The sequence below is a fragment of the Schistocerca americana genome, chromosome 1, assembly GCF_021461395.2.
Source record: "Schistocerca americana isolate TAMUIC-IGC-003095 chromosome 1, iqSchAmer2.1, whole genome shotgun sequence".
Classification (NCBI taxonomy): domain Eukaryota; kingdom Metazoa; phylum Arthropoda; class Insecta; order Orthoptera; family Acrididae; genus Schistocerca; species Schistocerca americana.
This window is the reverse complement of record NC_060119.1, coordinates 677,132,188-678,285,620: the sequence shown is the minus strand read 5'-3', so window position 1 is coordinate 678,285,620 and position 1,153,433 is coordinate 677,132,188. Positions and strand designations below refer to the sequence as shown.

The 1,153,433-nt window shown below is 41.8% G+C and overlaps 3 protein-coding genes across 8 annotated transcripts; 2 read left to right on the top strand and 1 right to left on the bottom strand.

Moving 5' to 3' along the window:
* Positions 1-244,113: 244,113 nt before the first annotated feature.
* Positions 244,114-261,573, top strand: LOC124608904 (electron transfer flavoprotein subunit beta). The gene is made up of 6 exons (XM_047140025.1): positions 244,114-244,279; positions 244,434-244,592; positions 245,210-245,368; positions 245,799-245,879; positions 260,811-260,951; positions 261,150-261,573. Exons 1-6 carry the CDS (start codon positions 244,229-244,231, stop codon positions 261,318-261,320), a joined length of 762 nt encoding a protein of 253 aa, XP_046995981.1. The 5' UTR covers positions 244,114-244,228; the 3' UTR covers positions 261,321-261,573.
* Positions 261,574-336,386: 74,813 nt separating this feature from the next.
* LOC124608858 (protein UBASH3A homolog) lies at positions 336,387-593,880 on the bottom strand. 4 transcript variants are annotated; one of them, XM_047140020.1, is made up of 14 exons: positions 593,747-593,880; positions 593,253-593,493; positions 592,976-593,171; positions 592,686-592,781; positions 570,988-571,020; positions 523,550-523,719; positions 499,930-500,068; positions 476,523-476,592; positions 426,527-426,719; positions 423,093-423,228; positions 373,264-373,479; positions 367,186-367,437; positions 366,851-367,096; positions 336,387-339,242 (listed from the first exon to the last, which is right to left on the bottom strand). In XM_047140020.1, the coding sequence occupies exons 1-13, from the start codon at positions 593,875-593,877 to the stop codon at positions 366,858-366,860; spliced, it is 2,112 nt and encodes a 703-aa protein (XP_046995976.1). In that variant the 5' UTR covers positions 593,878-593,880; the 3' UTR covers positions 336,387-339,242; positions 366,851-366,857. The 4 variants fall into 4 exon arrangements, with proteins under 4 accessions (XP_046995976.1, XP_046995978.1, XP_046995979.1 ...); XM_047140022.1 differs by lacking the exon at positions 570,988-571,020; XM_047140023.1 differs by lacking the exon at positions 592,686-592,781.
* A 183-nt stretch (positions 593,881-594,063) lies between these two features.
* Positions 594,064-1,077,557, top strand: LOC124608822 (DNA-directed RNA polymerases I, II, and III subunit RPABC3). 3 transcript variants are annotated; one of them, XM_047140017.1, is made up of 4 exons: positions 594,064-594,194; positions 835,471-835,554; positions 987,338-987,515; positions 1,077,386-1,077,557. In XM_047140017.1, the coding sequence occupies exons 1-4, from the start codon at positions 594,122-594,124 to the stop codon at positions 1,077,501-1,077,503; spliced, it is 453 nt and encodes a 150-aa protein (XP_046995973.1). In that variant the 5' UTR covers positions 594,064-594,121; the 3' UTR covers positions 1,077,504-1,077,557. The 3 variants fall into 3 exon arrangements, with proteins under 3 accessions (XP_046995973.1, XP_046995974.1, XP_046995975.1); XM_047140018.1 differs by lacking the exon at positions 594,064-594,194 and adding an exon at positions 724,499-724,631; XM_047140019.1 differs by lacking the exon at positions 594,064-594,194 and adding an exon at positions 835,334-835,358.
* Positions 1,077,558-1,153,433: the final 75,876 nt, after the last annotated feature.

Genomic DNA, 1,153,433 nt, shown 5'->3' with positions numbered 1-1,153,433 from the left:
TCGAACTGTCACAGCCTTCCACCGCCCCCCCCCCCCCTCCCCCAGCCACGAAAGTCGCCGGTAGTGTTGAAGAGACGAGTCTCCATTATCTTTGGGGGGACAATGGGCGTAATAATGCAGAGCACATCATTCACCAAGTGGTTTCATGATCCATATTGAGAGCTATACTGGCCCAGTTTCCAGAGAGGAGAGTTAGGGGGGTCAGCTAAAGCACTCAGCCAAGTACTACATCTCGACATCCAAACACATCCATACATCCAGTAAATGGAGGGTCCTGCTGTATAAAGCTTCCTAAGGATATAGTAGACAAGAAGGCTTGTATTAATGTCGAAAACAAAACCAACCAGGTTTGTTTTGTATTGCCAATCCTGGCTCGCGAGAGAAATCACAACAAAAGAATCATGCACAGAACACATCTCAATATGGTAGTTACTTGGGCATTCATAAGTGTATCAAGCTCGCCATCAAAATCTAGGAAATACCTAAAATTTGAGGCTCAGAATACCGGAATATCGATTCATGTTTAAGGCGTGCAGCAACGCAAGTGAGATGAGCAGAATGAGCATTTAGTCGTCGGCCCTTTCTATTTCTCAAAATTTGCCAGTGAGCGTAAGATGCATGTAAATATGCTCTTATTCTCCGATGAGAAAAATAAGGAGAAAGGTAATTATTATTATGTTTGCATCTTAGGCATGTCCCACCTTCTCGCCTCACAGGTGAATAAACATAAGAGTAAAGAGCATATTTGCTTAAGGTGTCTCAGTGCCTTATCCTCAGACAAGTTATTAGCAAAGCTTCTAGTAGATTTCACTTCCAAGGACCCAGTACATATTTCTATACCTACTGAGGAATTGCTTTCATAAAGTTTAAAAATGCTCTTCATCAGGACCAATGTCCGTTTGCGGTGTACGCCGACTTTGAATGCCTCCTCGCTCCCGTGACCTGCTGTGAAGGAGACCCTACAGCTTAAAATTTTACCTTTACAGAAATACATGTACCATATGCGGCAACGACCCAAATTGTATAATCCTATGATTCAAGTCTAACCGATACAAATGTCATTGATTATCCTGCGCTTTGGCTGGTCATTGAGCTCGAAACCTTTCATGGCAGGTAGATAAACTTTACAGCGACAACGTTCCCATGGTCAAATCGAAGAATAATGAAGATTTGTACAACACTGAGGTTTTCTGTCCTAGTTTTTGAGCTGCCATTAGATAGAAAAACGAAAACTCCTTGTAGGGACTATTGTCATCTTATGAGGTAGTTCCGTGGCGCAGCTCACAATGCATGCAATGTGAAGAACCAGTTACCAAGGTAGATATCGATTTTCTTGCATAATTTAACTGTATATGATGCTCACTTTCTTGTTCAGCACTTGGCTAATTTTGGCATGGAGAAAGTGTCCTACCTGAGAGCGTTGAGAAATACATTTCGTTCTACAAACGAATGATGCCGAGAATTACGCTTCGCTTGCTTAACACGCTACGTTTTATGTAGGCACCTCTCCAGAAGCTCGTAGAAACTCTACCTTGGGAGGATATACACAGTACTCGAGCTGCATTTCCCAATGAGGAAAAATTTCAACTTGTGACTAGGAACAGGGTGTTCCCACAGGAAAATCTGGATAGTAGGGCAAAACTCAACGAAAACAGGCTACTCAACTGCATTCTCCAGCAACCTAATAGGCAGACCAGAGAATGATGAGCGAGAAAAATCCAACTCATGCAAACTGACTTTTTTATAAATAAGCAATATACCCTTAAATTTCCCCTCGTGAGATCCTTCTTTTCCACTGCGGATCCGCCAATTTCCAAGTAGAGGCAGGGAGGTGGCAAGGGAAGGGGGAGAAGGGGGTGGGAATGGCGTGGCGCAGAGGGGGGATAAATGTTCTGAAAAATTATTTAAAGAAATAAATAAACTATATCCCATACACTGCCTAGAATCCCATAAATTGTTTAAATAAACAATATTCCACAGGTTGTCTAAATTGTTTAAACAATATTCCATACACAGCAATCGATTTCCAGAGAAATTCTTTAACTAAATAAATAAACTATATTCCATACACTGCCATAAATAATTAAACAATATTCTATACATTGTCTAAATTGCTTAAACAATATTTCATACACTGCAATCGAATTCCCTCCAAATGACCGATCAACTGAGTCTTTTTCCCACCAATTTCCAGGAGGGAGGGTAGGAGGGGAGGGGGTTTACCAGAGGGGGAAGAGGTTAATTAATTGATCAATTTTATTAAGTAGTCAATCAAAATGGTAAGAGTGAGAGGTCTATTCCAATAACTCAGACCTGAAAGTGTACCTGTAGCAGTCAGGGGGAGGGGATAGGTTGGATGTTTCCTGAGGGTTGGGGGGAGGGGGAGGGGGTGGGGTAACAACAGGTTAAGGACCTGTCAATCAAAAGGAAAGATCTTTTTAGCATAACAATAGATTAAGGACCTGTCCAAAGGAGAACAATAGGTTAATGACCTGTCAATCAAGGAGAACAATATTTTAGACCTGGACTGCATACCTGCCCCTGATGTAGGCAACCCACAATGTGGGGTGAGGTCATGGTTGCCCTAATACTCGATCTATCTGTTCTTCTAGAAGAGCTACCACCGAATAAGCGACAATGTACTTAGTTCCACCATGATCGCTGGACAGCTCACTCTTCTCCTTTTGCAACGCAAATGGTGAGTGAAAAGTTTCCATTTGATAGGATGTAATGCTGCAGTACGATGACTGACCAGGTTCCTTACTTGACTCCCCTTTCTTTCCATGGCAAGCAATGAAAGATGCAGTGTACCATGAATCCCCAACTGTGCGGATGACATTTGCCGTCGAAACTTAACAGCATAGAACAGCATATAATCCATTTTACTTTAATCTGTTCAACTGTCACTCAAACAGCGATATCAAATGTGCCTTGCAGTTTATGGAAAAAAAAATTGAGCACATACTTAAGTATAAAACTACGTTTCGATCACAAAGTATTTATTTTGTGGGTGGTATGTCATCAATCATTCTGAATAAACTGTTTAGTTTCTTTAGAGTGTATTTAGTCTAATTAAAATTTCAAGTAGTATTTATAGAAAACTGTGTCCGACTGTAGGTGGTTTACTTTAAAAAGGATTCAGGTATTTCCAGGCAAAGACAGGTCAGATATTATTTTGTTTTTCAAATGTAAAAAATTCAGTACAGTAGCTTCTTTTTTCCCTTGAATAGGGTTATTTATTATTACAAAATATGAATGACCGACGTCTCTGTTCCAGCTTTGACAAGTAAGCAGCAACAGGAAGTGTTTAAATGAAAAACTACCTGACTAACCTGTAGCTGTTTCCACAAAAACCTGGAAACTAACACACATTTGAAGCAGTTTTCTAAGCCCCATCTGATGTATCAGAAGCTAGCGTATGCTGTAGTCCTATACAAACAACTAGTGGCTAACTCTGTATCTTAAGTTGTGTATTAAATGGAGTTTTATCTTAGTGGTGTAGGCCTGTCTTGCTGCATATAAGGACGCAGCCTCGCACGAGAGCTCTGCTTGGCGGTGTTTACAGCTCGACAGTCAACGCTGTCCACATTGCTACCCACTTTCAGCACATTTCTCTGATTCTTTTGCGAAGAGTTTAAACCTCAACGATAACAGCCAGTATATCACTGTACTCGTCTTTTCAAGCGCTTTCAGATTCATTTAAAAAGTATATCATTCTATTTTAAAAAACTATACCTGCACCCGTATCTCTATTAATACAAGAGTTTAGGGATTTTATTACATACCAAAGAACATGCTCCTTAGCTTACGATCATTTGCTGAAAACTTCGTTTCGAAACATGGAACTGTTCATGTAATAAAAGGGGTATTACATCTTAAGTGACTCACCCTGCAAATGCTCTATCTCTGTGAAAGATGTTTATTTACACAAATATATATTAAAACAGTGCTAGAATAAAGTATAAAGATGTAGTGTCATCTCCCATTTATATTGTACAGGAGTCATGTGCTTCCATCATTTAGTGTTATGTTTGGGTGTACTGAGGCCGGTAGAGTTCATGATCCTGATTATATGGGTATGTTTACACTGGACCTACCCAGAATTATAAGACTCCGTGAGAAACTTAATAGTGGTCCTATTGAATCTTTATATCGGCAGTGTGATAGCTATTAAACTGTTTTATCTTTGTTTTAAACTTTATTACGCGAAGCAAACTGGGTGTGTTTTAAAATTAATGGTTTCACTGCATCAGTCTCGCCTCGTTCTTTATGTTCAGATGGATGCAGACTTTTTCAGCTGTAAAAATAATTTTCATTGCACCCACTGTCCAACGGAGTTGGCGAGGTACCAGTGATAACCAATAACATAATCAGATGTGTAACACAGATTTTACTCTGTTCCATGAAGACAGTGGATTGTATAGGAGCTTAATTTAGTAATAACTGTACATTGTTTAGTGTAGCACCTACAGGCCAGTATCTACATACCAGAATTAGTTTGCACCACACCATTTTCCTTTAATATGTTAATGCACACTACAGAGATATTTTAAAAGTTCAGAGAGATTTATAGGTTTAATGCAAGCATTTTTAATGTTTTCCACATGCTGTTTGAGAGCGGAATGGTCGACATGACTAGCTTTGGTATCGGATTTTGGCCAGGATAGCGTATATCTCATTGCAAATGGGCAGCGTGAACGTATGCATTGTAAAATAGCTATACTTCAAAATCAAATGCAACAAAGGGATTTTGTATATGAATTATGTGAAGTTGATACTGCATAGCCACATGAGAATTTGTAGGAATGAGGAACTAGACAAATGTGCATGTTATAACAATGGAAGCTCTACATGGCTTTCCCAAACTATGTTAGTGTCTATATGTGCACTGTAACGAGAATCAAATGCCTAACATTTGCATTTCACTGTACAGAGCGTGTCAGAGAGTACATTCTTCATTTAGCCCTCATCTCTGTTCCATTCGTGGAAGGTGCATGGAAAATATGGTTGTCAGTAAATCCTCATATTAGTTCTAATTTCTCATCGTTGTCATTTCGAGAGACAGGTGTGAGAGGAAGCAATTTGTTGCGTGGAACGTTCTTCTCGGATTTTTTATTCCATAGTAAACCTCTCTGTGATGCACGCCACGTCTCTTGTAGCTTTTACCACAGGAGTGTGTTGTTTATGGTAGCAAGTAGATCCTTCAAGATCCCTGTCCATACCTTCCACGACATAACTGGTGGAGTCCCTTAAGAGAAGCATATAATACTGTATGTCTCACCTCATGCATAATAGCTTTGTTTGCTTTGACAATTTTCAGTCTTTTCGTACGTATCTGCATTAATTTTCCTTACTTCTATGGACAAAATGATTTAATGACTCGTTCTACCTCTGCGACATCCCACTCGGCATTTCCCAAGAGAGTTTTCAGCTGTTATGGTTCTTATAGTGCTGTACAAAGCCTTCCATTAGTTGTTAAAATTGTAGGTTCATTCCTTAACACCTAACAAATGTATTTGCTTCCTCCGTCAAACGCAGCTTGATAATGTGCAATAATTACTCATGTGTCCAGAAATTCAGCCAGGTGGCTGCCAATAGGTCATCTACAAATGATAGCACATCCTTCCTTACGCAAAAAAGGTGTAACCAAATTGCCGGCAGCTGAACCTAATAAAGGAGCTGTGGAACTGGATGGGACCCTATCCTCTTCCATAGCAACTAGCTGCCTGTGCATCTCTGCGTTATCCTTCTCTAAATGCGCTTGCAGCTGCTTCACTGCTACGCCCCACTCAATCAGTAACACAGTACGATTTTATCATCTACACATCTGTAGCTACAAGACTACTCTACATATCACACTTAAGTTCCTGGCAGAGGGTTCCTTGAACCTTTCTCTACTGTTCGTCTCTCTAACAGTGGATTGGAAAAATGAACACTTAAATCTCTCCTTAAGAGCTCTTATTTCTCTTATTATACAACCATGATCGTTTTTCCCTATGTGTGTTGGCGACAATAAAATGTTTTAGCAGTGAAATTTCATAAAAAGATCTCGCCACAACGAGAAACGCCTTCGTTTTGATGACTCGCATATCATATCCATGACATTCTCTCCCATGAAACAAAACTAGCTCCCATTCTTTGCTCTTTTTAGATGTCCTCCATCAGTCCAATCTGGTATGGATTCCCCCATCAAGACCAGATAAGCTTAGTGCAGCCAGCCTCTTTTGTAGACCTGTTGCATCTTCTTAGTGTTCTGCCAATAAAACCACAGCCCTCAATAAAAGTGCCAGTATGTGATTCACGTATATTTTATAACTACTATATAACAAATAAACTACTACAGTAGTGCCACATGATTTTTGTACTACTCGAAATATTGTATATTTTGATGAACAATAGTGAAGAAAACTTTATTTTGACACAAGATCAAATTTCCTTTGGTCATGGTCAGAGAGCTCCCTTCACACTTGCATGTTATGATAAGCACCTTGTACTGTATTTCTTTGCATACTGTTACTCTATACCCCAAAACACCTACTTAGGGAGTAAATTTAGCAGTGTATAAGTATTACAGTAAGACTTACATTCTAGTCTGACAGCTATATTGCATCGTCGCACAATAAACCAATGTATACTGCAAAACCCCAATATATTTGAAACATTTTGGTGACTGTGATCCCTAACAGGAATCACTGACTGACTGGCAAAGTGTTCTCAGATGACACGATCTATATCCTGGAAATCCAAAATAGTAGCTTTATCCACTACTGCAAACTGGTGTGAGCTATCTGGGTTGGGGAAGGACGGGGGGTATATAAACTCAACACTTCACCCATCTGCTCTGCTGTCAAAATGATGTTGCCCTTCATAAGTACATTTTATTTTCCCACTTGTGGATTGTAACGCATCAGCGTTGCAATAGCGCCAGACATTGAGCTTGCTGGCGTAACTGAATCAGAGAATGTGCAACAATGTAGAAATATTCCGTTCAGTCAAACAGAGTGGAGATACTTGCGCAAAAGTCTTTCATAAGTTGGAAGTCAAATTACCACCAAACACAACCCACAAGAAGTCAACATCAACGTTTTTCATCATCAGCAGCAGTGCCAGCATCACAAGCAGTCACGTTACCACCTCAATAGGAACAGTGTTTGATTGTGCAGTATGAAACTACTTGTCGAGAGACTATACATGGTACATATTTTTAAAAAAATACAGTGTTACAGACGTATGCAGAGTATATGATACAGTGCATTCTGCCATAGATAAAATATACCAATCAACTGATAGTGTTAAAAATGTGTTCAGTGACATGCTGGAATGTATAACACCACAAAAGGTTACATAAAGGTGTTCTGACTTAAAGTAAGAGTACAGCTGTATTCAGTATTAACAGTGATATGTGGTACAGAGATCAATCTGAGTTTGTTGACAAGTGCTGTTAAACAAAAAAGTTATAGTATTAGAGTCAATATGTGATTCGTGTTTATTCTTTTTAGTGATATTGAACATTTAAGGTACAAAATTAGTGCTACATGTGTGTTTTGTACTTGAAGTATTACATATTGTGTTGCGTAATACAATTTTTCTTTTTGAACACTGGATTAAGTGCTTCCTCTCACGATCAGAGACTTGTAATCGTAATTGCATGTTATGACAAGCAACATGCATTTGTTTTGTAGACATACCATACTAGATACACCAAAACACCTACTGAGGGAGGAAGCTCCAATGTATGACCACCTTCCATTCTTATTTGCAGTAAATGCAAATATGTTGTTTGCCTATGGTGTACGACATTTTTCCAGACACTGCGTTTAAAGTAATTTGTAAGCCTTGCTTCCACATTTACAAGGGACTGCTCTTTTCCCAGCTGCAGTTTATATTCTTCCATGGTGGCAATTGAATGCATCATACATTCCAGTTCTCGTATTTTGACTTCTATCTCGTACATTTCCAGTTTCCTTTTTTGTACACGTGACACATTAACCGTACTTAGAGGAGTAAATTGTTTAGTAGGGAATGGTATGACTGGTTTGGGTTCTTTTTTTGAAGACTTGTGGAATAACATTTTTTGCGGGAGCCAATCCTAGCTCTGTAATATGCATATTTGATGGTATCACTGAGAATGATGTACTGGATTCTGAAAAATATGTTTTCCCAGCTTAAACATAACACTTCTGTACAATACTTATAGCGTCTTTGTTAGAGTCTGTGTTATCAATCTCCATATAGTTTATAGATAAATAATGAAAACTGTAGGCAGTCAGAACATAGTTTGCTAACTTTTCTCGTTCTTGATGACCGGAAGTTTTACTTATATGCCAGTGTACTACTGTGTTTTCTTATTGCTCCAGTAGACAAGTTACAGAGCAATGTTAAAAACAACACATCAGATGTTTTGTAAGCTTTCTGATCATTTACACCACACATAAATCATTGGCACAGAGTGCCGTGAAGCATATTATAAATACTGTACATGCATTGTCATCTCCCTGTTGTACGAGGGCTATCCACAAAGTACATTACGTTTTGGAATTAAAAATAAATAAAGTATTGGAAATTTTTTTATTATATACAGATGAAAGCCACACTTAAATACCACTTTTCTACATAGTTGCCATTTAAATTAAGGCACTTATCGGAGCGAAGGACGAGCTTGGAAATTCCTTCGTCGTAAAATTCGGCCGCCTGCGCCTTCAACCATGTGGTTACCTCTTCTTTTGGATTTCCTGGAAAGAGGCACTACAACAAACTATCAAAGGTATTGCCAAACTCTGCACAACCTCAGAAGAGCAATACAAAACAAGCGCAGGGGAAAATTGGGCTCAAAGATCTTGCTGATTCACGACAACGCCCGGGCCCACACGGCAAATGCCACTCGTGAAGTTCTCGAATCTTTTAAGTGGGAGTTGTTTCCTCATCCGCCGTACAGTCCCGACCTGGCACCGAGCGACTTCCACTTATTCCCAGCAATGAAGAAGTGGTTGGCCATGCAGCGTTTTGATGACGACGCACAGCTTCAGGAAGAGGTTGAAGGCGCAGGCGGCCGAATTTTACGACGAAGGAATTTCCAAGCTCGTCCATCGCTACGATAAGTGCCTTAATTTAAATGGCAACTATGTAGAAAAGTAGTATTTAAGTGTGGCTTCCATCTGTATATAATAAAAAAAATTTCCAATACTTTATTTATTTTTAGTTCCAAAACGTAATGTTCTTTGTGGATAGCCCTCGTATTTAGAGCTAACATGAGTCTCACTACTGCCTTTGCAGATTCCTATTATGTCCCTTGGCTACCGTTTTTTGTAAGTGTTGCTTGGCACTTTCCAATATGCTTGAATTATGTTAAGACGGTGAACTATACTCACATCGCAAAACACTTATTAACAGATCATTCAGAATTGTGTACTACAGGTGTAAATATCTTAACAATAGTACTCTGTGGGAAATAAAATGGTTTTAGCCTTATGGAAGACTGTCTGTATCGAGAAATGCTGGTATTATGCAGACCTGTGTCTGACAGTTTTATATTTTGACAGTAAGTTCATGACTTTTAAGCGTTGGTAAAAAAAATATTCTTTATTGCCTCTGAGCACTATGCGACTTAACTTCTGAGGTCATCAGTCGCCTAGAACTTAGAACTAATTAAACCTAATTAACCTAAGGGCATCACACACATCCATGCCTGAGGCAGTATTCGAACCTGCAACCGTAATAGTCGCTCAGCTCCAGACTGTAGCGCCTAGAACCGCACGGCCACTCGAGCCTGCTAAAGTGTTGGTCAATTTTTTTAGTAGAAAGTGTTAAGATCATGGTGTAATCACAGTCATCATATTAAGTGTTAACCTATCTGGGTATTATCTGTTGCGATGTAGAATGTTGATGTGCTTATATCACTTTAACAAAAAATAACAATATCCTTGGGGCATATATAATTTACTTTGATTTGCTAGCTCTACTGTAGAATTTGTGACTGTGCTCCTCTACACATGTAAACTAGACAGAATATTTTTGGAAAAGACTGCTTTTCGTCTGCATCTGTCATGTCCAAAGTATTATGTTATCTAATTATTACCAGAACATTTAGAAGATGTACAAATTGTTACTGTGTAAAGTCAAGCGCGGCACGCCAGTCGGAAACGAGAGAGCAGAGAAGGCTGTGAAGACGCCAGCCAATTGCACGCTGACCGACCCCTCTCCAGAACGACAACGCGACAGCAGCGGCCTCTAAGAGAAGAGGACATAAGCTCCGCGCCGACTAGACACGGCCAGTTGAACAGCAGCGTCAAGATTAGGCACTTCAAGACCAGCGACTTAGGAATTGGATATACCGAAGAACATTGTTTATTTTGGCTGTCGCCCTCTGCTTGCGACATATCTCTTTAGTACAAAGTTAAGAACTGTCATGTACTTGCTGTAATAAAACTCATTAACACTATTTGCTTCAATTGTTGTCTAGCGATCTGAGAATCAGGTTTCTTAGATACCCCATCTTTGACAACTAGGCAGAATTCAACACAAATCTATTAAAGATTGCCTACACTAAGCCCACCAGTAACCAAGAGCACTTCGGGTTTTAAATTTGCTTTTGATTTCCTGCATTTTAAGTCGATCCATCTGGGAACTAATGTTTATAAACGAATTTTTTTGCGTGTCCTCTAATATACAGGGTGGTCCATTGATCGTGACCGGGCCAAATATCTCACGAAATAAGCGTCAAACGAACAAACTACAAAGAACGAAACTTGTTACAGCGTGATTACCTGTAAATACCACATTAATGCAATAAATGCTCAAAATTATGTCCGTCAACCTCAATGCATTTGGCAATACGTGTAATGACATTCTTCTCAACAGCGAGTAGTTCGCCTTCCGTAATATTCGCACAGGCATTGACAATGCACTGACGTATGTTGTCAGGCGTTGCCGGTGGATCACGATAGCAAATATCCTTCAACTTTCCCCACAGAAAGAAATCCGAGGACGTCAGATCCGGTGAACGTGCGGGCCATGGTACGGTGCTTCGACGACCAATCCACCTGTCATGAAATATGCTATTGAATACCGCTTCAACCGCACGCGAGCTATGTGCCGGACATCCATCATGTTGGAAGTACATCGCCATTCTGTCATGCAATGAAACATCTTGTAGTAACATCGGTAGAACATTACGTAGGAAATTAGCGTACATTGCACCATTTAGATTGCCATCGATAAAATGGGAGCCAATTATCCTTCCTCCCATAATGCCGCACCATACATTAACCCGCCAAGGTCGCTCACGTTCCATTTGTCGCAGCCATCGTGGATTTTTCGTTGCCCAATAGTGTATATTACACCGGTTTACGTTACCGCTGTTGGTGAATGACGTTTCGTCGCTAAATAGAACACGTGCAAAAAATCTGTCATCGTCCCGTAATTTCTCTTGCGCCCAGTGGCAGAACTGTACACGACGTTCAAAGTCGTCGCCATGCAATTCCTGGTGCATAGAAATATGGTACGGGTGCAATCGATGTTGATGTAGCATTCTCAACACCGACGTTTTTGAGATTCCCGATTCTCGCGCAGTTTGTCTGTTACTGATGTGCGGATTAGCCGCGACAGCAGCTAAAATACCTACTTGGGCATCATCATTTGCTGCAGGTCGTGGTTGACGGCTCACATGTGGCTGAACACTTCCTGTTTCCTTAAATAACGTAACTATCCGGCGAGCTGTCCGGACACTTGGGAGATGTCGTCCAGGATACCGAGCAGCATACATAGCACACGCCCGTTGGACATTTTGATCACAAGAGCCATACATCAACACGATATCGACCTTGCCCGAAATTGGTAAACGGTCCATTTTAACACGGGTAATGTATCAAGAATCAAATACCGTCCGCACTGGCGGAATGTTACGTGATACCACGTACTTATACGTTTGTGACTATTACAGCGCCATCTATCACAAAGCGAAAAAAGTGGTCCAACTAAAACATTCATATTTATTTACGTACTACACGAATATGTAATAAAAATGGAGGTTCCTATTAAAAAAAAACGCAGTTGATATCCGTTTGACCTATGGCAGCGCCATCTGGCGGGCCAACAATAGCGCCATCTGGTTTCCGCCTTCAAGCTAGACAAGTTTGTAGTTTTTTCGTTTGGCGCTTATTTCGTGAGATATTTGGCCCGGTCACGATCAATGGACCACCCTGTAGTAAAAGCCGCTGGCCCGTAATTTTGGGCAAGCTACACCAATGTCAGCAAAGCAGATGGTTAACAGATGGGTTTATATACCCCCAGCCCTTCCCCAATTGCTGTCGACCAATCATGATAGACCACATAAGTCTGGAGTGCTGGGGAGGGCTACTGTTTAGAATTTCCTGTATGTGGGTCCTGTCATCTGAGAATATTTTGTCGGTCAGTCAGCGATTCCTAAATGTGATCACAGTCATCGGAAACGCTGCTAATAGACTGGGATTTTAAAATATGCATTGCTGTATTGTGCAGTGATGCAATATACAGCCTGAGTAACGTAAGACGTAACACCCCCTTTATTCCGGGGCCACACCCCCTTTATTCCGGGGCCGATTACACGTATCGGCATGCGGTTTTCGGCGAATCATAGCGGACTATGGGGCACATACGTTGGTACATGCACAATAATCACAACGTTTATATTGACCGAGATAATGAGTCAAGTACATGTTTTTTAAATGGACCGCTATACTTTTTTTACCATCATTCGAACGCTCTGAAAAAGACGCATATAGTGATGTAACGCATATTGCTATTGTGATTCAAACTTTGCTTAAAAGAGGGCGGATGATGATTTACCTACGTAACGTAGGCCGTGCATGCTGCATAGAGCACGGCAACTCGGCCTGCGTGTCGCGCGAGGCGTGTTTACGGTCTGCAGCCGCTTCCGACCGCCTCGACCTTCAATCGTACAATATTTCCCAGCGTCTTTTAAGCGAAGTTTGGATCACAATAGCAACATGCGTTACATCACTATACGCGTCTTTTCCAGAGCGTTCGAATGATGGTAAAAAAGTATAGCGTCCCATTTAAAAAACATGTACTTGCCTCATTATCTCGGTCAATATAAACGTTGTGACTATTGTGCATGTACCAAAGTATGTGCCCTATAGTTGGCTGTGATTCACCGAACACCGCTTGTCGGTACGTGCAATCACCAACGGAATAATGGGGGTGTTACGTCTTACGCAACTCACCCTGTATATGTAAAAATGGCTGTGAGCACTATGGGACTTAACATCTGAGGTCATCAGTCCGCTAGAACCTAGAACTAATTAAACCTAACTAACCTAAGGACATCACACACACCCATGCTCGAGGCAGGATTCGAACCTGCGACCGTAGCCGTCGCTCGGTCCCAGACTGTAGCGCCTAGAACCGCTACAGGTATGGACAGGAACCCTGAAGGACCTGGCTGCTGCCATTAGATTAGCTTCAGAGCTTGAGGAGATAGACATAGTATCAGGAGTATAGTACAAAAGAGAAGTACTATCTGGTGATGTCAGGTATTATAGATGTGAATATCTGAGTCACATCCAGGAACAATGTCCTCAAGCACAGTTGGACACCTGCAGCACGATTGCAGGAACATAGAATAAAATGTGTAGTGTAAATAATCGAGCGTTAAACACCAATAGGAACTATATACGAGTATCTACACATGAGCATTCTCAGTGAGATTCAGTGCTGCGAAAACGTATATAGAGGCGGAGTGTTGCTTTGTAGGTGCTGTAAATGGTAAAAAGCAATCATCATTTTAGCTGGCGTGCTAACGTTATGAAAAATGCTAACAAATAAACTCCTGTGGTGGTCGCGACATAACAGGTGTTGTGCATCATGGAGAGGTTTACTGTCAAATAAAAATTTCGACAGAGTACATTCTACGAAGTACACTACTTCTTATCACACCTGTCTCTCGAAATGAACACGATGAGAAACTAAAACTAATACGAGGTTTACAGACTATCATACCTTCCACGCACCTATCGTGAATGGAGCAGGGATGAGGACTAAGTGATGCATGTGCTCTCCAACAAACACCATAATGTGTAATGTGGATGTACAAATTTCATTTTTGGTAAGTCCTCTTAGAGACACTAACACCATCTGGGAAAGCTGTATGAAGCTTCCAGTGTTAAAATACGCGCATTTCTTTAGTTGCTGCAAATGATATGTTACAGGAATTCAAGTGTGGCTGTGGAGGCACTAAAGTTGTATGTGTATTCATTTTGTTGCATGTGTTATTGATGTTTAGAAACCGTACAGTGGATAAGTTTTGAAATTAGATCTACCACCATGTGTAAGCACACAGCCCGTGAGGGAAGAGATACACACTATCCTATCCAAAATATACTGGGCTGACAAAAATCATGGAACAGCGATATGGACGTCTATAGATGGCAGTAGTATCCCATATATAAGGTATAAAAGGGCAGTACAAAGGCAGAGTTATCGCTTGTACTCAGGTGACTCACGTGAAATTGTTTCCGAGGTGATTATGGCAGCATGACAGAAATTAGCGGACTTTGAACACGGGATGGCAGTTGGAGCTACGTGCATGAGACATTCCATTTCGGAAATCTTTAGGGACTTCAATATTCCGAGATGTACAGTGTCAAAGACTCTGCCGAGAATGCCAAATTTCGGGCGTTGCCTCTCACCATAGACAATGTAGCGGCCGTTGGCCTTCACTTAACGACCGAGAGCAGCGGCGTTTGCATAGAGTTGTCAGCGATAACAGACAGGCAACTCTGCATGAAATAACAGCAGAAATCAATGTGGGAAATACGACGATAGTGCGGCTAAATTTGCCGTTAATGGCCTATTGCACCAGATGAGCGACGCGAGTGCCTTTGCTAACAGCACATGGTAGCCAGCAGCGCATTCCCTGGGCTCGTGACGGTATCAGTTGGGCCCTAGACGACTAGAAAACCGCCGCCTGGTCTGATGAGTCCCGATTGCAGTTGGACAGAGCAGATGATAGCGCTGGAGCGCGGCGCAGACCTCACGAAGCCGTGCACCCAAATCGTCAAAAGGCACTGTGGAAGCGGCGGTGGCTCCATAATGGTGTGGGCTGTGTTTACGTGGAATGTAATGGCGTCCTCTTGGGTAAAGTATTCCAGAGGTAAAATAGGGCGTCGTTATCAAGAGAAACAAAACTGTTGTTCTACTGATCGGAGGGTGCAAGGTCAGATCGCTTAATCAGGCAGGTAGGTTAGAAAACTTAAAAAGAGAAATGGATAGGTTAAAATTAGATATAGAAGGAATTACTTAAGTTCGCTGGCAGAAGGAATAAGACTTCTGGTCAGCTGAATACAGGAGTATAAATACAAAATCAAATAGGGATAATGCAGGAGTAGGTTCAATAATGAATTTAAAAAAAAATAGGAACGCGGATAAGCTACTACGAACAGCAAGGTAAACCCATTATTGTAGCCAAGATAGACACGAAGCCCACGCCTACCACAGTAGTTAAACGTTTATATGCCAACTAGCTCCGCACATGGTAAAGAGATTGAACAAAAAATGGTTAAAATGGCTCTGAGCACTATGGGACTTAACATCTGAGGTCATCAGTCCCCTAGAACTTAGGACTACTTAAACTTAACTAACCTAAGTACATACCACACATCCATGCCCGAGGCACGATTCCAGACTGTAGCGCCCATAACCGCTCGGCCACACCGGCCGGCCAGAGATTGAACAAATGTATGATGAGATCAAAGAAATTATTCAGAGAGACGAAAATTTAATAGTCATGGGGACAGAAATTCGATAGTAGGAAAAGGAGGATAAGGAAAAGTAGTAGGTGAATATGGACTAGGGAGAAGGAATGAAATCGCAGCCGCCTGGTAGAATTTTGCGCAGAGCATAACTTAATCATCGCTAACACTTGGTTTAAGAATCACGAAAGAAGGTTAACTACGTGGAACAGACCTCGAGACACCGGAAGTTTTCAGATTGATTGTGAAAGGGTACGACAGAGATTTAGGAACCAGGTTTCAAATTGTAAGACATTTCCAGGGACAGATGTGGGCTCTGACAACAATTTATTGGATATGAACTATAGATTAAAACTTAAGAAACTGTAGAAAGGTAGGAATTAAAGAAGATGGGACGTGGATAAACTGAAAGAACTAGAGGTTGTAGAGAGTTTCAGAGGGAGCATTAGGGAACGATTGACAAGAACAGGGGAAAGTAATACAATAGAAGAAGAATGGGCAGCTTTGAGAGATGAAATAGTGAAGGCAGCAGAGGACCAAGTAAGCAAAAATACGATGGCTAGTAGAAATCCTGGGATAACACAAGAGATATTGAATTTAACTGATAAAAGGAGAAAATATAAAAATTCAGTAAACCAAGCAGGCGAAAAGGAATACAAACGTCACAAAAATGAGATCGACGGGAGGTACAAAATGGCTAAGCGGGAATGGCTAGAGGGCAAATGTAAGGATGTAGAAGCATATGTCACTACGGATAAGATAGATGCCGCCTAAAGAAATATTCAAGAGACCTTTGGAGAAAAGAAAACTACCTTTATGAATATCAAGAGCTCAGATGGTAAACAATTCCTAAGTAACGAAGGGAAAACCGAAAGGTGGAAGGACTATATAGAGGGTCTATACAAGAGCGATGTACTTGACGACAATATTATGGAAATGAAAGAGGACGTAGACGAAGATAAGATGGGAGATATGGCAGTGCGTGAAGAATTTGACAGAGCACTGAAAGTCTTAAGTCAAAAAAAGGCTCCGGGAGTAGACAACATTCCATTAGAATTACTGGTAGTCTTGGGAGAGCCATCTATGACAAGACTCTACCATCTGGTGAGCAAGACGTATGAGACAGGCGACATACTTTCAGACTTCAAGAAGAATATAATAATTCCAATTCCAAAGAAAGCAAGTGTTGACAGGTGTGACAATTACCGAATTATCAGTTTATTAAGTCATGGTTGCAAAATATTAACACTAATTCTTTACAGACGAATGGAAAAACTAGTAGAAGCCGACCTTGGGGAAGATGAGTTTGGATTCCGTAGAAACGTAGGAACGCGCGAGGCGGTAGTAGCCCTATGACCTATCTTAGAAGCTAGGTTGAAGACAGGCAAACCTGCGTCTATAGCATATGTAGATTTAGAGAAAGCTTTTGACAATGTTGACTGGAATACTCTCTTTCAAATTCTGAGGGTGGCAGGGGTAAAATATAGGGAGCAAAAGGCTGTATAAAATTTGTACAGATACCAAATGGCAGTTCTAAGAGCTGAGGGGCATGAAAGGGAAGCAGTGGTTGAGAAGTGAGTGAGACAGGGTTGTAGCCTATCCCCGATGTTATTAATGTATATACTGAGCAAACAGTGAAGGAAACAAAAAAATCGGAGTAAGAATTAAAATCCATGGAGAAGAAATAAAAACTTTGAGATTTGGCGATGACATTGTAATTCTGCCAGAGACAGCAAAGGACTTGGAAGAACAGCTGAACGGAATGGACAATGTCTTAAAAGGACGATATAAGATGAACATCAACAAAAGCAAAACGATGATAATGGAATGTAGTCGAATTAAATCAGGTGATGCTAAGGGAATTAGATTAGGAAATGAGGCACTTAAAGTACCAGATGAGTTTTGCCATTTGGGCAGGAAAATAACTGAGGATGGCAGAAGCAGAGAGGATATAAAATGTAGACTGGCGATGGCAAGAAAACCGTTTCTGGCGAAGATAAATTTCTTAACATCAAGTATGGATTTAAGTGTCACAAAGTCTTTTCTGAAAGTATTTGTATGGATTGTAGCCATGCATGGATGTGAAACATGGACGATAAACAGTTTAGACACGAAGAGAATAAAAGCTTTTGAAATTTTGTGCCACAGAAGAATGCTGAAGATAAGGTAGGTAGATCACATAACTGATGAGGAGACTCTGAATAGAATTGGGGAGAAGAGGAGTTTGTGGTACAACTTGACTAGAAGAAGGGATCGGTTGTTAGGACACGTTTTGAGGCATCAATGGATCACCAATTTAGTACTCGAGGAAAGCGTGGAGGGTAAAAATTGGAGAGGGAGACTAAGAGATGACTACACTAGGAAGATGTAGGTTGCAGTAGTTACTCGGAGATGAGGAGGCTTGCACAGCATAGAGTGCATGGAGAGGTGCATCAAACCTGTCTTTGGACTAAAGACCTCAATAACAACTACAACTTGTAGATGTCTGGAAGTGAAAAACTGGTACGTAATAAGGCAACATCTCACACTGGCGTGCAAGTAAAATACATGGTAACCGATGGCGCAGCAACATAGGTGTACAGCAGGTAGCCATCAGACGTCACTTCAGGGAGGAAGAATCATCCAGGGAATTTCAAACTAATGATCGCGTAAGTTGCGGTTTGGAAGGAGGTGTCCCATGACTTTTGTCGAGCAGTATATAATGTCAAAGTCATAGCGATCATTCCTCTCTCGAATAGCACGGGAGAAAAGTTTGCAAAGAGTGTACCAATCCCCTTAACCTTTTTATACTCAAAAATGGCTCTTCATTGTGTGTTATCACATCGCAGGAAGATACTGATATAAGAAGTAATGCAGGTCTGCAGATGCTATACTAAGAACTTCGTGATCACTACTAACTTATGTTCCCATACCACGCACTGTAGACAAGAGAATATACTCTTCATGGAATGGAGTAAATATCTGCGTTAAGCAACTGATGCTATTTAGTATTTCGCCACGTCTGTTGGCCGGTGGATGCATTAAAAATTATTCTTACAGCTAAAAACAATCTTGATGCATTTGTGCATAAAGAATTGGGTGAAATTGGTGCTGTGTGTTACAGCTAGTAGTAAAACACGTGCAAGCTGCTTTTCGTAATAACTTTTAAAACAAAGATAAAAGCAACAGAAGACGCAACAGACTGTCGATATAAATATTCGGTAGAACCACTGACAGTTTCGCAAGGTGTCTGAGAGTGTGGACACGTCCAATATAAACTACCAACATTTACAGATTTCATTAACCGGCCTCAGTACCGCAAACGTAACAAGAAATGAGGTACGCAAACTCCGTCGAATAGGATTATACTACAATATAGTGGGAGGTGACATCACACATTTATACTTTAACAGCGGAATGATAAGTCATCTAGAATCCCATATACATACATATATACCTCACAGAGATAGATCACACATTAAAAAAGAGTATGCAACTATTCCACACAAGTTTTGTCCTATTTGTGTAGAACTCTACACAAGAAAACTTTGCTAAGGTTAGTATGTTGAAGTTCTAGAATGATGTCTCATTCTCAGAAATACTCCAGACAGATAAGAGGTCAGTTATAAAATTGTTAGAGTGTGTTTAAGTGTAAAACTGGTGGCTGCTTCCTGCATATGGTGGTAAAGCCAAATACTGACTCAGCCTGTCTCACCTGTTCTAGGAGTTATGAGGGGAGCATAATTTGTTGATTGATAGATGTCGATGCAGAGCTGTTGGGAAGTGGGGGACAGGTGGCTAGGGGTGTGGCTCGCATGCATGCCTCAGATGCTTGGTGGCAGTTGCGGTGCGCACAGTGGAGGCCGTGGCCTCACTGTTAAAGTCATTCCACACTCGGACACTGAGTCAAACAGACGCGACGGGGGAGAGACGGCAGTGGCAGCAATGGTGGTGACACAAAGTATTGCCTATATGGCTGGCAACGATACAGTTAACATGACCTCACTAATGGAGCAGACCAAGGTAGTGACATTCTAGCATTTTGCTTCTTTTAAATAAACATGTAATCGTTCCTGTCCTATCTGTGGTGGTGGTAACAGAATAAGTAGGATTTGGGCTGGACAACAGAACAAGTAGGATCTGGGCTGGACATCATTAAAAGAAAGGCGTTTTTCGTTGCGACGGAATCTTCTCACAAAATTCCAATCACCAACTTTCTCCTCCGAATGCGAAAATATTTTGTTGACACCGACCTACAAAGGAAGAAACGATCACCACGATAAAATAAGGGAAATCAGAGCTCGTACGGAAAGATATGGGCGTTCGTTCTTTGGCGCGCTATACGTCATTGGAATAATAGAGAATTGTGAGGGTGGTTCGATGAACCCTCTGCCAGGCACTTAAGTGTGATTTGCAGAGTGTAGATGTAGATTAGGTGTAGATGTGTGTGGGAAATTGTATAAATATGGAAGCAAGGGATGTCAATGTAATTTATTTATGTACCTCCACGCCGGCCGGAGTGGCCGTGCGGTTCTAGGCGCGACAGTCTGGAGCCGAGCGACCGCTACGGTCGCAGGTTCGAATCCTACCTCGGGCATGGATGTGTGTGATGTCCTTAGGTTAGTTAGGTTTAATTAGTTCTAAGTTCTAGGCGACTGATGACCTCAGAAGTTAAGTCGCATAGTGCTCAGAGCCATTTGAACCATTTTGTACCTCCACAGTGTAATTTTAACGGTACCTTAAGTGACATGCTGCGTGTTTCTTAATGTATACAGAGCTAGAGAAACATTTTTGCGTAAATAGATTCGGATTTCTGTAGTTTTCTGCCATTTTTTTCACACAACCACTATAATGTAGTGATGGACTTAACCTGGACAGTCTGATGGTGACGTCATAGTGAGTCGGCCATACTGTGTCATAAATTGTACTAAGCAAGGCAAGGCCAGTCATAAATTATAAACATTAAGATAATAAATTAGGACACACATTTCGCTGGATAAAATCACAAGATACATACTGAGAAAGGAGGGACAGAAGGGGGAGACAGAGGGGAAGAGGGATGAGGAACTAAGGGCGACAGGTGGTGTTTGTTTACATAAGATTCATAAATCATTCTGGCAGGAACTGCTCTGATCGCACAGAGCTGGAACCCGACAGGACCCCAGATGCACAGGGCTATAATAAGTGATTCATTAATTTCGAAATTTATATATTTTCCAAAATATTACAAGTACAAATATGACTGATGCATGAACAAAGCCGTAAACCTACCGAGTTTGCATCATGCCCACCAGTTGGCACTACCAGTGCAGTGACTGGACAAAATGGCTAAAAGGAAGAAAAGATTTTTTGCATTGGAATATGGCAGATTTTTATCTATTACAACAATACAGTGTACTTTCAGAAGGTATTTTTGAAAAGAAACGCCATGCAAACAGACCGTTGTGCACTGGTATTGACAATTTAGTAGTATTGACCATTTAGGGACACTGATTGTCTTTTTAAACGGAAACGTTTCCGTAGACCAAATGTGCTAGATGCAATCATAAAGAGGGTGAGGGATAGTTTGATATGTCGTCCAAAAAATCCACAAATTTGGAACACTGTAGCGAACTGTGTGGAATATTTCGCGACTACGCTTACATTTCAGACCTTACCGTTTGTAGCTCGTGCAAAAATTAAAACCGGAATATTATGCCAGCACCTTCAATTTGGCATCACAATGCAAGAAGTACTTGAGGATGAGCTTCTCGCTTCCAAGGTGATATTCATCAACGAAGCAACATTCCATTTATCTGGAAAGGTTAATAGCCACAATGTGAGAGTGTGCAGCACTGAAAATCCCCAAGCAATCGTAGCGCATGAAAGATATCGCCAAAGGTTATGTTTTCTGTGCAGCGTCATAGACGAAGGCGTTTTTCTTCTGTGAGAAGACTGTGATGTATACCTCTTACATTGACATGTTGCAGTTGTGGTTGTTTCCACTGAGGACTGCTGAATGTGTAAATAAGTGATTCTTAGAAAAATAAAATTGTGTGTTTGATTGTGCAACTCACAGTAACTGTTTACGGCCCCATCCACAATCCCACAATCTTAACCTTATCCTGTGCGCTCTCTGAGTACCTGTCAACCAGGTTTCACCCAAGACTTTCGTCACCTCAGTGTAATGGCTATAATTATTAGCCTGAAAAAGATCTAAATACTAATGTAATGTTGTTCAGTACATCATCTTCAGTCACCAATGGAAATGTCTGCACTTACATGCATTACATCTTGAATAGGACTTACAGTTAGTTTAAGCTCATTCTCAATGGTCTCCAACACAAATTTTGTTTCGTAGTACACGTGTATAGGAAATATGTGATAATAATTGCAAACACATTTCTGTACGACACATTTCGCTATTGGTTTCCTACTGTTAAAAACAACTTCTTGGCGCCGAAATGATCACAAACGTTTTAGCTATTTTCGTTATATTTACGATTTCGTCTGATCCTTTCTTCACATCTGTCTCGGTATACACTGATGAGCCAAAACATTAATACTACTACCCACCACGAGGTTGAATGCCTCTTGGTGGTGTTGCGGACACGTAACGCAGTAAGGAAATAGTGTAAGCGGAAGAGAGACGAATGGGCCGTCACTATAGCGAAGAAACGAGTCGGAAATGAGGAAATCCAGTGATACAGGGTGAAGCAGAAGAAACGCATGTTTTTCACTATTGAATGACTGAAACTCGGTTTGATAAAAATAATAAAAACAAGTATTAAATGATAGATTTTTTAATGCAGTTTTGAAATACACATACTTTAATTAGCTTCGAAAAATAATGTCTTGGAGATGACGTCCTTCTATCGAGATACAGATTTGGATCCTCTCCCGAAAGTTACGTACGCCTCTCTCCAACATTTCATTCGGCACGGCTTCAATTTCCTGGCGAATGGAATTCTTCAGGTCATCGACTGTGCGAAGCTTGTTCATGCAGACTTTTGATTTTAAATATCCCCATAAAAAGAAGTCGCATATCGACAAATCGGGTGAGTGAGGGGCCAATAAATATCACCATATCTCGAAATAACATGTCCTGGGAACATCTGTCGAACCACTTCCATGGATGCTCTCGCCTTGTGAGCTGTGGCATCATCCTGCTGAAACCATATTTCTTCCACGTTCACTTGACGCCTTTCAAGTTTTGGACGAAGAAAGTTGGTTAACATTTTAACGTAGCGCACTGATGACACAGTAACTGCAGTTCCTTCCTCTTCAAAAAAATAGGGTCCAGCAATCCCCATCTTTGAAATGCAGCACCACACTGTTACTTTTAAACTGTGGAGAGGTCTTTGGTGTAATTCATGTGGGTTCTACAGCGCCCAATACCGACAATTTTGAACATTGACTTAACCGTCTACATCAAAATGTGCTTCATCACTCATGAAAACTGTATCATCTGCATCTTCCGTAAAAATTTCGTCCATTACGCGACAAAACTCTCGGCGCTGCACAAACTCCCCTTCACTAAGCTGCTGGACGATCATTATCTTGTATGGGTGAAACTCAAGATCATCATGTAAGATGCGGTGAAGCGAACGACGGGACATAGCCAGTGCTACAGCCTGTCTTCTAGCCGATCGTTTCGGACTAGCAAGACCTGCCATTCTCACTCGGTCTACATTTTCCGGAGTACGCACTAAACGGGGAAGACCAGGTGGTTTCTTTTCCATCACAAATCCAGTACTTCTAAACGCTGCAAGCCATCAGAGTACAGTATTTCGATCACGCACTGTACCTCGTCCAACTCTAAAATTTTGCACTGTGACTACGGAATCATTGTTTCTAAAGTACTGCTCGACAACGAACACACGATGCTCTACGCTCCAACGCTCCATAGCGACTGAAACTGCATTGTATGGGCAGTCTGCCAAGATTCATTCAAGGTCAATACCCACTCTCGTCGCCGCGTACTAGCGGTTCAAAAAACATGCGTTTCCTCTGCTACACCTTGTGTAAGCGGTTCTGAGAAAGCATACTTTGCTGTGGCGCTACGGCTGGAAACGAGACTGAAACGGAGAAGCTGTTCGCCTGTTGGTGTACTACTATCGTGAGCACCTATGGAAAGTCTTTGAAGTATAGTGAAATAACAAGTAGGCCATACGATGTTGGACGACCACGACTCATCACAAAACATAGAGGTCGGAGGATCTCCCACTATATAGGCCAAGGTTGGCAGCAATCTGTGGCAGAGCTGACGGCAGAGTGAAATGCTGGAGCAGGCATATATGTTTCGGAGCACGCGTTTAAAGGCCATTGTTGCACATGGAGCTCCACATCATACGATCCCCACGTGTTCCTGTGTTGGCCCAATGACATCGTAAGTTATGATTGCAGTGGGCACAGAAGACCGAGTTTCCACCGTGGATCAATAGAAATGTGACGCCTGTCGAATGAATCGCATTTTTTGTTACACCAGGTCAACGGTTGGGCTATCCAGGCGAATGGCAGCACGTAATATGTGCCACGACATAGATGCAGGCCGATGAGGGCAGAATTAGGCTATGGGGACACTGAGTCAGGCTTCCATGGTATCTGTGGGAAGCAGGATAACTGCCGCGTTGCAAGGTCAGAATGGTGCTACAGTGGTTTGAGGAGCGTTATGCTGAACTCACATCGATGTCTTGGCCACCAAATGTGCCTGATGTGAATCCATTGGAACACATATCGGGCGCCAACGGCGTGCCCGTAAACCACCATCCCGTAATTTGCGGGAATTTCTTCACGCACTTGTAGAATTCAAAAAAAGCATAATATCTGTTGTTCTCTCAAAATTTTAGATGGCATGGCGACTGAGACCAAATGTTTCTAAAACCGAGGTAAGATAGTTCCACCTCTCTAATCGCCTTTCATCAGCAAAGATCAGTCCACAGCTCGGCCCTCTGGCACAATCAGATACGACAGCCCAAAATACCTGGGAGCCACTGTGGACAGAACTGTAACATACAAAAAACACCTTCCAAATTGGCAAAGAAGATACCATTACGAGTGAACGTTGTGAGAAAGTTGGCAGGCAGTACATGAGGAGCAACCACATCAGTCTTCCGAGGAGCATCCCTTGCTGTGGTATACTCTGTAGCAGAATACTGTGCACCAGTTTGGCTCCGAAGCGCCCACGTAGTGAAAGTAGACGTCCAAACGAACTCAGTTATGAGAGTAATTAGTGGTACAGTCCGGTCTACACCTACTTGCTGGTTACCAGTGCTTTCAAACATCTGTCTACCAAACCTCCGTCGAAAGGCTGCTCTTTACAACCTCTGCCAGCAAGTTTCTGAAAACAACTCTATCCCTCTTCATGACGATTTGCTATCACTGCCCAGGAAACGCCTGAAGTCTAGAACACCAGCATATGAAATGGGAGTCCAAATGCGATCCACAGGATTCGACCAGGACGCAGAGTGAAAACGTGAGTGGCAAGCTACAAGAACCCGAAACCACGAACTTGTAGACAATCCGACAGTTACAGTTCCAGGCATTCACCAACCAAGGGAGGTGTGGGTGCAGTTAAACAGATATCGGGCTGAAGAGGGTAGGTGCAAATACAACATGCACAAATAGGGCTTTTCAAGTGACAGTGTGCGTGACTGTGGTGACACCCAAACAATGAGCCACATTGTGAATGAATGTCCAGTCAGACGCTTCCCTGTTGGTATTGAGAAGCTCCATCAAGCATCCCAGGAGGCACTCCGCTGGATCGAGTCCATCAACATCCGAGTGTAGTCTGAGCCGTTTTAAAACATGTGTACTGTATATAATTTCACATGTTCATTTATATATATTTCTTTGTTTTGCTAAATGTATATTACTGTAATTGAAACATTCGATAATAATAATAATAATATCTGTTGTACTGTGTTTGAAAAGTGGAGCAACACGGTATTAAACAGGTAATCATGTTTTGATTCATCGGTGTACATCTGTAGTTAGATGTCTAGTAGAGTCCACGATGTCTTATTGTAGACATTTGTGTAATGGGCAGTAGTGAACTTTGAGCCTGGTTTTTAAATTTCTAATCTAATCTGGTCCAGATCTCGGTGAGATAATAGAAAGGGACCAGTAGGAGTGGACACAGATGTGGGAGGGAGCTTACTGGGAGCGTCGAAGCGCGCCGCGACAGCCTGCGTGGCGGGCAGCAGCGCGAGCGCCGGCAGGAGCAGGCAGACGGCCGGCAGCGCGCAGGGCGGCAGCCACACGTTCCGACACGGCAGCCACGCTCCGCACCCGCTGCTGGGCGCCGCGCGGCTCCAGCGGGCTGGCGTCGCCTGGAACCAGAGACAACGCCCCCTCCCTCAGCTCTCCCGTTTCTTTTGTGTTTACTGTCTTCCTCAAACCTGTTTACACGCATCTGTCGTACATCGACATCTGCAAAGTGTGTGGCAGAACGTGTGTATTGTACGAGGGCTGTCCAGGAAGTAAGTTACGATCGGTCGCGAAATGGAAACGACTATGAAAATCCGATAAAGCTTTGCAAAGATGTGTTGGGCAGTGTCTCTAGTATGACTCTAGGTAGACTTATGTCGCTCTTTTCTTTCCTGAGCTCTTAGTGAGCGCGTAAAGATGTTATAGAAAATAGTGTATCCCGCCAAGTACGAGGGCCTGGTGAGAATTTTCCCCTGAAGCTATGCAACCAACATTACATAACTGTCGTGCGGTTTCTTCTTCAAGACAATTCTCAGCCTCATTCTGCAGGGGCAATGAAGATGTTCCTGCATCGTTTCAATTGGAAATGTTTGGTTACCCGCAAAACAGCCTGTAATTGTCTCCCTCTGTGTTTCATCTCTGCTCAAACGAACAGCTGGCTATGAAGACAACATTTTGGCACAGACAACGAGCTTTAGGCCAACGTAGAGAATTGGCGGAAAGCACTGGCGGCTGCCTTCTATGATGAGGGTATTGGAAAGTTGGTACAACGCTGCGACGAATGTCTGAGTCAGAACGGCGACTACATAGAGAAGTAGCTGAAAGGTGTAGCTAACTGTTAGAAATGAAACATTTCTGATTTTCACTGTGATTTTCATTTCGCGATCAATCGTAACTTACTTTCTGGACAGTCCTCGTATTACTGTCATTTCACAATGCGGGAAAAAAGATCGGTATGAACCCAATATTTCCTAATTTTGACGTCTTCGACATTACGCTGTATTTTTTGTTTTTTTCCTTTATTCAGTTTCGATTCCCCCCGAAGGGGGCGGGCTGGCAGCCGCTCTTCAGCCTACGGAATTTGTTTTAAAAAGATGAAGATAATAAATAATAAAAGCAGGCGATAAATTCGGTGACTTAAATGGTAAAATGGCGAAAAATCGTGGAACTTAAAACATAAAACAAATGGGTGATGATGCTAATCGAATACATATGAAGCAGACAGGTAAAATAATAGACAATTAAAAAACACGGCGACAGTCTGGTTTCTGTTCGCAAGTGATATAAAATTCACACCTAGCTTACGTTAGGAGCTGAAGAGTTTCATGGACCACGACCTTACATCCCGGAAGGTTTACCAGAAGATAGAGCATGATTTCTGTTCATAACACTTTGGAAAGACGAACAACACGGAACATTCACATGAACGCTGCGCTAAAAAGTTGGCACAAATATGACAAACCACAGCCGAGGGCAGACGGGGGGAAGCTGGACAGATGAAAGAAAAGGGGCGGGGGAAAGGAAAAACGAAGTGGGGAGTGGGGGGGAAAGGAGCCGATGGAGGACGAGTACCCATAAGAAAGGGGGGGGGGGTTCTGGGCAGATGCGACAGGGAGTGGGGAAAGAAGGGAGAGGAGGGGAATATAAAAGGACTTAGGGGGGGGGGGAGAAGAGAGGCGGAGAGAGGTTAGGGGGGGAGAAAACAGGATGGAAGGGGGGGAGGAGGGAGCCCGGGGAAAGGACAGAGGAAAGGACAGAGGGGCAAGTGAGAATCAGAGTTGATAGGAGGGATATATGCAGGGAGAGAGGGCATCATCCAGGAGGGGGAGTTGACAGAAGCCACCTTGGGAAAGGAGATGAAGGGTGTAGAGATGGAAGGTAGGAAGGACACAACAGTGAAGGCGTGGCAGAGGGCGGGGATTGGAGAGGAAAGGAGCAACAAGAGGGTGCGGGGGATCAAGGCGGAGGGAGGTGTAGAGTATGCAGATATTTTCGAGGAAATGGAGCAGATGGGGAAAGGAATGAGGTTGTAGAGGATCCGCATGGGGGACTACGCTGTATGTATGCCTGAGTATATAAATCTTTACAAGTTTTCGAACGTAGGCTCTCGCAATTTTGTGAGTAAGGCTCTCCAGTTTGAACATCGCCGATATGTTAGCGTCTTCTACTGCAATTTGTTGATCATTTCTGTGACGCTTTCAAGTTCTTTCAGACATATCCGAAAGAACAGACACGACATATATACAGTGCCGCAAAAAATTAGTACACCTGCAAAGGCGACGTCAATTTTGATCCGATGACGCCTTATGCCACCTGGTGGATGGTAGATGTACTGATAATGGTTTTAACGTCGTCCACCAAAAGATAGCTAACAGAGCGCCATCTGTGTCTACTCTTTAATAGTGAATGCTCACAGCCAGAAGGCTCAGTGTGGGCAGACGTGTGAAGCAAGCAGGTAGCCATGCCATGGACATGCACTAGTGTTTCCTGTAGGTAACTGAGTGAGTATGAAAAGGGTCAAATTTTGGCCTTCCGAGTGGCGGGATGGTTCTTTCGGAGAATTCCACACATGTTGGACGTGCTGTGTCAGTTGTGCAACCACGACGGTGTCAGTGGTCCCGTGAACACTCTCATACCCATAGAAGATGATCTGGACGTGCACGCAGCACAGACACACGCCAGGATCGTCGCATTATAAGGACAGTAGTCGCAGATCGTACAGCTGTCACAGCACATGAAACTTCTTTATTTAAATGTGTGTTTCAGTACTTAAATTGCAGAATGGCTGAGAAGATGAAACTTCTACATTATTTGATTCTGAAACAGCCGAGTGCAACTGAACTTACTGAGCCTACTTTCTCTTTACTTTTTCTTATCTTTACCCACAATATTCTAGCGCAACACAATCTGACTGCTCAAAAAAAAAATTACAACCTGGCTTCAAATAATTAATTCAATAAATGGCCCTGACTAAAAAGAAATCTTCACAGTAACCTACACATATCATTTCATAAGCAGCCCACTTACATAGCCCCCATGCTCCCCAGAAAAAATTTACTAATTAATTTGGGCAGTGGCCAGAATCAATGTAAGTGGGCTGCTTCTGTGTTGGCAGCGCTGTGCATCGTTTTGCATTGGATCTCTGGCTGCGCTTTCTTTGTAAGAGACTCTGTGGCTGATTTGACTCGTTGTTGGAAGTTAATCGCCAGTAGTGTTGGGCAGTTGAAGTTAGTCGCCAGCAGTGATGGAAGTACTGTTGGGCAGTTGGAGGTGAACAGCAAGCAGTATGGATGTTAGATGTGAGAAGTTAGCATTGATGGAGAGCAGAAGTCTGAAGCGTTGGCGTAGGCTAACGATCTGTACATGTTCGACATGGAGATTGAATATTATTCATGATTATATACCTTTGTACTAGATGTCAATGACGATTTATAATCGTGTTAGAACAGGATGTCATATTATTAAGGTAAAAAAATACATTATTTGGTTTGCAACAAAATCTTTCCTTTGCTAAGCACATACCTATTAGTAGTTAGTGGCTTTAGTAGTTAGAATCTTTTATTTAGCTGGCAGTATTGACGCTAGCTGTATTGCAGTAGTTCGCATTATGAAAATTTTTTGAGGTAAGTACTTAATGAAATGTATAGGTTATTGTTAAGATATCTTTTTAGTCAGGGTCATTCTTTTGAATTAATTATTTGAAGTCAGGTTTTTTTTTTTTTTTTTTTTTTTTTTTTTTGAGCTGTCAGATTGCGTTGCGCTAGAATATTGTGGGTCAGTGTTGACATCGTAAGAAAAAGTAAAGAGAAAGTAGGCTCAGTACATTCGGTTTTACTCAGCTGTTTCAGAATTAATTAATGTAGAAGTTCATCTTCTCAGTCATTCTGCAATTTAAGTTCTGTCTCACACATTTAAATAAAGAAGTTTCACACAGATAAGACGGCTTGTGAGCCCGGACTTGTCAGCACTAACTGTTGCAAACCGGTTATTACCAGTTGTACTATATTCACACACACCTCTAGCCCATCTTCCACTCATGCCACATCATCGACGTACAGGACTGGATTGGTGCCGTCAGAGAACCACTTGTAAGATGGAATGGCGCGCTGTGGTCTTCAGCGATAAAGCAGATTCTGCCTGCACGCAAATAATGATCACTTGAGCCCACGACATAGATCTGGTGAGCGCCGTCTCGTAGAGTACATTCGTCCAAGACACCCTAGCCCCCCCCCCCCCCCAGGCTTTATGGTCTGGGATAAAATTCTTGTATCTAGAGTGGACGCTAACCAGAGTTCGGTACGTGCAGAATGTTGTTAACCCATTCTTTTGCCATTCTTGCAAAAGGAAGGTGACGGGTTGCTCCAACAGGATAATGCTCGCCCACATACTGACTGTGAAACACACACGTGCTCTGCAAGACGTGCAGGAACTCCCTGGGCAGCACTATCTCTGAACTTGTATCCAGTAGAGCACATGTGGGATATGATGGGACGAGAAGTGGCTCTTGTGATTCATCAGCCAACAACTCTTAGACACCTATGTGAATAGGTCGAGCAGGCTTGGCATAACGTATCCCAAAACAGTATTCGGCATCTGCGCCTGCACTGATATCCATGGCGGTTGCATCACATACTAATATGGGTGTTTCAGCATGGGTGATACCGGGTACCTCAGGACCACTTGTACTATTTATCTGTGAATGTAATCATTTCCTGTGCTCTATGTGCAACAATAAATCTTGAGCAAATTGGAAACCTCTAATAGGGTGTATTAATTTTTTCCTGTTGTGTATAATTGTGAAAATAGCAGGTGATCCCTTCAGTGCAGATGCTCACCAAGCTCGAACTCTTACGGGAACCAGGGAGACGCCACAGGTAATGGGGCTAATATGCAGGGGCACTAGTTCAGCAGTGTGAGGGATAATCTGAGTACTCGGGTCTGACAGGAGGCGTGCTAAACTAGTCTGTGCAATTGTTGTAACCACTGTGTCAAGGTGGTGTAGTGGTCAGCACATCTGCCTAGTAAGCAGGAGACACGGGTTCGAATTCCAGTCCAGCACCTATTTTCAACTTGCCCCACTAATATAAGTCAAGGCCTACTGACAGCTAACGTCTTTAATTCCTTTGTGTCTTGACCGCAACGAAAAGTGCAGCTCTTTTGTGACTTCATCATATCTCTTGCTTCATGATAGACTGGTAAGGGCTAGAGCCCTCCATCTGCATGGCGAAGCTGCATGAGCGGCTCTCGTTCGCCGTCACTCGTTCTTCGCGCAGCTCAGTTCCACTCAGCTGGCAGCTACCGCACTCGCCTTCATACACGCGAGCACTCGCAAAGTGTCACGCGACAGGTGCGTGCCTCTACCACACTGCTGAGGAAATACGGCGGATGACGACAGCACGACACTGCGTGAGGTGTACTGTCGACTGCGGGAAGCACATCCCACCTATGCACTCTGCGGCTTCACAACCTATATGCAAGATGGCGCAGCTGCATGAGATTTAGGTGACTGATCACGCCGAGTAAGTGGCTGTCATTACACGGGGTAGTATCCATCATCTGACGTAGCGTCTGCTGACCTATACGAAGTTTGTGCACCCCGTTTCACCCTATCTCTAGTGCACCGAAGCCGAATGAACAGCACACAATTAGCCGTGTGTGCGCTTGCACTACTCTAGTAAAGGCCCTAGGCTGGCGAACAGACCTCAAGGATTCGTCGAACAAACGCTTCGTGAGTTACCATATTCACGTGCAAATTGTACTTCCTTGGAATTCTTCCAGTAAATATGAGTCTGACATCACTCCAGCTAGGTTAATGTGGCCATTTAAATTTAATTCGCGACGGACTGAAGCTTCTAATTCACAAAAACTCATAACTGATTGATTCATTTACTATACAAGAGACAGAGGGTCGCAAGCATTTTTGTAGAGAATATTGAGGAGAGAACGCTTGAATCATGTGCCGTTAAACTAAATGTATTTTGGAGGTATGTGGACGACATTTTCATAGTGTGATCTCATGGAGAAGATAAATTGACGGAGTTTCTTCGCCACTTCAACTCCATTCATAACAATATTCGGTTCAGCATGGAAACAGAGAAATATGGTTGTCTGCTTTTCTTGGATGTGTTGGTTAGGCAATAGAATGAAGGCTCTCTGGAGCATTCAGTTTATTGTATGCCCACTCTTACTGATTTATATTTGCAAGCGCCAAGATGTCATCACTGGCCGCAAAGTATGAGAGTGCTTAAGACTCTGGCACACAGAGCTCACATTTGTCTCAGATCTAGACAGTTTATCTAAAGAGTTCGCCCACCTAAGGATAGTGTTTAGAAGGAATTGATATTCCACCCAGCCAATTGACAGAGCACTGAAAGTTAAAATCAAGAATCAAGAAGTGGATAAATAGGAGAACACACCGACAAAATCTTTAGCTTTTCTTCCTTTTGTGGACAACAATTCGTTTAAAATCCTCTGTAAATTTCAAGTGAAAGTTTTTTCCGTCCACCATCTAAAATTTCAGACCTTTTGAGATCGGTGAAGGACGACTTGTTATTGCGGAAAACCGGAATTTGCAAAATATCTTGTCAGTGTTGTACGGCCTACATAGGACAGACCACACGCACTGTGCAAGAAAGCTGCAGTGAACATCAACGTTACATTCGCCTTTTCCAGCCAATCAAGTCTGCTACTTCCGAACATTGTATTTCCACTGGACATTCAATGGAGTATGGTAGAACTGTGACTCTGAGCACAGCTACATCTTTTCGGGAGTCCATTATTAAAAAGTTCGTTTAAATATCCCTGGCTGAAAATGTGATGATCCGTGATGGAGGCTACCAGTTGGACTGTGCGTGGAACGCAGTGATCTTTATACTAACTGGATGCTGAACTTCAGCTCTGTGATCGTGCCACCCATAGATTCACATATTTCGTGTCTTGACAAACTACAACATGGCTGCTAGAAAAGTTACTAAAACAAGAAAAGAAAATACATTTCGATTCCGCTCCCACAACAGCCTATTACATTACATGTTGACATGAAGTTCAAAACAAGAAATCAGGTTGCAGTTCTTTGTCACGTACAGACCGATGGAAATTTGTTTGCCAAATTACAACATGATGGATGAAGCAAAGCCGCAGTTCTATACTCAGACCAGACTTCTACATCCAGGTTGTTTAGGGGTCACTGGTAGAATCCCATCTTCTCCACGACTTGTTCTAATCGAAGACTACAGAGGGCGCCAATGCCCGTGTTGAGTAGTTACGCAGAGTACAGCAGAGCTCCGCGGTTTCAACAGCGAGGGCGCAGCCGCCCTGAAGTGTGTCTGTCGACCTGAATTTTGACGGATGCGCGAAGTACTCGAAGCGCGCTGTAGAGGGTGGAACGGAGCAACTCTTCGTCAGTCTTCGATGGCTCACCTGAAGATGACTGGCAGGTGCCCAGTCGAAATATCGTGCAATGAACTAAACGACGACCAGCTACAAGCTCGAAATTTGTCTGAACATTCAGTTAGTCAGGAAAATTTTAAAATTCACATGTAAACTAATGTTACCAGCAAAGACATAGAAAATCGGGACTGACTGGCCCAAGCACTTACAATACAATTTAAGAAAATAATAGAATACGAATGAAATGTGGTGCGCTGATAGGCTAAATAACTCTCAAACATGTGACAAAATGTGACGCTTGTAGGCAATGAGGCAATGATAATAGGTAAACATCTCTTTCATATTCTACTATGTTCTTAAATGTATTGTAAGCGCCCGGACCAGTCAGTCCAGAATTTCTATATCTTTGATGATAACGTAAGTTTACTTGCTTATACAGTACACCGATGGCCCCTCCAGATTTCCGGCGGGCCGCTCCGCTCAGCTGCTTGGTGGTCCCATCGTGAGGCCGCCAGGTGTTGGACAGTGTGAGTAAAGATGTTTGCTCTCGGTTTCTGTTTCCTTTGTCCCATCCGCTCAGACTTTAGATTTTTAGGTCAGTTTGATTATTAAAGCCTCCGCTTTCTTCAGGTTATGCCAATATGCGTTGATTTGGAGCTCATGAGCTGGCTCATCTTACAGCATATTATGCATTGCCAAATACAACAAGTAAGTCGCCTTGTTTCGGTAGTCTACTGTTTTGGTTTTTACACATATGTTGATTTATATTTCTTCCCTCCTCTGCTTTGCATGTTAGAGTTTCATACAGCTTTTAAAATCCCAAAAACGGTCGTGGTCTTACTAAATAATTGGTACAACTGAAGTAGATTTTTCTCTCTCAGTTGCGGACGTCCTACATGCCAAATTCTGTGTAATTAAGTGTCGTGCAGGGCAGCCAAGAGTTATTATAACCTTCTCAGCTTGCGGAAGAAGATGCTTAAAATCTCTGATGGGATAACATTCAAGAAAATTTGTCTAGAAAATAACGTCTTTTCTAATTTTATGAAACAACTGTTCTATAAGAAACATGCTCACATGCCACGTTATATACAGAATTTGATAAAAACAGCAACTGTGAAAGAAATTAGACAATCGTACGTAAAGAAGGACTCTCTTAATAAGAAAATGTATAGTGCGCATTTACAAGTAGCTAAAGAGCTTGACTGTTTTTATTTGACCGTGAGAACACCCATGAGCGGAAGTTTAGAAAATTGAGCCTAAGAATTGACAGAACAGAATCAGTTGATGCACCCATGTGTAGTCCCCGTTCCTACAATAAACTGGATTGATTTCAGTTTTGACTTGTTGAATAAGGACCTGTCATACAATACGCACTCCAGTTTTGATTATAAACCTGCAGCATCTCTAGTGGCTTATACTACTGCTGCCCACGACCAATCGAGTGTGATGCTTCGAACAAAAATTACTACCTTTAAACTAAAGAAGGCTAGTGACAATGAATTTTCTAAATAGTACACACAGGTTAGTGGTAGCATGAGAACACAAAGGCCATACGCTGCCACAAAAGAGCAGCAGATAGTTCAGAAAGTCATTAAGAAACTCAAAGATAACCTGGCTCTTATCATACCAGCTGACCAAGGCTGCACATCTGTTATTGTTAATGAGACTGATTACATACAAACAGCCCGTGGGTTTCTTGATAGTAGCAATACACTAGCATGCCCCCTTGATCAAAGGTCTCAATTCGCAGCTGAAACTAAAAATTACTCAGGAACATACAGAAAGTTTTGACCTCATTTTAAAAAAGACATTACTACCAACGATTCCGAAAACTACGGCCCTAAGAGGTTCACTTAAGATACATATACCAAATTCTCCTCTAAAAGCGAAAGTGAACGCCACTGACTCTCCGGATTATTGGCTACCTAAAGAGTTTGAATAGGTTTTGCTGCACATTAGTTTCCTACCACATACACTGTAAAAAAACATGGGTGAGCTCGTTCTTGGTTGTTCTTACGAGTGACGCACATATAGGTAGCAACTAAGGAAGTTGTCCCCACATTGGAAAGAACCTAGAAGAGCATGCTACTGTTGATTGCAAAGTTATTGACAAATTCATAAACTAGTGTTGAGCCATAATTATTCCCAGTAACAATATAGGTAAGCTGAAGTGCTGGCTATGAGCTCCCCTTTAGCGCGCATAATCGCCAATATTTTCGTTAGCCATCTAGGGCGTCAGCCCTTTTCGTCCACACGAATCACTCGCAAAACGTAATGTGTTACCGACGCTATGTTGACGATTTACTTCTCTTGTACAATGGCAATGGTCCCCTACCCCCCCCCCCCCCCCCCTGTGTCCGACAGTTTCACCAAGATCTAAATACCATGCATCCGAATATGCAATTTGCACTCAAACACCACAACAATTTTACTTTTCCACATTCGGATCTCCTTGTTACCTTATAAGACAATAAAATTATGTAGGGCATTTATTGGAAGGAAACAACTGCTAAAAGTACCATTCGCAGTTCATCCAACCACCCACACAAATATGTTGCAGCGAGCCGACCAAATACCACTCATCACACAAGACTACGAAGAAGAAATGAAAATTATTAGATACATAACACAAGTAAACTATACTATACGCAAACAGTAGAACAGTAGACATGCTTATGCAACAGATACGGCAGTAAGAGGCAATATAATAAGAATCACAGGACCACCCTCACACCTATCGTTAAGGATTTGGCATGGAACGTATAATGTAAAATACCATAAACAGGAGTTATTTCTGACAAAGTGGGCAAATAGTTTTTTAAAAAAGGCTGGTATAACTCCTGCGTTTTATATGCCACCCCAAGTGAGCCTACAGTTTAGATAGGACGAAACCCATAACCACAAACCACATGCACGCTCAGGTAACTGTCAGATTGATTGTGACGACTGTCAATGCCTTTATGCTAGACAAATAGGATGTACTTTCGTAATTCGGTTCAAAGAACACCAGGACTTAAGGAATTCGAGAGCTACCTAACTAATTACCTACAAGCAGAAAAGGTACCTGACACAGACAATAACTTTAAGTATCCTCCATGTACAGCTGAAATGCCGAGTCCTTAACTTAACTGGAGGAAATTGAAATTTTACGCAGTTTGAATCAGAATCCACTACATAAACTAAATGACCAAACCACATTGAAACATACGGATTTATTGAGAAACTAAAAGTTTCTAAAATAATGTGTCACCTTTTTAGCCTATTCCTCTAAACCTACCTACTTATTCATTGTTCAGCATGAATCATTTCTCCATATTAGTGTTATTTCCTCTAATAAAGGGCGCTCAGCCTGATCATGTTAATCTGTCATTGGCCCCTAGCGTCGCTATACTCACATTTTAGAATTTTTATGATGGTTTTCACTACTTTTTATACATTTTTAGACATCACTTGAGACCATAATTTATCCTATATATATATGATGGCTAACTTGGTGTAGTGCATCCTGCCATTACTCTTTAACACAGATTTCACTGTATAATCCCCTCTTCACTCATTTGGCCTACCTTCTATTGCCCTGTTGCCTATTATCGCATATATTTTTACAAGTCTGTAAGGATCAGGGTTTTTGCTCCCACTCGTTTAATGCGTCCCTCTTAGCCACCTTTCCATACCTTTATTGCTTTGCGTAATACATGGCGCCCAGTATGATATTTTTGTTTGTTATTTCGCTGATTACATTCTATACCCACATGTTAGATTTGTGATGGTGTTTGTATATTTTATTTTCGTCACTTGAGCCCATGATATATCATACACATGACAATTCACTTTGCATGGTCTGTATTACCATTAATTTTTATCACTATTGTTACTGTTATTATCCTTTGTCCATTCATTTTACCTTATTGCCTAAAAACGTCACATTTTGTCACATGTTTGAGAGTTATTTAGCCTATCGACATGCCACAGCTCATTCATATTCCATTATGTTCTTAAATGAAGTACTATAAGCGCATGGACCAGTTAGCCCAGATTTTCTACATCTTCGCTGGTAACGTCAGTTTACTTGCTTGTACATCGTTGGCACCTCCGCTGTACCACGCCTCCAGATCTCCGGCGTCGCCCTCCACTCAGTCATGGTTGTCGTTCTTACTGTGCGGCTGCCCAGCAACGGACAGTGTGAGTACAGTGTTTGTTCTCGGTTTCTGTTTCCTTTGTCCCATCCACCTGGATATTACAATTTTAGGTCAGTTTGATTATTAGGCTATCCCCTTTTCTCTAGTTCCGCCAACATGTGGTGATTTGGAACTATTGCTCTGACTGGCCCATGTTACCAAATACAATAAGTAAGTCGCATTGTTTCGGTAGTCTGCTGCTTTGGTTTTTACACATATGTTGCATTATATTTCTTCCCACCTCTCCTTTGTATGTTACAGTTTCATACACCTGAAGATAGGATTTTAAAATGCTGTAAATGGTCGTGTTTTGAATGAATAATTAGCACAACTAAGAGGATCTCTCTCAATAACTATGTTTCTCTTACTGACTTCCAAATATTGCTTTAAGAACTGCATCGCCAGTCACACTGGTAAATTTTATTTGAAGCTATAACTAATTCATTACGTAATATTGGAACAAGTAGATAGTATGTTTCTCTACACATAAATTAAAAACTAACATTTGCTTATAAAACATAAATAACAAATTAGTAATTCATACTTGTTGAAAATGAGTTTTACTTTAAATACTATCCCACAAACTCTAAAAACTGAAAAGTTCACTTTCACGTCTTCCTTGCTCCTATCACCAGCAGATGGCTGCACTGTAGAGAACAAATGCTGTCGCCACCAGTAGATTGTTGCACTGTTGAATTAAGGAAGTTCGATGTATGTGCCATACATTCATACTACAGCCAATAGATTCCCACGCAGTTAAATAACGCAACAAAGTGATAAATTAATTGATTTTCAGATCTAAAATCTCGAAAAAATTTCAAATGTCTGCGCAATAAGTCAGCAGCACGAAAAGTGCGATGTTTTAATTAGCTAGTTAAGGGGAAATTCGATCTTTATACCAGGTTTTCCTACAAATTTTGCACAGTTAAAAAGACAACAAAGTCGTAAATTAATTATTTTCCACATCTAAGACGTTGAAAAATTCTAAACTTCTACAAAATACGTCAGCAGCGTGAAAGATGCAATGTTTACATAGCTGAATCAGGTTAATACAAGTAAAATTCTGTAGGACTCAAATCAATTAATGTGATATCACAAAGGTACAAAAACGTCTGAAAAGTAAAAGGACTGCGAGTTAATTTCCACACATACACATGTTTGCCAAATTATTGTCCAGAATTTTAAAGTAAGTGCCCACTCCTCGGCGGCCTTAACCAAAGGCTATCAGGCATCACGCTGTGGTACGTCACCTTTCGCTATGGGGCATACGCTCACGACCTGCTACTGCTGGTTCGTTCCAATGATGAAGTTCGAAGCGTACTAAGCTGGATCGAGCGATACTCACAGGACGCAGGCAGTCTTCTGTACATCAACAAGTTGGCGGCGTTGGATATTGGGTGTGGTCTCAGATTGGAAGCCCTCACTCCCTTCCAACCAGTTTCTGATCTGCGATATTTGAGAATCACGTTCACGAAGGATGTACACAAAACAGCTGCAGCAAACTATCGACGGTTACTACAGATTATACGCGCGATGGTGCGCCAGAACCTGCTCCAGGACTTGAATCAACTACAACGTGTTGAATACTTGAACCTATACGTTGCATCAAAACTCAACCATGTGGCACAAGTCTTCCCGCTACCGATGCAGATAGGTCGCCGGCTTCAGGTGGCCTTCAATTACTACATATCCGCAGGTACGATATGACACTCTTACCCTCCCATTGCACAAGGGACAAGGGGGGGGGGGGGGGGAGACTGGGATTGGTCTTGGTCAACGCCAGGGCAAGAGCAGCGGCCCTTTTCATGAGCAACATGTGGAAACGATGGAAAAGTCAACATCCTTCTCTCACGGGTCGTTTACTACACGTTCTGACGCCAGTCTCTCACGTCCTGCCGGTGTTGGTTGCGCATGTCGCCCCACAGCTCTCCCATGTGTCGACCTTTATTCTTGAATACAGCTGTGTAAGCTCGAACCTCCCCGCCACACGTCCACCAAAGGGGAAAGATTTTTATACCAACCTTCTGCGAGCTGTTCCACATAATGTGGTGGAAACTAAGTACCCTGCGGTTCATTAGCCAAGAGTGTGGAAACAGGTACACCACAACTTTCTGTCGACCACCCCCCCCCCCCCTCCCAACACTCAGATGGGGTGTGCCAAGCTGCAGTTCATGTAACAAAATAAGGGGGTAGCGTCTTTGATTACTAATCAAAACGTCCTCGGTCCCGGGATCGAACCGCGCCACTGCTTAAATTCTGATTAATAATTAGCATTGGCTGCCAAAACTTCCGGTATAAGAACCTCATTCTGCCAACGGCCTTGTCAAAGAGGGCGACGGAGTAGACAGAGGTTCTGGACGCTCTCTTGTCCTAGCGGTGGGAAACTGCCCCTAGAGGAGGAAGAATCAGCAATGATCAATGGCATGAGGATGCAGAAGGTAATGGAGACCACTACAATAAAGACATGTAACATGTATCCACAGGACATGTGGTCTGTAATTGAAAAGTGTCACGATTACATCTCCATTAGCAAAAAATTCCTGAATAGTTCCCCATTCGTATCTCCGTGAGGGGACTGCCAAGGGGGAGGTGACCATGAGAAAAAGATTGAATTTGAATCATCAACGAAAGGATAACGTACTACGAGTCGGGGCGTGGCATGTCAGAAGCTTGAATGTGGTAGGGAAACTAGAAAATCTGAAAAGGGAAATACAAAGGCTCAGTCTAGATACAGTAGGGGTCAGTAAAGTGAAGTGAAAAGAAGACAAGGATTTGTGGTCAGATGAGTATAGGGTAATATCAAAAGCAGCAGAAAATGGCACAACAGGAGTAGGATTCGTTATGAATAGGAAGGTAGGGCAGATAGTGTGTTACTGTGAACAGTTCGGTGATAGGGTTGTTCTTATCAAAGTCGACAGAAAACCAACACCGACAACAATAGATCAGGTACATATGCAGACGTCACAAGCTGAAGAGGAAGAGGTAGATAAAGTATATGAGGATATTGAAGGGGTAATACAGTATGTAAAGGGAGATGAAAATCTAATAGTCGTGGGGGACTGAAATGCAGTAGTAGGGGAAGGAGTAGAAGAAAAGGTTACAGGAGAATATGGGCTTGGGACAAGGAATGAGAGACGAGCAAGACTAATTGAGTTCTGTAACAAATTTCGGGCTTTTGACAATTTTGACTGTAATACTCTCCTTCAAATTTTGGCAGGGGTCAAATACATGGAGCGAAAGGCTATTTACAATTTGTACAGAAACCAGATGGCAGTTATAAGAGTCGAGGGGCATGAGAGGGACGCATTGGTTGGGAAGCGAGTGAGTTATTCAGTCTGTATACTGAGCAATCAGTAAAGAAAACAAAAGAAAAATTTTGAGTAGGAATTAAAATCCATGGAGAAGAAATAAAAACTTTGACGTTTGCCGATGACGTTGTACTTTTGTCAGAGACAGCAAAGGACCTGGAAGAGCAGTTGAACGGAATGGACAGTGTCTTGAAAGGAGGATCTAAGATGAACATCAACAAAAGCAAAACGAGGATAATGGAATGTAGTCGAATTAAATCAGGGGATGCTGAGGGGACTAGATTAGGAAATGAGACACTTAAAGTAGTAGACGAGTTTTGCTATTTGGGGAGCAAAATAACTGATCATGGTCGAAGTAGAGAGGATACAAAATGTAGACTGGCAATGGCAAGAAAAGCGTTTCTGAAGAAGAGAAATTTGTTAACATCGAGTGTAGATTTAAGTGTCAGGAAGACTTTTCTGAAAGTATTTGTATGGAGCGTAGCCCTGTATGGAAGTGAAACATGGACAATAAATAGCTTAGACAAGAAGAGCATAGAAGCTTTCGAAATATGGTGCTACAGAAGAACGCTGAAGATTAGATGGGTATATCACATAACTAATGAGGAAGTACTGAATAGAATTGGGGAGAAGAGCAATTTGTGGCACAACTTGACTAGAAGAAGGGATCGGTTGGTAGGACATGTTCTGAGACATCGAGGGACCATCACAGTAGTTGGAAAGAAAAACATAGGTACAAAGAAGGTAACTGCCAAGAAACCATGGGTAACAGAAGAAAAATTTAAGTTGATCTGGGAAACTCAGAAGTACAGAAGTCGCTGAGAAATGAAGTAAATAGGAAGTGCAGGGAAGCTAAAACTAAATGGCTACATGAAAAATGTGAAGAAATCGAAAGAGAAATGATTGTTTGAAGGACAGAAGCAAGAAATACGCCGGGAGAAACTGAAGAATCACAACATGTTGTATTGTCTTTGTCCCTCTTGCAATGCTGCTTGAGAACATTCTTTAAATGCAGGAATATGTGAAGATGTGTTGTGATTTACAACAAGATTAGGCCCAGTTGGTTGCATTCCATCTGTCTATTTGCCTGCTTAGATAGGTTTTTTTTATTTTGTTTATTTTTTTTTTTTTTTTTTTTTTTTTTGCAGCTATAAGCCTGATCAAGGCAGTTTTCTGACACCGAATTTTTAGACTTACATCCTCAAATGTTATCTGTTACTAGGCGTTGAAATTTATCACTGGCATACTTACTTTAGAATTTGAGGCATTAATTTGGCAAATATGTGTATATGTAGAAACTAACTCGTACTTTCTTTTACATTGCAGATGTTTTTTTGCATCTTTGTGATATAACATTACATTTTACATGTATTAGCGTCAAATAGCTATGCAAAAATTGCATGTTGAGTGCTGCTGACGTATTTTGCAGACATTTTAAAATATTTCAACTTCTTAGATGCGGAAAACCATTAATTTATGACTAAATAGCGTTTTTCAGCTGTGCAGCAATCTATTGGTGGCAGTGCAAAATCGTGATACATAGATCGGATTTCATTGATAGGCCTATTACAAAGCAGAAATCTGCTGGTGGCGCTAAGCGTTCGTTCTCTACAGCGCAGCCGTCTGCTGGTGATAGGAGCTAGCAGGATGTGAAAGTGGACTTGTTTTTATTTGCGTTTTCAGGGTTTGTGGAACAGTATTTAATGTAAAACTCATTCACTACTTATATTTTATAAGCAAATATTGGTTTTTAATTGAAGGGCTCGGAGCAAGATAGTGCTGTACCACACTTTCGTGTTTCTGAGAAAAATACTTTTTTAATCTTCAAAAAATTCCATAAATCAGATCTTCGTAATTTACTTTAAGTGCCTTTAATAATGTAGGCTTATGTCAGTTATTACATGTTTTCAGTTTGTATAATGTCATGTATGTCTTAAAAACCGTGCATAAATTGTAATTAAATGAAGGCATGCATGAACAATGGTAATTTAGCACGTTCTTGCATCAGAACTTGGCACAATATGTCAATAAAGAATGACATTTATTAATTATTAACTATTACATACTAAATATTTGGCAGTATATAATAAAGGTATGTTTTTATGTGATATATGAAACAAATGTCGAGCAAATGAAAATATTCTTTCTCGATGATAAGCACGGATTGTTCAGTCAACATCAAGAGGGCAGTAATAATCATCACCACTTTCTATACGTCCCATCTCTTTGCACTTCATACTATAATAAAATTAACGGTGCACTGGTTGGATGAACTCGAGTATATCTTGCATACCCTTGAACTTCTTTGACTCAACTGGAATTGGTTCCCTGTACTTCTGAATGAGTTGAACATCTGCTGGCTCTCCTCGCTTCGCATTTGTGACTGGGGCTGCTTCACCACGCACAGAAAATTTCACATACACTGTTCCCAGTGTTTCACTCAGGAATTTGAAACTGTAAACGTTGGTGCACTTAAGAGGTATTTTGACATCAGCAGTTGTTCTCTACCGTAATTTGTTCAAAAAGCAGTCAGTTACATTAAAAATATCTTCTTTCTCCATAGTGGTGACTTTGAATAGTTTCTTCTTGCAGATTTTCAAAATAATATGATCCACTCATTAGTGGTATGCACATTTCCGCAGTGAGCCTTCTGGAGCTTCTTGATTCTAGAAAAATCCCTGTCTGAAGGCAGAAAAGTGTGGCCTGGGATAAGAATGCAGTACCCACAGAATCAAATTGACCACTGGTCACTACATGCCAGAAACTTATAATGTTCCAATTCTTGTTCTGCCCCATCCATTTCTCTGAGAACACATATTTTCCTTGTTAGTATTGCTGATTCGTAAGTACTTCATAACACAGCTAACAATTTCGTCACTACCTCGTTTCGCCACTGTCTCATTCCACAGGAACATGTACTCCTCCTCTTTAGCACAGTCATGGACAGCGCAGTTACAAGTCCACAATTAGCGTATGTAGAACGCCGGGCAAAATGTCAGCGTAGGAGTAGGAAGCGTTTTCTGAAGATCCATGATTATCACATGTGAATCAGCTTTTCCCTTCGCTTCTTCGGCGAAGATTCTTCATTCCCTCCATGCCGAGTAAATTGGCTTTGTGTTCGTCTTCGAGCTTTCTAAGTACAAGGTAGTTTAATATTACTGGCATTATCTTTTGCTATGGTTAACTTTTCACGCGAATTGCAGGTATCCAGCTGGGGGATCCTAAATCCAGTGTTGAACTCAGTACAAAATATACGTCTGTATTCATGGCAATGACAATTTCAAGATCACTTTCATTGCACCGTGATACACAATAGTCTGAGTAAAGATACTGTATGGTTAAGTCATAGTTCAGATAAACTTTATTTGGGTTTTGGTATTTTGGAATAAGGCATATATGGGTCCTAATACTCTCCACACGCTGCTCAGAGTACTTATTTGGCCTGTTTGAATGGTTTCCTCTACCATAACTTTGCACAAAACCAGTTATTACCATTTTTTGAATATTTCGAAGACGTCCTCTGTTATTGCGTAACCCAGGCAAAGACAAAAACTGATCATAACGAATATCTACACGTTTTCCCGAAACATTTACTGAATACGAATATGCAAAGTTTCTACTAGATTCATCAGCATGTTTATGCATTTTTACGTACTTCCTCAAAATTGCGTTTGCCTTAATGCAAGAAAACAAGTACTTATTTTATGTGTTGAAATCATACATATTCCAAAAAAATTAAAAATTATGGAAGCTTCATCTACTCTTAATATCCAGCACTGCCTTTTGCTTTTACAGTTAGGTCCCAGGTCCTATGCCAAATACTTTTTTTGTACTGTCTCTGACTTAGGGAGAACCTTCGTTTCATCTTACTTGCCTCTTCATTTTTGGGTACTATTTGGACTTCTGTTTGTCCAGAGAGCTTTCTTAATCTTCATAGGTGTTGTGATAGTTGGTCTAATGGTAGTTTCATACTCTTCCTCAAAATGAACATCACCACTTTGATTATTTCTATAAAAAGGACAAAAATATAGGTTAAATGGTACAAAATGACAGTCTTAAATTTTATTATATTTCATGAAGATTTTGTGTCAATTTACTCAGTACGTAAAACAGACTGTCAACAATCTGCACACGGTTGTTATTGTTGCATAGCAGTTAAACCTTGACTTTGAGAGATTATAAATACATTGCACAAAATTTCGGCAGTATAGCGCTATGCCCACTGCAGATTACTATGCTACTTCTTCAAGGGTTACGAGGTCTATGTGTAATCTAGCACGCCGTATAAGCTTAATATACAAATATGCGCCTTCTAAGATACTAAATACATTACCTACACGTTCCATAAAGGTCAGATAAATTATTTCGTTTATAGCACACAATGCAACTTTAACTGGGCAAATATTTCAGCAATGCAGTGTCACGCCACTAATCAAAGAAAATATAATACGTATCCCAGATGACTCTTTCTCAGAATATTCTTCTTCAGATGTGCAAGAAATGTATTCATCTTCAGAATCTGAGAGAAAAGATTCTTAATCACTAGAGTTCCTGTAATACGCGTATGAAGCTTTTTCCGCACTGATATCTTTCCACTGCTACAATCAGGCGACACCATCTTGTGAAACTGGTGGCTTTTTCTTACTCTTGCTGAAATATTCAGTGTGATCTCTTTGAGGCAATAAGAAGCTTGATTACCTGTGTTGCTAACTGTAGCCTATCATGACAAACTAACAGAGATATTGGATGGTGATACACCTAGCGATAATAAGGAATCTACCAACTCAGTTAACTGGAACATATGGCATAGCACATCTTGCTCTGAGCCCTTCAATTGTCTTTTGAGAAACGTGCTACGCACTCATTCCAATAGTCCATGACAAAAGACTTATAGCTTCAAATAAAAATTACCAATATGACTGATGAGCCAATCCGAAAACGAAATTTTGGAATTCAGTAATGCAAGCGTAGTTTACCAATTTTTCGGCTATTCAGATTCTTTGTTGTATTTGGTTGCCGAGCGGGGCAGTCTTCGCTTGGGGCAAGGCGTGCTCCATGCAAAATCTGCAGAATTGCAGGGGAGCCCTCCCCTTCTCTGCCCTCGTTGACCTTGGCGTATCTGGTTCCCAGTATGGCTTTAGAGATAAGAAATGCTGATGCTGCTGTTAGCGAAATATGACACGTACAATTGTCTCAGCTTTAATATGACGCCACTAACCGCTGATGCTGACTTCAACACTTTTCTGTCCAGAGCTGGCTGTTCTCTTCTACTCAGGTAAACCACATAATATAGTTAGAGTCAGTTTAAAATTACGGTCAGGACAGGTAAATCGTTCACAGTCATGCGTTGCATTTCAAGATCAGTATCAAGTTCAGTTTAAGTAAAGCAGAGATTACATTACGTTTCTTGCCAGACAGTCTCATTCTTAGAAAGCAGTATTACATTTGCATGTGTATCATTTAGTGTTCGGAATTTTTTTTTTTTTTGGTCAGGTTGCTGATATAGGATCACAGGGAATGTTTTGGGAAACACTTTTGGATTTTACTCTCTCAAAATTCGTTTTGTAATTTCATGCTGAAAGTTTCTTGATTGCATTTCATTTTTGTTAAGAATCGGCATTATGCCTTGCAAAACTGTATCCTTCTGTTGCCAGTAGTGTAGAACCTGAATTTGTTAGGCCACAATAGAGGCCAGTACAGGACCTGCAGCATATGGTCGCGCATTATCCTGCTGAAATGTAGGGTTTCGCAGGGATAGAATGAAGGGTAGAGCCACGGGTCGTAACACATCTGAAATGTAACGTCCACTGTTCAAAGTGCCGTCAATGCGAACAAGAGGTGACCGAGACGTGTAACCAATGGCACCCCATACCATCACGCCGGGTGATACGCCAGTATGGCGATGACGAATACACGCTTCAAATGTGCGTTCACCGCGATGTCGCCAAACATGCATGCTACCAACGTCATGCTGTAAACAGAACCTGGATTAATCAGAGAAAATGACGGTTTGCCATTCGTGCACCCAAGTTTGTCGTTGAGTACACCATCGCAGGCGCTCCTGTATGTCATGCAGCGTCAAGGGTAACCGCAGCCATAGTCTCCGAGCTGATAGTCCATGCTGCTACAAACGTCGTTGAACTGTTCGTGCAGATGGTTGTTGTCTTGCAAACGTCCCCATCTGTTGACTCAGGGATCGAGACGTGGCTGCACGATCCGTTACACCCATGCGGATAAGAAGCCTGTCATCTCGACTGCTAGTGATACGAGGACGTTGGGATTCAGCACGGCGTTGTGTATTACCCTCCTGAACCCACCTAATCCATATTCCGCTAACAGTCATTGGATCACGACCAACGCGAGCAGAATTGTCGCAGTACGATAAACCGCAGTCGCGATAGGCTACAATCCGACCTTTATCAAAGTGGGAAACGTGATGGTATGCATTTCACCTCCTTACACGAGGCATCACAACAACGTTTCACCAGGCAACGCCAGTCAACTGCTGTTTGTGTATGAGAAATCGGTTGGAAACTTTCCTCATGTCAGCATGTTGTAGATGTCGCCACCGGCGCCAACCTTTTTTGAATACTCTGAAAAGCTAATCATTTGCATATCACAGCAGCTTATTCCTGTCGGTTAAATTTCACGTCTGCAGCACGTCATCTTCGTGGTGTAGCAATTTTAATGGCGAGTAGTGTATTTAGGTTTTCTAGTTGTTTGTGATGTTGATGGTTGTGAAGAAATAAGATGGGTGAAATGTGTAGAAGTTAATGAGTAAGATATGGTACTGTGAGATTTACAGAAGAAATATGAAAATGAAATAAAGACGTTATTTTACAGGTGTTGAATGTGTATGAAACTAAAAGTATAAAAGGGAGAGGTGACATGATAAATGATGAGATATATGATAAACGTAAGTGAAAATGAAAGTATAAGAGCTAATGGTATAAGAAGTAATATGTTTACAATGAGAAAAATATAAGAAGAAGTAAGGAAGGAAATGGGGATTTTTGTAAGGTTAGTGCACTGAAAGAAGATGTTTGTTTTTTGCTGCTACCTTTACCCAAGTCCTCTTTTATTTGCATTCTGACTCTATTTAAACAAAACTGATAGATGTGGAACAACAAAACAGGTCATTTATAACATTATTTAATTTTTATTGTTTGGAGTGCCATATTTATCATTTTGGCATCCTCTTTGTTAGCGCAGAATGATATTTTAGGATTTTTCTTGTGACTGACTGATGACTAATGACTTTCCAAGCAGCTTATTCTTTGAATGCATTCCAAAAACTTTTCATTAGTTTGTCCAACCACTGTTGTTTCCCATCCTCATATGTGTTTGTAGTTCATTTGTTTCCTTTCCTCAAGTTCCCAAATATGTATTGTTTCAACACTTTCTACCGATTTCATTCGTGATTATAAACTGTTCAGAATCCCGATGTATCATGGTGTCATGTGTGTGTGACAAATGTGTGATGTATTTTTACTTTCCACCATGAGCAGAATAGTGTCCTTTATTTATATTGTTGTATAGGTTCCATATTAAAAATGTCTCTGAGCACTATGGGACTTAATTGCTGAGGTCATTAGTCCCCTAGAACTTAGAACTACTTAAACCTAACTAACCTACGGACGTCACATACATCCATGCCCGAGGCGGGATTCGAACCTGCGACCGTAGCGGTCGCGCTGTTCCAGACTGCAGCGCCCAGAACCGCTCGTCCACCCCGGCCGGCAGGTTCCGTATTAACGTAAGTCTTTTGCTTTACTCATATATCTATCGATTATGTCATATCTTATGTAACCAAACTTCTAATTTCATTACTACTGTGTTACGTTGTGGAAGTGTAATAAATTTACCTTAACGTCATAGTCATTCTACTCATACTTTGCTTACACATTCTTTGTAAGTTTTCCTTTTCCTCCCTTTTACGGACTTTTATGTGAGTATTTGTTGTTTACTCCTTGCTGTTTGAAAGTAGTATCCTGGAAAATTGTAATTGGTGTAGAGGGATGGGGTAATGTAAGTTTTTTCATTTACTTCTGGAGTGCAGTGAATGTGATGTGAGCTCTGTACTTTCATTCGACGTGTCATTCTTCATATCTATATTCTGGACCTTTTTCAAACAGTAGTTTACAATAGTCGATATGTTGCGATGCAGAGGTTCTGAGTACAACCATTGTGCTCTTTTGTTATCAGTAGCATTGTCGTTGTGAGTAGCACTCTGTGAGAAGTATGTGAGTGAGTCAGGTGTTGGTCATACTGCTGAGTAGTCTGGAAACAGTTTGCATAGCATAGGCATGAAGATACAGAGGATGTTGAATTTTGGAAATTCAAAAGTAATATGAGAAGTGTGGGGGTTATCAGGTAATGTTGTTGCTGTACTGCTTGTTTGCGTGTAATTTATGATGTGTTTGAAAAACGGAAGGGTTTAGAAGACTATTTTTCCCTTTATAGGTTCAGTTTAGTTAATGTTATTGTCGAGATGAGCTTAAGTAAAATTATCTGTCCATATAGCTTGAACTCAGAGTTACAGATTTACCACTGTTCTATCATTTCAGTAATTAATTTCATGGCAAGATAGTATCTTTAATAAGGAGTAATTTTTGTAAAGACGGTTGTAATTGTTAAAGAAGGTATCAGAGTTTCAGTATAAACTAATCAGCCAGAAGATTATGACCGCTACTGCTATCGATATAAACCCGTTCAGGCAATAGAAACCACACCTGACGATGAATAATTGCTAGTCATCCTCTCGCACGGTGCGTGTAGTATCAGCAAACATGCCTTCCATGTGTAGAATCTGAGTCTGACCGAAGGCAGACTGTAATGGCTCAGAGGCTCGGGAAGCCTGCACGACTTGTCAGCTGTTCGAGGAATGCTGCGGCGAGTGTCCTCAACCCGTGGCGAAATCAAAGTGAAACCACGCCCAGACATCGGGCTGGGTGGCCAACCCTCATTATACACTGGTGTCCAAAATTAAAGTAACAAACGGAAATTTTCCAAGGCTGCGTTTATTTTGCCACAAAACGGTATAAACAGGTGATAGTAAAGTAGAAACAATCTAAAAAATACAAAACGTAATCAAGTGCAACACGCATAACGTTAGACAAAAATGTTCTTCGTTTTTTGTTTCAACTTAACGGATTTTCTCACATTCTGACAAGTGGTTAATGTGCTCAGTATGGGGTGTGACCACCTCTCGCACCAATACAGGCCTGACAACGACGCGACATGCTGTGAATTATGTCATCAATTTCATGTTGTGGTAATAACGCTCATTCTTCCTGCAGAGCTGCTCACAAGTCTTGGTGGATGTGGGCGTGATGCAGCCCGTCTCATAGTCCACGTCAGATATGCTCTACGGGATTCAGATCGGGTGAGCGAGCAGGCCACGTCATGTGTGCAATATCTTCCATTTCATAAAGAACATCAACCACTCGTGCTCTATGAGATCGAGCATTGTCGTCCATCAATACGAAGTCTGGGTGCACAACACCTCGCAACAGCTGCGCATGAGATCCCAAAATCTCCTCATGGTACCTGACAGCAGTTAAATCTTGCTGATTCGCCGGTGCAATTTCCTGAAGAGGTGTTCGAATGGTTAACATAATCCCTACGAACACTATTAGGGATCCTGCTCGATATCGGTCTCTTTCCACAATGTTTGGGTCACGAAATCGTGTTTAATGTGCCTTCATGATCTCCAGACCAAATCGGAACTCATCTGTGAAAAGGACATTGGCCCACTATTCGACCGTCCGGGTGGCATGTTGACGGCTCCAATCTAGATGTTCACTTCTGTGAAGACATGCCAGAGGTAAACAGACAGCTGGTCTTCAACAATAAAGGTCACTCTGAGGAAGCCTTTTGTATACCGTTTGCCTCGATACAAGTATAGCGGATGCTGCGAGGTCAGATGCCTGTTAAAGTGCAGTAGTAAGGGTGTATGGTCGTGCCCTTACAGCCAAATAACATTCCACTCTTTCTGATATCGCACGTTGTCGGCCCTGTGGTGGACTCCAAGATACAGTTTCGGTCTCTATAAACTGTCGCCTCATCCGAGAAACAACAGAACGATTCATTTTAAGCCCTCAGGCCACATCAGTTTGCGACTTTCCTGCTTCCATTCTTCCTACAGCCTTCTACGGCAGCGAGTCCGTAGGCGTCTTCCCTGTGCCATACTGCACCGTCTGTGACTGTGTACGCAGCGATTATGAGTGTGGGACTACCCTGCAGACACTGACGCGCTCGATAGGCTCCCTGACGTCACTGCTGCCGTGTTTTTCCCGTTAATCGGAATGCTACCTCCCGTGCAGAACACGATAGCAACAACATCTGTTGACAGACTGTATAATTCTATTGTGAATTAGACACAGGATGGGAAAGTTTGTTGTTTTAATTTTGGATACCAGTGTAGATGTCGGACGCCGTAGGCTGGGCGGACTGGTAAAATAGGACAGGCAGCGAACAGTGACGGAATTAACATCAGAATTCAATGCTGGGCAGAGTACAAGTGTTTCTGAACACACAGTGCACCAAACACTCCTAACAATGGGCCTTTGCAGTTGATGGGCCACGGATGAACCAATGTTAACGCAACGACATTGGCAACAACGACTGAAATGGGCACGTGACCATTGGCACTGGACTTTAGCTCAGTGGCAGAGCTTTGCATGGACTGACGCACCCCGATGCCCTTCAGCATGCCGAAGGGAGAGCATCGAATTTTTCGTCTTCCAGGGAACAGCTCCTTCACAACTGTACAGTAGGGCGGAGACAAGCTGGCGGCGGTTCTAAAAGGGTTGTCCAGAAAGTAAGTTCCGATCGGTCGCGAAATGGAAACCACTGAGGAAATCAAGTAAAGCTTTGCACAAATGTGTTGGGCAGTGTCTCTCGTGTGCCCGTCGATCGTGTCGCGTCGCTCTTTTCAGTTTTGAATGAACAGTGAGCACGTAAAGATGTGTACGGAATAGCGTCACCCGCCAAGTATGAGGGCCTGGTTAGACATTTCGCCTGTGTCATGCAGCCCACATAACACAACTGTCGAGCAGTTCCTTCTTCATGCCAATTCTCGGCCGCACATTGCAGGTGCAATGAAGACGCTCCTGCAGAGTTTCCGATGAGAAGTGCTTGATTACCCACAATACAGTCCGTAATTGTCTCCCCCTGAGTCTCATCTCTACTCACAAGAACCGCTGGCTATAAGACAAAAGTTTTCCACAGACAACTAGCTGCATAGCAGTGTAGATAACTGGCAGAAAGCACAGGCAGGTGCTTTCTATGACGAGGATATTGGGAAGTTGATACAACACTACGACAAAACTCGAAGCTGGAGCGGCGACTATGTAGAGAAGGAGGTGGAAGGTGTACCTAACTGTTGCAAATAAAACGTTTCTGGTTTTCACTGTGGTTTCCATTTTGCGACCGATCGTAACTTACTTTCTGGATAACCCTCATTTTATGCTCCGGGGAACATTCACGTGGGCATCCATGGGTCCACTGGAGCTCGTGCAACGCACCATGACGGCCAAGGAGTATCGTAACTGGTTGCGCACTATTTACGCCCATTCAAGACGATCATGTTTCCCGACGGCAGTGACATTTTTCAACAAAATAATGCGCAATGTCAAGGCCAGGGGTGTGATGGAGTGGTTCGAGAAACACAGTGGCGAGTTCTAGTTGATGTGCTGGCCCCCAACTCTCCAAATCTGAACCCGATCGAACACACCTGGAATGTGATTGAATGTGGCGTCAGAGCTCATGAAATTACGGAAATTAGGTGACTTGTGTGTGCAGATGTGGAGCCAGCTCCCTCCAGCGACCTACGAAGGCCTCATCGCTTCCATTCCACGACGCGTCGCCGCTGTTATCCGTGTCAAAGGTGTACATACCGGCTGTTAGGTAGGTAGACATGATTTTCCTGTTGATTAGTGGAAATTTTGGATGCTCTCAATCATTTAGCAAATGCCAGCGACTCATCATGAATTTTATTTTCTGATAATGTGTGTCGCCGCATTGCACTATGCAGAACACAGTGATTCAAGCATGATCTGCTTAGAATAGATGCACGACCTTCCATTGAACCTGAGCAAGTCTTTTATTTACGTGTTTTGCTGCTATGCTATATTTTTATGCTCACCACTTCAAGCAGCACCGAGTTTCCGTTGCCACAGGCAAGCCATATAAATTAGAGACAGTTTAGAATTATAGCCAGAATAGTTAAATTATTCACAGAAATTCGTTGCACTTCAAAATTAATATCGGCTTCAGGTAGGTAGAGTTGAGTTTAAATTGTATTTCTTCTCAGTGGCTGGTCTGCAGAGACAGGTCGAGGATATAGAATCAGTGCGTAGTGGGAATGTCCGTGTTACTGATAAGTCGCATATATGTACAGTATTTAATAATCACTTTTTGAATATAGCAGGTGAACTAAATAGAAACCTAGTCCCAACAGGGAACCATATAGCGCTCTTAGAAAAAAGTGTTCCGAGACTGTTACCTGAAATGCTCCTCCATGATACTGACAGGAGGTAGATTGAGTTAATAATTAAATCACTAAAGACCAAGAACTCTCATGGATATGACGGGGTATCTAGCAGAATACTGAAGTATTGTTCTATATATGTTAGCCCAGTACTTAGCCATATCTGTAACCTTTCCTTTGGGAGTGGTCGGTTTCCTGGCCGATTAAAGTACTCGGTAGTGAAGCCACTTTATAAAAAGGGAGACAGGGTTAATGCTGACAATTTTAGACCTATTTCTATGCCATCGGTGTTTGCTAAAGTTATCGAGAAGGTTGTGTATACAAGGTTACTGGAGCATTTAAATTCACATAATTTGCTGTCAAATGTACAGTTTGGTTTTAGAAATGGTTTAACAACTGAAAATGATATATTCTCTTTTCTCTGTGAGGTTTTGGACGGATTAAATAAAAGGTTGCAAACGCTAGGTGTTTTCTTTGATTTAACGAAGGTTTTTGACTGTGTTGACCGCAAAATATTACTGCAGAAGTTGGACCATTATGGAGTAAGAGGAGTAGCTCAATATTGAGAGTGGTAGTGATGTTCAGTCCAAATGGGGCACTGTTAAGTGGGGCGTTCCCCAAGGGTCGGTGCTGGGGCCAGTGCTGTGCCTTCTAGTATTACAGGTGATTCAAAAATATTTCTGTTTGCTGATGACAGCAGCTTGGTAGTGAAGGATCTTGTGTGTAATATTGAAACAGTATCAAATAATGTAGTTCATGAAATAAGTTCATGGCTTGTGGAAAATAATTTGATGCTAAATCACAGTAAGACTCAGTTTTTACAGTTTATAACTCACAATTCAACAAGAACCGATATTTTGATCAGACAGAATGGGCATATTATAAGCGAGACAGAACAGTTCAAGTTCCTAGGCGTTCGGATAGATAGTAAGTTGTTGTGGAAAGCCCATGTCCAGGAGCTTGTTCAGAAACTAAATGCTGCTTTATTTACCATTAGAACATTATCTAAAATTAGTGACAGTTCAACACGAAAAGTAGTCCGCATATTTTCATTCGCTTATGTCGTATGGTATTATTTTTTGGGGTAATTCTTCTGATTCAAAAAGGGTATTTTTGGCTCAAAAACGGGCTGTTCGAGCTATATGTGGTGTAAGTTCGAGAACCTCTTGTCGTCCCCTATTCAATAGTCTAGGAATTCTGACATTGCCCTCACAGTGTATAGTTTCTTTAATGTCGTTTGTTGTTAGCAATATTAGCCTACTCCCAAGAGTTAGCAGCTTTCACTCAGTTAATACTAGGCAGAAATCAAATTTGCATGTGGAATGCACTTCCTTGACTCTTGTGCAGATAGGAGTGCAGTATTCTGCTGCATCCATTTTCAATAAGCTACCACAATAACTCAAAAATCTTAGCAGTAGCCCAAACTCTTTTAGGTCTAAACTGAAGAGTTTCCTCATAGCTCACTCCTTCTATTCTGTCGAGGAGCTCCTGGAAGACCTAAAAAATTAAGCAAATTCCAGTGTTACATTGCTGATTTTCTTTATTTAAACTTACGACTTGTCGCCTGAATATGTTTTTTTATATTTCATTTTACTGTTTCTACTATCGTGTTATAATTTCGTGTATTGACTCGTTCCATGACCATGGAGACTTCTCCTTAATTTGGACCCACGGAACAATAAATAAATAAATAAACAGTCTCATTCTTACAGAATAGTGTTACATTTGCGTGTGTATCACATAGAGTTTGGAAATTTGCTAAGTTGGTTGCCGATGGGAAACATTTTTAGTTATTTACTATTTCAAAATTTGTTTTGTAATTTCATGAAGCATTCTTATTCTGTTAGTTTTGCATGTTGAAACTGCAAGTCACGTGCAGTGACGTCACATGTTGTAGCAACGTACATTGCTCTGGACTATACAGAATTTCACAGGATAGCTTCTTTAGTATAATTTTAGGTTTTCTGTTTATTTTGATAATGTTTTATTCAAATACAATTACAGAATTTCAGATACTTTGGCGACTCATTTTCTTATATAGTGTGTTGTTCAGCATTACAGTACAGACACACACGAAGTTAAAGATAGGAAAGCAGTTCAGTACAGTATACTTACAGTTCACAATATTCGCTATATTACTTATTTTTGTCCAGAAAAGTTACAATGTGTACAAATCTTGCAACTGTGCGGCCCTTTTAACTTGACGCCTAAACCGGCCGCTATTAATTGTGATCCCTCATGTGGTACATAATTCTTGTAGTTGCGGCGTCTCTGGCGCCCAAAGCGGAAACTCGTGTCGCTTGGGCCTTGAACCGACCCTGATTTCATGCGCCACTGCCACTTCCCTCTCCTGTTCAAGAGGCGAAGTTTGCGCTGGAAGAACGGCAGTTGCTAACACTCCACGTGAGTTCGAAACTTTCTAATTTAACATTCATTGTCTTATTGCAAGATACACTGACGGAAGAAGAATCACAGTAGTAAAAAATAAATAATGTTGAGTAATGAAAGTTCGGTAATACGTTTGTGTGGATAACAAATTTAAGTGCTTACGAATGAAAGACCACACGTTAATGTAAGTGCGAGATAAGCCATTGGAAATGCTGGTACATTAATAACCGGTGTAGCCGCCAGAATGTTAAATGCAAGTATGCAAACATGCACGCATTGTATTGTGCAGGTGACGGATGTCAGTTTGTGGGATAGAGTTCCAAGCTTGTTCCAGTTGGTCAATATAGGGATGGTTAATGCTGGTTGTGGAGATGGTGGAGTTGCCGTTCGGTGATGTATCGTATTTCCTCGATTAAAGACAATCTGGCGATCGAGCAAGCAACATGTCGACACTCGGTAGAGCATGTTGGATTACAACAGCTATATGTTGGCCAGTGTTATCTTGTTGGAAAATACCCAGTGGAATCCTGTTCATGAATGGCAACACAACAGGTCAAATCACCAGACTGAGGTACAAATTTGATGTCAGAGTGCTTTAGATAGTCGCGAGAGAGCTCCTGTTTTCACACAAAATCGCACCCCAGTCCATTACTCCAGGCATAGGTCCAGTGTGTCTAGAATGCAGACAGGATGGTCACAGGGCATCAATTGACCACTTTCTATCCAACACACTGGCATCACTGGCACCGAGGCAGAACTAGCCTTCATCAGGAAACACAACAGTCCTGCACCCTGCGGTCCAATAAGCTCTCGCTTTACACCACCAAAGTCGTACATGGAGGTAATTTGCGGTCAGTGGAAAGCACGCTACGGGACGCCTGGCTCGGAACTATCCTGTATGTCACCGATCTGTAGAAGTTCGTTGTCCGCATGTGGTACCAACTGATGATCAAATTTATGCTGCAGGTGCACTGCTATGCACTTAACACGATGATCTTCCCTCTCGGTAGGGCCACGTGACCGCCTGGAAACTGCCTCCTTGAAACCGTACATTCCCGTGACCACCGTTGCCAGCAATCATGTAAAGTGGCTTCATTCCAGTCAAGTGTTTCTGAAGTATCGCAGAAGGAACATTCAGCTTCTCCTAGTCCTATTACAGGACTTCGTTCAATTCAGTGAGATGCTGATAATGACGTTTTTGTCGCCTTAAAGGCATTCTTGACTCAAATCAGCTCACCACGTCCAATCTCAAAGGTAACAAACGCTCACGACACACGGGAACTAATTACTGTACGAGTACCAAACTTGGTAGCATTAATGTCCTGAGTATGAGGTGCATGATTTCCCTGTGTCACAGCGCCACCGTGCAGTTCTAATTACGGCCACCAGGCGCCGTGATCAGTCATCATGATTCACCTGACCAGTCGCAATGCACTTGTTGACGTGTTAACCTGAGCCTGAACGAAAGGAGCAGGGCATTATTGGTGAAGCTCTATTATCAAAACTACCGCAATGCTGCAGCTACGCTTCCAGAATATCGCCAGCTGAAAGGATTATGGAAGGGTCCTCTTTCTCCAACTGCTGCGCGGAGCATGATGAAGAAGTTCGAATCAACTGGAGAAGTGGGCGCCGCTCCAGGAAGAGGCCGATGACCGGTTGCACCACAATGGTTGATTAAATCGCTGATGCTATGGCAGGCAATGCTGCAGGCAACTCCCGATCGTCAGACAGTGCGCATGTTGTGTCACGACATTTGAATATCCCGTGTTCTAATGTGCGGAAGGTGCTTCGAACCTTTCTCAAATGGTATCCGTACAAGATCCATATTGTACAGCAGCTTGCGCGACAGGACGCACAACGACGTTTTGACTTCGCCCTCCATTTTCACACAAGGATTGAAGTTGACGAGGGCCGGCCCTGGACCATCCTATGGACAGACGAAGCTCATTTTTCTCTGACGGGTGAGGTGAACAACAGAATTGCCGGTCACTGTGCATGAAGTTCCTCTGTATGGTGAACGTATCACCGTATCGTGTATCTTCACGGCTACGTTCATCATCCGTCCATTCTTTCTTGAACAGGTTGGCGCTCAAGCACCAAAGACGTGCAATGTGACTGGCCAGCGTCACTACGCTATGCTTCAGCAGCTCGTCATACCCGCCCAACAGGAGAAAAACGCATTGAACTCAACAGTTTTCATGAAAGATGGGGCCCCACCGCACATCGCTATATCCTCCGAAACACATTTGGAAACGATCGAATTAAAATCGGATCGTTTCCAAATGCTTGGCTCCCTGTGATTTCTGGTTGTGGGGCCACCTGAAGGACAGGATTTACCAGGGGAACATTCACACACGTGTTGATCTGAAGCGCAGCGTATCAAGAGAGATAGCCTGCATACCTAAGTACATGCTTCGTTCTGCTGCGCAGAATGGAATCCTGCGCTTTCAGACTCTTCTGGACACTGATGGACGCAATTTTGAGCCCCATTTGTAGCAGTAGTGGTACCGGTATGTAATGGTATGCTGTACCATAGCAGCACGTTAAAAGCGTTTCAATTGGACTGATTCTGCATTATTTCTCTCCCCCATGTCCTTGACATTAATGCTACTAAGTTTGATACTCGTCCGGTAATTAGCTTCAGTGTTATAACGTGTTAGATAAGGAAAGTTTAATTATAACCAGCCGGTACATGTAGCAAAGAGTAAAGTGTAATTTGACGTTTCTACAAGTGGATACTCTTGAAATTTCAACAGTAAACCATACCGTGGTGAACTACACATTTCTTGTAGCGTCTACCTCTAGAGTTGGATGGCTATACCCGTGACGTTTTCGCACTTACTTCTTTCGAAAAAAGAAAATGAAAGGCACGGCTGCCTAAATCTCAATACTGATAAGATCTGTGCTTTTCTTTCTTCACGCTCTCATCAAGCACAAAATAAGACGATCCTGCCTATCTGCAGCTACAATCTGATTTAGATTGAACATGAATTATGGCTAGTTCAAACTCATAACTCATCGCCGAGATTTTCGTATAGTTACAGTATATTTTCCTAATGTCTTTATTTTTGGAGCACTGTATATACAATTGTGCCCAGCCTATGAGAGTTTGATTTAGTCATGTTGGAAGTGCGATGTTTATTACTGACCTGCACAAAAAGCAACTAACTTTGATTCCCAAGGCAGGTATAGATGAACGTAAGTATTAGGCCTGACGTCCTTGTTGAATCTTCTTTACATATGCAACAGTTGGCTTTTCATCGCTGTACTGTATTGTTTCTGACATTTATCATGAACTTTTACTGACGTTTTCCCATGAGATAAGCATGCTATGCAAACTGACATCAGAATTTGCTTCCAAGCATTATAAGTAGGCTGTTTATGTTTTCTTATTGGCAACGTTACATAGCGCTCTGTGAGAGAATCACTGGCTGTGCTGTGTGCAGTCTGTGGCTAGTTTGCATTGTTGTCTGCCATTGTAGTGTTGGGCAGCGGCAGCTGGATGTGAATAGCGCGTAGCGTTGCGCAGTTGGAGGTGAGCCGCCAGCAGTGGTGGATGTGGGGAGAGAGATGGCGGAGTTTTGTAATTTGTCATGAACTGCTATATATATTATGACTATTAAGGTAAATACATTGTTTGTTCTCTATTAATATCTTTCATTTGCTAACTATCCCTATCAGTAGTTAGTGCCTTCCATAGTTTGAATCTTTTATTTAGCTGGCAGTAGTGGCGCTCGCTGTATTGCAGTAGCTTGAGTAGCGAAGATTTTTGTGAGGTAAGTGATTTGTGAAAGGTATAGTTTAATGTTAGTCAGGGCCATTCTTTTGTAGGGAATTTTGAAAGTCAGATTGCGTTGCGCTAACAAAATATTGTGTGTCAGGTTAAGCACAGTCTTGTATAAATTTTTCTAAGAGGACGTTTCATATGTCGACCCTTAGCCGAGGATACCTCACTGGAATCTTCTGATTTTTTCCTGTAGCTTGTGTAATTAGTGTAGCTTTTGTTTATTGCTAGCGCGTAATTGTAGAGAGAATCTCCTTTGTAGTTGCAGTCTTTCATTGTGGTACAGTAAAACAGTTATAGCATGCATGCAGTTTTACACCAAGTATTTCTCAGCAGCGCGTGCAATTAACTAGATATTTTTTCAGTGCTATGTTAATGTGTTCTCTTATTTTTGCTCTTCAAATTGTGCTTTTCTGTGTTATCGTGTGAAATATTGTGGCAATAATGGCGTGTGAAAAACGTAACACTAGGCTCCAAAGTAAACTGAGAAATAATAGTGACGACGAGCGTAGCTTATCAGCGCCGCCGAGTAATGAATTTACTAATGTTCAAAGTAGTAATTGGTAACTGTGCATAGGGAAATGGAGCGGGCGTCAAATAATGGTGTAGACAGTGAAACAGGTAGTGAACAGGGAAGCATTATCGATCGATCGGTCGGCAACAGCTCGCCTCGGGAATCGGGAATGACAGAACACAATATTGCAAATACTGTAGACTCAGGTTTTGGGTTCTCACCGTTTTCTCAAATGAGTCAAGACACATTTTCCGCTTGTCAAAATGTGAATGTTGCCGGTGCAAATTCACTGCCGAAAAGCACTGAGGAACATGTTTCAGACACCAATGCATTGTTATTACAATTAATACAACAAATGGGACAAACTCAGCAAAAGCTTCAGAAGTTAGACACAATGGAACAAAATCAGAGACAAACACAGCAAAAGCTTCAAAAGTTAGACACAATGGAACAACACCAGAGACAAACACAGCAACAGTTAGACGCAATGGAACAAAATCTTCACACCACGCTTGAACAAACACGTGAAGATTTAACTACTGAGTTACAAAACATCGAATCGAAATGTCAAAAAGTCTGTAATGACGTAAAAACACAAATTTGTGAGCATTTCCAACCTATTTTTTCGCGTCATGAAAATGCATTACAGAATCATGAAGCAGCCATAAAAGAACTGCAAACTATTGTTCATGAAAATCACAACACCTTGCAAGCTAAAATTGACTCAGTTGCATCTACCGATTTGGTTACGCAACGTGCAAAAACTCAAGAAAACTTAAAGGACACAGTAGATACGATTTCAACACAAATGGACACACTGAAACTTGGTTCAGAAAAACACACTGAGGAAATGTGTTCACTATCGGAGAAAGTAGCCGAACTTTCGGATAAGGTCACTAACTTATCTACAAAGGTAGATGATGATCTGAATGACACAAGACCTGTAGCCTTCACTGACACAGAAGAGTATGAACAAATTAGAAAATTCAAACAGAATCAAAATCAAATCAATACACAGTACAAAAGAGAAATCCGGGAAGTACAAGATCAGCTGACACAGGTAATACAAGAATTACGTATTTCAGAGGATACTCGCGCCCCAATACGGGAAGAGGGACACAGAAATACGGAACAGCCACAAAATAATAACACAGGGCATTTCGGAAGTTACGAAAGAAATTGGCAATGTGCACCGAATTTTGAGATGGAACGGCCGACACGACCTAACAATGACCGATATGCGACTCGCCGACATGATGATTTTGACTATAAGCTGTTCATTACGACACGTAAATTCAAAACATTTAAGAATTCTGGCAACGACATTCATCCACAAGCATGGCTCCATCAATTCTCGCATTGTTTTCCTCCCAACTGGTCGTTAGAACACAGATTGGAATTTATGTGTGGCTACTTGGAGAATGAACCAGCTGTAAGAATGCGATCGGTAATTCACGATTGCCACAGTGAAGGAGAGTTTTACCATGCCTTCCTCTCAGCATATTGGTCTCAAGCCACACAAGACCGAGTAAAACATAGCATCATAATGATGAAACGTTTCGAACAATCTGAATTTTCCAGTCTTATGAAATATTTTGAAGACATGTTGCATAAGAATCAGTATCTTTCAAACCCATACAGCCCCTCAGAACTCATCCGCATTTGCTTAATCAAACTGCCTGAACATTTACGACATATTATTTTGGCAGGACGTTGCAAAGACGACATTGAAGCATTTCAGGGACTCTTACAAGAATTAGAAATTGACACTGACAATCGCGGAATGCGAAACCAGGAACACAACAATTACAGGTCACATCCGTCGCAATTCCGCGATGAAAGAAGTAATAACTTGACACGACAAGGCTATTCTCACAACACAAATCGTGACCAAAACAGACACCACCCGTATGACAACCGTTGGCAGAGTAGTAATAACTACAGGGAAAGATCACCTCTCCGCGGTAATGACTATCACAGAGACAATCAGAGAAACAGACAATATGGGAACCAAAACAATTATTATCAAGGGAGGCAGAATAACTTCAGACGTAACAGTTCGGCGCACAGTTACGATTCAGGGAGAAATTCTCCACCACGTGACCGACAGGAAAGGAACTATGGAATCTACCGACATGACGGCAGACGATATGATCGTAACGACAGACCTGAATTGCATCAGAACTGGCGGGATTCTAACAGAGCTGGGCCCTCTCGCCAAGGCGAATTTGTAGAAGTTAGGTCTCCTAAGCCCAATAACAACGCGCGCCAACAAAGAGACAGACAATGACTCGCGCCGCAGGCACACACGTGCGCCGGCTGGCTCAGAGAAAAATGACATAGACGCTAACCTTAAGAAAAATTCCAGTATTGTTTAACGACGTATACCGCATGATAATTGCGTTGAAGCTGAAACTCTGCGTACTAGGAAGAGTAAAAGACTGCACCACATTTCACGTGTAAAACCGTTTATGGAGAGATAATCTGCTTTTTAACTTTGTCATTGCCATATAACTTTTCACTTTACATTACTAGTACGCTTTGTCAGACTTAGAATCTTTTAATATGCAACAATGTTTGAAGTTAAATATCCAGTCAAGAACCAAGAGAACTTATTGAAACAGAAATGACGAATGCATTGTTATAGTGAACAGACGTCACAGTGTTACTGTGTGTGTGTACATTCTTGCTTGTTAGCTGCACGATTACGTAACGACTATAAGGCTCACATACTTAGAACATTTACCAGTACTGCTAATGAGATTTTAATGCAACATTTTGGTTTACTTGAAAATACATTCTGGATTTAAAGTACTTTCTGTGGAATTAATGATGACTTAGCATTTGGTTTCTTTGACAGATACACGATTATATCACGACGCTACTAATGAGTGACAATTTACAATGTTGCTTTTGCGGTGTATCTGTTTTATATCCGCACAGTTTTTCTGAATTATTCTGGAAAGCAAAACATGTTTTAGTAGTAAGCTACAATGTGAGGGCCTTTTTCGTAGCACAACAATACTTTACAGTATAGTATTTTCTTGATCACAGTAATGTACATAATAATTACGATATCTATACACAAAGCATTTCACTTTCGTTTATGATGGGGTAAGTACATTGACTTCTGCAGAACTTAGCTTTCGGAGGACGATAATTACGACACTTCCACAGAATTATCTTACAGCAAGACGCACATTTAGCGCTACAGGACACGCATTTGAGTGATTAATTTTGTACTTAAAACATTTATTTTTAAAGATATTTGAAGTACAATGATACGAAGTTTTTCCATGATACATTTCATTCCATTGCTGTAATCTGTAACACCTGAGGGTATAATTACATTAATCCTCAGGGGGGTACACGCTTACTTTGTGTACCATGTGTGTGGCAACCACAAGGAACCCTAGCTAATATGGTATTTGCTTATACAACTTTACACATCGGTACCATATTTCTCTAACACACAAATTACACAACTATCTGATCATTTAACTGAGAGAGAAACGTTTTTTTACTACAACAGTGACACATGTTTACGCAATACATAGTTGGGTAACTTCACACTTATGAAACTGTATTTTGTCTGTACTTTGTAAACTGTTCATATTTTTTTGGAATCATTGTGATACTATGAGAGCTTTTAATGATATATTGGGTATGGGATTATGATTTTTAAAGTGTGTTTGAGGCAGATGACACTTTTGACATGAGCAGAGAATTTTTTTAGGCTTTGAAATTATTGGAGGAAGCTACGACGATTTTGAGAGTTGACTGAGGTGTTATGATGTTATTATTACAATGATGATGTGTATTATGCTGTTGCGGTATGTTTATGATCAGTAAGCTGATGCTATATGAGGAATTTGATTATGCTATGTATTTATTATGATGAAATATTGAAGAAGTGTCGACAAATATGTATATGTGTAATAAGGTAAGGAATAATGAACAGTGGTTAGGGACTCTGGTTTGTGAAAAAGGTTGTTGGAAACCAAGAATCGTACGTCAAGAGTTATGAAATGTGTGTATATGCGTGAATGTATCACAATGCTGGCGAAAATTTTTTGGACGCTGTTATATTTATAGGATTTCGTTTCTACAGATGTGTAACCCAAATTCTTGACCTGTGAAATATTTTTATATGAGACTGTCACTGTAGCGGAAACTGGTGTCGTAAATATTTCGGTAAGAAAGTTAAGTGACCACCTGCATGTAATGCGTAGTGGGCACCCAGCTGGGCGACAGTCGCCTGGAAAAAAGCCATTAGCGTATGCCCCTTCCAGAGGCACAGGTAGAAAAAAAAGGGAGGCCATTATCCTCGCTATTGACATTCCTTTGTCGAAAGCATCACAAATACGACATGCTCATTACTTGGAAAGATACTTACATCTGCACACCTGATTATGACAAGCGTTTTTCTCGAGAATTGAGAGATTTTTTAATGCCTTATGAAATGCCATATGGCCAATGAATGTTGTTTCATGCCTTCCTTTGTACATATTTGCTCATTTTCTTTAATATCTAGTTTCTAGCTGCACTGCAGCATTGGTTAAAATAGAATTTTATAGATGTACTAATATAAATATTTTCTGTCTACAGATCCAGTAAATACTAATTTTGTAATACATTTCCCAAAAATGGGGAAGCACAAAGACATTTTCCTTCACAGGAATTGCATACGGAATTTTCTTTTCAACTACTTGGTAATTTTTTTGTAGAATAACTTCTTGTGGTGCACCACTTTGATGACATAGATATTAAGATGTGAACAGACATTTCCCTTATCTATGTTGTTGTCTTTAGTGTACTATTTTTTCTGCTAGAGCTTTGTCATGTTTAGGTTTATAGCATTTGCTGTTGCTGCTTGCCAGGCATAGTGTTACTGAATTTGACTTTGTATTACTGGGTTAAGCCAGTTTGACTACTGATTTATTTTTATTGTTTGCTGCGCATTGCCTTATATTAGCTGTAATATTGCAATTGCTCTGCTAATTTATGCTGCTTGCTTTGGCATTTGTATTTTTTTTATCATTGCTGTTTGTGTTAATTGTTTTGTGCTGCTGCATTGCCTCGTCCCTTAGTTTAGCATCTGAGCTCAGTAGATTTAAGTTAGCTTAAGAGGGGGTAGACTATATAAGAACCTAACTATGATGAATTGGAAGAAATGCATTTAGAAGCTATAAGAAAATGGTTTGGATAAAAAAAAAGTATTTTGAAAGAGAATATGAACCAAAAAAGTAGGGTTTAGGGACAACAGGTTTAGGTAGGATTTTCTTGGAAATAAATGATGAGGTAAGATAATGGAAAATAAATGATGAGGTAAGAAATGTGTGAACATATAAATACAGAAAGCATGCTTGGATAGAATTTTTTTGGTGGAAACAAATATTGAAATAAGAGGAAAGATATATGGAATGAAGTTCTGGGTTGGACTGCAGTACCAAATGTTACACTGAAAACAAACCCTGTCCTTACCTTTTGTGTTATCCCACTATATGTTTGTGTACCCTTGTGTATTTGTGTTTTTCCTGTCTTTATGTGTTTAGCTGATGAGAGCTATGTTGTAGAATTTTTCTAATACTATGTTATTTACTTTGTAAAGATTTTAAGACATTATTTATTCTGTTTTGTTGCTCATATGTGAAGTTGTTGTTTCAAAAGTTATTCTGATCTTTATGTATGTACTTATGTCATTATTTTTGTAACACTGATGTATATGTTTATTTCTATCCTTTTGTAAAGCCCATATTACTACAAATGTTATCTGTATTGTTATGTTCTTTAATGATGTATTTTGTATCTTTGTAATTGTATTCTTATGTTATAAAATTGTAATTGACACCAGTTCATCAAATTAAGTAACTTGTAAGCATACATTTCACTGCACACGTTTCTGTTGGTCATAGTATATGGACAATATGTGAGAAGTAGGGACTGTTAGTGTTTACACGTGTGTTAATGATTCAGCAAAGGACTGGATAACAGCATTGCTGGTTCTAAGGACAATTCCAGAAACTTTGTGAGTGCACAAGTGGTGGTTTATGGACTTGCTATATTGTCTGCAAGACTCTTCGATGGTGATTGTGCACCTGCACATTTGCAACAGATGGCTGCTGGCCGTCTCTACAAGGACTACAGTGGGTCTGCGTCTTTGCTGACTCACCAATACCATTATTTCTACAAGGACTGCAGTGGGTCTGCGCCTCTGGTGGCCCACCAATATCGTAATCTCTACCAGGACTACAGTGGGTTTGCTCTGTGATGACCTACCAATACTCTTCAAAACTTCGATTGACTCTGCTGTGGGTTTGCTCTGTTGGGGCCCATTACTTGTCTGCATGTCAAGAGTCAGCACTGTCTTTCCATTGGAAGGACAGCACTACTTCTTCAAGACAGCATGGAAATCCACAACTTCTGTGTGCATTTTCTTTTACTGCTCAGACTTTGAGAAAAACACTGCTATTTTACTGTGATGAACGATTAGGACTGTCTTTATGGACTGTGAGAAAATTTTAGCTTTTGACCAACATTGTATCAATAAGTGTGTGCATTTGATATCTTTGTTATTGTAATTATGAAAAATTTTATGAAATCATCATCGGCAACTGCCCAAAACAATTTGTAAAATTTTTGTTGGGAGCATGGGGCCTATATAAGTAGGCTGTTTATGTTTTCTTATTGGCAACGTTACATAGCGCTCTGTGAGAGAATCACTGGCTGTGCTGCGTGCAGTCTGTGGCTAGTTTGCATTGTTGTCTGCCATTGTAGTGTTGGGCAGCGGCAGCTGGATGTGAATAGCGCGTAGCGTTGCGCAGTTGGAGGTGAGCCGCCAGCAGTGGTGGATGTGGGGAGAGAGATGGCGGAGTTTTGTAATTTGTCATGAACTGCTATATATATTATGACTATTAAGGTAAATACATTGTTTGTTCTCTATTAATATCTTTCATTTGCTAACTATCCCTATCAGTAGTTAGTGCCTTCCATAGTTTGAATCTTTTATTTAGCTGGCAGTAGTGGCGCTCGCTGTATTGCAGTAGCTTGAGTAGCGAAGATTTTTGTGAGGTAAGTGATTTGTGAAAGGTATAGCTTAATGTTAGTCAGGGCCATTCTTTTGTAGGGAATTTTGAAAGTCAGATTGCGTTGCGCTAACAAAATATTGTGTGTCAGGTTAAGCACAGTCTTGTATAAATTTTTCTAAGAGGACGTTTCATATGTCGACCCTTAGCCGAGGATACCTCACTGGAATCTTCTGATTTTTTCCTGTAGCTTGTGTAATTAGTGTAGCTTTTGTTTATTGCTAGCGCGTAATTGTAGAGAGAATCTCCTTTGTAGTTGCAGTCTTTCATTGTGGTACAGTAAAACAGTTATAGCATGCATGCAGTTTTACACCAAGTATTTCTCAGCAGCGCGTGCAATTAACTAGATATTTTTTCAGTGCTATGTTAATGTGTTCTCTTATTTTTGCTCTTCAAATTGTGCTTTTCTGTGTTATCGTGTGAAATATTGTGGCAATAATGGCGTGTGAAAAACGTAACACTAGGCTCCAAAGTAAACTGAGAAATAATAGTGACGACGAGCGTAGCTTATCAGCGCCGCCGAGTAATGAATTTACTAATGTTCAAAGTAGTAATTGGTAACTGTGCATAGGGAAATGGAGCGGGCGTCAAATAATGGTGTAGACAGTGAAACAGGTAGTGAACAGGGAAGCATTATCGATCGATCGGTCGGCAACAGCTCGCCTCGGGAATCGGGAATGACAGAACACAATATTGCAAATACTGTAGACTCAGGTTTTGGGTTCTCACCGTTTTCTCAAATGAGTCAAGACACATTTTCCGCTTGTCAAAATGTGAATGTTGCCGGTGCAAATTCACTGCCGAAAAGCACTGAGGAACATGTTTCAGACACCAATGCATTGTTATTACAATTAATACAACAAATGGGACAAACTCAGCAAAAGCTTCAGAAGTTAGACACAATGGAACAAAATCAGAGACAAACACAGCAAAAGCTTCAAAAGTTAGACACAATGGAACAACACCAGAGACAAACACAGCAACAGTTAGACGCAATGGAACAAAATCTTCACACCACGCTTGAACAAACACGTGAAGATTTAACTACTGAGTTACAAAACATCGAATCGAAATGTCAAAAAGTCTGTAATGACGTAAAAACACAAATTTGTGAGCATTTCCAACCTATTTTTTCGCGTCATGAAAATGCATTACAGAATCATGAAGCAGCCATAAAAGAACTGCAAACTATTGTTCATGAAAATCACAACACCTTGCAAGCTAAAATTGACTCAGTTGCATCTACCGATTTGGTTACGCAACGTGCAAAAACTCAAGAAAACTTAAAGGACACAGTAGATACGATTTCAACACAAATGGACACACTGAAACTTGGTTCAGAAAAACACACTGAGGAAATGTGTTCACTATCGGAGAAAGTAGCCGAACTTTCGGATAAGGTCACTAACTTATCTACAAAGGTAGATGATGATCTGAATGACACAAGACCTGTAGCCTTCACTGACACAGAAGAGTATGAACAAATTAGAAAATTCAAACAGAATCAAAATCAAATCAATACACAGTACAAAAGAGAAATCCGGGAAGTACAAGATCAGCTGACACAGGTAATACAAGAATTACGTATTTCAGAGGATACTCGCGCCCCAATACGGGAAGAGGGACACAGAAATACGGAACAGCCACAAAATAATAACACAGGGCATTTCGGAAGTTACGAAAGAAATTGGCAATGTGCACCGAATTTTGAGATGGAACGGCCGACACGACCTAACAATGACCGATATGCGACTCGCCGACATGATGATTTTGACTATAAGCTGTTCATTACGACACGTAAATTCAAAACATTTAAGAATTCTGGCAACGACATTCATCCACAAGCATGGCTCCATCAATTCTCGCATTGTTTTCCTCCCAACTGGTCGTTAGAACACAGATTGGAATTTATGTGTGGCTACTTGGAGAATGAACCAGCTGTAAGAATGCGATCGGTAATTCACGATTGCCACAGTGAAGGAGAGTTTTACCATGCCTTCCTCTCAGCATATTGGTCTCAAGCCACACAAGACCGAGTAAAACATAGCATCATAATGATGAAACGTTTCGAACAATCTGAATTTTCCAGTCTTATGAAATATTTTGAAGACATGTTGCATAAGAATCAGTATCTTTCAAACCCATACAGCCCCTCAGAACTCATCCGCATTTGCTTAATCAAACTGCCTGAACATTTACGACATATTATTTTGGCAGGACGTTGCAAAGACGACATTGAAGCATTTCAGGGACTCTTACAAGAATTAGAAATTGACACTGACAATCGCGGAATGCGAAACCAGGAACACAACAATTACAGGTCACATCCGTCGCAATTCCGCGATGAAAGAAGTAATAACTTGACACGACAAGGCTATTCTCACAACACAAATCGTGACCAAAACAGACACCACCCGTATGACAACCGTTGGCAGAGTAGTAATAACTACAGGGAAAGATCACCTCTCCGCGGTAATGACTATCACAGAGACAATCAGAGAAACAGACAATATGGGAACCAAAACAATTATTATCAAGGGAGGCAGAATAACTTCAGACGTAACAGTTCGGCGCACAGTTACGATTCAGGGAGAAATTCTCCACCACGTGACCGACAGGAAAGGAACTATGGAATCTACCGACATGACGGCAGACGATATGATCGTAACGACAGACCTGAATTGCATCAGAACTGGCGGGATTCTAACAGAGCTGGGCCCTCTCGCCAAGGCGAATTTGTAGAAGTTAGGTCTCCTAAGCCCAATAACAACGCGCGCCAACAAAGAGACAGACAATGACTCGCGCCGCAGGCACACACGTGCGCCGGCTGGCTCAGAGAAAAATGACATAGACGCTAACCTTAAGAAAAATTCCAGTATTGTTTAACGACGTATACCGCATGATAATTGCGTTGAAGCTGAAACTCTGCGTACTAGGAAGAGTAAAAGACTGCACCACATTTCACGTGTAAAACCGTTTATGGAGAGATAATCTGCTTTTTAACTTTGTCATTGCCATATAACTTTTCACTTTACATTACTAGTACGCTTTGTCAGACTTAGAATCTTTTAATATGCAACAATGTTTGAAGTTAAATATCCAGTCAAGAACCAAGAGAACTTATTGAAACAGAAATGACGAATGCATTGTTATAGTGAACAGACGTCACAGTGTTACTGTGTGTGTGTACATTCTTGCTTGTTAGCTGCACGATTACGTAACGACTATAAGGCTCACATACTTAGAACATTTACCAGTACTGCTAATGAGATTTTAATGCAACATTTTGGTTTACTTGAAAATACATTCTGGATTTAAAGTACTTTCTGTGGAATTAATGATGACTTAGCATTTGGTTTCTTTGACAGATACACGATTATATCACGACGCTACTAATGAGTGACAATTTACAATGTTGCTTTTGCGGTGTATCTGTTTTATATCCGCACAGTTTTTCTGAATTATTCTGGAAAGCAAAACATGTTTTAGTAGTAAGCTACAATGTGAGGGCCTTTTTCGTAGCACAACAATACTTTACAGTATAGTATTTTCTTGATCACAGTAATGTACATAATAATTACGATATCTATACACAAAGCATTTCACTTTCGTTTATGATGGGGTAAGTACATTGACTTCTGCAGAACTTAGCTTTCGGAGGACGATAATTACGACACTTCCACAGAATTATCTTACAGCAAGACGCACATTTAGCGCTACAGGACACGCATTTGAGTGATTAATTTTGTACTTAAAACATTTATTTTTAAAGATATTTGAAGTACAATGATACGAAGTTTTTCCATGATACATTTCATTCCATTGCTGTAATCTGTAACACCTGAGGGTATAATTACATTAATCCTCAGGGGGGTACACGCTTACTTTGTGTACCATGTGTGTGGCAACCACAAGGAACCCTAGCTAATATGGTATTTGCTTATACAACTTTACACATCGGTACCATATTTCTCTAACACACAAATTACACAACTATCTGATCATTTAACTGAGAGAGAAACGTTTTTTTACTACAACAGTGACACATGTTTACGCAATACACAGTTGGGTAACTTCACACTTATGAAACTGTATTTTGTCTGTACTTTGTAAACTGTTCATATTTTTTTGGAATCATTGTGATACTATGAGAGCTTTTAATGATATATTGGGTATGGGATTATGATTTTTAAAGTGTGTTTGAGGCAGATGACACTTTTGACATGAGCAGAGAATTTTTTTAGGCTTTGAAATTATTGGAGGAAGCTACGACGATTTTGAGAGTTGACTGAGGTGTTATGATGTTATTATTACAATGATGATGTGTATTATGCTGTTGCGGTATGTTTATGATCAGTAAGCTGATGCTATATGAGGAATTTGATTATGCTATGTATTTATTATGATGAAATATTGAAGAAGTGTCGACAAATATGTATATGTGTAATAAGGTAAGGAATAATGAACAGTGGTTAGGGACTCTGGTTTGTGAAAAAGGTTGTTGGAAACCAAGAATCGTACGTCAAGAGTTATGAAATGTGTGTATATGCGTGAATGTATCACAATGCTGGCGAAAATTTTTTGGACGCTGTTATATTTATAGGATTTCGTTTCTACAGATGTGTAACCCAAATTCTTGACCTGTGAAATATTTTTATATGAGACTGTCACTGTAGCGGAAACTGGTGTCGTAAATATTTCGGTAAGAAAGTTAAGTGACCACCTGCATGTAATGCGTAGTGGGCACCCAGCTGGGCGACAGTCGCCTGGAAAAAAGCCATTAGCGTATGCCCCTTCCAGAGGCACAGGTAGAAAAAAAAGGGAGGCCATTATCCTCGCTATTGACATTCCTTTGTCGAAAGCATCACAAATACGACACGCTCATTACTTGGAAAGATACTTACATCTGCACACCTGATTATGACAAGCGTTTTTCTCGAGAATTGAGAGATTTTTTAATGCCTTATGAAATGCCATATGGCCAATGAATGTTGTTTCATGCCTTCCTTTGTACGTATTTGCTCATTTTCTTTAATATCTAGTTTCTAGCTGCACTGCAGCATTGGTTAAAATAGAATTTTATAGATGTACTAATATAAATATTTTCTGTCTACAGATCCAGTAAATACTAATTTTGTAATACATTTCCCAAAAATGGGGAAGCACAAAGACATTTTCCTTCACAGGAATTGCATACGGAATTTTCTTTTCAACTACTTGGTAATTTTTTTGTAGAATAACTTCTTGTGGTGCACCACTTTGATGACATAGATATTAAGATGTGAACAGACATTTCCCTTATCTATGTTGTTGTCTTTAGTGTACTATTTTTTCTGCTAGAGCTTTGTCATGTTTAGGTTTATAGCATTTGCTGTTGCTGCTTGCCAGGCATAGTGTTACTGAATTTGACTTTGTATTACTGGGTTAAGCCAGTTTGACTACTGATTTATTTTTATTGTTTGCTGCACATTGCCTTATATTAGCTGTAATATTGCAATTGCTCTGCTAATTTATGCTGCTTGCTTTGGCATTTGTATTTTTTTTTATCATTGCTGTTTGTGTTAATTGTTTTGTGCTGCTGCATTGCCTCGTCCCTTAGTTTAGCATCTGAGCTCAGTAGATTTAAGTTAGCTTAAGAGGGGGTAGACTATATAAGAACCTAACTATGATGAATTGGAAGAAATGCATTTAGAAGCTATAAGAAAATGGTTTGGACAAAAAAAAAAGTATTTTGAAAGAGAATATGAACCAAAAAAGTAGGGTTTAGGGACAACAGGTTTAGGTAGGATTTTCTTGGAAATAAATGATGAGGTAAGATAATGGAAAATAAATGATGAGGTAAGAAATGTGTGAACATATAAATACAGAAAGCATGCTTGGATAGAATTTTTTTGGTGGAAACAAATATTGAAATAAGAGGAAAGATATATGGAATGAAGTTCTGGGTTGGACTGCAGTACCAAATGTTACACTGAAAACAAACCCTGTCCTTACCTTTTGTGTTATCCCACTATATGTTTGTGTACCCTTGTGTATTTGTGTTTTTCCTGTCTTTATGTGTTTAGCTGATGAGAGCTATGTTGTAGAATTTTTCTAATACTATGTTATTTACTTTGTAAAGATTTTAAGACATTATTTATTCTGTTTTGTTGCTCATATGTGAAGTTGTTGTTTCAAAAGTTATTCTGATCTTTATGTATGTACTTATGTCATTATTTTTGTAACACTGATGTATATGTTTATTTCTATCCTTTTGTAAAGCCCATATTACTACAAATGTTATCTGTATTGTTATGTTCTTTAATGATGTATTTTGTATCTTTGTAATTGTATTCTTATGTTATAAAATTGTAATTGACACCAGTTCATCAAATTAAGTAACTTGTAAGCATACATTTCACTGCACACGTTTCTGTTGGTCATAGTATATGGACAATATGTGAGAAGTAGGGACTGTTAGTGTTTACACGTGTGTTAATGATTCAGCAAAGGACTGGATAACAGCATTGCTGGTTCTAAGGACAATTCCAGAAACTTTGTGAGTGCACAAGTGGTGGTTTATGGACTTGCTATATTGTCTGCAAGACTCTTCGATGGTGATTGTGCACCTGCACATTTGCAACAGATGGCTGCTGGCCGTCTCTACAAGGACTACAGTGGGTCTGCGTCTTTGCTGACTCACCAATACCATTATTTCTACAAGGACTGCAGTGGGTCTGCGCCTCTGGTGGCCCACCAATATCGTAATCTCTACCAGGACTACAGTGGGTTTGCTCTGTGATGACCTACCAATACTCTTCAAAACTTCGATTGACTCTGCTGTGGGTTTGCTCTGTTGGGGCCCATTACTTGTCTGCATGTCAAGAGTCAGCACTGTCTTTCCATTGGAAGGACAGCACTACTTCTTCAAGACAGCATGGAAATCCACAACTTCTGTGTGCATTTTCTTTTACTGCTCAGACTTTGAGAAAAACACTGCTATTTTACTGTGATGAACGATTAGGACTGTCTTTATGGACTGTGAGAAAATTTTAGCTTTTGACCAACATTGTATCAATAAGTGTGTGCATTTGATATCTTTGTTATTGTAATTATGAAAAATTTTATGAAATCATCATCGGCAACTGCCCAAAACAATTTGTAAAATTTTTGTTGGGAGCATGGGGCCTATATAAGTAGGCTGTTTATGTTTTCTTATTGGCAACGTTACATAGCGCTCTGTGAGAGAATCACTGGCTGTGCTGCGTGCAGTCTGTGGCTAGTTTGCATTGTTGTCTGCCATTGTAGTGTTGGGCAGCGGCAGCTGGATGTGAATAGCGCGTAGCGTTGCGCAGTTGGAGGTGAGCCGCCAGCAGTGGTGGATGTGGGGAGAGAGATGGCGGAGTTTTGTAATTTGTCATGAACTGCTATATATATTATGACTATTAAGGTAAATACATTGTTTGTTCTCTATTAATATCTTTCATTTGCTAACTATCCCTATCAGTAGTTAGTGCCTTCCATAGTTTGAATCTTTTATTTAGCTGGCAGTAGTGGCGCTCGCTGTATTGCAGTAGCTTGAGTAGCGAAGATTTTTGTGAGGTAAGTGATTTGTGAAAGGTATAGTTTAATGTTAGTCAGGGCCATTCTTTTGTAGGGAATTCTGAAAGTCAGATTGCGTTGCGCTAACAAAATATTGTGTGTCAGGTTAAGCACAGTCTTGTATAAATTTTTCTAAGGGGACGTTTCAGCATTTATGTTTCAGTTCTGTCACAGCATTTCCACTATCCAAGGGTGAACGTACTCTAATGCGCTAGTAAAAATTAAAGAGTTCAGTCTCATCGCTTTTTCGAAAATATATTTTAAAAGAACCAATCGATGGAACACGCTAGTTAAAGAATAAGAATAACCCACTAGTCCTCGTGAAAACGAGATAGAGCCCTTGGGAGTGTGATGGTGAGTGGAAGGAGCAGGAACCAAACAAAATATCTCCACTTGTGCAGGCCTAGCATCGGGCTCGGAATACATAAGCTGAGATGCAGATTGAGAGTGAGAGCGTCAATGACAGAGAAAGGAGTGGACGAGGAGGGGGAAGAGAGAAGAAAACGAAGCAAATCGCAAACAGTGCAATCTTGCTCATTACTTCGATATACGCCTGCTCCAAGGTGGTATGCCGGACAAAAAGTCATTATGATCTACGCTGTAGAAAATGTGCTCTTGTTTAATTTAGTATAGAATGATATTACCCGAAAAATCCATTATTTTCAAATTGTGACCACAGAACATGAAGAAATCCTGATTTCTCGTGTTTCTTTCGTTTTTAAAGATATCCGGAGAGAATTCGAGATACAAATAGCAAACCCGTAATCAGCACCTCAGAAGTCATAAACATGCCAATTTCAAGAGCTTATCCAAAACTTTCCGCCGAGACCCCTTACTGTACATCACATGATTCTCTAGTTAGGAATCTAGAGTTATCCACAAAGTTATTATTCCAGTACGGAAAAAATCCTAAACCCTAATCTTCCTTCCTTTCTTCCAATACGGAAAGCGTACGAGAATTCTCAAGTCCGAGCCCTAGCGTGAGCGTGAATTTGTAATCAGTTTTTTCCAGGTTTCGTAGACGGGTGTTGCGACTTAGCGAGTGCGTGAATGATACGCAGGTGAAAGCCACGTTTTACGTCGTGGGGACATTACTTGGCTGGGGATGACATCCACATGGACTATCAACTTAACGCTGATCGGGAGGTTAGTGTGTTTCAGTGATCCACTGACCTATGCTGACAGCAGCAATGCTCCCTACTTGGTCGTGGGTGGCTGACAGCCACATGGACCCTTACCCAAGTCTGACACTACCTCCTGCTTACTTGTATCAAGCTTCTTCTGTTCTTTTTTTTCCATCTGTCTCCCTTGGCCAACTCTTGTTTTTTTCTCCAACGGTATTAAGTTTCGAGGTCCGAGGGTGTCTCATTTTCCTACTCTGTCTCTAACAGCGGCGACAATGGAGAGGATGGACCTCGGTACAGCGGCGGAATTCTGATTAAAACAAGGGTGGAACAACAACCGGTATAAAGGAAGAAAACCTTGATGAAAAATTATCTAGTCCTCCAAGTTGAGGGGTAATGCAGGAGTAGGTTTAATACTGAATTTAAAAAAAAGGAGTGCGGGTAAGCTACTACAAACAGCATGGTGAACGCATTATTGTGGCCAAGATAGACACGAAGCCCACGCCTACTACAGTAGTACAAGTTTATATGCCAACTAGCTCTGCAATTGACGAAGAAATTGATGAAATATATGATGAGATAAAAGAAATTATTCAGATAGTGAAGGGAGGCGAAAATTTAATTGTCATGGGTGACAGGAATTCGATAATAGGAAAATGGAGAGAAGGAAAGGTACTAGGTGAATATGGAGTGGGGGTAAGAAATGAAAGAGGAAGCCGACTGGTAGAATTTTGCACAGAGCATAATTTAATCATAGCTAACATTTGGTTCAAGAATCATGAAAGAAGGTTGTATACATGGAAGAAGCCTGGAGATACTAGAAGCTATCAGATAGATTATATAATGGTAAGAGAGAGATTTAGGAACCAGGTTTTAAATTGTAAGACATTTCCAGGTGCAGATGTGGACTCTGACCACAATCTATTGGTTATGAACTGCAGATTAAAACTGAAGAAACTGCAAAAAGGTGAAAATTTAAGGAGATGGGACCTGGATAAGCTGACTAAACCAAAGGTTGTACAGAGTTTCAGGGAGAGCATAAGGGATCAATTGACAGGAGCGCCGCGCGACTGCTACGGTCGCAGGTTCGAATCCTGCCTCGGGCATGGATGTGTGTGATGTCCTTAGGTTAGTTAGGTTTAAGTAGTTCTAAGTTCTAGGGGACTGATGACCACAGCTGTTAAGTCCCATAGTGCTCAGAGCCATTTGACAGGAGCGGGGAAAGAAATATAGTAGAAGAAGAATGGATAGCTTTGAGGGGTGAAGTAGTGAAGGCAGCAGAGGATCAAGTAGGTAAAAAGACGAGGGCTAGTAGAAATCCTTGGGTAACAAAGGAAATATTGAATTTAATTGATGAAAGGAGAAAATACAATGCAGTAAATGAAACAGGCAAAAAGGAATACAAACGTCTCAAAAATGAGATCGTCAGGAAGTGCAGAATGGCTAAGCAGGGATGGCTAAGAGGATAAATGTAAGGATGTAGAGGTTAATCTCACTACGGGTGTGAGAGATACTGCCTACAGGAAAATTAAAGAGACCTTTGGAGAAAAGAGAACCACTTGTATGATTATCAAGGGCTCAGATGGAAACCCAGTTCTAGGCAAAGAAGGGAAAGCAGAAAGATGGAAGGAGTATATAGAGGATCTATTCAAGGGCGATGTACTTGAGGACAATACCATGGAAATGGAAGAGGAGGTAGATGAAGATGAAATGGGAGATACGATACTGCGTGAAGAGTTTGACAGAGCGCTGAAGGACCTGAGGCGAAACAATGCCCCAGGAGTAGACAACATTCCATTAGAATTACTGACAGCCTTGGGAGAGCCAGTCCTAACAAAACTCTACCATCTGGTGAGCAAGATGTATGAGACAGGCGAAATACCCTCAGACTTCAGGAAGAATATAATAATTCCAATCCCAAAGAAAGCAGGTATTGACAGATGTGAAAATTAGCGAACTATCAGTTTAATAAGTCACAGCTGCAAAATACTAACACGAATTCTTTACAGACGAATGGAAAAACTGGTAGAAGCCGACCTCGTGGAAGATCAGTTTGGTTTCCGTAGAAATATTGGAACACGTGAGGCAATACTGACCCTACGACTTATCTTATAAAACAGATTAAGAAAAGGCAAACCTAAGTTTCTAGCATTTGTAGACTTACAAAAAGCTTTTGAAAATGTTGACTGGAATACTCCCTTTCAAATTCTAAAGGTGGCAGGGGTAAAATACAGGGAGCGAAAGGCTATTTCCAATTTGTGCAGAAACCAGATGGCAGTTATAAGAATCGAGGGACATGAAAGGGAAGCAGTGGTTGGGAAAGCAGTGAGACAGGGTTGTACCCTATCCCCGATGTTATTCGATCTGTATATTCAGCAAGCAATAAAGGAAACAAAAGAAAAATTCGGAGTAGGTATTAAAATCCATGGAGGGGAGATAAAAACTTTGTGATTCGCCGATAACAACGTAATTCTGTCAGAGACAGCAAAGGACTTGGAAGAGCAGTTGAACGGAATGGACAGTGTCTTGAAAGGAGGATATCAGATGAACATCAACAAAAGCAAAACGAGGATAATGGAATGTAGTCAAATTATATCGGGTGATGCCGAGGGAATTGGATTAGGAAATGAAACACTTAAAGTAGTAAAGGAGTTTTGCTATTTGGGGAGCAAAATATCTGATGATGGTCGAAGTAGAGAGGATATAAAACTTAGACTGGCAATGGCAAGGAAAGCGTTTCTGAAGAAGAAAAATTTATTAACAGCGAGTATAGATTTAAGTGTCTGGAAGTCGTTTCTGAAAATATTTGTATGGAGTGCAGCCATGAATGGAAGTGAAACATGGACAATAAATAGTTTGGACAAAAAGAGAATAGAAGCTTTCGAAATGTGGTACTACAGAAGAATGCTGAAGATTAGATGGGTAGATCATATAACTAATGAGGAGGTATTGAATAGAATTGGGGAGAAGAGGAGTTTGTGGCACAACTTGACTAGAAGAAGGGATCGGTTGGTAGGACATGTTCTGAGGCATCAAGGGATCACCAATTTAGTATTGGAGGTCAGCGTGGATGGTAAAGATCGTAGAGGGAGACCAAGAGATGAATACACTAAGCAGATTCAGAAGGATGTAGGCTGCAGTAGGTACTGGGAGATGAAGAAGCTTGCACAGGATGGAGTAGCATGGAGAGCTGCATCAAACCAGTTTCAGGTTTGAAGACCACAATAACAACAACAAGCCTACGCAACATAACAATTACCAAGGACAGAAAGCTGGTTGAAAACAACCAGGCAATTTCGTTATTTAACAGTAAAGCTTGCAGTGGACATTTGCGGCTTGGAAGCCATATGCAGCTACTAGGAAGAAGAACATCTCTTCTCGCACTGGTCTGCAGACAAGGCTTTTGGCCAAAGAAGCTTAAAAACTGCCTGCCTGGATTTACCTGTTAGGCAGGAACAGGGGTTGACGAGAGAAGCTGATCACAGGGCCTTTTGACAGTGTTGCAAACACCCATTTTGTAAAGGGACGGCGGCCATAAAAGTTCGTGAGTTCCCATGTTCACCTTGCGCCAGACGCTAACCAGGGAGCCACCAGGTGGTGTCACCTCTCTGCCTGCCAAGCATTTCGGGAAACTTCAGGCCTTCGGAAAAATTTTAGGATGGAACACAACATTTATGGTGTCTCTGAAATGGTCTATGTTGGGACACAAAAGCACTTCTCTTAGTTTATCCAGAACCCCCGGTAGGACACGCTGTAACGTTCAGCCCGTCTAGATATTGATCTCTGCATATATGTACTGTTCACTTTAGGCCTAAAAAGAATTCCAAAAATCGCCACTTTAAGTGGCCGTGGGAGAAAGAAGTTCAGAGGATTTTACTCTGTGTGCGGGAATTTATGAGTCAGAGATTGATTGCCTCTTCTCCAGAAAATAAAAGAATATTATTAACATTGGTAAGGATTGGCCGATTGGAAGAGCAGACAAGTAGAGGGGAGACAGGGAGCTCGTGAAGTCTTGTGACCGGCACGAAACCCTAGCATGGGCGGGGGTGTGAGTGCTTTCGGGGAGTTTACTAAGGTTTGATGGAAAGAGAGGAGTGGAGAAACTTGGTGTTGAGATTTTGGAGTGGTCTTCTCATTCAGACTCTGACCTGAAGAGGAGATTCTGTTCTTGACTCTTGTTATGAGTCGGTTGCTCTTGAGACACTTATCCCTAGTGTGACTTCACATTGGCATTGGTCTTGACTGGGGAGCCTGTGGTGAAGTCTTAGCTGTACCAGCAGTTTAGACCTCAGTTATCTCGGACAACTTGCTGTACCGAGGGCAATATTATTCGTATCAGGTGTACCACCTTAACGTTTGATCTCCTAGTGTACACAGCCATGTGAGGGAGTCAAATCCGTCCGTGGTTTGAGTGGCGAACGAGAGTGCCACACGCTATAATCTGCCAAGATTTCAGGGCTCCACCAGAGGGTAATTTCGATCTGTCTAACAGATCACTGGCCTGTGACTTTGCATATTTCGTGCCCATGTTAACATATTACAGGTACCGCACATCGCTACTCTGCAGATGCTTGCACTACGACGGTCACCTGAGACAGCGTTACCCATCGAAAAAGGGGACAGCACTGCTGCTCCATCTCATCACTTGTTTTCAGCAGCACCAACGTTGTATACCTTCTGTGCAGAATAAATCCACGAAATGTATTCAGCATTAGATAATTTCAAATTGTGTTATCCTTGTCTTGAGACAGAGTAAACATATTAAACAGATAAAACTTAGTCTTCGCCAACGAACTGCCACCCAGTAGAGTGATAATAATTTGTTGTGTCTATTTGTGTTGCCAACAGTTCGTGATTTATTTGCCATCTCGCTTAACTTGTTTTGTAGTCTTATTTCATTATCTAGTAATTTTTATAAAAGATGCATCCCATGTTGATATATTAATCTCCCATCAATAATTGACTAGAATAATGACAAGACCATATTTCACTAAATTATTATTATTCGAGGTTTATTTAGGATTCTGGTGAAAGTGATAACTTTCCATGCAGGCTAGCAACAATAATTACCGTCAGAGAGCAGAATCAGTTTAGCCGACACAAGGCCAGGTAAATGAAGTGTCGTGTGGCTAGGGCCTCCCGTCGCGAAGACCTGTCGCTTGGTGCAAGTCTTTTTAGGTGAGGCCACTTCTGCGACTTGCGTGCCGATGGAGATGATATGGTGATGAAGACAACCCAGTACCCAGTCCCTGATCGGAGGAAAACTCCCGACACAGCCGGGAATCGAACCCGGGTCCCTTTGCACGGCATTCCACCGCGCTGGCCACTCAGTTATCGGGGCGGACGCATGACCAGGTAAACAAGAGGAAGGCTTACAAGTTAAAGTGACTGCTGTCAGGGCGTATGCTGAAAGTCGCCTGTAGCCTTCAAAGCAAACCGAAAGACCAGTGTAGTCTTGCAAGATACAGCGCAAAAACATGGGAATTGGAGCAGGTCATGACATCTTGTTCTCCCTAAATTTCACCGATGATCAGATCATTATCGTCGAGGACGAAGAGGATGTGTCTTATATGTTAAGAAAGCTTAAAGAAGAATTTGAGCAGTGGGGTATGTAAGTTAACTTTACAAAGACTGAAAACTTGGTTTGTCGGAGAGATAAGAAGAGATCTCGTTAAGGATGATGGATCTACAGTCAAGTGTAGCTGTTCATATAAATGTTTAGGGACAGTCATTTAAGATAAAGGTGGAAGCAGTGAGGAAATCAAGCACAGAAAATAAAAGGAAAAGCTGGTAATTAAGCAGTTACACCCCATGATTTCGAATGAAACGACATCAAAAAATCTGAAAAGGAGGATATACGAAACTATAGTTGAGAGTATTGCTCTATATGGTGCTGAACTGCGGGGAATCTCCAGGGTCAATGACAAGAAATTAAAGGCAATGGAAATGGAGTTCTGGAGACCAAGTTGCGGTGTGACAAGAACAGATAAAATAAGAGATAAAGAGGTACGAGAATAGATGGAAGTTACAAAAGATATTGTGGACACCACTGAAAATAAACGTCTAACATGGTATAGACATCTTAGCAGAATTCCACAGGAAAGACGGTACTCTAAAATGTGGCACTGGAGACCTCCACGACGCAGAAAGAGAGGAAGACCCTGGCTACATTGGAACAATGGAATGAGTTGTGCGATGCAGGACAGAGCCATAGAAGAAGTGGATTGGCAGGGAAGAAGGAGAGGGAAAGGGATGCGAGAGACACCGCATGGTGTAGAAAACCTGGCAGAAAGAGAGAGAAATGAAGTGACACTGGATAGAAGCGATGGACTTGGTGACGTTTAATTAAAGCAAATAAAACTTAAATCGAACTTTTCGGGTGGAAATATCAAGTGTAACTACTGATTCCTGACCAATAACTACCACTTTGTTAACGGTATAATAGATGGTAGACTAGGCGCGCAGTCCGGAACCGCGTGACTGCTACGGTCGCAGGTTCGAATCCTGCCTCGGGCATGGATGTGTGTGATGTCCTTAGGTTAGTTAGGTTTAAGTAGTTCTAAGGTCTAGGGGACCGATGACCTCAGATGTTAAGTCCCATAGTGCTCAGAGCCATTTTTGAATAGATGGTAGATGAAGATAGTAGGATTAAAAAGTGTCTTGTGGTGGCCATTTTCGCAGCAGTTGTATATAAATTACAATAATTCAAAATAAAAAAGCCTTTTGCATGGTTAGCACACTGGGCTTGCGTTCGGGAGGACGACGGTTCAATCCCGCGTGCGGCCATCCTGATTTAGGTTTCACGTGATTTCCCTAAATCGCTACAGGCAAATGCCGGGATGCTTCCTTTGAAAGGGCACGGCCGACTTCCTTCCCTAATCCGCTGACACCGATGACTTCGCTGTTTGGTCTCCTCTCCCCAAACAACACACCCACTCTTTTGCATAGTGCACAATGAATTTTCTTATTTAATTTGTGCACCCCGATGAGATTTGCCTTAGTCACAAGACATCTTCAGTGGCTGTCCTGAAATATTACACGATTTTTTCGTTTGCACGTTCAGGTTATCGTTTGTGTACATAGAGGTTACAGATTTCAATGAACTAATTTTAAATCTGTAACCTACCTACGCAAACGATAACCTACATGCACAAACAAAAAAATCCTGTAGTATTTCAGGACACACACAGAAGATGCCTTGTAACTAAGGCAAAACGTGTCTGCGTGAACAAGTTAAATAAAAAAACTTAATGTACAGCATGCAAAATTCGTTTTTTCTTTTGAGCTACTGTAATTTATCTAGTGAGGTTAATATTCAATCAATATTAATGTCATTGTAGGTGGAACACTGGTTAATTTCAGGAACAGTAGTGGAGTGGTCGAAGAGCGGACGTACCGTTTACCTGATTTCGGAAAACTAAATCTGGATGGCCAAATGGAGATCGGGAACCAGCTATTTCCGAATACTTGTCCAGCACGTTGCCTCTGGGTGGCCTCCTAGGAACCAAAATGAATAGAAGATGAAATCTCATCACCTAGCTCCCTACAATAAAATCTATTAAGAAGACATTTGAAACATATAAGCTCAGAAGGTCTACCCTAAGTCAAACACTTCGGCTTTCACGGAAAGAGTGCACTTTATTCCGATTTTACTAAACGTCACCAAGTTCGTGACTCATAGCCTTTTCCGGCTATGAGTTTGGGCTGAATTAGTGTGCACTTCAATTTGAAAGCTGAAGTTAAGGTTCAGCAGTCACTACAGCAATTTCACGGCCTTAAAATCAGGTGCACTTGTGCAAAAACATTTTTATTAGAGAAACGCAGTAACGATATATTTCAAATTGGAAGTCTCAATGTGGGACTTGAATCCGCGGATCCGCATACCAGGCGTCTACATGTAACTAGCGAAGTTCTGATGCCGAAGACAGTCATAATTTGTTTCTCAAAACTGGACAGCCCTTTTCACTATAACAGCACAGTTAATAAGCGGTAAGCTTACCCCTTGCTGCCACAGAAGCTTCAAACAACTGGCGTGATGTAACTGACAACCTGCGTTGGCAGTGGGAGCAGTTCCAGAAAAAGAGCTGTGCAGAATAGTCCTTGGTACTGTGTTGCGGACTTCGGCTTAGCTCTCAGTCCAAGTCTGCCTGTTCTAAAGAAGAAGTACTCCTTGCCTAGACTAATATCGCAGCACTAGTTTGTGGTGAAATCGTATCATTTACATTTCTCACGTTTTTCTTTCTTCCGATTACGCTCAACTTTTCGGCGCTAGTGTGGAGTTCTCAGTAAGAATCGGAGCTCGGACTCACGAATGTGATGAGTGCTGATCGCGTAGCAACATCCCTCACTCTTCTGCTGATCCTGATAATAAATGTGGTGTCGTACTTACCGTGATGCCCATGTCAGAACGACGCGCAAACCGCTTCCTCGCCAGCCGCGCACGCAAACTGCACCACAGTGAAGCCAGTAGCTTTCCATTGGCCAAAAACTCGAACAACACAACAGGCGTTTTCCTGGCCAGCTATTGTGACGTCAGATATCACAGGTGGATGTTGTCCGCCACTCGGACGCAGTCCGTAATTCCGCACAGCACGGACAGATGAGAGCGCGATACACATCACGCGAAGATGTAATTCCTCGCTCTTTCCGTTTCTACATGTTTTAGCGTGCTTCTTTCGTCAATTCTGGGTGAGAAGACAGCTTCCGACATACTGAAGTTGTATTTGACCATTACTAATTTGTATATCGTGGTTTCGATGGATACTATTGTGGATACTTATCTAATGAACCTCATTGGAAAAACGACGCCTTACAGGGGTCAGAAGTTTTTTTGTCTTGAAAGTGGCTTATATAGCGCCATTTCAAACGTTTTGGTGCATGTTCCTGAATCTTCTTTAACACTTTAGACTGACAGACAAAGGAGTTGTATTTCTCCGAAAGCTTGTACTCCTGCGTAATTTTCATTTAGATCACTAAATGGTGGTAACCTAGTGCTGCACCAACCTCATGTTGTTGGTGCGATTACTGCGAATGAGACAAAGTACATTTTCTGGTACGAAAAACGGTTCGCTCTCTACAGTGCACAATGCAGTGAAGGAATGAGATACTGTTAAACACGACCAGTTCTTTCGAAAGGTTTGTTTACCTCGACAGTCTCGTTAGTACTATTAGATGAAACTACGAATTGCGCCGAGTTTCAGCCTCTCCCTTCCTGTTATTTTCATATACAGGCCGCACTGTATGAAACGCAACGCTTCGAATAAAGTCTCTCGACAAACTATTAGTCGAGCACTTAACACTGTAGGCTGCTCGCTTTGAAACACTGTAGCAGGTGTAGGACTCGTACCAGACTCCCCATCACTGATGTATGGCAGTGAATTGTTGTGAAAGTGCCAGTCGGTGGTATTAAATCAGAGCAGTAAGACTGGTCAACGTGGAGCTGTGCCAGAACGACAGGAAGGAACTATAGTTTTTCGACGTGCTCAGGATTACACGGTGAATGAAATTGTCCGATTTGTTGGTATACGAAAGCAGTTCAGTAAGTAATGCAACAGATTTTCTTTTCTGCCAATTTCGATTGAAAAAGGCAGAATTTGTTGTGGGACATACTGAAATACTACCGCTTTAGTCCCTATAGTTTCACGAAGCCCGATTAGTAGCGACGCTATACGTAACTTTCAAAATGGCCTCTATAACGGAAAGCTGTCATTTAATTTCTATTGGCGGAAAACCAGAGCGTGGTAGATAGTCATAGGCGCTTGCAGAACGTCTACGGAGACCTGACAGTGAACAAAAGCATGGTGAGTCGTTGGGAGAGGCAACAAGATAAGGCAAACATGTCCCATATCCCGCGTGCCGCCCGGCGGCACGCACCTGTGACTCATGCAATGTTGGAACGTGCAGACAGTCTCATTCGGGGTGATCGACGGATCTCAATCGCAGACCTCGCTGCACAACTCGACGTCTCTGTCTGCAGTGCTGACACACTTGTCGGATACACAGAGGTGTGTGCCCGTTGGATTTCTTGCCCTCTATTCCTTGCCGCCTAACAGAAGGGTGTGTGTGTGTTTTCGTGAATTCCTAAGGGGCCAAACTGCTGAGGTCATCGGTCCCTTGACTTACGTATTACTTAAACTAACTTAAACCAACTTATGCTAAAAACAAGACACACATCCATGCCCGAGGGAGGACTCTAAGCTTCGGCGGGAGGGGCCGCGCAGTCCGAGACATTGCGCCTCAAACCGCGCGGCCACTCCGCGCGGCTTAACAGAAGACCATAAAGAGCAATGAAGGACCATCTTTGAGGAAGTGCTTGCGCTTTATGAGACTGAGCGTGACATTTTTTTGTCGAACATCGTCACAGGCGACGAAAGATGGGTTCATTATTTCAAACCAGAGAAACAGCAATTGATGGAGTGCACCAAACCACGTCTCCTCTGAAGAAAAAGTTCAACGCCACATCGTCAGTCGTTTAAGTCATGGTGACGGTCTGTTTGATGCCCTGCTTCATGGTGCAACGATCAACTCTGAAGTGTACTGTAGTACCCTCAGTATGCACGCCCGGCTAGCTGTGCAGTCTAATGCGCTGCTTCCCGAGCAGAAAGGCGTGACGGTCCCCGGCATGAATCCGCCCGGCGGATTAGTGTCGAGGTCCGGTGTGCCGGCCAGCCTGTGAATGGTTTTTAAGGCAGTTTCCCATCTGTCTCGACGAATGCGAGCTGGTTCCCCTTATTCCGCCTCAGTTACACTATGTCGGCTATTGCTGCGCAACTACTGTTGGGCCGTGCTGTGGCTCGCGTTGGTGCTATTTGTAGGTTTCTGCCATCTCTTAGAGGCCAGACGGTATCGTTTAGTTGGCATGGTTGCAGTTGTTTGTCTTCTTCTCGTGTTGACTGGTGCCACTCCGTTTCGCAAGCGTGTCCTGTCCGCTAGTGGCAGCAGGGCGGTTATCGGTATGTAGTAACTGTCGCCCTATCCCTGGGGCGAAGTCGTTGTTTTTCTGGGTGGTGTGAGTGTGCGAGTTCGGTTGGGGACTCAAGATGAACCAGGTTCGCGCATTGCCACAACATGCCGGGACCGCTGGCGGCACGCATGGACTGCCGGATGGAAGGGCTGTGGTCACGAGGGTGCACGACCTCGTCGTAAACCGCATCCAGCAAGCTTTAAGTTGAGTGCATTCGGATTCAAGTAGAGAAACTTCCACCATTGCAATATCTCGCGGTTGTCCAGTGATTTGGGTTCGTGTTGCCGCTCGTAGTGTCGCGGAGGCGAAGAGCAGCGAGTGGAGTGCTTCGGGAAGGCGGATCTGATTAGCTTTCCTCGACTTCTTATTACTGTTTACTGCGTTCAACTTGTTACAATTTGTTAAGTTCAGCCGGTCGGTGTGGCCGAGCGGTTCTAGGCGCTTCAGTCTGGAACCGCGCGACCGCTACGGTCGCAGGCTCGAATCCTGCCTCGGGCATGGATGTGTGTGATGTCCCTAGGTTAGTTAGGTTTAAGTAGTTCTAAGTTCTAGGGGACTGGTGACATCAGATGTTAACTCCCATAGTGCTCAGAGCCATTTGAACCATTTGTTAAGCTCAACCAGAGGTAATTTTTCTTGCCTGGTGGCCGCTAACGCCCCAGTTACCTGCCCTGGGGGTAAGTGTATGTAACGGCAGTGTACGTTTCGTCGCCTTGCCGCTGCTGTCCGGAAAGACGTGTAGTTTTGACAGCTTTCTTGATTGTAGGCCGGTTGGTGATTCTTCTACTCTGGTGGTAGTGATTCCTTTCTCGTTCCGGGCGCTCTAAAGCCAGTATTCTGAGGTCGTAGTGCAGACCGCCGGCTCTGGCTTTGGCGTATTGTTCCATCGTTGCATTTAGTTTATCGGACGTCAGGTAGCTTCAGCAAGATTATCATTAGTCATTCGTTAGACTGCCACTAGTCTGAGTTACCATCTTTTGAAGTCATTGCAACTCTTGGCTGTCTATCTCATCGCTCGCGAAAGTGTTTGTTGCCGGGCCTTCTCAGAGGTAGATTCCTAGAGCACTGTCTGTAGCCCCTTGGTTATTGTAAGACATGTGTGTTCTAAAAGCAAGTCTGCGACCAGTAGTTCAGTGTAACGCTCCTTCAGCCCACGCCTTCTGCGAGTATAGTCTACCTCAGTACCCTTTAAGGAAGTTATGTACTGGTCCTTGTGTTTTATAATTGTATTATTTATTACAATATCTTGTAATGCCTACATAAAAGGTTATATATGTCTAGTTAATAGTTCTGGTCGCCTTCCGTAATAAATCTAGCAGTGTAGTGTTCAGTAGATGTTAAGAGTTGTGTTATAAAGTTTACCATCATCTTATTTCACCCATTTGGTGATCAGTTGCTTGTTTTTTAATTAACCTTTACTATTATATTTGCTGTTTTACAGCAGGTTTCTAAATTTTTTATATTATTGGCGTTCCTGGAGTGTAAGGCCTTCAGCTGTGATTGTGGTCACCTGCCTTAAAATTCTAATTTGGTATTTGTATTTAAACAGTAAGCCTGTAAAACTTTATTTACTACCGTTCCTGGCGTCTGATTCCTTCTGCTGTGTTTGTGGCGACTTGCCTTTAATATTTCGATACCTGTAATTTGTAGGTTGCAGCGAGTTTTAAACAATTCTTAATTTATTGCCGTTCCTGGCGTGTAAGGCCTTCTGCCCAGATCACAGTGGCTTGCTTTTTAAACATTATCTGCTGTATCTGCTGTGATTTGCTAAATTTTAACTCACTGAAAACACTATTATTTACACAGTTGTTTATTCCTTCATTAATAAAGTGTGGTATCTTTATTTATTGTTGAGTCTGGAATTACTGGTTTAAAATAAATTGTGTGTAGCTGTAAAAGGCAACCAGTAGTAACTGATTATGCCCCCGTCCACAATCGTAACGGAATCCTGCGTTCCCTTGACTACGAGGTTTCAACTGTCTCCACGTACGCGTACACCATAATTACTCTACCACACAAACATTTGGGGTTCCACTCGTCTGGTATGAGACGTTGCAGGGGTGGGAGGGAGGGCGGGTGGGTGGGGGGAGAGGGGGAGGTCCAGTGGGAGCCGAACCGCACAATAACCCTGGGTTCGGTGTGGGGCGGCGGCGGGGAGGGTGGACCTCTGTGGCCTGTTGTGAACCACTAAGGGCTATGGCGGGACAAGGCCTCTCCGTCACACACACACACACACACACACACACACACACACTCAGTATACTGAAGAAGCGACTTCAGCGTGTTCGTCGCCAAAAAAATGCAAACGAAGTTTTTCATGACGACGCAAGGCGTGACACAAATCTGTCCACCCGAGAGCTCACAAAACTTCGTTGGACTGTTCTTCCTGATCCACCTTACAGTCCGTGTCTCACACCTTCCGACTTCCTTCTATTTGCCCACACACTCCGCGGGGTGCAGTAAGTGGATGATGGGGCGGTTATTGATGCAGTAAGATGTTAGCTCCGACATCGACCAATAGAGTGATACCAAGCGGGTATGCATCCCCTCCTAGTAAGGTGGTGTAATGAAGTCTCACTGAACGGAGATTATGTTGAAAAATGGCGTTTTGTAGACGAAAGAGTGGGGAATAATATGGTGTATTGGAATTCCTAAAAAAACCATCCAGCCTTCAGAAAAAAAAGTGCTGCATTACTCATTGAACGCCCCTCGCATAAACGTGAACCGTCCAATGTGTCTACAAGGCATGATGCGCCGCTCGCAGCCATCTAACAAGGCGTAAGAAAAGTGGTCGTAAAAAGATCCTGTTCGAAAGAAACCGGAGACAAATTTCACGCCCTGTCAATGGCAGTCGGAAATTGATGCTTTCAGTGAATGCAAGTCTATTTCAACCGGCTTCCGAGCCAACACTGCGAAGGTAACTGCACCCTGTGGACATTTGGAGCCGGGTACCTCGCAAAACATTATTGCTCACAACGGCGCTTAAAGCTGAACGTGCTCAAATATCCAAAGAACACAGAAACTGGAAAATACTTGACTGGAAGCGTGTAGTGTGACGAGTTCAGATGCAAGGCGTCAGATGTACCGACGGCTCGATGTGGCGTTTAATCTGCAGTGAGTAGGGGGTGGAGTTCAGGCCGGAGAGGGTTATGTGGTGTTTTGGAGTGTTTTACGTACCAGAATTTGGACCTAATCATTTACGCTACCGTGACCGTAAACTAGGATGTAAATTTCAACATACTCGATGAGCAAATGTTGGTGAATATACTGTGGGCACCCCCGTTTTCCGTAACAACAGTTCCTGGTTTAACTTTCACTCGAGCACCCTGTCCCATTTTGACTGGACCGGTAACTCACTCATTCTTAATTCCACAGAAAATCTGTGAAGCTATCTGGAATACCGAGTGAAAAGTAGTAGTCAATACTTTTGAAACTATAGCTGCACAAAATTCAGTCAGCAGTAAGCTGGATAAGGCTTGGCTGAAGGAACTTACGAACTTTCTTCGCCAAGACCAGAGGCGGTGTTACATCGTCTTAGCTTTATGTCTCCTGAACTTGAATATTTTATTGTCCGATGTGTTCACATCGTCTACTGAGATGGACACATTAGAGCCATCTGCCAGCTTGAGACACTCATCAGATGCACAACATAGCTGCCGATTCAGGACTTCGCTACTGCTGTCCAACTTTCGTTACAACAAGAAACCATATTTATTCTGTGTTATTTCTTTCTATTGCCAACAGCAATTTCTTTGTGTTTCTGTAGATCTTTGATTTCCTTGTAGAGACGAAATTAAAGCTGACCTACTTAGCGAAAGGTTTACTTTCTAGCTGGTCTGTTCCCGAAAGGTTGCATTTCTTTTGACGTCGACATATAGAAGGGCTGCAAGAGCAAATCACCTCCACCAAGATGTAACTGAAAGCAGACGTAGTTATTTACCGCATGAGGCAGTTCTCTTCTATTCGAATTTTGTGACCGTGAGCGGCATTTGAATTCCAAAGCTTGTGACGTTCTGCGGAGAACAGTGAGACGCGATAGCATGCAAAATAACTACAGATGACTAAAAGGAACCCAGGAGAAAGAGACGCTACTGTTTATCATCCCGTAGATGTTAATGTCTTTAGGGTAGGACTGGACGAAGTTCAAATGGCTCTTAGCACTATGGGACTTAACTTCTGAGGTCATCAGTCCCCTACAACTTAGAACTACTTAAACCTAACTAACCTAAAGACATCACACACATCCATGCCCGAGGAAGGATTTGAACCTGCGGCCGTAGCGGTCGCGCGGTTCCAGACTGAAGCGCCTAGAACTTCTCGGCCACTCCGGCCGGCGACTGGACGAGGGTAGGCAGGACTTTTGCCAATGTTCTTTTGTATGGAACTGTACTGGCGAATGCTTTAAATTATTGCAAGACACTTCGGAAAACTTCAAGCAGAACATTAGGACGAAGATCTGAACTCTGTTCCTCCCTATAAGACAGATCACAAGAAATCTATCAGGGAACTGTTTATTGTCTAAGTAACGATTTGTAACTGTGGAATATTGACAGAAATTTATAACATCTCCTAACCCATTTCACTGCTTCCCTCCTTCTCGAAGATATCGGAAAATATTATGAATCTCTCTCAAAATAAGGGCGTTAGTCAGTTTCAATTTCAAAAGCATCCCTCCATAGAATATGCTTTCTTCAGTTTAAGATTTAGATTATAGAAAATTTAAATGACAAACACTGCCAATTGATATTTTCTGCGCCTTGTTAAAATCATTTCATTGAACAGATCGTAGTTTTCCCATAAATAAGTTCAAATATTGTCGTATCAGAAAACTTTCTGCCAACTGGTTGTCATTCAGTCTAAGTAAAATGATACAGAATATTTCGCTAAGAAAAGTAGTGGAGTGTACACAATGAGACAGCATCTTCAGAATAAGCAATAATCACTACGGGAGTTCCATAGAGATCCAAAAGCTGGGTGGTCCATTGATCGTGACCGGGCCAAATATTTCACTAAATAAGCGTCAAACGAAAAAACTACAAAGAACGAAACTCATCAAGGTTGAAGGGAGAAATCAGATGGCGCTATGGTTGGCCCGCTAGATGGAGCTGCCATAGGTCAAACGGATATCAACTGCGTTATTTGAAATAGGAACCCTCATTTTTATTACATATTCGTGTAGTGTGTAAAGAAATATGAATGTTTTAGTTGGACCACTTTCTTCGCTTTGTGATAGATGGCACTGTAATAGTCACAAACGCATAAGTACGTGGTATCACGTAACATTCCGCCAGTGCGGACGGTATTTGCTTCGTGATACAATACCAGTGTTAAAATGGACCGTTTACGAATTGCGGAAAAGGTTGATATTGTGTTGATGTATCACTACTGTGATCAAAATGCCCAACGGGCGTGTGCTACGTATGCTGCTCGGTATCCTGGACGACATCATCCAAGTGTCCGGACCGTTCGCCGGATAGTTACGTTATTTAAGAAAACGAAAGTGTTCCGCCACATGTGAAACGTCAACCACGACCTGCAACAAATGATGATGCCCAAGTAGGTATTTTAGCTGCTGTCGCGCCTATTCCGCACATCAGTAGCAGACAAATTGCGCGAGAATCGGGAATCTCAAAAACGTCGGTGTTGAGAATGCTACATCAACATAGATTGCACCAGTACCATGTTTCTAGCACCAGCAATTGCATGGCGACGACTTTGAACATCGTGTACAGTTCTGCCACTGGGCACAAGAGAAATTACGGGACGATGACAGATATTTTGCACGCGTTCTATTTAGCGACGAAGCGTTACTCACCAACAGCGGTAACGTAAACCGGCGTAATATGCACTATTGGGCAACGGAAAATCCACGATGGCTGCGACAAGTGGAACATCAGCGACATTGGCGGGTTAATGTACAGTGCGGCATTATGGGAGGAAGGATAATTGGCCCCCATTTTATCGATTTGGAATCTAAGTGGTGCAATAGAATGAAATTTTAACTCTACAGCGGAGTGTGCGCTGATATGAAACTTTCTGGCAGATTAAAACTGTGTGCCGGACCGAGACTCGAACTCGGGACCTTTGCCTTTCGCGGCCAAGTGCTCTACTAACTGAGCTACCCAAGCACGACTAACGTCCCGTCCTCACAGCTTTACTTCTGCCAGTACCTCGTCTCCTACCTTCCAAACTTTACAGAAGTTCTGCGAACCTTGCAGAACTGGCACTCCTGAAAGAAAGGATATTGCGGAGACATGGCTTAGCCACAGCCTGGGAGATGTTTCTAGAATGAAATTTTCACTCTGCAGCGGAGTGTGCGCTGATATGAAACTTCCTGGCAGATTAAAACTGTGTGCCGGACCGAGACTCTAATTCGGGACATTTGTCTTTCGTGGGCAAGTGCTCTACCAACTGAGCTACCCAAGCACGACTCACGTCCCGTACTCACAGCAGGAGAACTTCTGTAAAGTTTGGAAGGTAGGAGACGAGGTACTGGCAGAAGTAAAGCTGTGAGGACGGGACGTGAGTCGTGCTTGAGTAGGTCAGTTGGTAGAGCCCTTGCCCACGAAAGGCAAAGGTTCCGAGTTCGAGTCCCGGTCCTGCACACAGTGTTAATCTGCCAGGAAGTTTTAAATGGTGCAATGTATGCTGATTTCCTACGTAGTACTCTACCGATGTTACTACAAGATGTTTCACTGCATGACAGAATGGCGATGTGCTTCCAACATGATGGTTGTCCGGCACATAGCTCGCGTGCGGTTGAGGCGGTACTGAATAGCACATTTCATGACAGATGGCTTGGTCGTCGAAGCACCATGCCATGGCCCGCACGTTCACCAGATCTGACGTCCCCTGATTTCTTTCTGTGGGGAAAGCTGAAGGATATTTGCTTATGTGATCGACCGACAACGCCTGATAACATGAGTCAGCCCATTGTCAATGCATGTGCCAACATCACGGAAGGAGAACTACTCACTCTTGAGAGGAATGTAGTTACTCGTATTGCCAAATGCTTTGAGGTTGAGAAACATCGTTTTGAGCATTTATTGCTAAATAAATAAATTAATTTGGTATTTACAGGTAATCACACTGTAACAGCATGCGTTCTCAGAAATGATAACGCCACAAAGGTACATGTATCACATTGGAACAACCGAAATAAAACGTTCAAACTTATCTACGTTCTGTATTTTAATGTAAAAAACCTACCTGTTACTAAGTGTTCATCTGAAATTGTGAGCCATGTGTCTGTGACTATTACAGCGCCATCTATCACAAAGCGAAAAAAGTGGTCCAACTAAAACTTTCATATTTCTTTACGTACTACACGAATATGTAATAAAAATGGGGTTTCCTGTTTAAAAAAACGCAGTTGATATCCGTTTGACCTATGGCAGCGCCATCTAGCGGGCCAACCATAGCGCCATCTGGTTTCCCCCTTCAAGCTAGACAAGTTTCGTTCTTTGTAGTTTTTTTGTTTGACGCTTATTTCGTAAGATATTTGGCCCGGTCACGATCAATGGACCACCCTGTACACAGTCTAAGACAAAAAAAGACGCACCGCGAAGGAATTATCCGAATTGGACAGAAATCAATAGATGTGGTGTACCTGTACAGACAAAGAAATGAATACTGTTTCAGAAAAAAGAAACATTTACTCAAGAGAAAGAACTTCACATAATTTAACAAGTCAGTAACTCGTTGGTTCTCCTCTGGCCATTATGCGAGATGTTATTCGGTTTGAGATTGCTTGACAGAGTTGCTGGATGTCATGAGGGACGTTCTGCCAAGTTCTGCTCACTTGGCGCATTAGATCGTCAGAATCCGGAGATGGTTACACGGCCCTACCCATTATTCTCCAAACGTTCTCAATTGGGGAGAGATTCGGAATGCCCTAGACACGCCTCTGCTTTTCATCGGATGTCAGTTCGAAGCGGGATTCATCACTGAACACAATTCAGCAATTCACTCAATGAGAATCCAGGCCGAAGACGTGTGTGGCTGGAGACGCCGCAAAGAGCGGTGGGATACCAACCAACCTGACTGTCGCCAGCCATGCGACCCAACAACCAGGAGTGCTGGTCTTAAGTGCCATTTCACTTCATAGTACGACCCCTTTGGTTGTCAGCCGTGGCACCCTTGCAGCGGTGCGTGGACGATATTCTACACCCCATTGCAAGCCATCCTGGGCTTACATTTCAGCAACATAACGCCCTTCCACACACGGCGAGAGTTTCTACTGCTCATCTTCGTGCTTGCCAAACCTTACCCTGGCAAGTAAATGTCGCTAATCTCTCCCCAACTGAGAACCTTTGAAGCAAGGCAGGGCCCTCCAATCAGCTCGGGATTTTGAAGATATAACGTGCCAGTTGGGCAGAATTTGGCACGATATCCCCGTGAAGACATGCAACAACTCTATCAGTCAGTACCAAACCGAAATCAGCTTGCATTAGTGTCACAGGCGGTTCGAAGCGTTGTTGATCTGCTCAGTATGTGAAGCTCTATCTCTTGGATAATGCATCCAATTTCTTCTGTTATTGTATTTATTTGTATGTGCATCACAACTACCGATTTCCGCCCCATTCTGATAACTCCTTCGTGGTGTGTAGCTTTTTAGTCTTAAATGCAACACTTGGATATCTAGATAATATATTCCTGAACATATATAAGTAGTTCTCTGCAAATAGACTATCACTGAATTTAAATAAAACACAATACATGTCATTATAAATAATACGTGAGAGTAAATCAATAAGTGAAAGAAAATATTCTATATTATCATGTGTTTACAATGATAAAACGTGAACTACGAGTTACATGTGAAAGGTCTTCTATTATATTAGAACTGAAGAGGACAATGTCAAAAATTTGACTTACTTTGCCTATTTCCATTCACAAAAGTCTTATGGCATCATATTGCGGGTTAACTAGCAGTTCTACAAAACATTGTGCATACTGGTATAACGTTACAACTCCCTTATGAAGTTTGTTGTTAACAATCATACATGATTCGAAAAGAACAGTAGCATTTTCAAATTTCATATTAAAAGGACAAATTACTAACAATGTCCTTCACTCAGCCTTAATACGGGACAGAAAGGAGCGGGGTATTCGGTGAAAAAATCTTTGACCATCTGGAAAACGGTGTCAATAAACTGATAGATAATAAAATTAATTTCAAACATAAACTGAAATCGTGTCCTCTTGAATATTCGTTCTGCTCCTTATAAGACTTTCTGAACGGCTAATAACATGGTGTGTGTGTGTGTGTGTGTGTGGTGACGGGGGGGGGGGGGGGGGGGGGGAGGTGTTTGTGCAGAGCCTGTTTGGGTGCCGTGCGACACAATCGGCCACTTGGGGCACAAAACTGACGGGGGCCACGTGCGCCCGAGTGCAAAATTTGTAAGTAGGGTGTGTCTTAATTATTATCGAAGACTGATATGGAGGAAACTACGAGATAATAGAAACAAAAGCTTTCCAGTGAATAAGGACCTGGAAAAGAGCCATTCGCTAGATAACTGCGAATATATGTTTACGAGGCACCACACACTTCAATGTGAAGTATTGTCCTGATTGGTACAACTGTATCTGAAATGTAAACTTTTCGATTAATTTCCCATCTAACTGCTTCATACTTCCTCCAAGGGTACTTCATCTACGGGATACCTCAACAAAAAATAAAACACTGTTTCAGCACATTGCATGTTACAATTTACTGTCCACTCGTAGGTTAGGAGTTGTTCCACGTGTCCTCCTCACATTTGACGGGAATACTGGACTCCCCCGGATGTCGTAAATGTTGACAAAGCGGAACAGCTCCCTTTTACAGTTGTGCAACCATATGAGTGGGAGTGCTGTGTACACTTCATTTTTGAGATGAACCCAGCCAATATTATCTAGAACACTGAGGTGAGGTGATCTTGATGGTCAAGACACAAGTTATGCTCGAATTATCCATCTTGGCGTCGTCTAACGTCGGCAGAAAAAAGCGTCTGTGCCCAATCCTGCATAAACTACTTTCCCAACATTTTACAAAGTAACGTAGGCCATGACTGAAATTTTAGCCCAACTAGATGAGAACTTAATCGAAAAGTTTGAATTTCAAGTATACTTGTACTAAGTAGGACAATATTTCATGCTGAAGTCAGTTGCGGTTTGTAACCACACATTCGCAGTTATCTAGCACATGGCTCTTTTGTAGACCCATATTTACTGGAACGTTTTTTCTTGTGTTGTCACATACTTCCACTGGAGTCAATTTTCACTACTAATTATGATCCAACCAGTATAAGAATAAAAATATTACTGTTATGTTTATAGATAAAAAAGTCCTAAGTTTAATGTAGCTCACGTATTGGTCCAAATACTTCCATGGGACGCAATTTCAGCGCCAGGCGTTTCAGTTCAGATGGTGATGATCACCAGTAATCGAACTTAAGACCACCGAAAAGCGAGAACACTACAATTCATATACAGAGATTAATGTTGTATTTACAACGTGAGTAAAATACTTGATTAATGTTATTAACCTCAGGGTATTTGACCTAAAAAATTGCAACTGCTCTTCACAGCAAACCACCGAACTCTTTGCCAATGCTCCATCATGAGGAATAAATTCACAGACGGAGAATCACGCATCCCAGCCAGTTGTGACGCCTCTTTCTTCTCCTCCTCCACTGCATACCCGACATTGACATCCAAAGAAAGTGTTAGCAACACTTCGTTCCCCACCGCACTGTTCAATTGAACTCCAAAACACCTCTTCTTCCATGCTAGTACATTGTCCTGAGTCCGCTTATCCAGCACATTTTTAAAGTTACTCTGTATTTTTACTGTCTTTTGTCCAAAGGATAATTTTGTAATTAATCTTAAAAAATTTTCACACTTAAATTGTCACTGACAGTAATTCTCGTGCACTACGTGGTGGCTCGAATCATCATCTCAGCGTAAAGGCAGATTGTTCAAGAAATGTATGCTGACAGGCAAAGTATCTCCAGTCTCACTGACCAATAGAGAGTGTGGGAAGCGAATCACATTCTTGCCTCAGGGATGCGCGCAGAGCGTCGGTCGAGATATTCGCTCTCTCTGTTCTCGGCTCTGTCCGAAGCTCGATGTCCCTCCTTCCCATCTCTCTCTCCTGATGACTTCCGGACCCTGTTCCATAACTGATCGTCTACCATGACCCAACTTTACTCCGAACTGGAAAACAAAACTGAAGTTAACCTGTTAAACCTTCTTTTTTTTATTGCTGTTGTCATTGTATGCCCGCAGATTCTGACAACCATCCAGATTATTCTTCTCCACAATACAATCAAATATAGATGCTACCAAATAAGAATTGGTATCCATGAATATCTCATTCCTCGGGTCTTAAGACAAAAGAACATATCTGTCGAACAGACTTGAACTTTTCCCTATAAGAGATATCACTCCTCCAAGTGCAGTAGATGTGTTAAGCGCACAAAAAGGAAATTGGAAATGGCAAAAGATGAAATCAAAACACATAAATTGGAATATTTGGTGAAAATATTTGCCATGAGGGGAGAATATAATCTGCTACTGGATAAGGCTAACAAATTATTTTAAATGCAGTCTATGGAATCATCAGGATATGACTGAGAGGGATACAACATAGAATTTACTGTAAATACCAATGGCATATGGCCATACGCTGGAGTACTTACAGAAAATGATGGCCCCCAAGATCATTTCTTATATTAGAGGATACATGAAAAATCTGTTTCCGATCTTCCATCCCCTCTTGATTCTGCTTATGGTAAAACGATGTTCATATCGTATCTAAATGTAGTGGTCTCGGCATTGTGTATCTAGCAACAGAAATACCATTCGTAGAGTTTAAAATTGATGGTCTAAACACATTTAATGGCCATTTGTTTGCTACTGTGGTAAACTTAAACATCTGTATGCAAATTCCACTACAATATACGGAAGAGCTGGCTACACCCACCCAGGAGAATGGGAAACATCTAAGTAATATAATTAAGCTCGATATTAAATAAAAATTTAATTCTTGAATGCTCTCAGCTAGCAGAAGTGTTGTACAGGGTATACACAAGATGTGTTTCCAGCATTGTGTAGGTTCCAACACCAGAGGAGAGAGGAATCAATTACCACATACGCTGCACTCTGATCATCAGACTCCAGCCATTGCTATGTCGTTGTAGCTTAACTAAGACGACTTGTCAACAAATAATAGACAGAATTTAGATGTGGAAATAACATTGTGACACTAAGTCTGAGGATATATTGTGCCGTACATCAAGTGGGTTCAGAGATCAAATCACATTTCGGTTTTGGCGTCAAATGTACCTTATACCGTTAAGTTACATAGGTAAAGTCAATAAATTAGCCACAAATGTTTTGTAGTGTTAAAGCACAAAGCTACACTTATTCTCCTAACTAATACAGATAATTCTTGGCTTTGTTTGAACTACTATTTCACTTCGGTATACGTATCGAATCACAGTTATCACAAAGTGTATCTTAACCTGTAAGTTAGATCAGTCGCGTGAAGAAATAAGCCATGTGTGCTTCGTAGACTTAAAGAAATAATGCAGACTATTTTTTTCTGTTTCTTCGAAGTGTTATTTTACTTTGGTACAAAGACAGAATCGCAGTCGTGGCCAAGTGTTCTTTAACCTGTAGGTTACACCAACAGTGCCAATAATTGGGCATGTGTGTTTTGTATTGTTATAGAACAATAATCAAACAATTTAGGCATGGGAACAACATTTTGACATTTAATTCGAGGGTACATTATGCCCTGTACCAAGTGGGTACGAAGGCCGAATAACAGTCGTGTTTGGGCAGCAAGTGGGTTACAGAGTAAAAGATGGCCGTTTATGGGATGCTTACCAACTGGCTGTTTCATTTTTAAGGGGAATAGAATATTGGTTTGTGGCTGGGAGAGCAAAAGATGTCTGCGTTGGCTTAGAAACTGCCTGACTGGCCTATTTCCAAAATAGTGGTATACCTATTAGACGGAATGGGAGGGGGTGGGAGGGGGAGAAGAGGAGCAGTCGAAGGGGAGAGAGGGGACAGAAGGGAGGGGTACAGCTTGTTGTCTCGCGTTTACCCTTGCCCCTGCATGCAGGCAACCCAAAGGTCAAACGTCAATTTGGTTCCTGAATGTCCACTACATTCCTATTGTCAGCATGTTGCCGTACGTTTCACTGAGAAAACTGCAGATAAATAACTAACTAAAGTAACGTCATTCATTGTTCTTAACACTCGAGGGTACTGTTCGGTCTTCCGATAGATATATTTAAGTTCTTGAAGACTGAAACAGAAGAAGCTCAGAACTGGCTACGATAGAACTGTGCACAGTGCTGTGGAACATATAACATTCAGGATATCACTTAAACAGTATGGGGTGTTTTGCAGACTCTGTGCGTTTGGTACTAGGAATGATAAGGCGTCATGAGGTTTTCGAAACCTGTAAGTACACACATCAAAAAAAGTTTCGCATCACCTCGATTCCGAGAGTTCCGGAACCTATACAGAAAATTGGCAGAGCAACATTAACATCATTTCTGCCCATTTTATTGTCATGAAAACCACACTGCATTTTGTACCATCATACAGCGGGAATTTCAGAGGTGGTGGACCACATTGCTGGACACACCGGTACCTTTAATACCCAGTAGCACGTCGTCTTCCATTGACGCATGTCTGTATTCGTTGTGGCATACTATCCACATACTATCCCACTCCTCAACGGCGATTCGGTGTAGATCCCTCAGAGTGGTTGATGAGTCACGTCGTCCATAAACAGCCCTTTTCGATGTACCCCAGGCATGTTCGATAGGGTTCATGTCTGGAGAACATCTTGGCCACTCTAGTCGAGTGATGTCATTATTCTGAAGGAAGTCATTCACAAGATGTGCACGATGGGGGCGCGAATTGTCGTCCATAAAGACGAATGCCTCGCCAATAAGCTGCTGATATGGTTGTACTATCTGTCGGAGAATGACATTCACGTATCGTACAGCCGTTACGGCGCCTTCCATAACCACCAGCCGCGTACGTGGGCCCCACATAATGCCACCCCAAAACAGCGGGGAACCTCCACCTTGCTGCACTCAATCGACAGTGTGTCTAAGGTGTTCAGCACGACCGGGTTGTCTCCAAACACGTCTCCGACAATTGTCTGGTTGAAGGCATATGCGACACTCATCGGGTGAAGAGTACGTGATGCCAATCCTGAGGGGTCCATTGAGGGCATGTTGTTGAGCCCATCTGTATCACGCTGCATGGTGTCGTGGTTGCAAAGATGGACCTTTGCCATGGACGTCGGGAGTGAAGTAGCGCCTCATGCAACCTATTGCGCACAGTTTGAGTCGTAAGACGACGTCATGTGGCTGCACGAAAAGCATTATTCAACATGGTGGCGTTGGTGTCTGGATTCCTCCGAGCCATAATCCGTAGGTAGCGGTCATCCACTGCAGTAGTAACCCTTGGGCGGCCTGAGTGAGCCATGTCATCAACAGTTCCTGTCTCTCTGTATCTCCTCCATGTCCGAACAACATTGCTTTGGTTCACTCCGAGGCGCCTGGACACTTCCCTTGCCGAGAGCCCTTCCTGGCACAATGTAAAAATGCGGACGCAATCGAACCGCAGTATTGACCGTCTAGGCATGGTTGAACTACAGGCAACACGAGCCGTGTACCTCCTTCCTGGTGGAATGACTGGAACTCATCGGCCTCCGTCTAATAGGCGCTGTTCACGCATGGTTATTAACATCGTTGGGCGGGTTTAGTGACATCTCTGAAGAGTCAAAGGGACTGTGTCTGTGATACAATATCCACAGTCAACGTCTATCTTCAGGAGTTCTGTGAACCGGGGTAATGCAAAACTTCTTTTTGATGTGTGTATTTGTAATATGACTCTGCAGCAATTTACATGCACTGATTACGCGTGATCTTTGGTATTAAACAGTACGGTACGCTGCAGATCAACGCTCTAGGAAACATGGACACGGGAACGAGCGTTTTGCTGTGGCTACGAACCGCCACTGACTTCAGTACGAAATATAACTCTAGCTAGCACAAACGCAGTTTAAATTTAATTTTTATGATTAATTTGCATCTAAGTGGGATCAAATTTCACCCATGGCGTACCTTACGTTGTACAACGTTGGCGAATGTAGTTCACGCATGCAGACTGCTGTTGAGGTTAAGGCGACATCTAACGAGCCGAGTTCGACCACAGCCTGCACCTTCTCCACCAAGATCAGCTGACCATTATACTCTCGGTTTTTCTGTCTAGGATCCTCTCAGAAGTGAAGAGTACATCACTCCCATCGATACGGTTGAAGACTGGAAAAACGAATTGCAGTCTTGTAAGATTTACGAGATGATACGTGGGTGCCTGAAATATTCAGTAACTCACTGCAGAGACGAGTGGAGTGTTACCTCCTAATGTGAGGACGACAAATTTCAGCTACATAGATACCACCTAGAACAAGTCTTGATACTGAAGTCTTTGGCGCCTCGTAGGCACACGTTCACAGCTGTCTCGCAAATCGCTCGTCTGCGGGTCCATGTTTTCTGCAACGTTTTTGCTTCCGTTATCGTATACTTTCATCTGTGTCAGTTTTTGCTACTAACTGCGAGGCACCGTACAAACATGTGTCGGTCTGCCGGCTTAAGCGGCAGCCTGTGTAGCATGGGTCTAAAACCGACCGCGATCAAACACACATATATATATATATATATATATATATATATATATATAGAAAATCATTGACCCCCTACACAGAGTGTGTGTGTGTGTGTGTGTGTGTGTGTGTGTGTGTGTGTGTGTATCAATTTCTTTACGTCTCTGTGTAGGTGGTCAATGATTTTCTATATATATATGTGTGTGTGTGTGTGTGTGTGTGTTTGATCGCGGTCGGTTTTAGGCCCATGCTACACAGGCGGCCGCTTAAGCCGGCAGACCGACACACATATATATATATATATATATATATATATATATATATATATGTGTGTGTGTGTGTGTGTGTGTGTGTGTGTGTGTTGTGTGTGTGTGTGAATTTCTTTATGTCGTTGCGTAGGCGGTCAATGATTTCTATCGCTGAATACCTCACTCGTTTCTGTCACATTAAGCCTGAGTGAAGGACAGTGTAAGCCATAGCTCCTTCTGCTATTAAATTTGCTAATGTTACTGTTGTTTTCGAATCGTGATTGATTGTTGACAGCCGCGTGGGATTATCCGAGCGGTCTAGGGCGCTGCAGTCATAGGCTGTGCGGCTGGTCCCGGCGGAGGTTCAAGTCCTCCCTCGGGCATGGGTGTGTGTGTTTGTCCTTAGGATAATTTAGGTTAAGTAGTGTGTAAGCTTAGGGACTGATGACCTTAGCAGTTAAGTCGCATAAGATTTCACACACATCTGAACATTTTTGATTGTTGACAACAAATTTCATAAGGCAGTAAACGTACCGTGAGGCTGTTGTCAGCATGCCTGTTGTTATATAAAAACAAAAACGCCTCTGTGCACTATAGAACTTAACATCTGAGGTCATCAGTCCCCTAGAACTTAGAACTACTTAAACCTTGTAAGTAGGCTGTTTAGGTTTTTTATTGGTAACGCCACCTCTGTATGAAAATCACTGGCTGTGCTGTGTGCAGTCTGTGGCTGCTTTGCATTGTTGTAATACTCGCCATTGTAGTGTTAGGCAGCTGGATGTGAACAGCGCGTAGCGTTGCGCAGTTGGAGGTGAGCCGCCAGCAGTGGTGGATGTGGGGAGAGAGATGGCGGAGTTTTGAAATTTGTCATGAACTGCTATATATATATATATATATATATATATATATATATATATATATATATATATATATATATATGATGATACATTGTTTGTTCTCTATTAATATCTTTCATTTGCTAACTATCCCTATCAGTAATTAGTGCCTTCCATAGTTTGAATCTTTTATTTAGCTGGCAGTGGTGGCGCTTGCTGTATTGCAGTAGTTCGAGTAACCAAGATTTTTGTGAGGTAAGCGATTTGTGAAACGCATAGGTTAATGTTAGTCAGGGCCATTTTTTTGTAGGGATTTTTGAAAGTCAGATTGCGTTGCGCTAAAAATATTGTGTGTCAGGTTAAGCACAGTCATGTATAATTGTTCTAAGAGGACGTTTCAACCTAACTAACGTAAGGACATCCCACACATCCATGCCCAAGGCAGGATTCGATCCTGCGACCGTAGCAGTCGCGCGGTTCCGGACTGAAGCGCTTAGAACCGTGCTGTTATAAAGAGCGGCTGCTTAACCTAGAATATGTATTGTTAATGTAAGTAGGAAAAGTAGGAAAGTGAATGTAAGTAGGAAAAGTAAGTCTAATTTTTGACATTTTGGTCCTCGAAATCTGATATTATCCGTAACACAGAAGCTTCAGAGCTTACACGTTTAACAAGATCAATAACGTGTGATTTTCACTTGACGTTAATACTAATGTAAATACTTAGGAATCTAGAATTTTCTGCTTTATTTATTGATTTTCTGTCGTGTATTACTTCCGATGGCACGAATTGTGTTTCTTCTAAATTGCAAATAACCAGTTATTAATGTTCAAGAATATATTATGTACATGATGAAGTACTGAATTTACTCCGTTTTGCTTGACTATAATACTTGTATCTTTAACAGAGATAAATAGTTCTGCTTCTTGGATGTATTATGGAAGAGAAATTATATATAGATATCAAGACAAGAGCAGATCCAATTCGATCTCTACGGAAAATATATAGTGATTAATATCCATTATAAAGATGATTTTCCATTCTGTATAGTCCCTGAGTTTCTTAAAGCATTACTCCGTATTCTTTCAGTTCGATGAAAACCAGTTAGCAACAAGATCTATGACAGCATAATACTGCAACTTACATAGTTTAATACTGGGAACTGCACAATCAAATTAAATTATTTTGACAATTCGCAGTTGGTAGTATTTTGTCATCTACATTTCGTACATGCAATCTGATTAAGTATCTTATTTTGAGACAGAAATGTTATGCTTCATATATTCATGATCTTTTCCTGTACTTTTGAGAAGGAGGTGAGCAGTGAGTCGGGTTAAGAGATTTTATCAACTTCTGTTAATATTTCACAACTAAAAAATCATTACTCAAACAGTAAAAAGATACGCTAGTAGGTTCCTTAGAATATGTGTCAGTACAGAGAAAAAGGGTTTCAGATCTTCGTCCTAATATTATGCTTAAAGTTTTTCGTAGTTTGCTGCAATCATTTCAAGCGTTCGTCAGTACAGTTCCCTATTAAAACAACACTGCCAGATGTCCTGCGTATCCTCGTCGAATCCTTTCTTAATGACCAACGATAAACAGTGGCCTCTCGTCTTTCCGGGGCGCTTTTGATCATCCGTACTTATTTTTAATGCTATCCGGTCCCGTTAGACTCCGCCGGGCCTTTCGCGGGCAGCTGCGTTACTCAATGAGCTACAGAAACGCGACTCACGAACCAACTTCACAGTTTTTCTCCCGCCAGTAAGTAATCTTCTACCTTCTAAACTTCACAAAAGTTCTTCTCTGCATCTTTCTCCCACGGCCGGCCGGTGTGTCCGAGCGGTTCTAGGCACTTCAGTCTGGAACTGCGCGACCTCTACGGTCGCAGGTTCGAATCCTGCCTCGGACGTGGATGTGTTTGATGTCCTTAGGTTAGTTAGGTTTAAGTAGTTCTAAGTTCTAGGGGACTGATGACCTGAGATGTTAAGTCCCATAGTGCTCAGAGCCATTTTCTCCCACGAATGCTGTTCTCCTTGATGAATAGGAAACTTCCAAAACAAAAGAACGTTCGTTTAAAGGCTGTCGAAAAGCTAATAATAGCAGACATTTATAAAAAGTTGATTTTATTGCTGCACGTATGGCTCGGTGGCTAAATGACGACATATACGAGTACGCATCCAATACTTTGTCAAGGCTAATACTTTTTCCCCTATCGCTCCTTTTTTTACCACGGCAATAATTTCTTAATGTGAAAAATGTCTGCAGCCACCGTGGTTCGGAGTCCACGTTTAACTGTAAGTCATTCTGTAAATGGCTGAGCGAATGACGACTGATTCAAATGAGAACTAGAGAATGCTGCTGACTTACGGAGTACTGCTCTGTTGGAGACTTACAATCGCACCAAATGTATTGGCACAGTTACATTTTAGTGGTTGTAGGTTGAACATACATTTCAGAACAGAACCCAGACACGTGCCACCTTACATTGCATAGATTACAAATATGTCCAAATCACCTGTCCGCAAAGTAACATACAGTGTTATGAAAATAAACATAGCTCTTCTGCATCCTAAAAAGTATTGCCACACGCGTATGAATCAGACAGTGTGTTCGTTTTCTTCGTTTATGTTCACCTTCTAATAGCTAGTGCATCCCTTTAGCATCTATAACAGCACGTAAACGCCTAGGAATGCGTTGTATTAAATTCCGGGTGATATCAGGGGTAATTTTCGACCATTCCTCCAGGAGAATTTTCTCCAAGTCGCTTTTACCGGACGGACGCCTTTTTCTGACATGTGTCAAGATGAGCCCACAGGTTCTCAATGGGGTTCAAATCAGGACTCTTAGGTGGTGTTAGAATCCTTCTGGGGGCATTGTACAGTAACCACTCCCGGGTTTTCATGGCGGTATGTTTTGGATCGTTGTCTTGCTGGAAATGAAACACCCCAGTAAGGCCCAATGTCTGTGCACTAGCGTGTAAATTACCTCGCAACACGTCGATGTATCTCATATGATCCATTGTACCGTGATTACAGCTAGATTCCCAAGGCCGGACGCCGCCATACAGCCCCAGACCATGATACTGCCCCCACCGTGTTTGACTGTGGGATGCATGTGTTTGATGTCGAGGTGCGTATTCGGCTTGCGCCAAACTTTCTTTCTTGCATCAATTCCGAACACATTGAACTTCGATTCGTCGCTAAATATCACAGTGTTCCAAAACTCCATCGGCTTGCTGATGTAGTCCTTGACAAACTGCAGGCGTTTCTGCCGGTTAATTTCCGATATGTATGGCTTTTTCCTGGAAGAACGTCCATGGCTGGCTCTGAGCACTATGGGACTTAACAGCTGCGGTCATCAGTCCCCTAGAACTTAGAACTACTTAAACCTAACCAACCTAAGGACATCACACACATCCATGCCCGAGGCAGGATTCGAACCTGCGACCGTAGCACTCGCGCGGTTCCGGACTGAGCGCCTAGAACCGCGAGACCACCGCGGCCGGCGAACGTCCATGCATGTCAGCCTCATTCAACACATTCTGTATAGTTTGAACACTAACCGTCTTGTCGCACGTTGTCTGAACAACCTCTGCAATAGTTGCTGCACTTGTAGCAGGTTTCTTCCGAGAAAGTGCGATGATACGGCGACGCTCTCGGGTTGTAAGCACTTTTGGACGTCCACGACGACACTTATTCACTGTTGTTCCAGTCTCTTTATATTTATGAATGATGGCTCGTACCGTGGTGTAGCTAACAGACGCCTCTACTCCGATTTGTCGATAGTTTCTCCCTTGTGAATGGAGCAATACCACTCTCTCACGCAACGCCACTGAATGTTCCTTCTTCTTCGGCTCCATGGTGACCACTATCGCGCAATACAGCAACATACTAGCGACTGGACCGTCAACAACATGCAGTGTCTATTGCTTTAGCAGATGGCATTCTGGTACCTGAAAACCCAGCAATATACCGAGAAGCCACGCTCTGTGCCGATACCTTTCGTGTGCAGAGGAGATACATGTTTGCCCTTAACACTGCATTTCTTTGTTAATGGTAGGCGCTGTGAGCAGAATTGTAATGTCTGGTATGTGAGGTAGCACGTACATGTGCTGTGTACCGGATGGTGCGGTGTTTGTAACCAGCAACGATAAATACGCACTTGTGCCAATACATTTTGGTGCGATTGTAACAGTTCTAACACCACTCCGATTCGTATATTAAGGCATCACGCATCACAGTGACACCGGTAGAATCTGTTTGTGTGATGTTCGTGCAACGCCTGTTCATTGAATATCGAGAACAAGCAGTATAACTGATTGCTGACACCTCAGAGAAAAGAAGGAACAAAGTTTACAAGGAACCCCTTGAGTGCGAAGTCGCAAAAGGCCAACGATGTTTAAGCCATTCGACGCCGCACTTATTGCCTATCAGGCAAGCACAAAATTGGCTCCTAACGGCAAGAGGGGACGGGAATGGTGAAAACAGCACGATTCTACGGAGCGTAGTTGAACTGCTTAGCCGACGTGGACGTGTAACTCACAACAGTGCAACACTGCTAGTGGTGTTGATATAAAGTAGAGCAATGGCAACGATAAACAAAGCAAACGATATATATTTACATTAACAGTTGCCGAAGTTGAGATTTCGTCAATTTCGTCAGAAAGGAACCAGAGACTTCCGGAGTGTGGGAAGAAGTGGCAGATGAAATATTAGTGTTTCTACCAGCTGAGTCAGTGGAAAGTGAGGTGTCGTATACACTAGACCATGCGGACAATGTACATGAGGAGTAAAATGATGACGATACGTGCTTAACAAGTGAAAATGATACTAAAACAGATGTCGAGCCATATAGTTCATATGCTTGTCGAATAGGGAGCCACAAATCCGGTCTCCAGTGAAACCTAGTAAAGGACAATGTTCTCCAAACAACGGATACCAAACGTAATTACGTACATGGAAGATCATCCGCAGCACATAATAAAAAACAATTATGAATGGGTTTGGATAAGTCTGCAGCAATATGACTGAGTAGTGCACAAGAAAAACTACGGATATTCAAGGGAGAACAAGGCGGAATTGTCACAAAAACTAGTGTCTGTGCGCTCCAAGGATGCTCAGTACAACATGCAGGATGGGTATGATATTGACCTACTACGTTAAACACATCAAGTTACATGCGACATAGACTATAGTGATGTCAAGAGAGGCAGTGGATGGGTGTATAACATTAAACAGTGCTACAGAATTGGAAGACATAAGATAACGAAAATTCAAACAAAGCATCAAATTGACGATCCATAGCAAGCTACAGAATCGGTCCGAAAATTTGTATATGACATATACAAACCTATCCCATTCAGTAAAGAATTTGTTTTCAACTCCGACCAATGGGGAATTGAAAAGGAAATGCATATGGAAGGGACCCTGGAAATTAGTGGTACGCCAAGGGAGTTGTATCAAGATCAACTAACATCAATGCCGTAATTCATTCGTATACAATTATGACGACTGTTAATCTGGATGGTAAATTGGCTGGAGAGTTATCTATAGTCCTGCAAGAAGTTGGAGGTGCTCTGTTCCCTACGATTCTTTCTCGTGTGCGTGATCCTGCAAGGACAATAGGGAATATTTACATCACAGCAAGCAAGAGTGGGAAAATGGGTACAAGAGAACAACAGCTATGGTATGAGCACTGTTTTTGGCCAATAGCTGGTCAAAATAATTTGCTTTTGCTTGATTCCTGGTCTGCGTATAAAAATCACACTCCTTTAGAGCAAACTATCCCTCCTGGGAAGTGTGTGACATTGCAGTTCATACCACTGGAAACGCTATACAAATTCAGCCTCTAGACGTTTTTTTTCTTTTCGTGCCTGTAAGACATGTTATCGCACTATCTGCGATTGCGCCTTTAAGGATAGCCAGTTCCGCTATAAGCTCCACGACATACTGTTTCGCATTCGGCAGCATGCTATCATATTCCACCACTTCTGATCACCTCGTTACGCCAATATGATTCTGTATACATTCTTTAGTGGTGGATACCTAGCTGAACGTCTTGCACGGTTTGTAATTCCCAAGGAATTCGCCTTCGATCTTGATGGAGAGAAAGTTTGTGGTCACTGTGGCGCTATGTTGCATTTAGTGTTCATGGTGCAAGCCAATAGTTTGTTTTGAACATTTCCTGATGGTCGACGGTGTGCTTTTTGTGAATTGTAATACTTAAATCCCTAGAAGGTTGATATCTGCATCTCCCGGACACTCAATTCTGTCGCCCTCCAGATGGACATGAAGAATCATTAGTAAGTAATATTTTTTCTGTCATAGTTGTTAACACAACACTTTCAAATGAGCCTCACTAAAGACTGAACTTGCGACCTCGCACTCAACGAGATCCTTGTTAGACTTTGGCCTCGCGCCAGTGATGAGGTAATTTGAGACGCAACAGAGCTTGGGATTAGACTAGGATGATGAAGGAAACAGGCTGAACTCCTCAGAGGAACCGTGCCAACAAACGCCCCAATCCATTTCTGGAAAGCACGGAAAACCCGAAATCACCGAACCGCAGGCCCACAGTATTATGTCTCCAAAGTCGTAAGGAAGAGGTATTCTCACAGGCCTTTCTTGAGTGCCGTAGTTCAGATAAACCAGGCGCCAGCAGAGTGCGCTGAAAGTGAGCTGCGTGTAGGCTACGGAGAGAAGTGTCTCGTCTGCGGCGTCTATTGAAGTAAAATACAACAGCTTTTCGAAAAGTAAGTTCCGATCGATAGCGAAATGGAAACCATTGTGAAAATCAAAAATGTTTTATTTGCGACAATTAGCTACACCTTCCAGCAACTTCTCTATATAGTCACCGCTCCGACTTAGACATTCGTCGTGAATAGAATTGGAAGGAAAATCAGCATTGGCCGTATTTTGTTGTTTTATTGTCAGCAAAATCGATTTACGGTCACTTAGTGACCATCCTCAGTGCTAGAAATTAAAGATTTTAACGTAAGGATCAGGGAGTATGAAACCGAAAATCACTATTACATACATCTATTACATACTGTCACCAAATATGTTCTTCGTTTGGGCTCCTAAAAAGGAAAAAGAGAGCTGTACAAAAATAGGACATGGGGTGGTAGTAAGCATCTAACCCAAGCCACAGCTAAGCTGTCTCGTCTACAATCTTTCACGCTGTCTGAGCACCTCACCACACCATAATTGTATCTGGCCGGCCGCTTGAATTTACGCGCACAACGACCTGGTTGGCTAACTTCAATGCTAACTAATTGGGAAACGGCGCAACGTAACGAATTTTTTTCTTAACAATTATTTCTCATCACAATCTACCCCGCAAATCTCTTACAAGTTCTTCAGGCTGCTTCTGACCACCCTTACACTGCCTCCTGCGTCACCTTGTGGGTGATCATGGTTAAAAACGTTTGGAGTGTTTGTGCGAAATTTTTTTTGGCAGCGGTTTAAAGTTACGATGCGGCTCTTTAAGCGAGAACGTATTAAAACTTCATATTAACAGAATCTTCCGTCGGTTCTTGGTAGAACAACATTATAATAATAAATGAAAAGCACCAGTTTTACAACTTGTTTATTAAATCAACTTGGCATTTGAGTAAACGCCATTAAATAACTGTCTATCATTTGAAAAGAAGCTTCTGTTTGTGCTTGGACATCAAACTGTGCACGTGTATAAGACATACTGAAAGCCTACAAACATTTTCATTTTGAAGTTTTACACAGTTACATGCGAATGGGAAACAACTGCGTACGCGAGCTTGTAGACACGACTTCACACCTTCTATTCGATTACACAGATACCAGCAAATACCTGATTATTTAGAAACTACCACTCTCATGTATAAAATAGCTTTAAACGTTTGATTACTTTAGAAATAAGTTAATGCGTTAAATAATTCATTTTAAGCATGTAAGCGAGGAAATATTTAGAAAACGTTTGAAATTACGCTTAAAATTTGTTGATAGTCGCTAGATGCTCTCATTATGAAATACTGGATGAATATAGTATGGATAATATGCGCTCTATTCAAAGTAAAAGCTAGTTTTCACCCATCTCAGTGTTTATGACGTCATATCTTCTGAACTACATGTTGTTCAAAATGGCTCTGAGCACTATGGGACTTAACATCTCAGGTCATCAGTTCCCTAGAACTTAGAACTACTTAAACCTAACTAACCTAAGGACATCACACACATCCACACCCGAGGCAGGATTCGAGCCTGCGACCGTAGTGGTCGCGCGGTTCCGGACTGAAGCGCCTAGAACCGCTCGGCCACATGGGCTGGTTGTCTTCGAAAGAAGTAGACTGTGTGCCGGCAGCGGGTTTCACCCTCACCTTTCTCTCATTATCATACCACGCGAACATGATACCAAACAATACACATATCCATTACACTCACTCAACAGGCACACTTTAGATAGGAGGTGGGTCTTTGGACGCAAAATCTGTATTGCGTGGAATGGGGCGTTGTGCTTGCAGAAATATAACCCATCTCAATTAGACGGCTGAATAGGGATGGGAATAACCGACCGGTTAAAACCGATACCGGTTCTTTAGTTCTGAATAACCAGAATTTTTCGGTATCTGTTTGCTCTCTGTTATAACAGGTGCTTTTGTTATTTTTTTACTAATAACCGGATAAAAATGGAAATATCAGTGAGCCATTGCTGCAGATTTTTTATTTTTAAAGAAAACCTTTTCAAAAAAACAGTAATTTTTATTCTTAAAATTTCCATTTTTTTAAATATTGCGTTATTATAGGAAATAGGAAAAGCGGTCAGTGTTGTTTTAATAACTATGCCGACAGAAACGAGCAACAAACATAGGGTACAAAGACTGGTACAGCATTGCTGACATAGTAATAAACCTGCTACCATATGACGTGGCCTATTGGATGGCATGCGTGTACGTGCACTGAGCACTGATCACCACCGCAGTTTCACGCTGTCGTTGTCGGGCCTTAGTTGTATTACAAAACGGCAGAATCCCTAGTCTAGTAGTATTTTACGAAATATGGTACTAATGAAGTACAATGCTCCATTTCCTTTAGAAGGTTCAGAACGAGACGATTCACAACAAACTTGTTACATCGCATAAGGAGAAAAATTATAACTTGCCAATTCATTCATAGTTTACAATAAAAACTGAAAGGAGCTAATCTGTTGCCTGTGTCTCCGTATTACGTCTTTATGTGCTTGTAGCCCTTGAAAACGGAGAAATTAACACTTTCTATTCCTAATGCCCAAATAGCGTTAAGATCCTCCATTAGAACATAATTTTTGAGCAAAGTTTTAAGAAAGCAGAATCGGTGGGAAATCATAGTGATTTTTTGTTGTATTCAACGACTTATGACTTTAGTGTAAAGCAGTGAATGGTGGACCGACCAAGTTTTCTTTTATTCGCCTGTTTGATTTTAGTATTTTGAGCCTATGTATATTGAAACTAAGGGAGTCAAAATTTTTCAATCTTTGTTCCAATTCTAAAAAAAAAAAAAAAAAAAAAACGATGTAACCGAAAATCGGTTGTTCCATCGATAACCACCATCCCTAGTTTGAACCTACACCTCGGTTCCCAGCCAATAATACCAAGATACACTACAGTCGTTACGTTGAAACTGACATTTCGATTACCGGGCTCCATACAGCCTGAAGTACCTCAGAGTTTAAAAAGGCAATCTCGAATCGGCGATGCCTGTCTTGTTGGACAGTGCAACTGACAGCTGGTATGTCTCTCTCCACTGGCGATGGCAGTGCGCATTGCCTCGTGGTGAGGAGGCAGGAGGCGCCGCTAGCTGCCGGCAGTGTGGAACATCTGTGACAATCGCCACGGCTGGGTACTAAGCCTGCACTAAACAGCATCGCGCAAATTTTATTGCCCTTCCAAATTTACGACTCTGTACGCTTTTGTGTCGACACGAGGAAGCTGTTCTGACCCAGCGCACTGAGCGAAAAAGTCACCAGCCCTCGAGACAGGCAGCACTCTTCATCGAGTTCCCTCACAATCGACGTAACGTGTCTTGTTGTCATGGACACAACAGTTTGTTTTCCACACACCTTTGTAAGAAAAGAATAGTCTGCTGATTATAAACTGCTGTTCCGAGCACATAAATTATACCTGGAATGTCTAACAGCTCTACACGTTGTTTTCATGTGGGCACAACGTGGCCGGCCGCTGTGGCCGAGCGGCTCTAGGCGCTTCAGTCCGGAACCGCGCTGGTGCTACGGTCGCAAGTTCGAATCCTGCTCGGGCATGAATATGTGTGATGTCCTTAGGTTAGTTAGGTTTAAGTAGTTCTACGTCTAGGGGACTGATGACCTCTGATGTTAAGTCCCATAGTGCTCAGAGCCATTTGAACCTTTTTATTTTTTGGCGCAACTTGTAACAGCGATCGCTCATTGTTGCCATACAGAAATTACTCCAAATATTTTATACTGTTTCTTGTCCTGGTCGTTATTTGTGATTTCTGATCTGTTCTGTGGCTGCTCTGGAAGTTTGTAGGTGTCTTTATATCTTCCCCCACAAGAGGATAATGACCTGTTGATAAGCTACTTAACTGGTGGGGCCACCTCCTCAAATCCTCTCAGCACGCCTGACTTTCTGTCGGGCTTGCCTGCCTTCGCCAAAAAGTTGCAGTTGTAGTACGCCTAAAACTCGTGCGTTACTTTCTCCCGTGTGCTGCTCTCGAGATGAGCTCGCTGTCCATGGCCTAGGACTTCAGCGTGGGGAGTAGCATTCGCTGCCAGAGCTGTTAAATAATCACAGTGCGGTACTCAAGTGTTCATTGTCCTGCCCTGTTATGTGATACGATGAACTGCATACCTCATAATTATATCCTCTCTGACCTCCTTTTGCCCGGCTTAGTATACCAATTAGACGTGTCATGGACCCAACAAATTGTTTGAAGTCCCCTGCAGTGATATTGAGCCATGCTGCCCCTATAGCCATCCATAACTGCCAATGTATTGACGGTGCAGGTGTTTGTGCACGAACTCACCTCTCGATTATGTCCCATGAAAGTGCGATGGCATTCATGTAGACCGATCTGGATATCCAAATCATTCGCTCGAACTATCCAGAATGTTCTTCAATCCAATCGCTACCAACTCTAACGGTGGTGCGGTGACATGGCGCATTGTCGTCCATAAAAAACTCGTCGTTGAATGGCTTCAAATTGTCTCCACGTAGTCAGACATAACCGTTTCCAGTCAACGATCGGTTCAGTTCGACCATAGGACCCTTTACATTTCGTGTAAACACAGCCCGTTCCGTTATAGATCCAGTACAGCTTTCAGAGCGCTTTCTTGACAACTTGGGTACATGGCTTCATGGGATCCGCACCACACTCGAACCCTATCATCATATCTCACCATCTGAAATCGGGACTCATCATACTAGACCACGGTCCAACCGATACGGTCACAAGCGCAGGAGAGGTGCTGCAGCTGATGTTGTGCTGTTAGCAAAGGCCCTCGCATCGGATGGCTGCTACCATAGACCATTAACGTCAGATTTCGCCGCACTGTCCTAACGGATACTTTCGTCGTACATCTCACATCGATTTCTGAGGCTATTTCATGCAGTGTTGCTTGTCTGTTATCGCTGACAACTCTACGCAAACGCCGCTGCTCTCGGTCTACAAATGAAGGCCGTCGGTCATAGTGTCGTCCGTGTTGAGAAGTAATATCTGAAATTTGGTATTCCCGGCACACTCTTTACCATGTGGATCTCGGAATATTGAATCCGCTAACGATTTCTGAAATGGAATATCTCATGCTTCTAGCTCCAACTACAACAATGCATTCAAAGTCTGTTAACTCCCGTCATGCAGCCGTAATCACGTCGGAAACCTTTTTACATGAATCACCTGAGTACAAATGACAGCTCCTCCAATGCACTGCCCTGTTATACCTTGTGTACGCGACACCACCGCCATCTGTACATGTGCACATTGCAATCCCATGACTTTTGTCACCTCAGTGTAAAGTGGTACGCAATGGAGACTGTCGAATGAACCTGACAAATGACAACTTCCAAACAACTAAAAAGTACTGAAGATTACCGAAGACCACTTGTAGAAACGAACATTTTCGGTGAGTCTATGTCTTTTAGCGTGGGGAAGGGCTTTGAGGAAAAGTAGCAAAAGTTGCTACCAAGTAATTAGTGAGCCAAAGAAACCAAGGTGGGAAATCACATGGATGGACATGCCCGAACCAAATGAGCACAACGCTAGGGGAGACACGATCGCAGTGAGGGACACTTGGATGCAGGGATTCGTGAGAGACGCTTACACTTGACAGCATCACCTCTTGCGAGGCACTTCAGTTTTTCCAGAGAGGTCGTGCGTGTGTTTGGTCATGGACACACACGACAACGGTTAGTGACCTTTATTGTCACTAGTTCCAGAGGTCGTATTCCACTTGGCCTGCCGTGGTAGCCGAGCGGTTCTAGGCGCTACAGTCTGGAACAGCGCGACCGCTACGGTCGCAGTTTCGAATCCTGCCTCGGGCATGGATGTGTGTGATGTCCTTAGGTTAGTTAGGTTTAAGTAGTTCTAAGTTCTAGGGGACTGATGACCTCAGAAGTTAAGTCCCATAGTGATAAGAGCCATTTTTTTTCGTATTCCAGTTGGTCGTGGCTTGCACACCTGACTGTTCTTGACAAAGATCCCTCTTCCCCTGGAACACAGATTGCACACCACGCCATTGGCTGGTGCTGCCTACTAACCAGACATTATCGGGCAATGACAAGCACTGTATCACTCCAATGAAAACCCACATGCCGATTTTCGATTTTTCCTAAAGTAATAACTAAAGCTCAGAAAAAGCGACGCTGAGATTTTCGTTAACATAATAGGCATACTGCTGTTTCTTATTGTAGTATGTGATAGAACGATATTAGCCATATCACAGTGCCTTTTGTAAAGAGTAAGTGCAATCAGTCTAGCAAGAGTTCAAAATAATTGTAGTGTGTGAAAACGAAAGCAATTATAATACATTCTGTTTATGCTGCAGGTGAAGATCCTTAGCTTTTATTTGTCCTTAACTGCAAATGCCACACTCATGTGCTATTACTTGAGAATTAATAACTGTAACTAACTTTAACAAGCTTCTCATTGTTAGGCTAAACAAATACCATCACCGCTTAAATAGACGTCCAATGTAGGTTTAATTAATCCATCTCTGGGAAATATATTAGTACCAGTTACTCTGCGGCCAACGACCGAAGCCCATGAGAAACAATTTTTTTTCCATTCAAACAATTAGATTGTAGGTTCTTAAGTTCGTAGCTACAGAGTCTCGATTGACAAAGCAAGGTGACACAATGGTTAAAACACTTCCCGTAGGAGCTGTTTTACATAATTTTTTAAAATCACTTTAGGCGAATGACGATACTTTTACTGACTCCCTTCGCCGTCTTAGCACGATAGTGAGGACTTCATTTCAAATAATCTCTTCGTCAAAGGCGTTCTACACTCTAAGCTACATCGCCTCGAGAATGTCACTGCAAATAACACTGAAGTTGAGAAACATTACCTGAGGTCAAGTCAAAAAGTCATTACTATTTCTACCTCACGTCCATAGGGAGTCACTCAATAGACTGCAAGCACACTTAACAAAAAATTTGTTACCTCCAGAAGGTGTCGTGCTAATACTGTGTAACACGGTGCCTGTCTTAGATAATGGCCTGATTTCGGCGGTGAAGAGACTTCGCGATCCTCTTCAGGTTTGCCATTGCCATCTGAAGTCACTCATGATTAGATCTTGCACAGTTATCATATTACTGGGCTGTCCATCGTTTTCACCTGCTGTTCCAAACAACACTAGATTGGCTATTTTGGGGCGCCAGTCTAGGTGCAGTAAGGTATTCGTCAAACCAGAAACGTATGTATGCAGTCCAATGAAAACTGCTGATGCCATCTTGGAAAAAATGGAACAGCAACACTTGCTCACCGATAATGTTGAAACATACATCCTGTTTCAAGTTCACGATAACCTGTACGAGTGATTCCAAGTCATGGTATGGATAAACAACCACAAAATATCACAGAACTACTTCCTGCTTAAAGTACAGTCTCCACACACTGCGGGTAAACACGTCATTGGATCTCCGGTGTACTCGTTGCGGTTCATAGTTTGATAAGAAGCAAAACGCAATACGTCTGACCACGCTACCCGCCTCTATTCAGCTATTCCCCAGTTTCTGCGTTGTTCGGTCCATTGCAGCTTTCTGTAATACCGTCAGCAGTGACTTTTCGCAAGGTACCCACCTGGTGGATCCTTACGCGTATGCGGGCGAGCGATGTAGCCACTTGGTGTTGGTGCGAGGAGAGCTGCAATTGATTGCTTGGCTGGCTATGAGGCCGTAGGACGAGGAAGTCGCGCGGCCATTCCAGGCGACCTCTGGTGCAGAGCAGCGTACTACCAGAATGCTAGCTTATTTATCTACGAACAAACCTCTGTTTGTAATTATTGTGATTGATTTGAGTGTGACCGAATATTTATAACATTACCTTATTTAAATATTGTTGCACTATTTTAGTTTAGTCAGGGATGTATAGGTGATGGATTCTGCGTGGTGAATAGCCGCTATGAGATTTTAAGTTTTGAGGGCACTTTACGGTTAGATCTTGAAGCGCACGCTTGGACCTTCGTTCTGGACGAAGGCAGACCTGTCTCTGGCACCGTGTGGTTTTTGATGCAGTATCTGATAGATTTTAGGCAGTGAACGGCCGCTACCATACTTTCTCAAGGGACTTTACATTTCAAGACATCTGAGTGGACTATAGAGTAGGACTCTAACATTTCCCGCTTGTATTACGGATCTGAGGTCAGGCAGAATATGTGTTACTATTCTTTCTGTCACATGTGTTAATTTGTAAATCATCATGTTGAACTCTGAACTGTTCTGAACTGGTCAATATTTCATGTATTGTGATCACGAAATGGTCTTAGTTTTCGCATATGTTTGATGACTATTTGTTTTGGGGATTTTGCTACCATTCTCGTAACACTCTCAATGTAACTTGACTGCATTTGATAAGTGTATTTCCTGTTTGTATTTTAACTGGCTATCGTAGGATCACATCCCGTTTATCTGAGATATCCTTTCTTGAATAAGCATTATTCAACATAATTCTCTGTCGTCTACATCAATTACACACGCTAGAACAGATTGCGAGTTATTAAATTATTCATTTAAGTTTCATTTGTATTTCTGTTAATTCCATTAGTTCTAGCCAGTGCACAGACTATTTCGCTGCAGGATCACAGCTGCAGGTTATTATTTGTAGCGAATTAGCTGTGGGGCAGGAAAGCACACGTTCGTGGCTCGACCCTATGACTACATCGAGCTAGTCTTTTTAAACGGAGAAGTACATAGCCAAGGTACCTAAAGAACGAGTAACCACAGGTTTGCCCGCACGGGATGCTGTTTCGAAGAGCACTATACTAGCAGTAACCGTTAGGTTCTGTGGCACGACTCAAAACGTCCATTACGTGCCGTTCACTCCACAGCCGTCACTGGGAAACTGACAGATGGACAGGCTCCCATTGCCTGCAGCAGTTCCTATGAGGAATGAAATCGATTGTCACTGACAGCGCCTCTGATCCCAATCAATTAGAAACTTTTTACGAACACTCTTCTTACGCCGCGATACACGGCTCTGAGCGGTACGTCTTTCTTTGTTGCCATCGTGGAAAATCATCATTTATACAGCAACAAATCAGGCAACTCCAGACACTGTAAGACTGCGAAGTACGTCCAAATGCGACAGCTCGCTTCTGCCATACTGTCACATCGGCACACTTTATTTCACTGACTCCATACAACCAACCGACTGGCGCACACCACTTCACTGTCATCACTTACGGCAGCGGTGGAGAGCCACATGACCACCTAATACCAGCTCTACACCAAGTGTTCGTGAGGCCCGCGATTCTTAGCTGTTGTTTATAATAATGCGCTTCTAGTAACTAACAGCCGAATCCATAAACATCAACTAGCATTAAGAGCTTCTTAAGAATTTATTTTTCATACTCAATACCAAACAAAAATACTTACAGAGCCAGGAATATTTTAAGATATGCTTAATTTCAAGTGACATTGGTGAATTCTGCGGTGAGCTCACTCAGTAAGGTTTTCCCCTTACGTCAGAGGGGAATATCATATTGTTTGTCTTCCAACGCTGACAACACAGGGTCGTGCGCAGCCAGTACCGATCTGCTGGAAATGAGCGTTTGGCGTCATTGGCCGGGAGGCCCCTCGCGGGGCAGGTCCGGCCGCCATATCGCAGGTCTTATTACATTCGGCGCCACATTGGGCGACCTGCACGCCGGATGGGGATGAAATGATGATGAACACAACACAACACCCAGTCCCTGAGCGGAGAAAATCTCCGACCCAGCCGGGAATCGAACCCGGGCCCAGAGGACGGCAATCCGTCACGCTGACCACTCAGCTACTGGGGCGGACACCGATCTGCTGCTGTGGTATAAATGAGAAACGGAAGTAACGTGGACTCGTGAATGTTCTTTATGGAGACGATCATCTTCAAAAGTGGTACATATTTGTAGCACGTTATAAGAAATGAAACTGAGGTCATTGTCACACAATGAAATGAGTAAAACAAAAATGACATTCAGAACATTGATTAAACACATGCGATCAGTCCTTATATTGCAATTAGTTATTAATTAGTGTAACATAGTAATGTATGTAGGTTCTCAATTAATATCAAGAGATATGGTAAAGCGGCTAAGATGGGGAACAAAGCCCATTACATAGTTTTTGCCTTGAACAGCGCTGTTGTCTGTCGAGAAGTTGTTCAAATGATTCAAATGGCTCTGAGCACTATGGGACTTAACTTCTGAGGTCATCAGTCCCCTAGAACTTAGAACTACTTAAACCTAACTAACCTAAGGACATCACACACATCCATGCCCGAGGCAGGATTCAAACCTGCGACCGTAGCGGTTGCGCGGTTCCAGACTGTAGCGCCTAGAACCGCTCAGCCACCCCGGCCGGCGCGACAAGTTGTCAGACTAGTTCTAATGTACTGTATATCGCCACTGTTGTCAGTGACATTGACAGACGAAGCTTATTCTGTTATTTTTTACCCAAAAAATTTGTTTTTCAGTTGTCTGATGTAAGTTAAGTCAGTTATAGTATTCTTGCTACCTCACTTGCATGGAGGGTAATAATTTTTTTCCTATATCAATTTGTAGACATTGTCTTTTGGCCTACAATGTAGTTCCTTGGTATTTGTTTCACTGTGATAATTTCTCCTGTGAATTACTAATGCGGACATGACGCCCGGCCGGAAAAAGTGACCCATTAATCGTCGGGAAAACTGGCCAAAGTGCCCACCCCAATGAGACTTCATTACTTCCAGGAAACCTGCATAAGATGACAAACAACACTGACTTGTAAACTCTTTTATATGCAAAGCCATAATCCGCCATTCTATCCCTTTGTGACAGTTTGAATAAATAAAGTTGCATTATTTGAAACTGTCTCTGTTCTGTTTGGCCTAATACCGAGTGTTATAATTAAAGCGTAGCTACTCAGGGAGGTCCAGCGTAATTGTCATATGCCAGCGAAACTCAGTAAATATGGGACGCTGTAGAATATCTCACCCGTCTGCTGTGGCCGAGCGATTCTAGACGCTCCAGTCCGAAACCGCGCTGTTACTATGGTCGCAGGTTCGAATCCTGCCTCGGGCGTGGATGTGTGTGACGTCCTTAGGTTAGGTAGGTTTAAATAGTTCTTAGTCTAGGGGACTGATGACCCCAGATGTTAAGTCCCATACAGCTTAGAGCCATTTGAACCATTTTTACAATTTCTCGCCGACGTCTTAAGTGCCCATAATGAACAAATTGTGATGTGGCGGTTAATAATAAAAGCAAAATTATGCCTTTCTGGCTTGTTTCACCGTTCCTGCCCACGTCCCATTCCTAATCCATTACATATGGAAACATTTCTGTATGTCTTTCTTGCATTCACAGCGACAATCTTGCTTCACAGCTACGATCTTGCACCTGGTTTTCCAGTGTAAATCGGTTCCTGATTAACGCATTACAATACGCATCAACTTTCGCTGCCATACGATAATTACAGCCCGCATTGGATATCTGTGAGTAGTTGCAGTTTGATTACTACTGACCAGTACAAAAGTCCGATTGAAAAAGGTCTGCTGCAGCCGTTTGTCATTCCATCAGATACTAGTACATCAAGGTGGCTATAAAATATGTTCAGAAGTCAGAGCAACAAACACGGGACCTTGTTGCGATGGCACTGACCACAGTTCTCGCTTAGGTATGGAAAACTGGTCACAACGTAAGCCTCCAGAAAAATGCATGTAATTCTAGTACGAGGCGTGTTTTTTAAGTAAGTACCGTTTTGAAATTAAAAAAAGACGTGCTAAGATATCTCAATAATTTTATTTTTACATGAAAGTCTCTACCTTAATCTACTTTTCTAGATAATTTCCGTGAATACTAAGGCACTTGTCATAACGTTGAACCAGTTTTTGAATACCCTCCTCATAGGAGTTAGACGCCTGACTTGTCAACCACTGCACAGTTTATTGGGACAGAAAAGGAGTATTGCTTGTGGAATTCTTGCCTCGTATTGAGACAATCAATGCGGCAGCTTACTGTAAGACATTGCGCCGGCCGGTGTGGCCGAGCGGTTCTAGGCGCTTCAGTCTGGAACCGCGCGACCGATACGGTCGCAGGTTCGAATCCTACTTCGGGCATGGATGTGTGTGATGTCCTTAGGTTAGTGAGGTTTAAGTAGTTCTAAGTTCTAGGGGACTGATGACCTCAGATGTTAAGTCCCATAGTGCTCAGAGCCATTTGAACCATTTTTGTAAGACATTGCACAATCTGCGCCGTTCAATTCAGAACGAAAGACGTGGCAAGTTGAGCAAGGGCCTCGTTTTGCTGCAAGACAATGCCCGTCCGCATGTGGCGAATCAGACCAAAGATCTCATCACATCTTTTCAATGGGAAACTCTAGATCATCCTCCGTACAGCCCCGATCTTGCGCCCAGTGACTACCATCCGTTCCTGCGCTTGAAGAAACACCTGGGCGGTCAGCGTCTTCAGGACGACGACGAAGTCAAAACAGCGGTGATGCAGTGGTTAACAAGTCAGGCGGCACACTTCTATGAGCAGGGTATTCAAAAACGTGTACAACGTTATGACAAGTGCCTCAATATTGACGGAAATTATGTAGAAAAGTAGATTAAGGTACAGGCTTTCAAGTTAAAATAAAATTATTGAGATATCTTAATACGTCTTTTTTTTTATTTCAAAACGGTACTTACTTGAAAAACACGCCTCGTATATCACTTTCTTTTGCAGTTACAAATGTTTGGTGTTGTAGTTTATAGTATTCAAAATGTGTGAGCCGGCCAGTGTGGCCGGTCCGCAGCTCGTGGTCGTGCGGTAGCGTTCTTGCTTCCCACGCCCGGGTTCCCGGGTTCGATTCCCGGCGGGGTCAGGGGTTTTCTCTGCCTCGTGATGACTGGGTGTTGTGTGATGTCCTTAGGTTAGTTAGGATTAAGTAGTTCTAAGTTCTAGGGGACTGATGACCATAGATGTTAAGTCCCACAGTGCTCAGAGCCATTTTAACCATTTGAACCAATGTGGCCGAGCGCTTCAGTATGGAACCGCGCGACCGCTATGGTCGCAGGTTCGAATCCTGCCTAGGGCATGGATGTGTGTGATGTCCTTCGGTTAGTTAGGTTTAAGTAGTTCTGAGTTCTAGGGGACTGATGACCTCAGATGTTAAGTCCCATAGTGCTCAGAGCCATTTGAACCAACCAAAATGTGTGAGTGGTAAGCTTCTACGAATAACCGTGATATTGTCAAAATCGAATTTGTGTTTTAGTGGCCACTTAACGTCGCCCGTCACCCCCCCCCCCCCCCCGCCCTCCTTCACCCGCCTCCAACCCAACCTTGTCCTATTCATGCGACACGAGATGTCGCCGTGCAATGCAGTATTGGCTCTTAAACGAAAACGTTTGACGACCAGTGATCTGCAGCGTTTCGAAGACAATTGTACTCTTATACAGTGTTGATTAGTGTTTTATCCGTGAGCATACCTGTATTAAGTTTGAACTGAGAGCATCCTACCGCGAGGAACTGACTCGATAGTGGCCCAGGAAGGCGATAATTACTCGCGATCAGCCTGGACATAGGAGCGGCTGGTCCGGTACCTGTGCCAGCGGTGTGGTGAGGGCTGCGGCGGCGGCGTCCGAGAAGGTGGGCGGGTGGTGGCGGAGGTGGCGGCGGCGGCGGCGGCGGCGCGCCACTGGGGCGGTGCTCTGCATCGCCGGCGCCGAACAAAGGGCAGTTCGCGCCGTAACTGCCCGATAAGCGGCGGCCAGCCGTGGCAGCGCGCGCCCATAACCGCCACCGTCCGCGCTGCAGCCGCCTCATCGATTAGAGCCGCAAAGGCCGTGACGCCACACCACCACCCGACCTGCCGCCTCAATGACTCCGATCGGCTCCTGTACCAGCTCCTCGGGAGAAATGTGGCACTGAAGCAGCTCGAGGAGGACGAATAGTGTCACCGCCGAGCGGATGGAATGACGCAGAAATTTACTGATACAGTGCGATGTACAAGCTGCAGACGAAATGTTCCTTTAAGACACAAAGGATTTACAGACATTCGCTGCGAGGGGGCATCGATTTAAATCGACGGGGAAAGTTGAAATTTGTGACGGACCAGGATTCGAACCTATGGAGGAGGAGGATATTAGTGTTTAACGTCCCGTCGACAACGAGGTCATTAGAGACGGAGTGCAAGCTCGGGTGAGGGAAGGATGGGGAAGGAAATCGGCCGTACCCTTTCAAAGGGACCATCCCGGCATTTGCCTGAAGCGATTTAGGGAAATCACGGGAAACCTAAATCAGGATGGCCGGAGACGGGATTGAACCGTCGTCCTCCCGAATGCGAGTCCAGTGTGCTAACCACTGCGCCACCTCGCTCGGTCGAACCTATGTCTTCTGCTCATTAGGCAGATGCGCTGACCACTGCGTCATCTGGACAACTCGGTCATTCCAGAATGATATTTTCACTCTGCAGCGGAGTGTGCGCTGATATGAAACTTCCTGGCAGATTAAAACTGTGTGCCGGACCGAGACGCGAACTCGGGACCTATGCCTTTAGCGGGCAAGTGCTCTACCAACTGAGCTACCCAAGCACGACGCACGCCCCGTCCTCACAGCTTCACTTCTGCCAGTACCTCGTCTCCTAACTTCCAAACCTTACAGAATCTCTCCTGCGAACCTTGCAGACCGAGTTCGAGTCTCGGTCCGGCACACAGTTTTAATTTCCCAGGAAGTTTCATATCAGCGCACACTCCGCTGCAGAGTGAAAATCTCATTCTGGAAACATCCACCAGGCTGTGGCTAAGCCATGTCTCCGCAATATCCTTTCTTTCGGCACTGCTAGTTCTGCAAGGTTCGCAGGAGAGGTTCTGTAAAGTTTGGAAGGTAAGAGACGAGATACTGGTAGAAGTGAAGCTGTGAGGACGGGGCGTGACTCGTGCTTGGGTAGCTCAGTTGGTAGATCACTTGCCCGCGAAAGGTAAAGGTCCCGAGTTCGAGTCTCGGTCCGGCACACAGTTTTAATCTGACAGGAAGTTTCAACTCGGTCATTGCTGCTGGACGGACCACCTAGCACGCCCCCCGTCAGTGCCAAATTCTCAACTTATCCACGCACTACTAATGTACTGCCCCTTGCCCATTATCCTCATTACTCCCAGCATTTCGTCGATTCCTAAGGAGTCCGAGCGTGGTGTGCATCCGCACTATACTGCCTGTGTCCGAAAGAACAGACACCATTTATATTTAACTAGCTGTTACCCGTAGTTGCGCTCGCGTATCAGCAAAGTGAAATGAAATATGCGTCCGGTTTTATTGGCCAGGAGACCCCGTTCAGGACATTCGGCCACTTGCTGTAAGTCTTTTTAGTTAACGCCACTTTGGCGAATTACGAGTCGGTAATGATTAAACGATGATAAGGACAAGACACACACCAGTACCCAGCGAAGAACATCCGACCTGGTTCGGATCGAGCCCGGGACTCCCGTGATCGAAGGTCGGCAATGCTAGCCCGGGACTCCCGTGATCGAAGGTCAGCAAGGCTAACCAAAAGACAATTAGCTGTTGAAGCTAAACGATACTTTGGTTTTGATGATTGATGGTGATGATGTTGTTGTTGTTGTTGTTGTTGTGGTCTTCAGTCCTGAGACTGGTTTGATGCAGCTCTCCATGCTACTCTATCCTGTGCAAGCCACTTCATCTGCAGCCTACATCCTTCTGAATCTGCTTAGTGTATTCATCTCTTGGTCTCCCTCTACGATTTTTACCCTCCACGCTGCCCTCCGGTACTAAATTGGTGATCCCTTGATGCCTCAGAATATGACCCACCAACCGATCCCTTCTTCTAGTCAAGTTATGCCACAAACTCCTCTTCTCTCCAATTCTATTCAATACCTCCTCATTAGTTATGTGATCTATCCATCTAATCTTCACCATTCTTCTGTAGCACCACAATGGTTATGATACTAAAATAAAATGTGGGCTTCCATATATTATCAAACAGCGTTAAAGTGAAGAAGAAGAAAGAAAATAAATTATTTTAAGTTCAGTGTAGGGCAAATTTTGTAACATTTGTACGTGCACTAATGCTGTGCCACTCACGTTGCTACCTGTTATCCACTGCTGCGCTCGGATATCATAATCAAAAACTGCCTCATTAAAAGCCTCCCACGATATACACGTAAAGGCACGAAGTCTCCATTTTGTCATACAGCATTTAAAATTCGTCGTTTTTGTGAGACTTCTTACGTCTCAGATGCTATAACAGATACCTGACGCTTAGCGGCTAAAATGCGACAGGACTGTGACTGATATTAGTACAGAACTATGACTTAAACACATTGATAATTGTATAAGTTTTGTATTCATTACGTTGAATCGTATTATATACACTGAAGCGACAAAGAAACTGGTATAGGTATGTGCATTCAATTACAGAGATATACAAACAGGCAGAATACGGCGCTGCCTTCGGCAAGGCCTATGTAAGACAACGCTGGTCTGGCGCAGTTGTTAGATCGGTTACTGCTGCTACAATGGCAGGTTATCAAGATTTAAGTGAGTTTCAAAGTGGTGTTATAGTGGCGCACGAGCGATTGGACACAGCATCTCAGTACGACCATTCCAAGAGTGCACCGTGAATATCAGGAATCGGGTAAAACACCAAATCTCCGACGTCGTTGCGACTGAAAAAAGATCCTGCACGAACGGGACTGACGACGACTGAAGATAATCATTCAACGTGACAGAAGTGCAACCCTTCCGCAAGTTGCTGGAGATTTCACTGCTGGGCCATCAACAAGTGTCAGCGTGCGAACCACTCAACGAAACATCATCAATATTGGATTTCGGAGCCGAAGGCCCACTCGTGTACCCTTAATAACTGCACCACACCAAGTTTTACGCCTCGCCTGGGCCCGTCTTCACCGCCATTAGACTGTTGATGACTGGAAACATGTTCCCTGGTCGCACGAGTCTCGTTTCAAATAGTGTCGCGCGGATGGGCGTGTACGGTTGCAGACAACCTCATGAATACATGGACCCAGCATGTCAGAGTGGGAGTGTTCAAACTGGTGGAGGCTCTGTAATGGTGTGGGACGTATGCAGTTGAAGTGATGCGGGACCCCTGATACGTCTAGATACGATTCTAGCAGGTTGCACGTATTTATGTGTCCTTGTCTGACTACCTGCAGCCATTCACGGCCATTGTGTATTCCAACGGACTTGGGAAATTCCAATGCGACACCCCACACGCCCAGCATTGCTGCAGAGTGGGTCCAGTAATATTTTTCTGAGTTTAAACACTTCTGCTGGCCACCAAACTCCGCAGACATGAACATTATTGAGCATATCTGGGGTGTCTTGCAACGCGCTGTTCAGAAGAGATCTCCACATCGTCGTACTCTTACGGATTTATGAAGAGCTCTGAAGGATTCATAGTGTCAGTTCCTTCCAGCACTACTCCAGACATTAGTCGAGTCCATGCCATGTCGTGTTGTATCACTTCTGCGTGCTCGTGGGGGCACTACACGATGTTAAGCAAGTGTACCAGTTTCTTTGGCTCTTCAGTATAGAACATAAAACAAAGAATCACACACACGAACATGATAAATTTCAAATCTCAAAAAGTAAATAGCTTTTTCAGAGCGTAATTATTGTTCGATATTTCACGTTACATTCTTCAAATCAACTATTATCCTGTACTACATACCTTCTAAAGTGGTCTATGTTCTCCCTCAGCGTTCAAGATATCTCCACACGAAATTACATCAAAATCGGTTTGTCGTCTTACTCGTGAAAGCGTAAAAGACAGAGTTACTTTCGCATTTATAATGTTAGTATGGGTTGAGGCGAGACGGCCAACTATCTCTTCAGTGCCGATGCACACCAGGCTCGAACTCTTACGGGCACCGGTGAAATGCCGCGAGTAATGAGGATCACGGACAAGGGACACTACATTAGTACTGCGTTGATAAGTTGCGAATTCGGCTCCGACGGGAGGCATACTAGGGTAATCCTTGTAGTTGCGATGACCACTGAATCTGGATGGTGAAATGATCAGCTCATCTGCCTAGTAAGCAGGTATAACAGCAGATATAACAGTTACCACAACGAAACTTTGTGTCGAAGCCTGTCAAAAAATGGAAAGAGATTCTGGTCGTACGTAAAGTATGCTAGCGGCAAGACACAATCACTATGCCTTCCCTGCGCGATAGCAGTGGAGATACTATCGAAGACAGTACTGTCAAAGCAGAGTTATTAAACACAACCTTCCGAAATGCCTTCACAAAAGAAGACGAAGTAAATATCCCAGATTTCGAATCAAGAACAGCTGCCGACGTGAGTAACGTAGAAGTAAATATCCTCGGAGCAGTGAAGCAACTTAAATCACTTAATAAAAGCAAGTCTTCCGGTGTATACCAATTAGGTTCCTTTGAGAGTATGCTGATGCATTAGCTCCATACTTGACAATCATACGCAACCGTTCGCTCGACGAAAGATCCGTACCCAAAGACTGGAAAGTTGCACAGGTCACACCAATATTCAAGAAAGGTATTAGGAGTAATCCGCTTAATTACAGGCCCATATCATTAACGTCGATATGCAGCAGGAACATATATTGCGTTCGCACATTATGAATTATTTCGAAGAGAACGGTCTATTGACACACAATCAACATGGATTTAGTAAACTTCGTCCTTATAAAACATAGCTAGCTCTTTACACACACTAAGTGTTGAGTGCTATCGACAACGGATTTCGAATTGATTCCGTATTTCTAGATTTCCAGGAGGCTTTAGACACTGTACCACACAGGCTGCTTGTAGTGAAATGGAGTGCTTATGGAATATCGTCTCAGTTATGTGACTGGATTCGTTACTTTCTGTCAGGTAGGTCACAGTTCGTAGTAACTGACTGAGAGTCATCGAGTAAAACAGAAGTGTTTTCTGGCTTTCCCCAAGGTAGTGCTATAAGCCCTCTGTTGTTCTGTATCTATATAAATAATTTAGGAGACAATCTGAGCAGCCGTCTTACGTTGTTTTTCAAGATGATTCTGTCGTTTATCGTCTAGTAAAGTCATCAAAAGAACAAACCAAATTGCAAAACGATTTAGAAAAGATGCCTGTATTGTGCGAAAATTGACAATTGACCCTAAACAATAAAAAGAGTCAGGTCATCCACATGAGTCCTAAAAGGAATCCATTAAACTTCGGTTACATGATAACTAAGTCAAATCTCAAGGCCGTAATTTCAACTAAATACCTAGGAACTACACTTAAGAAAAATTTAAATTGGAGAGAACATATAGAAAATGTGGGGAAAGCAAACCAAAGAATGTGTTTTATTGACAGAACACTTAGAACAGATACACTAAAGAGACTACCTACACCAGCTTGTCCGTCCTCGTTTGGAGTACTGCAGCGAGATCTGGGATCATTACCATATAGGATTAACGGAGTACATCGAGAAACTTCAAAGAAGAGCAGCACGAAACTTGAAATTGAAACTTCCTGGCAGATTAAAACTGTGTGCCGGACCGAGACTCGAACTCGGGACCTTTGCCTTTTGCGGGCAAGTGCTCTACCAGCTGAGCTACCTAAGCACGACTCACGCCCCCTCCTCACAGCTGTACTTCTGCCAGTACCTCGTCTCCTACCTTCCAAACTTTACAGAAGCTCTCCTGCGAACCTTGCAGAACTAGCATTCCTGAAAGAAAGGATATTGCGGAGACATGGCTTAGCCACAGCCTGGGGGATGTTTCCAGAATGCGATTTTCACTCTGCAACACGTTTTGTATTATCCCGAAATAGGGGATAGAGTGTCACTGACATGATACAGGATTTGGGATGGACATTATTAAAAGAAAGGCGTTTTTCGTTGCAGCGGAATCTTCTCACGGAATTGCAGTCACCAACTTTCACCTCCGAATTCGAAAATATTTTGTTGACGCCGACTTACATAGGGAGAAACTATCGTTACAGTAAAATAATAAAAATCAGAGTTCGCACATGAAGATATAGGTGTTCGTTTTTTCTGGGCGCTCTTTGAGATTGGAATACTAGAGAATTATTGTGAACGTGGTTCGATCAACCCTCTGCCACACACTTAAGTGTTATTCATGGAGTATTCATGTAGATGGAGATGTAGATGTAGACATGGGTTCGAATCCCGGTCCGGCACAAACTTTCATGTTTGCCCATTGATTTAAATCAATACGTACTTGGAGCCAATGTCTCTAATTTCTTTGTGTCTTAATTCATAGTGGCTGCTGGATCAAAATGGTGTGTTCCTTTCGTCCGTCCTCGGAATTCTGTATCGTTGCACGAATTCCCACACGCACCCACGGTCAGAATTTTAACAATGCGCGATGCGCGAGACCAGTTATACAGGGTGGGGCAAATAAAAGTGGCCCAGAGAACAGAGTTCCAGGGTACAAAGAAACACGGCAGAGAAAAAGAAATACAGTACTAACCTGACTATGACAGATGTGTCCACCAATCATCTCTTGGCACTTCTGGTCGCTGGTCAGCAAGTTGTTGAAGTCGGATCGAAGCTGGACAGCTGGAATTGCTGCAGTCTCATACAAAATGGTCTGCTGCAGTTCTTGATGACTACTAGTGTTGTTGCGGTGCACCTTATACTTGAGGTCTCCCCACAAAAGTAATTGCACACTGACAGATCAGGTGACCTGGGCGGCCAGCTAGGGCTGCGACCAGACTGGCCTCTGCTAACAGCTCTGTCAGGCGAGAAGATTGCGTAAATGTGCCTCAAGGATTGGCCGGCTATATGGGCAGTTGCTCCATCCTGTTGGAAGTAATTGCAGGTCTTTTCCTCCTCCGTTAATGTTGTCACAAATGGTTTTAAAATGTTGCCAACGTAACGCTCCGAATTAAGTGTCTGATGAATGAAGATGGGACCAATAATGCGGCGTCCGGACACTGCACACCGAACCCGAACCTTCTGATCATACACTGAAGTTTCGTGGGAGTTACGTGGATTCTCCGCTGCCCAGAACCTGCGATTCTTTTTGCTAACCACTCAGGTGTAACCAGACTTCATCAGACATAAAGAACAGATCCATGTCCAAGCCATTCATTATTATCTCAATGAACAGCCACTCACAAAACAGGAGACGCTGAGGAACATCTGTTGGTTTTAATACATGAAGAACAAACACCCAGCAGGGATGCACGTGTAGATCCAGGTGGAATATTCGTCAGCATGAGCGACGTGATATTCTAGTCTCTTGCGACAGGCGTTGGGTTGATTTGGTAGGACTCTGAAGCATTTTCTGGTGAACTGCAGCCATATTTTCTTGTGGGCGGGCACAAACTACAACAATGCACCGCCGCACATACACCTCTACCTTGGGTACACCAAACAACGAAACCGGTAGTTACGCTCATCGCTCCACAGACGACTAAGCCAACCACAAAACAAATGACGCCTCTCCCTTCTACATCTCTGTACACTTTCAACTGTATCATTCCTGCAACAACACTTATCGACCGCGAAACGCGCGTTGATCGCCCCCTTCATTTGCCTCCTGACCGCATCCGCTCTTTCGACGGCCCCTTCTACAGTCACACGGCGCACGCACGACGTATACGCGCTACAAACCGGCGCCCAACGCCCTTCAGGCGATGACAGTGTGTGTTGGGTGGCACATACAGTTAATGTGACGTGCTACTACGAACGTTGATGTGCAAAATGGTGAATGGAAGCGGAAAAGTGGACGTCGAAGAACACTTTCGGGAGGTTCTCGAGATTCCACCGCTGGTCTGGAAATGCAGTAGTCAACAGTTTATACACAGTCTCCATCTCGCCCACCGATCATCTACGCAACAACACAATATGAAATAGTTGAAAGACAACACATAAAGATAGCACAAAAACCACTCTGCAAGCTTCCACGGAAACGAATGTAATTTAGTGGCTTCACTTTGTAACCCTTCAGGGATGTTCTCTGGCGCTAATAGGATCTGAATCCTCGTAAGTGATATGCACACTTATTGACAGCAAAAGTAGATTACGACAGGAAAGACGTAGTATTTGTAACTCCCCTCTGCTTTGTTTATCATGTTCAAAGAAGCAACCAAAAGAAAATGACAATCTCAGACGGATGAAAATTTTCAATAATTCCTTTCAAGAGTACATCTGACTTTGAATAATCATGAGTCTCTTGTTCCTTCGTTCTTCCTAAATTCTTTTAATACGTTCGAAGTAATTTCTTTTGCGTTATTCGGCCTATTTATTCCCTGTTCTCTTTTCCGTGTGTTTTCGTTTAAGTGCATGCTTTTTTATGATGTTCTGAACTACTCTCTATTGCTCATGTTGATCCCCACTTCTTTAACATCAGCTTCTCTTTCAGTCACGCATATTGTCTTGCTTTCGCTAGGGTTTGCTATCTCGAAGATTTGTGTTACGAGCCTGTTCTTGTTCATCCAATTAATATAGTCACAAAATATCATCCTTCTTTTTCTAAAGATATCTGTTATTGTTTCTATTTGTAGATGTCTCTCAACAACCTCTTTTTCCCAATTCCTTCACGAAAAACTCGTTTGAATATTTTCATGAGAATTTTTCTTTCCTGCTTTTCAAATTTCTCTTATTTCTTTGTTTGACCATGATTCACCTTACTTTAAGCATCATCGAGTACTTTCGAAAGAACGGATTGGTTCCAACAAACAAGTAGTGTGAAACAGGTCAGTGCATTGTTAGCTCTCCTCTTCATTGTGGCCTTAGATGAGATAATTTTTAACGTGGCAGAAAATACTGGAGAAGACAAGATGAAAGTAAATGTGTTCGTGCATGACTTGATGATCTGTAGAGGGAGGGAGGAGGAGATAAAGGAAAATCTGAATGCTTGGGAAGAAACTTTGAGACAGTATGGGATGAAATTTAATGTGGTGGTGGTGGTGGTGGTTAGTGTTTAACGTCCCATCGACAACGAGGTCATTAGAGACGGAGAGCAAGCTCGGGTTAGGGAAGGATTGGGAAGGGAATCGGCCGTGCCCTTTCAAAGGAACCATCCCGGCATTTACCTGAAACGATTTAGGGAAGTCACGGAAAACCTTAATCAGGATGGCTGGAGACGGGATTGAACCGTCGTCCTCCCGAATGCGAGTCCAGTGTGCTAAATTTAATGTGAACAAACTTGAGATCCTGGTTACAACCAGAAACATAGATAGACCAACTAAAGGACTAAGGACTGGAGGTGAACAGCTGGAGAAGGTGGATAGTGTCAAGTACCGGAGCAGTGTGATAGAGGACAGTGGAAGAACTGAGAAAGAAATCAGTGAACGTGGCAGACAGTCAGAAGCATTCCTTAGTAGTGTTAGGAGCCTGGTTTGGAACAAAATCGTCCCACAAGAAAGCAAAGCAGTTATTGATAGAAGCTACTCCCTCCCAATATTGACCTACGCGTCTTAAATATTGGTAATGAATCAAAGAAATGTAAGCAGATTGCAGGTATGTGAAATGAAATTCCCCAGAAGTAGGATAGGATTAACAAGGAAAGATAAGATGAAGAATGAAAGGGTAAGGCAAACAATGAAAGAGGAATCCTTGCAGAGAAGGATAGAAACATCATGGCTAAAATGCTGTGGGCACTTAAAGAGAATGTAAAACAAAAGGATTCCCAAGAAAATACACGAAATGGAGAAGCGAAGGAAACAACCAGAGAAAGACAAAGTGATAGGTTGCTGAAAGGTGTGGAGGAGTGTGTTGAAAAAAAGCGGCAAGGACTGGACCAGAGTGAGTTCAGAAAGATGGCGGGAAAACAGGGCTAGATGGCGAGGCTTATGTTCCAAACAGACCCACCCTGGGGCTGGAAACTGTTCAACATGATGATGATGAGTGCTTCTGGTAGAACTACTGTGTTGTAATACCGTAGTTTGGAGTTGACAGAGATAGATTTTTTATTGCCGTTACTCCACGTGAAATTATATGCATTTAGTAGTTTTGAGATTCTTTCTTGATTGACCATTGTGTTCAGTTTTGTATTCAAGTATAGAACTATAATGGAGAGATTCTCTGCACGCTTCCTTTCCATTTATTGAGTTTTCTCGTATGAAATTTGCTGACCAGTTTTCTGTGAGATTTCCTGAAGCTTCTCCAGGGCAACTTTGGCTTTTCCTGTTTTGTTTGTTAGAACAGTGAGATCGCCCACGAAACCCAGACTTTTTTTTTTTTTTGATTCAATGCTCTTTTTTAATCCTGAGTTGTATTTCCTTTTCCCATATCTTCACAGTTTTTTGCATAATTAAGTTAAATGAAAGTGGGGAGGGAGGGGAGGGGAGCCCATCTCCTTGCCAAACACCGGTGTGGATTTGAAACGCTTCTGAAGTTTCTCCCATGACTTAACTTTGGAAGTTGTACATTTTTAAGTCTGTCTGATGATCACCTTTGTTTTTATGTTCATTTTAAATTCTTCTGAAGTATGGAATAACGTTTACCTATCTATTGAATCCTTATAAGCACCAAAACAAAACAATATTACTTCTCTTCAATAATTAACAAATTCAAGCTATGCCAAAATGCTATGGTTTATTGGTCTGAAATTATCATATAAATGTACTAATGTCTTCAGCACATTTCCTGATAGCTATGAAAAAATCATAATTCTTCTGATTCATTCGATTATATATTCAGGTTCTATAAATGTATTCCATTCGTTATTTTCAGATTAATGGATTAGTTAATTAAATTTTCGTGCATCTGTAAGTTACAGAGAAAGTTCCTTCCACCCATCTCTTGTCACTTAAATTTTATCAAGATACCAGCCATATTATTTCATGCAGAGATAATTCGCTCTTTATCATGTTCTGTTCCAGAATTTTCTTAGTTAATTTATCATTGCTAATAAATTATAAATTAGACTTGTTTTACATCATGATTTTCATCATACACCTGAACTGTGTATTTCAAATTTGCATAGTATTTGAACTATATTATTCTTGCTCTAATTAGTCAATAAATAAATACTACAGTTCCTTTTGGTACTTTAAATAGGAAAGCAAATATGTTTTGTATTATTTTTTCAGTTATTGTCTTACAGTAATCTAATGTCAAATCCACTTTTTGCGGTAAATAGTAAACAGTTGTTAAGCTGTAATTTAATGTTCTTTTTATATGTCTTCCTGTAGTTTGACATCCGCTGTCATATGTATTTTAGAGCTAGTTCATCTGCAAAGGAGAAACTACATCTGCCACAATCAAAACATAGTTGTCACTATATATTTACGTTGCCTTATCTTTATCTCTCTAATTTATGACCCAGAAATGGCCGACACTCTATGATGTCACTATCAGTCTGCTTAAGCTGAGATGCAATATGACGTTAAGTATGATTTGTAAACATGGTGGAAAATTTTAAAAAATCTGTCTTCTATCTACAAATGAACGTTTCTACAGACATGTGTGTATGTTAAAAAACGCACTGCAGGTCACTGTTATGTTTCATGATAGTACTTCATGTGTTAGGTGTCGGTCAGAGTAACTATTTGTAGCAGAAGAAGATTAGAATGCAATGTATGCGTTATTCTCTATGAGTCAGCTACCACTCTTTTGCTCCTAATAGTCGAATTCTTATGTTACAGCATCAGCCATTTTTGGACAACGGAATTGTGATGTGCTGTATATTTAACTTGTATGAAGATTTGGTAATTAAACATAAATCGGTGAGACGTCCTATCTTAACATTAGATTTTCTTATTTCTTCAATTATGGTTCAAATTCCCTACATTCATATTAATATAACATCTATGACCTGGAATTCTTGCTGGTTAATGGTCAAGCAATATAGAACCTGCAATTGGGGAGCATGGTTTGGGGACTGTATTCAAATATAAAATTCAAATATAAATCCAATACATATGATTGTTGAACATGAACTTGCAATACTATCATGCATTACACAGTGTGCGATATTCTTTCAGCTGCGGCATACATAAACATCTGCTCTAACATTCAAAAAAAATTACTTGAAAGAAGTTTATGAGGCAGATTTTCAAATATATAAAGTGCGGTATATGTGTGGCGCCTAACAGGCAAATTTTACATAAATGTAATACATAAATAATTCATTCTTTTCGTCTGTGAAGAGATATATTTTAATCACGACATATTAAATGGTGCTGAGAGTCACATGACTTTGTATTTTATTATATTATTGTTATGTTACAAGAGTTTGTTATTCTTCTTTTTTATGGCACTTATCCATGGGCAGAGGAATACTTGCAGTTTAATGCTGAGATGCAGCCCAACATACGTGAACTTCTTGTCGTGACAATAAGTAAGTCAAATATATGATGCACTTCTCTCTGCTTTCTCCTTTGCTTTTACCAAGCTGTCTTAAACAAATTGCTAAACTCAATTGCATTTACAGGCAATGACCTAATAAAGGCGCCCATCTGATAGTTTGTAAAGGGAGGGAGGGAGGAACTAGACCTGGAGTATGGACTATTTTTAATACCAGTGGAAAAATGCAGTTTTGAAGCACAAAAAAGGAGAATATGCTCCTCTTTATTCAAAACAACTGACTGGAAAGTGGGGTACCAGCTGACTCATTCTTCCTTCCCCCAGCACCTTTAAAATTATCCCAAATATTTTGGCATGCGAGCGCATTCACATTCTCCTTAACACACAATTCACCTCTCACCCCGACATGTTGCTCTAATTGTAACTTACTTTCAAACACTAGTCCATCGCTGTATGTCTCTCCTGCTCATCCAGTCCCAACTGCCCATTCTCACTCACTCATTCGGCCCAACTAACTGACAATATCTCTTGTGGCTCTGCAACTGTCACTGTCTCCTGTTTAACAGCCCCAGTCACCTTCGTTCTGCTACATTACATTACATTAATACTTGTCCCATAGATCATGAATATAATATTTCATAATCATGTGGAACTCGTCAGTTCAACATAAAGTTTCTTTATACAACACAATTATTTTTTTAACAGTTGCTACTTCATATCTAAAAATTCATCTATTGTGATTCAGAAATTCTTTTAATTTGTTTTAAAGCTGTTTGGCTATCTGTCAGATTTTTAATGCCCAAAGACTTTTGCGGCAGAGCAATCCACCCCTTCGTGTGCCAAAGTCATATTTAACCAAGAACAATGAAGATCATCCTTTCTTCTAGTGTTGTAGCTATGCACTTGGCTATTGTTTTTGAATTGGGATGGGTTATTAGTAACAAATTTCAAGAGTGAATGTATGTATTGCGAAGGTACTGTTACTATCCCTAGTTATGTAAATAAACGATAGCAAGGTGATATTGGATGGACTCTAGATATTCTGATTACATGCTTTTGTGCAATGAATAGGCCTACTTTTTTTCTTAACGATGAATTATCCCAAAAGTGATAGCAGTGAATGAAAATCGGCGTAGTAAGCTAATTTACTGATATGTTTATCACCAAAATTTACAATAACGCTAATACCATAAGCAGCTCTACTGAAACGTTTCAACAGATATTCAATGTGTTTCTCCCAGTTCAATTTCTCTTCAGTGCACACACGCAGAAATTTTGAATATTCTGACTTAGGAGCAAACTTCTGTTCAAAGCCTATATTTATCAATGGTGTTATGTCATTTACTATACAGAACTGTACATACTGTGTCTTCTCAAAATTTAGTGAGAGTCCATTTGCAGTGAACCACTTAATAATTTACTGAAAGATATTATCTACAACTTCCTCGCCTAATTCTTGTCTGTTGGATGTGATTAATATACTTGTATCATCTTCAGAAAGCACTAGCTTTTCATCTTCATGAAAACAGAGTGGCACATAATTAATATATGTTAAGAACAATAAGGGACCTGAGACTGAATCCTGTGGGACACTGCTCTTGATATCTCCCAGTTCAAGGACTCTGCTGATTTTTACAGACTATCGCATCATTAATTTCGACCTTCTGCATTCTTCCAGTTAAATAAGAATATACTGTTTGTGTACTGTCCCACTCATACCACAATACTTAAGTTTATCTAAAAGAATTTCATGATCCAAACAGGTAAAAGGCTTTGAGGGATCACAAAAAAATCCTAGTGGATGATGTTCAGTTATTCAGAGTATTTAACATTTAATCAGTGAAAGCAATATGGTATTTTCTGTTGAAATGCTTTTCTGAAAGCCAAAACTGACATTTTAGTTAGTTCTTCATTTTTACAAATATGTAAGTTACACTTGAATACATTACTTTTCAAGAATTTTGGATAAAGGCTGCCAAATTATGACTGGGCGGTAGTTTTTATCTTCCTTTTTATGCAATAGTTTAACAGTAGCGTATTTCAGTCCATCCAGAAAAACGCAATGCTTCAGTGAGCTTCTACATTACGCAGCTGACAATCCTACTTAGCGTTCGGAACAAGCTTTTAGTACTCTAATGGGAATACCATCTATTCCATGTGAGCTTTTACTTTTGAGTGAATGTCTTATTTTGTTGACATGCCAAAATTTCTGAGAAAATTTTTAAATGTCGTAATTAAGTTAGAAAGAGGCAGTTGGTATCCCAATTTTCAGTCAGAGACTTTTAATAAAGAAGAGCACATTCACCTTCTTTGTGGTACAATAGGAACATTTTCCACTAGTTCCCCTCTTTTCCCTGACACAGCAGGGCATATCACTCATACGAAAAGAACTAGCTGGGTCAGTAAAATTTGGTAGTTTACTTTCGTGAAACTGAAATAACGCAAAACTAATTTTACATCTCAGATCATATTACATGTGCACAAAAATTTAACTTGTGCTGCTGTGTAAGATAGCAAGAACTATGCCCCTTACATGAAGTCATTAAAGATCACCTAACTCACGTTGAGCGAACAGTAGGGCTGAACAAAAATGACTGACAAGAGACAATGCATCTTGTAGAGGGTATAGTATGGACGTATTGAAATAATTAATGTCAGGTGATGGTTTTAAAGTAATTCACATGACATGAAAACTTTGTGGAAACCCGTCAATTTATGGAGGCTAGTTTATCCCAGGGAAGTATTCAGAGTTGACCGTGGCTGGCTGTGGAGCGGCGAAGGGAAGCGACAATAGGCAGCTTAGGGTGGCTCAAGCTCTGAGAAACCGGTAAAGGGGCACGGCCTCCAGCTGCCTTAAGATGAGTGACAGTGAGTGGGTGGTTGACCCCATGCTGGTGTACCGGGAAGCAGATGGAGAACTTGTACGCCTGTTGATAAATGTCCATTGTCCCCCAGTAAAACATGCGAGATATCCGCACAAAGCTATGGTGCAGCAGTCAACAGAGGCCAAAATATGCTTGTTCGTGACTATAGCAACTTCACGCTGAATTCACAGTCTGCAGAGTCTGAAGTAAATCAGGTAAAGAGCGACAGAATAAAATACGCCGGCTTCCAATGGGAATGTAGGACCAAGGAATTTGAAGTACTCTCCTGGGAGTCAGAATTCCGGAAAAATTGGTGTTTTGTGCAGACGCTAACCTTGATGGGTGGCCTGGGAGGAGCTAAATAGCAGAAGCTGAGAGGAAGGTAAATTTTGTGGGAATTTGTTCTCTTCCCAGAGCAGGCATTGGTCGGAGCTGGGAAGCAACGAATAATTAACGTGCCTTACGCTGCATTTAGCGTAAGTGATTTTGATGGAGGGGAAACCGAGGCGAAGAGAGGACTGGGAGAAGTCTCCGTAAGGGTCTTCCATTCCCAGCTTGCCTAGAGTGCGGACATGGCGTTCTTTACTCAGCTTGCCTGAGAAAGAGTAAGCATCTCTGCAGCTTAGGACTTAGGAAATGGAACGATTGAGCTTGGAGATAGAAAGTTTTGGTTCAGCTATATACTGAACAAGACAGCTAGGAGTGAACAGACGAGCTCAGCCTTTCAGCACCACGAGGCTGGCCGACGTCCTCACAACGATGACGCCCCGACACGCTGAAATCGGTGATATTGCACCTGCTCCAACTTGAGTTAGGCACTGATTAATTTGTTGGATCACATCGGCAAAGTTTCCACGAGGGTTTCATGGGCCGTGTATTGGGGAATTCTTCTCGCACTTCACATTATGTCTGGGTCAGTCGATAGGAATTAATTTTGATTTATCGCGCTTTACTCCACATAAAAGCAATTTATTTATGACTGGAGGTCAGGAGTTAAAATAAATTTGTGCTAATCGGCTGCATCTGTTTTCAATCAAGTAGTTGAAATCCCAAGTCACTTTCTTAGTTAATTTTATGTTCAACATTTGCGTCTGGTGTTCAATAGCTGAATATAACATCAATGTGCACCCCTTTTTAATTAAAAGTGATTAATTCTGAATCAATTAATGTCAACACTGCCACTGCAGTTCAATCAGGAGTCACAGGGCCTTATTATTTTCTTTGCGTTATCCGATATGTGGCAGTTTTGCACTCTCTGATGATCTGTTAGTCAATTAGCTGTGGCGAACACACGCCAAAACCAGATAAGTGACGGGTGGGTTGTTACAGAAATACTACAACGTGGAGTTCCCAGAAAGCTTTTGATGATAACAGAGACACTTCACACGATATTTCTCTTTGCTAAGTGACTCTACGTTTTCACCGCACACTGTTTACTACGTGCGTATTTCACGTGCACAAGTAGGGTAAGTTTGAACCTCTCCATCTCGGGACAGATAAAGATATCTACAAAATTTCCAACGTTGTTCGAGACGGGAATCCTAGGAACACATCGCAAAAATACAGCCATTTGCTGTGCTTATTGGGCATATCAGCTAAGTCTTGATTAATCGGCATGTCCATTACATGGTAGAATACTGCGTCCATTTCTACGCCTAACACTTCAAATCCACGACAAAGTCTTGGGATCGGAACTTTATTTTTTGGACTTGACACACCTGGATTATAATTTCAGCAACTGGCTGAACTTTACTACCACTGATGTGATCCATTTTGACCTGGTGTCTAGTTTTTACTATAACAAAGGAGAAACTACCGCAAAGACCTGAAACTGTCGAAGTGCGCGTTAAATTGTTTTTGCCATAACAAAGGAGAAACTACCACAAAGACATGAAACAAACACTTAAAACTATAAATAACTAAACACAATAAACATGTACTGAGTAACAGTTCCAGTAAAGAAGCACTATTACTACGTTTTAACTAAAAACAAACCTGTTAACACTTCGTCTTACTGCTGTGCGTCTCACAAGTTTTTGGTGGCAGAATTCAGTTTCATTACGACTATTTTTACTGCAATCCAAAGGGCCCCATATCTGGAAGCAAGGGAGGGTGTCACAGCCTACCCCTAGCTCTCAGGGAAAGGAAAGCATACTCTGTAGCCATGTGTTTGTCTTTTAAGAAAGTCAATCAAAATTCGGTGTTACGCAGATTTTTAACTGGGTGGAACTGGAACTTTTTATGGATACTTGCAAGGCGCCATACGTCTCCCAAAATCGGTGTGCATGCGACAGCATGTTTACCAACATGTTCCAAAACACGGCTCATAAAAACGGGATTTTCTGGTGCTCATACCTCGGATTCTATTGGTGATAAATAGGTAGGGTAGGATAGACAGTACGAACAGCTGTGGTGATGTTTCTTATCAGGAAAATTAGGAAAACTTAGTATCATACAGGTACTGCATTTCCGAAGCAGATCCACGTCCATCAGGGTCCATTCACGTCTATCATCCAAACATTCTATCATCGTTATTCTGTACCATCCAACAGAGGAAAAATTACGAACTATAAAAACTCCGTCAACTTTACCCAATATATTTTTTTCGTATCTCTCTCTTCTGATATATCGAATATAAATACAGCCTGCGTGCCGGAATCGAGCATGTGTGGCGACCCTACTAAATACACAGCTAATTGATCCATTGGAACAGGCGGCCAGTGATCGACGTCGCTTGCACAGACCGGTGTAAAGTTTCGTATTCTGTGCTGTGCGAGGACCATCTCCCATAGATTATCAGTTGCAGGAGAAGGTCCCTGTTCGTTGTTTTACACACCAGTTATTCTGCTGTAACACGCTTTTTACACTACCATACATTTTGTTTTTTTCCGCCACGACTTCGACGCCTGTATCAGGCTTTGGTCCAATGGCTCCCCCCGGAAATCTAGACATCGCATGGTGTAAATCATGTTGGTGCTGCTGATCCCTCAACACACCCACACACGGGGTGATTGAAATAAAAGACAGTCACAACATAAGAAATCTGGAAGAGTTTTGAGGCATTGTGGAGCGTTTCCAAACTGCTATCCGAAGGTGATTGACAATCTTTACATTGAAACTCATCATTCACAGTGACGGGATAGCTGATGGCGCTGTGTTCAGTTTGATTCTTCATATTGCTGCCTGGCACGCGATCACTGTTTCATTGTTAGCCATCCTCAGAAAGTGTTGCTGCCTCCATCTCAAACAAGCGATGTCAGTCGATCAGTATGTGGTAATCAACAGCGTACCAGTGGACGGTTGAGATGGAAAAGACACTGTCGATATACTGTAATAATAACCATGATAGTTGGTAGTGCGATTAATTACACAAAACAGATGCTTTCCTGGAAAAAAGAGAACCATCTGTCTCTAATCTTGCTTGCATGTGCGTTAAAGGATGACAGAGAGTGGATGGAGTGATCGACTGAGATGGAGTTCTAACGAGGTAGGATTTAATGGTAGACTGATGATTCATTTGAGAGAGAGAGGGACATGTTGCTGCAGGTCATTTGACCATTTTTTCCGTTGTGTGTCGGGATGCATAAGTTGTGTGACATAACCTGCGTTCGACTCGTATACGACTGCGTGTTCTGTGTGTGATTTAGAACACTGAGTATGTGCGATCGTTACCAGCAAACCTCTCGGTCATCAGAGGATTTCCATCCTGTTTCGACACATTCCTCTAGACGAACGAAGATTTAGCGCGACGTACTTCATTAATCTGCCGCATCTTGGGCATAAAATAGAGTCTTCAGTTTCATAACTACGGTGATAATAAATTAGCGACAGGTGTTTGTGAGGTACTACAATCCCCGTGTATACGTCTGCTTGACAGATGTGCTGTTTACCTTTAGTGGCGGCATGACGTGTACTTTTACATGTCAAACAACGCTGCCATCCATTTGTCTCTTTCTTTGTAAGAGACATTCTCCGATACTAACGATCATTTTATACAGGACTGATGCGAGCATGGTATAATTTCTGAACCGTGATCGGATGTGAATTGTGGGGGCTATACACCTGTGGAAAGCTATATTGTACATGTATGAAAATGAATCGATGTTTTACGAAAGTAGTTTTTCATTTCACAGTTTATCGCCATAGTTTATCGTAGATAAACCTGCAAGGAGAATGTAATCAATGCTTTGGAAATATATTTCTTACATTGCATTCCATACGACTAATAGGTCGGAAAGAGCAACGATCTGACATTATAGTGTGTTTTACGTGCAGAACCTTGTAGCCTTAAGAGTGCGTATGTTTATATTCTCTCTTACTAACGCCTTCTTGACAATGACCTCAGACACTAGAACAATACTTTAGAATTGATAGCGTAGTTGATATACGTAAAATACTACAAATTCCGTCCCAATCATAAAAACCACCGGTTTCTTGTTCTTAACCGTCTGTTATACCGTCACAACAGATTCATGCCTACTATACACAGATAAGGGGTGCTAAGCTCCTCGACACTAGCGCATATCGAGAAGTTTTGTGTTCTTGGATGGGTGCGGGACAGCAGTTACAGCCTCAGTTCTCACTGTTCCTACACGAAACGTGGAACATAGCGGTCTATTTCTGGCCAACTGCAGATAAATCGGTGCCAGTGCTGCAGAGAGCGTTGGTCAAAGACAATGCGAGGAGATCTTTCGGTTGTTAACATTATCCTAAGAATGCGAGAATGCCATGTGGCTCCCATCCACATACAGAGACATCGTAAATTACGCACTATGATCGAAGTGTTATAGATATGTAGGTCACTGTCTCGTATACTTTGGCGTATATATTAGAGAATTAGCAATGAATGTATTTAATGCAGAGTCATCTATTTACATTCGCGATGGTACTCGCAAAGTAGTGGAGGGCCTGTTTAGCCATGTTACAGAAATTGGTAAGAATGCTGCCTTGTCATTGGTCGGTGTTGAAATTACGATAAAATCGCTAAAATTGGTCGCACAATCAACTACAGTGGTTATTATTACAGTATATCAACGGTGTCTGTTCCATCCCAACCGTCCGCTGGTACGCTGTTGATTACCACATACTAATCGACTGACATCGCTTGTTTGAGATGGAGGCAGCAACACTTTCTGAGGATGGCTAACAATGAAACAGTGATCGCGTGCAAGGCAGCAATATGAAGAATCAAACGGAACACAGCGCCATCAGCTATCCCGTCATTGTGAATGATGAGTTTGAATGTAAAGATTGTCAATCACATTCGGATAGCAGTTTGGAAACGCTCCACAATGCCTCAAAACTCTTCCAGATTTCTTATGTTGTGACTGTCTTTTATTTCAATCACTCCGTGTGTGGGTGTGTTGAGGGATCAGCAGCACCAACATGATTTACACCATGCGATGTCTAGATTTCTGGGGGAGCCATTGGACCAAAGCCTGATACAGGCGTCGAAGTCGTGGCGGAAAAAAACAAAATGTATGGTAGTGTAAAAAGCGTGTTACAGCAGAATAACTGGTGTGTAAAACAACGAACAGGGACCTTCTCCTGCAACTGATAATCTATGGGAGATGGTCCTCGCACAGCACAGAATACGAAACTTTACACCGGTCTGTGCCAGCGACGTCGATCACTGGCCGCCTGTTCCAATGGATCAATAGCTGTGTATTTAGTAGGGTCGCCACACATGCTCGATTCCGGCACGCAGGCTGTATTTATATTCGATATATCAGAAGAGAGAGATACGGTAAAAATATATTGGGTAAAGTTGACGGAGTTTTTATAGTTCGTAATTTTTCCTCTGTTGGATGGTACAGAATAACGATGATAGAATGTTTGGATGATAGACGTGAATGGAACCTGATGGACGTGGATCTGCTTCAGAAATGCAGTACCTGTATGATACTAAGTTTTCCTAATTTTCCTGATAAGAAACATCACCACAGCTGTTCGTACTGTCTTTCATACAACGTTGTCTTACAGGAGCAGGCTTCGTTTGGTGCTGACCTGACACATCGTTCATGGTTGGCGGAGATACAACAACATGTTCCCATTTCCACCGACTGGTCAAAACACGGTCCTGTAACATTAACTCAGCTCACTCTGTTTCCAGACAGGTTGCAGAATGTGGTAGATATAGCTGGGTGAAATTGATCTCGCTGTCAACTGCGCTGTGTATTACAGTACATCGACTCATATCAGTGGTGTCTCTCCCATCCCAACCGTCCACTGGGTACACTAACGATTACTGCATAATGATTGACTGACACCACTCAGTTGAGATGGAGGGAGCCTCGTAAATGCATCATTTATTCATTAATTTTGGATAGCCCCATCAGTTTAAATCAGGGGATATCGAAGATATAGCCGTTATCATCAATCAGTTTATTTAATAACTTTACGTGCGTATTTTACTTGTAAACGTAGTGTATTTTTAAACCTCTGTATCTGGGGAAGGGATAAAGATATCAAGAAAATTTTCAAGGTTGTTCGATATCGGGATCTTAGGAATATATCATAAAAATTGCAACCATTGTCTGTGGATAGCCAGCTTGGAATCCTCGGCTAGGTTTTGGTATGCAGGTGACGGCGAGTGTGTAATAGAGTCGTCCATGAACTAATGGTGTTTCCATAAGATCCATCAAGGCCACCGTAGACCACACCAAATGGAAAAAGAATCAACAGAAGTGTGTAATATTCATATTTTGTCCATGTACTGTACAACAGTGTCACTAAGTGGATCCATCTATTGGGTATACAAACGGTCGCTAGCCCAACGGCTATCCATACCACATGACCCTACCTATTTATCACCAATAGAATCCGAGGTATGAGCACCAGAAAATCCCGTTTTTATGAGCTGTGTTTTGGAACATGTTGGTAAACATGCTGTCGCATGCACACCGATTTTGGGAGACGTATGGCGCCTTGCAAGTATCCAAAGAAAGTTCCAGTTCCACCCAGTTAAAAATCTGCATAACACCGACTTTTAATTCATTTTCTTGAAAGACAAACACATGACTACAGAGTATGCTTTCCTTTCCCTGAGAGCTAAGGGTAGGCTGCGAAACCCTCCGTTGCTTCCATATATGGGAGCCTTTGGATTGCAGTAAAAATACTCGTAATGAAACTGAATTCTGCCACCAAAAACTTGTGAGACGCACAGCAGTAAGACGAAGTGGTAACAGGTTTGTTTTTAGTTATAATGTAGTAATAGTGCTTCTTTACTGGAACTGTTACTCAGTACATGTTTATTGTGTTTAGTTATTTTTAATTTTAACACGGACTTCGATAGTTTCAAGTGTTTGTGGTAGTTTCTCCTTTGTTATAGCAAAAACAATGTAACACGGACTTCAACACTTTCAAGTCTTTGTGGTAGTTTCTCCTTTGTTATAGTAAAAACTAGACACCTGGTGAAAATGGATCATATCAGTGGAAGCAAAGTTCAGCCAGTTGCTAAAATTATAATCCAGGTGCACCAAGGCCAGAAAATAAAGATCCGATCCCAAGACTTTCTTGTGGATTTGAAGTGTTAGGCATATAACTGGACGCAGTATTCTACCATGTAACGGGCGTGCCGATTAAGCAAGACTTAGCTGATATGCCCAATAAGCAAGATATATTAGATATTCCGACAAAACAATACTTGTTAGGAGAAACTACTAAGTCACAAGCCAGCTTCGGCAAGGAAATTTTCGATAGGCAAGAGCAAATTTCGGACGGTTTCTTAGAACTGAGAAAAGCTAAGTAACTGTTACCTGAAGCAGTTACCAAATTAACAACTGAAGAATGTGAGATCAAACATGAACCATAGCCACTGTCAGAGACCATTTGCCAACTATCCGAATATGTGACCAGTGTCATCAGAACTAGATAAAACAATTAACGAACAGTTCATCGTACAGAAAGAACAATTCGCTGCTGAACTTGCGTCGTGAGCAGCTGAAAAGGATGCTAAAACTGTCAAGCATGTTGATGAAAAACTTCAAGCAGCTATTCGTAACATCTCAATCGAAAAGGATACCGTCGAAAAAAACATTAAACAACAGCTGCACGAGATAGAGGTTTAGTTCCCTACTGATTTCGCGTAATGGAGCAGTGTCATTAGTGCAGAAAGTGGTAACAGTAGTTTGGAGGCTGGTGTACGATTGTTAATCAGAGATCCACGATTCTAAACGGATTCAGGTATCAGCTCCAGAATCAGAACGCACCAGCACACGCTGCGAAGTTTTCACTTCATGTGCATGGTGCGCTGGGGACAGTGTCAAGTTATTTATGCCACATTTCTGAGGGAGGAAAAGTTACAAAAGCACCGACAATTTCAAGTATACTCTCGGGACAAGAAAATAATATATAGGTGGATTCCGTGGAGTACTTCCATAGTCTTGAAATGACACAGAAACTTCGTCAATGTTTATATTCACTGTGACAGTGTCTTGTGAGCAACGAAAGTAGTCAATTCTCGTCGCATCTTTGTAGATTTCGAGAAGGCATTCCCTGTGGTCAAACTGTGTGTAAGAAAGATTGTGAAAGGAAGTTTTTAACCTCCAACCTTTTCACTTCAGGAACAGTAGCTTAAGAAGATAATTTGAGATGTACATAAACAAAACCTGTAACTGCAGCGAAACTATGTCACACTGTAACATTTTAAGGATTTTCAACGCAAAATTGCCAATAAAGATTCGTGAAAAGCTTCTCCGTCTATTGGAATCCAACCCTGAAAAATTTATGCCGTTGTTAGATGCAGCCGATTTGTTACATGAAGACAACCGAGGCAGAACACTCAAAAGCAATTGCAAGACAGCAGTGACTTGAGAGCACAACCATCGATCAATAGCAATCATTCGACTGCTCATAGGACAGAACTGAAACCAGCCACATATACCTCGAATTGTCGGTCACGGGATGGAATAGAGGCTGTGTAAAATTATTATATGCTACACTGAAGAGTCAAACAGACTGTTATACCTTCTTAACATCGTCTAGGGCCAACGGCGAGCACGCAGAAGTGATGCAACGCGATTGACATGGACTCGACTGATGTCTGAAGTGTGGTGAAGGGAACTAACACCATGCATCCTGCAGAGCTGTCATTAATCCGTAAGAGTCCGAGGCGATGGAGATCTCTTCTTAACAGCATGTTGCTAGGCATCCCAGATATACTCAATAATGTTCATGTCTGGTGAGTTCGGCGGGCAGAAAAAGTGTTTAAACTCAGAAGAGTGTTCCTGGAGTCTCTCTGTAGCAATTCCGAATGTCTGTGGTGTCGCAATGTCCTGATGGTATTGCCCCAATGCACAATGGACATGAATGGATGCAGGTGATCAGATATGTAGTAGGGACTTCTGACACCGAATGTAACAGCAATACCAAATGTAGCGGGAAGAGGTAGAAGACACCGTATTAAGACTCATCCAAGCTTTTCAAGTGATTTATCGTTTCCATCTACAGTGCCGCGTTCCCCTCAGTCTGCATCACTGGGTCCCGCAATGCTGAGGACACCCCTTCGTTGTCCGTGAAACGGCTTGGCGTGGAATGGCTGCCGCAGTGACCCGTGCACACACTGCTGTGTGTCGGCCTTGTACGGCCACGGAGTTGTGGCGTCATCAGGATGCGCCAGCAGCCGACTCAGCAGACTATGTCCCCGTTGCCTCAGCGCCTCATGGTCTGATCCTCAGGCAGGCCACTGTGTTTCTTCTTCGTCGTCGTGGTTAAGATCGCGGCGACAACAAGCGCTTATGATGCGCAGTCCGAATCTGCAGCCCTCGCCTCGCGATGCTTCTGGCGTGTGTTGGAAGCCAAAACGACTGTCTGTGGTAGCGAGCCGTGAAGTGGCCCACCGCTGGCTGGCTATGGACCCTGCATCGGCCTCAGAGGATCGAACCAACGACCCGCCATGGACTGGAACGCTAGCGCCCCATCTGCTGCTGTGTGTAACTGGTGATGTGACATGCCCCACCGAATAGGAGAGCTGCCACACTTGAATGCTTTGTTAGTCAACTAGCACCTATTTATATGCGGCTGTGCACCTCTGTTTTGCAAAACATGCTGCTGTGCGTCACTTACTCATAACACTTAGGTTGGCCAGTGGGCCCCTTCTGCCTGTGACTTGCGCCATGCAAACCGCTGCGGGTACTTTTTCTGGCGGTTCTATGCCCCTCTGGCTTCTGTTTTACTTCGCAACTGTTGGTGAGCGTAACTCACTGTAAACAGGCCTGCACCTGGCAGTAACTTGCGCGCTCAGAAATACTGCACAAAAACTGACTTTTCCTAACCCAAATGGTAGTGCCACTAAAGACAGGATGCTTACGTATGTGTCACCTGTCAGAGTCGCATCTAGACTTATCAGGGATCCAATATCACTCCAACTACACATGCCCCACACCATACCTGTACATGTCCATCCGTTTGATAAAATTTGAAACGAGACCAGGCAACATTTTTCCAGTCATCAATAGTCCAATGTCGGTGTTGCTGGGCCCAGGCGAGGCGTTAAGCTTTGTGTCCTGCAGTCATCTAGGGCCTTCAGCGAGTGTGCCTTCAGCTCCGAAATACCATATCAATGATGTTTTGTTGGATGGTTCGCATGCTGACACTTGATGATGGTCCAGAATTAAAATCTGCAACAATATGTGGAAGGGTTGCACCTCTGTTACGTTGAACGATTCTCTACAATCGTCGCTGGTTCTGTTCTTGCAGACTCTTTTTCCAGCCGCAGCTATGTCAGAGGTTGTTCTAGGTACACTTGTGAAATGGTCATACGGGAAAATCCCCACTTCATCGCTACCTCCGAGATGGTGTCCCATCGCTCGTGGGCCGACTATAACTCCACGCTCAAATACACTTAAATCTTGATAACCTGCCATTTTAGCAGCAGTAACCTATCTAACAACTGCGCCAGACATTTGTTGCCTTATATAGGCATTGCCGACCGTAGGGCTGTATTCTGCCTGTTTACATATCTCTGTATTTGAATACACATACTTATACCAGGTTCTTTAGCGCTTCAGTGTATGATACAACAATGGTACGGGCGTACAGGGTGAGCGTTGCTCAGATGTGAATCCAGGATTAAGTTTACTCAGATATAAATCCCAGATGATCTTTGCTCAGATATAAATTCATGCATTACAGAATATATAACAGTACTCAATCTGCAATAAATGCAGCACTCGACAAATTTCAAGTTACTGTTATTTAGAGACACAGACACAGCTGGAAACCTTGTTTCTTACAGTTTTTTGGAGAAGACATATGAAAGTGTAGATGTACCTGCAACGGCGATGTTAATTGTTCATGCTAAAGAAATGTTCACTCACCTTGCGGTGAATTTCTTCTTCTCCAACCCAGTCCACACGGCTGAGCCGTTAGAACATTTGTGGTGTTCGTCAGCTGGAGAAAACTAGCAGAAACTAGCTACACTGCACACCTCTACGGGTTACACCAAATGTTTTCTAGCGTTAGGTTAGCGGAGCTGTTAAAGGATAGATAGTTTGTGAGTGAAAACTTCAATATATTGTCTCTTGTTTGATATAAAAATACTTCCAATCTCCTGCTTGTCTTAAGTTACAGTATCGACACTCACACACAATTCGCCACTCTTAATAGCCAGCTTACGATATCGAACCAAATCTAATACCAAAAAGTATTACAAAACGGATTATCTGTGACAGCATGATTGCTCATATATTACACAAACTGATCACTACGAATGTTCAGTTCGCGGTCACGACTTGTATAGTACACCACGATGATTTTGACTAATTCAAAAGTCACAGTAAATCCACACACTTCTTTGAAAAGCCAATTTTCTGTTGGCTTTCGATTTTCTTTCTCTTTCTGAACAAAACGCTTTTGTGTCTCTGATTGCACTCAACTACTTTGGGGCGCACTGCACCACTTACATAACTTTTAACCAGTTTAAGATTGTTATCCTGATAATGCTCCCGCCGAAATTCTTTGCATTCCTTTTTCAGGTGAACTGCCTCATCTGTTTTCATCATTGCAGTACAAATACACTCATGCACATAAATTAAGGATAATTGCAGAACGTGGTGCCACACAACGTGACACTACACAAAACTGCGCTAATAGCGTAGGCACCTAGGGAACACACACGACACAGATCTGTACGTCCATGGTGTGGGTTATAAGTTGATAAAACCGTCCCGAAACACATATGCTACAAAACGTCACTGTTTCCTGCGCATGTACCCAGACGTCAATATGGAATATGATCACCATGCACACGTACACAGGCCACACAATAGGTTGGCATACTCTGGATCAGGTGGTCGAGCAGCTGCTGGGGTATAGCCTCCCATTGTCGCACCAGTGCCTGTCGGAGCCCCTGAAGTGTCCTCGGGATTTGAAGACGTGCAGTGCCACGTCGACCGAGAGCATCCCAGACGTGATCGATGGGGTTTAGGTCTGTAGAACAGGCAGGCCACTTCATTCGCCAGTTATCTTCTGTTTCAAGGTACTCCACGACGGCAGCTCGGTGGGGCCTTGCGTTATTATCCATCAGGAGGAAGGTGGGACCCGCTGCACCCCTGAAAAAGCGGATATGCTGGTGCAAAATGACGTCTCGATACACCTGACCTGTTACGGTTCCTCTGTCAAAGACTTGCAGGGTTGTACGTGCACCAATCGTAATCCCACCCCATACCATCAAACCACAACCTCCATACAGGTCCCTTTCAAGGACATTAAGGGGTTGTTATCTGGTTCCTGGTTCACGCCAGATGAAAACCCGGCGAGAATCACTGACTATACCTGGACTGTTCGTTTGAAAATGATGGCGTCATTTGGTTCGGCGCAGACAGCAGGAGCAGCATCACAATGACTGTATTCGCACAAAACATACAGCTCCAGCTCAAGACCTTAAGGTGTGGGGTGCTGTTGGGTACAACCACAAATCATAATTGGGCGTGTCCAGGCACTGTGACCAGTGTGACCTACGTGAATGACGTCCTGCGACCCGCAGCCATACCCTTTCTGCACAACACCGCAGACGACATTTTTTAGTAAGTCGATGCAAGACCACGTGTTGCTGCATGAACACGTGCCCTCGAGATGTCACAGGACGTCAGCCTTTTGCCCTGTCTCCTCCCCCTCTCAAACCACTAAACTTGTCGCCAATCGAAAATGTGTCTCATATATGAAACGACGGGTGCAGTACTGTGATCCAGTATCAACCAATACAGATGAACTTTGGAACCAGATGATTGCAGCATAGATGGATATACCACACGGCGCCATTCACGCCTTACACGAGTCGACGCCATCACGCACGGAGTAATTATCTGGACCAATGGCAGACCGTGTGCCTACTAGACAACAGGAAACATTTTGAACCGAGGTGACTGAAATGTTAATCATTTCTGCAGAACATACTAATGCACATGTCCTGTGAACATGTACGTCCTATCTCTAGTCGCTCAATCTGTTCTAATTTCTCTGGACATGTGTAGATTGCAGATGAAGTGAAGTAAACTATATATTTTTCCACCATATGAGACTCCACACCTGATAATATCATGTGGATCAGCTGTCATTTGTTATAAGGTTTTTGTCGAAAGATGGGTTTCCTGTTGAAAGTGAAGTGTCGGCAGAAGTGCCAACACCGTGTTGTTTGAGGAAGCCGAAATGCACGCTATAAGCTCACGCAGGATGGCGTGAGGTCTGAAACAGGATACGTAATGAATGCTATAAAGAAAAGTACGTAGCTGCTGGAATACTTAACTTTAATCCACAATTGGGGAACATTGGTCTTGTTGATACAGTATTATCATTTCAATATAACTCGGTGATGGCGCCTTGCTAGGTCGTAGCAATTGACTTAGCTGAAGGCTATGCTATCTTCTCGGCAAATGAGAGAGTCTTCGTCAGTGTCTGTTGCTAGCTACATCGGCTGTACAACTGGGGCGAGTGCTAGTACGTCTCTCTAGACCTGCCGTGTGGCGGCGCTCGGTCTGCCATCACTGACAGTCGCGACACGCGGGTCCGTCGTATACTAGCGGACCGCGGCCGATTTAAAAGCTACCACCTAGCAAGTGTGGTGTCTGGCGGTGACACCACATTCCTCCCCCGCAAATCGGCGAACGGTTGTTATAAGGCTTCCGCCCGCCGTGGGGAGGACCCCATTATGACGTATGCGACGAGGTGGGGAGCCTAACAACAGGCGAGGCTGTGCCACCCGCACCCGGCCATTCGGTCCGAGGGGAGCTAGGAAACGCCTGAAAACCTAGTCCAGGGTGCACGCCAACATGCGGTGTATGCGCCCGTAAAGAGACAGGAGGGGCCGAAGATTCGACCTCCATCGCGTCGGGGTACCCGACGGGCGAAGACGACATCTGGTCCGGAGCGGGCAAGAGGTCCATGTCGGAGGACAGCTGGTCACTGGAAGCGATCGGCGGCGCGTGACCCAGGGAGGCGCCCGGCGGCTGCAGCGACGCGTCCACTGCGGACGGCGCCGGCGGCGGCTGCGGTGGCGGCGCGACGCCATGGGGCAAAATGGAAGGCAGCGTAGGTAACACCTGGGGATGAGGCGAGCCAGTAGATGGGTCCCCAGGGCGCTGACCGGACGGCACCGTCGCTGAAAGCAGACGGGGAGCGGCAGAACCCGTGCGACGACAGAGGTGCAGCTGATTGAGATGCCGACGCACCTCACCAGAGGCCCCCAAAACCAAATACATCGCGCGGCCGAGGCAGCGAAGAATGTGCCCTGCGAGCCAACGCCGTGAACCGCGATAGTTGCGATAGTATACAACGTCGCCAGGGGCAAAAGCAAGTGTCTGCCGCTGCACAGGAACCTGATGCGGCGGATTCAGCAAAGACATCAAGGTTCGATGAGGACGACCATGGAGCAACTCAGCCGGCGAGCGACCATCGCGGGGCTGAGAGCGATACGAGGACAAAAAGAGCAATAACGCGTCCTCCCGAGAATGCGACTCTTTCAACTTCAACATCTGTGACTTGAAAGTCCGGACCAATCGTTCAGCGGCACCGTTTGACTGAGGCGAAAACGGCGTGGACGAAAGATGTTGAATCCCATTGGCCTTGCAGAATGACTAAAATTCTGCGGACATGAATTGTGGGCCATTGTCGGAAACAATAGTCTGTGGAAGACCTTCTATGCAGAAGATAGCAGATAACGCTTGGATGGCGGCAGAGGACGTCGTGGAAGACATCCTGACAACAAAAGGAAAATTACTGAAAGAATCGACCACAACCAACCATCGAGCATTCCAGAATGGACCAGCAAAATCGATGTGTAAGCGTTGCCAAGGGGAAGTGGCTTTCGGCCATGCAAAGAATTTCCGCGGTGGCGCGGATTGTTGTTCGGCACACGCCATGCAAGAAGAGCACATATTCGTAATCGCAGCATCGATTCCGAACCAAGTACAGTGCTGACGAGCAAGCTGTTTCGTTCGTACTATACCCCAATGTCCTTGGTGGAGCAGCTTTAAGACAGAGGACTGTAACGAACGTGGGACCACGACCCTGGACTGATCATTATCAGAATGCAACAACAAAACACCACGTCGTACAAAAAGTCTCTCCTTGTGAGCAAAAAATCGACGAACCAACGGATCCTCGATCCGTGACTTTGACAAGGGCCATTGCGTAGCAACAAAACGCAAAACTGTAGTAAGGACAGGGTCAGCAGCTGTGGGTGTAGCTACACGACGAAAATCAATCGGAAACGATTCGACCACGTCATCGGTTTCCGAATCAATGAACATGCAAGCAAGTTCGGAGGAATCGAATGCTCTATCCTCAGCAACAGGCAAACGGGACAACGCATCGGCGTTTCCGTGCTTAGCAGTGGACCGATACAAGATATCGTAGCGGTACCGCGAGAGGAAAATAGACCAGCGAATGAATTTCTGCGCTGTACGCGGAGGTACAGGCTTGGACGGATGAAAAAGCGATGTCAAAGGTTTGTGGTCTGTGATGATGGTAAAGTGACGACCATATAAGAAATCATGAAACTTTGTAACACCAAACACGAGAGCCAAAGCTTCCTTCTCGATCTGTGAATAATTTCGTTGCGCAGACGAGAGCAATTTGGACGCAAAGGCAATAGGGCGATCATGCGTGCCATCTTTGTGCCCAAGCGCAGCTCCGATCCCGAAATCCGATGCATCTACCATCAACAAAAGGGGTTTCTGGGGATCGAATGGCGTAAGGCAAGTATTAGAAAGCAACGCCGATTTCAACTGGCGAAAGGCGCGTTCGCATTCCGTCGTCCAGACGAACGGAACACCTTTACGGCGTAAGCGATGAAGCGGAGCTGAAATGGAAGAGGCATGCCGGATATATTTATTATAATAATTAATTTTTCCCAGCACACTCTGTAGCTGCTTCATATTCTGCGGCGAAGGCAAGTTTTGTATGGCACGGAGGTGCTCTGGACTGGGATGTATGCCTTGGGCATTGAGTACATGTCCCAAATAGGGTAAGTCCCGAGCAAAAAACACACATTTGTCCTTCCGCAAGCGAAGACCATTTTGTCGCAAGACCTGAAATAATGTTCTGAGATTGGCTAAATGTTCTTCTTCTGTCTTTCCGGAGATCACAATATCGTCCAGATAGTTTACTGCAGTAGGGACCGAGGCACAAACAGTTTGTAGATATTGCTGAAACAATGCAGGGGCGGATGCACACCCGAATGGCAGTCTTTTGAATTGGTACAAACCAAGATGCATGTTAACCACCAAGACGCGCCGAGATTCGTCATCCACTGGTATTTGCAAGTACGCATCTGCCAGGTCCAACTTCGAAAAATATTTACCCGGGCACAGTTTGTCAAACAGATCTTCCGGGTGGGGTAAAGGAAAAGTTGCAGTCACTAGTTGTGGATTCACTGTTGCCTTGAAGTCCATGCAAAGTCTCAATTTTCCGGAAGGTTTTTGCAAAATTACTAAGGGTGATGCCCAGAGAGAAGCCTGCACACGTTCAATTACACCTTGTGATTCTAAATCGTGTAATGTGCTTGCGGCCTCATCACGCAATGCGTGGGGAACATTGCGCGCTCTGAAAAATTTCGGTTGCGCGTTGACTTTCAGTTGCAAATGTGCTTGATAGTTCTTAGTGCAACCAAGGCCCGGTGCAAAAATGTCAGCAAATTCTTCACATAGACGAGAAACACTGTCTGAAGGCACAGTCTGGTTCACTGAGAGGACCTGATTGACTATAGACAAGTTAAACAACTGAAATAAATCTAAACCAAACAAGTTCACGGCAGAAGAAGAACGAAGGACGTAAAATGACACAAGTTTTGTGTGTCCCTTGTGTGTTGCAAGAAGGCTGCACTGTCCTAACACAGGGATATGCTGTCCTGAGTAACTATGTAACTTAACATTTGCGGCACGCAACGGAGGTGTGCCCAGTTGTTTGTACGTGTCTTTATTGATCAATGAAACTGCAGCTCCGGTATCGTGCTGGAATGGTATCACGTGGCCAAGAATGTCCAAGTCTACAAAAAGTTTATTGTCCTGCTGACAATAAGAGCGACTGTCTCGTGCAACGTGAACAGACACTGGTACAGAATCACTTGCTAATTGACGTGATTTCCGGCGACGTCGACGCACACTTTTTGTGGGACGAACACAGTCGCTGTTAGAGAGATTAGCACTGGGCGGAGTGGAATTAACTACATGAATTTCCAAGGGCGAAGGTTCACGAGCCTGAGTATTCTTGGTTCGATTCCGGCGCGAAGCAAAGGGCCTGGAATGGTTGTTAGTGTCCGATCTGAGCTTTTTCTGGCAAACACTCTGAACATGTCCCTTTGTATTACAGAAAAAGCAAATAGCTTGGCGTGACGGGCAATGTTCACGCGAATGTCTGGTTGCACACCGCAGGCATGATTTTAGCACTGCATTTGCTTGCTGGCGCGGGACACATGGCTGCGCGGACGTGCGTGAGGGCTGTTTACCGGTCCGTCCAGCTCGCCCGGCGGGCCGGTTAGTGTGACACACAGCTGGCGAAGTTTCAAATGATGCCTGAGCAAAGTCAAGTGTTTCTTGCCTATCCAATATGTCTATCACTTGTTGAAGGGAGGGATTGATTAGTTTCAAAATTTGCTCCCGTATACATCAGAAACGTTCTGTGCAATTGCATCACGCACCATAGTATCTGAATAAGGGAGTCCACATTCAGACTCAAAACCACAATCCCTTGTAAGGCCTTGCAAAGTTGCAACCAACTCCCGAATAGTTTGACCGGCCGTAAGTTTTGTACGAAAGAACGTATACCGTTTTGCAACTACATTGAACGATTCTTTGAAATAGGCATCTAAAGCAGACAAAATTTCTTCGTAGGACAGAGTTGCTACGTCGCGTCGGGGAAATAATTTCACTATCACACGGTACGTGTGCACGCCAACACAAGACAATAAGTGAGGCTGCCGCTCATTACCTTGAATTCTGTAGGCGGCGAGATGGAATCCAAATTGGCGTGACCACTCCGTCCAGCTTTCCATTTCCGCGTCAAACGGGCGAAAAGGTGGTGCAACGGCGTGCTGCGGCTGCGTGAGCGGGGAAGCGGCGGCTGCCGCATCGTTTTGCATCGCACGTTGACCCTGGACGAGCTGCCCAAGGGCATCCATTAAGGCCTGCGTCTGCTGATTCTGCAAGCGATAAAATTCGGACGTACATCTGGAGATTGTGGCGAAGCCATGACACAAATAAATTAGAGCAATACGAACGCGAAATCCTCTTTTAAGCCTCGTCGCCAATATGAAGTTGGTTGGTTGGTTGTTTCGGGGAAGGAGACCAGACAGCGAGGTCATCGGTCTCATCTGATTGGGGAAGGACGGGGAAGGAAGTCGGCTGTGCCCTTTGAAAGGAACCATCCCGACATTTGCCTGCCAATATGAAGTGTCGGCAGAAGTGCCAACACTGTGTTGTTTGAGGAAGCCGAAATGCACGCTATAAGCTCACGCAGGATGGCGTGAGGTCTGAAACAGGATACGTAATGAATGCTATAAAGAAAAGTACGTAGCTGCTGGAATACTTAACTTTAATCCACAATTGGGGAACATTGGTCTTGTTGATACAGTATTATCATTTCAATATAACTTGGTGATGGCGCCTTGCTAGGTCGTAGCAATTGACTTAGCTGAAGGCTATGCTAACTATCTTCTCGGCAAATGAGAGAGTCTTCGTCAGTGTCTGTTGCTAGCTACGTCGGCTGTACAACTGGGGCGAGTGCTAGTACGTCTCTCTAGACCTGCCGTGTGGCGGCGCTCGGTCTGCCATCACTGACAGTGCCGACATGCGGGTCCGTCGTATACTAGCGGACCGCGGCCGATTTAAAAGCTACCACCTAGCAAGTGTGGTGTCTGGCGGTGACACCACAGAAAGATTTATCTATTTTATTCCTAATTCAGGACATTTAGGTTATTCACGTATAAACTTATTAAGTAAATATGATATGGACATTCACTTACGGAGAAATTAGTCACACGACAAATCAAGCAGTATTGCTGGTACTTTTACTGCTCTCCAAGCCATAATTTAAAACATCACCCCTCTTGCTTTGTATACTCCATGTGCAGCTAACTCCCTTAACTTATTGGGATCATGTGCAACAATGCGTTGTCCTCAAGCGGCTTCATTTTTCCGTTTGTTGCGATAGATGTACACTTTCAAGCATCAACGAACCATTGCAATATTTTGCACCCAAATTAAATACTTCAGTCTCTGTAAAACAGTCTTTCGAAACACGCTGGTCAGTGGATCACGATGCCTTTATACTTTCCATTATAACTGGGGAGAAATAATATCAGATTTGTAAATTATTAATGATATTGAAACTCAGAAGGCTTCACTAAGATGCGAAGTGACTGGAATGCTGAGCAGTCTACAGAATATGGAAACTTTTCAGACAACCATACTGAAGAAATTTAATGCTACAAATAAATTGTTGCGAAGTGCTGATACCAATATTGGGACTGTAATAAAGTTGTACGATTTCTCACCTGAATGTATTCGAGAGAATCGCTCTATGTACATCAAACATGAGGATGCTGGCATCAAAAAGAAAAAGTTAAATACGTACAAACAAGCCACAAAAAGGAAAAAATCAAAAAAACTGAAAGTGAACGAAACAGCCAACTACTTTTGAAGGAAAGGAATATTTTCGGGCGAGTACATTTCTTGTTATTATAGACAGCTTCATATCTGAATCGGAAAAAGCAAAAAATAATTGGAAGGGTTTATAGCAGTTTTGAGTTGCTAAATAATTATTCTGATCGAGACAACACTGAACTGTTGAAATGTTTTAGTAAACTGCAAAATCGTTGTAAAGAGAACTTGGAGGAACTTTTGGGTGATAAGATCATTCGTTTTTAAGCGTACGTGAGGAGCAAAGATAACAATCGCCTCCCTAAGTAGTTGGTACAGAGTATAGCGTGAAAACCACATCCAAAAACTGTTTCCTAATTTGGAGACTTCACTACGCTCATTTTTGTCAATCGCTTCTACCAGTTGTTCAGCCGAGTGCACTTTCTCACTTCTCGAAAGAGTCAACAGTTATTTGCTGTCATCAATGCCGCAGGAGCAAGTCAACAATCTTGCCGTTCACTCCATGGATTCTGGCATAACACAGCAACTAGATTATGAAGATGTGATTGAAGAATTAGCTACAGAGAAAAACTTTGTTTGATTTGAGCGTAGTGAGCAGAGTATGCACGTATTTATTATTGTTATTACTATCATTACCAGCAGCAGTTGTAGTATTCAGTTTTGTAGATAAGTAAGTTACTTTGTGGTACATTCACGTTGAAATGAGGGGCGGGAGTCTTTTTTTTGCCTAGGAGTGGCAAATATTTAAATTACGTCTTTTGATGAAAAGAACTTGGCTCCCTTAAATTTTACAGGTGCAACAAAGAATGTTGATCCATAAACTGCGTCTGCAATAGTAAAAGGTGCTTCTCAGTATTCATATGCTTGAAGTATTATGAAATATAGTCCTAATAATACTGTAAAAAATAGTCCTTGTAATGCTTGAGTATGGTTTGATTCTATTAAACTATGATGTGCTCATGTTACAGTTACTCCTGAGGATAAAAGAATAGCTGTATTAAGTAATGGAATTTGTATAGAATTAAAAGGTTGAATTCCTATTGGCAGTCATAATATTCCTAGATCAATTGTTAGTGCTAGTCTTCTTCTAAAGAAGGCTTAGAAGAATGAAACGAAGAATAATACTTCTGATGCAATAAATAGGATTATTCCTCATCGTAGTCCAATTGATACAAACACTGTATGTAGTCCTTGGTATGTCCCTTCTCGTACTACATCTCGTCATCATTGAATTATAGTTAGTAAGGTAATTACAAATCCAGTTACAAATAAGTTAATGTTAAATAGGTGAAATCATTTTGCTAATCCTGATACTAGGACTATTGCTCCAATTGCTCCTGTTAGTGGTCAAGGCCTATAGTCTACTAAGTGGAATGGGTGATTTGAGTGAGTTGTTAACATAGGTTTAATATACTTCTCTAGAATATAAAGTTCTTAAAATTGAGAAAACATAAGTTTGAATTATTGCCACTGCTAATTCTAGAATTAATAGAAGTATTTGTTCAATAATTAGTAGTGAGATTAAGTTTATTGCTATAGATGGTCCTGTGTTTCCTAGTAAGGTTAATACTAAATGTCCTGCAATTATATTTGCTGCTAGTCGTACTGCTAGTGTACCTGGTCGAATGACATTTCTAATTGTTTCAATTAATACTATAAATGATATTAATGCAGGTGGTGTTCCTTGTGGAACAAGGTGTGTAAATATATGATTAGTATGATTAATTCATCCAAATAATATGAATCTTTATCATATAGGTAGGGCAATTGCAAATGTTAATGCTAAATGTCTTGTTCTAGTAAAGATGTAAGGGAATAATCCTATAAAATTATTAAATAGTATTATAATAAAAATTGAGATAAAGATGAATGTTGTTCCATTACAGGATTTTGGTCCTAGTAGTGTTTTGAATTCGTTGTGTAAGGTTAGGTTTAGTTTATTTCCGATAATATTAATTCGTGATGGTGTAAGTCAGAACATTGATGGGATTAATAATAGTCCTAAAAATGTTTTAGTTCAATTTAATGATAAAGTGAAGATGGTAGTTGATGGGTCAAATGTTGAGAAAAAGTTTGTTATCATTTTCAATTTAAGTTTTTTTATCTCAATTGTTCTTTTTTCTGCTCTTTTAATAAGGTTAGGTCTAAATGAGAAAAAGTTTATTTGATTAAATAGGATTAATGTAGCTGAACATATACTGAATAGGGAGAACCATATGAGAGGAGATATTTGAGGGATTTAGATTTAATTTCCCCATCAGAAGTAGTCGTTAATTTACTATTGTTTGGTTTAAGAGACCATTACTTACTTTCAGTCACCTGATGTTTCAAGGTCTACTAATTGTTTAGTTATTTTTGATTGACACTCTAATGTTATATATTTTAACTAACCCCTTAGATTATCTTAGATAACCACTTGATAAATAAATTTACTGAAGTTCTTTCAATTACAATTGGTATAAATCTGTGGTTTGCTCCACAGATTTCTGAACATTGTCTGAAAAATAATCCAGGTCGGTATATTGTAAATGTTCCTTGATTTAGTCGACCTGGTGTTGCATCAATTTTAACTCCTAACGCAGGAACTGCTCATGAGTGGAGAACATCTGATGCTCTTGTTAATACTCGTACTTCTGTATTTATTGGGAGAATTGTTCAGTTATCTACGTCTAGAAGTTGAAATCCATCATTTTCTAGATCTCGTTCTGGTGTTATATAAATGTCGAATTCTATGTCTATAAAGTCTGAATATTCGTATCTTTAGTATCATTGTCGTCCAATGGTTTTAATTGTAATTATTGTGTCTACTGAATCATCAAGTAAGTATAATAGTTGTAATGATGGTAAAGCAATAAAAATTAGGGTAATTGCTGGTAGTGCTGTTCAGATTGTTTCAATTAAATGTCCATGAAGTATGTTTCGGTTTGTATAGGCAGTAAATAAAATATAACTTATGGCATAACCTACAATTACTGTAATTAATAATAATATGACCATAGTATGATCATGAAAGGATGATAGTTGTTCCATTAATGGTGAAGCTCCATCTTGCAGGGATAAATTTGATCACGTTGCCATTATGAATATATTTCTAATAAAAGATCAAATCTTTATTTGTAGAGCTTAAATCTACTGCACTAATCTGCCATATTAGAATCTAGAAATTAATGGTAATTCTGAGTAACTATGTTCTGCAGGTGGGTTATTTTGTAGCCATTCTGTTGATCTTATATTAGCTCTAAATATAATTGCTCGGTTTGTAACCATTTTTTCTCATATAATTACAATGAATATAATAATTCCTACAATAGAAATTGTAGATCCAATTCTTGATACTACATTTCATGATGTATATGCGTCTGGGTAGTCTGAATATCGTTGTGGTATTCCTGCTAACCCTAAGAAGTTTTGGGGGAAGAATGTTAAGTTTACTCCAACAAATATAATTGTAAATTGGATTTTTAATCATGTGTTGTTTATGGTTAATCCTGTGAATAGTGGGTATCATTGAATAACACCTCCTATAATTGCGAATACTGCCCCTATAGATAATACGTAGTCAAAGTGGGCTACTACATAATATGTATTATGTAATACAATATCAAGTGATGAATTTGCTAATACTAATCCTGTTAATCCACCAACTGTGAATAGGAAAATGAATCCTAGAGCTCATAATAATGGTGGATTGAACTTGAATTTAGTTCCATATAGTGTAGCTAGTCATCTGAATACCTTAATTCCTGTAGGTACGGCAATAACTATTGTTGCTGATGTGAAGTATGCCTGTGTGTCAGCATCCATTCCTACTGTAAATATATGATGTGCTCATACAATAAATCCCATTAATCCAATTGATAACACGGCGTAAATTATACCTAATGTTCCAAATGATTCAATTTTTTCTCTTTCTTGACGTACAATGTGTGAAATAATACAAAATCCGGGTATAATTAGAATGTAAACTTCTGGGTGCCCAAAGAATCAGAATAGGTGTTGGTATAAAATTGGGTCCGCTCCTCCCGCAGGGTCGAAGAATGATGTATTTAAATTTCGATCTGTTAATAGTATTGTAATAGCTCGTGCTAAAACTGGAAGTGAAAGAAGGAGAAGAAGGGCTGTAATAGCTACAGATCAAACAAATAAAGGTGTTTGATCTAAAGCTATACTTTCTGATCGTTTATTAATTGCTGTTGTAATGAAGTTTACTGCACCAAGAATAGATGATACACCTGCTAAGCGGAGTGAGAAAATAGCTAGATCTACAGATGCACCCCCATGTGGAATAGCTCCCGTTAGAGGGGGTAAACTGTTCATCCTGTAACAGCACCGTTATCTACTATAGAAGATATAAGAAGAAGGGTTAATGAAGGTGATAGTAATCAAAAACTTATATTATTTATTTGTCAGAATGCTATATATGGTGCACCAATTATTAATGGTACAAGTCAATTACCAAATCCACCAATTATGTTAGATATTACTATAAAGAAAATTATTACAAATGTGTGGACTGTAATAATAACATTATAAATCTGGTCATCTCCAATTAGAGATCCTGGTTGACCAAGTTCAGTATGGATAAGTATTCTTATTGATGTTCCTACTATTCCTGCTCACGCTCCAAATAGGAAGTACAAAGTACCAATGTCCTTATGGTTTGTTGAGAATAATCATTTTTGCGGTAAGATGGCTGAATTTTAGTTGGTAGACTGTAGATCTACTTATGAGATATTTTCTCTCTTACCATATTTTGGTCTTATATTCAAGTATGATTCTAGACTGCAATTCTATAGGTGTAAAATTTTACCAAGGCCCAAAAGATTATTCTTTTAATCATAACTTTGAAGGTTATTAGTTTAATTACCTTAAGTCCTTAGTATAATGAGATTAGGGTTGATGTTGAAATCAATCCTATTGTTGAAATTATTAATGTTATAGGAAGAATAATTCTTGATTTTTGAGACTTTATCTTTATAGATCATGAATTTTCTTCGTATGACATAATTAAAGCTGAGAATCTAATACGTATGTAATAATAAAGTGTAATTGTAGTTAATACGACTATAATAGTTATAATAGTTGTTATGTTGTTTTCCATTAATGATTGTATTACAATTCATTTTGGTAGAAATCCAAGAAATGGTGGTAAACCACCTAGAGATAGGAGAGATAAAAATATAATGAATTTAATTTCAGTTTTTATATTTCTGGCTGAATAAATTTGGTTCATGAAAAATACGTATATTTGCTTAAATAATAAAACCATGATTAATCTTAGTAGTGAGTAAATAATAAAATATAGTTCTCAGATGTTTTCTCTGACTTTTAGGGCTCTAATTATTCACCCTAAATGTCTAATTTAAGAATATGCTAGAAGTTGGCGTAGAGATGTTTTATTTAAACCCCCTATTGCTCCAACAATGATTCTTAAAATGATAATTGTTCAAGTGAAAGTTCTTAGTTGAATACAATATGATAATACCATTATTGGAGCAATTTTTTGTCATGTTATTAATGTTAGGCAGTTATCTCATCTCGAAGCTCCTATTACTTCCAGAAATCAGAAATGAAAAGGTGCAGCTCCAATCTTTAATAATAATCTAGATCTGATTATTATTGATGGAATAAATTCTATTTCACGTCCTATTGGATACTTTATTTGAATCAACAAAATTGAAAACAATAATAGTGTCAATGATATTGCTTGGACAATAAAATATTTAATTGATGATTCATTTATTATTATACTTTTATTTCTTGTTAGGAGTGGAATAAATGAACGTAAGATGATCCCAAGGCCTATTCAAACTCCAAATCAGGAATTTGATGAAATGGACAGGATCGTTCCTATCACTAATGTTGAAAGGAAGAGAAGTTTTGTAGAGTTGTTGGTCATTAAAAAGGAGAGGATTGATACCTTTATAAATGGGGTATGAACACATTAGCTTGTTTAGCCTACCTTTTTACATTAAGGTGTATGATGCACATTAGTTTTTGATACTAAAGGAGGTAGTTTAACTCTTATCTTATGTAATTTGTTTAATGAAGGTAATATTTATTTACTTAATTTACCTTATCAAGGTAAACCTTTAATCAGGCACTTCATTTATTTAATATACAAATTAAATTTTTTTAAAATTTGGTTATGCATTATTTTGGTTATTTCGAATTAATTTATCTCGATTCGGTTATATATATATATATATATATATATATATATATATATATATATATATATATATATATATATATATATATATATATATATATATATATATAATATTAATATCTTACATTTGATTAAATTTAAATACTTATAAATTTATTTTATTATTATTAAAGGATTATTTTAATACATTTATTTAACGAGGAATATAGCTACGTATGTTTTTAGCTTATAATAAATTATTGTATTGTAATATATTTAATAATATGTAAATTAATATTAAATTTTATTATAATAGGACATAATAAATAAAATTAATTACTTACAGTATAAAATATTATATTAATACAAATAATTATTTTAATTATAATAATATAATTATTAAATTATCTATAATTAGATTATTTAACTATTGAATATTTAAGTTAACTTAATGTAAAAATAATTTTATATTAATAACATATTACATTAATTTACATAAATGTATAAAATATATTTATCATATTATTTAATCTTTCTTTATTATTAGTGAAAAGTAAGATTAAATAAAAAGAGTATAAAGATACATTTATTGGTATACATGTTCCAGATTAATCTTTGTTTATATACAATAGAGTACTTGTTGTGGTCATACAGGGGATGCGTTTTTTTTGTTAGTGTTTGTGATTTTTTCTTATTTTTCTTTAAATATTTGAATATTTTATTTTTTCTTGTTTTGATTAATTTTTAAATTTCTTATTTTTTGTCATTAAAAGTTCTATTCTTGCTCCTTTATTTACTTTTCCTTTGTATTATATGTAAGTTTCGTTGGACTAAATGTTCTTTTTGCAGTAATTAAATTTAATTATCAAGTGATTTTGGATTTAACAATTGATTTAGTATCAGCATAATTCGTGCCAGCAGCCACGGTTATACGATTGATACAAGTGAATATTATTGGTTAAAACAGTTGTTTATATTATTATGGTTAAAATATAAATCTCTAAGGTGAAATGTTAAAATTTATTTCTAGCTCTTTTTATGAATCTGTGAAATTTAAATAATAAACTAGGATTAGATAGCCTATTATTTTAAATGTTAATCATATTTACCAGGGTACTATTAGTTAAGGTCTTTAAACCCAAAGAATTTGGCGGTATCTCATTCCATTCAGAGGAACCTACCCCGTGATTGATAATACACGATTTACTCTACTTAATTAATTGGTTTGTATATCTCCATTATCAAAGAATATTTTAGAGTTATAATTACCAAGACTTATAATTATAAAATATTTCAGGTAAAGGTCCAGCTTATAGTTAAGAGGAGGTGGGTTACAATAGATTTTTGTTTATAAAGGATTTGATGGTGAAATACAGTTAATGAAGGTGGATTTGATAGTAATTTAATATATTTAATTTAACTGATATTGGCTCTGAGGTGTGTACAAATCACCCGTCGCTCTCATTATTGATTATTCTGTTTTTATTATTTTAATGTAGCTTAAATTTAGATAAGTCATAACAAAGTAGATGTACTGGAATGTGTATCTAGGAAGAGATTCAAGATGTAACTTATTAGTAAAGTGTTTCACTTACACTGAAAATTTTTCTGTGCAAATCAGGTTATCTTGATTATTTATTTTATTATATTTGTTTTTTGTTTATTTAACTATTTAATATAAATAATTTTGTTGAATTTTGTCTTAGTATATTTTATAGAATTGATTTTTTAAATTATAGTTTATTGGTAATGTAAGTGTGTTATGCAATATTATTCTAAATTTTTTAAAGTAGATTTTTTTTATTGTACCTTTTGTATCAGGGTTTATCAAAATTTTAGTATTTATTTTTCTTATCTCGATTAGGGTTGATTTATAAATAATTTATATTTAATGTATCATAATTATTACTAAATTATTTATAGAAATAAGATGTTAATCGTTTCCTAAGATATCTAGTTTCTTAAGAAAAAATTTTATTTTTTGAAGTTAATTGTTTTTATTTAATTTTTTAAGTACAAATATCAACTTATTTATTCTTTAAGGGATAATCTCTTAAGTTAATAATCTATAATTTGTTTTCTAAAAGTATAATAGTAAGCTTTAAATCAGCTAACTTATGTTTTAGTTCGTTATTTTTTATTTTGATTTTATAAATATTTTAGGTTTTTTTTTTCAAGATTATTAATTTAATTTTAAAATTTTAATAATAATGACAGATTTAGTATATTTATTTGTATAAAATTTTAACCTTTTAAACTTATTATAAGGAACCAGGCAAAATTGATTTCCACCTGTTTATCAAAAACATGTCCACTTCAACATATTTTGTGGTCTGGCCTGCTCACTGAGCAGATTTTTAAAGAGTCGCGGTATTTTGGCTGTGCAAAGATAGCATAATCATTTGTCTCTTAATTAGTGGCTGGAATGAATGGCTTGACGAGAAATTAATAAATTTTTGAATCTAACTTTTGAGTCAAAAGGCTTAAATTCTTCTTTAGGACGAGAAGACCCTATAGAGCTAAACATTTTACTTTTATATAGTTTTTTGTTTGTCTTTCTATATTTAATGATGGTGTTTTGTTGGGGTGACATGAAGAATAAATAAACTCTTCATTATTATATCATTGATTTATGTTTGTTGTTTTGAACCATAATTTATGATCATAAGATTAAGTTACCTTAGGGATAACAGCATAATTGTTTTTGAGAGCTCATATTGACAAAGCAGACTGCGACTTCGATGTTGGATTAAGAAAAATTTTGGGTGCAGGAGCCCAGTGATTAGGTTTGTTCGACCTTTAAATTCTTACATGATCTGAGTTCAGACCGGCGTGAGCCAGATCGGTTTCTATCCTAAGAGTATTAATCCACATTAGTACGAAAGGACCATATGGTTAAAACATTTTTTACTATATTGATTAATATTAATTGATTTACTATTTTGACAGATTAATGTGTTGAATTTAGAATTCATTTATGTAGATTTTTTCTACAAATAGTATTGATACTTCATGATTTATTTATGTTTATTATAAATTTTCTTTTATTAGTTATTTGTGTTTTAATTAGTGTTGCTTTTCTAACTTTCTTAGAGCATAAGGTTTTAGGTTATATTCAGATTTGTAAGGGTCCAAATAAAATAGGATTTGTAGGAATCCCACAGCCCTTTAGTGGTGCTATTAAGTTGATTTTTTAGGAGCAGCCAATTCCTATTATATCTAATTATTTACTTTATTATTTTTCTCCTTGTTTTTTTAGTTTAATCATTTCTTTGGCTGTTTGAGTAATTTTCCCTTACTTAACTTATATATGTTCTTTTTCTTATGGATTTTTGTTTTTTATGTTGCACTAGATTAGGTGTTTATACCGTTATAATTGCTAGTTGATCTTCTAATTCAAATTATTCTTTATTAGGTTCTCTTCATTCTGTTGCTCAAACAATTTCATATGAGGTTAGTTTGGCTTTGATTTTATTACCTTTAATAATTTTATTGGTAGTTTTAACATGTTTGATTTTGTAAATTATCAGCTTTATTGTTGATTTTTTATTATTTCCTTTCCTTTAGCTTCAGCTTCATTTGCTTCTTGTTTAGCCGAAACTAACCGTACTCCTTTTGACTTTGCCGAAGGTGAATCTGAGTTAGTTTCAGGTTTTAATATTGAATATGGTGCAGGTTGTCTTACTTTAATTTTTTTAGCTGAGTAGACTAGAATCGTTTTTATAAGAATATTACTAGCTTTAATTTTTTTAGGTGGTGATTTTTATTCTTTTACACTTTTTATTATGCTTACTATTATATCCTTTGGCTTTATTTGAGTTCGGGGTACATTACCATGGTTCCATTATAAGTTAATATACTTAGCTTGAAAAAGTTTTTTACCTTTATCTTTGAATTTTATTTATCTCATTTATTTAGTGAAATTTTTTAAGAAAAGATAATAGAAGAGTTAAACTTCTAGTTTTATGTTTTCAAAACATATGCTTTTCCTAAGCTAATTAACTTATTATTCCTTAATCAGCTTATCTCATGCGTTTGCAACATGGACATTAATTAAGTAGTATGTAAAGTAGATAATTGTTAAGATTTGCCCTGTTATAATGTAAGGCTCTTCAACAGGTCGGTTACCAATTCATGTTAATAAACATACAACAACTACTGTGATTCAGAATAGAATCTGATTAATAGGATAGAATTGGATACCTCGGAATGGTAATTTATTGTAAAATGGTAAAATTATTAAGATTCTAATTGATAAGAATAATGCAATAACACCTCCTAACTTATTAGGAATTGATCATAGAATTGCATATGCAAATAAGAAATATCATTCTGGTTGAATATGAACTGGTGTTACTAATGGATTAGCAGGTACAAAATTATCTGGATCTCCTAAGAGGTAAGGATTAATTAAGCGTAATATAATTAATAATGATGTTATTAATACATATGTAATAGAATCCTTGAAAGTAAAGTATGGATGCAATGGAATATGTTCGATATGTCTGTTTAGTCCTAATGGATTATTAGATCCTGTTTGGTGAAGAAAGAATAAATGAATTGCTGCCATAGCTGCAATAATAAATGGTGATACAAAATGAAATGTGAAAAATCGATTTAATGTTGCGTTATCGACAGCAAATCCTCCCCACACCCATTGAACTAAATCTGTTCCTAAGTTTGGAATTGCTGACAATAAATCAGTAATTACTGTTGCACTGCAAAATGATATGTGACCTCAAGGTAAAAACGTATACTATAAATGCAGTTGCTATAACTAAGAATAGAATTACTGTATCCATTATTCAGGTGTGTATGAATACGAAAGATTCATAGTAAATTCCTCGTCCTACATACAAATAAATACAAATAAAAAATATAGATGCTCCATTTGCATGTAAAGTTCGAGTAATTCAACCATTATTTACGTCTCAGTAGGTGTGTACTACACCACTAAATGCTATTTCAATATTTGATGTATAAAGTACAGCTAAAAATAGTCCAGTTACGATTTGAATTACCAAGCATAACCCTAGCAGGGACCCAAAATTTCATGTAAATGAAGTATTTGTTGGTGCAGGTAAATCAACTAAAGAGTTATTAATAATTTTAATTAAAGGATGTCTTAATCATAAGGGTTTATTCATTAGTAAATTATCTTATTTTATGAATAGGCCCATGGTTAATTATAGTGATTTTAACTACTGCTAATAGTGCTAAAAATAAATAATTTGTTAATATTATTGTAATAATGAATGTTGGTCTGATATACAATTTTTCTAAAGATATTGTTATTTCTTGGTAATTGATTGAATTTTCAGTATTTATAGGTTCAGTATTTTTGAAAAAGTCTATAAATATTGTTATATCTAGTATAATTAATCTCGATATAATGAATACCTATATTGTTAAGGTAATAATTCTGGTAATTGTTTTAGGTTGAAATATTTCGTTTGATGCAACTCTTGTAATATAAATAAATAGAACTAATATACCACCAAGAAACGTTAAAAATAAAATATATGACAATCAATATCTTTCCATTATCGTTCCTGTTATTAGTCCAACTAAAAAAGTTTCTAGGATAATGAAAAGCATTATTGATATTGGGTGTCTTAATTCAATAAAATTAATATTCATTACGTCTGATAGTGATATAATTATTATTTTATTCATTTCAGGGGTTAGTTTATTTAAAATATCGGTTTTGGGGACCGATGATGGAAGCGTTTCCACCTCTGAAGGTTTAAAAGTGGGGGCTCGACTTATTTCCGGTTTACAAGACTGGTGTTTTTTTTAAACTATTAAAACTAATGTTTGTATTCTCTGTTTATATTTCTTTGTTAGTTTATTTTGCTGGTGTTTATGTTTATTCTTCTAAACATAACCATTTATTGATGGTTCTTCTGAGATTAGAGTATATTGTGCTTTCTTTGTTTGTAATAATTATTGTTTTTCTTGTTGAGTTTGATTATGATTATTTCTTTCCTGTTATTTTTTTTTTTCTATTTAAATTTCAATAATTCGTTCTCTTGGTAATGATTTTTTTAATTCTTTTGGTTTGTCTTTATGTTAAAGTATTTATTTATTACAATTTTTTATCCCTCTTTGTTTGCTGAATAATTGTTGATGGTTGGTTCATTCTTTAATGTTTCTGTCGAGTTTTGTTTTTATAATTTGTGTTTATTCATATGCAGATTTCAATATAATTAGATATTATTTTGGTATTGATTATTTTTCTTTCAGTTTGATTTTGCTGAGGTTCAGTTTATTTAAGTTCATATCATCTAATTTTTTTGCCTTTATGGTTTTAATTTTAATGATTATGCTTTTATTGTTCATTTGCTAGATTAAGTCTTCTTTCTTTTTATATTTTTTTAGGCTAGATTAGCTCCTACTTTACTTTTGATTTTGGGTTGAGGTTACCAGTCTGAATGTTTACAGGCTGGTGTTTATTTAATTTTTTATACTTTGGTTGCTAGATTACCTTTATTATTGGTTTTATTTAAGGTTTATGATTTTTCTAACACTTTATATTTCCCTTTATTGGTTGATTTTGGTTCTTATTATTTTATGTTTTATGTATTTAGCTTTTTTAGTTAAGATGCCAATATTTTTGGTTCATTTCTGGCTTCCTAAGGCTCATGTAGAGGCCCCTATTTCAGGTAGAATAATTCATGCTGGTGTTTTATTGAAGTTAGGTGGTTATGGTATTTTTAGTGTTATAAAGATTATTTCTTATTTGGGTTTAAAGTTTAATTATTTTTTATTATCTTTAAGTTTATCTGGTGGGGTTATTGTTAGATTTATTTGTTTTTGTCAGGTTGATTTAAAGTCTTTAATTGCATATTCTTCTGTTGCTCATATAAGAATGGTTATTGGTGGATTGATAACTATAAGTTGGTGGGGTTGTATGAGTTCTCTTTCATTAATGGTTGGTCATGGTTTATGTTCTTCTGGATTGTTTTGTTTATCTAATATTATTTATGAACGTTTAGGTAGACGAAGATTATTAATTAACAAGGGTATAATTAATTTGATACCTAGAATGGCTTTATAGTGATTTCCTTTAAGATCATCAAATATAGCTGCTCCTCCATCATTAAATTTGGTAGGTGAACTTAGATTAATAAATAGAATTATGTCTTGATCTTCTTTTACATTTTTGCTTTAATTTTTTTTATCTTTTTTTAGAGCTCTTTATACTTTATATATATATATATATATATATATATATATATATATATATATATATATATATTCTTATTCTCAGAATGGTAATTATTATTCTGGGGTTCATACTTGTTCTCTTGGTTATTTTCGAGAATATCATCTTTTACTTTTGCATTGATCGCCTTTAAGTATTCTCTGTTTAAAGGGTGAATATTTCTTTGTTTAAGTTGCTTAACTATTTCAATTTAAAATATTGTTTTGCGGAATCAATGATATGAAGTTTTTCATCTTAGGCCATGCATTTATTTTCTATTTGTTCTTTGAGTTTTTTTTCTTTGTTCTTTTCTAGAACTATAATTTTTATTTTAGGTATTTATTATTTAATAAATGATTATAGGGTTTTGTTGAGTGAGAACTTTTTTATTTAAATGGTTCTATGGTTGTTATAACTTTAATTTTGGCTTGATTGTCTCTTATTTTTATGTCTTTTGTTATATATATTTCTTCTTTGGTGATCTATTATAGAGAGGATTATATATTGGTCGAAAAGAGTATAAATCGTTTTATTATTATTGTTTTAATATTTGTTCTTTCTATAGGTTTTTTAATTATTAGTCCTAATTTGATTAGAACTTTGTTAGGGTGAGATGGTTTAGGTTTGGTTTCTTATTGTTTAGTTATTTATTACCAAAATGTAAAATCTTATAGACCTGGTATATTAACTGTACTTTCTAATCGTATTGGTGATGTTGCCATTTTAATTTCTATTGCTTGAATATTAAACTTTGGTGGTTGAAATTGTATTTAATATTATGATTTTATTTCTAACTCCTTTGAAATAAAGCTTATTACTATATTAATTGTTTTGGCGGCTATAACTAAGAGAGCTCAAATTCCGTTTTCTTCTTGACTTCCTGCTGCTATGGCTGCTCCTACTCCTCTTTCTGCTTTAGTTCATTCTTCTAGTCTTTGTTACTGCTCGAGTTTATTTATTAGTTCATTTCAGACCAATATTAGATACTTATAATTATGGTTGATTTTTACTTTTAATTGATGTATAACTGTATTTATGGCTGGATTGGGGGCTAATTTTGAATTTGATTTGAAGAAGATATTGCTCTTTCTACTTTAAGACAACTTGGTTTAATAATAAGAATTTTGGCTATAGGTTCTACAGAACTTGCATTTTTTCACTTATTTGCCCATGCTTTATTCAAGACATTGTTATTTATGTGCGCAGGTTGAATAAGTCATAATTTAAAGGATTCCCTGGATATTCGTTTTATGGGCTCAATTGTTAATTTTATACCTTTGACTTCTGTTTGTTTTAATGTTTCTAGTTTGTCTTTGTGTGGTATACCTTTTTTGGCAGGTTTTTATTCAAAGGACTTGATTCTTGAAATGGTTTGTTTAAGATTAATTAATTGTTTAATTTTTTCATTATTTTTTTCTATTGGTTTAACTGCTTCTTATTCTTTTCGTTTATTTTATTATTCGATATCTGGGGACAATAATTTTATTCTAGATTTTCTTTTGATGATAAGGGTTATTATATTTCATTTGGTATAATTGGTTTATTGTTTGTTGCTGTTTTTGGTGGTAGTCTTTTGTCTTGGTTAATTTTTCCTATTCCTCATATGATTGCTTTACCTTATTATTTAAAGTTTTTAACTATTACTGTTGTTGTTTTAGGTGCTTATTTGGCTTATCTTATTTCTAAGTTTGATTTTTCTCATAGTTTGTTTTCTTTAAGTATGCTTTCTTTTGTTAGATTTGCTGGTTCTATATGGTTTATACCTTTTCTTTCAACTAAGTTTGTTAGATATATTCCTTTAAAGTTAGGTTATTATTCATCAAAATCATTTGATTATGGTTGAGGTGAATTATTTGGTGGCCAAGGTTTATATAGATTATTTATTTATTTAATTGCATATATTCATGGTTGATATGATTATAATTTCAAGATTTATCTTTTAACTTTTATTTTTTGAATATTTATTTTAGTGATATTGTTTGTCGTGTACTGAAATAGCTTATAATTAGAGCATGACACTGAAGATGTTAAGGAAGTATTTTTACTTTTAGGTATTTATAAATATAGATACATTATTTTTACAGTGAAAATGTAACGTTTTATTTAAACTACATAAATTTTAGAAATGTTAACGGAGTTTAATCGCTAATATAAAAAGTTAGCAGCTTTCATATTGGCTTTACATTTCCTCAATTGAAACTTTATAGTTCAATTATATTATTAACAGTAATATGCTTCTTTTTGACTTCAATTAATAAGAATAAGTGTATTTTATTTACCAATCTTCCAGGTCAAAACTGACTGCAATATTTCGCTTCTTATTCTATTTAAGGTTGATTGATTATATCAATACTTTTTGAATGCAACCCAAATGTTATAGTTAACTACAACCCTTTATTCTGCTCATTGTAAAGCTCGTTGATTTCATACATGGTATAGTCCGCCTAATAGGACTAGAATAAAAAATATTGTTGATACTTTTCAGATTATAATGTCTGAGGTTTTGAAAATAATTACAATTGGAAGAATTAGTGCAATTTCTACATCAAAAATTAAAAAAATTACTGCGATTAGGAAAAATCGTAGGGAGAATGGTATTCGTGCTGATCTTTTTGGATCAAACCCACATTCAAATGGGGATCTTTTTTCTCAATCATTGATTAATTTCTTTGATAATGTTGTTGCAAGGATTATAACAATTATTGGAATAATAAATCTAATGAAAACTCTTGTAGATAATATTAGGATTGTTTTTCTTGATTTAGATCAAGCTTTCTGATTGGAAGTCAAATGTACTATTTATACTAGAAAAACAATTATCTACCTCATCAATAAATAGAGATGTATAAGAATAATCATACTATGTCTATGAAGTGTCAGTATCATGCTGCTGCTTCAAATCCAAAGTGGTGTCTTGGTGAGAATTGATTTATTGAGTGTCGAAGTAGATATGTTGTTAAGAAGATTGTTCCAATAATGACATGGAGACCATGGAACCCTGTTGCAACAAAGAATTTTGATCCATAAACTGTGTCTGCAATAGTGAAAGGTGCTTCTCAATATTCATATGCTTGAAGTATTGTGAAATATAGTCCTAATAATACTGTAAAAAATAATCCTTGTAATGCTTGAGTATGGTTAGATTCTATTAAACTATGATGTGCTCATGTTTCGGTTACTCCTGAGGCTAAAAGACTAGCTGTATTAAGTAATGGAATTTGTATAGGATTAAAAGGTTGAATTCCTATTGGAGGTCATATATTCACGAATCACCTATATATATATATATATATATATATATATATATATATATATATATGTGTTATTCTACAAGTAAAATATAGAAGCAAAAAGTTTGTCTAAACATAGGTCCGCAAATGTTTAGTTACAGAGGTACAGCTAATAAAAGATTTTGCCTGAAATTTAGCAATTCTGCTAATATCAAGCCTTCCCAAAACTGTATGAGGTTAAAGTAAAGCACGCTTTCCATTTATTTTGTTGTTATTGATCTGGTGAATCTAATAAAACATGTCCCAGACGTGTATCTGCAGTAGTTTTCCAGAACATCCAGAGAATCAAAGAAGCAATTTCGTAAAATTTATAATTTATTAACTATTTGGCCCAGTTTTTTTTTTTTTAATTCCAGGCAACTGCACATAATTTTCAACAGAAGTTGTAGAGAAGTTAATTTTGGAAAAATGATGGTAATAGAGGTTACTGAAACTGTATGAATGTGTCAGGTAATCTGCTTTTATTAGTACCATAGCACACGTGAATTCATGTGAAACCAGAAAAAACAAAGCTCAGTTTTCAGGAAGTTGTACAGTGTACATACAATTTCACAATACATTCACAATAAATGTTCAAAAATGTCTCCACTGAGTTCAATGCATTTAGCTGCACGTGTATGAACAGAATTTGTTGCTTGTTTCAGTTTCACAGGGTTGTTCTTAATTTCGTCTATTGCATTCACGATGCGAGCAAGTTAATGCCTCATGCGTCTTGACTTTGTCCTTATAAACTCTGTCTTTCATCCATCCCCATACACAAAAATCCATTGGTGTTAAATCTGCCGATCCGGGTGGCCACAGACACCACGACCAAACCACTTTTGGGGAAAATATTCATTTGAATGTGTAGTAACGGCGTTGGTGAAATGTGGCGGTGCGCCATCATGTTGAAAATACATTTGCAATCGCGAAGAAAGTGGAACATCTTCGAACAAGCGTAGCACTTCTTCTTGTATGTCTCGCCAATTAGACATCCTGGGAAAATGAATGGTCCAATAAAGTGTGTATTGATTATATCACACCACACATTTATACTAAATCGCTACAGGAAATTGCGTTGCACTGTTGCATGTGAATTTGCTTCAGGCCATACGTGCTCGTTATGTAAATTGTTTATACCATCTCCAGTAATCTGTGCCTCATCAGTAAATAAAATGTATTTGTGTTACTGCCGTTTAGTTTTTAACCAGTTGCACAACTCCAAGCGAACGATAGGATCTCCCGGATGTAAATGACGCACTTTTTGTTTATGGTAAGGATACAGATTATTGTACTTCAGTGTGCGCCTAATCGTTGAGAGAAACGTCATGTACTGGTACCCGGGCTACACTGAACAGCATCCATAATATCCTCTTCGTCATCTTCACGCATCGAGTGCTCGTACTGATTATAAACGCTAGGTAGAGAACCAGTCTCCTGTAACATTCGAAATACTCCACTAATGGTTCGTGCATTCGGAATCCTCCAAGTTTGATAACATACGCGATATTTGTTAACTGCAGAAGTACGGTTACCATCACATTTGCCATAAATAAACACCATATCGGCGTATTCCTCTGTCATAAAACTGAAGGCATCCCTATTTCATAAATAATCTACAAACTACAACAGTTACTATGTGGTTTCACTTAAATACACTGTTGTTATTATGTTCTTTCACTGAACAGTACAAAAAAATAATTCTTTTCAAGGTTAGGAAACGACTAAAACAGCTCACTAACAGTTGCCAACAATGACATAAACGTTTCTACATTCTCAATGTAAAGTAAACAAATTTACTTGTATAATAATCTTTGCTTCTCTAGATGTTCTGGAAAACTAATGCACAGACACGTCTGGGACATGTTTTATTAGAGTGCTTTACTTTAACCTCATACAGTTTTGTGATGGCTTCATGTTAGCGAATCTGCCAAATTTCAGGCGGAAAACTAATGCACAGACACGTCTGGGACATGTTTTATTAGAGTGCTTTACTTTAACCTCGTACAGTTTTGTGATGGCTTCATATTAGCGAATCTGCCAAATTTCGGGCAAACTCTTTTATTAGCCGTACCTCTGTAACTAAACATTTGCGAAATTTTTTCTTTAGTTTTAGTTGCATAGTAAAATATTAAAATATTTGCGTATCTTCATGAATCACCCTTACATATATGCACACAAACACTCTAAGTTTTTGGTCTTGAACAGTTAATTGTTCAACAGAGTAACATGGACATATTGTAATGGGCACAATGACACTAAGTAATTCTTCTATATGTGTATGTAGTGAATGGAATTAACATTGTTATGTAATGTTCTTACCTATCACTCCTTGCTGATGATCTTGCCTCTGCCTTGTGAACCATCAAAGAGCAGGGTTGAAAGCCATTTTTGACAGAATATATCCCTCCTGTAAAATTCGGATCATTAATCGCCTTACTGTGAAACATACGACAGCACGATTGGTAATGATCAGTTTTATTCTAATCACTGTGAATGTGTTGGGATCTTACGTGATTTGTTGTTGTAATTTTGTTATAAAAGCACAAGAAGCTTGATACAGGTATGAATATAGTTCTGTGAGATTAAGTATGATGTACTCTACACTCCGCGATCCCAATCCTTCTGCAAGAACATACGTACTTGTTTCTGGATATCGGGCCTTGGTGTGGCAGAGAGGGAGGCAGAGGTGAAATGGTATTTTTTGGACAGTAATTGAATGATTTTCTAGAGTTGAGATCTCTCTTTCCCACACCTGAGCTTAATTTGTATATGAGTTGTGTTCAGAGTCAGTCTATCTGATAAATGCAATCAATTATGAGACTTTGAACGTATTATCATCCAGGACACCACTTCACAATTCATCTTTTCACTGATACATGTGCTCCTTAGAAATAATAGATTTGTGTGGACATGTGATTTCTTATGTGACAGGTAACTCTGAAATCTCGAACGCTTGTGAAGTTAGTGCATGAAGAAAAGTAAATATTTCGATGCACATGAAATGAAGTCGAATTACGAGGGTCGTTCAATAAGTAATGCTCCACATTTTTTTTTATAAAAAGCTATTAATATCCATAGACAAACGTCCTTGTTGGTACTTCACATTTGATGTTTGTTCTGTGCGCCTGTTCCGGTAGATGGCAGAGCCATAGTACAGCGTCAAAATAGCTTCTACATACGACTCACGTTACAAGCAGCGTGCTGTTATTGAACTCTTGTGTGCAGAAAAAGTAACTGTGGTGAACATCCATAAACGTTTGTGTGCAGCGTATGGCGGTAGGAGTACAGTTTGGCGATGTGTAAAAAAAGTTACAGACTCAGGAAATGCAGAAACAGAGCTCCATGATCAGCCACGCTCGGGACGTCCTGTCACAGCCACTGCTCCAGACATGCTGAATCTTGTGGATGCCATTATTCGTGCTGACCGGCGCATCACAACCCGACAGTTGGCTCTACAGTTGTCGGTCTGCATTGGAAGTGCGTCTGCAAAGACCAACACTCTAGGATATCCAAAGAGGTGCTCACGATGGGTGCACGAATGCTCACAGTGGACCACAAGATTCAAAGAAAAGCCATTTCATCTTTGTTGGAGCGTTTTGATACCAACAGAGAGGACTTTCTGGCACAGATCGTTATAGGGGAAGAAGCTGGTTGGACCACTTTGCGCCGGAAACAAAAAGGCAGTCAATGGAGTGGCATCACCTTCGTTCCCCACAAAAGAATAAATTCAAGACAACCCCCTCTGCCAGAAAAGTATGGTGACAGCCTTCTAGGATTGTGACGGCGTCATTCAGTGGATGTGAAGCTAAAAGGGTCAACCATCAATTCAGAGGCATACGCAAAGACTCTGAATAGACTCAAGAACAGGGGTGGAGTGCACGAGTGGACCTTCGTCTCCGAAAGCCCGTATCGATGTTTCATTGAATGGTTCGCACGCTGACACTTGTTGATGGCCCAGCATTGAAATCTGCAGGATTTTGCAGAAGGGCTGCACTTCTGTCACGCTGAACGATTCTCTTTAGTCGTCGCTGGTCCCGTGCTTCCAGGATCTTTTTCCGGCTGCAGCAATGTTTGAGATTTGATGATTTATCGGATTCCTGATATTCATGGTACACTCGTGAAATGGTCCTACGGGAAAATCATCGCTACCGTGGAGATGGAGTGTCCCAATGCTCGTGGGCCGACTATCAACATCACGTTCAAACTCGCTTAACTCTTGATAACCTGTCATTTTAGCAGCAGCAACCGATCTAACAACTGTGTCGTCTTATATAGGCGTTGCCGACCACAGCGCCGTATTCTACCTGTTTACATATCTCTGTATTTGAATACGCATGCCTATACCAGTTTCTTCGGCGCTTCAGTGTAAAATCACACTAGTGTATTACGACAAGAAACCTGCGTGTGTGTTATGGGAGTTAAATAGGATTCCATGGAAGAAAAACAAAGTAACTCTCACCAAACTGTGTTAGATATTACCACATCAGTAACCAATCATGATCTGTGCAGCAATTCCAACACTTTACTTTAGTGCACTGATAAAAGTGTTCAGCTGGGGTACCATATGCATCCTGCCAGTTGAGCACTGTGTATGAATGAACTTGCTGCTCTGTTAGTTGCGGGTGGAGAGCTGTGTAATCTACATTGTGCATACACTTCCTGATCAGAACTAGCTGGTCAGCTACCAGTGGTGCAGGATGTGTCTACTGGCAGATACGTATGCTGAATTTAGGTTCTCTGGCACCACTTCTAGTTCATGATAGCCACTCTTTTGGTCTATTGTGGAAAAGTCTTACGCTGCTCTAAATTATCCAAAGTTTCTGTAAAGTTAGGTATGAGATATCCATGTCACTTGCCTACTACTTAAGTACTGCTAATTGGAACAAGATTTAGACTTCCTTATTCTGTCTGATGACTTCTTTTGTACAATGTCCACAATAACTCCCTAAGATCTAGTAACTTCCTCTCCCATGCCATCGTTTAATTGCTGGTTTATGAATTCTTCCACAATCGGTTGTACGCGATTGGGGACTCCATACAGTCTTTGATACAACGGTGGCTTATCTCCAGTCAGAATTCTATGTTGTGTTACAGTTATCACCGGCAATGGACCACAAGGATTAGACAAGTCCTTGAATTCCAACAACAAGTTCTCCATAGTTACTCTCTCATCCCCTTTCAAATGCTCCACTTATTGCGTGTAATGCAGCTCTACTAGCGACCTGCTTTTGGGTACAGTCCATAGTTGACTTGTCATGCATGTCTACCTTAGTAGCTAACAACTCATTAAGCAAGCTTACTTTATTGTGTTATGCATACTGACCGGAACTCTTACCTCACCATCTATATCCAACACGTGTAGGATACTTCTACATACAAAAACCAAGGTGCATCTAACGCATCGTTCTTACCTGGTGATTCTGCTACATACTACATGTCAACAGGCAGTTCCATCCACATGCTCACCAAATGCATTTTGCGTTGCCCTGCATCACTTTATCATGTGAAATGAGACGTACTGCTTTTGCTGTCGTTTAATTGGTTTGTTCTTCATGACGTACACACCTTGTGACAGTACGTCACTGGCGACAGTTTCCAACAGCTGGAACAGTGTCTCACCAAGTTCTATATGCGTCGTCCTAGGTCAATTTTAGCACGACGATTAAATAGAAAATATGTCCCAAGGATTATGCAGCGCCCTTTCCCTAAATGGGACACAACTTCTACATTCTCCAGAAACACTCTGCCCCAACCTGAAAATCTCAGTAATGTTGAACTTAATGATGACACACCACTGCCCCACACCCCACGTAATGTGTGCCATGGTAGGTTCACATGCCTTTTTGCTGACATCTGCATCCATGTGTTCAATAAGAATTTGTGCTTCTTGCCATTTACAACGTCTACCAAGCAACATTCCACATCTGCATAGTTTTCATAGCACTGACTCTTACTGGAAATTCCCACCAGTGGATTTGGTGTTCCCATGGCGTTTAACGCCTGACTATTCCACTTGTGCCTATTTCGTCGTTCATTCCTGCAATCCTGCTGCTGATTCCCAAGCACACCACATTTCCTACATTTTGGCTGGCGACACTAACTTAGGGTGTGGACCGAACATCCACATCTACAACACTTCACATCAGTAGAGAAGACACTTATGTTATCCCTTACTCCTGTTACTACATCTATCTCTTAAGCTCCATAGCTAACCCAATGGCAGCAGCCAACTTTCTTGGTTTCCATCCCATACCCTCCTAGATATATCAGGTCGCAGTCTCATTAGAATCGCATGTAAGACCTTATGTCTCGCCTCCTGAAGAATACTATTGTTTGTCCCATCACTCTCCATCATTTCATATGTATTTGCATTAATTTCCCTTATTCTGTCGACAAAATTATCTACTGACTCGTTTTGTCTCTGCAGTACTCCATTCAGCTGTTCCCAAAAGAATCTTGAGCTATTCTGCTTCTTATAGCACTGTACGAGACCTAATCTTATCCTACATAGGGAAAAATTGTCATCGCAGTAAAATAAGAGAAATCAGAGCTCACACCAGAGAATTTGGGGATTCACTTTTTCCCATGCGCGACTGCTACGGTCGCAGGTTCGAATCCTGCCTCGGGCATGGATGTGTGTGGTGTCCTTACGTCAGTTAGGTTTAAGTAGTTCTAAATTCTAGGGGACTGATGACCACAGATGTTAAGTCCCATAGTGCTCAGAGCCATTTGAACCATTTTTTCCCATGTGCTATTTGAGTGAGGAACGACCGAGAAATAGTGTTTGAATCCTATGCCGAGTACATGTATGTGAACTGCAGTATATTTTGCTACAATAGTTTTGCTGTAACAATGATGCATGAAGTAAATTCTCACAATTTTGTTTACTTATCTGTGATCGAGAATACTGTCAAAAATCCGAAAAGAATTTGTTGTTCGAATATATTTTGGCACATAATTCGTTTCTTTCGGAACAATGATATTGATTTCAGCACAGAATTTGCTGTTTTTTCCTTAGAAGTGCAATCATCAATGGCTTTAGAAATGCTTCTGTGTTCTAACAGGGAGCGTTTTCTTAGAACCATACTGTTCCACGCAAAGTGCAGTGGTATGAAGTGTTTGCTGTGGTAGGGCAGCCTCTTATGATGTCCATCACAGGACTACGCCCTTGCAGCTGGACTACTTAGACAGTGACTGTCATTGATGGAGAAATAGACGCCACACCACAGCTCTGCGTGCCGTATCTGTTGCCGTGATACTGGGTGTAGCGATCGATCTCGTTACTGCAGACATTCGCGTAACTGAAATACAATATCGAAATAAGTAAAACATTGCCTTAATCCTAGTATAAAATGCTAGCCTACATCCCCATCACACTACATACAAAAGCGGTAACACCATAACCAAATTTTTAAATAGAAACAACATGACTTAGAGAGTTACAATTAGGTAACTGTCTTACTGATCTCATAAAAAAATCCCTGATATGCGTCTTCCTGAGCAAATAATATGGCTGTTGTTGTTGTTGTGGTGGTCTTCAGTCCAGAGACTGGTTTGATCCAGCTCTCCATGCTACCCTATCCTGCGCAAGCTTCTTCATCTCTGAGTAACTACTGCAACCGACATCCTTCTGAATCTGCATAGTGTATTCATCTCTTGGTCTACCTCTACTATTTTTACCCTCCACGATACCCTCCAATACTAAATTGGTGATCCCTTGATGCCTCAGAACGTGTCCTACCAACCAGTCCCTTCTTTTAGTCAGGTTGTGCCACAATTTACTCTTCTCCCCAGTTCTATTCAGTACCTCCTCATTACTTACGTGATCTACCCATCTAATCTTCAGCATTCTCCTGTAGCACCACATTTCGAAAGCTTCTATTCTCTTCTCGTCTAAACTATTTATCGTCCATGTTTCACTTCCATACATGGCTACACTCCATACAAATATTTTCAGAGAAGAGATCCTGATACTTAAATCTATACTCGATGTTAACAAAGTTCTCTTCTTCAGAAAGGCTTTCCTTGCCATCGCCAGTTTACATTTTATATCCTCTCTACTTCGCCCGTCGTCAGTTATTTTGCTCCCCAAATAGCAAAACTCTTCTACTACTTTAAGTGTCTCATTTCCTAATCTAATCCCCTCAGCATCACCTGAATTCATTCGACTACATTACATTATCCTCGTTTTGCTTTTGTTGGTGTTCATCTTATATCCTCCTTTCAAGACACTCTCCATTCCGTTCAGCTGCACTTCCAGATCCTTTGATGTCTCTGACAGAATCACAATGTCATCAGCAGACATTAAAGTGTTTAATTCTTCTCCATGGATTTTAATTCCTGCCCCTCTTTTTTTTCATTTACTGGTTGCTCAATATACAGACTGAATAACATTGGGGATAGGCTACAACCCTGTCTCACTCCCTTCTCAACCACCGCTTCCCTTTCATGTCCCTCTACTTTTATAACTGCCATCTGGTTTCTGTATAAACTGTAAATAGCCTTTCACTCCCTGTATTATACCCCTGCCACCTTCAGAATTTTAAAGAGAGTATTCCAGTCAACATTGTCAAAAGCTTTTTCCCCACCATGAACCATGGACCTTGCCGTTGGTGGGGAGGCTTGCGTGCCTCAGCGATACAGATAGCCGTACCGTAGGTACAACAACAATGCAGGGGTATCTGTTGAGAGGCCAGACAAACGTGTGGTTCCTGAAGAGGGGCAGCAGCCTTTTCAGTAGTTGCACGGGCAACAGTCTGGGTGATTGACTGATCTGGCATTGTAACCCTAACCAAAACGGCCTTGCTGCGCTGGTGCTGCGAACGGCTGAAAGCAAGGGGGGGAAACTACAGCCGTAACTTTTCCCGAAGGCATGCAGCTTTACTGTATGGTTAAATGATGATGGCATCCTCTTGGGTAAAATATACCGGAGGTAAAATAGTCCCCCATTCGGGTCTCCGGGCGGGGACTACCCAAGAGGACATCATTATCAGGGGAAAGGAAACTGGCGTTCTACGGGTCGGAGTGTGGAATGTCAGGTCTCTTATTCGGGCAGGTAGATTAGAAAATTTAAAAAGGGAAATGGATAGGTTGAAGTTAGATGTATTGGGAATTAGTGAAGTTCGGTGGCAGGAGGAACAAGACTTCTGGTCAGGTGAATACAGGGTTATAAATACAAAATCAAATAGAGGAAATGCTGGAGTAGGTTTTATAATAAATAAAAAAATAGGAGTGCAGGTAAGCTACTACAAACAGCATAGTGAACGCATTATTGTGGCCAAGATAGGCACGAAACCCACGCCTACAACAGTAGTATAAATTTATATGCCAACTAGCTCTGCAGATGACGAAGACATTGACGAAATGTATGATGACATAAAAGAAATTATTCAGATAGTGAAAGGAGACGAAAATTTATTTGTCATGGGTGACTGGAATTCGACAGTAGGAAAAGGGAGAGAAGGAAAGGTAGTAGGTGAATATGGATTGGGAGTAAGAAATGAAAGAGGAAGCCGCCTGGTAGAATTCTGCACAGAGCATAACTTAATCGTAGCAAACACATGGTTCAAGAATCATGAAAGAAGGTTGAATACATGGAAGATGCCTGGAGATACTGGAAGGTGTCGGATAGATTACAAAATGGTAAGACAGAGATTTAGGAACCAGGTTTTAAATTGTAAGACATTTCCAGGGGCAGATGTGGACTCTGACCACAATTTATTGGTTTTAAACTGTAGATTAAAACTGAAGAAACTGCAAAAAGGTGGGAGTTTAAGGAGATGGGACCTGGATAAACTGACTAAACCAGAGGTTGTACAGTGCTTCAGGGAGAGCATATGGGAACGATTGACAGGAATGGGTGAAAGAAATACAGTGCAAGAAGAATGGGTAACTTTGAGGGATGAAGTAGTGAAGGCAGCAGAGGATCAAGTAGGTAAAAAGACGAGGGCTAATAGAAATCGTTGGGTAACAGAAGAAATATTGAATTTAATTGATAAAAGGAGAAAATACAAAAATGCAGTAAATGAAGCAGGCAAAAAGGAATACAAAGGTCTCAAAAATGAGATCGACAGGAAGTGCAAAATGGTTAAGCAGGGATGGGTAGAGGACAAATGTAAGGCTGCAGTGACATACATCACTAGGGGTAAGATAGATACTGCCTATAGGAAAATTAAAGAGACCTTTGGAGAAAAGAGAACCACTTGTATGAATATCAAGGGCTCAGATGGAAACCCAGTTGTAAGCAAAGAGGGGAAAGCATAAAGATGGAAGGAGTATATAGAGGATCTATTCAAGGGCGATGTACTTGAGGACAATACTATGGAAATAGAAGAGGAAGTAGATGAAGATGAAATGGGAGATACGATACTGCGTGAAGATTTTGACAGAACACTGAAGTACCTGAGTCGAAACAATGCCCCAGGAGTAGACAACATTCCATTAGAATTACTGACAGCCTTGGGAGAGCCAGTCCTGACAAAACTCTATTATCTGGTGAGCAAGGTGTATGAGACAGGCGAAATACCCACAGACTTCAAGAAGAATATAATAATTCCAATCCCAAAGAAAGCAGGTGTTGATAGATGTGAAAATTACCGAACTATCAGTGTAACAAGCCACGGCTGCAAAATACTAACATGAATTCTTTACAGACGAATGGAAAAACTGGTAGATGCCGACCTCGGCGAAGATCAGTTTGGATTCCATAGAAATGTTGGAACACGTGAGGCAATACTGACACTACGACTTATCTTAGAAGATAGATTAAGGAGAGGTAAACCTAAGTTTCTAACACTTGTAGACTTAGAGAAAGCTTTTGACAATGTTGACTGGAATACTCTCTTTCGAATTCTGAAGGTGGCAGGGGTAAAATACAGGGAACGAAAGGCTATTTAATTTGTACAGGAACCAGAAGGCCGTTATAAGAGTCGAGGGACATGAAAGGGGAGGAGTGGTTGGGAAGAGAGTGAGACAGGGTTGTAGCCTATCCCTGATGTTATTCAATCTGTATATTGAGCAGGCTGTAAAGGAGACAAAAGAGAAATTCGGAGTAGGTATTAAAATCCATAGAGAAGAAATAGAAACTTTGAGGTTCGCCGATGACACTGTAATTCTGTCAGAAACATCAAAGGACCTGGAAGAGCAGTTGAATGGAATGGACAGTGCCTTGAAAGGAGGATATAAGATGAACATCAACAAAAGCAAAACGAGGATAATGGAATGTAGTCGAATTAAGTCGGGCGATGCTGAGGGAATTAGATTAGGAAATGAGACACTTAAAGTAGTAAAGGAGTTTTGCTATTTGGGGAGCAAAATAACTGATGGTGGTCGAAGTAGAGAGGATATAAAATGTAGACTGGTAATGGCAAGGAAAGCGTTTCTGAAGAAGAGAAATTTGTTAACATCGAGTATAGATTAAAGGGTCAGGAAGTCGTTTCTGAAAGTATTTGTATGGAGTGTAGCCATGTATGGAAGTGAAACATGGACGATAAATAGTTTGGACAAGAAGAGAATAGAAGCTTTCGAAATGTGGTGCTACAGAAGAATGCTGAAGATTAGATGGGTAGATCACATAACTAATGAAGAGGTATTAACTAGAATTGGGGAGAAGAGGGATTTGTGGCACAACTTGACTAGAAGAAGGGATCGGTTTGTAGGACACGTTCTGAGGCATCAAGGGGTCATCCATTTAATATTGGAGGGCAGCGTGGGGGGTAAAAATCGTAGAGGGAGACCAAGACATGAATACACTAAGCAGATTCAGATGGATGTAGGTTGCAGTAGGTACTGGGAAATGATAGCCTGCTCAGGATAGAGTAGCATGGAAAGCTACAAAAACAACAACAACAATCTATCTTCCAAAATAAGTCGTAGAGTCAGTATTGCCTCGCGTGTTCCACCATTTCTACGGAATCCAAACTGATCTTCCCCGAGTTCGGCTTCTACCAGTTTTTCCATTTGCCTTAAAGAATTCGTGTTAGTATTTTGCACCCATGACTTATTAAACTGATAGTGCGGTAATTTTCACATCTGGCGACACTTGCTTTCTTTGGGATTGGAATTATATTCTTCTTGAAATCTGAGGGTATTTGGCCTGTCTCATACACCTTGCTCACCAGATGTCATAGTTTTCTCATGGCTGGCTCTCCTAAGGCTATCTGTAGCTCTAGTGGAATGTTGTCCATTCCCGGGGCCTTTTTTTGACTTAGGTCTTTCAGTGCTCTGTCAAATTCTTCGCGCAGTAGTATCGTATCTCCCATTTCATCTTCATCTACATCCTCTTCCATTTCTATAATACTGCCCTCAAGTGCATCGCCCTTGTATAAACCCTCTATATACTCCTTACATGTTTCTGTTTTCCCATCTTTGCTTAGGACTGGTTTTCCATCTGAGCTCTTGATATTCAAACAGGTGGTTCTCTTTTCTCCAAAGGTCCCTTTAATTTTCCTGTGGGCGGTATCTATCTCACACCTAGTGATACATGCCTGTACCTCCTTACATTTGTCTTCTAGCCATCCTCGCTTAGCCATTTTGCACTTCCTGCCAATCTCATTTTTAAGACATCGGATTCCTTTTTGCATGCTGGTGGCGAAAGTGTTCGCGCAGCGGCAAGGCACCAGCTCTTTGTTGACATCTCGTGGTGTGAAGGCTCGTCCACACCTGCCTCCATCCACGTCATGTCGACCAACTGCGCTACGGTCGGTATGTGGGCCACCGCCCCCTGGAGAGAGCTGCGTCTCCCCCGTCTCAGAGGGCTGGCAGACGACTTTGACTGTCTTGTCTGCCTGGCGCCCCATCTGTCCAGCTGCTACGGCCGCTCCTGTGTCAGCGACCTCTCCAACTCCCTGATATGTTGCCATCAACTCAGCTCCTACAGTCTCCACAATGCTTACATAGTGACTTTAGTGCCATGTTTTTACAAACTGCCTGATATGTTGCCATCAACTCAGCTCCCACAGTCTGCACAATGCTTACATAGTGACTTTAGTGCCATGTTTTTACAAACTGCCTGATATGTTGCCATCAACTCAGCTCCCATAGTCGGCACAATGCTTACATAGCGACTTTAGTGCCATGTGTTTACAAATATGTTTACAGCACAAATACAGATAAAATTGTAATGAAATTGTAAAGGATTGCTTTACGCGATTACTCCAAGAAAACAAAAAAATAATAAAATGGTTTACAGAACTCTTTTGACAAAAATAAAATTTTATTCTATTCTACAATTCTTATTTGATTTTATTGCACCAATAATTTTAAATGATCAATTTTCTGTGTCTAAAAATTTATAATCTTAATTTGTGGTGAGGTGTGGTAATGTATGATAGAGTAGTGTTAATTTCCCACAACCTATCATGCATTCAAAGTACTAATCCGGCACAGACTACACATTCACTTTGTAATATTATTGGGATTTCCGTCGTATGAAAGCTGTGAGTACCCTTGGAAAGGCATTCACCTATCTGTATATTAAATGATCAACTTATGAGATGAGACCTATTCTTTGCAAGACATTTGTTTTATTAATTTACGTAACTGTTAAGATGCGCATCTAGCGCGGACGCTAATACATCGATTGGGCAGTCAAAGAAACATTTTAACAGAAGCTGAACTGAACGTTCCGCTTCGATCTAAATAAAAGATGATAGTAAAAACTTTTGTAGATCTTCGGATTTTATCGTACTTCTGCTTGTAATGTGAAAGCGTAGAGAAGGTCGACTTTAAGCCATAAAAGTGAGCGGTCTTGCCAGCGTGCAGACAAGATTATTAATTAATAAAATTCGAGTAATTTACGTTCGATACTGTAAACCACCGAGTTATTGTTATGAAGGTGTTGAACGGTGCAAGAATTGTCTTGAAGGAAGGAGAAAAGTAATGACTGTAATTTGTGACAAAAAACGTGAACCAAGGAGCTAGCACAGGACAGACTGAAATCTAATCGCACCATACAGTTAGAAAAGTACTTATGTAAGTTATACTGTTTATGAATAAGCCTTAATTGCTTGTGAGAATTGTTTGAATATATTTAGTGTTTACCAGATTTCTTATTCTATTCTTTTCCTTTATTTTTTTTACCTCCATGTCATATTATTTTGTAAATATCAAACAGCCTTTACTACAGCAGAGAATTCTGCGGCATCCTGGTCGTAGACAGAAGGCCGCTCCTTGTGTTCTATACAACTCATAGTTGCCCCATTTATCAATGATTTCATTTGCAAATGCAATTTTTTTTGTTCATTGTTAAAGGTCCCTTAGGTGATTATAAATTTCATACTGATTACGTAAAGAAATCCGGGTTATTCTTTTCCAAATAATAAAAGTCTTTGCGTAATCAGAAACTAGCCTCCTTCTGATAACGATCAGGAGCCGACCAGAAGACGGACGTCTTCGACCGCTTTCGTGTTTCCTGTGGCAAAGCTGTGCCAAACTGGGAACACGACACTCTAGTATGAAACACAATATATATATATATATATATATATATATATATATATATATATATATATATATATATATATTTGCAACCCAACCACTATAAAAGATATTCGAACTACTAGACTTCCCATTACTTTTTTTCATTATGGTGACACTAACGCTGGTGTATGGCCTGAATCTCACTGAGTGCCGAGGTCTCTGCTATGTGACAAAACAACCGCTGCAAAACTCTCTTTTTGCTCAAACTGACACAAAATTTTCTCAGGTTGGTGTATAAATTTTCCACTACAGCTCCTGAAACAAACATAAAAAAGCACAAGATATTATCGACATTTGACAGCAAAGCTACATTTCTTCCGTCCTTCTCTTTCTCACAAATTGATGGTGTGCCTCGCTCACTCTGTAAAAACGTACCCAAGTGACTCGCACATTCCGTTCTAACGCCACAAGTACAAACTATCGCCCAAGATCTACCACTCAGGCGCTCGCGAACTACTCGCGAAAGCGCACACGAATATCATCGCACAATAGTACGAAAAACCACACGCGAAAACCACAAGTGAATAACCACAATGAACAACAATCGCATAAGACGCGATATGTCATCTGTGTAACCACACTCGAATAAAATATCCCATTCGCGAAGAACATCGCACCAAAGGCGACATCCATAGACAAAAAACACACCACAAATACATCGCGCCACTGGTGATGACAATAATCAGCCCACAGCGAAGACACATTCTACTGGGCAATGGTGACAAACCACCACGAAACACACAAGAAAGTCAACAAGCCTTTCGACCATCCTGCAAAATACCTTCGTGGGTCTCTCAAACTAATCTCAACGACACCCCTCTCACACACTATACCACGACTTATATACCGGATCGTACAAGGGCGTTTACTGCAATGGAGACACAATAAACAGAAGAAATATGATTGTAGCTATAAGATGTTACGAGAAGAATTCCGTCCCCAATACTTGTGCACTTGTTTCGGACTCGAAGACATAAAATTCTATAGTTGTTGTGACACCTGATTCTGTCGTTCCGCGTAAGCTGCAAAACTGCTATGAGAACATATTAACTCAAGCGAAATAGGACTCAAATAAACAACGAAGTTTCCCTCGTGAAATCGGCACATTTCTATTCCAAACAATTGTAATTAGTCAGCTCTGGGGTGACCAACTGTACATCTATAAACTTGATACATGTTACGAAGAACTACTTGCACAGTGAAATTCTAACAGTGCCTCACTCTTACGACTCGCTAATTACTATGGTGGAAACTTAAAAAAATCTAAAGAAATGATTGTTGTGTAAAACTATTATAACTAAACAAAACTTATGCTACTATGCTTATGTTCGGCTGTCACCGACCATTAAACTATCTGTGGCTTGTACAGAATAAATATCTTCCAACAACGTTTCTCCTAGATCGTCATATCTACATGTAATATCATTGATCCTAGGTCCGAGTTCAATTACAGATGCGTTTTGTGCCTCTTCTGCCTATTCTACTAGTCACTGACGTTGGTTGACTTTTCCTCGAGCCCCTCGTCCTGGGTTCGGTCCCCGAATCTCATTTTCCTCGGCTTGACATCCACTTCTGTTTCCAGCGTTGTTTATTCGCATCCATCTTCTATTTTCATTGATACCGGATTCATGGTTGCGCCACTCGTTGTTTTGCGGTCCGTAGCCTTCATTCCTCCTTCCATTCCAGCGTCTGCTGCGTAGTACATTCCAGTCTCTCCGTTGTTCAAATTCATTGCTCCCAAAATTTCCCGACCGTGAATGGTTTCCGTAAGGCGTTCCATTTCGTACATTTCCGTTCCTATTATTGCATTATGTTGTGAACGCGACATAGGGCCTGCGACTTATCTGTCAGACTATCCTCAGTGTTCTCTGATATTCTCTGCTCAGAATGCGTAACACCTGGCAGCCAATACTTGATATTCTGACGGAAGTTTGATGTAACAGTGACTTATGATTCCACCGGTAGAGCATGGTGCGTCAAAACACTGGTTCTTGTCAATCATTGCATCAAGGAACTTGACTGGGCTTTTGTATCCAGAATTCCCGAAATCTTTGCCAACAATCATCTCGTATTTTATGCGCTCTTGCGTCTCCTTGGACCAGTAGATATTTAGGAAGCTGTCCTTGAACTCATGGTAAATTCTACACGTCGCTGATATTCCACGAATTTCCTTCGAAACTGACCCTTGCAAGTGTCTGCAAATAAAGTCTAATTTATATTTTAAAGGCCAATTTGGAGGTAAAGAGAGGTCATATTGTGATATCCAAGTGCGTTGGAAGGTAAAGTTACCCTCATCTCGGAAAATTTCGAATTTTCGGACTTGTAATAAGCGTTGAAAATCAAATAGCGTTTCGTCGACAACTTCCGTCCTACGGAAAATATCAGTCCTTTGGATGTCCTCGTTCAACGTCCTCTCATTTGCGCTCCCTCTACGTCTTCGAGAAAACGCAACGTACATCTCGCCGTGTCCTCTGCTCGCTGCTAACGGTATACAGTTACCCGTCCCGTCCGAATTTGTTTCTGGTTCCGTTGCGTTCGCGCTTGGCCGCATTTGAAATTGTTTCCTTAGCGCCTCCTCCAATTTCTTCTGCATACGCGTGTTGATCGCTTCCTGTTGAGATCTGAACGAAAAGAGAGTCCGGATCTCTTGCTCACTGGAGCTGCAATTGTCACGTCCGAACCAGTCCCTAATTTGCGCAGCTCTGACTCTGATTTGCCCATGGCCTCTGTCGCATGAAGATCCATGGCTTCACGTATTTTCGTGTCGATGCGCTGTTCCCCGTCATTTTGCCGCTTTTCCAAGCTTTCGATCTTCTTGTTCAAATTCACTACTGCCTCTCGTCCTTGCTGTTCTGTGTTTACTCGCTTTCGATGCTTCAGGTGCTAGTCGTCTGGCGAAACTTGCTACTGTCTTGGCGCTCTCTGCCTTCTTAGCATCATGTGCAATCTTTAAACCTTTCATTGCTTTGTTGTTTACTTTACGTAGGTTTTCCTGGAGTTTATTTGCCCTTGACTTGTGTTCCGCTTGCATCTGAGTTACCTGAGCACCGATATTTTTGATGTCCGTCCTCGTCTCATTAATTTTTCCTCCAATTTCTTCTCCATACTCATTAAAAATGCCACCAGATTCAAGGCCTCTTCCTTTCCCTCAGTATCGTGATCGACCGAACACATACTTGATTTCTATGGTGTTGTATCCGCATCGTTGCGTTCTGATACCGTCCTGTCTTCTCTCTCTGGATTTCTATTAATCACCTCTGCTTCGATATGAAGGGCTTATTTCAATAGTGGTACAAGCCCATTTTTGTTTATATTGAGATACAGAGTCCTAAAGTTGAATGAGCTTTGAAAAATCTGCAGTTGAGATACCTGAAATATTCAAGCATATGGCTTCTTGCTAGAGATGAACCTTTCTTTCTGTTTGCTTGGCTCATTAATTTCAGAAGCATTATAGACAGAATAGTGGAGGTAATGGACTTGTGCCACTATTGAAATAAGCGCTTCATATGTTGTGGTACGCTCACATCTTCTATCACACGCGATCTGACACTGTAGGCTCCTTCAAGAAAAGCCATACCACTTCCGTCTCCCTGATTTCCTTGTTGCACGTCATCGTTGTTGCTAACACTGTTCAACAGCAACGCCTCTCTACATTCAAACTGTGTCTCCAAAGTTTCATTGCTCTCTTCCTTCACGACGTACGCTTTATTTTGCCACTCCCAGTGCACTTGTCTTGCCCTGCTTCTCGTTATCATTCAAATTCTCTATCAACAACAAACTTTAATTATCCGTGCAAAATGTGGACAGCCATGTCATCTAACTCACAAGATATACGCAGTACCACGCAATGACGTCAAAAATATTAGTAAAGCATAACGTAGTCCGAGACAACGACAATAGCACACTAGATTCAGAATCAAAAACAACCAAATACAAAACAAATACAATAGTAAACACACAAAAATAATGCGACAACGCCGTTAGCAACGACAGGTAAGCGGTCGACATGTGACACAGAAATCACTGACACAAATACGCTGTAAATAAAACGAATAAACACATAAACAACACAATCAGAGGATTAAGTATCTACAACATGCTAATGAACCATATTTTTCGTTTTTTATTTTTTATTTCATCGTAATGTGGACCTGTATGACAAGGACACTAAATGGCATCGTGACAGAAGTGTTAAGGACCTAGATCCTGGCAGCGGTTCGCCAATTGCAAGCTTCCTACTTTCTTTTGCAATCAAGACTTCAATAAAAATGGCAAAGGTAATGTTAATCAGAAGACAGGCAGAGTTGTGATCTAAATAACAATTACCAATTCTTATCATCGCTAGACAAAAAAAAATGGCTAAAGAAACGTCACACAAACATTTTTATTTGACAAACGCTTTTACTAATATAGGTTCTATGGTGGACAAAGTGATCAGTTGGGGATCGACTCTCGACACTAACCAGAACACTAATCGCTTTATCTGACTTCATACAAGTGAATCTGGGGTATGGCACAAAAACTACGTCACAATCAAGCATCTATAATCTACAATTCCATAAAGAAAAATATGGTTCCAAAGAACAGGGTGCTGAGAAGCATATATTGGAACCCTACGCCGTACCAGTGAATACTTTACCCTCCTTCTGGTCAGGACGGCACACCACGAGGCGTTCGGCGACTGAAGTCATGGACGGCAGCAATCTGTTATTAATAGCGCGCGCTCGAAAAATGCAAGTATGCGGTCTCGCGTTCGGCTAATTCGGAATGCAGGTACTTCGCTATGAGCCTCTGAAACCCCAGTGGATTCCAGTGTGCAGGTGGACCCGTTTGCTGGTCTGACAAACCAATTTGATTCCGTCCCACGACTATGCGTGACGGAATATGTCAAATGTTTAGACGGCTGACTCAAAATAAATAAGTATACCCACGCATCACTCGTTGTGTGCGTGATGCTGGAAGCAGTCTCTCTGATGGTTCAGAAGGTGATTGGCACAGGCTCTAAGTGGCACATTAGCAAAGGACACTAGTCTCACCGTTTAGGTAAAGACCTGCAGGTCTTTACTAGCGAAGTGCCAGTACAAGAGTGTCATCTCTTCTTGCTCTCTGCTTTCCTCGCCAGCTCGGTAGCAAAGCACATTTACATCTTAGACTACTCCTACTTTAGCACAATCCAATCACTAGCTGGAGCGCAGCATTCGAAGATGGGAGACTGCCCCTGGCTCTGCATACACAGATTTGACCAATCAGAGAGTTTTAAAGTTAATTGGGAGAAAAGGAGAAAAAGATTCTGCTTCGCGGCCTCTTTCCCACGTGTTTATTCCATGTCTTTTGCTACCGACATCACCTGGATGGAACCACAGCCCTCCATAAAAAGATCGTTATGTCCCCTGTTGCATCCATTTAGCACTTTCCAAAGACTGGCCATAAACTCGCTAAAAACCTCGTACCTCCACAAATATGTTTTGTAACAGAGTCTGGACGTCTGGGTGCCAGTGACCTGTCCCACGGAAATTCGCAGAAAGCTCACAGTCGTCTCAACCGCTTTCTGCCTAGCAAGGGCCCATCCTGTGCTTTATTGCCGGTCTTCAATGCTCTGCCCATTGCAGTGGCGACTTCTCAGCGCTAATCAACCTACCTGGATGCGGCCGCCAACCGACCGGCGCCATCCAACGTGTCTGCATAATGAGACCGCGGAACTCGACAGTCCACAAATCATTTCACCCAGGTTCTGCAGAAAAAACGCTTCCCTTGGACCTCAGCCGCTGTACACTTTACTGCAGTCGTTTAAATCGGCACCCTATTCCTTTGAACGCAAGTAAAGCTTACCGCTATTTCTTGGCTAGATCACACAAACAAGAGCATTAACTACTGCCCACCATTTCACCGTGATGTATGAAGTAAGATCGATCCAGGTATAGCAACCAAGTAATAAAGATCAACTTCCCTAAGAACATTACACAGCGTAACACCGTATTGGAAGTGAGAGTGCCCTGCAATCTCTCAAACATACACATGTGCCACTTCTATTTAAAATCATCTTGCTGCTGAACAAAATGGAAGGTATCAAAACCTTACAGTTCACGCTGCCAAAACTATTATGTCAATTTATAGCTAGCAACAACAGCACTAAAGAGCCACATTAAAAGTGGGGTCAAAAACCAGCTAACTAAATGTTGACATATAATTGAGGCTTACATAAGATAAGACCTGAGACTAAATTTACATCATGAAAGGCAGGTAAATTTTAAATTAGTGAGGACATAGATAATGATGCAGCACAGTAATGCACCATAGTCTTAGGACAAGAAATGAAAAACATGCAAACTTCTACTAAAAGCAGCTCTGTAAAATAAACTGGGTCGACCTTGGATACCTCACTATAGGATACAGGCATATGCCTTACATTCGTTAAGCCTAATTAAGGACCGCAGAAGTAATGGCGAAAAACACTGACCCAACTAACAAATATACATGTATGGTGTACAATAATCAGAAATTACAAAGAGAAGCAAATGAGGCTGGGTGCTGCTTCAAAAAAGAAAAGTTATTCAGCAGGACTCTGTACTTAAGCGCTGTTTGCTCATTCAAAATGCCCAACAGATCATGGCAAATGCTGCGGATAATTTCTATTTCTTCTAAAATGTGTTTATATTTGAAATGGAATGGTTATGATCCTTCGGGTGGCTAGTGAGAGGGAATTTAGAATTAACATGTACGAATGGGATCTTGTAAAAAACATTTTTATTGTTATCATTACTAGTAGATGACTGGGTAGCCCAGCGCCAATTTTTTAGGAGCGGCTTTCAATTGTATGCGCTGCTGAAGAACATCAACATCATTTGACTGGTAGCCATTAGCATGTGCTATAAATTTAATGATATCCAACTCACGCTGTTTCGAGTGAGAGACTCTAGCCGTGAAGAAAAGCATTGCATGAAGAGCTGCCATTTTTTGCTGTTTTGGATGAACTGAAAAGCACTGAACAGTAGTACAAGTCGTGGTTGGTTCCCTAAATATATTAAAGTGGACTTTACTGTCCTGTAACGAAATTTCGAAATCCAAAAATGGAAGTGTAAAGCCAGAGTGGTATTCTATCATACATATCATACACTGAATCTTGGAGTCCATGTTGAAAATGTTGGAGACGGGCGTCGGTCCCATTATAAAAAAGTATGATGTCATCGATGAATATTTTGTAACAATTCAAATTGTGGACAGCCAGGCTAGTGACACCGCATTCTTCTTCCTCTCATCTGATGACGGTACTTCTTCCACTCTGGTTTACCAGTTTGCTTCCCCCTTCATGTGCGCTACTCCGTGCTCTGTGCTCGCTGGTAATACACCATGTCCTGTACTCGTCCACTGTGGCGCTCGGGGTCAAAGCATGAAGAGTAAGTGTCCTGGCATTCATTGCATATGTTATTTTCAGTATAATATCTGATAACAAGTTATAAGAGCCCGAAACTGGTCGTGTTCAAAATAAAAGAACATTACAACTGTAGCGATATTTTCTGCCTCTGGTATAATTCTTAGTTGCGGATGTTCCTCTGACAGGATTGTTTGTTATTGGAATTGAATATGAGAAGAGTGTTATAAGTATTGAAAACGCATTTTAACGATACGTAATACATCCCTATGTGACCTTGTGGCAGTTACAGTAATAAAATGTTTAAGAGACTGTTTTGAAGAATAACTCTGTGTGTTCTGCAATTCAGACAAATGGTTGATGTTAAAGTACATGCTAGGCATATCACGTGAACAGGGGGAAGAGGAAGAGAAGGGAAACCTTCCCGTAAGTTGTGTATGAAGTGCTAACATACAAGCAAAAAAAGCAATAGTTAGGTGAGTCAGTTGTTTGCCGCCATAGCGAAGACTATTGTTATCTCTGCTGAATGAGCGCTAATGTACTGTTTAACAGCTGATGCATGAAAATAAAACAAAAGACTAGAGTTTTCTCTGATGAGAGAACGCTAATGAACAAATGATAGAAGCGAAATAAATAGGCTGTAGTTATTCATAAATCACGTTAAAAGGCATAAAGTCAAAGGATTGATGAGTTACTAAGTAGATGTGTCTTATCTTATTGATATTGGAAAGAATAAATAAAAATTAGGAGAACTCAGGAGAAAACCTTTTAATGCATAAAAACTTTTTAGTATATATAGGGAGTATTCGTCTATAGAAATGACGAAAAAGTTACTTTTTGTGTATGTAAACACTCAGTACTGCATTTTCGATTTTTTTTTATCTGAGCAAAACGTGATAAAGATAAATCGTATGATTTAGTAGCAATCAATAGATCTCTAGTGGGAAGATACTGACAACAAGCATTTATTGGAAAGTGAAGATCTTTTTGGAGGAGTCTGCATGAATACTATTAGCAACACATGGTAAAATAAATGTAGGAGGAATAACATGAGAGAAAGCTCATAGAGGACTTAAGAGAATTTAATATGTATGTTATGGCGTTAAAAGACATTATGATGCAGCATGGGATTCTTAGGGATAGAATGTTCTATCGTCTTAGGCCGACGAAAGATGCTCGTGAGAAGTGAAAACATAGTGTAGGTCGTTGCTAAGTGCAGAACGTTCCACCGCGCCCGCTCTTGCTTTATGTTTGTGCAGATGAAGTGTAAGTCACGTCAGCTCCAGACATCGCCATGCAGTGACAAATAATTAAATATCTGCACCTGCTGTCGCAGAACGCTAGTTATTCGGACGTCGCAGACTGATAGTGCCTTGGAGATCAAGGAGCAAAAAGATGCATGCAAGAATGCAAAGGTTCTTAAATAACTGAAGAATCCTTATAAAAACTGCTACTCTCTATCGATTTCCAGTGTCAAAACAAACCATTTACGTATTTTAATCTGTTATGAGCTAGGAGATAAAATAGATCTGTTCGCCCATTATTGTAAGTGAAGTTGTACAAGAGAAACATTGTGTATGTAATGCAGTAGAGTTGCCACAAAATTGTGTACTCCATTTGGTAGCTTGGACAGACTGAATATCTCTTCCAGCACCTGCACATCACAATAATGTGAAGAAGTCCAATGGCACGGAACTTCGACACTGCATAGCAGTAATTAACTTTGAGAACAGCGACTGGAAATTAAATACGAGGTAAAGTTGACAGACATGCATTAGGTGGCAGACTGTAAATGAAGTGCAATTCTAAACCAACCGCGAGACACCCCATTTTGGCGACTATTATCTAGCTATATGAACAATATAATCGAAAACCATGAGGAATTTTTGTGTCCTAGTGATTACACAAAAGTATCCAAAATTCATAAACCTCATTTCAGAAAATATTTAAGCTGTATAGAGTATTATACAAAGATTAAAGCTTTTAATGTAGTGTGTGCTGCAATTATCTTTGTTTGTGTTAAGTCTTAAAATGAGGTTGGCAGCATTACCGCTGTAGACTCTTTGGTGAACTGAGCGATGTAAACTTTACTGTTTGTATTTGTGTCTTAGTGTTTGAACATGTGGTTTACAAATGTGAAATAAAACGTAAAATGTAGACAAGTGCAATTTCTTTTTTCAACCTAGAACTATCATAAATGCGACAGGTTATGGGCCCAGTTTCGTTAAAGTGCCTCAAGTTAATTAACGACTTGAAACAGTGACGAAAAGTAAGTGAAAATACGACAGGTGCTTTGAGTGAAAACTGTGTTGTGAAACCTTACTCTGAACTGAGTGGTGCAAGTTAGGGATAAGCGAGTGATTTTGCGCCCTCCAGCAAATACAGTAGTGAGAATGATAGGCTAAAGTTTCGTCAGCTGGGTTCTGAGTAAAGTACAGGCAGCTGCGTTTTGAGGTTCGAAACCTCGACATCTGAGTTTTAGGTTGAAAGATCTGCATTCAGAAGTAACTTATAGGTAGTAAAGTGTATTCCGAGGTAAAGCTCTGCAGAAATGGATATGTCAAAAAATATTAAACCACTAATGGGAGTAGTGGATTGGCCGATGTGGAAAAGAAAATAAGAGACTTGCTGGATTACCATGAAGGTGCATTGAATGTCACTGATAAGAAATTAGTGATGTCCAAACCACTGGAAGACGGTGCAACAGACATAGAAGTTAAAAAGCAGCAGAATAGAATGTGAAGTATCGTAGACTGAAGAGGACAGTGCTGATACCAGAGAAGAGGAACTCCTTGCTCAGCCTCATCGTCAGCTGTAAAACTGCTCAACATTAGTGCAACCCTCATGGCTGTCATTACAAGACAATCAAACATGGGAACTGACTACTCTACCAGGAGGTGCTAGAGTTATACCAGGTAAGTGGGTTCTTCGTGTGAAGATTAATCTCTATTGAAGTATTGAGAAATATTAAGCAAGGCTTGTTGTGAAAGGTTTTGATCAACGATATGCTGTAGATTACAGTGAAACATTCAGTCCTGTAGCTAAGTTGAGCACAATTCGTTCAATTTTAAGTGTTGCTGCAGCTGGGAAGATGCATCTCATACAATCTGACGTTTCACGGCATTCTTGTAATACACTACTGGCCATTAAAATTGCTGCACCACGAAGATGACGTGCTACAGATGCGAAATTTAACCGACAGGAAGAAGATGCTGTGATATGCAAATGATTAGCTTTTCAGAGCATTCACACAAGGTTGGCGCCGGTGGCGACACCTACAACGTGCTGACATGAGCAAAGTTTCCAACCGATTTCTCATACACAAACAGCAGTTGACCGGCGTTGCCTGGTGAAACGTTGTTGTGATTCCTCGTGTAAGGAGGAGAAATGCGTACCATCACGTTACGACTTTGATAAAGGTCGGATTGTAGCTTATCGCGATTGCGGTTCATCGTATCGTGACATTGCTGCTCGCGTTGGTATAGATCCAATGACTGTTAGCAGAATATGGAATTGGTGGGTTCAGGAGGGTAATACGGAATGCCGTGCTGGATCCCAATGGCCTCGTATCACAAGCAGTCGAGATGACAGGCATCTCATCCGCATGGCTGTAATGGATCGTGCAGCCACGCCTCGATCCCTGAGTCAACAGATGGGGACGTTTGCAAGACAACAACCATCTGCACGAACAGTTCGACGACGTTTGCAGCATCATGGACTATCAGCTCGGAGACCATGGCTGCGGTTACCCTTGACGCTGCATCGCAGACAGGAGTGCCTGCGACGGTGTACTCAACGACGAACCTGGGTGCACGATTGGCAAAACGTCATTTTTTCGGATGAATCCAGTTTCTGTTTACAGCATCATGATGGTCGAATCCGTGTCTGGTGACATCGCAGTGAACGCACATTGGAAGCGTGTATTCGTCATCGCCACACTGGCGTATCACCTGGCGTGATGGTATGGGGTGCCATTGGTTACACGTCTCGGTCACCTCTTGTTCACATTGATGGCACTTTGAACAGTGGACGTTACATTTCAGATTTATTACTTCCCGTGGCTCTACCCTTCATTTGATCCCTGCAGGATAATGCATGACCACATGTTGCAGGTCCTGTGCGGGCCTTTCTGGATACAGAAAATGTTCGACTGCTGCCCTGGCCAGCACATTCTCCAGATCTCTCACCGATTGAAAACGTCTGGTCAATGGTGGCCGAGCAACTGGCTCATCACAATAAGCCAGTCACTACTCTTGATGAGCTGTGGTATCGTGTTGAAGCTGCATGGGCAGCTGTACCTGTACACGCCATCCAAGCTCTGTTTGACTCAATGCCCAGACGCATCAAGGCAGTTATTACGGCCAGAGGTGGTTGTTCTGGGTACTGATTTCTCAGAATCTATGCACCCAAAATGTAATCACATGTCAGTTCTAGCATAATATATTTGTCCAATGAATACCCGTTTATCATCTGCATTTCTTCTTGGTATAGCAATTTTAATAGCCAGTAGTGTATGTATGCAACAGCCAGTAGGGTACAGAGAAAGTTTGTAAACCAAAGAGAAGTCTTTATGGACTTTAGCAATAAATGTTTTGGAGCATTTCTTTTGTTTGCAGGTTTCAAGGCTTGCGACGCAGACCCTTACCTAATATCAGAGAAGACGGTGACAAGAAACTGTTAATCACCCTTTATGTTGATGATGGTGCTATCAAGATAAGTCAAGAAGCCTATGCAAATATCTTGAGCGTTTCAATTTTCAGGACTGCAAACATATCTCAACACCAATTGTGAAAGAAGCAGATACAGTACAGACAGAAAGTGAATGTGCAGAGAAGTGCAACTTTCCCCTGTCGACAAGTGGTTGGAGCACTGATGTACCTGATGCCTGGAACGAGACCTGACCTAGCATATGGTGTGATCTTCCTGTCTCGAATCCTGGACTCAGCACCAACAGAAGATGTAGTGAGGTTGAAGCTGCTACTCTTCTATGTAGAAGATATATGTGACCTAGGCATAATCTGTCATACAAACCTGTGTAGTTGGGTATTAGATTGTTACAGTGATGTGGGCTTTGGGAGGTGCAACAAAACTGAATGGTCAACATCTGGGTGTAGTTAACACACATGCAGGTAAAATCATCTCCTGGCTCAGTCAAAGACAGTTCTTAAGGTCGATAATCAGGCAACAGTGAAACTCGCACAAAATCCGGAATTCCATCATTGGACAAAATGTCTAAAGATAACGTATTTTATTCGTTAGAGAAAAAGTGTTGTGAGGAAAGTTGGGCATTCAGCACATTTCAACTGAGGATCAGTTGGCACATGTACTGACAAAGCCCCTTGCAAAACCAAGACTATTAGTTTTATATCAAAAATTGGGTCTTTCATGTTGATATGTTTGTGTTTCTCATTTTTTTCTTAATTAAATAAGAGAAGGCGTTGCAGTTATCTCTGTTTGTATTTAATTAGAGTCTTTGGTGAACTGAACGATGTATTCTTTACTGTGTGTCTTTGCGCCTTAGTGTTTGAACATATGGTTCACAAATGTGAAATAAAATGTAAAATACAAACAAGTGCAATCTCTTCTTTCAGCCTAAAACCATCATAAATGTAATTGTGTGTAGTCACAAAAGTTGGACCACTCACACGCAAATACTAAAGCATATATCCTTTTAATTTTGATGGTAATTAAAACATGAACATGAATGCATGTATGAATGGAGTATTAAGTTATGAATACATATTACATAAGTTGTCATGTCATCTATGGTTAGTAGAGACAGAAAAGTTTTATCAGGTTTGATTCCATGAGAAACAGTTCTGCCCAGCAACTGTATTCGCTTCAAATAGAAAATTGTACAACAATCAGTAACAAATTATGTTTATTGGGTATCTAGATTTTGGTCACTGTGTGGTCATCATCATTGCTAAAAAAGCATGTAAAGAACCAGTTACAATAAGGTAATGTGCATGCCTTATTTAATGTACAATTTCACGAGCTTTCAATATAAGTCAGTCATGAAATACAACCAGTAACTGAGAGTTAAAACATTAAAACCACTTGTTTATGCATATAACCCCAACTGGGCTACTCATGTCAGAGGTTTAGTTCACACTGACGCTGCTGTTTACAAGTTCAACATATCTGGCATTAGTGTACATCATATAAATCTACAGCGCCCTTGTTACATGTATGATTCACTGACGACATGCATGAACTTTAATTTACAGTTCATATGTTTCACCATCTTATTTATTCTTTTTAAATACTCTTGAACTTAGACAAATAAGGTGGTTTTGACTAATACCAACAGTGACTAATGTTTTACAGTCATATATGGTGGTAACTGTGTTAACTAGCCAGTAGTGTCACTACTTGCTAATTTTAAAACTGAGCATAGCTGAAAAAATACAACATATCTTCAAATATCTACATTAACAAATGTTTTATTGAAACTGTGCTACATACTAAATACAGTTAAATGAATTGGAACAGACAAGAGTAGTGCTATAAGTCGACACATCATCAGTGGTATGTAGAAAGGCCAGGAATCTTTCTCATTTAAAATGTCTTATGAGTTTTGTATACAAAGCTATCCTAATTTAAATAATTTGTTGTTAAAATTAATAAACTATCAACTATATTCAGTATGTAATAATGTGGTAAATATATTACATTTGTCTCTAGAAATTTTGTGCTTATATGTGATACAGGGGGTGTGTCATCATAACTAGGTCATTATTGTCAGACCAGTGTATCCTTCCACAGCACCAACGGTCTAGGGTACTGTTTACAAGTAGCACTAGTTCGCTTGTTGTGCTATCTTTCTTGCATACACTGGTAGAGGTCACTCCCCTATGCTCTGCATCTGTCCTTGTTCACCTGTGTAGCTCATTGTGCCTTTGAGACTTCTGTGTGTGTGCATGTTAATTGTCACTGTAGGCATTTCCATGTCACCACTGTCTCATCGCTGCTCCGCCGTCGCCGTCGCCGTCGCCGTCACTGCCCCACCTGGCACCACCAAAGCTGCCGCCACCTCCACCATCGATGGCATGACCCATCTATCACCTGTTCAATCCATTGCCACCATGCCTTCTCACACCACTACCATTGATTACAACTACCCCTTGCAATCCCTTTACAAACATCACTTCCCCTTTCGCACATGATACCTGTAAACTGCCTCACCCAACCTACTCTTCCAACTGCAAGACTCAACCTCCACCTTTCAAACCTAAGCTGACAGTTCCTATCAAACCTATTGACAATCCCTCCACCCATTCCCATGACTAAAGACATCACATGCAACTTTTCCAACAAAAATCCCTTGTTGACCACTCCATCTTCCACCTCAACACACAGGCCACCTATTACTGCAGCCATTTCCACTTTCTTTTCATCCAACCTGAGTTTAAACACACACCAGCCACCCATCCACACCAACCCTTCTGTCTCTAAATCAGTATAGTATCCTATTCCACAAGATCGACTCTTTATCAGCAAACAAATATCTCTTCATGCACATCCTATCCCAACATCATATTGATGCTTTCATCCTGACTGAAACTTTTCTCCAAGCCCATCATTCTACTATCCGCACCTCACCTTACATCCTCCACTGAACAGATAATCCACCACCCATGGTCTGAGGTGGAGCCGCTATTGACCACCACAATAAACATGCCTTTTCGACCAGAACCCCTCTACAATACTCCTGTTCAGGTCAGTAAGATTGGAAGGCAGTGAGCGTGAAAGAACCATTAGGAAGATTTTAAGTAATAAGTCTTTTATTGGCCACTTTTGCCTCTTAAAGGGTCACATAGTCAGGCCTAGGGAGGCGAGAGTGAGCCAGAGTGCAGTCAAGGGCGAACCGTAGTTCGCATAGTTAAGGAAAATCAGTGTTTGGAAAGACAAAGTCTGCGGTGCCGCAGCACCGGGAAGGGCAGGAGATGTTGACTGCTACAGGGCGTGTGATCGACAGAAAGAGCCCAGTGGCAGGCGGCCGGGTACATCCAGCACGGCCACGCAGCTTCCTCAGCCCTGATTGGTCGGAAGTTGAGAAACCCTCGGGGGCAGAGCGTGACCTGCTCAGCATCAATGCCAGGGCGGCGTTACCTTGTGAGCACATGAGGGAGGCGCGTGATCGAGGTGCTTGCTGACTTGCTGTTGCCAGACCATGGGATGGAAAAATTACAGGCAGTGGGCGCTGCCAGCTACGGCTTGAGAAGAAAGTGACTTTTGAAAGCGAATAAAAAGTAAAATAAAATCCCCTACTATCGGGCTACTATCTCACTCATCCTCACACTCCTCCGAAACACTTCACTCTCACTCTCCTCCTCAAAACCATAACTATTACCTGTGTCACTATCTATATCTGACTGCATCATCCCATCCCATATGACTTCCTGAATACTAGAATAGACGATAGGAATCACGACACGTATGTGCAGTAGAAATGTGGGCCACTGACATCAGAATGAACTCAACTAACGCTCAGTTGCTCGCAACTGCCATAACATATTGTGTTGTGACTGTGTTTACGAGCGGAACGAAGGCTGTTTATAGCAGTGTGAATTTTTATTAGTGGCGGAGATTGTGTTCTGAGTTATGCTGTAATTATTAGTGTACTGACGGATTTCTTCGAGTAAGTTTTTAAATGAAAAACAATGGTTTGGTGCGCCATCGCCAGTTATACTAACCACAGCAGACAACTGAGAAGTTAGGAATTAAGTTTCGTATAGTTCCTAAAAACAATGAGATGAAACGAAAATAAATAAATGCTTGTAAACGTGCGGGCTTAGTTTTGAGTTGCAAATGCTCGTCTGCTCAATACATTTAACTGATTCGTATTATGAAAGGGATTTGAAAAGTCAACTGTTTAATATTGCTCCGGAACTCAAAATGAAGACTGATGCTGTCCCAACTCTGAATCTACCATCTTCCACTGCTGATTTAGGGCGTAGTAATGAGCCTAATAATGGAAGAAATATTCAAGCACAAAAATGAAGCTACAGTAAAGAAGTAGAAGATGTTTCACAGGTAAAAAATAATTATTACTGGACAAAACATTAATCGTGAAACAACCATTGCTGTAAAGGCGACAATGAGTCGTATGAATAAAACGGAGAATATACTTTGTACTCAGAAGTTCGGAGAAAGTTTGGCATGAATAGAGCGAATCTGAGAATATGCTTCACCCGAGTATGTTCTCAGTCTGGGTTGAAGGATGCGGGAAGATACTCAAAGCAAAGAATATTCTCCGATTTCGTATGAATAAAACCAGAGAAGTTTCTCACAAGTGGAGAACATTCTCTGTTTTTGTGAGTGAACTCCGTAGCATACTTCGAGCTGAGTAAGTTGTGTTGTGGTTAAGCGTTACCGAGTGTTTTCAGTGGAAATGGCGGAATTTATGTTCCTTGAAAGGCAAAAAAAGATATAAGCAGTAAGAAGGAACACAGAAGAAAGGAACTGTAAATGTTTATATAGATTCAACAGTGAAAACGTTATTTGGCTGGCGAATCACTTTCTTCTGGAAAATCACGAAAGAAGAGGCGCCCTTTCAATGAATACAAAATGAAAACATTTTTGCGCTATTTAGCGGATGCAGTCTTTCAGATTGGTGTAGGTGAAGACTTGGGAATACACCACACTACAGTATCACTAACATTTTCATATGTTCTGCAACAGGTTAACAGAAAAGCACCGTTGTGGATCCGATTTCCGAGAAACGTTAACGAACTAGAAACAGCAAAAGTTAAATGGCAATCGAGATATAAGCTTCCATGTGCGGCACGGGCCCTAGACTGCACTCACATACCTATTATGAAACCTTCTGCACATGGAGACGAATACGTTCATCGAAAGGGCTTTCCATCTATAGATGTGCAGGCGACGTGTGATAACAGTGAAATGTTTACAAGTGTTGATGCTTCATGGTCTGGGTCTGTGCATGACACTAGGATATGGAGAAACTCAGATGTGTACCTTATATTGTAATGCAATGCCCTCATTTTAGGAGACGAAGTATATGGTATAGCACCGTGGTTAATGACACCGTTTCAAAATCCCGAAACACCTGATGAGAGGGCGTACAACAGACTTCAGTCTAAGGAAAGGGTGATAACCGAACGGTGCTTTGGACAGGTAAAAAGGTGTTTCCCAATTCTGCAAAATAAAATAAGTCGTACCCAAACAAAAATCCCCAGTGTGATAATAGCATGTTTTGTTTTGCACAACGTAGCGAAACATATAGGGGATACGGATTTTGAGACATCTAGTGATGATGACAACAATCTTCCAGTACTGGGAGAAGAGGAAGCAGCAAACGTACGTGTAGGTGGAACAAATAGAAGACAGGAAATTGTTAATGTAAAACGTCAACTGTAGTGTCTGTGAGTCTGTCAAAACATTGCATAATTAAAGCCAATTTGTGCATTTTTTGTAGGTACAATAATTTTCCTGATGAAAATAAAATACAGTGCTCTCATGTTCCATAATAAAATGCTGTTTAGTGTTTTTCTTCATTCTCTACCATCGCTTTTACTTTCAACAAAAATTGTTGAACATGTAACTATTCAAACTGGAACAGAATTTTCAGATACTACAGTAAATAGCTTTGGACACAACAGGTTAACTTACGTTGCTGGAACCTTCATGTCATTTTTGTACTGTAACTTCAGCAGATTGATGGCCACAATTTTTTATTTTACTTTACCAAAAATTGTTTCAAGGATGTGGTGAAGGTATCTGTCAGGTGCTACAGTAAATAAGTGCACAACTGTCTAACCTGCAGATTTTAAAATAGAAACAAGTTACTCTTTTTGCATTACTTTACCAAAAACTGTTTCAAGGATGTTGTGAATCTATTGGCTTGACACAACAATAAATAAGTGCATACACTTTTTAACATTTCAGATTGGATTATGTTACTCTTATTGTTTCATTGAAAATAAATTTGTACTGAATAATTTTTGTAAGAGGATATGGAATTTGGAAAGTGAGGAATGTGAATGAACATTCACTTAAAAACATGTTTTTATTAATAAAAATCGGTGCTGCAATACGACACCACACAATTTGTTCCATTGTTTATCTTCACGTATCAATTTCTGCTGCTTTCTTTTCAGTATATCTAACTCGTATAATAGCACCAGCCTTTGCAGCTCTGAATTTGACAAATTAACTAGCCGGCCGCGATGGCCGAGCAGTTCTAGACGCGTCAGTCCGTAACCGCGCGACTGCTACGTTCGTAGGTTCGAATCTTGCCTCGGACATGGATGTGTGTGATGTCCTTAGGTTAGTTAGGTTTAAGTAGTTGTAAGTTCTAGGGGACTGATGACCTCAGATTTTAAGTCCCATAGTGCTCAGAGCCATTTTAACCATTTGAACAAATTAACTGTCTCATCGGTTTCTATACGCAATCTCCGCCGTTTAGACCCTCTTTCATGCCCCAAACAGGCGACTGAGCAGGTAAGACGGCTTCTGGGTCAATGAGATCCGTATGGTCGGCTGCAACAATTTGTGGTAGCTGCAAAACTGATTCTGGTTCGTAGAATGTGCAGTCTGTATCAGTTACCTCCGAACTCCCTGGCGAAGAGATGATAGAGGTGGAACAACCTGCTGCACAAGCTCATAACAAAAATAAAAAATAAAAATAAAAACAAGTAACAGTAGTGTGTATATACAGCAATCAAGTTTACGCAGAAATGTGGGAGGGGTTTGTACAATTTCATGCATAGTACACTGTGATACTTTTACAGAAATGCGGTCATATATTAGACGAATTTTACCAAACATTGTTTCATTTTTCACACGTTAAAAATAAGTATTTTTCTGAATCACAATTTCAAAGCATTAAGCACATAATTAAAAAAACAGAAAGTATGTGACTTACCAGGAGCTCTGTGGATAGTTGGGTTGCAGTCATGTCCGACCAAAAACTTCAAAAATGTATGTTCCCAATTTTTCATGTTAATGTTTCCCGTCTTATTTATATACGTCTTGGCCTTGATGCGGGATTTCATATTGTGCAGTTTCTTCATAATCTGCCCGTCTATAATTTCTTTCCCAAAACTAACCATGTAACGGTATTGTATTTCTTTAATACAATCTGTCTTCTCTCTTCTTGCAGACAGAGGTTGCGATTTGTTGATGATTGCTGGATAATCTTTTATAATGTTCACGAAGGCTGATTCTGGATCTTCCATTTCGGCACAGAAGCAACGTGAGAAAAATTTTCGGTATCACAAAACACACGCAAATGAAACAGAGAACCAAAGGTGTTGGATTTTAATCTCTTTGCTGAGAACTTACTCAATAACGAGAAAGTACTCCCGGGGCAGAGATTATGCTTCCTAGTTTTTATTCATACGAAACCGAGAACTTTATTTGAGAATGCGCTTTTGCTCTCAGTATTAACGCTGGAGAATGTTCTCGTTTTTATTCATACGACCTTCATGCTGACGTCAACAATTAGCAGTTGTGGAAACAAAAATACCAGGTGTGGAAGTATGAAACCGAAATTTGGTTGCAGTAATTACGCGCTTGTTCTTTCAAACTGATAAATACTTTATTAAAAACAATCTCCATTGCTATTTATACATTTCTTCCACCTCTCTGGGAGGCTATGAACGCCAGACCAAAAAAAAACCGTTCTTCTTCTGAAGCGAATCAGTCAACGAGCCATTATCGCACATTTTCATACGAATTGAAGCGTTGTTCAGCGAGAGCGTGTCCCAGCTAAGCAAATAGATGATAATCGGACGGAGCCAAGACTGGAGAGTAAGCCGCATGCCCTAGTATCTCCCAAATGAACGCCTCGATCACTTCCCTGACCCGTTTTGCTGTGTGTGATGGGACATTATCATGGAGCAATATGAATGTGTGTTGCTATTTTCCATATTCTGGTCATTTTTCATGTAATGCTCGATTTAATTCGATCATTTGCTGATCATGATTTACGACGCTTAGGATTCTCAAAATATATCCATTTTTCATCACATGTCACTATTCGATGGATAAAAGACTTTCTTTTTTATCTGGCAAGCAGTATTTCACAAGTATTCTTCCTATTTGCTTGTTGTCTTTCATTCAGTTCATGCTGAACCCATTTTCCCACTTTATGCATCTTTCCCATAGCTTTCAACAGAAGAGAATGGCTTTATGCGTCACATTCAATTGTTTCGCGAATTCCTGTTGAGTTTCAGTATCATTTTCAGCCAATGAAGCCCGCAATTCTTTGTCTTCGAACTTTTTTGACGGTTTCCCACGCTCGTCGTTTCTCACGTCAAAATCACCACTTCTGAACTTTTTGAACCACTCGAAACACTGTGTTCTTCCAAGCGCGTGTTCGCCGAAAGCTTCGACGAGCATTCGATGCGATTCTGCAGCAGTTTTCTTCAAATGGTAGCAGAAAACCAATGCTGTCCGCAAATTGTAGTTCGCAGGCGTAGATCTCGACATGTTTACGTGTTTGAAACAGATGCTGTTGTGTGAAACTTGGATTACTGTGTGTTGACATTCATTGTCAGCCGTTACAGGAAGCAGATGGCGCTGCAGATGAGGTCTCACGGGCCCTACACTGACGGCTAGCATCATCTACAGGGAAATTCCGGTTTCATACTTCTACATCTGGTAAAAGACCTTAGGCAAAACAATGCAGATTTACAGGATCGTCTATTTCGAAGGAGGGCTTTGTTACAAGAAATCAAAACATGTTCATAAAGTGACTCAGGGCTTTTTTTTCTGTCAACATCAAGTACTTGCGGAAGGACGGTGTACTGACTGGTCATCTGAAGATATTGCAAAGTTTGCTACTTTACGTTGCCTAGCTTAGAAAGCGTTTCAGTTACAATATGTTGCCTATCTTATAAAGCGTTATCTTTTGTCATAGATGTACTGAAATATCCTCATCCCAGTGAAGTCACTATTAAAAAGAAGTCTCAGGTAATTTAGCATTCCATCAGTTTTTATTGATTTAACCTTGGATGTTTTGAAAACTCAAAGTTATTAACAAACTTTAAAAAAGACATAGTTTGGAAGCTTTACACTAACATTCATTAACTAGAGGAAAAACTAGTCTAACCAACATAAAGCTTAATAACAATATCACTAAAACGTGGAAAAGTTCGATTACATTCATACCTGCGTATGAGACATGTGTGTGCTATGTGCCTGTAAGCTTCAATGCAGTGCGGCGTGGTGGGACGATTCATTGTGACGTCACAGCTCACAATCCGCGTGCGCGTGACTACTAGCGTGTATTTTTGTATCCATGGACCATACCTTTCGACCTCTATCATTGACGCTGTGCTTAACATCTATAACCGCTCCTATGTTGGTCTTCAGTGGTGACGTCAGTTTACTGACTCCCTCCTTGACGATTTTGCCCCTTTTCCACTGCATACCCACCCACCCCAATGCAACTGGAAGCGAGCACCTCCCCATTCTACACTACACAGCCTACCTGTGCACCCATTTCCCCTACCTTTCCCAAACACTTCCAGGACTACTCCTGCACCAACTGGAATGCCAACAGGGAATCCAGTGATACGCAACTCAGAGCTCATCGTTTATCCTTCCAACACCCCAATGAGATCCACTATGCTGGCACCTTTGTACAACAGACCTTGTCAAACGCCATAACTCACCACATTCCCATGACAATCGATCCACACTGTTCCACGTGATCTCCTGCTCCTCCATGAATCCTGTCTCCTTTACAGATTCTTCCTGCACACCCATCGCCAAGAACACTTACATGCCACTGACAACAACAACGACACATCCTAAATCTGCCAAATGCAAAAAATCGCCGAGTTTGGCGCCAAACATGCACAACCCTCAACACCACACAGTCCATAATCTCTTTCAGGTACTGGAAGGCATTTCACCGCCTTACTGGCACAGTTATACTCTGTCCTACCCCCTCCTGCAAGATAATCACCCTCTACCCGACCAGTTAAGCAAAGCCAATGACTTTGCGTCCTACCTCTCTGACACCTTCACCACTTCAGACGCTCCCAGTTTCGATTACTCCTTATTCCCGACAGTCCATAAGCGCACCGATACCTCCTTCTCGTCCCTCGCTCCCAGTTTCCACTATCTATACAACGTCCAATAACAATGTAAGACATTCAACAGATACTGTAAAGAAATGCAACACTGCTTCCAGTCATGCCTGCAGAACCCAGAGACACCTGAAAGAACGCCCACTCTCCTTCCTGGAAATCTAGCCACCCTTTACAATATAATCCTATTCCTGGGTTTCTGTCCTGAGTCATGGAAAATCTCTCGAATCCTCGTCTTCCTCAAATCTAATAAACTTACCACTGACACTTCCTCCTACCACCCCATCAGCCTTACCTCCATGTTTAGCAAGATTTCTGAGTACAACCTATTCCAATGTATCCATAAACACCTACAACAACACCTACCCATTCCTGTCCATCAATGTGGTTTCCATCCCAATCTCCAATGACCAATTATTGTATCTTACTCATCTCCAGTCCCACCAAATCAACAACCACAAATCCACTAGTTTCGTCTCCCTTGATCTCAAAAAAGCATGTAACAGTTTATGGCATTCCAGCCACCCCTTTGAGCTCTATACCTATGTGCTTCCCATAAATTATGTCAGCCTAATAGAACCTTTTCTCTCTAACAACCCACTTATGTCAACATCAACGACACTAACTCCTGTGTCTTCCATCCCACTGCAGCTGTGCCCCGAGGATCTGTCATCTCTTCTTTCCCATATGTTCTCTACACCACCAATAGGTCAAAGTCTCTTCCTTCTGTTCACATTCTGCAGCATGCAGCTGACACTCTCTACCTCACCCTCTACCCTACCCTCCAGAAATACCAACGGTTCCTCCAGATCCATCTCAATTACTTCACCTCTTGGTGCAACCAGTGGCAACTGAAAATCAGCCCTATCATAATCCCGGCAATAGTTATAGGCTGAACCACCCACAGCTTCTGTCCCATGACTTTCGCATTATCACTTATGACCATCCTATCCTGTTAAGTAATAAACTAAAGTACCTTGGGCTGCCACTTGATGGCTGACTGACATGGAACACCCATCTAATAATCATTCAATAGAAAGTCCACAACAGAATAAAATTACTAGAACTACTAACTGGCCAAACATGGGTATTTCACTCTTCCACGATCTTCCTCACCTGTAAAACTTTGATCTTACCCGTCCTCTGCTATGCAAATGTGACATGGATTTCCATTTTTCACTCCTTTTATCATGCACTATAGATCCTTCAATGCCACGCATGCCTCCTAGCCTTTAGAATCCACTTACCCTCCCCCACTCACATCCTCTACTAACCTATAAAATTCTCCACTCAACTCTTCCTTCTTGAACACCTTCGAGTATCCTACATTACCTGTAAACTCGACATTACCCACCCCTAGTTTCCCTCCTCCTCACTGACTGTGTTACTCTGCTGTACATCAACCACCATATTCCCTCAACACTATACCTCAACACCCTCCACGTCCACGACCAACGAAACTTTAATCTTCTTCACTTAATGCAACCACTCCTCTCCATCTATTTCCTAAGTTTCCATTCAAAACTCCAACCCTCTTCACTCTTCCCAAATCTCTCCTACAAACATCCACAACAAAACACCATCCTACATGCTACCCTGAATGCTATGTTCCCATGATACCCTTATCCCTGGCAGTCTACATCCATATATCGCCTCACTCACGTATGTACCTACTTTAATCTGTCAATACTCCAGCATTTTACCTTTTAATTTATGCAGCTGTTCATCTGTTTTATATATTCGTGTGCAACACTCATTTTACATCCATCTGGGTCTATATTTTAACTAATCGACAAATCAGCCTTGTATATTTTAATTCATGCAGCTGATGATCTGTCGTTTTGCTGTGTAAAACATTTTTGTCAACAGCCATGTCCAATTTCTATACAGTGTTTTCAAATTTTTATTTGCTTGCAGCTCAAGAGTGGCAAATTGTATCCACCGACAGTCTGTACCACCCCCATATTGGGCAAGGAGATGATATAACAATACAGAAAAAAATCAGATCAGTGCATCTGCTGGGATCGACGCTTAGCAGCCGAATCTCAATGAATTTTAAACAGTTCTCAAAACCGAAAGCTTCTTGTGACCACCTGTTCATTAATCAGTGTCACATGAGACAATGCCTAATGGCAGAGTCGGCCAGAGTGGCAGAGCCGTTCTAGGCGCTACCGTCTGGAACCGCGCGACCGCTATAGTCGTAGGTTCGAATCCTGCCTCGGGCATGGATGTGTGTGATGTCCTTAGGTTAGTTAGGTTTAAGTAGTTGAAAGTTCTAGGGGACTGATGACCTCAGCAGTTAAGTGCCATAGTGCTCAGAGCCATTTGAACCATTTTTTGAACCTAATGGCAGAAGATTTCAAACCCCTCCAACAGGTCCACATGTTTTCTCTTCTCGCATGGATCGAGCATTCTCAAATGTGAGGACAAAACTTGTGCTCTGTGCCCACTCTCAAGAAAGTGCACAGTGATGTTTGATATTTCTGTTGTATTTTTATGGTCTAATGCAACATGTTTGCTAAACCTGGCTCCCAGTTGTTACCTGGCCTATGAAAAAGATTTCTTTTTCAATACTATTTTTTAAAATTCTAACCAAGTTGCCATGTTAGGAAACGCCACATTTACTTTTTGTTTTCTGAAAACTGAGATCACCCTGTTACCAATTTTGTTGTAGTATGGTAAAAGAAATGTACTTATTATTGCTATCATCACCTACATTCAAGCTATTTTCTTTCTATTTGTCATTTACTATGTTGTTACACATGTTGTCGATGTAATTATGTTCAGCTCCATGCCTTGTACTTGGAAGTGGCATTTTTAACAATTGACTGGTAATGAAATTACAGAACACTTCCTTGGGCAGATTGAGATGCTTTGTGTTGCCATTTTTCATACTGTCCAGAAATGTACTTTTTCTGTAAATCCCAAAATCATGCATCTCATCTAAAACAGTTATGTTTAAATCTAAAAAGTTAATTGATCCATTTGACTCCATCTCACAAGTGAATTCGATTTTAATACGTAGGCCATCGAACTTGTTGACAATTTTTTAACATCATCATTAACTCTAACTAATAATAAGGTGTCATCAATGTATCTCAAGTAGTATATTAGTAGGACATTATTATCTGAAGTAGTGTATTAGTCTAAAGATTATGTACTGAAGAAAGCAGTGAATACACAAAGTTGCTTAGATTAATTTTGGAGTATAAATTCAAGGGGGATATATTTTTACAGAAATATGGCTTAAGTATGGAAAGCCCCCTATACCACTTTCAAGTAGAGAGCATGAAACTGAGCATAATTACGCTGATGCTGTGTATAACAATATTGTAAACAAAAGGCAGAAAGAAAATAGTTCCAAATAGGACAAGACACCAAGAGCAGCATATTTCTGTACCATAATATGGTACAATTAGAGACATGGTGGCCCTCAGTTTTTAGAAGTCAAAAAGCAAATGTGGCATTTTCTGACAAGGGAAACTTAGGTAGAATTTTTAAAAAAATAGTATTGAAAAAATAAATCTTTTCCACAGGTCAGGTGTCTATAGAATGGATGTCCTGAATGAAATGCTTGTTATGTGGGACAAACTACAGATAGTGGGATGCCAGGTTCAGTGAACATGTCGCATTACATTGTAAAAAGATTGCAAAAAATCTAACTTTGCTGTGTACTTTCTTGAAAATGGGCATCACTTTTGTCCTCACATATGAGAATGCACCATCCATGGGAGAAGGCGTTTGAAGTCTTCTGACATTAGTCTCATGTGACACTAATCAATGAGCAGGTGGCCTTGAGAAGCTGCCAGCTTCAGGTACTGTTTGAAAATCATTTGGATTCGGCTGTTAAGCGCCAATCCCAATAGGCACTGGTCATATATAATGACCTAATCATGATTACACTCCTCATAGATCACATATGAGTACAAAGTTTCTGAAGGTGAATGCAATGTATTTCTCACATTGTTACATACACTAGCGTAGTTTGCAGTTTATTAGTTTTAACACCAAATTATCTAAATTACAATGGATTTGTGTATGACACTCATAAGAGAGGACTTTTGAAGAAGATTTCTGGCCCTTTGACATACTGCTGATCATACAACACCTTATACACCACTGAGAGCTAATTACTTTAACTGTACTTATTATGTAGTATGGTTTCAATAAAAATTTTATTAGTGTATGTATTTGAACAAGCTGTGGATTTTTTAAACTATACACATTTGTAAAATGTGCTGCAGTAACTGGGGCTACTGGCTAGTTCACACACTCACCACTATGTATAACTGTACAACACTAGCCACTGGTTTTAGTTGTAACCACTTTTTTGTTTTATGACACAAGTTTTTAAATAGCATAAAATAATAAATAAGACGATAAAGCACACGAATTGCAAAATAAAGTTAAAACATGTTGTCAATGTATCATACATGTAAGGAGGGCACTATAGATTAGTATGATGTACACTGAAGACAGCTGCGTTCCAACTGTAAGTAGTGGCCTCAGTGTGAACTAAACAGCTGATATGAATAGTCCAGTTGGAATAATATGCGTATACAAGTTTTTTAATATTTTAGCTTACATCTACTGGTAAGTATTTTATGACTGACTTATACTTCAAGCTTATGCAAGTGTGCATTTAATAAGGCATGAATGTTACCTTTTTTGTAACTGGTTCTTTACGTATTTTCTGCACTGAAAATGGCCACACAGCGACAAAATTCTAGATATGTAATAAGCATCATCTGTGACTGATGCTGTAACCCCTACTACTTGACAGCAGAGTTGTTACATATGAATTCCTTGCTGAGGTAGTTGGAGGAGGCTGCAGTGATTAATGTAGAGGACATCAAGTATCATTAGTGATGTGATGTCTCTCATATGGTACGGTTAAATACTGAATGAACTTTATTTATTTACTAGGAGTGTATGTTTATATTCAGTTATCTTACTTACTTTATTACATTCCTGATTAATTTTACTGCTTACCTTAGGTTCTAGAGACTTATTTACTTAATACTTGGTTAAAGTTGAATGAGAGCTTTTTGAGCTATGTGAGGAATAAAGTAAACAGTGTCTTCTGTTGTTAAGAGTCAGCTGTTAGATTAAGCGGATTAAATACGATCGATGGACTTTCGAGCATAAGACATGAACACTACATAGTCTCTGGAGTGTAATGACTAAATCACATTACCATGATTTAAATAAAAAGAAAAATACAAGTTTTTTCTGTCACATCCTAACGTTTTGTATACTGCAGATCCCAGAACAGATCAAGGGAAATGTTTGTATAACACCGACGTATTAAAGAAATTTAGAATTCCCAAGAGAGTCAGTGGGCTTTGAAGGTTGACATACATGACGTGTCCAAATCAGCTGTTTCAGTATTTCACTTTTCTGAAGCATTGTATGAATCAGTTTCTTTTACTCTTGCCATCTCCATCTTTAACTCGAATGTATCTCTCACACGTATTAAAGAAATTTAGAATCCCCAAGAGAGTCAGTGGGCTTTGAAGGTTGACGTACATGACGTGTCCAAATCAGCTGTTTCAGTATTTCACTTTTCTGAAGCATTGTATGAATCAGTTTCTTTTACTCTTGCCATCTCCATCTTTAACTCGAATGTATCTCTCACTATCCTATCCTAATTTGAGTTCAAAAAATGGCTCTGAGCACTATGGGACTTAACATCTGAGGTCATCAGTCCCCTAGAACTTAGAACTACTTAAACCTAACTAACCTAAGGACGATACACACATCCATGCCTGAGGCAGGACACGAACCTGCGACCGTAGACTGAAGCGCCTAGAATCGCTCGGCCACTCCGGCCAGCCTAATTTTAGTCACTGAGTGACATCTCACAGAGAGACTTAAAGTAATCCTCTCACAAGCATACGAAATATGTACAATACTACAGAAACCATCACAGTTACTCTATATGATACATATGATGACAAGACACACATACACTCACCTGACACTAACAATGTATTTGGCAGTATCACATATGATATCCATGTCACAAAACAGTAGGTAGCATGGGAATGGAATTCATTCCCTAAGTGGTGACTGTATCTGAGTACATAATTATCTCTAGAGGAAGAACAGTAACACTGATCAATAGATTAGCAGCAAATGTAATATAGGAGACTCAAGTTATTTATGTAAATATAGCACTAGTACATAAGTGACTTGAAAAATCCAATAAAAAGGCAATAGTTATTAATACATTATGTCTTTTAACCTGATATCAATGAACTGCTGAGATATTAAGTAGATGTGTCATACCTTACAATTATGGAGAAGAGTAAATGCAGTGTAAGAACAACTTCAGTTTATTCTTACTAGTACTTGAGATGAGGCTTTTAATATATATGCAGGTATAAGTCTCAAGAGGCGAAGGATAGAGTATATTATTATTGAACTCTATCCTCTGGGATAGTTTTTGTGTCAGCAGAGTGTTCCCACAGAGGCAATAGAGAAAGATAAATCATATAATTTAGTAGTCATGAGTACATCTTGGGAAATCAGTAATTAACAATTAGGCGAATCCATAGAAGGAATGACCTATACGATTTCTTTAATGGAGAGGGATGACACAAGGGACACTCACATCAGAGATACTAAAAAGTAGTTCACAGTATCTGGCCATAGAATAAAATGAGTGCAGCTCTTACTGAGACAGTTAGTCACGCTGTTGAAGTGTTCTCCAAAATAGTTAAAGTGTAATAAACGTGCCTGGACACTGATGATTCTTTGTATTCTTGTTTCCACACATGCTGACTTACCACAAGTCTGAGCTTTGAAGTTGTAAAGACGTTTGTACTTCAAAATGTCAGCATATAAATCCTTATGGCAAAGATGAAACTAATCGGATTTTTTTCTACTTCGATAGATCTGCGAAACTTGTGTTCTTATGGTTAATGATGAAAAAGTACAAAAAGACAGCTACATCGGAGTAACTAAGACATAGTGTGGATAAGCAGACCTCCTATTTCCCATATTCTTTGCAACAAAAGGGAAACAATGTATATGGAAGTAGCATACAAATCGAGCAATAAAAGTTCGTGGACTACTTTCTGTGCCAAGGTACTGCCTTGGTCTATGATATCTGCTTTGGCTCTATCCTTTTTTCTTAATGTCTTTATCTATCCTTTCCTGCTCCTTTCTGATGGACTGAGTTTTTAAAATTACGCTACTCAGTTGCAATGAGAGCTCCTGCGCCTGTTCAGGTAGACCTTGGTGAGCTGTTTCCAACCTGTCAGCGGTACTAGCGAGTCTATTTGTATTCTCGCACAATTGTGATCGCTCCAGCCGCATTTTTGCCTGAACCTCAGATACCTCCTTCACCATTTTCGAGAACTGTTCTTGCGTCTCACCTACTGACAACACTTTTGGCTTAAATTATTTATATCTTGTGACAGATCACTGAGCAATTGTGTTTTTAGGTCTTCCACCATACTTACAAGTTTATCTGATAATTCATTTGAAAGATCAGAATGGAGATCTTTTACCAAGTCATTGAACTGTTGTATTATTTCAGTTTTGAAAGCATCAAGAGTTTGCTTTTGCTGTTCAAGTAATTCCCTTTGTGTATCTATGTTTTACTTTGAAAACTCATTAAATTTTTCGTTAGTATTTCGCTTGAGTGTTTGTTTTTGCTCTTCCATAAACTTGTTCGTAAAATCATCGAAGCTTTGTTTAAATAATAGTTGTAACATTTGCATCGTGCTCAATGCACCCTGTCCAATCATGTTAGCATTTGGTATAAGTTTGGCAGACAAATAATGATTTAAGAAATCAGACGCTGTCGCGCTTTACATTTTCACCAGGGGAAAAAATACTCCCTGGAGAAAATAGTGGCCCTATTGTGAGGTAACAGGCGAGTTGTGGCACCCTGGAAATATGAAGGAGACATGCTGGGAGTGCCAAAGATGGTGGACTTCGTGAAACATTAATGGCAGACATTTCACAGTTTGTATAGAAATTAATAGTAGTCAGATGAATCCTGATACCTCAAAAAGAAACATGTACATTACCATTATTTGCACGACGATTCTGATGGCGTAATCAGACTTTCGTATCTTTATTAGTTTAAAGTTTAGTATCTGACGATAAATTATAAAACTAACACCCAGCAAAGAATTTCCAAAATCTAAACGGCTAATCCGATTTTGTCAATGGACGTGTCTTTAGAAAGCTATTAGTGTCGACCTAAATTGGTATAAATTACAGGCATGTAATTTGAATAGTACATGAGTTATTGGAGATCAAAGTGGCCGATTACTATCGACCACGTCAGGCCATAAGTACTCCACAGTACACGAAAAAACGGTAGCAGCATGCTTATAAAGATATTTATTCATCTATGTCTTTGTTTATATGCGATATATACTATGCATGAAGAAACTGGTTAAATATTTACTGTGTTTTAGAAATCACAGAGACATTAAGCTATTGGCCTACCTTTTGCTTGTTGTTCCTTTGATATATGTTTATTTGATTTGTTTACGTACTTAATAATGTGTGTTAGAGCGTTTTTATGGTCCAGTCGTAGGATTAATTATTTAATTTCAAGTTATTTAAATGTAAATCCAACATTCCGAATGTCTTTCAAAATGTTTGTGATTGTGTGTTGGCTTGGAGACATGACGGGAGCGCTATCGCCAATCACAGCGCTCGTTACTAAGGGAGGCGACTACCGAAGCGAATGGATGGGGAGTTCGGAGTGCGGTTTGAGAGACAGTGGCAGAGGGCATGGGGAGTCCGGGACAGTACGGCGCGGCGGACACAGGGTCGCGAGGGAGACTTGGAGAGTCTGGAGCGGTTTGTGTGTGGTCACGAGATAGAAATACTTTGGAGTGTGGACTTGTGAGATTTCCGAGGTTTCTACTGTGAAGACGTAGTATGCGTTTAGAAGTGAATATCTTTCATTTATAAATTTCTACGTTACATTGGCAATTTCCGAGTGATAGGAAGGAAGCTTTGACCATTCGATTCATGTGTATATTCTTATTGTATACTGTAGACACAGCAGTATTTGGCTTGTAATGTGGCAACTACGTATCCCAACCCCTAAACCCTCTGAGTCTGATGGTACTTCATTGAGGGCCACCTCACACTACCTCATTTCACCATGATTTGAAAGCCTGCACTGTCTCATCTACTATCATCATTGTATAATTTCGAATGATAATGTTATTGTCATCTGTGTACATGTTAATTGAGAAAGGTGATCGATCTTCGTCACTGCGACCGACATTTTCAGTTTCGATTTCATTTGTTGCCACAACCATTTCAGCAACATCTTGTGCCTGGCTATCTGACAGTGAAATGGCAACAATGTGCCTGTTGTGTGTACTCATTTTCTAATCCTTTTACAAAATGACAAAATAAATCAATACTTTCGAAAATGAAATATTCTATTTGTAATAGTGAGGATATTACCACGAAATCTATTCAGTGGTGCCTCACTAACATGAATCAAAAAACATTTGGTGTAATTCAACTGTGTACACACATTTTCCTCCCTGAAATTAATTTTCTATCAAAATGGTTATTTATTTTACGAGAATGCTTTAATTTGGGAATTGGATTAGAAAAAATACTACGATCCCTATTTGCAGAGACGCTACTAAGCCCAATCATGCATGCAATTGATCAAGAATTTTCCAACTTTTTCGTTGGCTTTCCTGGTCCTCCCAGAATTAATTCTCCAATTTATCACATTTAATGTATTGCACATCGAGTGATTTCCATCCTTGTTGCAATAACATAGTGTCCTATTCATGAAACAGAGAAAGACAACTATTGGTATAATAGAAAATTTACAAATTATATAATTATTTTAAACTATTGCAAATGTGCTAAATCTCTCGCGATGGCGACGCCATAGTGTAGGTCGCCAGATATAGCGGTTGGGGACAGAGATAATGTGGATCGTCCACAGCTGCAGTAATTATTGTTTAGCCACACCAAAAGTTTTCTGCCCAGAAATGCATACAGGCATAGATGACTGCATGTTAGGAATGTTGTATCGGTCCTGGAATACTGAATAAATGTTAATACCTTTTAGTTTCGGTGTGCAGCTTCGTAATTATCTTTTCTCCCCAACGAAGTACAACAATGCCAGCGTGGTTGAGGCAGGTATTCTCTATTTGTGTTGACTTCACTCTGAAAATGTCCATTCAAAAATACAAATCCTCATAGCACCAGGAGAAGGAAATTTGTAACTAGTTTGGTAGTGGAATGAAAACTTGCAACTTCCACGTATTATAAATTTCATTTAACACAATACTAAGAGAACGCAATTACATGTGTCTTTCTCCCACCAGCTCAATAGACCAACAGACACCGAGATCGGTGAAAAAACAACAGAGTTACATAACATAATTGCTATTTTGATCTTCAATTTTCTGTTAGCTTACTGAGATGATCATACCTCCGTATGATATCTTTCCCGCTCGGGGACGGCGAGAATATTTATTTATATGTGTACGTCATTTAAAGAACCTACATGAAAGACATTTTAGAGTTTGTTTAGGGCTCATAAAACAGTGATGATGAGAACTTGAAAACAAAATTAACATTGCAGTTTCTGCCCCACTACATCAGAAACGCAAAAATCGTCAAAAACACGAGCATTTCCTTGGAAAAATTAATTAAACGATGGACAATATCGAACAGTAAGACGAAAATTCAACACTGACAAAGCTACTTCAATAAAAGTAACAGAGTTCTTCATAGCAATATACTCCATATATACTCCACGTAGACTTTCACATCACAACATGTACATCATTCGACACCTTTATGTTTCAGAATGCATCAAGGTTTCTCGGGAAGGAAGTTTTGACAGTGATTGTGTTAGGTAGGGGGAGGGGACATTAAAAGGTAACCCACTTTAGCTATCCTCATTCGTGTTACAGTTGTGATGTTTGTAAACATTAAAAGGTAACCCAGTTTAGCTATGCTCATTCGTGTTACAGTTGTGATGTTTGTACTTTTGTAGCTTCCTATCTGTAATTGGTTTGAACTACTGAGGAAAACATGAAATTTTCTCCTTTCTTTCTTTCCAATAGTTTTTCATGATTTCCCTACGTTTTTTTATTCTTTCTAGTGTCCATATCGCATTTCTCTTTTCCATATTTCTTACCCATTATTTCCAATTCCCTGAAATCTGTTTTAACTTCTTTGGCGGTATTCAATGATATTTTTGGGTTTCTTTTACAAAAGTTAAAAATTCTTTTTTTACTCTTTTTTCACCTTTTATAAACCTCATTATTACTTCTTCGTTTGCTTTTATTGCTGTAGCATTTTGGTCTCGAAATTTTCCTGGTTATTTTCCTTTCGTTCTTTTATATTCCACCTTATGTTTTGCTGTATTCAAAAGAGGCATTTTGAAACATAAAGATGTCTAATGACATTGCTCTGGTGCTGGTGTTTAGCAATTATGGAAATACATTTCTTGTTATACATGTTTTTGTTAATTTAAAAGACACTTCCATTTTCCTTGCCCTTGCTAAGTTAGATTCTTTATCAGAAGCTTTTGGTTGTATTACTTTTTTAGATATTCAAATTCTGTAGCTTTTTTTACTCTTCCCTAATGAGGTGCCATGCACTCTAGTGCCTCCTTCGCCTCTGTCACATATTCTATTTTTTTAAAAAAGATATACATAGGCCTGCTATTGAATCTGTCACTTGTGGGAGTTTTATCTGTACTGCTACATTTTCTATAGATTCAGTTAAGATGGGAAGATCGTCTGCAACAGCTAAACAATCATTTCTCAGATTATCTCCTTTTCTCCTAATTATAATATTTAAAATTCTTTCTTATTGTGTTCTTTTCCTCCATTCCCTGATTATCTCTTCTAGTACACAACTGAACAGCAGTGGGGTCTATCCATCTCATCGGTTTTGATCTCAGAAGCCTTGGAGGTTTCACATAAAAATTTGATTTCGAATTCTGTATTTGTTTGTGTGTCTTTTATGGTTACCACTGATATGTTGTCAGCTCCAAAGGTTTGAATAATTTTTCTCTGTTAGCCGAACCACACACTTATTGGAAGTCTTTAAGTATTATAGAAACGCTTCTGGATCTCATTCTTCTATACATGATCATAAACTTCAGATTTCAAATTTGTCCCACACATGATCATTCGTTTCTGAACCTTCCTTCATACCTTCTCAACTGCTGACATTTATTTTATTACTTTGCTTTATTATGTGGCAAATTGCAACTGTCCCATGATGACTTGAATATTTTTTCCATAAGTAAGGCCAGATATCTGAAAATGAGAACTGATCTAGGTTCTGCCATAACAAAACAGAGCAGACGACTACCCTATTTATACAAAAATAAGAACATAAGTTTATGAAACAATTTTCAGTTAATACCTTTCCTATGTGAAAAAGTCAGCTGTATAAAAGGAAAAAATACTGTTGTTTATGACGTTCCTTGCTATGTAAGAAAATAACATGATGGATATAATATAAAAGGCATGTCCAATCTTTCACAAAACATTCCACACAAGCAGAGAAAACGTGTTACATGGACATGTATCGCGAAATATTTTATTTCCGTGTTACTGCTCAATTTCTACAAACCTTCAATACATTAATCATGGGAGACATGCAGGAAAAGTACATATCAGCACAGTATAAAAACATTCCTAAAAGAAAGGATACATGTATCAGTCTGTCATGGCATTGAATCCCTAACACACTGATGTATCCCTGGAGAACTGCATATTGTTTCACAGCCTTCCACAATATAGACACAGTCGATCATAACAGTCGCAACACTCACTGCTGTAAAAGTTGTTACCGTTTAGCAGCTGGAGCGACGCCAGCGCTCCAAGTGACAAGAAAAGAGAACGTCAGATGCTTCATAAGCACAGTGTTTGGTTTGCATTCGTTCCCTAAGTGATTTACAAAATATTTGAATATTTTTTTGATCCAAGAGTTTGTGTAACATCAGAAGACATAGATGTTTCTAAAAATGATTCTAAAATAAGAGCAAGTAGGGATAAAAATCAAAAATCGAGTAGCAAGCTACAACATAGTCGTGAAGAAACAGTTGTGTCATGGGTTAGAACTGCAGATTACCTCATTGATATCGAAAGAATATAAACACACAGATTCACACATAAGAAGCACTGACATGTACCTCTACGTGCAAAAGGTATCGATGCCTCATTTATCGTTCTATATGCCTACTGTGTTTTAGTCATTGTCGCCTATTGACACAAGTACGACCTCCGTCTTTATATTATCCTAAGTGGGACGGACAACTGCAAGATAGTGGGAGAAATATGCTTTGTGTATAAACCCCAAGTACTCAAAGTCAATGACATTGTCAGGAGTGCTGTCATATGTTAAATTTCCCATTAGAGACATTTCATCCAATGACATATTCACTAATTTATCAGTATAGGAGAAATGCTGTATCTTCCACTTTAAAGGTGGAATATATTGTCACTTATCCCACGCTTTTTTTGTATAACTTCCACATACCTCAGTAATGCATGCACTGATGGAAGTATAAGACATCCTGACAAAACCTGTATGCCTGAGTGCTGCAACATAAAAAATGCAGAGTAAACAGCTTATTTTTGTCTTTTCATCTTGCAGCTCATTTCTCCTTCAGTGGCATGGTAATCTGGCTTAACAATAAGTCAAGGGCATCTTTTTTAAATATCTGGATCCTATGGTCTTAAAAATTTGTTTGTCCTTCTTCACTTGATCCATCTGATACAGTTTCTGTTGCTGTCTGTGCTTAAAGTGATAGGCACTTTCCTTGTCCTGCAATATTTTTGGATGGCACTTCACATGCTTTTGCAAGACATGAATAATGGCACTTCATCTAATCACTTCATCATCAAAGTAGATCTGTGTTGATGATTCAGATCAGTCTGGCACTGACATATGGGGTGTTGAACTGGCTGCTTCTGTACCATAGAATGTTTTATAGTTTTAGACGGATTGTCTAACCTATGTGGCAGTTTCCTCTTCATTGTCAGTTGACGTGGCTTATTTGGGATGTCAAACAGTGTGGGTACTGCATTGCACACGAGTTTATTATTGTTTGCTTTTATGAACTGTTTTGTTTCGAAGTGTAGCAAACAAAACTTAAAAGATAAACAGGGTATTTTTTCATAAGATCTCCTCGTCTGCTATTCAATAGCCATTTTCTACTCATAAAATGAAACATTGATCGTTAATACACACATAGTTTGCCAGCAAATCCTTACGATACAGTTTAGTAACATGATAGTATATTAGTATATACCTCTCAGGGTCCTTAGACACCTAGAAAAAATAATGAGACAGATATGGTGTCTTCATCTTGTTGTTGCTTCAATTCATTGCGCTGCAGACGCTCCCGTTTGTAAAAACCATTGTACAAACGAAAATAAACAATTACTATTCGCTTTCACGATCGCACCGACCTCGACATTTTTACTTACTGGCCGTTTGGCGCATTGCTGGCCCAGCAGGCAACAAAATCAACGTGAAGAGTCGCGACTGTTAGACCAGACTGTGACAGAGGCACAATGCCTCTGTACATCTTGCGTAAGGTTTCCATACACAATACCTTCCAAATGCCGCCTCAAATAAAAATCTAGTGGGTTCAAGTCTGGAAAGTGTAGAGGCTAAGGAATTGGTCCACAGATTCTGTCACAGAGATATTGGTAGAGATTGACTAGTTCCTTGGCGTCCGAGTGCGACGGATTTTTTTTTTTTTTTTTTTCGTGTGTGCGTGCGATGCACCAATTGCGACGGATTATATGTTGCTGCTGCAATGCAATTTCTTTTATAACTTTTTTTTTCACCTACCTCTTTACAGCGGTAGACCTTCGCACGTAAACTCCTGACTGCAGCTACTTACGAGATCACAAAAAGCAGTGTTGAGGAAAATGTAACCTCATAGCTACACGCCAGAGGCCGCTATAAGTAAAATTTGCTGAAAATTGTTTATGTACTTTAAAGAAATTATTCGGAAAGGGGATGTCACTCGTACTTTAAACATGAAGTTCAAATCTAAGCCTTCAATAGATCTTTATTGCCGTTAAGCAAGATCATCAGCCCACATTTACGAAAATTATTAAAGTTTTGCTCACAGTTATCACCATACCTAAAACAGCCAGAACTTTTACCTTCCCAACTTCCAAAACCAATTACTTGTAACCCAGTCAATGATCGACCAATTACTTCTGCACACCACATTCAGTGGTTGTGTTTACTTAAAGTTTATGCTCGCCATAAAATACTCAGTAAGAATATACTCAGTACCGCCACGCTGTATAATTCAAAGTTCACTCCCGATTTTCGTCGGAATAAATTATCGCAACACTCTAAAGTTTTCGTAAACAGTTTCTGGTCACTACCAGATACCATTAACACTGGACCATAACACGGAAGTCATTTCAAGACTTCATCTTACACATAATGTGAAAAGTCACATCCAACATAACCGCCTCCAATCAAAGCTAGCTCGCGACTCCCCTCTCACTCTCCCACTACTCAAACTATATCTCTTCACTAGGCGGCCAACCGTCTCGCTTCTCATTGGCTGTCAGCACTTACGACCAATGAGAACTCACTTCTAGGGCGCGGCTCGCGCCAAAATCTAGCAAGCATCAACCACTTCTCTAGGCTCATTGACGTCATCAAATTAAGTAACACAAAACTCTCTAATTAAATAAACAAAACAAAATGAACTACAAACTTTACTCTACATCTGGAAATTTATTATGGAGTCGCGAATGTTCTGGCTGTCTTATACATAAGCATACATACTTGGACATCCGACATTCACTAGTAGGGGAACCACTAGTGGATTCGTTCCCACGTTACAGAGTTGGAACACTTGGCAGTTCCTGTAGAGAATTACATGAACGATTTTTAATAATGCCGAACGTCCAACATACTCTCACGCATGCATTCTCATTCACATGCACCCTAACACACAATACACATATTTACTTAGAATTTTTGAAATTATTATTATAAAAAAGTTACAGAGGTTTTTTGAAACTAAAAACTTTCCAAATTTATATATGAACACTGAAAGTATTCACAGATCACCGTACATAGTCACTGAAGGTGAACTATTACATCACTGTATTTATTTAAATTCTTGACTGTCGGAAAATTACGTTTTTTTTTTTTTTGGAATTTTACTAACTTCCAAAATACAACTATTTTTGATCTCAGACTTTGACATATTGTTTGTTTACACAACAGAAGGATGTACATCAAATATGACGTTCCTCAGGTTATTCCTTTATTAGTTATTAATATTTTTAGTTTCGTATAATGTAAGTGGCCTGCCAGCGCTACTCCACTGATTTCACACGCGCAGCTGCAACAGATGGTCGTGATGTCAGTCTGCAGGACACAACTCGTCCGTTACTGACTGTATAGTACTCTACCGGCTTACATTGCAGCCCACATACATTCTGAAGTAAAGCTTTTAATAGACAAATGGGCGTTCGCGCACTAGTTGCGACGCCACACACGTCCTGAGGAACTAAAATTTTTAATATCTTAACAAATTTTTGTTTCTTAATATTTTTCTATTAAAGATTTACTTTAACTGTTATTATTTCTCATTTCTGGTTCTGTATACATTTCATTCATTAATATCTAGGTCTGATGACCTGCAATCAGTTAACTTTAGACATATATGTTAAACCGTCAATACTAAAATAAAAAAGTTATAATCTTCATATGGTTTTTTTTACAAGTTGCTGAAGAAGAAACAAAACTATAATACAACATTTTTACATCACACACACACTAACAACATAATCGCTTTTGTGAACATCACCTCTGAACACTTACACTTTTCACTTCTGCTAGCACTCGTTGTCCGACTCGGTCCTGCTTTGGAGGTCCATATGAGTCTCATGCTACTACAACCTTATGCCAGTGCACCTGAAAAATTCAGCTGGCCTCAGTTTCCATCCTTAAATGCTACGTCTTAACCTAACACAATAACCCTCTCAAAGTTATTTTAATCATAGTTTTCATGACTCTTACTTAATAACTCTACTTTTCCAAGACATCATGCAAAATTTTCATTCCGATATTTCCATTTACAAATACCCTTTTTTTAGTTAAAAGTGAACTAACTTTCCTACAAGCAGTACTAAAGTGGCACATATACTATTAATTTTTCTTCAATTTTTTTCATCGCAGTGAATCAAACAAGTTACTGTTACATATAAATAAATACAAATTATTTCTAACAAATAGTACACAAATACACTTCAAATTTCAGCCAGTGCTTATGGCTCTCCAAATCCGGTACACCACGTAACCTTACAAAACACAAAATTATTCATATATATACAATTTTTCTCCAGGCAATCTCCTGCAGTCCTGCACAGGAAAAACAACATCTGAAAACACATATAAACACTACACATTCCTTAAAACTACTAATCTTAAAATTGTTCTATTTACTTCTGGGGCACTTGAATGGTTCAGATTCATATATGGGTTCGTCTTGGCTAAAGTCAACTTTGGGTTTCTCAAGCCAGCCGTTTGCAGCTCTGTTACAATAATCTCCAACTCAGGTTTCACAAAATTCAACACCAGGTTTCTCTAGTCACATTCAGTATTTGTTACATAGTCATATCCATACTACACTCTCTCAGGTTAGTAATGGTTAATAACTTCTCAATTTACTCTGGGTTACGTCATGTTCCTTCTCCCTTCTCTCATTTGTACATCCACCTGTTTTTAAGCTTTGATTCCGTTTTCGTTTACTTACATTACCTCACTCTGTTTACAAACATAGCCTCTCCTTCTTTTACCAACATTGAGCAGGCAACACCTTGCCTCTCACTCCTTTGTTTATTATTATTTAGCAGGCAACCCTTTTACTGCTCTGTTACACTACCATCGTTTTACAGCCAGGCTTGCTGCTCTGTAATTATTTCTTCACATACATTCTTATTGAAACATTTTCTCATTACCTTACACAAATATTCTTCTTACAACATATTACCATTATTTTACAGACAGCCCTGCTGCTCTGTATCATACCTTAACCTCCCTTACCAAAACAACCTCCCGAGGTTCTCACGCCATTTATTCACATACTTAATACCACGATTGAGCACGCAACAACTAACCTCTCACTCCTTTACTGACATTATGCAGGCCACACCCTGCCTCTCTTCCCAAAACAACCTCCTGATACTCTCTCTAACGCTAGATAGTGAAAAAAGAAAGAAGATAGTAAAAAGTTCTGAATGAAATAAGGGGAAGGTTGACAATACGAAATGAAAAGAAATAGTATTGTCATACGACTCGAGACCTAGTGTTTGTCACGCACTTAGCTCTCGACTCTCCTCTCTTTGTACATACTTCTTCAGGTCAATGATATTTCTTAAGCCTAGCAGCTAATGAGACTTTGCAAATTCCAACCTGTAAGCATTAGGGTGAGGCTTCTCTATTATTGTAAATGGTCCCACTTACTCGTCACTTTTTTGTTTCCGAGGTAAGTTTTTTGGACTTCTCCTTGGTCTTTATTAGTACTAAATCACCTATTTGGAAGCTAGTAGGATTGGCTCTAGCATCGTGCCTTCTCTTTCTTTCCAGTGCCTTCTTCCTTATGTTAGCACGTGCCAGTTTCTTCTTTTCTTCCATAGCTAAATCAGTAAGACTAGGGAATTCTACAAGATCGAACAAGATATTATTTGGCCTAATTCCACACATTAGTTCTACAGGTGCAAACCCTGTGGCTTCATGCTTAAAATGGTTAATGACCTCCTCAAAATATTCTATATAGTTTGTCCATTCAGAATGTTTCTTGTGACAGTAAGTCCTACATAACCTGTTTAGTTCCTTCATAATTCTCTCACACATATTGCCTTGAGGAAAATAAGCCGAGATTTTAATACGCTCTATCCCATGTTGTTTTAGGCACTCCTCAAATTTCGTAGAAATAAACTGTGGCCTATTGTCCGATAATATAGCTTTGGGCACTCCTATATTTACAAAGTAATCCTTTTCCAATTTGGTTACTATTACTTTAGAATTATCTTTCTTAATGTGGTAAAATCTAATGTACTTGGAGAAACCATCTACCTTTACGAAACAATATTCACAACCACCTCGTGACACTGGTAGTGGTCCAAATAAGTCCACAGCTACTAAATCCAGTCGATTCTGTGGTCCTACAGACTACATCTGACCTTGAATAATTTTATTGTTGGCTCTTACTTTCTGACACCGGTCACATGATTCTAATCGCCGTTGCACCCTTCTCCACATATTATTAAAGATCACTACTTCATTTAACTTAGCAACACACTTACGAGCTCCATAGTGTCCGTGCTTACAGTGTATATAGTCAATTAATGCATCAACATGCTGTTCTGGAAAATAGATTTTCCAGTTCGCCTCAGTATTTTTTCTACGCCTAAATAAGACATCTTTATGCACCTTGCAGTATACAGATAATTTTGGAAAGTCAGGATGACCTAATCTGCTTTTCACTAATTTAATACTGTCATCTTGGTTTTGCTCCCTTCGCAGATTCTTACAAATACGTTTGATTGAACCATCATCCTGCAACTGCATGATTGCCAACAATACTTCATTACATTCTTTATTACAGATGGAATTCCCTTCTGGTCCGTTGTCTTTCACACTTCTTGATAAGGCATCCGCCACAATGTTCTCCGAACCCTTAATATAGATCATCTTATACTTAAATTGTTGTAGATACAGGTACCATCTCCTTAGTCTAGCATGCTTAAGTTGACAGGAATCTAGATAGGTGAGGGCACTATGGTCAGTGAAGATTAAAACCTCATGTCCTAAGAGCCAAAAATAGAAAGCTAATACCACTAGCTCAGATATACTACAATTCTTTTCTGCTTGTTGAAGGGACCTACTTGCAAAAGCAATGGTTTTGTGTACTTCTTCTTCTCCTTCTTTCTCAATTTGAAACAGTTCAACTCCCAATCCATATCCACATGCGTCAGATCCTAAACAGAATGGTTTCGAAAATTCTGGGTGGTTTAAGATTTTACTATTAACTAAGGTTTCCTTTAGATCTTCGAAAGCCTTCTGACATTCAGTAGTCCACTTATATACTACATTACCGAGCGAGGTGGCGCAGTGGTTAGCACACTGGACTCGCATTCGGGAGGACGACGGTTCAATCCCGTCTCCGGCCATCCTAATTTAGGTTTTCCGTGATTTCCCTAAATCGTTTCAGGCAAATGCCGGGATGGTTCCTTTGAAAGGGCACGGCCGATTTCCTTCCCAATCCTTCCCTAACCCGAGCTTGCGCTCCGTCTCTAATGACCTCGTTGTCGACGGGACGTTAAACACTAACCACCACCACCACCACTACTACATTCTTCTTTAACAGTTTTCTTAGGCAGGGATTAAACAATTGGCCAGATTCAAATTTTCTGTAAAAACCAAACAGACCAAAAATCCCCTTCAGTGCTTCGCGTGTTGTTGGTGCAGCATAGTCTCGGATAGCTCTAATCTTCTCTGGATCAGGCATGATACCTTCTCTGCTCACTACATGCCCCAAGAATTTTATCTCCTTCTTTGCAAAATCAGTTTTATCCAATTTTAATTTCATGCCCCCGACTTTTATTGCTTTCAATACCTCATCTAATAATACACAATGTTCTTCCCACGTTGGTGTTGACATTATAACGTCATCCACATACACTGTTACCCTTCTTAACAAATGGTCCGCTAACACTTGTGGTATAGCTCTTACAAAGGCACATACACTTATATTTAGTCCAAACGGCACCACCTTGTAATGATAACATCTACCTTCAAATAAAAACGTCGTTTACTTTCTTGATTCTTTGGCTAAGGGAAGATTCGAATATCCACAGGTTACGTCTATAGATGTGAAGTACTTTGCGCCTTTAAACTTCTGCAGCAGTTCTTCTATATTTTCTGGTCTGTCACTCTCAGGTAATACTATTTTATTCAACGCTCTAGCATCTAACACTAATCTAATCGAGCCATCCTTCTTTGGTACTATTACCAGAAGGTTGTTGTAAACACTTATTGCTCTTTCAATGATTCCCCACTCTAGCATATTCTGAATCAGGTCATGTACCGCTTCCTTGTGCACTTCAGGAACTGCAAAGGGTTTTTTGAAGAAATAGGCATCCTTTTGCACTGTCAAAAAACACTCATAATCTTTAACTAGGCCTGGCAGATCTGAAAATACTTCTACATGCTTAGTTACAATTTGTCTTAAGTCATTCCTTTGTCCCTCATCTATTTCGCTTAATTCCTGTAATTTGTCATCAATCCTTTCTCTGACACTATCCAGCTCAGACGGATCCACTTCTTTACCTCCACCGTACTCATTTTAGCCTTCCATCAGTTTTGTGGTCTTGCAAATACGGATTGGAAAGTCATTCAGTTCTGTATCGTCACATCGTCTCTTACCTATAAAGGGTATTGTTATAAGGTTACCACTAATTCTAACCATTACATCATTTGTTCCGAAATTTACCCATCCTTCATATTTACTAAGAAAATCAGCACCCACCAGCATGTCTACGCTTAGTCCACTTATTACTAAGAAGTTCTGCTTAATTACTACCCCCTTTACAACTATGGGTAGGAATACTTCTTGCTTTACCACCTTCTTGGTTTTTCCTGTTGCTACAATTATATTTAAGCCACTTACTGGCATCTTTACTACTTGTTTATTATCTGGGAGTCCATTCACAAAATTTTCTGACACAGCACACACCTCTGATCCTGTATCTATTAAACACTTTACCTTTTCATTTAATACACTTAATTCTATTATTGGCTGTCCTAAGTACTTTTTTGATTTCAGGTTTTACTTCATCTAATAAATCCTGCACCGTTTCCCTTGTGTCAAAACCTGTCTTCTGGGTGGATATCATATTCACACTTACAGGGTCTCCCTCATGCTTAATATTATCCCTATTATTAGTAGCAGCTTCTACCAGTCTCTCCACTAGTGCTAAATCGAAACATCTCTCTAGTGTTTCTCTTCCTTTACTCACCTCTGTTTCTGCGACCCTAACCCAGGTGTTGTCAGCAATATATATATCCTCCACTTCTTCCTTCTTCTCTTCTTCTTCACGACCCTCAACTACTTCAAGTAACCTATTAACCACATCTTTGACCTCTCCTTCATTTCTGTTTCCACCACTGTCAGACAGATCCTCATCTGTTTCACTGTGCAGATTTGCCTTCACCTCCTGATTCGAAACCTTATTATCAGTACTTACTTCTTCGACAAGTGTGTTCTTTTTCTTATTGTTAATATTACTGTGCCCCATTAACTCTACTTTAATTAATTCTGCTGTCTCTTGTTGCTCCCCATTATTCTTCCCTTCTTTCGTAGCAACTATATTAATGCTAGGTGGTTTTACTGGTGCCTTTCTTATGAATGGTTTTGCCAGCGGGTTTAACTGGGAATGCCGTTGTTTACGAACGCTAGCATAATCGTAGACAGCCACATGTTTTCCGACCGCGGTGCGTCACCGCTAACTAACGTCCTTCGCCAGCTGGTTGCGTCACCTCCTGACATCTGTCGGCCGTCTCCATGCTGCCCCTGGTCACTGACCCGATTATCATATGTCCTGCCTCTCCCTTGTGACCTGCCTCGATATCCGCCTCCTCTCTGCACACTCATTCTGCTTATGTTCACATCAGTGCGATTGTCATTCTGCCTAACAGGAGGGCGATACTCTCTTCTCGCGCTTTCCCCCTCTTTGAGTACTGATTCAACGCGTTCTAGATATTGTACAAATTTATCTAAATTGTCTCTAGGTGCAGATATTATTTTATTCTTCCAATTCCAGGGTAATTTATTTTCTACCCCCAAAATGATTTGCTCCGTTTCTACTTTATTACTAAGATAGGATAGAGTAGTTACCCCCCTTTGTACAAATCTTTTTATTCCTTCTTTCTTGGGGTCGTATTTGTCCCCAGACCAGAAACGGTTAAGTACATCCATTTGCTTTCGCTTACCCCAGTACTCCTCAAAGAAAGCGTGTTTAAATTCCTGTAATTTAGTATATTTTTCTGAGGCCAAGTTCCCCCAGATTCTTGCCTCCCCCATTAAGTTTGAAGTAATAAATCCGATCTTCTGCTTATCACTCCACACTTTAGGCAAGATATCCTCAAAGTCATTCCAAAACTCACGTTGGTGTACACTTTTATTGGGATCAAACTTGAGAAACTGTCGATGGGTGACATAAGCAATCTCAGTGGATTCTACTATTCCACTAGACATAATGCTACCACTATTGTTAGTAACACACTGCCCTACTTTTGTTAGCCGACAGTCATGCTCACACAACTGCTCATTCATACTTTCACTGAATTGATTAATATGAGTTTCCCAGCCAGTGACTTTATTTATTACCTGAGCCACAAGTTTGTCACACTTATCTTTATTTTCCTTCAATTAACATTCTAGGGCAGCGTGATTTATTTCTACATCTACATCTACATCTACATTTATACTCCGCAAGCCACCCAACGGTGTGTGGCGGAGGGAACTTTACGTGCCACTGTCATTACCTCCCTTTCCTGTTCCAGTCGCGTATGGTTCGCGGGAAGAACGACTGTCTGAAAGCCTCCGTGCGCGCTCTAATCTCTCTAATTTTACATTCGTGATCTCCTTGGGAGGTATAAGTAGGTGGAAGCAATATATTCGATACCTCATCCAGAAACGCACCCTCTCGAAACCTGGCGAGCAAGGATGCAGAGCGCCTCTCTTGCAGAGTCTGCCACTTGAGTTTATTAAACATCTCCGTAACGCTATCACGGTTACCAAATAACCCTGTGACGAAACGCGCCGCTCTTCTTTGGATCTTCTCTATCTCCTCCGTCAAACCGATCTGGTACGGATCCCACACTGATGAGCAATACTCAAATATAGGTCGAACGAATGTTTTGTAAGCCACCTCCTTTCTTGATGGACTACATTTTCTAAGCACTCTCCCAATGAATCTCAACCTGGTACCCGCCTTACCAACAATTAATTTTATATGACCATTCCACTTCAAATCGTTCCGCACGCATACTCCCAGATATTTTACAGAAGTAACTGCTACCAGTGTTTGTTCCGCTATCATATATTCATACAATAAAGGATCCTTCTTTCTATGTATTCGCAATACATTACATTTGTCTATGTTAAGGGTCAGTTGCCACTCCCTGCACCAAGTGCCTATCCACTCCAGATCTTCCTGCATTTCGCTACAATTTTCTAATGCTGCAACTTCTCTGTATACTACAGCATCATCCGCGAAAAGCCGCATGGAACTTCCGACACTATCTACCAGGTCATTTATATATATTGTGAAAAGCAATGGTCCCATAACACTCCCCTGTGGCACGCCAGAGGTTACTTTAACGTCTGTAGACGTCTCTCCATTGATAACAACATGCTGTGTTCTGTTTGCTAAAAACTCTTCAATCCAGCCACACAGCTGGTCTGATATTCCGTAGGCTCTTACTTTGTTTATCAGGCGACAGTGCGGAACTGTATCGAACGCCTTCCAGAAGTCAAGAAAAATAGCATCTACCTGGGAGCCTGTATCTAATATTTTCTGGGTCTCATGAACAAATAAGGCGAGTTGGGTCTCACACGATCGCTGTTTCCGGAATCCATGTTGATTCCTACATAGTAGATTCTGGGTTTCCAAAATCTACTATGTAGGAATCAACATGGATTCAAGAAACAGCGATCTACCCCTTTGATATATTCACGAGCCTTGACTATTTCTGTATTTACATGCACTTTAAATTCCTGTTGGTTATCAGTAACTTGTTCGATTTGTGTAGTTAATTCACTTTTAACTTGAACAATAGTTTGCGTACATTCCTGTTTAACCTGATTTATTTCAATTTTTACATTATTACTAAGCACTGCCATGTCGTGCTTCCAACAATCTCTTAGATCTGAAATTTTTGAATCCAGCTTAGATTCTATTTCCTCACCCATATTGCTCATTTTTGACTCTAACCCACTCATTTTTGAACCTATCTCAGAACCCATTTTTGTCATATCAGAACCTAATTTGGTCATATTAGCTTCCATCTCCTCACTTAATGAGGTACCCATTTTCGTCACATTAGAATCCCTTTTCGTCATATTAGCATCTAAACCATTCAGTTTTGCCAATAGGCTGATTAACATACCTGCCACAATATCTTTCACCCCATCATTTACTGCTACAATGTCTCGATTAATATTAGCTACTGCCACAGGTAGATCTGAAACACTGGGATCTGACACAGTCTGTTCCACCTCCGATCCATAATTAACACTTAATGACTCTGTCAAACTACTAATGAAATTGGGTTGGGACACACCCAAGCTAATGTTCATGGGATCAAAAATCTCTTCCCCTTGTTCTTTCCCCCTATCTACCCTCAGTTCGTCCTCTACATTTGTTTGCTTACACTCAGCCATTTCATTCAATTTTTTTTTTTCGCACACATGCACACAAAGTTTTAAAAACCACACTACTTCCGATGTCTCCAACACGGCTAGCTGAGGCTGCGGGTCCGATCACCATGCACTGGGCCGCCGTACCAGTTTACGGGCCACCACTCCGGACAGCGCTGCCAACTGCTTCCGCTGCCGCCGTCGCGTCGTCTCGTAGCTCGTAGCCTGCCAGATGTCGCCATTATTAGCTACTTCAGTCGGCGCGATATAACCGCAAAATTCATCCGCTAAGCACATCAAACACGTTCACAGTTCATGGGCTATCACTGTCTTTCTGTCCACGTGGCGATAGTTCACTCTTAATATTTGTCCTTTCCCCAGTTCCTATTTATTCGCGAGCACTTTTTTATCGTCGGGTTACACACACACTACTGCCTTTAATGAAATGTTTCATTATCTTTCCCGGCCGATGCACCAATTGCGACGGATTTTTTTTTTTCGTGCGTGCGTGCGATGCACCAATTGCGACGGATTATATGTTGCTGCTGCAATGCAATTTCTTTTATAACTTTTTTTTTCACCTACCTCTTTACAGCGGTAGACCTTCGCACGTAAACTCCTGACTGCAGCTCCTTACGAGATCACAAAAAGCAGTGTTGAGGAAAATGTAACCTCATAGCTACACGCCAGAGGCCGCTATAAGTAAAATTTGCTGAAAATTGTTTATGTACTTTAAAGAAATTATTCGGAAAGGGGATGTCACTCGTACTTTAAACATGAAGTTCAAATCTAAGCCTTCAATAGATCTTTATTGCCGTTAAGCAAGATCATCAGCCCACATTTACGAAAATTATTAAAGTTTTGCTCACAGTTATCACCATACCTAAAACAGCCAGAACTTTTACCTTCCCAACTTCCAAAACCAATTACTTGTAACCCAGTCAATGATCGACCAATTACTTCTGCACACCACATTCAGTGGTTGTCTTTAGTTAAAGTTTATGCTCGCCATAAAATACTCAGTAAGAACATACTCAGTACCGCCACGCTATATAATTCAAAGTTCACTCCCGATTTTCGTCGGAACGAATTATCACAACACTCTATAAAGTTTTCATAAACAGTTTCTGGTCACTACTAGATACCATTAACACTGGACCATAACGCGGAAGTCATCCCAAGACTTCATCTTACACATAATGTGAAAAGTCACATCCAACATAACAGCCTCCAATCAAAGCTAGCTCGCGACTCCCCTCTCACCCTCCCACTACTCAAACTATATCTCTTCACTAGGCGGCCAACCGTCTCGCTTCTCATTGGCTGTCAGCACTTACGACCAATGACAGCTCACTTCTAGGGCGCGGCTCGCGCCAAAATCTAGCAAGCATCAACCACTTCTCTAGGCTCATTGACGTCATCAAATAAGTAACACAAAACTCTCTAATTAAATAAACAAAACAAAATGAACTACAAGCTTTACTCTACATCTGGAAATTTATTATGCAGTCGCGAATGTTCTGGGTGTCTTATACATAAGCATACATATTTGGACATCCGACATTCACTAGTAGGGGTACCACTATTGGATTCGTTCCCACGTTACAGAGTTGGAACACTTGGCAGTTCCTGTAGGGAATTACATGAATGATTTTTAATAATGCCGAACGTCCCACATACTCTCACGTACGCATTCTCATTCACACACACCCTAACACACAATACACGTATTTACTTAGAATTCTTGAAATTATTATTATAAAAAAGTTACAGAGGCTTTCTGAAACTATAAACTTTCCAAATTTATATATGAACACTGAAAGTGTTCTCAGATCATCGTACATAGTCACTGAAGGTGAACTATTACATCACTGCATTTATTTAAATTCTTGACTGTCGGAAAATTACGTTTTTTGGGGGGGGGGGGGGTGATTTTACTAACTTCCAAAATACAACTATTTTTGATCTCAGACTTTGACATACTGTTTGTTTTCAGAACAGAAGGATGTACATCAAATATGACGTACCTCAGGTTATTCCTTTATTGCTGTTGTTGCTGTGGTCTTCAGTCCTGAGACTGGTTTGATGCAACTCTCCATGCTACTCTATCCTGTGCAGATTCTTCATCTCCAAGTACGTACTGCAGCCTACATCCTTCTGAATCTGCTTAGTGTATTCATCTATTGGTCTCCCTCTACGATTTTTACCCTCCACTCTGCCCTCCAATACTAAATTGGTGATCCCTTGATGCCTCAGAACATGTCCTACCAACCGATCCCTTCTTCTAGTCAAGTTGTGCCACAAACTCCTCTTCTCCCCAATTCTATTCAATACCTCCTCATTAGTTATGTGAGCTCTTGATATTCATACAAGTGGTTCTCTTTTCTCCAAAGGTCTCTTTAATTTTCCTGTAGGCAGTATCTATCTTACCCCTCGTGAGATAAGCCTCTACATCCTTACATTTGTCCTCTAGCCATGCCTGCTTAGCCATTTTGCACTTCCTGTCGATCTCATTTTTGAGACGTTTGTATTCCTTTTTGCCTGCTTCATTTACTGCATTTTTATATTTTCTCCTTTCGTCAATTAAATTCAATATTTCTTCTGTCACCCAAGGATTTCTACTAGCCCTCGTCTTTTTACCTACTTGATCCGCTACTGCCTTCACTACTTCATCCCTCAAAGCTACCCATTCTTCCTCTACTGTATTTCTTTCCCCCATTCTTGTCAATTGTTCCCTTATGCTCTCCCTGAAACTCTGTACAACCTCTGGTTTAGTCAGTTTATCCAGGTGCCATCTCCTTAGATTCCCACCTTTTTGCAGTTTCTTCAGTTTTAATCTGCAGTTCATAACCAATAGATTGTGGTCAGAGTCCACATCTGCCCCTGGAAATGCCTTACAATTTAAAACCTGGTTCCTAAATCTCTGTCTTACCATTATATAATCTATCTGAAACCTTTTAGTATCTCCAGGGTTCTTCCATGTATACAACCTTCTTTCATGATTCTTGAACCAAGTGTTAGCTATGATTAAGTTGTGCTCTGTGCAAAATTCTATCAGGCGGCTTCCTCTTTCATTTCTTAGCCTCAATCCATATTCACCTACTACGTTTCCTTCTCTTCCTTTTCCTACTGCCGAATTCCAGTCACCCATGACTATTAAATTTTCGTCTCCCTTCACTATCTGAATAATTTCTTTTATGTCATCATACATTTCTTCAATTTCTTCGTCATCTGCAGAGCTAGTAGGCATATAGACTTGTACTACTGTCATAGGCGTGGGCTTCGTGTCTATCTTGGCCACGACAATGCGTTCACTGTGCTGTTTGTATTCCTTTATTAGTTATTAATATTTTTAGCTTCGTATAATGTTAGTGGCCTGCCAGCGCTACTCCACTGCTTTCACACGCACAGCTGCAACAGATGGTCGTGACGTCAGTGTGCAGGAAACAACTCGTCCGTTATTGACCGTATAATACTCTACCGGCTTACATTGCAGCCCACATACATTCTGAAGTAAAGCTTTTAATAGACAAATGGGCGTTCGCGCACTAGTTGCGATGCCACACGCACTGTCCAGACCTAGATCCATAAGACTTATCTGTGGGAGGGTTGGAAGCTCTTGTGTACGAAACTGCGGTAGAAGATGTACAGAGTCTTTGTGCCCATATTGTGGCAGGCAGTAAAACAATACGCAATTCTCCAGGGTTGCATTAGCGCATCAGGGATTCAATGTTGTTAATTTCTCAATTCTGATACAAGTATTTGTATCATACATGGCATAAAATCATTTACACCATTCGCACTGGGCTATGAATTGATGTTATGTGACATCCAGTGTGTACGCACCCTTAAGTGACGGTGATGTGATTTGACGGTCCATTGACATCTAGTGTGAATCGATCTTTACAAGTACAAAATGTAGTCAAATGAGAGCAAATATAAATTAGTCAATCAAAATCAACCACATCCATAGACTGGCGCAGCTTTTCATCGTTGTGCAGAGTAAAGATGGTTAATTATTTCTATTAAATAAATTAGAAGCATTAGGAATAAGAGGGGTAGCTAACGACTGGTTTTGATCATACCTAACAGATAGGGCACAAAGAGTAGAGATAACACATACTTCAAATAGATCTAAATATTTAGTAAAACAATTATCAGAACCAAAGTACATTAATATAGGGGTTCCACAAGGTAGCATGTTAGGACCAATACTGTTCTGTTATACATCAATAACTTTCCGAGTAGTGTTACTCCTGTTGAAAAAATCCTCTTCGCTGATGACAGCAATATTATAGTTACTGAGAAAACAAGAGAACTCCTTGCCAAGAAAGCAAATGAAACTCTCAAGAAAGTTTATGATTGGTCGATAAGTAATAAAGTGACACTGAACATAACGAAAGTAATGCAATGCATTTCAGTTTGAAGAGGACAAATGACAATGATAAATTAAATGTAGATGGCACCTCTAAAGACTGTGTAACAAAATTTCTAGGAATGAATATTGATTCTCAGTTGAAGTGGTGTGAACACACAAAGGTACAACAGAATATCATCAGTATGTTATGCCCTTAGAATCCTCTCTTCAGTGTGTAACATGCAGTGTCTTTTAGCTACATATTATTCTTATGTACACTCAGTTATTAGCTATGGAATTCTTTTTGGGGAACAAATGCACAAAATATGAACACAAATTTCAGACTACAGAAAAGAGCCATAAGAATAATAACCAAAAATACTAGTTGAGCTCATTGTAAAAATCTGTTCAGAACATTAGGGATTTTAAGTGCTCCATGTGAATACATTTACCAGTCAGTTGAACACATCAAAAATAACATTGGTACTAACTGTACGATCAGCTCTGTCCATGACCATGCAACAAGAGATAGACTCAACATACATTTACCAAGAAAAAAATAAACATAAAACTCAAAACAGAATTTTCTACCAAGGAATAAAACTGTACAATAAATTGCCAAAAGAGATTAAAGAAATTGCCAAAATACACTTATTTAAAAAGACAGCTAAAAATTACGTGTTATGCAATACATTTTATACATTGAAGGTTTACTTAGCTAAAACAGAGTAGGGGTTTAATAAAAAATGTTATACAAATAAATAATAGTAATAATGACTATAAAAAAATCCAACATTCCACATAACACCTTCACTTTATGTTTTTTTTTCCTTTTTAGAAATACTTACCCCCAAGCTATGCATAGCACAATACTAACACCTCTTCCTCTTTCTGAGCTCAACATCTCACTCATTACGGAGGGATACTGACTCAGTTTTTCAGGATAGCAAATGGGACTTGCAGTACAGAAAAGACTCAGTTATCACCAGTGTATTTGTGTGTGTGTGTGTGTGTGTGTGTGTGTGTGTGTGTGTGTGTGTGTGGTATGAAACAATGTGTGTATAGTGTGTGCAGTGACTGATAGTGAGATATGAGTGAACAATGTGGCATTACATTATTTAATACGTTATTTGTGAAGAAAAGTATTTTATACCAGGAGTAAATCTAATGATTGTCTCTAACTAGAAGTCTGTAAATATATGTGTATATGAATTAGCTTCTTTTAAATTGATCTAAATTTGTAAATACTTTGACGTGTCCTATATCCTTGTAAAAAGAGATCTACGGATGAATAAAGCTACTACCACCACTACTACTCCTCTAACTACTACATGTTAAATGGCTGTCATTTGTAAATACTATGCTTGTGGTAAATGCGCAATGCTCGAACAACAAGTCGCAGGCGATCTTTGTTTTACATGCTGCAACGTAAACAGGCGGAACATCTGTGAGAGGCGTGCAAAAACAGTGAGCAGTGGTGAGGAGCTTTGGGGTTAAAGGTTTTAAGTCCTTAAGTAGTTGGTACTTTTGTAATAAAATGGCACGAGTTTTGGTTGGTGTGAAGCGCGTTATAGATTATGCTGTTAAGGTGTGTAATTAACATTTCTGTTCTCAATTTCTTTAATCGAAATGTTTGGAGAAAATTTCTAAATCTTTAAGTTCTCCGAATATACGAAAAGAAAGAAACTTACATAATCAGTCACCTCACACATATTAAAAGCCTTTCTATTTTACATTTTCAGATTCGTGTGAAACCAGATAAAACAGGCGTTGTTACAGATGGAGTCAAACACTCCATGAATCCATTTGATGAAATCGCCGTGGAGGAGGCGGTTCGAATGAAAGAAAAAAAATTAGCCTCAGAAATAGTTGCTGTTTCTTGTGGACCAGCCCAAGCGCAAGTAAAATAATTCGTAAATTTCCTGTAAGAATATGCGACTCAAAACAATATAGTGCAAAAGTGTTTAGGGATCTAAGTTCTGATGGTTTCTTCATGAACTTTTCTTGCACCTAGGCCCACTCATTTCGAATTTTGTAGACGTAATATGTTAACAACTTACTGTAGTTCAGAAAGAACCCCTTGATTTGAAGTCTTGTGGAGATCATAGAGACTTGCTACCAACAGAGTCTGTTGATAATTTAAATGCATTTGTATTTTGAAAATTTATCTGTGGACTGCCGAAGAATGTACTGTTTTGGCTTCTATTATCAATCAGGTATTCCTCCTAGGAATAAAGAAGTCTATTAGAATTTTTGGCCAAAGATTTTGAATATATTATTAAAAAGAAACTGCAGTTAGTGCATAAAAGATTAACACCTTTCCCATGTGCATGTATGTTTCCACTCTTTGTAGTTCCATCAATATAAAGTAAATTGTACATTGTTATAGGAATAGTGAAAATGTCTTGAAGCTGATAATCCTACAAATACACAGGTGACATTCCGCTAGTACAAAAGTATCTACATTGAAGTTAATTCCCATAATAAATCGTAGCCAAAACAGTATTTTTCTTTACAGGAAACCTTGAGAACTGCTCTTGCGATGGGAGTGGACCGTGGTATCCACGTTGAAATCTCAGGTCCTGAATACGAGACCCTGCAACCCATTCATGTGTCCCAGATTCTTGCCAAAATCGCAAAAGATGAGAAAGCTGATCTAGTTATTGTTGGCAAACAGGTAAGTTTCGTTTAGGAAATATGTAAAAGACTTTTTCTTCTTGTACTGAAATAACGGAGTTTTCTAGCCTTTATGCAAATTATACTTTAGTTGACAATCAAGTATTTAACTTGTAGTTAAATCTATCTGTGGGGCAAGTAGGTATGTGGACATGGTCCTGACTTGACACTGAATTCGATTCTGCTTTTGACTGGAAGTTAGCCTCATTAGGTGTCTACTTTCAGGAGCACCTCAGTAAACATGAAAATGGTACTGCTAATGTACTATGTAAATATACAGGTTATAGGTAATGTCAACAGAGAATGACATCTTTAAGTAAAGTGCCATTTCTTGCCACTACAGACTTTTTTCCACCCTATATTGATTTCCAGTACTGACCTTTATTTTGTTTTCTAGTGTATCAGAAAGATAAAAAGCACAAATGTTACAGGCAATTGATGATGACTCAAACCAGACGGCACAAATGACAGCAGCCTTCTTGGACTGGCCACAGGGAACCTTCATATCCAAGGTAGAGGTAACATCTTTCCCTTCCTTGGGATGTTTTTCAAATTGATGTTTATGTGCAACATCATATATTTCATGCATAACCTCTCATTCATTTGCTGTAAACACAATTGTTAGTTGATTCCGCTGTGGTTAAATGTCATGATTAGACAAATTATTCGTTGATGATTTGGTAATCTATATGTAAATTGCTGAAGGCTATGTGGGACTAAAACTATAGCTGTTTCATTGTATTTTTTAATCCTTACGGCAAATGTTTATATAGAAAATAATCCAAAACTACATATGTTACTCTGGTTGTCCTTGATTACTAGTTAACCTGTTGCCTGAAAGAAAACCAGAAATAAATTCTCCACAATAAATTATTCTCCAATTGAGTCTGAATAATCGTAGGCTACTAATACAGTTCCTTGATACAGGCATTATTTCTCTTTACTAGGGCTGAACACGCAGTACTAGGTTGGATTCTCATATCCACTATTCTAGCATAGTATTCAAATAACTGTTCAGTATTATACTTCAAAACTGTTTTCAAATCATACCAATCGCATTTTCAACTATAACTTTATGTATTCTGTAGCTCTGCCTTTTGGAATAATTCACTTAAAATGTGAGATGTTGTAGTGAAATCACAGGAAGTGGTTACTGCCAGGTATTAGGACTTGTGCTTAATTCAGTTGTTCATTAGTATATCTGTTTATTAACTGATGTTGGTATGGACAGAGAATATCAGCACACTATTATTGGGTATAAATGATATTTCACTGACAGAAGGAGATTGTTTTTAATGAGGAGGTAGGCACCCCTGTTTCAAGCATATGATATGGCAATGATATCACTCACTACACTTGTGAATGAATATAAATAACTTGTAAAATATTTAACTCCAGCAGTACAATGAATCTAACAGGGCAGCTGCCAGAAGTAGGGCATTTTGTGTTGCACCAAACTAAATACAGGACAGTCAGAATAACACCATTTCAGAACAAATACTTGTCCAAAAAAATCAAGCACACAAGATTTTCAACACTCAGCACAACAACAGCAACAAAATGCAGAAGCAAAAAACCATTGGTGTCATAAATTTCACTTGACCTATATAGCTGGTATGAAGTGCTCTGTACCATGAACTCATACACAGCTCCGGAACCTGATACTGCAGATTTTACTTGATCTGTATGGCATCTAAAACAAAGCCTTCAGTACCAAAAAAACACACTCAAAGCATCAAACCAGTTATCCTAACATTCACTTACCCTGTCTGTTGAAAACAGTCCGCAACAGAACAAATCAAAACTTCCATTACTAATACCAAAAAGTACCCTCGTCAACAATGGTAAACCAATGTCCATGATACCTTCCAATCAGTCCTACAGAGCTGCCAAATAATAAAATGAAAAACCCCAAAATTCATGAAAACATGCATCAGCAGTATCAGTATGCACAAACAGCTGTAAACACACACACCTGCAACTGATCAAAATGACTGTAGTAACTTGATTGTAGACAGCCTGTATTCACCCACTGCAGCAAGCAGTGATCTACACAAAAATTTGTCATATCTGTGACTGCCAACTGAAAAAATATTAAATCTCTGATGATAAGAAACACACAGAACTAATAATTCCAAAGATAAACTTGAATTAATCAGCCACAATACCCAACATCGAAATAACTCGCTAGCATTTTGGCACATACTCTTCCAATAACATCCTGACACAGCTTGCATCAAATCATTCTCTGAAATATCTAACAGACAACTTTGAAACATAGAGAAGCAGCACACGGGAGGGGCACCAAATACAATACATTGTCAACGGAAGTGACCTGACTGGTGGAATCAGTTGACCAGCTTTTCTCATTCTGTGCTGTTTAGTTACAAAATATCAAGCCATATTGTCAGAAGCTACATTTTCAGTACTAACAGTGGTCTCTTCAGAATTCCAACATTTTTGTGTTGGCATACATATATCAATGGGAGCAGGACAATCAATCTGACTTAGAAATTACAAGAGAATGATCACGGAGTAACAGTGAACTAGCCTAATAACACAACAGCCTGAATAACACAAGGATAATTATGATTTTTTGTATGTTTTGTGGATTGTATTGTGAAGGAAACCATTGAGGGAGGTTGAACAAGTAAACTGAGATTTGTGGTACAGGTTGTCTGTTTTTGCTCAGGACATAACTGTTGCATTGTCATGCCATCCTTGAACTGTATCCTTTAGTATTATGTGGTGTGCTCTCTAGTGTAGAATCTCAATGTTTGAGTTGCTTTTGAGTGTTGTTATTGTCTGATTGGACTGGTGCAGTGTTGCCAGGTGTTAATATTACTTGTTTTCTTGTACTGCGGTTTTGTGTTGGAGCTTTGTCAATGAGTTATTGTAGTGCTGGTAAATATTGGCTACAGATTTGTAGCCTGCTTTGGAGTTGTTAGTTTGGGGTGTTAATGGTTCAGTATTTAAAGTGTACTTCACATTTGTATTAGTTATGGATATGACAAGGAAATTCAGTTGGTCATTGTCACCATATTGGCACCCATTGCAGCATACAGTGATAAAGTTTTCACTTTTATGATCTGGTGAGCGAGTATGTTGAATGCCATGTTTGTTAGGAATTTATGAACTTGACGGTAAGTTGCTGCGTTTCTAACCAGGGACCAAGTATTTGCCGTGTGTGTGTGTGTGTGTGTGTGTGTGTGTGTGTGTGTGTGTGTGTGTGTGCGTGCGTGCGTGCGTGCGTGCGTGTTCGCGCGCGTGCGTGTGTGCGTGCGCGCGCGTGCGTGTGTGCGTGCGCGCGTGTGTGTGTGTGTGTGTGTGTGTGTGTGTGTGTGTGTGTGTGTGTGTGTCAGACATTTAGTCTTCTGATCCAGAAATACAGTTGCAGTATAGTTGGTCACATGGAAACTAATACACATGCAATCTCACTGTAGGATGCAGAAATACATTAAGCTGATACCCAGCCTGTTGCACTGGATTGATATTTTATTGAGAGTGTATTAAAATTTTTACCAGTTAGAATTTTTCGTAGATAGCAGAATCACCTGCAAAAGGTAGAATTTTTCATAGATAGCAGAATCACCTGCAAAAGGTGTCAGATGGCAACTAGAGTTATCATGTAAGTTATTGATATAGAACATGAGTAGCAGTAGGGAGAGGACGGGGTTCTTAACTCGCTGTGCCTTTGGCATTTGATCAACCACCTGTGCCATTAGGTCATGCCAGATGGTAAGTGCCTAAGAGAACTAGGTGTGTCTTAGCTTCGTACATGTTTGGTGGGCCTCGGTTTCCTGAGCTGCAGATTAAGTGCCAGCCATCCTCTTAAATGGAAGCTTTGTGTCTACTTCGGTATGCATGTGTCCTTGTGTCAACAGATGTGGATGTAATCCAGGAACTGGACTTAATTGTTTTGAATCTAGAGGGCCAGCCAAGTATGTTCAAGGGACGAGCAGATGTTGCTACAATGGAGATGACTGTAACAAAGCCAGATGGCAGCAGCTAAGATTGAAGGGTGGCAAGTACTCCAGTAAATGACATCCAGTGACCATGATGCCATTGTTGTTAGAGTGGAAAGTGCTAACAGGGTGAAAAGTAGATTGGGAGTGCTTCGTTGCCCTCATTGCAGCACACTTCTCGTATGTGAAAACTTGAGTGTGCAGTTTTTCCTTTACTTTCTACCTGCATTTACTCATTCTACCATTGGAACATCAATTCTTTTGCTTTTTCGCTTACTTGTAGAAACACCTCACACCACAAACCATACTCCAAAGCGTCTACCATAATACAGAATTCTTTATTCTCTGGGTATCCTAATACCTGTGGTCTATTAAGCTCCTGTTAAATTTGTAAACTCCTTGACATTTTCCTCTCAAATATCAATAAGTCTTTAATTATAGTAATGAATGAAGTATAGCAGCATTAATTATACTGCTTGGAACATGATCTGTAAAATAGAGTTGGACGTGCATATGTGGCTTGTATCGTAGTTGGGTCAGGCCAAATACATGTTTAATTAAGGGTGAACCCCAGAAATTTAATCTAGGCGCAACTGAAATGTGTGTTGGAGAATTTTCTCAGTTAACTTTTCCAGCAGATTTGTCTAAAAGTGGTATATGGTCCTTCCAATCTTAGGATAGAACCAGTAAATCTTCGGTATAGACAGGTACTTTTCCTAATGACTCATCTCCAGAGGCAAGATCTGGGTCAGTTACCAGTTCATGCATTTAGCGCAAAAGTTAGGACTTCAAAATGACAACATTTGCTTTCAGAAAGGAAAGCCAGGGTTTCCTAAACTTCACCGCTGAAGATACCTGCCAGTAACTTCCAGTTAAATCAAGCATACTCAAGTATTTGACATTATAGAATCTAGCTAATATTTTTTCCATAAGAATGGTCCTCTCTTTCTATTTCAATTATTTTGCCAGGTTGTGTGTCCAGTACCAATCTAATTTCACCATTTGGCTTTTTAACTGCTACTCATGGGTTAAAGTAATGACTATCTGACATTGCAATAATACCCCAATTTAACATTTGATTTGTTTTCCTGTGCACTGTCTTTCGAACACTCAATGCAATAGTATAAGGTAGTTTAATGAATGGTGCACGATTTTTGGTTCAAATGGCTCTGAGCGCAGTGGGACTTAACATCTGTGGTCATCAGTCCCCTAGAGCTTAGAACTACTTAAACCTAACTAACCTAAGGACATCACACACATCCATGCCCAAGGCAGGATTCGAGCCTGCGACTGTAGCGGTCACGCGGTTCCAGACTGAAGCACCTAGAATCACACGACCATGCATGATTTTTAATTAACCTTTAATTACCCCTGGTTTTTCATGAAATACTTCAGCGTTTTTCGTTGAAACCTGTTGTAATTGCCTTCTTTCATTGTGTTTTAATCCTAGTGATACACTACTTAGTTTTAACTTGATCTTTCCATATATTTTCTAATTCTTCCTTGACAGTTCCATTCAGTTCCTCACTGCTAATAATTTCTACTTGTATTTCATCTTTTTTCCTTCCAGTTACTAATATATTTGGAGTCGCATCATTCCCCAGGGTATGTCCAGGACCACACTATGACTCATTCATTCTGTGCCGAATAACACTGATAAATTGATATTAGCTACTACTAACATGGATTGTAGACCTGTTATTCTTGATATTTGGAATGTTACCAATATTTCTTGCTCTAGGTATTGTTTGATCCAGTCAAACCCAGAACTTCTACTTTAGTGACAGCACAGTACCGTGCAGGTACATTAAAGGTATTGTTATGTTTCAGCATAAAAGGAGTTAAGTTCTGGCATGTTTTAAATGAGTATTATTGGAAGCTGACTGTCAACAGTTGTCAAGTAATGTATAAAATGTCTGTTTCACCATTGGTTGCTTTTATTTTATAACTAAAATTATACAGGTTTCAGTCACAGACAATCTCCATGGCTTCTACCAAAGACACAAAAAAATTACATGTAGTGTACAGGAAATGTTACAAATTCTTTTCCAAAGAAGGGCAAAATATACATAAGTACTTACAAGATTAGACAGTTCAAGCCACATCACATCTGTAATTATTTAAATAATGGCCACGTCTCATGTGTAGAGCATGTCATGGATTCCAGTATACAACACTATCATTATCTTATATGCCAACGTCCCAGTTGGTGGAACTACTGAACTGATCAGGAAGAATTTAAGTTAAAACTTGAGTTGTCACACAGTTACTTCATTTTACTTTTAATGGTAGATTCTATAAACAAGCCCAAGGGTTTTCAATGGGGTGTTGCTTAGCTGGAAAATAAGCCGATATCTTCATGGAGTCAGGCAGTAGTAGTCGGCCGAGACACAAACAGTGACTGGGAAGTAACTGATATTGTGACCTTTAAGAGTTCCTAACCAGGAGCAAATTGTATAATATCTGTGTGCTTTATAGTTTAGTTTCTAGAGTTTTAGTGTGTTAATTTAATATCTAACGGCCACAGTTCTCCCATTTGTGTCAGAAAGTGAACAGATTTTGTGATATATTAAAAGTCCACAATCGGGGGCCAATTATTTAGTTTCACCTGAGTGCTTCGGTAGTTAGGTTTTTGAACCTCTGTGTATTAATCTAATTTATTAGACACAGTTCCTGCTTTTTCATCGGGGTCTATGGCAGACAACTGCAACACGTGCCAATAGTCCATTTGTCTGCATAGTTTAGTTTTCCAGTCTTTAGTATGGACACAGACTGCGATTGTTGTGTGCGAATGTGAGCAGAGTTGGTGACACTTCACTCTCAGCTTCAGGCAGTGATGGCTTCGGTTACACAGCTTAGGACTGCAGTGGATGGGCACCACTGATGTGGGCTGGCCGTGGGGATCCAACGGACATCCAGCACGTCAGAGTCCTCCGATCAGTTCTGACTGGTGACCAGCCCTGTTATTGCTCACACTGAGGTTGACCCCTCACCTGTGATAGAGTGGGAGGTAGGCGGTGAGACTTCCCAGGCGGCTGCACGTAAGGCTTCCATGCTTTGTCTAACAAACAGGTTCCAGGTACTGTATGTAGCTGACACTGTCACTGAGCCAGATGCTGTCGCCTGTCCTGTTCAAGAGGAAACCTCTCAGCCTGCAAGATCCGGACAATCACAGATAGTTGGATTATTGATAGTTGGGAACTCCAACATTAGGGACTTTACAGGGCCTTTAGGGACATGACTGCCAAGAAGGAAAGGAATCCAATGTGCACTTTGTGTCCGTACATGGTGGAGTCATTCCAGATGTGGAACAGGTCCTCCCAGATGCCACAAAGGGCATGGGGTGCAGCCAACTGCAGGTGGTTGCTCACGTCGGTACCAATGATGTGTATCACTTTGGATCAGAAGAGATTTTTCTCTGGTTTAGAGCAGCTAACAGAAGTAGTCAAGCTGCCAGTCATGCTTGCAAGATGAAAGCAGAGCTGACCATTTGCAACATAGTCGACAGGACCAATTACGGACCTTTGGTACAGAGCCAAGTGGAGGGTCTGAATCAGAGGCTCAGACATTTCTGTGACTGTGTAGGCTGCAGATTCCTCCACTTGCGTCAGATTGTGGTTGGGTTTTGGATTCTGCTGAATAGGTCAGGGTGTCCACTATACGCAGGAGGTGGCTACACGAGTAGCAGGGGCCGTGTGGTGTGCACTGGTTGGTTTTTTAGGTTAGAGGGTCTCTGGGGAAAACACAAGAAGGGCTTCAGTCACAAAGGGCCGAACATAGGAAGAACATAGATACAGGAACCATCAGTATGACAGTTGTAAATTGTCGTAGCTGTGTTGGGAAAGTACCAGAGCTCAAAGTGCTAATAGGAAGCACTGATGCTCAAATCGTTACAGGCACTGAACGCTGGCTAAAGCCGGATACAAGCTCAGCCAAAATTTTTGCTGAGGAGCTAATGGTGTTCCAAAAGGATACACTAAAAACAATTGGTGGTGGTGTTTGTTGCTATCAGTAGTAGTTTATCTTGTTGCAAAATTGAAGTAGATACTGCCTTTGAGTTAGTATAGGCAGAGGTCATTGTTGGCAACTGGAATAAAATAATAATTGGATCCTTTTACCGACCTCCCAATTCAGATGATACAGTTGCTGAAAGGTTCAAAGAAAACATGAGTTTGATTTCAAACACGTACCTGACTAATACGATTATAGTTGGTGGTGACTTTAATTTACCCTTAATACGTTGGCGAAAATACATGTTTAATTCCGGAGGTATGCATAAAACATCATCCGAAATTGTGCTAAACGCATTCTATGAAAATTTGGAGCAGTTTATGAGCCCATGCGAATAGTGAACGGTTGTAAAAACACTCTTGACCTCTTAGCAACAAATAACCCCGAGTTAATAATAAGCATCAAAACGGATACAGGGATTAGTGAACACAGGGCTGTCATAGTGAGATTGAATATTCCAACCCCCCAAATGCTCCAAAAATAAACGAAAAACATACCTATTAAAAAAGTAGATAAAAATTCAATTGATGACTTGTTGAGAGACAATCTCCACTCCTTCCAAATTAATAAATAATTGTAGATCAGATGTGTCTTGAATTCAAAGAAACAGTATCAGCAGCAATTGAGAGATTTATACCAAATAAATTAACCAATGACGGAGCTGATCCTCCTTGATACACAAAACGGGTCAGGACACTGTTGCAGAAACAACGAAATAAACATGCCAAATTTAAACAGATGCAGAATCCCCAAGATTGGCGATCTTTTACAGAAGCTCAAAATTTGGTGCGGACTTCAATGTGAGATGCTTATAAGTTTCCACAATGAAACTTTCTCTCAAAACCTAGTAGAAAATCCAAAGAGATTCTGGTCGTATGTGAAGTATTAGCGGCAAGAAACAGTCAATGCCTTATCAGCGTGATAGCAATGGAGTTACTGCGCATCGCTCGTTTTACAGCAGCACGAATCCCTAGTAACTTTTGCCTGTCCTCATTCTCCCAATCTTTCTTGTACTGCGAGTCCAACTGTCCGAATTGCGCTGTTAAACCACGTTGGGTCTTTTCCGTCCGTAACCCACTTTTTCGGCACATACTTGTCCAATGGGTGATCTACAATGTGTTTAAAATTGGCCCATAATTCCTCCATGCCCGTTGTACCAGAAATAAATGAAGTCGATTCATTTACTAAGTGGGATGCTAACAACTGCTTATCTGCTCTTTCTAGTAAGAATACTCTCCTAGCCTTCTTGACCGACTTTTTAACTTTCGTAACCATAGTCGTAATGACAACATCATGATCACTAATCCCTGTCTCAACACTGACACCGTCAATGAGGTCTGGTCTGTTCGTGGCTACCAGATCTAAAATATCTAAAATATTCCCATTACGCGTTGGCTGTCGATTTAGCTGCTCAAGACAGTTTTCGGATAATGTGTTCAAAAGTAATTCACACGACGGCTTGTCTGTACCACCTGTAATGAATCCAGACATCCCAGTCTATACTAGGTAGGTTGAAGTTGCCTCCGACTAATATAGTATGATCCGGGTACTTCTGTGATACAGAATGTAGACTCCCTTTGCATGATTCTAGAACTGTCACGGTGGAACCTGGTGGCCAGTAATAACACCCAACAATTAACTTTATTTCCCCTAGGCCTGTTAAACATGTCCAGATAACTTCACAATCACACTCTACTTCGACCTCAGTAGACACAACATTTTTGTCAACTGCAATGAAGAAACCACCTCCTACGGTGTCTAATCTGTCTTTCCGATACACGTTCCAACCCTCACTAAATATCTCAGGTTTCAGCCAGGTCTCAGTCCCGAGAATAATTTGCTCGCCACATGCTTCCTGGAGGGCAGTAAATTCAGGAACTTTATTCCGAACACTCTGAAAATTTGCTGCTAATATATTGATAGCTGAAGTGTCTTTACACTGAGCGCATCCTGATTTCCCTGCCTGCACGTCGATTGGTGGTATGGAATATTATCTTAGTTATGTGACTGGATTTGTGATTTCCTGTAAGAGGGGTCATAGTTTGTAGTAATTAGATGGAAAGTGATCAAGTAAAACAGAAGTGATTTCTGGCATTCCCCAAGGTAGTGTTATAAGCCCTTTGCTGTTCCTTATCTATATAAACAATTTGGGAGACACTCTGAGTAGCCGTCTTTGGTTGTTTGCAGATGATGCTGTCGTTAATCAACTAACAAAGTCATCAGAAGATAAAAATAAATTGCAAAACAGATTTAGAAAAGATATCTGAATGGTGCGAAAATTGGTAGTTGACCCTAATTAATGAAAGGTGTGAAGTCATCCACTTGAGTGCTAAAAGGAGTTCATTTAACTTCAGTTATATGATAAATCAGTCAAATCTAAAGGCCATAAATTCAACTAAATACCTAGGAATTAAATTACAAACAACTTAAATTGTAAGGAACATTCAGAAAATGTTGTGGGGAAGGCTAAATAAACTCTTATGTTTTATTGGCAGGACACTTAGAAAATGTATTGGATCTACTAAAGAGACTGCTTACACTACACTTGTCTGTCCTCTTTTAGAATACTACTGTGTGGTGTGGGATCCTTACCAGATAGGACTGATGGAGTACATAGAAAAAGTTCAAAGAAGGGCAGCACGTTTTGTATTAGCACAAAATAGGGGAGAGTGAGTGTCACAGAAATTATACAGGATTTGGGCTGAACAGCATTAAAAGAAAGGCGTTTTCCATTGCGAGGGAATCTTCTCACAAAATTCCAGTCGCCAACTTTCTCCTCCAAATGCGAAAATATTTTGTTGACACCAACCTGCATAGGGAGAAATGATCAAGACAATAAAATAGGGAAATCAGAGCTCATATAGAAAGATATAGGTGTTCGTTCTTTCTGTGCACTATACGAGATTGGAATAATAGAGAATTGTGAAGGTGGTTTGATAAACCCTCTGCCAGACTTTCAAAGGTGATTTGCAGAGATGTAGAACAAGATCCTAAACAGTGAATCAAAGGTGACAGGCAGGATTATTATCTGTAAAAGATATGCAGATGACACCATTATACTAGTCAATGGTAATGACAAAGTAGTCAATGAGATCTACAGCCTTTTTAATAATACCCATCTTAATTTAAAATTCATTATAGAAAGAGGAAAAGATAATAAAATTACTTACTGGACCTAGAGAACTCAAAAGCAGACAACAAACTAACCTTTTTACGTATACAGGAAGCAAACTTCCACAGATACTATTATTCATGAAACATCCTGCTACCCCGTAAGTTATAAGCATGCATACTTCCATATTGTGATTTGCAGGTTGCTAAGAACCATGTCTGCTGTAAACTTTAACGATGAAGTAAATACATGGAAATTGCTAGCAGTAGGTAATGGATACCAAGCACAGCTAGTTGACAAAATCTTATGGAAAAAGAAGCAGCTAAAGCATGTAGAGTGAATCCAAAAATTACCCTAACTAAAGCGAAAAGAATTAAGTTTTCTGTATGTAGTAGTATCTCGGACAAAATAAGCGATGTACTTAGGAAAAGTAAATTGACTTTGGCCTTCCAAACTCGTAATAGGATTGCAACAATACTACAGAAGAACTTAGATGTAAAACAGTCAGTGTATGACAGGCCATGTGTTTACAGAATTAACTGCCAACAATGTAAAAAGTTTTACATAGGCCAAACTGGGCAGAAACTAAAGACAAGGTTTCTTAAACACACACAATAATCTTTTAAACACTTCAGCTCTAGGTTTCCACGTTAAAGCTTGCAATCACACAATAGGTACCGCTGATGAGAAAATGAAAATGCTACATCAAGCAAAAAAGTGTTAAGTATGAACCTTCTGGAGGAAATTGATATCTTTTGTAACTTTTAAATAACATTCAAATGATGTTCTCAATTAACAAAAATATTTGAAAACTAAGGCTTTCTTAGAGAATTTTTCTCATGTTTTTCACTTGCCTGGTTCTATTATATAGCCCGTCTCCTCCAATTCTACTACTACTCCCCTCCCTGTCACCCCCTCAAGCTAGTCTTCCTGGATCTTTATTAAGAATGATAATATACAGTAATGTCACCTTGTACTTTAATATAATTTGCTAACACGCTTACACTTATAGCTTAGTTTTATAATACTAAAAGATTGCCTGACATAAATGGGACAAGTTTTATCTAGTACATTTTCAACAATTGATGCTAATGACACTATTATTGCACACAATTTTCTTATAGCCCCTGTTAGGTTTCCTCATTATGCAACTGCAGCACAGATGGATTGTATTATAGTTTGTTACCCACTTCATGTGGAACTATTGTTGTCCATTATAAACATTTATTAAATGTTTATAACTTCTCTCTTGTTATTTTTCATTTAGTATGTTGCACACACAGTAATTCTATTTTTAACTTTATTGTATCTGTCATGGACTTCGGGTCAATAAGTTATCTTTTGCTTGAAGTATGGTCTTACTCCTAAGATGTATTTCTCATTTTAATGAGCAATAGATCATTTTTGTTGTGTACACAATCTTCATGTATTGTTATATTAGTCATCTGTAGCCCAAGATCTACATTCCGTTTAATGTTCTTTTAATTCTTCACATATGCAAGTACATATTTTGTTGGCTGGATTAGGTAAAGAATTTTTTTTTTTTCTATTTGCCTCTCAAAATACATACTCAGCGGCTTAGCCTCTAATGCCTTTTAGCTAAAAGTTTATACACATGTTTTGTCAATATTCCTTAAATCCAAATTTGAGCACATGATTGTTTGTACTGTGGTTATTTATCCCCATCCCCTTCTTTATGGTATTAGTATTACAGACGTACTAGGCTTCTAAGCACTTTAATGAAGTGTGCTTAAGCACTTTAATGAAACTTCATTTACATATAATCTTTTTCGTTAAATGTAGTCAATATTTTACAGTGATTGTTCACTACTATAACTTACATTCATATGAACGCTGAGTGACATTCAACCTATTTCTGAACACTGTATTGTAGTTTGTTTTTATGTTATGGATACTATTTTCATTACATTCATGACATAATTGATGTTTATTAATGTACATTTAATTGAGTGTATACAATAATTATGATGCTGTTCATCAAGGTTATAATGTTGTCTACCTTGTATTGTAAAATTGATTTTACTCTGTTTGGGGATAGCAACTTCGTTTTCTGTTTACACATGAATCTACAGCAAAGATGTTCACCAAGATATGTTGAAAATACTTTTTAAAAATCTTGGCCAACTACTCAATATTTTGTACAACTCTAATACTTACTCCTTCTCTTCAGTAACGCTTCTTATTAGTGGGTTTGCGTCTAAAAGTCCTGTGTTGTAAACTGGAATTCATAAGCTGCCCTACAAATGAGATGCAATTATTTAAGTAATGACAGATGTGATGTTGTGGCTTAAACTGTTTTAACCTTGTAACATTTCGTATATATTAAATGTAATTTTTTTGTATCTTTGGATAGAATCCTTAAAGACCTGACACCGGTCGTATTTTGGGTTTAAAATAAAAGCAGCTGATGATCAAACATGCATTTTATAGATTTAATGAAATTCCAGAATAGTTGCAGTAGATGATGTGTGTTCAGATAGAGTATAAAGCTCTACATCATCTAGTGTGAGCAGAAGAAGTTAAAACAAGGAACTGTAGAGGGCACTAGTTGTGAACTGCTTCCAAAAACATGTTTATATGCAGCTGTGAAATTGCAGATTACTTTTGAAGGAAATTGTCAAAAAAGGGGTGATATATATCCAGGAAACTGGTAATTCTCTCTCTCTCCCTCTCTCCCCCTCTCCCTCCCCCCCCCCCCCCCCCCCTCTCCTCTCTCTCTCTCTCTCTCTCTCTCTCTCTCTCTCTCTCTCTCTCTCTCTCTCTCTCTCTCTCTCTCTCTCGTGTGTGTGTGTGTGTGTGTGTGTGTGTGTGTGTGTGTGTGTGTGTGTGTGTGTGTGTGTGTGTGTGTGTGAGAGAGAGAGAGAGAGAGAGAGAGACTAGTTTTCTAGACGTGGGCTGCTTCATTATTGACAACATCCTTTACTTTAAAAGTACTCCACGCTTTCAAAGGTGTGACTAGATCTCAGTAAGCATGTTTCTGTTAACAGTTAATATCGCATCAGACACACAGTGCCCCCGACAGTTACCAGTTTAACTTTCGCTTGCTGAACTAGAGGGCATAACTTTCCACTTGATGTCGATGTGCTGTCCATTGCAACTATTTTAGAAATCTATTAAAACTAAAAAATTATTTTTAGCTTTTCACTGGTGAAACATGAGACTTTGAAATATTGAACATGTCAGAATGTAATTTCTTTTTTAAATCTAAAGCATGAAAATACTTTGTTTATTGAATTGTACAATTTTAATAATGAAACTTCCTGGCAGAGTAAAACTGTGTGCCCGACCGAGACTCGAACTCGGGACCCTTGCCTTTCGCGGGCAAGTGCTCTACCAACTGAGCCACCGAAGCACGACTCACGGCCGGTACTCACATTTTAATAATCTTTACATAACCATTTCTCCTACAATATCATCAGGCATATCACTTTTATGTCCAACTGTACCTACACTGCAAAAGTATGAGCTTAGTTTTTTGTGTCCTTTTATGTAAGATATTCATATACCCATACATTATGCATTAACAATGGCAGTTCCAGATCCATTTGAAAATGGTATGGATGTGATGGCTGAAATTGAAATTGGTCGTGAACTTAAATGAAGTACACTTCAGCAACTGGAGCGATCTTTCATTAATAGAATGAACAGTTGCTGATCAGCAGCAGTGTCTGAACATAACAAAACGGGTGAATGTAAATAGTTGTTATGACAAGTCAGCTATGATAAACAGCTAAAAACACAGATGCTTCGAAGTGATGTGTGATGGCACTGTTAGGACTCTGCCTGGATGTAGCTCTCATTGGTGAATTGTTACAAACTTCATTCCTCTGTAATAGGTGAAGTCTTTCTGCACCCATTTCTGTTCTTCTGATTAAATAATTGATTAGTTCCTTTGTTGTATGTACTTTTACTTATGTATGATAATGCCAGTAATTTGGCATTTTATTATTCTGCGTAACATACTTCAATTTAGACAGTGATTAGCCAACATCGAATTTTTGTGCCTGATCAAGTATTAGACATTTTCTACATTATCACCCAATGCTACACACCATAATATAAGTATTTACATTGTAATTTCATAATCGTGAGGCTGTCTTATTTATTTGTGACAGTATATATCAAATTGAAACATTGGTAAATAAACTATTGTATCCACTGATAATTCTACCTGTGGGATCCACTGAACTTGTCAGACCCTTTCTAAGTGCTATATTCACACTTTGGGCTGTAAGCTCTGCAGTGTTGTTCTTTTTAAAGATGTTAAAAATGATCTTCAATCCCTTGATGAAAATATATCTTCAAAACATTTAACATGGTTGCCACTTTTTCAGATTGAAAAGACAAATGGTGAATTGAAACTGACTAGAGAAATTGATGGTGGTCTTGAAACGATCAAAATAAAGATGCCAGCTGTCCTCAGTGCTGATTTGAGGTTAAATGAACCAAGATACGCCACACTGCCAAACATTATGGTGTGTAACAGTTCTTGTATCTCATGGTTTGTCAATTGTTACAACATACTTAAAGTTCATAATACTTAAATGCAAATCAAAATATTGATTACAATAATTATAAAGGATGGGAAAGCTGAGATGTACTGTTCATGTATTTTAGTGTTTAATAATATTAATCTTTTATTTTTGTTGTTGTAAACAAATGTTTGTTTTCAGAAAGCAAAAAAGAAACCTATTAAGAAATTATCACCAAAGGATCTCGGCGTTGATACTGCAGCACGAATTGAGGTTGTGAGTGTGGAAGACCCACCAGTTAGACAGGCAGGTTCCATCTTAGCTGATGTTGATGAATTGGTCACCAAACTTAAGGAGGGAGGACATGTCTAGGCTTTTCATTATTATTATGTGAATGAACCTGCAATGCAAATGTGGCAGTACTGTAGCAATTACTGCATTCTGCACAATGTCATTCTGTGTGTTTACATGTATGTTGAAAATGCTTTTACAATTAAAATATAGAAAAACATGTTCAGTGAAGCTAAATTTGGGGACATTCTGTCCTTAAAAAAAGCTGGAACATATAAAATCAGTAAGAATTAATAGAAAGTTCATCAAATACAGAAGTTGATTTAGTCCTGTAGTTGATGTGGTCTAAGTAAAAAGTTCTTTTTCTTTAGTTTTTCATGTATTATTTGTTGTATAGACACCATAAAGTCAGCATTTGTAGAATGTTTCAGTCATTGTACAAAAATGTTGTGTATATATTCTCTCCTACTACTGTTCTGGTGTCAAAAATGTAATTTTGCTATGAGTTGTGTATTCATAAGCACTGTAAAAGTATCTTGTTTGCATCTTATCACTGTCCCTGTCATCACCGAGCAAGGTGGCGCAGTGGTTAGCACACTGGACTCATATTCGGGAGGACGATGGTTCAATCCCTTCTTCCGGCCATCCTGATTTAGGTTTTCTGTGATTTCCCTAAAATCGCTTCAGGCAAATGCCGGGATGGTTCCTTTGAAAGGGCACGGCCAATTTCCTTCCCCATCCTTCCCTACCCCAGCTTGTGCTCCATCTCTAATGACCTCGTTGTCGATGGGACGTTAAACACTAACCACCTCCTCCTCCTCCTCCTCCTCCTCCTCCCTGTCATCTGTTGTCTAGAAATGTCCAATTTTCGTAACTGAAAAAGATGTTAGTTTCTGGTTTGACATTTTGTGCAGGTATTTCATTGGACATTATGTCAACCTACATGGCATTTGGCAGATACTGTTTAATATTTCTTGCTCTGTAACAGCTTAATTTCTTGAATTGAGAAATGCTTACAAAATCCACATTTTGTCTCTGTAGTATAGTTTAACATTGCTGTTTATAGTGCATTCTAAAGTCATGGCTGAAAGTCTTTGTAATCGGTTTTCTCTGTCTGCGATACATCAATAATTGTTCCTCATTATTTTATTTTATGTTGCGGTTTGTCTTATTGAAGGCCAGCTGATTTAAAGGTTAATCATTATCATTGGACCATTGGTTGAAGTGGTTTCTTAGTCACTGTCAGCATATCTGAATAGCCTCAACCTGTCAGTACACCCATCATACCTATTGAGCACTCTTGCAAAAGGAAGGGTCTGGCTGCCTGGCAAAGTTTCATAACTGCATAAACTTCACTGAAATTGGAGGTTCATACTAGAAGCAATTCAGAGACCACAGCAAACTCAGGAAGCTATGCAGGAGCATGTTTTCTTAAAACTAAAAGAGTAGCATCAATATTATAACATGTTTATTTCATTATATAATTAAAGCTTTACACATATATTTCTTACTGTTTTCTTAATGTCTGAAGTTCCTGAACTAGTCAACACTGTTCACAACTAAGGTGTTGGTTATATGTTCAGGTTCTGTGGTGCTCAAGTATATACATGAATGTTTGTATATGGAATCAATGGGATTTATCATGTTCATAAATTTTATACCAGTGTACTATTTTTGTTAAATAAAAGATCTGTAGGTGATATTTCCATTTTTTTCACTAATCATCATAGAACTAACAGAAATTTGAGCCATCAACAATATTCGTGGTATTATGATGATGATGATGACTACATTTTTGCAGGCTCTGTGCATTATAGCTGTATGTAAAGCACTTGCTGGGTTACTGCTCCAGAGGTGCTTTACCTAACAGTCATGGCTCCTGATGACTTTTGTTTTCAGTACTAACAGACATACATGATTCAGTTGCTAATCATGTAACTCATTAATAATTACCCAGAACTGCAGTTTATCATACTATTCTAACAAGGACTCAGTTTCCAGAGCCATGCCCCTTCAACCTGTCCTTTTCCGACTACACCTGTCCTGAGTTAGTCTGTAATGTGAATCATGATGGAATTTTATTAACTACAAATTTATGGAACAGACCATTAACACAGTTGGTCATAAGATTCTGTAAACAAAAACTCACCAGTTTAGGTACTGATAACACAGTGTTGTTATGTCCAAGAAGCGTTAAGTTTGCATGTGGTGCCTCATATTTTAAAACTAAAATAGTTCCAGTGGAAGAACAGAGGCAACTGCTGAAACTAAGGAACAGGTCACAGTAGTTACGCAGTACTAACCCCGAGACACACACTATTTTTTCAGTAATCATGATATAACTTCATTCTTTCTTTAAATACTGTCAATGTTTAATGTTCCGTCTTTTGAATAAGAGAGATTCATTTCGTTAATCAAACGAATTTTTGCATTGCTTGCATTAAGCCCCCGCAGTGATTGAATACACTTTAAGCATTTTCAAGTTTTAATAATTTGTGACCTAAGGATATCAGAAACAGGTCATTTAATGTGTTACTGGTAGTACGTGTACTTCATTCAACAAAATATGTTTTACAAAGAAAATGGCATTGTTATGAGGTCAAAGATGAAACTTGAGCTACTTATAATTTTTTATGCTGCTGCAGGAACATTCATAAGTAGCAGTAATTGATACTTACGTACTTCAGAGCAAGAAATCCATGCCATCGTCTTTGCTGTCCTGAGTAGGTGAATCAGACTCTGCAAGATTTATGACAAATGGTTCCATAACCATGTCCCTGCCAATTTCCCTGTTGTAATCTTCATTCTGCAGATTCTCTGTGTGTCTTACGCAAGCTGCCCAAGCAGATGTTGAGATGCTGTCTATTGCCTCATCTGCAACTTTGAATGTACTGTTCTTTTCCACAATATATGCTTTCACTTGAGCCCATACCAGCTCAATTGGGTTGCAATGGTGTGGGGGTAATCTAAAGATACAGTGTGGCCCTACAGCTTTGCAATTTCGTCTATCGTATAAACTCTGTATGCAAGCTTGTGTTGATTGACGAGAACCAGCAGCTCTGCTGTAGAATGCGACAAGTTATGATGTATTCCATTAGATGACAGCCATGCAATAATGTCTGCCTTTTTGGAGTTTGTATTAGGAGCTTTGTTCACTTTTGCACCGAGTGGTAATCTTCAGAATTCTTAGCTTTAGATGCCTTAAAAATCAGCTTACCCTGGGGAATAAAGCTACTATCTGCTGACTCGACATGAAGCACTATAATTCTGTTACCCTTACCAACAGGAACTTTTAATCCACCGTACCCATCACTCATTTTCCAGCACGTAGCACTTGTGTGGTTCTGATTAACGAAAGTTTCATTTAAGTAATAAATTCGAAATGTGCCAGCTTCTCTGATCTCCTGCATTGTTCTCAAAAACAGTCATTGCAGCTACAATATTGCTTCGTCCCAGTAATAATATCCTACCATCGTTTGTTTTCTGATACCTGAACCCCATGTCTTTCAGTATCCTCAACATGGTCCATTTGCTTCCATTACAATTTTCAGCTTGTTTCATACGTGAAACTAGTGTCTCTGCAGTATGACCTGCACAGAACGAAGCCAAGAATGTCACTGGCGCGCAGTTGGCTGTGAGTCGTGTGGTACACTTCCACTTGCTTCTGCGCAACCAACACTCACCCGCCTTTGTAGCTACTCTCTCCACTCTAGTAAATGCATAAGGGAACTATTAGAACCAAATATAGTGCAGGTTGTGTGCCATTCACAACTGATACAGGATGATTTCAGTGTTAAGAAATTCCCCTAAGCACTCCAGGAGAAAGAGTATCGGTTGCTCGTAATTCTTGATGCAGATGTTTGTTCAGCACATATATTGAGCTATGTCCCGAATGTACTCCTGGTGGAAAATCATGTTTGAAATGTATATGGAGAGTATATGTATTTCTCTCAGAAATCAATGCCTGAAAACATTTATATCTGTGCATAGATAGAGACTTACATATCACTGACAAAGCTAAACAACAATATGCCAAGTTGGGAAGAGATCAATCACAGTCTATGGAAATAGACGAAAACAGTAAAATATGTGAGAAAACCTTTGTGCTAATGTCTGCACAACCACAAAACCTTTGTGCTAATGTCTGCACAACCACAAAACCTTTGAAGGCAGAATGTTGCAGCCCATACGACATTCCAGCAGATTGTATACAGAAAATTGTCATTTAAAATGAGAGCATTTCAACATCCCTACCTAATAACAAATGGCTATTTGTAGCACCTAAAGGGAGAGTCTTACTATTTTATGCAATGATAAGAAACCAGTAGACAAATTAATGGTTTAAGACCTGATTTCTTTTCTGGAGAGATGAAAATGTTTCTTTATGTGGTAACACCCTTAGATGATGATTTAAATGTTTTTTAGCTGCAAGATTTATACAAAACTATGTACCCGCTTTCCAAACATACTTTATACATGTGGCTTCAATTTACGGTATAAAATAACTCATTAAGAAATATTCTGTATTTACTAAATAGTAAAATTATCATTCAGTAATTACTATGCAAAATAATAGTACTCAATTATAAAGTGGAATATAGTGAACCAACCACACTTATGTATTCTGACAGTCACGAGCTGCCTGCACACTGCTACATTGACTTTCTGAAATTTTTTAGTAGTGATGCCAAAGAGTTGGCATCACTTGTGCAGGATGGAAATGCGGAATATTGACAAATGTGTACATCAGGATTCCATTAGAAAAAATGCTTCTTTTGCAGCTAAGGCAGTAAAAATTACCTGACATAATTGTATCCATTTGACCTGAAATAATTAATTCAAGGTACAGATGAAGTGCAGTTTATAGGAAAATGCAAGAGCTACAGAACCCATGTTTCCATTCAATCTGAAAAAGTAATTAAGTTGAACATAAGTGAAAATAATATGCCTGGCTTGAACATGGATGTCGATTATTGTATAATAGGCCAGATGAAAATAATATTTCTGAGCTTAAATTGAATTTTCCGATGGAGGCCATGGTGAGACAAACAGGGCATAAAGTAAGTGAAACTGTAGAGGAAATTTCATTCAAAGAAAAGCACTATTGCCGGCCGAAGTGGCCGTGCGGTTAAAGGCGCTGCAGTCTGGAACCGCAAGACCGCTACGGTCGCAGGTTCGAATCCTGCCTCGGGCATGGATGTTTGTGATGTCCTTAGGTTAGTTAGGTTTAACTAGTTCTAAGTTCTAGGGGACTAATGACCTCAGCAGTTGAGTCCCATAGTGCTCAGAGCCATTTGAACCAACCAAAAGCACTATTTTAAAGACTTTCACTTCTCACCCTGTTCTTTTGCCACCTGCATTGGAGTCTAATTTGTTGTCTTTGTATTTACACAAATACTAAGTGCTCTCAGGACTTTCAGATTTTGTTGAAGTATGTGCCAGATGGACTATTGTAGAAACATGTTTACCACTGCTACAGTGAACAATACAGAAACTACCAATCGAATATTAATTCATTGTAGATGACTCACACTTAGCAACTAACATGAGAGTGGGGTCCCCTCATCAGAACCAGCTGAAGGGTAAAATGAATGTCCAAAATGTACATTAGCCACCAGAAGAGACAGAAGGTAAGATGTAACCAAAGGCACATATTAAGTAAATAGTTTTATGTAAACCTTCAATTAAGGACATTCGTTTTAACACTAAGAATTGGGAAGAGAAAATGTAAATCGAATCTACACTTATATGTATGTAATGGAAAATCCAGGAAATGTAATGAAAAGAGTAAGTTGCAGACAGACTCAACAAAAAGATTGCTATACATATTAACCTTTTGACATGAGGTCTTCTTCAAAGGTAGAAACACACACAAGTCTGGGGTGTTGTTGGGAATGTTCTGCATTTGTCTGTCGCTGATGTTAGAAAACTCTCACCACTGTTATTTTGCTCCATATTCCTTTCTTTGTTTCCCTTCTCTCAATCCTCCGCTTCTTCTGCATTTGAGGTTCCTATTTTTCATCTTCCTCCCTGTGTGCTCCTGAAGGCTGTCCCCCCCCCATCTGATGCGTAACAGTTGACTGGGTAACGCGTAATTCCCAGCCATACGTCGACAGGTAGGGTCTGCACGTACCCTCTGGTACAGGCCAGCTGCAGGGAGGGGTGATTGCCTGAGCTGCAACCTTCTCAAATTGCTGACATTCGAGGGGTGTGACCTGAGGTGTGAACAATCAGCTAAGGCAGGTACGCCCCCTGGTGAAGGGCTCCCCCAGTTGGAAGGAGCACGCCATTAGAGATGCTGGCAATCATGGGGATTTTCTCGCAATGAGCCAATCATCTTCACTATGTAACATAAACGTAATGAGGCTAATGATTCAAAGACCCTTCCTGATCTACCACAGTTCCTCGTGGTCTCACGTACTGAAGATAGTCAGTCCTTCACCACAGTAAATCTGTTTATTATTCAGGAAGGTGTTGATACAATTGGCGGCCCTGTGAAATCCTTGTCACGTTTATGGAATGGCACTTTACTTTTGGAGACTACTTCTGATTCTCAAGCACAACTGTTTGCTGCCTCGCTTCTCCATGGCTACCCTGTTTGTGTCGAGGCCCATCGAACTTTGAATTCTTCCCATGGTGTTATTTAAATTAGGCTGCACAATAGTCTAATCGAGGCTGAAATCCAATCCTACCCCTCCAATCTGGGTGTCATTGCCGTCCATCGGGTGATGAAAAAAGCAGATTCTTTCTCAGTGACCACCCGCAATCTTTTTCTCACCTTAGGTAGAGTGGTGCTTCTGTCCAAGATCAAAGCAGGCTATGAAATTATCACAGATCGGCTGAACATTCTGAACCCAATGCACTGCTACCAGCGTCACCATTTCAACCACACTAGAACGAATTTTTGACACCCAGATAATTGTGTAACCTGTGGTAGGGATGCGCAAGAGGGCAGTTGTCCGCTTCCTCCTCCCCACTTTATCAACGGCAGTGGCAGCCATGCTGCCTCCTCTCAGGATTGCCTCAGGAGGAGTACTCCCGCGAAGACTTCCTACATGCCTCCAGCCAAACAACACATGAGTCTTCCGTTAACCGAAAAGGCTCGAAGAAGTCACCAAAGGCAAACGGTCTTCTCCTTCGCTGACTCGAAGATCCTCTTCGTCGGTATTGCCACGTGATACCTTAGCCCGGCCAGCCTCCTTGTCACCAGTGTGCACCACCGACCATTTTTCTGCATTGAACTGCACAGACCGACAGAACAAGGAAGCCAATGCTGCTATGGACCACATGGAGCAGGATCCTCTTGCTTCTGTACCCTGTAGCAGCAATTCTTCACAGGCTGTTACTCGGCAGCCGGCGAGGTGATACCCCTACATCTCTTCCTCATCATGACTCTCCTCCAATGGAACATTAGAGGCCTTCGGTCCCACAAAGAGGATTTATGGCTGCTTTTAGCATCACAGTGTCCCGCAGGTACGTCCCACATTCTGCTAGTTGGTGACTTTAATGCGCATCACCCCCTTTGAGGTTCTCCCAGAACCTGTCAGAGAGGTGCCCTCTTGGCTGATTCTTAACCCACTCAACCTTTTCTGCCTTAACACTGGAGCACCCACTTTCCTTTCCAACTCCTCGCACACCTATTCCCATTTGGACCTATCATTCTGCACTGCCCTGCTTGCCCATCATCTTGAATGGTCCTTTCTTTCTGACGCCTACTCGAGCGACCATTTCCCAGGTGCTATCCCTTTGCTGACTCCTACCCCACCTGCATGCACAACCAAATGGCAGCTTACTAAGGCTGACTGGTGGCTTTACTCCTCCCTGGCGACTTTTGAAGAACAAGATTTCCCCAGTTGTGAGGACCAGGTGGAATATCTTACAAATATTATCCTTATTCCTGGAATTAAATTTTCACTCTACAGTGGAATGTGCGCTGATATGAAACTTCCTGGCAGATTAAAACTGTCTGCCGTAGCTCGGTTGGTAGAGCACTTGCCAGCAAAAGGCAAAGGTCCCAAGTTCGAGTCTCGGTCCAGCACACAGTTTTAATCTGCCAGGAAGTTTCATTATCCTTATTGCTGCAGAACGTTTCATTCCTCACACTTCCTCTTTAACACGCCGTGTCCCAGTCCCTTGGTGGGCTGAGGTGTGCCACGATGCAATTCGCACACGGAGAAGTGCTCTACGCATTTTTAACCATCATCGTACGATGGAAAACTGCATTCATTATAAATAGATGTGTGTGAAGTATCATTGCTTTCTTTGGGATAGCAAAAAAGCTAGCTGGATTTCATTCATTAGTGCTTTTAACAGCTCCACCCCTTCCTCTGTCGTGTGGGCCAACTTCCGACAGCTCTCTGGGACCAAGATCCATTCACCAATTTCCAGCCAGACAGTAGCTGACGATGTTATTGCGGACCGTGGACCCTATTCTATCTCCAACACCTTGGACTGCCATTTTGTGGAAGTATCAAGCTCTTCCCATTATCACCCTGCCTTCCTCCGTCGGAAAGGAGCAGAGGAGGCTTCGGCGATACCCTTCTCTTCTCAGAATCGCGAGTGCTATAATGCCGCCTTTACTATGAGGGAGCTGGATCATGCTCTCAATTCCTCCCGATCCTCCACCCTAGGGCCAGACGCTGTCCACATGCAGATATTGCAGCACCTTTCTCTTGCGGGCAAGCACTTCCTGCTTGACATGTACAACCGCATGTGGGAAGAGGGCACATTTCCTGGTCTTTGGTGTGAAGCCACCGTCATACCATACCTAAGCCCAGTAAGGACAATAACCTTCCTTTTAGTTACCACCCCATCTCTCTCACCAGCTACATTTGCAAGGTGATATACTGTATGATTCATGCCCAGCTGGTATGGTGGCTTGAGTATCGCAATTTACTAACGAATGCACAGTGTGGATTTAGAGTGCAGCATTCTGCAGTTGACCATCTTATTACTTTATCCACCCAAGTCACGGATGGTTTTCTGCAGAAATCCCAGACTGTGGCCGTGTTTTTCGATTTGGAGAAGGTGTACGATACCTGCTGGAGAACTGGTATCCTCTGTACTCTTTACACATTGGGCTTCCGTGGCCGCCTTCTCTGTTTCCTTCAGGAATTTTTAAAAGACCGAGTGAGGTGCATGTGGGTTCTACCTTGTCGGACACCTTTATCCAGGAAAATGGTGGGCCTCAGGGTTCCGTCTTGAACGTCGTTCTCGTTGCTATTGCAACTAACCCTATAATGGCCTGTCTCCCACCAGGTATCTCCAGCTCCCTTTTTGTTGATGATTTTGCCATCTACTGCAGTTCTCCATGGCCCTATCTCACTGAGTGCCATCTTCAGTGCTGTCTTGATCATATCTACTCCTGGAGCATCGACAAAGGCTTTCATTTTTCCATTGACTTTTGTCTGTATGAATTTCTGGCAGTGCAAATGGTTTCTCCCACCATCTTGACATCTTGGGCCTGTTGCCCTTCCATTCACTGCAACTACGAAATTCCTGCGGCTCATGCTTGATAGGAAACTCTCTTGGGCCTCCTATGTGTCTTACCTGGTAGTCCACTGTCCACAGTTCCTCAATGTTCTATGTGTCCTCAATGGTACTTCCTGGGGTGCCGATCAAACCACCTTCCTCCGTTTGTACCGGTCCCTTGTATGTTCAAAACTCGACTATGGGTGCTTGTTTATGCATCTGTTCATCCATCCCTCTTACACCATCTCAATGCTATCCACCATCATGGCATCCATTTGGCCACTGGTGCCTTTTACACTAGCCTGGTTGAGTGTCTGTATGGTGAAGCTGCTGAACTACTACTGTCCTACTGTCGCGACTCTCTCCTCAGCAGGTATGCATGCCGTTTGTCTGCCATGCTCGGCCACCCATCCTATGCCTCCTTTTTCGATGATTCCTTTGATCGTAAGTATGGGGCACATCCCTCTTCCCTCTTAGCTCCTGGAGTCTGCTTTCGGCACTTGTTACGGTGGCTTAACTTCACACTACCTGCAAGTTTCCCATTGGGTGGGAACCCTTCACCACCTTGGCTTTATGAAGCAGCCCATGTTAACCTTGGCCTTCATTCACTTCCTAAGGACACTACTTCAGCCTTGCTCTATCCCCTTCAGTTTCACAACCTTCATTTAGAACTACGCAGTAGTACCTTCATATACACTGATAGCTCTTGGATTGACCGTGGGGTCGGGTGGGCCTTTGTCATTGGCACCCGTGCCTTTCAATATCTGTTTCTGGCACACTGTTCAGTATTTACAGCCAAGTTCTTTGCCCTGTATCAGACCACAGGGTACATCCGGCATCACAGACTTTTCAATTGTGTCTTCTGCTCAGACTCACTCAGCACCCTTCAAAGTATATGTGCATTGTACTCCACCCATCCCTTAGTGCAACAGGTCCAGTAAAACTGCCACTTGCTCACTCTTGGTGGAGCCACTGTGATTTTTATGTTGGTTCCTGGTCATGTCAGTCTGTCAGGCTGCAGACACTGCTGCCAAGGCTGCAGCCCTCGTACCTCAGCCCACTAGTTCCTATATTCCTTCTGATGATCACTGTGTTGCTGTCTGTCAGGTGGTGGTTTCCCTTTGGCATCGCCAATGGTCCTCCCTTCATGGGAATAAGCTCCTTCTTAAGCCTCTCCCAGCAGCTTGGACAACCTCCTCTCAGCCCTCTTGCCGGAAGGAGGTCATTTTAACTGGGCTGCATATTGGGCACTGTCTTTTTAGCCATCGTCATTTGATAAGTGGCACTACCCTACCACTTTGTACACACCGTTCCCTACTTTTAATTGTTCGCCACTTCTTGGCGGAATGTCCATTTTTTTTAACCATTTATGTTCCTGCTTGGATTTGCCATCTCAGTTATCCGCTGTTTTAGCAAATGACGCACGAGCTGTCGACTGCATTTTACTTTTTATCCGCCAAAGCAATATGGCAAAGGCCATTTAATTTTTAGTTTTGGACCTCCATTTCTGTATGGTGTCTTTTGTAGCCCTTTCTCCACGTCCCTGTTTTTAGCTGTCTTCTCTGATGTCAGTTGGGACTAACATATAATCGTTTTTTAACTCCTCTCAATTTTCGTGTACTGTAGTTTTGACTTGGGAGCATATGGCCCCAGTTGTTTTTTGTGCCCTAATGCAAAACACACACACACACACACACACACACACACACACACACGAGGGTGAGGGGCAAGAGTGGACAAGAAGAGAAGTAGAAGGAGAAAAAGAAAGACTAGTGGAAGTGATTGTGGAATAGAAAGCTGTGTAGTGCTGCAGTGGGAGCAGGGAAGGGGATAGTTGGGTGAATGACAGACCATTCAAGGTTGAGGCTTACGGGAACATAGGATATATATTGCAGGGAGAGTTCCCACCTGTAAAATTCAAAAAAGCTGATGTTAGTAGAAAGTATCGAGAGGGAGAAGGCTGTGGAACAATCACTGAAGTGAAGCATGTTGTGTTGGGCTGTATGTTCAACAACTGATTGGTCCAACTGTCTCTTGGCCACAGTCTGTCAGTGGTCATTCATGTGGAGAGATAGCACAGTTGTTGCAGCCTGGTTTGCTTTCACCTTCGATGGAATAGGTGACACCTGTGACAGGACTGGAGTAGATTGTGGAGGGAGGATGTATGGGACATGTCTTGCATCTAGGTCTACTGCAGGGATATGCACCATGAGACAAGGGATAGGGACAGACAAAGATCTTGCATAGGTTCAGTGGGCCAGCAGAAAACCCCTGAGCAAGGGGTGGGAAGGATAATGAGCTAGCCAAAACCTTGGTGGAGAATGTGATCCAGTCGGCCCAATCCTTTATGGTACTGAACTATGGAGTGAGTGCTCCTTTGTGGCCACATGGTGGGAATGTGGGAGGTGATGGTGACCAGAGAGAGAAGGCACAGGAGGTCTGTTTCTGTATGCAGTTGGGAAGGTAATTCAGTCTGTGAAGGCGTCAGTGAGACCCTTGGTAATTTTGATGCAGACTGCTTGTCACCACAGATATGACAGCCACATGTAGCTAGGCTTTATGAAAGGGACTTCTTGGTATGGAACAAGGCAGATGTCAAAGTAGAGGTATCGCTGGTGGTTGTTATGTTTGACACACACAGGTGCCTTTGAGGTGGAGGTTAACATCGAAGAAGGGGGCTTGTTGGGTTGAGGAGGACCAGGTGAAGCAAATGTGGGAGAAAGTGTTGAGGTTCTGGAGGAATATGACTAGGATGTCCTCATCCTCAGTCCAGATCACGAAGATGTCATCCATAAATTGAACCAGGTGAAGTGTTGGGGATCCTGGGTAGTTAGCAAAGGATTCCTCTAAATGGCCCATGAATAGTTTGGCATAGGATGGTGCCATGTGTTTGTGCCCATTGCTTACCACGGATTTGTCTGTAGGAAACACGTTCAAAGGTAAAGTAATTGTGGGCGAGGATATAGTTGGTCACATGACCAGGAAGGAGGTTTTAGGTGTGGAGTCAGGGAGTCAGTTGGGTGTTGGAAAAGGTAGTGATCAAGAGAGTAGGTTAAGGATAATAGGCTGAAGGTGTTGTTCTGTAAGAAAAGAGATCCTCTGAGTGCACAGTAACAGGCTACAGTGAGATCTCATGGATAGGACACTGGACTTCAGGAAGTATGTATATGGTAGGAGAGGGAGAGAGAGGGGGGGGGGGAGAGAGAGAGAGAGAGAGAGAGAGAGAGAGAGAGAGAGAGAGAGAGAGGGGGGGGGGGGGGGATTCTGGGATGTACCTTTATTTGTGGAGGGACTGGAGAGCCTATTGGATTTCTGGAATAGCGTCACAGTGGCAGGGTTTGTTGGTGGACGAATGACAGCCAGCTGGTGCAGTCCCTCCACCAAGTAATCTCTGTTATGCAGAACCAGTCGCAGAGGCTTTGTAGGCATGTAGGATTATAATGTTGGGATCAGTTTTTAGGTGCAATGATGTTCTTTTTGCAGATGAAGAATTAGTTTCTATATTGAGAGATGATGATGATGATGAGGCAAGGTTTGAGGTTAAGAAATTCTGGAATGTTAAGAGGGTGATTTGAGGGCAACAGGGATGGATCACAGTCAGAGGGAGGAGTGAACTGAGTCAAGCCAGTTTTGATGTTGGCTTCATGTTGAGTCTGGTAGGGTTGGTGGCAAAAACATATTTCCTCTATAGGGAACAAGAGGAGGTCTGTCAGAAGTCCAGCACTATTGAATATGAATATGTGAGTGGGGCAAAATGTAAGGCTTTTGGGAAGGTCCTACATTTCTGTGGGACTGTGTCTTTCGGATTTACCCCTACTACCTGCAGATTGCTTTTTCTGTCAGGTGTAGTTGCTGTATGCAATTCGGCCTCAATGGCCAGAGACAGTAGTCATGTGTGCGAGTTGTGCTTTTTGTGTGTGTGTGTGTGTGTGTGTGTGTGTGTGTGTGTGTGTGTGTGTGTGTCCCTCAACGTCTCTACATGGTAAGTAGCAGTTTATCCTTCTCATAATATTGTCATTGTTCCATAATGGTTTTTCCATTGTTTGACTTTGCATATCGGGTTTTCTTCCAGCCTGCAAATCCTTTGCTACTAATATCTTATGCAAAACTTTACTCAGTGTCCACCTTCTCTTTCCTGTGTTTCACCCATCATCTTCCAAACCGCACATGCTCTGACTTAGAAGCCATAATGTATCAATTGTCTTGTCCGTACACAACACACAGTTATTTGACTGCAATGACTACTGATGCAGCATCTCTCATTCCACATTATCCCTGCCGATAATCATAGATCACTCTCCCTGCCTCATCTCTCATACTTTTGTATGTATTTTCTGTACCTTCCTGTGCCACACAAACTTATTGAAGCTCGACCTACCAACCTTCCCATGCCCCCTTTCTCCTCCATTATTCCAGCATGCACAAACTAACCTTGCCTAATCCATTTACAACTGCTGTCCCCTCTCTTCTCACATATCCACGCACTGACATGTGTCACATGTTATCTTATTTCTATTTATTTTTCTGTTTGATCTCATTGTGTTTTCATGTTGATTTTAGTTCATTTTCACCTTTCACTATTGGCCCCTCCCCATTGGGTTTCACCTTCTCACCCGTACTTATATTCTTTTTGTTATTTTTCCTGTGAATTTTTACCAGTTTATCCTCAAACATGGATCTTTGCTCCTTCCATCTGCACCAACACAGAAAAGTTTCGTTATTCCTATACAGAACCCAGTCCCACAAACTGTTCCTGCATTTCTAATTGATGTAATCTCCCCAGATGGCTTTACTATCAAATTTTCCAGCTACAGTTGTAATCCCTCCTCCCACAATTACCTCTGTCTGTTCAAATTCTGCCATTCCGTAGCCTCACCAACCTAGTCGTGCAAAACTTTTTAAATCAGGCCCAACCAAATAATCTTGCAATACCTCCTGCCCATCTGTAAAACTCCTATTCTGCAATCCAAAATATGTGCATCGCATCTCCCACATTGAAAATCTTACCCTCCAGGAACTAGAGTAGCATGCACAAAATCATGCCAAAAAATTCTCCTATGTGATCACCTGCTACTCTCGTCTTAGATAACCAGTCTACCACTTCAGCAACAGCCTCCAAACCTCCCACACATCCTCTCATAGCCACAACTCTTGCTTTGCAGATGTACTACATTTACCACACCCTCACAAAGTCCCTCCCACCATCATACTGAATCCAGAACCTTAACAGATCCAAGACACAGTTATGAGCCTTTCCTCCAAAAGCTTTAGTCCCATAAAAGTGCCAGTCCTTTCCAAAGGCCTTGCCCTTTGCCCAGCTTACAGATTCAGCCATGTTGGGCTTGTTAACAACCTTCTCTTGGTCCCTGCAGACTCTCACCAAGATCAAAGCTGAACCCTGCCTGACTCAGTTTACTCCTCCATCTAACCAGGATCCACTCCCATTGCTCCCAAATCACCCCTTGTTAATGTTCCAGAATTTCTTGGCCTCAAACCTTAGCTCACCCCATTCCCCAAATTCCACAATATGGAAATTAACCTTTGATTCACAGAAAGAACTGCTATCCACCACTTAAAATTGTGATCCTACCTGCCAACAAAGGCACCACCACTGCCATTTTGAACCATAGAGAGTGCTTGGTGGAGGGATTCTGCCAGCTGTCAGATTGATCCACTACAGACCCAGTGACCCCATTCCAGCAATCCAACAGGCTCTCCAGTCCCTCCTAAAATCATTAGGCCCATCTCAGAAACTCTCCCCTTAGTCAGCCTCTTTCCGTACCCCTACTACTCATTGCACTCTACCTTTTATTACTTTCTTAACGTCCAGAAACCCATCTAGCCAGAATGCCCCAATGTGGCTGGTTACTGAGCCTCCATTCAGAGAATCTCTGTTCTCCTGGATTTTCCATTGTCTACATGGAAGTGTAGATCTGATTCACCATATTTCCTCTTTCCACTTATTGTTAAAGGAAATGCCCTTAAAGATTTACATTTCTTTGGTTACAGCTTATCTTCTATCTCTTCTGGTGGCTAACATAAGTTCTCGACTTTCACTCTGCAAAAATGTATGGGTTCATTTGGTTCTGAAGGGTTGCTAAACCACCGTCATGTGAATCTGTAAGCAAGCCCCATCTACACAGAATATGTGAACCCTCAGTAGTTTCTGCATTGGGTTCATTTAGTAGTGCGAAACTCATATTTTTCTCAATAGTTACCTGGTACGTACCTCCAAAAAAATCTAAAACAGTCTTGAGAGCGCTTTTAGTATTTGTGTAAACACAAAGACAACAAATTAGATTGCAATGTAGGTGGCAAAAGAATAAGGCGAGAAATGAAAATCTGTAAAATAGTGGTTTTATTTGAATGACATTTCCTCTTCACTTAATTTATGTCCTGCTGTCTTGAGATTGTCGTGCTATGGGCCCCAATGGTAAATGCAATTTAAACTCAGAAGTATTCCTTTCCTCCTAGTCTGATACAGTATCAGTGACCATGTTCACTTACTATGTTCATCCTAATTATTTTTCCAGGCTGAATGAAAACATGGGTTCCAAAACCCTTGTATTTTCCTATAAACTTCAGTTCACTTGTACCTTGAATTAACATGTCTACTGGTTTGTTATCATTGCATGAGATGGTAAGACCTTCCCTTTAGTTGCTACAAATAGCCATTTGTCGTTACGTATGCATGTCCAAATGATCTCATTTTAAGTGACAATTTTCTGTACACAGTCTGCTGGAATGTCGTATGGGCTGCAACATTCTGCCTTCAAAGGTTTTGTGTTTGTAGGTAGACATTAACACAAAGGTTTTCTCACATATTTTACTGTTTTTGTCTATTTCCATATAATGTGATTGTTCTCTTCCCAACTTGGCACAAACAGTTTAGCTTTGTCAGTGATACGTAAGTCTCTTTCTGGAGCTATGTACGGATATAAATGTTTTGAGGCACTAATTTCTGTGTCCGACAGTAACTCTCCATGTTGTTGTTGTTGTTGTTGATGTTGTTGTTGTTGATGTTGTTGTTGTGGTCTTCAGTCCTGAGACTGGTTTGATGCAGCTCTCCATGCTACTCTATCCTGTGCAAGCTTCATCATCTCCCAGTACCTACTGCAACCTACATCCTTCTGAATTTGCTTAGTGTATTCATCTCTTGGTCTCCCCCTACGATTTTTACCCTCCACGATGCCCTCCAATACTAAATTGGTGATCCCTTGATGCCTCAGAACATGTCCTACCAACCGATCCCTTCTTCTGGTCAAGTTGTGCCACAAACTTCTCTTCTCCCCAATCCTATTCAATACCTCCTCATAAATTATGTGATCTACCCATCTAATCTTCAGCATTCTTCTGTAGCACCACATTTCGAAAGCTTCTATTCTCTCCTTGTCCAAACTATTTACTGTCCATGTTTCACTTCCATACATGGCTACACTCCATACAAATACTTTCAGAAATGACTTCCTGACACTTAAATCTATACTCGATGTTAACAAATTTCTCTTCTTCAGAAACGCTTTCCTTGCCATTGCCAGTCTACATTTTATATCCTCACTACTTCAACCACCACCAGTTATTTTGCCCCCAAATAGCAAAACGCCTTTACTACTTGAAGTGTCTCATATCGTAATCTAATTCCCTCAGCATCACCCGACTTAATTTGACTACATTCCATTATCCTCGTTTTGCTTTTGTTGATGTTCATCTTATATCCTCCCTTCAAGACACCATCCATTCCGTTCAACTGCTCTTCCAAGTCCTTTGCTGTCTCTGACAGAATTACAATGTCATCGGCGAATCTCAAAGTTTTTATTTCTTCTCCATGGATTTTAATACCTACTCCGAATTTTTCTTTTGTTTCCTTTACTGCTTGCTCAATGTACAGATTGAATAACATCGGGGAGAGGCTAGAACCCTGTCTTACTCCCTTCCCAACCGCTGCTTCCCTTTCATGTCCCTCGACTCTTATAACTGCCATCTGCTTTCTGTACAAATTGTAAATAGCCTTTCGCTCCCTGTATTTTACCCCTGCCACCTTTAGAATTTGAAAGAGAGTATTCCAGTCAACATTGTCAAAAGCTTTCTCTAAGTCTACAAATGCTAGAAACGTAGGTTTGCCTTTCCTTAATCATTCTTCTAAGATAAGTCGTAAGGTCAGTATTGCCTCACGTGTTCCAGTATTTCTACGGAATCCAAACTGATCTTCCCCGAGGCCGGCTTCTACTAGTTTTTCCATTCGTCTGTAAAGAGTTCGTGTTAGTATTTTGCAGCTGTGGCTTATTAAACTGATTGTCCGGTAATTTTCACATCGGTCAACAACTGCTTTCTTTGGGATTGGAATTATTATATTCTTCTTGAAGTCTGAGGGTATTTCACCTGTTTCATACATCTTGCTCACCAGATGGTAGAGTTTTGTCAGGATTGGCTCTCCCAAGGCCGTCAGTAGTTCCAATGGAATGTTGTCTACTCCGGGGGCCTTGTTTCGACTCAGGTCTTTCAGTGTTCTGTCAAACTCTTCACGCAGTATCGTATCTCCCATTTCATCTTCATCTACATCCTCTTCCATTTCCATAATATTGTCCTCAAGTACATCGCCCTTGTATAGACCCTCTATATACTCCTTCCACCTTTCTGCTTTCCCTTCTTTGCTTAGAACTGGGTTTCCATCTGAGCTCTTGATGTTCATACAAGTGGTTCTCTTATCTCCAAAGGTCTCTTTAATTTTCCTGTAGGCAGTATCTATCTTACCCCTAGTGAGATAAGCCTCTACATCCTTACATTTGTCCTCTAGCCATCCCTGCTTAGCAATTTTGCACTTCCTGTCGATCTCATTTTTGAGACGTTTGTATTCCTTTTTGCGTGCTTCATTTACTGCATTTTTATATTTTCTCCTTTCATCAAATAAATTCAATATTTCTTCTGTTACCCAAGGGTTTCTACTAGCCCTCGTCTTTTTACCTATTTGATCCTCTGCTGCCTTCACTACTTCATCCCTCAAAGCTACCCATTCCTCTTCTACTGTATTTCTTTCCCCCATTCCTGTCAATTGTTCCCTTATGCTCTCCCTGAAACTCTGTACAACCTCTGGTTCTTTTAGTTTATCCAGGTCCCATCTCCTTAAATTCCCACCTTTTTGCAGTTTCTTCAGTTTAAATCTACAGGTCATAACCAATAGATTGTGGTCAGAGTCCACATCTGCCCCTGGAAATGTCTTACAATTTAAAATCTGGTTCCTAAATCTCTGTCTTACCATTATATAATCTATCTGATACCTTCTAGTACCTCCAGAATTCTTCCATGTATACAACCTTCTATCATGATTCTTAATCCAAGTGTTAGCTATGATTAAGTTGTGCTCTGTGCAAAATTCTACCAGGCGGTTTCCTCTTTCATTTCTTAGCCCCAATCCATATTCACCTACTACGTTTCCTTCTCTCCCTTTTCCTACACTCGAATTCCAGTCACCCATGACTATTAAATTTTCGTCTCCCTTCACTATCTGAATAGTTTCTTTTATTTCCTCATACATTTCTTCAATTTCTTCGTCATCTGCAGAGCTAGTTGGCATGTAAACTTGTACTATTGTAGTAGGTGTGGGCTTCGTGTCTATCTTGGCCACAATAATGCGTTCACTATGCTGTTTGTAGTAGCTTACCCGCACTCCTATTTTCCTATTCATTATTAAACCTACTCCTGCATTACCCCTATTTGATTTTGTATTTATAACCCTGTAATCACCTGACCCAAAGTCTTGTTCCTCCTGCCACCGAACTTCATTAATTCCCGCTATATCTAACTTTAACCTATCCATTTCCCTTTTTAAATTTTCTAACCTACCTGCCCTATTAAGGTATCTGACATTCCACGCTCCGATCCGTAGAACGCCAGTTTTCTTTCTCCTGATAACGACATCCTCTTGAGTAGTCCCCGCCCGGAGATCCGGATGGGGGACTATTTTACCTCCAGAATATTTTACCCAAGAGGACGCCATCATCATTTAATCATACAGTAAAGCTGCATGCCCTCGGGAAAAATTACGGCCGTAGTTTCCCCTTGCTTTCAGCCGTTCGCAGTACCAGCACAGCAAGGCCGTTTTGGTTATTGTTACAAGGCCAGATCAGTCAATCATCCAGACTGTTGCCCTTGCACCTACTGAAAAGGCTGCTGCCCCTCTTCAGGAACCACACGTTTGTCTGGCCTCTCAACAGATACCCCTCCATTGTGGTATTGTGGTTGTACCTACGATACGGCTATCTGTATCACTGAGGCACGCAAGCCTCCCCACCAACGGCAAGGTCCATGGTTCATGGGGGGGGGGGGGGGGGGTAACTCTCCATATACATTTCAAACATGATTTTCCACCAGTGGTACATTCAGGACATAGCTCAATATATGTCCTAAACAAATATCTGTATCAAGAATTCTAAGCAACTGATACTCATTCTCCTGAGAGTGCTTAGGGGAATTTTTTAACATTCAAATCATCCTGTATCAGTTGTGAATGGCATACAACTTGCCCTATATTCTAATATTCCTTCTGCACGTTTACTAGTGCGGAGATTACTACATCAATATCATACTCCACAAGCCACCTAATTGTGTGTGGCACTCAGTTCACTAAATATTGTGGTTAATTGAATCAGCTTTTAATTCATTACAATCAGTACAGTTAACTGCTGTTCGCTTCGTACAGTTGGTATATTCATTTATGTATTTTTGGAACTTTTCCATTCCAGCTGCAATTAGTTCATTTCATGCCAGGCTAGCTACTGTGTGATTAGAGCCAGTTAACACTGCCTTAACTACTGTGACATGTTCCTTAGTTTTAGCAATTGCCCCTGTTCTTCCACTGGATCTATTTTAGTTTTAAAATGCAAAGTTCTTGCTCTTCCAGTGTGCCAAATAGTAGCTTATTAATTTCTCTCACAAAATTGAGTGTGCAACGTTTCTGTCTCACTCTCATTACAATAACTGCCCAATTAGGCTTTGCGAATTGTGAATTTTTCTTACATGCCAGCTTACGGCTTCTTGTACATTATTACTTTGTGTTATCAGTGTCTATGCGGGTTAGTTTTTGTTTACAGAATCCTATGACCAAGTGCATCAGTGGTTGTCCAACAATTTTTTGATAGTCCATTAAGTTTAAATATCTCAAAGTTTTCCAAGTTACTCTATAAATCTGTACCTTGCCTCATTATGGTGATGAGCAGAATTTCTCAAGCTGAAGGTTCTGGATTTGTCCCATGATCCTGCAGTGCAGCAGCAGTAGGATTCTCAGTTTTAAGTAATTTGCACAATCTTTTCATAGTGCCACCGACGAAGTTACTTCCTTGGTCACATAATAAAATGGACAGGATTGCAAATTGTAAAATAAACTTCTCCACTAAGACGCAGTCCGCTGTTTTGGTGTCTTGATTTTCAATTTGTTCTGCAACAAAGAATTTTGTCAATGCATCCTTGAATAGATGTCCATCTGATTGAGGTCCCCCACAATGCCAATTTTGCATGTCTCAAATATTTGTTGAGGATTCATTGTTAATTGTAGTGGTATCTTTATTTGGTGCTTCGTGACTTTCTTTTGACAGCTCTCACACTTTTGAATGTATTCTGCAATATCTTACTTCATACCTATAACAATATTATGAAAAAGATAGTTGCAACTCACCATATAGTGGAGATGCTGAGTCGCAGATAGGCACAACGAAAATACTGTCATAAAATAAGCTTTCAGCCAACAAGGCCTTTGTCAACCCCCCCACACGCACACACACATCACACGCACGACTGCAGTCTCTGGTAGCTGAAGCCACACTGCGAGCAGGAGCAGTGCATGGTGGGAGAGGCAACTGGCTGGGGGTAAGGAGGAGGCTGGGGCGGGGAGGGGGTGGAATAGCAGGGCAAAGGTGGGGATAGTGAGGTACTGCTGGGGAGTGTGCAGGGATGGTTGGAGAGAGGGTAGGGCAGCTAGATGCAGTCGGAGGGGGAGGGGCGGGGGCAGAAAAGGAGAAAAGAAAAAGGCTGGGTGCATTGGTGGAATGAGGCCTGGGTAGTGCTGGAATGGGAACAGGGAAGGGGCTGGCTGGGTGGGGACAATGACCAAATTAGGTTGAGGCCAGAAGGGTTATGGGAACATAGGATATATTGCAGGAGAGTTCCACCTGCACATTTCAGAAAAGCTGGTATTGGTGGGAAGGTTCCATATGAAGTGGTTGCAGCTTAACTTGTAGATCACATGACTGGTTTCACAGATAACCCTGCCTTTGATGGGATAGGTGATGTTTGTAACCGGACTAGAGTAGTCTGTCAGGCATATGAGCCATGAGGTAAGGAGTTGTGAACCGGTGTTGTGTTGGATGGATAAGTATAATCTATAGGTTTGGTGGATGGCAGAATACCACTGTGGGAGGGGTAAGGAGGACAGTGGGCAGGACATTTTTCATTTCAAGACACAACGAGAGGTAATCAAAACCATAGCGGAGAATGTAATTCAGTTGTTCCAGTCCTGGGTGGTACTGAGTTACGAGAGGAGTGCTCCACTGTGGCTGGATGGTGAGACATTGGGAGGTGTTGTGAGATTGGAAAGATAAGGCATTGGAGATTTGTTTTTGTGGAAGGTTGGAAGGATACTTACGGTCTCGAAGGCCTCAGTGAGGCGCTTGAGAACATTACCTATCCCATAAAAGGCAGAGCTACCTGTGAAACCAATCATGTGATCTACAAGCTAATCTGCAACCACTGTGCTGCATTCTATGTGGGCATGATAACCAACAAGCTGTATGTCCACATGAATGGCCACCGAGAAACTGTGACCGAGAAACGACTGGACCATCCTGTTGCTGAGCACACCACCCTGTATGACAATCTTCATTTCAATGACTGCTTCACAGCCTGTGCCATATGCTACCTTTCCACCAACACCAGCTTTTTCTGAATTGAGCAGATGGGAACTGCCTACGTTGCCATAAACCTCCTAGACTCAACCTTCGTTAGTCATTGTCCTCACCCATTCAGCCCCTTCCCTGTTCCCATTCAAGCACTACACAGCCCTCATTCCACCAAAGTACCCAGTCTTTTTATTTCTCTCCTTTTCCACTACACCCACCTCTCCCCTGCCCTCCAACTAATAACCTGACTGTGCCTAGCCATCCTAACCTCTGTCCACCCTGTCCCTGCACATTCCACAGCAGCACTACTTTTGACAAAGTCCTTGTTGGCTGAAAGCTTATTTTGTGACAGTCTTTTTGTTGTGCCTATCTGCAACTCAGCATCTCCGCTGTATGGTGAGTAGCGACTATCCTTTTCATAACATTGTTACATTCCATCCTGGATTTTTCATTGTTTGATTTACTTCATATTCAGCCACATTTCATATTTCATTACTTATTTCTTGGTGATTTCCTAGAGGTGAATTATGGAATAACTACAAAATTCTCTCTCTTCCACGCTTACCTACAAAATTATTTCTCTTCCACACTTACCTCTGGCTTTTCAAGTGCCATCAGAACTGGCAGAGTGTTAAGTCTTGTTTGCAGTCTGTCTCTCTGTTATACGTTACAGGGCGTCAGCTACTTTGCCACTTTTGTATACAATCTCATAATCGCGTGTTTCAAGCATCAGTTTAAACTTCATTGGGCAGGACAGTGGATCAGTCATACTTACCATCCATTTAAGTGGGTTATTATCCATACATATTGTGAACTTTATCCCACAAACATTCGGCCAGAAATATGTCATAACCCATACTACACCCAACAATTTCCATACTATAGTACTTTAATTTTGCTCCACTTTATAAGTATTCTGGAGGCATTTGGGACAGGTAGGTCCTTTCTTACCTCACCTTACCTTACCTTGACTCAGAACAGCTCTGTCAGTGGTTATAACGAACTGTTTCATAAAATTCAGATACTGCAATAAGGGTGGATCTTTTATCTTTCTATATAACATCTGAAATGCATTTTTGTGCTTGTTACCCCACTCAGATTTTACTCCTGTCAAAAATTTCATGCTGCAGTCTAGCTATCCTGCTGAAACTGTTTATGAACTGTTGGTAGAATCTTATTAATCCAAGAAATTATTTTAATTGTTTTGTGATGCATGGCTTTGGTTCATATTTTACAGCACTAATCTTTCTCGGGTCTCATTTCTATCTCTGGACAACATGTCCCAAATAAATGACTTCCATGTGTAGGAACTTGTATTTATCAGTCTATATTTCCAAATTATGGAGCCTCAATTTTTTAAATGCTTCCGCTGACCTGGCATTATGCTTCTCTAATGTAGGCCTCTGAAAATGACATCGTCTTGAGTAAATGGGCAGTTTTACATTGCAAATTCATAATGAAAGAATTCATTAACTTTTGAGGTGCACTGGGGGTAGCCTTTAATCCCCTGGGCAATTACTTGAATTCATAATGCCCGTGAGGTGTAATTAAAGCCAATTTCTGTCAGTCTTTCTCATCTAGTGACACCCACTGGTGTCCTTTTGCCCCAAGTTCAAGAAGTACTTTTCCTTCTCCGAACTATCTAGAACTTCATCTATGTGTGGAAGAGGAAGAACCGTAATGACACAGCAATTACTTAAGCGGCAGTAATCAGCCGCTACCTGCCTTTTTTTACCAGTAGCAGCTATTTTCTTTGGGATCATTATAAGTGAAAAATTACATTTGTTGCTACTTGAAATTATTATATCATCTAACATTTTGTCTCTCTCTTGCTGCAATGCTTGCTTTCGTGCTAGCAGTATCCAGTAAGAATAGATTACACATCCCTTGGCTTCTGATAATAACTCTATCTTATACTTGATACTATTTGTATGGGTTACATAATCTGATGAATAAAATAAGCCACTGTCAGTGGTGCACAACTCAGTGATCAACTGTTTCTCCAATTCATTCTAATGTTTTGTCTTCATGTTTTCCTTTAATCTGGCAACAAGCGATTTCCTCACCTGGGACATTTTCCTTTATGTTCTTTGTGCAGGATTTTGTATGCACAATTTACATTGGCACTGCTTCAACCCCAATTTCTGGACACTTCACTGTGACCAGTTGGGACATCATATTTAATACTATGGTTACACAGGTACCACTTGGTTGCTAAAGCCTCTGGAAGATACAAGGCTAAGTCAATTATTATCTGCAAAGTAGTTATAAAATTTTACTGTAGTCAAATAGGAAACTGATAAGAACATCATTTTTCGACGTAGTCTCCTTGCGTTTTGACGCACTTGGTCCATCGTTGTACGAGCTTCCTGATGCCCTCATAAAAGAAGGTTCTCAGTTGAGCTGCGAGCCAGGAATGCACTGCTTCTTTCACTGCTTTGTCCGAGGCAAACCGATGGCCACTTAATGCTTGTTTGAGTGCACCAAACAAGTGATAGTCAGAAGGGGCAAGATCGGGACTATGTGGAATATGATCCAGTACTTCAAATTGGAGTTTCTGGAGCATTTCAGCAGTGTGGGCAGCAGTATGCAGACGGGCATTGTCGAGCAACAACACAATACCTTTTGACAGTAATCCTTGGCATTTGCTTTGAATTGCAGGCTTTAGCCTTGCAATAAGCATCACACTGTAATGTACACTGTTTATTGTTGTGCCCCTTTCCCCATAATGTTCCAGTACTGGAACTTGTGCGTCCCAAAAACCCGTAAGCATCAGTTTTCCTGCAGATGGTTGGGTGTTGAGCTTTTTCTTGCACGGCGAATTTGGATGTTTCCATTCCATACTCTGCCATTTACTCTCCGTGCAGATGCCCAAGCGAATTTGTTTATGCAAGTGTGTGAGTTGTTTTGGGACCCATCTTGCACAAACTTTATGAAACCTAAGTCTGTTGTGGATGATTTCACAGGCAGAACCGTAAATAATTTGCAGACAATGTGCCACTTTGTCAATAGTTAATCGTCTGTCCAAGAGAATCATTTCATGTGAACGCTCAATGGTTTCTTCATTTATGGCGGTAAACGGTCGTCTGGCTCCTTCATCATACATAACACTTGTGCAACCCATTTTGGAATTTTTCAATCCATTCGTAGACACTCTGTTGTGGCAAAACGCTGTTCCTGTACTGTACCAAAAGTCTTTGATGAGTTTCGGTCCCTGATCACCTTCCGACCATGAAAAACGGATCACTGAACAATACTCTTCTGTGGTGCAAATAGACAGTGGAGCAGCCATGATTAACAGCACGCCAGCGATAACGAAACTAACCTAGCAGCTTGAAAATTGCAAAGATATAACAACAAATAAACAAAGCATGTGTCATCAATGTAAAGCGACAGTACTACCAAAATAAACAAAGATATAACTAAATTGCAGATAGTAATTAATTTACCCTCATATACACCTTCCTGAAATTCTCATTTTGAGACTGCAGCTTCACTTAACCCTCATGCTTCCCTATCTTCCATGACTCGCTGTGCTTTGACCCAGTGGTTCCGTTGCTGAACTTTGAGTGGTGCCACAGTGCCTCTCCTCCGAATAAAAAGTATAAGCTGCACCCTTACCCAGTAAAATCATGGTGAGGGTCTTCAAGGACTCTGAAGACAATATTCTGTTTGATCTCCTCCCTCATGATGCAATGATCTACTCGGAAGTGTGGTGTGTAACCCTCAAGAAACTGATGAAACAACTTAATGTCTCCTTCTCCATGACTATGCAAGACCTCTGAAACTAATTGAATGTTACATCACAATTGTACAAAACTCAATTACACTGTTCTTCCTTATCCACCCTACAGCCCAGATTTCGCATCTTCCAACCTCCTTCTGTTTGGCCTACTGAAGGATGCACTCTGTGGGAAGCAGTACATGGATGATGGGGAGGTTGTTGATGCAGCAAAACATTGGCTCCATTGTTGACCAGTAGTGTGTTACTATGCGGGCATATGGGCCCTCTCAGTAAGGTGGCATATGCTGTCAAACTGAAAGGAGGTGAAGTTGAAAAATAGGGTTTTGTAGCCAAAAAAGTGGGAATAATATTATGTATTGGAAGCCTGAATAAACCCAACCTGCTTTCAGAAAAGAGTCTTGCATTTCTTATAGAATATCCCTTATCCTCAACCATTTAAATAAGTCTTAATGCTATACTGCTGACAACCATAACAGAGCAAAACCTGTTTGTCATAGAGAAGCAGAGTTAATCAACTTACACAGACAGAAATTAGAACGTAACCTTGCTGTTCTGCGGTGGGACTAAGTCCAGAAGACATGGTACCTTCCAAACGATCTGTCACCCTGATCTTATCCTGGATACCTTGTATCTTAATTATTTTCTCATGTGGTCGCCGGTCTTGAATTCTTGTCTTGAATTCTTGTGATGCAGTGGACCTGCTACACAGTACCACCCACTCTTGCTGTGTGACTTTCCGCATGCAGAGGGTCAAGGGCTGGACGAGAGCTTCAAATTATTCAAGCTATTAAATAATGTAAACATCTTTCAGTAACTCTTGTAATTTTGTTGGTTCGTTACAATAATTACAACATAGAGTGAACAGATCTCTTGTTAATCAGTACATCAGAGCATCACCTCTGAACAGATCTTTCAGCTATTTTTCCCAGGCACTGTCATTGTCCGTACGCATTCTCTGGCTTCCAAAACAACGCAACACCAAAGCATAAGGGACCCGTCCACAGCAGGAGGAGACACTCAATCGCAATCGCACTTTGATGGTGTTCTGTAATTGTGTGTCTCACTCTGACTCTGTACATCCATCAAACCAGCTTGTACACAGTGGGAAGTTCTCTACGTATTATCTACCTAAACAATGTTTTCACATGAACATCTTTCATCTGATTGCATGGAAGAGGTGTAACAAGCTTTTCTGGGTAAACAACCAGTTTCACCACAGATCCTCCACTAAGACAAAAGATGTCATGTGAAAAAACTTATTTAGCTAATACAATCCTTTTATAACCTTCGACTATTTGTTAAATTTTTGCTGTTATCCACATTAAGATCTCTTAAGACAAAGCTCCTTTTCCAGTCACATAATCAAATAAAAACATTGATAATACCCCTTGTCCCAGATTTCACTTTCTAATTATTGTGAATTTCCAGTAGTAAACATCATACTAAGTAGTTTTTTTATTTTTTTTTATTAGAAAGACCGATTTCAGGTTACCTGAGAGTAAGGTGTCGTGTCTTTTCAATAAGTTCATTTCTCTTTCAACATAACTTGTTCAAATGACTATCAAATACCCACTTAACTGTTTCGCCTTTTCTCACGCCTTACAACCATCCAATCGCTTTGTATATACATTGTTATATTTTTGTAGGTAAGAAGACTTGTGAGAAATATTTGTCCTATTTGATTGGGCTTGATCATTATTTCGTGACTTTTACTCAAAGGTGATTTGCTTTTCACTGTTATTAAATCATTGCATGTAACAGCACAAGGTTCTCAAATTTATTAAAATAGAAAACTTTTAAATCTTTATTTGTCATGAGGAGTTGCAAGCTTACATTTCATTTCGCTCTAAGCCACTTTCCCTAATTTCAAATCTGATTTGCGGTAAGTGAACATATATGGAAATGAAAAATTTAAAGGATCATTGTCCAGGTAAGTCTATTTGCTTTTGGCTATTTTGGATAATAATTCTTTAGTGTTACTCATAGTTACATTACAGCATCTTGGCTATGCAAATGCTTCACTTACACCTTCCTCAGTAGGCTGATACTGTGTACACACATTGTCATCTTGGCATTTTGCATGTCCATTTCTTTTTTCCATTCATACAAAAACAGTTCAGGTCATTCCCTCTATGGATTCACTTCACCGAGACATAAGCCATCCCTTCCACAGAGCCATGTACCCTTTATTCTCCACCACATTCTATATATGATACAGGTTATTTCTTCCATGAATTCAACTGACAAAGGGTTAGATCACCCATTCTCTGGGTTCATCAATCTTTCCTCTCTCACATATCTACATATAATTGGGTCCACCCCATCTTAACATTTTTTACTGTATGCTCAGCTTCTGACCTTTTCTTTTATAGCTTCCAATAGTGAAATTTCTCTGTAGACTAATGGCTCTACCTGGTCTCTTCAAACATGTATTTCCTAATTCCTTCTTTTGAATTCTGCAGTACTGAGTCTTGTTTCGTGTTATCCTTTCTGTTTTTATTTTCCCCATTTATTATGCATCATTCTATTTCTTGCAATTGTTGTCGAAGGCAATTCACCAAAGATCTGTTTATTGTTACCAAACTACTATGTTTATATTTGTTGATCATCGAATCATTCGCATTTCCCTAAAAAAAAAAAAAACATGAAAAGGTGCAGTTTGTGATGACTGGGACCCAATGGTTCTAATCTTTCTCGTTCTTCGTGTTTTTATAAAAATGAGGTCACTGGTCCCTAGACTTACACACTACATAAAGTAACTAATGGTAAGAACAACACACACACCCATGCCCAAGGGAGGACTCGAACATCCAGCAGGACGTATTTTTATACCAAAAGCGCTGGCAGGTCGATAGACACACAAAGCTTGAATTTTGTGTGTGTGTTTGTGTATGTTTGTGTGTCTATCGACCTGCCAGCGCTTTTTATATATATATATATATATATATATATATATATATATATATATATATATATATATGAGAAGCTAGCTGCCTGCTGCTGAGAATACTACTACTTTTCTAGAATGAAACTTTCACTATGCAGTGGTGTGTGTGCTGACATGAAAGTCCCTGGCCGATTAAAACTGTGTGCTGGACCGAGACACAAACTCGGGACCTTTACCTTTCAACTGAGCAACACAGAAGAGCTTCCGTGAAGTTTGGAAGGCAGGAGGTGAGGCATTGGTGGAAGTAAAGCTGTGAGGACAGGTTGTGAGTCATGCTTGGCTAGCTCAGATGGTAGAGGACTTGCCCACAAAAGGCAAAGGTCTTGAGTTCGAGCATCAGTCTGGCACACAGTTTTAAAGCACCAGGAAGTTTTGCTCCTATCTCGTTGTTAATTTGTACTTCTTCTCTTCTAATAGATACAAGTTACAAAACCTTTCATTAATAGTGCTTTAATTTCTCCATTCTCAAATTTTGCTTCTCATTTGTTTAACAAGTGATCAGTGCTCAACACACTCTTGCTAGCAGCAAGCCAAATTTTATATGCTGAACCCCAAAAGCTTTGTGTTACATTATTTTGTTTGCTATGACATGTTAGTGCATCAGCATCTCCTTTTGGGACTACTACTAACTTCCTTCCTTTATCCTTTATGCCCATTTCCCCTCCTGCCTATTTGCCGTTACTAACAGATATCTGAGATGAGTTGTATACATGGAAGAACTCTGGAGATACTAGAAGGTTTCAGATAGATTATATAATGGTAAGACACAGATTTAGGAACCAGGTTTTAAATTGTAAGACATTTCGAGGGGCAGATGTGGACTCTGACCACAATCTATTGGTACTGTAGATTAAAACTAAAGAAACTGCAAAAAGGTGGGAATTTAAGGAGATGGGACCTGGATAAACTGACAGAACCAGAGGTTGTAGTGAGTTTTAGGGAGAGCATAAGGAAACGATTGACAGGAATGGGGGAAAGAAATACAGTAGAAGAAGAATGGGTAGCTTTGAGGGATGAAATAGTGAAGGCAGCAGAGGATCAAGTAGGTAAAAAGATGAGGGCTAGTAGAAATCCATGGGTAACAGAAGAGATTTAATTGATGAAAGGAGGAAATACAAAAATGCAGTAAGTGAAGCAGGCAAAAAGGAATACAAATGTCTCAAAAATGAGATAGACAGGATGTGCAAAATGGTTAAGCAGCGGTGGCTAGAGGACAAATGTAAGGATGTAGAGGCTTATCTCACGAGGGGTAAGATTGATACTGCCTACAGGAAAATTAAAGAGATTTTTGAAGAAAAGAGAACCACTTGCATGAATATCAAGAGCTCAGATGGAAACCCAGTTCTAAGCAAAGAAGGGAAAGCAGAAAGGTGGAAGGAGTATATAGAGGGTCTATGCAGGGGCGATATTCTTGAGGACAGTATTATGGAAATGCAAGAGGATGTAGATAAAGATGAAATGGGAGATACCATACTGCGTGAAGAGTTCGACAGAGCACTGAAAGACCTAAGTCGAAACAAGTCCCCGGGAGTAGACAACATTCCATTAGAACTACTGATAGCGTTGGGAGAGCCAGTCCTGACAAAACTCTACCATCTGGTGAGCAAGATGTATGAGACAGGCAAAATTCTCTCAGACTTCAAGAAGAATATAATAATTCCAATCCCAAAGAAAGCAGGTGTTAACAGATGCGAAAATTACCGAACTATCAGTTTAATAAGTCACAGCCGCAAAATACTAACACGAATTCTTTACAGACGAATGGAAAAACTTGTAGAAGTCGACCTCGTGGAAGATCAGTTTGGATTCCGTAGAAATGTTGGAACACGCGAGGCAATACGGACCCTACGACTTATCTTAGAAGAAAGATTAAGGAAAGGCAAACCTATGTTTCTAGCATTTGTAGACTTAGAGAAAGCTTTTGACAATGTTGACTGGAATACTCTCTTTCAAATTCTGAAGGTGACAGGGATAAAATACAAGGAGCGAAAGGCTATTTACAATTTGTACAGAAAGCAGATGGCAGTTATAAGAGTCGAGGGACATGAAAGGGAAGCAGTGGTTGGGAAGGGAGTGAGACAGCGTTGTAGCCTCTCCCCGATGCTATTCAATCTGTATATTGAGCAAGCAGTAAAGGAAACAAATGAAAAGTTCAGAGTAGGTATTAAAATCCATGGAGAAGAAATAAAAACTTTGAGGTTCGCCGATGACATTGTAATTCTGTCAGAGACAGCAAAGGACTTGGAAGAGTAGTTGAACGGAATGGACAGTGTCTTGAAAGGAGGGTATAAGATGAACATCGACAAAAGCAAAACGAGGATAATGGAATGTAGTCGAATTAAGTCGGGTGATGCTGAGAGAATTAGATTTGGAAATGAGACGTGTAAAGTAATAAATGAGTTTTGTTATTTGGCTAGCAAAATAACTTATGATGGTCGAAGTAGAGAGGATATAAAATGTAGACTGGCGGTGGCAAGGAAAGCCTTTCTGAAGATGAGAAATTTGTTAACATCGAGTATTGATTTAAGTGTCAGGAAGTCATTTCTGAAAGTATTTGTATGGAGTGTAGCCATGTACGGAAGTGAAACATGGACGATAAATAGTTTGGACAGGAAGAGAATAGAAGCTTTCGAAATGTGGTGCTACAGAAGAATGCTAAAAATTAGATGGATAGATCACATAACTAATGAGGAGGTATTGAATAGAATTGGGGAGAAGAGGAGTTTGTGGCACAACTTGACTAGAAGAAGGGATCAGTTGGTAGGACATGTTCTGAGGCATCAGGAGATCACCAGTTTAGTACTGGAGGGAAAGGTGGAGGGTAAAAATCGTAGAGGGAGACCAAGAGATGAATACACTAAGCAGATGCAGAAGGATGTAGGCTGCAGCAGGTACTGGGAGATGAAGAAGCTTGCACAGGATTGAGTAGCATGGAGAGCTGCATCAAACCAGTCTCAGGACTGAAGACAACAACAACAACAACATCTGAGATGACTTTATTGATTGGCGACTCCATGGAATGCTGTTTGCACAATGACCATATATGTTAAATTAAAAGGAGGGTCAGTGTTGGCCATAATATTGATGGTTTATTGATAGCAAAATCGATTTTCAATCACATAGTGATCATCTTCAGTGCTGTGGTGTACAAATTAAACTCATAGACACTGGTATCAAGTTATCAGTAACTAAAACTGAGATGCGATAACTTGATACCAGTGTCTATGAGTTTAATTTGTACACCACAGCACTGAAGATGATCACTATGTGATTGAAAATCAATTTTGCTATCAATAAACCATCAATATTATGGCCAATTTTAATCTGAGAGACAGTACCAATGATCACTGACCAAGGCTGTGCAGTGGTTAGCACACTGGACTCGCATTCGGGAGGACGATGGCTCAGACCCACATCTGGCCATTCAGCTTACGTTCTCCATGATTTCCCTAAATCGCTCCAGGTAAGTGCTGGGATGGTTCCTTTCAAGGGACACAGCCAATTTCCTTCACCCATCCTTGACACAATCCAAGCCTGTGCTCGATCTCTAATGACCTCAATGCCAATGCGATGTTAAATCCAGTCTTCACTCCTTCCTTCCTTCCAATACCAATGATCCTTTAGCTTCTCATGGAAAAAAAAGGAAAGAAAAAAAAGGCAGGACTATGTATTAGACTGGCAGATTTGGGGTGCCAATCGAATAGCATGAAATTATAAATTTCTTTGTTACGGCTTCTCTCCATGGCTCAATATATAAAGCAGCAGCATGGCTGAGGCATCCAGTGGCCTCCTATGTGTTGCTTCGCAATGCTGACGGAGTGCAGTGTCGGTAGTGCAATGGCTCGTAACACAACCACCTCCATCAGCGGCAACTCAGCAACTCAGTCTGGGTGGCCTCAGCTAGCTGTGGCCATGGGCATTGTGGCAGGCCTGCACACTCTCAGCTGGCCAGCAGGTGGCAGGCAGGTGACACAACGGCAGTAACCCAGTGCTGTGTGTTGATCGCTAGCAAGCCCCTTCCCATGGCTGGTGCTGGTGCAATATGGTGGCAATTCCAAGTCCTGGGGTTTCAGGGCACTCCCCTGATGCAGGGTCGAACTGCAATCCACGAACAGCACTCAAGATGGAGTCTGAGGATCATAACCCTATGGTGATAGAGCTGCGAGACTAACAGGAGTCACATTAGTGTAAAATGGCTAGGTACGTATAGATTTCTGAGATGTGCTTGCTTGGGCATTGCTGTGCCATGTGGCATGTGTATTAAACATTTCTGTGGCCACCGATGTGGGAAGTCTTCTGCACTCTTTAACTTAGGTACTGCTGCGTCATCTGCTTCCACACCTCGCGAGACCCTTACCTTGCAATGCTACAACAGCTGTGTTCTATTTTGTAAGGCATAACACCCATGCCAGCCTGCTGTGGCACTTTGCAAACCATTTCCTACCTTGTGCATTTCTGACTAAGTATAGTCGGTGCCCTACGTCATTGTTGATATCACACACATTTGTTTCTCTGGATTACCTGAATCATCTCTTGGCTTTACCTGTGGAAACACGTTGTAGTTACCACAGTGGCACAAATAAAATAAGTTTTTCGATGATAGAAACATATGAGTGTGGACAGAGGGATGGGAGAGTCAGTTCTTCTGTTGGAGATGAATGAAATGAAATGTAAGAATAAGTGTGTTTAGGACTGAAGAAATAAAGATGATCCTCAAGACAGATTCCCAAGGCCTACACAACAGAAGTTACTCTCTTTTATCTTGTGAAATTTTGGTGGATATTGATTTTCTTCATTATTGTCTGCATTACAGTTTTCTCCCTGAGCCTACTACCCTTATGTATATCCAGGCCTTCAGTAAAGGTTAACAAATGAACAGTGATCCATCCTCAATACCAGGTCTCTTTTCTCACATAATATGGTAGTCTATGGATTAATACCTTTACAAGAGTTATCTCTTCTACAGGATTATCTAAATATTTTGATCTTGTGAGATGCCACTCAATATACTTCTCATAGCTATCCCATGAACTGTTGTTATTAGGATCTATTAATTCTAATCTCAACTTCTTCTGTGTGCTAGGTGATCAATATTTCCTTTTGAATTTTTTCTCAAAATCGTCCAAGAATTTAAATTCTGAATAGGCAGTTCCCTGTTCCAGAGCATCACCTATTAGGTAACTGAGGGCGAAATCTATTTTCTTCGAGCTTTCCCATTTCTGGAGGATACTCTTAAAACATAGATAGGATGTTCTTCCCATCAGATGTGGATTTAGGAAATTGTTTCAATAGTCAAGTCTGCTCCTAACATAACTTTTACTTGTCAGTCACCTGCCATCCCATTATTGCTTGTAACTGATCTTTTACAAAGTTCACATGGGATCTTTTCCAATTCTGTCCATAACTTTAGATCCGTATGTCAGTTTTCTACTGTACCACCCACAGACTTTGATGTAGCGTTGGCAGAGTGTAGCTTTCTTGTATCCACAAATTCTTGTAACCATCCTTCCAAATTGGTCAGTAGCATGTGTGACACTAGTTACATCAATCAATTCTCTTCTACATTCTAACACCTTTACCCAGCATTGTGTATCAGAGATTTGATCATTTAAGGCCTTAAATCTATTGTGTACCTCTTTAAACCACTCTTCCACCTGCCTTATTACTAAAACACATTGCTTTTTGACTGTGTTCTGTAACTCCTTAGATAACTTTACAAAGGTAGCTTCTATCGTGGAAAACTTACCTACTTCCGTAGATGCTTCCTCTGATGCTTGTCTGTGGGTAATACTACTTTACAGTTCCTCCCCTTGTCTTTTTAAATCATCTGTCTCTTCTAATTTCTTTAATTTTGCTAATATTTTGGCTAAACTGCTTTCCATTTTACTGGTGATAACCGATATATAGTGATAACAACATATACACTCAAGAACACTGAAATCCTGTGATTTTGTTTTGAGACCACTACAAAGAAACAGAAGAACATATATTGACAACACTTCAGAAACAGATAACTAAAAAAAAAGTTAGCTCGGGGCTGCTTACAGCTCACCTAATTGAGCGGACAGCAAACAGTATTGTGTTGCTGCTGCATCATGCGTGGGGGAAGCAAAGTTACAATGAGCCACTATGCGCTTATCGTGTAGTTAGCTGACCAGCCCCACTGTGAGGTGAAACAGTACTGCTGTTGCATTAGTCAGCTGCCACAGAGATGCCCTCGGAGATTGCTGCTGCACTTGTAACCCCGAAATTGGCAATCTGAATTCTTCCATATTGTTGGTGTACTGCTTCTTGATTTTCATGTCGAAAGTTTTTACTCAGGTATGCGAATATATGTTACTGTTGACCTTGTTGTGATAGTCAACTATTTCCTTTATTAAATTCCTTGCAAGAATTTAAATTCCTCTGGTTCTCTCCAAACAGAAATTATTTTTTCTGAAATATTTTAATTACTTTCAATGACACTTAAAGGCTCACCCATATATTCTTCACTGTTTATCTTGGTTGCTTTAGGCAACATCATATTTTCTTGTGTTACTTTTTGAAAATTCTGCTTATTTTTGATAACTCTCTCTTCTCTATGCCCCCCCCCCCCCCCCCCCCCCTTATCTGCATCCTATACTTTTTGGCACCAAATTGGAATGTAACTTCACTGTTCTGTGGTGGGACTAAGCCCAGATGATGTTACCTTCCAAATGATCTGTCATCCTGATGCTATCTTGGATACTGTTTACCTTAATTATTTTCTTGTACATTCTTGTTTCCTGAATTCTCTTGATGCATAGGACCTGCTATGCAGTACCACCAACTCAAGCTTTGTGATTTCTTCTCTTTCTGCAGAGGGGCAAGAGCTGGAAGACAGCTTCAAAATATACAAGCTACTAAAAGACATAAGTCTTTCAACACTCTTCCCTATTTTGTTGCTGTGATACAACAAGTACAATGTTAGGTGAACAGATCTCTTATTAATCAATGCATCATAACATCATCTCTGAACAGATCTTGAAGCAGAATAGAATGACATGTCTCTTAAAGTTCTTTCAACTGTTTTTCCCGGACATTGTCATTGTCAGTACCACATCTTGTCCTCTCGCTTCCAAAACACAACAACGCCAATGCATAAGTGACCCCTTTGCAACAGGTGGAGACACTCAGTCACCATAACACTTTTGGTGATGTTCTGTGCCCATGTGTCTGACTCGAACCCTGTGCATCTGTCAAACCAGTGCATGCACAGTGGAAAGTTCTCTACATGCTAACTACCTAAATGACATTTTCATATGAATATCTCTCGTCTTAGAAAGAGGTGTAACTAGTTATCCTGGATGAACAGCATGTTTCATCATAAAACGCAATGGTCACAACTGGTAGGATGCAATGTATTATGGTATAATACATAACTGCAGCCGCAGCTCGTGGTCTCGCGGTAGCCCCGAGCACGGGGTCCCGGGTTCGATTCCCGGCGGGATCAGGGATTTTTCCTGCCTCGAGATGACTGGGTGTTGTTGTGTTGTCTTCATCATCACCATTCATTCCCATTACAGTCGGAGGAAGGCAATGGCAAACCACCTCCACTAGGACCTTGCCTAGTACGGCGGCACGGGTCTCCCGCGTCGTTCCCCTATGCTCTGTAAAGAAGTATGGGCCTCATCATCATCATCATCATGACATAACTGCAGCTAAGAAACTCAATATTGTGACCAAACCAAAGTATCTGCAAAATAAAATTGTTCCAACAGTACTTCAACATACTCCTGTACCTCATCACAGCAAAAGGAAACCATCTTAAATGGCCTTTAATGACCTCTGGAGTCCGCAGAGCCGTTCACTTTCAAGAAAGTTTCCAACAACCTCTGCTAATAGCTCTGTTCTCTCCAACCCACTGCCACTCCAACCTGCATGTAACCGTCACTTCTACATGCAAACTTATTGAAAGTGACCAATATAGCACACTGTCCTGGGTAGACAGCAAATGATGAGGGCAGGGGAGAGAGAGAGAGAGAGAGAGAGAGAGAGAGAGAGAGAGAGAGTATGCTCCACAATATTGCTTTCTTGTGAGGCCTTCACTGTCTGCTCACTCCAGTGCAGTGGGAACTCTTCACTTAGCCACTGGTGAGAGAAGTCCCAGTGCCAGCAGCAAGACCTCTCTGGGATCGACAGCTGCAGCCATTGCAGTAAAGGCCCATCCTCCTCTGCCTGGTCCAGAATAAAGCAATCCAAGAACTGGAACAGGATAACAAAGCACAGAACCAGTCTCCAGTTGGGCCTCAGCACAAAGAATGAAGGCCAAGAAGCCTAAAATAATCGCAATGGAATGTAAGATACTCGAAATATTTATTCAGAAAAGGACTACATTTCTCAGGGGTAACTTAACAGGAGGTTGCATCACTAGAATATTATATCTCATAATATCATTACCAATTAGAGCTTAGAGGGCGACCACAAAACACAAGTGCCCACCCTCTTAGCTAGACTTGAGACAAATGCACAGTACTGAGCTCCTGTTTTTTTCAGATTTTCAACCAGGAGAGTTACCAGTGTCATGAAACTCAGGGCCTCCCATGGCCCAGTAAAGTGGGGCAACATTTCCTGCGCAATTGTGTCTTTGGCCCTATTGGGCAAATTGGAAGTTTTTTTATAAAAATATTTTTCCCAATCAGAATTGAGCTTATCTGGCTGCCTCTGTTACATTTGCGTTCTTCTCTCCAGTGTGCGATAGGGCCATTGGCCTTTGGACTTTTCTAATTCTCCTTAAAGAGCTTAGGGTTCTTATCCTTGGCAAGTAAATTGCTGATGAACCACAAGTTGGAAAGAGGAGAGTTAGGCACCTATGCTGGCATCTATTTCATTGGCATAGTTCTGTGATACTCATGTGTGCTTGTATTAAAGGCAAAACTAACCAAGATATTGATCAGTCCCACCAGATCTGATTTCTGTGGCGGTAGACCGTGACCTCCCCTTCTCTCTTTGCTCCGTTTCTTTCGCTGATCTTTCCTCTTCTTTCTTCCTTCTTCGTACCGCGGCTATATCTCAGTGTTTTCAATGCAGAAATGTAGTGAAAAGGGGGCACGTGTGTGGTGGTTCACAATATTGTAGTGTTGTGAGGGAGCATCACTCGTGCCTCTGGTTTGAGAAGACTGATGACTGAAGTACGAACATTTCTCAAAAAAAAAAAAAAAAAAAAAAAAAAGGTACGGTATGTGCTCTCTTTTATTTTAAAACTATAAATAGTAGAGTAGCTAGTACTATCTATCATTCTACTAAACTGAATGAGCACGACACCATTGATGAAGTTTCAATGTCAAAAGTAGTTTGTTAATACCAATTAACTGAAATAAATAACTCATCCAATCCAGAAGTCACTCAGAGTAATTAGTTTCTGATGTGTGTGTAGTGGTCATTGATACTTAAAAGATCATTTCAGTAATTCTGTCACTGTCCATTTATGAGTTGCTGAGCAACGTATCAACAAGCTGACTATACAGTGATTAATATTTGTCATATCCCGACAGTAAATCGCTTCTTGCTTGCTTTAAGCATCAAGACAATTACAATGCCGCTCATATAAGTCTCTGATAGTTATTATCAAGCTAATGTCCGTAAATTGTGGTTAATGTTACTGAATCACACACGCGATGAGAACGCCTGATATCCAGCTGCGTATCTTAAACTCCGTGCCGATATTTGAGAATTTGCACGATATTTGAGAATTTGGGCGTGATTTGTTTGCACCAAAGTCGGGCCGTGGTTCCCTAGAATAATTAAACTCCGGGTTGTAAATGAACAATTCTATGCCCATTCATGAAAGTTACAGCAGATCCGCACTCAAGCAACACGGAATTTTTTTTTCTTACAAAGAGAAAACATACCATGCATAATGCAACAAGCTATTTTATATGTCAAAACATATTTATATCTTTCTCATTAAAACTCGTTACCTATTAAATGTTGTACATAATTAAATTCCTTACTCTAAATAATCAATAAAATTTAGAAATGAATGACAGGTATAAAAAAAATCTCAAGTTGATATAACGTCGTGGGTCACTATTGGTTTCGACTCCACTCCACTCATGACTTGTGTCTACAGGGTGACAAGCAACTGCGGCACCAGAGCCAAGCATTCGCAAAAAGAGCCGATGCTAAACGATGCATTAACTGTGGCACCGGAGCCGAGCGTCAGCGAAAAGAGCCATTGCAGCAGACGACATGGAAAATGGCATGTTCGGCGCATAGCGGTGTAAAGGATGAGCCAGACAGTAGGAGATTTTACTTTATTATATGAGCCTCCAACCAGTAACTTCATTTTTCCATTGCGGCCAAGCTACGGTCGGCAGCGTTAGCTGCCTGTAAATTCTTTTGTCCCACGGTTTAGTAACAGGAAGTCAGCACCGATGAAGGGCACCTTGTTCACGCGCCTCTCTCATGTGCTGACAAGGTAACGTTGCCCCAGGCGTCGCTTAGCAGGCAACGCTCTGGAAAGTTCCATGCCGCCCGCACGGTTTGCTCGGTCCTGACCAATCAGGGTGGAGGAAGCCGCGTGGTGCGTCGAACATACCCGGCCGCCCGTCGCCGGGCTCGCTCTCTTGTATTCTTGCTCACCCGCGAGTCGGATGCGCGCCCTGTAGCATTGAACATCTCCCGCTTCTCCCGGTGTTGCGGCACTGTGGACTTAGTTTTGGCAGACAACCGCTTTCGGTAGCTTCGCGAACAATGTTCGCCAAATTGTAAGCTCTGGCTCACCCTCACCCCCCTAGGCCTATGAATCCCCTTTCAACATGCTTTAGCCAATAAATGGCCTTTCTCTAAAAATTACTCTATTATTCCATAATGCCCACCGCCTGCCCATACCCGCCATCCTGTACAATTGATGTCAGATGTGGGATGCGTTCCCGTAGTGACTTTGTCGCTACACAAAATTTTTCCCGGCAAAATGCCGTACACTTCGCCCATGGAATGCGCCAACCGGCCGCCACGTTTGCTGCACGTGGGCCGTGGCTGCGCCAGTGAACACGCACAAGGCGCGCGCTGCAGCGAGGCAGCCCACGCTAGTCAGCCACGTGAGCCGGACGCCGCCGCGCTGCCCGCTGCTTGAGTTCCTGTACAGCGGCCTGATGCTAGTAGCCTATGTGGTCCATTTTGTATGTGTCGTGTGTGTAGTTTTCATTGTCGTCGTGTGAAATCTTCGAGGTATTGTCAAAGTGTGAAGGTTTTCTCCTTCTTGAACTAGGACAACACCATCAGAAATATGATGAATCCAGAAAAGAGATAGATACACATGTTCAGAGTGTGGGAAAAGCTATAGCTATAACAAGACTCTGAGGAAACATGTATCACAGGTACATCCAGAAAAGTTAAATAATATCGCTCAACAATTAAAAGTGCAAAAGTTTTATAAATATTTGTGTAGTTTATGTGGCAAACAGTTCAATCATGAGTGCAATGTAATGTGCCACAAAAGAAAGGAACATGGATTGGAAAATAGTTTTATGAAAGTTAAATGCCCATTGTGTGATATTTCAGTTCTTTAGAAGAAAAACGATTATTATCACTTGTCAATGAAACCTGCTGTGTCGATAGCATCTGAAGAGACTGAATTTGCATCTTTCCAGAAATTCAGTGAGTGGAAGAAGCAGACTGAGAGAAAAACGTTGTCACTTTACGTCAAAAAGTGTGGGTCGTATCGTACTTTGGATGATGTCACTCAGCATTCCTTAGTATGCCATCGTTCAGGACAATATGTATCTAAGAGTAAAGGTATTCACCGCATGAAAATCCAAGGCACTAACAAACTAGGAGGTGTATGTCCTTCCAGCATTGAAGTAACCAAAGCTGGAGATGGTAGCTGCAAAGTAAAATATGTGGTTACTCATGTGCGTCATCAGAATGGTGTTAGACATTTAGATTTGACAGAAGAAGAAAGGAACGCATTAACCATTGACATCACAAACAAGGTACCATTTGCAAGCGACACTAGACAAAGTAAGAGACACTTTATCTGATTCCATACTAGAGTGTATCCATCTACTGACAAAAAAAGATTTATACAACATTGAGCTGTGTAATAATTTATGTTCCGAGGTCATGAGACATAAAAACGATGGTGTCAGCATAGAAGCGTGGGTAAATGAAATTAATGCTAGTGATAATCCCTGTGTTTTATTCTACAAACCACAAGATGCAAGCAGCCAAAGTCATCCTCTCCTGAGAAGTGAAGACTTTGTCCTTATCATTACGAACAATGCTCAATGTGAAATTCTGAAGAAGTACGGCAGTGACTGTATTTGCATCGATGGAACTCGTAGAAGTAACGGTTATCATCTTGAGTTAATTACAAAAAAATGTTCAAATGTGTGTGAAATCTTATGGGACTTAACTGCTAAGGTCATCAGTCCCTAAGCTTACACACTACTTTAACCTAAATTATCCTAAGGACAAACACACACACACCCATGCCTGAGGGAGGACTCGAACCTCCGCCAGGACCAGCCGCACAGTCCATGACTGCAGCGCCTGAGACCACTCAGCTAATCCCGCGCAGCTGTTAATTACACTTCTTGTGCTTGACGACGTGAGACAAGGTTTTCCTTGTGCTTTTATTATCTCAAACAGGACTGATCAAGATGTGCTGTCATTATTTAGCTGAGTCTTTTTACAATGCTTGGCTTTCACAGATGGAAGAACCTGTGAGAAGACTTTATTGCCTGTGGCATACAGACAGGGCATGGAGGAAAAATATATGTATTAAAATCAAATCAAAGGAAAGACAGATTGAAACTTATAAGTCAATGAGGAGTTTAATGCAGGAAAGATACGTCATAACATTTGAGCACGTACTTCCTTTAGCTCTGGAAAACCTGGCTTCAGATCCTGTAACAGCTGAGTTTGAGTTCTGCCTCCAAGAACATTATGCTAAAAGCACCAGGTGCTGGGCATATTGTTACAGAGCCAACAGTAATATCAATACAAACATGCATATTGAAACGATGCATCGAACAATAAAATACATATATTTGCATTATTCCGACCAAGGGAAAACTGGCAAGCAAACTTAAGTTCTGAGGTGGTTCAGGAACGCATAGTTGAAGAAGGCAAAGGCTGGCGTGTACCATCTACTTCTAAGGTAAGTGTCACTTATTTTGTACAGCAAAATGTGCAAGACTGCAGCTGTAAAATGATTTGTATTGACTGTCAGGCCTACATACGAGGGCAGTTCAATAAGTAATGCAACACATTTTTTTTCTGAAACAGGGGTTGTTTTATTCAGCATTGAAATACACCAGGTTATTCCCCAATCTTTTAGCTACACAACACTATTTTTCAACGTAACCTCCATTCAATGCTACGGCCTTACGCCACCTTGAAATGAGGGCCTGTATGCCTGCACGGTACCATTCCACTGGTCGATGTCGGAGCCAACGTCGTACTGCATCAATAACTTCTTCATCAACAGCGTAGTGCCTCCCACGGATTGCGTCCTTCATTGGGCCAAACATATGGAAATCCGACGGTGCGAGATCGGGGCTGTAGGGTGCATGAGGAAGAACAGTCCACTAAAGTTTTGTGAGCTCCTCTCGGGTGCGAAGACTTGTGTGAGGTCTTGCGTTGTCATGAAGAAGGAGAAGTTCGTTCAGATTTTTGTGCCTACGAACACGCTGAAGTCGTTTCTTCAATTTCTGAAGAGTAGCACAATACACTTCAGAGTTGATTGTTTGACAATGGGGAAGGACATCGAACAGAATAACCCCTTCAGCATCCCAGAAGACTGTAACCATGACTTTACCGGCTGAGGGTATGGCTTTAAACTTTTTCTTGGTAGGGGAGTGGGTGTGGCGCCACTCCATTGATTGCCGTTTTGTTTCAGGTTCGAAGTGATGAACCCATGTTTCATCGCCTGTAACAATCTTTGACAAGAAATTGTCACCCTCAGCCACATGACGAGCAAGCAATTCCGCACAGATGGTTCTCCTTTGCTCTTTATGGTGTTCGGTTAGACAACGAGGGACCCAGCGGGAACAAACCTTTGAATATCCCAACTGGTGAACAATTGTGACAGCACTACCAACAGAGATGTCAAGTTGAGCACTGAGTTGTTTGATGGTGATCCGTCGATCATCTCGAACGAGTGTGTTCGCACGCTCCGCCATTGCAGGAGTCACAGCTGTGCACGGCCGGCCCGCACGCGGGAGATCAGACAGTCTTGCTTGACCTTACGGCGATGATGACACATGCTTTGCCCAACGACTCACCGTGCTTTTGTCCACTGCCAGATCACCATAGACATTCTGCAAGCGCCTATGAATATCTGAGATGCCTTGGTTTTCCGCCAAAAGAAACTCGATCACTGCCCGTTGTTTGCAACGCACATCCATTACAGACGCCATTTTAACTGCTCCGTACAGCGCTGCCACCTGTCGGAAATCAATGAAACTATACGAGACGAAGCGGGAATGTTTGAAAATATTCCACAAGAAATTTCCGGTTTTTTCAACCAAAATTGGCCGAGAAAAAAAATGTGTTGCATTACTTATTGAACTGCCCTCGTACATCAGTATACAGGCACGTGCGTAGATTCGAGTATCAGATGGAACATGTGTAAACATATTCACTCTGTCTGCCTATACAAAACAAAACAGTCATCCAGTTCAGTGAACGTCAGTAATTTTCGTGATGTTTGATGTTAATGATGACGAGGATATATTACATATTTATGAAGAAGGGGAATCAGTAGTAAGTGAAAAAGAAAGTACATTGGTCGAAGTCAGCAGAGGGAAAAAATTGAATCTTCAGATTTAACTCAGGAGAAGGAGAAAATGAAGAGAAAATTTGCTGAAGTGATTGACACAATATCTTCTCCAGGGCAACTGTAAGTTTTAAAATGCCAGCTGTCAAGCTTGAAAGCTACATTAGCTGCTGTTGACTCCAATAAAGATCATAAAGCAATTGGCCCCTGTACTGCTTCATCAAGAAGGTAACAAAATATACAGTCTCAGAGCTGGCTGGGGTGGCTGAGCGGTTCTAGGCGCTACAGTCTGGAACCGCGCGACCGCTACGGTCACAGGTTCGAATCCTACCTCGGGCGTGGATGTGTGTGATGTGCTTAGGTTAGTTAGGTTTAAGTAGTTCTAAGTTCTAGGGGACTTATGACCTTAGATGTTAAGTCCCATAGTGCTCAGAGCCATTTGAACCACACAGTCTCAGAGACGGCTGTTCTCTACAAAGAAGAGGAGGAAACCGTTTCGAGAAACCAAGTACAGCTGAGGCACAAGACATTACTGTTTCTCTATTAAAAGACAGTCAATAGATACTGACGTTTATACAGTGAAAATTTACCTTATCTAATTCCTTTGTTTATGACGTTTCTTGGTATTTTGCAGCTCACATTGTAATTATGCTGTTGCTATTAAACTTCAGTCTGTGGCATAAGAATGACTTATTATCCCTTATTAAATATGAAGAAATTAATTTAAATCAGTGCTGTATGTTTGGCTTTCTTGTTTAATAGTTTTATTTTCTGCTACATTCCTGATTAAAACAGTAAAAATTTACAATACAGTAAGTAAAGGGTCTCCTTTTCACAAAGTGGCTCACTTGTCAGCCGCAGTTGCATATCAACTGCTACCTCGTGCATCTTCGGTTCTTTCCATGAAAGGTCGCTCTGCTCCAGTGCTGTAGTTGCTTGTCGCTCTGTAGACTCTGTAGACTCAAGTCACTCATGTGATGCAAAGTAGATCCACTACATTGGACATACTTACGTACTGTTACATCGGCCCCCCAAATCTTAATATCTTTGAAAAGTCACAGATATTGGAGGTTTCTCTGAACGATGGTAATATAGTGTTGTGTAGTGTTGTTTTTGAACCAGTCATTTCCGGACTCATACTACAAGTTATGAACATCGTACATCGATCTTTACAACATTGATTAAATGTAGGGCCTAACAGGATTCCTCCAATAATAAATAAACCATAAATGTCATAATATTTGTCTAAATTTTTAAGCACTTTTTCACACAAATATTACACTTTCACTTCACCGCACTAACTTCACAACACTATTACTTGAGAAGCCCTTCTTAAATGGCTGAACAAAGCAGGGATTGCAGCCAGTTTCTATGGGGAAGTGACCAAGGCAGCAGCTGCCACCGAGCTGTTCAGTCTGCTAAAGACAGTTCAGTCAGCTTCTTCGGATCTTCGTTGTTCGACGATCCCGGTACTGCTGCTCGTCGATCGGCAATTCCAGATTTCAAACAGGCCGCTCTACTGCCAGGTTATTTAATAGTTCAGCTGATAGGGTCATATCTGTTTCTCAACAGTGTGTCTTTCGATTTTCTTTGGCGTCAGCATTGTATCCTTGACATTTCATGTTTATCAACATGTTGCATGTGGTAACGTAATCTGTTCTAGCTTTCACCTACAATTATACAGCGAATGATTTCAACTTTAATTTAATATGAGATATTATCATTATTAATACATCTTAGCACTGGTGCGTATTTACTATACTCCATTTGTTCATTGTTGAATACAGACTTCACTATCGTGTGATATAATCGACGAATCTGTTTTGAGTTCTCTTCAATGTTGAATTGGTTTATCGTTCATTGGTACAGTGAGTACTTGCAAGTCACATTTACATTGTGTCATAATTCTCTAACATTTTATATTAAAATCCTTTCCTATCTGCTGTTGTTTCTAAATTACTTCGGTGAACCATTCCAGTGTTTCCATCATTTTCATTTTCACACGATGTTCGTCCTCCCATTTCGTACTTTACTGATGATTATTTTGCGATAATAGTCATAAAATTATTTTAATATATCTTGTGTTCAGATTTACTCTAATTGACAATGAATTCTCCAATGTGATCTATTGCAGGGCAGGTCATCTTCTTGACAATGATGATCTCCCTTTCCTTTTCCTTTTCCATAGACATGTTCCTTCTTATCAAGTCCTGTCTTTTTTCTTTCCCATACCCACTACACACACACACACACACACACACACACACACACACACACACACACACACACACACACACACACATGAAATTATTTTTCATCTTAGTACTACACTCCTGGAAATGGAAAAAAGAACACATTGACACCGGTGTGTCAGACCCACCATACTTGCTCCGGACACTGCGAGAGGGCTGTACAAGCAATGATCACACGCACGGCACAGCGGACACACCAGGAACCGCGGTGTTGGCCGTCGAATGGCGCTAGCTGCGCAGCATTTGTGCACCGCCGCCGTCAGTGTCAGCCAGTTTGCCGTGGCATACGGAGCTCCATCGCAGTCTTTAACACTGGTAGCATGCCGCGACAGCGTGGACGTGAACCGTATGTGCAGTTGACGGACTTTGAGCGAGGGTGTATAGTGGGCATGCGGGAGGCCGGGTGGACGTACCGCCGAATTGCTCAACACGTGGGGCGTGAGGTCTCCACAGTACATCGATGTTGTCGCCAGTGGTCGGCGGAAGGTGCACGTGCCCGTCGACCTGGGACCGGACCGCAGCGACGCACGGATGCACGCCAAGACCGTAGGATCCTACGCAGTGCCGTAGGGGACCGCACCGCCACTTCCCAGCAAATTAGGGACACTGTTGCTCCTGGGGTATCGGCGAGGACCATTCGCAACCGTCTCCATGAAGCTGGGCTACGGTCCCGCACACCGTTAGGCCGTCTTCCGCTCACGCCCCAACATCGTGCAGCCCGCCTCCAGTGGTGTCGCGACAGGCGTGAATGGAGGGACGAATGGAGACGTGTCGTCTTCAGGGATGAGAGTCGCTTCTGCCTTGGTGCCAATGATGGTCGTATGCGTGTTTGGCGCCGTGCAGGTGAGCGCCACAATCAGGACTGCATACGACCGAGGCACACAGGGCCAACACCCGGCATCATGGTGTGGGGAGCGATCTCCTACACTGGCCGTACACCACTGGTAATCGTCGAGGGGACACGGAATAGCGCACGGTACATCCAAACCGTCATCGAACCCATCGTTCTACCATTCCTAGACCGGCAAGGGAACTTGCTGTTCCAACAGGACAATGCACGTCCGCATGTATCCCGTGCCACCCAATGTGCTCTAGAAGGTGTAAGTCAACTACCCTGGCCAGCAAGATCTCCGGATCTGTCCCCCATTGAGCATGTTTGGGACTGGATGAAGCGTCGTCTCACGCGGTCTGCACGTCCAGCACGAATGCTGGTCCAACTGAGGCGCCAGGTGGAAATGGCATGGCAAGCCGTTCCACAGGACTACATCCAGCATCTCTACGATCGTCTCCATGGGAGAATAGCAGCCTGCATTGCTGCGAAAGGTGGATATACACTGTACTAGTGCCGACATTGTGCATGCTCTGTTGCCTGTGTCTATGTGCCTGTGGTTCTGTCAGTGTGATCATGTGATGTATCTGACCCCAGGAATGTGTCAATAAAGTTTCCCCTTCCTGGGACAATGAATTCACGGTGTTCTTATTTCAATTTCCAGGAGTGTATTATTAATCACATATTCTTCATATCTCACAAAAATGTAAGAAAATATTTACAAATATTAATCAATTCTTCATTCCCCTGTATAACACTTTTGGAATCCGTTAGCATTCCCTCTCTCTTAACAGAAAATCTGTTATCCAATTATTTTTTCCAATTTGGATACCTCTTTTTGCTTCTTATGACATTCTTCACTCCATCTCCTCTGTATATGCTTTCTACTATGTACATATACTAGTTTCATAACAAAGAAAAAAAATACTCTTCTTAACTGTATGTTACCAACACACAATAGCATTCATGATATGCCTTTGTATTATTCATAAGGCTTCATTCCATTAATGGTATCTCACTATCAAATTATTTCTTTCTTTTTCTTTCCTGCAGTTGATTTCCATATTATTATCCTTCTCGTCTTTCCCCATGAACCATGGACCTTGCCTTTGGTGGGGAGGCTTACGTGCCTCAGAGATACAGATAGCCGTACTGTAGCCACAACCAAAATGGAGGGGTATCTGTTGAGAGGCCAGACAAACGTGTGGTTCCTGAAGAGGGGCAGCAGCCTTTTCAGTAGTTGCAGGGGCAACAACCTGGATGATTGACTGATATGGCCTTGTAACACAAAACAAAACGGCCTTGCTGTTCTTGTACTGCGAACGGCTGAAAGCAAGGGCAAACTACAGGCATAACTTTTCCTGAGGGCATGCAGCTTTACTGTATGGTTAAATGATGATGGCGTTCTCTTGGGTAAAATATTCCGGAGGTAAAATCGTCCCCCATTCGGATCTCCGGGTGGGGACTACTCAAGAGGACGTCATTATCAGGAGAAAGAAAACTGGCATTCTACGGATCAGTGTGTGGAATGTCAGATCACTTAATCGGGCAGGGTAGGTTAGAAAATTTAAAAAGGGAAATGGACAGGTTAAAGTTAGATATAGTCGGAATCAGCGAAGTTTGGTGGCACGAAGAACAAGACTTTTGGTCAGGTAAATACAGGGTTATAAATACAAAATCAAATAGGGGTAATGCAGGAGTAGGTTTAATAATGAATAAAACAATAGGCGTGCAGGTAAGCTACTACAAACAGCATAGTGAATGCATTATTGTGGTCAAGATAGACACAAAGCCCACACCTACCACAGCAGGACAAGTTCATATGCCAACTAGCTCCACAGATGACGAAGAGATTGATGAAATGTATGATGAGTAAAACAAATAATTCAGATAGTGAAGGGAGACGGAAATTTAATAGTCATGGGTGACTGGAATTCGATAGTAGGAAAAGGAAGAGAAGGAATCGTAGTAGGTGAATATGGACTGGGGGTAAGAATTGAAAGAGGAAGCCGCCTGGTAGAATTCTGCACAGAGCATAAGTTAATCATAGCTAACATTTGGTTAAAGAATCATAAAAGAAGGTTGTATACATGGAAGAAGCCTGGAGATACTGGTAGGTGTCAGATAGATTATATAATGGTAAGACAGAGATTTAGGAACCAGGTTTTAAATTGTAAGACATTTCCAGGGGCAGATGTGGACTCCGACCACAATCTACTGGTTATGAACTGTAGATTAAAACTGAAGAATCTGCAAAAAGGTGGGAATTTAAGGAGATGGGACCTGGATAAACTGACTAAACCAGAGGTTTTACAGAGTTTCAGAGAGAGCAAAAGGGAACAACTGACAGGAATGGGGGAAAGAAATACAGTAGAAGAAGAATGGTGAGCTTTGAGGGATGAAGTAGTGAAGGCAGCAGAGGATCAAGTAGGTAAAAAAAACAAGGGTTACTAGAAATCCTTGGCTAACAGAAGAGATACTGAATTTAATTGATGAAAGGAGAAAATACAAAAATGCAGTAAGTAAAGCAGGCAAAAAGGAATACAAACGTCTCAAAAATGAGATGGATGGATGGCTAGAGGATGAATGTAAGGATGTAGAGGCTTATCTCACTAGGGGTAAGATAGATACTGCCAACAGGAAAATTAGAGACCTGTGGAGAAAGGAGAACCATTTGCATGAATATCAAGAGCTTTGATGGAAACCCAGTTCTAAGCAAAGAAGGGAAAGCAGAAAGGTGGAAGGAGTATATAGAGGATCTATACAAGGGCGATGTACTTGAGGACAATATTATGGAAATAGAAGAGGATGTAGATGAAGATGAACTGGGAGATACGATACTGTGTGAAGAGTTTGACAGAGTACTGAAAGACCTAAGTTGGAACAAGGCCCCGGGAGTAGACAACATTCCATTAGAACTACTGACAGTCTTGGGAGAGCCAGTCCTGACAAAACTCTACCATCTGGTGAGCAAGATGTATGAGACAGGCGAAATGCCCTCGGACTTCAAGAAAAAATAGTAATTCCAATCCCAAAGAAAGCAGGTGTTGACAGATGTGAAAATTACCGAACTATCAGTTTAATAAGTCTCAACTGCAAAATACTAAAGCGAATTCCATACAGACTAATGGAAAAACTGGTAGAAGCCGAACTTGGGGAAGATCAGTTTGGATTCCGTAGAAATATTGGAACACGTGAGGCAATACTGACTATGACTTACCTTAGAAGATAGATTAAGGAAAGGCAAACCTATATTTCTAGCATTTGTAGACTTAGGAAAATCTTTTGACAATGTTGACTGGAATACTCTCTTTCAAATTCTGGAGGTGGCAGGGGTAAAATACAGGGAGCGAAAGGCTGTTTACAATTTGTACAGAAACCAGATGGCGGTTATAAGAGTCGAGGGACATGAAAGGGAACCAGTGGTTGGGAAGGGAGTGCGACAGGGTTGTAACCTATCCCCGATGTTATTCAATCTGTATATTGAGCAAGCAGTGAAGGAAACAAAAGAAAAATTCGGAGTAGGTATTAAAATCCATGGAGAAGAAATAAAAACTTTGAGGTTTGCTGATGACATTGTAATTCTGTCACAGACAGCAAAGGAGCTGGAAGAGCAGTTGAATGGAATGGACATTGTCTTGAAAGGAGGATATAAGACGAACATCAACAAAAGCAAAACGAAGATAATGGAATGTAGTCGAATTAAGTCGGGCTTTGCTGAGGGAATTAGATTAGGAAATGAGGCACTTAAAGTAGTAAAGGAGTTTTGCTATTTGGGGAGCAAAATAACTGATGATGGTCAAAGTAGAGAGGATACAAAATGTAGACTGGCAATGGCAAGGAAAGAGTTTCTGAAGAAGAGAAATTTGTTAACATCGAATATAGATTTAAGTGTCAGGAAATTCGTTTCTGAAAGTATTTGTATGGAGTGTAGCCATGTATGGAAGTGAAACATTGACAATAAATAGTTTGGACAGGAAGAGAATAGAAGCTTTCGAAATGTGGTGCTACAGAAGAATGCTGAAGATTAGATGGGTAGATCACGTAACTAATGAGGAGGTATTGAATAGAATTGGGGAGAAGAGGATTTTGTGGCACAACTTGACTAGAAGAAGGGATTGGTTCGCAGGACATGTTCTGAGGCATCAAGGGATCACCAATTTAGTATTGTAGGGCAGCTTGGATGGTAAAAAATCGTAAAGGGAGACCAAGAGATGAATACACTAAGCAAATTAAGAAGGATGTAGGTTGCAGTAGGTACTGGTCGATGAACAACAACAACAACAACAAAAACAACAACAACAACATCAACATCCTTCTCTTATTACTGAAAGTATTTCTTAATTTCTGTGTGGCGAAACAATCCCTTTATGATATCTGAGTCACAATCAGCTAATACGTAACTTCCTTCATGTGGTATTTGAATTATCTTGTAAGGCCTGGTATACAAATACTGCCACTTTTTGTTAAGTTTCTTCTTGGTGGTGTGTTGGGGCTTATGGGCGCTCAACATCGAGGTCATCAGCGCCCTGACACACATTAAAAGGAACGAATGTGGACAGACCTAAGAAAACTAAAGCACACACTCAAACAAAGCAGGAAAAGAAGGAAAATGCTACCTAAGAAAGTAAAACCTAAGGAAAGGGGAATCATAGCAACAAGAATGTCACAGGAAATTGTTATTGGCTGGCCACTTACATAAAATATGGGCGAGCTTGTCACACAGTGATCAAATTAAAATCCTCTGCCTAAAATCTTTGTAAAAACATATGACAGGGCACAGAACTTTAAAACTTTAGCCACATTCGTCCGAGTGTTGCCTAAAAGAGATGGCAGGTCCGCTGGCAAGTCAGCCACGACCCGCTGGTCAGAAAATAAAACGCAATCCAATAAAACGTGGCGCACAGTGACCTGGACGCCGCAAGCACCACACATTGGAGGGTCCTCTCGCCGGAGAAGGAAGCCATGCGTCATAGGGCTGTGGCCTATTTGAAGCCTAGTGAGGAGAACCTCGTCCCGTCGATGGGGCTGAAAGGAAGTACACCACACACACGTGGGCAGTCACTTCCAGCCACTCATCCTCCCACCGACGCATGACCCGTGAGCTCAACAGCGAGGTGAGTGCGTGCAAGGGGATAGCACACTGAGATACTTGTGGGGCGAGACACGCCTCCTTGGCTGCGAGATCTGCCCTTTCATTCCCAGCAATGCCAACATGCCCCGGAACCCAGCAGAAAGCTACAACCTTCCCCAGTCGCTGTAGTCGGAGGAGGGCATCCTGGATGGTCTGGACGATTTTGTCTGCCGGATACAAACGTTGCAATGAGTGAAGGGCACTGAGTGAATCGGAACAGACAAGAAATTTAGGAGAGGAAGAATGTCTCATGTGCTCCAGTGCCCGCAAGATCGCAAACAATTCTGCATCAAAGACAGTAAAAGTCTGAGGCAGTCGGACCTTGAGGACACGATATGGAAAAACAACTGAGCAACCAACAGAATCCCCTTGTTTCGACCCATTCGTAAAAACAGCTACATAGTCGTGGTACTCAGATAAAATGGCAGAAAATGCTGCATTAAAAACGGTGGCAGGAGTGCAATCTCTCTTGTACTGCAATGAATCTAAAATCACTCCGGGCCTCTTCAGTAACCAGGGTGGCAGGCGGTTAGAACCTTGGATTTGGGGTTGTACAGACTCCAATAGAGGGACTCTAGTACACATTGCACACGGATCCCAAACGGCGGGAAAAAAGGCAGTCCAGAGGTGGATGAGCAACAAGATGGTGAGCAGGCGATCTGGGCGCTGCAAGAAACTTACAAGCCTGGCGCACCAGCAGGAGCTGCCGCTGGATGGTAAGTGGCAGTTCGCCAGACTCAGCACAGAGGCTGGGCACGGGACTGGTCCGATAAGCACCTGTGGCCAGTCGGATCCCAGCATGGTGAACAGCGTCAAGGATCCGCAAATAAGATGGCCTCGCTGACCCATATACTGTGCACCCATAGTCCAGCCGTGAACGCACAAAAGCTCCGTAAAACTGAAGGAGATGCGCCCTGTCCGCCCCCCAAGACCTGTGGCTGAGGCACTTGAGGATGTTCAGTGCCTTCAGCGTTCTGTCTTTCAAGTCACGTAGGTGTGGCAGCCATAACAACCTGGAGTCAAAAATTAGGCCCAGAAACCGCACTGTCTCTAAAATGTAGGACAGTATCCTGCATATGCAAGGCAGGCAAAGTAAAAAGATGACAAGAACGATTAAAATGAACACAAACACACTTTTCGGCAGAAAACCGAAAACCTGTCTTTGCAGCTCACTCCTCTAACCGCCGCACTGTTAGCTGTAACTGACGGCTCACGGTCGCAACACTGGAGGAGGAACAGAAAACAGCAAAGTCGTACACAAATAAGGAGCACTGTACTGGACTCCTCACTGTAGACGTTATACTGTTGATGGCTATGGCAAAGAGGGTAACACTTAAAACACTGCCCTGGGGGACACCATTCTCCTGCTCAAAGCGATCAGACAGTGTGTTACCAACGCGGGTCCGAAAAAACCGCTGAGACAGGAAAGACCGAATGAAAATCGGGAGGCGCCCACGAAAGCCCCATTGATGCATTTGTGCAAGAATACAGTGTCTCCACGTAGTATCATATGCCTTACTGATATCAAAGAAGATACCGATACAGTGATGCTGACGGAGAAAAGCCTGCTGAATAGCCGCCTCTAGGGGGGTCAGGTTGTTGACCGTGGACCGAAATTTTCGGAATCCACACTGAAAGCGGCTAAGGAGCTGTCTGGTCTCTAACAGCCAGACCAAACGCCGGTTAACCATCCGTTCCAGGGTCTTTCCGACACAGCTTGTCAAGGCGATACTACGATAACTACCGGGACATGTGCGGTCCTTTCCTGGTTTGAGGAGAGGGATGAGAATTGCCTCCCTCCACAAGGTGGGGAACACTCCTGTCTGCCACATGAGATTAAAACATTCGAGGAGGATTTCCTTTGACGCCGCTGGCAGATGTCGAAGCATGGAGTACCGGATGTGGTCGTAACCTGGTGCAGTGTCAGAAGTCTCAGTAAGTGCCAATTCAAGTTCCCACATGGAGAAAGGGGAATTGTAGGCCTCAGAACTGTTCGACCGGAAGTCCAAGGTCGCTCTTTCGACAGTCGCACGGTAGCAACGAAACGCTGGATCCTGATTTGCAATGGCAGTACTTTGTGCAAAATGCTCTGCCAGCGTCTGAGCAATGGCTCTGGGTGTCGTTTGGAGGCATCCCTGGTTCAGGACAGCAGCTATTGGTAAACAGCTATGTTTACCGGAAATCCTCTGGATGGCTTCCCATACTCTTGTGGAACAAGTGGAACGGTTGATGGAGTCCAGGAACTCCTGCCATGACCTTTTCTTGCTCTCTTTAATGACACGGCGTGCCCTGGCTCTCGCGATTCAAAAGGCGGTAAGATTGACCGCTGTTGGGCGGCATTTAAATCGGCGAAGAGCCGCACGCCTGTCCCGGATGGCTGAACGGCACTCTTCTGTCCACCAAGGCACAAGGCGCCGCTTAAGAGTGCCAGAAGACTGTGGTATGGACAGGTCAGCAGCATGATGGACCACAAGCGTGATGTGATCCACCCATTCCTGTACGTTATTGTGGCGGTCAAAGACAGCCAACCGAGTGAACAGTGGCCAGTTAGCCCTGCCAATCATCCACGGTGGTGGCCACTGCTCCAGCAATACACCATCCAGGTGATGAATGCGGATAGGGAAGTGATCGTTGGAATGAAGGTCGTCAATGACCTCCCAGTGAACAGAGTCGGTGACGGTTGGAGAGCAGAAAGATAGGTCAATGGCTGAGAATGACCCTGTAGCAGTAGAGAAATGAGTCGGAGTACCTGTGTTGAGGATGCACAACACTTGAGATGTTAGGAGGCTCTCCAAAATTCGACTTCGAGCGCAAAGAGAAGTGGAGCCCCACAGGACATGATGGGCATTGAAGTCTCCCAGGAGGAGAAATGGGCGAGGGAGTTGGTCGATAAGATCTGTGAGAGCGTCTAAGGTCATTGAATCCAGAGGGGGTAAATAAAGGGAGCAAACGGTAAGCCTCCGAGGTGAATGAATTTCAACTGCAACTGCTTGCAGGTCAGTATCCAGGGGGAGAGCAGAGGAGTGGTGGTCATTATTGACAAACACAGCGACTCCGCCTTTGGCCCTTTCTCCAGCCAGGTCATCTTTGCGATATGACGTATAGCCCCTTAGTACAGGAGCATCAGATGGTTTTAAATGCGTTTCCTGTAAACACAAGCACAGGGGGCATTGCCGTGCTAGGAGGTTCAGTTCCTCCACATGTGCCCGGAATCCATTCATGTTCCACTGTATAATGGGAGCCATCCATCTATCAGGGTGGGAGTACCTTCATTCTCACTTTCTGTCGGGGAGGAGAGCCCACAACAGGTGGAGGCTCAGTTTTGGGGCGAGATGATTGCCCCAGTCTGACATCAACCTCCATCGCCTCAGAAGAGGAGTCGAGAGAGATGTCAGAGAGAATGACATCCACATCAGGAGACTGTATAACTGCAGTCTCCTTTAGTGGGCGAGTCTTCACCTTTGTCTTTGGCTTCGATGTTCTGGCCTGAGGTGGCATTGGAGCCAAAACCTCAGAAGCAGTAGGGGGTGTAGCAGTGCTGGGCAGTGCACAAGACTGGACCCGGGAAGGGGCAGGAAGTTCCATGATGTCAGTTACCATGGCCTGGTCAGAAGGCCGCAGGGGGGGGGGGGGGGGGGGGCAGCAGGCTTCACAGGAACAGCAGCAGCACACGTACATTGACAAGCGCAGGTGCTAGTGCTGACAGTAGCAACCTCCGTTTGTGTAGCGGCATCGGTTTTCAAGACTGGTTGTTTGAGAACGGAAGAAAAGGAAGCAGCGAATGTGGGCGGCTGCATGGACTTGTAGATTTTCTTTGCCTCACCATACGGGATGCGTTTTGTAGATTTTAGTTCTTGGATCTTCCGTTCCTCAAGGAAAACTCTGCATTCCCTACTCCACACAGGGTGATCCCCAGAGCAGTTGACACACTTGGGAGGAGAGGAGCAACCAACTCCCTCATGGGCGTCTTTACCACAATTCCCGCAAGTGGCTTCCCCTCTACAGCTGAGAGTAGTGTGTCCAAAGTGTTGGCATTTAACCCTTTTAGTGCCAAATACGATCTGATCGTGATCCAGATTTTCGGCGAAAAATGCCAGTAACGATCTGATCGTGATGCCTTTCTCATTCGCTAGGAAATACTAACAAAAAAAAAAAAAACTTTGCCTTCAAGCGCAGAAAAAATGAATGAGAAAGGCATCACGATCAGATCGTTACTGGCATTTTTCGCCGAAAATCTGGATCACGATCAGATCGTATTTGGCACTAAAAGGGTTAAAACACCGCATGGGGTTGGGGTAATAAGGCCGTACACTGAGACGTAGGAAACCTGCCTTCACATGCTCTGGCAATTTGGTGGTGTTAAATGTAAGGATAAATGAGTCAGTCTTTCTGAGAGCACCATCCACCCGTTTCATAATGTGTTGTACGTCGACAATTCCTTCCCGGGACCATTCAGCCTTCAGTTTGTCTTGGGGAATGTCAACGAGATCTCTGCAAGTCACAACACCCTTGCTGTAGTTCAAGGTGTTGTGAAATTCAGTCTCTATCGCAAACTCCCCAAGAAATTGTGCCTTCTGAAGGTTCTGGACTTGCTGGAAGCTAGATGTTTCAACCAACAAGGTGCCATTTCGCAAGCGCTTTACAGATTTTAATGTGCCAGCAATACCTTCTAAGCCCTTCTGTATATAAAATGGCGAAACTTTTTCAAAACTCCCATCTTTTCTTTTAATTATGAAAAACACATTCTGCGAAGCAGCATGCGTTCTGTTACTACTACCTGAATCAGGAGGACTGGCTACACGAGCCCTCTTGTTGGATTGGGTGTTAGAACCCACCAGCGGTCCATCCTTTCCGCTGGCAGGAGAAGAATAAAAGTTCGAGGGTTCCATCTCGGTCCCATGAGCAGCTAGGGAATTAGAAGTCCACCTAGACAGAGCCCCGCGTGCCTAGGTAAGCCTTATACAACTGGGGTGCGGCAGGTGCCCCAGAGGTTGCCCGCTTGTGACTGTTCCACCCCAACAGCCATGCATCTTATAGGGGCGCAGCACACCATAAGATTGAGGGGTTTTTATAGAGGTCTACCTTCCTCGCAATCCAGGCGGTCAAGCCAAGATTACCATTCCCCGCAGCACACAACATTCCACCGCTGCGCCATGCGGTGGTCGCTGAAGCATGTCCGGGGTTTACGGAGACAGGAGACTGGCGGCGCTGACGAGTCCCCAGCTTAGGACCCCGGGGTCGCCAAGCTCGTACTCAGCAAATGAATGCTGAGCCCCTGGGGGGAAGTTTCTTCTTGCTGGATGGTTTTGGATGATTTCTTAATAGCATTTTTTCACCAATTGTATATGTGATTACTTTCTTTACACTTTTGTCAAACATTGCTTTCTGTAGTTTAGTCTGATGTAGGTTCTCATAAACTTTTTTGCAGAATATCCCCTTGCGTACAATCATCTTCTTGAATTCTGGGCCAATTCCCTAACCAATCTTGAAATTCGTTCCTTCCATGCATTATCTGGTTCGGTGAATATCCAGTAGAACCATCTGGTAGGACATTGTAGATCCTCTCGAATTCTGCCAACCAATCAATCCATTGGTGTTGTCGCTGTGGTGAATGTGCCCGTAGAAAGCGGTTTAATTCCCATAATAGTCTCTCGATCGATTCCCACAAGGATAAAACTGGGATATGTATATATGTTTGATGTTATGTTCCTTCATAGTCCTTTTCCACAATCCACAAGTAAAATATGTTGCATTGTCAGTCAGAATCATTTTTGGTTTCCCGTAATGAGTAATATAACTGATGATAAATGTCCTTAACATTGTTCGGACATGCAGTCTCCCTAACAAATATAAATTGACATATTTTGAAAAAAATGTCATGAAAAGCCAGTATATACTTAAATCTTCCTCTTGCAGTCGGACACGGACCACACATCGCAAGCTATTAGTGTTAAAGGTTGGTGAGGAATTACAGGATGTAGTTCGATTCTTCAACAATAATTTATGGGTTTGGATTGTTGGCATATTTTGCATTTTTTCAGAATATTATTCGCTAGTCGTTCTAGGTTCGGATAATAGCAATATTCACCCAACTTGGCTTTACATTTAGAAGGCCCAAAATGTCCCCATTTCAAATGAAAATACCAAAGTAATGGCTCTATATAACCGTGTGAGACACAAACTTTCCAGTTGGTATTGGTAGATTCTTTCCTAAATAATACCTCAGATTGTACAGTATATTGATATTTAGTATTAGTAGGATTTTTGTGCTTAATCTTGTCCCTTATAGACTTCCAATGTAGATCTTCTTCTTGCAACTGTGGCAGCTTAGCTTTTGACGCAGCTCTGAAACTTGTTCTTCATAATAATTTACTGATACGTCCATTATTTTAAAATTTAAAGGTAGTTCATCATCCTCTTCATTCGTTCTCACTTTTGGTAGTCGATATATCGATACCATTTACTACTGCTTGCACAACAGCTTGTACGATTCATCCACCTTTATTGGAAATATTTGGCACTTCTTCACTCAGCTCTTCCCTTAAGTCCAAATCATTATTACGTTGTGTTTTCCCTTTATGTATTGCACCGAAATGTTGTATTCTTGTAACAACAAGGACCATCAGGTTAATCGTGAATGAAACATTCGATCTGTCAAGATAATTGATAAAGCCTTATGGTCACAGAATATGGAAGTCCTCTTGCCACAAACAAAATATCTAAACTTCTTGAGTGCCCAAATGACAGCCAGAACCTCTAATTCAGGGGTACAATACACTCTCTCGCATTTAGACAATGTTTTGCTTGCGAACCCTATAATTTTGATGGTGTTCAGGTCATGCAGATCTTCTATTTGAAACAATGTGGCACCTAATCCTGTATCTGAAGCAACCGTTGCAATACAAAAATCTTATTCAAGATTCGGATGGCGCAGAAGTTGTGCATTAATCAAAGCATGCCAGATTTTATCAAATGCTTGGCTGCATTCCTGGGCCCATTTCCAAGTAATGTTCTTTCGCAATAGTTGTAGTAAACAGTCTTGGCTAATTATTTGGCCAGGTAGAAATCGGTGGAAGAATGAAGCAAGCCCCAAAAAAGACTTTAATTCTTTTTTACTCCGAGGATACGGGCACTTTTTGATAATATTCATCTTCTTGGGGTCGGTCATAATTCCGTTCGGCGTAATTATGTGTCCGAGAATCTTTATTTGATTCTTGGCAAATTTTGACTTCATCAGATTCCCTGTCACTCCATACTCTGATAATTTCATTAATACTTTCTCTAACAAATTGAGATGCTCCTCCCACATCGTAGTCGAGATCATAAGGTTATCTACATACAAAGTAACTTTGTCATGGAGATCTTGTCCTAGTACGGTATCTAATGCGGAAATAAACACTCCCCCGCTGTTGTTTAAACCAAATAGCATAACCGTGAATTGATAGCTTCTTCCAAGAAAGATATAAGCAGTGTACTTCCATGATTCATGTGATATTCTCGTCTGCCAATTGGAACTCCTCATTTCCACGGTTGTCAAAAAGCATGCTCAATTAAACTTCTTAATAAGTTCTTCTAAATTCTCAGGTCTCATTTGTACTGGAATAATAATTTTGTTAATTTCCCTAGTGCCAAGAACTAGTCTTACATCACCATTCGATTTTATGACAGCCAAGAGAGGGCTTGAATATTGAGAATTAGAGGGTTCTATTATTCCCTACTCTAACATCTTAGTGATTTCTTTTTTCACTGCCTCTATCTTAGACCATGGTATAGAGTATGAAGTGTGACAAAAGGCTTCATGAGGATAGGTTTGAATATTAAACTCGAACTCTTTTATGTTTGTTTACTAAATACTGGTGCATAATTAGTTAACAAACATAGTAGTAAGTCTTCCCTCTGATCTGACGTCAGATATTCGGATTCAAAGACTTTGTCTCATATTGTGTCTTGATCTCTCTCTTCTTCAGAAGATTCGATAAAATAAATTTCATTTGCTGAATCACACTTAACACCAATATAGCTAACCATTAGCTCTATACAACATTGCTCTGTGACTATTTGGCCCTTCATCATAGGAATTGTCACAATCTCGCTTCCGGAGTTCAAAGTACACGTCCATTCTTTCAAATTAATTACTGCTCCGGCTCTACACATAAAATCAAGACCCCAAAAACACAGGGTACAATAAGGAAGTTACTGTCTATAGCAGCCCCCCGCAATATAATGTCGACTCGTGCCTGTTTTGAGATTTCTGTGCTTTTGCACCAAATATGCCTGATACAGTGCATCCAGTAACAGGAAATGTTAATACTCTCTCTCCTCTGCTGATCTGTTTATAACAATCTTGTGTCATTACGCTAATGTTTGCGCCTGTGTCGATCAAGATCTCAATATCGTTTGATACCATTTACTGCTGCTTGCACGACAGCTTGTAAAATTTGTCCACATTTATTGGAAATATTCGGCGCTTCTTCACTCAGCCCTTCCCTTAAGTCCAAATCATTATTATATCTCAATACATCTACTGAAAAATGATGCTTGCCCTCCTTTCCATCCCCAGTTATCCTAGGAAGACTTTTGGAGACCGTATTTAGTTTAACCTTTTGGTGGATGTCTTCATCGGTGGTTCATGGACTTCCACTATATGAGTATTGTGTTCAGAGTTCATTATAGGTTTGTCATTCAATGGTATCGGTCGTTGAAGTTGTGATGCTGGGGCAGTACCTTGCGGATAATCTACCCACGGTTGTATCCTATCAGGGTTGAAGCGGGAACGTGTTGTATCTCCGCTTACAGTCACTCATGTGCAGTGAACCGGCTTTATCGCCGCGCCCATGCACTATGCTCAAGGGAGAGGCTTTGTGGCAATATACGACTAGAACGGTTTCGGGACAGGACACATTTATTCTTCCTACCGTTACAATAAATGACAAATAACATTCTTCGCTAATGTCTGTCTATACAGGTGCGTTGCACTGGCGGCACGGCTCGATCGCCGATCCCGGAGGGTGTACACTCCAGTGACGAGCCGTGGCGCGACCGCGTGGACTGAGCGAGGCAAAAGGCCGCGTCACTGAGTGTTCTGCTCCTGGCGCGACCGGAGGCACCGTAACGTCCGCGAAGGAGCGAAAGACACTTTAACGGCGACTACGCTTATGACCGCGCGTACGCATTTACGGCGGAGTCACGTTGACTCGACGCACGTGGTCCGCGGCGGAAGAACTGGGACACGTGTTTCGTGTCGCGTCGACTAGCTCGCACTGACCGCCTGCTTTGTTCCCGTGCGGTCCGGTGTGCGGCGCACCGTTGCTGAAATTCTGCGTAACGGTACAGCTGCCCCTACTTGTGTCGGCAGTGCCGTAGTTCAGCCCTTCGTGCGTTGGACGGTGCTGCCGCCACAGGGTCTTCTGACGGATATCTATCATGTCTGCATTTATATTGATTTCTTTCACTGTTAATTTTATGATAGTCATAATGCGTCATTTGCTTTCCTTCTGTTAGTGTAGGTTTCGCATTCCTATCTCTGTTGTTGTCATTACAACCACCACCACCACGATTATTAATACCAGTATTATTACGCTGTGTAATAGACTATTGATTATTATTCCAAATTCTGGCGTCTTCCATAATCAGATCAATAGAATCAACTACAGACAAAAACTGTTCCACATCACAATCAGGTACATTTATCAGTTTTTCCCGAATATGAATTGGAAATCTTCCCTTTATAATGCGTATTACTTCCAAATGGGAGATGGGCTCGCTCCAGTATATCGTTTTGTTAATGTATTTTTCGAAATACTGTCGCAGTTAACTTCGCTTGCTGTTATAATATTTGGGTTGGTACACTTCCTTACGCAACTGTTCCTGTTTGCTCTTAGACCAGTATTTTGACAGAAAAAGCTGCTCAAATTCTGCACAAGTACTACAGTTCTCGCTTGCTTCTGCAACCCACAGTGCTGCTTCGCCTGTAATTTTGGATACGATGAACTGAAGCTTATCTTGTTCTGACCAACTATGTTGAAAAATACCCTTGAAGTTATTTATGAAAATTTTGGGATGGATGTTGTCCTTCTCTGACGAAAATTGCCTGCTTTTAAATATGCTAGCTTCAACTTTTAGAGATGATAGATCTCTGTACAAACGGATCATGATCATTCTCATAATGTTCATTAGATTTATCAGGTACTGTGCTACTTACATTTACTCCCACTACAGTGTCGATTGCTTTTCGATTTGTCCATTGAATGATTATCGTCAGTCAAAGCATTTTGTGATGACCTCTGACCTAAATCAGACATTTTAAAATTCGTGTCCCTTTGCCCATTCAGCAGTTCTTCAATTGTCCTTCCTTTAATTGCCTGAAATTCATCAATAAACAATTTGACAAGTTCGTCGTTTTCCGATTGTGTCCTTTCGATAAGTTCGGATCACTTCACTTCGAAAGCGTTATTAAATTTCTCCTCTATCCTTATTCTTAACCACAATCCATTCGTTAAGATCTTCCTCTCTGATTTTGAAGTTTGTTCCTTTAAATACTTATCAATACCCTTACATGTATCCTTTTTGAAATCTGTCATTTTTGTGGGCAGATCTTCGCTTTGCACACCGGTTTTCAGACAACTACTTTCACAACTACTGACTCTGTTTGATAAATCGGTATGCCCTTGTGAAATAATATCACATTTACTGTCTACTTCATTTATTTTTCCTTTAACTTCAGAATGTAAATCATTAATATCCTTAGATACTTTTGTTTCAAATTCTTCAAACTTAGCATTTAATTGTTCCTCCCAGTCGTAATTTCTCAGATTTCTCCTTTAGGAAACCCATTTCCGTTTTCAATGAACCTATGTCTGTGTTCAGTGAATGCATGTCTGTTTTCAATGAACTCTTATCTGTGTTCAGTGAAAGCACGTTTGTGTTTAATACCACCAACAAATCCAATATCTTGGCATCCCTGTCCGTTATCATGCTAGTGGACATCTCTACCTCACTTGGGCCACCAGCTATGGTGCCTCACCCTGAGGCTCAGGTTCTGTTTCCTTATCACTACTCCCTGCGTCCATATTTTTCGTACTCCTGTTAAAATTTCTTTTTCTTTGAGTAGCGCATTTTCACAAATTAAATCTCCCAACACACTGCTGGTACTGACGTCGTTACGACACACACAAAAGAATACAATAACAACTTTTGATTCACTAGTCTACTCATATCTGCGAGTCTCGCATTTCAATAGCCTTTCTCTAAGGCTCACAAGATTGCTAATTGTTCTGCTTGGTTAATGATGCGACCATTCTTTAGTGTGTACGTCAACTGATGGACAGGTGTGCTATTAATGATTATTGCCACTCCTGAACCTGTTTTGTTCTACGAATAACTCACATCATTATAAAATTCTGTCAGATATTTCTTGAGCTTGTAATTTTCTTCTGAAGTTACTGTCCTTGCCAGATGAGGCCACAGTTTGTAATCGAAATTAGTGGTTGTAGAGGGTGATTTTTTTCCACCATGTACAAACTCTAGGGATTGATCAATGAGAGGATACGGAACAAAAAAGATCTAATGAACTTATGTCTAAAAATGCATGGTTTCCATGCTAGAAACCATTTATTCTATCGTACTTTGTTACAGAGACTGCAATCTAATACACACTGTACCATGCAACCACAGTTACAGTATGCATGGTTTCCTCCTAGAGGTTGGTACTGTTCGTCATGTCATGTCCTAGCGCCCTCTCCTGCCGTAGTAATTGGTAATGTTCCGTCTGATTCACTTCCCTTGCTGACTCACCTTGAGTTGTACATACAGAGTTGTACACAATGGTTCCGTATTCAAATTGAGGGCTTGCAGACGTGGCGTTTACTTATGGAAAGGCAAATGGCAACTAGTGGCACACAGCAAGGCTGTATCAGGAGACCTACCCCATTGACAACAATCATAGCATTGCAATGGTGTTTCGCCATTTGTCTGAGACAGGGTTGTTTCAGGAAGCAGGAAATTGTGAAGGACCAGACTTGGAGGAAAATGTGATTAACACTGTGGAAGGCAATTGCTGTGTCAGTACCAGGCAGTTGGCTCGCCAGTACAGAGTAAACCAGACAACGTTGCGAAACATTCTCCATGACAATTGTTACTCCCCTTATCACTTACAGCATGTGCAGGGCTTGCTAGCTACAGACTTTCCACATTGTGAGCAGTTTTGTCAATGGTTTCTTCACCAGGCAATAATGATTTCGGGATTTGTGTCATTCACCCTATTCACAGACAAGGCCACCATTACACAGAATGGTATCTTCAACTTCCATAACAGTCATCTGTGGGGTAGTATGTAGAACCTGCATGATACAGTGACAGTGAATGATCAGCATCAGTGCAGCCGGAATGTGTGGGCCAGGATAATTGACAGCCGTATTTTGGGATTGGTCCTCCTTTCACGTCACCTAAAAGGCTGGAACTATCAACTTTTCTTACAGGTGATTTTGCCTGTCTTGCTGGAAGAAGTGCCACTGGTGATTCAAAGGGTTATGTGGCTGCTGCATGATGATGCTCCAGCCCAATTCACTATTAATCTTTGGACGCATTTCAGTCGTGTCTTCCCTGGTCAATGGATCAGATGGGGAGGGTTTCCAGTTGTGTGGCCTGCTCATTCACCAGATCTCAACCCATGCAGTTTCTGGTTATGGGGCTATCTCAATAGTATCGTGTATGCAGAGTCCATTCCAGGTGCGGAGACACTGGAGCAGTGTATTCAGGCTGCCTTTGACATTGTTCAGATGCAGCCTGGCCAATGTGAACTTGTGAGACAGAACATTCTGCAGCACGTACAAGCATATGTTGAAGCACATGGAAACCAATTTCAGCACATACTGTAACTGTGGCTGCATGGTACAGACCACAAGTCCCTGTGACAGTGTATGATTGAATAAATGGTCTCTAGCATGGAGAACATGCATTTCTGGACATATGTTCATTAGACCTTTTTTTGATCTATATCCTCTCATTGATCAATCCCTAGAGTGGGCTGTTTATTCAGTTTTTATTATTTTCATGTTCTTCAGCTATTGCCTGTAGTTTAAAAATTATTCTGTAAGACATGTTAGAGTGCACAAAGGTCAGTAGATGCCATTCTGTACGTCTTAGCAGTCTCAATGCTGATCAAGTGCTAGATGCTTCCCATGTTCATACAGTTATATTTTCTTCTTATTGTGTAAATCCAAATGGGAGCTGTAACATGAAAGGAACAGACAGAGACAGATGTTTGTCATACCACAAGAAGCTACCAAAAGTTAATAAATTGAAAGGTTAAAATTATTTTTAAAAGTACACTCTGGAAGAAAAGTATCAGAGGATTACTATAGCAGTATGTGTGAAATTAACACAATTTCTGGAGTTAGTGCTCTGTTTCTGCTCCTTCAACTTTAACGATTATACATATCAGCAGACAGGTGGATTAGCAATGAGCAATGCTCTGTCTGAAATAATAGCAGAAATTTTTATAAGTGACCTAGAGGACAAATTCTTTTGAGCAAACGAGAAAACAGAACAGAAAGTCTTATATTATAGGAGGTATGTCAAAGAAATTATTTTAGTATACAAGGGTAGTGCCGATGAAAGACAAGAAATCTGAAGTAAGTTGAGCACCATGCACCCCTAAAATTATTTCATGTTCAAGCTACAAAAAGATAAAAGTATAACCTTTCTGGACCTGGTATTAACTAACAATGATGGAAGGTACAAAACAGGTATATAGAGAAACCAACAAACACTGATCTGCCCACAAAGGTGAAATAACATAATTTCCAAAGATATGAGTATGTCTTCTTCAGGCACCTGATACACAGAATCTTGAAATTACCTTAGGATGAGGATGAAATTGAGAAAGAGCTTCAAATAATTATGCAAACAGATCATACACGTGGGTGGGAGAAGACTGACATCATCAAAATGTACAAGAAAATTAAATACAGAAAAAGTACTTAATGAGGGAGGCATCATAATAACAAAACCTATGCATTGTTAACATTTAATGATTCACATTCAGAAAGCATTGCTTACAGCTTCAAGAAACCTAATGCCACTACAGGCTTTCAAACCATAGGGAGGCTGGGAAAGGGGTTATGCCAAAAAGGTGGAAACAGACATGACAAGTACAGTGATTCAGGAGTGTATAAAATAAGTTACACTTATTGTGAAAGGTTTATATAAGGCAAACAGGAAGGAAATTCATGACAAGCTTTAGGGAACACTCCTATGATGGGAATGGTAGCACATTGATAACACGCTTAAAAACTCAGAAGCATGAGCTAGGCCAAATAAGTGAAAGCAAGGAAACATTGCAGAGAGCTTCAGAGGGATATAGCTTAAACATATTGGAAGATCTAGAAATTTTTATCCACAAAAACAGAGCTCACAGACAGTTTTGAATGCATAGAGTGAGTTTATTCCTAACTGTCTTTTTGATAGTGTAATGTATGATGACTGTTGCTGTGCTCTCCTGCTGTGAACTGGGCCACATCTTGCCTCACATCTGGTGGACCAGCAGTGCTCCTGCTGGTGTGCTCCAAATGACAGACCTCAGGGAGCAAGTTGCTGCTGCTTCTGCAAGATGGAGCTACCTTCCAAAATATTTTAACTTAATGACTTGATTGTTGTATTCTTCGTAATGCGTTTTATAAGTTTACAGATTTAAATGCATTGTTTGGCTATATTTTAGTTCACTGGGATGCTGATCAAGTGCTAGATGCTTCTCATGTTCATACAGTTATATTTTCTTCTTATTGTGTAAATCCAAATGGGAGCTGTAACGTGAAAGGAACAGACAGAGACAGATGTTTGTCATACCACAAGGAGCTACCAAAAGTTAATAAATTGAAATGTTAAAAATATTTTTAAAAGTACACTCGGATGAAAAAGTATCAGAGGTACTAGTTTTATAATCTCTGTATCATGTTTATGTAAACAACACATTTAATACTAAAGTTCATGAGCCGTGATATAGATATTATTGTGTAGCAGATTTAATGAATCAATGTTAGTTCGGAGAACTCCACTTGGGCTTACTGTCACCACCTGAGTGGCTAATTTGACAAGTATACACATTTAAATCATGTTTTATAATTTGACTTTGGATTTTTATATTTTAACTACAATCTCTCTTGTTATAGGTCTGAAAAGAAAAAAATGTATAAATAATAAAATAAAATAAAATAAAATATGAAGGCAACATTCCCAACACTAGCACCATCTGTTGGCTAAAATTTACATCTTTGTAAAATTTTTTGAATGGAGCTGTTAGTTGACACCCCACTTAGGCATAGGTTTTAGTACTGACTGATTATTTTTAAGCATTTTGGTGAGTGTACCCTTAAAAATATTTTTTTAAACTTCTAATTTATTATTTTTTTTAGCTTGTCACTGTGTGGAGCGAATGCCTGTCTCTCTCTATATTTCTTTCATCTCTACTGCAGATATTTGATTATGGCTGTAGCTAAGACATCGAAATAAAAAAAGAAATTTTAATACATGATCTAGACAGTTTTATTCATAAAAGTATTCACAGTGACCACAGGCTCATACCCAGAAATTTCTTCCTTAATTAATCCTTAATATGTTGTTGAGCAATATCTTGCATGTACAGTCAGGCAGTTCACACATTTGGCCCAGTGGAGGAGGGGGAGAGGAAAGGGAGTCAATCTCTCTCTGGCTCTTTTTGCTATGCTGCATCTGTTGTAAGTGATTAAATACAAATGCTTCCACACACCTACTTCACTGCCTTCCTTCAAGTATTTTTCATTATTAAAATGACTTAATTCCACTTATAACCATTGTCTCTGGGTTAATGCATGTGTAAAATAAAGGAAAGAAACCACACACCTATAGTGGATTGATGCATGGAGCACAAAAACACATAATAGAAAACAGCATTCACACCAGCTTTTGAGCAATAGTTGTTTTTCTAGCAATAGTAAACACAGTCACACATACAGCCACTCAAACTCACACTTCCTTGGCCAGAAGTGTGTCTTTGTGACACTGTAAGTGAGCTGGTCCACTGTTAACAGCAGACAGTTGGCATGTGATGTGAAAGCTCTGATAGGAGGAAATCTGTTGAAGGCATAACAAGTAATTTTAATCACACTAACTGCTGTGGCTCCTGTTAAAGTTGCTTGGTCTTCCAAGATGGAAAAAATGCATATATATTTTGTTTCTGTAGTTCTTTATTCCCATTGGTGGATTTTTCAAGGTACTTGCCTGACATATTCTTTTCCTTTTTTCCTCTCCTTTTTGTTTGTTTGTAAACTACTAACACCCAAAAAAGTTAATTCTTCTTTGGAAAAAACCTAGAGGTCTTTTCATAGTTATTGCAGCAGTGTACAACATACTATCTCACAGTAAAGTGTTGGTGCTTTCTACAAGTAATTTCCTAAGAATGTTTGGTATGTCGCTTTAAAAATCAGCTTTTATTTACATTTTGATATGGTTACTGCTGAACTTGCCTATAGCGGTCTACGGTTTTCAGCTCTTTTTTTCTGCAGCATTTCCTCTATTATTTCCTGACTGGGGATTTTTTTGCAATTTTAACATGAAAATTTGGAATGATTGTGGAAGAAAGATCTCAGCATCTCTGTTGAGAGTTAAACTTAACCAAGTAGATAAAAACTCTTTTATTCTGTTATTGTGACTGAATTGTGTTTGATGTTGCTGTTGTTTAAATAGACAATAAAAAGTCAAGAAGCCTTTGTTTTGTTAGAAAGTGAAGTTAATTTGTCTGACTTAATGCAGTATGCCTTTTTCTTTCAATAAATATCAATTTAATACAATTTTTCATTGTACTCCAACAATCTGTTAAATAATTTGCTTTATACACTCCTGGAAATTGAAATAAGAACACCGTGAATTCATTGTCCCAGGAAGGGGAAACTTTATTGACACATTCCTGGGGTCAGATACATCACATGATCACACTGACAGAACCACAGGCACATAGACACAGGCAACAGAGCATGCACAATGTCGGCACTAGTACAGTGTATATCCACCTTTCGCAGCAATGCAGGCTGCTATTCTCCCATGGAGACGATCGTAGAGATGCTGGATGTAGTCCTGTGGAACGGCTTGCCATGCCATTTCCACCTGGCACCTCAGTTGGACCAGCGTTCGTGCTGGACGTGCAGACCGCGTGAGACGACGCTTCATCCAGTCCCAAACATGCTCAATGGGGGACAGATCCGGAGATCTTGCTGGCCAGGATAGTTGACTTACACCTTCTAGAGCACGTTGGGTGGCACGGGATACATGCGGACGTGCATTGTCCTGTTGGAACAGCAAGTTCCCTTGCCGGTCTAGGAATGGTAGAACGATGGGTTCGATGACGGTTTGGATGTACCGTGCACTATTCAGTGTCCCCTCGACGATCACCAATGGTGTACGGCCAGTGTAGGAGATCGCTCCCCACACCATGATGCCAGGTGTTGGCCCTGTGTGCCTCGGTCGTATGCAGTCCTGATTGTGGCTCTCACCTGCACGGCGCCAAACACGCATACGACCATCATTGGCACCAAGGCAGAAGCGACTCTCATCCCTGAAGACGACACGTCTCCATTCGTCCCTCCATTCACGCCTGTCGCGACACCACTGGAGGCGGGCTGCACGATGTTGGGGCGTGAGCGGAAGACGGCCTAACGGTGTGCGGGACCGTAGCCCAGCTTCATGGAGACGGTTGCGAATGGTCCTCGCCGATACCCCAGGAGCAACAGTGTCCCTAATTTGCTGGGAAGTGGCGGTGCGGTCCCCTACTGCACTGCATAGGATCCTACGGTCTTGGCGTGCATCCGTGCGTTGCTGCGGTCCGGTCCCAGGTCGACGGGCACGTGCACCTTCCGCCGACCACTGGCGACAACATCGATGTACTGTGGAGACCTCACGCCCCACGTGTTGAGCAATTCGGCGGTACGTCCACCCGGCCTCCCGCATGCCCACTATACACCCTCTCTCAAAGTCCGTCAACTGCACATACGGTTCACGTCCACGCTGTCGCGGCATGCTACCAGTGTTAAAGACTGTGATGGAGCTCTGTATGCCACGGCAAACTGGCTGACACTGACGGTGGTGGTGCACAAATGCTGCGCAGCTAGCGCCATTCGACGGCCAACACCGCGGTTCCTGGTGTGTCCGCTGTGCCGTGCGTGTGATCATTGCTTGTACAGCCCTCTCGCAGTGTCCGGAGCAAGTATGGTGGGTCTGACACACCGGTGTCAATGTGTTCTTTTTTCCATTTCCAGGAGTGTACCAAGATAAATGCTAAATGAAACCCATTTAGCAGACAAGAGGGTAATGCATGAAGCCATCAACTAGTACTGTAGCTGAACCTTATCAAAAGATCTCTTACTAAGAATGGCTCTCCCCTCCATTTAGTCAGGCCGAAAGATACTGACTGACTGCTGTATCATCCTCAGCCGTCGGGTGACACTGGATGTGGATACAGAGGGGCGTATAGTCAGCACATCGCTTTTCTGACTGTTGCCCTAAATTGGCCTCATAAGGACTAAGTGCACCCCATGTCCCAACAGCACTCGGCAGACATCAACAGTCGCCCATCCAAGTTCTAGTCAAGCCCAACAGCACTTAACTTTGGTGATCTGATGGGAACCAGTGTTACCACTGTGGTAGTGACACAGGCAGGTAAATGCACTGTTTCTTGACATCTTAAAAAGCATTTCACTCAATACCACACTAATGCACAATTGTATGGGGTATCAGGCAAAACTTGTGACTACATTACCTTGGATATAGAGTTATCAATTGGTGCAGTAGTAGTAGTAGTAGTAGTAGTAGTAGTTGTAGTACGTTAACAGCAGTAACTTATGGTATGCCCTGGCAGAGTGAGTTGGAATTCTCACTGTCTATACTGTATATTAATGACCTAGCAAACAGCATTAAGAGTAACAGATTTTTTGCAAATGATGCAGTGAACTATTGTTACTGCCTGAAAATATAGCACACACATTTAGTCAGATCTTGACAAGACCACAAAATAGTGCAAAGTTTGTCAGCTTGAGGTAAATGTTCAGAAAAGCAAATTTTTGCACTTTGCAAGACACAGAAATTTAGTATCCTTTGACTGAAATGTTAATGAGTCACTGCTGGAATCAACTAACTAATCCAGATACCTGGATGTAACAATTTGTGGTGATACGAATGAAGTGTAAGACTGTGGTTCATTGGTGAGGTACTGTGAAAATGCTGTCAGTTTTCAAAGGAAATTGCTTACAAAACACAAGTGAGAGCCATCTTTAGAATGTTGCTCAAGTGTGTGAGACTCGTACCAAACAGGACTAACAAGGGATATTGAACATATACAGTGAAGGGCAGCCTGAATAGACTTGAGTCTGTTTGATTCATGGAAATGTGGAATAACCTGAACTGGCAGACACTTGAATATATATGTCAAATATACTGTGCAAGCTTATAAAGTTTCAAGAACCAGGAACATACCACATCCCTCTATGTATGTCTCTGATAGGTATTACAAAAACAAAATTAGACTAATTGCAGCACACACAGGCATTTGAGCAGTCATTCTTTCCATGGTCTGTATACAGTGTGACATGTAGTGAAATGGAAAGTATCCTCTGCCATGCTCCAGGTGTGCACAGTATACCGTATTTACTCGAATCGAAGCTGCACCTGAAAAATGAGACTCGAAATCAAGGAAAAAAATTTTTCCCGAATCTAACCCGCTCCTGAAATTTGAGATTCGAAATTCAAGGTGAGAGAAAAGTTTTAGACCGCCCCTCCAAATCGAAACAAAGTTGGTCCATTGTAACGGTAAACACAATTGAGGTCGAATGGATGAAGATACAGCTACAGTAGTTTGGTTCGAGTCATAAGCTTAACAGTTAAGCTTTACCAAGTAGCCATTGCTATGTGTCAGGCGCTCCATCCGTATTTGTGCGGGTACCCTTCCTTTTTCGCGTCCTTTGTCTGGTTTGAATCGATTGCTTATTTTGGTTTGATCTAATAAGTGCCGTTCACTTTGTTATAGGGATTTACATCTCTCTAAGCTGAAAATTCATTATTGTACGGTGTCATGCATTGTTTGACACATTCTGATAATGAGTGTTTACGACCTGTCGCCACTCGCGGCATGCCTTGCTTTTGTGCGCGCTACCGCTGCTTACAATTAAAAAAAAAAAAAGAGGAATTGTCTCATAAGAGAAACAATGGCAAGAGACAGCTATTTGTTGTTACTTACACTGCTGCTTTCTTTGATAATGATCAACAAGAGCCAAATAATAGACTGCGCATGATAGAAAATGTTCTGAACGAGAGTTTAGCGAAAAATTTTCTCCGTTTGGAAATCTTTGCAAACACCTCTTTAGTACATTACATTCTGCACGGAAATTAGTCGTCTTAGATTTAAAAATATAGTCAGTTGCCGTTTTAAAAATATAGTCAGTTGCCATGCTTCATTTCTGACTGTTTCACTATTCAGCATACGAATAATACGAATATAAACATGACATGATATGTATATTCTTCCGCGTTTGCTGTCGTCTCACTCTAGTTTCGTAGTTTATTAGGCAGACAGGATTTAAATGAGATAGCAGCAAACATTAAAGAATAAATGACATAATGTTTACACTCTTCTACCTTTTCTTTTAATTTATTTACTGACACAGATGTTTTGGCGCCAGTATTTATCTTTGTGCCTGCAAAGCCTGTAGCCTGTGCCTGTAGCGCTTACATGTATTAGACGGCAGAAGTTAGTTGTGGCGACACCTACCAACATTTTTCAGAACTTCCGCTTACTTTGCACTCGATTCTAAGCCGCAGGTGGTTTTTTGGATTACAAAAACAGGAAAAAAAGTGCAGCTTAGATTCAAGTAAATATGGCAGATGTGGATAGAAGAGGTGTTCTCTCTCTTCCCAACACGTTGAAGTATAAGGAGGGCAAGAAACTTATGTCAAGAATTATTGTAATCTTCATTTATGTTGTAGAACAATGTAACCAGATTAGTGTAAAAAATTGGTATTCTTTCAGCAATTACAAACATAATTAATGGCTCTCATATACCATGAAATCAAACTGGCATTTGATGTGGTTTTTGGGTCATTTGCCAGGCTGCTTTTTTCCAAACCCATAGTTTGTACTAAGCGAAAAGTGTGTTTTCGCTGTATTGTGAGGAAGACTATTACCTTGAGCATGGTATGGTTTTATTGTTTAAATAGAGACTAAGTTCTTTGCTGGAGTATGACAATTAGAGCTTTGTTGGCCAAGTGGTTGTCATTCACAGTGTTCACTACAAAGGGTATCTGTGGGTACCAATAGTGCATGCAGCATCATTTGTTCAGTGCAGTGTTCACAACTGTATGGGGAACATAACACTGACAGTTAACCATTCAGGATGCACTGAATGTAAGAATTCAACTGATTTGTGTGTGTTAGGGATGGAAGTATGCCTCATTTGCATTAAATGATGGTTGCATATGCAGCCAGTACATTTCTGCATGGAATATTGTGTGCTTTATTGGGCTGGTAGCAAACAATATTCTAGTGGTATAGAGGACAGAGTCATACCATCTTTGCTGCACATTTTCGGGCACAAATTCCAACATAACCTGTCGTACGTAGTATGTAATGCCAAAATTTTATCAGTAGGGCACCTTATCTCTTTTCCCTCATTTGGCTCTTATAGGGATTACAAAAACAAAATTAGACTAATTGCAGCACACAGAGGCACTTGAGCAGTCATTCTTTCCATGGTCTGTATACAGTGTGACATGTAGTGAAATGGAAAGTATCCTCTGCCAAATTGTCTCTTCTAGCAACTAATTCTTCCATGAAAACTAGTAGTAATTCTGCTGTAGAAGGTATTTATTACTGTTGTTAAATTTAACTGCCTCACCGTTAGCAAGCCTTTTTTTTTTATTAACGTATGGATCTGCTTAGTAACCCACAAATGGCCAGCATTTAACCAGAGTATGACTATCTCTTTGAGCTTTTCGTAACCGTTATAGTGCAGCAGAACTGTGATGAGATTTGAAATAGATAATGTTACTATCTAAAAGTAGTTCAGTCCTATCTACTTAAATGGAAGCACACAAAAATTAATCAAAGAAACTGGAATCCTATATTGTTCATTATCTGCACAACCCTTAAACTAACTTTGAAGAACAGACATTTGAGAGCACAGATCATGATATTCTCTTCAAAAAGGTTTAGTTTGGAGAGTAATGGTATTACTTACAAAAAAGGATATGTGCTACCTAAAAAACAATATAGGCAGATGACAAAATTTTAGTGACTAACCCCTGTGATGAGCTATAATTTCTCCCTGATTTTGGGCCCCCTCATTTGTCTTAATATATGAATGCTCCTCTACTCAACATACATACACAAAGTGGTACTTTCTGAAGATTACACAAGCTTTGTAATCAATCCTCTTAGACAGCAACAGAAGAAATTTTAAGTAATCATTTTCTCAGCAAATGGGCTTTTTCCTTAATTGCAAAAAAAAAATTTTATATTTATAGCTGCAAAGAAAATCTTCCTTGTGTAGTTAACTTTCGGAGGGATCAAGTTCTCTAACATACTGTGCATGTTTCCACTCCTTCTCCCATAATACTCTGAGTAAGTCAATTGTCTTGCCAGAGCCTCTTCAAGGAGGTAGACATTCTGACTGCACCTGCACAGTTTACTAATAAAATTTGTCATAAGTTATCCATCAAAGTTTGGAGGGAAAAAAATTTTTTTAAAAAAATTGATATTCACAGTTATGCAAGAGAGAAAAAAATTGATATGTGTTATTAGCTGACTAAAACTGTTAAATATGCAGCCATTGAAACCGTCTCTTCCAGCAACTAATTCTTCCATGAAAACTAGTAGAAATTCTGCTGTACAAGGTATTTATTATTGTTGTTAAATTTAACTGTCTCACCTGTAGCAAGTTTTTTTAATTAACATATAGATCTGCTTAGTAACCCACAAATGGCCAGCATTTAACCAGAGTCATTCTATACATTCAAATCATGGAATTATCTCCCTCTTTAATGTTCTGAAGGAGGAAAAAAAAAACCGAAGCAGAAAGGAGGTAACATAATTGTTAATGCAGAATTCAATGGAAGTAGCATTTATTGAACACATCTGTAAAACATTGTGTATACTTACAGGTAACAACTGTTAAAATATACATATATTTCATCTTTGGGAGGATGTCAGTCTGAATTATACAATATTGAGCACAACATGAATAATATATTACCACTATTAATGGTATGTTAAGATAGAAAGCAATTACAGCAATAACTTGCAACACAGCCATGATTTTTCACATTGTATTGTAAAATATTCATTGATACAAGAAAAATCTTTAATAGCTGAGCAATAGAAAATCCATTCTCTCTTCAAAATATTAATTAGAAGAAAAATATTCATTTAAAAATCATACAATGCTGTACCAGTCATAAGAACCTGACTCCAGTACATATTTCTTGAAACTCTGCATGACAACATTCCATCAAAGAAAATTAAAATGGAGTTACAAGAAATTTTGGTAATTACATATACATACTGTCATACATGTTCCTTTCCGTTTAATCTGTCATTTTTGTTCAAATTTACTACATCTCAAACATGTACTTAATAAGGGATAACATGGTCAATAGGGCATAACCATTATTCAGCTGCTTACAAGAGTCACAGAAATCTAACTTGTGCCTGGACAGGTAAGTTCCATTTCCCACACAGACAAGAATTAAAGTTTATTCTCTAGTTAAAAGAAATCTTATCAAGACACTTATTACTCTCAACGGAATGTGCTAAGTTATTGTACAAATCATATAATGAAAAAAGGTAAGTATCAAGACATTTAGTGAAGGAGTTGGTGTATGCAAATTAAAAATTAAGTTCATCAGGAATGCCATTAATAACTGAAGATTATTTATTAATGTGCTGTGTCCAGTTCTATGAAAAATTTACCAGTTGACTGTTCATTTATTACAAGTCTTACTATTTCTGTAGCACCTACTCCTTAATAAAGCAACATGATAAATCAAAAATTTTCACAGCAGTGAGTCTGGAAGATAGGAGATGAGGTAGTGGGGGATGTGGAGCTACAAGGGCAGGTTGTGAATCATACTTTTGTATAGCTCAACCAGAGCAGCACTTGGCTACAGAAGGCAAAGATCCCAGTCCAGCACACAGTTTTATCCTGTTCAAATCTTTGTCAGACCGTACATCCCATCACATTTAATGGCATTCCTGAAATATAACTGCATTGCACACTTAAATCCCTTCTTAACAGACAATCACAGAATTCTTAAAATAAGTGTTACTTCAACTAAATTTGTACTTACAGAAACCTATTTCAAATTTCTTTTGACAACTAAAATACTGTTGTGACAACATTAATAAATAAATATTTGTGTGTTGTACTAAAGCATGAGCAATTTTAATTAAAATTAAAGAATAACTGCTAGGAAATCAACACAATCAAAAATTTTCTTCAGTACCCCAGTGCAACACTGTTTGTAACAACAAAATGTCACTTTAAATATCAGAAACTAGTGCCTCTGAATTTCACTGCACAAACATGTAACGGAAGAAATTCAACTTCACTTTTTTCATGTTCCACTGCCTTTTAGAATATGGTGTCTTCCAAATTTATTTCTGTGCAAATCAGCTCATCAATGGCCTCAGTCTACATTAATGGAGTGACAGAAAGTTTAGTGTTTACAAATAGCTTTTTGGCAGAATCTTTTCACGAAGTCCACATATATCCAAGAAGTAGTTGCTACACAAACTAAATGGTGTACTGCAGCACATATTCAGTCCACAATTGCCTTACCAAACCCAAAAGGTCATTAAGTGGACAACAAGTGAAAGTGACAAATTAAATCATCAATAATTCCATCACTGACATGTAATACCGATAGATGTCTTGAAGATATTTCATTCATTAATAGTAAAATATTAAGTACTCCGAGATTTCAATTTACAAGTGTAAAATAAATATATACATATATTATCTTAAAAACTTCCTGACTTTAAAATGCTGCCACATAAGTGTGTAGAAACAAAACTGGAGAAGCTGTATCATTACTATTTATAAAAAGCTGATTGGTACTGTTAGGTTATAAGATGTAGTGTTTTGAGAGAATTTTATGATATTAATCCACTAAAAATGAGAACTAAAAGCCTCTTTGACACTGGTGGGGCAGGCTACATTTGAAAACAGCTATAAAATTTACCTTCAAGCGAGTTGTGCCTTTGTTTAAAACTGAACTGTCACAATGACTTTCCATAATGTTTACTTGTTCAATTACAAAAGATAATTAAAAAGAGAATGAAAAATGTACGTGTCTAACCTCTCTTCTGCTACATGTGTGTTAATGCACCTGGCTCTTTATTCAAGCAGCTTCTTGACTGGCATAAGCAGAACCAAGACCGTTTAGCCACAAAAATTTAAGGGTGGAGATGCAGCGATTCAATTCCCATATCTCAGTGACATTAATCGCCAGAAGTCACTAACTACTAGATATAACCTTCTGTCAAGCTACAGTACCTGCTACATATCTAAACAATATGAACAAACAACATGTATAAAAATATATTGAATCTTAAATAGCCAGCCCACTAATATTTCAAAAATCCTGTATCCATAAGTAACAGATATGTAACTGTAATATTAAAATATATTAATTAAGTTTAACAGAATATTATTTAAAAAATAATGTTTTATTAATATTGTCCAAGAAATTATATAAATAATACACAAATGGTCTTGTATTTGGGAACACCTTTGGCATGGTGCTTGCGTGCCTTGTCAGCAAAACAGACTAGTTCACATTACCATATGACTTCAGGGGGTAAAACTTTGGTAGTGCTAGCTGCCGAAACATATGCAGAGTATGCTCACAAAAGAGAGTCCAAACCTCTTAATACATGCATCATACACAATGCTTTTATCACCAGGAACTAGAACAGTATCCCTGCAACAAATTGAAGAAATTACAATTTACAAAGGTGGAAGAGAAACTTTAGATGAAGTGATCACAATGCCATGAGATATATGTTAAATTAACTGAACACTGTGAGTGTCTTTTAATAGTGCCCGTCTTCAATTGACGTGTCTTCTTTACAATAAATAGCAATCTGTCTTTCTCTATGTTGATGATAAAGCACGATATTAGTTACATTAGTGTTAGTCATCAGACATGATATAAATAATGCATTTGAAATAAAAATGGACCTGTCTATGAGCACAGAAATCAGTACTAGAAAAGATGTAGGGGCAAAGTGTTGATTCATCTTGGTGATACAGATAAATAAATGAATCAAGTAGCACATAAGGTAGCCATTAATTTATTTATCTGTATGATAAATAAATGAATGGATTAGCACATGAGGTAGCCATTCATTTATTTTTCTGTATCACCAAGATTAATCAATACTTTGCCCCTTCATCTTTTCTAGTACTAATTTCTGTGCTCGTAGATGGGTCCATTTTTATTTGCATATAACAATCTGTTGTTGTTTATGAATTTGCATACAAAATAATGCATTTCAAAATATAAATTGCCACTGACAGATATCGCTCTTACATGTTTCTATGTGATTCTATATATGCAAAACTTTTTATGTTCAGGAGCAGATGCACCATATTAAACATAACTTTGACAACAGAATTATATTGTAGAAGTTTATATAAGGTGATCCAGTACAGAAGAAGTCAATGTTAAGATTAAATTGGAAGAAAATATTACATAGTTTAATAAATGTTACAACCATAAGCATTCAAGATCTGGAGAGGAAAAAACACGACTGTCTGTCTTCCCAGTTTGTGGACCTTTTTGCCACTTGGTACTTTATTTCAATGTAAATAATGGTATCTATCTGTTCCCACCTTCCTGCTAACAGACAACTGTTTTTTAATGTAGGAGATTCCAGCAAGAACTTAAAAACCTTAGACTCAAATCTGAATGGTTATTGAGTGGTGTAGGTCCATAGCTACATAAACTTGACTATACGGGAAACATTACCTTCCAAAGGGCTAGGTCCATAGCTACATAAACTTGGCTATATAGGAGACATTACTTTCCAAAGAATTACCTTTATTGTCTCAACATCTAGATCGTAATTTGTTCTGTAATGTACAATTTCATATTCAAATGCATTTGTTGTAAGCTACTGTATACATCCTCTGGAATGGATATGGAAGCAAGGCTGAGATGTTAGCAGCAATGCCACAAAATTCACTGTGTAAACAATACCACTCGAAAGATACTGCTGGTCATAAATAAAAAAATCCACACTATAACTTGACCCATTGCTGGTTTGCATACTAGTTGCTGCTGCGGCTGTATTAACTTGAAGACTCATTTGATGCAGCTCTCTGCACTACTCTCTACCCTGTCCAACCACAAGCATCTTCATATCTCTGCTTAACAAGTGCAACCTATATGCATTTGAAATCTGCTTACTGTAGGTAAGCTTTGTTCTCCCTCAACAGTTTTTACACCTCCTCCCACACTCCCCTCCTTTAACAAATTAGCAATTCCTTGATGTGACAAAATGTGTTCTGTCAACCAACCACTTCATTTAGTCAAATTCCACCATATATTTTTTCCCAATTTAATTCAGTATCCATGCAAAAGTTATTCAATCTATCTGCCTATCCTCGGCATTCTCCTGTAGCAACACATTTCAACAAAAAAAGTTATGTTTCAAATACCAAGAACTACTGTCTCTGAGCGGGTTGTAGGTTGTATTCCAAAAATGAACAGCATAGAGACATAAGTGATGACACTTTCTGCAGGACCTGATCATCATTTAGCAGGACAATGCTCAAGCACATACTGAGCAAGCTGTTACTGATTTGTTTGACTGATGGCGCTGCTAAGTGCTATACCACCCTACTGCACTCCCCTGACTTAGCCCTCGTCAGTTCAACTTGATTTCTAAACTGAAGGAAACACTTCACAGCATTTGCTTCAGAACTGCTACAAATTTGCCGAGCAACAGACGACAATGCTCGAACTGTCAACAAAACTGGCACTGCTAAGAGTATCCTATGACTTCCACATTGCTGGCAACAGGTTATATGCAATGCTGATGACTACTTTGAAGTCCAGTAAAACTTTGAAACACATGTCTCTTTCGTATGGGCTGTAAATAAATAGTTGCCACTGTTAAAGTTCCGACCCTTGTAGAAATCTAAAGTGTTAACAATGTTAAATTTGGCTTTGCGCAAAGTTTTGTGAGGTGGCTTTCTCTTTCATTTCTTTCCCACAATACATTTCGTTCTACTATTTGTCCTTGTCTTCCTTTCCCCACTACTGAATTCTAGTCCTCCATTTCAATTAAAGTTTTGTCTTGTGTAACTATCAGTATAATTTCTTTTATTTTATCATTCTTTCAATCACTTCATCATCTATGGAGCTAGAAGAAATATAAACCTTTACTGCTATTACAGGCATTGGTTTTATACCTATATTCGCCAGTCTAAAGCATTCGCTATGCCATTCATAGTAGCTTACTCTCATTCCTATTTTCTTAACTGCAACAGGCAGAAGTTGTGCTTTGTTGGTGCCACATATTATAGCGATTTTGACTGAGGTAAACTCATGCTGCACTGTTCTTCTTCGATATGCCAGTGTAGAAGTTGGCACAAAAACAGCTAAGTGAAAAATCCATGCAATTTGAACGTTTATTTATATATAAAAACCAATTTCAGAACTTTCCTTCGTATAAGACCATCTCTACAAGATTCATCTGCAGCTTGGAAATTCTAGATTCACATATTTTACTGTTTGTGTTGCTTCTGCATAATCTTTCATTGACTGTACCAATATCCGTTTGTATTGTGATATATTGTGTAATCTGCTAGTGTTGTTGTCAACTGTAGGCTTAAACATAAATTGTGCCCTTTTAAACTATTTGAGAACAGTGGGCCTATCGTCATTCAAAACAACTGTTCTCTAACTTCATTGTATAATTACATGAGAAACAGGTTATTTTTGAGGATTTTTGGATGCTTACAAAACTATGTTTTCATATGTTAGCAGTACAAGTGTTCGGGATATGTAACTTATTCCATAGCAAATCAGTGTTTGTGGTTCACAGTTACTGCCACAGAATACATCACACCTGAATTTCATTATATATTGAGGCAAGTAAATGTGCAGTTCGAGAATTTCTGTACGCTACCACTGTCGCTGTATAATCTATGAGTATTTTGTAGTAAATTGATTTTTGTGACACTGCACCAGTCAAAATTCAGCCCCACTGTGAATGCCATCCTTGAACACGGGATGAGTTTGTTGATGTTCGTAAGTAGCTGGAAACAGCCCCAACTACTCTCAAATTATTGGCAGCTATTGCGAATTGGAAGAGCTCCGGAGAGTCATGTACATGTGATACTGGTACCAGAGATGCATCAAGTCCAAGTCCTGTCCTCTTGTGTGGATCCTGACTCCTCTGCAGAAAGTACGCGATCTATTATTACTCATCTATTTGAATGCAAGTGGTGTGTCAATGGTAGATGTAGGTGGTGTCCTTTACAGAGTGGACAGGGACCACAGTGTTGCATTGATCCCCCTAATCAACAAGTTCGAGATGCTGTCTTTTGCTGAAACTGAAATTGAGCCAGTGAGCTCACTTCATCTATTTTTGGGGAAACCTGTTCTGTCTGGTATCAAAAGGAAGCAAAAGCAAAAGGATGTCTATTAATCATCGGCAGTTCAAACATGCAGTGAATGATGGTAACTCTTACAGAAATGGCAGCAAGGGACAGGATATGACACTAGACACACTAGGTGTGTATGCCTGGGGGCCTCATTCAACATGTTGAAGGGACTATTCCAACAGACACTGAGGGAACAGGGTGCAACAAACTGCAGATTGTGGCACACATTGGAGCAAATGATGTCTGTCTTTTTGGGCTCTGAGATCATACTTGGGTCAGTCCAGTGCCTGGCAGAAAAGGTTGAGAAGACCAGCCTTGTGCATGGAGATTCATTGAAGCACACAGTTTGCACCATTGTCCCCAGAACTGATCATGGCCCTTTGGTTCCGAGTGAAGTGGAAGGACTGAACCAGAGAATTTGAAGGTTCTTTGACAAGCTTGACTGTGATTTCCTAGACTTGCACCATATGGTTCAGAACTGTAGGGTCCCCCTAAATAGTTACGGGGTGCACAGTCAGAGGCTGCTACTCAGGTAGCTGACTGTGTGTGGGGTGCACACAAGAGTTTTTTAGATTAGGCAACTTTCCATCCAATCCAAAAAAAATAAAAAAAAAATGCCTCCCACTGGTGAGAGTATTAAAATCCTAATGGTTAACTGCTGAAGCATTCGCAACCAAGTGACAGAGTTTGAAGCGCTCATGAAAAGCAGTAAAGCTCATGTAATACGAGGTACAGAAAGCTGGTTAAAAACTGAAATTGATCGCAGTGCAAGTTTTGGGGGAAATTTAAGTGTATATCAAAAGGATACACAAATGAGAAATGAAGGTGGTGTATTTGGCGCAGAAGACAAGAAACTCAAATCCACCGAGATAGAAACTGAAGATGCATGTTGAGATAGTTTGGGTAGGGTACAATATCAGGCATAGGCATAAAATGATTACTTGATCCTTCTATTGCCCACCAGACTGTCTCCTAATGTAATCAAAAACTTTAGAGAACACCTCAGTTCACTTGATACATACGTTTTCCAACCATACTGTAATAATTGGCGGAGAATTTAATCATCCAACAATAAACTGGAAAAATCACAGATTTTTAAGTGGTGGACATGATAAGACATCTTGTGAAACTTTACTAAATGCCTTCTCTGAAAACTACATAGAACAATTAGTTATGAACCCAATTCATGATGAAAATATACTGGACCTTATGGCAACAAATAGACCTGACCTCTTTGAGGATGTCCACATCGAACCTGGTATCAGTGACCATGACAGAGTTGTTGGCAATAATAATTAGCAAAATACAAAGGGCAACGAAACCAAGCAGAAAGATATAAATGTTCAGTAATCTAGACAAAAAATCAGTAGTGTCATATCTCAATGAAGAACTTGAAACTTTCAACACGGGGCATGAGCAAGTACAGGCAATATGGCTCAAGTTTAAAAAACTAATTGACCATACATTCGATAGATATGTACCAGGGAGAACAGTTCATAATGGGGTGACACTCCATGGTATACAGTAATTGTAAACAAACTTCTAAACAAATAGAGATTATTGCATAATAGGTGTAAAACAAAGCATAGGGCTACGGACAGAGAGATGCTGAATGAAACGTGATTAGCTGTCAAGAGAGCAACACATGATGCCTACAATGACTACCATAGCAGAATACTGTAAACTGATCTTTCACAAAACCCATTCTCTTGCAAATGAGACAGGAACTGAGATTGAGGGTAGCAAAGTAAAAGCTGAAATGCTTATCTCCATTTTTAAACGTTCCTTCACAAAGGAAAATCCAGGAAATTGTCACAATTTTAATCCTTGTACCACTGAAGTGATAAATGAAGTAAGTATTAGTGTCAGTGGTGTTGAGAAACAGCTGAAATCATTAAATCTGAACAAAGCTCCAGGGCCCGATGGAATCCCTGTCAGATTCTATACAAAATTTGTGCCTGAGTTAGCCCCTCTTCTAACTATAATCCTTCGTAGATCACTCGAACAAAAAACTGTGCCCAGTTCTTGGAAAAAATCATGCCACACCAGTCTACAAAAATGGTAGTAGAAGTGATACACAAAACAACCGTCCAATATCCTTAACATCAATTTGTTTTACAATCTTAGAACATATTCTGCACTCAAACATAATGAGGCATTTTGAATAGAATAACTTCCTCAATGGCAACCAGCATGGATTCTGAAAACATCAATCATGTGAAAATCAACTCACTCTTTTCTCACATGACGTACTGAAAGCTTTGGAACAAGGCAGCGGGACAGACACAGTGTTTCTTTATTTCCAAAAAGAATCTGACTCAGTCAACACCTTTGGTTATTGTTAAAAGTATAATCATATGGGGTATCAAGTGAAATTTGCAACTGGATTGAGGACTTTTTGGAAGCGAAGATGCATCATGTGTTCTTGGATGGAGAGTCATCTTCAGATGTACAACTAACTTCAGGTATGCCCCAGGGAAGTATGTTGGGACACCTGCTGTTCATGTCGCATGTTAATGACCTTGCAGGCAATATTAAGAGTAACCTCAGACCTTTTGCAGATGATGCAGTTATCCATAATGAAGTACTACCCGAAAGAAGCCGCATAAATATTCAGTCAATTGTTGATAAGGTTTCAAAGTGGTGCAAAGATTGGCAACTTGCTTTAAGTGTTCAGTAATGTAAAATTGTGCACTCCACACAATGAAAAAAATGTAGTATCCTATGACAATAATACCAATGAGTCAATGGTGGAATCATCCAACTCATACAAATACCTTGTATAACACTCTGTAGGGAGTATGAAATGGAAGGTCAGTAGGCTCAGTCATGGGTAAAGCAGGTGGTATACTTCTGTTTATAGTTGGAATACGGCGGAAGTGCAATCAGTCCACAAAGGAGATTGCTTACAAATCACTCATGGGACCAGTTCTAGAATACTTCTGAAGAGTGGGGACCTGTACCAAAGAGGACTAACAGGGGTTATTGAAAGTATACCGAGAAAGGCAGCACAAATAGTCACAGGTTTGTTTGAGCCATGGGGGATTGTTACAGAGATACTGAACCAGCAGACTCTTGAGGACAGAGGCAAACTATCCCAAGAAAGTCTATTAACAAAGTTTCGTGAACCAGCTTTAACTGATCACTCCAGGAATATAATACAACTCTTACATATCACTCATCAGGGATCATGGGGATAAGATTAAAATAATTACAGCACACACAGACGCATTCAGACAATCATTCTTCGTGTTCTCCTTATGTGACTGTAACGGGAAGAAACCCTAAGAACTGATACAATGGGATGTACCCCATGCCTTGCACTTCACAGTGGTTTGCAGAGTATAGGTGTAGATGTAGATGTAGTCATTATTTGCTATAAACCTACATTATCCCTATTTCATTTTGCGTTCATAATCCTTTACTCACCCAACCAGAAGTCCTGTTGTTCCTACCACCACACCACATTTAATTTCTACCTATCACATTATCTTTTTAAATCCTGATTAAGGGATCTAACATTCCACACCCACAAACCTACTTTTTTCCCCCCCAAGATGACAACATCCTCCCGAGTAGTCCCTGTATGGAGATCTGAATGGATGATTGTTTTACCTCCAGAATACTGTTCTTAAGATGATTTCATCATTATTAAGCTGTTCAGTAAAGCTACACGCATTTGGGAAATATAAGCTGCAGTTTCTCTTTGTTTTCAGTCTTTTACAATACCAATATAATACAGCCATGTTTTGCTAATTCTGAGCCAGGTCATTCTATCATTCTGACTGGTGCCTCTGCAACCACTGGAAAGGCTGTTGCCCCTCTTCAGGAACCATATGTTAGGCTAGCCTCTACAGAGATACCCCTTCAATGTGGTTATATCTTAGGTTAAGGCTGGCTATATCATTGAGGCATACAGGCCACCTCACCATGGCATGGTCCATACAATTTATTTTCTTTTGCAGGTCTGATGTACAAACTCACTTCAGCACACTTTTTTCTCTATGAATGTGTTTACAATTGACATGGTATAAGCTTTCTAGTGCACTAACACAATCCATCCATCTGGCTCAAATGTAGTAATGTTGTCTTCATGTCTTGGACTCATACCAACAACATCCCTTCATTATCTTTATTCCACAGTCTTCCAACTCAATGAACACTGCTGTTGCCGTCTTGAAAAATAGGGGTATCAATGTCCCACTGTGAGGTGACTGACTCCAAATGCTCATTGTATGCAGTTCTCAGTGCAATATTCTTTCACTAAAAGATGGGAATGGACCTTCATTCACTGCCTACAGCAGTTCCTGTTGTATGTGTGGATCTGGAAGCGATTTTAATTCACAAGCTACGAAACGTGTGTCTGGTCCCTCTCAGTCAGGATGTTTTTCCAGCCACAGTTCTGATATCATGTTCCATCACCACATGTGTTACGCTACTGCTTGTAAGCACATTGAATAATCTACCATGAAACACCAGTAAATCTAGCAACTTCACACACTGTACGGCAAGGACATGACCAAACACAATTATCCCTTTTTGCCAATCTGTCATGTCCTTACATTTACTCATGTTTATGAACAATGTCCACTTGAAACATAAATGTCTCACTAATCACCACTGTCTTATACTCACAGAGGCAATGTGTGTGGCTGAGCACGTGACTCGATTTCTGTGCCATCTACAAAGACTTAACGATTCATCTGTGCAATGCACACTGAGGTAACCAGTTTTTTGTCTGGTGAGCTTATAACATTATTGGTCTTCCAGTTATCACAAATGTTACAATATATTCCTTAGTGTGAAATCATTTCACATCTTTTATCATACAGATTGTCTCTCTCTTTTGTATCCCACAAACTTAACTCCTGTGAGCCACGGTAACGGTAAGTGTTCTTCCAATACATGCTATAGTTCCCAAGAAACCCTGGCTTTAAGTGAGTTCATCTCTTGTCTTATCTAGCCTTTTTCTTCTAAACATTCATTTCTTATTACATTCTCTCTTCTTGGAGACTTCAAAGCTACCTGTTTCCCCTTGATCTTTATTTATTAATTATTGATATTATTACCCTGAGTCACATTCTCTTGCAATAGATATCCTTTTCCTCCCTTTGAAAACTCCCACCCCTTTTCCCACCACTTCTTGTATATACTTCAATCTGCACCATGCCTTTCTTATTTACACCCTTTCTATGAAGAAAAAAAAAATGCGTTTAATATGGTTATGAGCGTGATGTAAATGGTTGGTTGGTTGGTTTGGGGGATTAAAGGGACCAGACTGCTACGGTCATCGGTCCCTTTGTCCAAATACAAAGAACACCCACAGAGAATAAAAACGAGGTACAGAAGAGACCACAGACGATACAGAACAAGAGAAACTGAGACAAAGACAAGACAAAACGAACTAAAACCACACATAGTGTGACGGTGGTTGGCCGACCATAGAAATAAAAAAGGAAAAGCCAACCACTTAGAAACACATTAAAAAATCAGGTTAAAATCATAGGCCAAAGGCCAGAATCAACACAAACCAATAAAATAAAACAGAAACATTCAGATTAAATGATAAAATCCCGCTGCCCGAATAAAACGTAAAACCAAGTCGGCCATAGTGGAGTTGTCTGTTAAAAGGGCAGGGAGCGTAGCAGGCAGCGCAAATGTCTGCCTGACCACAGCTAAAAGGGGGCAGGCCATCAATAGGTGGGCCACTGTCAAAGCCGCCCCACAGCGACATAGAGGAGGGTCCTCCCGGCGCAGTAAATAACTGTGTGTCAGCCGGGAGTGGCCAATGCGGAGCCGGCAAAGAACTACTGAGTCCCTGCGAGTGGCTCGCAGGGACGACCGCCACACAGCCGTCGTCTCCTTGACAGCACGGAGTTTATTGCGCATTGTCAGTTCGCGCCATTCATCGTCCCATAGAGCCAAGATTTTGCGGTGGAAGACTGCCCGCAAATCAGTCTCTGGGAGGCCAACGTCCAGAGATGGCTTACTGGTGGCCTCTTTCGCCAGGCGGTCAACATGTTCATTACCCAGGATACCGACATGACCGGGGGTCCACACAAAGACCACAGAGCGGCCGCAACGGGCGAGAGTATGCAGAGACTCCTGGATAGCCATCACCAGACGAGAACGAGGGAAACACTGGTCGAGAGCTCGTAAACCGCTCAGGGAATCGCTACAGATAACGAAGGGCTCACCTGAGCAGGAGCGGATATACTCTAGGGCACGAAAGATGGTGACCAGTTCAGCAGTGTAAACGCTGCAGCCATCCAGCAAGGAACGTTGTTCGGAATGGTCCCCTAGAGTGAGCGCATATCCGACACGACCAGCAACCATCGAACCGTCAGTGTAAACAACACCAGAGCCCTGATACGTGGCCAGGATGGAAGAAAAGCGGCAGCGGAAGGCCTCTGGAGGGACTGAGTCCTTAGGGCCCTGTGCCAAGTCGAGCCGAAGGCAAGGGCGACGAACACACCATGGGGGTGTATGCAAAGTAGCCCGGAAAGGAGGTGGAACAGTGAAAACCTGAAGCCCAGAGAGAAGCTCTTTGACGCGGACCGCTATTGTACAACCAGACCGGGGCCGACGTTCTGGCATATGGACGACCGACCGCGGGAACAGGAGACGATAGTTTGGATGCCCGGGCGAGCTTAGAACATGGGCAGCATAAGCGGCCAGCAAACGTTGGCGTCGGAACCGCAGTGGAGGTAGACCTGCCTCCACTAGTACGCTGTCCACAGGGCTGGTGCGGAAAGCACCAGTGGCAAGGCGTATCCCGCTGTGGAGAATTGGGTCCAGCACCCATAACGCAGATGGGGATGCTGAGCCATAAGCCAGGCTCCCATAATCCAGACGGGACTGGATTAACGCCTGGTAGAGCCGCAACAGGGTAGAGCGGTCGGCACCCCAGCGGGTGTGGCTCTAGCATCTCAGAGCGTTTAGATGCCGCCAACACGTCTGGTTAAGCTGCCGGATATGAGGCAGCCAAGTCAACCGGGCATCGAAAACCACCCCCAAAAACCTGTGGGTCTCCACCACAGCAAGGAGTTCGTCGGCAAGATAAAGCCGCGGCTCAGGATGGACTGTTCGGCGCCGGCAGAAATGCATAACGCGGGTCTTGGCTGCCGAAAACTGAAACCCATGCGCTACAGCCCAAGACTGCGCCTTACGGATAGCGCCCTGGAGCTGACGTTCAACAGCTGCAATGCCAGTAGAGCTGTAGTAAAGGCAGAAGTCGTCAGCATACAGGGAAGCGGAGACAGAATTTCCCACGGCCGCAGCAAGCCCGTTAATGGCTATTAAAAACAGACAGACACTTAAAACAGAGCCCTGTGGCACACCGTTCTCCTGGACGTGGGAGGAACTATACGAGGCCGCGACTTGCACGCGGAAGGTACGACACGACAGAAAATTGCGGATAAAAATCGGCAGAGGACCCCGAAGACCCCATCCATGAAGCGTAGATAGAATGTGATGACGCCATGTCGTATCGTACGCCTTCCGCATGTCGAAAAAGACAGCGACCAGGTGCTGACGGCGGGCAAAGGCAGTACGGATGGCCGACTCCAGGCTCACCAGATTGTCGGTGGCGGAGCGGCCTCTGCGGAACCCACCCTGAGACGGAGCCAGAAGGCCCCGAGACTCCAGTACCCAATGCAAGCGCCGGCTCACCATCCGTTCAAGCAACTTGCAAAGAACGTTGGTGAGGCTAATGGGACGGTAGCTGTCCACCTCCAGAGGGGTCTTTCCAGGTTTCAAAACGGGGATGACAATGCCTTCCCGCCATTGCGACGGAAACTCCCCCTCGACCCAAAGACGGTTGTAAAGATCGAGAAGGCGCCGCTGGCAGTCCACTGAAAGGTGTTTCAGCATCTGACAGTGGATGCCATCTGGCCCAGGAGCGGTATCAGGGCAAGCAGCTAGGGCACTGCGAAATTCCCACTCACTGAATGGAGCATTATAAGATTCCGGGTGGTTGGTGCGAAACGAAAGGCTCCGACGTTCCAGCCGCTCTTTAATGGAGCGGAAGGCCTGGGGGTAATTCGCAGAAGCGGAACTCATAGCAAAATGCTCTGCTAAGCGATTTGCAATGACGTCGGAGTCAGTACAAACGGCTCCATTCAGTGAGAGCGCAGGGACGCTGGCAGGGGTCCGATAGCCGTAGACGCGTCAAATCTTGGCCCAGACCTGCGAGGGAGTGACATGGAGGCCAATGGTGGGCACATACCGCTCCCAGCACTCCTTCTTGCCTTGGCGGATAAGGAGGCAGGCCCGCGCACACAGCCGTGTGAAGGCGATAAGGTGGGCTAAGGAGGGATGTCACTTGTGACGCTGAAGCGCCCGCCGGCGATCTTTAATCGCTTCAGCGATCTCAGGCGACCACCAAGGCACAACCTTCCGCCGAGGGGACCCAGAAGAACGGGGAATGGCAGATTCGGCGGCAGTAACGATGCCGGTGGTGACCGATTGAACCACCGCATCAATGTCATCAGTAGAGAGAGGCTCAAAAGCGGCAGTGGAGGAGAACAAATCCCAGTCAGCCTTATTCATAGCCCATCTGCTAGGGCGCCCAGAAGAGTGACGCTGTGGGAGTGACAAAATGAGCAGAAAGTGGTCACTACCACACAGGTCGTCATGCACACGCCATTGGACAGACGGTAAGAGGCTATGGCTACAGATGGAAAGGTCAATGGCAGAGTAGGTGTCATGCGCCACACTGAAGTGTGTGAAGGCACCATCATTTAACAGCGAGAGATCGAGCTGCGACAATAAATGCTCAACGATGGCACCTCGACCTGTGGCCACTGACCCACCCCACAGAGGGTTATGGGCGTTGAAGTCGCCCAATAGCAAGAAAGGTGGCGGCAATTGGGCGACCAGTGCAGCCAGGACATGCTGCAAGACATCACCATCCGGTGGAATGTAAAGACTGCAGACGGTAACAGCCTGTGGCGTCCACACGCGTACAGCGACAGCCTCTAAAGGTGTCTGGAGAGGGACAGACTCGCTGTGCAGAGTGTGAAGGACATATATGCAGACGCCACCAGACACCCTGTCATAAGCTGCTCGGTTCTTATAATAACCCCGATAGCCACGGAGGGCGGGGGTTCGCATCGCTGGAAACCAAGTTTCCTGGAGAGCAATGCAGAAGAAAGGGCGAAGGCTGATAAGTTGGCGGAGCTCAGCTAAATGGTGGAAGAAACCGCTGCAGTTCCACTGGAGGATGGTATTGACCATGGCGGACAAAGGCGTGACGGGACTGGGAAGGCAGATTACGCCGCTGGGTCACCTGCTGCCTCCGATTGAGCACCCGTGCTAGCGCTTCCATGGCGTCTGAGGGACCGGCGAGATCGAGGTCCTCAGCGGACGCCAGGATCTCCACCTCGTCCTCAGACGCAGAGCGTGAAGGTGGCGGTGGGGTGGCTGCCACCGCGAGTTCCTTGGGCTTAGAGCTCTTCTTCTTTGATTTCTCATGCTGCTCCTTGGGTTTAACTGGCTGGGAGGGCTTCACCGATTCAGTCTCCGGGACTGAGGAGGATCGTGAAGCCCGTCGACCAGCTGATTGCGGGCACTTACGCCACTGTCGGTCGTCAGCCTTCCCACTGGTGGAAACCTGGGAAGGGAGGGACCCGAGGGACCCCTTGCGAGCGTGAGAAGCCGAAGAAGTTGGACACTTCTCCAGCTTAGAAGCAGGGACGGACGTCCCTGATGGGGGGGATGGTGTTGCCCCTGAGGTAGGTGGCGCAGGAGCAACACGGTGGGTAGAGCCCCCCACTGGCAAGGGGGCAGGAGGAGTTGTACCACTCAGCGGTCCGGCTGGAAGTCGCGAAACTGATGGGGCGAGCACAGGTGTTGTAGCAGCGGCGTAGGATGACGTCATGCTCACGGGATGTAATCGGTCGTATTTCCGTTTGGCCTCAGTATAAGTCAGTCGGTCCAGGGTCTTATATTCCATGATTTTGCGTTCTTTCTGGAAGGTTCTGCAGTCTGGCGAGCAAGGTGAATGGTGCTCCCCGCAGTTGACACAGATGGGAGGCGGGGCACATGGAGTATCGGGATGAGACGGGCGTCCACAATCTCGACATGTGAGGCTGGAAGTGCAGCGGGAAGACATATGGCCAAACTTCCAGCACTTGAAGCACCGCATCGGGGGAGGAATATAGGGCCTGACGTCACATCGGTAGACCATCACCTTGACCTTTTCCGGTAACGTATCACCCTCGAAGGCCAAGATGAAGGCACCAGTAGCTATCTGATTTTCCTTCGGACCCCGATTAATGCGCCGGACGAAATGTACACCTCTGCGCTCTAAGTTGGCGCGCAGCTCGTCATCAGACTGCAAAAGAAGGTCCTTATGGTAAATAACCCCCTGGACCATATTTAAACTCTTATGCGGTGTGATCGTAACAGCAACAGCCCCCAACTTGTCACAAGCAAGGAACCGTCGTGACTGGGCAGAGGATGCCGTTTGGATCAGGACCGATCCAGAGCGCATTTTTGACAAGCCCTCCACCTCCCCAAACTTGTTCTCTAAATGCTCGACGAAGAACTGAGGCGTTGTGGAGAGAAAAGACTCCCCATCAGCTCTCGTACAAACTAAGAATCGGGGCGAATAATTGCTACTGCCATCCTGAGATTTACGTTCCTCCCACGGCGTGGCCAGAGAGGGGAACGTTTTCGGATTGTACTTTTCAGCATTAAATTGAGCCCGAGAACGCTTAGAGACTGCTGGCGGCTGGCCGCCAGCGAGAGATGATGTACCACGCTTCATTGCGGGTCATCCGCCCTGATGCCACCTACTCCAACCAAGGGCCCTCCCCACGGGCGCCACCCAGCCGCAGCAATAGCCACCTGGCAGGACGGCCATTGCTGGGAGTCCTGATGCCCCAAGGAGATGGGCATCTACTCCTTGGCATACGTGGGGAGTTAACGGCGCAGGCATCAGTAGAGCGATCCCTGTGTTGTCAGGGGGCTACAACCAAGCGGGTACATGGCGGCCCCACCACAACGGGCTGGCTACCGTGCTGGATCTTAGGTGCAAAACTGTCCAAGGTTGTCGTCGCAGTTAAAAGAAACACCGTAGATTGCAGCGTGGGAATCGCACCCAGGGACGGATCCTCGCCCAAGAGATGGAAAACGAGCGGGACCCCAGTGCAACGACGAAAAAGCCGGCTAAAGGTCTCAACGCACGACGGATACAGTGCACCATGTAAGGCGCCCTTCCCCAATTGGCTCGCTCTTCGGAATAATTTAGAAAGATGGAGGTCAAACCCGAGAGGGGACCATCACATAAGGCCGAAACATTTGAGACTCCTTTTAGTCGCCTCTTACGACAGGCAGGAATACCGCGGGCCTATTCTTATCCCCGAACCCGCAGGGGGGCGTGATGTAGATGAGGGTGAGCCTTAACAGCTAATGATAATGGTGACATTTGTCCTAACGACAATTTTACTCTGTGTGAGGCTGGGGGACACAGACAGCCTGGTGTTGATTGGCATGAGTTGATTCCATCACATAAACAACAAAGTGTTTGAATGTGCAAAAATTATGAAAAAAAACTGTGGCATTTCACCAGTGATACTGAATGATGTAACAGTAATCACACTGATGGAAAAAGTATCACAACATCAAACATTAATTAATGTAGAGTAGAAAAATTTTCATAATACATTTTTCTGGGTAATATACACTAAAGCGCCAAGTAAACTGGTATAGGCATGCGTATTCAAATAGAGAAATATGTAAACAGGCAGAATACAGCACTGCAGTTGGCAATGCCTATACAAGACAACAAGCGTCTGGCATAGTTGTTAGATCAGTTACTGCGGCTAAAATCGCAGATTATCAAGATTTAAGTGAGTCTGAATGTGGTGTTATAGCCGGTGCATGAGCAATGTTGCACAGTATTTCTGAGGTAGCAATGAAGTGGAGATTTTCCTTTATGACCGTTTTGAGAGTGTACTGTAAACATTAGGAATTCGGTAAAACATCAAATCTCTGACATTTCTGTGCCTGGAAAAAGATCCTGCAAGAATGGGACTGACAACGACTGAAGAGAATCATTCAACATGACAGAAATGCAACCCTTCTGCAAATCGTTGCATATTTCAATGTGGGGCCATCAACAAATGTCAGCATGAGAACCATTCAACAAAACATCATGGGCTTTCGGAGCCGAAGGCCCACTCGTGTACCCTTGATGACTGCATGACACAAAGCTTTACACCTCGCCTAGGCCTATCGACACAAACATTGGACTGTTGATGACTGGAAACATGCTGCCTGGTGGACAAGTCTCATTTCAAACTGTATCAACTGGATGGACATGTACAGGTATGGAGACAACCTCATGAATCCATGGACCCTTAATGTCAACAGGGGATGGTTCAAGCTGGTTGAGGCTCTGTAATGGTGTGCAGCGTGTGCAATTGGAGTGATATGGGACCCCTGATAGGTCTAGATATTACTATTAGGTGACATATTCATAAGCATCCTATCTGATCACCTGCATCCATTTATGTCCATTGTGCATTCCCATGGACTTGGGCAATTCCAGCAGGACAATGCAACTCACCATATGTCCAGAATTGCTACAGAGTGGCTCCAGGAACACTACTCTGAGTTTAGACATTTCCCCTGGCCACCAAACTCTCAAGACGTGAACATTATTGAGCATACCTGGGATGTCTTGCAACGTGAGATCTCCACCCCCTCGTATTTTTATGGATTTACGGACAGCCATGTAGGATTAATGGTGTCAATTCCCTCCAGCACTACTTCAGACATTAGTCGAGTCCATGCCACATTGTGTGATGGCACTTCCGTGTGCTCAGGGGACCCTACATGATATTAGGCAGGTGTACCAGTTTCTTTGGCTCTTCAGTTTATTCAAGTGGTTAACACTGTAAGAACACAGTTTAATGTAAGCATGAGATACACCATTGCATGTGTGAAATGCTGGTCCATTAATAACCGATGTAACCACCAGAATGTTGAATGCAAGTTTGCAAACGTGCATGCATTCCGTTGCACAAGTGTCAGATGTCAAATTGTGGGATGGAGGTCCATGCCTATTGCACTTGGTCTGTCAATATAGGAATGGTTAATGCTGTCTGTGAATGATACTGGAGTTATCATCTGATTATGCCCCATATGTGCTTGACTGGAGACAGATGTGGTGATTGAGCAGGCCAAGGCAACATGTGGTCATTCTGTAGAGCACGTTGTGCTACAATAGCGGTACGTGGGCAAGTGTTATCCTGTTGGAAAACACCACCCCCAACGCTGCCCACGAATAGCAGCACAACAAGGCAAATCACCAGACTGATGTACAAATCTGCAAGTCAGGGTGCATTGATTAACAGTAAGAGTGCCCCTACTATCATACAAAATCATACCCCGACCATAATTCCAGCTGTATGTCCAGTGTGTCCAGCATGCAGATAGACTGGTAGCAGGCCCTCAAATGCCCTCCTCCTAATCAACACACACCCATAACTGGCACTGAGGCAGAACCAGCTTTCTTCCGAAAACCCTTCCACAGCTAGCAGCACTTAAGTCGCACATCAATCAGTCTCCAGCACCAACTTTGCCTCCACTTAACTTTCAACAGTGTTTCAATTATTACAATCATTATACAGTTGCAGCTTGGCTGCACAAGTTTTTTTTGGTGAATAAAGATGCTGAATATTCACTTTTTCAAGTGGTAAATGTGAAGAGAATCACTCTGACATTCTACACAGCCTTGAATATGTCTCTCACAGCAGGATACAAAAGCTAAGCAGAAAAAACTGCCTTAAGATGATGGTTAAAATCCAAAAAATAATACACAACCACATAAGCCCTGTCCTACCCTCACCATGGTCCTGCATGCTCCCAAAGGCAGCAATAGTATCCCCCCCCCCCCCCCACCACCACACACACACACACCCACACACACACACACACACACACACACTTCTTCGGTACACACACTACCCATCCCCTCCCAGGATGCTGCTTGCCTCACATGTAGTTGCACTCGGGCATTAGTGCCTGCAAAAGACAGTGACCAATTGTGTGTGATTTGTGAATATGTGTGAGCGTTCTTCATCTGTTGAAGGACATAGTCTAAAATGAATATTCTAGAGTTTTCTTTCACTTTCTTCTTCTTTAGAATGTTCCACTCTTCCACTATTTGCACTTTCAATTAGCTAACAGTTTACTACCTAAAGATAAAAAATTGTGATGTTTTTGAAAACAATCTAGGTACAATCTGTCCATTAAATTCAACTAATGCAATTCTGCCTCACAAGAGATTTAAAACTTTTAAATATCTCTGTATAGTTCAAAGCATTTTCCATAAATTGTAAATGTACTCTGCATAATAACTTTGTTGCGACACCACATGTATCCGATTTAAATTTTTTGTACCTGCACAGGTGTTATAATGATGCTAAACCACCTTGCTGGCACAAATGCCATTATTCTAACCAACAATGGGTGCTCGACCAGGTAGCTGAACACCGGAAGAGGGAAAACACGACTTGTAAACCAATGTACACAGAGCAGTGTGTCCACACAGTGTGTAGAAGAAATACAATCAGCATGAATGATCAAATCAGCTAGAATGCAGAATCCAGGACACAATGAAATGCTGAAGCCAGATCCGCAATGGTTGATCCCAGCATAAGAAGGGATTGGCCTGGTCTATAGCCACTGCAGGTAAACATCTGTATCACTGGGTCTGTGCTCTGTGTGCTGTTTGTGATAGCTGCCTGTAGTACTCCTCTACGAGGCCCATGCCAGCTCATTTGTGTCAATATGTATGCCCACCGGTAGGGATTCTAAATCCCTCCACCCTGAAAAGGGGTTTTAGGGCTGAAAATGGCCTGATTTCTGTCGAAAACTTCATCACAAACCCAGAACTGGGGCACAAGATTTCCCAGCAGTGGGTCTACCACTGAGTAGGCAATGTCCACACAGAGCCAAGATGTGAAGGCTGGCAGAAAGCTGTTCTGTCTGCAATGGTGCGGGTGACAACTCATCCACAGGCAAGTCGGGAAAGGAGCGTGCAGTTTTCAAGTCCATGTCTCAGCCACTGGGAGCCACAGGAGCATTTGCCGCTGGCAACCTAGTCTGCGGACAAAATTAGGACGGTGGCATGTGCAGTATGGATGGGCGCAGTGAGGACGAGAACATGGTGTACATGCTGCTGCAGTTGGGAGGCTGCAACCAAGGTAATGCTGTGACCAACCCTGTCACCCAGATGGTGCAGAGACAGTGGCCTCACATGTCCAATGGGTCACAGACACAACTGATTTGAATGATGGGTCACCTGCTCCTTGCCAACATCCATCACAAATGAAGGCAGACCTTTATGGCCCACCACTACACCTGGAAGCCATACCTGCTTCCAGCTGAAAGACAGGGCCCAAATGGCAGCCCCGCAAGGAAAATGCATTGCGCTGCAACGTTCCAGGGCGTGCAACTCAGGGTGTAACAAATCCTCAACAAATCCATGAAGCTCCGTGGCTCACACCCATGCAAACATTCTGCCAGCCTGCACTCTTTAATCGGCTGTGCCTCATCCATGGCCAGAAAGCCAGACAGTGCATCATCGTGGCATGAATCAAACAGACTTCATCATTTGGGGCTTGAAAGTTCAATGAACTCTTCGACCTCTAAGTAAGAACCCAGGTGAAACTGAGTGGTAGTTAGATCCTGGATACCATTGAAAATGCGAAAATCTGTGACATAACATCCTATGCTAAAATCTTGTTGCATGTATTCCAGTCGCTCTCTCCCTCTATAGTTTTTACTCTCTGGAACTCTGTATAGTACCATGGAAGTAATTCCCTGACATTGTAACACCTGTAGATTCTCCCCCCCCCCCCCCCCCCCCCCCATGTTATAGTTCTGGGTGGAGATTTTAATTTGCCGGATATAGACTGGGAGACTCAGACGTTCATAACGGGTGGCAGGGACAAAGAATCCAGTGAAATTTTTTTAAGTGCTTTATCTGAAAACTACCTTGAGCAGTTAAACAGAGAACCGAGTCGTGGCGATAACATATTAGACCTTCTGGTGACAAACAGACCCGAACTATTTGAAAAAGTTAACGCAAAACAGGGAATCAGCGATCATAAAGCGGTTACGGCATCGATGATTTCAGCCGTAAATAGGACTATTAAAAAGGGTAGGAAGATTTTTCTGTTTAGAAAAAGTGACAAAAAGCAGATTTCAGAGTACCTGTTGGCTCAACACAAAAGTTTTGTCTCAAGTACAGATAGTGTTGAGGATCAGTGGACAAAGTTCAAAACCGTCGTACATAATGCGTTAGATGAGTATGTGCCAAGCAAGATCGTAAGAGATGGAAAAGAGCCAAAGCCTTGCAGACAAACAAAAATTACGCGAAGCGAAATGTAGTGTGAGGAGGGCTATGCGAGAGGCGTTCAATGAATTCGAAAGTAAAGTTCTATGTACTGACTTGGCAGAAAATCCTAAGAAATTTTGGTCTTATGTCAAAGCGGTAGGTGGATCAAAACAAAATGTCCAGACACTCTGTGACCAAAATGGTACTGAAACAGAGGATGACAGACTAAAGGCCGAAATACTAAATGTCTTTTTCCAAAGTTGTTTCACAGAGGAAGATTGCACTGTAGTTCCTTCTCTAGATTGTCGCACAGATGACAAAATGGTAGATATCGAAATAGATGACAGAGGGATAGAGAAACAATTAAAGTCGCTCAAAAAAGGAAAGGCCTCTGGACCTGATGGGATACCAGTTCAATTTTACACAGAGTACGCGAAGGAACTTGCCCCCCTTCTTACAGTGGTGTACCGTAGGTCTCTAGAAGAGCGTAGCGTTCCAAAGGATTGGAAAACGGCACAGGTCATCCCCGTTTTCAAGAAGGGATGTCGAGCAGATGTGCAGAACTATAGACCTATATCTCTAACGTCGATCAGTTGTAGAATTTTGGAACACGTTTTGTGTTAGAGTATAATGACTTTTCTGGAAACTAGTAATCTACTCTGTAGGAATCAGCATGGTTTTCGAAAAAGACGGTCATGTGAAACCCAGCTCGCGCTATTCGTCCACGAGACTCAGAGGGCCATAGAAACGGGTTCACAGGTAGATGCCGTGTTTCTTGACTTCCGCAAGGCGTTCGATACAGTTCCCCACAGTCGTTTAATGAACAAAGTAAGAGCATATGGACTATCAGAGCAATTGTGTGATTGGATTGAGGAGTTCCTAGATAACAGGACGCAGCATGTCATTCTCAATGGAGAGAAGTCTTCCGAAGTAAGAGTGATTTCAGGTGTGCCGCAGGGGAGTGTCATAGGACTGTTGCTATTCACAATATACATAAATGACCTTGTAGATGACATCGGAAGTTCACTGAGGCTTTTTGCAGATGATGCTGTGGTGTATCGAGAGGTTGTAACAATGGAAAATTGTACTGAAATGCAGGAGGATCTGCAGTGAATTGACGCATGGTGCAGGGAATGGCAATTGAATCTCAATGTCGACAAGTGTAATGTGCTGCGAATACACAGAAAGATAGATCCTTTATCATTTAGCTACAAAATAGCAGGTCAGCAACTGGAAGCAGTTAATACCATAAATTATCTGGGAGTATGCATTAGGAGTGATTTAAAATGGAATGATCATATAATGTTGATCGTCGGTAAAGCAGATGCCAGACTGAGATTCATTGGAAGAATCCTAAGGAAATGCAATCCGAAAACAAAGGAAGTAGGTTACAGTACGCTTGTTCGCCCACTGCTTAAATACTGCTCAGCAGTGTGGGATCCGTACCAGATAGGGTTGATAGAAGATATAGAGAAGATCCAATGGAGAGCAGCACGCTTCATTACAGGATCATTTAGTAATCGCGAAAGCGTTACGGAGATGATAGATAAACTCCAGTGGAAGACTCTGCAGGAGAGGCGCTCAGTAGCTCGGTACGGGCTTTTGTCAAAGTTTCGAGAACATACCTTCACCGAAGAGTCAAGCAGTATATTGCTCCCTCCTACGTATATCTCGCGAAGAGACCATGAGCATAAAATCAGAGAGATTAGAGCCCACACAGAGGCATACCGACAATCCTTCTTTCCACGAACAATATGAGACTGGAATAGAATGGAGAACCGATAGAGGTACTCAAGGTACCCTCCGCCACACACCGTCAGGTGGCTTGCGGAGTATGGATGTAGATGTAGATGTAGATGTCCTATAATCCTGTCCCTTCTTTTTGTCTGTTTTTCCCACATTGTCTAAATGACAGAACCATTTTAACTACCATATCATTTAGATCATACAATGTGGCTGTGAATCCATACATGAAGAAATTATGGTTTTCCAATTGTTCCCTTCTTCGCCGATTCTTTGGTGAACTTCCTTATTCCTTAACTTATCAGTCCACCTTATTTCAAACATTTTTCTGTAGTACCACATCTAAAATTCTTCAGTTCTCTCCTGTTTCTGTTTTACCACAGACCATGGTTCACCTCCATACAATTTATTTCTTCCTAAAATTAAGGCCTATGTTTGATACTAACACATATCTTTTGGCCAGGAACACCCTCTTTGTCTGTGCTAGTCTGCTTTTTATGTCATCCTTGCTTCATCTGTCATTGGTTATTTTGCTTCCAAGGCAGCAGAATTCCTTAACTTCATCTACTTTGTGATCATCAGTTTTGATGTGAAGATTCTTGCTATTCTCATTCCTGCTACTTCTCATTACTATTGTCTCTCAGTCCATATTTCGGGACTCATTAGCATGTTATTTCCATTCAGCAGATTCTGTAACAATTCTTCACCATCACTGAAGACAGCAAAGTCAACAGCAAATCTTATCACCGATATCCTTTCACCCTGAATTTTAATCCCACTCTTGAACCATTCTTTTATTTCCATCATTGCTGCTTATAGCACAGACTGAACAGGAGGAGTAGAAAGACTGCATCCCTGTTTTATATCCTTTCTAATCTGAGAACTTCTTTCTTGCTCTTCCAGTCTCATTGTTCCCTCTTGGGTCTTGTACATATTTTATATTACCTGTCATGCCCTATACCTTACTCCTATTTTCCTCAGAATTCTGAACAAGTTGCACCATTTTAGACTGTTGAACACTTTTTCCAGTTCAACAAAGCTTATGACATGTCTGGATTTTTCTTCACTCTTATTTCCATTATCAAGTGCAACATCAGAACTGGCTCTCCTAAAGCCAAACATCTTACAGATCCTCAATTTTCTTTTTCATTTTTCTGTATATTATTGTTGTCAGCAATGCGGATGCACCAGTTGTTAAGCTAACTGTGCAATAGTGCTTGCACTTAACTTCTCGTGCTAGCTTCAGAACTTTGTGGATGATATTTTTCCAAAAGTCTGATGGTATGTTGTCTGTTTCATAAATTCTACATTCTGCCTACATACAAGAAATTGGACAACACATCCACCATCCACCAATAACAACCACATGCTTCCCAAAAAAGTAGTCTGCAAAGCTACCATGTGCCAAGAGTGCTCTGGTACTGAACAAGGGGGAAAACTGACATGGTGCAGTCTGGTTCTGCGCACAGACTGCACAATCCCACACAAAACGTTCAGTGTTATGATCGATTGCTGGCCAGTAAACACGACACCATGCCAGAGCCAACACATGGGACATACCTGAGTGCATTACATACAGCAGTTGGAGTATGAGAGGACAGAGTGCTGGAAGGATGATAAGTCAACAGCTTTGCTCCACTGTGGCAAGCTTGAGGACACACTGGACAATGTTGAGTTGACCTCATAGTAAGAAAATGTATACCACTCTGAATCCACTCCCTATGAGGAAACTTGAGCCATCCCTGATGGCTGAGATGATATTTCAGAAAAGTGGGTAGGTGGGCATGGCAGCTGCATCCTCTTGCACGGTCAACAGAAAAATCAGCAATGTCTGCTGCAAGGTATCATCCAAGGCGAAAACAAGAGTCTCTTGTGATCGAACTCTGAATCTGGTCCTTCCAGCAACCACGATAGTGCATCTGCATTGGCTTTCTGGGCAGTGGACTGTAATGAATGTCATAGCAATAATTATTGAGAAAAAGTGCCCACATCTGCAATCAATGGTTAATCCTATACAGTAGCTTAGAATGAGGGCTGACAAACAAAACAAGTGGTTTGTTGTCAGGAATGAGAAGGAACTTAGCTCCACACAACAACAAAAAAAGTTAAACTTTGTAATGTCAAAAATGATACACAGGGCACCCTTTTTCACCTACAAATAATTAGTTTGCCCCCCTGACAACTTCACCAATAACTCCTCCAGACATGGAATGGAATACTAACCCATGACACAGTGTGTGCTGGTTGCTTGGCTAAAATCGTTGCAAAGGTACACAATGCCATCTGGCTTCTGAATCACCAATAAAGCAGTGGTCCATTGACTAGATGAAATAGGAAAGATGATGTTGAGTTCCTGTCAATGCTGCAACTTGGCTTCGAACTCGTCACACATGGAAAATGGAATGGGGCAGCAATGAATACATTTATGTATTGCTGGTGGCATAAGAGAGAAACACGGGTCTCAAATTTTCTGCATGACCAAAGGTATTCTAAAACTGTTGGCTGAATTTCCATAGTGAAGGGTAAAAATCTTGAAAGGGGACTGATTGGGACCATAATGGACTTTTGTCAACTATCTAGAATCCAAAAACAGGAAATCCATCTAGCACAAAAATATTTTGCACCAATGGTAAATTTACCAATAACAATGAAAGTTGCCATCCCACATTCTTATAAAGTGCTGAGATGAAGTACTGTCTCACAGTGAAATACATTGTTTACTATAAAACACTACTTGAAAATGTGGTTGCTGGAACACAGGGCAGCCCAGGAGCCTGTACATGTGTAAGTTAATTAGGCTAACCACTGCCCTCATGTTGGTTTGAAATGCAATCGGTCGCCTAACCACAGTAGTAGAATACAGTGGGACAAGGCTCATGGGGCATCAGGGACAGCTTCTGAGTCTTGGGAAAATACTGGGTCTCTGACGACCATCATGCGACTCGCCGACTATCACAAACTGATACCAAATGGTCTATCTCTTGGCATATCTCACACATTAGACAGGCAATCCTGTCTAATGCGCACAGAATGACAATTGGGGCAGGACCACTGACTTTCCCATTGAGTGGAAACAGATTAGGAAGGAGAGAGATGCTGAGAGCCCGAAAACATTGCAAGCAGTGACCCTGACTCTTCGACTCACTTGCACTATCAAGTTCACCACCAGGTGAAGACAGGCAGTGCTGTGACATCATCCCACTCAAATCATTAATGGTGTCATCACATGATGGATCAGCAGAGGGAATGTCACTGGGCCAACCTGATGGGACAGTTAATTCTGTTTACCATGCATATCTAACCTTGCTATCTGCCTTATGTCTGAAAGTACATCATTTGCCACTGCTGTTAACTTAACGTGTTTCAGCAATTTTGGCAACTTTGGATAAAGAAGGGTCAGACGAGGCTAATACCTCAAGTCTGGATCTCAAGGTCAGGTTCTAATCAGACGATGACATTTCTAATCATTGAGTCTGGATCTCAAGGTCAGGTTCTAATTAGACGATGACATTTATAATCATTGAGTCTGCATGTCAGGTAGCTCAATGGGGACACTGAAACTAACACTTACACAAGAGACCTTGCAAATTGGCAACTAAGCCACAGATGACTGATTGGGGCACTTGCAGTGCTTGTCAAACTGCAACTGTACTGCCACCACATGTGTTTGATGTCCCAAATGCTGTGTGAGTAACTGACAGAGCTCCTCAAAGTTAAGTTTCTCAGAGTAGCTACAGGGCTTCAAATTAAGCACAATTTTGTACAACTCCATACTTCTGGACAATAACAAGGTGACCTTACATGGCAGTGCAGCAGGGACTGGTACAGGCAATTCTTCCACCTTCCAGTAGACTCCTCAAAAACAGTGGACAGTGTTGGGCGCAGTGGGGGAGAAAGCTTCTCTGCAGGTGCCTGGCTTGCCATTAGTACAGTATTGGGAGTGCATCAGTTCCACATTCTGTCTGAGCAACTGAGAGCCACAACTGTTGCTGTCAGCATTGCATAAATGTAGGAACCATGGTGGCTAATGTAGGAACCATGGTGGCTACAATTTAACACTATGAGGGTGAAAAAAGTATCACACATGTACGGATGTCCTCTGTCACTGATTTTTTATCTGCATAGGCATGACAATCTCACTAAATTGTCCAGTTGGCACAAATGTCACTAATATAGTTGATGGTGGGTACTTGACTGGGAAACCAGGGAGTCGAACAATGAGAGATAGAAAGCATATTGTATGGGTCAATCCTTGGGGGAACAGAGAGTTCAAACATCATAAAGAGACTGGCACAGAGTAAGAACAAATGCAACCAGCACGAATGATCAAAGCAAAAAGCACACGGAACCAAGAGCACAGTGCAGTGCTGAAGCTAGGACCATGTTGGTTGATCTCAGCATGAGAACTGACTGGTCCAGTCTAGTGCGTTCAGCAAGTAAACACTTGGGTTAGTGGGTCTGTCCATACTATACTCCACATGTACCATCTGCGATATCTTCCTACACTATGCCATGAGACCTTCACCAGCTCATCTATGGCCATAGATATGTTCACTGGTGGGGGTACTCAGATATTCATATACTTTTGCTTTTCCTCAAAGTAATCCCATTTTCAGAATACACAAATAATGGGCACTTATTTGCAATGGAGAGCTATCAGCACAGTATTTATCTACAGAGGTGTGAAGAAATTGCCTATAAACTAATAATTAATCTGGTGTATAGATTCAGTCTCAGCAGGTTTCATCTTTCTATGACATATCCCTAATAATTATAATTTATACTAGATCAATACCCAAACCCTGGTTACCTGTTTTTGTAAGCAATAGCTTAACATATTAGGCAATTAAGCAATCTCAACAACTCTCCCCACCTGACTTAAACCTTCATTGTCAATGGTTTTCCTATTATTATGTCAAAACCTACAAAAATAGTTCTCCATTCTGAAATATGACCACTGATAATAAGCTACAAATCTTCATTGATCACAACATGATTAACACAGTGGAGTTAATCATTTCTGAGCACTACTTTACTGAAATCATTCCACATAATTTCATTTTCATAGATTTCATCCCAATTCACCTCAGTGAAATTCATTATCTTCATATTCATAAAAAACAGTCTGGCATGACATGCATTAAGCTATACAAGCAAATCATCTCTGATGGCAAAAAACATACTGTTTTTAGATGTCTGGCTGACAAATACAGCCACTACTTTCCTTTTACTTGTGCCCCTACTTCCTGAGCTGAGATTATTGTTCATGTTGTCCACCAGTTTAATCAGTCTTTCACTGGTTTCTTTAATTGATATTCCATTAGCCAATATTCAGTAAATCTTCACATCAATATAGTCACAGTTCTCCAAGCAACTAATCATTTTCCCTTTCTATGCCACTTTATTCAGCTTCTGTAACTTCTTTTAAATCCATCTCCAGTCAATGCATCTTCACCAATAGCCTTGATTCTGCCAGCAAATGAATTTTTCCTTACAGTTGTTCATTATTACCATCTTCTTTATTATTTTAACCCTGGTGCTTTCCTGTTTCTTATGCTTGTCTAGTCCATACCTATGAACATCGTATTCCCCCCCCCCCCCCCCCCCCCTCTCTCTCTCTTTTCCCCAAAGAACCCACAGTGCTGATGACATCAGTACTTTAAATTTGACCAATTAAATTTTTATTTTGTTTAATATCAATTTACATTTCTAGTAATAAAGATTGTCTTTTATTTATACATGTTCATTCAAAATGGCAACTCTAATTTTCCAGTTTTTTGTTTAGATGTTATGTTCAGATGAAATCATATACTTACGTGACTGTTATGAAAGAAGTGCCTTCCAATCAAAGCGCATATTATTTGAATGTGTAACAGGTGGTATTGGTGGTTCATCTAGTTCCCATTTTCCAGAGCTGACCTCACGAACTGTAGCTGTACTACAATATGGTATCTTCTGTATCAAACGAGTCATATCAGCACGATTTCTAGGTGCACATCCTGTCAGCTGACGGGAACAGACATCAAGTGTTGCTGCATGTCCTACTAGCAAAACATTTCCTCCTACAAAAATCAGAAAAACATAATACAATAATTTCTATAATGAAGATACAATGATTACATTTTAAAGCCATAAGTTGTTTCATACATACCAACATCAGCAGTGCTTTTCACGATACTTTGTGCTACATAAAAACTTCTCATATAAAACTGTTCAACACTCTCTTGTCGGTCATGCAGTTCCTCTACACGTATAAGTGGCTTATAGTTTGCACAGATATTAAAACCTGCTGCTTGTAATTCCTCGATAGTCATCCAGTCAGGAAGAGAATCGGGATACCATGCTAACCACTCAAAGAGACCAGGTTCAATTGCTATAGGCAATTTATCTTCTTGTCCAAGCCCTGCACAGGAGAGTTACTAATACATATATTTTCCAACACATCAGCTAAATTATTAAACTAAATCTTACAACATCCATTCATTAGTAGATACTAAAAATACAGTATATTTAGGAATATACAAATATTTGGTATCAAACAATGAAAGTGATGGAACTGTTGAGTGAACTGTGAAATGAAAAGCTAGTAATGTAAGTCACAAAATGAGTCATATCACTGTAACATATTTGAAACAGTAATGCTATAACTCCATGTTAGTACTGATCCGATACCTACAACTTGGCGAGGGCTGAATGCTATAACTCCATGTTAGTACTGATCTGATACCTACACCTTGGCGAGGGCTGGTTTTAGAACACTTTTCGACATAAATGATTCCTCATTTAGTGCCCCCTACCCCCTTTTCCCTTACACACTTTCAGCCACATCAATTTCCACTACTTTGATACACACTAGAACTTGCACTTGTGCACCCATGGTGTCCCTCTCATCATGGTGGCCCAAGCAGAGGCCTGTGTTGCTATCCTCAATTCAACACATTCTGAACAGCTTGAACTGTACAACCCGTAGCGAGGTGGGTTCCCCCAGAGTTTGGGTGCCCCCCCCCCCCCCCCCATTAATCTTCCCCAACTTATCCTTCTATCCTCCCCACAGAAGCCACTATTAGTTCTGAAACCTAGGATTGTGTGTCACTTACGCTTCTGTGTGTGTGTCTATCGGCAGTACTACAAATTTCACCTGCTGAAGGTAAGTACTACCACATCAGGTATCTTAGGTGTAAACATTTAGCCTAGAAAGAGGAAGGAGTAAGAGTGACAATTTGCCATCTAGCTGAATCAGTTACACAGTGAATTGCAAACTGGCATGATATATCTGTGCTTTTAATAACCCAACAGAGAAGGGGGAGGATTAAACCAACACCACGAAGAAGGTTAAGTTCATGTCCCAATCCTACAGACCACTGACTGCTGACCATTGACAATGTCACAAGAAAATGTTGAGCACATAAAAAAATTAATGTGCCTTGCTGAAAGTATTACTTGCTGCTTTGATCATCTTACTATATTAGCAAATATTTTTATGCTGCCAGGTGAGCATAAATGAGCACTAGTCATGCAATTAACAGAATTTCAGCAACATTTTATTGCGAATTACTGCTTCTTTTGAAGATCTGCTTAGCAAAATGGGTCTGAGGTGTCAGCTGTGTATCAGCAGCGAAACAGTGGCCCAAGAATGGTGTACATAATCCTCAATGACAGCAGGACACAAAATCACACCTGGAATGTCACATCAGAGGAGCAGCCAGTGCTGATAGCCCTGACACTGCAGCACAAATTAGGATCATATTGCATTTACAATATGTTATATGATCAACAGGGACTACTATGCAGCAAGCTGAGCTACAAGTGAGGGCACTCTGCATCAGTTTACCCTCTCACCGCTTGTCACCAAGTAACCTGCCTCCAATCATTTAGTGAACGATGTCATTTAGTGAACGATGTCATTTAGTGAACGATGTCATTTAGTGAACGATGTCATTTAGTGAACGATGTAACTGGAGTGAAGAATGGTGTAAAGTTGTGTTTAGTGATAAGAACAGAGTCTGCCCTGGCATTACTGATAGTCACTTCCAAATGCAGTAGTGTCTACAGTACAAACTACTACAAGCAGGCCTACATCAGGTAATGACATACAGGACAAACTCCAGACTTCAGGATGTGGACAGTTCTTGCAATGAGTGGTGGTGTTTGGAAGAATATGGAAAAACTGCAGAATAGACACAGATCATCTTGCAGCCTATTTGTAACCATTCCTATATCAGAGCCATATATTTTTCTGGCAGGAAAAGTTGGCATACAAACTCAATGTGTTCTCCAAGATGTGAGTCATTCTTTGGTTCACACCGTCATGAGATGTATCACAATGAGCACCTGTGCAATGTGATGGAATGACATGTGATCCAGTCTGCATTGCCCAGTTGCAACAGCAGGTGGAAGTGGCAAAAAAGGTGAAATGCTGCATTACTCTTGTAACCTTAAGCTTTTTTCCATGGAGGGGATTTTGTTGCTGTGAAACTGCCTGCTACACAAAGCAAGGGTTATAAAGAGCCAATTAAATTCAGATGTGTTTGGATGTGACCACATATTCACATAAATTTCCAAATTATTAATCAAATATTCAAAGAAATATAAGTTACTTTGAAATAGAATTTATAAAAAATTTTTGCTATAAAAACAATCAAACTAATTAATTTATTTTATAGAAGTTCCTGTAATTGTGAAAAGAATGTTGGATAGTCTATATAAAGGCAAGCTATTAGCTTACATAAGTTACTAGGAGCTTGAAAATCCCCAGGATGCTTACACACATCCTGCCACAAAATTGTCCAGAAACTACTAACTACAGTGAAGTTTGTGCATGTTCCTTACTCCATCATTAATGATCAAAAGTTTATAATTATATTTGCAGCACATGCCTTAACTTCTCATTGTATTGACTAAATTACAAAACTTATAAGTAAATTCAGATGTTCATCAGAATCAAGGGTATAATCAAGAGTGCCCCAAGGAAGTGTGGTAGGACCACTACTATTTTACTATTTTCTATATACATAAATGATCTGGAAGACAGGATGGGCAGCAATCTGTGGTTGCTTGCTGATGATCTACATCTACATCTACATTTATACTCCGCAAGCCACCCAACGGTGTGTGGCGGAGGGCACTTTACGTGCCACTGTCATTACCTCCCTTTCCTGTTCCAGTCGCGTATGGTTCGCATTCGCGTATGGTTCACGGTGTTGTGGTGTACAGGAAGGTGTCAAAGCTGAGTGACTAAATGAGGATACATGATGACTTACATGAAGTTTCTAGTTTGTGTGATGAATGGCAGCTAGATCTAAATGTAGTAAAAAGCAAGTCAATGTGAATGTGGAGGAAAAACAGACCCCTAATGTTCAGATACAGCATTAGTAGTGTGCTGCTTGGTACAGTCCCACCATTCAATCATCTGGGCACAACATAGCAGAGTGATACAGCAGAGTATTATGAAATGCAACAAGCATGTGAGGACTGTGGTAGGCATGACGAATGGTTGACTTCAGCTTATTGGGCAAATTTTAGGAAAGTGTGGTTCATTTTTAAAGAAGACCTCACATATCCTGCAAGTGTGACCTATTCTGGAGTACCGCTTGAATGTCTCAAATATGTACCAGGTTGGATTAAAGGAAGGCATTGAAGAAATTCAGAGGCAGGCTGCTAGATTTGTTACCAGGAGGTTTGAATAATATGCAAGCATTATGGAGATGCTTTGGCAACTTAAATGGAAATCCCTGGAGGGAAGGTGATGTTCTTTTTGAGGAATACTATTAGGAAAATTTGGTGAACCAGCATTTGAAGCTGACTGCTGAACAATTCTACTGCCACCAACATACATTTCGCATAAGGACCACAAAAATAATAGGGCTCGTATGGAGGCTTATAGACAGTTGTTTCTTTTTTATGAGTGGAATAGAAAGGAAGACAACTCTTAATGGCATGGGTTACCCTCTGTTGTGCACCATACTGTGGCTTGTGGACTATGTATGAAAATGGAGTAGATGTTGATAGATATAGAAGTGAACTTACAAGCTGATTAATACTGGATGATGCCTCATGGTCATTCAAGTCTGAAGTAGTACTAGAAATGTTCTTGGTCAAAATCTACTTTTCAACTTTGTCAAATTACACTGCTCAGCCAGAATATTATGACCACTTCCCACCACAAGGCTGAATGGCTCCTGGGAGTTACAGGCACGTGACACAGTAAGGAAAGAGTGTAAGCAGGAGTGAGTTGAACAGGCAGTCATTATAGTGAAGATACGGGCTGCAAATGCGGAAATCCACTGATATAAGTGGTTTTGACAAAGGGCACATTGTTGTGGCACTGTGTTTGGAAAGGAGAATCTCTGAAATGGTGATGCTGGTCTCCTGTTGTTCTCATTACTCCTGTGAGCACCTGTGGAAATTGGCTTAAGAATGGTGGAATACTGCATTAGCTGTATGGTGTTGGATACAACATCTCAACACAAAATGTGGAGGTTGGAGGATCCCCACTGTATAACCCAGGATAGGCAGCAATCTGTGGCAGACCTGACAACAGAGCACAGTGCTGAAGCAGGCACAAGTGTTTCATAGCACACTGTTCAAAGGCTACTGTTGAACATGGAGCTCCACATCACAATACCCCTATACGTTCCTATTTTGATCCAGCAACATCATGAGTTATGATCACAGTGGGCACAACATCACTGAGTTTTCACTGTGTATCAGTAGAAAAATGTTGCCTTTCGAATGAATCCATTTCCTGTTATACCAGGTCAATGGTTGGGTACTAACATGCCGTCATCCAGGCAAACAGTTGCACAAAACATGCACCGCACCACAGATGCAGGCCAGTGAGGGCAGAATTATGCTATGGGGTACTCTGAGTTGGGCTTCCACAGAACCTGTGGTGATAATCGAAGGCATCATGACAGCAGTGAACTACATGAACATTACTGTGGGCCAACTGCATCACTTCATGCTTGAAGTCTCCCCCTATGGCAATGACATCTTCCAGCAGGATAACTATGTTTCAAGGTCAGAATCACGGTGCAGTTGTTTGAGGGGCATTGATGTCTTGGCCAGCAAATGTTCGTGATCTGTACCCTTTGGAACACACTTTGGGTGTCAGGCACTTGCCCATAAACCACCACCCCAAAGTTAGCTGAAATTGCTTGACCCGTGCATATGCATCTGGTGCCACATACTTCTGGAGTCCTATCACGGACTTGTAGAATCCTTGTCAAGCAGAATTTCTGTTGTATTGTGTTTGAGAAGTGGAACAACACTCTATTCAACAGGTGGTCATAATGTTTTTGCTCATCCGTGTATGTAACAACTGATGCTCTGAGTAATGTGCTCATAATTTATAATTATTTAATTACTGTTTCACTCTAGTTTTAAAGTTTGTCTTTAAATTTATGCACAGTCTTAGGTTGGTTGAGGTTGGTTGGTTATATTAATCATACTTTTCTCACCTCCCAAATGATGCCTCATTTGTATGCAAAGAATAAAGCATTCCATCCTGGATTTTCCATTGGTTGAATTAGGCATCCTACACTTATGTCACAATTACTACTCCTCATTAATGTATTTCAGTTCTTTAATTACACAATTCTCTGTGCAACATAAAGAACATGACTTATTTTTTTTTGTTTCACAATTCAGCTTTTTTACCATTTTTTCTTTTGATCCCACACCAATCTAACTACCCTCTTCTGACATGGGAAACACTATCACCTGGACCCCAAACTGATCACTGGCCAGTTCCAATAAGGTCACACCATAGTGCATGGTTGAGTTGAGGTACAGTCTCTTACTACTTTGTGCACACTCAAATTTCATGATTTTCAAACGACCAGTGTATGAAATATTTTCAATTGTGTGTTCTGTCCTTTTTCTTTTTTGTTAGTTTTGATCTAGCTTCTCCCCCCTCGTTTTCACATCACTGTCTCTAGTTTCCACTATCTGCTTACCTTTTCTTTCCCTGTTTTCTTCACGGAAATGTAATCTGTTCCCAATAACTCAAATTCCAGGGTCAATACTCCGGTTTTACTATTAGCTGATCTCCACCCAAAAATTCAATAGCTTTGCACATGCCACAAGATCAAATTCAGCTCACCAGTTCCTTATAAGAATTACACTTTAGTTAGTACCAGAGTATCAGAATAATCAGAATCTAAATTTAACATAGGGCTTATCAGCCCTTCAAAATGGTACTAATTTGAGAATAACAAGCTGGACTTACCTCTTAATACACCAGCACAAGTCTGCACACAGCGGAGGGAAGGTGATGAGAATGCATGCTTCATTTGAACTCCAGAACCTCGTAATGCCTCTCCCACTAGCTTAGCTTGTAGTTCCCCAACACATGTAAGGGGACAGTCTTTGAAGAACGATTGTGGTCCACCCCTTCGAGCTGGGACTAACTGTGGCATGTTGAGATCTTTGCGAATATATTTACCTACAAAATATGAAGAGTAACAATAACTAATAATTACATCAGTACTTGCTTTGGGACTTACAGACAGTACATATACTAGTAAAGTTGGTTATGAGTGGCATAAACCAACTGAGATAAGATTCTTTTCACAATGTGATAGCAAATTAAAACTGTGTGCTGGACAAAGACCTGACATGCGGTTTTGGAAAGCAGCTCTTCCAACTAAGGTATGTGAGCATGCCTCACTGATTGATTCAAAGGCTCAACTACAGAATGGCCCTCTCTCCATTTCTTGCAAAGTCAACACATGTTCTCCTCCCACAATGCTGTAGGCCTATCATTCCAAAGAAAATGGATAAATTGTAGTTTCATTGCTGTAACTGGGGTACTATATAGTGTATCTTCCTTTTGTAATGTTTGAATGAAATGTGGAGGTGAATGTGGCAATCTGGAATTTGAGTACAGCATATGGAAGCCCAGTGCCAGGTCAGAGTCCCAGTCTAAAGCACAGTTTTTTATTTGTACAAGGGGAAGTCATGAAGCTTTAATTATCGCCTCAAAAATATCCTGCTGCAATCAAGAAACTTGGTGACGCTGTTAGTTCTTCTACTCTGATTCACCTTTCAATGTGACACATTTTTCCCAATGATAGTCAACTTGGTAGGGACCTTGAGTAGTGGTGAAATCCACACTTTGGATGTTCAGGAAATGTTCCACTTTGAAAACCATCTTGTCATGATTCTGGAAATCCTGTAATCAATGTTTTCTTCACGCAAGGAAAGACAAGGAAGTCACTGGGTATCAAGTCACAAAAATAAGTGGTTGGGGCAAAATTTGAGATCCCACAGAAGTAGCATGTGTGGCTGACAGTGAGTACTGTGTAGAATGAGCTGTGGCACTGCTGGAGCAAAGTGACCAGCTGGGAGAGTTTCGTGTAATGCTATCTTCAGATCCTCCTGTAACCTCATTAGAAGATAATGTTGTTTTGCTTTTGTAACAATTTGCCTCTTTGGATAATAATCTGTTAGCATCCAGGGTTGCCACAAGTTTCCCCAAGTGAAATTCCCTGATATTTCCCTGATTTACAGACAAGTTTTAGCATTTTTCCCTGACAAATTTTGAGACCTCCATCAGTAATGCTGGAATTCAATATTGTGTTGGCCCACCCTTAGCCTTGATGACAGCTTCCACTCTCCTCGCAGGCATATGTTCAATCACATGCTGGAAGGTTTCTTGGCAGCCCATTCTTCATGGAGTGCTGCACTGAGGAGAGGTATCAATGTCGGTCGGTGAGGCCTGGCACGAAGGCGGTGTTACAAAACATTCCAAATGTGTTCTATAGGATTCAGGTCAGGACTCTGTTCAGGCCAGTCCATTACAGGGATGTTATTGTTGTGTAATCAATCCGCCACAGGCTGTGCATTATGAACAAGTGTTCGATCATGTTGAAAGATGTAGAGCCATCCCCGAATTGCTCTTCAACAGTGGGAAGCAAGAAGGTGCTCAAAACATCAATGTAGACCTGTGCTGTGATAGTGCCACGCAAAACAACAATGGGGGCAAGCCCCCTCTATGAAAAACATGACCACACCATAACACTACCATCTCCGAATTTTGCTGTTAGCACTACACACACTGGCAGATAACATTTACTGGGCATTTGCCATACCTACACCCTGCCATCAGATCGCCACATTGTGTACCATGATTTCTCTCTCCACACAACATTTTTCCACTGTTCAATCGTCCAATGTTTACGCTCCTTTCACCAAGCGAGGTGCCGTTTGGCAGTTACCAGCGTGATGTGTGGCTTATGAGCAGCTGCTTGACCATGAAATCCAAGTTTTCTCACTTGCTGCCTAACTGTCGTAGTACTTGTAGTGGATCCTGGTGCAGTTTGGAATTCCTGTGTGATGGTCTGGATAGATGTCTGCCAATTACACATTACAACCCTCTTCAACTGTCGGCAGTCTCTGTCAGTCAACAGACGAGGTCAGCCTGTACGCTTTTGTGATGTACGTGTCCCTTCACATTTCCACTTCTCTATCACATCAGAAACAGTGGTCCTAGGGATGTTTAGGAGTGCGGAAATCTCACATACAGACTTATGAGGCAAGTGACACCCAATCACTTAACCACATTCAAAGTCCGTGAGTTCCGCGGAGCACCCCATTCCGCTCTCTCACGATGTCTAATGACTACTGAGGTTGCTGATATGGAGCACCTAGCAGTAGGTGGCAGCACAATGCAACTAATATGTAAAATGTATGCTTTCGGGGTGTCTGGATACTTTTGATCACATAGTGTAACTTCGCTTTTAGTGAAATTGAAGTTGACAGTTCCTGTGGTTTTGTATGGTTAGAAGTTATACTTGACAACCAGAACAAATTAATAATCGGTTCCTTTTATGACCCCCTGACTCAGATAATACAGTTTCTGAACAGTTCAATGAAAATTTGAGTGTCATTTCATAAAATTACAGTTGGTGGTGAGTTCAATGTACCCACTACATGTTGGCAAAAATACGTGTTTAAAGTCAATGGTAGGCATAAAAATCATCTGAAATCATACTGAATGCCTTTGCAGAAAATTATTTTAGACAACTAATTCAGGAGCCCACTCGAGAAGTGTAAATAGTTGCAAAATAATACTTCACCTCTTAGCAACAAATGATCCTGACCAAACAAGGAGCATCATGACAGGTACAGGGATTAGTGATCACACAGGGATTAGGTTGTTGCAGCTAGACTGAATGCCATAACATCCAAAACCACCAAAAATAAATTCAAAATATATATACTTAAAAATCAGATAAAATTTTGTTTGACACCTTTCTAAGAGACAGTCTCCAATCCTTATAATCTGCCTATGTAAGTGCAGACCAGATGTGGTTTAAATTCAAAGAAATAGTATCAATGAGACTTGAGAGATATGTATGAAATAAATTAATAAGGGGTGATGATGATTCCCCATCATACACAAAACAGGTCAGAATACTATTGCAAAAGCAACGAAAAAAGCATGCCAAATTTAAAAGAACACTAATTCCACAAGTTTGGTAAAATTTGACTGCAGCTTGAAATTTAGTGCAAACTTCAATGCAAGATGCTTTTAATAGTGTCAATAATGAAACTCTGTCTCAAAATCTGGCAGAAAATCCAAAGAAACTCTGGTTGTATGTAAAGTACACCAGCACCAAGATGCAATCAATACCTTCACTGCATGATAGCAATGATGGTGTTATTGATGACAGTGCAACTAAAGCAGAGTTACAAAACATGGTTTTCCAAAATTCATTGACAAAAGACAACAAAGAAAATGTTCGACAATTCAAATCAAGAACAACGGCCAACATGAGGAACATAGAAGTAGATATCCTTGGTGCAGTGAACCAGCTTAAAACACTTGAGAAAGGCAAGGTTTCCAGTCCAGATCGTATACCAGTCAGGTTCCTTTCAGATTATGCTGATACAATAGCTCCATACTTAGCAATCACGTACAACCACTCACACAACCACTAATTTGTAGAAAGATCCATACTCAGAGAATAAAAAGTTGCATAGGTCACACCACTATCCAAGAAAAGAAATAAGAGTAATCTGCTGAACTACAGATCAATATCATCAATGTCAATTTGTAGTAGGATTTTGGAACATATACTCTGCTCAAGCATTATGAATCACCTTGAAGGAAACGATTTGTTGAGCAATAGCCAGTACAATTCAGAAAACACCATTCTTGTTCTCACGAAGTAATGAGTGCTCCCAATAGGGGACATCAAATTGAGTCCATGTTTTTAAATTTCCAGAAGGCTTTTAACACTGTTCTTCACAAGCGACTCCTAATTAAATTGCGTGCCTATGGAGTACCATGTCATTTGTGTGATTGGACTCTTGATTTCCTGCCAGAAAGGTCACAGTTCGTAATAACTGTTGGAAAGTCACTGGGTAAAACACAAGTAATATCTGGTGTTCCCCAAGGAAGTTTTACAGACCCTCTGTTGTGCCTAACCTAAACAATTTAGGATAAAATCTGAACAGTCCTCTTACATTATATGTAAATGATGATGTCATTTGCCATTATGTTTAGTCATCACTGATCAAAGTGAATTGCAATATGATTTAGACAAGATATCTGTATGGTGTAAAAAGTGGCAGTTGACTTTAAATCATGGAAAGTGTGAACTCATCCACATGAGCATTAAAAAGAATCAACTAAATTTCAGTTATACGAAAAATCACACAAATAAAAAGGCTCTAAACTCACCTAAATACTTAGTGATAACAATTATGAATGATATTTATCACATAGATAATGTTGTGGGGAAAGCAAACCCAAGACTGTAATTTATTGGAAGAATGTTTTCTAAAACGTAACAGATCTACTACAGAGACTGCTTACACTAAGCCTGTTTGCCCTCTTCTCGTGTACTGCTGCATGGAGTGGAATCCACAGCAGATAGGATTGATGGAAGACATCACAAAATTCAAAGGAGGACAGCCAATTTTATACCATCACAAAATAAGGGAGAAAATGTCATGCATATGATACACAAATCGAGATGGCAATCATTAAAACAAAGATATTTTTCACTGTGGCAGGACCTTCGAAATGATCATCATAACAAAATAAGAAAAATCTGTGCTCACACACAAAGATTTAAATGTTCATTTTTCCGCATGCTATTTGAGAGTGAAATGGTAGAGAAGTAGCTTAAAGGTGGTTTGATGAACCCTCTGCCAGGCACTTAATTGTGAATTGCAGAATAATCATGTAGAAGTAGACGTGGATGAGAGGGAATGTGCCACACTGTTCTTCACAGTCAGGATTTGTTTGTCTACACAGGTAACATCTGCAGTACCTAACCACACTGTCAGATGATGGTGCATTGCTACAGTACACGTCCAACAACTCAGCACAGACAGTCAACATTGTGCCGTTTTGTTTTGTCTCCACGAGTGGCTTTCTAGGGATCTGTGCCAAGAGGATTTCATTAAAACTTCATGACTATCATTTGTAGCACATGGTGACCAAAGGGAACTGGAAATTTTTCATGCTGCTAATGTGCAGCACCTAGGCAAATAGGGTGGTAGATTGAGCAAATGACTCTGAGCACTATGGGACCTAACTTCTATGGTCATTAGTCCCCTAGAACTTAGAACTAGTTAAACCTAACTAACCTAAGGACATCACACACATCCATGCCCGAGGCAGGATTCGAACCTGCGACCGTAGTGGTCTCGCGGTTCCAGACTGCAGCGCCTAGAACCGCACGGCCACTTCGGCCGGCTTATATTGAGCAGGTGCCCTCACTATACACAGTCATTTAAGTAGAGATGGGGAAAATGGGCAGTAGAGCACTTTGTGTTTCCATATGATGCATGTGTACACAATAGTGAGTCTGAGTCTGCCATGGCACCTCAGTGGCTTTTTTGAATTTGAGCTTTGGGCATCGAGACAACATTCACAGCTACAACACAATTCTTAGGCACTTCGCAATCTGAGAACAGGAGGTGTTCTAAAGAAGAAGCCACCTTATCTGAATATGACTGTAAGGACTTGGAAAACATTGAGAAGGTAAGAGAAGCAATGATTCGGAGCCCAAGGTTATCCACAAGAAGACATACTCATGAATTAAAATTAAGTTGTGAATCAGTGCACATCATTTTTTGAAAAGATTTAATTTCATCTCTACAAGATGCGTACAGCTAAACATCTTAACACACCAAAACATATGTTGCCTTGTATTGGTAAATACACTAATTTGGCTTTGTTTTCTTTTATGTGCATTGCAAGCACATATTAAGGATCTTGGTTTATTCTGGAATAACTCTTCCAGTGTTGTCAACAACTTGACCTAAACATTTCTGCTTTGCACACACAGTCAGCAAGTAACCAACAGGACAGTGTGTGTCTAGTTATACTCTGATTAACATTACTTTGCAACTGACATTTCAGCAAGTCGAGTGGTAAGAGCTAGCTGCTATCCAATCATACCTCTTACTCGAGTGCCACATGCTTGGTGCATGGCCTGTTTGGCCTGTTTTGCAGCACCTTGTGAAATGTGGCTGGCTGCACGTTGTCATCACTGCGCTCTCCCTGAACCCCTCTCCCTGCAACCTCCCCCACTACAATTTCTTAATCACAAAGTAATTTTAATAGGAGTATAAATATTGATGTGATGCCAAGCTAACTTTCATGTGCTCTCTACAATGCATTATCACTGAAACTTACATCGATTGTGAGTCATGAGACGAAATTAAAAAAGTGCTATTTAGTACATTGACACTTTCAAAGCAGAAATAACAGTGTCAATATGAGAAAATTGTGATCTGCGGTGTGAAAAATATTGTTTTTGTAAGATAACTAAGGGTACAGATTATCAAAACAACATTAACAGATGGAGAGATAACTTTGGTCATCCATATAATGAGCCCGTTGCACCTATACAACCTCCTGTTATGGGTTGGTGAATAAATTCACAGCATCTTTCTGTATGTTTAATAAATAAAACAGATGCGCATAATAAAGACCTTAGTTATCAATAATATATTCTCCTTCATATTTCCACAGTCTGCCAGGGAACTTTTCAATTCCGCAACTGTAGAAATCAACAGGTTTTGAGGGGAAGAACTCATTGAGCCATGTTTGGAGTACATTTTCATCTGGAAAGGAACTTCGGCCTGTTTTGCAGCACCTTGTGAAATGTGGCTGGCTGCACGTTGTCATCACTGCGCTCTCCCTGAACCACTCTCCCTGCAACCTCCCCCACTACAATTTCTTAATCACAAAGTAATTTTAATAGGAGTATAAATATTGATGTGATGCCAAGCTAACTTTCATGTGCTCTCTACAATGCATTATCACTGAAACTTACATCGATTGTGAGTCATGAGACGAAATTAAAAAAGTGCTATTTAGTACATTGACACTTTCAAAGCAGAAATAACAGTGTCAATATGAGAAAATTGTGATCTGCGGTGTGAAAAATATTGTTTTTGTAAGATAACTAAGGGTACAGATTATCAAAACAACATTAACAGATGGAGAGATAACTTTGGTCATCCATATAATGAGCCCGTTGCACCTATACAACCTCCTGTTATGGGTTGGTGAATAAATTCACAGCATCTTTCTGTATGTTTAATAAATAAAACAGATGCGCATAATAAAGACCTTAGTTATCAATAATATATTCTCCTTCATATTTCCACAGTCTGCCAGGGAACTTTTCAATTCCGCAACTGTAGAAATCAACAGGTTTTGAGGGGAAGAACTCACTGAGCCATGTTTGGAGTACATTTTCATCTGGAAAGGAACTTCGGCCTGTTTTGCAGCACCTTGTGAAATGTGGCTGGCTGCACGTTGTCATCACTGCGCTCTCCCTGAACCCCTCTCCCTGCAACCTCCCCCACTACAATTTCTTAATCACAAAGTAATTTTAATAGGAGTATAAATATTGATGTGATGCCAAGCTAACTTTCATGTGCTCTCTACAATGCATTATCACTGAAACTTACATCGATTGTGAGTCATGAGACGAAATTAAAAAAGTGCTATTTAGTACATTGACACTTTCAAAGCAGAAATAACAGTGTCAATATGAGAAAATTGTGATCTGCGGTGTGAAAAATATTGTTTTTGTAAGATAACTAAGGGTACAGATTATCAAAACAACATTAACAGATGGAGAGATAACTTTGGTCATCCATATAATGAGCCCGTTGCACCTATACAACCTCCTGTTATGGGTTGGTGAATAAATTCACAGCATCTTTCTGTATGTTTAATAAATAAAACAGATGCGCATAATAAAGACTTTAGTTATCAATAATATATTCTCCTTCATATTTCCACAGTCTGCCAGGGAACTTTTCAATTCCGCAACTGTAGAAATCAACAGGTTTTGAGGGGAAGAACTCATTGAGCCATGTTTGGAGTACATTTTCATCTGGAAAGGAACTTCCTAGAAGACTGTTCGATAGAGAGTGGAAAAGGTGAAAATCTGAAGGCACAAGATCAGAAGAATAAGGTGGGTGTGGAAGGATTTCTCAACCCCTCCTGTATAATGTTTTTTGTCAGTTTAGCAGAATGCAGGTGGGCATTATCATGGAGTAGCATCACTTCACACAGTCTTTCTGATCATTGTTTTTAGATTCTATCTGCCAGACATCTCAGCTGTTGACAATAACTGTCAGCAGTGATGGTTACACCTCATTGAAAGCAATTCATAATACACCACACAATCGCTGTTCCACCAGATGAATAACACCATCTTTTGTGGATGCACACAGATCTTTGTACAGGGAGTTGCTGCTTTTTTTGAGCTCAAGAACAAAGCAACCATTTCTTGTCACAGTAACGACACAGGATAGGAATGGTCACTGTTGTTCATGAGGCAGCTGATGGGCAAGCAGAGATGCACATATCGCCACCCAATGATTTTTGCAATTTTGGCTTACTGCATGTGGTACCCATACAACTAATTTTTGAACCTTTCCTACAACATGCAAATGTTGCATGATGGTGAAATGAGCACAGTTCATCACATTTGCCAGTTCTCAAGTTCACTTATGTTGATCACTGCAGATTAATGTGTTCAAATGATCTTCATCAAACCCTGAAGGTCTTTCTGAACATGGGGAGTCATTAATGTCAAAATTAGTCTCCTTAAAATGAGAAAACCATTTTCTTGCCATGCACTGTCCAATGGCATTATCCTCATATCTGCACAAATGCTTCTGGCTGCCTTAGCTGCTGTCACCCCTCCACTGAACTCAAACAGCAGAATATGTTGAACATGTTTTTCTGATTTCTCCACTTGACATTCGATTTTCTAGTGCCCACCACCCCAATCACTATCTCCAAATGACAAAATGACAATATTCAAACTCAAACAGCAACAATGTACTACAAATAAAAATGACAAATGATAAATAAACCTTGTACGTGTAAACTGAAGGGGATCACTGCTGTCAGCTGCAGCAGGACATTAAGCAGAATCAGTGGCAACGGGCGAAAATGTGTACCAGACAGAGATTCGAAACTGGGATCTCCTGCTTACTAGGCAGGAGTGGTAACCACTGCACCATCTGGGACACAGCATTACCACAACTGCATGGGCTATCTCGGCACACCTCAAGGCCGATCTACACTCTCACTGAGCACCACATATCCGCATAAATAAACCTATAGCAACTGGAATACCAACATCCAAAACAAAAATGCTATGAACTTATGTACCAACCTAATAGTTTCAGATTTAAAATATAAATATAATTGGACAAATACAACATAACAGCACTGAAAAATATAGTATGTCCATAGTTAAAGTTCCAGTTTCAAAACGCTGTAGAAAGATAACAACTGCTCAGAATGACGTCAAATGTGAAAAGCACATTATTGATCCAAGGGGAAACATCTTAAGCGTCGTAACATAAATGGATTTGGATAAAAATGACACATGAACTGCAATATGACAGCTGTGGCTTGAGCTGCATATTACACCACTTGTATTGTTCAATGTGTGAGACTGCTCAAGTTCAGCAATCAACACTTGTGGCACTATTAGTTACATAAATCTTTCATTCACGACAGGAAGGCTTGTACCACATTGGATGGGAAAAATCACTTCCAACTGTCCTGAGGCCAAAAACCAGATAAAAAGCAAAATGACATCCATCTGTAATTGTCATTACTGGTAATGTTTGGTTAACTGTTGGGGGGGTTGTTTTGGGGAAGGAGACCAGACAGCGAGGTCATCGGTCTCATCAGATTAGTGCCAAATTCCACAGTAGATGTTTGCCCAGAAATAAGGACACACCAGTTGAACTAACATTTTAACAAGAAGTTAAGTTTGCAGAATAGTTCAGCAGATGAATCTAGCAGGAACTATGAAGGAGTCTTCACACATCTAGGTACTAATTCACTTCAAAGAACTAGTGAACAGAAAATTGTTAGTTAAATGAGAAAACTTAATTCAGTCTACTAGAAGCTTCAACAGATTAGGGAAGGACGGGGAAGGAAGTCGGCCGTGCCCTTTGAAAGGAACCATCCCGGCATTTCCCTGGAGCGATTTAGGGAAATCACAGAAAACCTAAATCAGGATGGCCGGACGCGGGATTGAACCGTCGTCCTCCCGAATGCGAGTCCAGTGACAAAATATATTAAGGTTCAAGGAGATCTAACTGTTTATTATCATCCCAAATTCTACTCTTTCAATTTTTAGACATGACATTCATCATTGATGATGGTTTTTATCAACTGAGGAGGGCTGAGAACTTTGGTTAGCAATGACAATTGTCACTCTGTACCAATCTGTAACTACTCAATCTAATGTATAACACAGCATATGCAAGTAACCTTCTTTTGGTATGAAATTACAAATTTTATTTATTAAATACGGGTAGGTCCATTCAATTGTGGTGCTTATGTGATTCACATCTAGTTCCCTGACTAGATGCATAATATTTTCTTCCATTTTAAGTCTATTCCATCAGTACTTTAAGATATCTCAGGTAACTTCAGTTCCTGATTGTCAAAGCATTAATCAAAAATAAAATAAAATAAAATAAAATAAAAACAAAAAAATTTGTAAAGGCATACACCAGAAGGCACAACTTAAAAGTTGTGAAACCTGTTGTGTGGGTCTCTTATTGACTTAAATAAATACAGTTAAAGCAGACTATTGGATTTTTCATTCAGTTTTATATTTTAATACTTCTAACACCTGTATTTAAACAACTGTTCACTGTATGAATTGTCAATCAATCATGTATAGCAATGAAGGGAGTTTTTTAGGATTTTATGCACCTTGCATGCAGTCATGTCCAACATTCAGGCAATTCTCCATGCACTGCATGTTTGCACACTACCGCTCGACCCCTCCTGCAGTGCTGTGATCACATCTTCAACATGCGTCAGATCAGCTTATTTCTTCCCTCTGCAAAACTGCACTGCAGAAGAAATTTTTTATTTTTATTTTGTAATCATCTTCTCCATACCCTCGACAGACATCATACCAATGCCTTCTTTCACACTCTTGAGTGTCCAGACCTTCTGCAGGGCTAGTGGCACACAGTAATCATTCTTGAAAAAGAGCTTTATGAGCAGTGCAAGATCCACTATGGATACAGTCTTTTTAGCCATCTCAGATGCAAACTGAGCAACAGCTGTGGGCTGTGACTGTGTTGGTGTGCATATTCTGATGCTTACAGTGCCATCTACTGGTCAACCATTTGTTAATTCCCCCCTCCCCATGATGTTTTGACGTTTCCCTCTACGTTGATAATATGCTGTTCAAATCTGATACCATTCTGAGCAGTGTTCTCTTTCTATAGTGTTTTGAAACTGGAATTATAGTATGGGTGCCCTTTACAATAAAAAATTAATTTCTTGTAATAAGTGATGCCATGGTAATCGTAGTGCCAAATTCCACAGTAGATGTTTGCCCAGAAATAAGGACACACCAGTTGAACTAACATTTTAACAAGAAGTTAAGTTTGCAGAATAGTTCAGCAGATGAATCTAGCAGGAACTATGAAGGAGTCTTCACACATCTAGGTACTAATTCACTTCAAAGAACTAGTGAACAGAAAATTGTTAGTTAAATGAGAAAACTTAATTCAGTCTACTAGAAGCTTCAACAAAACATCTAAAATTGCAGTGAGCAGCATTTCCTTACAGAAGATCTGTTAGTGATCAATACACAGAGAGGGGAAACTGTGAACATCCCTAAAAACTGTAATAGTTTAGATGCAGTGACTACATAACTGAGTAAGTTCTTAAGAACTAAGGGCCTAGGTAAGGGAGGTTTACATTTAAATAAATTACGATCCAATTTTTTTTTGTAAAACTGTATTTTCTCACATATTTTTATTGAACTGAATGTAAGTTACTAATATGTGAAACCAAGAGGCGTCTTATTACAAAAATGGTAAACCTAAATATCGCCTTTGGAAAAATAAAATAGGTTCCGAAGTGCTGGATCAAAACATTCAATACCTACATAACAAGTGTATACAACTGCTTTGCTAATTACAGATAAACTCTGCTAATGCATTCTTTTTTTATATTATGAATAATGTTCGCATTCACAACTGCCCTCATAAAAATATGGAAGAAAATCTTTTTTCCATCATTTTACAGTCTTTTGCTGGAAGGAATAGTAACTCATCAGCTTGTCTCCTCTGTCAAAACCTGTTTTAGACAAGTTGTAGTCTAGAACAATGTCTTGCTTTACCACCTCAGCATATCCACTTCTGGATTTTACACTGACATGTGAAGCAGTCATCTTATGCTGTGTTGACAACCTGTACACATCACGTTTGTCTTTCATTTCAAATAGAAAAGGTGTCCTCTGTGACAAAATGTCATTTCTCCTTTCTTTAGTTTTTGATTTAAAAGGTCTCTAGGCAAACCTATCAGGTTCTTCATCACTGTTCCAACTCCCAATGTATTTCTTTCCCATAGTTCTTCAAGGACTGCAGGACTTGTATAAAATCTGACCATGTATACCACATGTTCTTTTCCCAAGTAAGAGGAACATAGCCTAAGCAGCAGGGATTTGACAGAATTGTCAACATTTCCTTTTCCTCCAGTATAAACTTCAGCATTGCACATGTAACCTGTTTGAGCAACACTTACAACATACAGTTTTATCCCATATTTCTCAGATTTGTCTTTCATATAAACACGGAATCCAATTCTTCCACAAAAAGGACATATTGCTTCATTCACAGTCAGATTTTGTGATGGATAAAAGACTTTTCTGCATCTTTCTGTGAAAAAGTCCCAAACATGTCTTATTTTATGCAGAGGGTCATGGCCTGATTCTTGTTGAGGTATCCATCGTGCATTATTGTTCACATGCAGCACCCTGAATACGGCAAAAAAATCTGTCTCATAACATTAGCTGAGAAGCAAATGGTGAAGCAAGCACAGGGTCTTCAGACCAATAATCCCTAAGCTTAGGTTTCTTTACAACACACACATGCAAAACAATTGCAAAAAATTGATATACTTCATGTATCCTCACTGCTCTCCATATCTTCCATAAAGATTTTGGTTTTATTCTGTTATAACAGCAAAGTTCAGAAATAGTATCAGTAGACTATATATTTGTCTCTGACTTTACTTTTAGGAACATGCTGTGATCAAAAAATTGCAACAAACGGTCTAGTTCTGTTGATAAGGTATCAACAGGAACCTGAATGCCTATTCTTTCTTCAAAAGAGGTAATTCAGGGAATGCATCAAAATGACACAGTTCATTATGAAGGGCAGGCTGTTGAACTGAATGACAAACCTAATAGAAAGTTGTACATTTGCTTCTTCATGCTCACTACCATCGTTTTTATCAGCAGCATAGGTTTCGCTCTCCAGCTCACATGAGTCATTGTCGTCTTCTGAAAAATCGCCGATGTCAGAATGATCCCCAAGTTCTGAGCCATTGTTCAAGAGTTCTTCAGTCTCTAAGTTTGACAAGTTATGTATGTTAGCCATATTAACTATTTATATATTTTTATACATAGGACAGATGCACACAATAGCACAATATGGCAGCCCACATAGAACAAAACAACCTTCAACAATATTTCAAGCGCACATGCAGTTCATGTAATGCTGGTACCACTCACGAGAGACTGGCATGCACTACCATCAATAATGCACATACAACAAGCCAAACAATTAGTCTCACCACTTACAAATGTAAAACACACATTTAAATCACAAATAAATAAGTTGAAAGTGTAGAATGTACGAGGTGCCTACATCTGTCGGATTTTATGGTTAAAAATAGTGAATGTCTCTAGTACATCCGTCAGCTCCAATGTGTTAAAGTTACTTCTCTACAACATGACATCACAGAAGTGGAAATTTTGATGGGAAGTGGTGTAGGCAAGTGAGTCTTTGAGCCCTGCATCTTGCCTATTCCAACTTATTTAGCATTTTGCTTTAAACATGTCCAACTTCCAGTAAGCTTATGTTTTGCCATGCCCATAAATAAAGCACAAAGCCAGACGCTGCATGTTGCGGGCATGACCCTTATGTCAGATGCTTTTCGCACAGCCAGCTCTATGTGGTTCTCTCCCATGTTAGTGACGCAAATGAGCTCTTCGTTCACATCGCCAATCAAAAAGCTTTGTAAGTCAAAAGTAAATTCCGTGTGTATAAAGCTGGAAATGCTGAATTTCTCAACTACTCTTAATAATAATTTTCTTATATAGTATTAAAAAGGGCCTCTCAGATGAGTAGATTATCTTCATTCTTGCCACAATGAGTAATTCATATACAAGGGTCACTCCAAAAGAAATGCACACTATTTTTGTAAAAATACAGTTTTCATTCTGCATGTGTGAAAGTTTTACAGTGTGTAGATACATCCTTCCTGCTTGTTTTTGAACTTAGTTCAACCAGTTCCTGTGATTGGTGCTGTCACAGCATGTCTTCAAGATGGCTGCTACACTTGACATTTGCCACAAGTAACATGCTGTCATAGAATTCCTGTGCTGTGAAAACGAGACAGTGGGAAACATCCACAAGAGGTTGAAAAAGGTTTATGGAGATGCTGCTGTCAAACTACATTGGGATAGGGGAAGGAACTGTTTGCAGAATACTGAAAGTGTTGGCGTTAAAAAAGGTTTGTGCCAGGTGGGTTCCCAGGATCTTGACAGTGGCTCACAAAGAAACAAGAGAAACGGTATGCAGCGAACTTTTGGAACAGTATGAGAATGGTGGAGATGAATTTCTTGGAAGAACTGTGACAGGTGATGAAACATGGCTCCATCATTTTTCACCAGAGACGAAGAGGCAATCAATGGAGTGGCATCATGCAAATTCACCCAAGAAAAAAAAATTCAAAACCACACCTTCTGCTGGAAAAGTTATGGCTATGGTGTTTTTCGATTCCGAAGGACTCTTGCTGGTGGACATCATGCCGAGTGGAACCACCATAAATTCTGATGCATGTGTGACGACACTGAAGAAACTTCAAGCTCGACTGAGTCGTGTTCAACCACATCGGCAAAAGCAGGATGTTTTCCTGTTGCACGACAATCCACGGCCACATATCACACAAAAAACCATGGAAGCGATCACTAAACTCGGATGGGCAACACTGAAACACCTGCCTTACAGTCCTCACCTGGTTCCATGTGACTATCATCTCTTTGGGAAACTGAAAGATTCTCTTTGTGGAACAAGGTTTGAAGATGATGACTCCCTTGTGCACGCTGCCAAACAGTGGCTCCAACAGGTTGGTCCAGAATTTTACCGTGCGGGTATACTGGCGTTGGTTCCAAGATGGTGTGAGGCAGTTGAGAAGGATGGAAATTATGTGGAAAAATAAAAATATTGTTCCTAAAGAATGTATCTACACACTGTAAAACTTTCAAACATACAGAATAAAAGATGGATTAAAAAAATATATATATTGTGCATTTCTTTTGGAGTTACCCTCGTATATTACATTTCTGTAATTGTTCTGTAATATGTTTTCACAATCAAAAAATAAATCTTGTATTGGCCTATGGAGAGCAAATACATAAATTTTTTACATAAAAATCTTTTTAATATAACAGATTTTTAAGATGGACTAGAAAGTATCAAATAATTTGTCCTAGCACCTACAGGTCACTAACCGCATACAGATAATCCTGAAAATTTGTGGCTGTTAATTTTTAATAGCTATGAAAATACATGTAGAATTCAAAATAAGAAAAGAAAAATTGGGGCACATGCAAAAGGTAACTATTATACATAAGTTATGTACTGCATGTACCCCACATTTTTCATTTTAAATTCAACTAGTATTTTCATTACTATTAAAAAATTCAAAAGCACAAATTTTCAGGACCATCTCTATGGGGTTATAAAACTGTATGGTGCCAGCAAAAATTATTTTATATGTTTTCATCTCATTTGAAAACATCTTTAAAAATGTATTTAAATAATTATTTTCTGCAGTGTAGTCTTGAGTGTGTGAAACTTTACAATCAGTTTTTATCAAACAATGGAAAATCCAGGGTGGAATGTAACAATACTAGAGAAGGAAAGTTGCTACTCACCATATAGCGGAGATGCTGAGTCACGATAGGCACAACAAAAAGACTCACACAATTATAGCTTTCGGCCATTAGGCCTGTGTCAGCAGTAGACACACACATGCACAAGCGCAAGTACATGCGCATGCACGCACACACACACACACACACACACACACACACACACACACACACACACACAGCTTGCACACGTCTGCAGTCTCAGAGAACTGAAAACTGGGCACGCGCACACACACTCAAACGCAACTTGCATACACGTCTGCAGTCTCAGAGAACTGAAACCATGGTTTCAGTTCTCTGAGACTGTAGATGCGTGTGCAAGTTGCATTTGTGTGTGTGTGTGTGTGTGTGTGTGTGTGTGTGTGTGTGTGTGTCTACTGCTGACAAAGGCCTTTTGGCTGAAAGCTGTAATTGTGTGAATCTTTGTGTTGTGCCTATCGCGACTCAGCATCTTTACAATCAATTTTAAACATTTTGATGAGTTTACAACAGAGACATGTGAATCTGCCTCTATGCCCAAGGTCACTAATCTATGTTTGTGCAGTGGTGCTCAACTCGGGGATAAGGTGGTTCGGATGTCATTTGTGGAAAAATTTTCTCTGTCAGTATTTGGCTAGCAAGTGGAGGAGAGATGGTGGCATTAAGTTCCTGATCACCACCAATGTACTGGTTTAAATGCCAAACCTCCTCACAGTGTCTCATGAAGTGAGGACATGTGGCACTGTTGATGGTGATCCGTGTGTCAGATGGGGAAATTAAGCTAGGCAGCCCCCCTTGGTGCTATTCATGAGGTGTAGGCTGTGTGCTGGTACCAGCTTTCACTATCTCCCTCCTCTCTCTCTCTCTCTCTCTCTCTCACACACACACACACACACACACACACACACACACACACACACAGTATTGCAAACACTGCAATGGAGCACACTGAAAGGGAGGGGGAGGGAGGGGGGGGAGGGAGGAGGGGCAGGAGAGAGGGAGAGAGACAGAGAGAGAGAGAGAGAGAGAGAGAGAGAGAGAGAGAGAGAGAGAGATATGATGTAATTTTTAGGTTTATTTCAGTTTCTCTTTGCCTGAGTCAACCAATACATTTCTTCCTCCAATGGATTACTGCACAAAACGACTTCAGAGGTAAAAATTAGAGGGAATCGAGCTCACACGGAGACTTACCAACAACTGTTCTTGCCATGAAACATTTGCAAATGGAACAAGAAAATGGGGAAATAGTAGTGATACACAAAGTATGCTCCACCACATCAGACATGAAAGCAGGTTAATACTGTCTTGTCACCAAGTTCAGAGATATGTTGAAAGTTTCAAATCTATCTCATTGGGAAATGACAGCAGTCAATAAAATACCCTCTACCAAACATCAAACAAGAAAGAAAGTTCATACTGCAATGTCATATGCTTCTGAACCATAATTAAAGTTTCAATGTCTAGCTCGCTCATCAGGAAGTTAGTGTAACCCTTTCAGAATCGCTGGGTACAATTGTGTACATTAACTTTTATTGTGTCTTAGCTGCAACAGAAAATGGAAACCTGAGGCACACGTTTGTAAATGTTCAGCCGTTTCATCATTCACAAGTGCTGCCAATTTTTGGGCATCACTATGAAAATATCAGCAAGTTAATGAAGCAGTGCGCAGCAGCTCATGACCACCAAAGTACATGGATGTGACTGGTTCACTACACTTCATTGTATAATTCAATATTCTTATTTTGCATGGTAATTATTGAGTGATCATTTTACTATTTTTTACAATAGAGAATATTTTGTAGTTAGTTATGTTAGGCCATAAAACAAAGCCAAGTACACAAATTATGTTTTTGCAAATAGGTACAAATTTTTGTATAAATCTTGCTTCTAACATCATTAAAAAAATCACTTAAGACAGGGTATAAGTGCGTACAACGAAAAGATATTCCCGGGTTTTTCCCAGATGTCGTTGTTAAAAAAATACACTTTTTCACGGGTGAAAATATACTTTTTTCTTGTTACGTGACAGTAAAATGTTTTATACTTCAGCTTAAAACTTTCCAGCACTTTAGAAAACAAAATCCAGGAAAAAAGTTTCGGAAAGCTCTTTGATATGCAGCAACACGAATGCTCCATATTTTCGTATTACGAAAGTATAAATTCAAATTCCACCAAGCACAACAAGCCAGTTTCCGAAGCATTGAAATTGAGATTGTGATGCACTTTTGTAAGCCAATCATAACTCACGTCAAGTGATCTCATCAGCTGATGACAGCAGATATTCAGAGCCAATAGCAACATCACTGTTAAATAGTGCGGACACACAAACAGGAAAAGTTAATGGTTTAAATTAATATGCATAGTGTAGCTACAAGAAAAGCTAAGCTTTCACATATAATATTGGTCTCTAAGATTCATAAACTACAAGAGAAGCTAAGCTTTCGCATGTAATATTGGTCTTTTTTGCTTATGTTACACTTTAAGATACATCACACAAATGTTCTAGAAAAATTTAAAACAATGACAACATAAATGTCTAGTCTTTTCGGTTCAAAATTCTTCTAAGTGGCTGGTCTCAAAGTTTTAAATGAGAATCAGACAACCTATGACTTAATAAACTCTTGCTTGAAACATAATTACCTTGCATAAAAGGTAATTTACTTTGAAAGTAACGCTTTTCAAACCACAAGGCACAATATTTTTCCGAGTGCTGTTAGAAATAGATTCATTTCAACAGTTGACAGAGAGTGCCAGAAAACAGGAGTTGCTGCACATCGGCAGTTACAAGAACATAGAAAGCCCATATGTTCATACATATAAAGCATTAAGATATCTCACATTACATCGTAAAAGAAATAGGACATCAGAAGATACTCCAAGAGCATCAGAATTTCATAAAACCATACCAAAATGCATAATTCGACTTTAAGTGCACATTTGTATGTCCAGATTTGCAACGAAGTAGGCCCCAACCTGATATTAAGCATTTTAGTGTGGTTTTCAGGATGTAAATTTTCTTGGAGTATCAGCACTGCACTATCTAATGTCTGGTTCTTTATTGTGGCATAATGTCATATGTGCCAGAAGATGAAAAAGCGTACTTGAAATCCAGCAACATAATGAACTAGCTAATACTGTAGAATGAAACACTTAGTTTCAAATAAACTAATTACCTCAGCAGGAAAGATTAATAATGGCCAAATTTCCTTAGCAAACTGACAAAAATAACTTCATTGTGCTGCAAGGCAATAAATGCTTGACTGCCAAAAACATGGAAATCAAATCAAATCAGAAAACAAACAAATAATATATTTTAGGCTTCTGTAATTATGTGAACATATTTTAAGTCACTTGATAGCTCCCGGCCACAGAAAACTGATTTCTTTTCATTTGACGTGGGAGCTGTAAACAAAGAGGAAACAGCAAAATCACTAAACGTAAGCATGGGTGACAGGGAGATTAACCCCTCGCCACACCAAATCAGACTGCTCTGTGCGTGCGCTGACATCTTGAGTGTGCCAGAAAAATTTTTCTGGTTAGAATCTGGATGCTTGCTGCTACTGCTGACACAGCTAATGCCACACTTCCAAGTAGCCAGAAGCGGGAGAAGGTACTGCTCATACACAATACAACTGCAAATGTCTGTACATCAACTGGTGCCACCAGCAGCAGCCGACTAAGTACGACATGCTGTTGGTCAGGCGTGCGGTCAGCTCTCTCCAGCTGGCAGCCCACAGCGTGGAATTCTCAACCGTTACACTTAACTAGAGGGGAATATGGGCACCGTCATCTGCCCGCCAGTTCCTTTGTCTTGGCTTCCATGTTAAGGAGCTAAGAGTCATCGCTACATGGGTGCTGTGTGGAACTTCTTGGATCTTCAGCCTTTTTGAAAAAATGACTATCACTAGGCTGATGTACAGGGAGGTTGTTGATTAGGGAGCTAGTTTTTAATATTTAGTTTGCCCTGACTCCTGAGGCTTCAAACATTCAGGAGCAATACTGGCCTTGTTCACCTAAATTTCTCTTTGACAGTAATTATGCTAATTCTTGTAATTATTTCTGCTTTGTGTTTAGCATAAGAGTATCATTGGTGGATACACACCACCAGTAACCAGCGCCCACAGTAAGCTCCCCCTTGAGAGGACGCTAGTGCACTAGCTGTAAGGTTTATACTCTGCGTTATTCACTGTATCTTGTGATCATGTGAATAAAGCCGGCTGTAATAAACACAGGTCACGTGGAGACTACCCCCTCCCCATGCCAACTCTGACTGCTATGCCGAAGTCTGAATCTGGCAGCTTGGGCACGCCATAAAAATTTTTCCAGTTAGCATCTGCATTCTTGCTGCTACTGCTGACACAGTTAACACCAAACTTCCAAATAGCCAGAAGTGAGAGAGGGTACTGCTCGTACACGACTCAACTGCGCATGTCTGTGATCTCATTGGCAACTGCTCAAATGAACCTAATGTAAACAGTTGTGACGTCATGCTCATCGGAAGCAGTTTGTTGTTATGAAATATTGCATACTCTTCTCTTCTTGCACATTTTGCTGTTTGCAGATGCTTGTGTGTGCAAGCCGTTTTGTTGTTGTAAATGGCGCATTTCCTTTGCAACTAATATTTTGTTTTGGTTTTTTCTCTTGTTTATGTTTTATTTCTGCAGCACTATTCTGCAGTAGTACAACAGAGTAATATTTTCTGTTAGGGTATCAGTTTGTACCAGTCAAAACTACAAAAATTTAACTGAAAATGATAGCAATGAAAAATTTCTGGAATTCCGAAAAATTCCTGGGTTTTTCCTGGCTTTCTCCTGGATGAAAAAATTCCCAGGTTTTTCCAGGATTTCCCAATCTTCCTGGGGTGTATACACCCTGTTACAGGCATTGCCACATAAATAAAAATTTTCTACACTCCAGAAAAAATTCAGGTCTGAAAGGGTTAAAATTAATTGAACATGTACTGAACAAACAGGCAAGTAAAAGACCTGATAAAAACGTGTTAAAATAAATAAACTTTTATACTAGTGAATGAATTTAGACTGAAATGAACACCTGAACTGTTATCTGTATCAAATGTCACATGTAGAATTATGTCATAAAATGGTAGCCAATTGAAACAAATGTTAATCTTCTCAGGATTTTGTATGGGCAGGAATACCAACATAAAGAAATAAAGGTAGAAAGCATAAAAGATGGAGACTTACAAACTGCCTATAGTTCTAGAATAAATTCCCAATAATGTGAGTGAATTCAAAAAGTTTAAACAGTTGTATCAAACATTAATATGTGAAAGTTATCAACTGATGTGAGAACCTGTGGCAAGAGAGGAAAAAAACTGCATTAACATAACAACACTACTCATTTCTCACATTAAATCTAAAAAAATAAAGATAGAACACGCACACACTAACGTGCGTAACAGACGAGAATGAGGTTCTTTGCCAAGTGAATAAATATTTTAGGGAAAATTATATGATAGCTGGTACATGCCATTATTTATTACTTTTATTCTGTGAATTCTTCTAATACCAGATTTCAAAACTGGGAGGCTATTAGAAGTAATATCAAAGATATGACATAAACATAATACTGTTATGCATAGGTTGTTGATTTGAAAGTTTCTAAGATTTAGCTCTGTGGGCAGTTAAAAGATAAACACTTTGGGTTTCAGCCATAGTATTGTGAAACATAAATTACTAGATAATTTATGTTTCACAATAACATATATTTTGTATATAAAATCAAAAACTTTTGATTTTATATACATGTTAATACAAGCTGTGCTCCATTATTTAGTGTTAATCATGCAACAAAAAATTACCAACTGACACAGTAGCACATTGTTGAAATTGGTTGTAACAAATATTCTAACAAGACACTATAATTCAAATAAATTGTAATATCATCAAGTAAATATAAGCAAGCAGTTATTGATTTGTGGATTGGTTTCTGTCAAAAAAACTGTCATTGCCAGCATTTTAAACCTACAACAGACAATATTACAACCAAACATTCATTTTCTGAGCATGTTGGTGCAGCAGAAAATTTGCTAGATACGTTATAGTTGCAAGCCTCACAGATGTGTCAGAGAGTAAAACTTTCATCATGCCAGAAATGGGGCACCAGCCACCCCAATAAACAGGCGATCAATCTTACAACACTTTACCTTATGACTACAAGACTGTTGTTGCTGTAACATATTCGATGGAAAGGTTTTACCTGTCTTAATGCTCACTCATCAATGAAGACTTTTTACGTGCACCTATTATCTCAGATGTACCTATGGTCTAGGGGTATACGGCACGGTAGCTCAGCGTGTTCGGTCAGAGGGTTAGCTGCCCTCTGTAATAAAAAAACTGAGTTAATCGATCAACAATGAACTTAAACGGGTGTCTTACAACATCCGCCCCGAGCAGATGCAACGAACGAAATCAAACAAAATGAGATAAAAAAAAGGGGTAGCATCTTTGTTTGGAAATCAAAACATTCTTGGTGCCAAGTTCGAAACCTGCCACACCCTAAATTTTTTATTAATAATCAGCATTGGCGGGCAAAGACTTCCAGCATAAGAAGTCACTCTCTTTCTGCCAGCGGCCTTATCAAAGAGGGTGGAGGAGCGGGCAGAGGGTCAGGTTACCGTCTTGTCCTTGGGGTGGAAACTGTCCCTAAAGGCAGAAGAATCAGCCATGACCAACAGTATGAATGTGCAGAAGGCAATGGAAACCACAGCATTTAAGACATACAAGATGTATCCACAGGACATGTGGCCCATAAATGAAAAAGTGTCATAACCATCTCTCCATTGGCAAAAGATTCTGGAATAGTCCCCCATTCAAGTCTCTGGGAGGGGACTGCTAAGGGGGAGGTGACCACGGGAAAAAGGTTGGATAACCAACAAAAGAACAATGTTCTACGAGTCAGGGCAAGGAATGTCAGAAGCTTGAACATGTTAGGGAAGCTAGAAAATCTGAAAAGGGAAATGCAAAGGCTCGATCTAGTAATAATAGGTGTAGTGAAGTGAAATGGAAAGAAGACAAGGATTTCTGGTCAGATGAGTACAGAATAGCAGCATAAAATGGTATAACTGGAGTAGGATTAATTACGAATAGGAAGGTAGGGCAGAGAGTGTTTTACTGTGAACACTTCAGTGATAGGGTTGTTCTTATCAGAATCGACAGCAAACCAACACTAACAATGATAGTTCAGGTATAAATGCCGACATCACAAGCTGAAGATGAAGAGATGGAGAAAGTATATGAGTATATTTAAAGGGCAATACAGTGTGTAAAGGAGGAAGAAAATCTAATAGTCATGGAGGACTGGAATGCAGTTGCAGGGGAAGGAACAGAAGAAAAGGTTACAGGAGAGTATGGGCTTGGGACAAAGAATGGGATAGGAGAAATACTAATTGAGTTCTGTAATAGATTTCAGCTAGTAACAGTGAATACTTTGTTCAAAAATCCCAAGAGGAGGAGGTATACTTGGAAAAGACTGGATGATAAAGGAAGATTTCAATAAGATTACATAATGGCCAGGCAGAGATTCTGAAATCAGATACTGGTTTGTAAGGCATACCCAGGAGTGGATACAGACTCAGATGACAATGTGCTAGCGATGAAGAGTTGGTTGAAGTCTAGGAGATTAGTCAGGAAGAATCAATATGCAAAGAAGTGGCATACGGAAGTACCAAGGAATGACGAGATTTGCTTGAAGTTCTCCAATGTTATAGACACAGCAGTAAGGAATAGCCCAGTAGGCAGCACAGTTGAAGAGGAATGGACATATCTAAAAAGGGAAATCACAAGGTGGAAAGAAAAACATAGATACAAAGAAGGTAACTTCGAAGAAACCATGGGTAACACAAGAAATAATTCAGTTGATCGATGAAAGAAGAAAGCGCAAAAATATTCAGAGAAATTCAGGAATACAAAAATACAAGTCACTGAGGAATGAAATAAACAAGAAGTGCAGGGAAGCTAAGGCAAAATAGCTGCATGAAAAATGTGAAGAAATTGAAAAAGAAATGATTGTCGAAGGACTGACTCAGCATATAGGAAAGTCAAAATAACCTTCGGTGAAATTAAAAGCGAGAGTGGTAACATTAAGAGTGCAACGGGGATTCCACTGTTAAATGAGAGAGCAGATAGGTGGAAAGAGTACACTGAAGGCCTCTGTGAGGGAGAAGATTTGTCTGATGTGATAGAAGAAGAAACAGGTGTCGATTAAGAAGAGATAGGGGATCCAGTATTAGAATGAGAATTTAAGAGAGCTTTGGAGGACTTGAATTAAACAAGGCTGAGGGGATGGATAACATTTTATCAGAATTTCTAAATCATTGGGGGAAGTTGCAACACAACGACTATTCACATTGCTGTGTAGAGTGTATGCATCTGGGGACATACCATATGACATTTGGAAAAATGTCATCCACACAATTCTGAAGTCTGCAAGAGCTGAGAAGTGCAAGAATTATCGCACAATCAGCTTAACAGTTCATACATCCAAGTTGCTGACAAGAATAATATACAGATGAATGGAAAAGAAAATTGAGGATGTGTTAGATGACGATCAGTTTGGCTTTACGAAAGGTAAAGACACCAGAGAGGCAATTCTGACGTTGCAGTTGACAATGGAAGAATGACTAAAGAAAAAGTGAGACATGTTCATAGGAACTGTCGACCTGGAGAAAGCATTAGACAATGTAAAATGGTGTAAGATGTTCGAAATTCTGAGAAAAATAGGGATGAGCTGTAGGGAGAGATGATTAATATAAAACATGTACAAGAGCCAACATGGAATAATAAGAGTGGATGACCGAAAACGAAGTGCTCAGATTAGAAAAGGTGTAAGACAGGTGTAGTCTTTTGTCCCTACTGTTCAATCTGTACACTGAAGAAGCAGTGATGGAAATAAAGGAAAGGTTCAGGAGTGGAATTAAAATTCAAGTTGAAAGGATATCAATGATACAATTCACTGATAACACTAGATATCCTGAGTGAAAGTGAAGAAGAATTACATGGAAAGCACGGAATGGAAAGCACAGTCCAATGACTGCAGAATATGGATTGAGAGTAAATCAAGGAAAGATAAAGGTAATGAGAAGTAGCAGAAATGAGAACAGCGAGAAAGTTAACATCAGGAAACTCATGAAATAAATGAAATTAAGGAATTCTATTACCTAGCCAGCAAAATAACCACTGTTGGACAGAGCAAGGAGGACATCAAAAGCAGACGAGCACTGGCAAAAAGGGGCATTCCCGGCCAAGAGGAGTTTACTAGTATCAAACATTGGCCTTAATTTGAGGAAGAAATTTCTGAGAATGTACATTTAGAGCACAGCATTGTATGGTAGTGAAACATGGACTGTGGGGAAACTGGAACAGAAGAGAATCAAAGCATTTGAGATGTGGTGCTACAGATAAATGTTGAAAATTAGCTGGACTGAATAAGATATGGAATGAGGAGGTTCTGCGCAGAAACGGAGAGGAAAGGAACATGTGGAAAACACTGAAAAGGGGAGGGGACAGGATGATAGGACATCTATTAATCCCTCAGGGAATGACTTACATGGTACTAGAGGGATGCAGAGATTGGAATACACCAAGAAAATAATTGAGGATGTAGGTTGCAAGTGCTACTCTGAGATAAAGAGGTTGGCACAGGAGAGGAATTCGTGATGGGCCACATCAAACCAGCCAGAAGACCGATGACTTAAAAAATGAAAACACAGTTCTGAATATCCTAAAACCATACAACAACAGCATGCACCATCATATACTTGACTCACACAAACAGCTTGTGCCTATGTATCAGCACTTTTTGAACCAGCCAAAGAATTCCATAATTTTTTAGGGTCACTGACTGGATTGCTTACTAGCTTCAATAATGCTCATACTGTCAATGGACTGGCTACAACAATGACTTGTGTAAATAATATTTGGAAAAGTTGTCTTTATGTTATGATGACCCAGCAATCTTGCAGACTGTGTGTAAATTGTTTGGTTTACAATAAATGATGTCTGGCAGGTCTATAAGAAATATAATGATTTGCAAATAAATGAAATAGTATGTATAGACAGGCAACGTTAAACTGTGTGTGTGTGTGTGTGTGTGTGTGTGTGTGTGTGTGTGTGTGTGTGTGTGTGCGCGCGTGTGTTTTGGGGCTTACGGGTGCTCAATGTCGAGGTCATCAGCACCCTGACACACATTAAAACAAATGAATCTGGACAGACTTAGCAAAACCGAAGCACACAGGCAAAGAAAGCAGGAAAACAAGGAAAATGCTGTATAAGAAAGTAAAATGTAAGGAAAACGAAAATGAAGCAGCAAGAATGCCACAGGAAATTGTCATTGGCTGGCCACTGACATAAAATATGGGTGAACTTGTCACAGAGTGAGCAAATAAAGACCCTCTCCCTAAAATCTTTGTAAAAACATTTGACAGGTCACAGAACTTTAAAACTATAACCACATTTGTTCGAGTGTTTCCTAAAAGAGATGGCAGGTCTGCCGGCAAGTCAGCCATGGACTCCTGGTCAGAAAATAAAAAGCAATCCAATAAAATGTGGCGCACAGTGACCCGGACGCCACAAGTACCACACATTGGAGGATGTGGATGGATATGGTCTTATGGGTGCTGAACCCCATTGGAGGGTCCTCTCGCTGGAGCAGGAGCTACGTTAAACTGTTCCTATGAAAATTTCAATGCACAGCCTTTATAAAAACTTTGGTATTGCTGGGGTTTTCAAATAGTCGTTTCTGGATACACAGGGTGTATTTGCAGACATGACACAACCATCATTCGGACCAAAAAAAGTCTAGTAAACATTGGCTCTAAAATGCACATCTACAGAGTTACGAGTGCCTGTTCAGTAGGAGATATGTGTACAGATTAGTGAAGATGAACACGTGCTCATAGCTTTAAAGATGTGCATTTTAGAGCCATTTTTACTAGAGATTTTGCTTCGATTGACTGTTCCTGTGATATCCCACAATTTTGACCATTCTTCCTGTGACACCTTCTATGTTAAAGTAAGCGTAAATTGTAAATGTATGCCATGGGCCAAGTTCTGGTGTATGTGTCAAAATAAGCCACCAATTGTAACCAGCGATGCTATCCTTAGCAAGCAGGAGCCACTTGTATTGTGAATGATGATAAATGAAGCTGGCGCAAAGGGCAACAAATATTCAACTCTATCTTTGCTGCACTGAGTGAAGAGACTATTGGTGACAGCCTTGACAGGTGCCATTAGGTAGCAACTTGAGAACCACTGACAGTTAGGATGCTTAGTGATGGCGCTAGTGCTGGTTGAAAATAGTTGGACATCAATCCATTTTACAGCTCTGAGGTGTGTTGGGCAGCTGAATCAACCTTTAGGAATCACAGTGGACACCAGCTTGAACCTGGCGAACGTCCCAGTATTTCTTGTGGATGGAGGAAACATACCTGGTTCTGATGGCTTGCCTCATTTTTTACAACCAGGATGATGTCCTATAGGTGGATCCCCCTTCAAAGAAACCATGGTGCATTGTAAATGGACTAGGCATGGTTATATTGTGAAATGTGGTATCATATACTTGAACCACTGACTTGATATTGCAGTCTGGCCTACAGACAAGACAGTGTGTGTGTGGTGCTCAGTAAGTCATCCCCCCGTGTGTCCGGTATTACATGTCTGATGAAACTGAGGAATGTTGACTCCTCAATCATCATCTTCTGAGTTTGGAGGAGAACACCATTGAAAAGTGAGAGCCATTACTTAAGTGAAAAATAAGCATGGAGGCCACAACTGGCTGAAGCTGGAAGCCACATGAACAAATCCTCCCAAATGAAATTTACCACAGATTACAGTGTGACATCTTGCCATGTAGCATGATAACTTTTACCACATTAACAGGAAAGTTTCTATTGGGTTTGTATCACCATATTATGCAGCAATAACAGTCCCTTCTACTCAGCAAAGGTCATGTTGGGCTCTATAGGAAACTATGACAGTGCATCCACATCACTTCAATTACTGATTGTGCTTAGGTGGATTTTGTAGTTATGGGAACTTAGAGTATCCTATGTTACTAGTTCTGAGTGGTCTTCACCAAGAGCTTCTGAGGGGGTACCCGAAACAAAACTGGAATAACACTGCTGTGGGCAGAGCTTACGTAGTATACATTTCTGCCAGTCACACTGTAATCTATGGTAAATTTCATTTGGGAGGATTTGTTCATGTGGCTTCCAGCTTCAGCCAGTTGTGGCCTCCATGCTTATTTTTCACTTAAGTAATGGCTCTCACTTTACAATGGTGTTCTCCTCCTAAACTCAGAAGCGCAACTCATTGCTAGTACAGTGTCACCTGTGTTGTTATTTTGTTCATCTGCAGAGTGATCGTTTTTCGCTAGCGCTTTTATTTATTTATTTATTTATTTATTTGACAAGTTTAAGCGAGTAACATGCAGCTGTGAGATTTTATTTTCTACTCAGTAAAAAAAGCTCCTGAAACTGTTTTAATGTTCATAACATCTTACCAATATGAAGCTATAGGAAAACCTCAAGTGTACGAGTTGTTTTCTCAATTTACAAATGGCGACTGATGACGAACCTCATTCTGGATGTCAATCAACTGCCCGAATTTCCGAAAATATTGAAAAAATTCTGTATAGTCAAGCCAATGGAAGATATCATCACTCCTCCAAAAAAAGTCATCAAGTCAAATTAAACATCAAAACAATGCTGATTTGGTTCTTTGATGCCAAAGACATAGTTCATTCAGAGTTTGTTCTTCCAGGTCAGGACATCAATCAAACATTTTATTTGGAAGTTTGAAGACAATTGCGCAAAAATGTTCACCGAAAAAGACCCAATATGTGGCAGATAGGAGACTGGTTCTTCCACCATGACAACACAACTGCACAGACAGCCATCTCTGTTATGCAGTTTTTGACTAAAAATGGCATGGTTCCACTGCCCCATGCACTTTACTCGCCTGACCTGGCTCCATGCAACTTTTTCTTATTTCCATGCATGAAAAGGGCATGAAGGGACACTGATTTGAAGGGGAAAAAATGGTGGGGGGGGGGGGGGGGGGGGAGGGAAGAAGAAGAAGAGGGGAAGAAGCTGTCAGCTATTTCTAAAGATGACTACAAAAAACATTTTGAGCAGTGGAAACACTGGTGGGACAAATGTATTGGTTGTAATGGAAAGTATTTTGAAAGGGAAAAGGTTGTTTTGTAAATAATTTGAGAATATATAGCTTTTAAAAAATAATTCCTTTTTTGGATACCTCATTGTACAGTGTGACCCGAATAATGCTATGAGGTGTGTGATTTGCTATCAGATGAACAGGGGTCCATATAAAGATGTGTGGGGGAACATCTTGGTTAAATGCATGCTGGCCAACATTCTTTCTTGACTACTGTGTAATTTTGCTTGAGGTACAGGAAGAGTTTTGAATACAAGAACAGCTGAGCATACTGTAGCATCATGATGGTCCCAATACCATATTAAAACAAGTGAAAACTAAAATGAACAGTTCCATCAGGGCATAATTGGCTAGACATGAGGCTGCACTGCATGCAACAAACTTATCTGTGAGGAGGGACACTTTTTTACATAGTTAATTTTGAGGGACATGGTGATTTCCTGTTTCTAGAAATTTTTGGAAAAATCATAGTTTACGCATAGCTTTAGTGTCACATTATTAAGAAATAAGTTTCAGTCAAAAATGGGAAATCCTCAGGTACAATGTAACATCTTTAATCAAATACATGACAAATCTTAGCTATTAACAAGCTTTGTGATACAAACCAATGAGTTAAATTCAACTGTAACACTGTTGTACACACAGTAAACAATCGGTAACATGACAAAGCACATGATACGATTCCGCCATATGCTTTGTCACATTACCTACAGTGTGCTGCATGTATTCCAGTATTATAGTTGGGTTTAACATATCGGTTATGGCATGATGCTTGTTAATAGTTACAATATGCCATGCTTCTGGTTAGTGATGATACACTGTACCTGAGGATGTACCCCTTTCTGATCGAAACTGGCTGTTTCATAAAGTGACAACACAGCTGTTGTCCGAAAACAAAAATTTAGAAGGTGTATGATAATATTCTACTTTGGTAATATGTTTTGTATAATAACTGATCTTCCCCAGAAGAGAATGTAATCTGTTACAGTTACAGAGACTGTGTATTTTATCAATTGCCCCCAGGTGATGTTCAGCAGAAAGAGTTTCTTAGCTATGAAGGATGTCCCTCTCAGAAACCATGGAACTTGAGGTGGAGCACCTTGCGAGCCTCAATGGTACAGGCAGCAGTACTGTATGTATAATCACAATGGAGGAAATCTGTGGAGAAAACATATGATTCCTCAAGGGGGCCGCGATCTTTCTGGCAGTTGCAGGGACAACATTTTGGATACTGACTAATCTAGCTTTATAACATTAGCCATCATGGCCTTGCTGTTCTGATACCGATAATGGATGAAAGCAAGAGGAAATTGCAGCTGTTATTTTTCTGAGGCCATGTAGGTCTACTGCATGGTTAAACAATAATGACACCATCTTGGGTAGAATGTTGCGGGAGTAAAATAGTCCTCCATTCAGATCTCCAGGCAAGGACTACACAGAAGGATATCATCATCAGAAAAAACTGGCATTCTACATGCTGGAGCAAGGAATGTTAGATCCCTTAATCAGGTAGGTAAACAATAGAATTTGAAAATGAAAATGGTCATGTTGAAATTAGATATAGTGGGAAATAGTGTAGTGTGATGGCTGGAAGAACAAAACTTCTGATCAGATGACTAAAGGGTTAGAAACACTAAATCAAATATAGGTAATACAGGAATAGGTGTAATAAGAATAAGAAACTACAAATACAATACAAGACTAATGGATAGCTTTGAGATACGAAATACTGAAGGCATTAGAGGATCATGTAGGTAAAAAGACAATGTCTAGCGAATGTCCTTGGATAATGCAGGAGATACTGAATTTAACTGAGCAAAGGAAAAAATATAAAAATGCACCAAATGAAGCAAAAGGGGATATAGGTGTCTAAAAAACAAAGTTGACAGGAAATGCAAAATCGCTAAGCTGGAACAGCTATAGGGTGGACACACAGCTGTAGAAGCATGAATGACTAGTGGAAGATAGATAATGTCTATAGGAAAATTAAAGAAGCCTTTGGGGGAAAGAGAAGCAGCTGCATGAATATCAAGAACTCATAAGGGAAACTGGTACTAAGCAAAGATGGAAAAGCTGAAAGGTGAAAGAAATTTATATAGTGTCTATACGGGGAAACAAAGATGAGGACTGTATTATACAAAACAAAGATTAGGATTGTATTATACAAACAGAAAAGGAAGTAGGTAAAGATGAGATAGGAGATATGATAGTGTAAGAAGTATTTGACAAAGCCCTTGTAAGGTGGCAGATATTTGCACTTTACATGACATTTATTCAGAAAATAATATATGACAAATGCCACATGGACAGAGATAGCCATTTGACAGAATTACACTAGTATCAACATATCAAGGTTAATACTGGTACATAAGATTTTAGAACTGTGCGTATTATAATTGGTAGGTGGTTTGGATGGACATAGGAAAGAGTTGTTTGTCATGTCAAACAAGCGAGGTGGCCGGCAGCTGGCTGGTGCTTCACACGGCGGCTGCTTTGTCAGTTGTGTGGCACTTGTGACCACAGGTGCCTGAGACCTCACAGGTGGAAGAAGAGAGAGAGAGCGCATACGTGTGAGACAGAGAGAGACTGTTTCCTGCCGTTGCAGCTAACGGGATATAAATACGGCATGTCCATGAAAGGTGGGAGATCTGCACGAAATTTTAGAGTCCTGATTGGCCAAAAAGCATTGGGATACATGTGAGAGGAGTAGCAAAGTTTGGCGGCAACAAGAACCACGTAAAAATTCAGAGTTCTGATTGGCCAAAAAACACGTATGGATACATGTGTGAGGAACAGCAAAGTCTGGCGGCAACATGATGGGAACTCTGGTGTCAGCGGTGATGCTAGGTGGATGCTGAGGGTCAGCTCCGCAAGAGCTCTCACAGGGGAAAGGTGACATCATGCTGGTGCCTGGGACGACTGTCATAAGCTACGTGCTGAATTATGGTGATATTAGAGCAAACAGTTGGCAAAGTAGGGCATTGTAATTGAAATTGCGTATGCGTTCCACTAGCTCTTTGCTTGAGCGCTCTGATTCTGTGTGCGTCTAGGTGGAACTTCAGTAAAACCACTTGCATGGCCAGTATTAACCTACGTAAGTTAGGGAAAGGGATGATTAGGGATAGAGTCTCCATTGTGCCAATGGTAGGATAGTTAGTTTAGAGAATTAATTTGATTGTAATGTTTTAGGTTAGAAATATTGCTCATCCTGTTTTTAATGAATAAATGTAAGATTTAATAACAGACCATAATCGAAGCATTATCATTTCTGTAGGTGGCAAACTACTGATAGAATAAGAGCTTTATTAATAAAATAAATTATCATATTAATTTGATGCAAACAATACTGGGGGTATATTCCCACATTGAAACAGAGCTGAGGTCAGATAGCAGTAATGAAACAAGAAGTTTCTTAATCATTATATCCCTGTACGTTGCACACTGAAAGACCTAAGTTAAAAGAAGGCTCCTGGAATAAGGTGACATTCCCTCAGAACTACTTATATCTTTGGGAGAGCCAGCAATGCAAAACTATTTCACCTATTGTGTAAGTTATATGAGACAAGCAAAATACCCCCAGATTTAAGGAAGAATTCAACAATTCCAATTCCAAAGAAGGCACATGCCAACAGTTGTTATTACTGGACTATGAGTTTAATAAGCCATTGTTGCAAAATACCAACATGAATTATTTACAGAATAATGGAAAAAAGGTTGAAGCCAACAGTGGGGAAGATCAGCTTGAGTTCTGGAGAAATTCAGGAACATGTAAGGCAATACCGACTCTGCAACTTATCTTAGAAGATAGGTTAGAAAAAAGCAAATCTAAATTTATAGCATTTATAGATTCAGAGAAAGTTTTTGACAATGTTGCCTGAAACACTCTCTTTGAAATTCTGGAGTTAGGAGGGATAAAATACAAGGAGCAAAACATTATTTACAACTTGAACAGAAACAGGACTGCAGTTATAAGAGTCAATGGATCTGAAAAAGAAGCAGTAGTTGAGAAGGTATGACAAACCAAGCTGGGATCTCTTTACTTCCTCTCTGGTTTTGCCATCTGCCTCCTTAAATTCATTCTTTTTTTCATTTTTGACTAATTACCATTAACATACATGAGTATAATCTGCATTTTATAAATGAGAAATGTTGACCCTTAGTCTTAAGATCCAAATTTGTGCTTAGTTTTGTGTATGTCATCAATTTCCTAATTTATTTTGACTATTCCTAGGTAATATCTTTTGTTATGGGGTGAAATCAGCAGTTTTTTCGTGACTTAGATGCCTTTTGGAAGAGAAAGTACTAGGATTCTTAAAGTATTTATTTGGCCCCATTCGAAAACAATATTGGCACAGCCAGCCCTTAATTAATTCGGCTTGCGTAGGCACAATATCTTTGACCTTGGTCTATAAGCTGCTTCTAATCCAAGTGGCACATTGATGCAACTGCTCAGTTGTGAGTTTTGCTGTAATAAGTTAATACATGTTTGTGTCTCTCATCAAGGAAATGGAACCGTATAATATTGCGCAATGGTATGCCATTTAAATGGAACCATATAATATTGCGCAATGGTATGCCATTTATTTTAGCATTAAATGGGGGTGAAAACGCGACAACAACTTACGGTAAGCTTCAGAAGGCTTTTGGAGAGGAGGTTATGTCAAGAGCTCAAGTTTTTTGTTCGCATAAAATGTTAAGTGAAGGCAGAACGAATGTTGAAGATGAAGACCACAGTGGACAACCATCAACCTCACGGACGGAGTTCAGCTTGGCCAGGGTGTGTGAACTCATACGATATGATCGAAGATTATCCATGAAAATGATTGCAGAAGAACTGAACATCAATTGAGAAATGGTTCATCTAATAATAACTGAAGATCTTGGCTGTGCAGAAATTGTCCCCAAAAATCTCACACCACAACAGCGAGAAACACGGAAAAATGTGGAAGGCAATCTGTTAGAGCAACCTTATTCACCAGATATCACTCCGTGTGACTTTTTTCTATTTCCAGAGTCAAAACAGCGGTCACGGGACACCATTTTCAAACAACACAAGATGTCCAAAAAGCTGTGACGAGGGTCTTGGAGGATATTACAGAAGATGAGTTCCAGAAATGTTACCATCAATGGCAGATGCACTGGAAAAAGTGTGTGCAATCAGAAGGGAACTACTTTGTAGGAGACAACACTAAACTTGACTAAAACGGTACGCAATATTTTTTTCACATCAGTCTCATTACTTTATTGTAGCACCTCAAATACCTGTTAATTTCATTATTTAAACAAATAATTCAGCCTAACCTCTGGGGCAGAAGAAACTATTAGGAAGAAGGCATTTTTCAATGTATTCAATTAATTGAATGAATTATGTTTTAATTGTAATTTCTGTAATGTAAACATCGAACAATGTATAGTTTCAGTGCCTATTACTGTGAGGATATATAAAGGCCCGATTTTTGGTCCCAAGACAGTCAGTCCATGGCCAATTTTCAGACGAGAAGTCTGTATCAGGTAGCGCAACAAAATGCATTAACTTAACATTGGAATTAATGTAACACCAATAGGCTGTGTTAAAACAATGACAGTATCTGTTCAATTTATTTGAGAAATAGTGTCACATGCACCTTAATATTCTTCTAGAACTGTTTGGTTAGGTATTTACTGCTCATAGATGTTCAGCAGCAAAGTATTGTAGCAGTGTGCTGATGTTTGCCTGCAACACATTAATGAGGCTTATCAGAAGTTAACCAATAGTGAACTGGCCATATAACTATGTAATATTAGGGGGGGGGGGGGGAGGGGGGGGGTTGTGAACAGTGAAAGTAAAGAACTGTGAAACGCAACTGTGCAACTGTCGGCTACATCATTTACAGTAGTCAGCGTTGAACATCCATCCCCCATTTTTCAGCCAATATAACAATGCAGTGCGTCAACACCAAGGACTCTCAATGAAGAAGTAAAGCAGGTGAATGTCACAAAGGGAGTGAAGCAGTTAAAGCTTTGAGTTCTGTCGACAACACTGTAACTCTATTCAAAGGTCCAAAAAACCAGACAGCAAAGAACTTGAAAGACTAGCTGAATGGAAGGATAGTGTCTTGGAAAGAGGTTATGAGATTATCATGTCCAAAAGTAAAATAACGGCAATTGACTGTAGTCAAATTAAATAAAAGATCATGAGGAAAATAGAAGGAAATGAGATGGTAGAAGTAGTGGATGACTTTTATTTTAATTTGGACACTGAAATAACTGATGATGGCTGAAGTAGAAAGCATATAAAACACAGATTGGCTACTGCAAGGACAGCATTTCCAAAAAATTGTTAACATCTAGTATGAATTTAAGTATTAGAACATATTTTCTAATGGTATCTGTGTGGAGGGTAGTTTTGCATACAAATGAAAGGTGGATGATAAAACAGTTACACTGGATGATGTACAGTTACACCAAGAAAAGAATATGTGTATTTGAAATATAGGGCTGCAGTAGAATCTCGGAGATTAGATGGGCAGATTGAGTATCTAATGAGGAGGACTGAGTCAAATTGGCAAAAAATAAAGTTTGTGGCATAACTTGACTAAAAGAAGGTATCATTGATTTGGTAATGGAAGGTGGTGGTGGTGGTGGTGGTTGTTGGGATGTTTAAGGGGGACTAAACAGCGAAGGGCATCAGTCCCCCATTCCAAAATCAGGCGAGCCGAAAATCTACGGAGCAGGTAAAAACCAAACGGGGAGGAGACGTCCCACCAGACGCTAAAAGAACACAAATGCAGCAACAAACACTACAGACAAGAACAGGACAGAGGAACACCAGACAGAAAGAAACAGAAGAAAGGAGGATGGCCGGAGACTGGTTGACTGACCACGAGAAAAAAAAAGGGAAAGAGTCAACCATCTGACGGCACACCAGAACAGCAACAGACACAAGGACAAGAGACACAGAAAGGGAAAGGCGCAGGACCTCCCTAAATTGAACCATAAAAAGGACTACTACGGATAAAATGTAAAACATTGTCAGCCATGGAGGTATCGTCGGATAAAACCAAAGCCAAAGCGCCCGGGAGATTAAAAGATTGCCGGAATGTGCGCAGTCGAGGACACTCCAGCAAAATGCGGCCGACCGTCAGCCGGGACCCACACCGACACAAGGGGGGATCCTCCTGACGCAACAGATGGCTGTGCGTCAGGTATGTATGGCCGATGCGCAGCCGACACAGGACTACCGAGTCCCTGCGAGAAGCCCGCAGGGAGGAACGCCACACATCGGTCGTCCCCTTGACAGCCCGCAGTTTATTCGGGGCTGTCATGCCACGCCACTCAGCAGCCCACATCCCAATCAGCTTACGGCGCAACACCAGCTACTGGTCGCGAGCCGTAAGGCCGATCTCCAAAGCCGGGGCGTCGATCGCCCCTTTGGCCAGCCTGTCTACACGTTCGTTCCCTGGGATGCCAACATGACCGGGCGTCCCAACCAAGACCACCGAACGACCAGAACGGGCAATGGCGGAAACAGACTCCTGAATGGAGGACACCAGAGGAGAGGAGGGATAGCTGCGGTCGATGGCCTGAAGGCTGCTCAGGGAGTCACTGCAGATCACGATGGACCTACCTGAGCAGAAACGCATATGCTCAAGAGCGCGCAATATGGCCACCAGCTCTGCAGTAAAAATACTGCAGCCAGCCGGCAAGGAGCACTGCTCAACATGGGCAGCATGAGCAAAAGAGTAGGCAGTGCGACCATCAACCAGGGAACCATCAGTGTAGACAGTCTCACAGTCCGAAAATGAGGCGAGGAGCGCAAGAAAACGGCGACGGAGGGCCACAGGCGGAACCGAGTCCTTGGGTCCCTGTGCCAAGTCCAGACGGACGGATGGCGGGGACAAACACCAGGGAGGCGTAGGTGCACGGACCCGGAAGGGAGGCGGAAGAGGGAATGAACCCAATTCCGACAGCAGGGACTGAACGCGGACAGCGACGGAAAGCCCAGACCTAGGTCGCCGTTCGGGCAGATGGAGGACCATGGCAGGGAAAAGCAGGCGACGATTGGGATGGCCTGGCGAGCAATGCACGTGGACAGCATAGTCGGCGAGCAGTCGATGGCGGCGAATCCGCAGCGGGGGAACCCCGGCCTCCACCAGTAGACTATCCACAGGGCTCGTACGAAAAGCGCCAGTTGCAAGCCGGACCCCACAGTGGTGTATGGGGTCTAACAACTTCAACACTTAGGGTGATGCAGACCCATAGGCCAGGCTCCCATAATCAAGCCGAGACTGCACAAGGGCTCTGTACAATCGCAGCAGCGTGCAGCGACCCGCACCCCAAGACGTGTGGCTAAGGCAGCGGAGGGCGTTGAGGTGCCGCCAGCATTTTTGCTTCAGCTGAGTAATATGAGGAACCCATGTGAGCCGGGCATCAAACACGAGTCCCAAGAAGCGGCAAGTGTCCACCACTTCAAGCAGGTGGCCGTCGAGGTAAAGTTCAGGATGAGGGTGGACCGTCCGACGCCTGCAGAAGTGCATAACTCGAGTCTTGGCTGCAGAGAACTGAAAACCGTGAGTCAGAGCCCATGATGCTGCCTTCCGAACGGCTACCTGCAGCCTGCGTTCGGCGACTCCCGTAGTCGTGGAGCTAAATGAGATGCAGAAGTCATCGGCATACAAAGAAGGAGACACCGACGACCCCACGGCTGCAGCCAGACCATTAATGGCCACTAGAAATAAGGACACACTCAACACCGAGCCCTGCGGGACCCCATTTTCCTGTGTATAAGAAGAACTAGAGGCGGCACCGACTTGCACCCGGAAAGAGCGGTGCAATAGAAAGGTTTGAAGAAAAGCCGGGAGCCGACCACGAAGACCCCACTCATACAACGTGGCGAGGATGTGATGCCTCCATGTGGTGTCATACGCCTTCTGCAGATCGAAAAATACAGCAACGAGATGCTGACGTCGGGCAAAGGCCGTACGAATAGTAGATTCCAGCCGCACCAAATTGTCCGTGGCAGACCGGCCCCGACGGAAGCCACCCTGGGATGGAGCGAGGAGACCGCGCGACTCAAGGACCCAACACAAACGCCACCCCACCATACGTTCGAGCAATTTGCACAAAACGTTGGTGAGGGTAATGGGACGATAGCTGTCCACCGCCAGTGGGTCCGCACCGGGCTTCAAGATGGGGACAATAACAGCCTCTCGCCATTGCGACGGGAACACGCCTTCGCTCCAAATGCGGTTAAATACCGCGAGAATGTGTCTCTGGCAGTCCCGGGAGAGATGCTTCAGCATCTGCGCGTGGATGCAGTCCGGTCCTGGTGCTGTATCAGGGCAATCGGCGAGGGCAGCGAGGAATTCCCTCTCGCTGAAAGGAGCATTGTATTTTTCAGAATGACGCGTGTGAAATGAGAACTGTGTCCGCTCGGCTCGCTCCTTTAGAGAGCGAAAGGCGGGGGGATAAGATGCAGTCGCCGAGCTCGTCGCAAAGTGCGCGGCAAGCTGTTCAGCAATGGCGGCAGCGTCCGTGCAGACAGCGCCGTCCAAGGAGAGCCCAGGTACACCCATAGGGGTCTGGTATCCATAAATCCGCCGGATCCGGGACCACACGAGCGAGGGGGAAACACGGGAGCCCAAGGAGGAGACATACTGCTCCCAGCACTCCTGCTTACGCCGTGCAATAAGACGGCGGGCCAAGGCACGGAGCCTCTTAAAGGCGATGAGAGTCTCCAGAGACGGGTGCCGCCTATGACGCTGGAGAGCCCACCGACGGTCGCGAATAGCCTCAGCAATCTCCGGCGACCACCAGGGTACAGCCTTCCTCCGAGGGAGTCCAGAAGAGCGGGGGATGGCAGCCTCGGCCGCCGAAATGATGGATGTGGTTAAGACACGGACCACCCCGTCAATGTCACCTTGGGGGGGAGACTCAATGGTTGCAGCAGAAGTAAAAGCCGGCCAGTCAGCCCTGTGGAGAGCCCAGCGGGGCAGGCGCCCAGAAGAATGACACTGGGGCAGTGACAAATAGATGGGAAAATGGTCACTACCACAGAGGTCAGGATGCACTCGCCAGTGGAGGGATGGGACAAGTCCGGGGCTGCAAAGAGAGAGATCGATGGCCGAGAAAGAGCCATGGGCCACGCTGAAATGCATGGGAGCACCGGTATTCAAGAGGCTAAGGTCGAGCTGAGCCAACACATGCTCCACGGCCCAACCGCGGTCATCGGAGACAGTCTCACCCCATAGAGGGTTGTGGGCATTGAAATCGCCTAGAAGCAGCAAAGGTGGCAGAAGTTGAGCCAGCAGTGCAGCCAAGACATGTCGGGGGAGCTCCCCATCCGGAGGAATGTAAACAGAGCAAACAGTAATAGCCGGCGAGAGCTCAACCCTGACAGCGACTGCCTCTAAAGGCGTCTGAAGGGGTACTGGCGAGCTACAGACAGAGTGGTGAACAAAAAGACAAACCCCACCTGACGCTCGGTGACAGGCAGCGCGGTTCTTATAGTATCCCCGATAACCGCGAAGGGCGGGGTTCCGCAGTGCTGGAAACCAAGTTTCCTGCAGAGCAATGCAGAAAACAGGGGAATCACTCAGAAGCATCCGGAGCTCAGGCAGGTGGCGGAAATAACCACCGCAGTTCCATTGGAGAATGGAAGCAGGAAGGGACTGGGAGGACGTGAATGCAACTAAGAGGCAGACAGCACCTCAGAGCCAACTGCCGCCACCGGGGGAGAGTCAGCTGAGTCCATAGGAGAGGCCCCCAAGGGTTCCGTGAGGGCGAGATCCGCGGCAGAGGCGAGGATCTCCACCTCATCCCCGGAGCCAGGACTAGGTACAGCAGGCGGTGCTGAAACTGCCGGAACGTCCTTCTTCTTGGACACATGCTGTTCCTTCTTCTCACGTTGGCCCTTAGGGTGAGAGGGCTGGGAGAGCTTCTCTGAAGGAGCGTCGGAGGCTGACGACGACGCAGAAGCCCTACGACCAGCAGGTGCCGGAACCTTCAGCCACTGGCTGACATCCGGCTGGGTAGGAGAAGAAACGGAGGAAGGGAGAGCCCCGAGGGACCCCTTCCGCGAGAGAGGAACCGGCGGAGGCAACGCCGGCGGAGAAGGAGGGGGAGGGATCGAGCCTCCCGGTTGTGGAGCAGATGTCACTCCTGAAGTAAGCGTGGGGGGAGCGACAGAAGAGGGTTTGCCCCCAATTGCTAAGGGGGCAACAGAGGAAGGCTTGCCCCCAGGCACAAGGGGGGCAGACAGAGATACACGGCCCCGAGGGCCCACTGAAGGCGGCACAGATGAGGCGACAACCGTCGCTCGCGTGGGCGACGATAACGTGGCTGCAGCATAAGATGTTCGAATGGAAGCAGGATACAACCTTTCATATTTCTGTTTAGCCTCTCGATAAGTAAGCCGGTCCAGGGTCTTAAATTCCATTATCTTCCGCTCCTTATGAAGAACGGGGCAATCCGGCGAGCATGGAGAGTGGTGCTCCCCACAGTTGACACATACAGGCGGAGGCGCACATGGAGAATCAGGATGAGAGGGGCGTCCGCAATCTCGACATGTAGCGCTGGATGGGCAACGGGAGGACATATGCCCAAACTTCCAGCACTGGAAGCACCGCATCGGGGGAGGCACGTATGGCTTGACGTCACAACGGTAAACCATCACCTTGACCTTCTCGGGCAAGACATCACCCTCGAAGGCCAAGATAAAGGCACGTGGCCACCCTGTTTGTCTTGGGTCCTCTATGTACACGACGGACAAAATGCACACCACGTCGTTCCAAGTCGGCTCTCAGCTCGTCATCGGATTGCAACAAGAGGTCACGATGGTAAATAATCCCCTGGACCATATTTAAGCTACTGTGGGGAGCGAAGGTAACAGAGACGTCACCCAGCTTATCACACAAAAGCAACGCTCGTGACTGGGCTGGGGAGGACGTCTTGAGGAGGATGGACCCATTCCTCATTTTTGACAACCCCGCCACTTCCCCAAACTTATCCTCCAGGTGTTCCACAAAAAACATAGGCTTCGTCGTAAGAAAGGAGTCACCATCAGTCCTGCTGCAGACAAGGTATTGCGGTACGTAAGGCTCCCGCTTGGCACTAGATCGGCGTCCCTCCCATGGCGCAGCCAACGAGGGGAACGTCTGAGGGTCATAGTGCGCAGCATCAAAGTCGACTCTACCTCGCTTAGAGACGCTGGTGGCCATGCGACCACCAGCTTGGTGTGATTTATTGCGCTTCATTGCGCCACATCCGCCCAGATGCCACCTACTCCGAACGAGGGCTCTCCCCAAGGGCGCCACCCAGCCAAAGCAACGGGTACCTGGCCGATATCCCATTGCCCGGAGTCCCCGTGCCCCAGACAAGATGGGCACATACTCCTTGGCATGCATGGGGAGGAAACAGCTCTGGCATCTGTAGTGCGATCCCTGCGTGGTCAGGGGGCTACCACCAAGAGGGTACATGACGACCCCACCACAACGGACTGGCTACCGTGCTGGATTTTAGGTGTTGAAAGGGTCCACAGTTGTTGTGGGCGCTAAGAAGAAGAGTGCGCAGAAGGCGAGAAGGAGACAACCCAGAAGATGTTGGGCGTAGTCCCCCCCCCCACACGACAATAGGTATCATGCAAGATGGTGGAGCATGATGGACCAATAGAAAAACACCACGTAAGGTGTCCTTCCCCAAATGGCACGCACTAACAACGGAAATTTGGAAAAAAATTGGTCAAACCCAAGAGGGGACCATCACAGAAGGCCGAAACGTTTGAGACTCCTTTTAGTCGCCTCTTACGACAGGCAGGAATACTGCGGGCCTATTCTTACCCCCGAACGCACAGGGGGGGGGGGGGGGGGGTAATGGAAGGGGGGAGGGGTAAAATCTTGGAGGCCAAGGGCTGAATGCAGTACGCAAGTTCAAATGCGTGTAGGTTGCAGTACTTACGCAGAGCTGATGAGGCTTATATAGGATAGACTAGTGTGGAAAGCTGGAAAATCCAGTCCTCTGACTGAAGACGACAACAACAACAACAACAAGAAGGATGTTCCCCATGTAGTAAAGTACCACCTTTAAGAATCTGATTTTGTTGTAGCCCTTAATCTTGTAGAGTTAGAAAGAGGCTGTGCAGTTTATTGAACTGTTGTTGTTTGTTACTCTACTTACAATAAGAATGTCTGTACAGTTGACAAAAAATTAAAAACAATGAATCTTCATATTAGTTAATCCAGGTATAACTGGAAAATATTTGGGATGCTAGCTACAAGGAATGTGTACTCCATGAGTACGACAAAATAAAAGAGTGCTATTATTCATAAATAACAGCAATGTAAAACTTCAAAAAAGCTTTTGACAATGTTGACTGGAATTCTTTCTTTGAAATTCTGAAGTTATCCAGGGGTCAAACCAAGGGAGCAAAATGAAATCTACAACTTGGACAGAAACCAGATTGCAGTTAGTAGTATTGAAGGACACTAAAAGGAAGTGGTAGTTGAGAAGGAGGTGAGAAAGGGTTAATACACTAACCACCATGTCACTTAACTGTGCATAGAACAAACAGTACAGGAAAACAAGAAGGAATTTGGATTACACAATAACTCTGGCAGAGACAGCAGTTGCAGTTGCTTGAAAGAGCAGTTAAATGGGCAGAATAGCATCCTGGAAAGAGATTATAAGATCAACATCAACCACAGTAAAATTAGGCTAATTTGGTGTACTAAAATTAAATCAGGTGACACTGACAGATCAGATAAGGAAATCAGACACAAAAAGTATTAAATAAGCTTTGCCATTTTGGTATCAAAATAACTTGTGTAGAGAATTATGTTAGCATCTAATATAAATATATGTATTAGGGAATCTTTTCTGAAAATATCTATCTGGACTACAGTGTCATATGATGTGAAATGTAGATGATAGAAAGTACAAACAAGAACAGACTAGAAGCTTTTGGAATGTGCTGTACAAGAATTCTGAACAAGCAACTAATGAGAATGTACTGGAGAAATGAGCTTTAGGGTACAAATGACTAAATGAACAAATGGGTTGGTGACACAGCCTGAGGCATCAAGTAACAGAAGTAATAGTCAGTTTAGTAATGGGTGCAGCAGGGGGGGGGGGGGGGGGGGCGATAAAAATTTTTGGAGGGAGGCCAAGGCTGGACTACAGCAAGAAAGTTCAACTGGATGTAGGTTGCAGCAGTTATGCAAAGATGAGGGCTCTTACATAGGCTACACTAATGCAGAGGGCTGTATCAAACCAATCTTCACAAAAAAGGCCTGCAACAAAAACCAAGAAGTCTACATTTGAGAAGAAAGTGCCACTGCAAGCTTTGCTAGTAGTATTCACAGACGCAGTAGAACAACTGGTTTTCCGTTTATTGATGTTGTTGTGGTCTTCAGTCCAGAGACTGGTTTGATGCAGCTCTCCATGCTACTCTATCCTGTGCAAGCTTCTTCATCTCCCAGTACGTACTGCAGCCTACATCCTTCTGAATCTGCTTAGTGTATTCATCTCTTGGTCTCCCTCTACGATTTTTACACTCCACGCTGCCCTCCAATACTAAATTGGTGATCCCTTGATGCCTCAGAACATGTCCTACCAACCGATCCCTTCTTCTAGTCAAGTTGTGCCACAAACTACTCTTCTCCCCAATCCTATTCAATACCTCCTCATTAGTTGTGTGATCTATCCATCTAATCTTCAGCATTCTTCTGTAACACCACATTTCGAAAGCTTCTATTCTCTTCTTGTACAAACTATTTATCGTCCATGTTTCACTTCCATTATTTTTCACTTTTCATTTATTATGCCTTGAAAATAGTGACAAAGACTGAACATACAGTTCAGGTTCTTCATTACTATCAACTGACAAGAAGAATCATATTACTGTCTCTATTGGCTGTACAATCACTGGATTCACATTGATGGGTGCTGTGAAATTATTTTCCTAGTTTCTGGTTATGCATCAGAGTGAATATCTATCACAGCTTTTTAAGTGTTGTTGGGAATATGATCAGCTATTATACTGATACATTCTTTAACCATAAATCAAACTTCTGTAGAAGTGCCAAGTCCAAATATGTTTTTTGAAAAAGTTAGACATTATTATGAAAAGCATAGTTGCTACTCATCATACAGCAGAGATGTTGAGTCGCAGATGGGCACAACAAAAAAACTGCCAGAAAGTGAGCTTTTGGCCAACAAGTCCTTCATCAAAAATAGACAACATACACAGACACGTACACACGCAAAAACAACTCACACATACATGACCACAGTCTCTGACAGCTGAAGCCAGGAGTTAGACATTAATTTTAACGGTCATATAAAAATTGTAGAAGGGTCAGACCTGAATCCATTTTATACTAAAACTTCCCGGCAGATTAGGACTGTGCGCCGGACCAGGACTGTGTGCCCAACCAGGACTCAAATCCAGAAACTTGCCTTTTTTTTTTTTTTTTTGTTTTTTTTTTTTTTTTGGTTAAGCTCTTACACTCTGCTGCAGTGTGAAAGATTCATTCCTGAAAGAATCCCCTAAGTTAAAGCTAAGCTATTATTCTGTGATATCCTTTCTTCCATGAATGTGAAAGACTGCTAGGTATGCAGGAGAACTTCTGTGAAGTTCAGAAGTCAGTAGAAAATTACTGAGAGAAGTAAAGCTGAAGCTGTAAGGGCCAGTTCTGAGTCATCCTCAGATAGGTTGCGCTATAAGAGCGTTCTCAACAAAATGCATTTTCCACTGCAGAGTGAGAGATTCATTCAGATACATTTTATGCCACTAACTTTTTTTTTATGGTTAGAATGTGTGCCCACAGTGAGACATTTCAATACAATACTTTAACTGCAAGGGTGCTGTGAGCAGGAACAGGTTGTCTGGTGTATCTGCTACATGACGGTGGATCAAAGTAAGAGGATCTGATAAGTCTAGACAGCTGCTGTGCCCCCACCTCTGCTGTTCTGATAATTTCCGCACTTGGCTCGTACAACCCCAATGCCTTTCCTCTTTCATGTTCTTCAGTGACTCTCCTACTTCTAGTCACATTAGATCTTCATCCATTTATAGTTCAGTAGCATTCTTCTCTACATCTGTATCTTCCTCCACTGCTACATACGTATTCAGCAAATTCTCAAAATATGCCCACCACAGTTCTTTCAGATCCTCCTCCACCTCTACCTCATTTCCATCTATACCACCCTTGTTTACATTCTCTGCCATTTCTCCTCTAGTATTCTTGATTATTCCACAGTATTTTCTTATTTCCTTTACTAACTGTTCCATCACTGTGGTCCATTTTCCATCCACTTTCTCTTTTCCTGTGCCACCTCCTATCTCATTTCATATTCTTCCCATGCTTTAATATGCTTTATTGAAATATTAATCTAAATATCTTATTCTCCAATACTACTCCTTTTATTTCAGAATCCCACCAAGGTGGCACCAAGTAACTCTATTGCCATTTCTTGCACACATCTCCCTCTGCTGCTTCTATCATTGTGCTCATAAGCTCCTCCACTCATTTTCCATAGTTTGCAGCTCACCCAGAAGGATTTTGTTTCTTATTTTCCTCTGATAATGTTCCTTTACCTCTGCCTCTTTTACATTCCACACACTTATATGCCTTTCTTGGTTTTCTCCCCCTTTTCTCTGATGTTCATTACTAACAGGTGATGGTCACCATCTGATGCATCTGATGGCATTATCTTGCTAACTGCAATGTTTCTCATCATTTCATCTACTAATATATATAATCAACTACTGACTTTTTAAAACAATCACTGCAACACCATGTTACAATATGGATCTCTCTCTCTCTCTCTCTCTCTCTCTCTCTCTCTCTCTCTCTCTCTCTCTCTCACACACACACACACACACACACACACACACACATCAAACCCATGACGTTCATCATCATCATCATCTTGGACAGTTTCCAGCCACTGGCTGGGTCTGTCGGGAACACAAGCCTCTCCATCGCGTTCTGTCTTTCCACCATTCCCCCTCTTCCACCTTCGTCCAGTTCTCTCCTCTTCTAATCACACATTCCTTCACTCCCTTCACCCATCTATCTCTTGGTCTTCCTCTGGGCCTCTTCCCCTCCAGTTGCAGATCAAACATCCTCTTTGGAATTCTTCCCTCATCCATTCTCTTCATGTGTCCATACCACTGCAGTCTTGATTTTTCTATCCTGTCCTGTACTGGTTCCTCCTTTAGTCTTTCCCTCACATACACATTTCGCAATCTGTCTCGTCTTGTTACACTCAACCTGCTCCTCTGGAACTTCATTTCACTAGCCTGTATTCTACTTTTGTCGCTTTTGTGCATTACCCACGTCTCACTTCCGTATGCCAATATGGGGACGAAGTAGGTTCGGTATATAATTCCCTTGGATTTCTGTGGCACCTCCTTGCTCCAAATAAGCCCCCTAATGCATTTGTAGAACTGCCCTGCTTTTCTGCACCTTTCATTTATTTCCATCGCGTTTCCCCCCTTACTTTCAATCACGCTTCCCAGGTACTTGAAGTTCTCTACCACTTGTAGTTTTTCCCCTCCACAAGTTATATCCACATTTGGCCTATTCTTCTTCCTTGTTGTGACAATTATTTCACTTTTCTTTGCAGAGAAATGCATTTCATATTGTGCTGCCGTTGCCTCCCATACATCTAACTGTTCTTGCACCTCCTTCTCGCAATTTCCCCATAACATCAGGTCATCGGCAAAAAGCACTGCTTTCATTTTATGATCTCCAATTGCATCTGATACTTGCTGTAGGATTTCATCCATAACAATAATAAACAATAAAGGCGAAAGTGCACTTCCCTGTCGCAGCCCATTTTCCAGCTTGAACCATGCAGTACGTTCCCTCCCCACTTTCACACAACTCTCACTTCCCTCATACATTTTTCTGACTTTTCGTGTTATCTCTTCATCTATCCCTTTTGCGTTCAGCACATCCCAGAGCTTGTCCCTATAGATAATGTCATACGCCTTCTCAATATCTAAAAAGGCCATGATTAAGTCCTTCCCGTACTCATAGTGCCTTTCCTGCAGTTGCCTTACCGCAAATATGAGGTCCGTTGTTGATCTTCCCGGTCTGAAACCATACTGCTCCTCTTGCAGTCTACTTTCAATACTGCTTCTTATTCTCTTCTCCAGGATCTTTTCATAGATTTTTCCACAGTGGCATAGCAGGGTGATTCCTCTGTAGTTCTCACATCTCCTTTTATCCCCTTTCTTGAAGATCGGGACTATAATTCCTTTCTTCCAATCCTCAGGAATTCTGTTCTCCTTCCACACCACCCTCAGCACTCTGTATAGCCACTGGGTTCCTACTTCTCCTGCTGCTCGTATCATATCCACTGTTACTTCGTCCCAACCTGGTGCCTTGCCCCCTTTCATCCTCTTTATGGCTTCTTCTACTTCATTCCAAGTTAGATCATCAGTTTCCCCACTATTATAATCGTCTGCTGCCTTACGCTCTCCATCGCTGTTAGTTACCTGCTTGGCGGCATTCAACAGATCTTCAAAGTACTCCTTCCAAATCTTTTTGAGCTCATGCATTTCCTCCACAACTCTTCCATTATTATCCATGATCCTCAGGCACTCGCTTCTGTCATTCCTCTTATTTCTTGCCATGGTGTAAAGTACTTTTTTGTTCCCTTCACTGTCCTCTTCTAACATTCTTGTCCATTTTTCCATCCACTTCTTCTTCCCCGCCCTTACTATGGTCTGTGCCGCTTTCTTGCTTTCCTTATATTTTACCCTAGCTTCCTCTGTTCGGGTCTGGAACCATTCTCTGAAGGCTTTGTTCTTTCGAAGTACTGCCTCCTTACATATGTTCTTCCACCATGGAGTTTCCTTACTTCTCCTCTTTGTGCTAGTTCTTCCGCACACAGTCTCAGCTGCCTCAACTAGAGCCCTCTTAAAATCTCCCCATTCTTCTTCCACTGTTCTCTGATCTTCCTTTGGCAGTTTCTTCCTGATCAGTGTCTGGTACTGGGTCCTCCGTTCATCCTCTTTCAGCATCCATGTCTTCAACCTTTTCTCCTGTATATCTGTTGCCCTCCTATCTTTTTTCTCTCTCAGGGTGGCTACCAACAGCCGATGGTCACTGTCTGTCAATGCACATGTTGGCACAGACAGGAAAGGATTCGAGGAGATAATGGGACCAGAGGGCTGGGGGAACCGAAATAGAGAAGGAAAATTGTTGCTGGAACTCTGCAAGAGGAATGGGCTGGCGATCGCAAATTCCTGGTACAAGAAGAGAAGTAGCCACAAAATAACTTGGTACAGTGGAGACTGGTCCCAAACTTCAGTAGTAGACTATGTACTAGTGGATAGGCAGATGATGAGCAGCCTCACAGATGTTAAAGTCATTCCATCTGAGGCCTTAGACAAACCCATGACGTTCCAACTTTAAATTCATTCTTCTTTCAAAAGTCCAATAACCTATCACCTTCACTGTCTCACCCTCCCCAGCCATCTATTCCAAGTATATTTTCATGCTTTATCAATCATTGTCCATCTTGTTTTCAAGACAGACAATTATTAATAAAGTTAAAAATATGATTGCTGACTCACACATAGACTTTATGTCTTCAATTAATACATTTTTATGTCTGTGTCTCTCTCTCTACCAATATGTACATCACTATCTATCATTACAAGTGTGTTCTGCCCAGTCATCTGTCTCTGCACTTCTTCCACAAACCCCTCTTTTTTGCTCTAAATACACTACTTCTGGAAGGGAGGGGGGGGGGGGTCATATACAAGTAATATTATCAATGTTTTCCCCATCAATGATACTTTTGTCCTCATCATTCTCTCGTGTATTATAGTTAATTCTTCTTACAGTCAAACTCCGACAATTATACCCACTCCATTCCTAGTGCCATTGTCATTGTCTGTCTAGTAGTCTAAACTTCTTTCTCAATTTATGCCTTTCTTCATCTCTTCACCTTGTTTCTGCCACCCCTAACACATCCACTATTCATCTTTCCATTGTTACCAAGTTTTTCCCATTCCCATTCCAAATACATACATTTATATTCCAAATTGTAACCTATGGCCACAGCATGGGACAAGAAATGTACTACAGTTAAAGAAACAAATTTTGTGGAAAACTAGGAAGGTAGAGAGCTATCATTAAATAATTTACGTATGACACATGGTATAATATGCCAAGTTACACAGGAATCACAAAACAGGTGGGAATATATCTGGAACATGATCATTTACTTTACGAATCTCATTCTATTAATTCTATCAAAATCTATATACACATCTCAATCACTGATCCATAGTTCCATGACCAGTGACAACAAGAGAACACTGAGACATTACCATCATTTACATCAGCCAGCAATACTTTACTGTTTCATACTTTCAAACTCAAAATAAAAATATAACGTACCTTGTTCATCAAAACAGTATGGGATCCATGTTCCAAATGTAAAGTCAATTCTCTCCCCATGACGAACAATATACAGGTGGCGTGGTTCACTGTTCGTTACCTCAGAGGCTGCTTCTGACTCTGCACTTGTACAAACCTGTAAGTTTGCATGAAAAAATAACACTTGTGTATGGATTATAGATGTCTCTCGTAACACACTTACACAATTTCCTAACTGAATGTATAAATAAACAAATGCAGCAGAGTTGTGATTTTTCAAAATGGTATAAACGTACAGAGTGTATTTCATTTAAGAGATGTATATTGAATTAATGTGTCCAAAACAGAGGAGGAAATGGAAGATAGTGGTTACCACAACTACAACCTCAGAAAACGTGACACATTATGTAAATGACAAATTTTAATTGTTGTTGTTGTTTTATTCATCTACAGATCTATTTTCCAAGTATATTGGACAAGTCTTGGTATTACAATTTAAGAAGAACAAAAACAAAGTAATTCACATATACAGATATTTACAGACTTACAGTTCTAGCATGACAAGGAGGGGACAGATAGTCAGTGGTGGGCTTATAGTAAGAACCACCCTGTTATTTGACTGAAATAATTTAGGGAAACCACAGGAGACCTAAATCAGGATGGCTGGATGAAAATTGGAGCCTCCAGCCCTCCAAATACAAGGCCATTCTGTTTAAAACAATGCTACCTCATTCAGTTTACCCTAGCATACAACACTGTTTTAGAAATTAGTTATGTGATAATGGAAAAGTCTAGTACTTCACTATTCACTCATTTCTTACTCCCAGTCACTGCACATACAATACAAACTGTGCACTACACACACTTCCAGCTGACGTCAGGACCATTTTGTGCACAGCAACTATTCATTTGCTAGCCTGCAGAACTGAGTCAGCATCCCTTTACAACAAGTGCGATGTTGAGCTCAGAAAGAAGACTTGGGGTTCATGCTATACATTTCTTACTTCTGGGCGTAAGTTTCTCCAGAAAAGTAGCAAAAAGAATGAAAAATAATAATAGAAAGTGTTATGTAGAATGTTAGATGTTTTATTATTATGTGTGTTACCTTTTTCTACCAAAATCCTACTCTGTATTATCAAAGTAACCTACCTCATGTAGAATGTTTTAACAGGTACTTTTTACCTGCCTTTTTATATAAGTTTGTTTTACCAATTTTAGCAGTCTCCTTTGGCAATTTCCTGTACAGTTTTATTCCTTGGTAGAAAATACTATTTGAGTTTTATGTTCATTCTTTCTTGGGTAATGTAAGTTCAGTCTGGACCTTATTCCATGATCATGGACAGAGCTGTTTGTATAGTAAAATTATTTTCGATGTGTGCAACTGCCTGGTAAATGTATTCACTGGTGCAGTCAAAATACCCAGTGTTTTGAACAGACTCTTACAATGAGCTCAACTACTGTTTTTGATTATTACTCTTATAGCCCTTTCCTGAGTGTGAAATTTGTGTTCATATTTTGTCTATTGGTCTCCCAGAAAGGAACATCACAGCTAAGAACTGAATGTACAAAACTAAATGCATGTTCAGAAAGTAAGCACACTATATAGAAAATGGGAGAGATAGGAAAACAAACAAACTGATCATAGAACTGACTAGAGTGGAAGATGTATGTTATGAGTGTAATGAAAATGAAATTTGGATGGGCAAGACCTGTCGCCAGAGGAACTAATGGCAAATAGATGAAGGAAATTCTTTGCTGAATTCCAAGAGATAAGAAAAGATCAAAATAGTGCACCGGTGGAAGGTTGGTAGAAGACAATAGAAAAGATGCATATAAGACACAGTTAGGAAGTTGGGCAGTTAGTTAGTTTTGTCAGTTATGAGTTTCGTGGATTATTATTGCAACATCTCGCTACAGCATGGAATGAGCCAGTTTTAAAATTATAGTACAACATTTCAGTGTAAAACGTGGCAAGATACTGACCATTTACACAATCTCTTAATGTTCTTCTTTCTTCCTATGCATACAGTAATATTTATTTAACTGTGTTTAATGTCTCTCCTTCCTTCTTTTAAAACACACACACACACACACACACACACACACACACACACACACACACACAATCATACTATTACATAAATTATTCTGCAGAGTCAGAGGGATGTCATGCAGTTATACTTACAGTTTTTGTTTCAGTTAATTTTGTTTAAGTTATTTACATCACTAGGAAGACAGTCAAATTTTTTTATAGATCAATACTTCACTCCTACCTGTGCCGCACTAAAGCTGGGAAATTGATAATGAGCATTATTTCTCTTTCTACTACTATACCGTTAAATGTTTCTGCCTTTTTCAAATTGTGATTGATTGTTGACCACAAACTTCTCCTGAAGGAATGCTGTTATCAGAAGGCCCAACTGTTTACAGAGCTGTCTACAAGAGGTTTTCAAGTGGATACAACATATTACTCCTATTACACTGTGACATGCAACAAACACTTTTTTCCTCAGTGATGAATTACCCTGGAAGATGATGTCATAAGACATCAGTAAATGAAAATGGGAAAAGTAAGTCAACTTTTTGACATTTTCACCTCCAAAATCTGATCTTACTCCTAGCAAAAAAGTTGCAGAGCTTAAGTGTTGAAGAGTTCTGCAATGCATGGCCTCTAGTTCAGGATGCTTGTAGCTGAAGATTACAGTGCACAAAGAAATATGGAGGAGGGCTTCATCTAGCAGTAAATGATACACACATGATGAATAGCATTTTCTATGAGCTATGCTATAAATTTGTGAAATACAGAACATCAGTATACATAAACTGATTTCATTGTAACAGCCAGAAAAGTAACCAGATACAACTTTTTTACATTTTATTCTGCAGGTATGAAGTACACTTACTGTTCTATGGGCTGGTTGGTAAACAAACTTTATTGCACAATTACAATGAAGGGAGTGACAATTACAGTTTAACATCCCATTGACAGCAATTGATCATTAGAGACAAAGCACAAGCTCAGACTGCAGTAAGATGGGAAAGGAAACTGGCCATATCCTTTTAAAGAAACTGCTATAGCATTTGTCTCATTTGATTTGAGGATACTGAGGAAGAGTTCAGTCTGGATGGCGAGAAGGGGAACTGCATCCCTGTCCTCTGGAACTCAACTAAAGTGTCTTAATTACTACCTCACTGCATACAGTTATTATACTGAAGATGGGTCAGACGAGAAGACGGGAAAAGTGCTGACGAGAAGATGGCAAAAATGCTGGGAAAAAAAAGCTAACTACATATGAAGTAGGAAAGTACTACAGGTTATCTTGGCTGTTGGTTGCAATAGGTACTCACAGGTAAACACAGTAGAATGTGAAGCTAAGCACTGCACTGAAACAGCAAAACATGCCAGTAGCCAGAAAACTAACAAAAATAATTATATAAAATGTAGTCTAACATACCACTCCATCCTCAATATGTTTCTCGTCACCAGAATCGCTGGTTGCATCTGATGGTTTGGAGCTGCTAGTAGCATCTGTCACAGACTCAGAGAATATACCAGGCGGATCTGCTGAAGGATCCATGGTTTTCACTGTTTCATCCGGCTCTGTCACAGGGGGAGATGGCAGTGATGTTTCACTAAGACTAACTGTTCTGAAAACAATATAAACAGTGCAAAACTTGTTTAAACATACATTCCTTTGTTCAGATACATATAAAACTGAAAAATGTTGATGGTTATCAAAAGACTGTAAACACTGTATCACAGTTTTCCCAGCCAGACCATGGGATCATTCTATTGGCTGTTAAGGATGCACGAACTAGCATCCAACATCCAATGCATTAGATGTTTGTCCATCCTGGAACTGACAGGATGGCTTTTCCCCTAATTCACTTAAAGCTACTTGTCATCAGAGCCGACTTATCTGGCTTAAGGATGCTGTTTTACAACATTTGCTGGAAATAAACTTGCAAAAAGTCCTGGTAGAAAGCACTACTTTTGAATAGAGTGCTATTAACAGGAGAAGGAAATAACCAATGGGAATACTTTCCATCTACTCCTGAGGCTGCTGGATGAAAGTCCTGAATTTTTAAACCTTTTCAGGAGTGATAGGCTGCTCACAGGATCAGGGAGTCTATTAGGAGGCTTAACCGGATGTAGGATGCAAATTGTATGTCCTCTGGGGTGAAGGTGATTTTTAAAAATGTTCAACATTTCGGAGTTGTAGTTACTGACCTTTAGTGACCAACAAAATTATTTTTCCAGTATGTAAAGCCCACAAGAATTCAAAATTGTATTCCTGTTCACAAACATGGAATTATTATAAGTCATTCTCTGGTTTCCCAGGTGAGTGTTGCGGTTTAGTGAGGGTGTACGGGCTCAGTAGGCAGAGGCTTCATAGATTGTGGAGCCATCAGCTAACTGTGTTTGGATTCAGAAACATCTAACTGAAGTCAATGAAGTGCATTTGTCTACAGTGAACATTTTTTGATTCTAAACTTCTGATCGCCAATAAGAAGAAAGTGTTATGACAGACACTGAAGAAACTCTTCAGTATGAACTAACAACAATAAAAAAGAGTCAAGGGCTGCAAAGCCATCATTCACCATCTTTACAGCAACAGCTTGGATTTATGAATGGCCATTAAAACTGCAACACCAGGCAGGACAGCAAATAAAGGGATTTTACTTATTGTGTGTACTGTATACAGAAGAGTACATGATTACATTTGGAGGTGATCTTGGAACATAAAGGGTGTAAAATTTAGAACACAAAAGTGCCGCCCCTGGCAGTAACATGAGTCTCAACCAACTAGGCACCTTATCACACTGAACTTAGATGACGTCTTTCTCAGCTGCATTGACAATCAGAGTGGAAAGTCTCTCGGCAACATGACACAATGTTTGCAACTGGTTAGAGAACTGTAGAATGTGGTGGCCAGGACAACAGTTGAACACACTCTGAATAGGGGTCGATCAGGACAGCACAGGCAACATGCACTGTCACTTCTATCTTTGAAAGTTAATGTCATGGAGAGCTCAAAAATAGTAATGCCTGTTGTCTAAATTACAAGCTGTGGGAACCAGAGGAGATAGTATTGTGTATTCAATGGCAACCCTGTAACATCACATCCATAGGATGATCACAAATACAATCTGGTAATGTTTGTTTTCTTCTGAGCCATCTCAAATAGATACACATATGGTGAAGCCTTACAGAGAACCAGGACTCATCTGGAAAGACATTGTGGTGACAAATGAGTGGGAGAACTACTTGTTGGTGTGACTATCTGCTGCCACTATGAGAGAAGCTGCAACGATGAAGGAAGGAACATTTAGGACGCTGAGGTCATTAGAGATGTTACACAAGCTCAGAATGTTTCAAAGATGGATAAGGAAATTGGCCACACTCTTTCAAAGGAACACTCCAGACATTTTCCAGGAGCAACTTTGGGAAATCTATTGAAAACCTAAATCTGGATTGCTCGACACATATTTGAAATGTTGTCCACCGTGATGCCAGTTTACACCACTAGGTATATTTACACACAGATTAATATTCAACCTCACTTGGTCTACAATAACAGTTGCCCTATTGACAGTCTGTGGAGCTCCAAAAATCATCGTACTGTTGGTATGGGTATTTTCCTGGCTGCAAACAAACTCATTTCTTGACATGAGATATGTTATTAAGCTGTACAATCCTGTACAGCCAGTGAACAATATGTCTGTGCTCTTGGGCACGAGTCATGTAGGGCTGTCAAGATCCTGCATGGTGTCTATTATGGCCCTCTTAAAACCATCAATTCCACATCTGCATGCCAGCTGTGGGATCTCGGCCAATGTGGGAAGCAATATCATCAAATGATAAAATGCAGTCTCAATTTGCCAAGGTCCTGCTGCTGCTCAATTCTGTCACCTGTTTGCAGATGTTTCTCCTTCTTACACAAGGTATAACAGATATTACCGCACACAGCCAATGTTCGAATGTGATTTCTGAATGAGAAACCTACTGCATAATATTTCCTTAAATACAGAATATAGATAGTGTTAGTCCTAGATACTTTATGCCATTGCTCTGAGATGCTAATCATTTGTATATCCAAGCACATAATGCACTTCATGCCAATTCAACACTTGTTCCATGCCACCTTCAGGGTGTACTAGTTTTAAGGGCAAGAATTGTGTATGTCATGCTGCTTATTTTCTACAGCCAAACATAGTGGTAGCACTGTGATTGCATAGGCAACTGGTCTCACTGTTATGCTGGTATCATTGTTACATTGCAAGGGTGTATTATATCCATGGATTAGCAGATATTTTAGATCATTAAGTGCATCCGGTAAAGCAAATAATGCTTCCTGTATGTACCCTGTAATCCACGATGATAGCGACCAGTTTACACCACTAGGTATATTTACACACGGATGAACATTCAAAGGAAACTTAGTGCCTCCCATAGCCTACTTATTATCTGCAATGAACATTTATGTGCAACTCTGGTTTGCCGCACTGCGTGTAATTCACTCCAGATTATCTCCCTTACCTTTCAGAAAACCACCGTGTAGTACCACAAATGGTGCAAAATTCGTCTGGAAGCAGGTCATCATTTGTGTGCAAGCAGTTCCTACCTCACGGATGTTTTTATTATTCTGATAACCCTCTGTAATGCTTCACATAAAAATTTAAAGTAGAAACTTCTTATCTACACAGCACTTTTTTTGTTCATTAAAAACATGAAGTATTTCAACAGACACTTTGAAGGTCATTTTCAAATATGTTATAGTGTAAGGCAGGTAGGATTTATGTTGCACTGATAACATGAGCATTATAGATGGGACACATACTTGGATTTTAAAAGGAACTATCCCATCATTCACTTTAGAGAAACCATGGAAAACCTAAATCTGGATGGTCTTCTGGATTCCACTTCCTTAATCACTGTGTCATCTTGCTCCATCTCAAATATTTTGTCACAAGATAAGTTTCAGTTATAGAGTTTGTTCGCAGCCAGGCCTATCCTCTAAAGTTCTTCTCCCCACTATCGTCTTTACGCTCACAACAGTGTCTTTCATCTGATCAGATACTTTAAAAGAAAAATTGTGGTTCCCTTGACACGCTATCTGTTAATCAACAACTTACATCAGACTCATTATATTCTATCTTTTGTGAACCCAATTTGATCAAAATTTATGCTATTCATCTTAACAAATGGGCAGTAACAAACTAACAATCAGTATTCAAATTCTAAAAGTACCACTAAAAAAAGGCCAATGACAGCCAACTAGATAAATATGAGTGCTAAACTCAACAGCAATAAACAGGGCATAAACAAACGAAATGAAAGAAGATAGAGTGGAGGGGGCTTGGGGGGGGGGGGGGGGGGGAGGGGGGAGGGGGGCGTGTTTGGTTTGTGGGGTGCTCAACTGCACAGTCATCAGCACCCATACAAAGTCTCAATTTTTACACAGTCCAATTTCTTTCACAATCCATTATCCATTCTAGCCACTGTCATGAATGGTGGTGGTGGTGGTGGTGGTTGCAGTGATGACAACATAAACATCCAGTCCCCGGGCAGAGAAATCCCCAACCCAGCCTGGAATCGAACCTGGGGGGAGGGGGGGTCAACAGACAGACAGGTGGAAAGAAAGGAAAAAGAAAACCCCAATAATGGAGTAAAAAGTGAAGACAGAAAAAATGGAGTGAAAAAACATAATGCTGCATCGTTCACAAAGTTTTGTTTTATCCATTACCCTTTTCAATGGTTAACCATCATTATCAGGTGGAAAATGCTGGTGATTTTGTGCAGCAGCATGTGAGGTGGCCATGACGTTACGTCGTTACTTTCACTGTGGATAATTGAGCAAATTAACCACAGAACACAAAGAAGTAAAATTAGCAATATTTTCCACTAACAAAAATTATGTGGAAGATGCCTTCCACCTGATGATGACTTAACTGCTGAAATGCACTGTGGATAAAAACAAAACCTGGCGACTGATGCTTTTCATTCTGACAGTCACAGCCTTCAAAACATAATCCATAATGAATGTAAAACACAGAGAAAAAATTGGGATAAATTAATTGGGAAGACAGATTATGAAATAATGGCTGAGAGAATGAAAACGTATATAGGAAGTGGGAGAAAGGATGGCTGTTGAAATATGCTCACTATTTTTATGTACTTGAATTTAGCATATTTCGTGACAGTACTCACTTTTCCGTGGATGTTTATAAGATGATATTTGACTTTTTTGTGCTGGCTTCAGTCGTCTAGTGAGAGTATGATTCCATAATGCTGTTTTGTCGGCTGTGGAAATGTCCTGGTTCAATGCACTTGCCTCATTTTTGGAGCTTCAAATACCATTTTTCCGAATGTGCTTCCTTCTTGATGTTTATATAAAAAAGTAGTAGAATGACTCATTTTTGCCGGTCACTTGCAAATTATTATAACGGGGACCTGTACATTGTTCCGCCGTCACACACCGAGTGTTCACTGCCGACAGACTACAGCCAGAGATGACTCCAGCATCAAACACATTTCACACAACATACAAGCTGGCACTTGTAACCAGTCTCTTTGATATTATTCGTCGCATCTACTAATATTAATCAATATGCTGTCACTCTCGGACATATAAGCAAATTATCATAAAATAAGGCAAATTACAATTCACAAAAAATATTCTGACAAAAATGTAAGAAAACATTTACAACCTCCCTCATTAGATTTGGTATCGACAAATCTGGTAGAAAATAACACATCTCCCAGATGCATTACACTGTAGAAGATGAAATTTGGAAATTTGTGGTAAGTTGCTATGGAACAGACATGTGTACATTAAGACAAAGTGCATGCCATGAGCTCAGTATTTATTGATAGAAAAAGATTTCATTTTCAGAGTTCACAAAATCTGCTGATGGGAGATGAGACCCAGAACTACTTCCAGCATAGAAGATCCCTCCTTAGATATAAGCAGTATTTAATGATATGCTCATCCTCCTATTGCCAACATTCACAAACTCAAAATGACAGAAAATTCCTCTACCCTGTCCCATAATGAGGCTTCAAAGTGACATTCAGACCCACAACCATATGTTCAGTCACCCTACTCTGATATAATCCTCACATGGAGGCTCACATGGAAGAATAATTTCAACAGGCACATTTACACCTGGCAAAGAAACATGACTAGAAGAATTCTGCATGTGCTTCCTGAGATTTACTCACCAACAGCATTTCTGAACATGTTTACTTTCAGCCTTATGTAAGTTGACTGTGTTTTGGGGGTAAGACAATGTGACATGAAGCTAGCGAAATTATATTTTTACTTTACTATTTATGTCTAATCTTTTAACACTTCTATCACTATTCCAGCATTCCTGTTTAATAAAATTAATTTTCTTGTAATGGAGAGCCCATGACTGAACTGTTACTGTGGTATTTTATGCAGGCTCTACTATACAGCAGAAACAAAAGTTTCACATGAGTCCCAAACACCATTATACAATGTCTTTCCAAATTTACATCCAACCACATTTTGAAAATAGTAGTCAGTTACAACAGCAGAAAGTTCTCAGCCCAATTTATTTGAAAATTCTCAAGGAAAGATGGCTTGCTGTGTCAACCACCTGGAATTTCCTTTTTATTTTCACTTCACACTCTATCACTGAGTACATTTTGTTGCTGCTGAATCATCTAACCAATCCTTGGAATGTCATGTTTAATTATATGTTCTAATGTTTACAATGATTACAGTTGCGACCTGCTGACACCAAAATGTAGAGAAAGAAATGAGTGCTTTTTATTTTCACTCCCCTCACTATCAGTGAACACATTTAGTCATATCTCTGTCACTGCTGGATCATGTAATTGATCTCTGGAATGTCATGTTCAAGTAACTATTCTAATGTTTACAGACATCAAGGTTGTGACCTGCTGACACCAAAATGCAGGGGAGGAAATGAAGAGACGCCATCATTCCACTGCATGTGCTGCTTCTGTTTAGTCATGTAGAATGTGTATTCCCATGCTGAGTTGGTTCAATGAAGAGTTCAGGTAAGAGAAATATAAATTTCAGTCAGTTCTTTAGTGTAACACTCTGTACCTCAAATAATATTTTATTTGTCCTACTCTTTCCTTCACAGTTCTTTTGGCTTAATCTATAGATGTGAACTTAATTGCACACACCAATCTCATCCCACTTTACTCACTAAAGAACACTTATTAGCTCCTGCATACTTATTGTCTGCTATTATTTTACAATTCATGGAAGAATCTTTTCCAGCCCCACAACATAAACTAAACACATATATGCAATGCTGTTTTGCCTAGCATCATCACATGTAATTAGTGCTCAGAACTACACTCTTTGTTATCTACTAAGAACATTATTTACACTCTTCTTCCATCCCATGTCATCTTCCTTATTGCCTTCTACTGCTCTTTGACAGCTTTCCATCTTTACATTCTTTCTGATTTTGTACCATCTTTAGTGACCACTATTTACTGCATCGAAAGAAAGAAAGAAAGGAAAATTAGGGTTTCGTGTCTAGTCAACAGGAATGTCAATAAAGATGGAGCACCAGTTCGGATTGGGAAACTATGGAGAAGGATATTGGTGGTTTCCATTTTGAAGAAATCATTTTGGCACCTACGTAATATATTTAAAGAAACCACAAAAAACCTAAAATTGGATGGCTATAACAGGACTTGAGTTGCCATCTTACCAAATGTAAATGCAGTGTTTTACTTCTGCACCACCTCATACTGTTTACTGTGTCAGAGTTTATTAATTCATGACTGAGAATGGGATTAGTGGCCATATTTACTTCATGGTTTGCTGCTTTTTGTTTTCCTATTTCACCACTCCTCTTCCTGTTGAGATTCCCTTCAAGATTCTCTTTCTTGTAATTCATTCTGAGCACATCTTTGTGGAGAGTTAACAAAAACTTCTTTCTGTTGGTGGTTGCTTTAAATATCACTCACTGAATTTTCAGCTTCCCTAAATTTCTCACACACATCGTTACTCTTCTGTCTGCTACACGAATCCAATAATGACATACATATTTCCAGGTGCTTTTACTATGACTCATCTTGTTCCAAATGTGTTCGCTTGTTAACACTGACAAATATCTACTTTGCTGTGTATTTGTATATTATGACCTTCTATATACAGGGTGTTTATAAATGAATATCGGGGTTGTAACACTTTGTAATATTTATTATTTTAAACTTACAGTTATAAATGATATGTCGAATGAAAGAGCAACTCAAACAGTTTCACCAAGAGCCTTATAAATGTTCAATGTGAGCACCATTTGTCACATGGCACACATCAAGTCTATAGCCGAGTTCTATCCAAACGTTGTTAAATGTGTCTTCAGTGATTGTAGCAACAGCTGCTTCAATCCAGTTTCTTAATTGAAGGAGGTCTGCTGGTAGCGGAGGCATGTACACACGATCCTTTATGAAGCCCCAAAGGAAAGAATCACATGACATTAGGTCGGGTGAACGTGGAGGCCATGCAAAGCAAGCCCCGTCATTGGGCCCCTTGCGGCCTATCCAGCGTTCGGCTATAGACTTGATGTGTGCCATGTGACAAATGGTGCTCACATTGAACATTTATAAGGTTCTTGGTAAAATTCTTTGAGATGCTCTTTTATTTGGCATATCATTTATAACTATAAGTTTAATATAATAAATATTATAAAGTGTTAAAGCCCTGATAGTCATTTATAAACACCCTGCATTACGGCCTTTAGCTTCATTTTGCAAGTAAACAGGTAAGATGAACCTCCATTAAAGATTGTAGAGTAAGTTGCATTTGTGATCTTTGACTTGGGCTGCCGATGTGTCAAGCTGCACACACTCCACCCCCTGCCCTGCAACAGAGCATGACTGGATAGTTGAGAAAGGTTTTTATTCCATTTAAGTACAGTGGTGGAGTCAGAGAGCTCTGATGTGGTCGGTGGCCTCCATGATGTAGGCAGACACAGGCCAAGTAGTGGGCTGATGTCAGAAAGAGGCTGCCAGGAGGACATCAAGTGACATGTACCTACAGGTGCCAGCTGTTGTCCAAAGGCATGATGCAAGGTGGTGGCAGCACCTGATAGACAGCAGAAAGTGGCCAGAGCTGATGGACTCTTCATGCAGCTCAGTAGGAAGCACACTGGGGACGGGGGATCAAACTATGATGTCTGGCATGGCTGATGATGATGGTGTGTGACCTTGCCAGGTAGTGGACTGCAACTGTATATAGCGGCCCAGGGTGATGAACAGAACAGTGTGTTCACCTGGGCAGAGGTAAGTGGGCAGCTAGTTGGCCCACACTTGAACCCATGGCCAGCAACAGATGATAATCACCCAGCTGGTGGCCCGACAATGCATAGGTGCCAACAGTGTTCTGACTCAGATCAGGCATCATCCTGCAGCTACTGACTGCAAAGTCTGATGGTGTTGGCTAGCTGGTTCACCTCAGACTACAAGTAGACTTCTTCTCATGACTGGCAGCTGGCATTGACTGAGTAACTGACCATACTGAGTATGACTGAGACTGAGCCAGGCTGGCTCTGTGTTTATCGAACAGCAACATACCTGTCCACTAAGTCATAACAGGCTGGAGCTGCTGGGACTAATTATTTGGAAATCGTGACATCATCTGCTCTTTCTTTACTGTACCGTCAGCTCCTTCAGAAGCCCTGTTGGCATTTCAATACGTTACAACTTCAACTTTGAGAAGTACTGGGCAGGACAAAGATCAGTATATTGAATACATGTTCTTGCATGCTGAATACATGGTGTTGTGTCATGGCACTTAGTTATTGAGTAGATACGATACCCTCTCTGTGATGTCGTTCTGCTGAATCAGTGCAAGAGCTGTTCATTACACCAGCTCAAACCATGGTGCAACACTCCTCTCCCTTTTGAGAGATTCAGTCCACTGGATTCCATCCTGTTTACATTTCTGTAAAAATTGCAACTACATGTTTCATAGTTTGGCAAATATACACAACATTCTCCATTCCTCTTTTACTGTAATTCAGTGTGAACACAAAGTTCACTGGCAGCTTATTTATTTACATACTACTTTGTAATACTAACCCAGCTTACTGGCAGTTGATGCACAAAGAGCTTGAGTGTTCAGGCATTTTTCTGCCTAAAGTAGACACAGGTTACACAAAGAAGAGTTACAACCACAACGGTACAAGAAACTGAGATACTCATTGTCATGACTTTACTGCATTGTCCTCATGGTACTGTTATATGTGTTGGTGTGTCTGTTCCATGGTAATACATCCTATTAGCATATCTGTAAGTTCATTCAGTCAATGGAGGAAGTCAAATTTCAAGATGTTGTTCACATAAGTTAGGTTCTGGTCTGGCTTGTTCAGCCAGTACAATAAAGCCTGTGTCACATTCACTATTATAGTCCTAGTGATAGTAAATGGAAAACAAAAAGATGTTCCTGCTGCATCAAATGTTGTACCATTAATCAGTAACCTACTACCTCGTAGTCCTAGCCTCATCATCCCTTTAGGTCAAACATGCTCATAAGAGTTGTTTGTGAACATGGAAGAGATCCAATGCATGCTGACCCTTTGGAAGTAAAGATGCAACACCAGGATATCTCGTACAAATACCACTGCTTCTGTTGTCCCAAAAAACAACTGTGCCTCACTTGCTTTTGTGTCAGTCTACATCATTTGGATCGAGCATATTGTAACTCATTCTCTCTGGCACTGACGGAGCTCATCCATCAACTCAACATGTAGCTTCCCTCTTCTTTGAAGATCAGCAGCATCTCCTGTGTCTTTACCTATATGAACTTCCCTAGAGCTTCCCACTTTACTGGGTAGGGGAGAACTACGCAAAAATTGTAGCAGCAGGGTGTATACGGGGTCAAGGAAAAAAAATTCCCGGATACCCCGTTTAAAAATATGATTATTCGCGAAAATACACTTTTTATGTGGAAAAAAAAGGGGAGAGAAATTTTGGAAAGACCTTTGATTTGCAGCAACATATACGCTGCATATTTTCGTATTACAAAAGTATAAATTCTAATTGCACCAAACACAGCGCGTTAGTTTCCGGAGCGTTGAAACCGAGGTTGCGATGTCCTTTTGTAAGCGAGTCATATCTCAAGCCACGAGATCTCGTCAGCCGATGAAATGAAATGAAATGGCGTGTCACGAGGGCCTTCCGTCGGGTAGACCGCTCGCCTAGTACAAGTCTCGATTTGACGCCACTTCGGCGACTTGCGCGTCGATGGGGATGAAATGATGATGATTAGGACAACACAACACGCCCGATGACAGCGGCTATTCAGAGCATAGGACACGTGTTATAGTCAGCCAATAGCAAGATCACTGGTCACATAGCGCGAACACGCAAGAGGAAAAGTTAACGGTTTGCATTAATGTATGCCGCACCGTATATCTACTAGAAAAGCTAAGCTTTCACATATAATGTTAGTCTCTAAGATTAACACGCTACAACAGAAGCTAAGCTTTCACATGTTGATATTTCACATGTGTTATACTTTAAGACACATCACACAAATGTGCCAGTAAATTTAAAATTATGACATAAATGTCTCGGCTCGAAATTCTTGTAAGTGGCTGGTCCTCACACTGTTCTGTTTCGAACGCTCTGTGATTTAGATATCCATCCCACTTTCTCACACGTAACATAATTCATCTTGCGTAAAAAGAAATTTACTTTGAAAGTAACGCTTTTCTAACCACCGTTCGCAATACTATTCGGAGACTGTTAGAAATAGGTTCGATTTACCAGTTGCCAGAGAGCACCAGAAAACAGGCATAATTGTGCGTGTGCAACTGCAGTGGTGTAGGAAGCCCGTATGTTCGTGTGTATAAAGCACTAAGAGAGGTTACATTACACCATAAAAGAAACAGTGCATCAGAGGATACTCCACGAGCATCGTAATTTCGTAAACCATACTAAAATGCATAATTCGGCTTGATGTGCAAATTGGCTTTTTCCAGATTCACAATGAAGTAGGTCCCATCTGATATTAAGCTTTTCAGTGTGGTTTTAGGGATGTAAATTTTCTTGGAGTACCAGTACTCTACGATCTCATTTTTTGTTCTTTATTATGGCATAATGCCATATATGGCAGAAGATGATAACGTGCACTTGAAATTGCACTTGAAATTCAGCGAACAGTTGGATGTAGCCAATACTGTAAAATGATCGCCTCGGCGGAAAGATTAATGAAGCCAAATTTCTTTAGCAAACTTGCAAAAATAACTTCACTGTTCTGCAAGGCGACTAATGCTTGACTGCTACTAACTTGGAAATAAAATCAGAAAACTGAAATTAATAATATATTTTTGCCCTCCGTAATTATGTGAATGTATTTTAAGTCACTTGATAGCTCCCAGCCACAGAAATCCGTTTTGTTTTCATTTGACGTGGGAGCAGTACACGAAGAGAAGCAGCGAATTCACTTTACGTAAACACGGGTCATGTGGAGGTTAACCCCCTCCCCACTACAACTCAGACAACTCTGTGCAAGCGTGAATCTGGCAGCTAGCGCGCGCGAGAAAAAAATTTCTCGTTTGCATCTGGCTGCTTGCTGCTACTACCGATACAGCTAACAGCCAATCTTCAAGTAGCGGGAGAAGGTACTGCTTATACGCGAGTCGAATGCGCATGCGCGAACGTCCTTTGACATATTTTTGCTATTTGCAGACGCTTGTGCGTGCACGGTTGTTTGTTGTTGTAAATTGCACATTTCCTTTGCCACTAAAGTTTTATTTTTTTCCCTCTCGTTTATATTTTATTGCTGCAGTATCATTCTCCAGTAGCAGGATACAATAACATTCTTTGCTAGAGAATCAATTCTGCAGTCAAAATTACAAAAATTTAACTTAAAGCTAAATCAATGAAAAATTCCCGGAATTCCGAAAAATTCCCGGGTTCTTCCCGGTTTTCTCCAGGATGAAAAAATTCTCGGGTTTTTCCCGGATTTCCCGGTTGTCCCAGGTCGTATACACCCTGATCAGGCATTCGTACTGACCACTGGAAACTGGACTAGTATATGGAGTCGGGCTCTATTGGTGCCAATTCCTGCCATTGCCACATGATAAAATCATCGCAAGCTCTGTTCTGTTGGCTTAACAACATGTTGAAGTTCTGCTGTTAATGCCTTCTCCACCTTCCACAGGCCAGCTAGAAATTGTTTCCGGGGAGAAGGAATAACACTGTAGGACTCAATTGCCAATGTACCATATGGTGGTGGTGGTGGTGGTGGTGGTGGTGGTGGTTAGTGTTTAACGTCCCGTCGACAACGAGGCCATTAGAGACGGAGCGCAAGCTCGGGTTAAGGAAGGATTGGGAAGGAAATCGGCCGTGCCCTTTCAAAGGAACCATCCCGGCATTTGCCTGAAACGATTTAGGGAAATCACGGAAAACCTAAATCAGGATGGCCGGAGACGGGATTGAACCATCGTCCTCCCGAATGCAAGTCCAGTATGCTAACCACTGCGCTACCGTATGGTGTATCACCTCTTGTAGTGCTGTTATCTCTACTCTAGCATCAGCTAGTAACCACAGTAGTCTTTCCATTGCCACTCTGGCACCTACGAGATCCAGCCAGGTCTGCATCATGTTCAGGTCTTGAGTCATTGTGCCTATAGTTTCTTTCACACACCCCATCAGTTCTGTTGACAATTCCTGGAGTCTTAAGTTAGTTAGTTACAAGTTCCATAGATAATTTAAATGATTCTTTTATCAAAATTATGTGGAACAAGTCAGTTTATACAATATGCGCACATGATTAGTGTTAACATTAACAAACACAGTACGTTTTTAGTCCTGTTCATGCAACTGCACTGAAAAACAGATTTTTTCCTTTTTTTCTTTTATTATTTTCTTTCATTTACTCATTTTTTTACTGGCTACCAGTTTTTAAATAGAAATTCATTAATTGAATGGAAGGAGTTGTCCAGGAAAAATATTTTAAGTTAGATTTAAAACTTACTTTGCTATCTGCAGGGCATTTTATGGTACTAGGCAAATAATCGAAGATTGCTGTGTATTAAACTCCTTGCTGAGCCACAGATAGCCTTCATAACGGGTATTAAAGGTCATTTTCTCTCTAGGGTTGTAGGTATGTATATCACTGTTCTTTTCAAATTGTGATGGATTACTTATGACAAATTTCATTAACAAATATGTATATTGTGATGGCACAGTTAAAATGCCTAGCTCCTTAAAGAGGTACCTGCATGACATCCATGGGGAACACCACGTTATTCTTATTGCTCTCTTTTGTACAGTCAGTACTTTCTTTCCAAGTTATGAATTACCTGTTACCCCCCCAAAAATTATATTGTAAGATATTACTGAATGGAAAAATGCAAAATATATCAGGTCAATCCATGTGTTTCCAAAATTAACTATTACACAAAGGGCAAAAGTAGCTGAACTTAATTGTTTGGGAAACTCAGTAATATGCTTCTACCAGTTCAAACTTTGCCAGTAGGCTTGGCAAAATGGTAATACCGGTTTCTGTCAGTTTACCACAGTTAAGCACTGTTAGCCTTGGCTAACAACTGGATGGATGAACGTCTGAGTCTGCCAAGCACTGCCGATGAGTGGGATACAGTCAGCCCTTGCGAGGCCAATTGAGGAGCTACTTGACTGAGAAGTAGTGGCTCTGGTCACAAAAACTGACAATGGCTGGGAGAGGGTGCGCTCACCACATGCCACTCTATATCTACATTCAGTGATGCCTCTCAGCCGAGAATGACACGGCAGTCAGTCGGTACAGTTGGCATTCTAAGGGCTGCTCAGACAGATTACTTTGGAACACATTGAGGGAGCAAACAGTGATCAATGTTATTACCAATATTTACTATCAAAAACAGTCTTGATCACAAATTATTTATTCCAGTGACCGGATTCAACCACAACTGTGGTCATCTTCAGACCTACAAGTCAAATACAAAGTTTGATCAAAGGGCTACATACATTAAAGAATAATATATAAACCTATAAAGTGATGAATTGCCAGTGAGCAAGAACCTCCTTCTGGTGATAAATCACTACTGGAGAAACCAGTGCACATCTTACTATATACACTGGAGGCTCCGCCCACTTCTGGCAGAATTATGGCATTGCTAACCAATGGGTTATAGGTCGAATAACAACACAAAATTTCTTAGTTAAAAGAACATTGACACAAAAGAAAACTGTTGTTGTTGTGGTCTTCAGTCCGGAGACTGGTTTGATGCAGCTCTCCATGCTACTCTATCCTGTGCAAGATTCTTCATCTCCCAGTACATACTGCAACCTACACCCTTCTGAATCTGTTTAGTGTATTCATCTCTTGGTCTCCCTCTATGATTTTTACCCTCCACACTGCCCTCCAATACTAAATTGGTGATCCCTTGATGCCTCAGAATATGCCCTACCAACCGATCCCTTCTTCTAGTCAAGTTGTGCCACAAATTTCTCTTCTCTCCAATTTTATTCAATACCTCCTCATTAGTTATGTGATCTACCCATCTAATCTTCAGCATTCTTCTGTAGCACCACATTTCGAAAGCTTCTATTCTCTTCTTGTCTATCTAAACTATTTATCATCCATGTTTCACTTCCATACATGGCTACACTCCATACGAATACTTTCAGAAACGACTTCCTGACACTTAAATCTATACTCGATGTTAACAAATTTCTCTTCTTCAGAAACACTTTCCTTGCCATCACCAGTCAACATTTTATATCCTCTCTACTTTGACCATCATCATTTATTTTGCTCGCTAAATAGCAACACTCATTTACTACTTTAAGCCTCTCAGTTCCTAATCTAATTCCCGCAGCATCATCTGATTTAATTTGACTACATTCCATTATCCTTGTTTTGCTTTTGTTGATGTTCATCTTATATCCTCTTTTTAGACACTGTCCATTCCGTTCAGCTGCTCTTCCAAGTCCTTTGCTGTCTCTAACAGAATTACAATGTCATCGGCGAACCTCAAAGTTTTTATTTCTTCTACATGGATTTTAATTCCTACTCCAAATTTTTCTTTTGTTCCCTTTACTGCTTGTTCAATATACAGATTGAATAACATCGGGGAGAGGCTACAACCTGTCTCACTCCCTTCCCAACCACTGCTTCCCTTTCATGTCCCTCGAGTTCCAAGTGGGTTAGTTATGTGGTATCCCACTCTGCAAAAACTCTATTCTTATTCGCCACTTATTTCACTCATCAAAGCATGTCATTTAATTCCTGGATATCATCAGCATCTATAGTCCGAAGACTGTCTTCACCTGAACCAATAATCCTCTTTAGTGAAGCAATAATGTGTGTGGCACCACAACTAGTACGTGAGGTAGATGTTCCTGTAGCCATTTGTGGGAGGGAGATACCCCTGGCACTCTCCTCCCCTCCTCTCAGCCTCAAGATGCAATTCAGTGACTATTTCCTCCAGCATCCATACTTCGTTCCTTACCACCCACAGTTTGTAAGTCAACTTTCAGTGTCCAATGGTGGCTGGTTAGAATGATGTCCTCATGTCTGGAGTGCAGTACTCCTCCTCCTAGTTGCTGATTCCACAATGCATCTAGCACTTCCCCAATGCAGAGCGCAGAGACAACAGAATTATGGCAAACATCATGGTCATTCTTGATCATAATGCCACATGGGGAAAACTAATTCACATCACTCTCTCTCCCACTCACAAAAGAATCGGGTGTCTGTGACTCACCATTGCACACCAATGATGTAACACATACTATTATGACACAACATAACTTGCTACAATGCTCACCATGAGTTCTGTGTCTCTTACGTAATTAATCACTTACAATAAATATTCTCCAATTACATATGTTAGTGTATCTACTTATTCGTGTGACCTCAGTAAGGCATCTTGTGTGCATCTGCACATGAGTTTATTTATCCGTGTTCCCCATTTTGCTCCCTACCTTCTTCTGAGGATGTGGAAGTGGTGATGGTACTTGCAGTGGGGCATCTGGAGTGCCCTTAAAAGATCTAATGTATCCCATGTGGACAACAGATGTCTACATCAGCAACTGCAATTTAATGTTTACTGGCAATTTCATTTCCACAACTTGGTACGGCCCTTGATACTGTGTAATAAATTTCTTCATTTCATACTTTTGTGTATAGGAGCTAGTTAACATCACCCATTGGCCAACAGTATACTCCTGCTTTTTAACATTATTCAGGCCCATTTTCATGAATATTTGCCTTCTGCATTCTCTTAATATTTTCTCAATGTTCTGTACTGGTTCCTTATTTTTCCCTGCCTTAGGTCCAATAACCTCAAAAGGTGGTGACACTTTCCTTTCATACATCTTTATGTATGGTAAGAGACCAACACTGTCCTGCTCCTTTGAATTATAAGCAGCCACGACATAGGATAGGTAAACTTTCCACTTATTATGGTGACTACTGATGTAATAGCTTACCATCTTACCCATGGTTTAGTAATGCATTCAGTCCTCTCATTACCTTGGGAATACAAGGGATTAGGAGGTCATAATTTCCAGATTCGTAACAGGTGGCACACGTGTTTCATTAGTGATGACATGAAGTTGGTTTCCCAACCCATAATTATCATGTCAAGGATGCCAGACATCAACAACCAGTTATTCATCATTGCTTGTGCTACTATACGTGCTTGATGATTTGGAATGACAATCATAAGGATGAAATGTGGCCTGCAATTGTCAAAACATAGAGATTATCCTCTGGCATTTGGCTAAATGGACCCAAGATGACCATCTGTACCATTTTGAATGGTTTGGATTCATCTGGTAATCTCTGAAGCATTAGTTGCTGATGACTTAAGTCTGCATGTTGGCACTTGGCACACTATTTCTCACATTCTGGTTGACGCCCTGTTTCTGCATTCTCTACCAATATCATCTGTTGTTCTGCAACCTACATGTACCAACAACATGTGGTCACGCAATTCTTTCAACACTTCATCTCGTGGTGCAACAGGCACTATATTGTGTGGCCCAAACTTCACTGCCCTATACAACAAACCATCATGGACAGCAAACAGCAGCTATTTTCTGAATAGCTTGCAATCTGCATCAGTGGACTGCACCTTCTGCCATTTTGCAAGGCTATGACCAATCACACGTTTGACACCAATCTTCCAGCTTAGTCCATCTGCTTTACAGTGCATCATCTCATTTGCTTAATTTCAACATCCATGAAATCAGCCTATTTGAAGGATCTCTTAATCCTAATAGCCATTTTAATGCTGCATGTTCAGTTAACATTTTGAATTTTCTGTCACACAGGTAATACCTGCATTACATGACACCACATATCAAACTCAACATTCTTTTTCTGTGGACGATTTTTCTTTTTTCCAGCTTTATTTAACTGCCTTGATGTGTAAGCCACTAGGTGCTCTTTCCCTTTCAGTTTCTGGCTTACAACACACCCTACTGCCTGGCTGCTTGTGCTGTAGAAAAGAATAAATTCCTTCTCATAATTCAGAAATACTAATACAGAGAGAGATGTTAGTGTCTCCTCCAGCTTTTCGAATGCAACTTGAAAGTCAACCATCCAGTGGAATTTGAGACCTTTGTTTTATAACTGTGTCAACAGTTTTACAACATCTTTGTTGTTGTTGTTGTTGTTGTTGTTGTTGTCTTCAGTCTAGAGACTGGTTTGATGCAGCTCTCCATGCTACTCTACCCTGTGCAAGATTCTTCATCTCCCAGTACCTACTGCAACCTACATCCTTCTTAATCTGCTTAGCGTATTTATCTCTTGGTCTCCCTCTATGATTTTTACCCTCCACGCTGCCCTCCAATACTAAATTGGTGATCCCTCGATGTCTCAGAACATGTCCTACCAACCGATCCCTTCTTCTAGTCAAGTTGTGCCACAAGCTCCTCTTCTCCCCAATTCTATTCAATACCTCCTCATAAGTTATGTGATCTACCCATCTATTCTTCAGCATTCTTCTGTAGCACCACATTTCAAAAGCTTCTGTTCTCTTCTTGTCCAAACTATTTTTCGTCCATGTTTCACTTCATACAAATACTTTCAGAAAAGACTTCCTGGTACTTCAATCTATACTCAATGTTAACAAACTTCTCTTCTTCAGAAATGCTTTCCTTGTCATTGCCAGTTTACATTTAAATCCTCTCTCCTTTGACCATCATCGGTGTTTTTGCTCCCCAAATAGCAAAACTCATCATTAGAGCGACAGATGTACGGAAATAAGGCAAATGCATACTGTTCTCGACATAAATCATCAACAAGGCTAGTTATAAATAAGCAAGACACTAGGTGGTTATTGTAATATGTTACCAAATAAAGCAAAGTAAGCATTGGGGACAAAATAGCTCTGTCCATTGAGTACCCTTGTGGGCTCATGCTTTTTTGCTTTGTAGATCTCCAACTCCCCTAACAAATCAAGAGCATGACCCTTTTCCGCCTTGTGCAGAATACACAAACAATTCTCAATATTGCCTATAGTGTGGCCAGTTTCTGCCAAATGCATTCCCATTGCAGTTTTTTTTATATGCCTGTAAATGCTCCTTGAATCTTACTTTAAAAGAACAGCCAGTTTGATCAATACAAAATTTGTCACTGTTGTAACTCGCCAATCTTTCAAAGTGCCGCCGCGCAGTTACGTGCGTCCTCTACATGCGACAAGCCAGCCAGCGGCCGCTAGACTCGGACTCATTTCAGATTTGACTGTTAAAGTGTACACACATCTTACCTTGTTTACTTGATCTGTGACTTACATGTATTGTGTCGTCCTTGAAATATATTTGTTCAACTTGATGTTATAACAATTGGCGACGAGGTGGTGCATTTTTCTTTTTCATCGTTGACCCACAGGTTTTCATGGCTACTTTAGAGCAACTATTGCAAGGTGTCTTCGAACAGCAAACGCTTTTCACAAATGCAATTCGTGATTTCGTCGCAGCATCAAATGCTCTCTCATCGTTGTCTCCCCCTCCTTTTCCTCCTTACGACGAGACGGTGGAAGACTGGTCTGATTACGAAAAACGTCTTCGACAGCACTTCTTGGCATTTCATGTCGCGGACGACCAAACATGTAAGTCTCTGTTCCTTTCATGGATTTCACCTCAAATGTATCGGCTGTTGTCGCAATTGGCTCCTTTGAAAGATCCTGCGTCTGTGTCCTTTGGTGAAATGTGTTCACTTCTGTCCGTATATTTTCAAAAGCATACACATGTGGTAGCCTCTCATGTTGCCTTTTATTGTTGTCAAAAACAACCGAATCAATCCTATCGCACTTGGGCTGCTGAACTTCACAGCCTCAGTCGAAAGTGTCAATTTGTTACTGACATTCACAAAGAATCCTACGCTGATTACATGGTATGGGATGCTATTACAGGTCGGCGCCCGACAAAGAAGTTAGGCAACGTGACCTTCAGTTGGCAAATCCGACTCTAGATGAAGTCCTATCCATTGCTCAGTCTTTTGAAATTCGGCCGCTTCAGCAAACTGCCGCTGCGATCGATGCCTTTCCTCGCCCTACATCTGTTAAGGAACTGCAGGCCTTCTTGGGGAGAATAGCATACTATCACAGGTTTTTACCATCTGCTGCTTCGGTGGCTCAGCCGTAGCATTGCCTGTTGCATAAAAATGCGCCTTTTCACTGGTCCACGTCGTGCGATGCAGCTTTCCAGAAATTGAAGACTATGCTGAAACAGGCCCCATGCCTGGCTACTTATCGACCTGGCCAACATCTTGTTCTTGCCACGGATGCCTCTCAATACGGGGTCGGTGCAGTCCTTGCGCACCGTTTTTCTGACGGTTCTGAACAACCCATTGCTTATGCCTCCAAAACTCTCATGGATGCCCAACAAAAGTATTCTCAAATTGAAAAAGAAGCTTTGGCCATTATTTATGCTCTTCATAAGTTTGGTGTTTTTCTCTATGGATACAAATTTCATCTTGTTACGGATCACAAACCACTTGTTTCCTTGTTTCATCCATCAACTTCACTTCCTGACAAGGCTGCACACCACCTCCAGCGTTGGGCTCTTTGCTTGTCTCGTTTCAATTGAGATTCATTTCTGGCCGACAGCTCAACATGCGAATGCTGATGCACTGTCTTGCCTTCCCATGGGTCCTGATCCGGCATTCGATAGGGACGAACTTTTGTGTTTCCACCTGGATGTTGCCGACAAGCGGGTTGTGGACGGGTTCCCTATCACCAGGGACCGGCTGGCGGCTGCTAAGGGTTCTGATCCTACCCTCTCCCGGGTTTTACGTTGTTTTCAGAGGGGTTGGCCAAATCGTCCGTCTGCTAAGACTTCCGATCCATTGTAGAACTACTACGCTTTGTGTTACCGCCTCATGGCTAGGGATGGTGTTATCCTCCTTTCCACCGACAATGCTTCGCCGCATGTTGTGGTACCTGCGTCTTTGCGTGCTTCGGTCTTGCGCCTCCTTCACCAAGGGCACTGGGGTGTCTCTCGCACAAAATCTCTGGTGTGCCGTCATGTGTACTGGCCCAGCATCAACTCTGAAATCGCACACTTGGTCACTGACTGCGGCCCTTGTGCGTTACAGGCCACCGCCCCAAAGTCATCTTTGTCACTGTGACCTTCGCCTGAAAAGCCCTGGGAGCGTATTCATGCCGACTTCGTGGGACCTTTTTTTAGGTACTTATTGGCTTCTCGTTATTGACGCCTATTCTAACTTTCCTTCCATTGTCCGTTGCACGTCGCCTACCACCGCGGCAACCACAAATGCTCTACCTCGCATTTTCTCTTTGGAAGGCCTTCCCTCTACTCTTGTTACTGATAATGGTCTGCAATTTGCCTCTTCCGATTTTGCAGATTTTTGTGCCCGTCACGGCGTCATGCTCATCACGGCCCCTCCGTTCCATCCACAGTCAAACCGTGAGGCTGAACGTCTGGTCTGCACATTTAAGGCTCAGATGAGGAAATTCCCGACTTCTTCTGCTGCTGATGATGTGCTTCTCCAATTTCTGGCTTCTTACCATTTCACCCCCATGGGTGACCACAGCCCGGCTGAGCTCTTACATGGCCGACAGCCCCGCACACTACTTCATCTTCTGTGGCCTTCCACCTCACGGCCGCGGGTGCCTTCGCTTGGCCAGTTCACCGCCAGCGACCTTGTATGGGTACGGGGATATGGCAGGCAGCCAAAATGGAGTCCTGGCCGCATCTTACGACACTGTGGCCGACGCCTGTATGAAATCCAGACGGACACGGGTGTTGCAGTGCATCATTCAGACCAGCTTTGGTCTTGTGTGCCAGAAACGCCTGCTCCGGATGCCACTACACCACCTTCGGTTCTACCTGACGCTCGGGATCCTGGAATATCTCATTACTCACAACGCAGTCCTCTCACCATCCTCTCGGTGCCAGCACATGAACTGACGCCAACAGGAGACGTGCCCATGCAGGAACCAGAAGACCACCATCTGTTGGAACAACTCTACTGGCTCCTTCTCCTACGGACGCATACACATCGCCCATGTCTCCTGTTATAACAATCGGACTTGCCGCAATGGGCAGATTGGTGCATGGAGCCCCAGCCGATGCGACCCCCACGTCTCCTGTCATTTCAACCCATTATCATCGGGGACACTTCCGTCCGTACGGGAAGCCTCCTCCTCGAGACTTTACGGCCAGTCAAACAACACCTATGGACATTAGCAATCTACAGGGCCCCCTCCATCAAGACATGTGCAAAAAACTTCAAAGGGGGGAAAAAATGTTGTGACTCGCCGATCTTTCAAAGTGCTGCCGCGCAGTTACACGCGTCCTCTACATGCGGCGCTGTCTGCCAGCCATGCAGCAGCAGCGCCACCTAAGCGGCCAGCCAGCCAGCAGCCACTAGACTCGGACTCAGTTCGGATTTGACTGTTAAAGTGTACACACATCTTCCTTTGTTTACTTGCTCTGTGACTTACATGTATTGTGTCGTCCTTGAAATACATTTGTTCAACTTGACATTATAACAGTCACAACTGTTACAAATGATCTTACAAACACCAGAACCATCAAATTTGTGAGAATTATTACTCTAATTATGTTTTACACGGAGTTTGAGAGTGTTGTTAACTCGAAAACCGTATCTAACCGTAGGTTTCGTGAATCATTTTTTTATTTGTTGGTACATTTTGCTGTAAAATTTCATTGGAATAGTTTTCAGTTTTTCTTTATTACTTCTTTTTGCTGGGTAATTGTGCATCTGCCTACTATTTATTTCCTGTTTTTTATCCTATTGTATGGGCGCATAACATTGTTTGCCAAAAAACCATTGGCTACTGCAGTTTACTTTAATATACTAAGTTTTTCGTGTATTTCACTGTCAGCCAATGGTAATCGAAAGAGTCGGGGAATCATAGAGGTGAAAAAGGCCCTTTTGTATCACGGTGGATGGCATGAACTAGCACCGATAACAGTGTCTGTACATGTAGGCTTTCTGAAAATTGAAAATTTATGTCCATTATCAACTTTCTTAATAGTAAGGTCTAAATAGTTAATGGAGCTCACTTCTTTTACTTCTAAAGTGAAAGCCATTATTGGTGCATGCTGCCTACGGCTTGAGCAAATGTGGTAACCTCATTCTCGTCACCCTCTAACAGTAGCAAGATGTCATCGACATAGTGTTTATAATGTATAGTCTTCTCTTTTAGTTGTGGAAACTTAGCAAAGAACTTACATACTAAATCATTCACAAAAATGTCTGCTAACGTACCAGCCAAAATGTTACCCATACCAAGACCACTAGTTTGTTGATATATTTTTCCACTGAAGGTAAAAAAGTTATAAGTTAATGCAAATTCTAAAAAGTTCTATTAATTCTGTGTATTCTGCAGAACTGATCTTGTTGTGAGTTAGCAGATCATGTTTATTTGGCACATCTGCAGGTCTATTGGTGGTTTGCTTATGACTAAGGGCCACACTTAAGATTGTGTAAACCATTCAATCCAGAATATCCAAATTGACAACTATCAATTCTTTTGCCAGAATCACTTTATAAGTACCAAAATTATCTATACTGATAGGAGCCATAGGTTCCCCACCTACTTCTTGAACACATGCAATGCTCCTTCATGTATAACACAAGATCTTAGCTGATACCTGCACACGTACTCAGCCAGAGTGCCTGTGTCCTGTGCAACTTCACTGTGCAAATTGAGTCTTAATGACTTTGTACACAGTTTAATTGGCTCTACTCTCATGACAAGAGACAATGTGTTTGGCAGCGACCTAGCACAGATGCAACCTAGCTGGGTGTCTCAACATAAATCCTGTTTTTTAAATAATAAGAAAAGTACCCTCTCATCATTAGATTCACCGCCAATGACACTTAATTCTTGCCAGACTGTTACTCAAGCCACAAATGTATCTGTTTAAAAAATGGCGTAATTCCTCCAGCTGTATTAAGGTGTTGGTTTTATTGGCCACTAGTTTCGATGTTGTTATAACATCATCTTCGGGCCCATACTTGTTGACAGTAACCGTATGTGTCTAACACATCGAAACTAGTTGCCAATAAAACCAACATCTTAATACAGCTGGAGGAATTAGGTCATTTTTTTAAACATATATTATACCAGCTGACATCCCAAGTTGTTCGTTTTAATTATGGATATACGAAGACAAATGTATCTAGTGGCCACATTTGTATGACATATGTTACTCCTGTCATGAGGGCGTTTAGCAGCAGTGTGCCTGGGCAGGAAAACAACATTGTTGGCCAATGCCCAGTATTTGCCAATATACTGTGGAACCAAGACTTGATGTTTGCTTTACTTCGTCTCAGCAGAAATTGGCCAAGTACCTAATAAACTCCTGACTGGTTTGGATATCAGTAGAATTATGGTACTACAGCCCACTTCCAGGTTGATATGGGGGCTGAAGTTTCTTTGAGTAACCAGAAAACCTACCAGTACTTGGACACCCCGCCCCCAATATGCAGCCATGGCAGCAGCAGGTTATTTCATTCAGCCAGCAAAAGATTTCTTTGTGAAGGCAAATGACTGTAGGGGAAAATACAAGAATATAGAACGGCAAATCACTTTGCTGGTCATAAGTTCACCATCAGCTGTAAATTTTTCTGGTTTAGATGCAATCATCACAGTTGGTTATCAAATATTAAGTGAGGTGAAATGGGTATCCATCTCAGTACAATACCTGGATTTAGAATCGTTATTAGAAAATTATAATCAGTTACTCCAAGGTATGAAGGGTTGGGCCAAAGAGTTTGGAGCGCGTCTTTAACTTATGCAGTTCCCAGTGCCTAAACTTTGTTGTTCACAGCCAGTTCTGTTCCAAATGCAAGATGCAATGAATGCTGAGTTAGACAGGTCACAGGAATTGGGAGTGATTGTGACAACTTCAGCTAGCCAATGGCCAACTCATGTGGTCGTCATGAAGACAACAAATGCGTCTATCAGATTCTGTGGTGCTTTTAAGGCCAGGATTAATGCACAAAGTGAGATCAACATTTACCCAATCCCTCAGCCAGAGGAACTTTTAGTTAAGTTAGGGGCAGTATCTTTCAAAAACTGATTTGACAGATGCATACTTGCAGTTACTTCTAGACATAGAAAAGTGAAAAATTCTGGTACTAAATACATCTTTTGGAATGCATTAATGCAAGATGTTGCCCACTAGTGTCACCTCAGTACTGGGAATTTTCCAAAGGTAAGCAGACTAACAAACTGGCAGTATTCCAAAATGTGTACACTATTTGGATGACATTTTGGTGACAATTATTACTAGGGAACAGCACATGCAAAACATACAAACACTATTTCAGGAGTTGCTGGAGTACAGGATCTGCCGTAACCTAGATGAAAAAAAAGCTTTTTGCAGCTTCTGTGCAATATTTGGGGCATATGTTACACAGCAAAGGCATCATGCTGATGGCAGAGCACATTGATGCAATGAAGAAGCTGCTGTCTTTTTCTGGGGAAAGTGAATTACTATGCAAAATTCATTCCCAGGCAGCTCACCTCACACACCCATTGAATCATTTGAGGAAGAAAGGCATTCCATTCATTTGGTAAAGAGTAATCAACCACTTTTGCACCTAACAAAAAGACACTCTTGCAGACACACCAAAATTATTTACAAATTGAGGAGGTGCGATCCATTATGTATGATGTCAAAAAATTCCATGTTTTCCTATATGGGAATATGTTTCAGTTACTTACAGACCACAAACCCCTCATTTCTTGGTTCATGTTCACTCCTATCAGACAAACCAGCACAGTGTTTGCAACATTGGGATCTCTTCGTGAACATTTACCATTATCAAATTCATTTTCAGCCCACTGCTCTGCATGTTAACACTGATGCATCATCATATCTCTTCATCAGCACCGACATTGAGTTTGGCTGCCTGGAAGCAGCGTGTTTTACCCTAGATGGAACGATGCATGACCGCTTGCAAGACTTCCGAATCAATGCTCGTCACGTAGCAGTGACTACTAGCCAGGACCACCTCCTGTACAGAGCCTGTGCAAAGTGGTTGGCTGGCCGAGGTTCCTCCTAAAATGATGAGACCCAGCATTGGGCAATTATTTTACTACAAAATATAGGCTGAATGTTGTTCAGGGAGTAGTATTATTGTCTACAGAAGATGCTGAATGTCGCATTGTTGTTCCGGCTCTGCTGCATCCTTCAGTTGATACACACATCCCACTGTGGGATGCCAAAGATGAAAGCTTTAGCTAGGCTCCATGCTTACTGGGCACAGATAGATAGATAGCACAATCAAACACAAAGTGTGTACATGTCAGGCTTGAACTCACAACCAAGCCTCCTCAGCAAAAAGTTTTTCCACATGACCCCAGTGTGAGCACCCTTACAAGAGTATGCACATTGACCCTGCCAACTTTTTTTCAGAGTGCAATGTAAGTTGCTAGTGGTAGATGCACTAATTTTCCATATGTGACCCACATCTCTTCTACAGATGCACATGCTGAATCTGAAGGCTCACTTCCATTTTCACCATAGAGGGAGCCCTCCACGCATTAGCATCCGAGGACGGACCTGTTTGTTTCAGTGGAATTTTAGGCATTCTGCTAAGAGAATACGGATGAAGCCCAGCTGTGGTACTGCTTGGGCACAGGCTGTGCATGCTCCTGTATTTGCTCCATTCTGCCTCACAGACCCTGAACCTTAGTTACACACCCCACTACCAGCATTGTGCCACCATGTGGGCTTGCACCTTCAGCTAGAGGCTGGGTTGGGTACCAGGCATCATTCTCAGTCACAAGAGATGCCAACTGTTCCTCGTTGCAGCCAGGCAGGAGCATCTGTTCCACCACAGAAACCAGATACAGCCACAACGTAGACAGGAGCTTGCTCCAATCTTCAAGCCAGCACAAGAGGCTTCCAATCCCACTCCTCTCATTGACCATATGTTCACGCCATGCCCACAGATTGCTGGTGCTCCTCGGTTCACAACCGGGGCACAGTGCTAGCGCTGTTATATAACCTGCACCCACATCGCCATTACCAGCAGCAGCTCATGGCCAAACTGGCATGAAACTGGCAACCCAGGGAGGTTGAGTCACTTCCTCCAACACTGCATTTGCAGACAGTCTTTGATGTCTCAGCAGTAATCGCAGCCTCCAGTGGACCGGGCAGCAAATGAACAAGACACCATGGGGATGGAAACACCACAAATTGAGGTGCTGTTGGGAGTCACTGGAAGGGTTCTTCACACAATATCCCCCCCCCCCTTTTTCCTTGAGGACAGAGCACAGGTTTTGTCATTTCTGACCCTATGCACCTATTAAAGAGGGGAGGGACTTAGTAACACCACTGGGGTCGGACACTGATATTGAGATGGCTGCACCAGCACTGACCCTTAAAAGCTGTATGGTTTCACAGCCCCAATGTGGGCTACATGGATACTGCAGGAACCGGCAGTCCCTCTGGTAGGGTAAGCAATGAGGAAAGAAAGTGTCCCTTGACCAGTTGTGTTTACATGTCTAAAACTTTCTGGTCATCGACATTACTATTCACACATAGTAACCATCTCATGGGACTTATACGTGGGTAGTGTACTAAAATAACACTTTATATTTGTACAAAATACACCCCATTTGTCCCTTATTCCCCTCACCATAACTACCTCTCCTACCTGCATGGCTACCCTGATGGCAGTGGCCAGATCTTCCAGGTTCTCAGGATGTACTCTTCTAGACATGTTGCGTGAAAGCCCCCTTAGAAAAGTATCCAATGCTCTATGCTATATTTCCTGGAGAATATGCCTCTTAGCCACGCCATTTTCCATCTATTGATAGGTCGTAATACTTACTTTCCTTACCCTATTCAAAAAACATTCTAGTGTTTCATTCTGCTTTTGAGACGCTCCAGTGAGTTGACCAGAAATGAATTTCATTTTTAATCTGTTTCTCTAAACACTATAAAGGCCCTTCCTTCAGCTGCTGAAAAGTACACATATTCCCCAAACCCTCATAATACATCACGTAAGTCATTGTTTACTCATTAAGCACAATTTGGCCCTCTGCAATAGTCATTCATCCATCCAGAAAACCAGCCCTTCGGCTGCTTTGAATTCACCTGTGAATGCCAACACAGCCTCAGTTGACATGTCAAAAAAGTGTAATAAGACTCACAGTAGTTAGTTAATTTCTTCTACACCTGCATGTATCTTAACTTTAGAACTCTTATTTGATCTACGAAAGCTTGAGAAACCTCTTGCCAGGAAACAACCAGTGTGTCTCACTCTGATATTGCAGAACCTGTATCCACCAAAATCAAAATAAAACACAAAACAAATAACAAAAACAAACAACCAGACAGACTATAGCACAGGCACTCAAACACAGGAACACACCGTTCTTAGTATTTGCATCTAATTTTTTACCATTCTGATTCTGAATACCACTCGCCATAATGACCATAGCACCCACATGTACTACACTTAACAGGTGCTAACTGTGCACGTGACATGATGTGGCCCAACAAATTACACTGCTGCATCTTACAGGTTGCATGCCAGTATGCTCTTCCTAGTATCCCCCCAGCCCCTCTTAATTGAAAAAGATCCAACTGGTTCCTCCGCCCTCATTGATTGCATCTTGCCAAGCTCCCAATCAACCCTTTGCATATGAACAGGAGAAGGTAAAAAAATAAGAAGTCCACTTGTCATACTGCATTGTTGAAGCTGCAAGCTGGAGCTGACAATTATGTCCATGGTCCAGCTGTTGGTAGTAGCCACGAACTTTTCACACCAAATGCAGAAGCTGGGTGCATGACGTCTACAGTGGTGGGAGAGTTGGGCTGCCATTACATCAGGATGCACTGGAGTACACCCCCGCAGCGCAGCTCAGCTGCACTAGTGTGGTAATGGTGATGATAGTGGTGGGACGAGTTGGATGATAACCCATCATGGAAACATTTCTTATTAAGAAATGTCTCTTATTCCAACCAATTACAATGGTGGAGTCAAAGCTAGAGAGGTAGTCGGTGGTGTCCGTGACGTAGACAGCTGCAGGTACTGTAGTGTATCAGTGTCGGCATGAGGCTGCCAGGAGGAAGCTGCATAGTGTGTCCCCATAGGCAGTGACAGCTGTCAGCAGGGTGCTGCTCTTAGCACATCAGGAGAGGCACTGATGTAAACTGGTGGCAGCATGTAATGGACAGCAGAAAGCAGCTACAGCTGGTGACCTCTTTATGCAGCACGAAGAACACTGGACAGGCGGGATCAAACTGCATCACCCAGCATGTCTGATGTCAATGGTGTGTACCTACAGTGGACAGCAACTTTGTATAACAGCCCTGTGAGATGAACAGTGTCAGTATGCCCGTTTGGGCAGTGGAGGCTAGACAGCTGGAGAGCTCAGATGATCCACTAGGAAAGTGGCCATTAGCAGATGGTAGTCACCCAGTGAGTGGCCTGACGATGTGAATGTACTGAGTTGACAGCATTAAGATTCAGCTCAGGCATCAACCTGCAGCTATTTACAGCGAAGTCTTAAGATTGTGGATGGCTAGTTCGTCTCGGACTGCCAACGGACTACTACTCTTGACTAACAGCTGGTTTTAACTGCATAACTGAACACAGTATGCACAACTGTGACTGAGAGTCTAAATCAGGTGGTATTTATACGAGCTGGTCCCATTATTGTAAGCAAACAATAATAAAAAAGTCCTAGTTTCTACAAACTGTCATCTCCTACTGTAACTGTCTCCATCTTCAGTGGAGAACTGACACCCACACCCAACCATTCTGTCATTCCATTATAGATCTCAGAAGAACTGCTGAAGATGAAGGTGGATAACCACAAGACAACCAGGCAGATCCGTGGTTCTGCAGCAGGAACATCCTATGCAGCAGTAGGATTAAGTGTCAAGTTTAAAGTTACTTTTGGCCTGCATGGTTGTTTCCCTATCCTTTCTTCTTCCTTTTTATTTTATTTTGTTTATGCTATATACTTGTGTTGGTTGTACATAACACAGTATTGAGAAACAAGCTCAAAGTGTGATTCAGTGTCACACAGACCAAGTAGCAAAGCTGCAGACAACAGAGTTAGAATGACTATAGGGGAAAACAAGGGAATCATCACATCATAGTGCATCTATCCTTGTTACTTTGTTGTTCACTCTATTTTCTGGGAAACCAGGGGAAAATATCTTCATGTTTTTTAATAATTTGGATACAGCTGCTAGGTTCGTAAATCAGAGAAATGAGCAATTACTGAGTGAAGCAGGACATGCTACAGCATTTGTAATGTGCCATGAGATGTTAAGAGAAGCATAGTGATTTGAGGATTTCAGAGAAGGGTTGCTAGAGAGATATACACTAAGGAGCCCAAGAAACTTGTACACCTGCCTAATATCGTGCAGGGCCCCCACGAGCATGCAGAAGTGTCACAACACAATGTGGCATGGACTCGACTAATGTCAGAAATAGTGCTGGAGGGAACAGACACCATGAACCCTGCAGGGCTGTCTGTAAACCTGTAGAGTACGAGTAGGTGGAGATCTCTTCTGAACAGCACCTTGCAAGGCATTCCAGATATGCTCAATAATGTTCATGTCTTGGGAGTTTGGTGGCCAGAAGAAGAGTTTGAACCCAGAAGAGTGTTCCTGAAGCCACTATGTAGCAATTTTGGGCATGTGGAGTGTCGCCTTGTCCTGTTGAAAATGCCCAAGTCCATCAGGATGCACAATGGACATGAGTGGATGCAGGTAATCAGACAGAATGCTTATGTACATGTCACCTGTCAGAGTCATATCTACACACATCACAGGTCCTATATCACTCCAACTGCACACACCCCACACTATTACAGAGCCTCCACCAATTTGAATAGTCTCCTGCTGACATGCAGGGGCCATGGATTCATGAGGTTGTCTCCATACCCCTGCTTGTCCATCTGCTCGATACAATTTGAAATGAGTCTCGTCCGACCAAGCAACATGTTTCAGTCATCAACAGCCCAATGTCGGTGTTGATGGCCCAGGTGAAGCGTAAAGCTGTATGTCGTTTGTTATCATGGGTCGACTAGTGGGCCTTTGGCTCCGAAGGCCCAAATCGAAGATGTTTCGTTGAATGGTTCGCACTCTGACTCTTGTTGATTACCCAGCATTGAAATCAGCAGCAATTTGCAGAAGGGTTGCCCCTCTGTAATGTTGAACAATTCTCTTCCAATGTCATTGGTCCCGTTCTTGCACGATCTTTTTCCGGCCGCAGAGATGTCAGAAATTTGATGTTTTACCTGATTCCTGATATGCATGGTATACTCACAAAATAGTCATATGGGAAAATTCACACTTCATTACTACCTCAGGGATGCTGTGTTCCATCGCTTGTGCGCCGATTGTAACACCACATTCAAACTCACTTAAATCATGACAACCTGTCATTGTAGTAGCAGTAAACAATCTAACAATAGTGCCAGACACTTACTACCCTACACAGGCATTGCCTACAGCAATGCCATATTGTGCCCGTTTACATATCTCTGTATTTGAATACCCCTGCCTATACCAGTTTCTTTGGCACTGCAATGTAGAAGAATAAATATATTGAGATACTATCGCGAGCAGCTTAATGGGATATTTCAAAACACGGGTAAACAGTAGAGAATTTTATGAACCATTTTCAAAAAATTAATGTCAATACATGTGAGCTCATGGAGGCTGAAAATGCTAACAAAATCATTTTACAAGAAGCCAAACAGAGAGCACTTGATGCATTTTTATGGAAATTACCCTCAGTTATGTCCCACAGAAGGAGTTGTTCACCATGTAGTGGAATATGCACTGATATGAAACACTCTGGCAGATAAAAACTGTGTGCCAGACCGAGCTTCACACTCAGGTCCTTTGTCTTTCATGAGCAAATGGTCTGTCCTTCATGAGCAAATGCTCTGTCCTCCATGAGCAAATGCTCTATCAACAGAGCTACTCAGTCATGACTCAAAATCTGTCCTCACATCTTTTCTTCCACCAGTACCTCATCTCCTACCTTCCCAACTTCACCGAAGTTCTCCTGTGGAACTTGCAGGACCAGCACTCTGGGAAGAAAGGCCATCATGGAGACATGACTTAACCACAGCCTGGAAGATGTTTCCTGAATGAATTTTTCACTCTGCACTGGCTGTGTACTGATAGAAAACTTCCTGGCAAATCAAAACTGTGTGTTGGACCAGGACTCAAATTGCACTTGCTCATGAAATGCAAAGGTCTCAAGTTCAAGTCTCAGTCTGGTACACAGTTTTAACATGGCAGGAAGTTTCATGTTGCACATAGTTACAAAGATGCTGTATGAGACAGTGGAAGCTGCAGCAGCCTTGTGTAAGACAGATGCGCTGTCTGAGACAGATGTGGTCACCAGGCTATGGGAGAAGAACATGGTATTTTAATATGAATATTAAATATTCCAGATGTGGTCATACAGGTTATGTGAAGAGAAATTTCAGAGAACAAATGCATTAGGCTTCTAAGTGTTTTGTACATTCCAAATGGAATTGTAATAAAAGAAATCTGCAGAGACATGGAAGACGGTCAAAAGTTGGTCCTTATACCGTGTCGTTAAATGGGTGTTATGTATATTGTTCAATGCTCCCACTAAGATTTAGCACAGGTAACCTCTGTACAAAATCAGTGGCAGATGTTTTTTCTGAGTGGAAACAAGAAAGGAAAGCTGTGTAGTTCTTATCAGTTATTGGATCTCAGGCATCAGTGGCAAATAGAGCAATATTTGGTAAAGAGGAATAAAATCTGCCACACTGGACATTAAGCAACATAGGTGGGGGTTGTGCAGATTCACATGATTCAGTGGTAATAAGTTGCCAAGTTGGGGGGGGGGGGGGGGGGGGGGTAACTTTCAGATCAGTGTAGAAGTTCTCTCTACAGTAGGTAGGGACTACAAAGACAATTTGGTTTAGACTTCTGGGTTGGAATCACACCATAGCTGACTTAGAATGGCATGTTGTAGAATAGGATGGAGCACTATTTCATCTTCATTTTACAGTCTGAAAATCATTACTGTGCAAGTAACACTCGAGGCAGCAGCCCCTTTGCATACCAGTTCCTTAAGGTCAACTCACAGGATATCATACCAAAAGGTAATGGAAAGTTAATTTGTGTTTATGACAGAGCTGATCTGCTGATGAATTTCTTGTGTATTGTTGAGCTTTCTTAGACTTCAAAAAGGTAGATAAAGTACAATGTCTTTCATGGTGTAGTTTATCCTACATATAGGAAATTGGTGGAAGCAGTGTTGTGCCTGTCAGATTTGATAACTGTAGCACAGAAGTAGTACAGCTATCATGTGGTAGTTAATTTAGGAGTACTTGATTAGGACGAATTGGACAGGGGTTTGTATCAGATTATGCAGCACCAGGACAGTCTGTCAGTTTGACAGCAGTGAGGAAGAAAGTAGCACATCTAGAGGAAAGGGACAAGGAGGACATGGAAAGTACATAGCATTATTTGGTCCTCCTGAACCATTGCCTGCCACACCACTAACTCAGCATCATACTACCACCAGGAATGCAGCACCTCACTATAAGAAACTGCACAGAATCCCATAGCATTTACATCAGTCGTGAGACAATTTATAAACCAGCTACATCGAGACAGGATCACAGAAATAAGTAGCAGCCCTTGTTCTGCACCCATTGACATTGTCCCAAAGAAATCTCCATACTGCAGTAAAGGATATAGCTCCATTCAAACTACCATTATTTAAATGAGAAGGTAATTTCAGATATATAACACATGCCAAATAAATTCCACAATAATAAGCCTACAATGTGGGTACCATTAATTAGAGGTACCACCTGAAGACCACCCGAAAACAACATTCCCAAGGCCCCTGGTGATTATCAATACTGTCACATGCCTTTTGAGCTGAAAAACACACCAGCTATTTTCCAGCAGCTGTTATGTGGTGTATAGCGAGGATTAAAACTGAAGCAATGTCTGGTCTATTTACATTATATAATTGTGTTAGTCTTTGACTTTCTACCTGCAGCACCATCAACTTTTAGCCTTGGAAAGTGCCATTTCATTTCACAAGAAGTCTTTTGTTATTTGTGCCATATTATCAGTCAAAATGGTGTACACACAAATATGCGGGTGATTGATGCTATAAAAATTTTCTGACACCCACTAAAATATAGGAATTACAGTCATTTTTAGTTCCAGCCTATTTTTACTGAAAATTTGTTTCAAAATTTGCTGAAATTGCAGGGCCCCACACCCACTTATTGAAAAAGGGGTAAGATTTCCATGGTCTCCAGATTGTGAAACAGCATTTTCTAAAATTCAAAGATTTATTGACCACCAGACCAGTTCTCACCTTTCCAGATTACTAAAAGCAATTTATACTGTCATGTGATGCTAGCAGTCTTGCCTTACAGTGACATGAGACAGATAGACAAGAACATACCATTGCTTATGCATCCCAACAGCTTAGTAAAGCAGTAAAGAATTATGCCACTACTGAGGAAGAAAAGATAGCACTAATATCTGGAGTAACATATTTCTGATGTTATTTGTACAGATGACACTTCGAAGTAATAACTGATCATCCAGCACTCAATGGTTATTAGGATTTAAAGATCCAACTAGTAGATTAACTAGATGTATGTTACACCTGAGTGAATTCTAATTCAAAGTAATACATTGCCCAGATAGATCACACCCAATCACAGACACACTAAGTCCCAAAATATATGCCACAGTGCTGATGTGGATGCAGAGCAATGGAAGGAAGCACAAACCAGCACAGAAGCAGGAGAGCTGTACAGAAAGAGATGTGGGTTATGCAGAGCAGTACCAGCAAAATTATGAAAAGAGTTGTTGGGGTAGAACCATGATTCAATTCTAACCAGACATGCTGATCACAGAGCAAAGAAAAGTAGAGCAGCACAAAATTGCTGGTGGATGTATGCAGATACAACATCAATTGTTACATCAAGAATCCTGTCCCATTCACACAAATAGTGGAAATCAGACGCCAAAAGATGACATTGCAAATGTCATAAAACATTTCAAATGATTGGCATGGATATAGGTGGACCATTTTCTCAAACATCATCCAGAAAATGTTACATGCAAAAAATAATTGATGATTTTTCATGTTTCATTTCTATGATAGCCATACCCAATCAGCAGGCAGAAACAGTGGCATGTGCCATAATCAACTATTGGACACTGAAGTTCTGAACACTGTACACAGCAATAGCAGACTAAGGAATGAATTTTATGTTACGCCAGTTATTGTGCACAAAGAAACTTGCAACCAGCACATTCCACCCACAGGCGAATGGTCAAATGGAAAGAGTTCATTAAATGGTTGCAAAAATGTTAAGTTACTATGTTAACTCTCATTAAATGACTGAGAGACCCTACTTCTGTATGTCATATGAGCACTCACTTCAAAAGCCAATGAGAGCACAGGGTTATCTTCATATGACATGTTTTTGGCAAGAAGATGCCTTCTCCTTTTGAGCTCTGTAAGTGTCCCCTCCCCCCACAAGGGGACTATATACCATCGGTGAAATATTTTTTTAAATGGTGAGGTGTTTTTCTTATTGTGGGTTGATTTTAAGTGATCAATATATCGCAAGATGCCAAGTCTTTACTCATTCTCTGTAGTAACAGCTTCCTTCTTTTCCGAATTTCCCAGTCCCCATCATGTTCTCTCTTCATGATGTGGTCCTGCTATGAAATGCCATGTACTTGACCACTGACTTCTTTTCTGATTGCTGAATGGTGAGGGCTGTAAGAGAGCTACTATATTTAAACAATACGAAATCAAAAAAACATGGTTTCCATAATTATTCTCCATTCAAGTAAGTTCTCAGCTCACAACAACTGATAATTCACAAAGCTTTTCACGCAACATGTTCATACATGATGCTTCAGTTCTTGCACAACACCGTAAGTTCGTACTTAACTCGAGATATCATAACATAGAGTCCACATAACAACATTCATTTTTCTTTAGTGCTTGACCATTGTTGTCAGGCCCATTTCTTCTTTGGAGTCCACAGCACCCCCAAAGCACAACTGCAAAGTGCAAGTAACCCCTCACTGGTCAGTCCAAATTACAAATACATCATCACTTTCTCTGCTGTGCCCCCATTTTTCTTTCTCATATCTGCACATAAATTCCAACAACAAATCTAGGCACAGTACAAGTTCTTTATCATACTATTAATTAAAGTCACATTTTTCACATAAACATCTTTCACTGGACCAGTAAAAAGAGAGTGAGACATTTTCTTATGTGTTATAGCAACATCTACCACCACAAAGATTGAAGAATATGTGGCGGTGGATGGAAAAATGGAATGCCAAAGCTTTGGAATAGCAAGAAAGAACTCATAATAAGAGACCACTATTACCAAAGTATCATGTAAGGCGATGAGTTATGACAACCAATCCCTACATACTGAGGTGACAACAGTCATGGGATAGCAATATCTACATACACTCCTGGAAATGGAAAAAAGAACACATTGACACCGGTGTGTCAGACCCACCATACTTGCTCCGGACACTGCGAGAGGGCTGTACAAGCAATGATCACACGCACGGCACAGTGGACACACCAGGAACCGCAGTGTTGGCCGTCGAATGGCGCTAGCTGCGCAGCATTTGTGCACCGCCGCCGTCAGTGTCAGCCAGTTTGCCGTGGCATACGGAGCTCCATCGCAGTCTTTAACACTGGTAGCATGTCGCGACAGCGTGGACATGAACCGTATGTGCAGTTGACAGACTTTGAGCGAGGGCGTATAGTGGGCATGCGGGAGGCTGGGTGGGCGTACCGCCGAATTGCTCAACACGTGGGGCGTGAGGTCTCCACAGTACATCGATGTTGTCGCCAGTGGTCAGCGGAAGGTGCACGTGCCCGTCGACCTGGGACCGGACCGCAGCGACGCACGGATGCACGCCAAGACCGTAGGATCCTACGCAGTGCCGTAGGGGACCGCACCGCCACTTCCCAGCAAATTAGGGACACTGTTGCTCCTGGGGTATCGGCGAGGACCATTCGCAACCGTCTCCATGAAGCTGGGCTACGGTCCCGCACACCGTTAGGCCGTCTTCCGCTCACGCCCCAACATCGTGCAGCCCGCCTCCAGTGGTGTCGCGACAGGCGTGAATGGAGGGACGAATGGAGACGTGTCGTCTTCAGCGATGAGAGTCACTTCTGCCTTGGTGCCAATGATGGTCGTATGCGTGTTTGGCGCCGTGCAGGTGAGCGCCACAATCAGGACTGCCTACGACCGAGGCACACAGGGCCAGCACTCGGGATCATGGTGCGGGGAGCGATCTCCTACACTGGCCGTACACCACTGGTGATCGTCGAGGGGACACTGAATAGTGCACGGTACATCCAAACCGTCATCGAACCCATCGTTCTACCATTCCTAGACCGGCAAGGGATCTTGCTGTTCCAACAGGACAATGCACGTCCGCATGTATCCCGTGCCACCCAACGTGCTCTAGAAGGTGTAAGTCAACTACCCTGGCCAGCAAGATCTCCGGATCTGTCCCCCATTGAGCATGTTTGGGACTGGAAGAAGTGTCGTCTCACGCGGTCTGCACGTCCAGCACGAACGCTGGTCCAACTGAGGCGCCAGGTGGAAATGGCATGGCAAGCCGTTCCACAGGACTACATCCAGCATCTCTACGATCGTCTCCATGGGAGAATAGCAGCCTGCATTGCTGCGAAAGGTGGATATACACTGTACTAGTGCCGACATTGTGCATGCTCTGTTGCCTGTGTCTATGTGCCTGTGGTTCTGTCAGTGTGATCATGTGATGTATCTGACCCCAGGAATGTGTCAATAAAGTTTCCCCTTCCTGGGACAATGAATTCACGGTGTTCTTATTTCAATTTCCAGGAGAGTACATTGATGGTGTCAGTATCGTGTACCCAGGGTATAAAACAGCATTACACTGGCCGAGATGGCATTTGTACTCAGGTGATTCTTGTGAAAAGGTTTATGATGCGATTAAGGCCACACAACGGGAATTAATAGACTTTTAACACAGAATGGTAGTTGCAGCTAGACACATTTCAGAATTGTTAGGGAATTCAATATTCCAGGATTCATGGTGTGAAGAGTGTGCTGAGAACACAAAAGTTCAGGTATTACTTCTCACCACAGAGAAACACAGTGACCGACTGCCTCCACTTAATGACTGAGAGCAGTGGCATTTGCGTAGAGTTGTCAGTGTTAACAGACGAGCAATATTGTGTAAAATAACTGCAGAAATCGATGTGGAATGCACAAAATGAACATATCCATTAGGGCAGTGCAGTGAAATGTGGCATTAATGGGTTACGGCAGCAGACTACTGACGTGAGTGCCTTTGCTAACAGCACATCACTTGCAGCGCCTCTACTGGGCTCTTGACCAACACCTCTCCTGGGCTCTTGACCATATCGGTTGGACCCTAGATGACTGGAAAACAGTGGCCTGGACAGATGAGTAACGAAGGACCAAGTTGTCAACAAGGCACTGTGGAAGCTATTGGTGGCTCCATAATAATGTGGGCTGCATTTACATGGAATGCACTAGACCCTCTGGTCCAGCAAAACCAATCATTGACTAGAAATGGTTATGTTTGGCTACTTGGAGACCATTTTCGGCCATTCATGAACTTCATGTTCCCAAACAATGATGGCATTTTAATGGGTGACAATCCTCCTTATCAGCGAACCATAATTGTTCGCGATTTGTTTGAAGAACATTGTGTACAATTTGAGTGAGTGATCTGACCAGCCAGATTGCCATCATGAATCCCATCAAACACTTATGGGACATAATCTAGAGGATGATTCATGCACAAAATATCCTGCAATGGCAACACTTTTGCAATTACAGACTGCTATATAGGGCAGCATAGCTCAATATTTCTGCATGGGACATCCAATGATTTGTTAACTCCATGCCACATTAAATTGCAGCACTATGCCAGGCAAAAGGAGGTCTGACACATTATTATGAGATATTCCATGACCCTGTCACTTTAGTGTATACCACAAGGAAAGACAAAAAAAAATGTGATGCATTATCAGTGAAAATTACAAGTGACCGAAATGATGTCACCTGTCAATATCGAATCAAAACTTTGAACTCTTGCCACACCAATTAATGTAAATCATACAAATCCTTTTAAAGGACTTTGGACAACACCTTCAGAAGGGAGAGGGGAGAGCCTAGGCAAAAGGAAAAGGATGTTGAAATTAGGCAAGAAAAACAGGACACTTTTACAGTTATCCCAACACATCACAACACACTTAAGCCATGAGCAAGAATAATAAGCTAACAACAGAATTCTTCCAAAAAGTAGGTCTACACTGGTTACACTTTGTAACAAACCCAGTAGTTATTACTTTTACTGGTTACAAGCATGGATGACATGGTGACTTACAGCACACTGAGCTACAAGATCAAGAGTTATTTGGTCAATGGTACTCGATACGATGTTTTTGGAACAACCTTTAGATTACCCACCACTGTAACTGGAACTACCACCCTGACTATCACCCACACATTGACCTGAAACCACTCTGGAAAGTCCACTTAAAGTCTGACCAACTTAAACAACACATTAGACCTGATCCTGCTCGCCTCCTTAGACCAAATGATACCTGCACAAAATGGCCGCATATCAATGGAGCAATTTCTACATAACAAAGTACCACACTGAACATCATCACCAATTCATAGCTATTGGAACTTCAACATCAGCTGCCTGCATAATTTTTGCCATAATAGGTATTGCTTACTACCAGTTCATGTGACAGGTAGTCCAAAAACCATCCATGCCAATCTTCAACCTATGGGTAAAACCAGTCATAATGGCACCACTGAGAGAATCAGCCCAGAACAAAACCTCTATGTGGAGCTAAGTGCCAGTGTGATATGAAAGGAAGTGTTAATAGTGTAAATGAGCAATTGCCACCAAGAGAGAAGTTAAAAATATGAGGTGCAAATATTTGTAAATAAATTAGTGGCTATGTTACAGCAAAATTTTTAGCAGAAATCCAAGGGCAGATTTATTTTATTAGGAGGCAGGAGCCGTAAGGGAATAAAACTATTCCAGAGCTTGAAGCAGAAAATGGAGCCCAGAGCTGTAATCATGCCAAAGCCATAGCCAGCCAGCACTGCTCACTGAACTGTGTGATCACTGGAAGCAACCTCTCCTGTGTCATCAGACATCTGTGTGCCGATACCAAGTCAGTCTCCAGGAGGTCTCTACAGCCCGTCTCACTGCCGATTGTGACAACTTTTGACAACCGGTCATTGCCTATGTTCCAGATTGTTCAGCATGACATACAAACACAGCTGCTACTGTAAAGTCAGGAAGCAGCACCAGTATTTAAACCCACCCAAACCAGGTTATCATCATCGAACAGCTGGGGTAGTTACTTGGTGCCCTGCCTGTGGTGAATAGCACTATACTGATGATGCAGCCATGTCTACGACTGCCAGGACACAAATCCCTTTATGTCATCTGAGTACCTGGGTGTTCAAGCAACTCAGCACTTGGTCGCCACCTCTGGGGTACAATGCAACAGCCCTATCACCCCCACCTCCACAGAGATGTCAACAGAGGACTTGTACACTCTGGGACACTGAAGTATAACACAGCCAGATGTATAGGGTTATTCTAAATGATGAACTCAGTTTCAAAAATTTGTATGTATTGAAGTACAAATGCAAAATGAACCATCTTTATACCAATGAAAAGAATAGGTTTCAAAGTTTTCGGCAGTTGGCCGTGGGCGGGTGGTGATGGTGTCAGAAGTGATTGATACAGTTCACATGGCAATAGGCCCATCAGTTTGTTTCACAGTCAGTTGCAAGTGAGATGGCGACTGTGGAGCACAAGGTTTTCTGCATTCTTGAGTTCGCGAAAAGTGAGTCGAAAAGTGCAATGCAGTAGGAATTTTGTACCAAATTTGGTATTCAACCACCAACTCGCAAAGGATTCCCATGGCTTTATTTTCCAACAGGATGCAGCTCTGCCCCATTGGCACCATAATGTATGAGGCTTTTTGAATGACTCCCTTCCTCAGCACTGAATTGGTTGTAGGGGACTTGAGGACCTGGCTCTGCACTTCTGGCCACCGAGATCTCCTGATCTCACACCCTGCGACTATTTCTTATGGGGTTGTGTGAAGGAAGCTGTTTATGTCCCACCTCCACCACCCTGAAAGATCTGTGGAATCGATCACTGCTGCCATGCACTCAGCAACAGCAGATACACTTTCGCATGTGTGGGACAAGTTTGGCTACTGCATCGATGTTTGCTGTGCAGCCAATAGTGGCCACATTGAATATTTATCACATTTCTAATTATTAAAAACTAATAAATTACAAATTATTAAAAATTATTAAATTTATTAAATTGATATTAAACAATATGAAAAAAACTTTGAAACTTCCTCTTTTCATTGGTATAAAGCTTGTTCATTTTGCGTTTGTATTTGAATAAATACGAAGTTTCGAAAATAGGTCCGTCATTTAGAATAACCCTGTACATATAGCCACCACCATCCGACCCCCCCCCCCCTCCCCGGCCACATACTGCGACCTGCGACTGGGGAATACAAACTTCTCACAACATAGTAACAGTGGTAGCAGAGCACAGTGTCATCAGCCAGAGCCCAACATACTGGGGTACACTGTGATGGCATATTTACCTCCTGCCATCACCATATGCAGTTTCCATGTCCCATCCATGGTTGTAAACAAACATTAATAGTAGAGTCCCTGTACCTACAAACTGTTTTTTTCTGCTGCAACTGCCTCCTTCTTCAGCAGAGTTGCTGTTCACACCCAGCCATCCTGTGTTCCCATTATCATAATAGGTCACGACTCTGACTTTCAGATGCACTGGACAGCATGTTTTGCAATGTCAGGGCACTGAATATGTCTTCTTGCTTACTGAATATGCTGTCTAGTGCCACCACACCCAGTTATCAAGCTAACTTGTGATACCCTCCATGAGACATTGTTCAGCTGAAATGATGCAGGAGCATTTCATTGCACCAGTAGAGGCTGTGGTGCAACATTCCATACAATGATCTCATAGTAGTTCATTGGGTGTTTCCATAGAAGCAACTGGACTTTGATATTTGTCCTTCTCAAAAGATCCACAGTGACTCACTAAAAAGAAACTACCTTATGCATTGATTAACAATGGTTCCCCACTGGTATACTGTTCAAGTTCCATGAGCATACATTCTTAGAAAAGTCATCCAACATTCTTCTTCCTCCTACTTTTATCTCTGCACACCATTCTTGACTGGAATGGAAAGGTGGAAAGTGATAGAAGTAAGCAAAGTACCCTCCACCACACACTGTAAGGAGGCTTACAGATTATAGTCATGGATATAGATTGATTTCAGAAACTAATTTTTCCCACTCCCACTTGTGCCTATCTTCTTATTTAATGCTTTTCATCTCAAAATATAGTTTTCCTCTCTCACTTTCAGTAACATCAGTATGTATCTCTTAATTTCTTGCCCTGCCCCCTTCCCGCCCCAACCCCCCCCCCCCCCCCCCCCTCTCTCTCTCTCTCTCTCTCTCTCTCTCTCTCTCTCTCTCTCTCTCTCTCTCTCTCATTTCCGGCCTCATCTTATTCTTTCTTTATTAGGCTTACTTGGTGCAGCCTGTTGCTTCTCTTCTGATGGCTATATCTAAAACCATTAATAGTTTTCTTGTTCCTCTTTCTCATCTTCCTATCCTCATTTTGGCTTGTATCCCCCACAACATTTCTTCAATCTGATCTTCATTCTAACACTGCACCGCAGCTATCTCTTGCTGACCACCTGCACTGTAAGTATGTGTTATGCTCAACCATGTGACATCTAGATTCAAGCTGTTATTTTCATGTCCTTCTTCATACTAGAAACTATCCCAAGCATTCTCTTCTTTGTAACTAACCCAAGTCTCTTCTAAGTGACCTCACTGCATCTACCTCTCTCATTTATCACCCATTTAGTTCATCTGATTCAAATCTTTTCAAAACATTTCCTCAATGTCTATTACACAGCCTGCAAGCCCTTTCCGTACTTGCTTGTGGTATCTACTGTTTTCCGTCTTAGAAGATCAGTTTCTATAAATTCCTATATTATTTGTGTATTTTGTGGTAATCAGATCTACTCAGTAATTATGTTAGTCCTGCAACTAGTATTGCATTGCAAATACTTACTTGAAGTACTAGTAACTATTCATTTTTTGACATATCCACATTCTTCCAGTTCTGGCTTCCATCGCACGTTGTACCTCTCAAACTCAGAGTGGACTTTAGTTTCTTCCAGAATTTTCGTTTTACTGTCTTTCCTCAAATGCAAATTTGTGCTTAGTAACAGCTTCTTTGCATCTCTCTCCTGATTTTTTTTTTCAAAAAATATTCCACTACTGGATCTTCCCTTTTTGTTCTTGAATTCCCTTCCTGTTTTTTTCTATCAAATGCCTCAAGAACTCTTTGCCTTCCTTTCTCTGCACTCTCCTTTATTCTTATCTACTTCTCTATTCTGCTTCATCATCTTTCTTAGTGTTCAATCTCTTTTGTTCTTTGTTTTGATTTTAGAAACATTTATAGATGTTATTTACGTATTTGTTGTTGACCATTTGCCTACCCTAATGAACATCAAAATCAATCTATTACTTAGCAGTAGTTTCCTCTGAACTACATATTCTTGCAGCTACCAAGTGGAAAGTGCAACTGTAGTCTTGACACATCTACACCTATTCCCAGCCACATCCTCTTTGAATTGTGATTACTGTGATCCATGGCTAGTTGCTAACCTAATTTTGCTTCTTCCAACTTACTAAAACATGTTCTCTCTCTCTCTCTCTCTCTCTCTCTCTCTCTCTCTCCAGTCTAACACTTAAACTCATTAGAAGTTTTAACTATAAATGGATACAGGGACTCTCCCCCTCTAAAATTCACTGAAACACACACAATCTATAAAGAAGTCTCCAATTTCCTTCACACCAGTGCACAGTAGATACAGGGTTTAGAATTGAAATATATTTAATTGAGTTTTGTGGACAATGAGTAACTCTGCTGTTCTTATCACTGCTAACATATGTCTTATTCAAATACTGCATTCCTAATTGAATTTCACTCTGTGCTTCATTCAGTATATGGTCTCTTAGCTGAAGGTGATGTCCTTCGACTGGCCACAAGTGTGAACCAGTGACACAGAGTAACTTGAAACTGGATAAATAGCAACAGTGGAATTCATCATTTTTTTTCACTCTACATTTAATTTTTATCTTTTTGTTGCTGTTGTTGTTGTTGTTGTGGTCTTCAGCCCTGAGACTGGTTTGATGCAGCTCTCCATGCTACTCTATCCTGTGCAAGCTTCTTCATCTCCCAGTACCTACTGCAGCCTACATCCTTCTGAATCTGCTTAGTGTATTCATCTCTTGGTCTCCCTCAACGATTTTTACCCTCCATGCTGCCGTCCAGTACTAAATTGGTAATCCCTTGATGCCTCAGAACATGTCCTACCAACCGATCCCTTCCTCTAGTGAAGTTGTGCCACAAACTCCTCTTCTCCCCAATTCTGTTCAATACCTCCTCATTAGTTATGTGATCTACCCATATAATCTTCAGCGTTTTTCTGTAGCACCACATTTCGAAAGCTTCTATTCTCTTCTTGTCTAAACTATTTATCGTTCATGTTTCACTTCCATACATGGCTACAAATACTTTCAGAAACGATTTCCTGACACTTAAATCTATACCCGATGTTAACAAATTTCTCTTCTTCACAAACGCTTTCCTTGCCATTGCCAGTCTACATTTTATATCCTCTCTACTTCAACCACTACCAGTTATTTTGCCCCCCAAATAGCAAAACTCCTCTACTACTTGAAGTGAATCATTTCCTAATCTAATTCTCCTCAGCATCACCTTACTTAATTCGACTAAATTCCATTATTCTCATTTTGCTTTTGTTGATGTTCATTTTATACCCTCCTTTCAAGACACTGTGCATTCCGTTCAACTGCTCTTCCAAGTCCTTTGCTGTCTCTGACAGAATTACAATGTTATCGGCAAACCTCAAAGTTTTTATTTCTTCTCCATGGATTTTAATGCCTACTCCAAACTTTTCTTTTGTTTCCTTTACTGCTTGCTCAATATACAGATTGAACAGCATCGGAGATAGGCTACAACCCTGTCTCACTCCCTTCCCAACCACTGCTTCCCTTTCATGTCCCTCGACTCTTATAACTGCCATCTGCTTTCTGTACAAACTGTAAATAGCCTTTCGCTCCCTGTATTTTATCCCTGCCACCTTCAGAATTTGAAAGAGAGTATTCCAGTCAACATTATCAAAAGCTTTCTCCGAGTCTACAAATGCTAGAAACGTAGGTTTGCCTTTCCTTAATCTTTCTTCTAAGATAAGTCTTAGAGTCAGTATTGCCTCACGTGTTCCAACATTTCTACGGAATCCAAACTGATCTTCCCGAAGGTCAGCTTCTACCAGTTTTTCCATTCATCTGTAAAGAATTTGCATTAGTATTTTGCAGCTGTGACTTATTAAACTGATGGTTCGGTAATTTTCACATCTGTCAACATCTGCTTTCTTTGGGATTGGAAGCATTATAATCTTCTTGAAGTCTGAGGGAATTTCGCCTGTCTCATACATCTTGCTCACCAGATGGTAGAGTTTTGTCTCTCCCAAGGCTGTCAGTAGTTCTAATGGGATGTTGTCTACTCCCGGGGCCTTGTTTCGACTTAGGTCTTTCAGTGCTCTGTCAAACTTTTCATGCAGTATCATATCTCCCATTTCATCTTCATCTACCTCCTCTTCCATTTCCATAATATTGTCCTCAAGAACATCGCCCATGTATAGACCCTCTATATACTCCTTCCACCTTTCTGCTTTCACTTCTTTGCTTACAACTGGGTTTCCATCTGAGCTCTTGATATTCATGCAAGTGGTTCTCTTTTCTCCAAAGGTCTCTTTAATTTTCCTTTAGGCAGTACCTATCTTACCCCTCATGAGATAAGCCTCTACATCCTTACATTTGTCCTCTAGCCATCCCTGCTTAGTCATTTTGCACTTCCTTTTTGTTGCTAGATACTCAAATTTGTAATACTCTTTCAGTCTCTTTTTTTTAACAAAATTAATCTACATCAGGGCAAAGAACCTCTGAAGCAGTTGATGGAACATGTTGCATAGAATGTAAAGATACCAGCTTCTATTCTCACAAAAGTGGCATTACTGAAATGTACCATCAACCAGGGTGATTCTGACCCCCCCGAGATAATACAGACCTGCAGGTCAATTTCATCCTCAATATTATATCTAGGAGCTTGAGGAGACTGAGGAGACTGAAGAGCAATTCTCCTAGAGTAACAGCCACAACTGCAGGCAGAATGCATGCTGCATTAAGTTAATGTTAGTTCTTTTACCAAGGGATGCACTTTTCTGCTTCTGGTTAGTTTAAATATGGACCTTTAGCCAGTAAATTTCTGTTGATGCCCCTGTAAAAAATATACCCCACGAGATCATGAATGCAGCGCTACAGATTACCTATTGCAGTGGTTTTCCATTACCAACAAAAAATGTTGGATAAGTTTTCAGCTGTTCCCCTGTATGACGGAGGGATTGAAGTACAGGAACATAACAAACTTAATTCAGTTTACAGAAGAATGTGTATTGTAACTGCAGAACTGGGAGTCATTGGCAGCTGCTCAGGGCTATTAGAATTCTATGTTAAAATGTGTAGAAAGAACTTGCTTTAGTTTTTCCTGACATCTGAACAACAAAGTAGAAGTATGGCATCTTCAACAACACTGAGGCACTTGCAATGCAAAAAGGATTTGATGATATCCGTGTGAATATAGCACCAAGAGTCTTGGGCAGACAGCCAAGATGACAATAGCTGGTGTGGTGCCAAATGGAAAGAGGCACCGAATCACTATTCTTTCAATATCCCTGTTGATCACTGCTCAACAGTCATAACTATTTGCAAATTATTTAGCTTGTGGCATGCCGTATCTCTATCGTAGAAATTCCAAATTTGGCAGAAACCTCTAATTTTACGTACAATATGCTGTCATTAATTCAAGTGATTTTTCTCTATATAGAACATTGACTGTAAATTTGGTAAAAACAAATGGTATGTCAAATTTAGTAAAATCAGTGTAGATTATCTATCTCTTGGGTTTTGATTTACAGTTTGAAATTCTAAGATATTGTAGACTCTAGAATTTAATGATGTGGTGCGGTCTTGGCCAGTGCATCATAGATATTTGACTCACAATCCACTGTTAAATGGTTCTTTCAGAGCACATAGGTAGTGACGTCACGTCTACAAAAATTTCTGTTCTTTTTATTTGGGAGGATTGGGAGACACTTTTTAATGAGGTTTCCTCAGGAGAAGATCTGTTAACTGTAGAAAATCATTGAAGTATTGCACGGTCCCAAGTGGAAAAGAACTGAACAATCTTTATAATCAAAATGATTATTATACTAGAGTCAGCTGCTGGCTCTAGCTTTTTTATATGCTGGAAATATCTGTGAACAAAAACTGCCCCCAAGGAAGGCTAGAGATGGAGTTAGGTCTGTGTCTTGATACAGTTTCTTTGTCTTACTGCATTCTGCTTTAGATATGTTAGGTTTTGTTAAAATTTTCATTGCGAGAACATTTTTGAACAATGTAACAGATGATTGAAGGTGTCTGAATTTCTATTATCTGCTTTCTGTTATATTGTCTGTGCTAAATGCTGCAAGGCAAGTTGATTTATTTATGTGTGTAGAACTATTTAGAGCAATTTAGTGAAATCGACTTTAGTGTGAGCAGCAATGATTAAACTTTATCGACAACAGTTTACCATGTAATTTTAGTGATTTACTTAAACTACGATGCTAGCGAGCTCTGAAAGATAACTCTGAGTATGAAACTTTCATATGATTTCAATTTTAAACCAACCAAGAAACTCCTGATAACTCAAAGAAATGAATTCTCTTGTATAAAACACCTTCAAACTTCTGATTACTTTACAAATGAATTAACGTGTTAAATATTTGATGTTAAGCATGTAAGTGAGAAAAGTTTGGAGAAGGTTTGAAACTGTGTTTAAAGTTTGTTGGAAGTCACTAAATGCTCTCATTATCAAACACTGTATGAGTACAGTCTGGGTAATATGTGTCTTGTTGTAAGAAAAAAACTATTTTTTGTGCATCTCAATGTTTATGATGCCAAATCTCCTGAACTATATATAGTACAATTACATAATTTTGTAGGTGCAGGCTGTAGTAAATGTGGATACTGTGTATAAAATATGTTCAAATAGAGTTAGCAGCAAAGAAGTAATAAATTAAGATGTAATGCCTGATGCTGAAGTTTTACTGCATGAACAACAAAAATATGATAAGCAATAAACTTTCTTCCTTTCAACATTTTGTGAGGATGTCAGTGAAAAAGACATGGGAGATGCTTGAAATTATGTGTGAAGTTTGCTAAATGCTCTCTTTCTCAAATACTGGATGAATATAGTCTCAGTAATTTGTGTTGTGAGGTATGCTGCCTCAAGACACATACACTTTCTAACTGTAGTACTTGTCTTACTCTTTTTAACCTTCAACATAAGATTGTTCATGTTGATGAGTATAACAGCATTTTAAACTTTTAAATTCAGTCAATAATTATATGAAATACTGAATACCAAATTTTTGTCATCCTTGGATGCTGATCGACAGGCAATCTGCAACTGGGACATGGTGACAGTGCCCTGAGTTACTTGTTTAGTAATATAACTGAGACTGTAAATGACCTGGTCATCATGAATGTGAATTAATCATTTCCAGGATGTAATTAATGTTTAAAAAAAAGTAGTGTGTCAGGACATTCGGGAAAAGCGTTTTTTCTTTAAAGAACATATGTTACAGAGTTATTGTGATGGAGAAGTTGCACTTTCCAAGCAGGACACCTGACAGGAGTCTGCAATAGGAAGTTGTAGAGAGACACTGTTTTCTCTAGTATTTTTCAGGTGTCATTACTAATTGTACATTCTCCCACTGTAGTATGTGAAGTAACAGTGAAGTAGTAGCTGGATGGCGGTAAGCTGATCAGCCACAGACAGAAAAAGGAGCTATGAATGTCAGTAGGCCTGATATCAGGACTTAAGCCCACTGTACCCCACCTAGAGAAACACTCTTAATACATTGGTAAGTACTGCAACAGTGGATACTTTTAATTAGAAGCAATGAAGGATGGTTCATGATGCAGCAACTTTCCTTATGTACTGTGAAGTTACAAATAACAGTATACGACATGTACTTTAAAAGAATGGGTTGATAAAATTATACAGCACACCCCTGAAGATTCAGTAAATGTTGTGGTTCATTAAAGATAACAGAGGTCTTAGAGAGCCTGATGTATACAGTATTAATTGAGTACATTTTATCACTTTCAAAACCACTCACAATGGTGTCCAGTGTCCGGTTGAAGAGATGTACCACATAAAGGGGGGTGGTGTTTTTGTTTGTGTGTGTGTGTGTGTGTGTGTGTGTGTGTGTGTGTGTGGAGGGCGGGGGACGGGGGGGGGGGGGGGTGGATGGGGGGGAGGAGAAGAGCAAATCGGGAAAACATAGCTTACACCACAAAATACAGTTTAATGAGACAAGAATTTTGGTTTATGAGGCAACTTATTGAGATTTGATTATAAAAATGAAGCTGAGATATAACTGCCTGGAACAATTTCAATACTGCTAGGGAAATAGGGCACAGAAATGAAGGTTGGCCTTAAACACTGACGGAAAATGATGAATAAGGCTTGATGGATACAGAAAGTTTGAAAACCCGTATGATTTTATTCAGTCCTCCCATGATGAATCACTCTAAGTAACAGATGAAATAATATAATTACAAATGGATAACTGGAAAATTAAAGGTACAAACCTGTGCAATGTCCAGGCATCTGACTCAGCTGTCCTTTCTGTGTAGTTCTCAGGTAAGAATCCAGTGCATCCTGTGGTGCAAAGAACATAAGAAATTTTATACAGTGGTCATTTTCACTGGGTGATACAGCAAATGATTACAGTGAAAATTTTGTGAGCTGTTACTGCAGTTACTGTGTAGGACTTCAATGAGTTGTTCCTCTTAGAGTTGGGGGCAGAGACAAATGAGGGAAAGATAAGTGGGAGATACAGATGTGGGAGATAGATGTGAGGGGTAGAGATGTGGGGAAAGAAATATGGTGGGGGGAAGAACAAGGGGTGACAGGCAAGTGGGGCGAGAGAAGAGTGTGGGGCGAGAGAAGAGTGTGGGGCGAGAGAGAGAGAGAGAGAGAAGAGTGGGGCGAGAGAGAGAGAGAGAGAGAGAGAGAGAAGAGTGGGGCGAGAGAGAGAGAGAGAGAGAGAAGAGTGGGGTGGGGGGGGAGAAGTGTGTATGGGGGAGAAGAGTGTAAGGAAGGGGGGGAGAAGAGTGTAAGGGAGAGGGGGAGAAGAGTGTAAGGGAGGGGGGAGAAAAGTGTAGGGGGGTGGAGAAGAGTGTAGGGGGGTGGAGAAGAGTGTAGGGGGGTGGAGAAGAGTGTAGGGGGGGTGGAGAAGAGTGTAGGGGGGGTGGAGAAGAGTGTAGGGGGGTGGAGAAGAGTGTAGGGGGGTGGAGAAGACTGTAGGGGGGTGGAGAAGAGTGTAGGGGGGTGGAGAAGAGTGTAGGGGGGTGGAGAAGAGTGTAGGGGGGTGGAGAAGAGTGTAGGGGGGTGGAGAAGAGTGTAGGGGGGTGGAGAAGAGTGTGGGGGGGGGGGGGGGAGAAGAGTGTAGGGGGGGGGGAGAAGAGTGTAGGGGGGGAGAAGAGTGTAGGGGGGGGAGAAGAGTGTAAGGGGTGGAGAAGAGTGTAGGGGTGGAGAAGAGTGTAGGGGGGGAGAAGAGTGTAGGGGGGGAGAAGAGTGTAGGGGGGGAGAAGAGTGTAGGGGGGGAGAAGAGTGTAGGGGGGAGAAGAGTGTAGGGGGGGAGAAGAGTGTAGGGGGGGGAAGAAGAGTGTAGGGGGGGGAGAAGAGTGTAGGGGGGGAGAAGAGTGTAGGGGGGGAGAAGAGTGTAGGGGGGGAGAAGAGTGTAGGGGGGGAGAAGAGTGTAGGGGGGGAGAAGAGTGTAGGGGGGGAGAAGAGTGTAGGGGGGGAGAAGAGTGTAGGGGGGGAGAAGAGTGTAGGGGGGGGAGAAGAGTGTAGGGGGGGAGAAGAGTGTAGGGGGGAGAAGAGTGTAGGGGGGGAGAAGAGTGTAGGGGGGGGAGAAGAGTGTAGGGGGGGGGGAGAAGAGTGTAGGGGGGGGGGGGGGAGAAGAGTGTAGGGGGGGGGGAGAAGAGTGTAGGGGGGGAGAAGAGTGTAGGGGGGGAGAAGAGTGTAGGGGGGGAGAAGAGTGTAGGGGGGGAGAAGACTGGGGGGAGAAGACTGGGGGGGGGAGAAGACTGGTGGGGGAGAAGGCTAGGGGGGGAGAAGGCTAGGGGGGAGAAGGCTAGGGGGGGAGAAGGCTAGGGGGGAGAAGGCTAGGGGGGAGAAGGCTAGGGGGGGAGAAGGCTAGGGGGAGAAGGCTGGGGGGAGAAGGCTGGGGGGGAGAAGAGCGGATGGGATAAGAGCGGATGGGATAAGAGCGGATGGGATAAGAGCGGATGGGATCAGAGCGGATGGGAGAAGAGTGGGGGGGAGAAGAGTGGGGGGAGAAGAGTGGGGGGGGGAGAAGAGTGGGGGGGGGAGAAGAGTGGGGGGAGAAGAGTGGGGGGAGAAGAGTGGGGGGAGAAGAGTGGGGGGAGAAGAGTGGGGGGAGAAGAGTGGGGGGAGAAGAGTGGGGGGAGAAGAGTGGTGGAGAGAAGAGCGGGAGAGAGAAGAGTTAGGGGGAAAAGAGTGTGGCGAAACAAGACTAGGGGAGAGAAGAGTGGGGGGGGGGGGAGAAGACTGAGGGAGAGGGAAGAGAAGAAAGACATGCAAGGGAAGAGTGAGGTGCAACAAGATGGGAGTGCGAGGAGTAGGACAGGGACGGGAGCAGGAGGGGCGCAGGAGCAGGATGGTCACGGGAGCAACTAAATTAGAGACATATCCCCAGTTGCATTCAACACTCCCTATTAACTTCATAGTGGAGGCATTGCGCTATGGCATTGAGTTCAAGGGAAAATGGGAGTGTTGGGGAGCCATCTTAATACATGACCAATCAATCATCAACCACAACTACAGGAGATTACTTGCAAATAGATAAAAGGCTTACACATGTCACTCAATGGCATCCCAGATCTTCTAAATGGGAATGAGGCCCACATCCATATCTCCATACACATAGCACAAACTATTGGTCAGTTACATTTTAACATAAACTATACCAACCTGTTACAATCTTGACACTGTGTCTTTAAATTCATTCAGTCTCGGCTGTTTTGATTACTTGATGAGGCCTCCAAACACTGAAGCAATTCTCTATATTAGTAACAGGATGAACTTGTTTCTTGTACAAGATTTTGGTCAAAAATGCATTACACATTTCCAAAATGCTTCTAAAAATATAAACTAGCCATTCACCCATGGTGAATGTTAATACTGATTTCTATTAGTATTTTGAGGATACTGCATATGACCTGAACTTGTTTATTAGACGATAATATAGTACTAGAGGGTAATACCGTGTGGTATATTAACAAAAAAAAGCTGTGTCTCACATAAGTGGTTTTTGCTGAACCCATGCTGATTCCCTGACAGAAGTTACATTTATTCCAGTAATGTCTAGCTTAAAATATGCTCTACAGTCCTACAGCAGGCAAATTCTGTGACTCCATTCTTTCAACCTCTTTCAATGGAGCAACCTGCACCCTTTTCTGAACACTGAGAGATTCTTGATGAACATGAACCAGGAAATTAGCTAATTCTCATGGTGTCTTCAGTCTAAAAACTAACAGAACTTCTGTCAGGGTCTGGTGTTTTGTTCCCTGTGAGTAGTTAATTGTTTACCAATACCAGGGCTATTTATTTCAATAGCTCTCACAAATGAGAGGGTGGCAGTCAAACATTAGTACAGCGGTATTCTTATGTGTAAATAAATTTTTAAATTATAATCTAATGTTTTGGCTTTCTCTCTTATGTCTTTTGGTTCAACATCAGATTCATATAAGAGAGACTGAATCAGAGGTTTGGATTCATTCGCTGACATCATGCAGTAGCTTCCTACGATTTGCCAATAAATCTTTCACACTGATCTGACTATGGAAATGCTATCATTAAACTATGACAAATCTTTGCCATATTTTATTACTTTATGTGGTGTGTAGGTTTATCTATAGCACAATATATGCATTTTCGATGTGTTTGAGGTTCAAGTACAGTTGTTCTGCTTTTGATGAATCTACACTAAATGTTCTTAGTTTGTCTTTTAAACAGGTTGTCAGTGACTGTCTATCAATTGTATCAAATGCAAATGCCCTTCTGGCTTTGTTGATGATCCTGTCTTTTGTGACTATCATCCCAGTAATAGCAACATGGCTGCTAATCCTCCTCTCTTTAATTACACTCTCAAAATATTGGATCCATTTGCGACCAGGAGGTTTAAAATAGATCTTGTGTGTGGTGGTTGTTATATTAATTGTTGAAGACACTAGAATAATAATGTGTTGAATACTATTTAGTGTGAATTTCAACTTACAGTCAACAACAAATGCATACTTTTCCCACAGAAAATTGACAACTCTACTGAAACCTGTGTCAGCTCATTTCACTTTTGCCACACTTAGAAAAGAACCAAAAATACAAATGTCGTTGGTACTGACACAAGTAATGCTATATAGCTGACTGTAATTTATGCTCTAAATTGATCCCAGAATGCTGTCTACCACCTGATGGTCAATTTAATCTGAGTACTCACACACTGAGTACCCATTAGATTTTACCTCTCCTGTGACACTGTTCTTCAAATGATGGCATCAGATACACAGCATTTGAGCTACCAACAACTCATAGCTTCTTGAAACTTCCTGGAACATTAAAGCTGTGTGCCAGACTGAGAATAGAACTAGGGATCTTTGCCTTTTGTGGGCAAGAGCTCTACGACTTGAACACTTGCCTGTGAAAGGCAAAAGGTCCTGAGTTCCAAGTCTCGGTCTGGCACACAGTTTTAATCTGCCAGGAAATTTCATATCAGCACACATTCTACTCCAGAGTGAAAATTTCATTCTGAAAACATCCCCCAGGCCATGGGTAAGTCATCTCCACAATATCCTTTCGTCCAGGAGTGCTAGTCTTGCAAGGTTTGCAGGAGAACTTCTGTGAAGTTAGGAAGGTAGGAGTCGAGGTTCCGGTAGAAGTAAAACTGTGAGGACCGGTCATGAGTTATGCGTGGGTAGTTCAATGGTAGAACACTTGTCCGTGAAAGGCAAAGGTCCAAAATTCAAGTCTCAGTTCAGCACACAGTTTTAATATGAGAGGAAGTTTCATACAACCACAATTCTGCTGCAGAGTTAAAATTTCATTCATAGTTCCTTCGTTACCGAGTCTTCAACAAAGAAGAGACCACTGCTCTAATATGAAAAGAGAGAGATACTAGATTTGTCTCTACATCATTGGAAAGCATTCCCTCAAATCTACAATAAATACAGGACTAACCTTTCAGCTATTTACGTGAGGTTTTCAATGCGGCATCTTGATCAATACAATAAAAAATGTAACCTTTGTGAGGTGCAACAATGTGTGGTTAACCATCTCTGGACTCAACAATGAGTTTTATGGTGGTTTGGATTTGAACACAGGCAATTGTTATTTTGAATCTTCTGATGTGGTTAGTCACGAACATCTGGTCGAAGGAAGCATTCGAAAGAATTTTACAGTCATGCATTGAAAGAATATTGAACAGTAATTTCCAAGTAGAAATGAAACATCCACAAAAGCTGAAGTTTACTGGCATAATGCTGTTACTATAATTCAATAATAGCTTTCAACAAAGGATACAATAAACTAAGAGGGGCATTTCAATCAGCTGTGTTTAAAGAACTTGACCCAACTGATCCTCAAATAACAAAAGTCATGATGAAATAATTCATAATCACCAAGGACAGGAGTAATTATTAAGAAAGTGAATAACAAAGTGGAACCACACAACGGATGACGTGTATGGGATGTCAGCTGCATCGCATTCTTCAGAGATGACTGACATAGTAGAACTGCCATAAATGATGAGTGCACAATATTCCAGCATAGCAGCACTTTCTTTTGCTAAAAATGACATTGGAAAGGAGAGATAATTTGTGAACTATAAATTGTGAACGGGTGTGACTTTTGGGAACAACAGATAATGTGATCCACTTAACAATGACTGCTAACAGTGAAGGTAGAACCATGGACATAGGCGGTATCAGTATGCACAACAATTTAACCAACAATGTTGATTCTAAAAACATTTTGTCAATTTTGTTAAATAACAGTAGCTTAAATTGTGACAAACAAACTTGGGGAACCGGAGGTTATCACACCAATGGGCAGCCATGAACCAGTAATGGTTGGACTAAGTCAATTGTTTGAGTACATCATGGCAATGAATGATGATGTTAAACAGCAAGCTAGAAAGCAAACTGATGTTCCTAAATGAGAATTAAACCAAGTAGAGGATCTAATCCAAAAGAATGCACAAGAAAGCCGAGAAGCATCAGACAAGTCACAAAAGAAACTCATCAGTATGATCAAGGGGAAACAGGATGAATTATGTAGAAAAGTTATGATGGAACAATCCAAGCTTGAGCCAGAGATAGTGGTCATATTTGCATAAGGTGTGCCTGCTTGTGTGTGTGTTTCCCTTTCTAAAGAAGGCTGTAGCCAACAGCAAAGCATGTAACAGTCTTCTCGTTGTGCCAGTCTGCAACTCAGCTTAAGTTCTTTATAGTGAGTCGCAATTATCCTTTTCATACTACTGCTGATATTTTAACCTGGACTTTCCATTGTTTGGATGCACAATAAAACCGCACTCGATCAGGTGCGAAATAAAATTGATGAACACACTGCTGAGAACACGACAGTAAAGAGTCATTGTTCACAGCCTAAACACTCACTCGTTAAAATGGTAGCTGGTGTACAGAAACAATGCAGATGCTTGGCCACTAAATTTGAACACTTGCAGCAATCTCTTTACATGAATGTGTGCTGTAAGAATGGGACGTTAAACACTAATCTCCTCCTCCAACATTTAATTCCAAGAAACGAACAAATTTTTGTGTGACCAATTTGAGGAACAGAGCACATATGCAATAAATGTATTTGCAGTTGCAAATAATGACAACCATCAGCTGTAGAATAGAAAGACAATAATGAAATTTTGTGCCATCCCAGTACACGAACCTGCATTTCCTGCTTATCACGAGTGGTCATCTATCCGTGCGTGACTCATGACCAGACCTAAACTTCCATATGTCATCAACCATGCACTTATGACTTGGACTCTAACATCCATTATGTATGTTCCCATACAGGTGAGATCTTGCACTTTCAAGTTGCATGCTCTGTATCGACAGAGAAATACGATATTGCAGTGTCTGTGTTATTCTGATTACGATGCGAAGTTCCTTTGGACATTTAACGTATTTCATAATCGCTTAGTTGCCGCAGTGCCTGTTCCTTTCCATGTCCAAAGGAACTTTGCATTGTAATTAGAACAACACAAAAAATGGTTCAAATGGCTCTGAGCACTATGGGACTTAACTTCTAAGGTCACCAGTCCCCTAGAACTTAGAACTAATTAAACCTAACTAACCTAAGGACATCACACACATCCATGTCCAAGGCAGGATTCGAACCTGCGACCATAGCAGTCACACGGTTCCAGACTGTAGACTGTAGCGCCTAGAACCGCTCGGCCATCCTGGTCGGCAGAACAACACAGGCACTGCAATGTCACAGTGCACATATGAGTGGAATGAAAGTAGCTGATAGTTACATTAATTCCAGAGAATTTCAAGCAGCCTTTTTGAATAAATTTTGGCCTGCTCAACAGCAGTGTACAATCAGATCAAAATTACTGATGCTGCCACCACACGGCCACAGTCAAGGACCATTTGTGGATTTTTGCTGAGGTACTGGGACCATAAGGTGCATCTGGATGTGCCTGTCAAAGACATAGAACTCACAGAGATTCTGTTCACGAGAGATTAGCTCTCACAAAAAAAGATATAGACAATGTATATTTTTGATTGCAATTCAAATTGAAACCCTTAACACAGAAATAATGCAGTGTGAGAGCAATCTTCCTGATATAAGAAACACTGTCAATGAAGAGCCACAAAATCAACATCATAATGAATGGAACTTCAGGTCACCAAATCAGTTGAATGATCATAACAAACAAAGAAGATATGATGACCACAACAACAATAAAACAGACAGCAAGTGTATCATCACAAATTCTTAAGGAACAACAATCTTGCGACTTACAATCAACTTGCACAACATAGACGTGACCCACTCCGGAACTGAATGTTCAGAAAAAGGGTCACCTATAGCAATACAAACTATCAACATGACAATGTAAGGGATGTCATGCAAGACTTATGCCATTATACCAATTGTTACAGTGGAAGTGTGCAGAGCTGATGATGATATCTTACTGGACTCTGGGTCAGTGGCACACATAATAACAGAAAATAATTTCAGGAACTCAATGATCACCTAAAGATGCCTAATTTTTTGCTAAATTGAGAAAGAATCATAACCAGAATTGGGAATCAAAGCAAGCCAATTAGAGAACAAGTTCTGTTGAAATATCAAATTCTGGGAGACTATTTTGAACACTGGAATTGCATTTAGTACAGACTGGATGATAAAAAACACAACTGATTCAATTTTGTTCAAGGATGTTCTTATGTGAAGTATCACAAAGAAGAGATGAAGATTTACTTTAGAGGAATTGTAGATGAAGACTGTGCAGGTACTGCAAGCATGAACCTATATTTTATTACTATGAAAGAAGATACAGGAGTTGTGATTCTGCAATTTCAGGAAAAAGAATGCAAAGATGTGGTATAAGATGAATGGTGCTGTTGTAACTATTCAAGCAAAATTAAAAAAGTATGCCAAGTATCAAAAGTAAGAGTTTAGAAAAGTATTGCAGTACCACCAAGATTTATTTTCATCCCAACCTGGACTAATTAAAGGATGTATTTCCAAATCAAAAGTAAAACTTCATGAAGTATTTCATACAAAATCTTACTCTATGCCACCAGCCAAGAAACCTGCCTTTGACAAAGAGCTTCAAAGAACAGAAATCCCATCCATGCAGTAGCGAAGCAAAACAGAATTGTTAAAATTGTATGGACTGTCAGAGAAATTACGAGATACTTTTTTTGTAAAGTGATCAACTCTAGCATTTAGAGGAGTTATTACAACAATTTAATGGTGCAAGTATTTGAGCAGTTTAGTCCCCACGAGCAGTTACTGACAACTTTTACTACACCTAGAAAGCTAAAAATACCCTGTTTTTCTACTAAATGGCAGGAACTATCAATTAAGAGATCCTCATTTGGTTAGAAAGTATTGTTTGCCGTGTTTATGAGAGTACTCAATCAGGTATTAGGGTAAGAGCTACTTAAGTTCATCATTGCCTATGTTGATGATATTTTAATTAGTTCAGTACTGCAGGAGGAATTTCTTGACAGCTTACATTGTGTTATAAATACATTTTAGACAGCTGGAGTCAACATAATATTGAGGAAGTTGGGGTTGGAAAGAAATAAATAAGATTTCTTGGACACATGATTACGCAAAAAGATATTGAATTCGACTCACAGAAGAGAAAGACAACTGAGTAATTCCCTTTACTGATGTGACAAATACAGGTGAAAGGATAGTTAAGATTTGCTGGGTATTATCACTTCTTCACTGGGCACAGCCTTTCATCATCTAACATACTGAAATTACAAAGGAAAGATCCAGTATGGAGCTGAGGGAGTGAAATAACAGAAAGCTTTTGAAGATATCTATTTCAAGTGTACTAGGTCGATGGCCGAACTGAGCATCACACAACTGCCTTCACCAGTAGAGCATTAACTGTGTGGGGAAAGAAAATACATTGTTACTGAGATAAAAGCATTGGTATTCATTTGGGGTTTTACTAAGTGTTGAGTCTATCTGCTTGGAAGACATATCATGGTGTGTGCTTGGAAGACATGTCATGATGCGCACAAAAAATGTAAACTGACACGCAGTCACTTGACAAGATGGGCACTTGCATTTCAACAATACCACTTTGAAACTGAATATAAGCCAAGAAAAGATAGTATTATTTGTGACTTTCCATCATGATGATCCAAAAATATAGATGAAGTAAATATAGCACAATCAATGGTGAAAGAAAGTTGTACAAACTGCATGAAGGGTTGACCAGCTGAGAAAGAATTTAAGAAGCTACTTAGGAAAATTAAGATTCAGCAGGATGCAGATGAGCTCTTGAAGATGATCCAAGACAAGTGTGATGATCCCTTAGAACTGAAGATCTGCATCTATTATTCCAAGCATCAGGACGCATCATATCAGAAGGAGAACGTGGATTCCGATCACTGGAGATGGTGTGTACCCACTAATGCAGTAGATGATTTGATTAAATATACAAGTCAGTTATAAACATTTCAGATCCAAATACTTTACACTGAAGTTGGAAGAACATGTGATTTTTAATAACTTGGCTTGTGGAGTACGTGCAGTACCGAAAACAAAATTGCTAACTATACGACATAAGTAATTCACATATCATGTGACATCTAATAAACCAGGTCAGTTAATAGCATCTTTTTGGTGCGCTACCAAAATCCAAGGGAAACTTATTACAAGTGCTGGTAGTCTTACAAGTAATTTAAAAATATGTCAATTTCTAACTGTTGCAAATACCAGCAGAAGTCAACAAATAAACACAGGATTATGTCATGCATACTACAGGGCGGCACAAAAAGAACACATGGATTTGACTTGGGTAGTATCAGTGGTGGGACTGGAATGGCAGGCTGAGGGACATGTTGTTTTGTAGGTCAAAGTATCCAGTCTCAGTCACAATGGTGCAGTGGAGCCTGCGTCATTGCAAATTTGCTGTTGAGCATTTATTCAAAAGTAATGACTCTGCGATCACAGTGCAATGGTTCGACACCTGACCATAACACAATATTGTGTTGGGTTACCTCTTTTCGCACAACTGGGTCAGTCATAAAGCAGATAACACCTGGTCATTCTCGCACAGTGCAAACACAGGAAAATGTTGATAAAGTAAGAGCACCTGTTCTGCAAAGTCGTTGTCGCTCCACTAGGTGGTGTGCTGCAACTCCAGGCTTGTCTCGTCAATCGCTGCAGTGCATTCTGAAGGATAAGTTACCTTTTCATCCTTACAAAATTATGATTGTGCATATGATCCACTACCCTGATTATGGTGAACGGAGACAGCTTTGAGAGAAAATGACTGATGTTCTTGCTGCTAATGATGTGATGATGAGTGATGAAGTGGACTTTCACTTAGACAGTTACGTAAACAATTAAAACAGTCACTATTGGGCAGCAAATAACACACAAGAAGGGCATAAAAAACCACTGCACAGTGTGGTGTGAAGTGTCCAAAGGGGGAATCGTTGGGTCTTATTTTTTTCAAGAAGGCAGTGTTAGTGTAACAGTGAATGCTGCACGTTATGTTGCAATGCTATGCAATTTCATGCAGCCACAACTGGACACTCCGGGGATAAAAATGGCAGACATGTGGTTCCAACAAGATGAAGCCACAGCTCACAAGGCTAATGATTCGATGACAGTTGCTCAAGAAATGTTTCCTCAAGATGTAATCTCACATTTCAGCGATGTCCACTGGCCAGCACACTCACCAGATTTGTCTATTTGTGACTTCTTCTTATGGGATTACCTAAAAAGTAAGTGTACTGCAACAAACCTTGTACACTCAATTACATGAAAGCTGCAAAATGTCAAGAAATTGCTGTTGTTTCACATAAGTTGTCGAAAGCTATGACAATTTTTCACCATAATGTAGGACGACTTACAAACAAAGTAAACAAAATTTCTGTTGTTCTAGATGATCCACAAGAGATAAAGGATGCTGATGTTCTATGCTTTAGTGAACACTACATGAGAGATGTTGAAATGTTATAGCTCAGTGGTTACTATCTAGCAGCACATTACTGTAGATCTATCATGAAGAATGGTGGAGTAGTAATATACTTAAAAAATAACATATCATATACCACATTAGATTTAAAGAGTCACTGTATTGAACAAGATATTGAAATACGTGGTGTGGAAATTACTTAAGTGGCTGTACAGTTGTAGTGTTAGCACTATACAGAGCTCCCTCACAGGGAACACTAATGTGTTCCTGAGCCAGTTAGATTCTGTCTTATCCCAAGTGTACTCAAAATCTAAGGATCTAATAATTACAGGTGATTTCAATGTAGATTTCCTAAATGAAAGCAATGCTAAAGCGAGTTAGAACATCTAGTTGATTCTTATAATCTGATGGTAGTAGTAAATTTTCCAACTAGAGTTACCGAGAACTGTCAAAGTCTGATTGACAATATATTTATAGATAAGTCAAGAGTCAACAATATCAGTGTACGTCCAGTTCTTGGCCTTTCTGATCATGGAGTTCAGTTGCTTACTTTCACTGACATCAATCTGTGCAACAGTTATGAGAATTCTTGGAAATCTTTTAGGATAATAAATGATGAAACCATCAAAAATTTCAACAACAGCCTGCAAGAGATAGATTGGAGTCTAGTTTTGAATGAAGCAGATGTGAACAAAAAGTATAATACATTTCTAAATGAATTTATGTCTGTTTTTCAAGCCACCTTTCCTTAAAAAAAAATAATTAGAAACAGCTTATCAATAAATCATGAATCACTGCAGGGATAAAAACATCCTGCAGAACAAAGAGGATGCTATATAATTCCCCCAGAACTTGTAATGATCCAAAAAAACATCAACACTACAAACTTTACTGCAACCTCCTAAAGAAGGTAACAATAAGTCAAAAAATACGTGCAGTAAGTCTGAAATTGATAAGTCTGACAACAAAATAAAAACAATTTGGTATGTAATAAAGTGGGAAACAGGAAAAAAATGGGGAACAGGACACCCATAGAACTTAAACAAGGTACCAATATCGTAAAGAAACCTGAAATGGTTGCAGAAATCTTCAACAGGCACTTTTTGTCAGCAGCAGAGAAGACAGGCTGTAAAGGTTCTGTGGACGAGCCATTGGCTCTTCTACAGACAGCTATCAGTAACAGACCCCCCCCCCCCCCCCCCCCACAGGTACCCTTATCTCACGTTACAATAAAAGAGATTGAAACAATTATTACCTCATTAAAAAATAAAAAGTCTAGATGTGGACAACATTTCCTGTAAAATATTGAAATGTTGCTACAAATATATAAGTCCAGTCTTATGCAACATATTCAATTCATTGCTGCAAGAAGGAATTGTCCCCGACAGGCTAAAACAATCTGTAGTGATATTACTCTTTAAAAAAAGGAGAGGAAGACAATGTTACAAATTATTGTCCAATCTCCCTTTTAACTATCTTGTCAAAAATTCTTGAAAAACTGATGCACAGGTTGATTGTCAATCATCTCAGCTTCCACAATATCCTAAACAAAAGTCAGTTTGGTTTTCATGCAGGTCTTTGTACAGAAAAAGCAATATTCTCTTTCACCAATCACGTTCCGGAAGCCACGAACAAAAAGATGTCTCCAGCAGGTATTTTTCGTGACCTCTCTAAAACCTTTGATTGTGTAAACCATCTAATTCTTTTGGAAAAAAAGCAAGATATTATGTTTTGGGTGGTACCGTTAGTTCATAGCTCCAGTCATACCTAAAGGACCAAAAGCAGACTGTAATGCTGAATGGCACATCTGGAGAAACTGCCTCATCTGAGGGAGGCACAGTACGTAGTAGTGTGCCACAAGACTCTGTTTTGGGTCCCCATGAACCATGGACCTTGCCGTTGGTGGGGAGGCTTGCGTGCCTCAGCGATACAGATAGCCGTACCGTAGGTGCAACCACAACGGAGGGGTATCTGTTGAGAGGCCAGACAAACGTGTGGTTCCTGAAGAGGGGCAGCAGCCTTTTCAGTAGTTGCAAGAGCAACAGTCTGGATGATTGACTGATCTGGCCTTGTAACAATAACCAAAACGGCCTTGCTGTGCTGGTACTGCGAACGGCTGAAAGCAAGGGGAAACTACAGCCGTAATTTTTCCCGAGGGCATGCAGCTTTACTGTGCATGGAGAGCTGCATCAAACCAGTCTCAGGACTGAAGACCACAACCAAACCAAACTGTTTCTCATCTTCATTAATGATCTCTCACTTTGTTCTGATACAAAGAGTAAGTTTACTCTTTTTACAGATGACACTACATTTCTAATTGATGATTTTACCGATAACAATCTTGAACAAACTACAAACAAAGTTTTCAATGATATAATAAATTGGTTTTCTTCAAATGGTCTCTTACACAATACAGATAAAACCCCCTTACATGAGATTCCACACTCCGCAAAGAAATCTGGAAGAAATTAACATTAAGTGTAGAGATAAAGCAATACAAAAATTTGAGGTTACAAAATTCCTGGGTGCTTATATAGATAGCAAATGTAATTGGTAGACACACATTCTTCATCTTTACAAAACACTTAGCTCAGCAATATTTGCACTACGGGTTATTGCTTCAGTGGCTGATGTAGATACCATTAAGGCTTCTTACTTCGGTTATATTCATTCATTAATGACATATGCTATTATATTCTGGAGGAACCAACCTCTCGAAAAGAAAATTTTCACTGAAAAAAAAAAAAAAAAAAAAGCGCCAACGGAATAATGAGTGGTGTCCATCATAGACACTCTTGTAGATGCTTGTTTCAAAAGATGGGGATCCTTACCACCGCCTCACAGTATATCTTTTCTTTGTTGACCTTTGTCTGTAATAACCCTTCTATATACAAAGATAACAGCCAATTTCATGACTATAACACAAGGACCAAAAACAGTCTGCACATTGAATTGAAAAGTCTCACTATGGTTCAAAAAAGAGCTTACTACGCCAGTATTAAGCTGTTTAATGCTCTCCCACCACACATCAAATGCCTTAACAATAGATCGCCAACATTCAAACAAATTCTCAAGGAGTGCCTGATTGAGAAATCTTTTTATATAGTTGATGAATATGTGGAAGAAAATGTATATAATCACTAAACTTGCAAGTGTTGTATAAATAGTGTAATTAATTTTGTTTTGAATAGGCATATGAAAATTGTTTATTGGTATTTCTGTATTTGCCTTGGAATAGTCAACTTATCTTGATTCCTGTATATATTACTCATCCTTAACACGTGAAACAAAAACTTCTGTTAATTGAATGTGCTGTTGTTTAGTTGGTATCTTATTTACATTGTATCTTTTTGTTGCGTTTATGTAAGATATATTTCAGGTGTGTACAATCAGACACATTCCATATCACATATATGTTATCCTTAATATGTGAAAAACAATTTTCTGTTTATTGACTGTGCTGTTGTATGATGACTTTTCTGCAGTTTAATTACCCCTAGAGCCAGATTCCATGCTTTGTCCAAATTAAAACCATTATCTCTATTTATTAAATTATTAGCTAATCTAATCTCTATAGCTTTCTTGAAGACAGATTCCCAAAAGGAAAAGGTGGATGTTAAAATCTTCACATCACTGTAATTCATGGAATGCCCTGTATCAATACAATGTTCAGCCACACTGACTTGTCTGGCTGTGATAAGCATGTGTATCTTTGATGCTCCACACATCTCTCATGAACGGTTTGTGTTGTTTGACCTATGTACAACTTCTCACAATTTCCGTAAGGAGTCTGATACAGACCCACTTTATGAAGCAGTAAATCATCCTTTACAGAGCCAAGTAAAGCTGCAATCTTCATGGGGGGCCAGAAGATCACCATAACACAGTGTTTCTCAAGAATATGGCCTATCTTTGAGGAAAGAGCACCCACATAGGGCAAAAACGCACTTGATCTGGAGGAACTACTATCTTCTTCCCCATGACATACCTGCACTCTACGATTGCACTGAATGCTCTAAGAATTTATTGCAGAGAAAATCCATTCACTTTAAAAATGCTCTCGATTTATGTGAGCTCTTCTTGCAAATTATCTTTATTGGATATACAGTGCGCCCTGTGCACTGAGGTCTTAAGGACACTATGGTCTGTGAAGGGTGATGGCAGCTACTGGCATGTAGATATAGATTTGTGTGTGTTGGTTTCCGATAAACAGCGTGTCCTAATGTGCGATCAACTTTGCGGCAAATGACAACATCCAAAAAAAGGGAGGCAGCTGTCATTTTCTATTTCGACAGTAAATTTGATACTAGCATGGATAGAATTCAAATGCTCAAGAAATCAACGTAATTCATCTATCCCTTGTGGCCATACCTCAAATGTGTCATCCATGTACCTCCAGAAGACCGTTAGTTTAAAACTTGCTGAGTCCAGTGTCTTGTCCTCGAAGTCTTCCATGAATAAATTAGCTACCAGAGGGGAGACGGGGCTTCCCATAGCAACGCCATCAATCTGCTAATAAAATTCACCATTAAACTGAAAATAACGTGATAAAAGCACATGGTCAAATAAGGCTGTAATGTTCGTATCAAAATGTTGGGTGATAAGAGATAAAGAGGCCTTTAAAGGTACTTTGGTGTATAATGATACCACATCAAAACTAACAAGCACATCTGTACTATTTAGCCTGACATTGCTAAATCTCTGATTAAAATCCATAGAATCACAAATGTGTAGGCACAATGGTTTTAATAAGGAAGCTAAATATTTGGCAGAAAAATACGATGGTGAACCAACAGTGCTTGTTATAGGCCTCGTAGACAAGTCCTTTAGACACTCATCCTTATCCATCTTGTATACTTTAAGAAGACCATAAAATCTCGGTGGTACTACACCTCACACTTTTAAACTTCATATGACTTCCTTTGGTAGTGATGAAGCATTCAGCATCATCTTTTCTTTTTGGGAATCTGTCTTCGAGGAAGCTATAAAGATTAGATTAGCTAGTAATTTAACAACTAGAGATAATGTTTTTAATTTGGACAAAGTGTGGAATCCGGCTCTTGGGGTAATTAAACTGCAGAGAAGTCTTCATGGTGTCACTGCTGCTAATCATACATCAATAAGCGAATCGAATGTCTGTACACCTGCACCACAGGCGGCGCATGTGTAAGCATATTTCTTTGCCACTGACCATCATCTGTGACCCGCATGCACAGTACCACCGTGTTGGAGCATATTAGGCCGCGCTTGGCATCTTGTCGTCAGTCTTGTGACTCACTCTGAGGATGGCCAGACGCTATGCGGATGAAATATCAGTGGAGGAAATTTTATTTGCGCGGCTGCATGCTGAAATTTAATGGACTATTCATTACGCCACGAAAAGGCGAAAATGCACATCAATGCATTTACCAATTTCAGACTGTGCACTTTCTGCAAATGCTTTCTGACATAGGATTTTACACTAGGGAAACAACTGGCCACTTCCTGTGTTATGTGAGCTGAAAGAGTTCAAATATTCTCATCTTTCATTATGACAGAGATAGATGTCACTCTGCATTTACTGTAGATACTTCTGATAAACTCCCATACTCTTACGACCAGTTTGAATGTTAATGGATTTCATAAATTCTTTCCACAACCAGACAGAAAGTTCAATGAGTAAGAACAACCCTCCAGTTGAGCTAAAGACAGTCATCTGACCTCAGCGCATAAGAGACTCCTTGGGCAAGTGTTGTGGGACCCTGAAGCACGTGGGAGGACTGGTGGGGGAATGTCTAATTAGGTCTATGAGAGTCTCTAGTCATGAGGTGGAATGTATGCTGTGCATGTAGTTATATTCAGTGATGAATGGATGATAACTGCTACTGCATGCAAGCTGGCTGTGAGTAGGATGGTTGAGCTGTGGCATGTGTTACTATTGAATGATGCCCATTACCCTTAGCACTGTCACCACTACCACAATCTTTCCTGTGGAGAGAGTCGGTTCCTACTGCAGCGACATCAATACTTTTGTTTTGAAATCTCTCTTCCTGTGCAAAAAGGTACAGTGGTATTTTCTGTGCTATGAATTTTAACTCCAGAATATAAGTTATGAACTGATTCACATTTCATTGAATTATAGGTGCCATTGATCAGGGAGGCCTTTTTCTTTGTCATGGTGATATGCAGCAGATGAAAAAGGAAAGTTCAATGGGATACCTGGTTTCTCCATAAGGACATGTCTGCAACATTGCCTAACCATCAGCAAGTGGTATCCCTCAATGATCCAGTAGTTTTAAACCAATTTCAGTTTTGGTTGGCTTTTGACTGTGTCATTTTCTCTATCTGAAGCTGGTGTGGGTTGCACTGAGAAAGATTCTAAGTTTTCAGCTTCTTGAGACTGAATATTTACATTTGGAAAGCTCGCTGGTTTTGGTGAACCTGAAGACTCACAGGGAATTTTCCCTTTGTAAATTCAACTAGAATTGCATTTATTTGTGCCCAGCTCTGATGTTTCAGTTTGGGCTGATGCATTGCTTTATGTGAAATTTTTCATAGGAGTTGTTGCAAGGAATGTGCCAAATGCTAGAAGTTACATCACTTTAAGGACTTTATTAGCCTCATTATAATGGGGTCTCCTCGTCACTGTCAATTTGTGAATTTTTCTTTCTTCGACAAAAAAACAGAAATCCCTGATCCACATGGAATGATCACCTGAACAGTTTAGACACTCTGATGGAGATGTAAATGTCTCATCTGCCTCTAATTCACATCTACCACATACAGCTTCACCATCTTTTGTGCATGCATCCAGGACAGCAATACTCAATCTTCCAATAATTTGGTTATTAACCATACAGCCAACTTCAAGATCAGCCAGTGCTGAGTTCTGTGTGCCCAAGTGCATCTATTTATAACCTAAAATGCTAAAACCATTTGATTCAAAGATACACTGTGGAGAAAAAGGCTCGAGCACTATCAGAGACAATACAGTCTTCATAATCGCATCAGTCACAGATAAATCTTTCGCATCCAAGATAAATATGTCGCAAGTACCTAGTCAACAAAATTCACAGTGCTTGAAAATTAGGAGCTTAATTATTAGAAAGGATGATAAAGTTTGGAAAGACGGGCAGCAAAGATTCAGACAAAAATTCCTCTAAGACTGTAGATGTGAAATAAGTTGTTTCCATGAAACATTGAGATGGAAACTGTCATCTGGTTTGAGCAAGTTGTCTGAAAATTGGATTTCTGCAGCTTCCTCAATTACAGCATCCCGATAGGATGAGACTGTGGCTAGTACCTTGACCTTCCTGTACTCTCTGGAATGGCCAGTGGACATACAACATTCAAGTCACCACAGATTTGATGGGCTGCAGAAGGTGTGTGTGTGTGTGCAGTTGTTGTTCAATGCGCCATTATTGTTCATTGTGTATGGTTTGTCCCACTCATCTTTTACCACACTGACAAGCAACTTCATAGATAGCCACCTTTTGTTAAAGAAGGTCATCTTTGACAGGTCATAGAAGAGCTGCTATCTTGGCTAGTGGGTCGAAGATTATATCTACCTTACGATTCATGATCTGGGCAATTTTTGAACAAACATTTTCCACATGTGGAAGAAAGGCTATAGACTTTAAATGTCTTTTGTTTTCCTCTCCCTTTGGTTGGACTGTTGTTTTTGCTTGCAGAACTCACTTAATCTGATGTATTCAGAGAGAATGGGTACATAAATCCTCCAACTTTTGCAGGATGAACTAGGATCAGAATACCAGGTCACCAATTTTTTTAAACCTAGTGCTGGTCTGGAGCAGGAGACAGAGGATTTAGGATCACTTTGCAAAGATTTCACTAAGGAAGACACTGTGGTTATAGTGGGTGGGGCAGGTAACAGTAGTGACAGAGATCCTGGGTACAGTATAGAGTGTGACCTGGCGAAGATTGCATCAGCATCGAAGCATACTAGTGTTGAGTTTGTATCTGTTCTTGGGCGCCATGACTGACCTCATTTGAACTCTTCTGTCAAGAGAGTTAATTTGGAGCTGGAACGGCTGCTCATGTCGGGTGTGGGGTCACACATTGGTGTGGTTCATGTTGATTCTCTCAGTAGGTGGGATTATACTAGGCATGGCCTTCACCTCAACAGGAAAGGGAAGGGTAAATTGGCTGGGGAAATAGCAGGAAAGTTAAAGGGGGGAGGCACTGTCATGAGTGGTAAAATACCATTGGTTATAGGATTCAGAAAAGACCCTTTTTTAGGGTAGGGAGGACAGAAAGAAAGCAAATTTTAAGAGAGGTTAGAACTGAGACAAACCTTCAGTTTGAGAAAGAAATCAAAAAACGTAATTCCAGCTTATTACATGAGCATAAACAGCCATTGGTTAAGAATTTTCAACTGTCAGCAGATATTTTAACTCCACCCAATTTTAACTCAGTCAATGTGAAATGTCAGCTATCTTTATTGCATCAAAATATTCGAGGACTGAGAAATAAAATTAATGAATTAACTATCTGCATAGATGAATTACAGTCTTCAAACCCAGCTGACATAATCTGCCACTCTGAACATCATGTGACCACTGGTACAGAACTTTTAAGTGTTACAGGGTTTAGGTTAGCATCTCACTTTTGTAGATCAGAAATGGAGAAAGGAGGAGTTGCCACATTCATCAGGAACTGTCATAAATTTAAGAACATAGACATTCATAAATTTTGCCTAGAACAGCATATGAAAGCATGTGCAACAGAATTAGAATTTCACAAAAAATCCTTCATAATATTAAGTATATATCGAGCACCTGCAGGTAACTTTAATCTGTTTGTAAACCACCTTGAAGCTGTACTGGCCCATTTAACAACCGAAAACAAAGAAAGAGTGGTTGTTGGTGATTTCAATGTAGATTTCCTTAAAGACTCTCCCAATAAGAACTTATTTGAGTTAGTAACACTATCATTCAACTTAATTCCCACTGTAAAGTTCCCCACTAGGATAGCCACTTGCTCACAAACAGCCATTGATGATATCTTTATAGAAAAGTCCAATGAACAAAATTATATTACAAAACCAATAGTCAATGGCCTCTCAGACCATGACATGCAGTTCCTTCTGTTAAATGTTAATACTGAACAGGATATAAAATCTGTTAAATCTGAGCTCAAGAGGGTAATCAGTAAGCCAAAAATTGATTGTTTTAGGACACTCCTCAGAGACATTCACTGGACTGATGTTTACAGTGCTCATGGCATGAATTAAAAATATAACATTTTTGCTAATAAAGTGCTTACCTTATTCGAACACTGCTTTCCCCCAAAACTTACCAAGGTTAGAGCAAAGTCTACAAAGAAGCCATGGATTACTCGAGGAATAGGGGTATCTTGTAAAACAAAAAGAAAACTGTATCTGTCAATCCGAAACATTTCCAATGTTGATGCTATAGCACATTATAAGAAATACTGCAAAATATTAAAGACTGTAATAGGGATGTCAAAGCAAATATATTACAAGGAAAAGATAGTCTTATCAGATAACAAAATAAAGACAATATGGGATATAGTGAAGGAGGAGACCGGTAGAACCAGACATGAAGAGGAACAAATAGCATTAAGAGTAAATGATACATTGGTGACATATGTGTGTAGTGTTGCAGAACTTTTTAACAAACATTTTATAACTGTTACTGAAAAGATGGGGTTGTCAGGTTCGGTAGATGCTGCTATGGATTACCTTAGACCAGACATTTCAAGTAACTTCCATAATATGAATTTGACCCTCACTACCCCAACAGAAATAATGTCCATCATAAAATCTTTAAAATCAAAAACATCTAGTGGGTATGATGAAATATCAACAAAGTTAATTAAAGAATGTGATTCTGAGCTAAGTAACATATTAAGCTATCTGTGTAGCCAGTCGTTTATCAGTGGAATATTTCCTCAGTGGCTGAAATATGCTGAAGTTAAGCCACTGTTTAAGAAGGGGGAGAAAGAAATAGCATCAAATTTCCGTCCAATTTCCCTGTTGCCAGCATTCTCAAAAATTTTCGAAAAAGTAATGTACAGTCGTCTTTATAACCATCTTATCTCAAATAACATACTGTCAAAGTCACAGTTTGGATTTCTAAAAGGTTCTGATATTGAGAAGGCTATCTACACTTACAGTGAAAATGTGCTTAATTCATTAGACAAAAAATTGCAGGCAACTGGTATATTTTGTGATCTGTCAAAGGCATTTGACTGTGTAAATCACAATATCCTTTTAAGTAAACTAGAATATTGTAGTGTAACGGGAAATGCTGCAAAATGGTTCAAATCTTTTATCTCTGGCAGGAAACAAAGGGTGTTATTAGGAAAGAGACATGTATCAAGCTATCAGGCATCATCCAACTGGGAACTAATTACATGTGGGGTCCCACAAGGTTCCATTTTGGGGCCCTTACTTTTTCTTGTGTATATCAATGACCTTTCATCAGTAACATTACCAGATGCCAAGTTTGTTTTGTTTGCCGATGATGCAAACATTGCAATAAATAGCAAATCAAGTGTAGTCTTAGAAAGATCAGCCAATAAAATATTTGTGGACATTAACCACTGGTTCCTAGCCAATTCTTTGTCACTAAACTTTGAAAAAACACACTACATGCAGTTCAGAACTTGTAAGGGGTGTCCCAAGAGTATATGTCTAACATATGATGACAAGAAGATAGAAGAAGTGGACAGTGTTAAATTCTTGGGATTACAGCTTGATAATAAATTCAACTGGGAGGAGCACACCACAGAACTGCTGAAGCGTCTTAACAAATCTCTGTTTGCAATGCGAATTTTGTCAGACATAGGGGATATAAAAATGAAAAAGATGGCATACTATGCTTACTTTCATTCCATAATGTCATATGGGATTATTTTTTAGGGTAATTCATCAAGCCAAGCTAAAGTTTTCCGGGCACAAAAATGTGCAGTAAGAGTTATATGTGGTGTGAACTCAAGAACATCCTGCAGAAGCCTGTTTAGGGAATTAGGGATACTAACTACTGCTTCCCAATATATTTATTCCTTAATGAAATTTGTCATTAAAAATATATCACTTTTTCAAACCAACAGCTCAATTCATGGAATCAATACTAGAAATAAGAATAATCTTCACAAGGATTTAAAGTCACTTAGTCTTGTACAAAAAGGTGTGCATTATTCAGGAACACACATTTTCAATAACTTGCCAGCAGCCATAAAAAGCTTAACAACCAATGAAATTCAGTTTAAGAGAATCCTAAAGGATTTATTGGTGGCCAACTTCTTCTACTCCATTGATGAATTTCTTAGTAAAACCAAATGATTTGTGTATAAGTACAACATAACTTCTGCACAATTTCAGTGCAGTAATGTGTTCATTGAAAATTTGTGTGTGTGTGTGTGTGTGTGTGTGTGTGTGTGTGTGTGTAAGTATAATCTAACTTCTGCACCATTTCAGTGCAGTAATGTGTTCATTGTAAATAAGTATTGCAGTAGTTGTATTACATGTTTATTACCTTGTAAATAAATAAAAAAACTTTTTTATTTTAAATTCAGTGCATTAGTATTTGTAAAATGACTCTTAGTGTTCATTAAAAAATGATGATCATTCCACTTGGGACCTGTGGAATGGTACATTAGCTTACTTGTTTTAGTTGTAAATATTTGTCGTGTATTGTTGTTTTTCTGACATGTTCCACATCCTGGAGGACCTCCTCACTATGGATCAATTGGAATGAAAGTAAATCTAATCTAATCTAATCTAATCTAATCAACAGGTGTACCAGCTTGCAGCTTGCACACTCGAGAAAAGTTGATAAGAGGGGCTGGAAGGAAGATCAATTTAAGGTGTGTCTTTGGGAGGTCAATGACAGAACACTACAGTTAGATGATGGAAGTTTCTGTTATTACTAATGTCTGGCACACAGACTGAACAGCGAATGGACAGATTAAAAAACTACTCACCAAGCAGGAGAATACATATATAAAAGTATTTAAATTTGCAAGCTTTTGGAGCCAGTGGCTGCCACTTCTGGCAGAAGGGTCGAAGAGAAAGGTAGGAGAGTGAAGGAAAAGGACAGGTGAGGTTAGGAAAAAGGCGAGTTCAAGGAAGTTGCCCAGAACCCTGGGTCAGAGGAGACTTTTAGGCAGGCTGAGAAGGACAGAGTCTTTGCTTCTCACCGCACCTTGTCCAAAATCTAAAAATTGCTGCTGGCTTATAAAATACTATATTAACCATTTATTAAAATAATGTATAATGTAGCATTGGTAAGTCTACTCACCGGTAAGCCATGAAGTGCCTTCAACCCAACCATCTGGTGTGTTAACAAGTGCTTCACTGCTGATATAAATGTAATCACCAATGCGGAGCTCAAGTTCATCAGATTCACGTGGCATATGTGGATACAGAACTTTGTGAACCTATTAGAATGATAAGGCTTTACTTCCAAGAAACTGGTTACAGAAGACAATCGAATTTTGGGGAGAAACAAATAAGGCTGCTTCTCTTATATTGTTTGCTCAATAAGTAGTAACTTAAATTTCGAAAAGCCACAAATATCTACATAGAGTTCAGAAGCACAGGACACAGAAAAGTAATCTGCCTTTCCTACTTCAGTCTTAATGTTTTTACTTCTGATTTTTTTTCCCTTATGACAAGCAACATGTGATTCATAAAACCTGAGATTCAATTCATTATTCATATTGGAAACCTTTATAATGAAATGTAAACACAAGAAAGTTTTGAAGTAATATCACTTTAGCCTTACGCATCACCACTTTAGATGGAAATCACCTATAGTTTAAATTACTTTTGCCAATATATCTTCAAACAGAACATAAATTTGTTATGATAAACCAAAAGGTTACAAGGACGATAAAATTTAACGAGTATGAACTGCTGACCATAAGAAATGCCTTATACCACAAAAGCTACACACACTGCATTTGCCAGAACCCATCACAATATTAACCATCAAGCAGGTAAGCCATTTTTTGTAACACAAGCAGGCACCCAGCGTACTTTGTTCACACGTAAAGAATAGCTGTCTTCATGTTAACAAGGTATCACTGTTCAATAAAACATAATAAAGTAAAGTTATATTATCACTCTGCTGCTGCATACAAGTGTTATCCTGCAGTAAAGACACGCTTCAAGCATTAAGCAGCACAGCTGCATCAGATCGCTACTGCTTTTTGGATTACTATCTATCTTGTAGATAAATGTTTATTGTAGAATTGTGCTGCTAGCTCGGAATGTGGGTCACTTCCTTGCACGATCTGTACATTTTTTATCACCTAGCTCATTGTTTATTTTATATTACTGCTGCTCGCTTGGGTGTATGACAACACAACTTATTACCGTATTAGCAGAAGAAATACTGAAGAAATAGGTGTGGGCTCACAATTGTAAAACAACAATGAAATGGTTCAATACAATGTCATTTGTCATTGGGCACATTATACATAGGCGCACCTGCTGGAGGGTTAAGCTTCTATTAATTACATATTATTATTTGCAACTTGTTTGAATGATTAACATTCAATATCAAGTTTTCATTTGGAAATCATAATATTTACTTCCATGTGACACTAGGGAGATGAACTTGAAGGTAATATCACATAGTGTGGCGCACAAGAAACTGGCCCCGAGTACAGACTGCTCACCAAATACCCATGAACTGTTGCCTGGCATGAGCACATACGACGACTAACAGATAAATATCTAATAATTACATAATAAAGAAACAAATAAAAAACATCGTTGCAACAGGCTCAAAACAACAGATGACAATTGGCGGGTGACAAAGGGGAATCTAGTAATTGAGGCTGGTTTTTTGTGCACAACTCTGTAGCAAGAGAAGAGGAAGTAGTTGAAGGCGAGTTGGAACATCTATACTACTGAGCAACTATACTGGGGCACGGAGCCTGGACTCAGTTGCAGAGGCAACAAAACTTCGATTTTTCAGTATTTCATACACACAGTGACTGAATTTTAAAAATTATGTGAAAAGTTCAACATAGTAAGACAAATTTAACAGTTACAAACTGTGTATATGTCCTGAGGCAACAACACTCACTGTGCGCAAATATCCAGACTATATTCATTCAGTGTTTGCTAATGAGAGCACTTAGCAACTTCAAAAAACTTTGAACACAATTTCAACTTTTTCTAAGCCTTTTCTCACTTATATGCTTAACTTCAAGTATTTTAACAAATTAACTCCTGTGAATAGTAATTAGAAGTCTGTTTTATACATGAGAGTTCAATTCTTTAAAGAATCATGAGTTTACTGGTATGATACAGTGGAAAAAAAAATTGACAAAATACTGAAAAACCTATGTCAAAACAAGGCTGATGTAGCAGATGACATTCCCTCAGAATTACTGAGTTACTTTGGGGAACCAGTGATTACAAAACTATTCCATCTGGTGTGCAAAATATCTGAGAAGGGCGAAATAGCCTCCGATTTTAAGAAGAATGTATAATGCCAGTTCCACAGACTGCAGGTGATGGCCGGTGTTAGTATCATTGAATCATCAATTTAATAAGATGGTGTTGCAAAATACTGACACTAATAATTTGCAGCAGGACAGAAAAACTGGTAACAGCTGACCTTGGGAAAGGTCAGTTTGGGTTTCAGAGAAATTTAGGACACCCAAGACAATACTGACCCTATGTTTTATCATAGAAGATGGATTGAAGAAAGAAAAACCTATGTTTATAGCATTCATAGAGTCAGAGAAAGTTTGTGACCAAGTTGACTGGAATGCACTCTTTGCAATTCTGATTGAAGCAAGCATAAAATACAGGAGGCAAAAAGTTGTTTACAACTTGTACAGAAACCAGACTCTAGTTATAAGGGTTGAAGGGCATGAAAGGGAAACAGCAGTTGAGAAGGGACCAGGCAAGGTTATAGACTAACACAATGATAACCAATCTGTACACTGAGTAAGCAGAAAATGAAACCAATGAAACATTTGGAAGAGGAATTAAAGTACAGGGAGAAGAAATAAGAGTTATGATTAGCCAATAACACTGTAATTCTATCAGAGATGACAAAGGACCTGGAAGAGCAGCTAAACAGAATGGATAGTGCCTCAAAAGGAAGTTATAATATGAACACCACCAAATTAAAACAAGGGTAACAAAATGCAGTCAAGTTAAATCTGGTTATGCTGAGGGAATGAGATTAGGAAATGAGACACTAAAAATAATAGAGGAGCTTTTTATTTGGGCAGGAAAATAACTGAAGATAGCCAAAGTAAATAGGACACAAAATGCAGACTATCTACAGGAAGAAAAGATTTTCTGACAAAGAGGAATTCATACACATCTAACTCAAATTTAAGTAGTAGTAGTAGTAGTAGTAGTAGTAGTAGAGGGGTTTTGTGGGCGCACGACAGCAAGGTCTTCAGCACCCGTTCAGTAACATAGTGAGACGGGTGTCAAGAAAAAAAACTCAGAACATTTACATAAAACGGAACATAAAACACGGGGAACAATCATTGAAAAATAAGTGCTCACCCACACCGAAGCGTGGGATGAAGCAGGGCGTCAGCAGTAAAACATGAACAACACAGGAAGAAAATGGTAGAGGGAGCTAAAACAATGTAGCAGATGGAAGTGGCTGGCTGACCGCAAGGAAAAAAGGGAGGAGTCAGCCACTCTGCAATACACTAAAACCTCCAGCCTAAAAGTTTAGGCCAGAGTCCAGACACATCACAAAACCTAAAAAACCCTAGACACACATGTCTCATCGTTAGCTAAAACACAAGGCAGATCCCTATCAACTTGTGCTTCTGCCCTTGCATCACAGTAAAAAATGCAGTCCGTTAAAATGTGCCGGACAGAGATGTGCACACCACAAGCATCACAAAACGGAGGATCCTCCCGCCGTAATAAATAGCTATGCGTCAGAGGACAGTGCCCGATCCGAAGACGTGTGAGGGCCACCTCTTCCCACCTGAGCAACCGGCAGGAGGAACGCCACGGCCGAGTGGTTGACTTTACCGACCGCAGTTTATTGGCCGTCACCGCCAGCCATTCATCCTCCCACAACTCCATGCCCTTCCTGTGGAGTGCAGCGATGACTGACTGCAAGGAGATAGGACACTGGACCACATCCTGCTCTCTGCTGGCCTCCTTGGCAGCCCGATCAGCCTGTTCATTGCCCCATATGCCAACATGACCGGGCAACCAGCAGAAGGATACCTCTTTACCCCACTGTTGGAGCAAGTACAGTTCGTCATGTATCAACTGGACCATCTCCTCAGTCGGGTATAGGTTCTGCAGTGATTGTAAGGCACTAAGAGAATCGGAGCAGAGAAGAAATCGATAGCCCCGAACACGATGCATCTGCTCCAGTGCCTTCAGGATCGCGTGGAGCTCCGCTGCGAAAACGGTATATTCAGCAGGGAGGCGAATCCGGGTAACATGATCAGGGAACACCACAGAACAGCCAAGGAAAGTCTCCTGTTTGGAGCCATCAGTATAAACGACAGTGAAACCATGATGCACATCTAAAATGTTAAAAAACAGAGATTGGAACGTAAAATCTGGTGTGCCATCTTTCTTAAAATTAGTCAAATCTAAAATAAGTTTGGGTCTCCGGAGGAGCCAAGGTGGAGATCTGCTCCAACCGCAACATAAAACACGAAGACCAGCCATAGACATCGCACCGAGGCAATCCTGTGCGCGAATCCCATAGGGCCGCGTCGCACGTTGCCGGTTATGAAATAATCATGCCAGAGGAGGCTGAGCAACGGTACGGTATGCAGGGGTGTATGGTGTGGACAAAGTTTTATACGCCTGGCGCACTGTAAGTAGCCGTCGCCGCATAGGAAGTGGCGGTTCACCAGCCTCTGCACAGAGGCTTGGTATGGGGCTAGTTCGGAATGCCCCAGTGGCCAACCGAAGCCCTTCATGGTGCACAACGTCCAACAACTTAAGTAAGAAGGCCTCGCAGACCCATACACCGTGCACCCATAATCGAGCCGAGATCACACAAACGCCCTGTAAAACTGGAGCAGACAAGCCCTGTCAGCTCCCCATGTACTGTGGCTAAGACGTTTTAAAACACTTAAAGCCCTAAGTGACCGCCGTTTCAGGTCTTTAAGATGAGGTAACCACGTGAGCTTCCCCTCATCCTCAACTCAGGAAAGGTTAAAATCGAACGAGAACGGTTAAAAAGAACACATACCGACTTCTCGGTGGAAAACTTAAAACCACTCTTCTGCGCCCAGTCATCCAAACGCCTAATCGTAAGTTGCAACTGACGAGTTGTCATTGCAAGGCTTGAAGAAGAGCAGAACAAAGAGAAATCATCCACAAACAAAGAACACTGGACAGGACTTTTCACTATGGACGTAATGCTATTAATAGCGATGGCAAAGAGAGTCACACTTAAAACACTACCCTGAGGGACACCGTTCTCCCGCTCAAAGCGATCACACAGGACGTCACCAACTCGGTATCTAAAATATCATGGCGAGAGGAAAGACTGAATAAAAACAGGAAGACAACCACGAAAACCCCATTCGTGAAGCTGCTCCAGGATGAGATGCCTCCAAGTGGTATCGTAGGCCTTCTCGATGTCGAAAAATACACCTAGAAGGTGATGATGGCGTAGGAAAGCTTGTTGTATAGCAGCCTCTAGGAGGGCAACGTTATCGAAGGTGGAACGAAACCTCCTGAACCTACACTGAAAGCGACTAAGGAGTTGCCGGGATTCTAACATCCAGACAAGGCGGCGGTTGACCATCCACTCCAAGGTCTTCCCTATGCAACTAGTGAGGGCAATACTACAGTAGCTACTTGGGCTATTGCGGTCTTTCCCAGGTTTTAAAAAAGGGATTAAAACTGCCTCACGCCACGCGTCAGGAAAGTGACCCGACGCCCAAATGGCATTAAAAAGTGTGAGGAGGAGTTCTCTGTTGCGCATTGTGAGGTGCCATAGCATACTGTAATGGATCCTGTCGTGACCAGGGGATGTGTCACGAGCACCAGACAATGCAGAATCCAGCTCCCACATAGAAAATGGGCAGTTGTAAACTTCATGAGAGGTGGACTGGAAGTTCAGACTACATCTCTCAGCAACCGCTCTATGGCGCTGGAAACCTGGATCCTGACTAGTTGTTGCAGTAACTGTGGCAAAATACGCTGCCATAGTCTGGGCAATGTCTCGCGGCTCTGTGTGCAGAGTGCCGTTAGTCATTACAGCAGCTATGGGGCACCTCCCTCCTCTGCCAGAAATTCTCCTGATGGTCTCCCACACAATGGAACTTTTGGTGGAACGAGTAATGGTGCTCAGGAACGTTTGCCACAACCTCTTCTTGCTCTCACGAATAATGCGGTGACATCTTGCCCTCGCCACCCAAAAGGCTGCAAGATTCTCAGCAGTCGGCCGACACTGGAACCGACGCAGAGCCGCACGCCTGGTCCTGATTGCAGAGCGACATTCGGCACTCCACCAAGGCACAGGTGGCCTTTTCCGGTGGCCTGTGGACAGTGGAATGGATGCTGCAGTGGTGTGGTGGACCGTTTTGGTAATATGATCCACCCACACCTCAACATTCGCACAGTGTTCAAATTGGGCCAACTGGCTATAAAGTGTCCAGTCAGCTCCTCTGAGCACCCATCGTGGTGGTCTCCTTTCGGGGCCCATGCCATCTGGCAGGTGAATCCAGATTGGGAAATGATCACTGCCGTGCAAGTCAGCGACCACTTCCCAGTGAGCACTGGCGGCAAGAGCTGGAGAGCAAAGCGAGAGATCAATGGCAGAGAACAACCCAGTCGCCGTGAAGAAATGAGTACTCTGTCCTCCATTGAGCAAGTAGGCACAGGATGACAGGAGAAGCCTCTCAATTGCTCCACCTGGGGCAGGTAATTGCAGAGCCCCAAAGCACATTGTGGGCATTAAAATCACCACAAATAATGAATGGCTGGGGGAGCTGTGTAATAAGGTCGGTGAGGGCCGCTTCATCAAGAGCATCATGTGCGGGCAAGTAAAGTGAACATACAGTCAATGGATGACGCACGTGCACGGACACAGCGACGGCTTGTAAAGTCGTCGTAAGTGAGAGAGGCGAGGAGTGGTAGTCCGTCCTGACGAAAATACCTACGCCTCCTCTAGCTCTCTCTCCACGCAGGTCGTGCTTTTTGTGGAGTGTATAGCCTCGTATCTCAGGGGAGTATGATGGATGTAAATACATCTCCTGGAGACAGAGACACAGTGGTCTACCCTGAGAAAGTAGACGAAGTTCCTCCACATGCGTCCTGAACCCTTGCAAGTTCCACTGGAGTATGGGAGCCATCTATGTTGGGGGTAGCACCTTCATCCTGTCTCTCCGACGGGGCGGGGAGACCGCAGCAGGTGGACGGGCAGGCGTAGGACGAGATGATTGTCCCACACATACATCGTACTCCATCAACTCTGAGGAAGAGTCAGATGAAGCCTCGCGTAAAACAACATCCGCATGGTCAGATGGTTTACCACGGGATTTGACCCACTGTTGCTGCTGTACAGTAACTTTCTGTGGTTTGGTGGACTTTGGGGGAGCTGATGTGGGAGTGGTAATTGGCACACTGGGCTTGGGAACAGCCTCAGCTGTTGGAGACGCCAGGGGCTGGCCCAAGTTCGCCACTGTACCTTTGTCCGCCATTTGAGGAGGGGCTACTGCCTCTGAAACACTGGCTGCGTTGCAAGTGCACTGACAGCTGCAGGTGTTAGTGCCAACACTCACCACCTCAGTCTGCGTTGAGGCATCGACTTTTGGAGTAGACTTCTGAACCAGGGATGCAAAAGATGTAGCAAATGTAGGAGGCTGCATCAACTTATAGATCTTCTTGGCCTCACCATAGGGGATACGCTTGGTTGTTTTTATTTCCTGGACCTTGCGTTCCTCTAAAAATATGCGGCAGTCCCTACTCCAAACAGGGTGGTTCCCAGAGCAATTAATACATTTAGCCGGAGACGAGCAACCAACTCCGTCATGAGCAGCCTGACCACAGTTTCCGCAAGTCGCTTCGCCTTTGCAGCCTAAGGTGGTATGCCCAAAACGCTGGCATTTAAAACAGCGCATTGGGGTCGGGAAATAAGGCCTCACACTAAGGCGAAGGAAGCCAGCTTTAAGATGTTCAGGAAGTTTTGTGCTACTGAAGGTCAGAATAAAGGAGTCGGATTTGACAAGAGCGCCATCAACCCTCTTCATGATGTGTTGGACATCAACGATACCTTCTGGAGCCCACTCACATTCCAGTTCTTCTTTGGGAATGTCAACTATATCCCGGCATGTCACAACACCTTTGCTGTAGTTCAAGGTGCTGTGCAGTTCAGTGTCTATGGCATACTCTTCAAGGCATTTAGCAGATTGGAGGTTAGTTGCTTGCTGGGATGTGGAAGTTTCCACTAGCAAGGTCCCATTACGTAAGCGCTTCACCGATTTTAAGGAGCCACAGATTCCCTCCAATCCCTTTTGTATATAGAATGGCGAAACCTTCTCGAAACTACCCTCCTTCCGTTTCACAATGAAAAACACATTCGGATTACCAGAATGCATTCTGTTACCTAAGACTGGACTTTTGAAAGAAGCGCCGGAGTCAGGGGGACTGACTGCACGGGCCCTCTTAAGAGATTGGGTGTTAGAACCTTCCAGCGGCCCACCCTTTCCGCTGGGAGGAAGAAAAGAGGATATCGAAGAATCCATCTTGGTCCCACGAGCAGCTAGGGAACTAGAAGTCCACCTAGACAGAGCCCCGCGTGCCTAGGTAAGCCTTATACAACTGAGGTGCGGCAGGTTCCTCAGAGGTTGCCCGCTATCGACTGTTCCACCTCAACAGCCATGCATCTCATCAGCGCGCAGCACACCTTGAGATTGAGGGTTTTTTTATAGAGGTTTATTCCATCCTCGCGATCCAGGCGGTCAAGCCAAGATCCCCATTCCCTGAGACACACAACGTTCCACCGCCGCGCCGCACGGTGGTCGCTGAAGTATGCTCAGAGGTCACGGTGACAGGGGACTGGCGGCGCTTACCAGTCCCCAGCTCAGGAACCCCGGGGTCGCCAAGCCCGTACCCAGCAAATGAATGCTGAGCCCCTGGGGGCTCAAATTTAAGAGGTAGGAGGTCTTTTCTGAAGGTATCTGTATGGAGCCTCACACAGAAATGAAATGTGGATAATAAGCAGTTTGGACAAGAAGGGAATAGAAGTTCTTGAAAAGTATTGCTATAGAAGGATGCTGAAGATTATATATGAACAGATTGCTTAACAAATGAGGAGGAACTGAATCAAATTGGGAAGAAAAGAAATTTTCGGCAAAACTTTACTAAAAGAAGGGTTTGGTTGGTAGGATATGTTTTGTGGCATCAAGGAATCATCAATATGATACTGGAGAGAGAGAGGGCAGGAGGGGAAGGAGGATGGGGGAGGCAGAGAGAGAGAGAGAGAGAGAGAGAGAGAGAGAGAGAGAGAGAGAGGGGGGGGGGCAAAGTCTGTATTAGTTTAAGCATAAATGAAATTACATGAGAATAAGAACACGAAAAGTAATAACAGTACACAGTGTTACATGGAAATATAAAAAGAAGAGGAAAACATCTGCCTGCTTTTGAATGTCTAGAGAAGAAAACGATATTTATAGATTTTGTTAGTGCTAGTTTCATACATAATATTTCAAATGTATTTGTTTACTAAGGATGTGGGTGGGAATGCACTTCCATGAAAGATATTGAATGTAAAAATTTTTTGCAGTGCCCACAAATTTTAACCTACATAGACATGGGAAAATGGCATACTTATTTTTGACCAATTTAGTGTATGTGAGGTAGTTTTTATAGTAATGCAGGTCTGTTGGATATAAGCAGAAGAACAATAACAAAATTTCAAACCCATCTCTCAACAAATGATAACACCAATGCTTTGATGTGTGAGGATTCCTAAACAGCTTAATAAGGGGTGTGGTTGCCTGTAACATAGGAAGGAGGGGGAGGGGGGGGGGGGCGCATGAGGTGGTACTCTGGTTGGAGATGCTGCGAACCTAACTTAGGGAAGAGTCTGATGAACTGCAGACTGAAGACAGGATTGAGGGGTTGGGGGCAGGTAGCTAGTGACTCGGAGGGACAAGCCGGTTTGATGACGAGGAATTTGGGAAGGGAGGGGCGGTGGATGCCCTGGGGAGGTATGTGATACATAGGTGTTAGAGTTGGTGAGGGAGCAGCACTCGACAAAGGTGGCTTTGAGATGTGAATTTGGAGAGACTGATGGGGCAGAGGAAGTGGAAATTTTTGGGTAAAGGGTATGGGGACAGTGGGTTAACGGAGACTGATGGAAGCAAAATATGTGTTGTAAGGATAACTCCCATCTGGGTAGTTCAGAAAAAGCTGGTGGTGGAAGGGAAATATCCAGATGGCTCGGGAAGTGAAGCAGCCATTGGAATAAAGCAAGTTGTGCTTGGCTGTATGTTGTGTCACCACAACTTTGTTGTTAGCTGCATTCAAGTGGTGACCATTCATTCTGATGGACAGCTGGTTGGTTCTCTTAGCAACATAAAAAATTGTGCAGTAATTGTAGCAGAGTTGGTATATGGCATGTCTGCTTTCACAGGTTGCCCTGCCTCTGATGGAAGAGGATAAGACTGCAACAGGATCGGAGTATGAAGTACTTTGAGGGTGGATTGGGCCGGTCTTGCACTAGGGACTTTCACTGGTGTATGATCCTTGAGGCACAGGGGTTGAGACTGGGAGTGGCCACGGAATGGACAAGGATGTTGTGTAGGTTGGGTGGTTGACGGAACACCATTTTAAGACCCTTGGGTAGGATGCCCTTCATTTCAGGCTACACTGATAGATAATCAGTGCCCTTGCAAAGGATATGGTTCAATTGTTACAGTCCAAGATGATACTGGATGACAGGGAGAGGGATGGGTGCTCCTTTGTGGCTGATTCTTGGGTGTCGTGAGGGGTTTTGGAGGTGTGTGAGGGTATGTTATGGGAAGTCTGTTTGTAGACTATGTGCCTGTCTGTGAAGGTTCTCACAAGACCTGCAACATACTGTGCAAGGGAATGCTCAGTATGCAGATATGCCACCCACAGGTGGTCAGATTGCATGGGAGGAATTTTTTGACATGGCAGGGATGACAGCTGTCAAAATGCAGGTACTGTTGGTGGCTGGTGGGTTTAATATGGATGGAGGTGTGGATAAAGTCCTTGGAGAGGTGGAATTCAATGTCCAGGAGGGTGGGATGTTGGGTTAAAGAGGACAAGGTGAATCAGATAAGAGAGAAGCTGTTGCAGTTGATGATAATAATGTAAACATATCATCTTGATGCAGAGGTTGAGGTTAAGTGATCCAGTGAAGCTGAGGGCTGTGTCAGCTGTAGTACAAACTATTGGCAGATTCCATCACACTGGAGATGTCAAAGTTGAGGAGGAGGATTCAGTACATCCAACCTGCAGGACCTTTGGCTACTCCTCAAGGAAGAAGGAACACGGTATCCACACCAGGGCTCCCTGGATCAACTGCCTCAAGAGTTAACCACAGTCAGGGCACCAAGAATCAACTGCCACCAGGGCTCTGACAGCTTGCAGCAGTTTCACGCTCGACGGGCTCCTCCAGTGCACTGCTCTCTTTCTGCTGGCCTCCTTGGCTCAACAGAACCTTACATTCCTCATTCCTTCAGTGAGGCCTATTCTTCCTTTTCCATGTTTCTTCACTGATGCTTTACACCATAAGTCCAGTTGTGACAACCTGTCTTTACTCAGATTCCTTTTCAGCCATGCCTGAGCTGTCCATGATATGTTGATGGCGACGCCTCTCAACCTCAGGTACCAGTTCCAAGGTCTGGGTTGCATGCACGAATGGTTCCCCGGACACAATCTAGTATTCCTCGTCACCTGAATGAGGCACAATTCCAGTGTGAACACCTGTCACCAAGTATTTGAGAATTGGGTGGGCACTGTCATCTCTCTCTGCTCATAGTGGGGGAAGGGTGTTCAGGCTACGCAACATCAATTCAATGGCTTCACTATCTATATGTTTCCCCTAGAGGAGAGGGGGTGCACAGTCTGTGGCTACTAGCAAGATAGCTATGCATCTTTGTTCCAAGAAAGGAGGGATGTGGTATTCACACCTACACTCCAACCAGACAACCACCTGAGTACCTGCATTCTGAAGTTACTAGCACCGGCATTTGCGATCCAGCTGCAACCACAACAGTTCTGGGTAGCAAACCAGCATAACAACAATAATAAAGCAGCTTGTTATCACTGGGAACTCAGGATGCAATCATTAAGATGCTACTCTTGCTAACATGTGGCACCCCAACTGATGACAGGAGGACAGCATGGGACTATTTACCTTCGTAAGAGACATGCTGAAAATAGTCTGTGTTGTGTTTATCCAACATTTAGGCCAGCGGATGGCCTCCCAGAAGCCAGTTTGCCATTAGAAGTGATGCTGGGCATTTGCGCTGTGACCACCTTGTGGTTCTTCCTTCAAAGTAATTCCCAACATGAACCCAGTGCCAATCATTGTCATTGTCGGGTCTCATCTGAGATGTGGAGGAGGCCCTGCCGGCGGGGATAGAGAGCACTGGGTGCACCCAACTGCAAATTGTTGCTGATGTCGGCACCAATAACTCCTGCCGTCTGGGTTCAGACGTCATCCTCAGTTCATGCAGGCGGTTGGCAGAGTTGGTGAAGGCGGAAAGCCTCACTCGCGGGGTGGAATTTTCTTGACCTCCGCTATACAGTGCAGAAATATAGGGTCCCCCTGAATAGGTCAGGCACGCACTACACGCAGGAAGCGGCTACAAGGGTAGCAGAGGACGTGTGGAGTGCACATGTGGGTTTTTTAGGTTAGAGAATTCCCTCCCTAGGCCCGACAAGACCCCTCCTGAGACGCGACAAGGTAGTAGTAGGCAAAACGCAATGGGGAATAACAATATTAATGTGCTAATAGTTAACTGCAGGAGCGTCTATAGAAGGGTCCCAGATCTGCTCTCGTTAATAAACGGTCACAATGCCCACATAGTACTAGGGACAGAAAGTTGGCTGAAACCAGATGTAAACAGTAATGAAATTCTAAACTCAGATTGGAGTGTATACTGCAGAGACAGGCTGGACAGTGAAGGGGGAGGCATGTTTATAGCGATAAAAAGTACAATAGTTTCGAAGGAAATTGACGGAGATCTGAAATGTGAAATAATATAGGTGAAGGTCACCGTTAAAGCAGGCTCAAACATGGTAATTGGGTGTCTCTATAGGGCCCCTGGCTCAGCAGCTGTTGTGGCTGAGCACCTGAAGGAAAATTTGGAAAATACTTCGAGTAGATTTCCCGACCATGTTACAGTTCTGGGTGGAGTTTTTAATTTGCCGGATATGGACTGGGAGACTCAAACGTTTATAACAGATGGCAGGGACAAAAAATCCAGTGAAATTTTTTTAAGTGCTTTATCTGAAAACTACCTTGAGCAGTTAAACAGAGAACCGACTCGTGGCTATAACATATTAGACCTTCTGGTGACAAACAGACCCAAACTATTTGAAACAGTTAACGCAAAACAGGGAATCAGCGATCATAAAGCGGTTACTGCATCGATTATTTCAGCCATAAATAGAAATATTAAAAAAGGTAGGAAGATTTTTCTGTTTAGCAAAAGTGACAAAATGCAGATTTCAGAGTACTTGACGGCTCAACACAAAAGTTTTGTCTCAAGTACAGATAGTGTTGAGGGTCAGTGGACAAAGTTCAAAACCATCGTACAGTATGCTTTAGATGAGTATGTGCCAAGCAAGATCGTAAGAGATGGAAAAGAGCCAAAGCCTTGCAGACAAACAAAATTTATGCGAAGCGAAATGTAGTGTGAGGAGGGCTATGCGAGACATGTTCAATGAATTTGACAGTAAAGTTCTATGTACTGACTTGGCAGTAAATCCAAAGAAATTTTGGTCTTATGTCAAAGCGGTAGGTGGATCAAAACAAAATGTCCAGACACTCTGTGACGAAAATGGTACTGAAACAGAGGATGACAGACTAAAGGCCGAAATACTAAATGTCTTTTTCCAAAGCTGTTTTACAGAGGAAGACTGCACTGTAGTTCCCTCTCTAGATTGTCACACAGATGACAAAATGGTAGATATCGAAACAGATGACAGACGGATAGGGAAACAATTAAAATCACTCAAAAGGGGAAAGGCCATTGGACCTGATGGGATATCAGTTTGATTTTACATAGAGTACGCGAAGGAACTTTCCCCCATTCTTGCAGCGGGGTACCACAGGTGTCTAGAAGAGCATAGCATTCCAAAGGATTGGAAAAGGGCAGGGCACAGGTCATCCACGTTTTCAAGAAGGGACGTTGAGCAGATGTGCAGAACTATAGACCTATATCTCTAACGTAAATCAGTTGTAGAATTTTTGGAACACGTATAATGTTCGAGTATAATGACTTTTCTGGAGACTAGAAATTTACTTTGTAGGAATCAGCATGGGTTTCGAAAAAGACGATTGTGTGAAACCCAGCTCGCACTATTCGTCCACGAGACTCAGAGGGACATAGACATGGGTTCCCAGGTAGATGCCGTGTTTCTTGACTTCCGCAAGGCATTAGATACAGTTTCCCACAGTCATTTAATGAACAAAGTAAGAGCATATGGACTATCAGAGCAATTGTGTGATTGGATTGAAGAGTTACTAGATAATAGAACGCAACATGTCATTCTCAATGGAAAGAAGTCTTCTGAAGTAAGAGCGAGTTCAGGTGTGCCGCAAGGGAGTGTCGTAGGACCATTGCTATTCACAATATACATAAATGACCTTGTGGATAACATCGGAAGTTCACTGAGGCTTTTTGTGGATGATGCTGTAGTATATAGAGAGGTTGTAACAATGGAAAACTGTACTGCAATGCAGGAGGATCTTCTACGAATTAACTCATGGCGCAGGGAATGGCAATTGAATCTCAATGTAGACAAGTGTAATGTGTTTCGAATACATAGAAAGAAAGATCCTCTACCATTTAGCTACAATATAGCAGGTCAGCAACTGGAGGTAGTTAATTCCATAAATTATCTGGGAGCAGGCATTGGGAGTGATTTAAAATAAAATGATCATACAAAGTTGATCGTCGGTAAAGCAGATGCCAGACAGGTTCATGGGAAGAATCCTAAGGAAATGCAATCCGAAAACAAAGGAAGTAGGTTACAGTACACTTGTTCGCCCACTGCTTGAATATTGCTCAACAGTGTGGGATATGTACCAGAGAGGGTTGATAGAAGAGATAGAGAAGATCCAACAGAGAGCAGAGTGCTTCATTACAGGATCATTTAGTAATCACGGAAGCATTACGGAGATGATAGATAAACTCCAGTGGAAGACTTTGCAGGAGAGACGCTCAGTAGCTCGATATGGGCTTTTGTTGAAGTTTCAAGAACATACCTTCACCGAGGAGTCAAGCAGTATATTGCTCCCTCCTACATATATCTCGCGAAGAGACCATGATGATAAAGTCAGAGAGATTAGAGCCCACACAGAGGCATACCTACAATCTTTCTTTTCACGAACAATACGAGACTGGAATAGAAGGGAGAACCGATACAGGTACTCGAAGTACCCTCCACCACACAACGTCAGGTGGCTTGCGGAGTATGGATATAGATGTAGTGTAGCTGTAATTCCGGCAGCATCACCCGATTTAATTCAACTACATTCCATTATCCTCGATTTGCTTTGGTTGATGTTCATCTTATATCCTCCTTTCAAGACACTGTCCATTCCGTTCAGCTGCTCTTCCAGCTCCTTTGCTGTCTCTGACAGAATTACAATGTCATCAGCAAACCTCAAAGTTTTTATTTCTTCACCATGGATTTTAATTCCTACTCCAAATTTTTCTTTTGTTTCCTTTATTGCTTGCTCAATATACAGATTGAATAACATCAGGGATAGGCTACAACCGTCTCACTCCGTTCCCAACCACTGCTTCCCTTTCATGCCCCTTGACTCTTATAACTGCCAACTGGTTTCTGTTCAAATTGTAAATAGCCTTTTGCTTTCTGTATTTTACCCCAGCCACCTTCAGAATTTGAAAGAGAGTATTCCAGTCAACATTATCAAAAGCTTTCTCTAAGTCTACAAATGCTAGAAACGTAGGTTTGCCTTTACTTAATCTATTTTCTAAGATAAGTCATAGGGTCAGTATTGCCTCATGTGGTCAAACATTTCTATGGAATCCAAACTGATCTTCCCCGAGGTCGGCTTCTAACAGTTTTTCAATTTGTCTGTACAGAATTTGTGTTAGTATTTTGCAGCCGTGGCTTATTAAACTGATAATTTGTTAATTTTCACATCTGTCAACACCTGCTTTCTTTGGGACTGGAATTATTATATTCTTCTTGAAGTCTGAGGTATTTTGCCTGTCTCATACATCTTGCTCACCAGATGGTAGAGTTTTGTCAGGGCTGGCTCTTCCAAGGCTATCAGTAGTTCTAATGGAATGTTGTCTATTCCCGGGGCCTTGTTTCAGCTTAGGTCTTTCAGTACTCTGTCAAACTCTTCACGTAGTATCATATGTCCCATTTCATCTTCATCTACATCCTCTTCCATTTCCATAATATTTCCATAATACTGTTTCCTTGTACAGACTCTCTATATACTAGTTTCACCTTTCTGCTTTCTGTTCTTTGCTTAGAACTGGGTTTCCATCTGAGCTCTTGATATTTGATATTCATACAAGTGGTTCTCCTTTCTCCAAAAGTCTCTCTAATTTTCCTGTAGGCAGTATCTATCTTAGCCCTAGTGAGATGTGCCTCTACATCATTACATTTGTCCTCAGCCGCCCTGCTTAGTCATTTTGCACTTCCTGTCGATCTCATTTTTTAGACATTTGTATTCCTTTTTGCCTGCTTCATTTACTGCATTTTTATAATTTTTCCTTTCATCAATTAAATTCAATATATCTTCTGTTACCCAAGGATTTCTACTAGCCATCGTCTTTTTACCTACTAGGTCCTCTGCTGCCTTCACTACTTCATCTCTCAAAGCTACCCATTCTTCTTCTACTGTATTTCTCTCCCTCATTCCTGTCAATCATTCCCTTATGCTCTCCCTAAAACTCACTACAACCTCTGGCTCTGTCAGTTTATCCAGGTCCCATCTCCTTAAGTTCCCACCTTTTTCAGCTTCTTTAGCTTTAGTCTACAGTTCATAACCAGGGTTGTGGTCAGAGTCCACATCTGCCCCTGGAAATGTCTTACAATTTAAAACCTGGTTCCTAAATCTCTATCTTACCATTAAATAATCTATCTGATAGCTTCTAGTATATCCAGGCTTCTTCCATGTATACAACCTTCTTTCATGATTCTTGAACCAAATGTTAGCTGTGATTAAATTATGCTCTGTGCAAAATTCTACCAGGCGGCTTCCTCTTTCATTTCTTACCCCCACTCCATATTCACCTACTACCTTTCCTTCTCTCCCTTTTCCTATTATCGAATTCCTGTCATCTATGACAATTAAATTTTCGTCTCCCTTCACTATCTGAATAATTTCTTTTATCTCATCATATGTTTCATCAATTTCTTTGTCAATTGCAGAGCTAGTTGGCATATAAACTTGTACTACTGTAGTAGGCGTGGGCTTCGTGTCTATCTTGGCCACAATAATGCGTTCACTACGCTGTTTGTAGTAGCTTACCCGCACTCCTTTTTTTTAATTCATTATTAAACCTACTCCTGCATTACCCCCATTTGATTTTGTATTTATAACCCTGTATTCACCTGACCAGAAGTCTTGTTCCTCCTGCCACCGATCTTCACTAATTTCCACTATATCTAACATGTTGTATAGGCACAGAAAAAACTTCCAGAGGCTAAATTTGCCCAGTAGTTCCAGGTGATATGAGCTGCAATGTTACCCACTTTTTGGGAGGGATGGTGTACTCTAAAGGAGTATGATTTTTATACACAGGACAGGAACCGAGCAAAAGCAAGTTATTTTGACCAGCTACTGGCCAAAAGCAGTGCTCATACAATAGCTGTAGTTCCCTTACATCCATTTTCCCACTACTGCTTGTTGTGATGTAGATATTTTCTAGTGCCATTACAAACAAAATGTCGCACAAGAGAAAGAATTGTTGGGGGCAAAGCACACCCAACTTCTCACAGCATAATAAATACCTTTCCAGCCAATTTACCATGCAGATTAACAGTCAGTATATTTGTGTACGAATGTGTTAAGGCATTGATTTTGATACAAATCTCTTGGTATTTCCAAGGTTCCTTTCATATGTATTTTATCTTCAAATCATGATCGGTGAGAGATGAAAACAAATTCCTGGTGAACGATGGGATAAGTTTGTTTATTTCATATACAAATTTTTGGGCCGACTTCGCAGTTTGCTTTGCATCATCAAATTGATGCTTTGTTTGCAATTTTGTCTTGTATCTTCCAATTCTGCAACACTGAAGTTATGCAATCATTCGCTGCTTCCTTGAAATCACTATGTCACCTGCAATTTGATGTGCATAGCATAGTAGGTCACTAGCATGCATATCCTGCAAATTATTTCGACCATCCTACAAACACACCAACATCAGTTTTTGTAACAAGTGCACTTTGTCCTCCTTTGAATATCCATAGTTTTTCTTACACACTACATGGTTATATTGATGTGATCTTGTTTGAGCTCTGTTAATAATTGTCTTTTTATTATCCTGCAGATGATCTTCAATGTACGTAATTATGTTTAGTTCCTGCTCCTTGGACAGTGATTGTTCTTTACTACATTTCACTGGAGATGGGATTTGTGGCTTCCTGTTCGACAAGGATGATTAATTACATGGCTCGTCACCTGCTTCGATATCACTTTCACTTGTTAGGCACATATCGTCATCATTGTACTCCTAACGTAAATTGTCCGCACAGTCGAGTGTATACGACACAACCCATTCCACTGAGTCATCTTGCAGAAACGCTAATATTTCAACTGTCAATTCTTTCTCACTCTGTGCAATTCCTTGTTTTCCTTTCTGACAAAATGTCAACTTTGGCAACTGTTGTTGTAGATGTAATGAAATGTTTGCTTTGTTTATCATTGCAGTTGCTCTGCGTTGCATCAACACCTTAGCATTGTATCACTGTTATGAGTTACTCATTAAGTAATCAGTTCAGCTGCACTACCTAGACTCATGCTAAGCTCACCGTACGATACCTCCAGTCCTGCTCCTTGTTGCCATTAGCAGCCAATATTTTGGTTGCACGGTAGACAATATACAGGGTGTCAAATGCCATAAACATCATTGGCATTTTGTGACCTTGCACTAAAGGGGTTCCTTGTAAGTCAGAGAATCACAAAGCTGTGAAATGATACTATTTGCTGGAAACACAAAAATGTGGATACCAAGAGCACATTTACCACCTCTGGAAGCAAGAATACACACACTTGAAGATAAGAGAACTACAACTAACTGATAAGAGACTGTTTATCAAAAGGAATGAAACGTAAAGAAATTCATAGAACCTGTGAAACAGAAGTAAAACAATCTCCTTTGGCACCAGCAACACTGCAGTCATGGAACAATTTGAACCTGATGAATAATGTGGTATGAACAAGAAGTCATTGATAAAATGCCCAGCAAATTGACCCAAAGACAAAAAGTAATTAAAGACAAAATTCTGGTACATGTGTCATCTAAAGTAGGAAACAGGGGCTTCTGACTTTGAAAACTGTCCACAGAAAAAAATGGCTTCACTGATGAAGGACATTAAAGTGGCCCTTGCAACTTTCCAAATATAACAATTGAAGAAATGAAACAGATCACCTGTAGTATAGCATTAACAGTAAAAGAAGAACTGGGGTTAATGCGGTCGGAACCTGCTGGAGAACTGACTGGGAAACCAAAGTAGAAAGTTCAGATGGAATCAAAAATCAAAAGCTAGAGATATGATGCAAGTAAGTTGAAGAACATGAACGAGAATAAACTGAATAACTGGAAGGCCAAAGAGTACCAGTTAAAAAAATATTGGCTGAATATGAGAAAAATTGAAGTATCTTTGGAAATTGTGAAGCAAGAAATAACTACAACAACCAGGATAATCAAAAGGTCCAAGGCCATTATATCAAGTACCGGCAAAATTAAACTTTTCAATCCAACCAGAGGAAGTTCTACCACAGTCGGAACCAGCAAGCTGACACAAAAGTTGAAAGTCAGAGAAACAACAGGATAGATTAAATACAGTTAGTGGTGGAGTATATATTGCTGTCAGAAGTAGTTTACCTTGCAACGAAATTGAAGTAGATAGTTCCTGCGAAATAGTGTGGGTAGAGGTTATTCATAACAATCAAACTAAACTATTAATTGGACTGTTTTATCAACCCTCGACTCAGAAGATATAGTTGCTGAACAGTTCAAAGAAAACTTGAGTCTCATTTCAAACAGGTAACCCACTCACACAACTATAGTCGGTGGCGACTTCAATCTACCCTCGATATGCTGGAAAAATTATACGTTGAAAGCCGGCAGCAGGCATAAAACATCAGCCGAATTTGTATTGAATGCTTTCTCAGAAAATTATTTTGAACAGTTAGTTCATGAACCCACTCAAAGCGTAAATGGTTGCGAAAGCATATTTGATCTCTTAGCAACAGATAATCCTGGACAAATGGGGAGTATCATGAAGACTACAGGAATTAGCGACCATGAGGCAGTTGTTGCTAGGCTGAATACTGTAACACCTACAACCATCAAAAAGAAATGCAAAGCACATCTTTTTAAAAAAGCTGATAAAAATGCTCTTAACGCCTTTTTAAGAGACAGTCCCCACTCCTTCCGATCTAATCACATAAGTGTAGAGAAGATGTGGAATGATTGCAAAAAGATAGTATTGACAGCAATTGAGAAATATACACCACATAAATTAATAAGTGATGGTACTTAACCTCCATGGTACACAAAATGGGTCAGATCGAAGTTGCAGAAGCAACAAAAAAAGCATGCCAAATTTAAAAGAATGCAAAATCCCCAAGATTGACAAAGTTTTGCAGAAGTTTGAAATATAGCGCATACTTCAATGAGAGATGCTTTTAATAATTTCCACATCAAAACTCTGCCTTGGAATCTGGCAGAAAACCCAAAGAGATTCTGGTCACACACAAAGCAAACAAGTGAGAAGACACAATCAATACCTTCACTGCGCAATAACAACGGTGAAGTCACTGATGAAAGTGCCACTAAAGCAGCGTTATTACACACGGTTTTCCGAAAATCCTGCACCAAAGACGATGAGGTAAATATTAGTGAATTCCAATCAAGAACCTTTGCCAAGATGAGAAACACAGAAGTAGATATCATCCATGTAGCAGAGCTGCTTAAATCACTTAATAAAGGCAAGGCCTCTGGTCCAGATTGTATACCAGTCATGTTCCTTTCAGAGTATGCTGATACAATAGCTCCATATTTAGTAATTACATATAACTGCTCGCTCACAGAAAGTTCCATACCTAAAGACTGGAAAATTGCTAAGGTCACACCAATACCCAAAAAGGAAAGTAGGAGTAATACACTGAATTACAGCCCCATATCACTAACGTTGATTTGCAATAGAGTTTTGAAACATTTAATGTGTTTGAACAATACGAAGTACCTCGAAGAAAATGATTTATTGACACACAGTCAGCACAGATTCAGAAAACATCGTTCTTGTTAAACACAACTAGCTCTATATACTCATCATCAAGTAACGAGTGCTATCGACAGGGGATGTCAAATTGATTCCATATTTTTAAATTTCCAGAAGGCTTTTGACACCATTCTTCACAAGTGTCTTCTAACCAAACTGCTTGCCTATGGAATATCACCTCAGTTGTGCGACTGGATTCAAGATTTCCTCTCAGAAAGCTCACAGTTCGTAGAAACAGACGGAAAATCATTGAGTAAAACAGAAGTAATATCCAGTGTTCCCCAAGGAAGTGTTATAGCCCCTCCACTGTTCCTCATCTATATTAAGAACACAGGAGACTATCTGAGTTGCCCTGTTAGATTGTTTGCAGATGATGCTATCATTTACCCTTGTGAAGTCATCAGATGATCAAAACGAATTTGCAAAATGATTTAGATAAGATACCTGTATGGTGCGAAAAGTGGCAATTGACCCTGAATAAACAAAAGTCTGAAGTTATTCACATGAGAACTAAAAGAAATCCACTAAATTTCGATTACACAGTAAGTCACACAAATCTTAAGGTTGTAAATTCAACTAAATACGTAGTGATTACAATTGCAAATAACCTAAATTGGAGCTATCACATAGATAATGTTGTGGGTAGAGCAAATCAAAGACTGTGATTCATCAGCAGAACACTTAGAAGGTGCAACAGCTCTACTAAAGAGGTTGCTTTCACCACACTTGTCCGCCCTATTCTGGAGTATTGTTGTGCGGTGTGGGATCCGCATCAGGTGGGTGGGCGGATGACATTGAAAAAGTTCAAAGAAGGGCAGCTTGCTTTGTACTATCGCGAAATAGGATAATATTGCTACAGACATGATACATGAATTGGTATGGCAATCATTAAAACATATGCGTTTTTTGTTGCGATAGACTCTTATGAAATTTCAATCACCTGTTTTCTCCTCCAATTGCAAGAACATTCTGTTTGCACCCACCTACATAGGGAGAAAGGACCATAATGATGAAATAAGAGAAATCAGGACTCGCACAGAAAAACTTAAGTGCTAGTTTTTCCTGTGTGCCGTATGAGAACAGAATGGTAGAGAGACAACTTCAAGGTGGTTCAATGAACCCTACGCCAGGCACTTTGTTGTGAACAGCAGAGTAATCATGTAGATGTAGATGAAGTTAGGACATTTGGCAGGATGGGATTGTGGCTAGTCATAGAAGAGGTCGCAGAAATCTGAATGTGGATCTAATGGCTGTCAGACAGTGGATAAAGAGATCTAGGTGTTTGGAAGATGGCATTTTTCGTTTAGAAGTTATTTGGAGGGCATTATGGAAGAGTGAGGGGAAAGTAGTTATATAACATTCTGATAATCATCTGTTGGCATGTTATTCTACTATTTTACCTACCAATGTAAATAGTAAATTGTCTTTCACATATTCTTGGTCATTCAAAAGGGTTTTCTTTTCAGATTTGGTTTATTGTATATAATAATTTTTTTGTGATTTTATATGATTCTTTTACTGTTTATTTTGATTATTCTCAAGAGGTTGGGTTGTAATTATGTTTTCTGAGATGCTCTGCAAATGTGGAGCGATTTGTTCAAATGATGAGGAATGCATATTTCAGCTGGAAAAATGAACAATTGTAAATAATAAATCATGACAGTAACAATTACAATGTGAACTGTTTCCTAATCTACAAGTACTGCATATAAAAACAGAAATCTATTATGCCAGATTAAATCTACTTACTGTTAAAGGCAAAATGCAACTGGATTGTAAAAAAAATATACAGTGTAGCAAGAAAAAGGCACTTCAATTTATGAAACAAATATTTACACACATGCTGCAAATAATCACCAAGTAAACAAATTTGTCATGGTATAATGTTTGCAGATACTTGTGGCAATTAATATTCTCAGAGAACACATTAACTTTTAAGAACCTGATAATGGGATCATGTCTTTCTGAAACATGTTGTGATTTTAGATTAAATAAAGCACTCATCTGGACAACTGGGCATCAGTATTCCACACTGATACATTACTAAACGAAAATAAATAAATAAACAAAATATGCCAAAGTTGGAATGCAATATGTACTTCACTATGCTCAAGGAAATTGGCTGAATTTATTAATATTAAAAAAATACTCTCAATGCTCTAATGAAAATCACTTTACACAGACACCTTGCAACAATGCCAGGAAAGAGTTAAATTAATCCACTAGTCAATACCTGTTTCGAAGACAACCGAGGGTCCCTGGAGTACAGGCGTACTTCCCAATTGCCAGGAGCACAAGGATTTAGGCTTTCTACCAAAGTTCTCAATGCTCCGAACTGTGTAGGAGAAAACTGGTAAGCCAGAGTCAAATGTAAGGACTTCACGTGTGGTTCCATACTGACAGCTGGAAAAAGATAAATAACTGTACAATTGTAAATACAATAAGACTATGCAGAGTATACGCTAGCAAAAAAAGGTTTTCAGGAAGTCATAACCAAAAAAATAAAACATGCACCAGAATGGAACTGAGGGAGGGAAAGCAAGCAGTATTTTCACATTAATCTAAATACACGCCAATTGGGCACAAGAGTATTCAGTGAACACATTTCTACTCTTATAAATAATTACAATGTATAAGGGATTGATTATCAGTTCAAAACCTTGACAACCAAGTTATTGTGGTGGCATTCAGCCTGAAGACTGATTTGATGCAGCTCTCCATTCTACTCTATCCTGTGGGAGCCTCTTCATCTCTGGGTAACTACTACAACCTACATCCTTCTGAATCTGCTTACTGTATTCATCTCTTGGTCTCCCTCTATGATTATCTCTCCCCCCCCCCCCCCTCCCACACACACACACACACACACACACACACACACACACACACACACACACACTTCCATCCAATACTAAATTGGTGATCCCTTGATGCCCCAGAATGTGTCCTACGAACCTATCCCTCCTATTAGTCAAGTTGTGCCACAAATTTCTCTTCTCCCCAATTCTTTTCAGTACCTCCTCATTAGTTACATGATCTACCCATCTAATCTTCAGTATTCTTCTGTAGAACCACATTTCAGAAGCTTCTATTCTCTTCTTGTCGAAACAAGTTATCATCATGTTTCACTTCCACACATGGTTACACTCCATACAAACACTTTCAGAAAGGGCTTCCTGACACTTGAATCTATACTCGATGTTAAATTTCTCTTCTTCAGAAATGCTTTTCTTGACTGCCAGTCTACACTTTATGTCCTCTCTACTTCAACCATCATCAGTTATTTAGCTGCCCAAATAGCAAAACTCATCTACTACTTTAAGTGTCTCCTTTTCTAATTCCCACAGTATCATCTGATTTAAACTGACTACAGTCCATTATCTTTGTTTTGCTTTTGTTGATGTTTATCTTATATCCTCCTTTCAAGACATTTTCCATTCCATTCAACTGCTCTTCCAAGTCCTTTGCTATCTCTGACAGAATTACAATGTAATCAGCAAATCTCAAAGTTCTTATTTCTTCTCCCTAGACTTTAATTCCTACTCCAAATTTTTCTTCTATTTCCATTAGTTTTTGCTCAATATACAGACTGAATAATGTCAGGGACAGGCTACAACTGTGTCTCACTCCCTTCTCAATCACTGCTTTCCTTTCATGCCCCTTGACTCTTGTAACTGCCATCTGGTTTCTTTACAAATTGCAAATAGCCTTTCGCTCCATGTATTTTATCCTTCATATCTTCAGAATTTTAAAGAAATTATTCCAGTCAACATTATCAAAAGCTTTCTCTAAGTCTACAAATACTACAAATGTAGGTTTGCCTTTCCTTAACCTATCTTCTAAGAGAAGTTGTGGGGTCAGTATTGCCTCACATGTTCTACATTTCTCTGGAGCCCAAACTGATCTTCCCCGAAGTTGGCTTCTACCAGTTTCTCAATTCTTCTGTAAAGAGTTTGTGTTATTATTTGCAACTGTGACTCATTAAGCTAATAGTTCAGTAATTTTCAAAACTATCAGCACCAGATTTCTTTGGAAATGGAATGATTATATTCTTTTTGAAGTCTGATGGAATGTCACCTACTTTGAGGGCCTTGGTTCAACTAACGTCTTTCAGTGTGCTCTGTCAAATACTTCTCGCAATATCATCTCTCCCATCTCATGTTCATCTACGTCCTCTCCCCTTTCTATAATATTCCTTTAAAGTTAGTGTCCTTTGAATGGAACCTCTATATACTCCTCCAAACTTTCAGGTTTCTCTTCTTTGCTTAGGACTGGTTTTTCATCTGAGCTCTTGCTATTTAAACAGCTGCTTCTCTTTTCTCATAGACGTTTGTATTCACTTTCACCTGCTTCATTTACCACATTTTTATATTTACTGCTTTCATCAATTAAATTCATTATCTCCTGTGATATCCAAGGATTTCCAGTAGGCCTTGGCTTTTTACCTTATTGATCCTCTGCTGCCTAACTCTTTCATCTACTGCATTTCTTTCCCCTGTTCTAGTCAATCATTGCCTAATGCTCCCTCTGAAAAACTCTACAACCTCTGGTTCTTTCAGTTTGTCCAGGTCCTATCTCCTTAAATTCCTACCTTTCTGTAGGTTCTTCAGTTTTAATCTGCAGTTCCTAATCAATAAATTGTGGCCCAAGACCACATCTGCCCTGGAAATGTCTTACAATTTAAAATCTGATTCCTAAGTCTCTGACTTACCACTATATAAATCAATCTCAAACCTCTTGGTACCTTCAGGTCTCTCTCACATATACACCCTTCTTAAACCAAGTGTTAGCTATGATTAAATTATGCCCTGTGCAGAATTCTACCAGACTGCTTCCTCTTTCATTCCTTCCCCCTCCCCCCATCAATATTTACTTAGTACTTTTCCTTCTCTACCTTTTCCTACTATTGAATTCCAGTCACTCATGACTATTAAATTTTTGACTCCCTTAACTATCTGAATAATTTATTTTATCTCATCATACATTTCCTCAATCTCCTCCTCATCTGCTGAGCTAGTTGGCATATAAACTTGTACTACAGTAGTGGGTGTGGGCTTCTTGTCTATCTTGGCTACAATAATGTGTCCAGTATGCTGTTTGTAGTAGGTTATCCATGCTCCTATTTTTTTTAATTTATTATTAAATGTACTCCTACATTACCCCTATTCGATTTTGTATTTATAAACCTCTATTCATCTGACCAGAAGTTCTCTTCCTCCTGCCACCAAACTTCACTAACTCCCACTATATCTCACTTTAATCTATCCATTTCTCTTTTTAAAGTAACCTCCCTGTCCAATAAAGGGATCTACCATTCCACACTCCAATTTGTAGGACATCAGTTTTGTTTCGCCTGATAACGACATCCTCCTGAGTAGTCCCCACCCACAGATCCAAATAGAGTAATATTTTAGCTCCAGAATATTTTACACAAGAGGATTTCATCAACATTTAACCATGCAATAGAGCTGCATGCCTTCGGGAAAAATTACAACTGTAGTTTCCTTATGCTTTCAGCCGTTCGCATCATTGGCACAGAACGGCTGTTTTGGTTGATAACATAAGGCCAGATCAGTCAACCATAAAGACTGTTTTGCCCCTGCAACTTCTGAGAAGGGTGCTGCCCCTCTTCAGGAACCACACATTTGTCTGGCCTCTCAACAGATATCCCTCAATTGTGGTTGCACCTACGGTACAGCTATCTGTATCACTGAGGCATGAAGGCCTTCCTACCAGTGGCAAGATCCACGGTTCACTGGGGGGAGGGGGGGGGGGGGTTGACAGGAGGGGAGGCGGCCCTTGACACCTATACAAAAACAGATATATTAACTTGCAGTAAATTCCAAGGTGATATATATTCCCAAAAAGAAGGGGGTAAGTAGGTTTTTGTTTTTCTACTTGTGCACATGTTGAAAAAACAAAATAATGTGCACATATATTACCACGCCTACAGAAACTTTGGTTGCGGCTACAATAATGTTTTTCTGTGAAGCACTTACAGGCTTTGAAAACTAAAACTGCCATCTGCATAGTACAGTAGGCACAGTGTACCAGCTGAACAATCTGGACTGGGATTATCCTTAGACTTGACTAAAAAGAGAAACTGTTGCAATATAGAACAATGTGGTATGACAACCATTCAATCAATATGATGATGTGCTACTCAAATGGTAGTAATTAGTTACACACTTAATGCATCACTTTAACAATGTACTTTTTAAAACAAAAGTATGTTAATTTTGGACCCTTACATTATAAATTACAAATCCGTCTGTTAGTAAGTTTCACACTGATAATATTCTGTAAAGTTGGGGAGCATAATAGACTGTACTAAAGTTGTGCATCTCTGGAAAAGTAAAATTTTAAGTTAGTCACACCTGTGATTCTAGGAAGGCATACACATTCCAAATTCCATCTATCAGTTGACCATTTGATTATGGAAACCACAACATTCTTTGCACATGAAAATCCTTTCCCTGGGCCAAAATACTAGCAGCAAGCAATATGTTACAATATTTGTATATTTCTGTTGTTGTTGTATATAAGCAATGTTCTGCCTTGCAATGATACAATGGTAAAAGTTATTCTTTTTGATAAAGGGAGCATCACAATCTAATTTACAACATACAAACCTATATAAAGATTTATAAGTGAAAATTTTGTTACAATTATTGATGCCTTGTTTTCTTTTTATCATCATTGTACTTAGAAGTAACATGCTGCATACAGCTGTGTATTAACCAGGATAACTGCGACTCAAAAAAACTAAGTATTGATAACAACTGAATTAGAAACTGTATATTACAGGCAGTCTTAAACAATTTTGGGTCTGCAGTTTTTTATAGATTTTCATAATGAAATTTCAAAGGTAGATCATTGTGCATATTTGACATGTTCTACATTAGAGGGGTATTAAGAGAGCATCATTCTAGACTACGCAAATAACAAGCTAACAAACTGCCATTAAGCTGCCACCATTCAATCAACTGCTACAATTCATGGAAATTTCCTGTATCTCAAGTAGGTTAGTAACAGACTACTGAAAAGTCTTGGCTGTTATACAACTGACTGAATGATGAGATTGTACAGCTGAGTCACTGAGCAGTCGACTGTCACATAAACAAGACTGAAAACATTGCTGAGCTTCCGATAATGCTCTTCTTCAGAGCTAAAAATACGAAACGCAAATACGTACATACATGCACATCACCTCCATGTGGTAGAGAAGGGGCAAAGTTTGTCTCACAAGCAATTAATGAAGCAGGGACCGAATGTCTCTTTAGATAAGGAGATCCCTTTTGCCAAGTGCCAACAGCCTCCTTCGATGCGTGAGTGGGGCACTCTCTCTATCTTGGAGTGGGAAATCGCTTGTAAAGGTGGATAAGCCTGGCAAGGATATTGGCATAGCATAAAGAATGCAAGGGGAAATTACTGCACTAAAAACCCATATGGTATCCCTGGTCCCATTGAACTGTGCTCTCAACTACGGTTGTTCCTGAGAAGAAATATGCTGGCATAGGTCCACACAACTGGATATCTGGGTGGGCACGTAACTGGAATAACTGTGCACTGAATTAAATCAAGAGAAAAAGAGGAAATGGAGAAACATCTCTATTGAGGACTGCTGCATGGAATATGGAAACAAATAATAAGGAAGCAAAATTAGAATACATGAAGAAAGAAATGGAGGGATGTAATATCATTCTTTTAGGGTTAAGCAAGGGGCAGTTGGAAGGAGGAGGAGAATTTATGTCCGGAGAGTAAGAGGAGGAGGAGGAGGAGGAGGAGGAGGAGGAGGAGGTGGTGGTGGTGGTGGTGGTTTATTTGTCCAGAGACAATGTACGCTGCAAGGATTTTGTCAGAAAATACATAGCATAATAAACAAACAAACAAACAAACACACACACACACACACACACACACACACACACACAAACACACACAGGAAGTACAGTATCTCATGCAATACAATGGTGCATAGTAAAATACACAATATTACATCCAAAACTAGACACACATCTTTGATTAATTATGCAAATGAACGAAAAAGATATTTTATATGCAATACTTAGTAGTATTTATATATGCAATACTTAGTTGAATTTATATACAAATACATAATAGTCATAAGGCATTTGTTCAAAATATTCATTCAGATCATAGTAAACACTCGACTGAAGACAGTATTGACACTGACTGCAGCATATAATGTACGAATATAGTTACTTGCTACTAGGTTATTGCAGGTATTCATTTACACTGTAATAGCAGCTGGTCATTAAAAATTTGAATATTGCTTCCTTAAATGAAAACCATTTTTTAAAATTTCTTTTATCTGTGTCGGAAGTTTATTATACAACTGAATACCTTGAATGTTTGTTTGTTTTTGTGCTAAAGCCTTGTTTACTACTTTTATATGAATACATTCCTGTATTGTATGAAGGCATATCTCAGCCAGTTTTGAAACTGTCAGTGTACCTTTTTTATTAATTACATTGTTCATATATAAAGGCATGGTAAGGGTAGAATATTTAGTTGTTCAAATATGTGCTTGGATTGTGTTAGCCTTGACCTGTTGGTTATTAGGCTTAACAGCTTGTTTTTGTAGTGTGAAGATGGTTTCTATACTTGTCTTGTTATGGCCCAAGGAAGTGAGGCCATAGATAATAACAGAATGGATACAAGAAAAGCAAACAATTCTGCTACACTGTCTACTACACACAATACTAATTACACTTAATGCACGGCAGGCAGAACTTAACTTGTTAGTGATGCAGAGGAGGGGCTCTTTCCAGTCTACGGACACCTAAAAATTTTGTAACAGCTACCACTTCTTCATTTTGTATTCTATCTGACTTTGTTTTCCTGTAATGCTTATAATTAGTTTCTGAAATATTTATAGTTAACTTGTTCATTTCAAACCAATTATGTAAATATTCCAAAACTCTAGTTGCAGATTTTGCCAATATCTGGTATATATCAGTTAAACAACATTTGTACCACCAGCAAACCGGGTTATGTGAGTATCATTGATTGGAATCTTGATGACAATTATATAATAAGAAATAAGAGAGGTCTTAGAATACTTCCCTGTGGTGCCTCTATTGGTATGGTCTGCAACTCTGATCTATAACCAACACTTTAGTTTTTAATGTTGGCTGAGGTAATTTCTGCTACCTGTCTCCTGTTATGGAAATAAGACTGAGACTATTTTTTTGCACTTCCTTGTGTACCAGGAGCCTCCAATTTGTCTAGCAAGATATCATGTTGGACACTATTCAAAATCCTTTGTTAAGTCCAAGTTTATTCCTATTGTACTGCTGTTTGTCTAATCCCATTCAATATTATCAGTGAACTGATTCTGTACCCAAGTCTTTGTGAAGACCATGTTGGTTTAGACACAAGAGAGAGAATTTTTCAAGGAAATTTATAATCCTGTGTTTCTTGACTGCCTCTACTACTTTTGAAAATACTGATAACAAAGCTACTGGTCTATAGTCTCCCATTTCACATATACTTCCCTTTTTATACAATAGTTTTATTTCTGAAATTTTTAATCTTTGGGAAAACACTCCTTCTCACACTTTTTATACACTGGTTTTATTTTTGAAAATTTTAAACTATGTGGAAACACTCCTTTCTGATAATGATAAAAATACTTCTGATGTGGAGAGTGGTTCTGATGTGAAATTGGCACAATTTATTATGACTGAATCAGATACTTCATCAGTCCCTAAAGACATTTTGTTCTTCATCATTTTTATTATTCTTAAACTTCTGAGTTATTTGTAGGCTGTAGCAATACTGAATTATTACAAAGGATCAGAAATGAAGGAAAATGAGGACAAGGTTGTATACAGGAAACATCTGTACAAAAACGTAGTGAGGGTTATTCCAGTGAGTGGCAGAGGGTTAGCAGTGAAGCTGAAGAGCAACTCTGTGGCTACATTGATTATTCATGTTTAATGCCAACATCAGATGCAAGAAAAGATGAAGTGGACGAAAAGATACGAAAAATTCTATTTTTGCAACTGAATTTATTTGCGCGCGCTCAAAAACACACACACACACACACACACACATACACACACACACACACAGATGGATTTTTCTTATCTATATGATAAAAAATAATTGATAATACTTGGTTTAAGCACCGTAAGCAGAGACTACACACATGGAAAGCTCTGACTGTGTATGAAACAGGCTCTTTTATAATCAACGAGGGATTCAAAACCAACATTAAGATGGCAAAATCCTTTCCATGTGCAGATGCCAACTCGGATCATAACTGACTCATAGGAGATACTAGGACAAGATTAAAGTTCAGTAAGCAGAGTACAACACATAAGAAAATGGAATGTTGGGGAACTGAAGACTGGGGACTTCAAGAAACAGTACATTCACTACGTGGAAAATAAACTGGAACATGTAAGGAGAAGCACAGAACTCACTGAAGAGTGGAATACCATTAGAAATGCAATGTTGGAAGCATTAGATACAGAAATTGGAGACATAAAAAGAAAAAGAAATAAGAAAGAGTGGAAAACATGATGTATGTTGGGTAAAATTTATGGATATAGGAAGTGGAAAAACTAATATTTGGAAGAAAGAAAGAAACTGTACAGAACACTGAACAATGAACAACAAAGTTAACTGACCAGGCTACAGAGAATTCAGTGAAGAAACAATGTGAGGAAATATAAAGATAAGAAAACAAAGGAAAACAGGACGAAACGTATAGAACACTGAAATCCTTTACATGAAGAGAAGTAAGGAAAATAAACAAACACGAAATGTTAGATGAAACTTTGAAGATGACGTTATGTACAGAAGAGGAGAAGAAAATGTGGATGGACTATGTGAAAGAGTTATACAGTGTAGAGTTGGGTGAGACTGACTGGTTCTGAAGATGAAGGGGAACAAGAATGAGCAAGACTAATGTCCTCAGATACTGAAAATGGAATTGGAGAAGGGAATTCAAGAGCTCCAGGAAAAGAAATCACTGGGCTATGATAGAATACCGTCTGAGGTACTGAAAGTATTAGGTCCAGATTCAACAGCCAGATTGAATGAGGTAGTAAACAGAATTTATGACATACGAATTTGGCCTCAAAGATCTACTCAAGAACATTCGAGTAGCTTTACCTAAACGTACAACTCAAAAGAATGTAAATACTACACGACAATTAGTTTTTCAGTCATATTACAAAAGCTGTAACAAGATACATACTATGGAGTATTGAAAAGAAAACTGAAGAAAATACTGGTGAAGACTAGCTCAGGTTCAAAAAAGTAAAGGAACACGATAATGCTATAGGTTGTCTGGGGGTGACTGGCTAAAGAATGACAGGAATGAACAAGGTGATGCATATTCGTTTTGTCGAGTGGGAGAAGGCTTTTGAGAGAGTCAACATGAGTATGCTGCTGAGAACTTTAAAAGTTGTTGATACAGAGTGGAAATATAGAAGATTAATAAAGGAGAAGTACACAAAGCAGAAAGTGACAGAGTGAAGAGATGAGCATTTGATAGGTTGTAGGGCAAGGATACTCAATGTTACCAAAGATGTTATGTGAATGATCAGACTGTGCCAGTGGACTCTTAAGAGGATCTACAGCAAATACTGAAGGGTGTTGCAATAAGGGGCAAGGTGTATGGAATGAAGATTAATATAGTAAAGACAAAGATGGTAAAATAAGCAAGAAGGGAACTCCAGTTCTTAGATGGACAAGAGACAGAACAAGTAAAATCCTTTCTGTGTCTGGGAAGTTTAATGATATTGAACACAAGCTTTACAAAATAAATAAACAGAGGGGGGGGGGGGGGGAATTTCTATGGGAAAGAGAACACTTGTGAGGATGAAGCAGTAACTAACATATAGAAGAAATGAGATGGAGCTGAGCAAAAGATTTGGTAAATGTTATATCTGGAGTGCAATGTTATACAGCAGTGTTAAGAAGACAGAAAAAAATATGTTTATACAACTCTGAAATGTAGCTATGGAGCAGAATGTTTAAGGTGAAGTGGACTGGCAGACTCAGAAATGAAGGTGTAACGAAGAAAATAGGGGAAGAAGGAAGATTACTGGAAGTGATGGGAAAGAGGAAACAATCTTGGCTGGGAGATATACAATGCAGGAATTGTCTGCAACAAATAATTATAGAGGAAAAGGTGAAAGGATTGGGAGGAAAAGGGCAAACTTACGTTCTTAATTTGTTTATATGACCCTTGGAGTGTATGATTGCTGCTTGATTACCACACCACACAGGTGTTGATTCTACAATCAGTGCTCTCTGGTTAAGGCTCTTCAGTAATTCTCTCATCCACACCACTGCTCTTGCATAGGCTACCACTGACACGTATTCTGCTTCCACTGTGTTCAGCGCAACTGCAGTTTGTTTCATACTATTCCAGTGCATCAGAGGTTCTGCCAGTCATATTACACATCCTGTAATACTTTTATGATCATCTGTACCAGTAATCCGCATCAGCAAATGCTTCAAATATTTGACCTGTGGGATGGTACAATATGGGATCAAAAGTATCCAGACATCGCCAAAAACAAATGTTTTTCATATTAGGTGCATTGTGCTGCCACCTACTGCGAGGTACTCCATATCAGCGACCTCAAAAGTCACTGGACATTGTGAGGGAGCAGAATGGGGCACTCCGCAGAACTCATGGACTTCGAATGTGGTCAGGTGATTTGGTGTCACGAGATTCCCATGCTCCTAAACATCCCTAGGTCCACTGCTTCCGATGTGATAGTGAAGTGGAAATGTAAAGGGACAGGTACAGCACAAAAGCATTCAGGCTGACCTAGTCTGTTGACTGACAGAGAAAGCTGACAATTGAAGAGGGTTGTAATGTGTAATAGGCAGACATCTATCCAGACCATCACACAGGAATTTCAAACTGCATCAGGATCCACTGCTAGTACAGTACAGTCCCATTAATCCAGACTAATAGGGACCAGACCTTGTTCGGATTACCAATTTGTTTGGATTAGCTGGAATTATTGTGACGAGTTTCTAGAATGAAGTATACCAAGCAGATAAGTAGGCACACCAGGTAACAAATGGAAACAAGTGTGGGAACAATGGCTCACTCTCACTCCCTGCCCTTGTTGTGCACTGTTGAGACATTTGTAGTGTCTGAGGTAGGTGCACTGCCAGTTGGCTCGCAAAGTGCTTAGTTATGTTAGTTATCAATCACTGGCACACATAACAGTTGTATTGTATTCGTTCAGGTGTAGTAGTGTACATATTTTCACCATGAGCAAACAGAAACATACACCGTTAACTCTCAAAGAAAAACTGAATGCTTTGAAGCAGACAGACAATGGTGAGAATGTATCTGAACTGGCCACGGAATTGGGTGTTGGTAAAACAACCGTTTGTGATTGGAAGAAGAACCAATTGAAGCTTGAACAGTCCTGTGCAATGTCTTTGGGGAAAAAAAACACTCGAAATTCAGCAGACTTTGAAACAGTCCCAGTACGATAAAGTGAAGCTCTTTCCCTTTGGTTTACGCAGGAAAGAGAAAATGGAACTCCTTTGAGTGAAGCACTGGTTCAAGAGAAGGCTGTTTACCAGAATAACTTAATGAATGGTGATGAGTCTTTTAGTGTGAGAAATGGTTGGTTGGACAGATTAAAAAAAACGTCAAGGAATCCAACAGCTAACAATTACTGGACAGAAGCTTTCTTCTGACCGTGATGCAGCGAAGGAATACTTGGGTGAGTTTGGAAAAATGATACGAGAATATTCTCTCCAACAAATTTATAACGCTGACAAACATGGCCTTAATTTTAGGGCATTCCCAACAAAAAGCCTGGCATAAAAAGCAGAAGACCATGTTCCTGGTTTTAAAATGTGCAAAGACCATGTGACTTCATTAGCGTGCAGCAACACTGCTGGTAATCACAAGTTGCCTTTAATGCTGACCGACAAATCTGCTACGCCCAGAGCTTTTAAAAACTGCAACGCGAAGTCTCTGCCCGTATATTATCGCAACCAGATGGATGGATGGATGGTAAACTGTTCAAAGAATGGTTTCACAGCCAGTCTGTTCCCTCTGTTTGATGGTTTTATAAGGAAAATCATTTGTCTCCCTGTGCAATCCTTTTGATTGACAACGTGCCATCTCACCCCAGCACTGAGGAATTACGTGATGGAGAAATTGTGGCGAAGTTTTTGCCGCCGAATGTTACACCACTTCCACAGCAGATGGACCAGGGCATACTGCAAACATTACAACTGATTTACAGAAAACAATTTTTAAAAATGCTGATTCAAGACAATAGCATTCCTTTAGTGAACAAAATAAAAAAGACCAAAGTGAAGGATTTTGTTTATTGGGCCACTGAGGCATGGCAGAATATTTCAGAAAATACTCAGAGAAAATTCTGGAAAAAAACTGTGGACATCTCTTGAATTTCATGACAACCTAGTTGAAAATGAAGAGGAAAATCTGCTACAAATGACTCAGACAATCCCTGGATGTGAAGAAGCTAGTGAAGGAGACGTAGATGAGTGGATGGGGCATGTGTGGAGAACCTTACTGACTGATTTAGTTGCTGCAGTGGCTCAAGACCAGGAAGAAGTGAACTGCTGAGACAGAAGTGGCAATAAGGCTGAAAGGGACAAAGGAGAACTGGCACCACTCAGTGACGCAGCAGAATCCCTTCACCTCATGCTACATTATTTGGAGCAACAGCCTACTGCTACACCTGCTGATTTGATGTTTATGAGATGATGGCGCAACTATGCGTCATATAACAGACTGTCTTCATTATGCCAAAAAACAATTACTGAGTTTTTGTCACCTAAAAACTAGGGATAAAATGTCCGCTGTATTTTAGTAAGTTTGTTATGCAGTGTTTAAATCTAATGTTTTCTTGCCAATTTTTCCAATTTTTCTAATACATATTTACTGTATTGTGTAAATTAAAATAGTGTGTATGTACAGCAGTTTACCACACAATTTTCCATACTTAGACTAAAATTTTTTATGTTCAGACTAACTGAACATTCAGATTACCAGGATTCGGATTAGCGGGACTCTGCTGTACTATGACAGTTAGCTGGGAGGCGAGAAAACTTGGAGTGCACGGTCAAGCGGCTGCTCATAAGCCACACATCATGCCAGCATGATGTCGGGCTTATGAGCAGGCAACACCTCGCTTTGTGTAGAGAGCATAAAAGTGTAAACATTGGACGATTGAACAGTGAAAAAACATTGTGTGGAGTGACAAATCATGGTACACAATATGGTGATTCAATGGCAGGGTGTGGGAATGGCAAATGCCTGGCAAACGTCATCTGTAAGTGTGTGTAGTGCCAACAGTAAAATTCGGAGGCAGTGGTGTTATGGTGTGGTCGTGTTTTTCATGGAAGGTGCTTGCAACCCTCGTTGTTTTGCGTGGCACTATCACAGCACAGATCTACATTGATGTTTTAAGCACCTTCTTGCTTCCCGCTTTTGAAGAGCAATTCGGGGATGGCAATTGCATATTTCGACACAACTGAGCACCTGTTCATAATGCATGGCCTGTGGCGGAGTGGTTACAAGACAATAACATCCCTGTAATGGACTGGCCTGCACAGAGTCCTGACCTAAATCCTATAGAACACCTTTGGGATGTTTTGGAATGCTGACTTCATGCCGGGCCTCACCAAATGACATCAATAACTCTCCTCAGTGGAGCACTCCGTGAAGAATGAGCTGCCATTCTCCAAGAAACTTTCCAGCACCTGTGAGAGTGGAAGCTCTCATCAAGGCTAAGGGCAGGCCAACACCATATTGAATTCCAGCATTACCGATGGAGGGCACCATGAACTTGTAAGTAATTTTCAGCCAGGTATCCGGATACTTTCGATCACAAATTGTATGTGAGTTTTTAATGCACTGTTTCCTTCACATATCTTAGTACCCTTTTTGCTGCATTCCAATGGTTCATATAAACTTTGACGATATTGTGGCTACTTTGCTTCTGAAAAAGCTAGGTCTACCCAAGTCCTCTGTGAAAGGTAAGGAAGGCCACCAATACGCTCACGATATGGAGGTTTTTATTTTCCTCATCACACTTATCATCAAGGAAACTATGTTTCATTTCCTTTGAGGTTTTGGTACACTTAGCATTTTGAAGCCCAAATCTATCATGCAGTTGATTAATGTACTTCTTCTGAGAATGACTAATTGTTCCATCTTCACTGTTCTCAAATTTCAGTCTTAAAATGTGGGACACGGTACCTATGTGCTTCATCAAAAAAAAACTTTCTACAAAAGTGTTTACCTTTTGCTTCATCTCTTTATTTTGTGTAAATGTAATCATATCATCCATATATCCAGGCAGAACAGCTTTACCTTCCTTTGCACTTAGCTCATAAAGACATGGATCTATACCATTTCCAATAAATTCCAGTTTTTCTAGTGACTTATTGAAATGATCATCCCAGAATCTGCCAGTTTATTTCAGTCCATATATTGACTTGTTTAACTTGTAAACCAAACTTTCTTGACTATTCTTGATGAAATCTTTTGGCTGGATCATATATATATTGCACTCTTCACACCATACTGATCAATATGTTTATTTTTCTCAACACTGGCTGATATCAATAGACGAATTGTTTCGAAATTTGAGAATGAGAACAAATTTCATTATTGTCTAAATCTTCTATTTGACTCAATCCCCTTGCAACTAAATGAGCTTTGAAAAGATGTGCTGCTCGCCAAGTGTCTTCTGCCTAAATACCCATCTGTTCTTTACAAGAATTATACAGAACGGTAACTTAATTTCCAAGCATCATGATTTTCAAGGAGTTAATTTATTCATTCATTACAATTACCCATTCCATTAACTGCTTCATGATATGATGATAATTCATCACTATACCTTCCTCATACAATATTTGTTTATGCTTTTTCAGCATAAGCCTTCTCTCTGGAATGAAGTGTCAGTTTCCTTAAAACTGTTTTCTCTTCTGTCACATCCTTTCTTAGCCTGCATCTACTCCGTTAAGTTTCAGCATGTTCCACAAGTTCCTGATTACTTTCAGTTTCTTCCAAATATTCCTCTTGAAATGAGAAATCATAAAATTCCTCTTCAGTATTAGAATCTCCCCTTTACTTCATATTTCATCTTGTTAATGACAATGCTCCATCATTGTACAGTTCAATAGTCTTTCAGTTTCTTATTCTCAGTTGATCATTGGCCATTCAAAAATTCTTTGAATATACAGTCCCTGGATTCCACAATCTGTTTCGTTTCTGGCATCGAGAACTTGTACCCATGGCCATATAGAGAATATCCTATGAGAATACCTTTTCCTGCCTTTGTGAATAATTTAGAATGACATTTTTGTTTGGGCACGTCAATGACAACTTGGCATCCTATCACACGTAAATGTCTCACACTAGGCTGTCTACATGTTCACAGTTCATAAGGTATTATTTCACTGTTGTGGCTATTTGTAACATGTATGCTGCAGCATACATCAGCTCAGCCCAAGAACTCTCTGGTAAATTACTTCCTAGCAGCTGTGACCTTACCATATCCATTATCATTCTGTTGAGGCATTCAGCTACACCATTTTGATATGGTTTGTATGTCATTGTTATTTCATGCCAAATTCCTTCAGATTCACAAAACAGCAATCATTTGTGTGAACAGAATTCTGGCCACTGTCCTTGCAAATTCTCTTCAAGTGTTCTAGTTTGTTTTTCCATTTGAATCTTCCATTTCTTGAATTCTTCACTTATTTCATCCTTATATTTTTGAGGGACACGGAAATATGTATCTGGTTGTGTCGTCTACAACACACATATATCTATTGCCTACAAAACTGGAACATCAAAAGATCCCATGAGATCACTATGAGCAAGTTCAAAAGTGGTTGTTTGTTCCTTCAAATCCTGTGATACAGTTTTCAGAAACAGTCTTTGTGTTGATTTACCACCAAACAGCCTTCACGAGGGTTTATTTCACCTTTTTTTCCTGTCTAATTCCAGCACAACTTCCTCTCTCATTGTCTTGTTTATTATACGCTTACTAACGTGTATCATTTGAAAATGCCGTAAGTCTAGTGATTTTGTGTTACATTCATTATTTCTCAATATGTTTCTTGATCAGTCAAATGAACAGCTTTCTGCTGAGTTTTAATGAGCAAACTTCCAGATTCACTGTAGATCTTACAACCTTCACCAAAAACAGCCTTTCTATCTTTTTCAGTGAGCTGCTCCACAAATAAGATTGCATGGTTGATCTCTGGCACAAGTAGTGTATTGTCACCAACAGATTCCTCAGCCAAACCTTCGCTGCAAATTATCTTTGACTTTACTATATCTTTCCCCATGGCTTATGTTTTTCTGCCATCAGCCAACATTATGACCTCAGCTACAATATTTATATCAACAGCTGAAAAATAATTTTCATTTGGAGCCAAGTGATGAGTTACCCCAGAATCCACTATCCAGTTACCATCATTCAATGTTATTGTGCCACAGGTAGCACTCACACTAACAGAACCTAGTTTCTTTTGTTCCTCTTTAAATTTACCCATTTCAGGACAGTTTCTGGATATGTGATCAATTTTGTGAACATTGTGCCACACAATTTTGTGTTGTTTCTTTCTTTCTTTGCTCACGTCCTTTGTCACATTCCATAACTGGCATTTTTTGGTATTTTAGATTATTAGTATTAGCTTTCAATGACACTGCAGAATGTTTATTTTCATTATATTCATGACATCTAGAATCTTCAGAAAGCAGACACATTTTAACTGTAGCACACTTAACATCATTAATTGGCAAACTGCACAAAGCCGTAACTACTGCATCTCATTCAACTGGAAGCCCACTCAGAATAGTCATTGCTACATCTCCATCTTCAATTTAATCACCAATGTTCATTAGATCTACTATAGCTTTGTTTATCAGTCATACATAATTTTCCATAGATTCACAATTCTTCATTTTTATTGAATATAACTTCCATCTCAGTGTCACAGTGCAAAATCTGCTATCCTTTGGGGCATATAATTTTTTAAGTGCTTGCTATACTTTTTCTGAATTTCACAAATTTTGTATATGCATTTGCTGCTCGTTGCAAGTAGAAAGTACAACTTTCACTAGTGCCTTACCTCGATGTGTTATATATGCCTTTTTATCAGCAGCTGATGCACCTTCACCAGGCTCAATTACAGTCCACACATCAGAGTCTAGTAGAATCATCTTCATCTTATTGACCAGGAAGAGTAATAACTCCACTTAGTTTCTCAACAGTGTGGATGTTCTCCATCATCTCTGTTTATTCTATCACTCATTTTACTGTTGTTTTCTTTCCCGCAAGGTCACAAACACAGATTAGCGTCAGTTACTGTTTTCCAAATGTTTTGCACAAAAATTAACATCCAGTATTGGCAAATATTTTGTCTTCACCACACAGATGAGTTTTAGATCGGCTTATTAACACTGGGATGACTGGACTCACAACCATTTTGTAGTCGAATACAACTATCATATTACACACACATTACACACTGAAGAGCCAAAGAAACTGGTACACCTGTCTAATATCATGTACGGCCCCAACGAGCACATGGAAGTGCCACAACACAACTAAGATCTGAAGTAGTGCTGGAGGGAATTGACACCATGAATCCTACAGGGCTGTCCATAAATCCGTAAGAGTATGAGGGGGTGGAGGTCTCTTCTGAACAGTATGCTTCAAGGCATCCCAGATATGCTCAACAATGTTCATGTCTGGGGAGTTTGCATGCCCCACACCATTACAGAGCCTCCACAATCCTGAAAAGTCCCCCGCTGACAAGCAGGGTCCATGGATTCAAGAGGTTGTCTACATACCTGTACACATCTATCTACTGAATACAATTTGAAACGAGACTCGCCCGACCAGGCAATATGTTTCCAGTCATCAACAGACCAATGTCTGTTGACAGGCCCAGGCAAAGCATAAAGCTTTATGTCGTGCAGTCATCAAGGGTACTTGAGTGAGCCTTTGGATCTGAAAGCCCATATCGATGATGTTTCGTTGAATGGTTTACACAGCACTGAAAGCTGCAGCAATTTGTGGAAGGGTTACACTTCTGTCATGTTGAACGATTCCCTTCAGTCATCACTGGTCCCATTCTTGCAGGATCTTTTTCCGGCCACAGCAGTGTCAGAGATTTGATGTTTTAAAGGATTCCTGGTATTCACAGCACACTCGTGAAATGGCCATATGGGAAAATCTCCACTTCACCACTACCTTAAAGATGTGTCCCATTGCTCATACGCTGACTATAACACCAAGTTCAAACTCACTTAAATCTTGATAACCTGCTGTTGTAGCAGCACTAACCCATCTAACAACTGTGCCAGACACTTGTTGTCTTATATAGGAGTCGCCGACCACAGCCCATATTCTGCCTATTTCCATATCTCTGTATTTGGACACGCGTACCCATACCAGTTTCTTTGGTGCAGCAGTGTATTTATTGAGAGAAAAAAAGCAGTAACAGAGCAACACTGTACCAACATTTTGATTGTCTTTTCAAATTACAACATAGATAATCCAATCATGTCATACAAATGGAATAAATAAAGGGCCTCCTCTCCACCTATTTACCTCTTAACATAAAAATTGATCCTCAATTGGAGCAACTCTCTCTCTTTTTGCATTCTTTTAAGCCTTTCAGTTCTCTTCACTTAATAGTACTGACCTTTTTAAATATAGTTTATTCATAATACAATGAATACAATACAGGGAAACATTCCACGTGGGAAAAATATATCTAAAAACAAAGATGATGTGACTTACCAAACAAAAGCGCTGGCAGGTCGATAGACACACAAACAAACACAAACATACACACAGAATTCTAGCTTTCGCAACCAACGGTTGCTTCATCAGGAAAGAGGGAAGGAGAGGGAAAGACGAAAGGATGTGGGTTTTAACGGAGAGGGTAAGGAGTCATTCCAATAATGGGAGCGGAAAGACTTCCCTTAGGGGGAAAAAAAGAAGAAAAAAGGACAGGTATACACTCGCACACACACACATATCCATCCGCACATACACAGACACAAGCAGACATTTTCAATGTGTGTGTGTGTGTGTGTGTGTGTGTGTGTGTGTGTGTGTGTGTGTGTGTGTGTGTGTGCGCGCGCTGTCCTTTTTTCCCCCTAAGGTAAGTCTTTCCGCTCCTGGGATTGGAATGACTCCTTACCCTCTCCCTTAAAACCCACATCCTTTTGTCTTTCCCTCTCCTTCCCTCTTTCCTGATGAAGCAACCGTTGGTTGAGAAAGCTTGAATTTTGTGTGTATGTTTGTGTGTCTATCGACCTGCCAGCGCTTTTGTTTAGTAAGTCACATCATCTTTGTTTTTAGATTTATTCATAATACAGTTATGCAAGAGCTTTAAATTCTATATCACATTACATTTTAATGCCTATTTTCATTTATTAGCTTCATTTTACACTTGACCAATTTTGAGATAAATTGGGATAGTGTTAAGAAACTGTATTTCATGCCAGAAGTAGCTTTTATTCAGAAGAATCTGGGAAACCATTTAACAGTTTCTGACCATTCTTCCCAAAAAAATTTATTGAAGACAGTAATTTGCCACTTGCAGCTGTCTCCATCCAGCCTGTTGTGAAGCTGTATGATTTTGACAAAGAGAAAAAGTGAAAATTGCAAGCGACCCACAAGGAAATGTAATAAGACCAGGATATTATGATAAAATGAAAGTTGGTCTTGCTGAAGCACTTTTAAACCATATTGCTTCAGAAGCAGTTAAGTAGGCAGTATGACAACAGATATTATAAGGTTTTGCTGTACCAACTACACATTTTATGGACATAACTTTCTCAAGGTTTCAATTAATGACCCGGAGCAACAGAAAACCTACAATATATAAAGCTGTTGAAGGCAAACACTATGATGCTCTGCAGTTCCTCACAAGTGTTACTATGCTGTCTGCCAATTTGACAGTTGAAGAAAGTGATACAGGTAAAACAGTAGTTCTGGCAACAACCACAGCAATTAACAATCAGATTCACCTACTAAATATAAAAGTTTCCTAATTTATTAAAGAGAAATTTTTAATGTCTAGGCTGCAATTTTCTGTATACATTTAAAGGACGATGGCTAGTTTTAGTTGTTTTCTACAACTATCTTCAGGTCATTCACATCATAAAAAAGCTTTAGTATGTCCATCCTTTTAGCAGGTCTCTGGAATCGCAGTCGTTTACTATGTGACAAAAAATAAAAACCCTGACAGCTGTCCTTATGATTTTATTTTATTTTGTTGCTACCAGTTTCAATGCTTCATTGTGTCATTTTCAGGCTGTTTTGATGCAGTACGGGTTGATATGATCCCCATGCATAACCCATCAGTTGCCAGCAGTACTGGATATGCAGATAATGTGTTGGGCAGTTGATGGTTGGAGTGCTGACACAGTTGATGGTTAGAGTGCTGACACATTGTCTGTGTATCCAGTAATGCTGGCAACTGATGGGTTATGCGTGCGGATCATATCAACCCGTACCGCATCAAAACAGCCTGAAGATGACGCAATGAAGTGTTGAAACTGGTAGTGACAAAATAAAATAAAATCACAAGAAAGGCTGTAGGTGTTTTTATTTTTTGTCACGATCATAAAAAAGCAGTGAACATGCACTGAAAAATATCATCATCAGCTGTAGTCATGCCTTCATATTATGGGCCAACAAGACTATGCGGTATGTAGTTAAAAACTTCACCTTCCAAGATGATGGCAATGAAATAGGAAAATGGCCAGTTGTATTACTAAAAATTGCATCACTTGCCATGATTTGCAATTGTACAGCAGGTATTATAGTCAGAACAGTATATGCAATGGTAACAATAGTCAGTTGTTCCATAGGTTGACTTACAAAGAAGTGATCCAGCATGGCACATACAATAGTCATCTTTATAAAATGTGCCAAGTTTAATATTAAAAGTAAAATACCTTAAGTCCAACCTGCCTGGAATGACACAACATTTACCCTCACATTAAAAAAAAAAAAAAGTTATTTAATGTAACACATTAAGATTGTTGCCTCCTCCCTTCACTAAGAAAAAGTTTGCAATGTGTTTTATTGTGCAGGCTTCCACAAATTGTCCTGGAAAAACTTTCCAGCACAGTCTGAGAAAATTCTGCAACTTTTAGCCATGTCACAGTACTTCCATCCCAGTCACCATACAATGCAGCTACATTTTTCTTAATTCCAGAATGCAAAAATCTTTTGAGGAACAAAGAGACCACAGACACATCAACTTTCGGTAGATTTACACAATCAGCTTTCACAAAATTGTTTGCAGAAAAACACTAGTAACTTTGGCAAATACTCCTATAACGCACAAAGTTTGTTTTACTCCTAGTATGTGATGCCACGAGAGCTTCAGCCAATAATACAGCATCTGCAATTCCCAAATTTAATGATTTTTTTCATATTAATTCAACAAAAATAACAGATATTTTGCGAGAAAACTGAGCGAAAATTCTATTTGAAAGTCATAATAGTTCAGAATAGCAACAATCTGAACCATATTGTTAACATAGGAAAATATGCCTACTGTTGAAATTTATCTGCACTAGAGGCAAACAGTACAATGTGTGACTGTACAGTCTTATTACCTAATAGGGTATTTGACTGTTTTCTTGAAATTGTCTTAATTATAAAAAAAATTAATTTAAAATAATTTGAAAGCCTGCTAAAATGCTCCATTCATTTCGTGTGATGTCTGCGACATCACTGGCTAGCTCACTACAACTACTGTTATTAAGCTCAGTCACAGTGACATCTTGTTTCGAAATTTATGTTTCAAAAAATGGGTTACAAATGGTGTGTAGTACTACTATGCAAAAAAAAATCTATAAAAACTCTTGAAATATTGGTTTTGAGTATTCTAAGAAATGAGAGGATGCGTAAAACATGGTGTGCACGGTACTGCCAAAATGCCATGATTTCAATATTAATTTACATCTGAGATATTAAGCGCCCCCCCCCCCTTCCCCCCCTGCAAGAAAGCAAAAGCATCATTCAACGAAATTAAACTCGCAACGGAAATTGAGAGAACTGACTGTCATTATATCCAATATTACACACACACTTTGGTGACACAGTTGGTAGAGCGGTGGACTCTAATGATTTATAAGTAGTTACCTAAATGTTGCTGGTTCAGGTCTTGTCCAAACAAAAATTTTAACTTATTTGCGAACAATTCAACAGTCCTTTCAAACAAAAACTAAATCACATTAACAAAACTTCACAACACCCCACAGAAACAATGTTTTATTGAATTTTCCCAACCATTTCAATGCCCTTAAATTTGCTATTACTGTTCACACATGGCACTGTCAAGAAAATTTCTAGTTCATATGACCATACATTTTACTTTATTACAATCAATCCTTTTTTACCTTTGGACTGTCGAACTAGGGTCATTATTGTTTAGAGTTTCGTTGTCTACATAAAGATGAAGTAAATCTGCTTAAGACACTGATGTTAGTTTCCACTCACAAACATCCCTACATGTTTGTGTTACTTGCATACTGCTCATGCTTTATATCTTTCCACATACAAAATCATATCTCCCTACAGCTAACTGTACTGCAGGCATGTGGTGACACCTTCCTCACTAGCAATGCTTTCCAAAAAAGTAAATTGTGTACGCCCAAATCAAATGCATTTATCCTAGGTTGTCCATTTTGCTGAGCAAAAATTAATGCGGAGGTATATATAATACATTCCACCGTCAAAACAATTGTCACAATGAATTCTTGTAAATACTATTATCATATTTCATGTAACAATTTTTAATGTTATGAACTTGCCAGGAGTTGAACTTTTAAAAACTTACAAAGATGTCAGGATTCGAACCTGGAGCCTGATCCACAGTCAGATGCATTATTTGTTGCGCATCAGAACAGACTGACACTGCACTAGTCCTGTTGATTGTGTTGAAGATGAGGAAATCAGCACTAAGATTTGCCAAGAATTTTATTGTGCTTTGGGTCTTAGTCCCTGACTGCAGTGACAATGAACGATGGTTCATTTTACAAATGAAGCTCATGTAGTTTCTGAAAGTGTATTTCACATGAATCTGATAGTCGGCAATCTAGATATAAGATACAGGCCTATTCTCCGCAAGTTTAATTATGTCGCAGGTTGCTGGGAAAAGAATGCCCACCCTTGCATATATTGCCACTTTAAATGGGTGGTACACAATCACATCCACTTATGGAAGGTCTCCCCTACCAGCATTCAACAAATTCCTTTCCATTGTTTCTCAAAAGTAGTAAATACATTTTCCATCACTAAATAGCTACACTGTTTGCAGAAAAAACATGGAAAAAAATAGTAACTTCAGCTAACACTTCCGTAACACACATATAGCTTTGCCACATTCCTAGTCTGTGATATCACCAGAGCTTCAGCAAATAACAGAGCATTTTTGATCACATGGCCAAACCTTGAAATTTAATGATTTTTAAGTTCTAATTACAAAAAAATAGCATTTTTTGACAATATTGACCAAAGATGCTATTTGAATATTATAATCACTCAGAACAACAACAATTCAAACCATATTTTTGACATAGAAAAATAGTCTATTGGCTCTACGATCATCACAGAGGATGCTGTAACTGTTCTTGACACTTTATTAAATAAAAATAAATAATTGTCCTGAGGCATAAATCAGAATATATAATCATTAGCTTGTAAAAAAATTAAGTTTATTCAACTTTTTCAAAAACTAAGTAACAGACTGGTGATAGTCTCTCATATGTAGGTATTAAAGCTCACACGTCATGTGTGCAAAGGTAGATAAAAGCATAGAGTTCTTTGTGCATGCTGCCAGTGTGGCAATGATGTCTTGTCTGCACCCGTGCAAATTTTGGCATTTCTGCATGCTCTCAGCACCTCCCCTCCCATGTCCACCATGCCTTCCTGTGAGCTGTCATCGCTGCAACTGCCAACCTCCACACTATGGAGCAAGTGAGACGAAAGCCACACAAGAATAAAACCAATCACCTCTGATCTCTTTATAGTAAGACACCTCACAATACTTCCACTTACCTTATCTTTCACACAGTCAATATGATACAGAACTAGCACCAAAATAAATCACTCCACCAAAAGAGAGTCATAGACTGTCAGCAAAAATACCTAAATATTGTGTTGGTGCATAAGTTTGTAGAGTTTTTCCATAAGTTTAATAAGCACAACAGATACACATAAAAGAAACTTTAGTCATCAATAATATATTCTCCTTCACTATTTAAAACAGCCTGCCAACGGTGGGGTGACTTTTCAATTCTATGACTGTAGAAATCATATGGTTCTGAGACAAACAACTTGTTGAGCCAAGTGCAGAGTGATTTTCTTCAGGAAAGGAAGTTTTTTGAATATTGTTTAACAGAGAGAGGAAAAAGAGAAAACTTCAGGTTGCAAGATCAGGTGAATAACGTGGATGGAGAATGACTTCCCAACCCAGCTCCTATATAGTGTTTTTTTGTCTGTCTAGCAGAATGCTCATGAGCATTGTCTTGCAGTAGTATCACTTCATGCAATCTCCATGGTCACTGTTCTTTGACTGTGGCTGCAAGGCGTCTGAGTTATTGATAATAAACGTCAGCAGTGATGGTCATACCTTGGGGAAGCAATTCGTAGCGTGCTACACCACTGCTGTTCCACCAAATACATAACATTATCATTTGTGGATGCATGCAGGTCTTTTTACAAGTAGTTACTGCTTCATTTGGGCTCAACCATTCATTTCTTTTCATTATGTTAGCATTGTTAGCATATCCCCCCACCCCATGAACCATGGACCTTGCCATTGGTGGGGAGGCCTGCAAGCCTCAGCAATACAGATAGCTGTAACATAGGTGCAACCACAGAAGAGCGGTATCTGTTGAGAGGCCAGACAAATGCATGGTTCCTGAAGAGGGACAGCAGCCTTTTTAGTAGTTCCAGGGACAATAGTCTACATGATTGAGAGATGAAATAGTGAAGGCAACACTGGATCGAGAAGGTAAAAAGATGAGGGCTAGTAGAAATCCTTGGGCAACACTAGAGATATTGAATTTAAAAGATGAAAGGAGAAAATATAAAAATTCAGTAAATGAAGCAGGTGAAAGGGAATAAAAATGTTTAAAAAACGAAATCGACAGGAAGTGCAAAATGGTTAAGTAGGATGTAGAAGTATACCACTAAGGGTAAGATAGATACTGCCTACACAAAAATTAAGAGAGACCTACAGCGAAAAGAGAATCACCTGTACGAATATCATGAGCTCAGATAGGAAACCAGTCCTAAGCAAAGAATGGAAAGCAGAAAGATGGAAGGAGTATATACAGGGTCTATACAAGGGAGATGTACTTGAGGGCAATATTATGGAAATGGAAGAGAATGTAGAAGAAGATGAGGAGGGAGATATGATACTGCATGAAGAATTTGACAAAGCACTGAAAGACTTAAGTTGAAACAAGGACCCTGGAGTAGACAATATTCCGTTAGAGGTACTAATAGCCTTGTGAGAGCTAGCCACGATAAAACTCTTCCATCTGGTGCACAAGATGTATGAGACATGAGAAATAACATCAGACTGCATGAGGAATATAATAATCCCAGTTCCAGAGAAAGCAGGTGCTGAACGGTGTGAAAATTAGTGAAATATCAGTTTAATAAGTCACAGCTGTAAAATACTTACATGAATCCTTTACAGAAGAATGGAAAAACTGGTAGAAGCCGACCTTGGGGAAGATCAGTTTGGATTCCGTAGAAATGTTGGAACACGTGAGGCAATACTGACCCCAAGAGGGCGCCAAGAGGGGGCACTTGCCTCCCCCCTGGAGTACAGAGTTTTTATTCACAACGGAATTCTCAGGCACTTGTAATTTTCCTGATTCAGCAAAACCTCTTGTTTAGCCAAATGTAACGTTATGTGGCTGATCACAGTGAAATAATATAAGGTGGCGCAAGAAAAATCGGCACCGAGTACAAACTGCCCACTAATTATGCACAATTTGTTGACCGCTATGAGCATAATAGATAAACATGTAATAATTGGGCAGTGAAGAAATAACAAATAAACTAATGCAAACAACAACTTCGAAACAATAGATGACGACTGCTGGGTGACAATGAGGAGTCTAGTACTTAGGGCCGATTTTTCATGTGCCACTCTGTACCACTGAAATAATATCGTAGAAGATATCATATTCTCTTTACAAAATGCGACACCAGACACTCGATTATGGAGCACGGGCTTCATTCGGTTGTAAGTCAGTCTGCCTTCCATAACAATGAACATGCCCTTTTACTTTGGATCATAAAAAAACAGAAAATGGCTACTCGTGTGTGCCGTGCCAACTTCCTTTGCATGTGTAATAGCAAAAAAATCTTGCTTTTTTTGCAAGTATTTATTCTGCTGCTTATTGAAATAGTGAAGTAATCTAATCTGCCATTTTGCTATGTGAAAAGATGTATGTATTACATACCATGTAATTTTTATGTAATTTACATAATTATAAAATACATTTTAATTATTGGTCATGGATGCTGAATAGAATACGAAAAAGGTTTGAAACAGATCTAGAAGGGGTGTGCACAGTGAATGAAACAAACAACAATTCAATACTGAACTAACTATGAGCAGTCGGCAGTAGAACTGCGACGAGTGGCAGCCGGGAGAGCAACAAGTCTGGCCAAGCGAGACTGAGACCAAGACAGACGAGAACGGGACAGAGGCTAGAACGAGACCAGCCGACATGCTGTTGCGGGAACAAGACCAACCGTCTCCCGTTCCTGGGAACGATAAGTAGAAAGCCGCAACCGAGACAGAGACAGACGGGAACGGGACTAAGGCAGATGTGCCGTTGCGGAAACGAGACCGACCATTTCACGTTCCCAGGAACTATAAGTAGGAATCTGCGACCAAAGTGAACTACGAACCACCGTTCCTTAGAATTCGTTCCTCACTCTTTCCATTCATCTTGGTAAACCATTCCTTTGGTCCCGATATTTCATGAATGACCCATTTCTAAAAGCGTTTGACAATGTTGGCTGGAATAATCTCTTTGCAATTCTGAAGATATTAGGGATAAAATACAGGGAGTGAAAGTCTATTTAAAATTTGTACAGAAACCAGATTGCAGTCATTAGAGTCAAGGGGCGTGAAAGGGAAGCAGTGGTTAGAAGGGAGTGAGGCAGGGTTGTAGCCTATCCCTGATGTTGTTCAATCTGGATATTGAGCGAGCAGTAAACAGAAAAAAATAGAATAGGAATTGAGGTCCAGAGAGAAGAAACAAAAACTTTGAGGTTTGCCGATGACACTGTAATTCTCTTAGAGACAGCAAAAGACTTGCAAGAGCAGTTGAATGGGATGGACAGTGTCTTAAAAGGAGGATATAAGATGAACATCAACAAAAGCAAAACGAGGATAATGGATTGTAGAGGAATTAAATCAGGTGATGATGAGGGAATTGGGAAATGAGACACTTAAAGTAGTAAATGAGTTTTGTTATTTGGGAAGCAAACTAATGGATGATGGTCATAGTAGGGAAGATATAAAATGTAGACTGGCGATGGCAAGGAATGTGCTTCTGAAGAAGGGAAATTTTTTAACGTCAAGTATAGATTTAAGTGTGAGGAAGTCCTTTCTGAAAGCGTTTGTATAGAGTGGAGCCATGTATGGAAGTGAAATGTGGATGATAAACAGTTTAGACAAAACGAGAATAGAAGCTTTTGAAATGTGGTGCTACAGAAGAATGCTGAAGATTAGATGAGTAGATCACATAACTAATGAGGAGGTACTGAATAGAACTGGGGAGAAGAGAAATTTGTGGGATTGGTTGGCAGGACACATTCTGAAGCATCAAGGGATCACCAAATTAGTACTGGAGGGAAGTGGGAAAGGGGGGGGGGGGATTTCAGAGGACATAGGGATGAAGGTTGTAGTAGTTACTCGGAGATGATGAGGCTTGCACAGCATAAACTGGCATGGAGAGCTGCATCAAACCAGTCTTTCAACTGAAGACCACAACAACAACAACAACAACAACATGTTAGCATAAAGACATAATTTCTCGTTACCAGTAATAACACAGGATAGGAATGGTTGGTGTTGTTCACAAGTTAACTGATGACAAGCAAGAAGAGATGCGCACATGGCCACCTGCTGATTTTTGTGATTTTGGATTAAAGCATGAGGTACCCATTCACCTGAATTTTGAAACTTTCCCACCGCATGCAAATGTCACATGATGGTGGAATGATCACAGTTCGTCATATTGGCAGTTCTCTAGTACAATGATGTGGATTATTGTGAATTAATGCACTTAAATGATCTTCTTCAAACTCCGAAGGTCTTCCTGAATGTGGAGAGTCACTAATGTCAAAACAATCTACCTGAAAAAGATAAAACTATTTTCTTGTCATGCTCTGTCCAATGGCATTATCCTCACATATGGCACTAATGTTTCTGGCTGTTTCTGCTCTTGTCAGTCTTATATTGAGCTGAAACACAAGAATGTGTCAGAAATGTTCCGATTTCTCCACTTGGCACTCCATTTTCCAGTATCCATCCACTCACTACCTCCAAATGATAAAATGACAATATGTTAATTCATATAGCAAGGATAGTTGCTACTCACCATATAGCGGAGACACTGAGTCACAGAAAGGCACAACAAAAAGACTGTCAAAACGTTAGCTTTTGGCCAACAAGACCTTTGTCAAAGGTAATGTGTGTATGTTGTCTACTTCTGACGAAGACCTTGTGGCTGAAAGCTAACTCTCTGACAGTCTTTTTGTGTTGTCTTTCTGCGACTCAGCATCTCCACTACACAGTGAGTAGCAACTATCCTTTTCATTATATTGTTACATTCCATCCTGGATTTTCCATTGTTTCATATAGCAACTTTGAAATACAAATAAAAAATTACAATCAATAAATAAACCATAGCAACCAGAATACCAACATGCAAAACAAATACACTACACACTTATGCACCAACCTAATAAAAAGTGTAACAAATTGGTGAACTAGTGTGTCACGTTTCTGACATTTTACAATCTAAACATGTTGTAATTTGTAGGTTAACACTTTTAAAACTAATGGGAATGCATGTTCTCATACAAAAATACACATAAAAATAGAAACAACTAATTCTACATGTACCTTTGTATGTGAAAGGCTGAATAATACTTTGCAGACAAAAATAAAAAAATCAATTACTGGGACACTGTTTGGAGTTACGAAATATGTCCCTGCACACAAACTGAGCTGATTAAAAGTAACAAATAGAATAAATTACAAAAATAATTCAATTTCTTAGACATTAAATGTCTTTTTCTTAATCTGATGTGTACGATGTTTTCAGGGGAACTTCACAAGTTGCTGACAACTGTCCTTTGAATCTACACTTTGAAGCACCAAAACGACAAACTCACTCTACAAAGCACATGACACTGAACTTCTTGCACTGCATCTGGTGTTTGTGCGTGCCTTCCTCAGACAGTGGTAGCTTCAGTACAGCCATCATTGTTGCATCACCGTTAGGTCTTGCCAACCAGACCATTTTCTACCAAAGAAACAAACACAATTCATGAACTCCTTGACTAATAATTCGATCACGTCCACCACAGATGAAGCTATCCAAAGCCCCTCTTGGCAGACCAAATTCACAAGATGATAAAGACATCATTAGGCGTCAAAGAATGCAATCATAACCACAATACAAACAACAAAACATGTGATTGCAGTTTTTTACTTCTCATGCTGCGATCTGTGTCTTCACCATAAAAGAACAATGACAATAACACTGCATGTGTCAGAGAATGGTATCTCATGTCAAGCATGCCCTCTCACAATGCAAACAACATAAAAACTAACATGAGATGTCAAAACAATAAATCAAAAAAGAAGCAAAGCTAACTTACATTTTACATTAACATAAACAAATACATGAAAACACAATGTTACATGAACACACAAAATAATAATAATAATAGTAATAATAATACACACATACATACATACATACAAGTAATAACAACACAGCAAATCATTAACTACTAACACCTATCTATAAACAAACATGCCATCACATCTTTAAACCTAACAACCTTGTGGTAAGCACCAGTGATCTCTTCAATGAACTAGTGCTCGTAATTAGTGACACCTGCTTACTTAGTTAAGAAGTCAGTTCCCAACAACATATTGATGCACAGATTAGGGACTGCAAAAAATCCTTGCACACAGATAACAACATCAAGTGTTACCTCTAGAATAACTTCATTCTTAACTGGACTGCTTTAGCACCCAGTTACCATTTTAATTTTCAGGCTAGTTACAGGGAACACAAAACTATTTTTATTGTTATGACGGTGAATCAATTATAAACTGGATTTTTATAAGTTTGTTTAAGCTTCAGAAAAATTCATACATATGAACTTATTTTTCTGTATAGTCTCCTGTACAAGAAATGTTTTTCCTGTGGATGCTTAGTTTCTTGATGCCATTTTTCTAAAAATGAACATGGCTGTTACAGCAAATAGCTGTGTACGAACACTTTGACAGCAGCATCTTTGTCAAATTGTGTCCTCTGACTGCTTACAAACAAATGAAAACAATAGGGTGGTATGCCCAGACTGTACAGAGGATGTTCTAATGTGGTCCTGAACAATTCTTGAATTTTTCATTGGCAGCTGCGTGGGGTTGAGGGATGTTATGAAGCACAATCCCATCTGCATGCCTTTTCTGACTATACGCACATTTTGTTTGGTCAAAAAGTTGGCAATAGTATGCAGTATTCAAAGTACAATGTTCATGGAAAAAACAGATGAGAACTCCTTAAAATCAAAAAAGACAATTGTAAGAACTTTCCACAGTCATGATGGTCCTCGGGAGATGACATCCAGCTGCATTCTCAACTGCTTATCATCCTCATAAAATCTGTCTGTACCATGCATACACTTGGGTCTTTCTCAGGGTATTGTCCTTGGACTGTGCTGCAAGTCTTCTAAAATTTTTGGGCAGTTTTATACCCTCTGGTGTGAGAAAGTTGATTATAATGCACTATGCAACAGACAGTACCTCTTGCTTTGACTTTGGTATTCTGACCACCGAAATGGAACGACAACTTTCAAACTGTGGAGATCAGTAACTGGGAATGAAACGAACAATGGGCAGAGATCGTGGTGCTCTTGATTTTCGAGGGGAAAACATTACCTCCATTCGTGGTCAAATAAAAAACTGCCAAACAAATTGTTCTCCAAGCAAACTGTGGGCCACAGCTATTTTCAGAAATCGATAAGATGGTGCAAGGCTGTTGCAAGAATTTTCTTCAGTCATGCTGACCCTTGGGCGAGAAGACAGATGACTCCATACCAATGCATGATGGATTCACTCAAAAGCTGATTAATCTGATGATGCATAAATCGAAATACATACTTCCAAAAAGTAGTCACCACATAATCTGTGACTTCATGTATTTTTTATAAAGTCCATAATAGCACTGATAAAATCTTAAAATTAAATAAAAATGGGCACATACTTCTTATGTAACTCCATATCATGCCTGTTGTGAGAATGATAGTGACTGACTTTCAATTTACATATTTATTTCATCAAACTGACTGTTTCTTCCCTCATTTTGCCTCCTTATTTCATCTAATGCTCCCGGTTTCTGCATAATATGCATCAACTGAACTCGAAAATATTCTATACATGGGTATTTATTTTCTTCCCCTTCAGATCTACTCTTTAAAAGCTTTCTGCCTACGTGATCAAAACTACATTCAGTGGGTGACTGCTTAACACCCCCCCCCCCCCCCCAAGCCATGATGGCTAACAATCAGCAAATACAATACTAGGATAATTACAAATACTGCTTGCACTTAACTTTCAGTGTGTGGCTGCAGTCGGATGCTGGAGATCCGGACCCTCCATGCAGGCGTGAACTGCACTGCGATGCCGTGTTGGTGACGACCACAAGCAACTCTTGATGGCTGCTGTTGCGAGCTGCAGCCAGACCACTGCCACACTCTGCTGCTGTGCTGGCAAAGCCCAGTGGCATTGTTCAGCCACTGCTGCGACGCAATATACCTGGACACACTGTGCATGTGTGGTCTTTGCTGCATTGTCATGGAGACTGCTTCACTGCTGCCATGCCAACGGTGTCCACGTATTCTCGACGAGAAAATAAATTCATGCCCCTTCATGACTAAATCTTCACACGCACCTAACACCTATCTGACTTAACCTTCGTATTTAGTTGCCTAGCAAACTAAATCCCGAAAAAGCCCCCCAACTCCAACTGTACTGTTTTATTAACTTATTGGCTCTGTTGGTGTTGTCACAGAGGATGCTGCAACCATACCAGAAGCTTTATTAAATAAAAATAATTGATTGTCCTTGATGTATAAATCAGAATAAATAATCATTAGGTTATAAATAACTTTTTCGCAAAATAAATTGCAGCCTGGTGGTTTATAATCTTCACTTGTGCAAAGAAAATTTAACATAGCTCAAGCATCCAATACATTGATTTGTAAAGTCACTACACATCTAAAATAATCATTAACACAGCATGTGTTCACTAAGCTAGATTGTTCTACGTTCAAATCAAAACTAAAAATGACAAATGTGCGTCTGTCAGACACTCGAAAAATAATTCCAAGTGTTGACCACTGCAAAAATAATGATAAATCCCTTTGAACTAGCGCATGAAACATTTCGACGTGTCGCAACAATCGTCTCGAAACATTATGTTTTTAAATCTGTGTGGCTAGATTGCTGCCCCAAGTGACGTAGATCCTGCCTGTTCAACAGCATCCAACTAACTGTAAGTGTGACAAAATGGCCACTACCTTTTATAAGTCTGGCCCCCATGCCCCCAGAAATTCCAAGAATTCATGCCACATGACAAATCAGTGAAACCAACAGTTGTCTTAACGTCCTATTATACAGAAATCCCATCAAAACTACATGAAATTATGAATAGTTAAAACTGACAAACATACAGAACTTATTATCCGCACGTTGTTTCTGGAACATGTACACATCTGCCAACACATACTACCATGCTGATAGTGTACCTTTCCAGCAAACCTCAACCTCCTCTCATTGCACACAGACCCAGTCTCTCCCATCTACTCAATCTCCCAATTCCAGCTCCACTCCCCCTGATACCTCCAAATTCTAATCAACACACTCTGGAACCACAACACCCTAATTCAGTAGTTAACCTTTCCTCCAAACCTCTCTTCCAATCCGAAACCTCTGTCCTATCCAAAGGCCTCACCTTCAGCCCTACTCCTAGATTCAACCAAACAGCCCTCGTCAAAGATTTACTGTCCTACACTCGTACTCTCTGCTGGAAATATCACTTTGCCATGAAGAAAAACAATCCTAATCCCACTCCTAATGATCCAACTCCCCAGGACACTATCCAAATTGAACCCTGCCTGGAACAGTTCCGTCCTCCGTCACAGCGGGACCCACCTCCTCTTCCTCAAAATCACCCTCTCCAAACCTTCCAGGAATTTCTCACTTCCAGCCTTGCCTCTCAATCCTCCTTGAAAAACCTTAATCCTACTCCCAACATCACCACAGCTGAAGCCCAGGCTATCCGTGATCTGAAGGCTGACCGATCCATCGTCATTCTTCTGGCGGACAAGGGTTCCACGACCGTGGTACTTGATCGTCAGGAGTATGTGGCTGAGGGACTGCGTCAGCTTTCAGACAACACTACATACAAAGTTTACCAAGGTAATCCCATTCCTGATGTCCAGGTGGAGCATCAAGGAATCCTCAGAACCTTAGGCCCCCTACAAAACTTTTCACCCGACTCCATCGACCTCCTGACCCCACCGACACCCCACACCCCTACCTTCTACCTACTTCCTAAAATTCACAAACCCAATCATCCCGGCCGCCCCATTGTAACTGGTTACCAAGCCCCCACAGAACGTATCTCTGCCTATGTAGATCAACACCTTCAACCCATTACACACAGTCTCCCATCCTTCATCAAAGACACCAACCACTTTCTCGAATGCCTGGAATCCTTACCCAATCTGTTACCCCCGGAAACCATCCTTGTAACCATTGATGCCACTTCCTTATACACAAATATTCCGCACGTCCAGAGCCTCACTGTGATGGAGCACTTCCTTTCACGCCGATCACCTGCCACCCTACCTAAAACCTCTTTCCTCGTTACCTTAGCCAGCTTCATCCTGACTCACAACTTCTTCACTTTCGAAGGCCAGACATACCAACAATTAAAGGGAACAGCCATGGGTACCAGGATGGCCCCCTCGTACGCCAACCTATTTATGGGTCACTTAGAGGAAGCCTTCTTGGTTACCCAGGCCTGCCAAACCAAAGTTTGGTACAGGTTTATTGATGACATCTTCACGATCTGGACTCACAGTGAAGAAGACCTCCAGAATTTCCTCTCCAACCTCAACTCCTTTGGTTCCATCAGATTCACCTGGTCCTACTCCAAATCCCATGCCACTTTCCGTGACATTGACCTCCATCTGTCCAATGGCCAGCTTCACACATCTGTCCACATCAAACCCACCAACAAGCAACAGCACCCCCTTTATTACAGCTGCCACCCATTCCATATCAAACGGTCCCTTCCCTACAGCCTAGGTCTTCATGGCAAACGAATCTGCTCCAGTCCTGAATCCCTGAACCATTACACCAACAACGTGAAAACAGCTTTCGCATCCCGCAACTACCCTCCCAACCTGGTACAGAAGCAAATAACCAGAGCGACTTCCTCATCCCCTCAAACCCAGAACATCCCACAGAAGAACCCCAAAAGTGCCCCACTTGTGACAGGATACTTTCCGGGACTGGATCAGACTCTGAATGTGGTTCTCCAGCAGGGATACAACTTCCTCAAATCCTGCCCTGAAATGAGATCCATCCTTCATGAAATCCTCCCCACTCCACCAAGAGTGTCTTTCTGCCATCCACCTAACCTTCATAACCTCTTGGTTCATCCCTATTAAATCCCCAAACCACCTTCCCTACCCTCTGGCTCCTACCCTTGTAACCTCCCCCGGTGTAAAACCTGTCCCATGCACCCTCCCACCACCAGCTACTCCAGTCCTGTAACCCGGAAGGTGTACATGATCATAGGCAGAGCCACGTGTGAAAGCACCCACGTGATTTACCAACTGACCTGCCTACACTCTGAAGCTTTCTATGTGGGAATGACCAGCAACAAACTGTCCATTCGCACGAATGGACACTGGCAGACAGTGTTTGTTGGTAATGAGGATCACCCTGTGGCTAAACATGCCTTGGTGCACGGCCATCACATCTTGGCACAGTGTTACACTGTCCGGGTTATCTGGACACTTCCCACTAACACCAACCTATCAGAACTCCGGAGATGGGAACTTGCCCTTCAATATATCCTCTCTTCCCATCACCCACCAGGCCTCAACCTCCGCTAATTTCAAGTTGCCGCTGCTCATACTTCACCTGTCATTCAACAACATCTTTGCCTCTGTACTTCTGCCTCAACTGACATCTCTGCCCAAACTCTTTGCCTTTACATATGTCTGCTTGTGTCTGTATATGTGCAGATGGATATGTGCGTGTGTGTGCATGAGTGTATACCTGTCCTTTTTTCCCCCTAAGGTAAGTCTTTCCACTCCCGGGATTGGAATGACTCCTTACCCTCTCCCTTAAAACCCACATCCTTTCGTCTTTCCCTCTCCTTCCCTCTTTCCTGATGAAGCAACCGTGGGTTGCCCTTTTGACAGCCAAATATAATTCATTTAGCATTTTTCTATCTATACTTGTATACTTTTATATAACGACTGTGCAGTGGTCTTTATTTCTTTAGACATTCTTTTACAGAGACTGTATATCGTGAAGGATCCCTTCTGTCATCGACTGTTTTACCAGGTACAGCCAACAATACAAAACTGTTCGCATCTCTTGATAAGCTTGCTTATCTTTGTGTAGTGCTCACACCTGTGAAAATGAAACGCACATGCTGGCAATGGTGGCAGTGCCATAAGTAACATACTTTTAGATGTGTATCTTTCGCCTTCTTAATGTAATGATTTTATTTATAGACCTTTTCGATTTTTGGTGATTGTGTATAATTACAACGTATCACCTTATATACAGGGTGTTACAAGTAGGTAAGGCCATACTTTCAGGAAACATTCCTCACACACAAATAACGAAAAGATGTTATGTGAACATGTGTTCGGATATGCTTAATTGCCATGTTAGAGCTCATTTTAGTTTCATCAGTATGTACTGTACTTCCTCGATTCACTGCCAGTTGGCCCAATTGAAGGAAGGTAATGTTGACTTCGGTACATGTGTTGACATGTGACTCATTGCTCTACAGTACTAGCATCAAGCACATCAGTACGTAGTATCAACAGGTTAGTGTTCATCACAAACGTGGTTTTGCTGTCAGTGCAATGTTTACAAATGCAGAGTTGGCAGATGCCCATTTGATGTATGGATTAGCATGGGGCAATAGCCGTGGCACGGTACGTTTGTATCGAGACCGATTTCCAGAACGAATGTGTCCCGACAGGAAGATGTTCGAAGCAATTGATCGGCGTCTTATGGAGCACGGAACATTCCAGCCTATGACCCATGACTGGGGAAGACCTAGAACAGTGAGGACACCTGCAATGGACGAGGAAATTCTTCGTGCAGTTGACGATAACCCTAATGTCAGCGTCAGAGAAGTTGCTGCTGTACAAGGTAATGTTGACCATGTCACTGTATGGAGAGTGCTACGGGAGAACCAGTTGTTTCCATACTATGTACAGCGTGTGCAGGCACTATCAGCAGCTGATTGGCCTCCACGGGTACACTTCTGCAAATGGTTCATCCAACAATGTGTCAATCCTCATTTCAACGCAAATGTTCTCTTTACGGATGAGGCTTCATTCCAATGTGATCAAATTGTAAATTTTCACAATCAACATGTGTGGGCTGACGAGAATTTGCATGCAATTGCGCAATCACGTCATCAACACAGATTTTCTGTGAACGTTTGGGCAGGCATTGTTGGTGATGTCTTGATTGGGCCCCATGTCCTTCCACCTACGCTCAATGGAGCACATTATCATGATTTCATACGGGATACTCTACCTGTGCTGCTAGAACATGTGCCTTTACAAGTACGACACAACATGTGGTTCATGCACGATGGAGCTCCTGTACATTTCAGTCAAAGTGTTCGTACGCTTCTCAACAACAGATTCGGTGGCCGACTGATTGGTAGAGGCGGACCAATTCCATGGCCTCCACGCTCTCCTGACCTTAACCCTCTTGACTTTCATTTATGGGGGCATTGGAAAGCTCTTGTCTACGCAACCCCGGTACCAAATGTAGAGACTCTTCGTGCTCGTATTGTGGACGGCTGTGATACAATACGCCATTCTCCAGGGCTGCACCAGCGCATCAGGGATTCCACGCGACGGAGGGTGGATGCACGTATCCTCGCTAACGGAGAACATTTTGAACATTTCCTGTAACAGAGTGTTTGAAGTCACGCTGGTACGTACTGTTGCTGTGTGTTTCCATTCCATGATTAATGTGATTTGAAGAGAAGTAATAAAATGAGCTCTAACATGGAAAGTAAGCGTTTCCGGACACATGTCCACATGTTACCTTTTTGTAACACCCTGTATACACTATAACACTTACTTTTATCTGTTTGAAACATCGAGATGTTTCTGCCTTGAATACTTAATTAAGAAAAGACCTAAATACTTACATGGCAGCAAAGTGGCAGCGCTTGAGGAATATAAATTTCGATGGAAGTAATTAAGATTCACATTCCCTTGATGCCATTTTTTTTTTTACATTGTATTGTTTGTTGATGTGTTGCAGGCATAACACAAATGCAGCCACAGTATGCCGAACATGATAAAACAATTCAACACAGACAAGTATAAGACAAACAGTCATTTACTGTCTAAATGTCTCAGCATATGCAGACCATGAGAAATAGTGTTCAGGCACTTGTTCCGTACAATGGTTTCAGTACACTGTCCAAATGAAGTGATTCAGTTTCAGTAGGATCACTCACTGGTTCACACGAGTCAAATCGTTCATGGGACAAAATGAAGCATCACATGATCTTACACTAGGAGACTCTGGACCCGAGGCCTAGTGATGGACAGATGGGAGAGTCTCACAGGCGATGAGACACATTTTCAGAGGCTGACTGCCCCCATGTCTCATCGAATGAGACAGGTAACTGATGCCAAATCTGGGTGGACCTCATACCAGCAACATCCCTGATGTGAAACTTTTCTCATCCTACACAGTAGGAAAAGACAAATTGCTGCTTACTGTAAAGAAGACACGTTAAGTTGCAGACAGGCACAATTAAAAGACTATTACATAAAGCTTTACGCCACAGCCTTTATCAGTAAAAGGCACACATTATACACACAAGTAAGCATACCTCATGCACAATTGACCGCCAACTCCAGCGTCTCAGCCTGAGAAGCTGGAGTTGGCAGTCGTGTGCGTGAGATGTACTTGCTTGTGTCTCTGAATGGTGTGTGTGTGTGTGTGTGTGTGTGTGTGTGTGTGTGTGTGTGTGTGTGTGTGTGTTTTACTGATGAAGGATGTGGCTTACGTGTCTTTTAATTGTGCCTGTCTGCAATTTCACGTGTCTTCTTTATGATAAGTAGCAATCTATCTTTTCCTACATTGGTGATATTCCTATTTGGAGTTTCCATTTTTTCATCCTACATTACTCCACTTTATATTACAATATTTGATACAACTGTATGTTTATTAGTTAGAAATCTACATGGAATCATAGTACTTTACATTTTATTTATTGAATTCGTTCTGTTTAATACACGTAAAATTTGAAAAAAAAAAAAAAAATCTTAAACACGTTAGCACTGAATAGAAACAGAAATGGTGTCCCAATATAAGACAGTCAGAGAAAACAGTATCAACCAATATACAAACAACCAAACTCTAAAATAATAATGTTCTGTTCCTTACTCCTTCTCCAACATTTTTAGGGTTCATTGTGCATAAGAATTGCAGTCAGGGCATATTAAAGCTCTTTCTGAAGTTAACATTCTTCAGGAGCCCAAGGACAGCATTCCACACATTATGTGCCCATTCCTCCATGTTAGTCTTCAAAGAAATTACCATTGGAGGATATGCATTTGGCATCTTTTTCTTCAGATTGCACATCTGAAGCACTGGCCTCAATCAAATTTGTATCAGGCTATGAATGAATGGAAGATTCTTTCCTGTGGTTTTCTTTTTTCTTTTTTTTTTCTATTTCTTTTTTCACTTGTGTCTCCTTTGAATCTGCTACAGCTTTTCATCTCTTTGAATCATTTCAAATGTTCCCCGTATGGAAACAATGTCAACAGTTTCACAGCTTCAGCATTTGCTGATTTTACTACATCAGGTGGCTCTTGATTTTCAGAGCCGGCCAGAAAACAACTGGACTCGCATTTACTCTGTTGTTGCTTCTCGTATGGCAAACTCCTGGTGTCTTGCAAAGTCATTGTCTCTAAGTATAGGCCTGTTACATGGAAGAGTCCCATTTTCTAGAGGCCATTTTAGCAAACCTGGGTTATTTGCCCACCAGGTTTGTATTTCTTGGGGATAATGCATTGTAAATAGTCCCATGAATTCCACACAAGAAACAGTATTTTATGTGAGAAATGGGTTGATAAACAGATCATGTGGTCACTGTTTTCTCTTGCTTTGTCTATCACACAAATGTGATTTGATGTTCATCAAGTGTAAGCACAACAAGATCACCATCAGATGGCTTCACAAAACTTACAAAATTGTCAAACCACTTAGCAAAAACATGAGATTGAATCTAGCTACTGAGGTAGCAAGATGAAGATACCCTAATATGAGATACCGTGTTCTAATACGTGATATTGTTGCGTATTATGATACCCATAGTGTCACATATTAGGATAAGCCATCTTACACTAGAAACCTAGCTTCCTAGTTATGATGATTGGTTTGAAGGACAATTCATTATAGCAAATGAAACAGTGCTTTGTGAAGAATATAATCAAATGAACATTGGTACAACATCTATGCAACTTCAAATTTTAAAGCCCTACAATCACATACACTCAAAAAATGAAATTCAACACTTTTAACATCAAGGATTCTCAACATTATCCAGCTGTGTAAATGTCTTATTGTCACTGCTCTATGCCTCAGGTGCTGTGAAAACTTAAGTTCTGATACTGATGAAGTCTTCTCAGGTTATCAGCTGAGCAGTGGCGTTGTCTTTTTTGCAACGTTTCGTACCCATCAATTTCTGGCGAAGAAACATTGCGACATGACGACACCTCCACTCAACTGATAACCCGAGAAGAATTCATCAGTGGAATACACCGAGAAAGACTGCAATCGCATATAAGTTCTAATACCTTCCAACAGAGCTGAACACTTATTTTAGTCAGAATCTAGATTTCTCATATTAGTGAACTCGCTTGTAATAGGTTCTTTTTCTCTATATTCGAACTCATTTTCAGTAATGATAATATCCTCTGGGTAAATTAAACACAGTATCAAGTCAGAACTGAAATACTTTCTCAAACTAAATTATAACGGCATTAAGGCAAATAGTAGTGCATTCCATCACCTGGTATCTGTAGTGTCATAGTCACAGACCACCAATGTTATTGAGTTCTATTTTTCTTGAAACTTACAGAGAAATTAACCATACTTTTCCCTTGGAAAACTGTATTCTACACTTTTACTGTCAACTGGAAGGGATAACTCATTTGGATCATTATAAATGTATAACTGAATTTTAAAAAATACTGTCCAATAGAATTCCACTGTCTTATTCAGAGCCATTATTTTGAATAGTTGAACTTATTTTTCTCCAGTTCTTTGTAATTTCACTTCAATATCAAAATTTATGTGCTCATCATCAAACATTTATTCTCTCTTACACAATCTCTTCTTAATAATTTTTTCTGCTCATTCTACCTGCTACGTCTGGGAATAGTTTTATGCAAACAGACAAATCATTTTCTTTGCCAACTTAATTAGGACCTAACCGTTTTCAAAATTGAAAGTGATAGCGAATTTTATTGTTCTCGAATAAAAGAGCAAAAGGATTGCTGTTGAGCATGGTGCTAACTTTTGTGGAATTTGATAAAAAAAAAATATCATTACCAGCTTCATTCATGACAAAGAACTGAATAATTATTCAATTAGTTACTCTCTCCCAAAACTGAAATATGAGCTTCGTAAAAGGTAGAATTTTGCTAGAAGTCTGATTGATCTAAAATCGCTTACCCCTCAAAATAACAACATTCTCTCACTTCTATGAAATGAATGGCCTTAAAATAACCTGAATGGATTTTGTTCCAAGATTTTGTTAGCTTTTAGATATAGTTCCTGTTAGCCTGTACTAGAATAGTTCTCTTAAAGACTACAAATAATATGCACCACTGCTGTAGTCAAGAAGAAAAGAGACGCTACCTCAGAGAGGCCATTGGCACCTACTGTGACAGGAACATACAAAAATATAGCCATACAGCAGACCCGAACTCTGGTTCAGTGAGTGAGAACCAAGCACTCTGACTGTGAGCTACTCACACAGCAACACAAACATCTCTTTCAGCTGCCCGTCAAATTGCTAGATTTTTTGCAATCATCATTGATATCCTATACTACACTGTATAGTGATTAATTGGCATTAATTTCGAATTTTGTATGTAGTATGTCTGAATGGTATAACAATATGCTGTTATAATACAACATCGACATCAAGGGGGAAAAGTGTTGCATAAATTAATACGTGGCTGTACACACTGAGAATGTCCAATGTGGGACTTACCCTTTTTCTGTGCAGACAGCTTTTGTTCTGTCGACTATACATACCCATCCAGTGGTTGGTCAACTAATCTTTTAAACTTGAGCCACATTCCTCCATATTCTTCTGGCAAGAGCTAAATGTTTCAAGTGCCTCCTTGACAGATGGCACTACTACCTGCAGATACTTTGCTGAGCATGTAAATATTTCCACTTTTTAGTTGCCCTTTTCTTACAGTAGCATACTATTTCTTGGAATATGAAATAACCCTACCTCTCTGCTTGTCCTGACCATTTCAAATCAACAGATGTGATGGTAATTTCAGGAATACTCAAAGGGAGTATTAGAGCACTGTTATAGGTTATTTCATATTTAGTGGATAACGTTGGAAGCTCCAAGAGGCTGTTCACAGACATTGCTGTTATCTATAGGTAGGTCACAATACCAGAAGACTGTAGAGAAATGCAGAAAGTCTCAGAGACCTGATGATTAGTGGAAGAACTCACAATTGACCTAAATTTAAATAAATGTAACATATTGCACATAAATAGGTGAATAGACACATTACTGTAAAATTATGATATTGGCAAAATACTACTAGAAACAGTAAAACCATAAAATACCTACAAATAATCTTGTAGTGTTAAAAAAGAGAAATGTTACATACAAGTAGTTGTAAGAAACTCTAATGCCACGCAATAAGATTCAATGGTAGAAACTTAAGGAAATGTAATTCCTCTATGAAAGGTCTAGAAAACAGTTGCAAGAACTCTTCTTGAGTACTGCTAATCAGTTAGGGATGTTTACGATGTTGGATTGAGAGAGGAGCACCAAGTTGTGTCAAGGGATTGATTGGTAGTGTGAGAGGCCTTTGGATATGCTTAACCAACTCCAGTGGTAGATGCTACCAGAGGAGTGCTCAGGAGTGGCACACAGAGGTTTAAGGTCAGAATTCAAAGAGCATATCGCTTTTCCCCGTAAGTCTGAAAAAATAAAGGTGGTGGCTTGTACACTACAATTGCAGATATAATTTTCTTTTCTTCTTCCATGATATTCTGATTCCTTTTGTAGTTCATAGCTTTTCTGGAGTCTTGTCAGTGCATATTTTTTCCTTGGAAAATAGCTCTTAAACAGTGATAGAAATCCATCTATAAATCAATGTGTATGTATATTCTAAAGCTCTGAAGAACATAGCCATACAAGGGTGTGTGTGTGTGTGTGTGTGTGTGTGTGTGTGTGTGTGTGTGTGTTCACTCTACAGTCCTGAAGAAGGATTCACCTCAGTTAGCAACGTACTCAGCCTTGTTTATATCTATCTATCAACTATTCAGTGTCTCACCTATTTGGTTAGATGTTACCTTTGCTCCTTAAATTGTTTGATATTGTAATGGCACAAGGGGAAGTCCATTTGTGTTAGGTGGTGAATGTCCTAGTATAGACGGCATCCTTGGAGGTATTGTGCAATGTCATCTCATCAGTTTAGAACAGACTGTGGTCTGTCTTTTTCACTTTGTCATCAATAAGATTGTAAGCTCTGTTTCCATGACAAAATAAACTTTAAAGTTTCTTATCCACATAGAACAAAATCTTTTCACTGCTTTCTTCATTGCTTCACAAGAAGTACTTGCATAATAACAATGATAATAATAGTAGCAATAACAACAATAATAATAAATGTATGTGAAATGCTGTCAACAAAGTTCCCTGAATTGGCTGTTACCACACACAGAATATACACAAAAATTAAAATCAAAATGCACAGTTTATTCAACTAATAAATTTAATTTGAACGATGTGTAACAAATATATGAAATGACATGATCGGATGGCATTGTTGGTCGGGAGGTCTCATTCGGGGGAATTCGGCCGCCATATTGCAAGTCTTTCTTTTTGCAAGTCTTTCTTAGTTGACGCCACTTCGGTGACTTGCAAGTCAATAATGATGAAAGACACATGACACCCAGTCCCCTGCTGGGAATCAAACCCGGGCCCCCTGTGTGGTAGGTGGTAATGCTACACTACAGAGGCGGACAGCGAATATATACACTAAAGCCTCTAATGTTGTAATGAGGAGAACAGCACACACCACAGATTGAACTGGTTATTTGATAAATTATTATTTTAGGGAGAAATCAGGCAATACACAAATCTGGGGAAAGTTTTAAAATTTGCACATTAGCCCCCAATGCTCTTTTTTAATTTTTTGGTTCATTTTACACAATATTTTAACAAATTTTACACATCATCATTCTTGTGAAAAATTGTTTCCGGCATTTTATACACACAGAATTTCAATTCTTTTACATACTGTGTAAATTTAATGCTCAGACACTGCAGTATATACATCATTAAAACTGATAAAAAATTAAAAGGTTGGATTTTATACAACTTATCCTCTCAAAAGCACTGTGCCTAGAACATCAAATTATACCTATGAATAATTTGAGGAGCAAAGATAGCAATTCAATGAATAATTAAGGCACTGAGAACATTGCTAGCTTTCACACGAATCTTTCCTCAAAGGTAAAGAGTACTCATACTCATACCCATACTCCTACACACACACACACACACACACACACACACACACTCTCTCTCTCTCTCTCTCTCTCTCTCTCTCTCTCCACCACCTGGCATGTCTATTTTGTCCTGGCTGACTTCACTGTGCTGACACTGTTGCTGTGGTGACGGATTCTCTCAGGAAGAATGGGCAATGGGGAGGAATGAAGCAGGAAGGAGGGAGGGAGGGTTGGGGAAAAGTGGCTGAAAGCACAGAGCAAAAGCACGGAATAGGCATGTGGCAGTGGCCAACTCATTCCGGCTGCAGGTAGAGGCAGTTGTGCTCAGCCCTCAATGCCAAAAATCAGACTGGGAGGAGAAAGAGGAACATAGAAAGAGGAGACTGTTTACAGGATAGAGGTGGGCGTCAATCTGGGACTAGTGAAGACTGATACCAGGAGCATTACGTGATCAATAGATGTGCTGGAAGTACAATTCCTATCTACGTAATTCAGAGAAGCCATGGTAAAGGGTACGGCTAAGTCACTCCAGTCTGAACTCTTACTGGGCGACAAGGGTGAGAGGATGTGGTGCTCTTTTGCAGCTGGTTCCTGATGGTGGTAAGAAGATTAGGGGCATTTGTGGATATGGCATGCAAAACTATTTGTAGACAGGTTTGTGGGTACTGTCTGCCAGTGTATGCACCATCACCAAATATCATCCCAAGCTGAAACAACATAGCCATCTTTCACCGTAGCTTCTCTCAATTGCATAGATGGGAATTGTTCTCACATCATATCCTTCAACACCACAACCCACTGGCATCAGTTTTCACTATCCCCGGTTCCCGGATTTCTCACACTCCTCTCCACAACCTCTCACTTTCTGTGTTCTAACCAACTCTCCCTATCCACTCTTTCTTGTCGCTGAGTGCTCAGTACAGCTCCCCCTTCCTGCAGCCAAAATGAACTTACCAGTGCCACATCCCTATTCTGTGCACCTGCTCCCAGCTGTGCTGTCAGCCACTCTTCCCCAGCCCTAGCTACCATCACCCACTCCACCCGTCACACCCATTCACTCCCAGTCTAGTGCACAGTGCAGTCATCTGGGACAATGTGGCCATGTATGTGTATTTTAAAGCTGTGGAGAAGGGTTAATCCAAAATGTAGTACTGTACACAGTCTCGTTTATGTGCCTGTCGACAGCTCGGCAGCTCATCTAATCAGTGAGTTGTTACCTTTACTCCTTACATTATTTTTAGTCCAAGGACTTTATATTACTATATCCACAAAGTCAAACAATGAAACACATACGATCTGAAAGGCTCAATAGCTACTCACAAAGTAGGAGGAGGCACTGAGTAACAAACAAGCACAACGAAAAAGGCTGCTAGATATCATTCAGTTAAGAGACCACGCCCTTTGTCAGATGTAGACACACACACACACACACACACACACACACACACACACACACACACACACACGACCATGTCATCTCTGGGTGCTAAGAGTGGACTATGCCCAGTGACAATAGTGGCCATGTGTATTGAAAGCTGTATGATGAATAACCAAGTAGAGTGTGAGGAGGACACGATGCTATGTATTCATATCTTGTAGACATTGCTGCTCCACAAAACACAGTGGGCAATTGACATTAATGTGAATTCTTTCCTTGTGGGTTGTGGCATAGTAGTTCCACTTTCTCCAACAAAAAACTATAAGTGGAAACTGTTATTAATCAGCTGGCCAAGCACTGAGAGTGAGTGAATCTCAATGCATCCAGTGGGTTTCCACTTCTTGAGTACTGCTTTCCATGATGGAAAGATTTGTAGGTACACACACAACACTGTACCAACATCAAGTTCAGTTTGCTGTAAGGAGATCACCAGCAGAAACCTAGACATTGATATGGAAGGATTACAGGGACTAAGATCGCTCCCAGGTGAAGGTTTACAGGCCTTTCTTCTATAAAAATAGTTTAGGGTGAAAAATTCGGAGTAGGTATTAAAATTCATGGAGAAGAAGTAAAAACTTTGAGGTTCGCCGATGACATTGTAATTATGTCAGAGACAGCAAAGGACTTGGAAGAGCAGTTGAACGGAATGGACAGTGTCTTGAAAGGAGGATATAAGATGAACATCAACAAAAGCAAAACGAGGATAATGGAATGTAGTCAAATTAAATCGGGTGATGCTGAGGGGATTAGATTAGGAAATGAGACACTTAAAGTAGTAAAGGAGTTTTGCTATTTAGGGAGTAAAATAACTGATGATGGTCGAAGTAGAGAGGATATAAAATGTAGACTGGCAATGGCAAGGAAATTGTTTCTGAAGAAGAGAAATTTGTTAACATCGAGTATAGATTTAAGTGTCAGGAAGTCGTTTCTGAAAGTATTTGTATGGAGTGTAGCCATGTATGGAAGTGAAACATGGACGATAACCAGTTTGGACAAGGAGAGAATAGAAGCTTTCGAAATGTGGTGCTACAGAAGAATGCTGAAGATAAGGTGGGTAGATCACGTAACTAATGAGGAGGTATTGAATAGGATTGGGGAGAAGAGAAGTTTGTGGCACAACTTGACTAGAAGAAGGGATCGGTTGGTAGGACATGTTTTGAGGCATCAAGGGATCACAAATTTAGCATTGGAGGGCAGCGTGGAGGGTAAAAATCGTAGAGGGAGACCAAGAGATCAATACACTAAGCAGATTCAGAAGGACGTAGGTTGCAGTAGGTACTGGGAGATGAAGAAGCTTGCACAGGATAGAGTAGCATGGAGAGCTGCATCAAACCAGTCTCAGGACTGAAGACCACCACAACAACAGGGTGAACTGAAGATTAGGCTTGACCAAAAGCTCTTTTGTCTTCCAGAAAAAATAGCAGCATCAAAAATATACGGTGAGACCATGTCCAAATGCTATAGATCAGTGAAGTGGAGGAACAGCTGGCATGTCACATTCAAAATCATTTCCTTTCTTTTTTTTAATGAACAGAGAAGAAATTATAAGAATATTACAGAGAAAACACAACCTAGCAAGGAAGTGTTTTCAGCAGTGCAAATACACGAAACACAAACAGCTGGATTCATTTAACAGGACTGCTACAGCAAGGGTATTACAGCTTAAGGGCACTGTCTTGAAACTGATTAAATTCTGATGATGCTCTTTCAGTTACACAAGTATTAATAAATCAACAATGTTTGAAAATGAAAATGTAAGTTTATAACAAAAAAGTAATGGCCTTTTTCTACACTCTGGTTAGAGAAGTGTATACTATACTCACCTGTTGGCCTCTTATAAACACGTCCATCATTTGCTTGCATGTACAAGAAAATTACAACAATTACGACAAGATTTTATAAAGGGAGAATGTTTCTTAAAATAAAATAAAAAAATGTGCATGGAAAAATATGATTACCTCAATAAACTAGCAAGATTACAGCATATTTTGAATGAAGATGTCAACTAATTATTTGAGACATATGCATAGCAGTTAAACTGTATTCTGCTAATGTAACTAAACCTGTAAAAATTACACCTGAATACGCAGCCTGAGATGTAATTCAGTTCACAATATTGATATCAGAGGACTGTAGCTGAAGATAACTGCAGAATTACTGATGAAAATATTAAAAAATGAGGAAATCTTTTAACAGATTATTTGTGAAGGGGATCAACATTAACTCAGTATGTCTTTAATAATAAACCATGGCAGCACCTGCACATTCAGCTCTGTATGCTCTGCACCTGTAAATCTTTCACCTGCAGATGTGCCTATTTTCACTCAATATTGTCCTCTGGTATAATTTTCTGGGGCAATGCAGCTAAGAAAGCTTCATAATTTTCTGAGTTTTAATTTTTCCTGTACAAAGTACAACTATAGTGGCCTGTGAATGCTTAGTACGAAGTAGTAGAGAAACAGTAGCTGAGTGCTGCAGCAAGAGCCCTCTCCTCTCCCACAGTAGCTGCATTTCTCCTCATATACATAAAGCAATCTAGAATTAAGTCCTATATTTATTGCCAGGAGTATATTTTCACTAGTCATAATCTGTTAAAATTATCATGTTCATATTCTGCAACCTTTCCAATGCCTTCAACTGGGTGAATGACAAAATTCTACTTGGCAAACTGAAGACTTATGGTATTGATGGCATCCCTCAAGCATGGATGGACTTTTCTACCTCCATAAGAGAAAGCAAAGAGTCTCATAACTGATTATATCTCAGGCAGATGGAGTGCCACCACAGGTACCTGTACTGGGGTCACTCTTGTTTCTAACCTACATAAATGATGTACCATTGACTTTAAAGGGCAGTTCACAAATTGTAATGTTGCCTGGTGATACAGGCACACTAACCAAGGGTCCATACTCAACTCTCACAGACACAGCTCGATTATATCTGAACTGGCCTACAACTGGTTCACATCTAACAGCTTAAGTCTTAATCTCACAAAGATACACATTATGCAATTTCAAACAAGCAATAATGGCTTTTAGCACCATAAGTATATATTAATAGCCATACACTGAGTGAAGCACAGTGTGTAAAATTCCTTGGTGGTTCACACAGACACACTAAACAAGATGCACATTTCAGTATGTTACGCCCTTAGAAACATCTCCCATTGTACTGACCTTCAGACATGGATGTTTGCTTATTTTGCTTATTATCACTCCCTCTCGTCTCATGCAATTATGTTCTGGTGCTGTGCACCTAAAGTAAATAAAATTTGTTCAGCAGCAGCGAGCAATATGAATATTGTGGTAAGTAAATAACCATCTAACTTGAAGAAGCCTTTTTAAGGATCTTGGAATTCTTATGCTCACTTTACTCCTGACTGTTTGTTGTTGCTGATGATAAAAATCAGTTTAAAACTGAACTGTGATGTACACTATCACAACAGAAGCCACAAAAAATCATTTTTATGTAGACTTTGACTCCTTATCTTGGGTTCAGGAAGAACTTATGTACTATGGTGACAATATATTCAACAAAGCTCACATCTAATATAAAACAGAAAAAAGGGGGAATCTCTACCAGCTCAAAAGAAAATTAAAAATATGAGTTGTTTGCCACTCTTTCTTCAAATTAACTGGGTATGTAGATTCAGGAATTCATAAGTTCTGTTAGCTAAATGGCAAATAGCAATTTTTGTTATAAAGCTTTGTAATGAGTAATAATGTGTACTACTAACAGGAGTCCCTCTATATATATTTTAAAAAAGAACATTTTCTTGAAAAATATCATTGTAATAAAATAAACATAAATTTACTAATAGTAGATAAGCAGCAACTTCCAAGAAGGATATTTTTTACTAATTTACTGAATTAAATTTAGACGGCATAAGTGTAAACACCATTAAGCAGTATAATGGTAGTTTATTGTTCATACAGTGTACAGATTATGTTTCTATGATGTCTTCATCTCATATTAATGTGTATCTCAATTTGATCCACATCCCTGAAGATTCTCCTACTAGATGGGATCTACAGAACATGATGAATGAATGAGTAAATATTCAAATTCTTTACAGACATTACCTGTGGTGGCTGCTTGTCCAAGTTAATGCATAACGAAATGCTTTTCATATGGTTACAGACTCTCCTTTATGGTGTGATTTACAGAGCACATTGTACGAATGAATGAATGATTGAACTTTATCTTCCCATACACTTCAAAGGCTACTTTCACACACAATTTCCCATGCAATTAAAGCAAACTGACTGTTTAAACTACGAGTTTTTTATCATAATAATTTCTGAAAAGTCTGCTTATTTTAAAAAATGCAGACTGCATGCCATTTACATTAACTTCATGACAAGCACTAAAGATTAACTATTTTCAGATAAAAGTAGAGGAGTTAGATATGTGTCTGCAGGCAGCAGCTAGGATATAGGCCAACTAAATTTTGGAACCTGGGGCTTATTCAAATAACAGAAGGAACAGATAATATTTGAAGATGTGCCAAGTGACATTTGGCAGAGGGTGTAGTTGGTATTTCAGAGGTCAGGGGAGAAAAACTGCAGCTTCAGGCAGAAGAGAGACAAACATTGATAGACAGGAAGGAAACAAGAACAATTAGTTTATGGCTCAGGAGAAAAACAAGACAACAGACAATATAAAATACAAAGATTTTTTCCCAAGTTATTGCAGGGATGGTACAGCAACCAGTAATATATGATCAAGAAACAAACAGTCTTGGTTGCAGAGCTTAAATTATTATTTATTTACAAATGACACATTTCACCTGATTCAGCATCTTCAGATGACTGATCTTAGAAGGTGTCAGGTACATGGGAGACAGAGCATATAAAACGTCTCAGCAAATAATTGCCCTCGTCAAACATTCAGAAACATTGTGTTGTTGAGACATGCAACGTACCCAATGAATGCAAAACAGGATTGTGCCTACATAGATCTGTCACCATATAAACATTTTGCAGGTGTAGTTGCTCATATTTACATGGTGACCGATCTGTGTTGGCCTGGTGCTGTTTTGTGTTCATTAGACTATGTTGCACGCCTCGAAAAGGACACCATATTATGTTTCCAAATATATGATGAGGGGAATCATTTACTACAGTGTTTTTTATGTTCAGTGTCCCATGTGCCTAACAGCATCTAATATCAGCCAATTTGAAGATGCCTGAATCAGGTGAAATACATCATTGGTATGTAAATAATAAAAGCTGCAGCTCTGCAACAAACACTATTTGTTTCTTCATAAAATATAAAGAAAGGAGTGGGGGAACAAAAATACAAATTCAGAGAAGATCATCACTGCTGAAAGAGAAATGAGGAAATGCAGAGAAGTCCTAAAAGAGGCAACAAGATATGCAACAGAAAATACACTATAAGAGAATGTATTAGTGTAAGATGATAACAGGGGACTTTGCATAAATGAACCACACTTTGCAACAAAATATTGTGCATTATTAGCAAAGACTGTCTATTCATTCTTGCTGGATAAAATAGGGTTTACTAGTCATAGGTCTAGAATATGGAAGAAAACCGGTTTGGACTTATCAGATTTTACAGCGGATGCATTCACACAAATGAGGATTGTAAGGCAGTTAATTGGAGTAAAAATGAGCATAATGATGAACTTAGTATATATGTGTGTGGATAAACTAGTAGGTAGAAGGGTCTTCATTTCCTTGTATCATTTAAGATTATCATAATCATGGTGGAAAAATTTAAGGAATAAATCAGATTCCTTCATTTTGATGTAGTACAATGAAAAAACTGATGTGCAAACTCACACTGATGTCAAGTTCACCTGAAAGAATGGACAAGGCACTGCAAATGATGCAATGTTCCCGAAGTTGCTCAGAAGTTGTGGTAAGCATGGCCTAATAAATGCATGTTAATGATAAAAGTTGTCTCTTTGTGATATGATAATAAGCTTTGTATAATCATTCAATAATGATATTCTTTCATTAATACATACATACTGAGTATTTTAATATTGTGGTGTGGGTCCCCCTATAGTCGTAAAAGACACAGATAATTATTTTAAGGGCTTATTTGGTTGAATTTTTCTGTGGACATCTGATATGAATGAATTAAGCATTCATTCCTCAAACTGTGTGATCTATCATGTCAAATTACCATTGGTGCCCAGTTAAATGCGTGGCACTTCAGTTGGCGAAATCATCAAGAAATTTAAAAGAATTGTTAATGAATTTTTGGCAGTTTCAAGTTATAAATAAGAATTCCCATTAGTTGAAATGTAAATGCAAACCAATTAGATGATAGTATTACATGAAACTCTCATTTTAATGCAGACTGTTGGGAAACAACTGTATTTAGAACAGGAACAAATGTCACAGCCTTAGCTGGAGAAAGTTTCATGCATGCCAATACAAATATAAGCAAAGTTATACCATAGGTTATTAATAATTTTGGACTCATTCTTTTACTAACAATTGTAACTGGTATCAATTTAATTACCTATTAAGAAATACATTAATCAACAATCACAGAACAATACTTGTGAAATGATATGTACTGTGTGTTATATACAATACAAAAAGTACAATCAATGAAACTTCCTTGCAGATTAAAACTGTGTGCCATACTTGGATTCGAACCCAGGATGTCCGCCTTTCACAGGCGACTGCTCTACCAACTGAGCTACCCAACCATGATTCACAGCCCATCCTCACAGCTTTACTTCCACCAGTACTTCACCTCCCACCTTCCTTGCTTCACAGAAGTTCTCCTGCAAAACTGAGAGGACTAGCATTTCTGGAAGAATTGATATTGTGAAGATGTAGCTTTATAACAGCCTGTAGGATCATTTCCAGAACGAATTTTCACTCTGCAATGGAGTATGCGTTGATATGAAACTTACTTCCATGCAAGCATCAGTTGTGAAGCTGGCCGAGTATATCAATGTCCACATAGTGTCATACAATTTTTCAAGATTACATAATATATCTATGACATACGATAACAGGTAGTGGAGGAAATGAAGCTATGATGACGGATTATAAGTCTTGCTTGGGTAGCTAATTTGGTACAGCACTTGCCCACGAAAGACAAAGGTCTTGGGTTCAGATTCAGGTCTGACAAATAGTTTTAATCTGCTAGGAAGTTTCATATCAGTGCACACTCAACTGCAGAATGAAAATCCATTCTGGAAAAAATCCCGCAAGCTGTGGCTAAGCCACGTCTCTGAAAATATTTTCTTGCAGGTGCTAGTCCCACAAGTTTTGCAGAAGAACTTCTGTGAAATTTGGACAGTAGGCAATGAGATTCTGGCAGAAATGTAGCAGTGAGAACACATCTTGACTCATGCTTGGGTACTTCAGTTGGTAGAGAACCTGTTCGCAGAAGAGAAAGATTCGGATCTGAGTAATCGTTCAGTGCACATCTTTCCTTCAAGGAGTTCTAATCCTGAAATTTATGCATAACTTCTATGAAGCTTTGAAGGTAAGCGACGAGGTTGAAATGTGTCAGGGTGTCGCCAGCCTTGTGATTCATTCTTTTTCACTCAGCATACATAATTCCACAATATTATGGGCCTAACTCATAATTTCAGGTGTATATCCAAAGGAGCAGTATTATACATGTGAGCGCATGATGATTCCTTTTAATTCTAAAATGCATATTGAATACATACTTCTGGTAGTTGGCGGGGAATGGAATCAAGTCTCTTGCAGTTTTTGTTCATCTCAGTTTGCCTTCAGTGAGTGAGGCAAGTGACCGGGCATGCGCAACTGAGGGTAAACACTGGATGCCAGAGTCCCTGGGAGCAGTATGGAAGAGTGCAGTGTGTCTCTTTGACAGGATTAGCAATACTCGCAAAAGAAATTACTTGTATGCCGAGTGTGGTGTACTCACCCAGCCCTCGCCATAGCATCAAATATGAATACAATTTTTTCTCCGATGAAACCAGGGCACCCACACAAACAATTTATCCTGTAAGATAACATTTCACTGTTGTAAAGAAGCCATGGGGTACCTCCAAAGGTGAGTCTTTCGTTTGATGTTGCCGGCATTTCCAGTGTAAACAATGAGAAGGCCAAATTACTGAAAGTCTTGGTGGGATGGCTTTTGATAGGTCAACACTCGCAATCTTTGGGAGTGGAAATTTGCCATAGGGCATCACTCATAAGTTTTTGTAACGACGATTTGCAATAGATTGGCAATCACAATCTTCCGATAGACCGGCACTCGCAATCTTCCAAAAAGTGATGCCAAGCTTTCCAGCATAAAACTGTTAGGAATTTTTGGATTGGAGAAATAATTTACATGATCTCAGATTGGGCAAAAATGATATTTTTGGTGGACTCAGATTGTGAGATGGAGCAGGAGAGAAAAGTATCAATGTCACTTCTTTGCTGTTAGTGGTAGATAGAGGGACACTTCAGTGTTAGGAACTGCAGCAAGGTAGTTGATGCCTGGATCTGATGCAGATTCAAAGTTTGGACTTGGAGAAGAGCAGCTGACTTGTGAGCATATGGGATGCGTGTCAAGCCAGTTTCTGCCTCTACCTGCAACCTTGCCATATTTCGGCTCCCACAATTAATGTAAGTTTCGCACAAATACAGTGTATGAAATTATACATGATGGTAGATGCGTTGTTTCAGATTAATCAATCAGTCACTATACAGTGACCTCTCAACCATGATGTTTCTTCTTTGGATTCTCTTTCTCTTTACTCCCTAATGTTGCAATGCAATGATCACCACCAGTTTAATTTTGCAATTTGTAGTCAGTTAACACAATTTCTTGTCCATTCGGTCCGTTCTATGAGAACTTTTCCACTCCTTTTCTTTCTGAATATCAACAATTATCACACTTTCATATATGAAAGTGCACTAATTCTCTCGGGATGATTATTTGATCCTTATTTGTTCTGAGCAATCATTGAATCTGCAATCAATAAATGTATGTGATATTGTGATATGCAAAACCTGTTTCACTACAGTACCTGATAGTCCCAATCACTACTTGGCAATTATTAATATTTATCAGGGCACACATTAAGGTCCACATGTTGGGGGCCAACCTTTCCTTCTAATTCCTTGCACAAAATTCCTTTACATACACCTGGTCTGGAATAATGAGAGACTTGCATTTTGAGCAGGGATACTCAGTCCATGTTAGTGGCAAAAATCAAATTGACCATAACCTTAACCCCAATGGTGTGTTGCAAGGTATTGTTGGGAGTGAAGCTGTGAAGACGGGTTGTAAGTCATGATTGGGTAGCTCGGTTGGTAGAGCCCTTGTCCAAGAAAGGCAAATATCCTGGGTTCGGTTTCTGGCCCGCACACAGTTTTAATCTGCCATAAAGTTTCATATGAGCACACACTCCACTGCAGACTGAAAATGGATTCTGAGCACAACTTGTGTTGATGGAAAATTATTCAGAGTAATAATAATATGAAGCAATGGGAGAACAAGCAGATGACCAATGTATGTATATGTTATTAAAGAAAACAAAAATGCTGAAGCTACCTTCTGACTCCTAACTAACAAATTCTGTCATGAGTAACTAGTAACTCTCACCACAATTGTAAACTTCAGTTATACTCTACGAATAAGAATGGCCAACCACTAAAAAACTTTTTTAATAGTTCCAGTTTCCTGTTATCTATTTTTCCCCGCTTAACATGAAGATCAGCATAAAATATTTTTAGCACATACACTTCCTTCAGAATTTTTAATTTGTGGTTCAAGACTTATTGGACGCTTATAGGAATCATGTAAGTACTCCTCCCCCCCCTCCCCCTCCCCCATTTCGTGCCACCCCTTTTTTTTTATTAATCATCAATAGCACATAATCAAAGTAAATCAGAGGTATTCCAGACTGTGAAAAACATTCATTGTGAGTTTGTGTTGTGCAGTATAGCAACTCGTGGTTGTGTGAATTCTCCAAATTCATTGTGGTATATTTGTGGTAAATATGTGATACGTAAACATCAATAAAACATAAAAGACTTCAATAAAAAGGTGTACTCTGCATAGTTTGGTATTCAATTGAGTGACCAAGATAATGTGGGGCACCTCATAAAGTATGTTGTGTGTGCATAGAAATGGTTAGGGGAATGAATAAGTTTCACATTCGGCATCCCAATGGTGTGGCAGGAGCACACAAATCACTGTGACAACTGTTACTTTTCTTGCACTGTAATTAGCGATTATAATTCCACAAACAAAAAATACACTGTATACCTACACCTTCCATCTGCCCCCATCCCCAATTCCTCATGGTCCAGCATTCCAAATACCTCAACCTCCAGAGTCGCTACACAAAATTACACTTCCTACAAACATGTCAAGTGATGGTGACTCATCAGATTCAAATGATGAAGCAGATACTATTATCAAGCATGCTAGACATCTGAACCTTGAGGTGTTTACTCAATCTGAATTCAGTAACCTTGTGAGAGGCCTACATGTAAGCAAAGAAAAGGCAGAACTAGATTGCGAGAGAAAGAAGAAAACAAAATACTGGCTGAAGGTATGTCTGGTCATTTCCATAGGAAGAGAGAGAGAGTTGCAGTTTACACTTTACTTTGAACATGAAGGTGACTTGGCATTTTGTTCCGACATACCTGGATTAATGCTTGAGTTTGGAATAGAGTATGAAAAAAAAAAACTTCTGAGGCTTTTTACTGATTCTTCTAAAAGAAGCCGAAAACTGATTCTTACAAAAGTAAACAATGGAAAATCCAGGATGTAACGTAACAATATTATGAACGTAACAGCCAGAGGCTGCAGTCATATATATCTGTGTGTGTGTGTGTGTGTGTGTGTGTGTGTGTGTGTGTGTGTGTGTGTCGTTTATTTTCGACAAAGGTCCTGATGGTCGAAAGCCTATATTGTGACAGTCTTTTTGTTGTACCTATCTAAGTGTCAGGAAGTTGTTTCTGAAAGTATTTGTATGGAGTGTAGCCATGTATGGAAGTGAAACATGGATGATAAATAGTTTAGACAAGAAGAGAATAGAAGCTTTCGAAATGTGGTGCTACAGAAGAATGCTGAAGATTAGATGGGTAGATCACATAACTAATGAGGAGGTATTGAACAGAATTGGGGAGAAGAGGAGTTTTTGGCACAACTTGACTAGAAGAAGGGATCGGTTGGTAGGACATGTTCTGAGGCATCAAGGGATCACCAATTTGGTACTGGAGGGCAGCGTGGAGGGTAAAAATCATAGAGGGAGACCAAGAGATGAATACACTAAGCAGATTCAGAAGAATGTAGGCTGCAGTAGGTACTGGGAGACGAAGAAACTTGCACAGGATAGAGTAGCATGGAGAGCTGCATCAAACCAGTCTCAGGACTGAAGACCACAACAACAACAACAACAACAACATCTGTGACTCAGCATCTCCCTTACAAAAGTAAAACACTCAGATCGTAAGCAAATGATCTGTGGGGACTCAAAGGTTATATGTACAGTACTTGGCCCAGCAAGAAGGATTTACAAAGTACCCAAGTTTTCTGTATGAGTGGAACAAGAGCCAGATATCAACACTGAAGCAGAGACAAATGGAGAGTTTTCCAAAATCTTGCTCGTGGAACTAAAAATGTTGTGCAATTGAGCCTTATTGACTGTGAAAAACTTCTATTCCCCCCCCCCCCCCCCCCCCCAAATACATATTAAGCTAGGTTCGATGAAGCACTCCCTAAAACTGGGAGATGTTTCACATATTTGTGAGAATATTTTCCTAACTTTTCGGAGGCCAAACTCAAAGAAGGTGTTTCTGTTGAACTTGACATCTATAGATTAATATGTGATGACGAATTTGTTGCTACAATGACATATGATGAAGCCGAGGCATGGACTGCATTAAGAGATGTCATCTTCAATTTCTTCGGGAATACAAAGGACACAGATTACATAAGTATTGTTCAAAACATGCTTGAGAAGTTTGAAAAACTGGATTGTCTAATGAGCTTGAAACTTCGCATTCTTAAATGACATTTGGAATTACTTCCTGAAAATCTCAGAGCATTCATTGAAGAGCAGAGGGAAAATTTTCATCAGGACATTTGCGTCATGGAGAGAAGATATCAAGGACACTGGAATGTGTGAAATTTAAAATTTTCCCTGTGAATTAAATGTTTGAAGAGATTTCAGGATTGCAGCTGGTCGTCGTTAACTTCATTCCACAATAAAGGGCATTTCAAAATGAACGTACGGGTTCTAAGACTCAGCAGCATTTGTTACTTTCGACTTACAATTATAAATAATACATCAAATGAAAGAGCAGCTGAAACAGTTTTTCTTGCAAGTGTTCAATGTTACCGCCATTTGCCTGCCACAATTTGGAGCATCACGATAAGAAACATCAGTTATAGTTGCTTCACCGAGAAAGAAAGGCTCCTCAAAAACTTTCCGCCAGGATATGGCACAGAAAAAATCAGCTTAGCCACTTTCCAACTATACCGTCTAGTGGGGATTTGTCGAACCCAAGATGCGCACGTTACTTGTGTTCACATTTCCACTTAAGTGAAATGTCGATGCATCACGAAAGACGACACGATCCAGAAAATCTTCATCACCATGCAGCAAAGTTGGCACATAAACTGTACTCTGTAGGCTTTGGAGCTTGTAACAACTGCAGACAATAAGGATGTATTTGTACGGGTCTCATTAAGTCCTCACACAGATGTCACTGGAACTGCTAATTCACGACTATCCTTCCGAACTGATTTTTTTGGGGTGTGCATGAAAGGCTCTCACTCATTCAACACATTGTTCAGTCACTTTTGGCTCGTTCCATTCTCTTCCCTTTGCGTACAGGTACACAAACAAAACTGCTTGAGTTGCTCCTTCATTTGATGTATTATCTATAATTGTAAGGTGAATGTAATAAATGCTACAAAGCCTTAAAACCCGTAAATTCATTTTGAAACATTCCGTGTTTCAACTGGACGCCTGCCAGTCATTTTCCAGTGAGCCATCAAAGACTGAGGAAGGTGTTCTCCGCTTCAACTTGTACAGCGCACTTACAGTATTGCCGCGCATGTGTCAGAAGGACCACACCGCCCAGTGGCAGTGCCCTCGTTATTGGAACTGCAAGAATTAACTGCCTCAAGCGATGTCACTCGCCACAGTTATCTGAGTATTCTGGCATCTTCATCTGGAGCAAATCTTAGAAATGGTGGGATTCCATGCATTGTCCAGCTGGTAACCACTGTCGTGGTTCATTAGATTTTTTGCATTGTGTATTTCAATGGATTCTTTTAAAAAGAGTGTCCCAAAAAGATGTTGCTGTGGCGAAAATTAACGTTTGGTCATACTCCATTGAATGTCCATTGGAGATACAATGTTTTTCAAATGCAGACTTGCTGGATTGCAGAAGGAGAGAGCAACATCTGTATTCTGTGCAATGTTCTTCCACTGTGAGTGTTATATGTCCTATGTAGGCCATACCAAACTGGCAAGGTATTTTGTAAATTCCCACCTTTCGCAATAACAAATTATCCTTCACTGATCCCAGCAGGTCTGAAATCTTTGGTGGTGGGCAGAAAGTCACTTTTTCCTGAAAATTATTAAGAATTCTTGCTCTTTTGAAGGAAATATTTCCAACGAAGGAAAGAAAAACCAGGGACTTTGCTGGCACATTGTGTTCTTTATTCACTTCCCAGTTCTCGGTTTTGAGCTGAGAATGCCCTATTAATTTGCCAGGTCAAGTATCCATTGTCTCTGAACACTGTCCTTAAATGTGCAAGCTCTTTAGGTACACTATCTGCATCTGACACTGAATGGGCCCTGTGTACAAGGGTTTTAATTGCACTCATTGTTTGGGATGGGTGATGGCAAGTTGAGGAGGTCAAGTAAAAATCAGTGTGAGTGGTCTTATGGTAAACAGAATGTCCTGAAAAGCCACCACTCATCCGTCTAACCAAAATATACAGAAATGGGAGACAATCACATTCCTCTAATTCCATATAAATCGAATGTTCTCATGAATGGAGTTAAGATGATGTAAAAACTCCATTAACTCATCTTTTCCATGGGACTGCACTACAAAAGTATCATCCACGTACCTCCAAAAAACTCAAGTGCTCTTTCCTCAAAATCCTCCACAAAAAAAGTTAGCCACTAGGGGAGACAAGTGGCTGCCCATGTTGATGCCATCAGTTTGTTCAAAACATTCTCGGTTAAACATAGAATAGGTTACGGAAAGAGCCTGTCAAAACAAAACAATGATATCCGACAAACTGTTTACCAATTAGAGCCAAGGAATCAGCAAGAGGTTCATTTTTAAAAAGAGGTACTACATCAAAGCTCACTAGAAGATCCGAACTACTTAGGTGGAGAGCCCCCAGTCAGTGGATAAAATCGACACAGTTCCATATATGATGTGGACTTTTGCCAATCTATGGTCTCAGCAAGAAAACTAGATGTTTGGCTCTTCAATATTACTCACTATAGGCCATAAAGGAAGACCTCCTTTGTGCACTTTAGGAAGACCATACGGTCTTCGTGGTATGTTGCCATGTGGTCTTAACCACCTGATGGTCTCGGGAGATAACGAGGAGGAATTCAGGAGTGTACACATCTTCCGTTGCACACGTGCTGTACAGTTGTGATCAATCTCCTATACATATCAACACTATGTAGACCATACATCTTCTCCACATACAAACTATGAGGTAACAGAACAGTTGAGTTACCTTTATCAGCCTCCAGCACCACTGTGTCCGGATCCTCTTGGAGATTTCGTAGTGCAGCCCTTTCTTCAGAGGTAATATTACAGCGCTGAGGAGGAGCTTTAAAAAAGAGCGTGGCAAGTTCTCTTCTTACGAGGGTGGGTCAAATGAAAACCTTAAATATTTTTTAAAATATTATTTATTGTGCAGAAGAGGTACAAAGCTGTATCACTCTTCAACATAATCTCCTCCACGCTCAATGCAAGTCCTCCAGCGCTTACAAAGTGCATAAATTCCATTAGAAAAAAATTCTTTTGGTAGTCCGTGCAACCACTCGTGCACCGCTTGGTGTACCTCTTCATCAGAACGGAACTTCTTTCCTCCCATTGCATCATTGAGTGGTCCAAACATATCGAAATCACTTGGGGCAAGGCCTTGTGAGTATGGTGGATGAGGACGGCACTCAAAATTCAGGTCTACGATTGTCGCAACTGTTGTACATGCAGTGCGGGGCCTTGCATTGTCATGTTGCAAAAGAACACCTGCTGACAGCAATCCACGTCGCTTTGATTCGATTGCAGACCGCAGATGATATTTTAGGAGATCTGTGTATGATGCACTGGTGACAGTGGTCCCTCTAGGTACGTAATGCTCCAAAATGACACCTTTTTCATGCCAAAAGAGAGTCAGCATAACCTTTCCCGCTGATGGTTCTGTTCGAAACTTCTTTGGTTTTGGTGATGAGGAATGGCGCCATTCCTTGCTCGCTCTCTTCATTTCCAGTTAGTGGAAGTGAACCCAGGTTTCGTCGCCAGTAACGATTCTCGCAAGGAAGCCATCATCACCTCGTTCAAAGTGCCGAAGAAGTTCTTCACAAGCATTAACACGTCGTTCTCTCATTTCAGGAGTCAGCTGCTGTGGCACTCCATCCATCTTGCAGACACTTTGTGAAACTGGAGCACATCGTGCACAATGTGGTGTGCTGACCCATGACTAATCTGTAAACATGCTCCAATGTCATTCAGTGTCACTCAACAGTTTTCCTTCACTATAGCTTCAACTGCTGCAATGTTCTGTGAAGTCACAACTCGTTGTGCGTGACCTGGACGAGGAGCATCATCCACTGAAGTCACACCATTTGCGGAGCATCTTCCACAGAAGTCACACCATTTGCGAACTTCCTACTCCATTCATAGACTTGCTGCTGTAAGATGAATTTCAATAGATTTCACACCTTCACTATGCAAAAACCAAATAACAGAATGCTGTTCTTTCCTAGTGCAAGTCGCAAGTGGGGCGGCCATCTTTATACGGTATGCGTGCATCTGCACTATGCTGCCACCTATAGACCATTCTGCACGCTGTTTGTAGCACGCTTACCAACTTACAAGATAACGGCGTGAAATTTTGATTTGTTATTAAAAATTTTAGGTTTTCATTTGACTCACCCTCGTATTTCTTCAGCAGCATCCATAGGAAGGCATCGTACAGCTTCTTCAACACCGCTCATGAAACTTATCAGAAGTCTGCACTTGGTGTAGGTGCAAAATTGAGTCCTTTACCCAAACTAGACAGTGTTGCATCATCCAAATTCTTCTTGGTGAAGTTAACAACAGAACATTGTGTAATTATTCCCTGTGGCAACAGCTATTGTGGCACCAAGTGATCAAATTTCAACATTTGCCAAGATCTCGCATCCTTATATACCCAATCAAGCTTGGCTGAAGTCAATCCATCACCCCAGTCCCATGACACAGGAGAAAGAAGTGCTGCAATCTTTAGATGTAGGTGGAACAGTCCTACTGAAATGGTATTCAACCTTCGTCTCATATAACAAAGACTCTCATTCACAAAAGTGTGACTTGCCTTCCCCATTATCTTCCATGCAGTGACCGTCTTAAAAAAATGTGTCACTGGCAAAATTTTGTATAATGCCATGGTGCCAACATTCATTAAAAACTTAAAGAACTTGAAAGTTTTGCTCTCTTACCAAGTAACCTGAGTGTGCTTAAAATGCTTGTACACAGGGCCCATACAGTGTTGGATACAAATAGTTTACCTAATGAGCTTGTACATTTATGGACAGTGTTCATAGACAATGGATACTCAACCCGGCAAATTAACAGAGCATTCTCAGCTCAAACCAAGAACCGTGAAGTGGATAAAGAGGAGAACGTGCCAGCAAAGTCACTAGTTTTTCTTCCCTTCGTTGGAAATACAGTAAAACTTGATCAAAGCAGAACATCTAGAACTTGGAAATCTGCCCAAACCGTACAAGTATTTCAGTCCCGACGCATTCAATACACTATTATTTCACCTAAAGCAGAATGTGCCTAACGTGGAAATGGAATGCAAATTTTAAGGACACTATTTTTAACACAACTGACTATGCTGCTGAGCAGTTCAAAATCAGAAAAAAAGAGTTCCGGCACAGGGGTGCTGTGTTGCTGGTGTGCCATCAAACTGCGCTGCTCAGTGCAACAACGAGCATGTTGGGCACAGTGTTGGTACACTGAAGGAAATGGTTTGCTCGTTTGTCAGCTTTTCTGGTTTTCCATTATTACTGATGCGCGCTGGAGCACACGAACACTGTGCGCACTTACGAACATTCTGCTGCAATACGCACAGAGATAGAGGTGGGTGTTGTACGATTAAACAATGATTTTACCCAGTAAGGTCAAGCATTCCATATCAATGCACTGTGTGCATTATCTTCTGTCAGTTTCAGTTCACTAGGAGCACTTTAAGTGACACTGGTAACATGATGTCAAACAAAAAATATGTGCCGTTAACATTTAACGAAAAGATTAAGGTAGTCGAGGCATGCGAGAAAGAAACTCTCTCTGGATGAAATGATGCTGCATTTGAAAGCGGTAAAACACAAATTTTCAAAGGGAAAAGGTGGATGAAAGGGAACGTGGAAATGAAAGGGAAGAAGATGGGAAATGAAGAAATTAACGAGATAGTGTGGGAATGGTTCATAAGTGTGCAAGCAAAAAAAAACTTAGATATGTCTAGAACCATGTTGCAGAGTGAGGTTCTGGAAGTCGTCAAAGAGCTTGGAAATGAGGAGTTCAACATCCACAGGATGGCTTGACAGTTTAATAGCTAATCACCACAACGTGCAACATGAAGTGTGAGGGAAAGCTGAGAATGTGCAGGAAAGAGTAGCAACACAGTGTAATACTGTACAACCTAATAGCAAATTAATTAAAATGTGAAACATTCCGTATGTGCAGAAGACAACATTCAAAGCGATGGCAACAGCAACAGATATAACAGAAATCCGCATCACGGAAGCTGATCAGGAAGAAACAAAGGGAGAAGAAGAGGAGCAAAATGATATCCCTAGAAAAATAGAAGCTACTGCATGCATAATCGATGTTATGCAATTTGCAGCACACACAAATCCTCCCAAGCTATTGGAATCATTGTATAGTGTAAAAAATTGCATAGAATAAACATTTCTGAACAGGAAAAAAGTGGCAAAAAAGTGAAATGTAAGGCAAATAAATGCGAGAATAATTTGTATATACATACAACAATAAACAAATTTAAAGTTAGAGAAACAATACAGAAATGCAGTGTCATTTATCTGTAGAGTCTAGTGTTCTGTTGAACATCATACAATAAATGAACATCTTCCGTGCAGGAGTGAAGGTATGTAAATACGTGCATAATTAGAAATTTATACTTTTGTGCATGTTTCTGCCCAATTTTATGTAGCCTAATGAGTTTTGTGTAATCCAGAAACTTGTCCAATTTGGAAAATTGTTTCAGTCCCTTGCTTTTCAATTTTGAACAGATTTTACTGTATTTCCTTCTAAATACCAAGAATCCTTAATAATTTTCAGATGAAGGTGATTTTCTGCCCATCACCTAAGATTTTGAACCTGCTGGAATCAGTGAAGGATAATTTGTTATTGTGGAAGGCGGAAATTTACAAAACATTTTGCCAGTGTGGTATGGACTATATAGGACAAACAACACACACAGTGGAAGAACTTTGCACAGAACAGAAATGTTGCAATTGCCTTCTGCAATCCAGCAAGTCTGCAATTGCGGAACATTGTATCTCCAACGGACATTCAATGGAGTATACAAAACTTTAATTTTGGCCACAACAACATCTTTTTGGGACACCATTATAAAAGAATCGACTGAAAAACACATAGCAGAAAATCTAATGAACTGTGACAATGGCTACCAGCTGGAGAATGCATGGAATCCCATCATCTCCGAGATTTGCTCCAGACGGAGACACCAGAATACTCTGATACCTGTGGTGAACAGCAACACCGAAGACAGTTGGTCCTTGCAGTTCCAATAGCGAGGGCGCTGCTGCCAGGCTTTGTGGACCTTCTATCACCGTGACTCTGATGCGTGCGCAGCAGTACTATCAGCATGCTATATAAGACGGAGCAGAGAACATTCTCGTCAGTTTTGATGGCTCACCTAAAGATGACTGCCACGTGTCCAGTTGAAATATCATGGAGTGAAGTTAACGATGACCAGCTGCAATCCCAAGATCTCTTTGAAAACTGGAATGTTTCTGTAATTTGTGGCTTTTGCCAGTCACTGCATTGAGAAAATCCAGAGTAATCTCATATGAGGAAGAGCAACATATGGACTTTTACAGAGAAGAGAAGGAGGACACATTAGTATGGGAATGTTAATGATGATGAATATGTTCTAGAGAGTTGGTATGCAATATTATAACACAACAATTTTATGTCAAGAATCTTTTACTAAGTTTTTAATATGGTACTACAAAATAACTGTATGCAATAGAGAATAAAATCAAATACTGCAAAAAAATGGCATATTGTACAGAAAAATGGAGAACACTTTTGGATTCAGCACACTTAAAAACATAGTAAAAATAAGCTAAATTCGCAAAAACTTTGTTTGAAACTCAAAATTTGTTCGGCTTGTGTAATCACTATAAGATGTACAGCAGCGGTAGTTTTATGGTACACATATTTAAATTTGTGTTTATTCCATTTATGGACACAGATATCAAGGCAACCTGTATCGGCTGTTAAGGTGACCACACACACAACTGCAAGCTTGACAAGCATGTTTGCTCACATGGTGCTCAGACAACTTTGGCCTGCTCAGTTTGGCTGGCTTTTATGATGTCAAATCAAAAAATTAAAGAGGAAATATGATGTGCACTGTAATGACTTGTTAATTAAATATTTATTCTCACATTAAATTATTCTGTGAGCTGAAAATGTACCCACATTATTGGTAATTATTTCAGTCTCAGGGGAACAATGTATCAGAACCTGTCATCGTCTGTAAAAAGGAGGATCCAATGAAGAGAGAAGTTGTAACACCACATGAAAGCCATATTTTGATTTCTCTTAGAGGAATAACCAGCTATACATATGTGTATGACGAGTGATGACTTTTGAACCTCATCTCTTCCTATGTCAGATTTCTACATATCTTCCTTTTTTATCAACTCCTGTTGGTTTTGTGATAATTTAAATGTAAATAACAAATTGTCTGTCTATGACAAGTCAAATGCTTTGTTGATTATCAAAAGTACAATATATGCAACATTCCTTTTTGTATTATAACAATAGATTTTTTTAATTTAAAATTCCTGAGGCAAGACAGCCTTTCAAATACAATGAAATAAACTTGTCCAGGAACTTGCAATTGATTTGTTCCAATTCACTTGATATACTACTGCTACAATGATTTCCTCAAAACTCATTTGCTTCTACATGCCTATATACTGTCAGGTTCAAAGCTAAAATATGTGTACGTCAGTATGCTCGTACATGCTCGAATAATTGAAAATTGATAAAGCCTCATGTAGCTTCAACAGTGCTTGCATAAAATTACTATGCTTTGTGCTACTGTTCCAGTAGTGAAGCACACCAGAAAAAATTTATTGGTCTTGTCTCTGTATGCTGAATGTCTTCTGTTAGTTCAACTTGAGATAGACACCGCATATTTGTTTTCCTGCAGAGGTAAAATGGGGGTTTCATAAGTTCATAAGCAGTCAGTCTCTCCCTCTCTCTCTCTTTTTTAAGTAAACCACAGTTTTCAATCAGTCTACTAATGTGTCAAACCCTGCCATTCCCTTTCGAATCTTCATGTTCCCACCAAGTGTTCTACTTCCTTACATGTTGTGAAGTCCATAATTTTCCATTAGTCTATATTTAAACCTCATTTCCAGTATTTACATCAAGTTGACATCATGTCAATGTCTCAGTGGATACCTAACACAATTTTTTAAGGTAACTTTTATTTGTACATAATCACGCCACTTATAGAAAGCGAAAGATTGCAATAATATTACCTGCACTTTATTTATATCTGCTTTACAAATGAACCATGTTTCCCTAAAATTCTAGCAATAAACTAAAGTCGACAATTCATTTTCTTTACTACAGTCGGTACACGATTGTTCCTTTTTGTACTGCTTTGCAAAATTATGCCTAGATATTTAATCAGTGAGATTGTGTCAAGCACTCACTACTGATGCTGTATTCGAACACAACTCCTAATCACCTGCATTAACTAAACAATTTTCTACATCCTGTACTTTCCATTGTTTTATTATTTATATCGGACATTGATAGTAGTGGTTTTATCAGGCTCCTCTGGGTGAGTACTGAACTTTCTGCTGTTTCAGTGAATGACTACCCGTTGATATGATCTGCTGCAGTCAGCCTGTCAAAAAATTCTCTCTTCATCTGAAAACCTGGCTAGGTATCTCACATGAATGTATTTTCTTCAGCAGCCATCAAAATAGTTCTACTTGAAATATGAAATTTATGTGTTTACCAACAACTCCATTCTATAACTCTTTACCCATTTCACTCCACTCCATTACTTCCACCCACAGACAAATCCCTTTCATCCAAGGCATGTCCTCATGTTCCAACACAGAATCACACTTCACCAACCAATGCCCAGTGTTTAGTTCACCTTCCATGATCAGAATACCAAGAACAACATATCAAGTTCTACTTCTTGAGTAGCCCTGAAAGCAGGGACATGGCTGATCAATGCGATGTATTATAATGATAAATGCAGAAAATTGTTAAGTTAATGCAGGTGATCAGCAAACGCTTGACACAATCAAACTGCTTAAATATCGAGGCATAATTTTGCAAAGCAATACGAAAAGGAACAATCATGTACAGAGTGTAGTACAGAAGGCGAATTGTCAGCTTTAGTTTATTGGTAGAATTTTAGGAAAACATGGTTCATTTGTAAAGCAGACTGTGAAGAGAACACCAGTGCAATCCATTCTTGTACTGCTTGGGTGTTTGGGATGCCTACCAGGTTGGATTAAATGCATCAAAGCAATTCATAAGTGGGCTGCTAGATTACTGTTATTATTCATTGTTGCTGCAGCCACAGTAGTACGTGGATACAGATATTTTCTACTAGAAAAAAAGCTGGAGCTCAAAAGCTAGTGAACGCTGTTTCCTGTTACGTGTGTGTATGCGCCACACATCAGTCTGCTATAGATGAGTGGTTGGCTTTCCCTTATTTTACATATTGTTCTATCCAGGAATTTCCATTATTATTATAAATATTAAACACACAGTAATAGTAAGTTAATATAACAGTAAAAGTAGCAGACTTTTCCCAGGTAGTTGGTTTTCTGTTACTATAATTTATTTAGTTGCTTTTAGCCTATGCAAACAAATGGAATATAGCAGTTTAACAATATATTACAATTTAACGGCCTTTGAAATTCTCAATCCTGGGATCTAACTATATGAGTGGGTTAATTATGTTGAATGAAGAAGTACACACAGGTTTCAAAATTATTCCACACATTAGTTAACTAACAAATATAATTGAAATCATCATGAAGAGGTCATCAGAAAATTCATACAATTTACTGGCATACTGATTGTGGCAATGTAGGCAGTGGAAGAATCAGATATTTTTCCATGTCAACACTAGCAAGAAAGAAAAGAATTTAACTTCTATATAATTCTTCTGTGCCATGGGTACACAGAAAATAATGAAATGTAAAACTTAAAAGCCACAGTAATGGAAATATCACAAAAGTACAGACCAATGAGTTTATTGGTAGTAACAGCAAAAAAAAAAAAAAAAAAAAAACACACACACACACACACACACACACACACACACACACACACACACAAACTAACAGCAATGCCTGATACCGGGTCAATGTTAACTATAACTGAACCACAGTTTCTCATAACAAAGGAAACTGCTAAAGAAGCCATGCAACATATACTACACTGAAGCTGGATACAGCCTTTGGTCACCAGAAGTATGCACACAAGCTGGATTAGGGGATGCCTTCATTCAGGAATACTAAGCACTAAAAAACAAGCTGGAAAGTTAGTTGAAAAGGAATACCTTAAACACAGCCCCTATATAGGCACAGTTTTGTTGGGAATTAGTACAATATTTCTGAACTGCACCAGACAGTGAAGCAGCACACACAATGAAGTTCAAATAAAAAATAATAATAATAATAACTTGTTCCACAGGAGAACAAAACCAAAAAGAGAGTGTAAAATATTTGCCCAACTGAATAGACTGCTAAACTGGAGGAATTTCACATAAATTACAGAAACAGTGGATCCACTGCAAACTGTAACAGCAAAAATGAAAGCAAAATGGTAAAAAAGATGAAATACCCTTAATTCTCCCATGTGTTCTGGTAATACTTACATCCTTAGGCAAAACTATTCAGCTATTTGAATGGCCTTGGTTATATTAAGCTGATGAAAGGTCAGTACCTTAGACGACACAGAATTACTGAGCAGTATCATGCACTTCAACATCATGCCAAATCATAATGAAATATATGACATTCAACCCATAGTGAGCTTACATTTGACTCCACGAGGAACATATCTATCAGTAGCTGTGGTGCACCATGGAAAACAAGCTGACAGTGCGTCGAGGTGTTCGTAATTATCATTTATGACTGTAAAGGAACACAGAGTATAGGAAAGGCACTAAGTACAGAAAAAAGAGTAAGGAAAGTATTTTGTCACAACATGCAGCTCATCAGAACTTTGTTCGGCATCTCACTAAAATCAACTTCCTCTTTTTTTACCAGAGAGAAATTTCAGAAAGTATTTTGACTATGATTCATTCAGTAACTATGAAATTACTTACTTGCATTTGACACCTCTTTAACATATTGCAGGGCAATCCTTTTCAGAATATCAGCATGCTCCTCATGCACAAAAAAACCCATGAAGTTCTGTGAGACATATGTTTCCAGTTTCAAGGGTTCCTTTAAATTCACTCTTTGCAGTTCAACAACATGCTTGAGAGTTCGTGCTAACTGCTGGGCACTTTCATCAGGAGCCTGAATCAACATGCCACAAAAACTTCAGTGAAGCTATCAAACCTACATCAATTAACAGTAACCAGTTTTCTCTCTCCATACCTTAAAAAATGAAACTAATGTTATATGAGGCATGAAACTGTGTGCACCATTCCAACCACACTGTGCAAGCGACAAATTCCAAAAATTTTCCAGTTGTTCAAAGAATGGGCCTGTTGGGCATGCATATAATATGTACTCTCGTGGGCTATTGTCATCCAGTGTCGGGTCATTCACATGTGCTAGCAGCCAGTCAGATGCAAGCTGAACACCTCTATGGCCGGTTGCTGCTAATGCCTTCTCCCTGAAATGCATACCACCGAATGAAAACTGGCACCGTAATTGTTCTTTCTGCGCCTTTTTTTTCAACAAGACAATCCAGGAAACAAGTTCCCTCTGTTAATTTATATAGAAGATTAAACTTTCGTTTCCGTCACCCGTCAATACAAATTCACAGGGAAAATTCTTTATTAATGAAAGAGTATTGGCAACCACACATTTTTAATCGAACAACAAACATTGATATAGACATTCAAAATTTTAAAACGTGACCTTACGCTCTATGTTTGGGAAATCCCATCTGCAAAAGTATTTGCAATGGTGATAGATACTGTCTTGATATTTTTGTAGGTGTCGCGTTTTTCCTTGGGGGTAATGTCGCCATTTCATTTGCTGAACTATCAACCATAACATATACAGTTCAAAGATTATATTGAAAATGTCAAATTTACCAAAGATATTATTCAATATTATTTTTTATATTACTTTAGGAAAAATATAAATTATTACATGTAACACTTCAAAAATCTGTCGTAGAGTATCTCGAAGTAAGGAATATACTTACTAAATGCCTTGTAGATTACATGAATCACGTCGATATCAAAGACGGTGTACAAAAGTTGGTGGTTGTATGTTATTGTTTCCGGTTCGCGATGGCGGGCGTGTTGTTTGAAGATATATTTAATGTGAAAGATATTGATCCTGAAGGAAAGAAGTTTGACAGAGGTTAGTTCGTAGGCTTATTTTGTATAGTATTACGCAATTTTGGGGCTGGTAAAATTGATGAATCATTTTGATAACCATTTCATGACAGTAATTTTGAGGTTATGTGCATCACCTGGTGAGCGTGTGTGTGTGTGGGTGATGGCGCTGGTGCTGTTTGTGTCGAGTGTAACGTGGGATGTTAGTAGTTTTCGTGCGTAATCAAGCCAGTAATAAATTGAAGATTGTATTCAATCTTGCAGTCGACACACGTAGCATATCGCTGTAATCATAATGAAGCAATGAGTGCTATTGTGAAGCAGTGTGAGAAGTCGCAAATTTCGCGTTGTGCAGTAGGCATGCTGGGGAACTGTTGCGGGTCAAGCAGAAGAATTCGCTGCACCAGAAAAACATGATTTAAAATCGTTACATATAATTTAGACTCTTTGTGGTTTGGAAACGAAACTTTTTTTAAAAAATGTTTGTGACGTTTTATTACTTTCCTATTCTATGTTTCATTCCATGGACCATCTCGAGGTCTCAACTGTGTTTCTGTGTAACATTATAGAGTCGCATCTTGTGATTATTAGTAACAACTTTAGAATTAACCCAAAAATAAGTCCAAACTTCGGTAGGCCCTATGTGGCCAGAATTGGTTTTCCCACCACTAACCAAGTTAAAATTTTCTAGGAGGAAATGCGATAGTCTTGTAATATTCAAGTAACCTAAATAAGTCCGTCGCTGAATGTGCCACCAATTTCCATATGCAGGCATTTTGTTGTAATATTTCTGCTTCGAACACAAAGCCTAGTGAAGGTTGATCATACATTCATTTTTCCGCTTTAATTACGTATACACATAGTATGGCTGTCTCTGTGGCTTGCTTTCACCAAGTGTAGATCTAGCATTCCTTCAAAATGTCAATGGATATGCCGCTGCCCACTTTCACACAACAGTTTATCAAGAAAATTAAGACCTTACCAGTTTGGGTAAATCTGTCATTATAATGCTGCAATCATCAGGATCCATCATAAGGACAATCTGTTGTCAGTTATTGCCAAGTGTCGATAAGTTCCTATTTCTTTGAAGTAAAGTTAATGTGATACAATTGTGTTTGCAGCCATGAAATATAAGTTGAACACATGTTTTTTTTGTTTAATCATTATCTACATGATTTTTGATTAACATTGTTATTGGTAGCAGAATGCAAACATGATACCCGGTCAGATACAATTTGCAAATCATATAATCCGTTGCCTGTCACTGATTGCTTCTTCTTATCCTTGACATAGGCTTCTTATTTGTTACAATATTAAACATTACAAATATACTGTTTTTCATTTCATGAATTCCTTTTTGCCTTGCAAGTGAGAACATCATCAGTAGCAAGTGTAAATTCATTTATTTCTTGTTTTTTAAATGAAAAGTATTATTATTATTATTATTATTATTTTTTAAAAATCTGGAGAACGGGAAGTTCTGCGCAGATTCATTGTGTGTGTGTGTGTGTGTGTGTGTGTGTGTGTTCTCTGCACATGAAAGCACTAGTGGATGTGTAGTTGCCCCCTGATCAGTAGCTTTCCTCAATACAAGGGTTTAGTGTTTTTATGCTTTCCGTGAGTATTTTGCTTATAGACTAAGGAACTCGCAGTCAGGTGCCAAATCTGACCTTCCACCACGAGATAAGCCCCCACGGGGCCTGTGACTAGTTTTGACCAGTTGATATTCAACATCTCACTGCATTTTATTGTTTCCTGTGGTTGTTTCTCCTTCACTCTGATACACTGTAATTGGGTTTGGGTTCAAGTTGCTATCTGTGCATCCAGATGTATGATTTCCTATGTCATTCTTTCATAATCTATGCTGCTCTGTCAGGTAACACTGTCATCAACAGGACATTATTCCTACTCTTCCTTACTAGTCCCCCCCCCCCCCCCCCCCCTCTATTGCTTATGTGCCTCTATGCCTGAGATATAATAAAAACTCAAATTGGATGTCAACCTGCTTTTCATGAAATGTTTTTATATTTGATTATGAAAAAAGAAGGGACTGATGACCTCATTGTTTAATCCCACTTAACCCCCTTGCCCAAGATGTGCATCAGGGGCTGAACGCCACCGGACTGGGTCTCCTGCTCAGAAATACGATATCGTCATTTCAATTCTGTTAATTAGTCTTGTCATAATTTGTGATGAGGCATTATTTCTATCATTACTTTACTATTATTTCGAAAGTAACATCATACATAATGCTTTGTGAGCAATATAAAAATATTCATAGCATCTTAACATCAGATGTTTTGTTCTTGTTCTTATAAATTTCATTCATGGTGTAAACTTTTGATATGGGAGTAGTGATTATTGCCTAATTAATACAATAAAGATATAGACAGTTTCCTATCTATAATGAGTGTGTACTTGTTTGTACTCCTTCTCAAAGATATGTTGAAGTGTGGGTGATTAAGTATCAGTTATTTATTTGCCCATGTATCATTTTACAATGATGCAGGCTTCGTCAACTTACAACAAGAAAATATGTCAACAATACAGACATATAAACATACATGTTTAATAAGGAGAGAACAGGACTGTTGAGGTAACCATCCCTGCATTTCCCTGAAATGATTCAGCAAAACTTAAATTAGGATAGCCTGAAGTCTTCACCCTTCCAAATCTGGGGCCAGTGTCTTAATAAATGTGCTTTTCAGTTGGGTGTACGTTACATGTTAGCTGAATGAAAGAAGAAATAATTAAGCACTGTTCATTCAGATTTTTCCCACTTCTCACTGCACTTAACCCTGCACACTTACAGCTGTTAGGACCATAACTATGCTGCCATGAATCTATTACATAAACATTCAAATCACCCTGAAATGTAATAGCGTGGAACAGAGTCCACCCATCTTTGTGACGGCAATTAACAAGCTGCTTGAGGCAGTAAACTAGTGTTGGCCAGGGCCAATGTGAGAACATTTTTGCACACAAGCATCATATAATTGGCACCTGTCAGTCCCACTTCCTTCCCACAGACATTAGTTGGCTCTCCTGGCCCTGTTACTCATTTCAGTTGTGTCTGGAGCTGAGTGGTAATGTTCATGCTTCTTTTTCTATTATATACTAGTATCAATGATATCTTTCACTACTAATTATGATATCCACCACAGATATGCACTCTAGCACCTCAAGTGACCATTTGTGTCACTGGACTGTAAACCAGCCCGGATCTTGTCACACAGTTCAAATGGAAGTGACTTTACTAGCCGGCCACAGTGGCCGAGCAGTTCTAGGCGCATCAGTCAGGAACCGCGCGACTGCTACGGTCGCAGGTTCAAATCCTGCCTCGGGCATGGATGTGTGTGTTGTCCTTAGGTTAGTTAGGTTTAACTAGTTCTAAGTTCTAGGGTACTGATGACCTCCGATGTTGAGTCCCATAGTACTCGGAGCCATTTGAAGCATTTTTTGACTTCACTAGTGCGGCATAACAGGGATTCTTCCTAGATAAGGTTTTCTGCGTAATAAATGTGCAGTGCCTATAAGTTACTAACTTGGACAGAGTGAACCCATAATCAGATTGTTTACATTTCACTTAGTTTAGGATAGCAACAAATACAAAAATTTCATCAGACATTCTGGTACAGGCTGGAACCTTGTTCTTTCTTATCATTGCCTAGTAGTGTGCGGTTAATCCAAAATGTGTAATGTTTAGTGAATTTGAAATTTTATATTTTCATAAATTATTAAAGATAATTTCTGTAGCAGCTAATTGAAAAAGATTAGACCTTTTTTATTAGTATGTTTTATTGAGTTAATTTGTTGTAGTGCAACAGTAAAAGTTTAACAGTAGCAGAGGCAAGGTTTTTCATTGTTTCCCTTGATAGCCTCAGATGAGTTTCTTCCCCTATATAAGCTAGTGTTTTGACACATTTACGAGATGATAAACTATTTCCTTGTAATTTGTGCTCTAGGCAAAAGTTAATGAAGTCACTTAAATGAACCGTTGAGAAGTCTTAAAGCATTCATTATGTTCGGAACTGAAACAACAATAGCAGTGTCAGTATCTGTTAGTCGTTATAGGCATCTGATAGAAGAAATGTTTGAAATAAAAAGAATGATGCGTTTCATTAATGTAGGTATGAGAACAACTTGGTGGCTTTCTGTGTAACGAAATTAAGTAAAATGACACACACATTTGCTGTAACTGGTTTGAATTAAAAGTTCACATTGTGAGAATTGTGTATATGACTTTTACTTTAGGAGAAGGAAATTGGCAAACAAATGTCATAATATAAATAAATTTCACAATAGAGCCTAATTGAATGAAGGCATAGAGTTTATTCACTAAATTAATGTTGAATACATTGTATCATAATCCTCTTTTACCGAGTTTCAGAGTTATTGTGATATCTGTGTTGCCTTAGTTGGTTGCATATGCGTGGTTCATACAGGTCATTGCATTTAATATCAGCGTAGCAAGAGATGTAATGTTAATGTGTAATCTGTCTCATGCCGGCCGCGGTGGTCGTGCGGTTCTAGGCGCTCCAGTCCGGAGCCGCGCTGCTGCTACGGTCGCAGGTTCGAATCCTGCCTCGGGCATGGATGTGTGTGATGTCCTTAGGTTAGTTAGGTTTAATTAGTTCTAAGTTCCTAGGGGACTGATGACCACAGCAGTTGAGTCCCATAGTGCTCAGAGCCATTTGAACCATTTTTAATCTGTCTCAGTGTGTTTACAGAGGATACATGGTACATATGCTATTTCCTTTCACAGGTGGTGGGTGGGAGGGGGGGGCAAAAGACTGCCGGACTGTTATACGTGTATTACTTCATTCATATAAGGAGTGTTTTTGAATTTTCATGAGTGCATCAAGGGATCACCAATTTAGTATTGGAGGGCAGCGTGGAGGGTAAAAATCATAGGGGGAGACCAAGAGATGAATACACTAATCAGATTCTGAAGGATGTAGGTTGCAGTAGGTACTGGGAGATGAAGAAGCTTGCACAGGATAGAGTAGCATGGAGAGCTGCATCACACCAGTCTCAGGACTGAAGACCACAACAACAACAACAACAACCAGTTAAAGTCTAGAACAACCTGGATAGTAGGTAATGAAACATTTTTGCATGAATGTTGCCTTCTGTGAAGAATGACTGGTTATGTAGTATCAAACAGAGAATTATTATGGAAGTACATAATACAGCAAATAAGGCCAGTAGCCACTATAATGAAAGAAACAGTATGCCCTTGGGTTCAAAGTAATTACTCCTGCAAATAGAATTTCACTCTGTTTCATTACATGAAAAAAAAAACTGGAAGGTTTGGAAAATTTTCCCCATCATCAACACTCTGCATTGTAGGATGTCATTCTGTTCCTTCACATTAAGGCCAAAAAACTGAGATTGCTTTATTGTGACTTGAATCTTATGATACAGTGGATACTCTACCCAGATTCCCCTACTAAGTGATCCCCAAAAAAATTAAAATAGGCATAGCGCTTGATAGAAAACATGTCTGTGCTAGAATAGCTTGGAAAAACTGTCTTCAGCATCAAGTAAATATGGAAATCATGAGGGAGCAGATTTGCAGAATGGCCAACAAACTGTCCTGATATAAGTAAAAATGAAGAAACAATATGGTTTGCCCTGTCAATATCGGGGTCATTAAATATGTTCATCACACAAATTATGGCATTCGTTTCTTAGTGTTTTAAATGAAAATCTGCTTGTTGCACATCTTATGCCTTTTAACCAAGAGAGTGGGATGAAGTGTTTCATTGAACTCTCTCTCTTTCTCTCTCGAGTGGCAAACAGTGGCGTTGTCACTGTAGAAACTCCCAGTCGATGGACAAAGATGGAACTGGAGTTTGCTCTTGCGCCCCGTCGAGAAACCTGTCAGCGCAAGGCAAACATAATTAAGAGGGACGGGGCTGAAAGCATACCAAGGCCACGTCTCTTGTTTAGCGCGTTGCTGTGACGGAAATCTGGCATCAGACGAACAGTCGAAGGTCAGTGAAGACTCCCTTAACTCGTCAGAAACTCACCATCGTCGATAGAGTTCGTTTTTAACGTGTCGTATGACTTTTCTTTCCTAGACTTCACTTCTTGCTCTGCTAGCAGCTCGTTAGCTTTAGCTGTATCTGCCCTGCTGAATTTTCTTCTTTTATTTAATGACAAGTTTTCGGATGGTGCGTCGCATAAGTGTTTGCGCTGTACCACATCTGTGCAGCACTAAATTCCGAAAGTGTACCGGTTTCGTATTTCATAATTTTCTCGCTGACAGAAGGGGCTATCTTACAGATGATGTGTGTCCGTGTTGTACTACCAGAAAAACTCGGACGTGTCTAGCAATACTGGCATCGCACGTGTTGTATTTTAACTATCTTTAAGAAGTTCAGTGTGTGTTTGGCGCTCATATTCGATGGGAACAAACGCCGCTGTTTATTTCGGGAACAAGTGCAGCCGCAGGTTTGACTTGAAACAAAATTTGGGACTAGTGCAGCAGGGGATACAACCCGTCTGCTTTGGACAATGACGTCACAAGTGGCCAATCGAGAAGCGATTCTTCTTAGTGTTGTAGCTCCCTTCAGTGGCTGATAAGTGTTTTTTGGCTTTTTAAAAAAAAAATCTCACGAGATAGAATAAACAGATCCACTTTATTAAGCAATCAGTAAAAAAACGAAACTGAAACATACCAGCAAAAGCGAAAATGGTAAACTGCTCTCTGGCGACTTGTGACGTCATTGTCCAAAGCCGACGGGTTGTATCCCCTGCTACACTAGACCCCAAAATTTGAGTCAGAAAATAGGTAAGAAAAACCTAAAATTCGAGCTGAATTACTGTTCACTCGAATATTGACATTCATTTACTCGTTCTTTTAGTAACATTTGAGATTACACAGCGATGAAGATATCGGACTTCACTTTTCGAGGAGCGGATTGTCATCGAGTGTGAAATGAAAGTCGTAATCAGTACGTTGCTTTAATACTAAATCGAACTGTTACACGTTATTCCGTGTCTCTTTCTACCTTTCGCATACGGTACAACACAAGTTGTGTTCACCTGTATGAAAATGATATTGTTTTAAGTAATTATCAGCACATAAGAAAAATATTGTACTCAATAACTCAGGCAATTGGCTACCAGTATGCGAGTGTTGTTGATATTCATTACTCGCGTCTCCCGATCACAGATGGCGCTGTCACCTTTTAAGACCATATCGGTGGCACCACCTCGCAGTTTGCCAAACTTATAGCGTACCGTTGTTTTTTAAAGGCAGACCGTTACTCCATAACGGCCGTACTCGTAATTACATGGAAATGTAATTAAACGTTTGTTTCCAGACCAAGCGAAATGTGTGCATGGGGTGTAGTAATATTATTTGTAACTATTTGACGTGTAAAATACTCGCGACGGCCTACAATTTTATTCTTTCCACGGAGGGTAGAAATAATATTGTGGAAGTCGATATTTAGTATTCCAGTTTCCCCATTTACTCCAAGTGATTGTACGAGTATCTCTCAATTTCAGTTGGTACATTAATGATATTGCGAATTTAAAGTAGTTGGTATTGTACAATTAGCGGGCTGGACTGTTTCCGCCTTATAATACGCCAATGAGAGCCTCGAACTATCAGCTCTCACGTGTTGCCACTAGCGCTCCGCAAAAATATTTCTCCAATTTCAAGAAAAAATCGTAGCCCTAGACCCGATTAAAATGGGTTTCCGCCCTGGTTACACAAGCTGTAGTCATGGACTTACTGTATGCGAATTTTAGAATTTTGTTATTTTTGTAGGACGTATACACTTTACACGCCATGGTTGTTAAAATTTAAGTATTGGCAAAACTGGGAAAAAACGCGAGGTTCCGAACGTATACGCTGTAAACGCAGTCCGATACATAACTTTGGAAGTGGCCGTGAGGTATCTTGCTAATCAGCGTAAACAAAATCAGAGTTCAATACTTTCTAGAAATGATTTGACAACTTTGACACTGATTCAAAAAGGGAAGTAGTTACATACTTCAAACAAACTAACTTAAACGTGGCTCTAAATAAAATTAAGAAAAGATTTTTGACATGCTTAAAGGCATTAGACAGATTGAAACAAAACGAGAGTTTGATTTTTTTATGTTTTTGTACGAGATAGACTTTAAAGCGATTTTCTATCGCCACGGTGAGCGGATCTCAGTGTTGGTTGCTTGAAGATGGTAGTTACCGCAACTTTGGACTTAAAACGTCAGCCGCCAGGTAATTTAATTCAACCACAATGAAACCGCCGTAGTATCTTACTTTCTGATAGTGGGCCGTGGTGAGAGGCTATGGTCATGTTCGTGAGCTGACCCCAGCGCTAGCCACGTTAGGTGTGCCCCGGCCGGGTTCGCGCCCGCGCCCCCCTCAAGATGGCGCGCCATGGCTGGGTCAGGTCGATACCGGAGGAGGGCGGTGCAGTGCCGCCGGGGTCAAGGCCGATCGAACACCCCTCCGCACCCTTACCCCTCGCTCGCCGTCCACCACCTGTCAGGGTTTCCGCGTCACTCACAGCCAGCCAATGCAATAATTACTATACTGCCAGGGTAGATCTGTCTCTCTGCCGCGCCGTGCTCGCTGGCGCAGTCGTTCTCATTGGTAGGTTCACTAGTATCCGAGAGTCCCTTGGGGCCGCGACGCCGCCACTGGACCGACCTCACGGCTTTCGCCCCTGAGGTCTTTTTTTTTTTTACCACCTAGTCCCACGCTTGCATAGGTGTTCGGATCTGGGGGTCACAGTTTATTACTGTCTTTCGTCGCCACCACCCCGATATAATTTGACGTCACGCCTACATTTAACGATCTAGAAACGCCAACGGTTTTAATAATAATAACAACAACGATAAAATATACACACAGGTGACAAAAGTCACAAGATACTTCCTAATATCATGTCGGACTTCCCTTTGCCAGGCGTAGTGCAGTAACATGACCTGGCATGGAGTCAACAAACCGTTGCAATTCCCCTGCAGAAATATTGAGCCATACTTCCTCTATAGCCGTCCACACACAATTGCTAAAGTGTTGCTGTTGCAGGATTTTGTGTACGAACTGACCTCTAAATTATGCCCCCTAAATGTTCGATGGGATTCACATCGGGCTATCTGGTTGGCCAAATCATTTGCTGGACCTGTCCATAATGTACTTCAAACCAGATGTGAACAGTTGTGTCCCTATGATATGGCGCATCATCAGCCATCCTTGTTTGGGAACATGAAGTCCGTGAATGGCTGCAAATGGTCTCCAAGTACCTATGCATAACTATTTCCAGTCAGTTATCGGTTCAGATGGACCAAAGGACCCAATCCATTGCATGTAAAACCAGCCCACACCATTATGGAGCCACCTCCAGCTTACACAGTGCGTTGTTGACTACTCGGGTCCATGGCTTCGGGGAGTCTTCGCCATACTCCAACCCTACCATCAGCTCTTACCATCTGAAATCGGATCTTAGCTGACCAGCCAACGGTTTCCCAGTCATCTATGGTCCAACTGATTCGGTTCCGAGCCCAAGAGAGGCGCTACAAGGCGATGTCGTGCTGTTATTAAAGGTACTCGAGTCTGCCGTCTGCTGCAATAGCCCGTTAACGCCAAATTTCGCCGCACTGTCCTAACGGGTACGTTCGCCACACATTGATTTGTGCGGTTATTTCACGCAGTGTTTCATGCCTCTTAGCACTGACGACGACGTGGAAACGCCGCTGCTCTCGCTCATTAAGTGAGGTAACGCCTGAAATTTGGTATTCTCGACACGCTCTTGACACTGTGGATCTTGGAATATTGAATTCTCTTTTTCCGAAATGGAATTCCCCATGCCCCTAGTTCCAACTAGCATTCCGCGTTCAAAGTTTGTGAATTTCCGCCGTGCGGCCATAATCACGTCGGAAGCCTTTTCACATGAATCACCTGAGTACAAATAACAGCTCCGCCAATGGACTGTCCTTTTTGTACCTTGTGTACGTTACGCTACCGCAGTCTGTGTACGTGCATATCGCTATTCCATGACACTTTGTCACCTCAGTGTATAAAATGCTCTAATGTATAATCATATGTTTACATCGGCACTTTGAGAAGTAAATATTTCATACAATTAATTTAAGAACTGTAACAGCAGCAAACTCAAAGAACTTTGGCGTCACAACTAACACAGTACAAAGTCGTATTGTGCACTCACCAATATTTCACTTAGCATCGCGATTGTGAACACAAGTGCGCAGACTGTAGCTGTGCCAACATGTAAATTGGAGGAATTCTGTATCTTTCAGTCGTTTATACCTACATTTGGAAAGTTAGGATCTTTCCCCTTTGTGTTGCGTCACTGATTTTTTTCTTTGCCGTTGCTACCTGTGCTATCCCGCATCGTGTCGATTTCACTGTTGACTGTAGACGTGACCAGTCTCTTCATCGCTTGAATGTTTTATGCAGCCGGTTTTTTGTGCTGCTGGCGGAGGAGGAGGGAGTCATGATTTTTCCTTAGTTCCGCTCCTGACCTGTACGTAATGCTGTAGAAATAAGACTCGGCGTCGACTCGTCGGACGAGGGGGGCGATAAATCTCACCAACACTAGTGCTCTGATGCCTGGGAAATAGCTGAGAACTTGGGGTAACCTGGTCTCGACAGAGGGTTTATGCGCCCAACTCTGTCAGTGTACAGGTGTATCGGCGGAACTGTCTCCGCGCGATTCCATGAGCACTGATCGGCGACTTTAATACTCCTCGCCGGCTGCTAAGTAGTGCATCGTCAGAGGAGAGTCACCAACGACTTTCAAAAACTGTTCTTGTTTTCCTACTAAGAACTGTTTCAACTGTTACGTACATATCGAGACCTACAGAGACCCACTGAAAAAAATATAAATGGTAAATAATTCGCTGCCATGTTACGGATATGACTTGGGCAAGGTAAACGGTTGCTGCATGATGTTTGGTTCTAAGACACAAATAATGGCTGGCTGCGAGATTGCGTTCTGTGTTGTGCGTGAACTTCGGAATAAATTTTCACATTTTTCTGTCGTTGTGTGTAACAGTTGAAAAAGCTTTTCCGCTTACGTGCGTATAGCAGTATACATTTCATTCAAAACTTTATCGTATGAAAGTGTACTTTTTAAAAATCCCATTTCCGGCCGTGTATGCTGCCACAATGTCTTAATGGACCTGGAAATTGAGGAGTGGTTTATCATTGGCAACTTCCTTACCATCGGAGCTATTACTCAAGTTTAGCCAACACCCTGTACTACGACTGCTGTGTTGCTCAGCAGAATAAACAGCTTCGGGGGTAAGGGGGAAATTACTTCGTTTGTGATCGTTACTGAGATACCACCACGTATTATAATGTGTAGTTTTTGTTAATATTAGTACTGGGCCATCAGACAGTTATAGAATTGGCGGGCTTATGTACAAGCATTAGGCACCGAAAACAAAGCCATCTTCGGAGCAGCGTGGAATAAATGTGACGTTACTTTGTCTCCCCTACAGTGATAGCGACATCAGTCGTAATACACAAATAATACATAGATAATTCTGCAGCTGTTGTCATTCCATGCGAACCAAAAAAATCTAAAAGTTATATTCCCACCAAGAATAGCAATGCAACACCTCTATCTGTTTGGGACACATTCAGTATGGCTTTTCAGAAGTTCTGTAGACGGTTGTGTCACAGCTCCTTCAATACAGTTAGAATCAATATCTCCTCCCGCAAACCGCCTTACGGAGTGTGCTGATGACGCACCGTGTCTCGGTCTCGAAGAGTCCGAGATTTGGCATCACCTGCGCAGGATGTCTTCAGTGTGTGTTCCTTGAGTGCTTTATGGGAGTCCCGTGTGCCTAGTTCGGATACAATTTGTTTCTATCAATTGCCTTAACAACACAGGTCATTCTGTGAGAGCGTAGTTTGAAATTGAAGTCAACGTCCACTGCACCACTGAAAATCGAATATCTTCCACTATCTCGGGGCATCAAGTAGTTGATGGTTGGAGACACAACATCGTTGTTACAGGTAGTCTGCGAAAACCGGTTCATAGCTGTTGGCCACTCATAGAATCGCCGGAACATGCTGCTGGTACGGTCGCAGGTTCGAATCCTACCTCGGGCATGGATGTGTGTGCTGTCCTTAGGTTAGTTAAGTTTAAGTAACTCTAAGTCTAGGGGACTGATGACCTCAGATGTTAAGTCCCATAGTGCTCAGAGCTATTTGAACCATTTTGATGGAATCGCGTTTACGATTGGAGTTATCTCCGTCACCGTCAGTCAAGGCCTGAAATAGTATACTGAAGGACCGAAACTTGTAGCCATATAATAAATAACATCGTAGGTGCGGGTGTAGGCGTTCCATTTTATTACATCAAGTTATCTCGTGATGACCAATCCTGCCACGAGAATAGGGGTCGGCGTTCTTATAGTGATCATAGCAACTTCTTGCATCCACCACAGAAGTTATGATCGATTATGTTTGTGAGTATCGTGGCACTTTTTTGTGTTCCCCACGTTAGCTGATGTCCAGAATGTTTCTTTACAATGGGATTCGTTGTCAAACAGAACTCCAGAGCAGACCTCATTCACAATGAGAAACAGAACAATTTGGCAAGGCGCTGGCTGAGAGACTGTTGGCTGCGCTACTCACCTTTCGAACAGACGCTGCAGTCTTCGTGAAGTGGTTCTGTCGGAAAAGCTGCCAGTAGAATCATTAGCATCATCCCAGGTAGAAGTGGATCTGTTTAGCTCAAATCGTGGGGCTTTGTGTGAGTGCTTTCTGCCTGCTGCAATGAGTTGACGGTGCGTGCGAACAACAGTTCCCTAGTTAACAATAACTTTCTTTTGTCATGAGATCACACTTTTTCCCCCACTCCAATCGCACTCTGCGAAAACAGGTTCACAACTGTTGGCCACTGATGGAATCGCGTATACTATTGGAGATAACCCCGTCACCGTCAATTAAGGCCTGCAATAGTGTACTAAAGCACCGAAACGGGTAGCCATATAATAAATAACATCGTAGGTGTGGCTCCCTTCGACAGTAATAATCAATCCTATATTCCAAAATCACACCGCGAATTGTTACAATCCTTCCTGCAACAGTCCAGTGGGGTCAGCTTGAATGCAGCAAATCCTCCCTTATTGATCTCAGACTGTGCTGTTGCACGTTCCACTGGGTCGTCCCTCTTGTCAGTCTCTACTGCTTGTCTCATGTAGATACAGTACAGTGCCCGACGAGGAAATATCGTTCACTGAGTATGTCGAGTGGCGCACATCAAAGAAGCCTCATCACCGTTATCTAGAATCGTTTGTAACTTTTACGAGCTCTAAAGTGAAGGTCATTGGATAGTAAATAGTTGAACAACGAGATTAGATTTCACTCTTTTTGTATCAAGAGAAAAGTCATGTGAGAAGTTAACAAGGAGGATTATTGAAGGGGTATGTGTGTGCTTACCGTATGATTTTTGACTGGTCAGTAAAATACTCCTGTTTGTATACTCCACGGAAACGTTGACTATCAGTTGTAGGAGCTAGATTTTAAAAGCTCCATAGAAAAGTCATTCTCACTTGTCCTTTTCGCCTAGAGAAATTCGAAGGCTCAGGCTGAAAGTAAATGAAACGTCCTCAACTGATCAAAATTATGTGTAGGAGCACAATTACGTTTACCACTGTCCATCATGCTTTTTTCATTCTCATTGTATTTGTGATTTATTGTGTCATATAGTATCCAAATCATGGAATGAAAGTAGTTGTTGATACAGGTCCAGCATACCACCCTTGCGTGGCGCCGCAAAAGAGAGCCGTTCAGTATTTTTGATGACTGACTTATATTCAATCGCGTTTTCGTACGGATCTGAACTTTCGTTGTGAAGCGCACCGCTTCTAAGTGTAACGCTTGCATGCATCATTTCAGAAAGTTTTGAGCACCAACAAATTTTAACACGCAGAGGATTGCTGAAATTGTCACGTCGCTCGCCAAAGCTATGTTTGTCGCGGAATAAAAAAAATAGAAAAGCATTTCCAAGGATAGAAGACTTGAATTCTCCGTCAAACAGCTTCGTATTTTTCTCATTATTGTTGCTAATTCACGTAGAAAATTCTCCGTTACATTGCGGAAATATAGGAATGCATTTATTGTTCATGGTTCTTTCAAATATCTACGTTAAGATGATGTATCGATCCACGTGCATGTCAAAGTCTAGAAGTTGATAGCATTAGTGTTAGAGGACGCTAATTATTTCCGTGAATTATAAAAAAAACACTGATGAGGGACAACAACAAAAATTGATACAGAATTTAAGCACGTTTTTACAGTAGTGCTTAACATAACTACCAAACGCAAACTACCCACACTGCACTTAACTTGAATCGTCTGTACTTGGCAATGGCATCAGCATCTAACCTCACGAGAATTACTGGAAAGTTTTCCCTTTTCCACCAAAAGCACTGTGTAGAGGAGTACATGCGGCGGAGGCTCAGAAATGTCACGAAGGCTCTATGTAGGCGAGTAATGCATAGGATGGAGCGTTCGCTCTACACGCACCGTCATATTCACTGGGATGCACATCATTTGAGGACGGTTCTCTTCACTGACATGTTTAGATTTAGCGATATGCCGGAACCTATTGCACATCACGACACATCCGTAAAATGAATGTTTTAGAATGACGCAGTATTTTGCGATTGGTACAGTCCACCTTTATGTCGTTTCAGATGAAATTTTGTGCAGCCTGTAGAGGTAACATTCCTCATGAACGTCGTTATACTGATAAAGTTGATGCTTTCACCCAAGAAGACATTACTCAGTCAAATTACGGTAGCGTCGTAGAGCGGTGAAATTGATCTCTCGACGAAAATCTAAAAGAGCATATGTGGATGATGTCTGGTGGCAGTTATTACCCATAGTCTTTCCCAGACCTTTTGCCGCACAGCTTAGAGTGTTATCAAGGGGTTACAGAAGTGTTAGACACAGCAATTAATGGCTTCACGTATTATTGTATTTCTGTTAAGAGTTGAGCACATATCATCCAGATGTTACATGGTGGTATGCTGCGTTGACGGACTTGCACTGAAAATTTTAACGCTAGAGCACTAAAGGGAGAAAATACTACATTATTACGAAACCATCGTAAATTTTGCTACACCAAAGTTTATTCAAATTAAGTCACAGTTTGTAGTTTATACATTAGTTAATAACTTTTATTAGATCTCCAGTGGAGTATTACGTACAAAATAAGAACAAACTGCTCAGTTTTACTATACAGAATGTTATTTTGATAAAAGTCATAATTTATGCTATGCACAAGTTACAAATTGTTGTGAATTCAAGAGTATTCTGCGCACAAAATTATATTCTTTCCTCTACGGTCACTCAGGGATTCTTCATCAGATTCCTCATTTACTGCTTCAACGTCTAGGTATACATCACTGTCATGTGTACACTCAAAATTATCTTCTCGAAGAAAATCTTACAATACACTAAATTCTCCAGTATCTGTGCCCTCATCAGCTTCTTGAACCGAATCACTCAGTATGTTAGTGTCAAAATGAAACTCAGCCCCACACATATTGTGCTAGTTTCAGTAGAAAAAGACGAGATAAGCATTGAAGAGGACCAGCGTGATATAAGTTAACACTCTTCTGTGACTGCTCGATTTTTCACGTACGATGCCATACTGAGATAAATTCTAAGCGATAAATAAAGTATGCCGAGTATTAGAAAACACACTCACACACCTTTACTAAACATTCGTAATGTTTACGACAAGGGCATCAGTGCAGCAAACCTCTTAGAGTCGGGCAAAAAATAGTTCAGACATTGTTAACTGATGATTTCCATGAAGGTACTCAAGAGCACGTGTCGCTAATGTATCTAAGTTGGCGGGAACTAAGAAGAGATACCAACTGCAATCGTAAATGTTACGAGGGTTTAGTATTCCAGGGTTAAATATGTTACAACACAGAGCAAGCGTCTGTAACTACGCGTTCGTGCTTTTCTAGTGCCATGTCACATGTTACACTAGAAAATTAAAAAAAAACGCAAATGAATGTTATAAACGTTGTCTTTGTCGCCTGAACGGTTCGTTTCCTAAATTTCGCGTAACTGTATGTTTTGTTCCGAGGAAACATGTAGTGAGTGTTCAAGGTTGGCGTTACTATACATGAGCTACGATTTTATCATCTTTGCGGCAGCAGCACAAGTAGTCGGATCGTTTATCACTTGAAAATCCTGAGTGACAAGCTAATCAAGACCAGTTGAACACTGCTTGCTAACGTCGTTGGATGGCACATTAGCTTTACTCTCTTTCTTCTGACAGTAGATAACTGTTACATGTCTCAAAAACCGTCATTTCCTTCCAGACAGGAAACGCAGACACCACATGGTGAATGTTTCAATGTTTACTTGCAACTATTTGACATTCTTTCCCGTTTGGAGAGAAATCATTAAGGGGCTCCAGAAAGCCAGTGTTAAAATATCGCTTATAAACTGCTTGTTGCCTCAGAAAATATTTGAGCTAGGAAGTTGAAATTTTTACAGGTTGTTTATTGGAGTATTGGCTACAACTTAACAGAAGTGTTCAGTTGTTAGAGATTAATTTTTTCTATTGTAATGAAAATCACTACTTTTTGTGCCAATTTTTGTTTATAACTTCAACAGTGTACAGGTTTTTGGAAAAGGCTGCGTTAAGTTACGCAGAAGGCAGTGTGTAAAATTTCCTGAAAATTTAAAGCAAATTGGTTTGGTAGATCCTGAGTAAACATGTAATTTGTATGAAAATCGCGCGGCAAAGTTTAGATTACCTTTGTAGTGCATTCCAGGTCCATAGGATGGATTATCTTCGTCTCCTGCAATCTCCTCCTCCTCCAGCTTCCTCCCCTGTGTACTCTGGCTTGTATTTCTAGGCTGTTTACACCCCTGTCAGCAGTCCGAAGACGTTCCTTGTCTAAAGCATGCATTGTTCGTACCATGTTGAAACCCATCTTCATTCCAATATTTCGAAATACTTTGCACCTTACAACGCTGCCATACAAACTAAAGTGAAGTATTTGTATTCCAACAAACAGTCTTCGGAATTCTCGATCATATAACACTGTTTACACTTTCGTTGGGGTTTTAAGTTTTCCATGAACACACTTTTTTAACAGTTCAGTGCTGCTAAGTTTCTGAAAATAGGTTTTATCTCCTTCATTACTGCATCAGACTGTGTTGGTGAGTGTACACTTCACCAGTTAGCAATCCCTTTTTTTATTTACACCAACTGTTTTCTCCTTTGGGACACAAGTAATGATGGGGACTTTTCATCGCTTTAAAAAGTATTAAAAAAAGAGCAGAACAGCCTTCATTTCATCGACACTGTGTGTGTGTGTGTGTGTGTGTGTGTGTCGCATAATAGCCATTCCATAATAGTTACGTATTGTGTTAATTAGACAGTCAATTATCCTTCCCTTTCCATCCAACCCTTTACCATCACGGAGTTTTTGTTTTTTGTATGAATCTTTCAGTCGCTGAAATCTTGATCTCATTAGTTTCTGTACGTGTCCAGTACACTCAGATTTCTGCACTACAACGTCGTCACCATAGGGCTTGAGTTCTTGAATATATTTGAAACTTTATAACCCGCAACATAACGTTGAAATATACTAGCAATACCAGCCACTTCCATTCCTCCTCTACTGCCACTATAGTTAGCTGTGCAATTATTTTCATGTGTACCTTTATTTTTTTGTGGACAGCTACAATATTCAAACATTACTGCTACATCTAAAACTTTCCATGTACACATACTGAGGGCAGATACTACACCATGAAGAGATGTGTGCCCCCGTTTATGCCAGGTACCATCGAATGCCGCAGTAAAGTCTCTGTTACCACTGTTTTCTGTTACTGCCTCTTCCACAGCTTTCTTCATAGATTCTATACAGACATCTTTTGCTTTAGACCCTATAAATCTATTGTAGTTAGAAAATTTGGTTGGGGAGTTGGAAGATTTATCATGCCACAGAAGACTGTACCCGCAGTAGCACCCTTAATAACTATACGCATGGCATAAACAAATCTAATGTTGTGTTCCTGTATTTTGCTACCATTTTCTTCATTTGGCGTTACTGCAATACTGTTCCAAAAGGTGGGCATATATGAACACTTACCACACTTCATTTCCATTTCGCTGGCAAGTCCTACGTAACTACACAGAATATACCTTACACAGTTTACAAGAAATCCGTTGAGAACTGAAATATCAAATATTTCATTCACATCCGATTCGCCCATAAAACATTCATACGTTTCACTAACTGAACCAAGCTTCCTCTGTGAAGTACGGTCTTTCTCACTTTCATTGCAGTGAGCAGATGTACCAGCAAGGTTAAGCTCACGCACTGGGTTATCGTCTTTATTGTTTACGGTAACAACACCTACCTTCGGCTTTCCAACAGTTCTTTTCTTAGAAGTCTTCAGACCATTTCTAGTCACTTTACGTTTACCCAGGATTATCCTTCAATAAAACGGAGACTTCAATGAACCGAATTCATTACGAATATTTTCAGGATTACAGAAGAGTTCAAAAAGATTAAACACGACAATTGAGCGAGCGATATATGTCGAACTATCGAAGGTTAACCACAACATTTACTTCGTAAGAATTACTTTCTCTCTCATCACTAAAATGTATATGAGCATGTAGATTCATGAGTACAGCATTTGACAGCAGTTTAACAGCGCCACAGTGGGTCACGCCCATGCAGAACATGTTTCAAAACTATTTTAAAAGTATCTTCCGGTAAACCTTCCGGGATGTAAGGTCATGGTCCATGAAACTCTTCAGCTCCTAACGTTTCGTCCAGAGCTGCGCTGGACATCTTCAGAAGGGTGTTTCTCCTCCGATGAGTCTTGCCGACTGACGGGTCGGACGTCTGAGAGCGACTTTTGTATCGTAGAAAGTGGGCGTGGCCAGAGTTACACGTGATATGCAGAGATAATCTTTGTCAGAGATAAAACTTAACTATCGATGGTAATCTCATCACGGATAAAACTGCCTAGCAATTCTGTAGTGCTACTGTCCAAATATCACTAAGTTTCATGGTCTCTTCCTTCCGATTAAAATTATCCCGCCAGTCGCCAAGACTCACCGGAGGAGAAACACCCCTCTGAAGATGTCCAGCGCAGCTCTGGACGAAACGTTAGGAGCTGAAGAGTTTCATGGACCACGACCTTACATCCGGAAGGTTTACCAGAAGATATGTCATCCGGTCGTGAAAGCCTTCATACTATTTTAAAAGTAGTTGTAATCTTATATATCAATTGAAAGGGGAAAGTATGTAGATTATTAAAATGCAAAAAAGTAAAAATTGAACATTTCATGGTTTTGAAACTTTCCGGAGCCCCTTAACAATTAACGACTAGTGTCTGTTTCTAAATAGCTTTCAGGTTGTTAGCATATAATGGGAAGAAAATTTACAAAAGTAATAGATGAAATGTTATGAGCTGAAAATGGCATTCGGTTCATTTCTGTTCTCATGATCGTAACTTTGTTTACTTCTCCAACCGTACGAAATGCGGAGGTACTTCACACCACTGATCTATACTAAGCTCCTCACAGCGGATGTCTGGAAATTTATTTCACGGATGGACGCCAGTTGTGCTGCACCATAACGGTGGTGACCATCGATAAGATTGAAATCGTTCAAATGGCTCTGAGCACTATGGGACTTAAATTCTGAGGTCATCAGTCCCCTAGAACTTAGAACTACTTAAACCTAACTAACCTAAGGACATCACACACATCCAAGACCGAGGCAGGATTCGAACCTGCGATCGTAGCGGTCGCACGGTTCCAGACAGTAGCGCCTAGAATCGCTCGGCCACTCCGGCCGGCCATCGATAAGAACGTCAGCGACACTCGGCATGATGCAGGAAGAGGAGTCCAAGTAAATGCCGCTAAATGGACGCCCCAGACGAGTCTAAATATAGCATATAATTATCTCAAACTTTTAGAAATATGTGATGCCTTAACGTACTCCCGTGCCGAGGTTTAGTGCAGACCTATATGAAGATTCTCGGTCCACGTTTCCCGATTTCGGAGGTACGTTAGAGAGGGCCGCTACAGCAATATTAAGTCGGCACCGTTCAGTAAGAGCACACACAGCATTACTTCCAAGAGTAACTCATCTCCTACCGTCCAGATTTCACAGAAAGCCTATCGTGAGTCGTGCTTGAATAGCTCAGTCGATAGAGCACTTGGCCTCGAAAGACAAAGATCATAGATTCGAGTCCCAGTCCGGCACACAGTTTTAATATGCCACAATGTTTCGAATTAAAGACAACCTGTTCGAAAGTACACGTCTATGAATTCAAAATATTCTGCTAGGTAACATTCAACGCGGCGTTTCCTCATCACATTCTTTTTAACGTGTTTGGATCTTTCTTGTGTGAAGTCTTGTGGGACTTAACTGCTTAAGTCATCAGTCCCTAAGCTTACACACTACTTAACCTAAATTATCCTAAGGACAAACACACACACCCATAACCGAGGGAGGACTCGAACCTCCGCCGGGACCAGCCGCATAGTCCATGACTGCAGCGCCCTAGACCGCACGGCTAATCCCGCGCGGCTTGGATCTTTCTATGCATGGTTGTCAACAGTGTGGACGTGGCATTTCTGCGGAAATCTACTCGTTTTTGGACGGCGATACAACAGAGGACATCCAGTTGGTGAGGAGAGTACGACCTTACACAGCAAGTTTTAGCTGGCCCCTAACATACTCAGCCGGATTAAGATCAACAGATGCTGCCGGCCATTCTAGTCGGTTGATTTCTGCTTCCCGGAGAATGGTGTACTCACGAGCTGTGCCAGGTGTTCTCTTTCATTATTTCCTTGAAAGATGAACCTATCGCCGAAATGTTGACTGGATTGCTGGGCAATTGGTTGAATGATCCTGTGCCGTTTCTGCGCAGCCCTCAAATTTCTCTCAGAAGCGATGAGAGACGTTGTAAATCACTCCATAATACCAGCCCAAAATGTGGCTGACGTACATCCCTGCCGAACATACGGGGCTGCATGCCATTGACGCTTGGCCGACTCCGAAGCCTTTTACGAATCTTGCACTCGTTTGTGAAGAGAGCCCGACGCTGTTCATCCAGATTAAATTCCAAATGTTCATTTGCCCATCTTCGCTGCGCGCCCCGACGCGGAGGGGCTTATACTGTTGTTCGTAGTGGACGTCGAGAGGGAAAATTGATCATATGGAGAAAGTTACCTACTGCCTGAGCCGACAGCCCTCCCAGTTGGCTGCAAAGAGGCAGTTTTGTTGCGTTCTCCTTGGGATACTTGCGAGCGATATTTTGTTAATAGCAGCCATACAGCAAGTCGTATGCCCCATTTACAGCCGGAGTCACAGCGTCCTGTACTGAACTGCACTGAAGATGCAGGCTTACTTTTACATCTGCTGTACAGGTGTCTGTGTGGAACAATTTCTTGTGGTCATAAGTTGCGAAATAAACTGATCGTTAGTATGAAAAATAATTTTCGTTGGAAGTTAGTTGTCTTTTCTTCCAGATTCGCATTCTGGGTCGCCGATTCACCTGAAATAGACATCATAAGATGATTTTCCTAGGGCCCGCACACGTACCACATTGCTTCTCACATTCATCACATTCGTGACAGTTTTGGCCACCGTGACAGGAAATATTGACATTCTTTACACGGGAAAAAGTGTGTACATTTATGGAATGTCTATGCAGAGATCAGCAAATGGGTGTAAGATAAGACCCAGTGGCCACCTGATACCAGATTGACGGCTGGAAAATGTAACATTTATAGAACTGAAAGAAAATTCAATGATTGTATCAACTTAAAACAGGTATCCTAACTGTGGTGGCATTCAGTGAAAGTAGTAAAAAGCCGTCCTAATCCTGATGGTTGACTTGAACACCACAGTGCTCCCGATGGAGGTAGCCCATTGCTTCCCGCGACAAAGGGGCTTGCCTGGCCGCTTTGTAGGAGGACGTACAGTTTAGACTCCGAACGTCGGAGCAGCTTGACTTTTTCATATTAACAAATCATTGTCAGATGTGAGAGAGGCGACCCTATTACTGACTGGAGATCGAACCCTGGAATTTAGTTGTGAAGCAACAGGCCAAAGTATCAGTTAATATAGATAACTTAATGGTAGTAAAGCCACAGCATACCACATCCTCAAGAGCACCACTATAAAGTACTGTTTGGTTCAAATCAACTTCCGCCCCCCCCCCCCCCCCTCCGTCTCTCCATATTTTCTACCTAGTTAATGTTTTCTTGCCCGCCTTCGCATCTGAACAAAGAAAAATAGCACGCTATGGCGTATAGGACAATACATACTCTTTGTTCTAACTCATAAGACAGGAACGATGCAGGAATACGTGTAGTATGTCACAGAAGAGCACGATATCGTAAATAAATAGCCGAACTACAAGAAAAGTTTCCAAAATTTTCTCCGCGTGATCTGTGCTAGCTGATATACATGAAGTTTATGCTCCGCACTCTGTCGAAGTAATCGGCGCTCTCGCATATATTAAAAGAAACGAATGTGTATAAAATGGCCAAAAATATAACACAGTGAGGATTAAAACTACAAAATGACTCTCATTTAATCCCAACTCATTCGTGTTGACCCACACAGTCATTGCATCTCACACACCTTAACCTTAGCAATACCAAGGCATTTTCCCTAACGCGCATTACCAAGAGGAGGGAGTGTTTTTGCCCACCCGAAAAAAAAATTCGTTAATTGTCTGATTATGTTAACAGCACACTTTTTAAAGAGCTACTGATGCGTAAGTGGGGTCCAAAATCTGAAAATACCTTTTAGCACACTCGTAGCAGTATCAACGCACTTTCAATAACATGTACTACCGACATCATGACCATCCCAAAACATTTAAAAATGTCAATTTAATTCATTATTGTTGATTTTTATTCTCGACATGCTTTTTAAAGAGATATTGATATGTAAGTAAGGCCCAAAACGTAGAATTATTTAGTACGGCAATCATTGGGGAAAGTGAGAACTTAAATTTTTGGTTACTTTTAGATGAAAAATTTGAAACAATTGGAATTTGGTAGAGGAATTAAAAACAAATACGTTTTCTGTAACTGACTATATTACAATATTTCCAAGAGGTGGACAATAAGTCTCTCTTCTCCCCACTCTTCCTTGATATTGCGAGGGTTAAGACAACGGAGAAAGTGTGAAAGGTGCCATAAGTGGGATTAAACATAAGTCAAACGACAACGGAGCTAATGTTATTGCACAGGAAATATGAGTGAGCGGTGTGCTACACTCATGCCCCTTCTTACCACAGCCAAATGACTCCATTGGCTGAGGATGACACGTCGGCTCCGGCTGGCCCGTCTGAGGCCAGAGCGATAGAGCTTCTGTTTCCTGTCTTTGTTTTCCTTTCTCTAGATAACCGTTAAGTGTAGGTACAGTAGATAAACATTCGGGTGGTTAAATTTCTTAGCACCTACGAAGACATCATGAGGTCTATCGCGGGACTAACGTAAATTCTTTTTAACTAAATGAAAATTGTCACAGAGTTCTCCATTTCATGTAGTTCAGAAACAGGGGTAATGTTTAGCGAAAGTTTCTCTGGTAACGGGAAGTACGTATTTAATTTTAAAAAAATCAGGGGCAATTAGAGTAATCCAAAGAAGAAGAAACTCTGCGTGTATGTATTACGTAAAAACTATAAAAGAAATAATATACAGTTTAATTTTTATCATGTGCCCGTCGTTGGAGTTTGCTGTTGCGTGATTACCATCGTAGTCGCTATTATTCCATATATCAGTAATTTTCGACATTGTATGATGTGTGGAATAGTAGTTTCAATCAAAGCATTCCTTGAAACTTCCTGGCCGATTTAAACTGTGTGCCGGATCGAGACTCGAACTCGGGACCTTTGCCTTTCGCAGGCAAGTGCTCTACCAACTGAGCTACCCAAGCACGACTTACGTCCCGTCCTCGCAGCTTTACTTCTGCCAATATCTCGTCTCACTACTTTTCAAAATAAATAAATCGGTCTATATGAAACTTATTAGCAGATTAAAAATGTGTGCCGGATCGAGACTCGAACTCGGGACCTTTCATGGATAAGCGCTCTACTGACTGAGCTACCCAAGCACGTCTAACGATCCGTACTCAAAGTACCCTACTTCGAGTCTCCGTTCGGCAATATTTTAATCTGCCAGGAAGTTTCAGATCAGCGCACACTCCACTGCAGAGTCAAAATTTCATTCTGGAAATCGATCTATCTTCATGTTTACGTGGAGTACGTCCCCTATAATAAGTTATACATAAAGTAGACCGTAAATATTTTTTGAATATTACTTCCCATTTCTGTCCTACTCGATAACTCCGGTACTTCCTGGAACATACCGCTGTTAAGACGGTCTTCGAAGGTGGTTGTCGCGTTGTTTTCAGCACTTCGCCTCGCCAGGTGACAATTCCACATCACTGTAATGTCCCGCGTTGAAAGCTTTGAGTATATTTCCGTATCGACCCCGGTTGTCTGCTGGCCGCCGGGAGTCTGTGTACCCAGCAGACGCCCGGCGCGGCCGCTTTGTGCTGCTCGCCCGGCTGTCTGTTTCGGCAGTGTCCTTGCGCCTTCCGCTCTGTTGCTGTACCGTTGTTTCACAGCAGCAAGGCCGGCCAGCACTGCTCGCGGCCCAAGGCCTCCGATGTGCTTCCAGCCTTGCAGTTCTTTTCACTGGCAACGCTACGTGCAGGTACGTATATCACCATCGATGATAGCGTCGATTTTGTGTGGAGGTATAATGGATTTTTAAAAAGTCTCCGTTCCATATTTCATCTAGAGGGAGTGGTGAGTCGTCAGTAAGCCCTTCGTCTTTGGCGATTATTGTTTTCTTTATGTAGAGCGCCAAGAACAAATCAGTGATCGAATTAGACAAAACTTTCGTTTCATAGGGGAAGGCGGGGCAAGATGGGGAAGCTAACTTTAAACCCTTACAAAAGGGACAAAAACAAACAAATTCAAGTAGGTTTGATCATCATTTGTTTGTTTAACGATTTAATTACAATAGCATGCTAAGAAACCTGCAAACTTGTTACATTTAGTTAGAAATATCTCGATTTGAAACAAACTACCAATTCCCCATCTTGCCCCATATGCGGCGTAAGATGGGGAACTAGCATTAATTCATCTCTAAAGCTTAAATAAGGACTGGAATAAAGAAATCATGTGACGATAAGGTTTCGAAACATGGTTCTGCGAATTGTAGAATTAGGTATTACGTTTTATTTACTTTCACATAGTACACAAGTGTAGACAGCCTCGTTATCATCACTTTCTGTCCCTGCACAAGTGTCGTGGGCACCCCGACGCTGAAACACATATTTCTGTGGCACGTTTGAACTGTCGAGCAGCCCTGAAAGAACCCATATGAGCTTCCATAACAGCATTTACAGCGCCTTCCAATGACCAATCTTGCCTAGACGTTTGTCGCCGATACTTGCGAACCATCTGAAATAAAACACGTGGAACGTACTATTGTGTCAGATCATTCCTGGTAATCTATATTATACAGTAAATACCATATTTCCAATAGTCAGTCGTTAAAGCATGGCAAGAATACTGACTTTGCACGTTTTGTGTATTTTTATTCACCATATAGCCTAAGGCATACTTTGTAATTAATTAGGAAAACGTTGGAATAACGAATACCATTCTATTTACAATTGTATTCAACGTATAATGTTGTTGTTGTGGTCTTCAGTCCTCAAGGCCGTTTTGGTTATTGTTACAAGGCCAGACCAGCCAATCATCCAGACTGTTGCCCTTGCAACTACTGAAAAGGCTGCTGCCCCTCTTCAGGAACCACACGTTTGTCTGGCCTCTCAACAGATACCCCTCCGTTGTGGTTGCACCTACGGTACGGCTATCTGTATCGCTGAGGCACGCAAGCCTCCCCACCAACGGCAAGGTCCATGGTTCATGTTCAAAACCCGCAGCGAGGTACACACATGAGACGATAAGAACGTAATGGTTTTTCCAAAGCTGTTTCACAGAGGAAGACTGCACTGTAGTTCCTTGTGTGTGAAATCTTATGGGACTTAACTGCTAAGGTCATCAGTCCCTAAGCTTACACACTACTGAACCTAAATTATCCTAAGGACAAACACACACACCCATGCCCGAGGGAGGACTTGAACCTCCGCCAGGATCATCCGCACAGTCCATGACTACAGCGCCTAGACCGCTCGGCTAATCCTGCGCGGCTGTAGTTCCTTCTCTAGATTGTCGCACAGATGACAAAATGGTAGATATCGAAATAGACGACAGAGGGATAGAGAAACAATTAAAATCGCTCAGAAGAGGAAAGGCCGCTGGACCTGATGGGATACCAGTTCGATTTTACACAGAGTACGCGAAGGAACTTGCCCCCTTCTTACAGCGGTGTACCGTAGGTCTCTGCAAGAGCTTAGCATTCCAAGGGATTGGAAAAGGGTTCAGGTCATCCCCGTTTTCAAGAAGGGACGTCGAACAGATGTGCAGAACTATAGACCTATATCTCTAACGTCGATCAGTTGTAGAATTTTGGAGCACGTATTATGTTCGAGTATAATGACTTTTCTGGAGACTAGAAATCTACTCTGTAGGAATCAGCATGGGTTTCGAAAAAGACGGTCGTGTGAAACCCAGCTCGCGCTATTCAGAGGGTCATAGACACGGGTTCACAGGTAGATGCCGTGTTTCTTGACTTCCGCAAGGCGTTCGATACAGTTCCCCACAGTCGTTCAATGAACAAAGTAAGAGCATTTGGACTATCAGAGCAATTGTGTGATTGGATTGGAGAGTTCCTAGATAACAGAACGCAGCATGTCATTCTCAATGGAGAGAAGTCTTCCGAAGTAAGAGTGATTTCAGGTGTGCCGCAGGGGAGTGTCATAGGACCGTTTCTATTCACAATATACATAAATGACCTCGTGGATGACATCGGAAGTTCACTGAGGCTTTTTGCAGATGATGCTGTGATGTATCGAGAGGTAGTAACAATGGAAAATTGTACTGCAATGCAGGAGGATCTGCAGCGAATTGACGCATGGTGCAGGGAATGGTAATTGAATCTCAATGTAGACAAGTGTAATGTGCTGCGAATACATAGAAAGATAGATCCCTTATCATTTGCCTATAAAATAGGTCAGCAACTGGAAGCAGTTAATTCCATAAATTATCTGGGAGTACGCATTAGGAGTGATTTAAAATGGAATGATCATATGAAGTTGATCGTCGGTAAAGCAGATGCAAGACTGAGATTCATTGGAAGAATCCTAAGGAAATGCAATCCGAAAACAAAGGAAGTAGGTTACAGTACGCTTGTTCGCCCACTGCTTGAATACTGCTCAGCAGTGTGGGATCCGTACCAGATAGGGTTGATAGAAGAGATAGAGAAGATCCAACGGAGAGCAGCGCGCTTCGTTACAGGATCATTTAGTAATCGCGAAAGCGTTACGGAGATGATAGATAAACTCCAGTGGAAGACTCTGCAGGAGAGACGCTCAGTAGCTCGGTACGGGCTTTTGTTAAAGTTTCGAGAACATACCTTCATCGAAGAGTCAAGCAGTATATTGCTCCCTCCTTCGTATATCTCGCGAAGAGACCATGAGGATCAAATCAGAGAGATTAGAACCCACACAGAAGCATACCGACAATCCTTCTTTCCACGAACAATACGAGACTGGAATATAAGGGAGAACCGATAGAGGTACTCAGGGTACCCTCCGCCACACACCGTCAGGTGGCTTGCTGAGTATGGATGTAGATGTAGATGGGCAAGACGAAGAAGCTCCCCATCTTGCCCCACCCCGTCTTGCCCCCTACCATTCTGTCAGGTTATATTACGCCTACATGAACACTATGTAGTGAACATTGACTACTGACACAGCAGTTTACTGTTAATAAGACGTACTATTCAGTGCTATGTATACAGTCTGGGCAAATGTTCACGAAACACATATTTTAGGACCTCGAAAGGTGTAAAACATTGTAGATCAGTATAACAATTGTGCGCACCTTGAAAAGCTCACAGAAACCGCCGCGAAACTAAGGTTCAGCAATGTCAACACACTGGGACCTGTGTATTGATGTTGACATAGCTATCCACAGATGGCAATACTCTAACTGTAGCTTATAGCTACCCCACCTCCCCGTCTTGCCCCGCCTTCCCCTACATCTATTCCAGTGTTTGCCCATCTTTGCAGAGGGACGTTCCAGCAAGCATTTGATACCATATTTGATATCAGTATCAACATTTAAACCCCTATCCACACCTTAATCGCAGAAAGGAAATATCGACACCGACAGCATTGCGAAGTATTGTTGTATATACTTTCGTAAAACCTCTCATTTAACACAAAATAGCTTGTTCAATATACAAAAGCGAAAAATGGAAATTATTCTCTCTTTATTGGACCAACATATGTATAAAATCAAATATAAATATAATCGCAAAGCACAATGAGAAACTCGGTCGTAAAACATGGTATCTAACATTTTTTGCTAATTGGCGTTTTTGGCAACATCGGATTCCTTAAAGCTGATATCATAGGCTGGTGAAAGAATCTGTAGAAAATGTGTATGTTCGTAAGAAGTTTTATCGGTATTAAGTTATCGTAAATGACAGCTGGTTGGAGGTAAAACATTGTAACTAAGAAACATAGCCGCTCGACGCAGTTTGTTTCGTACTGATGAACTTGGAATCTAATGTTCCGAGCGCTAGCAGTAGATCTGACAACAGCTGTGTCTGCAGTGACGAAGATGAAGACCCGGAATATTATCCTGTTTATGAGTGCAAACAAATCGGATATAAATTACTCATAAGATGCTTTACTTCTTAACCTGTTTTAAAGTAAAATATGGTATGTACTGCACTTAGCAAGTTATACAGCCTGTTCCAAGCATTTAACCTATTCAAAAACGCAAATTCTGAACATTCCTTTTATCAAAAATGAATCGAGTATGTCGTAACTGATCTTGGTTAAACATAAACACGATGTAGTATTTGCGATAACCGAAATAGGCTTCATTTTGGTTCGCAGGTTATAAATATGTGCGAAGGTGCACGTGGTATCTTCTGCAGTCACCACGTTTTACATCCATTAGGTTGAATCCTCTCTGGGTTTTGTCTGTTATGGTGTAACTCAGCTCCCCAGAAAAACTGTTCACCTGAAATGTAAACACAACACTTACCGCACGCTCTGTAGTGTAGAGACTTACGCGTTTGATTAGCAAACCGAAGTTCATGGAATCGATTCCTGGTTGGATCGCGAAACTTTTCCAGCTAATCTTCAGACCGGCCGTTCTCCTCTCAACAAGATACGAAGTACGCCAGATACAGCCGTGGTTAGGCTTCCACTTTAAACTGTAGAGCTCTTTTCCTCGCACGAATTCGGTGGCAGGTTGGGGACACGCGAACCTCCAAAGTGGTTTCAAGTTGATTGACTAGCGCCAGGATCGTGAGCTACACGAAATTTTTATTCTTATCCCTTTTATTATTTGTTTTAAAAAGGATACTAGCCTTTGGAAACAAGTTTTCCGTGTTTTGTTTCAGAAATAGACCGTGCTCAATGTCAACAGAGCTGTAAATTTAAACCATCTGCCAGTATGTCCACAAACATCAGTCATATGGAAACAATGCCTGCTGCTTGTGGGGAAATCTAATCCGCTTAGTCCAGTCCGACATGCAGGATCGTCGGCACGTCTTGAGCAAGAAGATACCGTAGAAAACCAGGAAAATACTAACAAAAAATATAGAAAAAAGAAACAGGATAAACAGAAAAAGCATAAAAAATTAAGAAATTTAGGTAATGGCTATTTGTCTTACGAGGGAAAGGAAATCCACAAGTCCCTCCAAACACAGGCACAGATTGCCTTTGTAAGAAAAAATGTTTTTCAATAATTGATGCCGACGGACGACACTCCGGTTTGAGGAGTTCAGTTTATAAGGAAACTATAAGATCCAAAACTCTTATCTATTTGGTGTACTAGATGTTAAAAAAAAACTGGCAGAAAAACGAAAACGAGTGGAAGTCCCTCACGAAGAAAATTTACTGTTAGTCACAATATTTTGGTTGAAGGGCAAAAAGTAGAACTACCGGATGGTTATAATTAAACATTCCCTATGTAACACGTTATAACACGCCACCGTCCAGTTCCAACTATGGCCACCAGTTGCCGCGATCAGTCATTCCTAATCTCTCACCTGACCAGTCGCAGTGCACTTGTTGACTGATGAAAAGGTCGAATCATCTGGTGAAATGGGCGTTGCTCCGGAAAGAGGCCGACGTCCGGTTGCACCACAGGTAATAGACGAAATCGGTGTTGCTATGACAGAAAGCGCTTCGCGCAATTCCCGATCGTCAGACATTGCGCGTGCTGGGTCACAACAGTTGAACATCCCGTGGTCCGCTGTACGGAAAGTTCTTCGAATCATCCTCAAATGGTATCCGTACAAAATCCATATCGTACAGCAGCTTGCACTACAGGACGCACAACGACGTGTTGAGTTCACTCTTCACTTTCTCGCAAGGATTCAAGTTGACGAGGGCTGGCCTGGACCATCCTATAGACAGACGGAGGTCATTTTTCTCTGACGGGTGAGGTGAACATACAGAGTTGAACAGTGTGGGGATCTTCACCTGCAGTCACTGTGTATGAAGTCCCTCCGTATGGTGAACGTGTCACCGTATGGTGTGGCTTCAAGGCTACGTTCATCATTGGCCCGTTCTTTTTCGACGAGGTTGGCGCCCAAAGACGAAATATGTGCAGTGTGGCTGGCCAGCGCTAATGCGATATGCTTCGCCAGCACGTCATACCCACCCTACAGGAGAGATACGCATTGAACTCAACAGGTTTCATGCATGATTGGGATCCACTGCACATCGCTCGTGAAGCCCACCTGCTTCTCCGAAAAACATTTGGAAACGATCAAATTATCAAGCGATCGTTTCCAAATGCTTGGTCAGCACGATCGCCTGATCTCACTCCGTGTGATTTCTGGTTGTGGGGCTGCCTGAAGAACAGGGTTTACCCGGGGAACATTCACAACTGTGCTGATGTGAAGCGCAGAATACCAAGAGTAGTAGCTACCATATTTACTGACAAGCTTCGTTCTGCTGTGCAGAATGCAACCCTGCGCTTTCAGACTCTTCTGGACACTGATGGCCCCGTATTGAGCCCCTTTCGTAGCAGTAATGTACGCTAGCAGCACATTAAAAGTGTTTCAGTTGAATTGATTCTGCATCATTTGTCTTCCCCGTGTCCTTGACATTAATGCTACCAAGTTTGGTACTCGGACGGTAATTAGTTTCTGTGTTATTACGCGTTAAATAGAGAAAGTTTAATTATAACCACCGGGTATGTATAACTGCTTTCCTGAACGTCCATGAACTGCAGAAAGTAGAGGAAGAGTAGAAATTTTGGTTTGAAAAAAGTAGTGCTCATACTCCGTCACATGAAAAAGGTGCACATGGGCACCATAAAAAAGTATTCCATAGATGATACAAAAAATGTGCATACTTTATATCAAAACTGCCCAAATACAAGAGTCACTATATCAGACACAGAAATCCTCATAAGATGTTTATGGAATATACAGTTCAACGTTGTTCTGAAGAATATATTAAGTTATGTTCAAAATCCAGTAGCAGTCCTGTATCTTCAGCCAAGTTCAAGAATACAGGGTGACACAGCATAACGGGACTGTTTGAAATGAGTAGTGGCAGCCTGACCAGGTGGCAACACTGCGGGTTCGTGACAGTTAGCGAGTAAAAAGTCCGCCATTTCAGTAATCATGGATCAGGGGAACAGACCGACAGCGTGCGTCAGCCATAAAAATGTATTATAAGAACAGTGATAATTTGGTAGCGGCGCTGAGGGAGTTTCGACGTTTTGGTAATTCAGGACATCATTATGCCGTTCCGTCGAGACACGCGATAAAATGTGGGATTAATAACTTTGAAGAGACTGGATCTGCCCTCAAGGGCCGGCCAGTGTGGCCGTGCGGTTCTAAGCGCGTCAGTTTGGAACCGCGTGACCGCTACGGTCGCAGGTTCGAATCCTGCCTCGGGCATGGATGTGTGTGATGTCCTTAGGTTAGTTAGGTTTAAGTAGTTCTAAGTTCTAGGCGACTGATGACCTCAGAAGTTAAGTCCCATAGTGCTCAGAGCCATTTGAACCATTTTTTGCCCTCAAGGAGTGTGCGTTCTCCAGCGAACATTGATGATGTACGCGAGTCTGCCTTACGGAGCCCACGGCGTTCATTTCGTAAGCAAGCAGCAGTGGTTGGTATGTCCCGGGAGAGTGTTCGCAGAATTCTTCGTCTTGATTTAAAATTTCATCCGTACGAACTACAGACGAAGCAACAATTGAAGGAAACGCTTACCAGTTACGATTAGGATTCTGTCAACAAATGATAACAAAAATAAACAATGACGATGAATTTCTAAAAAAAGTTGTGGATGCCAGATGAGGCACATTTTCATCTCACAGGTTATGTGTTACTGGGCAGTCACAAATCCTAATGACGTTCATGAGCACCCTTTGCGCGCTAGTGAAGTGACAATATGGTGTGGTATTTCATCACATAGGATTATCGGACCATATTTTTTCGCAAATGAACAGGGAAACACAACTACACTCCTGGAAATTGAAATAAGAACACCGTGAATTCATTGTCCCAGGAAGGGGAAACTTTATTGACACATTCCTGGGGTCAGATACATCACATGATCACACTGGCAGAACCACAGGCACATAGACACAGGCAACAGAGCATGCACAATGTCGGCACTAGTACAGTGTATATCCACCTTTCGCAGCAATGCAGGCTGCTATTCTCCCATGGAGACGATCGTAGAGATGCTGGATGTAGTCCTGTGGAACGGCTTGCCATGCCATTTCCACCTGGAGCCTCAGTTGGACCAGCGTTCGTGCTGGACGTGCAGACCGCGTGAGACGACGCTTCATCCAGTCCCAAACATGCTCAATGGGGGACAGATCCGGAGATCTTGCTGGCCAGGGTAGTTGACTTACACCTTCTAGAGCACGTTGGGTGGCACGGGATACATGCGGACGTGCATTGTCCTGTTGGAACAGCAAGTTCCCTTGCCGGTCTAGGAATGGTAGAACGATGGGTTCGATGACGGTTTGGATGTACCGTGCACTATTCAGTGTCCCCTCGACGATCACCAGTGGTGTACGGCCAGTGTAGGAGATCGCTCCCCACACCATGATGCCGGATGTTGGCCCTGTATGCCTCGGTCGTATGCAGTCCTGATTGTGGCGCTCACCTGCACGGCGCCAAACACGCATACGACCATCATTGGCACCAAGGCAGAAGCGACTCTCATCGCTGAAGACGACACGTCTCCATTCGTCCCTCCATTCACGCCTGTCGCGACACCACTGGAGGCGGGCTGCACGATGTTGGGGCGTGAGCGGAAGGCGGCCTAACGGTGTGCGGGACCGTAGCCCAGCTTCATGGAGACGGTTGCGAATGGTCCTCGCCGATACCCCAGGAGCAACAGTGTCCCTAATTTGCTGGGAAGTGGCGGTGCGGTCCCCTGCGGCACTGCGTAGGATCCTACGGTCTTGGCGTGCATCCGTGCGTCGCTGCGGTCCGGTCCCAGGTCGACGGGCACGTGCACCTTCCGCCGACCACTGGCGACAACATCGATGTACTGTGGAGACCTCACGCCCCACGTGTTGAGCAATTCGGCGGTACGTCCACCCGGCCTCCCGCATGCCCACTATACGCCCTCGCTCAAAGTCCGTCAACTGCACATACGGTTCACGTCCACGCTGTCGCGGCATGCTACCAGTGTTAAAGACTGCGATGGAGCTCCGTATGCCACGGCAAAGTGGCTGACACTGACGGCGGCGGTGCACAAATGCTGCGCAGCTAGCGCCATTCGACGGCCAACACCGCGGTTCCTGGTGTGTCCGCTGTGCCGTGCGTGTGATCATTGCTTGTACAGCCCTCTCGCAGTGTCCGGAGCAAGTATGGTGGGTCTGACACACCGGTGTCAATGTGTTCTTTTTTCCATTTCCAGGAGTGTATTAATGCCGATCGTTATGTGGAGATGTTACGAACTTTCGTTACACCTCCATGGAATAACTTTCCAAACGTTAAAGAAGCCTGATTACAACAGGACGGAGCGACATCACACACTACACGGCAATCAACGGCATATGTGCGAGAATTATTCGGCCACCGTGTGATCTCACGATCAGGTAATATTACCTGGCCCCCTAGATCGCCAGATTTATTTATTTATTTTTTGGGGGGGGGGGGGGGGGCTACCTCAAGAGCAAAGTCTACACAACTCGACCAAGAACCCTGGATAGATTAAAACAGAGAATTCGGTATGCAATTCGCAGTATCCAAGCTGAGAAGTTGCAGCGGTCAGTGAGGAATCTCAACAGCAGTTTTCACGAATGTAGTCGTACAGAAAGACGTCATCTAAAGGACGCAATTTTTAAAAAATGATAAATGCCATCAGTGTTTCGTAAACTGCAAAATGGTAAGGTTTCAGTTACTATGAATGCAATTTCTTTCCTTCAACCTTCTGATTTTATTGGATTGTGAAAATGTTCCTGTTTTTCTGTGTCAGCCTGTATTTACGGAATAATTTAATATAGAATTCAAAGCTCGTAAGACAAGCACATGTAAGGACTGCGAGTCAAATAGAATTGAAGCGCAACAAGCTGAAAGACAAAAATGACGCTAAAGTCAGAATATCACCCAAAGGCTGCTGCCGGGAAAAATCTTTTGCAAAATACACCAGAGAACAAAGAAGTCCTCGTTCTAACTTTTGATCTCCAACAAGTGTTCCCCGTTCGAAATTATCCTCAGGACCTGCATTCTACAAAAGAAATTTGTTTTGCTACAACCTCAGCATTCATGATTGCTCCAATAACGCAGGGTACTTTTATTACTTGGACGAGGCTACTGCTAGAAGAAGAAGTGATGAAATTGCAAGTTGCATATTGAAACACTTCATCATGAATGACATACAGTGCAATAAACTTATAGTAATATCGGATAACTGCTGCGGCCAAAACAAAAACCCTCTGGCTTAAATTGTTGGCAAGCGGTCTTGTAAAACGTGTTGGGCACATTACGTTGCCATCACATAGAGACTACAGCCGAGTAGAGCGATATGTAGAGGGATCGCATTCCGTTTGTGTACTGTCCGGAGGAGTGGGGACAGGTCGTGATAAACGCACAACGTTCACCCCCCCCTCCCCCTCCACGCCTTTAATGGGTACGGAATGCAGCAGGGATATTTCTTTCACGTTTGTTCACTGTGGGCATTATTTAGAGCACCCGATAATGCAATTGCTGCGTCTGCCAGACTTCTGTTCTGCGACAAACCAGATTCCTTAACTGTTTACAACACATACAGGGCGTTTCAAAAAGAAAGAGCAGATTTCAAACATTTATTTCTCAAAAACTACAAATGATAGAAACACAATTCAAACGTTTCTTGTCAGAGAAAGGTTCAAAGTTTTTCAATGGTCCGCGCAGAAGTTCCATGCAAATCCGCAGTGGCGCTGGCGTTTGTTTGTAGGAAAATGGCGACGACACCACAGGAACGATCATTTTGTGTGCTGCAATTTGCAAAGTTAGAGTCCATTGTTGGTGTGCAACGCGCATTCCGCCGTCAATTCAACAAACAGCCGCCTCGTCATAAGCAAATTTATGAGTGGCATCACAGATTCGTAGAAGATGGTTGCATCTGCAAGCGAAAAAGCACGGGTCGTCCACGCACATCGGATGAAAATGTCGAGCGTGTCCGTGCAGCTTACGAAAGGAGCCCTAGAAAATCCATGGCACGGGCAAGTCACGAACTAAACATGTCTAAAACAACGGTATGGCGCGTTCTGAGTAACCGTCTGCACATGAAGCCGTACAAACTGCAGTTATTGCAAGCATTGCGTCCTGACGACCACAACAAAAGGTTCGAATTTTCAACTGCAATTCTACAGGACATGGAAGAGGACAATTTTGCCGAACGATTAATTTTTTCAGATGAATCAACGTTTCACATTTCTGGTAAAGTTAATCGGCATAACGTACGAATTTGGGCGAGTGAAACTCCGAGGGACGTTATTCAACATGAAAGAGACTCACCAAAGGTTAACGTCTTTTGTGCAATTTCGGTAAACAAAGTTTATGGACCTTTCTTTTTCATGGAGAAAACTATCACAGGAACCATTTACCTGGACATGTTAGAAAACTGGCTATTTCCTCAACTTCAGGAAGATTCAAATCACTTCATCTTCATGCAAGATGGCGCCCCACCACACTTCTCTGAACCTGTACGACGGTACCTAAATAACACCATTCCAGGACGGTGGATTGGAAGAGCAGGAGCACAAGATCAATGTCATCGTCTGTGGCCTCCCAGGTCACCAGACCTTACTCCCTGCGATTTTTATTTGTGGGGGTACATAAAGGACTGTGTTTATGTCCCACCTATGCCCGCTACTCTTCAAGAGGTACGACATCGAATTGTTGCGGCCGTGAATTCGGTAACTAAAGACCAGTTGCGTCGTGTGTGGCAAGAAATGAGATACCGGTTTGATATTTGTCGTGTAACAAATGGTGCTCATATTGAGGTACAGTTTTGATATTTGTTGTGTAACATTTGGTACTCATATTGAGTGAAGGACCGTTGGAATTGTGTTTCTATCATTTGTAGTTTTTGAGAAATAAATGTTTGAAATCTGCTCTTTCTTTTTGAAACGCCCTGTATTTGGGTGAAGAAATATCATTGAAGCTGAAAGATCTTCATCTTACCGAAGAATTCCTGGAAAAATTTAACGCTACTCTTCTATTGCTTTATAATAAACCGGTATCAGTCGAGGAGGAAAAATAAAATTGCGTGATGTACTCAGCCTATTAAAGCATATTCCAGACGGATATCACGGATGTTACACGAGCGTGTTTCCTCAGCGTTAAATTTAAAATTGTTGTACCTAAAAAATTGTAATAAAATAGTTGTCAATGCAGCGTTTGGCTACTTTAATTCCAGTGTGGTTATTATATTACGCCGTTGCACTGCAAACATTCTGATAAGGTTCCTTCTGTGTTGTAACTGCGACGTATCTGAAGCAACATTTCACATTAATTTTTGTAAAACGTGGTATCTGGCACATAACAAGGTAACAGGGTCTCACATGTGCATGAAAAACGTGTTAAAGCCAACTGCTTTATATTTATCCCCAAAATTTCCCTGAAGTTTTCATTTTATTAGTTTCATGATATACGACCGAGGGTCTCAGATATTCCAAACTCCAACAAACACGTACTCCTCGATTAGTTCTACACACAAGCAAGCAAAATTATTTTCTTAATGGTAAGTCAGGTCGACGTGAAACGTTTTTCTGATACGCCGCCGAAAAAAAATTAACTTTTCTAGTTTCGTACACAAAAAGTCCAGGTCACGTTTTGTGTAATTATTATGGCCGGTTTCGGTTGAATTAAGCCATCTTCAGATTTACAACTTGAATACTGGACATATGCTGCTGTGGTGGCAGCAGTACAGCATTTCAGTTGTGAATCTAAATGTGGCCCAGTACGACCGAAACAGTAACACAAACGTGATGTGGACTGTTGCGTGCATCAAAAATAAAAATAAGACTTGTCCTGGAACAGAACACCATTTTTCTAGATGTTTCCCAGGGAGCCAGTTTACTTTTTGGGTGACTATGCCTCCGGATTTCGAAAAAAGACGCTCACAATGCACTCAGGTTGACTTGTAGAGTAAATGAATTCTTACCAGTTTATATATTCCATTGAAAAGATTGATGGCTTCCTACTTTTCAAGAGGGTTAGATTTCATAGGGTTCACTTGGTTGGTAAATACACAGATACCTCTCCTGGATTATGTCTTTTTACAAGATCCTCATGTTTCTTCCAAAAATCAGACGTATTTGCAGCAACATATTCGTGAGTTTCGCCAGAAGAACTGTCCCCAAACGCGAGACATAAGTTTCGTTATTGCTGAGATTGTTGATGAAGAAGGCATATCCCTACAGCTGCCATACAATGTAGACATCGGGTTGTCAGTTTACCAGTCTTTTAGTTAATGCAGGGAACAGTCTTGAAGCACTCAATTCTAATAAGTTATTAACGGCTTTCTTTACCCCTCATTTAGTTAACATACATTTGAATACTCAAACGACTTTTCTAAGATAGTGGAAACTTAGTTAATATCACTGATATATTTTGCTGATACCTGGTTTTCTCATTACGGGCCGGTCATGGTCCACCATATGATCAAAAGTATCCGGACACACTGGCTGAAAATGACTTATAAGATCGTGGCGCCCTGCATCGGTAATGCTGGAATTCAATACGGTGTTGGCCCACCCTTAGCCATGATGACAGCTTCCACTCTCGCAGGCATACGTTCAATCAGGTGCTGGAAGGATTCTTGGGACATGGCAGCCCATTCTTCACGGAGTGCTGCACTGAGGAGAGGTATCGATGTCGGTCGGTGAGGCCTGGCACGACGTCGGCGTTCCAAAACATCCCAAAGGTGTTCTGTAGGATTCAGGTCAGGACTCTGTGCAGGCCAGTCCATTACAAGGATGCTATTGTCATGTAACCACTCCACCACAGGCCGTGCATCAGGTGCTCGATTGTATTGAAAGATGCTATCACCTTCCCCGAATTGCTCTTCAACAGTGGGAAACAAGAAGGTGCTTTAAACATCAGTGTAGGCCTTTGCTGTGATAGTGCCACGTGAAACAACAAGGGGTGCAAGCCCCCTCCAAGAAAAACTCGACCACACCATAACACCACCGCCTCCGAATTTTATTGTTAACACCACACACGCTGGCAGATAACGTTCAGCGTCATTCGCCATACCCACATCTGCCATCGGATCACCACATTGTGTACCGTGATTCGTCACTCAACACAACGTTTTTCCACTGTTCAATCGTCCAATGTTGCCTCCTTACACCAAGCGAGGTGTCGTTTGGCATTTACCGGCGTGATGTGTGGCTTATGAACAGCCGCTCGACCATAAAATCCAAATTTCCTCACCTCCCGCCTAACTGTCATAGTACTTGCAGTGGATCCTGATGCAGTTTGGAACTCCTGTGTGACGGTCTGGATAGATGTCTGCCTATTACACATTACGACCCTCATCAACTGTCGACGGTCTCCGTCAGTCAACAGACGATGTCGGCCTGTACGCTTTTGTGCTGTACGTGTCCCTTCACGGTTCCACTTCACTACCACGTGAGAAACAGTGGACCTAGAGATGTTTAGGAGTGTGGAAATCTCGCGTACAGACGTATGACACAAGTGACCCCCAATCACCTGACCACGTTCGAAGTCCGTGAGTCCCGCGGAGCACCCCATTGTGCTCTCTCATGATGTCGAATGACTACAGAGGTCGCTGGTATGGAGTACTTGGCAGTAGGTGGCAGCACAATGCACCTAATATGAAAAACTTATGTTTTTTGGGAGTGTCCGGATACTTTTGATCAGATAGTGTATGTTGTGTTTACTGTTGCAACAATATTTACTGTACACTGTATAGACAGCGTATACATGTTATTTCTCACTAAACCAACGGTGAAAGATTATTATTTTTCCACAACCATTTGATGGTCGTGCTTTATCCATATTCTTTAAACTCTGTCTCTTCTAATGACCGTTCTCGTTACACTTCTTGAATCATTACATATTGTTGTTGTCTTCAACCCGAAGACTGGTTTGCTGCAGTTCTCCATGCTACTCTATTCTGTACAAGCCTCTTCATCCCCTAATAACTACTGCAACCTACATTCCTTTGAACCTGTTTACTGTATTCACTGTACAAATTTTACCCTCTATACTTCCATTCCTAACCTGATCATGCCTTCATGTCCTAGAACGTGTCCAATCAACCGATCCCTCCTTCTAGTAAAGTTGTACTGCAAGTTTCTTTTCTCTCCAGTTCTGTTCAGTACCACCTCATTATTCACATGATCTACCCATCTAATCTTCAGCATTCTTCTGTAATACTACATTTCAAAAAAGCTTATTTTTTCTTTTGTCTGGACTGTTTATCGTCCACGTTTTACTTCCATGTATGGATGCACTCTACACAAATACCATCAGAAAAGACATCCTGACATATGTATTCGATGGTAGCTAATTCCTCTTTTTTAGACAAACATTTCTTGACGTTGCCAGACTGCATTTTACATCGGCTGTTCTTCGGCCATCATTAGTAACACTACCCAAATAGGATAACTCATCCCCTATTTTATTGTCTCATTTCCTAATCTAATTCATTCAACTTTTACTGATTTAATCCGACTAGATTCCAGTATTCTTGTTTCGCTTTGCTGATATTCATCTTATGTCTTTCTTTCAAAACACGGTCCATTCCATTCAACTGCTCTTCCCATTCCTTTGCTGTCTCTCTCACAATCGTAATTACAGTGTCATCGGCAAACGGCAATGTGTTTATTTCTTCTTCCCGAACTTCAGTTGCTTCTCCAAATGCATGCATTGTTTGCGTAACAGCTTGCTCAATGTACAGATTGAATAACATCGGGGATACGCCACAACCCTGTCTTACCCCGTCCTTTTTGTCTTTTGTAAACTTATCTTCTAGAAGAGGTCGTAGGATCAATATTGCCTCGCGTGTTTCTACATTTCTCCCGAACGCAAACTGAGGTCGGCATCAGCAATTCCTTCCATTCTTCTGTGAATAATTCGTGTCAGTGCTTTGCAACCATGATTTGTTAAACTAATAATTCGGTAATATTCACAGCCGTGAGCGCACCTGTTTTCTTAGCAGGTGAAATTATTACAGTATTCTTGAAGTGTGAGTGTATTACGCATGTGGCATACTCGTACATCTTGCACACCAGATGGAATAGTTTTGTCATGGCTGGCTCTCGCAAGAATATCAGTAGTAGTTCAGAGGGAATGTCGTCTCTTCCAGGAGTCTTGTTCCTATTTAGGTCTTTCAGTGCTCTGTCAAATTCTTCTTGCAGTATCGTATATCTGTCTCATCTTCATCTGCTTCTTCGTCACTTCCTATAATATTGTCTGCAAGTTCATTTCCCTTGGATAGCCCTCCCATGTATTTCTTCCACTTTTTAACTTTCCCTTTGTGTAGTACTAGCATCCCATCCGAGTTCTTAAAGTTCATGCCGCTGCCTTACCGTTCTCCAAAAAGCATCTACTCGTATATTTCCGCTAGTCATGCATGCTTCTGCAATCTTGCATTTGTCTTCCAGCTGTTTTTGCTGTGTATCACTTTCTGTCAGTCTCATTTCTAGACGTCTCTATTCCTTTCAGCTTGCTTCATTTGTTGCAGTTTTAATTTTCACTTTTCTTCTATTAAATGTAGTAGGATGTCTGGTGGTTTATTCTAGAATTTCTACTAGCCCACTTTTTACCTATTTGATTCTTCGCTGTCTTCACTATTTTGTCTCAAAGCTACAATTCGTCTTCTATGGTATTCCTCTCCCCTGTTTCAGTCAAACGTTGCTAAATGCTTTCTGTGAAATTCTCAACACACTGATTCTTTGGACTTACGCAGGTCCCACCTCCTTAATTTTTAACCTTTTTGCAGTTTAAGAAGTTTTAACCCATAGTTCATAACCAACAAATTTTGATCAGTGTACATCTGCGTAATGAAATGTCATACAATTTAAAATGTGGTTTCGAAATGTTCGTCTTAACCATTATACGATTAATCTGAAACATTCCGGTGTCATTTTTTTATTCCCAATGTCACGTAATTTAGTATCTGCTGTTGGAAATAATTTTAAACAACTTATTTCTTATTTTTATCGCCGAACAGATTGTACCGTACTGCCGTATCCTGTGAAGCTCAGGCTGTAGAGAGCTCGTCATTGGCGCGAACAGAGTCGAAATGCAATGTTTTCAAATGAGTCGTGCTGTGACGGCCGCAAAGGTGTTAGATGAAACCCACAGTCTGTCAGTGTTGGATATAGCAAAGAGATTCTACACCTACGCATGGCCGGCAGTTTGAAGTGGAACAATTTCGTCAGATGTACAGCAGAGCCCAAATTACTTCCCTTGCTTCTTAAAACGCCATCTAGTAAATGTAATTCAGTAACACTGTGAAGAACTACACGTGAGTCTTCCCCGGAGAACGAAGGGTAGCATTGCTTTGCTGGCTTGCTTAACATCTCCTGACTTGCCGACCATCAGATAAATATGGGTAATGGTATGCTGAAACATTTAGACACAGTCCTTTTCCACTTATCTTTCTCTGGTAATTCTTAGGCTAGGTAAGAGATATTAGGGGACATACATAAGCATATAGATAATTATTTTTCCGTCACTCAATATGCCATTGGAATAGGATAGAAAGTCAGTAATAGCCCTTATTTAGTACTATGTCACGACGTTTAGAGGCTCTAATTTCAGCTCAAACCTTACTGTATATGCACATGTGTGAGGTTGCACAGTTGGGGTAGAGACAGCATTCGCCAGGCCCATCTGTACATTGTGGCTGCTAAAGCGGCATACTACTGGTTCGGCTTTTTCCTGTACGGCAGTTGAACACAGCGAAAAAGCAAAATTTCGAAAGCTTCATAGTAAAAAGTTCACTTGATATCTTGATTTTCAAATTCAGCAGACATCATACTTATCGATCACACCCGTGATATCATCTAACGGTATTCCAGAGTTCAGAACTTACCATCTCGTACGCTTTAATTCTCAATGATATGTGCCTGTCAGTTTCAGATCCTCAGTAAATCGTTATGAAGTCTAGCATCTTTACTGGTTATTTAATGATCTGTGTTGATCTATTGTGGGTTCGGAACAACGGCCAGTCAGATATTTATCAAAGAAAAATCGCCAAACAGCCGCACGTTTTCAGAAGTTATTTTATTTGTACAACCAGTTTCGGCATCTCATGAATGCCATTTTCAGACATCGTTGCACTCTGTGAAGATACATCGCTGCATGCATAACTGGAACCATTAGTATATCGATTCCATATTTTTTTTGGGGGGGGGGGGGGGGGAGGAGGGAGTGTGTACTTCGAAGGCTTGACAGCAACTGCAGCAGTTTCAGATTCATGGAATTCAGATACTGATTGCTCCAGTTATGCATGTATCGATGTATCTGATTGAAACTGGTCGCCTAAATAAAATAACTTTTGAAAACATAGGGCTGTTTGGCGATTTTTCTTTGATAAAAGAGAATAATTGTCCCGCTGCACTTCAGATAGAAAGAAGTGGACTTTTGTGCCTCTTATTTACTGGTAATGAACGAACAACATTCTCTTGTAACTCTTGAACACACACAGTTGCTGTGATCTCATAAAACGATTTTGAGATGCAGCTCTTAAACTAAAACTCATATCAAAGTTTATTTACAAGCAGTGAAATCAGTTTTCGTATAAAGCTACCCATCAACATGTTAAAAATAGGTTATTTGTCTTATGTTGGAGCGCTGTAATTGTAGGAACTTAAACCAATAGTTGTAAGGGACTACGCAAAATCTTGCAAGAAATCGATTCACCTTCAACTTTTATTCGAGTATTTTATTCATTGTGTAAACTGTAAAAAACATTTTAAATTCTTCGAACAATTTCGTTCAGCTGCCTACATGCATTACAAGTGGGAATCAAAACCGCGTTTTCGATATTTAATTCGAAATCAGACTCGAGATTTGTGTGGTGTCAGGTTTCGTGATAAGGACGTGCTCTCAAACACACGGTGCCGATTAAAAATGAAAACAGTTGACTGATTATCTTCATTACTGACCAGTATAGTTGTGGAAAAATTTAACAAGAAATGATAAAATGAAATAAACGGTATATATTTCGGAAGAAGCCTACATGATAATGTTCGGTTTCATTGTGTAGCATTTTCTGGTGACATTGAAATCGTCTCCAATAATAGACCAGAAAGAATCTAAATCTGTCGACAAATTCCATTAAATTGCGGCCAAAACTGGACTTGGAATGTAATATGAGAAGACGCACTATACGAAAGAGCCGAAGTTGACTTTTAACAATCAACCTTGGCAAAAACTCCGGTGTAGTCAAATTTAAGTATTTATGAGACAATATTGAACCAGCGTGGCTACTTGGGAAGCCCGCAGGTAAACAATAGCAAAATCAGAAAGAGCAGAGGACGTCACGTCGAACAGGTACAACAACAAAAAGTCTGCATCATAAAATGGAACATGCTATTATAGCACTGTTGTTTGTTCAGAAGCTCTTCACGCATCTGAAACCGTGATAAATAATGTTTGATCACAAAGCAAAATCACTGAAAAACAAGAAAGAAAGAAAGGTCTTCGGACTAAAATGCGAAAATTTAACTAAAAAAAACCACAGGAGATCCATCAAGTACAGATACAGAGATAGTATTAGGAAACGGCAGTTACTGTTTACGGTCAGCTACACTGACGGAAAATATCACAACACAAAAAAAAGCAAAGTAACGAAATGTAGGGAATACAGATGCCTGGGTAACATATTTAAGTGATTAAAATTGCAAGACCGCCGGTGAACGTAAGCACGATATAGCTGGTACATTAATAACTATTGCAACCGCCAGAATGTTGAAAGCAAGCAGGCAAACGTGCGTGCCTTCTGTTGTACATGTGCCGGATGACGTTGGAGTTGTCATCCAATGATGTCCCATATGTGCTCAACTGGAGACAGATCTGGTGATGGAGCAGGCAAATGCAACATGTCGACACTCTGTAGAGCATGTTGGGTTACTGTCCTTGAATAGCAGCACAATAGGTTGAATCACCAGACTGACTTACAGATTTGCAGTCACGGTGCGTGTGATAACCACGAGAGTGCTCCTGCTGTCATACGACATCGCACCACAAACCATAACTCCAGGTGTAGATCGAATGTTTCTAGCAGCTAGACAGGTTGATTCCGGGCCCTCAACTGGCCTCCTCCTAACCAGCACACGGCCATCACTGGCACCGAGGAAGAACCAGCTTCCACCAGAAAACACAACTGCCTTTAATGAGCTCTCGCTTGACGCACTGAAGTCGCAAATCGCGGTGATTTGGGCTCAGTGGATTGCACGGTACAAGCCCTCTGGCTAGGAGTTGACCTTGAAGTAACCGCTTTGTAACAGTCCGTTGTGTCACTATGGTGCCAACTGCTGCTCCACTTGCTGCTGCAGATGCAGTACGATGCACCAGAGCCATACGCCAAACACGATGTATCTTACCTCTCGGTAGTGCCACGTGGCCGTCCGGAGCCCGGTCTTCTTGCGACCGTAAATTCACGTGTCCACCGCCGCCAGCAGTCGTGTACACTGAGTACATTTCTACTAAGTCTTTCTGCAATATCGCTTCACCCAGCCTCTCGTAGTCTTATTACACGACCTCGTTCAAACTCAATGAGATGGTGACAATGGCGTCTTTGTCGTCTTCAAGGCATTCTTGACTAACATCAACTCACCACGTCCAATCCCACAGGTAACTAACGCTCACGACCGTTTGCACCCAGTAGCGCCACTCTTATGCTGCTGACGCGAAATTTGAATAGACATCATCTTTCATATGTAGAAACACGCCTACCAACTTTCGTTTACGTCTTACAACTCCTCCGTGTTGTGATTTTTTTTTTTTTTTTTTTCTTTTTCCCGACAATGTACCGGGTGATCAAAAAGTCAGTATAAATTTGAAAACTTAATAAACCACGGAATAATGTAGATAGAGAGGTAAAAATTGACACACATGCTTGGAATGACCTGGGGTTTTATTAGAACCAAAATGCAGGATGACGCTCCACCCCATATTGCTAGACGCGTGAAAGATCTCTTGCGCGCGTCGTTTGGTGATGATCGTGTGCTCAGCCGCCACTTTCGTCATGCTTGGCCTCCCAGGTCCCCAGACCTCAGTCCGTGCGATTATTGGCTTTGGGGTTACCTGAAGTCGCAAGTGTATCGTGATCGACCGACATCTCTAGGGATGCTGAAAGACAACATCCGACGCCAATGCCTCACCATAACTCCGGACGTGCTTTACAGTGCTGTTCATAACATTATTCCTCGACTACAGCTATTGTTGAGGAATGATGGTGGACATATTGAGCATTTCCTGTAAATAACATAATCTTTAGTCAAAAAATCCACGGGTGTGCTGCCGGTCTATAGTGTCCAACGGGCACAATATTTCGGCGATCATACATGTCGTCATCATCAGGTGAACTGACGGACTGAGCTCCTGTGAACGTGCCGGCACGGAGATCCGTACGCTATGGCTGCTCAGAGGGAACTGGGTTCGGTGGCGGGGGCGGCCGATTTAAATACCCTCCGCCCGCGGCGCGCTCCCTCCGCCGTCCGCGCCCCGCGTCACGGTCGCGCGGTGGAACAGATTGCGACGGCGTCTGAGATGACGTCGGAGTGATGGCTCTGTCCGCCGTGGTCGTCACAACTATACATTTGCTCGATTTACTCTTGATTAACCCGATCGCTGGTACCCAAGCCTTGCTAAGATTATAGCCACAGTCACGGTTTATGAGGTCGTCATTGGTGCGAATTTCGATGGCCTCTCTAACAACGCTGTCCCAGTATCTCGACGTCTGTACCAGAATCCTCGTGCGGTCATATTCCATGGCGTGATTTTCCGACAAACAATGTTCAGCGACCGCCGACTTGCTCGGATACATCAGGCGAGTGTGCCTCTGGTGTTCACGGCATCGATCCTCGACGGTACGCATCGTCTGACCAATATACAACTTGCCACATTGACACGGAATCTGGTACACGCCGGCCTTCCTCAAACCGAGGTCATCTTTGGCGCTCCCCACCAGTGCACGAGTTTTATTTGGAGGACAAAACACAGTTCCGACCCGGTGTTTCTTCAGAATGCGAGCGATTTTCCCCGAGAGTGCGCCTGTGTATGGAATAAATGCAGTGCCTACCTCCTCCCTCGTGACTTCATCCGTCTCAAGAGGTTGTGCTGCAGTGGTTGGGCGGAGAGCACGTTGAATCTGCCACTCTGAGTACCCATTTTTTCGAAATACAGTTCTCAGATGTTCCAATTCCTGGGGTAGACTCTCTGCGTCAGAGATAGTGCGCGCCCTATGTACTAGAGTTTTAAGTACCCCATTCCTCTGTGAAGGGTGGTGGCAGCTGTCTGCGTGCAAATACAGATCAGTGTGCGTAGTCTTCCGATACACCCCATGACCTAGGGTGCCGTCAGCCCTTCTCTTGACCAAGACGTCAAGGAAAGGTAATTTACCCTCCGTTTCAGTCTCCATAGTGAATTTGATATTGGGGTGTATGGAGTTTAGATGTGTAAGGAAGTCAAGGAGTTTGTCCATACCATGTGGCCAGATGACGGACGTGTAGTCCACGTAACGGAAAAAGCAAATAGGTTTCCATACGGATGACGACAGGGCTTCCTCCTCGAAGTTCTCCATGTACAAATTCGCTACCACCGGTGAGAGTGGGCTACCCATGGCGACTCCCTCCGTTTGTTCGTAGTATTCTCCATTAAAAAGAAAATACGTCGAAGTCAAGACATGCCTAAAAAGTTCAGTGGTCTTCTCGTCAAACTTCTGACTAATCAATTCTAGTGACTCTCGCAGGGGTACCCTCGTAAACAAGGACACTATAGACCGGCAGCACACCCGTGGATTTTTTGACTATCAAATACGCCGGGAGAAACTCAAGAATCACAACATCATCTTTGCTTTGTTTTACTTTGTTATGCTAATTATTGCTATTCTGATCAGATGAAGCGCCGTCTGTCGGACATATTTTGAGACTTTTGTATTTTTTTTTGTTCTAATAAAAAACCCTTGTCATTCCAAGCATGTGTGTCAATTTGTACCTCTCTATCTGCATTATTCCGTGATTTATTCAGAATCTTATTTCACAGACACAAATTTGCTGAGAAGCCTGTCCGACAAATTTCAGGAAGGACAGAATAACATAAAAGAAAAACAGTGAACGAATGAAGAGTGAGTGTGAGAATAAGAGGGGAGAAAAGCGCTAAATACCTCTGTTGGACACGACGAATCAAAATAATAATTGTGACAGAAGATTTTTCGTTCAAGTGATCCTGGAGTGCTGGCGCAGCAGTGGTTTGTGCGCCAATTGTCTAGTCTATCACTAAGAGGAAACACGGCGGTAAGTGGCGAATCTAGTTAGCAGACGCGAGGAGAGAGTGGCGGCAGGTGTAGCGTGGGCGGCAGGCGGTCTACGTGTGCGGCGCGTATTGATCGACGGGACGCGACGCGACGCGGCGCAGCGCGGGCGGCGACCGTGGGCGGCAGTCTGCGGGCGTCGGGCACTTTCGCTGCCGCCGGACACCGCCGCGCCGCCCCACCCTGCCCCGCCTTGCCCCGCCCCACCCTGCAGTGCGGCCGCGTCACCCAGGCCAAAAGTGCTGCACTAGCTCTCACGGCATCTGTTATTCACTCGCTTCCCTCCACCTCACCGCCGTGGTGTATTCGTGGATTCTTGCGACATTTCCAGCAAGAAAAGTTTCATATTTAAGGGTCAAAAGCAAACATGTAGGGTTTCGCAGGGATCGAATGAGGGGTAGAGCCACGGGTCGTAACACATCTGAAATGTAACGTCCACTGTTCAAAGTGCCGTCAATGCGAACAAGAGGTAACCGAGAAGTGTAACCAATGGCGATGTCGAATACACGCTTCCAATGTGCGTTCACCGCGATGTCGCCAAACACGGATAGACCATCATGATGCTGTAAACAGAACCTGGATTCATCCGAAAAAATGACGTTTTGCCATTCGTGCACCCACGTTCGTCGTTGAGTACACCATCGCAGGCGCTCCTGTCCGTGATGCAGCGTCAAGGGTAACCGCAGCCATGGTCTCAGAGCTCGTAGTCCATGCTGCTGCAAACGTCGTCAAACTGTTCGTGCAGATGGTTGTTGTCTTGCGTACGTCCCCATCTGTTGACTTAGGGATCGAGACGTGGCTGCACGATCCGTTACAGCCATACGGATAAGATGCCTGTCATCTCGACTGCTAGTGATACGAGGCCGTTGGGATCCAGCACGGCGTTCCGTATTACCCTCCTGAATCCACCGATTCCATATTCTGCTAACAGTCATTGGATCTCGACCAACGCGAGCAGCAATGTCGCGATACGATAAACCGCAATCGCGATAGGCTACAATCCGACCTTTATCAAAGTCGGAAACGTGATGGTACGCATTTTTCCTCCTTACACGAGGCATCACAACAACGTTTCACCAGGCAACGCCAGTCAACTGCTGTTTGTGTATGACAAATCGGTTGGAAACTTTCCTCATGTCAGCACGTTGTAGGTGTCGCCACCGGTGCCAACCTTGTGTGAATGCTCTGAAAAGCTAATCATTTGCATATCACAGCATCTTCTTCCTGTCGGTTAAATTTCGCGAATGTAGCACGTCATCTTCGTGGTGTAGCAATTTTAATGGCCAGTTGTGCCAAACTGATATTACATGTTGGGTACATTAAGTTGTTAGCGACATTTGCTGTAATGTGATACACGCTATAGGGAAACATGGTGAAAGGGAATAATTTACAGTATTCGGTGTGATTCATCTATGTGTTTACGTGATACGTTTACCGAACCGCTAAGATACATTAAAAGGTTGCTATATTATTGTAAGGGTTGTAATATTAAGTACGGAAACACAGTGATCACTGCTACTTATGGTAGCTCGCGTACTGTGCGAAAATTATCTGGCTTAAGTATTGCGGCTACAGCCTTGGCTCTGGTTTACTAGTTAAGACTGTGCGTTTAAAAATTTAAGAGCCAGTCTGTCTAACCTTAGGATAATTTAAATAACTCGTAATTCATACAAAACAATGGTTGTATTCAGTTATTGCGCAAGGAAGTGCTGGAGGATGCGCCCTGGATCCGAACTGGATGGGGTGTAGGACAATTTCAGTTTTGGAAAGCCTCAATATAATTATGGGTAAAATGACCATTTATTGACTTCGATAAGCTAACTAGGAATATTTGTGAACATATTATGACAGTTTCAAGATTTTAAACATGGCTGAAACAGCAGCTTTTGAAATTCTTCACGGTAAATGATGACAGCCGAAACAGTTACAGGATAAAGATTTATTAAAATTCTTGACCACGGTTTCAGCCATGTTTAAAATCTTGAAATATGTACCTGCCCAGTTTTCAAAGGCTGTTTCGAAATACATGGACATCTCATTTAAAATCCTGAAAACAGGTATATTTTACTTCTGATGAAGTACCGAAACCGTGGTCAAAAATTTTAATAAATCTTTATCCTGCAACTGTTTTGGCTGTCATCATTTACCGTGAAAGATTATGACAGTTGCTGGTGCCTGATATATCTTAAGTACCATACTTCGTAAATGTTAAATCTTGGTTCGGAGTCCGCTATTAAATTCGTGGTTTATGAAACGGGAATAATCAAAGGATGTGTTCACAACATACACACTTAACACCCACATGTAGTTGATGCTTGCTACCTCGATTTAAACACACGGAATGAACATGTAAGGTTACCGTTGAAATACAAAGATGGAGATCAGACATGAACTAAAACACACGATTAATTTAAATGTATCGTGGGAGAGTGGAAGATTATAGAAACTATCGCGCAAAAAGCTCTTACGCCAGAACACGAGAATGTGTTGGTAATGAACAGAGCAAAGTACCGAACAAATAGGAATTTCAGGATAAATGTATTGGAACTGCATTTAATTTGTCGCAAAGGTAACAAGATTTGACAGCTGAAGTCTCTTAAACATTTACACTAACTCATGGTAGTAATGAACAAAAGCAAGTGCCGAACAGTGGAAGCTACAGAATAAAACGGATTGAATAATCAGGGGCAAAATGTATACACAATTGCGGTTAGAAAAATGAGCAGCTGATAGAACTGAATCGTTATCTAGTTCGACATACTTTTGTGTGTTCAAGTGATTAGTTCAAGCAACCAGTAGCCTACGAAATGACATAAATTTCCAAATATTGAACATGAATATTATTATTATATTCGTCACATGAACAAATAGACTATAATGCTGCAGGAGAAAAGCATTAGGGGTTCAGCTGGACTGAAGTCTTCAGAGCAATAGATCTCACCTAACTCCTAGCGGACAGTGAAGAGTTGCCCCAACGAAACCGCGGTAGTAACCCTTGTTGTACCAGCCTGCGCAAAAGGTTCGACCAAGGCAAACAGCCGGCCGGCGTGGCCGGGCGGTTCTAGGCGCTTCAGTGTGGAACTGCGGTCGCAGGTTCGAATCCTGCTTCGGGCATGGATGTGTGTGATGTCCTTAGGTTATTTAGGTTTAAGTCGTTCTAAGTTCTAGGGGACTGATGACCTCAGATGTTAAGTCCCATTTGAACAGTATCAGTCTACTTTAATTCTCACGGTTACGTACATAGGCTTTAACTACACACACACACACACATACACACATACACAGGTTCGTTTTTATTATTCCAGGAGGGAAAGGAAAGGAAAGGAAAGGAAAGGATAGGTACAGTGGAATATGGAACTCTGAGACATTGTAAACATGAGTGTCATACAGAGCAACAGTAGCGCAGTAAACAGTGCACGATACCATTATGCTCCTAAAAGCTGCCCGCGAAGATGCTATTTTTCAGGGGGTGATATAGTGTGTTCTATTGAGTACAGAGATAACGGGCTAAGTGTTTTGGATAGCCCTTGGCCTAGTAATCATTTGTATACCCCTTCGGAAAACGGGCACACTGTAGCTACCTATAGTACAGGGTCAAAATTTAACATCATACTCTTCCTCCAGCCCACTCAAATAGAGCAAATAGGTTGGTTCTTTTGCATATGGTATGGTCTAGAGTGAGCCATAGACAGCTTATAAAAAAGAACACCATTTCTTCGTGAGCGAGTCCTGAGAAGAGTTTGAAAAATCATGATTTTTGGGCAACCAAAGTAGGAGTTGTGTGGATTGCCATTTCTGTAATTTCTGTTCGTGGCATATCTTCTAAAATTTTACTTTATGTTCTTAATATGATGATCTCCGAGAACCATGAAACTTTTTTCTATATTATTGTCCGTTACCAAATCCAGGAGGTTCAAAGTTGCCGTACTTACGCACGTAACATCCGGTCTGAGGCGTAAATGTAGTTCTAACTGACGTAGTGAACTCATGGCAAAGATCCTGAGGAGAATAAACTATGCTTCCACTGCCATTTTTTCACCAATAAAACTTTGAGGCGTTGTCTCTGTATAATGGACACTTCCCGCCTGTACAGGCTGTCTTGACCTGGAAATTATTCGGTGGTGCTACCTTGAGTTGTAATCACTTCACAAAAAATTATCACACGAATTCATTGTACTTGCATATCAAAACACCCAATTTTTTGGTACACTGTAAGTGTCGCCTAAAAATGTTGTGCATTTCTATGTAAAGCACGCAAAGTGAACCTGCACCGGAAAGGAGACGATTTTATTTTAACCGTACTTATTTGTTGTTTATGTGTCAAAGTTGTAAATGTGTCGAAGCGCATAAATAAACTGTCAGAACGTAACTGTCGCACGGAATTCGTTTTATATGAGCTGCACATTTTGCCGTGACAGAAAAAGAAAGGAACCGGCAGAAAAATACTCCTGTTGCAGCACAAAAAAGGCGAATATGCTCCCCTTCAAAATACAGTGATAGAAAAGTGGGGAACCAGCTGCCTCAGTCCTCATTCCGCCTATTCCGCCTTCCTCAGTTAAAAATTTTGGCATTCGAACATATTCGCGCGTTTTGTGCTGGAAGAGAGTAGTAGAGAGACGGAGATGATGGAAGAGAGAAGAGACAATAGCAGTGGTAAGAGAAAGAGAAAGCAGACTGTGATGACGGCAGAGAGGGAGAGAGAGAGAGAGAGAGAGAGAGAGAGAGAGAGAGAGAGAGAGAGAGAGAGAGAGTTGAAGACAGTATCAGTGGGAGCCGAAGAGAGAGCAAATAGTGATGGTAGATGAAACAATGGTAGTGAAAGAAAGGAGAGATAGATGGAGATAGTAGCAGTGGGAGCAAAAGAGACAAGAGACAATGGAAATGAAAAAGAGAGTAGTATGGAAACTTTCTCGGTGTAGGGGTATAAACCCCGATCCCCAAGAACATGTGTGAAGAGGAGACAGCGGTGACGGTGGGGGGGGGGGGGGGGGGGGGGCAACAGACTATAATCCAGAAAGAAAGCGAGGGAAAGAAGTGGACAAAGAGAAAGGCAGTGAAAGTGGCAGAGGAGACAGTGGTAAGGAAGAACGAGAGAAAGGGATGGAGACCATGATTGGCGAAAGAGACAGACAGGAGTAAGTGGCAGTGGGAGAAAAAGAAGACAGTAGGAGAAGCACACACTGTACATAGACAGTGGCAGTGAGATGGGACATGCTGAGTACGAAGGCGTCGGCACAAAAAGAGACTGAGTAAAAGGCTTTAGAATGTTCTATATTAAAATAGCGTGAAAATAATCACATGCCAAAATTTATGGTGAGGAAGGTGGAATGAGGATTGAGGCTGGTGGTTACCCACTTTTGTCAGTCTTCGAAAGAGGAACATATCTGCTTTTTTGTGCTCCGACAGGAGCATTTTCAGCTGATTCTAATAGTTTCGTTCGTCCTGTATACTGTAATTTCACACTCTTGTACACGTGCAATCATTATCCTGTATAATGTATAGCAGTCCGTCTCTTCTTATTACAAAAATGATTTTTTGTTAATGTGTATGTGTACTATCAATGTTATTGTTATCACAGTTTGATTTTGGTTTACTTTATTGAAGAAGCGCCGTTAATGGTTTTGAATCGACGTCCATTTGTTTTGATACAAGCATGTAAGGCATCTGAAGATCAGTGTATAGATTGGCAACTGGTAACATTGCTTCTTCAATAAAGTACTGGTGAACCAAAACTAAAATGTGACTGGTTACTGCCCCATATTATAAACATTTTATGTCATATAGGAGACACGGTTCTCCAGTAATGTCATTATTTGAAAAAATAGCACGAAATATGTCTCACATACAACGGGCTGTATTTACATTCCAGAATGGAATTAGCATTTACATTGTTTTTAATCAACTAGTGACTTTCCTCTATAGGTCTGCGGTTGTACCACACACAATATTTGTAACGTGTTTGATACATGATGTGGGCGATGATGAGATTTCGATTTTGACATTTCCTACTTAGTGTCATGACTAGGGCTGAGATTTTTATGACCTAAAAGTCACCTTAATATGCACAAAAGTATGTTGTTATGATCATCATCATCTTGAATTGATTCCAAATTCAGGCTGGGTCCATTTGGAACATAAGCCTCGCCATGTAGTCCTGTTTTCCCACCATCTTTCTGTGTTCACTCTGGTCCACTCCTCGCCTCTTTTTTCAATACACTTCTCCGTACCTTTCAGCCATCTATCCCTTAGTCTTCCTCTTGGTCGTTTCCTTCGCATCTCCATTTCAGGTATCATCTTGTTTTCCACTCTCTTTAAGTGCTCATATCATCTTAGCCTTGATATTTCTATCTTGCTCTGCAAAGGTTCCTCTTTCACTATTACCCTTAGCATTCCATTCCTCATACTCTCTCTCTCCTTTACAAAAATATGCATAATAACATAAAAATATGAGTTAACAATATTAAATGAGGTAAAATTTCTGTTGTAAAATAAAGTAATACGTCAGTTTATTATAAGGAACTGTTTATTTATGAATAAAATGCACAAGAGAAGCAACTATGAAAGCTGATGTTGTAGTATGCTTTTTATTAACGTTATCTAAACGTAATTAACCCAGTTTTTTTCTTCTCCATTTTTATTTCAATTTATGTGTTGTGTATTGCAATATGCATTGAATACCTTCTGCAAATTTTCAAATAAAATAATTTTCTTATTGTCAGCCAAGGCTGTACTTTGAGAAGCGTATTTCTACTTCAGACAACACAAGAGGAGCATTTTAAAATGTACAGAACCTAAATCCAAATGATTGAGATAGAACTTTTCATACAGCAAAATCATTTGAATGCGACACAGTGTTTGATGCGCTCTATTTCTTCTGAAACCTTTTCCATTTTGACACTTCTTTTCCCACTTTACCACAAACTTTTAATTATACACAATTTTTTTCACTCGTTCTATCTACTTCGCTAGTGGCGCTTCTGATTTTAATTACGAAAGTTAACCTGAAATTTTAGCATTAGACATCAATTCTTGGGCTAGTCCAACTGAAGCCGGTTCACGGCTATCGAATGAATCAATGATGACTTTTAAAACCTTGAGGTTCTGGCAGTAAGAGCTGCAGCGTTTATCTTCGACCCCAATCTTGTCAGAATGGGAAATGGTGGTAAGGAAATTGTGGTTTCATCAACCGATAACCTTATTTATTTTATTTGCAACCCGTTGTCTGGTTTGCTACTTTTTTTAAATTTTTTTCTTGGCTTCGGCTGATGTACTCCTTCCTTAATGTGCAAGAATCAGGAAGAGATTTGCCTGTGTTATGTTCTTGGAATCCACGAAGTTTTGTATGGTTCACTTTACTGAAGGGAATGCTGCACAATGTTCCTCATTAAATGGTGAATAACATTAGTGGGATTCCCCTTAGAGCATTTTCTTAGTGTTTTCAGTTTTCAATCCGTTGATTCCACGATTATGTTTTTACGTTGCCAGTTGCTGCTGAACGTTAAATGATTTCTCCGCGTCGCACAATTTACAATGCAATATTTTACCATCATGTTGAGATGGGTGAACTGCAGTAATTTTACTTGACTAGTTTTCTTCTCTTTAGGCATTTCTTCTGATCTATACTGCACACACCTCAGACTTCGACAAGATTGAATAAAACAATGAAACACCTGTCTTACTGACCAAGGTCTAGAATGGCCGAAACAATTTCCTATGAGTAATTATAGGTTACAGAAACTCACTGTTGCATAAAGGTGAAGTCCACGTTGTGAATTCAGACTGAGTAGGAGAATTGTCCAGAATGTTCTTCAAACCAATCGCGAACAATTGTGGCTCAGTGACATAAGAATTCCATCGCTGTTTGGGCACATGAACTCCGTGGGTGGCTGCAAATGATCTCTAAGTAGCCGAACATAACCACTTCCTGTCAGTGGTCGGTTGAGATGGTTCAGAGGGACCAATCCGTTCCATGTGAACATAGCCCGCATCATTACAGAGCCACCACCAGCTTGCACAGTGCCTCAGCTCTTAAAAACTGAAATCAGGACTCACCCGACCAGACCACGGTTTTCGAGTCGTCTAGGTTCCAACAGATATGGTCCTGAGCACAGGAGAGGTGCTGCTGGCGATGTCTTACTGTTAGCGTCGGTCGTCTGCTGCCATACCCCGTTAACGCCATATTTCACTGCACTCTCCTGACGGATACATTCGTCGCACATCCCGCACTGATTTCTGTGGTTATTTCACGCAGTTCTCCTTGTGTGTTGGCGCTGACAACTCTACGCAAATCTGCCCTTTTCACATGAATCATCTGAGTACAAATGACAGCTCTGTCAATGCACTGCGCTTTTATACATTGTGTACGCGATACGACCGCCATTTGTAGATGTGCTTATCGCTATACGATGACTTTTTTTCTTCTCAGTGTAATAGAAAGATTAGTTTTAATATACTACCCAACTTATTCTTACGAAGCCCTCTTGCTACTGTAATGACTTAATCTCTTCGTTATTTCATAACGTACTTACGTAAGAGTCCTAACTGTTGGAAATAAGTTTTCCGGCAGAAGAAAAATGTGACCAATGCAGGAGATTTCCACCTTGTCTGTAGTGTTGTATCATCACACATCGGTCGCGACTGGAACCGAGAAGTTAATCAACACAAATGCGCCTCAAACTATACGGCAGACTCCTACATCGTGTTACGTGGCATGACGACACACTACACCTCTCTTGGCCAGAAGTAAACTGTACTGTTAGGTTGCTGTATTTTGCCGGTGTTTGTGACTAGATTGCATCCATGGGGAGTGCGCCAGCAGAAAGACTGCGGCGAGTGCTGCCACGCTTCGCAGATATACGGCCGCGATTACCCACCGAATTGCAGAGCTTGCTTTTTGATCCTCAAGATCCATATGAGAGAGGTAGTGGTGTTCGATGCTGGGGTCTGGAGCGAGATCCCGTAACTCATCCCAAAGGCATTCCATTGGCTACAGATCGGGGCTCTGGACAGGCCATTCCATCTCAGGAATGCTGTTGTCCACAAATCACTCTCTCTCAAAATGCTCCTTTATGACAGGGTGCGTTGTGGTGATACAAACAGTTATAGTCTCCGAGCTGTTCCTCTACTGTACAAAGAACACAATTCTGTAAAATATGACGTTCATATCTTTCCGCACGTAGCGCTTTCTTAAGCGCAATAAGAGGACTACATGCTAAACACGAATACACCCCTATCCCGTAACACCATCTGCTTTGTACTTCATTGTCGGCACTACACGGGATGACCAGGTAACGCTCTCCAGGTACTCGCCAAATCCTCGCATCGGGTTATCATGGGTATAGCGTGATTCATCCTCCCAGTCACTCGTTTCCCGTCACCAGTGTTCAGTGGCTTCGCTCTTTACACCGCCTCAAGCGTCGCTTAACATGTATTATGGAAACGTGTGACTTTTCAGGAGCTGCTGGACCGTTGTACCCCGCCCTTTTTAACTGCCTGAGCACAGTCATTGTGCTAGCTGGACTCCTGGTAGCACTTTTGAAACTCAGAATAATTCCATCTGATGATTTCAACAATCTGGATATTTCACAAAGTGTTTTCCCAGTTGAAAAATGTATAGGAAATACTCGGATAACATTAAATCAAAGTTTTCCCACGGCTCGAACCGTATTTTCTGTTCTTGTGAGCAATAGCGACTTAATATTGTGTGGATATCCTTTGGAGACCTACGTCCATAAACATGTTGTCTCATTCATGCATCACAAAGCTTCGTTATGATAGTGTTCTGCTTTGCTTCTTATTATATTCAAATTACGATTTATAATGACTATGTAAACAATTTTTCCATAAGATGCGTTGTTAATAAGCAGAACTAAAAAAAAGCTTTAGTACTCAACAAATATTTTATTTGAGACTCGCACCTATTTGAGTACTACAGAAGAAAAAATGTTTTTATTACTGCGTAAACATGTTCAATTTTAGAGAGCGCACAACAAAGCTAATTTATTTTTACGTATTAGATATATGGCGATGTTAGCAGTAATACATAACTTTTGTCAGCCAACAGTTGCGTATTCACCTGTGATACGCAATCGTCTGATGTAACGCTGCCTGAGTTACGTAAACGTGCGAAATCTATTAGCTGCATTCGCAGATTCAGAAATTTCCGCTAGTAGCTCGTCCTTCATGTCTGTTCGACATGGAACTACACTGCTATCCCAAAAATTTTTTATAAAATCTCACTTCCCTCCGCAAAGTTTAGGATCTTTCAACTCCTTTGTTGTAAAGGTGAAATCTGTCTTGGCGTTCCAAAAATTCGTCTGATACGCACACAACGATTTATGCAGTAAAACACGAATGTGAGTAACAGTGTTCAGTGTAAAAGTATGTTGTCCCACCAAGTAATCCCTACAGAAAACTTGAACGAAACAAAACTTTGTGCCTTCCTGACAAATTAATTTGTATGTCGGACCAAGAGAACAGTTTGTATATTGAGCGATGTGACACACTGGATAAGGACTGGACTCATTCGGAAGAAGCAGTGTTCAAAATCTCGACCTGCACATAATTCGGGTAACCGCACAGATAATATGTTAATCTCGTCCACTTTCATGAACTCCACAAAGACGCGCCCAGGTAATCTGCTGCATCAACAGTTATGGGCGGATAGCGTAGTGACCACCCTGTAGGTTGGTTCCGGATTGAAGCTGTCGCTCCACAAACCAGTGTTCCCTGAACTTAATCATTCTGACAATTTAAAGTTGCGTGGTGCACCATGACTTTAACTTAGTTTTTAAGGATTTGAGGCCTTACCACGCGCAGATTTAATACCAAGAACGTTTACAAGAGATATTGATTACAGATTAGGAAATAGTTTCGTTGTGCACCTCCTATTAATTTAATCCTGACAGTTATATTGTGCATGATCTGTAATGTTTACCGAGAATTATTCGTTGAACTGAGGAATGATGTAGCTCATATGTGGCGTTTTAGTGATATTCCATGTGATTGTTGCTTTCGAGACTACAGCCTGCGAAAATTTGTTACTGATTCCAGTTATAACTTACCAACGTTTTGTTTTAAGCTAAACTGCAAATTGAACTAGAGGAAGAGGAAAAATAATTATCAACTATGTGATCAAACGTGATTACACCCACAATATTAAATGTAACATGCTAGGCAACACTGAATAAGTATGGTGATATTGGCCTTCTTTTCGAGCCGAACCAAGGGAGAAGACTAACGCATAGTCAACCGACGTAACTCGCGTACATATTGCGCGTGTACTTTCTGTAATGTTATAATCCTGTATTTTTACAAGATGTGGGATATCTAAATTTATTGGTTAATGTGTGTAGTAAAGAATTACCAACCTAACATTGTATAGCAGTGGCCTAATGTGCTTTATGTTCCATTCTGTTTCGTCGGTAGCGTTTATCTTTAGAACGATCACTCCAACCAAGGCCGGTCGTTGACGCTTCTTAAATGTTTCATTGTGCTTGCGTCATTAGCCGCTAGAGACGTATTGATTCCGCGTCGTGTTTTCGGGTCACTCCGCTCCGCCGTTGCGCGACCTGCGCCCCGCCTTCCCCGAGTCACATTTTAATACTTGACCTTTAAAAACATTTTACTTGTAAGCAAATCCTGCGTCCGTCTTTCATTAGTTAATGTGTAGGGAATGTATACGCCTGAATTTGTTGACAATTTTTGATATGCATAGACACATGATTTTTATGTGCTGCCAGTTTTTCTGTAATTTGTTAATTCTTTGCGGTACACGTAGAGCGTGTTAATATTCTAGCTATAAACCCTTCTAGGGTGTTTCATAGTACCTATTACAGGCTTCTTAGCGGTTGTAGAGAAAACTTCGTGGATCAAGTTTCGATACGGAGCCAATGTTCGGAAATGTACCTTTTCGATATAAAATAAGTTTACAGATAGTCACTTTCAAATCTCCTGCTTCACATTAAGGTACGTAACGGTAGAGCTGCACAACGCGTGTATTAAGAACGTTTACCGGATCGTTTGTAATAGTCATCACATACTACATTCGCCCGACTACAGCACTGAATTGAGAAAGCGTACGTGCGCAACTAAGAGGGCTGTCTATAGTGCTGCACGGGCGCGCACCGGGGTTTGTGGGCCGCGTGGATAAAAACATGCATCATAGATACGATTTGTGCCACAAACAGCAGGATCGCCACTTGGACCAGTTGCTGTAGAACGTACAAGTCAAAGCTCATTGTGTGCGTCACGTGCGTACCGTGAAGCGGGAGATTTCAAAGTTATGCGATTCAGCCTTTTTGGCATCCAAACGGTACACTTCCGAACACGTGCTTCATATCAAAACTTTATCTACTGAATGTCCTCTACAACCCCTAGAAGCTTGTAATAGGAATTTGGAATGTGTAACCTGCTCGGTGTCTCAATTTAAAGGCCGACGTCCTGCAGTAGACCATTGCTGGTAAAGCGATGTACGTATCCATGTATTAATTTTTATCTTTGAATCTTCCCCCGATGGCGTCAGTCTTATGGGTTAAGAGATCAGCATCCAAACGGTTGTATGTCGATCTTGAAACCAAGCCCCAGTGTGGCTCAACAGCAGACACACACACACACACACACACACACACATGGTAGATAGCCAACTTAATGCAACAATGCGTATTATATCAGGCACAATCAGGCCAACTCCTACAGTGTGGCTGCCCGTTCTCAGTAACATAGCCCCTCCTAGCCTGCGCCGTGAACACGCTCTGGTTAGAGAATTTCAAAAAATCATGACCAACCCTCAATTACAAATCCATGAAGATACTCACGACATCCAAGGAAACCGACTCCGGTCTAGGCATCCTCCACTAAAGACCGCACAGGCTCTGCACCAAACCAACTTTAAAATAAATGACCGATGGAAAGAGGAATGGGAGAGCAGAACAGCAGTAAACTGCCACAGTATGCCATGCATCTTTAGTAAACCAAAAGGATTTGATTGCCCTCGAAAAGTTTGGTCAACTCTTAATCGCATCAGAACCAACTGTGGGAGATGCGCCGACTCCTTACACAGATGGGGTAAACTTCCTTCGGCCGCTTGCGACTGTGGCGCTGAGAGACAGACGGTCAAACACATCGTTCAGGAGTGCCCACTAAGGGCATACGAGGGTGACCCACAGGATTTCCTAATGGCGACCCAAGAGGCAATCGACTATTTATTATCTAAGCTGGACGTCTGCTTGTGATTGCTCTTCTGTGAGTGTAAATTTACAATTGGCGGTGTCCTTATATACAAACTGTTATTTATTGCTCTGTTTATACATATGTGATTTTTTTTTAATCGTGTTGTTTCTGTAATTTTTACTGTGATGTTATGAGCCATACGCTAAATAAAATAAATAAATCACGTACTGCACAATTTAAAGACGTTCAACAAATATATTTATTGTAGTCTGTTGTTGCATTTGCTTTTACAATTATTACCAGATGATATACATGAAAATACGAAAATTGCTTTCACTTCGGAAATAAATGTTCGATTAACATGATGAAACCGGAGTGGTCAAAACCATTTACTTGCATTGTAGTAGTAGTAGTAGTAGTAGTAGTAGTAGTAGTAGTAATACAGTGATATTTTCTTTGAGTGCATCAGGCAATGTAAAGATCTTGAAACCAACTGCTGGAAATATATTTTCGTGTCACCTCAAAAAACCAGCGTGACCAACCGTGAAAAAATAGTGCAGCCAACATAGTACAGATAGTATGCTTCAGAACATCAGGAGCACAAAATGTGCCCTGCGGATGCAAAATGTTGTTACTAATCTTTTAATGAAATAGGAAATAAATTTAGTTTCCGTATGAACGTTACAAAGATTCAGTTCCTGTAACGATCTGATCCCAAAAAGAATTCCTCCGTTGTGCTCTGCGTTTCTAGCGTGATTGACGGCCGTTTCTGATCCTCGACGTACCTAAATACCAGATTGTATTTAAATATAAGTTGTCGGGCACGATGCAGACCTCGTAAGACGCCTTTGGCCTATTAGAAAGCCTCTGACAGAAAAAAAGAGAAAAAAGTTGATGGCTTGATTGACCGTTAAAACGATTTCTGACCGTGAGATGCATAAGTGTTTTTTCTTCGTTTAAAGAGTATTTCATGCATCGATTATGATACGAAATTTTAGTCGTATTGTATATATTGGTTTGTTACGCAAAACAAATCGCTGATGGAGAGAAAGCAAAATGAATGAAACAAAGGTACGACGGAAAGTTCAGTAAACTAGTGATGATAAAAAAAAACCACCACCATCGTAGGTTGTGTGATACTGATGTTAGATCTAGCGATGAGACTAGTCAAATCACTGGTACATTCTCACTTCTTCTACTTGGAGACAGAACCATTGTGTGACTCTTGTTCCATAATCAAGTTCATAATTTTAAAAACTTAATCGAAAATGTTTGTTGAAAAAGTCGGAATAAAACCAAAACACCATTCTTAAAATATCCTATATTAACTCCAACGGCTCGATCGAAGGAAATATAGTTCGTTAGCCATCCTTACCCACAGACGTATTCTGCTCCTATGGAGATAGCATGCATAAGGTTCGCATTTGTTCCGGCCAAGGATGGGTCGTAGAAAGTAGAAATATCAGGTACTTCCTGGAATCAGTTGTTTCTCCCTTAGTAAGCAGCTAATTTCCTCGCATTCTTAGAAATATTCCTCGACTTTGACCAGTACAAAGAGCGTATCATTTCATTTCATTCCATTCCATTTGTTTACAGTTTTGCTTGTTGCTTGCTGATGTATGTTCGCAACAGTGTGCGAAGATTGAATTGAAAATCAGGCAGAAAATAAGTCGTGGCATTGTACCATTTGTGGCTAATAGTGTTGAACCAATCGAGTTAGACGGGTATTATGATTTTGTGTGTCTTGTCTCCTTAACCATTAGAATATGTATCTAGAATTTATTTTCCGGACATTGAAAACAATCCAGAAAAAAATATTCTCAATAGTGCAGCAACGGAAACCTTTACATTGCGTGTTTTTCGCCGTATCGGGAAGTTGCGTTGACCGTAAACAAATTTCAGCGGTCAGCAAACAGTAAATGTCTCCTTTATATTTAAAGTCGGGAGCAAATAATTATTTTATTCTGTTCACACCACGGCTGCGCTCATTTAAAGGGACAGTGTTAAGCATAAAGCCAAAACGGGGCTCCACGAATGAGGTGGACTGATGAACCCAAGTGGTCAATATCCCAGGTGATTCTGAGACACACCGGCAAAATCACGTTGTTCGGTTCTGTTAGTTGCTAACTAAAAAGGAGTGGAGAACACTGGCGTCGGAAAAATATCGTTTATTTCACCCAAATTACTTCGTTACATGTGGTAATAAGAATAATAATGAATGTATAGCTGAGCTGAGGATCTCTGTTTGCATTGTGTCTCGTCTTTGAAGAATGCGTTGAACCTTCAATTCGTGGCGCCTGCAGTTGCTAATGTCGATCATCCTGCAAGGAAAATAAGTGCATACCAAATAGTGGAACTGTTGTGAAGAAACTGACACCGTTAGGAAATCGCGCGGAACTGTAGTCTGGTAAGTTACTGTCACATCTTCGCAAGTCAGAATAAGAAAACAAAAGTTTATTGCTTCGCTGTGTGGAAATAAACAAAATCCACACGATAAAGCATTGGAACAAAGGGATACTTGAATACTTTTCTCGAAGAGTGCAGGTGTTTGCACAAGCCTTCGCGGCATTCATCTAAACTGATAAACGAGAGTCACTGAATATCTAAATGAGGGATGTCAGTTACATTGATCTATAAATTAATGTTGATATCCTCGTTACCGTTCATTCGGTTCGTGTACGATTTACTTTACATGCCGAAGTTAACAATAAAGTAACATTGACCTGCAGCAAAATAATAACTACGCGTGTTTCATAACAAAATTATCGATCGAGTTGTCTCAATGGGTAAGATCCAGGACCATGGTGTGGATGAGCTGGAACGAGTCACGTTATAAATTCAGAGGCAGAAGCAGTCATTGTCTGCAACTTCTGTCAAATATATAACTTACGACTAGTTCTAATCTACTCTCACTGTTGATTATGGAACTTACTTCTGGATTAATTCATCTATCAGGAGAAAAGCAACTAATTCCGCTAACAGTATTCTACTGCTGTTTTCATTCTGCTACTTAGTGCCAAGCTTGTAAGTAATTTTACCAATTTATATATCGGTATCAGCTTCCTTTCGTTTAATGTGACGCTTAGTGATAATGACTATTTACATTTCCTATTGCAGATATTCTGGTTAACTAAAGAAATAACAGCTAGTAAGGTTTTCTTTTACTGTTGTTTTGAATATCTGAAGATTTCCAATTTCTTGCGTGATATGTCAGCAATCTATAACAGATTCCATTCAGAACCCTAGAGAGAGAGACCCATAGTCCATGAGGGCGTGCTGAAAAGTAATGCCTCCCTTTTTTTTACGTGAAAACTCTCAAAACTTTTAAAATAAAACTGATGTTATTCTCCCAATGAGAAACCAGTTTGTTGATACTGTCACTAGAATGTTTGGCTGCAGATGGAGCAACATCCTCACCTCTACTTGTACCGCCTCATTATTATGAAAGTGAAGTCCTCGAAGGTATTCTTTGAGCTTTGGAAACAGATGGAAATCGGATGGGGCCAAGTCGGGACCGTATGGAGGATGATCGATGGCAGTGAACCAAAGGCATCAGAGTATTGAATATTTCGCAGCGCTCGTTTGTTGTCTGGCATTGTCATGGTCGAATTCGAATCGGGATTACAGCATCTGTTTCTCACGCATCGCCATAGTTATGGTTGCACACCACCATACACCAAATTGACATGCCACAGTTCACAGTCCTCTAGTGGCAGAGGGCTGCAAGTACGTAGTCATGAAGAATAGAGATGTATAATGTTAATAACGTTTGTTTTATTTAAAAACCATCACAAGTTTTCACATAAAAATTCGGAGGCATTACTTTTCAGTATGACCTCGTACATGGCAGTTACTTTAATGTGGTTGTGAATTTAACAGTTCCTCCTAAATTCACTCTTATTATTAACCAGAAATAGCACTAGGCTGAAAGCTTTTGAGGTGGAAAGATGAAGAAGTTGAATGGATGGATGGAAAGAAGAATGACGAGATACTGAGAAGAATGGGAGAGCAAAAGCAATTACTGAATGTAATGAAAAGAAGGAATAGTCGCTGAATTGGACATATGTTAAGAAATAGGAGTGGCTTATAAAAAAGAGGAGTTTGTGGAGGGTAAGGGAGGATTGGGGAACAAGAGATAGAGAATGCTGTGCAGGACGACGTCACGTGCAACGACATTTAGGTGGAGGCAGTGGACCTTAGTTAACGGAGAAGCTAAAGATATCCTTACATAGCAGAAAACTGGTGATGAACATTGGCACATAGAATCCCAAGGTTACTCAAATGGTTTCTGGAAGACGTTCTGTTGTCAACATTACATAATAATTTACTGCGCACTTCTGTGGAATATATTACATATTCCCTTTGGTATTATTGGATGTGTGGGCGCTGAATTTGTTCCCCCACCCATTTCTTTCTTGTAGTCACTACTAACAACAGAAACATTAAGCTGCAAATGTATTCGTTAGTCACTGTTACTAAACCCTAAGCTTCATACATTTCATTGTTAGTGAAGGAAAGTAGTAGTAGTGCGCCAAGAGAAGAGAGCCCTCTAGCGAGGCGGCTGAATCAGTCCAGGGTTGTCTTAGCTAAGAATTCCATGTAACTTTCTCATTGTACAGGTACTTGGTGAAGAGATCGTATGCTGTGGCAAGGAATAAAATATAAGCTACGTGAAATTGGGCTGACGATATTTTTTCTTCTGTCTAGTTTAGGTAGGCGATCCCTGATTAGAAGCCACACAGCCTGGGTATGCGTCAGCTTCGTTTGGAGCACCAAATGAAGCTGACTTCATGAGTCATTGTAAACTAAACAGAGAAATAAAATCGTCGATCCGCCTGTGCGATCAGAAATATAAATTCCATAAATCAGCCGGGGAAAGTCTCATAACTCACGATTCGGGAGGTTTATTTCTGCGTGCTGACATGTCGGGAGGCATACGAGAAATTGGGCTAGGCAGAGCATCAGTTTTTCGGCGCGGTGAGGTGATTTGTGGCTTTGGTGAGGGGAGGCGTGATTGACGTAATGGAGCGTGGCGCGGGCGCGGCTGTTAGCACAATTGCGCGGATGTGGCGCAGCTGCGTCCTGCACCGACAGCCACGTCACTCGCCGCCGCCGCCGCCGCCGTTATGGTCGCGGCCCAAAACACTGCCGCTCGGTTCATACCAAATACATGTTACTAATCTAAACAGTCATCACAAATGATTCCTTGGTTTGAGTGTCGTTACTTCTTAAAGAGCTTCCACAAATCTGCTGCACTATTGACGCCCCCACTCCCCCAAACAAAGGAAAATCACATTTTTCTTTTGCAGACCGAAATGCTAGAAAAGTTGCAGTCTCAGGACGAGAGTTACTTATGTAATCAATGTGACGGATACAGACGATTCTCATAAGGCCTGTCTTTGTACATTTCGCTGTATTACTCTCTTCACATGCTATCCCTCGCTAATCTTGAGTTTCTATCATCCCATTTGTGTTCAGCAACATTCGTTGTAAAGATATATATATATATTTGCAATAGCGTGGTGAATATGTTTGACACCTTTTGTCAAAGATTTGATGCCCTGAGAATCATAAGGTTGTGAAGCATACAGTCGTCGATATTCAGATTGTAGCACATACGTATGCTCCTGCCATTTGTTGATCTTCCGGTGAACGAGTTTCATCTGCGCCTTACCCGTACAGTGTTTATATGAACATTTGTGAAAAGCTGTCTCACCGATTTCTTTGATATCCACTTTCATATGGGGCTCAGAGCACAAATTTTCATTGCTGCAATAACGCTCATTAGCTACAGCGACTCCTGTTTCTTCATAAAAGCTGAAAGCTCATGGAGGAATGCCCCCCTCCCTTCGTCCCTCACGTTACTTGGTTTCAGCATTCCAGTCTGTAAAATGGAAGCTGACTATTTCAGAACCATTAAGAGCGTTACCAACCTCAGTACCAAAGCAAAAGTTGATGTCGATGATAACAATGTACATATAAGAAATTTTTCTATTACGAAGTTTTCAAAAGCACTCTTCATTTTTTATTTATTTATTTATTTATTTTTCCAACTCACATCGGGAGAAATCAGAATTCATTTCCCTACAGTTTGTCGACGCCTTGCAAAATCTAGTGCCAAAATACGTAGGTGGAAGGCACATGTTGTTGTTGTGGTCTTCAGTCCTGAGACTGGTTTGATGCAGCTCTCCATGCTAATCTATTCTGTGCAAGCTCCTTCAACTCCCAGTACCTACTGCAACCTACATCCTTCTGAATCTGCTTAGTGTATTCATCTCTTGGTCTCCCTCTACGATTTTTATCCTCCACGCTGCCCTCAAATACTAAATTGGTGATCGCTTGATGCCTCAGAACGTGTCCTACCAACCGATCCCTTCTTCTAGTCAAGTTGTGCCACAAACTTATCTTCTCCCCAGTCTTATTCAATACCTCCTCATTAGTTATGTGATCTGCCCATCTAATCTTCAGCATTCTTCTGTGGCACCACATTTCAAAAGCTTCTATTCTATTCTTGTCCAAACTATTTATTGTCCATGTTTCACTTCCATACATGGCTGCACTCCCTACAAATACTTTCAGAAACGACTTCCTGACACTTAAATCCATACTCGATGTTAACAAATTTCTCTTCTTCAGAAACGCTTTCCTTGCCATTGCCAGTCTGCATTTTATATCCTCTCTACTTCGACCATTATCAGTTATTTTGCTCCCCAAATAGCAAAATCCTTTACTACTTTAAGTGTCTCATTTCCTAATCTAATTCCCTCAGCATCACCTGATTTAATTAGACTACATTCCATTATCCTCGTTTTGCTTTTGTTGATGTTCATCTTATATCCTCCTTTCAAGACACTGTCCGTTCCGTTCAACTGCTCTTCCAAGTCCTTTGCTGTCTCTGATAGAATTACAATGTCATCGGCAAACCTCAAAGTTTTTTATTTCTTCTCCCTGGATTTTAATACCTACTCCGAACTTTTCTTTTGTTTCCTTTACTGCTTGCTCAATATGCAGATTGAATAAATTGGGGAGAGGCTAAAACCTTGTCTCACTCCCTTCCCAACCACTGCTTCCCTTTCATGTCCCTCGACTCTTATAACTGCCATCTGCTTTCTGTACAAATTGTAAATAGCCTTTCACTCCCTGTATTTTATCCCTGCCACCTTCAGAATTTGAAAGAGAGTATTCCAGTCAACATTGTCAAAAGCTTTCTCCAAGTCTACAAATGCTAGAAACATAGGTTTGCCTTTCCTTAATCTTTCTTCTAAGATAAGTCATAAGGTCAGTATTGCCTCACGTGTTCCAACATTTCTACGGAATCCAAACTGATCTTCCCCGAGGTCGGCTTCTACCAGTTTTTCCATTCGTCTGTAAATAATTCGTGTTAGTATTTTGCAGCTGTGACGTATTAAACTGATAGTTCGGTAATTTTCACATCTGTCAACACCTGCTTTCATTGGGATTGGAATTATTATATTCTTCTTGAAGTCTGAGGGCATTTCGCCTGTTTCATACATCTTGCTCACCAGATGGTAAGAGTTTTGTCAGGACTGGCTCTCCCAAGGCCGTCAGTAGTTCTAATGGAATGTTGTCTACTCCCGGGGCCTTGTTTCGACTCAGGTCTTTCAGTGTTCTGTCAAACTCATCACGCAGTATCATATCTCACATTTCATCGTCATCTACATGCTCTTTCATTTCCATAATATTGTCCTCAAGTACATCGCCCTTGTATAGACCCTCTATATACTCCTTCCACCTTTCTGCTTTCCCCTCTTTGCTTAGAACTCGGTTTCCATCTGAGCTCTTGATATTCATACAAGTGACTCTCTTTTCTCCAAAGGTCTCTTTAATTTTCCTGTAGGCTGTATCTATCTTACCCTTAGTGAGACAAGCCTCTAAATCCCTACATTTGTTCTCTAGCCATGCCTGCTTAGCCATTTTGCACTTACTGTCGATCTCATTTTTGAGACGTTTGTATTCCTTTTTGCCTTCTTCATTTACTGCATTTTTATATTTCCTCCTTTCATCAATTAAATTCAATATTTCTTCTGTTACCCAAGGATTTCTATTAGCCCTCGTCTTTTTACCTACTTCATCGTCTGCTGCCTACACTACTTCATCCCTCAGAGCTGCCCATTCGTCTTCTACTGTATTTCTTTCCCCCATTCCTGTCAATTGTTCCCTTATGCTCTCCCTGAAACTCTCTACAACCTCTGGTTCTTTCAGTTTATCCAGGTCCCATCTCCTTAAATTCCCACCTTTTTGCAGTTTCTTCAGTTTCAATCTGCAGTTCATAACCAATAGATTGTGGTCAGAATCCACATCTGCCCCTGGAAACGTCTTACAATTTAAAACCTGGTTCCTAAATCTCTGTCTTACCATTATATAGTCTATCTGATACCTTTTAGTATCTCCAGGATTCTTCCAGGTATACAACCTTCTTTTATGATTCTTGAACCTAGTGTTAGCTATGATTAAGTTATGCTCTGTGCAAAATTCTACCAGGCGGCTTCCTCTTTCATTTCTTAGCCTCAATCCATATTCACCTACTACGTTTCCTTCTTTCCTACTGTCGAATTCCAGTCACCCATGACTATTAAATTTTCGTCTCCCTTCACTACCTGAATAATTTCTTTTATCTCATCATACATTTCTTCAATTTCTTCGTCATCTGCAGAGCTAGTTGGCATATAAATTTGTACTACTGTAGTAGGCATGGGCTTCGTGTCTATCTTGGCCACTATAATACGGTCCCTATGCTGTTTGTAGTAGCTTATCCGCACTCCTATTTTTTTATTCATTATTAAACCTACTCCTGCATTACCCCTATTTGATTTTGTATTTATAACCCTGTAATCACCTGACCAGAAGTCTTGTTCCTCCTGCCACCGAACTTCACTGATTCCCACTATATCTAACTTTAACCTATCCATTTCCCTTTTTAAATTTTCTAACCTACCTGCCCGATTAAGGGATCTGACATTCCACGCTCCGATCCGTAGAACGCCAGTTTTCTTTCTCCGGATAACGACGTCCTCTTGAGTAGTCCCCGCCCGGAGATCCAAATGGGGGACTATTTAACTTCGGTATATTTTACCCAAGAGGACGCCATCATCATTTAACCATACAGTAAAGCTGTAAGCCCTCGGGAAAAATTACGGCTGTAGTTTCCCCTTGCTTTCAGCCGTTCGCAGTACCACAACAGCAAGGCCGTTTTGGTTAATGTTACAAGGCCAGATCAGTCAATTATCCAGACTGTTGCCCCTGCAACTACTGATAAGGCTGCTGCCCCTCTTCAGGAACCACACGTTTGTCTGGCCTCTCAACAGATACCCCTCCGTTGTGGTTGCACCTACGGTACGGCTATCTATATCGTTGAGGCACGCAAGCCTCCCCACCAACGGCAAGGTCCATGGTTCATGGGGGGATCTTGACACCCAAAGACTTAACAAAATTACTATATGAAACTTTAAACCTATAGACTTAACAGAACTACTAGGTGAACAGGTAGTTTTATCTGAACCTCTAGCCCGAGAATGTGCTAAATGAAAATCATGATAAAGAGAACCATGAAATGTTGGGATAGATTATTATTATGTTCTGCATTTAGTACCGTGGTTTTCTGAAATAGTATAAATCAAATACTGGGATATAATAATTATCTGACATTCTGTGTTGTAAGGAAGCGCTTCTTTAGGGCAACTTTATATTTGCTACGATACCAGTTAAATGGTCATCTTCAGATCACATAATAGAAAGCAGAGTCTACATCGACTGCTGAAGTAATAGACTATTGAAGCAAGACGATTTGTGACAACTACAATTTTGTGTTTGGAATTGTAAACATGACTGTGGCAAATCGTCGTGCTTCAGTGGTCGATGTACCCAATGCTTTCATTAATTATGTGATCTGAAGGTGGCCGCTTAACTGTGTCGAAACTAATAATCGATTTGTCCTTCTTGCTATCATGGCAAAGAAAATTTTCCTGAAGGAGGCTACAGCAATGAAGAATCCTGGACTGATACCTTTGAAAAAACTACGACCATATTCCTGCCCTCTCTTTGAGCAAAGATAACTTGCGAACAGCCCTAACAATCTCTTCGTTAACTCAACATTAAACCCTAATCTGCCGTCTTTCCTTCTTCTTGTACACTATGTGATCAAAAGTATCCTGACACCTGGCTGAAAATGACTTAAAAATTCGTGGCACCCTCCATCGGTAATGCTGGAATTCAGTATGGTGTTGACCCACCCTTAGCCTTGATGACAGCCTCCATTCTCGCAGGCATACGTCCAATCGGTTGCTGGAAGGTTTCTCGGGGAATGGCAGCGCATTCTTCACGGAGTGCTGCACAGAGGAGAGGTTTCGATGTCGGTCGGTGAGGCCTGGCACGAAGTCGGCGTTCCAAAACATCCCAAAGGTGTATCGCAGGATTCAGGCCAGGACTCTGTGCAGGCCAGTCCATTACAGGGATGTTATTGTAGTGTAACCACTCCACCACAGGCCGTGCATTGTGAACAGGTACTCGATCGTGTTGAAAGATGCCATCACTATCCCCGGTTGCTCTTCAACAGTGGGAAGCAAGAAGGTGCTTAAAAAAAAAAAACACAACGCCATAACACCACCGCTTCCGAATTTTACTGTTGGCACTACACTCACTGGCAAGAGACGTTCACCTGGCATTCGCCATACCCACACCCAGCCATCGGATCGCCGCATTGTGTACCGTGATTCGTCACTCCACAACATTTACCGGCAGGTGTGACTTACGAACAGCCGCTCGACCATGAAATCCAAGAATTTCTCACCTCCCGCCCAACTGCCATAGTACTTGCAGTGGATCCTGATGCAGGTTGGAATTCCCGTGTGATGGTCTGGATAGAAGTCTGCCTATTACACATTACGACCTCTTCAACTGTCAGCTTTCTCTGTCAGTCAACAGACGAGGTCGGCCTGTACGCTTTTGGGCTGTACGTGTCCCTTCATGTTTCCACTTCACTAACACTTCGGAAACAGTGGACCTAAGGTTGTTTAGGAGTGTGGAAATTGCGCGTACAGTCGTATGACACAAGTGACCCCCAATCACCTGACCACGTTCGGAGTCAGTGAGTTCCGCGGAGCGCCCCATTCTGCTCTCTCACGATGACTACTGAGGTCGCTGGTATAGAGTACCTGGCAGTAGGTGACAGCACAATGCACCTAAATATGAAAAACGTATGTTTCGGGAGTGTCCGGATACTTTGATCACATAGTGTACATGTGTCCTGCATAGAGAGCAGGCGATTTCCAATCCGGAAGGTTCGTTTGTACTCGTTCGCCAACACAAAAGTATCCGTTCATAGTTCCGTACTAATATTAGAAATGTGAAAGTAACTGTCTTTTACGCTTTCGCGACTTTACTGCTGTAATGATTTTTGTAAAATTTGGTGTGGAGACAGGCTAAGCGTCAAGGAAGAGCATATGCTACTTTATAAAGTATGTAGTACAACATATTTATTGAGTTGAGGAATATAACGCGAAATTTGGAAATTTTTGAAATAACTTCTTGCTTTTTTAGACTTCTGAACTTCATCATATTTGTGAAAATGCTTTCATTGATTGATAAGTTCTACATCCTACGATTCAATGTAATGAATACAGTGTTTATACAATCCCGTACGTGTGTAATCCATACTTACATACTAATATCAGTCACAAACCCGTCACATTTTAGCCGCTGAGCGTTATGCGTCTCTTATAATTTCTTCGTTGCCTTCAGATTTGCGTGAATACCTGGTGGTCATGCGGTTGGCGTTACTATCCCTGGGTCGGTTTTATCCTGCTCGTGTTTGGATGTGTGGTTGGTCCCCAATATCATTTTATCATCATCGACGTGCATCTCACCAAAATAAGTTGCACAAAGCTCCAGAACATCCCAACCGGGGTCTCCCGGCCAATAAAACCATTTCCACATTTCATTTCATTTTACTGTTACGCGAGCGCAGCCATGGGTAACACGTAGAATACAGTGCTTATACAATCCTCAATGTGTTTAATCCATGCCAATGCATAAATGTGAAAGTAACTCTGCCTGCTAAATTTACACGACTAAACCGCTGAACCGAAGTCCATGAAATTTGGCGTGAGATAGGAAAGGTATATATTGATTTGAAGAGTATTGGGCAAATTGAGGAAAAAATATTTAATCTTTGAAGAAGCTATTTACTCTAACTTCTGAACTGTATCATGTTTATGAGAGTCCTCTTACTGGTTGATATGTTTTACGTAATGTGATTGAACGTAGTCAATAAAATGCTTATTCAGTTCTCCACATTTTTAATCCATACTTCCGTACCTTGTACCAGTATTATTAATTGCGAAAGTAACTCATTCTGTTAAGTTTTTCACAACTCTACCGCTGAATCGATTCCGTTGGTATTTGGTATGGAGATACCTCGAACCCAGAGAAAGGCCATAGGCTTCTTTAAAAACTTGTATTTTTTGATTTTATTGACAATTTTAAATATAGTACACGTGAGTGGCATGCAGGCGACACTGGCGCGATGTTCGGCGACTCTTAGTGTCTGTAGATTATTCCGTGGCTGTGCAAATCCAATGTTACTGTGCGCGTGGTTTATCATATTCTGTTCCTACACCATTTGGCATAGCTGAAGAGTTTTTGTGGACATAAAGCAATAAAACCGGACAGTAAGCCCGAGAACTGTATTCAAAACTAGTGCTATAAGCCCCACAGACTGTGATTGCGTTATATCAGACATAGTTGTAAGAGAGCTCAAGCTGCTAAAGTTACTCGAATCCAACAAACCTCAGAGCAACCTCATGACCGCCAGAACTTTGATGAAGAACGTCAGGTGGCCGTAAGAACTACAGACATTACGACAGCCACAAGCCCGTCTCATTTCAGACACTGAGCGTCGGGCGTCTCTTACAGCTTCCATGACGCTTAAAGACTCGGAACGGCGGCATCAGTTAAAGGCTGTACGACGAACACAGTGTTGTACCGTTAGTGTGGAACGTGAGAGGCTTTTGGCGAGGCTGTATTTGATTTAACTGACCATGTTAATTATAAATTAGTCATTAAAGGAGGATTAAAAAAATGTAGGCAACATAATGCCTTGAAAAGGAAGGGAGAAACGGTTTGTGCTATGGTGGCAGAATCCCACATCCAGTACTACGTGAGCCAGAACAGCCCATAAAAACTCTACTCCTGCACAAATTTAAAGTTTCGAGGCATTTTTAAAAATAATTAGAAAAAACTCTGAAGAGCCAAAGAAACTGATACACATGCTTAATATCGTGTAGGGCCCCCGCGAGCACGCAGAAGTGCGGTAACACAGCGTGGCGTGGCCTCGACTAATATCTGAAGAATTGATACCATGAATCCTGAAGGACTGTCCATAAATCCGTAAGAGTACGATAGGGTGGAGATCTCTTCTGAACAGCACGTTGCAAGGAATCACAGAATTGCTCAATAATGTTCATGTATGCGGAGTTTGGTGGCCAGCGGAAATGTTTAAAATCAGTAGAGTGTTCCTGGTGGACCCACTCTGTAGCAATTCTGGATGTTCGGGGTGTTGTACTGTCCTGCTGGAATTGCCCAAGTCAGTCGGAATGTACAATGGACATGAATGAGTGCAGGTGATCAGACAGAGTGCTAACATACGTGTCATCTGTCAGAATCGTACCTAGACGTATCACTCCAACTGCACACACCATTACAGAGCCTGCACCAGCTTTAACAGTCCCTTGCTGACATGGAGGAACCATGGATTCGTGAGGTATTCTCATATCCGTACCGTCCATCTGCTCGATACAATTTGAAACGAGACTCGTCCGACCAGGCAACATGTTTCCAGTCAACAACAGTCCAATGTCGGTGTTGACGGGCCCAGGAGAGGCGTAAAGCTTTGTGTCGAGCTCTCATCGAGGGCACAGGAGTGGGACTTCGGCTCTGAAAGCTCATATCGATGATGTTTCGTTGAATGGTTCGCACGCTGAAATTTGTTGATGGTCCAGCATTGAAATCTGCGGTAATTTGCGGAAGGGTTGCGCTTCTGTCACGTTGAACGATCCTCTTAAGTCGTCGTTTCTTCGTTGGTCACGTTCTTGCAGGATCTTTTTCCGACCGCATCGATGTCGGAGATTTGATGTTTTACCGCATTCCTAATATTCACGGTACACTCGTGAAATGGTCGTACGGGAAATTCCTCATTTCACCGCTACCTCGGAGATGCTGTGTCCCTTCGCTAGTGCGCCGACTATGACACCACGTTCAGACTCACTCAAATCTTGGTAGTCTGCCATTGTAGTAGCAATAACAGATCTAGCAACTGCACCAGACGCTTGTCGTCTTATATAGGCGTTGCCGACCGCAGCGCCTCATTCTTCGTGTTTCCATAGATCTGTATTTGAATACGCAAGCCTATACCAGTTTCTTTGGTGCTTCAGTGTACAACGCACGCTTTCAGATTCGACAGAAAACAAAATAATAGAAACATAGTCATTATGAACCTACACACAGGCATTGCATACATTTTTTTATACATACGTTTTTCTAACTCGCTTACTCACTATCACTCATCGTAAAAAAACTACTGGTATGCAAGCGAAACAGCGGGTAACAGCTAGTATTAACTATACATCATGAAGAATAGTAGTATGTTTACATTTCTAGTGTGCAGTTGCAGCTGTAGCGGTTATAAAGCTAAGTGCTGACGAATTACAAAGGGCGTTCAAAAAGTTTTGCACAGTCGCCGCTAATTTTTTTATTTTTTGCAGGAGGAGAATGAAATTTTTTGTGAACGTACTTGGAACATTTAGCTATACATTGAGCCTACTCAATGTCGCCTCCGTCAGCTGTGACGCATTTCACGCATTGTTGTCTGCCTGGTAGCTCTGGTAATTCGACGCAGACGCCCCTGCCTCTGCTCTCAGTCGTTATGTGGAGGCCGTCGGCCACTGCATTGTGGTTGGTGAGAGGTAATGCCAGAAATCTGGTATACTCGGCACACTATTGACACTGTGGATCTGGGAATATTGAATTCCCTATCGATTCCCGAAATATGATGTCCCATGCGTCTAGCTCCAACTATCAGTTTCGCGTTCAAAGTTTGTTAATTTCCGTCATGCGGCCATAGTAACTTCGGAAACCTTTTTACGTGAATCACAGAAGTACAGATGACACCTCCACCAATGCTGTAATTCAGTTCTGATGAATGTATGAATGTACGGGGTGCCGCACTATTTGTTGCACTGGTCGCAAATACGGGAGGAACAACCATCAATTCTCAGATCAGTTTAATATTTGCTTGTCCAAAAACAGCGAATAGGAATCCCGATAACGTTTGCCACCGCTTTCCCTCCTTTTCCGCCAGGCTCGTGCCTCGTCTTTAATGACATGAAAGTTCATGAGACATTGAAATCTTATCACATCCTGTTGTCCGTCTTGCAGCAACTAAGTTAGCTTATGTCAGATTTGAAGTGCTTCAGTGACAGTCAAATCTACACCAATACTCCGCAATTCCACCCGACAGTGTGTGGCGGAAGATACTTCTGGTGCCATTATCTTTTCCTTTGTCGGTAAGCCTCCATATTAGCTCTAATTTCTCAGATTTTCTTGTTGTGGTCATTTCGCGAGATGTATGTGGGAGGGAGTAATATGTTGTCACACTCTTCCCGGAAAGTACTCTCTCGGAATTTCAGTAGTTCACCACTCTGCGTAGTACAGCGACTCTTGTAGCGTCCCCCACTGGAGTCAGTTAGGCGTCTAAGTAATGCTCTCGTTGGATCTCGTTCATTTCTTCTTTAGCTCTTACCTAGTAGGGTCCTAGACTGACGAATAATATTAAAGAATCTGTCGAAATAGCTGTTCTGCAAGACTCTTCTTTTGTAGATCGCACCTAATTTACCTACAGTTTATTTTATATGAAGTAGTAAAGGGTACGGCAATCGGTTGCAATGATGTTCATTGCACGTCTAGATTTCGGTCACTGCGTGGCAATTTTCAGTACTAAAAACATGTGAAGACCAAGTTACAAGAAGGTAACATGCATGCCTTATTAAATGTATGTGTGTAAAAATTGATTAAATAATTAATTAGCAGCATCCTGGCTGCTTTGCTATGTACTGAAAGCCAGGTTCAGCGAACATGTCGCATAAGATGGCAAAAATGCGACAGAAAAATCTAACTTCGTTGAAAGGGGCACGGCGCACCTATTCCGCTCTCACATATTAGGCCGCTCCATCTGCAAGAGAAGGGAAAATGTATGGACCTGTTCGAAGAATTTGATATGTCTTTTAAGTGTCTTCTCCCGTGACACTGCTAAATGAGCAAGTAGCCACGGGAAGCTCCAGTTTTGGGAACTGTTTAAAAATTACTGAGATTCGGCTACTATGCGCCAATCCCAACAGACGCACTGATCTGACAATAACGATCTAATTACCATGATCATTTCTACATCGCATGTGGGAACAAAGTTTCTGAAGTCAAATTTAATGTATTTCCTACATTATTACATGATGTAGTTGACGGTTGATTAGTTTTAACACCAAACTGGGTAAATTATAATGGATTTGAGTACGAAACTCATAGGAGAGGACGTTTTAAAGGAGAAAGGTTCCTGGTCTTTGCGGCATATTGCTGATGGTACGACGACATAGCACCACTCTTGTCTGTCCCAGTTTCTTTAACTGTACTTTGTATATAACACTGTTTTAATAAAATTTTATTAAATTAGGTCTGTATCCTATTTTTTTAAATTATGTTCAGTTGTAAAATGCGCAGCAGAAACGGATACCACTGGCTAGTTCACACAGTAACCACCAAGTACAACTGTAAAACATAGGTCACTGCTTTTAATTATAGCCATCTCTTTTTGTGTTATGTACGTAAGTAAGCATGAAACAGTAAATAAAATGATAGAACATATGAATTGTGAAGATAAACTATCATGTTGTCAATGCATCATATATGTAAGAATTCCACTGTAGACTGGTATGATGTACACTGAAGACAGCTGTATTAATGTAAAAGTGACATTAGTGTGAACTCAGCGTCTGACATGAATAGTCAGATTAGGACTACGTTCATATTTATGTGTTTTTAATGTTTTACCTTACGTTTTCTGATATGAACTTGACTTACATTTAAATCTTCTTCAACTGTAAATTTAAGATCTCGTGCATGTTACCTTATTGTAACTGGTTCTTTAAATGTGTTTTTAGCACTGAAATCTAGATATGCAATAAATGTCATTGCGACTGATTGCTGTAACCATCAGTACTTGAAATGAAAGCAGTCGTTGACTACAGCTGTTTCCCCTAGGAATCAAACCGTATTTTATGTAGTCATTCCACTTTAGGTCACTTACAGTGCTTACCTCAAGGTATTTTATGGTAGTCAATGATGACGTTTTTCTGCCAGTGATTTGTCGCCAATACTCTAATCGTTCAGTAGTGGCTTTCTTCTCCAGATTCCAATGATGTCAACGCACATCATGTTGTGATGGTTCTTTCTACAGCCGGCTCTTACGGCTTAGGTCAGTTTTCTGCTTAATATTTGTAGCCTAGCCTTTCCTTTCCGTCATAAAGCACTGTACACAAAAGATTCACGTCGAAAATAAATGAAATATAATCTACTAATGCTTCTTGCTTGTAGGAAAGCGAGCGAGAAACAGGTTAGCGTATAACATGTTTGACACTGCACTTAACTACGCTCGGCACATTCAGCGTTCCTTACGTCACAAACAAAACTCTTAAAACACTGTAAATCTAGTTGAAGGAGGTTTCTGCGATACTCCAGACCTTTGTCAAGTTAGGAAATAACCATCTGTGGCACTTAGAGCGTTACCCATTTCCAGTCAACAACTGTCCTCAGCACTCTCTGCCTCATAATTATTTTCAGCCATAATGGCTATGTTTTGAACCGTGACTTTATGGGATAATTATTTATTTCAAGTTTCTGCTACCTGTCACTTTTTGTTTTATGCTTAATCTAACATAATGCAACGCGTTTCGAACATGTTCTGTTCATCTTCAGGCGTTTATACATACATAGAGAAATGTTACTTAAAAATAAACAGTCTTAAACTAGATTAATCTAGAACACTTTGTCCATTGTTTTTTACTATAGCTGCTGGTGTGGCATTTGGGGGGAAGGAGAGGCGCAGTGTATGGCTAGAAATCGAAATCATTGATGTCTTCGTGGAGCGAGGTGGCGCAGTGGTTACACACTGGACTCGCATTCGGAAGGACGACGGTTCAATCCCGCGTCCGGCCATCCTGATTTAGGTTTTCCGTGATTTCCCTAAATCACTCCAGGCAAATGCCGGGATGGTTCCTCTGAAAGGGCACGGCCGACTTCCTTCCCCATCCTTCCCTAATCCGATGAGACCGATGACCACGCTGTCTGGTCTCCTTCCCCAAACCAACCAACCAACCAACCATCTTCTGCTGGTATTCTTCCTTGTGGTCGACTATGTATATCACAGCCCCTATAGGATGCTGATAGATTTGCATCAGTTATGTATTACGAAAATAGTGTGAAAGGCTTTTATATGACCGTTGATCACTTACAATTTCATCATGTTGCTGCTTCACTTGCATCACTGGTGTAATGGCGGAGCTGTTGATTGACATTACACTATTTCACATTATATTTTGTCACTGATAACATATACTGCAATAAACAATGGATATGACCCTTCTCTAATTAATACCTTGTCACAACAGATAAAAAGCAAACTGAGCAAACAACATCAAACTACATTCACCACTGACAGTGCCCCAGCAGTCAAATATGTAAAAATGCCGTATCTCGGAATAGTATCTGACAAATTAGAAAGACTATTCAAAAACACAGAAGTAAAAATCAGCTTCAACGCCAACAACAACCTAAGTAGGAAGCTTACTCAAAATATAAAACCACCAGATACAAGTCTAGATGCATCTGGAATTTACAAAATTGCCTGCAGCCAGTGTAATTAATATTATATCGGCCAAACAGGCAGAAATTTCGGAACCCTATTCAAAGAACATTTAGACTGCTACAGGCTTGATAAATGTAACAAACCAGCAGTAGCAACTCACATTAAAGACACAGGCCGTCCTTTGAAAATCGAAGACAACCTCGAAATTTTACGCAAGATAGGAAAAAGTAAAAGAATGGATATCATGGAAATTTTCATACATAACACAAAGCATGGAGATAACATTCTTAATGAAATAATCGAATTAAAAAAACTCAAAATTCTTCAACAGTCTTAAGCCAGTTCTAACTCAATAGATTCAAGATACGTCAATGTAAATAATTGACTACAGATCTGTCAGTACCAAGAATATCGATACAAAACCTCGATAATCGATACAGAGACACATGCTACAGTCCGCCATCTTGTGTTGTGTGTATAGCATCGAAGCAATTTATGCACTGAATTACGTTGGCAATCAGTGACAAAATGTAATGTGCAATAGTGTAATGCCAATTAACAGCTCCGCCATTACACCAGTGATGCAAGTGAAGCACTAAGATGATGAAATTGTAAGAGATCAACTGTCATATAAAAGCCTTTCACACTATTTTCGTAATACATAACTGATGCAAATCTATCTGCATCCTCTACGGGCTGTGATATGCATAGTCAACCACAAAGAAGAAAACCAGCAGAAGACATCACTGATTTCGATTTATAGCCATACACTGCCCTCCTCCTTCCCCTCCAAATGCCACACCAGCAGCTACAGTAAAAAACAATGGACAAAGTGTTCTAGATTAATCTAGTTTAAGACTTTATTTTTAAGTAACATTTCTCCATGTATGTATGTATAAACGCCTGAAGGTGAACAGAACATGTTCGAAACGCGTTGCATTGTGTTAGGTTAAGCATAAAATAAAAAGTGACTGGTAGCAGAAACTCTCTGCCTCAATGTTGCAATGTATACAAACGTGCGTTTGCTGGTGGTCTCTGTCGTTCCTTTATTTACGTGGAGCACGAAGGATCCTTAATACCAAAAGCTGTATGCGTTTCCGAGTAGGAAAACTGATGGATAACTTATTTGTAGATACTTATTTGTAGGTACGAGCGGGTCCATCGCAACGGATTCAAAATGGCGACTGGTTGGAGCGAACAGGGTGGAGTTTCCCAGTATGTGGACCCGGCGCGCAGCAGTGTCAATTTTCGCCAAAGGCCCCGCAAAATGGCGGCGGAAGACTGGCGTCCCAATACGGAAGTGTGGGCCGGCTTTGGCGGTTCGCTATTGGTCGGCGGCACCCGGACCTCCAGCGGCCCGCTGCGGGGGAGCCTGAGCCGGTAATAGACGGGGCGCTGTCGCTCGATACGCTAGCAGCAGCGGCAACCGGCCAAGTGGGCCGCGCGATCATGTCGCATCGGCCTGGGGTCTGGGGTACGTGCATATGACCGCACTGCGGCCCGCCCGAGCTAGGTGCCGTCAGGCGCTGCTCCCCAAGCAATTCCAACTGCTGCCACCAAACTTGGCGCTGGTGTCAAGCCCTTCCGTACATAGTCACCCTTCGGTATGACACATTTTCTCCAAGGACTGACGACTTGGCGGAAGCCTTGGTTGCAAAAGTCAGTGTTTTGGCTGTTCAGAAACGCTCCAGCTCGAAAGTCTCCTAGTCGTCATCCTGGAATGCCTGCCACGCAATGGTTTCTTCATTCGAAGAAAGAGGAAATAGTCACGGATTCCCATGTCGGGAGTTGAGTAAAATTTGATGGCCCAAAGAAGCAGCCTGTGTGACTGCGTCGTGTGCGGAATGAGCTGGGGCGTTGGCGAAGATCAAAAACACCCCGACGTTTCGTCTTGGCAGCCTGTCGTAACGTAGTCAGATCTCGGTAGTATCCTCTTGTGACAGTTTGCTCCTTTTTAGTAAAATCTGTTAACACCACGCAATGGCAGTCCCAAAAACACTTTCCACCATCTTACTCGACGATAATTGGGTCTTCTCCTTTGTCGGGGGTCATGAATCCACATGTTTCCACTGCTTTTTTTGCCTGTCGTGTCTCTGGCTCAATTTACACAACCAGCACTCACACATAGTTATTAAGCAGTTGGTCTCCCGGATTGGGACCGAAACCACTGGACTATTTCGGCTACTGCCACGGTTCGACAGACATTTTGAATGAGTGTCGTCAGTCTTAGAACCCAACGGGTGGTGACCTTTTCCATATTAAAAGTGTGCAAGATATTAAAAAACTGATCCATGTGTGATTTTTGAATTTATCCACTATCACTTTGGTTGTGAAACGCTGGTATTCGAACCCCGGTGCTTCGCAGAGAGGTGGTATCCCACGTCGTTCCTCATCATTCAGAGTTGTTCGACCACACTATAAGCGCATGCGTCACCTAACTATCGTCTCATACCATGGTGTGTTTTTGCCACTAATTTTAACCAACTCAGCAAAGTGTTGCCGCCTTGGTCCCCTTCAAATGATGCAAAACACCGTATACCATGTGTAGAAGTATGAAACCGGAATTTGGTCTTTTGTGTGAAACTGATAAACAACATTTTACTCAAAATAATCTCCATTGCCATATATACATTTCTCCCACATCTCCGACAGGCTATGAATGCCATGCCAGAAAAACAATTCTTCTTATGAAGCGAACCAGTCAGCAAGCCACTTTGTACATTTTCATACGAAATGAAGCGTTGTTCAGCGAGAGCGTGTCCCAGTGATGCAAATACTGATATTTGGATGGAGCCAAGTCTAATAGGCCGCATGCCCTAGTATTTCCCGACTGAGCGTCTCGATCGTTTCCCTGACCCGTTTTGCTGTGTGTGATGGGGCGTTATACTGGAGCAATATGGCTTTGTATTGCCTTTTCCATATTCCGGTCGTTTTTCACGTAATGCTCGATTTAAATCGATCATTTGCTGTTGGTAGCGATCAGTGTTGACGGTTTCACCAGGTTTTAGCAGCTCATAGTAGATGACACCCTTCTGATCCCACCAAACGCAGAGCATTGTCTTATTTCCTAAGCGATTTGATCTTGCAGCGGGTGTCGGTGATTGGCCTGGATTCACGCATCATTTACGACGCTTAGGATTCTCAAAACATATCAGTTTTTCAACACCTGTCACTATTCGATGGAGCAATGACTTTCACAATAGGTCTTTCGATTTGCTTGCTGTCTTTCATTCAGTTCATGCGGAAGCAGTTTTCTCAATTTCTGCACCTTTCCTACAGCTTCCAACCGAAGAGAAACCGCATTCTGCGTCACATTCAATTGTTCCGCGAGTTCATGTCGAGTTTGAGTATCATCTTCATCCAATAAGGCCTACAATTCGTTGTCTTCGAACTTCTTCGGTGGTATCCTGCGCTCGTCCTTTCTCACGTCAAAAACACTGCTTTTGAATTGTTTGAACCACTTGAAACGCTGTGTTTTCCCAAGAGCATGTTCGCCGAAAGCTTTGACAAGCATTCGATGCGATTCTGCAGTAGTTTTCTTCAAATGATAACAGAAAACCAATGCTGTCCGCAAATCGTAGTTCGAAGGTATAAAAATCGACATGTTTACGGTTTGAAACAGATACCGATGTATGAAACTTGGGTTACCATGTGTGTTGACATTCATTGTCAGCCGTTACAGGAAGCAGATGGCGCCGCAGACGCGGTCTCACGGGCCCTGTAGGGAAATCCCAGTTTCATACTTATATACCTAGTAAGCGAGCAAGAATCCTAGCTTAAATCCTGCTCATTATTAGTTCAATGAAAACTTGCTCACAGGTTATGTAGGTATTAGAAAAACTGCACTAATTCAGTGTGCCGTTGCCGTCTTCTATTTCATGGAATTAGAGACAAAATGGTCTTGTCTGTGCAGAAATTCCTGTAATAATAGGCCTACTTCTTGGTATCAGAGGCCGGCCGCGGTGGTCTCGCGGTTAAGGCGCTCAGTCCGGAACCGCGCGACTGCTACGGTTGCAGGTTCGAATCCTGCCTCGGGCATGGATGTGTGTGATGTCCTTAGGTTAGTTAGGTTTAAGTAGTTCTAAGTTCTAGGGGACTGATGACCACAGATGTTAAGTCCCATAGTGCTCAGAGCCATTTGAACCATTTTTTTGGTACCAGAATTCGTACAAAGAATTGCAGTTTGCGATTTGCACCTACAAAATCGAAACTTTCCATTTGCTGTTCAGGCCGGCCCGAGTGGCCGTGCGGTTCTAGGCGCTTCAGTCTGGAACCGCGTGACTGCTACGGTCGCAGGTTCGAATCCTGCCTCGGGCATGGATATGTGTGACGTCCTTAGGTTAGTTAGGTTTAATTAGTTCTAAGTTCTAGGCGACTGATGACCTCAGAAGTTAAGTCCATTGTCCTCAGAGCCATTTGAACCATTTTGCTGTTCAGTATTATTTGATATTGAATGAAACAGAACAGAACAGAACAATCTAACCGTCGTTTATATAAAGCGGCAGTCATAGAGAATTATAAAATAGTGTTGTAGTCGTTAGAAGTAACGTTATATTTCACGAATAAACAAAGATATAATGATATCCCAAAATTAAACTGTCTTAGCTTTCCCAGTTGGCTACTGGCCTTACGTCGACACCTGCAGCATACTATCTTTTCCCACGTGCTGCTGTAGACTCGCAAGATTCTTAATCTATAAAACCATTCGAAAAAATACACAGTAACCGCTGCCGGCAAAGGAGTTTTTGAGTTGCCGGTTTGTGTTGCTAATGGCATGACTGTTGAGTAAAAGAAATATTGGGGTTTTAAGCATTGCCCTCTTCTACCGGAGCAGATTTTTCAGACTGCTACAGATGCACTCTCATCGCCTGATATTTTCAACTGCATTTTAAGAATCTCTCTTTTTGGACACAGTAAACCATCTTTTCCTGTGTAAAGGACAGTGATACCTAAAAAGATTAACTCTTACTCAATTTGATGCGGTCAGCCGGACTGGGGAGACTTGCAGGTGGAGAAAGACCGATGCATGATAGGACGACAGACGGCCGTTTCCCTTCATAAACTTAGTTTTCAGCTATTGACGGAGGAGCATTCCACGAAACAAAAGGTTCCCCGAAGTTATTGCCCCTCACTAGACACATTTCCTATAAGCACTGACCCACTGTCCGGTCTGGAGAGAAAAAAAAGAGGTCGCCACTCTTCTTCCTTCCATTGCGACACAATCCGATGCTAACTTGATCAACAAAGACGACAAAACTGATACGATGTTCTCATACTGTTGACTAGAATGCAAGTATGGATAGGTCTATACATGAACGTAGACACTTGGTGGATTTTCTGTCTAGAGGCTCGTAGGACAATACTTTACCGTCTGTATAGCAACGTCCGTTGTGGCAAATGGAAAAATGGTATGCAGTTGGAGTAGCAAGTTTGAAAGACTTTTTGGTGGTTGACACGTTCACGTCGGCGTGTAGGTTGTTGAGTCTTATGTAAAAAATTGTTAATTGTGCTATAAAACAGTCAGAGATATTTCTCGCGAATAAATGGAGAAATTGGTCTAATTGAAAGTGATGAACCATTCTTTCGGTAACGCAGAAGTAATGATTTGGTGATTTATTGGCTTGAAGGTTCACCAACATTTTCGCTTTTTTTGGTTACTGGAATGATATATAGTGTTCGTATCCGCCTCCTACATTCGACAATTTCTACTTTCTTCTTAGCTACAGGACTATTAATGATCGACCATTTGTTTGTCTCGGGCAGGAAGTGAGAAGCGAACCTATCGCGACCTTATGGGAGGGAAAAGCTAGCAATGCTTGTTTGTAGTGACAAGAAATCGTGACCAGGATGAGCTGTACAGAGTTCGCTAAAAGCAAACGAACTATATCCGCAGCTTCGCCTGTCGTCACTAATTCATCATAGTCAGCTAATTTCCGAACCCTTGTTAAGAGTTTCGTGCCACTTTAAGCATGCGCACCGGTCGTAAATCCTGCTCGCAGGCGGAGTGTTGTGGTACACTTTTGACTTCGTACGTTTTGCCAAGTGCCCTATGCGGGGAATATGTGTATCCCGACCTACGTAAGTTGAAAATGAAATAATCGATGGTAGTGCTGTTCCTCGTGCTTCCATGCTGTCGGTTCTTAATGAAAAACTGCAGAATTCGAATAGAGATTGGCAATGTATCAGAAGTAAAACATTTAAAAGTGTGGATCTTTAACTTTCGGTAGTTGGCACTCTGCGGTTCCTCAGTTTGATGTATGAAAGATTCGATTAAAGTTTGACCGTGTACCAGAGTGTCACTGAGTAAATCTCATGATCGTTCACGACGGCTTCTTTCCACATCGGGATGCTACCCTCAAATATTGATCTCATATGAACTGCAATGAAAGGCACCGAACGTCAGTAAGTTTTTCATCCCTTTTTCTAAGTCTAAACATTCAGAAGACGACACTTGACGCGCTATAACAATTTAAATTCACTGCAGAACCACACGTAACTGGAATCATAATTCTATGCTCTACTGTCACAGAATCACGTGGCTGCGTCTTGGGAAGCGGCAAAATCACTTGCAGGTAGTCGGGACAACCTCAAAGAATAATTCTAGCAAGCCTTAATACCAAAATAACCAAAAATAGTAACTTCAGGCATGGATTACTTGCCAGTTATATTTGGCTGCCGTTCTTACACTGAAGCGCCAAAGAAACTGGTATAGGCATGCATATTCAAATACACAGATACATAAATAGACAGAATACGGCGCTGCGGACGGCAACGCCAATATAAAACAAGTGCCTGGCGTAGTTATTTGATGGGTTACTGCTGCAACGATGGTAGGTTATCAAGATTTAGGTGAATTTGAACGTGGTGTTATAGTCGTCGCACGAGCGATGGGACACAGCATCTCCGAGGTAGCGAAGAAGTGGGGAATTTTCCGTACGACCATTTCACGAGTGCACCGTGAATATTAGGAATCCGGTAAAACCATCAAATCTCCAACGTCGCTGCGCACGGAAAAAGATGTTTCAAGAACGGGACCAACGACGAAATGACGACCTAAGAGAATCGTTCAACGTGACAGAAGTGCAACGCATTCGCAAATTGCTGCAGATTTCAATTCTGGGCCACCAACAAGTGTCAGCGTGAACCATTCAACAAAACATCGTCGATACGGGCTTCCGCAGCTGAAGGCCCACTACTGTACCCTTCATGGCTGCACGACACACAGCTTTACGCCTCTCCTGGGCCCGTCAACGCCGACGTTCGACTGTCGATGACTGGAAACATGTTGCCTGGTCGGACGAGTCTCGTTTCAAATTGTATCGAGCGGATGGTCGGTACGGATATGAGAATACCTTTCGAATACATGGTTCCTGCATGTCAGCAGGGGACTGTTGAAGCTGGAGGAGGCTCTGTAACAGTATGTGGCGTGTGCAGTCGGAGTGATACGTCTAGATACGATTTTGATAGATGACACGTATGTTAGCCTCCTGTCTAATCACCTGCACTCACTTATGTCCATTGTGCATTCCGACTGACTTGGGCAATTCCAGCAGGACAGTGCAACATCCCGAACATCCAGAATTGCTACAGAGTGGGTCCAGGAACACACTACTGATTTTAAACATTTCCGCTGGCCACCAAACTCCGCATACATGAACATTATTGAGTAATTCTGTGATTCCTTGCAACTTGCTGTTCAGAAGAGATCTCCAACCCGTCATTCAAATGGTTCAAATGGCTCTCAGCACTATGGCACTTAACTTCCAAGGTCATCAGTCCCCTAGAATTTAGAACTACTTTAATCTAACTAACCTAAGGACATCACACACATCCATGCCCGAGGCAGGATTCGAACCTGCGACCGTAGCGGTCGCGCGGTTCCAGACTGTAGCGCCTAGAACCGCTCGGCCACCTCGGCCGGCCACCCCGTCGTACTCTTACGGATTTATGGACAGCCTTTCAGGGTTAATGGTATCAATTCCCTCCAGCACTACTTCAGATATTAGTCGAGGCCATGCCACGGCAGTCCGGAACCGCGGGACTGCTACGGTCGCAGGTTCGAATCCTGCCTCGGGCATGGGTGTGTGTGATGTCCTTAGGTTAGTTAGGTTTAAGTAGTTCTAGGTTCTAGGGGACTTATGACCTAAGATGTTGAGTCCCATAGTCCTCAGAGCCATTTGAACCATTTTTAGCCATGCCACGCCGTGTTGCGGCACCTAAACGATATTAGACTGGTGTACCAGTTTCTTTGGCTCTTTAGTTTATATTTGTGGGTGGTAAACATGTGAAAAGTCAGAGTACTGACTCTTAAGGTGGTTTCAAGCTGCTTGTCGGTGAATGCGAATGAAATGATCTCAAGCGATAGCGTTAAACATATGCCGATAATTCATGAAACGTTTTTTGCGGTCATTTTTTTTCCAGCAAATTCGTAACCATTGATTTGATTTGATCAGGGAGACAGTGGTCTTAGCCTCCTATTGCCCGCATTAAAACTAAGGTTGTTGTGATGTTTCTCTTCTTGTCATTCTAGTGAAGCCCGTCAGTGCCCTTGAAGAGTAGTAAGAGACCATTTACTACATTTTTGTTAGACACAATCTCTGTAGAATTAATGACCCAAATGTTTTGTCTCTTTTTGCTTCCAGCGCGGTTTCTGCAGCACTCGCCAATCATTTTGCAGGACAATACCGGGGCACATAAGGCGCATGTTGTGACTGTTTTGTTTGGTCGATTGGACTAGAAAGTGCTGTACCATCCACCACATTCCCCGAACGTAAGCCCTTGTGACTTAGACTACATTCTTAAATTGAAGGAAGTACTTCTTGGCATTCGCTTCAGAACTGTTACAGAGTTTCGTCGGGTAATAGATCACTCCATTCGAACTGCCAACACAGCAGGCGCTTCTAAGGGTATCCTAAGGCATCCACATCGCTGACAACTGGTTACAAACAATACTGGTGGCCAATTTGAAGGATAGTAAAACTTTGAAACATGTGTGTGTCTTGTATAAGTTGTAAATAAATCGGTACGAGTAGTTAGCACTATTGAAATTCAAAGTCTCGTAATTTGTACTTAGAGGCTTCTTTCTTTATACTTACGCCTGTGTTACCTGAAGTTCCCATGGCCAATCGTTACACCTATTACGAGTTTAAACTGCCTCCTGTTCAAGCCCAGGAATGCAAAACTGCTCTTAAAATATGGTTTCGACATCATTAGCTTTTCACGTTTTTGCTTTTGGAACTTAATTGTTAGTCCATTATTCTATGTGCTGCCTCATGACCCAGCCAGGTAGTTTCGATTTTACCACCGCCTTAGTGATGGTTAAGACAGGCTATGGCGCAACAACTGGAGTCGCCGTCCCTGTTCTGGCCAGCCTATCAGTTTCTGCATATTAAAGTTCCTGACGACCAAGGACCGACAGCAGGTTCCCCTGTTGCATTCCCCTAGTCTCACAAGGCATTCATGGGATTCTGCGACGATCTTTGATTTCGTTGTAAGGTGGCTATAATTTCGCACCTTACAAGAACTCATCCACATACTTTGCCGTGATCTACAAACACAATTAGGCATCATGTGATAGGTTATACATCAAATATATGAATATATAAAGGAGACTCTCATTGTCACGTATGTCTTGTAAATAATTGTTAAAGCTTATTGCATGAAAGGTGACGGAGTGTCTTTATTATAAAAACGGCATAATGATTGATTGCGTATACTAGTAAAGGTTGGAACGCCAGAGGAGATGAAACGGCAGACAGAACTCAAGCTCTGGGTGGAAGGCCCGCACAGGTGTTGGTCCTGCTTAAACACAGGAAGTAGCTAGACGGACGTTGTGGCATCTGAGCTCTGGTGCACAATAGGGTGATGGCTGGCCGCTATTGTAGTAGGGCTGGAAGGATAACCGGATAATACTTCCGAACGCTGAAAATCTTGGACGTAGGTGAGAGGAAAGAAGAAGCGACACCTCGGAAACTACGCAGGCTGGGTTATTTCCAAGGATTTTTACTCAGAAGCGTACCATTGTACGAGTATAGGTTTTTCCTCGCAGACTTTTCGCGCTGGACGATAAAAGACTAAAATAAGATTGATCGGCGTTCGGTAGAATCTGTAGAGAGGCAGACTATTCCGAGGTTTCTGGAATATGGTTAGTTTTCGGAATTACGATGGTGGCAAGCCGAGCCTTGTTGGGGAGCCAGCGCTGGAGAGACGTGGTTTTCCATTGTGATCGTCCATGTGTGACGGTCGCTCGATATCAGCTTTTGTTGGTACGGACGGACTTGTTGTCTTTGCTCTCAGTAGAGTTTATAGTTAGAACAGTTAGGAACTGTACTGTTGCGAACCTATACGATTCTGGACTTCACTTCCGGGTTGGAAGTCGTCGTTGAGTACGTAGCGTTCAGGAATTGAGAGCACTTCCTCTGCCTATACTTACGTTGAGACGTTATCTGAACTCCGTTCTTGTGGCTGAGAGTTCGCGTTTCTCACGGCGACGCACCATACGGCGATATCGCAAATTGCTTCGGCTTATTAGGACTATAAAGCTAAACAGCTGTGATCACGGTTGTTTATTTCCGCCGGCCGCGGTGGTCTCGCGGTTCTAGGCGTGCAGTCCGGAACCGTGCGACTGCTACGGTCGCAGGTTCGAATCCTGCCTCGGGCATGGATGTGTGTGATGTTCTTAGGTTAGTTAGGTTTAAGTAGTTCTAAGTTCTAGGGGACTGATGACCACAGCTGTTAAGTCCATAGTGCTCAGAGCCATTTGAACCATTTTTTGTTTATTTCCGCTGAGCTTCCACACCACTGTAGATCATCTTTGAAAGTAGTGTCTTCTAGTGTTTGGTACGTAGATAATGTCAGTCATTTCGCGTTATTTATGTTAGATCACGTGGCTATAAAAGGGGGCAGAATGGGGCAATTGATTAATAATTTTACTTAGGAAATACAGACATTTGTCATAAAGGGTGCTTTTTTAAATCTGCGATAAACGTATTATAAGAAACAACGTTTACCATTTAGTAGTATTAGTTGCCTTCCTCATTCTTTTATGTTTAACTACCGTCGCAGGTTCGAATTCTGCATCGGGCAAGGATGTGTGTAATGTCCTTAGGTTAGTTAGGTTTAAGTAGTTCAAAGTTCTAGGGGACTGATGACCTCAGAAGTTAAGTCCCATAGTGCTCAGAGCCATTTATGTTTAGATTGTAAATTTATGGATTTAAGAGATCCTAAGATCTGCTTCAGGGGGTAGTCAGACAGGGTCAAATCATCATTTTAGCGGTTATTATTTTCCGTTGCGCACATTGATTTTTACACCCGCCATTAGTAGCATCTTGGATCGTTGCAGGGGCTGACGAAGATTTCAGAGCTGCTTGGCTGTTTGAATGAGTGCAGATGCTACGATCCTTGTAACACCTACATAGATTCTCCTGTGCACCTACTCTAATAGCGAATATCTCTGTCTGGAATACCACAGCTTTTTTCTATAGAGAAACTGCACAGTATAATATAGGCTGTACTTCCAGCACATTTGTCTGTTTTCGACCCGTCAGTAAACTAAAATGTTTCCTGCACGTTGTCGTGATTCAGTCTTTCACTGCTCCCTACTTCCAGTTGTTAACATTGATTGGATCGTTGAAGCAGCTGGAAGCCATAGTATAGTAAGCCGTCATTTCCCCTCCTGTACCTATATTCACCACATTCATTATATTACTGTGGGGTTCTGGATATTATAAAAGATTCCAGTTTTTAACTTGTATGCCCCTGACGCTGTCTCCATTGTAACTCAGATGTAATGGGGGCATGTCCAGCATGGTTTCCATTCCAGCAGTAGGTGAGCTGCTAATTCCAGCTGTTACGGCTGGCAGGCCAATCTCTGAACCATTCCAAACTCCATAGCGGCCACCTCCCGTTCCGCGTTATTTCACCATGCTGTAGCCCCGTAAATTATCGTAGGTCTTATTAAGAGGTGTGTACCCAGTAATACTCTTGGGATTTAGACACCCAGTTTTTACCACAGGCCTATCTAGTGCTAGCAAGAGTATCTTTCCCCTTGGAACTTTTATGTGAGGAATCCATCGTAGTTTCGCATCCAGCGTTATCCCTAGGTGCTTCACTATCTCCATCTAGTGGCAGAATTTCGTCGAAGAGTCCTAAGATTCCAGTACGTGACCTTGATACAGCTTCTCGTGAACCCTACTTCAACAGTTTTCTTGAGACTAATCTTAGGTCCTGCTTCCTACACCAGCTTTACGTTATGTTTAGAGCGCATTTTGCCATTTGACTAACGGCACTTGAAAATTTGCCAAGTATTACCATGACTAAGTCGGCGATGTATCCTTGGCAAATGTAACATCTAGCATTTAACCCTTTAATTAGCTCTTTCACCACTAGGTTACGCAGTAGTGGGGACAAAATCCGGCCTTACGGACACACTCTGATGTTGTTGGTTACCATTTTGAATGTCCATCGAGGTGACTTTACTCTATTCAACATGGTCTTCATCCAATTATACAGTGTGGTCCATTGATCGTGACCGGACCAAATATCTCACGAAATAAGCGTCAAACGAAAAAACTACAAAGAACTAAAACTTGTCTAGCTTGAAAGGGGAAACAAGATAGGGCTATGGTTGGCCCGCTAGATGGCGTTGCCATAGGTCAAACGAATATCAACTGCGTTTTTTAAAACTAGGAGCCCCCATTTTTTATTACATATTTTATTTTATTAATATTAAAAAAATATGAATGTTTTAGTTGGACCACGTTGTTCGCTTTATGATAGATGGCGCTGTAGTAGTCATAAACATATGGCTCACAATTTTAGACGAACAGTTGGTAACAGGTAGGTTTTTTTAATTAAAATACGGAACGTAGGTACGTTCGAACATTTTATTTCGGTCGTTCCAATGTGATACATGTATCTTTGTGAACTTATCATTTCTGAGAGCGCATGCTGTTACAGCGTAATTACCTGAAAATACCACATCAATGCAATAAATGCTCAAAATGATGTCCGTCAACCTCAATGCATTTGGCAATACGTGTAACGACATTCCTCTCAACAACGAGTAGTTCGCCTTCCGCAATGTTCACACATGCATTGACAATGCGCTGACGCATGTTGTCAGGCTTTGTCGGTAGATCACGATAGCAAATATCCATTAACTTTCCCCACAGAAAGAAATCCGGGGACGTCAGATCCGGTGAACGTGCGGACCATGGTATGGTGCTTCGACGACCAATCCATCTGTCGTGAAATATGCTATTCAGTACCGTTTCAACCGAACGCGAGCTATGTGCTGGACATCCATCATGTTGGAAGTACATCGCCATTCTGTCATGCAGTGAAACATCTTGTAGTAACATCGGTAGAACATTACGTAGAAAATCGGCATACATTGCACCATTTAGATTGCCATCGATAAAATGGGCGCCAATTATCCCTCCTCCTATAATGCCGCACCATACATTAACATGCCAAGGTCGCTGATGTTCCACTTGTCGCAGCCATCGTGGATTTTCCGTTGCCCAATAGTGCATATTATACCGGTTTACGTTACCGCTGTTGGTGAATGACTCTTCGTGGCTAGATAGAACGCGTGCAAAAAATCTGTCATCGTCCCGTAATTTCTCTTATGCCCAGTGGCAGAACTGTATACGACGTTCAAAGTCGTCGCCATGCAATTCCTGGTGCATAGAAATATGGTACGGGTGCAATCGATGTTGATGTAGCATTCTCAACACCGACGTTTTTGAGATTCCCGATTCTCGTGCAATTTGTCTCATACTGATGTGCGGATTAGCCGCGACAGCAGCTAAAACACCTACTTGGGCATCATCATTTGTTGCAGGTCGTGGTTGACGTTTCACATGTGGCTGAACACTTCCTGTTTCCTTAAATAACGTACCTATCCGGCGAACGGTCCGGACACTTGGATGATGTCGTCCAGGATACCGAGCAGCATACATAGCACACGACCGTTGGGCATTTTGATAACAATAGCCATACATCAACACGATATCGACCATTTCCGCAATTGGTAAACGGTACATTTTAACTTGGGTAATGTATCACGAAGCAAATACCGTCCGCACAGGCGGAATGTTACGTGATACCACGTATTTATACGTTTGTGACTATTACAGCGCCATCTATCACAAAGCGAAAAAAGTGGTCCAACTAAAACATTAATATTTCTTTACGTACTACACGAATATGTAATAAAAATGGGGGTTATGGCAGCGCCATTTAGCGGGCCAACCGTAGCGCCATCTGGTTTCCCCCTTCAAGCTAGACGAGTTTCGTTCTTTGTAGTTTTTTCGTTTGATGCTTATTTCGTGAGATATTTGGCCCGGTCACTATCAATGGACCACCCTGTATGTATAGGGATCTTAATGCCATAGTGTTCTGCAGCTCTGACCATAGATTTGAATATCCAGGAAGATGTAGAGAGCAATTTCTTGAAAGTGTGCAGCTTTTTCAACCTTCCCATCAGGCTGATAAAGTGCTGTTTTACATGATTTTCCTGGCTGACATGCATAATCGTTTTCGTGTAGAGAAACTTCAGTTGACATAATTTCCCTAGCGTCCACATTAACCAGTTTTCCTAAGGAGAACAGACTGATCTGTCTCATGTCCATAGCCTTAGTATGATCAAGTTCTCTTTGGCTTCGAAATGAAAAGAAAAAAGGACTTCGCTGTCCTCAAAGCATTAGACTACTGCTAGACTGACTATAAACGGTCTGCATAGAAGTCTTATTCTCTCATGCTTGTTGCAGAAGAGCCAGAAAAATTCCATTTAGACATCCTGAACAGTTGAAACGTTCCCACAATATGTCACAGGAAGTGAATATGTTTCCGTGTCATCTGCCAGAGTTTATTGAGAGAAGAGAATCTTGGGAAGCATATCCAGCATCTCATGCGCTGCCCTTGTATACTCGTCCTTATCCTTTTTTAGTATACCTCCTGGATTTTTTGCTATTCTTCTGAGGATCTTGTGAAGTCTGGTCCAGACATCTGTATCTTCCACTTCCTCACAGAATACCTTCCAGGATGATAGTTTCGTTTGCTTAATTACAAGACTGTATTTGGCAAGGGCCTACCGATGTTTTGTCTACTGCCCTTTCTTTCGTACAAACTTGAGTAGTCTTCTTACCTGCTTCCTCCGCAATTCGAGATTATTGTTCCACCAAGGTAATTACTTGTTTGTGCACCACTTGATGACTGCGTAGTTTTATAAGTACAAGGTCTCGGTGAAGGACGTGACTTCGTATTCGTAACCATTAGACTAACCCGTACATCGAATAAGCAGTCGTACAATTTCTTTGTAGTAAACAACGTAAAAACGGAAATTATGTTGTGATAACAGTCGATGTAGTCGTAATGAAAATAACAATGAATGTGTAACCAATTATAAAAATAGCCCCCTTACTTAACCAAACATACATATCTCACGTTACATTTTCATCGAAGAGCAGTAAGGGGGCCATCTCCGTGTCAGCTACAGGACATGAATTAATTGTGAATGTAGCCCTAACTAATTACGTCCGCAGAAAAGAGAAGATGCAACAAGAGGTAATGGGTCACAAGAGGAGGGCAGAAAGACGACGAAGGTTGATGGTGGGTGGGGTACATATGCTGTTATTCTGTTAGAGGTATGGGAGATGTCATAGAGTCTCTAAGAATCAAGTTACGCCAAAGAGAATTTGCCAATACTCGAATGCTACGTGTTTTCGTCATACAAAATTACGGTGTGATTTGTTCCATAAATGTGCAGTTGGAATGAATATCTTTGCTGAAGGAAGCGAATTTGCAGCATATTCTCGAAACAAAGCATCAGGAAGTACGTAATTCTGCCTCGGAAAGCACTTTTTTTCGATTAACGTCGGAGAACGAAGGACTCACACTGCACAAGGTGGACGCCTGCTGTGATCACTGCTACGGACATGGCGTTCTCTGTCTCTCGCATGAACAAAATTGTCATCTAACATTCGTTAGCGTGCGGCGCACAACAGCGTTGAGTTAGAGTCTGCTTTTACTGCCAACAGGGAAGAGATTTAAGACGGAATGATCACAACACATCTATAAAATTACGTGAAGTTGATAGAGGACGATGTGATAATGTCAGAGAGAAAGGCCAAGAATATGTACGACGCCCCCACGAGGTGAGGGCGATGCAGTAAATGTTTTTGAATGACTGTATCCAAGAAAATGTACCGTTATGTGCTGCCTAATGTGGAGGGTGCTTAGTTATACCAGCGAACACCCTGAAGACGAGCTAATGACTTCTAACCTTAGTAGAAGGAGAAATGCAGTGTTATTGCAAGATAAAATCACATCGAAAAAATCAATAATCGATTGTTAAAGAGGCACTTCTAATATCCTCGCTAATGATTACGACAACTTATTTAATGTAAGCTTTCCCCTTTTTCATTGCAGGTCAAGGTCTCATTGTAAAGAAAGTATTGTGATATAATAAACCGAAAGAAACTCTGCAAACTAGTTAGGGGAAATGACATTTTTGTGCTGAAGTCTAGCGCCAGGAAGCTTTAAATAGCTATGTATGATCAGAAATTTCTACTAGTAGGTATCATCACCCGAACACACAATACAGATGACGTATGTTCATAAAAAGAACAACCACCTTACGGAGGTAAATATTGGAAGTCGAAACAGTCCCGCAATGTCACCAGCATTTGTAAACGAAACTTAAGTTTTGGATGACATTTTGTTATTAAAAAGGCGCACATGTGTATACGGCATTATTGGAGCCCTTTTCAAACGTTGATTGATTTAGGAAGGGATGAAGATTCGCGATGAAGCTTAGCAAAAGATTAGCATAAATGAGACGCTAATGACAGAGGAGTCCTAACCGAATATGTGTTACTGACTTAGCGCCCGCTTCTTCGGCCGCGTAGACTATATAGCCTGAGGATATTTTTTTGTTTAACTGATTTTTATGTTGTTTAAATTGCAACACTGTCTAAGCTTTACACGCTAATTAAGGCCATATAAATATGATCTTTTCCGAATGTACTTCTGACCAAAGAGCAATTCTGGTGGCTAGAGTCCAAAGTTTTTGTTAATCATGCTTTTCGCATTCTTGTGGAGATATTTCCATAGTAACTTTCATCCACTAAGCGAGAATTGTAATACCAATTTTGAAAAATTTAGCTTTAAAATTTTTTAATGTAACGAAATATTTTCTTAAAATTTTCTGGCCTATTGCACTTCCTTAAGGGTTGAATTTCCAGAAACGTTAAAACACGTAATTCTTTATTTATTTCTAACCAAGAACTCAAATACCAATTCTCATAGATGTGACCTTAAAATCCTTTAGTAGTTATTTATTTTCAAAAAACTTTCACCCAATGTTTTACCCTCTTAGTGGTTGAATTTCCAAAAAATGCTGAAACACGTGTTTCTTTATTTCTGACCGATAAACCAAATACCAATCAAACTTAAAAATTGCCTTAATAGCGATATACTTTCACAAAGTCTTCCATCCCCTATTTCACGCCCCTTAGCGCAGGAATTTCCAAAAATACCTTCTTAGACGACACCTACAGTATAAGAGCCACACCTTCTCCATTTGGGGTTGGTCGGTAATGAGTCAGTCAATCAAGACATCGCCTTATATATGCGCGATAATAATTTACCACTTATCATAACGCCCAACATAGTGAGCTTATTGGGGAGACGGACCTTAACATACTCCGGAGACTAAAATTTTGAGAAGAGGCTGTGTATTATCTTGTCTCAGCGGAGACCATTTCAGTCTCTTCAAATGCGGGCGTGAGTTACATAACGTGCTACGGTCTAGAGACGCAGGAAACGCAGATCTTGAAGCCGCATTAATATGTAAATGCTGTCCTTGCAAGGTTCACTCAGCGTGAAGACTTCATTTATTCGATAGATGCTGTTTTCAGCCAATACCTATAAGATATCTTAGTTTTGAGTCGCACTGTACGAATAGTAGTACAGAAAGATGAACTGCTTTTGATAATACAGTTACTCCATATATTTATTTGTGTGTTTTAATGACCAGTTGAATACTGTTTTGTTTTTTGGTATGTAACAAAAGTGGACGTCTGCTAAGCATACTCTTATCAGCCAGAACGTAATGATCATCTTATGTAATGGCATGTTGACTCACCTTGGCGTGCTAAAAACCTCCAACTACATTTCCTAGTGATATAGATTTTTATAAGAGTCCTGTGCTTGGACGTTTGCATCCTTTGTCCAGTCGCACGTCAAACAATGTGTGCAGACTTCAAAGACGTGGGTTGTGAGCTCTGCAGATTGCCTGAAATCTGTGTTCATTTAAGTTATATTCACTCTCCGTAACACTAAGAACTTTCGTTAGTGGCTTCTCATTACTGTTGCACTTCGGATTCATATCACACTCTGCGTTACTATATAGAATATTAAAAAAACCTATAGTTACGCGGAGTGGCCACGCGGTTTGAGGAGTTATGCCACGGATTGCGCGGCCCCTCCCGCCGGAGAGTCGAGTCCTCCCTTGGGCATGGGTGTGTGTGTTGTTCTTAGCGTAGTTTGAGTAGTATGTAAGTCTAGGGACCGATGACCTGAGCAATTTGGTCCTTTAGGAATTCACACACATATGAATATTTTTTGAGAAAAACCTATCTTTATCGCTGAAAGTGCACACACATAAGCGATCGAATAAGGAAGACACGAGACAAGAAGTCAGCTGTTCCCAGTTGAAAAAACTTTCTGCACGTTATCACTTTTTTGTACTCTCGCTAATGGTTGTTCCTAGTGTGTTGTTACCTCTTCCTGACCGTCGGTCACTGTATTGGGCTATAAATTGCCCTGTTTCCGGGCACTCGTTCCTGATCTTATGTCACTACCATTCTGTTTCTTTGTCATTTATGTAAGTTTGTGCGTCCGTTACAGAATTACTCTTCGCACAAGTAGAACATAAATTCTAACGACTAACAAGCTACGTTTGGGGATCTTGGATCTTTGGTGGGTTTGTAATGGTTCGTCGCTGGGCTATGTGATGTGCTAAAAGTAACTATCTGGGCCTGTGAACCACTTGACTACATTCTCAAAACTATCATAGGAATGGGTAAGTGAAACCAACAAAACAGATTGAAAAAATTACGCAATACACTTCAGGCAAATCGTGCACATTTCCTTTATGATTAACAACTGTTTCCGTAGTAACGTTTTCAAACTGGCGATTATTATGATCAGTATACACAATATACCAACACATCCCGGGATACTGGTGTCTTTGAATGCTGACTGAGTTTATCCCCACGACAAAACTACTGTTATTTGAACTGAGCTTCAAGGTAAACCGTAGAATCGTATCGATGCCGCGGTGCATTGGTTAGCGCACTGGGCTCGCTTTATGCAGTACGGCGCTTCAGATACCCGCCTGGCCATCCGAGTTTAGATTTCCGAGTCCGCAGCTCGTGGTCCTGCGGTAGCGTTCTCGCTTCCCACGCCCGGGTTCCCGGGTTCGATTCCCGGCGGGGTCAGGGATTTTCTCTGCCTCGTGGTGACTGGGTGTTGTGTGCTGTCCTTAGGTTAGTTAGGTTTAAGTAGTTCTAAGTTCTAGGGGACTGATGACCATAGCTGTTAAGTCCCATAGTGCTCAGAGCCATTTGAACCAATTTTAGATTTCCGAAAATTGCTTAAGGAAAATGCTCGAATGATTCCTTAGAAATGGACCCAGCCGATTCCCTTCCCTGCCCTTCCTCATTCCCAGGTTGTGCTTCATCTATAACGATCTCGTCGTCGACGGAACGTTACAACACATACCGTCCTTCGTTCTTCCTAGCACACCGCACAGTTTGTGTCGCGGCGTCATCAATTCGAAGTCATGTCGTCTCTTAAGTCTATCAACTATCAGCGCCATAATTTCCGGTAGTGCTGAAGTCCTTGTTCAAGGAACGATAAGCATATGCCGCCCTTCAGTTCTCGTAAGATGCAATTCTTCGGGAATCAGCCACTGGAGGTCGTTAGTTGCCGCATCTGTCCACCCTCCAAACGTCCGAACAAACTCGAAATTTTCCAGTTTAATTACTATCCGATTTTGTATATTTGAGATAAAAAGTGGAATTTTATTTCGTTTCGCAGGTGGAAAAGTACTAGTAGGCATTTTAAATGAAAAGGAATCCCTTGAGTGGGAGATTGCAAAAGGCCATTGATATTTCTGGCATTCAACTCCCAACATATTCCCTACCGCGCAACAACAGTATTGGCTGCTAAATGCAACAGGGGGCGTGACCGGAGGTATCCAGTGGTGAGCACAGCGTGTGTCTACGGAGCGTAGTTGAACTGCTTTGTAGGCGAGTAACTGAGAATAATGCTACAGTGGTAGTGGTGTTGATACAAAGAAGAGCAAAGGCAACTATAAACAAAGAAAATATTGCATTATATCCCCAGTACCAGTTGCAGAAGTTGATATTTCGTCATTAAAAAAACGAAGGAATTCTGCAGAGAAAGAAAGAAATGGCAGATGAAATTTCTGCAAGACTGTTCAGTGTAATGTGCGGTATCGTATGCGCTCGACTGTGCGGACAATGTGCTTGACGTGTACAATGACGACGATAAGTGCTTAACAAGTGAAAGCGATATTAAAACAGGTGTCGAATCATTTAGTTCATCATCTGTGTCGGACAGGAAGCCACAGATCCCGTCTCCAGTGAAACGTAGTCGTTGTCCAAGGAGTGGGTGCTAATCATAATTACTTACAAGGAAGTTCATCCACGGCGCAGTAAAAAAACAATTCTGAACACATGTCGAATAAGTCTGCGAGAATATGACAGGGTAATGCATAAGAAAAACTACGGATATTCGAGGGAGGACTTGGCGCACTTGTTACAGAAACTGGTGTTTGGACGTTTCCAGGATGTTCCGTACGATTTGCGATATTTGCACGATAGCGACCTACTACGTTAGTACATCAAATTGCGGGTGACATAGGTTACGGTGATTTCAAGGAAAGCAGTGGATGGTCGCATAACTTCAAACACTGCTACAGGTAACGAAATTGCAAACCAAGCACCAAATTGATGATGCACAGCAAACTGCGGAATAGGTCCGAAAATTAGTAGATGAGATAAACAAACTTGTTCCACCGTTCTGTAAGGAATTTGTTTTCAACTCCGACCAATCGGGTTCGGAAGAGGAAATGGATATGAAAGGAACCCTGGAAATTAGAGTTGCCAAGAGAGTTATATCAACTAACAATTTCCTAACACAATCGTGTACAATTATACCGACTGTTAATCTGGGCGGTAATTTTGCTGGAAAGTTATTTATTGTGCTGCGAAAAGTTGGAGATGCTCGGCCCCCCTATGACTTTGTCGTGCGCGCGATCCTGCTGTGGCAGAAGGGAATATTTACGTCACAGAAAGCAAGAGTAGGTGGTGGTTGGTTTGGGGAAGGAGACCAGACAGCGAGGTCATCGGTCTGCAAGAGTAGGGAAATAGGCATAAGGGAACTAAAACTATGGTATGAGCAGTGCTTTTGCTTTCCCTTTTGCTTTCCCTTGATTCCTGGTCTGTTTATAAAAATCGAACTCTTTTAGAGCAAACTATCCGTCCTGAAAAGTATGTGACATTAAATTCATACCTGGAACCACTGGCCAAATTCATCCTCTGGATGTTTGTTTTTCCATGCGTGTAAAACATATTGACGCACTATCTGCAGCTACTCCTTAAAGGATAGCCAGTTTCACGATAAGCTCCTCATCGTAATCATGAGCTGTACTTGTTTCCTTTTTGCATTTGTTGCATTTCTTTAAGTTGTAAATTTTCAGATTTCATTATTCTGTATTTGAAATTATACACTATTTTTCTAACATGGTTGTAAGTTTATACAATAATGAGGAAGTGCAGAATTTTTTGGTTCGAAAAAATGATGAATACTCTGAATTTGTGCACCAAGCACGGAGGATGTCGAAGAATAAGACTTTTTCACAAAGTTACCGTTTCAACGGTGTTCATTCATAAATATTAAACCCAATTTTTTTCATGGTGTTTTTCACCCCCTTATCGACTGTATGGGCATGTATACAATAATATGTCTCTCGTATTTTGCTCTACACTAAGACTTCGATCAAACTCGGAAGTCTATCCCGTGGGTAGGTTTGCTTGTTAGTACTGCGTGGAAATACTATCGTGAGTAGTCGCTCGGCATTAAAAAAAATCACGAATATATTTCAGTTTTTGGAAACAAATTTGGGAAAGGATCATTCTAACAAGGGAACCTCCCCATCGCACCCCCCTCAGATTTAGTTATAAGTTGGCACAGTGGATAGGCCTTGAAAAACTGAACACAGATCAATCGAGAAAACAGGAAGAAGTTGTGTGGAACTATGAAAAAATAAGCAAAATATACAAACTGAGTAGTCCATGCGCAACATAGGCAAGAACAAGGGAAGAGTAAGCTCAGGAGTGCCGTGGTCCCGTGGTTAGCGTTTGCAGCTGCGGGACGAGAGGTCCTTGGTTCAAACCTTCCCTCGGGTAAAAAGTTTAACTTTTTATTTTCAGTTTATGTGACAAACGCTTATATTTTCATCACTTTTTTTGGAGTGATTATCACGTCCACAAGAAAACCTAAATCGGGCAAGGTAGAAGAATCTTTTTACCCATTCGCCAAGTGTACAAGTTAGGTGGGTCGACAACATATTCCTGTCACGTGACGCACATGCCGTCACCAGTGTCGTATAGAATATATCAGACGTGTTTTCCTGTGGAGGAATCGGTTGGCCTATGACCTTGCGATCAAATGTTTTCGGTTCCCATTGGAGAGGCACGTCCTTTCGTCTGCTAATCGCACAGTTTTGCGGTGCGATCGCAAAACACAGACACTAAACTTATTACAGTGAGCAGAGACGTCAATAAACGAACGGACAGATCATAACTTTGCGAAAATAAAGAAAGTAAACTTTTCTCCCGAGGGAAGACTTGAACCAATGACCTCTCATTCCGCAGCTGCTCACGCTGACCACGAGACCACGGCGCTCCTGAGCTCATATTATCCTTGATGTTGCCTATCTTGCACATGGACTACTCAGTTTGTATATTTTGCTTATTTTTTCATAGTTCCACACAACTTCTTCCTGTTTTCTCGATTGATCTGTGTTTAGTTTTTCAAGGCGTATCCACTGTGCCAACTTATAACTAAATCTGAGGGGGGTGCGATGGGGAGGTTCCCTGGTAAGCACACTTTATTTCGTCGTCGGTATTGGGCCCATTTCTCCTATTAGATGGTTCTTATTCCCCTACATAGTATCTAGTGCCATTGGAAAGAAAAAAAAAACTTTCGTTAGTGGAAGCAGGTTTAGGTAAGTAGATGGGATTCATTGTGTGTTTTTGTATGCATCTTTGTTTTACTGTTTATCATCCAGATTTCGCACAGAGCCACGATCAAGAAATAATCCTTTCGAAAATGTACCGAACAACTTTACACTGTCGTTCATATGGAAAATTTTCTCGTTTCGTGTTGGTATCTCGTTTCAAACGTTTCTTTAGCGATAAATACCTCTCCTGTTATTGATGCAACAATTCTCTTCTAATTCCCAAGTGGCAAAAACTAGTTAATCCCACTATCTGTAAAATTGCATTGTAGTGCAGATGGGTTGCAGTAGGCGAGGCGAATCGTGGAAAGGCGTATCATAATTTCCCTGACTCGCAATAAATTATCAAATTATTAATGGTTATGCTGAAAGACATTGCCCCCTTGACTGGATTGCTAGCTTTTCTTTTCTTGTATCTTAATATTAGTGTTCCTGGTAGAGAATTGTGCAACGTGTCCTTTTCCCGTTGTGAACTGCCTGCTACATGTTGACACGATTCGTGGATCCACAACATGTAGATCGCCACCGTTTCAAATTCGCCGAATATTCTTCTAATGCCACCATTGTTCCTAAAACAAAAATACGTTACAGACAAATATCTGTTTTAGAAGTGTTTTGTAACCCAGTCAACGTCCATGTGCTGTCGCGCATTCGATTTGTCAAATGGTAATTAGAGCTGTCAGTTGTAGTGGAACGTTGGCAGCATTTTGTTTTGTCGGAAGTTACCTGCATTACGAAATGACTAACGTCCTGCACGGCCACCCGGTCCCAATAGCTCTCTGCCTTTCTAACGGCTATCAGTGGCAACAAATGTATGATTTTCAGTATTTCATAGAAATATTGACCAAATTTAAAAATATGAAATACTGTCATAATCTAAACATTTGAGAGTTTACGATAATGAGGGCACTTCGTGATTACCAAGGCTTACAAATAATTTCAGCCACCGCTGTTCCTAGAATAATGAAATGCCAAAAGTTTATCGCTTCTTTTTCGCTATTCATGCAGCAAAATAGCCACATCGGGCAAGACGTTTTAACTTATTCTTCTTTACTACTGGCGCCGGCCGCTGTGGCCGAGCGGCTCTAGGCGCTTCAGTCCAGAACCGCGCTACTGCTGTGGTCGCAGGTTCGAATCCTGCCTCGGGCATGGGTGTATGTGATGTCCTTAGGTTAGTTAGGTTTAAGTAGTTGTAAGTCCAGAGACTGATGACCTCAGATGCTAAGTCCCATAGTGCTTGGAGCCATTTGAATCATTTTACTACTGGCTATATTTGCAACACATTTTGCAGACGGTATCCACATATACCATTGAATGTATCTTCAAAATCATCGTTGTACAAAACACACTTCAAGAAATATGGCGTCATAAACATTGGGATGCGTGAAAAACAGGCTTTTGCTCTTCAAATTTTTTCTGGCTTACATACTTAACGTTAGATATTTAACACATGAATTTATTTCTAAGGTAATCAGAAGTTTGAAGCTGTTTTATGCAAGGGAGTTCGAGTCTTTAAAGAATCGGGAATTTACTCGTGTAGACTAAGAGAGATGGATTGAGAACGTTTGTTATGTGCAGATTCTATGGTAGAAGATGAACCCTGTTGGCTACACGTGGTTATAGAACTGTTGATTAGTTCCTAATTAAAGACCCGTGTTCACGTTGCAGGTATTCTTTGGTAAACAAAGGCAGAAACATAGGGCGTAAATGCACATCGCAAAAGAAGTCTCTTATTAGATCGTCAGTTCTTTGACATTGCTGCAGCGAGATTTTGTCGCAATTGAATAACTACTTTTGACATTGGCGTATTTTGTTCTCTGCCTCACGTACTGAATTTAACACTCCCAGTTCACCCATGAGGCACTGGTTTCCTTGTTAGCCTGTCCCACGTAATCCCGCTAGATGGATGTCAGGGTGGATTATCAAGGCTGTCAGTGGCTCATCTAGAAATGGAATCATTCCCCGAATCTCTCGCGGGCATCCGGTTTCATTCTGTTCTGTTGATGTTCGTGTGACACGTAACTTTTGTGTGTAGGAAAAATGGCAATCTTTTGCATACCACATGTACAAAATGACGCCTGAATTACATTATTGCCAGGACCCGTTAACGTAACTTAATTTTCGGAGTGTCTCTTTATTTTTCAAGCTATTATCCTTCGTGCACAACCAATAAAGCCAGTCGCGATGTGTTTATTTGTTTACAAAAGTGAACTGAAATCAGTGGTATTGTACATTTATTTAGGGAACCGTAAATACATTGCCTGACAAAAGCAAAAACCGGAGCATCCAGATAGGGAGTAGGAAACGAAATGAAACTTTCCGGGTTGAGAGGGTGTGTGATGTTATTTCGGTGATTACAAAATCGAATCAAATTCACAAATAACTTGGCAGTATGAGCCCACTTACCGGTAATTCATCGCTGAACATAATGCGATACCAATCAGCGGTCCATATCTCGCCTTCACGGCATTATTCCAAACTCAGTCGTTTTTGTTGTGTTAATGCATGGCAGCCTACTCACGGGACGGCAGTTCCGTACTTCGGCAATTGCTAGTCTCCGACCAATAGTACGGGGCGACTTAATATGTTGCAGGATATTCTCGGTTGACAGGCGCGGAATTCGAAGAGGTTACATTGTGTTTGGTCTGTAATACGGCAAAATGGTTCAAATGACTCTGAGCACTATGGGACTTAACATCTATGGTCATCAGTCCCCTAGAACTTAGAACTACTTAAACCTAACTAACCTAAGGACAGCACACAACACCCAGCCATCACGAAGCAGAGAAAATCCCTGACCCCGCCGAGTCCCATAGTGCTCAGAGCCATTTGAGCCCTTTGACTGGAACCTTGACGACAAATATGGCTGCCCTTACGTTCCCAAGAAGTCCAACATTGGGCCACTGTCCCATCCGAATGCCGCACAAATCTGGATATTGCATCAGTCGACCAACTAGCCAAATGGAGACGACCCATTATGAGGTCTCTTTCAAATTCAGTTCGGCTCTGATAACACTGTCTCCCACAAGTAAGCTGTCATTCCGTGTCCTTCAGTGATGACTCGACGTGTGACATTGTTCACGCCCCCTTATAAACCAAACCCCGTCAGGCTTGGTAACAAGATAAACACGAACAACTTTAATGGATTCTGGTGGCCGTTCAATCTATCACAGAGAATTGCAGTTACTTGATTACCCGCAGGTGGTATTTACATTGTCATCCACCCATGTCTTCTGGGTGGGCATCACTTAGTATAACTGCCTCACGGCAGTCGCTTGGAGAATATCGAGACCTTTAGGCAGAGTACAAAAATGAAGGAATTTGCTGTGCTGTTGGTGAACGCACTCCAGCTGACATACTGTGACGTGATGTTTGTTGAATTGTTTCGTTTATTACAATTGAGAGCAACAAACGAAATCCAATATTATCGATGGTGACTCTTGGACTTGTTTCAACGGCTAACAGTTGTGCAAGACATTTGTTACCCTCGTTGAAACTGACCTTTGAGTTTCCAAAGCGGTTGTACTGATGATGGTGGTATTTCGAACTGAAAGGTGTGTGTAGGACAAGAAGAATGATAAGCGACCGGCGGCGCAGTCTTCAGCAGCCTACTGTCACAGCGTGATCATTTTCTTATCTTTTAAGATAGCTCGTCTTATCTGTTAAATGTAAATATTATCGTGCATATATTACCGATTAATATAGTAAATGATCCATTTAACGTAAACGTTATTGAGCCAATAGTTAGTCATGACGATCAACATTTAAGGGCTTTGTTCAGGGCTAGAATAAGACAGTGTATTTTATTTGAATACAATAATTCGAGGGGCAGTTGCCAATTGCTGCAGTTGCACGGCAAGCAGACGAATCTTCCAATCTGAATAGCCTTTTTGTATCTCAACAAAAACAATGTACGAGAAATCAAATAGGGACTGTCCCCTTCAACACCGCTTGACTTTCTCAACTCCGACGATGTCGCGACAAAGATGTAGAGAACACAGCAGTTGCACATTAAGATGGAGACACTGTTTGATATGAGTTTCACTTCGGCCGGAATACAAGGAACAATACCGTCGCAACTGGCATGGCAGAAATCAACATGACAGCCCAACACTCCACAGGATCCAGACTATTAATCTAGCTTTATTATTATTTATTTATCGTATGGCAATACAGACACATAAGAAACAAACAGACAAATCACTAATAAAAAAACGTTGATAATTGCAAACCGACATTACTAATATAACAAAGTTTACGAAGTACAAACAAGTATCAAGTCTATTAATATAATCTATCGACTCTGGAGTTGCGAGCAGGAAGTCGTCGGGGCTCCCATTATAGGCTCTTCTGGGACACTCTTCAACAATGTGGCTGATGGTCTGACTTTCTCCGCAGTCACACTGAGGGGATGGTATTTTACCCCATTTATACAGGGAGTAAGCACATCTGCCATGACGAGTTCTAATCCTATTTAGAGTGGACCACGTTTTTCGTGGTAGGTCAAAACCAGGTGGCTTTTGTGTGATGCAAGGCATGTTATGATTTTGCCATGCGTTCCATTTTTCAGACCATGCGTTTGTGATACTGAAACCTTCTTGTACACAGTTCCTTGCTGTTCTTGTTGGCGAGTTCCTAGATCGAAGCCTATTAGTGTTTGCAGCCTCAATGTCTTGGTGGATTCGCGTCCGTTGTGTAACACTACACGTGCCCCTGGGTAACGCTAAATGAACTAGCACATACTGGCTGTCAGATAATCTGAGGATCTCCTGACTATGACACTTTGAGTAATCTAGCTTTATGTTTGCTAACAATATGAGCAGAGCACAGTGACACATTGTAGCTGTTTTCTCGTAGCTGTTTCACCAGCCAGTGTCAAAAGCTGACATATTAGAAGAAACAGAAGTATTACAAAGGTTCGTGGAAGAATTCTTCTTGATGACTTCAACATGGTGTCTCCAATGTCTTATTGAAATTTGTCCGCTACGCTGTGTCATTTCATTTGGCTCATAGTTTCGGAAGACGCTTCGCGCTCAGGTCGACCCCCTTTCGGCACCCATTGAAGCTAATTCCTTGCAATACGAAAAGGTAGGAGATGTGTCATATCACCAGATAGGGGGATTCTAGAATCTGTCAGCAGGTTCAATTCATGCCATTCTCCTCGACCACAATAAGATGAGAAGACTTAGTTTTCTGTGGATACCACATTATTTCGCTGTGGATCGGATGACACATCACATTTCTATACAAATAATAATAATAATAATAATAATAATAATGAAATCTAAAGTTACACGTTTCGTCCGAAAAACGCAGACGCATACGACAAAACTGTGTGTGTGTGTGTGTGTGTGTGTGTGTGTGTGTGTTGGAGAGAGACAGAGAGAGGTGTGTGAGGTGTTTTCTTTTGTGTGATGTGGTGGGTCGTACAAAGTCGCAAAACAATAGATTTGTTTGCATGGCCCTCTTCCACAGCAGCTGTTATATATCAATTATTATCGCAGTTTTCCCTTTTAAGATTGTTTTCCACGAGATGCGTTTCGCTTTTACATGCAAAGCATTTTCAGTAGGCATTCAATAAATATGGTATGTTTCTTCATTTTGCCATTTATAGAACAGTCTTTAATCTATAAATGCCTAAATATAGGAACATATTATATATACCTTATTTACGGAACGACCAGTGAAGCTGTTCCGTAAATAAATTTGTCTTCTGAAAAACAGTCTTAAGGTACAGTAAGGTTTAAAAGGGGAAAAACAAATATTAATTGACGCAAGCAACAGATGTTTGAATTTGTAATTGCATCTGTAGTTGATGGGTGTCGCTGAACTTAAAAGTTTTCAGCAAAGAGTCTCTGTGAACTAGAACGCGAAACAATTCCGGTCTGAAATCGCAGTGCCCATTAACCCGATGCATCGAAGACTGAAATCTGATAGTTGCTTCTGTCATAACAACGGTCTAACAAAACGTCAAAAATTTTTGTCGGTTGTTGAACTTCAATAGGCTTCAAAAATGTTGATCATCCTCTCCGTAATTTCCATACTACCGCATTTGAGTTTGCCTTGAGTTTGCAAGCGAATAAAGTGGAAATATTTTTGTTGGTTATGAAGTCATACAGACGTGAGACGATGAATGGAAAGGCAGTGAGAAGCTTGGTAAAACTGGTTTGATGAGTAGTCTCCAGTGATGAAGAGAGGCATTGAATACGCTGAAAGTTATTTTGAAGAAACAGTCAGTTCTAATTCGATACATAACTCTCCTAATGTTCGTTTTGCAATTCAAAAAGGAACTCTCGCATATACATATTAAACGAACTCTGGGGGTATTATTGGCGGACAAGTAAGGCCTTCTATTTTGTAAAGCGATCTTCGTGAATTGTTAGGAAACAGTTTAACAAACTTCAAGCAGTTAAGATGTGTCACTGCAAAAAAATTAAACGTTAAGTCGACAAATAAATATTGAAGAAAGAGGTGCCAGAAATAGTCTATTAGTGTTTTGCAGATAATGGAACGAAAGTTCATGATGTATGGAAAATTAATTTTTTGAGTGAGAAAAATTATAGCTATGTTTTCTTCTCTGTATTTATTTGAGGCGTTGCTATGCTCCATTTCATCAGATGCATTTCCTCGTGAATTAAGCGAGCTGCAAAAGAAAAGAACATTGTGTTATTGGCAGCATTCCGCCGTTATTAATAGGAATTTCAGGAGCATCTTTAGCACCGGATGACCTTATTCAGAGGAATGCCTGCAGAAGACAAGGACAGTATGAAATGTTATGCATGCGTACAGAACTTAACGCAATCTTAAAGCAAATCATTTTATTAAAAATTGGTAGTGTGTTAAAATCAGTGTTAGTCTTACCTGCGCCGTAGAACAACTCCGAGTTTAAACGTAATACGTGTCACTATTGAATTTACTCCAGTAGTCTGCAAATCTCGTGCGGGAACGTTACTTTCGTAAGAGTGTAAGCAACCTTAGAATTAAGAAGGCATGAACATTGTGTTACACCTTAAGACAAATGTTGTTAAGTGACATTGTGCTCCTGTGTAACAGCGGTTTCTTCCTTGTTTTAGAAGGGAAGATAAGCACAAACGTGTCAGTAAAATTCTAGTATGACTATACTGGGTCAACACATTATAGTATGAAATCAAATAGTTGAATTTCAAAGGCTTAACTTCGTGCACAGATTTGTTGTATTTTTTATATTTCGCATCGAGAAGTGGTAATTTCTTGCGTATACTGCTGTAGCTTTGTTTCTTAAAATATGCCGAGTGAGATGGATCTGTCATTCAGGAACCGGGCTCCTGTTTTAGAGGTCGGGATTCAAAGTCCCATCTGATCAGTATTCAGTTTCTTAAACCACTGACGATCAGCGTCGGGATGGGAATAAGGCCATTGACGATTCTTTTCCCACCCTTACCCAAACTATCTGGCATTTCGCCCGAAAAAGATTGCGTATTTTATGCTTGATGATTGAGAAATTTGCGGGAAATGTTGCGAAACTTCCGTAATCGTGAAATGACAGTTTTTCACATATTTAGTCGTTGATTTTCATCTACAGTTCGTCGGTCTCAAGGCAAAACCTACCACTGCTGCCATCATCGTGAACGTTGGTACGACCATTTTTAAAATCAGTACACCATTGCCTCAGTCGGCATTCACTCATTATTCCTTTTCCTTACACAACACAAAGGTCACGATGAATTTCAGTTGGTTTGCTGTTTCTTTGCCAACGGAAACCTGAGCACAGAACTCACCTCACAAGTAGCGAGGTTTTCTTTTGCAGAGTACGTTTTAACACCTCACAGCAAGGATAGTAGCAGAGACTCAGATCGCACACTACCACCGCTGGATGCGTACTGACGAGAGGACCTTCTGGGAGGTGCATCGAGTTATGAGCTCCTACTTCGCCTGCTTATAATGTGGGTAGGCACCTACCACACCCTAAAATTGTAGGTGCCAATGCGGCCTCGTTTTTTAAATATTGCCTGTTAAAGTTTGGGCAGCTCTTTATATACAGAAAGGTTTCACTATTGTGGCAAGTGAGCGAGTAGTCGAGCGGCAAGCGAGCGAGACTCCCGTCCAGGCTACCCTAGTTCGAGACCCGTCTATGATACTTCTTTTCCCTCAAATGTCTGATAAGTAACTGCCGTAGACAATGAATTGAATCTGTTAAGTCCTGCCGTACTTCATTGTTAGGTGGAGCCCACAAAATACCTCCTTGGTCTTCCATCAAATGTTCAGTATTGTCAAAATTGCACTCACTGACAACTCGTGAACAACTTGCACTTTGCTCCATTTTAAAGGATAAACGTTTGCACACTTCAAAGCCAAGCTTTCAACTAACGAGAAACGTTTATTCGGCAGTTATAACCGTCGCTACTCAAGTACACAGACAGTAGAGTCCCTTTATTCGTGGAACGGCAGGTACAAATAGGGGAACGCCAACTATCACAGACCATAAACAGGATTGGGCGCGACGACGCGTCAGCGATCTGACAGGTATAAAATTTTCTAGAACCCTGTCCCAACATTTGTATGACGGGTTTATGACTATTTTCGAAGAAATATTTTAACAACTTCTCTCAAGTTTCAGGTAAACAGGAAAATTTATGTATGCCAACGTTTTAATCACGGTTAATTTCCTGTTAAAATAAAAAAAAACCGCAAAAGGTTAAAACAAAATTTGACATTCAATGTGTAATTTTGATTGATAGAGGCTTGTAATTCTTTTTAATCAGTTCCTTGCGGAATTTTCATGATTATTTATAAATTAAGACAGGCATTTGAAAAAACAAATAGAAAACAAAAAGTAGCATAGACGGGTCTTGAACCAAGGTCGCCTGGACGGGAGTCTCGCTCGCTTGCCGCTAGGCTACTCGCTCACTTGCCACTATAGTTAAACTTTTCTGTATATAAAGAGCTGCCCAAACTTTAACAGGCAATATTTTAAAATCTAGGCCGAATTGGCACCTACAATTTTAGGGTGTGATAGGTGCCTACCCACATTATAAGAAGGCGAAGTGAGAGCACATAACGCGATGCTCCTCCCAGAAGGTCCCCTCGTGAGTATAGGAACGTTATGGCACCAAGATGGCGGCTGTAACCCCGCCTACCGCCGCGATATACCAAAACGTTCCTTGCTTAATGGATGGTTGGTTGGTTGGTTTGTTGGGGGAAGGAGACCAGACAGCGAGGTCATCGGTCTCATCAGATTAGGGAAGGACGGGGAAGGAAGTCGGCCGTGCCCTTTGAAAGGTACCATCCCGGCATTTTCCTGGAGAGATTTAGGAAAATCACGGAAAACCTAAATTAGGATGGCCGGACGCGGTGAACCGTCGTCCTCTCGAATGCGAGTCCAGTGTCTAACCACTGCGCCACCTCGCTCGGTTTACTTAATGGATAGCCTACGTGTATTACATTATACAGATGTGACTGATTTTTGTGTGACAAAGTGAACCACTGGCCGGACTTCTAGCGTGAACTCTTCGTGAGAAGGTTAAACAAATTTGAAAAGCTGTCCAGTAGAGTATACGAAAACTACAATCGAAAACTGTCGTTTCCTGACAGACGGTTCCGAACGGTAAACCCGTGTAAGTATTTTATATTGGGAGTGTCACCAGTCGCCGTAATGTTTTGCTTTAGCCCTGTTGTGTAAGAAGCGCCGGTGACGTCCGTCTGGAGGCGAGGTGCAGCGGCCGGCGGCAGCTGGACGCAGACAGTGCAGTGCCGTAAATCCAGCGGGGGCGAGCACGTGTGGGCGCGGGTGCGCCGGGCCGCCGGAGGTGGGCGGCGGGCTCGATACGGCCGCAGACATCGATCTGCGGGGCGCCGGGCCAGAGCCCGCCCGCCTGCCTGCATCATTCACTGCCCGCTACAGCCTACGGCGCCTCACTTCGCCGAAGCACCACCCGGCCCTGCGCCTGCGGGCGCGCATCTCCGTCCCCGACACACCCCGGTCAATGGCCGAGTCAGGGGTGGGCGAGGCGTCACACCTACCCCTCCTACCATTCCCTACTGACAGAAAATAACGGAGAACACACTGTGGGAGCACCCAAACTATTGGCGGCAAACTGTCTCCAGCGATCAAATATGCGAACCAACGCTTCGGGTCATAAACCTACAACGTTTATTAATTATCGTGTCATAAGTATAAAGTATACGAAGTGCGATCAAAACTTTAACTTCCCTGATTGTATACATCCGATTTTCAATTTTTTTATCTTGTTGGTAATCATGTTCCTGACGTATACTTGCGTTTTTAGTTGTTACGAATATTTAGCTTATTGTTGACAGTCGAAAAGGTTATATGTATTTTCGAGTGTTCGGCGAATTTTTACTTTCGAAAAAATGGATCAAAGGATTTGCATTAAATTTTGCTTGACAACTAGACACAGTGCACAACCGCATTCGAGATGTTGACTGTGGTTTTTAGCGAATCTGCTATGAGTAAGACAAGACTTTACGAGTGGTGTAAACCCTTCAAAGAGGGTCGAGGAGCTGTTGAAGACGGTGACCGCCCTGGACGTCGTAGCACATCAATTACTGACGACAGTGTGGCAGAAGTAATGGTTCTGGAAAATCACCGGATTAACATCAACGAAGTTGCTGATGATGTCGATATATTCTTTGCCTCATTCCAAGCAATTTATCGGATTTAATATAATCCATTATGGGGTCGAGGTAGCAGTTGTCGTTATACTGGTTATCACTGTTAGCATTCAACCGCGATTCTTATACATATATTTTAACAACGCGTTTCAAGAGACAATGCTCTCATCATCAGGTTGTAAAGTCTATCTCATGAAATTAAACGGACTAAAAAGACAACATTTTTTGTCTTTTAGTCCGTTTAATTTCATGACATAGACTTTACAACCTGATGATGAGAGCATTGTCTCTTGAAACGCGTTGTTAAAATATATGTATAAGAATCGCGGTTGAATGCTAACAGTGATAACCAATTTATCGGATGTTTTGGACATGAAACTTGTAGCAGAAAAGTTTGTTCCGCAATTGTTGAATTTCAACCGAAAACGACGGCGCGTTGACGTTGTTCAGGAAGTGCTAAATGTAGTCGACGACGACGCCGAACTTGTTTAGAAGGTTGTAACGGAGTATTTTGGTGTGATGTCGAAGCGAAGGCCCAGTGGTGCCAATGGAAACTGCCTGGAGAGCCACGACCGCAAAAAATTAAAGTTCGATAACATGTGAAGGTTCTTCTCATTGTTTTCTTCGATTACAGTGGAGCAGTGCATCACGAGTTCCTGCCTTGTGGTCGTACGGTCAGTAAGGAATACTTCCTGGAAGTTACGCGCCCTTTGCGTCAAGCAATTCGAAAAAAATACCTGAATTGTGTCAGAACCACTCTTGGAAATTGCATCACGATAATGCTCCCGCTCACACCTGAATACTTGTTCGTGATTTTTTGGCGAAAAAAACAAAACCGTTACGTTGCCTCAGGCACCGTACTCCCCAGACCTAGCCCCCTGCGACTTCTTTCTATTCCCGACGCTGCAGACAACCATCAAAGGACGTAGTTTTGCCACCATTGATGAGACAGAAATAGCATCGCTGAAGAAGCTGAGAACCATAACGAAAAGTGAGTTCCAGAAGTGCTTCCTCGAAGGGAAAAAGCGCTGGTACAATTTTATTATACCTGAGGGGACATTACTTTGAGGGCGAAAAAGTTGATGTCGAAGAATACATAAACATTCTTTCAGAAAAACAAAAATTCCTGTTACATTTTGATCGCAACTCGTACAGTCAACAAAAAGACATAGATCGTTGACATCAGTTTATACATTGGTTGACTAGAAACTGGCGACGTCGAGTGCATTCGGTGTCGTCCTCGTCAGGTCTGTCATGCTGCATGTGGTTGGAGATTAAGAACGCTGTATTAGATGGTTGTTTGCATAGCACTACATTTGCAAAAAACTGACTCCACAGGGAGACTCCACTTGTGCAGGTTGGTCTTGCATCTCGTGGTTCTAGAGCGTAGTCTCTTTGCAGCCTTCCATGTTGTCCACTTCTCTGGATTACCAGGAGGGAGTCTTCTTCCGGAATAATCCATTTTTCCAAATGTTGACATTTCCTCCACCACTTTGAGATTCTTGCTTCGTGCGGTCATCCTGTATCAACTTCAGTAATTGCCTCTTCAGTTCTTTCTTGATTTCAGCCGAAAAAGTGCCGTCTGACGGCCATATAAAAGGGAAGGCTTCGAGGTGTTGTCATAGTCTTATTTTTCTAGCACGTAGCAGCTGTCGCGCGTCTAATTTCAGGAGAGGCTATGCCAGCAAGACAATGGAGTTTATCTGCAGGTGTAGCTCTTAAGAAATCCGTGTTAATGCGACGGTTCTCTTTAAGTGCCACACCTATGTTTCTAATATGGCCGGACTTGTACCATACTGAACATTCATATTCAGCACAGGAGTGACAGAACGCTAGCGCTCTAGTTCTGGCGGTGCATGGGTGAGCTCCCCATGTGCTACCTGTCACCGAGCGAGGTGGCGCAGTGGTTAGCACACTGGACTCGCATTCGGGAGGGCGACGGTTCAAACTCGCATCCGGCCATCCCGATCTAGATTTTCCGTGATTTCCCTAAATCGCTTCAGGCAAATGCCCGAATGGTTCCTTTGAAAGGGCACCGCCGAATTCCTTCCCCATCCTTCCTTACTCCAATGGGACCGATGACCTCGCTGTTGGGTCACCTCCCCCAGGTCAACCAACCAACCGCACTCTGTGTTGCTTGGTTGGTTGGTTGGTTTGGGGAAGGAGACCAGACAGCGAGGTCATCGGTCTCATCGGATTAGGGAAGGACGGGGAAGGAAGTCGGCCGTGCCCTTTGAAAGGAACCATCCCGGCATTTGCCGGAGCGATTTAGGGAAATCACGGAAAACCTAAATCAGGATGGCCGGACGCGGGATTGAACCGTCGTCCTCCCGAATGCGAGTCCAGTGTCTAACCACTGCGCCACCTCGCTCGGTTCTGTGTTGCTTCTGACAGACACTACAGAGATAGCTAGACCCCGTTCTGGAAGAAATGGAGACCTTAATACTCCGAGGAAACAGTACATATTAACTGCAGAAATGTAAGAAAACAACTTTAGGGCTACTGCCAGACTTGTTAGCTGTTGTTGTTGAACGTAAAATGCAAATTGCACTACGTTAAACCACACACACATAAACTAAAGGGCGCCATATAAGAAATCGTATGGTTACAAACGAGAACATTCCAATTGACATTACGTTGTACTTTAGGCACCTTAACTTCAACGATAGCTGCAACTTCTCAGTACGTATGGAAGAGGTGAGGAGAAAAGAGTAAGCATAATGAACAAATGTAGTTAGTTTAGGACGGAGAAGGTTCTATCGACCACATATGTTAAAGAAACTATTCAATACTTTTTTAATAGTGCCGTATGGGACTACCATAATCTGGGCACACACATCTCGTTTGATTCCGTTGGCCATGAGTGCACAAACTGAAGATAATATTGCGATGCACAATAGTGTGAACGCATAGCTCCCAGAGGTTCTTCGAGTCATCTTGAGGAGTTACATGACAATTTGCGCGGATCGACAGGCAGGCGTAAGCGAATGTGATAGTGGCGCTTAGAGTCCCAGAACAAGTATTGTGAGTGCCTTTCGAAAGAACAGACTATTTGCCGATTGCAGTAAAACCGTGAAAGAAGACTGAAGGCCCAAAAAGCAGAAAACAAACACACACACACACACACACACACACACACACACACACACACACACAATCACGGACAGAAATAGCTGCGACTGAAAATAGAAATAAATTCGTGAATCGCATTGTGACTATGCATTAAAAAAATAACTGATGCAGTGTTTTATTATTTAAAAAATTAGTGATACATTTTCAGGCTTTCCAAAAACATCGGATAGCAGAATGAAATTAAGACTTATCTTAACCTAAAACTGTGAAATCCGAAGCAAAAAAAATGGTTCAAATGGCTCTGAGCAGTATGGGACTTAACATCTATGGTCATCAGTCCCCTAGAACTTAGAACTACTTAAACCTAACTAACCTAAGGACAGCACACAACACCCAGCCATCACGAGGCAGAGAAAATCCCTGACCCGCCGGGAATCGAACCCGGGAACCCGGGCGTGGGAAGCGAGAACGCTACCGCACGACCACGAGATGCGGGCAAAATCCGAAGCAGAAAATGACTTAGCTAACTGTTATTTTGAAATCGCCGCGTGTAGAAATGCGTGATAGTGAAGACAAAATACATTCAGAGTAAACCGTAACACCACCGTCAATATTTCAGAGGTTGTTCAGGTATGTTTTCAGAGTATTTTGGTATCAGGGATACCTTGCGAGACACGTTGCAAAGTAACTGTAATTATGATTTATGCGTTTTGTTATCACAGTTTCCTTTGTTTCTACGAAAATAATTTCACGACAGTGAAAAAGCCTTAACATTCAGTCATTCCAACCCAGAAGGATAAAGTTTTTTCGTAGGCGCAGCGGTGCTAAAGTACTCCGATGCGACCGCTGTCGCAACGGGTCAACTCAGTAGGCGGTCTATTGCATTCAGTGAACCCACACAGGAGGTGCGTATCGGTCAACTCTTAATAAGTGAACCTATCTGTACTGTTGTTCGTCACTGTTGATGTACAACTAACGCTGCTGTAAAAACAAACCCAGGACAGAACAGAGTAGTACCGAATGCAGACTTGGGTCCAACTGGTCAATATTGTTCACAACAAGTACCTTGAATGAATGATCAAGTTTGTTTCCAAACAAGGCATACAGTGCATACCGTCGACATTGGCATTGTTGTGAAGATTTACTCAATTCGGTACAGGTGCGAAGATACACTGGGCTAAGAAATCAAAATTAAGGTAGTTGCTCTATAAAGAATCACCGGCGACCCTAGGATCTCTTGCACCAAAATACTCTGAAAATATTTTTGGAAACCCTTAGAAATTTTTGTGGTGGGTTCGGGTTCACCCTGTTTACGATAGTGGTATTTAATTTCGAGATAATTGTAGTATAGACAGTAGAGACTTTTCTGGGGAGAAAAATGCTCTTTGACGTGTGGCCAGATTTACCGAATGTTCTCTGCAACAGAAGAGTAAGTTAGTTTTATATTTAAGAATTTTGTGATCGGTTAGTGGACACTGTAAACGACGTGAGAGTGCGAGTTTTCCCTTCTGCCCTGAGTCGCAATGAAAGTTTTCACATGTACTTCCTGTGGTCTGTCAATCAGCTCGTACAACCGGTGTGGAGGAATGCTCAGTGTCACACGGTATCTAGCTAGTCTGGCGGGCTGTCGTTGTTACACTGACTTCTGTGGAAGTCAGAACAACGAGGCTGTACGTCCTAGCACCCAATGTGACTGACTTAACCGCTGGAGTAATCCTCAGAAGTATTATTTCTGTGTACAAACGGTAACATGATTTATGAGTGAAACTGCATCTGTAAGGTAATGATTATTCAAAAATGGTTCAAATGGCTCTGAGCACTATGGGACTCAACATCTGAGGTCATCAGTCCCCTAGAACTTAGAACTACTTAAACCTAACTAACCTAAGGACATCACACACATCCATGCCCGAGGCAGGATTCGAACCTGCGACCGTAGCAGTCACGCGGTTCCGGACTGAAGTGCCTAGAACCGCACGGCCACCGCGGCAAGCTAATGATTATTCTCCTGCACTGAAATTATTACAATTTTAGTGACTTGCGACGAATTTGACGCGCGTGTCCCAAAAAAGCTGCACAAATATTTGTTACAGTTTTACTTAAGATGCCACGGCTTGTCACTTTTGGTTCTTTTTCCCACTGACATTTCCTCTGGCGTAATAAATATTCTAGGCGTATTGACGTCGTTAGTTCTTTCATATAGACCGTAGCAGAAATAGCAATGACAGTTTTGTACGTATTCTTTGTCCGGCTACGCTAGTTGCTGATCACTGTTGATTAATTCAGGATCAGTCTATGTGTGGCGCGGAGTGTGCTTTTTTTAAAAAAAATAGCCTTCATGGCAAAGCGGCACAATTATTTATGTATGAGTGATTTTGTTTCGATCACACTATACTACCGTTAATACTAACGGCTGGACTGGCTTCGGCACATTTGTTCTATCTTCTTGTTGCCCGTTTCCCGCCGCCGTCGTCTCAAATCTGTAGAGAAGTGCACCACAGCCCAGAAGGATGACGGCGGTGTTTAGAAACGGGTTAGAAGAAGATGAAACAAACGTTGCGAAACCCTCAGTTGATTTATAGCTAACAGAGATCTAGTGCATTTGAGGCTGTGAGGAATAACATTATTCACTGTAAAAGCAAAGTAAATCTACGGCATTGCGGCTCATATGACTATGTGCAGTGTTCGAGAAGGAAGAGAAACATTTTTTGGGATGGTGGTACGGATAGTTTTCACGAAAAATAAACCATTGAGACACATTTCAATTTTTGTGTTGCTAGAACTACAGATCTTCTACGGAACCGTTGCGCTAGCAAATATGAAACAAGTAATCAGCCGACAAGTTACTTTTTGACGTTATTTGTGTGTCAAGAATCCACTTTGTGAAAGCTAGTGTTGTTTTTTTCCGCACGTCATTACACTGTTTAAAATAACATTACCGTGCTTAACTGTGCATTCTGGATGGAAGTGTCGTTCGTGCAGAATATTGTAGTGAGGGAAAACAATTGATTCTCTAGTGCTCATTTCCCTGTTTTTTAAACTTCTGTCAAATCCACTTACCAGTTAGCAAAAGTCTTTATAAAATGGTTCAAAGGCTCTGAGCACTATGGGACTCAACTTCTGAGGTCATTAGTCCCCTAGAACTTAGAACTAGTTAAACCTAACTAACCTAAGGACATCACAAACATCCATGCCCGAGGCAGGATTCGAACCTGCGACCGTACCGGTCTTGCGGTTCCAGACTGCAGCGCCTTTATACTTGTAAACAAACAACAATGAGAATAACGTAAAATACGCAAACAGTAGTCCTTGAGCGAGTGCATACAGAAGTCCAACTAGTATCGGTAGAATAGCTCTAGTTAAGTGTTATAGTGGGAAGAGCGAAAAGGAAAAAGAGGTACCTTAAATTCATGAAATAGCTCTCAAAAATAGCATGCTTTTATACGTAGATTACTGTTAACGTATTAAACGTGAAGTGCTGAGGAGAATAGTAAACTATTGTTTGTCATCGGTGTCATTTTGCGTCTGTGATGATGAAAAGAGTTCTCGTTATAGCGCGAGAATATTAAGAGCTTTCTGATCCTTGCAAAGTGTTAAGAAACATCTGCTTTTGAAGATCCTCAAAGACTGCAGAGCACTAGTCTCCATAATGCTGCATTCAATGGTTATCGAGCTAGTTAGCGGGCATTGCTGGATTGTAAACTGTTGTTCATCAAGAGGCACACCACATGCTCTTTGGAAGTAAAATACGACAAAAGAACTAAATATCAGACTAAACGACTTGCGAATAGCGTGTTTTTGGAGAATTTGTCATAGGGGAAGACATAGGGCTGATTTTCCTAACCAAAGCGATCATATTTATTTTCCTATCCACCACAAGTATATATTGTCACTTTCTATAAAGTGTCAAATTCATCGGTAATTATCCTGTATATGCAAGTTCCAGTTGTGTCCTATTTCATAATCATGGGTTTTTGTAACAGCAGCTCGTATATATGAATTGTGGTCGGGTTTGCTGCTGAACTGAAGCATAGCATTGTATTTTTAATACATCCCTGAAGTAAAATTATGTTACTCTTTGCAGAGTGTGTTTTTGTTGTGGTCTTCCGTCCGAAAATGGTTTGATACAACTCTCCACGCTACTCGATTCTGTGCACACGTTATCATCTTCGAATAATTACTATAACCTACATCCATTTGGACCTGCTTATTATATTCATATGTAGGTCTGCCGCTATAATCTTTAACCCCCAGATTTCCCTAAAATTGCTAAACTGGTGATCCCTTGTTGTCTCAGAATGTGTCCTATCAACCGATTCCTTCTTTTAGTCAAGCTATTGAACAAATTTCTTTTCTCCCCCGTTCGATTCTGCAGCACCACGTTTCAAAAGCTTCTGTTCTCTTCTTGTCTAAACCATGTATCGTTCATGTTTCACTTCCATACATAACTACACTCCGTAGAAATACTTTCAGAAAATAATAATACTTAAATCTATATTCGATGTTAACAAATTTCTTTTGTCCAGAAACGCTTTTCTTGCCATTGGCAGTCTACATTTTATATCCTCTCTAGTTCGGCCATAGTCACTTATTTTGTTGTTCAAGTAGCGAAAGTCACCTACTACTTTTAGTGACACGATTTCTAACCTAATTCCCTCAACATCGTCCGATTTGATTCGGCTACATTCAATTGCACTTGTTTTCCTTTTGTTGGTGATATCTACTACGTCTTGTATTTTGCCCGTTTGGCCCCCTACTGTCTTCAGTATTTCATCTCTCGTTGCTACTAATTCGTCTTCTGCTGCGTTTCCTTCTCCTGTTGTAGTCAACCATTGCCTAATGTTCCCTCACAGCATAATCAATAATTTCTCGTTCTTTCAATTTATCCAGTTCTCGTCTCCTTAATTTCCTATCTTTTTGTAATTTTTTTAAATTGTAATCTTCATTTCAGAACCAATAAGTTGTGGTCAGTCGACATCTGCCCTGGAAATGATTTACAGTATAAAATGTGATTCGAAAATATGTGTCTTACCATTATATAATCAGTCTGAAACCTTCCAGTGTCTCTTTGCGGAGTGCGCTGTGTTAATTGCACGTGAAAAAGAACTCTTACGCGGCCACGACACGAACTCGGATACTTGACCTTCGCGGGCAGAGCCCCTGCTCCGTTAGTTTAGCATCTCAGATACGCTTTACGTCACTCGTCACTCACTTCTCTGATCGTTCCAATTTTAAATTGCATAGTTGAAGAAACGCAGCGCTACAACTAGGTAGTAAAAAACGTTATCAAAAAGGAAGGAAAATCAAGTTTAACGTTTCGTCGACGGCGAAGTTTGAGATTGAGCATAGTCTCGGATTGGTGAAGGAAATCCGCCGTTTCTTTTTTCAAAAGAACTATTTACATAAGATGACCTTAAACCTCAAAAACCTAAATCGGAATGGTATTTGTCTCAGTATCCTTCCAAATACAAGTCCAGTGTCCTACTGCTGAGCTGCATCGCTCAGCAAAAAGATTTTCACGAAAATAACGTATAATTATTGAGTTCTGCCTTCTACACTAACGTGGCCGTAATAATTAAAGGTGTTTGGGCAAGAACGGAAACGTCGTACCAGATGCATACCGCAGACCAGGAATAGTCTGTTAAGTTTAGCGAAATTTTTGATCATGATACGAGTGTGTGTCCAAAGCTGAAAACAGTCCATCCATATTTATCTTTTCTTGGTTTCCCCAAATTACTGAATACAGCTGCCGCGATGGATCCTTTGAAAAGGAATCGTGCATTGCGAACACAGGGATGATGCGTTTTGGGACTCCAATGAAACTCGTAGTTGATATGAATTTTGCATATCATATTGTCGAGGCAAACTGCCTTATGTAACAAGCTCGTCACGTGATAGACTGGGAAAATCTGTAAACAGCACAAAAACATCCAACCAAATGTGGCCTTAGTCGGGGTCGTGTGAGACGGTGAATGGATTCTGATGCATACTGATGTTGTTTTTCTTAATACATAGCTTCTGCCCATAAATTTTCGAAAAGTGTCTCACGGCGCGGGCGAAGTGGTGCAGTTGTAAAGCACTGGACTTTTATTATGCTGAACTCCAGTTGATGCACATTCCAGCTGTCTTGTTTCATGTTCCACATGTTATGAAGGGGCTAGAAGAGTAGTAAGGAACCTAATAGTGTATTTGTGCATATTAAAATAACGCGATTTCAAAAAATTTTGTGGCAATGAAAAACTGTAGCAAAAATACGCCAGCACCAGCCAAGACAGAAACATATAGTGCTTAAAATCAATCATTTTGTCGCATTGGCTAGACCGTATTCAGAAATTAATTTCCAGTTGAGAGATCACACCGAGCGAGGTGCCTGGATGGATACTCTGCAAAGGACGCGGCGGGATTACTGTCCCGTTGTTATCTCTAATGATGTCCTTAGGAGTCCGTTAATAACCTACTATGGCAATGCAAAAATTCACGAACCGATTGCAAGTTCTTATCAGGCCTGCCTGTGGAAGGACGTCAGGTCTTGTCAAGGTGTTCTAAGTGTCGGCTAGCAGAAATGTGCGCACACCAGTCAAGTAATAACCGCAGAGAGAAATTTTAGCCTTGTGACCTAGTTCCGTCTATTTTCAACATTCTAATCTGTTTTCGCGAATCGGTTCTTATGTAAAAAATGTCAGTGACGCAAACTCTGAGGCAAAAGGTTCAATAAGCGACAAATTGTCTCCTTTCCGTTATGCACCTGGTAGAACCATTCACACTCTGTCCAGGAAACAGCATTTCAAGTCAGTGGCGAAAATGATCATTCACTAGCACAGACATATTTGCGCTATAAAATAAGGTTAGTTGTTGATTTCATGTTGTACAACATGTGGCAGAAATGAACAACTGCAGAATTATTGAGTATTACAATACACACTCGTAGAATAAGTTTACATTTTTTTAACAGCAATCCTGTATCGTTTCTATTCGGGGAATCATTTTATTTTACGCCCCTTTGCCAATAAAGCGCGTCAGCTAAGTCTAGCGCCTTTTTTTCAATGTGAAAACTTACTAAATAAGTCAAAAATAGATTACTGCTCCGCAAGTTGATCTGGACAACGAATATCGTTAATTGGTAAGGTAAGGTGCATCCATTCCCTCAATTTTTAGTCCGTAACATGAAAGTACGAATACGTGAATAGCTTCAGCGTGTTTAGTGCTGCCACGTACACCCCACACACGACATTAGTAGCTTTCATTTGCTATTATTTCACAGGATTATTTTACCTGCTGTAAAACTGCCACGCGATTACCCAGCGTCATGGTGGTGATAAGCTTTCATACTTGCTTATTTGATCAAAGCAGCGAAATCTGTGACTCACAACGCTGACATGTTCCTTCCTTACAAGGAAATGTGTGGTAGCAAAAAGGAAATCGTGGTAAGGGCATACATTCATGAATGAAGTAGCAGTCTTCGCCTCGTTCTCTGGCCCAAATTGGTTGCCCTATGAGTATTTAGTCAGTAAACGCTGAAGTCGGTTGCTTGTACGGTTTTGCCTCCTTGTGTAACAGTCTGGATCATTTTCTGAGGTTTGAAAATAGCTTGCTACCGTCTTACACAATTGCACCAGCTATAGCTACACTCTGGACTCGCATTCGGGAGGGCGACGGTTCAATCCCGCGTCCGGCCACCCTGATTTAGGTTTTCCGTGATTTCCCTAAATCGCTCCAGGTAAATGCCGGGATGGTTCCTTTGAAAGGGCACGGCCGACTTCCGTCCCCGTCCTTCCCTAATGCGATGAGACCGATGACCTCGCTGTCTGGTCTCCTCCCCAAACAATCCAACCCTATTGCTACACATATGTATTCCGCAGTAGAGTAAATATTGTTCAGTATCATTTTCCCAATTCAGTGAATGGACCAGGAGATCTGCGACAACCATACAAGTAGTAGAATACTGTTGTTGGAAAGATGCTTTAACTCTGCTCATAGGCAACGCAGGGTCTCGTGCCATTCTAAATTTAAAAAATTTATCCTCGCGATACCCATGAATTTACCATTCTCTCTCTCTCTCTCTCTCTCTCTCTCTCTCTCTCTCTCTCTCGTGTGTGTGTGTGTGATCTTGTGAGGTGCTCATTTTTAATTGTTATCATCAATTGTAACACAGAGACTTTGTAGAGTGACTTGGACAAAACAAAGCGATACAAATGAAACCCACATCGCTGTGCGAGAAGAGACTCGAACTGGTGATCTCGGCTTCTCGAGATGGACACGATACCCCGAGAGCGAGGACGCCGCCGAAGGTGTATCCCAAGTTTATCACCTCTTGATTATCAGAGAGAAAAAAGGTCGTGTTGGTAGTTCTCAAATTTCAGAAATCGTCAAATATCAACATCTGTTTCACATTTGGTATCAGTGCTTTTTTATTTGACGAAGTCAATACAGGCCTATGAGTAGCGGATCTGTTCTTAAATTCTACTAGGAGTACAAATGACGTACGAAGAATCTCTTTTTATGATGCAGTGTTCGAAAAGACTGTTGCATTTTAAGTTTTTTTATTTTTTATTTAAGTTTCGTCTTAGGAAATGGGGAAGTAATCTTGACAGCTGAATATCTCGTGAAAGTGTAATCTCTCTGCTGTTAAGTCTGAGGGGAAACACTGGTAAATACGACGCATACTGCTGTTTCTTTTTCACATAATCTCCGGAAGGATTCTGCAGTTAGAAATGACGTGTCGCATTCGATTATCTGCATTAGCTTATGATCGTCAGCTTTGGCAAATGCCAATGTATCATGTGGGCTATCATGAATTTATTTCTTCGATGTGGAAGAACTTGCGTCTGACAAAGAAGCTTAAGCAGTACTGTGCTGCTAAGGTCTTCTCTCTGAAATACACCATTTATGCTTTCATTCGGTTTCGGAGGATCAGAAATGAAAAGAAACAAATCCATTTGATATAAAAAGACTGTTAGCATTTTTATTTTCTGACAACCAGATACTAATAGTTGAAAGCTAAGGCGATCTGCACACAAATGTTAAGAAATTCTCACCACGTCTAATTGGAAAATTTCAGAAACAAAAACAAAGACTATGGCTGTAACATTCAGAAACCACCATTAGAATCGGTAGCAGAATAATACAGTAGAACAGGTTGGACACTCTACGAATTTGCATAGCTGTGTTTAGCAATTTTGTAAATGAGACAGTCAAAGTGAAAAATTTAAGAAATTATAATACATTAAACTGAATATGGCGTCAGAATAATGGCACTAAAATAAACAGCGTACAGATTTTTTACGTTTCATAAGAAGTTGAACTGTGAGGGACAGAGTGAGAACTGATAAAGTTAAATAGTCAGTTAAAACTCGAAGATACACGGTATGAAGGGTGCCCTTAATGCACACACACATGGCGGCACGAATCTCCCAATCCTCTTAGGTTGAACTGACAAGATGACGGCTGGAATAGCCACATAAATACAGTGTGGAGTATTATCCTTAACGTACGGACCTCGAACACGGCGGAAACAGTACGAAATAACAACTATGAATGCTCGTTATGTCAGTTTATGTTGCTGTTATACCACCACGCTTCTTGTTGTTTGTATTCACACATGTGATTATCGTATTTTATGTAATGTATTACATGTTTTAAACTCATTATCCTGTTAGGTGAAGATAATCATAGTTTTAAAACTACAGTTGTGGTATTGCAATTAATTATAAAGTCTTTGAAGTGGTGATGCGTGAATATACTGCGCATTCTAAATTTCGTGGTCGTTCCACTCGGGAAAGAAATGTACGTGGTTCATTCGAAAAATAAAAATGATAATCACAGGAAAATTTAAAGTTGGATATTTTATTTACTATGGGACCACGCCTACTTATCGTCACATATTACGACCATCTTGATAGTATTTGCAGGGCTTGGTAGGAAATGGAAGTGACGGAGATCCAAATAGCCTAGCGTTTAGAAAAAGTAGCATTTTGGATCCGGACCGGGCGAGGGATGAGCCATTTATGTGGACACAGTTTTCAGGCAGTGGAAAGAGTACAGAAAGGTAATCCGAATGTCGTAGATTCAAGTCCCTATGGGGAAACCAATATTTCTTGTGTATTTTATTTTTTGAATGTCACGTCTAATAAAATATTTACATTTGCGTGTTCTCTTCCTAGTTTGGCAGTACCAGTCGACTTAAAACCGAACCCTGGACCACGGAGGGGTAAAAGTAGTTCTCGTGAAATGACGGTATATATACAGAGTAAACCACTCGTGCACAACGCAGTATACTTTAACTCTTTCTATAAAATTATTGCCAACGGTCCAGGTATGCCTACAAGAGAGGACTGACTCTTTTGGACCGAAGATTCAAACAACGGCGGATGAGTACACGACAAAATACGGGAATATCGTCAGTATCCCAGCAAAACCTAGGAAACTTACAACAGACGTATACAACAAAAGACTTTAGACTGATGCGATTAAGCCCTATGTGCAGAGAAAAAAATTTCCCTTGGTAATTAACAAACAGATTCACTATTATACGACGAGATTTTTCGAGATGAAAAAGGTTTGCCATCGTGGAGTACTCGTGATGTCTTGTAAAGAATTTAATCGAAAATATTCAACACTGATTTTATTTTGTCCAGAGAAAAAAAGAAATCACTGCCCGAGAAGAGTGCATCAAAATACATTCGATTCTACATCATTACCTACCTGCCCCAATATTTGATGTTGTTTGCTGCAAAACTGTGCGACGAGGATGAATCTTCAATGAATGTAAACCGAGTGTGTTATTCTAAAGGCAGTTTAAGACAACCAGGTAATTGTAAAAATGCAGCGTTTATAACATGTCTAAAATGCCGAGAAAATTACTACTTCCTCAGTTTTTATTACGAATGTCACCCCAGCACGCGTAAATCATCGACTGCAAACCAATAGATGTAATTTTATGTACGAAGTTCTCCTCAGCACCTTACAATCCCTTCCTGAAAATTTATTTGCAGTGATACATTGTCCTATGCCTTTCCTTTACAAGTCTTACGAAAATATTAATATATGAAATATATTGAGCAATATTTCTGTTTTATTCGCAGTGTAAGGAACGTAAACAAAAAGAAAAGAAAAATTGATTTCCTCAGGGGTCTCGAACGTACGACCTTCGCTTTACTTGATGTCTAATTTAATTGGGAACAAGTGCACCACGACCGTCAATATATTTTGGATAAATGGAAGCAAGATTGAAATCCTTTATTTTACAGCCCGATTTCGGTCACGGTGTGGCCATCTTCAGAGCAAACTATTCGAACGTTGTAGGCCCATGTCATAACAACAACATTTTCCGTGTTACACGTCGGGATGCTGCCATTTATCCAAACTACCTCGGATTACTGTTCTGTACACATTCCGCTCCAACAACCCTGCCTGAGAACTGCGCTGACATAAATGGCTCACCCCTCGCCCGACCTGCATTCAAAATTCTCCTTTTTCTATATGCTAGGCCATCTGGAGATCCGTCAGTGTCATTTCTGCCTAAGCCGTGCATGTACCATAAATTTGGACGAAATCTGTGATGACGAGTAGGCAGGGTCCCCTCTTTAAGCAGGTAATGCTAAAAGATCAACAACATTATCAAAGTACTGAATGACAAGATGTGTCGAGTGCTCACCTACGTCATCCGGTGATTTATGTAAATTATGTATGGCAGAGATGTATTTTATTATATGTGTAGCTTTTCTGTCACTGGTCGCATGTAACGTATCTTATCGTGTTTACATCACATTCACTTTGTATACCCTAATTTAAGATCTTTGCCTAGTTCTACATCTATATTTATACTACGCAAGCCACCCAACGGTGTGTGGCGGAGGGCACTTTACGTGCCACTGTCATTACCTCCCTTTCCTGTTCCAGTAGCGTATTTTTCGCAGGAAGAACGACTGCCGGAAAGCCTCCGTGCGCGCTTGAATCTCTCTAATTTTACATTCGTGATCTCCTCGGGAGGTATAGGTAGGGAGAAGCAATATATTCGATACCTCATCCAGAAACGCACCCTCTCGAAAACTGGACAGCAAGCTACACCGCGATGCAGAGCATCTCTCTTGTAGAGTCTGCCACTTTAGTTTGCTAAACATATCCTTAACGCTACCACGCTTACCAAATAACCCTGTGACGAAACGCGCCGCTCTTCTTTGGATCTTCTCTATCTCCTCCGTCAACCCGATCTGGTACGGATCACACACTGATGAACAATTCTCAAGTATAGGTCGAACGAGTGGTTTGTAAGCCACATCTTTTGTTGATGGACTACATTTTCTAAGGACTCTCCCAATGAATCTCTACCTGGTACCCGCCTTACCAACAATTAATTTTATATGATCATTCCACTTCAAATCATTTCGCACGCATACTCCCAGATATTTTACAGAAGTAGCTAGTTTCATTAACAAATCCACGTAGTGATGGAGTAGCGGTTTGAGATAGCTAGTGGAAATAATAGTAGATTGTGACTGGTTATAATAATTTGTAGTATTGGCTGAAACTTCTCATTCAGTATTTCATTTGCTGTATTTGTCGGCTTCAGCTTGTTGCCATGGTCAACATGAAACTGTTGCTGCCAAAGACCTGCCACTCTGGTTTTCCTTCAATAAGAGACAGTGTGGTCTTCCCCCAACATGTCGTCACTTGCTTGGGAGCTATAAAGCATTTCCGAAAGAAAAAGAAAAGACTGCGTTAGATGACGATTTCGGCTAGCATATCGATATCTTCTCCTGCGATACTATCGATCGTGCTGTCGATTCTCATCTCGCCTGCGGTAGTTCGGCGGGCAGCGGCGCTCTAGGAGCTGGAGTCGAACACCGTCGACGCATGCGCTGTGCGCTGGCTGGCGATTTTCGCGGGGCGGAGGGGACCCGGGTCAGGAGCACCGGCAGGAGGAAGCGGAGGAGGTGGTAGTTGCCCGCGTTCGCAGCAGTTTCGCGATAGAAGGGATACCGAGACATGGCAACTGCGCTGCGCGGCTGCCCGCCTGGTGCGACCTTCACCGTGAAAATAACAAGCGGGCGGGCGGCCGCGGCGCTGCGGCGCAGTTGTCTGACGGCAGCCCGCGGCTGCGGACGTCGCCGGCAGAGGCGCCCTGCGCTGCGGCGCGGGGACCACGCCGCGGCTGCCACGGGATGACGGTGAGCCGAGCCCCGCTCTGCTGCTGGGCCCACCCCCTGCTCGCTGCTCTGGCACGCGCCCTCGCTTTTCTCCTTGCCCTAGGTTGCCGGCGCCGCTCTGCGCGCGCGCACGCTTCCCTCGTTTGCTGCCACAGCAACAGGCGGGAGCTGCGGGACCGAACTGTAGCGTGGCGCTACCGCGGTGTGCCTCACGGCACAATTAATTGCCGACGGCACCGCACCTTCCACCTGCGAGAGCTACGCGATTAGTAAAGTGCGGAGGCGTCGCCTTCCGGTATTGATCATCGGCGGGCGCTGCCACATCGCGCGAAAACTAAAACCCTGACGCTTCTTGCCGGGCCGGCCAAATAGGATTTCACAGAAGAGCTTCGCTGTTACGCAATAGAGTGCACGTATATGTCTCTTCCGGAGCGGGCAGCTCTAGAGTATGACAGTGACGAGCGCGATGTGCCAGCTGTTGATGTTCGCCATTTTAGCAAGGCCGGCGGACGGCGCCTCACTGTTCGATGTTAATTTTGCCCTTCTGCATCGTAATACGTTTTCCTACTGGTATACTCACGTAGTGCGACGTGCGGACCGGCACGCCGGGAACTGTCACAGAGTATTGCGACATTCTTTTGGTAAGGGGGAACTATGCCTTGCGTCGGAACTACACAAATGGCGGCCATAACGTGTGGGTGTGACTCGTCCATTTCTTTCCCGGAATTGTCGTATCACTAGCCATTTTTGATACTTTTTCGAAACGTAGATACATAGACACCGCGTTCCTTTTGACGGGTACAGACGGATAAAGTTTGTAGCCACTCACTCAACTGACCTGCAAAAGCGGGGCGATTATTTTCGGTGAGGCGCGAGTTTGATGTCCTGCGCAACGTAAGCACCATTGAGGCGTGGCCCCGAGGTTACACGTTTCACTGTTGCAACGAAATAGTATGCATTATCATGTTACTGATGCGCATTAGCACAACGCGACAGTGGAAGCAATACGTTTGTTCCCGTGGCTGTAATCCAGATTTTTCAGAGGTAACAGTGTTAGAAGTAACCCGAGATTCCCACAATCATGAGACAGCTATTTTAAATTTCTTACTTTGCGCTAAAATGTTGGTCTTAGAAGATTTAACTGTTCCATTGCAATCCATATTATTTTGTTTCTCTTTTTGCTTTATTTGAGTAATACTGTTCAGCATAACGCAGATACATTTCAAAGTGCGGATACAAGTTTTAATTCCTTGTTGTACTTACATGAACATTCCTGTTTCTCATGTCACACTTAGTTTGATAATAACAGGCGCGTCGAATAAATAAACACAACAGGTAACTGTGTTATAGAAAAGAGAAGTAACAGAAAATAGGTTCAATGCCGTAACAATTTTTTTTCATTATTTGCGTTTGAAATTAGACTTCATTTTCCTGTAATGAACGATGTATTTCAGTTTTCGATTTGTTTCTACAAACGTAGACGTACACTACAGTAGTTATGATGCGTTAGTCCAAATACTTAGCGTAGGTGCAAGGTAGCCGCTTGACTCACTTTGAAGCGAGGTAGGTAGTGAAGACCTTAAACTCATGTTCAGGGACCGAGCAAAGTCAAGCTGTGGTGACCACACTGGATCGCATTGGGGATGGGCGCGGTCCAAAGCCCTGTCCGACGTTAACGATTTACACTTGTCGTGAATCTGTTATGGCGATTGCCGGAATCGTCCTTCGCTATATCTGATTTGCTTTCCCATTTTCGGCCTATCGTAATTCGTGTTCAGACTGCTATGACCTCGTAGTTGATGTAATATTAAATCCTAATTTCCTGCACACTGCCTTTTACAAATGAATTTTTATTTTCGATACTTTCAATAAGAACATTTTCCATAACGGCAAAAATACCGGCAATATTTCGACGAAGCTTATTTTTACACATGACATTTCATCTTTTACAACGTAAGATGACTATTTTTTGCTGCATTACGTGTTATGACTTATAAGGTAGCAGTCTCTTAAAGGTTTAAAAAAAAACTAAAACTCCTCCCGAACAGGCCGTGAAGTCCCAACGATACTGACCGACCGCCGTGTCATCCTCGTCTCTTAAAAGTTTGGCAGACATTTGCAATATCAAATGTCCCGCACCGGTGATAGCGTGTTGCGTATGAATCATGTCATAAGACCAGATTTCGTTTAAGTTAATAATTAGGTTGAAATCTTGGAATAAGGTAATTTGTAAGTGCGAATGTCATTTTGATTCTAGTGTCGTCGTCTTTAACTTTAGAAAGAATAAACTGCGAAGTAGCTTTCGTCTGACGACGGTTACAGCACGTAGTCGCTGACCAGTGCTGACAGCTGGCGGCCGTTACTTGTGTTTCTGGAGGATCGATTATTCAGAAACGGCGATACTGACACCACCCAGCCTTACCTCCTCCCTCCAGTGTAACACCCCATCCTCCCCCCCCCCCCCCCCCCCACACACACACACACACACACACACTGACGCTGTCCTGAGCTGCTTCCTAACAAAATCAGACCAGAGAACCAAATACGAACTGTTGGAAAGAAATACGACTTTGGCAGGATTCATTTCGAGCCATGTTACAGGTCTCGTGGACAAAAGAAACTTTTATCGCAAAGTAACAAAAAGTAACCCCATTGTCTTTGAATTCCTGCATTACGTAGGCTAAACGTGTTGGTAGGAAAATTGAAGCGGCCAAAGGGCGGGAGTGCCGGCACTAATTCTCCAGTCGTAATTCCTTCTAGTGATTGATAACAACAGTATAAATGTTACATTCCAAAGTATGGATCAGATAGTGTCTCGGTCGCAGTTCCCGTCTACCGTGGACATAAAGGAGCACACAAGCCTATCTTGAGAGTTCTTAAACGGCGAAAAGGGATTAGTCTTGCCTGTACTGGCTGATTTTAACGTTGATTCAATCTGTTGTTTGCAATTATATTTGGTGTTCATGTAAACGTGTCATTTTAACTATATCATATCATCAATTATACAAAGATTATGCCAGATTGTCCCATTTGACAACATTTTTAACAAATTTGCAACTTTCCATTAAACCTCTCCGATTTTACACTATATCTCGGAGAAAAATAATTTGGGCCTAAGTTATTTTTTATGCAGTGTGGATCAATTTAATTTCATCGCAAAGTAGGAAAAAATCATTCGTAATTACCACCAATAATCGGTAACATAGCCGTGCGTCCTTGTGTCCAGGATGGGATACAAATGCTTAAAACTTAAATTCCCACATGTTCAGCTTTATGTCGGTGTTCGGTACTAGCGTTTCATTTGGTACGTGTAAAAGTGGTGGAATTTTACGGGATGTGGTAGAAATTACCTTTAGTGTATCCAAAGATTAATTTTACGGCTGTGGAATTGCTCTCAGACAACGAAAGGTACAAGAAGTAGTTCTGGAGAAAGCCGTCTCTTGGTTGCAACGCATTCATGATAGCCAGCATAACGCATCTGCAGCAAGCTTTACAGACTGCAACAAGACGAAAACTGCCCCCTTTCTTGTTGTTGAGTCGTCTCTATGTACATAAAAGTATGACTAATGGGGCCACCCAGAATGAAGTCATGATTTTGTAGTCTTTCGACCTTATGTCAACATCTTGCAGACAGCATGGATACTGCTTTGCAGGCAACAATACTGTATGACGTTTAAATTGTTTTTACCGTCAAAATATTCCTCATTCGCTTTAGGCAGCGAGCGTTTAACTTTCTGTTGGATCGTTCTTCCTACGAAATATTATGTAAACCTCCCAGAGACTTCAGTTTACGCATTTACTCTTCCCGAAGTAAAATCGAAACGAGAACAAGAGAGGGAGAAACAGATGGCGTGGCAACGCAAGAATGCTCCGCAACGCTAGATAGCACACCTGTGTAAAAGCTCTCTTCTTACGGCGTTCGTTTTCTCTCTTATGTCGTCTGCATATGTCGTTTTATCTGCTGTAATACTAGTTGATTTCAGTTATGAAATTATGTAAACTTGTTCTTGTATTGACTGGCGACTCACATCTCATCGCTGCTCGGTTGCAGTTTGCTTCGCAGTTGCACCCCTGCACCGTTTCTCCTACATATGGTTTGCGTTCTACCGACTAGACGGTGATTTTATTACTATACATTTTCAAGTTTAATCTCTACGTGGCAAAGGATCTTTGCTTGGGTGCTGGACTGTAAAAGTCAGGGATTTTGTTAGCCCCTCACAATTAGAAGTTTGTTGGTGCGCATGTAGCGCAACGCGGAATACGCAGCAGTTGTGCAGTGTCAAAGGTCCCCAGACCAGCGTGCTGGCAGCCCTCGCCAGCGAACCACGTACGCTGCTCGTTCCTGATACCTGCGTGGTCGCGACTGAATTGCTAGGCTGTACAGCACCACACCGTGCTGCTAGTGCTACTTCGTTCCGGCACATCGGCATCCAGACCAACATAGCTCTTTTTTGGGAAGGGGGGTATTATGTGTACTCGTCAAAATCTGGGAACGCAGTTTGCAGCATTATTCGCGCTAAAGCATCGCAGCCACAGTAATGTATTTGTACCCACTGTTCCTCGTATGTGAATGATTTGTGAGCTATTATTACCTCTTTTGAGGAGAAGCATTGCAGATTAGCGATTTCCGACGCTGACGCGTGTGCGTTGCTGGTCGCCAATGATTCATTTTATTTTGTTCAGCTCACCTACAAATGCTATATACCCACCTTCGAAACATTTGTGCCTAGCACACTATATTAATATCTGCGTTCGGCGTAGCTGGTGTAAGAATCTGGACATTTTGAAAATTTGGGAAGTTGCCGATATTTTGCAGTGTTTTGTTGTAGGAAATTGTTGTGTCTCGATTAAAAATTGTAGCAATGAATAAAAGTTAAGTCGCACATTTCAGAAACTAATTATTCGTTACTGCGCATTTTGAAAAGTGTAAGCATTTTGTCCTGTGATACCACCATCACTGGAAATGACTGAAAGCACTGTCTAGGCTCGCCTCAATAACGTTTCTGAACGTATTTTCTTTTTCAACCGAGTAGGCGGCAGCTCCAGTGAGCTCAAGACTAGCTCACCGGAGTGACTACTGACTACTCCATGAAGCCAATCCGTGACGCAATACGTCACAGGCACCATGACAGGTCAGCCGGCCGCGGTGGTCTCGCGGTTAAGGCGCTCAGTCCGGAACCGCGCGACTGCTACGGTCGCAGGTTCGAATCCTGCCTCGGGCATGGATGTGTGTGATGTCCTTACGTTAGTTAGGTTTAAGTAGTTCTAAGTTCTAGGGGACTGATGACCACATAAGTTAAGTCCCATAGTGCTCAGAGCCATTTGAACCATTTTTGAACCATGACAGGTCAGGGCAAGCGGCTAAATCGTTCTGCTTAGCAGGAGAAATGAAATTACTGTTTACTGATACTACGTGACGTTGTTGAGGATTAGTTTCTAATTCAATGAACTAATAGATCGAAAGTCGCAAGCACAAATTGTGCTAACAACCCCCAATGCCCTTCGCCAATATGGCACACCCGCCAAACGACGTCACGGTTTTCTATGCATATACGCCTTCGAGTATTCTCTCCAGTTCAGATTGATCTCACTGGGCACCTCGGTTAAGTTTTATCTCCGTAGCCAACCCCCGTCGGAGACCACAAAGCACTTTCGAACTGGAAACGTTAGAGAAACAACAAGCGTTTTACTTCTGCTTTGGCAGTGATATCACATGGACGTACAAACGAAACATAGGCGTGCAGTGTCGCAAATGTACCAGTTCAGACTAAAAATATATGAAAGAATCAAGTCCCACGCCGGATCATCGTAACTGACGCCGCTGTTTTTTTTCAGTGCTATTAAGTTACTGCTAGAGTTTCAGAGGATTGCTGGAGAACGGTTAACTTACTTCCACTGTTAAGAAAAGGTAAAGGTTTTGGATGGCGGATTAGGATGTTAAACTCATCACACTATAATTACAGTTTCTTTCCATTCTGTTATGGAACTGCTACTGAATACCGAATGAGGTTACTGTCATTCCCCAATGTATGCAGAATTTATTGGCGGAATAAAAACGGGCCTGTTTGCAAACCCTGGGCTTGAAATCTTGTGCATTATTTTAGGATCTTAACATTCATCGAGTTGCGTAGTTTAGCTGCATTACGTAATAGCTCGAAATAGCCCTCTGTTATATTTTGTTCCCACGTACTGTAGTTGAACCAGCAGTGTGCTAGTTTCACTAGTTTACCGAGATTTGATTGAACATTTTCATCATTGTGAACAAACTGTTCAACATATTGTTAGAAACAGTCCTCAGAGGAAGTATCCTGGACCATATAGTGACTTTATTAATGCTACTCCCTCTGCTGTTAGTTGGCTTGAATCATTAGATATTGAACTATGATTAAATGTACCTTCCTTTTTTAACTTGCAATTATATCAGTCAAATTAGTCAGTAATTTTCACAGTTTAAAAACGTGTATACAATCTGAGCCAAAATGTAAAACAAAAGTATATTTAAATACTTAACTAAATATACATGTAAAATTAAACTTTATGTACTTGTCAATGTTTGCTGTTGTTGCCATAGGATGAATAAATAAATAAAATCAGAAGCTAAATTTATATTCACTGTGTGTGTAGTAAGTTCTGTCGTGCTATAGCATGGTGTCTTTCCCATTGAAACTGAAGACCTCCGTGCAAAAAGGGGATAACCAACTTTTACAAATCCAACGTCGTATAGGAAGTGATGTTTCCTTGCCTAAGTTTTGAACCGATTTACTGTTGATTCACACAGAGCATCAAAGGAATGGCATGGAACGGACGGAAAGGCAAATGCCACCGCAAACGGAGACGTTGGACACTATACGGAACGTCAAGACAACGTCACTTCCTTAGCCCTGGAGGGAACGTTGCAGATGAGTTTAAGGAATACTATAGTATATTTATTTGCTCGAGAAAATCTATTCATATATAAATATAAAATAACATTTAGAAGGAAATACATGGATCTTTTTACCTTGCGCATTAAGTTTCGTATCCTTTCCTAGGTGCCAAAAACTCTTACTTTTTTCGTTTACTAGAAGTGATTCTGTCTCTGTTTAAAGTAGTTTACCTAATAAAATTTGTATCATGAATGTCTTGTCCTATTTGTGCACAGTGTTGGCTTTTTCTTTGTCCAAGTATTGTGAAAGCTAAATCATTTTTCGCCTTAAGATATTTTTTCACGTTTTGTGAAAGAACACTAATAGGAAAAATGTTTAGTTCCTGACAGAACGTTTGGGAAATGTTAAGAAAAGAAAGGTAACTAAAATTAAAGTGGAAAAGTACACAAAAGCACAAAATCCACAATTATAAAATGAGTGAGCGCGACAGTTATACGTCAACTTCCGATGTTAACAAGTGATGAGTGTCTCTCTCCCTCCCTCCTGCAGCATCAGTGTCAAAATTTCTTCGTGAGAATCGTTGACGTAGATGCCTTGTTCCGTAACCGGTCTATCTCAGTTCAACAATTTCAGATGCATTATCGAATGATTTCATGTTCGGTTGCCGTGTGAATCAACCTTCGCCCTGCCACTTATACTTTGACCTGCTGTTTAATGTTGTCTCCAAACCATGGTGGTACTCGGCATATTTCACGTTAACAAACGTTGGCAGAGGGGAAAGAATTCATAAGTAATTTATACGAATCATAGGACTGATCAGCGGTCGAACGTCAAACGTTTCGATCCGTCTGGCACGTGCATATACCGTTGAGGTGAGCTTTACACCTGCTGATGTAAATTGACAACCGCTTAAACCGTCGTCGCCCAGACTAGTTAGCTAGCATTGGTGTAAAGCTATATGAGTTTTGTGTCGTCACTAACTGTTATTCCACCTTGAATAACCACTGGCGCGCGGGAAACAAAAAATAAATTTGTGATATTTTGGCAACTTTCTACGAAAGGTTTTCTATTTATAGTTTTCGACAGAAGCGTATACTTCGTTGGTCTTATATTATAACCTACACCCTATGAATATGTGCTGTTTCTGAGCAGCAGAACATTGAGAATCTATCGGGAACCCGTCATTATTGGTACGATTTGTTGCGGTAAAATGACAGTAAACGTTATACTGGTGGTTATAGAAGTTTTCCTGTCAGCAGTAGTTATTTTCATGTTGTAACGCGCTATAAAACTTCGCCGTTGTAAGGCAACGGCGCATTGAAGATTCATCAAAAACGCGCCCTTCTTGGTACGCTTTGTTATAATTAAACGTCAGTTAACATAACAGCGATTAAAGCCTTCAGGAGTCGTAAGTGAAATACTGGATCCTCTGCTATAGAAATTCTCATAGCGTAGATGGTAGAGACACCGAGTTACTCAACAAAGTGTGCCGGCCGATGTGGCCGAGGAGTTCTAGGCGTTTCAGTCTGGAACCACACAACCGCTACTGTCGCAGGTTCGAATCCTGCCTCGGGCATGGATGTGTGTGATGTATTCATCAATATTTTCATGAAAGGTGTCAAAAGGAAAGGCAAAGATAGGTTCGAGATTGTAAATAAAGGCTTGTACTTACAGCTTTCACGAGTACTCTGCAAATAATATTTCAAGAAGGGATTGTAATTAAACCGTAAAAGACTTCGTATTCCGTTAGTTTCACTTTGTCCTTGGAGAAGACTATATCAAAATACATTCCATTGTACATCACCAGCTATCCTTCCCAATATTTGCAAAATTATGCGTTATGCGTGGTTTTATACCAAACTACGCAATGAGAAAGGGCATTTTTATGAATGTAAACCACGTTTCTATAGGAACTTTAAAACAATGTAATTGTAAAAATGCTGTGTTTATGACGTGCGCAAAATGTCGGGAAAATTACTGCTTCCCTATTTTTACGATGAATGCACGTATAAATCACCAACTGTAAAATAATAAAAGTAATTTCATAATCTCCCGGATTCGATTCCCGGAGGGGTCAGGGATTTTCTCTGCCTCGTGATGACTGGGTGTTGTGTGATGTCCCTAGGTTAGTTAGGTTTAAGTAGTTCTATGTTCTAGGGGACTGATGACCCCAATTGTTAAGTCCCATAGCGCTCAGAGCCATTTGAACCATCAACAAAGTGTAGCGAGATCGCTGTATCGAAACTTTTTTTCCAACTTCGCATTTTGTAAAAGGTTGTGGGACTTTCTTATTAAAATACAAATATTGTGTGTATTATTCGAGGCTATGTAGATATAAGTCCTCTCTGTTACAGGAGTGAGTTTGTCCGAATGGTGGAGTTTTATAAGCTAATGTCCTTACTGACTGGACATGGAACTTCTCTCTTTGCTTTGTAACATGTTCATGGATATTGAGGCTTTTATTTATGTATCCTGCTGACAGAGCAACACGACTAGCACAAGGACTTGGGAGGAAATGTGCGTTTCAATAGCGCTAACGTAGAAATTCAATATATTCCTGACCTGTCCGGCGGCGATCGCCAATGTATGGTAACTGAAGAAAGTTTCGCATGCCAAAATTAAAAAAAAGACCGGTTTCGACAGAGGTATGCTTTCATCATCGGAACGTAAACTTTTGAAACTTGTGACACTGACGTGTAATATGTTGTAAAGATTCAAAAGCACAAGATCAGATGATGACAGCATAAGTCTGTCGAAACCAGTCATCTAGTAAAATGTTTTTCAGCGATCTTGGCTTGTGAAGTTCTCTTCAGTTACCGTAGGAATTTAACACGCGTCCGCGTCAACATCAGATGCCCCATGCCCGTGTTATTGTGCAAGGGGAATAGCAGCGGATAATTTCGCAAACGCAGTGTAAGTAGATCTGATGGAAATCAAATTTCCTTGAGACATACGAGTCTGAACTTTTATCTTCGATAATGACAGAAACTGAAGAAATGAATCGAAATTTATACACGGGTCACGTCCCGGCCGTGACAAATTTTGATACATATCTTCAGCTTGTATCATTATCCCAGTGTAGGTAGTTGGGTGGGAGACGGAGGGCTCAGCACAGCGCAGCGCGAGGCCGAGGCTCGCGGCCCTGGCAGCGGCGCGGCGAGGTGTTGCCCGCAGAGGTCCTGCGGTGACGTGAGCGCAGGTCCTGCCTCACTGTCATCGGCCGCGGACAAGGTCGCGGCTCGCCATTGGCGGAGCCGGGCCTGGGCCTCTGCGCTCGCTACAGCGCCCGCTGCCGACTCCCAAACCGACGCTCTGCGCTCCTTTGTCCCGCGCACTTTTTTTTTACCGATGCCTTCTGGCCATGGACTTTCCGTAACGGCATTTCGCTTCATCCTGTTCCCTCACCAATGCCTATCTCCCATACATTTCATTTCCTGTGTTCTATCAAGTGAGCGCCGCTCTGATTATATGGCGCGCAATCCAGCGTTGCTACTGATGAGTTACTAATGTTACTGTGAGATACTGAAGACAAACTGCCTGTTGGCTCGGCCGAAGAACCCGAGACAGATACTGAAAACTTCGCTTCAAAAGTGCTCCTTATACACTGATGTCACAAAAGTCATGGGATACCTCCTGATATCGCGTCGGACCTCGTTTTGCGCGGAGTATTGTTGCAACTCGACGTGGCATGGACTCAACAAGTCGTTGGAAGTCCCCTGCAGAAATATTGAACAATGCTGCCCTCATAGCCGTCCATAATTGCGGAAGTGTTGTTGGTGCAGGATTTCGCGCAAAAGCTGAGCTGTCTGTTATGTTTCACAAAAGTTTGACGGAATTCATGTCGTACAATCCCCCGTGGCCAGATGTTCCAGAATGTTCTTCAAACTAATCACGAACAATTGTGGCCTGCTCACACGATGCATTGCAATCCATAAAAATTCAGTCGTTGTGTGGGAACATGATGTCCACGAATGGCTACAAATGGGCTCCAAGCAGGCGAACATAACCATTTCCAGTGAATGATCGGTTCATTTGGACCAGAAGACCCAACCCATTCCATGTCCATTATGGAGCCACCAATAGCTTCCATAGTGCCTTGTTGACAACCTGGGTCCGTGCTTCGTGCGCTCTGCGCCACACTCGTACCGTACCATCAGGTCTTAGCAACTGAAATCAGGAATTATCTTACCAGGCCACGGTTTTCCAGTCTAGGGTCCAACCAACAAGCACGAGCGAGGAGAGGCGCTGCAGCCGATGTCGTGATGTTACCAAAGGCACTCGCTTCGGTCGTCTGCTGCCACAGCCCATTAACACCAAACTTCGTCGCAATATCGAAATAGATACGGTCGTCGTGCTGTTATTTCACGCAGTTCTACTTGTCTGTTAGCACTACGCAAATGCTGCTGCTCTCGGTCGTTAAGTGAAGGCCGTCGGCCACTGTGTTGTCCGTGCCGAGAGATAATGCCTGAAATTTGGTATTCCCGACACACTCCTGACACTGTAGATCTCGGAATACTCAATTCCCTAACGATTTCCGAATTGAAATGTTCCATGCGTCCAGCTCCTATTCACATACCGCATTCAAAGTTTTTTAATGCTCGTCGTGCGGCGATAATCGCGTCCGACATCTTTTTACAAGAATCACATGAGTACAAATAACAGCTCCGCCAATGCACTGCCCTTTTATACCTCGTGTATGCGATACTACCCCCATCTGTATATATGCATATCGCTATCCCGTGGCGTGCGTTACCTCAGTGTAATTCAGTTAATTGCAGCATTGCTAGTATTGGTTTTCCGTCTCTGTGTTATTATGAAGGTTATATGTGGATATCGGTAGCAGTTACAGAATTCGTGGATCGTTGATTTCATGACACTAATTCAACTTAGAAGAGTTTCGAGCCATTGATGCAAATGTTCATGCATCAAAGTTGACAAAACCGTTAAATAATACTTACGTTACCAGCACTTTCCTATTACTACAGGCTGGTTCAGAAGTCATGTTCCATAGGTCAAATAAGGTGAACCAGAACTCGACCGACAACTTTCAGAGGAGATAGTATGGACCAAAACAAGGAAAAAATGTCCAGTAAATATGGATTCTAAAATGGATGCTTCGCTTCTGCAAAATACGTCTTTCTCTGAACAAATGCCCATAGCTCTTAAAGTAAACGCTTTAGAGCCCTTGTTTACTGCAATTTTTTCTTGTTATGCGTTTTAGAGGTCCTGTTTAGTGCACATTTTGTTCTTGTTTTGGTCCATACTAACACTTTGAAAGTTTGGCGGTGGAGTTCTGGTTCACTCTACTTGTTCTATGGGACACGGCTTTCGGAACATCACATATATGGAAGTATCCTAATGAATGACATTTTGTGCTTTTAAATAATGCCAAATTGATATCGTAATTACAGCTGGAAACAAGAACTACCTTGTACGCTTTCATACCCAAACATTCCATGTTCTGGCTACGTTATTGTGAAATAATGCTCAATGTTTCGAGGACTAGTTCTTCTTTGTCATCGCGAGTAGAATATATTGCTGGAGCAGACATAAACAGGAATGATAGTAGCCTGTTTTGCCTCTGGCTAAGGGAGAAAGGTAATCTCCACAGCTTGGTTGTTATTTCTCAATGGACGCGCTGAGAACTTCGACAATATCTCGCATTCTCGGATGATGTTCACTATTTGGCACACATTTGTTCGTCAATGTAGAAACAACATTGCCTGCACAGTAACAGGATTAAAAATAGACTATTATATAGTTTTGTCCATTTTGGTTAGAGAACACCGCAGTGTTTTCGTAAATTACACTGTATGAAATACTGCAACCACCCACAAGTGGCTGATTGTATTTCCTACAGTGCAGTTTGGAATATTATAGATTATTTTTACACACTTACGATGCAAGCAGATGGCTTCTCTGAAGTTTGTAGGTAAGGAAATAGAAGTGTTGCGAAAGATGAACGGACTTTAATATCGAAGATGGTCAAGAAGTGAGAGTGTGATTATAGCTTGGAGATTTAAATTGCATACTACGGTGATGAGCTCCTTGTGCTGCTGTTAGACGACGGCAGGCCCTTACAGCCCCAGCGCCAGGTGCGAAGAGAATATGCATATGTTGGAACTAAATTTAACAGACGGCAAGTGCGTTTGTGTGAGAACGCGGCACCGTGCCGGGTGAGGGAGCGAACGGGCGACCTGACTTTGGCAGTACTAGCTGTTTCGCGCGGCTCCTGACGTCACGTCAGGTCGGTGCGAGCGCCCACCCGGCCCGGGCCCCTGGCCGCTTTCGCAGCAGCTCGCGGCGCGGCGAGGCCCACGATGTGCGGTGCGGAATATGTGCTGGCGAACCTCGCGGGGCTATGCGCGTCGCTTCCTCGTGTCGAAACGCTTCCAGGAACCAGTGCCTCGTCGCGCCAGCCCGCCGACAGCGGCCGCCTCGAGCTGTCACCCTCAGCGGCATGGCACGGCTGTCCCTGCCAGCCGATAGACGATCTCGACACACCGATGTGCGCAACCACTCGTGCGCGACTACATCTTACAAGGCCTTCTGTTCGCGTCCACATCTTTAAGAATGTTGTAGCGCATGTAAATCACATAAATACGCGTCCACAGTGCGTCCGAGCAGCGCCTGTGCCCCTGCCTAAAAATGGTATATTGTAAATTGGACTACCTAACGTACATGAACCATGAACCATGGACCTTGCCGTTGGTGGGGAGGCTTGCGTGCCTCAGCGATACAGATGGCCGTACCGTAGGTGCAACCACAACGGAGGGGTATCTGTTGAGAGGCCAGACAAACATGTGGTTCCTGAAGAGGGGCAGCAGCCTTTTCAGTAGTTGCAGGGGCAACAGTCGGGATGATTGACTGATCTGGCCTTGTAACATTAACCAAAACGGCCTTGCTGTTGTGGTACTGCGAACGGCTGAAAGCAAGGGGAAGCTACAGCCGTAATTTTTCCCGAGGACATGCAGCTTTACTGTATGATTAAATGGTGATGGCGTACTCTTGGGTAAAATATTCCGGAGGTTAAATAGTCCCCCATTCGGATCTCCGGGCGGGGACTACTCAAGAGGACGTCGTTATCAGGAGAAAGAAAACTGGCGTTCTACGGATCGGAGCGTGGAATCTCAGATCCCTTAATCGGGCAGGTAGGTTAGAAAATTTAAAAAGGGAAATGGATAGGTTAAAGTTAGATATAGTGGGAATTAGTGAAGTTCGGTGGCAGGAGGAACAAGACTTTTGGTCAGGTGATTACAGGGTTATAAATACAAAATCAAATAGGGGTAATGCAGGAGTAGGTTTAATAATGAATAAAAAAATAAGAGTGCGGGTTAGCTACTACAAACAGCATAGTGAACGCATTATTGTGGCCAAGATAGACACAAAGCCCATGTCTACTACAGTAGTACAAGTTTATATGCCAACTAGCTCTGCAGATGATGAAGAAATAGATGAAATGTATGACGAGATAAAAGAAATTATTCAGGTAGTGAAGGGAGACGAAAATTTAATAGTCATGGGTGACTGAAATTCGACAGTAGGAGAGAAGGAAACATAGTAGGTGAATATGGATTGGGGCTAAGAAATGAAAGAGGAAGCCGCCTGGTAGAATTTTGCACAGAGCATAACTTAATCATAACTAACACTTGGTTCAAGAATCATAAAAGAAGGTTGTATACATGGAAGAATCCTGGAGATACTAAAAGGTATCAGATAGATTATATAATGGTAAGACAGATAATTAGGAACCAGGTTTTAAATTGTAGGACATTTCCAGGGGCAGATGTGGACTCTGACCACAATCTGTTGGTTATGAACTGTAGGTTAAAACTGAAGAAATTGCAAAAAGGTGGGAATTTAAGGAGATGGGACCTGGATAAACTGAAAGAACCAGAGGTTGTAGAGAGTTTCAGGGAGAGCATAAGGGAACAATTGACAGGAATGGGGGAAAGAAATACAGTAGAAGAAGAATGGGTAGCTCTGAGGGATGAAGTAGTGAAGGCAGCAGACGATCAAGTAGGTGAAAAGACGAGGGCTAATAGAAATCCTTGGGTAACAGAAGAAATATTGAATTTAATTGATGATAGGAGAAAATATAAAAATGCAGTAAATGAAGCAGGCAAAAAGGAATACAAACGTCTCAAAAATGAGATCGACAGGAAGTGCAAAATGGCTAAGCAGGGTTGGCTAGAGGACAAATGTAAGGATGTAGAGGCTTGTCTCACTAGGGGTAAGATAGATACTGCCTACATGAAAATTAAAGAGACCTTTGTAGAGAAGAGAACCACTTGTATGAATATCAAGAGCTCAGATGGCAACCCAGTTATAAGCAAAGAAGGGAAGGCAGAAAGGTGGAAGGAGTATATAGAGGGTTTATACAAGGGCGATGTACTTGAGGACAATATTATGGAAATGGAAGAGGATGTAGATGAAGACGAAATGGGAGATAAGATACTGCGTGAAGAGTTTGACAGAGCACTGAAAGACCTGAGTCGAAACAAGGCCCCGGGAGTAGACAACATTCCATTAGAACGACTGATGGCCTTGGGAGAGCCAGTCATGACAAAACTCTACCAACTGGTGAGCAAGATGTATGAAACAGGCGAAATACCCTCAGACTTCAAGAAGAATATAATAATTCCAATCCCAATGAAAGCAGGTGTTGACAGATGTGAAAATTACCGAATTATCAGTTTAATAAGTCACAGCTGCAAAATACTAACGCGAATTCTTTACAGACGAATGGAAAAACTGGTAGAAGCCGACCTCGGGGAAGATCAGTTTGGATTCCGTAGAAACACTGGAACACGTGAGGCAATACTAACCTTACGACTTATCTTAGAAGAAAGATTAAGAAAAGGCAAACCTACGTTTCTAGCATTTGTAGACTTAGAGAAAGCTTTTGACAACATTAACTGGAATACTCTCTTTCAAATTCTGAAGGTGGCAGGGGTAAAATACAGGGAGCGAAAGGCTATTTACAATTTGTACAGAAACCAGATGGCAGTTATAAGAGTCGAGGGGCATGAAAGGGAAGCAGTGGTTGGGAAGGGAGTAAGACAGGGTTGTAGCCTCTCCCCGATGTTTACTCAATCTGTATATGGAGCAAGCAGTAAAGGAAACAAAAGAAAAATTCAGAGTAGGTATTAAAATTCATGGAGAAGAACTAAAAACTTTGAGGTTCGCCGATGACATTGTAATTCTGTCAGAGACAGCAAAGGACTTGGAAGAGCAGTTGAACGGAATGGACAGTGTCTTGAAAGGAGGATATAAGATGAACATCAAAAAAAGCAAAACGAGGATAATGGAATGTAGTCAAATTAAATCGGGTGATGCTGAGGGAATTAGATTAGGAAATGAGACACTTAAAGCAGTAAATGAGTTTTGCTATTTAGGGAGTAAAATAACTGATGATGGTCGAAGTAGAGAGGATATAAAATGTAGACTGGCAATGGCAAGGAAATCGTTTCTGAAGAAGAGAAATTTGTTAACATCGAGTATAGATGTAAGTGTCAGGAAGTCGTTTCTGAAAGTATTTGTATGGAGTGTAGCCATGTATGGAAGTGAAACATGGACGATAAATTGTTTGGACAAAAAGAGAATAGAAGCTTTCGAAATGTGGTGCTACAGAAGAATGCTGAAGATTAGATGGGTAGATCACATAATTAATGAGGAGGTATTGAATAAGACTGGGGAGAAAATAAGTTTGTGGCACAACTTGACTAGAAGAAGGAATCGGTTGGTAGGTCATGTTTTGAGGCATCAAGGGATCACAAATTTAGCATTGGAGGGCAGCGTGGAGGGTAAAAATCGTAGAGGGAGACCAAGAGATGAATACACTAAGCAGATTCAGAAGGATGTAGGTTGCAGTAGGTACTGGGAGATGAAGAAGCTTGCACAGGATAGAGTAGCATGGAGAGCTGCATCAAACCAGTCTCAGGACTGAAGACGATAACAACAACAACGTACACGGACTAAAAACAAGATAGTAACACCAAGAAATAATTAATGTAGCGTAATGAAATTACGGGAGTACAGTCGTCTAAGTAACATATTTAAGTGACTATCATTGCGAGATCACAGGTTAATGTAAGCACGAGAGTAGCCATTGCAAATGTGAAATCCTGGTACATTAATAACCGGTTAACCATTAGACTGTTTAATGCAAGAATGCAAACGTGCGTGCAATGTCAATACATGGACGGTTGATGTTGTTGGTGGATGACGCTGGAGTTGTCGTCTGATGACGTTCCATATATGCTCGACTGGAGACAGATCTGGTGATCGAGCAGGCAGAGGCAACATGTCGATATTCTGTAGAGCATATTGGGTCACGACAGCGATATGTGGGCGAGCGTTATCCTGTTGAAAAACATCCCCTGGAATGCTGTTCGCGAATGGCAGCGCAACAGGTCGAATCACCAGACTGACGTACAGATTTGCAATCTTGATGTGTGGGATAACCATGAGAGTCCTGCTGCCGTACGGAATCGCACAAAGAGCATAACTCCAGGTGTAGGTCCAGTGTGTTTAGCACGCACACAGGTTGGTTGCAGGTGCTCATCTGGTCTCTTTCTAACCAACACACGGCCGTCACTGGCACAGGGGCAGGACCAGTTACCATCGAAAACACAACAGACCTCCTCCCTGCTCTCCAGTGAGCTCTCGTTTGACACCAATGAAATCGCATATCGCGGTGGTTTCGGGTCAGTGGAATGCACATAACTACAGGGAGTGTGGCTCGGAGCTCTCCTTGAAGTAACCGATTTGTAACATTTCTTTGCTTCAGTGTGGTGCTAACTTCTCCTCAAATTTTAGCTGCACATGCAGTACTATCCGCGAGTGCCGTACGCGTTAAGACGACGGTTTTCCCTCTCGTTAGTGCCACGTGGCCGTTCGGAGCCCAGTCATTTTGCTACCGTATATTTCGTGACCACCGCTGCCAGCAGTCATGTACAGTGGCTACATTCCTCTCAAGTTTGTCTGCAATATCCCAGAAGGAACATCCACCTTCTCGCAGCCGAATTACACGACCTCATTCAAACTTAGTGAGCTGTTGTTAATGGGGCCTTTGTCGCCTTAAGGGCATTCTTGACTAACATCAGCTCATCACGTCCAGTCTCAAAGGTAACTAACGCTCACGACCGTTTACGACGTGTGTTCAAAGCAAACCAGATCTGCATCCTCGTAGTGCGACTGGCTCGAAATTTGAGTAGAATTCATTATTAAGATGAAGAAACACGTCTACCAGCTTTCGCTTATGTCGTGTTGTGATTTCTTTTCTGTCAATATATAAAAACTTACGTATCCAGAGGTTGTTTATGTTCTCCATCGTGCTATACACAGAGATCTTTGCGTGTCCGTGACCCCCTCGATATCTTGCGTAGCATATCAGGAATTATGCTTCGAAAGGCTCCCTCAGCGTTCCCGCACTTCTTTATTAGTGTTCTGCAGACGCTGAGCCACATGGGACATCACTATTCCGCACAACGAGTTGCCTGTCGTGGTAAGGTCCAGACTTTGTAGTGGCCATTTCAGTGGGGCCGGGGTTTTACTTCACTACTCCCAATCCAGAGGCCTCGATTTTGTTAATCGAGGAACTCAGGCACAGGAATAGCAAATTGTGCTGGATCGTCTTCCTGTTGTAACCAAACGTGATCCAGGATTCGCTTGTCTTTTGTTGGAAACGTTTCCTGATAATTTCCTTTCCCGTACCCTTAAAAAAATATGGTTTGAAACAAGTATCCGGATGACATCTCTACCGTATCGTAATGTGAGGCAGATTCCTTCCGGACTTTAGTACACAATGGGAAATTTCCTTAGACCAGTATACCACATTCCTCCTATGTGAACTGTGATATTTGGCACAATCATAAGAAAATAACACTCTTGAGCGAGATAAGGCGTTAGAAAATTGTACCAACAAAACTTGGCAGATTGCGCTCGTTGTCGTTCTGTGACAATTCAATCACAAACCGTGATGACTGGGTGTTGTGTGCTGTCCTTAGGTTAGTTAGGTTTAAGTAGTTAGCTAGAGTCCCATAGTGCTCAGCGCCATTTGAACCAATCACAAACATAGGTTTAATTACATTCACTTTCATACTTTTTTTCAATGCGATCCTGCGCCACTGATCGCGGTGCATAAAGTTCAGCTGCTCTTTTGCGATGAAGTAAAGGAGGACATACGGACTTCTCGGGCACTCTACATAATAAGTGCGAATATTTTACGGCTGTTGCTCGTTTTCGCATCCCACCTGCACCTGCTTCTTATCCTTTTCTTACAGTTATATTGCAGCAGTCGCCTAATAAATAACTCAAGTGTCTTCATTATAGTCCCGTTTATTCCCGTACATTGTGTTCTTATGTCATTTCGCAAATGATCCACCGAGAGCTGCCACAGTTTCACTCCAGAAGACCAATATCAGTACTAATTCTGTCACCATTTGTCTTGGAGATAATATACTGTTGTTCGTCGTTACACCTGTGATGCTAAAGTGAGAAGTCATCTGACATATTGCACATGGACTCTGACCGATATTGTAGTTTACACAAACCGCATATTTGCTGATGATAATTCCAAATACCCCCACAGACTTGAATCCAATAGCACCCAATTTGTATGGATTACTTAAGCTTCACAAAGAGGGTGTTCCAATACGACCTGTAGTGTCGTGAGTTTCAGCACCTTCCACAAATTAGCCAGAGAGTTACATTCACAAATCAAAACAAAACTAAATTTCAACCAATATTTGGAATACGTAATTTGTTTGTATTAGTAAAAAATCTAAAAGATGTATCAATTCCACCTATCGGTAAGCTAGCTTCACTTGATGTCAGCAGCCTATTCTCCAGAACTTTTATATAAAACAGAACAAAGCCAGTGGAGACTGACGGTATAAAATTGGCGTCAGAGACCTTGTTAAAGTAAAATTGTTTCCAAATTCAGCAGGCTCTGTATAGTCAGTCAGATGGGATTGTGATTGGGTCCTCTCTAAACGCTTATTAACTGAAATGATCAAGGATAATTTTCAACAAATATTTTTCATAAAGAGCCCCAGAGTTCTCAAAGACAATACGGGACTAGGTTTGTGAATGATGTACTGTTCCTATGGACAGGTACCACCAGACAGTTAAATAAATTTTTTCACCATTTAAGTTTACAGAGGTGTAAGGAGGAGACTATTGACTTTGTAGACCTTTCCATTGACATTTGTTAGCAATAACATTTATTTAAGATGTACAGGAAAGTAACCTCTGCAGACACAGTAATACCTGCCAGTTCCCAGCATCCCATTACACACAAACATGCAGTCTCCCACTCCGCCGTGCACTACCTAGTATCTGTACCACAAACCAAATCAATTTTGAAAATTTGTAGAAAATAATTAAAAGTTGCGTACATCATTGGTTATAGTCGTATCCTAATTGACACCCTGAGTAGCAAAAGAAGGCTGAGGATAATAGCACTTTCCCATCCTCCTCGGTAAGCACTAAACCACACTGATAGCGCTCCCTGATATATGTATAGGTAAGACTTCTCAGGTACTTTCTAACAGACCAAAATCCAGGAAATATACTCCAGATTTTTATACTAGGAATATTGTTGCGCACTTTCTGTTCAACAGTAAAGATTCCACTTTTAGAACAGGGTGAAATGTATAAGATTTCGTGCAACCTGGGTGACAAGTTATATGTACAGTCAGGTAAGGCTATAACTACTAGACCGACGGAGCAAGGCAGGAGTTGGAGGCTAAAAAACAAAGATTCCACCTGTGCTGAACATGTTCTGAATGAATGTCATTCTTATTATATTAAATGCGATGTTTTCCATATCGGAATTAAAGGCAGATAACTAACATTCGTCGACAACACTCAAATAATACAGACCTGCTTCTTCACGACCAAATTCAAGTCTTCTTATTCACCCTTAATAAAGTAGCAGCAGGGAGTGTAATATGCTTGCTATACCTGTTCTACGCCAACATTCCATAGATTCCTTCCTCCCCTCTGCTCCCCGTTTTTTTCGGTATTTTCATCACGTTGACCAGTTTGCCCGCTTATGATAGTGGTCTGTGCCATTTCTCATTTGTGCAACGTTTTTTCCTTTTGCATTCCTATACTTTTAATCTTTGAGTATAAAATATTATAAGATGTATTTGTTCAGAGCTTCTTTGTGAATTTCATTATGCATGTGTTTTGTATCGATATATAGTCGTAAAATGTCACTCATCTTTGGAAAACAATATTTGTATTGATATGAACTCTGTTTGTATGTGGACTACCTGTTTTAAGTAATCTGAGGATGACCTAGAAAGCTGCGAGTCGATTCATAACGAACAATTATATAAATATTATTGAGGAACATCAATACTGTGTATTTACTTTTTTAATACTGTATAACTTTCAACATCGTAACAAACCCGAGTGAATACTCAAATGATTAGTAACGCAAGCCGATCATGAGAGTAACAAACAAGTTATTTAAGGGTCTCATTTCCCTAGGAATGTAAGAATTAGATGTGTATCATGCTGAGTATGAGTGCTATGTTATATTCCTGTGTTCTTTGTGTTTCCTTGAAATAAAGTGTGTTAGAACTTAGAGATTATAAGCGCTTCTGTTAGCGCATTTATGGCAGTATTACATAAAGGGTGAGCTCTGATAAAACCGACAAACTGCAGGGACGGATTCCTGACTGGAAATGGTGGAAAGAAGCTCCTTTGAACTTGTGACCGGGAATGCATTGTTGCCGCGGCAGAATGCGCTGACGATTGACACCTCCTCAGACCACGTGCCGTGTGCTCCTTGTGCGTTGCACGTGATAGGGATAGTAGCTGTTGTCAAGCAGGATACACGTAATCGTACTTTGGCGTGCACCATGTTGGCGGGTCACTTGCGTGGAGCTTGGATATTGTCTCAATATTCAGTAGAAAACTGTCCTCCAAATCTGGTGTACGCAGAGTCCGCCGCCTCCCAGGACGTAAGTCTGTCTGAAAGGACCTATGATCATACAAACACCAAAAAATGGCCTGAAATTGTATGTGATGTGGTTGGTATCTGTGAGGGTCTTGTTTTAATATAGCCGCGCTGCCTCTCGACTGTTTCCATCTGCTTGGCCGTACACAGACACCACCTCGACATATTCCTGGCACGAACACCGAACCGTTCTGTTGCGTCAGTCACACAGCCTGCAACACACAAGGAACACACGGCATGTGGTCAGAGGAACTATCATTCGTCAGCACCGTCTACCGTGGCACTGATGAATTTCCGAATACATGTTCATACCACCTTTTTTCCTCCATTTCAAGTCTGGAATCTATCTCTGGTGTTTGTAGGTTTTATTAATGTTCACGCTGCATATTACACGAATGTTCTTGTCATTTTACTGTGACCCATAACATTTTGTTATCATGTGCTATCTCTAACGTTTTTAGTCTGCCTATTGTGTCTCAGTGGTTCATCATTTACGCATGAATGTAAGAAAATTGACACTGATTTCTTTGGCCATCGCTCACGTATTTAATATACTATAGGCCTGTATATAAATTCTCACCTCTTCTAGAACTGGACAGAAATAATTTTAACTTAACAACGCGATCGCTTCTCCTTGTGGTAGCTGAGCTTTCATTTGTAATGTATGTCTTCTGTGTGTCGTAAGTTTAAATTCAGATTTATAATGTATGTCTTCTGTGTGTATTATGTTTAAATTCAGACAGTCATTTCGTTCAGTTTTTTTTTCCTTCTAATGCGTACAACAGTAGTTTTGGTTCAGGTATCTCTTTGGTTATGAAGTTACGTATAGGCAATTTATTGGATGTAGGTTCCGCTTTTTATGCAGAAACACTGTTTTTTCTTGGTACCAAACATGTTTCGGCACCTCTGATCCATCGTCAGTGGTTTTGTTTATTGAAAACTGTAAAAACCCACTGACGATGGCACAGACGTGCCGAAACATGTTTGAGTAACAAGAAAAAAACAGTGTTTTTGCATAAAAGGCGGCACCTGTATCCAATAATTTAACTGCAAACGTGGAAAGAAAGACAAGAGCTGCAGATCCAGAAGATGAATTTACGTAGGGTCTATAGGAAAGTTTGTAAGCAGGCGCGAACGAGCATTCTTCAGTATACAACACGAATTCGCGTGACTACATGTGGTGCTCGTTTTCTTTACATAAACTAGTATTCAAACAGCGGCTCTTCATTTAATTGCTAACTACAGGAGTCTTGCCAAGTTTTACTTAGTCAGAGCTACCAACTAGTCCAAGCTACGCATTTCTTGGCGTACTATGGTACTTCTGTTCCATTAAGTTTCGGGTGTGCAGCCGCAAGAAATCTCCTCCTTCTAATATTTCGGCTGTAAAACGTTCAGCCATCTTCAGAGTGAGCCGCAAGACTGCCGCTCCAGTGCTTGCTTCGTCCCTTTATACTGTTGTACCGCGCGACTGCGCATGCGGCCACAGATGCAAATGCGCCAGAGACATTGGTCGGCGGCAGAGACGTGCATAATGCGCGAGTTGTATCTATGACTCCGCAGTTGATCTTTGTTGGTATATCGATATATCATTGTGAGCTGCACTGTGACGACGTCTTTGCGAGTTTATTACAGCAAGTGCCGGATTCCAGGATTTATCAAGATTGAAACCACTGTCTCTATTAATTAAGTTCGTCGTCAAGCGAAAATCTGGAGTTTACAAAATTCACTGCGAATGTGGCCTTTCTTACATCGGACAAACAACTTGTACTGTCCAAGAAAGATGTACAGAACACCAGAGGTACACACGACTTTTACAACCTAACAAGTCGGCCGTGGCAGAGCACTGTATTGATAATTGTCACAGTATGTTGTATGACAACGTCGAAATTTTGGCAACTACATCGTCATTTTGGGACTCGATAGTAAAGGAGGCAATTGAAATTCGCTTGACGACGAACTTAATTAATAGAGACAGTGGTTTCGATCTTGATAAATCCTGGAATCCGGCACTTGCTGTAATAAACTCGCAAAGACGTCGTCACAGTGCAGCTCACAATGATATATCGATATGCCAACAAAGATCAACTGCGGAGTCATAGACACAACTCGCGCGTTATGCACGTCTCTGCCGCCGACCAACGCCTCTGGCGCATTTGCATCTGTGGCCGCATGCGCAGTCGCGCGGTACAACAGTATAAAGGGCCGAAGCAAGCACTGGAGCGGCAGTCTTGTGGCTCACTCTGAAGATGGCTGAACGGTTTACAGCCGAAATATTAGAAGAAGAAGAAGAAGAAGAAGAAGGAGGAGGAGGAGGAGGAGGAGGAGGAGATTTCTTGCGGCTGCACACCCGAAACTTAATGGAACAGTCTTTGCGCCGCCAAAACCTGAAGATTCACATATGGTATTTCTGTCAAGAAGCCCTTTTAAGTCTGTATTGATGCTCGCGTATTACGAAGATTCTCTCCCAGAATGCAAGAGAACGTACTGCATCGTTCAGTCTTTCTCTCTTAGAGTTATCGAAAATGAATTGCAAACTCTGAACTGCAGTGTTTTTAAAAGACTGTCGGTCATAAGAAAGGAAATCTTGCCCATAGCTTGTTTACAGTATTGAGAAACTGGAACATTCTAGTTAACGAACTGCGTGTCTACTGTTTTATATTTCTTAAATCGACCAAGAGCGATAAATAAAGTAGCTTGATGTGCGTAATTTTTTTTAGAAGAAAGTGATATTACGTAACACCTCGATAATAAACCTCATTCGTTTCAGGTAACTGTTAAGTCATCCAGTTCTGAGTTGGCCAACTTCGTCGACCTGATTTCACTTTCAGCTTCCCGAATGTATCTCTTTCTCGGTCTAGGAAAATGTCCCACTGTTAACAACGCGTTCTACGATAAGAATACCAGTTTCATGTTTCAGCTACTCTCATGGCTAGTTCAAATGGCTCTGAGCACTACGGGACTTAACTTCTGAGGTCATCAGTCCCCCCGAACTTAGAACTACTTAAACGTAACTAACCTAAGGACATCACACACATCCATGCCCGAGGCAGGATTCGAACCTGCGACCGTAGCGGTCGCGCGGTTCCAGATTGTAGCGCCTAGAACCGCTCGGCCACCCAGGCCGGCTACTCTCAAGGTTAGAGTGGGATTGTCTGCAATCGCACACACCACGATTTGGTTAATAAAAGTAAGAACATTCCAATTGCATTGCCAGATCCTCACTACCGTTCGCAAATATGTTCGATACTGATACGGGATTGAGAGCATCCAGAGCTTCGGATGTAGACACTTGGCATACATAAGGCTTGCCGCTGACCACGTAAGGCTTTTGGGCCAGTGAAGCTGTTGAGGCGCTAGTCTTTGTGGAAGATAGCCCGCGGGCGGCACGTTTGTGGCCCAAGGCCACTCGTGTTTCGTGACTCGGTCCGTTTTAAATGTCGGAGCGGGCCCAGCTGTGCTGTCCAAGGATATCGCCAGCCTGCCATGTCTTCTCATAAACTCCGTCCCTTCTCTTCTCTTCTCTTGACTATTCTGTTGTTCGTGTGGAGAATACAGAAGAGTCAGTACAGCTGCTACTGAAGCCCAATTTTACCATTCATATCTTAAAGTACTATGTCACCTTTGATTTCTGCTGCTTGGCACTGTGTTTGCCTATGCGTGCCAGATTAACAAAAACTACAACCTACACAACTTTTCCTCGCCCTACAGTGTGTAGCAAAGTCAATTTTTTTTTTCTTTTGTGAACTGCAAAACCCACCTTCTAAGATTCAGCAGATGAGCCTAACAATGTTCAACATTGTTCGATGTAATACCTACAAAAACTGGCCATGATACCGCTCTTTATTTATCTCTAAATACGTGTTAAGCTGACAGAAAGATAACACCGAACCGAAGTGAAGGCTAAATTTTTAATTCAATGTACTTTCGAAACTGCGCCTGCGTGTTATCTGCATCGTTTAAGCTCTCTCTCCCCAGCTTCTCCGTTTTAGCTGTCAGAGGGCCATCTGTGTCTTCCCCCCCCGATCCTTGTGGTCACTACAGACAGAGTAAAAGCTCGAATTTCGAGGAAAAAAATTGGCCACGTACTTCTCGAAGATATGCTGCCGGGATTTGTCTTACGCGCTTTAGAGAAGCAGCACACACGTTTCTGGACGAGCGAAAGAGGATCTGAACCAGTTCCTCCTGATTGCGAGTCCAGTGTCATGAACTGGTTTTCCATATGAAGCTCGCACCCGAGTGGCGTCACGGAAGTTGCGTGTTGAAACACTCAGATTCGTGTGCCGTCACTCGACTGACGGCATTTTTAGCCATGCCATTGAAAGTTAGCCTACTTCACTTTCATGACTGCACATTCCTTTCTTGTCCACCGATTAGAGAGAGAGAGAGCGGGGGGGGGGGGGGGGGGGGGGGAATTGGTGATATTGATGCTGATTGGCCGAGAGTTCAAGATGCCGTGTTTTTTATCTGTCGCGTTTTTGACTGAACTGCAACGCGCGGTGCTGTTGTAGACTGATTTTAGCGCTCCCAGTTCCTATTCCATGGTGTAATTATTTGCAAGTAGAAATACAATAGGTCTTGGTATGGGTCTTCATTTCCTTTCGTCTTACTCGATTTAACATAGATAAACGAATCATGTTGTAAGTCGAATCTGCGGCGATGGCTATCACATTAGATTTCCACACCAACTTTTGTACACTAAATTTTGATTGATTGGAGTTTTGATACTGTAACTAAAATAGCTTTAATGTTTAAGCACAGTAAAGAGCAATTCCAGATTTTTCCGCTGGTAACTGCAAAAATTGCTGTGACGGTGGCTACATGTCTGTAGTATTTCCGACAAATAAGAAAGACGAAAACAATGGACACTTAAAATTAACCTGGTAGACAAGAATCATAAAGACAGTTTGTGGAGATCGGCAGATTATTCGTTTCTGTGTGAATTATGCTTTTCGTGCTGTGATATGCCATTAGTAATGACTTAGAAATAACATTTTTTTTGTATCTAACTTTGCTGCTAGACTTTTCAGTGTGGCAGTGTACAGTTCGTACGGTGCCAACACAAGAACGAATAAAAAATCCACTTACTTTATGAGCAAATCTGTTGTCATACGGTGATGGTTATTGCCCTACAAACATTGAAATTATTCATTTAATGTATAACACAGTATGTCTCATAAGCATTTAATTCTATTTATTGTTGTGTATCTTGGTGGCTAAATGTTGTATTGTCTCACTCCACCTCTGCCCATCTCCTCCCCCTCCTCTCTCTCTCTCTCTCTCTCTCTCTCTCTCTCTCTCTCCTTCTCTTCCCCTCCTCTCCTTGTCCATCCCCACTGGCCCCCCTCTCCTTGTCATCCTCGCCTGTCCCCTTCTGTACAATATCTCCCCTAGCCATTCCAACCTTCCCCCAGCTGTGCCTATTTCCAAGCACAGCCCATGCAAAACAAGTCGATGAAGCATGCCCATACTACTCCCATAACATACCTGTTGAGAAGGGCAGCCTACACATCCATCTTCTCTGTCCCCTCTGTGACCATCACCTCCTCCCCCTATCTATCGGCCTCTCCTCCTCTTTGTTTAATCACCTGTCCTTACCCTTCTCCACCTCTCTGACCGATATCCTTCTCCTCTTCCTCTCCGTGTCTCAACATTTCTTCCTCTCCCTCTCTCTATCCATACCCTTGTGGCCCCTCTCTCTCTGTCCATCTCTTCCTGCCCTCTCTCCATCTCTTCCTGTTCCCCTGACATGTAGGCTGCCTTGCAAAGCTGGTCAGATGAGGCAGTTTGATACTATTTCCTTAAAAAAATGGCTCTGAGCACTATGCGACTTAACTTCTGAGGTCATCAGTCGCCTAGAACTTAGAACTAATTAAACCTAACTAACCTAAGGACATCACACACATCCATGCCCGAGGCAGGATTCGAACCTACGACCGCAGCGGTCGCTCGGCTCCGGACTGTAGCCCCTAGAACCGCACGGCCACTCCGGCCGGCGATATTTCCTTAAAACACTAATGTCGTGCAGGGCAGCCTATACAGGAGGGGCTGAAAAAACACGTTTTTGGTCCTCTCTCAAATCCTGTTGGAGCTAGGAGATTGTAAACACTACAGTGCTGAAATTCTTGTTTTCCTGTTCATGAACCAAATTTGTTTGAAAGCAATCCAGGGGTTTGGGAAGAGTTCCCATACATGGCTGCATAAGTATATAATCACAAACGTACATGAGTGCTATGAAGACAGAACTTGAAGAGATTAGGCATTTCTTGAAACTGTGAATACTATGTGGGGAAAAAATGTCTCCAGTTTTTATTTGTGTATGGATTTTCATCTTAATGTACTGATTCCTTTACTAGTTTGTTTGACACCCCCTGTTATTTCTGCGCAAAATCCACTTCTGAATTTAACATCTATGCTTTCTCTTTTTCTTAACTCGTTTTGTGGCTCATTTCTGATGCCATAACCTGAAGGACAACACATTTGTCCATCCAGGTAATCTCATATTGTAAATGGTTTCTTGTAAAATGTTGAGAGGAATGTGTGGAAAACAGCAACATGAGGTGCCACTATCGTTTCAGCAGTCTTGGTGTCACTGTAGTTGCATATGGAAATCCAACTTAAATCACTGCGCCATTTAGTTGGGTGGTGAGCCATAATTGAGCCGCACAGTCTCAGGCGCAATGCCACGGAGCGCGCGGCTCCCTCCGTCGGAGATTCGAGTCCTCCCTCTGGCATGGGTGTGTGTGTGTGTGTGTGTGTGTGTATTGTCCTTAGGGTAAGTTAGTTTAAGTTAGATTAAGTAATGTGTAAGTCTAGGGACCGATGACCTCAGCAATTTGGTCCCATAGGAATTTACCACTTGCCACCAGCCATAATTGATGCTTCCATCTTCGTTTACGCTTCCTATCTCACTGTCACTGTCTCTGATGACTCAGTGGCAGCGTTGTAGTTTTCGTTTTTCAGTTCCATACACACTGCATATGTGAATCTGATTCGAATTAATACCAAAGTCCCGATTGGGGATTACATCAGCTAGTCGTTTTGTTCGTTGTGTTGTAATTACTTGGATACCGAAAGTTCACATAAAATTACAACTATTTCACAAAATGGGATAAAGGCGTCTACTTCCCGATGGCATCTACTAAACTATCATGTACGCAAGAATACCAGCATTGGAGGCTGGAAGCAAGGGAGCAGAGGAATCCTTGCAAGGAAAGGAAAGATGACTACTTTGGTTCAACGTCCCATCTACAACGAGGTAATTAGAGATGATAAGCCCGTGGGGAAAGTAGGAAAGGAAGTTGACCGTGATCCGTCGAAGAAATCATTCCTACTTTTGCCGTAACGGATTTAAGGAGGCCCCGGAGAACTTAAGTAAGGATGGCCGGACGGGAATTTATATCTTCGCACTCCTGAATGCGAGTCCAGTGTCCTGTCACCGTGCCACCTCGCGCTATTCCTTGCAGTTAAGTCTTGATGGTGTTATTAAAGTGTACAACCTTCAGATTTTTCATTCCGTTTCGTTTAGTCCTTGAATTAATTGATAGTAATTTGTTACGATCCCTTTCACTCCTTCATCCACGATGGATTTTAAGTGCCTGTATATGACGGTTCTGGGCATGCCGTACGTTCTCGTTAAACTGTTGTGCTGTCTTTCAGTAACACTGTCTGAAGTTCAAAATGGTTCATATGGCTCTGAGCACTATGGGACTCAACATCTGAGGTCATCAGTCCCCTAGAACTTAGAACTACTTAAACCTGACTAACCTAAGAACATCACACACATCCATGCCCGAGGCAGGATTCGAGTCCGCAGCTCGTGGTCGTGCGGTAGCGTTCTCGCTTCCCGCGCCCGGGTTCCCGGGTTCGATTCCCGGCGGGGTCAGGGATTTTCTCTGCCTCGTGATGACTGGGTGTTGTGTGATGTCCTTAGGTTAGTTAGGTTTAAGTAGTTCTAAGTTCTAGGGGACTGATGACCATAGATGTTAAGTCCCATAGTGCTCAGAGCCATTTAATGGAAGGTACCACTCTGACAGTTTTCGTAGACAGTTAACAATGTCAATAAAAATTGCATAAGTAATACTTTCAGAGGCTCTGTCATAGCTTGTTAGTGTAATTACGCATTTTTCCGATAAACTGCTTGTGCTGAAAATAAGATGAACTGCTTGTCCACTTGTCTGTGTCTCTTAATAATCACATTTCTGAATAAATCAGTTATTCCAACATGTGCCCGGAAGATTGCTTCTTCCAGCGTTTTAATTTCGCACACAAGATAACTAAAACACCATTCAACAGATGGCGAATATTGCAGCTTGACGGTTGCAGTGTATGTTGCGTACAAAATACAATAATTCATTATTTCTACTGTTGGCGCTACGTTCGAGCGCAGCTAGAAAGAGAATAACTATAGCACACTCACCACTGGATGCTAGTGTTTCTATACTGGACGTTTTACGTCTTGCGCTGGCTTAATGTGCGTACGCTATTGTGACTGTGGGCCCAAGCATAAACAAACGAAAACTTAACACCGCCCGCGGGGAGAGGAGCGTTGAGAAGTACAAGCCCTGGCTCCCTCTCACCTAGTGTTGGCAGGGTACGCCTGTGTTCTCTGCAGAACTGACATGTGGTGTAGGGATCGCCGGTATCTCTGGTGACGTGTGAGTCACCCTCGAACCCCTTGATGGATCACGATTAGTCTTTTCGTTCATTTCAAAATAAGAAAAGAAACCAACGAGCAACGCACAACACAAAGTAAAGTGGTGTATCCAGAGCAGTATCTAGCGACTATATTGCATTTGTTATTAGGTTGACGGCGACAGTTCAGGCCCGACCTCGGCCGATATCTACGCAACCATAGTTCAAAACACCCCCACCTAAAACTGCCTCGATATAATATCCGAGTAATACCACAGGTAAGAATCATCTGCTGTGTACTGATCGCCGAGGTAAGTTCTAATACTCATTGTGTCACTGAAACCAGTTGCCTGAATTATTATCGCAAACGCAACTTCATATCTGTTGTTCAGTTTGTGCTTCTTACCTGCAGAATGATACTAATGTCCCTTAGCTGACTGGCATTTTGCACTCCAAGTCGTCAGGGTTTCAGAAAACTGACCAAATGTCGCTTACTGTTACAACTTCATTTGCCTACGTTACACTTCCGACTGGTGAGTGAAGATCTGCGTACATTTACTGCCTTATTTACATGAAACCGATACAGTTTTTATCGAAATGTTGAAATCTTTGCGCAGAGTATGCAACTCCTGTGAAATACTTTACAGCCCGCCCATCGACAAATGGCGTCTCGTATGTGCGTTTATCTCGGCACACTAAACAAATTTGACGCTCATGCTGTGTGCTGAACGAGTAGGAGGCCAGGAGTTGGGTGGCTCCACAAGCGTTTTGGGCAGGTAGCCGTTAATCGCGCTTCATTTCATGTCTCTGTTTACTTGATTACAGTTGCCTGGATGTTCCTCTTTTAAAATATTGTAAGTAAATTGTTGAGTTGAACAGTGTCGTCATCTCTGCCGCGCACGACAATGAACTCCAAAATTACGTTGCACGCAGCAACCTTTAAAATCAGCCATGCTAAATTCTCTGTTTTTGTGCGCACATCTGGTGGAATTAGATGAGGAAGAAACGCATAACGACTGATCCGCATTGGATCTAAAAGCACTGCATTAAGAGCAAAATATCGCCCAGATGTGAGTTCCCCGCTGACTTTTGCGCTACCAATCTCATTGTATGTTTGTTTCGTAGCTGTGCGTGGCTTACTACCGGAAAATGATTTGCCTGTGCATTTCCATTTCATATCATTTGGTAAATTGTGGGTAAGTAGTAAATGACTGAGAAGTTCGTCACTGATGTGATTGCGAGCATCAAAAATAGACTTGGCTACTTTGAGAAACAGCTAGTGGTCAATCTATCCTTACAGAACATAGTTAATACTTAGTTTAATCCGAAACCTAATCGTACAAGGAGGAAAATAAATGATTTATTGATGTGGAAGGGGGAGCGTTAACTTCTTTTCTGAATGACAAACACTTCCTTCCTTATCAAATGGTTCAAATGGCTCTGAGCACTATGGGACTTAACATCTGAGGTCAACAGGCCCCCTTTAACTCAGAACTACTTAAACCTAACTAACCTAAAGACATCACACACATCCATGCCCGAGGCAGGATTCGAACCTGCGACCGTAGTGGTCGCGCGGTTCCAGACTGTAGCGTCTAGAACCCCGCGGCCACCCCGCCGGCTCCTTCCTTGTCACTTTAAGATTGTTGGATTAATTTTTCGCCCTCTGATTTCAGATATAATTGTAGTCACACATTACAACGCGTTTACTTTGCTGTTCTCGCAGCATGGGCTGTTTGCCATGTTATACATGAGCGCAGTTGTTTAGAAACGAAACAGAGTGTATCATCCTGTTGCGACTGTACCTATCTTTTCTCAGTATTCTGAAAGCTCTTGTTTTCCTCCTTCACTCGTCCCTTCCAGGTACCAGAGTGGGTCTTTTCAAGAGAAGTACTTCTTGTACGTGTACAAGCTGCAAATGCCACGAGGTTGTTTCCTGTAGAGGAAAATGCATCCTGGTCTCTAAAACAAGCTTCATAAAAGTGCTGAACGACATTCCACGTAGTAAGTTGCTAATCGTATCAGGTGACGTGACGCAGTTGTCGATTTCTGTTTTTACCATAAGGCGACTGTACAGAATAACAGACTTTTCAGGGTGGATGTTGATTACTGTATATTTTGTGTCGGAGTCAGTACGTGGATTATCTTCCGTCGAGTGTATTCAATATAAGAAAATGGCCTACAAATATGTCCAACAGTGAATCAAACTAGGCAAGACCCTGTGAATTTTAGACTGAAGACATGGGCCAGACAGGCTGTAATTTTTATTGTTATTATTATCTATGTGAACGCTAATTTCGACATTTCTAAGCACGTATCTGAAGCTTCGAGCCTCATTGGACATTATAGTATGTCGCTGGTACATGTTGACAGTAATACAATATATCTTAGTAAAACATGTGTTAATTGTCTCATTTTACCCTTCCAGGCGAGAGGCAATAACAGGAAGGTTCAGTGCACAACCACGTGAGTTCCTTAGTCAGAAAAAATGAAGCTGATAAATTACAGTTATGAAAATTAAGTAATGTGGTAGAAATCAGTCACGTGGCGTAGCGCTCAGCCATACGACATATCAACAATTACGAAGGGAAAACAAGGAAAAAGATCTATGATTTATTTTACAAGAGCGTAATTTTGATTCGCTAATGAAATTATGAGTGTAATTGCTGCTTTTTATACAAACTGATATGTCAGTTCGGCGATTAAAGTGCTAGGAAAGTCGATGTTATTGAAGACTGCTATTTTCTGTAATTTCAAGAAGGTGAGTGTATGTTAACAAAACGATCGGGCCAGGAAATTAAAGAAAGAGCTTGAAATCGGCCTCGCGAAATTGAACAGAAAAGGCTATTTTTGAAAACTAGCACATTATTGCGAATCGTATTTTCATTTTTTCTCCCGTAAGTCATTGCCTAGTGGCCACTGACCTCCGCTGCTCGTATACAAAACGTTAGCAGTTCAGCATGGTAAGTGCTGAGGAATCCGTAATGTTTTCCTAGTGATTCTTGTAGAACACACTCACTGCCATGAGCGTACGCAGCGTTACTGTGTGTACTGCAGTTTCTGTTGCAAAAGAGTAAAGAGATTCTCGCGAATTGGTTTACAAAAACCACATTTAGATATCTTGAACCAGTTTTCCTTTGTCCTGAACGTTCCAGTATTCGCTTTGTGACTGAAATGTGTTTCAAATGGCTCTAAGCACTATGGGACTTAACATCTGAGGTCATCAGTTCCGTAGACTTAAAAAATATTTAAACTTAACTAACCCAAGGACATCACACACATCCATACCCGAGGCAGGATTCGAACCTGCGACCGTAGCAGCTGCGCGGTTCCCGACTGAAGCGCCTAGAACCGCTCGGCCACAACGGCCGGCGACTGAAATGTGAGCTACATATTGTTAACAGTACAGGGTTTATATGCACTAGCATGTTACCGCTCGTATACGACACAGTAATTTACTGCTCTGTGAGTTTCAGGCAAGCTCGTTCCACAATTCTTTTTGGTGTAAGACAATAAGTCGATTAGAATAGTATCGGTTCCCGTCAGAGAAATTATCGCTTCGATAATTTTCCCAACCGTATATAGAATTTGCAGACTTTTTGCTAGTATCCACCTCGTTCTTACACCATTCTGTGCCAGGTACACTGCGTATGAGTATTTGATAAAATTTAATTTAACAGCTCTTGTATTACTCCTTCAGCGTAAGTCATTCAGGAAACCATTCATGCAGCTCAAATCTGAATAGTTTATCTATGTTCCCATCGAACGTGATCATCACAGTATTCAACCTTCTTTATGGTAGAGACTTTTTGTTAAAAATTACGCAACAATAAAGCGCTACGTACTAGCTGAAGTGATCAGCAGAAAGACAAGTGCTGCGTACAAGAGGCGGTAGTTGCGATGCGTAGTGAACTGGCGCGTGCAACATTCTGTTCAAATGATAGAGACATCCTTGTACGCACTGCTACCGCTGGAGATGTTGGCAACTTATGCAGATCCTCGCATTAAAAAATTCCGACAGCTTATTATCAAATTTGTGTTCGGCCGTGTTGAGTTAGCGGGGCTCCTGGCCAGAGGCCAGATTTTACGTCAAAAACTGTTTTTGAGCGTAGGCGTTGTGGTAAGTTCACTACAAATCGATGAGACTCGCTTCCAGTGACCAGGAGGATGAAATTTGCAGTTACCTGGAAACTTAATGGCCACGTCTTCTGTATTAGCAGACTTCCACCGAATGGCTCTGGTACAGGGCCAAAGAATAAATTGTTCATGGCCCGAGAATTGTTCTTCTAGTTTCGGTCCTAGTGTTTAATAACAACTTGATTTATTTGGAATGAAATGATCGTGGATAAATTTATTGCATATGACCAATACGAAAAAATCCACTCTGAATGTAAGTTTCCACTCTTAAAAATATTCAGTATTGTAATCAGATTAGTCTAACGTCGTAACATACTCTTAGTTCGAGAAAGCGGATACGATGTTTGTGAGAGCATTAGCGATCGGAGGTAAATACGAGTAAGTTGAGAAAAGTTTTAATAACAATCAATGTCCGCAATAGAATACTAAGCACCAGTCACAGACAGTTAATAAAATTGTTCTCATGTAACATAGCCTTATTGCTTGTTTACAAACCTATGATATTTTACGCCCTTTACATAAAATGTAATACGAAAATGAAATATTTTTGAGGACTCGAAACACACGGCGTCGTACTGTTCAGGACACTACTTGCTGCTCTATACTCTCGGCGGCAAAACTCCCCCGTTATATGTCACCAGTTACAGTGTGTGACAACGTATCACCCTAAGAATTTTTGGTTGTGCAAAGCAGGGGTATATGAATCGGTGTGAATAGCTCTACGCCTAACTTCATAGGATCGTCTTACATGCATTGGAAAGACATTTTCGATTGATGCGGTTAACACGTCAAGTTCAAATGCATTTTAGCACGCAGTGCAATTGAGGCGTACTACCGCGTTTCCCCAGTCATAAGACACAGTTAGGCGCCGTATTAGGGAGAGCGGGATACAAAGCTTTCTTCACGGAGAGGCTTTTACCTTTAAGATCAACTCTATCGTCGAGTATTTGACGAATACTGTGTCAATCGTTACTTGTGAAACGTTATATTTCATACAAATAGATGTTTTCTTCAGAAAACGATTGCCTGATACGTACCGAAAATAGTCCATTTCACGCTAAATAATCCTGCCGGAGTGGCCGTGCGGTTCTAGGCGCTACAGTCTGGAACCGAGCGACCGCTACGGTCGCAGGTTCGAATCCTGCCTCGGGCATCGATATGTGTGATGTCCTTAGGTTAGTTAGGTTTAAGTAGTTCTAAGTTCTAGGCGACTGATGACCTCAGCAGTTAAAGTCGCATAGTGCTCAGAGCCATTTGAACCATTTTTGAACGCTAAATATTCCACGAATTGTATCAGTGTGACAATGTGTCTGTGTCATCGCGGCATTAGAACTCATTTCCTGGTCGTGACATGCCTCACATAATAGAAGGCCGGTTTGTATTTAAAGTAACAACACGATCGTATCAGTGTGGTTCTATGTCCTCAGTGAGGGAATAATGTTTCCAGCAGGACCAGTCTCCAGCTTACGTACTTGCGATGGTGGCTTTGCAGAACAGAAAGAGATTATCTTCACTACTGATCTCCAACAGCCTAAACCCCTATAAAGACATATGAGTAGAAACGAAAGGAAACGAACAAGATAGAACCGGCATCACCTCGTGCCAAGAAGCCGAGATGACCTGTGGAGTGTCACCCTAACTGCTTGGAGAGTGGTGATAGAGGTTAAAGGATTTACTGCTCACCTCGTAGATCCCGTTCCTCACAGAGTGAAGATAGGTATCGGAATCTTACGAGTACATTGGACGAGATTCGAAGTGAAGAGATGGAGAAACCATTTTATCTACCATTTCAGGTTGCAAACATATCATTTAATAACAACTGTAATATATTTCCTCCATTAATATTGTATGAAAGTTGAATCTTGCTGTAGGAGTAATGTAAAATATGTATTTTAAGTAGCATATAAAGCAAATACAATGACACGACTAACTCGCAACCTGTCGACTTAAACGTCAGGTACTCAACATTTAGCTTTTTTTTAACACTGTTATGTCTTTGACTCCACCACACTGCATGAACTCTTTCTCACGTCTTTAATTCTAGGAATCTGAGGGCGCAGGTTTCTTTGTGTGTTTTGTTTAGGAAATACGTGGTTAATTTGATTGTCAATAAAGTCCAACTCTTCCAGTTGCATCCGGAGATTTGGAGAGAAGACAGACCGTTGTTTAACTAGCCGTTGACTAGGTCATCAGAGACGTTATTCAAGCTCGGATTGAGGAAGAAAATCGGCCGTGTCCTTTAATCTGCATTTGCATCTTTACTCTGCAACCCACTGGAAAGTGCGTGGCAAAGAGTAACTCCCATAGGATAATGTGTTAGGGCGTCTTCCCGTTCCATTGATATAAAGTTGAATGCGGGAAGAATGACCGCTTAAGAGCATGTGTGCACGCTGTAATTAGTCTAGTCTTGTCTACGCGTTCCGAATGAGAGCAATTTTGTTGTGAGTAGACGTTTGCAGAATAACTGGCCTGTCTTCGACTGTCTGCCAATTCAGGTTTGCAGCACTCCCGTGAATGAAAGAAATCCGTGAACACATGCGCTTTCCTTCTGTAGAAACGTTCAATATCCTCTGTTAATGCTATTTGGTGTGGGTCCCACAGACTTCAGCAGAACTCTAGGATGGAATGTTTTCTTTTTAGACTGACTAGATTTTCCCTCTATCGTACCTCTGAAGTAACTGAGTTGCGGCGCTTCAGTCTGGAACCACGCGACCGCTACGGTCGCAGGTTCGAATCCTGCCTCGGGCATGGATGTGTGTGATGTCTTTAGGTTAGTTAAGTTTAAGTAGTTCTAAGTTCTAGGGGACTGATGACCTCAGATATTAAGTCTCATAGTGCTCGGAGCCATTTTTTTTTTAACTGAGTTGCGAATCAACCGTCAAACCTAAATCTGGATGGCCGGACGGAGGTTCCAACCTACCCTCCTCCCGAATATGAGTCCATTGTCCTAACTGGTACGTCTCATCGGTCGATTGCACAGTTACAAACGTTTTCTACTGTATGACCATTGCTGTATCTACTCTTATTTGGTTAGATCCTGCAGTACCTGGGAAGCTAAAATTCCTGTTCCAGGCTTTTTATTTACATACTTTGTGAAGTTAGGGCTAATTGAGAACGTTTTTAGAAACTTTGTCACTGGACGCCTCTCCTCACTCTCATCCCTTTTCCCTCGTAGATAATACCCGTGCCAGTTTTCGCTCCTAATTGTGATGCGCTCTGTATACAAATGTTGCAGTTGGGAGCCTCTCTCAGCTTGGTCCCCGCAAGCGGCCACTACTAATTGTAACACGCCCTGATAGAAATGTTATATTTTATTTATTATTTATCGTATGGCAATACAGACACATAGAAAGAAACGGACAAATCACTAATATAACCAACGTTAATAACTGCAAACAAACATTACTAATATAACAAAGTTTAAGGATTACAAATAAACATCAAGTCTCCAGAATGAGATTTTCACTCCGCTGCAGAGTGAAATCGCATTCTGGAAACATCCCCCAGGCTGTGGCTAAGCCATGTCTCCGCTATATCCTTTCTTTCAGGAGTGCTAGTTCTGCAAGGCTCGCAGGAGAGCTTCTGTAAAGTTTGGAAGGTAGGAGACGAGATAATGGCAGAAGTAAAGCTGTGAGTACCGGGCGTGAGTCGTGCTTCGGTAGCTCAGTTGGTAGAGCACTTGCCCGCGAAAGGCAAAGGTCCCGAGTTCGAGTCTCGGTCGGGCACACAGTTTTAATCTGGCAGGAAGTTTCAAACATCAAGTCTACTAATATAATCTATCGACTCTGGAGTTGCGAGCAGGAAGTCGTCGGGGCTCCCATTATAGGCTCTTCTGGCACACTCTTCAACAATGTGGCTGATGGTCTGACCTTCTCCGCAGTCACACTGAGGGGATAGTATTTTACCCCTTTATACAAGGAGTAAGCACATCTGCCATGACGAGTTTTGTGTGATGCAAGGCATGTTACGATTTTGCCATGCGTTTCATTTTTCAGACCATGCGTTTGTGATACTGAAACCTTCTTATACACAGTTCCTTGCTGTTCTTGTTGGCGGGTTCCTAGATCGGAGCCTATTAGTGTTTGCAGCCTCAATGTCTTGGTGGATTGGCAGGCTTCGATTTCCCATGATGTTTTTGTATTCACGTACAAGGGCGTCAGTACGTCGCAGGTGTGGCGGCGGGATGTGGCTTAATATTGGGAGCCATTGCGTTGGAGTGGGTTTAATTACTCCAGAAATCATCGTTAGAGTGTTATGCAACTGGACACCCGCCTTTTTTACATGTGGGCTGTTTAGCCAAATCGGAGCACAGTATTCGGCAGCCGAAAATACAATTGCTAAAGCAGAGGTGCGGAGAGTGGAGACCGTTGCTCCCCAGGTAGTACCCCAAAGCTTTTGAATAATGTTGTTTCTTGTCTTTAATTTTTCGGCAGTCTTTGTTAGGTGCTCTTTAAAAGATAGTGTTCTGTCCAGCGTCATGCCCAAATACTACGGAGTTTTATTATGCCTGAGAACGGTGTTTTCAAATCGAATGTTGAGTTCCTTTCCAGCGAGTTTGTGTTGAGATGGAAGCAACTAACCTCTGTTTTGGAAGCATTTGGTTGAAGTCTCCACTTACGGAAATATTCACCCATTATCTTCAGGTCTTTCGTTAGGATATCCTCAGATGCCTCAACTGTGCTACATCTTGTAGCGAGGGCCCAATCGTCAGCATACCCGAACTTTCTTGATTGTGTTTCCGGCAGGTCTGCAATATAGAGGCTAAACAGCAGTGGTGCGAGCACTGATCCTTGTGGTAAGCCATTCTTTAGTTGTTTTGATGGTGCTGTAATCAGTGTCCATACTTATTTGGAACACCCTGTCATTGAGCACGCTGTCTATTAAGCGTGCTATAGATTTGCAAGGAACTACTCGAAGAATTTTGTATATGATGCCTTCTCTCCACACAGTGTCGTAAGCTGCTGAGAGGTCAATAAAGGCGACTGATGTGTTCAATTTTCTGTGGAGTCCCGCCTCAATCTAAGTAGCGAGTGTCAACACCTGGAAATGTTATAGTTGGGGTGCCTCTGGCGCCCCTGTGAAGTGTCCAGGAATGTTTGACACTCCTTGTAGGCACAGCCATAAATAGTACATTTAATATGCAACTAGCTATGCTACAAATCAGTAATCCGGTATGTAGACATTGAATAATTTTTTTCGCTATGTTTATATGTAAACTTGCGAAACAAGGTGCCTGTGGGAAAACACTGGCAGAGCGATACGGGCCAGAACGAGCGTCGCCCTTGACGGGCCGGGTCGGGTCGGGCCAGTAGATGTGATGTGATGTGACGCCGTGAATCACAGCGAGGCGCGCTGGCCGCGTTTCCGCGAGTCGAGTGGCCACGTGACGGCCGCCTACGGGTATCCGCAATTCGGCCGGGCCGGGCCGGGCTTGCAGCGCCTTTCTGCAAGGTCGCCACGGCTCGGGCCGGGCGCTGGTGCCACGTCGCGGCTGCGGCTAGCTGCCTGCCAGCGCCGCGCCGCGCCGCGCTTCCTCCTCGCTTTGCGCCTCAAAAAAGAAACACCGGATCCGGCACATTTCTCAGAATCCTTAGTACAGCGCTCCGTTGCGCAATCCCCAGCTTTTTGTTTCTCTTCCCAAGCAGGAACTGCTCGTGGCAGATACCGTAAAAGAGTTCTCAGTTTGTAGGCGGCGGAAAAAAGAAAAGCAGTTAGTAGCATTGACAACACTTCCAAAGACGTACTGCGAAATTCAGTCAGTGAAGAATCATCGTGATATCGACGGACATTGAATGTTTGACTTCGTTCGTTAAGAAAAAAAAAAATCTTAAGGGTCTACAACCACATATTCAGCTATAAACTAGTTGATTAATGGATCGTGAAATAATGCTTTGTGAGTCGATTATTCAGTTGTCGTGAACTTTGTTCGCTAACAAGAGAGTAGCCGTTACTTCAGCTGAACTAAAATAACACATGGGAATCATAACTTCGACGTTTTCGAAGATACGGTATGTTTATACAGTTGGAAGGTAGTAAATAATAAAGGACATGGATAAGCTGGAAAAAAGGTGAAATAATATAAGACAGTTTTTGAACATAATGTGGTAAAATACAAGACGATACGAAATATTTTCAGAATTACAACCTAGATAAATTCCCCGCACAACAGTAAGTTCTGTTTAAATTTGTTCGCTTCTCTCGCGAACCATAGAGTAAGGTAGATTGTATGATTTCGGGCCAGACGTGTTGTTTTACAACACACAAACGAAAACGATATTATAATTTAAAACAACACACTTAACGTAGTTGCATGTACACTGCCTAACAAAAAAAAAAGCGAAGTACCCAGAAGGGGATGCGGTAACGAAATGAAACTTCACGGCTTGAGATAATTTGTGACGCTATTTCAGTGATTACATAATCAAACCAAATTTGCAAAGAACTTGGCACTATGGGTCCACATATCAGTATGACGTTCCATCCCCAGTTGCCTGGTTCCATACACTAATTCGATTGGGAAGGGCCTCATAAAGACGTTGAAGCCTCTCCTGGTTTATCTGATCCTTGATATACTAGATATTGGCATTGGGATGAAGTTGACATCCGAGCTGGTCCCTCACACGTTCGATCGGGAAAGATCTGGCGATCTTACTAGCTACCGGAGTACCTCAGCATCACGCAGACAGTTCATAGACACAAGTACCCTGTGTAGACGAGCACTGACCTGTTGGAAAATGCTACCACGATAATGTCGCATGATAAGTGCCCCGATGTGTCGTCAAGTTCCCTGAATCACCACCAGCCGTCACGTGGAGGTATGTCCGACGGCTCCCCTCACCATCTCCGTGTCCTTCATAGTTATCACTGAACATCTGACGCTGCTCACTACTTTTATATACCCTACTAGGCCCGGTAACAGCACTAAACACGAACAACACTACCTACCGTAAACAACTGAGACGTCTTCAGGAACGACTACTTAACTGAGATGTGTGGTGGTTATAATTAAACTTTCCCTATTTAACACGTTATAACAAGGAAACTAATTACCGTACGAGTACCAAACTTGGTAGCATTAATGTCAAGGCCATGGGGAAAAGAAATAATGCAGAATCAATTCAGTTGAAATTTTAATGTGCTGCTGCGGTACATCATCCCACTACATACCGGCAACATTACTGGTACCAAAGGGGGCTCAATACGGCGCCCATCAGTGTGCAGAAGAGTCTGAAAGTGCAGGGTTGCATTCTCCGCTGCAGAACGAACCATGCCCGCAGGTATGCTGTCTGCCTCTCTTGATATGCTGCGCTTCAGATCAGCACAGGTGTGAATGTTCCCCTAGCAAACCCTGTCCTTCAGGTAGCCCCACAACCTGCAATCACAGGGAGTGAGATCAGGTGATGGTGCTTCGGAGAAGCAGGTGAACGTCACGAGCGATGTGCGGTGGGACCCAAGCTTGGATGGAAACTGTTGAGTTCGATGCTTCTCTCTCCTGTAAGGCGGGCACGACATGCTGGCGAAGCATATCGCAGTAACGCTGGCCAGTCACACTGTAAGTCTTTGATCCTCAAGCGCCAAGCTGTTCAAAAAAGAAAGGGCCATTGATGAACGTTGCTGTGAAGCCACACCATACGGTGATACGTTCACCTTATAGAGAAACTTCATTCACTGTGACTGGAGGTGAAGATCCCCACGCTGGGCAATTCTGTGTGTTCACCTCACCCGTCAGAGAAAAACGAGCTTCGTCTGTCTATAGGATGGTCAGGGCCAGCCCTCGACAACTTCAATCCTTGCGAGAAAGTGAAGAGAGAAGTCAACACGTCGTTGTGCGACCTGTGGTGCAAGCTGCGGTACAATATGGATCTTGTACGGATACCATCTGAGAATGGTTCGAAGCACCTTCCGTACTGTGGACCACAGGATGTTCAACTGTCGTGACACTGGTCGCGCACTGCTTGAAGATCGGGAATTGCGCGCAGCGTTGTCTGCCATAGCAAGAGTGATTTCATCAATCATCTATGGTGCAACCGGTCGTCGGCTTCTTCCCGGAGCGACGCCCTGTTCTCCAGTTAATTCGAACTTCATCATGCTCGGCACTGCAGGTGGAGAAAGAGAACCCTTCCCTAACCCCTTCATGCTGGAACTGGGTGGTGGCGCTGTGACGCATGGAAATCATGCACCCAATACTCTGGACATTAATACTACCAAGTTTGGTATTCGTACGGTGGTTAGCTTCCGTGTTATAACGTGTTAAATAGGGAAAGTTCAATTACAACTACTCGGTATATTGCGGTCGAAGTATGGAGCAACAAACGTTTTTAAATAGTTTTTTTATTCATTTCGAAGTCTCGTGCATGGACTAAATTTCAGTCAAATATAAACGAAACATCGTAGTTTCAGAATATGTGTGATAGTTTAATACATAAGAATTACTGTCCTATTTTTATTTCGTTTAAAACGTCTTCAGGGAATACTTCTCGTCTCCAGGGAACACCTCAATTGCAGCTGTAATATTTTAGATACCATAACGCTGATGGTGGGTACGTGAACTATGTTACATTGATATCCGACCATGCCTACTAGGTACTTCACTTTTTTTCTCAGGCATTGTAGAACAGCCTACTAGTTCATCAGTGAACCAAATTATTCTGGTTACATAAATAAACACGTTTTTCTTGTGGTAGATGGCTTTTGTAGTATGAGTGTATGCCTACTTTCTCACGTAGCAGCCACGTATCCGATTCGCAAGTGGTTTTCGTTGTACTAGACGTCGTTAATCCGTAGCGTAATACGTGTTACGTACCTTCTCGTATGTGTACATATGTGTTAGTGTAGAGGTGTTTAGAGAGAGCGACCATGTAAGCCATGCTCGCAGACGCAGGATGCTGGATAATTTTCTCGCGAGTGACAGGTGGGATGTGTGCCTTGTGGCTCGCGTTACCTGTGGAACGTTGGACGGCAGCGGGTGAGGTGCGGCAGTCGCGTTTCGTAAGGCTATCGGGGAATTTCCACGGCGGTGGCCACGCTTCTCAACGTCGAGCGTGTACTCCGTTGTTGACGGCCACGCCGCAGTTTGAACAGGCAGTCTTGTGTTACTGCTGTTGCCTCATCTAAGCGTCAAGCGCAAGGGAGCGGACGTATTGGATATTTGTTTCCATTTTGTTGTAATTTAGAGCTGGCTCCAGTCATGTCCATGACTTTTTTTGTTTTCATATCATTTTATTCATGATAGTTTAGTTGTTTGTCAGCATCAGTTTGAAACAGGGAACAGTTCACCCTGAAAATCTGTCATTTGATGCGCAATTGTGTTCCTATTTACGTTAAAATACTACTTCATTGCTACAGGCTTAGGTTCCATTGCACAAGAAGTCAGTGCTATGGTGCTCTTAATCATTTCCTTCGTGTTGCAGATTTTCATTGCAGATTGCCATACATATGTGAGTGATACTTACGTATTACTGCTCTTTTTGTAACAATGACCACCCGTTTTCCTTCTAGTCTGACGAGAAAGACAAGTTGCAGGATAGTTTAATCGATTAACTAATAAAAACTCTTGAAAACTGCATAAATTACTATCTCTTATTAACTCCTTCTAGACGGGACGTTCAACTCTGACCTCCGTTCCTTAGACTGGTTGGCTGATTCAGGTGAGGGGACCAAGCAGCGAGGTCATCGGTCTTCTATTTTCGATATAAATTACCTACAAATAGCCATCATTATACCATTTGTCATTTCATGATGAATACGATCCTACTATTTAAACAGTTTTTGCGATTTCTAGTTAACCATTTCAAGTAAGTACGCGAGTGAGCATGACGTACAGCACTCTGTTAAATACGTATATGTTTGTATTTACGGTCTGAAGCGTATTATGGACGATGCTTTGGGGCGGCGGATAAAAGTTAATCTTTAATTGTTCGCCGTTTTACTCACGCGAGCCTGGCAACTAATTTTGTGGTCAGCCAGAAAGCGAAGTTTCCAGTCTGCACGGCCACATTCTGGTCTAGCCCACTGAAAGAAAAGTTTCTGTCCTCCTATTTCTTTGCGGGATCAGGATTATGATTTTAAATAAAAGTATTAAGTTCCAATCAAAATTGTATTGCTTGAAGTTTTCCCATACAGCACTTGGAAATTCACTATTTTCAATTGCAAGCAAGCCTCCCTATTCTAACAGCACATTTAGCAGTTCAGAGGTGACCCCTATGGTACGTTCCTACCAGATTGTCTTTCGCCCTGACTAAAATTACTCAATGAAAGTTTGCAATAAATGTACAAGGAATTGTAATTCACACGGACGGTGCTCTAACAGTTACTTAGGCGAATTTTAAAAGATCCAGGACGGAGTACAGTCCTCGCGAGTTCACTATCCGTTTTTGCCGCAAAATACGCGCTTTGTCACAGTTTGGCTCAGACGTCATCCGAGGCCGAGCGCGATCCGACGTTTGACACACGTGCATCTTACAGTAGCTGATTGCGACGTGAACCCTTTGACTGCTGTCGCTGTCGCTAACATGAAGCGCCATCCTCAGGCGCGTGTGGGTGCAGTGTTAGCATTTATTGTGCTTTGCCTGGTAGTCCTGGCTGATACGAGAATGGGGGAACCTTACGGATAGGAATGTCCTGATAGACGTAATTCGTCTAGGTCTTTTAAGATAGGTGAGTGACGGAGGAATACACACATACCCTCGTTGAGTAGGTCGGAACCAGGAGATTTGGATGGGACGGGCGGAGGAGTTTCGCACCGACCCGAGAGGGAAGCCCCCGCCGACCCGCCCCCGGCCTCAGGGGCTCGATTTATATAGGTGTCGGAGCGGACTGCCGAGGGAACATCTGTTGTCTATGGCAATCTGCATACTGCAGCAGCCTCCGAACGACCGCTTTGTCTGGCACATAAACTTTAATAATATAGTTAGAAATTACTTCAGAAACCTCTTAATTTTTATTTGTATTCAGTTAAGTTGTTTGAAATCACCGTAACTGTTTGAGCTCGCTAGAATAAAAACTTTGCCTTCTAGAATTTTTATAGTGGAACTAACGGTAGATCGGTACCTCTGAATCATATCTTTACTGTAACGTATGTCAGCAGTTATTAATACTAAAACTCTCAAATTTAGTATAGCCCAATCACTTGGTACTTACAGGTACTTAATCTGCAACAATTGGGTAAATTTTAGTTACAAAATTGGTTTTTTACTTAATTACTCAAAAACTCTAAGAGGTAACTTAACGTGGTCTTTCAGTTATTATTTCTGGGGTGAACTGAAGCATAAAACAAATTTTCATGTTTTTTAAGTCCATTATTTAGCGCCTCTGATTTGTCCTAAAAATGTGGATTCCGGTGTTGAAATTTTGTTATGTGGTTTTGGAAAGCTGCAATTCTTATTTATGAGCTCTAACTGCACCTTCTGACCAAATTGTGGCTTTCTAGCTTCATTGATTAGCGCCGCTGATTTTTCTCTTAAAACGGAATTTTTACGTAAACTATTAAGCCTAGAACATAAAGACTTGGTATCTGGAACATTATAGCACTAAACTATATTTTAACAAAGTTTTAAACATAAATTTTGATTTTTAATTTCATTCTTAATTGTGGTGCAATACTGGCGTGCTACGCGCAGACGCGTGAAGGTGACGTGGCGCTACTAGCAGTGAACTGGGGTAATTCCCGGCACACTCGCTCGCCTCTGTATCTCACACATGATACAGCGCTTGCTTTGCTTCAGTGTATCTGTGAATTTCCAGGACGTTTATTGGGCTTTGCTTTTAATTGTTAAGAGCTGTTGACATGCGCCACTAACGTAAAATTGTCTACGTCTCCGAATTAAATTTCTTCATTGGCGGTTCTAACGTCCTTATTTTTTTGTTACAAAAACGCAAGTTTCGGTACATTACCGCGAGTTAAATGAAGATTTTCTTTCAGCCTTTATGAGATAGTGTCGTTTGATGTTCCCTTTAACAGAGTTAGAGGCGTTACTCCACTCAATGGTAATATCTGTCATAGAATCATGAAGAGACTAAAAGAAATTCTCTCTTGTGAAATTTATGTTTTACTCGCAAACATGGGCGTCCGGAGAAATTTATCTAGGAGGGGACAAGTCTTTAAAGTTACCATTTCTGATATCAATGAGTTGGTCAATTTCGATACCTGCCATCCCACAAGACCTAAATTTTACGGGCAACACAAAAAATATTGTATCCCTGATTAACGTTTATGAGAATTCTGTAATGAACAAAAAATCTGTACTGCATATTCTAAGGGGGGGGGGGGGGGTGCGCCACCTCTCCCCGCCATCCGCCATCCTTACTCATCCACTCGCACACCTATTCTCACAGGCAGCATTATTCTACTGTTAAATATTCTCAGTCTAGCAGGACAAGCTCCATACATTGAAACCACAATTTAATGTGGTTGTTTTCGTCATTATGATACAAGATCGTTATAATTTATGCATGCTTATGGTGCAGTTTGCTTGGTTCTTCTTCAGATTCGCTGTTGAGTCACATCTAACCGCGTTTCTTCTTATCGACGGTACAAAAATTTCTTTTTGGGCCCGATCGTGAGTTGATTTATAAAAAAGTCGTTAATCGTATAATGTACTCTTAGTCGACAGTGTGATGTGTCGGAGTCGGTAAGGAAGCAGTGGGCATTGCACCATCGGCTTTATTGTCGCGTGCTCTTTGGCAGTAATCGCTCCCGCCAACGCCTGCGCCGCACGGCGGCCAGTGGCGAAACTGCCTTGGCGCTGCCGCTCGCTGCCCCAGCTGGCCGGGGTACAGTAGCACCTGCCGCAAAAACCTAACTCAAGTTGGCTTGTTGCAGATATTCGATCTAGCTGTGAATGTAGCTTAAAATGAAATTCTCCTCTTCACCATAATTGTATGATGGCAGCTGGAACTACAGTATGTAGTCTACGTACAAAATATTTAGAGGTAGTAGCACTAGTTCGCGTTATTAAACACAGCGATCAATGAATGACCATCTACCTTTCATTTGTATACATAATCTGTAATCCACTGAATAGGCGCGCCAAGTCTTCGTATGCCTGTCCCGGCGTGCTTACAGGCCAACTGTAGTGCCTAAAAGTGGCATAAGCGATCGTTTGTACAATTCAAGCTTTAAAATTTGATTAGTTGGAAAATGAATGTGGAAGAAAATCTGACGTGAACTTGTTGAAGTATTAATCTTGCTACTCGCCGGAAGTGATTTAGTAATACATCACAGGCACAGGGGAATTAAATAAATATACAGTTGTTAAACCTTTCTGTAAGAAAGGTAGTAAGAAAGACTTAAATAATTATCGCCCAGTTACATCTTTCTACGAAATGTTCGAAAAAATAATATATTCAAGAGAAGTTTCACATATAAGTAGAAACAATTTACTTAGCATATCACAGTTTGCATTCCAGTTGGATTACTCGACTGAGATTTTTGTTCATTCACCCACGAAATATTATCATTTGGTATCTTTGGGGTCTTTCCAAGGCGTTGGATTGTGTAGGTTATGTTACACCCTTAGAATAGCATACGTTTTATGGAATTAATGGCTTTACACACAGCTAATTTGAATCATACATAACCAACAGAGTACGAAACGTTGTGCTGAATAATTCAAATAATGTTGGAAGAGTAAAAAATATTAATGACTGAGGAGAAATCCCAAAGGGACTCAGACAGGGTTCAGTTTTGGGTCCACTCTTATCCCTTACACATGTGAATGAATCTCCTCTTAGCACTGAACAAGGACATTGGTACTTTTTGCAGGATGATGCTAGTCTTATACTAAATTCGGTTGGAGGGAAAGCAACAGATGATGTTGTTAATCGTGTTTTCAAAGCACTATTGAGTTGTTCCCCGAAAATGGGCTATATCTTAATTTTGAGAAAAAGCGCTACATTCAGTTCTATACAACAAATAGCCTTGCCAACAGTTGATAGCGAGTGAACAGGAGTCAGTAAGCAGGGTCAAATGAATTAAATTTGTAGATGCAAATACTGACGAAGACGTGAAAAAGCAAATTAGTGAGGCGCTCAAATAGTTAAGTTCAGAAACTTTTGCTCTTCGTGTAGTTGTTAGTCTGGGAAACAAACTAATTAACTAGAATGAAATTTTCACTCTACAGCGGAGTGTGCGCTGATATGAAACATCCTGGCCGATTAAAACTGTGTGCCGGACCGAGACTCGAACTCGGGACCTTTGCCTTTCGCGGGCAAGTGCTCTACCAACTGAGCTACCCAAGCACGACTCACGCCCCGTCCTTCTGTAAAGTTTGGTAGGTAGGAGACGAGGTACTGCCGGAATTAAAGCTTTGAGGACGGGGCGTGAGTCGTGCTTGGGTAGCTCAGTTGGTAGAGCAGTTGGTAGAGCAGTTGCCCGCGAAAGGCAAAGGTCCCGAGTTCGAGTCGCGGTCCGGCACACAGTTTTAATCTTCCAGGTAGTTTCAAACTAATTAACCTCTTGACGTATTTTGCATATTTCCACTCAATAATGTCTTACGGAGTAGTTTTCTGCGTAGCACATTACTTAAAGAGAAAGTACTGATTGCCCAAAAACAAGCAGTAAGAATAATATACGGTGTTCACCCGCGATTGTCACGCAGGTACGTCTTTAAGAATTAGGCAATTTTAATTGCACCATCACAATACATACATCCGCTAATGCAATTAGCTACAAATAATTAACCACAATTTTAGAAGAATGGTGATCCTATAGCCACAATGCTAAAGGAAAAAATGATCTTTATTACCCATTATTAAATCTATCAGTGGCTCTGAAAGGAATTCACGATGTAATAACAAAAAATTTTGATTTTTTGCACGATAACATAAAATTTCTGACAGGCAGAAAAAAGTTTTTAAATGTAATCTAAAATTATTTCGCCTGAACAACTATTTCTGTTGCATGACGAATTACTACTTAATAACTGATAGCCTGTAAAAAAAAAAAAAAAGGTAGTTTTCAATTTTAGTTTCTGAGTAAGAATAAAAATTGTGCTACTAATGTTACCGCTAATCACGTATACATATTCCGTAAACTGACTTGTTCCAAGTCATTTTTATAGAACTGTCATTCAAATGGTGTATGGAATACGTAATTATCTCATTTTCTTCCCTCCCCCTTCAATCCAAGATGACAAATCTAGCCCACTTGCGTTGCGGTAAAATTATCTAAATGTATTCATACTATACCAAGGACAGTAAGTAACGTATGGGTGAGTTGAGAACGCCATCGATTCAAGTTACATCCTGTACTTCGCTGTTAGGTACTTGCACAACAGCAATTTCTATCTATTGGAGCCTTACCAGATGATACAGATATTTAACGCACAATTCTGGCGTAGGCTATGTCTTGCCGTGTCCTAATAATTTGTCGCCACCAAGTTCTATGGAATGCTGACGCTTACACATACTCTCTTTCACAGAACATCCGAAACGTACTTATGGAGGAAATTTAGCGTTGTACATTTACTGACGTAAAGATGATAACAAATATGTAGCGTCATTTCGACGTCTCCACGTTTTGTCCTCTCTCTCTTGTATTACAATGTTATCTTATTTGACAGCTACCGTTTTCTACTTCGTAGTTTGATACATAACTTGATTTGACGAGAAAGTTTCATCTTTACTCTGTTGTAAAGCTTCGGTGCCGATGCGAGTTTGGACGAAGGTGATAATTTGTCTGTGTCATGCTTCAGTAGAGTGCCCTGCTTTTGTTAGTGTGTGTCACTTTTGTACGTTGCAGTCCACACTCACTTTCTGGGGAAGGTACCCGTTGCCTAGCCCACTGCCACATGGATCTCAGTGTTGCCGTATTAGTTTCCCTGTGGCAACGAATTCTAATTGTCATTTTAAGTGAGCTAATGTCCGAAGTCTGTATTTTCTTGCTGCACAATCGAATGTAAATTGTCATACGTTCGCAAAAATCCCCTGCTGTTCATGGATGGTCTTATTATACACAGAACTCGCATTCAACGTTATAGTTGTTTCATATCAATCCCTTGGGCAGTCTACTTAAAAGCTCCTTAACTTATCTTGTGAAATTCAAGGAAATCCGATTACTTCCTTGATATCTTCATGGTGTTTCAAAGTCTTTGCGACAAATGCCTAGGGGTGTTAGATTATGACGTAAGAAATAACTTTTTTAGAGACAGAATACTAGCAGACGATTCCCAACGATGCTAGGCGCTCTTTAGTATTCGCCGCCGTGAGATGACGAAATTTCACCTAACTAGCAGGGTCTCTTGACCTGGTTTTCCTATACTAGTGAACTGATACAGTGATCTTCGACAAGAAAACCGTAACAAAGAGTGTCTCTAAGCGAAGAAAGATATTTAGAAGCAAATTGGGCACTTCAGTTATGATCAGCCCACCATCTTTCACGCAGAGCGAATGATAGGCAACTCTCATTGCATACTAATGTTGCAGAGTGCCTATGCACTGCCGCCACTCAGGGAATGTCCAGACTCAAATGACGCCTAGCGTCACGTCAGTCAACATTTTGTCCCCAATAAAAGTTATATCATGTGGCGTGATCTGCCACACATGGATGTTTCTGACAAAGACTTTAAAACTCCCGGTATATATTTCTTTTTATAAGTGCAGTTGCTACCTAAATACCAGTGAGCGACAACCTGTACATATTTGAAATACGCGAAGAATTAGTTAGTTTTTTCGAATAATTTCCTCAAAGAAAAATTGCACAGCGGAGAAGACAGGCCATTCCAAAAATAACGGTTTTTAATTTTTTATGCCAAAATAAAAGTTGTCCTGAGACGGCAACAATAGATACAGATGTTCTTTCCTTTGTTTTGTGTAAACAATTTTTTTTTTAATATAGCAGATGAGTCAGATTTTGGCTCTCCGCATTCCGCTCCGCAGTTGGCAGCATGGCAACAGGACTGTGCATTTCGTCGCAGCATATCTTGCCTTGTGGACACATTCCGCTCTTGTGGCCCCAGCCTTCATGTTATACTGATTTCATTTTACTTTTGTGCACACTAGTTTATGTTTCATTGTGAACTTACTACCTAATGCTTCCTGTTAGCTTGGTAACTTGTTATGTTATTGTGTAAATGCGACGGATTTGTTTGCTGTTGTGGATTACATCATATGCAAAACTTCTCTTCTGTTATACTGTCGTTGCTTGCCGCCTTATAGTTCTCTTTTCTGTCTTGTTCTAAGGTGGGATGCGGTACGAATCGAGATATTTAACCCTTTAGTGTTATCTTTCTCCATTACCACCAAACTTCTCATAATATTGTATGCCGCTGCTTTTAACTTCTCCTTGATTGACACATGCAACACACACAGCCATCTTGCAATGCGCCTCGCTCATGACACAGTCGTCAACAGAACCGAAACAGCCTTAGAAACTTGTAGGGAACTTGTTAAAACTGGCCTGTAGAGAAGTGGTGGTGGTGGTGGTGGTGGTGGTGGTGGTGGTGGTGGCCGCTGCCGCAGTCGTCGTCGTCGTCGTGGAGGTGAGCGAACTGAAATTCACAGGGAGCTTCTTCAAACCAGTCAGTATACTAGTAGTGGAAGGGGCATAAAGTGAAAAGCTCAGGTGGTCTTGTGGGGGAAAAATGTGGAACCGGACCTCAGCCGATACTTCCCCCATGCACCGCTCCGAGCTGGCGGAACTCTGCCCTGGCGGTGGCTCGTGTCTCGAGCACAGCGCGACATTTGACAGTTACCTCCTCATCTGCATGCTCTGTGAGCGCTGTATACTCCAGCAATGGCGATGCTACCTGCTCCATTGTTATTTTTTATAGATAAATAAATAATACATCGCCTTTTCAACCATATTGAAACATATGTGGGCAATCTGCTAGATATCTATTAAGGCACTGCCATTTACGCCAGCTTGGATTTTTGTACACTGTCATTTTAACTTAGAGCAAATGGGCTAGGTCCACCATAGTGGTTTGGAGGAGGGAGAGGTGGAGGAGAGAGGAAAGAGTGGGGTGTTAGATCCTCATGATACTGATGTAAACAGAACCTTGTTATATGCAACAGAACTCTTTATTACCCCAGTACTATTGTGCATCTCGGAGTCGAAGTAAGCACAAAAGCAACACTGAGCTGCCCATCCACCTACAGTGGAAAGCAATACGAGAGGGACAACGTGGATGTCGGTGTGATTTTGCTGTTAAAATTCCTAGAGCATACATTGCTGGAAATATTAATCAATATGTGATTCCCTTCTACGTGTATCTCGCGAAAAGACTACGAAGGCAAAGTTGTAGATATTAGAGTTCTCGGTCAAGCTTACAAACGATCCTTCTTCCCACGCACCATTAGCGCCTGGAAAAGGGAAGTGGGGAAATGTAAGTGCTGCACAGACTACCCTCCGCCACGCACGTAAGGGTTTTGCGACGTATAGATCTAGATCCTGAGAGCCTACGTTCCAAAACGAGATAATAAACATATTATTTCCGGCAACATGTGTCACACCTAATGACCACAAAGATATCACCGTATAACGAAAACTTACCGACAAAAAATTGTTCAAATTGCTCTGAGCACTATGGGACTTAGCTTCTGAGGTCATCAGTCCCCTAGAACTTAGAACTACATAAACCTAACTAACCTAAGGACATCACACACATCCATGCCCGAGGCAGGATTCGAACCTGCGACCGTAGTGGTCGCGCTGTTCCAGACTGTAGCGCCTAGAACCGCTCGGCCACCCCGGCCGGCAATCTTACCGACAATTTCCGTTCTGGTGTGCCGCCCGCGAACGAAACAGGAAGGGGAGACAGTGTTTCCAACACGCTGTGCACCCCCCCACCACATACTGTACCATGTGTTGCGGAATACAGATTTACGTCGAGCTCTGCCGTTCGGCGGGTGAACGGCACTGATGTGTCTTCCTGCCAACACTGTGGTATGATTTCTCCCTCTCCTAATGTTCTTTTAGCGTCAGCATTAAAACACGTTTTATCCTGTCTGTTTTTGTCTGCTCTCTCTTTCCGTCACCTTTACTTACAATGAGAACCACTAAGTCTCACTCACTGCTGTCAGTTTCTACCACCATCGCGACTTAACAACGTTCACGTCGACCGAGGGCAATATCTAGCATTTGATGCATGATAATCATAAAGAGTTTGCGTAGTTATCGACAAAAGGATTTCGTTGGTGTGAGTTCGCGCACAGACAATAAAATGAACTGCCGCGCACAGACAATAAAATGAACTGCCGCAGGTAGCAGTCGCTTGCCGGGAGTGTGTTACACAATAAGGAATCAGTAAGTTAAACATGACGTAGGCCAGAAGTACCTAATGAGTCTAGTTTGGATGTCTTAACAACAAGCACTACAGTACCTGGTGTCAGCGGGTTAGTTATACTTACACAATAATCTAGGTCTGTAAAGACGCCAGAAGTAGACCAAGGACTTACTGCAGATAAAGAGGATTCGCAAGACAAAGCTGTAAAATTGGAACAGCAAGAAAAGTAAGAAGAAAATCATTGCTTTCTTTGTCACACTTGGATTCCCATTCTTTATGACATAGCTACGTAAGGCCAGATGCCAAAATACGAAGGAAACTTTCTTTTAATTACAAATGAGGTGGTTTTGTTATAGCTATTATTTAACGATTGTGATAACTGACTGTTGCGTTCAAACTCAGGAACTCTTCCGTGGTATTTGAAATCTATCCATACTAATGTGTTATATATATTTAAAAAATTTCGACGCTTTTTTGTATTTTGTAAAATTGTGACTGCTCGCTTTTTATGTTTTATTTGGAATTCCGTCCACCTCTGTTCTTTTCAATTACGCCATATTGTCATGCAGCTATATTGTCTAATTATAGGATAGTTACATGTGGTTGATACAGGCAAAGTGGTGCACAATATTTTTTATCATCAGTTTGTTGAAAGACAAAGTTGAGAAAAGGGTTGAACGATAGTGTGGTAGCTGCGAAAACTGCACCCTCGTCAGGTAGAACGACTTGGCCGTATTTTTGTAAACTATAGAAAGTGTACATGATTTAAATACGATCGGAGTATGAGCCCATGACTGCGAAAGGGTAACGTTACAAGGTATCCAAAAGTCGTCAATGTCTATTTAATTGTCATAAATCCACCTGATGATGGAAGTAGGATCCTCAGAAAAGGTTCGCAGAAAGAATAATAAATGTGACTGGTTACAGTAATTTGTTACTACAATATTGCCAATGCCAGTGGCGATCTGTGGCAAACCTAACTTAAAATCCAGAATGAGATTTTCACTCTGCAGCGGAGTGTGCGCTGATATGAAACTTCCTGGCAGATTAAAACTGTGTGCCCGACCGAGACTCGAACTCGGGACCATTGCCTTTCGCGGGCAAGTGCTCTACCAACTGAGCTACCGAAGCACGACTCACGCCCGGTACTCACAGCTTTACTTCTGCCAGTACCTCGTCTCCTACCTTCCAAACTTTACAGAAGCTCTCCTGCGAACCTTGCAGAACTAGCACTCCTGAAAGAAAGGATATTGCGGAGACATGGCTTAGCCACAGCCCCCAGGCTGGGGGCTGTGGCTAAGCCATGTCTCCGCAATATCCTTTCTTTCAGGAGTGCTAGTTCTGCAAGGTTCGCAGGAGAGCTTCTGTAAAGTTTGGAAGGTAGGAGACGAGGTACTGGCAGAAGTAAAGCTGTGAGTACCGGGCGTGAGTCGTGCTTCGGTAGCTCAGTTGGTAGAGCACTTGCCCGCGAAAGGCAATGGTCCCGAGTTCGAGTCTCGGTCGGGCACACAGTTTTAATCTGCCAGGAAGTTTCTAACTTAAAATGTTCGTGTTTATAGTTTTAGACCATTTATCTTGACAATTTCTTAAAAATATTGTCCCAGCGAGATGGGAAACACTATACGTACAGAATAATTGAATTACTGATACCGTTATCGATTACAAGCACGTACAATTTAGAGGAATGATAGAAGACTTGCAACGAAAAAGGAAGCAGTCAATACACAGAAGTCAAGAACAACGCAATAATTCACCCTATGGCTCGTCGTGCATCACACGCCATTAAATTATGGCAGACTTCTTCGGCGATCTTAGGCAGTTTTTCATCTGGTGCCAACTGCTATGACTGCTCTGTTAGCAACGCAGGACTACGGAGTACACGACGTACCGTTCAGTTGTTCTGTCGCTGTAGGCACACACAACTAAGAATAAGGTGCAGCTCAGTATGTGAAAAACGTATCATGATATTAATAATCTATAATGTTTGTGGATTATCAGTATGAATAAGCGGACTCTTTAGTAAAGGTAAACCCCAATAAACAATTATATTTATCTTCTACCTGCCCCCCCCCCCTTCTCTCTCTCTCTCTCTCTCTCTCTCTCTCTCTCTCTCTCTCACACACACACACACACACACACACACACACACACACACACACACACACACAGCCGGCCGGAGTGGCCGAGCGGTTCTAGGCGCTACAGTATGGAACCGCGCGACCGCTACGATCGCAGGTTCGAATCCTGCCTCGGGCATAGATGTGTGTGATGTCCTTAGGTTAGTTAGGTTTAAGTAGTTCTAAGTTCTAGGGGACTGATGACCACAGATGTTAAGTCCCATAGTGCTCAGAGCCATTTGAACCACACACACACAACGTTCTTTATGGTTTGTGACCTTGACACGAAACGGGGGGAGGGGGACGAATACGAATAAGACATGCAGACTACACTGTAACGGCTACGGCGAAAAAGAAAATGTTCCCGGATACTATGCAGCACAGCTGTTTGTGGGCATTACGCCGTGATGATTTTTTACTTCTTCCCAGACTGCTTATAGTTCCTTCAGAAGGAACGCTACTGCCGTTTAGGCATTGATAATGTTGGTAAACTATGAAAAAATTAAAAACAATAGTAACGATGGCGACACTTTTCGTGGATGAGAAGTCTTGACACTGGTACACCCCGACGCCACGTAATGTTGCAGTGTGTAGGCTGTCTTGTACCTGCGTCTCGATAGGAATGGCTGTTTACGGAGACGGGATGTAGATTGCAGACACTTGGGAGAACGGTGTGGTTGAGGTGTCGGTTGTGCGCCAGCGCTGCGTCGCGCGGAGGCGGCGGGCTGGTTGGCGGTGACGCGCGCCCGCGCACGCACGCACAGCTGCGGCCCGCGTGACGTGCGCCCGGCCAGCTGTTCGCAAGGACACGCCGCCTCTGCCTCTGCCGCTGCCGCGCGATAGCGGCCTACCCGCGCCTCGCTGCCCGCGTCTCCTCTACAGTGCTGCTACTGAGTGCCGCACGCCTCGTCTCGATTTGCTCCCCCACCTCTGTACTGCCTTCAGAAGAAGAGGAACCAGTTTAGACATGCTAAGTGTCTTCGTCTGAGTGACAGCACTGCCGTAGCTGCCCTAATTTATCTGAGCACTCTGCGATTCAGATTAAACTGGCCGCAATGCTCAGTGTCGTACCAAGTGGAATGTACAGTTGGCCAGGCATGGTACTGGAAATCAGTATAAAGGCGTGGATATTTGTATAAAAGTTAACACTGTCGGTTGGAATAGTTGCACACTGTGTATATGCATCAGCAAGAGATCCAGTATATTGGCTAATGTAGTCAAATGGGATCGTATTTGACATCAGTAGTAAAGTATATGATATGACATAAGCGATTCAGGTGGATGAGGGTGGAACTCTGTATAAAGGCAGTCTGCTCTGTGCGCTGTTAGTGTGTATGTACGTGCCTTTCCATTAGCGAGAGCACGTATTGTGTACATACACCAAGATGGTTACATAGCTATGCAGGAAACAGTTATCGTGCGACGAAAAAGCAAACATTGGTGCGTAGAAAGAAACGGGGCTCTCTAATTGTCAAATGGCCAAAAAGTTGAACCGTTCAAGTATACTGATTTTTTATTTCGTTAGATTCGATGCACTATGTGGACAGAATGCAATATAAGGGAAAAGCAGAAAAGTATCTGTGGCATCGAAACGGTTACTGCGGAAAGCAAGGACCATAAACCGTTATTCCTCTAAACTAGTTGCTGATTTACAGTTGCCGGTAACTGCCTGATGTGTTCGACAAATTTTGTCACATCAAAACGTCTGCAAGACCCAAACATAAACAAGCTAGTTTCGAGTTAAAGAAAATTGGGATAAAGTGATGTGCAGTAACGAGAACAAGTTTAATTCACAGGGTCTCGATGGATTTCAGTATGATTGGCATGATCTGAGAACAGAGCAGCGGGTAAATATGAACAGAAAATTTGGTGTTGGAAGTGTTATATGATTTGAGCAGCATTCTGCACTACTGCACTGAAGGTAAATCACACATTGCTTACCTTCCCCCAGGGGGCTCGCCACCCTTTGGCAGGTTCGTGCTAGGCTACCACGGGGGAGCATTTTTTCCCTTCCGTGCTGCATGTCTATCCTCTTGATATTCTTTTTTCCCTCCCTTGGGGAACGTGTCTGGGGTGTTATTGGGAATGTTCTGCACTGTCTGTCGCTGTCGTAAGAAGTCTCTCCATCGTTTTTCGCTCCCTTTTCCTTTCTTTGTTTCCCTTCTCCTCTCGTTCCTCCACTTCGGCGTTTGAGATTCCTCTTTTTCTTCTTCCTCCCTGTGCGCTCCTAAAGGCCAGCCCCCCGGTCGACAGGTAGGGTTCGCACGTACCCCTGGTACAGGCCGGGACCAGGAAGGAGTGATTGCCTGAGCTACAACCTTCCCAGATTGCCGATTGGTCCCTTTGTCAGGTGCTCGGGAGGTGTGGCCTGAGGTGTGAAAAATCACCTAAGGCAGGTGCGCCCCCCATGTGAAGGGGGTTCCAGTTGGAAGGAGCGCCCCATCGGAGATGCTGGCAGTCATGGGGGATATTCTCGCAATGAGTCAAACCTTCACAATCGACGTCTACGAAACGTAAACGTAATTAGGCTAACGATTCAAAGACCCTTCCTGCTGTACCACGGTTCCTCGTGGTCTCACGTACTGAAGACAGTCAGTCCTTCGCCACATTAAATCCGTTTATTATTTAGAAAGGTGTTGATGCAATTCCCGGCCCTGTGAACTCCTGCTCCAGTTTACGGAATAGCACTTTACTTTTGGAGACTACTTCTGATTCTCAGCACAGCAACTGATTGTCGCCTCCCTTCTCCACAGCTACCCTGTTTGTGTCGAGGCCCATAGAACTTTGAATTCTTCCCATGGCGTTATTTACACTAAGCTGCTCGACGGTCTAACAGAGACCAAAATCCAATCTTACCTCTTTGATCAGGGTGTCATTACCGTCCATCGTGTAATGAGAAAGGTAGATTCCTGCTTAGGGGGCCCACCCGCACTCTTTTTCTCACTTTTGATATGGTGGTACTTCCGTCCAAGATCAAAGCATGCTATGAACTTATCACAGTCCGGCCGTACATTCCGAACCCGATGCGCTCCTATCAGTGTCATCGTTTCAACCACACTAGAACGTCTTGTCGACACCCAGACAAATGTGTCACCTCTGTTAGGGATGCGTACGAGGGCGATTGTCCGCCCCCCCCCCCCTCTCCCCGCTGCATCAACTGCATTGGCGGCCATGCCACCTCCTCTCGGGATTGTCCCGTGTATCCTGATGAGCAGGCTGTCCAAGAGGTCTGGGTAAAGGAAAAAGTGCCTTACCCAGTTGCTCGCAAGTTACTGGCTAGTCGCAAACTCTGCGTTCTCCCGTCTGGCACCTATAGTTGAGTTCTTGTTTTACCCCTCGCTCCATGAAGGACATGGCCACACAGACGTGCGACCTCCAATTGAGCGCTGAGGTAGTGAAATCGCGTCAAGGGGCGAAGCCACCACCTACTCAACCAGTAGGCCGGAAAGGACAGGAGTACTCCCGTGAAGACTTCCTACCTCCCTCCAGCCAAACAACAGCTGATTCTTCCTCTAACCGGAAAGGCTCGAAGAAGTCCATCAAAGGCAAGCGACCTTCTCCTTCATTGACTCGAAGATCTTCTTCGACAGTGTCGCCACGTGATACCTTAGCCCTGCCAGCCTCCGTGTCGCCGGTGCGCACCGCTAACCTTTTTTCAGCGTTGAACTCCACAGACCGTCAGCACAGGCAAGCCGATGCTTCTGAGGACCTCACGGAACAGCATCCTCCTGCCCTGGTGCCCTGCAGCAGTGAGTCTTTGCAGCCTGCCACTCGGCAGCCGTCGAGACGACACCTCTTCATTTTTTCCTCATCATGACTCTCCTCCAATGGAACGTTTGTGGCCTTCGAACCTACAAAGAGTATTAACAGCTGCTCCTAGCATCGCAGTGTCCCTTTGTACTTTGTCTTTAGGAAACAAAATTGCGTGCTAACGACCGCTTTGAGCTTTCGGATTTCTTTCTGGTTCGTTTTGACCTTTCCCCAGGTTGGCATTCCATCTCATGAGGACGTCATGCTGCTCGTACTGGATGACGTTCATAGTCAACCCGTCTCCCTGACTACCTGTCTTCAAGCTGTTACAGTTCGCCTTGTCCTTCCTCACCTGTCTTTCTCCGTCTGTACCATTTATGTCCTTCCATCATTTGATGTCGCCAGGGCAGACTTCCTTCAGCTTATTGGGCAGCTACCGCCCCATTTCTGCTACTCAATGACTAATGCGCATCATGCCCTTTGCGGTTCTCCCAGAACCTGTCAGAGAAGTGTCCTCTTGGCTGATCGTAATCAACTCAACCTCTTCTGCCTTAACACCGGAGCACTCACATTCCTTTCAGACTCCTTGCACACCTATTCCCATTTGGACCTATCCTTCTGCACTGCCCAGCTTGCCCATCCTCTTGAATGATCCTTTCTATCTGATGCCTACTCGAGCGACCATTTCCCATGTGCTATCCGTTTGCTGACACCCCACCTCCGTGCACAACCAAATGGCAGCTTACTAAAGCTGACTGGCGGCTTTACTCCTCCTTGGCGATCTTCGAAGAACAAGATTTCCCCAGTTTTGATGACCAGGTGGAATATCTCACAAACTTTGCCCTTACTGCTGCGGAACGTTCCATTCCTCGCACTTCCTCTTTACAACGCCGTGTCCCAGTCCCTTGGTGGACTGAGGTGTGCCGCGACGCAATTTGCGCACAGAGACGTGCTGTCCGCGATTTTAACCGTCACCCTACGATGGCAAATTGCATTCATTCTAAACAGATGCGTGCAAAGTGTCGTAGCAAAAAAGCTAGCTAGATTTCATTCACTAGTTCTTTTAACAATTCTACCCCTTCCTCTGTTGTATTGGCCAACTTCCGATGGCTCTGTGAGACCAAGAGCCATTCGCCAATTTCAGGCCTGACAGTAGCAAACGATGTTATCGTGGATCCTATTGCTATCACCCTACTTCCTCCATCGGAAACGAGCGGTGGAGGCTCGGGCGATACCGTTCTCCTCTCAGAATCGCGAGTGCTACAATGCCGCCTTTATTATGAGGGAGCTAGATCATGCTCTTAGTTCATCCCGATCCTCTGCCCCAGGGCCATCGCTGTCCACATTCAGATGTTGCAGCACTTTTCTCTTGCGGGCAAGCACTTTCTGCTTAACACATAATCGTGATAGCGTTACGGAGATGTTTAGCAAACTCAAGTGGCAGACTCTGCAAGAGAGACGCTCTGCACCGCGGTGTAGCTTGCTGTCCAGGTTTCGAGAGGGTGCGTTTCTGGATGAGGTATCGAATATATTGCTTCCCCCTACTTATACCTCCCGAGGAGACGACGAATGTAAAATTATGTAAAATTATAGAGATTCGAGCGCGCACGGAGGCTTTCCGACAGTCGTTCTTCCTGCGAACCTTACGCGACTGGAACAGAAAAGGGAGGTAATGACAGTGGCACGTAAAGTGCCCTCCGCCACACACCGTTGGGTGGCTTGCGGAGTATAAATGTAGTTGTAGATGTAGACGAGAGTGAAGAGCTACTTTTTTCACGTACGAGTGAAGGAGGAGTTCTTTTGAGCTCAGAAATCGGACGTGTACGCGACAGAACCGGGGATTAGCTGCCTGCCTGCTCGCAGTGTCAAGGTGATCGGCGCGCTTGCGACACGGCACGCCCGGACCGCAGCCGCCAGCGCGGCGCTAACAGGGTGACGCACGCGGGCTGCCTGCTCCCCCGTGACGCAATCTCTGCGAGTGTGTGTGTGTGTGTCGGCATTCCATCGTTTCCACCTGCTCACGCACATATATCTTTTCGTGACATCCTCAGTAGCACTCCACTCCGAAAAAGGGGAAAAGGTCCAATGCAACGTGGACACCTCCTACACTTCGCAAACGGTTCGAGGCACCGAAACAAGGTTTCCCGCAATTTGTAGTATCACACTGTTACGTGTGGTTAATATTCGTCATCTTGTCGTCTTCCAAAATACTAAACTGTAGTTTCCTTTAAACGAAATAATCTGATTGTGTAAAAACTGTTCTCGATAGTGTACTACAGTCATAGATGATACCAATAGTCAAAGTGAATTTTTCCGCAGAAATAATCGAGAAATGTTTTAAATAAGATGTCGAAGGCTGCTTACACCATACATGTTCAGCTCAGATTCGCTGCAACTCGCCGAAATGTCTTATATGACCACATTACTATGCCTAACACCTTGCAAAAAACTGGACCATAGGTAATTTAATTAAAAGATAACTATAGCTACACACAAGTCTCTTTGCGGTATCTTGAAAGGTTTAGGTAGTATTAGGAATGCCCTGCTACAAAAGACAGTCTGCGTATTTTATATGTAGGAGACAAGAGCACAGAACTCTCATGATCGTTGTTTTACTGGCTGCGTGACCTAAGTTGGAGACACAGTTGAGTGTTGCGGTCGTCAGTAGCTTTTCCGAAACAGTTCTTGTCCATAGTGGTATACGCCATGTTCAGCCGCGCTGACTGCTGCTACATGGAAGTCCTTGAATACACCGTTCCAGCTGCGTAAGTATTACGGGAACGAGGCCTACGAGAAAGACAGGGCGCGGCGCGTGCGTCAAGAAAGTGAGCCTGCGCTCGCTCGCTCAACTCAGCAGACAAACTAAGTTTCTACACCTGTTAACTCGTAACTGGGTGTGTACATACAAACAAGAATAGCATCTTCTACCGGAATCCGTTATTATGGAGTCTTACTGTTATTAGGCCTGCAATGATGAAAAGTCCAGAGGCCTGCTTGTAATTTGTTACGGTACGGCTGCACTAGGGGTACAATCAAATTAAAAATAAAATGCCAAATGATTATCAGCTCCAGTATGAAATGAGGACTGTTAAGCAGAAGAGACTAAATGCATAAACAAGCCGTTATACCATTTATATCGAGTATTGATCTTAAATTAAATTTTGTTCTAGTACTATTAATCAATAAGACTTCATAATAGCAGATTCCAGTAGACGATGCAATTGTTAGTACGTACACGCCCAGCTGCGAGGTAACACGTTTAGAAACGCATGTTGTCCGCGCAGTAACGTGGGAATCGGTTCAGTAAGGAAAACCCCTGTGCTTCGTTTGCTTCCATATTTCTGTTTTTGAATAGCCAGCTAGAGTTAAAAAGTGTCTCATGATGTCGCCAACTGTGATATATAAACACGCATATATTGAGAATACCAACGTTTAATTGCGTTGCTTTATGCTTACCTTCAGTGACACAATGTTTTTATAACCAGCCTTTGTCATAATTATACTAACTTCTTATCGTATAGGTGCTTAATGTTGTATTAGCTCCTCTGTGGTATTACTTGCATAGTAATCCCTGGTATGGCACCTTCCTCCGTTGTCTAAAAGCGTGTGAGATAGAGTGATTGTGTAGCTCAGTGTGAGTGAGGTGGGAGTAAGAGCACGACGTTTCATCCTCACTCTATGAACAATTTTAGCGATTTTCTCCTCATTCGTTTTTTCGTGTCAGGGCTCTGGTAACTTCTCTGTTGAGAGCCCGTATAGCCGAAACATAAACACATTAATGTAGTAAGCCACATGCAATATGGTTTTAACGTTGCTCGATAAAACACAGTATAAACTTAAATGAAGCCAGCAGTTCGGCGGATTCGAAGCTTGTGTCTCTACGCTTGTAGTTCTTAAACGGCTTTCCATTTTCGCTCCCTAAAAAATCTCTTACCTCACAGTTATAAAAAAATATTGCCCACCAACAGATGCGCCTGGCATCCAGAATATCCAAAATCAATGACTGCAGTTGTCACAGGAGTAGGATTTACGGCTGGTCCAAATACACAGAGGTGACAAAAGTCACGGGACAGTGATATGCACACATATGGTATCGCGTAGACAAGGTACAAAAGGGCAGTGCATTGTCGGAGCCGTCATTTTTACTTAGGTGATTCATATTGAAAGGTTTTCTGACGTGATTACAGAAGCAGGACGGGATTAACAGACTCTGTCACGGAATGGTAGTCGGAGCTAGACGCATGCGACATGTCATATTGGAAATCGTTAGAGAATTGAAAATTCCGAAATCCGCAGTATCAAGAGTGTGCCGAGAATGCCAAGTATCTGGCATTACCTCTCACCACGCAGTGGCCGGCAACCTCACTTAACGACCGAGAGCAGCAGCGTTGCCGTACAGTTGTCAGTACTAACAGTCAAGCAACAGTGCTTGAAGTAACCGCAGAAATCAACGTCGAACGAACGACGAACGTATCCGTTTAGATAGTGTGGCGAAATTTGGCGTTAATGGGCTGTGGCAGCAGACAACCGAAGCGAATGCATTTGCTAACAGCACGCGCGACATCCTCTGCAGCGCCTCTCCTGGGCTCGCGACTACTGGCTGGAACGTAGACGACTGGGAAACTGCGGCCTGATCAAATGACTCCCGATTTCAGTTGGTAAGAACTGATGGTAGGGTTAGAATGTGGCGCAAACCCCACTAAACCATGGATCCAAGTTGTCAAAAGGGCACTGGCACTGTGCACAGTGATGATTGCTCCAAAATGGTGTGAGCTGTGTTTATATGGAATGGACTGGAACTTCTGGATGTTCAGCTACTCGGAGACCACCTGCAGCCATTCATGGACATGATGTTCCCAAACAAAGATGGAATTTTTATGGATGATAATGCGCCATGTCACCGGGCCATAGTTGTTCGCGATTAGTTTGAAGAAAATTCTGGACAGTTCTAGCGAACGGTTTGGCCACCAAGATCGCTCGATATGAATCCAGTTGAACATTTGTGGGACATAATCGAGAGGTCTGTTCGTGCACACATTCGTGCGCTGGCCACACGTTCACACTTACGGACAGCTAGAGAGACAGTATGACTCAGTGTTTCTGTAGGGGACTTCCAACGACTTGTTGAGTCCATGCCTCGTCGAGTTATTGCAGTGCGCCGGGCAAAAGGTGGTCTGGCTAGATATTAGGAGGTACCCCATGATTTTTTGTCACCTCACTGTATGTGTAGTTTTTTCTTTTGTTATGTAAGTTTCATTTCTACTGCGGAGCTGTTTTCTCCCGTAGAACTATCAATAAGTAATATCTTTTACGACTTGTATCAACCATGATACAAAAGCAAGCTACGATTGTGTGGAATAGAATACATTTTCAAAGGTATTCGGAAGCATTTGAAAAACAACTTCAGTGACATAACGTTTGTGAACGCAACGCACGGATGCGAGATGCATGAAGGGAATGTGGTTAATATGGAAGGGGCGATCAAGAAGTATCTGTTCGAATACCTTACAGTTCTGAATCGGTATGTCAATAAGGCAAAATCGCCGTGAGCACAGAGGCAATAATCCCACCGAAGCACCAGATTGAAAAAGGTTGGGTAAAACATCGTGTTGTGCTCCGTTAAGAAGTCCGTAACTGCCTGTTGCACAGCCTCGACCTCTGGAATCGTCAACTCTCGGAAGCTCCTCTTTCTTTTTCAAAAAAAAAAAGAAAGGGTCGGAAAGCGTGGTAATCGGAAGGGGGGGGGGGGGGGGAAATCAACAATTCAGTTGCCGTAACTTCTGGATTACGACATTTGCAGTATGGGGACGTGCGTTATCATAAAGCAGCAGCACCCCTTGTCGCGCACCATTCCACAATGGTGGTTTTCGACAGACATGCTGCTCCCATACACCTTCTACAGATTTTTGCCCTTCGGCTGCCAAGAAAAAAAAAAAAAACAGCACATTGGCCCTGTTTGGGCACATTCGGTAATAACGTTGACGTAGTTCACGTTTTCTCACTTACCGCGCCAACGTCGAAAAGACACGAATGTCAGATTAATCCTTCGCCTACATGTCGGTGCTTTCATACTCCCCATCCGAGTCGCGCCACTTGCATGTAAACTGCAGCAACTCCCTGAAACTTTTTGATCGCCCATTATAGACGCTCTGTGTGCTGGCCCCCCAATAGGCCAACCTCTACCAATGACCGTACTCAAGTTGCTCCTTAGCTGGCGTCACGAGGCTGAGTGAACCCCGTTCCGGTCTTCCAACCAAGGAAAAACCCTTGGCAATACGGAGAATTGAACCCGGGTCGCTTACATAGTGACCAGACCCACTGACCTATGGAGGCGGATTCACTAGTGTAACTGACTAAGCAACTGGAAAAGTACGTAAATGTGACTTACCGTTATTGATTCGATACTATGCATTTCCCGTACCATACTGATGTATGCTTTTCCTCTCATTTCTGCACAAAGGATCCGATCTGCGTTAGCTTCCATTTTCCTATACACGCTTGCTCAACATCTCTAGGAGATACTCCTTTCCATACTGTCGGCTGATCGTAAATCTTTTCCAAGGTGCCATTAATCCGTTTTAGATTCTCAGTTTCGTCATCATCTTTCAACAACCCTCACATTCGTCCACTGCGATATCCGACGCTGTACATTTCAACGACTGCGAATGCTGCTCGTTCACTTAACTGCCGCACAGAGGCCACGGCGTCGACAGTGTCTAGGAACAATGGCTCGCGCCTCAGTGTCTGCAACGTTGCGTAATGCCACAATCCGAGCAAAGAACAGGCAAACACAAGTGTCTTTTGAACTAGCACAGTGAATCACCGCGGAGTGTAAGCAGAGAGACGCTGCAGAGAGCACGGCACAGTGCGCCGCTGGTTGCGCAGCCTGTCCTGTCCTGGCCTGGCCGATTCCACTGCCGCCGCTGCTGCGTCACACAGCCGCACGCCGCGGTTGGGGGGAGCGGCGGAGTTTTTGGTGCGCAGCGGAATTCAGCAGCGCGCCACTTCTTCTACCGGCCGCCAGCCACCAGCTTGTGGTGGGCCACGTTCTGCTAAAGAGGGTTCTGTTTTGTTCACAAAAACTACTACACGCTGGGATAAGACGGTACACTGAGCTTAGAATTGTCACATTTCAGACTCTGATGCTATCAGTCACGCACCGGTGTAGGAATCCAACTGTATGCGTCGTGCTCGCTTAAATATTCGTATGTTCGGAAAGATACTTTAAGTACCATATAACACGATGGCACTGAAATTCTTTGGAGCAGTACGTTTCAGTCTCAGATCAGTAAAATCTATTGACTAACATGAGACGTGCTCATTGGAACCATTAAATTAGAGGAAATGAGAAAAACTGAGCTATCTCAGAAAAAATATAAAAGAACTGACAAGAGTGTTGACCTACGATCACATTAACGCTGCATGGAACTACCACGTACAGATCAGTGGTACTGCGATCGGTATCATTTACACCCCTGGCTATTAAATCTGAATACCTCAATATGTTCACTGGACTACAGATCAGTAAAGGTTAGCTCTGTATACCCGAGTCCAGGATACGTTTGTAAAATTACAGTATACTTGTTTTGGCTTTTACAAGAACAGGGATATATTTGTCACTCAAACATCCGCGAAAGTGATACGTCCGGCCCACGTATTAACTGTTTAAGACAGTATATCTTCAAAGTGAACGTAGTTCAGGAGGTCTGGAGGATTTTTCGAAACATTTGTGGCAAACGTTAGGGCATACATACTTTATATATGGGCATTCACTTTTAACAGAATGTCGTGTAGCGGAGGAATGACGAAGTTCCACAAGGGCAACAAATACTGAGTGGTACAAAGCAAAGTACGTAGGCGCGTGTGACACAAAATTTTATTCGGAGCAAGATGAAGACGACATGCTGTTAGTTTACAGTCGTGCAAGTGAATATGCACATCTTTATCTGGGGCTTTTCCTGCGCAGACAGTAACCTGTGCACACGATACTTAATAAGACACTGGACGAGATAGCTAAAGTTGACGTGGCGCTATAAGACTTTTGTGATGTCACTTCCTGCTATTTATCGTTGAGAAGTCATTTCGTCACGTAAAACACAAATGAGTTGTGTGATATTCCTGCTACGTGCCACGGAAAGTAGAACCAATAGGAAACAAGAACGCTCCCTACGTCACAAGTAGAAAGCAAGACGCCATACTGTATTTGTCATGTTCAGCAGAAGCCCATATTCGATGGGTTCTGTGTTATACGTTACACTCTCTGAATATATGCTGTCTGTAAGCAACAGCACGTTGAATGCCTCAAGAACGAATCATTATTGGTATGATTTTTTGTAATAAAAAGACGGGAAACGTCATATTGGTGATTATTAGTTTTTGTGTTTACTTACTTATTATTCGCGTGTTATGAGATAAGGCGTTTTAACGCAACGACCAATTTCATGTTCATGAAAACTTGTCGTTCTTGTTGGGATTTGTTATAATTAAATGTCAGTAACACTCAGGGTATTAAAGTACAGAAAACGATGCTGATGTGAATCGATTTTCAAATTAGCGTAGTTGGTTGAGGCAACGCGATACGGACCTGAGGAGAAATCCGATGCCGGTTCGCACCCCACTGTATCAAAGTTGTTTCTTCACCTTAGTGTTTTCCTTTAAACGGTTGTGGGAGTTTCGTATGAAGTTAGTAGAAATAATTTGTGCAATATTTGATGTTATGTAAACTCTCTCACTGGAGTGAATTTGATGTGGTTAACTTTATTAGCTGATGTCTTTCCTGAGTAGGTATGTATCTTTTATTTTTGTGCCGCGCGGGATTAGCCGAGCGGTCTAAGGCGCTGCAGTCATGGACTGTGCGGCTGGTCCCGGCGGAGGTTCGAGTCCTCCCTCGGGCATGGGTGTGCGTGTTTGTCCTTAGGATAATTTAGGTTAAGTAGTGTGTAAGCTTAGGGACTGATGACCTTAGCAGTTAGGTCCCAAAAGATTTCACACACATTTGATTTTGTCTGTTTTTGTCTTATTACACGTTCACGGATATTAAAGTTTTTATTTATGTATATTACAGGCAGCACAACATGACTAGCATATGGTCAGGAAAGGAATGTTCGCTTTAGGAGAGCTAACGTAGAAATTCCATTTTTGTGAACAAACTGTACGGTTTGCGAGCCAAATAGAGTCAACACCCGACACAGGATAGCGCAAATCACGTCAACCAACTCGTGCCGTGTTTCGGCGGTGGTGTGTCTCGTGGCGTGGGATATCCCGCCTGCGTGCACGTTAGCGGTTAGCTGCCTCGTCCTGTGTGCCGGCGGCTTACGGCACATACCTAGAACCTTGCGTTCTGGAGGATCGGGATTCATATGCCTGTTCGGCCATTCATATTTAAGTTTTCCTTGGTTTCCCTAAATCGTTTAATTCGAATGCCAGTATGGTTTCCTTGGTAGAAAAGGAGCAATTTTTTCCCAATTATTACCCTATCCCCCACTCCTCTCCACGCGCTGCTGGGGTGCTGGATCGTAGAATGAAGATATGTGAGAGCGTCAGAAACTAGCTACGACAGTAAATCAGGGTTATGAGTTGGGAAACGTTATCAGCTGTACGATGGTTGAACAGATATTCCGAACGAGCGAACAGTCACACCCAAAAAAAGTCAATATTGGAAGCGAAGAAAGAAATACGGCGAGTGATGGGGGTAATCGTGATGAGACAGCGGCAACTCCCTTGTGCATAGAACTGAGGACTAAAATAACTGTGTGTTGGCGGTATCATTTCGGTAACTACTGGCGAGAAATTAAGGAAACACTTCCAAATATACTTACTCACGAGCAGAATTCTTCCAGCCATCCCATTTTGATGGAGACTTTGCGTGTATTACTGGAAACTGTGTCACAGAGAGTTCACTGCGCTGTTTGGTCCATGTGTGATTGGACGCCAATGCCGTTTGGATGTAAGCCGGTTTTTGGCCACGGTTCCACAATTGTGGGATCGGTCATCGAAGCAAAAGAGAATTGGTCTGCCCTTGTAAGCGGTGAAACGGGGTCTCGGTGGGGCATCTAGCTTGTCTTTTAACATGAGCCTAAAAGCAAATGTTGCCGCTATACGAATTGTGATTCAAGGCCTAACTGTGTCTATATAAACTGGTCGCATAAACACGCTCCAAAGTCCTTTTCACTCCCCTCAAAATGTTTCCAGCCCGCAGGTCGCTAGTACTATATAGTATACGCCTATAGTATATAAGTGCAGCATGTGTAATGTCACGAGTGGGAACAGAGAGAGAGAGAGAGAGAGAGAGAGAGAGCGTCTGAATAATAATAATTCACAGTCCAATTCAAATACTGTGAGCTATTTTCCAGCACGTTGCTCCCAATTCCACTTAGTTGCCGGCCGGAGTGCCCGAGCGGTTCTAGGCGCTTCAATCTGGAACCGCGCGACCGCTACGGTCGCAGTTTCGAATCCTGCCTCGGGCATGGATGTGTGTGTCGTCCTTAGGTTAGTTAGGTTTAAGTAGTTCTAAGTTCTAGGGGACTGATGACCTCAGACGTTAAGTCCCATAGTGCTCAGTGCCATTTGAACCATTTTTTCCAATTAGTTCGATAGTACACTATTTTTCTTTACACATATAGCCAGTATTGATTCTTCGTACGCATTCGGTTGTTGATGCAGTAATTTACAGGTACCAAAAATGTGGGAACTGATTTGAAATGAACATTTGATCATCAGTGGAACCACCTGGTGCGTTGTGCGATAATATAGGATGTACTTATGTTCTCAATACGTAATGGAATTTGCATGTTTCTTTTCTCTAATGGAGGCCTGCTGTTTAGAGAACTTAGCAAATTTTATTATCATTACTATTTTACTTTGCTCTTCCTAATGCGACAGTCATCAAGGTAACGAAAGGGAGAGAAGTCGTGCCCACAATTTATCTGTGAATCCTGTTCTGTCTTATCGTACATTAACTGTTTATGTGTCATACTTTCTGCGGCGGAAATTGGGGACCATCCCACCATTTGACTAAAACAAGTCAGGCAGGCCAGTGTACCAGCCCACTGTTAGTAATCCGCTATGCGTATTTGACCGGGGTTCTGGCTTACTTCCCTGGCTCGCAAGTTAGTGTACTACGCTTTGCACTATTCGAGCAGGTCACGTGAAGCACATTGCTTAATAAACCAAAAAAGCATCTTGGCTCAAGGGGTTTCACATCGAATAATACGTTCCTTGAATCATGAAACCATTTCCGACTCGACGACCGACGCGGCTTCGTGTTAGCAGTTAAAACTGAACGATAGGTTTGCTTCTACTCTGTCGCGCCGCTTAATCATTGTTAATGACGCGTTGCACAAATATAACACAAAAAAACTCCTACCAGCACTTGAGTGGTACTGGCGCTCATTCAAAAAAGTTACACAAACTAAAGCGTACACACGTCCCGTAACCTTAACATACAGGATTCTTGCTTGCGGAGACAAATGAGAAAAAGGTGTACGGTACTGCCCTTTACAACAGCAACGAATGGGATAACGTACTCCAGAATTCATGTACAATTATTCGAGAGGACACAGTTACCATAGAGTGGCGTCTCAGATCCATGATGAGGTAGCTATTGCTGTACATAAATTAATGTTCAGAATGTACACTCAGTCATACTTCAATCTCAAGAATCGCTTCCCCTCGACATTTAGCACAACTATTTAGAAGTACACCACATAGAGGTCATTGGTATTTATGTCTCTCCTTATACTGATGCAATAGTTCATCGTAGAAGACGACAGTGCTCGGCCACAATCGTCAGCCGCAATTAATTCAGCTCATCGAATGGCCATCTCGATCTCCTGTCTCAAATCTCATAGGAGATGTTTGGGATGCCCTCTGGAAGCGTGTGCTACTCGCAGTTCTCTTTCCCGGGCACTTGGCCTGTGAAGCAGCTTTTCAACAAGACTTGCTTTCACTACTTTGGACACCACAGACAACGTGATAAGCAGCGTCACACAGTGCTGTATTGCTACTCTGTATAACAACTCTTCGCGTGACATTACTACACAAAACTGACATATTCGTTTTTCGGAAAGTACTGAAAGTTCCAGCATAGATATTTAATATAATTTATGACTTATCAAATTTACAAAATATTTTTACATTCACCACGCATTTTTTAAATTTTTTGCTACGTTTATTAGTGATTTTTTATTTGTGGCAACTAGTATATTTGGGGTCCAAATCCAATCAGCTCTCCGTGATATGGTGTTCGCTGACATCCGTATGTTACTGCGTTCAGTGCGAAGTTGCTTTCTTCGGCGACCCGATGACTCGTTATTTGCAGTCGAGTTAGTGCGTCACCTCTTATACTAATACGTTCTTCATTGGGATGGGAACCGAAAAAACTAAGGGCCGTCTTTGTGGCATACATGAATAACTCGGGTAAGAGTATCTGATTGGTAGATGAATAAAACAGTCTCATAGTTGCGCTTCACATTTATTCCACGTCTCGACTGTTAAAAGCTTCCTGTAGTTGCGTCATGCGGGAAGCTCCGCCTACATGCACACTGCATCTCCTGTTCGTTAGCCTGCCGAACGTCTCTTAAGCGTTGCCTTGTATTCGCTGTAACCCCAGGTAAAAGTTTAGGTCACTCACATTCACCCTGATGATACCCCTTTATTCACTAGGCGCTTCAGCCTGGAACCGCGCGACCGCTACGGTCGCAGGTTCGAATCCTGCCTCGGGCTTGGATGTGTGTGATGACCTTAGGTTAGTTAGGTTTAAGTAGTTCTAAGTTCTAGGGGACCGATGACCTCAGATGTTAAGTCCCATAGTGCTCAGAGCCATTTGAACCATTTTTGAACTAATGCAGACCATGAACGTTTTGAGGCCAAATAGAGGTGATAGACGGAAGTAGATGTATTCCCCAAAAAGGTCATTGGAGTCCTTGAAAATTGAGTTGTAGCTTCTAAAGGCATTAAACTTAAACAGAAAAACATAACATGGTGACTGAAGACGTCGTATTACAAGTAAAAATATTCCTGTCCATGTCCTAATTAAACAGCTGTAAGCGAGAAGAATTTAGAAAGTGTTTGAAATTATGTTTCAAATTTGTTGGAAGTCACTAAGTGTCCTCGTTACCAAATATTGATTGAGTGTAGTCTGCGGAATTAGCTAGTTTACGCTCCTCGATGTTTGTGGGTTTATCTCTTTCGAACTGTGGATCGTACAGTCACATAATTTTGCAGGTACATTCAGTGGTATATGTGGATACGGTCTGCGAAACGTGTTGCAAGTAGAGTTAGTAGTTAAGAAGTGGTGAATTACAACGTCGTGCTTGATGCTTAAGTTTTACTGCACTAACAGAGAGAATGTCGTAAGCGATAAACGTTTTTCCTTTTATTATTTTGTGCGGGATGTCAACGAGAAAAAGTATAGAAATGGTTTGAAATTGTATATAAAGGTTGTTGGTATTCGCTAAGTACTTTCATTCTTAAGTACTGTATAAATTTAATCTAAATAGTTCGTGCTTTAAACCCATTTTCAATCTACGTTACTTAGGCAACGTTATATTTTTTCCTTAAAATGTGAAGAGTATTTTTGATAATTGAATGTCGAAATGTTAAAAATTTTAGTTTTTACGTAGATATTTATCTGCGCTCTCTTTGATCTAGTGAGGTGTCACAGATTTTCCTTTTCGGCAGCACGAGTCTCAAGTTTCCGTTCAAACATATGGGTAAATGTTGTACGGTTTTTTTTTTTTTTTGTGTAAATGTCTCTCTCTAAACGCATGAGGATGTCGTAACGTCAGGGAGAGACTGGCCTGTTAGTTGTCTCGTCCTCTCTCAACAGAGTTATGACAGCTAACGATAGGCGAGATGTTGCTTTTAATACGTGATTTTTGTGCGGATTTTATCGATGTGGCGGCTCGCAGGAGAGACCTGCTCCAAAAGACCACTTGCTCATATGTAAGCTGTGGTGCAAAACGCCACTACACGCAGTGTTCCAGTTCTGCGCTTGCGTGCGTGCTTGTTTGTGTCTGCCAGAGTGTAGAATGTGGACAAGTTGCAGCACAAACGCACTGACTATAGTACCTCGGTCTTCTGCTGGAAGATTTCCAGCCAGCCACACATCGTTTCGTACGGCGCGCAAACTCATTATGCAGGTACTGCGCACGTACCTCGTTACTAGCTTGTGATGAAACTAGAACGGACAAAAACTCGTTGTTTTGTCTCGTTTTCCACGACGTTCGCTGGGGGGGCAGCAGCAACAAAATACAGCAAATAATGAATTAAAGAGGGCTTCACTTTGTTTTCTTTTGTTGCAAATTAAACAAAACAAAAATGTGGGGATTAAGAAAAGTGTTTTCGCAATAAGGCGGACAGCACTACAACAGCTTAAAATTTCATTAATATAGCGACTGTTTGAATCTGAATCGTGACTTCGTTTGCATTCTGTATTGTGGACAATGTTGTATTCCTATTGTATGAATGCAGAGTCTCGCGGCGATAACATCGAATAAAATGTTATCGGGTTTCCAACTACGTAAGTTGCTTAAAACTACACGAGCTTTCGGCCAAGCACTCCTTGGCCATTGTCAAGTGGTCAAGCAATTGACGCGGTTGGAAACCCGAGAATATTTTATTCATTGTATTCCGATTGATGTAACTTGAGCCATATGCTTATAAAAGTACCGTTTTTGCCACCATTTGAAAGAGACATTTTCGTACAGAAATGCCGGAAAGTGAGCAGTCGCTGTAAACAGACGTCAATATTTCATCAGTATTCGCTGTTGTCTAAGCTGTAAACTCAAGAAGAACGCCTAGGTTTTAATAAGCAAGCGATTCAAAGATGGTAGAAAGCAGTGCATTGGAGCTACAATTTCTCGGTCGTGAGCAGAGTATAGAATATTTGTGTGTTTTGCAGAGTAACTTCACAAAAACGTTGTTTGGCCTATCGTTTTACAGGCTGGAATACTCGAAGGCATCGAACTAGGTTAGACACAGGCTGCAGTAATATTGGCTCTATCCAGGAAAACTCTCTGAAGAGCTTGTAACCGATTCAGATGGTGGTTTCCGGAAAAACTGTGTGTAGTGAACTCGCAGCAGAGGGTCTTCTATGCCAACCAGACTTTTAGCAGTGGGAGCCCCGCTGTCGGTAATGAAGAGCCAGGCCCGTTTATTGAGGCATCAGCAACGTGTAGATTGGACCTTGTGTGAAAGAGTGACGTGCCCTCCTTAAGTGAAACACCGTATATAGTTTGTTCCGATTACATTAAATATCATGTTCTCACCCTTCGATAAGAGCATAAACACGAAATCGATTGCCGGCCGCGGTGATCTAGCGGTTCTGGCGTTGCAGTCCGGAACCGCGGGACTGCTACGGTCGCAGGTTCGAATCCTGCCTCGGGCATGGGTGTGTGTGATGTCCTTAGGTTAGTTAGGTTTAAGTAGTTCTAAGTTCTAGGGACTTATGACCTAAGATGTTGAGTCCCATAGTGCTCAGAGCCATTTGAACCATTCGAAATCGATTACGACAGTGTACGAGGTGTCCCAGTAGGAATGGTCAGTCTTCAGAGATATGAAACAAACGATCATTCGAAGCAAAAAAGGTCTAGTAAACATAGGCTCTAAAATACCTACCTTAAGAGCTACGAATACTTCATCTTCGATATAGTGAAACAAATCTCTTCTACTGACCAAGTGCTTACTGCTCTTAAGATATGCGTGTTAGAGCCCATGTTGTACTAGAAATTTTTGCTTCGAATGATCGTTCCTGTCATATCTCTAAATATTTACCGTTCGTCCTGGGATACCCTGTGTTTCTCGAAGCAGCACTGATAATACAGTATCTTCCTTCAAGAGTCGTGGTGTACATCAGCACGTTCCAAGGTCTGTGATGAAGCCAAATACAGCTTTGAACGTGCTCCAAAGTAAAAGTCACTAGGATGGAAGCAGCTGGTTCCTCACTTTTCTGCTCGAGTTTTTTTTTTAAGGGGAATGCATTCCCGTTTTATGTGCTCTGGCAGGAGGATTAATAAGCTGGTTTATCTATACCCGTGGTGATACCATAGGGCTGGGCTACAGCCTCACAGCACTTCCTGCAATAAGAAGGCAGTTAATACATTTTTATATTTGCTAATTTCAGTTGTTAAATTATTTGATTATTTGTTTAGTTATGAGTAGATTACACCGATCTACGAAAAGATATTAACTGATTACTTTTTATTAGGATCCTACAGTTATCTGTCTCTGCACCTATTTATGGCTTTAAATTTTTTTCTATCACGTACACTTTTGCCGTAATGTGACTTCGCTATGAACTATAAAACATGAGTGGTCAAAATAAAAGGAAATTTAATTGTTTAACATGAACAAAGATTTTATTAGAGTACCATGAAACGTTTCCATCACTACTTTCACATTGTGTGTCCATTGACTTATATTTATTTTGTGTCTTTCCCTTTTAAACATGTAACCAAAAAATGGTTCAAATGGCTCTGAGCGCTATGGTGCTTAACTTCTGAGGTCATCAGTCCCCTAGAACTTAGAACTACTTAAACCTAACTAACCGAAGGACAGCACACACACACCCATGCCCGAGGCAGGATTCTAACCTGCGACTGTATCGGTCGCGCGGTTCCAGACTGTAGCGCCTAGAACCGCTGGGCCACGTCGGCCGGCTAAACATGTAACATTCCGTAGTTATTTCTCTGATGACCTACCTATTATATGCACCGTGAAGTGACCAACAGTAGCTTCCCATGATACTGATATTCCACGGACGTTGATAAAGACTTTTAATCACTCTGATATCGTGATGAAATCGCTCGCCTTGTTCCTCATTGGCATTAGCCACATTAGGGAGAAAATCAAGGCGATGGTTCAAAACGTGAGTCTGGAGGGCCATGTAACCACAAACGTACGGAACTTTTCCTCCGTGTTGTCCAAAATAGAAATTTTCTGAGGGTCCTTTGTGTTGTGGAGTTCTTATGCTAGGCCTCGTCATTATATGCAGCGAGAAACCGTGTCGAGGGTATCAGGATAAAGCATATTTCATCTTGTCCTCACTTAATTCCGCAGGCATACTGGGTCACTTAAGATTTCTGTAAATGCATGTTACCATATAGCGTTTCAGTAGGTTTCGAATGCCGTTAAAAACGTAGAAGAGTTAATGGCACGCCTCTGCGTATTATAAATTACCGGAAACGCCTTTCTTGTATCTTGAACCGTTCAAAACACCATTTTCATGTACAATACTTCGCTGCATGACAGTTCACCTTCTTGAGACGCTTCGACGTCTGTGACGTGCTGTGCAGCCTCCAACTACAGTGAGAGATTATTGGCAACTCACCGCTGTTTATACCCGAGTTTCTGTACTGGCGTCTACTATGTCCTCTGATGTGTGTGCATGTTTCCGGCGCCCGCCGCAGAGATACGTCCCCGTGTCATTTCGACTTTGCGGATGAGTTGATTGGACAAATAATGCAAAACAGGCAAAACATGATTTTTGTCACCCAATCCGTCATGTCGTTGTTATACGAGAAGCAATGCTTTATGACTACTCGGGCATGGATGTGTGTGTTTGTCCTTAGGATAATTTAGGTTATGTAGTGTGTAAGCTTAGGGACTGATGACCATAGCAGTTAAGTCCCATACGATTTCACACACTGTAAGACTTTGACTATTTGTTGGGCGGCGGGTAAAAGTTAATCATTTGTTTGTTCGCCGTTTTTCTCACGCGAGCCTGGCAACTAATTTTGTGGTCAGCCAGAAAGCGAAGGGAAACATACTGACCTTAGTTTCCAGTCTGCATGTCCACATTCTGCTCCAGCCCACTGAAAGAAAACTTTCTGTCCTATTTCTTTGCGGGATCAAAACTGTGAGTTTACATAAAAGTGTAAAGTTCCAATCAAAATTGTATTGCGTCAATCAAAATTGTATTGCGTGAAGTTTCTCCCATACAACACTTTGAAATTCACTATTTTCAATTGAAAGCAAGTCTTTCTATTCTGACAGCACATTTAATAGTTCAGAGGCGACTTCTACGGTACGTTCCTACCAGACTAAAATTACTCAATGAAAGTTTGCAATAAATGTACAAAATTAATGCTCGCCATAAAAGTGGAAATAAAGTCACCATTTGCCACGCTGAATTGTAATTCACACGGACGGCACTCTAACTATTACTTAGACGAATTCTAAGCGATCCAGGGCGGTGTACAGTCCTCGCGAGTTCACTATCCGTTTTTGCCGCAAAATACGCGCAGTGTCACAGCTCGGCTCTGACGTTATCCGAGACAGAGCGCTATCCGACGTTTAACACACATGGGTATTACAGTAGCTGATTGCGAAGTGAACGTTCCTACTGCCTCTCGAGCTGTACTTATATACACTCCTGGAAATTGAAATAAGAACACCGTGAATTCATTGTCCCAGGAAGGGGAAACTTTATTGACACATTCCTGGGGTCAGATACATCACATGATCACACTGACAGAACCACAGGCACATAGACACAGGCAACAGAGCATGCACAATGTCGGCACTAGTACAGTGTATATCCACCTTTCGCAGCAATGCAGGCTGCTATTCTCCCATGGAGACGATCGTAGAGATGCTGGATGTAGTCCTGTGGAACGGCTTGCCATGCCATTTCCACCTGGTGCCTCAGTTGGACCAGCGTTCGTGCTGGACGTGCAGACCGTGTGAGACGACGCTTCATCCAGTCCCAAACATGCTCAATGGGGGACAGATCCGGAGATCTTGCTGGCCAGGGTAGTTGACTTACACCTTCTAGAGCACGTTGGGTGGCACGGGATACATGCGGACGTGGATTGTCCTGTTGGAACAGCAAGTTCCCTTGCCGGTCTAGGAATGGTAGAACGATGGGTTCGATGACGGTTTGGATGTACCGTGCACTATTCAGTGTCCCCTCGACGATCACCAGTGGTGTACGGCCAGTGTAGGAGATCGCTCCCCACACCATGATGCCGGGTGTTGGCCCTGTGTGCCTCGGTCGTATGCAGTCCTGATTGTGGCGCTCACCTGCACGGCGCCAAACACGCGTACGACCATCATTGGCACCAAGGCAGAAGCGACTCTCATCGCTGAAGACGACACGTCTCCATTCGTCCCTCCATTCACGCCTGTCGTGACACCACTGGAGGCGGGCTGCACGATGTTGGGGCGTGAGCGGAAGACGGCCTAACGGTGTGCGGGACCGTAGCCCAGCTTCATGGAGACGGTTGCGAATGGTCCTCGCCGATACCCCAGGAGCAACAGTGTTCCTAATTTGCTGGGAAGTGGCGGTGCGGTCCCCTACGGCACTGCGTAGGATCCTACGATCTTGGCGTGCATCCGTGCGTCGCTGCGGTCCGGTCCCAGGTCGACGGGCACGTGCACCTTCCGCCGACCACTGGCGACAACATCGATGTACTGTGGAGACCTCACGCCCCACGTGTTGAGCAATTCGGCGGTACGTCCACACGGCCTCCCGCATGCCCACTATACGCCCTCGCTCAAAGTCCATCAGCTGCACTTACGGTTCACGTCCACGCTGTCGCGGCATGCTACCAGTGTTAAAGACTGCGATGGAGCTCCGTATGCCACGGCAAACTGGCTGACACTGACGGCGGCGGTGCACAAATGCTGCGCAGCTAGCGCCATTCGACGGCCAACACCGCGGTTCCTGGTGTGTCCGCTGTGCCGTGCGTGTGATCATTGCTTGTACAGCCCTCTCGCACTGTCCGGAGCAAGTATGGTGGGTCTGACACACCGGTGTCAATGTGTTCTTTTTTCCATTTCCAGGAGTGTAGATGTCGGAGCGGACGACCGAGGGAACATCTGTTGTCTACGGCTGTCTGCATACTGCAGCAGCCTCCTAACGACCGCTTTCTCGGGCACATAAACTTTGATAATATAGTTACAAATTACTTCAGAAACCTCTTAATATTTATTTGCATTCAGTTAAGTTGTTTGAAAGCATGGAAAAAGTTTCAGCTCTCTAGAATGAAAACTTTGCCTTCTAGAATTTTATAGTGGAACAGTAGATCGTTACCTCTGAACCATATCTTTACTAGAACTTATGTCAGCAGTTATTAATACTACAACTATCAAATTTGGTGTAGCCCTATCACTTGGTATGATTTATCATCCACTTCAACCAAAATTCTCTATCATTAAAATTCATGTACTTAATCTACAACAATTGGGTCCACTTTAGTTACAAAATTGGTATTTTACTTAATTACTCAAAAACTGTAAGAGGTAGCTTAACGTGGGCTTTCAGTTATTATTTCTGGGTTGAACTGAAGCGTAAAACAAATTTTCATGTTTCTATGTCCATTATTTAGCGCCTCTGATTTTTCCTAAAAATTTGGATTCCGGTGTTAAATTTTTGTTATATCGTTTTGGAAACTTGCACAACTTATGTATGAGCTCTAACTGCACCTTCTCACCAAATTCTGGCTTTCTAGCTTCATTATGTAGCGCAACTTATTTTTATCTTAAAACCTCATTTTTACGTAAACGGCCGTGCGGTTCTAGGCGCTGCAGTCTGGGACCGCCAGACCGCTACGGTCGCAGGTTCGAATCCTGCCTCGGGTATGGATGTGTGTGATGTCCTTAGGTTAGTTGGGTTTAAGTAGTTGTAAGTTCTAGGGGACTGATGACCTCAGAAGTTAAGTCGCATAGTGCGCAGAGCCATTTGAACCATTTTCTGCGTAGCTACCGCATTCTCCATCCATTTGAACTTGCTACTGTACTCGAGTATTGGTCTCCTACAACTACACACACATGTTTCCTTGCATTGCCCAGTTGATGACTCATTCACGTCTCTGGATGAGTCTTGTCAACCGATTTTTTCTTTTAGTCGAGTTATGCCGTAAGTTCCTTTCTTTCTCTAGTTCGATTCAGCACTTCAGCACTTCCTCACTAGTTATACGGTCTAGCCATCTAATCTTGAACATTGTTCTGTAGGACCACAATTCCAAAGTTTGTTCTCATCTTGTATGACTTCTTGTCGTCAGAGTTCCACGTCCTAACAGATTTTTGTCGTAACTACGTATAATTTTTCCGGTATTGCGACGAGTGCTCGTGTTACGTGGTTATGAGCGGCGTGACGACGCTGGTCACGGACAGAGGAACAGCTGTGTAGCATCGGCGTGGGCGCGGCGCGCAGCCTACGGGCTATTACTGGACGCGGCGCGGCGGCCTGCCAGCTGCTCAGCTGGCCAGCTGGCGCCGCTGCGTCAACAAACACACGCCGCGCACCAACTACCAAAATTACGCCGGCAGCGTTTCCGGACGCCAGCTTTCGAAATCCGTTCCGTGGACGGGCTGCGGCAGCTCACTGGAACGGCACGACTAGTCGTTTCCACGTGTTACGTAAACCGACTTGCAGTGCGAAAGCACACTTCGGTTCGGTGCATAGACATAATGGGTGTGATTAAGATCCGCGTGGTTGCTGGACAGGTAAGCGGGAAAGTAGCCAGAACGACAATATTTCCAAGTTAATCTGCACCATTTATGTTTGAACGCAATACTTTGTTAACAATATTTTATTCGTAGTGGTCTGCGAAACTTGTCAACTGTGTTGCTACCAGAATTAAATTGGAATGGTAGCAACGCTTTGCATTTATGCGTTCTCCATGTCTTCTTTTTCCTCTGGTTATAAAACCAGTATTCTGATTCTACTGACTTGTTTCACGATTCGAATGCAGTACACGTTGTGACAAAACTCGAGAGTTCAAAACATTTAGTCGTCCTGGCAGTAATATTACGCGCTTATACTACGATAAGGTTGATAAATCGTGGCTAAGGTAGTGATAGAAGAGTCAACTTCCTGCCAAACGATACAGTTCCTAATGCTGCCTCGTTCGTTTTCTAGCAAGATCATACATTTACTTATTACTCACACAGCCATTTTGTAGAACATTACATTTTCCACGCTTGCCTTACTCGAGACATCTAGTGTTAGATAGGAAGACAAGTGAAAAATTATTGACATATTGTAAATACCTCTGTTATGGTTTCTTCTCCTTCATGTCACCTAACTGACTTACGGAAATTTGCGCGAATTATGTATCCACGCTATCTGCCCATAACTTTCAGCAGTCAATACTGTATTTTTCATGTGGAAGAGGTCGAAGTTGGCATTCGATGACGGTTTTAATGTTGCTGCGTAGAGGTAAAGCTCTTCTTATTTCGAAGGTTTGCTTGAACAGAGCTTTGCTTCAGTAAGTGTCGTTCTGATGAAGATGGTACGCTCTGGCTTTCCACCGCCCTTTTAACTGACTTACTTATCTGGTTCTACGCGAACCTATAGTTTAACGCGGATTTGGGAACATAGTGCATATAGGTACAACGCAAATTGCGGGGAACGGTCTTGGTTTCAACGTATGTGCTTGCTCCGCTACGAATGAAGATTGCAGTGTATACTTAACGTGCGTGCCGTAATGTATCTTACAGTTTTCCTTGTCTTTCTTAGTTCGTAAAAATAATTTTAGGGTCACTTGCAATTACCAGCTCCCGGAATTTCTAGAACAACATGTTGCAAGGGGGACGTTCTTCCTTTGATGGTGTTTTGCGTATAAAGTCTCTGAGCATCAACGTGTCACTTGAGTGTTGGCTAAACTGACTGATTACCAACACGACAACCTCCCACGTAAGTCTTAATAAGTCAAGATTCTGCACATTTCAATACATCAAGCAAAGGAGAAGTAACTGCTGCTTGGCAATTATCTCAACAGACAAACTGGACACATGGTGCCCGGCGACATTTGAGATACCAAACTACGATGCGACCGATGACCTAGCAGTTTGGTCCCCTCTGCCGAATCACCCAATCCCCAAACTACGCCAGTAGGGCACGCACGGAATTGAACCTTTTGTAGTTTTAAAAGTAGCACCTCATGGCAACTGTATAGAAGGAAATACTCTCGCGAGAGATAGTTTTTGCAGGCTCACACATTTGAGCTGTGAAGTTGCAAGCCCTTCCAAGGAGGACGATTTAGGACATCGTCAACGATGTTGCGGTATGAACTCTTTTAAGATTGTTTCCTGTGGAGGTTGACGCCCTTAGAATGAAGACGTAATGACAGCTAGTTTGTAAAGGCGAAACTAGCGCTCTGCCACACTGACTTTTCGTAAAAACGCCTTCGAAGTTGTTGGCAAATTACAGACTTGTAGTCTGTGTGCAGTGTCACACTGTTTCCCTGCTAACGAGGTTTGTAACTGAAACTTGCGCTGCGCTGCCATGTAAGTGAAATCAGAGTACGACGAAGGGGGATATAGGAATCAAAATGCCCGGAAAGCAACACGTTGATTTAGGCGGTGGTAGCAGGTCACACCAGTCTGGATCCAATCTTACCGTCCTTTACACATTTTGCAGCAAACATAAACTAATAAAAGCCTCCGGGGAAACGTCAAAATACTGAGCAGTATGAAACGTCAACTTCTCAGCTAGTAGTATATGTTTGTTTCTCATAACTCCCACTTCCGTTGAAACTGTGTTCTCTTGATTGGATTTTTGCAAAATTTAGGTATTTAATTTTATTTATTTTAAATTGCAAGACTTCCCAGGGTTAAATGTGGACTCTTTAACTACAATTTATTGGTTATGAACTGAAGAAATTGCGAAAAGGTAGGAAATGACGGAGATGGGACCTGGATAAGTTTAAGGAACGAGAGGCTGTTGAGTTTCAGAGGGAGCTTAAGCCAACGACTGACACCAGAGGATAGGAATGCAGTAGAAGACGAATGCGTAGCCTTGAGAGATGAAATACTGACGGCAGCAGAGGATCAAATAGGTAAGAAGACAGGACCTCGTAGAAAGACTTGGATGACAGAGTAGATATTGAATTTAATTGATGAAAAGAAAAAATATAAAAATGCACCAAATGAAGCAGGCAAAAGGGAATAAAAACTTTTAAAAATAAGACTGACAGGATCTGCGAAATGGCTAAGCTGGAATGGTTAGAGGACAGAGGTAAGGATTTAAAAACATATTTCACTAGGGGAAAGATAGATACCACTTACAGGAAAATTAAATACGCCTTTTATACGCATTTGTAGATAAGAGAAGCAGAAGTATGAATATCAAGAACTCAGATGGAAATCCAGTCCTCAGCAACGAACGGAAAGCTGACAGGTAGTAGGGGTATATAGAGGGTCTATAGAAGGGAGATAAACGTTAAGACGATGTAATAGAAAGGGAAGAGGTCATAGATCAAAAGGAGATCAGAGGTATGATATGGCGAGAATGATTTGACAGAGCACTGAAAGACCTATGTTGAACTAAGGTCCTTGGAGTAGACGACATTACGTCAAAACTATTTATGGCCTTGAGAGAGTCAGCCATGACAAATTATTCCATCTGGTGTGCAAGGTGTATGAGAGGGCGAAATACCCCCAGAATGACTTCAAGAAGAATGTCTAAATCCGATTCAAAGGAAAGCAGGGCTGACAGGCCTGGATATTAACGAGCTATCAGTTTAATATTCACTCGCATTCTAATAGAAGCCGACCTCGGGGAAGATCAGTTTTGATTCCGGAGAAAAGTAGGAAAACGCGAGGCAATACTGGCCCTACGACTTATCTTAGAAGATAGGTTAAGGATAGGCAAACTTACGTTTAAAGCATTTGTAGACTTGGAGAAATCTTTTGACAGGGTTGACTGGAATTGAAATACTGAAGGTAATGGAGGCAAAATATGGAGAGCGAAAGGCTATTTACAACTTCAACTGAAACCAGACGGAAGTTATGAGAGTCGAGGGGCATGAAAGGAAAGCAATGCTGGAGAAGGGCGTGACACATGGATGCAGCCTATGGTTGATGTTATTCAATCTGTACATTGACCAAGCAGTAAAGGAAACCAAAGAAAAGTTTGGAGTATTAATTAAAGTACAGAGAGAAGAAACAAAAACTTCAAGGTTTGCCGAAGGTATTATAATTCTGTCAGAGACAGGAAAGGACTTGGAGTAGCAGTTGAATAGAATGGACAGATTCTTGAAAGGAGGATATAAGATGAACACCAACAAAAGGAAAACGAGGATAGTGGAATGCAGTCGAATTAAATCAGGCAATGATGAGGGAATTAGGTTAGGAAATGAGTCACTAAAAGTATTAGATGAGTTTTACTAAATGGGCAGCAACATAACTGATGATGGCCGAAGCAGAGACGATATAAAACGCACACTGGACTATAACAAGAGAATCACCTGCAAAAAGAGAAATTAACATGTAGTATAAAACTTACGTGTTACGAATTTTCTGATGGTATTTTCCTGGAATGTCGCCTTTCTCGGAAGTGAAACGTGGGTGATAAACAGTTCGGACAAGAAGAGAATAAAGGCTTTTGAAATGTTGTGCTATAGAAGAACGCTGAAGATGGGAAGGGAAAGTCTTATAACTAATGGGGAGTTACTGAGTAGAATAGGGAGTATAGGAATTTGTGGGGCATCTTAACTAAAAGAAGGGTTAGACTGATAGGATACGTTCTGAGACATCAAGGGATGACCAACTTAATATTGGAGGGAATTTTGGGGATAAAAAAAATTTAGAGGGAGACGAAGAGATGAATACTGTAAGCAGATTCACAAGGATGTAGGTTGCAGTAGTTATTCGAATATGAGGTGGCTTGCGCATGATATAGTAGCGTAGAGAGCTGCTTCAAACCAGTCTTCTGAATGAAGACCACAACAACAACAACAACAACAACGTGCAGTCTTATTGCTAGGAATAATATGGGCAATTTAAGCAGGACGTAAGTCATGCGTGTAATGTGCCAACAGTATTCAGGTAGCTGTAAGTGTTTTTTGGAGCTCGTAAGTCACCACTTACTACGAGCTAACATTTGTATGCATGTGCAGGCGTGTGATAACTTTCTTTTTATTTGTATGGGTACGCAGGAACCTGCTAAAAACAAACCGCTTTCAGTGACGTCATGCATTTTATAGTGAATATTCGCAGTTTCACTTTTTTTAACAATCTGAAAGTTTTGTGTGGTATTTGTCGGGGAACAACACAGCATTGTCGAGCAGCACTTGTTTGTACGACCTTCCGATGAACTTGAGTCGACACGTTGTGTAACGGGAAAGAAACAGACACGCGACGTCGAGCCGCGGGGTGGAGAGAATAGGGAAACCACATCGGTTGTAGTGTACCACCATCCGCAGCTTCTGACAGAAATGCTATTGCACAAATCGTTATACATATGTATGCTTCACTTGCTTGGTCTTACAGAAAATTAAGTGGTATATTTGTAACACGAGTTTAGGTATTTCTTTGTCTTTGCCAGTGACCTTTTTTGTGTGAAGTGAAGACTGTGTACTACTTGTTAGCGACATGTTGCATTACTATATATCCAGCAGTATAGAAAGTTTATATATTCGAATTTCTACGCTCCTGCAGACCGAGCATGGTCTTCATGAAGACTAATTGTTTGGAAAAACTTTTATAGTGCACCTAAGAACTACTTTGTAATTGAATGCTGAATTTTTATTGACTAAATATGCATCACACGTCCATATCCATTTTTATTTGCAATCCATACGAGCGATTTTTTTACTTGTTTCTCCTGCGAAAAACTTGGTGAACATCGCAACGCACTTGCGCAGACGTTTTCCTTGTCATTGTCGTATCGGCTGCTTCGTGGAAATAGTTAACCGCTTACCACTGCTGCGTCGTAAATTGTTTTCCCGTTGGCTTGTTGCAAGAAGGTGATTAAATTCAGTAAAAACTCATTGATGTGAAACAATTTTTCCCCGTATGCATGCCATGTTAGACGAACAATTGTATCACGATGGATGTCGTATGAAAAATAGTTGTTGGATGATTAAGCCAAAAGTGAGAGGAAGCTACATATCGTAGTCGCTGAAGACCGGCGTTTTGTTGTTATGCTCACTATTGGTGGGAAAACAGCTCAAAGAGAAATGGTTCTTTTAGTCAGTTTTTTTTGTGTGTGTGTTGTCTGCAACCGTGCTTGAACTATAAGTTTTCAGTATGAAACCAACTAATTAGTGATGCATGATACGCAAAGAGTATAAACGTCCCATTGCAACTGGAGTCATTAGCGATGGTACAGTTGCTCCGGGATGGGCAAAAATATTTTAAAGGAACCATTCCGACATAAAGGCGACCTATAAACTCTTCCATGCACAACCGGCAGGCACATACCCTAGGTAGACAGCACAGGGGGAAACAGATAACGTGGCGCAACGCGATCGTAATTTGCAAAGCGAATTTCAGTTTCCCTTGATAGTTTCTCTGACACAGTTGCTCACAGATACTATTCGCTTGAATTTGCAGCTCACTCATTCAATGTTCATAATAATTAGCGATTTCCTTTGCGGTATCACTAAGTGTTAGCAATGGAGATAAAACTGAATTAATTTTCTTTGTGTTTCATTCGTATATTCTTGCTAATAGCATGTGTCTTTGTTGAGGTTCCAGAGCGTCGCAGTAACATGGAATCCAGTTAATATTTACAACCTAAAAAGATGAAATATGAAGAACATTGTATGCCGCGAAATTACATGCTTCTTCGGAAGACCTGCAAATGTGTTATTAGTTAATTTCATGGACAGTCATTTGAATGATGTCTACTTTTGGTTAGAAATTGTGGAAGAAGAATTAGAAGAAACAGGAAATAACTCAGACGATTCCGTGAATTGTGGTTCGAACGATGATTGTTGTGCTAATTAAAGTCGAGAACAAAACTACACTATCTTCCTAGCCCACAGAAAACACGTTCGGTAATAGCTCCCAGTGACAAAGAAAAGGCTGTAAATTATTTGGTTAAACGAAGGAGGGAGAAAACGCTTAAATTTAAGCAGTGTGCCAAGGCGGCTTCGTTTCGTAAAATCTGAACGTGAATTGTATAAATGGAAGAAACATTTACACGAGGTATGAAACATGCGCCAAAATGAAACTCGCAAAATTGTTAAAAAACTATTTAAAAGATTTAGAACTGTTCGTAAGAATCACTGTACCGTTACCGAGGGAGTTCGACGAGACTGGTGCCTCAGAATTGCAAGGGAGAGGAACAAAAAAAAAAAAAAAAAAATGGTTCAAATGGCTCTGAGCACTATGGGACTTAACAGCTGCGGTCATCAGTCCCCTAGAACTTAGAACTACTTAAACCTAACTAACCTAAGGACGTCACACACATCCATGCCCGAGGCAGGATTCGAACCTGCGACCGTAGCAGTCGCGTGGTTGCGGACTGAAGCGCCTAGAACTGCTTGGCCACCGCGGCCGGCGCTGATGTAAAGACGAAGCTTATTTTTATCCTCTAAAATTTTTGGTATAAAGCCAATGAGTCAGGTTTCGTGCAAGAACTGCGTGCAGACCACACTTTATCATTTCGAGCATTGTCACCTTTGCAGTCGATGAACGCTATAGCATATTATAATACAATGCCAGTGATAAGTGTCAGCGGATTACTGTCTCCGCAGCCATAGATGTCGGTCTTCAGGAACCTCAAGGCAAGTTAAGACCACAAATTAGAAAAAGCAGTATTTAGTTGTAAATCTCGTGTATTCGATGTAGTAAAATCTGGAAAAATGGGAGATAATAATTTTCAGTATTACATCCGAAACGTCTTCTTACAATTTGCAGAAAATAGTTTATAGCTTTTGTTGGACTATTGCTCTGGACATAACAATACCTTTGTCTGTAGAAGCACGAGGAAAAGATTGTTAACTGGAACTAATATAAATGTCGATAAAGAAAATGGTTGTTCTCGTCATCCAGTACTATACTCCATATTTTTTTGACGACTGCAGGGTATAAACAAGAAACTGCTTCATTGTTAGTAAAATTACATTATTAAAAAATTATCATAGGAACTGTGCTACAGGATTTTTTACAAGATATTTGATGTCCAGAAATTGAAGTCCGAAAAATGGAAGTCGTCTGTAGTTTTACATCATACACTACTTTGAATTTGTTTCATCTGCTAGTCACTTGTCTTACAATTACATCTGTAACAGTTTACCTGTCAATATGAAGTGCAGGTTTTAAAATAATTAATGGTTTGAGACATTTTTTGGTATGGTTTAAGAGCTTAAAATATGCACGAATACACTGGACTTCGTTGCGGCTGCATCTGCCTATTCGCCAAATCGCGCACTAGGCTAAAACTGCTGATGTAAGCGGTTAGTCGTGCGGCGAATATGAGTAAATTTAAAATATTTTTTTTTTTAAATATTTGCATTGCGCCTTAGCAGCTAAGATTTTGATAGTGCATTTCCTTCGGTGTATTCTTCCTGTGTGAAATATTTCAGGGTAGGTTTCAACATTTGATACAGTAAAGCGCAATGTTATTAATAATAAAACCCAAAGCCATAAGTTTAAATTTTTGGCGATGTGCAGAGAGCATTAATGAACTTTTATTCTTAGTAGTAAAGTGGACTAATAAGTGTGAACTAAGAAAATGAAAAGAAATATCAGTTTCTTCTCGAACCATTTTATTTATTTTACAGCAAATGGTCAAAACTCGTTCCTCCAACTGCAGTACAAAGTTATCTTCGTCGAAGAAGTGATTTTCGCGCCCTATCGAGAAAAAATTCAGTACCGCACACAGCCAAACACGCTCGCTTCCCGAACAAAATGTCATGCACTCGTCGCTGATAGGCCGTGTTGTTTTCTGGCCGTAACTCCACAGCGGAAAGATTATTCCAGAAGTACGACTGTGCATTTCAGAGCTATAATTTTCTAAATATTTTGCTCGATTCGACGTCACCTAATACAACCTCATCAGGTCGTTTGCTTTACTTTGAGTGTCCTATTTAGCGATGGTTGCCTTTATGAGCGCTAAAGGTGAAGATTTTTATTAGACATTCCTTTAATACTCAGTAAATTATAATCGCGGCAGTCCTCTAACGTAACGTAGAGAAACCACGTAAAATCTAGATTAGACTGAGTGGACGCGGTTAGTACCCCTTCTTAATGAAACATTAAATTCTGTCTTGTTTTACATATCTAAATAATACGCAAATGAGGGCAGGTCGTAACTGAACATCGTTGTTGTGCAAGATACAATGCTCTTCACATATCTTTATTATGCAAGAATGCGCGTATGAAGTTTTAAAATATATGAAGCGTTTTATCCTGCCTTCGGTGCAACCTGCTAACAATCACTAGGACGTTGTCAGAAAGCACTATTGTGTTTTTCTACATAACTTTACGTGATACTGCATAATTATTGGTTCCGATAAAGTGATTTATTTTCTATTTTATTTTATTTCTCAGTGCGGCACATTACCCTGGAATTAGAAATGATTACTGGAAATGGAATTTTAAAACTATTGATACAGCGTAGCACTATGTAATGGTTGGGAAGAAGTATGTGAACTTTGTATCTTTTTTGAAAGGACATTATGTGCAGTGTATTGCAATTTAAAATTCCAGAGAAGTTTGAAGCAAAAAACTACTGGTTTGTTGACTGTCATATTTAACTTCCGTCGAACTTACGTGAGACAAACTTCTTTTATATAGCGTACCTTATTCTTCGATTTGAAGACAAAGAAGAAAGACTGTAAGGTTTATTGGGAACCTGTTAGAGCAGTTTGGCGCTCTAAGCATTGAAAAAGTTACCGGTTGTACTTACATAGTTCTTACGACTGACAAACTTTTGAACCTAGCAAAGTGCCCCGGTGTTAAAATAGCATGGCTCTTATATAATTTGAACCGTGTTCTGCAATGCTCCGAATAAAAAGTGTACAGCTAATTTATTTGCCGCATTTATGCGGTCTTTTTAACGATTTCGACTTCATTTACATAAACGTCGAGAAAGCACCCGAGAGATGAGTACATTTGTGTGTTTCATCTAATCCACCTCTGCCCCCCTACTTTTTTTTACGTCCTTTCCCTCGTCCTGCCATCACATGCTTCTCTCTCTCTCTCTCTCTCTCTCTCTCTCTCTCTCTCTCTCTCTCTCTGCCGGCCGCGGTGGCCGAGCGGTTCTAGAGGCTTCAGTCCGGAACCGCGCGACTGCTACGGTCGCAGGTTCGAATCCTGCCTCGGGCATGGATGTGTGTGTTGTCCTTAGGTTAGTTAGATTTAAGTAGTTCCAAGTTCTAGGGGACTGATGACCTCAGTTGTTAAGTTCCATAGTGCTCAGAGCCATTTGAACCAATGTCTCTCTCTCTCTCTCTCTCTCTCTCTCTCTGTATCTATCTATCTATCTCTATCTCTCGACATCGAGGCTCCGTAATTAGCTGTTTTTAGCAGTGATTCCTAATCAGGAGAGAGATCTGTCGACACAGTAAATCATCGATAAGCAAGCATCTGTAAATTGATGTAGTCTCCTAATCGACATGTTCCAACGTACAATTATGTGTAATTTTGTGAGTGTTTGCTGTTGCTGACCATTACGAAGACTCACTGAAGACGGAGGAACGCGAGAAGTTGTCAGTGAGGCCTCCGAAATTCCGAGAAGCGGCAACGAGCTGTGACGAGCGAGCACCGTGACCAGGCACTCGCTGAGGCCGCGCTGCACTGCCGGGAAGAGCTCAGAGACCGCCGCTTGGCAGTCGTGGCCGATCACTCAACAGCTGTTTTTTATTTCGTATTTTTCTTTTATTGTGGCCTTCGGACATGGTCCATTCAACCACGTGACCAGTATTTAAACTCAAAAGAGTGTTCTTGGAGCCACTCTGTAGCAATTCTGGGTGTGTGGGGTGTCTCATTGTCCTGCTGGAATTGCCCAAGTTCGTCGGAATGCACAATGGACGTGAATGGATGCAGGAGATCAGAGAGGATGCTTGCGTACGTGTCACCTGTCAGTGTCATTTGTAGACGTACCATGGGTCCCATATCACTCCAACTGTACACGCCGCACACCATTACAGGGCCTCCACCAACTTGACTAGTCCCGTGCTGACATGAAAAGTCCATGGATTCATGAGGTTCTCTTCATACCATTACACGTCCATCCGCCCGATACAATTTGAAACGAGACTCGTCCGACCATGCAGCATGTTTCCAGTCATCAACCGTGCAATGTCGGTATTGACGGGCCCAGGCGAGGCGTAAAGCTTTGTGTCGTGCGGTCATCAAGGATATCTTCGGCTCCAAAAGCCCGTATCGATGATGTTTCGTTGAGTGTTCGCACGCTCGCACTTGATGGTCCGGCAGTGAAATTGCGGCAATTCGCAGAAGGGTTGCACTTCTGCCATGTTGAACGATTCTCTTCAGTCATTGTCTGTCTCGTTCTTGCAGGGCCCTTTTCCGGCCTCACCGATGTCGGAGATTTGATGTTTTATCGGGTACCTGATATTCGCGGTACACTCGTGAAATGATCGTATTGGAAAATCCCCCACTTCATCGCTCGTACGCCGACTATAACACCACGTTCAAACTCATTTAAATTTTGATAACCTGTCATTATAGCAGCAGTAACCGATCTAACAACTGCGCCAGACACTTGTTGCCGACCGCAGCGCCCCAATCTGCCTTTTTACATATCTCTGTACTTGAATACACATGCCTATACTAGGTTCTTTGGCATTTCAGTGTATATGAGTAATCAGTGATACATAATGCGCTGCGAGGAGTATCTACACAGTGTAGGAAGCTGTTTTCCACTAAACACCAACCACCTAGGTTGTCGCGTGCTATCACTGTGGGCAGCCGAGAATGATGTGGTCTTTGTCCTCAGTGCCACAGTCACATAGATATGCGCTCGGAACCGTCCGTGGTTGAAGCGGAACATGGTGATAAGAAACAGTCTGTTGTGCTTAGCAATGGATAGGCGCCACTCACTGTAGCGCAAGGTTCTAATCTGTAGCCCCTCGCCTTGCAGGTGGTCTGTGCAAGGAACATTTTCGTACTTCGTATCCCGTGGACGATGGCACTCTTATCGAGAGCGTCGACAACTTCATTGCCCGAGGTACCATGCTGTCCCTTTTCCCACAGCACGATGATTTTCTGGTTACGACGCAGTCGACAGCCGTAGTGGTAGCCCTGGTGCGAAGGCTAATCCCGTTGTGTTACTGTGTAGCGAACTGCCTGCTCAGAGGAGGCAACTGTATTGTCAAGATGCTAACAAAGCGTCAATAGCAGTATGCATACAGTGGAGGAATTCAGTTGTTTTCTATTATTTTTGGTGCTCATGTTCACGTTTAAGTTCGACTATAAGTCAAAAAGTAGAGTTCGAGTGAATTTCACTAACATACAGTTCAGGGAAATTACTAGTGAAAGCAGATAAGGACACACAACAAGAAATTAGTCACCAGCAGGAGAGCATCACCCAAACACAGTGCCACACTGCCTGTAGCCTCCATAAAGGCCTGAATTCGGCCGGAAAGTGTGTCCACAAGTTTCTCCAGGTATGCCATATCCTGCTGAAGCCACTCGTGGACGGTAGGTCCCACAGTGTTACTAAACTGTGGGAATGTCAACTGCTACGTTTCGCTCGCTGTTCCAGACAGTCGAGTTGTGATACAGTTCGTCAAACCAGAAACGTATGCGTGCAACCGTACTAGTACGGTTTTGTCATCTTGGAAGATGGGAGTGTCCACAGGATACTCATCAGGAATACAAAAAAAAAGAAAAAAAGTAATGCTTGGTCACCAAGGATGTTCAAACACGCATACTGGTTCATGTTCACGGTAACCTTGGTGGGTGAGACCACGTATCGGTACGAAAAATGCTCCCAAACCACGACGGAACCAGCTCTGATCTAGTTGTCGGATCGGCTGATCGTTCGGCGACTTGAGTAATTTGAAAAGAGGCAAAGTGCCGACTCGTCGGACCGCACTACCCACCGCCAAACAAGCGGTGTCCAGCTTTTGTGCTGTTTGGCACATTGGTGTGCAGCTTTATGTGCTCTTGTGAGCGATCACCCCTTTTGCAGGGTACCCCGGTTTGAAACATTTCCATTTAGAAGGTCGGTACTCGTAATATCATCTGAGGACCACTAATCTTACGCCGTTTTCCGTGACTGCCAATGATACACCACTCTTAATAGACGCGGTGGGCAGGTCGCTTTGGACACAACAAATAGGGCAGCCACATATTCACGGTGTTGTCGTGGGGACGTCCAAACATGATGGCTTCTTTCAGCCATTCTGTCTCTTTTTTTTTTTTTTTTTTTTTTTTTGGTAGGGTTTAAGGGCGCTCAACTGCTGAGGTCATTAGCGCCCAGTCACTGGCGTTAGAGCACAAGGAACCTGCTAAAACTCAAGGGGATGGGGGGACATCAAAAGGACCTGACAAAGATGCAGATGAAATAAGTAAAAAGGTTAAATGTCTTTGGTCAAGCCAGTTAAAGTTATAAAACGCAGAAGACGAGCAGCTGCTCGAGCGTCATCAGCTAAAACATCCGGTAAGGTAGATGGCAGGGACAGGACAACACGAAATTGACTAAAACGGGGACACGACAATAAAACATGGCGCACCGTTAATGCCTGACCACAAGGGCACTGCGGGGCTGGGTCACCAGAGAGCAGGTAGCGGTGGCTAAACCGGCAATGCCCAATCCGCAACCTGGTCAGAAGGACCTCCTCGCGCCGAGATGGTCGGGAGGAAGTTGTCCAAGCAGTTGGGAGCGGTTTTACTGCCTGGAGCTTGTTTCCTTGGAGGGATGACCAAGCATCCCACCACAAGGACACAAGCCTCTTACATACATCCCCACAAACGTCAGATGACGAGCCATTCTGTCTCATCCCCATATCTTCCCCTGAGTTGGCATCATTTAGTTACTGTAATTTGTGAAGATCTATCAATTGAGATATTAAACACAATCGCTCCAACATGCAGTTTTCAGATTGTGGTTATTGCTATTCATTACGGAAACGAGCAACGAAATGGAGTTTTCTTTTATCACTTCTGCCATGGCACTTGCACCATTAGAATATGTATAAACCCTGCCTGAATTCTGGGATTTCCAGTATACTTCGAAAAAAATTCTTGAATATATTAAAAGCAAAGGTGAAGGCTGCTAAGATTTCAGTGCATAATCGATGACAGAATGATGAGAGAGGAACTGTGACTCACTGTCCAGAGCAAGTCGTCCGGTTTGGCACCCCTTGCACATCATACCGGTAATAACTGTCATGAGTGTAAGATTTCTAGCTTTCACTCAGCCTTCTTGTGTGTCTGTAAAAAGAAAACAAGCGGTTCTTGCTCTAAAACCACTAATGTTCCTAAACAGTTGTGGTGGAATTTAGAAAAGAGAATCAGTCCGCTTAACACATTGGTGTAATAATCTGTAGCGAAGTGAACGCAGCGAGGTGGCGTAATAGTAGGACACTGGACTCGCGTTCGGCAGGACGGCGGTTCAACTCCCGTCCTACTATCCAGGTGTACGTTTTCAGTGATTTCCCTGTATCGTTTAAAGCGAATACCGGGATGGTTCCTTTGAAACACGACGACCTTCCCAAATCCGAGCCCGTGTTCCATTTCTAATGACCGCGTCGTCAATGGGACGTTAAACATTAATCTGCATTCTTCCCTTTAGGAATGTGCAATTACCAAGCCAGTCATATTTATATGCGGTGCTTCGCATGTACGGTTTTTGCTGCTGCATTTTCATTTAAATACATACTAAAAACCACTGTCTGCCTCTTTTGTGACTTTGGCACCAAGCGCCACGTTGCATATGTGACGGGACGTTTGAGCTTCACTGAGATTTTGACTTTCTTTCCCGGTGGTTCACACATTTAGTCTGTAGAGTGGTCGAAGAAAGACAGCAAAGTAACACTTACATGGACATGACTTCGTATTTGCGTGAAGTCTTGGTCGGCTGGTATTTCATAGCCTCTCAAATTTGTGGAACACAAATAATGGATGTCAAAATTCGTATTATCACGTTGTGAAACCGTCGATATTAGAACCATCAAGTTTTACTAAAGATTTTGATTCGTATTAGCAAAGTAGAAGTCTACATTTTTAATATGTATCTAACCAAAGAAAAAAAAATATTATCTATCACAACGGCTCTGCAGAGAACACGGTCTTCCATTTGAAATACCGGTAAAGTATTTTTCTGCTTTTAGAATGGTGTACTTCGCTCTTGCATTGACCAACTCATAAATTTAGTCCTGAGACAGAATTACACGAGCTCATAGCCGAGAATACGTCCAGCGCTCAAATGAAATTAACAAAAGTTTGCACATTCCAAGAGACACAGTGTTGAAGTCCTTGGAAGACACGAGTCTCTATTACGGTTATTTGTTTACAGTTTTCCCCGTTAACATCCTTACGAGTAGCAACCGAGAATATACCATAGAATTTAGAACTGCCTTGTAACGTAATCCACGTAATTATTTTCTTTATGATCGTGCGGAGATACCAATGTAATCGAAACACACTTAGCATAATACTGTACACTGACAATAGCAGACACAAGCAAAAACAACGGAATTTCATTGTAAATAATCTAAGTTACTGGATGTGGAAACTGTATAATGATCGCAGATTTCAAAATTTTTAATAAACTTTATTTTGCAGCAGTTGGTGTGGCTTGGAATTTAACAGTTACTAGTAATCCAAGTTATTAACTTTAAACCTAGAACACTAAAGGGGGGAGTGTTACGTTTCTACTAAACCATCGTAAATTGTACTACTCCAGATTTATTCAAAGGAAGTCATAACGTTTAGTTTATGTGTTAATCACATTTACTAGATTTCCAGTGGCACGTTACACACACATTCAGCACGAAATGACCTGTTTTATACCCTGCTGCAATCGTAAATTTTACGAGGGTTTAGTAATCTATGGCTAATGATACTCATTGACAACCAGTCTTGTAGTAACATTCCTAGCGATGTTTGAGTCTGATAACGTTGTCATTATCGTTCTCCTTACCCATTTTCTCCTGACATACAATCCAGCGCGTTGGCAGACTTCCTTATCCAAGATATTTGGCCTGCTTGCCCTTGACTTTCCACTGTCTACCCACTCCACAATTCACCACAGAGATCTTGGCGGGACATCCTGAACAGATGTGGTGTGTTTGCCCCATAGATGGATACGAAGTAAGCGGCTGCCGTGCTGCAAGCCCACGCTGCTGTTTACTTGACACATCGACTGGCAGAACATTTAAACAGGCTGGCGGTGGTCTGCGTGGTGGCTGTGGAACCACAGCTAAAGCTATAGTTATTGCTATTGCGCAGGTAGAGCCCGTGCCCGGCAGCCGGCTGATCTGGGTCGCTCGATCTTACGTAACGGCCGCAAGGCGCATGCGCTGGCGCCCCCGCCTGACGTCACGCTGCGGCTGTGCTCCGCCAATGTCAAGGGCGCCATGTTGCCAGGCGGCGCTGCGATCAATAGCGGAGAACCCTAGCTGTGCTCCGCGTGTACTGTTTTCGGTATACGGACATGGTCCCTCAATGGTGGACACACACTTAACGAAATAGGACCTTTTCTCGGTGCCACCGTTTAGTTTATGCTGGACCCTTTCCTTTGAGTAACTGCCAATGCACGACATCACCTGTTCATTCGGTACATAGTATTGAGCAAATAAGTTGCGAGAGGTTGGTGTAATAGATAGGTTGTCACATGACATTATATTGAATATCGTTAGAGGAGACAGGGAAGAACTACAGATTTCATTTTAAAGACCTATACACACCGAAGAAGAATATTGGTTGTATAGCAGTAATAGAAATATAATTACATTGTTCATATGTATAAATGGTTCAGATGTAGTTTGTAACACGATCAGTTTAGAATAATGAAAACTGTTCCTTGAAGAGATTTCGCGAAGGTAGTGTTTAAAGCTGTTAACGATTGCTGCTTGGAAGCTGTATTTTCTGGTTACCAGGTGATACATCTTGTGGTACTGATGTTGCAGTTACCTTTAAACAACGCCCAACACCAATTTAACAATGTTCTGATGTATTAAACGTTGGGTACTTTGTCAGCACTAACACTCAAATATTTCTTACCACTAATAAAATTTAGAATAGTATCTAGGAGAATAATTGCAGCAGTAACAACCAAAATAGGAATAGTAATCGAACATTGTAATTTCTTCTGTTAAAGCTAAGAAGAAATATTGAATTTAATTGATGAAAGGAGAAAATATAAAAATGCAGTAAATGAAGCAGGCAAAAAGGAATACAAACGTCTCAAAAATGAGATCTACAGGAAGCGCAAAATGGCTAAGCAGGGATGGCTGGAGGACAAATGTAAGGATGTAGAGGCTTGTCTCACTAGGGGTAAGATAGATACTGCCTACAGGAAAATTAAAGAGACCTTTGGAGAGAAGAGAACCACTTGTATGGATATCAAGAGCTCAGATGGCAACCCAGTTCTAAGCAAAGAAGGGAAGGTAGAAAGGTGGAAGGAGTATATAGAGGGTTTATACAAGGGCGATGTACTCGAGGACAATATTATGGAAATTGAAGAGGATGTAGATGAAGACGAAATGGGAGATAAGATACTGCGTGAAGAGTTTGACAGAGCACTGAAAGACCTGAGTCGAAACAAGGCCCCGGGAGTAGGCAACATTCCATTAGAACTACTGATGGCCTTGGGAGAGCCAGTCATGACAAAACTCCACCATCTGGTGAGCAAGATATATGAGACAGGCGAAATACCCTCAGACTTCAAGAAGAATATAATAATGCCAATCCCAAAGAAAGCAGGTGTTGCAGATGTGAAAATTACCGAACTATCAGTTTAATAAGTCACAGCTGCAAAATACTAACGCGAATTCTTTACAGACGAATGGAAAAACTGGTAGAAGCGGACCTCGGGGAAGATCAGTTTGGATTCCGTAGAAATGTTGGAACACGTGAGGCAATACTAACTTACGACTTATCTTAGAAGAAAGATTAAGAAAAGGCAAACCTACGTTTCTAGCATTTGTAGACTTAGAGAAAGCTTTTGACAATGTTAACTGGAATACTCTCTTTCAAATTCTGAAGGTGGCAGATATAAAATACAGGGAGCGAAAGGCTATTTACAATATGTACAGAAATCAGATGACAGTTATAAGAGTCGAGGGGCATGAAAGGGAAGCAGTGGTTAGGAAAGGAGTGATACAGGGTTGTAGCCGCTCCCCGATGTTATTCAATCTGTATATTGAGCAAGCAGTAAAGGAAACAAAAGAAAAATTCGGAGTAGGTATTAAAATTCATGGAGAAGAACTAAAAACTTTGGGGTTCGCCGATGACATTGTAATTCTGTCAGAGACAGCAAAGGACTTGGAAGAGCAGTTGAACGGAATGGACAGTGTCTTGAAAGGAGGATATAAGATGAACATCAAAAAAAGCAAAACGAGGATAATGGAATGTAGTCAAATTAAATCGGGTGATGCTGAGGGAATTAGATTAGGAAATGAGACACTTAAAGTAGTAAAGGAGTTTTGCTATTTAGGGAGTAAAATAACTGATGATGGTCGAAGTAGAGAGGATATAGAATGTAGACTGGCAATGGCAAGGAAATCGTTTCTGAAGAAGAGAAATTTGTTAACATCGAGTATAGATTTAAGTGCCTGGAAGTCGTTTCTGAAAGTATTTGTATGGAGTGTAGCCATGTATGGAAGTGAATCATGGACGATAACTAGTTTGGACAAGAAGAGAATAGAAGCTTTCGAAATGTGGTGCTACAGAAGAATGCTGAAGATAAGGTGGGTAGATCACGTAACTAATGAGGAGGTATTGAATAGGATTGGGGAGAAGAGAAGTTTGTGGCACAACTTGACTAGAAGAAGGGATCGGTTGGTAGGGCATGTTTTGAGGCATCAAGGGATCACAAATTTAGCATTGGAGGGCAGCATGGAGGGTAAAAATCGTAGAGGGAGACCAAGAGATGAATACACTAAGCAGATTCAGAAGGATGTAGGTTGCAGTAGGTACTGGGAGATGAAGAAGCTTGCACAGGATAGAGTAGCATGGAGAGCTGCATCAAACCAGTCTCAGGACTGAAGACCACAACAACAACAACAACAACAACAAAGCTAAGAAATAAAATTGAAGGTGTGGATCAGACGAATGGAAAGCGAGCAGATTTAGTCGTATGAATGTAGTGAATCTCCGTAAATATGACAGTACGATAGACGAGGAGAGGGATTAATTTACTATTTTTGATAAATATTGTTAGAGACGTAATAGAATTTTTCGAGACGCTGCTTTTTGACTAGCCAGAGTGTATTCAAAGGCAATGCTGTTGAAAGAAACGTCCAGCTCTCCGCCAACCCTAGACAAGGACGTCAGTGTTACAATTGAAGCACTAAGAACCGTAAAAGGCTTGAAGCACACCGTCGTCGAGCCCACAATTAGGTGAATGTCAGAGAAACCAGTAAGACAGCTTTTCGTAAATATTAGTGTATACGATGTGGGCCTTCAGCACAGATAAACCAGAGGCACCACAAGATTAACAGATGGCAGAAGCATAAATAAATGCCCTTGTGGTTCTCAGCGCCTCAAGACAGCTCATTGCAAATTATATCTTCATGTGCACTGTAGCACCATTATAATTTTCATGACCCTCTTGCCGATTTAGTATCTTTTCATATCATGTGCAAAACAGGTAAGATTACGTGGGTGTCTGAAAAGGGATGACTTTTTTAAATTTGTTATGAGAAATTATCATAGTTTAGATGGTAAGTTTCGAGTGCCTATCTGAGTTGACTCTTCCATTTGTTAAGCACCCATAGCTGCACGCGTGAGCACGTCGCTTCCGAGATTCGGGGCAGCGCGCTAGTCCCGTATCGTATCAGTCCGGCGAATGGCGATGTGCTGGCCAGACTGGACGTGGTTTTGAGACGGTTCCCCACATCTGACTTGGTGAATATCGGGCTGGTGCCACGTGCCACTTCCGTTTCGCACCGGTGGGGGAGGGGTGGCAGGAAGGGCATCCGGGCACCGTCTACCATTAACATTGCCAAATACAGAAAATTGACATGCCGCACACGTAAAGATACGGGGTTAAGGCCAGAAAAAAAAAAGATACTCGTACGTCTTCCGTCTTCCGTAGAAGCTGCAAAGAGGAGACATGGGGATTTTTGAGGCACAAATTTCAGTGACATTTCACTCACAGGTCCCTCATTGAAAAAATTAAAGTACGCCTATTTTCGTCCTTTCCGTCAAATTCCGTAATTTTTGAGAAAAGCAACGTCTCCCGTGTCATTTAAGTCCATTGGATTGATATAATTGACCAGCCGATTCGGTGTGCGTAAGCGGGTTCATGTTGGCCTTCCGATTTTTAAGAAAGTTTTTTGCATTGCGGAATATGTAGTTCCATAAAAATAGTCTGTCTTTACAAAATTATAAATAGTTCTATTCGTTTGATGTAGAATGTAGTATATGTTTATTATGTATTCAAATTCAGTTGTATTGCTCGACGAACAAATGAAAGAAAAGCCACGTCAAATGACGATTTTTAATTTTCACTAATGCTTCCATGACAAGCGATTGAAACTTTATTGTATTGAAATGCTGATTACTTTGTGAAAAAAAATTATTTAGTGTTTGAAAATATTCTTCCTTCAAAGTCCAGTGGCAGACTTTCGGCCTGATACAGAAACTTGGAGAGAAGGCTGCGCTCGCCACTCGCCCGTGGAGTTGGCTCTTCACCGCCAGCTTGATCAAACACCACCCTTTGTCGAGCTAAGAGCCAACAAGCATCGTATTTTTCCATCAGAGACGGACATCTGTGCGAAATTTCATCCAGTTCATTAGCCTACAATTGTCAGCTCTCCCTGTTGTAAGACAGTACCTCACGGCTCCTTAGCAGTCATGGTCACAACTGGATCTGCTATCAAAGTATTGTGCAGAATAATGAACTTATCTGGATAAAAGAATGAATTCCAACTATCGGGAATGCCTCTGAACTCTTACGGGTCAACGCAGGTGAACAGGCACTTCTCTGAATTTGGTAGAGGGGGGGGGGGGGGGACGTATAATGTCCGATTGCATGGTGTGTTGCATATAGACATGCATGTATTTCTATAGTTACCTATCTCCTAATTTGCAGTGGGGTTGCTGTTCGACAGCCAAATTGACATCATCAGGTAAAGCAAGGTACTAACTTGAAACTTCCTGGCAAATTAAAACTGTGTGCCGGACCGAGACTCGAACTCGGGACCTTTGCCTTTCGCGGGCAAGTGCTTTACCAACTGAGCTACCCAAGCACGACTCACGCCCCGTCCTCACAGCTTTACTTCTGCCAGTACCTCGTCTCCTACCTTCCAAACTTTACAGAAGCTCTCCTGCGAAACTTGCAGAACTAGCACTCCTGAAAGAAAGGATATTGCGAAGACATGGCTTAGCCACAGTTTGGAAGGTAGGAGACGAGGTACTGGCAGAAGTAAAGCTGTGAGGACGGGGCGTGAGTCGTGCTTGGGTAGCTCAGTTGGTAGAGCACTTGCCCGCGAAAGGCGAAGGTCCCGAGTTCGAGTCTCGGTCCGGCACACATTTTAATTTGCCAGGAAGTTTCATATCAGCGCACACTCCGTTGCAGAGCGAAAGTCTCATTCAAGGTACTAACTTGTACTAAGAGTTGGCTTCAGAGCGGGTCTCCATTTAGGAGATAGGCGTGAATAGTACACTGAGTGAAGAATGAATATATCACTCTGCAACAGAGTGTACGCCGTTTCGAAATTTCCTGGAAGATTAAAACTATGCGCTGAAGCATTACTGGCACATGGAACCTTGCATTTCTCAGGTAATCCAGACAAGACTGACGAACCGTTATCATAGCCCCAATCTACCAGTATCTGTCATTAGCCCTCGAAAGCTGGACGCAGCACTGCTGCATACTGAGAAAAGGATCTATCGCCACAACGCAGGGGGCATTTCCCTGCTAACAGAACGGCTTGGAAATGGCTGGTAGGAGAAGAGGCCGCGGCGTGTTGTCGGAGGCGCGGCTCGTCTGTGGCTGGGTGGCAGCAGCACACAGGTGCCCCCCCCCCCTCTCTCGCGAGCGGACACTGGGTTGGCCGTCAGGCACCGCCGCGCTGCGCGCGCCCACACACACACACACACACACACACACACACACACACTTTAGCACTCATCTGCGTCACTGCACGAGAATGAAGTGTTCTGTCTAACCTTGAATGCCACCGAAATATTCTGAGCAAGTGTCCATCACTTGATGTCGAACTCCGTGCCAAACAGCAACCCTTTCTACTGTATTCTAAGAATTAAACGACGTAACGTTCCACATCTAGCTACATTAATCCTCCTCTTGGTCCGCAAAATTATCACCAAACATTTGCAACTACAGGGGTCGGACAAAAATGTGGAAACACCGCAGGAACGCATCTTTGAACGTAAATGCAGATGCTAGCCAAACCTGCAGGTGGCGCTGTTGTATTTGGCAACGAGCGGCACCTGTGCGATGTCTTCAGTATGTTGCAAGCGTCAGTCGTGCTCAAAACAGCGCTCTGTGTAGTTGTGGGTACATTACGTCGGAGCTCAGTGCATTGGAACGGTGGCAAATTGTTGGTGCTCGAATGGTGCGTCTGTAACGAAGGCTGCCGACGGGTTTGGTGTGTTAAGAAACATCTTATCCAAGATTTATACAGGGAAAGCGGGAAAGCGGGAAAGCGGAAAAACATTATCCAAGCGTTTCTGAAGAAGAAAAATTTGTTAACATCGAGTATAGATTTAAATGTCAGGAAGTCGTTTCTGAAAGTATTTGTATGGAGTGTAGCCATGTATGGAAGTGGAACATGGACGACAAATAGTTTGTACAAGAAGAGAATAGAAGCTTTCGAAATGTGGTGCTGCAGAAGAATGCTGAAGATTAGGTGGGTAGATCACATAACTAATGAGGTGGTATTAAATAGAACTGGGGAGGAGTTTGTGGTACAACTTGACCAGAAGAAGGGATCGGTTGGTAGGACATGTTCTGAAGCATCAAGGGATCACCAATTTAGCATTGGAGGGCAGCGTGAAGGGTAAAAATCGTAGAGGTAGACCAAGAGATGAATACACTAAGCAGATTCAGAAGGATGTGCGCTGCAGTAGGTACTGGGAGATGAAGAAGTTTGCACAGGATAGGGTAGCATGGAGAGCTGCATCAAACCAGTCTCAGGACTGAAGGCCGCAACAACAACAACAATCAAGTCACAACGCGGACGAAAGTGTGGGTTGAGTGATTGCGAGAGACGGGCGATGAAGAGGATTTTGACAGAAAATAAGAGCACGATAGCCCCAAAATTCACTACAGAACTTAATGTCGCACTCGCGAATCCTGTCAGCACAAAAACAACACAAAGGGAGCATCATAATTAGGGATTTTTAGGATGAGCTAGAATTTCAAAGCCACTATCAGTGATGAAAATGCCTGTAACTGAAAAACGTGATTCGGAAGCCATAAAACTAGGAGTATGGGGCAATGGGAGAATGTCATTTGATAGGATGGGTCATGCTTTCACACTGTTTCAGTCTGAGAGTTTACGTTTGCCGAGAGTGGAAATGGGGAACAGGGGGCTTGGGTGATGATTTCAGCAGCCATATCATTATATTCTGTGGTCCCATGCTTACTCTAATAGGTCGCTTTACAGCCAAGTATTGTGTGAGCATGTTGACTGTCAGGTCCATCCCGTGGTGCAGTGTTTGTTGCCCAACAGTGATACTTTGTTCCATGACGAGAGACCCCTCTTCGCCCTGCTCGTATCTTCCAGTGCTGATTTTGTGAGCACAAGGATGAATTATCGAATCTTAGCAGAACCCCTTTGGTTGTCATCCTCAGCATCCTTAGAGCAAAGCAGTACGTCAGCGATATTGTGCGCCCCTTCATGAAAAGCCATTCTGGGCTTACTTTTCAGTAAAATAATCCCCGGTCGCACATCGCGAGAGTTCTTGTCTTCATGCTTGCCAAACCCTGCCTTAGTCAGCAAGGTTGCCGGCTCTCTTCCCAAATGAGAATGTTTGAAACATTGTGGTCGGGGCCCCTCCAACCAGCTCGGCATTTTAACGATGTAACGCGCCAGTTGGACAGAATTTGGCACGATATCCCTCAGGAGGACATCCAATTACTCTACTAATCAATGCCAAGCCAAATAATTGTTGCATAAGGGCCACAGGTGGACCAGTTCGTTAATGCCTTGCGCAATATGTGAAGCTGTTTCTCTTGAATAAATCATCTATTTCTTCTGAAATTGTACTCATTCGTTTGTATGCACATGTACATCAGAATCTACCGATTTCCGTCCCTATCGGATAATTCCTTCGTGGTACATATATATGGTGTACTAAGCCCGATTGCTGACAATGGAACACCTGTCTCATTTGAAGCGAAGTGAGTACAGCGCAGTAGTTCTCCGCAGTTGGTGTCGGCGAGGAAGGAGATCAGAGGAAATCCCCGCCGTCATTGTTCCTTTGCGGGTGCCGCCGCGCCGGCCTTGGCAGCAGTGTTTCCTCGCCGAAATTGGCGCCCTCCGCTCCAGGCTTCACAGCCGTCCAGCCTACTGGTTACGTATAGCAGCGCATGTGGACACAGCTGTATTCACTGCCCGCTGGTTACGGCATCCTTTCCCTACTTGAACTGTTAAGCTTCGCTCGAAAGAAGAACTGTATGAAGTAAGAAGTTGAAGGTTTCAAAAAGAGGTTGTGAGTCCCCCCCCCCCCACTCCACCGTCTATTTGATACGAAAGCATCATCGAAACAGACGCACACAGCTCCAGAACTGTATGCGCATACCTGTTGAGAGGCTTAAAGTAAGTGTTAATCGAAGCCAGCTGTTAACAGAAGTGCGTAACGACCTATAATGTAGCCAGTGTAAATCCAACAGTGGTAACCCACACTGTCAACTTAGACTAAACATTTACAGCTGTCTCTTAATGCATTCCACAAAAAATGAAAATATAGTAACACTTGACAATAAGATTAATTAGTCATCAATAGATCAGTCGTGTCATTCATATGCTTGGGGATGTGGAGGTGTCAATGGTACCATCACTTTAGTTCAGTTTAGGCATCCATTGGTTAGTAGAATACTCAGACTCTGAAAGTTGTCTACTAAAAAAGTTGTATACATATACTTACAGTAGAATACTGCTATACAGTGCGTGGGATCCTTCTGCTTATAGGGATATCAAGCATATACGAGTAAGGGCGGAGGGAGTGAGATCAGGTTTCTTTGCCCTGTGTCTGTGAGTGAAACTGAAACATTGAGAAATTTGTATTTTTAGACGCCATAAGGAAAACGAGAAGATCTGCTAAGGAAATTCGGGGAATAAGCTTCTAAAGCGTATCTCCTACATTTCGCTCACATGTGTGGAGAATGAAGGATAGAATACAGTAACTGTAGCTTCCTCTCGAGTAAAAAAGCACTCATGTTTTTCACCTTCCGAGCGCAGTAATCTTGATGAAAGGTATGGAAAAAAATACCCTTTGACCAGCCGTAGATGTAGGTGGATACTAAAAACTGTGTTGTCGTTGAAAAAGTTCCTTCTTTGAGGCATTAGCCGTTCTTACTTGTGCAGCCACTGCATATCGTAGTGCGCCAGAAGATCATGCCAACTTACCAGTATCGTTATACACATTGATTCTTATTAATGTGTAAAAAAAAAAAAAAAAAACCAAAGCGACGTAGATGACTTGAGACAAGTAATTCGATATAAGACGCATGGGACCGCGAATGTCGGAAAATACCCCAAAAGTGGATGACCAATTGCTGAATATCTACGTCACCAGATGACGTACCTCCCTGCACGTGCAGCCGTGGAGCCTATCGATCTGTCGCACCTGATCATCCCAAGTCAAGTATTCAAGTCGTTATGGCTCCGACTAGGGCGCGTGGGGCTCAGGGTTTGAGTCTTGCACCTGGCAGGCAGTACTTATTTGCATTGCCTTAGACAATTGTGTGTTTACATTGAGGTACGGCCGCTGGTTGATTGTAAAGTATAATACAACAAAAACCTACTGCATTGGGTCACAAGTAAACAAGTATAGGCTTCCGAACTGCATCGCTACCATTAAATGACCTACGTGCTCTTTACTAAAAAAGTCTGAACGAAAAAGGACAAAATGAAAGAAGCACAAAATTAAAACAGGTTTTCTCATAGTTACAAAAGATCATTTTTACAAAAGGTTTTCGTAGACAGAGTATCCAAGCGGAGCGATGTGTAGAACCCCCCCCCTACCGGTGAAGGTAGGATCAACTGGCCACATTTTCAGCAGTTGTCATCCATTTTTCGAGTTTGTGTCGCGTATCAACTTACTTGTCTCAGCGTCATCTACGTCGCTTCGGTTTTTTTTTTTAAAGTTAATTGTAATCAACCTGTATAGTAGCAGAGCATGGCAGGTCATAGGATAACAACAAATTCACTGCATCTTCGATTTTCCCATACGGATGAATTTGTTATAAACTTTATGTGAAAGATCAGGTTTCCTGTTCTGTATAGCAGCATTTGGAATGCCAAAGAAAATTTCAGATGTTATCTTTACAGAGAGAAGTGGCGCAGTAGTTACGTGCTTTGAATAGGTCGTCAGAAGGGGGCGGACTATAAATCCTCGTCCGCCCACCCACGTTTCCCAAAGTCGTGGAGGCGAGCACGGGCTTATTGCTAGGGTGTGGACCGATTTTAGTCCCCATCCCTTTTCCATCTGACTGAGTAGACGTCTAGGTGGACGGCTCATTAAATTTTAACTTCCTTTCCATAAGTCATTTGTCTGTACATAGCACGAGTTTAAATAATAATGACTTATTAAAATGGTAACGATAAGCGCGGTCTAGTCAAATTTATAAAGCAGATTATCGTGTTTCATTTACGAAAATAAATTATTCTTAGATCCTGCTGTGAGAAAGATAACCTGTTAACCACACTGAAACAGTTTACGCTCTTTCGTAAATTAGGAAATCCAGCTACGATTCCACTCATTGCCATATGTGTGTACTGTCGTGATGTTGGTTCCGTGAAGATTTTGCTGATAGATTCATATCGTGGCCCAGCACACTATGAGAATGTTTGATCTTTCTAAGCTGAGACCGTTCACTGTATCGTTGCGAACAACTGCCTAAAAGTTGCCGACGCGATTGCAAATTGTGTCACGTGTAACTGATTTTGCGGCTGTCACGCCGGCACCAATGCTGGGTCACATGTCGCGGCCTTGGCATTGCTTCCGCTCTTTACAACAGGAGAAAAAGACCACCTCATTTCGCAACCACCTCCTCGGGATCCTTTGCCGCCACGTCAGCAGCAACTACTTGTCTTCCACACTAGTCGTATAAGGCTAAAAGGCGTCCCTGAATCGGCGGTTGTGATGAACAGTGGTCATAAGACGCACAAGTCTTGCTGTCGATTTAATTCACTGTTTATTTTCGCAGTTGAGGATGAATGTACAAGTGAATACGTCACAATCTGTTTCTGTTCTTTTATTTCCAGAGACAATTCTCCGCTGTAGTAAAGACATCTTATGTTTTTCTATAGGTTTAAACCACTTTAGCGTAACGAGACGTTGGAGTAATGCTGAGAAATGCGATGAGCGTATTCTCAACAACAAAATTTTCTCAGTGGGTGACAATCGCTAGTCAGTGTCTTTGGGAAATACTTAATTCGTATTTTTCAGTCTCAGACTCGGGCATGTTTCCTGCACAAGTTGACTTTTCTTTTTATCGAGCGATTTACATACATACAGCCAGACGGAAGAGGTCTGACTCTTTTCTGCGCCTTTAAATTACGCCATCCTGCAAGAACACTTTCAGTTGAGGAAGTTACCGTGGTCCATGACAGAGGAACAGATGGCACATCGTTTCTGTTGCTTCAAAGAAACGGTTCAATAATTCGGAGATGGACCTTTCGGTGTTTGCATCTCATTGTTATAGGATACATACGAGACGGATGTCATATCATATCCAGAATTTCCAACCAAATTGCAGAAGGGATAGTGTGTTGTTGAAACTGAGAGCACTTGACCCGCCGGATGGAAATCCGATTTGTAACAAAGGAGAGAGTGGTGCCTATGTCGTTTATCTTACCGAGTGTCTTGAAATGGGTGGCACGCAGCCTACAAAAAAACCCTCACTGGGAAGTCGTATGCCGAAGAATTCCTGAGTTAGGGCCATGATACTGTCGGACCAACTTTGAAAATCGGAAACTTATTCTTCCATCTTACAGCGCCCCAGTACTCCGGCTAAAAGTTTGTAAAGACTTTTCAGCAGTCTGCCTCCAAGTTCTTGAACACCCGCGCTACGTCATTAATATTGTCACGTGTCACTTAAAGTTGTCATGAAACGTCAGCTTCTTCCCACAAATGAAGATCTCCTTGAGGCACGTGGGGTTGATCATGCGGACGCCAGAAGCCATTGGAACGAGAAAGAAATGTATTAAGTGCAGTGGCTATTGTTCAGAATTAGCGAATTAAATAAGAATTTCCTCGTAGATTTTTTAATGTTCTATTTGGCTTTCTTGTAAGAGGTACCAAATGAGTTTGTCATGGCAGCTTCGGTGTATGTTTGTAGTTACTGAATTGTAATGGCAAGTGACTGTCCCACCCACTCTCTTCAAATGGTGAAGAAACCGTACATAATAATCATCGCTGCCATTGAGAAATCGCACTTCTTGCGTATCGGGAACCTTTGTCACATTGTGTATTACATGAATCATCACATGTTTTCGAGCTCGATGCACAGATAATTAGAAAACTTAGTTTGACAGGCGTTTGCAGTCACCCAGGGCACTTTTAAGATAGATTATCGGCAAATGAAAAGTCACTGCCAGCCATATACTCAGTTTTTTTTAAATTCCAGTATTTGGCAGTTTTGCGCTTCTTCGATAAATTAGGAATCTGTTCACAAGATACCAAATATGCAAATTAAATTACAACAGTTTTTTGCGAACATTGTCTGAATCGGACCGCACGCTTTATATTTAATGACCAGAGAGGGAGATGGGGGTCTCTTATAAGACATTGGATTTTGTTTTAGAGAAGCCAAATTCAATTATCTATCCAGCCTTCCTAATTTGGATTTCCGCAGTTTTGCTTATTCGCTTCAAAGGTGAATATTATTCAAGAAAGCTTCATACAAAAGCCCATGGCCCATGGATTTCCTACTCTTTTTAAACTGAAGGAGCACTGTGTTCATAATGAACACTCTGGGATAGTTCGTCGAAGAGGGGAAATAATTAATACTGCTGAACATTTTAAATCATTTCCACTTTCGGCATTAGTACTTAGTGGGTGTAAACCTGGGTACCGATATAACGTTTTCTTTCGTCTAGAGCAGCTACGACTTAATCTGCTATCTTCCCCAAATGAAAGGGGACTGGCATCAGTATTTTTCCGTTGTGTTTCACTTAAGACACGGACATCTAAATACCACGCAGTGTCTTGATTTACCATCTGTCTTAGCACACAAGTACAAGTGAGTTTTTGTTTTCACAGCATCTTTATAGTAACGTGCAAATTTTCGGAAAGAACGAATCGCGGCCTCTACGCTGACCATTTATGCCTTACGTACGCACAGCTTATGACGTAATACACTACAGACATTAACTGAGACCCTCGGGAGGACATTACAATTGCAGTGCTCGTTGCTATGTAACTTACGTAATAGGCGCACCAACGTCGTTGTAATTCCTGAATCTGCTCCCTGTCCAAGCAGGTGGCTGTATTGGAAGTGTTAACTCGTACCATTGAAATTACTCAGATACGTTTACGGTAACAGTTACGGAGCTGCTTCACTATTCGCTATATGACCGGTTAAGTCTGAAAAACAGTGACGTAGTTTTAAAACTGTCTTTTTCACAAGAGAACACTCCATGACACAGATTTGAAACGATGTTCCTGAGTTGTACTGCAACTCCGGACCTGGGGAACATTGCTCGGCGTAGCTCTCCGAGGAAGGCCACGGCGGCGGCCGCGCTGGCAGCTGCGCAGTCAGCTGACTGTGACGTCAGCGTGACCGCAACATCACCCTCCCCTCCCCGCCTGCTAACAGCGGCTGACAACAAACAACCGGGAAGTTGACTTGACTTGCCTCGCCCGCTCGTTTCGTCCTTTCCATAGCCGCGTGGGTTGTGCTAATCCTTGCGCTTGCGGCCTAAGCGCTCCGCTTCTTTCACAGTGGATCGGATTTCGTTACACTCGCCTGTCCAAATAATTCATTTATGGATTGTTGGTCGCTAATTTGGTGATGTAAGGAACTGCAGTTCGAGGTTGTAGCTTTTTATGTTATTAGCGTCAGCAGTCAGTGTCTTTAAGCGCCGGAAACGGCGTAACCGTTCTTTTGACTTGTTGCTTACTCTCGTTCTTTTCTTGTCTGTGCAGTGAGCCGCCTGCATTGCGAGAGTGAGTCCTTCAAGATGGACCTCATTCTCGACGTCAACACGTGGCTGTACCCCATGGAATTGGGTAAGTTATGAAACTGCATACGCACCGTATTTCTTGTATCTCCCGTTTTCTTTCCAAACCATCCTGCTGATACTGTCTGTAATTCTGGCGCAGTGCACTGAATCATGTGGAAGAAGCTTATTCACAAATAACATTGTTCCTAGTGACTATATTGTTAACATTTCAATCATCGTACCAACTTCTGCAAGTTTTATTTCAACTTTATTCTGTATTTTAGGGAATACAATACAGAATCTGCGTACGTGTAAAATGTCTTTTTTCCCCCTGCGAACTGAAAGTGAAGAGAGACGCGATTTAATATTCAGTTCAGATTATAAATTTCTACGCTACATCTCTCTTTCATTCTTGTCGTTTTCCATTAATTTATTTAGTTTCTTTGTACTAACATACAACGCGACGGGTGTAGCATTAGCTAAGCATACAGAGAATTGAGAGCCCACACAGGAATTGATTGAAGGTCGTGTTATAGCCAACTAGCCAGCTTGAGTGTAGATTTTAGAAAATGTTTACGTCTCCAACACAAAATTCTAAACACACTCAAAACACGGAAATATACGTGCACAATTTTCTTAAGTAAAGCTGGATGATAGGGCTCCAGGAGCAGTATGGTAAATCTAGAACAAGAAAATGGTACGTAGTAACGCCAAGAAAAATAGCAGTCAGTCGAGATTAATGTGATACATACGAAATTACTTCGTCGAGACCTAATAACAGGCCGAAAACTTCGATGTGCCTAACTTAAGTATATAGTTCTGCCCTTGTACCATGTAGAAAATACTATAATTTTTTACAACATCAAACTTTAAACTTGTAAAAAAGCTTCCACTAAACGCTTGTATGCCTTACCATGTATTCTTATGTGTAATTATTGTGATTGATGCTAGAGCATGTGTACTGAGTAGCTCACTGTAGAGAGACCCTTGAATGTAAGTCCGAAAGATGGCGGGCTGGGCGTGTCACGTGTGATATTCAATGCTGTGTTTAGTACCGGATGGTTACAATTAAGGTGCACTTACAGAGGTCCAGTGTGGTCTGTAGTCTCAATATGACAGCAAACTTGGTAGATTTCTAATACGTTAATGGGGAATCAATTTACACCGGAAAAATAGTTCCCATTGTGGCCACCAGGGACAAATATGGCACTGTGAATGCAAGAAAGATGTGTAGAAATGTTTTCATGTGTAATGGTTTAGTAACAGGACATGGGCAGAGAAGGTCAAACAAGTGAAAATGGCATAATGTTGATTTTATTATTAACTACGACTTACACAGTTTGTTCGATATGAGACTGTAGCCGCTGACGAGATGCTTTAAAACACCACATTTGCTCCTGGTGGCTACAATTGGAACTAATTTTTTTCCAGCGTAAATCGGTTCTCCATTAGTATACTGCCAAGTTTCGCTGCCATATGATTATTACAGCACACAGTGGACCTTCAAGAGTAGTTGCACTTAAGTCATAACCACCTGGTACTTCTTTTTTAAGATTGTCGTTCGATACTGTGAGGCTGATATAAAATACAATTTTTGAACAAGATGTATAGTTCCCAAGCAGAGTGCGAGTTCCTATGGTTAAAAGATTGTTCACTGAAAAGTTCATGGTTAGAATTTTCAAACTTAGCAGTTTTGGCGACTTGAAATTGATAGTTACCTAAAAGATTCTGCTGAAATGATTGTAAAGTTTGTAAGTTTGTGAAAATTATCATATTTCTGAACCAAATGTTCAGTTATCCGCTTTAAACACCCAGAACTCTTCTTCAGGTACTGCTACGTAGGGAAACATTCTAAAAGTAAATTTCGGTGATTTTTCGCGTTTCTCACCTGATACGTAGGGAGTAGTTTCGTGAGACTCAACATATCACACAAAATTGTTACACCAACGATGTAGTCTGGAGATAGTGTCTACCCGGATGGAAATCGTTCATGGAGTTGCATAAATTTCCGTCCTCCTTTTACTGTTCTTCCTGACTCATATGGATGATCGGCTTAATTTATAACAAGCAAAACTACGTCTTTCTGCACATGTCGAGAGTATCGTCAAATCCTAAGCAAATTTTATTTATAGAAGAATTACTAAATGATGCCCTACAAGTGGATTACTTAGTTCTGCACAGCAGAGGACAGAACGCAACTGGTAATTAAAGTACACGAAGTGTAGGTAGTAAGCTAGTCAAGCTCTTCTCCGGTGGTTTGATTGTACGAATCTTCGTAGATATGAATTTAACTAGAAGAAACCATTCCATATATGTACAAACAACTAGATTAGCGAACTTTCTCGTCTCATGTCATCTATACTAATACGAGGGTGGTTTGAAAAGTTCTTGGAACGGAATAGAAAAAAAGTACTTACATCACTGAAACTTTTTTTAATTTTTCAATGTGGCCTCCTTGTAGATTAATGCACTTGGTCCACCGATGTTCCGGTGTCTTGATCCCATCTCGAAAATGAGTTTCCTCCAGGTCTGCAGAATACTTGTCAACTCCGGATATCAATCCTTCGTTTGAAGTGAATCTTCGTCCATAAAGAAAAATTTTCAGTTTTGGGATGAGATGGAAGTCTGACGGAGCCATATCAGGTGAATAAGGCGGGTGTGCCAACAATTCATACCTTAGTTCGTGTAATTTTGGCATGGCGACGGCACATGTGTGCGGGCGTACATTGTCTTGATGGAAAATGACTTTCTTCCTTGTTAAACCTGGTGTTGGCCCACCCTTAACCTTGATGATAGCTTCCACTCTTGCAGGCATACGTTCGATCAGGTGCTGGAAGGTTTCTTGGGGAATGGCAGCCCATCCTTCACGGAGTGCTGCTCTGAGGAGAGGTATCGATGTCGGTCTTTGAGGCCTGACACGAAGTCGGCGTTCCAAAACATGCCGAAGGTGTTCTGTAGCATTCATATCAGGACTCTGTGCAGGCCAGTCCATTACAGAGATGTTATTGCCGTGTAACCACTCCACCACAGGCCGTGCATTATGAACAGGCGCTCGATCGTGTTGAATGATGCAATCGCCATCCCCGAATTGCTCTTCAACAGTGGGAAACAAGAAGATGTTTAAAAGATCAATGTAGGCCTGTGCTGTGATAGTGCCACGCAAAACAAGGGCTGCAAGCCGCCTCCGAATTTTACTGTTGGCACTACACACGGTGGCAGATGACGTTCACTGGCATTCGCCATGCCCACACCCTGCCATCGGATCGCCACATTGTATACCGTGATTCGTGACTCCACACAACGTTTTTCCACTGTTCAATCGTCTAATGTTTACGCTCCTTGCACCAAGCAAGGCGTCGTTTGGCATTTACCGGCGTGATCTGTGGCTTACGAGCACCCGCCAAGTTTTGTCACCTCCCGCCTAACTGTCATAGTACTTGCAGTGAATAGTGATGCAGTTTGGAATTCCTGTGTGATGGTCTGGATAGATGTTTGCTTATTACACATTACGACCCTACTCGACTGTCAGCTGTCTGTCAGTCAATGTACTCTTTTGTACTGTACGTGTCCCTTCAAGTTTCCACTTCACTATCACATGGGAAACAGTGGACCTATGGATGTTTGGAAGTGTGGGTGTCACTCGTGTCATATGTCTGTACACGAGAATTCCAATCACCTGACCACGTTCGAAGTCCGTGAGTTCCGTGGAGCGCCCAATTCTGCTCTCTCACGATGACTAATGTCTACTGAGGTCCCTGATGTGGAGTACCTGGCAGTAGGTGGCAGCACAATGCACCTAATATGAAAAACGTATGTTTTGGGGGGTGTCTGGATACTTTTGAAGACATAGTGTACTACTCTTTAAAACTACTGAGCGAATTTTCAAGGATTTTCACACGTAACTTGGGCATAGCCTGGGGCAACATACAGCCTTTATTTTCTCGGAATCGGATCACGAAGAAAAAACTTAATTTCAAGTTTTGGAGTCTTCTCAGCCTGCATCGAGATGTCCACATGAATGGGATCGAATCTTCAAAACCATCTGTTCGGTGAAGTTAGTTGGGTCCCAGGTATCACATCCTGCAGCCATTCACATCCGTGGGCCCACGTTTGCGAGAAATCGACGAAGAAAGAAATTCGGAATGCCGCCTAATATTCTAGAGCGTAAAAAATAGTACACAGGGAGGTGTTGTGGCGTAGTGGTCAGTCTACGTTCCTGTGCAAAGGGTTGTGGTTTTGAATCTCGTCAGGTGTGATAATATTTATTTTCAAGTCTTCATCGAAATTGTTTTGATCGTTATATTTATGACGTTAATTGGTTTAAATGTAATTTCTAACCCTTTGCCGTAAGATTTTAACCATGGTATTAACTGTTTCATTTTCTTTTATTTTGTCTTTAAAACAGAACGACTGCAATCTTCGTGCATGTGATTTTAATTATTTTTTTTTATTTTTCGTAATATTAGAAATCCTGAAAATGCTGAACTGTAAAGAAAGACTAAATAATCTGTTTCTATTGGCTGCCCAATGGTGTCAGAATTGTATTTTTCGTTACGTGACATACCTTGTTTTGGAGCGTAGTCGTCAAATATTTAATGGTCATACAAACATCTAACACACAAATTCTTGTCGCGTCATGGACAAAAAACGGCAGATGAAAATTCAGAAAGAATACATTATAAATAAAATTTCAAGTAACACGAAGAATAGAAACAATGAATGAAGTAAGCCGGGGCGAGTCGCTGGTTTAAGTAAAGTAGATAAACGAAACAATAACTTCACATATGTTGTCTGTTCCCATTCGATAATACGTATACTATGCTTTAATGTTGTAGTGCTCATCGATCTTTTACAAAGAAACGTCCTTCGTGCACAATTGTGAGCTATAAATAACATATAGTTCCCATCAAGTGTCATTTTGCTTCAAAAAGCCATTCGAAGGTGGAATTGATTGTAATCGTTAGCAATTCAAAGTATTCATCGTATTTGGCTCTTAAGTACGGTGCATTAATGGCATTATCAGAAGTTTTGGTGATTTATCTGACGATATCAGACGTCTGACAGATAACAAAGCTATGTTGAAAATGTTTCTCCCTGAAACTATTTCTGCTCAGACGGAACCTATAGCACATTTAAATTTTGCAACATGAGGTCGTAAGTAATACGCAATTTGTATCAATCAGTATAAGGAATTGTTTCATAGCTTTTAAAGTACCTCATCATAGAGCATTACGTGTTGCACAAATGATCTAAAAGACTAATTGTGGCAGCACTCCAGCACAATGTTCAAAAATCTGTAGTGATTTCTTCGCTACATTTGTCTTCATACTTCCAAAGCAAGCTTCTTGAAGTCATTTCTACTAGAGGTGCGTAATCTGAAACAACGCTAGCTTCCTTTATATTTGGAGTTCCAGCATACAAGAGACAATGGCTGTATGCTGGTGCCACAAAACATTTGAAGAAGAATAAAAATCAGGGAACGAAGAAACGGATTATAGAGTGGTTCTCACGGCGATAGAGTGCCACGTATAAAACAAAGTTAATTACTTCTCTTATCATCGACGTCGTTCCTCTTTTTCAGTAGACCCGTTTACAATGGTTGCTGACGCAGCCGCTGTACGTTTGTGTTCATGAGTTGATCAGCTGCGCAACGATATCTGTGGTTTATCGTTCTTTGACCTCTTATCTGTTAGAGTATACTGTGCAGGATAACCTTATCTGTGCTGTAACTAATCCTTGAGTGCGTTCGTTAACAGCTGCTGCTTCACGTTTAAGTCGCGGTATCTAAATCCTGCAGTTACTTACCAGTTTTGTAAAATGCTATATTATTTTACTTTCAAATGAAATGCTTTGACAAAAATCTTTATCATTGTTACAGAGTACGTGTGTTTTCCATCTTGCTCTCAGTTTGTTTTGTATGCTTGTTTTATAAGACTATAAAGTCTACTGTTATGTTAAATAACTAGAGCTAAAATTCAGTGCTTTCCTTGGTGGTGGGAGGGTCATGGTAGAGATCAGCAAAGCTTTCGCTTTCGACGCGTATCATCTTCACCTGTCCGCCGTTTCTCTTTAAAGATACACGCTGTCATACGAAATGAGTGACTGCATTGATGAACTTCTGAAAGTTGCTGCTGTATATCTAGGTTGATATTGGTCAGCTTCATTATACGTATGTTGTAGTCGGTTCTTGTAACGTCTCAAAAGAGCTCCATGCAGTCTTGAACGGAAGCATAGTTCACTACAAACCATTACTAAGTATGTCTGCTAACATTCACACGCAAACGTATGACAGTAATTTTAACTGATGTTCAACATTAGTGATTTCAGCACTGCGCTCTTTGGTGAACTTAGAGTTACCGTCATTGTCCTAAAAGTTTTGCTCTCAGAACTGGTCTAACAAGGAGACGGCGCTTGCTCGTCACCACCTATTTCGTCCAAATTTGCGGTACATGCAGGGCTTGGCCAGAAATGAAAGTGACAGGAGCAGCAGCTCGAGATGACCAAACGTTTGGGAAAAAAATTGTATTTTTTGCACGGGTCAGGCGAGACATGAGCCACTTTTGTTTACATAGTTTCCAGGGAGCGGTTGGCGCAGCGGAAAGGCTACAGAATGGTAATCCGAGGGTCGTGCGATTGAGTCCTTATGCGGATACTTCTTTCTTTTCATTTTTTACATCACGCACTTTAGAAATAAACCGTTATAATGTACATGCATTTATTAATATGTTCATAAAATACATGAAAACGGAAGGCAAAGGAAAAGTTGAAATGGCAAATAAATTTCCTGGTTGTAACGCGTAAACGAGAACTTCGATTATGAAATTGGTTCAAACGGCTCTGAGCACTATGGGACTTAACATCTATGGTCATCAGTCCCTAGAACTTAGAACTACTTAAACCTAACTAACCTAGGGACATCACACAACACCCAGTCATCACGAGGCAGAGAAAATCCCTGACCCCTCCGGGAATCGAATCCGGGAGATTATGAAATTACTTTTATTATTTTACAGTTGGTGATTTATACGTGCATTCATCGTAAAAATAGGGAAGCAGTAATTTTCCCGACATTTTGCACACGTCATAAACACAGCATTTTTACAATTACATTGTTTTAAAGTTCCTATAGAAACGTGGTTTACATTCATAAAAATGTCCTTTCTCATTGCGTAGTTTGGTATAAAACCACGCATAACGCATAATTTTGCAAATATTGGGAAGGATAGCTGATGATGTACAATGGAATGTATTTTGATATAGTCTTCTCCAAGGACAAAGTGAAACTAACGGAATACGAAGTCTTTTACGGTTTAATTACAATCCCTTCTTGAAATATTATTTGCAGAGTACTCGTGAAAGCTGTAAGTACAAGCCTTTATTTACAATCTCGAACCTATCTTTGCCTTTCCTTTTGACACCTTTCATGAAAATATTGATGAATACAATGTACTTAGCAGTAGTTTGATTTGTTAACAGTGTAGGAAAAATTGAAAATAAAAAAGTTGCCACATAAGTTCTCGACCACACAACCCTCGGACTACCGTTCTATATTCTTTCCGTTGCGTCAGCCGCTCCCTGGAAACCAGCCTAACATAAATGGCTCATGCTTCGCTCACCCGACAAACCTCTTAATATAACTTAGAAGATTCATGTTCACAGTCAGTCATTTGTATTTCTGGGAGGGAAAAAAGGCTCCATGAGCCGCACAAATCACCCTCTCCATATTTTGTTCAAACATGTTTTTGAGAAGTAAACTAGTATAAAACTTACCAGTTAATTGCAGTGTTTCTCTTTCTAACCCTTTCATGTGTACAAGGGTCACTCTGAAAATTTTTGGGATTAATCTGTACTGATCCACTGTAACATTTCAAAAGAAGACCGGCGAGAACAGCATTCAGTGTGATTTATTACTCCAGCTTTCAGCAGTGTCATTATTAAAATGAGCGAAATGGCTTCCGTTATATTCTGCACCGAATTCAGTCACCATCGGCCATGTTTAGGAAACGGGTACATTTTCATGCGATATTTATTCACTATTTGAATGTGAGTCTGTGTGTACATCCCGTGTCTAAAGGGATTTTCGTTGGCGTGTGGGAATTAGTCTCTATTCATCGATACAATTCTTCATGGCTCCACGAATACAGATATGAAAGAAATTATGTTGGAGCTGAAAATAGATTTATAGGTAGTTACAGCTGCTGCCGAAGAAAAGGTTTCCTAATCAGAATGGTTAAAGAGAATGCCCGTCACATCAAGAACCACATTCAGAATAACCTCGAATATGCTGCCGTTCCCTATGATTTTACATCAGCGTGGCCAAGTGAGGAAAGTTTGGTAACTGTTTATGCCATGCCAGGAGCAGTAGACGCAGCGCCTGCATTGTTGTCAACAGATAGATGATATGCTCAACGACAGTAGGTGACAATCGATATTTGGTGCTTGATTACGTAAAATGGTACAGAGAACGCCAAAACACAGAAACCGTTTCACCACGGTTCCTCCTTTCAATCGCACCACGATCCACGAAACGGCGGATATTGAGACCCAGTGATACCTTTAACATTCTTCAGAGATTATGGGAAAGAACGTATTCACTTTCTAGCAGCAGTTTATCTTAGGACGCTGGAGCAACGAAGGGGACCTAATGGCCGGAAAAACGCGCAGGTCATTCCCGTATTCAAGAAGTGTCTAACGCTGATGTTGTATTCACGATTACGACGAGTTTGGAAGAGGAGTCGGATCTGGTGGTCTAGTGTTAAAGCGCTTGATAGGAAACCAAAAGGTTGAGAGATCGAATCCCAGTCAGACCTTTAATTTTCCAGTGTGCGTTTTAACTCAGCCTTCACGTCTCAGTGATGTGAGGAGTCGCTAGGAACAACTTGTGGTTTGGATTCCGCACCTTCCCGCGGTAGGATTACTGTATTAGGTTAGGGACATTAAAGTCGCCGAAGTGGCGTCTAATTGAAAGACTTCCACCTAGCCGCTGAGCCGCAAGAAACTATTATTATTTGGAGGAAGAATTGTACTCCACAAACATAGATCATGGGAAGATCAACTCGTTCTGTTCCTCCGTGAGATCCCCACTGTTCCTGCATGAGATGCCATGTTCCTAGACTTCAGGAAGGCATTAACACCGTCTCGCACTGCCGTTTAGTGAAGAAATATGGACCTATCGAGTGACGACCAGAGAATTCATCACGTCGCTCTTAACAGAACAAAATAGACAGATTTACAGGTAATTTCAGTACAACCCCAAAGAAGTGTGATAGGACCGTTAATGTTTACAATTAATTTAAATGATCTGGTGTATAACATTGGAAGCTCCACGAGTTAGTCACTGATAAGTAGCAACGACAAAATACTGTAACTAACTGCAGGAAAAAAAAAGAACCGGAGGAATGATAAATTAGGCAGAGACTGGCAGTTTGTCCTGAACGAAAGTAAATGTACCATATTACATATTAATAAGCGAAGAATTTTACTATTGTTCGATAACACAGTGGATGACAAATAAGTAGAAATACTAACCACCGTGAAATAACTAGGAGTAGCCCCCGGAGCAATCTAAATGTGGAATGACGACATAAAACGAATTGTAGGAAAAACATGCTGGGCTAAGATCCATAGGAGGAATCTGAGATCATGTAATCCATCCACGAAGGAGGTGAGATGCAAAACACTTGTTCGATTGATTCTTGAGTATTGCGCAGCAGTTTGGATTAATAGAAGACACAGACAAGACACAAAGAAGAGCAGCGCGTTTTATCACAGGGTTTTCTAGTCGGTCGCGAGAGCGTTTTTGAATCTGTGTCGGAATGGTTTGCAGATACTTCATCTTTTTACGTTGGACGTTACTGAAAACTTAACACGCTTACTGCGCGACGTAGTTTTATGGACCATGGTTTGGCTGGGATCTGTAATTGATTAAACTGCGTACGTTTTAACACGAGAACTATGGGAATAATAAAATATTGCGCGTGATCCTTGCAAAGAGTTTTTTCCTACCTTTTACTTGCGAAGTAAACATCACAGAAAAATTAATGTTGCTCCTCCTTGCCATGCGCAAAGATGGGCGTGTGAGAAGTGTGTGTATATACACTGAAGAGCCAAAGAAACTGGTACATCAGTCTAATATCGTTTAGAGCCCCCGCGAGCTCATGGAAGTGCCGCTACACCACGTGGCATGGACTCGACTAATGTCTGAAGTAGCGCTGGAGGGAATTGACGCTATGAATCCTGCAGGGATGTCCATAAATCCGTAAGAGTGCGAGGAGGTGGAGATCTCTTCTGAACAGCACGTTGCAAGGCATCCCAGATATGCTCAATAATGTTCGTGTCTGGGGAGTTTGGTGGCCAGCGGAAGTTTAGACTCAGAAGAATGTTCCTGGAGCCACTATGTAGAGATTCTGGACGTATGGGGTGTCGCATTGTCCTGCTGGAATTGCCCAAGTCCGTCGGAATGCACGATGGACATGAATGGATGCAGGTGATCAGAGAGGATGCTTAGCTATGTGTCACCTGACAGTCGTATCTAGACGAATCAGGGGTCCCATATCACTCCAACTGCAAACGCCCCACATCATTACAGAGCCTCCACCAGCTTGAACAGTACCCTGTTGACATGAGGGGTTCATGGAGTCATGGGTTTGCCTCTATACCCGTACACGTCCATCCGCTCGAAACAATTTGAAACGAGACTCGTTCGACCAGGCAACATATTTCCAGTCATCAACAGTCCAATGCCGGTGTTGACGGCCGAGAGGCGAAGCGTAAAGCTTTTGTGTCGTGCAGTCATCAAAGGTACACGAGCTCCGAAAGCCCATATCGATGATGTTTCGTTGAATGGTTCACTCGCTGTCACTTGTTGATGGCCCAGAATTGAAATCTGCAGCAGTTGGTGGAAAGGTTGCACTCCTGTCACGTTGAACGGTTCTCTTCAGCCGTCGTTGGTCCCGTTCTTGCAGGATCTTTTTTCTGCCGCAGCGATAGCGGAGATTTGAAGTTTTATCGGACTCCTTATATTCAAGGTATACTCGTGAAATGGTCGTACGAGTACATCCCCACTTTGTCTCTATCCCAGAGCTGCTGTGTCCCATCGCTCGTGCTCCGACTATAACACCACATTCAAACTCACTTGCCCCCTGCGGGTTCGAGGGTTAGAATAGGCCCGCGGTATTCCTGCCTGTCGTAAGAGGCGACTAAAAGGAGTCTCAAATGTTTCGGCATTCTGTGATGGTCCCCTCTCGGGTTTGACCTCCATCTTTCTAAATTGGTGCACTGTATCTGTCGTGCATTGAGACCTTTAGCCGGCTTTCTCGTCGTTGCAATGGTGTCCAGCTCGTTTTCCATCTCTTGGGCGAGGATACGTCCATGGGTGCGATTTCCACGCTGCACTGTGTAGTGTTGTTTTTCGCTGCGACGACGACCTCATACATTTTTGCACCTAAGATCCAGCACGGTAGCCAATCCGTTGTGGTGGGGCCGCCATGTACCCTGTTGGTTGTAGCCCCCTGACAACACAGGGATCGCTCTACTGATGCCTGCGCCGTTTACTCCCCATGTATGCCAAGGAGTAGATGCCCATCTCCCTGGAGCATCAGGACTCCCGGCAATGGCCATCCTGCCAGGTGGCCCTTGCTGTGGCTGGGTGGCGCCCATGGGGAGGGCCCTTAGTCGGAGTAGGTGGCATCAGGGTGGACGACACGCAATGAAGCGTGGCACACCATCTCTTGCTGGTGGCCAGCCACCAGCAGTCTCTAAGCGTTCGAGGGCTCATTTTAAAGGTAATGTTTATGACCCCAAATCGTTCCCATCCCTGGCCACACCATGGGAGGACGAAAGGCAATGAATGATAGTGACACGTATTCGCCCCGGTATCTCGTCTGTACCAGAGCTGATGGGGAATCCTTTGTCTCCGTGAAGCCTCAGTTCTTTGTAGAGCATTTAGAGGACAAGTTTGGGGAGGTGGAGGGCTTGTCCAAAATGCGCTCTGTGGCAGTTTTGATAAAAACGGCATCGTCCGCCCAGTCACGCAGGTTACTTGCTTGTGACAAGTTGGGGGATGTTCACGTTACCATCACACCACATAAGAGTTTAAATATGGTCCAGGGTGTTATTTTCCATAGGGACCTACTTTTGCAGTCTGATGACGAGCTGTGCGCCAACTTAGAGCGTAGAGGTGTTCATTTTGTCCGGCGCGTTCATCGGGGTCCGAGGGACAATCAGGTTGCTACCGGTGCCTTCATCTTGGCCTTCGAGGGTGATACATTACCGGAGAAGGTGAAGGTGATGGTCTACCGATGTGACGTCAAGCCCTATATCCCTCCCCCGATGCGGTGCTTTAAGTGCTGGAAGTTCGGCCATATGTTTTCCCGCTGCACTTCCAGTCTCACATGTCGAGATTGCGGACGCCCATCTCATCCCGATACTCCATGTTCTCCGCCTCCCATCTGTGCCAACTGTGGAGAGCCTCATTCACCTTGCTCGCCAGACTGCAGGATCCTACAGAAAGAACGCAAAATCATGGAATATAAGACCCTGGACCGACTGACTTACACTGAAGCTAAGCGGAAATTTGAACGGCTACGTCCCGTGCGCATGATGGCATCTTATGCCTCAACTGTCACTCCTGCTCCAGCTCCTTTAGCTGCACCACAAACAGTCAGCTCTCAGAGTCAGAGGACCTCACCTGCCCCCTTGACGATGGGGGCCCCTTCTCTCGCTGTTGCTCCCACACCATCTACCTCGGGAGCAGCACCCACTACACCACCGTGAGAAGCGTAAGTCTTCTTCAGCTTCTCTTGCTCGGAAGGGATCCCTTGGGTCACTCCCCATGTTCCTACCAGCGGCACAGCAGACACCAACCAGTGGCTGAAGAAGCCACAGGCCGCTGGTCGTCGAGCTTCGCGATCATCTTCGGTCCCGGAGACTGACTCCAATAAGCCCTCTCAACAACGACAACCAAAGGAACAGCGAGAGAAAACGACATTGAAGACCCGTAAGACCAAGATACCTGCAGTGGCAACTACTCCACCGCTACCTACAAGCTCTGCGTCTGAGGATGCGGTGGAGATTCTTGCGTCCGCTGAGGACCTCGATCTCGCCGGTCCCTCAGACGCAATGGATAGCACTTGCACGGGTGCTCCATCGGAGGCAGCAGGTGATCCAGGGGCGTAATCTGCCTTCCCAGTCCCGTTACGCCTTTCTCAGCCATGAACAATTCCATCCTCCAGTGGAACTGCAGCGGTTTCTTCCACCATCTAGCTGAGCTCCGACAGTTTATCAGCCTTCACCCTTTCTTCTGCATTGCTCTTCAGGAAACTTGGTTTCCAGCAGTGCGAACCCCTGCCCTCCGTGGCTATCGGGGTTATTATAAGAACCGGGCAGCTTATGAAAGGGTGTCTGGTGGCGTCTGCATATATGTCCTTAACTCTCTTCACAGCGAGTCTATCCCTCTACAAACAGCTTTAGAGGCTGTCGCTGTTCGGGTGTGGACGCCACAGGCTGTTACCGTCTGGAGTCTTTACCTTCCACCGGATGGTGATGTCGCGCAGCATGTCCTGGCTGCGCTGATAGCCCAATTGCCGCCACCTTTCTTATTACTGGGCGACTTCAACGCCCATAACCCTCTATGGGGTGGGTCAGTGGCGACAGGTCGAGGCGCCACCATTGAGCATTTATTGGCACAGCTCGATCTTTCGCTGTTAAATGATGGTTCCTTCACACACTTCAGTGTGGCGCATGGCACGTACTCCGCCATTGACCTTTCGATCTGCAGCCCTAGCCTCTTACCATCTGTCCAATGGAGAGTGCATGACGACCTGTGTGGTAGTGACCACTTTCCGATCTTTCTGTCACTGCCACAGCGTCAGTCTTCTGGGCGCCCTTGCAGGTGGGCAATGAATAAGGCTGACTGGGACTTGTTTTCCTCCATTGCCGCTATTGAGCCTCTCTCTAATGATGGCATTGATGCGGTGGTTCAGTCGGTCACCACGGGCATCGTTACTGCCGCCGAATCTTCCATTCCCAGTTCTTCTGGGTCCCCTCGGCGGCGGACTGTGCCTTGGTGGTCGCCTGAGATCGCTGAAGCGATTAAAGATCGCCGGCGGGCGCTCCTGCGTCACAAGCGACATCCCTGCATTGAACACCTCATTACCTTCAAACGTCTGCGTGCGCGGGCCCGCCGCCTTATCCGCCAAAGCAAGCAGGAGTGCTGGGAGCGGTATGTGTCCACCATTGGCCTCCATGTCTCTCCATCGCAGGTCTGGGCCAAGATCCGATGCCTCTGTGGCTATCGGACCCCTGTCAGCGTCCCTGCGCTCTCACTGAATGGAGCACTTTGTACAGACTCCGACGAAATTGCCAACCGCTTGGCAGAGCATTTTGCTCTGAGTTCCGCTTCTTCCAATTACCCCATGGCCTTCCGCTCCATTAAAGAGCGGATGGACCGTCGGAGCCTTTCTTTTCGGACCCACCATTCTGAATCCTACAATGCTCCATTCAGTGAGTGGGAATTTCACAGTGCCCTTGCCGCTCGCCCTGATACCGCTCCTGGGCCAGATCGCATCCACTGTCAGATGCTGAAACACCTTTCAGTGGACTGCAAGCGACGCCTCCTCGACCTTCACAACCGTCTCTGGGTCGAGGGTGAGTTTCCGTCGCAGTGGCGGGAAAGCATTGTCATCCCCGTTTTGAAACCGGGCAAGAGCCCTTTGGAGGTGGACAGCTACCGCCCGATTAGCCTCACCAACGTTCTTTGCAAGCTTCTCGAACGGATGGTGGGCCGGCGCTTGAATTGGGTACTGGAGTCTCGGGGCTTTCTGGCTTCGTCTCAGGGTGGGTTCCGTAAGGGCCGCTCCGCCACCGACAATCTGGTGAGTCTGGAGTCGGCCATCCGTACTGCCTTTGCCCGCCGTCAGCACCTGGTCGCTGTCTTTTTCGACATGCGGAAGGCGTACGATACGACATGACGTCATCACATACTTTCTACGCTTCATGGATGGGGTCTTCGGGGCCCTCTGCCGATCTTTATCCGAAATTTTCTGTCGTATCGTACCTTCCGCGTGCAAGTCGCGGCCTCCCATAGTTCCTCCCGAGTCCAGGAGAACGGGGTACCACAGGGATCTGTCCTCAGTGTCTGCAATAAACGGGCTCGCTGCGGCGGTGGGAAATTCTGTCTCCGCTTCCCTGTATGCTGACGACTTCTGCCTTTACTACCGCTCTACTGGCATTGCAGCTGTTGAACGTCAGGTACAGGGCGCTATCCGCAAGGCGCGGTCTTGGGCTGTAGCGCATGGTTTTCAGTTTTCGGCTGCCAAGACCCACGTTATGCATTTCTGCCGGCGCCGAACAGTCCATCCTGAGCCGCGGCTTTATCTTGCCGACGAACTCCTTGCTGTGGTGGAGACCCACAGGTTTTTGGGTGTAGTTTTTTATGCCCGGCTGACTTGGTTGCCTCATATTCGGCAGATTAAACAGGCGTGTTGGCGGCATCTAAATGCTCTGAGGTGCGTGAGCCACACCCGCTGGGGCGCCGACCGATCTACCCTGTTACGGCTCTACCAGGCGTTAATCCAGTCTCGTCTGGATTGTGGGAGCCTGGCTTATGGCTCAGCATCCCCATCTGCGCTGCGGGTACTGGACCCAATCCTACACAGCGGAATACGCCTTGCCACTAGTGCTTTCCGGACCAGCCCAGTGGACAGCATACGTGCGGAGGCAGGTGTCCCTCCATTGCGGTTCAGGCGCCAAAATTTACTGGCCGCTTATGCTGCTCATGTTTTTAGCTTGCCCGGGCATCCAAACTATTGTCTCCTGTTCCCGCGATCGGTCGTCCATCTGCCACAACGTCGGCCCCGGTCAGGTTATACGATCGCGGTCCGCGTCAACGAGCTTCTCTCCGGGCTTAGGGTTTTCACTGTTCCACCTCCTTTTCGGGCCACTTTGCGTACACGCCCATGGTGTGTTCCTCGCGCTTGCCTTCGGCTCGACTTGGCACAGGGCCCGAAGGACTCAGTTCCTCCAGAGGCCTTCCGCCGCCGTTTTTATTCCATCCTGGCCACGTATCAGGGCTCTGACGTTGTTTACACTGACGGTTCGACGGTTGCTGGTCGTGTCGGTTATGCGCTAACTCTAGGGGACCATTCCGAACAACGTTCCTTGCCGGCTGGCTGCAGCGTTTACACTGCTGAGCCGGTCGCCATCTTTCGAGCCCTAGAGTATATGCGCTCCTGCTCAGGTGAGTCCTTCGTGATCTGTAGCGATTCCCTGAGCGGTTTACGAGCTCTCTCGACCAGTATTTCCCTCGTTCTCGTCTGGTGATGGCTATCCAGGAGTCTCTGCATACTCTTGCCCGTTGCGGCCGCTCTGTGGTCTTTGTGTGGACCCCCGGTCATGTCGGTATCCCGGGCAATGAACATGTTCACCGCCTGGCGAAAGAGGCTACCAGGCAACCATCTCTGGATGTTGGCCTCCCAGAGACTGATTTGCGAGCGGTCCTCCGCCGAAAAGTTTTTGCGCTTTGGGACGCTGAATGGCGCAATCGGATCACGCCCAATAAACTCCGTGCCATTAAGGAGACGACGACTGTGTGGCGGTCGTCCATGCGAGCCAACCGCAGGGACTCAGTCGTCCTTTGTCGGCTCCGCATTGGCCACTCCCGGCTGACACACAGTTACTTACTGCGTCGGGAGGACCCTCCTCTGTGTCGCTGCGGGGCGGCTTTGACAGTGGCTCACATTTTGTTGGCCTGCCCCCTTTTAGCTGTGGCCAGGCGGACATTCGCGCTGCCTGATACGCTCCCTGCCCTTTTAACTGATGACCCTGCTATGGCTGGCTTAGTTCTAGGTTTTATTCGGGCAGTGGGTTTATATCATTTAATATGAGTGTTTGTTTTATTTTATTGTTTTGTGTTGATTCTGGCCTTTGGCCTACGGTTTTAAACTGAGTTTTTGATGTGTTCTCGGTGGTTGGCTTTTCCCTTTTTATTCTATGGTCGGCCAACCACTGCCACACTCCGTGTGATTTTAATTTGTTATGTCTGTTCTTTGAGTTTTTCTTGTCCTGTGTTGTCTGTTGTCTCTATTCTCCGTTTTTTACTGTGTGTGGTAGTTTTTAGGTTGTGGAACAAGGGACCGATGACCGTTGCAGTCTGGTCCCTTTAATCCCACAAACCAACCAATCAAACTCACTTAAATCTTGATACCTGGCAGTGTAGCAGCAGTAACCGATCCAACAACTGCGCTAGACACTTAGCTTGTACAGGCGTTGCCGACAGCAGCGCCATATTCTGCCTGTTTACACATCTCTGTAATTGAATACGCATGTATATACCAGTTTCTTTAGCGCTTCAGTGTAGATTTATATTCCATGGAAACATGGTTCATCTGAGAAAAGATTGTAGACCTACTTCACGAGAGGAAGAGGTTGGTGTCGTCGATATTGCTTTTCTGTAAGTAATTAACCCTTCAGAAACACAAGTCATGGCCGTTAGCTGTCAGCACAGGTTAACTGCAACAGTTAAATTATTTGTGTGTTGTGCGTAATGCATTTTTGTAGTGTTGCGGACGAAGTTCATCCACTGACACAGAGTACCTGTCCAGGACAATTAGGGATATACTAACAGACTCCGCAGAAACAGTGCGGCATGTGTTGAGCGCGTGATCGCGACGGGACGTGTCCGGAAGATAGCGGAGAGCGCACTGCGCTCCATTGCAGTTGGCGATGTTATTTATTGCCGCCCAGCCGCGTCCCACAATTTCGGTTTCATGCGTCACTATCGGCAGCTCTTGCAGCTGATAAGAGAAGAATGTATTGACAGTAGGAGCCTACCTAAGCTCTAGTATGTGCTCTTCCCTGTTGACTGTTACTTCTGCTTGTTTTGTATGTAATATGTAAATATTCCCAAGTAATTACAGCAGATTCACATTGACTCTCAACTTAGACTGATCCGATTTACATTGTATCATTGCTATTGCAAACTATATGGTAAAAGTTTTCTACCATCCAATTTATTTTGTGAGGTCTCTTTCTGCGCAAGACACCGCAAACACTAACACTCGATCGTGAAAGAGATAATATTCGCAAAGCAAATGGGATTAATAAAAAAGATTCGTACTGCTGAGATACAGGAAGAGAAGCTGCAAACGTTTTTCTGTTGCATGTAGTGGACACCATGGCAATCGTCAGTCGTCGCTACACACTTTCGAAGAAACTTTTTTATCACGTGTAAGACAACGTATTTTGATAAGGGAATTAAAACATTCTCTCCAAAAACCAAAATTAATTGTAGTATGTTACGTACATCACCTGACACTTAAATCTCAGTGGAAAGCATTCGCGGTTTGCGTTTCACTGCACTCGATAGTCATCTGCTTTTGATGCAAAAGCTGTTGGTTCCATTAAAAAAGAAATTGTAGCATACAGACGTAGATATTCAACGAGTATTATGAACAGAAGCGGATACCTGTCGCGGTGAGACAGTGGTTAAAACGCTGGATTACTAAACGGTGCAGACAGGTTTCAAATAGGCGTCTAGCTAACTTCATTTACGCTTTCCATAGGTTCCGTAAATAACTGAAGAATGTCGCGACGGTTTTTTCAGCAATACCATGGCCAATTAACTTTCTGTTGTTGTCTAATTGAGCTAGCAATAAATTTCTAACGACCTCGATGTCGTCCTTCACTTTTGAACACACAGACGACTTTTATAACACAATCGCTGTTGAAAGCTACGCATAACATTTAGTGATAGCTGGTTCCAGTTGATGGGTAACGCAATGTTTCTGTCTTTAACGGACTGAAAGTGTAAGTACTCGAGATACGTGAACATGTTACAACCACACTTCTGCTAGTTTACTGTAAGGACGGATGTTTTTTTAATAAATATCATTAAGTCAGTTCCTGCCCGGAGGCGTAAGTTAAAGCTGTTCGGAAGTGGTTTGATAAACGAGATCGTAAAGAGCATTGTTCAGAGCGATCATAAATTATAGCTAATGCATTAGTTAACTATAATTATTAAATCTCCATTGGTGCGTTAAATATCAAATTAAGCGCACTATATCCTGTTTTATACCCTACTGCAGTCGTATACTTTACGAGGGTTTACGAGGGTTTAGTAATGTATGATTAATCATGATTGTAGCGGAAATGTAAGTCGAAACGAAATGAAGCATTGTCAGAATACCGTATTAATACTAAGGTCATTACGGATGGTATTTTCGTATTGCTTCGGTCACGCGAAAGCTTTCTCCCAGAGGCCGTTGATACTGTTGGATACGGCACATTTGTATGCAGAAAACTGAAGATGCGTTGTCGATCAGTTACGTCAGAACACTGTCCGGTAACATGATTTGCGAAAGTCGCAAGGTGAAGATCATTACTAGACACTCGGAGTTGGAGTAATAGGCTGTTAACGGGGTGTGCCTTGTGTCCCGGAGAATTCAGAAGCGAGGGTATGTGAAACTGGACCTGCACGTCCCAATGAAACCAGGTAACTCCGTTGACCGTTTCCTGGAAAGTCAAGAAAGTGAATTCAGACTGATGTTTCTCCCAGGCAGTTACTGATAAGACATAAATTACTGTCGTTGCTGCCCGATTAGTATTTGTGTAGAACACAGACAATGCTACATCTACATGGATACTCTGCAGATCACATATAAGTGCCTGGCAGGAGGTTCATCGAACCACCTTCACAATTCTCTATTATTCCAATCTCGTAAAGCGCGCGGAAAGAATGAACACCTATATCTTTCCTTTATTTTTTCATGGTGATCGTTTCTTGCTATGTAGGTCAGTGTCGACAAAATATTTTCGTATTCGGAGGGGAAAGTTGGTGAGTGTGCTCCCTGCCGCCGTTGGATAAGCAGCTGAGCAGCAAGTCGTATACTCCTAGCTCACTCATTTGTTACATAGTTTAACTCTTAATTTCTTTGCGTGTTTTTGGTTCTTGCATTGTTTAATTCATAAATTTCGGGCGTATTATAGTATTTGAGAGTGTAGCATCGTGTTTTAGTACCTGAATAGTGTAATTTCGCTTAGTCTCCTTCCGCCGCCGAGCAGTGTCAGCAGTGCGCAAGTAGCAGCATTACTGCATTTACTAGGCAATCTTGTATTTTAATAACCGTTTAAATTTTGTCGATTTGTTTGCGCTCTCTGTAGATTAGTTCAGACGTTCTTAGCAAAACAGTTTTTAGCATGGATAGGGACTGCAACTGCTGTGTTCGGATGCAGGCTGAGTTGGCATCCCTTCGCTCCCAGCTTCAGGCAGTGTTGGCTTCGGTCACACAGCTTGAGGCTGTTGCCAATGGGCATCACTGTGGGGGTCGGGATGGGGGTTTGTCGGGGACGGCCAGCTCGTCCCACGCATCCCCTGATCGGACTACGACTGTGGTTGCCCGGGATACTGCCCGCATTGAGGCTGATCCCTCACCTGTGGTAGAGTGGGAGGTCGTTTCAAGGTGTGGCAGGGGGCGAAAGACATTCCGGAGGGCTGAACGGAAAGCCTCTCCAGTTTGTCTGACGAACCGGTTTCAGGCTCTGTCTCAGGGTGATACTGATCTTCGGCCTGACATGGCTGCTTGTCCTGTTCCAGAGGTTGCCCCTCAGTCTGCAAGATCCGGGCAGTCGCAGAGGGTGGGCTTACTGGTAGTTGGGAGCTCCAACGTCAGGCGCGTAATGGGGCCCCTTAGGGAAATGGCAGCAAGAGAGGGGAAGAAAACCAATGTGCACTCCGTGTGCATACCGGGGGGAGTCATTCCAGATGTGGAAAGGGTCCTTCCGGATGCCATGAAGGGTATAGGGTGCACCCATCTGCAGGTGGTCGCTCATGTCGGCACCAATGATGTGTGTCGCTATGGATCGGAGGAAATCCTCTCTGGCTTCCGGCGGCTATCTGATTTGGTGAAGACTGCCAGTCTCGCTAGCGGGATGAAAGCAGAGCTCACCATCTGCAGCATCGTCGACAGGACTGACTGCGGAACTTTGGTACAGAGCCGAGTGGAGGGTCTGAATCAGAGGCTGAGACGGTTCTGCGACCGTGTGGGCTGCAGATTCCTCGACTTGCGCCATAGGGTGGTGGGGTTTCGGGTTCCGCTGGATAGGTCAGGAGTCCACTACACGCAACAAGCGGCTACACGGGTAGCAGGGGTTGTGTGGCGTGGGCTGGGCGGTTTTTTAGGTTAGATGGCCTTGGGCAAGTACAGAAAGGGCAACAGCCTCAACGGGTGCGGGGCAAAGTCAGGACATGCGGGGACCAAGCAGCAATCGGTATTGAAATTGTCAACTGTCGAAGCTGCGTTGGTAAAGTACCGGAACTTCAAGCGCTGATAGAAAGCACCGAAGCTGAAATCGTTATAGGTACAGAAAGCTGGCTTAAGCCAGAGATAAATTCTGCCGAAATTTTTACAAAGGTACACACGGTGTTTAGAAAGGATAGATTGCATGCAACCGGTGGTGGAGTGTTCATCGCTGTTAGTAGTAGTTTATCCTGTAGTGAAGTAGAAGTGGATAGTTCCTGTGAATTATTATGGGTGGAGGTTACACTAAACAACCGAACTAGGTTAATAATTGGCTCCTTTTACCGACCTCCCGACTCAGCAGCATTAGTGGCAGAACAACTGAGAGAAAATTTGGAATACATTTCACATAAATTTTCTCAGCATGTTATAGTCTTAGGTGGAGATTTCAATTTACCAGATATAGACTGGGACACTCAGATGTTTAGGACGGGTGGTAGGGACAGAGCATCGAGTGACATTATACTGAGTGCACTATCCGAAAATTACCTCGAGCAATTAAACAGAGAACCGACTCGTGGAGATAACATCTTGGACCTACTGATAACAAACAGACCCGAACTTTTCGAATCTGTATGTACAGAACAGGGAATCAGTGATCATAAGGCCGTTGCAGCATCCCTGAATATGGAAGTTAATAGGAATATAAAAAAGGGGAGGAAGGTTTATCTGTTTAGCAAGAGTAATAGAAGGCAGATTTCAGACTACCTAACAGATCAAAACGAAAATTTCTGTTCCGACACTGACAATGTTGAGTGTTTATGGAAAAAGTTCAAGGCAATCGTAAAATGCGTTTTAGACAGGTACGTGCCGAGTAAAACAGTGAGGGACGGGAAAAACCCACCGTGGTACAACAACAAAGTTAGGAAACTACTGCGAAAGCAAAGAGAGCTCCACTCCAAGTTTAAACGCAGCCAAAACCTCTCAGACAAACTGAAGCTAAACGATGTCAAAGTTAGCGTAAGGAGGGCTATGCGTGAAGCGTTCATTGAATTCGAAAGTAAAATTCTATGTACCGACTTGACAGAAAATCCTAGGAAGTTCTGGTCTTACGTTAAATCAGTAAGTGGCTCGAAACAGCATATCCAGACACTACGGGATGATGATGGCATTGAAACAGAGGATGACACGCGTAAAGCTGAAATACTAAACACCTTTTTCCAAAGCTGTTTCACAGAGGAAGACCGCACTGCAGTTCCTTCTCTAAATCCTCGCACAAACGAAAAAATGGCTGACATCGAAATAAGTGTCCAAGGAATAGAAAAGCAACTGGAATCACTCAATAGAGGAAAGTCCACTGGACCTGACGGGATACCAATTCGATTCTACACAGAGTACGCGAAAGAACTTGCCCCCCTTCTAACAGCCGTGTACCGCAAGTCTCTAGAGGAACGGGGGGTTCCATATGATTGGAAAAGAGCACAGATAGTCCCAGTCTTCAAGAAGGGTCGTCGAGCAGATGCGCAAAACTATAGACCTATATCTCTTACGTCGATCTCTTGTAGAATTTTAGAACATGTTTTTTGCTCGCGTATCATGTCATTTCTGGAAACCCAGAATCTACTATGTAGGAATCAACATGGATTCCGGAAACAGCGATCGTGTGAGATCCAACTCGCCTTATTTGTTCATGAGACCCAGAAAATATTAGATACAGGCTCCCAGGTAGATGCTATTTTTCTTGACTTCCGGAAGGCGTTCGATACAGTTCCGCACTGTCGCCTGATAAAGTAAGAGCCTACGGAATATCAGACCAGCTGTGTGGCTGGATTGAAGAGTTTTTAGCAAACAGAACACAGCATGTTGTTATCAATGGAGAGACGTCTACAGACGTTAAAGTAACCTCTGGCGTCCCACAGGGGAGTGTTATGGGACCATTGCTTTTCACAATATATATAAATGACTTAGTAGATAGTGTCGGAAGTTCCATGCGGCTTTTCGCGGATGATGCTGTAGTATACAGAGAAGTTGCTGCATTAGAAAATTGTAGCGAAATACAGGAAGATCTGCAGCGGATAGGCACTTGGTACAGGGAGTGGCAACTGACCCTTAACATAGACAAATGTAATGTATTGCGAATACATAGAAAGAAGGATCCTTTATTGTATGATTATATGATAGCGGAACAAACACTGGTAGCAGTTACTTCTGTAAAATATCTGGGAGTATGCGTACGGAACGATTTGAAGTGGAATGATCATATAAAACTAATTGTTGGTAAGGCGGGTACCAGGTTGAGATTCATTGGGAGAGTGCTTAGAAAATGTAGTCCATCAACAAAGGAGGTGGCTTACAAAACACTCGTTCGACCTATACTTGAGTATTGCTCATCAGTGTGGGATCCGTACCAGGTCGGGTTGACGGAGGAGATAGAGAAGATCCAAAGAAGAGCGGCGCGTTTCGTCACTGGGTTATTTGGTAACCGTGATAGCGTTACGGAGATGCTTAATAAACTCAAGTGGCAGACTCTGCAAGAGAGGCGCTCTGCATCGCGGTGTAGCTTGCTCGCCAGGTTTCGAGAGGGTGCGTTTCTGGATGAGGTATCGAATATATTGCTTCCCCCTACTTATACTTCCCGAGGAGATCACGAATGTAAAATTAGAGAGATTAGAGCGCGCACGGAGGCTTTCAGACAGTCGTTCTTCCCGCGAACCATACGCGACTGGAACAGGAAAGGGAGGTAATGACAGTGGCACGTAAAGTGCCCTCCGCCACACACCGTTGGGTGGCTTGCGGAGTATCAATGTAGATGTAGATGTAGATGTAGACGAATTTCGTGAGAAGATTCCGCCGAAACGAAAAACTCCTAGTGATGTCCATCCCAAATCCTATATCATTTCAGTGACAATCTCCCCTCTTATTTCGCGATAATACAAAACATGTTGCCCTTCTTTGTACTTTTTTGATGTAATCCGTCAGTCGTATCTGGTCAGGATCCCACACCCCGCAGTAGTATTCTAAAAAAGGATGGACAAGCGCAGTGTAGGCAGTCTCCTTAGTAGATCTGTTACTTCTAAGAGTCCTGCCAATAAAACGTAGTGTTTGGTTAGCCTTTCCCACAACATTTTCTGTGTGTCCCTTCCAATTTAAGTTGTTCGTAATTGTAATTCCTAGGTATTTAGTTGAATTTACGGCCTTTAGGCTTGACTGATTTATCGTGTAACTGAAGTTAAAAGGATTCCTTCTAGCGCTCATGTGGATGACCTCACACTTCTCGTTATTTAGGGTCCAATGCCAATGTTCGCACCATACAGAGATCTTTTCTAAATCTTTTGCAATTTGCTTTGAACTTCTGATGACTTTATTGGTCGATAAACGACAGCGTCATCTGCAAACAACCTTTGACGGCTGCTTACATTGCCTCCCAAATCATTTTTATAGATAAGGAACAGTAAAGGACCTATAACACTACCTTGGGCAACGCCAGAAACCACTTCTGTTTTCTTCGATGACTCTCCGTCAATTTCTACGAACTGAGGCCTCTCTGACAGTAAATCAAGAATCCAGTCGCATAACTGAGGCGATATTCCATAAGCACGCAATTTCACTACAGGCCTCTTGTGCGGTGCAGTGTCAAAAGCCTTCCGGAAATCCAGGAATACGAAATCGATTTGAAATCCCTTATTAATAGCACTCAGCACTTCATGTTAATAAAGAGCTAGTTGTGCTTGACAGGAACCATGTTTTCTTAACCAATGTTGACTGTGTGTCAATAGACAGTTTTCTTTGAGGTAATTCATAATGTTCGAGCATAATATGTGTTCCAAAATTATGCTGCATATCGACGTTAATAATATGGGCCTGTAATTTAGTGGATTACTCCTACTACCTGTCTTGAATATTAGTGTGACCTGTGCAACTTTCCACTCTTTGGTACGGATCTTTCTTCGAGCGAACGGTTGTATCTGATTGCAAAGTATGGAGCTACTGCATCAGCATACTCCGAAAGAAACCTAATTGGTATATAGCCAGGACCAGAAGACTTGCTTTTATTAAGTGATTTAAGTTGCTTCACTGCTCCGAGGATATTTACTTCTACGTTACTCATGTTGGCAGCTGTTCTTGATTAGAATTCTGGAATACTTACTTCTTCTTTTTTTGTTAAGACATTTTGGAAGGCTGTGTTTAGTAACTCCTTTGGCAGCACTGTCTTCGATAGTATATCCATTGCTATCGCGCAGAGAAGGCAATGATTGTATCTTGCGGCTAACATACTTCACGTACGACCAGAATCTCTTTGGATTTTCTGCCAGGTTTCAGGACAAAGTTTCGTTCTGGAAACTATTATAAGCATCTCGCATTGAAGTCCGCGCTAGATTTCGAGATTCTGTAAGATATCGCCAATCTTGGGGATTTTGCGTCTGTTTAAATTTGGCATGTTTGTTTCGTTGTTTCTGCAACAGTGTTCTGATCCGTTTTGTGTACCAAGGAGGATCAGCTCCGTCTTTTGTTAATTTATTTGGTATAAATCTCTCAATTGCTGCCGATACTATTTCTTTGAATTCAAGCCACATCTGGTCTACACTTACATTGTTAATTTGGAAGGAGTGGAGATTGTCTTTCAGGAAGGCGTCAAATGAATTTTCATCTGCTTTTTACATTTTCGTTTATCTTTGAAGGATTTGGTGGTTACAATATTCAATCTCGCTACGACAACAGTGTTCACTAATCCCTATATTCGTTTTGATGCTCGTTATTAACGCAGCATTATTTGTTGCTAAGAGGTCAAGTGTGTTTTCACAACCGTTTACTATTCGCGTGGGCTCATGAACTAACTGCTCGAAATAATTTTCAGAAAATGCATTCAGTACAGTTTCGGACGATATTTATACGTACCTCCGGAATTAAACATGTATTTTCGCCAACATATCGAGGGTAAATTAAAGTCACCACCAACTATAATAAATCGTATGAGACGGGTACGTGTTTGAAATCAAACGCAAGTTTTCTTTGAACTGTATCATCTGAACTGGGAGGTCGGTAAAAGGGTCCAATTATTATTTTATTCCGGTTGCCAACAATGACCTCTGCCCATACTAACTCACAGGAACTATCTACTTCAGTTTCGCGACAAGACAACTTCTAACAGCAACAAACACGCCACCGCCAACCGTGTTTAGCCTATCCTTTTGTAACACCGTTAGGTTCTTCGCAAAAATTTCGGCTGTGCTTAACTCCGGCCTTAGCCAGCTTTCAGTACCTATAACGATTTGAGCATCAGTGCTTTCTATTAGCGCTTGGAGCTCTGGTACTTTCCCAGCACAGCTACGACAATTTACAACTGCAACACCGATGGTTCCTGTGTCTACGTTCTTTCTGTGTTCTTCCTGCACCGTTTGTGACAGAAGCCCTTTTGTGTTTTCCCGAGACCCTCTAGCCTAAAAAACCGCCCAGTCTTTGCCACACAGCCCCTGCTATCCGTGTAGCCGCCTCCTGCTTGTAGTGGACTCCTGACCTATTCAGCGGAACCCGAAACCCAACCACCCCTTGGTGCATTTGACGAGAATCGGGACCAATTCTGTGATTGTCCAGAATCCTTACATGTGCGCAGTTCATTGGGAACTTGACTGTCCATATCGGCACAACTACAGTCATTTGTTGCTAGGTTTCTCTCTCTCTCTCTCTCTCTCTCTCTCTCTCTCTCTCTCTGCCGTTCTTTAGTCAATATCCCACGAACTCCGCCTTTTCTGTGAGTCTGGTCTGTCTGTGCAGTAGTGACACCTAGGAGTGCACAGTTTTTCTTTTGACCTGGGTTCTGTCGATTACTATCAGCTGATCGGTTGTTTTCCCTCTCTCTGTTACTAGCAACCAACCTGTATGTATTACATTTCGTACAAAATTTTTCGGTCATGTATTGTGGAGCAACTGTATTAGTTGTGTAGCACACATTCCTCTTAATAGAGACGGAACAGGCTGCTGCCTTAATTTTAAAAAAAAAGAATAGTCCATTATGGTCTCTTTGTTACTTGAAATCATAAAAATTTGACAGCCGCCTCTTGCAGTACAGTATTTAGATGTTGATCAGAAGTAATCATAATACAAACATCAGTATCTCTTTCGTACAGAATGTTAATCATGGAAAATGCATTTATTTTCATGTACGTCGATTAGCTGCGGCGAAGATTCAAGGAACAATTATCGGATATCACTGTAAGGGACAAAAACTCCCCGTATGACCTACCGCATCAGGTGATCCACTGACAGACGCAGTGCTGGGTACTGATCTCATTTTCGTCGGTAACTGCTGTATGCTGACTCATTAGAAAATACCAGTAAACCCCCGATTCTTTAAAGACTCTTAACTCCCCATGCATAAAACAGCTTAAAACTTGTGATTATTTTACAAAAGAGGTAATGCGTTAACTATTTGACGTTAAGCGGATAAGCGGGAAGTAGCTTAAATAAGGTTTGAAATTATCTTTGAAGTTTATTGTAAATCGTTCAGTATCAAACATTGGATGATCATAGTCTGGATAATTTGCGCTGCGTTGTAAACAAAACCTGGTTGTTCACGAATATCGATGTTTGTACGACATACACTTCATGAGATTTGACGTCGGTGATATAATTTTGTAGTTTTATTCAGTGGCATATGTGGATACTACCTGCAAAATGTGTTGCGAATACATCAGTAGTAAAGAAATATTAAATTGAAACGTAATTTCAGATGCAGCAGGGTTTTTTTTTTTTTTTTTTTTTTTTTTTTTTTTTTTTTTTTTTCCATGAATAGTGATAACGTAGTAAGCGATAAACTTTTGTCCTTGAACTTCTTTTTGGGTGGGGGGAGGGGGGGGGGGGCGTTGCCAGCGAAGAATTTCGTAAAAGTTTATTAGAAGTCACGAAGCGCTCTCATTCTCAAATACAGCATGCATATAGTCTGGGTAATTTGCGCACTGAGAGTTATACCCTGCCTCAAGACGTTCACAGTTTCTAACTGAATTCTTGTCTTACTGTGTGAAATCGTTAACGTAAGATTATATCTGGTAATGAGTATATTATCACAGCACTTACATTTTGTATATTCCATCAATAATAACATGAAATATTGAAAATCAAAATTTTGTTGCTCCTGGAAGCCGTTAGATAGGCAACCGCAGTTGGCGCCTGGTGCTGTGAATCGCTAGAAGTTTACTAATATAGGTATTTACACCACTAATAGTTTCCTTCTAGAACAGCAAGTGCGATTCTGGTATTCTGCCCTGTGTATGACTTCGCTTTGATATTTCAAAGTTACGACGTAATAAAAAAAAGTTTACGGAGCAGTCTTATCGCTTGGAATGGTCTTCGCGCAGGAACCCGGAGAAAGAAATGCATACTCGTGCGAAGTACTTTGAAAAGAACCCAAGTAAGCGAGCAAGTAACGAAGTCATTGTTGGAGATTTCAAGGATGAAAATGAAAGCATAGCTAAAATTTTTCCTCATACAATGTAATAATTGTACAGTGTGTAACAACACGAGGAAAAACTTATATGTTGGACTTAAGGCAAAAACTCCGTAATAATATCGCAAAATGAACTGGAACCGAGTGTGGAGTATGAAGAGGAGGAAACAAGACAGTATTAAAACTGCCTGACTCACGTAGCGTATTATCCAATTTTGTGTCGAAGGGAGCATTATACGCTGCGCTGTTTGCGCAAGGGAATTGATTCTTACTTCCACAAGAGATTCATAACCTTATCTGAAGGGATTCGTATTAAAAGTATCGCTGAAACTCTTCTGCCGTATAAAGATCTTTAGTATAACGTAATTGATAAAAGATGAAAGGAGAAGCTGAAAATCTTAATTTTAGTAGTAAATGTTATTTCTGGTGCGCCTACTTTGAGCGCTGAAAATACTTCTCTCGTTACCGTAAATCAAAGAAAGTGTTATCTGCTCGAAATCTGTGTGATGTACAAAAAATAAAACTAGTGCAACGACTGATAATGTTCCTTTGTATCCTTTACTACGGAGTTCATTGGTATGAATTAACAATACTGCTTTGGATGGAAGTTAGTGATTTTTCTTATTCTTGTATAACATCCACAAATAATAGTTGTCTAAATACCGCTGCAGTCATTCTGTGAACTGATACTAGAGCGTCTACACTGATGAGGTAAAACCTTATGACCACAGCCTACAGCGAAACTCGATGCTGCCTGATGGTGTTGTTAACACGTGATGCTCTAGGGAAAGTATGTAAGCGATGCAGAGGCGATTAGGGGTATTATTCTAGCGATGGTACGAGTCACAAATTGTGAAATCAGGTGACGTAAGTGACTTTGACAAAGGGCGGAATGTAATAGAGTGGCGTCTGGGAACGACCGTCTCGGTAACGGCGTCTCAGCTGTTCACGTGCTGCTGTCGTTGCAGCTGTGGAAAGCGGTTGAAGGATGGTGAAACCCCTTGTAGGCGACAAGCTCTTGGACGTCCACGCCTCACCACAGAACGTGGTCGGAGGCTTCCCCTCGCTGTAAAGCAGAATGGCCGATGAGCTGTAGCAGATCCGACAGTACAGTGCTGGCGCAGGCGCAAGTGTTTCGGAGCGCAGTGTTCCGTTGAACATGCGATTCCGCAGCAGACGACCCTGCGTGCTCCCCTCTTCGATCAACGACATCTTCAATCACGATTACAGTGAACACTTCATCATGGAGATAGAACGGTGGATAAATGAAAACGTGTGGCATGGTCGGATGAATTACCTTTTTTGTTTTTCAACTCGATGGGCGTGTCCGGATACGCCGTCATCCAGGCGAACACGCGGCTTCAACATGCAACGCGCCACGGATGCAGACTACCCCCGATATTTATCTTGGGTTCCTTGGGACCTTTGGTAGTAAGCGAATGCGCCGTGACAGCTGTAGATTACGTGAGCATTATTGCCGATCACCTCCATGCTTCATACAGTATCTTCCCCGACGGCAATGGCATCGTTCAGCAAGGTAACTATCGGTGCCAGATGGGCATTAAACGTGCTACAGTGATTTTGAGGAACATGACAGTGAACTCAGGTTGATGTCTTGATCGTCGATTTCGCCTAATCTGAACCCGATGGAATAAATCTGAGATGCTGTCGGACGTCCGCTGTGCGCCCGCAAAACAACGGCCCGTAATTGACGAGATTAGCGTGATCTTTGCGTAGGTATCTTGTGCCGCATACCTAGCAATGACTTATCGAATCTATGTCACGCAGAATCGCTGCTGTATTGCGTGCTAGATCTGAACCACCACACTACGGCTAATCAGTATACACAGGGCGAGTCAAAAAGGACTTCACAACTTTGAAATTATATAGAAATTTATTAAGGTAACTTAAGAGTCAGCAGATGTATCATTTTGTAGCAAACAACTTCAAGTTTGATTTTTGTAATGCATCAATACCCCATTCCGCCACGAGGAGCGCCAGCGTAGTGCACTGTTAAAATGCTACTTTCACTGGTGCGGAGTCCGCCCGTGGTAGCTGAGTGGTCAGCGCGACGGAATGTGATACCTAACAGCCCGGGTTCGATTCCCAGCTGGGTCGGAGATTTTCTCCGCAGAGGGACTGGGTGTTGTGTTGTTCTTACCATCGTCATTTCATCGCCATCGACACGCTAGTCGCCGAAGTGGCGTCAACTCGAAAGACTTGAGGTTGTTTGCTGCAAAATGACAACCACGCATTCTGTGAGTTATCTGAATAAATTTCTAACACTCCAGAGTTGTCAAGTCCATTTGGACTCACCCTGTATGTAATGTTACCGTTTACGAGTGTTAAATTAACATAAAATTAGCCTTGCTCTTCAGCTAACTGAATGCAAATACCCCCCTTGTTCTGAAACGATACACAACCATCTCGGTTTGTCATCTGCTATCTTGATTTTTAGTACATCTCTTGACTCTTACCCAGTTACACAATTCTATAAGCAGTGTCGCTTCCCGTGTCTTCCGTGAAATGGACCATTACATACAATCTTAGAGTGATAATTATATTCTTTTCTTGAACATAGGGATGCTCAATGTAAATGCACGATGAGTTATTTATAATTATAATTTTGTTTTGAATGCAAAACCAAAAAGAAAAGAATCCATACGGAACAAACCTGAGGAAGTTATAAGATTCGTATACTTAGAGAATTTTTTAAAAATGTACGGCATTTGATAACCAATGGTGCCTCCAACAAAAACAGTTGCTTCATGAAAATCTAGAATTATAGGACTATTTCCAAAATAATCCACTCGAGTAGAGCGCACAGGAATACTGTACCTTGGATATTAACTGACCATTATTAACTACTAATAAACTGAGTTCCTATTGGCCAGTTTGATTGCCAAGTATTGTACAGACGTGCCGTGTAGCTGCTCTGATGCCCCTTCGTTCTGTAATTCGTTTTTTTTTCCTTGCTCTGCTTATACGCGAAACATTATCGACTGTAATTTTTACGGATCCATCACACCAAAGCTAGAACCCGAATTTCTTTTTTGTTGATGCAACTCACACATATAGCTTTCTGTGTGACATTTGTTGTTGTTGTTTATATTACGATTGGCACCAGTATTTAATGCGATGATGATACAATAACATTAACGCTACCTAGCACTTCCTGGGTGTGCACTATTCACATAAATTGTCACAGTTTACTGGCTGAAGTTCTCGTTGTGTAGATGATCTAATGTTAGCTATTCTACCTACAGCAGGAACTTGTGCTGCTACATATGCGGCTGCTATGTGAGTTAAGGCACCATTTGCACTGTTAGCAGAATGTCACTTGCTGAACAAGCTCTCAAACCTATTTAAAAAAAGAAATAAGACGAGCTGTAGCTACACCGCTGCGGATTTTAGGGACATACAAATAAAATGTGATTCATCAAAAAGAATGCTAGATTTAGTACCTGCAATGAATTTTTCAGTTTATACTACTAATTATAAAATTGTAGATGGCACCTTAGGTGGAATAATTCTTGCCATTTCTTTTCATAGCAAGACCTTTTGCTTGTCATCCGCGTCACCCTTACAACACTACAGTACGTCGACGATATTCTACGCCTCATTTTGATTTTGCTGTCATTCATGACAATCCATCCTAGGCGTGAATTTCAGCAAGATGATGCCCACCCGCATAAGGCGAGAGTTTCAACTTCTTGTCTTGGTGATCGCCAAACCCTACCTCGGTCATCAAGGTCCCCGTTTTTCTCCTTCTTTGAGAACGTTTAGAGCATTATTGGCGGGGCCCTCCAGCCATCACGGGATTGTGACGATCTAACACGCCTATTGGACAGAATTTGATAGGATATCCCTCAGGACACCCAAAACTCTGTTAACAACAGCAAACCGAATAACTGCTTGCATATAAGGGCCAGAGGTAGACCAAACCGTTATTGACTCAGTTTGTGAAGCTCGTTTTCCTTGATTAAATCATCCTATTTTTCTAAAATTTTAATCATTTGTCTGATAGTCACCACATCTACCGATTTCCGTACCATTCGGATAATCCTTCGTAGTGCGTCTTTTTTTATTTTTTATTTGTGTATGTTTTCGTAGATTGTAAATTATAGACACAAAGCTTCCTCGTGAATCAGTCTATCTATTAGTTAACACCCGATCGAAATCCTTGCAGTAGTTTGTGGGATTAACCGTTAGACAGACATAAAAACGCGGCGGAGGACTTAAATGATATTTATAGATTTATGAGCATCAGCAAAGGTACTGCGGCTTCTGCTAGACAGCAGACTGTCTCGCACTGAACGCATGAATCATATTGTTACGAAATCAGAAATAGCTCTGAAGTCTTAGGTGCTGTAAATCGTGTGTGGTGGGGAGTCCAACCCGACATTCTCATCATCTTATACTATGGACCAGTAGACACTGTAACTAACTACTTGAATTTCCTGTGTGTAAATGACCAACAGTATATACTACAAAAACAACATGTACTTCAATTTCGGAGTATCAGGCGAAGCCAAGGAGGCGTGATGTCACCTCCATGCAACATCCTTCTAGTAGGAAACTACTAGCAGAAAAATTTGTGCTTTAAATATCCGTAATAACAATCGTTTCATGGTACCTAGAAGAAATCAGACGATCATCTTGTTAGTAAAAGTCTTCTGATGTCTCAGATTCACGTTTCCTTTCACACAGAAGAATCAAATACTACAATGTTTAAGTAAAGAATATGAAACGGTCTGTCTGCCAACGTGACGTCTTTTACCTGCCACTCAGAATCCGTCAGGTCAACAGTTTGGCTGTAATAATGACGTAATAAATTACCTAAAAAGCGGATGGCCAGATCTGACATCCAAAACACATGAGGGAATTCGTTGCGCCTATTATTGAATTAGGTCGGAGCAAAAAGTTCCAAATGCCGTAGTTAAGTTGTGTTTGTTCAGCAGAAGTAACCGCAATTAAAGAAGTTACTGTATTTGGAATCGAAAAAGGAAGGTTGGTTGGTTGGTTTGGGGAAGGAGACCAGACAGCGTGGTCATCGGTCTCATCGGATTAGGGAAGGAAGTCGGCCGTGCCCTTTCAGAGGAACCATCCCGGCATTTGCCTGGGGTGATTTAGGGAAATCACGGAAAACCTAAATCAGGATGGCCGGACGCGGGATTGAACCGTCGTCCTCCCGAATGCGAGTCCAGTGTCTAACCACTGCGCCACCTCGCTCGGTCTCGAAAAAGGAAGCTAAACATTAATTCTGACTGACTCAGGAAGTACTTTAAAGCAGCTAGAGCATAGTAAGTCGAAGAATGATAACTGAATTTATGTGGTAGTGGAAGTAACAATGAAAGCCAACAAAGAAAACAGAATAATGTGATTAACGGAGCAATCCGGTTTTCTGCAAAATGAAGTAGTACATGCCTTCGCAAAAGACAGCATCAAAGAAGGGTCCCGCTATTTACACAACTTACTAAAGAGGCATACGAACAATGGGAACTTTGGTGGCAGATATTGCTAAAGAAAAAGGGCTTCTCGTTGACTCCAGTCCAGCTCACTGTTCCAAGAAAACCGTGGTACATCCAGAAGAATATTGCGAGGAGCTACATCAGTTACTTCAGTAAGGTCGGAACACGCATGTTTTCTTGCGTGTCTCCATTGCATGCAGCGAACGTCCAGAAGACGACAGAGATCTTAACTACATCATTGTGAGATCTTGTAAATATGCTCCAAATTAAAATAAACTTGGGTAAAACTGTGCAAGAGTGTAGATTCTCTTGCCAAAAAATGAGTAACAACAACCTGGAAAGCACGGTTTAAAAGCACGTTACCTTGATGAAGTGGATATAAATCTGACTTACCAAATAGTGACATTTTTAATATTATATATGTATAAAAAATATTAAAAGTAAATTTTAAAAAAATTATTAGTGCGGGAACGTTTTCGTCAATGAAGAAACTGCTGTATACGTGGAAGACTTATAAATATATCCTTTTCTTAATCAGAATACGGTACGAAAGGAGTTTTGTGTCAGAAAAAGGTGAAGGGAAAATCAATTTTCGCGAGGCATACGCTTTATCTTGTAATCCATTAACAAAACATTATCATTCAACTACTGATATGTTACGAAGCAATTAGATCGTCAAATAATGTGTGTTGCTGGACACAATTCCGATAACGTTAGCGTCTGACTGACGTGAGAATGTGTGTTTCAGTATTGCACGGTATGATGAAAACAATTTAATTTACACTTTTGAACATTTATGTTGCATCACCATTTCTGTTACGACATCAGCAGTTTTCGAACATAAAAGTCTCCATTTTATGATAAATAGTATTTAAGTTAATGACTGCGATCAGTGTACTATTACTACACATCTTAAAGTTTCGATGAAACTGAACTAGCTTAACAAATAAAATTTCTCATATGTCTCTAGCTTATGGTCTTCAGCCGTGTATATTGAATATAGGGGATGGGTGCTTCACAACTCCATGGACGTCTTGCGGCCACTCACTGTTTTAGTTAGACCAGGTATAGACGTCGTCGTTAATATGCTCGGCTGTGAAATGTGGGCACCATATACTATTTCAGGCTTTTGAGGAGAACGAGGCTGTTTTACCACTTGGAAAACGGCGTGGAGTCTACTTAGGGTGTCTTTGAGAATAGTCATTTACGGTTGACTGCAAAATGATTCTGCCGCCTTCAACGTAGTGTTTGCGTAAGAACCGCGAAGACAAGAGAAATAATGGCTCTTTCAGAGGGATATAGATAGTCGTTTTTCCCTCGTTCCATTTGCGACTGGAATAGAAATGTCAATGACATGGTACCCTCTGCCATATACCATGCGGTTGCCTGGAGATTATGTACGTAAATGAAGTGTATATGCAGATGTAGGTTACTTGAGCAGAGGACATGCGGTTCATCTAACATTTTCTTCCTTTCTGTTTCCTTGCGGTTCCCTTTTCATTTCACACAGAGCGAGTTGTCATCAATGTTTGCACGACGGTCTCTCAAAGATTGGTGTCTTTTTCTGTAATAGCACACAATTTTCTTTATGTGATACTGTATCGGGGGCCCGTGACAAATTTCCGCAAAGGAACGCAATCATAGGCGCGCAGTGGCTGTTCCCGGCAAGAATGAGGCGTCAATTTTCGCTTAAACCGTGCGAAGATGTATTCATTCTTCGTTCCATCTGAGCTTTTGTGCCTCGTGATGAAGCAGCAGCAAATAGCCTAGAGTGAAATTTACGAACTTTTCCACGAAGTCATCAGTGCGTGTGCCTTTGTGTTATTAAGAATACTTGTAACGCATAAATTTCGTCACGTTTATATCGTGTTCGTTCTCTCTTCTTACCGCTACCCCACCCCTTTCTTCCGTTTTTATTGGCGTCTTTCCACCGGAGACGACAAACAAATTGTAGCGTTTGCTGAACAACATTCTGCATCTACAAATATATTCCGTAAGCCATTGAACAGGAATGCTAACGATTTTTCTGTATTTCTGTTCCTTAGTTGAGTAATGGTTACAGAACATACCGTGTAGTAGGTGCCTTTAGGGTGAGTCTCCATTCGTAGAACGAACAAAAGAATGTACGTAGAAATCTGGAGATATCAGAGGGTGTAGAGAGTGACGATAATGTAAAATGATGGGTCTTGTGCACTCTGGCGAAAGTCTAGCGTTATTGGCACCGTCTGCGTGAATGTAAAATCGGGTGATTTACGTGTCAAAGGGAGCTCATAAATAAATTCCTATATTGCTGGATACTTAACGGAAGCTACGGAGTTTGTTATAACCATGATGCCATGTGAGGGACATAGAATTTCACGATGATTCAGTGTTCAGGAACGGAATTTCTGATCGTAAAAGTATCTGTGAATATGTACATGGAGTTTATAGAATGGCTGTAGTTCGTAAATGAACACGATGTCCGAAGTAACTCTCGCCAACACTCACCCTCAACAGTGTTCACACCATGCTGTCGCTAGATATATGCATCTAATGGCAAATTCTACCGTATCCTTCGCACACCTCACAATTAAAAACTATAGTGCTGCCCGACGGCATTTGTCGCATTATCAATCATCGGATGTACAGTACATCCCTTTCAGTAGAAGAATGTAGTGCCATCATCTCTTATCTGTATATTCACACGATATTTGTTGACCCTTACAAAGTGTAACAAGAAAGCAAAATTGCGAATTGAGTAGCGTAACTACATCAGTAATTTATTGTGACAAAACATATCCTCTGACTTCATCCATTGAAACTATTCTAACACCTCTAGTGTTTATGATTTTGACCAAATTCTTGTGTACTAGGACAAAATGGTTCAAATGGCTCTGAGCACTATGGGACTTAACTTCTGAGGTCATCCGTCCCCTAGGACTTAGAACTACTTAAACCTAACCAACCTAAGGACATCACACAGATCCATGCCCGAGGCAGGATTCGAACCTGCGATGTAGCGGTCGCGCGGTTCCAGACTGTAACGCCTAGAACCGCTCGGCCACTCCGGCCGGCTACTAGAATAGTAACAGGTGAAGCAGTTAGAGGTGAAAACTTGAAATGTTCGCAAAGTGTGTGTAAAAATTTTGGTTTCTACGAGATTTTTTTATTCCATGTCGTCTCTTGTTTCCCAATGTCAGCCACACATATGTGTTTGCTATTTCGATACTGACGACGTTGAGAGATGCCATACCTTATAAGTTCTTTAACTTTATTAATAGTAAAGTTAAAGATACGGCTAGCAATACCTGTGGCAGTGATAAAAGAGTCCATCTTCCAACAGCAAGCTTCGTAGAAACGGAACACATGGAAACATGTAGTGATGTCCCCTTTAATCTTTGTGCAGCGCCCTTGATCGATCCACACTAAGGGGGGACAATTGTGGGTTGAGATGGGAACACTGCGTAGCATTTGTGAATTTTAATGATGACTGTGGCAACTTCTACTTCAGTTTCTGTCAGCTGTTACTCAGTACCCTTCCTTTTTTTCATAAATGAAAATGGTGGAAAATTAGGGCTTATCGCCTCATCGGTAACATGACTTACAGATACGGAGTTGAGTTGTGCACCAGAATAGGGACTGGTGTTGTCACGAGTATATCTCGACAATTACCTGAAGGAACACGTAAGAGGAGGTTGCTGGAGAGCCGGCGTGGCGTAACAGTAGTTGTTGTTGCAGCCCGGTCACGGCAGAACAGGCCGCTGGTAATTAACTGCGCCGCGCCGGCCCGTTTTTCTTGTTCGCTTCGTAGTCGGACTCGCTGGCAGGCTGGAGGCGCGCAGAGTTGCGCGGCGGGTTCCATCGCACGCCTCTCACCTCGCCTGATGAATGACTCAGCCGGCTATCACGGCAAGTGGTAGCCACTCGAGCGCTTCGCGCGTCACTTCTGTTACCGCCGACGCTGCTGCCAAAGACTGCCCTCGTGGCCTGCCAGCCCTTAGCCCCCAAGATTTTGACAGATTCGCGACTTGTGAAGTAAACATAAACTACCCGCGGCAGCTGCCACTCTGTTTCTCCGCGCCTATGTTGATAAATTGAGTACCTCTGTAACAGTTTCATCTGCAACAATTCTCAAACGACTATAGTTTCAGTTTTCGTTTTACTTTCTCAAATAACGATATCGTTCACTCGTCTCCCAGGTGCCCTATGAACTGTCGTAGTGACGTCGGACAGTTTATTAGTAATGTCTTTTGTGGAACTGCTCGCGATTTTAAATCGGAACATTCTCGCGCCCGTAGAGAATCTGTTGGAAAAGTTAATTTTCTCTCTTCCTGAATAAAGTATATCTTAATCAGGGTGAATCTGTTGTTTACTCTTTTTAAAGCCGAGAAATATATTAATTATATCTGTCGCATTCTGTGGATCCCACGAAGCATGATCTCGGGAATGTGGACAGTAGTCAAAGATGTAATTACATTTTAAGTAGAATACAATGAAATCACATAACATTACAAATGTCTCTAGTACTACGTAGTACTCCGTCTTCAGGCCACGAGTGGCCATCTGACCGCCGTGTCATCCTCAAGGAGGATGCGGATAGGAGGGGCGTGGGGTCAGCACACCGCTCTCCCGGTCGTTATGATGGTACACTTGACCGAAGCCGCTACTATTCGGTCGAGTAGCTCCTCAATTGGCATCACGAGGCTGAGTGCACCCCGAAAAATGGCAACAGCGCATGGCGGCTGGATGGTCACCCATCCAAGTGCCGGCCACGCCCAACAGCGCTTAACTTCGGTGATCTCACGGGAACTGGTGTATCCACTGCGGCAGGGCCGTTGCCCAGTACTATATAGTGCTAATTATAATTATCAAATAACTAAGAACATTAAATTTGAGCGGTTGCATGGAGGATGGAGGTATTCCTCAGTGGAGTAGGAAAGTTCTTTAATGCAGTCTAAAATTCCACAACATTATCTATGCGACGTAATCTGCTCCGGTAGATTGTTGAATACATTCGTGCCCATATGTGAGTGTTCTCTGCTAATGCTAACACTTTGAAGTAAAAGTAGTTTTTGATATTAGTGTTACGTTCATGCTTTTTCGCTTTTTTGTGAAAAAGGTTTGGTACTGACGAAGGAAGATGCAAAATTTTTTAAAGACGTTTCTGTAGGACGCTCTCGAATTAACACCTGACATAATTCCTATAGCGCGCCTCCATATTCTGAAAAACTTCCTATGAATTTAATTCCCCGAAAAACTGACTCGAGAACTCGTTGGTGAATGGAAAATGCAGAATTAACTAGTTTATGAAATTTTAAGTCAGCTTTAGCAGTAATGGTGCATACTGTAAACAGAGATGAACTGATTCCAGGCAGTGGATTTCCCATTAAAGGTTATGAACTATATGTAGTACCAAAAACGTAACCGTACCTGTTCGCGCTTTATCAGCTACAGGCGCTTCCCGTAGTTTTGTATGTTGTCGTTTGGATACTCAGAGGGAGTTTCTTCCTGTTCGAACATTATCAGTAACTCCGGTAACATTTCTCCCTCATACTTCTAACTGTACCTTCTTGTATTCAGTGCTTGTTGGAACAATTTTTGGTAATTCGTGACGGTAGCCTCAGTTACTTGCTTCTTATATATATAAGGGCAGAGGTTAAGAAATTAATTGGCTTTCGGGAGGAGCTGGGTTCAAATGCCCGCCCATTCACCCAGATTTAAGTTTCCCATGGTTTCCCTGAATCTATTTAGGCGAATGTCGTTACCTTCTCCCTAAAGAGGTTACGACCAGTTTTCTTCGTCGCTCTTGTAAGATCAGTGCATGGGCTCAGACTTCAACGAGCACGTCCCCCTAATATTTCTGTCTTTCACAACGACTACAGTAAATCATGATGTATAGGACTAGAGCTTTTGAGACATGGTGCTGATAATATTGTCCGTTAACGGAGAACTTGACGACGTGGTTTCATGCGCAAATCCCGTTTAACAGAGGGGGGGCATTCTTTGATATGAGCACGGTCTAGATTACGGATTTGATATACCAATATCTATTGAATTTACTCACAGTTTGATGTATCACTAGATCTGGAATGTGCTTTGGCTTTGGGGGGGACCTGCAGTAAAGCTGAATCGTAGAGAGAGAGAGAGAGAGAGAGAGAGAGAGAGAGAGAGAGAGAGAGAGAGAGAGAGAGACTAGCGAACCGGAAATGCTTCTCAATTGCTAAATATGTATGGGAACTGGATGTACGTCCTGATCTCCATGTGCCCCCCCCCCCTCCTCCCTCTTCTGACCTTGAGCCTTGCTTATTGTTATATCCAACGAAGCCTTGATTTGGAACTGAAGTCGCGTAAAAGTAAATTGGAAAATCGGTCTTTCACAACTAAACTTTGAGCAATAGGGAACGTGACAAGCTCTTTGTATCTTAGAAAACGTGGTTCTGCGACACTGCTGCTTCATTCCTTCGCTAATAGGTGGTCGCTCGTCTATCGCACAGTGCGCTGTTCACAGTGCTACTATACTGACGGAAAAAAATTGCAGCACCAAAAATTAATTAATGTAGAGTAATGAAATTTCGAGAATACGTTTGTCAGTTTGTGGGATGGAGATCCATGCTTGTTGCACTTAGTCAATACAGGGACGCTTAGGGCTGGTTGTTGATGACACCGGAGCTGTCGTCAGATGATGCCCCATATGTGCTCGACTGGATACAGATTTGGTGATCCAGCAAACAAAGACAACATGTCGACACACTGTAGAGCATGTTAACGTGTTGGGTTACAACAGCGGTATGTGAGCGAGCGTTCACCTGTTGGAAAATACACACAGGAATGCTGTTCATGAATGGCAGCAAAAGAAGTCGAATCGCCTGATTAAGGGGGGCTCCGGGGTTTGGTGTTTTGGTAAAAAAAATTCTGGGGGGGGGGGGAGCAGATGAAATCGCACCCCAAACCATAACTGCAAGTTTAGCCCAGAGGCAGGTTGATTCCAGGTCCTCAACTGACCTCGTAGCCATATTACATGACTCCGTAAGATGCTGATAATGGCGTCTTTGTCGCCGTGAAAGCGTCGTTGACTAACATAAACTCACCACTTCCAATCTCAAAGCTAACTAACGCTCCTGACTGTTAAAACGTGTATTTAAACCAGATTTACATCCACATAGCGGCGCTACTAGCGCCACTCTTATGCAACGGGCACGTAATTTGTATAGACATTGTCTTTCAGATGTAGAAACACACCTCTCAACTTTCGTTTATGTCGCACAGCGCCTTCTTGGTGTTGCGATTTCTTTTTTCCGTCAGTGTATTTCACGTTGTCTTCCGTCTGCTCCAATCTGTCGATAAGAAGATCCTGTATCCGAGTATGATGACTGTCTTCCTTTCGTTCAGTGTTTTGAATTCTCGACGCACTCTGTGACGCGTTACTCACGGATTCATTTTTTTCTGATTAGTAGCGCGCTTTGAGGCAGAGTACGAAATGCACTCAACCGGTCTTGTAGGTTCCACTTCCCGCTCAGTTGGAAAAGCACGGTACACAGTTTGCTCGTCAATAAACGTATCGTACTTTGCTGCAAATAGCAGGCACCACTTCATCGAAAAAGATGAACTCGAATGCACAAGACATGCTTCATGTCTTTGATGTCTCAAAGTAAGAATCGACCTTCCTGTGTTGCCGAAAAATATGAAATAAATAGTTCATTATTGAAGCATTCTAATACATTTTAATATAGTCTATAAGCCAAAAACAAACCAGGGACCCCTGAAGTGTGATCTTCGATAAACCGCTATACATGTTAAATTTTTCCAACTCTGCAAAACTGGACACTTATTCACTTGTCCGTTGTATGTGTGAATAAGGATTGTCTGCTTCTGAAACCACAGTGTGCAGTAAGCAGCGTATATCAATTATCTAGAACTGTGATTTCAGTAGACTACAAAGGCGTCGATCTTTTTTCCGCGTAATGGCGAATGTCTACGTATACCTGTGAATCGTTTCCAGACGAATTTTGTTCTGAGTTTCATGCACAGATATATATAAACATAAAAAAGGTATCTGAAACTGTAACAGACGCCCGGACAGCCGGGAACTGACGTGCATTAATACTATTAAATAGTGCATTGATAATGGCTAGGCACTAGCCGAAATCTAGATCTCCCAAGTAAAACATGCAAAAAAGGACGACTGATTGTTGTGCTCTGTCATTTGTCAACTATAGCACAGTCGATGAGTTCACCCACACTACTAATGGTAGATAATCAGATGGTCTAAAACTTCGTTGGTTGCTTACAACGAGACAACTCCTTTCCCCAAATTATCCAAACAAAAATGAAACACCAGTGTTTGACGGTGTCACAAAATACTTCTGCAGCAGAAGAGCAAATTTACATGCCCAACCTCATGGCTATATGTGTTCCACGTTAGAACAAGATCGCAAACACGAGTAATGTAAAATAACATGAAAATTGTTCCATATAACGAGAACCCTTTATTAATTTATAACCATTTCAATATGTGGAACGATCATTTCCAAAAAGCATCTTCCTAAAACGGGTTGTGGAGCTAACACTGGCAAATTTTTATCCAGCGAGATAATAAAGTAATGACAATGTTTTGAATGTACAGTAAAATGAAAATTCGTTAGTGTTTGAGAGAAATGGGTCGAAAAACCGACAGTAATTTACCGATTGTGATTTACAGACGAAGGCTGTCTGCTAAGCTGTTTCTGTCGCAGTCCGCAGCTCGTGGTCGTGCGGTAGCGTTCTCGCTTCCCGCGCCCGGGTTACCGGGTTCGATTCCCGGCGGGGTCAGGGATTTTATCTGCCTCGTGATGACTGGGTGTTGTGTGATGTCCTTAGGTTAGTTAGGTTTAAGTAGTTCTAAGTTCTAGGGGACTGATGACCATAGATGTTAAGTCCCATAGTGCTCAGAGCCATTTTTTTTGTTTCTGTCGCCTTGTTATGTTTACTGGGTTAAGCAGTGAAACTGCAGTACCTAGAAAGTTTATGCCTTAGATTTACCTCAGTGTCCACTTTCCAGGCGGAATGTTTAATTGCAGATTTTTATGTATTACATTTCAAATAGATGCCGAATATCGGGAAAAGCGTGCGTGATTCCATTAATAAAACCATAGCACCTTCTGTTTCTCGGCTGACAAAAAGTGCACTGCTTAGAACCATGCAGCAAAAATATTTGTTGACATCAATGTCGACAGTGGATCTTAACTTTGTTTTATAACATTGTAAGAAATACAGTATGTTTTCAAAAAAGTGCCCTTTACTTTTACATGAGATGATAGTGGTCAAAACAAGGAAAAAATGTTCTGTAAACATCTCCGTAACAAAATTCTTGATATAAGCGATTGTACTCTGATAGCCATTTGTCTGTCGACAAAGTAGGAGGTACTTGTATGGTTACCACTCATTCTTAAAGGCCCTTTAGCCCTCCTCCTTAGAGAATAACGAACTGTACTGTGTATGGTTACCACTCATTCTTAAAGGCCCTTTAACTCTCCTCTTCAGAGAATAACGAACTCATGCGAATACAGATGGTTGCCCTCAAATTACACACACGTGAGGTGCCACGCGTTCCTGGAAAGTGTGCTGTCGTCGATGTGTGGAATCCAGTGATGCCTTCAAATGTCCCCACTTCCGCAATTATAAGGGAAAGTGAGGTGATAAGAGAGCTATATTACTGGTCCTACTCGACCAACCAATAACTGATTAAACGTTTTTAGGTTCTGTCGTTCATGGCATAGAGAACGGAGTGTTGCTTCGTCGTGCGTAAGCCACCGTGGTCTTTCTGCAAGCGTAACGTTCTACGAATGACGTACTTGCTTGATTGCTCGAGACTTCGCATCTGTCCACTTTGGTTATTGCGACAGTTTGTTATTCAACTCTGTGTGAATCGCACCTCATACATAAGTAAAATGCAGTATGTGAATTGCTGATCTTCAGCGGTCCAAATAATCCAAGAATCTATCGGCAGAACTGTCATTTGCCATGGTGGTTTTGTGGCCTGAGAGTTATGCACGCTGTCGATTAAGCAGTGCCTCGTGCAGAATCGAGTACCCATCGCTCCTCCATATCCGGCATGCGAACAGTGGAAGCTGTAGCACGGTACCATGTCCTTGCCACGAATGATCAAAGATTGCTGCAAGAAGCTGCAACTGGAATGCTGCGTTGAGTACGTTGGCGCGCGCGCTCTCGCTCTTGTGTGTGTGTGTGTGGGGGGGATTCTGGGAGCCTGTCACCCGCCATTCCTGGCCATTTACCACGTAAAATAATATTTACTCTCACTCTATTAATGTTGCTCTAATGCAAGCACGGCTCAAAATATACGTAAAGAATGGCCGGTATAAGAAACAGTTCTAACTACCAGATCTGACAGCAGCATGACAGTCAGAGGACTAAGCACAGAGAACAACCTAACCAATATGAGCAATCAACTGCAGCAAGAAGAGACACTGAGGTGTTGACCGCTCTGGATTTTTTCCCCCGTTTTCAACAGTAATATCTGCTGTAAGAATGAGACATTTTTATTGTACTTGAGTGTATTTTGTGTCGCCATATCATAGATACACTGCTTTACATATAGTGATCACTACGAACAGGGTGTACAAAAATTGCATTGCGCACAAGCCCTTAACAGTCCGGACTCTTAATGCTCATACGTTTATTGCAATATCGTAACTAAAATCACATTTTAATATGCGTACGCATTTGGGAAATAGTGAATATATTGAGATAAATATGTAGACCATATTGTTAATACTGTTTTATATAAATCGTTTCCGTATACTCTGTTGCGTGGTTATCACAGCCATACACCGAGAAATAGATGGCATGCCCGTCGAGACGCTCTGCTGACAGGGTATCTGTGTCTTGTGTACTTCTGGTTTCTTGCGTTCCCTAACTCTAGTTAACAACAGAATACTGCGTTCTGAAGCTATGGTCACAGAATGACAGCTAGCAGGCGGAGAGTGTCTTTAAATTAGGTATGAATTTTCCGTGATCTTTACTGAGTAAAGCTTGACTTAAATAAAGTACGCTGAAAGTGATGAATTCTTCTAGGGTTATCAGCCGAGTGGTGGCGTCGTCTTGTCGCAACGTTTCGATGAGTTTCGTGCTATCATCTTCGCCAGAAGATGATGAGTACGAAACTCATCGAAACGTTGCGACAAGACGACGCCACCACTCGGCTGATAACGCTAGAAGAATTCATCATTGGAATACACCGAGAAAGACTGCAATCGCATATACGCTGAAAGTACCGTAAAGCCAGTAATGTGGTTATAACCTGTACTGCAGAAGCAGCAGTGCTAGACATACCCAACACGTTCGCGCACCGGACAATCTTGTAGGCCCCCGTCGTTCATTATCTGTCTTATTTTATGCGGGAAAATCACTGAACTTTAAATCCATTTTGTTTTTCAGTACCTCATGGAGAGGTGAGCAATGACAAACCTTCAGCGCAGTATCAGCAGGCCGGAACTACGGTGTCAGTCCGTGCGCCGGGTATAAATATAGGCGCGCTTCTGAATCCTGTTGGAGACGCGGCTTCGCCGAAAGCCTTGAGCTGCCGCCGCCGCCGCCGCTGCAGGACAGGTCTGCAGCGCGTCAAGGCGTGCCTTCGCCGCGAAGCCTCCGGCACGCATTATGCAAGGTGTGGCGACCGCCACAAGGTTTGGTGCCATCACCAGCTGGCTGCGAAAAAAAAAACCACAGTGGAAAATACGCCAGTCTTTGATACCGGACAAGACGCAAAAATTCCTTCGGTATGTATTATGAGCTGAGCGCAGACATGCACGGCTTTATTCGTCGACCACAATATTATTGCACGTGCGATGGAGGGCGCTTCCGTCGGCTAATCGTGAATTTTTTACCGTGATATTTCACGACGAACGATGAACCACTTAATAGTATGTGTACAGCTGTCTAGGAATCAGTCACAGTGTAGTGTCCTTTCCTTAGTCACCTCCGCACTTGTTTACTGTAACCTCACCGCGTTTTTTCGATGATGGCCACGGGAGGCCAAGTGCAATAATATCGTCGCCGGTTTGTACAGCCCATGGAAGTTGGTATAAGAATAGAACTTATATTCACGGAACCTTTGTAGACAGCATTGGGTCGTGGAGAAGTAATCAGATCTGTTAGCTATGGCGTTGGTGGAGGTAGTTTTCACGCACGTAGATTCATGCCCGAAGACATCGAAGAGACCCGCCGAATGTGTCCGCGTTTCGCTATTTGACGAGTAGAGATTCCGTGTATAGCTTGAGATCGGATTCATCCAGATCTGGAAAGAACATGCACAACAAAACAACCCCACAGTTGTGCGCAAGAATAATCCATTATCGTTGTAGCGGAGTGATTGTGTAAACGTATACCGCCATGAAGTGACTCAAGTACAAACCTAGACGTTTTTTCGAACAGTTTTTCTCGTAGTCAGTGGTATTCATGATGATGATGATGATGATGATGATGATGATGATGATGATGATGATAGTGGAAGATATATAAAAAATTTATAGGTGCACAGTATAGATGTTTTCTGATAGAGCGAGTCCTGAGAAAAGGGATGGGTTGTTTGGGGGGGGGGGGGGGAGACCAAACAGCGAGGTCATCGGTCTCATTGGATTAGGGAAGGAAGTCGGCCGTGCCCTTTCAAAGGAACCATTCCGGCATTTGCTTGTAACGATTTAGGGAAATCACGGAAAACCTTCATCAGGATGGCCGGACGCGCGATTGAACCGTCGTCCTCCCGAACGCGAGTCCATTGTGCCAACCGCTGCGTCACCTCGCTCGGTCTGATAAAAGGAAATTTAAGGAGACTGCAGCAGCAAAGAATTCTGGGAAATGAGGAAGATCTGATTGGAAAGAAGAATATACAAGGGTAACGCGTGCGCACAAGGACAGTGGTAGTCATTATTGGTGATGAATATTTCGTCCATAAAGGACGCCATTGTGAGGGTTGCGTCTGTTGATCAATACAAATGACACATTTTCCGCGCCAGCCGCTTGTTTATTTTGCCACTAAGCGTTTCGGTGCATCACCCCATCATCTTCAAGTGGACAGTTGTTTATTTACATGGATGGAGTTGGCGAAGAGTACAGACGTGTTTTCACAGTCGCAGACCAGTGTAGGTTTGCGTCTTTTGTTAGTGATGAAAATGGTTTGTTTAGAAAAGGTACGTTAGAGGTTAAGTGGCTTTTCTAAATAAACAATTTTTCAATACAATCGTTAAATCGCGTAACTAATGACGTGCTGTTAAATCCAATTGGAGACAAAATAAATTTGTGGCACTGCTTGACTAAAAGAGAGCGTTGATTAATAGGAATCACCAGTTTCGTAATGCAAAATGTACTTGAGGGGTAAAAATGGTAGAGGAAGACAAAGTTTTGGATACACCTACCAAATTCAAATGGATATGTCGATAGCAAATGTGCTGAGATGAAGTGGCTTGCACAGGATAGACTAATCTGGGGAGCTGCATAGAACCTCTATTCGGACTGAAAACCACAATCTGCTACTTTATTCATCTCAAACTGTTTTAGACAATGGCGCTAATATCCTCGCTAAACGCTCTCTCTCTCTCTCTCTCTCTTTCTCTCTCTCTCTCTCTCTCTCTCTGGTATTGATAGTATGTCGTTGGCTCGACGTGCTGTGTGCAAATCGTTTCTGTTCTTTTGAATTCAGTTCACTGACGCTCCTTGAGCTCAAAGTCTATGGCTGCTTGAAATCGTTTACTGCCGGTCGCCTGAAAGAGCGCTGGCTACGAAGGACACGTGTCAGGTGTCTGGTCTCAAACCCCTGTACAGACAGTAGTTTTAACATATTGCGTACGTTGATTGGCTTACTTCGTGCCTATCTTCTATTCTTCCTGTGTTTTCACTTTAGAGGAAATTATTTAGTTACGTATCTGACAAAATAATGTTATCGTTGATAGTAAAACGAAGAAATTACAGCTTAAAAGTGTCATAAGATAACTACGCATGTTTCGTCATCGGTCTGTTGCGACATGAAAATTCACACGTACAAAACAATCGACTGAAGCTGCTTAAAACAGCTGCCAGTTGAGTACCGCTTGCCCTTCTCTCTTATAGCGAAACTGAATCTGTGTTCTAGTTCCTGATTTGGAGTTGAAAACAGCTGTTAGTGCAAGACTGAACCGATCTCCTTGCCGATTTTTCTTTCGCATAGTTAGTTGACTGATGCTGGGAAATAATGATTTTTATCTTCTAGTTGATATTTGTGCAGTTCATAATGGACATCTTTCATCGGCTTTCTCTGCTCGTGTTAATTTCGTACTTAGTTCAGAATCGGTGAGGTGCCGAGGCGATGGTTCAAAGAAGTTAACTAAGATTAAATGCGAAGTAGGAGTGAACCTCATGGTGGGCGAGTAGTAGCATAATTCAATATTTGCTTCTCGTCCTTTATATAATTCACAGTTGAAGATACTCCACGTTCCACACATATCCGTAACTACAGCACTTTCCCTGGCGTGGTTGTATGACGTGGTACTCAACGTGCTTGCCATCAACAAGTACGGCTTGAATTCAGCGGTTAGAATCGGCTAGAATAGGGACCGTTAATCTGTTACATCACTTAACTCAGGCGTAGCTTTCTTCGGTCTTTTTCCACTTCCTTTAGTTATGTTATGCATTTGTTTTCCTTTAGTTATGTTATGCATTTGTTTTCCTTTCTATATAATGCGGAAATCTGCTGACCCTCACCACACAAGGAATTACGAAGATGCATAGGCTGATAGTGTGATAGTACATCTTCTTCGTTAGTATGATAGTATATATTCTTCGTTTCACGTATATATAAATTTGTCGAGACCTCTTTTCCCTCTCGAATTGCGGCTTTAGAAAACCCGTTCAGATACAAATTAGTTATCAAATTACCAGGTTTTAAACAGAAAGACTAATCAAATTTTGGGCTGAAAGTAAAGCTTTCTGTACCTTGGTAAAACTTTCAAAAACCCGAATTTCTGTTTATTTGCCCTTGTATTTTACAATTAAGCCATTACGTACTAATGTATTAGGACATAAGCGAGCAGGAATATTTTTTGCACATACGTCCTATTTCGAAAAGATATTTTCCCGTTGATGATTACAAGTGAACGTCAAAAGTTTCGTAAAAAGCGTGGTTGGTAAGGGAACTTTTATTCTGTATTACTGCTGCACACAGCTCCAAGCGTTGTTTTGAATTCTTCGAACACCCAAGAAATAAATAACAATTTCATGCTAATATTCTTCGAAGTAACGAGACTTTGCTAGTCTGATTTTATACAAGTGAGCTGTATAAATGCATGTCCCATAACAGAAAGTGAATTAGATTTTCTATTTTTTATGCAGTCATTAATACACAATTTACAGTCAACTGCCCGAGGCGGCGAAGATATTTTATTTTGGCCTAATACACCGCGATCAAAGATTATAGGACGATATACGAGGTACACCTAGCAAGGTAACCCAATAGTTGAGATATTAGACTGGTTTTTCCCTAAGCCAGTTTAGCGATTGTTGAAATGGTTCCTTTGAATCCGCTGCGGCCGATTTGCCGCTCCACTATTGACCGATCCGAGCTTGTGTTTTACACGCTATGGTCTAACTGTTGGAGCGTTAAACTCTAATTATCATTACTCGACATTGCTGAGTGAGATAGTTGAGTTTAGTGTAGGAGAAATAGAGAGAACTTTATGGACAAATTCAAAACTAGTTTTCTATTCCGTGAACTAAATCGTCGAAATACGCAGTCAGAGCGCTTAGGGCCTACGTTAACTTGGTTCTGATGAACACTTGTTTTCTTTTTTGTAATAACGCACGCGTGCAGAGATATTGCTGCAGCAGCGTTTATTCTTCTAAGAATTCTCTAACCTTTTCGCTCAGATGACTTGTTTCTTGTCTGGAAGGAAAGTAATTCAGTAATTGATGGTCATTATTAGTGACACGTTTGATTATTTGGTTGTCTTATTTGGTAGTTAATTGAAATGCATTGACGGCCTCCATAGATTTTTCTTGCATATCACATTACGTGTGCCCACCGTGCTATACTTGAGACCGCACCTGACCTCAAAACGCTGGACGGCTGTAGGACTTTCGCTCCGTATTCCCAAAGTCAGCCAGTGGCCAGCCCTCTTGGAGAGGTGCCAAATATTTGTGTACACGTGCCAGAGGACCAGGCTCCGACGGAATGAAAGCTGCGTGCGGCCTTCATCTCGCTCCGTGGCCGTGACTCAGCTCGCTTCCTTCACTTAGCTTCCAAAGTATCCGGTTACTAAGCAGCTCACAGCGAGTGACGTCGGTATTTAACCTTAAACATCATCTTCGCGCAAAGAAAAGAGGTATCCTAGATGTCTGTTGGTTTTCATTTTAAATAATGAGAATGGAGTTAGATGATTTTGTCTGTTTCTTAGGACTGACCCGTTACCAAAACTTGACCACAATGCAATGTCTCCTTCATTTCTTCTTGCGTCTTGCTTCGGGCCATTGTCAATATTGTTTCCTTGCTGTAGATTCTCCATCATATCGATGGCTACCATTGTTGCTCGTCGTCACCGATTATGGGTTTTGCTATATTAATTAGTTTTGTGCACTTAACTAATCTTGTCGCCGTACGGGTAATTTGGTACACAAGAAAACAGTTCATGTCTTTGTTGCCCTGGTCACAGTTTCCGCCATCGTGGCAACAGTTAAGGCATTAACATGTGGCGGAAGCGGCGGCAGCATGCAGTTACCGCTAGACGCAAGAGATGTAGGAAAACTGGAAGCAAATGAGTATGAAGAATGAGCGCTCGTGTCAGATCCGCAAATACCTCTGAACGGTTAAATCTGCTCCCGCTTACATCAAGTTAAAGGCAGTTCGGTAGAAGGCGCCACGTTTTCTCTCAAAGGTAGCTGTAACTGTGCAGGGAAACAGCGAGACTGAGATTTACGTGCGGAGTGATACAGTCCCTAACGGTTACAGGGTATGATAACGAGGCGTATGCCGATTCTATTAAAAGGAGAGTAGCCCGAGTCGGAAGTGGAACGAGTATCTACAAAATACGAAGGTACCACGGGATGACCCGCATCTCGTCCAGTGACGAAGGTAAACTGTGTAACTTCTCTAAAAGTAGCACGTTAATGGAGCTCAGCTAAAGGGAAGACAGCCTGTCCGTAAGTGACAGAGGTCAGGGTTCCCCAAGTCACCGACACGTCAAGGTATAGGTGGGGGCATGATACCGGGCGGGAATCAGGTAGTGCCTCATTAACTTCGACAGCTGTGCTGACCACATCAAAAACGAGTCGGCGTAATTCTTAGGGTGAAATAGTAGCATGCATTTACCAGGATTGGTTCGCGTGTGGACATCGGACCTGATCCGCATTCACGGCTGCCATTCACTGCAACTTCACGAACGTCAACTGTGAGCATCGTCAAAAACTCACCGAAACCAGTTACCATTAAAAGAAACGTTTTTGCGGTCCAGACTGTGTCGATTTTTGAAGTACTTTTTGCCAGACCGCTGCTCCCCACGAGAAATGTTCTCAAAAATTAGATTGCGATCTTCGTCTCTACTTCGTAGCGCAGCGCGTAGCAAAACTTTCCGACATTTATGTTCACGATGCACGGCTCAGATTTTTTTGTTGGCCCATCGATTTTTTGTTGGCCCATCAGTGCTATTATGAAACACTTGGAAGACCTTACTGTAGGTAGCAGTCTTTTAGCAGTATTTTGACCACTTATCTTCATCCGAAACAAGTAGCGTAACGTGATCATGTGAAACAGAACCACAAACGTTACATGCGAATTTATGGAAATCTTGTTTTTTATGTAGATGGATTTAAGTAGGCTAGTTTCTTGTACGCTTGGAATTTTCCATGAAAAGCTACGTCAGTGGCCTTTTCCGTCATGTTTCCTCGTTACCGATTAGTTGTTTCAAAAGTCCGTAAACATGTATTAATCTTTTATTCCTGTCTCTATTACCCCACATTGAGTCTCGTGCAGGAATAGGACAGCTTATGGAGAAATTAACATTATTATCCCGTTGCTTTACATGGAAAGAGAACGTCTTTGTGATCGACAGTAGGAATTACTGTCTATTGCGGTAGACAGTATCGCTGACTTGCTATAATACGACAAAGTATTGTACTTTCTAGCCACCACAGCCAAGTATCTAAAGGTAATTTTCTTTCTACTTTTATTTGTCAAGATTGGGATTAAAATTTCGGTCCTACGCCGTAGTGGTTTAGAATGGCTGTGTGAGTTCTAGTAAAACAAATATATTTTTTAATATCGTTGTGCGTCTCGATATTTTTTTTCTCAACAGATGTAAAAAAAATGAACAATCTGTGTGCATGTGCGAAACACGTTAAGAACAACGCGAATGTTGTACACTGGAAAAGATGTAGGAAAAAATGTTTCACCATTCTCAGGACGGCACTTTTAAATATCTGTGTATCATGACGATCTGATACAAGCATGCAAGCCAAGCCAAGCAGCATGGTTATGAATTTGTAAATTCTGAGCCAGCAAAGGTGCTTTTTAACTAAGGTTAGCTAAAACCAAATGCTGCTGCTTGCTGTGGCATGTTGTTAACATTGTGTGTCACACAACAGGAATCAAATTTTTGGTAACAGTCTGCATTGAACAAAGTGTGCTAGCATTTGGTGTGTCCGTAGATACCGAACGGCTTCAGAGTATCATACTGCAGTCGTTTTGATATAAAATTGTATTGTTTTGTAACAGTGTTGACAGAAATTTCTCCAGTTAACCGAAATTCGTACGCTGTACTCGGTTACTTGTGCCTGTGAATTGGAGATTGACAGAAAAGAAACATTAAGTAACAATAAATATTCGTTATGGAGGACGGGGAAAATGATAGTGCCGATATAAATAATTAGTGGCAGGACGTTAATGCCTGTGTCATTGAAGGACACAGTCCCGAAACAGTGTGTGCAACATCTGAAAGGTTTACTGCCTCCAACTATAGAAGATGACTAAAGAAGTGTGTGTGTGTGTGGGGGGGGGGGGGGGGGGGGCGGTTTTACAGACCTATCGTGGGTCGCTGCTGAGCTTGGTGTCAAATATTTGGGCAGCTTCAGTACACTTTCTTTGCTTCCGACGTGCCCGTTGCGTATCAGAGGGCTCTGTTGGTGGTCACGTGGACCAACCCCAACGCTGCCGATCCTCCAGCACCCCCGCGAATGGTTGGGCCCAGCTGCTGACGTCACTGCGGGGCGTGGCTTCCCGTGGGGTGGCTGCGGAGGCGTCTGTGGGCGGAGCCTGCATCGATCGTCTGTTCCCCCACCACCGCGCTGTCATAACAGCGGACTCGTGAGTTCCCGTCTTCCCACTGGTTTATTTTGACAACGCCCATGCCCAGGAACGGCAGCTGAACCAGATAAGCGCGATCTATTCGCAGCCCATCTGCACTGGTTACTAATGCTACACAAAGCGTGTCCCATGATTATGCCTATTGTATTACTTGCATCTTACGTATAGAAATTAACGGTAACAAACTACGTAACTTCTAGAAAACCTACACCAGTTGCTACGCTATTATGATCACCTTAGTGTGCTGTGACAACAGAGCGGAGGACTTGAATATCACGTATGGTTTTGGTGCCATGCTTGGCAGAAAGTTCTGTGAGACAAAACTTCAGAACGCTTACTATGTGATTTAATAAATGGACATACTTTTAGTGTAAAACAAGTCATTTACAACAACCATCCACACTTCTGATTTATTAGGCCCGATTTCATGAATGCAGGCATAAAGTGTACATAGAGGACCTGCGTTACGTGCTAGGATTTTGGTGTTACTCCTCCGGCCCCCAAATGATAAGCACTAAAATTAATAGAATAAGGATATGACTTCGGCCTTCGCAATATTGTTTCACAGACTACGATTGAAACCTGGCTTTCCTATCTTTTTCTGCATCGATAGAAGTCGACGATCAAACGTTACGTTTCGATGAAATAATAAGTTTGAGCAATTATTCGAAAAAGGTAATATATTTAAAGTGTATTAAGAATGGCAAATTTCTGCAGCAGCTATATAAATTGTCTATATATTTTTTATTTTCCTGTTGCTCAACAAGGATCACGTTACATCTTCAATTCCTGTCCTTGCTTTGTTGTTTCCTACTGTTCCAGTACTCCCTCATATTCTCCCATGTTGTCTTTTCCTTTATCCTGTCCGTGTTGTTGCCTACTCCTTATTTCTTCTGCTTGGAAAGCCTTTTAAATTTAGTATTTTATTCTTGAAAAGGTTAGAAATACAGGATTTTTTTAGCTTTTTCTCATTCATTCGGTAGAGGTGTTGAAAAAAGATAATCATCGCGTAGCTATTAGTTCTGATATTTTCCATGCAATGTTACAGATTTTCTCATTACTTCTCATTTTCCATAGTCGTATTCCACCCATTATTTTTCTAATGATCCGTCTTTCAAGTACCTGTATTCTGTTGAGCTTATAGTTCGTTAGGCATTCACATCCAAATAAACATTGTAGTCGTACCATTGTGGTGTAGTGTTTAATTTTTCTGTTTCTAGATGTGTATTTTTTGTTGTAAATATTCTTTATCAAACCGTATACTCTTTCCATTTTGTTACTCTTATGTCTATTGCAATTTTTTCTACCCTATTCTGTTCTGTTGTTTCTCCAATATATTTAAATTTTCGTATTCGCTCTAATTTTACTACTTACTTGCGTTTCCATAAATTTTGTTGCATTTTTGTAGACGTATGTATCATAATTTTGTTTCTTCAGCTGAAATTTTGAGACCAGTTCTATTTGCAAGTTTTTTTTCAGAAGATTTATTTAAATAATTGCTTTTGTTAGAATTTCGGAAAGTATTGCTATATAGTCTGCAAAAAGCCAGGCGGTTTACCGTAATTTCATTGTTTTCTTTCCCTGAATTGTTGGTTCAGTTTAGTGATCTTTTTTTAGCTCGAAATTCCAGATCCTTAATTTTTTTTCTAGAACCCAGTTAAACAGTAATGGTGATAAACCGTCCCCTTACCTAATACCAGTTTTTATATGAAATGACTGAGATACTTCTCCTCTAAATTTACCTTTAGATATCGTATGTAAACTAATTACATTTTTAAAGTACTGAGTGAAATGGTAGAATTTTGCTTACTCGTAATTCCAGCATACATGGAGCAGATTCTTAGATTACATTACTTTTCGACGTCCCGAGGACTTTCACTGTTTGCTTGATCCTGACCCACGTTGAAAGTAACAGTGGCTGACAATGTTTCTCCATGCGTGAAAGTTGCGCGGTTTTTGTTTCGGTGGATAATAATTGCTGAGCTCTGTATCTAACAACATACTTTCTTGATAGTCTAACCATTTTAGTAATCGTTTTGTGTTTGAATTGTTCTAAAAATATCTGTCAAGGATTCTGCCTGTCCGCTTTCCTTTTTTTTCCTTTCTCAAAAACTAGCCGTATTGCAGTTAACAAAACGACCTCCTTCCTTTTATTTTTCGGTTTAGTTACATTTGAAGTAATACCGGACGTAGCCGCCTACATTTGTAATAAAAGTTGCATAGTGAAACTTACATGCAGTGCAGTGGGTATATCCGAATTAATGCTGGTCGTGCATGTATACACGCAGAGAAATATTAGATGTTACTATTACTCGCTGTAGCATATTCGGATGCAGTCTTTTTGAAACATTTTTAAGGCCACAACCTTGGTTGCGATTATGTATCAGCACTTACATTACAGTAATGCGTCATATAAGCACGAAAAGCAAAATTATAGAATTAGGGGTTTCTCCCAGTTTTCTGGCACCATTATCTTTTGCGGGTCTGATGGGCATTTGCTTTCTGAGCTCAACGCGTATTTCTGTAGCTAGGCATCCTTAGTCAGAGAAAGGCATGTAAGTAATCTTCCTGCAAACAGTATAAGGGTTATTTTATGTTCTCCAGCTTTACGTGATAGTCTACCTAGCTAGCTCTGGGTTAGGGAGGTAGGTCAGCATTCCCGTAAGTGACTGTGGAAAACTGCGTAAAATCCACAGTCATGGCTAATATGCCACCGCAACGTTCAGCAGCTAACACGACCACCTCATTCGTACAAAGAAATATCGATCAGTGGATGCGGAGATTGTCAGGTTAATGCTATTAATCTGCAGAACATATAATGGCGTTGCATTCCTTAGTTCTAGGCTGACGAGCTAAAATCCAGTTATCATCTGGGGACCCTAGAGCGCGTCGTGGGCCAAAAAACGCTTTCTTATGACTGACTGCAGTGTGTTTTCATTGTATAACGGAATATATATATATATATATATATATATATATATATATATATATATATATATATGTGTGTGTGTGTGTGCAATATGAAACGATGATGATTAGGACAATAGGACAACACAACACCCAGTCCCTGAGCGGAGAAAATCTCCGACCCAGCCGGGAATCGAACCCGGGCCCTTAGGATTGACAATCTGACGCGCTGAACACCTTTTTTTTCCAATTTATCAGTCATAACATTCCGCAGTAGTACATAATTTTCAACTGACATTTAAAAGTAATAAAACAAACTAAAATTAATTACCACTCAGCTACCGGGGTCCGATACGTTTAGTAATGTTTATTAAGGAAAGGACATCTCAAATGAGAAGTGGTCCAACGATATTCAGTTAAAGTGCAGAAAGAAAATAACCTTATAAAATGCAGTCAAGTTATGCTGAGAACGTTACGAGAATGATAGCAAAAGCCCCAAACTAAATTGTAATCAAAGATAACCGGAAACTAAGTCCATTTCGTAATCAAAATACACCAAGTATTCACCAGCTCAATAAAGTTCAGAGTTCAGCATGATTCAAAACAGTTCAGAGTTCAACATGATGATTTACAAATTGATACATGCGATACGAAGAATAGTACTTCATACTCTGTCTATCTCGCGTTCTGTAACACAAGCGGAAAAAATTATCCCACGCTGGAGCACATTCAGACCTCTCCCTTCGGAACGTAAAGTATGGTACCGGCCGTTCACTGCCCAGGATCTGTCACCAACTCCATCAGAAGCCACACGGTACCACAGGCAGGTCTGTCCTCTTCCAGAAATAACATCCAGGTGACCCCTTAAAGATCTAACGGAAAAGTGTCTTCAAAAGTTAGCCTTATAGCGGCTGTTCAGCGCCCAGAATCTATCATCTGGACGTCAGAATCACTCACATTACCACAGGCAAGTCTGTATTCCAGCACATACGTAAAACTGTCCAGAATCGCTCCCTTGAGCTGTTCATTCGAAAAGGCACAGTCTCCACTTGACTCCCGTAGTTTTACGCTACTGGCTGCTTTTCCATTGACTGAAGGTCGTCCCCATAAAAAATACATCGTTCTTATGTTCTGCTGACATCATTTGACTCAACATGACCATTTCCCGGACTAAACTAATATAACATTATTTAAATAAAGAAAGGTCATAAACATTCAGTTACAATGAGGTCTTTTACATTAATGTTAAGTAATAGTCGATTCATAAATAAATAAGCCATCGTTCTTGCCTAAGTGTGCTCACATTAAATGACAACAAATTGTCATGATATTTTGTTTAAACAATTATTTATGCCTTCTTGACGGAAGCATATATTGGTTCTCTTTTCAGTTGTGGTGTCAGCTAACATATGCGATTGACCACTTTGAAGTTAGCACAGTTTTTTTTTAATAGCGCTTACAGTCAACATTTAAATAGTTACTGCTAAAGGAGTAAACTGTTCATTAAATAAAAAGACAAGTACAAAATATGAGGGATTCGTGCTGTGTTCGTTTCCTGTGTAAATGTGGAGAATGTAATGTTCTGACAAACATTTGCGCAGTAAAATTAGAGATACGTAGCTTTCAGAGATGATAGCTATAGTGCAATGCAATCATCTGATATATCGTTTGTTGAAATCGCATGAAGCGTTTAAAATTTGCTATTTCAGAGAGTCGTTGTGAAAATGTTTATTTGCTGTGAAATATTAACTTTTGTAGTTTTTTAGATATTTCAGTATTGTTGTTTCATTGGATGCGCCTCATTTTTACGAGATTGCAGATGTATTCAGATTTGCTTTAACAATTGACAGTAAATTGTTATAGATTCTCAAACAGCTGTAAGAAGCCATCTTTCAATTTGTCTCAATGCTCACCATAGCCAGTGCATCTCCTGCACAAAGGCCATGCGAGTAACAGCCGTCCAGATTCCCAACTTTGGGTTTTACCCATTTCAGGCGACGCTGCTCATCTTCGTACCTGGGCGCGTCCGTAGTGGTCGCGTAGACGGACCTACTACGGCACACACCCTGAGTCTGGGCCCGCCCGCTAGCGTTCAGCCGTACAACAAATGCATCGTACTTCTTAGCAATAATCGACAGCCGATTAGCTCGCCTCAGTACGCGTAACGTTTGACTTGCTAGGCCCATAGCGACACTGACCAACCCCTGTGAAGTTTCGTAGATCTGTAAGTCAACTGCTGTCAAGTTGAAACTGAATTGGTCCGTGCGGCGACTCCGGATCGCTCAGCTGGGAAGATCAGTGTCCACCAGAGGCTGGTGAGCGAGTGAGAGTCTCGACTTGCACGTTCTTGTAACTTGCACGTTGTATATTCAGAGTGGCGTGTGCTGCGCTATGAACTGAAGACGAGTGATGTCCACTTAAAGGTCGTAACGGATAGATCTCTGCGTCTTTGCAAACCATCTTCCATCAGCGGTAGTTCGGTGCAAGTCGTTACTTAAGGATATACTGTCCAAGCATTCTCTAAGTTTTACCTTTCTCAAGTGCGTTGTTTGATCTGAAAATTTCTCTGTGCGGAGCGAACACTTCGAAAACTTGATAGCGTTTTTTTCGTGGTGTGAACGCATTTACTAGTGTATATTTTAAGTTTCCCATTCAGATGCTGTTACGTTGATTTTGTTAAAAAAAAGTTTACATGCGACGCAAAAGTAGCAAGAAGTACCTGTTTCTAGGTTTTGACTTTTCTGTCAAAAGTTCTTACCCACTTTTGACAGTCCTCAAGTGAGCTATCGTTGCCGTATTTCGTAAGCCTCACAATACAGACAGTGAGAAGTTCGTGCGCTTTATGACATTATCGACGGCACGTGCGCCTTTTATGAGTGTATATTACCGCTAAAGATAGCAAGAACATGTTACTCAGCCAGTGGACTATTCAGTCGCTTATCTCGACGAATATTTCGAGCTAGTGTGTGCTAAATTTCGACTCAAACTGTAAAATAGCATAAATTCCTCAGAAATCTGGAAATGGAATACTTGGCCACTTGTAGGCCTTATTGCAGAGAGACAGGTGACACGATTGATAAGCCATCGCAAGACCATATCGTAAGATATACCGTGCAATTGTTTTTAGGTATGAAAATTTATAAAATCCGCTCTTCTCGAATGCTAGCACAGTGTCCTAACTTTCATGCATCTGAGAAGCTAGAACGTGCATGAGAACACGTTCTGTTCAAGGTACTTGTCAAAAAAATGGCTCTGAGCATTATGGGACTTAACATCTGAGGTCACGAGTCCCCTAGAACTTAGAACTACGTAAACCTAACTAACCTTAGGACATCACACACACACACACCCATGCCCGAGGCAGGATTCGAACCTGCGACCGTAGCAGTCACGCTCTTCCGAACTGAAGCGCCTAGAACCGCACGGCCACCACGGCCGGCACTTGTTGTCAGATGCAGTAAAAGATTGTCAACATTTTGAAGAGAACGAGTAGCTCGTAGTAGGCGACAAAACAGATATGAACATTGTAATGGAAATTGGGATCCATTTAATCAGTTTCCGAGTTACTGACTGCATTATCGCCAGGTGGTGGGTAATAGTTTGGAAATACGTCTCTTTTGGCAGCTTACGGAAGTGGACCATGTACCGACGGCGAAGTATATACATATGGAGGGCCCTCTTGTCACCAGGATCTGGGGTGCTGCTGCTGTTCCTCATAACCAGGGCGCTTGGTATAGTCTTGCGTGCCACGTGTTAGGAGATGTGTGGTACGGTACATTTTAATGAAACGTTTTTATCAGTAGGCCTATTAGATAGCAACAGCATAGGACGGTTCACAAATGACCTTTCTGTGTGTCAAGAAACATTTTTTGCAGATTGTATCTTACTCTTGTATTCGGTGACAGCACGTCCCTGCTATAGACCAGAGTTTTTATTGCAAGTGTTTGATTTACTGACGTAGCTGTACTTCGGTGAGATGGAATTGTATACACCACTTATCAGTGAATTGAGAAAAATTAATAACATTGAGACGGTTCTGCGTCAGGTACCGGTGTAGTCACGTCATCTAACAGTCGATTATAGCACCAGGCTTAAAATAAATAACTATTCTACACAGAACGACAACTTTGAAACAAAACATTCTGCTGTCTGTGCATGTTCTTGATGTTTTCTGTACCCTGGTGACAGGGGGCCACAGGAGGAAAGCAAATATTCTGGAAGGCGACAAGAATGGTCTTTTGAAACCAAAATGATGGTAAGGGTAAATCTTATTAAGAAATAGTTTTAATATTTTTGTTACAACTACATTACCGTTATTTTTCCAGTTACAAACTCGCTATAGTTCACAATAAATTTATAAAAGATATACCAACTTGAGCAAACTTCGTTCCTGTCAGGAGAACATGTAGCGTTGCTCACCGTGGCTGTCTTGACGCTCCTCTATGGGGCGGTAGTGTCCATGCATCTGCCTATCCAACTTCTTTCTGTCCATTTCTGTCTTCGTCCAAATCCATAAAGAAAAATCTAATTGCGCAACTTGTGAAGATTTTGCACACGAGATAATTTTAATATCGCGACCAGCTCACTGATTAAGGTAAGTGCGGTCGAGCAGCCTTTCGCGTATGATAGACTATGGAAGATCTTCATCAGACCGAAATCGGTTAGCATGCCATGCGGCCCACCGTTTATATAATAATGCTTGTGATGCAGGAACTTGACAACATTGTATCATGTTGCTGTTGTTTCATAGTGGAATTTGTTCCACGTCTCAAAGTAACACGGTACTTCTTGTGCAGCATGGTGACGTAATGATTTCTGACTCTCTAGAAAGAAATACCGTATTAATTCGTATCATTTCGCTGCAAGCCGATGCATTTTCGTGGTAAAACAGAACTTGATGTTCACAGACTCCGAAAATAAGCATGCACGAAAAGCGGTAAGTATTGCGTTCAGTGTCTGCGTTATGCATTTATCCGTTATCTTAAAGGGATATGTTTTATGTGACTTCACTCAAGTCGGCTTGCACCTGATATTACTATACCCTAAATCTTACGTGCACATTGCGTTTGTTCCGTGAGCAAACTAAGACACTGAGCTTATTTTATCTTCAGCATTTTAGGTTTTTTTTTCAGAATCTCTTAAAAATAGACAGCGGCTCTAACAAGAAACTAAAAGTTAATGTTACAAATGATATACCACCGAGCAATCTGAAGGAGCTGTTGCACTAACAGTAACGCTGTGGACTCGACCGTTCTCTCTTTCATATTTGTAGATGTTTAGCTTGATGTGAAGGTCCACAGGATATAACGTCTGCTTTTCAATTGTAGAATGTGTAAATGTGCTGCTCTAGTCCAGTAACTAAACATTGCACCATCTGTAGGACTTTATTGGCGTGTTGCACAAGCTCGTAATGCCCTCCTAAAAATACTATTGTGAGACATACAGAGCAAAATCCTGGAATCCGCTATAGTTCATAAAGCACCCGAAGCACCAATTCAACAGTGTAGGCTTGGTCTATAAGACATTCCGCGTAGTTTTCAGGTAAATAATGTAATTTTTAGTTCCTGTGTCCTTCCAGAAATTTACGCCGCCAGTTCTCGGAAACCGTAGGTTGGCCATTTAGAAAAACACTTGCAGATTATATTTCCTGGGAGTTGAGTGATAGATGTTTCGCAGAATCTTAAACTTAAAAACTGGTGTTGCACTTTGCTATGCTGTTAATGAGGCAATTTAATGTTCGTCGTTATTTCTTTATGTCTTTGGCGTTTTTCGCTAACTATTTCCTCCGGAATGTGTATGGTTTGTGCTGACATAATTCTTACTTTTTGTATTCGGTAAATGCGATAAAACTTACTTAAATGACGTATCCAGACTGTTCGGTGTTGCAGCGGCACAAAATGGAAACAAGGTTTTATTTAGTTGTACAAAATTACGTAACTTAATGTTGCTAGCACATTGTGCACTGAATTGCAGGATATACCCTTTATCAACACTGGGATTTCAAAAATTAAATTATATATTAGAGAACAATTCAGGGTACACATTAATTTAAGTCGTACTCTGGTATGAAGTTACGTAAGCCTAACGAATGTCATATTCTGACATAAAATAAATTTTACATTCACAGTAGGCCTATACTGAGGCGAGTGGAACAAGAGGAAAATGTGACACAGGATACAAAGAGGTAGTATGCTATAAAAATCCTACCGGTAACCCAATAAGAAATAAGTCGCTGTTAGTTCACATTTGGTATATTTCCAATACAACGCATATTAATGAGACTGTATCTAAATTAGGAATAATATGTTCTTTTGTATATCGTGTAAGAATGTTTAAAAGCTGCGAACAAAAAAATTGAAAATTTGTGCAGGTCTGTAAGTGCCATCTAGATACAATATGAGAGCACTACACAAGAACCAGATTTGGGTATTACTGCTATATTTATAGATACACCAATGTTCACACACATACATCTGGGAAGTACATAGTGATATACATTTATAGACTGATTGTTCCACATCCTGGTGACTAGCCTGTGAGAATTAGAGATCACCAAAAACCCGAAGAGAAGCAGCTTTACGCATGCGATGTTAACAGGCGATGTGCGCCGAGGCCAAAACGCGTTGCTGCTTTTGCATTTTTTTTAATTCGGTATAACACTATACACGACAACTGCATTTCGTTTATGCGTCCCGTTAAAGGATTCTTCGAAATGAGAAACTTACCTCTGAATACTTATTCTTTAGGAGTTATGCGATTATTGAGGACGTCTGAGGCGCCCTACCCGATGCAGAAACCAAATATTCGTAGTTCCGGTCGTTTCCTTTGTATAACCGACGAATAAAATACTCAGTGGCGAGCTACATGATGTGACATTTGTAGAGAGACAAGGCTAGTCGTATAAACAGGATGTCGCAGAAATCTTGTGGCCGAGTTTGAGGGGTTGTAGAATGTGTCTTGAACAAATCGAGGATAGTAACTCGTGTCCGGAGACATCAGCAAATGGCGCTACAGAGCGTCGAAGTTATAGGCGCCGACGCGTGCCACTAGCCAGCAAATATGATGTACGCCAAAAACGGACCATAGGCGGGACGTCTCGCACTGTTGTTTGATATTCATTGATCGAGGCTGTTGCCACAAACGCCGTTGAAGATGATTTAGCTTGCTGCTGCATAGAAAGGCATTCTCTCCTACGATTGCGATGTCCAGTTGTCTCGATGGATGACTGTTTCTTAGAGGGTTTCCATCCTCAGTTTTTCTCCTGGAATCGTCTAATATCTCTAATGTTTTTCGGTATACAGTCCAGATGGAAACCCGTGTCCGAAACCGTCATCCACCAAGGCAACAGAGCATCGCACCCCATTCAGACACCTGGCTACGCAGCCACTAGCTCCATCTTCTCCACTGGCGATCGTGACGATCAGTCGCGATCACTGAATAACAGACAATAGTGCGAGGCGTTCCGCCTGTAGTCCGTCGGAGCAAAAAGTCTCGTTTGCTGCCATAGGGGTGGCCTAGTGGCAGGCGGAGGCGCAGGCGCCTGTAGGTTCGATGCTCTGTAGCGTCATTGTGTGATTATTTCCTACATGGGGCCCTATCCTTGATTTGGAACACCCTGTATGTATATAAACTTTGGAACATTTAATTTGGGCAAAGGGATGTTCTTGTGGGGCAGCCACAACTGTTAGTCATATTTTGTGAAATGAAGAGACTGCACAACAGTTTCTGAGTCGACAGTATTTTATTGCATACGCGCCCGGTTTTGCAAACACAAAGTGCCATCTGGTGTAAACTGTATTAATAAAGAAATGTGTTACATGGAAATGGGAGAGGACCCGCAAGTTTTTCTTTTAAGTGAGTTACTGAACTACACGGTTAAAAATTGTAAGCTAAAATAAGGCAGAACAGGATGTTACTTACAAATAAAATCTCTTGACTATGTGAGGTCGTCATCATTTCCATGTATCAAAAGACTTAAAGATCACCTTAAATAGTAGTAAGGTTTCCCTTTTAAATAATAAACTGTTGTCTTTAGATTAATCCTGAATAGGTGAAAGAGAGTTCGATATAATAAGGATTTTGCTCTGCTTGATGGGCATTTGGGGTCTGCGCTTAAGAAACTGAATAAAAATAGTACTAATGATTGTGGGGAGCACGTTAAGGAATTACTCTGAATCCATTGGAGAAAAGGAACAAGTTTTACAATATTTCATGTCATGGATAAGTGTCAGAGAGGATTGGAAAGAAACTGTCGTCTGCCAATATTGTCCTCGCATTTTTCATACCAAAAGATTTGGGCAGTACGTTAAGGAATCGTGAAGTTTTCAAACAGGATGCTTCCACCTGGCGTGCATCGTATTCAGTGCAATACAAACCGGATGTGTAAGGGCAGATATATTGGCCAGACAGGCTAGAATTTTCATTCGAGATTTGTAGAACACTAACGCCTGGCCAATTCCAGGTAAGCTTTGACAATGCATTTGACTGACAACCAAAGTCAGCTGCAGCAGGTTAGCGATAACTGTCTTGCACACTGCAGGGGAAGGTCAGATACTCAATGTTCTGGAAGAAACTGAAACCTTAAGAAACCTCCATTCCCATCCTCTTGATGCTATTAATGAACGCACTGATCTATATCAAAAAAATATTTTAGTTACTTGTGACATTATTTAGCCAACTGGAGGCGTGTGCGTAATGTTTTTCCTTGTTTTTTAGATGTACAGGTTCTCTTCCCTCCTAATGTTCTGGTGGTTCCGTCTCCTTTCTGTTGCCACTTCCTGCTTTTTCAGTGTGAATAGTTTACCAATCACACACCTGATTTATACCGCCCCTGCGTTACGAGTCATGTGCGTCCTCAGTATTCACGGCTAACAAGTATGTACCGTGGAACCTGGCCATAACGACATTCAAAGGACCATGAAAATTATGTTGTTATAAACGAGTGTTGTAACCGAGATTCGTATTTTCAGTCTTATGTGGTGGCAAATTTATTTAGCCTTATTTTATTTTACATACAGTATTCACTCTTAAGCTTACACGAATACAGTATATACAGCAGTATGTAGAGTACTCACCCAACTACTTTACTTAGGAGTGAAGTAATCGGTAATTTTACTCTGTTCATTATTTCATTCGCAATTTCACTGCTTCCTCCGCTAACTTCTAAAATTTGTTAAAATGTGTAATGGCTTCTAAAGAGTCACTCACAGTGAGGATAGACTCTTGATTCCTTTCTTCTACCTCTTCTTCATCTCACACACTTCGTGGGCACTGGCCCTGATTCTTTACTTCATTTGCAATTCCGTTTCTACTTTGCGCTCGGTTGTAACAATGTCAACATTTATTGTCGCATACATTTCATAGTCGCACTGATTGAGCATATCACATTTGAATTCTGGCAGCATTGTTCATAGTGGCAGATCATCAGTGTCATCCAACGTGTCCTCAGTTTCGGTGGTATTTATTCCTTCAGTTGTGATTCCTGCGTGATGGAAACAGTTCTTGCTGGTATGGGCTGTGACTCTGCTCGAAGCTTCGATAATGCATCTTACCTCAACCATCAGTGTAGCAAAGTAATCCTGCTTGTTCTCCATACATTGTATCATTTTCATCAATATGAGCTTACGATACTCGCGTTTCAGACTCCTAATTAGTCTTTGGTCCATAGGCTGCGATGAGCTTATCATATTTGCAGAAAGAAAAACGAGGTTAATATTTTCCAGCCCAGAGAGTGCAGGATGTGCTGGACAGTTGTCAACAAGTTCTTTTTCTGTCTTCTAAACACCCGATCCGAACGCCCTATTTCAGAGGTCAGAGGTCATCCAAGACTTTTTATTAGCATTGTAGTGCACTAGCAAAATTCTTACCTGATTAAAACATGGAGGATTTTTTTAATTCACCTGTCAAGAGCTATTTTTTCTTCTCAGTTCCACCTGCGTTAGCACAAATCTGAACTTTTACTCGTTCTTCAGATAACTTGCCATCAACTCATTTTTCGCACTTTAATTTCACAATTTTGTCAGGTGTCAATCTAAAGAAAATGCCAGTACCCTCTGCATTAAGGATATCACAGTCTGCGTATCCTTCACGAATTGTAGGCCACACGATAGTGAGCCATTGTTGGATTATTGCAGTTGGTTGGCCTCAACGGCGACTTAGCCAAAAGCAAAGACGTGAGGTTGCTGGAATCTGTCATTACAGCCACTGCTGCACACAAATTCCACATCTTTTAATTTATTGGTAAATTCTTCTGCTTTCACCATAAGGTTGTTGTTGTTGTGGTCTTCAGTCCTGAGACTGGTTTGATGCAGCTCTCCATGCTACTGTATCCTGTGCAAGCTTCTTCATCTCCCAGTACTTACTGCAACCTACATCCATCTGAATCTGCTTAGTGTGTTCATCTCTTGGTCTCCCTCTACGATTTTTACCCTCCACGCTGCCCCCCAATGCTAAATTTGTGATCCCTTGATGCCTCAAAACATGTCCTACCAACCGATCCCTTCTTCTAGTCAAGTTGTGCCACAAACTTCTCTTCTCCCCAATCCTATTCAATACCTCCTCATTAGTTACGTGATCTACCCACCTTATCTTCAGCATTCTTCTGTAGCACCACATTTCGAAAGCTTCTATTCTCTTCTTGTCCAAACTGGTTATCGTCCATGTTTCACTTCCATACATGGCTACACTCCATACAAATACTTTCAGAAACGACTTCCTGACACTTAAATTTCTCTTCTTCAGAAACGATTTCCTTGCCATTGCCAGTCTACATTTTATATCCTCTCTACTTCGACCATCATCAGTTATTTTACTCCCCAAATAGCAAAACTCCTTTACTACTTTAAGTGTCTCATTTCCTAATCTAATCCCCTCAGCATCACCCGATTTAATTTGACTACATGCCATTATCCTCGTTTTGCTTTTGTTGATGTTCATCTTATATCCTCCTTTCAAGACACTGTCCATTCCGTTCAACTGCTCTTCCAAGTCCTTTGCTGTCTCTGACAGAATTACAATGTCATCGGCAAACCTCAAAGTTTTTACTTCCTCTCCATGTATTTTAATACCTACTCCGAATTTTTCTTTTTTCACCATAAGGGGAAGTCCACAAATGAGTAAATTGCTGTTTCCCTGTTTCTTGAATCACTTAACTAGCGCTTCATCCTCGTCGCTCCGTTCAGCTTTGCGTAACCGCTTAATTTTAGATCTATTTTGTTCAAATGCAGTAACAATTTTATCCTTGTTCTTCCAAATCGTTTGCGCTGTGGAATTCATGAAGCGAAATTGACGACACACGTAGAGTTGCCATATCGAGCTGGGACCTCGTCTGGACACTCAAGATGGGGGTGAGAAATGAAATGAAAAATTTATTTAATATAATTACTTTTTATTTAGAGCACAATTGCATGGAACTTGTTGCGGCGTAGTAGTTGGTACAACATATTTTTTAGAAGATTCCACCTTTAGCAGCAAGTCTTTTTTTTCCCTTTTACGTAGTTATAAAATCCCATGTACTGCAAGATTGATTCCACCGTCCTGGCAGCAGACGATTTCTTTAATCAACCCGTCGGCGAAAATACTCTTTCCACAGTGGCGTTGTGTGCCCGAATAGAAAACAAATAACCTAATTTTAGCAGTCGGCGTTCGCGTTCAGGATATTCGGTTTCCTTAAGAAAGTAAATCCACCTTTCTTTTTCGGAGTTCGCTAAGTCTCTAATTTCTAAAAGGCTCGTCAGGTACGTATATCCCTGAAAACAATCGTCGCCTGAAATTTTCACACTATTTTTAGTCACGTACATAATAGTATTCTCAATCATCACCCAATCATGGGTTCCAGATAGTATCATCCAGTAAAATACGTGATATTTATTAAAGAAATAGTGGCACAGAAAGCCGCTGTCGCCTTAAATTTGTTCAAAATCATCTTGATACGCATGCCAATAAAATTGGCAGTCTTCCTTACATTCAGACATCTTTGAGTGTCAATCAATATACAGGGTGTACATAAGTCCGGGAACACTTTCAATTATTTATTGCGCAAGAACTAAACATTGTACAGATGTCATACATATTGCATTTTGAAGAGAAAACCTGAAATCAAACATTGGATATGCGAACCATGAGTGACCCGGCAGACGTCAAACGGTAAACGAATTCTTGCCATACCCGCCCCAGCATGGCATCGTCGACTGTGGCAGTCGCTTCCTGTATTCTCTCCCGGAGTTCTGCTACATCACGTGGTAGAGGCTGTACATACACCAGATCTTTAATGTGTCCTCACAGAAAAAAATCACACGGAGTGAGATCTACTGATCGGTGAGGCCATTTCATGAAACAGCTGTCCCCTTCTGTAGCACGGCCGATCCATCGATGCGGCAGCTCCGTGTTAAGGAACCCACGAACTTCACGATGAAAATGGGGTCGAGCTCCATCCTGCTGAAAGATGAACGAAGAGTCTGATTGCATTTGAGGCATCAGCCATTGCTACAACATGTCTAAGTAAGAATATCTAGAGACACTACTCTCGGCGAAGTGTTCTCGCACCTGAACTCGCCATGTTTGCGTCTAGCGCCGTCTACCGGCAAATGACCAAACTACGCAATGGCGGTATACATGAAAAAAAAAAAACTTCCAGGGTTACTCATCAAAATGACTTATGTATATCTGTACAGTGTTTGGTTCTTGTGCAGTAAATAATTGAAAGTGTGTACCATGTATTTCTTATTTCAGTTATTGAGACTATTCTTCTCTACGCTTTTTATATTTTTTCAAACAAACCCAAGTTTGACTGCAGAAACAAGAAGTAAATTTCACTGATTGGACAACTGAAAAAATCTGAAATTTTAGGTGATCTGTCTTCGGCGTCAAAAAATTTTTGATGGAATCCAAAGCTTAAGAATTCGCTTAACTGCAGACATTAACGACATCCTTCTTATTTTTGAGTGAGACCGAAAAGTCTGATGAACAGAACTTTTTCAACTTCTTTTTTGATATGGTGGAACACATTCCGCAGGCTGCGTCGATGAAGCCCTTCGAAGTTGTTATTGATGCTGTCTCCACAAAAAGCGATTAATTTATCTAATGGAATTTGCAATTGTCTCCGATGTTTCGTTATTCAACAAATCAAATTTCATCGTCTTCTGTTAGATTCCGTCAGATTCAGTAAAGTATTGAACAACTAAAGGAAACATCTTTTCAGCCTTGTGGTTCGATACGTCGGTGCCTGAGCCGGATAGTGAAACGTATTGCAATGCATTCGGACAGGGCGTGTGGTGCGAGAATATTTTCAACAGTCGCTGTAGCCTTGGGCCCGGCTGTAGACAGCTTTGCGGCGACTGGAGTCAGACTACATTGCGGCATTCAGTTTTACGGTACCGTCAAATGAACTGAAGGACTGATGATGCTTGACAACTTTAGAAGCTGTTGTTAGTTCTGCAGCAGCAATGGGGAATTCGTCCTGGGTATAGTCTTTAATCATGAATGTAGAAATAGACTTTGATGTCGATGCTAACGCTAATCTATGCGTATGATTCTTCTTAGAAATGTGTTGTCTCACATCTGCTTTACCTCCGTGAGTTACTGAGACGAAACAGCTACAAATCTCCCACAACGCTATTTGATCCATACGTCCTTTCTTGACGAAAGACCACTCTTTTGTGTAATCATCCTAAAAGTGTCCCTTTCTCTTTCCATCCTTAGGCGTTTTCCTAAGCTGTGGTAAGATAATTTATCAGACAGTAAACAGTCGAGAGTAAACACTTTAGGCATCGAAATAAAAGGCACTATACATTTCACGCCCTATATATGCGCAGTAAATTCTTGAAACATTCCTAACTTGGACTCGTTGTTCGTATTACGTTTAGAAAGAATCGTCTTACAAGATCCGTATTCTAATTGAAAGAGCCCGATTCTTCCGCGTGGTGCTGATTAAATAGTGCCAGCCCCGTAGTTCTGGAAAAGTCTGGTATTTTCTCAAATGATGACGCTAGATCCAGAAGGTGCTTGCATCATCGATAAAGTATACGCAACATGCAACGCCATCTGTGAGACGACCTTGTCAGCATAAACTTGGTGACATGAATAAAACTGAGATTGCCTTTGCATGTTGCGCTAACAGATAGCGTTACTTGAATACTTGAGCCAAGCTCTTAATAGTATTTTGCAAAATGGGATAAAATTTGGTGCTGTCTGGATGTCGGGACAAGGAGGTCCATAACGGTGACGCTCCCGATATACTAGACCCTAGACACACGTCAATTTTTTGGCTCCATTCTCGATTTCATGAATCACTTTCACATTTTCTTCCACCTAAAACTTTTACTGGCAATAACATATTGTTATCGAAACTGACGTCGCATGTATTGTTAACGAGTTGTGTGATTGTCATCACTACTGAAGTATGAATCCGCTTGTTGTTAACTGAGGCTGAAGATGAAAAGGGTGGACATTAATAAAACCGACAAACTCCAGGGGCGAATTCCTGACTGGAAATGAAGGGGAAAAGATCCTATGAACATTTGTCCGGAAATGGACGGTGTTCGTGCAACGACAAAAAATCCTCCCGGAACACTGTATGAGTGAGGTCTGTTCCAAATATTCCGGAACTTTAGTAATTTCACGCGAATGGTGTGCTGGAGCCTATGTTTAATGTATAACTACCGGCAGTTTCATTGTTGTATGTATGTTAGTTATTGTTCAGTGTTGTACTGAATAGAACGTTTTGTTGCACAGTTTGCGAATTTCGAAATGCCAGACACACGGTTTAAAAACGGCTTGACGGAAGTTAAAGTGACCCTCGTTCAGGACGCCCTTCGATGTCTACCGACGACGCTCAAGTCGGGAACGTCAACGATTGTGCGCACCAATCGTAGACTGACTGTCCGAGAGATTGCAGAAGAATGTATCATTTCAGTTGGATCATGTGATGAAATCCTGACACAGCATCTTGGAATGCATCTTGTCGCCGCCAAGTTCGATCCACGGCTCATTAGTCAAGACCAGAAAGACCTTCGCCTCGCAATGTGTGAAGACCTTTTGGATCGCGCAAATGAGAACGAGATGTTCCTTAAGAGAATCGTAACTGGTGTTGAGACGTGGGGCTACTGATACGATGTTGATGCCAAGGTTCAGTCTTCACAAAGGGGCGGAAAAGGTTCTCCAAGACGAAAAGGCTCTTCAGGAAAGATCGAAATGTCAAAGCCATGCTGACAGTTTTCTTTGACTTTGAAGGATTAGTTTATGAGTTCGTGCCGCAGAGAGACTGGTAATCAATGATACTGTCGGGACGTGCTGTGACGCCCGTGAGTAAATGTGAGAAGGAAACGGCCTGATATGTGGCGAGACAATTTATGGTTGTTGCATCCCAATAGCGCACCCGCATATTCATCCCTGTTGCTGCTGGCTATTGCACAAAAAACGAAATCATTGTGCTGCCTCATCCTCCGTACTCTTCAGACATGGTCCGTGCGGAATTTTTTTAATTTCCAAATTAGAAACCTCTCCTGAAAGGACGAAGATTTGAAACGGTTGATGAAATAAAAGAAAATTTGCAGATGGAGCTTTGCGTGATCGAGCAAGACTGTTTCCGGAAGTGGAACGGTGTTGGGAGCGGTGTATCAGTTGTGGAGGAAAGTATTTCTAAGGAGACCATGCAAAATAAATAAAAGGGAAGCGTAGAAAAATTTGTGGGCAAAGTTCCGGAATCGTACAGACCTCGTACAGAGCTGCTGCCCGTCCACGTCACAATAGATATTCACAGTGGCCTCCATGGGATCGCAGTTGATAGGATAGTTACGGTTGTTACTCAGGATATACCATGTTGGCGTCTCTCTTCCTGGAGCTTGTACTATTATCCATTTCGTAATGATTCACCCCTGACTTTGAGCTCATATTCTGGTCACATTGCATTACGAACATAGATATATTGCACCTTACTGGAATCGTGGTAATGTCTAATTTCATTTCGTGTGTGAATATTACATCTTAGTTGAAATAGGGGCGACACACGACGTAATGTTTAGGAGAAACCATGCGTTTTCTAGCTTTGTTTGGCGTGTGTCGACTTCAAGGGCGCATAAAAATCGGACCGTAATTAGGAGAAAAATTTCTGTTACGTAGTTGAAAGACACAGCGTTGTTCTATTTACTGGCGGATTTTCGTGTTTTTCTGAGTACTCGTTCACATCAAATGAATTCGCAATTGCGAATAAGAATTACCACCAGCTGTAGAATGGAGTGACGACAATGGAAACAAATGGAATGACGACAATGAAAACTTGTGCCGGACCGGGATTCGAACCCGGATTTCCCACTTATCGCGAGCTGTCGCCTTACCATTTGGCTATCCGTATACGACTCGCAGCCAGACCCAGTAATCTTCCATACGTCGTCAACCATGCGTCTGCCATGTGTGGGGAAGTTAATGTTAACTTCACAGTGCAACACATTTTTAGTAGAGCTATTTTCCGGTACATTGCTACCATATTCTACGCACCTTATTCCCTGGAACACTCAAAAACAACTTTTCAGGAGTTATATAAATATATTTCTACAGTGTGGTACTACACACCATTTCCAAACCATTTTCCGAAACGTAAATTCCAAAACAAGACATCAAGTGTGAATTAGCACTCTTGACAGTAGAAGCAGTGAGGTAGCCAGTGACTTCACAGGCATCACATGACTCGAATAGAGCGTTTTAGCGGGCTTTCGAATTATTTGAATTTCATTTCCGTTTTTATAAAATAATACTGAAATTCAGGAGAGAAGAAAGCATATCAGGAGCATAAAATGACATAATTAATCATTTAAAACAATTTTGAGAGCCGGCCGCTGCGGGCGAGCGGCTCTAGGCGCTTCAGTCTGGAACCGAGCGACCGCTAAGGTCGCAGATTCGAATCCTGACTCGGGCATGGATGTGTGTGATGTACTTAGGTTAGTTAGGTTTAAGTAGTTCTAAGTTCTAGGGGACTGATGACCTCAGATGTTAAGTCCCGTAGTGCTCAGAGCCATTTGAACCTTTTGAACAATTTGGAGAAAACAGTCAAATACCCTATTGCAGACTAGTACTCTCGTAACTACAGTGTGGGACGATTGTTTTGCAACTCCGAAGATGGGTCTTCACGCAATAAATCCTCATGATACTCGCCTCCTGGTATTAATTTGGCGCATACAGTCATTCTTTTGAGAGCAGCAGCAATGTTCGGAATATTTCAAATACTAAAGTAAAGAAGTCATGTGAAGGCTGTTATAAATATACGACGCCCTACGCGAACGTGCGCACGTTCCAGTTCCGAGATGCATAGCTGCTTGGCGCCGCGAACTAGAAATAAAAACACCAACGCAAGGAACCCGAGCCTTGCAGGTGAATAAGGAGAAGAAGACATTTAAGCCCAAGGCGACACTGCGGCTTGACATCAGTGCCTTTGTTTTTTTTTCCCTATACCAGGAAGAGAAGAAGATGGTGCGGCAGTCGCAAGTAAGTGTTCAGGTAACGAAGAACTCCGAAAGAACACTAACTTTCTGAAAACTACAAAATGTGTTCCAATTTCTTACACGCAACACACTGATCTACATTCCTTACTGAAACGACTGCATCGTTTTCATCTGAACTTGACGCTTTGTTACCTAGGTAGTAAAAAAATATTACCTCAGTTGGACGAAATGGCAGTTCGCAGTACGTAACGCATGGAAACGTACATGCGAAGACACGCATACACGCATATAGAAACATTTCAAACGTATGTAATGCGCTGGTGGTTTATTTTCGAACCTTGAAGAGATTATTTGGCAAGCGATGTGATACCTATTATTACCTAACACTTTTAACGGAATCTACGGTTTTTTGCGCCAAGCGGAACAGTGAATTACCAAATGAAAAGAAATGTGCAACATTTGTATCTGGTCAAATGGGCTCTGCCAGAAAATAGCTGGCAGAGCAGTTCAATATTTGAGTACTGTAGGCTAACGTGCCCGCGTTATTACGATTTTAAGTCACTAATACGTATTATCAAGTACGATAGCTATTAATACAAAGAGGTTACAGCTTCCTCACCCTATTCAGCCATCCTGATAGGGATCCAAACGTTTTTTCGATTTCCAGAACGGTGCCTACTAACATGCCGTGGCCAGTTCCTGCGCTTATCCATGTCCAATCTAAAGTCGTGTAAAACTGAGTAAACTGTTGTATTGTCTAATTATTGTTACTTTTTCAGTGCAGTTTTCGTTCTGACATTGTAGTTATGATTTTTTATTATTATTTATTTGCTTTCAGGAAGCGTTATGTGTGTTATGGCGTACGCTACGACCACTCCAACTGAATAAAAAGAAGTATACAAATAAATCCGCTCCGTCTGAGTAAAAAGAAACAAATATATAAGTAAATCTTCTAAAGGGAATAGTCACAGGTCGGTTCTGTAATTTCAGTACAGATTAGATTGTCTGATTAAGCTCACGTCCATTATTCTCCATATGGAAGGCGGAACAACTCTGGGGAGGAATAACAATTAAAACAGTCCTATTACCGCTGTATCTCTGAGCTTTGACAGGATTAACACACGGGAGATTACTGGTTCATCCTATCTCATTAGTTTAATGCTGCTTGATAGTGTGTTTACCTGTGAGAGAGGAAGAAAGAACGAAAATTCGCAGTGAATCGCAGTAATGTAGTTTGCTAGATACGTGTGTCACTGGCGGCTAAGTTCAGAATGAAAGGGCGCCACGTAAAACGTGTTATTCCGGAACAAAGGATACAAATAAGCGGCATACACTTGGCCGACCAATTGTTCTAACGAGATTTTACAGTATGAAATTACGATATTAAGTCCCGCTGCTGCTGCTGCTGCTGCTGCTGGTGGTGATCGTGAGGATAATGAAGACTGCTTATGGAGTGCTCGTACGACGTCCAGTGTGAACGTAAATGAAATATGGTTTCGTTCCTAGTTATTAATAAATCGTTGATTTTGGCTCCTCTGCACTGCGTGCGTTCCGAAAATAAACTTGCGTCTGCAAGCTTCACAAAACAACGCTAAGTATTTGTTTCACATTACTTGCGGACCTCTATCTCAAGAACAAAACGCATTGTCTACAGAGCTGGTACCATCTTCACAGAACAGCTACATATCGTAACCTTCCGTGAATGCCTGCTGGGTCAACAAGTTTGCGAATGAGAAAGTGTTACATTACGGACTTGGTGACAAAGTTTGGCATCGAACTCTGTACCAGTGAACTGGCTATTTGAAAGGAAAGGCAGAGGCACGAGAAACACTACAAATATCAAAATATTATTTTATTTAACTCACTGAAGCAAAGCATGTCGGGGTAGCAAAACAAAATAAAGTCGACTCTCGATAGTTCGAATCACTCAGAATTTGATATTTTCTCCTGGTCGCTTCAAAATACTCGATAAATTGAAAAAAATGTGTGTTTTACTCCCCTCGGTAATTTGAAGTTGTAGTGGTGAAGGCATCTCACCCAACTCTTAACTGAAGACTCCTCCTAGGATTCCCAGTACAGGATCAGACGGCCTGCCCTTTGGTTACCATCTACATTTTAAAAAATAAAGATAGTGTCATCGGAAGTGTCTCAGGCACAGGAAGAAAAAGGTCACGTCAGGGCGAATTTCCCCGTCTTGAGGAGTGCTTAAACAAGTGGATAAACCAGTATAGAGGACAAACGTTTGCAAGGGTGGTTTCATATACTTTTGCTCCTCAACGAAATTAAATACCTAGTGAAAACTGTCGTTTTACCCAACTACACCTCAGTTATTCGGTAGTTCAGTCATTAAAGCGGTAGACCGTCGAATTTTATGAGATGTCCATAGATCACTGCTTCGAATCTAAGCCGAAAGAACATTTTTATCGAATTTTATGAGACGTCCATAAATCACTGGTTCGAATCTAACCCGAAAGAACATTTTTAACTTAATTGTAAAACGATTCGACAGTCGTCTCATATGAAAACCAAATCACAATTACAAAACTTCATCACAGCGATCAGAAATAGAATAATATTTGGTATTCCTTGCTGTTTTCAAGCGCTTACATTTGCATTCGCTTGTCACAAGAGTCACGTTCAAAAAGATATTTTCCATTTAATGTGACCACACACTTAACTTTATAAGAAACAATGCGTTTGTCTTCGTACTGTCCAGCTGGGATCCTTAGTGTTTAAACTTTTGCAGTTTCATCATCTTACATAAAGGTGAAGTAAGGCCGCTTCAAACGCTAACATTTGTTTACACTCACAAACATCACAGCCCATACGTTTGTGTCATCTGCATGTTATACACGCTTTGTCTCTCTCCGCATAACCTCATCGTCCTGCGTCTCGTACTGTGGACGTATGATGATATCTCCACTTCTAGCAATGCTTTCCAAAAAAGTGAATTGTTTGTTCCCAAAGTAAAGCCATTTATCCTCTGTTGTCCATCTCTCAGACAGAGACTATAGACCTATAGGCTATAATACATCCCACAATCTAAACAGCTGCTACATCAGGTCTTGCTAACGCTGTTTTCGTATTTCATGTAAACTTTTAAAAATATAGGACCCTTCCAGGATTCGAACATGGGACCTCTAGTCGGACGCGCTATTCGTTGCGCCACCGAACACCTGCCACATGCAGTATTTCTACTGAATGTCTTCCACAGGGGAAATCAGCACCAAGCTTTTCCAAGAACAATTGTATTGGATTTTGAGTCGTAGCAGTCGACGATGTAGTTATAATATGTATAATATACGGACCAATTTGCAAAAGTTCTAAAATTTAGTTTTGAGGGAGTTTAATGAAGTTGCAGGGAGCAAGGAAAAGAATGTCCGTTGTTGCACATATTGCCGCTGTGAATGGGTGGAGCATAAACCCATATACTTTCGCTAGGCTTCCACTATCACCGTTCACAAAATTCCTTTCTGTTGTTACTTAAAAGTAGTAATTGCGTTTTCCATCCCTAAATACCTTTGCGGATAAAGTGCGTGAAAACCCAGTAACTTCGGCTAACGCTCCGTAACACACGTACAGCTTCGTCTTACTCTTAGCCTGTGACGGCATCAGAGCATCAGCCAATAACAGAGGGTTTTCGGCCACTTGACGAGATCTTGATATTTAATGATTTTAAGCTATAATTACATAAACACAATAGGTATTTTGAAAGAATATTGATCGTAAGTGTTACGTATATGCTATAATCAATCAGAAGAACAACAATCCCAACCATATTTTTAACATAGGAAAAGAGCCTATTAAAGATAATTTGACGAATGGGAAACGAACCAATGGAAACAGTCGGTTCTCAATATTTTCGTAACACAGTATATAAAATAATAGGTAAAGTGATTAAAAATCTCAGTTCTACCTCTTGAGGTTTTCACGCTACCTTCATTTCGAGTGCAACAGTAAGAAATTCAAATAAATGTCAAGGGTGCGACTTGTTCACAAGAACAGAACTTGATACAGTTGAAAATCAAATTAGATTAGACTTAGAGCTAGTCCAGAACTTCCCATGCGCATTTTGTAGTCTTTGTGTTCCCTAGACGGGTTACATGTGAATGTATTTACTATTCATAAGTGCTTTGTGATACTATTGTGTCTTTCTCATGTTATTTGAGTTGTATATTGGACGAACATTATCACAAATTTTGCGTTGTTATGTGGTGGGCACTGTTTTAGCATGATCGCCAATCTCAAAAACCTGTGCTTCTGATCAGTAACGGGTAGTGTTTGTACACATTTACCTGCCTCAGTCTACGAACGCCGTGCTAAGAGACATTGCAACCCTGTGTTCACAGTGAGGGCCAAACGAGGAATGAGGGCTCAATTAAGTCTCGTTACCTCAGATTACCAGCCCATTTGCATGCTCTACAACCACCACGTAATTCAGCGGACCTTCCGCTTTTTTGCTACACTTTTGAATTAGCTATTTTCTTTGCTTGGAGAATCGTAGCATCTATTATCGTCTTACCATCATTGCGATTGACGTAATAATATTATTTCTGAGTTACAAGTACAGTAGAATGGCCGAAACAATTCAGCGTTGAAAGAACGTGCTAATTACAAAACCTCTCTGTACTACGCAAACTCTTGAGACAAACGGAGTCTGCTGGATAGACCATGAGTTCAAAAGGAACCACTGTCGAAGGAAAGCGTCCTATTAAACGTTTTACATGGCGTTGGAGTTTGTTAGGAGAGTTTATAAACAAGCTTTGTGTTTTTGTTCTAGAACATTTTCTGCAGCTCCGTCGAATAATGGTCTACAAGACACGTGCTCCTAAGAAGGTTTAGATAAAGTGCTCTGAATTTTAAAACGAGAGGTAGTCCTAATTGTTTCGTACGTCCCTGTGAGCCTTGTTCTTAGCAAGTGAAACATCTTACAAGGGGAAGCCACGACGTTGGGATCACAGATTTACCTCAGACTTTGTAACAGTAGGCCATTAGAACAACATAGCGTGCAACTGGTAAGGTGCACTACTCTTCCAATGCCGTGAAAATCGTCAGAGAAGTTTTACGCGTTTATTATTTATGTATTTATGGAAGTCTAAGTTAATAGTGGTCGAGTGGTTAGCGTTCGAGCTTCGTGAGATAAAGTTGCATGCGGCGACGATTCGACTCCAGCTCAAACTTCATTTTTAATCTATATTTTTTCATCACTGGTCTTATAAATTTATATGACATTTGAAAGGTAATATCATTTTTAAAAACCACGTGTATGTAGATGAAGTTTTCATGAATTTCATTTTTTCACTACTTACTATTTTAATTAAATTTAATTATTAGAACAAACCTTTATTTATTTATTTAAAGGCCTGGTTCCGTAAACGTGTCAGTACATGAAATTATAACATCAAAGTAATAACATGGGAATCAGCGTCATTTTTCAAGGAACTCCTCAACAGAATAGGAGTAGTGACTCATGAGGAAACTCTTCAGTTTCGGTTTGAAAGCGCTTGAATTACTGCTAAGGTATTTGAATTCTTGTGGTAGCTTATTGAAAATAAATGCAGCAGTAAACTTCACACCTTTCTGCACAAGAGTTAAGGAAGTGCGATCCAAATGCAGATGGATTTCTTCGAAATATTAAATGAGCTCCTAAGTCTTGGGATTCGCGAACTCATACCACTTATTGCCCGTTTCTGAGCCAAAAATATCCTTTGAGAATGGGGAGAGTTACTCCAAAATATAATACCATATGACATAAGCGAATGAAAATAAGCAAAGTGAACTTATTTTCGCGTCGAACGATCACTTACTTCAGAAACAGTTCGAATAGTAAAATGACACCATTAAGTCTTTGAACAAGATGCTGAACGTGGACTTTCCACGACAGTTTGCTATCTATCTGAACACCTGGAAATTTGAACTGTTCACTTTCACTAATCATATGCCCATTCTGTGAAATTAAAATGTCAGGTTTTGTTGAGTTGTCTATTAGAAATTTTAATAACTGTGTCTTACTGTGATGTAGCGTTAGTTTATTTTCTACAAGCCATCAACTTATGTCGTGAACTGCACTATTTGAAACACAGCCAATTTGCACACAACATCCATTACTACCAAGCTAGTGTAATCAGCAAACAGAAATATTTTATAATTACCTGTAATAATAGAGGGCACATCATTTATATAAATAAGGAACAGGAGTGGCCCCAACACTCATCCCTGGGGCGCCCCTCCTTCCCTCCCTCCCCCCTCCCCCACGCCCTATTTGACCGTGCCGCACTCAGAGCCCAAATCACAGCCATTCTCAACACTGTGAATAATGACCTTTTGCAACCTTTTGTTAAAGTAAGAGATGAATCAACTGTAAGCTACTCCCCATACTCCGTAATGGTCCAAATTCTGGAGCAATATTTTGTGATCGACGCTATCAAAAGCCTTAGTTAAATCAAATAATATGCTCAGCGTCGGAACCTTTTGTTTAATCCATCCAGTACCGAAAAGAGAATATAGCATTTTCAATTGTTAAACGACTTCTAAAGACGAAGTGTGCGTTTTATTGTAAATTATGTGATATAAAATTATCAATTATCCTTACATACACAGCCTTTTCAATAACCTCATCAAACACTGATAGCTTAGAAATAGGTCTGAAATTGTGTACATTACCCCTTTCTTCCTTTTTATAAAGCGGCTTTACTACTGAGTATTTTAAGCGCTCAGGAAACTGACCATTCTTAAAGGAAAAATTACAAGTATGGCTAACTACAGGGCTAACGTGTGCAGCACAGTACTTTAATGTTCTGCTAGGCACTCCGACATCATATCCATGCGAGTCCTTAGTCTTCAGTGATTTAATTATTGACTCATTCTCTCCCTTGTCAGTATCACAGAGGAATATTTCACGCATCAGTCTCTGAATGGCATTCTCCATGAGAGTTAGACTATATGATTCCCTGTCGAAACTAAGTTTTTATTTAGTTCACTAGCAATGGTCGGAAAGTGATTGTTAAATACTTCACATATATCTGATTTATCAGTTACAGAAATATTGTTACCACGAACTGACTTTATATCACCGAACTTGTGCTGCTGAGCAGACGATTCCTTCACAACTGACCATATGGTTTTAATTTTATCCTGTGAATTATCTATTCTATTTGCGTGCCACATACTCTTTGCCTTCCAAACAACATTTTTAAGCACCTTACAATACTGTTTGCAATGGGCTTCTGTAGCTTGATTGTGACTACTTCTAACATTTTGATATAATTCCCGCTTTGTGTACATGACATCCTTATCCCACTAGTCAGACACCCAGACTGTCTTTTACAGCTAGTACCCCGTTTAGAACGTTCTAATGGAAAGCAACTCTCAAAGAGCATGAGAAATGTGTTAAGGAAAGCATTGTATTTATCGTATATGTTATCGGCACTATGAACATCCTGCCACTCTTGTTCCTTGACAAATTTTAAGAAACTCTCTATTGCTGTTGGATTAAATTTCCTACATAGTTTGTAATTAAATATGACACTGGCTTGAGTACAAAAGCCTTTTAGTGTTAAAATTTGTGCATCATGGTCTGAAAGGCCATTAACGCTTTTACTAACGGAATGCCTATCTAGTAATGAAGAACGAATAAAAATGTTGTCTATGGCTTAGCTACTACTCCCCCTGCACCCTGGTTGGAGAAAACACAGTCTGCATCAGATCATATGACTTTAGGAGATCTATCAACATCCTTTTTCTAGGTCAATCATATAAAAAATTAATATTGAGGTCACCACGTATAACTAACTTTTCATACTTCCTATAAAGTGAACCAAGAACCTCTGTAGCTTGAACAGAAATGCTCTGAATTCAGAGTTAGGAGATCTATAAACAACAACAATTAGAAGTTTAGTTTCACTAAATTCAACTGCCCCTGCAAAACATTCAAATATCTGTTCAGCGCCGTGATATGTCTATGGATTCAAACGGGATACTGTTTTTCACGTGCATGGCCACTCCCCCACTCCGCAAGGAACTCCTTGCAACAATAGCCAGGTAATCTTTATCTTGGTAAAGGAAACCTCTGAATTGTCAAACTGATTTAAATGGTGCTCCGATATGCCAATAATGTCAGAGTCAACATCTATAAGCAGTTCACTAACTTTATCTCTAATACCTCATATATTTTGATGAAATATGCTAATTCCTTCTCTACTTGGATACCTGTCCACCTCTGAAGGTGATCCCTTTGTTAGAGGGACTTCCTTTAAGCAGATATAACTATCAGCTGACTTCAATCTAAAAAAAAAAGTGTAACTCTAAAACTAACTACTACATGTATTTTTCTGTGAGTGATCCCACTACCACCCGCTATACTGTCACCTATAAGCTTTGCCAGCCTCCCCTTCCCGTACCTATTGAAGTGGAGGCCATGCCTAGTGAAACCCGATCTATTGATACATTCAACTGGCACCACTGCAATGTGCCCCATGCATTCTGCCATCAGTGCCTTCTCCAGCCCCATGTTAACGCGCCTAACAGCAGCATTAAGATGAGACCGATCATGATGCTGAAACAGTTGCACGAATTGCACATTAGTGCCACCAGTTTGAGTAGCTATCTATATTTATAACTATCGACAAGTAAATGAAGAAACGCATAGAATTTTCCTGAAAATGTATGCCTATCGTGATTTGCGATATCCCTTATACATGCAATGTGGAAAGATACCCGGAATTACTTTGTATCTAGACGCTTCGAGGTGCAGACACAGAGGGTGGCCCCATTTGGCAGCTAACGCACGTAGCGGTGAGACGTTGCTAATTTAGCAAGAACGAACAGTGTAGGTACAATTTTTTTAATATATCAGAATTTACACTTTTACTACAAAAATGAGTGTTTCCGGGGGAATCGAACCGAGCCGCCCTTTACACGTTGTTCTTACGTAGCTCGAACGCTAAAACACTTGACCACCATGAACTCTAGCGTCAGGCATCTACGCACGGATGCCTCAGTTACATAAAAGACTCGTAAAACTTCCCTTGGGATTTTCTCGGAATTGCCAGAGTAGTGCACCTTACTGCTTGCACGTTATGTTGTTTTAATGGCGTACTAAAGGTGTACAAAGTCTGAAGTACGAGGACGGTTTGAAAAGTTCTCGGCACGGAGTAGAAAAGAAGTATTTACATCACTGAAACTTTTTTAATTTTTCTATGTAGTATCCTTGTAGATTAGTACACTTGGTCCAACGATGTTCCGTTGTCTTGATCCCATCTCGAAAATGAGTTTTCTCCAGGCCTGCAAAATAGTCGTCAACCGCGGCTATTAATTCTTCGTTTGAAGTGAATCTTCGTCCACCAAGAAAAATTTTCAGTTTTGGGAAGAGATGGAAGTCTAACGGGGCCATATCAGGCGAATAAGGCGGGCGTGGCAACAATTCATACAATAGTTCGTGTAATTTTGTCATGGCGACAGGCACATGTGTAATGGCGCGCATTATCTTGATGGAAGATAACTTTCTTTCTAGCTAAACCCTGCTTTTTTTTCGCTTCTTTTGTTGCAATTTGTCCAGGAGGCTAGCATAGTATTCTCATGTAATTATTTACCCAGTGGGGAGATAATCTACAAACAGAATCCCCAATCTACAAACAGAATCCCCTTCGCGTTCCAGAAAACTGATGCTATGACTTTTCCCGCCGAATTAATTGTCTTTGCTTTTTTTGGTAGTGGAGAATCAGTATGTTTCCACTGCTTTGACTGTTGTTTTGTCTCTGGAGTATAGTAGTGCACCCAAGTTTCATCTGTGGTCACAAACCTGCGCAAAAAAATCTTGTTTATTTCTCCTAAAACGGGACAAACATTGTTCAGATATGTCCATTCTCAAGCGTTTTTGAACCAGCGTGAAGTGTCCCGGCACCCATCTTGCAGATAATTTTTTCATTTCTGATTCTTCAGTTAAAATGTGATGTACCCTTTCAGATGACATCTCCCAAGCGTGAGCAATTTCACGCACTTTCAATCGGCGATACACCATGACCATTTTGTGCACGTTTGCAATGATTTCTGGAGTAGTGACACATATTGGCCGACCACTATGCAGATCATCGTCTAAGCTCTCCCAACCAAATTTAAATTCATTTGTCCACTTGGCAACAGTTCAATATGAAGGAGCAAAGTCCCCCAGTGTATTCTGGAAATCGGCATGAATGTCCTTTGCTTTCGTACCTTTCTTCACGAGGTACTTAATCACTGCTCAAATCTCGATTTTTTTTCCATCTTCGCAAATCACTACGTGAGAACAACAGAGCCACGTCACCGCCACGCACTCTTAGCGTTAAGTCAGAATTTTGTTGATGCTGCCTAGTACAAATTACCAGAAAGAGCACTGAAAACAAAGTGTCCTATTGCAGTTTCTTGAAAATGAACTGAGTGGGGGAGGGACTGTACTTAATTTTATTAGTGTTGTCAGATAAGGATTTCTGTGCGAGCTGTCCTTACAGAATACTAACGGCAAAAGATATACCAGATAATCAACTAGAAACTGAGTGTTTTTCTCTCATTAATTTTTCTAAGCAAGAAAAGAAAATAAAGGAACTATACTTAAGCGCCGGCGGGAACTGGAGTATTTAAGTATTACGTTTCCCCACGTGTATGCGAATTTATCCTCAGTCTTTAAAGTGACATCGGGATATTGTTAAAAAACATGCACACAGTGTCTTCTGAACAAACTTCTTTCCTATTTTCTTCTTCTAAATCCTCTTTAGTTGCTTTAGCTGCGAAACACAATTCTGTCGTGCTTTCGACTGGCGAAGTTATCTTCTTGAGGTGCGCAGTAACTGCAAAATTCAAGAGAATGACATCTTTTATTTGCCGTGCTTATTCAAAATGGTTCAAATGGCTCTGACCACTGTGGGACTTACCATCTTAGGTCATCAGTCCCCTTGAACTACTTAAGCTAACTAACCTAAGGACATCACACACATCCATGCCCGAGGCAGGATTCGAACCTGCGACCGTAGGGGTCACGCGGTTCCAGATTTAAGCGCCTAGAACCGCTCGGCCACACCGGCCGGCCGTGCTTGTTCAGGTAGACAATACATTTATATGGGGCATTTGTTGATACTGAAGAGTTTTCAGCAGGTAACATCGTTTTACGGCTTTGCATTTGTAACTAGCTCACTGATAAGAGTTATAAAGTATTGTATCTCGCACACATTTATCACCCTTGTGAGGCAGTCCTGTAGATAGCGAGACCCGAAACATATAATTGTTTGGTTGTTTAGATGTAGTGGGAGGAGGATGAAGAGGGAGGCGTTGCGCGAAGTAGCCCGCAGCCTGGCATGACGTGTAAGCGTCCTTGTAAGGCGCGGACGGGTTCAACTGTCGGTATCGGGGCACGGTGCAGCCGTCTCCCATGACTCACTACCAGCGGCAGCCTGACACCAGCACCAGCACGCCTTGTGTTTGGGAATAAACAGTTGGTGGCACAGATTTAAGGTTTTGTGAAGTGACTGATAACACCAAACTTCTGAGGATCGGATCAGACTGACTGGCTCGTCCTGGCTTCTTTTATGTGGTCAATATTCTGTAGATGAGTCAGAGAATTTTAGCAGTATCTTTTACATTGACAAGCTGGCAATTTTAATTTCGGCGTGTTTGGGGTATACCTGGATAGGTGAATTAAGTTCCGTGCTTAACGCACTCCTGGGTTCTCTTGTTCTTGTTCTAACAATGTTCGGCTTAGATTACTTTGGATACAGTACGTTAGCAAAAACAAATCTTCGTCAGTGCACTCAGGCGGACACTCTGGAATTTGTATTTTCTTAAACGGTCTGCAGCACATTAGGAACTGATAAAATTTTTTAAGTACTGCCGTATCTGTTATTTCTATTTTGTTTATGCTTTTCAGTCCTTGATCATAAATGTTCATGAGAAATCAGAGGTCGTGATTCTAATACGTTTCAGGTATATTTGAGATGAAAAATCTTTTGTCAATTGGGGCGGTGGCCAAGGAGTAAGGCCTGTGTTCAGATAATACTCAATTATTTTGTACGTAGGTTCGAGTTCATCATCATACTTTTTGGTATTCTTTGACAAGTAATTTTTTTTTCACAAAATTTTTGTATGGGATATTTTTTCTTCAGTTTTTTTGTGAATGTCATATATACGTTCCTGGTCTCACTTTTCGCCATTCACGGTAAAATTGTAGTTAGGTACCATATGTATTTCACGAGGGCTTTCATTTCATTCCATTTCAAAGAGAAAACGTTGATAAAGTAGGATGTAAATGCGCAAGGTACAGTGGCGTACAAAGCGTAAAGATGAAATTAAATTCGCATGATTTGTCACTGCCAAGTAACATAGCTCGATGAAACTTGGGCCTTACATACAAAGAAATGCTACAGTATATTGTAGAGGGTAAACTAAAGAAATTCGTTTTCGTTCCAAGACAGTTATTTCACTGAAATCACCACGATTTACGATTGCCCCTTGGACATTACAAAAGGCGGAACATAGTTGTTAATAGGATATGTGATCACCGCGGACTGCAATGCATGTTCTGAAGCTGGTCACATAGTTGGTAAGGAGTTGTTGTGATAGGGCACTCCTTTGTTCCGTCAGCGCAGTGTCTCAGTAAAGTTGACCAGTGATGGTACCGTGTTGAAAGATTTGGAAGTTACAACTGCCCATGCAACATTGTGCCTCCCCGTGCACCACCAAACAGATCACGTTCGACAATGTTCGTGGCCACATGAGGGCATGTCCAGAATCACTACTCAGACTAAGATTGCTCTCACCTTAGAAGAGCACGTGACACCACTCTTCGTTGGTCCAGTTCCCTATGCTTTTTCACCATCGCAAACTGAGCAGCCTGTGTGCGAGTGTCAGAGATACACAACGTACTGGTTATCGGGCAGAGAGACCACCCCCATGCAGTTCTGTTAAATTTGGTTGCAACTGCTCCCGCTGTTTGGTGTGGATCCCTTCTCGCCTGTCGCACAGTGTCGCGATAATTTGCTGGTAGTTGAGCGTAGCCGGCCACCTCCTCTCGTTAGGCAGCAGTGCTTGTGGTTCGGAACGCTCCCGTAGCACTTGAAACAGTGCTGTGACCAATAGAAAACTCCAGGGCTACAGATGTCTGAGTTGGTCTAACTTCCAGTTTGCTGTTGATTGTTCCCCATATAAAGTCATCCAAAAGTTGCCTCTGGGCCATGGTGTCATGAAGTACACCACAATAGTGTACCGTAACTGCTTGTGGATTGACACACATTGTCTTCCCCCATTTCGTCAACTGCCTCGTGTTGCGGCGTCAGCGCCATTTGGCGCTATAGTCAAGCTGATCTCATGCCATTTTACAGCCATCTTCTTTGTTAATGTGATATGTTTGTTTATCTAGATCATCCTTCAGTTTTGCAGAGCAGAGTAGTTAACTGTAATCCGAACGCAGACCTCGGAACACCAGGCAAACAGCGTGCTTTGTAAAGACGTTCATCCTGAAATACACCTGAAACGAATAGAAGTCATACATTTTCAAATTACTTCGCAATTTTTAGAATGCGAAACTGAAATGCGTGAATAAATTTCCTAGCTATACTACTTTCTTACGTTTCTACCTGGTCCGCAACGCGTCCTGCGTCATGACTGTCGACCTGGATTTTGAAGCGTAGTGACCAAAAGCAGAGACGACGTAACATTCAAGTGCCCTCTCCCCCTGCAACGCCGACTATATCGAAGTTGGTCGATATAGTCTGGGCTGGGATATTTGGTGCCCATATCATTGGACAGTATCTATTCCCAAACAGACTAACAGGACCGATCTATCTCATATTAGAGACGTTTTGCTTATCCTATTGCAAGCAGTGGCACTAAATTTTCGGATGGACACGTGGCTGCAACACGACGAAGCTTCTGCGCACTTTGATGTTCACGTGCGGAATCACCTCAACGTCGCATACCCCATCGATGGACTGGTAGTGGTGGACCATTTACATGGCCAGCACAGTCGCCAGATATGACACTTCTCGCCTATCTTCTGTGGGTTAGTATGAAGAGTATGGTATACGGCACACGTGTAACGCCAGCGGATGACCTTATTGCTCGTATGCGTGAAGCTCAGCACAACCCATTTAGGCTCCTCATTGACATAGAAGGTATGCAGTGCGAAGCTAGTTTGTAATGCAGACAGCGCGATGTCTTGCTCGTGTTGGTTTTATTGACGTAATGTGGCACGCACACCCATCTCGGCTTCTACGCTCTCTAGCGCCCAAGCCGTGCGTTTTCTGGATGTGGGTTCCCTCTCGAAATTCGATCAGTGTGCCTTCCCGCGTTTACGGCATTTTTTGGGACACCCTGTATAAGGAGAGGCTGATCAGACAGTGGCAGTCATCGCAAACTTCATCCAAACAGTTCATGATCCGCATACAGACCATAACTTGAGACGCCATTAGTACGCCAGTGTGTATGATTCTAACGCTGCAAACCAGGTAAGAGCTTTTCCAGAGGTCAAAACGAAATATTAAATGCTCATTTCTCTCGGTATGTGCAGTGTACGAAATTTCTAGTTGGCATGACGAATTGGAGCATGCTCTAAATGTAGAAAAATGTAAGTTGATGCAGATGAATAGGAAAATCAATCTCGTAATTTTCGAATACAACATTAGCAGTGTCCTGCTTGACACCGTCACGTCATTTGAATACCTGGGCGTAACGTTGCAAAGCGATATCAGATGGAACGAGCATGTCAGGATTGTCGTGGTGCAGCCGAATGGTCGACTTCTGTTTGTTGAGAAAATTTTGAGAAACATTGGTTAATCGGTAAAGTAGACCGCATATAGGACGCTAGTGCGACCAATTTTTGAGTACTGTTCGTGTGTACGGGATCCGCACCAGGTGGCATTAAAGAAACACATCGAAGTAATTCTTCTGCCGGTTTTTTTACCGGTAGTTTCGAACAACGTGCAATTATTACGGAGATGTTTTGGGAGCTCAAATGCGAATCTCTGGAGGAACACTACTGAGAAAATTCAAAGAACCGACCCTTGAAACTTAGTGCAGAAAGATTGTGCTGCCGCCAACGGACGTTTTGCGTGAGTACGACGATAAGAGAAATTAGCGCTCGTAAGGAGGTATATGGACAGTTTTTCCTAGCACTATTTGCGAGTGGAACAGGAAAGGAAATTAGCAGTAATGGTACAGGGTACACTCTGGCACGAGCCGTACGATGTTTTGCAGAGTATGTATGGCAAATGTAGGCTACCATTTTATTCTAGGCGCTCTGGACATGATAGCGTAGTCAAGGAACAACATTATAAAGCAACAGCAATGAATGGAAGTCAGTCTTAAGGTTGGTGAAACGATGAACACCGAAATGAGAAGGCTCGAAGTAATGTTAATCACACCAGAACTAGTCACATAGCGTGTTTAGTTATCCATTTTGTTACCAATAACAAAAGTAATGTTGTTTTGTGGTGTCTTTTCTGAGTACTTACCAGTTATTAGGCCTATGAAACATGTCTGACAGACTGGCCAACAGAATATTGTGCTTTTCTAAGTACAGGGTTATTACAAATGATTGAAGCGATTTCACAGCTCTATAATAACTTTATTATTTGAGATATTTTCACAATGCTTTGCACACACATACAAAAACTCAAAAAGTTTTTTTTAGGCATTCACAAATGTTCGATATGTGCCCCTTTAGTGATTCGGCAGACATCAAGCCGATAATCAAGTTCCTCCCACACTCGGCGCAGCATGTCCCCATCAATGAGTTCGAAAGCATCGTTGATGCGAGCTCGCAGTTCTGGCACGTTTCTTGGTAGAGGAGGTTTAAACACTGACTCTTTCACATAACCCCACAGAAAGAAATCGCATGGGGTTAAGTCGGGAGAGTGTGGAGGCCATGACATGAATTGCTGATTGTGATCTCCACCACGACCGATCCATCGGTTTTCCAATCTCCTGTTTAAGAAATGCCGAACATCATGATGGAAGTGCGGTGGAGCACCATCCTGTTGAAAGATGAAATCGGCGCTGTCGGTCTCCAGTTGTGGCATGAGCCAATTTTCCAGCATGTCCAGATACACGTGTCCTGTAACGTTTTTTTTTCGCAGAAGAAAAAGGGGCCGTAAACTTTAAACCGTGAGATTGCACAAAACATGTTAACTTTTGGTGAATTGCGAATTTGCTGCACGAATGCGTGAGGATTCTCTACCGCCCAGATTCGCACATTGTGTCTGTTCACTTCACCATTAAGAAAAAATGTTGCTTCATCACTGAAAACAAGTTTCGCACTGAACGCATCCTCTTCCATGAGCTGTTGCAACCGCGCCGAAAATTCAAAGCGTTTGACTTTGTCATCGGGTGTCAGGGCTTGTAGCAATTGTAAACGGTAAGGCTTCTGCTTTAGCCTTTTCCGTAAGATTTTCCAAACCGTCGGCTGTGGTACGTTTAGCTCCCTGCTTGCTTTATTCGTCGACTTCCGCGGGCTACGCGTGAAACTTGCCCGCACACGTTCAACCGTTTCTTCGCTCACTGCAGGCCGACCCGTTGATTTCTCCTTACAGAGGCATCCAGAAGCTTTAAACTGCGCATACCATCGCCGAATGGAGTTAGCAGTTGGTGGATCTTTGTTGAACTTCGTCCTGAAGTGTCGTTGCACTGTTATGACTGACTGATGTGAGTGCATTTCAAGCACGACATACGCTTTCTCGGCTCCTGTCGCCATTTTGTCTCACTGCGCTCTCGAGCGCTCTGGCGTCAGAAACCTGAAGTGCGGCTTCAGCCGAACAAAACTTCGAGTTTTTCTACGTGTCTGTAGTGTGTCGTGACCATATGTCAATGAATGGAGCTGCAGTGAATTTATGAAATCGCTTCAATCATTTGTAATAGCTCTGTAGATCTACAACACGCAGAAGACTACAATAACGATGTGAACTGATTGGCCACTTTGCACTTTAAGCTACCAGGAACACCTCACGCTGGACATATTGTCGGTGGTTATGTCAAGATTTTAAGCTGAAGTGCGCCATGTTTTACAGCGATTGATATTCTTTCTTCAGCTGAGAAATATAAAATATCCCACTTTTCAGTTCAGTAACGATAAAACTTACCGTTTTAGTAACATGGCAGTAAATGCATTTCATATATTTAAAAGTTTCTGTAGAGCGCCAGAGCAGATAAATCCGAGAAAAACTAACACAACGTATCATTGCACCAGCGCAGTTACGAAAGCCAATTTTTAAAGGTAATAAGATTGTGGGAACTATCTCATCCCAGATATTAACTCTACAGGTATTTCAAAAAGTCTCATTCGATTTGAAAACTATATTTTAAATTGTACAACTCCGGCCGGCCGCAGTGGCCGAGCGGTTCAAGGCGCTACAGTCTGCTACGGTCGCAGGGTCGAATCCTGCCTCGGGCATGGATGTGTGTGATGTCCTTAGGTTAGTTAGGTTTAAGTAGTTCTAAGTTCTAGGGGACTGATGACCTCAGAAGTTAAGTCCCATAGTGCTCAGAGCCATTTGTTTTTGTTTTAATTTTATTTTTATTTTTATTTTTTTTACTCCTCCTCCCCCTCCCTCCCCCCCCCCCCCCCCCCCCCCCCACACACACACACACCGAAAAGGAGAGAGTGGTCACTTGCAGAACTTATTTCTTTTGAGCCCAGTCTAGTTGGCACCGGGGCAGGGGGATCCAAATTCGGAATAACAACTTGTCTCGCGTCATTTTATATTTGAACTTGTGGCTCTTTAAGAGATACAGTGAGGGGCGAGGGGCCGGCACTAGTAGTAAGTCTGTACACCCCAGGTTCTGTAGGAATGAAGATATAACCTTGGGCAAATTTTAAGTTACGTATCGAAACTACATGTTTACCATGGCGCCAGTTTTTAAGTTGTCGCTTCACGTAAGCGCCCTACCTGGAGCAGCTAGCTCGTATCCTTGTCCACACCCAATGCGGGTGAAGTAGAGATGACGGTAACAATAATCCAGCAACAAGAGACATTTTTACCTAATTCAGATAAACGCTGTAATATGCCTCGTCAGTGCTGCACATTCAATGAGTTGTACTCAGACCGGACGTAGTCATTATTATGAAATGAGCCGCGACGGAGGAATATCCACATACGAAGGTACGAAGCTTTTACTTAGCTGCTTGTCTTGATGTTTGCTTTTCTGTCTTCTTTCGAGAGATGATAATGTCCGCAGGCTGGTCTAGTAGTAGGTAGAAAATTGACTGATGAAAAACACTACGAAAATCTGATAATTCTCAAAGCACGAAACGAAATAAGGCATCCGAATTTTAAACGTTTGTATTCTGAAACTCTTTAATTTCTATGATGACACAATTTGAACCAACAATACGTCCTCTGCAGGCTTACACAACGGCTTGGCCACTGTTAATTAAAACTTCCCGCCAAGACTATACACGATGAAGTAATATAGAAATACTATACAAAGCGAGGAGTTGCATTTTTGTCACAGAAAATTGGTGGCGTATACTAAGCCAAACCGAAGAGAATTGAATTTACAAAATTTTATGTTACAATTTCAACATAGTTGTACGGATATGGTATGTAAATATTTAGACGTGAAACAATTTAAAGACATAGTTTATATATGACCTTTTCTTTTTGTAAACGAAGATATCGATACTTGCTGGTACCGCTGGATTCCGAATGTGGTTACAACATGCATTTTGTGGTGGTTGTGAAAGTCTCCGTGAATATGCCTCCCTTTTGAACACTTTAGAATGTAGTAAATTCAACATACTCGCAAAAGTGTGGGACGATTTTGACCATCGCCTGTCTGTTTGTGCACACGGTGGAGAGCACCATGAAGATTTAAGGAAAAGTAAACCGTAATTATCCTAAACATAATTGTAAAAAGTTTGTCTTTTAAAAACCCCTGTTTAAAACAACAGGGAGGTAAGACAGGAGTAACACACGCTAATAAGCTTTCAGAAAAATCGCGGATCGTCCCGTGATAAACTGCAACGGCCAGGAACGAGGCTGTGAAAACTACGATTATAGACACACACTCAGTCGCAAAGGTATTCGGACAGTGGGAAGTTTCACAATGAATACTCGAGAAACACTGACTATGAAACCCAAACATATTTATTAGCAATATATATATATATGCCTAACAACATTAATTACAAAAGAATTATTGTATTATTTCGTTTGCAAAACATAAATAACAGAAAAATTAAGAACAAAAATGAAACATCCTGCACACCCTGCTGCTACAAAAGTATTCGGACACTGTCCAATAAATGTTCATAAGTTGTACGACAAAAATGTCAATACCTTGTGGGTCCACCTTTCATTTTCAATACCTCCTCCAATATACGGCATACTTTCCACGAGTTTTTTCGTGAAATCTGGGCCTGTATTTTCCCATTTTTGGCGCAGTTTCTCTTTCAAGGTCTCCTTCGTATAGATGTTGTCTGCGCGGAGGGTCCGTTTCAATTTATCCCACAAATGTTCGATTGGGTTAAGGTCTGGTGATTGGGGACGGGGGTGCAATACTTTCGGGCAATTTAAGAGCAACCACATTTGTACAATATGCGCGGTATGCTTGGGATCATTATCCTGATAAAAATGAAAGTTGTTCGCAATACCTAGATGTCGTGCACGCTGCTTCAAATGTCCTCGCAATATATTCAAATACGCTTCCTTGTTCATCGTATCATCAATGAACACTAAATCACCCACACCATTGCCGGACATGCATCCCCACACCATGATGCTCCCACCTCCAAACTTTACTGTTGGTTTGAGGTTCCTGGGATTCAGCTCTTCATTGGTCCTTCGCCACACGTTTGCCTTTCCGTCCGCTTTGCCATAATGTAAATTTACATTCGTCGGAAAATATCACCCGATTCCACCAAGCCTGATCGTATTCGGCGTGTTCCCTCGCAAACTGCATACGTTTCTTCTGGTTCACTGCATTTATGAATGACTTTCGCCGTGCCACTCGACCATGGTATTGCGATCGTCGTAGTACTCTCCTCGCGGTTTCGGGATGAACTTTTATACCAAGGTCTCCCTCCACCTCACTTGCAATTCGTGTGGCCGATATTTTCGGATTCTGTTGTACCTTTCGCACAATCACACGTTCATCTCTCCGTGAAAATGTCCGTGGCCGACCTGTACTGCAACAGAATTCCAATCGGTCTTCTTTCTCGAACCGTTTAATAATGTCGTGAACTGTACTTTTCTTCATGTTCACTATTGCGGCAATTTCCCTGCAGGTTTTCCCCTTCGCGTGAAGATAAACGACAAGTTGCCTTCGCACGAACGTAGAACACTTCCCCCTGCGTCCCATCGTCGAACTGCACAGGTTCAAATGGCTCTGAGCCCTGTGGGACTTAACTTCGACCTGCACAGGCTCGTCATACGTGTTTACTAATCATCGCTATCGTCTCGCGGAAATGTCGGACACACTGCAGTCGCTTCACCCTCTGTGCGCCTCGGAATGAACTACTCTCTCACGTTGTCCGCCTTTGTCCGAATACTTTTGTTGCACCTTCCCATGCGACATCGTACCCAGAGTCCCAAATACATTACAAAGTGCAATTTCTGTATTTGTTCATGCGGCAAACTGCAAAATTATGCGCCGTTACGTGCTGTCCGAATACTTTTGCGACTGAGTGCACACGTCATTATATAATGTGGCTCCTAATAAACTTGTAGGTACTTTCAAGTAGTAGCCAAAAGACCTACAGATCTCGAATAAGATTGATAATGAGAGTGTTAATTTTAGCGAATACTCCGCACTGCTGTAATAAAGACGGAATCATTCAGGGCAGGCATGTGTGCCGCAGGCGGCGGGGCCGCGAGTGAACTGCGCAGTTCGTGCTGGGCAGGCGGCCCTTACCAGGAACTGCGGGCCGGCCTGCCAAGAGGGCGATTCATTACCAGCGCTCTTCTCTCCGCTCGGATTCAATGCTGCGCTTGGCCAACCGGCGGCGCGTGATGTCGCTGCCAGGCCCGCGGGTAACCTCTGCAGCGCGCCTCACGCCGCTGTGCACGGAGCAGTCCAGCAGAGCTTGTCTCATCCTGCTGTAACTAACCACACGCGTATCGACCGCTGTGCCTGCAAACAACGATATTTCTTCAACGACAGCACCAGAGATTCAACGACGTCTAGAGTCAGACTATTTATGGCCGAGAACCCACCGTGCGTTCCACTGCTTAAGTCACACTCCAATCCGACCCGTATGGTAATTCTGAAGCGAGTGAGCTGGGTGTGCAAACGTGATGGTGTAGGGACATCACTTGCCAGGCACATTTCATGATCTCCAGACAGTGTGCTAGCAGTAATGCTGTCCTCAACACGAATGTTTATTTGAACAATGAAGCGCTTCACTAGACGAACCGCTTACGAGGTGAAATGTTCTTCAGTTCTTTACTATGAATGGTTGGTAGTGGCATGTCCTTGCCTTTCTACGATTACTGAAATGACTTAGTCGCCCGAAGTGGCCGTGCGGCTCCAGGCGCTGCAGTCTGGAACCGCGAGACCGCTACGGTCGCAGGTTCGACTCTTGCCTCGGGCATGGATGTGTGTGATGTCCTTAGGTTAGTTAGGTTTAACTAGTTCTAAGTTCTAGGGGACTAATGACCTCAGAAGTTGAGTCCCATAGTGCTCAGAGCCATTTTTTTTAAAATGACTTAGCTAGTGACTTGGGGACCTACAGCATAACGATGGCTCAGGACCAAGGTGTAACAAAACGTTAAGTCTCGATAAAAATCCTAGGATCGTCTACCCTTTTGGATTTGCAGTGTGTCACTTACTTAGTCACCGAGAGCAATATTCACTTACCAACAAATCACAGAACTCCCAAGCATAAAACAGATTCAAACATCTGATTACTTTAGAATGATTTAATGTGTTAAATATTTGACGTTAGGCATATAAGCAGAAAAAAATTGGAACACATTTGAAATTGTTTAAAGTTTGTTGTAAGTCGCTAAATGCTCTCATTATCAAGCTCGTTTTTCACGCGTCTCAATGTTTATAACGTCATTATCACGTGAACTTTGTGATGTACAACGATGTAACTTTGCAGTTGTGTTCAGTATTATATATGGATACTGTCTTTAAGATGTGTTGCCAATGAAGTCAGTATTAATAAATTACAAAACATTACTGATGCTAAAGTTTTACTGTATGAAGAGCGAAAATGTAGTACGCGATAAACTTTTTTTCCTTTCACCATTTTGTGGAAACGTTTCCCGAACGTTTAAAATTATGTGTAAAGTTTGTTGGAAGTTGCTAAGTGCTGCCACTCTCAAATAGTGGATGAATATATTCTGCGTAATTTGCGCGCCGTGAGTTGCGCTGACTTAAGACATACACACAGTTTCTAACTGTAATAGTTGTCTGTGTTATGCCTTTAAGATAAGGTTATGTTTAGACAGCATTTTAAATTACATGAAATACCGAAAGTCAAATTTTGTTGCCCTGGAAGCCGTTAGACAGACAAACCTGTGAACTAGGATAGTGAATCATGAGCCGGGACAGTCGTTTACAAATATAGATAACCCTTCGTCGAAATGTCAGGATGGGAAGTTAAACCAACGGATCCCTTTCCGTGCTTTTCTCGACAAACCTGGTGGTTATCAGCTCTGCTTTGTTACTCTCTCCTCCCTTCCAGACTCATATTTATGTCAAAAAAACACAATGCCATACGAATACGCAAACAGTTTGCTCATACATCAGCCAAATCGAACGGAAGAGGGCAAAGACAGACAAACTCACCAGAGCTCCGAAAAGATAAAAGCACGGCCACAATGTAAGTCACGTACTCTAATGGGGATTCCTGTAGGACGGATGAACTCGTGACCGGGGACGCGATGTTTGCAGCGGAAAACTACGCTTCCGTTTTCCACATAGGAAATAAACAGCGATTGCAGAAAATGTTTAATGCACGGTGACGTAACACGGGACACAAAAGAGCCCATTCTGTTACATCAGCGGCGCAATTACCTTTCAACGAGGGCACAGGCTAGCTGGCTGGCTTGCTTCCAAAGACACAGCTGGCGCTGGCGGGCCCTGAAAAGCCTGGTGCAGCGGCCAGTTGCAGCTGCACTGCAGCTCCTCTCCCAGCCGATCGATGTTCTGTGCACTGTGCGGCAAAGAGTGCGAAAACTAAACAGCCCCTGGCTGACATTCATTTTAAATTCTTTTTCAATGTTGAAAATTTCAAATTCTTATATCAACGCTTGCACGCTCCCGAGTTCGATTCCAATTTTTATAGCTGCCATTGGTTTTGTGCAGCCTTTGCAGTGTAAGATGAGCGTCATTCAATGAAGAGCGCACACAAGATAGGAGCTAGCTGGTGGTGGTGGTGGTGGTGGTGGTGCTAAGGATGAGTTCGCAGTGAACAGCGAAACAGCCATGCGATTTCACGACAAATGGTTCTGGGCACACTTGCTAGTACTCCATATACATTATATATTTCTCCTTTCTTCACACTGATACTGAATTGATTCGTCTGTGTGGCGGGACAGGATTCCTTAATTAGGAGTTTCCATGGCGCAATAAACAGTATGTTGAGGTCCGGGGACTGGTGTGCCTTGTGCTCCACTTATTTTACAGTGGTTCGTAACCTGTAGTTCAGAATTGTCAACAAAAAGTAGAGTAATACCATCCTGCAGGACTGGAACAATGCAGGCGACTTCTCTTGTCGTTAATTCTGGAAGCAGCCATTCTTCAGTTGTGTGCTGGTAAGTTTGCTGATGGAAGGGACCTTACAGTATTAATTATTATGGACCGAGCGGATGGACGGCTATTGGTCTGACCGTATTATTGTAGACAGGATTTTTCTTCTTTTCGTTTGGGAAAAAAATTGCACGAGCTCTGATAAAACGTATGATGGTCACAAAAGACAAATTTCTTCCGATCTTTTCTTCACACGGCAAGCGTGCGAACATTATTAGACATGCATGCACACGTTTGTCTGTGTTACAATCACTCAAGTGATTCACTGGGGCCGCGTAATCACACTTTAAGTATAGTTCCTTCTACAAAACACTTCGCATAATAAATTATGGGACGTACAATTCCGCAGAACAAGTGCCATGGGAGCGTCTGCACTAAATAGGCAGCGATTCATACGGCAAGATTGCTTATCTGATTAATCACAAGTACGTGAACGAAGGGGACCGCATCTCTCAATTTCTGAATTTCGTGAAGGCACGCGAGCACGTAGTGAGGAAAACGATGCATAAAGTATTTCCTAATATGTACGTGTTGAACGTATGTTTGTTTGAAAACCGACCCTGAGTTGCAGATTTTGTATCACCTGCGCACGCGGATTTTCGTCCGCCGAGTCATGCATTTTCAGCAAATTTGAAATGCCGTCTCTAGTAAACGCGCTTTCATACATGAATAGCACCAAGCTCGGGAATTGTGACTGGGGTATGCATTGTTGTAAATACCAATGCACTAACTGTACCCGTCATTGGTAGTTTTCCTCCGTAATGCCTGGACTTTCTGCAGATGGTATGGATGGAGACGGGGTTCGTGGACAACACGCCACACGACACTTCCACGCGTGCGCAGCGCCTGTGCAGCGTGCTAAGTGTTGGTGACTGGTCGCCTTCGAACATTGTCAGCACGACCATCTCCAATAGTGGTGTTCTAGCCGAGTATGGGCGACCCGCATCACATTTCGGCACCTACCAAAGGACAAACAATAGGCTGGGGATAATTTTCGCAAATACTAAGCACAAAATGCTACTACTTTCCTGTATAATGGAGGTTCCTCAGGGGGAAAATACCTGCGTGCAACTTTCAGGCTTCTCTGAGGCATCTCAATATAGCCGCAAACGTGGAATGGTGTGGGGTACGCCTGTTTGGGAAACGTTCTCCATACAATCTTGCAGTAGCTCTCCCATTGCAACAACGACTGTTAGCGTCCGCGACATACCATAAGTTACACATGTCCTGGGTGGTGCTAAAGAACAGTCACTACAAGGCAGGTATCTAACAGAGGCAGCCAGATAATCTCAAAGATCTCCTGGCTAAAATGAATTTGTTACTAGACATGGACTCACACGGTTCTTCTCAAGACCCTCCAGCTACAAACCTTAGACCTGCCATCAAAATATGTAAATCAACTTTGAAGGCATAAGTACCGGGTGATCAAAAAGTCAGTATAAATTTGAAAACTGAATAAATCACGGAATAATGTAGATAGAGAGGTACAAATTGACACACATGCTTGGAATGACATGGGGTTTTATTAGAACCAAAAAATACAAACGTTCAAAAAATGTTCGACAGATGGCGCTTCATCTGATCAGAATAGCAATAATTAGCATAACAAAGTAAGACAAAGCAAAGATGATGATCTTTACAGAAAATGCTCAATATGTCCACCGTCATTCCTCAATAATAGCTGTAGTCGAGGAATAATGTTGTGAACAGCACTGTTAAGTATGTCCGGAGTTACAGTGAGGCATCGGCGTCGGATGTTGTCTTTCAGCATCCCTAGAGATGTCGGTCGATCACGATACACTTGCGACTTCAGGTAACCCCAAAGCCAATAATCGCACGGACTGAGGTCTGGGGACCTGGGAGGCCAAGCATGACGAAAGTGGCGGCTGTGCACACGATCATCACCAAACGACGCGCGCAAGAGATCTTTCACGCGTCTAGGAATATGATTTTTTTTTTTGTTTTAATAAAACCCCATGTCATTCCAAGCATGTGTGTCAATTTTTACCTCTCTATCTACATTATTCCGTGGTTTATTAAGTTTTCAAATTTGTACAAACTTTTTGATCACCCGGTGTATCAAAATGCCAAGTCTTACAGAAGATTTTATCAAAATACAACATCGATGTTGTTGCTGTTCAGTAAACACATACTCAAAATGAAGAGCAAATGAATCAAGAGAGGAAAAATTCCTGGCTTTGAATTATCAGGAGCAACGTATGACCGTGCTTACGGATTGGCAGCATACGTACGATCGTCAGTCAAGAATGCACATCTATGCTCCGTATCTGATCTCAGTGACATCCACGAAGTTACAGTAAAAATAGAACTAGCAGCAATTAATGTATATAAACTCTCAGCTTTCACAGGTCGTCCCGGTGTCACAACACCCCGCCATATACCTCGGAGATTTTAACAGCCACCATACTCAATGGAAATACAAGCAAAGTAATGAATGTGGTGAAGCTATTGTAAACTGGGTAGAAGGCAGTAGCTTATGTTTGGTGTTTGATGCAAAGGATAAAGGAACATTCGTATCAGCAGCTTGGAGACAAGAATATAATCCCGATCTATGATTTGTAACGACAAATGAAAATAAGTTACATCTCCAAAGTTCGCGGTTCGTATTACAAGACTTCCCACACAGCCAACTCCCAGATGCCTTAGGCGCCACGCCTTATAAATTCCTGGTGTCTGTGGTATGTTATCAGCTGTAAATGACGCATGGAAACTCGAGATTTGAACACGGCTTCCAATAATCTGTTTCCTACGGTTCTGACACTGCCTGTTACCTCTGCCCGGACTTCAGCTGTTAATATCCGTCTACTTCATAAAGTAGTCCCACAATCCTACGATCTTGTAGCTATAAAGTCTTCCTAGAAGGGACCATGCCTCCGGTCCTGAAAACATTTCGTCTCCATTCGTTCTTCAATGATTGTACAACAGCCAACTGCCAGTTACCAGCTTTGCCATCAGGCTCCCTGTGGTGTCACCGCCAGACACCACACTTGCTAGGTGGTAGCTTTAAATCGGCCGCGGTCCATTAGTACATGTCGGACCCGCGTGTCGCCACTGTCAGTGATCGCAGACCGAGCGCCACCACACGGCAGGTCTCGAGAGACTTACTAGCACTCGCCCCAGTTGTACGGACGACTTAGCTAGCGATGCAACACTGACGAAGCCTCGCTTATTTGCAGAGAAGATAGTTAGAATAGCCTTCAGCTAAGTCAATGGTTACGACCTAGCAAGGCGCCATAGCAATTGATAGTTATCGTATGAACAATGTCTCATCAAGAACGATGTATACAAATGATGCATTAAAGTTAAGTATTCCAGAAGCTACGTACTTTTCTTTATAGCATTCATTACGTATCCTGTTTCAGACCTCACGCCATCCTGCGTGAGTTTAAGCGCGTGCCTTTCGGTTACCCGTCACTGTGGACTGGCTGTCTTGTCCGTCCACAACACTCCCAATGCTACCTATGGCAATTATTTGACTTTCGTAAAGCCTGAAAGTCGGCGATTAAACTGCACATGCACATTCTCTGAACATACTGTGTTGCAATCAACATCTGAAATGTTCCAGTAACATTAGACATACGCAGTAGCCAGTATATAGTCACACTATTCTCTATCTGCAGGAATAACTTTCTTCTGTATTGATAGCGAACTCGCATAAGGAGGAATTGATTGATCAACATACCCTAGAACCATGAAAGTAGTGGAATATGTTGGGTATCGCCTGGTCAACGTGTTAGTTACCGACAGCAGACGTGGATGCAGGTAAGAGATATTTATAATTGTCCAGCGTCTCAGCTACATTTTATTCGCCTGTTTCGGAAAGGAACGGTAAGGCCATGTTTAATAACAGTCAAATAACGAAAGTTCTGAATAACAGTCTCGTTTGTGCAGTAAAACGCTGTTTTACACAGCGGAGGCTAAGTAATACGAGTTCTGCGCACGTAACACTTTCCTTATTTTCGGGAAGATGTCGTTGTGCGGCTCACTTACGGCTCGGATCCGCAGTGCCCCGAGGCGCTGTTAGAACGCACACAGCAGTTTGGCTGATGGCAGCAAGAGTACCCGAAGGCCGCGCGTGCGCGCTTGTGCAATCCGCCGAGCGGGCCCCCGTCACAGCCACGGGTGGCCGTTTCGCACAGCAGGTGATGTCATGCCGGCGCAAATACCGTGCCCGCTGCCCGCGCCGCCGGCATTCGCCCAAATCTCAGCCTAGTTAACGAATGCCGCGTCCACACACACACACACACACACACACACACACACACACACACACACACACCACAAATCAGCAAATTGTATGTCACCACTAACACTAATTTAATAGACATTCGCCCGGACCTCTTCTCTCGCCATCCCCCCCCCCCCCCCCCACACACACACACACACACACACACACCACTTTTAAGTCTTAAGTCTTCTTCTTTTCTTCCTGTTGTACTCATTCGGTCCTGCTCCACATGCTTTTCTATGTTATCCTCACCGTCATTTTCATCCTTGCCCGCCGCACTGTCAGAAGCGAACTCGGTGTAATACCTAAATTCTCCAAAGAAAGTATATACACAAAAATGGCTACACAATCACCTGGTGGTCGGATCCCGCATCCCTGTAATAGGCCTAACTCGAACCCGTGGTTTGCAGCTTTCCTAAACGTGTTCAAATAATTTGCGCCCAATTGCAGTTTTAAGTCATCGCTTTTGAGAATGCGTTATGCCTGACATCTGTACTACTATATCAGTGCCTAGAGCACAATTTGCAAATTGGCCATTTACTATGGTGCTTTTCACAGGAAAGCGGCGTAGGCTTCCTCTTGCTAAGCTTGCCAGTGACTGCAGCCACGGAGACATTGTTTTAGCTTACTTTCTTTGGTCAATTGAGGACGATTCGTAAGTGCAGAGGTTGCATGTATGAACACGCCATGTTGTCGTTTTGAACTCTTGGTACGTTGTTTCGCTAAAATGTAGTTGTCCATTCGCCGCCGAATTCTTATGAGCCAAATCTAACATTAACCGAGCACACCTACACGCATTGGGGATCCACATCTGGATTTTCCGTAGTTTTCCTAAATCATTCAAAGCGAATGTAGAAATGCTCCTCTTAAAGAGGCCATGGCCGAAGTGATCGATATCTTATTCTTGCCGAGTTGGATCTAACTCTTTATTGCATGAGTAGAAACTCCCCTGCTGTGTTTTTTTGTCTGCATGTGAAGGCTAATCGCAGGAACCACTGGAGGTATTTTCATACAGTTTTCACTAACAGACAGAATTATTCACGAGAAATGTTTCCATATACAGCTAAGTCAGCCACGTCGGCTAGCCTTAGATACTTACAGCTACCAGTGGGAAACCTGGAAGGACCGCTAGTTGTCTTCGATACTAATCTTCATTCACTCCTCGCAACTCATAAAAGACGCAGTCGAATGTCTGCTGATAACCTATATCGATACCATTCCTCGTTGTACAGTCTAAGCAAACCTTGCGCTACCAGATTACAACTCCACGAGTGAGTTGTTTTTTTGTGGACTCGGATATCTTTGTGAGTCTATCCACAATGGGATATAGCGATGTTTAAGTTTTACACTGGCTGTTTTGTTTATACTCTTTTTCTATTTCAGTTTTATCCTTTGTAATAAGCAATGTGCTCTGCGACTTTTTCTTTTAGCATATTAGGAACAAGTCTTCCGGTGTTTGGTTTCCGACATTTTTCTGTTCATAGTTATTTTTTCAGAATTCCATGGGTAGCGTTTTTTTCTTAAGAGGCAACTTTTTACCATAATTATTTTAATCAGTAGAGGATTTGTCTTACGGATGCGACAACTGTATGGTTACGCTTGAAGTTAGTGCATATCTCAAACTTACTTCTTGCCACTCTGTTGAAACACTCTCGCTGCACTTACAATCAATGTGGATGATGTGTAACCATGAGGCGGGAATGACGCTACGTCAGCTAAACGCTGACACGCTCCCATAACGATACGGCGTAGGCGGCCCCCCGCGTAAACACTGTGACGTCATAGTTCTGCAATACAGGAAAACAGCACACTAAAAACCACGAACAGCGAATGGACCAACGCCATCTCGAGACAGCGGGGAAAATAATCCGATACGTGGAACAGGATAAAGCTATCGAACTCCAGGACGCAATTCTTGTAATTGCTGCTTCTCTTGTCGCATTACGGAAGGAACTAGCTTGCGGCCTTTGATTACCTCTTATTTTATGAGCACTCCTGTGCGACGTGCGGCTTCTGACTACGCGTATGTAGTTTTCAAAAAGTGCTTTTTAACAACACTCTTTTATTAACGATAGTCTGACTCGCTCGTAGTACTCACATATTCATGATAATTTTCGCAGGTTAGTTAGGTCTGTTTATTTTGATTGCATATTACTGGATCATAAGTATTAACTTAGTCAGCTGGTTAGATTTCCGTCCTCAGTGCAAAAATATTAAGAGAATACTACAAGAGGCCCGCCCAGTTAGCCGTGCTTTCCGGATTGGGAAGGAGCGCCTGGTCCCCGGCGGACTTGTGTCGAGGTTCGGTGAACCGGCCAGTCTGTAGATGGTTTTTAGGCGGGCTTTCCATCTGCTTCGGCGAATGCGGGCTGGTTCCCCTTATTCCGCCTCAGCTACGCTATGTCGGCGATTGCTGCGCAAACAAGTTCTCCACGTACGCGTACACAACCATTACCCTACCACGCAAACATAGGGGTTACGCTCGTGTGGTGTGTGACGTTTCCGGGGGGGGGGGGGGGGGGGCGGCCGAACCGCACAATAATCCTGAAAGAGTGGTGTTGTGGACCACTGCGGCTGCGGCGGGGACGGAGCCTCTCCGTCGTTACTAGGTCCCCGGTTAACATAGAGACCTATAACTAGTTCGATGCAGCGCCTCTTGTTTTCAGATGCATTTCATACAATAACGAAGTAATTTGTGCGTTGCTTCTGGTATTAAATGGAACACCCTCTTAGAAGTTCTTGTAACACTGTAGTGCTGGAATCACCAGTTACAGGTGAGTGTAAGTTGATATGAAGTGTGCTTGTTCACATGTTGATCAAACGACGTTGTCAGTGACAATGGAATTTGACCATGGGATCACAAGACTTGGCAGTGAATCAAGAGAAATCTGTCACCTGGTTGTATGAAGCACGTTTATTCTTGGACCAGCCCACCACATCACGGACGCAGACCAGTGGGGGCAGTATTAAGCTCCGGAGAGGGGGAGGGGGGAGGGGCATTTACCTGGAATTCCATGGGACCTGTGGTAGTAAGCGAAGGGACCACAACAGCTGTCGACTACACCATTATTATTGCGGACCACGTCCATCCCTTGACGTCTCATGCTTTCTCTGACTGTGATGTCATTTTCTAGTAGGGTAACTGTCCGTGTCAGAAGGCCAGGATCTTACTACCGTGGACCGAGCGAGGTGGCGCAGTGGTAGCACACTGGACTCGTATTCGGGAGGACGACGGTTCAATCCCGCGTCCAGCCATCCTGATTTAGGTTTTCCGTGATTTCCCTAAATCGCTCCAGGCAAATGCTGGGATGGTTCCTTTCAGAGGGCACGGCCGACTTCCTTCCCCATCCTTCCCTAATGCGATGAGACCGATGACCTCGCTGTTTGGTCTCTTCCCCCAAAACAACCAACCATTCTTACTACAGTGGCTTGAGCACAGCATGACAGTGAACTCACGGTTCATGTCATGGCCACGAAATTCACGTGAATTGCACCCGATACCTGCTATCTTGCGCCAGTTCCGCTCCCACAATCCGCCGGCCCAGTGTTTACGGGAATTGGGTGATTAGTTCGTAGACATCTGGTGCCTCATACCTTCGGAAATTTACGAAGAAATTGTCGAATCCATGCCACGGAGAATCGTTGCTGTATATCGTTCCCAAGGTGGACAAACACGCTATTTAAGCAGGTGGTCATACTGTTCAGGCTCATGAATGTAGACCTATATACAAATTAATCTCGTATACGGTAAATCGGAAACAGAAGACTCATATACATAACGTGGGGGGACTAAAGACCCTTACTTCCTAGCTAGACCTAAGACAGTTAAGTTTATTATGAGACTCGTGCAAATATTCCCTATTGAGCGCCAAGTAACGAATTTTCAAAATTCTTTCCCGTAAAGTATAAAGTGTATGAGAAAAGCAAAACTTACGTTACTATCGTATTTTCTGAAATTAAACACGGAGCTCTTGAACGTGACTAGATTGTATAATATAAATAGATTTTTTTTAAATTGTCCACTGCGTGATGGTTTTCTTTAGGACAGAGAAGGAAGCAACTTAAAAAACTGAAATAGGCTTGATATTGTTCGTGGTGTTTCTAAAGAAAATAAGAATTTGCTAGGTAAGGCTAGTTCAAATGTTGCTGACTTTTGTGTTTGTGTATTGTTTGTGATTTCTAACTCCAAACGGATTGAAAATGGCTCTCTGTTGGCTCTGATTGCAAGGTTTCAATAAATTTTGTTATTCCTTGCACGTAATGTTGTACCATACTACACACGTACGGACTACTTGTTTAAACTATTTCGACATTAGAGCTTTTACCGATAAAGAACTGGACCAGCAAAGGTGGGACGCAAATGCTACTGACTCATTAAATCGTGTTATTTTTATCACAAGTGTTTTCTATGTCACCTATCACCTTTCTCAACTCGGGCATTGACAGTTAAATGTGAAAAAAGTGCCAAAGTATACAGTCATTCGGAATCGACATTCAACTGCTGGTCCAATTTTAACTGGCTGCTTCAGTTAGTTCGTAGTTTAGAGAAAAACGGGGGCATACAACCTCCATTAGGGCCGTATTAGTAAAGCCCAACTGTATTCACAACAGTTTACGGACTGAGGACAGTTGGCTCCAGCTGCCCCACTACTATGCTCAACAACTTGAATAAATAACGGCCGTCGTCATTTCAAGACGAACTGAGGCAGGTTCTACGCTTCCACCACTGCTTCAAATGCTGTTACACTGCACTCAAAAAAGCACTGAGAAGTCTTAGTTGTGACCGCTATACTGGAAACTAAGCAGAGCTCCTCGCCTCCACCTACAGACATCCACCAAAACCGCCTTGAATCTCGTGAGAGAAAAGCTACACAGTGATAGCTGAAACGACATCAGCCCGCAGTCATTAAGATGTATGTATGTTTGCTGCAGAGGAGCAACACACTTCATTCGCTTTAATGTATCTTAGCCAAGGCTATTTCTTCAGCTAACTACGACTATTAGCAATGCCACCACACAGACCGGCCACTAAAATTGTCGCGCTCACTCTTCGACACATCAGTCGACACCGCTGGACAACGCTCTAACTTTCACAAAACCAGAACTGCTGAGAGACTGTCGTCGCGCTTTATCGTGCCATACGGTTCCTTCTCAAAACGCGTACCTTAACACAAGAGGTACGCCGCCGTTTCTGTCACCGCACTCGCAGGTCCAGGGTAACTCTCAAAGATTGTGCGACATTCAGCCTTCCAACAGGTCAGCCTTCAATTGCTAAGTCATCGAGATTTACCTCTTCCGCCAATTTTCTACCATTGTACTGCTTCCTGGCGGGACATCCATCTGTTATTTTGATAAACACTTCGTGAAAAATTCCATTGGCTTCATGGATAACCTCCCGAGCACTTTGACCGGACCAAAAGCTCTTTCCTGAAACGAGGGAAATGGCAGAATTCACTAACTTCAGCCCGCAGTTGGAAGCATCCGACAATCGGTAACGAACGACAGTGTTCTCATCGTGTTAGTGAACTGCGGTCTCGTTGATGATAACGTCAGTGCTGTGGCTTTCTCCAGCGTCTGACATAACGCATATAAAATAGTCCCCTTTTTGAAATACGGATCCAGACACACTGTTAAAGAAAATCATTCCCTGATGAAAGCTCGGGAACGATAGAGCATACGCTAGCAGGAACACTAGCTGCAACCGCGAGGTTTCACAGGAATTTGCATCCATTTCGTTTGGTGCTCCTCGCTGTAATACTTCAATGCTCATACAACTTTAGAACTTATTTCCCAGCGCACGTTTCGCCGTCGCTTCACTTTCGATAGAGTGATGTCATTTTTGAATCTAGCAGCTAAGCAATTGTTTGGGAACAGAGGATCAAGCTTAGCGAACGAACCATGTTGATGCGACATTGTTTCTACTATCGCGTTGGTACTAAATATTACTTCTCTAGAAATATCGTTCTTCCAGTGCGTGACGAATATTTGGAACGTAATCGTCGTCGAAAAAAATCGTTTTGGTGGTGTTAGTTTCACTTTTCGTAAATATCAGTCAGCAGTGCATCGTTTTTAATTTATTTTTGTTCCAAAGATCTTAAAATCAGCTACTATCGTTTCTGGATAATTCCTGACGAGTCGAATGTTGACTAACAGTGAACCGTCTTGAATATACTCGTCTTTGGGTCAAGAGATTCATGCAGACGTGTTTTAATGGGACTGAAGTTGAAACCGTACCGGATAAGTGTTGTGCAAGAACTGAAGGAGTCTGACCTGCAGAAAAAAGTGCATTTCTGCTCATGACTGTTGAGAAATGTTGCCAGTGGTTTCTTGAACTAGTAAGGCATGGTTGTACAGTCTGGATACATAAATTCCCATAACAACCATTATTGGTCGACAGAAAACCCACACGCAATCCACCAGGTACCTTTGCATGACGAGAAGACTGGTGTTTGGTGTGCCATTAAAGCCACACGCGTTATGGGTCTCATAGTCTTTGAGACGAAAGTGAACAGTGATGTGTTTGTGGGAACCTTGGAAGAACTTTATTCAACCTTGTCAGAAGAGGAACGTCAATTATATTACCTTCAGCAGGACGGTGCAACACGCCACACGTCAGCTGCATTATTGTCCCGTGTGCCTGAGAGTTTACACCTGAGAGGACAATCAACAAAGGCTTGTGGCCTCTTCGGTTATCAGACTTGCCTACTTGTGTCTTTTACTTGTGGGGACTATTAAAGGTAAGAGTATACGAATGGAATCCCCACACAGTTGTAGAACTCAAGACGAGAATCCAGGATGTTATCAATAGCTCCACAACACAACTGACAAGTATTTAAATGCATCTTCTCAAGCGTCCTCACATGTTTCCTGAAGTTGGCGGAGAACACTTTCAGCAACTACTGTGAATGTGAGTAATGATATTCAAAACATTACATTTCATTTTATGTTCGTGGGTTGACTTCAGGGGCGGGTTTTAAGTGCCACACACTATAGAATTATTATTATTATTATTATTATTATTATTATTATTATTATAACCTCCAAATTGTATCAAGGGTCAGACAACGAGACCTGATAGGTATAACTCAGTTGTGTGCTGGAGAAAGATTTAAGAGAATGGAGAATACAGAAAGAAATACAAAACGTTAATAACTACATAAACTGAGTAGATTGGAAAAAGCAATAGATTGTTCGGCCTAAAAATTGTGCCCTAAAAACCAGAGGAGATCAGAAAAAGGCGTGTTACCTCCATGGGCACCTAGAGAGAATGAAGGCAGACAGATTGACGAAGAAGATCCACATATTCTTTCAAAACAGGAAAACAAAGGAAACGGCCGAGGAGAAAAAAAAGGTATGCAGATTGCACAGGAGCTTTATTCAACAGAAAATTTCAGACTAGAAATCAAGTAATTCAAAGGTTTTCAGGAAGACACAAAAAACTGAAAACTGGAGTGAAATGGTGAGATGTGAGTGAACGAGCCCATTCTGAGAAAATGAGAATTTTGGAAAAGGATGAAGGAGAAGAGAAATAAATAGTTACATTTTAAAAAAGTATTTTCCCCACTAGCCCATTTTGAAATGAGCCATTAATGCTCCAAAATTAGGTGATAAATGAGATTTTAAACTGTACAATTTTAAGGAATTGGTGGTTAATGTACTAGTCGTATGTAACATATTACCTTTACTTTGTACATTACGTGTTCTGTGATGTATTTCTCGGACATTGAGGGTTAATTTGCTGTAAACATTTCAGTTCTATTTCTATAAGGCAATACTGTTATTGAGCATTATCATACGTCATCGTACGACAGACGTAACGGAAAGCCCGGTGTTATGTTTCGGTGGCTCAAACAAAACGCATCGAGCACATTAATATTCCGTCAGCGCAATATTACGTAGCTTCCATGTACTGTTGGTTTTCAGAATTAACGTTAGATGTACTTGTAATTCATCTCGTACATTCATAGCTACCCCTCTTGTTAATATTGCGATCTTTAACGGACTGTTTTGAAATGACCATTACGAATATCAGCAAGTGCGTCACTCCACAGTTCAGTCGCATGTCCTACACTGTAAACACGTTTATCACTGTCACGTCGGGCGTTCTTTATAACCTGGTGGAGTACTCCTTGCAGTATTAACTCTTTCTGAAGTACGTGGTTGCGGCAGTTGCCATTTTGGCTGTACGGCCTACATCCGGTGCTTAGGCTTTTGAGGAACCTACAAAGATGCCATTGTCATGACTGAATCTAACAGTGGACACGCGGTGCCATTTCCTCGCGTATCTGCGAAACAATTCTTTATACGTTTAGCGTTTTATGCCTCTATAAACAGAAAAGAACATATAACTGTGGTTAGGACCCTCTTTGTCTGTGATTCCACGCTTTCCTGCTCGTCTACTGACGTATAAGGTAATTCGTTTTTACGTTTCTGTATTTTATCGACATGAAACAATGCCGAGCAATTGAAATGAGCTTTATAGCTTCTATTAAAGCACCACCGTAAATCGCGTCGACCACAACCGCTTAAAGCACTCTTTGGTACTAAGAACCACGACCTTTTGCAGCCCTTCGTCCACGCTGTTTTTCCAGTGACAGGGAACTGAGCCCACGTATTTCAAAACAATATGAAGTCAGTAAACAAACACTGAAAGGTGTATATTTATCGAAGGCATTATAGTGAAGATAAAACCCTTAAAGGAACTTTCCAGCTTTTCATGGCTCCAGACGATTTTATTTTATTTTTTATTTATTTATTTATTTTTTTTTCTCCTCAGAATTGTGGCTTTACTCCCCAGATTAATACTTTCCTTTGCTTTTTCTTTCCAGAAATGTACTCTAACTTTACTGGAGAAACTGACTGATTCATTTCGTTATTTCATGGAGGAGCGGCATTTGAAGCATTAGTGGATACCTTGACCCGCAGGTGTCGAACACGGTTCGGTTACGCTGTTGCTAATGTAGAAGGATTAATATATATGACATCGCTAATGCAGAACAAGAACATGGATGACGGGCGAACCGTGAGTTGGTTAGAAACAAACGTCACTAACAGAAGACTAGTTTCCTGCAGTGAAACTACATCGAATAGCGACACCAAGCAACTGTAGAATCGGATGAAGTTCGTGAATAAACGTACAGGGAAAATGAAAACAATAAAACGGGAACCCAGGAGCTATTGTTAGACCTAATTTCATTACAGTTTGTAGCTTCGTGCATCTGTTCCTTACTTACTATCACTCTCTTCTCTCTCCCCAATTTTCTTAATTGCCATGTCATACTTCACATGTTGCATGGCATTTGCTCCAAGGTTAAATTTGGAAATTGCTCGTTGTAGCAGTACTGCTGACCAACCACCTTTTCGTTTCTTGACGTGTGTCTGAAAAAGCACTGCTAAAGGATTTGTTGAGAAAACTGGAGAATGGCTCGAGTTTTAATTCGAGATGATTGTCGGACTTGTAATTCCACTTACCTGCAAAATTCTATTTTCGGTGTTACAGTATTTGCTCTAAAAAGGCCTTAGACAGCCAGCACACAGTATTCAATCTGCTGAAAAGTAACCCATCCCCTCTTTCTTTCTACAGATATTTAACTATGCAGTTCCCTCTGTCAGTTACTTATTCGTTTGCAAATCGCAGTCTTATACCAAATTTGATTGGTTCCTTTCTGAAAAACATCTAAGAACACATCCGAGGAAATACCGCAGGTGCAGCGTAACAATTCGCGTTGGTGGGAGGAGGGGGGGGGGAGATGTTCTCGTTTGGAGAATGTGCTCCATTTCTGCATATTCATCGAAGATCCAAAGAAATTGGTACAGATATGCGTATTCAAATACAGAGATAAGTAAACAGGCAGAATACGGCGCTGTAATCGGCAACACGTTTATAAGACAACAAGAGTCTGGCGCAGTTGTTAGATCGGTTACTGTTGCTGCAATGGCAGATTATCAAGATTTAAGTGAACTTGAACGTGGTGCTGTAGTCGGAGCATGAGCAATGAGACATAGCATCTCCCAGGTAGCGATGAAGTTGGGATTTTCCGTACGACCATTTCACGGGTGTAACGTGAATATCAGCAGTCCGGTAAAATATCAAACCTCTGACATCGCTGCTGCCGGAAAAAGATCCAGCAAGAACAGGACCAGCTACGACTGAAGAGAATCGTTCAACGTGACAGAAGTGCAACCCTTCCGCAAATTGCTGCTGATTTGAGTCCTGGGCCATCAACAAGTGTCAGCGTGCAATGAAACATCATTGATATTGGCTTTTGGAGCCGAAGGTCCCCTCGTTTATTCTTGATGACTGCACGACACAAAAGCTTTACGCTTCGCCTGGGCCCGTCAACACCGACATCGGACTGTTGATGATTGCAAACATGTTGCCTGGTTGGACAAGTCTCGTTTCAAATTGTATGGAGCAGATGGACGTGTACGGGTATGGAGACAACGTCTAGAATCCATGGACCCTGCATGTCAGCAGGGGACTGTTCAAGCTGGTGGAGGCTCTTTAATGGTATGGAGCGTGTGCAGTTGGCGTATTGGGATCCCTGATACGTCTATATACGACTCTGACAGGTGACACGTACGGAAGCGTCCTGTCTGATCACCTGCCTCCATTCATGTCCATTATGCATTCCGACGGACTTGGACAATTTAGCAGAACTGTGCGTCACCCTACACGTCTAGGATTGCTACAGAGCGTCTCCAGGAACGCTCTTCTGAGTTTAAACATTTCCGCTGGCCACCAAACTCCCCAGACATGAACATTATTGACCATATCTTGGACGCCTTGCAACGTGCTGTTCAGAGGAGATCTCCAATCCCTCGTATTCTTACGGATTTAAGCATAGCTGTGCATATTTCATCATATCAAGTCCCTCCAGCCCTCTAGACATTAGTCGAGTTCATGCCACGTCGTGTTGCGACACTTCCGCGTGCTCGCGGCGGCTCTACTCGATATTAGGCAGGTGTTCCAGTTTCTTTGGCTCTTGGATGTATAATGGGCGATCAAAAATTTTCTGTTCGAAGGCCGTAAGGTCCGGAGTCGGTATGCCAGTCAGGCAAAATCGTCGTGAGGATTCACGCAATCATCCCACTGACGCACCAGGTTGAATTACTCGTCTGATAAAACACCGTGCCCTGCTGCGTGATGAAGTCCTTAACTGCCTGCTTGCACATCCTTGTCCGATAAGACTCGTCGACCATATAAGGCCTTCTTTTAAGGCACGAAAGACGTGGTAATCACATGAGGAGACATCGGGGCTATAGGGTGGGTGATCGAGTGTGTCTCACCTGAGTTGGCGTGACGTATGCAATAAGACATTCGCGATATGGGGACGCACGTTATTATTAAGCAACAGCGCCCCTTGTCACACCATTCCACAACGATGGTTCAAATGGCTCTGAGCACTATGGGACTTAACATCTGAGGTCATGAGTCCCCTTTTTGTTGAAATACAAAAAGGGTTTCACACCTAACATTTGTCGGAGGGAAGTGGGTTGTTCAGAAAGTCTGGAAAGTTCCGAAAGTGTGCACACGAATCTCCTTTGCCGAAAATCAATTGACCTCGAACTTGCGGCTGGTGTCTCGTAGAACTCTTTATTCCGCAAAGTTCCGAAATTGCGTCTTGGAGTAGACTTTTTTCGTGCAGATTAGAACTATCAAATCACACTGTGAAATCACATGGGAATGACCTCTGTTTTGGCTTCTCTGAATTAAATTTCGTGCTCTGTCGCTCTTCATCATCTCTCGGTGACAGTAGCATTACTCATCTTGCACGCGAAATGACTACGGTGTTCAAGACATGTCACTGAAGGCATTCAGGATATCAGAGCCGCAAGGAGTTCGCGAAATGTCGACTCTCGTCTCTGCCATTAGCGCATTCGTCACACAATGTAACAAAAGTTGTGTGACGGCGTAATCTCAACTAGGTACTGCCAAACTCAGTAGGAAATATCTTATAGTCTATGTTACGTACGATGAGGTGGGGAGACGGACCTGCACGACGTTTTGGCTGTCTGTCAGCTATTCCTGTAGTTCAGACGTGCGTTTGCAGAGACTCCACCTATCCTATCGAACAACCATTGTTCTTCTTCACAGCATTGTCAGCACGATTTCAGTTTAAGTCTTCTGTTAATTTTTATTGTGAAAATTACTAGAAGAGAATTTGCGTGCTATCGCAGTATCAAATTGAAAATAGTTCATTTCCTCGGTTCCTACGAGGGAAATCTGTTGTTCCTTCCGTATGTATATTCCCGTTTAGAGCGCCTTTATCCCAATCCCAATTCGCTTGGATTTAGCCGGAAATTACTGAAAGAATATAAACGGCCTGTTGCGACGCTCACATTGAGAATGACAGGGGGGGGGGGGGGGGATATGCTACTGTGTTCAGCTGATCGTTGTTTTTTTGCCAAAATTTTCTTTGCGTTTTGTTTGGTCAGTAATTTGCAGACAAGTTGGAAATGCTCATTGCGCTGGTTTTCTATATGTGTTGACTTGTGTAAATGATAAAAAATGGAATTTTTTTCATTTTTTCTTCGAAAATGTCATGTATTCCCTTCGTCGACTTTCAGTGTTATTTGTAGAGTTAAGTAAATTCTGGGATGGGTCCCGTAAAAAGCATACGATTTGTTTCCTTCCCCAATCCGAGCTTACGCTCCGCCTCCAGTTATCTAATCGTCGACGGGATGTTAAATCATTAGTCTTCCTTCCTTCCCCTGCTAGCAGTATCTGTAAAGGAAACTTATATAAGAATGGTTGTTTCATATTGCATCCAGTAAAAAGCGTTCCTGATTTTTGGTTAAGAACTTAAGAGAACAATAATTCGTTTGTGTTTTTGCTCAAAAGTAGCCCATGGTTTCTCGATACGTGTACAATTTTTATTGCGGTCTGTGGTCTTGCAATACATGATTTCAGTGGGTAAACTTTGCTAATAACTTCGTTAGGGTGTAACCCTAGACCACCAGTCCAGGAAGATGCTAGCACAAGGCGGGACACGGAATTAAAAATATCATGTTCAGGTTTCTAACAAAGACTGGGAGTTTTTTGTCTCCATTATGCAGTGTACCGCTTTTTATACTTCCGTACGATAGTTCATAATGCCTTTGCTGTGCTGCAGCGAACTTCACCAGTTTACCAGATCTGGCACATTCATTACTCTTGCCGTGCGATGCGTACGCATGGTTTCGTGTTCGAAGACGTTTACTGGAACGTTGTCAACACATACACGCTGTAATAAAGAACACTATCATTTTTTCAGTGTCTTGTAAACAGTTTCTTGTTTGAGATACTGTTAATGAACTTACTAAATTAAAAATGTTTTACGCAGTATGTACTTCGGTCACTCTATATGCTGCTGAATGTGGACATTCTCAATAACGAAGTGAATTTATGATTTTTTTCGCATGGCACAGAGGACTGCGCTAATCAGCCAATATCAGGTTTAAGGTTAGGAATATTTTTCATAGTAATAAGCTGTGTACAGTTCAAAAAATGTTCAAATGTGTGTGAAATCTTATGGGACTTAACTACTAGGGTCATCAGTCCCTAAGCTTACACACTACTTAACCTAAATTATCCTAAGGACAAACACACACACACACACACACACGCCCAAGGGAGAACTCGAACCCTTCCAGCGGAGGTTCGAGTCCTCCCTTGGGCGTGTGTGTGTGTGTGTGTGTGTGTGTGTGTGTGTGTGTGTGTGTGTGTGTGTGTTTGTTTGTCCTTAGAATAATTTAGATTAAGTAGTGTGTAAGCTTAGGGATTGATGACCTTAGCAGTTAATTCCCATAAGATTTCACACACATTTGAACATTTTTGACTCGAACCTCCGCCGGGACCAGCCGCACAGTCCTTGACTGCTGCGTACAGTCAAAATATTTTATTATCCCGTTTTTTTTATCCAAAGCTTTTTTGAAAGAGAGGTTCTTGAGATGCTGGGCTATTAAAAATTTAGCTGCTAGGAACTGTTTTTCTGAAAGTGTGTATCTGGAATGTAGCGCTGTATGGAACTGAAATGTGCTGTTGCAGCAGAATGCTGAAGAGGAGACAGGTTGATCGAACAACTAATGAGGTGATATTGTGGTCTTCAGTCCAAATAGTGTTTTGGTGCAACTATCCCTGCTGCTCTATCCTGTCCAAGTCTCATCATCTCCGAGTAACTCCTGGAATCTACATCCTTCTGAATCTGCGTATTGTATTCATCTCTTGGTCTCCCTCTATAATTTTTACCCTCCACCCTTTCCTCCAGTACTAAATTGGTGATCCCTTGATGCCTCAGAATGTGTACTGCCAACCGATCCCTTCTAGTCCGGTTGTGCCACAAATTCCTCTTCTCCCTAAGTCTAGTCAGTACCTCCTCAGCAGTTACATGATCTGCACTCGAATTTGTGAGCAAAGTAGTTTATGACGCAACTTGAGCAAAAGAATGGATCGGTTGATAGGACACGCCCTGAAGCGCCAAGGAATCACTAATTTGCTAATGGAGAAAAGTGTGGGTGTAAAGACTGTAGAAAGACATCAAGGCTTGAATACATAAGCAGGCTGATACGGTTGTAGGTTCAATAGATGAAGAGGCTTGGATACACAGAATAGTGTAGTGTTTGTACCAAAAAAAAACTACAATAATGATACGATCGACAATAATAATGCGATTACTTCTTCTATACGTTTGATTAATGTAGTACAGTCGTAAATGTTACATCATTTGAAGTGTATTAAGTGTAATGTGGATTTTTCCACTAATGCAGATTATGAATATTTCGTGGGCAAATGAAGGTAATTATAAATTCTCCTCATATGTCAGGTTTATTTCGGTTTCTTGAAATTACTGCAGCCAGCCGCCTTTTGTTTTGTTCTTCAATCTTTTATTATTCGATTACCGGTTTCGAACTGCCTAGCGATTCATCAGATGGTACATATTTAATAATTGTCTGCAGCAGTGTGGGAGTTGTGTAGCTGACGCAAGATGTATAATCGAAACACGCAAGTACTGAGTGTGGCGAGAATGATTCACATTTGAGATAGATTTTGTTACTTTACTGACAGTGGTTAGTATCCGTTGGTTAGAAGAATACTGTGTACACCAACATCCAACCAACGGATACTAATCACTGTAACTAAAGCAACAAAATCTATCTCATAATGCGAATAATTCTCCCCGCACTCAGTACTTACGTGTTTCGTTTATGCATCTTGCGTCAGCTACATAACTCCCACACTGCTGCAGACAATTATTAAATATGTACCATATGATGAATCGCTAGGCGGTTCGAAATCGGCAATGGAATAATAAAAAATTAATGAACAAAACAAAACTACGGTCGCATGTTCGAATCCTGCCTTGGGCATTGATGTGTGTCATGTCCTTAGGTTAGTTAGGTTTAATTAGTTCTAAGTTCTAGGCGACTGATGACCTCAGACGTTAAGTCGCATAGTGCTCAGAGCCATTTGAACCATTTTTTGAACAAGACAAAAGGCGACTGGTTGCAGTAATTTCAAGAAACCTGTATATTCATCACAGTCGCAGTGTTCCACATTCACAATGGATAAAAGTATCTTTTTACTTGAATTTCGTCTCGGATTTTTTTTCGCGTAAAACGTAACTACTGGTTGTGCATTTAGTGGTACGCGATAAAATGAATCTAATACACTGCCCAAAATACGGCGATGTGGGCCTTGAAATTGAGCTGTAGCTCCGAATAGGAATGGCGGTTACCAGTGAGAGAGTTGGTTTTCGGTTGTATCAGATTTTTTGCATGCCGGTTTAACTTTATTGTTAAACCCGATCAAAATAAGTTTTCTTAAACAACCGATTTTCGGATTTTTGTTCCTATTATTTCCTGTTATAAACATTGAAATCTAACAAAAATGGAAAAATTTTGATTCTCTCAGTTTCGAGATACATAGAACCAATATATTAAATTAAACAAGCAAATAAAAGAAAACTTAAGTCTCCTTCATTCCCTGTTTTTCAGGAAAAGTTATAATTGGTTGAATACTGGAAAAAATGACCAGTTTTTTCCTGTTGATTCTATTTTTGTGAAAGTCAGCTCAAAAATCATGTTGCCATCGAGGATCATATCATTATTTGCGCATTACGACTAGTCAGTGGCAAAGGATGAAAACAGAGGTTGAAAAACAGTGTTTTCATGTTAATTTGCCCTTCCTCTTTTATTATTTCATAGAAATGGCAGACAAATCTCTAATCTTGCTATGTCATTTCGAAAAAATATTTCTCTGCTCGTATTGGAGCCATTCTACAATACAACGGATGTCTGGCGACGACAGCGGGAGACTACCGTAAGATCAGGTGGGGGCAAGCTTTGCACATTGCACTTACAGGGGGACCTTAAGCCACTACACATGGCAACACACATTTTTGTCCCAGCATTGCGGTATCAATCCTTACGCCACGTGTTTGCTGTTCGTCCCTCTTGGCATTGTTATTGAAATAGCAGTGATCGCTAATCCGTTCTCTATAATCGCAATATTTCAAACCAATGAGAATTTAAGAATGAAAATTATTCCTTTTTTAAAAAAGTCTATTAAAAACTAAAAATCTTAGTACTGTTTCTATTCATTTTTGATAGTTCGGTTTTTACTCTATTAGTAAAAAATAAAAAAAAACACCTGTTGCATACGAGATTATTCAAAACTAAAGTACCGGTATCGGTCTTAACCGGTCTGTTTTCCCCAATCCTAGCTCAGAAACGCGTTGGACTAAAACGGGGAAATACAGTATTGTGACTAAAGAGATCCTATTAGTAACGAAAGTATACCTAATTTGCTAGTCCCGGACCGCCCTTGACTAAATGTCTGTTGATAACTTGAATGTACTTTTGTTAGGCCATTGTCCTTTGTTCGTCGGCTGACGCACAAAGCTCTACAAGGTGCAGTCTTCCTGCGATACATTCGTCGCAGGCGCTCGGTTGACGGACTGTCGCTGCAGAATGTTAGCAGACGTGCAGCCACACACGGAGCCGCCATCGCTGGGCCGCGTGTTGCCGGCTGATTGGCCGGGGCGGGCAGGCGTCCCGCCAACCGCCAACCGCCGCACGCCGGCTGCCTCTGCCTCTGCTTCTGCGTTTGCCACCGTAGGGCAGGCGGCAGGGAACCAGCGTTCGCCATCACCGCCGGCAATTGCACGGGCAGTCGACAGATTACTGTTTAACGCGCGTGCAACAGAGAGTGTGCATTCCCTTCCATAATATCCACTGTCTGTACTAATGGAACACAGCTTCCTGCGACCTTAATCAGGCATCATTGCAAATACCTTTCAGGAAATCGGGTTTGTTGAAACTACCCCTTTTTCGCCCTAGTTTTTTTGAGCCAGGAGTATCCTTATGGCCAAATTATACTGCATCAGCTTGCGGCTCAAGTATTCAGACCAATTTACTTTCCCAGCAATCACCTATTTTCGAAATCATTGTGCACATGGTTCAGATGGCTCTGAGCACTATGGGACTTAACATCTGAGGTCATTAGTCCCCTAGAACTTAGAACTACTTAAACCTAACTAACCTATGGACATCACAAACATCCATGCCCGAGGCAGGATTCGAACCTGCGACCGTAGCGGTCGCGCCGTTCCAGACTGAAGCGCATAGAACCGCTCGGCTACACCGGGCGGCAAATCATTGTACAAAAAACGAGCCAGGACATGTACAATTTTAGCGTATGTTTCAAAGAGGTTCATAATCAACATTTTGTACTGAGGTGAGAAAAGTTATGGGGTACCTCTTGACATCGCGTCGGACCTCCTTTTGCCCGGTGTATTTCGGCAACTGGGCGTGGCATGTACTCAAGTCGTTGAAAGTTTTCTGCAGAAATATTGAGCCACGCTGTGTCTAAAGGCGTCCATAATTGCCGAAATTACTAACCTCTATTATGTCCCATAAATGTTCGGTGGGATTCATTTTGGCAGTCTGCGTGGCCAAATCATTCACTAGAAGTGTTCAGAATGTTCTTCATTCCAATCTCGAACAACTGTGACCCGGTGACATGGCGCAATGACATCCATAACAGTTCCATAGTTCTTTGGGAACACGAAGTCCTTGAATGGCTCAAAATGGTCTCCAGTAGCCGAACATAACCAGGCCCCAGTCCATGATCGGTTGAGTTGAACCAAATGATCCCGTCCATTCCATATAAACACAGCCCATACCATTATGCAGCCACCACCGGATTACACAGTACCTTTTTGACAGCTTGGGTCCATGACTTCGTCGGGTCTGCGCCACACTCGCATTCTACTATCAGCTCTTACCAACTGAAACCGGGACTCATCTGACCAGGCCAAGGTTTTCTTGTAGTCTAGGGTCGAACCGATATGGCCAACTAGGCCATGACAGGCGATGCCGTTCTCTTAGCAGAGGCACTCTTTGTCGGTCATCTGCTGCCGTAGCGCATTAATCGTCGTTCGTCCTACATTAATTTCTGCGGTTAATGTCTGCGCTGATAACTTTACTCTTGTGGTCTCGGTCGTTAGGTGAAGGCCGTCGGCCACTGCGGTGTCCATGGTGAGAAGTAATGTCTTGGTATTCTCGGAAACTATTTATACTGTAGACTACTGAATTTCTTAACGATATCCTGAATGGAATGTCCCATGTGTCTAGCTTCAACTACCATCCCGCTTTCAAAGTATGTTAATTCACTTCATGCGGCGATAATAACGTTGAAAACGTTTTGACATGAATCACCTGGGTACAAATGACGGCTCTGCCACTGCACTGCCGTTTTATATACCTTGTGTACGCGATACTACCCCCATCTGTGTATGTCCTTATCGTTATCCTTATGACTTTTGTCTCCTCAGCGTATTTGGTTTCCTCCGTCGTCATCTCATTCAGATTGATGATTTACGTGTAGTCTTCGCACTGGAAGTATTTCGATCGTACATAAATGAAAACACACAGAATCACATTTGTATTGGCTGAGACAATGTCAGTTTAACAACATATCTTTTGCAAAATAATCAAACAACCAAGATTAATTTGATGAACAGATGTAGTTTTATGATAGTACTTCCGGTCCAGAGGGCTATTTAACACCATTTTCATCACTTGCGAATTTTCCATGAAACTGTTGTATCTTTTGTTCTCGTATTCCGCGAAAGTGAACAGCTTGCAGACAATTCTCGAAATGATAGGTTTCGGGACAGTTCGCAGCTTCATTGGCGTCTCGTCTGATCGTCACGAAGCGCCATTATTTCCCGCCGGCCGGTGTGGACGTGCGGTTAAAGGCGCTTCAGTCTGGAACCGCGTGATCGCTACGGTCGCAGGTTCGAATCCTGCCTCGGGCATGGATGTGTGTGATGTTCTTAGGTTAGTTAGGTTTAATTAGTTCCAAGTTCTAGGCGACTGATGACCTCAGAAGTTAAGTCGCATAGTGCTCAGAGCCATTTGAACCATTTTGAACCATTATTTCCCAGCCACAATGCCGTATGGTTTGTCATCACGTTTGAATGTTCATTTTTCGTTACTTTGGAACCATAAGGGGCGACATGTACGAACTATTTGGTGACGTGGAGTTGCTCGCGGCAGGCGTTCTGTGCGTTGAACGGTACTGATTACGCACTTTCGACAATACTGTCGACACAGATACGGGGCGAGCCGTCATATCACAACACGCACGGTCTGTTTCGCAGGAAGCGTACTATCACACGTTTGTCATTCGTTCACTGGTGAAATTTCAACATTTTTTTGACTTTTTGTCCTTTATCTGAGCGTGTCCATCCTGTGAGTTGCTATGAAACACCTTCGGTCTGACCTAGACGCATTCTTTAAGCAGTCCAAGTAGGCATCAGAGAAGTTATCGTGTTCGATTCCGTGGGAACGGTTGTGCCCTTCGACCGTGATTTAGTCCAGGGCAGAAAGATGGCCAGCATCCGTCGTAATGTCGTCTGTCTCTTTTATTGCGTTACAAATCGAGATTTCAAGTGATAGTGCACTTGTCATCAGTTCGTTCTGAGTAGCCATTTAGACTGTGTGTAATTATAACGGCACATATTCTTATTTAACTCGGACGTGCACAAGCATTAGTTGGAATAATACTTCTACATGCACGAACTAGAGTATGTGACGTTATAATTACGTTCAGTCTGCATAACTACTCATAACGTACTGATATTAAGTCTGATATACGATAAAATGGTTCAAATGGTTCTGAGCACTATGGGACTTAAATTTTGAGGCCGTCAGTCCCTTAGAACTTAGAACTACTTAAACCTAACTAACCTAAGGACATCACACACATCCATGCCCGAGGCAGGATTCGAACCTGCGACCGTAGCGTTCGCGCGGTTCCAGATTGAAGCGCATAGAACCGCTCGGTCACAACGGCCGGCTTGGATATTTCCATGTAGACATTTTCCTCAGTGGTTTCTCACAGTGAGTGGACTTTATTTGGAGGTTGGCTATCCCACATGTGCTGATTAAGCGATGTCCATTGGTGTTCGTCTTTTTGTGTGCTGAAAAATTCCGAATTATATGTCTTTGTTCACGTTCTCTGCCAATTTGCGCATTGAAATCTCCCAACAGGGATTTGACAAGGTTTTGAGGGTTCTTGTTAAGTACACGCTCGAGTTGTGACCAGAATTTCTCCACTTTGTTTTTGTAAGGATTGTTATTGAATGGAGCATGTGCGTTGGCACACTTAACTGTGAGTAGAGAGAGGCGTTCAGAGGGTGACGGGAAGTCTATTACAGAGTCCTGGACACTGTTATGCTCGAGGAATGCCGTTCCCAACAAATTTATGTCACTATTTTTCAGTTTGATTACAAGCCTTCCCTTGTAGACTCGATAGCCACCGGGATCAAAGTCATCCCAATCACGAAAAGGTATTTCTTGTACTGCAAGTAAACGAATTCCAGATCTATCACAAGTATCTGCCAGTATCTTGAGTTTTCCTGTTTTAGTCAGTGTCTGTACGTTCAGTGCACCAATGAATTGCTTTCGCTTTGGTTTGAGGAGTTTTGGGAAGTTCCGACTCACGCTGCATGATGGCTTGGTCCCCCATAATCCGAATGACCAGGTTCGCCTCGCTCTTCTGAGTTACGGCCTGAGGTAGTTGCTTTGTTGCTTGCTTTTCCATCATGCTAAGTTGATGGTTGATGTCAGCTGGTGGACGTCTGCCCGGGACTAGTGGCTGATCGTCGATTCAGTCCACCCTCATCGTACGGGTTGTTAGTCCGTACGGCAGCGGATGTATTTCTGGAGTTTTGCAGGTGCCTTTTGGTGTTTTTGGCTTTTACCCTCCTCCTTTATCCGGGCTTGTGACCGGCAGCAGCAATTACTGAGCTATTCAATCCAACAAGTAATTGCTCCAGCCGGAGCATGTATAAATAAGTGGTCCCGATCAGAACAACCATGGGTCCCTCGAACTAAGATCGTGAGTGCAGAACCTGACACAAAAAAATTCTATCGACGTCTAGAGTGCGTTACAACATTAATGAGAAAGAGAAGATTTAATCTTACACGTTCATGTAAATTGGAAAATGACGTTAAGGATCTGCAGCACTGTTTATAAAGAGAAGGCTTCTTCCGCCATCTTAAGTCTTAGAACAGTTAGAAATTGGTCACAACTAAATTCACAAGGATCAGTACAGAATTATCACAGGAACATCACACCTCTCTAGTCATAAACGGAAGCTGGGTCAGGAACTTGACGTAGACCCAAGAACGAAAAAACAACAGGTTTAGAGAATACTGCACTAAGAGGATAGCTCGACAGAATTTAAAATAACGAGGTTCATTGCAGGCCTAAATGAAATGTAATAAACTATTTAACGCTTTGGGCAATTAATGTTACATAGTGACTATGGTGAACATCATACAGAATAATGCATAGAAGTAACTAAAGTAAAATAAATCTTGTATTCCAAAAATTTATCCGGAGATTAACGGGCAACAATGCCCTCAACCACAACCTTGAAGTGCTCAGTGCAGGGGACGGGGCAGAGCAGACATGATACACACAAATATAGAGCTACTTGTGGTTCCCCTCCAGCTCCACTTTTAAGCGATGCCTTGTATTCCACGTTGCTCTTTCCTTGCGTTGCCCAGGGGACGTAGAATCAGAATGCACCGTTCTCTTTGCGAGGCGTCGCCACAGGTCTCGATGCGCTGACAAAGGACTTTGAGTTTTTCTGCATTGCTGTATTCTAAATGGAGATCGATTCGAAATATCAAGGTTCTGTTGAGATCACTTGTAGTCTTTCATTCCTTACAGGCACCTCAGAAGTTGCGATACTATCAGTCAAGTTTTTCGGTTGATATTAAATTTCAAACATCCGGTAACCACTATACAGATGATAACTGAACAACGTGCGATTTGCACATTCTCCAGCAAAAAGCTGCGAGCAACAGATAAGGCCCTCAACACGAATGTATATGCTCTCCATTTGCTGAAAATATCACGGAGGGTATTACTTCGGCCTGGGACTTCCTGCCATTTATTTATTTATTTTTTCTTCCATTTTTTCTTAACCCCGATGTAGTACGAAACCCGATGTGTCGAAACTTGCTCATGTAGCCCATAATCTCACACCACATGCATATGTTTTTTTTTTGAGCCTGGGTACGGAAGATGAAATTCACACAGCAGTCTTCTTTGGGTTTCGTCATAGTAGAAATATAAAACACCGTGTTCGTAGTTGGAAGCCTCGATTGTTTCACGATTTTATACGTGAGATAAATATCATTTTACTGAAAGTAGTTGCTTCTGTGACACACACAGCTGCGTAAGCAACAAGAGCTAGACTCGAAACGGAATATTTCAAAGCTCTTTGTTTTGTGTAATTAGACTAAGTACCTAAATATGTTTGTTCAATAAATATGTTATATTGAATCTTTATTTAAAATATTGCAGTTCGCGTTTGCTTTTTGCTCATTGTTTTACCGTCTGGTCCAGTTCAAGCAACTGAAGATCCAAATGAAGCAAAAGTTTGCTAATTGAGACCATTTATACATTTCTCAATTTTATATGATACCCATCTATGCCATGTGTTTAATCAAAATATAATACCACCTGATAAAAGTGTGAAACATATAGGTTTTTGTACAATATATTTTGTTTCAATTAGATGCCTAATAAAGGTTTGGGGTAGCAAAATAAAAAAGTGTTCCAATATGGTCAACCTGCCCCTAATTATAAAAATAGCTCATTCGAAAACAAGCGTGCCAGGTAAAAACTTTTCAGTGTCAATAAACTCGCCAACAGTCGTATACATTAATTTATTTTATTTTATTCTGAAGGCAACCCGTTTCGTCATTTCATTTTGCTGTCCTCAGGCCCCATTGGCTTCTATCCAAATAAACGAACTTGTCGTATAGCGCCATAAATCACTGGATATCGTGAATTCCAATCGTTATACAATTGCTTCATACGAAGGCGTGACAGCAACTCATGTTATCCGCTTCACCCATTCCTCGTGGACTTTAACCAGTACATGCACCGGGATGTGACCAAAAGCGTCAACAGTTCTTTCCCTTAGGAGTGATAGGGTTCTGATTTTCACTATATGCTCTATTGCCTGTACCTATCCCAAAAGATAGAAATCTCATAGACCTAAATCCCGGGAACGCGCCTATCACTCCACTAGACCTCTGACCTATCCTGCTTCGGGGAAACTGGATACGGAGTACCAAGTTGCCGGAACACCTAGCCGTAGCGAGGTTCAGCACCATGATGCTGAAAGTACATTGAATACATCCCGTCTTGAGGCAGCAGCGAGGGCAACACATCTTCGTCTACCACTTTCGAAGCACCAGCTGTGGTGGATGGGGGCATCCAGTGACGATTGACTTCTAACCAGTATATATGATAATGTTTTAGTTCTCCGTTCACAGACAAATTAATTTCAGCCATAAACGGTACTTCATAGCGCAAAAGTAGGTTTTCACAGAGCTTGCGTATTTCCCATTCTGCAAAGTGAATCGGACGATCTGGATCGAACTCAGTGAGATGTTGTAACATTTTATAAGTGTGCCATTTACATGCGGCCAAAATTCTCATTCTTCGTGCACGGCCGACAGTTTCTTATGAAAGGGGGGGAGTACTGCGCCCTGGACTCGTGCTGAAAGATGCCAGAAGAACTTTTAATGTTGTTTCATCCGCAGCCGTTTTCGATCGTCCAGCATTCGATTTGTTCGCATCAAAGCCAGTTGCACGGAATTTCCCGAGAAGTTCCACTAGCGCTCTGTGGGTGGTCAGTCCGAGTGGCATTGGTTGAAATCCTCTGCGATAACACAAATAACAGGACGGTCAACACGTTGGCCCTGTGTTAACGCCGTCCACGTCATCTGTAAGGAAGAAACATCAGTCATAACTAGAAAATGAACAAAGCCATGCCCAAATGAAATGCATCATTGTTCTCTATCTGTTTAATATCTGACGTTCATCTTCTAACAACCCTACCACAACAAAGTTCAGCATTTAATAACGATTGTGGTGTTGCTCACGCTGCTAAATACTGCATTTTCGGGCAACAACAGTCATTATGTGGCAGGTGTCATTAGAACACAGTTAATAAAGTCATTTCATGTAATAATCAAAAAACTAGGCACTCATCTTTTTGTGTTACGTCGTAAAATCATGGCTCAATCGTTGAAAATCTAGGTGGTTATGATTCCAAGCTCGGATGCAAAGAGGCCTAGGTTTTATCCTGCTATATTCAAAAGTTTTGTAGATGCGCTTCTCAAACCATTCTTGGAGATTACACTTTTTCTGGACAATGGTGATGTAAAAAAATAATCAGCACTCCGAAATTAAGTTACACTTCCTTTTAATTGCTTTTATTGCAATATCACGCGACACACTAAACATCATTTCACAATACAAAACATACTTGAAAACATCTTCCTCACAGTCACTGTTAAAGTTCACATTTTATAAGCTGACGACAATAATCGTCTTTCCAACATGACGTCCAAGACTTGACCTTTGCAAGGTCCGACTCTCTAACAACTCAACAACTAACTAATAATCGCTTACGCGCCCAAAAATCAGAGTTACAAGTACGTCAAAGATCACAGTGACAAAAGAAAGAATACACATAAGAATAATATCATTGCGATATAAACATATCGATGTATCACAAATGAAATCAAATCTGAATGTTATCTCAGAAATATGTCAACTACTTCTACAGAAACTGGTATCGAGAGCTTCAGATGAGGTGCCGTAATGGTTACGTAATTCAAGTACCATTACAATCTCTCCATTTGAAACTTGAGTTGCACCCCAGATGGCCCCATATTGGTGACATAGCCGTAAAGTCCTCCCCCCCCCCCCCCACTCACCCCCCTCCCCCACCCTCCGTCTTCCATCTCATACTACTTTATTTCAAATTTATGCTTATCCATCCACTTCATTGTTAGAAGAATGGTTTCACAGCTGCGAACCACCCCACATTTCGTCCAGTGAGCTTATAAACACCCTAACTGAATAGCAGATTTTAGCAGTTCTTTTTTTCCCACGCTTCTTTTTTCCCCCTCCATCCCGAAATCTGCTCATTCCAACGCACCTGTCAATACAATTATTTTCCTTTAAAGGTCCGTTCCTCCGTGATGTACAAGCAAGACAAGTGTCCATTTATCCCCACCGGAATCTTAATTGCTTCTTAATACAGCCCTAAAACCTTGTTCAATGACTTTCTAAACGTAAAACAGAGTTCAACAGTGATCCTTCGTAATCTCTAACCTGAACGTCGGAAGAAGGAAAAAAGAAGATAATGTTAACGTCGCTCTGATGAGATCGATAAGACGAAGCGCAAGGTCAGATTGGGAAACGGAATTGGTTCAAATGGCTCTGACCACTATGGGACTTAACTTCTGAGGTCATCAGTCCCCTAGAACTTAGAACTACTTAAACCTAACAAACCTAAGGACATCACACACATCCATGCCCGAGGCAGGATTCGAACCTGCGACCGTAGCTGTCGCTCGGTTCCAGACTGTAGCGCCTAGAACCGCTTGGCCACTCCGGCCGGCGACATGGAATTGGCCGTTAGCTTATAAAAGGCATTGCCCATTTAAGGAATCTACAGAAAAGCTAAATGAAGAGGCCTGACGGGGATCGGGGATAAGAACCGCTGTGCTAACGAATGCCAGTCCATGGCCCTGGCACTACCACTATCACTACCCTACCTCGTCTTTGCTTTGTGAATGTCGAGTTTCACCGGTCGTAGCTATACCACAGCCAGACCCACAATTCTGAGAAAATCAGCACAGGAAGAATGGATTTAAAGACTTTTATTATAGATACGCGAGAAACATATTTCCTCAATTTAAACTTTCCTGTCGTTCAACAAGAACTTCGTGAACATTTTGGAGCCTATTTCGCTGTGCGTTCAAGTTGTAAATCTTTTCTCGAGATGGCTGTGAATTAAAAGGAATCCGAGAGCACAAAGTTGTCAGGTACCGTAAAGAGCAACATTCGCTTGAAGTGTCTTCTTTAAAATATTGCGAACCGTGCGTTGAAACAGTACATTATTGTAGGCGTAGTCTTTCCTATTTTTTGTAATAACTGCTATTTCACCCAGACCTGTCCCCTTGAGTTTCTATTCAAAGTTGCTTGGCCCGCAAGCAATATAAAATTCTGAGGTATTGTTGTTCAGATTACTGTCATAAAGTTCTTTGCAGCAAAACTAGATGTCCACCGTATCATAATCAGTAAAATAAAATAGAATCTTTCGGAAAATCGTGCCTTGGATGATAGAGACATGTCATTTCTGTACAAATAATCAGTTTTAAGTTACAACCTAACATGAGTTGGATGCTCTCATGTAAACTGGGGTTTTGCTGCAGTCGGTCTTCAGCGTTATTCTGGAAACAGGTTGTCATAATTTGACATCTCCTGTAATTTACGTCGCTTTGTAAACATAGATTATATGATGTATGTTGTACAGATATACTAAGATTGTTTTTGTCTGTGATCTCTATGCCTAGGTACGGTCTTTTTCATTGCACATACATACCTAAGGATGGTCCGTTGTCTGACTGAAACCAATTGTTTTTAATAGATTGACATAGCTTACAAATGTGATTAGAAGCTGTGTATCCCTTCGACCGTAAAATAATTTAAAATGGAACTAGTGTGAAACCACCACCAACTAAAAAAGAAAGAGAATCGAAACCCCATTTGTGTACTATTTTATTTCTGTTCTACATATGTTCCAGATTTCTTGGCTGTCCCAGAAAGACTTGGTCTTGCCGGTTCTTCATTATATTCCTTTACCTAAATAACTGTCCTATATCTAATCCACTCGGTACCACCCTGTTGTTCCATGTTTCGGCACTACTCGTGTAGTCCATGCGGTTTGCAGCTATTGCAGTTCTCATACGAAGTTTTTTCACAACTTGCACAACATTGTAAAAAAAGAAAAAAATGCTTATTGCTCACATTTAAATACAAAGTACCATGTATCACCGGAGCCAAGTAGGATATAAGGTTACGCAATGTAATTTTTGTGATTTTTCCCACGAAGCGTAGTATTTATGGACGCCAGGCTTGTGGTTGCGGGGGCGTCGCCCGGCCGGGGCCGCGGGCAGTGAAACCGCGTCGTTTTTCGCGCTGCACTTTGACCTTCGCTGCAGCATCGATCGGCGGCTGCCGCTGCCGCCGCCGCTGGCGCATTGCGTGCCACTAGTTAGCGCGTCACCGCTGCCCCAGGGGCGGCTTGGGGGCCGGACCCTGCCTGTCAGCCCGCCTGCGCGCCCGCAAAGTGCTCGCAGCTCCTCCCGCAAACACTTTCGCCTGACAGCCTCAGTATCGTCCAACTTGTCCTATTCATCAAAACTGTAAAACCGTGAAGGAAACGAAGTAAAAAAATACAGGGTATCAATAGCAACGTAAACGCCGATGTTGTTCAAGGCAGGGCTGTTACCAGCTTCTGATTGGGGAATACAGCTGTCCGGAGATTGTGAGAGTGGTTATAGCTTGTGATGGCCCATCGTCAGCGTCCCGGTGTTAACTTCGTGTCAGAACGCTTTTCTCGTGTTGTTATGTAAATTTGGATAGATATCTACGTTTTCTTTATACTGTAGTTTAACCAGTTTCTTATAAATTGTAACTTATTTCCAGGTTTCTTATTTGTGTGGTCGCCCTATAATCACCTTGTTCTAGAAACAACAGCCTGTGTAACTTTCATTTCTTGCCAGATGAAACGATGACGAATAGGTAGCACATCTGTGTTGGTTACAGGAAGACCAGCATTGAATATAGTAACTTCGATTATATATATTAACGTATATATGGTGTAATTCTGTCAGAGACAGCAAAGTACCTGGAAGAGCAGTTGAATGGAATGGACAGTGTCTTGAAAGGAGGGTAAAAGATGAACATCAACAAAAGCAAAACGAGGATAATGGAATGTAGTCGAATTAAGTCGGGTGATGCTGAGGGAATTAGATTAGGAAATGAGACACTTAAAGTAGTAAAGGAGTTTTGCTATGTGGCGAGCAAATTAACTAATGATGGTCGAAGTAGAGAGGATATAAAATGTAGACTGGCAATGGCAAGGAAAGCGTTTCTGAAGAAGAGAAATTTGTTAACATCGAGTATAGATTTGTCAGGAAGTCGTTTCTGAAAGTATTTGTATGGAGTGTAGCCATGTATGGAAGTGAAAAATGGACGATAAGTAGTTTGGGCAAAAAGAGAATAGAAGCTTTCGAAATGTGCTGCTGCAGAAGGATGCTGAAGATTAGATGGGTAGATTACATGACTAATGAGGAGGTATTGAATGGAATTGGGGAGAAGAGGAGTTTGTGGCACAACTTGACTAGAAGAAGGGATCGGTTGGTAGGACATGTTCTGAGGCATCAAGAGATCACCAATTTAGTATTGGAGGGCAGCGTGGAGGGTAAAAATCGTATAGGGGGACCAAGAGATTAATACACTAAACAGATTCAGAAGGATGTAGGTTGCAGTAGGTACTGGGAGACGAAGCAGCTTGCACAGGATAGAGTAGCATGGAGAGCTGCATCAAACCAGTCTCAGGACTGAAGACCATAGCAACAACAGTGGTGTTTTGGCTGTTGAGTTTTACTTTCAGAAGTTAGGCAGTAGGTGCGCTTTTCTTGCAAGCAGTCGTATAATGGCACGTGTAAAATGTCATAAGCAATGTAATCTGTTCACGTAAACGTAACTGTTTATCGACTGTACTAATGGCAGATTTGTTGAAAGCACTAAACAACAGCAAGCTAGCATCTAACTAATTAAGTCCAGGTCTCTGAAGGACTCAAGGCGAGACTGAAGGCCAAAATCTGTAATTTAACAATCATAAAAACAGCATTACTCTCGATATGACAAAGGATGTGCAGTGTTAACGAAATCATTCACGTTGAAGGCATTTTATAGGCTTAATGATATGAAATAGAATTATTTATTTTGTAACATTTGCAACCAACTAGCTTTGGATCATCTCGAAAATACTGAAATAACATCACATACCTGCTCAACCAGTGAAGTTTGATTTCGTTTTCTCCTATCCTTCTGGCTGCCTGAACTTCGTCAGGCAGTGTATATCAGTAAGATTGAGAGAAAATTTATAATTTTACATGACACGTTTGCGAACGGATTTGAAGCGTGAAAATGTTTATGGCTGGAAATAAAATTTGACGTTTGTATAAAGGTTTTCTTCTCTGTTTACCACCTTATCAGCCACAGGGACATCGAAAATGGTGCACTAATTCAACTGTTAGGGATAGATATAGTGCCTGTAGTAGCCCGCCTGATAAATGGCTAATTTTTAAGGAAAACCACGGTAAGACGCAGCTCGTGGTCGCGCGGTAGCGTTCTTGTTTCCCGCGCCCGAGTTCCCGGGTTCGATTCCCGGCGGGGTCAGGGATTTTCTCTGCCTCGTGATGCCTGGGTGTTGTGTGATGCCCTTATGTTAGTTAGGTTTAAGTAGTTCTAAGTTCTAGGGGACTGATGACCATAGCTGTTAAGTCCCATAGTGCTCAGAGCCATTTGAACCATTTTTGAAAACCACGGTAACAGCTTGATGTGTAATTGACTTTGGCATCAAGTGAGTGGGCGGATTGGTTTACGCGTTGATACTGCCTACAGACTTCTTCTGTAAAATAATATAAGGTCATAATCGTCGTTACGAAAGCAAGGCTTCTCATTTTCTTGTTTTCATCATGTAGAGAACATAGCACAACAAAGCAAGTTTTTATTTCATATTCGTTTCAAACTTTTATTTTCTAGAAAAGTTAGAAGCTTTCACTACAAAACTGAAAATTGTGAAAAGTCTCCGGAATGAAACGGCTTCTTTAGGAGCGTATACAACTAAAGAAACCGAACCATTAATAGTGTATGTTGTCGTTGAAAGATGCAGCACATACAGAGAAGGATTTTTCTTTTCTTGTTTTCCACGTCAGATCATAATTAGTGTCGACGTACCAAAGTGCCAAAGGTATGAACAGACGACACTGCATTTGAGGGACTGGCTACGTGTTGCAATCGTGGCAAGACGGCTCGCGGATCGGGTGTCACACATACGGCTCCAACAGTCACGCAGCATACACCTGTGGCTGTTCTGTGTAGTGCAGGTCACAATAAGGAAAGAGTGCCAAATAATGAACGGAAGACATTTCTCATGTCACTAAGAGCCTATTCAGGCTATCACATTCACTCCATCTTTCGTTTTGATGGCGAAGAACACTGTGAAAAAGTTTGATACAGCTACACAGATGCAAACAAGTTATACAAGGGCACACACATGTTACTGTCATTGCACTTATGTTGACCATTTCTGCCAGTCCAATAGCTAGCACGTCAGCTGTAGCACGCTGTAGCAACACGAGAAAGCTGCCCGCAACACCACAACAGAAGGTACAAAACTGCAGTACGCCAAAGCGTTCAACGTCGCAAAAGTGGTCTTTGGTTGTATACTGACAAACAAATAACCAAAAACAAAAAAAAACGAGTGTCACAAACAAGTCAGACTATGTTTCACTGATGCTGTCAAGCGAATGCGAAGAGTACTCACCGGCAGAAGCAAGACCACGAAATCTGCTGGAGAAAACCAATCAGTTAGACCAAAATGCCCCAAAATATTGTCCACTTGCAATCTCAGCAGCAAGATGAGATCACAGTAAAAGAAACACTTCATCAACAAGTGCCTTCCATAGGCCAGTGGAACGTAAGTGGATTTAGGGTTTATATGAAGGAAGGAGGCGAAACCGATGTGTTTCTCTCCAGTGAGATTAGTTTCAGAGTATGCAGATACAATAGGTCCTTTCTTGACAGTCATATACAACCGCTCGCTCGCCGAAAGATCCATACATACCTTAAGACTGGAAAGTCGCACAAGCAACGCCAATACCCAAGAAAGGAAATAAGAGTAATCCGCATAATTACATTCCCATATCATTAATGTCGTTTTGCTGTAGCATACTGGAACATAACACTGTTCTCGATCATTGCGAATTATCTCGAAGAAAACAGTTTATTGACACGTAGTTAGCACGGATTCAAAAAATATCGTTCTTGAGAAACCCAACTACCTCCTTATTCTCACGAAGTAATGAATTCTAAAGACAAGGAGTCTCAAATTGATTCCATGTTTTTAAATTTCCAAAAGGCTTTTGACATCGTTCCTTCAAGCGACTAACAATCAGATGAGTGTCGTCTCAGTGACTCAGAGTGACTGGATTCGTGATTTCGTGTCAGAAAGGACTTAGGTTACAGTCCATAATAATTGACGGAAAGTCATCGAGTAAAACAGAAATAAAATCTGGCGTTCCCCAAGAAAGTGTTCGGGCCTGCTACTGTTGCTGATCATAAACGACATACGAGACAGTCTGAGCAGCCCTCTTAGATTGTTTGCAGATGGTGCACTCGATTATGCTCTTGTAAGGTCAACAGAAGATCAAAACACATTGCAGAATGATTTAGACAAGATATCTGTATGGTGCGAAAAGTGGAAATCGACTCTAAATAATGAGAAGTCTGAAATCATCCACATGGTGCAAAAAGAAATCCGATAAATTTTGGGTTACACGACAAATCACATAAATATGGCTGTAAATTCAACTAAATACTTAGGGATTACAATTACGAATAACTCAAATTGAAACGATCACATTAGGTAATGTTGTGGATAAAGCAAACCAAACACAGCGATTTATTGGCGTAACACGTAGAAAGTGCAAGAGGTCTATTAAAGAGACTGCATTTGTCCGCCCTCTTCTGCTTTACGGTATGGGATCCGCATCAGATGGGATTGACGGAGGACATCGAACACTTGAAAGAAGGGCAAGTCACTTTGTATTATCGCGAAATAGGGTAGACATGGTACGTGAATTGGGATATCAGTTATTAAAACAGAGGCGATTTTCCTTGTGACGGGATCTTCTCGTGGAGTTTCAATCTCCAATTTCCTCTCCGATTGCGAAAATATTCCTTTCGGCGACCACCTTCATAGGAATTGCAGTGTAATGGTGGAGATATAGAAGAGATATTTTCCAAATAGATTAATGTGCCTGTTCTACAGGGTTATAGCCTCAATACGAATGATGTCCTAAGTGGACAGAGAGACAAAGGTGTTTCAGAGATATTCATCAGTAGCTAATATTATCGCGTCACTGCTCTCTGCTACTAGCCAAACAACATGATACTTACCTCTGGTTGCGTCTTGCGAGCGGTTTCGGGAAATCTGCAAAACAGGGGCAGCTTCTTCCAGCAGTAGGTATAACGTATGAGGCTGAAACTAGAATTTTTTAGATGATAGGAAATTAGCTGGGAACTTAGGAGATTTTGTAGGTGTTTAAAGAAAAGACCTAAGTTTGATACAACAAGTTTAATATACAAAACAAATATTACACTTGGGTTCACTTAGCCGACTCATGGCAAAGTTAAGAACTCGAACGAAAAGTGAATAAATCACCTGCGTAATATATCATTTTCATGATGTGTATCATCACCAAATATTTGTTGCAAGACTGCGGCATTTTTTCTTCGCTTCAGCTGTTACTTATTTTCATTGCCGGTTTCGGCTTTGAAGCCATTGTCTAGTGAATATCTGTACAGAAAAATATATTTACGTTACGGATATGAAATGGGAACATAGTGGTGTGAAGATAAATTAGCGGAAACCTCACTACCTTTTAAATTTATCAAATGTCTAAATTGGCAGCAGCTTCACAATGTGTCTCATTTCGTATTGGTTTACAATCTTTTCCTTGTCTTGATATTTGTCTCTTGGATATAAGACAGAAGCTATCAACAGATATGTTGACCAAAGAATAAAAATACGTATGTGTTTAGTATAACCATCACAAGTGCCGCCTACCATTTCTCCTTCGTGGATATTTAAGCTCCCAGCGTGCTACGGGGCTCCGCCAATGCATGCTCCTGGGTTAGAGATTTTGGGAGCCTCATACTGAAGGAAGAATTAAGTCTACTGAACATGTTTTATCTACATTTATCTTGACTTTAGCAATATGTCCTTTTTTCAATTAGTTTAATTTAGCTTTCGTATTTGTCAGAATAAAACTGTGTCGTCTGCGAAATACAAATCCTCCAGACGTTCACGCATCCGCCAATGCAGTTCTCTTCTCCTGCCTGCCCTGGCTCTTTCCCACAACTTGTCAAGATCAGTAGAAAATTGTTGGTGATAAAATACAACGTTGGCGGACTCAGGTTGTTACCTCTGTTGGTTTCGAGAGATTTACCCCGTGGAGCACACACAGTTTGTAGCCATCATACAGGTCTTTGATGATTAGAATATACTGTGGTATACACCTGTCACAGCAATTGATGTCACAGAATCGAGGCCCTTTTCAAAATCAATGAATGCCAGGTACACGGATGCCTAGAATTCTTTACCTTGGTATAAGATAATCCGAAGAATATTAATAAGATCAACACAACTGCAATGTGCCCGAAAACTGACCTGTTCTCAACGGTTTGGAGTTTCAAGTGAATGTTTAATCTTATTTAAAATAATTCAGGTAAGAACAGTACTAGACACTGACAATAGTATAATACAATGCCAGTTGTTTCAACCCGATATATATATATATATATATATATATATATATATATATATATATTTGGGAGCTTTACCACCAACCAGTTTTTGCATTCTTTTTGGGATTTCTCTTCAAGCCAAGTATCCTTCAACAAGGGTAGGAAAATTTTGATTTTAACTTTGTTATCGTTTTTTAAGAGCAACGGTGCTATATTGTGTAGGCCTGGAGCGTTTGCATTTTTTAGGCTTCTCAAAACAATGCTAATTTTGTCCATTGTGGAACATTGTAGATTTATATCTCGGCTCACTTTGACTTCCTCTGTAACACCTCTCACCTGTCTTCACGATTTAAAAGCCACTTTAAATGCTCTTCCAATCTTTGTAGGTGTAGTGTTGCATCTTAATCATCAGTCCGCCCTTGTTGCAATTAACTAGTCCTCCCCGTATAAAGACCTGTATTGACAACCGTTCGGTGATACTATACAACTCCTTTTTATTTCCCTATATTGCACCCTCTTTTGTTAACTGTACTTTCATCTCCCGTTATCGATATTTTCACTCTTTTGTTTGCCTGCTTGTGTCCTTTATGTGCTTCGATTTTCTGCTCTCTTGTCTTATAGTGATTTAACTTTTGTTCCAGTTTTTCTTGCGATTAATTTCATTTCATGTGTCATCGGAGATAGATTCTTTTCTTTAATGTGTCCACATCCTAAGATGTTCTACATCGTCTAGATAACTGTCTCTAAGTTTTCCTAACCTCTTTGTGCCTTCCCACATGAAATTCTCTTCAAAGGAAACATGAAATCTCTTTTTTGGTTATAGGGTAAGTATTTCATTCATCTGTTGGTCTTTTCACATTTCCACATTTCTCTTTGTTCCTGCAATTGAGCTTGGTTCTGTTAGCCCTAAGTTCAATGTGAGCGCCCCATGACTTGGTGGTGGTCACTTCCAGCGCACCCTTCTCTCTTATTTCTCACATTTAACAGTGTGTGTCGATACTTACGGCTATGCAAAGATTAAAAATACTGTTCAGTCCTGTTTAATTGAGACATGTTGATTTCAACCTTTAAAAACACTGTAAGAATGGTAGGAATGGTTCTTTTCAGCCCGGTTGTCACGCAACCTGCTGTACCATACAGAAGCAGGTATTGCATACGTGTCAGGGGCTTTCACACTGGAATGAACGAAATGAATCCGGAAACATCTAGAAGAGAGCTAGTCACAACTCACAGGTCTGTATAAAGCTAGACAGTGCTGACACACCTCAGGTGACATTACACTTTGCTGTCTTACGCAGTCACACCGGTTACTGTAGTTAGTAGAATGCATCCTCGACCAAAGGTGTGGATCCCTTCAACGTAAGACAAGGTGATGTTAAGACTGAGGCAACAAATGGTTCAAATGGCTCTGAGCACCATGGGACTTAACTGCTGAGGTCATCAGTCCCCTAGAACTTAGAACTACTTAAACCTGACTAACCTAAGGACATCACACCCATCCATGCCCGAGGCAGGATTCGAACCTGCGACCGTAGCGGTCGCGCGGTTCCAGAGTGTAGCGAGCGACTGAGGCAACAGACAAATATTGTAAAACTAAATATCATAATGCCGTGGCGTCACGATTAAAAGAAAATCTTATCTTATGAAATCTTTGCGCCCAGTGTGTTAAACGTTTAGCCTCTGAAAATGCATCTCATGTAAAAGGGGGAACAGAAATATCAAATAATGGGTTGCCGAATACTGAAGTATAAAGACGGCGTCATCATCTACGCTACCATCAATGACTTCTGTTTCTTCTCTCAGTGAACAACTTCTGATAGTCACCAAAATCCTCTTCATCCGGGCTTAAGGACACCCATAAAACAATTGATAGCGACAGTGACGAAGTCGCTGCTAGGGCTATTTAGTATGCTTCAGCTGCTCCATTATCTATGCTGCATTTGAAATCTTGGTGGAAAGCATTTCAAAAAATACGGCCTGGCTAAGAGCCTCCTAGTCACCATCTGCTTAGCACGTCTTTTATTTCTGTCAAATATCATAGCGTGAAGATATTTATCACAAAGAAGTTGGTTTGTTCAACTGCTTTTACATTAAGATTTGATAGATGGACGGTTGAATCAGGGAATAGTGTCATCAATTTTATCGTGACAGCGCCTCGATCGATATTGTATAAAAGTATACAAATGGTGAGGAAAGGTAAACAGCACATTATATTGCTTCGCAACTAATTGGAGTTAGTAGTGAAATAGGTGCGGAGAGATTTGTAGCAGTAATCACAGACAACGCACGAAATATGCATGCTGCATTAAAATTAGTGGAGGACTAATACGTCATGCGTAGGCTTCGCAGAACATACATTTGATCTGCTAATAAAGAACACAATGTCATTGAAAACTCTGGAAGAGTGCTTCAACGTAACGAACAAAATAGTGGAATTTTTTAAGGAGCAACACGTCCTCACGCTATTTTCAAAGCAGAAGGGAGAGTTAAGTCACATCTCCGTGATACTAAAGCTGCCATCACCATCCCGTTATACAGACACTGCGATTTGTTTGGGCCGTTCACTTAAGAATACAGAGGCCTTGTTAGAAATTATTGTATGCCCGACTGTGCAGTGTGACACAATGCTTAAAGCTTCTGCATTAGCAGACGAAAAATGGCAACAGTTCGATGAGGCACAGCGTATGTTGTGACCAATGTCAGATGCTGTACGCAAAGTCATTTTAAGTAAAAGCTAGTTTTTCACGCATTTAAATGTTTAACATCATATCTCCTAAACTCTGTGTGGGGCAATAATATAAATTTGCGGGTATCTTCAGTGATATATGTGGGTACTGTCTGCAAAATGTGTTGCAAATACATTTAGTAAAGAAGAAACAAATTAAAGCGTCATGTCCAATGCTGAATATTCAGTGCATGAACAGCGATAATGTTGGAAGCGATAAACTTCCTTCCATTCATTTTTTTGTTGTGAAGGGGGGAGGGGTGCCAGCGAGAAAACATTTCTCCGAGGTTTGAAATTAGTTGTCAGGTTTGTTGGAAGTTGCTAAGCGTTCTCATTCCCATACATTGGACGAATATAGGCTCGATAATTTCCTCGCTGTAAGTTACGCTGCCACAGGAGACACAGTTTCTAATTCTAATACGTGTCATGTTGTGTTAAACTGTTAACGTAGGATTATACCTCTTGATAAGTAGATGATGAAAGCATTTTAAAGGTTTAATTTTGGAAAATAATTATGCGAATTATTGAGAATCAAATTTTTTTGCTCCTGGAAGCCGTTAGGTTGCCAGCCTGCAACTCCTACTGGGTTCCAGGTTAGTGGTTCAGTGATATAGATACAATACACATTTCTTGTAGCATCTGCCAATGAAGTTAGATGATCATTTCCTTCATGGCTGAATAGCAACAGCTTCCCTCGTTGTAGTTACGCAGTTTTGTAAACGATGAAAAATTGCGTCTGTGCCGTGCTCGAAAAATTCTCAACTTGCGGATGCCGACTGGTATATTAAAGAACCAAGGAGACACTCACTGCCTGGAAAAGTTTATCGGATAGAGTCCATCTCTCAAAGGCTTCAAGAACTGAAAGCCTGCATTCGCGAATTCCGACTTATTGGTGTACTTGCTAGGGCAACATGTCATGGTGCAAACGAAAAAATACAGGGTGTCCCAAGTGGAGTGATCCCAGGAACGATCATTCGGAGTAAACAAATCCAAGTAAACATGGGCTCCAAACTACTTACCGTAAGAGCTGTGAGCAGCACTTCTTCAGAATCTTCAGGAGAAGAGATGTGTTTCTCAGTAGAGGAGCCGAAAAACTGCTCAACGGTCTTACGGTATGCTCTTTGGAGCCCATGTTTACGGGACTTTCTTCCTTAGTTTGGTCCATACTGGTTCGTTCCAAAATGTGGATAGAAAAGAGCTTGCAGTAGAAGATACTAAGTATCTTGTCTTGTTTTACAGTATCGAAGACGTAGTGCTGATAGCTCCTAAGGCACACATTTCAGAGGCCATATATACTAGCCTTTTTTGCTTTGAATGATGTTTCCTTTCATTTCCTTGAATATCGTCCATTCCCCTGAGACACCTTGAATATTCTACTCCGACTTCACTCGAGCTTCTAGATTTACCTAATGAGATACTCGTACCTCCAGTTAGCTTCCATATCTCAGTGGTCAGTGTATCTGGCTGCTATTCGGAACACATGGGTACGATTTCTGGTGTTCCCAGGGGTTTCTCCTTGTTGAAAGGACTGGAATGGGATGCACTCAGCCTCGTGATGCCTATTGAGGATACTTGAGTCACAAGTAGCGGCTCCAAGGTCGAGAAAGCCGACAACGGGCGGGAGAACGGTATGCTGATTCTTCGCTCACTCCATGCCACGTCCGACGACGCCTCGGCAGAGGATTATGTGGTGGGCGGTCGATCCCGATTGGCCCATCACGGACAGAATGCGGAGCTTTGCTTGTACCTCCCGCAGGTTTCGCCATATCCAAAGGAGTCATATGCATAAAGACTGCATACATGGTCTGTTTGCCTGCACATGGCTATACTCCGCGGATTCTAGTCTATGATATTGAGATGACATCCGATCCGTGGGACAGCCATCATTAGAAAATAATCACCAAGGACGACACAATGACAGTCATTCCTTTTGCAATGTACTTCCTTTAGTACAATAAGTATTCAAGTCAGGTACTTTAGATGAAAACAGAAGAATCAGAGGCATAATTTTCTGAATGATCCTAGTATTTTGATGAGATGTGGGGTTTAAATTTCCACCCATTCATCCCGATTACTGTCTGTCTACTTTTCTGGAGTTCCTAAGTGGCGCAGTATCTTAACTTGTTTTCGTAAGTTAGTATAACACGTTTCTATTTACGTACCTCTGGCATGAGCAAACTTATTCAAGTGGTTCAAATGGCTCTGAACACTATGGGGCCTAACATCTGAGCCGGCCGAAGTGGCCGCGCGGTTCTGGCGCTGCAGTCTGGAGCCGCGAGACCGCTACGGTCGCAGGTTCGAATCCTGCCTAGGGCATGGATGTGTGTGATGTCCTTAGGTTAGTTAGGTTTAACTAGTTCTAAGTTCTAGGGGACTAATGACCTCAGCAGTTGAGTCCCATAGTGCGCAGAGCCATTTTTGAACTTAACATCTGAGGTCATCAGTCCCCTAGAACTTAGAACTACTTAAACCTAACTAACCTAAGGACATCACACACATCCATGCCCGAGGCAGGATTCGAACCTGCGACCCTAGCGGTTGTGCGGTTCCAGACTGAAGCGCCTAGAACCGCTCGGCCACTCCGGCCGGCAGCAAACATATTGATTTCCATATTAAGGACTGATCTTTGAAGATCAGCTCGCAAAACTGAATGTGGCACTGGCTGTGCTAAGGATAGAACAACCTTATTTCAATGACAGAGAGCTGTACCGAAAATAATGTAAAAATTGTTATAACGTCGTCGTTAAATGTGCAGATTCTTTACATTACACGTATAGCTGGATGGTTGTGCCACTATACAAAGTTGCTATTCAACGTGGTTTACATTAGGAGCGATCTTTTTGCGTTATCGGTGAACCTAACTCTCGAATCGTCGTTGGAAAAAAAATCGGTTGTGGACTGTCGTATTCAGTTCCACAGACAGCTTCGTATCGTTGGCCTAAAATTATCTCCAAAACCACTGGTCCAAGCAAGGAATAGGGCAACAGATTCGTGCTATATGGCGGTGGGTTATGAACCAGTCCCAGTTGCCTTGTCATTAGTGTCATCATCGTAAACATTTTGTAGCCTTACCTTACTTGAACGAACGATTTGCTCCCCTTCTACATCAAGAACACTATATCGGTATGCTGCTTCTGCTGGGAATTCTTTACTGAACAGCTTGTCATACAGTCAGTGAAGTCGAGCATTAAGTTTTTAGCACTGACGGTAGACGGAAGATTATTTCAAGAAAGTGTCACATTAAAGATCTTGTGCAGAATCTGAATGGTGCTATCTTCACTACAACAAGGATTCCTATTGTCTCTGACACTGAAACACGAAGGCTTTTGTTTACTTTGCTTATAGTTATTCTGTCGTCTTGTATGGTGTAGGCCGTTGTGCAGGTGTCTCGGAATTCTAACTTGCAGTCCTTGTACATGCATTCCGTCGGGCGTTTTGTTGCTGACGATATTGACTCAACCAGAAGAAACTGCAGCGTTCGTTCGGCGAACACAAGACGGAAAAACGATGTGCATTTGCGTAACACTTCCTTCAGCATTGTACGGAAAGGTGTGCACTGTTCAGCAGGTTGCATTTTCAACAGGCTTCCAACGCAACTGAAAAGACTGAGTGATAAAACCCAGTTGTTCAAATACAAGTTGCGTTATTTCCTTGTGGCACTGAGTCATGGAATAGCGGCATGTGCATACACAGATAGCGGTAGTATTGCGTACTCACGATATTAAAGGGCAGTGTATTGACGTAGCTGTCATTTCTACTCAGGTGATTCATATGAAAAGATGTCCGACATGAATATGGCCGCACGACAGGAATTAAGATTTTGAAAACAGAATGGTTGTTAGACGCTAGACGCATGGGACATTCCATTTCGGAAACTGTTAGGGAATTCAACATTCCGAAAGCCACAGTGTCAAGAATGACCTGAGAATACCAAATTTCAGGCATTACCTCTCACCACGGACAATGCAGTGGCCGACAGCCTTGACTTCACGGCAGAGAGCAGCGGAGTTTGCGTAGCTTTGTCAGTGCTAACAGACAAGCGATATTGCGTGAAATAACCGCAGAAATCAATGTGGGACGTACGACTACAATATCCGTTACGACAGTGCGGCGAAATTTGGTGTTAATGGCTTATGGCAGCAGACGACTGACGCGAGTGTGTTTGTTAACAGCACATCTCCCCTGCAGAACCTCTCCTGGGCTCGTGACCACATTGGTTGAACCCTAGACGACTTGAAAACCGTGGCCTTGTCAAGTAAATTTCGGTTTCAGTTGGTAAGAACTGATGGTGGGGTTCGAGTGTGGCGCAAACCCCACGAAACCATCGACCCAAGATGACAACAAGCTGTGTACACTGGTGGTGGCTCCGTAATGGTTTGGGCTGTGTTTACGTGTAATGGACTGGGTCCTCTGGTCCAACTGAACCGATAATTGACTGGTCATACTGTTCGGCTACTTTGAGACCATTTGCAGCCTTTCAACGACGGAATTTTTCTGGATGACAATGCAGCATGTCAGCAGACCACAGTTCTTCGCGATTGCTTTGAAGAACTTCAGGAAGATTCGTGTGAATGATTTGGCCACCCAGATTGCCCAACATGAATCCCATCGAACGTTTATGGAACCTACTTGAGAAATCAGGTCGTGCACAAAATCCTGCGTCATCCATACTTTCACAATTATGGGCGGCTGTAGTGGCTGCATGGCTCAGTATTTCCGCAGGGGTCTTCCAGCGACTTGTTGGGTCCATACCACGTAGATTCGATGCGCTGCACTACGCCAGGAAAAAGGATGCCCGTCACGATATTAGGAGGTACCCCGTAACTTCCGTTCATAAATTTTATAATCGTTCTGTAAACAATGTACTGGCTCGTTCCGTGACACGTAGATGTGGATAGCTTGGTTCACGGACCCTTGAAATAAATAATAAATAACTTGAGGTGTAATTTGAACTAGCTGCGCTATTTACTAAAGAAACTACGAAGGTTCTGCATTCTAGCCTAATACATGCTGTTAGAAAGAGGTAGATTACGATAACTCGGAATCTCGGCCAAGGAGGTCATTGCAGACAGTCCTTGTCAGGAAGAAACGCGTTATTAGACCCCAATATTACAGGGTGCGCAAAAAAAAGAAAAAAAATCCGATATGATAGGTCTGAATTTCTGAAACTAATAACCATATACGATGAATTTTGGTTTTTGGTGAACGGGAAACTCAAATTTTTTTTTCATACCTTTTCGTAGGTTTTCAGCATGCCCCCCTTTAGATGACGGTATATGACAATACAGTACTGTAATTGTTCCCACACTGCAGGGAGCATCTCTAGAGTTACAGCTTCCACAGCCGTTGTTATGCGATGTCTCAGTTCATTCATTGTTGTTGGTAACGGAGGCCCATAAACAGGAGTCTTTTATAAACCCCCCACAAGAAATTATTCATACAGTCAGGTCCGGTGACCTTGGAGGCTAGTAATGTAAGGCTGAATAATTTGGTCCAGTACGACCGAGCCATCGTTCAGTAATCCTTTGATTTAAAAATTCCCGCACTTCCAGATGACAGTGTGGCGGTGCACCATCCTGTTGGTAAATGAAGTCGTTCGAATCAGTCTCGAACTGTGGGAGCAGAATGTTCTCAAGCATACTGAGATATGCGCTTCCTTTAACGTTTAACAATGGCGGGTGCCCCATCTGTGTCAAAAAACAAAAAATGGTTCAAATGGCTCTGAGCACTATGGGACTTAACTTCTGGGGCCATCAGTCCCCTAGAACTTAGAACTACTTAAACCTAACTAACCTAAGGACGTCACACACATCCATGCCTGCGGTTCCAGACTGTAGCGCCTAGAACCGCTCGGCCACCCCGGCCGGTCATCTGTGTCAGACACTCAGCGACGGCACGGCGATTTGCCTTTACACAAACAACCTGTTCCTCGTAATTGTTCAAGTCATTGTCTAATGCTCTGTGCTGCAGGAGAAGCCACACCATATCTAGTACGAAAGTCACGCTGAACAGTTTCATTGATCCGCATTGCGTAAAACGTTTTCTGTTGTCCCGACTCCAATTCCAGTAAAAAAAAAAAATAATGAAGTGGGCGAACACTGCTGCTGCCTAGCAGAAACCATATGAAACTCGAAAGTTTGCTCTCTCCAGCAGTACGTTGATCACGCACATCTCTCAAATAACATAATAGTTAGGATTTTTTTTAATCGGGTGATTCTTTTGATGTACCCTGTATATCAGAAGAGCTCTCTCTGAAGGGAAGAGGTGGGGAGTGGAGGAATCGCGCAGCGCCAAGGGCCGGAGAGGTATGCGGGAGGACTTGACCTAGGGTGTGCGAACTTGACCTAGCACAGCACAGCACGGCACGGCGGGGCGGTGCGGCGCGGCACAGCACAGGAGCTTGGCGGCGACGGCTGGCGGCGGTCGATATCTGCAGCGGATTGGCGCAGGCCGGCGCGCGCATCCGGGGGTCGGGGCAGCGAGGGCGCGGGCGCTGGCGGAGGCGGAGGGACCTGTCCTGTGGCGGCGGCAGTCTGCGGCCGGCTGCTGCGGGCTCCGCAGGCGGGGGCGGCTGCCTGCCCGGCTGTCTGCCGGCCGCGCCGCGCCGCCAGCGTAAACATCACACTCTGCCTGCTGCGCACTACCGCATCGATCGCCACGCCTTTGATGTACGCCTGGCGTGTGTGAGTATGCTGACACACGGGACCGTACCGCTGACCGCCGACGTCGCAGTCTTCTCTGTCGAGGCGCCTCACTTGCTCAATGTTACGCAACGTGCAGGCAACAGCGCTGTCACACTGTTGGCCGGCGGCTCCTGTGACAGGTGAAGCTTCTGTTTTTGCTGCTGGACAAAGTGCTGTGCGCGTGAGTGTGCGCGCTGCCGAGTATGTCACATTGTTGTATCATACTGCCGGGTGAAGTGTGTGTGTGTGTGTGTGTGTGTGTGTGTGTGTGTGTGTGTGTGTGTCACTGGATACTGCCTTGCATGGGTGTTCCATGATGACGCAAGTTCTCGTGTTATAGAATAGGATAGAAGATAACAGAAGGTAGAGGGAAAACGTTGCTTTCCTTCATTGAAGAACAGCCCCTATTGCATCATACTTTGACAGTAGTCTTCCTGAATCCTCTGTCGCTTACGTATGAGTCGTACTTCGGAATTCGGAAGAATGTTGATCATCTTAGCAGTGAGGACATGATACTGAAGAGATTTTTTCGTCATCGAGAACTTTCAAAACATAACCAGGCAGCCGTCTACTGTTTTGGGTGATATTATCTGAACTTCACGGGTGGGTCATAAGGCTTCAGTGAGTTATGTAGCCACACTTTTAGACAGCCTACCATGACGCGATAAAAATCTAATATGGATATAACAAATGCCATTACAGAATAATAAGCTTGTCACAGCTATTTCCACTGCTAGATGTTCAGATCAAAGAGCAAATTAGTTGGCTGATTTGTAGCACTGCCAGACACGGAATCTTCCACTGTTCTCTGAACATATGTTGTCCTCTGGTAGCTATGGCCTGTCTTAGCTATCTTCATATCGGTGTCATCGCGAAACAGCGCGCGGTTTTAATTATACAGCGAGTGCAGTATAAGGATGACCGAACATGACATGAGGACAAGATGCTCACGTGTTAGGACTGAATGAATACTGCAACAGCCCAGAAAAAGTCTTAGGTTTTTCGGAAAACTCTCGGGAAGAATATAGAAAGGGGGCCAGCGTATGCTGGTGAACAGCTGTCTCCGCCGACGTGAACTGTGCGACAAGTAAATCAGCCTGACTGGTCACACACTGTATCATTTCAGGGCTCTTTATCACTCCCAGGCAAACCGCATGGTGTGTCACTCGTTCAGCCATTTGTTTTAATGGTGTGTGTGTGGGGGGGCATTTTTAATATTCAATAAAGGGGTGCATTACTATGAGTAGCGCTTTCGGACCAAAAGGCGAACTTTAAGGTTTTTTCATTATTTCTGCGGATGTTTGCAGAGGTGTGACTGTGACCAGTATTGACTGACTTGTCTCCATCAGACGCAAGTAAGATGTGTTCGATGCAACGACTTTAGATTCACTGTGTGCCCAATGGTAGTTTTGCTTCTTACTATCTTCAGTTATTCCTTAACTGTTGAGAAGCAGCCATTATTTCTGTAGCTAGCGAATTACCAAAGAAACATACTGTAACGTGGTCCTTAACACTGGCGCTTTTCATATGGTTTTAATAAGATTTAAAGCTGCCGTCAAATGGAAAGTTGGTCTGGTTTTGTCTTCTCCATCCGAGTAACAAGTTAAATCAGTCTGCTGCGGTAGTGGACGTGGTGATAACACTTGACATTTAACCGAGCTACTGTACATTAAAAAACAAGCGAGATGGTGCGGTAGTTACCATAACTCGGGAAGACGTCGGTTCAGACCACCCAGACTTAGGTTTTCCGTGATTTCCCTAAATCCCTTGAGGCAAATGCTGGGATGGCTACGCTTTTAGAAAATGACCGATTACCTTTCCCATCGTTCAAACTTTTCGAGCATGTTTTCCGCTTATAATGAACAATTAAAAATAATTAGAAACCCTTCCGCAATATTCAGTAATATTAATTGTGTAAAACATTTATACTTAGTTGTCGCATAAATTCATTTGTTTATAGACTACGGCATACCCAAAATGTCAGGTTTTTAACAAGCACTGTATTTTCTGTGAAATGTCATTTATAGATCTTGAATTGCGTTGAATTGTTTCAAATGCTCTCCCGCCCTCCCCTCCCATTCTCCTTTTCAGTAATGTAGCGCGCATAGTGTAACTTAAGGGAAAACATAGCTTGGTTATTCACATCGACTATTTCAAGCAGCTGCTACTGTAATCGCTCCAATAGGCAGTCACACCAGGTACGTTCACGTTCCGTCGTATTTATCATCTGTTGTTGGTAGTATCACACCTTAAGGAACATATATTATTCCAAAAGTGTCGGGGACGTAACTTCGCGTACGTAATTCGTAGCAAAAAGATTGATTGTTTGGTGTCTTCATGTACTGAGTAGTATTAACCCATCTATGATGCTACAGAACTTTGTTTATAGCTTCAGTATGAGTGGCGTACTTCTGCACCCCTTTTCTGCAGTCAGTTCAGCACAAACCAATTCTCGTGTATGCCCTTTATTTGAAAATCGTGTATCATAATTCCGTGATGTATATATAGTTCCGCGAACCAGTGTCACGGTCAGAGATGCATTTATATTCCTTCATTTTTAGGGTTGCGTAACTCTGTTGATAAAAACGGAGCTCTTATAGGATACTTTGGTTTCTGTTTATTAATAACAGTTTCTCAGGAACGGGTAGACGTTTCAAGTTCAAATTTGTCACATACTAAGGTCTGTGGACCCATGGCGATGTAAAACATTTAAGCTACTACGTCTGTGGAATCAAAAGATACGGCCGTTTATGTCACATATTTTGACACTCTCAAACGTACTCCTCAAAACCCATAGGGTACTTCCCGTTGGCCTAGAATAATGTTATTTAGCAGAAAGCAAGGCTCCACAGTACAAGTAAAGGAAAAAATTGTTAATTTGTAGTTATATCACAAGAAAGAGAGGGTGTGTGTGGTTTTTTTTTTGTTTTGATTTTTCGTTTGCTATCTGACTGACTGTTCTTCTGTTAAGACCCCTTTGCCTCAGGGATGGGTAGACATATGAAGTTGAAATTTGTCACGTAATGAAGTCTACGGTCCCTGTGAGGTGTGAGACATTAAGCTGCCAAGTCGATACAATGAAAAGATGCGGCTATTTATGGCACATACTTTGGTATTGTGCCAATATCGGTATACGATAACAGGCAAAAACCATCGAACTTATCGATTCCCGGAATGGATGAACTTTGGCTTTGTTTCTAAATATCTCTTCTGCTATCAGTCACGATTTTCTTTCATTCATGTTTTACAAGACACGTTTCGGAAAATGATTCCCATTTTCAAGTGTGTTTATCGATGCATACTGTGCATTGAAAGTTGGGTGTGATTTTTAACATATGTGAGATCCTGCACAAGTTGACCATAAGAAAACTTAAAAGTGAACAAAACAAAGCAGAACTTCACACATCGAAAACGTTGCGTAAAAATGGCGTATTACAAAGAAAAACACTTGAAAATGGGAATCATTTCCCGAAACGTGTCTTGTAAAATACGAATGAAAGAAGTCGTGACTGGTAGCAGAAAATTCATAAACAGACATACTGTTTTCACAGTCGCAGGCTTTCAAAGAAACCATTTATAGTGGCCAAAATAAGATTGTCTGTGTACATAATTAAGTTTGTACGGAACCCTCGGTTCGCTAGTCTAATCGGAACTTACCTAGAGTTTTTTCCTCAGCATGAGTTGTGTAGCTAATGTTGAGGACAAAATGTAACAAGTGCTTGTCGCAGAAGTACTAAGGAAAGTTGACCGTGCATCGCAGTGACATACCGGGTCAGAGTTTGTGGATCAGAGCATTAAAGAACCCGCGACAGTTGTCAGTGGGCTTCCCTCGTGAATCAGGCGCTCGTCTGCCAAGTGGCGCTCACCGGGAATTCCGAGAGGTTGGGGACGGCGCTGGGCTGGCGTGGAGCATCCCAGTGTCCGCCGCCGCAAAGTCGCTGCGCCTCCGGGCAGCCGCGGGTCGCACGGCAGTTTCGTCTCTGCTGGCGTAGCGTTCCTGTTAGTTAGTGACCACCTGAGGCGACAACGAAGTTATTGTTATAATTGTGGAAAGACGTTTCTGCGCCCTTATGTACGATGCCGTTAGCACGTAGTCGCAATAGACAGCGTATCTTGGCTCTGCGTCAGTTGCGATAACCTCTCATTACAGTCATTTTAATAATGCAGGTGCTTAGATCGGCGTGACACGTAGGTAGTTGGTCAGGTAATAAGATTCTCTTGCAGTTGAGGAAAATATTTGTTCGCTAGACTTAAGATGCGCGATGGGCCTTAGTTTACTGAGATCGTGAGTCGCTGTGTCACAACATTTCTCTCGGGAATGGAATGATGTGAAAGTTCATCACGGCATACAACTATTTATGGGAATATAACTATAACTGGGGCCCTTGCCTTTCACGGTGAATTACCTTTGTTACATCGTTACTTACTTTTCTATATTGGAACAAGATAAAATAATTCTTACATATATGCAGGTCACCACAGCAGCAATAAATTGTTTTTACTGGTTTTCTTTCCGTGCTGTTTCTTATTAAACTTTTTATTGATTTCACTTTGCGTATTTGGAGTTAACGTCACTAACCTCGTCCCGTAATTTTTTTTTGTTCTGCTGAACCCATCCGGAAACTTGCGGCTACATGTCGGATGTTCAGGTACGTGGATTAGATTAGTTCCAAGCAGAAGAATGATTGAATTGATAAAGTGTGACGTTGTGCAGTGACATGCAGTATTACGGAATACCTGTTGATTTAATTAATGTTTCCCGTTTCACGACTAGTGAAGAGTGTTAAGGCTTGGAGGACAACTGATTGTGCAGCAATGTTTCAGTTTATCGCCGTGTTAGACAGTCTGTTAGTTGCTTGCACTGTGCCACAAGTTGCGGCGGACGAACAGAAAGGCAACTGATTGGCGCCAGAAATTCGTAATAGAATACTCATTCTCTTGCCTCTCATGTTTCCCACTGAGCTGCTGGCCGCGGTTGCCAGACAAACAACATAGTTTTCCCGCAACAACAGTTCCATAAAGGGCAGTCACCGTATCCACCGTTTTCAGAAGAACGAGTGTGCGTTGATTTCATACTTAGCACGTACCAGCATTATAAACTTTCGGACACTTACGTGTGTGTGTGTGTGTGTGTGTGTGTGTGTGTGTGTGTGTGTGTGTTTTAGCTAATGAGTAATAGCGGAGTGTTTCCTGCTTCATCTCTACAACAGAACAAAGCAGACAAGCTCGTGACCTAACAGGAAATTACGCTGGCATTGGCTCCGTAATGATAAATGCTGCATCAGGACGTGAAGTAATGGCTAGTGACGAGTGGGAATGCAGATCAATAGTATGCTGCAGATGGCCTGATTACTGAAGCAGCACTGGACTGATGTCGTTTGACTTGAACAAGGCGTTGGCGCCACCCTCGTTCTGCCGAGCGACGCAGGCTGTCTAAATGCAGATTAATTACAGAAAGGTTCTCTTGAGCAGCAGATGATAATCATGAAGACATTGATACAGCTCTCCTCTAAATGTGTGTGTGTACCAGCGTCGTTGCCTACAGCATCTTGATCTATGATCTGGAATTAAGATTTGTGACGGATTAAAAAGACGTTTTGAGTTGCGCCATGGGTTGTAGCTTCCGGCAAACGTTTGGGTTCGAGACCTGATCCGGCACATAGACTGTTGAAAGCAGTTTTAGTAGTGTTGAGTGTTCATAAAAGAAAGAAAAGTTAAGGACTGTGATGTTTAACAAATCTAAAACAGAATTCTACATTAATGATTCGTAAAGTGTCGTAAGTACTAGTTGTTCTTTCCTGCGTTGAACATAATTTTAAGAAAAATGTTGTAATAATTTAAGTTATTATTTTGTAGTAACGAATAAAAATGAAAGCTATGAATTAACCTCATTGGTTGGTTCATACTCATAAACGTCGAACTTGTTCTTTATGGATGTATTAGTGCTACACTAGTTCTTGCAACGGTGCTTGTGATGGTAAGTGATCATAGTGGATAGCATTTACACGCTTGATCACCTATATGCTATCGAAATTATGCTTTTTCATGATATTTATGTGCATGCAGTAAACGAAAGTGTTAATTATAATTTAATGACAGATCAGTAAGTACTTTCCGGTTGAACATGTTTTGTTCATGAGAAATGTTCTCTTCTTATCAAATATCCACTCTTCTGGTAAAGCAATAAAGTTGTTTACTTTTAGCAGCGGATTTGTTTTAGCCAAGTGAGATATCCTACATTTTTAGACAGTTACTAAAATCTTCCGATCCTCAGTAGCTGCCTAACTTAGAACAGAGGCCGTGTTACCTATTAGTACGTCACAATTAAACTTAGTATTCACATTCGTTGCCTTCGACGACTACAACCAGACTTTCATCTTCCAATCTAAAGTGGGCTGAATAAATATTGTCAGTGTTGTGTTCGCTGTCTTTCTGCGCACGTTGTACGTCAAACGCCACATGATCATTCCGTTACCTGTGAAAGCCTACGTCCGGTATCGGTAGATTCAACCCAACCCATTTACACGATTGAACATTAGATTGAGCCCACTTATTCATTTGCAGATAATACTTGTGACTGGTAGCAAATAATCTTACAACGTCGTGTTGGAGTATGAACTACAGTGACGTATGAGTATGCTTCCAGGGCGCGCACTGATGTACCTATTTGTGGGAGCGCGTGCTACTGCACGTTGTGTGACTGCTCTTCGTGTGCTCGCAGGCGACAAGTTCCGGCTGGTGCTGGCGACGACGCTGCAGGAGGACGGCTACCCGGACAGCGGCGACTGGAACCCGCGCGAGACGGAGGGGTCGCGCGCCGACCGCTTCGAGTACATCATGTACGGCAAGGTGTACCGCATCGAGGGCGACGACGCCGCCACCGAGCCGTCCAGCCGCCTGTGAGTGCATTTCTCGCTGTAGCGCCCTTCAGAATACGTGAGGCACGCTGAGCCAGCTGCTTCTTACACCACAGAAACACATTGATTTGTTGAGTTCAGTAGCGCCATGCGCAGTAAAGAAAATCGCATTCCTGATGCTGCCAGTGCCCAACTGCAATTTGGATTTCCACGACTGATATTATACCGAACGAAATAGTTAGCACAACTGTAACTTCATCAGTATTCACAACGCATTTTAAGTCTATCACGTGCGCCCAATAGACTTGAAAATGCTGCGTGCAATGAGTCGTATACTTTCTGTTGTACCTCTATACATAAAACTTGTTGACTCACCCTCTGATTCATCATCGCCTGGCTCAAACCACTAAGCATAGAAACGTGAAATTTGCAGAGGGTGTTGATTTTTATTGTAAGCGTCGTTAAGAACGGGTTCTTCGAAATTTCACCCCTAAGGGGATGAAATAGGGGACGAAAGGTTTTTTTTTTAATATGTCACTATTTATGCAATTTTGAAGCTAAACCTACGAAAACTGGTATTTGGTTTCTCGGTAAGAAATAAAAAAAAACAGGTGGTTTATGATTTTTGGAAATTTCGCTCCTATGAGTGATAAATAGTGGATGAAAGCTTTTTTTAAAAATCTTTATTAAAGAACTGCTGAAGTATTTTTAAGGCTACATCTATGAGAAATGGTATTTCACTTCTCAGTTATTAATAAAAAAATTACTAGTTTCCGTGTTTTTGGAAGTTCAGAGTCTAAGCTCGTGAAACAGGAGTAAAATGTTTTATGAAAATATTTCATTGTGAAACCATTTTTAAAGCCAAATCTTGGAGAACTGATTTCTAGCTTCTCGGTTAGGCATGAAAAAAATATAGTTCATCGCCTCAGCGGGTAAAATAGTAGGCGAAAATTTTTTTTTTGAAAATCATCGTGATTAGAGAACTACTGAATCATTTTTAAAGCTATGAAAATTCGTATTTCACTTCTCGGTTAGATATAAAGAAATAAGTGTTAGGAGATGAAAATTTCTATGGAAATATCACCAAAAGAACGCAAAAGGCACGATTAACAAAAACCCGTGCACTCCGGCTACCATAATCGCCTGCTTGTCAGACTACATTCTGGAAAGACCATGCTTTTATGACTTAATTAGGAGCTAGAATTTGTGATCAACATAAAAAATAGACTAAAGTTAAACAAAAAACTGTGCAGTCATTCTATAACGAAGCAGCGGGCGCTAAGCTAGTTCTACTATAAAATCGTGACTTGTGTCTCATTGTTCGGTGTATGCTACTGAACTCATGCGTTACCAGAGTGCTCTGTTCAGAATAAATACACATGCAGAAATCAGTTACATCGCTGAAAATAGCGAACAGTTCTCGAAACACCTCAAGTGGATTAGTAAGATATTTGACTGACGTAAGTTTTAATTCAATTTGCACATTCGTTTGATACCTGCTTCAGTAAAGATCGAGACAATACTGCGTGCCAGTGTCGTCGTCGTCCCCCTACACACACACGCGCGCGCGCGCAGGGAAAAGACATTGGTAACGATGCGACTCACTTGCAACTAATATTTCGCCGAAGAAGAAATCCGTTATCACTTCTTAAACAGTACTAATCTACAAAAAAATAGCGGTCTCATGACACAAAGGTTTTCTTTTTGCCTTCGGTTGGCATGCAAATCGATTTTGTAACATACCTCTATAAATTCCAGTTAATCCTTAAAATTATGCAAGGTTTTCCTCGAGTCAGTGCTGGCAAAAATGGTTAGAGTACGTTGCTGCAGTAGATCACAAAGAACATAACAAGGTGCAATTACCATGTCACTCTTGGCATGGTGCTTATTGTGTAACATAGTGACGATAATCCCCCCCCAGTTTTTCGGTACCGAGTTCAAGTATAAAAGTTCGAGCATGGTCCGGTATTCGTAATCCGATTAGTAAACACATCATACGTCTTCTAAGCCTGTTTTTCATTTTGTTGGAAGTACTTTTACATACGAATAATCTGAATCATCGACGGCGCACAGGAAAAAACGAGTATTTCCTACGACTCAAAACATTTGTGTATCATCTATTTTTGTAAAGAGGGGCGTGTGTCACATAGTACAAATTCCTGTTTAGTACCCTGTTTTCGTTGCAGCCGTAGCACCGTGCTATGTGTGGGCCACACGATTTCTTTTTTAATTATAGGGAAGCTTGAGTAGTTGTTGGCTCTGAGCGCTATGGGACTTAACATCTGTGGTCATCAGTCCCCTAGAACTTAGAACTAGTTAAACCTAACTAACCTAAGGACATCACACACATCCATGCCCGAGGCAGGATTCGAACCTGCGACCGTAGCAGTCGCGCGGTTCCGGACTGAGCGCCTTAACCGCGAGACCACCGCGGCCGGCCGAGTAGTTGTTCTCAGTACGTTTGTCGTAGTGTTTACTACTGTAATTAGCCAGCAGTTCTGTGATGACACTCTGTCCAAACCAGCCCTCCACGAAGCGCGCAGTTGTCCTCTCATCCATTATTGCATTAACCCCCAAGTATGCTGTATCTATCATTGCCGTCATTTTTGTTTTAAGAAAGCGTTTTTGCAAATGAGCTTTCATTTTTCTTACCTAGTTGCATAAAATGTCAATGTATTGAAACAGTTGTGCACGAAACATAGTGAGAATTTACACCGCGACTGTAGAAGGATGCAGCCGTAACAGAATACTGTAAAATAATTTTCTTATTTACGATTTACGCTTCTGTTTGCTCACCTGTTTCTACGCCGGAGCGAAGTAGGTGAGCAATTTCGTTTCGAACACTTCGTCGAACGTTCCGTTCTGGATGTGCACGTAAATTCAGTATGTCATAGTCTTTATCATTGCATTTGTTTTCCCCTTCATCAAGCAGTGTGATGTGGATAGACAGCTTTGTCTACAACGCTGGAAAGAGACCGTAGTTTGCTAGGAAAAGATGTGAAGAACGAAGGAAACGAAATTTACTTTTGTGTGAGACACCCTAAACTTCAACGCTCAGTTGAATTGAGTGATGTGTTTGTGTCGCTACCTGTGGACTTTGGAATCCAACTTTTCGCCCCACTGTTTGGGGCTGTTTCACGAGTGCTGTCTTCGCGCGCGAAGGAACGTTGCAGTCACAGCAGCTCGTCTTGCGCGGGCATTCGGCGATCCAGAAGCAACTGCATACTATAAATACCAGCGAAATCGATTGTCCCCTGTCGCCGCCGTGTACGTCTGTGACAAGGAGCGAGTAAGCTGCTGTCGTAAGCGTCTCCTTGGAGACGCTCCCGGCACCTGCTCACCTCGCTCCACAGTGACAGCGGTCAGATTTCTGTTTTCATTCGTTACTCTGAATAATCACATCTCTTCAGTTTTTGTCAAGTATCGAATGGCGGTAGGCTATAGCCTCTTGAAACAACGGCATACATTGATTCACCTACATCGGTACCTCACACATCACTGTGACGCGCTTGTCAAAGTTTTTTTTGTGCAATGACAATGTTGCTGTCCGTCCGTCCGTCCGTCCGTGTGTGTGTGTGTGTGTGTGTGTGTGTGTGTGTGTGTGTGTGTGTAATGTCCCACTGTTCGTCATGCAGTTAATTTCATCTTAGCGGCCCTTGCGTGAGCGTAGAGGGCATATTCTTCATTGAAAAGGCCTTTTAGTACTTCCGCGAGGTAATCGACGTCTACCATTCAGATTGTTCGATATCCCCCCCCCCCCCCTCTCTCTCTCTCTCTCTCTCTCTCTCTCTCTCTCTCTCTCTCTCTCTCTCTCTCTCACACACACACACACACACACACACACACACACACACACACACACACACTTACACGCGTTGCCTGTTTAATCTAGCCGCAAGCAAGGCTCACTATACCAACATAGAAAGGTCCCGGCGGAGGTTCGAGTCCTCCCTCGGGCATGGGTGTGTGTGTTTGTCCTTAGGATAATTTAGGTTAAGTAGTGTGTAAGCTTAGGGACTGATGACCTTAGCAGTTAAGTCCCATAAGATTTCACACACATTTGAACATTTTTGAACTAAGATAGAAAATCGCAGTAAACAAATCTCTCCATCACTTTACCAAAAATTGACAACGTTTCACATTCGCACACCGTATTGTAAAAACTTCTCGTTTAATGATATACCTAACCTTAAATACTTCGGTCATTTTCGGTCAAGTCCACACACAAGGAAAACTTGAAGCCACAATTGTCACCTGGACTATGAACAGCGCCGGACCTTTAATGTTTTCATTGGTTACCCCTAGTTCTGTAATTGTTATACTTTTAATATAGAAATGAAAAATAAATGCTTGTGGAAAGAAGACGCAACTGATTTAACTGGAACTGAACAACGTTACACTGTTGGAAATAACTCCGAAACTGCTGTATGGCGATGGCAACAGATTTACGACCAACCTTAGTCACAAATTGTCGCTGAAACCTTGGGGGAAATGGGAGAGAGTAGCGTTATTGCCTGTGGATTCTAGAGGGAACACTAAAATCTAACGGAACTGACTCATCGGAATACCGCTTTCTGTTGCTGACGTCTAGGGTGAAATATTAACAGTGCAGGGTGGGAGGTTATGTTATTAATTGGGCAAAACTTATTTTAACGAAATAACCAGTAGTAAAATGGCCCCTTGTCCTAATGTTTGAATTCACACTGCAGACCTGTATTAGACATACCGTATATTAAACCAACGATCATGCGAGCATCTGCTTTCGTTCTTCATGCGTGAGTTTCTGAAAGACATTGAATGACATGGCGAAGTGGGTTGTGTGCACCTTGATATTCATAAGAGTTAGATTGTCATATCGGCTTCTGCAACAGCAGATACCTTTAACATTCACAGATTTGTGAACGGATTAACTTAAGAGGAAGACAGTAGAATGTATCTTGGACTGAGCGTTAACAACAATTAGACAAAATTATTTTATTCATGATGATTTGAGAACATTGCGGCTGTTTCACCGAAGAAAAGGCTGCAACCAGCCGTAATAATTATTTTCGCAGCTGAGCCCAATATGTGACGACAGCGAGTATTGCTTGTACAAAATTAACTTTTTTGTTTTCAGGAAGAGTTTTTCTCTATACTTTAAATCCGAACGTTTTCGGATAGCTTTACCATTACTCTTATTGATACTGAATGAAACAACAAGTTTACTGAAACTTCCTGGCAGATTAAAACTGTGTGTTGCACCGAGACTCGAACTCTCGAACTCTGGACCTTTGCCTTTCACGAGCAAGTGCTTTGCCATCCGAGCTACCCAAGCACGACGCATGACCCGTCCTCACAGCTTTACTTCCGCCAATATTTCGCCTACCTACCAAACTTCTGTGGGTAGCTCAGCACTTGGCCGCGAAAGGCAAAGGTCCCAAGTTCGAGTCTCGGTCCGGCACACAGTTTTAATCTGCCAAGAAGTTTCATATCGGCGCACACTCCGCTGCAGAGTGCAAATTTCACTCTGGGAACAAGTTTACTGTTATTGGTCACTATTTATAAGAGCCGATTAAAAAGTATCTGTTCGAAGGCTGTGCAGGCCAATCAGGCAAAATCACCGTGAGCATTAAGGCAATCATTCCACCGACGTACCAGATGAAGATGCCCGTTTGGTAAAACACCGTGTCCTGCTGCTTGAAGTCCGTGACTTCCTGCTGCACAGCCTTGTCTGACGGGAATCGTCGACGCTTCAAGGTGTTTTTTAAGGGGCCGAAGGCGTGATAATTGCGTGGGGAGAGACAGGACTACAGGGCGGGTGCTCGAATGTCTCCAACTTGATTTGGCGAAACTTCTGTATAAGGTAATTTGCGACATGGGGACGTGGATTATGATGAAGCGGAAGCACCCCTTGGTGCAGCATTCCACAACAGTTGTCTTCGACAGACGCGCTGCCGCATACACATTCGTCATTCTCCGATGGATGTCTACCGGTGTCTATTGGCAGGCAAGGAAAGAATAACAGCACGTTGGTTCTGTTTGAACGCATTTGGTAATAAAGTCGTCATAGTTCGTTTCCTCATTTACCGCATGAACATCGGAAAGACGTGAATGCCACACAAATCTCATGCCTGCCTGTCGGTGCTTATATATCCGCAACGGAGTCGAGTCGCGTTCAGTATACGCTGCAACAACACCCTTAGACGGGAGCTTTTTGACCTTCCCTTACATTTCACGTTGCATTTCGGAGGTTTAAACCTGCAGTATGAAATGGAGTTCTATGACATGTAAGTGTTGTCTTAGTGCCTTAGGTTGCTGTAAAGTCTTATCTCCAATGCTCGCAGGCTCCGTTTTATGTCGTGTCATGTCGCACACCTCAACACGCTTCGTAAAACTGAAGGGGGCACTTACGGAGTATAGAACCATAATTTATTTAAAGGAATGTTGTGATTTACACTGCCACGTGCCTTCGATGACAGATCATCAAGTATAGCAGTAGCCTGCAATTTAGTGCTGAATGAATCACGTATGTTACCACTATATGTGTAAATAGCCTTCTCAATATCCGGAACCCTTTAGAAATCTAAATAGTGACATTGTATAAGCCAATAACATATTACCTTTTCTAAAATCTTTTAGAATGCTGACAAAAGAAAAACTGGACAGAATTTCGACGGTAATTCATTATCGCCTTTGTTATACAAAGCTGATATCCACCATTAAGGAAAAGTTCCACTGATAAATAACTATTTACACAAATAACTTAGAATATGTTATCTGGACATGTGTCCGGAAACGCTTACTTTCCATGTTAGAGCTCATTTTATTACTTCTCTTCAAATCACATTAATCATGGGATGGAAACACACAGCAACAGAACGTACCAGCGTGACTTCAAACACTTTGTCACAGGAAATGTTCAAAATGTCCTCCGTTAGCGAGGGTACATGCATCCACCCTCCGTCGCGTGGAATCCCTGATGCGCTGATGCAGCCCAGGAGACTGGCGTATTGTATCACAGCCGTGCACAATACGAGCACGAAGAGTCTCTACTTTGGTACCGGGGTTGCGTAGACAAGAGCTTTCAAATGCCCCCATAAATGAAAGTCAAGAGGGTTGAGGTTATGAGAGTGTGGGGGCCATGGAATTAATCCGCCTCTACCAATCCATCGGTCACCGAATCTGTTGTTGAGAAGCGTACGAACAGTTCGGCTGAAATGTGCAGGAGCTCCATCGTGCATGAACCACATGTTGTGTCGTACTTGTAAAGGCACATGTTCTAGCAGCACAGGTAGAGTATCCCGTATAAAATCATGATAACGTGCTCCATTGAGCGTAGGTGGAAGAACGTGGGGCCCAATCAAGACATCACCAACAATACCTGCTCAAACGTTCACAGAAAATCTGTGTTGATGACGTGATTGCACAATTGCGTGCGGATTCTCGTCAGCCCACACATGTTGATTGTGAAAATTTACAATTTGATCACGTTGGAATGAAGCCTCATCCGTAAAGAGAACATTTACACTGAAATGAGGATTGACACATTGTTGGATGAACCATTCGCAGAAGTGTACCCGTGGAGGCCAATCAGCTGCTGATAGTGCCTGCACACGCTATACATGGTACGGAAACAACTGGTTCTCCCGTAGCATTCTCCATACAGTGACGTGGTCAACGTTACCTTGCACAGCAGCAACTGCTCTGACGCTGACATTAGGGTTATCATCAACTGCACGAAGAATTGCCTCGTCCATTGCAGGTGTCCTCGTCGTTCTAGGTCTTCCCCAGTCGCGAGTCATAGGCTGGAGTGTTCCGTGCTCCCTAAGATGCCGATCAATTGCTTCGAACGTCTTCCTGTCGGGACACCTTCGTTCTGGAAATCTGTCTCGATACAAACGTACCGCGCCACGACTATTGCCCCGTGCTAATCCATACATCAAATGGGCAGCTGCCAACTCCGCATTTGTAAACATTGCACTGACTGCAAAACCACGTTCGTGATGAACACTAACTTGATGATGCTACGTACTGATGTGCTTGATGCTAGTACTGTAGAGCAATGAGTCGAATGTCAACACAAGCACCGAAGTCAACATTACCTTCCTTCAATTGGGCCAACTGGCGGTGAATCGAGGAAGTACATTACATACTGACGAAACTAAAATGAGCTCTAACATGGAAATTACGCGTTTCCGGACACATGTCCACATAACATCTTTTCTTTATTTGTGTGTGAGGAATGTTTCCTGAAAGTTAGGCCGTACCTTTTTGTAACACCCGGTATACCCGAGGGCAGATTGTCAGCTGGGTTTGATAACTCGAATTCATCAATGCAAATTAATTCATTAATTTTACTTCTTAGTCCTCGAATATTTTGATGCACTAAAGATGTTTGTAGTGCAGTAGTACACCACAATTGTCTTGTTTAGCTCCTTTCTCAGTCATACTTTGTTTCAATTCTGATCTCTTACGATTAGCCGGTCGGTGTGGCCGCGCGGTTTTAGGCGCTTCAGTCTGGAACCGCGTGACCGCTGCGGTTGCAGGTTCGAATCCTGCCTCGGGCATGGATGTGTGTGATGTCCTTAGGTTAGTTATGTTTAAGTAGTTCTAAGTTCTAGGGGACTGATGACCACAGATGTTAAGTCCCATAGTGCTCAGAGCCATTTGAACCATTTGAACCATTTTTGGCCAGAGCCACAATCTGTATGAAATAAATTTCTCATATTGTGAACTTGTTTTTCGTAGGCAGTCACAAGGTTTTTTTTTTTAAAAAAAAAAACTTTTATTTTGTGTATACTTTGCAGCCTTTCCACAGATACTGCCGCAACTCTTGATTGCGGATTTACTTCCGTTGATAAAGGGCAGCGTATTTAAAGTGTGGAGTGAGAAATAGTAGATCGAAATGAATGAACTGACGTTAATTTCCCGATGGACAGAGGGGATGTGGAAATGTTCAGTCTTCTTAAGTAGCATAGAAGTTTTTCAAAACGCACCAAAAACTCAGTTCCTATGAGCTTCACTTCCCAATTATTTGTAGAGTCGGAGTCTGGAAAGCAGATCCAGGCCAACAAAGAAGACTGTCATCAACATGGACCCCAGAATCTCTAAAATGATTGTCTGGTGTGCCTGAAATACTGTGACTACGGTGGTTGTCGGATTGAAACGTGCCAGTTGTCTCGGAACTTTGGGATCAAAGTGGTGGAAGATTTCAGACTGTTTAGAGATGAGGCACCAGTGGTCGGAAATCAATGTTTCAGGTGGTACGATATTTTGAATGGGCAATGATGTGAGCCACGCGTTTATCGACTACTCTTGTGGTGTTCCTGGCGTGCCATGTTCACAAACAATACGCAGTATTCTGCGATGTTTCAACTGCGGATTTTTAATTTTGTGTTTGAGGTCGTAGTGATAGCAAGAGGAACTGTTTGTCTCATTGTACAATAAACACGAGAAAACTTTCGGAGGATGTGGCAGAATATTATTCACCACTGTAATGCGTGTTTGGAAATTGGTGGTAGTTGCTTTGAACTGCTGCTATAGGTTGTCGTTGTTGCTATACGGTGTAAGCTGTTAGAAAAGAACTGCATAGTTATTTCAGACTTAGTTCGTTATCTCAAAGTGCTCGGTTTAGGATTGTAACCATAACTCCCATCCCCGATTCTTTAAAGGAGAGCACTCCCCTGTTTAAAAAGCTTCAAACGTCTGAATACTTCACAAAGGAGTTAATCTGTTGAGCATTGGACGTTAAGAATGTAAGTGAGAAAAAGTGTAGAGAAGGTGTGAAACTAAGTTTAAAGTTTACTGGAAGTTGTAAAGTGCTCTACTTACCAAACAGTGAATGAGTGTACTCTGTGTAATTTGCGCTCCTCTTTAAGCAAATGTTAATTTTTCACGCATCTCAGTGTTTATGGCGTCATATGTCCTAAAACACATGTCGTGCATTTCTCATCATCTTTTCGGGGGGGAGGGGTGGGGGGCAGGGAATCAGCGAGAAAATGTTTCCCAAGGTTTGAAATTAGGTGTAATGTTTATTGGAAGTTGCTAAATGCGCTCGCTCTTAAAGACAGCATTTTAATTTTTTTTAAATTCAGTCAATAATTATATGAAACACTGAAAATAAAGTCTTTGTTGTCCTAGTTAGCCGTTAGGGTAGGCAGCCAAAAACTGAGACCCTGCGCCATGGACTGGGTTAGCCGTTTAGTAACATAGACACCGTGCATGTGGTAGTTTTGACGGTGAAGGCTTTGAGAGACCCCATGCAGACTATAAAAATGCGTTCATAAATGAAAGTGCCCAAAAGCAGATTTCGCCCCCCCCCCCCCCCCCCCCCCCACAGCGCAAAAAAGCGGTACGCTGCAGTTAGAGGAATAACGAGAATCTGCCCTCGTAAATGCTTTGTTTTAAGATTATTACCCTCCGCACAGTGACAACAGTGGAACAGTTAGAAGAGTGGGGTAGGGGGGTGGGGAGGTGTGCTTGCACAGGCATATTGTTTGTATTCATTCTTTTGTTCAGTACCGACTGCATTAGGAAATGAAATCGATCATATTGGTACTATGCAGCATCCGCCAAGCACTGCACTTTAGTTTGCGGCTTATATACTCACGAGCCAAATATCACGACCACGTGCTTTATATTGCAGTATGTTGATAATTATTACTTTGGGACCGTCGAATCGAAACTGAAATCTAAACACAATAAAACACAATTTTTGTGAAATACTCATTTCGCCTTTATTCTTTGCAAATAATCTTCAGTGACCTGGAATATGTACATAGTTTTGTTTATACTATTTATCATCCATTTAGGACGTTGTATTTTCGTTATGACAGTTCGTCACATGCTTTTCTATGATGTAGTAATAAATTAAGGTTCTACTCAGAGATTTCGTGGCTGTACATGCGGAACCTGGGTACTACTTCTGATAAATGCCATCCGAAATGCCCTTTTTTGCACTTCACGGCATTATAAAGTGAAAAAATTTAATGTTATGTTTTGCATGGCGCTGAATGTTATTGCCAACTACTGACTGTGTTTTTGTAGTGTGTGTGAACAGGCTTTTGTTTTTTGTATGATTATGTGAAGGTGGCTATTTGTTTCGTTTTGAAAGTGTATAGAGCCTGTACAAATGGAATGTTTTTTATCTTCTTGTTTCATTTGTTAAGTTTAGTGGAGTGTCTGTATTGTGTTTGTGCTTGTTTATCAGATGCTTTTGTGTCAGCAATGGCGTTCTGGATGTGGTAGTTTTGGTGCATTTGTGTAAGGCATTTGTCGTGGTTGTCTATTCTATATGTTTTCGAGTCTTTTTCCATGTTTTTAGGATGGTGGTTTCGGTGTTTTGAGTGCTCTGCTAATGTGGAATGGTTTGTTTCATACCCTCAGTATCTAATAATGTGTGCTTTGTACCATGTTTTAAAATTATTACTTACATTGCCTATGTGTACTGCATCAAAACTTTGACATTCAGGTGTGTGTATTTCTGATCCCTGGAATTTGTCCCTCTTGGTGGTTGGCTGGCTTTAGTTTGATCGGAGGGTTTGCATAGCTTTATACGCTATTTCGAAGCCTCGTTTTCTTAGTATATCTGCCACTCGCCGTGTTAATTTGCGTGAGTAATACATAGTGGGCCATCCGCTTCTTTTCTATGTTGTGTTGTCATTGTGTATGTGTTTTGTGTTTATTTGTGGGTTTCGTGTTTGTGAATTTTCCTGCATTCTGGATAGGTTGGATGAGTTGTGTTTGTTATGTATTTGTGTTTTGATTTTTTGAGTGAGTCTGTCTACTACATACTCCGTCATACATACTGCCATACCCTTTGGCCCTAGCTATTTGTATATCACTTTTTCATAGTTGTTCTTGTTGAGTGAAATCATGTTTATTCGATATTACACGTATCTAAGTGCCACAAGCTTTTGGTTGTGGGGATGATCAGATGTGTAATTTATAATTGTGTTTGTGACCATTGGTTTTCACAAGCTATTAACGGTATGTTTGCCATTTTCCTTGTTATTGTTTAGTCAAGAAAATTTATACATCTTTCATCAGTGATTATCTTTTCAGATGTTTAATTTTCTAAATGACTAATAAAAATATTGGCTAAATTTTCTGACATTGGGGATCCCGTGGGTAACAATAGTCATTCTCAAACTGGAAGTAGTTTTGTTCAGTTATCAATTTGAGAATAGTTGTTACTTCTGTTATTGCTTCCGCAATGAGGTTGCTGTGGGATGTGAGATTTCGTTTTATGGTTTTTGTTTCTGCGACAGGGATGGAGGAGTACATGTTTTATAAGTGAAATGAACTCGATGATGCTCTGTGTGGTACCCGTATATTCTGTTAGGTCTCCCGTTTTTGTCACTATTCTATTTGTTTTCTATGTTGTAGATCTTTATGATCAGCTTTTGGACATGTTTAGCCATGTGGTACGTTGGGGCTTTCCTTAAATTTATAACTAATGTCATTGGTGTATTGTGTTCGTGTATTTTGGGTTGGCTGCGGAGTGTTCATCCTTGTGGATTCGCCGCGTGGTCTCAAGCGTCTTGTCACGATCCGCGCGGCTCCCGCCTTCGGAGGCTCGAGAGTCCTGCCTCGGGCATGGGTTGTGTGTGTGTGTGTGTGTGTGTGTGTGTGTGTGTGTGTGTGTGTGTGTGTGTGTGTGGCATCAGTGTAAATTAGTTTAAGTTAGATTAAGTAGTGTGTAGGCTTAGGGACCAATGACCTTACCACAAATTCCCATTTCCTTGTGGGTTTTTCAGTGTTATGAGACATTTGTTTATCAGTGAATGCATATGCAATGCTTTTAAGTGTTCATTTCCGATTTGCCTGAAATCGAGTGGTTGGGTCTGATTTCCTTTTTTTTTTGTATGGAACTGGCTTTTCTTCGTTTTTGCGATGTATTGTTCTTTGTCCACAAGTACTGTTAAATTTCCCTTTTCTACTGTCATCATAATAATGTATTCAGTTCATTCACTTTTCTTTCAACGTTTTCTAGGTGGCTGCTTCATTGTTGTTGTTCTTACTGTGTGTCTGCTGTGTTTCTTTTATAATTGTTTGTTGTTCTTCACATGTAAGGATGTGTTCTCTTTTTACTATGAGATTTTCTGTATATTGGTTGTTAAACCTACTGTTGATGTGGTGTTTCAACCCCTCCTGAAAGAGCAGTTTATCTTTGTCGTGATGTTCTGCCTCTGTCAAGTTTACTAAAGGTGGGTGAAATGTGTGTTGACGTTGTTCTCGTTCCAAATGTAAATGTATGGTTGTGTCTTTTTTGTTGCTAGTTTCATTATTTTCTGTTTCTAGTTGCTTTGTATATATTTCACAACTGTGTGTGTACAACATTCAGTTATTTTTCTGTTAGTGCCTTGAGGACTGTAGGATTTCCCATGTGCTGTGCTAACTCTAAATGAATCACATAAAGCATCATATTCAGGTACTGTTCTGTGAATATAACACGTTAATACCCAATACCTTCGCCGGCCGCGGTGGTCTCGCGGTTCTAGGCGCTCAGTCCGGAACCGCGCGACTGCTACGGTCGCAGGTTCGAATCCTGCCTCGGGCATGGATGTGTGTGATGTCCTTAGGTTAGTTAGGTTTAAGTAGTTCTAAGTTCTAGGGGACTGATGACCACAGATGTTAAGTCCCATAGTGCTCAGAGCCATTTGAACCAACCCAATACCTTCCTGCATATGATTTCGACTTTTGTGCCATTGTAGAACTGTTTTTCACCTTTACATTAATGTAACGTGTAATTAAGTTGTTCCTCTTACGGGTTTTGTTGAATTTTATATGCTGTGTCGTCTTACGACGCTTCAGATGTATTTTCTTGAAATCGTTTTATATGTTGACGGGGAATGCTTGACATTGCTGTAGTAACAAGTTTAAGAAAATACATCTAACGCCCGTAAGGCAGTAAAGTACATACAAGTCAACAAAATTTGCAGGAGGAACAACTTAACTCCAAGTTACATTAATGTAAATATTAGAAACAGTTGTCCAATGGCACGAAAGTTGAAATCATATACAGAAAGATATTCGTATTAAACGAAATTAATATGCTGTATTAGAACAGCACCTGAATATGATACTTTGGGAGACTCATTTAGAGTTAACGCAGCACGTAGATAATTGTACAGTCCTCATGGCCTGTTTAAAAACTCTGGAAGAGAGAGAACTACACAACAAACATAGACTGCTCTTGGGTAGCAAGAAGGGTTGAAACAATGTATCAACAGCAATTTTCACAACCAGAGCATGGAAAATCTAGTAGTAGAAACAGAAGATGTCCTTACAGTTGAAGAGCAACAAACAGTTGTGAAATAAACGTAGGACTAACAAGACAATTAGCCAAAAAAGTCAATAAAACAGACACAGCAGAAACAAAATAAGAACTACACAGAAGCAGGCACCATGAAAACGTTGACACAATAGTTAGTAACCAATTAATTTATAATAACGAGAGCAAACGAGGGAAATGCAACAGTACTTATGGACAAGAACAATACATCATAAAAACCAAAGCATACATAATACCAATTCTATACATAGACGGAAACCAGAAGCAGCCACTCGTTTTCAGGCAAATTTGTAACGCACACTTAAAAATTTTTGCACACACACTCACTGATAAACATAAAATATTTCATAGCACTGAACATCCCACAAGGACCGACACTCTAAAGCCAACCAAAGATACACAAAAACGATACACCAATGACAGAAGTTACAAATTGCAGAAAAGCCCCAACGTCACACATGGCCAAACATATCCAAAAGATAATCACAAAACACCGTAAGATACAGGGTGACGCAGACAAAAGTAGCCCGTGTAAGTACAAAGGAAATGCAGTGAAATTACAGAAATGAAGACCTGAAATGGACTTATCATCTATTTACAATGAAAAATACATTTATAGAAGAAGTTGAAAGTGACCCACAGTAACATCAATACACAGATGTGCACATCTAAGCATATTGGGCTATCGATGGCGGCCGCTTCGCGGCTGATGTATTTCAGTTCCTGTATTATGTATAGATTTGTTTCGTAGAGTTCACTCTTGAAGTGTCCCCATAGGAAAAAAATCCCATGTTGTTAGGCCCAGCGAACGTGATGACCATAAATGTTTGCTGACAGTTTGTTTCTCAGTGAAGACATCATGGGCTGGTTCCAGAGATAACTTAGACGAGTGTCATGTTGCCCCATCTTGCTGCAAGATGGGGCAACATTCAGTGAGTTGAGCACAAAATGTATCAAAAATTTCCGTATATACTGGGTGATCAAAAAATCTGTATAAATTTGAAAACTGAATAAATCAAGGAATAATGTAGATAGAGAGGTACAAATTGACATACATGCTTGGAATGACATGGGGTTTTATTAGAACAAAAAAAAAATACAAAAGTTCAAAAAATGTCCGACAGATGGCGCCTCATCTGATCAGAATAGCAATAATTAGCATAACAAAGTAAGACAAAGCAAAGATGACAGTCTTTACAGAAAATGCTCAATATGTCCACCGTCATTCCTCAATAATAGCTGTAGTCGAGGAATAATGTTGTGAACAGCACTGTAAAGTATGTCCGGAGTTATAGTGAGGCATTGGCGTCGGATGTTGTCTTTCAGCATCCCTAGAGATGTCGGTCAATCACGATACACTTGCGACTTCAGGTAACCTCAAAGCCAATGATCGCACAGACTGAGGTCTGGGGACCTGGGAGGCAAAGCATGACGAAAGTGGTGGCTGAGCACACGATCATCAACAAACGACGCGCGCAAGAGATCTTTCACGCGTCTAGCAATAACTTTTTTTTCCTAATAAAACCCCATGCCACATTCCAACCATGTGTGTGAATTTTTTCTTCTCTATCTACATTATTCCGTAGTTTATTAAGTTTTCAAATTTATACTGACTTTTTGATCACCCGGTACAACCGTGTTTGAGGGCAGTGTCAAACGGTATCGGTCCAATGATGCGCGTTGCTGTTACACTGCAAGAAACACCGATATTTTTCATCCTGGATTGGTTGCTGACACGAAGTGTTGGGATTCTCCGTTGCCCAGTACTTCGTGTTCTGTGATTTCACATGATCGGAAAGCTGAAATCATGCTTTATCACTCAATATGTGACGGAAAGGTCTAACAAACAATCGTTGATATTCGAAAGCCACATGCAGTAGTCGACACTTTTCTGCCCGTCGTCCTCCCGTAATTGCTGCACAGCTGTGACACGATAGTGGCTTCAAATTAAGACGTTCAGTATCCGTTTGGCAACTCCTCGTCCTTCAAGCGCCTATTGGGCCAATATACGAGTAGACTGTTTTGATCTCTAAATAATTCTTCGACGAATATTTGCAATAACATCTGGTGTGCAAACTGAAGGAATTTTTTGTCGTTTTACATTTTGCAGAGTGCGCCAATTGTTATGCCGACTCTGTCTTGCTCTCTTTGCTGGTAAGTCCTCTATCCGAATACTTGATCCGAAAATTTCGCGAGTTTCCCTAATCGAACCTGTTTCACATCTGCTTTCACAATTTGAATTCTTTCTTCATCGAAAAAGTCATTTTGAAGACAGCAAAAAGAAACGTCTCACTTCACTGAGGAAATAAACGGAAATGCTGATAGAAGAATGGTAACAATCGGTTATTGCATAAAGCTGCACATTGTTTTAGCTGTTTACTCAATTTCAAAAGTCGAAATATTACATTCACATCCAAAGCGTAGGCGGGCTACTTTTAACTGCGTCACCCTGTAGAAGCCCGCCCGGTCGGCCGTTGGTCCCCGGCACGAATCCACCCGGCGGATTTGTGTCGAGGTCCGGTGAACCGGCCAGTCCGTGGATGGTTTTTAGGCGGTGTTCCATCTGCCTCGGCGAATGCGGGCTGGTTCCCCTTATTCCGCCTCAGTTACACTATGTCGGCGATTGCTGCGCAAACAAGTTCTCCACGTACGCGTACACCACCATTACTCTACCACGCAAACATAGGGGTTACACTCGTCTGGTGTTAGACGTTCCCTGGGGGGTCCACCGGGGGCCGAACCGCACAATAACCCTGGGTTCGGTGTGGGGCGGCGGAGGGGTGAAGTGAACTGCGGTAGTCGTCGTGGGGTTGTGGACCACTGCGGCTGCGGCGGGTACGGAGCCTCTCCGTCATCTCTAGGTCCCCGGTTAAGATACAATACATACAATACAATACACCCTGTAGAAAGCAAAGAGAACAGTTACAAACACAGGAGTCCTAATAGCACATAGAAAAATCTCACATCCCACAACCACCTCACTACAGAAACAATAACAGAAATAACAAGTATGTTCAGTTTGATAAATGAGCAAAACTACTTCTAGTTTGAGAATGAATATTATTTGCAAAGTGATGGAGTACCAATGGGATCTCCACCATCAGGAACTTTAGCCAACGTATTTATTAGTCATTTAGAAAACCAGATTTTTGAAAAGATAGCCACTGGTGTAAGATTTAAAATAATATATTGATACTGGTATATGGATGTATTTTATCTACACTGGATGCAGTTGAACTCGCTGACACTCCCTTTGTAGGACGTAGAATAATAACCGCTACAAGTCACTATAGATGATTATTTTATTTATCACAAAACCGGTTTTGGACTTTTGTCCATCTTCATTTGGCTTACATTCGTGTACATGTTTCCATACTCAGCGTTGATAAGTGTTCAATTCAAAACCAGATAATTTGGTGATGACTAAAGAGGGCCATGTGTTGTGAAATATTATGTTACTTATATGTAACTGGCGTATGCCTATCGTTTTCACATTACAGTGATCACATTTTTTACAAAAATATTTAGTTTTTTACATGTTAACTGTACATCGGTCACCATGCTAATCATTGGTGCTTCCATATTACATCGCTGGTAAAGTAGTGGCACGTAGGCCTGTGAATGACGTTATTCGTTTGTTGGATAAGCCAAATGAAAAAATAGACGAACTTCACCCTAAATCAACAAAGCACATCCGAACATCAAATCTATACTTGAGAAAGAAAAGATCAAATAAATTTTCTTGTGACATAAGATAAATAAAAGAAAATGGCAATCATTCCTTTAACAGTTCCAGAAAACCAACAGCCACAGACACAGTAGTAAGCCCTACATCTCATCGTCCCCACAAACAGAAGCTGGGGTACTAAGACACACGTCTTAGGATTCAGCTCTCCACGAGCAACTATGAAAAAGAAATGAGTACAGTCATACAAACAGCTACAACCAAATGGTCTGACGCACATCTAGAACACACTCAGTCAAAAATCACAACACAAACACATAACAAACACAACACATTCAACCTAACCAGAATGCAGGAAAACTCACAAACACCAAATCCACAAGTACACCCAAAACGCACACACAATGACGACACCACACAGAAAAGAAGCAGAGGACACACTATGAATTACCCAAATTAACACAGCTAGTGGCAAATATACTAAGGAAACAAGGCTCCAAGTAGCATATAAAATTACGCAAACCTCGAAGTCAAACTAAAGCCAACTAACAAGCAAGAGGAGCAGATTCCAGGGATCAGAAATATACAAGCTTGAATGTTGAAGTTTCGGTGCAGTATACGTAGACAATACAAGCAGTAATTTTAAACCGTGGTACAAAGCACAGATTAGATGCTGGAAGTATGAAACAAACCATTTCAAATTTGCAGAGCACTTGAAACACTGGAACCACCATCGTACAAACATGGAACAAGGCACGAAAGTATTCAGAATAGACAACCACAACAAATGCCTTATACAAATGCACGAAAACTACCACGTCCAGAAAGGCTTTGTTGACAAAAAATCACCGGATAAACGAGCGCGCACACATCAGTACAGACACACTATTGAACTTGATAAAATACATTCCATTCGTACGGGCTGCCATATTAAAACACACACACAAACACACACACACACACACACACACACACACACACACACACACACACACACACACAGTCTCAGGCACCACAACCAGTCTTTGACAGTAACACTGAGCAGTTGGCAACACCATCCAAAACATAACACCAAAACGTGTGTTCAATTCCTAATGCTGTGAAGTACAAAAAATCAAATTTGAAGTAGCACTTGGCAGAGGAAGAACACAGCCTGTGTATCGATATCCATGAAATCTCTGAGTAGAACTTTATCACTATATAATAGAAAAACAAAAAGTGACAAGTTTATTACATAGCGCTTGATTTGGCACTGTATGTGCTTGTACGCCGTACCGGTATCTCACACGAAAAAACAGCGTTAAAATAACTTTTTAAAACGCCTATATTTCGAAAAAAAACTCCCTCGGAAGGTCACAGATCCAGCATTTCTTCCTTTAAAAATGAAGTACTTGTATATAACATCTTAAATACAACCTAAATATTATAAACAAAACTCTGTAAATATTCCAGGCCACTGAAGATACCTTCCAAAGGATAAAGACGAAATGCGGATTTCACATAAATTGTTTTATTCAGTTGTGATTATACAGCCCCAAAATAATAATCATCAACAAACTGAGGACGACAGTAGTTGAATGTATTACCTGCTTGATAGTTTTTTTTACACACTCTTCGAACGGAATACTGTGGCGAATCTTCGTAGCATGGATTCGACATGCCTTTGATAGGTTTTCATTGATTCACAGTCCCATCGCTATGATCTGGAGCCCACTGCAGTCGTAATTGATGATGTCGTTGGGTCAGCATTGGAGCACGTTGGGCCCTCTAGTGCCGAGCCCACGATCAACGACGAGTGCTGAAAGTCTGCTCCGAAGCACTTGTCCCTGTACCTGTACCAGCATTATAATCTTACCGTTAGATCTGCCACAGGTCGTCGTCTGTCCTGATTTACATGGAGGGAAAGTCTCCGACCCGATGACGAATGATGAGGTGTGGCCGTCCAACACCTTGTCGCAAACTCCAGGCTCCATCGTCCTGTGACCATATTCCACAAATGATAACGATAGTGGAATGAGAACAGCCGACTAGCTTCGCCTTTTCCCAGACGCTAGGTCATAACAACCTGGCCCTTCGTGAAAGTCGCTTACAGTGAATTTCCTCATTTTTGGGCGATATCGTCCCAAGAATGATTCCCCGTTCGTCTCTGCTGCACTTATACAGTGTGTTCCAAAAATCCTTAACAAACTTTTGGGACAGTTTACATCAGAGTAAGAAGAGAAATCGTATGAACATACGTCCGAAAATCCTTCGTTTTCTAGTTATCAATGAACAACCCAACAACCTCACTCATCTGTGCTCCTTCTGACTCATTATACTCTAGATAGGGTTCTATTGCCAGGGATACGTACTTATATTCGTCATTCGTCTGTCTTTAACGTGTCCATTGTGTACGTGTGCCACAGATAGCGAGTTAACTGTATATGTTCCTTAGGAACATGGCAGGATATGAATTTCGTGATCAGGCAGACATGATTTCTTTAGAACACCCTCGAAGACTTACTAGAAGATATGCCCCTGCTGGAATGATGAAAAAACATGGTTTATGCATGAAGCAGCTCCAGCACATTTCAGACTTAAATGTTTCTGATGCACAGGCTGACATCTACCATGACGGATGGATGGGTAGAGGAGGACCAATTCCACGGTCTGCACGTTCCCTGACCTCACCATAATTTTGCACAGTAATTATATTTCTGTGTTTTTTCTTTGCCTGTAATAACATTTCTTGAACACAGTTTGATTGGTAGCAAGGAAAGAAAGGTGTTATCGTGGCCAAGGTTGTTAAATCATCCTAAGTACGATATGACCTCACTTTGTGAGGCATGTGAAATGCAACGTGACTGAGGTGCGTCATTGTACCCTTCACCACATAATGTCAAACTGCCAGTGCCGCATAACAAGACTATAATTTAGCGGACAGCCTGAATAAAAACGGGAAGCACCAGTGGCATTTCTCCGGAGACAGAGCTACTAATCGTGGTGAAAGTGCTGTAATGTATCGACATTGCTCTGTGACGAAGTAGGGAGAGGAAGCCGTGCTGGGCTTGACAGGGGCACGTCGCAGCGGTGAAGTGGGGCGGCCTTGGGCCGACGTGCGACGTGCGAATCCCGGTGCCGGCGCCTCGCGTGCGTCGCCACGTGACTGTTCGCCTCACTCTGTTTGCGCTGTCTGCCGCCCTAAATATTTTAGGGCCTCCAGGCATGTGGGCAAGAACGAGCGATTGAAATATGTTTTCTGACGTAACTGATAACTCAGACTGCACTGTATTTATTTCACGCTATCAGCTTCGACAAATACTGTCTCGTCATCAGACGCGCCTGAAAACTCAATGACAAAAATGGTTCAAATGGCTCTGAGCACTATGGGACTTAACTTCTAAGGTCATCAGTCCCCTAGAACTTAGAACTACTTATACCTAACTAACCTAAGGACATCACACACATCCATGCCCGAGGCAGGATTCGAACCTGCGACCGTAGCGGTCGCGCGGTTCCAGACTGTAGCGCCTTTAACCGCTTGGCCACCCCGGCCGGCAAAACTCAATGACATCAAGCGTTTGGTGTACACACGTTAACAAAAGTTTTGCATCACCCCTATATGTTGTGCAAGTGTGTTGCTATTGTGATTGTTCCTGTACCTATCGGGTGGTCATCGCTGACGTTGTTAGTAAACATACGAATGAACACAGTTGCCAGAGCGCTAACTACGGATAGAATCCCGCACTCAGGTGGATTGCAGCATTTCAGCCGACAGTAAAGCACCAGTAGCGGCGTACGAGAGAAATGTGTGGAACAGTAAAGTGAACATCCGTCATGCCACGAAGGAGGGTTGGGTTGTTTGGGGAAGGAGACCAGACAGCGAGGTCATCAGTCTCATCGGGTTAGGGAAGGATGGGGAAGGAAGTCGGCCGTGCCTTTTTCGAAGGAACCATCCCGGCAATTGCCTGGAGCGATTTAGGGAAATCACGGAAAACCTAAATCAGGACAATAACGACCAGTGATCGGGTCCGCATAATCACGCTACGCCCAGAAGGCTTGTCAAACAGGCAAGCTACTCGGCATATGCACCGGTGTCAAAGCGATGCGACGCGGACATGGACAGGTATACGTGATGATCGATATCCGCTACTTTTGACTCAAAGGATCCGTGACCTGAATGTCCCAGAGCTGAATTCAGCTTTTCGAAGACACTACAGGACGTCGTGTATTGCATCAAACTGCTAACAGACGATTGCACGAAGCGGATGTCCATTCCCAACAACCATGACGAGCACCAAATCGTACACGACAACACAACGGACTCCGTTGCAGATGGACAACGATTGGCGTCGGCTGTTGTTTACTGCCGAAACTCTGATCTATTTGTACCATTATTGTTGCAGACAACTATGTTGGAGCCAACCGTATTATACCGAAGGCCTCCAACAATGTCTGCCCCCCCCCCCCCCCCTGTGCAACAAGTTACGTACACATATCGTTGTTAACGACAATCTCATTGCGCCGGCCTGCGTGGCCGAGCGGTTCTAGGCGCTTCAGTCTGGAACCGCGCGACCGCTACGGTCGCAGGTTCGAATCCTCCCTTGGGCATGGATGTGTGTGATGTCCTTAGGTTAGTTAGGTTTAAGTAGTTCTCAGTTCTGATGATCTCAGATGTTAAGTCCGTTAGTGGTCAGAGCTATTTGAACCAATCTCGCTGCCTTACGGTGGAGGGACGAGATTTTGCAGTCTACAGTGTGGCCCTAACGCCAACGTTTTAGTGGCAGTTTCATCTTCGTTGGATGATAGCTCGCGTCCTCATCGATGCTGATGTGTTGAACAAGTTGCTGCAGCATGTTACGATCAGAAGAATAGAGTGCCCTGCCTATTCCTCAGACATGAACCAGATCGAACATATGGGGGACCAGTGGAAACCAGCGGTGTTTACACTTAGACAATTGGTTTATAATCTTACTGGTGGTACGTCAAAAGTGGCTGAGGCCTAGATCCGAGCGATGGGACGTTCCGTCACGTATCGACGTTGCTCAGGGGTGCTTTGGAAACCCCTGGCCCTCCCCACCCACCACTGGAAACTCTGTGTACCTGAATTTATAGGCACGTCTAATGGTGGGACAAGTTTACCCGAAATTGATAACTTGAAATAAAATAACTAGAACAATGCAGTATAGTCTGAGCAGTCAGTTAAGTGCCTGTTAAAGCCATATGGGATAATGAAAAATGCTTTAAAATAATCTTGAGTATCTTGAGCTCCACAGTTTATTCTTCTTAATATTGACCAGAACCACCACAGTTCTATTAATGTACATATGTCATGCACGACCGGTTTTTTTCAGTGAACATGATCAAGTGATACTGCCAACTGTCTCCATAATAAATACGCACAGAATTGTGCCTATATCATGAGCCAAGTAGTGTAATTATCTTACGTAACGGTGAAGGCACAGTCTGAAACATGAGTACACAGTCTGCTGACCGCCTAGCAGAGGTACAAGGAGGTTGAGCGCAGGCGCTGTGCTGCCTGAAAACTGTAGCCACCTGCAGAGCTGTGTGTGTGTTGTGTGGGGAGGGGGAGGTTATCACGCCGCCACTACTCACGTTCGCCAGTCACAGAAGCTATTTTAACCTCAGTTTAACAATGGAATCGACATCCAGTCCATTGGTGCTTGACTTCTACTTCGAAAATTATATCTCCAGTGCCCCGCCCAAAATCTGCAATTTACCTACACTCACGGATCACGTTATTCTGACCATCTGGTAGTGCTCAGATAACTGTCGTGTGCAGCACAGGCAGTGGATAGACGAGCTTGTGTGATTCAACGAGATGATTGTCCCTCTCCACGGTTGTGTGAAGTTATGCTATTTGCAGCACTTCGCACAGCTGCCGAAGAACCTGGGCGAGGAATCGATGCGGCTCCAGAAGCACACGATTTACGTGCGCTACAGGAACTTGGGAGGGGGCTATAAAAGTCTTGCCTGTGCCATTCCCACCCTTCACATGGGAGTGAATCATAATATTCAGGTTGTCGTTATCTTCGAGGATAGATTTTTGACATGGGTTAATTGTCCCGGAGAATGCCACAAAAATATTTCAGTGACCATAGTGCTGACCCCGCCACATTATTTCTCTCCAAGGAATGTCGCAGAAATTATTCGTTCTATTCGGCAGGAAAAGCACAGTCACCTTTTTCACGTCGCCTGGCAGTACGCGCTAGGTACGAAACTATAGGGCAATACTAGTCATCTGCGTTCATGCTAAATCGTTAGCAAAGGTTCTGGTATCAGCCTTGTACCTTGACGTATCTCACTAATCAGTGCGCCACAGGGTTAGCTGAAATGTTGTAAGCACGTGTCTGATTCGTTTCTTGGTTTAATTGAACGGCGAATCTTGGCTGCGTTGCATGTCGGTTGGCCTTCGCGCTCCGTCGTCGTCGGCATGCACGCCAAACAGCAACGGCAAATAGGACGGTCCAGATTGCGAGTTACTCACTGGGGTACTGTTAGTGCGCAAACTATACGCTTTCTCTGAGGATCCTCGCATGTTGTCCCTTGGTATAAAGTCTTCCAGAGCTACGTAAACAATGTGTGTTCTGCTTTCATGGCTTTAACATTAACATTTTTACCTCTATGTAACTTCATTTTCTGTTGTAAGGACGTTGATAGTACACACCCGTGTAGTAACTAGTCGCGAGTTTATGACCGACAAGGCGGGAAGTACGGAAATTCCACATTGACATGAACGTGCCTCTTGTTTTCTAGCGCTGCACACGACCGTATTCGTAACAGCACTTCTCTCTACAACACTGGCCTATGGGTATTGCTCTTTTCCAATAAACCACATATACCGTACTGAATTAGGATTTTTACTGGTCTTGCTTAATTTCTTGAAATTAACAGTCCGTTTCATTCAGTCTATGACTGTGCCACACAACATAGCGTGGCATGGAGGAAAGAAGAAAATAATTACAAGACAGAGGAAAACAGCTTTAAAAAGAAATGGTTGAAATATTTCAGTACTGAGAAGAAATCTTGTAAGCCGATTAAATTTGCAGGCGAATAATATAATCCAGCACCTATTTCTGACAACATTGCGTTTAATAATTTTAAGATATTACATTCAGCTTATGTTTTGTCTGCACGAAAGCTCACTCTGAGCCCGAGGTGTTATCATATATCTGCAGATTGCCTAACTAGCCCTGGACACAGGACTTTTATAAAGCATTCTGATGGCGCTCTTCTTTCATCGGAGGGCCTTTTTTAAATTGCTCCTGACACCGGTGAACAGCAGATAAGAATTCTGCGAGACCAAACGATCGCTCTTTGGCATTTAACGTCCATCTGAACGTCTATGGAACATGGACTAGAGTGGCAAAGGTAACCACCTGTTTCCGAATGAGACTCACGTGTTTCCGAATGAGACTCATGTTTCCTAAAACGGCAAACTTCCGTTTGCAGTGTGACACGCTAAATGGCATTCATTGCGGTACAGTTACGCGCTGTGTCAAATATTCCGTAACTAAGCATCAAAATGTTTTTAAATTCGCATCCGTATGAAATTGATCTTCAGAGACAGTTAAAATGTATCAGATAAATCGTATAATGGAGTGAACGATTATCTTCATTCTGCGCATCAACTTTGTGTGACAAAAACTATAATCAAAAGCAATATCATGTGTTTGGTGCCTAATCTGTGGACCAAGTTTCTTTTATTACTCGACATGCTGTCGAGTCTTGAACGCTCAATCTCCCTATCGGTGACCGAATAACATTTGAATCACAATAATTACACCAACAGTAATATCATTCACTCCAGGTTTTCGAACAAAATGCTGCTGCGTTAGGAACGAGTAATTATATTACAATATTCAATATGGCAAGAGGTGTATCTAAAGAGCTCGGAGGAAACAGATCGCCAGTTGTAAGGTGTGTAGATCATATTACTGATTTCAGCCTGGTTCATGCCGCTCCTACGTTAATTGTGTGTCTACATACGCACATTCACACCGGGTGAAGCTTAACCATTACGGATATTGCGGACCACTTGACTGTATATTAGTGGAGTTGACAATATAGATAACTGCGACCAGTCACTTACGAAATATTTACTGATTTTCGTAAAAAGTTTTCCGAGCTTTCTCAGGCCACTTCATTTTCAGATGGGGCATGCAGAAGAAATAAATATGTAGTTTCGGCATGCCCCATCTGCGAATGGGCCTGGAAAGGCTCGAAAACTGGTTTTTGGGCATAAACAAATATTTCATAAACGCCTAGTTGCGCTACTCTGTATGCCACGTTCTCATTATTGCTCGGCCAGTCAATGTTTGTCCGTTGAACACGAGCCGGCCAAAGGCACTACTTTGTTCTTAGCATGCAAACGTGAAAGTAATCTATCCTGAGCTGTATAAAATCTTAAGCTGCCTTCATACGGTGAATATTATTGTTCAGTAACACTGTATAGTATTATTGATGTTGTCCCTCGAATGCTGAATAATATTGCGTAGTCTGGATCGAAATGCTTTACGATACGATCAAGATGCTGGTCTGTGGTGATTGCTCTACTTATTGCAAGCACAAAAAAAAAAAACGGTGGATGGGAAATAAGAGCGTAAAAGTACCTGAAATTTGTTCTTGAAGATTAAAAAAATATATTCTCGTAGCTGTAGGATACCACCCTCTGTATTTAGTGAGCAACGACTCACTACAATCATTCTCAAATTTCCGGCTCTGATATGAGCTGTCTTCTTGTAATGAAATCATTTTAGTAGATAATACAAAAGCGAACACAACAGCCCAGAGACCTTAGCGACCGGCAAGGATATCTGCATCTACTCAATAGTCTGCAAACCACGGTGAAGTGCGTGGCAGAGGGCAGTCATTACTGTCAATATTGCCAATACTGCTCACAAAGTGTACAATATTTCTCAGGTATTCCAACATATTTCAAAAGTTATTGTGACGGAGATAAGGGTAAAGGTATACCATGTGATTGTGATGAGCTGCCTCTGCGCCGGCGAGAGGGAGGGCGAGGGGAGAGACTAGAGCACAGGTGAATCACAGCGGACCGGTACAGCAGACCACAGGTCGCATGAGTCACTGTCACTCGTCTTGTAGTAGCCACGGTCAGGTGTTTGCAATAGACCACAAGCAAACAGGAAATAACATCAGCACTCGCGCTCTGGCCGGTGGAGGAAGCGGTCTAAGCAAGCGGGCAACTCATGCTGTTGGTATACTCGTTCATAGATGTAATTTCGCACTGGTCGATCTTCCTTTTTGCTTCGAGATAATCAGTTATTGTGTCTTTCTCTTCATAATGTAGGAATAATACAGTAATTACGGAGGAACACTTTTTGGATTCACATTGCTGGCCCTTATCTTGTCAAAACGCTGTACGAAGTTCACCAAAATATTAGCTTTCGCCCTGCGTCACTCTGGAAATGCGTAATTGAACTTCTATTGAACTTTGGCAGTAATTTCACCAGCTAAACACATTTGAATAGCAGTTTATGCAGCATTAAGTGTGGAATATTTTTCATAATGTTACACCAGTTCGTCAAACTTCAGAAAAACATTAACAAACCTGCTTAGTAACGGTGCTTGAAAACAGCGAAAATCACGCATTGGTTGTCCGTAAATCGAAGCAGTACTAATTCTGTTAGTCATAACAACACCAATCACACTCTTTCTTTTACTACCACTTATCGACATCAAAAGCGATTAGGAACCGTTATGTCTTTCAACTTTCACGAAAACACACAGTACGTTATTGTCTGCAGCTGAAACCAGGAGGGATGTTTTTAAAGTAAATAAACTGAAACTTTACGCGTATTTGATACATATGCGCCGCATACAGATTCGCCGGTACGCCCGGAGCATCACTTCACCTACCCCACGCCCTTTCTCGTTAAGCAGTTGATTTCGTAGTTGAAAGCACATATATTACAAAAGGAAACTGGTGTGCGCGCCCACATGAGTGAGATCTGCGCAGATTTTGGTTCACTATCTTACAGCTCATTTTCACTAACAAGTGAGGCACTTTCGTACGCATCAATTTGTCAAGTTACCTGTTCCGTTGCATTTAACATGACGCAATTTGTTGAAACTGCATCATTGTGTGTGAAAGTACAGCCCCAGTGCAGTAGCCACGGTGACCTTTTTGAAACCTTCGTGCTGAACGGTATTGGACGCACATGTAATTATTGTCCAAAGGTGGGAAACTGTGTGGAACACTTTCTCAGAACAGCGCAAACCGCTCGATAGTTAGTTGGCTATTGATTGTACTCGCCGCGACATCTCTAGAGCAGCGGCAGAAACTCGTGAGTGCGCCGCGTCCTCCATCTGGCGAACAGCAGGTCAACTATCACTAACTTTCTGTGGCATAGCCAGCGTGTCGCTAACCATCAGCTGTTGTTTTAAACATTTAAGGGGCATGCATCATTCCTATAATCGCTCATTTAGCTCAGCTGATGCCAGATAAAACCAGCTGTATATACGCGACTGCGAGTCACAATGCCAAATATACCAACACGTCGCTGTACTGTTTTAGCAAATAACTTAATTCTTTATATGATTGTCATATTTTACAAGTGTTGGTTACAATTCTAGATTAACATTTCAGCATATCCAAAATTAAATACATGCGTATTTAGTGTCTGGTGGTGGTAGATGCATTTCATCTCATTTCATCTCATTACATAAAAACGTGTGTTCAGTTTCGGTAGCATTGCAAGTAAAATGCACTAGAAACTTTATTAATGTGCGGTGTCGCCAACCTTCGTCCTTGAAATAAAGACTCGTCCATTACCACAGTATCTTAAAGGAATTCCAAATCCTTTAACCAAATCCCTTGACACGAATTTTTTTACGTTCGTCATAGACTTCTGTCGCAAACCAACTTTTCGTGACGCATCTGGAATTGACAAGTCATTACTGGGAATACTACTGATCCGTAGACAGCTAACGAACCGAATAATAACTTTATAGCAGCATCGGTAAGGTGGTGTGTGTGTGTGTGTGTGTGTGTGTGTGTGTGTGTGTGTTTGTTTTCGAACTACCGGACATCGCAATTCAGTCTCCGACTAACTGCTCAGCACGGATACCGAAATAGTTCGTTAACTGCATCCACTGCATGTCGTCTCAAAATCATGATCTGATTAAATTATATCTGCAGTTTATGGTACTTAATATACCAACAACAAACACTTCTTTCAGCATAATTAACGCCATAGGACAAATATTATATGAAACAAGGGTTGCAAGTATTTTGCGTTTACCAATTGGTAACCCTGCTAATTTCAAGTATGTTACAGAATCAGTAAACTGGCCGAGGTGGCGTAATAAAGTCACTGGCAGGAGAACGTCCCAAATCCTCACAAGGCGGTGTCCGTTTAGCGTTTCCTTCCGACGAGTACTGGGATAGTTTCTTCAACAAACAAGTGCTTCATCTCTTTTGAGCGGATTGGTGGTGACTGATTTCCTTCATAACCAACTGGTATCATTCAGCGATAGTGAACGATTACGCAGAGGTCCGGTCCTGTCTGTTAAGCACATTTTTAAGTTTTTATGTAACACACTATTCGCATGTGTCAGTTTCGATCTCGACCTCGCCATTTCTTCTCTCGTTCCTCGTCATTTCTTCTCTCGTTCCTCGTGGCCATTCGCAACCCTCAAGAGCGTGACAAACCATTCTTTCGAATTCCTTTACCAACCGATACGTTATTCTAATTTTTTTTTTTACGGCGATCTACTGTTCCTTTAATCCCTCTTTATGTAACGGGACAGGCACTCGAGCTCTGTTAGTAGAGTACATTTAATCATTGTTTTATGATCGCTTTTACTAACGTTTCTACTGTTTCGAGATAGGTGCGAGGTGGAAATTTTCGTCAATATTATTCTGAACCCGCAGGTGCTGTTCATTGATTCGGGCAACCGTTCGAAACATTGAAACCGTTGAAGCACCTTTGCCGTTTTGTTATTGACATAGAGGCAGTTGCTTATCTATCCGCATATCTTGCTTGATATTATCTTTCTGCTCTCTATTGAGCGGTCATTCTTACAGCTTCGCCGTAGCCCACCTGAGGCAATCTGAAAATGGCGATCCCCCAGTGGATATCTGAGGAACAACTTGGTTTTTATCGCAAATTACTTGATATGTGTGACGTGCAGTCACGCAGAAAAAGGAAATAAAGGTGAACTATCTTCAACGGTAGCATTTCGTTGTATATTATTTACTAGTCTTGGGCGTGTTTGTCGTGTTAGGGAGAAGAGAAACGTAGCATTGTTTATGTGCAAAATTTAGCTTCGTTGACAGGAGGTGTTGGTTGTGCGCGAACACTGTACATCGGCAGTTGTGCAGTAGGAGCGGCGTCCCTCCGGCATCGGCTGCAGTCGCCACGCCTGTCCAGCAATCCTGACTGAGCGACCACCTGCAGCGCGAGAAGTCGGCGGTGGCAGGAAAGGAAAGGGAAGCAGAAGAGGAAGAGGACGAGCCGTGAATGGGCCGCAACAAGTGGTCGCGACTGGCTGTCGAGGAGCGGGGAGCCACTCTGAGTTCACTCGGGTGTTGGCAGAGTGAACACAGCTGGTGGTATCTCAGCTCCGAGACAGCACGGACAGCTCAGCCCAGCCCACTACGCACCAACCGCAAGGTAAACGGGGGTCCACGCCACGAGTGACTAACGGAAAAAAAGACACTGAAGACTTCAGTCAGCAGATTATAGTCTTTCATCAACTGCCATTCAATTACATACGTTTAACATTCCTTCTTAAACCCAGAGCCATACGCTCAGTTCATTCGTAATTTTGAGGTAAAGTGTAACTGCTGTCGTACCGTTTACACGGTCCATCCACATTAATGTGACCGCCGCTTATGTTAGGCGCCAATGTGTAATAACCTCTGACAGGCGCAGGTGGCAGCACTAGCAGTGGAGGGTATATAAAGCGAGATGGAAGGGAAAACGTTGCAGTCGTTGTCGTGATTTATGTGACGTCCAAAAAACATGATCATTGGCTTTCGGGTTCGCTTGTCGGCGTGATCAAACTACCGGTACGCCGTAAAAAATGAAGTGACCGTACGGCATTTATTGGCCGGGATATTCCCTTCGGGGTTCGGCTGCCGTATTGCAAGTCTTTTTAGTTGACGCCACTTCGGCGACTTGCGTGTCAATGATGATGAAAACGATGATGGACAAACAACACCCAGTCCCATGCCGGGAATCGAACCCGGGCCCCCTTGACTGGTAGGCGGTAAAACGCTATCGCTGCGCTACGGAGGCGTACAAAGTATCGGAAACCGGCGAGAGTCAACTGGTGGTGCACCTCGGGCCATAGGTGACAGGGATGAACGACGGCTGCTGAGATGTGTGCGGGCGAACAGAAGTGCAACTGTTGAATAACTGAACACCCACATGAACCAAGGGGCTACCAACAGTGTCTCCTCAACGACCGTTCAGTGAACGTTGCTGCGTATGGGCCCCCGCAACAGACGCCTGGTTCGTGCATTCTTGCTGACTGCTGTTAATCGGCGACGAAGCTGGAATTTGCATGCGACTGGACGTCCACTGAGTGACGACAGAAGGCCCTTTCACATAAACCACGTGTTACGCTCCATCGAACAGCGGGAAACGTGTGAAAGCGAACACACTTCAACAGTTGTCGGAAGAGTCGAAGCCGGAGGAGCAATCGTTACGGTTGGGTAACGTTTTCGTGGAATTTCGTGGGTGTTATCGCATTTCTGAAAGGCACATTGGAGCAACACAAATATGCAACTATCCTTGGGAGCCGCGTCCACATCTACATGCAATTTTTTTTCTCCTCTACGCGATGGCGTCTACCAGCAGGACAATGCAACGTGTCACACAGCTCGCAGAGTACGTGCGTGGTTCGAAGAGCACAGAACGAGTTTTCCGTACTCCACTGGCCATGAAACTCCCCTGATTTTAAACCCAGAGCCGAGAATATGAACTCGATCGGACCGTACGCGACATTGGGTCCTAAACCGAGAAACCTACCGCAGCTGGTCACGGCATTGGAGTCGGCATGGCTCCACATCCTTATCGGTACCTTCCAGAACCTGACTGACTCTCCTCCTGCGTGTGCTGCATCATTCCGCGCTGCTGAAGATGATTTTCAGGCGTTTGACAGGTGGGCACATTCCTGTGGCTGGACAGTGTAGATACGAGGATATAGCTTTGCAGCATGTTCTTCATCGGCCTCTTCCGTCTTGCACCATTATTAGCCTCCATTTTGACCATTGTATAAACTTACGGTTGGTTGAACGTCACCTACGAACACGTGGAAGGCCACAGTAGATTTACAGCTTACAGCGTTACCTGATACACTATATTGCAAACTGAGTCAGAAATATCTATGTTGCACGCTCAGTCACAATCTGATATACGAGCACCACCGTCAGCACACGATGACAAAAGTGCAAATGAGAAATGAAGTTAAGAGAGAGCTTGCTAGTTTCACAGAATTCTTTCTCTCGCGTACTTTAAGGACGACGACGACGACTACGACACTACTTCTTTATTGTATAAAAATGTGGATGTTCAGTATGATACCGTTAGTGTTACCGCAACAAGTAGACAAGACACCAAACGAGATTTATTAGCTTTCCGAACAGCACTTCTTGGAAAACTAGCCAATTTCAGAGGATTCCTGCAACTGTCATTAGTTAGTTTGTAGAGTCGAGAGTACAGATTCCGAAAAAAATTATGCCGCAATTTCGGATCCGTACTATATAGGCGTATATGACAGTAGCCGAAGCTTTTCACATTCGTGATCAAGAGATGCTGATTACATGTGTTGTCTGTGAGTACATGTATTTTCTCTGACTAGCAGCATGATTTTGATCAAGGCATCAAAGAAGTGTGCTGTTGGAAACTTATTCAAACCACAACCAACGAAATCAAGTCTCCTGTTCCAGATAATGCTTTAGACTTTACTTCATATATTTATTCTAGATACGGATCAGAAATTTTTATAGCAGAATATTAATTTCCGTCAGTATTGCCTACCTTCAGACCTGCGTGCGCACATGTTTTTTCAGGGCTGATGACGGCCATTACTGACTGAAATTAATAATCTGGTACAAACATTTTGTGATTCGTGACTGAAATAAATATATACATATGTTCCTAGATCACTGTCGATTTTAGCTGTCACTATGTCGCAGCTCGTTATAGACATTACTAGATTTTTGTTAATACCGTGTAAAGTATTTGTCGCAGATAACGCTAATTTGTTAAATGTCTTTATCTACCTCTGTAATACATTTCATATATCTGCCTGCCATTCATAAAATGGAGCACAAATTCATGTCTGACTGATACGACATAAGTCATTTTTCTTGTCACTGCATAGTGTCTTTCGAAGAATCGTCTTATGTCTCTGGAATATCGCCATTAGTTTTGTGCAAAACGGAGAATAATTATTTGGCTCGTGGTTGTTTCGTGCTTCATGGATATTCTCAAATTTCCTGCAGTAACCCAGTCTTGTATGCGCACAAGTCTTTCTCACGGACAGCCGTTCTCTCGTTTGTGAGATGTTATCTTGGTATATGCCATATCACACAATACAAAGAATATTCTTCGTGACCTTGACGCACATAACAACATACTTGCGGGAAACACTGAAAAAAGTTATGAAACCGTTGGGAGATCTAAAGGTTTAAGTTTGTCTTGTGTGTATGTTCTACGCTCGTTGCAAATGGACTGTGGCTTTGTACACTATTCACTGACAATGTGAAACGTGTAATAAATGTATTTCTCTTTCTCCCTTAAGATGGGAAATTTTTTGAAGCTTTTTTAAATCAGTGTAAAATAGTGAAACACGCTGTGTATTCAGACGGTGATCGAGGGGGAAGGCACACAACACCTAACAGCGTGTTCAGCGTCGTAAAGATGTACACGTCTGGAAGACTTGCGGTAGTTTTCATTTTCTTCTTTTAGAACCATAGTGGTACAAATGCGATCAGTTACCACCCATACAATATACGACCGCAAATCCGAGGAGAAAAAAATAAATAAATGTGAAGAAATGAAACCTGCTGTAATTAGGTGATGGCAAGGACTGTAATGTAGCTAGTCTCCAGCCATCGTTCAACTGACGCTCATTTGTAAATCTTAAGCGCTTGTGATTTAGACATCTTTCACTTGTATTAAATAGTTGCCAGGGCTGGTTCGTCTCCACACAAGCGACGTACCATTTGGCGCCTCTCCTAGGGCATCTGGTAAAAGCTTTACGTTCGTATGCAATAAAATTTGTGACTCTTGTTACACTGCTATATAATAAGACAGTTCATTTAAACTGAAGGCAATTTCTGATATCTTTAGACGCTTTTAGTGAAACAAAAAAGAATGCTACCTATCCTATTGTTGTAGCTTTAATAATAATGTGCTAGCCATTAAAGTGAGTAGAAGTTTGAAAATAATATAGTTACTTTTACTTCAGTAACGGGACTTTTTATTCTGCAAATTACAAATTGTTTCCATCGCAAAAAGTGGTAAGGAAATACAAAAAAATATATAATTTTACTTTGATGTGTTAAATATAGAGCACTATTTAACTGCTTAAGTTTTATTGTACACTTGGAGTAAACTCACCTGTAAGCAATAATGTGTAACATGCTGAGTGTTGCATTTCTTATTTAGGTAGGCCTTCAGTGAAACTGAAAGTCAATTAGAAAGGGAGTTAATCGAAAAGACTACGTTTCAAATACATTTGCACTAAATCAGGATAATACTCGATACTGAAGCTGTGACAGTTCGTAACCACACATTCCCTATTATCTCTCATACGGTTCGTCGTGGACCTATGTTTACAACAACTTTTATAATTCCGTTATCGTATACTTTCACCCAGATCAGTTGCCGCTACCAATTGAGATACGCCCTGCATACAGATTATGTACTGGGGCACCTCTGGCGGCCTCTCAGCTTAGCACTTCTCGCTTGTGCCTGTACAGAAGAAAAGTGCTTTATGTGGTATATCGTTGTTGATTTGTAAAACAATACGCAGATAATACGAACATAAATTTTTATCTACGTCAGACACTTCAGAAACCATTTGTTAGGAGCATCGTGATTAGTGTATTACCAGCCATTTTCAGTATTTCATATAAATGCTCCTCCTTTGACCACAAATCACTTTAAATAATTTCTCCTATTTCCACAGGTAATAGAAGAGTGAAGAGAATTTATCAGGCTCTAAATTTCTCGTTTCTAATAAATATTTTATAAAAGTAGTTGGTGTTTTAACCTTGAATAGTTTTCCTGCTCTTATATCGCCGTTTTTGTAATTTCATATTGTACAAGCTGCATCGAGAGAGATAGTGTGTGTGTGTGTGTGTGTGTGTGTGTGTGTGTGTGTGTGTGTCCAGAATGTGTGTGTGTGTGTCCAGAAAGATGGAGGGTGATGTTCGTCAAGCTAACTTACGTTCGAGACCTTCGTTACGCATATTATATGTTCAGTTGGCAGCTCGTCTCTCTCCCCCTCCCCCCGTTCGTCTGAAGCATTGGTGGCGGCTGGTAACGTCAGTAGGTTTCGTTTAAAACTAAACTAGTGGTAACACATTTTGATTATCATATTTATAAGAAGTGAAGTGTTTTGCTTCTGCTTACAGACGCAGCGCTCAAGTAATTAATCATTGTGTAGCACCGCTCTCGTTATTCTTCTATTCAAATTACTTACATTTTAATATCACAGAATTCATGGAGGCAATCATAAATATTTTCTCAAGCTTCATTGACTACCATTTTTTTCGAATCTAAACGTAATGTATTTGCCTTGCTTAATACCTTCAGCCAAATCATAAATGGAAACAGAAAACGTGGAAGTACTACTTCTTTAAGATATCTTGTAGTGTCGAAATTGCACACAGTCCCGGAAGGCTTTGCAGGTAGCACGTGCCTGCGAACTGAGCGGCGAGAATAGCGCTAGCAGTCGTGCCAACTGTGCCGCGCCCGCTCCCTCCCTTGCATCACTGCAGCCGCTGCGGCTTTAATTAACCTGGCTAGGGATCGCGTGCAGCGGAGAGAGCCGTTCGGCTAAAGTGCCCAGTTGCTCGCAGGGCCCAGGCGGGAGCGGATGGAACAGAAAACGAAGCTTCAGTTTCCACTCAGTGCCCACGCAGCTCCTTAGCATTCTGCAGTCGTTTCGTAGTGGAGGCGGGCACACAGCCGCAGCGTGGCAGCACTGCGCCCGCTACCGCTGCCTCTGCCTTAAGTGTAGTTGACGCCACGACCGCAGAGCAGCGCCACTCTTCGTCGCACTCACTGCGGTCGTCCGCCTGATGGCGCCGGGGGTGCAGCAGCGCCGTTCGTGTTCGGAGTTTTCGTGAATCTCAACTCTGCACGCCTGGCGAGGAGACACCGCTGCCCTCTCGCGTGGTTCCTCCGACCTTCAGCGGCGGCAGCAATGGTAGCACCGCCAACTGCAAATCTCCGCCGCGTTTCTGCACAGAATTTTGGCCTACCTCTCATTCAGTGCCGTGTGTAGTCAGCAGAAGTATTAGTGCAAAGTGAGTTTGTACGTGTGAAGATGCACTGCAGAGCCGTGTCGAGGAGGTGGCCCAGTTCTGAAGGATCGGCCACTTGGTTGCCCGCCAACTGGGAGCGCGCTATATTTGTTGCAACGTTAGAAGGGTGCTATCTGTCTGCCGGCAGGCGAAACAGTATTGTGAGAGACTGTGCTTCATTACTTGTTTTAAGACTTGTTCATGATAGGAAGGCAATGTGTCGTTCACAAAGTAACATGTTGCATTTTATCGCAGACTCGTTTCCTCCCCAGTTTTGCGCAATTTGTTAGAAATTAGTGGCGGAGTGTCCAAATTATCTCAAAAACCTCATTCAGCATATTCGGACTTAATTACTTTTAGAAGTATGTACTTGCCCGTTGCATGGGTTTTTTCATTGTTAAATTAAATCTTTCCCATCTTTGTGCGCTTTTAATAGGCTGGTATATATCAGTGCTAATCTAGAGCTAAATTCCGCATCGGAACAATTATTTGGACAGTTACTTCCTCAGATTGATCGTATTTTCCAGTTTGTAATGTTACTTTATAAACGGAACTGATTGCGAGTCAGTTTATAGGGACGGCACTGATTGCGTGAGGCGAGGACAAAAAGTAAGTCATGAAGCGCGAAGAGGGCTCACTTAGACGTTATTTAAACTGGTGTTACGTAAGTGCAGAATGGCAGTGTTCTGTCGTAAAGCCTCATAATAGCCGGCATCTCCTGGCTGGTCTTTCCGAGCCACGTGACCGGCTGCGGCTCTGCACACTACCGCAGAAACACAGCACATAGGACTGCGCTCGCTCGAAGTCCCAGCAGTGGACAAAATCTCCGTGAACAACTGTCCAAAAAAAATAAAAGTAGCGTCGATTTCTGTTGAGCCTATTCGTGTAACAAATTATCAGAGTTCTAAATTATCCCAGTCCATAAGTCCGTTTTCGTCTACATACTGTGAACGAGGGCGCTTGCGACAAAAGCGCAGTAAAGGAAAAAAAGTTTATGAAAGGCTTTTTGGCTGATGGTTGTGTAATAGTAGATATTTGAAGTAGACTCGCTGTAGATGGCACTGAATTACTATCAGACTAGTCTCCGCTTCACTACTGTGTTGTTCTTTTCTTACTTGAACATATTCTTTTCTGGAAAAGCAGCTGTGTTATTATTTAGTCAAATGCTGAGCTTGTGAATCTGCATGTTACTTCAAACTGTTGCCCTGCTTGCTCTCTGCATGTTGCTTGTGCCGTACCTATGTTCCCCTTGTTTAAAGCCACAGTTGGTAAAACTTCTTAAGACGTTTTCCCTTTGCTAGACCCATACTTACTTTCGTACTTCGAGCTAATTGGTTAAAAGGCTTTATAGATAATTGCTTCTAATCGCTATAATTATTGTAGTGTGTGTCATACTTCACTGAATTTGCTTTCACCCTGTTCTGCGTCGGTCTTTACACTCTTAAGTGCATGCCACAGATCTAGCATTTCAGTGTCATTCCCCAACTATCGCAAACTGTTCTCAAGTGTGCGTACTTATTTAGCTCCTGACGTAACGACAAGATCCAGTCATTAAGCTTTGCGTCTTACGACGTAATGAAAGTACGGACCAACTATTTTCATCTCTCAGAGCAGCTTATCGAGCTTATAGATTTGCAGCCCTGTTGGCCTCAGTGGGCTGTTACGCAGGGTCACGTATTTCTTAAGAGGTTGTTAATTAAAAAGTATCTCGGAGCTTCTCGTACCTGTTCTGTATGTTACTTGACTCACGTTGTGATGTTTGTCTCACATCTCCGCGGAAAGAATGACTCGATGCTGCCAGTCTGATAAAGAATTTCACGAACAGTCAGATAGCATACCAACTATGCGCACAGAGCCCGAAGATGTAAAAATCGGCTCCACTGTCACTAGTTTCTGGTTTAAGACTCGCGACCTTCTTTTCCTATATGCATTTACAGTAATCATGTGAAAATAAGCGAATACAATCGGCCTGACGCACACTTTGAAAGGTCGACTGTAAATGTGTCGAGTTGATACGCCAGTAGGGTCATTGCCCCGGTTGCACACAGCGCGAATAGTTGAGAGCTGTCCCCGTGGCGCTTGCACAGCTTGTAACTGCTAGCGTGCGTGTGCATGCGTGTGTGTGGTGTGATGTCCCGCCCCGTCCTGTTTGCTGTTCTGCTGGGCTGGCATGCGCGAGCGAGTAGGCACAGTGCCGGGACCCGTGCCAGAGGCGCGTTTACACGGCCTTCAGAATTCTGTAAATGCACTATCTGGTACGACACCCCGGCACTACCCACCACCTGTCGGCCTGCCGCCGCCGCCTCGACGACCTGCCAACTGAACCAAACCGCGAGCCGGACAGGTAATTGCCTCCCTCTCAGCTCTGGCTCATAATATCGCATCTGCCCAGAATTTCCTCAGCTACCCTTTTAATCTTTCAAGGGCACTTCCTTAGCAGCGCTCCGAATATGTTTTTTTTTTTTTTTTTTTAGGGAAATAAGTTAGTATTGTAGTGTGGCATTTTAGTGTGGAAGGAACAATCTCTCCCCCTTCCCCCTCCTCACTCCTCCTCGCCCCCTCCCCTAAGGAGTAGAACGGCTAACGGATCGGCCATGACCTGCTGTCTACGATTTAAGTACGTCTGGCATATTTTCCTCGACAGTTCAACGATTGGTTAGGGTGTGGGCCTGTGATGAATGAATGCTTGAGATGTTCGGTGTTGTGTGTTTGCGCAACTGATGATGGCACGTGTCCTCCTTCCCAAACGTCTCTCTGCAGCTGACGAATCGCTGTAAAAGGTTTTTCTTCTTCTAATGCGCGCTTTGCAAATACGTTTGGTGTACGTGCGACGATACGGGACAAAGCATGCAAATCGTGAGCTGAACGTCACCAAACCGAGCGAGTAGTCACAGTGAGTCAGTGGACAAGTGTTAAGGATGAGCGGGTTGCATATCACCGTTCTGGAACGAGGGCAGGTTAAAAACTTCTCGAACTGGAATAGAAAAAGACGGTTACCTAAACGAAGCTTTAGTTTTTACTGTAGTCTGCCTGTACTCTAATGGCCTCGGCCCAGCGATGTTCCAGTGCCTTGATGTCATCTATAAAATTAAATCCCTCCAGGTCTGCAAAATACCGATGAACTTCGGTTGTCAATTGTTCGTATGAAGAGGAGATCTTTCCACCGAAGAAAATTTTGAGCTTTGGGAAGAACTGGAAATCCGATGAAGTCAAATCAGGCGAATAAGCCGGGTGTGGCAACAATTCGTATCTTAGTTTACGTATTGTCGCCATGCCATCGACACTTTGTGTGTGGGCGTGCACTGTCTTGACGAAAAATTACTTTCTTCTTTGCTAAAACTGGCCTGTGTTGTCATTTTCTGTAGTCGATCCAGGGGATTGGTTAGTATTGTTCCGTAATTGTTCGACCAGTGGGAAGACAATTTACCAGATGATTCCTTTCGCATTTCGGCAAGTTGACTCCTAACATACCCAGCCAACCGTGTTACCTGTATTTTCTTTGGTGGTGGTGAATAGTGTTTCTATTGCTGTGACTGTTGTTTTGTCTTCACAAACTGTCGCAAAAAAATTTTGTTGGTTCGTCTGAAACGGGGTCAAACATTGTTTGACATTCCATTCTTATTCCTGCCACCCATCTGGAAAGTTATTTTCTCGTATGCAGCTACGCTGTGAAAATGTGATATGCCCGTTTATATGTTATCCCTGCAGCTTCAGCAGTTTCTCGCACTTTCAGTCGAAGTTCCCGCATGCCCATTTTATGTACTTTGGTAATGATTTCTGGGATAGTGGCACATCTTGGCCTACCACTACGCTGATCATCATGTAACTCGTTTGTCCACTTGGCAGTAGCGCCCCCCGCCACCACCACCCACCACCCCCGAAGCGTTTTCTGGAAATCAATATGAATTTCCCTTGCTTTCACACCTTTCCTAAGGAAGTAGTTAATCACTCTACGGGAACCACTACTACAGAGGCGTCCACATCACAGCTATCTACTGAGAGCGCTGACGCGTCACATGTTTAATAAAAAAGGATGACCTCTTATTACACGGGAACCTAGTTGGGCTTGTGGGGACATCTGTTGGTGATTCCGCGAACTTTCTAAACTGCCTTCGTATATTGATTTAGGCTGCATCATACTCTGATTTGACTCCCTGCCACTATTTTTCTCCATTCCGAACTATCACTTCATGTGTTATGTCATTTTTGTTTATCATGGACCAACTAACCTTTCCCCATGCGCTAGAGAAATTTCCCTAATAAGAAATATTTCCATTCATTACATTCGATGCGACAGCTTACGAATTCAGCGCCGCACTGATGTATCGTGCTCTTGTGTTGGTGAGTGACAGCGTTCGATGTCTGTAATCAAAGCATGATAAATGTATGTCCGACGTAGCTATACGCATGACGGATGCGTGATGGCTTTCAGTTTGAGGTGTCGATTGCTCGGAAGCAAATTTAAAAGTAAAAGGCCGAGGATAGGACTGTGAGGAGACGCACTAGCCGCGTCAGATCCGCATATTTGAGCCCACGCATTGGAGCGCGCCCAGGATGACCGCCGTGCTCTAGCGTGGGCTGGGAGCGCGGCTCTAGTGTGTCGGCACCCTCTGGCCGACTCACGGCCTCGCAGTGTGCTCTGGCGAGGCGCCCGCTGCGCTCCTGTCTTGAGAAGCCTACAGAGCGTGCTCACCCTCATTGTTAGTTCTCTCAAGATTGACTCTCTCTCTCTCTCTCTCTCTCTCTGTGTGTGTGTGTGTGTGTGTGTGTGTGTGTGTGTGTGGGGGGGGGGGGGGGGTCATATATAGGTCATTCCAAAGAATACACGCATCAAAAAAGTTTTGCATCACCTCGGTTCCGAGAGTTCCTGAACCTGTACAGAAAATTGGAATAGAGATCAACATAAACACCATTTCAGCTCTTTTTATTGCTCATGAAAACCACACATTGCGAGTTGTACCACCATACAGCGAGACCTTCAGAGGTGGTGGTCCAGATTGCTGTACACACCGACACCTCTAATACCCAGTAGCACGTCCTCTTGCGTTGATGCATGCTTTTATTAGTCGTGACATACTATCCACAAGCACATCAAGGCACTGTTGATCCAAATTGACCCACTCCTCAACGGCGACTCGGCGTAGATCCCTCAGAATGGTTGGTGGATCACGTAGACAATAAACAGCCCTTTTCAATCTATCCCAGGCATGTCCAATAGGTTTCATGTTTGGAGCACAAGCTGCCCACTCTAGTCGAGCGATGTCGTTATCCTGAAGGAAGTCATTCACAAGATGTGCACGATGGGGACACAAATTGTCCATGAAGACGAATGCCTTGCCAATATGCTGCCGATATAGTTGCACTATCGGTCGGAGGATGGCATTCACGTATCGTACAGCCGTTGCAGTGTCTTCCATGACCACCAGCGGCGCACTTCGGTCCCACATAATGCCACCGCCGGCCGGGGTGGCCGAGCGGTTCTAGGCGCTACAGTCTGGAACCACGCGGCCGCTACGGTCGCAGGTTCGAATCCTGCCTTGGGTATGGGTGTGTGTGTGATGTCTTTAGGTTAGTTAGGTTAAATAGTTCTAAGTTCTAGGGAACTGATGGCCTCAGCAGTTAAGTCCCATAGTGCTCAGAGCCATTTGAATCATAATGCCACCCCAAAACATCAGGGAACCCCTACCTTGCTGCACTCGCTGGACAGTGCGTTTAAGGCGTTCAGCCTGACCGGGTTGCCTCTAAACACGTCTCCGACGATAGTCTGATTGAAGGCATATGCGACACTTACTGGTGAAGAGAGCGTGATGCCAATCCTGAGCGGTCCATTTGGCATGTTGTTGGGATCTGTACCGCGCTGCATGGTGTCGTGGTTGCAAAGATGGACCTAGCCATGGACGTCGGGAGTGAAGTTGTACATCATGCAGACTATTGCGCGCAGTTTTAGTCGTAACACTACGTCCTGTGGCTGAACTAAAAGCGTTATTCAACATGGTGGCGTTGCTGTCAGGGTTCCTCCGAGCCATAATCCGTAGGTAGCGGTCATCCTCTGCAGTAGTAGCCCTTGGGTGGCCTGAGCACGGCATGTCATCGACAGTTCCTATCTCTCTGTATCTCCTCCATGTCAGAACAACATCGCCTTGGTTCACTCCGAGACTCCTGGACACTTCCTTTGTTGAGAGCCGTTCCTGGCACAAAGTAACAATGCGGACGTGATCGAACCGCGGTATTGACCGTCTAGGCATGGCTGAACTAAAGGCAACACGAGCCGTGCACCTCCTTCCTGGTGGAATCACTGTAACTGGTCGGCTGTCGAACACCCTCCGTCTAATAGGCACTGCTCATGCATGGTTGTTTACATCTGTGGGCGGGCTTAGACACATCTCTGAACAGTGAAAGGGACTGTCTCTGTAATACAACATCCACAGTCAACGTCTAAGTTCAGGAGTTCTGGGAACCGGGGTGATGCAAAACATTTTTGGATGTGTGTATTTACGTCAAACGTTTAGGGGTGATAGATCACGTAATCGAAACAATATTCGTTAGACAGAATCTTCGCTGGCTTCCTGGCGACGCTAGGTGTCTGTCTAATATTTGTTACGCCCCTGCGAGTCGACAGGGCGGTGGCACTCTGCGACGTGCGTGTGAAAGGCGGTTGAAGAAAAATTGACTCACTTCTAAAAAATCTTCCTCCGCTTGTGCACACTCAATCTTACTATCTTCTTCTTGAAATCAGTCCATCAGTTTAGTGAGATAGGTAATAAGCGGGACATGTGGTTAGTATGCTCTGCTTGTTCGGGGAAATCTCTGCGTCCCAGGACTGGCGAATACTAAAGGACGCCTAACCTCGCAGGGAAGCGTCAGTATTTTGCCTCAAGTAAAACTTCTTCTCCATGAGGTGATCTGTCACCCATAGATGATTAATGCAAAGACTCTGAAACTATATAGATATAGTGTGTGTGTATTTTTAAGGACGTAGGAACTAGTTGCAGCTGGTCCTTTGATTTTAAAGGGAATTCTGGAGATGACTGAAGCGAATGCGTTTATTATTGTGAAAAATTTTTTACAAAACCTTTCTTGAAAGCAAAGAAACACAGTAACGTTTCTAACATATCGAAAAAGTATACTAGTACATCGAAACTGAATATTGTGATTCTTTCGTAGGCCATTGACAGATTTTTTCGGTATAAACACGCCATAGTCGCACTCTGACTACGTTCAGCAATTTCACAGTTTCAGGTTTCCTTCCACATTCGCCAGTTTGTCATACATGATCGCTATAGTTGGACACACGAACGATGGCGGTCGAGTATAGGCTTGTTCTGCGCACCAACGACATGCATTCTCCGACAGCCAATGTGCGTTCATTGATGTGAGCATTGTGCTGCGAGTGTCACAGCCGGTGTGAGCATAAAATGTAGATAGTTAATTGGTGATCTTTTTATTCCATTTGTTGCTAGTTATCATATCTGATGGTGATGCTAAGCGACAAATTCTTCATGAGAGAGAGAGAAAGAGAGAGAGAGAGAGAGAGAGAGAGAGAGAGACATGATTTGCAGGATACACGCGTTCTTCAACCGGAAAGCACAATGCACATACCTCAACTGTCGATTGGAACCGGCTCCAATGCAGTTCCCGTCCGTGCCTTGTCTTGGGCGAACCGCCATCGTTCGTGAAACGGACTTCGGCGATTATCATAAATACAAGTTCGTAATCATACTTTTTGTAAAAAAAAAAGTTTAGTGATTAAGCAGCTGTCAGGATGCTTCATTTACCCAGTTAAATGTTCTTCCTTTAACTCTTAGCTTCCCAGTTCATTTTTTTTGTCCCTCTGTCCCAGGTGCGGTTCAATAGATAGCCATAAAAATTGCATTCAGAAATTTCAGTGAAACGGTTTAGTTTTTTAGGTAATAGTTTACATTAATACAACCAAAAAGAAATATTCAAATAAATTTCAAAATTTATTTTTGCGCAAAAACGCAGTTTAACACAGAAAATTGACAAAATGAACATAAAATTCGTGACAATGTTAATGCTACGAAAACTCTAACACCCTGCGTTTTAAATTTTACTTCACGCCAATTTTTATCGTTTATTATAAATGTAATAATAAAAATATAAACTCCCATACAACATGAAAAAAATGAAAATTACTCTAGTACTTTTTAGGTTTTTAGTTTTTTTCTTCGAGGTTTCCTTTGTACTTGCTGGAAATTTTTTGGAGAATATAAGTTAGATTGCCTTCTTGTAACAATGGCAAATATGTGTTTCTCTTATGTTTTTGGTAACATGTGGTTCATGTTGTGTGGTTTTTTTTTTCAGTCGTTCTACGACGATTTGTATTCTTAAGAGTGCTACACCCAAAACTTAGTGAATTGATGCACAAAGTTTACGAGGTATGTGACTCACTTTTTATCTGCGGTGTCATCAACGACTTTAAAAGGATCTTCCAAAAATTAAGACCGATTCGCCGGCCGAAGTGGCCGTGCGGTTAAAGGCGCTGCAGTCTGGAACCGGAAGACCGCTACGGTCGCAGGTTCGAATCCTGCCTCGGGCATGGATGTTTGTGATGTCCTTAGGTTAGTTAGGTTTAACTAGTTCTAAGTTCTAGGGGACTAATGACCTCAGCAGTTGAGTCCCATAGTGCTCAGAGCCATTTGAACCATTTAAGACCGATTCATTTGAGTATTGTCTTTGTAGGAATTGTATAGGACAAATATATTCACCCCAATTATGTCCAACGTGTGGAAAAACAATGCCATTGATCATCATTGGCAAAGGCTTAGACGACCAGCTATATTTGTTTCAACTAAATATATTTATAGCAGAACCTTTAGCTAAAGATTGTCTCCATACTTCTGTCATCACTTTGCTCACCTGTTTCTTTCAAGAAATTCACAGGTGACAAAGCAAATTCGTCTTCACTTGCGCACTGTTCATATTCTGAACTACTTTCACTTTAAATTTCGTTGTCACCATCTAGTTCAACATCACTTCCCAAACTGTCCTCAGACCATTAGAAAACAGTATGCTCTGTCAGCAGACAAAGAACTGGCTACTGAATTCATAACGCAAAGTCCCATATGCGCTCTCAGAGACCGCTAGCAAGAAAGAAGCAGTAATAGTATAGGTCCACGTCATGCTCAAGTGGCTACTGACGAAGGAAACCACGGCAGCTTCGGGAAACGACTACTATACAACACCGTAACCTCCTACCCACCCGTATACATTAGCAGCAGAGCACCAATAAATGCTAGTGGTCTGAGAGACCGCACCTGGGACGTTAAGGGTGAAATCATATTTTTTGTTGCAAGTTAAAAGTATTTTGTTTAATGGTCGCAGTCTTGCTATAGTCTTAGAAAGTATGTGACTTATTCATTTTAGAACGATTAGTTCAATTTAGTTTAGTTTGTCATAAGAACAAAAAAGAAATAATTTTGTCTGTGATGGAAATGATGTGCGATATTGTCAACTTTCGCTGGCGTTGGTCATAATTGTGATGATGTAACTGTGCAAATAATATAGCGTTCCAATCGTGTTTTTTGTTATTTTATGTGTGTGAATACAAGGTATCGATAGTTACTCAATAAATGCATATGTGATTGCTCGTCGTGGTTGTTATTTTCCCTCTCACCTAATGGTAAGGAGACTTCTTTAGAACGGCGGCGCGCAGAACAATGGAGAGAGGACAATGAACAATACGGCAGGACTGGCGCGGCCTTCCCAGCCGGTGCGCGCTCGCTTCCGGCCGCCGGACTGCGGTGGCGGTGGCGGCGGCGGTGGAGCAGGCGGCGGTCTTCTCCCTCTGCTGTCCAATCACTGAATACTGCTGAAGACATTCCACGTCTGGTGGATCTACGAAAATCACGCTTGTCATTGCATTTTAGCTGCAACATACGGAGTGTCCTGTATAACATACATGTTTCCATAGAGATTCAATATTTTTACCCACAAAGTTACGGAAGCAACGTATGGAAAAGATTCGGATCAGCGATCCGACCATAGGGAAAAACAAAAAATCCTGTATTGATCCCGAAAACATGAATAGCGCCCTCGAAGCAACAAAGGTTTTTCCTAATGTATGATTGTACTTCTTTAACTGCACTTGATGGCTTTTGATAAGATGAGTGCATGACGTAAAACGGGGTTACGCTTTTGGTTGAAACTTTCATGAAAATATTGACTTACGGCAACTGAGGGAAAATCTCGATCGGACGTTTTGAACATTACGTAGGCATTTAATCGAAATATTCGAGAATAAACATTATTATGCCTCTCGCCATTACTTTCCTCTCATCTAAGCTGCGATTTCCGGCGGAATAAAAATGCATGGTTCTGTTCAAAAAAATGTAATTCCTTACTACCTCGGCAGATAGTTAACAACACTTAGCGTTGAGGCTTTATGCAGTATTAGAGGCGTGCATGTTGCTTGGGAAACTCTATTATGTATTTATATAGATGTTTTTAAAATTTCAGTTAGTTCTGTGTGCGTTTCTTGTACTCCACTTATGTATTCCCAGCATTAAAAGAAAGGCTTATTCTTACAACATACCTTTAAAGGGATGCTGATATGTAAGTAGGGTCCAAAACTTAAAAATATGTTTCAGCACACACTCAGGAATATCAACGCACTTTCAATAACGTGTACTAGCGCAATGAAGGGGCAAAGGGGATTTGGAGAGAGAGTTATGAACGCCACAAAAAGGTTTTTAAAAATGCAATTTTTTTTAATTGCTGTTGACTACTACTCGCAACATAATTTGAAGTGATATTGATATGTAAGTAGGGTCCTGTACCGTGAAAATATTCAGTATTCCAGTGAATGTCAAGTCACATCTACTACTAAAGACTTAAATTTTGGGTTAAGTTTAACTAAAAAATTTAAACCATTTATGGAATCTGGTAGAAGACTCTTCATTAAAAACGATAACAATTTTTTTCAAAATTGTAAAATAACGAGTATCTGACAAGACCACAGAAATTTCGGTGGGCATAAAGTAAAAACACACACACACAACACACACTTGGTATTGCGAGGGTTAAACCTTCTACAGCCAGGAAAAACGAAACTTTATCGCATAGCTGCTATAAATATGCAAATATATTAATAGATACTGTCTGTTTTGCTACTTCTGGGATTGTTAACCATTTCAGTCCTGAAGTATTTTGAAAATAGAGAACTGTATTCCAATTTAGAATCATGTCGACAAGGACATATTGATACATCTGAGCAAAATTTAATTGTACTTCTTTTTAAAGAAAGACGTCTGTCTGGGAAACAGGTCATGATGAGAAATAGAGGCACCAATTACACATTTTACACAATCATTTGCTGTGGAAATTGTTTCCAAAAGTGAAATTTTCAAAAACTGCATGAATAAGTACGTACTAGTAGCACTTTCAGATACATAAAGATTGGTAAATAATATATATCGGAATAAGTGGAACATTTAGATACAAATTAGTTTTTTACATTTATTTCTTATGAAAAACCATAAGGAAATCTACGTCCTTTCTTACGCAAAGGTGAATATCTGATTTTGAGCGTAGTATTTCTTGATAATCTTTCAGGGTGTGTTTTTAAACCTACATTCACCTTTGCGCTGATGTACATGTTGGGAGGTGATTAATACCATTGCATTGTGTATTTTATTGAAGTATTGTCCCTGTTTTGGGTCTTTTCTGTTCAGAGGTTTTGTAGGTTCGTCATTGCTAAATGTATCTCCTTTCCTCTTTCGTTTGTCCCTGTCCTCACAAGATTCGGAAATGTAGTTCGTCGAGTAGTTTGTTAGACTGACCTTGATTTAGTTAACAGTATTGCAATATTCCATCCATTTGTTACCTAAAGCAAAGTGTAGCATACATCAACATTCTTATAGACCAAATAAAGATTCTGCAGATTCCAACCAACTGTTAAACCAGATCCACTCCGCCTATGCCCTTCATAGTCTGACACATCAGACTCATTTCCTCCTCCTACCAAGTCCAGGCTCTCCTTAACGTGATCTGCGTTTATCACACATCTTTCTGTGATATGTGATTACTATGAACTATAACCCAACTGTCACATGTATTACTGTTAAAAATATCGTAAAATGCAACGAAATTACAGGACAGCCTCTCTGAAGTTTTTATTTGCTTATATTGCTTGTTATGAAGAAAGAGGAGCGTCTCACTCCTTTAGTGAACCTCATGAGAAAGTATTATCATTATTATTATTATTATTATTATTTTCCAAAGTATCATCTCTAGTATTGTTAGTATTATTTGTTATCAAAGTATCATCTTGTTAGAAGACGAATATTCATAACTGAGAAACTTATCCAAAGTAAATATGACATGAGGTTGTGAAAGTGAATGATTCGAGCATAAGATAACAGATTTGTGCTTACATACAACATAGTTGCCACTGTTTAAACTTTGTCGTCAGTTGAGTAATTTCCAGTTCTTCAGTATGCGGAAAGCGCACACAGTCAGCAAACGTCCCTTAAAAAGTGAGTGGCAGGTGAAAGAAGATGGAGCAAAGTTACTGAATTTCAGGATGTAGTACTAAAAAAACAAATCCCATGGTATCGTCTGAAACGAGGTTTTTTCATTACTGTTCATAACAAAGTTCATCTGAAAGAACTGTTGATGCGCGGAATTGATTTAAATACGACATAAGAAAATGAGTTACGGTGAGAGGAAATTTTAACAATTCTAACAAACCCTTCACCTTGGTTTATAATATACATATGACTATAATACACGAACTACAAATAGTTTCAATACGAACAATCCTGATGAGTGTCAACATGCAGTTTCAAATGATCAAGGGGGGGGGGGGGGGGGAAATCCTTCACTATGATAGATCTGAAGATATACTGTCAATAAATGGAAGAGAAAAATGGTGCAACACTGGAGAGATAAGACGTCTAAACTTATACACAAAGCGAAGTATTATTTCCAGGTCATTAATATAGAGAAATAATGCGTCAAGGGGTTATCCACTATCCAGTTATTTAACTTGAAGCTATGAAAAGTAGTACAAAAGATAGAAAACAAAATTACAGTAAATCACAATCTTTGTAGCTTTTACTATGGATATGGGTCATGTGTGGCGACTTCTGCTACTCGACTAGTTGTGCTTCTATAACAATACGAGGACAACAGTTATTAAAATGAGAACCACGGTGACCAAGCTAACAGTACAAGTAAAAGTAGTTTGTCCTGTTACGAAAGACCAAGACATATGTGAAGCTACAAATATGAATCGCAGACCCTTTGGAAGCGGGAATGAATGACTGGAAGCTATCCTGGAGTGTAATGGAAACATCTTTACTTAGGAAAGTCCAAGAGGTAAGTATTGAGTCAAATTAATGGTTGGCTTAAGCTGTATAAGAAGAAAAATTCGAGCCATTTTAAAACCTAAAGACTGTAACATTTGATTTGGAAAAAAGTGTCTCCAAAGAAAAAGCCATACTATAGAATTTGATGATTGTACTCTGTTCCATCGATATTGGAGTGTCTGATTAGTAGAATGAAATGTCAGTTATGAACATCTGATAACACTTAGTAAAAATTACCAATATTTTGAGAGCGGTGTTGGCTTTGTGGATCCTCCTGGATCAAAAGCTCTCTTGTACCCAACTGCTTTAGCCAAGAATTTCGCCAACATCCGTGGGGTTTTCATTATTTCCATTACATGTGGCCAAACTTTATGAAGTTTTTTGTCAAGCGGGATGCCATTTATTGGTCGCTTTTTGTTTTAGAACTACTTGAAATATTACCTTTTCACAGTTGTTCACTGATAGAAACCGGCACAAATATGATTGCAAAATAGTTAAAAAATAAAACGAAACCAATCAAATGTTGTAACATGAAACGCACAGTATTACAGTGTGATGATATGCAAAAGAAAGATGAGTGGCTCGAAGATTTCTGAGGTAATAGAACCCAATACACTGTCCTCGACGGCGAGTGTTCAGCAGAGACAAGCGTATCGTCAGGAGTGCCTCTGGGAAGTGTGAGAGGCCCGTTCCAGTTCTCTAGTAAACACAAGTGATCTGACTGATAGGGTGAGCAGCTATCTGCGACTGTTCGCTGATGAGCTGTAGTATGCGGGAGAGTATCATATTGGACTGAATATAAAAAGATGCGCATGTCCTAGAATTTTTATTTGGTGTGACAAATGGCAGTTTGCTGTCAATGTAGTAAGTTAATGCAAATGAGTAGGGAAAACAATCTCATTATGTCAAAGCCAGCATTCGTAGTGTGCTGTTAGATGCAGTCACGTGGATTAAATATCTAGGAGTAAGTCGCAAAGAGAGATGGAATGAAACGAGCACGTAAGGGCGGTAATAGGGAAGGCGAATGGTAGACTTCGGCTTACGGGATAATTTTAGGAATGTGAGGTTCATCTATAAAGGAGGCCATTATGGAACGCTAGTTTGTCTCATTCTTGAGGAGTACTGCTCGAGTGTGTGGGATACCCGCCAGATCGGGTTAAAGAAAGACATCGAAGCAGCTAGAAGGCGGGCTGCTACATTTGTTACCCTTCGGTTCGATCAACACGTGAGTATACGGAGATGCTTCGTGAACTCAAATCCCTGGGTATCCCTGGAGGGAGACAGTGTTCCTTTCGCGAAACGCGAATCAGAACATGTTGAGAACGGGCATTTGAAGCTGACTGCAGAACGGTTCTACTGCCGCCAGCCTTCATTTAGCGTAAAACGACGAAGGCAAAGATAATTAGTGCTCGTATGGAGGCAATTAGACAGTCGTTTTACCCTCGTTCCATTTGCGAAGTGGGATAGGAAAGGAAATGAATAGTGACGGTACGTGGTACCGTACCCTCCACTATATACCATTCGGTGGCTTGCGGTGTGTATATGTCTAGGTAAACTTAGAGAAGGCTGAAAGTCCATTGGTGACCAAACTTTCGCACATGCCACGGTGAGTATTACATTGGATTTTGTATCGAGGCATAATGTTTCTAATATGACTATGTCCTGTGCTGTTCTTACGAACTTATTTGTTTCGACAGTCAATAGAGACAGTATTCAGTGATAGTTAGCAGAGAATAGAAAATAATTCCAGTCAAGTATTAACATACATTCACGGAAGACAATGTGGAGTTAAAAATGTGGGAGGAGCCACGTTTTTAGTGCTTCAGCGTGTTAGCATCGCACAGTTCATCGATATTTTATTGTTTCGTTTAATGTTTGTGACCGAAACGAGTCGTGTTTCAAAATAAATTCGTGATTTAGCAAGCGACTCTTCGTTACAGCCTCACTGATTATATTGCATGGCAGTCATGTAGGTGAGCGTCTCCCTTTTTCCTTGCATAACGTGATGATGTTTTTCGCTCCCTGTCCTCGCTTTCATCTCCGTGACTTCCTACCAGACTAAAACTGTGTGCCGGACCGGGACTCGAATCTCGGACCTTTCGCTTGCTCGTAAAAGGCAAAGGTACTGGGTTCCAGTCTCAGTTACGTGCACATTTCTATTCTAAGTTTCAAATCAAAGCACACTCTTCTGCAGGCTTAAAATTCATTCTGAATACCTTACCCATGAAAACCACGTTGCATAACCGTAAATACACAATGAATTTATTTTTAGATATATGTCAAATAGCCTTTTACTTACGTAAAATTTTCATTTCCTGTTGGAGTTGCAACTGTTGCGAAAATGGTGGGAGGGGTAACTATAGTTATATGGCAAGATTGCACAAATGATATTTGCAAAATAATGATGGTCTCAGAGAAATAATGGTTACTATTGAATAATGTGGGTTTTCCAAACAAGTTAGGAAGTGTAGGTATGGAAAGTAATCGAAATATTTTTTGTCGTGCTCGGTCTGACTCTGTTCGAATCTACAAACATAATGTTGTGTTTTATTACAAGAACTAGTTGATGCTGATTATAAGTTTATAAATAGTAACGTAATTGACTGAAGTTAGATTCGCAGGCTATGCCAAATGCACTGTTAAATTTGGTTAGAATAATTCTTTTTGTGGTAATCTAACGGAAGAACAGTTGGTGATAGCCAAATTCCCTAGTGGTACTTACTTATGTAGCCTGAAATAATTTTCGCAAGCAAAACACGTGCAACAAATGCATGCTATAAATATGTACACATTCTGCCAACTTCTGCTACAAAATTTCTACTTCAGAGTTGTGAGTGACAGGCGCTAGTATGAACCTTACATCTTCATCGAGAGAGAATTTGCGTTTAATTAGGTTCAGACATCTCGTACAACATGGAAGAGATTGCTGAAACTAAGGTGTTTAGTTTCCTGGTCTGATGACAACTACTCTCGGCTTGTCTTAAAAATTACAAACAGTTATTACAATAAAGAGGCGCCTTAGCTCCATTTCGGTCATGTAATTTTACTTTTCAGCTAAATGGCAACTGGTAGAAGCCAGAAGTAGTTTTATCTTTTATTCACTATTTTATTGAGACTAATTCACGCTTGTGGACTCATGTTTGCATACTTCAGCTAGAATGTGAATACCTTGACACGTGTTTGGCGCTGTACCTTAATATAAGACTTGTGTAGAGACTATAAGTTGGTGCTTCTCTAGAAAGTCTTTTGGTAAGAAAAGAACGTAGCATCAGTCAGTTCGCTTTTTCTCTGTAATTTTGGTTACATATGATAAATCAGATAGCGACGTATTAGAATTAATATTTGTCCCTTAAGGAATAAATTTTAGTTTGTGGATAACGTGGATTATAGGCTGAAGGCACCATGGTAATTGTGGAAAGGTAGCAAGTGGCTAGAAATGCCTAGAAAACAGTATAACAGTACAATTAACATTAACCTGCATCAGAAGGAACTCCGTATTATTATTACTGTAGAAAAACTAAAACTAAACTGTGCTCGAACAGGCCGTGAACGCCCAACGGTATCGACCTGCCGCCGTGTCATCCGCAGCCCACAGGGGTCGCTGGATTCGGATGTGGAGGGGCATGTGGCCAGCACACCGCTCTCCCGACAGTATGTCAGTTTACGAGACCGGAGCCGCTACTTCTCAATCTATAGCTCCTCAGTTTGCCTCACAAGGGCCGAGTGCACCCCGCTTGCCAACAGCGCTCGGCAGACTGGGTGGTCACCCATCCAAGTGCTAGCCCAGCCCGACAGCGATTAACTTCGGTGGTCTGACGGGAATCGGTGTTACTGTGGCAAGGCCGTTGGCATTATTATTGTAGAAGCAGCAGACTAATTGAGCACCGGACACCAGCTTGCATGTTTTGTGAAGCTGTAAGCCGAGAGCAGCGTAGATCCTCTGCTTAGCGATATCGGTAAAGCTTTAATTTACAATATCAGACATCATAGGTGCAGAAACAAAGCGTACCGGCGGGTTCCGTTCTCAGTCTTACATTTCCCGGTAGCCACCGTAAGTAATGTGCACCACATTGGAGGTACCTAATCTTAACGATGGAGACCTTAAAATAAGCGGAGTTATGTAGCCCGCAGTAGGTTGCGAAATATACGTGAGCGGGTCCACTTTGTAGTATTTTAAAATGGGAACTAGGCCCATTTTTTTATTGCATATTCAGATTCTACGCCAGAAAATACGTACGGTTTACTCAGACCATTGTAGACGGCGCTGTGATCGACAAATATAAATTCTCTGTTTTTGCAGTCAAAAACCGACGCATTTGATTCTATATTTCATTTACGATGTAAATGCAAATCTTTGTGCTCTAACGGTTGATATTTATATGTTCGAAATTTACTTTATTGTTGCAGATTTGATTGTACCGTAGAATATGGTTAGCTGTTCCTAAGTCTTACAAGACTATTGATCCAGGAACGATTACGTGGATGTAATAGTTTTTTTGTTCACATCGGAATGTTTGGTATCGGTGAGTCCCCTCGCCACTCACCATTTTGGTGCTAGATTTCCTACTCGCCCGGAAGGGTTGGGTAAGAGGTAGCCAGCTGAAGCACAGACAGACGTCCTCTTTACTGATATTAACTTTTCATCTAAAACTTATTTTTTTTCGTACGATGCATCGTTTTCGAGATATTTAGTTGTCCCAAGTTAAAACACACAACCTGTATGCCGTGTACATGAGGTAAATGAGCTTTCATGCGTGAAGGATAAATAGAACACTTGACTGCGTCAGACATCTGTTTTTTCCACAAGCTTTTCAATGGTTCACATCATAATATTCAAGTGGAGAATTGTGTAGTTACGTTGCTGGTGTTAGTGAAGAGCACAGACCCATTTTCACACAAACAGATAAAGTGCAAGTGTGTTTATATTGTGTCTTTAGCTGGTAACAAAATTGGTATTTCAGAAAAGTCACTGTTACACTTAAAAAAACATGAATTTGTAAGAATAAATAGTAATTTCAAGGTAAGTAGAGTCAAGAAAATGCTGCATATTGACACTTGGTGCATATGCTCTTCACTGTACGTTTTTTTACACTGTCACTTAAGTTATACACTGAACAGCCAAAGAAACTGGTACACCTGCCTAATATAGTGTAGGGCCCCCGCGAGCACGCAGAATTGCTGCAACACGACGTGGGCATGGACTCGACTAACGTCTGAAGTAGTGCTGGAAGGAATTGACACCATGAATCCTGCAGCGCTGTTCATAAATCCGTAATAGTATGAGGGGTTGAACGAACATCTCTCTTGAGCAGCACGTAGCAATTCTGGACGTGTGGGGTTTCGCATTGTTCTGCTAGAGTTGTGCAAGTCCGTCGGAATGCACAATGGACATGAATGGATGCAGGTGATCAGACAGGAGGATGTTTATGTACGTGTCACCTGCCAGTCGTATCTAGACGTATCAGGGGTCGCATATCACTCCAGCTGCACATGCCCCACACCATTACAGAGCCTCCACCAGCAGTCCCCTGCAGACATGTAGGATCCATGGATTCAAGAGGTTGTCTCCATACCCGTACACGTCCATCCGCTCGATAATACAAGTTGAAATGAGACTCGAACGACCAGGCAACATGTTTTTAGTCATCAACACTCCAATGCCGAGGCGTAAAGCTTTGTGTCGTGCAGTCATCAAGGGTACACGAGTGTGCCTTCGGCTCCGAAAGCCCATATCGATGATGTTTTATTGAATGGTTCGCACGGTGACACTTGTTGATGGCCCAGCATTGAAATCTGCAGCAATTTGCGGAAGGGTTGCACTTCTCTCACATTGGACGATTCTCTTCAGTCGTCGTTAGTCCTGTTCTTGCAGGATCTTTTTCCGGTCGCAGCGATGCCGGAGATTTGATGTTTTACCGGATTCTTGATACTCGCAGTGGACTCATGAAATGGTCATACCGGAAAATTCCCACTTGGTCGCTACCTCGGTGATGCTGTGTCCCTTCGCTCATGACACCACGTTCAAACTCACTTAAATCTTGATAACCTGCCGTTGTAGCAGCAGTAACCGATCTGACAACTGCGCCAGACACATGTTGCCATGTCATGTCGGCATTTGCCGACCGCAGTGCCGTATTCGGCCTTTTTATATAGTTCTGCATTTGAATACGCCTGCCTGTACAAGTTGCTTTGGCGCTTCAATTTACATGCCAGAGGTATGCCTTCTTACTTTGAATACAGATAAGCGGAAACTACAATTTCCTGAAGCTTGGCAATTCGTTTTCTGTAGATCTCAATTCAGTTATAGAAAATTTTTGTTAATACAACAATCTAAATAACCAAAAATTGGCACCTGCAAAATTAGATTTTATCTTTTTGTCCCCTAAATGCATAACGCATTTATAACTAGAAGTCTTAATTCCGTAACAGCTCGCTAAATTAAATTAATTTAGACGTTACTATTTTGAAGGCTTTCTATCATGCTTATGCGCATGTACATAGTTTATTGTTACGGCCCATCCATATTTTTAAAATAAAAGAAACGAATAGCAAAGCTGCAGCAGTTGCACTTCCCTATTATCTTTTTATTCAGTGTAAGCAAGCGTAATTCTGACTTGTATAGCCGCGCTGGATTAGCCGTGCGGTCTAAGGCTCTGCAGTCATGGACTGTGCGGCTGATCTCGGCGGAGGTTCGAGTCCTCCCTCGGGCATGGGTATGTGTGTTTGTCCCTAGGATAATTTAGGTTATGTAGTGTGTAAGCTTAGGAACTGATGACCTTAGCAGTTAAGTGCCATAAGATTTCACACACATTTGAACACTTTTTTTTTTTTACTTGTATAACACCTTTGAAGTGACGGTGGAAACAAACGTGCAGTGTAGAGCACATACAGCAAGGGGCAGTATGCAAAATATTTTTCGACACTACTCACCTTGTAAGTACTAGTGACTCTTACAAATCCACGTTGTTTCACTTTAACAGCGCCTATTCTAAAAAAAAAATTATCACCAGCAAAATATACAACATAAGCAGCTTTGTGCGTGATCTGCTGCTGTGAAAACGTGTCTGTGTCGTGTCATTCATTAACACCAGCAGTGTAACTACGCAGTTCTCCACCTGAAGATGGTGATGTGAACCATCGAAACACGTAGTGGAAAAATAAGTGACTGGTCCAGTGATTAGTTATGTTTGGTGAAAATGAGCTTGGTATTTCTTTGGCATATTTGCATAGAATGAAAGAAGATGATGCGCTCAGTATTTATTACCACAGTGTAACCAGACGGATGTAGATGTGATATGAAAGTGACTGTAGGTACTTGTGTTCTCTGTACAGTTCTCTCTATTACAAACAGACGTGACAGTCACAAAGGTCATCCGGGGCTACTGAATGGCGTTGCAGTTACTTAGTCACATGCTACAAAATGGAGGCCCACTACTGGAGATGCTCAAAGTTTTGTCCAAATGCATCGAGATCCGCCTGATATCGACGCAGCATTGAACGGTGCACCCTCTCAAAGGTACCTAGGGTAACTCGAAGACATCCTCGTGCCTCAACAATCCTGACAAATAGGTCCTCCGGCGATGTGACAGATGTTTCACATTCAAGGACCTTCGGAAACCCCCCATAGGAAAAAAATCAATCGGGGACAGATCGGGTGATCGTGGTGACCATGCGACTGGCCCATCGAGACCAATCCAGCGGTTGGGAAAGTTTACCTGCAGATGTGCCCTTACCTGTCTGCTGAAATATGCGGAGCTCTCCGTGCTGAAATCGAATGCGGCGGCGAACAGACATGGGAACATCATTCAGCACGTGCGCCAGAACCTCTCGCAGGAATATGAGATACGTGCGACCATCAGTTCGGTCCTGGAGAATGTACGACCCAATTAAACGTCTCTGATGATGGCAGCCCACACGTGAAGGGGTAAATTTGCATCGGGAGGCACGCTTACGTGTAGCATGTAGGTTCACATACGCCCACGTATGCAGGTTGTGAACGTTCATCGCACCCTTGATTGAGAACGCAGTCTCATCGGTGAAGAGGACGCTCACTGTGAAGCTTCGGTCTCGTGGCCGTAACGCCCTCTCCTGGCGTTTGCGATCCCGGTTCCAATGTGATTACTGATCGTTGTTGTATGCCCGATGTGCATGTCAGTTTGTAAACTTTTTTTTACCCTGTAGATATACCGTTAATATCTTAGAAGCACCAGCTCCTCCCTTCCCCCCCCCCCCTCCCCCCCCCCAATTTATATGATCTTCAGAGAAAGACCATTGAAGAAACTACGAAGGGGAATCAAATGAAAATATTAAATACTTTTTTTTTTTAATTATTGAATGAAAGTGGAACACATGTCATTTTTCGACATAGTTCCCTTGCCCTTCAACGCATTTCGCCAGGGCATAGGAAGTGCATGGATTCCTCTGGGAAAAAAAAAATCCTATGATCGTGAGAGCAGCCACTCGTGCATTGCCTGTTGCACCTCTTCATCGGAACGAAATTTCTTTCCTCACAGTCGCCTCTTTGAGTGGTCCAAACATGTGGTAATCATTCGTTGCGAGGTCTGGTGAGTAGTTTGGATGTGGCAGAGTATCAAAGGGCAGGTTATCGATTGTCGCAAGTGTTTCACAGGCAGCATGAAGGCCGAACATTCTCATGTTGCAAAATGTCGCCGGCTGTCAGAAGTCCACGTCACTTTGACCTTATTGCAGGTCGACGCTTATTTTTAACGTACTGGAATATGCTGCCCTGGTGATGGCGTTTCTCATAGTCCTGAAGTGTCCCAAGACAACGCCTCGTTCATCCCAAAAGTGTGTCAGCCTAACCGTCTCTGCAAATGGCTGCGTACATAACTTATTGGGTTTTGATGATGAGGAATGGCGTTATTGCTTGTTGGCTCTCTTCATTTCTGGTTGGTGGTAGCATGAGTATATTTAGGCTTCGTCCGTGCGAAAAAACTGCCAGTTTCTGCTTCAGAGCGCCGCAAAAGTTCTTCAGAGACGTCAACGCCTCGCTCTTTCAGTTCTGGACTCAGCTGCCATGGCATCCATATTGCAGACACTGTGCGCAACTTAAGCATTTTATGAGTGATGTGATGTGCTAAGCCATTGAATAATGTTCGTATCTGCGGCTATTTCATCAGCCGTAACACGGCGATTTTCCACCACAATGGCTTCAACTGCTGCAGTATACTTGTCACAACGCGGTGTGCCTGACCCGGACGCCGAGCGTCTATCGGGTAAGTCACGCCCATGCCATTTCCGAACTTTCTACTCCACTTACACACTTGCTGCAGAGATGGAGACGCGTCACCAAACTGGACCTATCTTCAGTGATGGATTTCAGAAGGTTACTTATCTTCACTGCTCAGAAAACCTATGATATCTTTGCTGCATGTCGCAATCGGGGCAGCCATTCTGAACTGCTATTGTGACCTGGTTTACTTGCCTGTAGGGTTCAAAAATGGTTCAAATGGCTCTGAGTACTATGGGACTCAACTGCTGTGGTCATAAGTCCCCTAGAACTTAGAACTACTTAAGCCTAACTAACCTAAGGACATCACACACATCCATGCCCAAGGCAGGATTCGAACCTGCGACCGTAGCGGTCGTGCGGTTCCAGACTGTAGCGCCTTTAACCGCTCGGCCACTCCGGCCGGCTTGCCTGTAGGGCATTTCCGACATAAGTAGTACCAGTACTGTCAACTTACTGAGCAGTGGCGGGAATTGTCGATTATTTAATTACACTTTTTAGGTTTTAATTTGACTCTTCGCTCCTACACATAACAACGTCCAGGAGGGGGCGCTTTTCCAAAAAAATACACCAAATATGTTACCCACGGGGAACTGTGGTGTGAATGTCACAGATGTATTTATCACTCCTTTCCCACAGTTGATTTCTGAGAAGAAAAGAATGTTGTAAGCATACTTCTTCAAAGAGTTTTTTTGAAGTGTATATTTCTGTACCCTTATCCAAAAATAATTGAAAACTGAATGTAATATATAAGTAAGGAACAGTGCTGTATTTTACTTCAGTTACGACGAGAGAAATATTCAGCAGCACTTGGACAGCTACTTTAAAAACACAAAGTCTGATAGAAAATATTTGTTATATCATCGTGTACCCATTCTGGCAAAGGCTTTTAAATAGGTCAGTTCCAGCCGTTCCAGGGTCGACATTTGGACGACGGCTCATCTGGTAATCATTTTGATTTTATTTTTTTTTGATAAAAGCAAAAAACGAACGCCTCCGAGTATGCCGCCTCACAAAACGTAGCTGTACACTTCGTTGTTGATGACCGCTACAAACACGCTTTTCGCATTTGAACGCTATGTTACCATCGTTGCAAATAAGTGGAAGATTCGTTCTGCTATTACAGCGAGACAGTTTTCATTTTTAATTCTTTTTCTGTACACTTGCCGTTTAAAGTTTCGATATTCATCTCGTGCGGAACCAAAACACCTGAGCTGTACGCAGTAGTAGGTTTCCTTTGCAGCTGCGCTATGCTTTCCCAGAATTCTACTGATAAAACTGCCATGCCTTGCCGTGCCTACAGTTGGTTGTAAATCGGAAATGGGACGTGTTAACACCATGATGCACCTGTCCGATGTTTATTAAAGTTTGTCCGAGATCGTTTCAGGTGTTAAACTACTAAACAGGTTACAGTGCGTTGGTGGAGGTGGTGAATCCGCATCATTAGAAAGTCGTTAATCGTCTGACGTGGAAACAGAGGTTGCACGGGAAGTAAACAGGCTAGAAATTTTATTCGGAACCTTCTTTAATCGTGCGGAAACCTCTGCAAAATTAAATTATAGCTTCAGAGAGAATCGCAATTCAATAGCGCTCGTGTTATCCACAATACAGGGGAGACCGCATTTTAGAATAGATTGACGAAAATGAAAAATTCATATGTGGTGGCGACGTGAAACTGTTTTAAAAGATGTCTCCGAAAATTACGATACACTGGTAAAAGTACACCGACGACGACGGACCTATAGAAAAATACCTTTGTAATAAACAGACCTGACCTCATTAATGACCTTCACATAGAGACTGGGGTCAACGATTACCAAGGTACAAGATTTCACGTCCGTCTCCATATTTCACCTCCGTGCTCAATTTATACAAAAACTCTTATTTAACGAAGAGTGAAATTTTGGTACTCTCAAATCGAATAAGTCTGCTGGAATATTACGGAGTTTAATTTAAGAATTTTTAAAGAAATGCAGATCAAGAAGTACACCCTTTTTATTACACAGTTTTGAAAGATAAAATCTAGAAAAAGCGTTCTGACAAAATAAGTCCGCTTTCATTCACGGCCATAAACTAAGTCGCTTTTATCAAATCTTTTAATATTAAAGGAATTTGTGTCAGAAGTGAGAAGGCTGTACAGATACCATCTCAGTCGAGCAAGCTAATCGATAGCAAGCTGTGAAGCCAACTCGTAGAGGGGATGAGGTGGGGGCTGGGGGGGCTGACTGAGGCGTTATTAACATACAGTTTGCGACGGGTGCGGGGGAGAACATATTTCACGAAGGATAATGAAAACCAGCAAAAAACGAAGTATTCAGTAAATTGGCCGAGGAGAACGCCACATTTCTTGGACAAGGTAAGATAGTCTTACATCTCAGGAAGTGACCAATGGCTAAAATGTAAGGGAATTATTGATAGGGTCTAGAAAAATTTGTACTTGTTAAAGTAAGCAAAAACAATGAGATGACCAAAGTCCTGAGATACCTCCTAATATCGTATCGGACCTCTATACGCCCGGCGCAGTGCAGGAACTCGATGTGCCATAGACTCAACAAGTCGTTGGAAGCCCCCTGCAGAAATACTGAACCATGCTGCCTCTGTAGCCGTCCATAATTCACGACAGCGTTCCAGGTACTGATCTCTCGGTTATATCCCATAAATGATCGATAGGACTGTTGTCGGGCGATATGGGTGGCCACGTCATTCACTCGAGTTGCCCAGAACATTCTTCAAACAAATCGCGAGAGTTGTGGCCCAGTGTCATGACATCGGTGCTTGGGAACATGAAGTCCATGAATGGCTGCTAATGTCTCAAAGTAGCCGAACGTCCACAGGATCCAGCCCATTCCATGTACACACAGTCCACACCATTATTGAACCATCACCAGCTTGCACAGTATTTTATTGACAACTTGGGTCCATAGCTTCTTGAGGTCTGCCCCAAGCTCGAACACTATCGTCAGCTCGTCACTCATCCGACCAGGCCACGGTATCCCTGTCGTCTAGGGTCCAACCGATATGGTCACGAGCCCAGTAGAGACGTTGGAGGCGATGTCGTGTTAGCAAAGGCTCTCGCGTCGATCGTCTGCTACAATAACCCTTTAGCGCCACAATTTATCGCACTTCCTGACGGATGCGTTCGTCGCACGTCCTTCATTGATTTCTGCGTTTATTTTACGCAGTGTTGCTTGTCTGTTAGCACTGGCAATGCTACGCTGCCCAACTGTCCTCGGTCTTTAAGTGAAGGCCCACTGCGTTGTCCATGGTGAGAGGTACTGCCCGAAATTTGATACTCTCGGCACACTCTTGACACTGTGGCTCTCTGAGTACTGAATACCCTAGCGATTTCCGAAATGTAATGCCCTTTGCATCCAGCTCCAACTACAGCTCCGCGTTCAAAGTCTATTAGTTCCCGTCGCGCGGCCATAATCACGTCAGGAACCTTTTCACATGAATCGCTTTACTTAGAGAATGAGTGATACAGACGTCAATTCAAGAGGTCTTGAGAAACATCTGAATAGAGCCGAGACTGCAGCACTAGAAATTGTTTCATCGTGCCGCAGACGAGCTGAATAGGACCATCGATGCTCAAGTGATGACTTAATAACGTGGACCTGCTTATCTGCTTACGTGACTAGGAGATGAGGCAGACGATTAGCGTTCGTTCGTGTGTGCACCGGCTAGTCCGAGGAGGGTTTTTGAGCGGTCGTTTAGACTAATACTGGGCTGTTAGTCAAACTTAAAATATAATAATACAAGAAAAAAATTTACACGATTCTCAGATAGATGATGCACGACAAGAAGGGTATCCGCCCACATAGTTAAAATAAATTTGCCGATTCATGAAAACGGCTGTTTCCGTACGACGGATAGTAATGTAGAGGAAGCCAGGCTGACTTGGATCACTTCTTACGCGCCTTCTACTGGGCCCTTGTCAGTCGTCATTGAGATCTCCAGACGTTAGTATCAGTGAGGTCACTTATGTAAGTTATTTCACTTTAACATTAAAAATTGAAGTAAAACGACTCCTTTCGCGATGCGAGTAATGTTGGGTCGGTTATTCCAGTAGCGGGCTGCCAGCTGTCTCGGGACAGGAGAAGGCGCGGGCAGTAAAGGTCGCAGCAGAGTCTAGAAATACTCGGCCGGGGCTGGGCGCCGGCCAGCGCCAGGTACTGTGTGCTGTACTATGGCCGCTGTCCTGTACTGCCCTACCTGCCCCACAGCACAACGCCTGGCCGCTGCTCTCTCATTACTTCACTTCACACGGCTCTAATTTGCAAAGTAATTGCCGTTCTTCAACAATTACATATCCCGATAAAAGCTTGCTGTTTGACTATAGGTGATTTTGTTGATTTTTAAACTTGCTAAATTACACGCGGACAAGCTTATGACAAAGTATTGACTGGAATGCACTCCTTAAAGTTCTCGAAGGTGGCAGGAATAAAATATAGGGATCTCACGGTCGGTTATCAATAACTTGTAAAGAAAACCAGAGTCGCTGGCCGCGGTGGTCTAGCGGTTCTAGGCGCTCAGTCCGGAGCCGCGCGGCTGCTACGGTCGCAGGTTCGAATCCTGCCTCGGGCATGGATGTGTGTGATGTCCTTAGGTTAGTTAGGTTTAAGTAGTTCTAAGTTCTAGGGGACTGATGACCACAGATGTTAAGTCCCATAGTGCTCAGAGCCATTTGAACCATTTTGAAAACCAGAGTCGTAGGACATGAAAGCGAAGCAGTAGGTGAGAAGTGAGTGACGCATTGTTGTAGCCTGTCCCCGACGGTCTTTATTCTGTAGAATGAGGAAGCAGTAACAGTAACCAAGAAGACATTTGGGAAACTCAGAGAGTAGAATAACGACGTTTATCAAGAAAAATAAAATAAGGGTAGTCGCATTAAATCAGACGATGCTGAGGCAACTGGATTACTCCCAAAGTAGTAAAAGAGTTTTCCTATTCGGATAGAAAAATAATTAATGATGGCCGAAGCAGAGAGGATATAAAATGCAGACTGGCAATAGCAGAAAACCTTTTCTGAAATAGAGGAATTTGTTAACGCCTAATGCAAATTTAAATTTCAGACCAGAAAAGGTTAGAAGCGTCTGATGTGAGGTGCTACAGAATAATGGTGAGTATTAAAACGAATAGCAAATGAAGGGTATTGAATACAATTAGAGAAAAAGAAATTTATCGCGCAACTTGACTAAAAGAAGGGATGGGTTGATAGGACGCATCCTGAGCCGTGAAGGAATCTACAGCTTGGTATAGAAGTGGGTAGTAAAAATTATAAAGGTAGACTAAGGCTTTAACTGCAGTCAACAGGTAATTAGATGTAGGTTGCAGTAGTTATTGAGAGATCAGGGGGCCTGTACCGGAAAGACCAGCGTGGAGAGCTGCCTCAGACCAGTCTTCGGACTGTAGAGGTGTTAACCGAGCGAGGTGGCGCAGTGGTTAGCGCACTGGACTCGCTTTCGAGAGCTATCCGATTGGGTTTCCCAAGATTTCCCTAAATCGTTTCAGGCACATGCCTGAATGGTTCCTTTGAAACGGGCCGGCCGCTTTCCTTCCCCATCCTTTCCTAGTCTGAGCTTGCGCTCCGTCTCTAATGACCTCGTTGTCAACGGGACATTTAACAGTAATCTCCTCCTCCTCTTCCTGTAGGGAACACCAAGAACATCCTTTATCACAGCATAGACATACGTGCTAGCACATACAGTGAGATGCTTAAATAGTATATATCTTTCATACGCATATTAATTCGATTCTCGTGCTTTCACTGCCATCGGAAAACCTTATAGTTAATAATAAGTTTTGAATTTCAAACTAAATTCAGTTATCTGAATGAGAAATGGAACTGAGAAATTTTGAAGAGCAGGAGCCTGTTACTGTTCTCACGTATCTGTTTCCTCAAAGGTGGGCAGGCCACTTTCTCGTATTCTGCTTTGCAAAGTCAAGTTTATATTTTACTGAAATATTTTTAAAAAATCGTGTGGCATGTTTCGGAAGTAGATGTGCCATCGGTGGCATTGGTACACGGAGAAGAAACCGATGTAAAAGAAAATAGATCTTCCAACGATGTATTTACGTTTTAATATTTTATAAAGTGGCTCGTGTGACTTTAAGAACTGAGAAGAAGAAGCACTTCCCACGGAAAAGCTTTATAGCTCTCTGTAAATTTATTTTTGTTACCAGAAGAAAAATAATTCAGCCTTCGGATTTAAAAAAAAAAAATGGATTTGCACAGTATTCCCAAATTTGTGTACGTCCCTGCGACTAGCGTGTATTTTCAGACAGTAACACACATAGTCGGAGAAGACTTAAGATGCTAGAGAAGATTTTCATATTTGTGGCTGTAAACATCAGCGCATGTTGACACTTTAGATGCCAACAGTGCCTCGATACTACACCAAACAAAAATTTCAAAATACGCTGGCATTGTTTCTTTCCCAACAGACACGTTTTAATCTGTTACCATTATTTCATCAGTATTTCGAAATAAGAACTTTCCGAAAGCGTGTCCTTTTAATACAATGGCCATTACTACGTAGGTTTCAAATGTGGAAAGTGTCTACGAATTAAAAAAAGAGGTATAAAGTCACGAAGTCTGAAGTGAAACAACTTAGCAGCAAGAGTTCCAACAAAATTACCGTGCTTTATTAAATTATAATTATTGTGCTGAGACTTCCGTTCACTTAAAGCAGTGTTGAATGTGAGAAGGCATTGCATGACAAGAACTGAGATTCTCCGAAATTTTTTTCTTCTTAAAGTGCTCTCTATACAGGACGATTTCGAGATGACTTTACAAAACTCGTAGCGTGATGGCGAAGGATAAACGTGGCAATTTGAGGGAAAGACATAATCGAAAGCTATAAGCGAATATCGTTCTCACACCTCTGGGACTGTGAAACCCTTCTAATGCAAGCTCTTTGCTTTCCATATTTTGGTACGATACAGTACGGACCCAAATACGGAAAAAATGTAAGTAAACATGGGCTCTAAATTGCATACCTGAAGAGCTGTGAGCACTTGTTCGTCTTTGCTACTGTTAAATACATCATCTACTAAACAAGTGTCCATAGCTCGTCAGGTGTGCACTTTCGAGCCCATTTTCACAAGACTTTTTGTCTTGTTTCGGTCCGTACTACCTACTACCAAAATATGGAAAGGAAAGAGCTTGCAGCAGAAGAGTTTCTCTATCAGAGGCATGAGAACGATTTTTCTTCACAGCTTTCCACAAAATCGATTCCCGACCAGTGTCCATTACCTCAAATTGACGTGCTGGCGAAACGTCAGAAAATTATCAAATGAACGTCGGCCGAAGTAACCAAGACAGAAGCCAACAGGAGAATATATCTACAAGTGGTCACTGATATTCAATAATTTTGTAACTGTGGAAAGTACTGTTACAAATTGTGTGCCATATTTGACTTCTGGTTGTACGCAAAGAGGAATGCAAAGTTCTCACAACTTGAAATTGGCAGTTTGGTCAACTGGTTGTGTTTCTTCCGTTTTTAATTATTTACATAGTGCTGCTTTCATATCTCTCACATAAACGAACTGTCGATGAAGACTGACCGCGCAAACGTCTCTTCTTCGAAAGAAAAATGTTTAATCTCGATGAACAATGTAGACTGTGTTACTGCCTAATTGATAAAAAAAAATTGTCTGTTGTTGTGGACTCTTTGTAATGCAATACAGTGTCACAAATTTCCGTAGTGGGAAACGTATTTCGCTAGATGGCGAAGTGATCTCAAACCGGACGAGAAACAAACTAGAGCAAGCATTTTCAAGCCTTGCGTCGTGGCTCTCAGGGGCGATGCGGCTAGCGAAACTTAGCGAGCCAGCGAGTATATCTCTTTGCTGTGCCAGCGTTGTTGATAGCAGTCCAATGGTAGTGACTTATTTGTTTTTAGTCAGTAGCGGTTAGTTGGAAGATCAGTTTCATCGAATGCAGATCGTTTTTGTTTGTTTTCTGTGACTTGTGTTCTTTCATCTTACAAAGGTCCCCACCGTGTAGCAAAATGCAAGAACCTCACATCGTAGCAGAAGACCTTATTTGATCAGCTGCTCTGAACATGGTATCTGTTATGATAAATGAGTCACCTGCCAAGCGACTGACAAGTATGCCTTTGTCTAACAACGCTATTAATTGTCGAACACTCAATATGGCTGACGACACCACTGATAATTTGGTTGAAAAGATCAGAAGCTTGTGTTTGGATGTTATGGGCGCCCAACGGCGAGGGTCATCAGCGCCTACTCAAAAGTAATGTTGATACCGCTGTTCAATCGATTGAAACTACACACTCACAATGATGCGCTTCTAATTTGCTACGTGCGGTTTATACAGTACAACAGATTTCATTAACACCTTCTTTCCTGCAAGAAAATATCAGTCGGAACAAAAGCAACATACCTCTTTAAAATACTACTCTCTTTTACGGAAGAAAACATTATATGGGAAAATTGTGTAGCCATGTGTACAGATAGAGGTATGGCTGGCCATTACATCGGATTCAAAGCCTCATCTGTAAAGAGGCTCCTCATGCTATTTGGACACATTTTAATCCGCCGAATAGTACTGGTATCACAAAGCTTGAACCATGTCCCTCATCAAGTTTTTCAACCAGTGATCGAAGTGGTAAATTTCATTAAAAGTCGCCCAATTAAGTCGAGATGTTTGAAACAGATATCCGTTTATATGGGGACAGGGTACATTTCCCTGTCTTTCACGTGCTAAGGATGTACAAAGGGTACTAGGAAAGTTTTGCTATATGACGCAACAATAAGTCGCAGGACGCTGATTATTGCTGTGTTTTGAGAGAATGCTTCGTACTTGCATTGTAGCCACTGTGAAGTCTGTGGGCGCAGTCGTTAACTAGCAGGGTTGGTTGGAAGTGCTTGCTATGGCGTCGTGGTCACGAAGTGAGATTCGGACAGTTTTGCTGTACAACTTTGCGTGTGGTTTAAACATAGTCAAGTGCTTTGAAGAAATGACTCTTGCACTCTTGGATGTGTGTCCATATCGTACAAATATATTGCGGTGGTGCAGAGAATTCCAAAGAGGGAATTTCACTCTGGAGGACACTGAGAGAACTGATGGCCCACGATCATCGGTGAGGGAGGAAAACATTGATGCTGTGAGGAAAATGCTAGACGAAGACAAGCGAGTGACTTCTAAGCAGATAGAGGTAAGCAGATAGAGGATACCGTAGGGCTAAATGCACCATCAGTTCATTCGATTCTGCATGACCATTCGTCTCTGGGTGCTGCATATATTGACGGAAGCGCAGATGATACGACGTGTGACTTGATGCCAGGAGATGTTAAAGAAGTTTCCTAAGGGACAATCTCAGTATGTGAATAACATCGTGACAGATGGAAGAACCTTCGACCCAAGTCAAAAATGGACGCTTGGTTCCTCCATCACGACAACGCTCCAGCTCACCGCGCCAAAGCATGCACCAAATATTTGCGGGGTACAGGACTGAAACTTCTTGAGCGTCCTCCTTACAGTCCAGACCTTGCTCCTTGTGACTTTGCACTGTTCCCTAATGTAAAAGTGAAGCCAAAAGCAGTGCAGTTTTCAAATAATGAGAACCTCGTGAGTGCTTGGAACAACGAGTGTACCTTACTCCCAACAGAAACTGGGGAGAACTGATTTAAGGACTCGTTTCGGAGGACGGGGAGCTGTATTCAATGTGGCGGGAATTACTTCGAAAAAAATTAAATAAATAAAGCTGTATTGCAAAACTTTCACACGTACCCTTTGTGTGAAATCGAGAACAAATCAAACGGACATCATGTTCAAGTCAAACATTTGGGCTCAGAGTATTTGTAGACAGTGACAACATACTGCAACTGTCAGAAAAAATCTCAGCCTTCTGAAAGAAACTGCTAGTGTGGTAGAAAAAGTTGGATGATAAATATGTGCATTACGTTTTCCGTGCTTTTCACATGGTTTTAGAAGCTGATTGAAGAATACTTTTTGTGGATCATTTAACTGAACTCAGTGATTACATAATGAAGTACTTTCCAGAAGTAGTTGATCAACAAAAGTGGATTAAAGATCCTTCAGTAAAAAACTTTCAACAACACTTACCACTGGAGGACAGAAAACATTTATTGATACTCGCTCTCAACATTATAACTGAAGTCCGTTTCCTCGTCGCTGCTTGGATTTTGGAGCTTAGTGACGCAGAAGAATACTATTCGGATTAGTTTTATAACATCCTACTTAAGTGAGCTAGTTTTCTCCAGCTTTGGCAGGCAACAACACGAAATTTCGCGAACGAATATGAAGACAAATAAGAGTCGCAGTTTCCATTCTTGTCCCAAGAGTTGAAGACCATAACGAAGAAGAAGAAGCAAGCTAGTTCTTCCTATAGATTTCGTTGTTTGCAAATTAAAACGTGTTATGTCAATACTCAAAAAGAAGTAACAATTCTTATTCTCTTTTTTTTTTTTTTTTTTTTTTTTTTTTTTTTTTTTTTTTTTTTTTTTTTAACTTCAGTTCATTTACCCCTCACTTTGAGTCGGATGTTATGTGCAAAAGGAGCCCGCGGGTGTTTATGTTCATTTCAAGGGATCCTTGGACGCAAAAAGTTTCGAAGCCATAGACCAGAGGAATACCACAGAGAGAGCGATCTTCGATTATAAATCATGTATGTTACGAGAGGCTCAGCGTTGAAGATAATATAAAACCCACAGGCAATGAAGTGGCCCAAATTCGCGCTAAACAAGTGATCAATTTCACGAATTCTGTGTCAGTTTAAGGTGACGTTTTGCTCTTAAATTAGATAGTAGTGGGCCAATATCTTTCTCAGTTATATACATAATACTCTGATGGGTTGCGTGCTTATGCTCCCACAGCCAGTGTTAGTTGACATAAAAGTTATCTGGGCATGGTAGCGCGTCGTATTGTAAATTACCTGCCAATGAGTAAATTCTACGATTCGGCCACGGACGCAGTGGCCATCTTCTAGGGTACGCTTTGTCGTCTTGGATCAATTATATTTCGTTTGCATTCCTTTTCTTTACATGACATTATGTCACAATTTAAAAAAAAATATTTATCTCCTAAGAAGGGAACAGTGGTAAACGATATTAGATTGGTTTTTGCGGTGCACCGTCCTGACTGCCAAGCATCGGAGCCCAACAGGCCACACAAACACAAACACAAACACGAGAGTTACCAGCGAGAAGTTGCCCTGCGCAACATACGTTCCCTATGTGTGTGTGGGGGGGGGGGGGGGGGGGGGAGAGGAATCCAAACCCCATAACCCCATTCGTCGAAGACTCTGTCATTTCTCATACTGCAAGGAGCAATGGACAGTAGTACGTTCTCACTTTTTCCATCTTAGGAAACTAATCTAATAACGTTTCCCTCTCCATCCACCCGGGGAGACCTGTAGGATCAACGGCTTTTTAAAATTGTGACGTAATGCCATAGTCAGCAGAGAATCGTGACGAAGTACAATGGACTCTGGACAACAAAAGTAGACCTAGGAGGATGCTACAAAAACTTTGACGAAAGCGTAAGTTCTATTTAGTGACAGTTGGCTTCCAATATGACGCAGCACCATACCCACAAAATTTTTAAGTTAACTCACCTGGTTGTCATAGCTTAGACAATAATAAAATATTGCGAAGAAAGGAAGAAGGAGCGACAGAGAACGAATAAGAGAGTAATAAAACGCAGTGGGTGACACCGAATTGACGTAGACATTTCCTTATTTCTGATAACAGTCTGCAAACAATCTGTAAATACAAAATTCTCGAAGGTGCACAATTACTGTTTTAGGGACCTGCTATTTCTGAAAAGATTTAATTGCTGATACAGCTCATGTAAGTCGTTTTGCGAACCGATACGAGTTTGTTATCGCGAAAATGAATCTTTCAAGTCACCTTCGTAGCAATGAAAAAACAACGGTGAAAACCAGATTAAAATGGAAGAGAACGAGTTATGTGTGTTCATTCTTCGTTTTCGGCCAGATAACTTGAGTGGTCTGCGAAGTATTTGCTTTCCACGGTTGCATTCATTTCACCAACGATTTATTTTTATGGCGGTGCTTTTGTACTGCAGCGTTCCACCCGGCAGTCAGTAATACGCGTAGGACAAGAAAAGGGTCTCGTACGGGAGATTGGTCCCTCTATCCCTGTTCATTGTGGAGAGGTCGAAATTTGATGAATGTGTAACATTATGTTCTGGTCAAAAGGTATGATGGCAGTGTTTATGTTGAATAATTCTGTAATAAAACGTACCTTTTTTTTAGTCATAATTATACAATGCTGCGCTCCAAGCGTACATTCCCAGAAATTTCTTCATCAAATTAAGGTCTGTGTTTTATACTACTAGAATTCTCGTGGCCAGTAATACCCTTTTTGCCAGTGTTAAGTCTGTTTTTATGTTCTCCTTGCTCCGTCCATGATGGGTTCTTTTGCTGCCTAGGTAGCAGAATTCCTTAACTTCATCTACTTCGTGACATCAATCCTGACGTTAAGTTTCTCGCTGTTCTCATTTCTGTTACTCCTCATTACTTTTGTCTTTCGTAGATTTACTCCTAGTCCATATTCTGTACTCGTTAGACTGTTCATCCCATTCAACAGATCTTGTTATTCTTCTTCACTTACTTTGAGAATAACAGTATCATCAGCGAATCTTATCATTGATATCCATTCTCCGTCAATTTTAATCCCACTTTTGAACCTTTCGTTTATTTCCGTCGTTGCTTCTTCGATATATATAGTCTGAACAGTAGGGACGAAATATCACATCCCTGTTTTAAACCCTTTTTAATCCGAGCACTTCGTTCTTGGACTTCCACTGTTATTGGTCCCTCTTGGTTCATGTACGTATTGTATATTGGCCTTCTTTCCCTATAGCTTACCCCTAACTTTCTCAGAATTTCGAACATCTTGCACCATTTTACATTGTCACACGTTTTCCAAGTGGACTAGTCCTATAAACATGTGTTGATTTTTCTTCAGTAATGCTTCCATTATCAACCTCAACGTCTGGTGCCCTTACCTTTCCTAAAGCCAAACTGATCGTCATCTAACAGATCGACAGTTTTCTTTTCCATTCTTCTGTATATTATTCTTGTAAGCAGCTATTAAGCTGGTTGTGCGATAATTCTCCAGATTGTCGGCAAGCCATGAGTAGTTTCACTAGGAGGACGCATGGTCACAATCACATGACTTAACTATAACCCACCAACGCCGGAAGCTGTCAGCAAAGGAAAAATTACAGAAACGCCTCTTCTAGAAAATCTGTCTCGGTCCCACTCTCACCATGCTATCGTACATCTTTAAAGTAAATATCAATTAGGATTTCATTATGAAGACAATGTTACAAACTTTTGGGTGCCATTTTAAATTTTTTATGGATTATTAATAATTTAAAATTAAGCTATAAGAATTTCTTGCCAAACGGCGGAGTTTACAATTCGGTTACTTAACTTTAAAGCAGATAGGTCAATTAGAAAAAAAATGCTATTTTGCAGTGACAACTGTAATATGACTCGATCGCCTAGATATCATTTGTTTTCATGTTCCAAACAATTTTTTTGGTGCGGCTGTAAAGCATTTTTCTTTGAAATGTATTAGCATTTACGGTGCTTATGTTGCACATTTGGCAGCAATTGATCTTTGCTTTGGAAGGCAGACCTATAGTTGAGAAGAATTTACTCTCGGAAGATTTTTGTTGGGAATAGGCTTGCTAACGATAAGTAGAGAGTAAATCCGTATCTTAATGGCGTGGTGCACGACACGTGTTCGCCTATCCAGCATTAACTACACCGAGGTGACAAAAGTCATAGGACAGTGATATGCACACATACAGATGGCGTTAGCATCGCGTACACAAGGTATAAAAGGGCAGTGCATTGGCATAGCTGTCTTTGTACTCAGGCGATTAAAGTGAAAAGGTTTACGATGTGATTATGGCCATACAGCGGCAATTAAGTCACTGAACGCGGAATGGTAGTTGGAGCCAGACGCAAGGGATATCGTTAGAGAATTCAGTATTCGAAGATCACAGTGTCAAGAGTGTGCCGAGAATACCAAATATCAGGTATGACCTCTCACCATGGAAAACGCAGTAACCGGTAGCCTTCACTTAACGACCGAGAAAAGCGGCGTTTGCATAAAGTTGTCAGTACTAACAGGAAAGTAACGCTGCGTGATATAACCACAGAAAACAATGTGGGACGTACGACGGAAGTATCCGTTAGGACAGTGCGGCGAAATTTGGCGTTAATGGGCTACAACAGCAGACGACCGACGCAAGGGCCTTTGGTAATGGCACGATATCGCTTGCAGTGCCTCTCTTGGGCTACGGGAGGGTTCTAGTGTGGCGCAGACCCTACGAAGGCATGGACTCAAATTGTAACAAGGCACTGTGCAAGCTAGTGGTGGCTCCATAACGATGTAGACTGTGTTTACGTGGACCTGATTGTCTCTTCCGTTCCAACTGAACCGATCATTTATGTAAATGGTTGTGGTCGGCTACTTGGACGCCATGTGCAGCCATTCATTCATGGACGTAAATGTTCCCTAACAACGATGGAATTTTTGTGGATGGCAATGCGCCATGACACCGGGGTGCAATTGTTCGCGATTGGTTTGAGGAACTTCCTGGACAATCCGAGCGAATGATTTGGACACCCATATCTCCCGACATGAATACCAACATTTATGGAAAAAGCGGGAGTTGAGTACGTTCACAAAATGCTGCTGCACCTGCAAAACTTTCGTAACTACGGACGACTGTAGAGGCAGCGTGGCTCAATATTTCTACAGGGAGACTTCCAACGACTCGCTGAATCCATGTCACGTCAAGTTGCTGCGCTATGCGAGGCAAAAGGAGGTCCGAAACGATATTAGGAGATATGTCATGACTTTCGTCACCTCAGTGTCTATCGTGGCCTACGATGCTAGAGCGGACTGTTGTTTGTTGTAGTAGCAGGGTGGAGATCGGCTGCTTTTGCAGCAGACTCACTTCGCGAGGAGCAGTGTAATGTTCAAAGCACGTCTACCATAGACTTGGCTTTGGCTGTAAATTCGGAGGGTAACGATACAAGTTCCAGTTGACAACATGCCTGTCAGGCAAATGAGGGCTGCGCGGCCGAGTCGAGCGAAGGTCTTCATTACTCCATCAGATTCGGTAGTCCCACGGAGTTTCCTAAACAGATCTAAGTTTGGACTGTGTGCTGCTATTTTTAGCGCGCGTAAAACTGCCTTAGCGCAATATGGCGTCTCTATACTTCGACAGCTTACGGTGTAAGTATACCCTTTGGATTTATAAATTAAATGCGTTGTTCTGTCTGGCTGAGGTTCAGTGAGATCATGAAGCTGTACATTTACAGTTTATCATTTTCTATCAGTCGCTCCAATTGTACTCCCTTCACCGCGATACGATATTACGTCACTATTTAAAACAAAGGAGAAAAAGATGTGCTCCACATTGCTCTGATGTATTAATTTTTTAGGATTCTCTAGCCGTGAAACAGTTTTGGGATTCTGCGTCTAAGATGTGAAGTACTCAGGCATTCACATCCAGTGTTAATCTGTTATTGCTAGTATTTTTAAGAATAAACAAAACCATCGAAATATGCCAAAGTAAGACTTTTCGCTTTTTTCACTTTGGAAACAAGCATAATGCCCAAGGCATAGTGGCGGATACAGAAAAACCTCAAGGAGGGGGCGCTAAAGATATCTTGACCTTTACTTTTACCGTAATAAAAAATAATAAAGTCACATGCAAAGTTTAAGAAAGTTTTATTTAAACTGATTATACACATATACAAGACAATGGCATCTTATGATATAAAATAGTTTGTGGTTCCCTTCCTTAAGTAATGAATTCTGTGCGCCTGTTCTTCCTGGTAAATTGGTTAATTACGTCGTCAATAGGACAATAAGTGTCAGGGTGAGTGTTCAACAGAGCTAATCCATTAAGTCGATCCTCTTCCATTGTCGACCTCAGCCATGTCTTTGTATGCCGCAGTGTTGAAAAACTTCTTTCTACTGGAGCAATAGGTGCAGATAGATGCAAATATTTTGTACAGCGTGTGCAAAGTAGGATAGTCAGATCGAGGACAGACAGACGAGGCTTGTGTAACAGAATCACGATCATTAAGGGCGTTTATGCTCGTTTGCTTGTATTGAAGAATCTTTCCCATTAGCCTTTTTAATAACAAAGAGTGATTCTTCTTCCAAGAACGGTAGTTCAGTACACTTTGGGAATAGATTATTTTAAGCGATCAGTTTTCATTCCCCGATTTACACTACACAGATAAAGGTATTGTCCACAGTGTACCCTGTGTTGTTACAGGGCGATAGCACTTGTACCGTCGAACAGCGTTTGAACTGTGTAGAATTAAAGACGACTGCTACGGTTAAACCTCACGCGACGCGCGGCGCAGAGCAGCGCACTACGACGAAGAGCTGTGCGGAATGGAGCAATGTGACCGTAGGTGCGTAGTAATGTTTCAGTGCACACGCGCATAAATAGCAATGGAAAACAAGAGTGTCCCTCCAAACAGAGCGGCGCAGGAACGAATCTTTTCCTTTGATGTACCGACACAGCGAGGAATTGTTCGTTCTTGCACAGCACGGCGCAGAGCGGCGTGATTTGACGATTATACTGGCTGCGCCAAACATCTTTCCTAGGTTTTCGCGGCGCGGCGCGTCCGGTATAGACGCGCCCAACGAGTTAAAATTTCATAGAGTGGCTATAGATCCGCCATGTTTGAAGCAAATTGAAGTTCTGGCCGCCATGTTTTCTTTAGTCAAGGCATTCGTCTACTGTGTCCCGCCCCCTTGTAACTGCGTTTGACTTACTTGAAATAGCCTATACTAGCTTTATTTTTTCTAAAACAAGCAATTTCAGTGTACACTGACAGCAAAAAGGGATGTTTTTGTCGAAATATGGCTAAACTTTTCGATGTAGATAACACTACAAGACAACTCAAATAAGTCTGTCCATCCACTATAACGTTACTTGTTGCCCATAAATTAATGCAATTAGAGCAGGTACCACCAGAATATTACGGTGAAACTTTTAAACATGCTGTGGTTAACTATTAGAAACAGTAACGGGCGCAGAAATGCGATATTTTTGTCGCTCTTTCAAAGTAAACAGTCAAAGCCTCAAAAACCAGTACACTGTGAACGAGAATTTATTTGAAATGTGTGTTACAAGTAGTTAACACAAGCATAGTAATTCAATAACAAAGTCGAAGCGTTCTTGGGTGGGGTAATTTCACAAATTTCCGTAAGTAGCTGTATGCCTTGGCAGAATAAAAGTGTAGGGTCAGGGCAAATTTCCTTATTTGCTGAGAATAATGGCATACTTTAGCACTGCACTGAAGTTCCAATAGCTCCTTCAACAAACCAACTACCTGTTCACTGTTTAACATATCAGAAACTGAACTACATAGCCTTCTTCTCAAACCAGCAACTAAAGTCTGTAACTGCACTATTCTTCTTTTGTGTCGTACACTAAGTTGCTTCATTTGCTTTATCCGCTTCTTTAGTCGCACATTCTCTGCTTGTACTCTGTTATATTGTGTTTTCAACTTCTTAGGGCTTGGTAGACAGTAATTGTGGCCAGCAGAAACAGATGTGGGTCCGACAGGCACTGAAAGAATGTAGTTACATCATAAGTTTATAACAGAGTTACACCATAAGATTATAATAGAAAGTATGTAATTCAAAGTAATAAGAACACGGAGTAAAATTAAATTATTGACTTACTTTGTGCTAATGATGTCACTGTAATAGCACTATCTTGCAAATTGTCGAAAGATCGCTTTCTGGGTTGTGGTCGTAATACTTTATCTTGCTTTTGTAAATGTGGTGGAAAGTTAAAGATAGTAGGTACTGGTTTTGACAAAAGGCGCCTCTGGACATTTGTGTGGTACATATATTTCTCTTCAAAATGAGCTGAACAGAGGTAACTGGCTGTAGTAGGAAACCAGTTTTCTCGCTTCATATTTATAACCCATCTTTTTGTAATTTCCTTATCTTTTAAAGGAAATCTGTAATCAATGATAACTAAATTACTTCCTGCATTTGTCTTAAGCATAATTACAGTTTCAATGCAAATGACTTTAATAAACATCAAAAAAACGTGTGTCGTATATCGGTACTAATATACTTACTTATAATATGAAATATTTGTTGTTTTATCGCTGCGATTTGTGCAGCTGAACGCTGAACACACTGCAGGCATGTTGACTTTATATTTTGTAACAAAAAAGTCAACTAGAAAAGTTAAATATTGCAGTAATATCACAACAGCTGACACACTTCCAACACAAACAACAGTAACGCTTTCCTAATGTTTTGACTAAGGAGAACATGGCGGCCGAGTCAGCGTTGGTTGCCGCTAGGAGCGCTATAACTAGTATCTCAGCCACTCTATGAAATTTTAACTCGTTGGACGCGCCTTTCTGAGCGCGTGAGGCGTGTTGCCTAACTTTCTCGATGTGGCACTGCCCGCGGAGCAGCTAGATGTAGTTTGAGTCCGACCAACCCTGCACCTCTTAAGTTTTTCAATGCCTGGATTCAGCATGCATACTGTAAATTAGCTCTCTTCATTAAAATCTTTCGCGGAGTTATTCACGAACGTGCGCTGCCGCTTTTCATATCCCACAAGAATGAGCTTAGTAGACGCTTGTATGCAACATACCCAGATTCACGTGTGAAGCGCCCCCTTTCGTAACGGCAAACGAAGGAGGAGACATTTCGACTGTTGCCCTGATGGAATGAGACTGCGGTGGCGGGGACTCAGCACGAGTGATGGGCAGTACACACTCCGTGTCGCCGCTGTGTGCTGGCTGCTGTGCCACGTCGCCGGATGGAGGAGGCCGACACCAGCGGGAAGCGCGCGGCCGCAGTGGCAGTGTGGTTAGCTGGTTGTGTGGAATTGGCTCACTGCCACTATCCGCACTGCCTTGCGACCCGCCATGTGCCGACAGCGCCGACCAGCTCCATGCCACCACTGCACTGCTGGAATTTGTTGTTTCTGTCTCATTATCCACGGAACAAGACAGCCAGCGAAGAACTGGTGAAGTTTGGGGTCGTCTGGTGATTATAACTCTAAAGATGGTGAATGGTTTTCGCAGGAGGCTGTGCGATGTTTATTGTGAAGTGTTTACCAAAGTACTGATGTTTTCTGGTGTCTTAATGACCGAGTAGAGATAGACTGCCCTAGGGTTGGCGGTTCATCGAACTAAATGGCTCTCTGTTCTTCTACGATGTCTCTTTCACAGGTAGCAGTCGAGTGATGTTCGTGTCTCCGTTGAAAGTCAACGGAAGTTTCAGACACTCGCATAAGAAGTTGGACTGTTACATGCAGTTTAAGCAAACGGCATTTCATACTCCATGTGTAGTACAAGGAAAGACGATCGAGACAGCATAATATTAAATAGGGAGTAAAGCGCTGAACATATATTGTGCGCAGGTGTGTGTAGACAATAAACGAGAGGTGTGCAATACGAAAACGGCAAGGTGTGATGACAAGTAAACGGCTTTAACTGCTGTGGGCAGAACTTTTTACGTTTCAATGTCGCGGCTTGGCCATCAAGGGGCAACAACACTCTCCAAGAATGAAAACAAAGGACAAGATGGTTTTGTGACAAAATATATTCTAATCTGGGATATCATGTTGAGCCTTCGAGGTCTATGTCGTATGAAAAGTTGTGTTCTACTCTAATTCATGACTCACTCGAGTGATCTGTACGCCCATTCAAGGAAATATATGTTTTTGAAAGGAAAGTAGTGGAAGTGCTGTTTCGTGTCGTGAGTAGAAGTTTTCTTCTTTTGCTCCAACAATAGCTGTAGAACGCGAAAAGGTCAAGCGTTTCCTCGGCTACACACGGAATTTCAGAGGCACTGATTAGCAGGACGTCTACGGCGACTAAATTAAATAAAAAAGGTAAATTCGTCTGACGTTACGTCTGGTAACATCTCACGAAGTGTTCTGACTCCTCTTCAACTACAAGGACCGAACCAGAACCTACATAAAACCCTAAACACACTTCAAAGTCTTTCTACGTTTTGTCCCTGCGTACTATCCGAATGTTGAAAGAATAATTCCTCCTTTCAATTTAATGGTTACTGTGGTGTCACCGCCAGACACCACACTTGCTAGGTGGTAGCCTTTAAATCGGCCGCGGTCCGTTAGTATACGTCGGACCTCGCCACTATCAGTGATTGCAGACAGAGCGCCGCCACACGGCAGGTCTAGTCTAGAGAGACTCCCTAGCACTCGCTCCAGTTGTACAGCCGACTTTGCTAGCGATGGTTCACTGTCTACATACGCTCTCATTTGCAGAGACGGCAGTTTAGCATAGCTTTCAGCTGCGTCATTTGCTACGACCTAGCATTCTTCTAGAATGTATTCGGAACAGATAATATTGTGAATCATGTACCGTCAAGAGCGACATTAATCATTAATGGATTAAAGTTAAGTATCAAAGCAATTATGTCCGCTTTCTGAATTATCATTCCTTTTCATGTTCCAGACCTCACGTCAGTATAGTTCTTCCCTCCTCACGCCAGCCTGCGTGAGCTAAAACGCGTGCATTTCGGCCTCCTCTCGTAACGCGGTGTTGGCTCTTCTGCTAACACAACAGTTACTTTTGGTAGTGATGAGAAAAATAGGTGACGTGTAACCGAAGCAGCTCTTACATCTTCGTGTTATTACAAGAATAACAGAGCAACAGACGAAGTCCTCGTGTAAGGGACTCCAGTTTTTATGAAGTCTCACACCTCATTTGTGAGAGAACGAGCTGCTGGATCTTACGTGCGTTTCAAAGCAGATTCGAATACAGACCAGGATGTACTTTATGTGCCATTTTACTATTGTGACGACATGCAGCGAAGACAGAGCAATCGGGATACATGTTGAAATAATCGTCTTGACAATTTTTACGTACCAGCATGAACGCCGTAACTGATTACACTGCTTGACAATTGCTAAGGATCAGAGAATTGTTGGAAAGGAATAATCACAATGCTAGACGATATGAAACACAGGGCATAGATAACGTAAGTGGAGTGGTGTATTCATGATGAAAAATGGTACAGATTTCACCACATGGGAAAGGAGGATAACAGACATAAATAACGTTCACGTATGACACAGGTCATAAGGGTCGATGTCGGACTCTAAGTAAGGAATATGCCCTCCTCGGACATTAATACACATTTTGCACCTGTTATTCATGCTGGCTACCAAACTGTTGACCCCTTGGAGAATATTGCATCACTAGTCTCCATAAACAGGAAGTCGCGATCTACCGCTCTCCTCAACAGACGGAAATGATCCAGAATAATCTCCCTGCGTTTCCGCAGTGCTGTAACAGTACTTCGCGGAAAAATATACAGTTGTATTTGGCCATTGTGCATAATGTTTGCTCACACTGTAACGCCAAGGGCATACTGATGACTTTCATGAACATTCTGTAGTGTGTAACGTGTTCCCTTCTCCCGCTTCACTAACTGGTGGCCAGGATCACTAGCCACAGTAAAGCGGGATTAATCGGAGAACGTCACACTGGACCACTGTTGCTGACCCCAACCAACATGCTCCCTGCACTAGTGAACTCTTTCTCGACGATGGCGTAGGTGAAATAGGATGCATTTAACAGGCTTCCGAGCGTACAAACCAGCCTGATTTAACCGCTGCAATTGGTTCTGGCAGACACAGGTGTACCGGTAGCAGTTGCAAGGTCTGCAACGCTCTGTTCCTTTTCGCCAACGGTACTACGTTTCGGTCCTCTTGTATTGTTGTGGTCCACCTACGGCATTCGACATGCTTTCGGATAGCATTTCCACCTTCAGTAGCCTTTCTTAGTCGAGATATGTCACTTCTGGATACACCCATTACTGTGGCCACAGTAGTGGCACTTTGACCGGCTTCGAGCTACCTAGTAGCATGTCGATGATTCTAAATACTCAAATAATGTCTTGAAACATAATGCCGTACCACACAGAATGTAGCACTAATTGGTTCCACAACAATCATCGTCACACACCGTACTGCACGAACTTGTCGAATGCATATAGAGCGTGCGTTCGTGCACAGGCTTCGCTGCAGTTAACGCATCCCACCCTCTACACCTCTTTTTCCTATGATTGGTCGGTTGTTCCGTAGCAGGCGTCATTTGTTCATTAGCAGTTGTGAAGCAGTATATATTTAGTGTGACCGTTGGTATTTATCCTCGACATGGCGACAAACAGAAGAGATAGCAGCGTGACTGTATCCAACGATCTTTACTTCACACTCGCACTGGAGTCGATCACAAAACTTTTTGCACCTCGGGCAAGTCACTTCCTATGCGTCTGGAGTTGACTTGTTATTATGCAGTGATAGTGTCTTTTTGGCGGTGTGGTCAAGGCACTGCAGTTGTGTTCAGAAGGAGTGGAACGTATACTCCACTTCGTACTCGCTGCACCATGCTTACTGAGTCAGTGTGCCCGACTTTCATGGCGGATGGTTAAATTCCAGATATGTATAAAAAACTGTTCCTTAAAGTTGTCAGTTCTTTCGCCTTTGAGCGTAGTGTATAAAATTTACAGTATAACTAAACGTGTACAACCCACTGAATTAATTTAGCACAATGATTTAAACTAGTGCTGTGTGTATTCGAAACATAGGTGGTGCAATGTATTGTCTGTCCTACTATAACGCATGAACTGTTGAAGTATGTTCGTCTGATAGTATTATCATTTTTTCTCGAAACTTTTAACCACGAAGTTGATTTGGTACGCCACGGATACTGAATTCCGTAACTGAATAAGCAAACATTTAAGTTTATTTCGACGCCATACGGAGTTGTTACTGCATATATCTGTGTCTGTTTGTAACTAATAACAATTTTGTATATATCTTATGTCATATTTACTTCCATAACACATATTTAACGCTGTCGCTGTCTAATACCTTTTACTGCTGTGTATCATAGGCGTAGCGTAGGCGGAATTGTAGATATGTAATGTCTAAGCATTGGAATTTGTTTCTTAGCAGTATTCGTTGAGACTTTAATACTTTTCGTAAATTTGACACCTTTTGCAGCTAAGTCAACGACGTTACATGGTTACATATCAGCTTATTCATTTATGCACTTGTATGTGGTAGTGGTAAATTCTTTGCTAATGCTTGCTGGCGTTGTCTTTGCCTGCAAATTTGTTTTATCCATTGTCGTGTTCTGCAATTTCAGTGAAGTTGTCAGTATAAATTTATGTTTTAAGTTGGTTTCTTTGTTAAGAATTTTGTCTGGACATTTACATTTGTTTATGGAGATTACTGTTTCTTCTAAAACGTTCATTTAATAGGCCCTTTGAAGTTATGTGCAGAATTTGCTTCTAGTTTGGGATCTGGTTTAAAACATGAAAATTGTATAGCATTTTGGCTCGCTAAACATGTAATGTTCTTAAAAGACATCTGAAGAATTCGGAATGAGTACGTCCCCGTTTTAAAAAACGGTTTCGTGTGAATAGAGATAATGATAAAGTACAGTAAAACATATCCTGATAACACGGCGTCGTCATATACTCGAAATTAAATATTATAGTTATCCCCAATTGGATTACTCCAGATTTCTGGAGCTTGTTATTCTATTAATTAGACTGGTGAGCAAAACTTAGGGACGAAAATACCTTTCGGGTGATGTGTGACTGCCAATTAACATAGATCGATGACAATGGGACCATAGATGTAAAGTTCTGCCACAGCATAACTCTGAAGTCAACTGAAACAAATACACATTGAGACGAGCAGAAATAACACTTTTATTCGAAGACAATAATTACACTGTATTCACCACTATTTAAGGTAGTCTCCAGCACATTACAAACGACTAGACACTGTTCTTAATGATATGTGTTATCACCGCAGGTGGCTAATGTTAGGGCCTTCCATCCCTCCCTTTACCAGCGTGGTTGGCAACTGCTGGAGTGCCGTTGGACCATGTCCTACTGTACGTGTACCCAGTGCATCCCGCGTGTGCTCGATGGGATTAAAGGTGGACCAGTCCATTCGGCCCATTATCTTCTCGTTGCAAGAGCTCCCCCATTTGCACTGTTCGATGCGGTCGCGCATTGTCTTCCATAAAAATGACTTCATGGCCGAATGCAACATTGAAGGAGTACAGTGCCACAATAACACTGAGCGGCGAGTGCACCGTATGCAAAGATTTGGATGTCAGTACGTCCATGCAACTTCATGAGCCCATACCATAACAGCTGGACCACGAAAACAATGTTGTTCGACGTGTAGGACGTATCCTCAGATAGCGAGAGATCAAAACACGCAGGAATATTTGTAATGTCCAGGCGACTATCGTAAATGGCGGTGAATTCACTGTATTTATCGTCTTTGAATAAAATATGTCATTTCTGTTCGTCTCATTGCGTAATTCTTTCAATTAACTTCTGTGCTATACAGGAATAGATCTTTCTGTGTATGGTCCAAGTTTCTTCGATCTATGTTACTTGGCAGTGACACATAATGCGAAAGTTACTTTGGTACATAAGTTTTGCACATCTTTGTATATTATATTAGTCTGCAAGAATTACGTCACGTTATCGTTTAAAATCAATTGATTTGTAGAATCTCTCGAAGAGGGAGCCTGAAACTCTTTGAAAGTAGTAAAGTTTTAGCTTAAAACAGCAGTTTTCAATCTGACCATACTTCGAGTCATTACATCGTATATGCTATGTTTTGATTTGTCAGCAGTTCTTAGTAAATAGGTCAGTCAGTGTCATCAGCTAAATTGTACACATACATCTATATAAATAAAAATCAATTGCCGCATTCATGAAAGATCACCACTTGAGAACGGCTCGACTGATTTGTCTGTCTTTTTGTAATTGTCGGGACAAGGTTTGTATGAAAGAAAAATTTTGGAAAATCCAGTAGAACGGTCGGAAATTTGGATGGTATGAAAGAAATGTGACGTTCAGTGTGACAGTTGTGCTGTCGGATGTTTTCGTAACAACAAGAAATTCCGCATTGAATACTGATATTTTGCGGAAAAGAATACAATTGAAGATGATATTTTAGTGTGTTATTGGTTGTCATCATATCATTGGCGTGTTGCAAAGATTGAATTGATGTCAGTTCGTAGCAATTTGCTGTTCTGTAAACAATCAGTTGAATTCAGTTCTTGGTTTATTTCTTTGGAAAAAATGCCACCAGTGTGGCGTCCAAATATCGGTCAGCGTACGCGCAGTGCAAGGCAACTACATGGTTATCGAGTCAGTGAGACTGACGAAGAGCGTAGACCGCGTTTGGAGGCAAATCGAATAAGAAATTCTGAAGCGCTATCGGGGATGATTCCGGAACGGCGGATACAATCAAGTTCGACTAGCTCAGTTGAAGCTTACGCACAAAATAATTTGAGACGTCGACAAAACAGACGGCCAAACTCGTGCTATTGTGGTGATCATACCTTTGGTGTGTTGCAAAGATTGAATTGATGCCAAATGTGCGGCTTTGTTTTCCTTTTAGGTGTCATTTTTAACAGAAACACAAAGTTGTGTTTATGGCTAACTTTATAATCCTACCTGTTCGTAGATAAAAAACATGCGAAATACAAAAAAATAAAGCTACTACTCCCTTAGATCCAGTAGCTGGAAAGGCCTATCACATACTCCGTGTAGTAATGATTCCACCCGACTTACCCATTCATTTTGACTTCTATTCCCAATCAAGGTTCCGTTTTTGATAACAATAAATATGGTCAGAGAGACGGGGGAGGAGGATATGGACACAGAGATGGAGGAGAGGGATAGAGATACGGGAAGAAGGAGGTTAAGACGTATATCCAACTCCCATACATATTTAGCAATTGCGAAGCATTGCCGGGTTTGCCAATGTATAATAAAAATGAATTAAAACGAGAAAAGGGAAGAAAAATGAAAGTCTTTATCCTCCCTATTTATAACTGCAGTTTCTAATGAATCATTACTTAGCATCCGACATTTATTGTGGGTCCAAAATATTTTATCATATCATCCGTGACACCCATCTCTACTTGATACATCAAGTGAAACGTTTGTCCTCGAACTGGATCACCCTGTTTGGACGTTTTCCTTAGAGGATTACATCACATCAGCCGTGCTAGCAACATATTTTCCCGTAATTCAGCTAACGTAAAATACTGCCGACAGCCGCCGAATGGCTCCCGAGGACGGCTGGCGCCGGCTTGTCCAGCGCGTCAGCAGCTGACCGGTGTCCGCTCGCCGCGGCCGGCCTGGCGGCTATGTTTAGCGCCGCATTCCTACCGCGCCGGCCCGCGCGCCTCCCTACTGTCCCCATGCCACAATCACATAAATAACGGACTTGCTCGCACCTGCGCTCGCCGCCCAACCTTTCTCCGTCTTTCTCCCAAATACCACCCCAGTCTGACAGCCTTACTAGTTCATTTACCTTTTCACCATATCGCCGCCACACGTCAACTAGGTCCTCCGACGTATTGTCGTGGCGTACGTTTACTTCTATCGGATACGGGTTTCTATGACTGGGACCACTGAACAAGACTGAGTTAATAATCGCGAGGTCCCAGGTTAAAACTCACTCTGTACAAGTAATTTGTTGCTCCGCAGCGTGGTATTTACCATTGTTAAGTTTCATGTGTGCGTACCAAAACGATCGAAATTAGTAGCATTGCCTTGTATTAAGGGGTTAATTATTATAACCGGTCTACTGATTGTCAACAAAGCTCTGAGAACTAGGCGTCCTCCAGAAGCAGTCAGTGAGCGATGTCGCTCAATGGTTCAGTAGTCTACCATTCATCCTTGTCCGATCATTCTGATTATATAAATGCAGATACACTGATGTGACGTCCACATACCGTGTCGAACCGCCTTTTGCAGCAGCTGGACGTGGCATGGACTCAACAAGACATTCGAAGTCCCCTGCAGAAATATTGAGCCATACACTGCCTCTATAGCCGTCCGTAATTGCGAAAGTGATGCCGGTGCAGGATTTTGTGCACGAACTGACCTCTTGAGTATGTCCCATAAATGTTCGATGGGATCCATGTTGGGCGATCTGGGTGGCCAAATCATTCACTCGAATTGTCCGGAATGTTCGTCGAACGAATTCCGAACTATTTTGGCCCAGTGACATGACATCACTGGGAACGAAAATTCCCTGAATGGCTGCAAATGGTCTCCAAGTAGTCGAACATGGTTATTTCCGAGCAGAATGTCAAATCAAACACCTTTCAGCAGTGTAATTAGACGGCTGAAACGGGTTTGATTTGACAGTCTGTAGTGAACAGCCGAGTCCTGCAACTCTCTCTGAAAAGATCGACATACAGATGACCATTTCCAGTCAATGATCGTTTCAGTTCCATGAAAACACAGCCCTCACCGTTACGGAGTCACCACCAGCCTGTACAGTGCCTTTTGACAACTTGAGTCCACTGCTTCGAGGGAACTACACAAAACTCGACTTCTAGCAGCAGCTGTTACCAACTGAAATCAGGACTTGTCTGACCAGGCCGCGGTTTCCCAGTCGTCCAAGATCCAACCGATATGGTCACGATCCCAGGAAAGGCGCTGCAGGCGACGTCGTACTGTTAACAAAGGCTTCCGTGTTTGTCGTCTGCTGCCACAGTCCATTAACTCCAAATTTCGCTGCTCCAACCACCATTCCGCGTTCAAAGCCTGTTAATTCCCGTCGTGCGGCCATAATCACGTCGACAACCTTTTCACATGAATCATCTGAGTACAGATGATAGCCCCCCACCAATGCACTGTCCTTTTATACCTTGTGTATGCGATACTACCGCCATCTGTATACGTGCATATCGCTGTCCCATGACTTCTGTCACCTTGGTGTAAATGTCAGGCTCGTTCCTTGAATAAGGTCGCGATGGCAGCTTTCCTTCCGGCTGAGCCAATACTCCCTGTGTGATGACTGCCAGGTCGACGGGACGTTGAACTACAGAGTTCCATCATTCAAACTTATACGTGGCCCTATTTACTATAAAAGGCAGAGTTTCACAATCTGTTCATGAAATGAGGAATTCTCACTTTTCATACTGTGAAAGGAAGAGGCAGCAGCCTAGTAATGCCAGGTGATACCATCCGACTCTGAAGCGGTGTCTGGATGTGCTCATTTGACGAAGATGCAACGCGTGCGCTATTGAGAGTAGCGGATGTTTTCAGCTGGGCCAGGCCGAGTTAAGCAATTCACGTTACGCCGGCCGGAGTGGCCGAACGGTTCTAGGTGCTTCAGTCTGGAACCGCGCGACCGCTACGGTCGCAGGTTCGAATCCTGCCGCGGGCATGGATGTGTGTGATGTCTTTAAGTTATTTAGGTTTAAGTAGTTTTAAGTTATAGGGGACTGATGACCTTAGATATTAAGTCCCATAGTGCTGAGAGCCATTTGAACCATTTTTGAATTCACGTTACACGGCTACACTGTGGCTGTTGTTTTTATAGCTCCACGTGTTCCACCGCTCGCGTCATGGTCAATACAGATTTTTATTTGGCGTTAATCCCATCTAGTATGTATGTAGTTGTAGATGTGGTACTATAAAAAGGAACCACTATACTCAAATATATGGCAAATTTATTTTATTGAACTTTCCTGGATGCCTTTCCTGTCACGGCACTCGTCCATTACGTTACGGAGGGAAGTCGTGTGTCACGTGTGTGAAACGTGTAACCTTTATTCAGTGCGTAATTATATTTTAACTGTTTCCGTATCCTATTTTTTGAGGCGGACAGTGGGGACCAGCGCAGTCTTACTAAACGAGCGTGGCGAAGCGCCTAAAAAACACTCATCTGACGGGTGCACCAGTCTCGGATACTTTCCCCCTGTAGCTCACCTATCTCGTAATTTAGGTTGCTGAACTTTACGCTGTATGAACTGGTTTCACACAAGCCGCCATTATTTTCACATGCCGCCATTTCAACACACACAAGGGTCTGTTTTCATGTTCGAACTTTCAATTTAATTTTGTCTTTCAGTCGGTATGTCAGTATACTAAATACACGTTTCCGCACTTGTTACCATACGTCTGAGTTTGCAAAATAATCTCTCCTTAAATTTATGGAACATTTAACCTCATCGACAAACACGTAGTAGCCCCTCCTCGTCGTTTAAATTGTTAGATCTTCCAACTCACCACCTTCTCTTAATACGGAGAGAGTCTGAGGGAAAAGGCATGAACTCCCGGTTTAGAAATGGCCATGTACTCCTCTACTAGGTCACTTGCTCTTTCGTGATAGGCTAGAGTCGGCGTCATAACTTTGGACCTTCTTACAACATGAAACTTATCCGCCCTGCACTCAGTACTGCCCAGAATGAATATACAAACACGGCGATCATCTCCAAGCATTTCAAATATTTCGCTTAGACAATGACTACCACTCGGACTGCGTATTTAATGAGATGGCACAGTGGTTAAGACCTTGGACTCATATTGTGGGGCTGCTAGGTTCAAACCAAGCCTTGACACCCAGATTTAAGTTTTGCGATGAATCCCTGAATCGATTAAGTCTTATTACGGACGATTTCTTTAAAAACGATACGGCCTACTTCTTTCCCCATCCTTTCCCATGCCATTTTTAATGGTCTCGCAGTCTACGAGACGCTGAACCCTGAACTTCGTTCTTTTTGTTTCTTCGGACAACGTGTAGAGTTAAAGGGCAAGATGTCATGATTTTGAGCATGAACGAAACTGTGTGCACTTCTCGCGGCTGCAATGACAAGATCTGACGCTTATAGCTTGTTTCGCCGCCTCTCGTGTATACCTCAACAAACTTCAGCGCGTACGTCACTTCTTTTAATCGATTACTTCGTATTGCACATTTTTAGTACTTTCTGTACATCCAGATTTTGTTTTAAGTACATTTCTACACTGTTGCCACTATCTTTTGTACGTGAGATATCCATGCTCCACTAGCGAGACAGTTTTTGCTCGAAAAATAACATTTATGCAGCGTAATGCGGAAAAAAAGTAACAAATGTCCGTAAGAAATCTGTAACTTTACTGAAGTCTGCTGCCCAACTGGACGTTTGAAGCTAATTACGTCAGCGATGAGGAACTTAAAATCCACCTTGAAAGGGAAATGGAGCAAGCAAAACCGGTTTAGTAATTAGTAATAGACCGATGCCAGCATTAAACATAATGGGTTTTCCGGAATAAAATTATTAGGTTAAGTTGAAAATCAACGAAGTAACTCCAGAAAAATAGGTGGGAGTTCGCGTCGAGACATAATAGTTCAAGGGCTATTGCCCGTTTGCCATATTAATTTGATTTCAACGCTGGTATAGAACAACAGGAATGCGGGCCGTGGGTATAGTGAAAAATAAAGCTGTGAAGTAAGTTGTAGGCCAAGAGAAAAACGCTGATTAATTCCAGATAAAAGGAAGGATTCCGAAGACGAATAATAAGGAGTGACAGACTGTTCAAAGTATTGTAAGGAAAGTGTCAGAAAAAAATAGAAAAAATGCATGGAGGTTCAGAAGATTGACGGTACGAGAATTTGTAGAAAGCTAAAGCGGAACTAAAACTGCCAATACGTATAACGTTTAGTTAGCTGAGGTTTACTGTTTCAAAGAGTCCACGATGGTGGATGATACGCTTTAACTACTGCATAAAAGTAGTCATTCAAATTTTTGTTCGTTTTATCAACTGTTTCTTCAACCTGTCACGAACCGCGTTGTAACATATTTTTTGATTTATCTTTGTTCGTGGCTCTTCTCACTGAATACTGAAATGCAAGTTATGATAGTACAAACAATTTTTATAAAAGTATCTTGTGCTATACAGAGTGTATGATTTTGGTTGTGGTTTATGATCATTCACTAACGAATAATTGTGTGTTTCAGGGCAGCGTACGTTTCGTTCGGCGGCCTGCTGATGCGTCTGCAGGGAGACGCCAACAACCTGCACGGCTTCGAGGTGGACCAGACCATGTACCTGCTCATGAAGAAGCTTGCCTTCTAGACTGAAAACTTGTATTACAATCTCGTTTAATAAATGCCTTACCACTTTCTGTAATCATTCGTGTCACCCAGTTTTATGTCGTCAGAAACAATACTTAACCCACTTTCAGCTCAATTAGAGATTTTTTCGTAGTGTTAGTTCGTACTTTGAAATCAGGATGGTGTATGGGGGCATAACAGAATACTTATTTAAAATCCCCGTAAGTTACAATGAAATAGTGAAACTGTTTACGTGTTAAGTTTTTGTGAACTGAATAAATTCAACTTTTATTAATAGATGGAATAAAATAGGAATTTCTGCTGAATTTTTTTGCAGCAAAAGTATTTTACCTCCAAACTGTTCAGAAATATAATGAATAAAACACGTTCATTGATTAATAATTGACATTTACCATTTGTCGCTTGTTTTCCTCCAAGCGCACTGCTTGTTGACATGCTTCCAATCGAGGACTATCAAGCTACTCCAAAACGTTCGCAATAAAGACGCTGAATGCTAAAAAAATTGTTGTATGAAACATACCGCCCCTCCCCCCAGTAATATTCGTAGGAAACAATTAAGAATTCCATTGTGCAAGCTACAACGTGAACACACTTGGGATTGGTATCGCATTTTAAAGACAACCGCATCATTAAAATTCACAGAGACACAAATAATATTGAATTGCCCTTCATACTAGGAAACACAAAAACCGCCAACTGAAATAGGTAAGTATGCAGCAGAGCCGTCATCGTTTCAGTTCGAAGCGATTTTGGATTCTTCTCTGCAGAGGTACTGTCAGGAACGAATATTAGCAGAGTTCCGAGAAAAATGAATGAAGATATCGACGTGATCTTCATGAAGCAACCATGAAGACATGTGCCTCAAGGAGAGACTCCACCGCAAAACTTTTTTTTTTTCAAAAAAATTTTTTTGGCTCTTCCATCACTTTGCAGTGTTTACTCTTAGCTCACGAACCTATCTGGCTGCATTCGAATTACAAGTTCACCTAATAAATGTTCGAAATATGGACTGTGTATGGTACTGTGACACACGGACAGCTGCTAAAGTGATCAAAGTAGGACGTATCTATCGGAGACCTGCATCTGATGCACTACTGGCAAGACGCATTAATGGGAAAACACAAAATGCAAATGAAGGTTTGCACACTGCCATGTCGACAAAGTGCCCAGAAGAAAAAAGTGACACTTTTATGGTCTTACGACAGAATAAAGAAAAAGTCCCAGGACTCCTTTATCACCGTCCTAGAAGATTTGCTTATCTGGAGATCAAGGACGGATAAAACAGTCCACAAGATGCTACCTGCAGAGGGAAAAATTCAAGAAAAATGCTACCCTGGTCTTGAAATTACCAGGAGAAACCCTACAGGAGCAGGAAGGGAAAACTTATGGTGCTGGTGAATTTTAATGGTTGTCTTGCACTGGCATTCATTTTTAATAAGATTTTAAAATCCATTTTCCTGTTAATTTGTGTTTTTAAGTTCAGTGCCAACTTTTCATTCTAAATATTAACCAATATCAATGAAATTTTCGAAGGATGTAGCTTACTTCTTTGCATTAATAATAATATCGAACATCGTGTATTTTATCACATTTATGTACCGATAATTAAAGAAACTTTAAGTTTGAAACTTGTAAAAATGCTAAAAGTAAATTAATAACATTGTTCATGAAATGAATACATAGAACTGGTCAGCTATGTCTTGTGAATGTAGTAAAAACGAATTTGAAAATTGAAGTCTGAGTGCCAAAACTTGATTTTCAGTAATACCGTTAAAATCGTATTAATAATTCAAAATCAAAAACCAAGGAAGTTCTGGACTTTAAAACTTGGGTATTGCTACATGTTTACGTGACCGACATGAATTTAAAAATCAGTTCAAATCGGCAAAGTAGAAGTACAATTTTTGGGTGGAGTCTCTCTCTAATAAAGACTAGCAGACAGCCTCAAGTCTGATCTCAGCTCTACCTGATTATGTGGCAAAGATAGTGAAATGACAAATCCGAATAAACCTAGGACTGTATAGAACACTGTACAAGGTTGTCAGAAACAGTTTGAAAAACTTACAAAGGTGTTGCAGGGTACTGTGCTGAGAAATAGTTGTTGAGAAAAATGTTCGATACGTTGCGTTTCAGAGTTAATGAACATTGAAATTAGCCAATCAGGCCGTAGTAAATGCGTGCCTCCCGACTCAGAAATATCTCATCCCCATGCAAAATAATACATGAAGCTTAAGGAAAAAATGTGAAACATACCCATGTTCTATAAAACATTGAACCAATGAGAGTTCGAAATGGAAGGAAAACATTATAATGTAAAGAAAAATTTTTGTGCCGGGTAAGTAAATAGCATGTAACACAAAGGTGATGTATTTGAGTTGAAGCAACACTAATGCTTGTGAAAATTACAACACCAATAAGAATACACGTCACCAAAATGAACTTTATTCATGTATGTATATATCATTTCACTTTTATGAGTTAGAATTTAGTAAAGTCTTACTTTGCTGTAAAGAGAGACTGTACAAGTTGTAGTACACAATCAAAAGGAAGTATAATGAACACTGATAAAACCGGTTAACCTTATCACATCTCGTTTGCTCTTTTTATAACGAGACGACTCTTTTTAATTTTGGAAGATAAGTGTTGCGTGTGTTCAGCACTAATTTTATTGGCCTTTTCTATGTACCATATTGTATGTTCAGCCTAAAATGTTCTACTGCGGTATTTAGTAAACGGCAAGCATTCTAAGCGTCGATAATTCAAAGATTAAGCAGTGCAGAGAGAAACTTTTAATTAAAATCTCACCGCTGAGTAGGCCTTAGAACAAGCGACAAACTGTGGTGATATTATTAGGGATTGTCCAAGTAGAATACCTACTTGAAGACAGTGAATCCTGAATAAACTGCTCCCAAAACATACATAAAGCAGGAAACACTGTAGTATAAACTGAGGCACAGTACAAACAACTGGAAAGCATTCATCGCTGAATTATATAATGCTTGCTCTCAAAATGTAACTAAATACCACCACCTTGATATAAGCAAATTAAAAAGGAATACATTTCTTCATACATACATACATGGCTCTCGAGTTTCATTAAGTTGGTTTCTTCATCTTGGACTTTTATTCCTTAGCACAAACGAGCTATACCGCTGGTTACTGAAACTGCAACACAAGGAACAATAGCAGTGCAGTATGAAGAATACACGATTAAACTTGTAGATGAAAGGAGAGTGTACAGAACTTGAAATTTAAGGCGTGTAGCTGCCAACACTGGCAATAACAATCTCACTAACCTTGCTGGTCATTGAGGCGAGCTGTGTGTGTGCTCGGATGGCATATTCCAGCATGTCACTCCGTGTTGGTTCAGCTCTACGCCACAGTTTATGAATAATAGTGGCTGGCGTGCCAGGGTATCGGCAGCCCATGTCCAGATGTTTACAGTTGGTGAGGGATGTGGAGAACGTGCTGCCCAGAACAACAGTAGAACACCATATTAAGGTAGGTCAGGACATCAAGACCAGCATGTGGACTTGCGTTATCTTGTTGAAAGATAATCACAGAGATCTCGAAGGTAGGGAAGTCACCAGCATCGGAACGTCAGAAATGTAGTGGCTACTGTCGACATTACCGGCTACGCAACCAGAGCTAATCGTGTTGTATATATGATGACACCCCATACCACCGCACCTGGTACTGGTCCCTTATGATCACATGCAATCTGAGAACCTTTAGTCTCCTCAGTCTCGAGGCATGGCGCCAATTCCGTGTGCAGTCTTATCAGTGAGCATATTACTGTCGGTGCGCCTCTCTGCTGCCAATGTGGTCACTGCGCTGACTGTTGTGCTCCAGACGTCGGCGTTTAAATGAAAATAAATCAATAAAATCTAATTATCATTCAGAACCACTAGCGTTCCGCAAGCGAAGTCTTCACGTACAGCAAAATAAATTGGCTTCAGTTCTTTCACAATGAGAAGGTGGAATTTTAATTTATGTAAAAGTTATCGAAATAATTCAAGATTGATTGCTAGCTCACTGGCTGACCTTCGTGGGCTTCTGAGTATCGTGTCCCTTACTCTCGCAACGTGTTCTGACGCCATTACACTGTGTCTTGGGCCTGTACGGTTCTTATCCACTGTGTTTCCAGTTGATGTGAAGAGTTCCACCCATCTTAGGATTGTGTTACGACTCTGAACAACTCCGTGCCGACCGAGATTGAATTCTACACGAAACATTCGCTGCGTAGCTATAATAGCCTCACTACTTCTAACAAACCTGTCATAGACGAACAAAGGATGGAAGCTCCACTCCTCCATTGTAACTGAGATGGCGTTTGTGTGTAGAATAACTACCTCACCAAGATCTCCTCCCACCACTGCGGTCTCAGTACTACGCAGTTCGAAGCTGTCCATTTTCCATGTCACCCTGTTGTACACTTCTTGCAAATTTAACATTTGCTGCATGCCACCTTCGTATTGTTGCAGTTTTATTGGTCAGCAGTTTATTTTCTGTCTAGGAATATTCTTAGTTGATACTGGCAGTACGTCAGTGACGTCATGGTTGCTATCTTCTATGATTTAGGATGCACCAGATTATGCACGATCCTACTACAGTATACAACATTTATGTACCCTGTCCCCCATCACGTCGCAGGTATCTACGCTAAACAAGGCGCGTAAGACATTACGCGTTGCGCTGGATGAACTGTGTCGAAAGGAAGGATGCCTCTGTTCTTGCTAGGCGACTAAACAACCGCTAGAATCTCCCAGCCATAAATGCAAAATAACTTTTGCTTTCTCAATTCAGTTACCACTCCAGGACTATAGACTTCGATGTTTACGTAACGCTAAACACTAACATTTCTTGCTTTTGTGTCGTTGATCAGTTTTGAAGACATCTCTCTGCTAGTTTTTAAGCCCAAATCTTCTGCAATCAGATGCAACGATAAAAGTCTTTTGTTTCGGACATATTTAGCAAATAATCCAAAATGATAACGAACCGGGCATGAAAACAAACAGTTCCGATTTTTTGAAATATGTAGGACAAAGGTTGTTGGTCTTTGATAAAATAAACTGCAACACTATTAATAGGTTACCAGAAATCCATAATTGCTGTATAGAACTGATCATGATATTATACTGAAACTATTGAAGTTTAGGTGGCCGACAGACCAGAGAAAAAGCGAGGTATGATGTGCTTAGAGAAGTGCCCATGTCACAATGTGATGGAATTCCGTCTTCGTTCTATATGGAAAAAGAGAGCACTGAAGTAAAAGTATGACCCCACTGTAACACTTCACATATAAATCGTTGTGAACATCTGCTGTTCGTAATTATTTGGATAGACAATGATAGCCTCGTGGTAGAGCGCCATTACTGTACAGTATGATGCTCCTAAACACACGCAGGCAGGCATAGCGCAACCACGTAGTCTAATATGTACATGGTTGTCATTGTACACACTACGATTGTCATCAAATCCCAAGTCACTGGCTATATTCAAAACCGTAGGGAAGTCTGCTGAACGAAATTTGAGTCATTAACCCTGCACGCAAGTTGGGAATTGTGCTGGAGAAAAGTCATGTTAGCTGCTTGGTAGTGCCATGTGTTGCCATACGATAACTACTGTTGCCAATGGTTGCTTCTCTCACAACCACTAGATGAGAGATGCTACAATATTTCTTCGTAATTTGCCTTATATTGCCGCCAACTGGACATGTATTGGTGAGATAGCAGCGGAAGGTCAGACTGTATCATCAACTGTGGTCGTGCGACTTGAAATATCTTCGGAACACAAGGTCCCTTGCATTTAGTATCGTATTTTCGTGCTGTAATAAGTAATATTGCTCTCATACTTTGCTAATTTATTTGGATCACTACTCATACGTAATATCACCTCTATGGTCTTCCAGGTATCGCTTTGATCTATGCGTGTACAAACATGTAAATTCATTTAGTTGAACTGTTAAGATGCAAGGCAATTCCCCGAAAGATGCGATCCATAAGTCTTCGGAAAAAATCAGCCAGTACGAGGTACGATATTCACTTGTAGTGGATGGTTCATTTAATAAGTGACGAGAAGGTAAAAAAATCTAGATATCTTAAACTTTTCCCATTAAGTTTTAGAGTACAGTATTACAAATAGGCAGTCTTCCGAGGATTTATGAATGCACAAAAAATAGAAGTAAGCGTTTAAAATATTCGGTCTGGAATGAGATATATATAAGTTGGCGATATTACAAACGAGTTTCCTATGACCAGCCTTTGTATAATTATACACGTATAGCAGTACGACACAGAATAGTATAGAAATTTTGAAAAATCAAAGTGGAAGTGATGGTGAAAATCACGAGGACGTTATCATACTGACGAAGACTGCACAAATTACACATTGTGCAACTGGGTTGCGACTTTATTTGCAGCTTTTTTCTTTGCTTTTTTATTCACTGCTTGCACTGATAAAATTGTCTAGACAGAGTAACACTTCTGTTTGCAAAATTCATATATGGAACAAATAGAAAAATATTGTTGAAATAATAAGATCGGTAAATAATACTAAAAAACAGTAAAAATTTGAATGCAGAAGTGTAAATGTTAGGAATATACGGAAATTATAGCGCAGTGATGTGTGGTTTTTACAGTGTACGACACTGGAGAGGAAAAAATCATTGTTACAGATTGCAGCCTGTTCTTTTCCTTCATTTCTTCTTCTTCTTCTTCGTCTTGATCTTCTTTTGATGAAACTATTTCTATTGAAGTTAACAAACGTACATATGCTTATTTACGACTGCACTTGGCGCCCCTACTATAACTCCTGTCAAAGTCTTAATAAGAATGAAAAGCAAAGCATACCACGTCCTATATATATAACATCAACAAAAAAAGTATTTCTGATACCAGAGTGTTACTATGAAGCAACTGACATAAAGAACATATTTAAATCTGAAATGTCGAAGTTTACTTCCAAGCAAATAAGTCATTAATTTATAGCAGCTGCTAGCGTGTCAAAACTACACACATTAGTTCAAACACATTAAAGATGGCCTACAAGGTGATAACAATACAAGAACAAGAAACAAATTTCGGGGCATAGTAATCAGACTTTTCAAGGCAGCAAAAGTTATGACTTTTGATGAGGTCTCCTTGTAAGTCAATAATACACACATGAAAAAAAGTTTTACATCACCCCGGTTCCCAGAACTCCTGAAGATAGACGTAGACACTGGATATTGTATCACATACACAGTCCCTTTTACTGTTCAGAGATGTCTCTAAACCCGCCCAAAGATGTAAACAACCATGCATAAGAAGCGCCTTTTAGACGGAGGGGGTTCGACAGCCGATCAGTTGCAGTCATTCCACCAGGAAGGAGGTGCACGGCTCGTGGTGTCTGTAGTTCAGTCAAGCCTAGACAGTCAATACCGCGCTTCGATCGCCTCCGAATTTTTACTTTGTGCCAGGAAGGGCTCTCAACAAGGGAAGAGTCCACGCGTCTTGGAGTGAACCAAAGCGATGTTGTTCGGACATGGAGGACATACAGAGAGACAGGAACTGTCGATCACATGCCTCGCTCAGGCCGACCAAGGGCCACTACTGCAGTGGATGACCGCTACCTACGGATTATAGCTCGGAGGAACAATGACAGCAACGCCACCATGTTGAATAATGCTTGTCGTGCAGCCACAGGACGTCGTGTTACGACTCAAACTGTGCGGAATAGGCTGCATGATGCACAACTTCACTCTCGACGTACATGGCGAGGTCCATCTTTGCAACCACGGCACCACGCAGCGCGGTACAGATGGGCCCAACAACATGCCAAATGGACCGCTCAGGATTGGCATCACATTCTCTTCACCAATGAGTGTCGCATATGCCTTCAACTAGACAGTCCCTTAGACACACTGTACAGCGAGTTCCCTGGTATTTTGAGGTGGCATTTTGTGGGGCCGACGTACGCCGCTGGTGGTCATGAAAGGCGCCGTAATGGCTGTACGATACGACCCACAGTGCACCCATATCGGCAGCATATTGGCGAGGCATTCGTTTTCATGGACGACAATTCGCACTCACATCGTGCACATCTTGTGAATGACTTCCTTCAGGATAAAATCGCTCGACTGGAGTAGCCAGCATATTCTCCAGAAATGAACCCTATCGAACATGGCTGGGATAGATTGAAGAGGGCTGTTTATAGACGACGTGACCCACCAACCACTCTGAGATATCTACACCGAATCGCCGTTGAGGAGTGGGGCAGTCTGGACCAACAGTGCCTTCATGAACTTATGGATAGTATGCCACGACGAATACAGGCATGCATCAATGCAAGAGGACGTACTACTGGGTATTAGAGGTACCGTTGTGTACAGCAATCTGGACCACCACCTCTGTAGGTCTCGCTGTATGGTGGTACAACTTGCAATGTGTGGTTTTCATGAGCAATAAAAAGGGCGGTAATTTTCTTTATGTTGATCTCTATTCCAATTTTCTGTACAGGTTCCGGAACTCTCGGAATCGAGGTGATACAAAACTTTTTTGATGTGTGTATTTGTCCAACCTTATTTTTTTCCCTTCTCATCTTTGCATTCCATTCTTTAAGACTGTGTCTGGATACAGCTTCCACAATCTCTTCATAGAACTAAAAGCTCTTCTCAGCGACTCCTTTTTTTAGGCATGGGAATGAATCAATAGTATCGGGCACTGTAAAGAAATCGGACTGTCCTCAAAAGATTTTATGAATCTGACTCCAGAATTAAGGATAATCTGAATGCATAATTTTTGGGTTGGAACAATTACTACAGTAATCATTGTAGAAAGTCGTGCTCACAGTTTTTTTTGCAAGACACCTCTAATTTATACCTGTCAAACTCATTTGAGTTGCAGTTATTGCCTGTATTAACTGAAAAGCTGGGCAAATTCATTCATCGTCTCAGGAACACGAGTACAAGAGAATTACGAAAATGTAAACAAATATTGCTGTCGTCGAGTACGTGTCATACAGAATCAAGTGTGTGCCTTGTCTGAACGTTCCATCAACGACAAAGCTTCTTCACCTCTGATTGTCTGAAGCCAGTGATGGGTATTACATAATGCACGCATATGGTAAAGATGCACAAAGTTTGATACGAACGAGATCAGAAACGAGTATAAACAAGAGGAGTATCCAAAATCTCTGGAAAAACATGTACACAGTAGAAAAGTAGGGTGAAATTAAACGGACCGTATTTCATGATATTTATTTTCAGTTCACTTTTGGAAATAAACCTCCAATTCCCTATTTTTCTTTCACTTCCTTCCTAATGACGACTCTCATTTTCCGCAATGTCGGAACATCAATATGGTCGAAAGAATATAGTACTGCATTCTCTAATAAATAATCATTGCATTTCAGTGGCTTGGTATGCCTGATAAAATATGCGCCACATGCATAAAGTGTATTCTAATTGAAAATGACAACTGTGGGTGGTGCAATGACGTAGTTGGCCAGTCTGTCGATAATCCACCACCCAGGCGATGTAGCAGCGAGGTGATGAGTGAATGGCTGGCAGACATCTAACGCATCAAGGAGACAACATTGATAAACAGCACACTTTATTATTCGGTACTACAATAGCTCTGCCGATAGTCAGAGGGTTCAACATTGGTGGGACGTAAGCCGTACACAGCCGACAGAGAACGCGCTGTGCTCAGCGTGTGGATCAGCAGGATCGAGCAGGACAAGAAGCGATGATACCAACGGTAAGGCAAGGCCAGAAGTCTGCATCCAACAACTGCACTGCCTAGGAATGGCCAAGTAGTGTGGGATGAGGTGCACCGTAGCGTGCTAGTTCACGTCGTGGACACAGTGTAAAAGGGCACCTCACGATAGTTATGTCTGTTCAGATTAGAGTTAGGCAGTCAGGAGCTTGCCTGCCAAAGCAATGGCAAGTGAGCGCTGTGTGACCATGGACGAGAGCCAGAGACCTCCAGTGTTGTAGTCCAGCAGCATCTGAAGTAGGCCCTCCAAGTAATCCACTGATTGTTGTCGTCGTTGTTGTTGTTGCAGTCTTCAGTCCTGAGACTGGTTTGATGCAGCTCTCCATCCTACTCTATCCCGCGCAAGCTTCTTCATCTCCCAGTACCTACTGCAACCTGCATCCTTCTGAATCTGCTTGGTGTACTCATCTCTTGGTCTCCCTCTACGATTTTTACCCTCCACGCTGCCCTCCAATACTAAATTGGTGATCCCTTGATGCCTCAGAACATGTCCTACCAAACGATCCCTTCTTCTAGTCAAGTTGTGCCACAAACTTCTCTTCTCCCCAATCCTATTCAACACCTCCTCATTAGTTATGTGATCTACCCATCTAATCTTCAGCATTCTTCTGTAGCACCACATTTCGAAAGCTACTATTCTCTTCTTGTCTAAACTATTTATCGTCCATGTTTCACTTCCATACAAGGCTACACTCCATACAAATACTTTCAGAAACGACTTCCTGACACTTAAATCTATACTCGATGTTAACAAATTTTTCTTCTTCAGAAACGCTTTCCTTGCCATTGCCAGTCTACATTTTATATCCTCTCTACTTCGACCATCATCAATTACTAATTTTTGCTCCCCAAATAGCAAAACTCCTTTACTACTTTAAGTGCCTCATTTCCTAATCTAACTCCCTCAGCATCACCCGAGTTAATTCGACTACATTCCATTATCCTCGTTTTGCTTTTGTTGATGTTCATCTTATTTGTTCATCTCTTTTGTTGATGTTCATCTTATATCCTCCCTTCAAGACACTATCCATTCCGTTCAACTGCTCTTCCAAGTCCTTTGCTGTCTCTGACAGAATTACAATGTCATCGGCGAACCTCAAAGTTTTTATTTCTTCTCCATGGATTTTAATACCTACTCCGAATTTTTCTTTTGTTTCCTTCACTGCTTGCTCAGTATACAGATTGAATAACATCGGGGAGAGGCTACAGCCCTGTCTCACTCCCTTCCCAACCACTGCTTCCCTTTCATGCCCCTCAACTCTTATAACTGCCATTTGGTTTCTATACAAATTGTAAATAGCCTTTCGCTCCCTGTATTTTACCCCAGCCACCTTCAAAATTTGAAAGAGAGTAATCCAGTCAACATTGTCAAAAGCTTTCTCTGAGTCTACAAATGCTAGAAACGTAGGTTTGCCTTTTCTTAATCTAGCTTCTAAGATAAGCCGTAGGGTCAGTATTGCCTCACGTGTTCCAGTATTTCTACGGAATCCAAACTGAAATTCCCCAAGGTCGGCATCTACTAGTTTTTCAATTCGTCTGTAAAGAATTCGCGTTAGTATTTTGCAGCTGTGACTTATTAAACTGATGGTTCGGTAATTTTCACATCTGTCAACACCTGCTTTCTTTGGGATTGGAATTATTATATTCTTCTTGAAGTCTAAGGGAGTCCACTGGTTAGCGGCCTTTAAAAGTCCATAGCATCTGACATGGCACCAACAGCAGGGTTACAGATAGCAGTGGCAGAGTCCGGAGAGGGTGACTGTTTGAGCCATCTACATCTACGTGGATACTCTGCAAGTCACACTTAAGCGCCTGGCAGAGGGTTCATCGGAGCACCTTCACAATTCTCTATTGTTCCAATCTCGTATAGCTCGCCGAAAGAAAGAACGCCTATATCTTTCCTTACGAGCTCTGATTTCCTTTATTTTATAATGGTGATCGTTTCTCCCTATGTAGGTCGGTGTCAACAAAATATTTTCGCATTCGGAGGAGAAAGTTGGTGATTGGAATTTTGTGAGAAGATTCCGCAGCACCGAAAAACGCCTTTGTTTTAATGATGTCCATCCCAAATCCTGTATCATTTCATTGACAATCTCTCCCATATTTCACGATAATACAAAACGTGCTGACTTTCTTGGAACTTTTCGATGTACTCCGTCAATCCTATCTGGTAAGGATCCCACACCGCGCGGTAGCACTCTAAAAGAGAATGGACGAGCGTAATACACGCATTTTGTGTCATGCCAATAAAACGCAGTCTTTGGTTAGCTTTCCCCACAACATTTTCTCTGTGTTCCTTCCAATTTAAGTTGTTCGTAATTGTAATTCCTTGGCATTTAGTTGAAACTACAGCCTTTAGATTTGACTGGTTTATCGTGTAACCGAAGTTTAACGGATTCCTTTTAGCACTCATTTAGATGACTTCACACTTTTCCTTATTTAGCGTCAATTACTAATTTTTGCATCATACAGGTATCTTTTCTAACTCGTTTTGCAATTTGTTTTGATCTTCTGGTGACTTTATTAGTCGATAAACATCTTCATCTGCACGCAACCTAAGACGGCTGCTCAGATTGTCTCTCAAATCGTTTATATAGATAAGGAACAGCAAAGGGCCTATAACATTATCTTGTGGAACGCCAGAAATCACTTCTGTTTTACTGGATGAAATGTGGACTTGTAGAGTTGTAGGCTCATGGTTTCGTGGACCGACCTACAACATCGGTTTTTATCACATATGCCACAAGTCCGTTCCTCTGATGTGAAGTAACTGGGCCACCGATGCTGCAATGGCTCTGTCTTCCTACTGTGTCGTTGATATTTCCACTCCGACTGCACGCTGCAATGTACTAACTTCCTGGCGTCGCAGCACGGTTCATGATGTACTAGAAGCAGTCCCCACTGCAATAACGTTTAGTCATCTCTGGTCGTCAGACCGTCTGTGCGGCCCCTTTCATCAGCTGTGGTTGTCGTAATTTATTTATCGGCATCGCCCAATTTGCTATTATTTGTGGTGCAACACGTCTCCGTCCAGAAAATCCTGCCCCTGGATTTCTACTCGCGGTAATTCTGCAAAATCTCGACATACATTTACAAGATGGCATTTACGTACAGGAAACTTAATTTTCCTTTTACACTTAAACTTTTCCTTTCAAACTTAAACCACAAGGCCCATTGACTATATTCTTATTTCTAAACATTTTCTAGGTTAGTCCTTGCTTCCCTGCAGGACGTGATCCCACTGTATCATTACTCTCAGACTAGTACAATACTGTGATTAAATTCTCCCATATTGACAAAATCCTCAACAAACATTTCACAGTAGACAATCTGAGTCAACTCTTTCTTATTCTTCGCACCTTCCCTTATCTACCAAGTAGTTTCCTATTTAATCCTTACTTAATCCTTATTTGCTATAATTAGCCTAGTTCATTGGTAGCTGATGCACTGTGAATTCACGGGGGTGGGCAGTTTGCTGTCTAATGTAGTCGTAGGTTACAGAAATCAAAACCAGAAAAAGTACAATACCAGAGACCGAGATATTTATGGTCATGATGTTATGTCTGTTCCTTATCACGATACTGCTGTACGTGGTGGTACATTCACTCAATGGTAATTTGACCTTTGTATGAGGCTATAAGCTCATTGAACAAATGAAGGGCATCCAGGTTTAGTGTGTCGTTTAAATAGGTTAGTTCTGGGTTGGTAACAGGCCTAGTGGCTTTTCCAGACATTACAACAAAGGCTGCTTCAGAGTCATTATGGCTGTTCCAGTGAAGGTAGCCGTGAGACAATGCTGTACCCTATATATCACAAGTCATACCATTGGCTAACATTCCACTAACTCTTCATTTCTTTGCGCCCTCGTCATTTGCAGCAGTTTACCATCAGTACCTCTACAGTAAACACACAGTAAAGCCAGTGCAAATCCATCCTCTGAAAATTTGGGTGTGGTATCAGCATTTCCATCGTAATCCTGCTGCTTTCCATTTACTGAATTTCCCTGTCTCATGTGTCAGTCTGAACCATCCTAGGTGGGCTTATTTCTCTCTCTCTCTCTCCCTGTGGCACATGTGTAGTTCATCTGCTGACATCACTACATAGTCACCCTTCTCCATTGGGATTAACACCTCCACCTGCATTTTCATCTGTCCATATTTTCCCATGGTTTGCACTTTTTGACGGAGGGGTAGTTTTAACTGTATACATCATGTTTTGCGGTCGGACAGCATCGATATAAGCCCTTTTACGATATGCCCCGGTCGAATCAACCAGAAGAAGATACTCATTCACTGCGTATGGGAAGCAGACATTTTCAGAGAATTGCGTCAGGACTCGTTTCGCGATTAGGCCGGACTTCGAGGCAACCTAGATCAGATTTTGTGGTTTCAGCATGTGTTGCACTATTCGCACTCCAAACTGACCTCCAAGTTCCTGGTAAATTACGAGCATCTTTGGAAACATGTATATACTAAACGACGTAACGGTGTGGGTGGTGTAAGAATGAGGTGTTCAAATTGTTCAAATGGCTCTGAGCGCTGTGGGACTTAACATCTATGGCCATCAGTCCCCTAGAACTTAGAACTACTTAAACCTAACTAGCCTAAGGACAGCATACAACACCCAGTCGTCAGGAGGCAGAGAAAATCCCTGACCCCGCCGGGAATAATGAGGTGTCGAATGATCAGTCTACACCGAACTTCTTACCTTCGTCTCTTCTTTGAAACGCAGAGTGAAGTTCTTTCCGTATACCAGGTTGATTGGTATTGTAAATCTGTATAGGTTCCATGGTGTTCATTATGAACATTACCTCCTTGCGAAACTCGTCACGTCTATCATTCACGTCACCACCTGTATTTCAGATTTTGGTGGTTACATATTTTGTTATTGCTCATGAACCAAGATGGTGTCTCCGTTTACCCTGCAACCCATATGTGGATAAATCAAGTAAATCGAATCAGTCCTATTTCTTGGTTACTTTTTTAAAGCTCAAGCACGAATACCGGGTCCTGAACATTAGCGCCTAGAACAGTTCTCGAAAACCTACAAAATCGTCAAGCATGTAAAGTTCTGAGCGCCCATTTCATTACCACTTGTACTATATACACTCCTGGAAATGGAAAAAAGAACACATTGACACCGGTGTGTCAGACCCACCATACTTGCTCCGGACACTGCGAGAGGACTGTACAAGCAATGATCACACGCACGGCACAGCGGACACACCAGGAACCGCGGTGTTGGCCGTCGAATGGCGCTAGCTGCGCAGCATTTGTGCACCGCCGCCGTCTCAGCCAGTTTGCCGTGGCATACGGAGCTCCATCGCAGTCTTTAACACTGGTAGCATGCCGCGACAGCGTGGACGTGAACCGTATGTGCAGTTGACGGACTTTGAGCGAGGGCGTATAGTGGGCATGCGGGAGGCCGGGTGGACGTACCGCCGAATCGCTCAACACGTGGGGCGTGAGGTCTCCACAGTACATCGATGTTGTCGCCAGTGGTCGGCGGAAGGTGCACGTGCCCGTCGACCTGGGACCGGACCGCAGCGACGCACGGATGCACGCCAAGACCGTAGGATCCTACGCAGTGCCGTAGGGGACCGCACCGCCACTTCCCAGCAAATTAGGGACACTGTTGCTCCTGTGGTATCGGCGAGGACCATTCGCAACCGTCTCCATGAAGCTGGGCTACGGTCCCGCACACCGTTAGGCCGTCTTCCGCTCACGTCCCAACATCGTGCAGCCCGCCTCCAGTGGTGTCGCGACAGGCGTGAATGGAGGGACGAATGGAGACGTGTCGTCTTCAGCGATGAGAGTCGCTTCTGCCTTGGTGCCAATGATGGTCGTATGCGTGTTTGGCGCCGTGCAAGTGAGCGCCACAATCAGGACTGCATACGACCGAGGCACACAGGGCCAACACCCGGCATCATGGTGTGGGGAGCGATCTCCTACACTGGCCGTACACCACTGGTGATCGTCGAGGGGACACTGAATAGTGCACGGTACATCCAAACCGTCATCGAACCCATCGTTCTACCATTCCTAGACCGGCAAGGGAACTTGCTGTTCCAACAGGACAATGCACGTCCGCATGTATCCCGTGCCACCCAACGTGCTCTAGAAGGTGTAAGTCAACTACCCTGGCCAGCAAGATCTCCGGATCTGTCCCCCATTGAGCATGTTTGGGACTGGATGAAGCGTCGTCTCACGCGGTCTGCACGTCCAGCACGAACGCTGGTCCAACTGAGGCGCCAGGTGGAAATGGCATGGCAAGCCGTTCCACAGGACTACATCCAGCATCTCTACGATCGTCTCCATGGGAGAATAGCAGCCTGCTTTGCTGCGAAAGGTGGATATACACTGTACTAGTGCCGACATTGTGCATGCTCTGTTGCCTGTGTCTATGTGCCTGTGGTTCTGTCAGTGTGATCATGTGATGTATCTGACCCCAGGAATGTGTCAATAAAGTTTCCCCTTCCTGGGACAATGAATTCACGGTGTTCTTATTTCAATTTCCAGGAGTGTATATATATATATCGTATATGATGTATGCCGTGCACCATACTATATCGTTTCTGTAGTGCACTGACGCTTAATCTTTTATTTTTGCAAAATCCTGTAATGCAATTATCTCCTTTGCCTTTCCAAAATGTATATCATCCCACTTCTTCCTCTTCGGTGAGCTTGGCAGGTAAGCAGACGACTGCCGGCCGGAGTGGCCGTGCGGTTCTAGTCGCTACAGTCTGGAGCCGAGCGACCGCTACGGTCGCAGGTTCGAATCCTGCCTCGGGCATGGATGTGTGTGATGTCCTTAGGTTAGTTAGGTTTAATTAGTTCTAAGTTCTAGGCGACTGATGACCTCAGAAGTTAAGTCGCATAGTGCTCAGAGCCATTTGAACCATTTTTTAAGCAGACGACTGGCTCCGATCACTTCGTAACAACTCTTGATCACTAACACACTAACAGGTTCTGTATCATCCATAAGGTTTCACAGTCAGGCAAGACACCTTGTGCCTATTCATATTCTTCAGTCTAGTCTGTTGTATTTTCGTCATGTATATTATCAGCACTGGTTGCCCCTCTTTCATGTATCAAGTTGACTACGAATGCAGCTGCTGCATTTGTCTCCTTTACTGTAATTTCTGTGGATCTTCTTTTGTGGTTATAATGACTACAAATCATGCTCACTATCTTTGCAAGATTTGTTATTACACGATTATGTTTACAGTCAGAGTAATGTAACGCGTCACGAACTTGGTATCGCCATAAACGGACAGATTAAATGCCAAGGTTGATACAACACAGAAGGGGGTCCTTGTTTTACTGGTATCTTTGTTCTTACGCGTAATTTGTTTGTCGTTCCCCTAGAAGTCGTTCCCCTAGAAGTCAGGTGACCTTAGGTGCATCACGGCGAGTGTTGACCATAGCATCCGCTGCAAATAACTACATTAGTTAGCTAGACGAACACTGTTTAAGATGACTACAGTTACTAAAATCACAATATCATATTAGGTGTGGTCCACTGTGAGCGGAATATCGTATCTTCGTAGCTTACTGTGTAACTGGCGATGACACTTAATTAACACATTTTTGTAATCAGCACCTCAAACATATTCAAACCACGACTCAACTTGCGCTGACGCCCTTGTCAGCTACGCCCAGTTAATTATTTGTGGGACAACATAGGCCAACTGCACACGGATGATGCCCACAGCAACTATTCTGCACCCAGATGGTCGGGGGCTTGTTGTTTTTTCTGAAGAAGTTGAGTAGGAATCACTTGCTGGGCACGGGAGTTGCGACAAAAACGAAAGACGCAACTGTAGGTTCCCAGGCCTTGCTTGGGCTGTAGTCTCTATTGCAGGTGATTGAAATGTACCTTACTTGTATCTCGTTCTATAATTTTATAAGACAGTTTCAGCAGTTTTGAAGTCTTTAGCAAACCCTTGTGTACGAGTGCAGTCCGTCCCAGGGTCTAGGGTAGCGTCTGTCATCAATAATCAAAACCTCTTGGGTTCAGGGTTCTAACCTAACCACTGTTTAGATTTCGAATAAAAGCCATCATCAATGCCGGCCAGAGACAGCCAGTATAACAAAGGACTCACCCTCGTTCTGCCAACAGCCTCGTTGAAGAGGGCAGAAGAGCGGACAGAGTTTAAGGGCCAACCTCTTGCCCTTGGGGTGGGAAACATCCTTAAAGGGCGGAAGAATCAGCATAAGGATGTAAAAGAAAGTGGAAACTACTGCAGTAAAGACACGCAGTATATATTCAGAGGGCATGTAGCCTGTAATAGAAAAAGAGTCATTAAGATTTCCCCATTGGCTAGAGGTTCCGGGTTAGTCTGACATTCGGATCTGCAGGAAGAGACTGCCAACGGAGAGGTAACCATGAGGAAAAGATGGAATAACCGACAAAAGACTAACGTACAAGTAGTAGTAATAGGGAATGTTAGAAGTCTCAACATGGTAGGGAAGCTAGAAAATCTGAAAAAGGGAAATGCAAAAGCTCAGTCTAGATATAGTGGGGGCCAGTGAAGTGAAATGTTAACAGTAGCAGAAAATGCAACGGAAGTAGGTTTCGTTACGAACAGGAAAATAGGATCGAGTGTGAATTACTGCGTACACTTCTGTGATAGGGTAGTTCTCATCAGATTATACAGTAAACCAACGACGACAACAATAGTTCAGGTATACATGCTGACATCACAAGCAGAAGATGAAGAGAGAGAGAAAGCATATGAGGATATTGGACGCGTAATTCACTATGTAAAAGGAATTGATAATCTAATAATCATGGGAGTTGAAACGCGGTAGTGGGAGGAGGAGTGAAGGAATAGTTACCGGAGTAGCTGGGTTTGGCAGTAGGGATGAGAGAGGAGAAAGCCTAACTGAGTTCCACAGTAAATTTCAACAGGTAAAAGCAAATATACTGCCTAAAAATCATAAATAGGGGTGGCGTACTTGGTAAAGACCGGCAGATATGGTAAGATTCCAGCTGGACTACATCATCGTCAGACAGAGTCTGCAAAAATTAGATGTTGGATTGTAAGGCGTACCAAGGAGCACATATAAACTCACATCACAATTTAGTCATGATGAGCAGTAGACTGTAGTTTAAGAGAATCATCTGGAAGAATGGTTGTGTAAAGAAGTGAAATGTTGAAGCACTGATGAATGATGAGATGTGCGGCTGTTGATAAATGCAGTAATGAACACCACAATAGGCAGTTTAATTGAAGAGGAATAGATATCACTCGAAAGAGCAATCACAGAATTTGGACAGTCAGACAGAGGAGCAAGGAGGATAACTGCGAAGAAACGTTGGCTAACAGAAGAAATACTTCAGTTGATTGACGTAAGTATAAAAATATTCGGAGAAAGACAGGAATACAGAAATACGCCATTTAGCAATGAGATAAATAGGCAGGGCAGAGAACCAAGGCGAAATGGCTACAGGAAATATGTGGTCGTCGGAACGATTTATTCAGCATAAAGAAAAGTCAAAATAAGCTTATTTGAAATTAAAAGGAAGGGCGTCGACATTAAGAATGCAATGAGAATTCCAGTGACGCAGAGAGGAGAGCAGATAGGTGGAAAGAGTGCATTCATGGTCTCTGCGAGGGGCGGAGGAACTTATCGGAAGACATGATTGAGGAATAAATGGGAGTCTAAATGGAAGACGTAGGAGATTCAGAATTGAGTCAGATTTTAAGAGAGCTCTGGAAGACCTGCGATCAAATAAGGTTAAGGCAAAGATAACATTGCTTTGGAATTTCTAAAATCATTTGAGGAAATGGCAATGAAACAACTATTCCAGTTGGTTTGTACAATCTGTAAGCCTGGAGACGTACCATTACATTAGTCTTTCGGAAAAATATCTCCCACACAATCCAGAAGATAGCAAGGCCAAATAAGTGTGAGAACTGTCGCACTATCAAATTAACAGCTCATGCGTTAAGTTGCTTTCAAGAAGTATTTACAGAAGAACGGAAAAGAAAAATGATGTGCTAGATGATGTACAGTTTGGCTTCAGAAAAGATAAGGGCAGTAGAGAGCAGTTCTGAAGTTGCCATTAATAACAGAACAACTGTGGCGGGGTCAGATGAGTTCCTATTGTAGTTGGTAAGAGTTGATGGTAGGCTTCCATTGTGGCACAGGTCCTACAAAGCCATGGACCCAAGTTGTCATCAAGGTACTGCGCAAGCTGGTGGTGGCTCCGTAAAAGCGTGCGATCTTTGGTCCAACTGAATCGATCGTTGACTGTGACCGGCCATGTTCGGCTACTTGGAGAACATTTGAGCCATTCATGGACTTCATGGTCCCAAACAACGATGGAATTTTTATGGATGACAATGCGCCGTGTCACTAGGCCACAATTGTTTGCAGTTAGTTTAAAGAACATTCTGGACAGTTCAGGCGAATGACTGGGCCGCCCAAATCGCCAGAACTGAGTCCCATCGAGCAAGGGGGGGACGTGCCCGAGAGGTCAGTTTGTCCACAGAATCCTGCTACAGCAACACTTTCGCAATTATGGACGGCGGTAGAGGCAGCATGGCCCCATATTTCTGCAGGAGACCTCCAACGACTTGTTGAGTCCATGCCACGTCGAGTTGCTGCACTGCGCTGGGTACAATTCAATATTATGAGGTATCCCATAACTTTTGTCACCTCAGTGTAATCGCAGTCTGGTGACTGTAGGAGTTGTAGATATCTTCCTCTCCCTGCTACCTTCAGATTTTCAAAGAGTGTATTCCAGTCAAAAATGCTAAATATTATTACAAACACAAAAGTAGCGCTTGACATGGTCCTGTTGCCACCTCATGAACAAAACCACATTGCTTGTAAAACTGCAAAAATAGTACAAACACAAGCAAAACGAGAAAATAGGACCAAGATAATAGCAAAGGGCAGTAGTATTACACTTCAGATTAATAACGAACTTGAAGAACTTAATAGAATTAGTGTAATATCAGATAATGGAAATACATTGACGATTATGTCAGAAAAAAGTTACAAAAAATTTATACTAATTGTAATATAATTAATGATATTATATTAACATAATATAATAATAATAAAATACGAATATTTTTCGATCAAAATAATATTAAAATTATCGACTGAGATCCAACCAATAAATTTAATGCACAAATAAAGAAAGCACTAAAAAGACGTAACTTCATATTCACAGAAAAAGACATGAAAGATTCCATAATAATGAACCCAGCAAGACCACTGCGTGCCCAACCTAAGATACACAAAGAACAAATCCCGATTCGTCCAGTTGTTAACATGGTTAATAGCCCAGTACTTGCTGTCAGTAAAAAACTCAACAAAGTCCTTAAGGAATATTACACATATGAGAAAGAGCACACTGCAAAAATTTATCACAAAATTGTCAATTAAAAATATAAAAGTACAAGAAAATGTCACACGATATATCTGACATGTACACCACCAACATTCCAGTAACAGGAACTATACAAATCATTACAAACATCTTTCTCTAATATTAGAAAATCGTTCATGCAGAAGTTAGTGAAACATTAGAACTTCTACAATCACATCTCATTTCAGAATAAAATTTATCTCCAAGAAGATGGGGTAGCAAAGGGCTCATGCCAAGCAGGTACATTAGCTGATATTTTCGTTAGTACTTTAGAAGAGAAATTTTTTAACAAGTTCACTCAAACAGTCAAAAAGCTCCTTTATTACTATAGCTATGTCAATGACATTTTAACACTATTCAGTGACACGATAATAGAAAAATAACGGCATGCATTCGCAATTCCACAGTTTCCATTCAAAAATTAATTTCATTACGGAAGCGGAAAAAATAAGAGCATAAACTTTCTCGATTTAAAAATTTCAAACGAAAAATCTGGACACCTATTCGATATTGACAACAGACATAATTTTCCACAGCCAATCATGCCACCTGAGAGCACACAAGATCGCATATTCTGATTCTATGATATATCGACTGGACAATTTACCAGGGGAAAAAGAAAAAAAAAGAAAAAAGAACTAGATCTTCTTCGAAACGTGGCTGTAAGTAACAGCTATCCTAGTGTATTCGTTTCGCTGTTTGAGCCAATCACTGCCTAATGTTCCCTTTGAAACTCTCATTAACCTCAGTTGCTTTTAATTTATCCAGGTCCCATCTTCTTAATTTTCTATCTTTCGCGATTCCTTCAGTTTTAATGCGCAGTACACAACCAATTTAGTATGGTCTGAGACCACACATTACACTGGAAATGTTTTGATGTTCACGAAATCTATGTCTTACCGTTATATAACACATTTGAAGCTCCCTAGTGACTCCAAATCACCTCGGCGTATACAAAAAACCGTCTTTCCTGATTCTTAATTCAAGTGTTAGCGACGATTAAATTATCCTTTGTCGAGAATTCTATCGGATGGCTTCCGATTTCATCCCTTTCCTCTAGTTTATGCTGTTCTGTTATTTTTCTTTCTCTTCCTTGTAATATTATCTAATTCCAGTCCGCCATCACAATTAATTTTTCTTATCTATACGAATGATTTACTTTACCTCATCATCGATTCGTTCAGTTTCTTCATCTACGAAGGCAGAAGGCAAGTAAACTTTTAGGTCTGTGGTCGGTTTGGCTATGTGTCTGTCTTGGCTTTGATAATGCGTTCGCTGTGCTGTTTGTAGTAGCTTATCAGCGTTCCTATGTTCTTATTTATTGTTAGACTGCATTGTCCCTAGTTGATCAAACAACGATTGCAAGAAATGCAGATAAATGACCTTGAAGGATAGTAGAGCAGACTCCTGTCCGTATTTTAAAATCATTTTATTCGGTTTTAGCCTTTACAGCTGGGTTACTTCACTCGTCAGAGGATAGTTAATACAACTGGCGGAAGTATAATGTGAGACCGGTAACATGCCGGGATAAACCAGCTGCTCATGTGCTGGTGTTGCTGATAACAGCCGCAGAACAGCTGCGCTTGTAACTGGATCACTGTCCTCTGCACCGACCGAGTCTGTTCTTACCGCTCTGTCTCGGAATTTTAATACTGACTTCTAGAGTTTGTTGGAAATTATATTTAAGAGGACCTGTTTCGGAAATGTCCCTGCAGCCTGCTAAAACCAAAATAAAATCAAATGATGGCTAGGTCCCCCCTCACCGAAGATAGCAGCACTTTAGGAATCTGTCATGGATGACTTGCTGTACAAGGCTGGGTTTTACAAGATCCACTTCGAGCGTGGCTTTTCGTATATCGGGTGGGCGACGCGTACAGCCCATGAGAGATGCACGAAACAACGAAAATTCACGTCGCTTTTATAGTTTAATAAGTCAACAGTGCAGAGCACTGCATCGGCACTAGCCACCTGGTCTGTACGACTATGTCCAAATTGTAGGGTCGACTTCATCGTTCTGGGATTCAACAGTGAAAGAAATCTAGGAAACTCATTTTTCAAAGGATTTAATTAACAGATGTAGCGGTTTCAGCCTGGAAGAACATGGAAGCTGGCCCCTGCTTTGATCAATTCGCAAAAATGTCATCGCAGTGGAGGTCTTATTGATGCAATCCATATCCCAGCATGGTTCGAGCCTCTATGCACAGATTTAGTTAACACAAAACTCTTTGCTACCTAACAATATTCGTGGTCGTTGTGCATTCTGTGGCTATATGAGCAGTGACACGGCCCTCGTGATTAAGTAACAGGTGTGAGTGTTGCAACTTCACTCTGACAAATTACTCGGGAGATGGCCGAAAACTATACGGTCCAGATATCAATTGAAAGAATGGAATTTCTATCGCTGCACGCCTGAAATGTAATGGACCAGGAACTAAAATTCTTCTCTTATTTGTCGCGTTTCATTGTGGTTATTATACTTGGTACTATGCGTTTGTACAGCATTCTATAAAAAATTTGTATTGCTAGTTGGTGAGGCTCTGCTATTACGCTCCAGCTTCATGTAAATGTCAATGAAAATATGATCTAAGGTATAGTTGGTAAAACTTATGGTACATCTGAGACTTAGACTATGAAAATATTTTTACTTGCAGAATTGTGTGTAGTCAAATGAACTTTTAGTGTAAAATGTAGATCCTAAGGTCTAAGAGGTGGTCACATCATTCTTCTTACGTAATGCAGTAAACCTCTAGTATTTCATAGATTAGATTAGATTAGATTAATACTAGTTCCATGGATCATGAATACGATATTTCGTAATGATGTGGAACGAGTTCTCTAAAAGAATCGCATCTAGCGTAAACAGGAGTACAAAAAATTGCAAGAAACATACAATAATTTTATTATGTATGGAGAAAGTTACCGCATCCGTATATCCGGCTGTGATACGTAAGACGTGTCGACAAGAGGTGGAGTGCTTACGTCAAAGACGCCAGCTGACGTCACACCCCTTCCTCATCATCTGCCTGCTGCTGACAGACGTAATTCACTCGGTATGTCGCCTCGTTCTCGTACACTGTCGAGAGCAGCACCATTTCATACACGGCTCCGATAAACATGTCTAAATACGCTTGGAAGAATAAGCGCACTTGATGTTACATACACGTCTGTTATGTCGGAATTAATCGGCAACTGCCAGAAACGCGTAGAGTTCCTTTCAGCAATGACCAACAGTGCTGCTACAAGAAAGCACTGGATTTCCGCAGGTGAGGAAGCCACACTTTATGAAGCTGAGGAGAATAAATAGCTGCCTAAACTATAGCGGATGCTTTGTGTCGCTCAGAACATTGTCCACAATGTTTTGGTTTTTCAGCAGCTAAACGCTCACCTAAAAAGTAAATGCAGTTCGCTCAGCAATATTGACTTCTTGCACTATTTTATTATCATTACATACGGAGTCTCGGCTTCCATTGCTTATTCACTACAGTGATGAAGAGAACTTGAGAAAGAGATCTACTTGAACGGAAGGCAGTAAGGTAAGCTAGGTATTAACGTCTCGTCGAATCCGGTGTCATCATAGCCACAAAAGAAGCTTGGATTCCATACCGAAGAGACATGAAAAGAAGCAACAAGCAACAGCTCGCCTCCTTGCTACGGGATTCATCCCAGCATACGTGTGAATTAATTTACAGGATCCACGGAAGATCAGGTCAGTCGCATGAGGTGCCTACTTGGAATGAAGGAATGCCGATAACCTCGTGTACCACACGACAATTCATTTACTTCAACCAAAACTTCTTCCCTCCCACTTCATTGGTGGCAGGTCCTCAGTCTTCCTACACGAAGCTTTGGCCTGAGTTCTTCAGAGCTACGCGTTCACTGTTCAACTCTAGAAAGCGTTCCGAGATCGTGGGTACTCGAGATAGGGAGGAATTGGGTACTTCTGCAGCTCGCAGCTCAATACGGTGTGCTCCGTAATTGCTTGACTCAGGTCCCTTCGATTATTTTCCTGTTTGTTACACAAGAAGTAAAGTTTACAAGACCATGAAACAAGTACAGCAGGATTTGTTTGCCATCAAGAACAGATTAGGCATACGCAAACTGCTTGTGTGAAGCAGAAAGTTATTCACGGTTACTGTTATTGCGTTATAACCGGTGCTCCTCCCTTCCAATCTGCTTCGTAAGTGAACTGAGAACGAAAGCAAAAAATTACTCTTGACAAACTACCGTTGTTGTATTACATAATTAATAGTGGATAAAGCTCTAGCCTTATACTGCTGATGAACAAACGAAAATATGGTGGATTCCTGTTCTAGCGATGGAAGTTTGTGTGGTTTAGAAACACAGACTCGACACACAATAATAAAAAGAAATATTCAGCACGAAGTCGCTACCAAGGGAGGCAGCTGGAGGATTGGACTAGTACTGAGGAGAACAAGAGTGACAATCTTCGACCGACTTTTCTGATTTTACTGTTCGATATTTCCCTATATCACATCAAGTGAACATCTCAGCGGCTTCTTAAACGGGCCAGAACAGACGTATAGCCCTATCTCTCTTCAGTTGAGCTAGTGCACCAACTCCAATGTCTTCGAAGATTATGGGACGTTAAGAACTAGCCGTAATTCTCTTTTGAAAGGAATATCGAAATGATGTAAGAAGAGCTGTTGAACGTAGTTTATTCCGCGGATTTTGGTTTAAAACTGATGATTCTTGGTGAGGATTACCTCTGCCTTTACTAGCTACTGCAAGTAACGAGACCACAGTTCCACAACTGTCGTATAGGATACAGGTCAGACGAGCGAGACTCCGCTGGAAACTGACGCAAACAAGGCAGCTGCGTCGGATACGTGTAGTCTCACTGGCATCTGTCCCGTGGGCACTCAGCCACGAAACCTAAAAAATGAGGCCACAGAATTTCTTCATTGTACCGCTGAACTACAGACAGCATTACGAACGCTAATCGTGACAGCTTGCGAGGTCACGCAGTGCCTCAGCACTCTGGACTGGGATTCAGGAGGGGCACGGTTCAAACCAAGTGACGAATACCCGGACGGCTCCTTTCAAGAGAGTATGGCTCATTTATTTCCTCTGTCCTTGACCAAACAGAACTTTCTTAAGACCTAGTCGTCGACTGCAGTTTTAACGTACTCTCCCTTTACCACTACTAGTGACCGACGCCGATCTCACGCTAAGGATCGGTTCGTTCCATGACGCGGGCAGTATTGTAACAGAGCCGCACAGAAAACAAAGTAATACTGCAGCTCCCAGCCGCATCCTTTCTAGTTTTGTCGGGGTGATATAAACCCTATAAAATAACGATCTAATGTTTTCCTGGCGTATTTCTAACTTGTAACAGTCTCGGGTGTCCGCCGGGGTCACGTTTTCTCCACGATATTTCGGCAACCAGAATCGTTGCCGGTTGTGGGAAATTTGTCCATGGGAGGTTTCGAGAATAAGATTCTGGAACTGGCCGAACTAAAACCAACTTGGCCGGCCGAAGTGGCCGTGCGGTTAAAGGCGCTGCAGTCTGGAACCGCAAGACCGCTACGGTCGCAGGTTCGAATCCTGCCTCGGGCATGGATGTTTGTGATGTCCTTAGGTTAGTTAGGTTTAACTAGTTCTAAGTTCTAGGGGACTAATGACCTCAGCAGTTGAGTCCCATAGTGCTCAGAGCCATATGAACCATAAAACCAACTTGACCGTACCATTTCGTGGATGAAGTGGCGTAGATGAATCTCTCCATAACCTCAGCTCGCTTCACAGCAACATAAAGTTTACCATGGAGGTAGAACAGGGCGGCTTACTTCAGTTTCTTGACGTCCTGGTGAAACGGACACCAGATGGCAATCTGGGACACAATGTGTGCAGAAAATCTACACAAACTGATCTGTATCCACCTGCCTCCCATGTGAATACGCTTTACGCACATTTGTTCATAGGACGCGATCCATCTGCGACCAAGACAGCCATGTAACGTAGCCGAAACACCTGTAGACGATATTCCGAAGAAATGGATGCGGCAGCAAGCAGATAATGCGTGCGCTTGGACAGGTATTACCTAGACAAAAGCAGGAAGAAAAAGAGTGGAACAAATCACTAATGTGCATCCCATTTGTGAGCAATACCGCAAGAAAAGTCGGCAGAATCCTGGAGCGAAACAGTGGTACATGTGTATTTCGCCCAACCCCCGTAATACCTTGACACTACTGGGTTCAGTAAAGGATGATCCAGGCCTTCTCAAAACAGGGGTCTACCAAATTCCTCACCAGTGTGGCAAAGCACGTTGTGGGGAAACTGTACGCATGGTAGAGAAGGGGTACCATGAACATTTCGAGGCCACATTGAATTACGCCGGACCACCAGATTATTCATAGTCGACTATAGTATAAAAATTGGCCATACTATAAATTACGACAACAACAAAATACTTAGGCAATCTTTCTCCTTCTGCGACTGCGTGATTCAAGAGACCATTGAAATTAGGGCTCAAGATGGTCTAATCAACAAAGATACTGGCTGCAACTGAGTCAGGCGTGGAAACCTGCGCTTAGCCTAGAAAAAAGAAGTGTTCCTGCACAGTGAGGTCCTCACCCTGAAGGAGGGGGTAACGCCCAACGTATTAGGAGGCCGACAAGGACGCAGCAGCAGTCAGGAGGGATCACGTGAATACGGCATCGTGTCTATATGCTAAAATATCGTGGAAGACTTACGAAGTGACACGGGCGTAAGCAGTATAGACTGCTGATAAAAAGTGCTGCTAGCTTCAAAAGGGCGCGCCATTAGATACGATGATTATTCGGCTGTGTTTGTAATGTCGGACTGTCGAAGACTTTACTATTTTAAAAGCTCTCTAAGACGGTGCTAGCAAGACCACAGTGCTCTGACGAGGCACTCGCATATCACCATGTGTGTAACGTAGAATATACCCTCTCTGTCGACGGTTTACTTGGTCTATCTAGAATCGGACTGCTGCAGATGGATGTGTAAGACTGCTCTGCCGTATAGTAGATGGATTTCTGCGCCTATTACGGGGAGCCTCTGCTACACATTACTATACAACACTACGTTACACTATATCCTGTCTCCTAAGTTATCTAACACAATATCAAGCGAGATGACCCAGCGGTAAAACTGGACACACATTCGGAGGAAACTGGTTCAAATCCCCATCTGGCCATCCATATTTACATTTCCTTGAGTAGCATACTTATGGGGCCTCTGGCTCACAATATATGTATTTATGACGTCACACGACGCAATTGCCTGCATGCCTACATGCCTAGGTACACACGCAGTTTGCTCTCTCAGTCACAGCCCCCTATTTTGCAAGTCTTTAGAAACGAAACAGCCAATCAGTACGTACCCCAGAGCCAACCACTTGATGTCATAACATGTCTGTTCTTCCATCTCTGAAAAAATTTTGGTACTGAACCATGTCACGCTGGTGCCACATTCCGTTGCTTTATTCTTACACACATTCGGAGGACAGTGATTAAAATCCCCAACTGGCCACCCATATTTAGGGTATTACCATTATTCCTTCCTTGATCACCCATTAATTAGATTCGGTTTTCTTTTCCCTGATTAAGTGATGCAAGATTTTATACTCGAATTGGGACACAGATAATTACAGAAATCATTACATCCCTCTAATTACGTCATTTTTATTAATTTGAAATTGGGTTTTCATGTTGTACTAGGTTGGTAAATTGACAGTGTCCCAGCAGTCTTTCACAGTGTCGGAGTGTCTTGTTGACTGGAAGGTGCAACCATCCAGGGAACTGACTTCCACAAGTTCTGAGGGCTTTACCACAGCAGAGGGTTCCTCAACCAGCCACTGGGCCAGGGAGAGCTGTCAGTTACCAGTCCGCTGAATTTTGTGTGCAGGAAAGCACTTTAGCGACACAGGCAGATTTTTTCCGCAGAAACTGAGCAGGCGTCTGGGACACGGTCCGTAAAATTGGAAATTTGTGATAAGGTCTTATGGGACCAAACTGCTGAGGTCATCGGTCCACAAGCTTACGCACTACTTAACATAACTTACGCTAAGAACAACACACACACACACACACACACACACACACACACACACACACACACCCATGCTCGAGGGAGGACTCGAAACTCTGACGGGGGGAGCCGCGGGGACCGTGACAAGACGCCTCAGACCGACGCGGTCAGTGCAAAATAGTCTATGGCAGTGTGGAATAAAGGGATCCCTGGAACTGCAAGGGGCCTGTGCATTTATAACGGTCTGTTCTATTCATCTTCAATGCTCCTGTAGTGCTATAGGCCGAACGCTGGTCATAAACGAGCAGATTACAGACGGCCGTCTCGCGAGATAACATCTCCACGTCTTTGGATGTGTTAAACTTGTGGAATGTTGAGCGCGTCTTTCGAAGAAGTGCCATCACATTTTTCTGTTACCAGGACTAAGAGGTTGTTGAACCGTCTCATGTCGTACTGAGCAAGAGACACTATGATTCATCTGTGCGTAAATATGTTGACAGAGTGGTCAAGGACTTTCTTTCTGGGATAACGAGGTGCGGGTTTTCTCGCATTGGTCTAAGCTGTAACACTTTTCGAGAGTGGCAGTCTGTACCATATCTTAGGATCTTATTTAAACTTGCAGAAATCAGATATTGCCTAGCAGATAGATAAACTTCAGAGGAGAGAGGGGAAATTTTATAATGCAGCATTCCATTTCGAGCTCATCTAACAGTCGTGCAGGTTTGCAAATAGACCGTTGTTTAGCAGTTTCCCCATACAGAACTCTGTAGAGCGTCTTTGGTGGTCATTCTCGTCCTGGTCGCTCTTCTGGAGACTCTTCTTTGAGGCTTCTGTGAGCACTTTCAAAAAATGGTTCAAATGGCTCTGAGCACTATGGGACTTAACTTCTGAGATCATCAGTCCCCTAGAACTTAGAACTACTTAAACCTAACTAACCTAAGGACATCACACACATCCATGCCCGAGGCAGGATTCGAACCTGCGACCGTAGTGGTCGCGCAGTTCGAGACTTAGCGCCTAGAACCGCTCGGCCCCTCCGGACGGCTGTGGGCACTTTGAGACTTCTGTGAACACCACTTCTGAGGCACTTCGAGTGTAGAAGAATTTTACTTTGCGCTCTGCAACTATTTATGTTGCAGTCTAGCTTCTTGCACCACAGCATCTGGTAAGTTCACGCAGCCAGCATGGCCGCAGGTTGGTACTGTCGAGTCAGTCTTAGAAGCACTATTCTGAAGTTGAGGGTCTCTTGTTCCGAACTACGTTGTGCGCAATGGCTTGCTCATGACTCAGGTAGTTGGTTTCCTGCATGTGTTTTTCTTTATCCCACAGTGATCGATGCAGTCATCATATCCGGAGGCATGTGTTTAATTCTTTCTGACAGAACTTGAGTTTAGAACCAGATGCTTTCCCCTTCCCCTTTCCTACGGACTTCACCAATGTATTGTCTTACGTTAACTGAATGTGCTGTATGGACTCTGTTTCCAAATTTCTCTTCTCTTTTGGTTTGAAGAAATTATTTCGTTCATGAATAATGTTTTTGGTTTTCTTTTTACATTTTATAGTAATAAATATTGGTCAAAGTGGACCCATCTTTGATTTCAGTAGTTAGATGAACCCCTTAATTCCTTTAATTATTATTAATTTTGGCCAACATTACAACCACGAGTCATGTGTCACAGACATGAGTTCCTAATCGTTTTCCGTTGGACACAGTTCGTCACATCACATCTGAGATCGAGGGGGAGGGGGGGGGGGGGGGGAGGGAATCTGCATATCGAAAGGGTTCACTTGACACAGATGACAGGTACAGCGTCCATCTAGCGATAGCCCAGTAGCACCTTGAATTCCTACACTCGACTGACGTTGGCGTCTTGTAGTGTAAAACAAGATGGACCCTCAAATTAAGCGCCTCAATGATATTTCCATATCTAAATTGTCTATATTATTGCTCCTTAACAGCACAAAACACATGTGGCACACTTTGTAATACTTCTGGTGTAACTTACAGATTAAGGTACACTTAACGATGACTGCAATTCGATATTTTCACCCCATTGGTGCAAGGAAAATGGCCTCAAATTAAGTGTCACAATGTTATTTTGAAGTCTAAATTGTCTGTATTATTGTTCTATAACACTACAAAACACATATGGTTCACTTTTTTGATACTGTTGGTGCAACCTAAAGATTATGGTGCACCTGAGGCCTAAGGAACGACTGCAGATCGTCAAAAAAAGTGCTTCGACTTGTCTGAGACCCTGCTGAGTAGTCATATGTATACATCTTAACAACGTCTCTCAGAAGTCGCATGCATGTAGCGCGGATAGAGGTTGAGGGGGACTCGAGAGAGGCCGCTTTCTACTCCAAAATAAATTTCATACGCTGCCATGGCGATCACTACATGTTTTGGTGACTTTTGAAAGTAGTTGGCAGTGGAATAACTGAAATAATAGCAACCCTAGTTTCTTACCTTTCTCATGTTAAAATTGCTATTCACTATGTTATTTCATCAAAGTGTCATGTAGTTTCATCTGTGTGACAGCATAAGTTCACATTATCAGCAGGAGATGACAAATGTTTTGTACTCAATACAGACAATTTAGATATGGAAACTGCTTTGAGAGACTGAATTTGATGGTCCATAGTAGTGTTTTAGGCACAAGTTTACCTGAATCAGTTAAGTTGTTCCAGTAACGTCAATAAAGTGAGCCATGTGTTTTGTACTGTTACAATACACGCAATTTATATGGGAAAATGTTGTTACACTTAATCTGGGAGTCTGCAGTCATGATCGGTGCAACGTTGCCATTATCTTATGTATTCCACCATGCTCGTTTGTGAAATCATATAGTCAAGGTCAGTGACATGCACGTGTCATGATGATGTCATAGTGAAGGGGACATGGCCTGTGCACATGATGTCATGGAACTAAGTGTATTGATTTTGTTTTAACAATCTCTGAGAGTGAAATGCATCGTGGAACTTTTTTTGACATTCCAAGCTGTTCCATTCCCTTTTAATGGTCTGTGTGAGTGAAATGCATTGTGGAACTTTCTGACATTCTGTTCCTTTCCATTCCCAGGTTTAAGATCAAGTAGCTGTCAGCCCAGTAGCTGACAACCACTGCACAGACACACTGTCAAGCTTGTGTTGTTACCATACTATTTGAGATCCAGTAGCTGACGCCCACTATCAGGTTATGGGACCCATAATATCGCCATGTGTTTGCTGTATAGGTAGTCACCGTATCAAATTGCCATCATGGCGCCACCCAGTAATATCAGAGTGTAAAGGCAGTCACCCTTCAACTGACCATAACTGACCCAGTTGCATTCAGAGAAATGGTAGACGCCATATGTCGACTGATCATCATTGTTCTCAATAGTATCTGGGACAATGGCAGTCACTTTATCGAGTGACCATTATTGCTCCCAACTGCTTGTGGGGTAATGGCAATCACCATATCAAACGACCAGCATTACCCCGCCCTCCCTCCCTTCCCCCCAGTTGTGTTTAGAGTAATGGTAACCACCATATCCGCTGACCATTATTGTCCATAAATTTTATCCAGGTACGTATAATGGCACTCACTGTATCAACTGACCATTATTGTCCCAACAGTATCCACCATGAATTCACAATGTATGAGGCAACTAGTTACAACTTTACTGTAAATGATGGTGTATATGGCAGTTTGTTACATTTTTGCTGTAACATGTAGATGTATAAGGCAATTTGTTACACTTTTCCTGTAACATGGCAATGTATAGGGCAATTTGTCACACTTTTGATATAATTTGGTGACATATGGAAAGTAAAGTGTCATGTAGTTTCCACTGTGTGACAGCTTCATTAAGCATTATCAGCAGAAGATGATAAACGTTTTATACGGCAAGATAAAGTTAATACCCTAACTTTGGGGTCACTATAATATCTGGCTGACTCTTATACCAGCTTTAGCCAAGCAGAGTTTTTGACAAATTGAGATCTGGGAATAACATTCTTTACTTTGGTACAGTGATTGAACTATTCTCATCTATAAGTGCACTTTAAATTGTCAGACAGATCTGCATTAATGCCAATGTGTATTTTGTGTTGTTGTACATCCAGTTTTCATGTATTCTGGTTTATTTAATGTGTGATACAACGACTGTATTTAGTTCGTCAATTAACTTTTATATCAGCAGTGCAAATAAGCTAGCCACTGTAATTTTATAAGAAATACAGGAGGGTCCATTGTGCCTTGCATGTTTGGTACAGGTATCAGACTACAATCATCAATCAGTCCTGTTTCATCTCTGAGTTTCATCATTAGTCCCAATTCGCAAGCCTCACACATTTTTTTAAATGTTACAGAACAATTAAGTTACAACAGTAGTGCCATGTGTACTTTGTACTGGAAATCTCAGTTAATTTGGGAAATAATAAAATTTTATTTTGGTGCATAGTTCAAACTTTTGTTCGCAATCAGAGATCTGTAATAATACTTACGCATTATTTTAAGCAACATCTGTGTTTTGTACTCGAAATCGTTATGTTTTCCGAAAAATAATTTTATTTTGGTGCAAAGGTGATATTTTGCAGATATCTAACTTCACTCTGTGTGTAAAACCTTGTCCGCCATTGTCTTTGTTCATGTTTACATGTCGAATTTGTAGAATTACGAAATTGTATTTCAATATTAAAAAACTATGTAGTTCAATAAAGACCTTATCTAAACGCCTTTTTCCTCACCCTCAAACGTGGTGCTTGGTCATTTTGTTTGTCTTTGGTTATGTTGCGTTGTTTTACATCTCGTATATTGGAGCATTATGATAAAATTTTCATTTTTATTTATTCATTGAAATTTTCCTCTTTACAATGGTGTTTCTCCAACATAACAAATACCAGGAAGTTATTACATCCGGTTACGTAAGATCTTAATTTACCTCATCAAGATGTCCCTACAGGTGTTTCGATCTTATATATCTCCTTCCCCCGCACCAAGTCTTCTCGTTGTTAATCGTACATTTTGGAGCCAGGTTGTCACAAGGCGTCCTCTTCTCTTCTTTCCCTCCGGTTCCTATTACAGGATCATTTTCGATATTCTGTATACCTCCTCTCTTCTTACATACCTGTAAAAATTTAACTTCCTTCTACCCATCATGTCATGTATTCTTTCTCTTATTTCCTTTCTGTTTATCACTTCGTCGTTTCTTACTTTCTCTTTTCTAGAAGTTCTTACAGATCGTCTCCAGAAGTCCGTTTCTACTGCTTGCAGTTTTTTTTTACTTGTTTCAGATTAGTACTTCCCCCCATGAACCATGGACCTTGCCGTTGGTGGGGAGGCTTGCGTGCCTCAGCGATACAGATAGCCGTACCGTAGGTGCAACCACAATGGAGGGGTATCTGTTGAGAGGCCAGACAAACGTGTGGTTCCTGAAGAGGGGCAGCAGCCTTTTCAGTAGTTGCAAGGGCAACAGTCTGGATGATCGACTGATCTGGCCTTGTAACAATAACCAAAACGGCCTTGCTGTGCTGGTACTGCGAACGGCTGAAAGCAAGGGGAAACTACAGCCGTAATTCTTCCCGAGGGCATGCAGCTTTACTGTATGATTACATGATGATGGCGTCCTCTTGGGTAAAATATTCCGGAGGTAAAATAGTCCCCCATTCGGATCTCCGGGCGGGGACTACTCAAGAGGATGTCGTTATCAGGAGAAAGAAAACTGGCATTCTACGGATCGGAGCGTGGAATGTCAGATCCCTTAATCGGGCAGGTAGGTTAGAAAATTTAAAAAGGGAAATGGATAGGTTGAAGTTAGATATAGTGGGAATTAGTGAAGTTCGGTGGCAGGAGGAACAAGACTTCTGGTCAGGTGACTACAGGGTTTTAAACACAAAATCAAATAGGGGTAATGCAGGAGTAGGTTTAATAATGAATAGGAAAATAGGAATGCGGGTAAGCTACTACAAACAGCATAGTGAACGCATTATTGTGGCCAAGATAGATACGAAGCCCACGCCTACTACAGTAGTACAAGTTTATATGCCAACTAGCTCTGCAGATGACGAAGAAATTGAAGAAATGTATGATGAAATAAAAGAAATTATTCAGATTGTGAGGGGAGACGAAAATTTAATAGTCATGGGTGACTGGAATTCGAGTGTAGGAAAAGGGAGAGAAGGAAACATAGTAGGTGAATATGGATTGGGGGACAGAAATGAAAGAGGAAGCCGCCTGGTCGAATTTTGCACAGAGCACAACATAATCATAACTAACACTTGGTTTAAGAATCATGAAAGAAGGTTGTATACATGGAAGAACCCGGGAGATACTAAAAGGTATCAGATAGATTATATAATGGTAAGACAGAGATTTAGGAACCAGGTTTTAAATTGTAAGACATTTCCAGGGGCAGATGTGAACTCTGACCACAATCTATTGGTTATGACCTGTAGATTAAAACTGAAGAAACTGCAAAAAGGTGGGAATTTAAGGAGATGGGACCTGGATAAACTAAAAGAACCAGAGGTTGTACAGAGATTCAGGGAGAGCATAAGGGAGCAATTGACAGGAATGGGGGAAATAAATACAGTAGAAGAAGAATGGGTAGCTTTGAGGGATGAAGTAGTGAAGGCAGCAGAGGATCAAGTAGGTAAAAAGACGAGAGCTAGTAGAAATCCTTGGGTAACAGAAGAAATATTGAATTTAATTGATGAAAGGAGAAAATATAAAAATGCAGTAAGTGAAACAGGCAAAAAGGAATACAAACGTCTCAAAAATGAGATCGACAGGAAGTGCAAAATGGCTAAACAGGGATGGCTAGAGGACAAATGTAAGGATGTAGAGGCCTATCTCACTAGGGGTAAGATAGATACCGCCTACAGGAAAATTAAAGAGACCTTTGGAGATAAGAGAACGACTTGTATGAATATCAAGAGCTCAGATGGAAACCCAGTTCTAAGCAAAGAAGGGAAAGCAGAAAGGTGGAAGGAGTATATAGAGGGTCTATACAAGGGCGATGTACTTGAGGACAATATTATGGAAATGGAAGAGGATGTAGATGAAGATGAAATGGGAGATATGATACTGCGTGAAGAGTTTGACAGAGCACTGAAAGACCTAAGTCGATACAAGGGCCCGGGAGTAGACAACATTCCATTAGAACTACTGACAGCCTTGGGAGAGCCAGTCCTGACAAAACTCTACCATCTGGTGAGCAAGATGTATGAGACAGGCGAAATACCCTAACTTCAAGAAGAATATAATAATTCCAATCCCAAAGAAAGCAGGTGTTGACAGATGTGAAAATTACCGGACTATCAGTTTAATAAGTCACAGCTGCAAAATACTAACGCGAATTCTTTACAGACGAATGGAAAAACTAGTAGAAGCCAACCTCGGGAAGATCAGTTTGGATTCCGTAGAAACACTGGAACACGGGAGGCAATACTGACCTTACGACTTATCTTAGAAGAAAGATTAAGGAAAGGCAAACCTACGTTTCTAGCATTTGTAGACTTAGAGAAAGCTTTTGACAATGTTGACTGGAATACTCTCTTTCAAATTCTAAAGGTGGCAGGGGTAAAATACAGGGAGCGAAAGGCTATTTACAATTTGTACAGAAACCAGATGGCAGTTATAAGAGTCGAGGGACATGAAAGGGAAGCAGTGGTTGGGAAGGGAGTAAGACAGGGTTGTAGCCTCTCCCCGACGTTGTTCAATCTGTATATTGAGCAAGCAGTAAAGGAAACAAAAGAAAAATTCGGAGTAGGTATTAAAATTCATGGAGAAGAAATAAAAACTTTGAGGTTCGCCGATGACATTGTAATTCTGTCAGAGACAGCAAAGGACTTGGAAGGGCAGTTGAATGGAATGGACAGTGTCTTGAAAGGAGGATATAAGATGAACATCAACAAAAGCAAAACAAGGATAATGGAATGTAGTCTAATTAAGTCGGGTGATGCTGAGGGAATTAGATTAGGAAATGAGGCACTTAAAGTAGTAAAGGAGTTTTGCTATTTGGGGAGCAAAATAACTGATGATGGTCGAAGTAGAGAGGATATAAAATGTAGGCTGGCAATGGCAAGGAAAGCGTTTCTGAAGAAGAGAAATTTGTTAACATCCAGTATTGATTTAAGTGTCAGGAAGTCATTTCTGAAAGTATTCGTATGGAGTGTAGCCATGTATGGAAGTGAAACATGGACGATAAATAGTTTGGACAAGAAGAGAATAGAAGCTTTCGAAATGTGGTGCTACAGAAGAATGCTGAAGATTAGATGGGTAGATCACATAACTAATGAGGAAGTATTGAATAGGATTGGGGAGAAGGGAAGTTTGTGGCACAACTTGACCAGAAGAAGGGATCGGTTGGTAGGACATGTTCTGAGGCATCAAGGGATCACCAATTTAGTATTGGAGGGCAGCGTGGAGGGTAAAAATCGTAGAGGGAGACCAAGAGATGAATACACTAAGCAGATTCAGAAGGATGTAGGTTGCAGTAGGTACTGGGAGATGAAAAAGCTTGCACAGGATAGAGTAGCATGGAGAGCTGCATCAAACCAGTCTCAGGACTGAAGACCACAACAACAACAGATTAGTAGTCCAAGTCTCCATTCCATACATAACTATGCTCTCTAGTATTGACTTATATATGATTCTTTTGGTTCAGTTTATTACTTACAGCTCCATAAGATTGAGTTGAGCATCCCAATGATCTTCCTTCAATTGCTAATTCCTTTATTAATTTCTACCTCTGATATTCCCTCTATCTCTAAAGTGGATCCCAAATAACAGAAAGTATTGACCTTCTTAATAGACTGTAAACGTTGTGGAGAGCCTTGGATCCATAGTTCCGATCGATAAATGTCCCGGCCTTCCTCAAAAGTTTGTTTGCACAGAATCTCGACTAGGCCCAAATTAAATGCAATAAAAATAAATATTAGCCAATGAATACCATCAGTTATATATTTCTAGTGCAGAACGTGATGCATGATCTTCTTCCCCTCCAAAATGACGCTTGGTAAGTTGATGTGTTACTAAGAACTTCTCAAAAGATCAAGTGCTCATACTTCGATCTTTGTACCACAAATGACAGCCGCAGTCTACGATAGAAATGTCAAGATCTTTTCATGTATTTTGACAGATATTTTACACATGGATATACCACTGTAATACGTGACATAAACATTTTGTGTGTGGTTGATTTAATTTTTTGACATACATTTCTGACATGGAAATAATGTGAGTTACACTTGTTATGTAATCTGACGGACATTTCAAACATGAAAATAACATTATGACACTTGACATTAACGTTGATGCGTGTGTGTGTGTGTGTGTGTGTGTGTGTGTGTGTGTGTGTGTGTGTGTGTGTGTACGTCTTTTTATTCTTCTTCCCTAAAATGGTGCTTGATCAGGTTTGTCTCATTTACACCTGAAAATGAAGCACATTATTTACAGCACAAGCGATATAAATAGACCTATATCAAATGGGTCTGAGCACTGTGGGACTTAACTTCTGAGGTCATCAGTTCCCTAGAATTAGAACTACTTAAACATAACTAACCTAAGGACATCACACACATCCATGCCCGAGGCAGGATTCAAACCTGCGACAGTAGCGGTCGTGCGGTTCCAGACAGAAGCGCCTAGAACCGCTCGGCTACTGCGGCCGGCTCGACCTATATCAACTCATCAGACTTTTTCAACTTATTGATACTTCTGGAATAGTATCGATCAGTTTCTTGATTTGTGTGGCTATGGTATCGGCAGCTGCTGGATGAGTAGTTCATTAATTCTCGTACTGAGTATGCAACTGCAGGAAGTGTTTTCTCGTCGTGACACGTTTTGCCTTATCCAGTTAAGCATTGTGACGATTTTCCTCGTCTGTTTTTTTTTCTTACAATGAAGATTTGATGTCTGCGGGTTTCTAGAAAATTGCACAAGATTCGTCAGGTCGACGTAAGGCTTCTTCTACACTGGCGCGCTTCATACCAAACGTGTCTTAAAAATCCTGTTCAACGCTCGTGTGCATAAACGACGTGTGGACTGTTAATAGTGATCCTCTCAACGATAAGAGGCTATGCCCATCCTGACTCTACGTTACTGTTAGTGTGTGTGGTGATTTCAATAGCTCTTAGATTTAGGTTTTTAGACTGCTTGTAGTGTTCATGGACTAAATGACATTTTATGAATGTCCAACAAACTTGAACTCGATTTCATATGCCGTTTCTACTTCCCGTGCATTGTTAAATTTCTTCCATTTATTGGCATTTGGTTTCATCAGCACGTACCATTCGACAATTAAATTCAGACACTGCTGGCATATATGAATTCGAATAATCGTAAGTGTGCTGTTCCAAAAATCTGCTCGTATTGCTAAATATTGAAACGAGCGAAAAGAGAGCACTGTATTCGCAGCTCCGGGGGCCTATTCTATTTCATTTTATGAAATGGGTTATCTGTTAGTACCGTCCTTCTTTGCTAGAACTGATGCTGTAGGTGTAACATCTTCTTCCTTGACAGAAAACCGCCCACGCTGGGGTGTATCAAAAAGAATCATCCGATTTTTAAAAAAAATCATAGCTGTTATGTTATAGGAGATATGTGCGTGAATAACGTACTGTTTGAAAGAGCAAAGTCTTGAGTTTTACATGGTTCTCGCTAGGTAGCAGCAATGTGCACCCACTTCAGTTCTAGTAAAAATGGTATGGGGACAACAGAAAGCGTTTTGTGTTCTACGTTTTGCGCAGTGCAGGTCAGTAATAACTGTTCAGCGTGACTTTCGTACTAGGTATGGTGTGTATCCTCCTACAGCACAGAGCATTAGATGATGGCATGAACAATTCCGAAAAACGTGTTGTTTGTGCAAAGGTAAACCGCCGGGCCATCACCGAGTACCTGAAACAGACGTCGAACGCATCCGCCATTGTTTCACAAGGAGTCGACAGAAATCAGTTCGGCGTGCAACTGGACAGCTCAACATGCCTCCGATATCCGTCTGGCGTGTGTTGCGGCGACGTTTGCGCATGAAACCATACAAAATTCAGCTACTGCAAGCTCTTCGTGAAGGTGACAAACAACAACGTGTGGAGTTCTATAATTTCGTTCTTGGCAAGATGGAGGATGACAGTTTTCTTCCACGCTTAGTGTTTAGTGACGAGGCAACATTCCATTTAAATGGAAAGGTGAACCGTCAGAATGTGAGAACATAGGGTATAGAACAACCCCATGAAGTAGTACCACATGATAGGGACTCTTTAGAATTTAATGTGTTTTGTGCAGTTTCACGTGAAAAGGTGTATGGTCCATTTTTCTTTGCCAAGAACACCGTTACAGGTAGCACATACCTCGATATGCTAGAGAACTTTTTTTCCCCACAGTTGGAGACTGATTCGAACGACTTCATTTACCAACAGGATGGGGCACCGCCACTGTGGCATCTGGATATCTGACTGTGTGTTACTTCTAAACTTTCAAAGTTCATCTAACAAAACTTTACAACTCTTGCAGTATTAAGACTGTGATAGTTCCTAGCAAAGAGTGACTACTAATCAGTTGGGTCATGTTTGTTCAACATAAAGTTAATAGCTTTTTTTTCATTTGCTACACTCTGTGTAACAATAAAATAGTGAGAATTTCTAATACCTGAGTGGCAACTACTAGACAATTCCATAACATCTGTAAACAAGTCCTTCACGACATGAGGAAACAGTTCTTCACACAATACACCTAGTTACATCATCTCCTAAGTTTTTGAAGAACTCACCAGTCATCATAATCAGCATATAAGCTGAAGACTTGCATTTCAGAATACAAAAGACGCAAGTAGTTATCACGAAAACCTTCGTCAGTTGATGTATTCTAAGTACGTATGTGTTTCCACTCGCTTGTACTGAGATTGCTGGTGCACTTCGAAGAACTAATCGAATTCTCGAGGAATTTTACAACAAAAGTTCAGAAGCTAAAGAACTTTTCATTATAACGTTTAAAGACATCACTTTATTGTGCAAAGAACTGATATAATACATTCACAAAATTGAAAGTGAGATCTGTGTATAATAAGACTATTCCCAAACAACAATACTTAGCAAGCACAAGGCACATATCACCGTAAAATGCATTAAGAAAGTGTAGACTTCGCAATCTTCAGTCATTAAGCCATGATTTGTATAAACTCAATGATTAAATAATTACAAGCTTGTCAAAATACACAGACAATACTTAGGTGAAATTATCAGGAGCAATAGCTGAGAAATAAAACTACCGACAGACAGAAGACAGTCAATAGCACTCGTAATGTGATATTTAGAACTCATTGCTGCTTTAGAACTCATTGCTGCTGGATGACTGACATGGTAATTGTGAAACATCTCTTCCACGCACAACGGAGTGATATATTTAGTAGATAATGCTTACTTTGCTCAGAAAGTCAATGTGGACTTTAACATACAGAAGTGACACTTTCTCCCATATTTCGCGGTAATACAAAACATGCTGCTCTTCTTTGAACTTTTTCGGTGTACTCCGTCAGTCCTATCTGGAAAGGATCCCACACCGCGCAGCAGTATTCTAAAAAGAGGACGGACAAGCGTAGTTTAGGCAGTCTCGTTGGTAGGTCTGTTACATTTTCTAAGTGTCCTGCCAATAAAACGCAGTCTTTGGTAAGCCTTCCCCACAACATTTTCTATGTGTTCCTTCCAATTTAAGTTGTTCGTAATTGTAATTCCCAGGTATTTAGATGAATTTACGGCCTTTATGTTTGGCTGAGTTTCAAGGATTCCATTTAGCACTCATGTGGATGACCTCACACCTTTCGTTATTTATGGTCAACTGCCAATTTTCGCACCATTCAGATATATTTTTCTAAATCGTTTTGCAGTTTGTTTTGATTTTCTGATGACTTTATTCGTCGATAAACGACAGCGTCATTTGTAAACAACCAAAGACGGGTGCTCGGATTGTCTCCCAAATCGTTTATATAGATACGGAACAGCAAAGGGCCTATAACACTAACCTGGGGATGTCAATAGCATTCAACACTTCATGCGAATAAGGAGCTAGTTGTGTTCACAAGAACGATGTTTTCTAAACCCATGTTGACTGTGTGTCAATAGATCGTTTTCTTCGAGGTAATTCATAATGTTCGAACACAATATATGTTCCAAAATCCTGTTGCATATCGATGTTGATTATATGGGCCTGTAATTAAGTGGATTACTCCTACTACCTTTCTTGAATATTGGTGTAACCTGTGCAACGTTCCAGTCTTAGGGTACGGATCTTTCCTGTAATTAAGTGGATTACTCCTACTACCTTTCTTGAATATTGGTGTAACCTGTGCAACGTTCCAGTCTTAGGGTACGGATCTTTCGTCGAGCGAACGGTTGTATATGATTGTCAAGTGTGGATCTAATGCATCAGCGTACTCTGAAAGGAACCGAATTGGTATACAGTCTGGACCAGAAGACTTGCTTTTATTAAGTGATTTCAGTTGTTTCACTACTCCGAAGATATTTACTTTTACGTTACTCATGTTTGTAGCTGTTCTTGATTCGAATTCTGAAATATTTACTCTGTCTTCTTTTGTGAAGGCATATCGGAAGGCTGTGTTTAGTAACTCTGCTTTGGCAGCACTGCCTTCGATAGTATCTCCATTGCTATCGCGCAGAGAAGGCATTGATTGTTCCTTGCCGTTAACATACTTCACATGCGACAAGAATCTCTCTGGAATTTCTGCCAGGTTTCGAGACAAAGTTTCGTTATGGAAACTGTTATAAGCATCTCGCATTGAAGTCGAGTTTCTGTAAAAGATGGTCAATTTGGGGATTTTGCGTCTGTTTAAATGTGGCATGTTTGTTTCGTTGTTTCTGCAATAGTGTTTGACGCGGTTTGTGTAGCAAGGAGGATTAGCTCCGTCGTTCGTTAATTTATTTGGTATATAACCTCTCAGTTGCTGCTGATATTATTTTTCTGAATTAAAGCCACATCTAGTCTACAGGTATATCACCAATTTGGAAGGAGTGGAGATTGTCTCTCAGGAAGGCGTCAAGTGAATTTTTATCTGCTTTTTCAATAGGTATATTTTTCGTTTATTTTTATTTGGGGCTTACAACATTCAGCCTCGCTACGACAACGTCGTATCCGTTTTGATGCACGTTATTAACTCAGGATTGTTTGTTGCTAAGAGGTCAAGTGTGTTTCCACAACCGTTTACTATTCGAGTAGTCTCATGAATTAACTGATCGAAATAATTTTCAGAGAATGCGTTTAGCACAATTTCGGATGATGTTTCATGCGTACCTCTTGAATTAAACATTTATTTTCGCCATCATATCGAGAGTAAATTAAAGTCACCACAAACTATAATCGTATGAGTCGGGTACGTGTTTGAAATGAAAGTTACCAGGGAAAGAATTCCATGGTACTAGCGGGAACTGTAAGGGGTAAATACTGCGGAGGAAGAGAGAGTTTGAAATACATACAGCAAATAAATGAGGACATAGGTTGCAAGTGCTACACTGAGACGAAAAGGTTGGCACAGGAAAGGAATTCGTGGCGGGCCACATCAAACGAGTCAGAAGACATGACTAGACCTTGGCCTTTTAGGATCTAAAACTGTTAAATTAGGCATCTAATATAGGTTCTATCACTTACAAAAATAGGTTCTAAAAATCAGAAAATAGGTGATCAAAATCTGACACTTTATTGTCTAGAAAAATAAAGAGATTGACAAACATCCACATTATATTATTGTCCATGTCCATAATTGCAAAGTAAATAACTAACACTTTTTCCAGATTTTCCGCTGAGAAACTGCATCTCTTGTCTGTTAATAGCATCTTATGTGCCGAGAATGAGCGTTCCACGTCAACAGACGTCACCGGAACATATTCGTCGTACGTCCCACATAGATTGTTGCGGTTATTTCAAGTAGTGTTGCTGCTCTGTTAGCACTGGAAACTCTACGCAAACGCCGCTGCTCTCGGTCTTCAAGCGGACGACTTCGACCACTGCGTTGTCTGTGGCGTTAGGTAAAACGTGAAATCTGGTATTCTCGACACACTCTTGAGACTGTGAATCGTGGAATATTGAATTCCCTATCGATTTCCGAAATGGAATATCTCATGCGTCTAGCTCCAGCTACATTCCGCGTTCAAACTCTGTTAAATACCCCTTGTGCGGTCATAATCACGTCGAAAACCTTTACATATGAATCACCTGAGTACAAATGACAACTCCGCCAATCCACTGCCCTTTTATATCTACTATACACGATACTAACGTCATCTCTATATGTGCATATCGCTGTCACGTGACTATCGCCAGCTCAGTGTATACATCTCGAACTGTAGTGAAACGGACACCAGATGGCAATCTGGGACACAATGTGTGCAGAAAATCTACACAAACTGATCTGTATCTACCTGCCTCCCATGTGAATACGCTTTACGCACACTTGTTCATAGGACGCGATCCATCTGCGACCAAGACAGCCATGTAACGTAGCCGAAACACCTGTAGACGATATTCCGAAGAAATGGATGCGGCAGCAAGCAGATAATACGTGCGCTTGGACAGGTCTTACCTAGACAAAAGCAGGAAGAAAAAAAGTGGAACAAATCACTAATGTGCATCCCATTTGTGAGCAATACCGCAAGAAAAGTCGGCAGAATCCTGGAGCGAAACAGTGGTAAATGTGTATTTCGCCCAACCCCCGTAATACCTTGACACTACTGGGTTCAGTAAAGAATGATCCAGGCCTTCTCAAAACAGGGGTCTACCAAATTCCTCACCAGTGTAGCAAAGCACGTTGTGGGGAAACTGTACGCATGGTAGAGAAGGGGTACCACGAACATTTCGAGGCCACATTGAATTACGCCGGACCACCAGACTATTCATAGTCGACTATAGTATAAAAATTGGCCATACTATAAATTACGACAACAACAAAATACTTAGGAAATCTTTCTCCTTCTGCGACTGCGTGATTCAAGAGACCATTGAAATTAGGGCTCAAGATGGTCTAATCAACAAAGATACTGGCTGCAACTGAGTCAGGCGTGGAAACCTGCGCTTAGCCTAGAAAAAAGAAGTGTTCCTGCACAGTGAGGTCCTCACCCTGAAGGAGGGGGTAACGGCCAACGTATTAGGAGGCCGACAAGGACGCAGCAGCAATCAGGAGGGAACACGTGAATACGGCATCGTGTCTATATGCTAAAATATCGTGGAAGACTTACGAAGTGACACGGGCGTAAGCAGTATAGACTGCTGATAAAAAGTGCTGCTAGCTTCAAAAGGGCGCGCCATTAGATACGATGATTATTCTGCTGTGTTTGTAATGTCGGACTGTCGAAGACTTTACTATTTTAAAAGCTCTCTAAGACGGTGCTAGGAAGACCACAGTGCTCTGACGAGGCACTCGCATATCATCATGTGTGTAACGTAGAACATACCCTCTCTGTCGACGGTTTACTTGGTCTATCTAGAATCGGACTGCTGCAGATGGATGTGTAAGACTGCTCTGCCGTATAGTAGATGGATTTCTGCGCCTATTACGGAGAGCCTCTGCTACACATTACTATACAACACTACGTTACACTATATCCTGTCTCCTAAGTTATCTAACACAATATCAAACGAGATGACTCAGCGGTAAAACTGGACACACATTCGGAGGAAACTGGTTCAAATCCCCATCTGGCCATCCATATTTACATTTCCTTGAGTAGCATACTTATGGGGCCTCTGGCTCACAATATATGTATTTATGACGTCACACGACGCAATTGCCTGCGTGCCTACATGCCTACGTACACACGCAGTTTGCTCTCTCAGTCACAGCCCCCTATTTTGCAAGTCTTTAGAAACGAAACAGCCAATCAGTATGTACCCCAGAGCCAACCACTTGATGTCATAACATGTCTGTTCTTCCATCTCTGAAACAATTTTGGTACTGAACCATGTCACGCTGGTGCCACATTTCGTTGCTTTATTCTTACGCACACTCGGAGGACAGTGATTAAAATCCCCAACTGGCCACCCATATTTAGGGTATTACCATTATTCCTTCCTTGATCACCCATTAATTAGATTCGGTTTTCTTTTCCCTGATTAAGTGATGCAAGATTTTAAACTCGAATTGGGACACAGATAATTACAGAGATCTTGACATCCCTTTAATTACGTCATTATTATTAATTTGAAATTGGGTTTTCATGTTGTACTAGGTTGGTAAATTGACAGTGTCCCAGCAGTCTTTCACAGTGACGGAGTGTCTTGTTGACTGGAAGGTGCAACCATCCAGGGAATTGACTTCCACAAGTTCTGAGGGCTTTACCATAGCAGAGGGTTCCTCAACCAGCCACTGGGCCAGGGAGAGCTGTCAGTCGCCAGTCCGCTGAATTTTGTGTGCAGGACAGCACTTTAGCGACACAGGCAGATTTTTTCCGCAGAAACTGAGCAGGCGTCTGGGACACGGTCCGTAAAATTGGAAATTTGTGATAAGGTCTTATGGGGCCAAACTGCTGAGGTCATCGGTCCATAAGCTTACGCACTACTTAACATAACTTACGCTAAGAACAACACACACACACACACACACACACACACACACCCATGCTCGAGGGAGGACTCGAAACTCTGACGGGGGGAGCCGCGGGGACCGTGACAAGACGCCTCAGACCGACGCGGTCAGTGCAAAATAGTCTATGGCAGTGTGGAATAAAGGGATCCCTGGAACTGCAAGGGGCCTGTGCATTTGTAACGGTCTGTTCTATTCATCTTCAATGCTCCTGTAGTGCTATAGGCCGAACGCTGGTCATAAACGAACAGATTACAGACAGCCGTCTCGCGAGATAACATCTCCACGTCCTTGGATGTGTTAAACTTGTGGAATGTTGAGCGCGTCTTTCGAAGAAGTGCCATCACATTTTTCTGTTACCAGGACTAAGAGGTTGTTGAACTGAGCAAGAGACACTATGATTCATCTGTGCGTAAATATGTTGACAGAGTGGTCAAGGACTTTCTTTCTGGGATAACGAGGTGCGGGTTTTCTCGCATTGGTCTGAGCTGCAACACTTTTCGAGAGTGGCAGTCTGTACCATATCTTAGGATCTTATTTAAACTTGCAGAAATCAGATATTGCCTAGCAGATAGATAAACTTCAGAGGAGGGAGGCCAAATTTTATAATGCAGCATTCCATTTCGAGCTCATCTAACAGTCGTGCAGGTTTGCAAATAGACCGTTGTTTAGCAGTTTCCCCATACAGAACTCTGTAGAGCGTCTTTGGTGGTCATTCTCGTCCTGGTCGCTCTTCTGGAGACTCTTCTTTGAGACTTCTGTGAGCACTTTCAAAAAATGGTTCAAATGGCTCTGAGCACTATGGGACTTAACTTCTGAGATCATCAGTCCCCTAGAACTTAGAACTACTTAAACCTAACTAACCTAAGGACATCACACACATCCGTGCCCGAGGCAGGATTCGAACCTGCGACCGTAGCGGTCGCGCAGTTCGAGACTTAGCGCCTAGAACCGCTCGGCCCCTCCGGACGGCTGTGGGCACTTTGAGACTTCTGTGAACACCACTTCTGAGGCACTTCGAGTGTAGAAGAATTTTACTTTGCGCTCTGCAACTATTTATGTTGCAGTCTAGCTTCTTGCACCACAGCATCTGGTAAGTTCACGCAGCCAGCATGGCCGCAGGTTGGTACTGTCGAGTCAGTCTTAGAAGCACTATTCTGAAGTTGAGGGTCTCTTGTTCCGAACTACGTTGTGCGCAATGGCTTGCTCATGACTCAGGTAGTTGGTTTCCTGCATGTGTTTTTCTTTATCCCACAATGATCGATGCAGTCATCATATCCGGAGGCATGTGTTTAATTCTTTCTGACAGAACATGAGTTTAGAACCAGATGCTTTCCCCTTCCCCTTTCCTACGGACTTCACCAATGTATTGTCTTACGTTAACTGAATGTGCTGTATGGACTCTGTTTCCAAATTTCTCTTCTCTTTTGGTTTGAAGAAATTATTTCGTTCATGAATAATGTTTTTGGTTTTCTTTTTGCATTTTATAGTAATAAATATTGGTCAAAGTGGACCCATCTTTGATTTCAGTAGTTAGATGAACCCCTTAATTCCTTTAATTATTATTAATTTTGGCCAACATTACAACCACGAGTCATGTGTCACAGACATGAGTTCCTAATCGTTTTCCGTTGGACACAGTTCGTCGCATCACATCTGAGATGGAGGGGGAGGGGGGGGGGGAATCTGCATATCGAAAGGGTTCACTTGACACAGATGACAGGTACAGCGTCCATCTAGCGATAGCCCAGTAGCACCTTGAATTCCCACACTCGACTGACGTTGGCGTCTTGTTGTGTAAAACAAGATGGACCCTCAAATTAAGCGCCTCAATGATATTTCCATATCTAAATTGTCTATGTTATTGCTCTATAACAGCACAAAACACATGTGGCACACTTTGTAATACTTCTGGTGTAACTTACAGATAAAGGTACACTTAACGATGACTGCAATTCGATATTTTCACCCTATTGGTGCAAGGAAAATGGCCTCAAATTAAGTGTCACAATGTTATTTTGAAGTCTAAATTGTCTGTATTATTGTTCTATAACACTACAAAACACATATGGTTCACTTTCTTGATACTGTTGGTGCAACCTAAAGATTATGGTGCACCTGAAGCCTAAGAAACGACTGCAGATCGTCAAAAAAAGTGCTTCGACTTGTCTGAGACCCTGCTGAGTAATCATATGTATACATCTTAACAACGTCTCTCAGAAGTCGCATGCATGTAGCGCGGATAGAGGTTGAGGGGGACTCGAGAGAGGCCGCTTTCTACTCCAAAATAAATTTCATACGCTGCCATGGCGATCACTACATGTTTTGGTGACTTTTGAAAGTAGTTGGGAGTGGAATAACTGAAATAATAGCAACCCTAGTTTCTTACCTTTCTCATGTTAAAATTGCTATTCACTACGTTATTTCATCAAAGTGTCATGTAGTTTCATCTGTGTGACAGCATAAGTTCACATTATCAGCAGGAGATGACAAATGTTTTGTACTCAATACAGACAATTTAGATATGGAAACTGCTTTGAGAGACTGAATTTGATGGTCCATAGTAGTGTTTTAGGCACAAGTTTACCTGAATCAGTTAAGTTGTTCCAGTAACGTCAATAAAGTGAGCCATGTGTTTTGTACTGTTACAATACACGCAATTTATATGGGAAAATGTTGTTACACTTAATCTGGGAGTCTGCAGTCATGATCGGTGCAACGTTGCCATTATCTTATGTATTCCACCATGCTCGTTTGTGAAATCATATAGTCAAGGTCAGTGACATGCACGTGTCATGATGATGTCATAGTGAAGGGGACATGGCCTGTGCACATGATGTCATGGAACTAAGTGTATTGATTTTGTTTTAACAATCTCTGAGAGCGAAATGCATTGTGGAACTTTTTTTGACATTCCAAGCTGTTCCATTCCCTTTTAATGGTCTGTGTGAGTGAAATGCATTGTGGAACTTTCTGACATTCTGTTCCTTTCCATTCCCAGGTTTAAGATCAAGTAGCTGTCAGCCCAGTAGCTGACAACCACTGCACAGACACACTGTCAGGCTTGTGTTGTTACCGTACTATTTGAGATCCAGTAGCTGACGCCCACTATCAGGTTATGGGACACATAATATCGCCATGTGTTTGCTGTATAGGTAGTCACCGTATCAAATTGCCATCATGGCGCCACCCAGTAATGTCAGAGTGTAAAGGCAGTCACCCTTTAACTGACCGTAACTGACCCGGTTGCATTCAGAGAAATGGTAGACGCCATATGTCGACTGATCATCATTGTTCTCAATAGTATCTGGGACAATGGCAGTCACTTTATCGAGTGACCATTATTGCTCCCAACTGCTTGTGGGGTAATGGCAATCACCATATCAAATGACCAGCATTACCCCGCCCTCCCTCCCTCCCCCCAGTTGTGTTTAGAGTAATGGTAACCACCATATCAGATGACCATTATTGTCCATAAATTTTATCCAGGTACGTATAGTGGCAGTCACTGTATTATTGTCCCAACAGTTGTTGTTGTTGTGGTCTTCAGTCCTGAGACTGGTTTGATGCAGCTCTCCATGCTACTCTATCTTGTGCAAGCTTTTTCATCTCCCAGTACCTACTGCAACCTACATCCTTCTGAATCTGCTTAGTGTATTCATCTCTTGGTCTCCCTCTACGATTTTTACCCTCCCAACAGTATCCACCATGAATTCACAATGTATGAGGCAACTAGTTACAACTTTACTGTAAATGATGGTGTATATGGCAGTTTGTTACATTTTTGCTGTAACATGGCAATGTATAGGGCAATTTGTCACACTTTTGATATAATTTGGTGACATATGGAAAGTAAAGTGTCATGTAGTTTCCACTGTGTGACAGCTTCATTAAGCATTATCAGCAGAAGATGATAAACGTTTTATACGGCAAGATAAAGTTAATACCCTAACTTTGGGGTCACTATAATATCTGGCTGACTCTTATACCAGCTTTAGCCAAGCAGAGTTTTTGACAAATTGAGATCTGGGAATAACATTCTTTACTTTGGTACAGTGATTGAACTATTCTCATCTATAAGTGCACTTTAAATTGTCAGACAGATCTGCATTAATGCCAATGTGTATTTTGTGTTGTTGTACATCCAGTTTTCATGTATTCTGGTTTATTTAATGTGTGATACAACGACTGTATTTAGTTCGTCAATTAACTTTTATATCAGCAGTGCAAATAAGCTAGCCACTGTAATTTTATAAGAAATACAGGAGGGTCCATTGTGCCTTGCATGTTTGGTACAGGTATCAGACTACAATCATCAGTCAGTCCTGTTTCATCTCTGAGTTTCATCATTAGTCCCAATTCGCAAGCCTCACACATTTTTTAAAAATGTTACAGAACAATTAAGTTACAACAGTAGTGCCACGTGTACTTTGTACTGGAAATCTCAGTTAATTTGGGAAATAATAAAATTTTATTTTGGTGCATAGTTCAAACTTTTGCTCGCAATCAGAGATCTGTAATAATACTTACGCATTATTTTGAGCAACATCTGTGTTTTGTACTCGAAATCGTTATGTTTTCCGAAAAATAATTTTATTTTGGTGCAAAGGTGATATTTTGCAGATATCTAACTTCACTCTGTGTGTAAAACCTTGTCCGCCATTGTCTTTGTTCATGTTTACATGTCGAATTTGTAGAATTACGAAATTGTATTTCAATATTAAAAAACTATGTAGTTCAATAAAGACCTTATCTAAACGCCTTTTTCCTCACCCTCAAACGTGGTGCTTGGTCATTTTGTTTGTCTTTGGTTATGTTGCGTTGTTTTACATCTCGTATATTGGAGCATTATGATAAAATTTTCATTTTTATTTATTCATTGAAATTTTCCTCTTTACAATGGTGTTTCTCCAACATAACAAATACCAGGAAGTTATTACATCCGGTTACGTAAGATCTTAATTTACCTCATCAAGATGTCCCTCCAGGTGTTTCGATCTTATATATCTCCTTCCCCCGCACCAAGTCTTCTCGTTGTTAATCGTACATTTTGGAGCCAGGTTGTCACAAGGCGTCCTCTTCTCTTCTTTCCCTCCGGTTCCTATTACAGGATCATTTCCGATATTCTGCATACCTCCTCTCTTCTTACATACCTGTAAAAATTTATCTTCCTTCTACTCATCATGTCATGTATTCTTTCTCTTATTTCCTTTCTCTTTATCATTTCGTCGTTTCTTACTTTCTCTTTTCTAGAAGTTCTTACAGATCGTCTCCAGAAGTCCGTTTCTACTGCTTGCAGTTTTTTTTTTACTTGTTTCAGATTAGTAGTCCAAGTCTCCATTCCATACATAGCTATGCTCTCTAGTATTGACTTATATATGATTCTTTTGGTTCAGTTTATTACTTACAGCTCCATAAGATTGAGTTGAGCATCCCAATGATCGTCCTTCAATTGCTAATTCCTTTATTAATTTCTACCTCTGATATTCCCTCTATCTCTAAAGTGGATCCCAAATAACAGAAAGTATTGACCTTCTTAATAGACTGTAAACGTTGTGGAGAGCCTTGGATCCATAGTTCCGATCGATAAATGTCCCGGCCTTCCTCAAAAGTTTGTTTGCACAGAATCTCGACTAGGCCCAAATTAAATGCAATAAAAATAAATATTAGCCAATGAATACCATCAGTTATATATTTCTAGTGCAGAACGTGATGCATGATCTTCTTCCCCTCCAAAATGACGCTTGGTAAGTTGATGTGTTACTAAGAACTTCTCAAAAGATCAAGTGCTCATACTTCGATCTTTGTACCACAAATGACAGCCGCAGTCTACGATAGAAATGTCAAGATCTTTTCATGTATTTTGACAGATATTTTACACATGGATATACCACTGTAATACGTGACATAAACATTTTGTGTGTGGTTGATTTAATTTTTTGACATACATTTCTGACATGGAAATAATGTGAGTTACACTTGTTATGTAATCTGACGGACATTTCAAACATGAAAATAACATTATGACACTTGACATTAACGTTGATGCGTGTGTGTGTGTGTGTGTGTGTGTGTGTGTGTGTGTGTGTGTGTGTGTGTACGTCTTTTTATTCTTCTTCCCTAAAATGGTGCTTGATCAGGTTTGTCTCATTTACACCTGAAAATGAAGCACATTATTTACAGCACAAGCGATATAAATAGACCTATATCAAATGGGTCTGAGCACTGTGGGACTTAACTTCTGAGGTCATCAGTTCCCTAGAATTAGAACTACTTAAACATAACTAACCTAAGGACATCACACACATCCATGCCCGAGGCAGGATTCAAACCTGCGACAGTAGCGGTCGTGCGGTTCCAGACAGAAGCGCCTAGAACCGCTCGGCTACTGCGGCCGGCTCGACCTATATCAACTCATCAGACTTTTTCAACTTATTGATACTTCTGGAATAGTATCGATCAGTTTCTTGATTTGTGTGGCTATGGTATCGGCAGCTGCTGGATGAGTAGTTCATTAATTCTCGTACTGAGTATGCAACTGCAGGAAGTGTTTTCTCGTCGTGACACGTTTTGCCTTATCCAGTTAAGCATTGTGACGATTTTCCTCGTCTGTTTTTTTTTCTTACAATGAAGATTTGATGTCTGCGGGTTTCTAGAAAATTGCACAAGATTCGTCAGGTCGACGTAAGGCTTCTTCTACACTGGCGCGCTTCATACCAAACGTGTCTTAAAAATCCTGTTCAACGCTCGTGTGCATAAACGACGTGTGGACTGTTAATAGTGATCCTCTCAACGATAAGAGGCTATGCCCATCCTGACTCTACGTTACTGTTAGTGTGTGTGGTGATTTCAATAGCTCTTAGATTTAGGTTTTTAGACTGCTTGTAGTGTTCATGGACTAAATGACATTTTATGAATGTCCAACAAACTTGAACTCGATTTCATATGCCGTTTCTACTTCCCGTGCATTGTTAAATTTCTTCCATTTATTGGCATTTGGTTTCATCAGCACGTACCATTCGACAATTAAATTCAGACACTGCTGGCATATATGAATTCGAATAATCGTAAGTGTGCTGTTCCAAAAATCTGCTCGTATTGCTAAATATTGAAACGAGCGAAAAGAGAGCACTGTATTCGCAGCTCCGGGGGCCTATTCTATTTCATTTTATGAAATGGGTTATCTGTTAGTACCGTCCTTCTTTGCTAGAACTGATGCTGTAGGTGTAACATCTTCTTCCTTGACAGAAAACCGCCCACGCTGGGGTGTATCAAAAAGAATCATCCGATTTTAAAAAAAAATCATAGCTGTTATGTTATAGGAGATATGTGCGTGAATAACGTACTGTTTGAAAGAGCAAAGTCTTGAGTTTTACATGGTTCTCGCTAGGTAGCAGCAATGTGCACCCACTTCAGTTCTAGTAAAAATGGTATGGGGACAACAGAAAGCGTTTTGTGTTCTACGTTTTGCGCAGTGCAGGTCAGTAATAACTGTTCAGCGTGACTTTCGTACTAGGTATGGTGTGTATCCTCCTACAGCACAGAGCATTAGATGATGGCATGAACAATTCCGAAAAACGTGTTGTTTGTGCAAAGGTAAACCGCCGGGCCATCACCGAGTACCTGAAACAGACGTCGAACGCATCCGCCATTGTTTCACAAGGAGTCGACAGAAATCAGTTCGGCGTGCAACTGGACAGCTCAACATGCCTCCGATATCCGTCTGGCGTGTGTTGCGGCGACGTTTGCGCATGAAACCATACAAAATTCAGCTACTGCAAGCTCTTCGTGAAGGTGACAAACAACAACGTGTGGAGTTCTATAATTTCGTTCTTGGCAAGATGGAGGATGACAGTTTTCTTCCACGCTTAGTGTTTAGTGACGAGGCAACATTCCATTTAAATGGAAAGGTGAACCGTCAGAATGTGAGAACATAGGGTATAGAACAACCCCATGAAGTAGTACCACATGATAGGGACTCTTTAGAATTTAATGTGTTTTGTGCAGTTTCACGTGAAAAGGTGTATGGTCCATTTTTCTTTGCCAAGAACACCGTTACAGGTAGCACATACCTCGATATGCTAGAGAACTTTTTTTCCCCACAGTTGGAGACTGATTCGAACGACTTCATTTACCAACAGGATGGGGCACCGCCACTGTGGCATCTGGATATCTGACTGTGTGTTACTTCTAAACTTTCAAAGTTCATCTAACAAAACTTTACAACTCTTGCAGTATTAAGACTGTGATAGTTCCTAGCAAAGAGTGACTACTAATCAGTTGGGTCATGTTTGTTCAACATAAAGTTAATAGCTTTTTTTTTCATTTGCTACACTCTGTGTAACAATAAAATAGTGAGAATTTCTAATACCTGAGTGGCAACTACTAGACAATTCCATAACATCTGTAAACAAGTCCTTCACGACATGAGGAAACAGTTCTTCACACAATACACCTAGTTACATCATCTCCTAAGTTTTTGAAGAACTCACCAGTCATCATAATCAGCATATAAGCTGAAGACTTGCATTTCAGAATACAAAAGACGCAAGTAGTTATCACGAAAACCTTCGTCAGTTGATGTATTCTAAGTACGTATGTGTTTCCACTCGCTTGTACTGAGATTGCTGGTGCACTTCGAAGAACTAATCGAATTCTCGAGGAATTTTACAACAAAAGTTCAGAAGCTAAAGAACTTTTCATTATAACGTTTAAAGACATCACTTTATTGTGCAAAGAACTGATATAATACATTCACAAAATTGAAAGTGAGATCTGTGTATAATAAGACTATTCCCAAACAACAATACTTAGCAAGCACAAGGCACATATCACCGTAAAATGCATTAAGAAAGTGTAGACTTCGCAATCTTCAGTCATTAAGCCATGATTTGTATAAACTCAATGATTAAATAATTACAAGCTTGTCAAAATACACAGACAATACTTAGGTGAAATTATCAGGAGCAATAGCTGAGAAATAAAACTACCGACAGACAGAAGACAGTCAATAGCACTCGTAATGTGATATTTAGAACTCATTGCTGCTTTAGAACTCATTGCTGCTGGATGACTGACATGGTAATTGTGAAACATCTCTTCCACGCACAACGGAGTGATACATTTAGTAGATAATGCTTACTTTGCTCAGAAAGTCAATGTGGACTTTAACATACAGAAGTGACACTTTCTCCCATATTTCGCGGTAATACAAAACATGCTGCTCTTCTTTGAACTTTTTCGGTGTACTCCGTCAGTCCTATCTGGAAAGGATCCCACACCGCGCAGCAGTATTCTAAAAAGAGGACGGACAAGCGTAGTTTAGGCAGTCTCGTTGGTAGGTCTGTTACATTTTCTAAGTGTCCTGCCAATAAAACGCAGTCTTTGGTAAGCCTTCCCCACAACATTTTCTATGTGTTCCTTCCAATTTAAGTTGTTCGTAATTGTAATTCCCAGGTATTTAGATGAATTTACGGCCTTTATGTTTGGCTGAGTTTCAAGGATTCCATTTAGCACTCATGTGGATGACCTCACACCTTTCGTTATTTATGGTCAACTGCCAATTTTCGCACCATTCAGATATATTTTTCTAAATCGTTTTGCAGTTTGTTTTGATTTTCTGATGACTTTATTCGTCGATAAACGACAGCGTCATTTGTAAACAACCAAAGACGGGTGCTCGGATTGTCTCCCAAATCGTTTATATAGATACGGAACAGCAAAGGGCCTATAACACTAACCTGGGGATGTCAATAGCATTCAACACTTCATGCGAATAAGGAGCTAGTTGTGTTCACAAGAACGATGTTTTCTAAACCCATGTTGACTGTGTGTCAATAGATCGTTTTCTTCGAGGTAATTCATAATGTTCGAACACAATATATGTTCCAAAATCCTGTTGCATATCGATGTTGATTATATGGGCCTGTAATTAAGTGGATTACTCCTACTACCTTTCTTGAATATTGGTGTAACCTGCGCAACGTTCCAGTCTTAGGGTACGGATCTTTCCTGTAATTAAGTGGATTACTCCTACTACCTTTCTTGAATATTGGTGTAACCTGTGCAACGTTCCAGTCTTAGGGTACGGATCTTTCGTCGAGCGAACGGTTGTATATGATTGTCAAGTGTGGATCTAATGCATCAGCGTACTCTGAAAGGAACCGAATTGGTATACAGTCTGGACCAGAAGACTTGCTTTTATTAAGTGATTTCAGTTGTTTCACTACTCCGAAGATATTTACTTTTACGTTACTCATGTTTGTAGCTGTTCTTGATTCGAATTCTGAAATATTTACTCTGTCTTCTTTTGTGAAGGCATATCGGAAGGCTGTGTTTAGTAACTCTGCTTTGGCAGCACTGCCTTCGATAGTATCTCCATTGCTATCGCGCAGAGAAGGCATTGATTGTTCCTTGCCGTTAACATACTTCACATGCGACAAGAATCTCTCTGGAATTTCTGCCAGGTTTCGAGACAAAGTTTCGTTATGGAAACTGTTATAAGCATCTCGCATTGAAGTCGAGTTTCTGTAAAAGATGGTCAATTTGGGGATTTTGCGTCTGTTTAAATGTGGCATGTTTGTTTCGTTGTTTCTGCAATAGTGTTTGACGCGGTTTGTGTAGCAAGGAGGATTAGCTCCGTCGTTCGTTAATTTATTTGGTATATAACCTCTCAGTTGCTGCTGATATTATTTTTCTGAATTAAAGCCACATCTAGTCTACAGGTATATCACCAATTTGGAAGGAGTGGAGATTGTCTCTCAGGAAGGCGTCAAGTGAATTTTTATCTGCTTTTTCAATAGGTATATTTTTCGTTTATTTTTATTTGGGGCTTACAACATTCAGCCTCGCTACGACAACGTCGTATCCGTTTTGATGCACGTTATTAACTCAGGATTGTTTGTTGCTAAGAGGTCAAGTGTGTTTCCACAACCGTTTACTATTCGAGTAGTCTCATGAATTAACTGATCGAAATAATTTTCAGAGAATGCGTTTAGCACAATTTCGGATGATGTTTTATGCGTACCTCTTGAATTAAACATTTATTTTCGCCATCATATCGAGAGTAAATTAAAGTCACCACAAACTAAATCGTATGAGTCGGGTACGTGTTTGAAATGAAAGTTACCAGGGAAAGAATTCCATGGCACTAGCGGGAACTGTAAGGGGTAAATACTGCGGAGGAAGAGAGAGTTTGAAATACATACAGCAAATAAATGAGGACATAGGTTGCAAGTGCTACACTGAGACGAAAAGGTTGGCACAGGAAAGGAATTCGTGGCGGGCCACATCAAACGAGTCAGAAGACATGACTAGACCTTGGCCTTTTAGGATCTAAAACTGTTAAATTAGGCATCTAATATAGGTTCTATCACTTACAAAAATAGGTTCTAAAAATCAGAAAATAGGTGATCAAAAGCTGACACTTTATTGTCTAGAAAAATAAAGAGACTGACAAACATCCACATTATATTATTGTCCATGTCCATAATTGCAAAGTAAATAACTAACACTTTTTCCAGATTTTCCGTTGAGAAACTGCATCTCTTGTCTGTTAATAGCATCTTATGTGCCGAGAATGAGCGTTCCACGTCAACAGACGTCACCGGAACATATTCGTCGTACGTCCCACATAGATTGTTGCGGTTATTTCAAGTAGTGTTGCTGCTCTGTTAGCACTGGAAACTCTACGCAAACGCCGCTGCTCTCGCTCTCTGTGGCGTTAGGTAAAACGTGAAATCTGGTATTCTCGACACACTCTTGAGACTGTGAATCGTGGAATATTGAATTCCCTATCGATTTCCGAAATGGAATATCTCATGCGTCTAGCTCCAGCTACATTCCGCGTTCAAACTCTGTTAAATACCCCTTGTGCGGTCATAATCACGTCGAAAACCTTTGCATATGAATCACCTGAGTACAAATGACAACTCCGCCAATCCACTGCCCTTTTATATCTACTATACACGATACTAACGTCATCTCTATATGTGCATATCGCTGTCACATGACTATCGCCAGCTCAGTGTATACATCTCGAACTGTAGTGCATGTTTCCAGAATTTTTGTGCATATTTGTGGCATATTTAGTGCATAAATGTAGGCATATTTTGGGTGCTTTTAGTGGGCATCAGTCTGTTCTCTAGTCATCATGAATGTTGGGAGCAGGAATGATCTGAAGAGCAGTGCGGGTATTTTAAACTTCTTGATTGGCGTTATACCGCTTCCTCAGAGCTACTGAATACTGGTCAGGTTCGCAGCACCATATCGGCACGGATAGTACGATTATAAATAGAGTGGGCCTACCTTCGATTCAAGAGATACACTACTGGCCATTAAAATTGCTACACCATGAAGATTACGTGCTACAGACGCGAAATTTAACTGACAGGAAGAAGATGCTGTGATATGCAAATAATTACCTTTTCAGAGCATTCACACAAGGTTGGCGCCGGTGGCGACACCTACAACGTGCTGACATGAGGAAAGTTTCCAACCGATTTCTCATACACAAACAGCAGCTGACCGGCGTTGCCTGGTGAAACGTTGCCTCATGTAAGGAGAAGAAATGCGTACCATCACGTTTCCGAGTTTCATAAAGGTCGGATTGTAGTCTGTCGCGATTGCGGTTTATCGTATCGCGACATTGCTGCTCGCGTTGGTCGAGATCCAATGACTGTTAGCAGAATATGGAATTGGTGGGTTCAGGAGGGTAATACGGAACGCCGTGCTGGATCCCAACGGCCTCGTCGAGACGACAGGCATCTTATCCGCATGGCTGTAACGGATCGTGCGGCCACGTCTCGATCCCTGAGTCAACAGATGGGGACGTTTGGTAGACAACAACTATCTGCACGAACAGTTCGACGACGTTTGCAGCAGCATGGACTATCAGCTCGGAGACCATGGCTGTGGTTACCCTTGACGCTGCATCACAGACAGGAGCGCCTGCGATGGTGTACTCAACGACGAACCTGGGCGCACGAATGGCAAAACGTCATTTTTTCGGATGAATCCAGGTTCTGTTTACAGCGCCATGATGGTCGCATCCGTGTTTGGCGACATCGCAGTGAACGCACATTGGAAGCGTGTATTCGTCGTCGCCATACTGGCGTATCACCCGGCGTGATGGTATGGGGTGCCATTGGTTAAAAGTCTCGGTCACCTCTTGTTCGCATTGACGACACTTTGAACAGTGGACGTTACATTTCAGATGTGTTACGACCCGTGGCTCTACCCTTCATTCGATCCCTGCGAAACCCTACATTTCAGTAGGATAATGCACGACCGCATGTTGCAGGTCCTGTACGGGCCTTTCTGGATACAGAAAATGTTCGACTGCTGCCCTGACCAGCACATTTTCCAGATCTCTCACCAACTGAAAACGTCTGGTCAATGGTGGCCGAGCAACTGGCTCGTCACAATACGCCAGTCACTACTCTTGATGAACTGTGGTATCGTGTTGGAGCTGCATGGACAGCTGTACCTGTACACGCCACGAAGCTCTGTTTGACTCAATGTCCAGGCGTATCAAGGCCGCTACTATGGCCAGAGGTGGTTGTTCTGGGTACTGTTTTCTCAAGATCTATGCAACCAAATTGCGTGAAAATGTAATCACATGTCAGTTCTAGTATAATATATTTGTCCAATGAATACTCGTCTATCTTCTGCGTTTCTCCTTGCTGTAGCAGTTTTAATGTCGAGTAGTGTATGTATATACCTGATACGTAGCGACTCTCTTGTAGCGTCAGACAGTGGAGTTTGTTGAGTTTCTTCACAACTCTCTCGAAACGACAAAATGATCCAGTGGCGAAATGCTCCGCTCTTCTTTCGATCTTCTCTCTGTCTTGTATTAATTCCACCTCGTAAGTGTCCCAGACTGATGAGCAATACTCAAGAATGGGTCGTATCGACAGTAAGTACATTACGCATTACTGACACCATCCTCGAAATTCTTTGCAGATATTTCGTTTTATTTCCGGTTGAATTGTATATAAAGTACCCGTAATTTCTCAATACTTATACACTTTCTTGCTATGTTCTACTCCCTAAAATTACCTTACCCTGTAAACGCTCAAATTTGCTCCCATTATTTTTTGATTTCGCATTTCCTAGTATTGTGTTTTTCCGTTTTACTGATACGATTTGCATGCCGCTACACAGCATTACTAGGTCGAACTCATATTTCCGGCCACATAAGCAATGCAGTGTACTCTTTGGAACTTAATCTTCGTGTAAAAATTATACTTGCTGTAACTTTATAACCTGTTTTAAACGTACCTCCACAGTCTCACTTCCTTCATTGTTCCTTTCGTCTAGACTTTATTTTACGGCTATTCCACATTCATTTTTCTCTTCACTTACGACACCTTTCGCAGTTCTTCTGCATTCTGCAATATTACAAAATACAGCAAAAGAATATCTAAAACTTGCAGGGAAATCAGAGGACAGTCGAGGGACACTAAAAGGAAGCAATAGTTGAACAAGGAGGAAGACAAGGCTGTAACCTGTCCTACTGTTATCGCCTCATTGAGTGTCAGTAACGGAAATCAAGTAGAAATTTGCTTGAGATTTTGCATATGACATTGTAATTCTGATAGAGATGGCAAAGGAATTGAAATATCAACTGAAGGGAATGGATAGTGTCTGGAAAAGAAACAAACGTAAAACAATGGTGATAGAATGTACCCGAATTAAATTAGGCGATACTGAGGCAGTTAGATTAGGAAAGGAGACACTAAAAGTATAAGATCAGTTTTGCTCTTTAGGCAGCAAAATAACTGACAGTAAAACGCAGTAGAGAGAATATAAAAAGCAAACTTACAATAACAAGACAAACGACTCCGAAAAAGTGAAATTTGTGAACATGGAATGTAAATTTCAGTGCTGGAAGTCTTTTCTGAAGTTATTTGTCTGGAGTGTAGCCTTGTGCGAAAGTGAAACGATGGCGATAAACACTTCGTACAAGACGAGAGTAAAAGCTTTTGACATTTGGAGCTTCAGGAGAATGCTGACGATTAGACAGGTAGATCGGTTTCCTATTGAGAAGGTACTGAATCTGATGGGGGGGGGGGGGGGGGGGTGGAGGGGGAGGGGAAGAAATGTATGGTAAAACTTGACTAAACGATAGGACACATACTCAGGTGTGAAGGAATCGTCCGTTTGGTTATCATCATCAGTTTTCTGCTATATTAGCAGGTCCTTTGCCTCTACATTTTCTGCGATCCATTGCTTCCTTCTTAAGGCTGCTGTATGTTGTACCGTCCATCACGTCATCCAGTATCTGAAATCCCATCCTTCCTCCCTTCCTTTTCCCTTCTACATAACCTTCTAAAACTGTTTTGATCAGTCCTTCATTCTTTCTTAATATATGCCCGACCCAATTTCTTTTTGTTCTTTTTATTACCTCTAGTAACTGTCTTTTCTCTCCCACTCTTCTCAGTACTTCTTCATTTTTTTTACTCTGTCCATCCAACTTATTCTTTCCACCCTCCGCCATGTCCACATCTCAGAAGCCTCCAGCCTTTCTCTGCCTTTCTTCCTCAAAGACCATGTTTCGGCGCCATACAGAAGAACACTCCATACAAAACATTTTATGAGTCTTTTCCTCAGTTCTCTGTCCAGGCTGCTGTAGAAAGTCCATGTTTCAACGCCATACAGAAGAACACTCTATCCAAAACATTTTATGAGTCTTTTCCTCGGTTCTCTGTCCAGACTGCTGTAGAAAATTCTGTTTCTCTTATAAAATGCCTCTTTTTGCCATTGCTGTCCTTGTTTTAATTTCTGTGCTGCACTTCCAGTCGGTGTCTATCCTGCTTCCGTTTGGTAACGGAAGGTAAAAATTGTAGACGGAAAGTAGCGCTTGACTACAGCAAGCAGGTTTAAGGGGATATTGGCAGTAGTCGTTTGCAGAGATTCGCACCGAAAAGACTAGTTTGGAGAGCTACAACAAACCAGTCTTCGGACTGAAAACGACAATAACAAAATTTTAGGGATGGAGGGCTATGCATCAAGTGGAAGATCATCATGTCAGCACTCTTAAATTCCGTAGACGCCACAAAGAGTTTCTTAAGACCCAAATCTTTGTATGGGCCACAGCGTATTAGTAGATACCATCAGTAGCCTTTGTACTCGCGTAGACGCAGATTTCGTAAAACCGCCTGCGGTGACGAAGCCGTGCCGGCATGCGTGCAGAGGCAGATGAGGACAAAGTGAGCACATCTGGCCCGGCCCGCCGGTGTCTGCGCAGGCGAACCTGGCACCACTTGCTCGGTTTTAGGGCCCCCGTTGCCAGCAATTGCACCACCCTGCGCTGTTAATTTCTCTCTGCGTGCCCTAGAGCCAAGGCAAGTGCTCCCATCACAAATGCAAAGTATTTTAAAAAGAGTCGTCCGTTTCACTTGACTATATTTTCTACGAGAGTTAACATAGAAGCTAAAGGTATATTTTAAGTTGCGCACCGAAACTCGAAGTTTATCTTGGCGCCCGTTGTTCAAGTGGTTGCCTGCAGAGCCTCCCTCGAGAAGCTAGCTCGCTCACGCACTCGTGCATTACCCAACGTGCAACCAGTCGAGACGTAAACGGAACAGGAGGAGGGAGGAGGAGATTAGTGTTTAACGTCCCGTCGACAACGAGGTCATTAGAGACGGAGCGCAAGCTCGGGTGAGGGAAGGATGGGGAAGGAAATCGGCCGTGCCCTTTCAAAGGAACCATCCCGGCATTTGCCTGAAGCGATTTAGGGAAATCACGGAAAACCTAAATCAGGATGGCCGGAGACGGGATTGAACCGTCGTCCTCCCGAATGCGAGTCCAGTGTAAACGGAACAGAAGACGTTTTGCGTTCTCCATATCAACCGGTGCGGTTCAGTTTCATCTTTACGGCGTCATTTCTGTCAAGAGACCGGCACTAAACCTCCTATATCGTAAGGGGCGTGTAGATCTAGCGCTGCACCACTGGCATCCAACGTCGCCTGATCTCAGGGTATGTGATTCCTTTTTGTTTTTTCGTGGGGGTCTGTGAATAACTCCGTCTACGTGCCACCCCTTCTAACCACTTCTGGGCGCACTGCGTCACAGCACAGCAGCAGCAGTGAATGAAATAACTCCAGACATGCTACGATGGGCGTTCGGTAAGTAATGCAACACATTTTTTCTCGATCAATTTCGGCTGAAAAAATGCGGAATTTGCTGTGGGACATCAGCCTCTATACAGGGTGGTCCATTGACAGTGACCGGGCCAAATATCTCACGAAATAAGCATCAAACAAAAAAACTACAAAGAACGAAACTTGTCTAGCTTGAAGGGGGAAACCAGACGGCGCTATGGTTGGCCCGCTAGATGGCGCTGCCATAGGTCGAACGGATATCAACTGCGCCTTTTCAATTAGGAACCTCCATTTTTTATTACATCTTCGTGTAGTACGTATAAAAATATTAATGTTTTATTTGGACCACTTTTTTCGCTTTGTGATAGGTGGCGCTGTAATAGTCACAAACGTATAAGTACGTGGTATCACGTAACATTCCACCAGTGCGGACGGTATTTGCTTCGTGATACATTACCCGTGTAAAAACGGACCGTTTACCAATTGCAGAAAAGGTCGATATCGTGTTGATGTATGGCTATTGTGATCACAATGCCCAACGGGCGTGTGCTATGGTATGCTGCTCGGTATCCTGGACGACATCACCCAAGTGTCCGGACCGTTCGCCGGATAGTTACATTTTTTAAGTAAACAGGAAGTGTTCAGCCACATGTAAAACGTCAACCACGACCTGCAACATATGATGTTTTAGCTGCTGTCGCGGCTAATCCGCACATCAGTAGCAGACAAATTGCGCGTGCATCGGGAATCTCAACAACGTCGGTGTTGAGAATGCTACATTAACATCGATTGCTCCCGTACCATATTTCTATGCTCCAGAAATTGCATGGCGACGACTTTGAACGTCGTGTACAGTTTTGCCACTGGGCACAAGAGGAATTACGGGACGATGACAGATTTTTTGCACGCGTTCTATTTAGCGACGAAGTCTCATACACCAACAGCGCTAACGTAAACCGGCATAATATGCACTATTGGGCAACGGAAAATCCACGATAGCTGCGACAAGTGGAACATCAGCGACCTTGTCGGGTTAATGTATGGTGCGGCATTATGGGAGGAAGGATAATTGGCCCCCACTTTATCGATGGCAATCTACATGGTGCAATGTATGCTGATTTCCTACGTAATGTTCTAGCGATGTTACTACAAGATGTTTTACTGCATGACAGACTGGCGATGTACTTCCAACATGATGGATGTCCGGCACATAGATCGCGTGCGGTTGAAGCGGTATTGAATAGCATATTTCATGACAGGTGGATTGATCGTCGGAGCACCATACCATGGCCCGCACGTTCACCAGATCTGACGTCCCCGGATTTCTTTCTGTGGGGAAAGTTGAACGATATTTGCTATCGTGATCCACCGACAACGCTTGACAACATGCGTCAGCGCATTGTCAATGCATGTGCGAACATTACGGAAGGCGAACTACTCGCTGATGAGAGGAATGTCGTTACAAGTACTGCCAAATGCATTGAGGTTGACGGACATCATTTTGAGCATTTATTACATTAATGTCGTATTTACAGGTAATCACGCTGTAACAGCATGCGTTCTCGGAAATGAAAAGTTCACTAAGGTATTCGTATCACATTGGAACTTCCGAAATAAAATGTTCAAATGTACCTACGTTCTGTATTTTAATTTTAAAAAACCTACCTGTTACCAAGTGTTCGTCTAAAATTGTGAGCCATATGTTTGTGACTATTACAGCGCCATCTATCACAAAGCGAAAAAAGTGATCCAACTAAAACATTCATATTTCTTTACATACTACACGAATATGTAATAAAAATGGGGATCATATTTAAAAAAACGCAGTTGATATCCGTTTGCCCTATGGCAGTGCCATCTGGCGGGCCAACCATAGTGCCATCTGGTTTCCCCCTTCAAGGTAGACGAGTTTCGTTCTTTGTAGTTTTTTCGTTTGATGCTTATTTCGTGAGATATTTGGCCCGGTCACGATCAGTGGAACACCCTGTAGTTTCGTGGCGTCCAATAAGTGGCGGCGCTTTACGTACCGCTAGCCTTCAAATTGATGTTTGTAACAGAGGTGTATTCAAGCAGAGGTGCCATTGCGTTTGTTTTGGCGGAAAACCAGAGCATCTCAGATATTCATAGGTGCTTGCAGAATGTCTACGGAGACCTGGCAGTGAACAAAAGCACGATGAGTCGTTGGGCGAGACGTCTGTGATCATCGCAAGAAGGTCGTGCAAACCTGTCCGATATCACCCGTGCCGGTCGGCAAAACAGCTGTGACTCGTGTAATGTTGGAACGTGCGGACACTCTCATTCGAGGGGATCGACGGATCAGAGTCAAACACACTGCTGGTCAGCTCGACGTCTCTGTCGCTAATGCTGACACACTCGATCGCCAGTTGGGGTACTCAAAGGTGTGTATCCGCTGGGTTCGTCGCCCCTAACGGAATACCATAGAGAGCAACGAAGCATCAGCTGTGCGAAATTACTTGCGCGTTACAAGGCTTATCGGTGGCAATTTTTGCCGAACTTCGTAACAGAGGATGAAACATAAATTCACCATTTCATGCCAGAAACAAAACAGCAATCGGTGAAATGGCGCCACACCACCTCTCCTCCGAAGAAAAAATTCAAAGCAGCACCCTCACCCAGTAAAGTCAGGACGATCTTTTGGGGATCTGAAAGGTTATTCTGTTAGATGTCCTCCCACAAGTTGCACCGGTCAACTCTGAAGTGTATTATGCTGCCCTCAGGAAACTGAAGAACGAGTTCAGTGTGTTCATCGCCACAAAAAATGCGAACGAACTTCTCCTTCTCCACGACATCGCAAGGCCTTACACAAGTCTATAAACCCGAGAGGAGCTTACAAACCTTCATTGACCTTTTCTTCCTCATCCACTCTACAGCTCCGATCTCGGACCTTCCGACTTCCATCTGTCTGGCCCAAAGAAGGATGCACTCTGCGGGAAGCAGTACGTGGATGATGAGGTGATTGCTGATGCAGCAGGACGTTAACTCCGACGTCGAACAGTAGAGTAATACCAGGCGGACTGACAGGCCCTCCCAGTAAGGTGGCGTAACGCCGTCACATTGAACTGAGATTATGTTAAAAAGTAGGGCTTTGTAGCTAAAAGAGTAGAGAAGAGCATGGTTTATAGGAATCCTGAACAAAAGCAACCTGCTTCCAGAAAAAATGTGTTGCGTAACTTATTGAACGCCCCTCATAAAAAATAACGGGACAAGTCTGACTATGGTATAAGTATTTGCAATACGCCCAGTAGAGAGAACGTTAAACATTTGAGAAAAATAAATGAAAATTTTGATCCTAAACGCAATTGTAACAAGAGCTGCGAGGTTTTTTGTGCATGTATGTAAAAGAAATGGGTTTGTAAAATCTTACGGCTCTTTTGGAAATAAAAACGTTGTCGTCCTATATGTAAATAAAAATTAGTCTCAGGTTTATGTCTTCATACACGTAGAAGATATAGTTTTGTGAAATCGGACGAATCTTTTAAAACACCTTGTACTTCAACACTTGTTCCATGCAACCCAGAATTGCAAGTCAGCTTATCAGAACTGCCCAATCTCATTTCAGCTACCTTACACACACACACACACACACACACACACACACACTGATCGTGACCGAGCCAATATCTGACGAAATAAGCGTCAAACGAAAAAACTACATAGAACGAAACTTGTGTAGCTTGAAGGGGGAAACCAGATGGCGCTATGGTTGGCCCGCCAAACGGCGCTGCCATAGGTCAAACGGATATCAACAGCGGTTTTTTTTTAAATTGGAACCCCCATTTTTTATTACATATTAGTGTAGTACGTAAAGAAATATGAATGTTTTAGTTGGACTACTTTTTTCCTTTGTGATAGATTGCGCTGTAATAGTCACAAACATATAGCTCACAATTTTAGACGAACTGTTGGTAACAGGTAGGTTTTTTAAATTAAAATACAGAACGTAGGTTCGTTTGAACATTTTATTTCGGTTGTTCCAATGTGATACATGTACCTTTGTGAATTTATCATTTCTGAGAACGCATGCTGTTACAGCGTGATTACCTGTAAATACGACATTAATGCAATAAATGCTCAAAATGATGTCCGTCAACCTCAATGCATTTGGCAATACGTGTAACGACATTCCTCTTAACAGCGAGTAGTTCGCCTTCCGTAATGTTAGCACATACATTGACAATGCGCTGACGCATGTTCTCAGGCGTTGGCGGTGGATCACGATAGCAAATATCCTTCAACTTTCCCCACAGAAAGAAATCCGGGGACGTCAGATCCGGTGAACGTGCGGGCCATGGTATGATGCTTCGACGACCAATCCACCTGTCATGAAATATGGTATACAATACCGCTTAAACCGCACGCGAGTTACGCGCCGGACATCCATCATGTTGGAAGTACATCGCCATTCTGTCATGCAGTGAAACATCTTGTAGTAACATCGCTAGAACAGTACGTAGGAAATCAGCATACATTGCACCATTTAGATTGCCACCGATAAAATGAGGGCCAATTATCCTTCCTCCCATAATGCCGCAGCATACATTAACCCGCCAAGGTCGCTGATGTTCTACTTGTCGCAGCTATCGTGGATTTTCCGTTGCCCAATAGTGCATATTATGTCGGTTTACGTTACCGCTGTTGTGAATGACGCGTCGTCGCTAAATAGAAAGCGTGCAAAAAATCTGTCATCATCCCGTAATTTCTCTTGTGCCCAGTTGCAGAACTGTACACGACGTTCAAAGTCGACGCCATGCAATTCCTGGAGCATAGAAATATGGTACGAGTGCAATCGATGTTGATGTAGCATTCTCAACACCGACGTTGTTGAGATTCCCGATGCTCGTGAAATTTGTCTGCTACCGATGTGCGGATTAGCCGCGACAGCAGTTAAACACCTACTTGGACATCATCATTTGTTGCAAGGTCGTGGCCGACGTTTCACATGTGGCTCAACATTTCCTGTTTCCTTAAATAACGTAACTATCCGGCGAATGGTCCGGACACTTGGGTGATGTCATCCAGGATACCGAGCAGCATACATAGTACACGCCCGTTGGGCATCTTGATCACAATAGCCTTACATCAACACGATATCGACCTTTTCCGCAATTGGTAAACGGTCCATTTTAACACGGGTAATGTATCACGAAGCTAATACCGTCCGCACTGGCGGAATGTTACGCTATACCACGTACTTATACGTTTGTGACTATTACAGCGCCATCTATCACAAAGCGAAAAAAGTGGTCCAACTAAAACATTCATATTTCTTTACATACTACACGAATATGTAATAAAAAATGGGGATTCATATTTAAAAAGACGCAGTCGATATCCGTTTGACCTATGGCAGAGCCATCTAGTGAGCCAACAATAGCGCCATCTGGTTTCCCCCTTCAAGGTAGACGAGTTTCGTTCTTTGTAGTTTTTTCGTTTGACGCTTATTTCGTGAGATATTTGGCCCGGTCACTACTAATGGACCACCCTATATATATATATTAATGAAATGACCAATGTGGACGACCTGTTGCAATTTGTCGACCCGTTGCAAGAGCCAGAGTACTCCTTGAAGAAAGACGATGTAAAACGGACGAAACGTCTTTTGTTTTAGTATGCTAATATTTTAAGTATTTTATATGGTGGCCAAAATGGAAACGCAGACCATTTTGCCGAACACTGCACCTGCTGTGAGTGTCTTTTTGCGACTATAGGAGCCACTAACCTGCAACTACGAATTCAGACAGATCGAGGTAACAGCACTTTCAGATCTCCACCATGTATTCTTTGTCAGATATCGATAAAATGAAGAACTATGTAATATCTGCATGGGTTATAATATTTTATTTTTCCGCTTTAAACTTTTCGACATCATCAGATGGAAGACATCTTCCACATAACGGTTCTTCCTGGAAAGGCATTGGCTTTTTCTTACAGCAGTAAGCGAAGTGGAACTGCTGTGTGTAGCATATTAAGAATAATGGGATACGTATTGTATAGTGGTACGCATAAATATGTAAAGAGGAGGAGATGGATAGAGAGAGGGAGGGGGAGATACGGACAGAGGAAAGGGGAAGGAGGAGCTAGTCAGAGAGGGACGCGAAGAGGAGATGCACAGAGAGAAAGGGGGAGTGGGGGTGGGGAGAGAGAGGAGCGCAATGTATGTGAAATGCGCGTATGCGGGCGAAGCCGCTGGTAAAAAGCTGGTATATTATAAGTTACAAACATTAATTGTCCTATCGCATCACCACGTGAAACTCCTGAAATTACCTTTACACCCATCGACTCTGTCCCATTAAGAGTGACGTTTCGAGTTCTACCTACAACGAAATCCTAAATTCAGTGAAACATCTGATCTGTTGCTCGTAAGCAAGTATTTATTCGTTAAACGACAGTGCGGGACTGTATCATATGCCTTCCTAAAGTAAAAGAACACAACATCAACATGGCCGCCCATGTCTACGGCCCTCCGAGTCTCATGGACGAACATAGCGAGCTGAGTTTCTCAAATCTTTGCCTGCGGAAGCCACGCTGATTTTTATACAGGAGATTTTCACTCCCCAAAAACGTTATAACACGTGAGCAGAAGCATGTTCCACTATTCTACAACAGATTGACGTCAAAGATATAAGCCACTAATTATCTGTGGCTGTCCTTTGACCCTTCTTGGAGACAGGAAAGACTTGATCTATTTTAGTTGCTAGGTACCCACAGTAAACTTCTGTTAGAGAGATAGCTAAAAGGAGACTATTATCTCTGTAGTAGCCCATAGGTATCTGTCCGATCATGCTGCTGGAACATGTTTTTTACATATCGCTTAGCGTTTTTTATTTCAGCTCTGTTACGATTACTTGATAATTTACTGTGTTTACTTTGTACTTTGCTGGGAGTAGAAAGTTATCCAATCTCTCATAGGTAGGGAATGAGTCTGGTGTGCATGTCAGTGCACCGTTCGGTCAGGAGGAGGCTTTCACTGTGTATCAAAACCAGAGAAACGCCCAGTTTTCGCAGCAGCTTACTGTTTCCCGAAATGTCAGTCCCCGGTGCTGAACCACTGCAAAAGGCACGGTGCCACCGTGGGTATCTGAACGTGAAATCTTTGCTTTCCCTCCAATTTATGGACTGTCCGTTCCGAAGTATCGGCCCCTACCAGCAGACGTGGCACCAATGATGTTAACCAATGGAGAGAGACTGTTTCGTACCAGTAATAATCTGATGAATCATAATATGCGTCTTTGTACGGCTTGAGTGAGAAGAGTCTCAGCGTTCTCCTGGTTAAAGGACAGTCTCGTTTGTCATACTGGCAGCGGCCTTCAGTCACCCCTCCAAGAGGAGGTTGGAAATTGTGGGCAGTTCAGGTGAGAGAACTTAGATGTAGATATCTATCCGTGTCCTGACTTTCGTCTCGTTCCAACTGGCACCCACTCGCTGTTCTTAGGAAATGTTACGTGTCGCTCAGGCTTCTGCACAATCCATCCATTCTCTATGCAGCTCATGGTTAACTAATTCTTTTACGCGTCTTGTATGCTCAATTCCTGGAATACAATATTTGTCTCGTTTATGTTAAATTTGTGAACTATCCAAATTACGGAGGTTATTCCTTTTCCTTCCTGCAATCTTGGAACAATAAGCAAGTCCCACAGTTCTTAGCCACATTTTTTATCTTTATTTACTCAATTTTAAGAACATTACTGTGCACTATCATATTGTCAGTTATCCACTTGACTTGGCTTAGAAACAAAGGCTTAACTTTCAAGGCGATCGTACCAGCATTCTTTCCTTTGGTTTCCTCTGTGTTCTGTTCCCAGAACGTCACAGTGAAGTTTATCTTAGAGTGCGGAAGTAGTGGCGACGATTTGCTAGTCTTTCTTCCTGCGTGCAAATCAACTGTGGCCGCAGCATAGGCATTGCTAGCTTGGCGCATATGAACCGTAATTTACTTGTAAACACATCAAAAAAAGTTTTGCCCCAGCTTGGTTCCGAGAGTTCCGGAACCTGTACAGAAAATTGGGATAGAGATCAAAATAAACATCATTTCCGCCCTTTTTATTGCTCATGAAAACCATACATTGCATGTTGGTCTAAACTGTCCCACACCTCAACAGCGATTCGGCGTAGGTCCCTCAGAGCGGTTGGTGTGTCACGCCGTCCATACACAGCCCTTTTCAATCTATCCCAAGCATGTTCGATAGCGTTCATGTCTGGAGAACATGCTGGCCACTCTATTCGAGCGATGTCGTTATCCTGAAGGAAGTCATTCACAAGATGTGCACGATGGGGGCGCGAATTATTTGTCCATGAAGACGAATGCCTCGCAAATATGCTGCCGATATGGTTGCACAACCGGTTGGAGGATAGTATTCACGTGTCGTACAGCCGTTACGGCGCCTTCCATGACCATCAGCGGCGTATGTCGGCCCCACATAATGCGACCTCAAAACATCAGGGAACCTCCATCTTGCTGCACTCACTGGACAATGTGTCTAAGGCGTTCAGCCTGACCGGTTGCCTCCAAACACGTCTCCTACGATTGTCTGGTTGAAGATATAAGCGACACTTACTGGTGAAGAGAACGTGATGCCAATCGTGAGCGGTCCATTCGGCATGTTGTTGGGCCCATCTGTACCGCACTGCATGGTGTCGTGGTTGCAAAGATGGACCTCGCCATGGACGTCGGGAGTGAAGTTGCGCATCGTGCAGCCTATTGCGCACAGTTTTAGTCGTAACACGACGTCCTGTGGCTGCACGAAAAGCATTTTTCAACATGGTGGCGTTGCTGTCAGTGTTCCTCAGAGCCGTAATCCGTAGGTGGTAGCGGTCATCCACTGCAGTAGTAGCCCTTGGGCGGCCTGAGCGAGGCATCTCATCGTCAATTCCTGTCTCTCTCTCTATCTCCTCCATGTCCGAGCAACATCGCTTTGGTTCACTCCGAGATGCCTGGACACTTCCCTTCGTGGCACAAAGTAACAATGCGGACGCGATGGAACCGCGGTATTGACCGTCTAGGCATGGTTGAACTACAGGCAACACGAGCCATGTATGTATTTCCTGGTGGAATGACTGGAACTGACCGGCTGTCGGGCCCCCTCCGTGTAATAGGAGTTGCTCATGCATGGTTGTTTACATCTTTGGGCGAATTTAGTGGCATCTCTGAACAGTGAAATGGCCTGTGTCTGTGATAAAATATCCACAGCCAACATCTATCTTCGGGAGTTCTGGGAACCGGGGTGATGCAAAACTTTTTTTGATGTGTGTGTTTTTCTGTGCGTGTAGTGTTTGTTAGCAAGCTCTTTCAAGAGAGACAAGAAATATAATTAGTCTAGAAGATTATATGGACCCCTAGAAAGTGTGTGAATTTTCTGAGGGGGAGGCATTAATGTCAATCCCATAACCCGAGACCAAGGAAACCACACTAGTTACGGAAAATGTGAGACTAGTACAGTTCACAAAATGAAAACTACCAAGGCACGGAGCAGTTCAAACTCTGGAACCGTTGGTTACACTCCATTCTGGATTAGGCGGATCTTAGAACAAACAGAAGCAGGTAGAAAGATAGGAGCAGCAGATAGAAATAGCAGGAACAGCAAGCAGAAGCCGGTAGAAGGAAAGCAGAGTTAGACAGAAAATAAGCACAGTCCGATAGCGTCTCAGGAAAGAGACTGAAGTGCTCTGTAGAAACTGAAAGTCGTCATTCCGCTTAGGCTGAACCAGAAATCTTTATAGTTTACATATCACGATTGCAATATCAACATGTTGTCATCGTCAGATGGTCTGGAAGCAATCAGTCGTCATCGTTGTCGTCGCTGTTGTCATCGTCTCCTTTTCCTCCTCCTCCTCTTTCCCCATAAACTCCATGTTATTTGTTAAATTTTTTTCATTTCTGTTCCTTTCCGTGTTCAGGAACATGATACCGACTCTGTTTGACTAGTGTCTTTCCTCTCTCAGGTCCGTGTTCACAGTCTGTTAGATGTTTTACACTTTTCTACGATTTGTGTTTCTTCCACCACGTTGGTTACATGGGACTTGTTTTATGAGTCTATTGTGAACATAGGTTTTATCATCGTGTCACGCCTTTGCCATTTTTAACCTGTGGTAATAATATGTGTTTTCGCGTGGTGTTCTGAAGAATGGACGGGTTTATTTTATACCACCATATGTTGTTGTTTTATAATGTTCGGTACCATGCTGCCGTACATGGCAACATCATGTTGTTAAGTGTGTACCGTTACCGCACGAATGTAATTGCACAATCTTCTTTTTTATTATGATCGAAAATGTGAACTTTCTGTAATTTTTTTTTGGGACGGGGGGGGGGGGGGGGGGAGGGTGGGGGGTGGGGGGGAGTGGGGGTCGGGTTGCATCCAGAGCACCTGATGATGACAAAATCTCTAAATTGCAATCGTGATATATAAACAATAAAGATTTTTAGTGCAGCCTAAGCGGAATGACAACATTCAGTAGCTTTATCAATTGGCTGGCTGTGAACACTATGCGACTTAAGTCGCCTAGAACTTAGAATTAATTAAACCTAACTAACCTAAGGACGTCACACACATCCATGCCCGAGGCAGGATTCGAACCTGCGACCGTAGCGGTCGCTTGGTTCCAGACTGTAGCGCCTAGAACCGCACCACCACTCCGGCTGGCGCTTTATCAATGTTGAGGACCCAGTCCTTGTCAAAACTATGTAGGAAATTCGATTCTATTTTACGGTCAGTAAGCGAGAAGTTGGACGGCGTAATGAAGATGGTAGAGGACTATGTGTCTAGGCTGCGACCGGCTGAATCTGGCTTGGACTCGTTAAAGAAGAAAGTCGAGGACGTAAACTCCTCATATTCGCAAAGGGTGCAGAGTTTAGAGGAGCAGATCGTGTCTGGTGTCATGGAAGCAGTTCACTTCCCCTACACCGAGGGATTTGTCACGCTACGGCGAGATGTGGACAGATTAAAAAAAATGGTTCAAATGGCTCTGAGCACTATGGGACTTAACATCTGTGGTCATCAGTCCCCTAGAACTTAGAACTACTTAAACCTAACTAACCTAAGGACATCACACACATCCATGCCCGAGGCAGGATTCGAACCTGCGACCGTGGCAGTCGCGTGGTTCCGGACTGAGCGCCTTAACCGCAAGACCACCGCGGCCGGCGACAGATTAAAGCTGGAGGGTGAGAGATCATGAACCGTGGCGCCGGCGGTGTCAGATGTAGAAAGAATTCTGCGGCACATACCCGAAAAAAGTAATTGTAAGACATCTTAGTCCAGTGACGCGTGATCGCCAGCGCAGGCGAGGCCTATGGCAAGAGGGGCATGCGTTGCGTCAGAGGCTGTGTGCGGCACCGGGAAAATTACGAAACAACAATTTGTTTTCGTTACGAAAATTTCTCACGTACACCGCAGGCGGAGATTTGTAAATAAAAACGTCGATCGGGCAGTTGATGGATAGCTTATGAAAAGCTTGGAAGTTCAGCAGAACTTAGAATTTATCACCAGGCATGTGAGCTGCGAAATAATTGAACGAGAGTTTGCCAGTATGAAGAGACTGCAGAACGTTTGAAAAGTTTGATAGGGAAGTTATGAAACGGCATTGGTCAACCGCGGAACAAAATGATTGTGCATAAGCATCATAACAGTTCTGCCACTGACAGCAATGCGATTCCAGACATGCCCGCCGTACTCTTTGAAACACATGAATGGTGGCGAGCTGATACTGCTCTTCATCCATATTACGCCGACGGAACAGAGGTTACTGCTCTGTGCCCAGAGAGGTGATCTAGAAGAATTCAAACTGTTTCTAACGAATCTGGACGAGTATGTGAGTGAGGACAGAAGAGAGAATCTGGACACCAGTACACTAATTCACATGAGGGTGAGTTCACGAGTGAGAATTTTGGTTAAAGGGGCGATGGCAGCTGGTGTCAGAAGCAGAGAAGCAACTGGCGTAATCAGAGTCTAGGAAACAATGGTGATAGATTTCGTAAGCCAAATGCTGTGAAAGGCCATCGAAGGCAGTGGAGAAACGAAGGGACACACATTCGAAATCCATCTCGCAACAGAAATTAACAGACTTGAATGAAACATGAAAGTAT

Coding starts and splice junctions, on each gene's coding strand:
- LOC124608904 (XM_047140025.1), top strand. CDS start 244,229: ATGGCACGAGTTTTGGTTGGTGTGAAGCGCGTTATAGATTATGCTGTT. Junction 244,280..244,433: donor TTATAGATTATGCTGTTAAG/GTGTGTAATTAA, acceptor TTACATTTTCAG/ATTCGTGTGAAACCAGATAA. Junction 245,880..260,810: donor AGGGAACCTTCATATCCAAG/GTAGAGGTAACA, acceptor CCACTTTTTCAG/ATTGAAAAGACAAATGGTGA.
- LOC124608858 (XM_047140020.1), bottom strand. CDS start 593,877: ATGGTTGATAGTTCAGCAAATGAAATGGCGACATTACCCCCAAGGAAA. Junction 593,172..593,252: donor CATTAGTTTCATTTTTTAAG/GTATGGAGAGAG, acceptor ATGTTGATTCAG/GCTCCTGATGAAAGTGCCCA. Junction 373,480..423,092: donor ATACTGTTTTGATGAACAAG/GTACGTTATATT, acceptor CATATTTTGTAG/GTAAATATATTCGCAAAGAT.
- LOC124608822 (XM_047140017.1), top strand. CDS start 594,122: ATGGCGGGCGTGTTGTTTGAAGATATATTTAATGTGAAAGATATTGAT. Junction 594,195..835,470: donor AGGAAAGAAGTTTGACAGAG/GTTAGTTCGTAG, acceptor TTGTCTGTGCAG/TGAGCCGCCTGCATTGCGAG. Junction 987,516..1,077,385: donor ACCGAGCCGTCCAGCCGCCT/GTGAGTGCATTT, acceptor TGTGTGTTTCAG/GGCAGCGTACGTTTCGTTCG.